Genomic DNA, 1,153,433 nt, shown 5'->3' with positions numbered 1-1,153,433 from the left:
GGTATATTATTCAAGGCCAACCAAATATTTTTGGCACCTGAGCCAGAAACTCCTACAGACACTCACTTCCAGGCAATTTAAAAACATTAAGTTTTTCTAGTTTTCTGCCTCTCTCTCTGCAAATAGTAGGACCTGTCCCATCACCCACTTACAAATCATAGAGCCAGCAGAGCACTGCTCATCATCTATTCACCCTTTCCTTGCTTTTTGCTGTGAAACAAAACTGGAAACGAGGAAGACGACAATGCAGAAGTGAACTCCTAAAAGTTGTAGCAAAGACGGTATATAGAGCACTAGTTAGATGGAAGCACTAAGAGTTCCTTGAATCGCCCTTAGCTTATTTAGCAGAAATGTCTGCTAGCCATAGCAATAGCCGGCACAGTGTCTTCTACAAACAGGATAAGAACAGTGAAAAGTCACATTATGTCTTTCATGATTCTAAGGACATGCTCCATTCACTTTGCAAAAGACGCCAAATTGTCTCACTGCAGTCCTGTCAGCTTCCTGGCTGAGAATCATTCTGTGTGTTCAGGTACAATGTGGAACTCCTGATATTAAAACACCCTTGCAAAGGGAAAACTTCTTACTTTGGTATGCCTCAAAAAATTCTCAAAGTAATTTATGTGGTAGAATTAGGCAACAATTAAAACATAAGAAGCTACTTTTCAGGTATGTCAACACCACTTTCTGGGCCTAGTACACTGCACAACCACCTGCAATCGATGGACAAGAACTGCTGCTGATGTGCATAGATTAACTTAACCCAGTCTACCTGGTGGGTAAAAGGAGGAAGGGAGGGTAATGTACAAAACCTAGGAAGAAAAGCTAGCTACATATATATAACGCCACTCACAGACTGTGTCAAGAAAAACAAACATGCCAGAAAAGCAGCCTTTGTCCAATTTAATTGTCCCCCTGAAATTGCCTCCCATTTCAGGAGGCCCAAATTTCCCACACACTCTTCTAATTTTGAGGCAAAAGTTCTCACATGAGAACCTTCAGCTCAGCTCAGCTCCAGTTTTTGTGGGGGGTTTTGCGTGTGTAGGTCCCCAGGCCACCCCTCAAATAACTTCACACATAACACGTAATTTAGTTTTGGTTTTTGGGCACTATTTTGGCCACAACTTTATTAAAATACAAAATCAGTGAGTGGTTGTTTAGACATTGGTTATGACTATCTGTCCCCCCGCCTGGGACAGAACTGGCATCCCGAGGTCCGATCGGTAGCCAGTAGAAGAGAAAGTCAAACTGGGGGGTCACCTGAGCTAAGCGTCGGACCCACGCCGCTCTCCCCAGCAGCTCCCCGAAAGCTTGCCTGCCCGGTCCTATAACAAGGATTCCCATAACAGGGATTGGGCGGCCCTGGTCCCATAACAGGGATTCCCATAACAGGGATTGGGCGGCCCTAGGTCCCATAACAGGGATTCCCATAACAGGGATTGGGCGGCCCTGGTCCCATAACAGGGATTGGACGAAATCATGGCAAGCCCCAGGATTCCTTTAACGGAATTCCCTTCATCGCAATAGGAGGGGCAGGCACCGCCTGTTCAGCCCCCTCCACCACCAGCATATTATAACCAATGCCTAACCGCCACAAGAGCTCTAACGCTCGCCGCCAACCACTCACAAACCCAACCAGGAACCCAATTTAGTAGCCACCACATCCAGCCAAACATCATTCCCCAAATCGGAGAGGTGCACTATATCTGCCCGGTAAAGGGCCTCAGCCTTAAAATTAATGTCTGGGTGCGAAATCACCAAACCACCCAGCTCCAATACCTTCACGCAAACAGCAGAGTTAATGCGCTTCCTGGCCCTTTCAGCGGCCTCCGGGCGGGAACACCGCGCCAGGTTTGCCTCTGCAACCAGTGAGACCAAATTATTCTCACTGAAGGTAATAAGGCTGCCAATGCCTACAAATCCCTTTTGGATTGAGGTGTGCAAAGCAAGGCAATCAATAGTTGCCACATCATTTTTCCCCAGCTGCACCACTATGGCCATAGGGTGGGGAGGTCTGAGAGCAGCCGGTGACCAATCATCGGCATAAACTCTCCCCATGACATTCCGCGTCTGGAAAACCATGACACTTGCACGTGCTGTGGGAGGCCGAGACACGCTCCCCTTGCAGACTGCCTCGCTCTGCTGCCAGCCCAATGAACGATGCTGTGTCCCACTATCCAGACACGGACCAGCGTGGGATCTACAAGGGTTGAAACAACAAGCATTAGTACCAAACTCAGCATTTTGTTTCGCACATAACCCTTGAAAGCATACGATTTCCATCTCCCCAAATCCTTGATCCTGGTGGCTGAGAAGCCCCAATGAGCTGCCATAGTCGCTGTACCTATGCGAAAGGAATGAGGAGCGAAACCAGAGGCCGAGATCCCACAAGCAGAGATGGCCTTACGTATGACTTATGTGAACTGGTGTCGCGCCAAAGGGTGACCATTTTATTGCATGAGTAGGGGGCTGTCCTCAGGAGGTCTCAAGGCCAAGTACTTCCTTGCATCCTTGACCGGGAACGGGCCCACCTCCCCAGTCACTGGGAGGTGGACAACCTCCCCCCGACCCAGCTGGTCAGTTTGTGGAGTTGCGCACTACAAGTCTCAACTCCCAAAGGGAAACACATATATTCCGAAGGAGCAACCCACGAGAACCAGCAACTTCTAGAATCGAGCCAGCCCCCAGGGGAACGAAAAGTGCAGTCCTGTGAAGGCTGGAGCCTTTACCAACCTTCCGAGACCCTGCGCACGACACACTTTTAGAAGAGTCTCTGAAAAATTAAAGCTTTACTCCAGCAGGCATTGCAGCGGACTGAATTCTGATAGTTTTAACAGTGCATCCGATCTGCAGCAGGTGGGCGAATTATGCAGGTCCTGCTCAGAGAATGGAGGCAAGTTCCTCTGAATGGCCGAGGACTGCCAGCTAAACGATAAGAAATCAGTCCAGGCCTCCTCATAAGACCTGAAAGCAGAAGGGGAAATGTAAGCTACTCCTCCTCTTAATTATCAATTGTTGCCAAAGCGCCACAGGAGCTCCAGAAAATCCGGCTATAGCTGGGCGTCCAGAGCCCAGGATCTGAAGCTCTCCAACTGAAAACGGGATACAGTGACAGTGAGAACAATAGATGATCCCGTAATAAAACGAGCAGAAACACAATATTAAACCTTAAGCAGTGCAGCTGGAAAGCACATAAAAGGGGGGCGGAGACTGCCGAAGCATGAGGACCATTTTGCCAGGACCCTCACACTGCCTGGTTATCAGACCAAGACAGACCTGACGGTCCCTGTACTCCTCAGTCCAGATGTGCGCTGACACTACAATGGGGAAAACTCAAGAAAAGTTAGGTCACATGTGATTGCCTTGCCCTGCCAGGCTCAGAGCCACTGTACAGGAAGATGAAGGGACCCTGGGCCATGAGACCACCCGGCCAAGCAGGAATGGAAGGGGCAGCCTGGAACAACCACCCTGCATGCCAATTTTATTTTTTTTATTTTATTTTTTAAACTGACCTAGCAATGATAGAATCTGACAAAGCAACATTTGCTATCAGAGGAAGTATTACAAGAATAACGTCCTTCACAGCAAACAGCTTTTCCACAGGCAAGCAGAGGTATGAGCAACGGTATCCAGCTAGCCCCCAAATACGTTAAAGGGGCAGTGGAGCCACTGACCTATCCACTGGGCACACCCAGCTCCTCAGGAAATAAAAGGGGCGTACAGTAAGCCTTAGCAGAGGCTGATGTCACATGAACCAGCCAGTAAGATAATCCAAATAATGGTACCCCCAGTTAAACGAGTCTTGACTCGCAATGTTCAATCCAGAAAGACGCTAAAGGACTTGAGTGCTGCACAGCCTATAGCGCAACCCATTGGCATCACCTTATAAATGTAAGGACCATCCAATTAAAGCCCAACTACTTATAATCTAGAGGGTGGACTGGCAGCAGCCTAACAGCCAATTCAATATCGCATAATGTCAACCAGGCCCTCATCCAATTTGTTGGTAAGCTCAACTGCCTGATCCAAAGATGCATATTTCACGGAACAATTCCAGAGAGTCATTCACTGAGGTGCCTATGGGATGCGATAAATTATAAGGGGGATTATATGGGGCTTTCTTAGGGACGATCCCTAAAGGGGATAAATGAAAATAGGAATAGCAGGAGAATCAAGGGGATACCTCCATGCGTCCCAATGAAAGCTGCTTCCAACCTTCTTACTTGCTACCACAGGTAGCTCTCTGACTGGCTTAGAGTTGCTGTGTTCTGAGCCACTGGCTGAAAAGCCAGAGGAATCCCAAACCTTGGGAAAACCCTTCCCACAAGAACAAAACCACTGACCCATCTAGATAACCTTTTAGCCAGGCTTTCAAGGAAGATATTTTTATGGAAATATGGGTGAGAGGTATCGAGTTATTGCTTGCTAGTCGCCAGCCCCCACTTGGGCAGAATGCCCTGCCTTAAGTTGCCACCATGATGTGTAGATTTACAGGGCCAACGCCAGCCAGAAACCCTAAAAAGTCCCAACAAAGCTGCTGCCGGGCCAGCTTCCTGCATACAGCTTAAGGTTCTATTGCTCAGGGAATTTCCATTTGAAATGTGGAGCTGCGCAAGTGGTCCACATGTCCCCGTCCCTGCGATCCTAGCAAGCTGAGGGGATAATGGCAGCCCTGCATCTAACGTTCCCATAGTGAATTGCAACTTAAAGAATAGTGGGGTGGAAGGGACCCTGAGGATGATCTAGTCCACTCTCCCACAAAATAATAATAATAATAATGGTGATGATTATCTATTTGTACCCCGCCCATCTGGCTGGGCTTGCTCAGCCACTCTGGGCAGCTTCCAACAAAAGATTAAAATACAGTAATGCAGCAAACATTAAAGGTTTCCCTAAACAGGGCTGCCTTAGATGTCTTCTAAAAGTCTGGTAGTAGACATCTAATGGATTACCGGCACCATACGCTGACCAGCTGAGCTATCCAGGATGGTCCCTAGAGACCCAGGTTTGACATACCTGCAAGGAGGTGTAAGCATCATCCCTGCTCCCCTTTTCCCTGCTCCTGGATCGCCACCTCTGAAGACGCTTCCTTCTGGAAGAAGGCACCTAGGGCATCAGCAAGTCAACCTCTGCAGGAGAAGCAATCTCTGGAGGCATCTGCAAAGGCTCTGTCATAGTCTGCAAAAAACTAAATGTGAGGAACTGGTGAAACCAATGCTTTGTGCACCACATGGGGAAGCTATTCAGGCCGGAAACGCTGCCAGAGGCCAACAAATTCTAGGGCCAAGCAGGCCAAGCCCTAAGATCACCTGCTAGGCCAGACATAAATGTTTCCAATGAGTTAACAAACTCGAGGCAGCCCACCGCCTGTCCAGGTACCCCTGCTTGCCCTTTAGAGGGAAGCACGCCCTCAAGAAACCCGAACTTCTTTTTGGGAGCAATATCACAAGTGGGCCGAACTACCAAGCAACAGAATAGTCCAAAAGGAGCAGCTTGTTATGTTATGAGATAAGAATGGCTAAGTGGGGCATATGAACCCTGTCTCCCAGGTCCTAGTCCTGCGCTCTAGCCACTAAGCCACAATGGCTCGTCTCTAAAATGGCAGTTGCCGCTATAAGGGCAAACAAACTTGAAGAAAATAAACTTGTTCAGAAACAGCATAGTTAAAGAGCATACACAGAGTGCTCACTGGAGGCATGGAGAGCCTCTGGCTCCACTCTGTCTGCCTAAGATATACATTAGCCACAAGTGAGCCTGCAAACAGATAAATTCTTATAGAGAAAGTGAATCACATGCCACAGAGACTAACAATTGCTGTACTGCTAACTGTAGCAGGCTTAGGCTTGAATGATATGTGCAGGCCGAGAAGGCCGTGAAGGCCTCCCAGCTTCTGCTCTCTGCCTTTTTTGTCTCATTGCAATATTAAAGGAACTCAATATAGTGCTCCTGCCCAAGGCTAAATTAAAACTCGGCCAACAGCACTGCAATCACCCAAAATAAAGCCAACCTATGAGGATACTATAAACAAAAGTGATTCCAGGTAAGCTGGGAATTTACTGTACTGCTAACTGTAGCAGGCTTAGGCTTGAATGATATGTGCAGGCCGAGAAGGCCGTGAAGGCCTCCATGCTTCTGCTCTCTGCCTTTTTTGTCTCATTGCAATATTAAAGGAACTCAATATAGTGCTCCTGCCCAAGGCTAAATTAAAACTCGGCCAACAGCACTGCATGCAACCAAAATAAAGCCAACCTTTGGGGATACTATAAACGAAGTGATTCTAGCTAGGCTGAGAACAGCCCTGACTAGCCCCACAATTAAACAGGCAAAAATGGGGGAAACCTCTTTGCAAAAGAAAGCCCCTAATGGGGGCTCTCTCCCTATTGGGAAAGGCAAGCCCAGGAGGATTATGCACAGGCAGTGCTCACAGGTACAGGGAGAATCTTCCCACAGGGCAGGGAAAGGGGTGGGGTGGGAAATCAAACAGGAAAAAAGGGGAATTAAATTAATTAAGGGACTAGAGAGGGGAATTAAATTAATTAAGGGACTAGAGAGGATTAAAAAGAAGGGGGGAAATAAAGAAATGTAACCAGACAATGAGAAGATTGCTCCTGATCCGATGCACTCTGCAAAGAGAAAGAGAAACCAGAGTGCACCAATATTTAAAGACTATGGTCCCACCCACTCAATTTGCAACATACAATTTGCCCCAGCAACCCGGTTATCCAATCACAGATGCCAGGCAATAACTATTAACAGCCTGGCAACAAGAGGCCTGGCCCGGTGGCCCACACCGCAACACGTGCTCTCATTTATTGGAGAACACGCTTTGTGTGTGTTTTTTTGGGGGGCGTGTTTTCTAGGTCTCAGTTTCAGTTCAAGCAGGACGAACACTGAGGCCCAATAGGCTCAGCCAGCATTCTCTATGAACTGAAGGTGTGCCTTAGAACATGTGCCCATAATCCTTTGCATTCTAGGGTTTCATACTGGATGTGGAAATGATTCCCTGGAGGTACAACCACTGGAAACCCTTACACTGGATGCAGCAGCACAGATTTAATGAGAACACTCCTGTCAATAAGTCATTTGATATGCTCCAAACATTCAATCCCCAAATAAGGTTCCTGGAGCCCTTTGGAGCAGCAGCTTTCAATGCACTTTGCGCATTCTGTCAGGACAGGCTCACAGGGAAAGAACCTGTGTGCAGCCTCCTCTTCACACAATAGGATTATAACAAGCATGCCTGAGATTCTAAATTTAGTATATATGCCGTACGCATAGGGGATGAACTCATACAAGAGATGTGTTACAGATTTATGATGCACAGCTCATTAGGTTTTGCTGTCTTATTCCCCATGATTTTGGCAAAGACGGATTGCCATATGTGAATCGAAGGAACGGAAATCAGGCCAAGTTATTCCATGAAGGAGCAATACTTCCCAGGCAACATGGAACTAGGCAAACGTTTTAAATCAATGTGTGTTCAGATGATTTATATAGCATAATTTGATTTGATTATATTTAGTAAGCCCTCATCATGCAATATTTATTTAATCAAAGGAAAGGAAACAGAAATATACACAGTAATTGGAAGATTCATCACTAATCTAATGAGGGCTGATCTTATAATATTACTTCCACAGCTATTCTGGGGACAAGAGGACTCTTTGTTTTGTCATCCTGGCCCATGAGGATTGCCCACTTTGCAGAATTCGTGGTGAATGCATTCAAGAGGGATGGGAAGAAAATGAATGACTCTCTCTCCCAAGGTGCCATGATTATCCATCTTTCTGAAGACACAAGATCTATAATGCACAAGTGTTGGAGACAGGAACATATTTACAAGTTTATCTTGTGTGCAAAAATAATGATCCATTTTCTTGGGCATGATTTAGTATGCATCCCGAAAGAATGGAGATAAAATAAACACATTTAATTTACATTATATTTCCAGGTCTGGGTTGCGGCCATGTTTTGATCATGGAACTTCAGCAGGGCACACATGCCAATGTTTCAGAGGCATGTGATTATTCCTCAAAATAATCTATACATCTGGCCAGCCCACTGATTCGACACATTGAGTGACTACAGTAATGCATGTCATTACTTAAAGGGGAGGGGCCATAGAGTTTTGACAGCCACATCCCAGCCACTCTGCATCCCTGGCCAACTAAGGAAGGGCGATCTGGCCACAACAGAGTGTACCCTCTCTATCACCCTTCCTTTTCCTGTTTGAAATACTCACCACCAGATAAGAGAGTAATTATTTATCAGGCTGCTGCCCCTTCTCAGATAGACTCCAAAGTTCCCTGGGGTGTCTCTGAAGCCTCCTTATAGGTGGCATGATGACTAAAACTCTAGGTATGAGTGTTTTTAAAATAAGCTGAGGTCACACATAGGGTTTATGAATCAAAACTTTTTGCAGCAATTTGTGAAGTTAAAAAAAAAAATCCTCATGAGAATTCATCAGCATTTTAGTGTGCATTTCGCCCAATAAACATTTTTGCATGCAGTTTCGACTAATGTATGCATGTTAGCAATCAATTTCTCCTAATATAATGCATATCTGCATGCTATTTTCATTGACATCTTCACTCTTATGTACACTTCTCCCCAATACAGCCATTTTTGTAAACATTGTCTGTTGGGAGAACTGCACTGCAAAATTTGGTTAAGTGCAAAATTTGCAGGATGGCTGTGTTGGCTCACTGTGTTGTTTCAGAAAATGTGAATTTGATAGCTTAAAATTTAAATGCATACTGAATCAAATCTCTCCTCCATCCCTAGCCTCCACTGACCGAGGAAGCTCCAAAAAGTGTGAAAGTATTAAATATCTCTAAACTTTTCAGTGCTTGTTTTACATTCCTAATGAATGCAAGCATATTGATATATCTACCCAAGCTTTCACACTACAGATCAAAGAGCTTGTGTCTGGGATTTTCAGGTTGTGTTCCATCCATAAGATGTGGTGTCCAGCCATTATTGGACACAGTTGGGATATTTCTGCAAGAGGGCTTATTTCAGATCAATCTGCAGCAGACCTTTTAGAGTTCATTTCTACGAACTGACTGGCTTAGTCCTGCTTATTAGTAGGACTAATAGATGTGCCTAGGGGCACTGGAGAAGTGAATGCAGGGCTCAGATTCGATACCTTTGTGATATATTCTGGCATTCTGCCAGGTAAACTGAATTTAATAGCCCATGAAAGAGAGGGTATGTAATACAGTTCTACTGAATTAGCTGAGTAAATATATTGGCTACAGGCTACAGGGAAGCACGTCAACATCAATTATGTCGCATTCCTTTAACAGACAGACCCAAAAAAATTGAGAGGGTTTTGTTGTTGCTGTTAATTGTTTCAACTGCTAGCTAGCACACAGCACAAAGGACCCACAGAAGATTAGGAAGGAGCTAGATCTAGCTATTTTTTATTTTTAGAAAAACCTTTAAATGAAGAAGAAACATTTAACATTGTTTTAAAATATTATAAGTGTTCCTTGAGAATTTAATGGTGTTTTCCATGCTGCTGGAATTTTTAATGCTGTGTTGTATATTTTTGTGTGTGTGTGATTTATCATTGTATCTTAGGCTGCAATCCTAAAGTGGTTGTTTCCACCTTCTCTCTCACCAACAGAGTGGAAGCAAGGGCTGATTATCTTTCTTACACTGAGTTTGGTTAGGCTAGGAGAACGTGATTGGCCAAGTGAGTTGTCAAGGGACAGTGCTGCAGTATTTAATAGTTGCTTGTCTCTTTGTTTTTTATCAGAGAGCATTGGGAATCATAGAATTGTAGAGTTGGAAGGGATGATAAGGAGCATCTAGTCCAAACCCCTGCAATGCAGGAATATGCAGCTGTCCCATACAGGGATCGAACCTTCAACCTTGGCATGATGAGCACCATGCTCTAATGAATTGAGCTATGGAGTCATTGTAATATTTATTTACAAATGTACAAGTAGATCGCTTTGGAGCAGACTCCTGAAGTGCACAGCATGAGTGCTAAACATTAAGGGCTGCAGCAGGTCACCAAAGACAAACTGTATGCAAGTCTATTTCAGTTTAAGCCAACTCTAGCTAATAAACATTCTCTTATTTTTCTCTGGCCGCATGCCAATTCAAAGTACTCAAGCTGTCTGTCCCTCACCAGTTCTGTGATAGATGTCACATACCAATGGCAAAGCAGAGAGATTTTCATTCATCAAGGAATACTAATATTCTTTTATTAATTCTCTGAGTGCATCTATTAGTTTGTCTGATAAAACCATAGCAACAGGCTCATTCATGCTAATCAAAATACCCAAAGTCATAACAGGATTTGCCCACACATGCACACAACACTATTAATGAAACATATAGGTAGGCTGTTATAGAATCCAATTAGTCAGATCTTACTATCACACCAGCTATTGTCCAAACCATATCTCCAGCACGGGTTGCTAACCCATAGTCCATGGACTGTACCCATCCCCTCAGTGTTTTTACAGGGTCCTGGATTCCCCAAATGTGGCATTTTAAAAAAGGTTTATTTTAAAAATCACAATATTGTTTTACTGACCACTGCTGCAAGCCTTTGCTGTCATACTGCGATTTTTTGGATTCTCCTCCCCAAAATGTACCCTTTAAACAAACAATTGGTCATGCCCACTTTTACACTTTGACCACCCTTACTTTGTCATGCATCTCCTGGAGGACTGCCAATGCAGCCCTCAACCCAAAACAGGTCAGCCCCTCCTGCTCATTAGGTCTTTTAAAAAATGGTTTTCCTTCGCAAGAAATGCCTTGGTGCTCAAGGGAGGGGGGAGGGGAAAACTCCTGGTGCATAAACCTAGACGCATGTTGATGTAATCACCACACGTTCCTAAACGTAAGGCTTTTGTGCTAGTCATACCCTGTTGCCTGTAAGTATTAAAACAGCCCATTTCATGTTTGTAAATTACAACTTCAAAAAATAAATCAAACTCTTTTTGATTACTATTGATTTGTTTACCCAGATTTGTGCAGAGCCATCCTATACTTATACCAGAAGGGAGCTAACAACTTGAAAGCACATCAGCACTGGGCATTTTGCTGCCTGAGGTAGCATCCCACCCCTACTCCCAGCCCCCAATTCCTTCTATGAAAGGTAACCGGACTGGCAGCTAATTCTTACATCAGCACTGGCTTCCTCCATCACATCTGAGGGCAGCAGACTAGTATAAGGGGAACGTGGCAGAATGTGTGGCATACACTCTGCCTGTCCCCAGCATCTACCACCTGAAATGTCTGCCTAATGTTAGGGCTGGCCCTACTTGCCCAGAGTTAGCAAGTTAACAACCACACAGGGATGGGTCTCCACAGAATGAGGTGTGCGGTCTTGTATCTATGGTATAAGCCCGAGCATAATCCGGAGCGTAAAATGGAGAGTAACAAGTAGTAGAATCATAGAACTGTAGTTGGGAGGGACCATGAGGGTCATTTGATCCAACCCCCTGCAATGCCTGAATCTTTTGCCCATTATGGGGCTCAAACCCATGACCCTGAGATTAAGAGGCTCATGCTCTACCAACTGAGCAATGCTAAGGTCCATCCCTGAAGCTAGATGTACAAGAGGTGATTATGAGAAGATATAATTTGATAGGGTGCCCCACCAGTGGTGCAACTGGTATTCTGCCAGCTTAGTGGGTTTCTTGTAAAACATGCGGCCACTCAGCTGGCAGATATTCCATTTGGAATTATCCCTTTATTTTCCTGTGTTGTACTGAACATAACACAAAGTGAAAAATAAAACTTGGTTTGGGAAACAGAAGTCGTCTCCACATTTCATTTTCTAGCTGATTGAGTTTTGCAATGAGCATTAGTCAGAGCCATGGCTCAGTGACAGAGCACATGTTTTGCATGGAGAATATCTCTGGTTCACTCCTCAGCATCTCCAGGTCTGGTAGACTCCCTCTTTGAAATCTTGGAGAGTTGCTGCAACTCATTGTAGACAGTGCTGAGTGAGAAGGGCAAAACACAGCTTCCCCATCTCCATAATCAGCATTATGGATGCATAGGACAGGTTATATGCACAGTCAGCCGTGCTCTAATTGTACATAGCTGAAGGGGAAGACTTCCTATATAATGAAATGAAGAGTAATCCTCCTCCTCCTCCTCCTCCTCCTCCTCCTCCTCTTCCTCCTCATCTAAAGGGCTGGCCATTTGCAGTCCTTTAACGATACCCCAAAACATGCTGCCCGAAGCAGCCCACCTCACCCTGCCTGATGTTGCGGCCAGCCAACTTCATTTGTTGTTTCTTAAATTTTTGTTTCTTAATAAGTCGCAGGCTCATTGTTGTTTCCACACACCGAAGGCATGATAATGTTTACACAGGACGAGGTACCTGCTATTTCTATCACTGCATAAATTACGTGGAATAAAGATGTTCCTCTCACACCATTTCAAAGCACATGACAAATAGCTGGAAGAGCCCAGTAGCTGTGAATGAGAACCAGCAGTCCCATGAAAGGTTAGCTTTAGCAGGCACCTGGCAAGGTCTACCACTCCAACAGGCAGGGCCAGACCAGGACATTTTGTTGCCTGAGACAAAAGACAAAATGACAGCCCACAGAGACACAGTTGTATTTGAAGCTGACTGACAGCAGATTGGTGTTGAAATATACTTCAACTGGGTTATGAGGCAATGTCCCCCACCTTTCATGAGGGCAGAAGGCTAGCTTAGAGGCTGCCAAGTAAGGCCATATGGCATGAACAGCTTGGTCCTCCAACTTCCTGCCATTGCTCTCCACCTTCTAGCATCTGCCACCTGAAGGGCCGCTAGGGGCGCCTTGGAAGATGGCCGACAATACAATCTCTCCAGCTCGCACGAGGTAATTAGAGGCTGATTATGGGGAGTATATCAGTCTCCCTCATTTTCCCAGGGGATGGGAAAATGCTGCCTCACCCGTGGTTTGCCCATAAACCACCCCCGAGTTCGAAAGAAGGAGGGGGTGGGGGCACTGGGCAAAAAGCCCTTGTGCGAGTCCTGGAACTCCCGGACGCTACTTTCAGGAGCAAAACTGGCTGCGTTGCTTAAGAAGAAGAAAATTTGGAGAAGTAAACGCACATGCTTCAAGCGAGGTCAGGAGTGTGTTATCTGCTAAATAAATCTACCACTGAAAGGATGAAGCGATGGACAGAATGAACTGAGGACTACATCAAAGAAACACAACTATGCTAGTATGTGAAACGGAACGGAAAGTGGGGGGGGGGGACTTTCTGCTTTTCAATATGATTTACCTAACAACCTCCCCCCCCCCCTTAGAAGAACCGCCACAATGATTGACAGCGAGTTTGATGGAAAAATAAACTGTGTGGAAACAGAAAATGCTAATAAAAGGTTTTACTCTGTGGGAGATCTGGAAAGAATGGAGGCTTTCTTGTGCGTAGTTACAAAAGCGATCCGCCATTAAGGGGCAGACCTTGCTGCAAGATTTCCAGTCATAGGGAGGATGAGCCACTGTTTTGTTATCAGGTTGGATCGTAAATTTGAAAGGGTAACAAACCTTCTGGAAAGGCTGATTTATAGTGCATAAGGTCTGCGAAAATTAAGGAGCGGACGCTGAGACTGTATTTCATCAGAATTGACTAAAATGGCGACTGCCGCTTGAACGGACTCTTGGACCTTTGGATTTATGTGAGATGAATTATGGGAAAGCATTTCAAAGTTCACACAGAAATATAAACAAGGCTGTTTCTTTTACCTCGCTTGTGGAGACAACTCAGAGGTTATTAAGAAGAAAAAGGATAATGACAAGGAGATGAGAAGATGGGACTGTGAACATCAAAGCAGCAGAAATACAAGAAGATTGGACTCCTGCCGAACTCGAAGCATGGGTACCCCCCCACACACACAAACATTAAAATTCGGCTTAACATTTGGACTTTGTGATTTGAATTGATATAATTGGGAATATGATTGGATATGATTGGTTTGATAAATGGAATTTTAATAAAAAATATTTTTTAAAAAAATAGCATCTGCCACCTGAGGTGACTGCCTAATGAAAGGGGCAGCCCTGCCTACAGAGATCCCACTTCTGGTCCTCAGAGCCTCCTGACCCTGTTGCTTCTCCTCCTCCTTCCTGTTGCTGCCCTGTTTCCTTCTCTACAAGGGAGTGAGCCATAACAAGTGCAAGAAGAAGGAGAACGTAAGAAGAGCCTGCTGGCCAGTGACCCATCTAATCCAGCAATATGGTAGCCAATCAGATGCCAACGGGAAGTCACATGCAGGATCTGACTGCACTTGTGATTCCCAGCAATAGGCATTCAGAAGCATACCATCTCTGATACAGCCATTGTGGCTAGTAGTCATTGGTGGTAGCAGCTTCTCATTGACCTGACTTCTCCCTTCTGGGCTGCAGTGCATATTGTGCACCAAAGGAGAGGCAAGCAAATGGGCAAAGCCCCCAAAATCTCGAAAAACACTGGGCAGGAAACCATGATAAATAAGGTAGCTAGATATTTTTGCCATCTCTTGTCAAAGGAATCTCATTTGCCAGTGCAGAGTACACAAGCAAAATTAAATCAGTGTTTGTTATCAAAAAAGTCCTCATCTTTCACTGAGCAACCATTTTGCTGAGGCTTCCTGTTCCTCTGTTGCTCCGTAAAGCAGGCAACACATATTACAGTGCACACAGCGATGTTTTGAACAGCGTTAATAACTTTTCCTACCATGTAGTCCCTACACTTACAAGCCGGCTAAGCTTGCCAACTCATTTCTTTCGTAGCTGAATGCACAGAGCAGATATTAGTATGCACAACTGCATCTGGGTGCAGAAGTAAAATGCTTATGCCTTGGTATTAACTCCATTGCTCTAGGAACCACTAACTACCACCACTGAATATTAAACAGATTCTACAGTTAAACACACAGGCTCCATATAAGGCTGCAAAGGGTCAGGGTTTTGTTTTGTTCTGGGGTTGTTGTTTTTTGCCAGCAGAGCCCGTATTTTGATTTCCTGGTTCATGACCAGCACAGCCACCTTGCTAGCAACATTTGGCATGTGTTGTTTCCGATCTGGAGATGCTTGGCAGGAATCTCCTCTTATCATTCAACAAACAGATCTGTCTGACTTCTTGGAGCACTGTTGTTTTTAATGTTTATTTGGTCTTATTTGTTTTGGTTTTTTAAGGGTTCTGTTCCAACCTGCCCCAAAGATCTAGGGGCAAGATAATTCCATTATCTTACTTCAAACAACCCAGTCCTATGAAATGGTATTCTTTATTCTTTATTTTGTTTATTGCCTCTATATCCCTCCTTTTACTCCGAGGAGCTCAAGGTGCCAAACATGGTTCTCTCCGCTTCTCATTTAATCCCCACTACAACCCTGTGAGGTAGGTTAGGCTGAGAGGTAAGGAACTGGCCTAAGGTCACCCAGTGAGCTTCTCTGGCTGCATGGGGATTTGAACCCTGGTCTTCCAGATTCTACTCCAATGCTCTAACCACTGTACCACCCTGGCTCTCAGGCAATGAGAGGCATTCTTTAGGTTTAGAGGCACCATCCTTTGGAGTGACAGTTGCTGGGGAGCCACAACAGGAGAGGGCCATTGACTTCCCTTTTGGGCTTCCCAGAGGCTCACAGCTCACAATAGCATTTGCCTGAAGCTCTCAGAATAGCAGCCTAAGATGTGATACCACAGTGCAACCTCATCCAGTAGAAAAGGGGTGTTGATGTTTAGCATACACTTCACACAACAGTCATCATGGGCCCCTGACAACCTTTATAAATGACAAATATATATATATATAAATGCAGGGGGGAGGAAATATCCAACAGAACAAATTACAAAAGGGCAAGGCTTTCAGCTAGCACTAGCACACACAAAGATTGCATAAGAAGAACTGTCTTTTCAAACCTGGAAAGGCTTTTTAAAGCTACAGCAGCCCTTTAATAACAAAATAGAATTAGTCAAGTTGGGCAATGCTAGATGGCGCTCCCGCTTGCCAGGCATCCAATCTATAACATTAGCAACCATGGCTCAAACCAGTTTATCTGAAGCTTCAACTATTCTAATCCTAGGGAATATGATGGTCCAAGAGAAAACAAAATAAACATCAGAATAAATATAAATCCAAGGTTAGCAGTCTGATCTAAGATCCCCCCTTTCCCCTCCCATATTAGTGTGTGTTTCTCCCCTGCACATCCAATCCAACCTCCTCAGAGATTTTATGAAGAAAAATGCCATGACGCCGCACATGAAGGAAGCATTAAGGGCAACTATGTCACCTCATGAAACCAGTTCTAGACAGACCTAACCAGCTGAATCAGCTAAAGATCGCCTCTAGTTTAATCAATCTGCATGAAGCAGAATACAGTAGTCCATAAAACATGGACTAGAGGTCTAAATCTTTAGTTCAGCTTACTAGTCACTCCTAGCCTGTCCCTTACTTTCCTCATGAAGGAGGAGAAGACAGCAAGCTTTGCAGAGTGGGTGGGTATCAGAGTCAGATTTGAGTAGCTGGCCAGGCTGGAGCAGCCATCACCAGCCTGGTGCCATCCAGATGTTTTGGACTACAACTCCCATCAGACACAGCAGTTGAACATTTGATGAGCTGAAAACCATTAAACACCGCATTGCAGGAATGTGTGATTGCTGGCACCATCACAGTACCTCATTCTTACCGGTATGTGTCACTCTTTGTCCTTAGACAGACACATTTTTGGACCTCCTGGGAAATGAGTTGCTGCTTTCTCTTTCGCATTCCTGAGTCCCCCTTTAGTGAAGCTGTCCACAAACTGTGGGATGACAAAATGTTTTTCTGCAAAAAGGGTGTGATGAGACAGTCGCACCGCAGGCAGGCAGGCCAAAAATACTTGTCAGAGATTGCACACTGCAGTTGTTCCAGGTCCAGCTGATATTTTCAGGTCAGGAACCTGTAGCTGCACAAGAACTGACATATACAAGCAGGCTGCACCCACGCAGGCTGTTGCCAATGAAGATTGATGGAGAGCAACTTGAAACAAGCACCTTTAATGAAGCAATGAACTTTATCTCAACTGTGAATACAAATGCTGAAAAGCCATCAGTTCTCCTGCTGTTGTCTATCTCAGTCTAGCATGGAATAAGTGTTAAATCCCCTGCCCATGCTGCCAAGTTTTGAGGTATTCCCAAAACAAAGGTGACTGGCAAACAATGGTGTTGCATATATGTCAAACAGACTTTCCACAATCCAGCCACACCCCATTTCGTACAGACTCTGGATAAGCAATATACTGAATGAAGCACCCAATCGATTTATAATTTTATTTCAGCCCTGCATTTGCATAGTGACCTTGAACAAGCATGTTTGTTATAAAATGGAAATAGCATTAAACTACTTTTCCATGCTGGAAATGAGATAGCAATGAAATAATGAAATGTCAATTGGAAAAATGGGAGGCACTTTGAAAGTGCTTTATCAGGGGTTCCCCACCTTTTTTTGAATTATGAGCACATTTGGAAAATTAAGGAACTGTTGTGGGGCCCACAAAATACCCATTTCACAGAAGAAAATCTGACAGTTCTCAGGCACCCTTGAACCAAAGAAACACCCACCTCGATTAAAAAAGGTGGGGAGAGGATTAGCTGTAATGATGATGATGATGGTGCATATATTTTTATGATTTAGCAGTATATAAATATTTTTACAATTAATTAATTAATTAATTAATTAATTAATTAATTAACAGAAGCCATCCTGTTCTACAAGAAGTGCACATAATGTGCAGCATTTGGATCCTTAGCATGTGGCTTATTTAGGAGCATGGAAGGAGTAAACATGGCCCAGAGTGAAAGAAAGTTGCACTGGAATGAAATAACAATATGTGGCAGACATGCTCAAAGTCTCAGTGCTAAACTAAGAACTTATCTAAACAAACAGATGTGTGTTGTGTGCTGGGGGGGGGGCAGGGAGAATACCAGGACAAATGTGTATTTTCAGTGGACAATCTGCCATAGCTTGTAAAACCATTTAGAGCTTTTACTACATCCAGCAGTTTATAAATTTTGTTAAATAGTCTGTGCTACAGTTTCATTCAAGAATACCGTACAAAGATTATATTAGCTCCTACAGATAATACATTCCAATACAAGTGTGGCGTGTCTGGTGAGAGAGCCAGTGCATTGTAGTGGTTAGAGTGTCAGAATAGGTCTGGGAGACCAGACCATGAAACTCACTGGGTGACCTTGGGCTGCCTCCCAACCTAACCTACTTCACAGGGTTGTTGCAGGGAGGAAGAACTATGTACACCCCTTTGATCTTCTTCAAGGGAAAGGGTGGGATACAAATGCCACCAACAAACAATGGTTCATCAGCTATGCACAGGAAGCCCCTGGACTAAAGAGGTCCTCATTTTAGTGAGGAGAGCAAAGCTGTGCTGCAGAGGAGGGTGTACCAAAAAAGTCCGTTCCCTCTATGGAAATGAATGGGTAAGGATTTCTATGCAGATGAGTTTCAGGCACACATCACAGCATTTATGATCAGAACAGATTATTGGACCAGGCTGAGTGTCTGCTGTGCTAGCAGGGGATAAACTAATGGTCTTTGCTCATACAGTATCTGTTAGTACAATTAAAGTGCTTTTAGCTTTCTATAGAGCTACCTTCTGAATGGCACTTTCAAAACAACTTCTGTTTACATTTATAAAGAATGGAGAGTGTGGATTGTGCATATCTTTCCTTTTGTCCATTACACCACATTATTGGGTTGATTTTACATTCAGAAAGGCAAGTGATTTAGCTGGAGTTTGAAAGAAAGTCCATTTCGTAAGTTAAGTAAGTGAGAAAAAAATCAGGCACTCCCCGCCAATTTTTTGTTCTGTCAAACTCTTACAAACACATAAAGTAATTTTACTTTTATTACTATGTCCCTCAGAGTCTTTAACATATAGGGAAGAATGAGTTAATTCTTCCTAATTAGAAAAACAAAATCAACTTAATAGCTTAGAATACTTTCTCTAACCATTAGTGAAAGACTGAAGAGGAATAAAAGAGAAAGTTAGAGGGAGGGAGGGAATGTGAAAATGAAACACAAACCAATAGACTATTCCCAAGCTTATAAGTGCAATTCCATTTACGAAAAGCAACTCGGTGGCCAGAAAATAAACACATTCCCCTTGCTTCCAAAGAGAAATAAGGCTAAATCCACTATTGGAGAGTCAGCTGAACACATCCAATTTTCCATACAGAACCTCAGCTACCCTGTTATTTTTGAACTGAGCAGGAGTAGCATTGGTAAGGGGGCATGATGCTAAATGATCATTAGACAGTATGTCAATGTTTTTTTTAAAAAAATACAATAGCAGGCAGGCAATTTTGTTCGCACTGCAGCATTTGGGGACCCTTCAGGCATGATCCCATGGTCTCAACAAAAACTACATCCTCTGGCTTTCGAAGTTCACTTCCACTCCTATGCTAAATAGGGTTGCACCAACTTTGAAGACCCAAATTTGCAGTTTTGGTGTACTCTTTGATTCAGGTCTGAGTCTGAATGCCCAGTTTGCAGAGGAGGCCAAGACAACTTTTGCTCAGCTGAGACAAGTGCGCCAACTCTACGCATTCCTGTAAATGTTAAATCGGGGCACAGTGATGCATGCTTTAGGTACAGCTTGTTTGAATGACAGTAGCACATTCTATGTGGTGCTGTATGCATATATTTATGTTAAAAATATCTTAAATAGGAAGGTTTAAATCAAATGTGCCTTAAAATAAAAGGCACATTTAAAGTCCTCCCATATAATCTACCCATACTTACATTGTCCCTCACCCCACTCATAATTGTATCATGTCCAACCTTCAGTTTCAATATTTAAAAATCCAGCTAATTTATAGTTGGAAAGAATGTTGCCTCACATGAACAAATGGCTTCTTTGCCCAGCTTTATGTCGTTTTCTGGTGCCTTCCTGCTCCCTAGTAATAGCACATTCTTCCTCTTAATGTAAAGGTAGCAATGGATATTACCATAATGTAGTTTCCCTGCAGTAGGAAAATGTTTTTGCAGAATATATTAACATTAAAGGGCTCAAATCATTACCTTCTATACCATCTCTCTTTCTCCAGCAAGATAACTTTCTACAGCAACAGAGCACCAGCTGGAATAGGAAAATGCTGCAATGGGGCCTTTTCTGTTTAATCCCTTAATCTGCTGAACATCTTCAAACACCAGGACTTCCCTTTCAAGCCCAGCTGGAGAGTGGCATCTGTGCTGTGTGTGTGTATGTGTGTGTGTGTGTGTGTGTGTGTCCCCAGAGGAAAATCCATTAAGTTGTGAGTTCCTTCTTTCTGAGTCACTTGCTTTCACAGACATTTGTTAAAGGCTATGGCCCAAGCAGGCCCTAAAATAGAATTCCTTGCTTCACCTCCCTCTTAATTATAGCTCCATGGCCGCTCATGTAGAGACAGATGATAAAATGTGGACACTATAAAGAATTGACCTAAGTAGTCGATTCAACTCCCTAAATGTTTGCTTTATCTTCATCATACTCTCTAATCTAATCCATTAATTCTAATCCTAACCACTCTTATCTCTCTCTCTCAAGGCTCTCCATACCACTTGACAGACTGTACAGCCGTCCAAAGCAGCAGATGCAAGATTGTGATGGGGCAGCAGTGACAGCCACCACAGCTCCACACAGCTCTTCCTAAGTCTTCTGGCTCTTCCACTCTGTTGGAAGCCAGAGTTGTGTGTACCAATTTTGGCTTTAGGCACAGTTCCCGGAACGTTACCCCCACATAGGCTGAGAACTTACTGTGCTAAAATATGCTGAGCACAAACTTGTAAGAGTCTTTTTAAAAAGAGTTTAAAAATAACAAAATATATTAGGTAAAGGTAAAGGGACCCCTGACCTATAGGTCCAGTCACAGACGACTCTGGGGTTGCTGCGCTCATCTCACTTTACTGGCCGAGGAAGCCAGTGTACAGCTTCCAGGTCATGTGGCCAGAGCAGCGCACGGAAACGCCATTTACCTTCCTGCCAGAGCAGTACCTATTTATCTACTTGCACTTTGACGTGCTTTTGAACTGCTAGGTTGGCAGGAGCTGGGAGAGAGCAACGGGAGCTCACCCTGTCGTGGGGATTTGAACCGCCGATCTTCTGATCAACAAGCCCTAGGCTCAGTAGTTTAACCCACAGCGCCACCCGCATCCCAACAAAATATATTACTTCTAACCTAATGCCTTCAAGCTTCATTGTATTGAATGAGGGGATAGAGAGGGGCTCAGTCATGCAGAGATCTTATATTTGGGTCCCCTTGGAAAGCAGTGTCTGCAAGTCAAAAAGTTCTGATGAATCATAGAGCAAGAAGCAGTAGGTAGGAATGGATAGAAACAGACTTGGAAAGTGCCATCGTGACCCAGGACTTATCCTCAAGGGAGGAGGCCATGGATTCAGAGGACATCTTGGACATCTTGGACCAGGAGGAGAGTTGGGTCTCAGAACCAGTCTTTGATGTCCTTGGCATTTCTAGCACCAGAGGAGCCTATAATGCCTCTTTGACCTGAAGAGGTTGCACTGCCTTTGTCAGACCCCGAGGCCTCAGCAGAAACCTGCTCCTCATGCCACTCAAATAAATGGCTGAGCCCATTAAGAGAAGATAGTCCACTCATCAGGGATGTGCTTAGCTGCCCAGAGAAAGCTGCAGTCCTACTTAAGGTTCCAACTGGTTGTTGGAGCAGTATTCAAACCTGGTTTATTGGATGTCTAGTCTAAACTTCACTGGGAGCTGTCCAGAGTGCTACCTGCTTTGCTTGTTTGCCTCTCTGCCGACTTCACTTCTGTGATCCACTCTCTGCTTTGTTTGACAGACCTCACTGGAACGTGACCCTCCTAATTGGACCCGCACAGCTCATTCAGCCTTGCCCTGCTTGAACTTGACCTCCGAATCATGAATTGGGACTGGCGGTGCCTGACCTTCCATCCTTTGAATCTGTGTCCAGTGCGCGCACACCCGTCACTTGGGAATGACCCCTGTCCTGCACCTGCTGCCTGGGACAGAACAGTAAGTCATAGTTGGTTATCAGGAACCAGGAAACGTACAAGAAAAGCAAGTGAGTTCAAGGTCACAACCAGATAATTCAACCAAAGAAAAAACAGCAAGTGATGACAAACAGGAAAGTAGCACCATTTGGGAAGCTGGATAAGTTCTCATCGTGAGTTACTCAGACACAGATCAAGGGAGAGGAAGCACAAAGCCAGTAGGCTGAAACAGATTATAGTGTGAGGATACTTGTGCATACAAATCACTGGGCTTAAGGTTATCAGTGGCTGCAGCCTCACACAGTTCCTGAAGTCACCTTCATCAGCCACAGAGAAAAGATGGTGCATTCAAAAGTCACCCCACCACAACGACCCAAGATCTTGGGTTTCAGATTCAAGGTACGCATTGACACAGAGAACCTATGCATGCTAGTCAAGGATAAACAAAGAAACAAACAAACAATGCTATGCTATGCAATTGCCTGCCTACCATGCAGTGTTAAGAAACATCTGCAAATTAAGAGCTAGTCAATACTGCCAGAAGCAAAAAATTGTGAACTTAATGTCAATATAAGAAATCCAATCTCCAGAAATCAATAGTTATAAGTAATAAGATAAGGTTGGCTGTAGTAACTTTCAAGAAATTTGTCCAGTATCATAGCTTCATATAACAATAGCAGGTCAGCCACGAGAAAGAAAAAGGCCAATCTGAACTTTGTATCCATTTAATACAGTGGTCAAAACAACTCCAACAGAACACTCAAGTGCAAATCTATAATGGCAATGTGAGGAACACACTGCTCCGTGAAGATGAATGCTGTCACCTAAGATCACCTACAAGTTGAGCATATTTTAGCACAGCTGTCAGCAAAGAATAATGAGAACTTTCTAGGTTTTAAAAAAAAAGAAAGAATAAAGATACAAAAATATGTGGCTTTTATTTCATGCAAGCATGCAATGGATATATTTATTTATCATACTAGAATTTCCACCCTGTCTTCCTAATGCATAAAATAATTACTCAGGAAAGTGGAGGCTGGACCATTAGGGCAAGGGAGGCGCTGTCCCACCAAGCCCCCCCCCCCTGCCTATAGCCTTACTCACAATCAGTACAAGGGGTGACAATACCTGTCAGCTTCCTCCTCCTCAGACTCAGTGTTGCCATTGTAGAAGTCAGCAGAGACGAAGATGGAGACAGAAACAGAATTAGTTGGCTCTGTCGATTATTGGCTCTGGCGCCACCTACTGTTGGCCTCCTTGCCTTCTGCCCTACCAATGCTAAAGACAACTCATTAAAGCATAGACCTGTCCATCGAAATAAAGATCACTTCTTTACATCACCTCCTCTCTTTAACTCTGGGCATTTCCCCAGTCAACTTGAGTTTGTTTCCCAGAAAAGACAAGGTGAGGGGGAAAGATAATGTGCTTAAATTTTGAGGGAAACCCGAGGAACAAAACTACTGGTAAGATTAGGGATTCCCTGAACTGCCTCAATAGGCCTCATTAACAATGTGATCTGACTCAGGAATGTGAGGAGTACATACATTATTTGGGGTACATACAGATGCACACCTCTAATAAATGCTCAAGAGAATCGTCTATTGAATATGTTTGTCAGGTATATTTAAACACAGAATAATAGGATATGGTAAGAGAGTATCTGACCAGAAATTCTTTCTATGAATGCTTGAAATAATTTGATCTTTCTCTACACAGCCAGTGGATAGGTAGTGTAACCATGAAGTTTCCATTCTCCTACACTAATTTCCAAGCAAAACACTACAATGTTTTCCCAAAGTCACGTCTGTTCAGTGCTATTTTGATACCAAGTGCAGCACCCTGAAGTTAAGAATCTGGGAAAGTCTCAAGTCAGCTAGAGCAGGTTGGAAATAATAGTCTTATGCTGGAGTTCAGGGGGGGGGTTAACAGTTTTCTCAAGGACACCCTGCCCAGAGTCGTAGCCTCAATCAGCTTTGTTCAGCTCGGGATGCAACAATTCACTTTTTAAGAAAAAGTATATATATAAGAGAACTCAGGGTGTGGAAGGAAGCCTCCTCAATTTGTTACAAGCCAAGGAATTGCTGAAGACGTGAACTTTCACCTATGCTCAGAAGGGAGCTCAACTTTTTGGGGTTCCTTGAAAGCCCTAAAAAGGAAGGAGTGATCTCACCCACAGAACACTCTCTCCTGCTTCTCCTTCCAATGATTTTATTACAGAACTGGCTTCAGAAGGGGAACAGCACAGATTACCTTGATAACTTCTCTACAAAAGATCAGAGCACTGTACCTTCCAGCCAGTCCTATTATAGATAATACAGTTCAGGGACGAAAAGAGAGGGGGGGGATGAGAAGAAAAGCTTTTTAGCAGTGATCAGCCTTCACACAGTGAAAGCTTTACCAAGTCTTTTCATTTCCCACAAGAAACACCACAAGACCAAGGGCACAACAATGTGCTGTGGCCTTGCCTTGCTCCTGTAAAAGGCCAAGCCTGTGGTCGTTTATTAAGGTGACCTAAATGAAACCCAAAACTATTGTCACAGATTCCAAAGGAAACCTGGTGGCATTGCTAACAGCTTCAACAAAAGATGTAGCAGAATGAATGAAGAACCTGGAGCCCTCCTGCAGATGACACAGAACAAAAGGAGAAAGGGGTAAAGAAGACATGGGAGATTTTTTAAATAAAAAAAATAAAGAACACCATAAAGAGTGATCAGGATGAAGAGAAAAAATAAGTTGTTGTTTTTTTAAAAAAAAAAGGATGGAGAAGAGAGAAGAAAGCAATCAGCTCAACAGTAAATAGTGGTAATAATCTGAACAAAATAAACACTGGTTTTAATAGACTTTCAGAGGACACACACACTTCCTTTTGGGACAGCCACCTTAATATTTAATAGCTGTATAGGACAGTCAACTGTTCAAAGCAGTTCTCATGCGTTATCTAGTTGTAATCCTGACAACCACCATGCAAGGTATGGTGTTATCTGCCATTTTGGCAGATGAGAGAACCGAGGCTGAAATAGAGGCCACCTAGTAAGTTCACAACAGTAGTGAAATTCAATTAGAGGACTTCCTGATTAATAGTTCAGTCTGCAATCCTTTACTTCATTACCTGAGACTAAGCTCCACTGACTCAGTGGGACTTATTTTTTGAGAGCACATACAGGGATGGGCAAACTGGTCAATTTCTGATTCAGTTTCTCATTCAGCTTACTACATTTCAACATCAGTTGCAATTTTCTTTTAACATTTGTCATAGTTTTAGTGTGGATTTCTCTTAATATACATATTTTTGTGGTTTTCACCAATATAATGCATTTTAACGTTATTTTCACTAATATAGTGTTGTGAGTTTGGGGAGTTAGCTTGCATGATGCCCGTGTCCCTTCTGATTACTGAGTCTTGGATTAAAATCTAATGGAGGGTTCCATTGCTGAATGAGCTAGGCAACTTTCTCGGTGAATAAATGGTTTTGAGTCCTGTCATTTGTATAGCAAAGGATGTTGCTCTGTGCCAGAGAGCAAATAGGTGGACCCCCTTCCTCATCTGGTAGGTAGGGAGAAAGTCAAAAGCCAGAGTGTGTGTGAATTGGGCTAGAAGTAGGCACAAGGCAGAGTGCGAGTCATCCTTGATTTCTGTTTGAATCCAATGCTGTGACCAGCACAGGATTTAGGGCGGCGAGCATAGTTCCCCTGCACAGGGTGCAAAATATAAACAACCCTTTGAGACAAACTTTCCAAGATCGCTGTCTTTTGGCAAATAGGGAACACTGGAATGAGAAAATCTTTTAATTTACACACAGAGATTTTGAAAGCATCCTTCAGGTAAGAGCACATAAGGATTCTATGGAGAATTTTGTCCTTTAAGCACTCAAGTATACTAGCAGAGTAGCTGAAAGCGTTTCCTCCAGACCCACATCTTTGGCACCCTACATTTCTAAATGACAGCTCATTTATCTTTCTCTTTTTTAATGTACAGGATTGCCTTTAAGAGGTAATTTTAATTTATTCTGATCTTAGCCTGCTGGCTGTTCGTCACTTTCTAAGCCTTTTCTCTCTCAGAAGCCTGGGTGCACCTGCCTTCTCTTCCTTTCACTCTGATATATTGCTGCTGTATTGTTCCCATAGCTGTTGTCCTGAAGGGACAATTGTTCCTGTCATTCCACACCCCCACGCCCTCATCTTCAGGCTCTAGAATTAAATAAAGGGCCGTTTGGTGTAACCAAACACAAAGCCTATCTCCTTAAGTGAACTTTGTGGATAAATACAGGTTGCTATCACCTGGTTCTTGAGGTATCATTTTTCTCCCATCCAGGGCTGCCCCCCCCCCCAGAAAATAAGGTGTCGGTACTCACTGTACCACTCAAAGGCACACTCATCTCCCTCCTCAAAGAAGCACTCTAGTAGCCAGCTGAGGCGAAGTCCCCCACTCCTGCAGCATTTCCATTGGTGACATGGCCGCACAAGGAGATTGGCAGCAAGGCGGGAAGAGGGGAGGGAAACTGAGCCTGCGCAGCGGGGACAAGGCACTGGAAGCGCCTTCCTCACTCGACTTCTTTCCCTCAGTTCCCGCCCCTCCATTCTCAAAGCTCATTGGCTGCTGGCACCTTCCGCCTTTGCAAGCCATGCCTCCAGTGGCTTGCAGAGTTGCCAGTCACTGCCCCCCACCTGCTCACCCACTCCCCAACCAAGAAACCAGCCATAAGTCACCTTCCATATAACAAATTAGAGTGGGCATAGGAAATGGTTGGCTTGAGGAATGGCTGGGGTGGGGGGTTAATTTCTGGGAATGGCTGAGTAAACTGAGAAGGTGCCAGGGCTGGCAGCTGTGAGGAGTTTGGGTTTTTTTTTTTGTCACCAGCAATGCTAAGAAACTGGAGGAGATGGGAAGCAGAGAAAGGGATCTTGGAAACACTTCCAAGGTGCAGATGATTTAGCAGCTGCCAGTCACTGCTCTCCTGCTTTAAGGTGGCGCTGTTACTTGAAAAAAGGTACCAGTACTGCGTACCTGCGTGTACCACAAGAAAAAAAGCACTGCTCCCCTGTCAGATTAAACATCAGGAAAAAAGTCTGTCAGCTTTGGATCAAATCTTGAAAAGGGAATTAATGTAGACTGGATTTGAAGAATCCCTTTCCAGATATTTATAGCACAGGTATAAAAAGGTAAAGGTAAAGGACCCCTGACAGTTAAGTCCAGTCGCAAACGACTCTGGGGTTGCAGTGCTCATCTCGCTTTACTGGCCGAGGGAGCCGACGTTTGTCCACAGACAGTTTTTCTGGGTTATGTGGCCAGCATGACTAAGCCACTTCTCATGAAACTAGAGCAGTGCATGGAAATGCCAGTTACCTTCCTGCTGGAGCGGTACCTATTTATCAACTTGTGCTTTGACGTGCTTTCAAATTGCTAGGTTGGCAGGAGCTGGGACCAAGCAACGGGAGCTCACCCCGTCATGGGGATTCGAACTGCAGACGTTCCAATCGGCAAGCCCTAGGCTCAGTGGTTTACACCACAACACCACCCGCGTCCCATAGCACAGGTAAAACCTGTAAAACGCAAGCCAGTCATTCCATATCCACTCCACTAAACCATTTTACCATACTTAAGCTGCAATCCTATATACACTTGCACCTCACTGACCTGGGAGCAAGCCGCATTGCACACAACAGAACTTATTTTGGAGTAGACATGTATTGGATAGCACTATTGATAAATAAAAACTAATAAGGCTGGGTGGGTTTCTCCTGTCCTGCCTAACCCCCACCTCAAAACTTACTTCTGCCATCATCTGCACAAGTAGATGAAGTAGACTGAGGAATGTAACTTTCCTATAAGCAGAACTTTCAGCTGCTTCTGGCCTTTTATCACTTTGTTCTCCACACCTCTCTTTTATAAGCATCCATACTCACAAGACATTGCAGGCCATCTTCCCACAGTGGGTCAACAATCAGTGTCTCCTTTTACACGGTTGGCACCTCACCCTCACAATAGCCCCGGTGAACTTCCACAGTGGGGCGTCTTCTTTACCTTATACTTCGGCTTACCCATTAGCACAGGCTGCTGCCGAGACAAGTAATGCCGATGAGGTTTGTTAAAAATCCTTATTTCTGTTCGGAGTCCTTCTGTGCGGCCAGCACAAAGAACTTCCCAAAGAACCAGGCACGCTAATTTCCCCCTTGATTTTGCTTTTCTAACAAGCACATGCTCAGAGCCCTGCAGATCTTTCCCCCCTTCCTTTTCTATGAAAACCCTCTCCATTATAAAAACATTAGCAACTAACCCTTTTTCTCTCTGCCTTTCTCCTTCTCCTCCCCCTACCCTGGCGCTCTTTTATCTGCTTAAATATCCTTGACTGCAAGACATCTAGCACAGAATGTTCATCAATTTTTAATTCATTTAATCTCCTGGTAACGGTGTACTTATGAACTGAAGGGCCTCCGACAATGACATATATAGGAGCCTTAGAGACTAGCCTCTTTTGTTGGATTCAGGGATGAGGCGTTGTGGATACAAAAGACTCGGCTCCAATGAATAGTTATTAACAGGATAGCCCCTTTCAAAAGCAGGAGGACATTTTTTTCCCCTGAACTAGAATAAAACACATCTCTTTTCTTTTTAAGTGCATGTACCGAGCCAAGTTCAAGGTGTTGCTTTCTGTCCCTTAATGGTTTTGGGCCGCTTATTTGCAGGATCATCTTACCACATATGTGCCCACACCACAACTTGGAACTGTAGAACTGGCACTATTACAGGTACTACATAATACTTGTCCTGCACTCGGGAGAAATTGATATTTTGGTGTGGCAGTACCTTCACTTTGGAAATCCCTGTCTATTGACATCAGGGCAGGAGGAGAACTTTTTAATGTTTGACCTTTTACTATGTTTTTATATGTACTGTAAGCTGCCCAGAGTGGCTGAGGAAACGCAGCCAGATGGGCAGGGTATAAATAATAAAATTATTATCATTATTATTACTACTACTACTACTTTTGGGATTATCCATAGATGGTGTATATGAAATATATATGAAATAGATAGACCATAGAGTTGATTAGAGGGTATCCACACACAAAGTTAAAATGCACTTAATTTTAAATTGTACTGTCACATCTTAATCTTATTTAGAAAATGTATTCATTATTCTAGTGAGCTATGGCTGATGAAATAAAGCAACCATCTGGAGCTCAGTACTGCAAACGAAAGGCTGAAAAAGCTAAGGAGCAAGCAAAGTCAGAGGGGTTCTTCCTGAAATTCCTTTGTACACAGAAAGCAATTGACTAACAAGAATATGACTATACTCTTGTTGAAACTAGCACTGAGGGAGTTGAATGTGGTGCACCCCCTACAAATCATATAAACTCTAAGACATAAGTTTCACAGATTGGAGATATTTCTGAAAAACAGAATAAAAAGGGGGCGTCAAGAAAAGAGAGTACTGCAAAGTCTGCAAAAAAAAGGTGGTATTGTGCCTGATTTGAATTACAGTGACCTGGCTAACTGGTCTAACTATTGCAGTGAAAATTTGTGACAATATGGACCGCAGCAGGTTGTATCACATGATTTTTGCAAAGACTAAAAAACCCAAAAGATTTTCTCCTATACCATACAAGAGGAGACTTGAATTGCACTTATCTAAAGGTAAAACAATTGATGATATAAAGCAGCAGAAAATTAGGCAAGATTGGAGACCAATCTTGGAAGGTTTGAGTGCTTTGGTCAGAGTTCTAGGCATGCAAAACTTGGCATTCCATGGTACAGTGCTAGCAACTGAATATTTTTGAAGTTTGTAGAATATCTAGCCCTTTTCTATCCTATCATGAATGAACTTTTGTGCAGAGTTAAAGATCAAGATACAATGGCTGACTAGCTAGGAAAAAATAGTCCAAATGAGTTTATACTGCTATAAACAGAAAAAAGCACATCCAAACTCAGCCAAATACTACCCAGTTATTGTGGGCAGCACACCTGATGTTAGTAATACTGAACAAATGACAATGATTGTATGTTATGTTGATATAATCAAACCATCAGCCTGAGACTGAGGTTATCATTAGAGCACTTGACTTAGAGGAATGGGTGACAAAATTTGCAGAGGAAAAGGCATGTAGTGTAAGAAATTGATGTGCCTGAAACTGAAACTTTTAAACTTTAACATATAAACTTGATCTCACTCTGAGAGATTGAGATGCTACCTCAGTGGAAATAGAAGTTAGGATATCTGTCACCTGCCATTTTTGCACATCTACCTCCTAAGCTCTTTGACTGCTACCTTTACCTGGCAGATTTGTCAGCTGTCTGTCTGGAGATTTTTGTAGCCTGACTGCCTTGCTGGTGAACCTCTCCCTTTTAACATGTGCCATAGTAATTCGGGTTATTTTCTGTTCTCTCAGTGCAGCAATATCTAGTTCTGGAAGTGTTAATCCTTCCTTTTTCACAGGTCTACTTGGGCAGAGGTGTTAAAATTTAGTTAATAGAATCAAGCCGGCTCTTCCCCCCCTCCCCCCTCAGTCTTTTGTGTGCTTTTGAAAGATGTTAGGATAATCTCTCCTTTGATTCTTCCTCTGCCCCTTGGGGGTTTACTCCTGTTCTTTTTTGCCTTTATGACTATTCAGTTATCGCCTGATATGGCCTTGTTGTTGTTTTTTTAACTCCTACAGCAGCACTCCTCAAAGCTTTTGAGGCTCAAAAAGGTTGTCCTGTATTGATCATGGTGGCCCTCTTAAAATCAGTTAGGCAGCAAATATTACAGAAAATGTCGAAGCCGGAGTGGGGAGCCTGGTGCCCTCCAACTCCCAAGCCTGCATAGACAAGGGTCAGGAATGGGAGACATTGTAGTCCATCCACATCCCAAGGGCAGGGATGAGGTTCTGTTCCATTCACATTTAAAGGCAAATCTCCCTATTTTGTCCTTTCCGAAACAATATGAGAACCGAAACACAACAATCCTTTGAAAGTCATACTTCTCCAAATTCTGCAATGTGGTTCTTCAGCTAAGTAACTTACACAAAAATGCACACACAAAGGCAATGTGGGCATTAAAAAATACACACGTCCAAGAAAATAACACACAAAAATTCATCATATTACAGGAAAATTGTTTGCAAAAAATGTGCATGTTGGCCAAAATTGCGTACAAAACTGGTATATTCATAGGAATACTGGGAGATTTTCATTAGGACTTTAAAAAATAATAATTACCACAAAATTATCTGAAATGTGAAGAACTTAGACTCTAACCACTATACTGTAGCAATTTACAACTGTAATTTATTCCTCTTTATTCCCTAAGCATGAGTACTTAACTTCACAAAAAAGGATGCATCTCTTCTGGAATATTGTTTGATTTTTCAGGTTGGCAATTTGAGAAGCAGAAAGAATATATTGCACTGCAAAATAATTCTGGACTGTGATGGAGATAGAAGAAGAAATACAAACCAATTTCTGTACTGCTTCGGTTCTTTTGATAAAAATGATTTGTGACAGGAGACCCTTCTCCCTCACATCCCATTTGATGGGTTTCTTCAGGAAGAACACAAGCACAGAAGAACAAAGAAGTCATTGGCAGAAAAAAGACATTGATGTATCCATCATGAAAAGGAAAGCTTTTTTCTTCCAAATCAAATGTTATATCAAATTGTTGTACATAGCGTAATAAGCGAAAACTATTGGTATTACTATTTTAGTTCCTATAAAATTTGCTTCCTAGCAGGGTCACTTTGATGTATCTGCTGCTGGACCACTTCAGCAGGCACATGCAAAATGTAGGCTGTGAGCCTATAGCCACTTTCCTTGAAGTCCATGCATAACAGGTGGGGATGTAAGAAGGCATTAATTTTCATTCTGCCCTATATTTGTTGCATGCAGCCCTGTTTCCTTTCTACTGTAGTATACCCTCAGGAGGTGGGATATAACCTTTAATTTAGGTGCCCTGTTTATTCTGCATGCTTTGAGACATAGTAAATTATAAAAGCTCTTGCATTATATGGACACGCAACTTCAGAAATGACTGCCTCAAAAATCATCACTCTTCAGTGGTCCGAAGTTAACCTCACAATAGCTGGCAACTACTATTGGCTGAAATTCAGGGCATTGGCGGCCCTGAATCAACTGGTTATGCTAAGCCAAGCATCAGTAGGGCTCATTCAAAGGACGATTGACACTCCTTTATAATTATGCAAATTGTATTGCCTCCTTTCAAATCCTTGGTCTTTTGTTCCCAAGAAATAAATAAGAGGAAAGGGATATGTACACTTGAGTTTCCCCAAGTCTTAAGGTGGACTACAACATGCTGACATTGCTGGCACCATCTTCTTCATACACAGGGCTTTTCTTCAGACAGAACTCACCAGAACTGAGTTCTGGCACCTCTTTGGTGTGTTCCGGCAGCTCTTTGGGTCAGGGCTGTGCACTGGCGGGGGGCACCATGCCTGAGGCTGTGCGACGCAACGATCAAGTTGCCATGGTGATCATGTTGGTGCTGCGCTTGTGGCTGCGTGTCAGAGGTGGTGGAGGTCAGCAGCAGTGTTGCCGAAAATGGTGGTGGGAGTGATGAAGAGAAGGTGGGTGCTCAGCGAGTTCCACCACCTTTTTTTCTAAAAAAATAAACAAAAGTCCTGTCCATATATACCTGGCAGTAGAAACAAGTGTGAACATTCTTATTGTGCTTTCCAAATGTCTTTTGTGGTCAATGGGATCTTCGTGGTGCTAAGACATAATCAGATGCAAAATTTCCTCTCTTTGATTTACCTAACCAAAAAGGAGACTACTTTTCTTTGTTTCTTTTTTACATTGCCCTACAGACACCGACGATAGAGAAGTTATTTAAGCCATTGCAGATTCTGCTGCTGCTCTAAACTATATTTCTCAGCAAACTTGTTGTATATTAACAATCACATTACATCTTGGCTAGAGCAAAGGCTACCTTGTCACCTTCCAAAATTGTTTCAAAAATAAAGCAACACACATCAATGTGGCATTATTTTCACCACTCATGTACCATAAGTCTAAAAATAAGGTGAACAAACAGCTTTTAAGGACTATAGTTGGTACCGAATATACAAGGGGCAGTAGGAGACAGCCTCCTAATGTCCCCATTAATGGGTAGCATATTTTTTTCTAGTTTTGGCCTGCTTAGCTTGTGTGTACTGAGCCTCTCATAAGGAATTGCCAAACTGCAGGTATGGATCTCCATCAAAGCAATACAGTCTTGCCTTTCTGAATGACAGGTTCCTGGAGGGGAATGTCAGCTATCTGAATAATCAAAAGTGATGTTTCCACATTATTACGCCAACATGGAGCTGTGGTGGGCAGGTAATACAGTGGCCTCTCTATTGCAATAGCTAGAGATGCAAGGAGGCTTCTCTACAACCCTGTCCAAGCATTTGCCTGAACACATAAAGGCCTCAATGGAGATGGGGGAACAGGTATGGCACATAAAACCCACCCCCAGTATCCACAGGCTAGGGATGGACAAATCTGTCAGTTTCAGTTTCTCCGTTTCTCATTTTTACAAAGTTCAGCTCTTAAGATTTTTGCATCTGTTTGTGAATGTTCTTTAACATCCTCATGAAAATTCATCAGAAATTTTGTTGCAAAAATTCTCCTAAATAAACACATTTTTAATTGCCATTTCCTCTAATGGACACATTTTTGCAGGTAATTTATCCTAACATAGTATAGTTTGTATGCTACTTTCAATAACATATATGATTTAAGGCACACTTTCCCCTAATTTAGACATTTTTGTATACATTATCTAGTTGGAAAACTGCATTGTAAAATGTGGGAAGGTACAATTTCAAAGGACAGCTTGAGCTTTCTTTGGGGCGTTGTTTCCTGTATGGGAGTAAGAGTCTCTTTGAAGAAGAGGATGGACCAGGACCTCCATAGCTCAGGGGGGCACCTCTAACTAGCACCTTCTACTTCTGACGCCTCACAAAGCAGTGGAGTTGTTGGCATCCAGCTTTCAAGGATCCACCAGGTTTCAAGGGACTTGCAAATATTTAAAAGGACTGACATTGTTTTCTTCTTAGTGACCTCGATACACACTTTTGCCTTATTTTTAAGGCAAAAAAACAACACCTTTCAGCAGTCTCATAAGCATATTTGGAATCATCCCAAGTTACTGAGGGAAAAGCGGGGGAGAGATTTTCCATATTCCTGAAAAGTGCTCAGCTGAACTAACTGTACGTGCTGCAGGCTCTTTATACAAGTTTTAAAATTAAATGTCTAGCCCGACACACACACACACACCCCAAAGTCACAGTTCAACAGAGGCCAAATTCAAAGGAATATGCCAGAACCTTATGTTGGACTGTCACAATTGTCCATGAAAGCTACCCTGCAGTATCGAGGTGGGGGGACATGCCTAAAGGTTTATTAATCCCTGAAGCTCTATACCTGAAGGAGTAGCTCTTCCTAACTACTTCCACCACTGGCTTAAGAGCCGTTGAATGACTCCTCCTCCTGCAGTATTGTGGGTGACCACCAACTTTGCCAAGAGAGGCTCATTTAGTTTGTGCACAGAAAGCTGAATCCTTCTCAGAAAGGCCTATTTCACTGGAGCCAACACTTTATCTTATTTATTTCTTGGTTTTATTACCATTTATTCTATCTTCTAAGTATTTTATCCTTTTTATGGCAAGCCACTTTGGGAATCATCCTGGGCTATGAAGTTGGAGACACATTTACATTAAAAAATTAATGAAGAAACACTACTGCAGAATGAACACTCCCCACAGATTTTCTACTTGCAACAACCCTCCTCCACTCCCTCTCCACAGCATCTCTTCACTGCACACTGCTTCACCCACTCAGATTCCTGAAATTCCAGCACAGGCGATGGAGCCCTTCAGAAATGGGAAATGGAAAGATGGGCATATGTGGTGCCCTGCTGCTATGGTGTTGCCAACATCTGCTGGCCAGTATCCAGTTTCTTCAAATGGATTGGAAGTTAAGGGACCCACATCAGGAGTGCTTGTGAAGTAATGCTTGCTTTATTGGTTTTGAGAGAAATAAACTCAAAACTCTTTTTGTGGGGGGGGAGATATTGAATGATTTTTAAAAAAAAAAAACATAATAGCTCACCTACTCTGTAGGTTCAGTCACAAGTTAAGATAAATAATAATCTTTGGAAGGGAGAATAATGCCGAGAACCTACCCAGAGTACACTTCTAATCTTTTTTTACGTGGTTTTAAGTGGTATTTTGGTATTTGCTGACATTTTGCACATGATTGGATTTCCTGCACTGTAAACACCAACAGCAATTACCCAGACAAAACTGTGTACCCAAAATAATAACACTTCTGATCATTACTTCTTGTGACATCTTTTTTTTTTTTTTTTTTTACTATAACCACTTAATTCATTATCTGGCTGGTTGGCGGGGGACTCTTGTCAGATTGCCCACCCATTGTCCGACCTGTACATTTAGAACATTAAAAAAAAAAAAAACAGCTTTGCAGAAGGTTGCATCATTATTGCCTTTCCTTCATCCTCGAAGAAAACCTATTGTAAAGCAGTTTTCTCAGTTCTTAGTAATTTCTGTGCTTTCTGTTATTACACAACACAATGGTACAGCTCTTCCAAGGCTTATCACATTAAAATAGTCACATATTTTCATAACAAAAAGCAAGTGTGTTGCTCCCTCTCCGCACATATTCTTAAAACCTCAGTCTTTAATGTGAGCACTTATTAAAAACAACAAAAGCAAGCACTTTATCCATTTTCCCTTTTTCAACTAATGCCATAGAAGTCGCCACCACCTTAAATTGTACTCCTGTACCCTGGATCTGGTCGCTCCCCCAGAGTCCTTTGTTCCTAGCTGGTACATTGGAGAGGGAAAGGAAACAGACTTTGATTCCCTGACAACAGCTTTTTCACCTGGATACTTCCTGCTGTCTCGTGGCGGCTGCCCTTTGCTTCACTAGAGAGCTTTGACATCTCCTATGGTTACTCATCTGCTTCTCAATCTGGCTTTAGCCCTTTCCTTTCAACAGCACTTGCAAAGACTCTTTAGAGACCCAAAATGGCATAAACCAATATTTGGTCAGCAGGACTTGGAAATATTTTGCCTGTCTCTAACACAGAAGGGAGAAAATGGGTCAAGGACAGGGTTTTGTTTATTTATTTCCTAAAATTTATATACCGCTTGAGTGCAGTGCGGGGGGGGGGGACCTCACTGATTTACAAGAAAGATAAAACAATCCAGTTATCATGGGGTGGGGGGAGAACAACCATAATTTGAAACATACAGAAAGTTAAAACTACAACAGGATAGACTAAGAGGAATTGAAACTCATACAAACTTATTAAACATATGGCTTACCTGCTCAATAGAGGCTTCAAGCTCTGGTTGTCCTGCACCTCCGGCCTATTTGGCAGCAAGTCCTGCAGGCATATACAGTATGCCAGATTCAAAGCTCAACAGTCAGGAAACCCAGTCCAGGGGTCACTCCACATAAGCAAAGTCCAATGTCCAATGGTTAGTAAACACAGTCCCAGGTCAAACCCAAAGCACAGTCCCATAAAGGTTCCAGAGCGTCCAAGCTGAGGTCCATCAACATGGGTAGTTGAGCAGACACAGCACCTCACCTCTGCTTCCCTTTTGTACCTTGCATGTTGATTGCAGCATCTGGGTTTGACGAGGCAGGTGACCCTCACCTGTTCTGAGCCTGAGGAATCACACACTTCCTGCCAGAGCTAACGAGCCGCACCTAGGCTGTGCGCCCTTGCCTGGAGAGTGTACCACCTGCTGCTCCTTGCACCTTGGAGCTTGTCTTGTTTGTGGAGATGGGGGCCTCTCTGGCTCTGATGAGGGGTCCTGCCCTTCTGCACACTGACCCCCATCCCTCTGTCATCCTGTGTGTACTTCCACAACCCCAACCTCTCCTTTCCCATCTCAGGCTTGCCCCAGTGGGTCCCAGTCGCAGCTGCACCCCTCGCCGGGATCTTCTTCCTCCTCCCTGATGTCGTGCCAGCTCAGGACGCTGGTGGTATCTGGTCTGTGCTTACACATTTATGAGTTTGCTCATGCTCAAAAGCTCTCTCTCTTCTTTCTTTGATCCATGTTTTGGGTCCTGCCTCAAATTCTTGGACATTCCCATGCATGGCAAAGAAACCTATAATGCACAGGACCAGTAATTAAACTGAGGAAGGCAGTGTAAATCAGACAGGATAAAATAAAACTGTTTGTTTGTTTAACCTCCATCCATAGATCTCAGGGCAATTTGCAATATAAAAAACAAAAAGATACATAAGAAAAATAAGAACAAAACCAAATCAATAATTCCCCCTCCCACAACACATTAAAAAGGGTATCAAATGTTACTTCATGATAACTGAAATATCTGGGTGCTTTTTAAGGGCAGCCCCAGATAGAGTGTGATCTGTCCTAGAGATTACTGTGGTACAAATGATTAAAACAAGTTCCAACTTGGCCAGAAATAGTCACAACTGGTGCACCAGCCAAAGCTGGTAAACAACACTCCTAGTCCCCTACGCCCCCTGAGCTTCTAGATTAGGAGCAGTGGATCCAGGATCACTCCAAAGCTATATTCCCCATCTAGAACAGGCTATACTTCAGTCTAAACCCATATTTAAAAAAGTCTCCCCCACCAACAGACCTTCCATCTTGTCTGGAATTATATTCAAGTTGCTCAAGGCTGGGAAATATCATTAGTAAGCTGCCAATATCCTTTGCCTCATAATGGCAACAGGAAAGATTATATTAATAATATGGAATATTCAATCACCCAAGCAAGAAAGATTATAAATGAGGTTCCATAAGTGTTATTATCAGAATCCATCCTCCTCACGTTGGTACAGGGTAGTGCTTTGGGGAGGCAAATCCCCAGTGCTTCTAAATTAACCATTAAAGGCACTTCTTGACACGGCTGGAGTGGCATGAATAGGTTAGACAAGAATGATGGGAACAAGCACAAAGGGATCCCTAGCTTATGAAGCACCTCCATCTCAGTGACAAATCATCAAGATAAACAGCTGGCAGGTGAGTTAAACATCTGTGTGAATGTATCCATAGGGCAAGGAGGCCAGGGCAGTTAATCATCCTTGGCTTTTGATCTTACTCATCCCAGTTGTCCAAGATTTTCAACAGTTATGAAGTTAGAAAGCCTGCAGGGGTATCAGGGCTACCCAATGCATTGTACAGAGTGTCACATGTAGAACTAGGTCTCTGATGGATAGAAATCATGGGTGTGTGCTAGGTGCAATTAACTCCCGGTTCTCAGGGAACAAGATCATTCTCTTGAGACCAAGGTAATTCACCTGGAGAAACTGAGGAAGGCAAAGAGGTTTGTGGAAGAGTCCTTTCCAGTTTCAAATACTGGCATGCCACTCTCAGCATGACAGATTTTCTGCGGTTACTGACAAGGAGGGTCTTGGATAAGGGGGTGTCGTTCCAAAAAAGAAGGAAATTATCCCACAAAGGGGATCTATTCCTTGGGGGATAAACTTATGCCATCTCATGCCAAGGATATGTCTGTTAGGATATGGAGATCAAAGTAATCAGTTATAAAATCGTTAGAAGCCCAGAGAGATGGCCTTCTGATGGGTGTGTAGACCACATGGTAATATCTCTGTCTAGCTCAGAGTTAGTAGATGTCACACACCATCTAAATATGTGGGTAGATAGCACTGGGAAGGCACCAATGATGGGGGCGAGAATGTAGTCACACAGACCTAGAAGCAAAATTTAGTTGGCTGGGTAGGAAGTTGATGGCACATGGATGAGAAGTTGTTGGCAGGAGGAATTTGTTATGCACACAGGCATGTGTTGGGATAAAATGAGCTAAAGGAATGGACTTCAAGCTAAATGGAACCAGGCATTTTTCTTCCTCTCTCTTAAAACTGGGACCCACAACCACCCAATGAAGCCAAATGGTGGCAGATTCAGGACAGACAAAAGGAGGTACTTCATCACTCAGTGCATAATTAAAGCACAGAATTTGCTACCGCAAAATGTGGCAGGGGCATCAATTTAGATGGCTTTAGGGATTAGACAAATTGATGGAGGATGAAGCCCTCAATGGGCACTAGTCATATCTGCTACCTCCAGGATCAGAGACAGCCTATCTCTGAATTCTAGTTGCTGGGAAACAGCAGCAAGAGAAGGGCTCGTAGGCTTTGGTTTGATCTAGCACGACAGATCTTAAGCTCTTCATGGGAAGACTTGGCTGCATTTACATCATCTATTCTAATTGATGGCGTGCAGATAATGTGGTAGTGGGAAATTGCATTTTAAATTTCAGAAGTGTTTGAACAGGAAATCAAGTTGTTCTGTGGGAAACGTAGCAAACTGCTTGGCCGATAACAAAGAATAATTACTGACACGTGCAAATGTATTGTCTAAATTTAGATGCCTAATTACTAGCGTTGTTAAATTTCAACTTGCATGATGCACTGGATGTCCACGGGTGTTAGACCATATGGCTGAACAAAGTTCTTGTCTAAACATGTTCCATTTATTTATTTATTTATTTATTTATTTGCCTGTCTAAAAACATTGCAAAGAGCATCCAAGTCCAATCATCTGCATAATTATCATAATGTTGCCAGTTCGTGACTCACTCTGTTCCTTCCACTCGAGGCAGGACAGCAGCAACTTTGAAGTTTCAGCAATATAGAGAGATATACGATATAGCACATCCTATACGTCCCATACCCACCTCCAACATTCTTATTTTCAAAAAGCTTTTGTGTTGTTTGTGGAGCTTACATTTTCAAAATAAGAAGATTACGGAAGAGGAGAGAAGCCCTCCTTAACCACCCTACCACTGTTCCTCTGGAATGTATGGAAAGGACTTTCAAATAGTTGCTCAGAATCTGGACTCTGCTTTGCAATGCAGTCAAGCTCATAGTCATCTGCTAAAAATTAGTGAAAAATTGCTCTCTCTGGCAACTTCTGAGCACAGATGATACAAACGAAACTATCCTCAACTGGGTAACACTTTGTGGATGCTGTAGTCACATACAAGTAGGTTCATGCACACAACACAACCTAGAGGAAAATGTGTATCACCTATCATCATCCAAGGACACAACCAAACAGTTCAATGAGGCTTAGATGGTGCACATGTGCTTCCCAAAGTACAACTGTACTTGTGGTGCATGTGAAAGCTGTTTCTGTGTACTGATCTATTTCATTGGAAGAAGAGGAGGAGGAGGAGGAGGAGGAGGAGGAGGAGGAGGAGGAGGAGTTTGGATTTGATATCCCACTTTATCACTACCCTAAGGAGTCTCAAAGCGGCTAACATTCTCCTTTCCCTTCCTCCCCCACAACAAACACTCTGTGAGGTGAGTGAGGCTAAGAGACTTCAAAGTGTGACTAGCCCAAGGTCACCCAGCAGCTGCATGTGGAGGAGCGGAGACGCAAACCCGGTTCCCCAGATTATGAATCTACCGCTCTTAACCACTACACCACACTGGCTCTCAGTGGATTAGACCATATATGTTTCTATGTTGATGAAAATAATATTCTTAGTATGTGGTGGTACACAAGTGATGTTTTGTTTATGCGCAGTAGCTTAAATTAGGAAGAAAAGGAAATGTACTGTAAATGTAGCAAGAATTCAGGACTTATTGAATGTAAAATGCAATCCTTAGGTATCTATTATTGCGTGTAAATCTCTCGGTACACAGCAAATGCACATCAAATGTTCTTCAGCAGCCATGATTATTTCAGATAATGTAGAACAATTTCTCATTATTTATATTAAAGTGTTCAGATGACACAGCCTTCTCATTTTGCAAACATTAGGAAACCATTACGGAGATTGGATATTACATTTCCACTGTCTCTAAAAGCCCCTCTTTTCTTCTTACCATGAAAAGACCTCCAAAGCACAGTGTTTGCCGATGTGCAAATGCATTTCCCAGTTCCAGCACAATTGCTTTAGCAGAATTGATAAAGGACATTGTAATAAGAACAGCCTTGCTTTGTTCCTAATGTCCACCCCAAGAGAAAATATGTTTCTTCCTTATAATAAAGAATGAAAGCAAAAATACTGAAAACACATTTTCCATTCATATTCACTTGCCAAAACAGATCATTCGCAGCAAAAAAAAAAAACAGTGTGTCTGGCTGTTAACCAGAAGGTTGGTGGTTTGAGCCCATCCAGAGATGGCAGTGCATTCCCACACTGAAGGGGGTTGGACTAGATGACCCTCAGGATCCCTTCCAATTCTACAGTTCTGTTATTTCTGTGAGCTCCACATTAACCTGTTCATTCTGTTGCTGATGTCTTCAAAGCTTGATATTTTTTTTTAAAAAAGCATCATTTTATTAATTATCTACAGCACACCTACCAGAAAATTTCTATACAGTGTTACATACGCGTCGGGTTACAGACTCCACTAACCCAGAAATATTACCTTGGGTTAAGAACTTTGCTTCAGGTTGAGAACAGAAACCGTGCTCTGGCGGCATGGCGGCAGCGGGAGGCCCCATTAGCTAAAGTGGTGCTTCAGGTTAAGAACAGTTTCAGGTTAAGAACAGACCTCCAGAACGAATTAAGTTCTTAACCCGAGGTACCACTGTACCTTTGTGAGAAACCATTTTTTCTGTTACATTCACCACCTAGTGAACTGTTCAGAGTAAACAGACTTTGTACTTCATCCTGAAGAGAGCATGCAAACTACAAAAGCTGGGGAGCTGCGCTATTTAGAGGCACCTGCTAATCAGTACAAGGCCCAAGGGGTACAACCCAGCTTCTCTTCTGATACTCAGCTTACATGTGTGGATGCCTGTTTTGAGTGCACTCAGACACCAAACCTCTGTATCCAAAGGGAATGAGGGATACACAGCCCCTGGTGAGGAAACAAGCCTTCTGAGCTTCAGAACTGGCTTCAGAATCCAGGGCAGAGATGGGGCAACCCATAGCCCTCCAGATGTTGCTGGACTTCAACTCCCATCAGCTCTAGCCAGCAAGGTCAAATGGTTAGAGACGAGTGGAGTTGTAGTCTCACAACAACTAGATGGCTACAGGTTCCCCATGGAGAGAAACGGTGCTTAACTCCACCCAGCATATTTCCTTTTTCCAACCTGACTTCAGACATCACACCTCCAGCTAAGCTTTGTGGCATCTGCCCTTCAGTGTTGGTCTACGTACCACTTGTGCTTTCTTGCCCTCCTTGGAGGCCCAGGAGACCTAGCAAAGCAGGGAGTACAGCTCTGTTGGCAAGTGGACCACCATGTTCCACTCCAGGCAGCTCGGGCAGGATGCAAGGACTGCACCCACTTACAACTGAGCCATTGTTTCTCCACGGGACATGCTGTTCTCCTCCATCTTGGCTCCCTACTGCAAGGGTCACTTTGGCCACTGGAGAAGCGGCGAACCTTGGGGTCTCAAATTTCAGCAGCACCCTGTACAACATCAAAAGAGACTTTCCAGCAAATTGCTTGACGAGAACCCTAGACCTTTCCTCCACCATCACCCAGATCCATTGTCAATGCTGCGACACAGTTGTTGGTTGGTCAAGCTCTCACTTCATTCCTATTGTGGTCTTTTTCTGCATATATTTTGCACCACATACCTTCCTTCTCTCCTTTGTCCGAGTACTTATATCCAGAGTATGCACACTGATAATGCTGGAGTTGTGGAGTCGCTGCCAGTCAGGGTAGACAAGGCAATGGTCTGATCTGGTATAAGGCAATTTCCTATGTTCTTAATGGCATGAAATAAAATATTGCCCAACCGCCTCTTCAAAGCACACTTTCCTGCAGTGGGACATGCATATATGTATTCACAGAACCAAAAGCTAAATGCATATGCAAACAGAAGGGGGAGACCGGTGTGGCTGTGTCCAGAAGCTGCCTGAGGACACAAGAAAGGACAGGACACAACAGATGGAGGAGCAGCAGGTTCTCCTGTAATTGCTGTGCCGTGTCAGCACAAATCAAAGCACGCTTGCTTGCTGGCCATATAGACTACAGCCACCCTCTCAAGCACCTGTTCAGGCTAATTGACCATTATTGCATCGGTCTCATTCTGTGCTACAAGACCCTCATTCGACCACCATTCTTCCCAGGTCAGACATTAGTGATGAGAGTTCTGTTAACTACTATGTACTCATAGCAATCTAGCCAGAAGAGCAACCAACTGTGGTAAAGAACGGAACCAGTAGGAAGACAACTGAGTGATAACCTCTGGCCAACCTTCCTTTGTTAGGGAGATTACTTGCTAATGGTCCATGAAGGTTAGGTTGGTGCTTCTATTATAGTTTGGTTGATAGGTGGACAATTTATTCCTCGGCGTGAATGAGTTAGCCAGAGGACTAGGGTGTGTGTGTGTGTGTGTGTGTGAGAGAGAGAGAGAGAGAGAGAGAGAGAGAGAGATTGCTGGGAGTTAGTGAAGGCATTTTGGGTGCAGGATAGCTTTCTTTCAGGGGGAAGTTGTTGCAGGGGAGCAGAGCTGCTCCCTCTCCTTGTAGCAACATCTGTACAGTTGTCAATAATTTTCTTTATACAAAAATGCAACTAGTCTTCATTGTTTTCTCCCCCTAAGAAGAGCAAATCCAGGTCATGCTGCCCTTGGGCCATCTCAGTTCTGAGTGGGGAAATGCAATACGTAATTCATTCAGTTTGGACATAATGTTTCCATTGAATAGCATAGGACTGGGAATTATCTGGCTATCTGTTATCCTATTATCTGTGCATAGGCTCTACAGGCATCTGGGGGGGGGGGGTGGCAGAAGCAGGGAACTGGTCCCTGGATGTGTTGTTGAGTGGCAAAAGTAGTTCTCTGCCACCTCTATCCATTCATTCTAGGAAACCAGACATCTTTCCCTAGATCCACACACTTTCTTGCTGCTGTTTCTTACTTTCTTCATAACCCAATAATACCCCTTATAAGACAGTTTTCTGAAAAGGACGGACAGATACAACGAATGAACCTATCAAAACCACTCTGGAGTGATGCAGAAAAGGTAGCTCGCCCTGGCAGGGCACCAAACTTTGTCTGCAATATATATCTACCTTTTTAGTAGTCTTCCTTTTTAGGAAGGGTCATTTTGGCAGGGTCTTCCGAGGGCCAAAATAGAGTTGTAGCTGCTTGCTAAACACACGCTCACTGGTTGGCTATAAAACAGAGGTGGGTGTCTACTTTTATCCCTAAAACAGAGTGCAGAGGGATGGGAATGAAATTAGCCACCCTCTACTGCTTGAAGAGTCCCTACTTAGCTCATTTATGAGAGAGGAGCCAGGCTGAGGAGGGAAAAAAATTAAAGCAGTAGAGCTTTACGTGGTGGTGGGGAGTAGAGAGTTGTTTTGGTCCCTTCCCCTGTGCACTTCATTTAATGACAAAAGTAGACCAGACCACCCCAGCCGGCAGTGAGAAAGAAGCAGGCTGCTGGCAGAAGCCAAAGGTTGAGAGCCAGGCTTGATTTCTGTTTGATGCAAGACCTTCAGTGGTGTTAATGCTGTGAGCCCCTTGAGTTATATATATGTGTGTGTAAATAAACCATATATCATAAAGACACAACAGTCTCTGCTGTTCCTCATTCCAAGCAAACCAAACCCTGGACAAGTGTCTGGAACCGCTGGGATCTCATACCACTCAGAGATTGGGCTGGTGTGCAACAATATTAAATATTGCCTCTCTCACCCACTGCAAGAAATGTACCAAGTCCATGACAAGGCAGCATAAATTAAAGGACAAATTAAGTTGACAGAAGTTAAGCAGTCTAGAAAAACACTGCTATCATTTTAATTAGGGCTGTTCATTTTCTGCAGTATCATGCAAGCATATACTATCTGCCTCCTTGCTCAGCTTGAGGAGCTGGAGTCTGATGAACTAATTCTGTCTTCAGGCAAGAGCATCCAGTGCCTCCAAGGGGGGTGGTTGTTCTTCCTAGATAGTCTCCAGGCATGCTTCTCCATCTCACCTAAAGAGTATCCGGATGAAGGAAAAGAGCTCCTGTGACTTCAAACGGGGAGCAGAGGAAATTTCACCAGATTCACTTATCATGCAATGCCTGAGATGAAGCGCTTTCCCCCCGCTCCACCCCAGTAGTATTATGGGAATTACTCATTTGTGCTGAGAGCAAGCCAATACTATTTATTCGTTTTTGTAACCTTACCTTCCACCAGGCAGCACACACATTTCCTTCCCCTCTGCTTACTATTAACCTTACAACAGCCCTATGATAGACATTAGACTGTTGGGCTCAGGAAGAGGGACTAGCCCAAGGTCATACAGTGAGCCTCATGGTCAGGGATGGCAGAGAAAGTCATTTCAGTTTGCATTTAAAGGCAAACCTGCCTAATTTGCACTTTCTGAAACAACAGGTGAACCAGAACACAGCCATCCTTCAGAATTTGCACTTCTCTGAATTTTGTGGTAGAGCTCTTCAGCAAAGTCATGTGTACAAATATGCAAGTGCCTTTGGTAAAATGTGTGCATAAAAATGCATATTTGCATGAAAATAACGTACAAAAATGCATTATTTTGTAAAAATGAGTATTAGGCAAAATGGTATACAAACATGTACCTTGGAAGAAATTTGCTTCAAAGTGCTAATGAATCTTCATGAGGATTTTTAAAAAATCACTTTCTGATATAGACGATCTGAGCTTAAGATTGGAAAAGTAAGAAACTTGAGAGAAGCCAAAATCTTAGCCAGATTTTAGCCACTTAACCAATTAAGTGGGAATTTGAACCTGGGTCTTTCTGTTCCACCACACTGGTTCTCAGCCACTAGCAAAGGTCCTTGCAGGATGAGTGACGGTGTGCATTAGGTTTCAGCATGCCCCTTCAAGTGTCCCAAAGGATTGCAAACTGTTGCCCCATATATAAGTGACTTCATTCACCTTAGCAGCAGCTCACCATCAGAACAAGAAACTCCTCCTTGGTCCGGGAGGGTCATGAGAAGTGGAGCCAAGCATCTTTTGAAAGCAGCGTGAGACAACAATGGCTACTACTTTTTAATCTACTGGTTATTTTGGAGACAGGAACGAGGTCAGTATAAGGATCCAGTGCTAATCTTTGTACAGAACTAAATTATCAAATAGATAAATCTAAGCAAAAGTGCATAAACTATTTTAAAAAATTCTACAGAATGTCAAAAGAATAAAAAAACCAGACCCATGGGTGACCTTTATGGCTGGATTCCTGCCTCTCCACCAATACAGGCACAGCCTGAGAGTTTAATTAGACTCACCTCTCCATGTAAGGACTCAAAGTTCAGAGAAATCCTTTTTCTTTCACACTCACAGTGTGAAATGGCATGGGGTGGGGTGGGGGAGGCAGGGTCTGATAGAGAAACAAAATTAAACCTCTATTTGACTTTGTCCGTGCTTCCTTTAATATATTTTTTAGCCCGAAGCCTTTTTAAAAAAAAATATCTGCCTTCCAAAGACTCAGCCTATTTTATACCTTCCTTTGAAGATATTTAGGCTATGCCTCTTGAATGGCAAAGATCAATGGGCCATGAGGCTGTGATAAACTCAACTATATCGCGGGGGGGGGGGGACTTAGCACCCATCAAAACGCTCAAAAAGCAACGTTTAAATGGGTGGGAATATTTTTAAAACCAAATTCCTGTTGCAGCTTCCTACTCCCACTTTCTCTCTGGCAGGGGAGTCATTTCAACATGGTGTGCATTTGTGACTCTTCTTTCAAATTAGCTCTTAGGCTCAGCTATTATCCCTCTTCACTCCCCCCCCTCCCCAAATGTGTTACTCACATTTAGTATATTCATTTATATTCATTCACAGCCTTTCATCCAGCTCGGCACTCACAGAACAAAACATGTGTGCCTGATGAGCTTCTGGATTTTCCATATGGGTGGGTAGCTGACAGGGTCTGGGGGAAGCATCCAATGTGTCGAGTCCAGAGCAGCAGATTTATGACAGTGACGCATTTGAGAATAACATCCTGTGGCTACTGTTGTTTTAGTAAGCCTTGAAGGGTAATTACATTGGAAGACCATTGGAGGTGAGTATGCTGGCGAAGATCACTGCTGTGTCCTTGCCTCACAACAAGCAGGCAGATGTTTGTGTATTTTATCGAATGAGCAAGGCAGGCTGGCAGCTTAGCAATGCTCAGAGGTGGCTTCCTGGGCTGCTGCTTTGCAAAGCTTTTTTTCTCTTCTTTTTGCCAAGCGTTCCACTAAACATATGCTATGACACCTACACCTGGGCACAGGGTTAATGATACACACACATAGACACACCTTTAGCTCGTTTAATTAGGCCCCAGGCAAGTTGTTCTGAAGGATTTCTGCCTGCTTGTTTCCATCCTTCCAGAGTCACAGGCTGCCACTGAGCACGTGCAGAGTGCCTTTTCACCAACCAGAAAAAAATGTGTTTAAAGAAAGCAAGGAAAATACCTCCAAGCACAGTCAGAAGGGTATCATCATTTTTTTAACACAGAGAGAGAAAGCCACATTTTATAGAGAACAGGAAAACAACTGAAACAGTGAGCAAACAATTTTTTTCCTGGCTCCTCCTATTCTGAAAACTAACCGGGGGGGGGGGGGCGGAATCCCAGTAGGCCTGCAAAGTTCTGCCTGCTTGACAGCTCTTTCCTTGGTCTACTGAAGCCTTGTGCACTTGATATATTTGGATAACATTTCCATTAGGGCACCCTCTGCAGGTACTCAGTAGGGCTGTGGGATGGACTTGGCTAGGACCCAAAACAAATCAGATGAAGAAAGAGTCACCCCAAGTCCCTGAATGGAGCAAGTGTAGACAAGGAAGCAGACCTCACAGGGAAGTAGACCCCAAGAAGGAGGAGGAGGAGGAGGAGGAGTTTGGATTTGATATCCTGCTTTATCACTACCCTAAGGAGTCTCGAAGCGGCTAACATTCTCCTTTCCCTTCCTCCCCCACAACGAACACTCTGTGAGGCGAGTGGGGCTGAGAGACCTCAGAGAAGTGTGACTAGCCCAAGGTCACCCAGCAGCTGTATGTGGAGGAGCGGAGTCGCGAATCTGGTTCACTAGATTACGAGACTACCGCTCTTAACCACTACACCACACTGGTTTGCTTGCCTAGGAATGTGGGATGGTCATGGAAGGAATTGCAAGAGGGCTTTCCTGCCCCAGAACTAAAATGTTTCATCAGAGCTGCCAGGAAAGAAAATTCCTTGACTGAACAAGTAAAACATGGAGTGCACTTACTCTTTGCAGGAGAGCTTACCAGTGGACTGGTGTATTTAGAGTGTGCTGTAACACCTAATGCCTTATAAAAGCCAAGCATTTTCTGTGACTAGGACCATTTCTATAAGGGAGAGGGTGGCAATGGGGAAGAAGCAGGTCCTTCTGACATCCCCATAAGACTTGCTTCCCTGTCTACTTGTATCTTCCCTCCCTTCCTTCAGAGCTGCTTTTATAGAAGGCTCTGAGCCATTTTCAAAGTCATTCTCTGCAGCTGCATCGAACATCCTCTGTTTTCTATCAAAATCCTTGCCAGCAGCCCCCGTGGAATGGGATCCTGATCCTACATCCCTGGAGGTAGGAAACCTAGGATGCAGCAGGTTGGTCTCTAGGGTTCCTTCACCTGCAAACACCACACTGTTTGGTACAAATTGTTTCTGGCTTCTGCATGTGCGTAGCTGCTGGTGGACTGAGCTACATCCTCTGTTGGCAATGCTAATTCCCTCCCCAATTTTCCAAACCTTTCTAGAGGTGAACTAATAGTGCGAAACAACCCCCCCACACACACACTTCCTTGAGATGAAAATTGCATGATGAAAAGCATTTCATCAAGGAGATCATTAGCATGCGATCAAAAACTTCCGTGTTTTGATATCTCAAATTTATAATTGCATTTAGCACCTTGAAGCCACCTCCCTATGTAGCCTTCTGGCTGAGCTACTGAAATACAGCCTGCTAAGAAGCATGAAAAAGAAGAAACTCTGGTGACTTCCATGTGCAATACATTGCTCAGCCAAGCCATTCCAGCTTACAAACAGCATATTAAGCAGGGCTTTCCTGACACACCCACACCCCGAACTGCCCATCACAGATTAGATCCATTTCAATATCTGGTCTCCTGAGGTTGATACCAGGGGAAGTTCAAGACATGGGGAAAAGCAGCAGTAACACTGTAATTGATATTCAGCCTCAAGAATGAACCACAGAAGTGGGTGGTAGATGTGCGTAAGTAAAAAGCTTTGATCCCACAGAGGTCAGGCTGGGGTCAAACTAACAGCTCTGCACTTGAATCACCCATGCTCACCTCTGCCTTCCAAATATTTGATAGGCAGCAATGTATAAATTGCTCATCTTATGAGCAAGGTTGATCAGGACTGGCCCTAGCATTAGGTAGAGTGAGACAGAACTCACCACGAACACCTCCATTGTTCTCTTATAATGGCAATGAGAGGGGCAGGAACTGAGTTCCGGTGAGTTCTGGCTGAAAAAAAAGCCCTGCCCAAAGCAAAAACAAAAGCATTAATAGCTGGCATTAATTCTAGCTGCAAGTACATTCTAGCACATTTGGATGCAACTGTCAGGAAAACAGAATAAAGAGCAGAGATAGCCAGCACAAATGGGAAACAAAGTGCCAGGCAAGGAGGAATGTTAGCACACAGGGGTGTGCATAAGAAATTGTGGTCAGTTGTGCCTATTGGAGGGTGGAAACAGGAGATGAATTAATGCATCAGGAAGGGAGCGATGAGAAACAATTCTAAGGACCTCTGCAAAAATTAAACAATAGGTTTCTCCCCCAAAGAGGGGAGACAATGGAGGTTAATGGCATTGGGACTCAGCTAAATTGGTAAAGAAAAAGCATTGTATATGCGATATAACACTATGACACCAGATGGCGCTGTGGAGTCCCTTCTTTCCCTACCGGATCTCCCTGTATGAGGTTACAACATGTTTAACAGAATCGCTTCTTTGACATGTCTAGATCCAGCCTAGGTCAAAGTCTAGTACTGGGGAGAGAAGAGAACCAGGAGCAGAACCCAAGCCTCATCTTCAGTTTCACAGCTACCTGCTATGAGTTTACTTTCATACCCACCTAGGGTGTCTTGCTGGCTCATTGTTTTACTACTTTACTGGCTACAAGTATGTGTCAGCTTTGCTCTGTTGACTCTAATGTTTAAGCATTCTATTTCTAATAAACTCTTTAGATAATCTATTTCTGTTGTCTTCTGGTCTTGCCTGAATAAGCTGGCTCACCCCAATAAACTTAGAACTGTGTGGTAGCTGAAGGACTACCTGCAGTCAGGTGTTATAATTAAATTAAATTAAATTCATCTTCAGAGAAATTAGACATAGGTAGGTTTAATCTCCTTCACTGTTTTGGGGTGTCATGAGCAGGAGCTAATTGTTAGGCATTTCATTATTGCTGTATTTTAAATGCCAGGGAAGGGGAGAGGTGTTTGTGGGATTTTTTTTTCTGCCTCAGGTGCCAAAAGAACTTGGCCAGCCTTCTGAATGAAGCATCTTGGCTTTGATAGAGGCACAAGATCATTTGCTGCTTTGCCACCTCAGGGAGCAAATTGTCTGGGTCCAGCCCTGCTCCAGATTCCGTGCTTTCTGCCAGTGCTTTTGCATAGGTTTTACAAGAGGATTAAAACCATCTACTGGCAGCTTCTCAAACACCTCGTTATATATATGCTACAGCAATTTCAGCAATGCACAGATATGGAGGCAGGCAGGGAACTGTTGCCACCCCTGGAATCTGCTGCTCAGAATTTGATCTGATAAGTTTAGCATGGTTGAAAGAGGTTAAATAATTTGCCCTCCTTTCCTCCAGTCTTTAAGCAACCTTGTTTTGAGTGCAAAAGATAATTAAAATGCACTGAGGCCAGAGTTAATTTGCATTGGAATCACAGAATCACAGAATCATAGAATTGTAGGGTTGGAAATGACCCCAAGGGTCTTCTAGTCCTGCAATGCAGGAAGCTCAAGCTCAACTAAAACATCCACCACAGATGGCCATCCAACCTCTGCTTAAAAACCTCCAAGGAAGGAGAGCCCACAACCGCTCAAGGGAGACCGTTCCACTGTCAAATAGCTCTTACTGCCAAAAGGTTCTTCCTGGTGTTTAGTCAGAATCTCCTTTCTTATAACTTGAAGCCATTGGTTCAAGTCCTACTATCCAGAGCAGGAGAAAACAAGTTTGCTCCATCTTCCATGTGACAGCTCTTCAGATATTTGAAGATGGGCATCATGTCTCCTCTCAGTCTCCTCTTTCCCTGTTCCTACAACCTTTCCTCATAAGGCTTGGTTTCCCTTATGGTATCTTGTTGGAGTAGAGGCCTTAATGTGAACCCAGGATCTGCTGGTATTTCCCTCCTTCCCTGATTGCTGGCGCTGATGGTGGAAGAAGAGGTCCCATTACAAGGGTGAGAAACTCTGCAGGCCACGTGTCTGTAGTGGGCAGAGGCAGAGGAGCAACAGTTGTGAACGTGCTACATTCCAGCCAAGCAAAAAGACACTTCTGCAAACATACCTCTCCATCCACCAAGCATTCTCACAAGTCAAGGACCATCCCAGCCAGGCAAAATATCTCACAAGGAGCACATAGAGAAGGGCTCCTGGAGGGTATGTCCTGAGGAGAAGGTGTAACGTAGGGGCTAGAGAGAAGGGCCTGAGGCTCCCCACCTCTTGCCATACTACTTTGTATTTGCCTGCTGGATTAATGGTTGATTCTGACATTCAGGATTGAACATTCGTAGCTTCCATGTGGTCCCAACCTATGCTCCTCTGGCACAACATAGGACTGCAGAGACCCTGTGGGACCAGCAGGATCACATGGGAAAAGTCCAGTCCCGGCCATGAGGAAAAACAACAACAAAGAGCCTTGGGGCTTCTGTAGCAATGGATTTATTATAGCATAAAGCCTAGCATATAGCATAAAGCCTAGAGCCCCCTTCATCAGATACAATCTTGATATACACTGAAATAAACCCAAACAAGAATTCTCAACAACCTTGACCCACAAATCCCTTTTCTTTGCTTGCAGGCAAATCGGCCTCTTCAGATAATAACTACTCGCCTCTTGTCGTCAGCAGTGAATTCTGTGGAATGCAGATGAGTAAAGATATCTCCCGCATTTCAAAAGCATGCTTCAGACCACTGGCCTTCAAATGGCGGGCCAGGACCCACTTGTGGATTGTGGCCTGATCCAAGGTGGGTCACTACCACCATGCAGATATATGGTAGGAGATTGAGAAATGGGTCCCTTAATGCATGTTTTGGTTAAAAGTGGGTCCTGGGTCTGAAAAGGCTCAAGACAACTTAGAAGCAGGAAACTGACATTTCTTTCATATCTTCCCTCCCTCCCTCTCTCCTTCCCTCTCACTCTGTGTGGAGAATCTGACCCAGAATTCCAAGTTCAAATATTGAGGGCAAATCCCTAAGAGCATTGGACGACTCATTCTTGGGTGGGGGGCAGTAGAGAGGGAAAGATTAGAATAACCTGAATTTCTTAAGCCTTTTTAATATCATAGCTGTTTGGCTAGATGAAGGCCTTCAGATCATCTGAAGCTGAAAGGGAAGAAAAGGAAACTGCAAGATCAGATCTTTGGGGTTTTTAAAGCCAATTTGCAACTCTTATGGAATTAAAAAGATGCTGATGAGCTCAGTTCGACAAGGTCTATGTTGGGAACAGGGAAAGCCTAAGTGGAAGTGACAGGGCTGGGAATAAAGTGTGATGTCTTCACCACCACGCATTAAGCTTTCAGCTCACGCTCTTAAATCTTTTGCCTATAAATATTAAATAATTTATTGTTGTCTGGAGTTTCTGCTGTTTTTTTAAGGACATGCTTCTATATCAGAGATAAGGTCCATGCCTGAGCCCACACCCTCCTCCTCACACACACACACACCCCCAATCTTCTTTCAATGAGCAAGGAAAATGGCTTCATCCCAGATAGTGTCAGCACTATAAGACCTTTGCACATGCTCAGTTCCTTGGTGACTTGAAATGGATCTTTCATAATGCCATACTTGTCAGGTGACATGAAAAGCATTGCCTGTGGCATTTCACACGTTATAGTAATGGCTCAGTGCAGGAGCTTCAAATTTTGCCACAGTGGGCAAATGTTTGCATTGCTGCCTTACCACCTCTCTCCCTCTCTTGGGGGGGGGGGTGTCCCCTTTCGTGGCAGCAGTGGCACTTATTGGCTGCCTGTGATGTGTAACATCATTTTTTTAAAAAAAGTGCTGCCTGTTGCATTTACATCGGGCAGAAGTGGTTCCTAAACTATAAGTTGCCACTTAGCAGGTGAATGCCAGCGGCAGGGAACAAGAGCAGAAGAGTGGTGTGCTGTTGCACTCATGCTCCACTTGCATGCTTCTCACAGACATCCAGTTGACCACTGTAGGATATGGTATGCTGGACTAGATGGACCTTGGGTCTGACCCAACAGGGTGGTTCTTCTGTCCCAAACAGCAGCCACTTTAGCCCAGTGTAGCAAAAACATCCATCATCAGATTAAATAGAGGAGGCATAGTCAATGTGGTGGTGCTTTGCAGAAGACATTGAACTCCAACTCCCATCAACCCTAGAGCAGCATGGTTCATGGTCAGGAATGATGGGAAGTGCGGCCTAACAAATACCTGGAAGGCACCATATTGGTTACACCTGAAATAGGTTCTTTACCATAGAAGCACCTCAGGTGTTAATGTTTCAGGTGCCACGGGAGTCCCTGAGGTGTTTCCATAGCCAGTTGTTTACTTTATCCCTCTGACTTGGCGTGAAAAGAACAACAGATGATCTGCATGCTTCACCTGACAGAGAGATGCATTTGAACTGTATGCCAGCGAGGTCACTGTGCTGAGCTTGAGGCACTGGAGGAAGGGAGTCGAGAAACATCCAGTGCCCTGCCTTTGGTATAATGAGCCCCAGAATCATTACTCCGTGCCTGAAGCAGCCTCTCGTTTGCTAAAACACCCTCTTCTGAATGTTAAATACCAGCCTCGGTGCTCTGAGACTTGAAGACACAAAAACAAATCTTGATTTCTTAACCAACACATGCAACACAGCAGCACTTTTAAAAAAGTTTTCTTTTCCTTTTTCTTTTTGCACTCATCGGAATAATCACCGACTGGTTCATAGTCAACAGCATTTAATAAGTCACCGAAATGCTTAAATTAGAAAATGATGCTGCTTCATCTCTCAACAGGAAGCTTATTAGAGCTTGTGTTGATTTGTAGCATACAAAAACACAAGAAGTGGAAAGGGACTGGAGGCTTATACTTTATTCATATTAACCAGCCCACTCCCAGGGTGCTCGGCAGATAATGCCCTAACTGCAAAAGTGCCACGCAAGATGACACGCCGGAATCGTCAAACGTGAGGAGAAATTGACCCTGTGCTACAGCCCACTTTTGGCTTAATAGGAACAGCTGGTCAGTGAAGCGTTTGCTCAAAATTTAACAAGGCTTCAACACCAAGAGGCATCTGCCAATAAATCAAAAGGGAGAGCCCAGCTCAATGAGATTTAATTTAAATTCATATCTGAGGCTGACAGACGAGAGCTTCATTGCTCTTCCACAGGCCTCAGAAAAGAGTGGCATTGGCTCTGGAAAGGCATTTTGTCTTCTGTAAAGCAGCGCAACCATCTAGAGGGTTCAGAGCATGTATGATGAAGACTACTGAGAGAGTGGGAAAGAGAGAGATGGAAAGACCTAGTGCAAGAGGACTGGCCCTATCAAGACCATGGACACATTTGCCACAGCTGTGGTTGCACGAATAAACCACATCAAGTGGGACACAAAACAATATTTAGAGCTTTAACAGCAACTTGAGATACAGATGAGCTACCCAGTACTATGGTATCCTTCCCAGAAGGAAAGGAAATAATAGTTACTCCAATGCTGGATTAAAGTAATGGGAGGAACTCAGTGCTGAAGTACAGCTCAGGGTCTTGCCTTATCAAACCTATATACCTAATCTTGTCTTACCTATAGTCTCAGGTTCCTATAGTCATGTAGGGAGGACTAGCTTGGTTTTCATCCACACCAGAGCATTTTAGCACTGCTGAGGCACTGCCTTTCCATAATCAGCTGGACACGGAGTTAAAAAGGAGCTATGGAGAGATTTAAGAAAGCTATCATAAGCAGCAAAATCCTGTACTAGGAAGATCTTGCACACATATGCACAATGCAATGCAACACAATGCAATGCAACACAACACATACACATACACATACACAAATCTTTCTGCCTCAGGTCCAACATTCCCCATCCATGATTTCCTTCAAGCGGCCATGGATGAGAATTCAACAACACACAAAAGAGGCTTCCACCACTCCACAGTGTTTTACAACCTACTAGTTGGGAAACCAGTGAAACAGAAACACAATTGTATAATTGCACTAGATCGGAACCCCTTGTCTGGAGCATACTGAGCATAACAGTTAAGCTAGCCATACTTTTATAAACCACATTATTTGTTTATTTTGGTACCTTTATACCCCCCCCCTTTATTCTCTTATGGAAGAGGCCATACAGGACGTTCCCACATGGTCTCCCATCCATGCATTGGGCCTGACCCAGACCTGCTTAGCTTCAGCAGGCCAGCTGGTGTCATGTGCCCGTGGACCATGCCCAAGATGAGACCGTGAGCATAGATCTGTGCAGTGAATAAAGCCCCGCATCTGCTTATACAGTGGTACCTCGGGTTAAGTACTTAGTAATTCGTTCGGGAGGTCTGTTCTTAACCTGAAACTGTTCTTAACTTGAAGCACCACTTTAGATAATGGGGCCTCCTTCTGTTCTCATCCTGAAGCAAAGTTCTTAACCCTAGGTAATATTTCTGGGTTAGTGGAGTCTGTAACCTGAAGCGTATGCAACCTGAAGCATATGTAACCCAAGGTACCACTGTATACAGAATATGCTCCTGCCCTACCCAGAATATGCTCCAGCCATCATTCAGAATCAGTTTCAGAGCTAGATGAAGCAGAAAAGCACAGAGTGTTTTATTTCTCGGTGCAATGTTATGAAGGGAATAGCTGCACAAAGTTTTCCCTCCCATGCCCTCCTGGGCGGCGTAGGGTCCCAGATTTCAACAGGGTGAGCGACGGTGGCCGCAACATTAAATTAATCCATATTCACTGTTTCGGAGACTTCATTTTCAGCATGACCGCATTTGTTTGACTTCCTTGCCAAGATGCTCTTGGGCAAATCAAGTGTATTTGATAGTCCAAAGAACAGGGAAGCTCTCAATCTTCCGAGCCACTGAGCAGCAGACAGGGAGGGAAGGCTCACGTGGCACATTTCAAGGGATGCAGGTGTGATAAAAAGGAAGTGGGCTAAATTATTCTGCTCGACCAAGAGACAAAAACAGTTTAGCAGTGGTTTCATGCTTTGTGGAAATCTCTATGTATGGACAGGGGTTTTGAAAACGAAAAGGAAAGGAAGTCGTTTCTCAACTGCGCTTCTGCTCTGACAGACTCTAGCTCAGCTTCTGCCATCAACAAGTTTCGGTGGCATACTTGACAGTAGGTGAAGTTTGATGACTCATTGGACTGGCATTCAGCTCTGTGTTACATGGCAGGAGGGGAAAATTTAATTTGCTACTCGTGCGAACAAAAGCAGGCGACCCTTTGCCGGAAGGCCTCAGTTACCATCCGATGGGAAACAAGCACGCTGGGGGCCACTGTGCAATAAGGCAACCTGCCAATCAAAAAGCAAACAAGGAAAAATGACAATAAAGTTTATACCACAAGAAACCCGTGAAGGAAGGCTGCTCACAAGTCATACAAGATGGGTCTGTGGTGTCGGGGAACAAATTTGTTAAGAGTATGATGAATTTTGGCTGAAATCCTACAACCTGCTATTCTCACTACCTCTGCTATTTCAGCGAGTTCTTTTTATGTCTGTGTTAACTGACAGGTCTAGGTAACTAATTGTCTCACTGTGGCAATTGCTAGTAGTAACACAGGGAGTTGCCTTATGCAAAGCCAGACCATTGGTTTGTCTAGGTCAGCATTGTCTACCTAGACCAATGATTCTCAACTGGGGCAATATGCTCCACCCTGGTGGCAATTTAACAAATTTCAGAGGGCATTCAGAACTTGAAAGGGAGCAAATGGGGAGCATTTGGGATTTTGCGGAGCTGCTTTTCTCTGGAACATAGGCAGCTTCCTTGCACTGAGCCAGGCCATTGGTCATCCAGCTCAAAAGCGAAGCAATGTGTACAAAAATGCATATGCTAGCTTGAAGTATGCATAAAAATACATATGTAGAATGTGTATAATAGGAGACATTCACTCTAAATGCCGGTGAATTTTCATGAGGAGCTATTTATTTATTTATTTATTTATTTATTTAATGAATACTGATGTGGAAATGCAGAGGGCCTGAGACTGGCAAAACCAGACACTGAGAGAAACTGAATTTGACAGACTTGTCTATCCCTATTCACAGGTCACCTGAGGCCAGTATGAGGATTTCTTACAATTGATCTTTTCCTTGTTGAATGGTCGTGAATTGAAGACAGTCCTTCTTCCCCCCCACCCCCACCCCCAACAGAAAAAAACAACAACAGCTGCCATATGACTGGATTTGAGAGCAGCAACCAAAATAACACAGGGCTGATGGTGACACTTGATAGTGCAGTTTATTCTTAAGATGGAGGCATTTTTAGTTGTTTTTCCTCTGCATTTATTTTTGCATATGGAATGAGTCGTTTGATGCACTTGATAAAATCAAGGACAATTAAACTAAATTGAGCTTTAATTTCAGACTGAGCACATACTTTTGCGACTGAGCGTTCCCTACTGCAAGATCAGATATTGCTGATGAGCTGCGCACACCAAAATGTGGATGCCAGAAGAACAACACCAGGCGGGGGTGGGGAGAGAGAGAGAGAGAGAACATGAAGAAGGGCCTGAATTGTCCTGCCTTCCAAGGTGGACTTATATAATAATGCACCAATGAAGAAAAGAAAAAAACCCAAGTGGGTTTTTGTTTTGTTTTTATGATACAGAAGGTCAAATAGTCATTACGGCAACCACTTGGATTCTGATTAAAGTGCTAAGTGATCCAGCTGTCACCGAGTGCTATAAGGGCTGCGTTCTCCCAGCAACAGCTCATGGAGGAGCCATTCAACTTCAGGCTGCGTCAAAGCCTTCCAAATAAACAAAGCAAGTGAACACATTATTGAAAGCAGGCAGGGAAACACACCAAGCACACCTGCACCATGCATTTAAAGCACGGTCCTAGCACTTTAACTGTCTTGGCTCCCCACAAAGAATCCTGGGAGGTGTAGATGTTAGGAGACACACACACACCCATTCCCCTCACAGAACTAACACTCAGGCCCTCTTCCCAGGGAACTCTGGGAATTGCAGCTCCATGAGTGAAATAGGGGTCTCCTAGCAACTCTTGGAGCCCTTGACACCATTGAGGGAAGCTATGTATAATCGTGCTTTAAATGAATAGTGCCGATGAGGACACAGACATACTTACCTGGCTAATTTTTCAGTGGACCTTAATCCACCTGCGATCCCTTCCCTCGCCCTTTCTTCCGCTCCACCCCACCTCACCCTAGAGCTTTTATTCCCTCTCCAAGAGGGGTAAGCAAGCGTTTCTCTGTGAAGCTGACGGACAAAACATTCTTCCATACAAAAGCGCTGCAGTTTATATCAGATGTTCTGCCTTCATATTAACTCCAGCTGGCTGCCAGCTCTGAAGGCACTGCAGCTCTGGTGGCTTTTCACACAAGCCCTGATCCAATTGGCAGCACCATACCTGGGACTATCTGCATTTAGGTGTGTTTTGAACCTGTGATTACTTTTAAATCATTCTCTCCCCCTCCCCATGCTCTCTCTCTCTCTCTGCCTCTCTCTCTCTCTCTCTAACACACACACACACACACACACACACACACGACAAAAGTCTGGTTGGAAGAACAAAGCCTTTTTGGAGTGAACAGCTGAGAGAATTGCTTGCAAAATGTGCTATTTGAGAAAGGACAGTTTTGAGCTAATGGCTCTCTCCCTCTCAAAAAAAGAGGCTTTCAAGAACCAAATCATGGTAAAAATGGGCCGAACAATGGAACCTCTTTACCCTGGCATTAGCAGACATGAATCAGTCAAAGATCCATTACAGCACATAGACACAATATCAAACTTTTTTTTCCCCCAGAGGTTCTGGATCTATTAAAATAAAAAATCTGGAAGAGCTAAAAAGGCATCTGAGCCTATTGAGCCCTAGTGTATCATTTAATTAGAGACCACACCGAGCCAGGGAAAAAAAGGATTTCACATCCATCAAAACCGCCTGTTATCACAGGAAACCACAATGTCAGATGTTATACAGCTTAGAAAAATTAATAAATCAAACTCTTTTATTAAGTTGCTCTGCTCAGTTTATGAGCCATATATCTAACATTCCCTCTTACAGCACAATAGCTAGACGTTCGGAAGGTAATTATTCACATCATTTTTATCTACTCAAGAATAATTTAAGAGAGAAGGGGCGCAAGAGCAACTCACTAGTTTTGTAGAACAATTTGCCCACTATTAATGCCACAAAGGATTGGGACTCATTTTTTCCCTTTCTTTTTTTTTTTTAATCCACCATAAATATTTATTATTACTATTTACTGAATTTCTATGCCACCATTTTTCTCCAAGCAGCTGAAGGTGGCATACACTGTTCTCCTCCTCATTTAATTCCTACATCAACCCTATGATGTAGGTTAGGCTTCGAGGCAATGACTGGCCCAGGTCATCCAGTGAGCTTCACAGCTGAGTGGGAATTTGAACACTGGTCTCCCAGGTCTTAGTCCAATACCAACCACTAAACCACATAGGCACTCAGGCACAGAGCAAGAACGTCTTTGGTTTTCATAGGCATATCTTTATATATATATAAAATAGGGTCCAATCCTATATCTGAGGGGCTTCAGAATTTGGCAAATGCCCTGAAACACCCATGGAACACCACATTACCATCACAAGGCTTCATTTTTCTGAACTATGGAGAGATTTAAGAAAGATATAGTGGAGGAGAAGTCAATTGGTGCCTTCCAGAGCTTGATGGTCTCCAACTTCCATTAGCCCTAGCCAGCGTGATCAATGATCAAAGAAGATAGGAGATATAGTCCACTTAACTTTGCACTGTGTGAATAGGTAGTTTCTTTTGTCTGAACTGAATCTTCCAAAGATCAGCTTCATTGGAGTGCTAGTATTATGAGAAGGAGAAAATATTCTCTCTGCCTTCTTTCTCCTTACCATGCCTAATTTTATACACCTCTATCATGTCCTATATTAGTAACCTTTTCTCTAAACTATAAGGCTAAAAAGCCCCAAAGCCTTTCTTCATAGGGGAAATGTTGGTTGTATGTGTTTTCCTATTATTATTATTATTATTATTATTATTATTATTATACCCCACCCATCTGGCTAGGTTTCCCCAGCCACTCTGGGCAGCTTACAGTATATATAAAAACATAATAAAACGTCAGATATTTAAAAACTTCCCAATACAGGGCTGCCTTCAGAATACCCCACCTTGCCTTCCACCCTAAACACGTATTCTATAGGGCGGCCATTCTACATATATAGCAGCAGCACCTCTCTGCCCCAAGTATAACATTTCTATGTAAAAAGAAAATATGATACAAGTCAGGCGGTTAAGGTCTTGTCGGTGCACAGCAAGTGAAATGCTAATGTCATCAGCCTTTGGAGCATGAAAATGCAAAAATGTAACAAAGAAAGGAGTCTTCCTTTCTTTCAACTTTCATATACATATTTAGTCCAGGTACTACAGTGATCTCTGTATATACATATAAAAGGACAAGTTGTTATGATGAGTGTCAGAAGTGTGAATGAGCTCTAACACAGGTGCCACTTACAACTTTCAGGCATGGTTTTGAATGAAAAAACAGGAGCCCAAGTGCCAATTCAATAAGGAGTTCCTCTCTGTCCATCCTGTTGTCCCTCATAGGTAAAGAGGCACAAGTGCAGGACAGGGACTGAGTATATTTCTTAAATTTCTAAGCCACATACTCCATGACAGTTGCAATAGAAAATATACATGACCAGCACCATCCCCATAATATTCTCCTATCAATTCAAACAAACATTTCATATCAATTATCAGCACTCATTCACTTTATATTGCCACCCATCAATCATGATTCCCTGGTCAGCTTACAAAGATAATACTAAAAATATAATATAGAATTATTAAAATCAGAAAGGAAGTTATTTTTAGAAATATTAAAAGTCAGAAAGAAACAGCTAACATCTTCCCTTCCAGCAGAGGCAGTATAAACAGTTCATAGTCCAGATCTGAAACAAAATTAAAAATATATGAGCGAACAAATACATTTTCTCCTGGCACTGAAAAGACCAGAGAGACAGTGCTTGCTGAGCCTTTCTCGTGAGGCTGTTCCATAACCTGAAAAGGTCTGCTCTTTAGCCATCACTTGCCTCACGTCACTTGCCAATATACAAGCTGTCCATCATTATGAAGGTAGGAAAGAGGCAGCGCTAGCTCACCCCCTTTGCTAGAACTGTGTGATGGATCCCAGTAGTAAGGGGCCCTTAGGACAATGAACACAGGATCAACTGAGAGAGGATCGGGGAACCGCAGCGGCTAAAGAATGCAAATTCACCATGTTCTTAAGCCCCACCCTGAAGGAGCCCAGAGGTCACCAGGAAATGGGAGACTTCTCCTGGGATCAATTAAGATGCAGGACTTTGTGCCCTGTCAGTCTAGAACACAACTTGTCCTCATTCTTCATCTTTCCCATACAATGAAGGGCATTCACCTGCACAGGAATATGATATAGGAAAAACCAAACTGTACTGTTTCCCATTTAGAGCAGAGGTGGGAAAGATCAGGCTTAGGAGTAAAATGCAGCCCTCCAGGCCTCTCTCTACGGGCTTTGGGATGCTCTCCAGGCCATCACCCTTCTGCCCCAAGCACATTGTTCACCAGTCCTGCTGGGGAGTGTCAAAAAATAAGCCTCATGGGCAGTGCTTTTTTTCCTAGGAAAATAAGTGCCAGTAGTCACCCTGAGGTTGTTACAGTAAGTGCCATACTTTTTAACAACAAAAAAAGAAGTGCCGGTACTGTGTACCCTTTAAAAAACACAGTTTATGGGTTCCATTAAGCAGCTTCTTTCTTTAAGCCCTCTCTTAAGATAAAGTTGACCTGGCAACATCTCCCATCTTCTTGAGGAGCATTGTGGCTTGAGTCAGAATTTTCTGCATCAGGTCCAATAAAAGAAAGCACTACAAGCTTTAGGGCAGGAATGGGGCTGTTCTGGGGACCTCCCCATGTTGTTGGACTCAAACTCCCATCAGCCCCAGCTGGCATGCCCAATGGTCAGATTTGATAGGAGTTGGAGCCCAGCATCTGGGGGGCCACAGGTTCCCCAAACCGTTTGGATTGCCATACGTCCTCTTTTTCCAGGACACATCCTTCTTTTCCATGAGTAGAGTTGTCATAGCGATCCATAGTTAAAAGTAGAAGCCAGCGAACGTGCCCTTTTTTTTTGCTCTTCAAAATATGGCAACCCTAAAGTGCCTCCCTTAGAAGGAAATAATCTCTTTCTGCTCCAAGCCCCACTGACATGAATGGGAACTGTACAAAAACACAGCTTGAGCAGTTTCCATGCATTGCAATGGGGCTTGTGCAGGAGAAATGCCTGCAGGATGCTGCACAGCTTAAAGCATGAAAAGAATATTCCCTTTTGATCTTCACCCTACAATATTTTTGGACTCCTTCTTTCTGATCAAAAGAGCTGTAAGAAATCTGCCCTACCAAGAACTCAGTTTGCTCCATGGTCTCAGATGCTGTTGCTATCTCTCTATGCAAACACAAGCAAAATGTTTCCAGTCACCCAGAGACTGGCTTGATGGTCTCATCTGCAAACAGCAACTTACAAATATAGGCTGAATCAATGGCAAATGAAAATACTTTGCAAGGGAAAGTCTGATGGAAGAATCAACATCTGAATTAAGAGCTTTTCAAGTGTGTCAAAAGAAGAGACTATGAACATGAATAGAAATGGGTGGCAGAAAAGGAGACTTGGGAGCCATGGATAACTAGCAGCTCAGAGTACAGTGAAAGAGGGATTATTGCTTTGGGGTTTTCTTTTTCCTAAAGAACCAAGAGAGCAAAAATATAAGGCCAACTAGATATCACTGAAATTTGCAGCCATTGAGGCTGTCAAGATATTAAATTATACAGGACACACAGGCAAGGCTGGAATATAACCTTCTGCCAAAGATTTGTTTAAGAAACATCAAAGCAGCTAAATTTAATCACATTGAGCTTAGTCTGGTATTCTCTTTCATTTTCAGCAAGTTTAGAAAATTAATAATGTTATTGGCAAACATTTATTCATATCAGCCATGCTACAACGCTAGCCTGCTTACAGTTGGAGGCCTTTGCAAATGAATATTTTAGCCACTTTCTGCCCAATTTGGAATGAAGATGTGTGTGCTTCTGACAGATAAGAAACCAGCAGCAATGGGGGGGAAATTACACTTACGAAAGCACACACCAGGATCGCCACTGAAATCTCCCTTGAATCAAATCAATTTTTTCTTTATTTTTTTAAGTCTTTTCAAACTGCCACTATGCCATGGAGACCAAGTCTCAAAGTTCTGAGTACCCATCCAAATAATGTGTTGTACTAAATGACTTCCTCCATGGATCTAAGGAAATAAATTATAGAACTTCAATCACCCTTGACTACGACAGCAGCCTTTTCCCCAACATGTGAGGGTGGGGACCCAGCCCCTGGCAGTGGTGGACTTTGGTTATGTCCTAAGCAAGGACAAAAATTGCTTTTTAAATGAACCTCTCAGTAGGTACTTGTATAAATATAGGTGGTGGTGGTGATCAACATTTTGCACCCCCTTGGCTTGGTGCCCAGTGTAGGGGAATCTACACTGAGATTAGCTGCCCCTGGCCAGTCTCAGGTGGACTCTATCTTCCTCTGCCCTCCCTCTTTCAGTATCTGCACATCTCTCTTGCTCACTTTTCTTGTGCAGACCAGCCCTTTAACAAGGCAGATGCAGCACTCCGGGGTGGGGTGGGGCTTTCATCTGGACTCAGATTACAAAGCTCTGCCAATTGCTTCTCAGGCAACATGTTCTGCAGGACTATTAACCATAGTCCTGAACCAATATTTTGGTCCCTGTCCAAGTTCCTCACCGTCTTTTATCTCCCTCTGTTACACAACCGCAGGCCTACTGGGCTACATCTTGCTTGGCCCACCACTTCCTTTGATGGTGGACATCATACTGGATCAAAATACATTTCTCCTCTTCCTTTCATGATGTACCAAGTTTGCATAGCCTTGGCTGAAAGGAAAGGCAATGATACTGAAAGGAGCAAGAACATTTAAAAACTGTGATGGTGGTGCCCTAACCTTCTTTCAGTCACCAGCTGAACACCTTTGACTTAACACATGTTGTGCTGCATACGTATGGGGCTTGTTGCATTTCAAAATTATTCCAATGTTTTAAGCAATGGTATGGTACTAGTTTATTGGGTCAACTGTATGATTTTCCAAATAATTTACACCCTACTAATTATTACAGCACCTTGCGCACCCTAAACCTCCCAGGCAGCACCCCTAGGATAAACTACCCAGGCAAAGAATGAAGGGGGTTCGTTACCTACAGAGAGAGAGATACATCTGAGTGCTGTCCATTGTCTTGTGCTTGTAGAAAAGGGAGACATTTCAATAAAGACATAAAAGAGGCATGAGCATCAATAGATGCTATTTTACGTACTTGCAAATTAAGCTCCAAAGTTTAATATTGTTCTGCCACTGATTATTTTTGCAGAACACCAGCAGAGGCACACTCATTCATGTGAATAAGTACTAACTGCCTACAAAATTACCATTGATTTGAAAGAATTGATTTCTCTACACCAGCAACGCATTAAATCTTTTTTTTTTAAGGAATACATTTTCTGTGGAGCAGAAAGCAAAGTGTAAGTTGACTTAAAAAAAAGAAGATTCAATTCCTCAATTGTCTTCTGTTTGAATGGCCTCCCCACACACACACATTTATCTTATTTAATGGCTATTTTATTGTCATGTGTTTATTTTCTTGTGAGTGAAAATTTATTAGATTCACAGATTTGAAGACCAGAGGACCAACAAGGCAAAGACAATCCACATGCAGAAATAGGAGCTAGGTTGCTCTTTTTGGATTCCTACCCCCTGAAGAATAGCAGGAAGTGGGGCAATGCATGTGCATAGCCTTTGGGCTGGAGGTGCACCAAGGAGCTCTGATAATCTGCTTGGGCATGGGAGACATTTAACCCAGGTAGGTTCAACTCCTCTGCATCAGCTGCCATCTGAATTACCAGCATCAATCATTTAATTAATTAGCAGGCAAGAAATCCCTGTAAGCAACAATGTGTAAATTACGATGATGCTGTACATTAGGATCTCCACATTAGGGCCCATAAATCAAATACTGTTTATTTTTGTATTAACAGCCATTTATGTGCTGTCCCCAAACAGTGTTCTCTGGAAATAATAAAGGATATAATAAATAAAAAATGGAACAATAAAAGAAGTAAACGAATTATAGCTTAAACACTTGGCATTAAAAAAAAAAACACCAAACATCAGCAGAGGGTAAAACAGCATCATGAAAATTATACAGCGGACCTAAAATTGGATGAATTCAAAAAGTTCACCATTTAAAAGCCTGCATAAACAAAAAGGTATTCATCTGGTACCAAAAAGAACACAAAAAATCTGCCTCTCTGGTAGGGCATTCCATAATCTGACTGTTGCCTCTGAAGCCCTTTCCTCAGTAGTCTTGGGTACAGTGATGGTTCAATTAATAAAAAAAGCTTTCTGCTTTGCATGCTGTGTTAAGGGCTTTCGATGTTCACAGACACTCCAAAATGTCAGGAAATTGCAGCTAAAGGCCACACCATTAGCAGATGCATTATTTAGACCATATGGAGATAGCATGATATGGAATGCTGCCGCTTCACCACTACATTGGAGGTGGATGGCTGTCAGTGGCAGAAGAGTGGACCTATATGCCAGATTTGTCTGTACACTGAAACAGACACATGGAATCTATACAACTGAAGCTTTCTCCCCACCCCCCAATCGCTTAATATTTCTAAGAGGGTAAATTGAAAATCTGGAAAATTTACTCGGTTAAAACAAAAGCTGGTTAGAGCATTTCTAAGCAATACCAAGTCCCTTGCGATTAAGTCTTCTTGTGAAGTTCTGTAATCCATAATTGATTAAGCACCTATCCTTCACAGCAGCTGACACACTTGTCCAACGCGTAGCATGAGGAATCATGCACGGGTAATTAAAGGAGCAGAAAGCTTCCGCTTGCTGTGAAGATGGCAAATTTCTACTGCGCAATCGTTTAAAATGAATGCTAAGCAAGGCATTAACATTAATACAATGCCAAATGATGTGAAGCAACTCACCCATGTTGGAATTAAACAGAAACTAAAAATATTGACTCTTCAGAATATGGTCAAATTAGCCCAGTAGGGCATTGTGAGATGGTTATAACTTGCTCACGCAAGGCTGCAAAGGTGTGGCGGGAGAGAAAGATGGTGTCACATGTTGGAGGTAACAGTGATTTAGGGTCAGTGCAGACCCAACTTCCATTGCACTATAGCTCCTCTTCCATCACATCTAATGTGTGGACAGCAGACAAGCACATCCGGTATGGGAGGCAGTGCCACCTGCTCTCCCACCTGCTTTAATCAGTTGAATCCTCATGCGCATCACTGCCAATGATAGAAGCATCCCACTGTCTCACAGTAAATTGCATTTTATCACAGTGGCAGATCATTTTAGTGAGGGCTATTATGAATACACTCATCATTAGGAAAGATAGGGGTTGAGGTTTTAATTATGCACAATAGGCAAACTTAACCACTAGACTCTGTGACTAGAAAACTCAGTATAATTTCACTCCATAGGTTGAGACTGGAAATAAGGAGGAGTGATTACCTCCCTATTCCAAAATAGTATAGTTATGTTGGGTTTTTGAGCCCCTTGAGCATCTGCTACTGCCTCCTCCTCCTCCTACCCCCTAGACAAAAAAAGTTACCTTGGGGAAGACAGCAGGGTAGTTGTGGCAGGTGGTTCCATAGATGTAGTTGTACAGAGCATCTTTTTCTCACTGGGGATCTTAGGACTAGTCACATCCCACCTCAACGGGGGGGCGGGAATCTCCACACATCTGTGGGAACACCCACTGCTGTCTCCATTCCTTTCCCTGTCACCTTTCCCAAGGTAGCTTCTTCACAATCTACTGGCATATAAATCTGTAGTAGATACATCACAAAGAACACTGCCAAAAATAAATATAAATATTGCCACTGCAGAAGGCAGATTTGTCAAGAAACTATGTTTAAACCTTGTAGTGCATACTGTTGTTTGCACGCCAAGATGAACAAATGTCCAATCACCTAGACCAGGGATGGGGAAAGTGTAGCCCACTCTATGTTTTGGTCTTCAGCTCCCATCAGAAGGATATATTCATAAACCAGCCTGGTCAATGTTCAGGGATGATGGGAGTCCAACAACATCTGGACTCTGGAGGGTTACACTGGTTCCTTACCCATGAGCTAGGCTTTGCCCAGTAAATGCAACTCTCCAAGAAATAAATCAAAGGCAGCATAGAAAAAATCAAGACATTCAAGGGTACAGGAAGCTGTCAAAAGGGCAAATCATTAAAGGATATTCTTAACATTGAACTTTGCATCTTGTACGAAATTAAAGAGAAGGTATTTTAAGTCCATGTGATGGCTGATCTTATCTAACAGTCAGCTATGAATATCATTACCACATTTGGGTATTTGCAGACAGCCTCTGTGTCATGAAAGTACAACAGTTTATTAAATAAAAGACAGGCATCTCTCTACAAAGCTCAGGTAAAGCCGGAATGAAGAGTCCTGAGTCATTATTCTTTTTTTTTACATGGCTGTGGAGCTTAATGGCTTTGGAACTATGCACCTTGCCCTCCTCCCCATGAATTCAGATGCCAGAAATGTTTCTTCTTGTGTACTGCTTGACACACAGGCATTTAACAGGTCAGTTATCAACCTAGGGTGACAACCAAGGCATAAGAAAAATATTCTTTATTCTTCCCATTAACTCCCTTTTCAAATTACCCTATGATCACAGTACCTGATGAGCATTCACAATGTTACCTGAAAAAAAGACTCAAATTGTTAAGTATACTCTGCCCAATAAACCCTTAATTTTTTTAAAAAAAAACAACCAGCGCATATTAGTTAATGTCTATGGATTACACACTCTCTGTACTTAACATAGGAATAGGGCAGTTTTACCAATGTCTTTTTTTGAAACCAGACTTTTGCTTTACCAGTAAGATATATCCATCTATTTACATAAAGTACAGGCAACTTTAGGCACATTTCTGAGTCACATTTGTGAATGGTTATGGCTCATTTATAAAAAGCAATTATGGGGGCACCAATCTGAAATGGGAACTGTGAAGTAAGGAATGGGGGATATTACAAATAGTCATTGGCAACATGTTTTAGTTTTTTTAAAACAGAATGTATTGGATTATCCCCAGACAGGTAAATTGAGATTAAACAGGAGGAAATTTAGGATGGCATTTTTAGGCCAATGATGTTGTGTGGCTGCTGCAAAAAACTTTCATGTTTGAGAGCAGTAGCGATTCCAGAATAAAAGTAAGGGGAAATGTCTGTGTGTCTTATGGAGAGAATGTGTCGTCCCTGGAGCCGAATCGCCCGAGTGCAACGCCTGCCGTTGTCCCACCCTCCTGGTTTGGTGGCGGCCTCCCCTTTCCCCTGAAAGGTTTGGGAGTGGTGGGCAGCCTCTGCGATGTTGCCTCACGCTCCCAAGCTGCTCTCTTTGAGAGAGGCTTTTACCAACGGACTCCCCTTTCCCCTGATGGCTCTGGGGATGTTGACTGGAGGACGGCAAGAAGAGGCAGCTGCCGAAAGAGGGGAGGAAGAGGACCAAGAGGAGGGGGACGAAGAAGCGGGGCAAAGGGAGAGGAGGTAGGTTGCTGCGAGTGGAGAGTCATGGTAGAGGGCAAAGGAGAGGCAGCAGCGAAGGGGAGAAATTGCAGACGTCGCCTGAGGAGTTTGGGCGGATGGGACGGAGAGGAGGCGGCTGGAAAAGGCGCCTGTGCTACTTGGGGAGGGGGAGAAAAAAGTGGGGAGAAAGAAAGCCTTCCAAGCCTCCGCAGGAGAGCGATACTCGCAGAGGCTTAGGATGGAAGCTGCGCTCCACCAACCATATGGCTGGCAGGTGCGCAGCTTCCCTCCCAAGCCTCTGTGGGGATCGCTCTCCTCCCGAGGAGGCTGTGATTCAAAATATTTTTCTTCTTGTCTTCCTCCTCTAAAAACTAGGTGCGTCTTATGGTCAGGTGTGTCTTATGGAGCGAAAAATACAGCACCCATCTGGAAGCACCCAGTAGCATGAGGTAACAATTAAGGTGGAAAATACAGCTTATCCATCATGTGTATATGATCTATCCCAGGGACTATGTGGAATTTAATATTAGCATACCCTAAAGTTCCCAGCAGCCATTTTGATTAAGCAAAATCTAAAGATCTATATGCAAAAATACTGCTATAGTTCCTAGGTTTGCAGCACACGGTAGAAACAAAGAAAAATATTGTTTCCAAATCTCATTGGGAATGAAAGCATATGAATCTGAAGCAATGCTACAATTTCCCCAGGCTATTATTTTCCAAAAGATACTTGACTTCAGAGACCCAATACTTCAAAATTCCGCTCATATAGCCCACAGATATTCCAATCTTTTAGTAGTCCTCAACAGTTATCTAGACATCTCTTCATTTCATGCTTTTGCTTTCTATGCTGAAACATAATTTAACATTTTCTACTTACACACACACACACACACACAGAGAGAGAGAGAGAGAGAGAGAGAGAGAGAGAGAGAGAGAGATTGTGTTATGACTGTCTAACATAATTGAAATTGCCATAGGGTTATCCACTTGAATAGGCCTACAGGATAGATAAAATAAATAGGTATCTAGAGATATCTTGAATTCTCCTGAAGACAACATATGGATAATGCTCTCTTCACATTTCCTGTAACTGAACATGCAATTAGAAACACAGAACTTCCCTCCATGCTACAATTGTCATTTTGAATAAATCTGCCACATTTAAAAAGCAGATCTCATAGCATAGCCTCCCCTCACGTAGGCACACCTGAAAAATGTGTCTGGGATAAATTAAATAATCTAAATATGCTAATTCCTGAATAGTTTCTATAAATACGAATTTCTTTTGTAACTATAAGACATTTTAGAACAAGCCCGTTCTACACACTCAGAATATATTACCAACTTCAAATACAATATCCCAAAATGAACTGTGTTTCTCATAATTTTAATGTAGGTTTATTTTTCTCTGTGTGTTTATATAATATTTATATATTTGGGGGAAAATCTATATCCCACATTCATATAGAAAAATTCTGTATCCCATATTTTTAAGATTCCCTTTCCTACAGCACTTGACATATTTTCAGTGGATATAATTCTCCCTCTCTAGGATTCACTTTGCCACCCAAATGGGTGGTGGTGTCATCTAATCAGAGCTATTAGTTTCCTTCACTATTCTCTTGAAGGAAGGGGTGGGCTCATGTCCATGGGTCCCTTGCTTCTTTTTAACACAAGCCAGTTTTTCACAGACACTGCCTACAACTAGAGTTGAGTTAAAATAATGCTGCCTAGTAGGACACACACACAAAAAGAACTCCTGTTATAGGTGCCCAGGATGCCATCCCAAATCCCATTTCTGTGTATTATTGTTCTGAGTTGATCTCCTTATGTCATGTTCCATTTGGGGAAATGTTAACTTTCATACCTGCCTCCAGAAGTGCTATTTTTCTAGAAAAAGAGGTGCAGGAACTCACCATGAACGCCTCCCTTGTTTCTCTTAGAATGGAAATGGTGCCCACCTGAGAGGTGCCAGAACTGTGTTCCGGAAAGTTCTGGCTGGGGGGAGGGGTTTGAAGCCTTGCCTTCATAAATGGCACTTCATCTACCTCATATGCAGTGGAGGCTGGTCTAATGGAATTACAGTGGTGCCTTGCAAGACGAAAAGAATCCGTTCCGCGAGTCTCTTTGTCTTGCGGTTTTTTCGACTTGCGAAGCAAGCCCATTAGCGGATTAGCGCTATTAGCGCTATTGACAGTTTAAGGGCTATTAACGGCTATTAAAGGCTTAAGGGATTAGCGGTTTAGCTGCTAAAAGGCTTTTAGCAGCTTAGCGCTTCAGTAAAAGGGGTTGGGGAGCGGGGAAAAAACTCAAAAATTTTCGTCAATTTTCGTCTTGTGAAGCAAGCCCATAGAGAAATTCGTCTTGCGAAGCGCCTCTGAAAACGGAAAACCCTTTCGTCTTGCGGGTTTTCCGTCTTGCGAGGCATTCGTCTTGCGGGGCACCACTGTACTGGGGAATGCCACCCCCTACTGAAAATGAAATATTCTCCTCAAATCTCACAGTCACACCACCTCTCCTGCCCCACCCCCCATTGTATACTTCCATGAACTTACAGAGGCATTTCTGTCCATCTTATTGTCCTCTGGCCATTCAGCTCTATCTACCACTCCTAAGCCAAAAAGTACAACTATAGCAAGAAAAACCAGGTGACTGATCAGGTAGCCCAAGTCCTATCCATAGTTTCTTCCATGCTTTCCAGGCACAGTCCACACTTTTAAAGCCCAGTGCCTGAGTTTTAAGCAAACAGCAATTGAGAGAGAGAGATGGCCTGTGTATGTGTTGCAACAAATTCTGTATCAGCCATTCCCCTATACAGTGGTACATCAGGAGTATGTAAGCTGAAGCGCATGTAACCCAAGGTAACACTTTACAGTGGTACCTCAGCTTACATACTCTTCAGGTTACAGACTACGCTAACCCAGAAATAGTACCTTGGGTTAAGAACTTTGCTTCAGGATGAGAAGAGAAATTGTGCTCCGGCGGTGTGGCAGCAGCAGGAGGCCCCATTAGCTAAAGTGATGCTTCAGGTTAAGAACAGTTTCAGGTTAAGTACGGACCTCCGGAACAAATTAAGTACTTAACCCGAGGCACCACTGTATTCACTTATTAAAAGCTGCTGTAGCTGCTGGGTGGAATAGAGCAAGTAAGGTAGATCTGAGCCACATGCAGTTCCACAATATTTCCAGAAAGGGTGTGTGGATCTGCTTCCAGCAAGCCCCTCCCCTGGCAGGAAATTTATATTGAATGCATTGGAATGGAGAAAAATGCTGTTACACAATTATTTCTACTTAGGGTTGCCCGATTCCAAAGATGACACACATCTGTAGGTGGGGCAGGAGGGGGGTGAGGAAGAAAAATAGTAGTAATAATGCAGGTGCAGGTGTATTGAAATATTTAATAATGGTAACTAAAATTGAAAATGACATACCCTCCCAACATTTTGTGAGAAAAATTCAGAGCATCCCCCCCCCTCATCTCACATCTCCATGGGTCCCCCCCTCCCTGCTGCTAACCCCTTCCTTGCTCTCTCCTTCCCTCCCCTCTCTTACCTTTGCTGTCTTCGGCCTCCTGCTCACAAGATGGTGTGTCTCCAGAAGATGTGAGGCTAAATGGCCCCAGGAAGGTCGCCAGACACAACACAAAGCCTAGAGCGACCCCAGGAAGACTGTGTGAGGCCTGGCAGCCACCGGAAACAATTCAATGTCTAAGTGAGCCCTGGAAGGCCACACGAGGCCTCACCAGTGAGTCCTAGAGCGACCCTGGTACAAATAGTACAAAAAATAAAAACCCAGACATTTTGCAAAATATAAAAAATCCACCTGGATGATTTTACCTTTGAAAAAGAGGACATGTCCAGGTGTATGGCAATCCTATTTCTACCTTGCTCTAAAACAGAGTGCTTCAGCTCTGTGCCTGTCTGGATATGACTACACATCCTTTTCCAAACCTGGAAGATATTCCCCCAAATATCAGACATAATAGAGGTTGATTGTGATTAGTCTGATGTGATGAAGTCTGCACATAAGCAGACATTATCACTTCACATTTTCAGGACTGAGCCATGCATTGTAAATATGTTCTGATGTGCTCTGATGTGCCCTGGCTCAAATGAAACAATCGTTTTTGGTCTGTTGTTTGGGACTGCATAATCTTTTTAATTTAGGGGGGAAATATTTTGGATAATGAAAAGCTGGATTGATTTGGGAGGGGGTGAGGAAACTGCATGCAACCGGAAGCACATTTTCATCACATTTTAAACATTTATGTTTAGCTTTTTAGCAACAGATGTATAAACAATAAATGAATTCCAAAACGTACACATCATTTGGTACGACTTACCATAATTTGTAAATAAGAGGTATGGAGTCAATCTTGTCTGAAAATCATGACTGAGCCCTCTTACATGGAAGCTCTTTCCTGTCCTTAGATATGCAGAGAAGAATTTGATATTTATTTATTTATTAGTGATGTTGATGGTGTTTTAGAGGAGACAGTGGTACTCTGTGCATGTGTAATGGCCTGTGCTATTTTTACAGAAAAAGAGGTGCTGGAACTCACAATGAACACCTCCATTGTTCTCTTATAATGGCAATGATGCCCACCTGAGAATTGTCGGAACTCAGTTCTGGCAATTTCTGGTTCAAAAAAGCCCTTGGCACACTTTCCTAAATAAATGCTATTGTGATGAAAACAGAAAGGATAAAAATTGCAGCCCTACATCTTACCGGACACCACTGCTTGGTTGTGAAACAGGCAAATAAATCCAGAAGCCTCTTTGGGAATTACAGCTTATTTTCAGCTTATTTAGTTGTCTGTTCTGAATGAAATCGCTCCCTCTTCAGTATGGTTGACTCGTGGCTGATTGAAACATGCAGATTTGACTGGGTACAGCACTCACAATGGAGTCACATGCCAGGCTTGCTTTTCAGCATAGGAGCCGAACCAGTATAAAAAATGTATAGACAGGGTGGCTGCTCTCATAATAAAATAAAAATATAATATCTCCTGGGGCACAAAATGAGGTGAAAACCCTAATGAAGAGACTCTGCCTTTGAGTTTCTTCCCAGCCTTCTTCCCTTTCCAAGAGCCTTTACAGATGCATCCGGCTCTTCCTATCCTTCATAGGATTTCTCAATATAACTACCATTTCTCTCTCCTGTAGTCACAGAAAAGCTAACTGAAAAGTTTCATTGCCATCCTGCCAACCTCTATACATGACACTGATGACTGGTCATCACTAAGAATGGGCCTGTTGTTTTTTTGATCTTTTCCTTTAATCAGGCAACTTAATTTATTCCTCATTTTTGTCTAGGCAATTTTATCAGCTGGGATCTGTCAGCTCTCTTCAGCCTCTTTTCTGCAATCGTATCTGAAAATGAGCTCTGCCAATGCAAATTCCTTTTTGGAATATAGTCTGTGGCTACAGATTTGCTTGGTTCATTTTATCCATTTAAGCAGCCATTATTTCTACCATTATTCTTGCAGAGAATTGAATTATTTCATCTTACTGCTTGCTGTTCAGTTTTTCTAGATTATGTTGTACATGTACACAAATCAGCAGGCTTGAAAATGATTGGAATAAATTAAGTAATAACTTCATTTCAGAGAAAGTTCTGCCTTAAGATGGAACATAGTATAAATCAAGGGTGTATAACCTGCAGCCCACCATGCCTTGGGCTCTGGCACCCCCTTCTTGACCCCACCCTGCAGTGAAGCTTAACAAAAAAAAGTGCCCCCATTTGTAAATGAGACCTATTTCCCCCCTTAAACTGAACTACCATTATTTTAGATAACTGACTTCCCTCAAATATTTAAAATATATTTTGCAGCAGAATGTAATGACATTTTCCTGGAATGTCATTGAATGCAAATGTTCTGCATTACTTTATTTTTAAAAAACCAGCCCACTCAAGCTTCCTTTTATGTGGTCCAGTCAACTTTTCTGCTGCTGATGACTTCGGTCTCAGACAAATGGAGGCCTTGCACTGATTAAGGCAAGCTGGTCCAACTGAAATTGTGTTTAGGATTATTCTTTCATCTGTTTCTCATGGAAGCCTCTTGTTCTTTCATAGTTTCAGCTAAGTCAAGGCTTTCACCCTTTGGAAAGAAAATGTGAAGCATCTATTCAGCTCCCCCGACCCACAAATGCAAGGGTGAGAGCAAATTTAAAAGGCAAAATGCATTTGTACAAGTGAAATGGAAATCTCATTAATTCAATATAACCATTAATAATGTGAATGAGGACACAAGCAATGGGCATAATTTATGAAAATAATAAATACTGGTACGAAGCTATGGATCTAGAAGCATTTAAGTCATAACCAGCTGTTACAGCATGCTAGAATACTGAAAGACAGGATAAATATTAGTAATAGATATTTAAAATTTACACGTATTATTTGCAACATAGCTGAAAGGTTGCTATTACCATAAGTGTCCAAATGGCACTAGAAATCATGTTATGCTGTACCTGCACGACAGAGCTTTAAATCTAGGGCAAAACAATTTTATCCATTTAGAAACTTACATTTTATCCATGAGTGCAAAGTGATTGCATAGCTTTTCACATCTATTTATAAGGCTGATGGGAAACTACTGCTTAAGTGGCAGCTATCTTCTATAGGTGAACAGGAATATATGTAAGTAAAATAATTTTTGGTCAAATTTCAACTTCTCAAGAAGAATAAACTTATTTTATCTGTTCAGTGCCCAGAAAGATAAATGTAACATTTTAATAGACAGGTTTCAAAATGGCTACTGAACAAAGCATAAAATGCATTTTCATGTATAAAAACAGGGGAGGGAAATATTAAAACTTTTAAATATTTCCTAATATAAACACCATTTGGTTATCATTACATAACAAATAAAGTTTTCGCAGATCAGTAGCTAGCTGAATGCCTAAGTGACTTATACATATCAATAAGTATAAACAATCAAAATACTAAATGGCTTATTTTACAGTCAGCTTGTGAAATGCTATTACATTTGTTCCTAGATCTTAAACATGTAATAATTGCTCAAGGTCTAAATAATGTGGCTTCTCTGTAGTGATGGAATAACTAATAAATTTGCTATACATCAGCAAAAACCAGGAAAACTGTTTAATTCGTATATTTAAACTACAATCACTGGATGAGAATACTCATAACCAGCATTTGCCAATCTAGTGCCCCCCCATATATGTGAGACTAGCTGAGGGCGGGGGGGGGGGGCTGAAGTCAAAACCACTGAAGGCCACTAGGCTAGGGAAGAAGACTGCTCTTGTTTGGTACCTAACATGGCTCTTGCTTTAAAAATAGGAGGTCTGGGGGTTCCTAATGCTACTTTCAGCAACAAAACTTTACCCTTTTCTATTAAAAGTTTCTAAGAGGCCATTTCCCTGGAAGGGAAACCACACTTCACTTCTATTCATCACCTCAAGTATCTCCTGGAATTTCCCCCAACATTTTCTCCACAGAATTATTGCAGTGTCATTAACATGGTTAGCGTACACATCAACATGATGAACATCTTTTGACATAATCCATTTACAGCTGCTGTACAGAAATTAAGCTTTGCTTTTTCATATGGAGGATTGATTGTGCCTACCAAAGCATAAAACCTAAAATGTGATATTAAAAAGAGCATTAACAGATGAATGTGGTTCTTCGGACTAAACAAAAAACAAAACCCAATACCTATCCAAAAGGATTTACACAACTTGTGTTACTTCTTTAATATAAAAATGGGTTTTTTTCTAAAAAAAAAAAACCAAACCTGATAAACTTTTATTTTAAAGAGTACACTGCATGAACATTTGCCGCCGTTTGTCTTTAAACATGAACCTAAAAAACATAAGAGAACTATGCTAAATAAAACAAAGCAACAAATCTTAACTGGTTAGAGTCAACATCTTTGCAACACCACTTGGAAAAAGAAAAGGGCTACTTTGTCATGGCTTCACAGTTCCAGTTTACTAGTATAAAACGTTAGATTTGAAAGGTACCTATCAAACAAGGTGGCTTTCCATTGATTCTACACTTTTTTTTTCATCTAACCCTTTGGATTAAATCTGTTCTCAGTTTCCACAAAGCAATATTCAACTTGTCAAGTACAAAACAAATCTGAGTCCATGATGTTGCATTCCAAAAAAAATGCACATAAGTATTTACAGGATGTTTACAATAACTTTTTGCAAATGTCCCACACACATCGTTTGTAGAACTGTAAACAACACGGTATTCTCTCAGTCTTTAAATCATGGCCGTGGTCTTTTAGGAGGTGGCGGTGGCATGAGTTCAGTGTCAGGGTCCAGGTGGTGCTTGCGGGTCTGTCCTGCAGCTGCTGCTGCTGCTGCTGTACATTTTTCAATGAAGTCGAAAAGGATTTCCTTTGTCACTGGATGTCGTATGCTATTACACACAGCTGTCGGGGGTGCGGGAGAGAAACACAGTCAAATAACGATGTGATAATAACACACGTGAATAGTCATGTGATAAAGTCAACTTTTCCTAAGTTGAATATAGCTAGTCAATTTAGGGCATCCCCCCTAAGCAGTAAGCCATTGGCACGGTCCACACATAATACTAAGCCAGGATATCATGTGATTTAAACAAGCCTAAGGGAGTCCAGGAGTAGCACTCCTGTTCGCCTCTCAGCCAAGTGATTGTACAAACCAGAATTTGGCTTTCTGTTTTCTGATTCTGGTCATTATACATTAATCAGGATCTATCGTTTAAAAGAAACAGGCCAGCTTTATAACCCATATTTTGAAGCTGGCTTGTTTTGCAAATGACCTCTGTAGTAAGTTATAAACATTACATGTACAGTATGGAAGTACCGTAAAAGCAGAGTTGATCCAAATATTTCATGATAAACAGAAATGCCACAAAGCTGTCATATTATGGAGTGAATCACACTCCCTCAATTACACAGGGTTGTATCCAATGAAGTCATCCCACTTACACAACATAACTCCAGCCCATGAGTCTCCCAAATCTGCTCTGGAGGGTTGAAAGACTCCCAGAACAAATCTGGAGGGTGCACAAAGGGAGGGAGGAAGCAGGCGTTCCACTGCATAAAGTGAGGTCCTTGCACGAACAGGACAACTTTGTTGGATATGATCCATAAGACTGATTACTACATATATCACAGTATCTGTAATTCAAATTTCAGGCTGGCAAAAAGAACAGAACTTTGAGAAATGGGCAAATAATGCAATGCTGGTCTCCTGAGGAAGACCAAATTCTTCATTCCATTAGCAGCGGGCAATGTCCTCCCTGAGCCCTCATTTTGCTCCCCCACCATGTTGTTCTGTCAGGTGACACTGGTAGAGAGGAGCCAGTTCCAACATGGCAGCCAGTAAACTACCACCAGTGGTTCTGCCGCAATCAATCGCCAGTAGAAAACATTTTGGTGCATTGGAGGCTTTTCAGTCTGCTGATCCACCTCTGCCTGGAGCAATAACAGCAAAAAAGGCACAAAAGCCTACCCCCCCCCCCTTCTACCCTGGATGGCAGGGCCTCAGACATGGGCGAGGATCTTCCACTCTGCTCCACACCTCCCTATCGTCAGTCAGGTAGCCCTGCAGTATGATTTGCTATGGTAAACCACAAAAAGGTGAGATGAGGACTTGTGGTTGAACTCTGTATCTGCTTTATGAAAATGTAAACACAAAGGATATCATTCACCTAACAAAGAAGGGCTTCTGCTTGCGCAACAGGGCTTTCCCCTTTTCCCCTTGTGCCTCCTGAAATTGCCTCGAGAGTAGGGGTCATAAGAACTCCCAAATCAGTGACCTGAATCAAAATTTTAGGTCAGAATTAATTAATTGGAAGCATCCTTCTTATTAAAGAAATGGCATCTCTTCAGGTGTGAAATTGGCATAGCAAGAAAAAGAGTGCAACTACTTTTATGAATGAGTTGTGCCATTCTTATGGCTTTTGGCCCCAGCAATTACCAACTCTCTCACCTGTTTGTACAGTCATACCTCGTGTTGCGTTAGGTTCATGTTGCGTCTTTTCAGCTTGCAAACGCGGCAAATCTGGGAGGGTATACTTCCGGGTTTCGCCGCGTGTGCATGTACAGAAGCGTTCTGTGTGCTTCACACATGTGCAGAAGCGCTTTATCGTGCTGCGCGCATGCGCAGAAGCGGCACTCTAGTTACGGACTTTTCAGGATGCGAACGGCACCCCAGAACGGATCGAGTCCAAAACTAGAGGTACCACTGTATATGTGACACTGTATATGTGAGTAAATATCAGTGGGCTCTAGCCTGCAAAGGCTTATGTCACAATGGAATTGTTAGCCTTTTTTGATGCCAGAAGATACTTGCTGTTTTGGCTACAGCAGACTAACATGGCTACCCCACAGGAATTTTTCAGTAGTTTCAACAGTGTCTGAAATGTGCAGAGCTGAAATCCATTACTGAGGAGTTAATAAATTTGTGTCTAGTAGTTTGTCTGACACAAAGAATAATAGTTAAAATACCTATATCACACAAACTTGCATTAATTTTAAAATTCTTATATTTGCCTTGTGAATGAAAGCTGCTGCCTTGCACTTTTCATAATGTCCTTTTTTATCTGAAGGAGAATTAGAGTATGTCACAGTCTCATAAAGGACATACTCCCCCCACCCCTGCAGCCTTCATTTGTTTTATTCCCTATTGTTTGCATACTATTTTGGGATCTGAAAATTACAATTTCTCCTCCTAATTTAGTCTTCTTCCATCTGGTGAACAATGATTGCGCCATTTTGAATAGAACTGAAATTATCAAGGATTTTTGTTCCACAAGTTCAGCTTATATAGTACATTCATGTGCCAAGCTACCTTTTCTCTGTGTATCAATGGAACACAACACAACATTGTGAATATGCTTTGTCAGTCTACGCTAGACAAAAATTGTTATTTTAAAGCAGTCGCAATTCAGACTCAAGTTGTGAACTCAAATTTTAACCAGTGTCATTAAAACATTGATGCTATTAAAGCAATTTTGCTGAGTATAAAGTCCTTGAAAAGATGCCCTTACCGAAGCAGGGCAGACATAAAATGCTGAGATCCTGGACCAATTATTGCACTCACCCATTGCAGTGGTGTAGGCATTTGGAAAGCTTTTGTCTATCCGTTGTCTCATGAAGACCCAGCTATTGTTTTCAAACTTGCATTCTATAATCTTATTGTCATATTGTTTCAAGTCTTTTGTTACCTGTTTTATTAAATAAATAAATAAATAAAGTTTTACATTTGTCAAAGATGGGGGAAGTCAAACATTTCTTTCTTAAGTGAGGATACTCAAAACCACCAATGCACATTTCACATAGTTATGAAATTTTTTTCCTTGTACAACATACTATGGACATTGCCCCGTCCCACTGCCAGCAAAAGATGAAGGAGTTTTAGACAAGACCACGAAGTATCTATTTTTGGTTCCTGCTAGCAAATACACATAAGGGAAGAAACAGTAGTACTATCTAGATAACAAGGAAAAGACTGAACAGCAACTCCCCACCACATCTCATAGAATTGCAAAGTTGGAAGGGCCCCCATCAACCATCTATTCCACCCCCCTGCAATGCTGTTGAAATTGTTAAGAACTGCACCAGATTATGTGGTAGGGGCATATAAGAGTTCATCTGCTGCTCTGCCCTGAGAAAATGAAAAACTCCTGGATTCCGGAATGGGCACATGTATCTCTGCATCAACCACAGGCCCTCCAAAAGTCTCAGGAACATTCAGAGCACAGGGAAGAGACTGACCATTATTTGCCACCCAAATCCCCAAATTTATGTTGTTGCACCAGAAGATGAGACAGTAGGGCATATGAGAGATCATCTCCTGAGTAGATTTAATAGAAAAGTAGAGCTCAGCATACTGATGCCTTGTGCCCTGATGGTTGCTTCCAACAGCTTTATATGGATGTTAAATAGCACTGGGGACAGAATTGTGCCCTGTGGTACCCTGCCAAGATGTAGACATGCAGCCTTCCCAATGCTATTCTCTGGTAACCGTCATGCAGGTAGGAGTGGAGCCATCATAAAAGAGTACCTCCAACTTCCAAACCCATGAAGACAGTCCAGGAGGATGCCATGGTCCATGGTATCAAAAGCCACTGAGATATCCAGCAGCAGCAGCAGCAGCAGCAGCAGCAGCAGCAGCAGCAGCAGCAGGGTTGCACTCCCCCATCTCTCCCTCAAAGGAGTTCATTTGCCAGGGTGGTCAGGACTGATTTCATGCCAAACTCAGTCTACTGTGATAAGTTCACTAGGCATCAATTGTTAAGATTCCTGCTCCATGATTGCAGTCATGGGATTGTTGTCTATCACATGACGGTGTATGTTTTGACTCCACAGAGTGGGAAGTGACAGAGACAGGATGTTTATGTTACTGCGTTCCTTGAAGTGGGACTACAGTCCTTTGTTCTTTCTCTTTGCTATCTGATGAGAAAGAGGAAGGAGCTAAGTCAGAATGCTCCAAGTGTATCGTATGTAAATAAACGTAGATTAGCCAAATGCTGAGATACTGAGTTCTGTTACGCGAACTGCGCAAACTCTGCGGATCCCTGAGTGTGCCGGTGTCTGTTGGCATCGGTCGCTGTGATGTTCGGGCTGAAGAAAGCTTTTGAAGCTCCCAAACAAACGACCAAGAGGGAGAGAACATGCCAGTTGGGCATGTGTCTCTACCAGGGCCCTACACGAGTGCAGGACGAGCTCCTGACATCAATATCACTATGCCGGTGAACAATTTTGCCCTCGATGCCTAGTGAACCTATCACAGTAGGCTGGTTCCAGTGCCCGACTGACTGGGGCAGGTAGTACCAACTTTTAAACCACTCAAAAGAGCTCTGCTGGGTGGCTACTTGAGTATGTATGTGGACCTTTTTCTGCTTCCATCATCGCTATGTGATAGTTGTGGTTTTGCATTCTAATCACTGTTTGATTGGCTCTGAAGTTTTAAAGTTGTAGTTGCAGTGGTCATGAATTGTGCCAACAATAACTCTAAGGGGTTATAATGAAGGCACATGGGGGGCTACAGGCAGCAGGAGCGGGAGAGGAAGGGGAAGTTCTGTTGCACACATGGAACTCTGTGGTGTGAACTGAACTTCAGTGCTGGATACAACGCTAACTGTTTTAAGCTATAAATACTGCAGACTAGCAATGAGATAAGTGGATCAACCTGGCACTGAACCTTAGCAGTGTCAGTATGCCCCTGGTTTCAAAGCCTCAATGCATTATACTTCCTACCTTGTACCATTCTACCATCCCCCCCCCCCCCACTACTTTCTTTCTGCTCTGAAAATTCCCCTGGTATCTTTACATATCAAATGTCTGGAGTACTCCACAGGCTTTAAAAAAAACCAAACCATTCATTACTTGCCAACCAGAGACAGATATATTCCCCCAAAATATTTTACTATTAAATGATTCAGAGAATTGCTTGAGCTCACTAACTTCCTTTTTGTTTTGCGCACCATACTCTATGCATGTTATTAGCCACTGCAAAATTTCTGAGTAACTATGGCAACTCCACTTGTTGAGAACATTTCATTTTTCTTAACAAGAACTTTGTTATGATTGGGTCCATCGCCACTTGATGAAATCTTTGCTGTGCTGCAGTTTGAGAAAGGAAGAGTCTAGACTGAACAGTGTATTTCAGAAGTATTTTTCCTCACCAACAAACAACAATGAATATTTCAATTTCACTAGCATTCGTTTTGATCTGTATTAGCTATCAACACACAAGTAAATAGAGGATTTTGTCGCTGAATAATGTGAGCATTATTTTGTTCTGAAAGTGTGTTACAAACTTCCACATCATTTTTTGTAGGGTATATCTTATTATCGACTTCATTTCTGACCAAAATTGTACATGATGCACAATTGAGAGTCTGGTATAAAATGTTGCTTTTCTTCCCTTAGTTCTGCTGGCCAAGTTTCCTCCACCCCAAAGAACCAAAACAGTAATTTACTCAGCAGGTATTAGGATGGCTAAATTGATTTCTGAAAAAGGAAACTGTGGAACTTTATTTTTCTAGGAAAGGTGATACCATGAGAAGCGTTTGGCTTTTACACAGCCATGAAGTTACTACAAACCCAGTTTTGTAGAATCATTCTCATCTTGCTTGCTTGATTAACTCCCTGGTGTGTCTATCTTTCCTTCTCAGTAATCCTCCTTTGTACAGAACATTACACATTCCTCTATGTGTGAGGAAAGCATTTTTCAAACAGATGTTTCGCAACCATGGACTCAGCTAGCATAAAAGTCACACTCAGGAAAATACAACATCCTTTTCTAATCCACAGTGAATATGTTTAAACACAGGAAGAAACTTGAGGCTGTGTAATGACTTGGAAATGAATATTAACTGGCAGTGGCTGCCAAATAAATTTGGTATTTATATACATTTTTTCCTGTTGGAGCAGGAAAAGGTTGTTAGTGTACCACCTGCTTGATGGAGAAAGAAGGGGGTGAGGGAAGATATTCTGCAGCAGCCAAAGACTTTCACAAACTAGAACTCTCTGTAAGGCTTCGTTGTTGATCATTCTTGCAGTGTTCACAGGATGAGAATAGCAGAAAATTATGTGGTTGCTCTATTTGACTGTGACAATTAAGCAGTATTAACTATCTTATGTACTAACTTGCTTGGCCATTCATTAGCAATCTGGAAGACAAATCTTTCCAGAAAATGCTAACATCTGCCAGTGCAATGGCCTAAATCCATTTTCCCAACAGAAACTGCTGATCAGTTTAAAACAATAAAAAGTTCCCATAATTACTCTGAACATGGAAGGAGGGATGGGGAGGGCAAGAATAAACACTGGGCTAATTATACCCTGTATCATTTTAAGTGACTGCTATCTACCATATCACTCACTTATTTTGCAAGCAGTAAAAGCAAGCCAGGTGATAATAGGGTAACGGTATAATTCTATACATGCCAGTCTAAAGAAAGTCTCAGTTGAATTCAAATGGCTTACTAGTACCTAGTAAGCAGGTATAGGATTGAAGCGACTACTGCATGATAAACCTAGTGGGAAGACAAAGTGATGCATGGTCATTTGTACATCTTCAGAACCACTTCAACCTGCCCTTTTGCACAGGGAGGACAATTAGACCATTCCCACATGTCTAAGTTCTAGTGATTAAAATCTACCTGTATAGCAGGACACATTCAAACTGTGTGCTACTACACTGCTATATTTCCTCCCAAAAAACATGAAGCAGATTGGGTCTTCCATTTTGCTAAGGGTTCTTTCAGGTGCAGAAGAAATCTAAACAATTCTGTGAATTTATTTTCAAAGAACTGGATTTCCATTTACTTCATCCTGCAGTTATCTATTCAATGAGAGCAGAACGATCACTGTATGAGCTACTGATGGTCCTGCAGTGCTGATACACATCTAATGGAGCCAGAACTGATAAGGCTAGCAAACCTGCATTTCTGGGATAGCGTTACCATACTACAACTGGGAGGATTTGCCTCACAAACCCTCCTTAGTAGCACTGAATTGACATGCTCTTGTCCACTGAAAAGTACCTCACACAATGTTGAGGAGGACTAGGTTCACACAACAATAATCTCAATAATGCCATAGCTCCTAGTAACTAATGAAACACATACTTGGCAGGAAAAACTAAACAGACATACAACTCTTTAGCTTCTAACAGGCTTAAGGTAATAGCTAATGACAATCAAGTAAAATGTTGTCCTAAAATTTCCTAAAATTGTTCTTCAAATTGCCCCTGGCCTAAAAATTACAATTGTTCAATACTGACCATAAGACTACATAGCTACAAAAATTAAGAAGAGGATTTTCTTTGAAGCAAGGAGTACATAAGCAAAACTACCATCAATTTTAGTAAAAATTACCTCAGGTTCTGTGAAGAATCAGAGCCAGTGTGGTGTAGTGGTTAGAGTGTTGGACTGAGCCTGGGAGACCAGGGTTCCTATCTCCACTCAACCATAAGGCTCACCGGGTGACCTTGCTCCAGTTACTGTTTCTCAACCTTATCTACCTCATAATGTTTTCATGAGGAGGATAAGATAGGGAGGGGAAGACGCTATATGCCACATTCTGCTCCATAGAGGAAATGTATAAGTATGTGTTGTTTCAGAATGGCTGCAATTCACCCAAAGTTTAGCAGTTTTCTTCTTGTGTAGAGAACTTCACCTAGTTAACTGTCCACACTATTTCCTACAAGAGCAATGCATCTCTTACCATACCTTTTATACAAAAAGGGATCTAAAGTAGCTTATGCAATATGTTTCAGTTTAGGGGAACAAAAATTAATATTATAAAAGTGAAATAATTCTACCATGGTTAGGCCATGGTTTCGCTTAGCCTGGTTTCCTGACCAGGATTCATGGTTATATGCTCTCTTCTATCTAACCATGAGCACTTGTAATTTTAAAAGATATATAACTTAATTAGGAAAATTTGAAATAGGAAATCAAGATTATGGCTTTAGGACTGCAGCTTTAATGTATCAACCCAGTAGTAAGCAGGATGGATTTCTATCCTTTTCAAGAAAAAATCATCCACAAACAGAAGGAATAAGCAGAAGAATTAGTGTGGATTTCTACTACACAACTTTCTATGAAATTATAGTTCAAAGACATATTTTAAAAAGAAATTAAATCTCTTGCACTAACACAGGAACAGGTAAACTACTATATGATATGTCTGCAATCTACCAGGTATAGGGCAGTAAATAAATTCAATAAATAATATTCACTAATGAATCTCTTCACCTGCAAAACACCTGCCCTTTACTCTTATACAAGATCATTTTAGTCAACTAAATTGCTGCTTCTACTCACTATCATCCGTCTTTGTGATTTACTGAGGTCTTAGCCTACAGGCAACTTCATTAATTATTTTTTAAGGGTACACATGAACACATTACCAATGAACATGTCCAACTCATGCATTATATTCAGAATATGTCAAGGAAGAAGGACAGGTTTCCGTTTCCTCATGAGTATGCTTGATGTTTGCACTGTAGAATAGGTGAAATTCCCTTTGTAAAGTTTGTAGAATAACAATATATCTTTAAAAAGTCAGTCATCACACATCAGCAAACGATATGAATCATAGGCTGAAGCAGGGAATAATTAACACGAGTAGTTTGGCACTTATTCTTAACTTACTAACGTACCATAAAACAGTGAAATTCTAGGTATCTGAAATAGTACTTTTCCACTCTGCCTAGCTTCTAAACAGCTAGCTTTATTCAAGTTTTTAAAAATTTAAATGAGAATTTAACACTGGGAACAATTATGCTAATACTGCCAGAAAATGTGTTTGCTTTGTTAAATTGAGCTTCAAACGCATTTCAATTGAGCACACATTTGTGATTGCAAGTAAGGCCTATTCTTATATCCATTCAAAATGTTTACTTTATTACAGCTTATTACAAATATGCTGTCTAAAATGCAACAGCATGACTCTTCAATTTCTAGTCCATAATTTTATGATAATTGCGTGTAATAATATGCATGGGTCGACTTCTATGCCTAACAAAGCCCCAGATTTGTGTGATAGGAGCTCTGCTTTCCCCATAGCACAATATTCCCTATATAGGAACATTCTTCAATAAAAAGAGGAAGATTTAATCACATATTTTCAGTTTCCTTTATATTCTCTCATCTGGGTTGCGGCACGCCAAAAGAACAAATGTGATCTCAAAAGGCTAATTATGGTATATTTCCAATAGCCAATGTTGGCAACTGAGAAATATGTACTTTATTAAATACCTAGTCACATAAACGTTACTAGGAAACAGAACAGGAACAACTGCAGGCTTATTATTTCAAAATGATACCATCTGAAGGCATATATTTCATTCAGCCAAGATGCAAATTATATTTTATGAGTTGAATTTCCATTTCACTCTTGTATTTTAAAACGTTTTGCCATTTTTGCCTTTGGCTTGCGCATGAAGCCATGGCATTTTTTCCCCATCATTCTGAGAACATTTTCCCATATTATGCTCTTCAAACTAGAATATGAAAAGCAAAGCTGCTCATACATCAGAGGATCCACACAGGCAGGAGCTCTATGAGTGTCTTGAGTGCCAGTAGTCACTCAGGCACAGGGAGAGCCTGATCTTTCCCAAGAGAAAAACCCTACAGGTACAACGACTGCAGGGCACGGTTCCACAGCAGTTCAAGCCTCATTCACCACAAGGAGACTCACCATAAGAAGCCCTTCGGGTTTACTAGCAAGCTACATACATCAGAAGCTCCACACAGGCAATGGGGCAATGGGATAAAACAAGGAAGAGAAGAAACAACACTGCCTTGAGTGGTGAGGGAAAGCTTCTGCCACATATCACGACTTGCACCAGAGAAGCCACAAAGATGTCTGACACCATGAACTCCAAATTTTGGCTCACCTGATTCCTGCAGAAAAGACTTATTCTCTGTGGCTCCATGGCCAGAAACACAAATGCACTGCCTGCACCTGAGGACTAGCAGCTTGAAGCAGCAAATGCTTCACAGCAGGGTGGGAAACTTGTAGCCCTCCAGGTGTTGCTGGACTACAGCTCCCATCATCCCCGGCCACTGGCCACGCCGGCTGGGGTTGATGGGAGTTGGATTCTGACAGGGTCTGTGGGGCCACCTGTTCTCCCTCCCTCCCTGCACAGCCATGGACTTTAGCTACACGGTAGTTCTTGGAGATGGGAAGAAAAAAAAATGAGTGCGCAGATTTAATTCTAATAGACTTCCCAATATTTTCCTCAAGAGGCAAAAAATGGACAAAATATGTGCAGTTATATTTTTTGGGAGATGGGTGCTAGAAAATAGGGATTGCGTCTAAAGGGTGGGGACAGAAGCCCAAAGTGGGTGGGGCAATGGTTTAGAGTTATGTGCACAGACCAATATATATGTGGAGTTAGGATTTTTTGTCGCAATATGCTTCACTTTGCACTAGCATGGAACTGCATTTGCTATTTTGTTGCCTAGTCACCCAGTTTGGAGAAATTGATTTGGAACCCTTCACAATATCTCCCTGCAGACACAAATTTTTGCTTTTTAAAAAACCAGCCTAAATGATTTGGTGTGATCTGTAAACTTGGTCACTACAATGGACCAAATGGATTTTATATAGCATATGTAGTGCATTTGAAGGTGACTTTTATATAGCATTTTGAAACTGAGGCTTAAACTAAAATGCCTCCCATAGAAACCTGTATCAGCCCCCAAATGCAAGTTTGCAGCTCTACAAATCAGTAAGAACCGCAACATTCCAAGAAAGCAATAAAGCTCATGAATGTTTGAAAACATCCACCTGCTGAAGTACTGAAGAATATATACAGCCTAAAATGTTTTACAAATGTTACATTGATAATATATTGGAATATATTGGCTAAGAAAGTTTGGCAAATATTTTGTTAGAGATACAACTAAGCAATCTCAAGAGGAAGTGAAAGAGAAACAAAACAATTAGTAGTGAATATTATTGCAACTAAGGCAACAATACAGTGTTCACTGCTTCGAAATATGTTATCGATGGCAAAATTATTGCACTGAAAGAGTTTTACCAACACACACAGAGAGACAGTTCAGTTCTCTTACCTTAATTTGTGCAAAAGGAGTGTCTAAACTTCCAACATAAAGCAGTCCAACATTCTGCGGAAGAAGCCTAGAAAAGAAAATGCATTTTAAGAAATGTCTATTCAGCATTACATGCCTTGCTAAGAGCAGTAGAAATGACTATATACACGTAAGAAAAGCTGGTTTCTTAATAATACAGTACTCCTGTTGCTGAAAGCAAGTAAAGCAACAGTAAATTAATAAAACGTCCAAGACATTTTTAACAACAAGAACCTCAAAATAATGATGCATGCATACACATACACACACACTCAACACACTGGAAAAATGAACACACACACCCCTTCTCCCCTGCCCAAACTGTTCTGGGGGGTTGAGGAAGCCCCTGGAATACAACTGGGGGGCTACAGGGGAGGAGAGGTCCTGTTGCACAAGGCAGGTGTTGTCCACTGTCATCAGCCCATATGCTGATTCAGAATGCACAAGATGTTCTCTCTTATTTTGGTGAATATTCCTGCCTCATGAAGTCTCACAAGTTATCTAAAAATTAATACTATAGACCAGTGCAGCAAATGTCTGAAATTGTATAACTTTATCTGCATCATTAGTAACATTTGAGTTTCTTACCTGTATCTGTAAACATGCAGTACAATTACAATGCTAACATTGACATAGATACAGTATTATAGGTTTATTACAACCCAATCAATATTGGCTACTCAGCCTGAAAGCATTAATTCTTTATCCAGTTTCTAGCTACAAACAGAAATGTCTTTGCCAAAGCAAAAAACCATAAAAAGTCCATATCAACATATATATTTTTGGTCTAGTTAGAATAAGCTTGCCTCTGCAGATTGCAGAAGTACCATTTTAGCAATAAGTCATCTCTAAAACTTTGGATGCTTTATTTGTTTAGTCACTCTCATAGTAATACAGTCATTAGGACAGTTTAGAATATCTTCCCAAACATCCTACCCAGGGTAGGATGAAGAAAGGCTGTTTGGGAAAATGTTCTAAACTGTCCTAACGTAAGAAGTTGCATTTTTTTGGCAAAACAAGCACCAGGCATCACTTAAGTGCCATTTAAAGATCTATTATTTAAAATTACTTCACAAATTGAGTACTGTAAAGTGCAACAAGTCAGCAGTCGATGTTCTAATGATCAACATTTCAAGATAACTTAAGGTTTGATGGACTTCTGCAGAGGGCAGTATTTTCCTGAAAGGGCACATTTTGCTGAGCATGTTTTGTATGAGTGTTTTATTCAGCAATGCAAAGCATAATATTAGTTTTTTTTATGAAAAGTAAACACAAGGTTTACTTCTCAGTTACAATGGTTGCCTCTTCAGTTTAGGGCCATGTTCACAGGACATGAGCATGAACACTTGAGGTTGATAACAGTTCAAGTTTAAGGGAAATTGCAATATCATTGTTTATTATTGATAAACATAGGACAGGTGTTCATTGTTATTTATTTAGATGCACCCCTGGGGAATCGCAGGTTGTTAACAGGAAGCAAATGAGTATGTGTCATAATTAGGGTGGACATTGCCCAGATGTTTTCTGCAGTACTTTTTAAAATGGTTTAGTATCACCATTTGCAGTCATTTGAACATTTTCTATAAATATATGCCAGTTGGTTAAGCTTTTGGTCAAAGTTATTGTTTCATTTTTATTACAGTTTGTGAAATATGTGAAAAAGGATGCCTAGATAATGCTATAGCATGTCCTTACCCGCAACTGACAGATTTCCTATCGTGTGTTGAGCATTTTGTTCCGCCTATTTATAAATTATTCAAATAATTGATCTTCTCTTATTCCTTTGGGATATGATTGCGCAGTCTAATCGCCACTGCTGTTAGATTCGCCTCGCCCCCCAGTGAACTCTCAATTCTCTCTCTCCATTTCATCTCTTTGTAAAGTTGTTTTATCTAGTTGGGGATTGGGGATATGGAAACTATTCATGGGGTTTCCACAGTATTTAAAAGTGACTTTGGACTGACACATTTCAATTCCTTTCCCTCCTCTCTAGTTTACAAATGAGATAATAAAAAAATGCTTTTGAAAAACAGCATTTGAAATCTTCCGTATCCTTGTATATTTTAGAAGTATATTCTAATATCGTCCCTTACTCCTGTCTCCCATGACTCAATACTTGGCTACGTCCTCATAGCTTATATTACAGTGGTACCTCAGGTTACATACGCTTCAGGTTACAGACTCTGCTAACCCTGAAATAGTGCTTCAGGTTAAGAACTTTGCTTCAGGATGAGAACAGAAATCGTGCTCTAGTGGCGCGGCGGCAGCAGGAGGCCCCATTAGCTAAAGTGGTGCTTCGGGTTAAGAACAGTTTCAGGTTAAGTACAGACCTACGGAACAAATTAAGTACTTAACCCGAGGTACCACTGTATTCTAATCCAGACCTTTTTCCCTCCTCAGAGCAAGTGTATCAAGATAAATGTGTTTGTGCATATGCAGTCGAAAAAAGCTGTAGGCTTTGGCTACAGTATTGAAATAATAAGTTTTGCTATCTGCAGGTCTGCCTTTTGTGTAGGTAAAGTATTGTTGCAACATAATCCTCTGCACAACTTCTTCAAATGCTACCTTACCAAACGCCAGGCTTGTATATATCCACTTGGCAGCACACTCAGTGCATGTAACAATTGCCATGTTAATCGTTTGTTTTTAAGGCCTTGTTTTAACTTGCTGTTGCTGTCCCTATTGGAAGCATGCTATTTTTGTTATCCAAACTCTGGTCCACTTTCTCCACTAGCCTGGGCTACTCCAAATTTACAGAAAGTGTTACGATGTAATATGTGCCATTTTGGAACAGATTCTTAGGTAAGAGTATGGTATTCCAGCGCAGGGATTGAGAAAAAGACACATAAAATTTGAGAAGCTAGTGGAGGTGAAAATCCTATTAAAGCAAACAGAGTATTTATATTAGGGTTGTCATGCCACGCAAGGCCTTCCAGTTGCGCAACCAAACTTCCCCTCCCTCTCATCTCCCCATGCCCCCTTCCCCCAAATCTACTCCCAATTGGGCTGTGTGAGGCTGCTGCTGGGCAAAACCTTGAGGGCAACGTCTTGCCAAAATCGCGCAAGAACTTGCGAAGTGCGCAACTCCTGCCTGAAATGGGCACTGATGCTGGTGGCGGGATGGGCTGTGCAGATGGGAGAATGGTATAGGATTGTGACACCCCCTTCCCATTTCCTGTCTTAATAAGGCTTACTTGAGTTTTCAAATCTTGGACTAAGCAGCTTTTTATAAACTCATTTTGTTCCACATGCGATGACAAGGACTACACTTTGAATGTAGGGGTGCTTAAAGCATCTAGGAAACCTATCTCTTTCAATTCAGTTGGAAAAATATGGAATAAACTGCTATATTAGCATTACAACAAATATACTTCTAAGCTTACTATGCTTAACCATTATGCTTTCAATTAAGGATCAAAAGAGAACAATTAAAACTGAAATCCTACATTCACTAACCAGGAAGAAAGGCCCACTGAACTCAGTGGATCTATTTCCAAGTAGACACATACAGAATTACACTGTGAGATGCATGCAAAATAATTTCTCCAAATGTGTGTAAACAAATAAAATGCACCTATCAGATGGTGCCTGATAACTGACTGTTCAGTTTGGTACCATAATGACCTCATTGCACGTGATTGAGGATTTCTACTTAATTTAAATTATTCATGATCAAACTGTACTACAAAGAAATTGCCTTGTCTACCTCAGACATCACCCCAAAGAGCTAACTCACACTGGATGACAATAAACATTTTCCATCTTTATTTTTTTGCTTAAAAACTGGTCAATGAGATAATAATTCATATTTCACTTGGCCAATTAAGATTCCCTTCTCAATATTATCAGTGAGTATCACAAGTAATCAGCCTTTAGGGTATTCACAGTATTGTGCATTCCAATTTGTTTCACACCACTGGAGCAAAACAATTTGCATTCCTCATTGCAGAAAGACTCCAAGATGGCATTAATTCCCCTTTCCAGCTAAATGCTGGTCCAACCAGGTCATTTGCTCTGCTCTGGGATGCTATAAAAGCAGTAATTTGTGGCCTGTGTATTAATAATGTTATTAATACAAAACAAAAACAAAAACTTGGGAAATGGCAAACTCAGCTCAATTAACGAAATAATGCATTTAGAAAATAAGCATTAAAATACACAGGCAGTAAAAAGTCATACCCTAATCCATTGTGGAAATGTACATTTTTATCCTATTTTATCTATAATCTATCTATCACTGAATCATTAAATTATAGCATGAGCAATACAGATGGAAACCCATTTAAATCCATGGCACAGCCCACACCCCTACATTAACAAAAAGCTGTTTTCTTTAAAAATACAATGAAAAAGAAAAAAAGCGTTATTGAGTGGCTAGTCACTAAAAACATGCACTTTCAGAAATGTACAGGCTCTAACTAAATCTGATACGTTGTAGGAACTTGTTTAAAACTATAAGATGAGAAAGAAAAATGTCTTTTTATAAGCCCAATTTGGCACCAGATGTTAAAATCCTAAACTGCTAAGTATAAAATAAACCCTTTCCCCATCTGAGTTAGAACAAAAGGAAAGGCACTCTATACTTAAATTGTTGGCACCTCCATCTAAGAAGGTAAAGCATACCTTCCATACGGGGGGGGGGGGGAATCATTTTCCCAAAACTATCCAACATTAGTCCAGTATGTCTGAAAATTCCACATACTCAAGACTGATTGGTTGCATTCTTCACTGTCTCTTCTGCTTGATTATACACTGCAGTAGTGAACAAAAATGCTAACAGGTTGTTTACTGATGCAAGTTCAGTAGTCATCTATGAGGTAGTACTTCTGCCCTTCTCTTGAGGGGGGAGAGTTCTCCCTTTATCCACGCCTCAAGAGATAGATGACATGAACCTTTCTGCTCAGTTCCTACAGGATGTAAGACTGCATGGAATGACCACTCAAAAATCATCACTTGCAAGGAAGAAGTTGTTTTTCTTCTTTGAGTGAGAAGTCCACAACTGGAGCCTTAGATGCCAGATCCCGGGGTTGAGTTCCAAACACTAGTATGCGTAGGCACAGAACCACTTTATTATGCCTTTATCGTGGCAAAACTGGTTCCTGAGAATTCTGTAATATTTTGCAAAATATAAAGGTTTGCCGGGCTTGAACAGAAGCAGAAATTCTGCAGCAATAAATGATTATTTATCAACAATTACTGTTTGATAAGTTTTGTAAAAGAAAATTATTTCAAATAATTAAAACTAGCTGGTTACAACGTTAAACATTCACATTAAAAAGTGAAGTTATTCCAGTTCCTATATTACACATATATGTAGTTTAGCTCTAACAAAGACAAGCATATGATTTTTCACACTCATTAGAACCACTATGCAAGATCATTTGTATCCTTCTATGACAAACCTGCAGTTATTATGCTAGCTTATTCCTTCCACTGCCATTATTTTAAAGAAACTGACAGTTTCTTTCTTCCTTTCCCTAATTTGAATGAAATATCTACCACATAACTCTGCTTTTTCATCACATCAAGGTACACACCTGATTTTGGCAGAGCAGAATATAACTTTTCTACTTTTAAGACAAGCAAAAAAAGCTACTCAGGATATTGCAATTTTAGCAAACTTAAGAATCTGTGATCCCTATACACGACCTCCCCCAAAAGTTTATTAAACAAGAGCATTTTTTGCATAGCTCTAGAACAGAATGAGCAGATTCTTTGCTGCTCTAGCATATCAAATGTTAAAATGATGAGCCCCTCCACTCACACTTTCAAAGCACCTTCCCATAATTATTACAGAATGCTTATTTGTGCCCATCCATTGAAGCCGAGTGCATCTAGCCATCCTTTCCCAATCCTTCCTTGTGCCTTGGGAAGTCCAACTTAAAGCCACTGGCAGGGCTTGAAAAGAAATCCACAGAGCCTAATGCAATATCAGGACTAAATAAATAAATCACTATTCCATGATTGCCTTTCTACCCTCATCCTGAAGAAGAAGTGAGGAGCCTTTTTCACACTCCCTTGTAGGGGTCACACTCCCTTGTGGGGGTCACACTCCCTTGTGGTTGACCTTATGGCATGACAAAAGCAGGCAGGGCAAAGTTTGTGACTTTCGCCTTTTCTCTGCAAGCTTCTGTGTTTGCTGGGTGTGCCTCTACCTCCTCTTTAAGCTGTTGTGGGTTAAACCACAGAGCCTAGGAATTGCCGATCAGAAGGTCGGCGATTCAAATCCCCGCGACGGGGTGAGCTCCCGTTGCTCGGTCCCTGCTACTGCCAACCTAGCAGTTCGAAAGCACGTCAAAGTGCAAGTAGATAAATAGGTACCGCTCCGGCAGGAAGGTCAATGGCATTTCCGTGCACTGCTCTGGTTCTCCAGAAGCGGCTTAGTCATGCTGCCACATGACCCGGAAGCTGTACACCGGCTCCCTCGGCCAATAAAGCAAGATGAGTGCCGCAACCTCAGAGTCAGCCACGACTGGACCTAATGGTCATGGGTCCCTTTACCTTTATCCTCCAGATAGGCTTGTTTTTTTCCAGTGTAAGAGCTATGGTAGCTTTCCCTTTGTGAGCCTTGCTGTATTTGCTGGCATTGACGATGCAGCTACTCAAAAGTGGCTTTCTAAATTTGGGTCTGTTAACCTGGCACAAGGGAAAGCTTTGTAAGAGAAAACTTGCAGATGGGGTGGGGGACTGCTACAGCAACACATAAAATTCCATTGTTGCTTGGAATTAAGCATATGCTTCCTCAAGGCTAGAAATTATTTGGAACCTAGAAAGAGTCTGAAGAATTGCTAAAGAGGAATCTTGAAATAACTCTTGTCTCACCCAGCTTCCTCATCCGCAGCCCACTTGCCTGCAACACACCTAATAGTACACAGTCCACTTATATATAAAAATGAGGCTAAAAATAAGACGAATGGGAAGAGCTTACATACCCTTCTCCACCAACTCTTGTTATTTTTAGACGAAAATCCACCGAATTCAGACTGGGTGGCTTCCATTTCAAAATGTCATCACATCGTCCCGGCTTGTATTTCTTAAAAAAAAAAAAAAAAAAGAATAAAAATTAAAGGAACGTTGTTTTGTTTTTAAGCCAGCATTTGATAGCTTGTCAGATATTTCAGAATGGCCATGTCTGTACTGTAACATCCCAAAATTCATGCCTGGTGCTTTAACATGAAGCAGGAAGTAATCAGACCTACTAGAAGATGGCACCATGCTATATGGGATTTTACAAGCCTCTTCTGTAAAATATATGTTGCCCCTATGATTCTTCTTAATCTGCTAAGGGGGATATTTGGGGATCAGTGCACACAGTTGTCACATGGTCCAAACGGTCAGATGTACTAAATGAATTAATGAAATGGCTGAGTTGCCCTCGCCTTGCCAAACCCATTAAGTTACTATGCAAACCTGGTATAGCTAACGATGGTTTGTACCTTTATCCCAAAGCTGGTTTGTGATAAATGTAACACAATATGCAATTCAGAAAGGTAATAGGATAATAAAACACACAAATTATATCTTCTAAAGATAAGAATCAGCTTTCATAACATTGTGATTATTTCAAACTTTTGCATAAGTGTGTCAAGATAGGGATGGAAGTTTGAAATTCAACCAAGTCTAGAAAAAAACATTCATGTCATAAGGCAAGCTGAAATTGGGTGGGGAGAATAATTCTGCAAGCATTTTTGCCGTTTCAGGGAGGAGTCATGAAAGTGACTGGAATACTAAGCAGTGTATGCATAAATTTAAATTCAATTACGATATCAGAGGACACAATGTGAATTATTGCAGGAAGCCACAAGTCAGTGTTTCAACAGATCTGGCTCTAGCAACAGCTTCCTCAGTAACACCCACAGCAGTTTTGACAACAACCACCACCTTCCTGCATGGGAACATGAATACACCTATAACCAAACACACCAGAATGTAGGTTAATGGAACAGAATACTCTTGGAGGAGCTGCATGTGAACACAAAAAGAGCCCTGCTAAAGCAGACAAAAGGCCTACCTAGCCCAAAATCCTGTTCTCATAGTGGCAATCTATATGCATATGGGAATCCTGAAAGCAGGAAATATGCACAGCAATACTCTTCCCCAGTAACTGGTATTCAGTGACATATTGCCTCCAGGTCTGGAGTTGTCCACAGCTATCATGACTAGCAGCCACTGATAGCCATTCTCCATAAATTCAAACCCAATTCAAAGTGTTTAAATAGCTCAGCACTGCAATACCTCAAGGACCGCCTCTTTCCATATGAACCTACCTGGACCTTCAGACCATCTTCTGAGGCCCTTCTTTGTGTGCCTTCTCCTAGAGGTCTAGAGGGTGGCAACACGAGAATGGGCCTTCTCTGCAGTGGCCCCCCATCTGTGGAATGCTCTCCCCAGGGAAATTCACCTGGCGCCTTCATTATATACCTTTAGGCGCCAGGCAAAAATGTTCCTTTGTAACTAGGTCTTCAGTTGATTTGATTGACACCTTATGCCCTTTTAAAATGTGGGTTTTTTAGTGGGGGGTTATTAGGTTGTTTATATTTTGATTATGTATTTTGTGGTTTTATATTTTGATTTAGTTCTGTGAACTGCCCTGAGACCAGTGGGTATAGGGTGGTATATATATTCAATAAATAATAACAACAATAATAAATTTGTCTAAAACCATTTTAAAGCCATCCAACTTGGTGGTCATTATGTCATCTTATAGAAGTGAGCTTCTTAGTTTAACTGTGAGCTAGTTGTGTGAGGAAGGTTAATGAAGTGGTTTCAGTTACTCAATTTCTTTACTTTTTCTGTATCAAGTTTTATGCCCCATCTAAAAAAGAGTATCTGGAAAAGGTATGAAAAACAAGGAACTCAAATGAATGTCTACCTTACAACGAAAAATTTATTTAGAAAAAAGATGGCTGGGATTGGGAGAGGGGAAATCATGATATAGGCTTGCATGATTATAGAAGTGGGAAACAGATAAAGGAACTTATCTTCCTCTCTCATCATATTCAGACTCATTTCTCCCACGCAACAGAAACAACTAAGGAAGTGAACCAGAGTTTTCATAAGCAAATCCCACTGGCTGCAATCTCAAGGTCTGCATGGCTCTCAAAGTAAATGTTATGCAAGCTGCTACTTATACTTCCTCTCCATACAAAATATGGAAATCTGTAGGTAGAATCTTGAAGCAGTATTTGGCAGAGCACATTTATTTGACTGCAGCTGTCATTCTGGGCATGTTCTTGGTGAGTGGCTGAAATAGCCACAGGTTTTTCTTGCATTGGGTAAAAGCCTATGAACCTCCCCGCCACTTTTGCATTAAAAAAAAAATCAATTAACAGGTTAATATAGTATGCTATGCATGGAACATGCTCACGCCCCTAATTCTTTATAGCCCCCAGTACATCAGTGCTTTAGCCTGCTGCAACATGCCCCACCTCCAGCCAAGTTATTCAACAATTATGCAGAGTTACTAACATGTGTTATATCCAATTATGTCCTTCCACGGATGGAAGGCTGTTCAATGCAGTGGAAGCTTCAATCAGCAGGACAGACAATGAGGCTACTTTGGCAATTCCACGCACCCCGGTCTGCACCAGAGTTGGGGGATCCTTTGGAACAGCATAGAAGGTGGTGCAGGGGTCTGCTGGATCTACAACAGTCACTTCCCTCCCCATCTAACTGACATAAGTCTCTCTTGAATCATAGTACCTTATGTTAGTGGAGGGTCACCATTAGCTACAACCTAGTACGATCCAATGTATGACTTTATGGAAAAGCAGAGAGAATGTCATTTCCTTCCTACTGGTCTCTCTAGCCAACTAACAAAAAGTGCCTGGTGTTGTTTGGGAATTCTAGGAAACAAAAAACATAGTGCAGTTTTGAAATCAGAGGTTAAAGTCAGTGTTGTTGTGAAAGGTTCAGTCCATCATCTTGATTCAAAATGGTGCCATACATAACCAAACACAGACAAAACCTGCTCCTTGATCTCAGAACCACCATGTAAATTTGGTTGTGATATCTTACTAGGTGTCCAAATGCATAGAGAAGAGACAGAGAGAGAACCAACTTTCCAAAATATGTATTGGATGCAGCCATTTGTTCCCCCAGCAAACTAACAGCCAACATATTGTGATGTTCTTCCCTGGACTTCAACAGACCTTCTTCTTGAATTTAACTTGTTTGAGCATAGTCCTTTATTTCCATCTACTAAATATTGCCACCAACAAATGTCCGTATATTTAAAGCTATGGTTTTCCCAGTAGTGATGTATGGAAGTGAGAGCTGGACCATAAAGAAGGCTGATCGCTGAATAATTGATGCTTTTGAATTATGGTGCTGGAGGAGACTCTTGAGAGTCCCATGGACTGCAAGAAGATCAAACCTCTCCATTCTTAAGGAAATCAGCCCTGAGTGCTCACTGGAAGGACAGATCATGAGGGTGAGGCTCCAATACTTTGGTCGCCTCATGAGAAGAGAAGACTCCCTGGAAAAGACCCTGATGTTGGGAAAGATTAAGGGCACAAGGAGAAGGGGACGACAGAGGACGAGATGGTTGGACAGTGTTCTCGAAGCTACAAACATGAGTCTGGCCAAACTGCGGGAGGCAGTGGAAGACAGGAGTGCCTGGCATGCTCTGGTCCATGGGGTCACGAAGAGTCGGACACGACTGAACGACTAAACAACAACAAGTCTCAGTCCAGTTGAGTTTCTTCTGGGCTGTTGGGAAAGATTAAGGGCACAAGGAGAAGGGGACGACAGAGGACGAGATGGTTGGACAGTATTCTCAAAGCTACCAACTTCAGTTTGACCAAACTGTGGGAGGCACCATGGAGTCACGAAGAATCGGACATGATTAAACAGCAACAACAACAAATATTGCCAATCACAATATTCAAAGTCATTATTAAGAATGTATCCTAACAGGCATTACCCAATTTTCTGGCAAAAGCCTACCCAAACTCATTTACATGCAGTAGTTAAGTCTGCATTTTTGCCACCTGAACTACCATATTCCTCTGAGTCCTATTTAAACAGCTGTTAGGAGATTTTACATGCAACATGACATCAAGTAATTAAAACTGTTGCTTGAACATTATTACTGTAACATTACATTAGTTAACTTGTATGCCTGAGATTTCTAACCTTAAAAATTAAACACAGTTATTCAACTTATATAGTCCATGCAGAATTTCAGATAAAAAAAAGAAGTGTTCAACTTGACTGGGAGAGAGTGAAGGTTCTTATATTGGAGGTATGCTATCTCAGTGGAAGAATTCTGGTGCATTTTATAGGAGCTTATACACAACTCTGGGTAAGGCTGCCAGGATATGCTATCACAATTCCTGAATGAAAATTCACTTATTGCTTCTTTGTGGTTCTGCATTACAAGTGATGGATAAACTGTCTTCCACTTTCTTGAGCTTTCTGCTGAGGAGCGCTTAATAAGTTTCCAAGAACCCCCAGGATTCATCAAAGCAAAGTTTGAAAACCACTAATTTAACAGGCCCATTTGCTTTTAAAACTAACAAAACCACCCAAAGGTGATACCTGGGTGATAAAAGACATTATAGAATATGAAGATTCATTCTGACATTTTTAGATGTAAGGCTCTTTAATGACACAATTTCTGCCAAGAACTGCAGTTCCTCCATTCCCCCTTCATAATTACTAATAATTAAATGTTATGTTTTAAATTCTAAAAACTGTATTATTGTAGACATAGCAGTAGCTGAAAACTGTTGTCCAGACAATGCCAATCTTTAAAATGTTCACATTTTAAGTCAGAGTAAGCACATCCGACCAGAAATAATCATGGCTAATGAAGACAAGACTTCACCTCTGCTATGAAGGGATGAGTGTTTGCAGCTCAATCTGTACCTGCCTATCTTAGGGCCAGACACAAGACCATTCACGTTGTTTTAAATTACTTTTAAATGGCTATAAATACAAATTGTCAGAATGGAGGAATGGGCACTTTCCCCTAAAGTAATTAGTAGGTGGGTAGCGGTTTTTAGATTGGGACCACAATAAGGCAAGGGTTAAAGCCCCTCTACTTATCCCAATCTGGGACCCTGAGACTGCTATTTGTTAGGGGTGGAATCACGCATTCCCTCCATACCTAGAATTTACTGTTAAAAAGCCATCCATGCAATTTCAGTTCCCCAATCCTCCTATATACTTTTCCTATGCTAGCAACTGCACTGCCAGACATAACTTCATGTCAGTCTCATAGCTACCTGCAGGTTCTTTTTTGGCTTATCCATGTCTATGATATCAATGTCCTGCTTAAAAAAAAAACCTCACACACTACACGTCAATGTGAATGTTACTGATATAAAAGTAAAAGTATCCCTGGTGAAGGTAAAATTGTGTTGGAAGCCCTACAGTATGCTATGACAGGGTCAGCCAGCATAGTGTCCTCCAGAGGTTCTTGGACTACTGTGCCCATAATCCCTGACCAATAACCATTCAGACAGGGGGTGATGGGCGCTGTCACCCAACCACACCCAGAGATTGTCACATTGACAGCTCCTGAATGACTACAGGCTTTAGAAGAGAGCACAAACAATGTCTGCTGCCAAAAGGCCTATGAGGTTGCTGGGGATCCTTCCCTAGAGATCCTCTTCTGCTTTAGTTTTACCTTAATATAAGCTTTTTGCCCCAAAATTTTAGATCCTTTGTGGATCATTCCCTTGCCCCATGGCTTCTAAAGAAAATTGTGTGTTTACTTTTCCTCATCACCAGCTTCCCTGGAACTTATCCTAAAATAGCCAAAGTTTTATTACATAAACAGAGTTATTATGATGGAAAAACAACATGTTAAAAGGTGTTTTCTTCAACTGAGAACTATCCATTGCACCAGCAATCAAGGCTAGCCTTGAAACTAGCTTTAGCTTGGGTTCTAGAAGTCTGGGCAAAAGAAACCAGCCAAATATGGGCCCCACACTTTCTTCTTCTTCTTCCAAATAACGGCCCAAAGAGGTATTGATTTGGTGGTAACCACTTACCTCCAATGATGTTAGAACCCTGCTGACTTCTGCAATGCGTTTCCATATATCTCCATCTAAGATAAAGCATATTAAAGCTTTATACCTCTGGAAATATTTTTTTAGATTGGAAGAAGAATTCCACAACTAGAATAGCACTCCTGGGATTTGGAAATCCAGGAGATTAATCAAATCATTTGGGCTGAAAAATGTTTTGGACAAGCATTTACTCTACTTTATTATCTAAACAAAAATTTGCCCATACACCTACACTTATGGCAGCTAGTCTTAATCAGTAGCAATCTGCCTTGCATTGCCATTGTTCTTACCCTTAACTGTCCATGAGAGGAGAGAGGGAAATCACACACAAGATAAATTACTTCCTCTCAAAGGCTGAGCCATTACCATGATTACCTAATTTGCCCAACCTTCCAGAAAGACAAAAGCCAAACCTTCCATTCATTAGTCTCACTTGGTCAAGTCCCTTTGGCAAACAGCTTCTGGAGGGTGAAGATCCCCAGTATTATCTCCATCTACATTAAATGTACTTAGGCATTCAGCTGCAGATACCACAAATGAAAAAAATTCTCACAATTTAACAATAGTGCTGCCTACTGATATGCATTCCATCCATTCCCTAACTCCATGCTTCTAAACACAGGATCAAGTAAGTCCCCACACTTATGCACTTGGATCATCACAACCTGCAAATTTAAGCATAGGAGACTATGGTTTATTTCCCTTCCTTGATTGTTTTGATTGGAAGAAACATAGTTAAATAGTGGTGCAGGGTAATGTTACTTTGCAAGGGACTGCCATCTTCCACACATTTATGTACTAATAAGTCCTATTGAACCCAGTAAGACCTGCTTCCAAATTGCAGAGGATTGCACTGTAAATTATCTTTCAGCTCTGATGACCTTGGAGGTCGGCGGTTCGAATCCCTGTGATGGGGTGAGCTCCCGTTGCTCGGTCCCAGCTCCTGCCAACCTATCAGTTCAAAAGCATGCCAAAAAGTGCAAGTAGATTAATAGGTACCACTCCGGCAGGAAGGTAAACGGCGTTTCTGTACGCTGCTCTGGTTCACCAGAAGCGGCTTAGTCAGGCTGGCCACATAACCCGGAAAAACCGTCTGCAGACAAACACCAGCTCCCTCGGCCTGTAAAGCGAGATGAGTACCGCAACCCCAGAGTCCTCTGTGACTGGACTTAACTGTCAGGGGTCCTTTACCTTGACCTTTTAAAAATATTCATTTAGACTATAACTGCAAGAACAACATCCAGATGCTTATCTTAAAATGAAACGATCAATTCAATAATTTCTATTGCCCTCCCATACCTTTCCCTCTGGCTTCTAGTAGGTAGCCGTGTTGGTCTGATGCAGTCGAAATATAAATAATAATAATAATAATAATAATAATAATAATAATAATAATAATAAATGTCTAGTAGCACCTTATAGAGCAACTAAGTTTGATCTGGCATAAGCTTCAGTGTGCATGCACACTTCTCTGGCCGCACAGACACACCAGCACATTACAGGTTAGGAAGGTTAATCTGGAGGCCATCTTTGGGATCTCTCTGCAAGCCTGTGATTATATCTGTGAGATGGGATTCTGTAGAAAAAGATAATCCTTAAAGCTGTTGAAACAGTCTCTTGGTTAAGCAGTGCTTTTTTCTGGGGGCACGCAGGGGTACGCATACCCCTAAACATTTTGTGAATCTAAGTTTGGCCTCACTGAGGGGCAGTATTTCAATATGAGTAGGAAAATGAGAGTACCCCTAAACATTTTTTAGACTGTTGTTAAGTTAATGGTTCTAGTCATGTCTGATAAGTATCTTTTTGCATAGCTAAAGATCTGCACTTGTGTGACCATAGAAACTAAAGAGCTGGAGCTCTTTCAAGAAAGTGGGTTGAGGGAGGGAGGCCTTTCGCTGCCTGGAGGTTATATCATTCAGAGTGTTGAAGCTGTACAAAGCAGCAAGAAATTCAATTCTGAACTAGGCAGGGAAGAGACAGTAAAGGCTTGACATGCTTTCTGAGCTGAATCCACAGCTATGGCTTGGGGGTGGGGTCCTCTGAAATTAATGGGGAGCAAGATCTGTTAGAATGTTAAAGCCAAAGACCTTCCATCCTATGCTAAGCCTTTATATGTGTATAAATAAAATCATATAGCATGAAGATCCAAGGATCTGAAGTGATCTTCAGTGTAAGAAAATGAAAAATTATGTATGTAGTGGCACCCGCTGAAATCTCTTACACTGCTCAGAGATTAGGGTGCAAACAATTTTTTATATATACATTTCAGAGATCCAAGGTCTAAAAAAATTCAATTTAGTTTTGTAGTTCTTAATGAAAGGGATCACAAATATATGAATGTGCATTTTGCATCTCTCTTCCTCATATAAAGGAAGGAGGTACGCATTATTTACTGGGATCTTTTAGGAAGTTTACTATGTGTCACAGAGAGTGAAGTGATACATTTTAATGTATCTGTCTGTGAAAAACTGCTTCTGCTTGTGGCATATAGGGAAGCTAGTGGGTCTAGAGCAGGCATGGCCAAACTCTGCCCTCCAGCTGTTTTTGGACTACAACTTCCATCATCCCTAGCTAACAGGACCAGTGGTCAGGGATGATGGGAACTGTAGTTCAAAAACAGCTGGAGAACCAAGTTTGGCCATGCCTGGTCTAGAGACTTACGCATTGTAATCCTCATGGTAGATCGAGTCTGTACCATTTAGAATGTCAGACAGAGAAAAATGAACACATCAGATTTTAAAATAATGTCTATTGTTCCAGTAATTGCACAAAGCATGATTGAATTTCATCAGTTAGAGAGGATTATGCACCTTTATGTAAAAGGTTTTATTGGGTTTGCAGGGACTCCAAACTACAATGGCAAGCAAATAATAGTTAGAAAATTACAGTAGCTATTACAGCTTGGACTTGCAACGAAATATTGTCGTCTACAGTGCTTCTGTTCAGACTTCCAACCACTCCATTACAGTGCCTACAATGGTCAGTCAGCTTTCCATGCCCCTTGAGCCCACTAGTCCTCTATAAGCTTTTTTGGGCTCCCCACCACTACCTTCAAGGTTATGTGTCTAAATATCTTCTGTACGTCTACAAAGCCTAGACGTCCCCTCCCCAACCTGCTGATATCAGCCTCCTCTGTGTTGATGGCACTGACAGGCTACATAAGAAGTGACACAGAGAGAACAGAGTGCACTATTCACGTATATACTAGACTTGTCAATACTTTGAGATATTTCAATTGTTCCTTAGTCTTCAGGCAAAAAGCATGTGATCAACACATTTTTATTGTACATTATATTTGTAATTACAGCGGTTAAATGTCTGCTTCTTACGTGCCATAATTTAAACTCAGAGCTCAGGCCTCATTAAACATCTCATTTCAAAAGCCTACTAATAGCTTTTCTTGATATTCCACTGAGCATGACAAAAACATGACAAATTTTTCTCCATAGCTACCTTCATTTAAATATTATAATTAATCCCAATATTTATTTGATATGATAGGAGAGGGCTTTTTTGCTTTTTGTTTAATTGTCGCGGTCTAAACTCTGTTGTAGCATTCGAATAAAATCTGTATTAGTTGGTAGTAAGAATCGAAACCACAGATAATTAAATATTTATTTATACTTTTGGCTTTGATAACAATCTGACAAGTTTTGGCAATAAGTTAATAATGAATATGTGAAATATGGAGTGGATGGGAAATTGTATGTAAAGTAAGAAGATATTCTTTATTCTATTATGTTAGACAAAAAAATTCTTTCTTTTGGTTGATTTGTTTTATATTTTTGTATTAATGGATGATGAAGAATGTTTCTTTTGTTTATTTCAATTAAGCAAATAAAATTATATATATAAAAAGGAGAGTTCACAGCTGAAAACCTTCAGACTTAAAGCAGCTACAAAAATTATCAGTGTTCATTTTCTTAAGCTTCATGGTTTAGCCAGTGGTCCTCTATCCCATATGATCATTAAGACAAATGGCAGTAGGAACCGGAAGAAACTGTTCAGTAAGAGAAAGGCTAGAAAATAAGATGAGTGCCACCTTAATTCCAATGGCTAGTCTGATAGTCCTGCTGCTTTGAGATAAATAAAATAACCAGCAGGTAGGGTGAATGTGTTAGTATCATTAAAAACTGAGTAATTAAACTCCATTCTAATTTGATTTGCCAGTTTGCCAAGCACTCTTTCCCTGAGTTATGAATAAGGTTAAGATCCAACAATCCTGCAATGCTTCCCAATTTGGTCATTAATTGCATTAGTTAATCCCCAAAGATGAGGTGGGGGGATAAAGTTAAGAAGTTATGTTTCGGTTATAGAGTTGGTTAAAGTACATAACATGCTGACCCCTAGTAGCTAAAACCACTAGTGGAAAATAGCTGCATGATCTACTGCGAATTCAGTCACCGACATATTCTTTATCTTTCTGAAATATCAGCCTGCTCACATATGCAGGGCTCTGGCAGTAACTGTAGACTATCCTGCACGGCTGCCTGTGTGCTCGGTTGCACAGCTACAGCTATGAATGCTGCCACTTTATCTCATTGTAAAAATGAGCAATAAGTATTTTCAAGTTCACCACCTTCAGCATTAAGAAAGCCTTAAGAAAATGGCTCTGTGCGTTAGTTTCCCACTTTGCCTTAAAAGTGACTTTTTCAAGCCAGTATCATTTGACTGATATTTTACTTCTTTACTGTATTAAAACTCTAACCATGTATGTGTTTCAATAGCAGCACCCGAGTGCAGTCGTGAAATACAAATTAGTCATTCCAGCCCCATTAAACACAAAACCGCTCTAGGACCATCTCAAGTGATCTGAAAGCATACAAAGTACAAAACAACGACTCAACTGACAATTGCTTTGATGCAGAGATCAGAGCCACAGCCCACCAATTAGAAACCACTGTCTTTCCAGCATGTGTCCCTGGTTCAGAAAAGGGCAAGCTATTAAATCTGTATACTTTGTCCTACTGGTGGCACTATTCTCACCCAAATCACAGGAGGTGTTATTATATCTACCATTCCTTCTGCACCTCCACTTTGAACAACAATTTGTGGAAAGGAGAATAAGTGATGGATTGGTTGCAGGTCCTCCAAAATACTCATTTGAATCATCTGGCTTTCCTCCTCAATGCATGTCATCCTTGTGCCAATCTTCTTTAGTTAGTCAGTAGTCTTAACACTGTATAGTACTGGCAGAGTGATGCCACAGACAAAAATGGCAGGTAAAGAATAAAAGGCTCCCCACCTTTAATTACTTTTACTCAAGTAATAAGGAGATTGTCTTTTAGTCACTGCAGTCCATTCCTAATTTGAGTACAAAAGCATCACTGATTACTGGACTACCTTATTTATATATTATAAAAATATTAATAAAAACAAGACCTACGTAAACAATGATCATTGAGCACTGTGTGCTGCTCTCTTATGAAGAGCCCAAATTACGGTTAGATTTGCAGAAAACAAGGGACAAGCTGTTTTAATCACCAGAGGACCTTGTCCCCTGATAGCTTCATATTCTTAAAGCACTGTACAACTTAAGTTCGGATAATCTCACAGCGGAAACAAAACCATCCTTTCAAAAAGCATATTCTGGTGTATAATTATGCAATGATGAGTTTTAATTACATTAAATTCATATGCTGAGTTCTAGATTAAAATTGCAAAGGGTAAATTTAACCTTGGTTAATTCCACAGGAATAAATTGGTCTACAACAGGCAAAGAGTTAATATAGAGGGGAACACATGTAACATCCCACTTACACTGCTAAATCATTACATTCAGGAAGATACGGCAGCAAGATTTCTCTATAAACCGGGGGGGATCTATCTACTATAGTTCAGTGCTTGGAGCCTAAGATCAAAAAAAGCTCAGCTTCATTTAGTGACATCCATGCACTTTTAGGGTAATACAAGCAACAACAAAAAGGTCACTGCTATTTAAGGGTTTGCAGTCTAAATTTTAAAGTGAAGTGAAGACAGAAAAAGGTGTGAGGGGAAGGGTAATAAGGGAAGGATGAGAGGAAATGCAATTCAATGTAATAAAGTTTCATTTCAGTGGGGGGATGTGGGACACAAAGTTAGCGGCCAACGGCTTTGCAGTAAAGGGTTGTTTTTTTAAAAAAAAAGGGAATGGAGGACGTAATACACAGAAGGAAGCTTTGGGGGCAAGGACCAAAAAAACGAGAATTGGTAGAATTGTTTAAGAAATAAGATATGGAGCAGCTGAGGGCAGAATGTCTGACTGAGCAAAGGCCTCAAATATAGCTTTATATTCAGCATACCAGATTAAATTGTCCAGCGGCATCTGACAAAGAGAACTGAAGCTCAAACCAGCTGTTTCATGATTCCATCTCAAGGTCTACCTCTATGACAACAAAAATCTAACAAAGCAGTTCTCAACCTTCCCTCTTCCCACACACCACAGATCATCTGAGAATGGCTGGGGGTCTTCGTAGATCACTTAATGATTTTTGTTTTATGAATCAAAGCACATGCCTTACTAATACAGTAGAATCATTTATCATGTATAGGTTTCAGATACGAAAATCATGTACAGTGGTACCTCTGGATGTGAATGAAGAAGAAGAGGAGGAGTTTGGATTTGATATCCCGCCTTTCACTCCCTTTAAGGAGTCTCAAAGCGGCTAACATTCTCCTTTCCCTTCCTCCCCCACAACAAACACTCTGTGAGGTAAGTGGGGCTGAGAGACTTCAAAAAAGTGTGACTGGCCCAAGGTCACCCAGCAGCTGCATGTGGAGGAGCGGAGACGCGAACCCAGTTCCCCAGATTACGAGACTACCGCTGTTAACCACTACACCACACTGGCGTTCCGAAGCCCCGTCCGCATCCTGAAGCCAACGCAACCAGCGTGCGCATGTCACGATTCGTCGCTTCCGCGCATGCACGTGATGTCATTTTGAGTGTCTGCACATGCGTGAGTGGCAAAACCCGGACTGTATAAACTAACCCTTGGAGCCACCCTGCGGCTAGAGAGTAAAAGGGAGTGAGAAGTCCTAGTACTCCAAGCAAGAAAGACAGAGAGGTTAAAACAGGCATAGGCAAACGTGGCCCTCCAGATGTTTGGGGACTACAATTCCCATCATCCCTGACCACTGGTCCTGTTAGCTAGGGATCATGGGAGTTGTAGTCCCAAAACATCTGGAGGGCCAAGTTTGCCTATGCCTGGGTTAAAAGCTATTTCTTGCCTTGGGTAACCCAAGTGGACCTGAAGCAAAAAAGAGATTTTAAGCTCCTGCTTTGCTTGCTAGGCAAGGCTCTCTCGGCACATCAGCTCTGGAATCCTAAGGCTGATTTGTATGCCCAGAGCTGGCATACTGAGCAGGCCTTGCCCTGCAAGCAAGGTGTATCCCAATCATACCTGGTGCAAAAAGGGCTTTTGAGCTCTCCTCATTGTTTGGATTTAACTTGTGCAATTTTAACCGGCCTGCTTTCAACCTTGTATGGTTGAAATTGTGCAAGTTAAATGTAAGATGAGATCATACTATATTTCACAACCATAGTCTTGCCTTTCTAGAGCACCAGACGTGCCTGCTTCTGTGATCAAAGTGTTCTATAACCTTTTCATGGACTACCTGAATGGAGTTCACAGACCACAGTTTGAGAACCTCTCTAAGACATTCTATGGGTGCTTTTCTTCTGTTTCTTTCCTTTTAATGTGTGTTCCTCTGAGGGATGCTTTAAATGTAACTTTTACCAAGTAGCAGAATAATCAGCACCTGCCATGCTATAAAAAGATCAATTGCTGTGAGTGAAGTTGAATTAAAACTGCTGCGTAAGGTGGATGGCTGGGTCAAAATGGGCCTATTCTGTGAATTAAAATGTTGGCTATTGTCTGTATTCCAAATTATTCTGCCCTCTCTCTTTGATGTATACCAAATGATTTTAACGTTTAATTTCCTTTTGCCTTCCCCTTGCTCTGAGCAACCCTGTCAGACTCCAGTGAGTGTGCAATATGGGATAATTATGCTAACAAGATCTGTAAAATGTAATTACCTTTTCCCAGGACAACCTCTGTACTGACGTTCTAATAATGTACACTTACATAAAACTTAAAATGCAGCTGGAAGCTTTTAAACATAAGGGGCTGAGAAGTAATTCCAAATCAAGAAAAAAGGCGTCTCCAGCGTGACTCATGGCAGTAAAAGTTTACATTTTTGTTAATGCTCAAATGACCACTTGACAGAAATCCTGCTAACAATCACTGTGAGCAAACTGTAAGCAAAACAGCTATTTGAAAATGATCTGCATGCCTATATAAGATAGGAACACTCCCCCTTTGTTATCTGTTTTCATACACAGAAGAAATTGGTTTAGTTAAAAAGTCTTACTTTTCTTTTGCTACACCTGAATCTAGGTTAATAGTAGTAATAATTTATTATTTGTACCCCAGCCACTCTGGGCAGCTTCCAGCATATATAAAAACATAATGGTTATATTTCCAATTTTTTTCTGGGTTATTAAAATGTCTGGCCAAACAAAACTCTAATAGGTATTCAAACTGAATTATTTTGATATAATTCAAAGAAGTTATGGAAACCTACCTGAAGAGCTACAATAATTGCTACATGTTCATGTCAAAAAACGGATTGTGGATCTTCATGAACATCAACAGGTTTGGAAGAAATGAAGGGATTGGAAAGCAGCAGCTACTAGAGCTGTTTACCAGTCACGCCACAATAGTTGTACAAGTGTACAGGGTCAGGACAATGTCTGGTTTGTGATGCTGATATTTTGGATGTCCACAAGCAAAATTTGGATGTAAGAGTTTTCCTGATCTCTCTAGGACAATACTGTGTTTTAGTGAAAAGCTTACCATCAGGACCTTCAGAAAAGTCATTATGGGACAAACTGTAGGACCCACTGAACATTTCAAATAATTGGACCAAATAACCTAATAAAGGATAATGAACACTGTGGGATGGCTGAAATTAAATTAAATTAATCCTAAGGGTAGTGGTGAAGCAAAAAGGGGTAATATTATTGCATTCACATTTTTTAAAAAAACAACCAGTAATTTAATGTTGCTGATCCCTAATCTGAAATGTTATCATCTTGTCCTTTTCTTCTCTATTCCTTCTACAATACAGAAATGCTGAAAAGAAGCAACATAATTGTAAGTTTGTGACTTTTTTGTTTCTAGAGAGGAAAGAAAACTTTTAATAGGAAGGAGGAAAGAAAATCTTTACATGCCAGCATCAATAACCAATATGAAAGCATTATTTACAATATAGAGGATGCACTTATGACAGCAATTAGAATAATTTCTACATATAAGAATTACAAGAGCTGCCGGCAGATTCCTATCACATTTGTCATAATTACCTTTCTAGGAAAACTGTTTTCATATAAAGTGGCACCCATATAAATGTACCTAACTACTTCACCTCAAGGTGTCGTTTTAAAAAAAGACAGAGAAAATTAAGATTTTATAGTCTTTTACATCAATTTATTGATTACTTCACAAAACATTGTCTGGCAACTCAGTTTAAAGGCTTTCTTTTCTCTAACTCACAACTTTGCAATAAAGCAAAGATTTCAGTTGCATGTCTAGCTACCTGTTGTTTTTTTCTTAAGTTAAGCAAAAAGTACAATTTAATTTTAAAGGAAAAACAAAAGTACAATGCCTGGGTGTCAGAAGTATTCTGTAATATTCCACTGTATTAATTTTGCAGCGCAAAACACACAAAAAGGTTTGAGAAGAAATATTCCACCACCCACTATGCATGTCAGAGGACAAAACCCTTTGCAGGTTGAAGGCCTATCAACATTTGCAAGCAAATGTCATGGAAACGAAAGCTCTCTCCATGGTAACATCATCCCTGGAACAGCACCTAGCCACAACACCATCGAACATACTGTGACCTTGTCCTGGAGCATAACATGTTTTTTTTATTCTTCAAACTACTCACAATATTCAACGTGCCTGACAACTGTACAAATTTTATCCATTAAATTTCAAATATGCAAGTTTCAGTCTGAAGCTGAATATACACAAGAGGAAGCTGATGAGCTGTTATAAAAGACAGCTCAAGGTGTTGAAAACAAGGTGTTGACAAAAGTTATTTATCCTTGGTCCTTAAAGTATCAAAGCTTCGGTGCATGTTTCAGCTCGACTCATAAAGTATACCACCTCTTACAGAAGTGAAGCTCAGGGCTCTCTCTGTGGTGCAATACTATAGAGGTGTATTGAATATGGCAATGGGCACAAAATTCACTCCTGGGACTCTCAGTCCCAAACCCTCCCCCACTGTTTTAAGGCCAGGGTCTGGCTGCCATAGCTTTTAAATGTATGCTTGAAAGTATATGAACAAAGCTTGCTAAAATCTAAAAAATCAGAGAGATGATTCAACAGCATTTTCAGAGGTTGGCTTGAGGTGGGGGGCGGGGGGGGAGAGATCTCCAGCATTCATGTCCTTGCTACCATGACCAGAAAAGCCAGTGTTCTGCAAAATTATTATTATTTTGCAACCACAACTTCCTTCCAGGTTAAAAAAAACCTAATCTTTATCTTTAGTTTACATAATGTCTACATGTGACAGAATTCACATTTTGAAACTTGGAGTTGCCGCCGGACATCATTTCAATTTCTTTATACACATGGATCTAGCAAAGTGATTGTTCCAAAGTTATAAATATCACGGGGATGATGACTTGCTAGAGACTTGCATGTTGTCATCTACAACTTAATAAACTCTTACCTTTCAGGGCTTTTGAAACTACAGAGAACATTTGTTCAATATGTTTATTATCCTTCCTTCTTCGATAATAATAAAAATAACAATAATAAAACCTCAAGGCAGCTTGCACAAGAAATCCATATAGATGAACTAGCTCAATACGAAGATTAGAGCTCAGCTAATGATTTACTATAAATAATTTATGACAAGTTTAGCTCCCTTTCATTTGCAGAATATTCACAACCTGATCAGTCTGCCCAAACATGTTCTGAAATGTCTATGAATATTTTAGTTCTGAAATGATGGCAGGTTTTAAAAAGCCAAGTCTCTTGTGCTTTACATGACAAATCAACGAAACTGCACTGTATCGATTCTGGTCTGTAACTAGGTGCTCATGCACACACATGTAGAGGTGTACTCTAACCATGTCTGGTAAACACATGACGGGGAGCTGTGGGAATAAGCAAGCTAGCTCTGCCCCCTGCTTCCATTCTGTGCATAATGCCCACAAGTTGCAGGGCAATCTTCTCAAGTGGGGTTCTTCCTGCACCTGTAGAGGCTTCCTGCACATTTTAGAAACCCACCATCAATCAAAGCCTTAACCAGTCCACACACAAGGATCATTTTCTGCAAATTACTGTGCTGCTACAGAATAGACAAGTACGAACCAACTTATATAGGGAACCCATTGACCCATGTTTGCCTGCTTCTTCTAGCTTCCACCCAGAAAGACAAAACCATTGTCTACAGCCAAGTCCTACAATATAATCACATCTGTTCAGATCCTGCTCTGGAGGGTAGGACTCAAACCGATGGCTTGAATTTACAAGAAAGGAGATTCCAACTAAACATCAGGAGGATCTTTCTAACAGTAAGAGCTGCTTGACAGTGGAACTTGCTTCCTTGAAAGGTGATGGACTCTCCTTCCTTGGAGGTTTTTAAGCAGAGGCTGGATGATCATCTGTCATGCATGCTTTAGTTGAGATTCTTGCATTGCAGGGGGGTTGGACTAGATGACCCTTGGGTCTCTTCCAATTCTACAATTCTATAATTCTCTGATAAACCCCCCAGCAACCCAATTCCACTTGACCTCTTTCCTTTATTGTGGGATGTTCTTATCACTAGAAGCACTATAGCACAGAAAACTCAAAAAGTATTATCAGTGGCAGCAATAAAACATAAAATAGCATGTTTCTGGGAAACTAATGCCATCTGTAGACGTGCTGCTTCCTGAACAATGTTAAAAATGCTAACGATGTTCAAGTTTACAGTACCACTGAGAACCTTATTATAAAAGCAGAAAATATCTACCAAAGTTGTATGTCAAAAATGTCTCAAGTTATGGTACAAATATGCACCATGGGTGCTAATATTCAGTATATGGTGAGACATATAAGCTTGAATGTTTTCTCTTTATGTTTAAAATACATTTTTAGAAAAGAGTTATTGGCAGGACTTCAATTTGATAGAAAAACCACTGTGAGACCCTAGATTCTAGGGGAGTCCCTGCTCCACAGGAAATGAGTATAAGATTGACTGGTAGCACATTTGTATGTGTATTGGGAACATTTATAATATCCCAGTGCAATGTATAAGGTGCCTTACTCCCAACCAATAATAAAAATTGTCCCATTTATATTGTGTTTGCCTGTCTTCATTTTTTCTTTAAACAGCTCTTCATATAAAGGGGTCATACATATCTGCATAGGACATTAATCAATTGACACTGATTGCAGGCAGTGGGTATTACAGTGATATCAATATTAAATAATAATAATGCAAGGACATCTACTTCTAATAATGGTAAGTAAAGCCAAATCTTAGCTTTGCATGCACAGTTTCTAATTAACATTATTGAAAAATCTCTTGCCAGCTCACATAATAGTTTTCTTAAAAATCATAAAGAACTAAGAAACATAGAGCACCAATTATACCCTAGGAGGTGGTTTAGGGGAAATTGCTTCTGTGGTGTAGCACAAAACATAACCTTTTGGAGCCATATAATAGATTATTAACCGGTACAATCTGAAGTGCACTTTTACAATGCGGCACACTGATGAATTTGCCCTGCTTCATTTGGTATGATGTAAATAACTAATAGGTCATTATGGATTCCAGCTAGCTGAGACTGTTAAAGAGTATTATAAAATATTTGTGGCTTAAAGCTAACTTTATTCTTTTACTCCTTTAAATGTATTTAAAAGTGCTGTGAAAGATTTTCTACTCAAAAGTACAAAGAATTTGAAGGCATATTGAAATTTACTCACTTATTTCTGGATAATACAGCTAGTTTAATTTAATGAGATGTTGGTTAAAAAGAAAAATTAAGAAAATGCACCATTTTAAAGTTTGGGCTTTTAATGTATTTAAAAGAAATCCTAGATACTGAAACCCTAAAATAACCAAAGGTCAACAAATGTATTTTGAAACTCGTTCCCGATTAACAACAACAACGAAAAAAACTTTCGTTACAAAATGCACATTTCTAATTCATCTTTCTCTATATGGAGTCAGAAATCACTTTAGGAAAGCTTTATAAATGAAAATAAGCTGTCTTCCCTTTTCAGAGGAAGTCAATAATGCTTCTTTGCAGTAGGTAAATCAATTTTGCAGAGACTGCTTACTTAAATATCAAGTGGCCTCAAAAGCCCAAAAAGACATCCCACAGAAGGCTGTAATTTCCAAAGCAGCTAGCTTAAATAATTTTCCTTAAGAGTAAGCATTTTGAGTTTCTCTGACCAGTACCATTTAAAAAGAAGCAAAGATTTCTGAAGTATCGGTTTGAACAAAAAAAAGGTAACACTTGCAAAAGGGGCATGTGAATGTGAATTCATAAATCTGCAGTATTGCTTAGATTGAAAAATGCTCCAATAGTAAAAACTACCACTAAATTGGTACAATTTTCCCTATAAGAAAGATTGTAGATTTATAAATAAGTTTGCATTCTCATTGCAGACATAGGCATTTTAAATGTCTACTCTCTCCAAACAAGTGGCAGAGCAGAGAAAAGAGATGAGCAGAATAAAAGGAAAGGGTCTGAAAAAGAAAATAGAAGAAGAAATAGAAAGGAAGTAACCTCTCATTTTCTGTCCCCACAGTGCATTTTAATGTCAACTATGTGCACATTGCAGGCAGGATAGCACTTCCCTCTGCTATAATCAAGGCATTTGGCGTATTTTAAATGCTATCAGAAATATATCTGTACTCTGATAAGGCTATACAGTGGTACCTCTGGTTACAAACTTAATTCGTTCCGGAGGTCCGTTCTTAACCCGAAACCGTTCTTAACCTGAGGCATGCTTTCATTAATGGGGCCTCCCGCTGCCGCTGCCGCACGATTCCTGTTCTCATCCTGGGGCAAAGTTCACAACCCGAGGTAACTACTTCCGGGTTAGAGGAGTTTGTAACCCAAGGTACCACTGTGTAACAGTACTGGGATGTAGTTCAGGGGTCACATGTGGTTCTTTGACCAATCTAACTGTAGCTCTTGAGCCAACAAGGTTGTCTGTGGGTTTTGGAGTTCCTGACATCCTCCCTGGCACACAAGGCATCTCCTGCCCTCTGCAACTACTTGGGCTGCAGGTGCCACTGGGGCTACAGGGGAAGTCTCAGGAATTCAGCAGACAGAAAAGGTAATTTAAGAGGCAGGCAGTGTGGGGGGGGGGGGACTATACAGTGGAGAGGGACGAGGATGCTGAAGCAGCATGGGGTGGGGGAGAGAAGCAGCTGTCTAAAGATGTGGAAAGGAGCAGAACGTCACTGGCTGCTAAAGACTGCTGGGGTAGTATGAACACCATAGAAAGGGAAGAAACAAAAACAAGCCCAGGGAAGAGGAAAAAGGAGGAGTCTATCAAGGCCTGGAAAGTGGTAAGCAGTAGATCAGTGTTGCTCATGGTCACCGTGCAGGAGTGAGGCCCAGTTTATGGGGCCTTCCCCAATTCATCCACCACCCATGATCTGCAGGCCACACTTAGAAAGGGGGATTATTACTCTGCTCTCTACAAGGGCTTTTTAAAGGGCATTACAGGAGAGAATTAATCTGCACCTACCCTAGAACTTTCCCTTCCACCCATGGCATAAAGGAGGCGCTTGTCTCCCTCCTTCCAAGTTAAAAAAAACAAAACCCTTAATCTTTATTTGTAGCATTCAAAAAGGATCTTGTGTAACTATTTCTGTAGGAAATGAGCTGGACCCACCTCACCACCCTGCAGTAACATTTTCTAATTTGATGATGGAGTCTGCAGTGGCATCTAATCCTTTCTTCTATTCATGCAAGAGTCTTACGAAATGCCATTTATATACGTAAAGTAGCTTTAAGCATAATATTATCAAGATGTTAAAAGAAAAAAAGCAAGTATGAGGAAGGAAATAAAAATTTAAGCCAGAATGGAAGATATTGTATTCAATGTTAAAGGAGGCATAGCCCTGTAAAATGTATCATCACAATAAAGGAAGCAACTTGAAGTCCTACTATGATCAAATAACAAACAAAAAGTTTTATCGGAATACCTTCCTGGATCACAGTTAAGGAGAAATAATCTAACCATGTTAAAATTAAGCAGTCAACAAACCTCATTTTCTGCATTCATTAGAGTAGCTGGCCAACTGAAATCAGCTGATAATATTGTATATCAATCTAAAATCTAAAAATGAATTAATGTTTGACTACTGTGTAAAGGTTGTGCACATCTTGTGGCTCTCAAACTTTTGATGGTTGGCATCTGTGGCTCAAAAGGTCTGAGACTTTGGCCACAGTGGTCATCTATAGTTCACAAGATCATGTTGGCAATGTGGGCTCTTGTGTTTAGATGGACTTTGTACATGGGAAAGGATATAGACCAGAGAATAATACAACAGCACAAAACTACTCAATTTTCTATGGTGGATTTCATTCATATATATATATATATATATATATATATATATATATATATATATAATTTCCAAAGTTTTAAAGATTTGTACACTTGAAAAACAACATTTATACCTACAAGAATATCAAGAAATAGGATGAAAAAGATACACTAAAAGCCTTGTGTCTTCTAAAGTTTTAAACATCACATGATTAGCATTTGCAATCACTAATACATATTGATATAAAAAGATGGACAAGATGTTTCAAAACTGTCACTGAAAATCAAAGACAGATGCAGCATCTTGAAATATATATGTGGGATGGGGGGTTTCCAAAAGACTAATTTTTCATTGGTTATATAAACACAGTGACCTAATATGGGTTCACTAGCTGTTAAAACTTATGGAAAATAATATGAGATATCTGGCTTCTATTTTTGGGCTACAGAGGTCAGACTGAATGCCAACGGTGCTCCAACACTACAAAAGGCTGTACAGTTATCATAAATCCAGACTAGGCTAACTCAAGGTGTCATATAGTTAAAATACTCTCTATTATTATTCTAGCTATAGCTAACACATTTAAAAAAATGAAGCAGAAGGGCAGCTCCATGCTACTATCTACTGTACAGTGTCTACTACAATAGAGAATCAACATTTTTCTCTTACAAATGTTCTTTGCAGAAAAGTCCATGAGATAAAAGAAAGAAACTACTTACTATTAACTTGTATGGAAACTGGGGTTTAACACCAAAGCTAATGACATAAATGTCAATTTTTTTATTCATGTTCAACACAGGTTTATGGGTGATAAACATGTCCTGTATTTAGCCTATTCAAAGTCACCACACTTTGAGGAAAGGAAAGTAATATCAACAACAACAATCTTTATTACGGTCCAGAGACCCAATAATTTTGTTGGGAAAGGAAAGTAGTATTACTACTGCTTCCTTTTCATATTTGTTCCATATAATTACCCTTTCTGTTGCTTTTCTGTATATTTAACTGCCAAGTCAATACGTATGCCATTCTTTATCCCATTAACAAGAATGTCTTTTTGCAGGAGAATTTCCACAATTCAGAAATAAAATAGTAAGCAAGATTTGTACATTTTCATTCAGTGCCAGCTTTTATTTTATTCTTTAAGATAATTTACTCAAACACATTCAATCAAATATTGATAAAGATAGAAAAGTACAAGCAATGTGCTCAAATATTCATGGTCTTTGTATTAAGAAGTGCTTGCAGAAAACTAATAATTTGATAAATTTTTGTGAAGGTTTCAAGATAGACACAGGATACTGCATATCTAAGCCAACGGATTCTTCAGAAAGCCAAAAAGAATGGATTTTAGGGTCAAATAAATAAATATTTGCTTAAATATTTTTCTGGCAGTGAATGATGAAATTCTCAAGCACAAGTTGATGAAACCCCCCACCCCATATTGAAACCATTATACAGTGATTTAAAAAGTCAAAATCATGGCAACTTACTCCTACAGGCTGAAAAATTAGTCCGTCCACTTCATGACTGACTTCTCTAGCAAAATTTCCCTCAAGAAGCTGTAAAAAACATCAAAGAGTTATTTGGTTTTACAATAACAAGAATAGTAGCTATGCCAAAAACTAAGACATAGACATCTACATCAATGCAATAAAGCATTTACTGGAAAACACTGGTTTCCAGCATCTACTATTCGCTTCTCATTAAATAAACAAGCAGGTAAGTTCAGAAGATAAGCAGAACAATGAAAGCCATGAACTAATTCCTTTTTTTCTAAAGTTTGCACGCTGACGATTGCACTGCAAGAAGACATACGGCCAATTCAGACTCAACAATCCTCCATAGATAAAGTACATCTTATTAGACATTGAACAAGCCTTGCAACCAAGTGCCCTGACCTCACCTCCATGAGAGGCAGCCGCCAGTAGTCCTGCATGATTCCAAGGAAAATGCATAGGAACCATTTTACATATTAACTGTCCCTATATGGGTTGCATTATTTTCCCCTGATTTCACGTGCATGATTGATGTGTCCAGACATAATAGTAAACAATGATTTACTATTAATAACTTCTCCCAGCCATGCCACTCATAGCACACTAATGTGGCCAATGTGTTCTCCTTTCTATAAGTCATCTTGCTTTTGAATATCCTTCCCAACACCACAATTTTTTTTATTCCTGTTAGCTTGTGGAACTTGGAAGCTTTTATTTGTGAAGATTTTATTATGAAACCCACAAATATTTGGAGATAGAAGTATGTTGAGGTGAACATTTTGTTATTAGCGGTTTTATATGATGTCCTCAAAACAAGTCCCTGGAGACAAAAATTACTTCGCAGCAATCTGTGGGATGAACCTCTTAAAACCTAGCCCTCATGTGAACTGAAGAATATTTCCATTTAAAAAAAAAAAAAACACCATAGACTACTGATCTTATTCTGCAAAAGATGAAAGGTGAACACCCATGGCAATGCTAAAAAAATACACTAAAAACTAACTTACTTTCCTCAAAGATTTTGAAAAAATACTAAAATGGCCACACAAAGCATAATTGATTCAGTAGCTTGCTGATTTAAAGCATACATATACTACAAATACTTGCTGAATGAAATATAATTCACACTAAGGAATATGTCAGTTTGAACTACTGAACTACTCAAATGAGCAGACACTCTGTCTCCACCTATCTGAATTCTGAAAGTTTTATAGGGGATATACACATTTTCTAAAACTTTAACGATGGTAGATTGAAGACGATGAGGATGCTACTCAGTGCACTTGAAGATGGGAGGCAAAACTAATCTGGCATCTGGCAATAGATAATAAAATAATCCTTGCAAAATACATAAATGTGATAATATTTTTTGTTCCAGTGATTATGGTATGGTATTTTAAATTAATTAAATAAATAAATAAATAAATAAATAAATATAAAACAAAGATAAACCAAGCAATGATTATTGGGACATCTGGGATGAGCCATAGGATTTGGTTAGCTTCCCCACCCCAACAGACCATTTTGACAGGTGGCTGGGTCCACCCACATGTACATCTCCTGACATCACCATGATGTCAGGTGGACCAACTTCAGCTATCCCAGCCAAGTTTCCAATTTTGTTACAGGTAACTCTTTGGTATTCGGAGATGGCCTGAGCATTAGACACCATTTTCCTTATGCGTGTTGTCTCTCTCTCTCATATTCAGTTCCTTAATTTACCAGTGAGTTCTGAGCAGCAGAGATACAACGGCTGGAATACAGGTAGATGAAGACACCAAGCACAACCAAGTACAAGTAAGAGTTTTTCATACCTTAAAAGCAGGATAAAAATCTTAACTTCAAACAAAATAAACAAAGAACAGAAGCAATTTTAAAAAAGAAAACCCTGTTGTATTTCTCCAGTTAAGACAGACATAGAACGAAGCAACTGAAGCATTTCCAGCCTTTGTTAACAAATCAGAGTGAAAAACGGCTGCGTTCTCCGCTACTTTTTGTCAATTTTCTTGAGAGGGGAAAAAGCGAGATAGTACTCCTATTTCGACGACAAAACTGAAGCCCCTACCCCACGCTGCCCCCAGAGAGCTCCTTGCTGAGGTAAAATTTCAACTAGTGACTTGCAATGTAATTACTGTATCTGGCCAGTTTTTTCAACATACTAGGTCAGGCTGGCTGTTGGAGAGAAGGAAAGTTCACTGTACAAAACTCTAAAGATAGCACAATGTTATTATCAATAACTATAAATTGCAACATAATTGTGTGGTTTTTTCCTGAAAAAAAGGAAAACAGTATGAAACTGCTGCTCACTAATAGCATCAGCTCACTAATTACTATCCATGATTCATTAGAAGCATTCCAAACCTGATTAATGTCAGGTCAAGTTTAACATATGACGGGGTTTATTAGTAATGCTTTGCTATCCCACAGCTTGTCAGTCTTTCACAGCGAGCGCCATCTGTTACATGTAGAAATAAGTCAGAACACCGGTAACTCTGACTTACTGCTAGTCACTAATGTATGCTTTCAAAGTTGTCCAGGACACTTAAACTAATAACATTTGACAGCATTAGAAAGCATGTCTGACATATGTTTGCTTGCTTTAAAGGCTATTCCTACTACTGCATCTTCTTTCATATAAATTGCATATGATTTCATATAACAATCATGAGAAATGAAACATGCCTGATCTTACAAGCCTATGTTATTATTATTATTATTATTACTAACTATATATGAATCACACTCAGCATGTTCCAAGCAATTATAAAACATTGCATCAGAGCAGTGTTCAATATACAGATCTGGTTTTCATAATCAACAAATAATCCTAAACTGTAGACCTGGATTTCCAAAATGATGAAACTGCAAATCTAGGAGCATTCCCCACGGTCTCTTTAGTCAGTGCCCTGAGGCAAAATGGTCTCTGCCCAAATGCACCCCTCCCAGATGGACCCTGCAGCCTCTATATTTACATCTCAAAAAAGGTTCTTCCTCGTCCTTGATCTTAGAAAGGGGGGAGTTATCAACTGCTCAACTGCTCTTCAGAAACTTTCAAAATAATTATCTAACAGAGCAATCCTAAATTTATCTACTCATGAGGAAGTCTCACCAATTTTACAATAGGGTGTCCTCTCAGTTGGGTGTATACAGAATTGTAGCCTAAACAATTGCAGCCTAAAGAGAATGGACACCTTTTTATCACCTATTTTTTAAATGGCACATCAGTTGAAATCCAGGCAACAGAAGTCACATGTTACATTAAACCTGAGAGCAAAAGGGATTAAGAATACAGGTACCTTGTTATATTTAACGCCTTCAAGAAATTATCCCCCATACATGTAGTGAGAATATATTAAAGTTTAAACTGAGTGCGCAATCACATTATTAAATTCAGAGCGGTAATTCAGTGCCTTGGTGTGTTATTCTCTTAAAAGGTAAAATTCTTCCATTAATTTCCCCAAGATGGTTTCAAGTGCTACTCAAATAAGAAAACCAAACATGTTTTGAGATGATTTTGCTGTAAGATGTTGGAGAACACTTCAAAAGGAAGTGAGATACTTAGGGCATAAAGCACCATTTCAAAGAAAATATTTTTCGGAATTTCATTACTGTGTATTCCAAACATATCAGTCAGAATCAGACAATGGCTGCTTTTGCCCATTCACATTACAAGGACAAACAACAGTGAACCTTAGGCTCTTGCACTCTTCCCTCCTACTCTAGCACAGCTGCAAGGAAGAAGCTAGAAACTTCACTTCTGCTTCATATTAAATGCAACTTTTCATGACATCCAGACCCAGACAAACTGTGGTTAAATTATGGCTTGGCTGGAACCAGCAAAGATGTCCCAGTTTATGCTGGGCCTTACAGACCTTACTGTATTGCTGGAGGGATTCTCCTGTGGGTTTACTCATGTTTGGTTGTTGCTTGCATCAGTAGCTGGCAGGATAAGTTAGGAGTGAGACATGGGAGACTCCTCTGCTGCAGTAGGGACAAAACTGGTAAGCTGCCAAATACTTGCGGTGTGGTTCGTATAGCCTGGTTTCTTTGTGCCATTATGACTCTACCAGTAATGCCAACATTCAAAGCAAGTTTTGAAAATAACCCACCAATTTCATATACTGTTTAAAAGCAACAAGAAAAAGGTGCATCTTGGCAGTCTGGAGGTGGTAAACATGCTGGTTTGGAGTAAGAATGCAATAATAATAATAATAATAATAATAATAATAATAATAATAATAATAGCAGCTCTGTTCATCGCCTATCCTGTACTATTCCTGGGTACAAGTCCAGCTTTGTTGACTGCTTTTTCACTTCTTTAGTTGAGTATTGTAGTCTGAGGAATACATGATGTGAATTCTCAAGTTTGCGTTTCTGTCCAATGTCTCTGAGGAAATACAAATGCCGTTGTAAGGCTGGATGCAAACAATGGCTTTTGTGATATGCGCTGGGTAGAAGCTGGAAGCATGTAGGCATGTGTAGTGCTCAGCAAGGTTTCCATTTTCAGGTGGTGCTTGCCTGTCCATTATGTAGTTGCACAATAATGTCCACTAAATGAAGTAGTTCAGAGATTGGGAAACCTTTTCAGCCTGAGCTTCTAGGCAACCTTCCAGGGGTGGCAGGCCAGTGGGGGGCAAGGCCAGAAGCAAAGGTGAGCAAGAAACGCTAATTTACTTTCATAGTCCATCCAAGGAAACAAGAAACATTATCAAAGTTCAAGGGCACATTTTAGCCAGGCAAAAGCACTCGAGGAGAGTGCAAAGCAGGGCCAGTGAGGGATGTGGTATGGGGAGAAGCCAGACAGAGATGCCTAGAGGGCTGCATTCTGCCCTGAAGTCTGAGACTTCTGGTCTAGCTGGCGGTGGTGGGGTGAAACTTATCAAAATCCTGGTGGAACTTCTCAAATATCTCCTGTCCATATGCACAGATGATAAATAAGTTATCAATACAGTGGTACCTTGGGTTACATACGCTTCCGGTTACATATGCTTCAGGTTACAGACTCTGCTAACCCAGAAATAGTGCTTCAGGCTAAGAACTTTGCTTCAGGATGAGAACAGAAATCGTGCTCCGGCGGTGCGGCAGAAACAGGAGGCCCCATTAGCTAAAGTGGTGCTTCAGGTTAAGAACAGTTTCAGGTTAAGTACGGACCTCTGGAACGAATTAAGTACTTAACCCAAGGTACCACTGTATATCTTTAGCAGAGGAAACGCTTTTAGAGGCTGGAGGTGAGAATCATTGATCTAAGTCAGCCTCATGGCATTGGCATGCTGTGGAGCCATACAAGTACCAGGGTCAGTGGATACATTTTCTCTCCAAAGAAAATGTGCAAAATGCAAAGTGGCAGAGTTTGGCAATTAGATGTGCTAATCACCAAATGGAATGATATTCCTGATTGCCGTAGTTGTCATGTTTTGGTCCATTGCTGGATACTAAGGAGGAGACAAGGCTGCTGACAATGTAAGGCTGATCAGAAATTTCAGGACCACAGATAGCTCCCAAGTTAGCAACTTGCTCCAATGAAGATTGAGTGCAGACTGGTGCCTCTTAAGTTTCTGTTTCTAGGCTACTTCCTTCAGGCTCCATGCCCTTGTGGAGAACTTCAGCACCTTCAAGGGACAATCCTCTAGCAGCCCTCCTTTGTCCCACAGCCTCCCTCATGGTATGCTCCGCTATGCTGCTGGACTAGTGAACTGCAATGGGAGGCATCTGGTTCCTCACGCACCCATGGGGTCCAGAATCTGGCCCTGCAGCCTCTAGTGGTCCAGGAGCTTCTTCTGGGTATTCCTGTCTAACAGACTCAGGTACTTAGTAACCAAGTAAAAGAAATATGACCATTAAAAGCCTTAAAAAACTCTATTCAGATAAAATACAGGTCTTACAGATTCCAGCCCATTAAAAGAGGCCACAGATACCCAAAACACTTCAAATTAAAGGCCAGAAGTCTGGATATAGAGGGAAGTCCATGTTCCAAGTTTATTGCACAAGAGAGATAACTAAATCCCTATTTGATACCAAGCAGATAATTAGTTATTTTGCATAATAACTGATAATTTGACTCAATACATAAAAGAATAAAAAGTATGTTGGCTTGACAATATTGGGTTGGTGAAGACATATACTTGTCTGAGAATGCTTAGCATTCCTTCCCCTTATGGTTTTGTTCTATAGGCTACTTTTAAAATGAGACTGCATTTTAAATTGTATTTTAACCTGCATTTTAAATTGGTTGGGGGTTTTTTTGTTTTTGTTTTTTGCCATATTATGTTTTTACTGTAACTTTACTGGTGTTAGCCGCCCTGAGCCCAGCTCTGGCCAGGGAGGGCGGGGTATAAATAAAAATCATTATTATTATTATTACTACATTATCCTAAAGACAACCCTGCTTCCCTTTCCTTTTATCAGGTAACTACGATGTGTGTCGGTTTTGCTTATATTACTCATTAATGAACCTTAAATAAAAATATAGGAATCTATTTCCAGCCTAGGTTAGCATCAATGGAACTTAGAAAGAGAAAAAACTCTAGGTCACAGCAACCCTCTCCACTGCGGCAGAAGACAGGAAGGCCAGAGGACAGTTAGCCAGGCTGCCGGGGGAAGCAGCAGAGGATGGAAGATGCATTGTGTGCACTGTTCAAAGGAAGAATGGACCAGGAGTGTGGACAGCTGTTAGGACAGGAAACAGAAGAGTAAACGGGGGGGGGGGGGAGAGCAGCCATTAGAAGACAACTAGGAAGAAACAACAGAAGTGGGGGCAGTTCACTGTGATAAAAGACAACCATGTGTGGCTTGCCAACTTGGAAACATCCCTGCTCTAGCGTAGTTTATTTAGGCTTGGAAAGATTGCTGTTGGTGATGTTAATCATGATCCAATCAAAGCCATTTTTTCAACAGAAACTTGAAATCAAAACATTATTTTCGATGAAGCAGGAACTATGCAAAAGGGAAGGGTAGTGAAAGAAGGCATTAAAGGATAGAGCAATGGAAAGACTTAAAAGCATAGCAGAACAGTATTGATTTTAATCCTAGGTGCATATCTTCTAGTTTTCTTGAGAGCAACTGGACAAAATAAAGGAGTAAGAAAAGCAGAAATATTGAAAAAGGGAAGGCAGAGAGAGGAGAGAAAACAGGAGAAGATGACAAATAGGGCAAAAAACAAGAAGGAACAGATGGAGCTGGAAGAAGGGCAGGGAGAATAATAATGCCAATTCTGGCAGGAAACAGAGGGCTGATAGGTGAGGTGATTCAGTCCTTCCTGAAGGCATGGAAAATGAAAACAAAACTGAAAATCAAACAAAGAAAAGGGGTCACAGTTTTGGCAAAAAAAATATATCACCAGATGGTGTCAATTGTTTCTCCACCTAAATATGGAGCTTGGAAGCATCCAGCAAATACACACATTTCTCCACATCTCTTCTCATGTAATATTACTTCTATTCCCTATATGCTGCATTTTTCACTTTACACTGATGGATTGGAGTCCCCCAAAGTAGCCTTCCAACTTATATTAATTACAGTTAATTCAAAATGTATGAGACTGGAATTTCATCATTTAAAACCTCTCCCTACACTGTTAAGAGCTAGAGGACAGAACATTATTAAATATGGTACTATCTAAAGATAACAAAGACTTCAGAAAATGACAACTGTGCAAACATTAAACAAAGCAGGAAAAAAACAGGAGGTGTACAGTTTCAGAATGTATACTTGCCTCAGGGTTTGAAAAAAGTACCATGCTGTTTTATGGTTTACTCTTAGAGACAGAGTTTACACTTCAATTTGTCTCGTGCTAGGACCAGCTGTCATGTTTTAAACACAAAATATTCTTAGAAACAACACATCATTGCTATACTGTATTGTGGAATTTGAAAAAAGTTGCATAGGAAGACTTAAATGTCATTATTTAACTTTCTGCACTAACCTTTTGCTCACTGTGATCTACAGTAATCCTCCATGGGATCATACCCCTGTAGGGTGCACAAGGAGACAAACCATCATGTGCCTATACTAGAAAGTCTTAATAAGTCTTTACAGTTTTTCATATCATCATGATAGAGGGGAAATGTCAATAATACTCTTTCTCAAGGATAATACTGGCTTAAAGGTAAAGGGTAAAGGGACCCCTGACCATTAGGTCCAGTTGTGACCGACTCTGGGGTTGTGGTGCTCATCTAGCTTTACAGGCCAAGGGAGCCGGAGTACAGCTTCCGGGTCATGTGACCAGCATGACTAAGCCACTTCTGGCGAACCAGAGCAGCGCACGGAAACACTGTTTACCTTCCCACCAGAGCAGTACCTATTTATCTACTTGCACTTTGATGTGCTTTTGAACTGCCAGGTTGGCAGGAGCAGGGACCAAGCAATGGGAGCTCACCCTGTCACGGGGGTTCGAACCGCTGACCTTCTGATCAGCAAGTCCTAGGCTCTGTGGTTTAACCCACAGCGCCACCCGTGTCCCATAATAGTGGCTTAATAATGCTATAAAAATGTATACAAAGAAATGTGAACCTTAAGTCTACTCATGCATGGCTCACACATGTATGAACATCACATGATTTGACAGCTGAATATGTGAACAGATTCCTACGGAAAACATCAAATTTAAGGATATATTAAGTTCCATCTGCCATGCGTTGCTATGTGAAAGTTCACTCACATATGCAAGTTACCAAATCATGTCATAAAGGTGCACTTGTGAACTAGTTTTCAGTTATCTCGCTTACAATATATAAGAACAGCAACCTACATCCAGGGTAGGCATGTTTTAAGCTTGCAGGATTTACTTTGTATTATTTTGCTAAACCTGGCAATATCATTATAATTAAAGAATTCTGAGCCCAGTAAATTGATTTTGAGTACCAGAACTGAGGGGAGCCAAATCATCTAATGACAGCTCATACAGATATTAAGTAGCATTGGAGACAAAATGGTGCCCTGCAGCACCCAATAGCAAATGTGCGGAACACCTCCCCACCCTATCCTCTGGATTCAACCATCTGGACCCATGGGCAAAACAACACTGAAAGATCATGAAAGAGCAAGGCCATACGCCATCTGTGCTTGGCAACTCTTAAGCTTTCTGAAAATTTCAAGGTTTCAAGCAAGCCTTTACCTACAAAGACAGAATCTAAAGAACTCCCTCCCAACTGAGATCAATGCTTGACAAAGACCTTTATATTTCCATAGGCATTGTTTTTGTTTTCCTTATTAATTTTATCCACGGCATGCATTTTTTAATCTCGCTGTACACTGCTTGGAAACTTCATTGTTAAGTTGTATATAAACTCTTGAAATAATTAAAGATTGAGCTTCATTTCATATAATGGGAGTAGCCAAACAACAAGTCCCCCCCCCCCTTTCAGCGCTGCCAAAATGCTTATACTATGCATACAAGTGTCCAGGAAGCCCAGATTTTCTAGCTAGAGAAGATTACACCCTGGAAAATGTACAAGGAGAAGGGTATGACCAGGGGAGTAAGAATGGGAGGGAACAGGAATGTCATCTGATGAGAGACTTGAGGTGCAAAAAACCGAAGTGTTACAGAAGATGTGATGGGCAGGGTTTTTGAAGATTTGGCCCTGACAAGTCTAAAACGTCTGCAGTTTAATACAATTTAAATGATATTTGTGACCCCCAATGTTTGCATGAAACTCAACTTAGCAATAGTGGCTACCGCTGGCATTTCTTAGGATTACTTTATCCATAAATGTATCAATTTTCAAGTATTAATATTTTAGACTTTTAGAGAAAGCTTCACCAATTAGTTACCATAGTCAAAAAGAAGCGCCTGTCTTTCTCACACACACACCCCCGGTCACCCATTGCTAAAGTAACTCCTGACCACCAGGGAGGTATGTAATATTTTGGATAAACTGAAAGGCAAATGGCAAATTGCTTTTCTATGAGAATCACATAGGTGAGCTTTTTTGCAAAGTTTTCATTTGAATAAATTAATTACATTGTAGCTTAAATTATTCCAGTAGTAATATCAGAAGCAATAAATAATTACACATTATTAAATTACTTTATTATTGTTAAGCACACGTCCCCCCTTTGTTAATAAAATGATCTCATATCTCAAGTGCACCCTGAATTTATTTCATATATTAAAGACAAATATAATCCTCAGAATGGACTAATTATTTGATCCAAAATGAGTAGGTGGGTGCTTTCCACAGCCCTTTTGTTCTTATACAAAAATGAGTTGTGACATGCCCAAACTTGCATCATCTTTCTGCCACTGTATGAAGAAATATTTGATTTTGAAAGAAAGAAACTTTTGGGTGGCAGGAGTTGCAAACATTCCTCCCTTCTTCCTTTATCTATTTCACTTGACTGGCCTCTCTGGTCACTGTTATCAGTAGGAATTCAATCCAACTCTTTTCCTTTCATTCTGGAAGGACAGGTCATTCTCCCTTCTTTGAGTTCTAACATGTCACAAACACCTCCCTCTGTCCTCTTCTAATTTTTAAAAATACAGGCTAGGCAGAACTGAATTTCAGATCAATTCCAGCTCTCCTCATCCTGGGTCTATGAGAACTTGTTGACGACAGACACATAACATAATGTAGTTTTTCTTTATTTAAAGAAAAGAAAATATTTTGCTGACTTCCCTATGAGTTAAATGGTTTCTTTGAAGCAAATTCACTCATGGGAACCCATTCACTGATGAACACTTTATAAATCCTCTTAAAGGGAGTACATAGTAAGCATACAGTAATAGCACAGTAATCTGAAGTTGTAATAATAAATAGTAAGCAAGCTGACTCATACTTAGTCAGACCATTGGTCCAGCTAGCTCAGTATCGTCTACACTGATTGCAAGTAGCTCTCTAGGATTTCAGTATTGTCTACACTGATTGGAAGTGGCTCTCTAGGATTTCAGGCAGGAGTCTCTCCCAACCCTACATAAAGATGCTGTGGATTGAACCGGAGACTTTTTGGTTGCAAGGCTACTACTGAGCGATGGCCTTTCCCAAGAAACTTATACTCATTAAACAAAAACATGATATGAAGTAGCATTCCTTTAAGCCGAGTGGGGAAATTCAAGATGTTTACACTTTTTGGCTGGTGATTAAGTATCATTTTGGTGGAAAGGCAAAAGATCTGTTGGTACAATGTACCCTGATTAAGCAAGATTAAAATGCCTATTAGAATTACAGTTACGCTATGGGTTAAACCACAGAGCCTAGGACTTGCCGATCAGAAGGTCGGCGGTTCAAATCCCCACGATGGGGTGAGCTCCCATTGCTCGGTCCCTGCTTCTGCCAACTTAGGAGTCTGAAAGCAGGTTGAAGTGCAAGTAGATAAATAAGTACCGCTCCGGCGGGAAGGTAAACGGCGTTTCCGTGCGCTGCTCTGGTTCGCCAGAAGCGGCTTAGTCATGCTGGCCACATGACCCAGAAGCTGTACGCCGGCTCCCTCGGCCAATAAAGCAAGATGAACACCGCAACCCCAGAGTCGGCCACAACTGGACCTAATGGTCAAGGGTCCCTTTACCTTTACTTACTCTGTTGTTCTTATAATCATAATCTATACATGGGATTCAATTCTCTGACTGCAGTCCTCAAAATGGCTCCAGGCCACAAGGGAGAGGTATCCTTGAGGAAACCCTCAAGATTGCAGAGCAGTCCACAGAAATCAATGGAGAAATCCATTAATTTAAAGTAACTGGATGGGGCATCAAGTATGTCCTTCCACACTCTAAAACCCAATGAGAACTGAGCACAAACCCAACTGACTGTTGGGGAAGTTGAATGGAATGACTGGAATGTTGATAAGTAGCATTCTACACTGCAACATTTTGTTGTAGATATTCACTTGTCCCTTATCTTTTCCAATGCTCAAAGGTGAGTGATGGTCCTTATGTATACCAAATGGCACCGTCTACATGCAAGAGGGAGGCATCAGCAAGCTCAGGGATCTCCAAGGTTTGCAGCAGTACAATAAACCTTTGTAGGTGGGAACCTAAGAGGGGAACTGAAAGACAACCCAGTAAGTTCTGAGTATGCTCAGTGTCTATGGAATACTTACTGCTGGAGTGAGGGCAGGAAATCAGGAGGAGGAGAAATGGGAGTATCATTTAAAAGGGGAGCATGACTAGTTGGAACAATGAACAATAACACTCCATACTTTTAACTTTTTCTGGGGTCTCATTTGAATGTAATTAATGGAAGAAAATCATTTGTTACTACACAAAGAGCACAGATTGATAATATGATCTAATATAGTCCATTATAAGAACAGGGTTACACTTCAAGTATATTTGAAAGTCTAATGGCCACTGAGAAGCAATTTCCATATTGACATCTTGAGGTAGATGTAAACAATATTCACCACTGTTACTTAGCAAGGAGGAAAAACAAAAGACTAAAAAAGTAAGAATGAAAGAATATCTGATTATTTCAGTTAAAAGTACATGCAGCATTCAAATGCAGCAAGAGTTCATGCTTCCAGCAATGTGAAGATTTATTCCTTGTCTGATGACCTTTGTGGCATGCTGCAAAGCTCTTCTGTTCACTCAGGCATTTACCAATTGGAATGGTAGAGAAGAATCGTATGCCGGGGTTGATGAGCTTTGCCGAGTGACATTTTAGTTGAGGACATAATAGTATGTTATGTTTTATACATGAACTTACAAGTGTCAACAGAAAAGACATTTAAATAAAAAAAAAGTATATTACTGCAATGGACAACGTAAATGAGGACAGAAACAAATCACCAAGTATTCCAAAAGCTTTCTGTGTTGCTTTTTAGGTTAAGAGTGGACATTACAGTACATCCACATAGTCTACATCCCCATCAGTTCACCAGTTTACCAACAACATCTCACATTCCCAAAATGCAGTAACTAGAGCCTGAGCCCCAGCTTGCTCCACTCGCCAACCCCCAACACTCCCTCAGCTTAGCCCCCTAGGAACTTTCCCTTCCCCTGCAATGAATGACTAAGCTCCATTTTCCACCTTCCAAACTCTATTTCTGAAGCCACTTCTTTCTTCTATTCCGCAGTCCCACTTTACCTGCACACATCCCATTATTATTATTACCACCCCCCCCTTTCCTTCCTCCTTTTTTCAACTCTCACTTCACACGGACTATCTTCCACTTCCATGTTTCCTCCTCTTTCCTATTTTACAGCCCACTTTGCACACATGCCCCATGATGATGTATGTTGCTTTATCTTTGAGATGAACAGAATCTTAAGAACAAGCCTGTCAGTCAAATTGTTCAGTTGATGGATGTACATATATGGGTGCTTGCCTGTTAATAAGATACCCGTTCTAAATGAATACATTGAATCTGGAACTTCATGTTGAAGACAACAGATAGTATCAAGATTGAAATACATGATGTGAAGGATGAAGAAGATAGAATCATTTGTATATTCTATTCCAACACTGAGGCTCCAAGCACCGAGGGCCTTCTGGTGGTTCCCTCACTACAAGAAGTGAGGTTACAGGGAACCAGGCAGAGGGCCTTCTTGGTAGTGGCGCCTGCCCTATGGAACGCCCTCCCATCAGATGTCAAGGAAATAAGCAACTATCTTACTTTTAAAAAACATCTGAATGCAGCCCTGTTTAGGGGAGTTTTTAATGTTTAGTGCTGTATTATGTTTTTAATATTCTGTTGGGAGCTGCCCAGAGTGGCTGGGGAAACCCAGTCAGCTGGGCTGGGTATAAATACATTATTATTATCATCGCCATCATCATCATCATCATCATCATCATCATCATCATACCTCAGAGTTAAATTTAAAACTGGTAGCCTTCTCTACAAACTGAAAAGCAGCTCCTGAGGTTTGGGGGACCTGATTCAGAGGCCTTCTGAATCAGTAAAAATAGCAAAAAGCCTCCAAAATTTATGCTGTTTGTTGAGGCCCAGTGCATCCAACCCAGTGGAACGGCATATCTGTATTACTGTGCCTCCTACATATTATTTTTTACCCAACTATTTCCATATTTTAAAAAGGTCATTAAAAAGAGAATCTTGGGAATATGCCAGTCTAATGGATGGCAGGCCACATAAATGGGCACATGTAGCTGACCCTTGCTATAGTTAAATTCAAAACTACAGATAAATAAAAATATTTATTCCAGAAAGGCATTTATTCTGACCTTAAAAACTGAAAGCCTGTTGACAGCAGTGAAATGGTTGCTGGATATCTAGACTTTCAGTGCATTAGCATATCACCCCAAAATACTAAACTAATGTCCTTCAGAAACTAAAATTAATGTCACTGCCCTTTGGTTTGTTTTTGTTTTATTATGTATTTTGTGTTCTCTTTTGTATTTTTATGTTGTGAACCACCCTGAAATCTTCAGATGGAGGGAAGTATACAAATTTGATTAATAATAATGTCACTGTCCATTTAAACAGTTGTAAAAATATAAAAGAACAAATTGGATTTTGGAGGGGAAATCGGTTGACTAATTGTATGGACAAGCTTGTTCTATTTTTTTTGAAAATTATTGTTGGTATTTGTACATTAGAAATCACAAAGCCCTCAGCCACAGGCTCTCTCACTGCCCAGCTGATTAGAGGAGAGCTCAGATTGGAGCATTCTTCAGCTGTTCCATGCACTAATTAGCTTGGCTGAGAGAAGGGATACAACTGGATCTCAGCATTTCAGCACAGAGTGATGGGAGACAGGCCACGTTGGAAAGGTGGGTGGGTATTTGTGTGGTGAATGGGAAGGTTGTGTCTGTGAGGAAGGAAGTCAATACCCACCCATGCAGTAAATGCTATCTGAAATGGTCAACTACAAATCTAATTAAATTATGTTCATCACTGGCGTAACTTTGCTGAAATGTATGGCAAATCAAACACAGATTACTACAATCACTGGCAAACACTGTTTTAACCACTTATTGGTTTTACCTACAGTAGACAAGCTATTCATCCCCTTTGAACTCACTAAAGTCAGTAATAGCATCAAACATATTCTTCATACAAGTCTGTTTTTCAGAACTAGGTCCTCCCCTGTCCCCTAATATGCAACTTAATTTACAAAGCAGAGCCGACATGCTGCTTCTCAGCTTTGTTTCTCCTTATGTTTTATGATTTGGTTATTATCTTGGGCATTGCTTTTTCAACGGAAAACCAGGAAGGAAAAGGTTTCATAAATGAAATTATCCGCTAAACTTAACTCATTTTCCAGACAGAAATAGCCAAAACATACACCTTACTCCACTGGCAAAGCATAGTTTTCTTGGACACAATGTAAAACCAGAAGCAGCCCCACATGTGTCTGTCACTTCTGATTAACAGGTTCTCAAGCAGGCCTAACTGGTGAATTCTTATTATCTGCTTCTCACAAGCAGCTCAGGACCCAAGAGGAAATGCTCTCTAATGAAAGCACAATTTAAGCAACCATTACAAATGGCAGGCCACAATCTACCAAGACTTTGGCTTGCCCTTTAATTGATTGATTTGATTTACACTGCACACCTTCAATTTCCAAGAGTTCCCAGGGTGAGAACATCACTCTTGCTTCTCCTTTAAAAACAAAAACAAAAATCATCCACTTGAACGGTACTTTCTAAATGCAAAAGTTGATTGCCATGGCCCCTGACCCTGGAGTCTCACAGTGCTCTGAGGAAGACTTGAATAAGATGGTGATTCAGTCTACTATACCTTGACAGCCTTTACTATCTCCATCTGTTCCCTCCCATCAACTTTGAACTCAAAGGATAGGTCCCCAGAAGTCCATATCTTAGATCCATTCAAGAGCCAAAGGATACAGAATCAGGCAAGGCCCTTTAAGAAACACAGCCATCTCTTTCAAGAGAGTATGCCCTATTGGGAAGCACCCTTCCATTGTGGTTTCAGTTCCCTGTTAAGGCAAATTATCTTTGCAACAGGGCTCACTGGAGCTGTCCAGGGTTCTGTTTTATCCCTTGATTTTACCTGAATGACTTAACAGGACTGGACCTTCCATGACTTTACCTTACTGCAGGGCCGGGGGGGACGGACCTTTTTTGCTCCAATGGCCAGGTCTCTATCTGATCCTGCCCACAAGCCAACTTTAACAGGTGAGATGGGCAACCCAACAGCCAATAACTTTATGTCATTCTGATGACACACGATTGACAGGTATGTTCTCCCACCCACCTATCAAAATCCCTTGCATAAGGTTCCCAAGCTTGGGAACCACAGTTCAAAATGCATTGCCAGACCAATGCTTTGCAAACTGCTTCTCACTTATCTTTTCAACCTCTTTCAGAGGTTGAAAGAAGTAGCATGAGGTGGCTTCAAAGAGCCGTGCTGAACTGGAGAAGCAGTTTCCACTTAATTCCTCCTCCTTGAGCAAGGCATTCCTACAACCCATCTGCTGATTAGCAGTTGAGAGTATTTCTTGATCCAACAAAGGAACAATTGGAAGCCCGCTTTAAACTCCCAATTATTCCTTTGAAGAACTGCCCTGATCCACCCCACAGATCTATGACGTCAGGAGTGGGGCGTATGCATGTGCCTTCCCCAATAACGCTCCATATGCTAGATGAGGACGTGTTGCAGACCAGGTTTAGCCCATGGCCAAAGGTTCCCCACCCCTGAAGTTCACACTGACTGACTTCACCTGCACAGAAGAAACTCAGCTGGACTGGCCAGACTCATGTTTGTAGCTTCGAGAACACTGTCCAACCATCTCGTCCTCTGTCGTCCCCTTCTCCTTGTGCCCTCCATCTTTCCCAACATCAGGGTCTTTTCCAGGGAGTCTTCTCTTCTCATGAGGTGGCCAAAGTACTGGAGCCTCAGCTTCAGGATCTGTCTTTCCAGTGAGCACTCAGGGCTGATTTCCTTAAGAATGGATATGTTTGATCTTCTTGCAGTCCATGGGACTCTCAAGAGTCTCCTCCAGCACCATAATTCAAAAGCATCAATTCTTCAGCGATCAGCCTTCTTTATGGTCCAGCTCTCACTTCCACACATCACTACTGGGAAAACCATGGCTTTTACTATACGGACCTTTGTTGGCAAGGTGATGTCTCTGCTTTTTAAGATGCTGTCTAGGTTTGCCATCGCCTTTCTCCCAAGGAGCAGGCATCTTTTAATTTCATGACTACAGGCTGTCACCATCTGCAGTGATCATGGAGCCCAAGAAAGTAAAATCTCTCACTGCCTCCATTTCTTCCCCTTCTATTTGCCAGGAGGTGATGGGACTACTTCTCTGCAAACCTCAAGTCCCTGCAGAACAGGTGCTTGCACTGTAATGTAGTGGACTCTGCCAAAGCACCATATTCTCTATAAGGACATTCCCCGTAGGATAAATTTTGCTCATTTTTAGCTTTGGAGAAATGTCCATATGTCTGGACAGAGTCCAGAGCTAACCATTCCCCAAAACATCAGTGCCTGTCTTTACTTCTAGCTTTAGAATTGGGGAAATTTTAGTGAGAATGTAACTCTCCCATTCACTGAAAGCCAGAGAGGAAGGGAGGGAGGGAGGAGCTGTCCTCTAAATCACCTTCAAGCATATAGCCAGAGCCCATTCTCTGCAGGAATGTGATATTGCTACCATTCTTTGCTACCTGGGAGTTGCAGACCATCTGGTTAGAAAAGGGGGAAATAATCATGACCATATGAATTGGATATAGAAGAGGAAAGGGTATGAATCTCACAGCCACTATCTGTTGTTCTGTCAAAAGCCAACATGAGTCTCATCTGCCTCTACAATGAAAGACTACTTGGCAAACAATATATGCTACATGCTATTTACATCCTGCCTTCAGTGTACTGATGCTATTTCAAAATATTTTACAAATTCTTGACACACTTGAGGCCTCCTATTTATCAATATCTCAAAAGTACATCCCTGACACAGAACAGCACTAGGGCTAAAACTAGCACCTGCATTCAATAAATACCCTTCTAGTTATTCCTCCCTTTCAGTGGATTAGAATCTATGGAGTATAGAATCCACAGCAATAGGACTTTATAGGAATAGGAAGAGAGATTTGTCTCTCCTTTAAATGCAAGGAGAGCGGCCAGTCCACATTTACAAGCATGCAGTTCCTACTGAAGAACTCCCTTTCCCTCTTTCTCTGTTTTTCTAGTAGCATATTCCGTAATATCAAGGAAAAGCTGGTAGGCCAAATGCTTCTCTTCAGTTTGCCAGGAACCGATCAGGTGAAGGACATTCCTACCTAACCAGTCATGTTTTGCTTCCCCAAACTCATGGCAAACTGGGGGGGGGGAGGCCAATTTAAGAGTTTTTGAAGTGACTTTTCTTGAAGTGGCAGAGAAAGATTACAGAATTGTTCTGCTAATTTTTAAAATAAATGTTGTTTTCATACAGTGTGTGGTTATAGATGCTATATCAAGACATTAAACCTATATTAAAATGAGGGGGAAGCAATAGAGAATTATGAGAGACTGATTTTCAAAAAGAGTAGGTAATCACAAAGTCGTATTATTTACTTTTATATCTCCCTAACACTTCAGAGAACTTAAAGTACCATACACTAGGTTCCCAAGCAGTTTTTCATTCAGAGACTTAAAAGACTGTGACATAATTACCTTCAGATCCCATCTCTGTCTCTCAGTTACTTTGGCAGTCAAGCAGAAGGGGGGGGGAATGCAGTTCAGAGTGGTCTACTTCTAAGGCCTCTCCAGAATCACTGCCATTAAGGATTGTCACTTGTTTTAAGGGAAATCCTGACACCAACATGCCCCCAAAGCAGTACAGAATTCCCATGCAGCTAATAATTTCAAGTAGAATAATATTGTACATAGTTTCAACACCAAGGCTGACACTTCAATGAGGCGAGGTGAAGCAATTTGCCGTAGGCTGGAGATCTGACCTTAACACAGCACCCTCGCCCTCACTTCTAATATTGTACCCCTGTCGCTGTTATTGCATCATGGTGGGAGTGCAGGTGCGGCTGCAGGTGAGAGTGCAGCTGCGGTAGCAAGGCAGGCAGCAACACAGGCACAGCATCGGGGACAGGGAGGAGGACCAGATCAGAGAGGGGGCGGTATTTTGTCTACAGCAGAAAAACATAACAGGCTGCCCCATTCAAACACCCAAGGCCAGCAGAAGAAACAAACCACAAAATGTTTTAATGAAAAATTCACTCCAATAATTAACTAGAATGAAGAAGACAATATATTCTCCTCCTATGAATGATCCTCATTTCAAACACTCATATAGATGTCTCTACTCTTACCAATAAAGCAACGATATTACCTGCACCACTACATTGTAAGCACAGAGACAACCCTTTTTCTTTTTCATCAGCTTTCTTTAAGTATTTTTTTAAAACCTCCCCTAAAATGCACATGTATCAATAAAATAAAATAAAATAAAATAATGGATATAAAACAAAAAGAACTTAAGTTTGAAGGTATATTTTAAAATGCAATAATATCTTGAAAGAGATTAAAAACCATATGCAAAGAGAATGACTACTCAAAGGACATAGAGATAAATAATCAAAAACATGTTTACCTTTTTTGAAACGTGGATGTCAAAAAATGGTTTGTTACGAACACTAAAAGGTTCTTGTGCTTTGTCGATTTGTCCAGTCTTCATTTTTTCATGTCGTGGGAATATAATCTCTTTTTCAATACATGCCAGACGAATGTTAAAATCACACTCTCCAACTGGTTGTGCCTGCCAAAAGAAAATAGACAATTTATTAATGTTTGCACATTTATAAAAATCTAAGTGGCATGCACTAAAGTATCACTCAACAATGATCTACAACTAAACAGTATTTTAGTAATAAAATGATAAGCAAAGAAATAACAGGGAGGTATGCCATGTCACAACCCTTTTACTCAAATCAGCAGAGTGACTTTACAATTTTATCAATTCAAGAGGGCTATATCACACAGTCAGCTGCAGAAAAATATTCCAAAGAAACCATTAAGCTAAACTGTTACCCATTCTCTGCAAATCCTGCTTTTTATTTCTGCACCATACAGCACCACCTCTTGGTTATCCCCCCTTTTTCTGCTTCCTATAGGACTCACTAGACTCCCATCTTTCTGCTATCCCTCCACAGGTATCTATGAGCAATAGTCAACTAACTTGTTCCATCAGTGCAAGAATTTCCACATGTGCAACATAACTTTCCCCCCTCTCCCCCCCCATGCCCCCTTGAATCTGTTCTGGGGGTCCTCCCAATCTACCTGAGACTTGGGGAGGGTACAGGGCAAGGGGTTCCATTGCTGACAGAATGAGTCAGTTTCATCCACCCTATGCATTCCATATTGCTCATTTCTCTCTCCCTCTCTCCATCCCATAGCACTCTCCTCTTTGCGCCACTGCAGATTTTTATGCAATATTACCCACCTTTATATCTTTCCCTCCTACACAGGTTTACACACACACACACACACCCCACCACCAGTTACCTCCCTTTTCCTTATTTAAGTCTCTTTTTTTGGCTGATTCTGATCCCTATCAATGCTGTGTGTGACAGCAATAGCTGACAAGGCTTTCCCTCTCCCAGGAATTTAGAAACTGCAGGAGTATGACACACAGGTGGGTGGGCAGCATGGCTGGGTGGCTACAACAGACTGAAGAAATTAAGCCAACTCCACCACACACTTCTGAATCAGAAAAAGTGCAGTTGTACTGATAAAAGCAGTGTTCATTCCTTCCCTCCATTTCTGTGGGCCTTAGATGGTTCTTAAGGTTGGCCAGCAGTAGTCTGACTCGAGAGATAGAGGTAGAAAAAGCACAATGGCTACCATGGAGAAAACAGTTTCTACTCACACTGTTGATTCTCTAAATGTGTAAAAGGGATCCTGTTTATTCCCACTCACACACTTCTACCTATACCTACCAGGTATGTTTTAAACCTTTTTGCTCACGGCCACCACATATCTAAATGGCCTGCTAATGACAACACCTTGTTTTTACACACAAACAGCTGTGAGAGTTAGACATGACACAAGGCAGGTCAGACTCAACAGCAGTTAACCAACAGTTATACTTCATTATAAAATAACTATAAGAAGAAAAATGTCCATTTTCAAAAGGTTACTAAAATACGTTAAGTGTTTGTATTAACCAGGGTTCTGTTCCTCTAAATGACAGTTCCACTGTAACTGCTTCAGCTGACCTGCCAATTATCCTGAGCCATTCCTCCCAGCGGATTTGAGTACTGAGGATTTCCTGGATGTCACTTGCCTCCTGGAAACACAAGGAGTTTCTATGGAGCTTCTCATGCAGTCTTCACCCTGGCTGAGCTCCCTGCAGCCTTACCATAGACGCCCCCCACTCTTTGCTGACTACTGTCACTGCTTACAGCTCCTTCTGAAGCTTCACTGAAAGAAATGTCATGATTCTCTCAGCCCCTTCTTGAGCCTAAGATAGTGATATCAGCTCTTTAAGGCAGACGATTGCCAGTCTCTTTGATTGCCTCATTTATGGGAGTGAATCTGCTTGGAACAGGGTACCCCAAAGTGTTTCGTATTATGTTCAAGTACCATCTAAGTATTTCAGATCTAGAATCCCTGTCTCTTTTGTAAGTCCTGTTAATATCCAAGTATGAAAAGCAATTTCACAATTTTTCATGTTGAGACATTTTTGTGATTCAAGTGAAAGCAATCTAAATTCTACATACTCAGCATTTTCATTGAAAGGGTGTTGACATTTCAAACAGTAATAACATTCGCAACTTCCTGAAAAACATTCATCACCTTTCTAGCACTTTTCATCAAGGTATTGTTGCAGCAATCATAGTATTGGGATTGCTACCTTGCCTGGAATAGGTTTGGTTTAACGTTTTCCTAGCTTTTTGAAATAAGATTTAACAGGAATTAAGATACAAGTATATGTGCTATAGCTATATAGAAAAAGCAAGTGCTATATTTGGTCCCTAGAACTTTAAGTATTTTGAAGGTACTGAATTTTTCAATCCATCACACATATTTATGTGTTGCTAGTATGGTGGTTTTCAAAAGATAAAGTTTATTTATTCGAAATTGAATTGACACAAAAATTAAGAATGTCTCATACTCGCTTCTAGTCCTTCCTTCCCCAGCAATTTTGGGCACCTTTAGGCATGGTAGCATCAAAAACCACTCTTGACCCCTTGTATATTTGCCAGATTGCAAAAGTCTACTTCACATATCAAAATTTTGCACTGTGTGGAATCGGAAGGAATAGAGTTAACACATTCATATTTGAGATATAGTATAGCTGCTGGAGAAAGGAGTGTGCACATGTATATTCACACATAGGATTAAGTGACAAAACCAACTTGTAAGTAAAGTAATAATACCTTCTTTACAGACTTCCTGGAACAGCACAGCTGTTACCTTCTCCACTGTTGCTCCCATACCACACTACTGATACTGTCTACATAATCCACATGGTATCATGCAACAACACCTAATCACATGGGCAGAAAATGTCAAAGCTTTGCTGGTAGCAGTAGGAGAGTAAATGCAGAAAGATCAGTGGACCTTTTTCAAAAATTCACCCTTAGTATTCTTCTCATCCCTCCTTGCAACATAACCAAACACACCACTCTTTCAACACATGATATCTGTCATTCAACCTAACAGCTACATAGTGTGTCTAATGGTGGCTTTATACTAATAGAATGTAAGGTACTGCACATGATTTTCACTAATCCCTCCAACCGACTGCAGTCCATGTTTCTCCAAACACAGAGAGAGCTTCTGAGGGTTGAGGAGCCCCTGGAACAATATGAGAGGCTGATTACTCTTGGATGGTAAAAGATTGTACAACACTTAGATCAGATGTAAGCCTCTGCCTCCTGGTTCCACAGCTCTAAGGTCAGACATAAGTCTGTGCTGGCTCCTTGCTTGACATTTCAATCAACCATATGATTTGTCAGGTGAATGGCCTAACCCACCTATCAAAAATGGCCCGCAGAAGGTGGGCCAATTGTGGATCCAGCTCTCCATCTAAGGAAGGTTTCCCACCCTGGGGATATGCCAAAATCAGGTGCATCACCTTTCGTGGAAGCACTTTCAGCTAGTATGAAGGAGGAGTTTTGGATTTGATATCCCGCTTTATCACTACCCGAAGGAGTCTCAAAGCGGGTAACATTCTCCTTTCCCTTCCTCCCCCGCAACAAACACTCTGTGAGGTGAGTGGGGCTGAGAGACTTCAAAGAAGTATGACTAGCCCAAGGGCACCCAGCAGCTGCATGTGGAGGACTGGAGACGCGAACCCAGTTCACCAGATTACAAGTCTACCACTTTTAACCACTACACCACACTGGCTCTCATGAAGCTTCCATGTTTGCAAGAAGACCCATTACACTGCATTGGATTGTTTATACACAGCTAAATATGTTACTGTGTTTGCAATGAGAAATTTCAAAATGGGCAAGTTGCTTCCTAAACAGAGTCACTTTTTGCCCCTCAAGTGTTATACCTTGAATAAAATGAATAATTTACTAGGCAAAGTATACACCCACACATGTCCTTGCCTTAATTTACTTAGCTTAAGCAGAGCATATGCCACAACTTTCTTAACAAGTTTTATTATTCTGAAACCAAACTGTAACACAACAGGCTAAAATATCAGCTTTTGGCAGCATTACTAATGATAATTCAAAGCATGCATGGCTAACATCTGCATTTTCAAGTGTCATAATAAATCTAAACATCCTTAAAGAAGATGAAATATAATGTCTTGGAATGGAAGTAACATGGTAACGGCTTTGGAATTATCCATCTTTTCTCTTAAATGGTGTCTAGCTCCCAGTCCAGCATAACCAACAGATGACCAAGGTTCTACAATGCCAGAGCAAAGGCTTGCTTAAGATAGCTGCTGACTGCAGAATGCTGCTGCCAGACTAGCAACAAGGGCAGTTTTCTTTGAGGTTGTTGTTAAGACTGAATGCTGCCCTTCAGTCTTACCAGAAGTTGGACTTGAGGCTTTATGACACTTCTGTAAAATTACTATTAAAGGTAAAGGGACCCCTGACCATTAGGTCCAGTCGTGGCTGACTCTGGGGTTGCGGCACTCATCTTGCTTTATTGGCTGAGGGAGCCGGCGTACAGCTTCCAGGTCATGGGGCCAGCATGACTAAGCTACTTCTGGTGAACCAGAGCAGCACACGGAAACGCTGTTTACCTTCCCGCCAGAGCGGTACCTATTTATCTACTTGCACTTTGACGTGCTTTCAAACTGCTAGGTTGGCAGGAGCAGGGACCGAGCAACAGGAGCTCACCCTGTCGCTGGGATTCAAACCGCCAACCTTCTGATCGGCAAGTCCTAGGCTCTGTGGTTTAACCCACAGCACCACCCACGTCCCTTAAAATCACTATTACGGAATCCCAAAAACATCCTTAAGCATTCAAAGACCTTAGGAGGTAATTCTCTACTAAATCTCAAAAACACATATTTTTAATATTTCAAGTATCCTTTTTTTTAAAAAAAAATGCTCAAAACCATTGAGTAGCTTTTATATTTTTAAAAGCTAGTTTAACAAAAAAAAGTTGCAATGGAAAATCTATTTAGTATGTAAGGAGAGAACAAATAATTATCATGAATTATAGTTTTTTTCCATTTTAAAAGGATATATTTCAAAAACTAATATAAAAAGGAAAGTCCATGTACACGAAGTCTGCAAGCTGACCAGATTAGAGAACCAGTAAGAGGACAAACCTTATACTATGAATTGATTCAAAATCAATACATAAAGCCTCTAATATTATAGACTACATCTGATTAATTCCTATAAAGACTAATTTGTGAAATTCATAAATATTGTAAAGAAATAAAATGTGTTTCTTTAAACACAAATTTTAAAAGATTTTAAAAATACAAAACCAAGTACTCAATCCAAATAGAAATTATGCACATGACTACAAAGCTAAAACCCATTTCCCATTTAAGCTCAATTTAACCTACTTTAAAAATTATTAGAATCCTATTAAGAGCATCTTTAAACTTGACACAAAACCACAGTCAGTTCATAAATAATGCATGACACAGCAAAATAACTATTTGCTCTTAGTCAACTTGCTACATTAAATAGCAACTTTCAGGGAAATGAGAAACAAAATTGCATTATAACCCTACGTCTTTGAAGGAGAAAATTCTATGTACTGCACAATGGATATCGCAACCTCTTAAAAAACATCGAGAACCTGGATAGCACAGTGTCATCTGCCATGGAGTACTCATATGACAAAGTTATATGCAGGCCACTTCCCAAATGCTTTGGACTTCAGAACAGAATGCCTTATAGATTGTTGCTTTCCCTTTATAATACATGCAAGCAACAAATAGGAAAGGCTTGAGTCCTTGCTAACACGCTGGAGTGTGTGTTTGCTAGTCTTAAATTTTATTACTGTTCCATTACAAATGCAAATTGCCTCCACAATGTGTAGATTCTTGTGAGGAGTCTATGCATTCTAATATCAGCTGGGCTTTGGTGTAGTTACCATATTGATTCCAATCATTGCAAGCTATGACCAATCATTGCAAGCTAGGATCATCTTGGCAACACAAGCATCTGCCACAAGGAAATTTGGAAGAGCAAGTAAAAGGCTCTGTTCCTCTCTATAAAATCTCAGGTGATCTCAAGCTACCCTTTTAACTGGCATTTTTATATACTGCTTTTCCCTCCTCAGGGAGATAGGGAAAGCAGGTGTCTGGCTCAGTTGCTCCCTCTCCTGCCCCATTCCAAAGGAAGGCATAAAACAATCATTTTAGCTTGCCTACTCACAAAGTGCTTGGAAAAACTCTTTCAGTCAAAGATCTTTAATTTATTATTCCCACAAGCAGAGTGCAGTTTGAAGACAAACAATAGTAGATGAATGACATATATGTATAATGGGAATCTGGGGACAATTTAACCAACGCCAAGAACATTTTTTAAAAAAAAAAAAAATCTGCCAATTAAGCCATTCAGGACAGCAGAGATTTCCACAGAACAATGTCAATATTCACAAAGGAATAAAAGCAGAATGCATGCAGTTCATTCTGTAACAGTCATGTGCTCACTGTGATTTGGTAATAACTGACAGCATCTACCCAACATCGCATCCTTTTACTCTGTATAAATTAATGCAGACTATTTAATGTTCTCATGACTCTGGTGCTCCGCTGAAAGCCGGGGCAGGTTAGAATGTTCCTTCCCACTAGCTTGGACTCAGAGTGTTCTATCACTTGGAATCCAAGAAGCTTGCAACTAGTTTGATGCATCCAAAAAGGTATCAGGTGTCTTTGCCCCCAAAAAACTGTTGGGAGGGGACAGGGCCCCCTCAATGTTGAGGAGGTGGAGGAGGCCAAGCACAGAACAGTTTCAGTAGCTGGCTCCCCCTGAGATCGAGAGAGGAGGAGCAGCTGGCCATTGAAGCCTGTTTGCTTGGGTTTCCTTTATTTAATTGTTTTGAGGTTTATCTGTCTTATTTTGACGGTATAGTATTTGTTGGTTAAAGCAGAGTTCCGTGCCCAGCGGAAGGATGAGGAGTACGTGCTGCATACTCTTGGTTGCTTTATTTACAGTTCAAAGCAGTTATATTACAGAAAGACATCTTGCCTCTGCCGGAGCAGAAAAGCATCCTCTCTCCTCGACAGCTTGGAGAGAAAAAACACAGTGAAAAACAGGAAACCAGTGTACGTCACATCCAGTCTCCCTTTCCCGTGAGAAACTCCAACAGTACAGTACAGACTGTGGAATGTAAACACCTGTCTCGTGACAAGCCCTTTCGCTGCACAGTGAAGGAAAACAGAAACCAACATCCTCCCCCTTTCTGTGAACATCACTGGGCAGCGTGTTCGTACAATATCAGTACAAACCCAACTTCTGCACATAGGTACAGTGTTGATCCCTTGATACAATCTTGGATAATACATCAGCAGGAATTTTATTACCTGGCATATAGGACACCGTTACGAGTCCCTTCTGAATACATTCCCTAGCATGCTGCAATTTTAATTGCAAGTGCTTCGTGCTTTGCTTACAACCTTCAGACTTCAGCAAAGCCAAACATGCTTTGTTGTCCTGGTAAACCTGGATTGGACATTTGACAGGAATTTTCATATCTTTGCACAATTGTATCAACCATTCACAATCCTTAAGTGAATAAGACAGTGCATTCAGTTCAGCTTCACAAGTACTTAAGCTAACTGTTGTTTGCTTCTTGCATGACCAATCAAACAGACCCTGATTGTACATGTAGCAAACTCCAGACGTACTTTTCCTGTCTTCAGTGTCACTTCCAAAACTTGCATCTGCAAATATCTCAAGACCACCAGACTTCTGATTGTTAAATCTCAGTCTGTAATGCATAGTGCCTTTCAAATACCGCGCTATGCGTTTCAGAGCTTTCCAATCCTTGACACTAGGATTGTTGACTTGTCTGCTTAGCAAATTACAGCTAACAGCAATGTCTGGTCTTGAACATCTGGCAATGAAGTTTAGCTTGCCTAGCACACTTCTGTACAGTGTAGAGTCAGAAAATGCTTCTCCAGTGTCATCTACCTGATAACCTGTTGTCATCGGTGTGTCTACAGGGTTAGCATCCATCAGGTTTAGTTTGCTTAACACATCAGCAATTTTCCGTGACTGGTGTACTAGAATGTTACCATCTTGATCTCTTTCTATTTCCAGAGATAGGTAGTTGTTTACCTCACCAAGATCTTTCATGTCAAAGTGCTCTTTCAGTTGAGCTAGGGCGTTATTGTACATTGCGACATCCTTCCAAAAGAATAATAAATCATCAACATAAAACAAACAGTACAGTTTCTTTTGCCCCTCCTCTTTGACAAATACACATGGATCAGCTTTCCCTTGCTGAAAACCTAGAGAAAACAATACTTCAGTGAGTTTTGTGTGCCAACACCGTGCACTTTGTTTGAGACCATAAAGGGATTTCTTCAGAGCACAAACAAATCCCTGTTTTACCTGTACGCCATCAGGTGGAAGCATATAAAGTGATTCATCCAGAGATCCGTACAGAAAAGCTGTATTAATATCATGGTGACTAATGTGTAGATTTTCCTCTGCAGCTAGCTTGAGCATAAGCCTAATGCTTTCATACCTCACTGTGGGTGAGTAGGTCTCGTGATAGTCTTCACCTGGTACTTGTGCAAAACCTCTGGCTACCAATCTGGCTTTGTGTCTGACTATCTTGCCATTTTGATCAGTCTTCGCTTTGAAGACCCATTTGCTTCCAAGCAGTTTCATTCCTGGAACTACTGGAACTAGCTCCCATGTTTTGTTCCTTTCCAAGGAATCAAGCTCAGCCTTCATGGCATTTAACCATGGTTCAGCTTCCTTTGAATCCAAACCCTGGATTTCTTGGAAACTTGAAGGTTCAAATACCTTCTTGGAGCTTTTAACAGCTGTTACTGCTATCGTAGCAAATTCATCAGCAAATCTCTTTGGAGGTTTGCCTTTTGTGGCTCTCTGTGACCTACGAATTAGCCTTAAGTCTTCAACACTCTCCTCTTCCTTCTTAGGAGAAAAGCGACCTATTGTGAACAATGGTTCTTCCAATTCTTGATCAGAGCTTTCAGAGGGTCGCATAGAGGCTTTCGCACTCTTGAAATCCTCTGAATCACCCGATTCAGTTTCAGATTCAGACTCAGAACCTTCATCAGTGGGTGTGGGTTGTTGTGGTTGCTTCTGACTATCCTCAGTCTCATCACTGTCATCAGGATAACATTGGAAAATTCCCACATTCTCCCCCCACTTTGCATTGTATTCAACACTTCTCGTGAGCTTAATTGTCTTAGAGTCAGTCATCATTATTCTGTAAGACCCTTTCTGATAACCTAGAAAGATACCATGCAATCCACGCTTGTCTAACTTTGAATTTTGTGGTGAATGAACCCACATGTCAGAACCAAAAATTTTCATGTGTTTGATGTATGGCTTCTTGCCAAACATCTTCTCATAGGGGGTACAACCAATCGCTGAAGATAACCTGCGATTGTAACTGTAAACAAAACACGAGAGAGATTCGGCCCAATAACTCTCTGGAAGATTGGCATCATGCAGCAAGGTTTTTAACCCTTGAAGCAATGTCTGATTTGCCCGTTCCGCAAGTCCATTCTGCCATGGCGAGCGAGGACTAGACAAATCGTGTTGAATTCCTTTCTCAGTCAGAAAAGCTTCAAACTGCTGAGAAGTGAATTCTCCCCCGCGATCACTGAAAAGAGTCTTTATCTTCTTACCATGCACATTTTCCAACCAAGCACAGAATTCCTTGAACCTAGGAAAAGCCTCTGATTTCTGCTTGAGATTGTACACAAAAATATATCTAGAAAATGCGTCAATGAGAACCATGAAGTACCTATTTCCACCCAAAGAGGGCGCTAGTGGTCCAACCAAATCAGCATGAATAATCTGGTATGGTTCCGTAGCTTGCCTACTAGACACCTTACCTTTCGCAGCCATTTTCACCTTGTTTGCTGCGCATGCTTTGCACTTCATGTGGTACCTGCAGGGTCTAATAGTCATACCTTCAACCAAGGCAGGCATTTTAGATACTGCCTCAAAATGCAAATGACCAAATTTTCGATGAAAATCATGAATACATCCTGCATGCAAACTTTTGTTAGAACCTGCAATGCAACAAGTGTCATCCTGCACAACATCATCATAATACAAAACAAACAAACGATCAACATATTCAGCATGCAATTCATAGTCATTTTTCTTTGTGATGATGCACTTCTTGTTCTTGAAGGAAACGTCAATGTTCCGCTCATTCAGTTGTCCAACGCTGAGCAGATTATGTTTGGCGTCTGGCACGTAAAGGACATTCTGTATCGATAAGTCCAAACTGTGAAGAATAACAGTTCCGTAGCCTTTACTGGGAATAGTGTGGTCATCCGCCTGGTGAATCGCACCTTCCTGCGGTGTAAAAGACACAAAAAGTCTCTTATCGTTGCACATGTGGTGGGTCGCCGCCGAATCAACAACGAAGAAAGATCTAGACGTCTTCTGGACCTCTGCAACCTTTGGAGTGAAGCGTGAAACCATAGCCTTGTGCTGCGTTGTCCTAGACACCGGACCTTTGCCTTTGCCTCGGCCTTTTCCACGCGATGAGCTTTCGCTGCGCTGCTCTGTCTTGGCCCTGGGATATCTGCATTCCCTCTTCATATGGCCTAGACGTCCACACGAGTAGCATTTCACTGCCTTCAAAGCTTTGGCGCCATCTGGTGGTTCCACTGCACTATGGGATGACGTCTGTGAAGACTCCCCCTTGCCCATGCAGCTAGCACCCCGGCGATCTGCTTCATTTAATACCACGGCAGTAACAAAGTCCACTGTTAGCTGAGCTGTTGGCTGCACAGCAATCTGGGTTGCAACAGACTCCCAACCTGAACCCAAAGATTGTAGTATCATGAAAGAATACACAGCCTCTGGAAAGTTGAGTCCTCTCTGTTGCAGTTCATGTCTCAGATTTTGCATCTCCATCAGATGTAAACGCACATCTCCACCTTCAGCAAGAGCCATATTATGCAGCTTGTTAAAGTAAAACATAGTAGATCCAGCTTCTGTCCTTAAGTGAGCCTCTCTCAAAGAATCCCAAATTTCTCTGGCTGAGGTCTTATCACGCAATAGACAGAGCTCTTCTGGGGATACTATCAATGTAAGTGTTCCCCGTGCTTTGGAATCCTTAACTTTCCATGCATCTGTAACTGGAGCTGGGGGGGTTTCTGTAATGACCTCAAACAAACCCTCTTTCCGCAGAATTGCCTCTGCATACAAAACCCAGTCGGCATAATTTTTCTTGTTGAGCTTAGGAATCCCACAAGCATCCTGAAGGGCCATCATGACTCTGGCATTAGCCTTCAGCGTCATATATGCTGCTTTAAATCTTGCTGCGTCACTGCTGCACCTGCTTTATTCCAAAAGCGCACTTAAAAGTTACTTTCGATTTCCCCAGCATAGTAACTTGAGCCTGGGAGCCATTTTCCTATTCCCGGCAAAACGGCTTTAAAAGTTCAAAGTCCAGCCATAAAGCCATTAACTAGAAGCTGGCAGGCTGCCCGGAGCAGTAGCAACATACCTCATCAATCATGTTTATGCGCAGAGCAGATTCCAATCCGATCTGTCCCTCTGCATTCCGATCCTTTGCCGGCACTCCGATTCGACTTCTGGAGCCCATAACCACGTGTTGGTTAAAGCAGAGTTCCGTGCCCAGCGGAAGGATGAGGAGTACGTGCTGCATACTCTTGGTTGCTTTATTTACAGTTCAAAGCAGTTATATTACAGAAAGACATCTTGCCTCTGCCGGAGCAGAAAAGCATCCTCTCTCCTCGACAGCTTGGAGAGAAAAAACACAGTGAAAAACAGGAAACCAGTGTACGTCACATCCAGTCTCCCTTTCCCGTGAGAAACTCCAACAGTACAGTACAGACTGTGGAATGTAAACACCTGTCTCGTGACAAGCCCTTTCGCTGCACAGTGAAGGAAAACAGAAACCAACAGTATTCCCTGTTAAAACAATCAAAATGTTTTAATAAAAAATGTTGTTGTTTAAAAAAAGAACTTTTTGTCCTTAAGTGCTAGCTTACCACCAGTTTCTGATGTGGAAGTGCATTCGATTGCGTTGTCCCTCAGCTGCAAATACCTTCTACCAAATGTGTGGATGAATCATAAGGCCAGAAAGTTATTTGCTCATAAAAAGCTGCCTCAAGTTACAGAGGCAATTTACTAAGGAAGGCTGTAATTTTATTTGAAATTACAATGATTCCAGTGATGTTTTGATTATCGAGTGTTTTCTTATCTACTAATTCAACCCAGCAGATAAGTAGCCCCTGCATTTGCTCCCTCAACCCTGCACACCATGTGCAATGCGAGAAAAGCTGGTATGTCCACAAAAACACCACTGAGGAGGAGCAGCAGCACCTGAGCAGGCTATTCACCTGAAGCAAGTTTTCATTCACTATTGGTAAGGCAGCAAGTGAAAAAGTGTCATTCTGGACACAGAATGGACCTGACCCTGTATACGCCCTGAAAAAAAAATCCCACATAGTGGAAGCAAAACTGCTGGACATTTTAAAAGGAAGGATTCAAAGTAAAAGATAAGTTTTGAATGGGTCAGAATGTCTCTAAGGTACAACAGGACTCTTATTATGGCCTAAACTACTTATCAATTCCATCAATGTTTAAGTCAATTATGAAGTCAATCCTTAATTCTATTTCACACAATATTCTTTTTTTAAACCACATTTCTATCTAGGTGCTTGGATTTCAGATTTTGAAGGTCTTTTTGAGACTGAAGCAATATTTTAAAAAGCTTGAAATGATTATGGATGGGAACTTGGTAAATTAATTCCCCCCATATGGATTACATTATCAAGTCAGACTTTGATTTTTAAAGCCAGAATACACCAGATTAACTTGTCTGACCTCTTGTAAAGCACAAGGAATTACATTTCTTCCCATTATTTAATATGTAGCCCATCCAATTTGCATTTGACCAGAAGTTGTCTGAGAAAAATATATGTGATCAATCTGACCATTGAACTTTACTTTCTCTCTTGATGCATTTACAAACTCACACAAAGTAGTAATAGAAGTTGCTGTTCTTTTTTCCTCCCCAAGCTTTTACATGTTCCTTCCATTATTTACCTATAACAAAATAACACACTGATAGGAAAGACTCTCCCACAGAAGGATATTTAAAACTTTTAATTGTATTATCCATGCAGTAGCAAACAGAAGGTCACGTTGGCTTCTGTCAACAGCCAGGGAACCAAGGGCCACTGGGAAGGTGTAGCTCTTACCTCCCAAGAACACTATTTGTGGCAAGCGGAAGATTAGCTTGACCCCATTGGGGGACGTCAAAGGGAGCATCTCTAGTGAGTTTACTTCCCCCTTCCCTCTCAGAGACATTCTAGCCCATCATCAACTGCAAGATTAAAGACCTATGGAACACCTCAAGTACAGCACAGCAGTAACTGACCAGAATTGGAAACTACTGCCTATTAAAACTTTACCTCTTCGTTCTGGCTTTGCAAAGTCCCTTGTGAGTTATCCCTTCCACACAGTGTCTCATTGCTTCATTAGTAAACATTGTCCGGTGTCTTATTTTCATTTACGTACAGTTCCCATCAGCAGCAATGGTCCATTTCACACATAACTAGGAACACAGGAAAGCTGCCTTATCTCTACACTGATGGGCAGTGGCTCTCTCCAGGGTTTCTCCAATTTCTAAATCAACGATTATGGCTTGTTTGAACAAATTATAGATTACACAAACCAGGTTTTCCCCAAGTTTTAGACATTAAGGTATATAAATTAGATTAAAAACAGAAGCAGATTCTTCCGACTTCTTCCTCATGCCCACAATTGGATACAAGGCTCATGCACATAAGACTCATCACTGCTTGTGCATATAGTGCTAAATTAAGGTTTAGTTTGTGCACGAAACAGGATATTGTGCGCTTTTTTGCATGAGCCAGTTTGAAAGACTATTTTTTAAAATGGCATGAATATATAATGTATAAATAAAACAAAACTTTTAAAGCAACTGTTATAAACTCTACTTTTATAAGGATCTGGAAGCGGTACATTTCTCTTACTATTGACTGCACATAATTCAATGCAGCACAAATTAGTGCTAATCTTTATATTCTGATTTTGTATTTGGGTCTAAATTGGGAGTGGCAATCTGTTTTTATACCATTTTCGTAATGACCCATTGGGCCTCTTTCAAACATTTGGTGGAGCAGAATTTTAAAAAATAAATAAATAAGCAACAACTAGCACTTTTCCCCTGCGACAAGTCATCGCGTCCCATTGATTTTCATTGTTCAGTACCTAATAACTCTGAAAAAACTATGCTTCCTCTTGCCAAGTCAAACATTCCAGCTAAACTATTTTTGTAATTAGGCTTCTATAATTAGCATAAAGACAGTTTGTTAGCTTTTTTCATCTTTACAGCTTGGCTACTGTTAATGGCCTTTTGAAGATAAAGCCTTACTTCTGCTCCTGCTGATAACACATTGTCTGGAACTGTCCTTGAACTGGAAGCACAATGCTGCTTAGTAAATTCCCTTTTCAGATTCCCACTATATTCTAAGCAACCTAAAGTATTTTGACTTTCAAGCATTACTAATCTCAACCAGGGTTAATATAGTTCCTGGTGGCTGAAATCTACCCTATCAGCATAGGTGTTCCTTTCCTCCTAAAATAAGCACACTAACTTTTAGAATAGTCTACTTTGTTTGATGTATGTGTTCTGCTAAAGAAACTGCCTTTCAGTAAAGAAATAAACAACTCATTAATTTAAAAATTAATTTGTTGACCCAGAACAGTCATGTTAACGAAATCAGAGGAACAGAATGCAGGGCAATACATTGGGTCCAGTTCAGTTTCTTAAGCTATGATATGCGCACAAATGCTTGTGCCCACACACTCCATTTTTGAAGCACGTCTTCCCTCCTGCCTTCTTGGCAGACCCCAATTAAATGTTTCCCAATTTAATTAACCATCATTTCTCTTTGCATCCAAACTGGAAACCCATAGTTACAGCTATGGTGGTAAAAACAGGAACTGAAAACCGAGTCATTGGAGTTTGGCTCCCCACATTTATTGTTTTGTTTTGGTTGGTTGGTTGGTTTTTGTTTCAACCCACCCTTCACCCAAAGGTCCCAGGGCAGGTTACAAGCATTAAAATTTAATACACAGTATTAAAAACCATTGTAAACATCTTAAAATAACAGAGATAAGCGACTTCTCCTTCCTCTCCTTCCCCCATGCAGCCTTCCACCCAGCTTCAAATCTGCTTGGTGGTTCCCCAAATATGCTTGGAACATATTTGGAGGGTACATGGAAGGTTACAAGGAAGAGGAGGGGAAAAGGAAATCCTTTTGCAGAAGCAATATCAAATCCACCAGCAAACAAACACAACTGTTTCATATGAAGTTGGTTTCAGATCCTGTTGGTTTCAAACCTAGTAATTCTTGTTCCCAAGAACAAACTATGGTTAATTAACCATGGGGCACATAAGATACCCTACCATGTGACAGTGTGGACTGCAGAGAAAGCTCATTTCACAGCTTGCATTGCATCCTCTAGGATCCAGCCGGTGGAGTTATTTCTAGATGTTAATTGATTCCCACTGTGGGGGAAGGACATCTGGAGCATTTGAGGATCTGCTGTGATTAACTGGATTCATGCTTTGAGGATTAGGTTCCTCAGCTTTGGAGTAACCCTGACTCTGCAGTTATTGCAATTCCAGATGAAGCATCCAATGCCATAGCCAATGATGTGTTGTGTTTCAACTGATGCAGCCAGCTGCTGAGGACAACATGTTGCTGCTTAATGCACAACCACAAGTCCTCTTGACCCCTGTCCCTCCCTGGCTTATTAAATCTAGCAAAAGGGGTTTGACTGGTTGGATCCAGAATGTGCAATGTATGAGGGGGTAGTGCCACTGCAAAATAAACCCTTGGACCCTTGGACTGGAAAAGCTTCCAAGCAGTCACAAATATTTCCTTATTGAGTAAGGTGGTACAGAGAGTTGCAGTGGGGTAGCTGTCTTGACTGAGTTGACCTTGGTCACCCTGGCAAATGAGATTTACAGAGATCAAAGGGAGTATGACTTTATTCCTATTTCTGTCTCTCTGTGGTTTTCAACACCATTGATCATGGTATCCTCCTAGACTACTTCTATGAAATGGGAAGGGGGGGTGTATTCCAGTGGTTGCCTCTGCTGCGGCAAACCTTCCTTGTAGTTCTCCTTTCTGCTCCCTGAGAAGGGGAGATTTTACTAAAAGATTCCCCCCCAAGAATCCTGTAAGAAAAGCTCAGAAAAACTGAGTGAAGAAGACTCCAGGGAGCACACTCTTACCAAGTCACACACGAAAAATCCACAAATATATTCAGCATAGTCTCCATGCTGAACAATACTGCTGCCCATTACACATTTCGGTTTCACTTGACAGGTGTGATAGTAATTGACTTTAAGTATTCATTGCTGTCTAAAAAGACTACTGTTCTTCACCATATAGAGGTTTTTACTTGGTTTAAAGAAGTAGTTTATACATTTATACAAATGGTTATTAGAACTGGCTCTTCTTTACCCTAACTAAATGTTACAAAGCATGATATACTTACACTGAATTTAATTATGTCATATATCAAGTACCGAGGAACAACCTGGCCGTTTACCTTGTCAATAATCATTTCCTGAAAAAAAAGAAGCAAAATAACATCTTAATATTTTTGCAAAACTTGCAAGCAGTCCTTTAACTAGCTTTGCTTTACCATTAGGATCCCTCCCTCAGTTTTCCAGCATGGATTCATTTTTCATGAAATTTTCTTGCTGGGATTGGGGTTGACACTGCATAAAAGCCAAAAGCCATGTGGCAGCTGAGGTGTAGTGATGGGCAGAGCTGAGCAGGACAGACAGGTAAATTAAATGCATGCTGTATGCATGGGTAGTGCATCAGCAAAACCTGGATAATGCATGACACCACCAGGCACTTACAATAATATGAACACCAGATTGCTGGTTTTATATGGTTCGCTTTTGTTTGCAGCGCCAACGTAATGATAAAGCTCTTACTACTATGAAATCCAGAGTATTCCTATTAGCATATAGATAACAAACTCATGCAAACAAAACAGATGTTTGGGGTTTGGGACTGATAGTTCAAAGAGGAGATGTGTGCATCCAATCAAAGTCTGAATACACTTCAGGGCTGCTCCGTATTGTTCCAGAAATTAGTAGATGGCATGTTCCAAGTTGCAGAAATATTTTCTGTGAATGAAGAAATGGAACTTTTGCTTTAAAAATAACAAAAAAACTGACAGTAGACACTGTTTGGTCATCAACGAAACCACCCTAGAAAAATGGTAAATCTCATGTAGGGCATGTATTGGGGTGTAGCAGTGCATAAACTCTCTTTTTTCAGCATTGAGTTCTAGTGCTAGGGTCTTCACTATACAATTTAAGGGATATTAGCAACATCACTTCTGGTCTTTGTTCTGAAATTCTGATGTCCTTTCCTTGAGATATTGGTGTGGGCTAGCCCTTCAAGGAGAGCTTGTGGCAGAAAGAGAGATAGCTCTGGCTGAGAGCTTGTAACAGGACATTGCCATCTTGAAGGAAAGCTGTTGCTGGAAATTCATCCTCTTCTCCCTCAGCATTCAAGTCTGAGTAGTACTTTTCTCCTTGCAGCTTTCACACTAACATGAAATCAATAAGCAAGCACAACACCAGGAGCATTATTGAGCTCTGGGGCAACATTTGAGACCAGAAATGCATCTTTGGGGGTTTCTGTTATACAGTTGTGTTGCCATGGAAACTAAAAATGAGTATATTCACAATGGATGCTAGAGTTGCTGTGAGGAGTTTGATTATCTGGTGTAATGTTCACAACAAGTAATAGCTTTCGTTGTAAAGTGAAGACAGCATCTCTAATAAAGTGTGTCTTTTGTACCAAATTTACTTTGAAGACATTTGTTTTACACTTAATACAGTCAAAAATCATTGCGCAGGCCAATATTAAAAGAGTAAAAACAACCACGAGAAGAAAGGACACCAAGTCCAAGGGTGCTGTTGAGTCTTTCACATCACTGCTACAATATTAATTATAGATTTCAATTGCTTTTCCCATGGCAATGAATTTTATGTTTTCATTTTACGTCACATTCTAAATCCTTTGCTCCCTAGACTTGCAAGATGGAAACACTTGACTTTTGAAAGAAATCCACCTCACATTGTATTTAAATGGTTCCTGGAAAGACTGAGCAGTTCACCTGAAAGAAGATATATCCAGGATCTACTGGAATGACAGCTATAGCACAAAGGGCACAAACTGGATTAAAAATCCAAAAAGGCATTTCTCATCATTTTTCCATCACCCTAAATATGTAACTGCTCTAAGTGATGGAGGTTATTATGGATATAAAACAGTATATAGATACTCATTTAACTAAACTGAAGAGCAGCCTCAGATTTAAATCAACGGAACCAAAGGACCAGGGCCAATGACAGTGGTACCTCTGGTTATGAACGGGATCCGTTCTGGAGGCCCATTTGCAACATGAAAAGAACTCAACCCACAGCGGCGCATCTGCGCACATGCGGGTTGCGATTCACTGCGTCTGCGCACGCGCATGATGTCATTTTACGCTTCTGCGCTTGCGGCGAAACCCGGAAGTAACCCTTTCCGGTACTTCCGGGTGGGCGCGGGACGTAACCTGAAAGAACATAACATGAAGCGGACATAACATGAGGCATGACTGTATAATATTTCCCAAGGGAAAGTACATTCTAGAAGCACAGCTACACTGGAAATCACTTACCGCAAATTTTAAGCTTTCCACAAAATTATTTTTGTGGCATTAAAACAGCCAGGGCCACTAAGTAGGTTTTATCCTGTTAAGTTCAGGGAAATTCCAGTTTCCCAGTACAGAAGTCACGTTCTACATCCAGTGAAGAGTTTGAAGAATAGTGATGGAAAGTGCATACAAGGCTCACGTCTCACTCCTGCGTCTGAGTTTGCCTTGCTTTTTGCAGGCATTGTCTGTATGAACAAGTTCCCTACAGGGAACTTTCTCTCACAGCCAATCCAGCAGTCTTTGCAGCTCCCACCCATTGGGTGCTTTGCTTGCCCACTGCATAATCAGGAGCTCACTCTATGGCTCCCACTCTACCTGTGAGGCAGGTGGGCATGGTTTATGAGGGGGAAGTGTCTTTTGGACCAAATTTGAACCTGTCTTCCTTTAGCTCCTCACAGCTAATTTTATTTACATTGTGGCCATTTTGGGTAAATCTCTCTTTTGGGGTGAAACTGTTGTATGCAGCAGGATCACCAATGGCAGCACAGAAAGCTATTATGTGTGGTTGTCACTGACCCCTCCCCTCCTACATGTCGTCTACACATGCAGTGAGAAAGAAAAAGTGGTGAGGAAGACTGCAGTGCTGCTCCCCCAAAGTCTTGTTGCGGAAATAAAAGATCCTGCTCTCCTTATTCATCTCCAAATGCCAAAGTACTCAGCGGAAGAGTGGAGTATCATTTTACTCTGTGCAGAGCTCAGAAAGTTTCTGCCTTCTGCAAAGTCAGCCCAAAGTGACTTGAACAATATGGACTGTCACTACTGGCAATCTGGTGGGTACCTTCACAGAGCCCCAGCTGTAATTTTCTTCTGAAACCATAGAATGGGCAAATTCTAGAAATAATTGGACACTAGGCTTCCCTCACTGTTGCCACACTATCTTAAGCTACTGAAATGAAAGCAGCATGCATATGGTACAGAAAGACAGAGCTTCTTACCCCATCCATCAGAGTATTTTCTAAGTGTACACGTGGATCTTTACGAAATGGAAACTCCAGATTTGATACCTGAAACACTGAGTTATCTCTGTCAATCATATACACTTCATTCTTGCCATCAATCAACATCATATACCTGCAAAGAAAAATTAAAGACAATCAAAGCACTACTTACCCCAAAGCCAGCAGCAGTTTTTATTAACTTTACATCCTTTAAATCTAAAACAGTGCAATTACTACAGACAAGCTCCACCTTGTGACATGTTTGTTTGAAGTCATATAAGCAGCATTATTTCAGAAAAAAGAGTCCAGGATCCAAGTAATAACTCATGCTGGTTAAAGCCCCAAAAGGCTTTAAATTAGTTGTTCTAGGTCGGCAAGGAACAAAGTCCTGCATTTGACACAACCGTACAGAACACATACCACTGTAGCAAAACAGACCTCAAAGTGTATGATACCACTATCCCTTTATGAAAGCCAATATGCACTGAAAACTACATCATAAATCTTTATGCTACTAACTGAACTGCCTATGAGGTGCTGCAAAATTCCATCTGTCCATATTAGATAAATAACTGGAATTCCATACAGCTGTTTTTCATATTTCATACACAACATTCTAGGAAGGAAGAAAATGTTTGTGTAACACAGCAAACAAACAAAAAAATTCTATATATTTCAAAGCAGATTTGTCCAATTACTCGTGTACATTTCAGTTACTTTGAGTCCAATGAATAGTATAATTCTCATGCAATTAGTAACTATTGTAAAATGCCATCTTAAAAAGCAAATAAGTATAGGGCAAAATACAAATCAGCAGAAATGAGGCATTTAATTTTTATGGAAGGAAGGAAAAAATACAGGGGTGATACCAACACGTGTGGTAAAATTCTGAAGTTAACAATCCACATCCACATGTGCATTCAGCTTTTATATATTTTTTCCCTGACAGAACAAGTCTTTCATAAAGTGAAGTCCTTTGTTATAATGTTCTTTTGAAGATAAACTTTTATTTTGGTTCAAAGAGCTAGGACATCTGGAAACAAAGATAAAAGATGAATATGGCTATTTTAGTGACCAGGCTCCAAAAATCTGGATGATGTACAATTGATCCCTCTATGTCAGTGAATCCATATCTAGCTTGTAGCTTTCTAAAAAGAAAATATTTTAAAATCAAACCGTTTAATTTCCACTGTCTCTTCCTTTTACTTCTTTTATGGGCACTATAGAATAGCATAAGCTGAAATGCAGGAAAGGTAAAATATTCAGGCATCTCGATGCATTTGTTTAGCAGACAGAGCTTGTTTAGAGTTCCAAGATACAAGACATATAAAAAAAAATTCACATCCTCATGTTGAACAAATCTTCTTGATGCATACAAATTCAGCCCTGCTGTTTGAAAGGCGCTCCTAAGTGTCCAATATCTAAATAGAAGTTGCAAAGTTTATCATTCCATTCAGCTGTGTTTGTCAATAAAGCTGATTACACAAAAAGTTGACTTATTTTGCCAGTCCATTGACCCTAATAATGTTCACTTTGACTGGCGGCAGCAATGCAAGGTCTCAGACCCAAGTGTTTTCAATCCTGTTACTTGAGATCTTTTTAGCAGAAAGTATTAGGAACTGAACCTGGGACATTATGTGCATAGCTGTCCTCTACTCACTGGGTAACACAATAAAGCTCAGGTAAACTTTCTCTGGATTACTAGCAGAGAAGGCAAGCTACTGAAACTGTGCTCCTGGAAACTCCTTATCCCCGCCCAACAGTTTTGTTGCAGGCCTGTTCCTCGAACAATCTAGAACAGATTATTCTCATCACCAGGATGGCCACATATCTCAGTACCAAATACCTCAGCAGAGCCCACTCTGGATGGCTCCGTCAAAGCTACGTCATGTGCCCACTTATGGTGCTACAGCGCTTGACAGGAGGTCCCTTTTAAGTCTCAGCAGAAGAAAGTATGGTGCCACCACACATGCGTCACTGCAACCCAGAAGTGGCCGGGAAAGATAGTGGAGCGGGGTGGAGAGGGGATGGGGTCAGAAAGGGTCAGAAGGGGTTTATGCGTGCTCCGCCAATGCATGAGGATCAGGAACATAGCCTTCAGACTAAATGGTCGCTGCCTGTACTAGGGGTCCTACTCAATATGTACAACAGACACCCCCAGTTCTGTCTCCAGGAAGTAGGGTTGTCCTTAGGGAGTAAAACCTCAGATTTGCTCCAAATACAGTGGTACCTCCAGTTGCGAACAGGATCCGTTCCAGAGGTCTGTCCACATCCCGAGGAATTTGCAACCAGAGGCGCCGCTTCTGCGCATGCGCACAGTATGGTTTAGCGCTTCTGCACATGCGCGTGACACGGTTTAGCACTTCTGTGCATGTGGTGAAACCTGGAAAAATACTTCCGGGTTTGCAGCGTTCGCATCCTGAAAGATACGCAACTAGAGGTGTGCGTATCTAGAGGTACCACTGTACTGTCCTAATTTGGAGCCTTTACAGCTCTCTGGTGGAACTACAGATTAAGCAGCAGCAACAACAAAGTCATTTTTGCCATCGCATATTTGATCACCTCCTATTTCAGCCTTCACTAATGTAGTCAAGTTGCAGTCCAAACATCTGGAGAGATCAGATTGGCAAATGCTGCCGTATTTGCTTTCCTAGATGTCGTATTTAGTTCTTAGCTAATTGCTAATTTTACCTGGTATGCTTCCTAAATACAGCTTAAGACAAAAGCACTGACATCTCCCAGTTATATTTATCTCCTACCGTTATGGCATTCACTAAGTTAACACAAATATTTAACAGCTTCATTTAAGGATGAAGGTACTTTGTTTTCTTATTAGACACACCTTTGCCACATAACCAAAAAGTAAGAATATCGAAAAAATAAAGACCACCTCACCAATGCAGTCAGGAGAAATCTAATGAACCAGCCACATGCACCCTTTGTGCAAAACCTCACTGGGTATGCCCAACCTTTCCTCTATTCCTCACATTGCTTGAAGTCAACCTTTGCAAAGTTCAAAATCTTAAGAAAAATATTTAATTCCTGGTCAGTCCAATAAAACATGGCACCCACCCTATATGGGATCAACACTGCTCATACCTTGAGTCCATACAGTTATGCTCAATAAACTACAAGTATTTGGTGCTTCTTAAACTTAAATTTTCAAAGCTAATGTGTCTCCTCCCCCATCTCTCCCCAGGGAGAGTACAGCTACATATACTATCTAAATCTTACATTCCTAACATGTCAAGAAAGAAACTTACTGGCTGTTCAGCACTTATGATTAGGATTCTACCAGGGTAATGAAGTACTAGCCGGAAGCTTATTTGACTCTAGGAAAAAATATTGAGCATATATTCATATTCCCAAATCCCTTTGTGCAACCAAGTCAAATAAGCTACTATTGTTACTGAGGGTAAAATATATTCAAACCACTTTATGCATGACATGAACACTCGCCTATTTCATTTTATGCTATGCTCCCGTGTACGCCGTTATTCTTCAGTGTAACACTCAAATGCAGGCAAAATTTTACATATGCTGTTCGGTGTATGTCATATTTTGTTTGGATTATTAACAAAGCAGATCTACATAACAGCCAAATGAAACCAAAAATTGTCCAGACAGGTGCAATCTGAGAGCTCTGCATCTGCAGCAGAATTTATGAAGGAAACACACAAAAACATTTCCCAAAATAAGTCCCAACAATCTGCTCCCAGTATTTTGGGAACTAAGGAGCATAAGCAGAATTCAAGAATGGGGGAAAACATGGTAACTACAGTAAATATACAATATCCCATGTAGTTCTTTCAATGATAGCACAGGTCTATACAGTACAGAAACATTTTCTATGTCACTTGAAAGAAAACTCCAGTGACAGAAAATACAACAGTCAGGACACATAATTTCTCTCTGTTTTTTGGCTTCTTCAGCGAAACCTATCATTGCACACTACATCTTCAAATACTACAGTAATGCTCTGTTCAAGAGAAAGCATTAATTATATCTGATGCCAGTCAAAATAGTATCAGCTTTTCTAACTCCTCTAAGAGGAAAGCGGAGTTTCTTACTCATTTGGGAAAAGCCCAACATACTGAGAGATCCCAAGATAAGCTGTACTATGAAAAATATGTTATAAACTATTGTAATTACAGCTTTAAATGTGTTTTCTGCATTGTGCTCTGCCCTAAAAATATTTAATTATAAACCATTGATAGGGTATAATCCCATTGCTGCCTTGACTGACTGCTAAGGACATTCGCATTCTGTGCAGGCGTCCCCCCACTAACACACTGGTTATGCTCCAGGGCCTTGTACGCAAAAGTGAAATTGCAGAAGCCCCAATAAAAGGAAGGCAAATCTGTTTACTTATTTCACGGCAACCCACGTAAACGTGATCACACGTGAGTAAGATGTGTGTAAGGGGGGGGTGCCTGTAATGTCATCATAAAGGGTCCAGCGATTTTAAATGTGATGTCTGCAGAGGAACTCCTTTCCAACCTTTTCCTGTATGTCATTTACATACCAATTCCATTTATAGAAGAGACCATGCCTTAGTACTGGCACAATAGCACATTTTTTTTTAATATGCGGAAGGACCTAAATTCAATCCCAGTATCTGCTGTCAGAAAGATCAAGTAGGAGGTGATGGGAAAGATCTCTGCTTAACATGCTGGAGAGCTGCTTCCAGTCATGTTAGACCATACTAGGCTAGATGGACAAATAGCAGAGCTAGTCAGTTCACACCTAAGTGCTACTAATGGAATGCGTGGGGAAATGGTTGTAAAACTGCTGCACTGGTGGGTGCACTGTCACTTGTTTACTGCCTTCTGATAGATGTGAATGCAGAAAGGCGGTGATACCTCTGCTAAATACCCACAGCTAGATCAGTATTCCATCATTCTACACTAGTCTTTCAAACACAAGGCAATTATGTGATGATCCATCCTGCTTATTCCCAGGCACATGCCTGAGATTGAACGTTCTTCCGTCTGAGTACAGAGACACTTTGAAAGGTCAGGTAACAAGCTTCTCTAGGAGCTAAAATTTCATCTGCCACTTGTCTCCCAATATATCCGATATTAACAATGAGACCTTTACGTACAGATTTCATCTTAAGATGTAAGTAATTGTACTTCCAACTGTTGAAATTGGTGGTGGTGGTGGTTATGCACCTATTAGTTTATAAGCCTGCGGGAAGGGAATGTACTGTTTCGCCTCTGTACAGCACTTAGAAAACTTTGTGTACTTTAAAATATGGAGGAGGTGGGGGAGACAGCAGGAACTTGGAAGGGAAAGCAAAATTAGGACTTGCCAACAAAGTTAAATGTAGGTCATTGTTATGGCCACATATCCACACATGCCGCCCACAACTTGGTAGGTAAAGCAACATAGCCTTGGCTCTATGACAATGACTGTTCTGAAGGCCCTTAAGCAGCTGAAATACTCAGAACGCCATTCACCTCTGAAAGACTTTCCCCAGGATACTTTATTTTTAAAAATATCATGTTGCTGGTTTATTGATCCTGTGTCTCTCCTGCAGTTTAAGCCAAATGAACAATGCAACTATGATTTAGTCTATGAGATCACATAGCTTAAGTCGCAAATGCAATTAGATTTCAGCTGTGATCTGAAGCAACTTTTGGGAAGGAATTCAATTACACAGTTAGAGACTCAAGTATTTCAGTGCGTCCCAGGTGTTTAAACAACTTTAATACACTTTAACAATGCTGCCATATTACTATTTTAAATTGTAGGTTCCCTAGCCTTCCAGAGCAGATTCCCAGCACATCGAGGGAACTGAGGGGAAGAAGAGGAGGAAGACTACACGAGTAGAAGGTCATTCCACTTGTGCACCACTGGATGTCTCCCTACTCCAAACCCAAATCTAATCAGTTTGGCATCCCCAATGGCACCAATAGTACAAAATTACAAAAGGCACATGACTCTAGAAACCATTTTTAAAATACAGTGGTGCCTCGCAAGACGAAATTAATTCGTTCTGTGAGTTTTTTCGTTGTGCAAGTTTTTTCGTCTTGCGAAGCACCACTGCATTTAAACACTGACAACGGCGGGGAGGGGAGGGGAGAAGCAGGACAGCTGCCGCAGCCGGTACCTCAGACTCACCCACGCGTTGTGGCCACCGTGCGACACGGCTGCTGGAGGGCGGCGGGGCTCAGGAGCGCGACTCCAGGGAGAGAGAGGCGCTGGTGGCAAAGGCTCTCTGAGGGGAGCGCGCGAGGGGGGTGGGCAGCGGCGCGAGGCACCAACCATCAGCGGGAAGGTGGGAGGGAGCCGGAGGAGCGGGGAAGCGAGCGTGCGTGCATGCAGTGCGCGTCGCCATGACACGAGAGGCAGGGCCATTTCATCTAGCGAAGCAAGCCCTTAGGGCAATCCGTCTTGCGAAGCACCTCAGAAAACGAAAAACTCTTTCGTCTTGCGAGTTTTTCGTCTTGCGAGGCATTCGTCTTGCGGGGTACCACTGTATATAAAATTCATCCAGCTTCCAGTAAAGTTTTACTTCCTAAATGATGTCACCAGCATCCGTCCCTGTTCATTACAGGTATCCTATGTGCTTGGTCCATTTACTGCATCTCTACTTTCTGGTTACTGTAAACATGAGGATTTAGGAAATGATAACTTCAATTTGCCCTAGGTCAGACACAGGATGACCTCCAAACCATCCTAAATATCTTCACAGAAGCTTACAAAAAGCTTGGCCTATCACTCAACATCCAAAAAACCAAAGTGCTGCACCAACGAGTACAAAATAACCCCTCTGCAGCGCCACAAATCCAACTCAATGGTGTAACGTTGGAAAATTTCTATTACTTCTCCTACCTGGGCAGTTATCTTTCCACAAGGGCCGACATGAATGCCGAAATCCAGCATTGCCTGAGCTCCACGAGTGCGGCTTTCTCCCGATTGAAGTGCAGAGTGTTTGAGGACCAGCACATTCGCAGGGAAACCAAAATGTTTGTTTACAAAGCTATTGTACTACCAACCTTAGTGTATGCTTGTGAAACATGGACCACTTTAAACGCCATCTCCAACTCCTCGAAAGATTCCATCAACGGTGTCTCCGAAAAATTTTACACATCACTTGGGAAGACAGGTGAACTAATACCAGTGTGCTGGAAGAAGCAAAGATCACCAGTGTTGAAGCAATGATTCTTCAACATCAACTTTGCTGGACTAGTCATGTTGTGCAGATGCCTATTATTGTTTTCCAAAGCAACTACTCTATTCTGAACTTAAAAATGGAAAGCATAATGCTGGTAGTCAACAAAAGAGGCTTAAAGACTGTCTCAAGGCAAAGCTTTAAAAATGTAGCATAAACACCAACAATTGGGAAACACTTGCCTGCGAGCGCTCCAATTAGAGAACAGCCTTTACCAAAGGTTTCATGGGCTTTGAAGACATTCAAACTCAGAACGCAAGGGAGAAACATGCTAAGAGGAAGGCATGCTTGGCAAATCCACACTGTGATCAACTCCCACCTAGAAACCAATGTCCCCACTGTGGAAGGACATGTGGATCCAGAATTGGCCTCCACAGTCACTTACGGACTCATTGTTAAAACCGTGTTTATGGAAGACAATCCTACTCGGCTACAAGTAATCACCAAAGAAGAAGACTTTCTGGTTACTGTAAATGTAAGGATTTAGGAAATGGTAGCTTCACTTTGCCCTAGGTCAGGCACTGAACACACCTTCTTCAACCCACCCTCCAAGTCAGATGAATGAAAACAGAAAACAAGTGTATTGCTGTTTTTAAATCCCCAGAAATAGCTAGCCCAATCTCTTTCATCTTTGGGGAAAGAAATTATTTAATAAAGGACAGACTCCAAAAAAGTGTGTTACTTCTTTTGCATATCACAAAGAACATTGGGCTCATGTTCCTCAAACAGCAAACCCTCCATGCCTGCAATGAAGACTTTCAAAAGCAGTTTGTGAAGTGGCACAACAAAAGAAAAGTCAAATATTCCCCTGGGTATATCAAAGCCCTTTGGCAAGCCCAAAATAGTTCATTGGTTTCTAATAAACAGTCAAGTTAGCTGAATTTGTCAATAGGTGGTAGGATCCCTGGAAATAAATCTGTCATCTTGGAAGGATAAAAATCAGTCATGATTTACTGCCATCTACTGATGCTATTAAAATAAAGCTCAACATTCAGGTGATGTATACCTACTGCCAAAAAAGTTTAAAAAAAACAACTGCATGTTGTTGTTTTTAAAAAAAGATAATGAAATATAGCAAATGACTACTTACAACTGTAAGTTCTATTTGTCAACAGAATGTCCTTTTTTGGGTTGGGGAGGATTCTATTCCCTCTATTCTCCCTCAAACTGGGTAGTCAGTGCAGCATCAGGGCTGGTTCACCCTCAGAGGTTGATGGATCCAATGGGCTTTCAAATGGGCTTTCCAGCTGATATGACTGTCGAAGACCTAGCTGACCTCTGGAACATCCAAATGGCATGGGCCATTGAAACAATCATCCCAGAGCAGCCTTCTCCCACTTTGTGGAGCCTGCTTGACTCCCTAGTATACTTCGGATCTTATGGCAAAGAAACAAGCTGGGAGACAGCTCAAATGTGAGTGGAGGAAAACTCTGGTCAAATGCTTTCAAACACTTGTGAAGGCTCATAATCAAGCCTACCTAGTGGCAGTGAAGGCAGCAGAGGGCATACTTTGCTGCCTCTATTGCATCCTCATTGTGCTGTCCAGCAGAGCTTTTCTGGATAGTATGGGGCCTCTTACATCATGGCCTGAAGGAGGTGGCAGAACTGACAATAGCTCACTGTGACTTATTTGCAGAGCATTTGGAAGATAAAATTGCTTGCTTCCACTGGGATCTTGACTCCACGTTACAGCAGATGAATCTCAATGGGTGTCCAGAGCACTGTCGAGTCCTGTTGTGTTGGATGAGTTTCAGTTAGTAAGGATCCATCAGCTTCAGATGATGGCCCAGTTGCACCCCTATCAGGACAGGGATAGCCTAACTTCTGTCATCTATGCTCTAGTAACCTCTAGGTTATACTTTGGGCAGTATACTTTGTAATACTTTGGGCAGCCTCTGAAGATTGTTTGGTGCAGAATTTGGCAACCAGGTTGCTCACCAGGGCAAGACAATTTGAGCATATTACACCGATTCTGGTCCAACTGCACTGGATGACAATTAGTTTCCAGGCCCAAATACAAGCACTATGTCCTTTTAAATATGTTTGTGGGAGCAGGTTTTGAGTTTTTTAAAATGTATTTTGTGTTCTAATTTTGCTTTTTTATGTTGTGAACCACCCTGTGATTTTCAGATGAAGGGCAATATATAAATTTGATGATGATGTACCTGATGGCCCCCAGGTAGTAAAGGGAGCTAATTCCCCCAAAATCACAAGCTATGGTACATAGAAGAGTTTGGATTTGATATCCCGCTTTATCACTACCCTAAGGAGTCTCAAAGCGGCTAACAATCTCCTTTCCCTTCCTCCCCCACAACAAACACTCTGTGAGGTGAGTGGGGCTGAGAGACTTCACAGAAGTGTGACTGGCCCAAGGTTACCCAGCAGCTGCATGTGGAGGAGCGGGGAAGTGAACCCAGTTCACCAGATTACAAGTCTACTGCTCCTAACCACTGCCCCACACTGGCTCTCCATAAACATACCCATAAACATTGCGGTACTTTTATGTTTCTTAATTGAGGACATTGTTTCCCAAACTTGGGTCGCCAGCTGTTTTCAGAGTACAATTCCCATCTTCCCTGAGCACTTGTCTTGCTAGCTTAGGAACGATGGGAGCTGTAGTCCAAATACAGCTGGAGACCCAAGTTTGCGAAGCACTGATCTAGGAGGATGGCTTTCACTTGGCTTCTCTTCCACTTAAGGGTTGGATGGTTCTTGAATACTAAGCTTAGTATCCCTTTCTCAATGTTCTACAATATGAAATTAAATAGTCGTCTACACTTATGCAACTTGAACATTGCGTACAAACAAGAATCCCATTTATCTTGATCTAATTAGAGTACTCTAAGACAAAAGGACTACAAGATTATTATTCACAACACAAACAAGATAATTAGCATTTTGATGTACTGTATCTTTGTAAATAATCGAATGAGCATGTACAGCACATTATTGTATTGGTTATTCCATTTTCAGACTGGCTGATTAACAGTGCTGCTCATAAGCCTCAAGGAACTCTTACAACAATCCATAAAAAGGTAATAATTCAATTCCATCCAATTCCAAAAAGTATGTACCACTTCATGTGGGACAAAATCAAAAATGATTATTTTTTAGTAAATGTTTGTTCTTTATAACTAAGCATTTACTCCACAGCAGGATACTCAAATGAACTTGGAATCAGCAGTAACCATCTGGGCAGCTTACATGAAATGCAGTACATAAAATAAAGGCTATGCATAAATGCAATCCAAACTTCAAACTTCCTTTCTCCTTCAGTATAAAGACCTCCAGGGGAAAAGAAAGTATTGGTTTGTTTTAAGTACTAAATGTAAAAAGCGCTACATAATTATGAACAGACTTTAACAAAACTAACTTTTGCAGCTGAAACATCTATTCAAGTGATCTAAAAGCTTGGTTCCTCCCCACCACCACCCCAAAGATCTCCAAAACCCATCAGATATGTACATTTAAGCCAGAGACAAAGAATCTGGATCAAACCTATGAAACTTTTTGGACTGTCCCATCAGTCCTCAAGTTCTGGCCCTCCTCAGGGACCTCCACTGTCTTTTTTTGATGGTGTTCAAACAGGCCCGGGAAAGTGTCTTCAAACAGCACTAAACATACATCAGAGATGCTTCTTGATTTCCTCCAATGCTTGTCCAATATTTGTTGGCCTGAAAGTAGGCAGGGCACTGAAAGCTCAATCAGTTTCAATATATTTTATGGGAAGCAATTCATAAACAGAATAATAAATAAACAAACTGGAAGAGATCAGGAAGCACTGGATATAACAAGAAACATTAGAGGAGATCCACAAGTTTTGGAAGTGTCCAATGTTTCCTGAGCATTGGTCAAGCACTCCAAGGCCTGATGATGGTGAGAGCTTTCAGTAGTGACAGAAGAAAAGAGAAACACAAAACAACCACTCATCAAGTGTTCTGTGCCACTTGGGTTTCCTGCCTTTTCTGGTCAACAACTTCCATTGTTCTTGGAAACCTTCACTAGAGATGAGAGTTGTTTTATGGAGGGTTTGGACACCATCACAATCGGTGCTCTGCCCACCTCTTGCTTCCAAAGTTCCTAGTCAGAACCTGAAAGCGACTTAATAAATTGGAGATAAATTTAAGCATCTTCACCAGTGTCACTTAAATAATAATAATCATTAAATCTTGGTGAGCTGCGTAGGATTTCTTATGACTGTCAGTCCCATCTAAAAGTGTGAGGGGGTTTGATTTATGATGATTCGTACATTTAAAAAGTATCATTTAATCATGGTGAGCTGCATAGTCTTGCTAATGCCACAACTCAAGCAATTTAAAAACATCTGAATACTGGCGGTGAGAGGGGGGAAGATTACCTTCCATACCACAAGTTTAGTATACTTATTATTAATTATCATTTCATTTTGATGAAAATTAAAATCTTGACCCTGTCCACTTTTGGCATGGGTCCCTGGAAGGTATGCCTGAGTAAACAGCACATTAAAACTAAATAGGGGCAGTAGAATACATCAAAAAAATTCTGAATAAGAAACTATTTCAAAGCCAAGAAAAGTCAGGATCATTTTAGTTCCAAAATGAACCTGCTTACTCTAATGTGAAAGCAAGGAAAAATTAGAAGCCTCCCCAGTTGTCTTTGTGTGGTCTTAAGCCAACACATCCACTGGTTAGCTATCTAGTGCCAGTTATGTCAAAGAGTCCTGTAAGTGTACTTAAAAGCAGGGAAGCTCACTGGTTCAGATCAGATGATACCACTCGGATTGCATAATCTCAAGATGTCTTGCTTAAATCTGCTTGCTTTCCTCTTTCCTCCCCATGCCTTTCCAAGTTTTGTATTGTGACCGTAAGAATGTGAGTTTGCCTTATCTTTCCTTCTCTGTAAGGGACTTAAGATTTTAAAGGGGATTTTTAGGGGATTTATTACTAAACACACACACACACACACAGTCTAACATGCACAGGCAGTATTGTCAGGGATGCCAGAAATAGGAACTGCCTGGTATTTCTACAGTTCTGCCTGATCTGCCATACCCTATTACCAATCTGCTTTGTGCTACCTTGCAATCACCACCTTCGTTAAAATATTATAACCAGTTACCTTCCAAGCCACACAGAAGCACTACACCCTCAGGGATGCAGTTACAATATGAATCTACAGAAACCAAATTTCATCAACAGCATGGATAAGAAAAGACTTCTCTTACCTAATGTGCTCCAATATTCATTTTATTCCAAGAAACAAATACTATCTTATTCACTGAGTTTACTAATCTATGAAAATCCTATGTGTTTGGCAAAACTGTGCAAGCAATGTGATTTCCTATTTAAGTGTTTATATACAAAATGAATACACAAAAGTTGCAAAGATTTGATTTGAACAATTGGTTTCAAACTGTGGCTGTAAGGAAAGACAGACTGAGGTTGCCTAGTCACATTCAGAACAATTTTTGAATACTGCTGTTTTTTACATGGCAGCTAGCATGCACTGGTTATTAAAATATAATAGCCATTTCCCATAACAGTTTATGTTGAATGTTTTATTGAAAACAATTCCCTCAACCTAAAGAATACTCATCTGTCTATCTCTCAGAATCATTTCAAAAAATTACATGTGTTATCTCAAAAACAAAATTATCGCATTTGCCTAAAAAAAACCCATCAGTTAACGGTTTTTATTGGCTAACAAATTTTCTAATCATAAAATTTAGAACTGCATTTTTCACTATTGCTATCTATTTCATAAACAACTCAAAACCTTTTGTAATATTCTCAGTAGTTGTTTGAGTCTCCCAAAGATGGGTGTCTCATTACCTCCCCACACTATTCCAGTCTGAGCATTCACCTCCACTCATTAGAACAAACATCTGCTACAAACATTATTAATGAGATACGTATCTAGGGATTGAAGCGAACCATTAACCACCTGGCCTAATTATACTTTTCATTACAAAAGCCAATCGCAGCAGCAAGTATAGAACCCGCCTCACCATATTGTGATAATTATCTTATTCATACAATTTCAATTTCAATAACCTCATCCTTCCAAATTGGGTACATTTGTAAAACCATACTTCCCTTAGCTACTCCTAACCTATAATATTATACCCCATATCAGGACCACAAGAATAATTTGTGTAATAGAAAAAAATTAGTTTGCCTTTTAGATCTCTTTCTCATGAATATATTAGCATAAAAACATTTCAGAGACAGCAGCAGCTTAATAAAAATCTATTTCAGTAAATTCATTATACAATTCATTTCATGGAACGTTTAGAGGCAAAGTTTTAAAACCTAAATTGTTCAGACATTGAAATTGTATCAGAGTAAGTTCTTTTCCCCTGAGCTCCGTGCCAGAAAACAAGAGGATATACGCAGATGAATTAAACATAAATATGTAAGCACAGTGTGATTAAAGCATGTTTGTATATTTTAGCTAAGTGCAGCATGTATTCTGCAAGAATGAATATATTCATAGTTATAAAGGAATTGCCTTCTCCAACTCAAAGATTTCCAGTATGTGTGAAAGCACAAGTCCCACATCCCTGATATTTATTTATTAATTTAAAACATTTGTGTACCACCCTTAATCTTATTTGGATTTCAGGACGATGTTTCTAGATTAACGTTTGTGACTACTACTGCAAATCTTCAAACCCAGTAGGGAAGGAAACAGATCTGTAAGTCAAAGTACTATTCTGTGTGTGCTTTGGTGTGCTGGGCTTTTTGTCGTCATCATCATCATCATCATTATTATTAGAAATGTGTAAACAAAGCAGACACACAGCCTATAGAATTATTAAGAAGGGATTCCACAGTTTAGCATCTTTACTCAAGGTGAAAAGTTGTGCATGGTGTTTTGAGACAGGTGTAGCAGAAATGAAAGCTGATCATCAAAGCCAGGTAAGTTTTTCCCAGTAACAGAGAAGACAATACGTAGTAACTCCAGGAGCTAGCCATGAGTAGATATTACATGCCAAAAAATAATGCAGGATGTCAATGTGTGCTACTGCATTTCACTTTCCAGTTCTCCATATTACCATGAGGAATAATGGGGAGATGGATGGTGTGCACTGTTTTCTAGCGTCGTTGTGAATACAAAAGTATAGACTCTTTAAGTCCTGGTGTACTTGGTTCTTCTCTGACTATGCTAGTAAGTGGCATTAACATGAGCTGGCCAGAAAAACCGGTCCTTTGTTTTTGGTAGTCTTAAAAACCACAATGATGTATGTGGTCTTTAAGATTACCAAAAATATTGTGTGCCAATAACCATATTCAGTGGTAAACAGGAAGTCTGCATGGCAGCAATCAATTCACGTTGTCAGAAAATGCAGTCTCAGTTTTCCCCCATCACCCAGCATATGCAAAGCTTCTAGTTTTTAGGAACATGGATGAAAGTCTTGGTAGGAGCACACAGTAACCAAAGGTGACTTAACCAAAGGAGCACACAGTAACCAAAGGTGACTTAACTATCGCCAACAACTCCAGCCAACAAGATCTAGTTAAAAATCATTATTTACTAAGAACAAATTCAGAGAAAGCTCACATGACTACCAGGTGGTCCAGCAAGTCTATTTGTGGCTTAAGAGTGGCAAAAAAAGAGAGCACACTTGTTGTGCTGTTGCATGTCTATGTATTTTCATACACTAGAAACTCTCAAATAAACTAGCGTACAGTACGTACATACATTTCTTAACCTTTCTAATAGAAAAATTGTGCATTAGTTTGTACCCAAAGTCAAAGGAAACCCAGCCTAGGAGGCAATGCTGACTGTCTGAAAGAGCAAACTTTGGGTATACAGAGTAGGCAATAACAAATGACAGGGACATATGGCAAATGCAGCAGGTAAAAACAAGGCAACAGAGTTTTGAAGAAGACCACGTCTTCCTCAGTGTAACACAGCAGGAGAGTGGAAGAAACCCATAATTCATTACAGTATTGTAAAGATTTAAGTAGTTAACACCCAAGGTCAGCACAAGAATAGAACTGAGAGCCGGTGGGAGGGTATGCACAGATTTTTTTAATGTACAGGATGAGTCCTTTAAAAGAGGCCCTGTGGATACAGAGTACACATGTTCCACGGAGCCTCTTTTAAAAGACTCACCCTGTATAAGCAAGTGTAAGCAAACAGTATACTGTCTCCTTGCACAAACTATAAGTACCATTAAAGAATCCCAACAAAAGCCAAAGCATATAAATTAAAATAGCTTTTTTAATTACAAGTTTGCTAATATTTCTTTCTGCTTCTCATTTGGTAGGCGTTTGTTCAATCAGTTATAAACTCTTATACATAATATGTATTATGAATATATATACTGCAAAACATTGCAAAATCAGTTAAAACAATAAGTTAAAACTATGGGAAGATCAGTTGGGTTGGGTCTCCTGCAGAATGAGCAAGCTGAAAGTCATCCTAATGAAGTTTTAGCAGCAGTAACAATTATTAACAATGCTTTCTAATTCACTAAGATGTAAGGCTGTGCAGCAAAAAAAGCACACCCCATTAAAAAAAAATCACACACAAGGACATGCATCACACATATCAAAAAGGTGGCATGTCAGAACAATTCATAATTTGTGTTTGGAACACTAATTTATAAAGAAATTTCAACTTACCGAGTTCCATCTGCTTTCCAGCTTACTTTGTATGGCTTCTGCTCTAAGAGTTTGATATTTTGCTCATCCATAGAAACAGGTTGTGCCCCGGGGAATCCAGTTCTAAAGTTTGGGGAAAGAATCCTTATTAATATCTTGCAGCATCACTCTACAATCAGCCTTCCTGCAATAGTGGCTTTCAAACAGGAATCACTTTTTTTTTGGAAGATGGAAGTGCTTGCAAAATGTTTCCGTCTTGTGGCCAAAATGGCTGCTTTAGGATTTAGTATACTAGCTGTAGCTAATATCCACCCATTAAATCTTTCAGAGCAATTGGATACTGGGCTCCCCCATCTGGGACAACAGCTTTTGAAAGGGTCTTGTGAGTTTCTGAAGCAAATTCAAAAATATTAATGAGGTAGTAAAATTGGTATATGCTCAAAAGGCGATACCCAACTAAGTCAAACTCAGTGTACACCCACCAGTCCATTGATTTCAATGGTTCTACTCTGAGTATGACTAACATCACCCTAAAACAGTGGTTCCCAATTGGTATCTGTGGTAGTTTTTTTCATGCAACTTCTGATACCATTTCAATTCAGTGAAGGTTTAGATGAAGATTTCTATTTCCATATCTTGCAATCAGCATCTTTTAATTAAGCACTTCAAAAAGGAGGTAACAATTATCTAAAGATGCCATGTACTGAAATATTTCACTTTTATCTTTTTAAGAAACCTAGTATTGTTAGAGGTATAGCAGACATACCTATTTCTAGTTTACAGTATACAAACTATTATTTTTTTTCCAAATATGTGTTTCCATACCCTTTCCAGCCACAAAACTGCTGGCATTTGCGTTGTATCTCTCCTAACTTTGGTTGAGTTGTTACTTGGGTTACATGCTTAACTGATATTCCTTCCAAGAACACAGCACCCTAAAAATAAACACACAGAACAAAAGAGTTAGAATACAACAAACAACAGCCTGAAAATCTGATGATATGGTTATCCAGATTTCAGCATTGAGTGGGATCAAATTCACATTTGAAGTAAGATTTAAGAAATTAGATTACATTGCCATTTTTTGTCCAGCACCACATTTCTGCTGATGCGATTTTAAATTTTACATGGATGATGTAATCCAAAGTTAGTCACGTCCATTGATTTCAATGTGTCTGCACTAAGTTTGTCTTAGATTCAACCTCTGATCTCTACCAAACATTCCCAAGTACCGTAGTTTTCCATGTATAAGACAAGGGGGTTTTTTATGTTAAAATAATGTTTTAAAATTGAGGCCGTCTTATACATGGATAGTGCTGAGTTGGGACTAGGGATTGGTTGCTGCCGTGAGCAGGAGACTTTCAGCGACGGTAGTGTGGGTGATTCATTGCTGCAGCAAGGGTTTTTGTTGACTGGCCGCTGCTGCGGCGATATGGAGGGTGATTTGCAGCTGCCGTCTGCAAGCAGTGAGACAACTGGTAGCTTCTTTGTTGCGTGCAATAGGAAGTGTTGGTCCAGCGGGTGAGTTAATTTTGTCCCCCAAAATAGGGGGCGTCTTATACCCGGGTGTGCGTTATACACGGAAAAATACAGTAACTTCTGGATGTAGATATTGCATAATTGATTTAAATGTGCCAACTGATTAATAGCAAAATGAATATATCTTCATATTATGCTCTGTTTAACAAGGATAACAAACCGACTAGGTTCCCCTGAAGCAGTGCCGTGTGTGTGTGTGTGTGTGTGTGTGTGTGTGTTTGTATCATTTTTACTGTGCCCTTCCTCAAGGCAGCTCAAGGTGTACCATAGGGTGCACCTTGGTGTTTTTTTCACGAAACACCACCGCTGTAGCCCAACAGCAATTTACTCAAGGTCACCCACTGAGCTCCATGGCTGTGCACATCATATGAACCCAGGTGTCCCTGATCCAATCAAGGCATCAACAAGTGTACCATTGTGAATGGGCTGAAGCACCTCACAAGCACCTATCTACAAGGCTTTCACCCACCCTGCATCTCCTAAAAAATAAAAAAGCACAATAAATCCATATCAGGAAAGCAAGCACAGGACCCGGGCAATATCTAAAATTGATTTTCTTTCTGACGCTGCTCAGAAACCATATCATGCTTCATGTGACCTTTCTGAACAAATGTATACTATTTATTCTGCCATGCCTATCTTATAAAGCTGTTTGTACAAAGGAAGTTCAGAACAGGAAAAGACCTTTTCAACCAAAGATACCCATATTTTGCACACTCCAAAGCCACGCTATCTTCTCTTATCTCTACATCTGCAAGCTCAGCTATGCTATGCACAGTTAAGCTTCAAAACACACAAGATTTCACATTAGACAAACATGCTTCTCAGTTTTTGCTTTCATAGGGATTGAACAGCAAAAAAAGTATTCTAAGCCTAATTTGTCTGTTATCAACTAGCACACAGAAGTGTGTTTTGCAATCAGAATTCAACTATTTTGCCCTTACAGAATTCAAACATCAGCCAGTGAAACTGCTACGGTTTCGTTATCATGCATTAACAACTCTTGAGAACTGACCAACCCAACAGTGCTGAAAGTCTAGGGAAGCAATGGAAAAGCTTCCCTGTAGCTGGCTGGAAATACAGGAAATGATATGCAAGGTATTACATCCTGGAATGTTTCCGATAAATATTTTCTCTGTACATTTTGTGAAGTTCAAAATTTATCAGACTATTCATTTGTTCAGATAGCCCTTAATCTTTAGGCTTTGTGTGGGGAACTGTTGAACCTCCTTCTTACTTTGGGTCAAACCTGACCCATTGCCAGTCTTAGAAACTCAGATATATAAGTTAGGCGCCAAATGGCTCCTTAACCCAGGGTTACAGTCATCAAAACAGTTAACATTTGGGGCCCAGACGGCTTGAAAGTCATGTTTTTCTATATGACTTTTTCATATTCATATTCATTTTTTATTCTGATTGTGCAGGTAAAATATAACTGACAGATTTCTACAGAATGTGTTGCTAGTGAGTGAAAACAGGCAAGGTCCAATGATCTCAAGGCATGCACCTCCAGATAGCGGAGATATCAGGTGCTATCCTGGCACCCAGGCATCTTCACATGGTCCTAAGTGGCCAGTAGCCAGGTGTAAAATGTGCCTGGCAAATTTTAAATGTGGCCCATAGCACATTTCCAACTGGCCAGCCGCCTTCTTCTCGGCTGTTTGTCCGAGAGATGGCTCTATTGCTCCCCCAGTCACCTGCCTGCTTTCAATTAAGCAGGGGATGGGTGTGTGAACAGATGTTTGGATTGGATAAGTGTTTGTGAATGGACATAAGGATAAACTGTGTGTGTGTGTGTGTGTGTGTGTGTGTGTGTGTGAAATGAGAGGTGTATGTGTGTGAACAGACAAACAGATGGGGTGAGGCATGTATGTGCAAGAGGTATGAGTGATGAACAGTGCTGAATGGCTCTGGCCTTGCCCACTGCCAACCGTGGCTCTGCCCACCACTGGCATGCAGTGCCAAAAACATTACACCTGAGGGAATGCGGCCCCTTAGCAAGAAAAAGGTTCCCCGCTCTTACATTCGGCTAATGGTAGCTTTTTAGTGACCTCACCAAGCGAAATGCTAAAGGATACCTGACAAGCTCTTCTCCTCATAGTTCTCCCTTCCTATAGTTCAGTCAGATACAGTGCTGCCTCCTCCTCTATTCAGCTACTGGCAAAGCTAAAGCTTTCAATAGAATTCTTCTTCCCTACACTCCTTGACAAAGAGAGCGCATCCAAAGCTGTAAAACTGAATTATATGAATATGCATATTAACCAAACTATTCTACTCCCTCGAATCGCTTCATCTTTGAATTCTGCTTCAATTATTAATATGCTTATTCGCACAATTTAGCTTTATGGTTTTTTTCAAATGACTAGGTGATAAAACGAGGGACAGTCGTGGAGCTGCATCTCTTTCTCTACTGTGGTTTTGAATTAACAGATGAGAATTTAGTTGGAATAAAAGAGGATGCAGCCTAATGTGTTGATGGCAGATCACACTTTCCTGAAGAAGGGCTAATGGAGGGAAACTACCATTGCCACAACCATTCTAGTTATGCTAATGGAGGTTTGGCCTATGCCAGAGAAACTTTTAATTTAAAAAAAAAAATAATGCAGACATCTGTAGTATAGCATCACTTTCAAAATTCTGGGTGTTAAAAAACTCCTTCCACTGAGTATGAACCACTGCTAAGCCCCACCTCTTAGTAGCCCTTCAGAACCAATGGCCCTGCAGTCAGGAAAAGGAAAGCCGCAGGGGAGGCAAGAGACACACAGTCCTCAACATCATCTGCACCTGCTGCTTCACCAGCTGGCCAAAAGTCAGATGTTTAAGATTATAAACCTCACTATTATTTTCCAATATGCCAAGAATAGCAAAACAAGCAGATAAAATATATAGAATGTGAAACCCTATCCAATCAAATACCAAAACACAGTCCATTTGCTGCAATCACATCATGCAAAGAAAGTTTGTGTTTAGCTAAACCATTAGTCACAGAAATCTATTTTTAAAAGTTCACATAACTGCTTGCCATGTCAACTAAAATAGATAAGGTTACGTACAATCTGTTTACTAATTTAAGCATTCAGAATTTCAATTTTGCGGCTAGCTGAAAAGCATCACAGTTGTGAATTTCCACCCATTAATTAAAAGTCCCACGGCTCTACACTTTGAAAGAAAAACTATTCACAGAAAAGCCATTAAGTTACCAGTTATGAATTTACATGACTCTAACTCCCTAGGGAAACACAATTCCAAACTTTTATACCCCAAATTTAGAAAACAAAAAGGTTTCCATCATCTTCTGTATCCAGGTTCCTTGTGCTGGAACTATTCTTCCCTTACACCCCAGAGTTATCCAACACAAAAATAGAGTGCTAATTCTGTAGCAAAATTTTTAGGTTCCAGAGCATTTCAAAATTAAGCAACTACTTCTACTCTAAGGAAATTGCATAGGATACTAGATTCAAATAGCTATCAATGTTTGTATTGGTTTATTATGGAATTCAGGGCCTTTTGAATGAAGTTCTGGTGGTTGGTGTAAAGAAAAGAAAGCATTGAACAGTAGGATGGAAACACAGGACTACCAACCAAAGTAGAAAAGGAACAATTTCAAAGCCCTTTTGCCTGCTTTCCAGAATTTTATCACACTTGCTGCCTTCAACCCTCCCGACCCGACACGCTGGGACCTGAAAGTCTTGCATGCGCCCAGAGGTACTTAACTTTCCTTCTGTCAACATTAGAATTCATCCCACCCCCACCCCATGCATTTTAGAAGTTGCCTAAAAGAAGAATGTGTGGCTAAATCCAAAACATTAGTGTCTGCAACCCAAACATCTTGTTTGTCCATTTCCCCAGCCCATTCTGTTTGCACTCTATGCAGAGTCTTCTACTTCTTTACATTTCAGGAGCAACTCTGTTGTCCTAGTATAGCAAATAACACGAAAACAGGTTCCTAAATCTCTGCAATTCCAAAGAAGTGTATCAGACTCTGATCAGCACAAGAGAGTAACTTTGTTTTAGCTAACTTCAAATACAGCTAAGGTCTCTTGGGACAACATTACCAGCTTTAAGTGTTCTTTTCTTCTTTTGCCTGAAAATGAAGTTGATGACCCAGCTTCTGATTCGGGGGTTCTTGGTTTGCAGTTATCATCCTCATCCTCTTCTTCATCTTCTTCAAAGCACCACTCTGGCAAAGGGGGAGGGGTCGGCGCCTCCACTCCATCGCCATATCGACGGAAGAGTTCTTTCAAATAATCACCTTTATAAATACCAGGTGGTCTGGCTTGGGCAAAAATAGCCACAGCTGCTTCAATGCTGCAACAAAGCAGAAATTGTCAGGGAATTATTTCAGCACGTTAAATGCTTCATTTCTGCAACCCCAATCATTATGATCGCCAACAAGGTATCACCATAGTTCACCATCAAATTTAATCAATATTCTGCTCAGGTTAAGTAAGCATATAATTAAGTATTCAGAAAGAGCCTCAAACACAAGAGTGCATTCCTTATGATGACAAAATGACAGCCCTGCTGCAAAATGAAGAAAGAATGCAAGGAATCTTCCCAACTAAGCCTGACTGAAATGCCACAGCAAGGCTCAGTGCTGCCCACCCATTTCTGCAGGGTAGATTCAGAACGTCTCCAAACCTATGACAAGCCTCAGCCTACAGGACTGTAACTCAGAACACTCTATGGTCCACAGGGCATATATTGTTATTGTAATGCTGAACAGGAGTTTTTGTGGCCAAACCCTGGGGTCCTGGCAATACCTTACTGAGCCTATGAGAGTCCACAGACATATATTCACTGAATATCAAGGCAATTCAGAGGACATTCCCCATAGAACAGCACCTGGCGAAAGTGCATATTTCAGTATCTTGCTGATACGCCAAGAGAGCAAAAAAGTGGCAAGAGGAACAGTGGATACTAGCTACTTTCAACGTCTGCATCTTAGGCGAAATACCCAGTTTTCCTCAATACTGCACTTTTCCCCTGAAAATGCAGGAAATGACAAATAATAGGCATTTGGCAGCCCTATCATGTATTAAGAAACAGCCTGGTACTTTCATGGAGAAAAACTGCCTTGGGGGAGATCAAGCTGATTGCTAAAGGAGAGTCTGAAGTAGACTCCCACTGTTTAACTGGAGAGTTCTCCCATCTGGACAACCTTTCCATAAACTAGCTCTAAAACTCATTTCAGAAGTCACTATGTATCTACAGCTTTTCTACTTCATATGCTAAAGGGATGATGTGGATGGACTATTCTACAAGGAACACATTTTTCCACCAGTAAATAATGTCTGCTAGCTTTAAAGAACAATGCAGCAAAGGGGACTTTTCTAATGGTAATGAACCCACTCTATATAATTGTCACATTAAGGAAATTCTCCTAATAGTCTCTCCCTGCTCCCCATTTTTAGTAAACTGTATTTTAAATCTGCTGCATTAGCCCACAATGGTTTGCCTTTGGCAAGATGAACAAGCGTAATTACTAGTTAACTATTTGCCAGAGGAAAGCTATCTAACATGATGTGCTAAGACCTTTCCTCAAACACACACAACACACAAAAGTATATTCCTGGGATAATGTGCGTCCATAATGAGTTGTATCCAGCAAAGACACAATGAGTAGACCCAATGAAATGAATGGATTTAAGTTCGTATTGACTTATGTCTAGAGATTTCAATGAGTATAACTTCATTGGGAATACAACTTAATGCGCTGCTGATAATATCAACCTGCTGGTGGAATAATGCTGTTTGGGTTTTTGCCAGCACTTATTCCAGAAATATATGGCTCACCTATACTATGTAGAAAAGCTACACTATTTTTCTGGTTATTGTTTCTCGAAGTACATTTAATACAGTATTGTGATTAAAAGTATATATCGCAAGTCATTTCAAGAAAAAATACCTAGGCAGTTCACAAAACAGTAATTAACTGGTTGTAATTATATTACTTACATTTCTATATATATTTATATCTGAGTAAACATATCTATTTATTCCAATTCATTTTAATCAGCCATTTTAAATAATCAGACCTCCTGATTCAAATGCTTCCATTTCATCTGTCTTGTTAGCTATTGAAGGTAGAGCACCACTGCTTGCATCTATTACATCTAAAAAGAGTATGTGCTTAAAGATGCTTTCAACACCCAAAATCCCACAGTAAGGGTCAAGACAAACATCATCCTTTTAAACTTCAGAGCAAGCCATTTGGCAACAAAGTCAATAATGAAAAAGGACAGTGGGCAAAAAGCAGTGGGTCACAACCACCTTCAGGATTCATGAAGTAACAGAGAGGAAGAAGAGGAGCCTGCTAGATCAGGCCAAGGGCCCCTCTAATCCAGCATCCTGTTCTCATAATGGCCGATCAGATGCCTATGGGAAACCAGCAAGCAGGATTTGTGCCCACTCCTGTGTTTCCAGCAACTGGTATTCAGAAGCATTGCTGCCTCCAACAGTGGAGGGAGACCACAGCCATCATGGCTAGTAGCCTTTAATAGCCCTCTCCTCCATGAATTTGTCTAATCCTTTTTTAAAGCCATCCCAGTTTGGGGCTATCACTGCCTCCTGTGGCAGAGAGTTCCACAGTTTTAACTATGCACTGAGTAAAGAAGTATCTTTTTTTTAATCTGCCCTGAATTTCCCAACACGCAGCTCCAAGGATAACTACAAAAATGCAAAGTCTGTAACATACATTATCACTAATCATTCAGTAAGTTACACATTGTGGTATGTAGACTTGCCAAATCGATTTAGGAATAACAATTGCACAGTCAGATGGCGTATGAAGTTTGCTGTCACTGGATTTGTTGGCGAAGTTTGTAAACACCAACATTCCTTGTCAAACTTACGCCCTATTCAGAAACTTTGTAAACTGTAAAGTATCGTGTAAAAGCATGGAAAGGATACATACATGTTTTTAGCAATTAAATGTATGAGAACATTTACATGATTTTGGAAGAGTGAAATTATTCCTGCTCTTAATATTCTAGTGAAAGACCTCTCTTTTCAGCAAGACATTGGGCTAAAAGCTCCTGTGTTAAAATAAAGGTATTTGTATGCATGTTTTTAGGGGGGAAGGATTGGATTTTGTTGCCAAGTGCAAAGACCTGGTATTATTTAGCTTTTTTATGTTTCTGGTTTAAAGGCACTGTTATTAATGTGACACCTTAAAAACCTGTCACTGCACAAATAATACTAGGACAACTTATGAGGACAGCCACAGAAAAACAATTTTCTGATAAACAGAAGAATCTTTCCACAGCTGCAAAACAAACATACCCAAGGGCTAAAAGATAAAGCTAGAAAATTAAAACTAGAAACATGGTATACATAAAATCCACTGAAACTTTTCATCAAAGCAAATCAACAGCAGACTAGGTAACTTTAAGACCATAGAATCAGAACAGAGTATCTTAAGAGAAGATACAATCCAGTTCAACAAGATGTGTATAGGAAAGATCACGATTCAAAGAGGAGCTAAAGGATGCAATGGTGTTCACAGGATCAAAATGTTTTAAAACTAAGGGTTGTATGTGAGCAGCATTCTGCACGCACACACACACACACACACACACACACACACACAGTGGCACTTTTCCTTCCTCTCTTCTCCCCATGTGCCCCCCAAATTTGCTCCAAAGGGTCCCCAACCCCCAGTCTGTTGAATGAGCAAAAAAGAAGTGTTGGATGCAATCCTGACACTGCCCTGTAGCCTGCCTCAAGGGTCAATTGTATCAGTTTTCCACCTTCAGGCAAAGGGAAGAGATGGAGAATGAATTGTTTATTTCCAATTTAATTAATATGACTGGCAGTTTGTCAGTAGCCACCAGGCAGTTCTTCTTTCTGCTAGAACTACACCTTTGTGGGTGAGAAAAAACTTGTTTGTATGTGTTTTGATCCAACTGGAAAGAGGGCCAAGCAGGGAACACAAAAGGAGCAGCAACCAGAGGTGCATAAAACCCAGCTGCCTGCATTATAGGAGGGGAGCACAGTAGAGCAGCTCTGAAAACTATCCACCTTGATTTGCGCATTTCATTGCAGAAAAAAGGGGGATGTATCAATATAATTCTTAAACAATTAAATAAAAAACGGAAACTATGTTTCTTGTTATGATGCAAAACGGCCTCAGAAGTCATAATACTAGATTGAAATGCACATAAGTTGTAGGTAATATTATCATGTAACCAAACCAGACCAAACTGGTTGTTAAAGTTACACACACTCAACTCACAAGGATTCCTCCAGGAGTCTTGCTAGGTGCCTACTGAATGCCAGTAGCAGGACTCTCGCATCTGCTGGTATTGCTTTATGACATAAAAGGGCCAAAATCTCACACTTACTTAGAAAACCTGTAACATCCAAGTTATTATCAGCGGGGACTTTGTAATCATATCAGCTCCTAATTTCAAGACACATTTTCCTGGAGGCAGAGGCAGGGGGAGGGTGGATAGGGTGGTAGTAGTAGTAGAAGTAATTATTATTATTATTATTATTATTATTATTATTTATACCATGCCCATCTGGCTGGGTTTCCCCAGTCACACTCTCGGCGGCTCCCAACAAAACACTAAAACAGAATAAAACTTCAAACATTAAAAACTTCCTTCTTAAGTTGCGGTCAACTAACTCCTCCCTGGCAATACTACGATCTATCAACTACTATTCCACATTTGCCACATTAATGAAAGAGATATTGGAAAACAGCATCTAATCTAACAGCATCAGCATTCCTGAAACTTGTATGCTAAAAGATAAGGGTGCTATAATAGATTAAGCTACAAATTACAGCAACCAGCCCACCCATAAAACAATGAAATGTTTACAGACAATCCATTTTTAAATTTTAAGAAAGCATAAAGTTACCTCCAGTCCAACTTCTCAACCAGAAAGGCACAGATAAGAAAACCAGTACGATTGAAACCATGTGTACAATGAACACCTAAAAAACAAAAATTAATTGCAGTTACAGAGACTATTTTAAAGCACCAATATTTCTTTTCCGGCACAGTCAGACCTCAAATAGGTTCTCCCTTCAGGGTGGGGTCAGTTGACTGCTACATTTCCCTCCCCCTGCCACATATTTGGAACAGCAACTCTGTGCTGGAAGAAAGCAGAGCGGAAGCTGGATTAGGTAGGCTATAAATGCTTCCATGAGTAAACAAGCATTTCATTTCTTTACGTTCTACTTTCAGCCAGGGGCTGAAGGCAGAAGTGCAACCTATTCCTCCTGAATTCAGTTTTCCCAAGAAGGATGGCTTTGAGCTTCCTTGATGCAAGCACCAGGCCCTACATTATTCTGAAGATGCTTTTCTTTCCTTCACACCAAAGATGACGATCTTTCATTTTTCAGGAAAAGTGAGAGAGAGAACTTTGAACTCTGCTCTCATTTGCTACAAGGCACTTGTGGTTCGAGGACCCCCAACCCCCGTGAGGCATAAATAAACACACAAGGACGCGTGGTATAAGGTTTATGGGCAAGGAAAAGGCCACAACTTTATTGGTTACTGCAATGAAAAGGTATTGGCTTAGGCATTGGATGACCACAGCAGAGGGGTTGAATCATCAGTAGAGTAGATGGAGCCAGTTGATGCCTATCCAACTATAGGCTCACCCCTGATGTCACCGGGGGTCGTGCCATGGCCTCCAGCCAAGCAGGCATCGGACAGGATACACGACCGCCAGATTCCTTTAACGGAATACCCAAATCGAAGGCGTAGGCGATGGCCACACCTAGCCTTCCCACACAGCATAACACCCCAATCCAATGCCTAACCTACCCACCAATACCACAAAAGTTGTGACGGTTGCTACGAGGTAGGCGAAAAAACCCATAGGCCTAATGCCAACAGGAAAAACTCCTACCAGGCCCCCAGACAACCGGGCGACCAACCTAAGGTCCATAGCAAGGCCAGAAGAAAACTTAAACCCTGAGCTAGAGGGAGTGGAGGGTGGGTGACTCGCGGAGCGGTGACGTGGAAAGAGGCCGAGGAGGGGGCCGGCGCCAGCATATATCTGAAGTCCAGGCACGCCCCCTCTACGGGCGGCTCCAGGTGGGAGCCGCCTCCTGGGCGTGCGGCGCCGGCCAGGTGAGCCGGAAGGAGCAGGGGCTCCTGCCCCTGCGTGGGCGGGGTTGGAGCTCCCGTCCACAACCACTCCCCTCCCCTCTGGGGAGGAGAGTCTCTGCCAAGGTCACAGTGCCCAATCCCAACCCATTAGGCCTTCCAAACTGTTTTACTCAAACTTCCTCAAATTACCCTGGCCACAGCAGTTATATCCAGCTACGTCTTTTTCTCTGTCCTTTGCCATTCTCCTCCCTGTTCCACTATAATGTGCAAAGAGAACAAGCACCCACAGCAGTGCTATGATCTGTAACTGGACACATTTTAAGCAGTATTTCGAACCACAGTTTTTCCAGAATCCAACATTCTTCTTCTGTTTCAAAATATTATGCAAATCAATGTGCCTGAGCTAAAAGGAAGACTGCTTTTGAACATTACAGAATGTCAGGTTTTTTGTCTTCCTTTGAATTACCTCCATCAAAAGATTCCCATTCTTATAACATGAATTCTGATAAAATCTCATTACTAATACTCATCCATATCAGTAGCCTGCACGGAAGCAGCTTAACATCAATTACTGTACTGATTAACAGGTGCAAGTATTCCATTTCTCCGACACAAATATTTGTAGGAACCAAAGAAAGGACTATAAAGAATTTAGCGACCCAAAACCTGGCGGTGTGGGGAGGGGAAGGGAGATCACATCTCTTTACTTGCTATCAAACAAACAGACAAAGATTCTTCACTTAGTGTTACTGACTAGAATATCAGGGCAGGCAAAGAAGTAACATATCCAATCAACACATGATTATCTTATGGGATTCACAAGATGTAATGTCAGTCACCGGCTTAGATGGCTTTAAGTGGGCATCAGGAAAGTTCATAGAGTACAGATGGGGTCGAAAGATACTATCTATGAGAAGTTAAACAGAACCTCATGGTTCAGAGACAACACGCCTCTGAATACCAGTGACTGGGAGAAAGGCTTCATGTCCCATTTGAAGGCTTCTCATAGGCACATCTCATACATAGGTATGAGATGCTGAACGGGGGGGGAGTCCTTGGTCTGATCCAACAGGGCTCTCCCTGTGTTTTAGGGAACCTTCAACAATAGCTTGCATTTTAAGACCACATTGCACTTTGTTATTACAACAAAGGTCAACGATCAGCAATCAGCTACAAGAAAATTCCTGAAGTATTAGATTTATTACTTAAGTTATTATATCTGCAGTATGGTTTTTTTAATACAAAACCGCTTAAGAATATTATTCCTGTGGCAATATCTCCATCTAGTGGCCAATTTAAAAATATATTAAAACTACAAAGTTATTGATTATAACCAGCTTGTTTTTTTTAATCTTGAGTCTAAATTAAAATACAAGTGTCAGATTTAGATGTCTTTGTTTGTATTAGTTTTGTTATTCAAGACAATAACTAATTAAAGCAAACAGTTATGTCTTTTACAGTTCCTACTTAATACTCAGTATTTCAGAAATGAAAGATTTGCTGGCTTATTTCCGTTTTTTTCTTCATATTACTCAGGGCCTGTATGGTCTGACATTTACTTATCCAATTGTATTTCCTTTAATGTAAATACATTAATCCAGCTCTTCAGTTTCCCCCACTTCCACCAAGTCTCTCTATAAAGGCAAGCAAAAACCCAACTAGTTTAGTTAATTCACCTCAGAAGGAAAGAACTAGATGGTTTCAGCAAGTACTTTTTAACAATGTTCCTTTTTAAATTAGACAGGCACCTATAATGATGTTTGGTCATCTGCTGAAAACATTTTTAGAGACTTAATTATTTCACCATTGGTGCTTTGGTCCATCAGGGAAAAAGGCGGGGTATAATAAAATAAGGTCTAATGCATAGAACAAATGGAATAGTGTCATGATGATATTTAAAATTCTCCAGCACTTCTCAATTATACTTGACTCTACCTGCAGAAGTATCACCTATTTTCCCTTAGCAATGTTTGCAGAAAACCTACCAGATGTGAAGTTTTTAATATGCTAATATTCAAGAAAAAGAAGTAAAAATATTAAGGCAAAATGTAACTTAATGTCAGCCTTGTGAACCATCTCAAAAATATGTCTTGATTTATGCAGCATAAAATAAACAATGTGAAGCACTATTTGTTCCCTGTATCCTAACATCAAAAGTTTACAGCCCATCACTGAAAATTACATTTAAAACAAGTATCTGTTATGAACTGTTTTAGAACCAGGTAACAATACCCAGTTTCACTGCAAATTGCTTATCCAGTAGCAAGGCCTTTCTGCACTATAACTGAATGTGCAATTTTAGCCACTGTGTGCTGCAGAAATAACAGTGCAATATCCCAACATGAACACATAATAGATATGAGCCCAATAAAGTACTTTGCTCTATGGGTAATTTTAAAAACATGCTTGTTGTATATTTCTGAATTTGTTTTTTGTGGATTTTGTTTTGTTATATACTAACAGAAACCTACACCAATAACTAACAGAAACACATACACCAATAAAACAAACAAACACACCATTTTGAACAAACAGAAAGCTTCTAAGAAAACTGCTTTTCTTCCTCCAAGAAATGATGTTCCTATCAACCCCAACTTAATCTCTGTAATAGAACTATGTAATGTATCACTTGTCTGCTCATCTGGGGAGAGTAACAACTACCACGAACAGGCATTTGGGTAGCAAACTTCTCCTTCTAACAGAGGAAAATGTACACACACTATACCCCAGTTCTGTGTTTAAAACAGAACTATGCCACAGAGGCTACACACATGCCATCTCCCCATTTTAGATCATTAAGAAACCACTAATCATTTAAACACAAGAAGGCTGCCTTGTACCAGGTCAGATTATCTGTCCACTTGCTCAGTACCAATTTATCTGACAATCAGCAGTTCTAGAGTGCCTTAACACAAAGGTCCTTGGTGCTAATATCATAATGACATTATACAAATCTATGGTACAACCACACTTGGAATACTGCGTACAGTTGTAATCACCTCACCTACAAAAAGCATATTGTGGAGCTGCAAAGGCAGCCAAAATGATCAAGGGGGTGAGGAAAGATTACATCAGGTGGGGCTTTTAGTTCAAGGAAAGGCAAGTAAAAGGAGACATGGCAGAGATGTAGAAAAGCATGCATGGGGTGGGGGAAAGTGGGCAGAGAAAATTGTTCTCCCTCTCGCATAAGACTAAGAACACAGGAACATTCAATGAAGCCAAATGCTTAATGTTTCAGGACAGACAAAAGAAAGTACTTCTTCAAACAAAGCATAGTTAAATTGTGGAATTTACTCCCTCAAGGAACAGTGATAGCCACCAATTTGGATGCTTTTAAAAGGTGTTTAAGGACAAGGCTACTAGCCACAAGCGTTGTGTTCTACCTCCACTGTCTGAGACTGCATTTTCAATAGGCCTACTCTGAGTAAAACTTAGCCAAATACCACCCACAGACGCCACAACTGAGAGCAGATAAGGACATTCTCTTTCCACTTCTGATCAATTCAGTGCTGCTGTCTCAAGAGGAAAGACTTAAAGAAGTGGATGGGCACTTGTAAGCTGTCTAATCCAACCTCCTGCTCAGTACAGAAAGCCAGAACTAGAGCATCTGCAACAGATGGCTGTTCAGCCTCCCCTTAAAGCTCCTACCTCTAGGAAATCGGTTCCACTGCTGGACTGATTTTGTTGTCGATATGTTTCTCCTAATGCTCAGTTGAAATGTGCCCTCCTACAGTTTGTGCCCCTACCCACTGAGACTGTATACACTTATAATTTCCTGTGAAGAACTTGGAATACTATGTAACAAATAATGTATTTCATTAATTTTACTCACGCCTCTGAAACTGGCAATTAGGGTGGGGGATTAAAAATGAGCCTATGCTTTATGCCAGTGGTTCCCAATTAGCTAAGTACTGCGGACTTGGTGTTGAACCAAAGGTGGAGTGCTCCGAAAGCCCTGCTTATGCCATATTGGTAGTCAAGGTGACCCCATCCTTGATTGTTAGTAGCTGTAGCACTGAGCTCATACACAGCTCACTTTGATATCCACTAATTGGCCAGCCTGGATATAGTACAGTGGTACCTCAGGTTAAGAGCTTAATTTGTTCTGGAGGTCCGTTCTTAACCCAAGGTACCACTTTAGCTAATGGGGCCTCCCGCTGCCACAGCGCGATTTCTGTTCTCATCCTGAAGCAAAGTTCTTAACCCGAGGTACTATTTCTGGGTTAGTGGAGTCTGTAACCTGAAGTGTCTGTAACCCGAGGTACCACTGTACTCTTATTTGTGGGCTTGGGAGGTTGGGCACAGAGCCCAGAAAGCGGACACATCTGTAATGTTTGGGGTATCAGCCACCTATTTCCATGTGATGTATGCTACTCTGTTGTATAAAGAATGTATGCACATTTGCTTGAGTGTGGACAGTCCAACATCGGACGCGCCATCTCCTTGCTGTGGAGTCCCACAGAAGACTTTGAGATGGGGCAAGGGGAAGTGGCAGGTTGCTGTTGCTAACTCTATTCCTTTCTCTTTAATAAAATACTAGAACTGATCACTTTGGCGTTTTAGGCTTCTTCCTTGGTTCTTCTGCAAAATTCGAATGTCTGTGAGCCCTCCGGCTCTACAGGTCACAACACCAAGCCATAGATCCCCTACTTTTGCAAATGTTGATATCACTATGGTAGTTTTTTAGTATGTGAATGGTGCCATGAACCCCCTGGGTGGGTTCTGCAGACAACCACAAGTTTGGAACCACTGCTTTATACAATGCCTATGCTTTATAGAGACTACCAAGTAATGTAGCCAAGAGGGCTAACACTACACTGTAGAAATTAATTAGGTAAACTTCAAAACTAGATATACCCAACTAGACATTCAGGCCTGTACATACATTACCAGTAATAACAACTATATTTTTCTCAAAGTGTGGGATTCACCCAGGTTTTACTCAGAGCAGACCCACTGAAATTAATGAGCATGATTGTTAGGCCCATTAATTTCAATAGGTTTTCTCTGAGTAAAACATAGTTGACTAACACCTATTTTATTCTGTCCCAGTTGTGTGATGCTGGCCAGATTAATTTACTGCCTTTAAAGGAAGGTGGGTCTTTTACCTGGAACATAACATAGGTGTACTAAATAACTCGCCCGCCCCATAAGTACTACTGACCACGCTACTACCACGGGAAATGCTCACTCCCAAATAAAACTGGTATATGGTGCGGAAAGGATTGGAAGGGTGTTGTGTGAAAAGAGAGATAAACAAGGCAGAAGAATGGCAAAAACAGAAATATTAAACACGTACCTATAAGTTCTGTTGGGTTCTTATTACTAAAATGTTCACATATACGAATGAATGTTTCTGTGTTATCAGCTGTGGGGCATTCACCATGCCTGGCAAAACAAAACAGTCAAAGTTATAGAAACACTCCTCTTGTGTAAAAGCAAATACTTGTGAATTCAATCAACTTACCCTTTACACTGAAGTTTTATATATGTGATCCCATCCTTCTCTATATCACTCCTGTCATAGAACCTAGTGGTATTTGTCAAGTCTATCAGCAGACCCATCTTAACCTGGAAATAATAAAACCAGTGTTTAAGGCACACACAGTTCTTCCAAGGACTAACTGCCCCCCCCCCGCTGCCGCCGCCAAAAAAGAACTTATTAACCACTCCACACTGTCTCAACCCTTCTCCAACTCCTTAATGCTGCTGTTGATAAAAGTGCTTTTAGCAGTCTCCACCACCACAGCATATTGTGTGATAGAGAAGCTCATCCCAAAAACAGTCTCCTAAGTTTGTGCGCATATTGTTATTTTTTTTACTTTTGCCTCAAAAGTTAGTTTATTTACCTTCTGTTTGTTATCTTCAGCATGCATATCCTCTGCACATCTAACATACCTTGCCTCACTCCTCTCAAACTAGCAATTCTTTTGGTTAAAAAATGTAGACATCCACTTTGAGTGTAGACAGTAGTAAAGTGGATTTATAGCCCCAGGCTACCAGACAACAATAATAATAAAAAGGAGAGTACCAAGAAACAATTGCATAGCCAAATCTAAATGTGAATTTGAGGCTACATATACGCCTGGCGTGCTCTGGTCCACGGGGTCACGAAGAGTCGGACACGACTAAACGACTAAACAACAACAACATATGCTATGGAAGCATGCTGGGCACTTTTCCTCTGATGTGCTGTTGCACATATGCTTACAGAGTTTATACAGTTAATGTATGTTTCACCAGTGCAAAAGGATAGTGATTCTGTAGAGAAACTGGCTTATTTCTATCTATACATCTTCCCTCCGCAATTGTGATTTCCCACTAGCACTGTCCCCAAATAGCCATTATGTACAATCTTCTATTATTATACTTATCAAAGGGAAGGGGGAATCAAATGTTTATGCAGTGAAGGAAACACTTCTTTGGTTTTATTCTTTACCTTAAGACTTTTCAAGTAGTTTGATAACATACTGGGGTGGAAACGATACTCTTCAGCAACTTGATCATCATATTTTGGTCCCAACATTGTCTTCAGGGGCAAAAACTTCCCTGTGTGGCAACAAAATCAAAAAATCTTACATCTTTACAGCACACCTATGGAGTCATATAAACATGTGCGACCGTAGGCCTGAATCTTTGTTAAAATGCTTTCATGAGAACTGTAGAGGAGTTTGCAAGATTTCGTTTCGGTTTAAAACTAACAAAAACAAACCAAATTGAAACCCTGGCAGCACCGCCATATCCAGAACGATGAGTAAATGCTTTCATACACCTGTGGGACTCCCAAGTCCTACGTAAACGGGGAAGCTGCGTGAACCTGATCTGTGCCTGGACGGGGAGCCCATGTAACCTGCGCACCTGCGTCTGTCCAGGGGAGACTGACAATTATCTCTTTGGACTGGAGGAGCGTGAATAAACCTGAGGATCTGTCTCCGCGAAGGCCGTCTCTCTCATGGCAAGGATAACAAGGCACCAAGCGGGGCACAAGTCCTCCTCTACCCGCCTGCAACCCACCGATCGCACCGGCGCGCCGGGAGGACAGGCGCAAGTGTCCAGAGGCCGGGAGAAGCACGGCTGCTGCGCGCGAAAGCGACGCCTGTCCCGCCCTGCCGTCACCTCACCGGCCACCCCGATCTCCGCTCACCTGCCACGGGCTGCCCGCGCCTCGGGCAGCTCAGCCACCGCGGCGGGATCTTGTTGAAAGACATGGCGGCCCCGAGGCCGGAAGACTCACGCAGCCGCCTCGCTTCTCCGGGAGGCAGGACTCCCTGACAGCTCCCCCTCCCGCGCCAGTAGCGGCGCCGGCGGCAGCAGCAGCAGTCCCAGCCACTTCGCACGGAAGCCGCCAGACCACAATGCACCGCGGCCGAGAGCGGCCGGTTCCGCTTCCGGGATCCATCGAGCTTGCGGCTTGCTCTGGCCACTCTAGGAAGAAAGGAGGGGGTGTCCCGTCCTCTCTGTGGCAGCGCGGTTGTCAAAGCGGAGACGCCGCCCTTCTTCCCATAGAAGTACGAAACATGCAGAGGAATACCTCAGGCTTGAAGGAGCGGAGAGTCATTATTACTGTAATGCGGTGGGTTTTCAAGTAAAATATGGTTTCTGCAAGCAAGGGGTTTTAATTTAATAAAGTTTATACTGTACTGTACTGTAAAATACATATAGAGTGGGATTTAACGTAGCTCACCCAAACCCCGCAGAGAGGATTGGGGAGGCGGCGGAAAAAGGGAGGTCCCGTTGCGCCATATGTTATTTTAATAAAGGTAAAGGTACCCCTGCCCGTACGGGCCAGTCTTGACAGACTCTAGGGTTGTGCGCCCATCTCACTCAAGAGGCCGGGGGCCAGCGCTGTCCGCAGACACTTCCGGGTCACGTGGCCAGCGTGACACACGGAAACGCCGTTTACCTTCCCGCTAGTAAGCGGTCCCTATTTATCTACTTGCACCCGAGAGTGCTTTCGAACTGCTAGGTTGGCAGGCGCTGGGACCGAACAGCGGGAGCGCACCCCGCGGCGGGGATTCGAACCGCCGACCTTTCGATCGGCAAGCCCTAGGCGCTGAGGCTTTAACCCACAGCGCCACCCGCGTCCCTTGTTATTTTAATAGACTAAGTTAAATTTGCACGCAACTACTGGATCCCGTCCAGCTTTGCTGGAAGGCGATGCGTCTTAACATCGTCTCGCTCCTCACACCAAAAATGGGCGCCCTATCCAATATTAGACTGCTTCTTGTGGCAATGCAATTGTGTTAACAGGACACGTTTAAGATGTAAGTTGCGTTTTAAAAAATAATAAATAAAGCCCACAAAGAAGACCTGAGTTTGAAAGTAAATCGTAGACTTTTCCGTTGTCTCCTGTGTGCAGCTTTCACTTTTACTGTTTTAGGAAGCCTGGAGGGCAGAGAAACAGTCTATAGGCTTTTGCAAGAGACTCAAATTACTTTTGAGCCATCAAAAGCATTGGGGAAACCCCTTCTGAAGACCAAGAAAGGGCCAGGCTAAAAATAAAAATAAAAACAGAGTTACCATGTGTCCCCTTTTTCTAAGACACATCCTCGTTTTCAGACAATTTGAGACAAATTGCATTTATGTGCTTAGCAAAGTGCTCTCGGTGGGATCTGCTCAGGAGCAGGTGCTGGGGCAGTGCCTCAAAACCATCTTCCAAGCACTGGCATTTACTGCCACTTGCCTGGGCGGTGCAGTGGCGAGACAAGGTGGTGGTGAGGTCAGGGGTGCACCTGTAGAGCCCATCCAGCACTCTCACCCATGTGCTTATGCAGCCTTATGCACCATTCAGGTAAACAGTGACCACACCATGGTCAGGATGGTGACATTGTGATGCCACTCCTATGTGGGTTAGTCCTAAGGGGGGTGGGGGGTGGCTTCCACCAGCTGAATGGCAGCCACCCAAACTCAATGTTATATTGTGGGAGAGAACAGGCATTGTAAGGGCTAAAACTGATACCACTTTGAAAAAACTACCAATTATCCATTATGAATACATAAAAAAACAAATACAACCCCACGGAAATTCAGACACAACGTCCTTGTTCCACACTGATACTTCAACTTCAAATTAGCCATCATCCTCCAATCATAAGGAAGCTTTATAAAATCATGGAACCACTAAAAATTAAGCATAATCTCGGGCGGGGGGCCAAAGCGGGTGTCTCCTGTGTCTTCATAACTGTTTAGTTTTAACTTTTTATGTTTGCTACCCTGGACTCCTTTGGGAGGAAGGGCAGGATAGGAATTTAAAACAATAAGTGTGTCTTTAATTTTAACTACTGCCAATATAGTTCATTAGCTGGATCAGGGTTCACATTGTTTTGGAGTCAAGTCTACGTGCACACAAAACAAAACAAAAATACCCTGATCCTTAATGTTTGATTTAAATGCAGCCTTCAGTCAGTAGGTGGCGCAAAGATTTCACATACTCACACAACATTAATTGCAAATCTTCATCTCATTGGTGTATGAATAAAGCACAATCCATGAACACGTAATATATTAAAAACACGAAGGAAAGAAACAATTGTCAAATGATTCATCAGCAGATTTCAAAATGCTGTATCAGGTTTCAGCCTCCAACACCAAATGCCTTTGTAAAGAAATGTCTTTAGATAGCAACAAAAAGTCAGTACAGTAATGAGGGGGACAACTGTATCTACATAATGTAAGAAGAAACATGATTTGAACTGAAGCCTTAAGGGAAAATTCCCTGAACATCAGACTTATAAGGCAACAGGAAAAGTTAAAATAATTATTAGCATTCTGTGGGGGTTTAATAATAATTTTAAAAGGACTTTAACTATTAATATTAAGCTATACAAATAAAATGCTCTAGAGGAGGTTATTGAAAGAGCAAACATTGTGTCTGTACTATTTATGTTGACTCTAAAACTCAGCCTTCAAGAAGATAAACAATGGAACTATTGCTTTCAGAAATGTGACCTACTTTCCAGACCTTGTTGACACTAGAAGATAGCTGCCTGACCTTGAAACAGTTGGCATTGGCAACGGGCCCAACCATTGCTTCCCTAAACACAGTTCAGCTGTCCAAGGAACTAAGTGTAAAGCATGCTCATGTCTATTCTAGAAATTACGGCTGAGGCCTATGATCCCAGTGGTTCTGTTTTGAACATAATGTGCTCAGCTGCATTAGCTGCCAGCCCAAAGTAAATGTGACTGCTATGTGGGAATAAAGAAGGCCTCACGTACGAATACTGAGGGAGGGCAGCACAATGTGACACATACATATACATACACACACACACACACACACACACACACCCCTACCTATATTTCAATCCACATGTCTCCATTCCTTAGGAATACATTCAGGATTGGCCCAAGCTATTTTGCTGCCAGATGCTGATGTTTCAGCCTGCTAGCAACAGCTATTTACCTCAGGTTCCTCAAAGAAGCCACCCCAGGCCTTCCAAAGCTTTGCCAAGCCTGTGGCAAAGACTTGGCCATGTTATAATTGTGAGAGGCCTTTATAATCTATGGTTGGCTGCTGCTTCGTATGGTGCCACAGTTGCTGTCCAATCTCTCTGGATTCTTGACAGTTATGGAGTGCCTGTCAAGCATCTTGCACTTCTTGATTTCTGTTTTGTTTGAAATACATGTTTCACAGCCCAGCAGTGTGAGCCTGAGGGCTCGGACAGCTGTCATGGTACAGTTATTCTAGCAGGACAGGAGGAGCTCATTGCTCATTGCACTATGCCTCCCAATCCCATTCCCTGAGACAATACATTGTGACTAATGGTAGGGTAGGCAGAGATCTGGTTTTAGAGCAACGGAGTGTGTTATTACCAGATTTGCTAGTGCACCGCTGCACACATGTATGCACATCCTACAAGTGTTTGGTCCAAAAGTCTAATTTTGAGGAATTAGCAATACTGTTCTTGGGATCTTTACTGGAAACGTTTGTAGACAGACAGAATTTCAATGACTTTGATAACTTTGCTTAATTTAGGGGTTTGATGCAGACCAATCTTAGCTTCCTTGAGCCAGAGAGTAATAAGGTAAAGGACCCATGGATGGTTAAGTCGAGTCAAAGTCGACTATGGGGTTGCGACACTCATCTCACAGGCCGAGGAAGGCGGTGTTTGTCCACAGAGAGCCTTCCAGGTCATGTGTCCAGCATGACTAAACTGCTTCTGGCACAATGCAACACTGTGATGGAAGCCAGAGCACATGGAAACACTGTTTACCTTCCCGCCGCAGCGATACCTATTTATCTACTTCCACTGGCATGCTTTCAAACTGCTAGGTTGGCAGGAGCTGGGACAGAGCAAGAAGAGCTCATCCTGTCATGGAGATTCAAACTGCTGACCTTCTGATCAGCAAGCCCAAGAGGCTCAGTCGTTTAGACCACAGCGGCACCCACGTCCCAGTGCCAGTAATGAACACACCTTAGCTGCAGTTATAATACGGTAATTTTTCATAAGTAAATGCTTAAAGGTGACAGTATGCAAATCTAAAATAATTCATTAGCAGCTGCAGAAAAACACAGAAAAGGATGGGTTTAATATTCCAAACACAGGCAAGCTCACCCACGCCTTGCCTGGACCATTTACTTAATTGTTATTGCGGTGATAGAGAAGCGAGACTAAAAGTAGCAAATTGCCTAATAAGGAACCATGAGACAAAGTCTTTAAAGACCCAGATTTGCTGTGCAGAAAGTAAAAGAAACAGGAAGGTGAAAAGGTTATATGCAAAGTAGTAGTTCCCCTGTCTCTGGAGAGCCTGATTAGTGTGGAACTGGGGGAAATAGTCATACCTCTGGTTGTGAACATGATCTGTGCAGGAGGCATATTCACAACCCGCAGTGTTTGTAGCCTGAAGCGCTGCGTCTGCACATGCACATGGTGTCATTTTGCGCTTCTGTGCATGTGCGAGCACAGAAACCCAGAAGTAACCCGTTCTGGTACTTCCGGGTTTGGCACGGTCCGCAACCCGAAAATGCGCAACCAGCAGCGTTTGTAACCCAAGGTATGACTGTACAGAAGAGAGGCAATTAGAAGAGCTGGAACACCAATTTTAGTGGCCCTGCAATAAGAGAGAATAAGGGAATCAGCTTGGTTTCTTCACTTTTAAGGGATCCACAGAGACTGAATTAGAACTAAACCAATTGTGACTTCATTATGGGTCTTCAGTGGGCTCCAGTGTGCCTGTAAACAATTGAGGACAATGCCTGCCACTTCCCTTTACCGTGAGAACAGTCTCCTGGATCTGAGAGGTCCATCTTGTCCAGCATTCTGTTTTCACACTTGCCAACCAGAGGCCTATGGGAAGCTCACAAGCAGGACATGAGCAGAACTGTATTCTGCTCCCTTGTATCCCAGAGAAACTTATACAGTGGTACCTCAGGTTACATATGCTTCCGGTTACATATGCTTCAGGTTACAGACTCCGCTAACCCAGAAATAGTACCTCGGGTTAAGAACTTTGCTTCAGGATGAGAACAGAAATCGGGCTCCGACGGCGCGGCAGCAGCAGGAGGCCCCATTAGCTAAAGTGGTGCTTCAGGTTAAGAACGGTTTCAGCTTAAGAACGGACCTCCGGAACGAATTAAGTACTTAACCCGAGGTACCACTGTATTCAGATGCCTATTATATTGCAGACAGTTCATACATCACCACCATTACTAGTAGCTACCAATAGCCTTGTCGTTATAAATTTATCTAACCCAGGAATCACCAACCTTTTTGGACTAGTGGAGAAGCATGGCAGACAACAAAATCAGGAAAACCATCATCCCCACCCCCATAGCCTTATGCTTACCGTAGGAAGTCCGCTATGTCCTGCTGGTCCTGATAATGCAGATCACACACATGCAGACATACAGACAGATGCTGTTGCTGTCTAATAACAGGGGAAATACACAAGGTATCCTCACCACTCTTACTTTGCAGAAATTGCTTAGAAAGCACAGACAACTCACAACTTATGAGGATTTAACTTATGCACATTCGGCTTTAACAATCTGCTGCGTGAAGAAGCGCTTGTTTTATCTGTTCTGCATCTTCCGAAGTTCAGTTTTATTAGATGGCCCCAGGTTCTAATACTATGAGAAAGGACCAATCCGCTTTCTCCTCACCATACACAATCTTCTATATTTGTCAATGCCCCTGTCCCTCACAATTTTTCTAGACTAAAAAGCACCCAAATGTTGTAACCTTGTTTTAATCACTCTGAACAATTCACTGTCATTAGCAAATTGGCCACCTCATTTCTCATCCTAACTCTACATCATTTAAGAACATGTTAAAAACTACAAGTCCCAGTAAACCTACTTCTTTCATCTCTCCATTGTGAGAACTGTCAATTTAGCCTTACTCTCTGTTTCCTGTTCTTTAATCAGTAACTGATCCGTAAGATGACCTGTCCCCTTCCTTCTTAATGACCACCAAACTTACTCAGAAGTGTTTGGTAATATGACTGTATGAAAAGTTTTGGGGAAGTCTAAGCACACTGTGTATACCGCACTACCCTATTTACATACTTACTGACACTCTTAAATATCTGTAAAGGGTTGTCAGACTTACCGTTACAGAAACCATACTGGTTCTTCTGGCTTTGTTCTTAAAGAACCATGCTTGATCATGTTATCTTTAATAACTCTTTCCATCAGTTTTCTCAAAACAGAAGCTAACCTGCCTGTAATTTCCCAGATCCTGCTCCAGATCCCTTTCCTTACAGATGTTACATTATCCGCTTTCCAGTCCTCAGGCACAAAAGCAGATCTTAGGGATAAGTTACATATTTTTGTCAGAAGATCAGCAATTTCACATTTCAGTTCTTTAAGAAATCTTGAGTGGATGCCATTTATACCAGGTGCTTTTGAGACATACAAAATAAAGGGGCAGATGTCTTCAGCAGTTTTTCCACTGTGCAAACAGAAGACAGGAATAAACGCTTCGAGGCAAGGTTAGGAAAATTAAGAGGCAGCTGTGAGAACAAGACTACAGGCGCCACACTAAAAGGAGAAATTTGTGGAGGAGTATACACTCTGGCAAGAAAGGATCAAGTGAAAATCCCCAACTCCTCTCTAAATCCCTGGGCCCAGCTCAAGAAAGTGAGAGGGAAGTGTGCTGATGAACAACTTAAGTGGACAAATGGAGCTTCCACAGTCTATCATGCATCACCTTACTAGTCTGAGGACTGTACAGACTATTGGAACTGAATTGTGGTCCCAATTGTCTCAAGGTGAGAAAAACATTCAAGATGTCTGCTTCAGCATTCTGTACTTAAGATGAAATTTTCTTTCAATGTACATTAAGCCTGCAACTTTACGCACGTTTAACTTGCACACATTCAGCTTTATGCACTTGGTTAAAATATATATAAAAGGGGATGGGCGTTGAGAAAAAAAAGACTTTGGCAATTCCACCCACCATTGCATCCGATGTGTTTTGGTTATACACAATTTTGGCTTTAGGTGCGAACCCCAGGATGTAATCCCTGTGTAAATTGTTGGCTTACTGTATTGTTTATTTCCCTTGCTTTTTTCCCTATTTGTCACAAGCCATGTAGAAGTACTAATGGGATTACACTGCTTTTGATAGCATAATGTACAAACATTACAAGAAAATGAAAGAAAAACTCTGCTACAATAGTGCATAAAAGAATAAGGAAGTAAATAGTTTCTGGCTGGGGGAGTGTGTGAGGAAAATTGCCCATGAGAAGGGAGCAAGTTTACAACATGCCTTTCCATACTGCTTAATTTTGTCTCATCTTAGGACTCAAAATAAGCTATCTCATAAATGTACATTGAATAGTTAAATGTCCTAACTAAGTATGTGCCACTGTCTCACTCATTCCCAAATCAGGAATTTCCAAAACAGAAGCAAATTAAGGCTCCTGGAGTGTCTGCGTGATCTTGCTTCCATTCAAAACTGAAACTGGGTCAAATATTTCCTTTTCCTTCCCCTCCCCCCCCCTTCCTGCTGCATATTTCCTAATGAAAAAAACCAGCAGGATATACCCCCCCCCCCCAGCAAAGCTGGTTTCCGGATAATCCATTTTCTGCTGCTCTATCACATATATTCTGTGAGGCCAATAGAGCTTCTTTCTTCGGCTGACGCATGAATGTTGCAACCGGGACTTTTCCCAGTACTACGTAAATGCCAGCAATAATCCACAAGCTTTGCAGTTTCACTTCTGTCTGAACACAAAGAGGAAAACCCAGCCCTTGAGCATACTTGGATATTCTGTCCCATCTTGCTCAGTTTAAGGTTCTGATAAATATCTACACGGAAATACTTTTCCAATGAAATGCAATTTACTAAGGCAACCTCCCATAAAAATCTACATTTGCTACGGTTAAGATTTCAGCTTGGCATTATTTAAAAAAAGAAATCCTAAATTGTTTTATTTCTGTCTTTGAGCTTCAAGAAGCAGATCCCGAAGATAATAAAATAATGTCCATACTTTCCTCTAGGGAGGGAATATCTGCATCACAATGTGGTGTTATAAGAAAAATACTGCTCCCTTTCCCTTATGGGGTATCTAAGAGCCCATACAGAGTCCTTAAGTAGGTTTTCTGTCGGTAGGAGAAAATAACAGAGGCCAACCAGAGAATATTGAGAAGCTAAGCAGCTAGTAAGCTTGATCTTTATTAAACTGTTGCAACAGGGTCCCCCGCTCACCCCACACAGGGAGGAAGGAGAGGAACCTAGAAGAAATGTGTGCAAGCTGTTATATAGACATTTGAAAATTGCCTCTGTAGCAGGAAAACCCCCCCCCCCATCATTCAGTTTGTACAAACTTCACACACACACACACACTACATACGCTACACTTCTGTTATAAAGTCATAGAAAATCAACCATACATCGGATTTGCACTGTTCCACTTTTATTTTACTCCATGAAGGAAAGACTACAAAATGGGGAAGGTTTGATACAGGGCGCCATAATCCCTTCACCATACCAGCACATCCACAGGAGCCCTGCCCAGTTGCTATGCCAACCCTGATGATCCCAGACAGAAGACAATCAAGATCACAAAGAACTTGCATATGGGAGTGGATTCAGCATTATCAGATTTCCCTCAGGGGGCAGGAAACTGCGACTACCTTTTGTCTTCAGAAAATGACTCATGGGGAGGGGGAGAAGGGAACCAGCCAGGTGACAGGACACTCAGGTTACCACCACAACTCCTCCCTCAACCCCTCCTTTCTGTAATGTATGCATGATGTTTCTGGGGGTGGGCTTGACCTAGAGGATGGGAATTTCAAAAGTTTTTATAAGGTCTTGCACACCATTTTCTGGGTCTTTTCCTCTCTCCTGCGAGTGAGGGGAACACCCTGCTGCAGCAGTTCAATAAAGGCCAAGCCTACAGGCTGCTGATTTGCTCCAATTTACTCTGGTTGGTGTCTTTACTTTTTGTCCAAGGGAGCCCTCGGATTTTTCCAGTAACACCTCCCCTGTAGCTCAAGCCCACCCCCCAAAACATCATACATACATCACTGAAGGGGCAGTCTACAACAGAAAATCTGTCTGCCAAGATAGCTGATAATGGTCACTGATCACTTTTACCTGGGCATCCTGGCCATTCTTTTGTGATGGTAAACACTTAGTTCCTGAATCCAGGTCACAGGCTCACACTATTCATAAGATACACCCTTAAGACGGAATATGTGAACAAAGAGACAATGGGGAGGGTTTTCCCATTTCCTTCCTATGAACATATGATTTATATATATGAGACCTTAGAATTCCTGTAACAGTGTAAATAACAAGCGAGTTGACAAAAATGTTTGAAAGCTTCCAGAGCAAAAAGTGTTTTTCTACTCCAGAATCTCTCATTTTGCTAATCTCTCATTTCAAACAAACACTTATAGATACGATTCCAAAACCAGCCTTGTTAAACCAAACAAAATGCTACAAAATAGCATGCAGGCTTTCCATTCTCCATCCACCTTCAGGCTGGGTGGATAATAAACAAAACAGAGCAGGGAAAAAAACATTGGCTGTTGCTGCAGCCATGAATGAGGCCTGCAGCCTTAAGATGAAATGAGGGAAAGAGACAGCAGACATTTAAATGAGGCACTATTAATAAGGCAGTCTTGTCGGTTTCAGGTTGCACCAGGGGATGCTGCGAAAAATAAACAGGCTATGGTTGAATACCCGGTAATTCTTTTTTTTAACCCACCACGCCACCTAAAACGAATCTCCATCTTTGCTGATATACAAACTCTGTTTTTCCGCATTCATATATACTTAGAAGAATCAACTTTGTACTATCAACCTAATCCTTCCTTCCTTTGCTGTTACTTGGGGAAAAACAAGAGCCAAATTATCAGCACAGAATAATAGAAGTAGCTTTAACCAGGCAGTTTTGCGGGGCGGGGGGTGGGGTTTCCCCTAGGATGTCATGTGTATTTCATACCAATTACATCACCCCTTTCTCTATATCACCTGAGGCTGAGTCATTTAGTGTTCTTGCATATAATCCTCAAGAGCAAGCCTAGGCAGCAGCTGCTTAATTTTCTTCTAACAGCCTTTAATTTATAGCAGACAACCCCCTTATCGGTATACTTTCAAAGTGCTCAACATATGTAATTTAGGGTTGCAACATGTTTCTGATTGTCAAATATTTAAATTGCATCAGTCTCTTATTACTTCATGTAACAGGGAAAAAATATATTCTGTTAAAGGATGCAGTCATATTTAGCACTTGGCAAAATTACAGCTATATATATATCAAGGACTTCAGCTTGTAAAATCTGTTCCCCAAATTAAAGGTTCAGAGAAACAGACAGTTCTAGCGTCAAAGACATTCCATGCAAACAGCAACAAGGAGGGGAAGGACAAGGGAGAGAATGTGAATGAGATAATTACTGGAACCGTTTTAAGGAAATACTGTAATGTAAAATCAGAGAGATTACGATATTTTATAGTAGCAAAAAAAAACCCACTATGAAAAGCCAATGAAGTCATCTAAACAAGGAATAACACTTGAATTCCTTTTTTCCTCTGTGGACCTCTAAGTACACACAGGCTTACCTTATTTTTTCCTTATAATCACCATGTGAAAGAGTGGCTGCAGAATCATCACTCAGCAAATTTTGTAGTAAGAGTGTGGTGGGGGGATGTGAACCAAAGCCTCCTTAGTTGAAGTCCAGCGTTCTGTCTATCAACCCAAAGCAGCATAATTCTGAAAGCATTATGTCAAAGAGAAATGAGGCAAGAAATGCAATTGGGGTGTAAATGCTTTTGATGTCTTGGGGGGGGGACATACTGAAGGGGCTTCTGGAGCACCTTGGGGAGCTCCAAAAAAAGAAAGAGGATTAGGGTGCAATCCATTATAACAAAACCATGTGATCTTGGAGTCATACCTATGACATTCTCCTTTCAAATCAGAAAGTCTCAAAAGGAAGTTATTTTTTTCAAAATCAGTAGGCAAAAGCAGCAACAAAAAACCCTGCAGGTACAGGAAAAAAGAATATATATTTATGCCATATCTGAAATGAAAATAAGCTGAGAGGTGATATGGATACACAAATCATTGCCTCAAACGTCACTGAGGGCTTCCTCACCTTTACAGTATTACATACTTCATTATCACAATTTTATCAGGATAATTTTAAAAAAGGTATGTACTAGAGGCAATAGATTGTACCCAATGACATCCTTCTGCTCAAATAATGGAATTTGCCCTTCGCTCTCCCCGATTACTTCCAAAATTTACTCTGGTTTGGGGATCTTCTTGAGCAGATTTGGAGGTATGCAGGGAAATGAGAGGATATTCTCACAGGGGCACTGGATACAACCCATTCTTTCATATACCTTAAACCAGTGAGAATAATATTTATAAATCTAAGTACAAGAGGGCCTTGAGTTCATAACTCACTGACAGGCAGCAAAGAGATGCAAATAAAACAAGAAAAAGCACACTTTTTAATCTACTGGATTATAGTAATTGCAACCAAGTTGTTGACTTAATTAAACACTCCTGAAAAGGCCTTAAGGGTAAATACTCTCTCACACATATGACACTTTAAATTTGTTTTAAAATCCACTTAATTATTTGCTGTGAGAATTAACTGAGAAAAAGCAACTTGTCCTAAAATGAAAAGCCTTTCCCTAAAATACACTATTCACCCTGTGTTCTTTGGATGAAGGGTAGTATACAAATTAAATAAATAAAACTATAAATATGCTATAGTATAAAAATGAATCCTCCATCACAGGAAGACATCAGGATTATTAACTACTGCCTTGTGTTGTGAACCTGGTCTGAATATACAATGAAATGAATAGGTTTCAATGGAGGATAAAGATTGTGTATTTCCAGCTTCTAGGATTGCAGTCCAAAGTGTTGTATTGTATTATATTATTATACAGTACTCCTCTCAGGGCTGGGGGAAAAATTCATGTCATTTTTGCTTATATGCACTAGAAATCTAATGCTAGCACTTTCAAATATGAAACATTTTCCTTTGCATAACTTCAACCTAGAATTTCAAACATCCCCCCCCCCCCCCGTGCTGGTGCTGAAAGAAAATGTTACATCTTATTATACCAACTGACAAGGACTTTGATATTTAACTCTTCAGCAAAGTTATCCAAAGTCATTCAATATTAAATAGGCCTTTTTATTATTATAGGCAGAACTACTGCCTCAGTCTATGTTGCATTCAAGTTATTTTAATTTCAGCAACTCCAGTGGTGATTAAAACCAAATAGTAATTATTATTGTAGTTGCATTCCATTGCAACATTATTTCAAGCCTTTTAAAACCCCAAACCCAACAGAGTGGGATTAATGATACCAACAGTGCAGCCCAAATCTTATCTATTTGTGAGTAGCACCAGGGAGCTTTAACAAGTGTCAGTGATGAGCAACACAGAATTGTTATTTGCTCCATTGGTATTGTTTTGCAGGCAATAGTAAGTCATTGTTTCACGCTTTAATGAGTTTACATTATAGTGTCATAAAAGTGCATAGGTCTGTCCATAAAAATCGTATCACTTTCTATAGTTGACAATACAGTTTGTAGGGTTGTGCTACAGAAGTCAGAATTTACAAGTTTCAGTTACTAGAGCATTATTATGTCATTTTAAAAATATGATCCAGAATTGAAAATTCTGAGTGTATGGTTTCAAATGTGCTTGATGTGGCGAGAGGCCAAAGCTCTGAAAGAGCATACGCCTTGTATGTAAGGTCCCAGTTTCTACCACTGACATTCTCATTGAAAAGCCTATCAGATAGAAGGCTTGGGAAATATCCCTACTAGAGGGCAGATGTTAATCAGGGGAAACCACTGCCAGGGTTCATTAACCGGTGCCATTACTTGTGAATATTTGAAGTTACCTTATAATGACACTGCGTCAGGGTAATTACAATTATGGTCAGGGACATTTTATGACGTTTACATCCTACTCTTCTTCCATGGAATTCTAAGCAGTACTGTATATATAATCTAAGCTCTGAGCAGATCCAGACTTGCTTATCTTCAGCACATTTCCTGCATCATGTGCCCTCATTCCTTGCCCTGGGAATGTGGCCTTGCCAAATCATTTTATGGGCGAGGCCAGGTTTGAGCCTGGGAATTCCAAGTTCACTGCAACACACTAGCTCTTGGTTTCACATTACCGTATTTCCCACAGTAGCTTTAAATCCAAGAAGCATACTGTAGCTTGGTTGGCTCAGAGTTAAAACTTGAGCCAAAAAACTTATATGAAACAGATAAAATTACAGCAGGCCTACAACTTATGCAGGGGTTACATATGCAGAGTCAATAGTGGGTGAGATTGACAAAGTAATTTTCCCAGAGCCCCGCCCCCTTTTAATTTTTTTAAAGTTTTGTCACATGCACACAAGTTAAATGTTCACAAGTTGTGGGCTTACTGTCTGCCAGAGTAAGTGGCTGGGAATTGCCACCTCAAGTTAGAAGCTGAATGTTAATCTCTAGTTTGTTATAAAAACCAACACTGCTGATAATCTATTTTGAGTATTTTATTAAATAGAAGCACAAGTTTGTGAATTATACTCAAGTTAAGTGCAAGATAGTGAATACTTGTAATAAACGTCTGTGTCTTACGCAGCACAATGTCTCTCAGCCAGCGAATGTATTAGCCACCTTGTCCTTCCAGAACTACGACTACATTCCATTTAACTGTATCCGCATAAGCAATTGCAGCCATAAAATTTCAGATACAGTAGACAAAGTGTTTTGCATGTTTATTTGGAAAATTCAAAATGGGACTTTCTACCTAGTAAGCATCTTCAGGATTGCAGCCTCAGGCAGAAAGCTTAGGAATCCCTTACTTAGGAAGGACTTACTCCTGAGTAATTATATAGAGGATCAATCGGTAAGAGTCCATTCTATGGCTTTTTATAGCAATTTAAGGGACACTAAGAAAATCTGTTCAACAAAGCCACATAAGCATGTATTGGAAAGGCGATTTGTGTCAAGAGTTTGTTGCAAGAGGAGAAGAAAGTATTTATTACGTGGCACAATTGATTCTGCACAGTTTCGAACAAAAGCTTGGTTAAAAAGCTATGCAATTGTCCTGAGATCAACAGAGAAAAAGGCCAGGGCGGGTTTTGACGGGGAAGCCACCAGCGCCGAGGAGAGAGCTGCTGTCCGGAAACCAGCTTACTTCGTTTCAGCGCCGGGCACCAAGCGAGCCCGGCGAGGCCTATTTGCAGAGCCCCTCGAGTTTCTCCAGCGCCCCCTTCATGTCCCGGATGCGCCGAGCCAAGGCGGGCACCGGCTGCATCGCCTTGTCCAGCTCCTCGCAGCGCGCCATCAGGGTGTACATGGAGCGGATGCTGGTGTCCACCGCCTCGCCCAGGCTCTCCACGCCGTCGCGGTACGTCTGGATGCAGCCCACGCTCAGCGCCGTCAGGGCCTGCAGGGCGCCGTGCACGCTGCGCAGCAGCTCGTCCACCTGCGCCGCCGCCTGCACGGCCAGAGCCGCCAGGTCCTGCAGCGCCGCGGGGTCCACGGCGGGGATGAGGCAGCCGGAGCCCGGCGCGGCGCTGCGCCGCATCTGCTGCTCGAAGTCGCGGGCCACGAAGTGCGTGAGGCGCCCGTCCCAGCGCACGGGGCCCTCGCGCTCCAGGCCGCTCGGTGGCTCCTCCGACAGGCTACCCGCGCCGCCGCCCCGCGGGGAAACTCCCGCCGCCGCCACCTCAGCCATTGCCCGGCGCGCTACTCGGAACTGCCGGAGGGATCAACCGCCCCCTCTCTCAGAAAGGAGGCGGGCCTTGGCCTCCATCCGCGTTTCGGATTAGCCGGCGCGCAGGCGGGGGAGGCGTGGCTTCCGCGATTTGTCGCGCTTGATTGGCGGCTGCCGCCTCACAGCGCAACCCTGCGCTTGTTTACTCAGAAGTGAATCCCACTGACTTCAATGGGGCTTACTCTCCAATGAAGGGTGGGTGGTCTGCACTGCTAAGAGGGCTGGCAGTGGGGAGGTGAAGCACCCTCTCCTCATTTCGCTCATCGCTAAGCGAGAAGCTGAGGAAGCAACGGCTCGTTCTAGAAAGGGGGCGTGACCTCCTGCACAGTATTTGTGTCCGTCTTCATTGGGGAAAGTAGGGAGGCTCTCACAGGACATGCTCGGGGCTGATTGGGCGTCGGCGACGGAAAGGCGGGCTCCCATACAAGCTTTCCGTTCTGATAGGCAGGCAGCGGGAAGGGGGCGCGGCCTTCTCGAGTAACAACAGTGGGGCGTTGTGGCGACTTCTCTTCACTCCCCCGCCATGTTCTCCTAGCAGCGGAGCTGATCGCCTAACCAGCGCAGCTACTTAAAATCCCGAGCGGACGCTCCGCACTCGCACCCCTTTGCGCCCCAGCTCTTTTTTCCCCTTGCCCACCAACTCAACTTTTTTTTTTTAAACCACCACCGCGCTCCGGCGCAAAATCCTACTCCTTTCCGACCATGGTGACTACTACGGCGCCTCCACCGTTTCTAGCCCGGATCTCGGCCGGTACCGAGGACCCCCGGCGGTTCCCTGCATCCCTGTTCCAGCGCCTCATACGGGCCGACTGCAGCGGGGAAAGCCACCAGCCCAACTGCTGCCCGGTGGGACCAGGAGGCAGCGCGCGGCCGGCGCTGAAGAGAGTGCGGCGGCGAAGAGCCAAGATACGGTCCGCTCCCTCCGGCCTCCTGCAGAGCCGCTACCAGCACTACCAGCAACATCGTGCCGGCTTGACGCGAAGGAACACCGCGCAGGGGACGTGTAACCCCTACGAAGTCCCCGTCCCCTCCTCAGAGCCAGGGCTAGAAACGGTTCCGAGCGCAGAACCGCCGGCACCTTCGCCGAGAACAGCCCCCGTCAGTATCGGTAAACCCCTCAGGAAAGAGGTAAATAATATTAAGCGCGGTTGGTGGGGGGCGGGGCGATGGGGGCTACTGCTGGTAGGCGAAAAAAAGAAGCCAGCCTCAGCTGGAGAGGGACGCGCCTGCGCAGTTTCCGTTTGACTGTTGCGGGGGGGGGAGTGTGAGGAAGTTTCCGTTACGTCTGTTGTCTTTAGTGGGAGAGGGCGAAGTGAGATTCCTCGGAGGCTGATAGGTTGAAGGAATCCACCAATCGGATTGGCGGCTGCGCCCCAGCAACAGCCCGATTTAGCCCGTTGTCCGTGGCTATTGACGGGTGGGGGGGGGGAGGAGAGAGAGACGTGACGCCGCCGCCGTGCCCAATGGACGAAGGGGCTGGGGCGGGGTTTGCATCGTGGAAGAGGATGCGGGCTCTTAAGACTCGCCTTCTCAGTGAACTGATTGGGGGAGGCGGGGGAGCCGCATTCGCCTGGAACGCCTACCCTGTGTGCGCAGCCGTACTGGGCGAGGAGCCAGTGTTGACGTCAAGTTGACTGGTAGTTCTTCCTGCATAATCAAGATTGAGAGGGTTTTAAAAAAAATCCTTCCGTCTTCTTTAGAGTTATAGACGTTACCCAATCGGGATAGTTTTTCATTTTGTGGGAGAACTTTGAAGTACAGTATAGTTATGGGATCAAAGAGTCGCTTTTTCTGGAGCAAACTCCCCCAAATCCCTTTAAATTTAAGCAGCATTGCTCCATATTGCTGTTGTTGTTTAGTCGTTCAGTCGTGTCCGACTCTTCGTGACCCCATGGACCAGAGCACGCCAGGCACTCCTGTCTTCCACTGCCACCCGCAGTTTGGTCAGATTCATGCTTGTAGCTTCGAGGACACTGTCTAACCATCTCGTCCTCTGTCGTCCCCTTCTCTTTGTGCCCTCCATCTTTCCCAACATCAGGGTCTTTTCCAGTGAGTCTTCTCTTCTCATGAGGTGGCCAAAGTATTGGAGCCTCAGCTTCAGGACCTGTCCTTCCAGTGAGCACTCAGGGCTGATTTCCTTAAGAATGGATGCATTTGATCTTCTTGCAGTCCATGGGACTCTCAAGAGTCTCCTCCAGCACCATAATTCAAAAGCGTCAATTCTTCGGCGATCAGCCTTCTTTATGGTCCAGCTCTCACTTCCATACATCACTACTGGGAAAACCATAGCTTTTACTATACGGACCTTTGTTGGCAAGGTGATGTCTCTACTTTTTAATGCTCCATATTAACGGAGCTCAAAACTTTAAAAAAAAAAAAAAATCTGCTGATTGTATGTTTACTGTATTTTGTGTGTTGTTTACTGAAATTTGAATTATACAGCCCCATAGAAAATAGTACAATCCTGTGCATACTTAACTCCTGGTGCCTTCAACTAGAATCACTCCCTAGTTAGTTTGCCTCCAGATTATCCGTAGTTTGTGGAAGGGATTCGAGCACATACCAGAAATTTAGGTTTGCACAATTAAACTGGTTAATTAGATCTGTCACATTGGTGCAACAAATTCACAAGCTGATTTTTGTGTTTGGGATCTAGCAGTAGGGAAATGCACTGAAAAGTGTACATGATGTACAACCACTGCACAAGCAAGTCAGTATGATTTCAGAACAGTGCTCATCGTAATCTCTCAGCAGACAGATTAGAATGAATGCTAAGTAAACGGGGCATCTGGGAGAATTACATGTTCGTTGCATCTGCATGTTTCTATGTCAGGTATTTCGATTTTACAGAATCATTTAACACAATAAAGAGTGAATGTGAAGGACAAGTAACTTTGAAACAATAACTGTGAATGTATTTAAATATATTTATGAAATTCTCTTTTATCTTTGCAGTTGTTCAGAAACAGAATGGGAAAGTCCGAGAAGGTTACCATTCCTTACAGTCAACCTATTCACAGTATACACCTTTGCGACCAATCAAAGATTAACAGACCAAGGAACAAATGTAATATACCACTAAACAAGATTCCACCTTCAAAAAAAAGTGAAAATAACTTTTGGCAACAATCTGTGTCACCTGAACTCATTAAAAAGCAGGAGAAAAAGCCTCTGAAAAATGCAGAAAATGTGAAATCAAAGAAACCTGTTTTTCTGACTGAAGCTAACCAAAAAGAAAACTATGCTGGGGCAAAGTTTAGTGACCCTCCTTCACCCAGTGTCCTTCCAAAGCCTCCCAGTCATTGGGTAGGAAGCCCTGTTGAATATTCTGACCAAAACAGGAAGATGATGGCAGTCCATCTAAAAACTCTCTTAAAAGTTCAAGCGTAGCTTATGGATATTTACAGAGAGCATACCAGTAATTTGAAAACTGCCTTGTTGCAACATGAAGTGCGAAAGACTGTCAAGTCTTAAATTCGCAAACTTTTACTCTATTTTTTATGGTTGTGTAAATAGTGTATATCATGTAATGTGTATATTCATATTTTGAAGTACATTTTAGTTTTGTTATGAAAGGATGAATTTTACACTGCCCACGTGGTAAGTGGTTTTTGTATATAATAACGGACACCTTCTAATGTGTGCTTGACACATGGAAAGACCGGACAACGTTTGCACAAGGTGCTGAGATTCTGAAAGAAGAACTCATCTCAATGTTCAGATGGAAATGTGAAAACATTGCTAATGCACTACTGAAAAGTTTTACAATTTGGCACAATGCTTCATTGGATAAGAAGCGCTCATAAAATCATGAGCTTGAAACAGTATATGGAGTTCAATTTCTCATTGGAAATATAAATTTTTGATTAGATTAATTAGCCCAGAAACTTAGCTCTGTTGATTCTCTTAATAGAGAATAGCAGAGCAAACTGCCAGAAATAATTGGCTATTTTTAAAAAAGAACTTAAATAAAACAATTTGGCCTCCCCTTACTTGGTTGTCATTCTTTTGAGTTGCTCTGTCTAAACAGTAATGCTGCAACACGTACTAAATGTTGCTGTGCTTTGTCAGTGGTAGGACATTTTTTTATTCTAGCTTAAGATCTTCCTTACACCCTGGTCTTGCAATTACTTAAGCACCAACACAAAGTTCTCCACAATCCTTCCCAGTGATACTGGCATTTGCCTTGGAAAATATGTGGTAATTATTTTCAGTTATAGGAAACATAGGTAGGCAACTCTAAAATTTCATAACAGTTTTAAGAAGTCTTCTGCAGACTACTATGAAGTATTCATTGCTGAGATTCCATATTGCTAGGTGTATACAAGTACATTAAAAAACTATAAAGAAGCAAAACACAAAATGCTACTCGCAACCCTGAAGCAAAATACCCAAGAATGGAGGTAGAACAGTGGCTTTTGTTAAATATGTGCAAAGAATGGGGCATTACTTATTGTGACTCAGGATTAGCCCATTTTTGGGGGTATGACATAAGCCCTATTCCAGATGACATACTATCGCCAGAAAGGAAACATTTGAAATTAAGCCATATTTGGTCCTTGTACAAAAGACAATTTGAATATTTTCAAAAGTTGATTCATTTAATTTATTAAATGCCCCAAATAAGGCTTTTGTGGCATATTTCAATCATAGCAAAGCATACTTCACTTTACCCTGTGGCATTCTGACCTTCAGCAATAATGTATCACAGTTCAAAGTTTCTCTTCACAGTAAGAGCATAGCTATAATAACACTAGAAACAGTGCCACCTTGTATTTATTTAGTTTGTACCTTGGTTCATCTGTAAAATCACTGTCTTCCAGGTCTTCAGGTGAGAACTATGTTCTCACCTGTGGATACAGCAGTCGGGTAAAACTGCAAATTGTGTCTTTTTATTACAGTTGGGTGATTATCCAATTTAGCCATGCTCAGAGTGGACCTATTTAAATCAATTGGCAAGTACATTAATTTCAGTGGGACTAATCTGAGTACGGGACGCGGGTGGTGCTGTGCGTAAAACCTCAGCGCCTAGGACTTGCCAATCGTATGGTCGGCGGTTCGAATCCCCACGACGGGGTGAGCTCCCGTCGTTCGGTCCCAGCTCCTGCCCACCTAGCAGTTCGAAAGCACCCTTAAGTGCAAGTAGATAAATAGGCACCGCTTTAAAGCGGGAAGGTAAATGGCGTTTCCGTGTGCTGCGCTGGCTTGCCAGAGCAGCTTCGTCACACTGGCCACGTGACCTGGAAGTGTCTCCGGACAGCGCTGGCCCCCGGCCTCTTAAGTGAGATGGGCGCACAACCCTAGAGTCGGACACGACTGGCCCGTACGGGTAGGGGTACCTTTACCTTTAATCTGAGTATGAGTAACACTGGACAGAGCCCATCAATTATATTTACTTTCTCATAAATATTACAGGTTGCATCCAACTGTGTCACTCAGGCAATGATAAGGCTTCCATCAGCAGAATGGGAAGAGAAGCAATTTTCAGCGATTCCCACTCACTGCCAAAGCTCACTTTCTACTGGAATCTCTGGAAGTCTCCCAGCCCTCTGGGATATAAGATGGTTGCAGACGGGGAATACACCAAAAATTGCTTTCCTTGTTCTGCTGATGGAAGCCTTTATCAGCTGAGATAAAGCTGAGATCATGTCACCATATGATACAGCCCTGTACATTTGTATTGGAGACCAAGATAGTATTTACATTTCCTTGATACTGTGTTATATTAGTTAATCATAGTTCCAAGGAATGCCCAAGCTAAGGAAACAAGTGAAATCACAGTAAAACGCCTGTTCAGAGAAAAACAGCTCATACATCTTCCAGTATCTTTAAGTTGTCCAAAGTAGTATCCAGTACTGAAATGGAACCCATGATAGACTGCAACATTAATACCATACTACACAACCAGCTGTCTGCTCAAGATAAAACTTGAAGGTTGCCAAAATCTGCTGTTTTGGGGAATGTTGATGTACACACCAAGAGGCTGGTTCTTTAGGCCTCTCTCTTCTATGACATCTAAGGGTTTATGAAAAACATAACGAAGGCCTGTAGCACATACTCTAAACAATGTTTTTCATCAAGTTCAGATACAGTTCTAATTGGGAATGTTGTAGGGACAGTGCTTTTTATGGTCAGATGGTTGTCTTCTCAAAGTACAAATCCCCAATCTTTTAGGCTGGATTATCTTCAGAGTCTCCAACCAGATTCCAGAGCTCTCTAATGGTGCGGTTTTCCCCACTGATCTTCTTACAAAAGAAGAAATTACAGTTTACCACAGCCCCTTCTACTAAACATTGGGTGCTTCCATGTTACAGTCCTTTAGCACTGCTTTTCCACAATGGTATTCCCACAAGGCACTTAAAATATATAGCTTCATTCCCCACATTAAAAACCTAACAATGCCCATCCCTTAGGCGAGACCTCATGTTTCTTTACAAAATATGTTTTACTTCAGTCTTCAATTGTTCCTTATTTAGTAGCATTCTTTTTGCCCAACCCCCACCCCACCCCGTGCTTAAAAAAAACAAACACTAGCTCTTGTCAATCTACACTGGGCTAGTACTGTGGATATATAAGCAAAACACGCACACAAACACGCATTGCCAGAAACTGGGTCTAAAAAAAGAGCACTGGAATGCTGCTGGCTGACAACTTTTGAATTCTTTGTAAAAACAACAAAAGATGTTGAATCCAGACATTCTGGTGTCGATGGCAGCAGCTTGCAGCAGTGTGGAGACAAATCATTTTATAGAGCTGAATTTGCATGGGAAGAAAGATCTCCAAGAGGAGCTGCTGCCATTTCAGGAGCAGCTTATTGCCTCCTAGGCTTCTTGTCTACTGTATCCCATCTCCACATTATTCTTTTTCCAGTTGGCATACAGCAAATATTCCATTGCATTTCTAACTGTATGCCCTTCTCTGCTTGTTTGCCGTTCCTAGTGTGTCTTCAAAACAAAAAGGAATGTAAATAAGAGGGAGACATGTTCATAGTAAGTCTCCTGCTGAGATGTCCAAAAAGTTTGGAGCACCCTCTAGTGGATTTTTGTTGCCTTTGCCAGCTATACTGTACTACAATAAGCTTCAGATCAAAAGACATTGTTTTGGCAGACAACTCTTAGCTTTAATAAATAGGGATCAGCAACAATCTCTTTTAAATTCAGCTTTATTCAAAACAATTATGCAGGCAAAATTCCAAGTCTCAGAACAATCTTTAAACAAGAACAACTGCAAATGATAAGATTAGCATTCTGTTCTATGTCCCAGTTAAACTGCATACCGTAACAATCAATTTCAATCCATGCTTCTGCAAAGTGATTTGACTTGCATGAATTAGTCGCATAGGGCATGACAAGTTAAAAGAGCAGACACTGAACCATATGCTCTAGTACATAATTTTTAGGTTGTAATTTTTTTAAGGTTAAAAATTGTCTCTTCTTTGTCTTAACAGGTTATATACCATGTTTACTGAAAAGTGTGTTTTGGTCACCGAAGAAAAGGTCAGATAAAAGTTTGCTGCATATTATGCATGTTTTTACAGGAGTAAATTCTATTTTGTTCAGTGTATCTTAATCCTAAAAAAAAAGGTAAAGGATCCCTGACAGTTAAGGCTAGTCGCAAACGACTCTGGGGTTGCGGCGCTCATCTCACTTTACTGGCTGAGGGAGCTGGCATTTGTCCACAGACAGTTTTTCTGGGTCATGTGGCCAGCATGACTAAGCTGCTTCATGTAGCCAGCATGACTAACACCGTGTACCTTCCCACTGGAGCGGTACCTATCTATCTACTTGCACTTTGACGTGCTTTCAAACTGCTAGTTTGGCAGGAGCTGGGACAGAACAATGGGAGCTCACCCCGTCGCAGGGATTCGAACTGCCGACCTTCTGATCAGCAGGCCCTAGGCTCTGTGGTTTAGACCACAGCGCCACCCGCGTCCCTTAACACAAACATATACCAGAACCATTGTAATTAGGATTTTAGGACTGGCATAGAAAACTAGATCCAGAGGCGTCCTGACTTCTGCAAGCAGGATTTCTTTCTGACTTAGCTCAAGATCCTTATGCAAGAGATCTGAAATCTAGAGATAGCTATTCTTTCATTTACACACAGTCATGCACAATCTCCTGTAGAAAGTCAGTCTTCCACTAGCTCATTTACCACTGTTAATGGAATGGCATCAGTGCAATAATTTCTTCCACAAGTGTGTCTCTGGATCCAATCCATAGAGAAGTAAATGATAGACCAGAGTGCCCCCTGGATCTGATGCCAGCATCCCTTTAGAGGGTGTGTGTGTGTGTGTGTGTGAAGACTGGGCCAGTGTATGGCTCAGCGACATTCTCAGGAAATTAAAGTGGAAGGTGCTTTGCCTGGCACTTTTCTTATCATTGTTGGACTGCTCAATGCAAAGCTACATTCGCTCTCAACAGATTTTATAAGCAGCTTTGACATATATCTAAACTGAAAAACCATGATGGTAAATTATTTTTGTTTGAAAAAAAGCATAACGTATATCCCATATTTTTTATTTTAAAAATGTATTGCTCTTATTCAAAGTCCCAGAGATTAATGTAAATAAAAATGCCGGACAGAAAGTTCACTTGCGAGCTGTTGGTGAATACCAGACCATCTTCCTGGTATCTTTTATGCAGCATTGGTAAATGGGGAAGAAAAAACACCTGAAGGTGGCCAGCATAAGAGAAAAAACTGTGGAAAATAATGGTACTTACATTTCAAACTGGATACAAAAACAAGAGAGAAAGGTATGCTAGCACTGAAAGCTATGAAATTAAGTAGCATGTAAGAGCCAATGGGGGAAACATCTCACGAAGAACATTCAGAACTATCAAAAATTTCCATTTTCTGCCACACAACATACTATCTGAGAGGTGTTGGGATTACTAGCCATCCATCTTATTAAGAACATTCAGAACATTTCCACTCCCTTCTGTACAACATAAGTCATTTGAGAGAGTTTATAAGCCATCCATAGGCTCATAAAACTAGCTGAGATGTACGGTATTTCAGTTGGCAGCCCTTGCGGTAAGTAATGGGAAGGGATGGCAGAGGGCACTTATAGGAACACCTCCCATCAAGAAATGAGATTCAGCACGAGACTTCTACAAGGGACCACACTTTTCCAAAAGCAACCCTTGAAATTCACAAAAAGGGTATGAAAGCGACAGATATCTTCTCAGAGGAATACGTGCAAGATTCCGTTCAGCTGCCATAGGTATCAATAGCAGAATCCTCCATGAATTTATCTCTTTAAAGCTTTCTGAGCTAGTAGCCATCAGTAGTGGCATAGTGTTCATGGCTCAGTGGTAGAAAAGGTATTTTGCATGCAAAAGCTTCCAGGTTCCATCTCTAGGCTGAAGAATCTTGGGGAACAGACCTAGGAAGACTTCCTCCAGGACCTCGGAAACTTGGTGACATACAGACTAAACTAGATTGTCCAATGGGCTCCCTAGCTTAAGGAAGCTTGACTTGTTCATTTGTAACACATCTTCTGTTATGTAATTCAGTAAGTTATAGACATTTACATGTCTTGCTTTATTTCTTTTCCAGGTTTAGGATGACTCTTTTGAGTGAAGTAGGAAAGCCAGAACTGCACAATATTCCAAACGTCAGCATGTAATGGATGTATATAGTTGTACCTTGGATCCCTAATCCCTTGGTACATGTCCGTTTTGGCTCCCAAATACTGCAAACCCGGGAGTCTTCCAGTGTGTGAACACTCTTTGGAACCCGAACAACTGACTGGGCTTCTGCAGCTTCTGATTGGCTGCAGGAGCTTCCTGCAGCCAATTGGAAGCTGTACCTCGGTTTCCGAACGTTTTGGAAGTTGAATGGACTTCTGGAACAGATTCCGTTCTACTTCCGAGGTACCACTGTAAGGGCATTAAGATGATTATATACCGTATTTTTCGCTCTATAAGACGCACCTAGTTTTTGGAGGAGGGAAACAAGAAAAAAATATTCTGAATCCCAGAAGCCAGAATAGCAAGAGGGATCACTGCGCAGCGAAAGCAGCAATCCCTCTCACTGTTCTGGCTTCTGGGAAAACTGCACAACCTGCATTCGCTCCATAAGACGCACACACATTTCCCCTTACTTTTCAGGAGGGGAAAAGTGAGTCTTACAGAGCAAAAAATACGGTACATCCTGGGGAGGTCATTTTGGTGCTGAACAGGTTTTTGCTGTTCAATCTCTTTCAAAAAGTTCTTAACGCTGAACTTACCATTTTGCTACTGTATACTTAAGTGAGCTTAACCTTCTACCAAGACTATAAGAACTAGTTTTTGCTAATTAATAACTTATCTACAAACTTTACAGAACAAGCTGTACCTGCAACAGAAGGTTGCTGGGTAGAGTACTCCTGTTCAGGTTCTTGCCAGTTAGCAATGTACTCTTCCTTCCAGCCCTTCTCTCCTAGTTTTCCATTCTTCCCCTTGTTGGATATTCTGTGTGAGAGAATAATTTGTTCCAGAAACAGAAAAATTTCAAGCAGCAGAAGGCTGAGATTGTTTTGTCTATGAAGGACACACACCGTGTAACAGGAAGAACTGATAACAATGGTTCTGTGAAACTTCTTGTAACTTGTTCAGTCTCTTGCTTGCGCCTTGTGGTGAGATCAGTGAGTGATCCTTGAACTCTTGTTGAACTCTAAGCATGCCTTGACCACAGCAGTGGTAAACATCTGTATATATTTGCTACCAGTATGCTTTTATGCCTGTCAAGTAAACCTCTACACTTGACTAAATCTTTATGACATCCATGAGCACTTATTGCCTACCGTGTGTACCTTTAAACCTGAAGATGCTTCCAAGGAAGGAGCTGCGTTGAGATGTAACAGCCAAGTATGGATACACACACAGCAAAAGTGATGCTGGACCCATTCCTTCTAAATCATCCATCAGAGGTTGATGGATTGATCCAACACCTCTCACACATTCTATGGTCACTAACTGTGCTCAGTCCTCACTGTGGTTTTTTGAGGGGTCCTCCCTTAGTCTCCTACCCAAATCTTATTTAATACATCCACAAATCTTAGCATTTCCCAGACTATGTTTCCCTCTTGTTTCTTGCAGATTCTTTTTTTTTAATGCTCCAAACAATAAAAGATCTACATATGTAGTAAACTGAAAACAGAGACAGCTACAGTTAATCTTTCTTCTGTGTGTTCTGACCACTGCATGCAAGGACAAATGTGTGCATTTTACAAAAAATGAGGGAAAGCAAATAAATACATACATACATACATACATACACTCACTCTACAGTCTGAACTGCAGCAGTAGCCCAGCATCTTACTATCTTATTCCCTATGTGCAGATCTACAATAAAACTGGGATCTCATGTCTTCTCAGTGGTGTGACATGCCTGGGATCATACAGGAGAAGCCCATGCTGCAACTCTTCCCCACAATAGCCTCAACCCTCAAACATTGTGCCCTCCTGTATGGTTCTGAACTTCTCATCCAACCTGGCACTGTGAGGAGCAGCAGTGTGGAAGCAGGTTCCTGCAATGTGGAACAAAACTAAAAACCCTATCCTAGATAAATTGTGTTGCTTTGGGCAAGTCACTCTTCCCCTATGCGAAACACTCTGCTATGCTGGTGTGCACAGTTGTTATGAAGTGTGTGTGTGTGTGTGTGTGTGTGTTTGTTTGTTTGAAAAAGGGAATGACAAGGAACTTCATGTGTTTTATTGAAAATAATATCTTAAGTTATGAAATAACAATAATGCTATTTCCAACACAAAATTGTATAATTGCTCATGAAGTGAAACGTGGTTTTACTGCCACCACAGTTACTTAATACAATGTTTGTACCATGTAACAGACATCACAGCTAGTACTATACACTTAAACACAAATTATAGGTTCCCAAACGTTACTACACAATGCAAATGTAACATATTATAAAATACAAAATATTTTCAGAATACCTTCTGTTACTTGGGTTAGACAAGCCAATAATTATTTTATACTCAATAGTTTCAGGGGCTCAGAACTTTAAAATGTTTGAAGAAGGTGTCTTCTACATTAATCTCATAATACAATGACAGTTCGAAAATAGATAATGTAGCAAGATTCTTACACTACAAATATTACTGTTTTAAGGGTTTCACAAAAATGTTTTGACTACACATGAAAAGCATGTGCTTAACAACTTATATTACAGTATTACAAAATGACTTTATATAACCAATTATCACTTTTTAAATTTCCATTACATATTATTAGACTGCTTTCTACTAAGCATTGGTCACAATCCAGTGACTGACAGTGTGATAATCATCCACTTTGCAAATGCTGAGAGACCACTGTACAGGATCAAAGGCTGTATCTTACACATACAGCAGAATGTTTTCATAGAGTGAACTGTACCAATTCCGGTTTGTAGATAAATCACATTTTGAATGTTCCCTTCTGTTAAACACTCCCTACCAATAGAAGGTAAGTACAACAGGGAGTAGATTGTAGCCAAACTATTTCCCTGATACGACTTTCTATTTTCATTGCCTTTGGGAATAAAAAAACCAGGGAGAGCATTCAAAAGTGGTATTGCCCATATGACGCAGTACAATCTAATCCAGCCCTTTACTTATACCTCATTCTGCTGCACATTCAGACCAGACTGAAATGCATTCCATCCCAACACACTGCCAAATCTGCATGCACAGCCTGTACGCTAGTGAAGGAAAGGAAAGGCTATCTGGGTACTCATTCCCCCTCTTGCCTATCATCTATTTGACAAGAAAATTGAGTTCCAAAAGCTTTAATGTGCTTGCAGATCTATAGATTGGGATTTCGATAGAAGTTAATTAAGATCAGTTAGCACTTCTCTTTCAACATGCAGCCCCAAATGGAAATAAATTGCTAGGCTTTTAAATATAAATTATATTTGAAAAAAACATAAACTCAGAAGGATGTGAGATTCCAACTACCCTATGTTATACAAAATTTCCCATACTAGCCTGCTAATGTACTTCTCTAATCTGAAACAATTAGACCACCTGAATTTGAAATGGCATTTCAAACTCAACACACACATTATAATGCCTCCCTCAGCACCCCCACCCTCAAAAAAAGACCCTAATTACCCAAAGAACATACAAGAACAGTAGACTCAGGTTTCAACTGGTTATTCTTGGTATGACAATAAAGCAGGCAGAAAAATAATGCCAAAGAAAACAGCAAAATGAAGTAAAACAACCTGTAGCTTCATCTAATTCATGTCACGTTAAAACCAATAGCAAAAGGCTACTTGTTGAGCAGCGCTGCCTTTTTCCAGGTGTAGATATGCAGTACAAGCCTTGCTTGCACTACAATATCTACAAAAGCATTATACGAGAGCTAAGGAGGGCATGGCTGAATGGCTCTGCCTCTATCCCCACATTAAACAGGAGGAAACCTCTCATACAGCTTCTATCCAGCACAATGTTAAACCGACATTAGGTTCTGCCAACTGAAAGAACATGGAGCAAAAGGCAATTACAGTTCTGATAAGGAAAGCTGATTGGTCTTTCAGCAGCTGAGGTTACATCACTGCCAGGACTAACGACAGCTTGCATGGATGCAGGGAGCTTAACTTGGGCACAGGATTGCCTACTATTGGGTTCCAAGTCCAGGGAAATAGAATCTAGACTAGGTAAATGTTTCTTTAAAAATTAAAAATAAAATCTTAAAAGGAGTTCTGCACACTGAAGCAGGGACTGAAAGGGCACATAGCAAGATCTCTCATTTATCAGTTACCTTACATATCATATAAGCTTTGGACAATTTCTGTTCTCCTTATTTTGTGCTCATAAAAAACGGTGTTAAAGAAATAGAGGCATTAATCTTCTTCAGATACTGACTGGTTGCTGTTTCTCTGATAGAAGCTCCTAGAGTGTGAGCGAGAACTGGAATTAGTATGTTTCCGAGGGGATTTCGACAGGGATCTGGTAGCTGAGCCGGAACGTTTTGGATGTGATCGTGACTTTGTTCTCGAACCGGAACGTCTTCGATGGGAACTGGATGGTGACTTTTCAACGTATTTGGAACTTCTGTGGGGTGACTTGGATCGTGACCTTCCCCTAGAACTAGAATTTCTCTGCGGGGTGATGGATCGTCTGGGCGAGCTGGAATGCCTTGGAAGAGATTTTGAGCGAGACTTAGATTGGCTGTAAGAATGTCGTCTACGCCTTGACCTGAAAATCATCCAAAGCTCCATTAGAAGCGATATTTGATCTTCCCCTGCTTTTTAAGGAGCATTGTAACCCAAACAGTTTGCTTAATTTGTTTGAGGTACTGTTTGTTTGTTTTTGTAACGGTATTGTATGCCAAAAGTACCCCAAAACCTTAAAAGGAAAATTTAAAGAGTAGTTTTGAGGATTCCCATGGTTTATGCTTCTATTCTATTCTATTCTATTCTTTCAGACTGGAATAACAAGCTATTAAAAATTATCTACGCATTGTTACTATCTCAGACAAAATCTACTTTGTCTCAAAACTTTTCAAACCTGGTGCAACAAGAATGAGCTCACTAGGAGTCAGTCAGCAAGATGATTTTAATACTTAGATTTTAATCCAACATTTCAAATGCAGTGCCAGAATTTTGAAGCTATACTACCTGCCTGCCTGAGAATAGCCAGCCACACAGCACAATTCTATGCATTTCTACTCAGCTGTAAGCCCCACTGCATTCAATGGGATTTATTACCAGATAAACAAGTACAGTATTATCTGTACAGTATTAGTGTTCAAATTATTTACAAAGGAGCCAGGATGACTGAACCTTTGCAGGACCAGCTCAAATTTATCTTATCCTCACTGGTTACCATCACTGTTGTTCACAAACATTCTCCTGGAACATAACATACACAGTCATTAGTATGCAATTGAATTTTTGTCTCATGATCCTCAGACTTACTCTTTAAAACTATCAGAATGTCTCCTGCTCCAGCCCCATGAAGAACTTCTGCTACGTGTCCTCCTTCGGCTACGGCTTCTTGACCTTCTATAGTCCATTGGAGAACACTGGCGGCGCTCTTTCGATTTCATCTGACCTGGTGCTAGAATTTAAAGCAGAACTGGAAGATCGCAAGAAAACTGCAGCTTCTTACATACTGAGCACGCATGCAATTTTAAAAACTAGAGTTTATAAGCTTGTGCCTGTTTTATTTTTCAATCTTAAGAGATATGAAAGGCAACTATCTTAAAGAAATGCTTTGCAGAATAAGTAAGTGACAAGGTGGTGTTCACTTACTTTTGCGATCACCTTGTGCAAACTGTATTTCAATTTGCCGGCCACATACCCACTTTCTATTGAGGTTATAAAGAGCATCTTCTGCATCACGAACATCTTCAAACATGACTGTCTGTTAAGGACGCTTTAAACATGCACAAAGCAAAAAATTGTATCATGTAACATAGACCAAATTACTCCAGATACTTTAAAAAGCAAGAGTTATTTTGATATGCCACTTAAGCTGAGAGCTGCTTCATACTTTATATTGCCACTCAAATACAGCAGAACTCCAGCAGTGTGTTTGGTTGTATATACATATATGTATGGAAGGAGGACACACAACCACAGGCATGCTGGAAAACTAGGATTGGCCAAAACTCCCCGGCCAGGGTACAATGCATATTTCAAAACAGTGTTGACTCCAGAGAATGGCAAGCTCAGGCATCTGTCAGGGCCCACTGCCCTAGTCATGTTGTCATCCCCGCTTTGTTTTGCAAGCCCCATCTTTCTCAAGGGAACCCAGTAAGTGTCAAGGCCCACAAAATTCTGCAAGATGTGCATCTTTCTTTCACACTTTGTATGTGTATCACAGCAAGTACCAGTCAGTATACCTGGATTGCCACAAAAAGTATGAGGCAGCTCAATGACATGCAGAAACAAAGTAATAATAAATGCCTTTAAAATATAGGTGCCCTTATTCAGAAACTCATGTGTACACTGAAATGCACATGAAATTCCCACACACAGTGGTTTCCCCTCCATTTGAATGTCATGTCTGTGGGCACACAGAGTTGTTTCTCTACAGATCTGAATAACAAAGGGATGGCAGGAAGGGACTCGCTGTGTATTTTGGAGTCCCTAAATCTGTAATGCATAACTGAACTAAAGCAAGAATATGTAAGGTGTGCACCTTATTTGAAGGTCCTTAAACTTGACGCATTAATAGGAAATATTACCTAGATGTGGAAAATAATATTATCTAGATGTGTACTCCTAACCATATCTACTGAGGAAGTCCTACTGAAGTCAATGTGGCTTACTCTCAGGTAAGCAGCCTCAGTTCATTACTTCTGTTCTGATTTACTGCAGACATTGTTCATATCTATAAACAGCTGACTTGTTTTTCCTCCTCCTTTACTCCCAATATTTAAAACAAATAGCTGTAAATGCCACAAAAATATGTCACCAGATCATCTAAATTACTGATATGTTTCAGTATTCCAATGAAATCTATTCTGTTAAGAAAATGACTCATGGAAAAGCGAACAAATATTTGCATACAGTTCTCTTGTACCAATTTAAGGAAGCAATATTTTAAACTAAAACAGTTATAAACAAACAAATTCTTGACTGCAACGTAAGAGCTTGAGCGATAAGATACAAAAGGAAACTTTGGCAGTTACCTCCACGTCACTTGATCTTGACCTTTACTCTTTAGGGCTTGCTAGATGGACTTGACAAGGGCCGGAGAACCAACCAAATCAGACTTGGCTTTGACTTTGGAACTTGAGCAAATGTCGGAAAGCCGAAGCCTTAACTTGGTGTTGTGGCTTTGTCTTTTCCTTGAAAAAGGACTTCCCCTCTTCCAGTTTTCTTTTTATCTTTTTCCACCCTCCCTCTTTATTCCTTGAAGCTTGAACTTTAAGGTGTCTTTTGGCTTGCCTGCTTGGACTCTATCTAACCAGGTTCATTCAAACTTTGGGGTGCTTGCCAGCCACTGTGGACTGCTTTACATTTTCTGAGACAAAGAAATAAATACATTAAGTTAGGACGCAATAACAACAATGCACCTCAATAAAAAATACAGTGACATAAAGGATATTGTATATAAGCAAATCCTCTTGGGCGTCTTGTGTAGAAGTCAAGCGGAATGTATACGTCTACTACAGGGCCATACCGACCAAATTCACGACGCAAATCCTCAGGCCTGAAGTGTTTTAGAAATAAGGCAAAAAGAATGAGTGTTTCTTTATCATTGTACCTGCTTTAGCAATACCTAGCTGCAGCAGACTCATCTTGTGTATTAAGACTATTAAAGACACACTTTCAATAATTCTATCAGTATTGGGAATCATAGCCATAAATTTTGAACATATATAATTATTGAAACTAAAACGAGCTAGGAACTTATTAGAATGTTTAGGGTTCACTTAAATGTATTTTTCCTGGTATTGTGATTACTCTAATGGCGATTTGCAGAAATGGGGCAGACACAAAAATGAATGCCAACAATCCTGCAACTGAAAATTCTCCAAAGGCACAATTCTCTTTCTGGAACCCCTGCTTTTTTTGTCAGACTACAATATCGCTCAGAAGATCAAACACCAGTTGAAGCACACTGTACTGAAGCACACTGTACTGAGATAAACAGGTCAACAACTTGATTGAATATAATGCCACTATTTTTTCAGCATGGGACTGGGGCACCAGAAAATGAGTTTTCAGTTTAAAACAAATATACTAAAGATTCAGACATGGGGGGGAAATCATGAAAGAGCACACAGAATGGAGAAGATGAATTCAGATATATTTTCCCTCACATAAGACAAACATCCTCACATAGGCAGAAGTATCAGGAGAAACAAAAGAAATAACTTTACACAATGAATAATATTATGCTGAATTCATTGCCACTAGACGTGGTGAGGATTACACAAACCCACAGAGAAAAGCATGCACAAATTTGCTCCTTTCTGTGAAATGAATAACTGGGAAGTAGGGGTGTCACTCCATACATATCAAAGGACTCCACACAAGTCAGTAATTATTGGGCACTTGTTAGAATGGATAACATCAGGTTGTGCAATATAATACCTAGCTTTTTAATTATATGCCTTATTCATTGGCTGGTCTTTCAATCATAGGGGGAAAGGATAATTATTTGCAATTATTTGCATATTGGGTTCTCATGCGGGAAAGAGTCTTCCATGCCCTACAAAGGAACAAAAGAAACCCTACTATGCTTGGAGAACAGGGTAAAGATTTTTTGCTAGCAGACAGATATCAATTTTGCATATGAGGGAAACAATAGTGCTGCTTTTTTGGTTTTTAGATAATGCATTGCTGTGTGATGCTGGTCTGATATTAGAAGAGGCATTCCTAATGTGAGAAAAAAGGAGGAATACCTTTTTAATATGCTGCTTGCCATTTCTATTTATAAGTACATATATTAAAGATAATGTCATGTTTTAATATTGCTGCCCAGTTAATTGGGACACTTTTATTCAATTAAAGAGTTATGAAAGTGATTCATCTAACTAATTAATGGTTTAAACGCTGCAGTCCTAGCTGTATTATGCTATCTGAATAAACTTTCCCTACAAAGTGCTCCCTACTGAAGAGAGGAATCTCATAGCTGAAAATGGGAAGACTTTTTAGCAAATATTTTTTTTTAAACCCACAAAACTACTGAAGCCTGTCCAAGACAAAACAAAAAAAATGTAGAAGGCAAGCAAATGCAATGGAGGAGAGGGCTCCATAACTTTAACAGCTAGCTGCAACTATCAAAATTCACTGCCCTGCTTCATTCACATATTGTCACCTTATGTGGCATTCCATTTAATTTCATTACTGGGGTTGCAAAGTGGCAGGCCAGAATTGACTGAAAACATGCTTTTAAGTACTCAGATAAAAATAGCTAGACAGGATACATACATACAGTTCAGTTGGTTAGAGAATGGTGCTGTTAATGCCAATGTTGCAGGTTCGATCCCTGTATGGCAGTGGTTCCCAATTAGAGGTCTGGAGAACGCACCCGGGGGTCCGCGGCACCATTCCTTGCCTCCCCCTCAACAATTTTTTTTGTTATTTTTTCATTGTAATAACACATATTTTATTATCTGTTTTTAGTACACCTAAAATCCTTTGCTTATTTGGGGCCACCTCACATTTTGTTCAAAAAATTGTTTTGCAGAGGTAACTACCATAGAGTTATCAAAATTTTCAAAAGTAGGGGGTCTGTGGCTTGGCTTTTGAAAAATAGGGTGTGCTGAGTAATTAGCTAATTGGGAACCACTGCTGTATGGGACAGCTGCATATTCCTACATTGCAGGGGGTTGGACTAGACACTAGAGGATCCTCAGGCTCCCTTACAACTATCTTTCTATGATCTTTGATCATTTTATTTGTATGCCACCTTTCCATAGTTAAAAAACCATTCTTAAGGCGGCTTCCAACATGAATAAATTTACATAATTACTAATATAACAAAAGATGACAAAGACCTGGATAAATGGGTAACGCTTATGATGCAAAAGGTCTGGGCTAAATGTCTAGTTGAACAGTGGTAGCAAAGGTCTCATACTACTGTGGTCCCTGACAGATAGAATAGACAGTACAGTCTTACCTCGGGTTACAGACACTTCAGGTTGGGTTTTTTTTGGTTACGGACCCGCCGAAACCTGGAAGTACTGGAACGGGTTACTTCTGGGTTTCGGGGGGCACGCTTTGCGCATAAGCGCCGAATTGCAACCCACGCATGTGCAGATGCGACACTGCGGGTTGCAAACGTGCATCCCGCACAGATCACGTTTGCAACCCAAGCGTCCACTGTACTGGCCTAGATGGAACATAGTCTGTGGCAAACTTTCAAGCCATGTAACTATAACCCACAGGGTGCCTGTAGGACCACATTGCTTGTTGGCACCTTTCTGTCCGACAATGGAGTGCCCTTCTGGAGGTGAAATCAAAGTGCTGCGTTAGCAGCATCAAAGTGACCGCTCTGGGGCACAACCCTGGGCAGTGATTATGGAGGTCCATGTCATCCCCTAGCAAATGCCTAGGAACCAATTCCTCCTCTACGCCCACAGATTAGCTAGAAAGCGACACCCTGTACCCAAGCGGTGGGCGGGGGGGGGGGGGGAGAGAGAGGGAGAGATACTGCTATAAATATCATTGCACTGGTTTTCCCAGGGCAGGTTGTCCTCTGGGAACGAGATCAATTTTCATTTTCTTCCATAACAAGGAGGGTGACTAACGTTTCAAAAAACAACCCGGGGCCTGCTTCCGTTTATACCCCGCCTTTCCGGCAAGTGGGACCGACGGCGGATAACAATGGAAACAATTTTCATTTTGAAAAAGAAAAAAAGGCGATAGGAAAATGTAGCAGGTGGCGTTTTACTTGGCCCATAGAGCCACGCTGTGCACATCTTCGCCGCACACCTTTCTGAGGAGCAGCCTCCCCCCACCCCGAGAAGAAAGCGCCCCTTCTATCTTCCAGGCACCCACACCCAGCCCCTTATCTGCCTGTTTCTCCGCTGGGCCTCAGCCATTTTACACACAAAAAACCACGTTTCCCCCCAAAAGGGGAAGCGGAAAGGCCTTGTCTCCCCCCCCCCCCCGAGGCCCAGCATCCTCGCAGGAGGCCTCCGCCCCGGGCAGGTCCCCGTCGCCCGCCCCTCGGTGTGCGCAGGCCGCCTCCCTCGTCGCCGCCGCTTACCTGGTGGCGTCGGCCACGTTCCTGACGAAGAGCGAGGTGTTGGGAGGCCGCGTGTACCGGGACATGGCGCCGGGGGGCCCGGGGACTCTCCTCCCCACCGAGACGGGGACAGGGGCTGGGCAGGGCGAGGCGCTCTCCGCGCTCAGCCGCCGGAGAGCCTGAGATGGAGGCGGCGGAAGGGGAAGGGGCCGGAGGTAGAAGCTGCAACGGCGGAGACCAGAAGGGGCGGGAACAATGGAGGAGGGGAGGAAGAAGCAGAAGCAGCAAGCGCTCTCCCCGTGGGCTGCTCGACCGGGGACCACGGCGGAGGCCGCTCGCTGGGCTCGCCGAGGGAAGGGCGCCGCCGCCGCCGCCACGGGAAAGTTTGCCGCCTTCAGCAGGCCCCAACTTCACTCCCTGCTTTCAAGGGGTGTCAGGTAGCGGGATCATGGACCGCTCCTCCTTTCTCGCTTTTTTTTTTTTCCCTTTTGGAGAAAGGCGAGGGCTGCTGAGGCGCTCCAGTTCCGCTGCCTGGAAATGTAGAACTGCACACAATCGACGCGCTTACTCTTCCAGGAAAGGCAGCTGAGCTGAGAGAAGTGACAGGTCTCACATTTCAATAACCCACGGAAGGAGCTAGTGCAATAATTCTAGCTTTTGGAGAAATGGGCTCAGGAGCTGAAGAGTCTCTGCCTAAGCTTTATTTATGTCCACACTCAAGCTAGGGCTTTGTAGGGGAATCGAGATGTGGCTCAGCGCCCTGCCAAGATGGGAGCACCTGGAGCATCAGTAATGCATGGGAGATAAGTTAGGGCTTTGGTTCTGGTTTTGAACCATGTATCAGAGCAGAGGCATGGGGAGCTGTCAATAACACAAGTGTTAAGAAAGACATATGCTTCTGAATTGCTGGGAACTGCAGGAGGGGAGGGTGCTGTGGCGCTTAGGTCCGGCTTGCAAGGCTTCCCACAGGCAGGACTATTCTTATGTTCTTAAATACCACCACATTGTAATATTAATGCCAAGCCATCTTTAATACCTTTGCATCATTTGGGGCTATCTGAGATATAGAACATTATATTCGCCATAATAGCTTCCATTAATTTATATCTCATAAATAGGATGGAGCGGGTTAGCCAATGATGAAGTGACAGCAGTAGAAGTTGTAAAAACAGCCTGCTTGCCCTTTAATGACACCCCTCATAAACCCAAGGTGGCCACTTCACTCTGCTTCATAGTCTTATTTATTTATTGCCCACCCCTTCACCCTAAGGTCCCTGGGCCATGGTAGAGATGGCCCTGATTGCGGAAGGACCTGATTTAAAGCACATACGAACATCATGCCAACTGTGCATTGTTGGCCTCAACTGCTTTAGCCTGTTTATTATTATTATTGCCAGCAGGAAAACCACAAGGCTTAATGGAAATTTATTTATCCGTTGCATTTTTATACCACATTCTGCCAAGGCACTCAAGGTGACTTCCAACCTTAACCTTCAAAAAGGGGTATAAAATATAGAACAATACTATCAGAGCAACTAGTGGTCCCTTCAGGAGCTGATAGCATCAGCTGTCTGGTCTGGGTTTCTGCCTTCCCTCAGGGCATACTAGGAAAGGAGTGCCTGGCATGCTGTGGTCCATGGAGTCACGAAGAGTCGGACACGACTAAACGACTAAACAACAACAACAAGGAAAGGAGTGGCAGACAGGAGTGCCTGGCGTGCTCTGGTCCATGGGGTCACAAAGAGTCGGACACGACTAAACGACTAAACAACAACAACAAGGAAAGGAGTGGCAGACACGAGTGCCTGGCGTGCTCTGGTCCATGGGGTCACAAAGAGTCGGACACGACTAAACGACTAAACAACAACAACAAGGAAAGGAGTGGCAGACAGGAGTGCCTGGATTGCTCTGGTCCATGGGGTCACAAAGAGTCGGACATGACTAAACAACAACAACAAGGAAAGGAGTGGCAGACAGGAGTGCCTGACGTGCTCTGGTCCATGGGGTCACGAAGATTTGGACATAACTAAACAACAACAAAGGAAAGGAGGGCCTGCTCCAACAGTGCCCTCAGCATTTTGCCCACTGATGGTTCCTTTAGGAGCCAATTATTACAGACTTCCTGGCCTGGGGTTCTCTTCTGCCTTCCCTTAGGCACATAGGTCTTTAAGTAGCCCCAGAGAAGGGAAGAAAGGCTTAAATGCCTGCTAGCTTTGAATACAAACAGGAAGGAGAAGCCAGATTTAAATATAATTTTCATCAAATTTGGCAATGGGAGGGAGAAGCCAGAGAGACTGAACTGCACATCAACATATCCTTCAGTGTTGACCTCACTGAATAATGGAGGGGAAGCACATTTTCATGTCTATTCTAGTTGTATATAATCATAGGGAGGACCTGGTTTTGCTTGTTGAGACATGGGACAGGGACACCCAGCCCACTCCCACATACGTTTATTCAGAAGTCAGTCCCACTGTGTTTAGTAGAACTTATTCTCAAGTAAATGTGGATATGATTGCAGCTTTAGTGAGTGAGGTTTTACTGCTTTAATAGTTATCATAAAGATTATATTTATAACATAAATGTTGCATAGTGGTTAGAATGTTAGGTGAGGACTGGGGAGATCCAGGCTCAAATCATTGCTCAGCCATGAACTGTAGCCTTATTCCTTCAGAACCTCACAGGGTGACCTTTTGCCAGTCATTCTGCTCTCTCAGCCTCACAGGGTAGTGGTGAAGTAAAATGGAGTTAGGGGGGAGAACTGTGTATGACATGTTGAGCTCCTTGGATGAAAGGAGGGGGATAATTTTAATAATAAATAGATGCAATTTACGTATGCTAAATGTTTGTTTTCTTTTAAATTATTTTATATGTCTTGGCTCCGCCTTAATTAAATATATATATAATTTTTTTAATCATTGCTGAAACTTACATGCATCCCTGTATTCTGCTGTTCTTTTCATCTTTCCATTAATCCTAACTAGGCAGGTTATTCAGCTGTTAGTGCACAAAATTCAGGGTAAACAATGCAGTGCTTAACTTAATCCTTTCTCTCCTTTTCATACGGCTTTTATACCATAAATTTTGATTAATGTATAGTCACTGTTCAACCTCTGAAGCAAACAGCTCAGTTTTTATCACGTTTACTTGGATTTGACACCCATTATAATTATTTCTCTAATGCACTTCAATGTATCAACATTTCAAACAGAACAAATATTCCAGCACTCTCTCTTATTAAAATAATGTGATACACGTGCTGCAGTTGTTAAAAATAGTAAGCCAGCTATCAGAAGATACAGCAGGAAACTGCTGAGATACTAAATGTATCTTAGCATAATCTCTTATTTATAGTCTGTGATGTCAATTAGAGCCTGAATATATATTAATTTGTGGTTTGGAGGATATAATAATAATAATAACAACTTATTATTTATACCCCGCCTATCTGGCTGAGTTTCCCCAGCCACTCTGGGTGGCTCCCAATCAAGTGTTAAAAACAGTACAGCGTTACATATTAAAAACTTCCCTGAACAGGGCTGCCTTAAGATGTCTTCTGAATGTCAGGTAGTTGTTTATCTCTTTGACATCTGGTGGGAGGGCATTCCACAGGGCGGGCGCCACCACCGAGATGTTTTATATTATTGGTATTTAAGCCAAAATAAAGCTGAACTTCATGTACAGCTGCAATCCAAGCATGTTTAGAATTATTACTTCCCATTATTGCCAGGATAGGCGCATTTTGTTGAACTGTTTCTTTAAATCTAAAGGTTCATCATTGTTTCACCCAATGTGTATACCTTTAAGGGGCCGGAGCAAGGGCCAGAGTAAACTAATGAGATCCAGCCTTGCAGCTGTGAGGCATAGCAGGTGCTGCTGAGTGCATTGATTAAGCTGTGTTGGGAATTGGCCACAGTATATAAGGAGCAGCACCTAGCTCTGCCTTTTACCCCTGGGGATGGGTTGGTGGTTGGGTCGTGTTTGTTTGTTTGTATTTAGTGATTAAGGAGTTTTTCTTTTTCTTATTAAAACCTTGTTAGTTAATTTTGAGTCCCTTCTTTTTAATGCAAGCTCTCCCCAGCAAGCTCTCTGCGCTACTATACTGCGAACAGCCTACATCTTTGGTTATGGGCCCAGCTGCTGAGTGGATGACTGCATATTTTTGGACTCTGAGAAAGGTTTGAAAACTCCTTCTCCTGTTAGCGTAGTTTTTGTGGGTCTGGAAGAGTTCCAGAATGGTTGACCGGGTTCCTGAAGCGGAGAAGGGTCTAGTCTTCCCACAGCTAACAGATGAGAACTATAGTTTATGGTCTTTTCGGGTGGAGGCGCTTTTGACCTCTAGAGATGTATGGACCTATGTAACTGATGACCCTCCTGACCCTGTGACTAATGCTTGGTCGAAAGGAGATGCGAAAGCCAGGGCGATAATTAATTTGGCAGTCAGCGACCAGCAAGTAGTTTATATAAGAAATAAGAAAACTGCCAAAGAAATGTGGGACAGTCTTGCAGCAGTGCATGTTAGAAAAGAGTCATCGTCTGCATTGACGTATTTCAAGCAGTTGTACCAGACGAAGTTGCAACCTGGTGGTGATTTGGCAGCACACTTGAGACGTCTGGAGGCAATACGCTGCGAATTAATTCGAAGGGACATGGAGATACCTGATATTCAGTATGTTTTTATCATCCTTTGTTCCCTTAATGAGGACTTTGATGGTATAGCTAGCCAGATATCTGCCGTTCCACCAGCACAATTAACTGTGGAAGGGGTAACGGCAAGATTAATGGGCGAGTTGGACAGAAGGGAGGCTTGTGCCATAAGCACTCCTGTTTCCAGAAATAATGAGGGATGCCACATGCAAGCTGGTGGTGATACGACTGCATTTAAAGCGGCCAAGCGTTGTTGGTTCTGCAATAAGCAAGGACATTTTGCAAAGGACTGCAGAGCCAAAAGAAAGCAAAGTACTCCCAAGACTGTTTCTGTTCGTCAGTTACGGTCGTCAGCCCAGCAGCCGACATCGTACCGTAAAGACAGAAACGAGCCGCGAGCTTTTCATGCTCGGACAGCAGATCGTAAAAGACTTAAAGGTGCCAAGTGGAAGTCTTTTGTTGTGGACTCAGGAGCATCTCAGCATTTTTGCAACGATCGAAGCTTGTTTATTTCTTTCGAAGAGGAAATCGGTAATGTACATTTAGCCAATTCACAAGTCTTGCAGTCGCTTGGCAGAGGTACTGTTAAACTTGACTCTTTAAACATTACTATAGCAAACTGCATTTACTGCCCATCAGTGGACAATTTATTATCAGTAAGGTGTTTTGCTCATCAAGGCATAACTGTGCGTTTCTTAAATTCAATGTGTGAGTTTTTTAAGGGGAACAAACGTCTATTGTATGCCCGGGAATCTGATGGTTTATATAGACTGTATTTTCGCACCTACTCCCAATCGCCTATAAAGTGCAGAGCAGCACAGTCAAGCCAGGGGTTGAGGAATGTAAGGCCACATTCCGGGTGTGTCCATGAGGTGCACAGACTTTTAGGACACCTGAATTTTGCTGATGTAATTAAGACAAAGAATATTGTTAATGGCCTCAACTTAAAACCATGTAAATTCTTTATGCAATGTCTATCCTGTTGCAAAAATAAGATCAAGGTTGCACGCAAGGGTAGGTGCTCAGATAGGAAAGTAACTGAGCCATTTGAGCGTGTACATTGTGATTTAGTTGGGCCACTCCCACCATCATTAGGAGGTTCTAGGTACTGGCTTACTCTCATAGACCAGTATAGTAGATACTGTTGGACTTATGCAATAGCTGAGAAGTCCCAAGCATTTGAGAAGTACAAAGTTTTTTGCAACTGGGTAAAAACGCACTTTAACAAACCAATTAAGAACCTGTTTTCTGACCGGGGTGGGGAATTTGTTTCTGTGGATTTTGAGAAATTCCTGGAAGCGCAGGGGACTACTCATGAGTTATCTTGCCCCCGAAGTCCCTGGCAAAATGGGCTTGTTGAAGTTGTGCAGCGTGACCTGCAGGCAGGGGTTAAAACTTATCTGCATGATGCTAATCTGCCCAAAGACTTTTGGGCTGAAGCGCTTAATGCTTTTTGCTTTGTTAAAAATCGAAGTTATCATTCTGGTTTAGATGTCACCCCCTATGAGAAGCTGTTTAAAAAACGCCCTAATCTGAAATACCTACGCATTTGGGGTTCAGATGTAATTATGCATTATCCCGCTAAGCAGAAATTGGGTGAGCGTAGTGTTCAGGGAAAATTAATGGGCTACCAGCAGGGGGCGTACAGAATTTATGTCCCAGCAACTGGCAAATTCCATATTACCAGAAGCATGATACAAACTGTAAATTGGAATGGAGTTGCTATTTTCCAAGATACTGATGGTATAAATGAAACTGAGGAAGAAGAGGAAGCAGGAGCAGCAGCAGCAGGAAATGGTGCTTCTGAATTAATGGGAGAAGACAAAAAGCCTGTTGAATCTGATAATTTGTTTGATGATTTAAAGCTACAGGCACCCGAGGGGAGGTTAGATTCTCTTGAGTTTTCTGACCGTGAGCTTAGCCTACAGGCATCTCTTCAGTCTGACAATGATGGTTTACAACCTGAAACTAGTAGTTCACTTAGTCCTATTAAGTCTGAGGAGTCCGACTCTCCTTCTGGACTGAGACGTTCAGACAGAAAGAGACAGAAGCCACAACGATTTGCAGATGAACATTTTAATACTGTGTATGCCAATAAGGCTGTTTTTGAGCCAAAAAGCTACAATGATGTTCAGAATTTACCTAAGCACCAAGCTGTAAATTGGTATAAAGCTATGAACTCTGAGATAGCTTCTTTAAAAGAGCATAACACTTGGTTTCTCTGCTCTTAAGAGAGTGGTAATGTACCTTAAACATACTAAACATTATAGGTTGCAGTTTACATCAAGCATTGACAAAGGTTTTGAAATTTTCTGCGATGCATCTCATGCAGTGGAACAAAATAATTGCAGGGGTGTGTCTGGTATGGTGTTTTGTTATAACGGTTGTCCTTTTGAATGGAAGTCCCAGACACAAACCATTATTTGTCTCTCCACAACAGAGAGTGAATTATGTGCATGCGTTCAGGCCACTCGTGATATAGAATGGTATATGCAACTATTTGCAGACCTACAGATGCAAGTAACACTACCAGTGAAAGTTTACCTTGATTCCCAGAGTGGACTCGCTATTCTATGTTCAGAAACCAATACGCAGCGCACTAGAGTCTTAAGATTACGTTTGCAGTCTGTAAAGGAACTAATTGCTGATGAAATGGTTGTATTTAAATATGTTCCAGGTGACAATCAAATTGCAGACATTTTTACTAAAGCACTGCCAAAGGTTTCACATGAAAAACATGTACAAAGTATGCTTTATGTTTTTGTTCCACAATGATGAACCGCAGGGGAAATGTTGAACTGTTTCTTTAAATCTAAAGGTTCATCATTGTTTCACCCAATGTGTATACCTTTAAGGGGCCGGAGCAAGGGCCAGAGTAAACTAATGAGATCCAGCCTTGCAGCTGTGAGGCATAGCAGGTGCTGCTGAGTGCATTGATTAAGCTGTGTTGGGAATTGGCCACAGTATATAAGGAGCAGCACCTAGCTCTGCCTTTTACCCCTGGGGATGGGTTGGTGGTTGGGTCGTGTTTGTTTGTTTGTATTTAGTGATTAAGGAGTTTTTCTTTTTCTTATTAAAACCTTGTTAGTTAATTTTGAGTCCCTTCTTTTTAATGCAAGCTCTCCCCAGCAAGCTCTCTGCGCTACTATACTGCGAAAAGCCAACACATTTTAGCCAATATATATTTCTTAAAGTGAGTCAATCAGCCCATTAAAATTCACTGTCATAAACACATGTTGCAATAAACTGAGCAATAAAGAAGCATCCTGCTAGAATGGGGATTTAGAAAGGATTGATTTCATTTGTTTGAAAGATGAATGGCAATATATATTAAGCCTGTAAGAACTTGACTGATTCCAGGTGGAAACAGTTTAGACTTAGTAGGTGATTTGCTACCAGAAGAGCACTGCTAAATAAGATGTTTATAAATATGACACAACATTAGCAGTTAAAAAATATTTGGTGCCATGTCAAAACATCCTACACTCTGCTCCCGCTGCCCCAGCGATACTTCCTCTGGTGTTGTCCCCTTTGCTTGCCCTATTTCTTTTTATATTGAAGGTATATCTGTTCTCATATCCAAGTAGGTCTGTGCTGGCAGAGGACCGATGTCCCCTCTGGCTGCCACTGCTTTTCTTACATTGCAGAGGCTCTGGAGGATCATTTTAGGCCTTAAAAACCTGAATTCTGCAACCCATCAACACCCTTCTGGAAATTTAACTTCTGCATGAATGTGCCAGTATGTTAATAGTCTTTCAAATTAGATGCAAAACATGCTGGGGGGAATAGATAGACGACACTTCTGGGATAACAGTGGCTGACATTTGGTCTGGGATAGCTTCTGTAGTTGGCTATTAACCAAACTTCTCTGATGATAGGGAATGTTCATAAACTGTCAAAACTTGTGAGGTTAAGTAGGCAGGAAGTTCTGGGAACAGTGAGAAACTAGGGGACCACAGCTCATACGGACTGTAAAGACAATAGGATGAATAGGGTGGTGGTCTCAACAAGGGAACATGTGACAAAAGTAGGCTAGGAAGAACTGGGAGGTGAGGGGGATATGAATATTAATTTGACACAATCAGTCAAATTCTTGGTATAAAACTCTTGCAGGTATTTACATGCGATCTAAACTGCTACTGGTTGGTTTCAATCAGCAATCAATTGTATTTCAGCCGCTCTTCATTTGACTTCAGCAGGCTCAAGACAACCTTGGGGACAGAAGCAGGCACTTCTATTTTAAACAGAGACACACCAAAAGCTTTTTGCTATGAACAGATTAAGCCATGCACAGCTAAATACTTAATGAGACTTGTGAGGGCTGCATTAAACTTGATCTCCCGGCCCTTATGACCCCAACAGATGGTGGTTCTGGTAGACCAATGGAAAGTTGCAGAACTTCATACACCCACCAGCATAAACATACAGATGTTTATTTGATGCAATACTCTTGATAAAAATACACTTGACTCCTGGAAGACAAACCTGATCAGACTTAAGTGTACACTTGCCAGCGTTTCTTCAAAGTCCTGAAACAATACAGATTCTCACTAGTATCTTTCAATGTTGATTCTTTTCTGTGTTTGTCTTATGTATAATGTTGTGGTACCTGAATACGAGAGATGTGAAAATTGCGTATAAACACAGATATACATAAATTTTCACAAACCACTCTATCTGTCTCTTATCTATCTTCATTCGGGTACCACAACAGTAAACATAATATTGACCCAATAGCCTAGTCCAGAAATAACCTTTTTTTAACCTCTGTCCCTGGTGGTTGAACAATGCCCTGTATCGAGTTACTTCTAGGAAAAGAGGTAGGATTAGGTTTCGGTGTTGATCCTTGGCTCAGGTTAAACCCTATATATACACCTGAGCAACAACACTTTGGTAGCTTAAGCAGCACGCAGCGGCGGGAACTGTTTCCCCTTTTACAACTATTCGCGGAGTGTTAAAGAAAAGCGACTACTTTTCCCAGCAAGCTCTGCGGAAGAAAGTCCCGGCCTGGGCTGCTAACCGAGGCTATATAAGCCCCTCGGGCGGCGCGGGTTTCAGACATTTGCCGGTGGCTCTTTCCCTGACGCTGCAGCGCGCCGTTGTCGTTCCCGTTTATTCTTCCTTAGAACGAGCTCCTTTCCGATGAGGCCGAACGAGGCGTCCGAGGCGCCCGCTCTGGCGGCGCGCCTGGAGGAGCTGAAGCGTCGGGCGGCCGAGTGCATCGAGGCGTCGTCGGAGCGGCTGGCCGAGCTGAGCCGCGAGATCTGGAGCCGGCCGGAGCTGGCTTACGAGGAGCGCCAGGCTCACGACGCCCTCGCCCGCTTCTTCACCGGCCTGGCCTCGGGGTCCTCGCCGGCCGGCGCTTGGCAGGTGCAGCGCAGCTACAAGCTGGAGACGGCCTTGCGGGCGGACTGGCAGTGGGGCGCCGAGGGAGACGCCGCGGGGGCTGCTCCTACTCCTGCTGCCGCCGCCGTCGAGGACGGGCAGAAGGCGCCCCTCCGTCTGGGCTTCTTGTGCGAGTACGACGCCCTGCCGGGCATCGGCCACGCCTGCGGCCACAACCTCATCGCCGAAGTGGGCGCCGCCGCTGCGCTGGGCCTGAAGGGCGCCCTGGAGAGCCTCCCCCCGAGCGGAGCCGCCGACGGACTGTCCCGCCACGTCCCCGCCGTCAAGGTGCAGGGTGGGGGGGAGAGGGAGAGAAGCTGCGCCCCGCATCTCCTGCCTTCAACCCACAACCTTTCCGAGCCCCCTCTTTTTCTTTCCTTTTTTGGGGGGTGGGCTCGCTGGGACGCTGCTGTAGTTCTCACCATGCCCCTTCTTTGCGTCTTGTTTTCGCAAAGTGCTCTAGAAAAATCTCTGGAGGTGTATATGCAACTTTGAAATCTATGGGTAAATAAAGAAAGACCCTCCCATAAAGAGAGTGCCACGTCCTGCACCCCGGGTTGCTTTGGTTTTTTGCTGCTCTTCCTGACCCACGTGTCACCTTTGCTTTCAGGTAACCGTGTTGGGCACCCCTGCCGAAGAAGACGGAGGAGGCAAAATTGACTTGATCAAAGCCGGGGCTTTCGATGGTCTGGACGTTGTTTTCATGGCCCATCCGTCCCAAGAAGATGCAGCGTATTTGCCCGACGTAGCAGAACATGAGTGAGTAAACTGGAATGGGAGGCATTGTTTACTTGTCCATTGTAACAAGCCTTTCACTTTTGATCCACTTTTGAGTTACTTGCTTGGCTTTCCAAAGGACACTTGGAACAATTTGTGTAACGTTCTGCTGCTGGTTCTAATAAACTGCTAATGAGCACGTGGTTCTTGTGTGGAGCTGTCAAGCGAAACAAGTTTCTACTTCAGTTAACTTGTATTACGTGAGGTTTGAGTTTTTATACCATAACCGTTAATTCATTATCCTAAAGGGCCCCAGTAAGAAAGGAAGGCTGGGTGGCATTATGAAACAGCTGCCAAGGCCTCTTCTGCCAAAGGTCCCGTTCTTTCTCACTATGCTGTCCAGAAGAAGCTCACCCACAATTCTCCTATGTACTTTTCCTCTTAGCTGTGCACTGGGGAAAGTTGGGGTGATGCGTGAGGAAGATATGAGGACCTCCAAAGCCAACCTGCTCCCAGTAACCAGTCCTTCAGTATGGGTGATGGAGTCCATGCACAGAACACAGGTCTATCTAGCTCGCCTTGCACTACCTGGAGACGCAGGGGATTGAAACTGAAACTTCCTGAATGCAAAGCAGATGCTGTGCCACTGAGTTACTTCCCATCCTCCTTAAGCTATATCCTACCCAGTTATCTGCCAGCGAGTTTTAGTTCCAGAATTGCTACTGTCTACATGTTTTTTACTCCCCTGGTTGTTGGGAGGAGGGGGCAGATAGAGCCTCCATCTAGATTTGGTCCTAAGATCTTCAGTTATTGACCTTATTCTATATATTTACAATTATATGTACATTCTGAGTAAAGTATTGCATGCAAAATTATGTCACTTTGTAGCGAATTACAGCAGGGCTTCATTTTCAGGGACTTTTACTTATTTGAAACATATCTTCTTTATTCAACATCATCTTATTCAAGTTGCCTAATGAGCTTCTGTTTTGTTTTGTTTTGTTTTTAACTCAGTTGGACCAGTGGCTAGGTAACCCTAACAATGATTTTTTAATTTAGTTCAAGGTATAAATTTCATTTCCTGATGTGTGATAGCATTCATGAAACTGCCAACTTTATTGGAATAGGAGATGCTGCAGTTTAACAAACACCCTTCCACCCACAATTTGTTTTACTGTTTATACATAGTTGTTAATATATTTGGACGGAACCATTATTGGGAGTAGAGATGGTGCTGGGTGTTTTTGAAGTCATTCTGTTTAGTTGGAAGCAGTTCTGGTTATACAATCTTGCTTCATGTGATTATTAAGAGTTTGTTTCAGCTGATCTCATTACAGAACATCTCCAGAAATTAGATCTGGTGTTTGCCTGCAGTATAGACCTAAATGTCTTGTGACTCAAAGCTGTACAGTTGAGTGTTAAAAACTTTTATATTTCCTTTCACATTTCTGCAAAGATGACCACACATAGGCATATTAAGAAAAAGTATAACTGGTGTTCGGCTGTATACAATTTAGATTGTATATAGATTTGAATACAGTGGTACCTCTGGTCACGAACTTAATTCGTTCTGGAGGTCTGCTCTCAACTCGAAACCGTTCTTAACCTGAGGCGCGCTTTCACTAATGGGGCCTCCTGCGCGCCTCTGGAGCGTGATTTCTGCAACCAGGAGCACCTACTTCCAGGATAGCAGAGCTTGTAACCCGAAGTGTTCACAAGAGGGACGCTTTGTAACCAGAGGTGGTACTGTACATTGTACTGTTCTTAAAAGTTTCTGGCAGTTAACACACCAACCCAGAAATGCAGAGTGCATTCTGTTTTTCGTTTTGTTGGTATTCTGTTTTTTGACTGCCTTTCTGCCATAGTGAAGTTCACACCCAGGGTATGATGGCTATGTTGACATCTCAGTAGCCTTCTGTATCAGGAAAGCAGTGGTGTGTTGCAGATATTGCAATGACAAACAAGGTATATTTGTCAAATAAAATTCCTTCGCAAAAGTCGTGATTTTCACCCCAAATTGTTTTTTTTTTAAATAGAAAGGCTCATCTTAAGCCACTCAGGGCACATTTGTGACTGAAGAGCAGGATAAAAATTCTTTAAATAAATAAAAGGTGTGGCTTCATTTCACCACCTAGCTCTCATTGGATCACTAGTAAATATTACAAGCTTCAAGTGCATTTCCTCATCATTGTTAGAGATGGCTTTCCATTTTTGAAGCGAGCTGACCAGCACAGATGATTTCTTCTGACTAGAGGTGGAAGAACACTTCCTCACTTATTTTGAAAATCACACAACATCTTTATAGAGACTAAGATGAGATTCCTTCCCCCCATTGACCCCCAATATGTGTGGTAGGGATGTTATCCCTTCATAGAAAGTTAGTACAGCTTCTTCAGTTTTGTCTTGACTTAATCTTCCTTTGTTCTTCATATTGAACAGAATGGGCACAAAATCTAATGCCAGAAGCTATGAGCTTTATAATTAATCGTGGTCTCATGTAACAGATTACTTTAGATCAGTACTAATTCTAATGTTTTCACGTCTTCTTCTGCAGGTGATTCATCAAGTAAAAACACAGCCCTTTGAATTGTCTCCATTTGCAGAACATAATCTTTTTTCCCCTCCGTGGATGCAGTAACACCTGGTGCTTGATCCTCTACTCCTGCACAGTAATAGCAGGATTAGCAGGAAGGGAGGTGGTGGACATCAGTATATGAAGACCAACTGAAAACAGAACTCTGTTTGAAAATGTTTACTTTCAGATGCTTGTATTCTTAGCTTCCATATCCCTGCACATACCAAAACAACTAGTAGGAAAGTTCTATGCATTTACTTCTCAAAATTGACATTGTAGTAATAGGGATATGTTATTTTTGATACATGGGGCAGTATTGAACTTACAGTACAGTACTGAATTCTTGCTTAGAAGTTCAGAGCTCGTTTGAGATTTCCAAGAGAGAACTGTACAAAGCAAGTTTTTGAATGCTACTCATTTTAGGAATTTATACCCCACCTTTCGCATCCATCTCAAAGTGGCTAACACAATTTTTAAAACATAGCAAATAAAATTGAGTCAGAAAATAACACTTAAAGCAGTGATCCAATTAAAAGGGTGGTGTGTATCATAACAGGCCACCAAATGCCATTAGCATTCCAAGCAGACAGAACAGATTTGCCTAAATTGTAATGATGAAGCAACAGTTGAACATATCTTAGAGAAGAGTTACAGCACTGAAAAGGCACTTCTCCCACTAGTCACTCACCTAACTTCAGGGCGCACAGAGAAAGGCCTTTGACAAATAATTGATGGATTCTATCCTAGTTCTTGAGCCAGGCCACCTTAAGTATTTTTACCCAGTTTTCTGTTGAAAAGGCTTCCAGAGCAGATGACATAAGATCAGTAGCAAGATGACCTGCTCACAGGCATGCAGTCTGAAAGACAGTGATATTCAGTGATAGTCATAATATGCTGTAGACCCACTGACAGCAATGGATTTTAGCCTGTTTTAATGGGTCTGGTCTAAATATGGCTTAGTTGGATATCACTCACAGCACAGGAGGGAAAAGAGGGGGCATAGGGAGGGAAGAGGAAAACAAGCAAACTCTGCTACCAATTTATGCCAATACATCATACCTCAGTGAGAGGAGCTGTAGGATTTTATGATTAGCATTTCTGTGTTCAACAGCAGTGTTGAATCAACATTTCCAGCAGCTCTCAGTAGACTGATAGTATAGACCTTTTAACTATATATGCATAAGGATGGAAGAGTACTGGCATTCTGAGCTTAACAACAGTATTCCCTATGATTCAGTTGGGACAGAAGTATGATTCTCTTGTTTCTCTTATCTATAGCATTTATGCTGCTTCTCTATCCTACTTTATATAACTTATGCTGCTGAACTCCATAGCCTGGCATGACCCTAAAAGGCTGGGCTGTCTTTGCATATAGCTTTATAGGTTGCACCTAGCATGTATTGCTGGGGTTATGTTTGGGTCATGTTGGAAGTGGATAGTGCTGATACACAGCATATCCGCATTTATTTATTTAACAATGTTTTTATAACACTTGATTCTAGGAAAACCTCAGCAACAAATATTCTGCACTCTGGAAAACTGTTTGCTGAATTCTTCGTAGTTTTTGGTTGGGAAATGTGTCAGTTTGTCTTCACACAGGACATTGCAAACTGCTGTCTTTACCTTTGGCTTTTGTGTTTGTCCTAACCTTTTCGTTATAATTTCTGTCAAGTTTTATTAAACACATATCACTGTATTTTTGAACAAAGTCTGCACAGTCTCCAAACTTGGCTGCAGCCAAAGAAGAATAGGTTTGCAACAGAATAACTCACACACCCTAGATGATAAATCACGCTTTGAAAATGAAGCCATGTAAGCAAAAGCCTATGCAAGGGTCCCGTGTAATGTGGGACGTTTGGGATTGTTTGCTCACAGTTCATAGTGTGCTTAATACCTGTTTCTAATTAATGATTTTTATTACTAAGCCTCAGGTAGTCATCTTACCTAAGTGTAACTCAAGTTTCCCAAGGTCAGAATAAAGTCATCAGATGTACATATTTAGACTCTTGAGTAGTTGCAATTTGTTGCAGCTGCTTTCATATCTTTATAGATCTCTTAAGATCTTAGGATGAATATGATATATGCCAGAATATGATAGATAACCAGTGTGGTATTGTGGTTAGAGTGCCAAATCTTCACTTGGCTGTGAAGCTCACCAACTCGGCATAACCTGTCACTCAGGGTTGTTGTGAGGGTCGTCTAGAGAGAGAAACGCCTACATCCCTTTGAGCTCATTGGAGGACAGGTGGGAAATACATGTAGTTAGTAAGTAAGTAAGTAAGTAAATACATACATACATACATACATACATGAATGAGGACACTTACTAATCTTTTGATCCCAGCAGGTTTTATAGGCCAAAGTTATAACGGTGCTAGTTCCTTGAACTCTAAATTTTTCATGCTAATTTTTTAACATTGCTTATCAAAATTCAGGTCTTACTTAGTTGTGATTAAATTTTAATTTAGGATTATGTTGGTTTGAACACAGTTCTTTTTCATGAAAATAAACAAGGCAAGGTTTTTAAATTTGTCAGGGATACTGCAATCTGTATAATGCAATTCAGTGGCAGAACTGGCCATCATCTGATCTTTTTAAATTTAGAAAATGCAGCGGTGTTTTTTTAAAAAAGAAAAGATAGAAAACACTGCAGCAGTTATTCAATATTATTGCTAATAGTAAAGCATCTGTTGTGTTCTGTAAATTCTATCATCCTGACAAACCAAATGGTTCTGGCTAAGGCAGCTCAGAATGCATGGAGCTCCTCCATTGAGAATGGTTCCCCCCATTCAGTGGATGAACCATGTATAAATAAACATTTATGTGTACTTCCTTCTCATGAAATGCTTGAATTGTTCTCTATTTGGAAAGGATCTCTGGATAAGGCAACTGTGTTGGGTATTGTAATTGAGGGGAGGTGGTGAACTGAGTTGTCAGGAAATCTCACACCAGTTGATTGCAGTTTGTTATTTGCTTCACGCCTTTTGAAAATGTCTGTTTTCTTAGTTGATTTGTTAAGATATTTCTCTACCAGACACAATTTATTTCTGTCTAATATACTAATATTCTTTATTTCCACAGAAGTTAGTTCCTGTCTTGTATGTACCTATTTCAGTACAAGTGGTCCATAGAAATGTCAGACTTGGTTTTGTGATGACAAAGATCAGCTTTGAGTATCAAAGCTCTGTATTGAATACCTCCTACTCTCAAAACATGTTGGTCTGTTTTTCCAGCAATTATCTTTATAGAGGATTGAGGTTAAAAAAAATCAAACCCCTATATTATAGCATAGACCTTTATCTCATTAGAACTTAAGTTCGTTGAATGAATCCAAAGGGATATTTTTCCTTTCAAAAAGTGTTTAAAAACCAGTGATGGCTTTTATTTCCTAGTGTGACTGTGAAATACTATGGAAAAGCTTCTCATGCTGCTGCTTACCCTTGGGAAGGAGTAAATGCATTAGATGCTGCTGTTCTTGCATACAACAATCTGTCAGTTTTAAGACAGCAAATGAAACCAACATGGAGAGTTCATGGTGAGATGTTCATTAAATCTTATGTCCAGCAAGTAATACTTCAGGCACTGTTTTATAATGTATCTGGCATGTTAACATTAAAATAAAAATGGTTGTTCATGTGCTTAAGTTTTCTGATAAATGTTCAATCTGTTGGTATAGTTGAAAGTTCTTTAAGAGCTATACAACTTTGGTACGGATATGTTCACTTAATAGACTTTGGTCATGTTTTCCCAAAACAATATGTCAGGGTTGTTTGCTTAAGAAACCATATTGTGTGAGCTGCATGCTGGTGTATGCAGCCCATAGGTAATTGAACCCATATAGCAAGATGTCTGAAGTTTGGATTGTGATTTGTTTCACCCTAACAAGCTATGTTTACTTAGTTTGTTGCTGGCAAATTCTCGCTTGTTAGGGAGAACAAACCATGAACCCAAGTTTGGATGTTGCGCTAAACCGATTTTATCTGCTCATACCAGGGGTGGAGTGAAGTCAGAGCAGTCAGGCTCCGTGTATGGTTTAATTAGCCAAGGTTAATGAACGTTCATCAGATGGTGATTGGTTGAGTATTATGATGGCAGACCACTGCAATAATGTGTATTGTAACAGCGAGTCTTCACACATTTGTTTTTCCCCAAATGTGGGTTATCATACCCTGGCAGTTGGTGCAACTCTCTATTTCCTTCCATCTTTTTTATGCTTTGGGGATGCTTATAGGATCTGCCCCTCACCCTTAGTCAGAGGTTAGAACGCATGCTGTGCTAGGCTTGTGTCATCCAGATGTGTAAAGCATACGAGTTACATACTCATAAGTGTCTGTAACTCAAGCTCTGCAGTTCATGCAACTGATACATTTATTAGTGGAGTCCTGGAAAAGGTGATGGTTATATAATTTAATGCTCAAATAGTGTCCTAGTTTAGCTTTTCTATTAAGTGCTAGTTAACTATATATAGGGATTATTGTGAGGATGAGGCACAGTTTTATAAGCTGCAAGGCTGAAGTGCTATGGTCCACACTTGAGTTTTAGCATGTAGTCTATACCTGACCATAATAATATGGGTCTAACTGTAGAAGGATTTCTAGTTTATACAACATCGTTTAAAAATATGTGGCAACTAATCTAGACAGCTAACCAAAGGGATCAAGTTAGCCATAAACACTTGCAATTCATTAACTTGACTGAAGTTAGTTAATAGTGAAAAAGGTTTGGTTTCCATCTGCATGGTAAAGTAACTATTGTTCTAAAAGCCCAATAGGCCCATCAGGCAGTTTTGACCAATCCACAGCTACCTATCCTACACCTCTGGTCCTACCCATGAGGTCAGGTGTGAGGCAGGTAAAGTTGCACCTGGGTCACAGAGGAGATTGGAGGCACTGCTGATGTGTGTTGGGCTGACACTTTGAAACCCTGACTACCAGCTGATTATCAGGCCTTCAAAGCATAGCCCCAACAATCAGCTTTGATCAGCTTCACTCAGGAGTTCCCCATTGGATACCTCTCCACCCTATTGGATAAGCTCTCATCCAGAAGCATCCATATGATTTATGTTGCTGTTTGATTTCCAAAGCAATGGCGTTAATACCTTCCAGATAGAATTATGGGTCACTGTTGTAGTACTTCTGAATACTGCATTAAAAAATATTCTCAGTGGAAGATTCCCCCTCACCCCATATAAACTAAAATGTAAAAGGTTTTGAGCAACTTGCCATCCATAATACTTTCAATTTAAAGTAACATGGTCTTTCTGACTTGTTACTTTTTCTCGTCTTTGTTTCCTCCCATCAAATTTCTGCCCTTGTTAATGTTTATCTGTACTAGAGCTATCAAATAAGAATAGCTAATTGAAAAGAGTGAGGCAAAGTTCATCTCAGTGATGATAAGAAAGGAATGGTATGTCTTCTTGCATTCCCGATTTGTTTTTGTTTTTTTGTGATGTTCCCTTCATAGCACATAGTTGCTGGTTAAACTGGTTGGAGTAGCTCTACTGCTTTTTAACTTTTCCCCCCCATAGGCAAGGTTACCTTGCTGGTCAACATTTATTTTTTTATGTGGTCATGAACGCTAATAGTAATTAGTTTTCTTTGCACAAAACCATTAAATTATTTAAAGCATTTGTGGCCCAGGCAGCACTGCAAGTGATTTGCTGCTTTTCAAGTGATGATTTTCCATTAAAATACTCTTAGCATGTGCATGGTTTAAATCTTACACATTTTTGTATGATGGGCCTTCTTGCTCTTGTGAGCATTGGTACCTTATTGAGGCCAAATTGGATTATGCAACCAGTATCAGAAAAACACTGCACTGCCCTGTCTACATCTTCCCAGCTAGTTTGTGCAGAAACACATGAGAATGGGATTATACCAGCAGTGTACCACTTTGTTTTTCTATAGCTTGTTTATCAACCATATATAAAGATAGCATCTCAAAAGTCTTGTACATATTGAAGCTTAGTCAAAGTGTGCATATTGATGCCACAGCATGGTGCAAGCATGGGCTTGCTCTTTAGAATAATACTTAGAACAATACATTTTGGGATAACGTGTTTTTGTAAGAACTTTGTTGAATCTTAGTGGAAGCAAAGACAACAACTAGTTTTGCTATGCATGGATGCCATTCTCAGGAGCTCTCTTGCGTATTGCCTCTCACCTGTGAGCCAGCCAGTTTTTGCTTAAAGTTAAACCTTTCTATTTCTGTACACTCACTCTGATTTGCTTCATACAACTGTTACATAATGTAAAAGTGATTCTTGGAGCAGGGAAGCTTGCCAGTTTTATGTACATGGCCTAATAAAATTTAGATGGTTTATAAATATTAGATGCAGCTTTCAGATTTACTGCCAATGTTCAGTTACTGTAGTGTAGCAGATGGATTCTGGCAAGTGATTTGAATAGCTCAAGACAACTAAAGAACTATTCAGTTCAGAACAGCAACTATTCCAGGTATATTGAAGGAACCTAAAAATAATTTACTGCCTAAAAATTGCCATAGATTGCAAGCGCATTAGCTCTGGCCACCACTGAGTTATAACAATATTGTAGCAATTCAAACTATTTTAAAACAAAGACTCTGTTCTTGCTGGAGTCATTCAGAACTCAGTCAAACAAGATTCCATTCACGCAAGACTTTTAAGATGGAAATGTATCATACCCCTTTATTCTTGTTTGAAATTCCCAATTGACAGTAGATTCATTTGCCTGGGCAAAATTTCATACATGCATATATAACAGATCAAGAGTTACTTTATTCAAAGTGGTTTCAACCGGAACTTTACTTGAGCTGTTGAGTGATAATTATCATACTTGGAGTAGACTGATTGAAATCAATGGATTTCAATGGGTCTATTGAGTATGATGAATGTCAGCTATTGCCTATTGTGCGTTAGATCTGGGCCAACAGGAAAGCAAACGAACAACCAACACACTTGCTTTTGATTCAGAACCTTCTCTTCTCTGATCTAAAACCTGTTTCTACCATTTGATGACGCTGCACCTTGATAGCACTCTAGTCTCTTTGTAACAAAATTTGAAGAAGGAAAGTGCATATATGGGCAGACAAAGGGTGGCACTGTTTATATTATCCAGGGTGGAAAAGATGGTGTTCTGGAATTTTGTCCCCCTTACCCATTTCAAATGCTTGCACAAAAAATGCTCCTTAAAATGGATACTATTTAAGAGTTTGAAATATTTTCATTTCTTATCCCTTTCTCTTGATCTGCTCATGGGCAGCTGGTGTTGTATAACCCGCTACTTTAGTGTTCTTCCACCATGCACTACGTGGAAGAAAAAAGCCAAAAAAAAAGATGTTAGGAGGTGTACTGTTCAAAACTGATGCCTAACGTGGTTAAGCAAAGTTGAATTATGCCACAAAACATGTTAAATTGTTCAGCTTTAATTTATACTTTAGACTTTTCTCCAGAGGTTAGAATATGAAATGGATGTTTTTACGCCTTGACTTCTGGTCTAGTAAATATATTCAGCCTCTGTTACTGCTCCCTTAATCCCCCTTGTTCCAATGCCATCTAGTTTTATTTCATCCTGAAAGACAACAGATGAATAACTGAGAAGAACGTGAATGCAAATCTTGGTGGGTTTTTTTATTGAAATCAAATAAAATTTCAAGACACAAGGTTTTGTTTTTTTCTTAAAGAAAGCAAGAAAATCTGTTTTTGTTCCCGCATCTGCTGGAGAGTTGGCTCAGGTGCAGAAACTAGTGTGGCTTTCCTGTTTTAGCCAGAAGCCTCAGAAACCTACTTCTAAAGTTCTGATTTCAGTAACACAGTTCTTCCTTCTTTTAGGTATAATCAAGAATGGAGGTGTGAAACCTAATATCATCCCTTCTTATGCTGAATTAGAATTTTACTTGCGTGCTCCTTCATTAAAAGAACTCTCCGTCCTGACAGAAAAAGCAGAGAACTGCTTTAAATCTGCAGCCCTGGCCACAGGGTGTGAAGTAAGGTTCATAAAGATTTATTTTGCTTTTAAGTGACAATATGAGCTGACTAATAATGATAATATTATTATTTGTGCCCTACCTGTTTGACTATTGCCCTAGCCACTCTCTGGATGACTTCTTGGCCAAACCACCCAGGACCTATTGAGTGATTTTAGTTGAAAGAAGCATAACATCTACATGTCAGCTTGCCCTCTGACAGTTTCCTCCTATAGTTGTGGTTCCAAGTAGGCTAGATTGGGGTGATTAGGCCGGTCAAGATGTTTGAAATGGTCCAGTCACCTCTGTCTTTCTCTCATTGCAGTGCTTGGAGAAAAAGTTTCAGCTCAGTGCTGCAGTGGGAACGAATGTGTTTCCATATGTATGTGTGTGTATGTAAGTGGCGGTCTGTGTGTGGTGAGAGCAGGGTGTGCTTGGCCATGACCACAACTGGCATGTGGCCCTCAGAGGATTGGCCTCAACCCTCAGGCTGAAAAGGTTTATCCATCTCTGAACTAAAACCCTGATCCCGTTGAACTAACATCTCAGCATAGCTGATATTTTGGACTTTGCCTCAACTTTGTCAAGTCTTGGTTCTCAAAAGTGCAAACATACCCGAGTAAGAGCGACCTTTCACATGCTTTTAAATGCACAAGGACTCAGCATTGGGCTGTTTTTCTTTTCTTTTTCTTTTTTTTTAAAAAGCTTCCTTTCTCACTGAACAATTTCTAAGTACTTTTCCTTCTTTGGTATTTTCTTTAAATCATAAAAGTAGTGAGGAGCCAAAGGGGATTAACCCTGCTTCTAAAAGTTCTACTTCAAAGTAATTTCCAACCGGAGCTCACTTCCATATTCAGTTGGAACTCGCTTCCAAGAATTTACACAATCTTGGCTGTGTGTTTTTTTCCATTTGGCATCTTTGGAAGCTGACATTCCACATTTCTAATTTATCCTGTTTTGCAAGAAGCTTGCAGTTGTCTAAGGGCAGGAAGCAGAAAATTGCTTGCTTGTTCTAGGAGATAATGCCACATTCATGCTTTGTATAAATAGGATGTGAAATGCCGAAGAAAGCTAATTAGTTCCTAAAAGTGTAATCCTTTGCATGTTTACTTTGAAGTCAGCCACACTGTGAATTGCAGCTTGTTCTCAGGTAAGTATGTTTCAGATTTCAGCTTAACACTAAGTCCTATGCATTTTTGAGAGTAAGCCCCTTTGAGTTCAGTGGGACTGACCTGTGTAAGAAAAATAGGGTTGAGTTGGAGGCCCTTTGGTTTAGACTTTATCTGGTATTTTTGTGTCAAAGCAAATGAATATTTTTCTTCTCTAGATGGAATTAAAAGGTGGTGCAAATGATTACTACAACGTACTTCCTAACAAGAGCCTGGAAAAAGCTTACATTGAAAATGGGAAGAAACTTGGCATGGAGTTCATCCCAGAAGATAACTTGACTGGGCTGTCAGGTAATAAATAATAAAACATCCACGCGCTTACATTTATCAGGTTGGCTTTTATTCCTTTTCTATGCATTTCTGGTTGGTTTGTTTGTTTTACTGGAAAATACATTTATAAATCTTTTAAGAATTTCCCAACAATTGGGAAATCTGATCAGTTTTTATATTTTAGTGTATCAGAACATGTATCGCTAGGTGAATGCAGAAACAAATTTGAAGGGAATTTGAATTCGGTAAGGGAGAATGTAATGGGGCTGTTCTGAAACTTCAATCACACACTTAAATTCATCTTCTTTAAAGCATGGTAACCAGCACATGTTCAGAAGAACCTGCTTAAAATGTCTACCTTTTTTCCATATACTTATTTTCTTGTAATACTCTTAGCATTTTGTCCAACTTGATCCATGAAGTAAGGACAGGTTGAGTTAAATGGGCAGTAAACAGTGTTGCTGTGGTTTTGCCATTCCATAGTATCTGTTCTTTATCATAAACCAACTTAGGATGTAGAATTCAAGGGCAGTGGATACTCTACTGTCCATCAACATGCAAGGGATAGGATTGGTAGTCTCTAAGTTAAACTACTGTAGATTGGGGTAATAGGCAACTGGGCGTATTTGACGACCCCCCAAATTAGCAGCTGCAATTTGGGGATTTGTCTTCTAAGCCCAGTCGCCTAATACGTTGGGCAGCAACAGGGGGCGGGCTCAGCTCCACGCCGAGAGAAAGCCACCCAGCGTGGAGCTGAGCCCGCCGCCCGCTGCTGCTGCTTCTGAAGCAGCAACAGGGGACGGGCTGTGCGCCAGACGGCTTTCTCCCGGCGCAGAGCTGAGCCCGCTGCTGCTGTTTTGGAGCTGCCGCAGCAGCAGCAGAGGATGGGCTCTGCTCCGTGCCGCCCATACCCAGCGTATAAGGCGACCCCCGACTTTGGAGAAGATTTTCCGGGGTTCAAAAGTCGCCTTATACTCCGGAATCTATGGTATTATTTCAGGACTGCTTGATCTTGATACTGCAGAAAGGAAAAATCCAGTTTATGTGCGTGCTATTTATGTATATCACCTTTTCTCCAGAACTGTCTTTTCCCCCTCTTTAAGAGGGGAATTTATGTGAGGAATTGTTGAACTGTTACTTAAGAAAACTAAATTCTCTCAATGAAAACCTCCATTCTGCTGTTGGAATCATTTCTGCATTCTGTTTATTTTAACTTGGCAAAGTGAAACATTTATGTTTGGGAGCTACCTAATGTACTTGAAAAATGCATTGTGAAATTGGCCTGATTCTGCATCTTATAATTTATCAACCTTCATTGCTAATCCCAAAATATTTATTTTACACCTAAAAAAACCCCCACAACCTGTTGCCTTTGTCTGTGTTATGTGCTCTTTTCTCTGTCATACTTTCTCATGCTGTGGGACAAGAGCTGAGTGTCCTGCACAGATTTTTTTCATTTCACTTCATTTCCATTGCCTTTGGGTACCTCCATATCACTCTCTTTGTCCAGTTCTACAGTTTTGCAGTCAATAAATAAGTAACTTTGTGATCCTGACATTTGGAACAGTATAATGCAAAATGAACAAATGTGCCTAGTTGCACTGTTCCACTTGTAAGCTGCTTTCTTTGTATGAGATCTGAATTATGATATTGCTGCAGAGCTGAGCAGTACTTACATATATTCCTTTTGGTAGCCTGATCTGATACATTTAAAACTACCTTTTCCTAGGTTCTACTGATTTTGGGAATGTTACCTTCGTGGTTCCTGGGATTCATCCTTATTTTTATATTGGGTCTGATGCACTAAACCATACTGAGCAGTACACGACAGCTGCAGGTTAGTGAGTTTTATTTGTGTGTGTGTGTATACATGTATTTCTCCTCCCCCCCCCCCCCAAAAAAAAATACAAGAACCCTAAGATGGAAATTACATTGAGTTAAAGGTTTTCCCCAGCTGGCCTATGTTTAGTGCAGCTGAATGGAACATTAAATTGTTCTGGATTGGAATTAATGTGTCTTACCTATGTTTCTGTGATTATTCTTACTAGGTCTTGGACATTTGTGTACTGTGTTCCTAGGAATAGTCAGTAATAAATATTTATTTGTTTATTTGCAAAAATTCTTAAGTTGTCCTTTACCATATGGTCCCTGAGTGGGTTATAATATAATATACTGTACAATAATAAGATAAAATTGCAATGACAAATAAAACTGTTCAAGCCAGCACTTCAGTGGTTGAAATCAGTCAAATTTTCAGAGGTTGTTCTCTTGAAGTCTGTGCTACACTATTCCAAAAGTCTTGGCTTTTTTTATTGCAGCTGAAGCAACTGGAAATCTTGATGCCTTGCTAGCTGACTAACACTAGCAAGAGCAAGCACAGGTCTCTCAATGTGCTGCTGGCTTAAATCAATCTTTATAGGGTTTTTTGTTTTTTGTTTTTTTAATAAGCTAACCTAACCTTCTGGTGGTCAGGTGTGGATAACTTGTTGAACTCTCTCATGCAGATATGCATCTTAAGATCCAGTGATACTCCTACTATGAGAAGTATGTTTGTGGCAGAAATTATGATAGGGAAGAAACACTATAAATGTCCACATTTGGGACTTTGATTTATTCACAAGAAGCAATAACTTCAGGCTTACAATGAGCCTGAATTTCTTCTATGAAACACATATTTATGCTAGATGCACTGAAACTGAAAGGTGTGCATTTTAATGCAGGAAAGGAAAACATAAAGCTACTTAGGAGAAGAGAGTATCTTTTTATTCCCAGGGTAATTCAAATTGAATTGTTTTGGAAGGGGAAATGGCCTTTACAAATCCCTTCAGTTATGGTATAGCTATACAGTAAATCCCTTCAGTCTTGAATGTGCTGCCTAGCTCTTGGTAAGACCTGCTCCTGTGGCCATTTCTGAAGGCAGCAGACCATCTTAAATTAACTTAAAAAATGGTGGGTTATTTCTCTTTGATCCAGCAGGCGCTTCTGTTCAGAATGAGGAGGGAATTGGTTTTGCCAGTCCCTCCCCCCGAATGCAGCCCCCTACCGCCACCTCTTTATTGATCGCTTCAGTTCTCATTTGTGGATTTAATTCTTCCTAGGGTCAGAAGAAGCTCAGTTCTATGCCTTGCGAACAGCGAAAGCTTTGGCAATGACTGCTTTGGATGTTGTTTTCAAGCCAGATCTGCTGGAAAAAGTCAGAGAAGACTTCAGACTGGTGAAACTCAAAGAGGAAGGTTACTTGAATATCCCTGAAAATGGAAAGGTGTCTGGTCTTGGTATCGGAGCAGCATGTGCATCACGTTGAAATAGTACAGCATATTACAAATCTAAACATGAAAGAACGTCAATTTTTTTCCCCTCGGAATTCTAGGAAATGTTTAATAGCTGGAAAGATGCTTGATATTTTAAGTGGTGCAACTAAGCGACCTCAGAGTACTTTTAAAATATTGCTATTGTCTGATATCATGTAGTGGTCTTAATTTGGCAGACAAAATGAGTGATTTCTCTGCAGTGATTGAAAATGTGCTGAATATTGCAGCTTTGCATACTTTTGGAAAAACTTTTTAAATGCTATTTACTCTGGTTGGAAAAGAATGTTGGGTTGTCTTCATAGCAGCTGTTCTCTTGCCAAGGAATAGTGAGAAGTGTTGCATGTTTAGCTTATTGTATGCAGAACCAAATGCAATCCACCAGGACAGGCTTAATATGCTTCATAAATCTATATGTATTTGAACTGAAGATACCAAAGGTTAGGTGATGGTTGTTCAAGATGTGCCTAGACTTTCACATTGGAATGGTTTTTCACTCAGTATCTCACAGTCTTTGGTAGCTCAACACTTGAACATACCACACTTTCCTCTTTTGGCCATCTAAATTTTTCTAGAAGGACTATCCTTGTAATCACTTGATATTTATAGGTGGGCTCCTGACCTCTTGTTCTGCACAATTTTCAAATGCTGTATATCCTTTAGTAGTTTTGTGCATAGTATATAATTATACAGCATACAGATACACCAGAAGAAAATAACGTGTATGAAAATGAGTGTCCAGGAATAAGTTTTAAAATGAAACCCAAAACTGAGTTTCTTGTGAAAATTCTTCCTATTTGACACAAATTAAGCAATCACATTGAAGGAGAAGTTAAAGCAGTAGGTAGGGGGTTTGTTTGTTTTTAAGGGTACTGTACAGAATCAAAGAAATACTTGTGCAAACCTGGTATATGAGCCCTGCTTTACTGTTTTATTTATGCATAGTTGCGTTTTGAAAATGAATGGCTCCAGTCCATTAATGTAGCTGCTGTACAAAGTAGATTGGTAGAACTTGTTACGTTTCAAATTCATTTTCCTTTCTGAAATAGAATTGTCCATAATTTTGTCAGTTTCGCCACCAGTTACTCCCCAGGACCCAAGATGTGTACATTGATGACAGAGATGAGTTGAGGAAAGGGGTGATGAATCCTACGGATGTTCGAGTTGATACCCAAGTATTTTGGGTGAGCCTCAAATGCATTTGTGAAGGCTGAATGTTGCCATTGTGAGTTGGGTCAGCAGTAGTGGACTATTTGGGGGCTCGTATGTTGTCTTTCGAGGCAGAGAAAACAGATGTGCTTTTTTCTTGTGCGGAACAAGCAAAAGATGGTGAGAATGTGAATTCTTGGGGCCTTTGGCAGGTAAAAGGTACTTCTCCTGTAGGGGAGGAATGTGATCCTGTATGGGTTGTCTCTGCCCCTCTCTCCACTGGCAGGAAGTAAAACTTTTTTAGAGAATATACCTGGGGCAGGGACAATCCCTTATCTCCATTTCCTGCCAACTCCACTGCAGATCATCAGTCAGCTGCCCAAGGTATGGCAAAAGAGAAGTGGCAGGAACTCTTGGAAGGGATTTTCCTTTGTTGTTTGTTCTACTCCTACTGGAGTAGCTTGACCTGACAAATTCAGAGGCATTTTAGACAACTCACAAGTACCAACTTGTGTGGTGTAGTGGTTAAGAGCGGTATACTCGTAATCTGGTGAACCAGGTTTGCTTCCCCGCTCCTCCACATGCAGCTGCTGGGTGACCTTGGGCTAGTCACACTTCTCTGAAGTCTCTCAGCCCCACTCACCTCACGGAGTGTTTGTTGTGTGGGAGGAAGGGAAGGAGAATGTTAGCCGCTTTGAGACTCCTTCGGGTAGTGATAAAGCGGTATATCAAATCCAAACTCCTCTTCCTCCTCTTCTAACTAGGCTGTCTAGATTATTCTTTGCCTATGATAAGATCAGCTGTCTTCTAATGAAGCTGGTCTTTGTATTTGGCATATATTAATCTGCACACCAAAATTGACTTGAAGTACAATCCTTTGCATGTCTATGCAGAAGTGACTCCCATTCAGTTCAATGGGGTTTACTCCCAGGAAAATGCTGCAGGATTGTAGCCATAATTATGTAACACACCACTGCCTAAGCTGCATTAGTGGTATCATAACGCACCACTGCATGTTACTTAAACTAATAGTAGATAAACATATCTTATGCTGAAAGAAAACACTAATTTCCTGTCCTCTTAAGCATAATGTGAAATTTCCTTTGAAAGTGTTGTAGGGAGCAAACTCTGCACAGAATTTTGTATTCTAGAACAATATAAATGCTGTCTTTATGCCCGCTTGTTTGCCTAAACAATATTCTCTTTGAGGGTCAGATACTTCCATTATTATGTTATTATTTATTCTTTTTGTCTTGCCTTTCTTCTCAATTTTTTCCTGTAAGTTGGTCCAGTAAAAAAGGCTATTCACATTTTGCTGAGTCGGATATAAAAGCTCTACTGGTTTAAATGAATATATTACATTATTTTTATTCATAAACAGAAAGAATTGTAGCAAGCTTAGCAGAACTTAAGGTATATGCATTTCTGACTGAAGCGCACAGATGCTCAAATGCACAAATCTATCTAGGGAGAAACAGAGATGTATATTTTGTACATCACCTGTAGAAACTGTTCTGAAGACAACATTTTGAGCTGCACATTTGAATGTTGGAATGTTTTGCAGCAAATTAACATCCATTAGCAAGCACTGGAAGACCGTGTTAGGAAATTAAGCACAGCACTTACTTTTTCCCACCACCACCAGTGCTGTAAGAAGAGAAGCCGTTTTCTTTTTACCAACGTACAGCTGTTTCCCCAAATGTTGCACTGTCCTAATTTGCCAGGGAACAGAAATCATACACAGCTGAATCATGGGCTAGTTAGTAGGCATAGCAAATTTCAGTATGCATAACTGTATCAAACTTATGCTTCAATACTTTGATCCTGTTAAGAGTTGGGTCAACTTCAAAAGAAAATATTAATCTTACCATGCTGTATTTAGTATTTCAACTTCTTTCATCCAATTAAACACAGTTTTTGCAATAACTCTTCACCTTTTCAGAAGAGGGGGAAAGGCTCTGGAAGGTTGTTTTTCCCTCTAGTAAGCAAGGGCAAGTTGTCCTCAGTGGGATTTGGAGCTGATCAGTACTTGCACTGAAAGGATCAGTGTCTCTTAAGGGTCTTGTTATGTCTCCTCATTCAACTGTGAAAGCTTTGCTTCTGAAAACATTAGTACCAAAGGTGAACTCGATATTTTATTGAGCTCAGGGTTATTTCTGCTCCAACCATATAGCTGTGCAGGTTGCTGCCTAAGCAGGATGCGAGCAAGATACATTGTCTGGCTTCTATTTTCTTGGAGAATGCTGCATATTTCTGATAGTCTTTTAAAAACCTGGCAAAGACTCCTGTTATAGCTTCATAACTTGCTAAAATTGCAATCTCAAAAGGGTTGGATCCAGGCGTGCCACTTGACATGAACAGACTGGAACTAACCCAAGGGTTGCAAGACAGCATGGTTAATGTTGTTATGGACCCATTGGTCTTGGATTGTTGCTCTGAGTGTTCTGTAATGAAAACTCGCTTAGGTGGCAACCGCTGAACAGTGTCATGGGCATTATTTCAATATTTTGCTTACTATTCCAAACTTGATTCCTTGGCAGAGGCCTACTTTGCAAGGAGATCTTGGCTGAGACTTTTAGTGGTAGAAGCCATCCCAACCATACTGTATTCATTATCTGAACATGAAAGAAAAGAGGGAAATTGATTTATTGTGAATTCCTGTGTTTCTTGCATGGTTTTTAATATCACAGTTTTGATTTTGGTTTTTTTAAAAATATATGCATAAATGTTATTTGACAGATCAAACAGCTGGAATCTTGCTACTGTCCTGGGAGAGTACAATTTACCTTTTTTCTGTTTACAAAGCACAATCCAGTGAGAAAAAACAATCAAGCTGTAAGCCACATGGATTGCGCAGCAGTTGCTTTAAAGCTCAAGTGTCAGGAAAAGATCTAGTCTAAGCATAAGGCTACCTGGGTTTCCGGCCAGTCCCATGATCATTGACGGTTATTCTTCATAGCCCTCCGGGGGCTGCGAGGAAGTTCAGGCAGGGGAAGGAGAGGATTTATGCAATTGTATTAAATTATAGTAATTTTGTTTGATTTGTAATAATTTGGAAAATGATAAAAATAATACGATAAACATAAGGCTACCTGGAACCATTTATGCAGCTGCACTCTCATATTAAAAGGGTCTTCTTGAATGTGAGGCTATCCATGCGCAGCATTAGCATGCCATGCCAGCAACCAATGATCAGAGAGGAAGTGCTTTGCATAGGCCTCTTGCACGGATCATTGCTGCATGGAGCACCTGTAGGGATATACGATTTCCATGTACCATGTGGCATGTTGAAATTGTGGGTTAGAGACTGTATCTGAGGTGGTTGAACTTTATGTCTTTTCTTTGTAAGATCAGACGGGTTGGTGTTTGATTTCTTTTGTGTGCGGGTGAGTTGCTAAGGCAGTAAGTCCCATTGGTTTATAATTTCAGAACGCCTTGTCCAGTAACGTTAGTTTTGTTAGTACGCCATTGTTTTTTTCTGTTAATAACGCTGAGGCTTTCTTTACAGTTCTGATTCAGCAGTTATGCAGTGATTCTGTATGCCAGGTTGGACAGACTTTTTGCCAAGTAAGCCATAAGTAAAGTCTGAAGCGTGAGTGCCATTTTTGTATATTCCACAGGACGTATACGGCTCCCCCTTACTAGGAGGTGGCTTTTCATCTAATGTACCAAACTAGATAGTGTGCGCTTCATCACTAGTGCCATTTGTGGCCTCTTACACAATGCACTGCTAAATCCTAGGGTTTTGCACTTTTGCTGTAACCTGAATTAACAAGAAAAGGCAACTTTTTCACTGCTTCCTTAAGTAGAATGCAACTTTACAGTAGACAACAGTTATTCTTGGATCTTAAGTAGGACAAGGACACCAGACAAACGTTTTAGTCAACATTACTTTTAGGCTGCAAAGCTGTTGTAAAGGCATATTTGCTTTTTAGTGTCTTGGCTATTGCTGCTGCACCAAATCTTGTATGCTGTTGAATCTATATATTCAGTTTTGAAGAATGAAGAGCCTGCAACAGCAGGTTGGTAAAAATGTATATGTAGCTGGGATGGTGAATTTACTTGAATAAATGTAACAGCAAACATGCACAAGTATATCTCAAGAGCTGGTGGTTTTCCTTTTTTTTCTACCTTCTAAGGGTTATCTTTGCAAGTGTAATGTTTTGCAGTGAATTCAGGTATTTGAGGAAAAGATACATTCAGGGGCTGAAGCAGCTTCCTGTGCCATCTGTACACAGAATGTTTTGTTTGAATAAAAACTTGAGCTACACTATAAACTATTGCTATAAAAGTACTTTTGCTAAACGTGTTTTATGATTTTCTAGTGAGCCACTGTTGATGCTATCACTTGGTTTTGTACATTCAGCTTTCTTGGTATGCTGTGTGTAAGTACATTCTGGATTGTAAGAATAAAATTGACTTGCACATTATATTGTGTTTCTCAGGTATATCCTAATAAACAAATACGCTACATAAACATAGGAAGAGCCTGGTTAAAGTTAACGAAGACTGCTCATTGTGATAGTTTGGCTGAAGCTGAGAAATTGAGTCCCAGAGAATGCAGAACTATAGGAACTTTAAGGGACAAAACGGAAAAAGTAAGATAAAATAACACTCTTTGGGGATTATGCCTGTGATGTTGGTTTGAGAGCATCATTTAATCAGGCAGGGCAGCTTGCCAAAGAAAGGAATTTGCAATAATTTATTAAATACTCAGCAGCATTCCACATTGTCAAAGGTTACCTGCTGTCAGCTGAATAACCCATAAAGGCAAGAAGATTTATGCAGCTGTATCTTTTTTAAATGTTGAATATTTATCCCCTCTTAATAATTGCTAGAGGCCACTTACAAGGGAACTCATAAAACAGACCATCAGAATAGAGATTGTCAACAAAACTAACGGTAAATGTCTATCTACGAAGTAGCACCACGTGATGATTTAGATGTCACATCAGATAGTAATAAGGCTCCCAGCGGTTTACAGAAACTTGCAAAAAGAGGACTTCCAGAGCTTTCTAAATCTCTGTTGAGGAAGCACATTATGCCTTACATTAAGGCTATTTCATTCATTTATTTGTCATTTAACTTCTCTGGGTGAAAGTTTAAAATAATTTAAAAGCATAAACGGTATGCTCCATTATGAAACAGGCTGGAAACTGCCAAATAACGGAGTATAAATCTCTAGAAATGCAGCAACACACCCCTACTTGGCTGATCATCCTTCACTAAATCCTGTAAGGCCTACAGTACAAATTTTTCAACTGAGCAGCTCAACATACTCTGTATTTTTTTGTGTTTTTTTGTAGCCAGAATGCGCAAGAGGGCAGTTCTGGCACCTCTCAGGTGCGTGCCATTGTGTGCTGGCATGTCCCTGCCTGCGTCTTGCCTTTACCCACTTCTGAGAAGTGCAAAACAAACAATTCAGGTTAAAATGGAAGCTGGCTAGCATGTGCGAGTCTACACTTTTTTTTTAGATCTATGCACCTAGCCCAGCCGCAATTGGTCAAGCTACGGGGCAGGGTCAGTTCATATTTCTTCAATCCATCCTTTGTGTAGCTGCAGGAGTAGACTTTAAACTTTCCAGCTAGGCCTCTACCGTTGCACACACAGACGTTTGTGCGAGGGCCCTTCTGAGCTGCCCTAGCCACCCGCCTGAATCTGAAAGATCGAGGGAGGTAGGAGCGCATTTATTTGACGTGCACCAGAATTGGGTGACCCACAAACCAGGTAGGGAGACAGCTTGCCTGAAACCTTTCTAATTCCTGGATCCAGCACGGATTCAACCTTCCTGGTGATGTTATGGCCTTCTAAATATGGGCCATCAAAGTAACAAAGGAAGTGGCTCTGTGCCAGATAACAAATGGGTAGTTAGAAAGACAAAAGACAGGGTTCAAAGTTGAGTGTGTGCGAGCTAGAAGTTAGGCTAAAGGGTCGCTGGCAAAGTTTGCTTCATGCACCCTCCCCGTTCCACCCTCAGCAAAGTGAGCCAACCACAGAGGATAGTGGCATGCCTGAAGGAGCTGAGGCGGCAGCAGAGATGCCGCTGGTCCCACTGCTGTTGCTGCAACCACCACTGCCACCCCTCTACTTGGGCTACTTCTGTGACTATGATGCGTTCATTTTCCAAGGGCAATGAGGTATGCGATGATGATGATGATGATAGCAATTATGTGTTTCCATTAATTTAGCTCAGTGAAGCTTTCTGGGTATGTTGCTAAACTAATAAATGCATGCTTCTTTTTCGACCTTTAAATGTCACAGAGAAATTCTGGTGCTTCTTAGTTGCCTAGTGAGCTTGAAGAAGTTAAGCTTTCTTCTTGTGTAGTGATGCCTTCAAGCTTGTCTGCCTTAGCCATTTTGACAGATGAAGTTTAAAGGTCAAATTGAAAATCTTACCTGCTCATTCCTGAGTTCTGCAATGTATTGACCACTTGAGATGTGTCGCCAACCATTTTCAATCTTGCCTTGTGCTTTTATAGTGAGATGTTCATTCCAGCAAAAACCACCAAGAGCTTGTAATGTATTAAAATCATTTTCAGTCTTGAACACACAACTCGGTTTGTTTATAACAGTGAACCTCTTGAGCACCTGAGATGTGCAGAAACACTGTACTGTGTTCTCTTAACATAGTTTTTATAAAAATTGCATAAAGGTGCCTAGATAATCCTTTCTTGGAGACACAGTAAAGTTTTCTAACATTTCTGAACTAAAATCTGTTAGACTATATACTTAAACTGGAAGAATTCCATAGGCCATGAAAATTTTAAAAAGACCTTTGTGATCCTGCTTGTTAAGCTATGATGCTGCATATGATCTCTCTTGCAGACTAATTTCGATTGCTTAATAATTAGAGTATTATCAAATGTTAATTTATAAACACAATAGTTTAAATTGCATTCCTGCTTTAGAAACTGTTTTCCATGTCAATATGCCTCAATATGAGAGAGGCACAGGCAACATCCCTGGTAGCTCTGTGAAAATTCCTGTGGAACCTCTTATAGGACATGATATCCAATGGCAGTCATACTCTGAGTAGACCCATTGAAACCAACAGCTTTAATTTAGTTAATCCATTGATTTCACTGCATCTAATCTGATTAACATTGGGTCTCACCCAGGATATTCAGTTTGGGTAAATGTTCAGTAAGTGAGTTTAATCAATGTTATTCCTAATATAACGAACATTGGGCATCCTGATAAGGAAAAAGGTGTAAGAACCTTGTAGGTCCCTGACTTTCCTTAGAGGGTGACATCAACAAGTGACTGATTAGCAATAACATACACACATGCCTGTAAGCCAAAAAAGTAGATGTTTTTACTTGAGAGGAGTCTTGATGGTAAAAGTGTACAGTACACTGTTTAGATTTGCAATTTACACTTAAATAGATAATTTTACAATATTGTATATATTTACAAACTGAAACAAAAATATTAACATGGTCCATCGTTTCTGTAATTGGAACGCAGATATGCTCTAAAATTCCTCTTCCCATCATAGCGACACTGTTACAATATTCTGTACTTTTAAAATGCCTATCACGTATTGTCTTTTGAAATAAAAGCATTTGTCACTTTGCAAATTTTCATTCCTCCCTCTCCCCACTTTTTATTGTTTTGATTGACCATGATGGCCATTTTGAGGCCTGATGAAACTGACAGTTCAGCAGAGATTTCCACTTAGGTCTCAGTATAATAAATCGGAGAGTGCATTGTGTGAATTTCATGTAACAGGAGTATCGAACAGTCTCTATTGTCACATTTTCTTGATGGACATTAATTTCATACAGTTAACACATGTCCCACCCACATGGAAACTGGCTAAAGAAATAACTATGAAAAAATGGACCAGTATATCAGGTTAAATAAAATGTATGCACCTGGAAATATTATTCTGGAATACTTGTCAATGGCATGTGTATCAATCCTCATGCTGCTGTATCTCTGGTTTTTCCTCCTGCTTGAATTCCTTTCTGAGCCAAGTGCCAGCTGAACCATCATTCGGTCTTGTTTATCTCCATTTTCAGACACATACTGTCCCAGTTCATTCACCTCCCCGTCGCTATAGCTGCCATCCATCCCCATCAGTTGCCTTGACTGAGGTAGTGTACAAGTGCAAGGAAGCTGTAGAGGAAAGAAGGAAGATAGTTGTACTCAGGGAAAACTGGCAGTTGACATTATTGGAGTGGAGCAATAATGCAGCCTTAAGCTGTTGCTTCTGTGAGGACTCATCTCATCTAACCACAGTTTCTCTTATCTGGCTATGATTTCCTGCATTATTAGTAGCCAGGATAGCTGATATAAAGGTAAATTTGTGATAATACACCATACTAGATTTTGAGTTGGCTCTTCCAAATGGTGAGCAGATACATGCTCGCAGAATGGGACCATCTATTATTATTATTATTAGAATTAATATACCACCCTATACTCTAATGCAGCTGAGGAAAGGGTGGAAATTGGGGCACCTCCCCACTTTTGCAAGTGCTTTTCTGTTAATATAGGGCACCATGGACCAAGCCACATTCAGGCTCATTCTATCCAATATGAGATAGTGTGCTTGTGTAGGCTGTATAGCATGAGCATTAAAATTCATGTGAAGAAACTAATGGTTTTTCCAGACCATCCTTCCTATAGTGAGTGCAGTGTTCATCGCTGTGCCAAGACAGCTGTGAAAAATGTGATTTCCATACTAGGAAATGAATTGAAAACTAGTGGGAGCCCACCAAATTGAATGAGTTTAAAAGAAGATTAGACAAATTCTATGAACAGCTACCAGCCACGATGGCTATGTTCCACCTCCACTGTCAGAGGCAACATGCCTCTGAATGCCAGCTGCTGGTAATCACTAGTGGGGAGGGTGCTGCTGCAGTCAGGTTCTGTTTTGGGGCTTTCCACAGGCATCTCGGCCACTGTGATAACAGGATGCTGGCTATTAACCCGATCTAGCAGGCTGCTCTTAACATGGAAACATTCAGAGGTGGCATAGTGAGCTGCACCATTTCTACCTTTTTTTAAAAAAGTTAATATTTGGGCATCTCATGTTGCATGTGTAGATCCAACCCGAGTAAAAAAACCAAAAACTGGTTTGAACATACCCTTGGGTAGAACACAGTTTTACTGTTAGACCCCCATTGTATGTGTGTGTGTGTCTGTCTATCTGTCTGTCTGTCTGATTCATCTTTAGAATCTACACAGCCAGTGCTGGTTTTCCAGGGGGTACTCAAGGGTACGCAGTACAGACACCTCTTTTTTTGTTGTTAAAAAGTGTGGGACTTACTGTAATAACTTCATGGTGAGTACCAGCACCTATTTTTCTAGGGGGGGAGGAAGCACCGTACACAGCCATTTTATCTGCACAGCACCAAATGACGTTACATTTACCTTGTCTCGCAGCTTCCGTTCCTTTCGCTCTTGCACTGTAGTCAAGTAGTTTACTGCTGCGTACTCTAACACCGAAAGGAAGACGAACACAAAACTGACCCAGAGGTAAATGTCCACAGCTTTGATGTAGGAAACCCGAGGCATGGAGGCATTGACGCCCGTGATGATGGTAGACATGGTCAGCACCGTCGTGATCCCTGGAGACATACAATAATCCGTTTGGAGATGTCATTTTGGTGACAAGTTGGCTTTGTTTACCCTAAACAGAGGGCCAAGTGTTTCATTAAGAAATGAAATGCTAGCTTGAGGTGGGCTGCTCTACCTTCTTTGAATGGTGTGCTATCATCTTCCATGCTGTCACCTTTCTCTGGTTGTGGCCTGGTGCAAATTGTGTGCTGGATTGCATGAGCTGATGCATGGATGACCTGTGGGCTGATGGTACAGCCCTTGGACACAGATTTAGACCAAGGCTGCAGTCCTAAACATATTCACTAGGGAGTAAACTGCACTGAAAATGTTAAGTTGTGGGGGAACATATCAGACGACACAACGATTCTTCAAACAGCTCTTGTTTATTCACAAGCCAGAACAGAACTGAGCTGAAGGGTTCAGCCAGTCTGCTTATATAGAGCTCCACTACAACGCAACAGTAACCACTTTCTGTAACTATCCAATCACTGAATGTCACTTTCAATCCCTTATTTGCATATGTGGACCTGAGTGAAAACTATCTAGAGTATCCCCCTGCTGGCCCATTGTGAGAACTTCAGTACATAACAGAAAGCGCTGAGGTTTACTTCTGGGTTGGATTGCAGTGCAGACCAGGAATCCAAAGCACAATTACCTAGAGGCCTCATTTAACTTAGAATCAGTTCTCTGCAGATTGTGCTGTAAACTATTCAGTCTCGCAAGGAAGGATGGATAAATCTGACTTTCCAGTTTGTTTCACACGTTTTAAATCTAAGCTATGATTACATTCCGTGCCACTTCCGCATTCCATTTGAAAAGTATAAATAATTATCTAAAGGACAGGACATTCCTCCATATTTAAGTTATGGATCGAAATAGCGGTGATGCACAACAAGAAGGTAAATAGGCAGATGACCACAAAATGTGACAATCTGAAGTCACAGTAGTGCATAATTACCCCTTAGCCAGGGGCCACAACCCTGTATTCGTTACCAATCAATTAATATTGGTCAGAACCAAATAGCTTTGCATATGCAGTTTAATCACTGCTGAAAGTGTGAGTGCAGTGACCACTTTATATCCTATCCCTTTGAGTGAAGACTTTTCTCTCATCATTTACATCAGCAAAGAAAGATTTCCCTGCTTGGGCTTTGGCAGAATCCTGCTTTGTGAGAGAAAGAGCAAAAGGTCCAGGAGCTAATACCGTCTCCTTTGGAGTCTATGATGTCACATGCAGTGCTGCAAATATACACTACTCAAACTCTCTCAAGATACTACGCCATAAACCCCTGCTTATTTCCTAATGGGCATGAATTCATTGGACTCTGTAGGCTAGAGAATACAACTGTAACATCAGAAGCAATGAATTGGGAAGGGAAGAGAGAACTAGGAGGTCCAAATGCAAATTTAATAAATAATAATCAGAGAAGATAATCACAGCTATGCCTACTGATGGAGCCACTGAAATGTTAAAATATAATTTTCCACTCAATGCTTCATACTCTGCAAATATTACTGATATTATTTCTCTATTTTACATTGCTTTCTGAGCATTTAGCTCAGAAAAGTGACTAATAAATAAGCAATTCTTAGCCTATTTCTACAGTGCCATCCATGAATGTGGATGCATCCAGGCCTCCACCTGCCATAGACCCCCATGGCCAGGTAATACTCCCCCAACAAATAGGAGAAGGGAGTGAGAAACAGTCTCAGACATTGCAATGTCACCTGCTGTTCAGAGAGACCCTCCTGGATTGGCATTGCTATAAAAAGAGCAGGTCAGACACAGCAAGGTTTGGTTTGTTTACCTAAGGGAACTCTTGCAGGCACAGCTCTGCGGTCTATCCAAAATGACACCCAGGACAGCATGACCATCAGAGTGGCAGGGAAATAGGTCTGCAGTAAGAAGAAGAAGATATGCCGGCGTAAAGTGAAGTTGATGTAGAGGCGGTTGTACCAGCCTACAGGAGACAAAGAAGGTAGAAGTCAATCACAAAAGCCCACATCCACACCGTACATTTAAAGTGATCTTGTACCACTTTAACAGTCATTGCATTTTCCCCAAAAATCTTGGGAACTGTAGTTTATGAAGGGTGCTGACCTTGTATAACTACAACTATCCAAACGTTTTGCACACCTTAGATGTACTCCTCAATAACAGAGACTTCAAAATAGCAGTCCCCAAAGATGACTACTATGTTGTTTGCATGGTGGTGGTAATCATCACTTGGTAGCAATAGTACTTTGAAGCTTTTACTGTACAGCAACTCCTTTCTAATCAGCCGAAAAGCAGTTGCTACAGGATGAGATTATCACCCTGTTAATAATAAGCTCTTTGAATTAACCCCGTACCAAAGATACTGGGTTACAGCATTGTGCACAAACCCAAATTTGGGGTCCAGCAGCACAATCTGGCATCGGCTGCCGAGCCCTTTGCAGGGAAGACAACGTGTGACATGATGCCACAGCCTCTCTGGCAAGTCCAAAGACAGCTTCTCCAAGTAGCGATCAAACCTATTCCCATAAAAATCAACAATAATTGAGCCTTGTCCAGGCTTTATTGTCAAAATTCACTCACCTGTGCTGCTATAAAAGGCAAGTTTGGTGGTAGTGTGAAACTCTTGTATGAGGAACTGGGATAGCGATATCCTCTCATCTGTTTTCAGGGAGTCGTTGCCATTCTTCCAGTACAGCATGAGATCATCTTCAGTGTAAGCATCTAGAGAGGGAGGAAATATTAACTCATTTATTGTAATGAAGCCAGTTGGCACTGTGGCCTAAGTCGCGTACCGAATGCTATCTTACTGTCAACAGATATACACCATATAGTCCAGTGACAGGATTTTATTTTCTATTTAATATGAGCTCTTATTTACTTTTCTCTCATTTAAGTGAATAGCTGCTGTTGACATATATGAGAATGAGGAAAGGACCTGAGAGCAGACTCTTTAACATCAATGTTGGGGGGTGGGGGACATGTATTGCCTCTGCTTCTCCGCAATTCCCAGTTTCACCTCTGAAAATATCATCCACTTCTTTTTTAATCAAGTGAAAGCAAAAGGTGGGCAGCTGTTAATTTACAAATTTTTACATTAATAATTTTACTTACTACTTTTTTTGCACAATGCTTTGCGAACCCAGTAATTAGCCACAACAAGAGATAAGAAAACAAGGGACACTGTACTGTCTGTAGATTGTTTGCTGGAGTATAAGCAACATTAAAAAACACACCAATATAATTATTATTTTAGGCTCTCATCATCCAATCTAGTCTATTTTAGGCCCTCGCCATCCAATCTAGTCACAGACCTGCAAGGGCCATGACTAGCAGGGGCAATAGAGGAGGGAGTTTGTACTCGGTCTCCTTTTGCAAGAGGGCTTTACTGAAATTAAAGTAGTCACAGAGAAGAAGCAGGGTGTTTGTTCCTATATCTTTGTAAGCAAAAGAAAAAAAGAATTGTTGGACAATTCATTGTGAGCTGTGCTCACTCTTCTTAGGGCAGCAGTACCAATTATGTGCGCACAGCACTCATGCTGAGGTTGCATAATTTCTCCAGCACACAGCTATGGAAAGCACAGGAACACCCTTTCAGAATAAAAGCACACAACCCCTATTTTGAAACAAAATGTGAAGCATCAGCATTCGGCCTTCTTCAGAGATCCCGTTTACTTACAGCTTTCAATTTCCAGTGAACACGTTTGTGTGTCAAGGGGAAAGCGACTAAAATCCATGTTACACATAGCTGTTACAGTAACCCTAGAAACAGAATAAGCATATTTAAAATGTCTTCCTTTTACATGATTTAAAAGCCACATATTTTAAAAAAAAAACACAAAGCAGGAATAATAGATGCATGCCTAGTTCGTAACACTTTCACATGTTTCAAGTCCGTACAATTCTTTATATATGGAGAAGTAATTCCTTTGCATTCAACTAGGCTCACTCCCTAAGGCTATAGTCCTCTGCACATATACTTAGGAGCAGGGGCGCCGGCTCCTGGGGACCAAGGCACTGTGGGGACCCCTATCTCTTTTTTGAGAGGGTGGGGCCCCCTCAATATTCAGAGGGCCCTATGCATGACATCAGGACATTGTATGATGTGTGTGACATCAAGATGTTGCTTCGGGGCCCCTCAATCATTTGGAGAAGCTGGCGCTTCTGCCTAGATGTCCCAGTGAAAGTACGTCTCATTCAACATGCACAAGGTAGGCTGTGTTGACTCATGGGGTCTTACTTCTGAATTAACAGGTCTGGCTTGCACTGAAAAGAAGTGAACCAGATTTGTGGTGGGAGGTACCATGCTGACTGAGGAGCAAAAAAGGGTTGTCTTACACAAACCAAACTTGGCACATGTGGATCCCCAAAGCAGGACAACACCCAGACAACACTGTCAGGAGACCTTTGCCATTCAAGTTGTGAAATTGACTGATAACAAATATTATGCTTACTTATCTCGAGTGAATCTAACCCCTGACATTCCAGCGTAAGGTCCACTGCTGAGATCTGGAGCACCCTTGCCCTGCTTCTCCTCCTTGCAGTTGCTATTGCTAAATCTGCAAGCAGTGACAAATGCAAAAGAGAAGGAACAGCAGCATCTCATTTTGGGCGGTGTGAAGAGTGGGCCCAGAGGGAGACCCAAGGGAATGGGCAGTGATGTCCGTGGCAAAGGAGAGGGTCCCCTGAGAGCATCGTTCTCAAGGGCCCCTCTAAATCTGAAGCTGACAATGGCTCCGTCCACCAGATGACTCCACATACACAAAGTCATCTGTTATTCTGAACTTGGATAATGTTAGTGGCACAAACTTGTGATACGTCTTGATCTGGGTTACACCCACTGAGAATTCATGCACACAGCTGTATAATAAACGAAGTCAGCATGCTTGCAGAAGCTCAACCAAGCATTTTTGTGGATTTCACCTTACCTCAAGCTGTAAAGCACCTTCCCATCTGGCTGGACCCGGAGCATGACGTTATCTGTGGTGGTGTCGTGGATAAAGGATCGTTTGGAATGCACAAAGAACATATCCGGCACCCAGATCTTTTTCACTAGTCTGCCATCAAAGGTCATGCTTTGGTTGTTGGTACTTGGAAACGATAGCCTTTCATCTTTCCAGTAATGTCTAAGGTAAAGTGTCATGGTGAAGTCCTAGCATAAGCCAGAAATTGAGACAAGGAAAAATTAATTCACATTAAAAAGGTAAAGGAAAAGGACCCCTGACAGTGAAGTCCAGTCGCAAACGACTCTGGGGTTGCGGCGCTCATCTCGCTTTACTGACCGAGGGAGCCGACGTTTGTCCCCAGACAGTTTTTCCGGGTCATGTGGCCAGCATGACTAAGCCGCTTCTGGTGAAACCAGAGCAATGCACAGAAACGCCGTTTACCTTCCCGCCGAAGCGGTACCTATTTATCTACTTGCACTTTGACGTGCTTTCAAACTGCTAGGTTGGCAGGATAAATCACATTACTATTTTTTAATCCATAAATATTTCTTAGTCCAATGTAATAAAGGAAATAAGTTTTACATTGCAATTGTAAGATTCAGGTAGAATGGCAAAGACATCCTACAAGTGTTTGGTTGCCCCCGTTCCATAGTTAAAGATGTGCTGTCTTAAATACAGCATTTTGCCATTGGAATATTGGACTAGATTTGAAACTACTGTACAAATCCATGTCTTAGGTCATACCCAAACCATACATTTAAAGCATTCTTAAACCAATCTAACAGTCATGGTGCTCCCTCCCCCAAGAATCCTGGGAACTATAGTTTGTTAAGAGTGCTGGGAATTGTAGGTCTGTTACCAGGATTCTTTGGAGGAAAAAAAGTGGTTAAAGTGTGTGGTGCGCATGCAGCCTAAGTGTTTTCCACTCAGTAATCTCTTTTCCCACTCCTGACGTGATGTCTGTTTTTCAGAGCAGCCCATTCCATAAAACCTCTTGTTCAGAAAGAACAACCATCCAAGCATGGGCATGACACTTACCATGTCAACCTCTGAAATACTGTCCAAGCTTTCAACTTGTACATCTACTCCAACAGGAATAGCAGGGCCTATAAGAAACACAGCATGCAACGCATCAGAATTGTTTATATGTTTTAAAAAGAGAACATATGAAGAAGTAGTTTGCAGTAGGGCTCTCACAAAGAAGGCAAGCATGCAAAATGGTTTGCTGGCTGCCATGTCTAAGGACACAGGCAGTTACTGCACAGCAAAGGACTCCAAATCATACCTGGGTTATTTGTCATTAGCTGCCAAGAAGTAACTTAGGGGTGAGCTGAACCTTCTAACAACGAAACATTAACATTAAAGAGAAGCACACAGTTGCTAGGTGAGATCACAGGCCATTTGCACCTCTGGGCTGGTTCCCAGGCAAACTAGAGGCCTTCAAAGACCAGAGGTCTTCAGATGTTTTAGACTACACTGCAATGCTGGCTGGGGCTGATGGGATATGTAGTCAAAAACATCGGAAGAATACCAGGTTGGCAAAGGCTGGTTTAATATGGAGCAGGTAAACTATGCATTATGTTTTTCCTTAACTAATTAGAGAGGTGGGAGAGCCTGATTCTCGCAGTGAAAGCAACACACAGGAAGCTTATCGTTTACTCCTCCAGCAAGAGAGGATGACGATTGAATGTGACACCCTTACTCACAAAGTAAGAAGCACTGGGGGTCCCCATGGGCAGACCAATATCTAAAAAGCCAGGACATCAAAAATGATAATGATATTGATATATACGCAAAACACTTATGGCTGATTCACACATGCAGGTTCATTACTTAGCTCTCAGTTAGGAACATAGGAACCCGCCTTATACAAAATCAAACCGATGGTCCATCTAGCTCAGTATTGTCTACATAGCTGTGGCTCTCCAGGATGTTAGACAAAAAAAAATCTCCCAGCTCTACCTGGAGATGGCTGAGATTGCACATGGAACCTTCTGCATCCTAAGCAGATGCTCTACCATTGAGCTACAGTCCTTCCCCAGGTGCTATAACCACCTGTCTGCCTCCATCAATAAGTTCCATGTTCAAGGAGAATACGAAAACATGGTTTGAGACATTTGGCATTTGTACAGTCATGATGTTGCAGACACACTTGTTTGAACTCAGCCAAATAGGTGTACCACTTTCCACTTTTTATACTTAGGAGATAAATATTAGAATTTCAATTTCAGCAAAGATTATCTTAGTAAAATGCATACATAAATCCTCCTACATGAGTTAATAATGCAATTACAGAACATGAGATTTGCTAAAAGCATAAAGGTTGTTCATGAACAGTGCTGGACAAAAAAACCCCAGCCTTTTACAACTAATTGAACTTGTATTGTGCATATTGCGCATGTAGTAACAATGAGCTTCCCTCATCAAGGGGTAAAATAGTACCGGTAGTTTGGATTTGAATGACCATCTGTCAGCCAGGAAAGGGTAGATAAATTACAACATTCTTTAATCTGGTGGGGCATAAGAAAGCATGTTTTCCTAATCCTCTGTCCTAAAAGCTTGGATTTTGTATAGCACGCAACCACAATGCTGGAACTAAAACATTAACCTGGAGCAATCTAAAATATTCTTTCTGTAGTGAAAACGCTAGATCAGCAAAATGGTGCATTAGTTGATGATATATTATACATATTACGGCTGGGGAACCATTTCCAATTTGATAGTTTTATTCCCTTCTGGGCAACATTCAAGGGGCCACATGGTGGTGGTGAGCAGGGCTGGAGATAAAAGTGGGTGAAGCAAGAAATGTAAATTTTACTCTTGTACAGTAGGCTAGTTTCTGCAAACACCCACAGGCCCCTCTGAGTTCTCCATCCAGGCAGCCAAGAGGCATTATCAGTCTTCAAAGGCACATTCCAGCCAGGCAAAAACACTCGAGAAGGGTATGAAGCCGGGCAGGTGAGAGGTGGGGCCTGAGGAGGGAGTGGGGCGTCAGGCAACTCCCAAAGGCCAGATAGGTAAGGCTTACAGGGCTGCATTTGGCCCCAAGGCCTCAAGTTCCTCACCTCTAAAATAAACGATTGTGCACGTACAGACACAGTTGCTGTGAAATAAAGCCTTGGGATTTCACTGCCATCTGCAGAGAAATACGACCCAACCAGGCAGTAAGGTTCAGCTTAATATCATGAAATTTATTTTTAATAGAAGGCATGTCCATTTTTAGAACAGGCATGCCTATTTTTTTGTATTCTCAGGATTCTGTTTTTGTATACTCAGTATACTCTGCTCTATTCCTCAAACACTCCTCCCGTCAAAGTGTATTTTGCCAGTTTTGCCAGTCACGCTTCTGGTCTTCATTTCAAATAAATGCTTATCCTGCAACTTCCTGGTGTTCGTGTAACAAATGTTATTGTGGGGTAGGGGGTTGTCCTGTTTCTGCTGCACTGTTGCTCTTTCAGACAGCAATAATATAATAGCATTGGGGAAGGAAAGCACAAAGGAAATGGATTTAATCCAACATGTGCAACAGAATACGTCCACAATAAAATACCAGTCTGGAGGGGTCCTAAGACTTCCATTTATAATTTAAGTTTATGAGGGAATTGTACTTATCTGCACATAACATTGTACTTAAAAAAATATTCTCTGGCAATTCAGATAGGCCAATAAGCTTGCAAGAGATAGGCTGCAGAAACAAACAAAAGCTCATTGTTCCTAAGCTTTTCAAAAAGGCAGCTGCCCATCAGTTAAGAGAGACGAACTAGCCAGCAAAGCCAAATAAACGTCACATTTAAACCACCATCCGTAATAACCCTCAAGCAAAGGGCAGTTCTTATGTTCTTATATGAGGAACTGAAGGGACTTTAGCACAACAGGAACGTTTACTGAGCTAAATAAGGTCACAGACAAATTTGTGGCTTAATTTCAGTCAGGCGTCTGAACCCGTTTTAAAAACCAGAGCTGAGCCCTTCAATACAGAAATAAGAAAAAGCGCCACAGAAAATACTCTTCCCTATTGCCCTCAAAATACCCTTTTCCTCCCACATCTGGGATCAGAGGAGGAGGGCACTGATTCACTCTCTTTAAAAAATATATTACTTGAGTTTTATCAAAATATAACCACTCAAGCAAACAAGCTGCATCAGTTGCTTGTCACATTTCCCCCCCCCCCACCCTCTGCGACCATCTGGTTTCATCCTTAACACAAGGGGGAGGAGCCTGTAGTATTCCAGGTGCTATTGGACTCCAATTCCCATCATCCCCAACTAGTATGGTCAATGAAGCAGGGAGTGATGGGAACTGTAACCTGACAACATATGGACAGCCACAGGTTCTCCACCCCTGCTTTAACAACTTAATGGCAGGCAGGAATTCAACGTGCACAGATCTTGTCAGCGTCAGGATGCAGCAAGAGAGGAAGCTGCACTTATTATATTTCTGCCTGCCCTGGCGTTAACTAAATGCACAGTGACTCTGTGAGGGTAGTCAGGGCCGGGCTGCTCATGAGGTTGGCTGAGGCAGCACCTCAGGGGGCAGAATGCCAAGAGGCGGCCTGCCCATCCTGCTTTCTCCACCGCTGGCAGAGAAGAGGCAGGGGCACTGGCTTCCAGGGAGACCTCACAAGATCCCGTGCGCTCCGTGTGATCTTGCCAGAACCCGCCATCACTGCTGCTGCCACACGGATGCTGCCACATGACCCAGGTAAGGGAGGCTCTGGTGATGCGGAATGACACCTTCCTGTTTTGCCTCAGGCGGCAAAGTAGGACATGCCACTCCTGAGGGGAGTGCATGAAAGCTAAACTTCAGGGTGAAAGCAAGGGAACACCTTTACCTGTAGATATTGACTATTCCTATAGATTTCTTTTATTTAAAAAAATCACTAAGAGGTGTTTTGAAGAAAACACAGAGAGGAAAAGAGAATATCAACAGAAGTTTACATGTCGTACCTCCAAAACCTGGCCGCATGCTGAAGTCATGGTCATCTATTCTCAGAAGTTGCTCTGACTTTGTAAGTGGTGATTTGGTGATATCAGGACTTCGTTTCAATATTGGACTATGTGGAGAAAGAGAAAAGCACAATTACACAACCGTACTACTGCACTATTCCTTAATGTGGGTTCTCCAGGGGGCTCACAGAACACCAATCTGATGTGTGGAGACACAAATCAAGTAATTGTATTGGTTAAATGCCTAAAAAATAGTCCAGCCCCAATATTTCCTAGAGTGGTGGATAACCTCGCTGAGTTCATTGGCAGTTCAATCCTATGCCTGTTTTCTCAGAAGTAAGTTCCGCGGTGTTCAATGGAACCTCCTCTCAGAAAAGAGCATATAAGATTACAGACTGAAAGGCATGAGGAGATGAAATGACATTTGACATGTCACTGACTTCATCTCCTCCAGCTCTGCTCAAGTAACTGGACCCACCAACAATCACAGACTAGTAGGGGAGCTATGAAAAACCTTTGAAAAATAACCCCATATGATCTGGTGTATTTTTAGACAGCTAGAGTGATAGGAGCGCTAAAGCACGTTTCAGATTCTTCAGTCCCTATTGAACAAACACAACATTGTGCAGCGTATAGCACACTATCTAATGTATCTTTACCGTAATTGCTAAGTAAACAGGGACAGGGGCAGGGCCAGGAAGCACTGAGAAGTGAATTGTAAGCAAGTCTAAGATAGTTTTGTGACAGGCATTAAAGAAACAATGCTGAAAAGCCAACTGGCTGCAGCCCAAGAGCAAATGTGGCAAGTTGGGAACCCAGCCAGGCCAGAAGCAGGTTTGCAGAGAAAAGGCTTCCATACCTGCTCCAGATATCTTAGGAAAGGCAAAGAGAGCCTTAAAGAGGGGAGGGCGAAAGCACAGAAGCAGTTACTTCAGAACAGTCACCTCAGCTTAGGCCCACCTCCACACCCACACCCCCCACAAGCCAAATGTAGCCCATCAGCATTGTAGGGAAGCTCACTGGAGATGTGGCAAAGCAGTTCTTCCTGTCTGTCTGGGCTTGTCAAATCAGGAAGCTGCCATGCATGCAACAGGCCTCATACAGGGCCTATGTGCAGGCTGCATTTAGCTGGGTGAGTTTAAAGTTGTGCTAGTTCTGCTTGGGAAGCAAATTTGGTTGCACAGTCTAGGCGGTCTGAGCTGGATGTGTGCCTGGTTTATCTCGAAAGCAGGGCTGAGGTAATTTGCTGCTCAGGCCCACGGCTTCGATTTCAAATTTGCAACACGCTGGTTACTTGATATGTTGACAGTGACTTGGTAGTGGTACTCGAGCCTAAATACTTTTGCTCCAATGTAACCATTGAAAATAGACTTGAGACTAAGAGCACTGCTGGCCGGCTGCTTGTTTTCACCATTACCAGAATCACCCAGCAGAATAGGAGGAAGAGGTAGCATCTTCTGTTGGCTTTCATGCCCCCGAAGTTAATTTTGTATAGGAAGCTGCTTTGTACTGAATCAGATCACTGGTCCACCTAGCTTAATATCTTCTAAGTGGCAGCAGCTCTCCAAGTTCAGACAGGGCTCCATGCCAGCCATTTCTGAGCTCTACCACTGAGCTACAGCTATTTGTCCCAGACAACAGTCATGCCTCCTGAAAACAGCTCAAAGCAACAGGCTTCTGGCATGACCTCTTGCCCAAAGGAGAAGTCCTTCTCTCCCTGCCTCCCCTGTGTATATGTGTGTTGGCTGATGTAAAGCTAGCAGCATCCAGCAGCTTTGTGTGAATCTCTCCCCTTTTTGAGTTTCTTGTGCCATGTTTACTACAACCTCCTAAGCCCAGGTTAGTTATTAGTAGTGCATAGTTTATGATGCACCAGCATCTTCTAACTTCATGTATATAGTGTGAATAATTGTCTTGTGACTTGAGGCACTAAAAGACTTCACGTTGAACTGTGTGGCAAAGAGTTTTCCTCACTGTCAAGTCTGAAATAGCTGACAATGGAAAAGGACCAAGAACTTGAAGCTCTGCTGTGTTACTCTGCTAGTTACACTGGCATGGGTGTGATCTGAAAAGTTTATCAGTACTGACGTCTGCTGAGGGTAGGGGTGGTTACAAAGGAGAGAAGGCATAGGAAAGGACGTTGGCCTGTTCCATTTTTAGTAGCATACCTGCCTTGCTTGTGTGATTCTCCATGTGTTTCTCTTCTCTGTCTTTGAGGCCGACTATGAACAAAAACAAAAAATGATAGGTTGCGTATGTTCACAATCTTCTAGAAAGTTACATTGATATCTTCCTAGTGCAAATCACATATTTCATCCTTGACACACTATATTGACACTCGAGATTAACTTTTCCTTTTTTCCTTTTTATGAATATAAATTTTATTATCATAAGCACTAAAGACAAAAATCCATTATTAAATTAATTTGTCTATAAATACAGAAATGTTATATAAATATTGGATACATACTATACAAAGACATTCAACATTTTTCAATATAAGATAACCCAATGTTTTATTTTAATTTATAAAATAATCATAGTTCTAAAAAGAGATTACTTTAGCCAGCCGTATTGTAATGTGCAACTAGACCTCAAATATATTTAAATCTATGTCTGCTTTGATAAACTATATGCATTTGTTGCCTCCTGCATCCTTACATTCCAATACAGTATGATATAAACAAGCCTCACATTTCAATGAATCATCTTGCTGTCGGCCTTCCCTAATCCTTATTATATTTGTAAGTTTGAGCATTTGAACAATATTTCAGAACTTGGTTAGCCAATTTTCTATTTCTGGAGGATCTTATTCTTGCCCCACTCCACATGCTTGACATATAGGGATTATCCACACCTTACATTTAATGCACATCCAACAGCACATAACTTCACCCAAATAAACATAGAAACTTCAATTTGTGAAGGATTCTGGGAATTGTACTCCTGTGAGATGGGAACTATAGTTCCCCGGACTCTTTGGGGGAAAGTCATGTGCTTTAAAGTCAGGGTGACATAAGAAGGTGAAGGATAATTTATTCATCTTCCTGTAATGCGACTTTCTTGATGTATCCAAACAATATTACTGTATTAGAGGATCTAGATGCAGTTCGTATTCCACAGTTTCGCTTATTTCCATTAATATTTGGTGCCAATATGATCTGCTCTGTGAAGATGACCAGAGAATATGGAAAATTTGATAGATTGACACCTCTAGCATACGCTACTAACATGGGGTATGTTCTATTTAATCTTTTTTGAGGGGGAATCTCACTCCAAAAAAAGTTTTTAACTTGCAGTGTGAAACTTAGATGATTGGTCTGCAGAAGCGGGAGAGTGAAGTAGAGGCAGGAGGTTGTAAAATTACACACAACCCCTGGGTAATGCTCATGGAACAAAGGATAAATATCTGCTGTATAGAGTCAAGTTCTCATAGCCTTTACTCAATCCTGCGGGGAAAGGAGAACAGGTGAAGCTATCGTTTTCTAATTCCCTCCACCCCAGTCACTGTTTTTAGAAGGCTACAGGAGCATTTTTTTCTGGCTAAAATGGATGGATTTTAATAAGGGTCTTAAATAAAGGGTCTTATTAAGAGCCCCCTGCCTTTCTCCCCATAATTTGAGCTCTGCAGAACATGAGACAATAACATTGTGAGTGAACTGATATTAACACTTTAGTAGCAACAACAACAGCAGTGCTCAAAATAATTGTTCAGACATTTTAAGCCACATTTTAAAACAATTTGATTATCCTCCAGGTAGACTAGAACACCAACTGGCTCAGGTTTTTCTCAGGTTAATCTCCATGGTTCAGGTGCGGACTAACAATGTCATAAGACCCTGCCCAATAGGAGGTGTTCTCTGTTTCCACACAAGCCAAATGCATTTCAGAATGTGTCACAAAATGCAAGACAGCTTTTAACTGTTCTACTGAAAGGCACTTTCAAAACACCAAAAGAACAATGTACCAACAATATGAAGATGACGGTGTGGGTGCACTGACCAAAAAAATGTGTCTGCAGAAGACAATGAATGCACTTTATGGCCGTGTGTGTCTACACACTCGGAGTTGTTGAAAGTGGCGTACTCAGAGTGGTGCAACATCCCATCCAGGCTCAGAATACATTACCCTGACAACACTAAACCAACCTATTTGTGCCACAGTGGCTGAGGTAGGCTCTGTCGAGCCAGGTGCTGCCATCAAAATCTAGTGAATTCAAGGGACTCCCTGGAGTCAAAGATGCACAGTGCATTCTGGGGAAATATATGACCCAGGGAGAGACTTCAGGTCACTTGATGTACTCTGACAGTTGCCGACTTCTTTCAGGTTGGGCCCCTACTAAAAGAGGATCTTCTAAATTAGCACACTTGTGAGGGGCAAAGCAAGCAAAGTAAGCTTTTAAACATGTAAAATCCAGGCTTAATGAATGAAAAATGATGCATCACGTTAGCAGACTCATTTGATAATCTCTCCTCTTGTCTCTGTCAATTCAGGTGCACTTTGCATTGTCTTATGTAAGCACACATACACACTAACAAAGGAAATTCATTATCAAAATAGCTTTTGGTAATAACAGAAAGCAACTAAAAGCATTGGAAAATGTAGGAGAAGGCTAGTCTATATTCTTTTCTTAGGAAATTTGATGAGCTAATGCGTGAAATTTGGCTAGCAAAATGGACTCAGAAAGCAGACAGGTGTTGGGACATGAACTTTTAACATCCATCCCCCCCCCCTAGAATTAACTGTGCAGAATGTTATAATAACCACAAAACAAGATTTTTAAAATGTTAAAGTCACTTTGTTATGGAAACTAACGAAGCATTATTATCCCTCATACTGAAACATGCTTACAACATGCTATTTCTGCAACTTATGATAATTGTTTTACTATTTCTGCTTTAAGTTCTGTGACATGTTTTTATATCATCTCATTTTTGTAAACCATCCCATGACTATTTTTGGTGGAGGGTGATATAGAAATCTCTTCATAAAAAATTCAAACACAAACTATGTCTGCACACATCTCTCTACGCTGTAGAGCCTATAGCAGGGGTGGCCAAATTTGGCCCTTCAGCTGTTTTTGAACTACAACTCCCATCATCCCTAGCTAACAGGACCAGTGGTCAAGGTTGATGGGAATTGTAGTCCCAAAACAGCTAGAGGGCCAAGTTTGGCCGCCACTGGCCTATAGGATTGTAAGGCTCTGAAAGCCAAGCATCATTCAATACCAATTCCTTTACTGAACCAGGCTCTTCATTGCCAAACATTTGTAACTGTTCAACCCATCTAATCCAGATTAATAGTGTACCATAAAAAGAAAGCAAAAAGGTTCAAAGTGTAATGTGCCAACCGATGCATTGGAGGTGAAGGGAGGTCAGTAGAACAAATATAGATGACTCAAGCAAGTGAACTAAGCTGCAGGGGAACTGAAAACCTTCCAAATGCAGCAGTAAGTTAAACCAAAACAAGCATTGCCTCTTGACTCCTGATACCCTTGGACAGGGTACCCACTTGGACAGCCCACTGGCAGCAAAAAATGTCCTGGACAGCATGCAACAACAAGCTGTCTTTTAAATTTCCCACAATGCCCAGGAGCAAATGCTACATTGGTTGCTTTCGGGCATTGTGGGACATTTAAAACCCTGACTCACAGTTGACTGCCATTGCCACCAGCAGGTCAGCTTGTGGCTGGAGGAGGTGGGGGACCCATGTAGGAGGGGTTTCATAGAAAGCACTTTCCTAAGGGTTCCCAAACCTGGAACTGATCCTGGATTGCCCATATTGATACCATAATTGGGTGGGATTCAATCACAGATCAGCAAATTTAGGTTGCACTCTTGTGCAACAAACACAACCTGCCCCTCAGCAGATATTTTTTGCAATAAGGAGAGTGACAGGAAAATGTGCTGGAAAGTGTGGTAGAACAGTTGCTTCATGCAAACAAATCGGAATGAATGCTCAATATACAGGCAACATCTAATCTCTCTGAAAAGTTGTGGGAACAAATCATGATAAATGCTCAATCAACAGATCCCCTGGAACAAAACCCTGAGTGAAAATGTAGCAACTCAGAGCAGACAAGCAAAGCTATGCACCTAGTGAGCTGTCATTGTATCTAAATACTGTACTCTGTTCTTACATTGGTAGAGGAATTAAAAATTTTACTACGTGGTTGTTTACAATGTGAGGGGAAGGGACCAGTGCAGTCATGTTAAAATGGAACTCTAAACTGCTTCCTCATACGTTTTTCCTTCGTTTAGCTCTCCCTGCTATTCTCTGCACTAGAAAGAAACTGAATTCTTTGATCATTCTACATTTCTTAGATGATAAAATGTAATCAGACAATTCCCAGGAACAAAACTGAAGGAGAAAACAAAAACACAAAGACAATGCCTCAATGGTCAGAAGTCTGTGTGCAAGATGTTTCACTTCAGATTGGAGATGGAGGCTTACATACTTAACACTTCTCCAGATAAACAAATTAAAATAAAATTGTCATTGCACACAGAAATCTTGCGCCTCGATGTCACATCTGCACTATCCATTTAAAGCAGTATCATGCCACATTAAATACGGTAGTCACTGCTTCCCCCAAAGAATCCTGAGGTGTGTAGTTTGTTAAGGGTGTTGAGAGTTGATAGGAGACCCTCACAGAGCTACAAGAGTTCCCTGGAAATAGGATTGGATTGTTAGTCCACCCAGGGAATTTGTTACAAAGTGAAGAAGTTCCTAGTTTTCATCAGGGTTGTAGTGCACAGAGAGGGGAGTTGTAACCAGTTCCTACGAAGCTATGATCCTGTTTAGAATTCCTCCCCTTGCCCCAGCCCCAGTGTGCAGGAGGTTGGGCGGCCAATTAGCTTTAGAAAAAGTGTCAAAGAGTGGTTTAGCAGCAGCTTAACACCTGCCAATGGTGCCTGTAGAACCTGTGACCAAGCAGAATGCAATTCTGCAGTCAGATTTTGGCCTGCCAGGTGCCTTGAAAACTACCTTTCACGGGCTTCCCCTCCCCTCCCCTGCACATCCCAGTATCCCTGCTATTATAATAGCTCTGCACCCGCCATGTCTGAGTGGAGTTGAAGGGTTAGTGCTCCCATCTCTTATCCGAGTCTATTCCCACTCCTCACTCATCCTGACTAGCAAATTAATTTTTTGTCTGTTTTCCACTCAGCCACTAATATAAATTATTCCCAGAAAGGGAAATCTGGATCAGAGTCTGGGTGTGGGGTCACATCTACACCACACATTCAAAGCACATTTAAAACATAATGCTTCTCCCAATTATCTTGAGAACTGTAGTTTACCCCTAACAAGGCTACAGTTCCCAGCATCTGTAACAAACTACAGTTCCCAGGATCCTTTGGGAGGAAGCCATGTATGGCATGGATATGACCAAAGAGTTAGGAGGTTTGCTGTGAGCTCTAGCCCTGATTCAAATACCCACAAAGTTTGTTTGATTTGTCCAAAGAAACAGGTGGTCAGGAGCTCCAGCCATGAAACTCCCATGTCCTATCTAGTATAGCTTTCATACTTGTTCTTCAGGAGGCACAATAGTGTGCTCTGCAGAAAGCAGTAGCATAAAAACCCTCCCTAAGTTTCTTAGACATAGTAAGCCTTGCTCTGTTATGCCTGAAAGGGGAATGCAAACACAAGTATGGGGCATGGCAGGGGGGTGCACATACTAGCCCTGTCCCCAGCATGCTTCCCCCATGCATGTTGCGTGTAAAGGTATGAAGGGTATTTTTCATGCGTGTTCACGTGAACATGCTTTGAAGTCTCTGTGTGGTTAGGACCCCTGTTCAATATGGGAAGGTCAGGGGTGGGGGAGCAGACAGGAACATTGGGGGCAGGGGCTACTTGTGTTTATATGCACAGTTCAGACATAGAGTATGACATAATGTGGTGAGCTAGCTTTTTAGTTATTATGGGGTTTGCATCTTGTATTTTGCTCATCTGACAAGAGGGTAGATTGTGACTTATTTAAACAAAGACTGACCATGTGAACTCATCAAGGATTAGTGGAGCCTAGAGAAGGGATGTATTGAAAGAAGCATTTCTTAACTGTTCTTGATTTCTCCTCACATAACAGTAAAATCAGGTTGCACAATTAAGAAATTGGACTCTCTCTTTTTGTAAGGAAAGTGACAGGAGGGTGCACTGGAGACTGTAGGATAACAATTCATTGATGTGACATCATATAATAGCGTCTTTGCAAATTAATCAGAATGAATGCTGAATGAATTCATTCCAGAATGAATGTTGGAGGTGTATAACATCCCTGCAAACTTTGTGCAAAGTAATCAAGATGAATGCTTAATGAACAAGTTGCCTGGAAGCAGCCAAAGAAAGTAAATAGAAGTAAATAAGATACTAGTTTAGCACCTCAAGTCTAGGGATCAACTTAAGTTGTAGTGATGCAGTACTTGTGCCCAATGGCTGCGAGGCCAGGTCTATCTGGTAAGATGTGCGGGAGCATTAGACCTGGTGTCTGGGAGAAGTAAGGCCAGATCTATCCATTAATCTTGAGCTATTGCAGATGACATGGAAAAGGTTGACATGCCAGAAGCAAAAGGCAAACCAGATTGGTACAATGTACCGTATTTGCATGTACAGCTATCCCACCAAGGACTGAGGGGTCAGTTGCTGTGCCCAGCCTTTGGTTTGTTCTCTAGAGCCATTATGAAGCAACAGTCTGCCTCCATGCACTTGGCAGAACACCACTATGTTGAGCTGTTGCTCAATACATTACTTATAAAACAGGACCATTGCAATATTGAAACAAGTGGCATCATATTGCATGTTCCAACATGGGGAACCTGAGGGGACTTCTAGATGGGGCAAGGTTACTATTGTAAAAGGATAGTTCTGCTATTGCAAACTGCTAGTTGGTAACATTTCTTTCTTTCTTTCTTTCTTTCTTTCTTTCTTTTTTACAGTTTTGGGGTTTTCCTGGAATGGGCAAATCTGATAAGGGTTGGTGGGGGGGAGAGATATGGGATGCCATTTTGATGCCAGAAACGTCATGCAGATGCTGTAAAAAAATACGCATGTGCGAGGTGTGCCTACCCCACAATAAACACCCATCTGGAACATAGCTGTCAAGTGTCCCTTATTTGAAGGGACAGTCCTTATTCCAGCGCCATGTCCCGCTGCTGTCCCTTATTGATGGATGTCCCTTAAATGTCCCTTAAATGATGTCCCTTAAATTTCAAAGGAAGCAGCTCCTCTCTCTCCCTCCCTGCTGGCCAGGGAGGAGGGAGGCTCCAGCTGTGTTGCTTGGCTGTGTTGCTCACCCAATAAGAAGTCTAAGAACGACTGGGGGGGAGGAGCTTGCATGCCTTGTGTGTGGCTAGTTAATGCAAGCTGAGGGGTTTTTTTGAATGCTGTATGCCATTTTGTTGCATGTGTTGCTGCAAACTTTGCAGTGCAAAGCCAGGCCGGGGAGCCATCTTAAGTTGAGGCTGCATAGGCCTTGTGGTGCATGTGATTCAGATTCTATTCAGTTGAACCCCTGGTTACAAAGTTGGTTGGACAGTGTTCTCGAAGCTACCCAGCATGAGTTTGACCAGACTGCAGGAGGACAGGAAGACTGGAGTGCCTGGAACAGGTGAGGCTGCAGGTCCCTTATTTTGGCTGCTGGTCCCTTATTTTCAAGGCTGCTGGTCCCTTATTTTCAAATCTGTAAGTTGACAGCTATGATCTGGAAGCACCCTCAATCGTAGGTCTTTCAACCAATCAGAGAAAAACTTAGGTTTTTGTTCATGGTCCAGTTGCAGGAAAGGTAAAGGGGATCAGGTGTTTTTTTTGTTGGGTTTTTTTTACAAGTGAATAGACAGCTTTACTGCTGGGCTTTGTTCATACATGTGGGGAGGGGGGAACACTTCCACATTAGGTTATCCTCCCCAAAACCCAACCCACCAAAAACTGTTGGATTCCCTCTCCCCAAATTTCATCTGCGTTCTGCCCAATGCTGGGCATGGGCATAGCCAAGTAAATAAAATAAAGTAAATAAAAATACTTAAATAACTGACCAGTCGCATTGCGGACAGCTTAGTTGTGCCCTCCTCCCAACATAAGGTGTGTCCCCCTGTAACATAAACCCTGGCCTCAGGGCACATTTGACTTTGAGAATTTTTGGTTTTAAGCACAGGCAATACTAGGACTGAAAAGGTCTAAAGAGGTGATGAGAAGGAAAAGAAATGTCCACAACTCCAGGATTCTGTGTTACAAGTGATAGTTACTTAATAAAGTGGAAGTTACAAGCACTTTAAGAAACAATCGTTCTTAAATCCTGGTGCAATCATCACTTCCCTATCTTTTTTTTATATATAATTTTTATTCAGTTTACAAATAAAACAAATTGATACAATTCATACAGTTTTTTACATCCAATCTCTTTTTTTGACTTCCCTCAACTTGGCTGGTACTCCTTCCCTTCTTAATTTCTTACACATTTCTGAAATCTCACCTAATTATTTATAAATTAAATCTTATTTCACTCAAATTCTAGCATTTCTTTTTTACAGAGCTTCATTAAAGCTTACAAGCGTTATTTGTTTTTCACTTAAGTTGTGCATGTATTCTGTGAACTTTTCCCAATCTTCTGTGAATCTCTGATCTCACTTCCCTATCAGGGAGAACATATTTTTTCAGTCTTCCAAAAGTGTAACTATGGTACAAATAGAACGTGAAGGTATTATTTTACTTTAATTAAATCACTACCTTAAAAGAAGTTATTGAATAATTTTCCCACTGTTAATCAGAAATAATATTAGGGTTGCTCTTGAGCAAAGGATAGCAAAGGAATTAGCAAAGGATAGCTGTACATGAAAAGGGAACTGAAATTCTGAGGTGTGCTTCAATTTTGCACAAGGAACTGCACAATCTCTTGTAAGTTCTTTACAGTGACTCCAGTACTGCTGCCAAGCTTCTTTCTTCTGGTTTTGCACACCACAATGAAAGGGTGTTGCGAAAGGTGCTTGATGAGCGAATAACTTCAAATAGCTCAGTCAAGCAATGCAAGATGTACAGCAGAGGAAGGCAAAAAGTAAGCCAAATCATATAATCTTATCGATTTTATTTTTTCATAATCTCTGGAAGCAACACAATATTGACAACTATCTTTCTGAATGACATAAAACTTTCCTCCCCCACCCATCCCAGTTCTGAAAAAAGTTGATAAAAAAATCCAATGAGAGAGAGAGAGAGAATGTTGGCGGGAGGAAAGACAGATGGACAGGTCCTCTCAGTAGAGATGGAGAGATGCATTAGGGTGAATTCATTAGGGTGAATGCATTAGGGTGATTTCAGCAAGGCATTTGACAAGGTGCCCCATGATATTCTTGTAAAGAAGCTGGTAAAATGCGGTCTTGACTATGCTACCACTCAGTGGATTTGTAACTGGCTGACTGACCGGACCCAAAGGGTGCTCATCAATGGTTCCTCTTCATCCTGGAGAAGAGTGACTAGTGGGGTGCCACAGGGTTCTGTCTTGGGCCCGGTCTTATTCAACATCTTTATCAACGACTTGGATGATGGACTCAAGGGCATCCTGATCAAATTTGCAGATGACACCAAACTGGGAGGGGTGGCTAACACCCCAGAGGACAGTATCACACTTCAAAACGACCTTGACAGATTAGAGAACTGGGCCAAAACAAACAAGATGAATTTTAACAGGGAGAAATGTAAAATATTGCACTTGGGCAAAAAAAAAAGAGAGGCACAAATACAAGATGGGTGACACCTGGCTTGAGAGCAGTACATGTGAAAAGGATCTAGGAGTCTTGGTTGACCACAAACTTGACATGAGCCAACAGTGTGACGCGGCAGCTAAAAAAGCCAATGCAATTCTGGGCTGCATCAATAGGAGTATAGCATCTAGAACAAGGGAAGTAATAGTGCCACTGTATTCTGCTCTGGTCAGACCTCACCTGGAGTACTGTGTCCAGTTCTGGGCACCACAGTTCAAGAAGGACACTGACAAACTGGAATGTGTCCAGAGGAGGGCAACCAAAATGGTCAAAGGCCTGGAAACGATGCCTTATGAGGAACGGCTAAGGGAGCTGGGCATGTTTAGCCTGGAGAAGAGGAGGTTAAGGGGTGAGATGATAGCCATGTTCAAATATATAAAAGGATGTCACATAGAGGAGGGAGAAAGGTTGTTTTCTGCTGCTCCAGAGAAGCGGACACGGAACAATGGATCCAAATTACAAGAAAGAAGATTCCACCTAAACATTAGGAAGAACTTCCTGACAGTAAGAGCTGTTTGACAGTGGAATTTGCTGCCAAGGAGTGTGGTGGAGTCTCCTTCTTTGGAGGTCTTTAAGCAGAGGCTTGACAACCATATGTCAGGAGTGGTCTGATGGTGGTTCCTGCTTGGCAGGGGGTTGGACTCGATGGCCCTTGTGGTCTCTTCCAATTCTATGATTCTATGAATTCAAGAAGCGGGAAGATGGTGACAGTGGAAAGATGCTTAGGTTGTGCAAGTGGTAGAAAGAAGAAATTATCATCAGCATCTTTGATTTCTCAGGGCAGTTTACATAGATGATAGTTAAAAACACAAAACAACAGGTACATTTAGAAAAAGACTGAAACCCTAACAAGAGGACACTCATGGTAAAGACCCACTTGTCCAGCTGTGAAAGCCTGTTGGAACAAAAATGTCTTCACTTGTTTACAGAAAGTGCAGGAAGTGGGTGGTGGTAGCTTGTTGTATCTCAGCAGGAATGTCACCAAGTAGAAAATGTGGTACATAGGCTAGAGCAAGGATGGCAAAGCTGTGCCCTTCAGTTGTTATTGGGCTGCAGCTTCCATCATTCCTAACCATTTGCCATTCTGAGTGGGGCTGGTGGGAGTACAAGTCCAACAATAATGTGTTGAAGGCTTCAGGTTTCCATTTCTGGGCTGGAGGAACAAGTAGTTTACCAAGTGCCATCACAGAGAAAAAATCACAAGGGGAAGAAGGAGTTAATAATAAACTCAACCTACAAAAAGTAAAAGGAAATGGGTATCACTTCTCCAGTCTTTCGTAGTGTATTTTTCTATTATCTTCTTGGCACCTGTTGAAGACCTTCCTTTCCCAACAATACTTTTAAGTGAAGATCATTTAAAATAAAAAATAAAAATCCCAGTCTGTATCTGTGTTAGACTTGAAATTCTTTTTTACTGTTTTTTACATATTTTTACTGTTGAATTGCTTTGGGGTAATTCTATGAGAACCAACTCATAAGGGAAATAATAACTATCAGCAGTAGAGCAAAGAGCTAAGGACAGGGAAGATTAGTAGGTGTGACTGCTGTTAGAAATGATGCAGTAGGAAAATGCAGAGCAGAAAAAAGGAAGACGATAAAACAAGAGAGGTAAAAATAGATTAAATCTGGGTCACAGTGGGATTCTAGTGGCAGCACAGGAACTATGTAGGGCTGCTCTGTGGCAGTGGGAGGTTCCCCCCCCCCCACTTCACCTTCCTCCCCTTTGGCAGGCTTTCCAGCCTGTGCATGTAAAAGAATTCATTTCAGAACCCCTCTAGCCCTTCTTTAAGGCAAATCCCCATCCTTATCCCTATCCTAGCTTGAGCCAAGATTGTACGCAGGAAGTTGCAATGGTGGAAAATTTTCATGATCACTGCAAAGCAGCCTCCGTTCCAGTTACACCTTAGTTGTCACCCATTAACTGTTCTGCCTCACCCAGTCATTTGTATAAGATGTCCACTTGTGGGTGCAGTAAAAGAAGAAAACTCAGTCAAAAGGAGACTATGCTCCTGTTTGGAAATTCAGGAAGCTCTATCAGAAAACTGGGTTGCCTCCGGACCATCAGTACTTTTTGCAATTCAAATTGCAAAAAGGAGGAATTCAACTGTATACCACAAGGTTAGATTTGAGCAAATAAAGTGGATCAGGGTGTTCTGGCACATCAAATCCACCTTTATTTAAAGGACTTTTTGCAGTTAAGCAAGTGACAAAGAAATGCAAAGTGTGGGATAGAAGACTGATCAACAGGGAGCCATATAACCATAGTGGCAAGCAAATCAGAACGAATGCTCATTGGCATATAGCCTCCCCACAAATCAGAACAAATGCTCGATAAAGACTGTACATGGTATAACTTCCATGTAAGCTTTGTGCAAGCAGATCAGGCTATGCAAGCTCAATAAATGTGTCATCTGGAGGAACTAAGGATCAGGGGGAAAATTGATCTCTCATTGGCTGTGATGGCTGGGGTTGGTGGGTATTGGAGTCCAACAAGAACTGGAAGGGTAGAGGTTCCCCCCTCCTGAGACAGACAGTGGTGTGTGGGACACAATTTACAGAGCAGAAGAGGTGTTTGGGCAGAGGGTGCTGAACCACTTTGTGCCCCAACACAACCTGTCTTCTGATGTCACTTTTCCATCAGCCAGGCATGGATAATGATACTGAACCTACTTGAGAGACAACACTGCTATTTAAGTGAGGGGGGGATTTTACTTAAGCCAAGGGTCATTAGCCTTTGTAGTAACATTGTTTAGTTATTTCACCACATCTGTACCATTCGTACCAACGTTATCCAAGGCCAAAAAAATCCTATACCTGGGAGTAAGTCCCATTGAACTTGGGGGAAGGGGGAATTGCTTCTGAGAAAGCAGTGCACACACAAGGAAAATAAGATATTTAAGGCCCTAGAAATATGTATTGCCTTATTTCTCAGTGCTGGGAACATACAAACTCCAACAAAATTGGGACAGGGCAGATTAGATTCCCATAGGAGCACAGGCAGAAGGATCAACTTCAAGACTGAGCCCACAGTGGAGTCTGGGAGAAGCAGTAATCCTGAGCAAGTAGCAAGAGCAAGAGACTGACAAGCAAAGGCAGTGTAATTCAAAAGGTCAATAATAGTAATCAGGAAGTAATGGTGACCAGAGATATATATATTTCAGGACCCTGGACAGGACCCTGAGATAAGACAACTCCAACATGTGCTGTGTAGGAACTGAGCTGTTCTATTGGCCCTGACTACCCTTCCCAGGACTCCTACAGGTTCAGCCCTCTGTCCTGGAGTCTGATACACTGCCGTCTCTCCATTCTTTTTAATTGAGCACACTAGCTTTTGTGGTGAACGTTCTCAGTGGCATTTGAGGCCCTTAAAGGCAATGATTCTGGCTTCATGATGGGGTCCAGCTTGGAAGCTGCAGTGACTGGTGGTCCTAGCTCAGGGGTCTCCAGTCCAAGCATGTCTGATTCTGAAGGTCTCTGCTTACTGGACTTGGTCTAGCACCTGTGGGTTGTGCTACTGCCTCTTCTGACCCTCCTGATTCATCCCCCCTCAAAATCAGTGTCCACGTTGGTGCTGGCCATCTAGATGATGATGGCAGGCACCTCTGCGCACTCAGGAACCTTGCCTTTGCATGTTTCCTTACTGCATGGTGAGCTTCCTACTCATTTACACTTGTAGGCATACACTTGTTTCAGATGTTGAAACAAATAGCCATAAGTCAGAGACAGCCTGTTGCTGGGGTGCTTCCCTACTCCTACTTAAAGGCCAACCTTATCCCACTGATGGCTTTATATTGGTTTTAGTTGTTATCTCTATGCTGGATTTTCCATGTATTTTTTTTTTTTTTTTTTTAGTGGAATGGGCTGAAACATCTGGAGGGTTCCAGGTTGGCAAAAGCTGTAAATAATAGTTGAATAGTTTTGGCGTCTTCTCATGGGAAGACTAGCTAGAATGGGACAATTTAAGTACATCAAATTAGAATTAACTGAAGAAAAGCATCCTTATGGTAGGGCCATCCATGGAACTCATGGTTTTTCTAGAAACCAGAGACAAAGTTGAAAACAGCTGCAAAATAAAAATCTTTCAGGGCAAAATTGTGTTGGGTGGTGATGCTTTTTAAAATGTCACTATCAGGAAAGAAAAAGGCAAGGCCACAGTCATGATACATTGTTGTCAGTATAATTTGTTTCAAACTCAATATTGAAAGGAAACCAAAAGCAAAATTAGGAAGTATTGTACAGGCAGCTGCCATTTTGTGCACGTTCAATGTATCTACAATTGTGCATGTGCGCACAGTGTTTGGCACCAGAAAAGGGGAAGGGCGGGACAGGCTTACGCGCAATAACACTTGGAGGGCCACAGGTTTCCCATCCCTGCCCTAAGAAAATAAAAGTAGCTTTATTATATTAGGAATTGGAAAGTAGGTACCCTGTCTCCACCCATTACCTGATCCAGTGTGAACAATCCCTTTTCCAGGGTCTGCAAGAACTTTCCAAAAGCAATGTCCTGATTTCAGTACATCAGGTATCAGTATCAGCACCACATTGGGTCCTGCCCCCCCCACGCCCACTCCAACAGAACATTCCCATTTCATGAAGGAATGCTTTTTATCAGTAAAAACAGCCTCCCTGTTGGAAGCCAAATCCTGATCTACCCTTAGTCTTCATGCATCATATTACGATGTACATATTTGGTTGATGATTTACAAATCTAAGCTTCCTAATTTTCTTTTGCAGGGCCTGGCATATTTAGCAAGTCCCATACATGAGGTGTGGGTGTGAAACAAGTCTGCTAGAATTGTTTTAACCAGTTACTTTATTCTGTGGAATATATAAGATTCTCATCTCTCTGTTTTTCTTATTTGTTTTCTTGCTCTGGACTGTTACTAGACAACCTATCTGTAATTTTTGATGTGCTCTTAGGTCCAGTTTGCCCAGTCTCCTGCAGAGCACGGGAGAAAGTACAAGCTGTCCCCTCCTGTGTCTAGTTTCTCTGCCCAGACTATATCAGGTGCATGTCATTCCAATATGCAACCAGTTAATAGAATCTTTCAGAACTCCTGGAATAAACACAGGGCACCTGATGAGTCCTTTATGTCTTGCCAATTGGCTGTTGGGCCAACAATTACTGCTTTCTTTCACAGACTTCTGTAGCTTTCCATTTCTTTTCTGTGCTCCCACATGCCATGGAAAACAATTTGAAATGGAAATTAGCGTGATTGAGATCGATGTCAGCTGCAGCATACACAAAAGTATGATTATTGGAAAGCATGAACCGGATCAGGCAATTTAAGCATCAATATATCTTCCAACATTTCAGAGGAGAACATAAGGACAGCGATTTATGTCCTTGAAGGCCTGTCCTAGGCCAGGTGGTGGTGGTGTATGTGTTTGAAAAGCAAATATTAAGCAAATAACCACTAAATTATAACACACACCCTTTTCACATCATAGATCACTGCCTGACAGTGCAATATTAAACCTGCCTACCCAGAAGTAAGTCCTGTTGAATTCAATGAGGCTACTTCCAGGTAAGCAGCATTAGAACTGCACCCTAAGTGTCTTTGCCACACACGTTTCTGAAGGTTTTGCTCCACTCGCTTACATTAATCTATTTGGCAGTAAATATTAGCAAAGGTCACTTTTCTTTAGTATCTGTGGCAATTTATCAATTTAATCATTCAGCTGTGAATGGTATCTCCTTTACCTATTTAGATACCAGCCCTGAAAGCATTTCATAGGCTTGGATCCGAATATAATTTATGGGAGTTAATAGAAGAATAGTTATTCCCCTGTGTAGGCCCCTGAAAAGCCTCTTCGGAGTTTCAGGGGTCCTTCCACTGCGAGATGATGGCTATGGCCTGCCCGCAAAGCCAGAGGTGTTACTGCTTCTGAATACCAGTTGCTAGAAGCCACAGGAGGTGAGACTGCTCTCCTGCTCAGACCTTGCTTGCCAGTTTCCCACAGGCGTCTGGTTGGCCATTGTGACAACAAGATGCTAGACTAGATGGGCCAGTGGCCTGAAACAGCAGGCTCTTCTTGTGTGATCACATGTTCAAGAGGTTGCTACAGAAGGGGGCTATAGACCCTGACATTAGGCAGAGTTCTTCATATAGGTCAATTCCCTCTACCCCAAAACCCCCAAGCCCACCCCACACTGTTCATGTTGTGCCCTCCTGGCCTTCTGGAGAGGCTTTCCATGGGGTGTAGAGGGGACTTTCCTTTCACAAACTTCCTTAAATTAACTTATCTTAGGATATAAATTATTAACATAAATATCGATACTGTAGTAATAGTTTTGAAACTGAACCGCTTGGCCTTCCTAAATCAGTGGAGTTATATTGCTTTAAAAATGTTAGATTCTCCCCACCAAAAACACGCTCAACTCTATTAATTATAATCATTTTCACAGCTTATGCTGAAATAATATGTAAAACTGGTTTTTAAAATTAAGAGACTTATGGCTATCTTACTTAGCATGTGTCTTAGATAACAGTTTTTGTAATGAAAACTACAATGTCACAGTCTCTGATCTAATCTGCACAAGCACTTAACCTGCTCACCCACAGTAAAATGTTGAACTGGGCAACTGGCAGTTAATATTAGAAATACTGAACAGATAAAAATATATGGACCATCAGTATCCCTTCTGATCTCCAACCATTGTATGTTTTCTCCTTATTATATCAGCCCAAGAAAAATAACACATCTTCATTGTAGAAATAAGCAGATCAGGAATCTAGAGGGAATTTTATAACTTCTCCTATTTTTCCACAACAGTTTGCCGTCTGATTTGACTTATTTCTGCTTCAAAACACTAATACAATATAGGTAAATATTAATAATTATAATGGGCATATACATAGAAAGTTGAATGCATGACACTCAAAGAAGATTATCATGGCAGTTTTAAACAACATACCTCTTTATGTGTTGGGTATGTATTCAAAATTTGAAACTGAAAAACATTACAATCTGTCTGTAAATTTCTTGTAAAATATCTATATCTATATCTATATCTATATCTATATCTAGTCACAGTCCTTCAGTAACATCAATATATTGATTAAAATTTTGTTTAATAAATGCCAATTAAACTCCTCCTGCTTCTCTTCCCTAAAGCTAGAAAGCCATAGTAAATTGAATTTTCATTTGTTCATCTGGTATGTTGAGTTGTAAAAATGCACAACACTAAATGAAAAGGGAGCAACACAAAGCATTAAAAGCAAAGAACAGAAGATCTCTTGTACAAATGTGAGGCAGCTAGTTTGACCCATTACGGCCGTTTTGTTCATCTGAAATACTGCATCATCTCTCGCCCTGCAGATTGACAATTCAACTCACCTGCCTTTCTTGTACACTTCATGAATTTCTTTCCCTTGCCAGTGAGCTCTGCATTCTGTGGACAAAACCCATGCCCAAAACAGCAAGAAAATGCTAAACTGCATTTTATGAACAGTCAACATGATATCCTCTGGTCTTATGTCCGGAAATAGTCCACAAAAGAAGAAGAAAACCAAAATGAAGATCCTTTTTCTCTTTTTAAGACATTATCAGTCTGTTCATTATTGAAAGGATGTTTACTCATACGAAAAATCATCCCACAGTATTTAATCTGGACAGTGGGGAAAGCAATTTCCACTAAACCTATAAATCCCTCTACGTCAGATGGCAGGGATTTTCAAACAGTGTAGAATTCATGGATCTGCACAGAACAATTATTCTTTTTCGCTTGAAACAGGCTATTGTACAAATTGGTTTAAAGTGAAGCATTTCAGGTATTTTAGAAAATGATATTTGTCATTCCCCTCTTGGAAAGCCAGGATTGTCCGTCTGTTCAGAGGCTGTCTAGCATAGCAGTTTAAACAGAAGGGAGGGTAACAGGAGCACCTGTTGAGATGTCTTTGTGTACCAGCACTGATTTTAACTAGCAGCCATTCTGAGGTGCATCATATACCAGCACTTCATTTTCGCTGCTTTACTGTATGTGTGAAATATACTATTTTGATCTGGTAGAACTCCGTCCTTGTTGTGTGTGGAGATGCCATTATTGATGTGCTTCAAGGAACGTGCAGGGCTTGTGGCTTATGCCTGATTGCTGACTGTGTGCCAGGGTGCCTGGATATAGGAAGCATCCAATTATAAGGTGATAAAAGGTCTGCACAGAGTGAATTTCAAATCATCTCCAGAGCTGGATATTTATAAGCTAATTGTAGCTTATTATTCTCATCTCAACAAAGTAGGAAATCTAATAGGAAAAGAAAGTGATGAAGAGTTTTCACAGGCTCGGGTAGTATTGTTACCAGTATTTGGCAGTTCATGAAAAGGGTATGGATGCTAACAAAGGATTTAGAAAACTCAGCACTATTTGGGTGGGGATTCCCTCCCTGCTGTCAGTGCTGCCCATTCACTTGCCCCTCTCCGTTTGAGCCAGTCCATGCACTGTCCAGAGGAAACAGGCATGGCGAGAAGATGGTGCTGCTGCATTTCCTTGTTCCTGCTGCTGCTCACTTTGTTAAAGGGGACAAGTGAAAAGACAATAACAGTAAGGAGGAGCATCAGCAGAGCCAGTGGGATCCAGGGGTTGGGAGTGGGCCTTCTTCTGGGGTGTGAACCGTGGCCCATGGCCAACAATGCTGACCTCTGATGCTAACTCCAGGATAGCGGAACCCATTGTTCCTTTCCCAATAAGTCACAGAAAATTCCAAACCCCGGAGATGGAATATGCAGTGGAGGGGAGATCAGCATCCCAAACCTTACTGGTTGCATTTGCCATGGTGGAAAGGATGTTTGCAGCAACTCCAGACTGTCACAGTTGAAGGGCCCAGGTCAGTAGCAGCTTGCCTTCAAGGTGCCAGATTTTGGAAAGACAGGACCAACATTATCATATTAGTATTGCAAAGGCTGACACGTTGTGTTATCAGAGAAACTGAGCCCCAAACATCACATTTTGCATGGTATTACAAATACAAACAACTATGCAGCAATGTAATTTGACTTCATTACACACCTTTTTCCCCCTTTTGTTGTTGTTGCTTGCATTTATATCCTACCCTTTTCTCCAAGGAACCCAAGGTGGCACACATGGTTATTCCTTCTTCATTTAATCCCCACAACAACCTGGAAGGTAGGTTCAGCTGAGAGGCAGTGACTGGCCCAAGGTTACCTAATGAGCTTCATAGCTGAGTGGGGATTTGAACCCTGGTCTTCCAGATCCTAGTCCAACACTCAAACCGAACTGGTTCTCCACATGTCATTAAGAAGAACAATTGCATTGCACCTCGACACAATATAATAAGATATGGAGTGTTTAGCCCTACCATCAGATAACAGATGACAGTTACCCAAGAGGCAGACAATGTTTCATCTATTTATTTCTGCTATTTATTTTTTAAAAAAATTAAAATCTAGGTATTTGTGCAACAGTTCAGTGGATCAGTCATCCATTTTCATGGTGGTTTCTGAATGAACACAACAATCTGATTACTGATATCACTGCCAGTCTTTCACCTTGGCTTTGGTACCATAGTCTCAATTGGTGAAATTGAATTTCCAAGTACTGCTGCTGCATCTGATGATTGTTGCACCAATATGCAGATGACACCCAACTCTATCTCTGTTCCATCTGGACCAGGAGAGGCAATTGAGGTGATAGACTGGTACCCAGAGGCACTGATGGGCTGGATGTGGGACAATAAATTGAAGCTGAATCCTGAAAAGACAGAGGTGTCATGGGTCCCAAGTCCAGGAAGTGGGGAAATGTCCTGCCCTGGGTGGGCTTGCACTTCCCTGTAAGGAGCAGGTCCACAGCCCCGGGGATGCTCAAGTATTCAACCTTAACTGGAGCCTTGTGTCTGTATGTATGTGCATGTGATGTTTCAAATGGCTCATGGAAAGTGATTCATAAATGAAATAAAAAAACATGATCAAAATGAATAAGATTATACATGATGTGGGTAAAGAGAAAGAGAGATTTTCTCCCACTCTTGACATAATACTAAAACTTATGGACATATGGTGAAGCTGAATGGGAAATTCAGTACCGATAAAAGAAAACACCTTTTCACAAAGTATATAGTTAAACAATCGAATTTGCTCCAAAAAGAAATAATGGGACTTGAATGGTTTTTAAAGGGATTTATACAAATTCATGAAGGGAAAGACTGCTAGTTATGATGACATTGTTCTATCTCATGTTATAAAGTGTGTAGCCTGCAATTCTCACATGAACTCTGGAGTGCTTCCAGGTTTCATGCCGAGTGTCAGGTTTGCCTGTGAGAATTGCAGGCTTGTGTGCAAACACGCCACTGTTGGAGGCAGTACACCTCTGGATACCAGTCTCTGTGAATTACAGATGGAGAGAGTGCTGTTGTGCTCAGGTCCTGTTTGCAGGCTTCCCATAGGCATCTTGTTGACCAATGGGATGCTGAACTAGATGGGCCTATGGTCTGATCCAGCAGGGCTCTTCTTATGTTCTCATGACAAGCTGGCTCACTCAGCAGAGCATGAGACTCAGGGTTGTGGGCTCGATCCCCACGTTGGCCAAAAAGATTCCTGTATTGTAGGACATTGGACTAGATGACCCTCATGGTACCTTCCAACTCGACAATTCTATGAGTCACTCCCTTGTTTTCTTTCTTGCATAGATTATTAATTCCCTCGGCTTCTTTAGACATGTACTATGTTGCTCTGCCCCCACATGTTAGCAATTTGAAGAGCAGTTTAGATATAAAAGAAGTAATTAAGGTCTTGAGACAGACCTCATGCAGGCAGGAAGAGAGAAAAGTACTCTGTGGGCATTGGCAGATGTGTAGTTGAACCCCACTGGGGCCTGGATTTACTGAAAAGTGTGGAGAAGCCAGAGGACCAGGTCATATGGATGTGGAGGGAGTATTCTCAGCTTCAGGATTTTATGCTAGGAAATGAGAGTGATAGTATTATTTTTAATATCTCACTTAGAGCAGTCAAATGTTCAAGGCTGGCTTTCTGCTGTTGTGTTGGAATGGAGGAATGGAAAGTCATCACATGTTCAGATCACCAACCCAATATGCTACAGCCTTCTGTAAAAGCTGCAAGTGAGAGAGAAGCCTGGTTGTAAGCCCTCCTACAAGGGAATTACAGGACACTGAATCTCTTAAAGGCATGCATGGCTGATGTGTGCTTGCAAAGGAATGTTCCTCTCCCCTCCTGCCTTTATTTTATACATAAAAGCAGGAACTTCCATACATACAAGCCATAACAGAAGAGGAAGGAAATCCAATGTCAAGTACTTCTTATACCATAAGAATCGCGACCAGATTATTATAAATTTCACAATGAAAATGCTTCTACTACCTGAACATCTATTTCAGCCCCACAGTACTAAGTCCCCAAGCTGGGTAGCTCCTGGGGAAAACCCCCCTCATAAGGCTCTATCTCCTTTCCCTGAAATGGACAATATATTTTAACATGTCACTGTTGAAATAGTCCACATTTTACATAAGTTACTATTCTTCCATTTCTATGCTCCAGGAAAATTTAATTGGAATCAGCAGTCTCTATATTCATTCTATTTGTGCCTTATTACCTGCATCAGGGATGGGGAATCTCTTACTCTTCACAGGTTGCTTTTGGACACCAATTTGCATCATCCCTGATGCACTGGCCATGCTAGCTGGGGTGGATGGGAGTTGGAGTCCAACAACCTCCAGAGGGCCACAGGTTCCCCACCACTGTGCTAGGACTTGCATATATCCCTGTAATAATACTGTACAGTAGTACAGTTTGTTTGTTTGTTTGTTTGTTTGTTTGATACAGTAGTACAGTGATAAAACTCTTTCCTGCTATATTTTGCATCACTTCAGCTTCCTGGTTCTAATTAATCTAAGTTGCTGAGGGAGAAAAACGGCATTATCAGCTCCACATCTTGAGTGAAATGCCATGGGATGCTTAGGTGAAAAACGATACATATTTTATAGCCCTAGAAATAAATAAGTTCAGTAAAACAACCAGCAGATGGCATTTTTGTAGAAAGAAAATGGTTGAGAGTCTTAACCTAGGATAAGAATATGAGGCAAGCTATCTTTTTGAAAATGTTGTGGTATTGTCTCGTTCTGTACTCAACCTTAGCTCCCAGCCCTGGACAGAATAATATTATAGGGACAAAAGCTTACAAGGTCAGGAACAATCAAAGCTCTTGAAATGAGGGATGCAATAACAGAACTGATTCATTTGTTGTCCCACATGGAAACACCTTCCACCACCCCAGCCTGTCTGATACAGTTTTACCAGATTTGTGTGGTCATCGTTTGGTTTGTTTGTTTTTTTACTGCTGACATCTGTCTCCTGCTCTTCATTTAAAGACTCCCCCCCCCCCCCGGTTACTGGGTGAGGGATGCCATAATGATATCTGCACAGCTGCAAGCAGATTCAAAACCATTGTTGGGTGTTTGAGGGGCTTTCCAATGGTAAATGGGGATAGTCAGAGGCTACATTAAAATAGAGTGAAACCAGGGGAATCTCTCAATATATGAGTGGTTGGAGCAGTTTATCTTCTCTTATAATTCTCCTAGCAGTTATTATAGGAGAAAATAAAATGCCACAATGCTCATGACCCCAGGTCTCCTGAAACCAGAGCAAAAATAAAAACACAGGCAGAATATAGTTCATGTGCATCTAAGCCTGTGTAAATCCCTAAATGGATTGTATACTGTATAAAGAAAGGGGAATAAGCAAGACAGAATGCAGTCAAGAAGCAGAAATCTCAAATGCTGCTCCTGAAAATTGGCCACATGCCAACATGAGCTAATGTGGCCGGATGTTGCTCAGATCTGCTCTGTTTAAAAGAACAACAGAATTCAAACCAAGATACTTCATTTACATCTCCACACAAAACACTGACAATATTGCCCTTGCACTGCAGCTGTTGCCCATCTTGCTTTTGTCACTGTAACCTTCTGCACCCTCACAAATATTTAGTTGGGTTTATTTGCACCCTCACAAACAACAGCAGGCCCTCTGTTTTCTCCCTTATGTTCCTCCCTCACACTCCCCTCCCTTCCTTCTTTCCCTCTCAATTTCACTTTTGTCTCTCAACTCCCACAGACCCTGTTCTGCACCTCAATACCCAAACTCCCTTTTCTCTTCTGTCCCTCATCTCAGCCCTGTTTCATTCATTCTCTCCGTCCAGTAAGGACCACCCCTTCCAGAATACACCATGCTGTTTCTATCATGCTGCATTCCTTCTATCTCTTACCAGCTCTCTCATTCTCACTCCCTTTCTAAATCTCTCAGCTCCAGGCTGCTCTTTCTCACCAGCAGCTTTCCTTTTCATGCCATCTGCCAGTTCTTCAGTTTCTCTGTCTTCTATCAGACTGTGCTAGGAACTCTCCACTTGGACAATAGAGTCCAGGAATTACTCTCTGAAGGAACCTGGCAAGTGAATGTACGGTAACTGTACTGGCTAATACGAATCCTTGCTGTGTTGGGAGATGTGTTCAAGGTATTATATGTGACACCTTAGGTTGGCATCAAGAGTGCTGTCAAATCTGAGCATTTGGAAGTCCCCCACCCCGCTTTTGAGTCTTCTCTGAATAAATTTTCCTCTGATCATTCACATGGGAGAATGGTAAATTTAAGATTAAGGGATATGATAACAGGCCGCTGATACAATATGGTACTTTTAATAATAATTTTGGGCTTATCCACACTTGCCTTTTGTCTGCTCTTTCCGTGCAGAGGTCCACGCTTAAATGTTCTGTGTCCAATCTAAAGCTGAATTAGACCAAACATTAATTCAAGTTTTCTGCAGATTGTCATTAAAGTGCAAATTTTCACGGGGAAAGCTCCAGAGCAAAAAGAGAAGGACACAGAACTTTAAATCGCAGGACATGCTTGGAAAGAGCAGAGGAAAGTTAACTGTGGGTACGCCCTTTACTGCAAAGTTAAAGAGTTAGTCATAGTCACTGAATACTGAGTTAGTACTGTTTCTGTGAGGAAGGCATACAGGGTAATTAAACACTATGCAATAGAACAAAAGATCATTACCCCCATCTCTTTCTCTCTCACTCCCTCTCTCCCCCCTCACTTTCCCCCCAGTCTTACAATGTCTATGATAACAGTGTCTCATACCGAATGTAAACAAACTGTAAGACTATGAATTGAAAGTGGAGACACTATATGTACTTTTCCTTGTTTATTTGTTTTGTAACACAACAAAATCTTTACTAAAAACTGATTTTAAAAAAACTCAGGTTAAACAAGCTACTGTACTTAACCCTCTTGATATAGGATACACTTTGACCAGGCACCTGACACTCAGCAGGGACAGTGCCTGCCTAACATCTTGTGGAAGGGAGTTCCATAGAGTTTGGCCCACAACACCCAAAGCATGACTCCTTGTTGGCTTGCATTGTCCTTCTGGCCCATAGGGAGCCACCAATAGGCCTTCCCCTAATGATCTCAGTGGCCAACTTGCAGTTTACTGGGTAGGGTGGTCCTTAAGGTCTCCTGGGCCTAAGTTAGTCAAGGCTATGTACAGTAGTATATGAACCTTGAACTTGACATGTGAGCAGATGGGAAACCAGTGCTGGTCTTTAAACACCAGTGTCATGTGTTGATGGTAGTCTGTACCCGTCACCAGTCTAGTTGCATCATTCGGCACTCCAGGGTCCTCTAGGGTTTCAGAGATGGAACATTCCCAGCCCTACTAGAAGCTGCCAGGGGATGGATGTGGGAGTTTCTGCATCACCTCACCTTAGACACTCTATATTCACTCACAGCCAAAATTATCTTTCAGCTTCACTGATTTTCAGCATTCCTTGTCTGAATCTTCTGCTGCTGAACTCAGAATATTTGATTACTTTAAATAATATAACGGGGTTAGCCAGTTTCTGAGAGAAGGCTTGAAACCATAAGCAAGTGTACAGAGATTGTAGGCTACATAATTCCTGCTTATCCTCAACATGTTTCTGTTAATCTAGATTGGTTCTAGATCCTGCCATCCACAGAGGTGGGTGTGGCTACTTGATGTGCATTTGAAAACTTTCCCCTTGATTAGGTTTTCCAGCCTTATTCTCCCTACACATGTCCCAGGTGAATGAAGAAGTGAGTGGAAATTGCAATCTTGGTATATGCTTCTCAGGTGTGTTTCCCCCCCTCTCTCATTCTCTTTTCTTTTTTGCAATTTTAACTTCTTGAACTTTGAATGTTGTGCGTTTGTTTTTTTACTGTTGTAAGCCACTTTGAGATATACATGGTGGAAAGTGGACTGTTTTAAAATTAATTAATTAAAATGCATAAAGTGAACCTCTGCCATAACTGAAGACAGTATTGAGCCAGTATCCTATATTCTAAATGGCACATAGAGTTCAAGAAAAAAAAGCACTGTCTGTCTCTAGCTGGAGAAGTAAGAGCCACAGCTACACTGCAGACTGATGAATGCAAAAGAAAGGTGAGTTTCAGTGGCGAGCAACTATGGGTGTGTACACATTACACAGCAAGGTGGTTCTTTTTGGATCAAAGCTGGTTTGCGGGGGAAACAGTATCAAAACACAGTATTTCATACGAAATGATAGGAGAGAGATGGATTGTTGCAGATAATGTGTGTACACTGCTTCCCAAACCAACAGTGGGAGTGCACTGCACACAGAGTAAACAGAAGTGTGTGCACAGCCTGAGTGAGGTCCAAGGTTTGTAGTGGCATGGCTGCACACTGGATAATTTGCTTTCTGAGCAGCCTCCAAATGGTCACATATCCCTGACATTTCACTGATTGTTAATTTTCGCATTATATTTGACCTTCCCCATAAAGGTCACATAAAAGCCACTTCCAGAGAACTAATGGAATATAATGCATGTTTAGCACTTATTTACATGTTATTTGATTGCAGAAAAATGCTTTTGCAGCCCCCTTCACCTGGAAAACCACGATAGTAAATTGACGGAATTTGGGGAGGTATACTAGCATACAATTCTTTCCAGCTGTTTTCATGGGGGAGCAGAACCAGAAAGCTCAGGAGAGTAATGTTGCATCAATGATGTTGGTTGCCTTGTGAATGAAATTTAGCATGACATGCTGACATATTGGTCAAAAAGTTCTATAAAGGTACTGGGAATATTAGAAAATGAGGCAGAAGCTCTAACACAATATTCCCCATGTCTGAATGCACCCATAAAACATGGACTACTTGTTGCTTGGAGTAACCTTCTTCTTTCACAATTAAGTATGGCACTGATTGAATTAGTATGCATGTGTGTGTGTGTGTGTGTGTGTTTTAATGTAAATAGCAGTTGAGGGATGTAGGAGGCAGCTTCCTGGACCTGAGAAGCTGAGGAGGGAGAGTTTAACCCTTTCATGCCATGGTCCCAATGAAAATCTGCCACAAGCACTGGGAGGGAGGTCTCCTTTAGCATCTAGGAAAAGAGCCTTTTCCAACCCCTATGAGAGTCTGCTGATCAAGCTTGTTTTCAAGCAGGTTGATCCTTGACTTCTAAGTTTAGTCTGTGAAGATTCACCATTATACTCCATATTGCTTGCAGAGCAGACATGGTCTCCTACGATGCGTGAGGCAGAGCAGTGCTTTCCTGAACTGATGATTCAGCAGAAGGTGGACAACTCAGCAATGTCTGAGAGATTTTTTAATCTTCGGAGGGAGAGGAGGTGGAGGGAGAGAGAGACGATATTAAAAATAGAAAGATCAGAAAGGGGAATGCAACTGCCAGATGTCGATAAGAAAGGGATTGTTGCTGCCCAACTGTAACATGGGAGGTGATTTGTGCTATAGGAAAGGCAGCATTCATATTCTGCATGATTTCATCTGTTCTTATTTTCTCCTGCCAAATAAGGTCAGGCTGAGGATCTGTGAACCTGCTTGGGTTCACTGTACAATGATCAGATTTTGCTAGCAGAGATAATTTGGAATGATAGCTTAATTTTCTTATGGAAAAATGTGCTCTGTGTGTGTTTCTCTGTGTGTGTGTGTGTCTGCGTCAGAATAGTCAGGAAATAAGAAGAGGGGGAAAGTAGGTTGATGGGATAGCCAACAGCCCACGAAGGCAGTGGTTTTAACATAACCTGACCTCTCTGAGGAAATTCTAATAAACTGGCAATAAACCCTGGGAATAGAAGAAACATGGCCTTCAGGCAAAGCTGCCTGAAGAAGCAGCAGACCTGAGCAGCTGGCCATCTTTCAGACCAGTGGTGTGCCTTGCATTGCAGCCTTTGCTAGGGGGAATTGCTCATTTCATGCTCCATGGAATCCCCAACACAAGTTGTTAATTCCATCTTGGAGATGAACTAGGAGGACCCTGGGGCAGCCCAAGGCAATTGCTTCTGTAGTGATGAGCAGGGCAGAATTCTAACTGCAGAGGCCATATACAAGGCAGGAATTAAAGAGAAGATCAAAGAGGAAATACTGCTTAGACTGTGTTCTATTTCATCAGTAGCTGAAAATGTTGGCAAGCGACTGTTTATGGAAAGGATGAACCTATAAAATGATGCTGTACTGTGACAATAACTATTGAAAGTAATCAATAGTCTCCAGTGGTTTAGAACTAAACGCCTAAAACCTATAGCTCCAGCTGTGGAGAAGCAGATTTGGTCTGTCCTATGCCCCCGGAGATGCCCTCCCAGAGGCCATATCGGATTTTAGTTTTAAAAATTCAGACTGGGGGAGGGGAAATCTTTTGAGTCGCTTACTCCCCCCCCCCCCAACTATGCAGGGTTATGAAAGGTGGGAGAAGAAACGAACTCTTGAGCCTTGCTAGAACATATTAAATGCATATCCAACAGAAGCGGGCTGTTCTTAGTCTGGTGAAAAAATATGTGTGTATTTATTCCCCCCTGGTGGAGCAAATGTAAAACTGCAAATTCTATCTCCTAAATTATTTTAAAATATTCCTGTGCTGTGACAGTGGCATGGAAAAATGATTTAAACTTGAGGGAGGGGAGGGGAAACATAAAGCAGATTAATAATTATTTTTAGAGACATTGGGCTAGATTCAAACTTAGCTGGCTGCTCCTAATTACCATTGCACTCACTGAAATTTAAGCCATCCCCAAAGTCCCTTTGATTTCAATGGGACCTAAGTTTTATTAATGACACAATCCTATACATTTCTAGTGAGGCATAAGAATGAGTGAATTTGTCCATTTCAGTTTTTATCTGTTTCTCATTTTTCTAATCTTAAATTTGGTTTTCAACATTTCCACATCATTTTTAAAATAACCCTCATGAAAATGCACCAGCATTTTAGTGCAACTTCCCTTAACATACACACATCTTTGCAAAGAAGTTTCCCCATATATAATGCGTTTTGGCATGCTGTCTTCACTAACACATGGATTTTTTTATGCACATTTGCAGATTTTGAAGGATGGCTATGTTTTGGTGCACATATTATTTTAGAAAGAGTGAATTCACCTTTAAATGTGAGCTGAACCAAATCCCTCCATCCCTATACAGCAGTTATAAGTGCCATAGGATTCCTTCACAGAGGGGAATTCTATGGCAAAGTCTGCTCTATTAATTTTCTCTGCAGTAACTTGTCTGACGCTGACTTAAAAGCCTTGTGGGTGTTTTTTCTTCAGGCTAAATATATTTGACCCACATTTGATTGTCAAATACACCACATATTACCAAACATACCACAGCAGCTGCAGTGTGTGTGTGTGTGTGAGAGAGAGAGAGAGAGAGAGAGAGAAATGTCAAGCTTTATCATTTATGTTCATGAATTTTCATGTATGCACATTTGAAACACATTCAGACACCAGAGATTCTTGTTGTCTCATTCTGAGATTTTGGTGAGGGAGCGTAGTCTTGAAGAATGCCATCGCTAGCAATTAACACTAACAAAAATGTCAGCAAACCTTCCCCAAAAGGCAAAAATACAAATGGCGATTTACCAGGGTCAAGCGTGAAAAATTAGGGTCGTGCTTGATAAATCAGGACAGTTGTAACTTGTGTGGAGGCCTTATGCTGAACCATGGAAGCACCCTGCCCTGCTTCCATGGGCTAGGTCATTCTCCCTTGTTACAAATTAATTTCCTGCAACACAGAGAATTGGGTCATTCTGTTTCTTATAATTGCAATGTGAATTGTGTTTTGGATTTGATCCAGTTCTCCTTTCCCATTTTTGTAGACATAGTGAGATAGCCTTGGACAGAGATTGCCGCAGGCTTAACAAAAAAGTGGTGGCCGTGCCTTGTGCTCCTTGCATTTGCATACTGGGGGTGTGCCTGGGAATGCTGCTTTGTTTACATATTCTGAAGGTTGCTCTGCTTTGTTTACATATTCCGAAGGCTGCTCTTATCATTGAGTTCCTGCTGCTCCTTCAAACGGACACTGCTGTTCCAAGACTTAGATTCCCTCCACACACAAACACATTTCCTAAGACCAGCGGGCTCGTACATGATAGGTTGCCTTCATACAGTCTATTTTAAAGCGTGCCACACAGTTTCATGTTGCTGCTGGTCAGGCTATTTTGCCCATAGCAGAAATTAAAATCCTTTCAAACTCGGCAACTTTTTAAAAAATTACAAATATTGTTCTTTATTATTCTGTCCTGTGTGATATAGGAGCCTGATTCCGTTTATGGCCCAAATCAGGCCTGGGCTTTGTCATCCTGGGCCTAATCTGAGGTGCCAAATAAGGCCCAAAACCAGATCAGGGGGTACATTCACTGCCCTAGTGTTTATTGTTCCAATACAAGGTTTTCAAAGTAAATACATTTTGCTTTGCCACTAGTATCCTTGCTGCTAATGTCAATAAAAGCAAGTACATGCCCTCTTCCCTCAGTGGTAAAGCACAATGCTTTTGTATTTGATTTTGATATAAACTGGGCTGCTCTTATCTGATTTTTCCAATGTACTCCTCACATTTTAAAATGCATCACGTTTGGTGTTCAGAGTTTGTGCTAATGTCCGGTTCTTAACTGTTAGGTGATTAGCCACCATCAGTTCTGTGCCACATGTGTTTTCTGGCCTTTGTCCTTGCTCTAAAAATGCAAGGGATAAGCTCCACTCTTTCTTTCGCTGATCTGAAGCTCCTATAATTTCTAATTGTAAATGCATGCAAATGGGGCGCAACCCCTCCAGTGCATCCTATATGCCCTTTTATTCATTTTGTTTCATTTCCTTTGTGTGTATGTGTATTTCAGTTTCTTTTCCTCGGTGACACCTTAAGAATTTGCAGCAGTTCTCATCTTGTGCCATGGGAAGAGATTGCCAGTGCTTATCTTCACACTCTTGATCATTTGTCAGGCTGACATGCTGCTCATGATTTGAGAACAGTTCATATTATGAAATGGTCCAATAAACAACGCTCGTGCCCAATAATGGTTTTGTGCCAGCAGAAATACTACTTCTTACTTAAGACACCTGGTTTTTGCTGTTCTCCACTATAATAATAATAATAATAATAATTTATACCCCGCCCATCTGGCTGGGCTTCCCCAGCCACTCTGGGCGGCCTCTAACAAAATATTAAAATAAAGTAATGCATCAAACATTAAAAGCTTTCCTAAACAGGGCTGCCTTCAGATGTCTTCTAAAAATCTGGTAGTTGTTGTTCTCTTTGACATTTGGTGGGAGGGCGTTCCACAGGGTGGGTGCCACTACTGAGAAGGCCCTCTGCCTGGTTCCCTGTATTACTATGTATTACAACCCTCTGTGTCCAAGCCTGAGGAGAATGATGTTGCACACATCCCAGTCTCTGAGTGGCTACAAACTCCAGAGGTTCCAATGTTTACCCAGAGTTCAGTTTATTTGGAAAGAAGGTCAGTTGAGACTGTGGTATCTTTAGGATATATGGTTTATTTACACATATATACAACCTGAGCATAGGCAGTGGAAGGCCTCACAACCCCAGCAGGTCTTGTTTCCCCATTATGTTCTTAAGGGAATCTTAGCAGTGGTTTTGAATTCAGCACAGGGCAGGGCAGCCCTCTCTGTGTCTCTTGAACTCCCAGCATCACCCAACTCACACACAGACTATGGCTATTGTTCTTCTAACTTACAAGATGATGTCCTCTCAGTCAGGTAAGTTGGTGTGGAAATTCCTACCCCTTCCTGGAAAGAACTGTTACTTAGTTGTCACTTTGGCAGCATGGTTCACCCTTTAAGATGCTGATGTTGGAACTTAGCCCAGCCAGCTGGGACCATTATTTTACAAGGAGACTAGTTTATAAGGAAACCTGTTCATCAGTTTTCACTTAGTGCAAACCTGCCATCCCACAGGCATCACTTAATGGGAATGTATATGGGGAAAGGCAGTGTCTTTTAGTAAGTAATTTGGTTCTCTCCTATCGAATTTCAGCATTTTTTGGGGTGGATATTTGTTTGCTCTCTGGTGTTATTAGTGAACTAGTTAAAAGAATTGGCATTTTTCTCTGTGAAGAGTTGGGAGGTGTGCAGATGAAGGCAACCAACATGATAAAGGGTCTGGAAACCAAGCCTTATGAGGAACAGTTGAGGGAATTGGGTATGTTTAGACTGAGAGGAGATAGGATAGCCATCTTCAAATATCTAAAGGACTGTCACATGGAAGATAGAGTGAACTCCCCCCCCTCTCCAGAGGCTAAGACCTGAACCAATGAATTCAAGTTACAAGAAATGAGATTCACACCGAATATCAGGAAAAGCTTTCTGACAGTAAGAGGTGTTTGACAGTGGAACAGACTCCCATGAGAGGGGGTAGATGTGCCTTCTTTGAATATTTTTAAGCAGAGGTTGAATGGTCATCTGTCATGTATGATATAGTTGAGATTCCGGCATTGCAGGGGGTTGGACTCGATGACCCTTGGGATACCTTCCAACTCCACAATTCCTTGTTTCTTAGCAGAATAAGCAGGAGGGTCCCCAAATGCAGCCAGGTTGCATTACAACATTTTGAAGTGAAGTGATAACACATCACCATTTAAAGACCCCATAAGACTATTAAGTACAGAGTCTGAAGTAACCTAATTGCACCATTGTCTACCTCACTTGATTACTCCAAATATCTCTGAGTATAAAATAGCACCACTTCTCTGGCAAAATGTAGCCTATTTATTTACAGGTCAAATTTGAATCTCCCACTCTTCTTGGTTGAAGAGTAACTTTAGATATGGGACGATATTTTAGGGGGCTTCCCCCCCCCCCCGTGGAACAAAGCCGGATTTAAAGGTTTGCAGTGGTGAATGATTGCAACCCTTGATCCACAGCCAAAAGCATTACATTACATAAAGAGTTTTTGTCTTCATTAGGAATTAATCTGTACTAACCAACTGTCAGTTGGTGATGACAGTTTATTGCCTTCCCTTAACAAGGCAACAGGACATACTTAATTTATCTATTGAGCTAGATACGAAAAGTAGAAACACACATACCTACATATTTTAAAATCAGCTATCCATCATGGATGCCCACAAATGTACCATTTTATGAGTGCATTTTGCTAACTATCTGGAAATAAGTTGATGTTGCTATCTAGGCCTGCTTTCTTTTCCTATCTCACTGTCTACATACCAAAAAGCATCTGCATCTGTGATGACCTACAGTGGTACCTCAGTTTATGAACTTAATTCATTCTGGAAGTCCATTCTTAAACCGAAACCGTTCTTAAACCAAGGTGCGCTTTCCCTAATGAGGCCTCCTGCTGCCAGTGCCCTTCCACTGTTTGGCTTCCGTTCTTAGACGGAGGTAAAATTTGCAAACTGGGACACTACTTCTGGTTTTGCAGAGTTTGTAAACTGAATAGTTTGTAAACAGGGCTGTTCTTAAACTGAAGTACCACTGTATTTCCATACAGACAAAAATAGAATGCTCAGTGTTCTGGGAAAAGACAGAAGAACAGCAGAGAAAATACAGGAGGGCAACATGCAGATTATGACATCAACTGATCAAACCCTTACTGGCAAATTTCCTGGGAAAATCCGAAGCCTCCCATATTAAATATCTTTTGGAAGACTGGTCAAATGATATTACACTGGCCTTGGCAAAGTTTCTTTCGGAGGTTATAAGAAACAAAGATCATTATGCCCTAGATTAAAAAAAATGACTGCCTTGGTTTCTTCCATCTGTCTGCCTGGTTGTTTTAACTGTATCTAGTTTTGAAATTGTTTTGTGGGTCTTTGGACCACAATAAATATTGATTGGTTGATTATGACATCACGTATAAGAAAAAGTTGAGTGAACAAAGTGTGACAGTTCCACATTAATGGCTTTTGTGGATGGAGCCTAGAAATGTTTCAACTTCAGTTTAGATGAGTTTCTGTGTACTCAAGAATTATGCCATTCCCCAGTCTCATTAACATAAGCCCACAACGGCCTGGTCTACACATGCAGTAGAAGAGGAGGTAATGGAAAGAAAGGGTCCATACATGATAGAATGCACTTTATCATTTCAGACTGTGTGTAGGGTGTGGGTGGGTGTGTCACATTTTTCAGTGCCCCTGTAAGGTTGTTGTTTTTTTTAAAAAAAGTAAATAAATATGAAACTAGAAAACTAGCAACAGCAGGGAGTGAGTTTGGATACAGACTCTTTCTGTGAGGGGCTTTTTTTTTTTTAATTTGCAGAAAGCTTGCACATAGATTAGTAATTTTTTTTTTAAGTCACACACCCCACCAGTAGTCTGAAGTATTACAGTCCACTCTACTACCTCAGGATTCTACTATCTCATTCTTTTGGATGTGTAGATCAAAACCAAGCTGTTTACTGTATCAAAAAGTGATTTCTTTAAAATAAAAAGTAACAAGCATAACTTTTTAAGGTTACGCTGTAAAACAGTGTTTTATTCTGTCTTTCATTGCATTGCAATGAATGCTTGCCTGGTCAGGCCTTTTGTTAAGCAGACTATTGGCTAATGGCCCAGAATGGTCAGGGTGACCTCTTCTCCAACAGGCAGGAAATAGCTGGACATTTCTTGAGTGTTTTGAATGGAAGAGAGCTATCAAGAGCTGGATATTTTCAGAGGAGTGTGGATCAGGGTCTTTAGCTACATTTTATACAGTGGTACTTCTGACTACAAACTTAATTCATTCTGGAGGTCCATTCTTAACCTGAAACCATTCTTAATCTGAGGTACCACTTTAGCTAATGGGGTCTCCCGCTGCCGCCATGGTGCCACTGCGCGATTTCTGTTCTCATCCTGAGGTAAAGTTCTTAACCCGAGGTACTACTTCCGGGTTAGCCAAGTCTGTAACCCGAAGTGTTTGTAACCCATGGTGTTTATAACCCGAAGTACCACTGTACTGGATTTTAATTATGAGCTACATTAGGACCTGATTGCTGATTGGAAACTGGGATGAAAATATAATAAATTCCGAAACCTTACAAAAATACCCATTTCCCCCCACAAACCTGTTTTGAAACAACAAATTCAGTGATAATGTCCAACCGTATGCTGCTTTTCACATGCCTTAATAGTATTTCTGTAGGCTCTTTATCATTGGTTACATCTATCTTTCTCAAAAAAAGAGAGAAAGACTCTTCCAAAGGAAACAGGCAGCTTAAGGCTGCTATGACTCTCAGTGGCATGGCGGGGTCTGTTGTGCTCAGAGCAGGAGCAAAGTCATCTTTGACTTACTTTCGTGGATAGTAATGTGGCCTCAGCAGGGTCGCAGCTCTGCCCTTGTGATTGTCAGCTTATAGCTGAGTCACGTGAGACGGGCATATGAGTGCGAAGTGCAAGCAGATTAGCAGGAGATGTCACAAGCTGTTCAGTAGGACTGCTGTGCCTGCCGTTTTCCTGGACCAGACACTTCTGTTTCAGAGACACTGCAGAATAATAAATGGAACTGCTCAATTTGATCAACAATGCAATAGTGTGCTTCTTTTTGCAGGATAAGTTCAAGGTGAAAGCATGAAGACACAAATGACATTTCCCCATCCTCATATTTTACCCTTATTTTACTGACCAGAAAGAGAGTGAACTCTCCTTAGGTGTCAAGGTGAATCCTTGACTGAGGCAAGATTTGAACTCAAGTCTCTCATGCCTCTTTGAGGCTGAGGACGTTGAATTGTGATGCTACGTTTTCTAGGTTTATATGTGGCAACCACAAGAAAAATCATCCAGTCCTGTATGTTCTCTATGGTTCTTGCATCTTTTCTTTGAACACAGAAAGTCTTCTGGTTTTTAGAACAGAAAAGTATGATAAATTTCAGAGGCATGGATGCCTTTTGTGCTCTTTTAGGACAGTGTTTTGACATGGGTAGTGACATATTTGGAAAGTGAACCTATCACATCTCACAGCACACATCCGTGATTAAATTTATGGCCCAGTTTTTGTTATATTAATCAATATTCATTATTGCCAAAATGTTTTGGGGGGTGTTTTTACTTTTTGAAATATGGCAACCCTAATACGTTTATCTGGAAAAGCGTTTCAGTGATTATGAAAGGTAAATTTTAAAAATGAGGTAATAAAATGGCACTCACAACAATGTGTGAGGAGCTGCAAATGGCCCCACCCAGAGCAACTATGCCATGGCCACTGTTGTGAACAGAACAGAGTGAGTTGAACAGATTTGAAAAGAGCAATACTCTCATGAATGTGGAAAGTCTGCTGCAACTTCACTTGTAATTTGCAATGCAAGATCAATGACTGGAACCTCCTGTTTAGAAACTGCCTGGGTTGATGAAAAGTTGGCTGAATGACCACAAATACATGGAAATTAAGAGGTATTGTTCTTTATTGGTATCCACTATTGAGCTAAAATTTTGAATCAGAGACAGCAAATACAGTCTCAGAGCTGTCAAACAATACTATGCTTCTGCTCAAGACTGTCATTTCAGTAACTGACAATCCCAGACCCGTACCCATGTCCAGGACACATAACTCCATCTGCTAGAAACACTTAGTTTTATATTCTATACATGCACATGTGCATATTAAGTTACCTAAGGCTAAGCTCTTCAGAACAAAGATCATTACATAGCATTTAAATGAGAGATCATGTAGACAAAACAGAATGTAGCATCTGAATAACTCTCTCCTGCCACTAGATAGGTTAAGCAAGAGAGCTTGTAAAAATAAATAGCAGTCTGTAGCCAATATAATTATTTACACAGCAAGTTAAATTAACCTGTATGCACACTATTTTATTACAGTTATCACGGAAAACATTTATCCCTGGTGCAAATCCACTGGTGTTGCTTGTGGTGAACCATGGCTAGCTTGGCCCCATTATTCCTGAAAATTCCGAATGATTCATGTATAGCAGTGGTGTCCAAACTTTTTTCAAAGAGGGCCAGATTTGATGAAGTGACGGGCCATAAGGGCTGACCAAAGTTGTTGACCACAGGGGCCAGATTAACCTGACCGGTGGGCTGATTAGGTCCCCCGAAACAGACTTTGTACATACCTGATGTATAGGAAACCAGTTTTCCTGGTAGTTCTTTATACTTCGCATTAACGTACTAATTAGCAGCAGGCTGCTTAGTTAAGTTACACTGACCACATCTGCACTTCACAGTAAAACCATGGTTTACTGTGCATGAATCAATTACACCTGCTCTTCTCTTCCATAGTGCTGGGGAGAAACAAACCATGGTCTCTGGCTTAGCACTACATAAAAACCAGGGATCATTATTTGTTTCACTCAAAACCACTGCAGTCAGCAGGGCAGAACAGGATGGCTTACCAACACAGAGATTGTTGATGATAACTGAAAAGGAGATGGGAGAAGCAGCAGGGAGGTCAGTGAGAATCAGATTAGTCCTGATGCAGAACTTGCACTGCACCAAACTGACAGCTGTCTTGACCCTCCATGCAGTGACCTCCACGTTGGGAAGCCAGGTAAGCAGCACCAAACCACTTTGAAGGCCACTGCTGCTCTAAACAAATCATGATGATAAGCCAGGTTTTGTACTTGGCTGGTCAAGAATAAACCACCATCCCTGGTTCAGACATTATGTTATGCCAGGGATTTAGGTTTGCATCCTCTATGCATTAGCAGGGAATGGAGCAAGACAGCCCAGATTGCTATGTTCACCACAAACCTTTAATTATGGCTTACTGTGATATGCAAACTGAGCCTGGATCATAGCTGTCAACGTTTCCTCTTTTTTAAGGGAAATTCCCTTATTCCGAATAGGATTGACAGCTATGGTCCTGTATATTCATTATAAAAATAACACCCTACATTTACACTGGGCCTTAAAAAAGAATCTGAAATGTCTTAGAAATCATTCTTAGTCAAGCTTTCAAAACACTCCTGTGAGGTAGGCTAGTTCATCACCCCCTATTTTACAGATGGGGAAACTAAGGCACAATGTGGTGCAGCTACAACCCTATACCCACTTAAATGAATGAATTACATATAGAAATGAGCTTCTGTTTGTGAATTGCCCTTCTTTGTACAATCCTGCACATGTGCAAAATATTGCAGCATGGGGAGAAATCAGGACCAGCACACATACACAACTGGTTGGTTAATGTTGTCAGTTCTGACAAGCTTCTAATATCTGTTGAGGGATGTGGAGATTAATTCCAGGGTTCCCTTTTGTCCTTTCTTACTACTTCAAACAAGGATCTCTGGAGTGGGGTACCTATATATTGCAAAGTAACGAAGATAAATTAGCCTATGTATCTGATACTTCTCTGCTCCATTTCCTGCATGCTTCCCAGCTTTTGATACCCCCCTCTTAATATTTACATGGGAGTCTTCATTATATATTTCCTCCTTTAAGAAAAGCCCAGAATTATTGTCTATGAAATGTGTTCCTATGTGTGCGTATTACATAACTGAAGATAGCATTTCCTACATCTGACAAAAATGAGCCCACAAAATGTCATGTCACAACAACCCTGTTCACCTTTAAGGCACCACTCTTTGCTGTTTTTGCATTCAGAATGAGCTTCAGGTTCATATTTCCAGTGTTATTTATCTCTAATTCAAATAAATAAGAAAAAACCAGAGTACCAAAATGTAGAGCTTTATGGGCCATGCCTAAACCTGATCCTTACGTTGCAAGAAATAATCCTTTATGTTCACCTAGGCAGCCCTACTCCCCAAAAAGACAATAACATTTAGTCCACTGAATGCCTAGAAGATCTATAACCCCTGACTGAATTTGTTCCCATGTACAGGGAACATTATAAAGATGTGTGGGGGGGGTGTAACTTTCCTCCTGCAACATACAGGAGTTTGTGAGGAGGGAAGAAAGATAAAAAGTGCTTGTGGAAATACACTGGGATACCCAGCTATCATGTGCAACCTCACTTGTAAAAGCAGCCTTCTTAAACAGCATCCTAAGAAAACCTGCTGTTTTCAAGACGGTTTCAGTCACCATATGAAGCCCCTTTTTATTATCAGGCAGATTAGCTTGGGTGGTTTGTCCATAGTAGTTGCAAAACAAACCCTACAGGTGTCAGCTTGCTACCCCTTATAATAAAAACCACCACATTCCCCATAAGGGTGTAGCAGTTTCCCTTGATTTCAACATTTCATAGCAAACTCCAAATCTACTCCAGATCCCTTTTAAAAGTGTAGATCCGGCCATCCTTTTGCCAGCATCCACTTGTAAAAGACACATGCAGTGACTGAGATCCAAAGCCAACAGGTGGATGTTTTCAAGTATGAAAGTCAAGACTATCAAAAATTAACAAAGGATTGGGAAGCCTAAATTAACTGGCACAGGTGAATGGTCTCCAAATAGCATTGTGTGTTGCAGTGCCTCCTTTCCAACACACATTCCAAAGGTGCAACAGGACGGGATTGCTTTATCTCTCAGAGGCCAAAAAGCCTCAAAAATCACAATAGTCTTTAAAGTATCTCCTGGGAAAATCACTGCCTTAGCATATTCAGCAAAAGACAGACCAGTATATTAAATTAAAAAATATATAGGTGCCTGGAAATATTACTCTGGAGTATTTGTCAATGGCGTGTGTGTTTTGCATGATACGGAGGCTAACATGTCCCTTCAGCCCTTTCTTCCTTGAGGAGTTAGACTCATTATTCAGGGCCAAATGGACCACCATCTTGTCTTGCTTATCCTCCTCAGCCACCATCTGGCCTCTTGGGTACCCTTCTAGGCTATTGGTATCCGATTCACTGTAAATACCATCCAGCATCATAGTTTTTGTAGAAGGTATTCCACACGTGCATGGGAACTGAGAAAAGAGAACAATAAAAGGCAGATGAAAACTCAGGCATTGCAAAAACAGAACAGGGGACAAAAATTACACCTTGATTTTATACAGAAAATGCATTAATGTTGCAACTGAAAATCGTATTCTCTTTTTCTGCAGTTTCCCAAAGTTATTATCAAGACACACTAAACCCATACAGGTGTACTATCCATCTGCTCATGAAACCCTGTATGGGTTAAGCAAAGGTGAATTCAGGGTGGAAAATATTATTTGTGTGACATAAGATAACAATAAGTTTTAATTCTGAAATTTTGCATCCATTTGGACTTACATTTCCTTGCAGTAAAGGTGCAATACCAATACTGGAGATCCTTTAACTACCATATTTTTCTTATTTTCTGGAAGTCTGCAGCTCAAAATTTGATTGAAAAATAGCTGAGGATAAAGACAACCTTTCTTTTTATACAGTAACACTGACTTACATAAATGACTGTAGAACTCAGAATGGTGATCACACAAATTATACTTTTCCTTTTTCTACAATTAACAATATATGAGTCACCATAAAAGCAAGGTAAAGGTAAAGGACCCCTGGATGGTTAAGTCCAGTCAAAGGTGACTATGGGGTGCAGCGCTCATCTCACTTGAGGCCAAGAGAGCCAGTGTTTGTCCACAGACAGCTTTCTGGGTCATGTGGCCAGCATGACTAAACCACTTCTGGCGCAACGGAACACTGTGACGGAAGGCAGAGTGCACGAAGCCTTGTTTACCTTCCCACCGCATCAGTACCTATTTATATACTTGCACTGGTGTGCTTTCAGACTGCTAGGTTGACAGAAGCATCTCATCCTCATCGTCAAGAGGGACGCAGGTGGTGCTGTGGTCTAAACCACTGAGCCTCTTGGACTTGCCGATCGGAAGATTGGTGGTTTGAATCAGTACAATGGGGTGAGCTCCGTTGCGCCAAAAAAATCACAGCAGCCTGGACCCAACTCTATTCACACAAGTGGCAAACACTACAACTAATCAGCTTCAGATGAGGATATGTATCCCCATCGGCATTAAATGATATTTCAAGCCAGCTGACTGGGGCCCTAGGTGAACATCGTGTGGTTCAGCTGCAGATCCACCTGATCAGATTCACGTTGGCTGTATGTGTGGATCTCTGGTTTGCTTGTTTAATTGTGGGAAAGATGCATGAGCTACCCCTTTGCACTTGACATGGAAAGTGCAAATGGGATGCATATGTCATTCATGCATCTGTTCCGGCCCCTTAATTAATAATTAATTATAAAATTATAATTAATTAAGGTCATTTATGAGCTCTCTTCAGTAGCAGGAGTCTCAGGGCAGGGTACAATTCAGAAGACACAATGAAAGTATAAAAGCAAAGCTACAGAGTTCACAGAAGCCACAACTTCTGTGTAACACAAGAGGCCCGTCTATATTTTGTATTGCAAGCGTCTAGCTCCTACTATTATATTGGCTGAATCCAGTTTTGAAATGCGCACCTGACTGGTCAGGGCTTCGTCATGATTCATCAGGAGTACCTAAAAACAATGCAGCAAACACGGAGAAATGCCATACTGAATTTCCCCCTTCTTACCCTCCCTATATTGTCTTTGCCAAAGTCCCAGGTTGCAGACTTCCCCAGTTCTGATCTTAGTTTCCTTCCCTCTGTTGTTCCTACTATCACCAACTCCTGCTTTTGTGGTGTCAGGGATTCGGAGTCAGCTTGCATGCTCTAGACAAAAATTGTTCACACACACAGACACACAAGGGTCAGTTTTCCTCATTCGCATTCACTAGCCCCTAATATATTAGTCAGGTGTGCAGGAAGTGCTTCTCACCTTTTCTCGCAGCTTCCTCTGCTTTCGCTCTTGCACAGTGGTCAGGTAGTTCACGGCTGCGTACTCTATCACCGAAAGGAAGACGAACACAAAACTGACCCAGAGGTAAATGTCCACAGCCTTGATGTATGAAACTCGAGGCATGGAGGCATTGACGCCCGTGATGATGGTAGACATGGTCAGCACCGTCGTGATCCCTGAAAAGGCCCCACACAAGTGTTAAGGATTGGGTTTAATTTCAGCCAGGTCTCATAGCCACAGAACCTGTTTTCAAAAAAAAACTATTGCTCAGTGTGGTACATGTGAAGTGATAATGAACAGAATCTGCTTGAGGGTGTGCAGACATCCTCACCACTAAGCAATCACAGACAGACACCAGGCACACTGTGTTCAGTGGAAGAACTTGCAGGAAGGAACACTGGACCCCCTGGAGTATTTTAGAATTAAATTACTGTCAACAAGCATCTATTATGAAGCTGAGCTTAGTTTCAGTGTTAATCATTGGGTCTTAGTCTCTCCCCATTTTAGTTTGGAGAATACAGTAATTCAAGAATGAGAAACCTTTTGACCTCCAAAAGTTACTGGACTGCAACTCCCATCCCATCAAAAGCCAGTGTGGTATAATGGTTAGTGTTTTGAACTACAGCCTGGGAAGCCAGGGTTCGAATCTCCTGAGTGACTTTGGGCCAATCATTGCCTAATCTTGGTGGGGATTAAATGAGGTGTGGGGAGAGCCATGTACACCACCTTGAAGAGCTACTTGGAGGAAAAAGTGAAATATACTGTAAATGCAATAAACAAACAATCCTTACTGACCACAGGTCATGATAGTTGAAGCTGCTGAGAATTAAAGTCCAACAACAAATGGGGGGTGACAGTTTCCCTGGCCCTGCAGTAATTAAACTCTGCCTCTCACGCAACTTAAGTCCATTAACTCCAATGAGTCTACTCTGAGTGTAACTTGGTTGGATATAGCTCATAGGGACTCTGTAGTTTTCCTTCCCTTGTATCTAGCTCTGCCGTCCTTTATAAAAGTTGAGAATCACTCACCTAACGATACTCTAGCCGGCACAGCCCTGCGATCAATCCAGAACGACACCCAAGATAGCATGACCATGAGTGTGGCTGGAAAATATGTTTGCAGCAAAAAGAAAAAGATGTGGCGACGTAACGTGAAGTTAATGTACAAGCGATTGTACCAACCTGTTAGGGAGAAAATGGCAGCTATTAAAAATGTGTGGTGGTCTCCTTATGGCAGTATGAGCAATAATCAGGTGAGACATAGTATGTAATACAGAGATAAAAGTCCAGCAAAGGGAGGGAGGGGATAAAGGATGGTTCTGAAAGTACAAAAATAGAAGAACAGAAAAAGAGACAAGGAAGAAATATTAATATTATATACTATTACAATGGTACCTCAGGTTAAGTACTTAATTCGTTTTGGAGGTCCGTACTTAACCTGAAACTGTTCTTAACCTGAAGCACCACTAATGGGGCCTCCTGCTGCCGCCGCGCCGCTGGAGCACAATTTCTGTTCTCATTCTGAAGCAAAGTTCTTAACCTGAAGCACTATTTCTGGGTTAGCGGAGTCTGCAACCTGAAGCGTATGTAACCTGAGGTACCACTGTATATAGATAACACTCTGTGTGATTAAATTTAAAGAATTCATTTTGACTTCGGAACAAGTTTCTATTCTCATTTTACAAATGTGGAGTGAGACTGAGAGTGACTTTGCCAAAGGATTTACACAGTGAGGTACTTAATACTGTTAGTATTAAACTACCATATAAAATGACACTTTTGTTCCTTAACAGCAGGTTGGGCATCATTAACATATACACAGAGTGCCTTTGTGCTTGTGGAAATTACGTATTATCTTAGAAGATCGCACAGCTTTTGGTAAATTTAGTACCATCCACTGATCTCCAGTATTTTCACACCTTTTTTGCATTTCCACATTGAAGCCTACATTATATAGAACGTGCGGATGATTTTAAAATGGCTTGCTCATGCTTTGATTGCATCCACGCATGCATGCAAATAGCATGAGAAAGTTTCAAAGGTGCTTATTAAGGCCAGACTAGAGAATAAAAAAGAGGCACTTGAATGCAAATCCATCAACATGCAGAGTTTGACCCTTAGTATTATGCTCAATGATTTTTAAATAGAGAACAGACAGTTTTTGTGGTATAGTTTTTAGAGTATTGGACAAGGGTTGGAGAGTTCCAAGTTGAAATCTCTACTCAGCCATGATGCTCACTGGATGACCTTTGGCCAATCACTATCTCTCAGCCTAACCTACCTCATAATATTATTGCGCAGATAAAATGGGGATGGGCAAAGCTTTGAATCTTGCCCTTCAAAGAAAGGCAGGATGATGGTGATGGTGATGATGATGATGAACAAAAGACAGAAAAGGGACTAGTGAAATTTTATTGGCATTTCACCAGGCAAACTTGTGAGGCTGGGTTATAAGCGTTGCAGGCATTTAGAAGAGGATTAGCAAGAAAACCTGATACCAGTGCTACTATAGAAAGCGAGTCTGGAGGTTGTATGAAATTTTTGTATCAAGAACTGAGACAAGGAGATTTTCTCATCTGTTTTTAGAGATTCATTCCCATTTTTCCAGTACAGCATCAGATCTTCATCTGTGTAAGCATCTGTGGAGGGTAGTGATGGGACAAAAATAATATTACATTTATAGATCAACAGCAAAATAGTGAAATAGTCAGATGAATCAATGGCTTAATGTGAGAGGGCAATAAAATTATCTGTCGGTTTTTTAATATATAATGGACCTGGGTGCTGGCTGGTACTGATACTAATCTCCTGTATTTTTATCTTGTGAACCGCCCTGAGATCTTCAGATGAAGGGTGGTATATAAACAATAATAATCTCACATAACTAAACTGGGGTTCTTAAGAAAACAGGCAAACATTGGACAGAGGAGGAGAAAGTATTATTAGACATACATGCTTGATTAGTATACCTCTACTCTCAAACTTAAAAAAGGTTTATGCAGCAATCCTACATGCATTTATTCAGAAGTAAATCCTGTAAACTCAGTGGGATTCACACTCAAATCTGCATAATCCTATGCACATTTACCCAGAAGTAAATTCACTCTTTTCAGTTGGGGTTATTCCCAAGTGGGATTGGGTGAATCTGTCAATTTTGGCTTATCTCTGTTTCTCATTATCACAGTTTTAAGTTATACACATCATTAAGAGTTTACTATTAATTTCTCACAATATACCTAGTTTTGTATGCAATTTCTTTATATATTCCTTATATCAGCATTTTTGGAAGGCATTTTGGTATGTTATTTTCACTCATATATACACTCATATATGCATCTTTGTACAGATTTCCTGGCTAGAGAATGCTTTGCAAAATTTAGAGAAGTGCGAATCTCAAAGGATGGCTGTGTTTCAGTGATGATGAGATAGGTTCTCCTTCAAATGCAAACTAAACCAAATTTCTCCCTATTCCTACTTCCAAGAAGCCATACATAGGATTGTAACCTTAAGCTTCTGTCCCTCTCCTTCAAGGACTTTGGGAATAACAAAGCTATAAGTGTGGTGTGCTTGGGATCTTTTATACCTTTTTTAAAAAACCGAAACTGTAATTTTAAACATTGCACACTACCCCGAGTGTTACTTTTGTTCCAGATGGGTGAGACATGCACACATGCATGCATACATACATAAAAATTGTTAATTCTCAGCACTCTCACCAGATGACAGTTTCCAGGATTCTTTGCACAGCAGCCATGAGAATTGCACTGTTATAGAAACAGTATCATTTGTAGTGTACATATACACAAAATTGTTGGAACATGGCATGGCTAAATGGTAATACTAAATAGGGTCTTGCTGTATATACCATGGGTGGTGAACCGTTTTTCAGCCAGAGGACACACGAATGTAAATTTTATGGTTCACAGAGCAATTAAGCCTCTTCCAGAGTCAGGGATGCTCAGCATTAACATCTGCATAATTGAAACATGCCTTTTCCACCTCCTAGACTCCACGGTCTGCAGGATGTTCCATTGGTTGCCCCTCGGTTACAGTGACATAGACATTTACCTAGACTTATATCCAGTCTCTGATATGCTGGATTCTATGCTTGATCAGCTCTTATATGACTACATTTATTGGCTTGTGGTACACAGTCATCAGCAGATCCTATGGATCCTATGTTCACTTTAACATGCATACTTCAAACAAATCCATAAGGAATTGTGTAGACATCTAGGAAAACATTGCAGATAGAAACATGAATGCCACATACAGCTTTCGAGCTCCAGAGTACAAGTCTGCGAATCTAGCGGAAATCGGCTGAAGTCCATGTTGCACATGGCTGTAACTGTGATCCTAGAAATTCCAAAAAGAAAAGTCAGGTTCGCTAGGTAGGGAATAGGACTGAGTCACAGGTGCAGGTAAAATATAGGAAGATAGTACCTTCCCCAATCTCCATACTTGGGCAGGCTTCAAGTTGTAATTGATTCAACTGGTGGATTAATAAAATTACAGTGTAATTGCAGATTAATTAGTGGAGTTGAGATAACCAGGATCACTGTGGAGGCCACATGCACTTGGTTTTTCTCCTTCTTTCAGGTATTATATTAATTCCTGTTTTGCCACATGCTATACAGAGGAAGAGGGACACAAGTGGCACTGTGGGTTAAACCACAGAGCCTAGGACTTGCCGATCGGAAGGTCGGCGGTTCGAATCCCCGCAACGGGGTGAGCTCCCGTTGTTCGGTCCCTGCTCCTGCCAACCTAGCAGTTCGAAAGCACGTCAAAGTGCAAGTAGATAAATAGGTACCGCTCCAGTGGGAAGGTAAACAGCGTTTCCATGTGCTGCTCTGGTTCACCAGAAGTGGCTTAGTCATGCTGGCCACATGACCCGGAAGCTGTCTGCGGACAAACGTTGGCTCCCTCGGCCAATAAAGCGAGATGAGCGCCGCAACTCCAGAGTTGGTCACGACTGGACCTGATGGTCAGGGGTCCTTTACTTTTACTTTTATACAGAGGAAGGTAAACAGCGTTTCCGTGTGCTGCTCTGGTTCGCCAGAAGCGGCTTAGTCATGCTGGCCACATGACCCGGAAGCTGTCTGCGGACAAACACCGGCTCCCTCGGCCTATAGAGCGAGATGAGGTCACAACCCCAGAGTAAGTCATGACTGGACCTAATGGCCCTTTACCTTTACCTATTAGTTAAATTAGTGTTAGTTAAAACGCCCGTCAGATATTAACCATCAAATATTGTTATTACATTGTAGAGCTATTCCAAGATATTTCTGGGCAAACAGTACAGAGCTAATTGGTGCGCTTTTCACCTCATACTATAGAGCACATGGCCATCCGGGAACACCCGCAGCATGATGTTGTCAGTGGTTGTGTCATGAATGAAGGATCTCTTTGAGTGAACAAAGAAGACATCTGGCACCCAGATCTTCTTCACCAGCCTCCCATCGAAAGTCATGCTTTTGTTAGTATGACTGGGAAAGGAGAGGCGCTCATCCTTCCAGTAATGCCTCAGGTACAGTGTCATCGTGAAGTCCTGCAATGAGAGGAAGAGAAAGGGGAGATAATGTGTCTTGTGGTTTATGCTCCACACATGTGAAAAAATGAGTAGAATGGATGAGGAAAAAGTCCAAATGATATATCCACTGCTGAGGTATGGAATCACTGTTTGTCTTTAGCAGCATCCCAGAGGACTGGAATGCCTTTCTTGTCCTCCTCACTTGTTTACCTGTTTATGAACACATAACACACGTAGCTGCTTCTTTGTTTAAAGTCAAACCTATAATGATATCTCTATCCGTGGTAATCTCATAACAATATTAGTTGTAAGAAATAAGTAAAAGTCAAGAGTGGGACACCTTACCTTTACCTGGAAGCAAAATATGGGTTTTTTTTCCTGACTAGGCATAGGTAATCAAACCTTAATTGAAAATTACATACCATATCGACCTCAGAAATACTGTCCAAACTTTCAACCTGCACGTCCACCCCGACAGGAATAGCAGGGCCTGTGACAGAGTGAAATTGAACTATTAAAAACTACCTATCATAAAAAACTATTCTTATACAAATATTTACATAAAATTGTCATTAAATATGCTATACGAAACCACACAGCACCACAACATATAAATATCTTATTAATTCCTTCATTATTAATATCTATCTTCAGCATTTCATAAACATCCTATAAAAAACTAGAATCCTTAAATATACATATTAATATGATCTCACAAAAATTTCAAAAATATACCATGTAACTGAATATATTAAGCTTTCTATAGCTGCATAGAGTCTAGCTCAAAATTGGATATACTACAACAATGGAATTGCTGGACTCCATTTATTTATTTTTTCCTGCTTTTGTTTTAGATATTATTACATATCTGACTGCTTCCAAGTGTTAGTTAATTGTAGAAACTGCTAATAACATTCCTAGAAGAAGAGTTGTTAGCACAGTGCTTTAAATTGCCATACGCATTTGACTTTTGTAAAGTCCACATCAGGGGTAGGTAACCTAAGCCCTGGGGACCAGATGCGACACAATCACCTTCTCAATCCAGCCCACGGACGGTCCAGGAACCAGCATGTTTTTGCATGAGTAGAATGTGTCCTTTTGTTTAAAATGCATCTCTGGGTTATTTGTGGTGCATAGGAATTTGTTCATATTTTTTTCCAAAATATAGTCCGGCCCCTCACAAGGTCTGAGGGACAGTGGACTGGCCCCCTGCTGAAAAAGGTTGCTGACCCCTGGTCTACATCCTGACACCACACACAAATCACATAGCGTTTATGTTCAAGCATAGTGGAAAGATTTTTTAAAAAAGAGTATCCTGCTGAGTAGTAGTATAAAACAGCAGGAATCATTAAAAAAACTACAGCCATGGTGAGCACTTTTTATAGAATCAAAAACAACATAAATCCAACAGCCTCAAGCCCTGCCTGGGTGGGTTTAGAAGGTTGTCCGTGCTGCAGACCATACTGTTGAATTAAGCATCTGGTGATGAGTCACAGGAAGATGTCAAGAGATTTCTGATCTCGCTAATCCTTGCGGTCATTAGAGAGCTGCTAGGTTTTTAATCCTGTCTCTGCTTCCAACTAAACTACACAGTGGTAGAAGGGGGAGGTCAGGGGGGGAGGATGCTGCTCCAGATGATTAGTTAAATTCGTCACCAACTAACACTATAGAAGGGGAAACAAAATAAAACTCTGACGTACAGGAAATAAAGGGTGGGGAAGGGAACAGAAATGGAAAACCCTGAAAGTATCTGTTAGAGATTCTAGGATGCAATGCATGAGGAATGTCTCTTACACAAGTCCCTATCAAATGAGCAGCTGGGGGTGGCAGTAGGAGCTGCCTGGTGATTGGGAAGCTTATTTTGCCTATGGCCCCCAGTCTTAGCTTGCTTGGTTTCTCTCTCATAGTAAATATAAAGCAGGGATGGGGAGCATCTTTCCCTCGCAGGCTGAGTTCCCTAGAGGGGACAACTCCACAGGGTAACTGCAACTTCCATCTATTTCAGTAGGGGTTGTGTGAGAGACCTTCTCACTGATAACTTTGCTCCCTGCTTCCATCAGTTCAGCCTTCCGTCTACTTTTTAATGTGTGGAATTTTGTTGCTTGCTTGAGCCTGTTCAGGACTCCTTCAAGTGACCTACTGTATTTATTGAGCATTCTTCCTGATTTGCTTGCACAAAGCTTACAGGGAGGGTAGATTCCTTTTGATTTGATTGCAGGGAGGTGATACGGCAATGAGCATTCATCCTGATTTGCTTGTGGGACATTTACAAGATTTTCTATTAATCACTCGTTCGTTCCACACTTTTCATTGCATTACTCTGTTACTTTCTTAGAGGAAAAGAAGTCAATTTCTTGTATATATAGCTAATTTGTTGTGCTACAGTAACAGAGTGCTTTAACTGTGCAATCCTACATTTCTCAGTATGCACTTGAATCCCTCTCACAAAATATTAACAGTTTGGAGGCAGCCTCAGTTAGGAATTTTGGCTTATCTTGGATATGTTTATCCTTATACTTGTGTTTCTAAGCATCTGATTTAATCACAGTAAAATATGGAAATGTATGTAACAGCTCTCAGTTGGACTTCATAAAGCATATGAAACTTCCAATTACAGGGGCAGAACTTCCCCGGCGGCACCCTGTGTGGTGCCAAAATTTGGTGCCCCCAAGGCTCAGCCATACGTCTGGATTTTCCTGGACATTAGTGGTATTTCAAAGGCAGAATGTCTGGGAGGAATTTCCGAAAGGCGGTGCTTTGACCTGGATCTTAGACAAGTCAATAACTTTCGGGTCTTCCTAAAAAAAAAAAGCTCAACGTGGCAACCCTAGCTCTGTGCCCAGTGCAACCAAACCAGTCACGTCCCCCTAAATACGCTTCTGCACTTCTCATTTTCCCTCAAGCGGCAAAATGGGATGAGCCGTCCCTGTAAACAGCATTTAGGTGTTTACAGATTTTGAATAATAGAATGAGCATGTACAATGCCGGCCAGCCACCTCTAACTATTAAACGATATATATGTCTGGCATGTCTGGCAACAAGTGCCAGCTGTGGTGAGCCCTGGCATGACCCACAGCAGCCCAGGTGTCGATGTGGGGTGTTTGGCTGCTACCTACATCATCTGCGACCCTGGGGTGGTTATTTAGGGAAGCGGGTGCTGGGCTGGGCTTCAGCTGCAAGGTCTAGCCTTAGCTGCATCACTGCAGAGGAGCTTCTTGGGAGCCAAGATCTTGTAGGGAGGTGGGGGCTATCATGGTGCTTTGAAGAACTTGCTTCTCCCCCCCCCACCTTCCCCCTTTCATATACTGCAATCCTACATCTGAATGAACCTAGCAGGGTTGACGTCACTCCAGCTTTTACATTTGTGTACACAACAACATTACGTCAGCGATTCACCATGGATGACTGGAAGGTTCTGTAGGTTAGGATTAAGTTCTGCTGGCAGGGCTCAGCAGAGAAGCTTATGCTGCTGCACCTGCCCGCTAGGCTTCAGGCTGTGGTGGCTAATCCTGTCGTTCCGTGAGCAACATTTGCTATATTTTTATTTTCAAATTGTGATTGGATTTTAGATCTCCTTTAAGAGGCAAGAGATTAATAATCTGGGAGGCTGAAGCCCAGACTTGACCTTGCATGAAAAATAAGCACAGTTTTAATTATACCAATGATCAAGTACAAGGTGCCTCCCGTCCACTTTGATATGGAATGTTTTATAGATTTCATTTCAAGGAAAGGACATGCTAAATTTGGTTGTGCTCACTCCTTCACTGAATCAGTGACCAAACAGATCAAAAGGGAGCACAGTTACAGTGTCTAAACAGTGCAGAATTAGTGTACGCACTTCTTTTGACAATGTGCCCCCAAACCTGCAAAAGCAGGAACAGGAAAGGAAGGCACATGCAGCATTAATCTAACATAGAAGCTACCCAAATATACACAAGTTAGGCTATTTCTGTCCAGATAAGGGCACAGCTGAGCCACCAGCCAAAGGTGATGGAAGGCACTTTGCACCACTGAGGCCACCTGAGCCTCAAGCGACAGCAAAGGCTCCAGAAGTACCCCCAAGCTACGTAACTCACTCCTTCAGAGGGAGTACAGCCCCATTTTTATCCGCAGAGCCCTGCTCTAGTGCCCACAGGATCATCTCCCCTGCCTCTCCCTGCTGCCAAATTAATGCTTGAAATAAACATTATGTTGTAGCCAATGCATCAAGCCACAGTGTGCTTAATGGCTGTGGTCTGTGTGTCATGCCCACATTTTCTTCATTTTGCAAACATGCCAACAGGCACCCAAAAGATAGCAGAACCTGCTTTTAGCTCATATGTGCCAATTAAATGTCACCCAGTAGGAACTGGCTGGTACTACACTGGTTGGGGAATAAACCATATCACAGGAACCGTATTAGACTGTTCTTCGACGGAAAAGATACAGCTATTTTAAGTATCAGCTAAAGCTGCTTATTCATGGACTCCCTATAAAAAAGAGAGATGTCCTAGATGAAATGCTTACAGTGAGAGTTTGAGGAAGGGAGCCCAAATGAAACATTTACATAATCTTTAGATATTAATATTTGTAGTAAATAATACCTGAACATCTGCTAGCTCTGACAAGGTCATTGGCACTGAGATAACTCTGAAAGGGTCAAATCAAATGTGCTCTCATATTAGGACAGGAAAAGGCTCTGCCACATGCAAGGAAAGGAGAAGTCAGATGCATGAGGTGAACAGAGATTTTAGATATATATTCATATGGGATCTATATATCCTGTATGGTGGGATGCGGTGGACATGCCAAACTGAGACAAAGGCCCATCTATACTGCTGTTTAATGTGGACACTAAGCTTCCTGTACCTCCACGAATGAACCTTTATTTGCATCAGCCATCGGCCATAGCAATAAAACAGCATCCATTCATTTTCCATTGTCCATGTGATATTCTCCACAAAATCAATGCCTTCCCACCACTTTCCTCCCCCTTCGTCCGAATTTTCTCATACCGTCTCCTTTTCAGAGTACCCCTGGTATAACAAAATCCAGACTGAGGGAGGGGGAAGTATGGCAAGGCAGTGATTTAGAGGAGTGCATCATATGGACAATGGAGAATTAATTGAGGTACAGGAAGCTACACATTAAACAACAGTAGGGATGAGACCCAAGAAGTACATCCTAAGAGCTGTGACCCAATCACTTAGGTAAGCACACTGAGCTGCTGACACAAATTAGATGGTAATTCCATAGCTCCAGTCAAAGTTGTACCCAGATTTGTGTGCATGCCTACAGTTAAATTCAGCTTGGTGCTTACGTACTGCATCTGCCACTAACATGCTTTCTGGGTTACAGGTATAAATTGTGCAGCTTAGAAAAGGTCAGTGAATGTTTTCAGCAAAATCTATGGAGCATGTGCTTCTTCACCACATTTATAGGTCTGACATTTTATTATGTTTTTGTATGTACTGGAAGCCACCCAGATGGGCAGGATATACTACTACTACTACTACTACTACTACTACAGTGGTACCTCGCAAGACGAATGCCTCGCAAGACGAAAAACTCGCAAGACGAAAGATTTTTTTGTTTTTTGAGTTGCTTCGCAAGACGAATTTCCCTATGGGCTTGCTTCGCAAGACGAAAACGTCTTGCGCCTTTTTCTTAAAACCGCCAATGCATTCCTATGGGAAACCGTGCTTCGCAAGACAAAAAAATCACAAGATGAAAAAACTCGCAGAACGAATTAATTTCGTCTTGCGAGGCACCACTGTACTACTACTAATAATAATAATTACTTGTGCAAAGAGGATCAATCATCAATCCTGGAGGCTTGAACTCAGTGAGTCCCCACAATGCCGTTCCCACCATTTTTTGTGGGGACGAATTTGCAACACCCCTCCAGTTACCTCCAAAGGCTGGTCTCATGGTGAAATCATGGTCATCTACCCTCAGGAGCTGTTCACTTTTTCCTGTCCGAGTTTTGGTCATGTCGTGGTTCTTCTTATATATGTGACTAAAATGGAAAGCAAAGAACCAACTGTCACTCCTAGACATCCAGCATCATCATCTTCACCATCATCATCACCATAGTACTGAAATTCTATATACTGTATTTTTTGCTCTATAAGACTCACTTTTTCCCTCCTAAAACGTAGGAGGGAAAAAGTGTTTTTCTTGTTTTCCTCCTCCAAAAACTAGGTGCGTCTTGTGGTCTGGTGCGTCTTATAGAGCGAAAAATACGGTAACTTGGATATTACAATGGAAGTTGAAGTACTTTCAGACTGTCACTATTTTGCGGGTGGGATTCAAGAGCATGCCAGGAAATTTAGTTTGAACAATAAAAGTGAATTTGGTGTTCTTGCACAAAATGTCCACTTAAAAAAACCAGACTTTTTGTGGCAAAGAAAGTGTTTGGAAATGCTCTAGAAAGTGTGGAATAATCATTGCTTGACTCAGTGCCACATAACCTCCCTGCAACTTTTGTGCAAACTATTCAGGTTGAATCCTCAGTAAACAGGTTGATTGGAAGTGACCTTATAGTTAACTAGCATAGTAGCAAAAAGATAGCAGAGCAACCTCTTGATATAAAAGTGAATATAACATACATATGTGGAAATTTAATTATAGTCCAGCTAAAGGTATACAGGGGTCAGTTAGGTAAGAGGAAAATGTCTAGTTTTCTAATCACTACTGATTTAAGAGAGGGGATTAGAATAAATTAAGACCCAAGAGCCCTTTGCTCTAGCAGTGAGATCTGCAAAGTTGTACATACTACTGCTACAGTCAGAAACAGATAAATTTCAATGCTAGCTGAGACTGATGGGAGTTCATTGAGTTTGGTCCAAACTTGTGCAGCCCTAAATAGCCTCTCAGTAGTGATTGATTTCTAACATTTTGGAAGTATTCATAATATGGAATGAGGCTAGTACACTGTAAGCCTTTGTGGGGCAGCCATATTTGTGAGTTAAGTAACACATCCTCCAACTCAATAGGTGAAGGTCTCCGCCACATCATACCCCTTGCCCATCTAAGAACAGGAAGCAGGAGTGTGGAGACTCACAAAATGGTGGCCCCAGTCTTCATTAGTAGTGTACTACCACCAAACATTACAGTGGGGAGTGGGGATTGGTTGCCATGGGAGATGCCATTTTGGGCTGTATGTCCTTGTCACAAACACTGTCAGGGGTTCTATCCAATGTGCAACGCAACATGCCAGTGGGGAAATCATGGATTAGCACACTAAGCTCCCTTTGTTGGCTCCCATTAACCAGATTGCAAACTTCTGAAGCAGGGAGCCTCAGGCATTCATGGAAGCTCCCAGAACAATTTAGAGCCCTATTCTTCCAGAATTCTCAGTTGTGCATGGAGGACATTCCATGCTTGCCCTCCAACTTGTGGAGAGTGATTTGAGACTGTGGTGCAGAGTTTAGCACACTCACGACTACTATAGTGTTGTCTTTATATATGAGTAGAGCATCTGAGGTTGTTATTGGCACCCGTCTGTCTTGAGACGCAAGAGGCAATGGAGTGTGCCTCCGGAGGTGAAGTAAAAGTGCTGTGTTTGCAGCACCAAAGTGGCCTCCCCAGGGTGTGCAAGCTTGGACAGTTTATATGGAGGTCCTGGGATGCCCAGATGACAAGACCCCCCCCCCCCCTTGGCCTTGCTGATGTGGTCAAAATGCTGGATATAATGTGTATTCTGCATATAGGGAAGGGGTGAGAAGGCCTGAAGAAGAGGAGACATTTTTGAACCTGATGTTAAAGACTAATAGGGAGCCAGTGCAAAGAATGAACAAGATTGGAGAGTGAGGTTATGAGCACAGAAGTTGGAGAGGGCTTTCTGGATCAGTTGAAGAGAATCACTATAGCAGGAAAGGAGTGATTCCTGCCATCTATATAACATGCAAAGTGACAACAATCTTAATTGAATACAGAGAGATGATGGAGGTCTTGGAGGAAGAAGCAACGTCTTCATTTAAAAGCCCCCACCTCTAATCCCTTGGCTACAACCCACCCACTCAATATGACCATCCAATTCCTCCCATATGCTTGTTGTTTGAGGCAGTAAAAGGGCACAGCTAGCATTAATCTGAATGTTACAACATTATGTTTCTTCTTCCACAGTGTGCACCTTAACTGTACTTATTTAGTAGGTCTTCACTAGTAAGCAAGCTTATGTTTGAAATTGTGAACAATTATAATGATTAGGAGTTGTATTTGTTTAGTACACTGAAAAAATGTTTTCCTAGTGCTTTCTAAATGTTAAATGAAATTGTGCCTTCTAAATGTTAAAGCAAAAGTGGTCATGGGTTAAAAAACAACAATGTATTTTTTAAAGCTACTAATTGCTAAAATCTGTGTGCTGACAGGTCTCACAAAAAACTGGTTTATTCCACTTCTGTGCCCCACAATGACGAAGAGCTACAAACAGTATAAAACAAGTACAATACTTTTAATCTGAGAAATGTTGGAAGGATAGGGAAAGGAAGATTTTATGAAGCCCACTGCCATATGAAATAATGCCATTATTTGTTGAAGCACAAAGCATTAATCGATTAACAGCTTGATAGCAGATTAAAAATAGAGTTCCAATTAATCAGAGTCTGCCATCTGGGGCATTCCCAATGCCACTTACAAAGCCACAACCAGGTCTCCAAATTGGCTTCTTCCTTCTATGGCAGGATCTCCCTTCATGTGGAAGAAGGGGTCTTTGAGGAAACCTTGTTCTCTCTTGGATGCTTCTGCCCAGAGAGTAGGTCAAAAATCCAGAAAAGAGCTGGCCCTATTGCTGGGCAGTGTGTGGCAGCCACCTCAGGTAGCAGTTGCTGACAGTCAGTGACGCTGAGGTGTTGGACAGAGCTACATGTGCCACACGACCTGCCCTGCACCTCCTAAGCCAGTCTCTGCTGTCCTAAATTGTGGTGGAGGGTGCTGATGTTGTCCAATTGCCAGTGTTTGAAGTGAGAGTTAACCACCTAACTTTGCTGGCTCCCAGTACATTTTTGAGCACAATTCAAAGTGTTGGTGCTGATCTTTAAAGCCATAAACGGCCTCAGTGCTATACAGCCAAAGGAGCCCCTCCACCCCCATCATTCAGCCTGGACACTCCAAGGGCCTTCTGGTGGTTCCCTCACTGCAAGAAGTGAAGTGAGAGGGAACCAGGCAGAGAGCCTTCTCAGTAGTGGCGCCCGCCTTGTGGAATGCCCTCCCATCAGATGTCAGGGAGATAAATGACTATACAACTTTTAGAAGACATCTGAATGCAGTCCTGTATATGGAAGTTTTTAACATTTGATTTTTTAATTATGTTTTGTTGGAAGACACCCAGAGTGGCTGGGGCAACCCAGTCAGATAGCCAGGGTACAAATATATTATTATTATTATTATTATTATTATTATTATTATTATTATTATTATTATTATTATTATATTATCATCATACATTATTTGCAGCATGGCTGGAGAAGCTGTGGTGCTCCATGTGTTGATGGGACTAGAACTCTCATCCGTGACCATGTTACTTCGTTTCTGATAGTTGAATGAATGATATTAAACAATATGCACAATCCCACATATAAATGGTATGTTAAAGCTGTTTATTCTCATTTTTAAAATTCTGCAAAGGGTAGATGTTGTTTCACACCAAAAGGTATTCCTCCATAAAAAGAAAAATGTACTGAGGAGTCAGCTCTTAGGAACCTTAAATTGTGCAAAACTATGAACAAGAATCCCGTGCCCATTTATGCATCTGTAGGCCCTTCCTGGGGACCTGTATGGATAAGTATGGTCCTGCAGGTTTTAATATAAAGGGTGAAAGTCAAGCCAGCAGTGCACCATTGAGTTAAGCAGAGGTTGATGGGACCTCTGTGTGAGTCCATCTAAAAACAACGGACCCTGCTTGGAGGATTGCACCATGTTGTAACATTTCAAATCTGAATTATTAACAAGCTGCTTTGTGAAGGCTTTTTTCCCCTTTGAAAAACAGGATATAAATGCTGTCTTAAATTCTTTCCTAAACAGCAAAGAATTGATCAGTCTTTGTAATCAACAACATTCCCAATTACTTGCACAGTAAAGATTTGGACTGTAAATGTCACAGGAAGGCAAGAGAATGAGGCCAGTAACATGAGGTGAACTAGTTTTGCTGGAGAGAATGTAATCTTCCACCAACAATGGCAGTCCAATAAAATAAATCAGCTCATCCATTGTGAATCTCTTACCCAGTGGGACGAAGTTAGTAATCACTTCATGTGCAAAGCTTGAGAGCAACATGCTCTAAGTTCACAGTGTCAGGCTGAAGAAAACACAACTAATAAAAAGATGAAGGTCACAGTGTTTCCATTTAATAAGACGGATTAACCCAACTTTGTTTATAAGGTCTTAACCAGGCAAATGGTCCTGTAAGATGCGGTTCACTGGATGACATAACTCAGTATAAAAATGGATAATATATACTTGGGGTTGCTTAGCAGTTTGGGGGAGATTATCTTTTTCTCATATAAACCATTCACCATGCTCTATGATATTAAATCTGATAAAACTTTACTAAGACCTTTTAGCTGTTTGGTACATGCTTACAGTACTAAAAAAAAAGTGAGGCTCACCAAATAATTTGCAACAACAAAAGGTAGAATTTATAAATATGAGTATTAGGCATTTATACATAAAGAAAAATAGATGTTTAACCAACAAAACAACAAGCCCAACGCCAAACAAATAAAACAGAAAAGCTGTAATCCTCTGCACATCTATTTAGTAATAAGAACCACTGAACTAAGAGTTCTTCTCTCTGAGTAGACATGCATGATTTCAGGGAGCACGTCCTGAAACTGATACAGGCAAGATATTTAGAGAAGTATATTTTATGTCTCATATTTTATACCTTCAGATCTACAATAGGCTTTGGTCAAGATAAAAAGTAGCCCTATGGGTTGTTTTGAAGTAACAGAGCAGTTGATGCAATTTCAATATTTAATGTTCATGTCTGAGAATCTATTCCATAATCACATTATCTTTTAAAATTCTTGGGAAAAGAATCATTATAATAGCTCTCAAAGCAGTAATGCAATTTAGTATTATTCGGGGAACTAGAGTTTTACCTCTCTCTCACACCAGCAGTTATAGTGAGTGTACTTTTCAGGCACACCATGCAATATACAGCAGAACTACACGTATTGAGCATTTTCCTGGTGAAAATATATAGTGAAAACTGAGCAAGTGATCAGTTATTTTAGCTACTCCTTACCTTATTTGCGGCAGCTCTACTTGTCCTGTCCATCTCCTTTTCCTGTGCTTTCTGCTCTCCACAAGGAAGAACAAACAAAAGATCAGCAAAATTAGTTTTGCAAAATTGTAAGGCATTCCGTGGGAATCACTGCTCCACTGTCCTTCAGTTCTGTAACCGCCTGCCGTGTAAGTACACGCTGGTTTAAACATTGAATCAGCTGCATCTCCAGAATCTCACATTTATCAGTGTGATCATTGTTAGAAAGAAAACTGCTTTTCTGCTTTAATATTTTAAACCTGCTTTCCAGGGCTTCCTACTCAGAGCTCTTCCTTTCCTTGCTGCTCAGGGATTGGCCATTACTCATGAAGAAGTTAGTCCTATCTGGCAACATTTCCACTGGGTCCTAAACGAGTGTTTTTGCAGAAAGCCATTGGATAAAAAGAATGCAACTCCATCTGCCAGTTTTGTTCTAGCCACTAATCTCGGAATTGCACAATCCTCTGCCAGACTGTGCAAAACCATCTCTCTCTGTTTTTTATTAGGGAGGCTGGATAGACTGTGTGCCTTACAGAGAGCATTCTTCAATGAGAGGCAGGTGCTTACATGTTCATGATGCAGCAAACATAGCCTAGTGTTACCCTACTGTAGAGTTTGTGATCTTGTAGTTAAGTTAGCCATATAAAAGAGCTGCCAGCGTGCAAACAGAGTCTGTTCACTCTGCTTTTTAAAATCATAGTCTTTCAGTTTTATCATATTTTTAATCAATGCTCGTAAATAATCTTTTGTAAACCGCTGTGTGAGGTCTGCTTGAAAAGCACTATACCTTAAACTGATAAGTAACAAATCAAGTGCCATTTTCTTTAACAGGAGGAAAATGCTAGATTGTTAACAAAATAAGTGAAATGGCTTAAATTGTTTGTCTTTAGAGCACTCACAGTTGGTTTCTGATCCTGAAATGTCATAATGAATGCAGGTAATGCTTATGCAGTACATTTTGAGCTTTAATTTTCAAACACTTTCTATACACTCACTATTTCTGTCATCCTTGGGGCAACTCCATAAGGTAGACCAGTTTTTATTAACATATTGCACATGGATGACTGAGGCTGGGAGAGTGTGGTGGCTTCCCTAAGGCTGTACAGTGAGATAGCTTCTAAAATGCAGATTTCTGGAGTCTAGCTACTACAACAGTTCTCAGGACCTCAAAGATTAAAATGAGAAGTTAAATGCCAACTTTAACAATCCCTTGTTTTCAAAATAAAATGTTATTTAGTCAGAGTTGTTTTGAATCACTGCATAGCCAGGCAGCGCCACTTGCATTTCTATGTGATAAGCAAATTCAAGGAATAATTTGGCTTCGTGAGATTTGAATATTAATAGTTGTGTAGCTTCCACTTTGATGTGGCATCTCCATATCTGAGGCCAAGATTATGTGTTATATTACAGGGACCAGACTTGACCTTGATTGTTCTAAGGGCAATTTTTTAAAGCCGCATATTCTATAGCATGCATATAGCACTACAAGTGGAACTCACAACCAAATATTGCAGTACAGTGTGCTCGTGTTCATGTTTTAAGCCAGTCCATTCTATTCCCCCCCCCCCCCCGTTTTCCATTCCCCCTTTCCTACAGCAGTCAGCCAGCATCCTATGTCCATTTTTACGAGCATCTTTAATCCTCATTGGTCTGTTTTTGGAAGAATTCCACTCCTATGGCTTTCCCTACTAAAGTATATTGTACTTCTGCAAACTCTGGGGCTGCTGCTTCGTTCCTCTGGCTACACAAGGAGCAGCGCTCGGAGAACTGAGTTTACTATTAGTTTAGACAAGTGAGGACCCACAACAAATTGTTGCATATTGTGTCAAGGGGAAAAACATTTAAAAATTTTATTTTCTCAGGCAGGAGTCTGCCCAGAATGATACTTTTAAAAGCAAATTACACTAGGCAAGATACAGAGAAATACCCTGGAAAGGGGATTTTCTTGCCCTTGCCTACCTCTGCAACACCTTTGCATCCTGAACAGTCACTGCTGGAGGTCAAAGATCTTCCAGAGCAGCATGGTATGGGTGTGTGTGTGAAGATGTCTCAAATCAGCTGAAATGGATTTCTTACAAAAGGAGTGGCTTTTGGTGAGTTGGAGTGGTTGGGAAAGCCCATTGGACAAAGGAGCTTCCACGCATACTGAGTCTTCACTCTATTTCAGGGGTCTTTTTTGGCACTAGGTAGATTTCATAGATGATGTTAGATTAAAATATCTTGTTTTTGCTTATGGGTTTTGAAAATGCTTTAATGAGTTTTTCATTAAATGATGGGCCCATGAAACAATCATCTCAATGCATTATATATATTTCTGGAATAAGTCACAGTCAATAAGCTCTGGGTAAATATTACATATTTATAACTATTTCCAGGATCTTCAAATTTAAAAAAGCAAAATATACACAATTGAATATTAGAAAATGACATTCAAACCTCACAAAAGATTATCCTAATTTCTGGAAAATTAAAACTAAAAAGAAAAGCAAACAACGTTCTGGTCCCTCTTTTTCACAGAGGATAAAAACCCTACAATCTAAGGGATTCCCCCCTCCCCAAATTTGTTGTGTAGGAAATAAATGTACTTACAAAATATCAACAACTTCCCCTCCCTGCTCAGTTTTGTAATATTTACTATGCAAGTATACCTGCTCTTCAATTTAAGAAGTTCTTTCTCAGGCAATTTTTTTATAGACACACTTGAAAATAATAATTATTTATGTTGCCACATAGCATTAAACCACAATTTTATGTGTCTATCAGTTAAAATTACCCACCAAAGCTCACAAGTGATGCATTCAGCCCTCTCACTCCTTAAATATCCTGCTAATGCAGATATATATCCTGTACATCATCTCTCAGGTTATATGCTCAGTTTGTATTAATCATTAATAGTCCATGTTCACACCAATATCAAGGTGTGCTTTTCTTGCAGGTATTAATGTACCTCATGATACATTAAATTCAGACGTAAAGTGAGTAAATACAAAAAGTAATTTCATGTAAACAATCCTCATGACATATCCAACATAGAACATTTTAATAAAGAATTCAAGTCACAGTTTTTTTTAAATGACCAAAACTCATAATTCAAATATATACTCATTGGCTAGATATATACGCCTAAATATAAGAGCTGCCAGTGCTAAAACAAGGAGGAGAATCAGCGCATTTGAGCCCATGTGGTTTGTGTTGACCCTTGGCTGCTGAACCTGATTGAAGTTGGTTGAAGTTGGCACCCTCCTCTGCTGTGCACGCCGCTGGCGAGGGCTCATAGAAGTATTATTTGATGCAGGCTGGTTATGTTGTTCTTGACTTGAGCTGGCTGAGTTGGTCTGATTTTCAGACTAAAAAAAATAAAGATTCTGGCTTTAATAGAACAGAATGGAATGGAAACAAAATGCAGCTTGGCAACTTCACTGAGGCTGCCCAGTGAGCTTCATGGGTGAAAGGGGATTTGAACTCTGATCACCCAGTTCCTAGATCAACCCTCTACCCACTACATCACACTGGTTCAGGGTTGTGCATGAACTGGAATGGCGTGCTAAACCAAGAGTGGCTAGCCTGTTGTACCCATAATCTCTTGACCACTGAACATGCTGGCTGATGGGAGTTGGAGTCCAACATGATCATCCCTGTGCTGAACCATGACATAGTGTGAAGTGTGGAAGTTTGTTTTATGTGTGTCACTCATTCTGATGACCCAACAAATGGAATAAAACTAGTGAGCTGCTAGATGAAAACAAAGTCATCTAAAACGAGGTTAATCAAACTATTATTGACTTTCCCCCCTTCTCAGCACAAAATACAATTAATATTACTGGTGAGTGAAATGGATATGCTTAAGAAGACAAACCATACACTCAAGAACTATGAAACTTGCAGGGGGGCAGGAATCAAATCACAAACTCTGTAAGAATCTGACAGAAGGAAAACTGATGGGGAAATCTGCATAATATTAGCATGCCTGTATTTCTAAATAGCTGGAAAATACTCATCACCAAGCAACAGATGGTCTGACGCGATTTGACAGGATTTTTAAAAACCAATCTGCAGCTCCATCAACCTTTAAAACACACACACACCACACACACACAAGCTTAACTGGGATTTGTCTACAATTTGTCCGTGAATTTAGATTGCATCCACAGCAGTCATAGAAGCAGCTGCCCTGTCACAATACCAGGCCTCAGTTACTTCCAAAGTGGATGGGTTATATAAGCACTCTTCTTGGCTATATTAATATGTCATAATTAAGCAAACAATTATTTAAAATGGTCAGAATTAATACTGCCCTTTATGTAGTCAAATTTACTTGAGAGATTATAAACAAAAAGGAACATGATAAGCATATTTAATAGAATAAAAGCTGCAAATCACTAAAGAGCAGGGCCTCTATTTGCTTTGGTTTATATAAGTCTCTCAGGCTTAGGGAAAAAACAAGTGTGGCTCTGGGGGCAAGTCCATATCACTGCTCCAAATAAATTACCTTCTGTACAAGGACCATTTAGATTCGAAAAGGCAGGATATTCTCTCTCTCTCTCTCTCTCTCTATATATATATATCTCCTTAGCTTACGAAGATGTTTAAATTGGATTTTGATAGAAAAGTTAAAATAATATAGTAAGCAAGGTCAGAACTAAAATAACTGACGAAAAGGATTTTCTATGGGCCAACAGCTCTGAAAAGCCATACACAGTAAAAACCTACTTATGTCTATCAAGATATAAACTTCATTGAATTTAAAGGAACTTACTCTCAGGTAAATCTGCATAGAGCTGCAGTGACAAAAGGCAACAGATGAGTAAAGGAAGGTGACAGGACTTCAGCAATAGTAGTTTTACTGGAATGCTAATAAGCTTTTAAAAATGCTCTAAAGTGACATTCTACCAATATTATTTGGATTTTCTAAGTCTTTGCCTTCATTTGTTTTTCTCAGATTTATGAAACACCTACCACTTCATTGGGGGTGGTGTCCTGGAATGCTGGAGTTGTACTTTCTTGTTGTTGGTGTTCAGGTGAACTGGGCAAGTGGTTAAATCCCGATAAGTCTGCAGGTTCAGCAACAGATTTCCTAGATGAGTTAACTTCAGCCTTAAAAGGACAAAACAGCACAAATGGTACATCAGTTAAAAACTCTAATCAGGCATGTTATATAATGCATCTTCTCTCTTCTCTAGCATTATTTATTCAATTGTTATTAAACAAGTGCACACACATTGTGTGCAATGTTATTTCCAGAGCAAGTGTCTTCTCAATTTATGCCTGAAATTCTGGACCTCAGCTGCGATGCTTACATCATTTGGTTACCAAAGCACAGTACAACCAATAATTCTGAAACCCACCGAAGAAACTGTGAAGCCATAAATACAGCAGTATGGCCAACCCACCACATAATCAATCAACTACTGCTGCTCCATTCTTTCCAAGTGAACTGTGACCTGGCTAGCTGCACCAACCAACCTACTCTAGGTATGGTCCTATTCAAATTAACTGGGGAGGGGGGGAAACAGCAAATAGTTAAACAACCTTGAAACTAATTTGCCTGGCAAGTTCCTTAGCCTCTTTATCAGCTTGGCTTGAAGCACTTCCAGATGTTACTGGCAAGAGGGCTTCCTTCATAAGTGATCCACATCCTTCACAATAGAAATCCTGAGACCTGGAAAGTAACAAAAGTTTATACACTAATTTAATTGAACCACCAACAGTGATCAAAATATCCAGCATTCTTAATGAATATACACATGTATGAAATTATAACGTCTGCCATAGATCTACCAGCACAATTGCTATTAAATTTTGCCATCTATTAGCTCCATGGTGCATTCTTGACAATAACATATTTGTGGTAAGAAAACAAAACACAAGTGTCTAAATGTTTTGCTCTTAAGTATTTATGTAATAAAGAACACGCAAAAATAAGAATAGCTGACACCTGATCCATTGCATGTTTATTCAGAGGCAAATCCAGATGTTCAGTGTAAGCATTCATAGGATTGTCCTCTAAGCTGAGAACAGAATGTACAAAATAAATGAAGGTGACCATCCTGAGCAAAGTGGGACAAACTTCTGAGTAAATATGCTTATGAATGCAATGTAACATACTGAGCATTATACACTGAGCAAATAATATGATTTACCTAGCCAACTTAAGAGGAACATGGGAATAAGATTCAGAAATAAGATTCAACATAAAAAAAAATTAGTCACAAAAACAAAAGCAAACCCTTACTTCTTAGCAAGTGCTCTTCTTTCCTCAGGGGTATAGTCTAGAGACCCTATGGCTCCCTCCCCTTTCGTTGGCATAAATCCAATAATAGCAAGCAATGCAGTTCTTACTGTGATCAAAAAAGAAGAGGGGTGCAGGTTAAGTACTAAATAGGGGAGGGGGAGAAAACTACTTAACGTACAAATTTATAACAGGTAATTTTTTTAAAAAATAAGCCCAAGGTGATGCAAAATATATTAAATCCTGCCCCCAATGTCCAACACATGCCTGAAGAGAAGCAGGAATGTCACATAACATTTAAAAGGAAAGATCTGCTGTTGAATGTAGCACAGCGATCTTACAGTGGTACCTCGGTTTACAAACTTAATCCGTTCCAGAAGTCTGTTCTTAAACCGAAACCGTTCTTAAACCGAGGCATGCTTTCCCTAATGAGGCCTCCCACTGCTACCTTCCGCCATACAGATTCTGTTCTTAGACCAAGGTAAAAGTTCACAAACCAGGACACTACTTCTGGTTTTGTGGAGCTTGTAAACCAAATCATTCATAAACAGGACTGTTCTTAAACCGAGGTAACACTGTACTTGTGTACTGAGGCCCTTTGCTGCCAACAATAGCTGATACTTACTGCTCCATGATGGTTGCCATGTTTCAGGATGATGCCCTGAGATGCTTAAGCAAATTTTCTTTCCCACTTCAAACCTGCCATTAGCCTTAAATGGGCACATAAGAAAGAAAGATAAAGAAAAATAATACTATGTAAATCAAACCATTTTCATAAGCAAGATTCAACTAGTTTGAAGAGAGTACAGTATCTTTGGAATACTGTACAACTGTACAGTCAACATTCTATAATTGAATGTTACTGAAAAGAAACTTGAAGTCTCAGCTATAGCAGAATTGTTTTAGTCGTGCTCAAAGAACAGAGTATTCTCAATGATTGATGAAACTACAGTCAAAGGTTTATCCAAACCACCTCTAAAAGAGGAACTCGCACAAACATGAGTGCTGGAAGGAAGACCGCTCCCTGCCGCAAGGCCCATTTCCACCTGGTCTAGGGGGCAGGACCCAGATTCACCCTGAACAGCTAAAAGCGGCTCACTGGAAGGCCACGCAGGAACAACTCTTGGTTTGCTGCAACTGGCAAAAAAGTTTTTTGTGGTTCTAATTTTCGTTCCTCTGTTTTGTTTTTGTCAGGTTGGTGTTAGTTAAATGTTTAGTTGGAGTTGGTGGTTATCTTAATTTGGGCATAACTGTAAACTGGTGGTTCTTGTTGTTGTTATAAACTGGTTGTTGTTGTTGTTTTCTATTGATTTATTAGTTTGTTTGTTGCTTGTATAGGAAATTTTGTTTTTAGTTGTATTTTTATATATGTTGTAAGCCACCTAGAGTGGCTGCGGAAACCCAGCCAGATAGGCAGGAGATCTGGAGATAGATAGCCCTGATACAGTTTGCTCTTCTTTGAATACATCAGATTCTCTCAAGATCTCATCTTCAGTCCATGTTGTGTCTCTGTTTGTCTAAACAATCCGCATAACCAACAGGACTGCAGTCACATAGGCTGCTCTAAGTCACATCAAAATGCTCCTCCAGTTTAATTTATTGACCAAAATATCAAGGTAATCCAGTCCTAGCCTACAGTTACTAATCATAGCAACTAAACACAATTAGGCACACATCCACCCCACCCCACCCCCTCACACAAGGAGGAAATTGTTTTGATGTATGTAGCATTCTTGGTGCATGCAATGAAAAACAGCTTCAAATATTAGGAATAGTGGAAAATACATAACTAGTAATTTTGTTACGTTATACAGTAAACTGAACAAAAAACAGTAGTGGTGTTTTGAAGACTAGTGGACACAAATCCTTTTTTTTTTTAAATGTAACTATTAAAACTCTCAAAACAAATAGGAGAAAAATCCTGAATGGTACTGAGCATATTCTACTGTTGCCAAGCCTTCTCCAAATCACTTAAAACATTCCATTTCTCAAAACACCCTAAACAAAATGCCTCACAGAGTTCAGAACCGAACACAATTCAATTTTTTTGGGACCTTTCTAATGCTCCCTGCATAAAGTCTAGAAGTGAAGTTCCAGTTTGCCTAACTGGATACAAAGAGAAAGGCCAAAAAACCAGGGGTCTATATTTGCTTACACCTTTTTAAAAATATCATTTAAGGAAACCAAATTTCTGATGTAGATCTAACAAGTGCTTATGCTGTTATGAATGGCTGAGAAACAATCTTACCGTTAAGAGAATAATACTTGGTGGTTTCATAGGATACTCTGGTGGTAGTACTATTCTTCCATGATAAACTCCACCATCAAAATCTGAATCTGGAGGACCTCTGACAGTGAAATGCCACTCAAAAAGATTGTCCTACAAGCAACCAAATATACAGAAATACATTGAATATAATAGCAACAGGAGGACATGATGGGGGAGAACAGAGGCCACAATCTGGGAGCCCTCACATATTCATGCTAAGCCATGGGCTTAGTGTTATAGTCAAACCAGCTCAATGTGCTTTTCACAATAACTGCAAATACAATGAAAGACAGACTGATCAAGGTAGGCATTGCTGTTGTGAATTTATTTATCAGAATGGCCACATGCTAACCTCTAAGGGCTGTGCATGATAATGGTCTGTTGGATCCTTCAGTTCTGCAGCTTCTTTCATTAAACGTTTTACAGCTGAAAGAAAAGAAAAAGAAAAAAACCACTGTAAGTGATTTCAGTATCAAAAACTTATAGCCAATAGGCCTAGGCGATATATCTATATATTGCTCAGGACCGGTATTAGGGCAGAGGAACTCAGGAGAGGTGGTGCTTTCACCAGCGATATACCGCTGAGTGAAACCAACATCATGGTCTGCCCTCATACTGTTGCAGATGGAGAAACAAGCTGCATCGCCAAGACACAATACACCTTGTTCTTCCCTCTGCTTCAACAAGCCCCATGTCTATCCAGCTTGAGCACGCTGGTGGGACATGGGGCTTGCTCAGCTGGGGGGTGAGATGGCTCAAAGAAGCACTCCTGCACCCCAGCTGAGCCTCACCAGTCCCCCTTGCCTGTCTCCAGGCAGCAGCAGAAACTGCCTCCGCTGCCTCGGGACCGGGGGGGGGGGGGGGAGCACTAATGGGCTGCTTCTCTCTCCCCAAGGGAGAGGCAGCCCACCCGTGCCTCTCGCTCATCCCAAGGTGGTGGAAGATCCTGCCTCAGCTGCTTTGGGATGGCTGGGGTGGAAAAGAGAACAGCAAAACAAGACATGAAGTTTTAATATAGCAAGAAATAATAGAATATATCAATTAAAAGGCAGTAAGACAGAACAGGTGTTTTGAAGTTCAGTCACCCATCTGAAAAAGGAGAAAAACTGAAGAAATGTGAAGGTTTATTATTTCAGTAAATATATTTGTATGTATCTCAAAGGAAGATTTTTTTTTTTTTAAGGAGAAAGGTGCTTCCAAGTACATTTGTAAAATCAAAGTAGGTTACATATCCAGTCCAAAGTGACAGAAAACAAAGCAATTGTCTGGGATCTAAAAAGCCATGTGCTTAAAGAGGATCTATGCATAAAGGGATTGTTGAGATCTCCTTTAGTCTGAGTTCAAATGTTATGCCAAACGGCTGACCTTCAGAAGCTTTTCAGAGAAAGGGGTGGGAATGAGGGGCTGCAATAAGAGGCCTGGAAAAAAAACTGATGGAAGCGTAGAACACCAAACTAAGTTGTATGGATCTTAACCATAATTATCCATCAGATTTATCTTTATTCTAATCTAATGCCCCTGTTTCAAACACATATTCATGTAGACATGCGCCACGGATTTAGTATGCAATTCACCAGACTCAGTTACTACTAAAATAAGTGTATATAATAACATTTCTAATATAATAATTTTTGAAATGGCAAGGGCAAGAAGCAGGCTTTGCAAGGGCAAATGAGCAAGGCAAGGACAAGAGCTTCTGAGCAATACTGATGAACCGTTTTGCTTTTCACAATTTATGTAAGTTGGACTGCTAACATCCGAACGTCACTTCACCTTAAAGAGAAGGCTGCCACCTACTGGATTAAAAACACTCCCACCTTCATTTTATAGATTACAAAATATGAAATTTTAACAGGCCACCTAAAATTATACATTAAACAAATATAAAGACTCAGGCACAATCCTTTGAAAACAAATTTCGATAGTGGTCATTATTATATTTCACTGGAGTACTTTCATCTCCAGCCATTGGCAAGCATTTGATTAGAAGGACCCTATCAGGATGGAGTGCAGTTTTAGCTCCACCCTAGATCCCTAGACGCTGGTGGCGCTGTAGTCTCAACCACTGAGCCTTGGGCTTGCCGATCAAAAGATCGGCGGTTTGAATACCCGCAATGGGGTGAGCTCCCATGGCTCGGTCCCAGCTCCTGCCAACTTAGCAGTTCAAAAGCACGCCAAAAAGTGCAAGTAGATTAATAGGTACAGCTCCAGTGGGAAGGTAAAGGGCATTTCCGTGCGCTGCTCTGGTGCCGGTGTTCTGTTGCGCCAGAAGCGGCTTAGTAATGCTGGCCACATGACCCGGAAAAAACTGTCTGCGGAGCGGACAAACGGCGGCTCCCTTGGCCTGTAAAGCAAGATGAGCGCCGCAACCCCAGTGTCGTTTGCAACTGGACTTAACTGTCAGGGGTCCCTTTACCTTTAGACCCCTGTAGCAGATGACATGCCCGCAATGCCAAAACAGTATCGTGATTTTAAAAATACGCAGTAAATAATACTTTTATCATTCTTGTGAAGAAAAAAAAATCTTAAGCAAGCATTGGGCCATTTACCTATCAGACTGTTTAATGCAGTGTATATGCATAAACAAAGACAAATTTCTTATTATTTTATTTATTAAACACAAGGACACATGTTTTTCTTTGCTTCTCGTTTCTGACTCTGAAGGGATTAGTCAGTCATGATTTAAGTGCAGTTTTGTATTTCCAAAGTGGTTGCCATAATTTATTGCTTCTTTGTCCCAGCAGGCTTCAGTGTAACCTAATATAGTTCTAATCTAATTAAGTCTGCAATATCTTCCTTTATCACCATCTTAAGCTTGAAACAAAGTATAGTATACACATTTCTATAAATCTGCACAATAACCCTGAAATACATTTATTCAATAGTGACTTTGACTAATACTCTTATGACTTGCAGGCATGAAATTTATATTCAGCTTTAAAAAAAGTATGTCTACTCTTTGTCTCTATTCTTATATCTCCCTTGAAATGTTCCATTCGTTCATTCTTCTATCCTATCTTGACTGAGTTGAGTATACAGGGGAAGAGAACAATTCCAATTACCGTAATTGCCGGGGGCAAGGAAGATATTTGCACTGAGCTATCCTTTAAACATTAATCTATATGTATGAAAAGTGAAGTGCCTAATCACATCTGAACTGTGAAGGACAAGAATGCAACTTTGCATTCTACTCTGTATAGTGTCTACTCTGGAGCTAGTCACAAAGGAATCCTCTGTGCAATTACTCAGAATTAACTGTGTTTAATAATAATAATAATAATAATAATAATAATAATAATAATAATAAAAAATTATTTATACCCCGCCCATCTGGCTGGGTTTCCCAGCCACTCTGGGCAGCTTCCAACAAAATATTAAAATACAATAGTCTGTTAAACATTAAAAGCTTTCCTAAACAGGGCTGCCTTCAGTGCAGGACTTACCATATTCCTTGGTAACTGTGTAGGGTATATTAAATGCAGAGAACCATGTAGAGGAATGAGCACTGACTGTGAAGGCTGTATTGCAGAAGAGTTCAATTTTAAAAAAATTGTACTTAGGTACTTCCAATATTTCTGGCAAGAGGCTGAATGTGACCCACCAGGCCTCTCTGTCCAGTTCTCAGGACTTTCCCCAGGCCACAGTCACCACTGCTCTGCACTCTCCTTGAGAGCTTTTGCTTGGCTGGAATATGTTTGTGAGCTGTGATACTGCCTCATGCCTGGATGAAGTATGAGGAGAGTTGCATGAGTAGAAATTTCTGACTGTTTTGGGAATGGAATGCAGCCTACTGTACAAAGTTAAGAATCACATCCCTTGCTTTGCCCACTCTTGTTTCTAGCAACACCCACTGTCTTCCAGACACCAGAATGTTGCATCCAATCACGTCTTATTCAAAGTAGACCCACTGAAAGCAATGACCTTAAGTCAGTCAGGGTTCCCTACCTCTGGTATACTAAACATTAAAAACCCATTTCAGATACAAAATGCCATTACATTTTCAGGTATGTCTCAAATGCATTCATTTGTCACCCAGAAAGCATCATGATTTAAGTAAGCTTTGTGGTCCTCCATGCTACCACAAATTGTGGGTGTTCTGAGAACTTTTGAGAACTGTGTGACTGCAGACTTCCTTGCAACATACACTTCATAAAGTACTGGATACACTGAAGGCAGCGAGTGCATAAAGGATATCCAAACAGAGGGTTCATTTGAAACAATATTCTAGGCCTATGGTAGCAGCATATAATCTTTTCTTTCAGTCAGACTAGAAAGAACCTACCACCACCTTGGCTCAAAGGTTCATGTGAAATCTGGCAGCTGCTAAGCTCAGTCTATATCAGCTATTTCCATGCAGGCACAAACAGTCTTAAAAATCACAGTGGGGATTGAGTACAAAAGCTAATCAGATCTGAGCTCAGCACATGCTGAGCAGCAGCTTTTCCTATGAGCCTATGTATGGGAGTATGAGCCTATGGCAGGGAAGCCAAAGACAGCTCATACTAACCAAAGCCTCAGCTACCACAAGCTCAAAAGGTCCACTAGCCAAACTGCATGTGATGATTGGTCACATGTGTTTGCCTTGCAGTTTTTTTCTATAACAAAATACAGTCATAAAGGCTGCAATCTAAGGGAAAGACAAACAAGTGGCTGGATATAGGAGGTTCATCTCTCTTTCCCTTTGGATGGTTTTCTACTCAAAATCTTCCCACTTCCATGTTGGCCAGGTAATATTTAGCAAATCAAAATCTACTACATCTTGTACTAGAAGTACATAAATAAAGTTTCAAAATGGCTACTTTCCAGGTTGCAATTAGTTGTGTCCATTGTGTGGAGCTTCAGTATTCACAATGTATTCCATTATGTAATACACTAGAGCATGAGTCACCATCATTGAAGTCATAGGTGCACCTGCAGAAGCCTTTGCCAGTGCCTACAAGGTCCAGGTTCCCCCACCAAATTTTTTTTATTGGGGCGCCTTTATAATTGGGGAAAGAAGAATAAACCCTCCACAAGTATGGACCCCCATGCTAAATCCCCATTCCCTGTTGCAATTTCACTTGAAATATATATTCTATTATAGTCAACAGAATGCCTTTTTCAAGTCTAGTCATGACTTGACTGGGCATGACCTTGAAGCTGGGGAGGGATAATTAACTCTTGCCTTGCCAGCTGCACTCTCCAGGAAGATTGCTTCCCCCCAATTAGACTTAGAGGAAGGGGGAGTTAAAACATTTTTTCAAGCCTAATTGCTGTCGGGAGTGGGATGGGGTGGGGAGAGTATGAGTGCACATGTTTCTGTATGGTTGTGGTGCATGTGTGGTGCCCATAACAGTTTCTCAAGTCTGCAAATGTGTCCACAGGCTCAAAAAGGCTGGCAACCACTGCTGGAGTCTGACCAAATTCCACATTATCAACATCAATTGTGACTATAGCGGTTGCCACATACTTAAGTGATCTTGTGATTGTTTCTTCAGGTGTTCATTTACCATGTCTCTGCTCAAACAGCTTTTCATAACACTGCACTGGCAAAATTACATGTGAACTGAGGCTGTGTACACACCTCAGAGAGCTGTCATTCTTAGCAACCTTAATGAACTACAGTTCCTAGGATTTGGGGGGGGGGCAGGGAGAGAATGTGCTATAAATGTGTTGTGTATGCAGCTAGAGTTAAACACCTTTCACCTGTAACTAAACAGACTAGCATCTCCTTTGCACAGAGAAGGTTCCTGGTTCAATCCCTAAGATCCCTAGGTAGGGATGGGAGAGGCCCCTATTTGAAATCTGGCAGAGCAGCTGCCAGTCAGTGTAGATACTGCTGAGCTATATGGGACCAATGTTCTGACTCAGTAGAAGACAGCTTCCTGTATATGTACCATAAGACAAACAGAGCAACTCAACCTGCATACCAATTTGGTCATGTGAACTGACAGTGTGATGGTGTGGAGTTTTTTCCTGCCCCATCCCCTGATTTTAAAAAATAATAATTTAAGAACAAGCATCCTTCAGGCAAGAAAACACACACACACACACACACACACACACACTGCAAGCTTATATGGAGATGAGTGTTAGGTACACGTGTGCCAGAAGAACCGGAAATATGCTTGATCCAAAATAGACGCAGAGGATTCTTATGGAGCCACAAGAGATGAGCTGTGGGTGGGGAGCTCTGGACTGGGGCAGGAATGCCCCCCCCCCGCAACCCTGAGCAAATGAAAGACAAAACAACAACAACAACCCTCCCCCCACCCCAGTGACACGAATAACCTCTGTTTTCCAAGCCGTCTCCTCGTCACCCTCTTGGGGAATCGAAACTGAAGGAGGCGAGAGAAACGTCTCCCTTGGGCTGAAGCATCGCGGAAGAAGCGCAAGAGCAGCACCCACTGAGGGGCCATAACCATAATAATACATAAAGCAAAATGACTCCCCCCGCCCTCCACTCCTCCTGCCAGGCACTTTGCGGCAGAAGACGGAGGAGGCCGGGGAGAGAGCCGGTGGCCTTGGCCTAGCCGAGCATCCGAACCAGGGGCTCGCGTGATGCTGGATCCCAACCCCCGCAGTGCCATCTCCCAGGGAAGGCCACGAAAGGACCGTCTCGGGGCCCCTTCCCTTAAAGAAGAAGAAGAAGCCCCTGGCAATTCTCCCACCGCTCCTTCCCCACAACTCACCGGGGCTTTTGAGGTTGTAGCGAGTCTCCATGGCGGCGGCGCCCGCGATGCCTCTTCCCTCTCCCGCCCTCCTTCGCCCGTCCCTTCCCGGACTCCGCCGGGGCCACGTAAGGCTTGTTCCTTCGGCCGGGCGGAGAACAGCAACGCCGGCGGCGAGGCGAGACCGTGGAAGGGGCGGGAGGCGGAGGAGGAGGAGGCAGCCGCCCGCCCTTCGTTTCTTCGCAGGCTGCCGGGAAACTCCCCCTGACGTGGCGGCGGCGACTCGGAGGAGGACGGAGCCGCCTCCCCTTTCCTTCGCCTTCCCAAAGGGGGCAGCGGCAGGCGGCCCTCAGGATGCCACTCCCGGCTTGCCCCTGCCGCTTCGTTCACGTCTCCGGCACCTCCCCTTGACCCGCACTGCAAAGACCCATCACCCCTCCATTTACTGATCCGGAGTAAACTAATCCGGAGTAATTGCCACAACCCCAGCTACCCGCTCAGCACTCGCTAAGAGGGTTAGGATCTTCTCTACACCCATTAGTAGTATATTGGGGAGAGGAGAAGACACACAAACACACACACACACCGCACGCACAGAACCAAGCCAACTCTGAACAAGTTCGGTCCAAAGTATGTTGGCTCCCGAGACATGAAATCAGATAAGGTGATGATATGCTCTCTCTCTATATATATATATGTGTGAAAAATCCTTATAAATTTTCTTCTCCCAATCCTGCCTGCCCCCCCTTGCGACTTGAAATGGAAAGCACTCTTTGTGCATCTTCCTGGTTCTAAGACAAGGCATCTAAAAAGCTGCAATCCCCCTTACCTCGATGAGATCATAGGATTGCACTGCAAAAGTTGTTTTGCTAAATTCAAAACAAAATTAATGGAATTTAATCCAGAAGATGGGTCATAATCACTGCTACTCCCACTACCTAGACTGTCATTAATACTTCATTGTGAGAACACACCTTTTTATTTACCAGCGGACTATAGTTTCCGTGCGCTGCTCTGGTTCGCCAGAAGCGGCTCAGCCATGCTGGCCACATGACCCGAAAGCTCCCTCGGCCAATAAAGTGAGATGAGCGCCGCAACCCCAGAGTCGGTCGCAACTGAACCTAATGGTTAGGGGTCCCTTTACCTTTACCTAGACTATAGAGCAATGGGATGTAAGAGAGCAGAGAGAGAGGTAATGCTTCACTTTCACGTTTGTAGGCCTAAGAAGTGGTTGTGAAGCCAATCTATAATTAGCTGATGCTAGTTATAGTCACACAAAACATAGTGGCATTCATACTCAAGAAATATTCTTTCAGATGTACAGAACCTTCACTCCAAAATGAGGAATTGTGTGGTTTCCATTAAGCATAATCTTGAGTTTCCTAAGAACAGATGGCCAAAAAATTAGTTGGCAGTTCTGCCTAAACAGAGGCAACAAACTGTGCTTAAGCAATATGAACTTAAATGCCCATTGTGGGGACACGTGAGAGGGAAGGGATGACAAGCAGTGTTTTATGTAATGCCTTTCATACAGTAACTTGGGCAGGGTAAGTTTTATTAAGCAAATCCAAATAATTGTATTTTGGGTAAAGGTAGAAAGAGGGAGTGACTATACTGCCTCATGTACCATCTTTAGAAATGTAAATACAGCTTCAGATGCTTTTTGAAACTTGTATTCATTCAAATGCAACCTGTGAGCCACTTTAGTCATCTCTTGGAATTGGCATCTTATGGAAGTAGAAATACGTGGACCCTCATACATTGTTCCTGTTACCAACATATACTTGCTAGTCAAAAGATTAGCATGAATGGTTTGATAAACCATATGCTATATTTCCATTACTTGAGAACTATGTCTATGTAGTCTTAAGGAATGACAGCAGTAAATAAAGTCCTTTCACTGCAGAGAGTTCCATGGTGATTGGGAATTCCTCTCCTGGTAATGGGGGTGGTTAGAAGATGAACAGTCTCCTTCCTCTTCTGCACCCTGTGATTGCTGGTCCCTGCTTGTTTCCACCATAACTGCATAGAATTTCTCCTGTTGCTGCAAGTGTATTTAAAAAAACAAACCCAAACACAACATGCAACTGTTACAAAATAGGTCTCTTTATAGAAAGTTGTAGAGGTAATCATCATTATAAGAACAAAATGGGTTTGCCAGGATTATGGAGACATTTGGGAGATATTTAGCTCAAAGCCTATTTTTACAAAACTTTTCATGTACCAATAAAGGACTCCCAGGAAATATTTTTATTGCTACTGTATTTCAAAATAAAACTTCAATTTACAAGTTATATATATAACTGGCATGAATATTAAACTCCCACAAATTTGTAAAAAGGTATCTTACCATTTTTTCTTGATTGTATTACTCATTTGTTTGCAGCATATAGAGAAACTAACCATACATATCCTACCCAAGTTCACACATAAAAAGTGTCATTTTAAATAAAACACAAATGGGTTTATCAAAAGTTCATTTCCATCAAGAAACATGACAAAAGTGCAGAAAAGTTCTGTTACAGATACTTCTTAATATGAACAACTGGATAAGATAAACAGTGTTTTGGCAGGAGGCTAGTGTGGTAAAATCCATGCCACTAGTACAGCAGTCCCTTTCATCTTCCAGCTATGGAACTTGATGAAACCATTACAAGAAATAAGAAGTTTTACAAGTTAACAGTGGTTCACACAGTTCGGCTACACTGGCATTCTAGGGGTGCCATTAGGAGTGGCCCTCTTGGTCTTCTGAATTTGGTTTTGATTCTTCCGAGCTTTCACCGCTTTCATTCTCACTTCAAATACTTCATGTATGGCCTTACGGAAACAGTGGAAGTTGTAGTCTATTAGTCCTAAAGAAAAGAACAGAAATGTTCCATACTCAAACTGCCATAGCAACAATTACGTAAACTCTTTTCTGTGGTATGTACTAAAAGTAAAGGGCTAAAATCAGATTTCTCTCTTAAATGCAACAATGTAAGAAAAGCTGTAAACGACTACAGAAATTTATGTACAATTTACCAAGAACTACACATTATTTTAAAATACACCATTGCAATGTTTGGATTTAAGCACTAAGCAGTAACCTTACTCAAAGTTAATGCTATAAAGCTCTCTCACTTCCCTAAGTGAAGAGGGTATATATTTTAAGTGGTTTGAATCTGCTGTGTTAGCTCTTTGTTTTTCCCAGGGATTCAGAAGTCATGTGACACTGAAGCCACAAAATAATGAAGTTTTATGAAATATATTTTAAGTTGAAATACCTCTCTATGTTAGACTGAAGTCATGAAGACTAAGTTATTCTATGCATACATTCCCCACAGCATTTGGAGAGTAAGTATGATGCAGTAAGTTTACAAAAACAAAAGGCAAGGAAGTTACTGCTGCTTAAGTGGAAACTCTTGTGCGTACTTGTGTATTTAGAGGATGATAGGAAAATATAGGAGTAGAATGAGAAGTGAATATACAGTGGTACCTCGGGTTAAGAACTTAATTAGTTCTGGAGGTCTGTTCTTAACCTGAAACTGTTCTTAACCTGAACTGAAAATGACCAGATATATAATGTAACAACATGAATACATGGCTCCAGCAACTTTAACAGAGGCTATAGCCAGCCCAATGATCAGCTGTAATACCTCCACACCCTCTGCATTCTTTACTATATTTTTGTCACAGCTTGTACATACGGAATCACCAAGACAAATATTTAATTATTAATTGGGAACAAGATTCTGAAGGATTTTTAAACTTTCAAAATGAAGTTCAATACCTTTTCTCTCAAAGCTTTCTTCTCTGACAAAGCAAACTAGCGCCAGAAACTTTGTCACTTCCTTTAAATAAAGGACTGTTGTGTTGTTCAGTTTTATTATTGCTGTTGATTCTTTGTCGTAAGGAGTTCCTGCTCCATCTGCTTTGAGCCTGAACAGCAAGACACAGGGGATGTTGGGGAGAAGATAAATGCTGTGATTTTATCTGCTTGAATGAATACGTTTTTATTTCTGCTTTCAAGTCTATTTAAAGCAAAATATGTTTGAGGCAGATATTGCCAAGCTTTTTAGGCCCATGGTAACATTTACAAGCTGGAAAAACTCTTGTGGGCAGACCCTCTCCCCTAATCAAGCACACACCACAACCCATTCCATCAAATGCTTCTTTCAAGTCTTAATTCAGCAGAGGAAGAAGACCCTTTGGGTTCACATGCACCTTTGGGTGCTATGTTGATATTCCCTGATCTAGCGTGTAAATATCTTATTCCAGCTCTATTTTCAATCCTAGGCTGTTTGAAAATTTGCAGTTAAAAAAAATAAAAAATCCTGCCATGTATTTGATGGCTTGCCAGGGATAAAGTCGCTTATGTCTCAGCATCAGTGAAATTATCACTGATTTTATTTACATGAAAATTACAATGCTGCCCTTCTAGTGACCAGGCCTTTGTGTAGAACTCGTGGTACATTTTAGGAGCTGATACTAGAATCTCTGATCTATAATATTTTGTATACACAAGTACCCCCCAGTTACATCAGCTAACTGGCTCCTGTTGGAAGACCCTTGGTTTTTAGTTAAAAAGTGCTGTAGATTAAACAAGACTAAGGCGAATTCACTTAATCTTTTCTGCACCCCAGCCTATTCTGCTCTATCAGTTGTAAAAGCTTTAGAGTTTCAAAATCACTTTTATCTACACACACACATAACTTTGATGACCTTTCTCTCTCTCACACACACAGTGTGTGCTTTTGCAATTAAAGGTTTTTTCTATCCTGAAATAACAGCAAGCTAGAAGATCGTTACAGCATATGAAAGAAAAACCTCCTAATCTTATTACTACTCCATTTGCATTTTAATTGTTACGTGACTTTAAGCCTTATAGGTTGCCCAAGACAGACAAGCACAAAGGATGTCGTAAGAGTACTTTTCGTTGTTGTTTCTTTACTCACCCATAAATGCAGGAGATGTCAATGACAACATCTATCATATCACAGCTGAGCTCATAAGTCTGCATGTCCACTGGGGTACTGTCTGTTGCAATATAAATTTTACTGACTACATCAAAGAGAAAGGCTTTCTCAATTCCAGAATTCTACAAGGAAACAGGGAGAATATAGATTTCACTGAAGGAACCAAGTCTTTAGACAATAAAGATGATGCTGTCAGTGCGCAAGAGAAAAGAAAAGCTGGTGAAATATGAAATATGAAAATATAAAAATAGTCTTAGTGTAATTCTTGGGCACAGACCAACAGAACTCACATTGCTGTGTCCCACTGAATGTATAACTTGGTGTTTGAGCTGCAATCCTAACACCAAGCTATGCTGAACAGTGCATCAGAACAGTGGATACAGTTCTGATAAATATATGAGCTTGTAACACGAATCATAGAGACCTAAGTTACATTCTAGCAAAAGTTTGAAATGAATTGTTGTTTACAAGCAAGCTAGTGTTTGCAAAGTAATTCCACTTCACTGAACAGTTTTTATTGGCATTTATTTTCATATACCAAGTATCCTACAACAACACATAACACAAAAATGAAATTAAAAACAAACAAAAAGTGTTTTGCAAGAAAATATACAAAGGCTCAGGAAATGCATATGCAAAAGAACAACAACTATTTACCGAGATAAAGATGTTAAGCAAGTTCTCCAGTGTTGGGAGCTGGGGGATCAATTTCTGTACCACTTTGCTAAACGCTTCAAATATTGAATGGTCGTATATGCTTGTTAAATAAAAGCTGGAAAAGGAAACAGACATCAGTGTATCTCTCTGAAATGAGCAGCTCTGGAAAGTTTGTAGACAGAAATGAGGCGTTATAGCACTTCCAGACAGGAGTTTGTGGAATTAGGGCTGCCCATGCATGCAAGTTCCCCTGCCCCACCCCCTGCCCGCACTGCCATCATCAAAATGCCAGCTCAGGCTTTATTTAATTGGGATTTCCCCTTACTGTGGAAAATTCAGCAAGTAAAAATAATCCATTATACATCTGCATGCACTCCTGGTGTAAAAACTCATAAGGAAACTTCTTTTGATGGGTGATCTGACACATGATGTTTCAGTGAACAGTCTCTTATCACCACACCTGTATTTCCATTTGCTCCTCACCCAAGCATAATCTAGCAGTTCTGATGAGTGTGCCTATTTTTACCATTTGCTACATGCTGAAGTCATGTTCAAATTGCACACCCCACCCCTCCGCCAACCCTGGCAAAAGCACAGGCCTCCACTTGGCGAATTGTAAAATGTGATAACTGAAGCTGGTATCCTTGTGAGGTTAGCCATAACAGGGCTCTCATTCCTCCCTGTTTGTGGAATCTTCTAAAGGGATGCTCTTACAAGAAATAGGGTTAAAGTGCCATCTGCCTACTATTTAACGACTATGCCATCTTGTGTATTACTTGAGTAAACGGTAAATTATATCCTCAACAAGTTTATCTCTTAAGCCAGGGTGGGGAATCTTATTCAGCATGAGGGCCGGGTTCTCTTTTTGGAAACCTGTCAGGGGCCACATGCTAATGGTGGGAGGGCCCTGAGGCAAGTGTGGGTAGATTAACGGCTGTAAGCATTATGTTTCCGCCATAGGCTGGTTTCTATACACCCCACTCTGCCTTCCATCCAGGCAAGGAAGAAGGGACACTGTAGCCAGAAATGCAGAGCAGGGTCATTGTGGGGTGTGGCCTAGAGAAGAGACTTTAGGGCCAGACAGGGAATTCTGGAGGGCTGTATTTGGGCCCTAAGCATCAAGGGATATAGTTTGACTATGCTGTTAACAGTTTTCAGGATTCAGGTAGTACATACAACCAAATATATTATTTTCCCATGTCAATTATTGAGTATTCATTTTAAAGCTGAGCATTAGTCAATTTTGGGCATAATGCTGAACTCCAGCCTAAAAAGCTCGTGATTTCTAATTATTTGACCACTGCAACTCTCAGTTGGCCATACCACTGCTGTGTCACCCCTTTCCCCCTAAGATTTTACAAAAAGGTGGCACATGTGCTTGTTCAATATGTGAGGCATACTGCTTTTTTCATTCTCCCCTGTCCCCAAAGAAGGCTTTATCAATTGTTTTGCTCTCCTCACCTCAAGTGGATTTTTTCCAGCCCAGCATCTGCAAGGTCATCATTTGCCCTCTGATGAATGTCTCTCTGTGTTTCAATCTTGTGATCATCAGACAAACCATCTACTTTGTGGATAAATATTTCAAAGTTTATGTCTGGATTCACTTTATATGCTCTTGTCACAGTGAGATGCAATCTTGCCAAAGCTTCCATATAGTCATCCTACAAACCAAAAAATAAACTGGATAAATGCTTTGCTTTTGTAAATCCAATTAGGAATTAAAGTGTTTAAACTTTACTTCTCAAGTTTTTAAAGGGTGAGGTTTTTTACATCTTCATAAACAAAAATCACAAGGTGAAAGCACTTCAGCGAGTTATCAAGCACTAAATCTTAACAACACTCCTACATTTTGAATCTTGTTTTTCCTGCCTGTCTCTTTCACCTTCCCTTATTAAAGCAGCTGTTTTAACAAGTACAGGTCACTTGCTTGTTCCTTCTGTGTAGTGTTCACTACACTAGTTCCTTCTGTGTAGTGTTCACTAAGAAATAGGACACTTTTGTGATGGTAGTTTTAACTAGGCATGAGGGATCATCCCATTTCCATTCTGTGTTAGTTTCGCATGCTTCATTCATAAATCTCAAGCATTGTTTTAGTATGAGTTAACTCTTATAAAAATTTCAATTCTACTACATGTATTAGTGTTTCAGATAATACATAGAGGTGCAAAAAGCATACTAGGTCTAATGTCATGATGAAGTCTACATGTACATAACAAGGAAAGCTAAAATAACAATATTTACACTATAACAATGAGAACTCAGGGCAGGATCGATGGAGCTGCCCTTCCACTCATGCTTGTGTGGGCGAGGGAGATCTGGTTTTTGCCAAATCACTTGGATGTAGGCCCCTATAATACATATCACACTACTCCACAGGGTCCCTCAGAATCAGCTTTTGAGGTGTGTGAGCAAGGGGCTATAGTGTGAAGGGGGACAGAGGAAAACTCTGCCTCAGAAGGGAAATCCTGCTCGTCATTCTCTGGATCTTGCCTGTACTAACGAGAGAGTCAATCACATTGTGTGTTGCTATTCTTATTGGAGATGTGAAGGCCCAAAGAGAAATATCAGAAAAATTGGGAATGGGGTGTGTGAGAAAGGTATTTTTATGGCTCTTCACATCTCTACTTTTTACCATCCATTCTACTGTTGGGTGATGTTTGTGTGTGCAAATTTAGGGTATTTGGTCTAAGCTAAGATCATAACCCAAATCCTTTCCTTACCTGAGAATCAATAACAAATATCAGTGCTCCGGTGCCTCGGAAAATCATCTCATAGTCAAAGGTAGGGTCAAAAAAGTCAATTTGCCCAGGAAAGTCCCATATCTGAAAGTTAACAAAGGAGCTGTTGGAAACATCCTCCCTGCAAATCTTATTAGTGCTCTCCAAGAAAAGGGTTTCATTCGGTGACATTTTATGAAACACAACTTTCTGAATCGAAGACTTTCCACTTCTTCTCAGTCCCATTAGCAGAATTCTTGGCTTGACTTCAGTGCTAAAGGGCTCATTGAAATCTAGAACTGAATAAAAAGAAAACATTATTTGCAAAAATAACAACAACAATAAAAACAGGTGTTTATTTGCAACCAAATTCTAACACAATTTCAACTGATTTTACTCCCCAATCCTACCGTTTTAGGATTCCTTCCTTTCCAATGCCAAAGAGATCAAGCTTTAGTTGACTGATCTAATGACTAATTAACCTCTGCATTTCCCCTTCACCCTACCCACCAGATATTTTGCCAGCAACACCTGCTGGTTCAAAAGACAACTCACCTCCCTTAAAGAATAACGTAAGCTACTGATGGTGAAAAATGCAGAAGACCCTCAGAATTAGTATTGCATATTGTAAGCTGTTACAATCACAGGATTGCTAGTTTTATTACTTAATAATCAATCAATCTATTAAAACTTTAGTTGACTGACTGGTGAGGGAAAACGTGAAAGCATTGAGACTTATTGTTTTTGACTATTTTTGTTCTGGGTGGTTAGTATGATAGTGAAAGGAAGTAAAAAATATTAAATGCAGCCTTTTCTTCCAAGAATACAAGTTGCAGCTTTTTGTTTTCTCTATTATACCCTCTCACACTTTCTTAGTTATCTCAGAAAGGCACCTGTATTGGGGGTTTCGAGGAAGGCTGGTACAAAAATATTCAAAATAAGTAAATAAAAGTATTTCAGGTATATTGAAATGGACAGTGACCAAAGAAAAATATGCATTGCTGTATGTGACATCTGGAATAATTAATGCTATATACTGTAAGAGCTCCCAAATACCCAAACAAATATGTAAAATGGAGCAGCATAGCTTCCTCAAGTAAACTAACATGGGTGTTATGATTCAAATATGCAGTACTTAATTTAAATCTTTTTGAAAATTAATAAGGTTGTATTATTGTATTGGAATGCAAGACTAGATACGGTAGTAAGAAATCCCTTACCACTGTATTTTTTCAATAATTAAGTAAAAAATCTTTTAATTTTTTTCTTTAGTTACCATGGCCTTCTAGTAAATGTAATCTTTTGTTTAAGATGTTGGTGTTGGAATTCAACATCAGGAGAGCCACAGCAATGTAGATCTTAATTCCCTGCCTTGTTCCTGATGTAGGTCTTCACTCCCCGCTTCTTCCCTGGTGGGGAGGGGCACAATTTTGTGGTTCATTTTAGGTGCTAAAATGTCCTGGGCCAGCCCTGGCCACAGCTTCCCTTATCCCTGCCTTATATGGTGCAGCATTCAAATATTCAAACCTTTCTACCACCTGCAGTCTGTAGGAGTATAACCCAGAAAGAACAGTACCATGTGCTATTTCTGTACATCCAGATCAGTTCTGAAAGGGAGCTGTGAAACATGAGATGGCACATATGCTCACTGAATCATGGGAGAAGACCTCTGATGGAGAAGAATATTCATTTTGGAGAAGAACACCTATTTCAGAGGCCATTACACTGCAAGTAATATTTGTCACATTCCCTTTTCTTTGAAGGAAAAAAGAGCACTCTTACTAGAACAAGTGCTCCTTAAAGTAGTGTCACTGGAAAAGCTGCTTTGCTTATAAATCCACAGATTGTCAAGTGTGTGTGTGTGTGTGTGTGTGTGAGAACTATACAGACTCTATAGAAGTATAAACTCCTTTGCACAAAATACCAACAATGCTTTCTATGGATTAATGTCAAAAGGACACTTTGAAACATAAATCTAACGCTTCCCTCAAGAAATCCTAGAGTCTAAAGCAATTTTCTATCTTTTCCCAGCTCTGTAAAACAGAAGAAAATGTAGCCAAAAAGGAAAACAGTTTGTGTTATGCACAAAGCAACAGGTGGCAGAACAGCCTATTCTTTTTAACACAAAAATGTAGGTAACCATGGTTAACCCATTAGCAGGAAAAAAGGGTTTATAAAAATACCCTTTCTATACCATCACATCAGTGCACACAATGTCATCAAAAATATGCAGGCAGACCCTGGAGCAGAGCCTGGTAATAAGGGAACTGACATTCACAGCTGCAAAGGAGCTCTAAACACTGAGCCCTCTACAGCTGTTGCCTTTTATGGGCCTGAAGTCTGCCTTCCTTATTTCCTTAGATCTCCAAGTTTGCATCAGTAGAACACGTGCAATTTGTAAGAGACACTGGATATCTGTACCACAAATACCAATAGGAAGTACTTTATTAAAGCTTATCCCTCCCTCCAGATACTGTTTCAAGAGTTTGACACATTTATTAGGATAGTTTTCTCCCTCTGCTCTTAAAACACAGGCTGAACCCAACCTCCCGTCTCCAGCTTATTTCCCCTCCCCCAACTCAGTGAACTTAGTTTTTCTTTCCTTTAGTTTCTCATTGACGTTTCATCCCATTGCTCGTCTACATAAGTTTCCTCCCAGCTTTATACCATCTACAATTCACTTCTGAAGCAACCCATACAATCAGCTGCGCAGCCACTTATGTTTTTATTTCCATGCTCTCCCAATGCTCTCTACCTACCGTATTCCACTGTCTGTCACATGCCTGGACACCTCCTCCCCTCCCCCCCTCTGTTTTCTCCCTCTTCTTCTTTTCCTGTTCTTCCCCACAACAAGACAGCCACAGCAGACAGTACTCTAAGTGCCTACTTGTTCCTCTCCCCAAATGCTCACTTATTATTTGGACACAAAGTCTAGATCCATAAAACTGTCTACAAAGAAAGTTTTAATGATATTTTTATATTGGTCTGCTTTTCTGTATTTTTGGTGCTGGCTTCTGCGTTACATATGCTAGATTGTATTATTTAAACAATCGTATTTTTCTATTTGATTTATTTTTTCAAGCTGTCAGAGGACTTGGCCAACGGGGCAGTCTATAAATGTAATAAACAATAAAATACAGAGTTAGATCTGACTCTAGCCAATCAGCTACTTATTCCTCTTTCTTACATCCCATCTCATACTTAATTTCCTTTGGAAAAACAATGCTAGGTGTCATGCGGCACTTCAGGTTGTACCTTTGGACCCGAAATCCCCTTTCATCCTGATCTCAGGTATGCATAAGCTAGAGGTGGACATTCAGTAGCAAGGTAAAAGCTGCATATGTTGAGGCCCTCAATGGCTACTTACAATTTTCTGGGTGGGACCTACACCATGATATTGAAAACATAAACTAGATGGGATGGGGGAGTAACGCCCCCCCCCCATAAACTAGACCCTGGCTCACATTAAATATGGTGCACCTTTATATTTATGCAGCAAAAAAGAACCATGCATAAAGCTGCAGTACCATTAGTGCTTTAAGTGTTTGTGCTGTAAGCCAGGAGACTCCTAGTTTGGGGCTGCATACACAACATACATTTAAACACATCCACCACCACCCCAAGAATCCTGGGAACTTTAGTTTGTTAATGTTGCCGAGAACTGTAGCTCTGTGAGGGGGTAAACTACACCTGCCAGGATTTATGTGTATATGTAGCTCAAATCTCTCTAACTACAAGATGGCTTTAGCAAGTCTCACCCAACGCTTACCAAGATAATGAATGTAAAGTGCTCCAAACTTTCTGAAGTGATATACAAAAATATTTCTATAAAAAGCACGAGAAATCTATCCCCTCCCAAATCTAATCCTCCCAACAGATTTCTCATTGTCAGGTGCCATCCTAAAGATAAAATACATCTCTCGCTGTCCGTTTCATTTCTCCACTGAAATTACTGTAAGCTCCAGCACACCCCACCTCAGTGACTAATGCCATAATCACACCTCTCTTTCAGTCTAGTCGTGTGTTCCAAATCTCTGTAGTCAAACTCCAGGAAGGCTTGCTTCTCTTCCAACCCATCTCATTCCTAGCACCACCCATTCATGCTCCAAATTCTAACCCCATTCCTAAACTAATGTCTCCAACTCCCAAACCTGATAAAAGGTAAAGGGACCCCTGACAGTTAAGTCCAGTTGTGAACGACTCTGGGGTTGCGGCACTCATCTCACTTTATAGGCCGAGGGAGCCGGCATTTGTCTGCTCCGCAAACAGTTTTTCTGGGTCATGTGGCCAGCATGACTAAGCCGCTTCTGGCGCAATGGAACACTGACACCAGAGCAGCGCACAGAAACGCCATTTACCTTCCTGCCGGAGCGGTACTACTAATCTACTTGCACTTTTGGGTGTGCTTTTGAACTGCTAGGTTAGCAGGAGCTGGGACCAAACAACGGGAGCTCACCCTGTCGCAGGGATTCAAACCGCCGACCTTTTGATCAGCAAACCCAAGGCTCAGTGGTTTAGACCACAGTGCCACCCACGTCCCAAACCTGATACCACCCCCCAAATTCCCTCCTCTGCCCCAAAACTCTTACCCTATTCCAAATGTTAGCCCTGAGACATCAAGTACCTCTGAACGTTTATGTTTAGAGTGGTACCTCAGGTTAAGAACTTAGTTCTGGAGGTCCGTTCTTAACCTGAAACTGTTCTTAACCTGAGGTACCACTTTAGCTTATGGGGCCTCCCGCTGCTGCCGCGCCACTACCAAGCGATTTCTGTTCTCATCCTGAAGCAAAGTTCTTAACCCGAGGTACTATTTCTGGGTTAGTGGAGTCTGTAACCTGCAGCATCTGTAACCCGAGGTACCACTGTACTAATATCTCTCCTTCAAGGCCCTCACTCCATACTCTACCCAATTCAAAGCACAGCCTTTCCCACCCCAGAAGTCTTCCACATCCCCACAACCTTATTCCCACCTGTATTGCCAGTGTCTTGAAAACTGTTGTACTTGTACACCAAAGAGAATGAAAGGCTTCTATAAGCGGGACCAGTCCAGGACATTTTGCTACCCAAGGCAAAGGACAAGCACAGACGTTGACTGGACTTTGGCAACTGAATTCCACTTCCAATACTGGTAATGGGACACCATCTTCTACCACATCCAGGGGCAGTAGGCTAACATGCAAGCTTCATGGCACACAAAGCTCTGTCCTCCAACCACTATCACCATCTGCACCAATTCCCCCATTCTGCTGTACGGACGTAGCCTGTATGAGACCCTTTGCAGTCTGCAAGAATCCAGGATCACTCAGCATTCACTTGGGCAGCATGACGAGACTTTGGTTCTGTCTCGCCAAAAAACAAAGCAAAGGGAAAACCCCAACCCAGTTCAACAGGTTAGGTGTGGGCCGGTCCCAGTATTAGGCAGAGTGAGGCAGCAGATACTGGGGAGGAGGATGAGTCAAGAGGTCAAGGTAATGGAAGCTGGAATAGCTCTGTCAGTAGAGCACGAGTCTCAGCGTCATGGGGTCTCAGTGTCATGGGGTTGAGCCCCACATTGGGCAACACATTCCAGCATTGCAGGGGGTTGGACTAGAATGATCCATGTGGTCCCGCCCAACGCTACAATTCTAGAAGGCCTCTGCGTATCAAGCCGCCTGATGTGCCCCCTAAGCCCTCCTGCAGCCCTCAGGTGTGGTGGCAGGCGGAGTCCCTTTCAGTATATCTGCCAGCCCAGTCGGAACTGGGACACCACCTTGGCCCTCATTGCCTCGGGTAACAAAATGCCTTGGGCCACTCAGGTTGCTGCTGCTGCTTCTGTGGGCAGAAAGAAAGAAGGGGGGGGGGTGCAGCATGGCCATAGCCAATAATTTTGTGGGGGGGGGGCAGGACATTGTTGAGGGGGATTGCTCAGTTAAATATTTCTATTCTTTTACTTGATGGGGAGGGCAGCTGCCCCCCTCTTTGGCTATGCCCATGGCATGCAGGGCAAACATTATGGGTGCAGTTTGTTGCTCCCCCTCCCACGGGCTGAGGTTCCCCAAAGTCCATAGGCATTGCCATTCAAAGGGTGTGTGTGTCTGTGCACCCGCGTCTTGTGATCGATTACGTAGGGCGGAGCTTACCTGTGTCACTCACAACAATATTTTATCCAAAGTGGGCACCCCCGTGACCCAACCCCGTTTCCTCCCTCCCCTTTCCCAGCCCCGCAACTCTCCCCAGTTCTCCCGGGTGCGCTGAACGCCGCCTGCACGCAGCCCGGTGGGTTCCCCCCTCTCTCTCTGCCGCTCACTCCGCCCCAAAACAATGGGCCTGGCAGTCACGAGGCCGCCCTTTTCCTTCGGGGCAGCGGCGCCGCCGCCGAGCTACTTACACGCCCCGTCCCCGCCGTTCTCCGGGTCGCCGTCCGAAAACGATCCACTCCCGTCCCCGTAATCTGCAAGCCCCACGATCTCGTCTTCTTCCTCGTCTTCGTCGTCGTCTTCCTCCTCCTCCTCTTCATCTTCCTCCTCTTCCTCCTCCTCTTCTCCCTCGTCCTCTTCCTGCTCCTTCGGCTTCCCCGGCACCTGGCTCATCCTGCTCCCTCCCCGGGCTTCTTGCTCCTTCTCCGAAGGCAGACCCCGGCCGGCCGGCCCCCCAGCGGCACGCTCGCCCCGCCGCCGCCGCCACGAGACACCCCCCCGCGCCCCTCGAGGCTGCCTCTCGCCTGGGACGCTGACCTAAGCTGCTCCCTTTCCTTGTATTTCTTCCTCGCCGCCGCCGCAGTTGTCAAAGGAAAGTCAGCCGAGGCCCTGCCGTCCCTCCCAGAGGAGAGAAACTGCGTGACCCAAGTCACCTGACACACTCACACACACTCACTCACACACACGGAGTAACATAATAGTAGACGCCGAGAAACGAGAAACAAGCCGCTCGAGGGAGGGGCCCTACCCAATGAACACGCGCGCGCGCGCGCACACATACTTTTTAAATAGATATAGATAGATATATTAAGGATTCTCATGCCACACGGAGGGAGGGGCCAGCGTTGAATTTGCGAAAGGAAAGCCGCGGGGTTTCAAACAATGTTTCAAAACACACCGTCCCGCCTCGCCCCAAAATTAGGTGTTTGTGCTCTTTGTATGTAGTGGGACGGCTGCAGTGGTGACTAGACTCGAGAGTAGTGCAGAATTGGGGATGACATGACAGGATCTCCCAAAAGTCCTTTTTTTGAACAGCTATTAAATGTATGGGTATCACTGTCTCCTCTTGCATTTGGTATCTGAGCATGTACAGAGTACTTATGTCCCCATTAGCTTACTAACACATCTCAGGGTGAAGTATTCTGGTCAGATTTGAGCGCCAAAATCCCCTTTTTAACATACAACTGCAGTCCTAAGCATGCTTACCAGGGAGGCAGGCTGCAATTATACAGGGTGAGTCCTTTAAAAGAGGCCCTGTGGATACAGAGTACAAATGTTCCACGGAGCCTCTTTTAAAAGACTCACCCTGTACATGTGTATACCCACACCCTTCTACCTGGGAGTAAGCCCCATTGAACTCGGTGAGGCTTGGCTTATTACTGAGTAGACATACAGAGGATTGCACTAAGTCTCACAGAAGGCAGCAAGATTTTACCTGAGGAAACCTTCAGGGAACCCCACCGCAAAGTGTCTTTTGAAAAGCGCTGTCTTCTCAGTATTAATCCACAAGTTCAAGCAGTGGCATTGAATAAGCTGGCAAGACAGGGACAGTAAAGATGAAAAGTGCACCCTTAAAAATTTGCAGACAAGTTTAGTCAGGTAAGATGCTTCGGAGTGACTGGTTTACATTATACAGTTATGGATGCACAATCCTGTGGCCAGTAAGCAATCTGTTGCTTCTGAACGTGCTTGTTGACTCATGATTTGTAAGCGATAGGAGAAATCCATTATCCTCATGACCAGATGGTTCACCACTTTAAAAATATTGCTTTATATGTTCTGTTACTGAGCTCAGGCGCTTGAAAACAAATACAGCGGTACCTTGGGTTAAGTACTTAATTCATTCTGTACTTAACTTGAAACTGTTCTTAACCTGAAGCACCACTTTAGCTAATGGGGCCTCCCGCTGCTGCACGATTTCTGTTCTCATCCTGAAGCAAAGTTCTTAACCTGAAGCACTATTTCTGGGTTAGCAGAGTCTGCAACCTGAAGCATATGTAACCCGAGGTACCACTGTATAGGCAAGGCCTGCTTTTTTGACCCAGACATACACCAGAGGGCAGAACCAGCCCACTGATGCAGCGGGGTGAAGCACTTGCCTCAGGTGGTGGATGAACAAGACCACCACTTCCGCCACCCGCAGAATGCACCCTCTCACTGGAATGCCTCCTAGGGTGGAGAAGATGAGCCACAACACCTTGCAGAATGCCTCTACTCTCACCCAGTTTTGGGATGAGTGGAACACCGGCTGTGTGTTCCGGTGGGGAGAGTGGTGTTTGACCTGTGGAAGCATTTTTTGCATATTCAAGTCAACCACTGAGTGATTTCTTTTTTTCTTAAATTTGTGCTGCTCCTTTTGCCACATCTGTTTTCCTACACAGAAAGTCAACAGCCAGATCCTAAGCATGATTTTTTTTATTATTATTATTTTACTGAGAACCAAGTCTCACGATGTTCCATAGGACATATATTGTGATGGAAAAAAATTAGGACACGCGAGTCAAGGAGGGTCAGACGAATTCCGGACCGTGGCCGCTAGATGTCGCTCACCAACGCCCATCTCGACCTCTTGACTCCGCTCTCTGAGCCGCAGATCTTTTTCACTTTGGGCTGTTTCCAGGTGCGGCCGCTAGATGGCAATGCCGGAGCGGATGGTGAACGCAGAAGCCTCCCCCGCCCCACGCCGGAGAGCAAAGTTACCTGCGGCGTGCATTGGAGCAGGATTTCGTAGTAACTTTGCAAACCCTTTTCACGAGGGTGGAGCAAGGGAGGACCAAGCCTAGCGCTCCTACGAGGGGCAGCTGGAGCGGCAGAGATTCCCCCACCTCCCCGCTTCCTACAAGCCCATCGTTTTGCACGGTTTGTTCGTCCGCCGAGCTGGGATGTGCGTAGCAGGGCGCCCTGGGAGAGAAGAGAAAAGGTAGGTATTTAAAATATGCATATATGCGTTGCATTGAGCGGGGAGGGGAGGGTTATCGCTGCATGCAAGACAGGGTTCTGCAGCCAAGTCTCCTTCTCTTGCACCGTGTCTACATTTTGTAAACAAGCAGAAGGAGGGGGAAATCTATGAATACAAGAGCTATCTGTAAGGAACTCCTCTGTTTCTCTCTCTGTTTCTCCCCACCCCCAGCTCCGGTTTCTGTGATTGTTTGGCCGCTGCAAGTGTTGCCTCTTCCTCTCACGCCCCTCCTCCTAATCTCAGAACCTTCCAGGGCTCAGGTCTGAGCCAGCGTTAAACCATAACACTGCCTGGCTATGCCAATGCACACCCTGGCTTATGTAGGAAGGCGAGAAAAAACAAACAAAGAAAAAAAGCAAGACGGGAGTCTGAGCATAGCCAGAGTGCCGCTGCCTTCTCCCTGCCAATCAGAGAAGCAGCAACAGCTGGCCCAGGTCACACCTGAGATTAGGAGTCTCAATTTACAGCAGGTGGGGGGGCAGAAGCAAACGTGAGTGGGTCAATAAATGTGTCTCTTACCTTTGCACTGTAGTTAAAACACATGCAAAAGTTACAGGTTCTACTCTCTCTCTTCTTCATTTCCCCATCCAACCAAGATTAATTTAATTACAGCCCAAGAACTCATTCTAGCCAGACAAAAGCACTTGAGAACCCAAAGCAACAGCTAGTGAGGGTTGTGGCTGAGGGGACACAGCCCAGGAAGAGAGGCCTGGATGGCTGCCTTTGGCTCCTGAGCCCGGCTTCCCCATTTGTTGACTTGTAGGTTAGACATCATGCCTTCCAGGCTGAGCTGAGAGTCCAGTCCAGCCAGGTATGCTCCAAACTTGATGTGGAAAATCTAAATGGCCACAGTAGGAGTAATTCTCCTGCAAGCCTCATTGAAATAAATGGGAGCTGTGCATGTGCAAGATATTCAGCTCATGGTCATTTCAGTGCGATTTGTGAAGGGAATTTTCCTGGTGGATTCTGCCCACGCAATAGTCACCTCTCTCTTGTCTCTCACTCATTAATGACACTCCAAGTCTGCTACCCCTGCTTGCCTCATGGTAAGCCCTGCTGTCAACACCTCTCATTTCCAGAATCCCGTCACCTTGATTTATTTAAGAAGAAAACACATCTCATGTTACATACTTTCTCTAAACTATAGGTGCTTCAGTGCAGGGTATTATGATGTGTATCCCAAATGTAAGTTGTCAGGTGTTGACTGCCTCACATATGGTTTCCCTCCTGCCCCCATGTATAAATGCACTGGGAAGCTGCTTTTGAATAATCTCCTGCATTTTAGGAAGTTTATGAAGGTTTCTTAATTGTGAAATTAACCATATGCAATTCACCAACAGTCTCTCTCTTTTATTTTAAATACTTTTAAAAAACCCTGCATTCATTCCAATTATAGGTAGACTTGTCACAACCAGTTCTCATTAGAGACAAGTAAGAATGAAGACAGAATCTGTTAAACAAAAACTTGCATTGAGCAAGTTTATTATTATAATTTGGGTCTTTTACAACACACTTTGCAAATTTATTGCAAACACTGAATTAAAACGCTACTTTTATGCTTTTACATATGCAGAAAAATGGGATTAAAGTATTTTAAAATAAGCTATGTAAAGGTAAAGGGACCCCTGACCGTTAGGTCCAGTCGCGGGTGACTCTGGGGTTGCGGCGCTCATCTCGCTTTACTGGCCGAGGGAGCCGGTGTACAGCTTCCGGGTCATGTGGCCAGCATGACTAAGCAGCTTCTGGCGAACCAGAGCAGCTCATGGAAACGCCGGAGCGGTACCTATTTATCCACTTGCACTTTGTGCTTTTGAACTGCTAGGTTGGCAGGAATAGGGACCGCGCAATGGGAGCTCACCCCGTCGCGGGGATTCGAACCGCCAAACTTCTGATCAGCAAGCCCTATGCTCTGTGGTTTAACCCACAGCACCACCCACGTCCCTTCAAAATAAGCTATAGTGGTTGTTAAATATAGTAAGCTGTTACCTATATTTTATGGTGTTTTTATACGTATATAACACACTTGGGTAATTGTGTAATTTCAGTGATTGACTGTGTTGGCCGAAGACAGTTACGAGAAAATAAAATTAACTGTTGGGTCGGAGAGTTCCTATAAGGAAGTGGAAGCTTTGGCAGAAAGTTACTGTTTGAATAGTTAATGCTGATTTGTGTGCATTTCAGTATTCCATTTGCAAAGTATAACACCTTGCAAATACAGTGTATTAAAATATGACCAGATATTATCTGTTTCCATAGCTGTATAAAGAATAAAGCTTCCTTTCTTTTATGAATTGGAAATGACAACTAAGCACAATAGTTAGCATGGCCAGTCCCTGTCTTGCTGCTGTGCCACAACAGCTCTGCATATATCCATTTCATACACCAGATGTTTTAACGATCATCCCCCCGCATCCCCCTGTTCAATATTGGCGGAATATTTTCACAGCCACACTGAACGTATTCCCATAAACTTTAACAAATGTGTGTTGAATCAGCCTCTGCTTTGGCAGTGATGGCTCTCTTTGTGCAACTTAACTTTCAATGCAAGTTTTCTCCATGTTTATGTATGGTTGGTGACCATTACCTGCAAATTCAAAAAGTCCTGATCTTCTCCACTGCCTGCCTTAAAGCATGTAGCAGCCTAGTCAAGAGGGCAGGATCCTCCTATCTCTAAAATGCAGTTATCTATGCATTCCAAAACAGTGCCTGTCATCTTATTGAAGAGATGAATTGCAATTTGCTTCAGGCACCTTAGAACAGGGCTGGGCTTAGTCCTCTATCTTGTAAGCTTTGTGTTGAGTATTAAAATAACACAAAGTACAAAGCTTGATGAATATTCAGGTAGATGTAGAACACCTAAATCTATAAAAAAGAACAGCATATTCTTTAAGCACTCAGCTCGAAACAGCACATAAAGAGTGATAGAAAAACAGTGTCCTAGCTAATGTGATTATATGCTTGTACAAGATATACCATTTGTAGATTTATTACTTAGGTGCACAGAAGTCATGCCATAATTCAGTACTAGGGAGGGACTGAACATTCTAGTTACTTTCATATGCAGTGAAACATATAGTAGGGGTGGATTGCAAAAAAGAAGAAGAGAATATGTGGCACTAACTTACATTTCAGGCCTCTGTTTTTGTACCAAAAACATCCATATTAGATTACTAGTATTGTGCCTCTTGTATTATTGGCATCCCCTTGAGGCAAAATTTAAACCTAGGATGAGTTGCGACTTGAAAAGGAACGCAAATCTTGGTGCTAGAATCTGTTTCTTAATTGTTATCTGTTTAATTCTTTTAAATGTTTCTTACTCTCTTTTAATGCTTGAGTTAATGGTGATCCATCAAAATATCTGTTCAATGCATCTATTGTTTTTAGTTTTAAAAAAATTGTGGCAGTCAAAAGGAAGTAGCAAACTGCTATTTTGCACAGCATAATACCGGTAATTAATAATTTCTCATGCCTCCCTCACCTGATGAGAACAGGAATCATGCTACCTTGGAATTAATACATTCTGTGTATGTGTATAATCAGTTGAATTTTACCAAACATCTGTAGGCTGATTTGCATACATCTCTAGATGTGTTCCTATGGAGTGCCAAATTTGTGTCAAATCCCCCACCCTCACTCTGCGTTGAGACCTACACCAGTTTGTCCCATGCAGACAGCAGAGGAGCATAATTAAATTCTTGAGTTTTTGGCATGTATTATAGTTTCTGCATAGTTCTTTCTATCCCAAGCCCATCAATAGCAAGACACATTGGAAGGTTTGATGTGCCTAGAGACATCCGTATGCAAAAGGATACTTCTGCACACAGGCTCCATGATTGGTAGTCTTAGATATGTCTCAGGCCAATATTTTTTTTAAAAATGCCTGTGAAAAATCACTTACAAAGTCAGCATTTGTTTCTTTTCAAAATAGCAGACTGTAATCTAATTATTCTTCCTTTAGTTGATAGAATCCCACACTCCGTTGCCCATTTCTTCATTTGTGCTAATAGGACATTGAAAATAAAGCATTCTTCTCTTTCAAAATTGTCACATTGTCATTCTGCTTCGTTGTAAAGGGGGGACTCTTTGTATGTGTTGTTGTTGATGATGATGATAATAAGCAACTGGTGGTGTAAAGGGATCTAGTTTTAAAACAAGATGAAATAAACTGAAGGATGCAAGATATTTTTACACTCAGCATTTCTGCACATTTCATTGTTATTTGCATAGACTAGGTATGCAGGGATTTAATTTAATGTATGGGGAGGAATATGCTATTCTCTGAAGTAGGTAGGTTGGTTGGTAGCAATGTAATGCTCATGACAAGCAATGCCCGTGTTTGTTTCCTAAATTCTGTTTGTCCCTGAGTTATCATGCTTCCTGCAATAAAATATATCATATAGAGGCTTGATCCTCAATCCTCAAAATTAAAGCTCAGAATGCCATCTGACCTTAGGTATGTAAGATACAAAACAAAGGTTTTACTGTATTAAAGTGTTACAGGCCTGGTGAAGAGAGTTGATACTGTTCTCTTCCCCACTTTACAGTCAATGTTAGAAACTGAGTTATGAAAGCTAGGAGATAATTGTCACCTTAAACCTAGGTTATGGGCACAACAACAGAATGTCTAGGCGCACTTTTGTATAATGAATACAAAGCTGAAAATGAATGAACTGCAGCTAAAATATTATGTTTACTTTTCACATGGTCTAGTCCTTCTTGTGCCCACCCCCCTAATATTCTTAAGAGGGTGTCTTCTCCAGTCTTCAGAGAATATCTGAAAGTGGGGAGGCAGAAAAAGGTCCTCCTTTCCTTCCACTCTGCAGTTTTAATCTGAAATCTTAGGTGCAGTACTGCGCCCAGAGCTTAGAAACTGCTCGCCCTAATGAAATTCCCTGTTGCAAAATGCGCCGAGAGTGATGGGAGTTTCGAACACTGTTTGCAGTGCTTTTTTTGTATTTTAAACTTTATAGAACAATTTTTTGTATGCTTCCATTAGAGGATTCTGAAAACAAGCATAGATTTGCAGTTACTGTCAGTTCAGTGTGTTTTGTTGTACTGTACAGTACTTTGATAACTTTCTAGAATGAAGTTTTGTGTGTCGTCATTTAGTGACTGAATAACAAGGTAGTTCTGTCACAGGGAAGCTTGAACTCTTGTAGTTTGTTGATTTCCTTCCTGCTAAAATTGTCAGTGGCAAAAATGCATTATAAGTAATGACAACGTTATTATTTACGTATATTGCAGGGCTTCCTTTAATACCTGGCATCTAGAGGGTTTTAAGAATGATGAATAGTGTGTGTGCAGAGCGAAACTACTGTTAAGACAGGTTAAGCTTCAGTGAATTTGTTTGAAGGGCACAATAGGAATTAACTGTGTTAGCTGTGTTACACAAGGCTTGTAGTGGACGTAATTCTTCAAAAACTTTTCTGTCAGCAAGACCAATAATCATTCATGCGTTTGAACTGTTTCCGGAAATAACTACACAACCTCCCTCCTGCTCTCTTTAAACTGACCTTTATGAGTGTACAGAATATTTCCTGTGAAAGTATTCCAATAATTGTGATCACGAAAAAGTTCTAGGATTGGGGGACTAAACTATGTTTGTTTTAAGGGAAGAGTAAAATTTACTCTTAGTCCCCCAGACACAGAAATTTTAAATTAAGCAATGGACCTACTCTTGCAGTGTGTAAATAGTAAACATATTTCCTCTTTCATGTAAAATAATGTGCTTTTACATTCTAAATCTTTGCTTCTGGCAACTGTCCTCTTCTGAAACCTACTTTGAGTTGTAGGGCACAATTTTGTGAATGTTCCAATGAAAGTGAAACAAGTATTATTGGAGCATAATACTGCTGTCTTCTGCTTGTAAATTTTAACCATTTAAGGCTGTTGCAGAACCCTACCTGATGTATGCTGACTCAAAAATGAGGGACTTCCCCTCCTCTTTGGTCTTGCTAATTCTGAGGTCTTCTCATACTGATACAGTCGCTGACGACTCTGGGGTTGCAGCGCTCATCTCACTTTATTCCGAGTCATGTGGCCAGCATGACTAAGCCGCTTCTGGCGAGCCAGAGCAGCTCACGGAAATGCCGTTTACCTTCCCGCTGGAGAGGTACCTATTTATCTACTTGTTCTTCAACGTGCTTTCAAACTGCTAGGTTGGCAGGAGCAGGGACTGAGCAATGGTCTGATACAGAAACAAGTGCCCTAATGCCTGTCTGTCCCCAGTTTTGCATATTCCCTACAACTTTGTGTCCCCTTTCCTAGCTTATCCTTACAAGTTTATGCCATTCTTTCTCAACTTGAATGAAAGCAGTTTGCCCAGTGCCCATGCTTCTGATTTGTGGGTTCTCTCTACATAAGAGCATTCTTAATTTGTGATAAAGTAAGACCAGGTTTATAATTCCTCTGGCTTTTGCAAACAAAAAAAAACCCCTACTTCCAGAAGCCTGATACAAATAGTGTGTTTGTGTGGGGAGAGGGGAAGCAGAGGAACAAAGAACAAAATGCCAACAGTGCCTTGGAATGAAGGACATTATCTGTGAAGGATCTTGTAAAACCAGATCTTTTCACCAAGATACTAAATCTTCATTCCTGAGCACTTTTGCTGCCTCTTTCTGACACAGGGCGTAAGTGGATGTTAATAGTATTCTTGTGACCCTTTATGACCTCTTTGAATCTGCCCCCAAGCGCTAGCTGTCTTTTGGTGGAGAGCAAAGTGGGAGAGGTTTAAAGCTACAGCTACTGAGATGTTGCTGAATTAGTGATTACTGTTGGCACAGTTCAAATAGGCACGAAACAATGTTGTTTACAGAAGAGGAAGAAATGTTCCTGCCCTGGAAAAAAAACACCTTGTGGGGTGAAGGGGATAAGAATGAGAAATGAGAAGCTAAGATGAGACTGAGTGGATGAGAGTCTAAATTTCTGTCAGGAGATTAAGATTTAAGGGGTGTGTGTGGAAATATGTGTTTTCAATGGGTAATTGTAAGCCTTATAGTGCACATGTCTACTTAGAAGTTATCCCCATCGAGTACAGTGGGATAGGATTGCAATCTTAATGTCTCACCACCATCAGAGTTGAGGCAGTCACTCAGGGAAAAGGGAATACACTCCCCAAAGAGGTCCACATGGTGCCTTCATTGCTGTGTGTTAAGGGTCAGGGTTAGGAACTTTTAGGTGCTAATCATTACTGAACAATCTCTTGATTTTTATCAGCTCTGATTATGCTTCAAGTAATGACCCAAATAAGGATCTTTGGCGTGAAAAAGCGTTGATAGAAGTTATTAGTATTAATTATATGATCCCAGCAAAGATATTGTTCATATTCTTTACAGCCTGTTTTGCATACAGCACATAGTTAACATAGAAAAACATGTGCAAGGGAAAGAGGAAGTGGGCAACCAAAGTTTATAACAATAAATGCTAGTCATTTATGCCAAAAGCTTCATAGAGATTTATTTGTTTTGAAGCAGTTTTGTTTGTCGACTGCAGTAGTATGGAAGGGAGCCCTTAACCTGTCAATTAAGCAAGCTTGCAAATATGCAAATATGCTTTAGTTTAAAGGGACATGCAGCCCATGGGTTGACCGGTATAATAAATTATGAAGTTGTTAAGAGCAATCTTGCAATGAGGTCAGCATGCAAAGGGCATGGACATTCTAGCCAAAGTCATGCAGGCTCCATTGGTTTCAGTGGGAAAGACTTGAGTACACTCATAACTCTCACTCAAATCAGTGGGCTGCAAAGTGCTGAAATTTGGCTGGCTAAACAAACCTTGTGATGCAATTCAGCACTTTTCCCATTGCTTTCTATTTGTGCTGACATATTATCCTCTACTGCCACATATTAAGATTGCTGTCCATTTTGTCCATTATTCTTTTCATCTCATGAAAAACATTACTCATAACAAACAGTATACATTGGTACCTCAGGTTACATATGCTTCAGGTTACAGACTCCGCTAACCCAGAAATAGTACCTCGGTTCAATAACTTTGTTTCAGGATGAGAACAGAAATCGTGCTCCAGCGGTGCAGCGGCAGTGGGAGGCCCCGTTAGCTAAAGTGGTGCTTCAGGTTAAGAACAGTTTCAGGTTAAGAACGGACCTCCGGAACAAATTAAGTACTTAACCTGAGGTACCACTGTATTTTAATCATTCTGAATTCATTAGTGATAGCTCTTGTTTCTAAGATTTGCCAGGTTCTGGTGGTCATTCATATAGCTTTTCCACCAAATCCAACTCGCCTACAGAATCCACATTTAAAACAAGTTTTATTTGAAACCCCCACTATTGAAAATCTGTGATGTGTATCTTGGAGATGTGTTTTCCTTATGGTTCAAAATTCTACATCCAACCCCCTCCCCCCAAAAAAACAACAACTTTAGATGGCTGTCTAAACAAAATCACACAGACCTACCTTATTACATCACCTCCAGCCAGTTAAAGGGGAGGGAAACATGTCCCCTTCTAGAAGGATCTCTAGCTGTTCCATTTCTGGAGCATTACTCTAGCATATGTTACAAACAGGATCCTTAGCAGACCTTGCCAGGTCTGCTTAACAAAGAAACTGAGCTGACCATTTTAGTAATCCCCCTTTTTTGCAGATCCCAATTTAGGGCTATAAAACCATAGAATTTGAGGGGACCCCAAAACCCCATTTAGTCCAATCCCAATCTTATTACACTGATAAGACAAGCCTCATTTGTTCTTCGTAACAGTAAATCTCAATGTATAACAAACAAACAACTTTCCACAACATATGGTAGCTTGTAATCTAAAGCACTCAATCACTTCCCAAGTGTTAACAACTGTGTTAACTTCAGTGAAATGAAAGTTAGTAGGTTAACCATGAGAAGAGGATTCTGTGGATGTGAAATAAGAGTATTCTTTATTGGCTGTATTTAAAGAAAAGCATTTATAGAAATGCTCGTACTATAATATACAGTGAGTAGTTGGCACAGCCACCTTACAATCACACTTCTCATGATGCAACCAAAGTTGTGAGCTGGTAACTTCCTTATTCAGCTGCCCTGGAATAGCTTGCCACAATGTGGGGGTCAGTCTGTTGCATATTGGTGCAGGCTTTTCCCCATTTATGTCCACACATTTCCCATCCATCTCTGCACTGGATATTGGAATGTTTGTGACATGCTCCCCCAGCTCTCTGAGTGCTGTTATCTAAAACTTCTAATGCAAGTGTTATTTAGACATCATTGTCAAGTGTACATTCAGTCCTGGGTCCATTAATTCTCTACATTTGCTCCTGCTGATGGTAGGATCCTTTGCCCTGATGTTTCGTTTCTTCCTTCCTTTCTTTTTTTAGGAAATCTGTTTATTATATTTTTCTCTGGTTTTGAAATAAACAAAGTCAGTTCATCAGATGTTTCATTTCTTTCTAATCCCACCCGGGGGCTGGGGAGGAAGTCCCGTTGTGCAAGCAGATCTCATTCCACTCATGCATACCCCACTTAAGAGTACGTTGAATTTCCACCCCATATTTCTAACTCTCGAATAGGGCAATTGCAAGATCATCATGCATTAAGGCCAATTTTTCATCACTGCTATCTTTTTAAATAGCAGTATCTTTAAGGTCAGGGGTTGGGAACCTGCGGTTCTTCAGATGCTGCTGGACTCCAGCTCCCATCAGTCCTAGCCAGCATGAACAAGGGACTAAGATGATGGGAGTTGTAGTCCAAAAACACCTGAAGGGTTGCAAATACCCCACCTGTTTTTAAACAGAATAGACAGTTTCACCCCCAGACCCACCAAAAGGGCCTTCAGGCTGTTTCCTCTTGCTACACACCCACATTCTCTTTCCACCTGAAACTGTGCCCTGCTACCATTAGAATGTAAAATTCAAGAGTTTGTAATCCAAATGCTTTTTTGGGGAATGTGTTAGTGTGCGTTGGGGAACAGAAAAGGTGCATTGAAAGATTCAGAGTCCTGCTCTTGGAAATATTGCAGATTTAAGTTGCAGAGCATCAAAAGAATAATTATGATGTGGCTCTTTAAAGAGCATTTGTATATCTTTTTGTATATTCCTCGTCATAACCGGAGATAGAGTAATCCTGGGGAATAATAGCATCTGGTCTGCAATACAATAGAGGAGGGGGCTGTGAACAACTGTCTAAGCAGCGCACTAATTCTAGGACCAAAGGCTTTCCCCACTGGACCCTAATTCTTTAGAACCTGATGGGCCTCTGGGGAGTCCTCTATTGACATGTAAATTGGCCTGCCCTATTATTGCCAGTGGTAGGCACACTGCTGTTTATCCCAGCTGTCCCTGTGTTGGGTGTCTGTTTGTTGCTTGGTCTTCAACGCCTAAATATGTTTTGCAAACACATGGCTGAGAGGATCCACTGTTTCCCAGAGCGTGGCAACATGTCTCACGTGAGTTAGGAGGCTTTTTTTATTCATGTGTTTGTAATAAATATTTGGTACAGATCTAGGTACAGGCAGCCAGAAAGCAATACAACGCTTTCATTTAAATATTTGGAATATTTTGCTATCTAAGCTCCAGGAAGAGCTGTTAAAAGCCTTGAGGGGTAATTGAAGGTTCTTTCCTCTTTAAACAATGGGCCCTATTATCTTTTCCAGTGAGAGAGCCTGTGTAGACTTACACAGTGTTGATAAACTAACAAAAGATCCTAGTCTTGTCTCTGTTGCTGCTTTGATTTAAATTAAAACCCATTAAGTTATTGTGGTTTAGCAGAAGGTGTTACTTTGTGTTTCAGCAATTACGTTAGGTGACTGCAAATTTGTTTTATAATACCAACTCATATTTTTAAAAAGTTGACTATCGTTATTATCCTAGCATATAATTATTTATAATATTTGCTTTTTACAAGGTTTGCAACGCTGACTAGAGAATGTGAAAGTAGATACATTTCTGTAGGGGCCAAGCAAGTTGAAATGGTTTTTAAAACCTATGATATTTATTGAGGCATATTGATAAGCAGTTTAAATGTTTTAAGAAAAATATCTTAATTTTTGAAGCCATGTGTGAAGACTTATATGCTTTTGGCTTCCTTATTGGCAGAATGTGGAGGACCAGCCGTTACCCTTAGGGTGTTGAGAAAGCAAGGAAGAGACTAATTGAAATGTAACAGATTTATTATGTGCAAAACACGCATACTGTACTAATCTATTGAGAAGCAGGTCTATAAACATGTATGCAACCTGTGGATTTAAACTAATGCCTATGAAAAGCAGATTAGTTAAAATATGGGAGTACAAGGTCAGACGTCAGTAAAGTCTATTTTTTAATGATACAAGAACTAATACGTTGTGTATATAAAAATGTTTTATTATACCATTTTCTGGTTAATGAAAAATCTATCTTCAATTCCTTAGAACTAAGGCTGAGATTCTAAGAATCACTTTGCTCCCCTCAAAGGCTTAAAAAAACTCCTCCAAACAAAATTGAAACAAGAATCCAAAGTGGACCAGCTTTGTCACTTATTTTGTACCAATATTATAAGAAGCAGTAAGAAAACCTAAAATGCTTATTTTTTCCGGTTTTGCTGCCTTGAAGAAGCATTCAAAAAGAGACAACTTTTAAGCTAATCATTTTGATTTAATTGAATACTGTAACAGAGATAATAATAGTTAAAATGTGAAAAGATACTTTCCTCTGAGCTTTGAAACACGGTGGAAAGTTAATGAGGCAGAAGACTCCAGACAGAGTGCTCCAGATGGTCAAGGCAGTAGAGAGAAAGAAGGCTAGTCTGTGATAGACTGAAAGGGAAGGAGTATCTGAGCAAAGAGGCATTTTTTTATGAGACAGCCTGGAGCAAATCCGCAGAAGATTAAAAATCAAGAAGATAAATACTGAGCTCAGTCTGGAAACTGAGCCAGTGGATCTGCTAATTGAGGAGGTGAATGTTGGTGCACTGGGTAAAAAAATAAACAATGCAAGATACCTTGCAGGATTCTTGCAGCCCATTTGTAATGGCTCAAGGCTTATTCACATGTTATGCTTCTGTTAACAGGTAGGTACCAATTGCCTGGAAGTACCTTAGAGGCGGTTCACGTTCTGCTTTTTAAACCCGGTACAAAGGTACAGTTTCTGAATGGCAAAGCACATGCATGGTAGCATCTGCTGTGAGTGATGGTACATGTGCTTTTAAATGTTGGGGTTTTTCCTGTAATAAACCTGGAAGAAAGACAAGGAAGATTTGGGAGTGCAAATGGTGGGCCCTTCTGTGAAGCCTCAGTAGCAGGGATGAGGGGTACCAAAGCCATCCCTGCTCCCCCCTCTGAATTTCTGCAATTTCTCCATTTAAATAATCCATACATATTCATAATTTAACATTTATAATAACTATATCAGGGCAACCTTAATAGCTAAAAACATGTTTTATTTTTTCATGAAACCCAAGTTTTTCAGGAAGCTGAATCCTGCTCCCAGTTCTTTATCTTTGCATGTGTTCTGAGCATATTAGAGGAAGGAATTATGTGTGGCATATTTATGCATTTCCTGTGCTTTCAACAGGAAAACATTCATGTTTTCTATTTTTTTTAAAAAATGTCCTGGATATTCAGATTATCTTCCCCATTTTACTAGATGCCAGCTCCCCCTCTTTGGGAGGGCTGCTTTGCAGGCGGTATCTGGGTCTCGTAGTGACCCGGCAGTGGGGGAGTGACGCAGCCCCGCATCACTGGGATGCCCAGTCGCGTCACGCCCCCCCCCCGGCTCACCAATTGGGTTAGCCAGGGGGCGTGGCTACATCCGTTTAAATAGCAACACAGCTGGAGAAAAGTCTCCTTTGCCTCCTTTTGTCGGATCTCCCAGCCTACCCACTCTCTTTTCTTGTGTTGATTGATTATGGCCTTGCTATGACTAATGTCGGTCGCCTGGTTGTTGGGGCCAGGTAGGAATTTTTCCACTTGGCAAATTGGCACCAGCCATTTGGTTTTCACCTACCTAGTAGCAATCGCCACAACTTTGTAAGGTTAGGCATTGGGTAAGCTTTATTATGGGAGGGGAGGTTGTAGCCTCTGCCTGCCCCTCCTCCTTAAGGGTATCCCATTAAAGGGATCCAGGGGTGTGGTTCCTGTCCGGAGCCTGGGGTGGGCTAGGGCCATGCCAGGACCCCATCGGTGACCCTGGGGGAGCTCTTAATTGATGTATATCATAGGGCTCCCCCTTCTGGTGGTTGACCCTTATGAGACTTCCTGCGGACAGGCAGGAGTCAGGATATAGTCTTGCTTCACCCAATTGCCTAAGCCAAACTGCTCACATCTGTAACCAATAAAGTTGTGGTCTAATTCATTCCATTAACTCAATATACTTGTGTTTGTGTCTTTTTTTCGGAGGGAACAGTGGGGCCCAGGGCCTCTCCACGCAATTAATTCCAGTGGTTTTCTTTTCAGAGTTCTTTTAAGTGTTTATTGTGATTGATTGACAACACTAATACTGGGAGATTTAATACAGCTGCCTGCAGTTTGACACAGTTTTTTTCCCTATGAATGAGGACTGTATAAATGGAGTGGAAGCTTCAGGGGTTGGGGCATGTAAGTTGAAATGCATATAGTTTTATTTAATCTCTTTAATGGGTTGTTTCATTGACTTGCATAGTTGTTGTTTTTTTAAAAAAACCTTAGCCCTGGTAAACAAATATTAAGACAAAAGTTCCATTATTTCTCAACTTTTATTTTAATTTCACTCCAATTATGTTGTGATAGACAGACATAACTGATCAGTCTCTGCACAAACTGATTTACTGTCAGGATGATAAAACTTCATGTCAGAAACATGGGTAGGATTGCAGGGCCATCTTAGCCTGGAGATGGTGCTTGTGGTTTTAAAAGTGAAAAGGCACTTAGTGAGGGTGAAGCTGTTGTTCCATTGCTGTCTTCACTCATTCTTCTTCCCTGACTGCTATCAGGCAAAACTAGTTTGCCTGATATACTGCAGGTAGGAAAGGATGGGGGATCAAGGAAATGGTAAAATAGGAGGACAGGAGTTGCAGTGGTTGCAGTTTCTTTGAGCTTATGTAGTTAGACAGGCACCCGTACCCAGCTAAAGAAATAACATAAATGGGCGAATGTACCTGTATTACTGGATTTTGATATGATCGGATTTTCACTAAGGACACCTGGATTCAAACACCTGGAGAGCTGTGAAGCTCACTGAAAGACCTTTGACCAGTCACTGTCAATCCATTTAAGCCATCCAATGTGGTTGTTATGAAGCCTGAGTTCCTTGGAGGAAGGTTGAGATCACACATTTTAAATTAACATATATGCATTCAGAAGTTCATCTAAGCCAACTTGCAGTGTGTTGCTTTGTATGGGATTTACATTCTGATGAGCATTCAAAGATCCACATTTCAAATATGTTTAAAATTGTGCCTGACTAGAACTTGACTGAGACAACTATTTGCAGGTGAAGAACTGGCAACCTTAAACAAGCAATACTGTAGAACTGTGGCCTGGCTCTTTGGTGGTATGATAACGATAAGAAGATGTACATATCAGCCACTTCTACCTCTTGGGTAGTATTCTGCTTCTATAAGTGCTCACTTATCTCCCTAGAGTTTGGATTCCACCACCATCATCGCCACTTGGATCATTTTCGTCTGGTGAGCTCCCGTTGTTCTGTCCCAGCTTCTGCCAACCTAGCAGTTCGAAAGCACGCCAGTGCAAGTAGATAATTAGGTACCACTGTGGCAGGAAGGTAAACAGCATTTCCGAGCACTCTGGCCCTCGTCATGGTCCTCTGTGTGTCAGTAGCGGTTTAGTCATTCTGGCCACATGACCTGGAAAGCTGTCTGTGGACAAACGCCAGCTCCCTCGGCCTGAAAAGCAAGATGAGTGCTGCACCCCATACTCACTTTTGACTGGACTTAACCGTCCAGGTGTCCTTTACCTTTTACCATCTGAAGATGTGCTAAGAATGAACCTTCATTTAATAGATATTCATTGGAAATGTGTTTTGGCATTCTTCTATATTTAGGACCAAACTGGAATGGTGAGGGCAACCATCCTCGTTCATGTGCATGCCCTTGTTGACATATAACATAAGAGTTGGTAGGGGCAGTCTTAATTTTTTCACTAAAGACGATTTGTGGGTAAGGGGAACTGAAGCGTCCTTTCCATGGTTTGTCACTACAGGCGCTTCTCTCAAAACTGAGGAAAACAAATATGGCTGCACTTGTAGTTTGTCCCTCAGTATGTATTGAATTCTGACGCCTTTCACATAGTTCATCTTTCAGATCTCTTCCTCCCCATGATATTATGTAGGTATTCATAGCCTGTGATGTGTAAGCTGCTGTGAACTGTTAGGCAAGGGTCCTTCCTTTAATTTAATAGACTTCTATGTACAATATAGTCTTTTTGATGGTTAAACATGATTATAGAAGTGGGCCTTTTTCATGTTCCCACAGATACCATATAATGGGGATGATGATCCCAATGTCCGTTAATGCTTGTAAAACAAATAAGGTTGGCTTTATTTGGAATCAGCCTACACTGATTGCCACAGGGCCATCAGAATCTTCCAATACACTTTGGAAAGAGCAGAGAGCACATTTTAAATGATTACAACTTTGCGTACAAAAGAGTGACTAAATTTAGTTCAGGTAATTAGCCTGCTAGAATTATTTAATTGCTTGGTCAGCAGCTTTTCCCTAGAGATGAGGATGTCCGTGTGCTCTCTCACTTTAATTCCTAATTGTTTCCAGAGCCTCTAGCACAATTTGCAGTATCCATGGCACACTCCAGGATGTGCTCATGCTTTGGATCCAGTCAGGATGTAGTATTCATTTCTGATTAATCAACCGGGAAGGAAAGAGTGTGGCTCCAAATTAATTATTTCCAGCAGTTCCATGGCACCCTGAACTAACTTTCCCCATACCTTTGTTCATATAGCCAGAGCTTAGTTTGTGCCAAGGCTCATTCCCAGGATGTGCTTTCAGCAACAGGACTTGGCCTTGTAAGCATGTGAAGTACTAATAAAGAGGGCTGTGTGTGTGTGTGCGTGCGCCAAGTGGTTTTCCTTCTGGCCACCTCAAAGCATGCAATCGGTGACTCTTACTTGTAAGTAAGAAAGAGATATTTATTCAGACAAGTGACAATACAGGCTCAGCAGCAGGCACAGAACTTCGGAGTCATGGTTCGAGAGCAGGGAAAGGAAGTTCACAACTGGAGGGAAGTGACAAAAGATGTCCCACAACTTTCCACAAGCCACCCACCAAGCTTTTAAAGACGAGATATGGCCTGTTCAGTCACAAAACTCGCTTATTTTGTGGGAATGGCAGGATTGCAAACACATGTTCCATCAGGGTGGGTGGGTCTTCTTCCATCTGTGAAGGTGGCACCCGATTCTAGGCAACAAGACTGCACCCTCCTGTACAGGCTCCAGTTCAGTCATCACCTCCGTCACTTCTGCCTCCTCCCAGGCTAATCAAAGCCAGTCTTCCCCCAACAGGTGCCCTTCAATTGTTTTGGACTACAAATCCCATCAGCCTCCAGCCAGCATGGTCTGCGCTCTGAGATGATGGGAGCACTCGTCTTAAACATTTGGCAGGTACCACGTTGGGGGCGACTGCTCCACTCAGTCATAACATCTTTCTCACAAGAGAGTTCTCACTGGATCAGCATCTTTCAGCCATTTTGAAAATTCCTACTTGGACTTCTGAAATATGTCCCTTTCTGCATATTTAACTGGTGACTGCTTTGGATATAAGCAAAATCACCAAATATGATTTAATCATGTGGATAGAGAAATGACTACATTCTGCCATATTCAGTGCTTATATGGATATTGGAAATAGGTTAAGGCCTTTCTTCATCTATATATAATTGTTCAAGGAAGCCAGATGGCTAAGGATTAATTTATAATATACTTTTGACTTTTTTTAAGGAAGGAAGGAGGGGTAATTGTTTCTCCTAGGGATTAAAAGACATTTCATTTATAGTCTGATCATTAACCATTTGAAAAGTGAAACGTGAACAGGAGTCCACCAACTGTTTTCTCTCAAGCAAACTGCAGCTCTGTTTATATATATATATGGGATTGCTCAGTAATTATACCACACAAGTAATTTGTGACTGTTGTCCATCATGTCATTTCATAGCTCCATAGATTCAGGACTCAGGAGATACCATGCTGTTGTTGTTTACTGTTGTTAACTTAATGTACAAGCTGATACAAGATGTTGTTTTCTTCACTGGTCTGCAGCGTTAAGCTGTCCAGATTGCCTATTACATAGATTAATTTAAGTCTGCCAGTGGATGTTAAGTATGGTCTTTGTTTCCCCCGGGTGCTATTTTGCTTGGGGTAAAAAAATTTAAAAAATAGGAACTAGAAAAAGAATATTGATATATGATGGTATTTGTAAGCAAATGGAACCTCTATGTCAGGGGTCAGCAACCTTTTTCAGCCGTGGGCCAGTCCACCGTCCCTCAGACCATGTGGTGGGCCAGACTATTTTGGGGGGGGGGGGGGGAATGAACAAATTCCTATGCCCCACAAATAACCCAGAGATGCATTTTAAATAAAAGGGCACATTATACTCATGTAAAAACACGCTGATTCCCGGACCGCCTGCAGGCCAGATTGAGAAGGCTATTGGGCCGCATTCGGCCCCTGGGCCTTAGGTTGCCTACCCCTGCTCTATGTTAAGAGGCGCTATACATTAAAAAAGTGATGCTGGAGACACGTAGGAGAGCTGCTGCTTTTGTGCCCTAATTTGAAGCTTCCCAGAGGCACCTGGATGGTCATTGTCAGAAGTCGAAGATTAGATCAGGAATAGGAACCTGTGGCCTTCCAGATGTTATTAGACTCCTGTCAGCCCCAGCCAGCATGACCAATGGTCAGGGATTATGAGACCTGCAATCCAATAACACCTGGAGGGCCACAGGTTCACCATCTCTGCACTAGATTGACTTTGGCTCTGCTTTGTTCTAGCAAGGCTTTTCTTACATTCCTATCTACAGTGTTCCTGTAACAGCCCACTTCAGACTAGGACATCCCTCACCCTTATCTTACCTTAATGCTGAGTGCTTCTGATCACATGGACAGTTTCCGTGCCAGCAATGGATATTCCTGGAGGTGATGAATCAAGCGGTATGGAATCTCTCCCCTGCATTCTAAAGAATTCTCTGGATACTATGCAGGTGAAATAAAGTTAGAATTGGTCCTAAAACAAACTGTTTTGGAATTTTGAGATTACCATCCACATCATACATTCAGAGTATTTTTATACCACTTCAACAATCACTGCTCCCGCCAAAGAAACCTGGGAAATATAGTTTGTTAAGGGTGCTGAGCTCACAGACTTTGAATTCTCAGCACCCTTCAACACACTACTGTTCCCAGATTCATCCATGGCAGTTAAAGTGGCACAAGAGCGCTTTAAACGCATGGTGTGAATATGTCCCAACAGAATTGGAATGGTAAGAAATTGAGAGAGATTAAGATGCAGTTCAGGGGTGTCTTACCCAGCTTCAGCCATGATTTATTTGTTGTCTGAGGGTTTAACCAAATGTGAGATGGAAACTGCATTTATTGATAAAACCAAAGGAAACCTTTAGCAAGACCAACAACAGTTGCGACTGCATAATTAGAGTTTGGCTGCAGTCCTGAATCTTCTGAAGCTGTTGATCCATAGCTGTCAACTTTTCCCTTTTCTTGCGAGGAATCCTATTCGGAATAAGGGAATTTCCCTTGAAATAAGGGAAACGTTGGCAGCTATGTGTTGATCCCATTCAGTAGATTTAAGCAGTCTGTGTGTAGGATTGCCACCACCTGTCTGTCCTTGCGCTGACAGTGCTTTCCATTTTTGACACTATCTTTAACTGCTTTGCCTGTGGGCAGTTCATTTCCTGCCACAACCTGACCTGTTAAGTTCTGCACAAAGGGCTCACTGACGTTTGGTCAGTGTCTCCTCACATGATAAATCCTATCTGCTTGGCTGTGAGCATATGTATTCATTTGTACTTGGCATCTGGTTGTCTTTGCCACTTTAATTTTTACAGCAGATGTTAATACAGGACTGTTGTTATTGAATGTACGCAAGGTTTGCTGATGCACTCTATTCTTTTTCCGGCAAATCCTCCTGCTCAGTTTCTCCCACCACCTTTTTTTGCAGGTGGCAGGAGAGAGACACTTCCTGCTCTCAAACTTTTTATTCATAACATCCGGTGCATCCAGCAACCCCAAGAAGAAATTTTTGAATAAAGGTTAGAAAAAAAGGGGAAGAATCTTATTTCTTTCGGGCTGCATTGGGATCACCATTAACAATCGTTGTTTTATACGCCCCAGAAAGCTTTGAGGCACATTGGCAGGATGTGGTAGTTTTTGCCCACTGTGAGTGAGCACTGAAGAGAGATTTGACAGCAGGGCTGAGGGACCAACTCTCATTTTGCTCCTCTCCTCCCAAAACGGTTTACATCCAAGTTTGTCTTCATATAATAAGTGCTATAAAATGTTTCACAACTTGTGGCTGCCCATAGACCTAGTTTCTTATCACCTTCCTATCTATTTTTTTAATGGTTTAATGGTCTTTTAGGTAGTAAGCCTATGAACAGGGACTGCCTTGTTTTTAATCTGTGTATAGTGCTTAGTAAAAGTTAGAATCATCTGCAATGCAATCTGCAATGCATCTAACCTCTGCTTAAAAACCACCAATGAGGGAGACTCCACAACCTCCTGAGGGAGGCCATTCCAATTCTGAACAGCCCTTACGGTCAGAAAGATCTTCCTGATGTTAAACTCCTTTCTTGTAACTTGAAGCCATTGGTTGAGTCCTATACTCTGCAGAGCAGGAGAAAACAAACTTGCTCCATGTGACAGCCCTTCAGGTATTTGAAGATGGCCATCATATCTCCTCTCAGTCTCCCCTTTTCCAGGCTAAACATACCCGGCTCCTTCAACCGTTCCTCATAAGGCTTGGTTTTATAAATTATTATTGTGATTAGGATGATGATAATCCATGCCCTAGTTTAATCATTCAAAGATGGTTATTTCCTTCTGTTATAAAAAAACATCAAATACCTCCTATGGCATGGACAGCTAAAGCAGAAAGCTCTGTTTATATATCAGGCAGATTTGAGGCTTAATTGTTCTTTGTGGGATTAACTTTTTCCCTTTTATTGGAAACTTTATGCATTTATTTAAAGATTCTTAATGTCCTAACCTCATAAGCACCTAAGCTTTAATTTTGCATATGAGAAGAAAATTCTGACCCTAATAAAGCAGAGTACAGAAACCACTCAATATCTCCTTATCTTTGAACTACCAGAGCTTGTTTGAACATTTCCCTTAAATCTTCAAAAGGAGCTTATATCAAAAGGGACTTATTTGAATAGCTAAGGTCCTCCTAGCCAAATGCCATGGGTTTCATGCCTTTATTCTTCTCTCTTTTCCCCTTCTTTTTCATGTGTCTGTTTTTCTCATCCATACTTAAAACACTTCAGGAAGTTAATAACTGTACAGTGTGTGATAGAACATTTGATTTTAAACACTTGAACTTGTTCATCCCAAATCCATATTTCATGCAAGTAAAGATCCTTACGCAATCAATTAACAAGCTTAGGTGTATCTCATAAACTCATAGAATTGTAAAGTTGGAAGGGACCCCGATGTTCATCAGGCCAACCCCACTGCAATGCAGGAATCTCAACATGCGGTTGGACATCCAATTTGAAAGCATACCAGATCCTGCTTAGCTTTGCAACTGTGAAATTATGGTTAAATGATGGAGGTTTCACAGTGCTTGCCTCTTCCAACTGCTTATTAGTTGTCCAGTAAAGGTACAAACATACCTTTTCTGGTTTTTTTTTAAACAGACAAAAATATTTTATTCTAAGAAACAAACAATATTCCAAAATAGCACGTACTGCACAAACACACCTAAACAGTATTGCCATACATAACAATACATGATGATATCAAAACCCAGGTGCAGGTATTAAATTTTTGTATTTATCTAAATAATTTGAGGGACTATCCTTAAAAGTAGCATCTTTATCTAAATAATTTGAGGGACTATCCTTAAAAGTAGCATAGGACTCATGTCTTTTTAAATGTATGCATGATGCACAGTCCCAAATCAGATTTCATTACAGTGGTACCTCGGGTTAAGTACTTAATTCGTTCCGGAGGCCCGTTCTTAACCTGAAACTGTTCTTAACCTGAAGCACCACTTTAGCTAATGGGGCCTCCCACTGCCGCTGCGCCGCTGGAGCACGATTTCTGTTCTCATCCTGAAGCAAAGTTCTTAACCCGAGGTACTATTTCTGGGTTAGCAGAGTATGTAACCTGAAGTGTATGTAACCCGAGGTACCACTGTATTTCTAAGTTGGGTTGAATTCTAGCCTTGTTGCACTAAAGTTTACTGAGTAAACAGAAGCTGGTTTACCTTTGTCTGTAATGTGCAAATTGAAAACGGAACACGATTTAAATACACAAACATACAATCAATTTCAATAATTTTAGACTGCAATTGTATACGTATATACCTTGGAGTCAGCCTGATTTTATACAGTCTTGAGTAAACATGTAGACTTCCACTGTTAGTTTATTTGAATATTACGCACTTATTTTTCAGAATTGGGTAATCTTTACTGTGGACCAGGATACATGCCAGTAAGTTGCTGTTCTTCATATTTAAGAAAGCTGGGAAACAGTTCTAACTGGGTGCATTTAGTAAGCCAATGGAATTGATTCATAATTTGTTGAAACCATTGTGTGATTGCAATTAAAATGCTATCTCTGTCTTAAAAAAACAACCCTTCCATGTTGTATTTTTGGAAGAGAGACCACAGCATCATGAATGCACATTTGCTTTCTGTAGTTACCATTTGTTAATTGTATTTGCGCAATTACTAATCTAGGTACTGTTTATACATTAATGCCACTTAAAACTTTGCAGTGGAGATTACGCAGTGTGGTGCAAAGGTCTTCAGAAAAAAAATATTGTGTGGGGATGGGTACATATCAGATATCATTGTATCTGAAAAGCCTAGTAGGCCTGCAGGCCATGTCAATGGTGCACATTGTTATTGGCAAAAGGCATGAATTACAGATCTCCACAGCAAAGGCAGAAAGGGTGAACTTGCTTGGGTTGACAAAGACAAGTTTCTTCAGCTTGTATTGACCCTTTCTTTCCCTGGGGAAAAAAACCAATCTGTGCACCCCCCTCTTATGCTAAGTAGTCTGCCAGTAGGGTTGGCAGGCATCCAGTGCCAATGTCTGACTGGTGTCAAGCACCTGCTTCAGTTCGTTTCCTCATTTGCGTAGAAGCGGGGAAATCACCCTAATAAGCAGGGATGCATATATTAAGAAACGAGAACACAGAAAGACTGGAAGGGTCAGAACAAAAAATAAACTGTCAGGGAACCCTGGGCCTTCAGGGGGTTTGTTAGGCCCTATCTTGTCTGTGTCTGCCCTAAAATCCTATTCATGAGCAGCCATCCATTCAAAATGTGGATATGAAACTAGAAATTCAGAACTCCGTCCACCAGAAACGGAGGGTGATTCAGGAACATGGCTTTGCTTCAGCTTGCCATGAAAACAGAGGTTATATTGTGCAGGCACTTTTCATCCTTGCCCTGATTGTTAACTGTAATATATGGAGACGAAAGGTATTGTGCTGTAAGGGTGTGCGGAAAAGGCAGATGAATTTCTTCATCTGGTTGATGTAGGAAGTGGGTGTCTATAAGGCTTGTTGGAAACCAAGCTTCTAAACCAGGCTTTCTCAACCTCGGCACTCCAGCTGTTTTTGGCCTACATGAACTCCCATGATCCCTAGCTAGCAGGACCAGTGGTCAGGGATGATGGGAATTGTAGTCTCAAAGCATCTGGAGGGCTGAGGAAGCCTGTTCTAAACAATAAAGAGCAGGTTCCTGACTGACAAAGTTGTTATGTTTAGGGAATTTATGACTTCATCATTTATGGGCTACCTGGGCTGAAAGGGGTCAACTGCAACCTTCCCAGGAAAAAAAACCAACCTGGATTTTACCCCACAAGAAAGACACTGACTTTATCCATTCAACATGGTAAGCCAAACTATTATAGGTGCCATGCAAATGTGGAGGCTCCCAGAAAGGAGCTTGCTTTGTCTCTGGTCCTTTGGACCGCTGCACCACCCTTGAACTAAGCCAAGGTTTGGCTTAGCGTGTAATCCAAACACTGGCCCATGGCTAAGCTCTCTCTTTGCTAACTTATGAGCTACAGTGAAGAACAAACCATAGCTATAGCTCAGGGTTAGAGAGGAGAAAAGCACAAGCCCAATTTGGGTGGTATCCTAATCCAAACCTTAGCATGGCGTTGTAGTCTGTTAATTATTTATTTCGTAAAATCTATTTACTGCTTGATTGTAGAAAAAAACGCTTAAAATGACTGATTATGATTTGGTGTTTAATAAGTTTGAGGAGGAGATGGGAGGAGGGAGAGAAAAGAGGCAGAAAGAAATACATGCTGAAAATGTGACTGGAATAAGCATTATCTCCTTAAGCATTACAGTCATACCTCATGTTATGTTTGCTTCAGGTTGAGCGTTTTCAGGTTGCGTCCCGTGGTGAACCGGAAGTATGGGAAAGGGTTACTTCTAGGTTTCACCGCTCACACATGCGCAGACGCGCAAAATGACATCACGTGCATGTGCAGAAGCGGCAAATCATGACTCATGCATGCACAGACGTGGTTGCGTTCTGCTCATGTTGCGAATGGGCCTCTGGAACAGATCCCGTTCGCAACCAGAGATACCACTGTATTTGAGTCCTTTCCTTTTGGACAAAGGAGCATATATAAAACAAGGCATGAGAGTAAAAAGACCCAGAAGCTTCTCTCTGGTAAACCCACATGTTTGTATGGTCCTAGCAAGTCATAATTTGGGTTGTTGGGTTGTTGTGCGAATAAGTAGTCTGTGTTTTGTGGCAGCTACAACCCTCCCTGAACTGTGAGCCAGCTACAGGATAAAAAGGAGAATTATTCTCATGCAAAAGAAGAAGTGCCATTAGCAGAAAGACTGTTGGCTTGTGTTGGGAAAGCAAACAGATGCAAAACCATACTTTGAAATTTCCTTTTCCATAAATGAATCATGGCATTATGTTTCTAAGAGTTCTGCCCAGGAATGCAAATTGATTTCTAGAGACACTCTGCTCTCCTGTTCCTTTTTCTAACCTTGCTGGAATTCATTCTCTTATGTGCTGCTGGAAGGAGCAGAGCCCATGTCCTCTTTTCCTTTGGGTCACCCTAGCAAGGAAAGTCCATCAGTTACGCGGATGCTGTAGCAGGTGGTGTCACGTCCCGTGGTCTGAAAAAAGTACCCCCACCCTCTGTTCCTGCTTCTGTCTTTGACATGTGTGATCCTTTGGATCCTAGTCTATAAAGTGTAGTTTTGCTTTGTTTATAATAAAGATGTTCTTTTTAAAAATCTGTTTCTAAAAGACTGAATTATTTACCAACTGCTGGAGATTAAATGAACTATTTGAGGGTGTTGTGTTTCTATTTTTAAAGAAGCAGAATTCAATTACTCAACTGGTCAGCTGATCTTGTATAGCGCGTCATGACGTTCTGTTAGAAACAGAGTGTCCTGTTTCCAATGAAACCCTTTTCAGGCTGGCTGGGAAATTGAAAAATTAGGCCACAAATAGAAAGTTATAAAATGTATTTATGATTTTCTTGTCAGCACTGCTTGCCTTAGACCATAATGATTGATTTTCGCATAACGTTAAGAGCAAAATTCATTAAAAGCACAACTAAGACCGTGTCCTTAATGTTCTCAGTTTTTGTATATATTGACCTTGCATAATTTCCGTGAGTGAAGCGGCATTTATCAGATGTGACCAAGTATTGTTTACTGTAAAATAGGTGTGGGGGACATTTTTTTCAGCTGGAGGATTCCATTTCCTCATGGGCAACCTTCAGGGGTAGGTGGGGCGCACACCAGTGGTGGGTAGGGTCTAAGGTAAAAACTGAGTGGAACCAGAGACAAAAGTGTGCAGAGCAATGGATTTCATTCTTTTGTATATTCTAGCCATGTAAAAGTTGGGAGTTTCTGCATGCACCCACAACTGCTCATCCTCTGTTCAGGCAAAGAAAGAGTCCAAGGACAGATTCCAGCCAGATAAAAGCATCCAGGAAGGGTATGGGACATGGGCATTGTGGGGTGTGGCCTGGGGCCCAGGAACTGGCTAGAGGGCTGTATTTGACCCTCAAACCTGAGGCTGACCTTGATATAAGAAGAGGCATACATCACCTTGGTCCTGAAAGACCTCCAACCTAGCCCCTTCTTTATTAGGTTCATCCTGCCCAGTTCTCCCTGCAGCAGTCCAGGAATTGTGAAGGAACAGAATCCAATGATTAATCTACTCCATCTTTAACATGGTAGAGCGGGCTCAACATATTTAAGCATAACATAAAGTGCATATTCAGCATTTCTTCCAATTTCTGCAACTGATATTGCACATCATGGTTAACCAAAACTGCTTTCCTCTTTCCCACGCTGGCACATTTTCATGGTTAACGTTCATGAAGTGTGAATATTGCCAACCAATATTTGGCATTCCTAGTTCGTTCCCCCAATCCTGTAAAGGCTCTTGTAACTCAGCCAAGCTTATGTACCCCCACATGTTTTCCCACCTTGTTCAGATATTCACCCAACGTCAGCCTTCAATATGTCCACCAATCCTATGCGTTTTCCCATTAGGATTTCATTCACTCCACCCATCTTTTTTTGCTGCTGTCCTTTACCTGACGCTCCATTACTTTCATTTGTGTTCTTGCTACTACCTGAACTTATGTTGAGTTTTAAGTAAAGAACATGGTTGGCTCCAGATACGATGGCAAGATTGGACATTGGCTGGGATCATGCGCCTGGCATTCATGCTTTCTACAGAACATACAAACAGGTCAGAAGCAGCTAGAGAGGCCAATGTCAATTTCACAAGTATCTTTTCTGTCTGTTTTTAAATATAAAATCAAAATCAGGGAAACCCAGGGGGAATCTTACTGAAAAGCAAAAGCAACATGCAAAACGAAAATTGCCTAGCATGGGGGTCACTTTTTTGTATGGGCAATGGCAGCAGGGAGAGAGGCACAGGACAAGGGCAAACGAGAGCTGAAAAGAAGTGTCACGGCCGGGAGATCTGTGGCGTGATCTCCCAGAGTCTTTTTTTAATAATCAAAAGCAGCTACATGGTCCTCCAAATTGGATTGGGGCCAGTCTTTTTCTGGGATGGGAGGTTTTAGTTGACTTTTCCCATCACAGCAATTTCATGACTTTAAACTTAATGAATTGTTATTATTCAAGGGGCGGGGAAGACAGATGCAATGTGGGTATTGGGTACCAGTGCCCTGCCCACTCTCTGCAGCTAATATAAGCTGTGGGAAAGAGTTTAACCTTTCCTTCCCTGGAGCCATGCCCCATGTGCATTCTGGAAGACAAAGAAAAGTACATTGTGAGGTCTTGTTGCAGATTTCTTTGCATTGTTGTAGCTTGGTCCAGTTTGGCCAGCATGCAGAGTAACAACATGACACAAGTGTGGGTGCACAAGGTTTAACTATCCATCTCCATATATTTTTGTAGCTTGTTTTGTTTTAGAAGGGGCGTTCACGATTCCTCAATGCAGCAGAGCTTTCCCTAATTCCCATGTATGTTCAGTCTAGTCGGCACATACAATCTCTCCTTAAATAAAGTTCAACTTGGAACTGACTCGTGGTATACATTCAGTGTTGAAAAGGACTAAAACCTGGACATTTCTAACCTTATCTCAAAGCCACCCATCCTTGTTGCTTTGAGATGCCTTTTTCCCTCCTGTTAACTGTCGATGCAGCAGTGAATGAGTCATTGAGGGATATTCTTGGATTCCATTATCTGGAAGCTGATTACATCATTGCCTCATTGCTGTGGGTCTGAAATACTAATTCTTTTTGTCAGTCAAACTATCCTTTTCGCTTTCTCTCATATCTTCTCATAAGCAGCATTAGGAAGAGTGATTTTCATTGCTAAATCTGTGTTCTCCTAGCTGGCAGATTCTCCTTTCTGCAGGGTGGGGTGAGGATGGACTTTCTTTATTTTTTTGCCACAGATTTTAGCTTGTTATTTCAAGAGCACTTGTGCATTAAGGAACTTGGAATTTGAACACACACACAGTGTTAAGATCTTGTCATGTCATTTCATATTGATAAAGGTGGGAGTATGGAATAATAAGAATAAGAATAAGAATATACCATGCTTTATCAAGAGACCACAGGGTGATTTACAGCATAAAACAGAAAATACATACTATAATAATACTATTGTTTAGGGGGGGGGTTGTTGGGTTTTTTTTGTTACTGATAGTAATTTTGTGTTATATGATTCTTGGATCTTATGATTAATGCTGAAACTTCAATTTGATCGTGATCTTTTTTGATGTGTTCTATTTATTGTTTTTTGGGACACGGGTGGCGCTGTGGGTAAAACCTCATTGCCTAAGACTTGTTGATCGTATGGTTGGCGGTTCAAATCCCTGCGGCGGGGTGAGCTCCCGTTGTTCGGTCCCAGCTCCTGCCCACCTAGCAGTTCGAAAGCACCCCTAAGTGCAAGTAGATAAATAGGTACCGCTTTATAGCAGGAAGGTAAACGGCGTTTCCGTGTGCAGCACTGGTGCTGGCTCACCAGTGCAGCTTCGTCACACTGGCCATGTGACCTGGAAGTGTCTTCGGATGGCGCCGGCTCCCGGCCTCTTGAGTGAGATGAGCGCACAACCCTAGAGTCGGTCACAACTGGCCCGTACGGGCAGGGGTACCTTTACCTTTACCTATTTATTGTTTAAGACTATTTTTGTAATTATGTAAATATTTACATGTTGTAAGTCCCCTTGAGCCTCGTTTTAACTATGGAAAGGCAGCATACAATGATAATGGTGATGATGAAAGGCTGTAGAGTGAATTAAAAGCTGAAAGCTGAAGGCCTGGTTGAAGAGGAATGTTTTTGCGTGGTGCCTGAAGATAAGTAAGGAAGGTGTCAGGCGAGCCTCCCTGGGGAGAGCATTCCACAAATAGGGAGCCACCACAGAAAATACCTGTTCTCATGTTGCCACCTTCCAGATCTCTCATGGAAGGGGCACACAAATACAGTGGTACCTCGCAAGACGAATGCCTCGGAAGACGAAAAACTCACAAGACGAAAGAGTTTTTTGTTTTCTGAGTGGCTTCGCAAGATGAATTTCCCTATGGGCTTGCTTTGCAAGACGAAACGTCTTGCGCCTTTTTTTTAAAACCGCCAATGCATTCCTATGGGAAACCGTCAATACGCAGTGGTGCTTCGCAAGACGAAAAAACTCGTAGAACAAAAAAACTTGCAGAACGAATTAATTTCGTCTTGCGAGGCACCAATGTAATATGATTGCAGGGTCCTGGCTGGTGCATACTGGAAGAGGCAGTCTTAGAGGTATTGTAGTCCTGAGCCACATAAGGCTTTATAGGTCAAACCTGAATTGGGGCTGAAAACCAATTGGCAGCAAAGCTTTTATTATTGCTTTACTGCAGCACTAAGCACCTGTTCCCATTTGAGACTAAATTAGCACCAACCATAGGTTAACCATAGGTTTCAGCATGAGTCTTGAGAGGCATTATGATGGCCTCCCTGCTAAAGCAATGACTCCTAGCTAGATGATTTGGAAACTCAGACATAGGACAAGGGTAAAGACTTCCTGGTCAAGAGTGAGTGGTTTATCTTTTTGTGACCCATACACTTATTTGTATTTAGTTGAAAGATTAAAGTTTGTTTCTTACCAAGCTATAGGTTAGACAAGAAGCTGAGGACACACCCACCCCACCCCAAATCCTGGGAACTAGTTTAGCTGCAATTCCTAGTGCCCTTCATGATCAACAGTTCTTGGGATGGATGTGCTTTAAATGTGCTGTAGTGTAAATGGAGCCTGAGACCATACAGGATTAACTTTTTCCTTGCTGTTGTAGCATAGACTCTCTCTTCCCCTTTTCCTTTTAGTTTTCTTTTTTTGGAGGGGTAGCAGGTACCAGAATTCATCTTACTTGACAGAGATGGAGGCAAGTCTGTTGTTTTGTCGTAACAGAAAGGCTAGATGCAAGTAAGGCAAGGTCCCTCTCCTCCCATTACATCACTTGCTGTTGCAATGGCTGTGGTGGACAGCCATCCAAATACTGAGAGACCTCAAACAGTTTTTAAAGAGAAGCTGTTCTGCCGAGTTAGTATAATCCACAATAAGCAAGATTGAAAGGATGGTAAAGGAGCCAGTCAGCAAAAGAGAAGACAGGACCTCTAAATCACTGTATGGAATGAAAAAGATTCTAGTGATGCCTCAACGAAAATTATTGGTGCAATAATCCGGGGTGAGTTGCCGAAGAATATAAAATCAGGCTTTGAGATATTAGCCATTAGTAAAGTTGGAATACTGAGCTATTCTGTTAAATAAGCTTCCTCCTCTCTACAAGTCTTTGGGAGTGCTGCTAGAGAGTTTTTCATGTGTTAAATGTGCGATGAAAGTTTAATTATATATGTTTACAAGACATATTATAGTATATAAATGTCCCGCCTCACTTGTTCCAAGGGATATTTATGATATTTAAGTACCAATGGTCCCCTCTCCTGGTCCGCCGCCTCTGCCACACACTCTTCAGAGCCCTGTCAGTCCCTGACACTGCCTTAAACTGAATCAGACTGTTGTTTCTTCTAGCTGAGTTTTGTCTGCATTTACTGGCAGCAGTTCTCCAGGGTTCAGGCAGGAGACAGATGCCAGGGATTTGAACTCAGGACCTTCTGCACGAAAAGCAGATGCTCGACCCCTGAGCTGTGGCATTTCTTTCATAAGGCTTCTTTGTGTTTCCCATGGCAAAATGAGCAACCCATTTTGTCAAGTGTTGTGTGGACAGATAAGAAAAGTGTACTAATCTCTTCATTATTTTATCTGCCCTGATAATTAAAGTATAGTTATATCTGTAAATAAATTTAGGACAAAAAACAACAACCAACCACCACCTCCCTCTCACATGTTTTTAGATATGTTGTTATGTTTTTAGAGTGGCTGGGGAAACCCAACCAGATGGACAGGGTATAAGTGATAGAATTATTCAACTATCTGACTTTTAGAAGACATCTAAAGGCAGCCCTATTTAAGGAAGTTTTTAAGGAATGATGTTTTTATTATGTTTTTGGAGATGTTGTTAAGCCACCCAGAGTGGCTGGGGAAACCCAGCCAGATGGGTGGGGTGTAAATAATTAAAGTATTGTTATTATCACAGCAAAATAGCCATAAAACCTGCATATTATTGGGGATACTTTTGCTCTTTGGGTGCCGTTCCCAAAGAATAATCTCTGGCAGCAGATCCTGAGAGTGCAGTGCTGATTGAGATCACGAGCGAGTCAGTTTTATGATATTCTTAACAATCACGAGACTCCTGCTGGAAGACATTTAGACATAGATAATGGATTGATACCTACACACGCCGGAGGTTGTACTCTGTGAAAGTGAGTACACCAGTAAGGGAGGAGGTGCCGTGATTCTGTCCATTAATGGAAAGGCTGTGGAGGGAAAGCAGGCTTACAAATGAACATCCTGGAGCGACAAGAGAAGGCAGGATGGTTTCGAAGCAGCGCATCCTCTCCCCTCAGGTTTCATTCGCTGTGGTGTGGAGTTAGAAATATAGTGCCATTTACGCACTGTAACTACTGATATTCCTGTTAAACAAATGGACGGCAGAAGGATGTTCCGAAAGTATATCTTTCTCAGATCCTTTGTGTTGCATGTAGGAATCCAACCATTCTAGCTTTTTCAGTCTTCCAGGTATTGTTTGCCACTCCTCCTGCTGCTTTTCAAATAATTTTTAAAGGAGTAATTGCTGCTGTTTTGTTTTCCATGATGTGACTGAGAGTATGTTTTGTGTCTCTTCCCCTCTCCCTCCCCCTTTACACAGATGCAGAAGATGGCATAGCAACGGATCCAATCTTCCACCAAACTGGGGTCCCTCTGTGCACTGCAGTTGGACTGATGTGAAGCTTTTGTTTTGGGCTGGAGGAGCTTGCCCACAGCTTGTCCTGAAATCCATTCTCTCCTAATTCATGAGCCAGCAGGATGTGGTCGCCGTGCTTTCAGAACGCCTTCTCATAGCTGCATACAAAGGGCAACTGGATAATGTTGTGCAGCTTATCAACAAGGGTGCCAAGGTAGCCGTTACCAAGGTAACAAGAGAAAAACTCCTTACAAATTCATGGAGAACTAACCTCACTCCCAAACCATTCATTCTTTCTGATAAATGTTCTTTTGGCTTTGAAAATCTAATTGTTCGAGGAAGTGGTGCGGATGAAAGTATTTGACCCCCCCCCCCAACTTGGGCCAGTTGCATTTAAATGAGACACCATTTAGATGTGAAATAATTTTCCTTCTTTTTCTGCCGTTCTTCCTTCTCCAAGGGAAAGAAGCCTAGAGCATCATAAATGTGCAGAGTTGAACAGTGAATCCACTTCTCTATTTTTCTCAAAAGTGCACACTGCATTTTGCAGTGGCAAAATTAATGGTTTTAGGGGGGAGGGAAATCAAAATGAAGTTATCTGGGGCTGCCTGGAAAAAACAACACCTCCTCTGCTTTAAAAGGGCGGAGAGCATCCTGTTTGTCTTGGGGAATATTACTCCAGCTGTAAATAATATATTTTAGGGAAGAGGACTGTGAGTAAAATTTTCATCCCCTAATGGCTGGGAACATAGTAAATGCTTCTAGTATACTGTGTAATCCTACAGATTTTTCAGAATTAAGGTTTGGAAGGGGTGGGTGAGATACAGGGTTTGAAAACTTTGATCTAGCATTTTTGAATCCAGCTTCCAAATTTCACCAAAATCTTGTTCGAAACAAAACTATTTTCCAACCATATATGTTTACAAATGGGAAAATGACAAAAACATGCATTTCTCCACATGGAAGGAGGGTGGGAGTCTTTGTATTTTATGTTGTCCTAGCCTGGAGCCAAGAAGTTGGGAATAGGGTGCTTCTCCTGTGTTGCTTTTATTCCATTCTTCCAAAGGCCAGCGGTTTAAACACATGCTGCTGTTCAACATGAGCGGAATGAAAGTTGCAGGTCTTTAATGGTAGGTGTGGCCACAAGGACCCTTTCCTCAGAGAGTGGTCATTTGGGACAAGGATGGCACCAGAGATACTTGAAGGGGCTGGTGGTGACCACGAGGTGGAGGCAGCCTTCCTCAGGTGCCTCCCATATACTAAAAATGTATATGGGGCAGCCAATTTGCACAACATTCCATGCTTCTTGGCAACTGACCTCACCTCTCTTACCCTTCCCCTCACTTTCCTAACACATAGGTAGGAGGGAGATTTGTTTCACCTGGGAAGCACCAAGAACTTCAATATGTCTGCTAGTCCTAACATGGGGCTAAAATTCCAGTTGCTCTCCTAGGGAGGAATGTACTTCTCCAGGGATTACTGGATTTCAGTCTGTTCTACCACCCTATAGACAGTGTGTATTCCTGAACCCTGGAAAAGGTTGTGGGGATGGACCCCCCAGGTTGCTGACAGTCTGTTCACCAGTCTGTGACTCGAAGGCGCCCCAGACAGCTGAGCATCATTCTGGTGGAAGAGAGGGCTATTCATCTGGCACTACTAGCCTATCAAATGTAAGTAGCTTGTCAGTGAGTCCTTAGAAGAATGGACCACGTGCACCAGCCAGTTCCATATAAATAGCAAGGAAGACAAGTGCACTTGTCAAATCTACGCTCCTAGAATGGTTGGAGTTTTGTGCAATTCCCGGTGAGAGTTGATTGTGATGGTTCTTGCGGGCACAAGCCAAATTGAACAGAAAAATGTCATGAGCATACAGAAGGAGCCTCATGGGTGAGACTGAAGCATGCATTTAGTTTCCCCATTGAAATAGATGGGATATTGTAATGCTTAACTTTGAGTGAGTTATGCCTTAAATTTTAGACTTGCTTCAGAGGTGGCATAATTTTAGAAAGCTTTGAGCTATAAATTTGGTAGCTACATAGGTGTAGTGCAGTCATTCTTCCAATTCCCATTTGGGACAGGGTTTCATCTATCTTTATAGGCATGCCCAAAGGAAAATTACAGACACGTCTTCTACTGTAGATGCAGCTGCAGTTGCTTATAGCAGGAATATACATTACCTTAGCATTGGAATGTGATGTCCCACTCCTGCAATAGTTCTGCACTTCTAAACAGGGAGAATATCAGTGTGGTATGGAAGAATCTCTTTCAGTGGAATGGGGTTTGGATGAATATAAAGCACTGTGTGCAAGCCCTAAAAATCTGTGCTAGGCACAAGTGTAGCTTGGTTCAGTTCTCATGTCTTTCCCTAACTGAACCACCCTTTTATATTCATCCATTTGGGTAGGAGTTCAGCCCCTTTGCAGTAAGCCTAAGCTACATTTCTTCTTCCCCAGCCCAGTAGTGTTTCCTTCTTTAGTTCTTCAGTTCCAAGGCGGCCCCTTTCACCCTATTCTTCCAGAACATTGGAAGCGTCATCTAACATACTATCTTGGAAGCTTGCAGGTGGAAAAAAATGTTTTGAGATTATTTCACTGACAGGCTGCTAATGTTCATTTTCAATCCACACTAATTTTAAGGGCTGGAGACGGCTCAGAGTTCAGAAATGACAGGGTCCAATCTTAATGGGTAAGATAAATCCTGTGAAAGAAATGTCTCCCATCTGAAGCAATGAATAGGATTACAGTGTATTGCAGTGCCTGAAAGTGCCCATTTTTTATGCCACTGGTGGCTCAGTGCAGGAAGGTAGAGGGAGGAGTGGGCACATGGGAGGGACTCTGAGGGTGGAGTCATCAAATGCACCTATGTCCCCCTCTTCACTTTGAGCCCTCACACATTATTTCTGACCATCTGTAGAGGGTGAATGTTCATGAGGGCATATGACTTCCAATATTTGAACAGATTTTAGAATAAACTCCTTATCTTCTTCTTTTTTTAAAAAAAGCACACTGGCTAAAGATAACGAAAATAGACCCCTGAGGAAACACTGGAACAGTTATGGAGGTATTCAAATCATTCTGAATTTAGGCTAGTACACACAGAACTCTTTAAACAAAAAGGAAGAAAACAGCATTTTTGAATTCTTGTTTACTTGCAGAAACATATGAATTAACGTGGTCTTTCACGGTCTAATAATATAGTTGTCTCAGCTTGCTGGAATTGAAAGAGGTTCCTGTTTTCCCTTTTCTTGACTAAAGGCCAATATATCTGGACAAGTTCTGTTTAATAAAAAGACAATTCAAGTATACAAAGTCTAGTAACTATTTTTTTAAAAAATGCCTGCAAGTTCAGACATACACCTAAACTTGCTCTTAACACTGTCGTCGTTGGAACTATTCCTGAATTAGGGCCAGTCTACACATTGCAGTGGTCCTATAGTGTCTGCTTACTAGCCTTCTTGTGGTGGCTATTCCATGTATCACTGTAACACAGAGAAAGGCTCAGCATGTACTGCAGAGCTTTCCAAACTGTGTGTTGGGCGAAGGCTCCCTGCACTCCTCCCGGGGCTGGAAACGGGTTAGTTTAACCTCCAGTTTGCTAGCAAAACTGAATTCCTGTGTCGCGAAATGATGCATGTATAAAAAGTGGGGCACCAACATGAAAAGTTTGGAAAGCTCTGATGTACTGTATTAGAAAACATTCCTTATTTCTTCAGCACTGGTTGATACACGCTGCTACTTCATCGCATAGGTTGTTTCCATGCCAATGTTTAGGGGCGATTGTTTGGGTGGAGATGCTCCCTGTCTTGAAGGAATAGGACATGTTTATAGAGGCAGAGGTAGAAATACCTGAACTGAAAGAGAAACACCGAACTGACCTCTGTATCTCAGACGCTTTCTGTAATGCATCCTTAATGGGCCACCAAGCACCCCCACCATGCTCTTTAAGACACAAGGAGGAAATGTTTTCCACAAATGTGTTAAGTGATATGCATGTTTCAGCAAAGTGTTGGCTGGAGATTGGAAGTGTGTGCTTTGGCATGGAAGTGGAGAAGTAAATGCCATGGAAAAGAAGTTAGAAAAGGACATGCAGAAGGGGTGGATACAGTGATGTTATTCAGCAGCAGGATAAAGGGTGTTGCATATATCAAATCAACTGTGTGTACTTGGTTATATAATTTGTGTGCGCGCAATGGCTCTTAGGGTGAATTAACAGAGATAATGGTAAGAAGTAATTCTTCACATTTTTGTATAGATGTACACACACCTTGCACACCCAGTGTATTGTGTCTGTGCAATAGCATTTGTAAAAATGTATGTATATGTGTGTGGGGGCGGGTTCTATCTTATTGAAAAATTAATTACCATCCCAATATGTGGAAATTTACCCCGAGGCAAAGGATCTACAGTCTCTTTGCTATGTTATACATAAGACACAACACCAAGTAAGCAAAACCAAAACCATACAGCATTCCTAGAATATGTATGAACTTGCTTGGCTTTAGACCTTTCAAGGAAGTAAATCAAATTATCCCAGTTATGTAGATTATTCTTTTCTCTTTCTTTTGTTTCTACCTGTTAAGTCCACCACTTTTGTTCCATCTGCCTGCCATAAACAATGTTCTTTTTCTTAAAGTGTTTCTGTCACCTAGTAAGACCTCTTTATCTTGTCCCTTGGCTAGTGGCAGAGTATAAATCTCTTTCTAGGCCCTACAGGCAGACAACACCATGTTGTTTACTTCCTTTTCTCCAACAGCCTCACCTCCTTATTACAGATTGCTGGCTGTGTGCCACCTCACACCCAGCCACCCTGCAAACTTCAGAATTCACATTTCCACTATCCATTTGGAAGGGTTTTTTAAAAAACATTTTTTTGAAAAGTACCTCCTGTCACAGGTTTTTCTTCCCTAAAAATCCTAAGGACTCATCCACACTTCCTGCTTGTCCCGTGCTTAGAACCCATGGGTCTGAGCGATTTCTTGCTTGTCCCGCTGCTTTCCCCTGGGGAAACTCTCTCTTTGCCACTGAATTGGAGCAAAGTGGAAAACGCAATTGACATTTGCTCTGATTCAGTGGTAAAGAGTGGGATTTCCCAGGGGAAAGCTGTGGGACAAGTGGAAAGCAGGATCGAGCCCTAACATTTTCAATTTTCAGATTGTGCTTGTGAAAATTCCATGTCAGACAGGCATATCTGTGATGCCATATCAGAATCCAGCAAAACAGAGTTTTCTTAGTTGGGTTGGAAGTAAGCTTCGAAGTATAAACCATGTTCACTTGCCATGTGCTGACTTGTTGCCAAATGTTAGTGCTGTGCCAGCTCTGGTAACATACATCTCCCACAATCAAGTGTGGAAGCACTATTGAGGAATTGCTATTACTGACTATGATGTACTCTGGCATGGCAAGTTCATATGGTCATATGAAAACCCTGCTGCATCCACTGTTTGTGGACCCACAGCATATGAAGGAAGGGTTGCCACATGCCCTTTTTTCCAGGACATGTCCTCTTTTTCATGGGTATGTAAAATGAGAGTCATCATAACAATCCATAGTTAAAAGTAGAAGTCAACAAATGTGTCCCCCCCCCTTTTTTTTGCCCTAATAGGGTGAAACATTGCCAACACTAACTACAGGGCTAAACTACAGGGCTAAACTTGTTTGAATTCAGATTTATGATCTACGTTTTGCATCTCTGAATCATTTATCAATTCAGGTTCTGTGGTGTGTGTGGGTGTCTGTGTCTGTGTCTGTGTGTGTGAAATTGCCAAGAGATTCTTTGAACCATCTTACTACGTAGTCAGCTGAAAGTAGTGTCAAGTTCTGTATATTATTCTCCAGGGAAGAATAAAAGGAAATGTACTCCTAAGGTTTCAGCCAGCTGTTGACTTTAATGACAGCCTTTGAAAAGGTCCTGTTTGAATCAGATCAGACTTGTATATGTGGCTATCAAAGCTACAGCTTTCTGTTTGTGGAATTTAAGAACTTAATAGATTCACACATTGCCTGAGACTTTTTGAAATGAGGGGTGGGATGAGCTGTGCTGCAGACACCAAGTAAATCAGTGTGGATTATAATAAAAAGAAATCAAAATGCACAGGAATAAAGCTATTTGAAAGCATATTGGAAGAATGTTCTGTTTTATAGGGCAGGAGTCATGTAGGCCATGTAATTAAATGAAATAGTCCAAATATTGAAGATCACAGTGGGATTAAAATGGCATTCTGTTACAAACTTGATCAAATGCCTTCCAAAAGAAATGTTTAGCTGGGTAAGAGAGGTTGCCATTAAAAAGACCCACCTTGGTATCCTTACTAGACCAAGTCATCTGAAACAGAGTCCTGGAGGAAGAAGACTCCTATTGGACAAGGCATTCTTTTGACTAAATGACACACTTGCATTTTTCAAGAGCATCTTGTTACTCTTTAATTCCAGGACTCTTTCCATTACTATCTGATAGGGGAAGAGTGGATGGATAAATAAATAGATTGTGATGATTTGTTAATTTCAAGCATTGGTTCCATTCACCGTCTTCTGACAGAGCTGAGTATTCTGGACATCTGTTTTGCTCATAGGTGTGACTTCATATGATGATCTCTAGAATGGCAATCAAACCTGAGGACTGATTTGTTTTCCTTTTTTTTCTTTAAATATATCTCAAAGCTGCAGTTGATCAGCCAGGGACAGTAAAAAACAGATAAGCAGAAAACGAGAACAAAACCCTGCTGTGGGCTGACCACAATTATGATCTCACTATGCTGGCAGCCTTTATACCAGTATGGTATTATGTAATGTAACAATCCTATGCACTCCCAGAAGCAAAGTAAAAAGCAAAACAGTGCTTGTAGAGGCAAGAGATAACATAGTACACAGCCACTCCCACAAGTATTCTTGGCAACTCCGCCAACACCTGCCAGCCATGATGTTATGCCCCCATAATACTCATGCAAGGTACCAATCATCAGTGGTGATGGTGGCAGCATCATGATGCTGTCACAAGTCCCAGCCCATGATGTAGCCCCATGCCATGTATGAGGACTACTCTCTCTTAAAGAGTAATCCACCCAAGTGTGGTTTCAAGTTAAGGAACTATAAGAAGGGAGAGCAGGGTTAAAGTTGCAACTAGGCAGCAGATTAAGGAGATACACAGATCCCCCCTGGCTAGCTTCTCCACTATGGTGACATTTATTATCTTTCTAGTGATTCTTTCGAAATGTGCATCTAGGTGCATATATATGCAAGCATATGCACGATTTATGCAAAGATACGTCCTCTTTTTTGGTGCGGTGTTTTCTTTTTTGGCAATGCAGAACTGGCAACCCAAAGCGGCAACCCAAGGCAGAAAAGGAGGCACTGATGGGCGGACCAGTGGTTTTACTTAGGATTACACCAGAAAAAGAGAAAAAGCTATCTCCTTGTTGATATAGGGACATATCCTGTATCCCCCAAAAAAGTATAATTTTGGGGACTTTGAGCAGTAATTCAGTGAAACTTAATTGGAGTTCAGGTGGATATTATTTGATTGTCACTTCTGTGGATTTTTAGTTCCATTCGGTTAGTTCCACTAGCTAGTCTGCTGATTAGTATATCCCTAATTACAAGAAACATCTAACTTTGCAATTAGTTCATGATCCCAAATTGTTCGTCATGTGGTGTCCACAGAGAGGTCCATCTGATGCCTGTTTTGTTGCATTTTTGGTGCAGTGCAAACCTTTTTTTATTTTCCCAGCCTTTCCTGGCTTAATTTAGTTCTGTTGATAGTTTTTTTTAAAAAAAAGGTCTTCCTGCCTTTTGTTTATGTTTTTATGATTGCTTGGTGGGCTTTTTGTTTTATTTAAATAAAAAGTGTGTATCTTGATAGCTGCACTTCCTGTTTCTACACTCATTCTTTTCTGAAAACAACAGATAACACAGGGGTGGGAGTGGGGGTGGGCTTCTGGTTTCTATATATATTTGGCTGGCCACTGTGAGAACAGAATGCTGGACTGGATGGGTCTTTGGCCTGATCCAGCAGGACTCATCCTATATTCTTACAGTCAAATCTCAATTTTCAAACGTTTTGGCTGCCGAAGACTTCAGAAGCCGAACGCTAAAAACCTGGAAGTGAATGCTTCCGTTTTTGAACACGCCTCAGAAGTCAAATGGCTTCCGATGTGAATTTTTCATTTCTTCCCATTGAACTTGCTGACAACCCTTTGATCCTCGGTTTTCGAGTGTTTTGGAAGTCAATTGGACCTCTAGAACAGATCACGTTCGAAAACTGAAGTTCCATTGTATGAAATCGAAGATTTTATGTCATTTCAATGTTCACAGAGCTTTCTGTTCACTATGAATGATTTCTGTCCTCACTCCAAAGGATAATGATAAATAAAGTCAATGAAATAATATAGGCAAAATTAATCAATTTTAAAAGTTGCAGTTTATCTGGGTGTAAGTCCCATTGAACTCTGTGGAATTTACTTCAGAATAGACATGCTTCAGATTGCACTTCATGTTTTGCTTTTGCTTTCCGTTGTACAGTTAAGCACCTGCTGAAATCCCTTCCATTGAAATAAATGGACTTCACATTGCTTAATGTGCCAGTGTAGTATAGTGGTTAAGAGTGGTAGTCTTGTAATCTGGTGAACCGGGTTCGCGTCTCCGCTCCTCCACATGCAGCTGCTGGGTGACCTTGGGCCAGTCACACTTCTCTGAAGTCTCTCAGCCCCACTCACCTCACAGAGTGTTTGTTGTGGGGGAGGAAGGGAAAGGAGAATGTTAGCCGCTTTGAGACTCCTTCGGGTAGTGATAAAGCAGGATATCAAATCCAAACTCTTCTTCTTCTTAATATTGGTTGGTTTCTTCCATATATGGCAGCATTTATAGTTGCTTGCTTCTAGACTGAGTTGGTTTGCTGGCCTAAAATGGAATTCTAGTGGGAAATGAAAGTGTGGGTGAAACAATGGAAATTAGGAGCATCTGATACTCCTAGAGAGAAGTGCAGGTTCATGAATACGAAGAGAGGCCATACATTTGTAAGTACATATAGTTGGTAATGTTGCAATATTCATTTAATAGGAATGTCTCTGGTATAAGGTTGCTAACATGCTGTGTACCAGCAACTGGCTTTGAATTTTTTTCAGCAATTGCTACCTTCTGCTTTACAGCATGGGAGGACACCTCTCCATCTTGCGGCTTATAAGGGTCATCTCCGCGTTGCCCAGATTTTGCTCAAAGCAGGCTGTGATGTGGATCTTCAGGATGATGTGAGTAGTTCTAACCATTCTTACACCAGGGAAAGCCCTTCTGCCTCTGCGAAGGAACACTGCAACAAGTTGTCTCCTTTTACAGACTGATTCTGTTCCAAAACAGATGTTTGCTTTGTTTACTAAGGGTACTTCCAGATGGCAGCTTAATATTGCAAACGGTTCATAGGAAACAGGCTTTTCCTCTTCGTTGCATTTTACATAGAAAGTGTAAATCTGAACTATTATTATTATTATTATTGTTATTATTATTATTTTGTGGGGAGGTTGGCATTTTGATGCTGACAAAGTTGTATAGATACTGCAAACAACAACAACAGAACCCTGCATGCAGGAGAAGCATTAATTCCACAATAAACCCCTATCTGGAAGGACCCTAATTTTAAAGCTTTATAGGACAGCATGTAACTGGGATGGTCAAAGACAGTGGTCCTGTAGATGGGTGCCTTGGGGCATATTTTCAAAATCTGCAAGGATCGTTTTGCCAGATACTTTTCAAATTTTAAGCATAAATAAAGAGTGGATGTTGCCTTTCAGAGAAGTAAAAGGTTTTTCAATATGGTATTGGACAGACACCAAGTGTTTTTAGATTTCACAGGCCTTTCCTTCCTCCAGGAAGCTCAGAGCTAAGCTGTGCTGAGTGTTCACATCTGCAAACATTCCATGTGAAATTAGTTCTTTGAGGGAGCTGAATTCCCACCCCTGAACCTTACTCGTCTTTTTCACTGCTGTTCTTTTTGGTTCCACTTTTCTTAGAGCTGGAAACTCTTACCACCACCCACCATCACATCATTCATGCCATTCAGAGGTGTGAAACCCATGGCAAGAATGCTTGCATTTATAATGCTCAGGACATTTCTGAGCGGAACCAAAATGCTTTATGGCATGGAAATCACTCTATTTGTGTACTCCTAGTGGATGGTTCTTTGCCATTCATTGAACTAATATATTGTGATCAGCCTTAACATTACAAAAGAAACGTTGAAAGAAGCCTTTATTTTCATATTTTTGGCAGAATTTGACTCTCATAAAATCTGTGCAGCATGAATACTGTTGTTGCACTCAAACAAACTTTTACTAGCTGGGGCGAAAGTGGTTTTATTATTGAAAGTCACATTATGTACAAGTTATACAGAGCGGGTATATTCATTTGATGAAGTAATCATATTCTCTCTTCATGTAGCTTTCCTCCAGCTAGTGGATAGCATAGATGAAATCCAGTTGTTGTATCCAACTAGGTCGTATTCAGAGCTTGACTTAAGTTCATTGAGTTTTTCAGTGGATCTGCTCTGGGTATGGCTAACGTTGGATTTCACTCAAGGTCACTGTGGATTTTTTTTTTTATCCTTTTACATCCCACCTGAGATATTTGTACTTCTTTTATTGATTGAATGCGTTTATATTCCACCTTTCCTTCAAGGAGTTCAGGGTGGTGTACAAGATTTTCCCTCCCCAAGTTTATCACCACAACAACCCTGTGAAGCAGGCTACCTGAGAGGTAGTAATTGGCCCAAGATCACTCATTAAGCTTCATGGCTGATAGAGAATTTGAAGCTGAGTTTCCTCAGTCCTGGTAGCAACACTCCAGCAACTAGACAACAGTAGTTGTTGTACACCAGAAAGAACTTGCAAATGTGGACTTAGAAACATAGTTCTGCGGCCTCCTGGATTGCAAATATTCTCAGCTTTCAAAAGACTGTCCTTTATCCTGTTTTTTTCCTGTGAACTGTGAAAGTCAATAACTATATTGTTTTTTATATGCTATGTAGTAAATACATAATTGCCCAATTAATTTTCCATCTGCCAAATGTTGCATAGCATAAAGAAACTCTTAAAAATGTTGTGGAGGATTTAAAATGCTGACTTCATGTTCTACAGATGTTGATCGTTAACATATTGTAAAAGACCTTATCATTAGTTGAAGAATGACCTCCAGTGGCCTTGAATGGGATTATTATGAATTTCAGCCTGTGGAGACCAGCTCTGTAGAGTATGAAACCCCAAGAAGTAACTCTTTCCTTCTCCCTGCTAATCCTGCAAGCCCTTATTGGAATCCTGATGCCATCTCTGATTGGTCAATGAGTGTTCATACAGCACATACCTCAGAAATAGTCAAGGGAAAAGTGGCCCTGGTTAAAGAAGTCAAGGAAGAAAAAGATAAGAAAAAACAGAGGAGAAAGGCTAGAAAAGATCCTAGAAGATTGCAAAGAGAGAAGGAGGTTAGAACTGTTAACTTCAGCTTCTCTGCGACACAGTTGCATGTACCATTTGGATTGGCCATCTGGCATGTCAGAGCTACTTTAAAAGTGCATGGTTGCATGTCTGGTTTTTTTAAAATTATGCTTTGCCAAAAGGTTACCTACCTGTGTCCTTTTCACACAAGAGTCCCACTAATTGTTTTGTGGTTACCATATTTAAAGGAAATGCTTCCTGGGAATTGTTTGCATTGCCAAAATCTAAAGCAGAGGTGGAGCTCTTGTGGCTCTCCTGGTGTTATTGAGCTCGCATCTTCCATTGACCCCAGCTAGCCTGGCCGGTGATCATGGATGATGGAAGATGTGGTCCAGCAACTGTTCAATGCATTCCCTATGCCTGATCTGTTGTACAGTTCTGGACTCATAAAAGTCACTGGCCAGCTATGAATGACCTTGCACTTAAGAAATAGTTTCTGCATGAAAATAATGGAGGGTAGACGGGTATACTGTGCCTCAAAGGTAGCTCTTATTGGGTAGTTTTGGCTAGTTGGACATTTATGTTTTGGTGGTGCATACAGCAATTAACACTGCACAATTTCCTCTTCATTTGTCCACCTTCATCCTCCGTAGCACATGATGTAGTTGGGTCTAGAGGAGGAACAGAGGTATAATTATTTCCCATGATATTTTGAGAACACTGTTGCACTCTTTTGTGTCGAGTGAAAATACCTACTTCACTCCTAGTCATTCTTATGTGCTATCCTGTGTGTATATATACAGATGTAGCTGGTTTATGTGCAACAGAACACATGACTGATAGCCAAAGCAAGCTGGCCTGAACAATTATTTATAAAACAGTTTTCCACCTTGACGTTGGTTATCTTTCAATTACTCTCTTTGTTATTGCACTGGAAATGCATCTTTCTGTTTGTGACTTGAGATTCCTTTTAATTGGAGGGAAATGGTTCCCAGAGCATATGTTGTCTTCCTCAAATGCCAGTATGTTTAATAAGTCCTTTAATGAACTACATTAGTTTTTCTTGTTGCTGTCACTCTGATCTAATTAAAATAATTGTTACAACCAAAATCTATCAAGCGGGTGAGCAAGTGGGTCTTTTGTTATGAAACAATCATCAGCCTAATCCATTCTATCTGCAACAGCTGGCTCTTGAGCAGTGCCATTTAGAAGGCTTTGGGTTTGAGCTGCAGGGAATCATAGAAGCTCATTTCAGTTCCATGCATCCCAGTGAAAAATGTAGCTTGATTTTATGATCTTGTATAATTTGGCCTTTATTATTATTTTTTGAACATTGCGTTTTCCTATAGGAAAATGCAAGTAACATTTGAAACAGTAAGAAAATAGTATTTGAAAGAAAATAGTATCTGAACATGCCACTCAGAGAACTCTGTGTTCCTTGAAATATTTGTACAAATAAAATGGTCTCCTGCTGCTATCTGAAGATATTTTCTGTACTTTCCCCAATAGCTTCACAATGGGTCAAATTGCAAACTGTCACATAACCACTTTGCTGCAGGCCAGGCATTGCGTGGAGTCACTCAACTTACATTCCAGCTTCTTTATTTAGACTGAAAACAGACATAGCTTCTAGGAATAGTGGGTTTGGTTTGAACATGCGTTGACCCAGTTTGCACGTCACGGTAACCCTAATGGTGTACCATGAAAAGGTTTTCCTGCCCTGTTCATCTCCCTGCTAATGGTGGGGCAAAACCACCAACAGCCCTGGTTTAGTGTTAATGTCTGATCCATGGGATGTGGTTTGTTTCGTTTCAAAAAAAAACAGTTAGGAATCCCAAGGGAAAATATTAGTGGCAGATTGTATGGTTTGTTGCGAATGAAACAAACCATCACCCCTAGTTCTGATGTAACGCTCAGCCAAGGATCATGGCCTGTTTCTTCCTCTTCATCAAATATAAGCCCCAGTAGTGGCCAGCAGGTGTGTGTTGCTGCTGGTTACCAAGAGGGAGGGCAAGGCAGTGGGGAAACTGGCATGTTGTGGGTGCAGTGCCAAGCTCCCTGCTGCCTCTCCCTTTCTCCTCTCAGTAACCAGCTGTGACACATGGTGTTGGTAAGCCAGGAGAGCAACACAACCCCGCTGGCTGCATAAGGCTTAAAAACAACAACCCATCACACGTCCAAATAGTTGGTTGACCAGTCAAACATGCTGCCTTTGTAACTGCATTGTTCATTGGGCTATCTAGATATCAATGGATATTGCAAATGTCAGTCAAATTGCCTGTCACTTTGCTGAACTTTGCCTGATTTTGTTCCATCTGAAAGAACTACATGATTGAGGAACACTCAGAGCTACTTGAGTGATTCTGAGTCAGTTAATCTGCTGATCTGGTGATACATAGTGCTAGGTAGAAGTTTGCTAGGGAGGACATATGGTGAGGCTCATGATTTGTAAGCAGTGTGTGTTGGAGTGGGGTATGACTTTCAGAATCGTAAGCTACCAGGAGTTAATGGTTACGTCATGTAATGCTTCTACAAGGAAAACGATGGGGGGTGGGCGGAGCATGATAACCTCTGTGGCTCACCACATACAGTTGCCAGCGCATTAGTTTTCATGCTGCAAAACTTCACATGTGACAACAACCTACACTTAAGTTTCATGTTCTTCTTTTTCTAAATGGGAATTCTTTCTGTGTAGGAAAAGTATAACACGTGAAGTGACCTAAACACTTAGGTTCTCCGCTAATAGCTAGACCAGTGTAATGTTGCACAGTGTGAACATTCTGTAGAATTTGGAAACCAGAGCGTGGCTTGCTCTTAAACTCATACAGTATTTCAGTAGCACTGTGTATGTTGCTGCTTATGGGGATGGGATGTTTTGATGCGGCTAATTGATATGCATGTATGTTGATGTAGATTTGAAATAAAATCTGTGTTACTAAATAATGAGTGCTTTTCGCAGGGTGACCAAACAGCTTTGCATCGAGCTACTGTTGTGGGAAATACAGATGTAATAGCAGCTCTCATCCACGAAGGCTGCGCTTTGGACAGACAAGACAAGGTTATTGCCAGTTTTGTGCTTATTCTCTTTCTGTGTTATGTTGTTGTCTCTGGAGGAAGCTCTCTCCAACTTGTTTGTGTCATTTGTTGTAGAGGAAATAAATATACTGCAGAATAACACAACACAACTACAAGCTCTTGAAAATACACATCTGTATTGAATTGGTAAACTTCATTTTTTTATAAGTAAATATCAGTCATAGCTAAATACAAAACAACACAGCATATGGCAACATACATGCACAGCAGCATCACTGTAAATACAATACTTACACAAACTTTCTTAATCTTTGTACTAGTTACTAATGTTTCCTTTTTTGTCGTATTCAAGTGGCAGTGGGCTACAGATCCACATAAACTTCCCCTAAAGAATACAGTGGTGCCCCGCAAGACGAATGCCTCGCAAGACAGAAAACCTGCTAGACGAAAGGGTTTTCCGTTTTGGAGGTGCTTCGCAAAACCAATTTCCTATGGGCTTGCTTCGCAAGACGAAAATGTCTTGCGAGTTCCTGCAATTTCCCCCCCGCTCCCCACCCCCTTTTTCTAAGGCACTAAGCTGCTAATAGCCTTTTAGCAGCTAATCCGCTAATCCCTTAAGCCGCTAATAGCCGCTAATCCGCTAATGGGGTTGCTTCGCAAGACGAAAAAACCGCTAGACGAAGAGACTCGCGGAATGGATTCTTTTCGTCTTGCGAGGCACCACTGTACTGGGAACTGTAGTTTGTTGGAACCACAGCTCTGTGAGGGGGAAGCACCAGCCAAGTGATTTAAATTTGCATTGGGTGTGCTTTATACGTATGGTGGGTGTCTGCAGTGTCCAACTGGATTATTTCCCTTCAAGTAGTAGGATGCTCTGAGCTGATTACCACATTGTTTTGAGGAAACCCACCCAGGGCTGCTACCATTGCTGAAAACCCCTGGAGGGGAGAGTGCTCTTTTGCTCAAATCCTGCTTGCTGGTTTCACACACGCAACTGTTTTGCCGCTGTGAGAACAAGGGGCTGGACTAGATGAGCCATTGGCTTGATCCAGCAAGCTCTTCCTATGCTCTTAAGTTCTTAGATGTAACTGCTCGGGATGAACCTTAGCCCTAGGCCCCGCTCCCTCCTTTACACATTTCTTTCTGCTTAGCTTAACCATGGTTAAAGGCTGCATTGGCACTGATGTTTATCATAGTAAATTCTAACCAGGGATTGCACCTAGCTGTGGTTTCTAGTGTACTTCAAACCCTGGTTAGCCTCAGGTAAATTAAATGTTGATGCTGAGCTGATGCTGGGTTAACAAAGATTGGGGCCAGGAGGGTTTTACTTCCTGAAAAAGAGAGAGTGGCAGTGAGTATGTGAATTCCCATGGTCTGCGTATAGTAATTCAGTCATTTAACATGGCATCCAAATAGAATTATAAATAGCACCTCCGGATGTATGCAGTATTTTCTCTATATGGACACAGTACTCTAAACTGCTGCTTTTCCTCTGCCTTCAGGATGGGAACACAGCTCTCCATGAAGCCTCTTGGCATGGATTCAGCCAGTCTGCCAAGCTGCTTGTTAAAGCAGGCGCAAACGTTCTTGCCAGAAACAAGGTGAGATGCATGCAGAAAGGAGCATTCAAGTGCTGCTCTGTAAAAAAAAGGAAAAGAAAAGAATAACTAATTTTTAAATGGGAGTTTTTCCTCATCAGTAGTTTCCAGCGGAGGCATTTCTGGGTAAGTGGCAGTGCATTTTCTTGGCAACACTCTTCCATTTCATTTAAGATGGACTGTGCCTTGATTATTCTCTTTGAGAGAAAACTTGTATTCTGGCAGTTGATGCACGCGCGCACACACACATGCACACACACCGCTCTGTTGGGAATGAATGTTGCATTAATTATGGCTGAAGAACTATCAAAGTCCTTCTAGCATCCTAATCAGTACAGAAGCGTGTGAAAATGAATTGAACAAACAAGAAAATGTCAATTAAAAAAAAACCGTTTATCAGAAACAAGAAAGCCAGACACATGAATGGCAAAACTGAGGGGAAACAGCTTGTCTTCCATGAGACTTTCAGACACTAGGATAAGCTCTTGTTGCAAACTTTTGAGAGAGACTCAGGTGTTCTTCCTCCTCTCATCTATATTATGTTTTGAGGAACGTTTTGCAGAGAGGACTGGTGGGGGCGGGGACAGCAAAAGGTTGGATCCTGTCTTTTTCTAAGTCAGCAAGAGTGTTTCCTTTTGCATACAGTAATTCCACTCAGTGGAAACTCCCACCAGCAGAAAGCAGGGAGGTGACTTTTGCTAATTGTGCCACCTTTCATGCTGTTCTTCTGCGTTGGTGAATCTTTCAGAACGCTCTTGTAAAAAGTTACTAGAAGGTTGTTTGTGTATGTGATCACAAATCAAACAAGCCAAAAGGTGAAGGGTCATACGGTATCCCTAATGATGAAGCAAATCACTTAAGACAAATTATGACATTACTAAAAAAAAAGTTAAAGTGTGGTTAGTGTAAAGACGAAATCCTGGTAGTGGCAGCCATTTTCCTTAAGACACATCTTAAGGACTTAGAATGGGCACAAAGTCCCTTCTCAAAAACTACAATCACACTTTTCAAATCTAGATGGAAACAAACTGATTCCTATCCAGTTCCCATTTACTTCTCTTCCTCCATGTATGCTCTACTTTTCTATAACAAGAACAGAACCCAGTTGTTTTTTTTAAAGAAAGTAGCCAATAAACTGGAATTATACAGGATTAGGGAGTTCTGACCAAACTGCGGGAGGCAGTGGAAGACAGGAGTGCCTGGCGTGCTCTGGTCCATGGGGTCATGAAGAGTCGGACACGACTAAACGACTAAACAACAACAACAACAACAACAACAGGGAGTTCTATTATAATGGTCAAGAAAAAGAAATCAGAAATTTTAAATGAACAAGAGCACCCTTGGTTTGAACTCAGGAAATTAAGTTGATTTATAGCAAAAGATATTATCAAACAGCAGGTAAAGAGAATTAATGTTGTTTTAACAGCTGATTTTGGCACTTAATTTTAATGTCAAAGGACAAACTACCAAAATTTATAACAAAGTTATATATAGGTTATCTAACATGATTGTAAGAAATGGTGTGAGATAGTTTCTTCTTCTTTTCTAAAGGTGACTATTGTGTTTCCCCACATCTCTTTCCTAAGGCAGGTAACACACCACTACACCTGGCCTGCCAAAACAGTCATTCCGAAAGTGTTCGGGTCCTGCTGCTTGGAGGCTCTCGGGCTGATATAAAAAATAATGTGAGTGTTACCAAAATCTATATCTGCAGATTTGATAGAGAAAAACCCTCAAATGCAGGCTTTGAGTGGAAAAAAATAATGTGACCATGCTTAGATATGAGTTTTGTGGCCGGTCCCATTCCAAATTAATCATCAGTTGAATGGTTTTGAATGAGTTTTCTGAAGGTTTAAAAACCTGTACATTTTAACAGGAGAGGAGCAAATTTGCAATCAACCTAACAAAGGCAGAAAAACATTTTGTAAGGGCAGCTTGCACCCCAACCTCATATCAATGTTGCCAACTAAATGGGCCATGGATGTTGGAGAAAAAGAAGCGTAACTGCTCCATGTGGTTAACCAGATTTCCAGTGTACAGCACTTGCCCCTGCATGTTTATCCAGATGCATATTTCCTCACTGTGTCCAGTCAGGCTTACTCCACAGAATCACAGCTTTACTGTGTTAAGGCATCATGTTAGCTTCCTTACTGTGATTTGCCTCCCTTATTTTTAGGCAGGAGACACCTGTTTGCATGTCGCAGCTCGATATAATCATTTGCCCATCATTAGGGTGCTCCTCAGTGCTTTCTGTTCTGTCCGTGAAAAAAACCAGGTCAGTGCATGAACTTCATTGCCACTACGCTCCAATTTCTATAAGGCTTTTAAAGTATAATCTGATTCCGGTATTTAGAACAAAAGAGGTGGCTGATGTGCTCTGAACTATGGAGAAAGCTTTTGAAATTATTCCCCTTTTAATTAAAGTGCTGCTATATCATAGGTGTTATTTTGGCATCAAGAATTGCCTTAAAGAAATGGTGTGTCCTTAGTTTGTCACATCAGGGCATGTTGTTGCATTTACATTTCTTATCTGTACTCTTTAAATATATATATCTGTAAATGAAAAGCTGCAACATTGAGTCTATGCTCCTGCTTCTGCCAAGACTCATTCCATGGCATCTCGCATAGCTCATTGCAAATACTGCAACCAGCAGGAAGATCATTCAGCAATTTTCAAGTGGTCAGTGGGTGGGTGGGGTAGTTTGGGAACCACTGATTTAAGACACAACACCATCATGGCTATAAGACTTAAATGAAGTTTGCTTCTACTGTCTTGTTGTTCAACACATCTACTTCAGAACGTTGTAGAAAAATATACTTCAAAAGTAAAAATAACCATGTACATGCATAGTCAGCTGCCTCGTGATAAAAATATTATTAGAAATAAGAAAGAAAGGAAGCTGTGGTGACGTATCATGAACCTTGGAGGTACATTGATGCTCGTCCTGTTTGCACTTGCCTTCATCATCTGCCACTCTCCTTTGGGACCTTCTGGTCTGCAGGGCTCTGGAATTAGGGTCCAAGATGCAACCTGAGTTGCACTGTTGACTGGATTGTCCAAAGGAATTAAAGATGCTGTAGAATAAGCTTGGTGACAAGTGTTGGCTGTGGCTTCCGTAGGATCCTTTACAATATTTAGTTACACTGAATTGGTAATGTGTGACAAGTCTCAAAGCCAATATACTGGGGAATACATTTGTGGGTGCGGGTGCTTTTAAATGGCTTTACAAATTTTCACTGCTGTTTTTAATAGGGCTATTTCTTTATTTTATTTTTTTAAAAAAACCTATTTATTATGCATTTTTAGTTCTTTCTGTTCTAATTTATGCTGTGAGCTGCCTTGGGTCCTGCATTGGCAGAAAGGTGGGGTATTCAACCAACCAGTCTGCTAGAATGACTCAACAATATGGTAATACAAAATGTGCACTCTCCTTTTGGGTGGCACAAAATGGTGCTGTTTGTCCGGACCTCAAGGTGGGGCATGTTCAAGTTTCATTCTGCTTTCTTAACCTCTAGGCTGGCGACACAGCACTTCATGTAGCTGCTGCTCTGAATCATAAGAAGGTGGTCAAACTGTTGTTGGAAGCAGGAGCGGATGGTACAGCCATTAACAATGTAAGCACTGAAGTCCTTATTCTTACTGTTTCTAGTTATTTTTCCTGAGTGTTGGATGACAGGACAGCATTGATGAAAGGAGTGTCTGGTTCTTTTAATTTCTAAAAGGTCATTTGGAAAGAATCATGTTATTCTTTTCTCTTGCAGGCTGGTCAGACCCCGCTAGAAGTTGCCAGAGAACATGACAACCCCGAGGTTGCTCTTCTACTCACTAAAGCCCCACAGGTACATTATGAATACAGTTCATTAATGATTGACTCAAAAGCACCATTCTACAAAACTGCTCTGGAATAAATGTCCCACACACTAGTGAAGTGGATGTGTTCCAGATGTTGACAAAGACAAGACTTGATGATACTCGCATGCATAAGCAAGTGGGGTGTGTTGTGTCTAATGTATTGTATGCTGTGCTGTAGTTGGTGCATTTGGTTCAAATACTACATTCTCTGCCCATTTCAGAATTTACTTTGCTGCTGCTGCTACATTCTAGGAACCAGGCAGATATTTTAAAGCATCTCTTTCTGTAATTGGACCAGGATGACTGGGTCACCATGGTATTAACTTGAAATGTTGCTACATGCAGATCTTGCGCTTTAGTCGTGGAAGGAGCCTGAGGAAGAAGAGGGACAGACTGAAAGAGGAAAGGCGTGCTCAGTCTGTACCAAGAGATGAAGTGGTGCAAAGCAAGGTACAGCCAGCTTTCTGTGTACTGAAGGCAAGGAATGTGCTCTGAGTGCTTGAGTCCCCCACCTCTTGGAAGTATTTTTTTCATCTGCCATGAGTGTTTCACCTTTTGCGTTGCTGTGCTGTAAGCACCTGGAGGAAAATAATTAGTACCTGCGTTACAACCTAGCTGATCCCTCTTCGGTTGCAGCTGCTGCTCTGTTTGGAATTTGGAGAACTGTTGTGTTCAGGACTGAATGTGAGAACTTAAGGTAAAGGTAAAGAAAGGGACCCCTGACCATTAGGTCCAGTTGTGGCCGACTCTGGGGTTGCGGCGCTCATCTTGCTTTATTGGCCAAGGGAGCCGGCGTACAGCTTCCGGGTCATGTGGCCAGCATGACTAAGCCGCTTCTGGCAAACCAGAGCAGCGCACGGAAACGCCGTTTACCTTCCTGCTGGAGGGGTACGGTACTTTTACGTGCTTTCGAGCTGCTAGTTGGCAGGAGCAGGGACCGAGCAACAGGAGCTCACCCCATCACGGGGATTCGAACCGCGGACCTTCTGATCGGCAAGTGCTAGGCTGTGTGGTTTAATCCACAGCGCCACCCGTGTCCCACAATGTGAGAACTTATCAGAGAGCAAAGATCAGGATCGCTATCCCCTTTGCCTGTGTGTGCTTTTATTTTGAAACAGGGCAGTGCCTCAGCTGCTGATGACACTCACAGCAGTGACCAGGCCCTTCAGGGGAGAGGTGACATGAAAGAGGAAGCACAGTTGCCTTTATCAGAGCTCAGAGCAAGGAAGAATAAAAAGAAGAAACCAAGAGAAAAGGTACCAGCAGATGCAGAATGACAGCAGGAGGGCACTCTTAATCCAGGCGGTTTCTCTCATCTCCTTCCATTCATGGGCAGGCTTTCTAAAACATGCCTACTTTTGGTGCCCTCTGTCAGAGACATCCTCAACCTTTCTATAGTTTCAAAGAGAATGGGCCATGGGGTAGCTGACCTTCAGCCGGAGGGGAACAATGGGCCCCATTTCTGTGTCCCCATTTGCTTTAAAAAAAGCGTAATAGTAGTAGTAGTTGCTGTTGTTAATATCATCACCAGCTTCTGTGAATTCCTCATGCCAAGTGAGAGGCCTGAAGGGCCATATAACCACTTTGACATGTGCCTCCCTCCCAGGTTGACCATGGGTGATTGCAGCACACAGCCTTAAAAGGATTAGCTGCTCCTGCTCTTGACCATGGGGAGGAGGTTTGGGTCCAGACTTCACATGAGCTGACTGCTGCTCAAAGGATGCTCCACAGAAGAAAGAGGTGGAGGCAACCTTTACTGATTCCTTTTCCAGTGTTCCTCCTGCTGACCTGCTCTGGAAGGTCAGGGGACCCTCTGGAAGTTATTAAAAGTGACGCTGGAGGGGGAAAGGGGAACTGGCAGAAATTGCCTCCCTCCCTTCCTGCAATGGGGCCCTCCACTGGATCAGAGGCCTTTTTGCAAATGGAAGAAGCCCTTTTATTCACAGAAAGGTATTTTGGGGGCCAATTATTCTTTAGCATGTGTTGAAATCTAGGCAGATAGTGGGTGCTGAGTGCATTTAACAGAAGCACAAGTTCATAGCATGTTGTGGTTCAACCCATTTTCCAAAACAGTTTGCAGAGCCTGATGAGCAGCAAACAGGAGTATTGATTTGAATGAATGAAAACAAGTCCATATGGCGGCCACATTTGCGCCAATGCATTTCATCACTTCAATTGGGCAGTGGTAGCTAGTGTAATAGGAGAGAGAACATTTGACACGTTGTTTTGACAATTTTATTGGGTTGTTTGAAGAACACAGTTAGCTTTGAATTTGGGTATCACCTTAAAATGGATATTGTGTGAAATAGTCTGATCCTGAAGAATGTGGAATGTTTCATGTGTGTCCTCAGCAAAGTTTAATTTGACCTTGTTACGGAATATGGGGAAAAGGGGGCTTTTTGTATGCCAATATCATGAGTTATCATGAGTGCTACATTTGCACTCACGGAGAATGAATGTGCTGGAATAAATAGGTTTTTTTAAAATGCTGTATTTTTTTAAAAAACAAATTAGGTTTTGGCACTCTCTGAACCCACATCACCAGCTGATCAGCAAGTGCCTCCTAACCCACAGCAGAATTTGGCAAAACGCAAGAGCAAGCGCCGCTGCGCATCTCCTCCACCTCCCCATGAATTCAGAGCCTACCAGTTGTATACACTTTACCGTGGAAAGAATGGAAAAATCATGCAGGTAACTATGCACTTTGTAATTGGATTAACAGGCTTGTACACTCTTCAGAGGGTAGGGGACAGAAAAGGATTTAAAGTTAAATATATTAACTTTCACACCCTGGGGTGGGTCTTGTGCCTTTGTGGGCTGCCCCAGCCTGGAAGCCTCTTTCTGCCTGAATGGAGGGGTTTGTGTGTATGTAGGAACCTCTGACTTCTGGGTGGCTGGAATGTAGCCTGTACAAAGTTAAGAGTCACATCCATTGCTCTGCCTGTTTTTGCCTCTGGTACATAACCTATGTTTCCCCCGAGGTAGCGCAGTCCTTGATCTGAAAAAGGTTCACCACCTCCTTTAGAAAGATTAGGTAAAGGTAAAGGGACCCCTGACCATTAGGTCCAGTCGTGACCGACTCTGGGGTTGTGGCGCTCATCTCGCTTTATTGGCCAAGGGAGCCAGTGTACAGCTTCCGGATCATGTGGCCAGCATGACTAAACCGCTTCTGGCAAACCAGAGCAGCGCACGGAAACGCCGTTTACCTTCCCATCAGAGCAGTACCTATTTATCTACTTGCACTTTGACATGCTTTTGAACTGCTAGGTTGGCAGGAGCAGGGACCGAGCAACAGGAGATCACCCCATTGCAGGAATTCGAACCACCGACCTTCTGATCGGCAAGCCCACAGCACCACCTGCGTCCCTTTAGAAAGATTACAAGCGAACAAACTTACATTTCCAATGAAAGATACTTCCTTGTTTTAGGTTTTTGTTTAACAAGAAGCTGGAGGGACTATAGAAGCTGTGTTGGCACAGCTTTAATAGAGCACCACAGAGATCCGATCGTAACTGTGTGACCTCAAGGAGCATACACTGGTAGCCTCTAAGCTGCAGTCAATGGGAAATGCTGTGGTTCTACCCCTAGACTCATTTTTACAGCAGCAGGTCAAGCAAGTTATTTGTTTAAACTATTGGCTGTAGTTGTGCTTTTCTTAAACAGCTAATATCTTGCCATTTTTCTCCCTAAACGAATAAAGGCCCTCTGTATACTCTAAATGCGAAGGATGAACTCTTGAGAAAAAACGTCCAGGCAAATTTATTTTATTTTCATTTCCTACTGTAGAACCTGTATATTTGTTTTCTCCCTGGAGGCTCCAAGCAGTACTGTTTGTTGTGGTTGCTTTGCTGTCCTTTGAGCCAATCATGGTTGTTATTAAGATACAGGGGATGTGTTGTCACAGTTGTTTTGCTTCTTGCAGGCACCAATAAACGGATGTCGTTGTGAGCCACTGATAGATAAAGTAGAGAACCAGCTGGCAGCCGCTGTGGAAGAAATAAAAGCGGAGCTTGTTACAGCGCAGGATAAGATGAATAGCAAACTAGGTCAAATGGAAAACAAAACTCAGCATCAGGTAAGGAAACATTCCAGGGACAAAGTATTTCTTCAAACACCAGCAGCATGATTAAAGCGTGGGTTGGTCTGCATCAGGAATGGGGGACCTCTAGCCCGTAGACTATACTCTTGGCCCAAAAGGGGGTCCAAGTTGGCCCATGAAGCCATTTCCCCAAATCATACCCACCTGTTCATCAGCTGATGTCGCTGGATCAACTGATATAGGCAGGGTTCTGTTCTGCTGGGGTCTGCTTCACCATTCCCTGGGAGAACACACTGGAGTAGCAGAACCTGCAGCTTTATCCTGTTGGTGAGCAGAGGGTGCAACCCTGTTCCATGTTTCTCTTCTCCACCTGTCAATCACCTTACATCAGAACGATGCCAGGTGATGCAGACGTCAAAAAGCAGGGTGAGCTGATTGAAAGCCCCTTTGCAAACAGCTCCACGCTGCTCTTTAAACCTTTGAAAACGAAGTTTTAAAGAATAGTGAGGGGCAGTTTACAAAAGAGCACTGACTGTCACTAGTTCTTCAGGGGTTTGCCCATCTGTCAGATTTGGCCCTCCTAGGGGTGGGGAGACACAAGGTTCTGGCCTGCCAGCCAGAAAACAGTTCTCCACTTGTGGTCTACCTGTTACAATCTTCAGGTGGAGGCTGTTTGAAACTCATAATGTGGCAATCTTTTCTATGTGGCTGTTGCCCCATGGAGTAGCCACACTTGGCCTAGTCGGGCATTAGTTGATCGTATTTCTGGAGGGGCTGCAATGCAGGACTTACTGGCACTACTCTCCTTGCCAGACATTCCTGCACTGAGCAGGAAGGTCTGAAAAGCCTTGGGAAGCAAGCAGGGTTTAGAATTACCAGAAATCTGCCTTGATCACTGCAGTATCTCTTATTATTATCAAGGTATCACCATGATCATTTGTTTACTGTGTCACTCCTTAGAGTCATACCTGCAGTGGTTTTAAAAACACTGAAATGAATACTTTTATTCACAGTGTTTCACAAATGCCTTTTCTGCTGTCCTTTTTAGACGTAATTTTTGCCCTTGGTAAGTTAAATTACCAGTAGTAAAGTAATGAGGTTTAATAAGTCAGCCTATGCATTGTTGTCATTTCTGCTGTGCTTTCTTGTTTTATCACAGGTCCGTGTTTTAGACAAATTGATGGCAGAGAGGCTGTCAGCAGAAAGAACAGAGTGCCTTCATCGTCTTCAGGAGCATGCCGAGTTGGAAAGGCATGAAGGGGAGAAACGCCAGGTAGATTAGAAAATAAGTACCGTATTTTTCGCTCCATAGGACGCACCGGACCATAGGAGGGGGAGAACAGGGAAAATTTTTTTTTCCTTGTTTTCCCCCTCTAAAACAAGGTGTGTTCAAGGTACATTCACCAGAGCTTGTGAGGCTGGCGGTGGGGGGAATCGCTGCTTTCCCCCACCGCCAGCCTCAAAGATCCCTGAAGCCTTTGGAGCGCAGCGCCCCGCTGCCCTGCAGAGGCTGTGCGCGCAGCCGTCCCCAAGCTAGAGCAGCGAGATGGAGCCCTCCGTCTCGCTGTTCTGGCTTGGGAACAGCCTTCCTAGCTCTGCAGGACAGCGGGATGAAGGCACCCCGCTGCCCTGGAGAGGCTGTGCGCGCAGCTGTCCCCAAGCTAGAGCAGCGTCTCGCTGTTCTGGCTTGGGAACAGCCTTCCTAGCTTCTGCAGGACAGTGGGGTGAAGGCACCCCGCTGCCCTGGAAAGGCTTTGCGCGCAGCCATCCCCAAGCTAGAACAGCGAGACGGAGCGCTCCGCAGTGCTCCGTCTTCCTGTTCTGGGTTTGGGCTTAGCGGCGCAGCCTGCATTCGCTCTATAGGACACATACACATTTCCCCTTAATTTTTGGAGGGGAAAATGTGCGTCCTATAGAACAAAAAATACGGTATCTCATGGAGCATATAAGACAATGAGGAATCTGAAACTTTCCATTTAAGATACACAGAAAAGAGCGCTTATCTAAAAGAATGACAAGCAATTTTAAAAAGAAAATTATCTGGTTATAGTGAAATACATTTTCATTTTGCGCAGTCATAGATAGCTTACTTGGGTGGTTGGAAATAAGCCATTTAAATATGTTTCTTAATGGCAGCTTATCAGTTTCAGTGATCTTATGTAAAACCTCTTTGCAAGATGCTTAAGCAAACCCATATTCTGAGGAAATATCTGCTTCTCATTTGATTTTTGTGGTGCCATAATTTGACTGCCTTTTAGGTAGCTAACATTTGAACTTCCAGTTTTAGAAACCCAGCAGGAAAATGCTTTCAGAATGTCTCTTAAAACTTCTATTTCCTTACATAATAAGAAAAAAAGTCAACAACCCTGTGCATTGATGAACATGGGGGTGCAGTAAAGGTAAAGGACACCTGACTGTTAAGTCCAGTCGCGAATGTCTCGGGGGTTGTGACGCTCACCTCGCTTTACTGGCCAAGGGAGCTGACGCTTGTCCGCAGCAGTGGTTGGTTACATTATTAGATCTGATCTGGGAGGTTAAAAACTTCACGTAGGTCAAGATATTTTTTAGCCAAGCAGAAGGATGAAATATAAAATGATTAAAAAGAATGCTCCTGCTTGCTATCTTCAAGCATCTTCATATTTGTTCTGACATTTTTATGGCTCTAATGCAGCAATAATAATCTTACAAGCAATGTCCTACTCCCGCATTTTGGTAGAATAAGCAAGACTGTATCTCCAGACATACTGCACTAGCAATTAATAATGGCTATTGCATATACTGTGGTCCTATCACAGTGCTACAAATCATGGTATAATTACAGTGTTTCAGGCCAATACACCAATGCAAATGTTCCATTTCAGTGTGCAAGAGTGCAGATCGGATCCATTATTGCTAGGGTCTTTCGAAGAAAACATTCATTATCCCAAAGCTAGATTTGTAAACTTCCTTACTATATAGGACACTAAATTCTCTTTAACTCAGTAGATCAGGCTGCAACAATAATCTAGCATGCATTTAGCTGCTAAAACTAATAGACTGTCATTTGATGGCCTCTGATTTGTACATGGGTTTTTCCCTTACAGATATCGTTGGTGGGGGAACTGAAAGCTTGGTGCATGCTAAAAATTCAGAACCTGGAGTTGAAGCTTTCTGGAGACTCTAGATCTTCAAGGCCAAAATCAACTCTGTCTACATGTGAGTCACTCGCTGAGACTTTGGATACAGAGAACCTTCCTTGTACGAAGGACTGTAAAGCTAGCCAAACCCCACTGCAGTCGGATGGTTCGCAGCAACATTCTTGCACTGCCCTTCAGAATAGTGTCTCGGAAGATACTGGAAGAAGTAGAGTGCCCACAACAGAGCAGAGCTTTGGGAAGCAGTATTTTGTTGTTCAAGAAGCCAACACTCCAGGTATCTTTTTGTTAGTAGTTTCTGGAGGGGAAAGCTATGCTAGAGTATTGGGGCAAACAATTTTAGGGAGCACCCCCCCCCCAATGCCATCAGATCCTCTTCCACACTGACCAGACACATTTTGGATTAGTGCTTGTCTCAATTAGGTGATGGCTGGTATTCATTGTCTCTGGTTGAGACAATGAATACCAGAAAGTGGTTGAGAGAATGAGCTATGGTTAGTCATGCGTGCACCCCCTTAACAGGAATACTGGGTCAGAGGTTCCTCACACCTAAAAAGTAAGGGGAAATGTGTGTGTGTGCCTTATGGAACGAATGCAGGGGGGAGGCAGGCAGGCAGGAAAAGCCCCCAAAAGCCGCACACAAGCTCCACGCGGTTCTTGCGGGCTTTTCCCGAGGAGGGAGAAGGGACTGACACGGCCAGTCAGTCCCTTCTCCCTCCTCATAGAAAAGCCCGCAGGAGCTGCACGGTCCTTAAAGGGTGTGCGGTTCCTGTGAGCTTTTGCGGGAGGTGGGGGTATTGCCATAGCTGCACGCAGGCTCTCCCTGCCAGAGAGGCTGCGTGCGCCTTGGCAAAAGCCAAGACAGTGAGTGGAAGAGGCTCGCGGAGAGGGGGAAGGCTGCGCGCCTTTCCACTGCTCCCCGACCTGCTCTTTGGGACTGGCGGCAGGCTTCCCCCCGCCAGCCCCAAAGAGCAGGTCAATAGAACCCGAAGCCCAGCGGGAACTCCCGCCACGCTCCAGAGGCTTTGGGTTGCCTTCACTGAAGCCTGGAGAGCGAGAGGAGTCAGTGCGCACCGACCCCTCTCGCTCTCCAGGCTTACAAGGTAGCCTCCAGAGCGCAGCAGTAACTCCCACTGCGCTCCGGAGGCTTTGGGTGAATGCACCTTGTTTTAGAGGGGGAGAACAAGAAAAAAAAATCTCCCCCTCTCTGCGCAGCACCTCCTGCCGCTTCGCTGAAGGAGCGCTGGGCACAACTTTTTTTTTCTTGTTCTCTCCCTCTAAAACAAGGTGCGTCCTATAGAGCAAAAAATACAGTAGGCCTGGGTGCTGTATTGATACATCACCCAGGAACAGTATGGAGGGCAGATTGTGATGGTGGCTTCACCCAGTGGTATATTTTGGGTGAAACAGACATCACACCCAAGACCCTCTGCTGCCAGCGCCACTTTCAACACTGGTAGCAGAGGGTCTCGGGTGTGGTATCTGTTTCATCCACAATATACTGTCGGGTGAAGCCGCCATCACAATCTGCCCTCCATACGGCAAAAAGAAGAGCAAGCTATATTGGAGGGCCAATGCAGCTTGTTGTTTAAACATCACATGATATCTGCAGAACACGATGTTTCACTGACATAGCCAATCATCTATAGCTAAGGCTGGGTAGAAAGAGTTGAAGCAATTTAGCACACAGTTGGGCATTCTTCAACACCTTCAGTACAGGGGGTAGTCCTTTGAAACAATCATAGTATTCAGGGCTTTTTTTCAGCCAGAACTCACTGGAATGGCGTTCTGGCACCAGAAGGGGGTGGGGAGACCCGCTCTGGAGAGGCATGGGCAGGGGCTCGTTCAGCTGTGGTGTAGAAGCCTCTCCTGAGGAGCCCCAACAATCGGCCTGGATGATACGTTGCCTGGGGCCAGAGTGTGACAGTGGCTTCACCCTCTGGTACATCATGCACGAAATTGCAGCCACTCCTCACTCATGTTGCCACTAGTACGCTGGTGGCAGAGGGACTCAAGAGTGGCTGTAGTTTCACTTGTGAGGTACCACTGGGTAAAAACCATCATCACGCTCTGGCCCTCATAACACAGAGGGACCATGCAGGCAGGCAACTTATGGGTGCACAGCTGGCTGCCTGTGCTCCAGCCGCCTTCAGACAGGCAGAAAAAACTCCAACTACTACACCTCCCCTCCTCAGGGGGATGGGGAATTTCCAACATAGATCAATCACCACCAACCAAGTGCACCACATAATCCCATACTTCTTAGAAGATAAGACGAAACAATGTGACTATCGCCGTGCGTACCCAATCAAAAACACCCCCACCATAGCATACCCATTCCTTCAAATCTAAGGAAAATCCCCACAACACTAAACTAGGAGACGCCCAAATACCCTGGAAAACACACCACCTTAAACAATCTAGCAGTAAAAGCAGCAGCCACTAGGCCTTGGACCAACTTCGAAAACCACCTCCTGACAGCAGAGGGACATGCCATGGTTTCCACAAAATACTAGAATCCCAGAAACCCCCCCATCTCAATCAAAAGGGAGCACAACATAGGTTACAAAATAAACCCCGCCTGATGGATTAAAGGTTTGTTTAGATCATAGTTTAATCCATCTCAGCCAAAAGAAGGAAACTCACCTTGAAACCTATCTACAGATGGTGGCTGACACTGATACACCCAGGAACCTCACCAAAATGCTGGAGAGGCTGCACTTCCACATGTGGTGGGAATGCCCCAAAACCCAACCCTTTTGGACATCAGTCCTACAAGAAATATGCAAAATAACTAAGCATTAGAAGCCACCCCAGAACTGGCCTTATTTAATATTTTCCAAGACAATAATGCTCACACTATAACCCACCCACTCTCAACAGCCAGGAGCATCATAGCTAGACACTGGAGGGCCTGTCAGGAGTGAACATGGACCACTGATACTAAACAACCTGAAGCTAGCATGGGTACAAATAAAAAAGGATGGTTTCACCCTGGTGTGGCTCCCCTTTATTACACACACAGCCCAACAAGAACCCACCGACAGCATATGAACTGATATGGCTAACTTGACCCAACAACCCCTCCACCTCACACATGCAAACAAAACTCATTGCAGTCAACTGAAGGCAACCAACCATGCCCTGGAGTCCCCAATCTCCCTCACTGCCAATGAAAACGAGTAAATGAATAGTAAGAGAACCTACCCACGTGACACTGGCACAAAAACCTTACACGTACACTATGTAAAAGAATGAAAGTTTACTATCAACCCCTAACCTTATACTGTCTGTAACATTACTGTATAACTGCTGAAGAAAGAATTCTATGAATGGAAAGCAGAGACACTGACTGTACTTTTGTAACCAAGAAAACCTTTAATAAAAACATTTGTTAAAAAACAACTCATAACTGTTCATATTTCCTTATTTACAGGAATAGAGCAACAGTTAGTTGGCGCTGGCCCAACTCCTGCTGCAGTTTCTCCTCAAGTTGTAAGGCCCAAAGACAAAGCAAGTTTCAGCAGATTGAAACAAGAACTGCCACCATCTGAATACTCAGGCTCCAAACTGAGACATGCAAAGGTACAAACTGTTTCCAAGACCCCTACCGAATTTACAAAGACTGAGGTGGAGAGAGGAGGCTGCTTTATAGATAAAGGAACTCAAACGAAGAGGTCTGGCAGAAGTGGTCAGTTGAAGCACAGGCCTGAGCAACATGCAGGCACCCACTCTGCAGAGCAGCAGCCGCCACCAGCACCTGCTGTCCCTGGAGGAAAAGAGGTCAGCCCTCAACTTGCAGGCACTTCTCAAGCTCTGGAAATCACACAGTACTTTTTTGAGGCTGTATCCAGCCAGATGGAGAAGTGGTATGAAAGGAAGATTGAAGAAGCTCGGAGCCAAGCTGACCAGAGAGCCCAGGAAGATAAAGCACTCCTCAAAGAACATATCAAAAGTTTAGAAGAGGAACTCTATAAGCTAAGGACTAAAGTGCAGAAGGAACATTAGCATTTGCCTGCTCTCATGAAGTGTTGCAAAGGAACTGATAACTTTCACAAACAGCAATTAAGCTAGTTTTATTGGAGTTTTATTGGAATTTTACACTTTGTGGGGATTTGTGGCCTTTCCAGATTATAAGGATTTTTGCTCGCGCATTGCTCACAAGGAATGCAGATTGCTGCCCTCCAAGTAGCACTTGTTTTGTACAGAAACTGCATTGAATTTCCCTCCCCCTGTTAAAAATGTTTCTTTTATCCCCATACAGTGTGCCAGTGGTGATAGTATAATACAGAATGTAGTTGTGTGGCTTTTCATTGCTGATGATACAGCTCTCCAGTATGCCTGTGCCATTTTTATGAATCTTGTAAAGTTTTATTTTATACGTATTTAAGACATGTTTTTGAAGCGAAGCATTCTCTTGCTCATATGTGCTCATGTATCTTTTTGAAAATAAAAGAGTTAAGCGCCCCAAATTAGCAAGGCTACCTCTTCCTCCTTCATAGGACTGCATTGCCATTTTATGAATCCTATGGGTTCCCCATCCCCAATACAGATAAGAGTAGCCTGTATGGGGAACTATGTGCTAACAGGTCAGGCGAGTGATTTTCAAGTCCTATCTAACACTTTGTGCTGCCTATGTGTACTTTTGTCGCACCGTTCTACTGATCAGCTCTTGGGATGGAGGTGCTGAAGTTTTAGCTCTTCCAACCAAAAAGCTAATTGGCATACAGTGGTACCTCGGGTTACATACGCTTCAGGTTACAGACTCCGCTAACCCAGAAATAGTACTTCGGGTTAAGAACTTTGCTTCAGGATGAGAACAGAAATCGTGCTCCGGTGGCGCAGCGGCAACAGGAGGCCCCATTAGCTAAAGTGGTGCTTCAGGTTAAGAACAGTTGCAGGTTAAGAACGGACCTCCGGAACAAATTAAGTACTTAACACGAGGTACCACTGTACTTGCAGCCAGAAAAAGGATTATATATAGATAGATATTGGGTGCCTTTGAGTGACAGTAAATTCCTAAAAGTTAACGCCTTGTCCTTGTATAGTGATGGTCAACTGGTGGTCTGTGAGCTAAATATGGCCTTTTTAGCTGGGCCCTGATGCCCCAGCCAACTTCTAACCAAGGTGTGGTATCTTGTTTCACTCAAAGGAAAACAGACACTGCTAGATAGTAGCAACATGTTCTTCTGGCCCACTAACTGTTACTTGGAGAATATAATGGTCCTTGCAAATACATAAATGGGCTGTATTTCCTAAATTAGATTGTGTCTTCACTGCACTTGTCCCACATGAATTTCATCTTTAACAAAAAAAATTTAAAACTTGCCTTAAGGTTTCTATGCACGATTGGCCCCTGATGGATTGTGTAGTCTCAAGTCTTCAAATTATACTGTTATTCAGCCTTACTTTATTTTTAAATATATCTTGAGTGCTGTGATATGTGTCAAGAAGTGTTTTTTTAACTCAGGGGAGTGGGTGGTGATCTTTAAAATTAACATTGGCATGACACTTAGGCAAAAACACCTATTGCTTTTAAAAGCTCAACAGTCCAATGCAGCTAAAGAAATCTAGTGTATGTAAGCAGATTTGCATATATGTTTTGCACATCTTAGTGAGGATGCAATATATTAACACTGTATGCCTCTGGATGTGCCCATGATTGTGCTTTGCTAGCCCTATTATTGTACAACTAATGCTGAATTGAGGCCAAATCTGTTGGGATTTAGAAATAGTTCTCCAGGCACAGATCTTAACTCCCATGTAAGAGTATAAACATTTTGAATGAAATCTTTAAAGAGAGATGGTTGTATACAAAAAGTACATAAAGCTCTTTATGCACAAAATCTCAATCCAAATACTCTACATTTTTTACATTCATGTGCTTCTGTGGTCTAAATCTATGCTGCCCAAATTGGGGTATAATTTAAATCCTACAATGAATTTAAATCCGATAATACATAAATCTATAAGCATATTAAATATGCCTAGGTTATAATTGTGACAATTTGGAGGTGGTGGTGTTGGGTTGTGTGATACAGCTAAAAAAGCAATTTTTAACCCCAAAATCCATATTTAAGGTAGGCCAAACAAGCTAATAGTGCACTATCACAAAGTAAGTCTGCAGGTTTTTTGAGTTCTCCAAAACTCTTTGTCAGGTTAGAACTGAGCAGTGGTGGAAAAAAGTTGGCTGATGTTGAAGACATAGAACCTGTTATCTCACCAGAGTCTTAAGATGGAATGGAAGGACGTAGCAGACAATCTAACTTAATGTCTTTACCCGTTATAGAATTATAAGGGATTCCCCATTGGTCATCTGGTCCAACCAATCCCCTACAATGGAAGAATCTCATCTAAAGTGTTAACTGCCCTCAGAAGTGTCAAGAGCAGCACCTTAAGAACAACTACGTAAGATAGCGCACACCTCCCATATTATTACAGACCTAGTTCAGAACTAGAAATCTCCCTGTGTTTCAGCCTCTTATGAGCTGCTTCCCATCACACCTGAACCTTTAAAAAAATCTCAACACTCACGCCTATAGCAGTACTAGCTGCTTTGTTTAAGTCTACTTACCAATAAGGGAGTCTGCACAGAAATCAGTTTGGTTGTGTGAGAGGCCCTTCCATGGCAGTCTTTTGAAGGAGACACACTGAAAAAACAAATACTGTGTTCCACCATCAGTGAATGATCAGGCTACGATTTTGCCAGCTTTAGTGTTCTCTCAAGCTCTTCAAGCTGTAGGTTGCCCTGAGTGATCATCATCCTAATTGTATCCTGCAAAGCAGAAATTATATACTTAGTAGGCACATGCAAGGCAATCTGCATTCATACACTGAATCTGTTTTATTTCGACAAATGTTTTATCAGTCTATATTTACATCCATAAAATTTGCAACTAATGATCTCACCCCAAAGGCTGCTCTACATATTAGGGCTACTCCTAGAGGGCACTTAGAAAGGCCTCTGCTTATGTTACATACATACATGTTTAGGAAGCAAAGAACCAACAGCTGCACTAGCATGAACTTTTTGAAATGGGAATGCAAGATAAAGTTCCTTGGTCATTTCCCAAGTGTTCTATGATTGCAGTTAATCCTTATTATATTTTACACCACCCTTCCTCTGAGAGGAGCTCAGGGCTGAGTACCACATACACTAACTGCAAATGAACAGTAATACAGCATTAAGAGAATCTGACAACTATAGCAGGCGAGGCATATTGTGTTAATAAAAACAGTCACTATTCTGCAGGGCCTAGGATAAACAGGCAAATAAATAAATAATAATAATAATAATAATAATAATAATAATAATAATAATTTATTTGTACCCCGCCCATCTGGCTGGGTTTCCCCAGCCACTCTGGGCAGCTTCCATAGAAACCAAAATACACTAAAATATCACACATTAAAAACTTCCCTGAACAGGGCTGCCTTAAGATGTCTTCTGAATGTCAGGTAGTTGTTTATCGCTTTGACATCTGATGGGAGGGCGTTCCACAGGGCGGGCGCCACTACCAAGAAGGCCCTCTGCCTGGTTCCCTGTAGCTTTGCTTCTCGCAATGAGGGAACCGCCAGAAGGCCCTCGGCGCTGGACCTCAGTGTCCGGGCAGAACGATGGGGGTGGAGACGCTCCTTCAGGTATACTGGGCTGAGGCCGTTTAGGGCTTTAAAGGTCAACACCAGCACTTTGAATTGTGCTCGGAAACGTACTGAAAAGATGCCAGAATACTGGCACAGTGTGTGGCAAATGAATCTCTATGACAGCGATGGGGAACCTGACCTCAACAGGCAACAATGACAGGTGGGCAGGGACACCCTGTTAACCACCTAACATCATTATTGTATTCAGTCATGAGACTGTGCCACTGGAACTCATACGTTCATACATATATACATACATTAAAAAGTTCAAGGCTACAGAAAAGTATCAGAGCTGTTAAAAACCACCTATCCACTACACAGTCATACCTTGGGTTGAAGTAGCTTTGGGTTGAGCATTTTAGGGTTGCGCTCCATGGCGACAGACAATCAAAATGATGTCATGCACATGCGCGGAAGTGGCGAACCATGACCTGCGCACGCGCAGACGTGGGTTGCGTTCACTTCAGGATGCAAACAGGGCTCTGGAACAGATCCTGTTTGCATCCAGAGGTACCACTGTACCAGCCTTTCTCAACTCTGGATCCCTAGATGTTGTTACTACAACTCCCATCATTCCTAGCCAGCATGGCCTGTGGACAGGGATTATGGGGGTTGTACTTCAAGAACATATGGACCCAAGGTTGAAAAATCCCGCAGTATACTGAAGCAGTATTTAAGAGCGAAACACAAGAATATTAAAATTGGTGACATCTGTCTGCAGACGAAGTGCTGACCTAACAAATGGCTTTGGTGCTATCAACATCTACTTCAGGAGTAGGCAACCTAAGGCCCGGGGGCCGGATGCGGCCCAATCGCCTTCTCAGTCCGGCCCGCGGATGATCCGGGAATCAGCGTGTTTTTACATGAGTAGAATGTATATTTTTATTTAAAATGCATCTCTGGGTTATTTGTGGTGCATAGGAATTTGTTCATTCCCCCCCCCAAAAAAAAATAGTCCGGCCCACCACATGGTCTGAGGGATGGTGGACCGGCCCACAGCTGAAAAGGTTGCCGACCCCTGTTTTACCTGGTCCAATGTGGCTCAACTACTCCCCTCCCAATTCACTCTGAGCCACGGTTATCCTTTAGTAAGGGAAGGACACAGAACACCTGAATCTTCCTAAGAATATGCAGTGAAATCTCTAATAAACACTCCAACCAGCTTTTCAAACTAGTAGCTCTCTATACATCTTATGAAATTGGATCTTGTTAATTTCACGCTGCAAGGTATTACAGCCCATAAAAATTAGTTGAAATATTAGCCAATTACTTCAGAGGGTTTACCACAATGACCAGTTTGGGGTTTTACATAGTCAGCCTTGGAAATCCCCATTCTTGAGTCATTTAATCAAATATTCCAAATTTGTCCAGTCTACCGTGGCACCTCTTGCAGGTGAGACACAGTGATAATTATTCCCAGTCATTATGAGGTTTCTGAGCAGGCTGTTTGGATGTCTCAGAGAAGACACCTTCATGAGCCAGGAATACAGGTTCAACCTTCAACTGCAGTGTACCAAGTCAGCAGAACCACAAGTATTTCTCACCTCGTCTGTAGCACCTTTGTTTCTTTTGAAGTCTTCCCTTGCCCAGTCCCTGAGGTAATGGCGATCAGCTTCATTAGGCACCTGACGAACAGCCTTCAAAATTTTTCTATACAACTGAAGGACCTGCTGCCTTCTCAAGAACTGCAAGGTATCAAGAAAAATAAAGGATGACCCTTTTACTGTTTGCACAATCTAGTGTTGATCATGTGCTCACATCCTCATGGAAAGGTGTCTTAAACAGAGTCAGGTGACTGATAAAACTTTTGTATCCGTTGTTTATTCCAGGGATGTCAACCTGTGGCATGCTAGCTGGGGTTGTCGGCAGAGTCCAAAAACATCAGGAGGGTGACATGTTCCACCCTTCATCTGCTCTGAATGTCAGATGCTCTCCAGATCTCAAGTAGAGAGATTGCTTTAACTGGAGTCTGAACCTATGTATATAACCTATGGATGTAGTAATCCCACTACGGGGTCCATCTGCTTTCTGCTACAAACCACAGTCTATAAATCAGTTATTCTAACTAGCGCCCTCCCATGCTGGTCCATTTACGGTCATCTATAAAATCACTCCAAAAGTAGAATAAAGGTAACCTTGAGTTTTAAAACATTTGACAGGATCATAAAAATGATTCAAACACTGCAATAAAGAGGCCCATGTGCAACACAAATCACCACTTACTACACTATGAAAGAAAAATAGTTATTTTCTGTAATTCAAAACAAATAAATCTTTAAATGAAAAAAGACGGAAGATATGTTAATACATTAATGCGTTCACATGTAAAACGCAATGTTTTCCAAACTACCAGTTACCATACATCCACTATTGCCCATTCATTTATAAATTGTCTCACTTAAAATATTAATTTGAAAAATTTAAGAAATTGTCCAGTAGCACCTTATAGACCAACTAAGTCGTTCTGGTATAAGCTTTTGTGTGCAGGTATCTGAAGGCATCTGAAGACGTGTGTATGGACACAAAAGCTTATACCAGAACAAACTTAGTTGGTCTATAAGGTGCTACTGGACATTCCCCCCTCCCCTGACTGCGTCAGACCTACACGGCTACCTACCTGAATTTAAAATATTAAGTTAAAAAGCTCAGATGCAAAACACACAATGCCACAGGTAAAGCACTCGTCTGCGTAAGAATTCCGCAAGTACCTCGTCGCATATAAATACCACTGTCCCATTTACATGCAGAGTGTAAATGCCTGAGTTATGGACCTGTGACAAGCTTGTGCTACACATGAATGGCCAAACTCATGTGGAGCACATGTTTATAAGGGCAAGCACTTGTTCCCATCTTTGCAAGGTCTGCTAGCAAAGCAGAGGTGAGGCCTTGTTTACCCAGAAAGTTCTATCAGTTCAACTCGTGTTAATTCCTCTGCTATTCACAGCAACCAGAATGCTAAAATTCTGCAGGAGTACAAACTCCTTTTCGAAAAGAAAAGAAACCTAAGTTCTTGATTTTTTTTTCATAGAACAAAAATATAGGTTGCTTTTCTATTTCCTACACTCTTGTCCTGTCCACTACAGAGGGTAGGGCAGTAAAAAAAAGTAAGAAGTGGATCCAAGAACAATTCTAGGACATCACCTGCTCATCATCCCCTCCTGGGTCAAAAAGCAGTATATGTTCCATCACCTAAAATGTGAAGAAACAGAACAGAAGCAAGCATGCCTATCCAAATAACCCCTAGATGCTATTGCTAAATGCTACTGCTCAGACGAATATAAATGCAGCCTTAATGGGGTCCCAATCACTCCTGTGAAGCGTGAACATAAACATGCCATATACAAACTATACTATTTACACCAACTTTCCTTTTCCTGCGGAAAATCAGCTGGCAAAGCTTTTCCTCAGCATGCAAATGCTAAGGTGAAAGCAGCTGGAGGAAAAGAGGATAGAGGCTGGAGAAGGAACAGTGGGGTGGTGAGATGTCCTTTTCCCACCTTTGGGGTGACCCCCTGGGCAACCTGGAACTGGGTGTGGAGAGCGTTGCCCGACTGCTAAAAGGGACATCCTGAGGAAGCTGCTCCCACCTGCCCACAAAAGCAAGCCCAGACTGAAAAGTTCGGGTGCTGCCAGGAGTTTCTAGGATCCTTCCTCTTCCGGGAATTTTTGCGGAAGAGCTGTGAGTTTATTTGGGCTCTGGGTGAGAGGCGTGGGAAGGAGAAGGAACCAATCCCGATTTATTTATTAGCAGTAATGTTGTAGTTATGTCATATGCAACTGCTTGTTGTTGTTGGTTTTTTTTAAAAAAAAAAACTGGTTACAGTATTGCTTAAGTTGCTGCTATAGCTTCCGTTTCTTGTTCACAACTTCACATTTTTAAATTAAGCGGTATAGAAATGGAATTAGTAATAGAAATAATCAACAGGAATGGCTACGCCCCTGACCTAAAGGTAGCAAAGCCATTACAGTATTGCCTGCTGCTGCTGTCCCCCGACCCTGCAGTCTCCTGTCGCCAATGCCCGGTCGCCAAGCCTAGACCCTGCTCTCTGCCTCGCCGAGGAAAGGGCGAAGAGTCGCCTCACTGGTGGGCACCTGCCTTCCCTTCCCTCTCTACCTGCTTCAGAGTGAGCGCCGTCGGGGGCAGCCGGGACGACGCCATGACTGAGGTGCGCGCGCTTCGCTTCGCTTCGGCGTGGTTCTTCCTTCTCTGCGCTCTGCCGAGGCGCGTCAGAGGAAAGGGAAGCGGAGGCTCCCCCTTCCCCGCCCGGCGTCTCTCTCCACGCTCTTGGGAAGAACGAGGTTGCGGCGCCGGGCAGCTCCGCGAGGAGGGAAAGAAAAACTCTGCTTCTGCGCGGCGAGCGGCTCAGCAGGCCACCCTTCGCGCAGCGTTGCAAGGGAGAAGCGCGCGCACTTTGCCGATATTTGGAAAGGACGGCGCAGGGCGGGCCGAGAGCGGCTCCTCCTCTGAAAACAGAAGGGCCGACGAAGCAGCCCTTCCGGCCAGAGCTAAGCGGGGCCCAAGGGCCCGAGAGAGGGCTTTGAAAGAGTTTTACTCTTTCATGGCAGCGTCAAGCACAACGGCGATTGCTCCAAGCACCTTTTTAACCTGGTTAGATTTACATCTGCCTTCATCCACCTTTCAACAAACGTTCCCCACAAAGACTCAAATAAGTGATTTGTTTGCAAATCACTTTGCATATAAGTGGAATATTTACTCACAGATTCCAGAAGCTGCAACGAAACAAGCCCTCCGTCAGCTGGCAGTGAAACAAACGACCCAAGAAGGAAAAGAACGTCGTTTCCGTACAAATAAGCATCGTGTATGTATAGCACAGGTGCAGGCTTTTCAAATCTGCCTTTTGGAGAGATTCAGTTCACCTGCAGGATCAGCTGAGCTGGGAGCCAAAGCCACATGACTCCTCCTCCTCTTGCTCCAGGAAGAGAACACACAAACACTGAGAGAGAAAGGGAGGGTGGAAGCAGAAGCTACTGTGAGCCTGCTAAGCCCCAACCTGAGCTCTGGTTAACCCTCATGCAACTAGCTTTATGTATATTACAACAAAAAAGTACTTTCTACAGGTTCAGAGGTACACATGTAAGTGCATAAGGTCCAAGGCTAAGTATTGCAGTTAAGGTGACATAGGCCTGTGCCCGAGAGCAAGCTTGAAGTTCTAACTCTGGTGACATCACTAGTGGCCCTTTTTAATCAGTGAAAGACTGCTTCCATCAGAAGTTAAACAGCTTTAACAGTACAGAGATATTCTTTACCCTATTGCAACACAACTGAACTTGTTAAAGTAGGAATAAAAGGCATCTTCCCATTTTTTAACATCCTTTGGAGAAAGCCCAAACCTGCATACCAGAATGGTACATCACTCTTCCCCATCCCCTATCTTGTAACAATATGCTTATATCTCCTGCTGAAAAAGACTTTAATTGGCCTGAATTCATCTGCCTTTATAGATTAATTTACCAAGTTGTATTCACAGCAGATTCTATTTTTAACATTGATACACATTTTTGCATCATTTAGGTTTTGATAATAGTGCTATGTAACTTCTATTCAAAACTTTTTTAAAAAAAAATAGCAGTTTTTTGTATTTGCTGATAGTAAATTGTTTAATCAAAATTAATGCAGAAGTTGCTAAGTATGAATTTCGGGCATGATTTATCAACTCCTTTCCTACAACTTTGTTTTTCTTTGATAAATCAAGGAAGGTTGAGGGGGAGGGACTAATCCAAAGGAAAAATTGGGCATAAATATCACATCATTTGAGCATCTTTCACTCCTTTCACTTTGGACGTTTCATATGAGCTTTCCCTTGCTGCCCAATTTTAGCACTGCTGATTCTATTATCTAATTAGGGTTTCTCAGTTCTGCATCAACAATCAATATTTGGCTTGCAATGCCAGCATTTTATCAAGCTTCTTATGCTATTAATCTCATGCATTTTTTCCCTGTAATGCTTAAATTCTAAGTGAATGTGCCCGAAGACTCGTCCTTAAACATTAAATATTCTGTGTGGTTATCCAAAGGGGCTAACTTAAGTCACCCCTCAATGTGACAGTTGCTTACAGAGAAAACTATGGTGACAAAATTAACTGTCAAAACATAGAAATCAGGCTTGGATTTGCCCTCTGAACAGAGCAAAACAAAGGGCTCCGGGTCATCCATGTAGCTTTCAAAATTATTTTCTCCAAGAAGGCCTTAAGTGCGTCTTTCAGGATAACGTCATCAGCCCAAGCTCTTGTCCAGCTTCGTTTCCCAGGAGCTGGAGACAAATGCATGGAGCTCTTTGACAAATGCATATCAACAATGGTTGGCTTTTTTCTTTTTAGGTCTTCTATTATTGTTTCCCTGATACTGAATTCCTTCTTTATCTTCTGTAGAGAGAGAGAAGGGCAAATTCCAAGAGGCCCTGTGATTGCTCAATGGACCCATCTTTGTCCATTCTGGAAAGAAGCTGGAGAAATCTGAATCTGATGGTGAACACGTTTCTTTTATGGGCTGTGCAAGCAAAGCACACGTTATGTGATGAGTGCTTTTCCTGGAAGTGGTGGGAAGGAAGCAGACCTGAGGTCACAGCAGTGCAGGAAGGTCAGGCTCACTCAAGACCAATTCTATTAAGTTCCCAAGATTCTTAATATAGAATCTTAATATTCCAACAAATAATGGACACCACAATTACAAACAGCAAAACATTGTTTATTAGTAATCACGACTGATGCATAGCTTTTGCAATGAAAAAAGTTGGGGGGGGGGCAGGGAATAGGAGATGACAGAAAGAGCCTTGGGCATGCTTTCAGGATACTAAAATGTGTTTATCACTATTTCCCTTGAACAGAGGGCAAAGTTCACAGTGTAAAATGATAACGCGGAGTCTTTCCCTAAAAAAACTACTCTTCCAGCATTATCATAAAACCAGCAACTGTTCAGCAACAGTTTCAAGTATTCAAGTAGGATTTGTGGTGGTTGTGGTTTTTTTGGGTTGTGTAAAATTCAACCCTTCCTCCAAACACAGGGTCCCACTAACACATGTGACCCAAAACAGACAAGTATTCTTTAATTATGGTTAATCATTCTAGCTGCAACTTCCTCTCAGAAGGAAACTAGTTTCTTACTACTATAGAAAATAGTCTTGGGAGCCACTTATTTCTTAGTGATACAGAAATAAGAATAAATTATACAAAGAGTAAAAAAAACCCAGGAGATGGTTTTCCACTGTTTTCAGATATAGGCAAGAAAGTGAACAGTCTTTTAGTTCATCACCGTTTGCATAGTCTCCTGCACTGTTAAGGGGGAAAATGCATGTTATGTTAGTGTGTAATTTCTGGCCCGTCTGAACAGCAACTCAAATTTGTTGACGACCTTTGCCATTAACTAGTAACCATGTGTTCACATGACCTGCCAAATTTTACACGTTGTCTGAACCAGTCACCAGTTCAAACCACTGCCTCAGTGCGTCACTGAGGGTTTCTGGGAGGGCATTCACATCTCTCAGAATGATGTAGAAAGGAAAGGGAAATTCCTCCATGTATGACCTGATTTCTGGCAATTCCCCTGGGCCTTTGAACACAGGTACTTTAATGTCCAAGATGGAATCCTGTGAATTAAAATGACAATATCAGATACAGGACTACACAAGTAGCATTATGCAGCTAGGATCAATGAAAAAAGTTGCCTCCCTCAGTCCTCATCTCTCACCAATCTCCTGAGTCAATTCATTCTGTTTTCACATAAGCGGATTGTAGCCTTTGCAGGCAATCCTAACAATAGTTACTGAAGACTAAAGCAGGAGGTCACTAAGGGAGAGAATATTAGTGCTGATTTCAGGGCTGTCACCATACACTACTTATAGCTTTTTTACTACTCCATGTGGTCTTTTATAGTATAGTCTCCATGCACAATTTGCTACCTGTGATTGGAAAGAAACGTAACACAGTAGGAATACTAAACGCCAGTATTGTGGCAGGCAGTGTCAAGATAAAGATGCCCGCAGAACTCTGTTCCTTGATTTGGAACCTGCAAAGTCAGGCTGAGAATAACCTGAGCTGGGCCTCCAATGGAAAGGGACTTGTCGCTTTCCTCACCAAGGTGTGAGGCAGAAGAAGCTGGATTTAAATATCAAAAAAACTATTTTGCAGGAAAGGTAGTCAGCAATTAACTATGGAAGTTTGTAAAGATTAGGCAAATTTTCTTGTCAGCAAAATGAATGTTGAAGGCAAGAACCAGAAATAAGTGCAGATGAAAGTAGATTTTTCCTTATAGTATGAAACCTCAGCTCCCAAATCTATGGTTGGCAGGAAGCTTGACTAGTTTAATATAGTTTTTCATATACAGGATGCCTCGGACCTATTTTAAACCCAACCAAGGCGATTTTTCCACCCAGTTAAAAGTAGTACAATTATCTGATGGTTCATTTACTCACCCGTGAATTAGGGTTGTCCAACACTACAAAAATGACAAAGATATTTGCATTCTGAACAGATTGAACAGCTGCCGTGACACGTTCTTTGCCTTCAAGAAAAAGACCTCTTCCATCTGACACTATTAGGAGTAGCTGAGCAGTTTCTATTGAGAAAGGCATGTTTTCAGTTTTAGCAAACAAAACTAGAAAAAGGGTACATATTCAGTCTTACTAACATTTTCTATTACTTTAACATACAAGCGGACATGAAAGCCAGCCCCAAGAACAAAGTTTTATGTATAAGAATAGTATAAAATATATCCCTGAATGGGATGTGAAAGCTTTGCTTCCCAAAAATGGGACACGAAATTTAAAGTTAGACAATCAATGCTTATGAATGTTCTAAAAGCAACAGGAAGAAACATCCCCACTGTCCAGTAGTAGTGCCAACAAAGAAGAAACAAGAATTAAAATATTAATCTGAGAAGAGCTCACAAAGCTAGCCCAATCATGTCTTGTCACAAGCAAGTCCTACCCAATAACAGGGCTTACTCCCCACATACGTTGGGCTAGGATTTCAGCCTTATTTACTAACAATTGCTGTTTGTGTATTCAGCATTCTGCCAAGAGAGCCATGCTCCTGATAAATCCAATGAAGAACTATTTCGACTACCATGCCTAACTTGTTTGTATACAAAAAAGGAGGGGGGAACTCACCTGGATTAATGTTTTGAGAGAACTGCTGTGCTGCAGCAAACATAGTTGTTGAGGATTCTAGGAACTGTAGAAAAGTGAGAGAATATATGTGCATCAGCTGTGAGCTAACAATTTCTTTTCTAAGACAATTGCTCTACAGAAATGAATGGGAATGCGAGAACTGCAGCCTAAGGTTGTGAACTCAAAATAGACTTAAAATTATACAGCAGCCACATTATTTCCTTGGCTGTTTTGAAGGGGCTGCAGTAAACATAAGACTGCACCATTCTTTTTTGTTACAAGCAATATACCAGGCTAGTGTAGAGACAAGACCATTTTCTTCTTGTAACATTCTAAGGACAAATTGGACAGGAAAGTAAAAGAACTAATCTAAGAACACCCTTAGCCTGGCACAATAGTTATTTAAACACAACATAGGAACTTTTAATGAAAAAAGGCAGCCCCACTCATCCAAGATGAGAGATACCTGAGCTATTTTAGTTTTCTTTTGTTCAAATTTGCACAGCTGGAGTATTCTCGTTCCCGACTGGTCATTGAATTGTTCGTGGAATGGGTGTAGCAGCTGAACAGCCTCTCCAAAACTGAAATAAAATGAAACATTTTAAAACACTGCACTGAGCAGGAGTAAAAAGATTTCTATGACGACAAGTCCGGCTTTAAAATAGCCTTACCTGCACACAGCAATTTGTCCCACTTCTAAGAGAGACAAAGCATTTCCAATCACTGCCAGGGATTCATAAGCAAGCTATAGAAAACAAATAAAAGTTTGAGTCTGTTGTATATCTAAGCTAAGAACACAGAATTCACCACAGAACAGTTAACAAACTGCAGAATTCTAAAACTGCTTCATGCATTTGTCATGGACCGAAAACGCACTGTGATATGTGATACTATCGGAGAAGCAAAGGAATTAGAAAATGGAATGATATACCCCTGCAATGCAATCTGCACTTGCTTGTAACTTTCCCCCTTAGGTGAAACTTTCCCCACTGCTAAACTCCCTGCTGCAGGGAAAGAAATGCATGCTCATCCATCACAGCCATATGATTACCCCCCTATGTCCCTGTCGCTATCCCTGACCTTGTTAAACAAGCATCTGGTGTTAAGTAAATCCCATGGTGGCAGACAGAGGGAAGCAAACAGTAGCAGCCATGCTGACAAGAGAGAAGGAACAGCAATGAAGTGGGGAAATGCCTTCTGTATAGTTAACTGCAAGTCTGATGCGTGAAAGATTAATGCTGAATTCATTCATATAAGACTTTTAAGTTGGCTTCTTCACCATTTTTGTTTTACCTGCTTAGAGTGGTTGTCTACCATACTGGCAGAGTCATCAAGGGCCAAGCAGATCTGGTACTGCCTTTTGCTGGGCTTGGTCCTCCGTAACCAAATTTTATCTTTTCGGAACTGGCTTGCAACATATGGAATTACTTTGCGCATGTTCAGCCTTTTCCCTGTTCGATAATCACCTCTGGTAGTTAAGAAGAAAAGGCACAATATTAACAGTAACACAGTTGCTGGGGGAGGAAAAAACAACTTGGGATATCCTTTTCAGAGAAAGTATTTTACATGAACTGGTAGATAATGAATAGCCAAAAATAAGACAGCTTTTTCGGGCATCAGTATTCATTACTTGCACACCTATGTAACTGTCCTGATATTTAGAGGAGCCAGGCCTATTTGCATATTGCTTCTTATTTTGCATAATTTATTTCGGTTTCACATGGGTGTGTCAAAGGCACCAAATTTCCCCTCTGAGATTTCAGCAGGCAATGCCTACAAAGGCTGGACATGTTTCCTTTCAGGGAAAAATAAGCTTCTCCAGAATCTTTAATATGGAACTTGCTACTAAACCTGGGTGGAAATCCACTTGTGTTGGGAGGAGAGCAGGAAGGTGATTTTCTGCCAATAATTCCTCCTCCACCCTCTGCAAAGCTGCTCTAGGAGGTTGAATGACTCCCCAGAGCAGCAGGAGAAGCAGCATGGGCAGCTGCAGGAGAAATTGGCAAAAATATGCTCCTTCCCTCTTTCCTCCAACACTGGAAAGCAGCCGTCCCTGTGAATGAAAAGAGCTCTTTTGTTCATGATACGGTTTGATCCGGAGAAGTGTCCAGATCAAACCATATCAGTGAGGGATGGTGGCCTGCCAGACATGGTTGGACTACAACTCCCATCAGCCTCAGGCAGCATGGCCAATGGTCAGGCATAATGGGAGTTGTAGTCCAACGACATTTGAACACTGGCTCCCCATCCCTACTACAAACTTTTCTTCATGCATACATGCAAACTACACACATGTACCTCTGATGAAGTGGACTTTTGTCCACAAAAAGCTTATACTATAATAAATGTGATACAACGGTCTTGTTTTTGCAACAGACGAATATGGCTACACCTCTGGAAATAGTGGCCTGTGTCAAATCAAAACCTACAGCGCTTTAACTTTCTACTTTTTACTATGTAAAATGAATGACTTAACAAACACATTTACACCACACATAATGCAACAGGCAGTCTAGAATCACTTTGATTTCTTGCCATTGACTCCAGCGGGAAGTGAATGATACATCCTATAGTAACAATATGCTAAAGCAGTTCTAGCTGGAAGATGGCTTGGGTGCCAAATCGCGATGTATGGGGCTCTGCTTTTATTTTTACAGTGACCCAACTTACTTCAGCTTGGCTGCCTGAGTTGGCTCCAGTATGAGTCTCAGCTGCTCACAGAGCTGCTGTGAAAGTGGTGCAGTGAGGAGGAGATATCTCTGCCACATCTCTGCTGCTGCCTTTTCCTGCAACATTAAGATAAAAAAACTCCATATAATTTTTGTTAGTAAAGTTAAAAGCCCAGAGAATTTTTATACATAAATCCCTTTCCCAAGTACAAAACCTAAATAATTCAGGATATATCAGTTGCAAATACTTTTATAGCAATGCTTCTTGCTAGAACTTTCGAGTATAGCTTTGTCTTAGCATCCTGTGGTACAGACTGATCAACTGCTAAGGGTCTTTATATGTATAATTGCCGTCCATGTATTGCAGAAGATTATCAGCATCTACAATTCTGCTCCTTGCTCTGTAGTGATTAAGCAGTACCAGAACCCAATATTTAACATGGCTTTGGAAATAATGTGTTAATATTTCATTTATATTCAATAAATACTTTCCAAAAGAATTATGCAAGTGTATATTGCTTGACTGAACGATTCACTAACCTCAGTAGCGTTTCCACTCTGCCAAACTTCCAGTTGCATCTCTAGTTCTCGTCTTAGCTCTTCAGGATCCTTAACAATGAACTTAAAATAACAAATTGGAATTTGAATCAAACAATATGGACAGGTATTTTAGAATGACATACTTGCTACATACATACATACATACATACATACATAGGTAAAGGGACCCCTGACCATTAGGTCCAGTCGTGACCGACTCTGGGGTTGCGGCACTCATCTTGCTTTACTGGCCGAGGGAGCCAACATACAGCTTCCAGGTCATGTGGCCAGCATGACTAAGCCGCTTCTGGCAAACCAGAGCAGCACACGGAAACACTGTTTACCTTCCTGCCGGAGCGGTACCTATTTATCTGCTTGCACTTTGACGTGCTTTAGAACTGCTAGGTTGGCAGGAGCAGGGACCGAGCAATGGGAGCTCACCCCGTCGCAGGGATTTGAACCGCCGACCTTCTGATCGGCAAGTCCTAGGCTCTGGTTTAACCCTCAGCGCCACACACGTCCCTACATACATACCTACCTCCAAAAGCAAACTTTTAAAAACCCCACCACATAACACATCCCTTATTTTTTTAGGAGAACTTTTAGTGTTCTGGACCACTGGATAGCAACAATTAAGGAGAAATTTTAAATTTACTTTTCTACTCATGGCAAAAATTTATGTGCATGCACCATATTAACTGTACTTATCTCCTCTCTGAACCACATGACCAAGCCCAAATCTGATTTATGTCCTTGTATGCTGGGGGTCTGGAGGAAAACAGAGATCCTCACATCCAGCTGTAAATATCTCAATGACTGGTATTTTCTAAATTTCCCCCATCCATCGAGGGAAATCTCCATGCAGATGCAAGTTTCTGCATGAATTTACTGAGGTGGCTCAGATTGTGCACATGTAAAGCTACCAGAGCTGAATCTCTGCAGAGAGCATGTTGCCCCCAAACTCAAGGATTTCCAGCCCTCCAAATAAGTAATCCGTGTTGTCAAAGCTGAGAGTGTTGACTCGATTATAGACAGTATAGGAAGCTCACTTACACATGCATTTTGAGGCCACAAGATCTGAGTTTCAACTTGTCATTTAATAAAAGCCATCTACTTTGATGTAGGGGGAAACCTGCTTAAGTAATGTAGATCAGATGTATACCTTCCCTTCTCTAGTATCTCACAGTCATGTGATCTTCCTATCCCAGTCTCTACCATATGTATATGGAGATCCTTCCTCAGTGGAACCTAAATATTGATTCAGAGCAAGAAACTAATTTGGCGATAGACTAAAATTACAAAAGCAGTGTATCCTGGAGAGATTCACATCAATCAACACATCCTATTTATTTAATAGCACAATTGGTAGTTTACCTGGATGGAGGTATCCCTCAAGAACTGATGGGCAGTATGTATGGTAGAGTTTTTGTCTCTGTCTGGCTTTACTTCCGGAGGCGATTTTTCTGTTCCACGCTCTTCGTCTTCTTCAGAATTGAGGGCTTGGCTGTCCAACTCGACCTCCTCAGGTCCTATCGTTGAATAAATGACATGCTTGCTTCACACATTTTCAGGGTCATTAGCAAGCACACTACTAACCTCCGGGTATAGGGCGGTATATAAATTCAATAAATAATAGTAACTCTTTTCCGGTACTGGCCCTTCACTTGGTTACAGTGGTGTGAGGGGAAGAAAAGAGGCTGCGCTTGCTGGCTCTGCCACTCCTGGGAGTAACATCTGAAGTGGAGAGCCTGCCGCAGATGCATAAACTCCCCATGCATGGTAACAGGATTAAAATCATATATGAATGAATGAATGAATAAGTTTATTACGGTCATAGACCAGAAGAAAAGAAAAAAGCATAAAAACAACAGTAGTTTACGAGGGAATGATGGTGTCAATTAAAAGTTGTAAAATTATACATAAAAACAATACACATATGCACACACACCCACACACACGCACATATATACTCATATATGCGCTACAATATATGTGTAGACTTTAAAAAAGGGGGGGGGCTTGTCCAAGGGTCAGATCTTTTACTTTTTTACAACTAATGCCCTCCGCTTGATCGCGGCCGCAGAAAACTTGGCCACTTTCAGTGTTACTTCTGGGTTTTTATCTCCTAGTAGGATTTTCAGCCGCTGAGATTCAGATCGACCTGGGAATTTCTGAACGATAGGGGAGATAAACAGTGACCTGATATCCCCGTAGAGGTCGCAGTGTAACAACACATGTGAAGCCGTTTCCGCCTCCTTCAGACCACATGGGCAAACTCGTTCGGCATAGGGTGTGCCCTCGTATCTGCCCTTTAGTAAGGCAGATGGCAGTACATCAAATCTGGTAAGGGTAAACGCCCGCCTATATTTTGCGATTTGTAGATCCAGCAGATATGGGGTTAGATTAAACCCTTTTCCATAATCTTGGATAGCTGGATATTTATCTATCTTGCTCATATGGTCCTGAAGCTCTATATCTCCTATTCGCTGGCTCACCATCATTGCATAAACTCCCCATGCATGGTAACAGGATTAAAATCATATATGGCACAAGCAGGCTCCTTGTAGGGGACCTTGGCTCCCCACAACATGTAAGCAGTAGGGGCAGGTGGGTGTGTCAGAGCCAGGGAGCAAATAGTATGCCCCAAAGGCACTACAGGACTGTTTTCAATTGAAATGAAGAAATTATTCCCGAAGAATAAAATTCTTTTAAAGATAATGAGCTGGCAATTTACCAGATTTAGCAGCACTAGGTGCCTTTAATTCTGGATTCAGTTTCTCCGCCTCTACCGTTCTAAGATCCTCATCTTTCTGAGCTTCTGTTTCCATAGCCACATCTTCAGAAACTGGTTCTTCATTGTCTTCAGTGACAGGCATGGTTGTTTTCTGTTGTTCTTCACTAGCTACATCTGGTGGAAACAAAGCCAAAATCAAACCAAAATCTTGCAACTCTGTGCTGTTCTCCCATATCACCAAACTAACAGTCATCAATATCTATAAAGTTTTAACTTGACACCCGAAGCACTTGAAAGGGGGGGGGGGGCAACAACAATTCAGAGAGTGAGATAAATATTGTAATTTCCATAGCGTTTGAGAATGTTCAAAGTACTTCACCTGCATTATCTGTCACTCTTTAAAACCTTCAGGTAGGGTCAATGTCACCATTCCCAAATCGCTAATGGGGAGAAGGGAGTGATGGGGGAGAGAGAATTGTGCCTAAAGCCTATTAGTGAGGTCATAAGCAAAGGTAAACTTTAAACTGAGGATTTCCCCATTCATAGCTCTGCCTCCTACCCACCTTGCTATGACCTAGCACCTAGGTGAATGAGATGAGATGAATGAAGAATTTATGGGAACCACAATCTCCTGTAGTCTAGGCTAGAAAGCTAGAAAATACCTTCGTAGGGATTTGTTTTTAAAGCTTCAACTGATTTAATGTGGAGAAATAAAACATGGCTGCCTATTAAGTTTAAAAATGAAGCCACGCAAAACGAACTATGAGAGAGAAGCAAACGCAAGTTCCTTGAAAAATTCCTTATCTAAATCCTTTCCCCAGCGTTAAGCTATGCAAACCAAATCTAACATGTTTCATTGCTTTTACTTCAATAAAGAATGCGTGCTCATTTTCCTGTAAGCGGAGGTCTAGTGGTAAAAAGGATTTAAAATTGTCTGTCCCTCTGACATCACTGTGCGAATGCTGGCATACCATAGGTCTGTGCATCGTAGGCTTCGCTGCCTTGCTTAATGTGCTCAAAGGCATCAGCTTCTCCCATGTTTCGTTCTGGCTGAACCTGCTCCTGTTCTGCTTCGCTGCTGGATTCAACAGTTTTCAGCCGCTTGTGAACATGTTGACTGTGATCCCCCGTTGAGCGCTCATTGTTGGCTTGGCCAGGCTTTCTCTTAAAACTCTGAAAAATGAGCAAGTACAGCAATGAAATTTCAATGAGGTTCGGAAAAACCAAAGTCAAGACTCAGAAGCTCGGTAACTTTTCACACTGCCCACTAGAACAAACCTGCAGTATCAAACCAAAATCCTATCTAGGTAAGCATTTTGTTTTCACAGCAGACAGCCAGGTGCCTGTTCAAAGCCCACAAGCAAAACATGAGTGCATTAGCAGCCTCTGATACTGGGGGAAATAATATATATAATATAATATATCTTTTTTAAAAAATGTGGGAAAATTTGCATTTAAATATGAATTTCTAAATGTACTCTCTCCAAAGATGTATTTTAAAAAGCAACTGGGAACTGCTTAAGAGCATTTGGGATGTACTACAGCTGCTGAGTAATTTCTGATCCAGGCATTAGTCCAGGAGGTGCAGAAAAGGTCATATAAAAAAGCTAGCTCACAATTTCTTTAATCTATGAAAGAATAAAAGACCTGTGTATTTTTCCTGCTCTGCTTCCGACTAGCCAGTCGTGCCATTAACTCAGATTCGTGTCCTTCTGACTGATCTGCATCAGCAGCTCCAGTTCCATGTTCCTGAAGAAAGACAGACAAACCACCAAAGTTAAGTCTTCTGCTAAAACGTAGAACACACAATTCCGCGCTCATCTGAGAATAATGCAGTGTCTTCAGAACACAGAAGCATACCCGACTGCACTTCTAAGAAGAAGCCTGTGAGTAAATTCTGATACTGCAGAAAACCCCAAGGCTAGTTAGTGAAACACGGTCAATATGCTTCGACCACAGGGGTCAGCAGCAGGTAACAGAAGGGAGGAGAGGCTATTTCTGCCCATTTCCTTCTCCCCACCGCACATGCCTTGCAGTTCCCCCCAAATATTAGTGCTGTAGATTCAGGGGACCTTCCAGGACAGTGTGGGAGTTGATATAGGGGGTAGTAGCTCTGTTCCTGGGTGAGGAACCACTGGAGGTAGGTGTACTATATGAAGTTTAGTTGAAGGACTCTGGCCTGAGTGGCAGGAAGAGTCAATGCACTCTTGGACACCTCTTGCACACCAGGGCCTGGGAAGGTAGCGTGGCAGATGCAAAGGGAAGGGTGAATCAACAAATGCTGTCTGCCTGCTTGCACTTAGGGTCACAGACTGCTCAGTGTGTATGGCCATCACATATATTGTTCTCCTTTAGTATGAGACTGCCCCAATGGGACCTGCGATTTGTGCACACGATTAACAACTGAGGGAATCGAGCAGCAGAAAACAGTGGCTGCCGGCCCTGCGTGTTGTAGTCATATATATGAGCATCTCTTACATCCATTTAAGCATACAGAATTAGCTTCTGGCTTAAGCAGTCCAGCTACTGAGATTTATTGGGGGCGGGGAGAGAGCAGGGAGACAGTCGTGTGCCTCAAAAGCCTTGTATTTACCCAGAGAGGAAAAATCAGCAGCAGTGAGACAAGCCTGAAAGTTAAGTGCTCTAGAAGCTTCCCCCCCTCCAAAGTATGTTCCGCATAATACAAAAGGTACTGTGGGATTTTCCCTGCTTCACCTCTTTCGCCTGGTCCTTTTCAGAAGCAGTTCCAGCCAGCTCCACAGCCGTGTCGCTCTGCAGGTTCTCCTCTCCTGCCTGCCCGTAAGTTTCATGTTCCATTCTCTCAACAGCATCAGGCAGCTCCTCGTCCTTGTCAGGGTTATTGATATCCTCCTCTTCCTAAAGCAATTCAGATGAAGACATCAGTAAGAGCATTCGACAGGTGTGATGGGAGGGAGGGCCAGAAATGGTTTTGTACTACAGGAGATCTATTTGCTGTCCAAGAAAACCACAGCGCTACCACTACCATTTACTGGAATTTTAGCCTTAAAACTGTATACTATCTCTACATACACTAAGGTGCTGAGACTAAGATGTGTTTTTCACATGCCTCCATGCAGGGGAACTCAAGGAGGCCATTTACTATTTTTTATTAATAAAAGAATAAGCATAACCTGAGGATTAAGGCCTTGGTCATGGATGCCCTTTTCTCCCTCTTTCTCAGGAGATTCACTCAGGTCTTCTGTTGGCTCCTCTGCTTCTTCCTCCATATTTGCATCAGGATGCCCTGTGCTTTCCTCATCCTTTGTTTCTTCTTCCTCCATTTTATCTTCTCCTTCACCTTTCTCTTCAGAGGACTCTTTCTCAGCTTGCTCAGGATCCTGGCCATCCTCTCCTGTCTCTTCAGAATCCTTAATTTCTTTTTCGTCTACATCCATTGTCTTCTCCTCAATCTCAAAAGGATTTTCTCCTAATGCAACGCAAAAGACACACCTTTCAGAAGGAAGGCAGAACTCAGTTTTTTCTCTTACCAACTCCTGGGCAGGTAGGAACAGAGAGGAAGATTTACTAAGTTTCCTAGATAATCCTTAAAAATGAAAAGGTAAGGTACATTTAACTTGAAACCTTCCCTTGGTACAAGCATAGATTGTCAATATGTCAACGTGCTGCAGTAATGGAAGTGCTGATATTATGTATTTCCAATGCCCAACTCTCTATATGGTATCAATCACGCAAACAATACACTACTTACTTGAAATAGGCGAAGCATTTGTTATATACACATATCAACATTTGTGGTACTGAACACCCTAAAATATGAAGAACACATACAAACACAGAGAAAAATGGCAGATATGCCCCATGAAACCAGAATTAGCCCACTGCTCCTTGGTCTATGCCCCTGATGTGCATCTTACCACATTGTACAGTGTTTCAGTCCTGCAAATACAGGTGTGAGCTGGACCTAGGGGCCACTAAACAATATCACGAGAATCTCTCTTTCAAACTGTGTGCCCCTAATCGGAATAGGAGAGATCAGAAGATGACAGGTACTTGAGACTAGAGAGCTACGGAAACCAACACTGATATAAATGGCCCAGGCACCTCAGGAGGTGGGACAAAACTGGTAAGACTCTTCCTAACTTTCGAGGACAATCAGCCTACTCCAAACCTGTGTGGAAAAGGCAACAGCCTCCCTACTACATGGAACTGGCTGAATTCCTTCCTCAATGCAAACACAACCAGATGCAGCAATTAATTCACAAACTTCCAATGGTTATAAGCACAAATGATCAAAATTATGACATCAATCCTTATTTCCCCCAAACAACCGGGACGACCCTTGTCTGGAATCAGATTAAGGCTCTGTACCTCCACCCAGTCCCCAGTTATAGCTAGGCACTCAAGAGGCACCACAACTACATAATATTTTCTCTTCTTTATATCTGCTGATAAAGGAACACCTTGTGAGCCATACCTCCTTCTTCTTCCTTGTCCTCGTCATCTTTCTCTCCGTTCTCTAGGTTCAGGTCCTGAGGAAGATCCAATGCCTCAGCTTCAGGCTGTTTCTCTTGAGTCCCATGATAAGGGTCTACCTCGTTCTCATCATATTCACGCTGTTAAACAGAAAGAAGTGACACATCATACAAGGAATGGAGGCAGGAAGTTGGGGGGGGGGGCAGGGGGGGAATCTGTTGAGAGCCACAGTAAAGTAACTCTTGAAGTTATCTTTAGATGAAGCCCCAACAGAAAGGATGCCAAACTTCATTAAAGAGGCCTAGTTTCCTAGAATAATATTATTTATTTATACCCCACCCTCCCCAGCCAAAACCGGGCTCAGAGTGGCTAACATCAAATGTTAACATTAACATAAAATCAGGCAATCAATTAAAATACATCCTAAAATCAGATCAGGGTCAGAATAAAATCCAATCAGGTGGTAACCTGCAGATTAGGTTTAGGGACCTTAAATACGCACCAGTTAATTAATCAATTAATAATTAATAATAATTTATTATTTATACCCCACCCATCTAGCTGGGTTTCCCCAGCCACTCTGAGCGGCTTCCAACAAAAGATTAAAAATACATTAAAACATCAGTCATTAAAAACTTCCCTAAACAGAGTTTAGCAATACATAAAAACCCTTTGGAAACGCATGTTGCTCAAGTTCAGTTAAAATAAACGGTAGTTATATAAACGTAGCTTTCTGCAGCAAACTTGCTCTCATTACCTCATCTATTTGCTCATGGACTTTCTCTTTCGGTTCACCACCATCTGGTTGATTCTCTTCTTCTTCGTCTTTGGGAGATTTCTTATCATTTTTGTTGTCAACGTCCGTGTTGTCATCTTTTGCCACAAGTTCTGAATCGCCCTAAGTTGTTCAAGGAAAACAGCCATGGAACCATTTCATTGTACATCCTGCTACCATTGGTGTATATACAATTCTGTTGGGTCTGTTACAGTCAAGCCACAGGGAACATTCAACATGTTTTGAGACAAATGGCTATGTATCAAAACACTCTACTTATTACACTAAAGGCGGCGGCACACTAACAGCTTTTTGTGTGTGTAAGCCCAGGGCATTTCCCATAGCAAACATGCAAAGGGTGGATGATAAACACATGACTGTGTACATTTGCCTGGAAGCTTAATCATAGCAGGGTTCTCAGACAGGTGCACGCAGCTGTTTAAATTACCTGCATAACGTTATGCGTGTATAACCTTGTGCGTTTTCTCTAAGTCAGGGATAGTCAATGTGGGGCCCTCCAGATATAGCTGGGCTGCAACTTCCATCATTCCTGACCACTGGCTACATTGGTTGGGGCTGATGGGAGTTCCGAGTCCAATGACATCTGAAGGGCAACATCTTAGCTACCAGTCTGCTTGAGGAAACATGGTTGCACATTTTGGATCCCAAAATATATTCGACAACAGTTGTTTTACAGGAACTGTGTATTATGAAGATTGAGTAGGCGTTTTATCTGTTCCTTGTCACTCTATGGATGGATATCCGATTAAAAACCAACAACCCCTAAGGTCGCTATTTCCTTTCATAGGAAAGCAGATGCCTAAAACTAGGGATGCAACATAAAAGGCTCTGGATTTGGTAGCCCCTGTTGATATTTACACCTTGAGGAGTGGATGATTTTGAAGCACTGCCTCCTCAGCCACTCTCTGTGGGTGGCAAGTTCCATATGGCGAGAGGCATCTTCAAAAAAAGGTAGACAGCAGGCTAGTTTACTCATTGCTGATTTTATGAAATCCAAGCAAGGCTTCTCAATAATCCCATTCTAAAAAGGGAGTCTCACAAAAAATTGAGACACTAATCTCTGTATTGTATTTCATATACTGTACCATGCAATTAAAAAGTTGTACAATACTTCCTCCTTGGAGCACACTTTTATTTATGTTTTCACCTCATCCATTCCTGGTCCAGTTTCTGTTATATTATCATCCTCATTATCACTCTCATCATCTTCCTCATCATCGTTGTCATCTCCCCAAAGCCTCTCATCCAATTTGTCAGCTTCAGCATCTCCGAGATTTCCCATCTGTTTGTCTAACTCTTCGTCAGATTTGTCGTCTTCTTCTGTATAAGGCAACACAGCTCGTTTTGCATCATCCTCTTTATATAAGGTACTAGAACTCAGTGCATAAGGGACACACGGCCTTTCACAAACTTTCAAGATGAGCACCACAAGCATGGTGACACCACAGGTTAGCAATGCGCACGTTCTGCTGGCAGCGACTGGACTAGGGTGACAGCCTAAAACCATTCAGCCACTCTGCATCAAACAGAGGACACCTACATGAGTACAGTAAGCCTGCAACTTATGTGCATTTAACTTGCTCACATTCAGCTTCATTCACCTGGCAATAATTATTATTTTTAAGTAAAAAGTGGGCGGAAAGGGGGTGGGTATCCAGGAAAAGAGACTCTGGCAATCCCACCCGCCATTGAACCCAATGTGTTTTGACTATATGTGATTTTGGGTTTAGATGCAATCCCCAGAATGTAACCCCTGCGTAAGTTGAGGGCTTACTGTACAAGAAGTGTCTCTCCTGAAATTGTTTCAACACACTTGGCGAAACAAGGGAAAAGTTTATAAGAAATAAGAATTATGAACATTTGAACAGAATGTATATTCTTGTATATTCTTATTCAGATTTCTCCAAGGGTCTGTCACAGTTTGAAATTAACAGCAATGTCATGAAAAGTTTTTGGTAAGATTCCCCCATTGCTCGCCCAATTGTTCTATCCCACTTAGAATAACACACTACACACAAATATGATATAGTTGGACTTCTGCTGCATTTAGAAATGTTACAATTAAGGGTTTTCCTAATTTAAAAGTTATAGATGCTTCCCGCTCCAATTATAGTCATTAATCAAGAAGAGCTCCTAACCATACAAGCCACACAAGGATTAATTTAACGAGAGAGCAGCAGCATTACCATTTTCACAAATACTGAACTCTGCCAGATTTTGCCACAGAAGGACATCAAGCTGTTGGAATCACACTTAACGTTAATTTTGAGCAAGTACTTCCATTGCATGCCAATGTTTGCACAAAAAGCCTGCAAAGAAAATGTTTAGCGTTCCCACCTGTATTGGCATATAACAGGACAGACAAGCGAAACCTACAATTGTCAAAGTACAAGCCACATACCTTGGTTTTCTTGCTCCCCGTCATAGGTTTTGCCTTCAAAATCATCTGACATTTCAATTGCATTGTCCTCTCCTTCAATACCTGGTTTGGATTCTGGGTCTTCATCCTCCTTTTCTTGACCCTTCTGGTAAGTATCTTCTACCTGGGATATTTAACCAAAGATTATTCCAGCTTTTAATGAAGCATTAGTTTCATCCCCACCATTATCTCAGCAACACAATTTTATTACTGAATAAAATCTAACTGCTCAACCCCAGCAGGAGAACAGAACTGCTTTAAGAATCCAAGGCATTTTTCTTCTTCTTTAGGAGTAAGCAGCAGATAGCAGCCGGGGGGGGGGGGGGGGACAATGAAAGTTACTATGAAACCTATTAAACTATATGAAAATAACAGCAGAGTCCAACCCCCAAGGTCCGTTGGGATGATAAATTCTGAATTCGGAGGAACTTGGGGCTTTCTTAGCTAACTTCCAGCTAATCTGTAACAATGTCAGTGCAATTCCCTAACCCCTACTCAGCCAGCCTAAATCCTGAAAAGGGACATTCCAGGGGAGTGGTGGGACAGGACAAGGAGACTTATAGCTATTCCAAAGTCTTTTCAGCTAAGTCATGTGACCTAGGGCTTAATCCTCAAAACTCAAGCCCATAATTGCCTGCCAACACAGCCAACAGTAGCCCCTCCCAACCACTCCTGAACAGGGTGTGGAATGGGTTAACTTGCACTGGTGAAATTTACATGGGCTTCCTATCATTAAGAACGTGCTTTAACTTATTTATGAACATATTCATGGCTACTCTGGAGCCGCTGCCTCAAATCCCACTTGGCACGTACCTGATCTTCGCTTTCTATCTTGTCACTCACATCCTTTTTGCCTTCCCCTTCTCCAATGCCACCTCCTTCGTAATCATGGAATTCTGTTCCTCCTTCTCCTCCTGCATCTTCCATTAGCTCTTTTGGTAAACAAAACCCCTAATAACAATAATAATAACAACAACAATAATAAGTTGAAACATTTTGGACAGATTTTAGCACTCATCAAAACAATTAAGCTTCCAAAGGACAGATTATACACAGACTTGTATCTATCTATCATCTATCTATCTATCTATCTATCTATCTATCTATCTACATGCACACAAATAAAGTACTATGGAGCCAAAGATAAAGAGCTCATTCAACACACTGACGAACATCTTGCTTTCACTGTGGCTTTCTTTAAACAAGCTTTATTCACAACTCCAGATATCTCAGAATTCGATCCCCTTTCCCAAATCCACTGAGAGGGTAAACTAGAATTTCTTACCTTCCGGGCCAGTTCTGTAAATATGTTAGCTAGAACAGAGAGCAATTTCCCAGTGCTCCTATGTGTAGCCAAGGTAACAGTGAGGTAGAAAAGGATGATATTGGAATATTTGTAAAGTATTGGCATTAGACGCACCAGTAAGTGGCAGGATTGATTGAAAAGCTGTGGACACAAAATAAATCCAATGTTCATTAAAAATATAGGGGCTTCCCCGCCCCCACCAAGACAAAACAAGAAGTTTCTAAGTGACCTTACAATTTCCCTCTGCTATTTTGCTTTTTACAGAAAGTCTAGAAATTCACGTTCAAAGCCTCCTCCAGCTGGACCAAGCCTCAATGAATAGCAAGGACATTTTGACAGATGAATTTTACCTTGCACTTGTATTCAGTGTAATCCTCGCCATAGGATTTTAGTCGCTCCAGGAGTTCTGAAATAACCGAAATGATTTTCTGCACGTGCAGAGAATTCACATCTGCACAGATGTCTTCATCCAAGAGTTTAGTTAAATGCCCTGCCTTGAGCCTGTCAACCAACGATTCTTCCCCTTGAGTAAGAAAAGGGAAAAGGGAAAAGACTGAAGACTCAATTCATCCTTAATCAGAAAAGGTTTGGGTAAACATTTTTACCCAGTGAAAATGTTGCCTTTGTATAGTAGGCTGGTTTCTACACACACTTCCATCTTTCAACCAGGCAACAAAAAGGCCTTATCAGAGTTCAAGGACATATTCAAGCCAGGCAAAGGCTGGTGAGGGCCCGGGGAGAGGGTGTGTGGCTGGGAAGGGGTTGTGGTGTGGGCTAAACAGAGAGGCCTGGAGGTGCACATTTGATCCCCATGCCTAAGGTTCCCCACTCCTGCCCTAGAGCACCACGGCATGTTGCAGGATCCAGGAGGAACCAGATGCCCAAGAGAACTGTACTGATTGCCCTTCACAGACAAGGGGCCTTGGCACTATTGCCAGTTCTCTCCACCCTCCAGTGTGGTGTAGTGGCTAGAGTTACTGGGTGACCATGGGTTTGCCACAGTCTTTCAGCCCAACCTACCTCACAAGGCTGATGTGAGGATAATAACGAGAAGGAGGAGAACCATGTGTGCCACCTTGAGCTCCATGGAGCAAAGGTGGGATATAAATGCAATAAATAACAGATTAATAAAATATATCAGAGCATTCAAGTATCCTCTGAATTCCACAAGTCTCTTGCGGGGGGGGGGGGGTGCATTCAGGAAGCAGCGGCTACAGCAAGTACAAATTTCACAATTTCACTGTGGCAATCATATTTAGAACATCCACCTCTGCCCCTGAAACAAAGACCTAATTTGCCAGGATATATGTTGTGTTCAGTTACACACACACACACACACACACACACACAGAGAGAGAGAGAGAGAGAGAGTATAAAGTATAAAGAGTGCTTCAGAGAAAAGGACAAAAGTTAAGACTCACCATCGTCCTTCTGTGAGGTGTCGTCTTCTTTTACCTTTTTCCTTTCTACCAAACACTGAATTGCACCCAGGATAGCTTGGATTGCAAGCTCTACTTGTTCTGAGTAGAGTTCGACAAATCCATCATCTGACTTTTGGTTCCCTTTGGAAATACAGTAGAAATGTTAGTGGGGAAAACATCAGATTTCGAAAGCAGCAACCACTTTGATTGAGGGTTTTGTTTTGTTTTTGCAATCAAGTGGTGCATAATAAATTTTATGAAATAAATAAATTATACGACACAAACAAATTGCAGTTCTAAGCCACAATAACAAATTCAACTTTAACAAGAAAGACATAATGCTCAAAAACCTGAAATAAGACTAACTATTAAGATTTGATATGATGGTTGGGCTTTATAAAACTAGTGTCTCCCCATTGTTAAAACCTGGAGAATTCACAGTTCCCTGCCTAATTTAAAATTTGACATACTCCATTACTCCAAGAGGTATATATGCTTTGCCTCAGTTATCTCACAGAACAAAAGTCTGACATCTGCCTTGCAAGTGGAAGATAGTGCAAATAATATTGCCTCTTAGCCTCTCACCAGCCCTTGGCCCAGAAATGAGACTGAATTTTCAGGCAGTGCTGCTGCTAGGATTTTCCCCAAATCAAGTCAGGTCAAATCAATGAATCCTTAATCCCCTTGCAATGTTGCCACTGCTATACTTATTCCAGCTCATTTCATAATGCATTAACAAGACTCGGCTAAAGACATCAGTGGCATGAAAACAAATGTCCAACTTTTAATGAGAACAAGCTTTGTAGCATCAGATACTAGGAACAGAGGTCCCAGGAAGTATCCAACAACAACTAGCAAGAAATAAACAAAACGCCAACTCCCACCAAAGTACAGCCACTAGGATTTTGACATGCTACATTAAACAAAACGTTGAACATTATTGTGAATGCTTCAATACTCTCTGCACACTTACATAGGACTGCCTCTTTGAACTCTGCAAGTTTTGGTTCTCAGTAAGCATGCTTAGGATCCTAACAAAATTGTGATCTAATTTTACTGCTCTTAGTCACAGATGCAAATATCCAAAGGTGATAACAGAATAATACTTAAATCTACTGCTTTACTGGTTGAAAGATTAAAAAGGAACATGTATTTACCATTGCAGTGTGAAATTGAACTGAAGAGCTGTGTCTTCCAAATGGCAAAGTCATCCACACTTCTATTAATTTCTCCTTGGATGTACACAAGACTTCTAATTAACGCCATCCGTGTTGAAACTTGATTGGCTTCCATCTCAGGTAGGACAAAGAAAGACTCTATATCTTGCAGTTGGGTTGAAACCTTCAGCAAACATTCTATTCCTGAAGAGCACACTTCAAAGCTTTTCCTGTAAGACAAAAGCAATCACAGCTCACTTTAACGAGCCACCTTTTAGCCTGCACATTTGCTTTTGAGAAAGAGTGGGTCTGGGGTTAACACAAAACATCGCTTCTGTTGGACGTACTGGTAATCAGAAAAACAAGCTAAGACTCAATTGTGATACTAAAAACATAACATCTATGGTTTTACCAGAAGGTTTAGAAGTTGTCTTACATGAATGGAAAAGGATATTCAGCTTGCATAAGGTAGCCCTGCAGATTTCCTTCAGTTTCTTTAGCCTGTACCCCCACCTTTAAAAAATGTTCTATGATACAAAGAGGCACTACACTGTTTGAACCATGCACTTTACCGGAAGTTGCAGATTTAATCTACTGTACAGTGTTTACAATATAATAAGCTTTGTTATTTTTTGATTCTGTACAAGTCTTACGCAAGTTGGAGGATGGATGGCAGCTAACAGATTGAGGTTGAATCCTGACAAGACAGAAGTACTGTTTTTGGAGAAAGGAGGTGGGCAGGTGTGGAGAACTCCCTGGTCCTGAATGGGGTAACTGTGCCCCTGAAGGACCAGGTGCGCAGCCTGGGAGTCATTCTGGACTCACAGCTGCCCATGGAGGCGCAGGTCAATTCTGTGTCCAGGGCAGCTGTTTACCAGCTCCATCTGGTACGCAGGCAGAGATGGTACCTGCCCGCGGACTGTCTCGCCAGAGTGGTGCATGCTCTAGTTATCTCTCGCTTGGACTACTGCAATGAGCTCTATGTGGGGCTACCTTTGAAGATAATCCGGAAAATACAACTAATCCAGAATGCGGCAGCTTGACTGGTGACCAGGAGCAGCCGCTGAGACCACATAACACTGGTCTTGAAAGACCTACATTGGCTCCCAGTACGTTTCCGAGTACAATTCAAAGTGTTGGTGCTGACCTTTAAAGCCCTGAACAGCCTTGGTCCAGTATACCTGATGGAGCGTCTCCATCCCCATCGTTCTGCCTGGACACTGAGGTCCAGCACCGAGGGCCTTCTGGCGGTTTCCTCGCTGCGAGAAGCCAAGTTACATGGAACCAGACAGAGGGCCTTCTCGGTAGTGGCACCCACCCTGTGGAATGCCCTCCCACCAGATGTCAAAGAGAAAAACAACTAAAAGACTTTTAGAAGACATCGGAAGGCAGCCCTGTTTAGGGAAGCTTTTAATGTTTAATAGACTATTGTATTTTTATATTTTGTTGGAAGCTGCCCAGACTGGTTGGGGTATAAATAATAAATTATTATTATTATTATTATTATTATTATTATTATTATTAGTGTTACCTATTGAGCATTTCAGTTAATTCAAATTATATTAAAATACAAATGGAGTTTATTGGATTGTTGCTTTTATTTTGAGGTTTTATATTTTGATTTTATTCTGTGAACCGCCCTGAAACCTCTGGGTATATAAATAATAATAATAATAATAATAATAATAATAATAATAATAATAAGATAACCACTAGAACAAATACAGAAATAAGACATAAACATTAAGATGGTAGATGAGAAGAGTCCCTAACCGGCCTAACAGTTGTCTGGGTTTCCAAGAATTATTTAGTCCAATGAAGTTTATTATTTGTTTAGGAATACCAGTTTATAGACACACACCTCTCTGAAAATTACTAGAATTTCTCAACTCACAGTGGCCTAGTTCATATAGAATGCTGAAGCACAGTTAATGTTTTTGATTATGTCCTCTGAAATGTGTATCACCCAGTCAAAGAGTGCTAAGCTTCCTCTGTGCACTTCCTCCAAAAGTGAAGGCATAACTCTCCCCCAAGGCACTTAAGCTTAGATACAGCATCTGTCTTGATATTTGGCAGTGTAGAGGACTGTTTAGTGCCTCCATGGTTGGGCCACCAACTTCTGCAGCACCAATCATTTATTTGGGATATAGTGGGGGCTGACTGCAGGCCCCATTTTGAACAATGCTGTCAATAAATTCACAGTCCTACAGATTAGGGTGAATGAAGGCTGCAGGAGTGAAACTGTTTTCTCCCCTTAGTACTTTACTTACCAGGAATGGAAGAGTGTCTCACAAGACAGTTGTCTAATTCTGTCCACATCCAATTTTACTGCCTTAACCTCCAGCAGCATCTCTTTCACGTCTGAAATCAGCTTCTGAAACAACGGGTCGTGCTTTCGCATCTTGCATCCGGCGGGCAGCTGATCTGCAGCTATGGGAGTGGAATATTGTAGCTCTGGGGGGTTAAAACCAGGCATGGACTTCAGAACACAAGGGGAATTCAGTTCAGTTGCTTCAGTCTCTGCCCTGGAAGCATTCAAGGACTGGCCTTTTGGACAGCACTCCATAAACCAGGACAGCTGCTCCAGGACCACCACACACTGCATTGAAAGGTATTGCAGTCTATCGGTCCACTGTTGAACACCGTCTTGAGGAGGAAACGCCACTTCATATTCACAGGCAGGGTTTAACCGGGCATCAATCTCCTGCACGCAGCTCAGAAGGTTCCTGTAGGAGATTCACAAGGTTAAGATCTGCTTATAATAATACTATTGGTACACCTCAGTCAGTATATAGTGGATCACAGCAATTTCCAAACGCTGCAGCTTTTACGGAAAGTTTATTTATTTATCTGGCAATGCCTCTTCCTTGTATGAACAGAGGATAGAGAAGGTGTGTAGAAATGTACTGAGGGTTTACGTTTTGCACTATTATTGACGTATACAGTCTGCCTCTCTCTTTTTTTGAGCCAGAATGCTTTCCTTTCTCAAATGAGCTAAAGAAGTACGCAGAAAACCAAAGTCCAAATACCTCAGGATAATCCACTGCTCAGTCAAGGCGGTGAGGGAGCTCCTCTGCTTGACAAGCATCTTCATAAGGTGTGCTGTGAATCCTTTGCATCGCTCAACGGTGCCCAGTCCAATTTCCTGCAGTGTGACAAGGTAGCACTTTTCACTCCTGTGTAATGGTTGCCATAATAATGTGCCCCCCCCCACTGCTTCTAGGCAAATGCATGGAACTCTACCTACGCGATAATGAAAGATGCATGGAATGCGCACAAACTACTGTGCAGCCCACTCTAACATTATGCTTGTTCACTCAAAACTAACTTCCGCTATATTCAAAGGTGCTTATGCCCAGGTAAATGTGCACTGGATTACAGCCTTTGGACAATTTTCAGGCAAGTAACATACCCAGAAAACCAGATTTGAAAGCCTATGCATAAAAAGATTAAAACAGCACAAACTGGCTTTGAAAACAATTTCCTATCGTAGCAACTTTAATGACAGTTTTAAGAGATGTGGATGATCAGGACTGAATGTCCTAAATCACGGAGGAAAGCAAGATCCCCACAACATTCCAGCTGTGGAATGGTCTCCCCAGAGAGATATGTCCAGCACCATCCCTATCAACCTTTAGGTGCCACTTGAAGTAGCCAGGTGAAGATGCTACTAAGCACCTAGGCATTTTACTCATAACTGGTGTTTATCTTGTACTCTCAAGCAACGTATTTTTATGTTGTGAACCACCCTGTGAAGGGCAGTATACAAATTTAATAGATAACGATAACAGCAGCAGCAATTCATCTCTTAGTAGGATGTGTCCTTTTTATGCTATGAGGACTAGAGCTGTCAGTAAATGCCTAGGTAGGTGAAATGCTTGTCCTCTGATTAGCTAGTTTATATGCTACCATTTTTATTTTACATCAATGTCACCTCCACTTTCTCCCAGGTATACAGTGGTACCTTGTTTTTTGAACGTAATCCGCTCCGGAAGTCTTCTGAAACGTTCAAAAACTGAAAACTCATTGCCAACAGTGAGGTCTCAGGATCTTGCACTCAGCGGAAGCCGCGTGGCATATTCGACTTCCGTGTTTGAAAACCAAAGCATTTACTTCCAGGTTTACGACGTTCGAAAACCGAAATGTTCATCAACAGAGACATTCGAAAACCAAGGTATCACTGTATATGAAATTGGAAAGTGAACCTGACTCAATCCTACAATTTAGTGACTTGCCAAGGATTTCTGAATATGTCAAGGTTTGCAACTGGGTACATTTGAACAGAAATATGATACATAAGTGACAAGTCTAGGTAGATTTACTGGTAGTTTACCTCTATTTATCTGCTCAACAACTACAATGTAGGCAGGTATAAACATGACTGAGAAAAAAACTATGTTGATTCGGAATAAAAAGCCAAATGTTTAGATGATGAATGATCCTGTCTTGCCTATTCAAAGCTTTTAAAAGGAGAAGATTTGAAAGAAATCTCTAGTACTGAAGCTACTGTTTACCTTTGAAGGTGCCAATAATGCTGTCTGAAGCCCACAGTGGCGTGCGAGAGACTGATAGAAGTATTTCTGGCAACCATCCCAGGACGAAGAGATCTCAGAGAGCAACCTGGAAAGCGTAAGACTTTTGTTCATCCGAGACAAAAATAAATAAATAAGCAATTTCAAAGCCTTTCTACGACCACACAAACACAAAACGTGCATCAGTTCGGCTTACCCATGCTTTTAGGCAGTCTTAACCGGCTTTACATTGCCTGCTTAAGGTATCAGTTTGGTAACTGATACTCCCGACGCTGTAATGCATTTTTACTTAAGGCAATATCCGGATGTTTTTGCTCTGCTGGTTCCAGAAAATATCACGTCACACAATTTGCAAGTCGCTCCTTAAAATGAAAACCGAACGAACCAAGGGCCAAACTAGATTCACCATTTGTCACCTTTGCAGAGCTGATTTTCCTTTGCAGCTGGTGGGAGGGAGGGCTCAAAGATGGAGGGATGTATTTGTCCTCCACCCCATGGTCCTGATCAGAATCGGGATCCCCTCTATGTCTGCTGTTTGCAAGGGGAAGAAAGCAACCACTGGCACAAATGGCGACTTTTCTCCCACTACTAACAGGAGGGAAGCCACAACTCTTAACAGGGCTAAATGGTTCAAGTCTCCCACACAACAGTTACTTTTCTATTTCTTTAGGTTTTTGGAATAACCTAATTTATTTGCATCGTTGTTGTGCAATGTTATGTGCATTGATTTTTTTTGTCCTTAATAATTCTGATTATTTATAAAGGTTTCTAATAAGTGCATAACAAATATTGTGTATCTGTTATGTTGTGAGCTACTTCGGGCACAATTTCAGTGGAAAAGTGGCATACCAATAAACAGACGAGGTAACGGTAATATTGGATTGAAAAACCCCAATTAGATACTTTTGGAGGTCAAAACTGTAGCTGCAGAAACAGAAAATACATACGTTGCGTCCAGCTTCTGTGTGCAGTTAACCAAAGCTAATGCACTGCTCAAATCCAATGGGTGAAGGAAAAGCAGGTCCTGGGAAGTTTTTGAACGAGACCAAGCAAGGCCTTTGCGATATGACAACCCTGGGAAGGTATTTAAAATACATTTAACTTTAATTTTTCTTTTTGAAATAAACAACATGGATGATTTTTTTAGTGAGTCCATTCAGTCATGCCTTTTCCTCTCCAACACCTAAGTGATGATGGCTGATACAGATGATTCTGAGAATTTAGCTTTAGTGGTTGAAAGGAGCAGAGAAAACAAGCGGCTATAACTAACCAGCAGAAATTCCTTTCAGAGCCAGTGTGGAGACCAGGATTCAGATCCCCACTGGGCCACAAAGCTCACCAGGGGACCTTGGGCCAGGCACCGCCTCTCAGCCTAACCTACCCCACAGGGTTCTTCTGAGTATTAAATGAAGAGGGTGGGGGACCATGTATGCCACCTTGAGCTCCTTGGATAGAAAGGTGGGATATAAATGCAATAAATAAATAATGAAAAGGTTCTGGACCCTATCCTTTCTGTGTGCATGGCTACAAAGCTGTGCATTAGAGTGTGTGTGTGTGTAAAGCAATACAGTAAAAATTCATTCCACATTTCCAAGTAGTATTCATTCTAACCCAATTGTACTACCTACCTCCCAGCTATTATCATTTGGTACACTATACATGTGCCTATGGAGGTAAATCATGGGCAGTGCCAAATACACTCACATGGCATTTTGCTAGTTTGAGGGGTGGGAGTGGGGGTTACTACTGCTTATTTTTTGTTTGTTGTCTCCAAAGAGTAGTAGTTCCAGCTCCTCTTACCTGTATTAGCCAGGTTTTTAAAGAGCTCTGTTAGGGCCCTCTGCTTCTGCACGAGTAAATGTTTGGCCTCGGACTTCTGCTTTTCCTTGTCTGCAGCTGGATTTACAGACATATGCTGCAGCTCATGGGAAGAGGAAATTACGTCACCTGTAAAAAGGAGGAGCGCAGCAGAAAGCAATCTGTCAATCTATTAATTTCAGCACGTCTACTCAAACCCATCAATTCTTAAGAAAAACAAATTACCTTCCTGTTGAATGTTACGCTGTAATAAAAGTTTTACCTGTGAAATTGTCAAGGCTCTCCACCAGATCCAAGAACGAGTTGTTCTTCACTAGAGATGTACAGATCTTCTCCATCCGCTTCGTAAGTTTGGGTAAGCGGCCCTGAAGGGACTCTGGGTGAAAAATGTCTCCCTGGATATCCTCTAAGTGAGCAGCCTGCGGGGGAAACGTTCACAACAGGCAAAAGTCCAGGTGACTGAAATCCTTTTGCTTCTGGTAAGACTTATGGGACCTATCAGTACCAACTAGCCTAGAGAGTGAAGAAGGGGACTTCAAACCTAACGGAGGGTAGCCATTGGGCCCTTTGGTCAGCTTCCCAAGGTGTCTGGCTGGTCACTACTGACGAAGGAAATACTGGCTTACACATACCTTGGCCTGTAATAACAGCCATATTACTGGGTCAATGGGTACTTACTGTGAGATGACAGAAGTCAGCCACAGAGGGTTATGTCGCATCCTACTAGCCTAGACAGGAAAATTCTATTGCAAACTTGAATGCAGCCACACACCCTTCCAAGAGCTTCTCCAGTTTCCATTTCACAGAGAAGCTTGAATGGATGTCCCTGGAAGCCTCAGAGTCCTAACTGATAAGTATAAAAAAAATAAAAAAATAGCAACCAGGACTTTTGTCACCTTTTCAGTTATGCAGATAACAGACAGATGAATAAGGCAGAGAGAGGCAACGCAGCCATCAGCAGCCTAAGAATGCATGCAGGGCGTGGTCCTCCTACTCATCAGAAAAAGATCCTTCTCAGGAAGTACCCAATGACCAGAGAAGAAAGCAGTCTGCAGAACCCTCTGCAGGGGGGAAAGTAAGAAGGCTGCCTCTATTTTGTAATCTTGGGCCGTCCTGAAGAGAGGGAGAAAAAAAGAAGTGCAAGCTCGGAGGTAGGGGGAAAGTCAAAGCACAGGAGGGAGGAGAAAGGACTTCTGCTAGTCTCGGTAAGCAAAATAAACTTGAAAAAATTAAGGGAGGATACAGCCTACCGATTTGCAAAAGAGTTTTCCTGTCTAGCCTAGTAGGGTGTGATGTAACCCCTCTGGGATTGGCTCCTGTGTCCATCAGGGGAAAACACACATTTGGTCACCTCTCAATGAAACACTAGGATGGCACTGAGAACAAAGTTTACGTTCCTGTTTCGCTGTTATCATTTCAAACATTTTGTCACAACTAAGAGTGTTCCAATACGCAGCAAGGGAATCCAGCACTCAGGTTAAGAATGCCTACCATTCCATCTGAACACAAATGAGAACACCAGGTACCTGAGCAGAATGGGACCTAGCAGTCAGTTTTTTTCTTAATATGTTGTTCAGGCTCTGAATTTTAGTTTCTTGGTTGCCCAATGTCTCTGCTTCCTGCAAAGAAGCAAGTTGCTCTTCTTTTGCTGTTTCCACCAAGGCAGAACGGCAGGGTTCATTGAGAGCAGCTTCAAATTTCTTCATAAACTTGAAAAGTGTCCTAAAACCCAGGAAAAGACAGGGATGAAAACAAGGACCATCAATATGGGTGAGCGCTCAAGCTCCACGACAACATGGTTAAAGGGGACTTAAAGAGTTAAAAATCCACTTTGAGTGTATGCATATTAAGGTATCCAATGCAGTTATGGCAAAGCAGTATATCCTCAGTCACCACTATGCTATGGGACTGTCAAAAGAAGAGGATCCGGATACCAATATTGCATATTAGACACATGCAGGCCACTCAGACAGATACTTTCACCCAAGCAAAATTTAACTCTATATTGGTAGCTAAGATTCATACTGTCAATGACTGGCTCTGCAATCTCATAGTGAACAGAATCTTGGGACAATGACTCAGGTGTATAATTTCGTTCTCCCACTACAGACTTATTTGCATTTACCCTCCCCTTAACCATTCTCAGAGGGGGGTTTAAGGAAAAAAGTAAGAGGAGAGGAAAGAGGAGAGCAGTCCCCAGAGGACATGTTTCAAGCCCCCCGTCTCTGGGCCGATAACTGATATAATCCTCCTGATGCCCAAATGCCCAATATCTCATCAAAATTTCATACTTACCTATGTGTCTTCTCCACAGACTGTTTTATAGCCCAAAAGCTGACATCATTCCACTTAGAGATTTTTACAAATTCCTGAAAAATATTCAATTCAATAAACTATGATGTTTATTTTAAACAGAATGAAGAATTGCTGAGAGGACATGTGCTTCTGGTTTGAAGAGATGTACTTAAAAAGCAGGGTAGGACCTAGCTATTTATTTGAACTAGCTTTACTTCCAACAACCAGAGAATACTATTACACCAAGAAATCTTGTTCTCACCTTCAATTCTTTTTCTATCGGATGCCGAAGTTCAGTCAGCCTGGTTTGGACACATTCTGAAAACTGCTTATAATAATTGTAGAGATTCCATAATACATTGCACAGCATGTCTGAAAAAGAGAGAATGGGTTTCATACAAGAATGCATCTTCGTCCGCACCTGAGGATTTAGGGATCTTAAAGGACATAGTAGTTCTGACTGAAACAGCATCTCTCTTTTATTAAATCTGTAAAAGTTTCAAGAAGTTGTTTATTTTTTTAATTCTACTGTATTGCTGCCTTGTTGTTTGCTTCCCTAGGTTCCTTTAGGAGGAAGGTCAGGGTAAAAAATTAATAAATTAATAATGAAAATCTGTTCAACGCCCCATTCCAATCAAGAGATTCCTTCAGGCAATTTTGCAAGGGGAAGACATGCAAAGAGGTGTGGAAAAAGTTTTAATCTTCCATTCAGTGCTTTGCATAGAATAATCTACTTTGTCTTTTGGCAAGCTACAGGGGAGAACTGGGTTGAATACACCACACTGTAATTTTGCCAGTATCTTTCAGAGAAAACTTTCGATGTAAAATAATAATAACTGGAAAATTTAGCTGAGCTCTATTAAATGTTAGGAATAATAATTCAACTGCGTGCAATAAAGAAAAGAAACATAAGCTCAAAGGTAGGCAGAAGGCAGATCTGGATCTGCTGGTAGATCTCCAGCTGATCCACAGTAGACTGGCTGGAGACAGAAACCCTTGGCAAACTGTTTAACAACAGCAACAGCAGCAGCAAGCTCTCCTGCTCCCAAAGCAGGCAGCTGAGATCAAGGAAAGCTGAGCACATGCTCAGAGCCACCCTGCTCTCTTTAATTAATTCTGTGTGTGCATGCGTTCACCACCCAGCGCTACCTGGTGGAGCTAAAGTACACCCCACAAGTCTGGCGTCTGGCTTTGGCCCATTTCACCTACCATTTCCTTCCACCTGTGGCATCAGCAAGACGTGGCAGTGGAATTCCAGCAGCATCTGAAGCCGTGTGTCAAACTCCCCCAATGTTGACCCTTCTATGAAAGCCTGCAGTGTGCCGAGCAGTGCTTTTAAATTCACATCTATCCATTTCATGAAGTTGGGATTGTAGGGAAGAAAGGGGGGGGAGGAGGAGATGGCATGTAAATTCATTTTTGACATTAAACAACATCCATTATGGCCCTTTCAGAAGGAACTAACTCTGACACAGACAGAGGGCGGGCTCTGCCTCCCTAGAAACAAGCCTTAGTGCACAATGCAATGCAGACTGCCTTTTACCTACAGTTAAGGAACTGTAATCCAGATGCAGGAATAATTGCTCCCTCCTCCAAGCCCTCCTGTCTCTGGAGGAAACTTCCCTCTCCTGCCTTAACAGTGGTTAAAGGGAACCAGTTCAATAAGAGGAGAAAAGACAACACCATAAACACATCATATTATTCATCTAATTCAATAGTATCTTTACTAACAGTTCACTTCACATTAAAGGAAAAGGTTGTATAGAGTCCACCAGACAGATAATAAAGGCGTACGTCCTGCTCAGATGTGATCTTGCCTACTTCATAAAAGATGTTTTTTTGGCACTGATAACAGGTGCTTGGTCTATACTGGGTTGCTTTCAGCTAGAGTTGCCCACTTGGGACATCAATCTGGTTTAAAACAAGCCAAGATTTGTGTGCCCTGTTTACAGAGCCATGGTTTCTGAAGTCAGCAGCGTTGTGGGCTAATATGGTTTTTCACAGCTCTTGTGAACAGCAATACACAATTGGACTGCTCAACATTTCAATAATATAGGCAGTTACAAGATTTGCCTGTTAAGTGGCTTGAGAATCAAGATGGAGGAATACTTGATTTCTCCAATATGCTACATATTGAAAGAAGCTTTAAACTTGGCTATTGGGCATGTAATAGAGAATTGCGAATGCAGATATAGATCATATACCATTTGTATTTTTATCAGTTTATAGAAATGTGTATCCTTGAGTGTATGCACTTCTATTAACAGCATGCATTTCTTTTACCACTCTTTTATCAATAGTTACCTTCAGTTTTCTTCTGTGTCTGTTCTTGCCTATATTTCTCAATCATCTGATAGATTGAAAACCAGTGTTTCATTGACTTTTCTGTGTGATGTTTCCTTGTGTTGTCCAGACTAACAGACCAACAGCTGTCAATGCAAGTGGAAAAAGAAAGACCTATTAATGAACATTAAATCTCGGAGCCCTATCACCACCCACCCATGCTTGCTTTTAGATCAATGGGTACACGTTTCTTAGAAAGCAGCCCAATTTTTACGACAACTATTTTTACAGTACAGGTAAGGCTGTTATTTTTGCTCTGCACTAACATCAGTTCTGAAATATGAAAACTTAAAAACATCTGCATTAGTAAATAATCAGATTTTTAAAGAAGTGAATGTAGCACATTTATTTTGCATAAGCTGCTAGGTTATCTATATTTGAAAGAACAGGGATTCTTCTTTGGCTAAGGATTGAAGAAAAATACAAAAAAAAACCAAACCCACAGGGATCTAGAAGGTAGGAAATAGAAGACATGCTGGAACGCAGCTAGAAGATGTAGACAAATAAAACTCCACATCTCTCCATTCAATTTCTGAGCTTGCTCCAGATGCTGTGAGCAAACCCCTGATCTGGTTTGTCCCCCCCACCCCGGTCATTTACACTTGAAAATACTCAGCACAAAGGGAACTGACAGTACGTACTTCAGTTCCAGTTTACGCCATTGGATGATCAGCTGAGTGACCAAATCCAGATGTTTCCTAAGAGAGACAGCTCGACTAGCATTCTCCTCCCAATCCTAGAAAAGGAAAAGATGCCTTTCAGACAAAAACTGAAATTATACATTTCAACGTTGATAAAAAAGTTGATTTGCTTGCCCATTATCTACACCTTTAAATTTAAAAATGCAATCACCTTCATTCAACAAATAAGTTTCCTTTATTAGTAAATTTGGTGTTTCCTATACTACTAAAAATCAGGTGTATTACAGAAGTTTCTTAACCTTTCTGGCTACACACAAACACCCACTTGCCCCCTGATTTCTTACCTGGGACTTGGCCAGCAGAATTTCCAAGCCATTCAGGAACTTCGAAAGGGGACTAGAGAGTGGAAAACTACGGATTCTGTCCAGTACAACCAAAAGCTGCAAAATGAAAGACAATCAGTGCTTCTGGCAGTCGCTTTCTAAAGCTTAAAACTAATCAACAACACAAAGGAACAGAATTTCATATTGCATTGCAAGATCTCATCTCTTCTGCTAATAGCAGATATAACGTTCATCTGTCACATATAGCTGAACATACTAACAAATTTAGGGGATTAGCAGTATGCTTGTCTCTGTGGAAGGTGCTATCCATACAGCCTTAACATGTAAGGAATCCTAGGTCAAAGCAAATATAAATTGAACTCTGGTTATTTTAGCTACTGCTTCAGTTCCTGAAAGTCTAGACTCTTACCTGGACAAGCGCAGGGTGGTCTGGCCATTCTTGCAATAGTGCTTTCACCTCTTTTGTGAAGTTTTCAAGAACATGTTGACACTGTTGCACTTGCTGAATATTAGGATGGTGATAAAAGTCATACGGCCCTTCGTTTTGCAGGACTAGTTCTGAAGCCCCCTGTTCAAAAAGTGTATTGTGCAGTATCGTGCTAGCTAGAAGTTGGCTGCCATGGAGATTATCGTTCATTTCAGAACCTATGATTTGGCCGTCCAGGGGGCAAGAAGAGAAACAAAGTCATTAAGGCAATAAAGCTTTCCTTATCTTTTAAAACAGCACATTGATTAAGACAGTAAAGGATAAGCTCAGAGACAAATGTGTTGTGTCTTAGAGCAACTGTTTTGCACAGCCCAACACTATATAAAGTGATAGCTCACTCCAAAAGCCTCCATGAGTATCTACTTCTGAGGCACTTAAGACCGGAATGTTTAATTCTAGGAAGAATAACCTAGAATGCCTTTCTACCAATACCCTCTGCACAGCAAATCAACAAGATCACACGGAAACTTTCAATAAATGACCACCCACACCCTAGAGGCTGTCCAAGTTCAATTATACAAGGCTTTCTTTTGCTTTATTACTATGTTTTTAGTGTCATTAAGATTCTTGAATAAAGAGCAGAACCAAACACACTACTTTCCCTCAGTGGAAACGCATCATGCTATTTGAAAGTAGGAGATTCCATTTACCCATCGCAATAAAATCTCACCTACCCTATAGCCTTCAGTAGTATTCTACACATAAAACTAACCCTAACCCAAACTGAATTATGCTCATTATTTAAGCAGGGAAATGAGAGACCATTCATTTAAGCTATGTTGGCCTTTTAAGGCTCAAGCTAAGTATATCAAACATGAGTGGGAAAATGGGTTTCTGAATACAAACAACAAAGAAGTCGTGAAGTGGTAGGTGCAACTGCAATGGGACTGTTTTAGAGAACGTAGCTCCTCAGATGTAGCCAAGGCTAAACATTTCAGTTTATTCTGTCTACTTATTTTTTAGAGATACAGTCGTACATCAGAAGTCAAATGGAATCTGTTCCGGAAGTCCGTTTGACTTCCAAAACATCTGAAAACCAGGGCACGGCTTCTTCCAATCGGAAGCCGCAGAAGCCCTGTCGGAAGTTCAGTTTCCGAAAGAATGTTTGAAAACCGGAACACTAACTTCTGGGTTTTGATCATTCAGGAGCCAAAACGTTTGAGAACTAGGCCTTTCGAAAACCAAGGTACAACTGTACATACTTCAACAACCATTAGCGGTAGACACACAGGATTTTTAAATCACAGCTGCGGTCTTTGAATGATGGTTCCATGGAAGCTCACCTGGGGTTCCTTAACAAGAAGACAGCTTGCCCATTATTAATGGCCTCACCCTGCCGTGTTCAGATGGCAGGGCAGCACTGGGTATACTGCAGGGAGCACTTTAGCTTATGTAAGAGATAGGAAGGTGCCACACACACTTGTGCAACATATTGGAGGGGGGATTCTATGGCTCCCTCAAAAGGATGGGGATTCTCTGGCCACTGAAGCACAGCATACTTGAAAGCACAAACGAAAAATCCTTACCAATCAAAGGATAGAAGTGAGCTACCAGCGAAGCACCAGTCTGGTAACAGGAAAGGAATGTATTCAAATGATGCTTCGCCTGATGGGAGGACAGGCTTTGCTGATACCACAAGGACCGAGCAAAGTAAAGGCACAGCTGCTGATGAATCGTCATGACTGTTTTCATTGAGTGATGAGAAAGAAGGGCTTTTTCACAAACTGCTTCCTTTTCTAAACCGTCATTCATTTCCATTTTCCCCTCAAGGCTCGCCTCTGCTGTCATATCTTCAAAATCCTGCAAATCGTATCGAAAGGTGTATTTGGTGACAACTTGCAGCACTGTATTTTAAGATCAGCAGCAAAGCTCACCAATTTCAAAGGACACACTTGCATGGAACAAGGCAGGCTGGTAAGTACCACATGACACCCTCAGGTTGTCTAGTGAGCCGGGCTTTACTAAGGATCCTGCTTCAGTGGGCATCTGAGAAGTTGCAGGAGCACAACTGGGCTCCACACACATCCAGGTAGGAAGCAAAAAAGTGGCCACCTCTCTGTGGCAACAGAGGAACTAAAGTGTTCATTTTGCCATAGCACTGTAGCTGTATTATCTGCTCTGTATTCTATTAGGAATCTTCTTTATGGTGTTAGTAAAAAAAAATGCTTGTACAATAATTGTATATTTAATAATTATTTGCAACATAATATATTTTATTCCAAGCCTCTTTGCTCTATTATCCTGTCTCCTATATTTTTACTGTTTTCAAAAAAAGAAAACCCAAGCAACAGCACTACAACCGAAAGCAAGCAGGACTCAATTTGGTAACAGAGGGCTTATTTCCCTGGCTCTGTTTCATAACATAGCTCCCCCCATTTACCATTCAAAGCTCTATAAACACTTTCCCCAGATGTGCAGAGAGCTTTTTCAGTCTTTACACTGCGTATTCTCCCAACAAGAACAAACTGTGTCACAATGGCTCATTGAACACAAAGCGGAAACGTGAATTTAGGATTCTGGAAGTTAGGCTATTGGACATACTGACTTCCAGTGAAATTAAAAACATTTTCAGGTTCTGCCCCTATCCCATTTCATCCAGTTCCCAGCTGCCACACTATAGATACTTCAGTATTTCTTTCTGATTATGTAAACTGCTGCACAAACAGAATAAAGTTCCGTACGCAATTTCTGATTAAAGCAGAAGTTGTTTACCTTCTCATGCAGAGGGAATTTCCTCCTGAACTCTCTCTCTTCCTCCTCCTCTTCACTGAGGCCACTACCATGGCTCTTGGTTCTGTATCTGTAAAGACTGTTCTTCTGTTCCTCCTCTTCCTGGGCCTGGCGCTCTTGTTCATCCCATTCATTTATAATTACCTAAGAAATAGAATGCAAACAAAAAAAAGCCCGCTCATCTTGAGAAACCCGAAAGAGACTTGTGCATATAAAGTCCACATGTGTCACACAGTAAACATATGGTGGCGTGAGGCCACTTGTATGTTGAAGCCTAGTCAAACAGGCTTTGTTTTCTGCTCTGTTTTTGTGGCAAGAAAAAAAGCCCAGAGCTGGAGCCTGTAGGCTTGCTTTTATACTGATTGCTCTAAAGCTGTGACCCCTCTTTCCAGTGAGCATTAAGCCAGTCACCTTTCTCTCTCCCAAGGGTGTCAAGATTTATTTTTCACAGATAGTTTTTGGAAGAAGTTTTTGCAGCCATTTAGTCTTATTACCGGGTTTTCTTGATTTATTTATTTTTATCAGTTTTGAAACGCTTTGTGCAACCAGAAAAGCAGTCTATAAACAACTGAGATCCAACCTGCTGCATTTTATCAGAGATAAACAAAGCAAAAATCCACGCACACAATGGGGTTTTTTCTTGGCTCTTTCCCTCCCTATGGCTCTCAGAATAGCTGCGTGTGAGGATCAAAGGACCTTCTGGAATGGCATTGTGAGGAACCAGGGTTGCAGCAGGACGGGGAAACCAGGAGAACTCTGGAGCTGCCTTGCACAAGCAGAAGCATATTTCCACTTGTAGGAGGTATTCCTGGGCTGAAGCAAATTAAAAAAATAGAGCAACAGTTCCTAAAGTGGCCTGCTTTCATTTGCCAAATGCGTCTACGTAACATTTTAAGTTAAGTTTCCAAAGATGTCCCCTCCTGGCCAGAGCAATAAGGAGAGAATGAAGGTAGAGGCTCAAAAAATGTAGCTGCTTAAATAGCACCACCATACCTGGCACAAATGTCTAAATAGCTGCAGAGATTTGTGGTCCAGTTCTCCCTTGGACAGCACGTGGCAATGGAGAAACAACAAAGCATTCACCAGCAGCTGCTCCTGGGTGAGGCATACCCTCTGCTCCCCATCAGCATCCTCAGAGGAGTATTTCAGAGATAGCCTCTTAAGGCCATGAAGGACGTCCAGAGCGTTCACAGAGCACAAGGCATCCGCGTGGGAAAGGTAACAGGGGAAAGTGGCGCTGACGGAAGGAAACGACAGCAGAGAGGCAACCAGAGTGCCAAGCTTGGCTGGGCAGACAAAACTGCTGAACATTGTCCTATGGACTTCAGAAGCCACAAGCCTTAGGCCATGCTGCATCTGCAAAATGGCAGCTTGCAGTGGGACGACTGCATCAGGGAAGGCGGCATAGTCCTCTGCCAACCGTTTCCTGAACTGATGGTGCGACTGCTGCCAGGCTGCCTCTTCACTGAGGACGTTCTGCACCATCTGGAGAGACTGAGACTTATCCAAATGGAGTAACTGCAGCAGGCGGGTCACGAGGTCCTGGACTTTTGAAGTCTGGGCAATGCTGCTGACGTACTGATGAACTTCCTTGTACAATGACTCATACGAAGGAGCCTGTGGTCTATAGGCTTGCTTTTGGCTGAGGCTGGCAATCTGGTCCTTCAGCTTCTGGATTCTTTGGCACAACATCCTGAGAGAGGATAAGTTGCAAAAGGTCAAAGGTCAGGGTCATCCAACGATTATTAGATGAAAGCCGCCTTCAAGAGCAGAACAAATTATTTTGCTGCCATGATGAAATCTAAGTGCCACCCTGACTATTTATATAGCTTCACTTTTCTTTGCCACGAGGAACTCAGGCAACTCTGTATAGGTCTAGGTACACTGGACGAAAGCAAGCTTTTTAAATTGTGTCCAGATGGATGGGCACCAAATGGCAAGAGCCACACACCTGTTCTTGCAATCCACCCACCCCTGCCTCAAATCATTTATCACCCAAACGGCAAACTGAGAGTCAAGGAAACAAGAATCCTGTAGTTAAGTGCAACTACCCAAGGCTCTGTTACAAGCAGGGATTTGAACCCACAGCCCACTGGACTAATGTGACCATTTACAATTGCCCTTTCAAATTTGGGAACAGGAGGTAAACATTACAACATTCCAAAGCCACAGGGAATCTTGAAGTTACCTAATGTGAGGGTGACTGTGATGGCTGATGGCTTCATCTTCCAGATCTTTCCCTGTGCGTAACTGAGTTGATAGATTGTGTGTCTTCCATTCACATTCTAGATGGTGCAGCTGAAGGCGTCAAAAAACAAAAAACCATGCAAGTTTCATTCAAGATAAAACTCTGCCACCACTCCAATTGGGTGGAGGAGGAGCTATTCTTGTGTACTGAGAATTTACAGATCCTTCTGTATGTTGTAAGTCTACAGCAAGGCTGTTACGTCATGACAGGTAAATGGAACCTCAAAGTCTAGAAACAGTGGGCTGTCTCCAATGTTTTCATGTTTGGGCAAGGACTTATGCTTGCATAAACAAATTTGGCCCCCTCCCCACACACCCAAAACTGTTCTTGGCATTCCCAAAGCCCTCTGGAGCAGATTGGGAAGGGGTATAGGGAGAGGGAGGGGAAGTCCTTGCACAAATGGGATGATTTTGTTGGATACATCACCACCACCCCAGTTACCTCTGAATACCCATGACTAGTGACCACCATTGTCTAGGGAGCTGATCTCTAGAAATACACAGAAGGGCACAGATTCCTCACCTGTGCTCTATCTGCATATTTGTGTATATCTTTATTCATCTTGTAGGGTTTTACATGACTATGCAGAGACTCATTTTCTGTTTTGAAAAATAAATAAGATCTTGCACCCGCCCTAGTACTTGTAGTTTTGCACCATGTTATCTGAATATTGGGTTGTTTTGTCTCATATGACAGCAAATTTCCAATTCAATCTTACTACATTTGTTCATGTGGCTTGGTATAGTTTAGCAGTCGTCTGAAGATTTGAAATGTCGGTGTAGCCTAAAAATCCCATTAACCACAAGGCAAGGGAACCCAAGCCCTCACCTCTTCCTCTGCGTACTTGAGCTTGTATTCCCTTTTCACCGCTGGATCATACTGGGTCTGTGGAAGCCACAGCTGGATCTGCAGGAGACCTAGGTTGACCCAGAGACTGCCTCGCCGAGCTGTTTCGGGCAAGTTCTGTAGCCCCCCTTCATGCCCAAAGAACTGCTGCAAGCAAGTCAGCCAGATGCAGACGATATGCTCAGGCAATATTTCCCGGGAAGCAGCATCCCTGAGCACTTTGCAAATGTACTGAAACGCCGCTGGGCTCTTGGAGGAAACCTTATTGCAGTTCCGGAGATATTCCTCCTGCTGTTCTGCAGGAACCAGGCCTTTAAGAACTACGAGTTGCCTATGCAACATGACACCTTGGAACCTGGAATCTGTAAACCTGAAAGAAGAAAGAGATGTTCCAAATAAGGATGAAGAAGAGATCTGCAACTGGAAAGTCCCTAGAGCTTAATCAGGCTACTGGATAGGTATCACCTAGGCCTCTGCTGCCAACATAGAGACAAGAGAACTATCTCTACAGTAGGGTGGGGAGTCCAGCCAACCATCCACCCACCCCATCCTCAGGTGTGCTTCTCTTTTAAGACCAGCTGTTAACTAAGGGTACAAAGCATCTCTCTCTCCTGACCCCCCCTCCGGCTTTGTTTCTTAATACAGTACCTAAATTCAGCCATGGAAGAAAAGGGCAAGTTGGTCCACAGAACTGTGCTGACTTCCTGAAGCTGCTGTGCTCTCTCCAGCCGCTCTCCCAGTGTGACGTTGGAGGCGGACAGGACAGGGAGGCCGGTCACATCCCACTGGCTCCACTTGCTGCTGCTAGTTAGAATTTCAGAGAGGCACTTGGAGAAAACTGCTCGACTCAAAATACCCACACCCTAAATTAATAAAGATCAAAACATATGTTTATAGCATTGATAAAGGTTTCCACATTTTATTTTATTTTTAAAATGGGCAGGTCACAGACTTGGAAATCTCAGAACATTTTGGGGAACATGTTACCAAAAAACAACATCATCATCATTGAAACATTGGAACCCACTGAAAGTCACTGAAATTTAAGTAGTGCACCAGGTTAGGTGGATGCAAAACAGGATTTCCAAACCAACATCCCACCCGTATTTAAAATACCGTGCATAAGCACTAAACTAATCCCTACCTTCAGCAATAAGATAATCCCAAAATCTGTAATTTTGCTAAATATATTTCCTAATTAAGTTTATTTAAAAGACACTTCCCCAACTTCTAATGCAGGGTTGTGCTATTTGTCTACCTGTCCTCTACAGTGGGAGAAAAACCTGTCACCCCACCCCCGGCATTCTGATAATCAAAATATTTGATAGGGAGGGGTGAATCTATCCTCATCTCAACTGTGTTCCTTTATCTCCTGCACTGTCTCCAGTCAATGATTCAACAAAAGTAAATGCAAACAAAAGTGAACATACTGACAGGAACTTTGCTAACTTTGCACAAGTCATTCAAATATGAAAAGTCCAGCTGGATTTTTGGACAGGGCATAGAAAATGGGTTTAGTTTTTTGTTCAAGTTGTCAGGCTCCTTTTCAAGCTTTGTTTAAAAAGCAAATCCAAGTTCCCCTGAATTTAGCATCAGTTCTATGGAAGAATTATCCAGACTGCAACTTGTCACAAACATCTGCTGCTTAACAGGCAGCTCAAAAGCACTTTAGGAGAATTAACGCTTTATTTTATATTAATGCTGTATTTTAAACCTGCATAAGCTATAAACAGCAGAGCCTTCCTTGGGATCAGTTCTAGTAGCTAATTCACACTCCAAGCAATGGTAGTGAATACTTGCAATCCTCTGAATGAATAGTGAACCCATTCTCTGTGTGACATCAAAGTGGCACCATTCCTTCACAAGAAGGAACTATTAGAAAGTTTGTAGGAAACTCGATATCTGCAGAAGTACACTCCACCCCCCCCCCAAAAAAAAAGATCTCCAGAAAAAATTGTAACCGGGAAAACTGAGTGAAGACTGAGCATGCTCAGTGGACAGAGAGGACTCACAATTAGGAGAGGAAAAAATTATATGAGGTGACGGAATGGAGTAACCTAAAAGAAAGCATGGCTGGCTGGAATTGTGAACAGGAGCACTTGGCAGTGCATCGTTTTGTTGAAGGTCCTACACTATTCCGTAAAATAGTTTATCGTACAATAAGTTCCTGCCCTGACAGTAGAGTCTCACCTTAACCCTAAAAAAAATGCAAGTTTCCTCACACAAACCTGAACAGAACAGTCCATGAGAGATTTTGGCATCTTCTTCTCTTCCACAGACAGCGGCTGCCAGGTCAACCAGCGCTCTGGATTTGTAGTAACGACACTGCTCCAAAACGCTACTAAAGCAGCATTCACCAGTTCTGACCACACGAGAGAAATTTCTTCTGCAGAGACCTAAAAGTGCAGGACAAAAATGCAGAAGACTTAAAAGAAGCTCTCAATGTTTGCCTCTGCTTTTTTAGTGTTCTAATGGAAGTGTGCACAAGTTTTACTTTTCAGGGACCAACCACATCAGCTAGAATTTTCCTTAGCTTTCTTATTAAGGACAGGAAGCATTTCCTGCATCAGATATGAAAGTAAGGTTCTCCCTTGGTCCTAAGAGAGAACTTAAGACAGAAAACACCACCACCAACCACATTGTTCAACTAGTTATAGCTAAGGACCTACTGCAGCATTCTCTGGACAAGCAATAAATGGGAGGGAATAGAGGAAACTGAGCCAGATGCACTGGGAATAGTACACCCAAAGTGATGCAGCCTACATAGGAGCAAACAGATAGCATGGGGGGGAAGGGAGAAAGAGTGCCATAAGAACTTATAGCAGTACAAAGAGTTTAACAATGAATCAAGCAGAAGGAAAGAACTTTCCCACTCCCAAAACTTTGCAAGCAACCACAAGATGCTAGCTGATTCCTGAAGATTGTTTCCAGGACATTGGACAACTGAAACCAGAGATGCTCACCAGGTAGCAAGGTTAAGGAGACAAAGTAAGGAGGACAAGAGAGGAGAAATGTTGGCTCCTTAATCCACAGCGGATGCTTTTTAGAGCCATTTTACCTACTTTCAATTTTCCCGTTGTTTAGTTCTCGCTAAACACACAGTTTATCCAAAAATAAATATGGGACGTCAATCAAGGACTTCTGTCTAAATGCCAGGAAGTTTGTCATCTCCTGCCCCCCCCCCATGCAACTGCTCCTTTTATTAAGTAACAGTTAAATTTATGTCGATTTGATTTTTTAATTCTTTACATAAATTACTCAAAATATGAATGACAAAAAAGAAAATAATGATGATAATAATAAAGTTAAAAGGACCCCTGATCATTAGGTCCAGTCATGGCTGACTCTGGGGTTGCGGCGCTCATCTCGCTTTATTGGCCGAGGGAGCCGGCATACAGCTTCCGGCTCATGTGGCCAGCATGACTAAGCCGCTTCTGGCAAACCAGAGCAACACACGGAAACGCCGTTTACCTTCCCGCTGGAGCAGTACCTATTTATCTACTTGCACTTTGACGTGCTTTCGAACTGCTAGGTTGGCAGGAGCAGGGACCGAGCAATGGGAGCTCACCCCGTCGCGGGGATTCGAACCACCAACTTTCTGATCAGCAAGTCCTAGGCTCTGTGGTTTAACCCACAGCGCCACCCGCGTCCCTGATGATAATAATAATAGAGATAAAAAGTACCCAGGTGTTTGACACTGATAATGAGAATGTGCAGAGCACTATAATACAGCCCCTTTTGATATCATATTACATTTTCCCTTGTTTTGTATGCTGCGGGTCTCTGTCCTGGATTGGAGAATACAGTGCCATGTGAATAAAGAAAAGAAAACTGAAAAGGGAAGGGGAGTTTTCTGAACTTAAAATTTGTTCCTACCTTTTGAGAGTCTAACAAGTAATAAAGGCCTTGAAGCTGTTGTGAGGTAGATGGTGTAAACTTAAGGCAGAAAGCAATAAATTGCCTTATTTCTGAACATAGGCTTGATTGTTGACTGCTACCATTCCTGAGAAAAGAAAAGGCATGGCTACTGATTGATAGTTTGTATACACACCAAGGTACAAAAATAATGAAAGGGGAAAGACGCGACACGTCAATTAGAAATTAAAGGAAAGTCCCACATTCAAAATCATCCTGGTCCTATCAGAAATATTCATAATGTCTCATAATCCTTTTGAGACATAAATTCTGAAATTCTCCCCAATTCAAAGTTACTTGCATTTCTGTCAGTAGAACTGAGGTTTAAAAACATCTTGAGACATTCTAGCTCAGAGTGCGTGTTCATGAATTTGTTACCTGACAGAGCCATGCAAACCACAAGATTAAAAGACTACAAAAGCTTAAGGAAGGCAAAGACTGGAAAATCGACCTTACATGAATCCCAGAAACCTTTTGCTCCGTCACAGAAAACTTGCCCTCACCTTTGCAAGGAAGCCTCGGCTATACAATCAGTGGTTAGCTTGTACTGCCAAAGCACAGCTAGATACTCCATTGCAGGCCACAGTTGCACCTTATTGCAGAGCTGAGTTATCAAACTAGAATCCACCTGTTTGCCTTCAGCAGGCTTTTCTTTGAGAGGCTCAAGCAAGACACCTCCTTCCCTCAGCTTTGACTGCTGGAGATTCACCAGAGCCCATAACTCATCTGAAAGAAATAAAGAATAGAAATAGCCTGCAACTAAAATCTTGTACCAAAATAGATTTAAGGCAAAAACAAACTCACTCAACAGCACAAAATATAACAGGGGGGAAAATACAAACCTGGAAATATGAATTTTATCTGAATTTGTTTGCAGGAAACACGGAAGCTTACTATATGAACATGAAAATACATATTTGAAGCAACCTGTAGTACAAACATTATGAGGTGTTCTTCGCTCCACCTGACCGCAAATAAATCATTTACCTGAAATGACATCCTTCAAATTATTGGCTCTGAGAACGAGGCCTTGAGCCTGGAGCAATGCAGTCTTGATTTTCCACTCTGTGGCGGCCATTTTCAGAATACAGACCTCCTTCTGCCATTCGCCATCTCCAATAGCGGGCCTCAGCTCCTGGACATTAAGTGCTTTGGAAATTTTCCGCAACTGAACAGACGCATCCACTACTCCTACATCCTGAATAAGTTGAATAAAAATAAAAATGGCAACTCCTAAATCAATAGATTGAACACTATTTTGTTTTGTTTTACTAAAACACATGATAAGACCACTTATGCTGACCTCTTCTGTAAAGACTGAAGGGGTGCATATAATTTATATGCATGCAAGCAGCAGTCAACCGTTTAGCCAATTGTGCCAAAGTCCAAAGCATGAGAATGCCCCACAGTAAGGGTGCACACTTTGGTATGTATGCAGTACTCTGTCTAAGAGAGTGGGTACTTTTGCCTCCAGTTAGCAGAAGCAGTGCTGCAGGACAGGACAGGCAGGATCAACGGTTTGCTTCATTTCCTAAGCCAGGCCCCATTGGTCTCACAGCTTCTGCAGAAGCATGCTACTAAAAAATCTGCTGCCTGAGCATTTGTATAGCTGTGCAAGTATATTCAAAAGCGATATCCTGTACTAGGAACTGCTATCTAGGAACACAGAAAACAAGTCAGCTGATTGGTCCATCTACCCAAGTACTGTGTGCACTGAATGGCAGTAAGCTCTCTGGGTTTTCAGGCAGGAATGTGAAGATTGAAACCCAGCCATATGGGTGGGGTATAAATAATAAATGATGATGATGATACTTAATTATAGCTCTCGCTGTAGGGTGTTTAGTAAGTCTGATCTAACTTTTCTTGAGAGTATTTATATTTCTAAATCCATACGCTCACTTGATCACCTTCTTAAATATCTATAAGCAGTTCTGTAACTCTGAGACACGAGTTCCTTAAATAATTCTAGATGGGTAGGGTAGCAGTGTAATACAACAGTTTTTCTAAAACGTATTACCAAAGAGAAACCTCCATAGAAGTCAACAGTATTCAGTTACATATAAATACATTGCACCTTGAATGGAAGAGGTCTTCCCCAAAACTTCTGCAGCTTCTTAACACTAGCAGAAACACCAGCAGGATTGGCTAGGCAAGCCTGGATTTGTTGTGAGGCAGACTGAATATCCTTGGGCAGCCTTAAAATAAGAGAAGGAATAATTGTTTATACAGAAAACTGAGAAAAGTTAAGACTGGTCATCAAACCATGAATGCAGCCTGGATATACAGCAACCTATGAAACCTCATTCCCCCAGTCCAGAGCTTTGCAAACTGTGTGCCACGACACATTAGTGTGTCAGCTGCAGTGTGTAGGTGTGTCACGCAAACACTCCCTGCACTCCTCCTAGGGCTGGAAAGGGGTTAGTTTAACCTCAGGTTTGCCAATAAAACTGAATTATAGATGGTACATAGCCATCTTGACATAATTACCTACAGAGAGCACTAAGAATACCTCTGCGCAGGGACTTTATACCTGCTAATCCCAGCCATTCCAACATATATAGGAAACATAATAAAACCTTAAAAAGCTTCCCTATAGAAGGCTGCCTTCAGATTTAATGCATTGGTGTACAAGCTAAAGACAACATACTTCTGCTGCTCGTATGTGCTCAGCAACTTAGTTGTCCTGCTGATTAAATGTTTCACAACCCAGTGCCAGTGAAGAGACAGGAGCGCCAGGCCAGAGGAATCCACAGCAACCATGTCCGATATCGTCCAAAACCTGTCACGCCACAATAAGCAGTGCAGTATCTAGAGGCAAGCCAGAAAAAAAAATGAGTCTTCCATTCCATGATGCACACAGTAATGCTTTTTCAGGTGGAGAACACTGTTCTTTTATCATTAGGAAATGACATGTCTTAAGTCTAAAAGGGCCTTGTTTGTGCAGAAAGACACCTTCATTCCTTAGACTTTATGTCTGAGACGGAAAATGCAAGTCTAGGATAACACAAGCTGCTAGGCAAAAGTTGCACCTTCCAATCTTTGGTGTCTCAGGAGGGAAACCTCTTGCACTTCACTCACTGAGCTATGAACCTGAAGTAGACTCCCTGTGGTCCTTGTTCAGAGAACCTTTTAAGGCAGCTTCCCTGACCCATCCAGGCTGTGCTCCAGAAAACAGTATCTTTCTGGAAACAGATTTCTCTGATCTAACATCCTAAATTAGACCAGAAAAACAGAAACCTGGAGCACTGCAGTTCTTGCAATTTAGCTTATCCTTTGGCATGAAGATGATTAGCTTTCCATTTCTGCAATTATTTATGGATCCTTCGCTTCGTTCTGGCATGTACGTATCTTTACAGGGGCACACTATTTCCCTACAGTTCAAACTAGGCAAAACATTTATCTGTTTTAGATGAGCTCTTATTCCTAAGTCAGAGGAATCTCTTGAATGTGACTAACCACTTTGCCCGATCCTCCAAGCAACTGGAAAAGACAGGTGGATTTCATGTCCTTTTTCCAGGTTTCCACTTTCAAGTAAAATGGTATGACAAAAACATCAGAGACCGTAACACAGGGAAAGCAAGTGGACAGCTCCTAAAGTCCAAGCAATGGGTGACCCCAGACATTTGTATGGTCTACTTACTTCATACATTTTTTCATCAGACAGAGACTCTTGAGTAGACTTCACCCAGTTCAGCACGAAGGCATCCCAAAGTTCAAAAAAGCCTGCGAGGTTCACCACAATAGCATGCGGCAGTGAGCTGTGGCTGCCGGGATCTTCATTTCAAGAATAAAATTGAACCAAAAGACAATGCAGAAAATTAAACCAAAAGAAAATGCAGAACAGTGATTCGTTTAAGTAATTTTTAAATGGAAACACAATAGATACCTTTATGGAACTCCAGTGACATCCTCAAAGCACTAGTTCTTGGCTTTTTGGTATTAATCAGGCTCCTTTCAACGTAGCTCTTTTTCTCACGGTCCAGAAACAGTATTGCCCTGTAATTACAACACAACAAACCCACACAGATATCATTGTTATTATGTCAAGAGTATATCAAAATCCTGTTAAGAGAAAGCTAACAGCCCACAAATTGAATCATGTTGGGACTATTTAACATGTACATAATGCAGAGAAAGCATTAGACACTACAAAATACTAAATGTGAAATGGATCCTGAATAGAGAATTTATAATCTGCATTAGACGAGCAAAACAGGAGGAAAGAATTCTGACTACGGCAGTGGGTAATGGCAGAAGATGCATGAATATTCTGAATGATTTATGTAAAAATGAGTTTCCTTGTGAAATAAAGGTTCTGATTTAACTGTACTCTTAGATTTTGGATTATCAGTGAGAATAAGGTTACCCGACTTTTTCTAGATTGTACATTACACCAGCCTTCATCAACCTGGTGCCCTTGGGATGTTTTGGACTACAACTCCTATCAGTCCCAGCACAGCATAGCTATGGCTGATGGGAACTGTAGTCCAAAACTTCTTAAGGGCACCAGGTTAGCGAAAGCTGCCTTACAACTTGCCTTCCAAAAGAAAACATAGCCAGGGATTGATTGGTTGGTTTTTTTTAGCAGTTTGGGGAGGGGGATTGGAATCTGTGACAATTATAGACTATCGGCCAACTTAACAAGGGAAAGACATTATTATAGAATGTGGAAATGACAAACTAACTTTTCTAATCAAAATAACAGAAAGAAGGTGGATACCAATTGGTCCTCCACATGTTGCTGGAACTACGACACCCATTATGCCTGGCCATCGGCCATGATGGCTGGAGCATATGGGGAGAGTTGGGAGACCAAAAACACCTGAAGGGCCACAGGGTTTCCCCATCCTGGATATAGCACACGTGTGATGAACTCACCGATTTGAAAGTGATTTCAGCAGGATAAGCAGCTGATCCGAGTGTTCTTCTGCTTCAAAATCCACTGAATTGCTAATGATATCCAAACACTGCATGTTCCATCTGGGATCCATAGGAATCACATGCTCATCTGTTTTGATAGATGAATAACAAGGAAAACTCACATTTGTTTTCATTATAAACATTTTCCAACTCCCTCAATCCAAGAAATAGAGCAAGCAATATGCATCGGCATGAACATGATGCAAGACATCTAACACATGTTTACTGTGTGAAGGAGAGATTTGTTTAAATGGGAACGAACGTGGGGCAGGTTCCAATATGCAATTTACTGCGTCTTATTTTACGCAGAGTAGCATTTTCTAAGCCCAATGAAAGGTGTTTTTTAAAAACAAAACAAAACACAGCCCACTCAGTTCTGTTGCAAGCTACGTTTCACTCCCCATAACCTCATCAATATCGCAAATCAATCTTCACTGTATCAAAAACGCAGGAAGAGAATACACACTCGCAGCCAAGAGAGAAAGAAGACATCTTACCGGTCATATTTGGTTGCAGCAACTTTATTACATTACTGATCGCACCTGAGAGGGGACTGAAGTAAAAATTATTCAGAGATGCCGCACCAGCTTCCAGCTGAGTATACACTGAATCTGTAGAAAGAAGACGACCTGTGAATTCATGCCTTTCTAAGCTTATTATTTTTATTTATATGCTGGTAAGAATTCTTACTCGCCCTTCATCGTCAGGGCAGGTTGCAGCAATAGCACAATGATGAAAACAGATAGAGCCATTACAATTATAAAACGAGTGAAACGAACAGAACAGTGTAATTTCAATTAAACATGGTGGGTCCCACAAATCAAAACACCTGGACTGCCAAAGGATTCCGCTGCGATCCAATCCCAAAGCCCCTTCCACCCCATGCATAAGGACCAAGAACTCCTGCGCATATATTGGGGGGGGGGGTACTTCCAATTAGCTGCAGCTCCTTACACATCAGGTGACGCGCTGAAAGTCCAGCAACCTGAATGAGTGGGGTATTCATGGGGCAGCTGTGAGAAGAAAGCCAACCCCTGCGGAGAATGCAGTCAATTAACCAAGATAAAGCTGAATTGGTATCAACATATGAAATCAGTTGTGAGCTAGGGAAACCCAGCCAGATGGGTATGGTTATTATTATCAGAGGCCAAGAAGAAGCTGCAGGCCACAGAGCCAAGAAATTCCAGTTTTGGGGTTGAGAGTCTAATCATTTTTTTTATTTTTTTATTTTTTGGGCCATGAGACACTATTTCCTTTCACTCACTTATTGCACACACTATTCTGGTGACGCTGTGCTTTTGACTTCCTCCATCTCTCTACATTTACTTACAAAACTCAAGCATAGGATCATGCTGCATGATTCTCTTCCACCACCACAAACATTCAGATTAGTCTTGCTTAAGCAGCAAGAGTCAACACTTACCAGGCACTTGTGGCAAATTCTTTTTTAACTGATTAAGCCACCCAACTCTCAACGTCCAGTCTTGATTCGTTGCTTTCTCTATGAATAACTTAACGGCTGCAGAAAGGACCTCCATGCCGTCTGCCCAAGAGGCAATAGCTTCCACTGCACCAAATTTGAGGCAATCTGGATTAGGAGAGTGCAGGATTTTCTCAAAGTCATGTATAGTGAGAGGCAGCGTCCTGAAACGAGAGGTCATTGTAAGAAGATCATACCTATGCAAAGAACAAACCATCTATACAATTTCCAAAGGCCTAGAGGAGATTTAACCTCTAAACGTGTTAGAAGTAACCATGGTGTGTTGCCTTAACTCTGAGTAAAATCCCAGCTGGACACTGGGACAATCCATGCTTTCAAACTACTGCCACGTCCAGAATTGACGCTTTACAGTATTCCATTTTTCCAACATGCACTATTTAAAAATGTGGTAACACCCACATTTTATGTGATCTTTCACCTGATGTAAGACATATCTGGAAATCTGTGGAACCTAATGGAAGTTCAATGCTCATTTCCATGTTAACTGCTTCCAGAAAAACAACAGCAACTGTGCACCACCCCATTAACCTGGAATATCTCAGTAGTTTTGAGCTGTCATTTCCCTGCCGTTTTCATGTGATGAAATCTAGGAGAGTAGGTAGTCCATCATACAGTTCCCCTCCCCCCAACATTTTCATGGGTGAACAATGGGGAAACTGAAGCATGTATGCATATAGAGGGGGGTGAAATGCCCAATGCCACCCGTCACGTCACGCCCACTGGTGAGAATGACTTTTAGCATGGCATGGTGGTATATCCATCAAAAAGCCACGGTTCCATAACGCAACAGGTAATGCAGTGTGAAAGGAATGTTAGAAACCAGTAGAGCAGGGCTAGCATTATAACCAAAATAGCAACACAATAAACCCCACATTTGAAAGCAGCTTAAGCTTCGCAGGTATAGGGAATGAGAGCTGCTTGCTACCTTGTAAACAAAGAGAGTGGAGGCAGGAAAACGGCCTTACTATCGTAGCCCAGTGCAGATGTAACTGCTAACGTTGCTTACTTATTTACATAGAGGGGCAGGCAAAAGGCTGCTCACCAATTAACCTGGAACAGTTCACTCTTATATTTCCAGAGGGATAGCAACACCTTGTGCTCACCTGCTGTTTCTCAGATTCAGCCTGTTCAGGCAGTAAGCCAGGACCTGGCCATCGTGATGAACCATAGAAAGCAGAGAGTCTTCAGCTGCAAACAAAGCACTGGATGCAGAATCTGGCCACAATCCTAAGGCAAGGAGGGAAGCACCCCTCGTTTCCTCTGAATCCAAGACTGAAACATGCTTCATTATCAAGTCCAGCATATGCTAGTATATCAGGAGAGACAAAGGGTTGCGATTAGGTTCTTCAACTGGGAAAAACAACAACAGTAGTCTTCTTTCTGTAACATTTTTCTCAGGCACGGAAAACAATTAAAATGTAGCAGTTAGTTTGAAAAGATAGATATATACATGGTCTCTAATTCTGGATTGCTCAGACTTTGAACTGTCTCTCACTGATTTTGCAAAAGTTGACTCTCTAGCACAAACACTTGATGAGCACATTTCCAACAGAGGAAGACTTACCTTTTGATTGTCTCCTGACTGTTGTGAACTGACGTAGATGTCCCAACACGCTTTATAGAAGCTCTTTGCTAAACCGAATCCTCGGCGCAACTGCTGCACGATCAGCGTTGCAGCATTAATCAAAGCAGATAGAGTGTAAGAGGAACCTGAGAAGGAAAAATTAACATTACAACCCACCAAGCACCTTTGTAGAATGCCTAGGAATTTAACCATTTTTTTGTTGCTTTCCCCCTTTTTCAAACCACCTACCTGAACTAACTTCCATATTATAAATCTGAAATCATAATCAAAATTTCCCAATTCATTCTCTCTCTCAGATGGTCTCTAACACAATCACTAAATAGAAGTTATTCTCTTTAGCGCTTGCCAAGTTTATTATGCATGCTTATCTCACCTGCTATGCTTTCCTTAGCTTCTGTATGCACAGCCACGAGCTCATCACATATGCTGCTTCCAAACAAGCCCATTCCATGAAGCAGCAGCTTCACATCGTGAAGATCCAATGAATCACTCTCTCCAGGAACGTAGATCTCAATTCCACGATTCCGCATGGCTCGGGATATTTCACCGTGTGATGGATCCATCGAAAGGAAAAGCCTTTTTAAGTTTCAATACACATACGAGAGTATGGTTATTTAAGTTACCCATCCAGTATGTAATCTTACACTGCTGCTCCTGGGGTGGAGCGAGCGAGGAAGAGGTCACACTACAGCCTTGCAATTAGGCACTTGCCTGCAATGTTTAGCGATCAAGGTTATCACCTTGATAAGAGCAATACCAACAGTACATTTCTAAGCTGAGTTTCTATTAGAGGGGTACTTGGTTTGTCTGGCTCTTCCCTATGCACAAAGTTTTTTTTAAAAATGCTTATTGCACCCCTGAACTGCCTCCTCTCCACCACCAGGGAGAAAAGGGAACTAACCACACTGTTCTACTGTCTTGGCTAGGTGAACACAGAGGCATGTTGTGGCTGCTACTTTCATGGCTTCCTCCTCTCCTTATCCTACTTAGAATCAAAGAATTGTAGAGTTGGAAGGGACCCTGAGGATCACTGATTCCAGCCCCCTGCGGTGAAGGAATATGCAACTATCCCTATACAGGGATCAAGCCTGCAACCTTGGCATTATCAACACCGCACTCTAACCAACCAACCTCCCCAACCTGCTTTATTAAACTTGCTGGAAACCCAAATAGCAAATGCTCTCTAGGCTTTATACAGAAAAGGAGGAAATGGTTTTTTAAAAAACACAAGAATCCAGTAACAATCCAAAGGCAATAATTAAGCAGAGAATGAAAACGTATGTGTGTGTGCGTGCCTGCATATACACATGCAGTTCAGAGAAGGTGGAGAGACTAGCATTCGTGCATCACACTGCTTTGCTGCCCAGCAAAGGAAGACAAATGACCTTGTTGGGGGGAAAAGGGGGGGGGGTGCTAAGAGAAAACTATCAAGCAATGCATCACTTTGTTGACCCAGCTGAGTGATGATCAAACCTACACTTATTTTCAAGGCCGCAGTAGTGATACCTTAAAGAGACGGTGTTCCCACCCCAATGCATACTGCAACTCTCAAAGCATAATCCAACAACACACTCCAATAAGCACAAAGAATGTCAGCGCACCTGAAATTTGGATGCGGTGTGATAGTGGGGGTTACACCATCGATCACTCCTCTTTCACTCATGGTGAGGACTCCTCCAGGTTCAAGCAGAGCATTCAAGCGGTCCAGCACAGAAGGACTACACACAAGAAGTAAAGGAACAATTAAGGACTAAAGGTGGCTCATTGATTTACTAACAACTGCGAGCATTCATTTGGCTTCATAATGGAAGGAGTATTCCTTCCCGCCCTGCTCAATCTGATCAGTTTTATAGCATCAGATATATGGAAGTAATGCAGAAATGTCATGGGATGGTGTCCAGTTCTGTCCCCTCTGCTCAACAAAGACTCTTTGCCCCAGTGGATGCTTCTGTGACTGGAAGGGAACGGAAAGCAATTTGTGCAATTTTTTGCAAACTTCTCCCTTTCTTCTGCATTGCCTCCTCCTTTTCCAAAGTGTTCCCTAACACTCTGGAGCAGGAATTCTTTTTTTGGGGGGACGGGTGTCACAGCAGGCTACAGAGAGAAGGGAGAAATAAGCAAAAATTGCCTTATGACTTCCCCCTTCTGTTCACGGAAGTGTCTGCTGGAGCAAAGGACCTCCTTGAGTAGATGGGAGATAACTGTATAATCCAGTTTCCTTTGAAACAGTAAATGATGATCTACTCCTTGAATTTCTCTCTTTGATCTGGTACGTGATTTGTAACAGAGATTCAATGATGTTTATCCAATGTGGTTTTCTGTATTTATGATAATTTCTTTCTAACAACACAGTTGCGCTTACCTGCAGAAGTTAACATTGTCCATCAAGAGCCATTCTCCGGACTGTAAAGCCTGAACCAACATCCCATCAACCCATTCAAATGTGCCGTGGTTGCTGCTGCTCATATACTGAATAACCTGCAGCTTGAAGTGCCGAAATTCTTCTACAAGTCTTGAAAACTCTAAAATCGGGGGGAGAGATACTTAGAATACTATTCAATGAACCAATAAGCCAGTACTCAAGATTCACACAGAGTGCTTTTCACAACTACATTTAGTCTAGTATCCTTCGCCAACTTAGACAAACGGTCCCTCTTTCTTTGTTCAGTTGTGATCATAAGATCTTTGCATTAGCTTCGACAACATGTGATGTCTAAACTAATGCATGTAGATCAACCAGGTTTTCATTAAAAAGGGAGAATGTCTTTAATATTCACAGAATGATAAACATAATAGACTATTGCTAGTTGGTGTGGGGGAGCGGAGCAACCATAACTGTGATGGAGGCTGGAAAAATCTTTAAGGAAGCAAATAATTATGCTTTGTACTTCCGCAGATTATGTAGCTTTAATAACTATGGACCTGGGTGGCTTGCTCACAAGTGCTCTATGTGCATTCACCACTGTACATGTAAAGTTCCTGCACACCTCGGCTGAATGCCAGTGGGTGCAGGAGAATAGAGAGGTGGTTGCACACATGTCTAGACCATGTGGCACCACAAATACTCATACTTTTCCTCTGGTCACATTTGTACACATTTATCTCAGTTGACAACTGCTCCATAAAGACACACCATCTCTCGCCATGAAAATGTCTTCCTTGTAACATCAGAGCAGTCTTTAAAATGCTTTGTGGTTTTTGCCTTCTCTGGTGGCCTGCAGCAACTGGAATTTGCACATGCTTAGCTGATGACATTTTAAAAAGGAAAAACGCTATCACTTCCTACTGCTTCTGTGCATACCTGGCTTTGAGTAGGAGCTGATCTTGTTGTTCAGCCGCTGGACCAGTGCAAGGACTCCCTCCAATTTGTTCACCAGTTCAACGGTTATGTTTTGATTCCCTTCCCCAAGGGACTTTGGCTTGAAATTTAGAACGAAACTGCTCCAGGCACGCAGCACAACTTCAGCATCTTCTGGACAGATAGCAGTGAGGAGGAGGCTGTCCCTTAGAAGTGTGCTTACAACGTTCTCCACCTTCTCCAGCAAGCTCTTCCAAGGCCTAATGATGTCAACCTATAGGACATTTATTACATTGGTCACTGCTTGAACCACCACTTCCCACTGGGTTCCTTCAGCACGGTTTTGGAAACCACTTAGAGATGTTTCTTTCTTGCTTTCAGTTAAGACATTTAAACTTTGCCCATTCATATACTCCTCAAATTTAAGTTAAGTGGTATCTTGTATGCACTTGACTTGTCCTTATTCCCAAATTTTAAAAATGCACACTTACTTGCTCAAATCCACCTAACAGCTCGGTTGTATCCATAGAACTGTTCATCGCCATGATCTTCAACTGATGACCTGTCAGATATGCTAGAAGCTGAATGAGGCTGGTCTTGCCAGCAGCCGCAGGGCCTACCAGTATCACCATCCAACTCATATGCACACATTTCATGATGGACTCCAAGGGCTGGAGTGAATGGTGAAGCAGGAATAAGTTTCTGCCAGGAGGAGGAGCATAGTTTGCGCGGGAGAGGATTGAGAAACCAACCTTCAGTAGAATTAAAAACAAAATAAGCAAGTGCATTAGTGTGCATGTATAGTGTGGAGCAGAAATTCAAGAAGATGCCCAAGTAGCAGCAACTTCTGTTCTCTCTCACCTGGACGTCATAAGGAGTGATGTGGAACTGTCTGGAACCCATATATGGTTCAGCATCCTGACCAAAAATGTCCCTGAATAGACACACTACCTAAAACAAACAAACAAAGAAAAAAAAGATCACATTTATAACAAATGCTGAAATCCTTATATTCTAATTCTGCAGCAACTCTCAAATCTGTATCAAATGAACGATTTCAAAAGAAACTGGGGAAACTCCAAATGGGTTGTTTGTTGAAGTCTGAAGTCACCTGCTTCAGGATACAGATCTGCCCAGCTTGTAATGCTCAGCTGCAACCTGAACTAAGCCTCAGCTTGAGAGAAGCTAGAATGCAAAACTAGACTGCTTACCTGCGGGGCCAGTGAGTTTTCAATTGCCCCTCAAAACCACATTTATTTTTCACGCCATTTTTTCTGAGCACTAATCATAAGCAAAACGAGAACAGCATTCTGCAAATCCACTAAAGGCTGATTGTGGTATCTGAGAGTTGCTGGCACAGGACACAGCAAGAAAGCTGTGGGATCATTTTGTCTGATCAAGCTCCCTAATGGCAATGAAATTACACTTAGGTAGGTTCCCTTTCCACACACTTGCTGTAAGCCCTCTTACCCAATGTACCAGGAGTTTAATCTATCTCTAACACATCCTTAGCACATGAATGGTGATAAAACTACATGAGGTCCCTTCAAATCCTGCACCTGCTTAACTGAAATGCTAATTCAAGGCCTTGGAGGAAAGTAGATAATCTTAAATAGAAGTCATTCAATGTTTCAAATAACGTGGGAAAGGGTACCCAAAAAAATTCAGTAAAATTTGTGTTTAAGATCCAAGAATGGTTTAACATATCCATTCACATTTTTCATTTTTCACATTTTTCATTTCACATTTTTAAAGCCCTAAATGGCCTCGGTCCAGTATACCTGAAGAAGCGTCTCCACCCCCATCGTTCTACCCGGACACTGAGGTCCAGCACCAAGGGCCTTCTGGCGGTTCCCTCACTGCGAGAAGCCAAGTTACAGGGAACCAAGCAGAGGGCCTTCTCGGTAGTGGCTTCCTCCCTGTGGAACGCCCTCCCACCAGATGTCAAAGAGAACAACAACTACCAGACTTTTAGAAGACATCTGAAGGCAGCCCTGTTTAGGGAAGCTTTTAATGTTTGATGTATCACAGTATTTTAATATTCTTTCGGAAGCCGCCCAGAGTGGCTGGGGAAACCCAGCCAGATGGGCGGGGTATAAATAATAAATTATTGTTGTTGTTGTTGTTGTTGTTGTTGTTGTTGTTGTTGTTGTTGTTATTCATGCTCCTTACCTTCTCCTTGTCCGTATTTGTTCTCATTCTTTCCCCGTATATCAAGAACACGTGTTGTCCTGGATCGTAACTGCCAGGCGACTGGTCAACAAGCATCAGCTGACACCAGCGGAAAAGGTCACGCAGATTAAACTCCCAAGGTCCACCTTTATGCCCCCACTTCTTCTCAACCATAACTTCTTGATCAATCTGAATATCGTACCAGTTCAAAAGATTAAAAACTCAGACGTGTTTCAGCTCATGGTAGATTATTAAAACGCCATCGCACAAGAAAGCATTCATTGCGCCAAGCATTCAACTTAATTTACTGCTCTTCTAAGCTACCACCACTCTTTACCGTCCATTCAAAATCTTTATGGAATGCTCTTGTTCCAGAATAACTGGGGAAACCTAAACACATACAACATGCAGTTGTCTTACCTTGGACACACATGTATGATTCTATGCCTACTTGCTAGGGGGAAAGCCTCAAAGAAACTCTTATGTGAACTCAGACTTAGTAAGCCTCAGCCACACAAACGGAACATGCCATAGGAAGAAAAAAAGGGAAGTTCTGTCTGACATTATTAGGCAACAAAAAATGAAATACAAACCCAGTCTGCAGTGGCTGTTATCTGTGGAGCCCAGCTAGTTTATATGCCACTGCAACTCCAGAGTTGAAAATGACTACACATGAAGTTTGTCTCAATACATGTTCGGATGAAAACTGTGACCAGCTTTTCACATAGTTGCAGCAGTCATTGGCTTAGACTTGTGGGGACAGTCACCAGAACCCTGAGGTCCCTCTCCTTAAGAAGACCATTCACATCATCAAGAGGAGGTTCAGGAATTATACTTACCATGTTGTTAAATTCAACCATTTTTGCAATAATCTTTTTGTCAATAGCAGGAAACAGGGTATTTCCAATGTACTCCATGTCTGCGGATGAGAGAGGGTCCACGAAAACCTACATCATCAATATAATTAAATGGGGTGGGAGGTGAGACTCAAGTATTATTTTTATGTAGACAAAGAAAAATGCACAGTGCGCTTGCAAATGAAATAAAAATGATTCCATTTAGAAAGGAGGACAAGAGAAATAGTTTTAAATGACATTATGGACTTGCCTGTGTGAATCTGTTCAGAAAAGATTTGGGCAATCCCTTTCTGCCACCTCCTTGCCTGTAGGGATTCTGGCATCCAAAGATCTTTGTTTTCTTGTGTTGCACATGGAAGCTCATTCCCAACTCAGGAATGTAAATCTCTGCCCGATGGTCAAAACAAGCATTCAGGCCTTCTAGTACCGACTGAGAAGCCAAGTTCAGCTATTTGAGAGAAACCAACAGGAAAATTTACACTGCCCCTCCTCTTCACAACACACACTTTTGCCCACAAAACACCTTTAAATCTATAGCAAATAAGCAAAAGTACTGTAGTTAGCTCAGGAAAAGTTAACTTCAGATTAACACAAATGCCCTGGTTATTTAGCTACTCTTTTGGCTTCAAGCTCCTTTTGCACAACAAAAGAGCAACAGCATAGCCCAGGGACGTCCAACTCCCAAAGACTGTGATCTACTCACACTATAAAAAAACTGGCAATGATCTACCCATTGCTGTTGGATGGACCAAAGTTGTTGAGCTTTTTAGGAGGCCAAAGCTGTTGAGCTTCTTTGGGGGGAGGAGATCACTGAGGGGCCTGAGATCTACCAGTAGATCATGATCTACCTGTTGGACACGCCTGGCGTAGCCTAAAGGTAAATACAACTGTGAAGTCAATGAGGCTGTCGGAATCCACCCAGATAAATGCCATTGCTCAGGGGTAGAGTAGATGCCTTGTGTGCAAAAAAAGGTCCCAAGAATCAATGGCTAGCATCTTCAAGTGGCACTGTTTGAAACCCTGAGCTGGATGGACCAATATTATAAAGCCACTTCCTATGGATTCTATTAAGAAAGTGTTGATTTCAAGCTAATTCAGCCCTAAGACGGCACTTAAAAGGTAAGTAGTAGTTTTAATCTTCTGTAAACTGCAGCACATCCATGACACAGAACTCAAGCTGTTTGTCCACAAAATCGCCTTCTGTAACTGCCACCCCAGAAAAAGCAAGTGTGCGTTCTCCCACTGGAAAACTGAAGATAAAATCTGAGCAGCCTCTTGAATAAATGGGAGCAGCAGACTGTTCCAGGATACTTTCTCCACGTAAGGAGAATGCACTGTTAACTTTACCATGTTTGGATAAGATCCTTTTAAAGTCCCCAAACAGCATATTGAGACAGCTAGAGACCTCATTTTTCAAAAAAGGAACGAAAATCCTTTTTCTGTGCTACATTAAGCTGAACTCACCTCATCTAATACAATCCAGTGTCCAGCTTTCAATGCTGCAAGCAAAGGTCCATCACGCCAGGCAAATTCCCCTCCTTTGCCCCCTTCAACAGGTAAGTCTGTGCCAAACAAATCTGTGACGTCCTGGATCAGAAGGAAGAAAAGTCAAGGTTTCCAAATGCATGTGAAACATTTGCAATTTAGAAAAAGCTCTCCTAGGCTTGCAGTAATAATCCAGTAGCATTTATACCAAGAGTTATAAATATTTTGTTCTATGCATCTGTTGCATCAGCCAGTAAGTGCATTCTATGAACAAAAATGAAACCCAAGAGTAATTTTAAAAATAAAGAAAAATAATTCTAAACCATTAAGATTTTAACCAATATTCAAGCAGCAAACTTTGATCAAGGTTCTTTGCATCTGTATTTTAGGCAGTTTGTTTTGATCATTCACACCAATAGATGGATCACAATTCTAGCAGAATGTGTCCCTTTACTAGACAGGAAAAGGAATATGATGCTTCCTCTTAGAATTAATCAACAATACACTCCTTATTAAACTTACCTATTTCTAAGCATCTTCCCCCTCCCCAATCAATTAGGAGTATTCTCAAGATTTGTGAAAACTTAACACCTGTTAACTTGCAAGTATAGACTCTCACATTCGCAAGTACAGGTATTTCAGTGGAGACCACAGTAATCCCTACCTACCGTTTGTTCAGAAAGATTGATTCTAACAAGGCAATTTCCCGAAGCCTTTGCCAAGGCTGCTACTAGGCTGGTTTTCCCAACACCTGGAGAGCCTTCCAGGAGAATGGGCTTGCTGAGTTGCAAGGCCCTTAACAACCGCTGTGCATTCATTGCTGTAGTTCCTGCATTTAGAGCGTAGTCTGAGACATTGTTCTTCTGGTAAATAGGGCCTACAGCACAGAGAAGGCAAATAAAAAATTAATTAGATTACAGTGTAAGATGATCAACATTTTTGCTCCAGTGAAAGTACTAGCTCATCAGACAGAATAATGGTACCAGATCAACATTCATCTTGATGCAGAGGGATTTTCCTCCAAAGTTTTGTTTTTTGTATTTTTGCAATCTTCCCTAATCTCCCCTCTTTTTAATGGGTGGTGCAGGCTTAGCTATATTAAGCAACGGCACTCCTGTCTTAACATCTGAAATACACAGAATTATGATACTTAACAATTCTAACTACAGATTGTGGAGTAAAATATTTGAATGCTCCGCCATTAAAGCTCTTAAAAACTCCATGCATATGGAAAGCTAGCATGCCAGAGCGAAGTCTAAGCTAAGTGCCTTCATCTGAGAAAAGAGCATTCAAGCACTCAATTAGAAATGGAAGGGTCTTGGAAGGACTGTAACAATTTTTTCCCCTGCATGCTTGTCATCTCTCACGCATTCTGCTCATAAGTCATCGTAAGCAGCACATCACCATTCAAATTGTACAGCAGCAGCAGCAGCAATACCACCAAAAGAGTTCCTTGCCTGTTGGTATGAAAAATGGGTGGATTCCTATGTGGTTCTCCATCCAAACCATTTCCCTTTCCCTCTTCAGGTCATATATTTTCAGCTCATTCTTCTGAACCTCAGTGAGTTGCACTACTTGGGAAATTTCCCCACACAAATATTCCAGGCATTTTTCACGAGCCAAAGCAGCTGAGCCAGCCGAACAGGACATGGTGCCTACATAGGGGGTAGAGGGAAGAAGAGATCATAGTTATATGTCAATGGTGGAAATGAACATGTAGTTAACAGTGAGATATGGCCAAAATCTGTAGACAGGTTGTAATGCACACTCTGTAGCACAAACACTATACGTTGCTTGCATGCGTCTTGAGACTGTTTACTATTTTTGTTCCAAAATGACAAACTTGCTTTAAACCCTTGCGTAGTTCTCATCCAGGGGTTGAGGGACCCCCTCCCCAATAAACGATCTGAACTATTCAGAGATAAAGCAAAGAAACTGAAGACATACCTGAACCTATTCCATCTATGTACACCAGACATGCAGCATGGACAAATGTTGTCACTGGACAGACGCTAAAAAGCTGGTGCTCCTCTGAAGAACTGGATAGTTTGTCTTGCGCCATAGCATTCATGAAGCTGACCCACGACAAAACATCCCGGATGCTGAGGATACAGTGGTGTCCAAATTCTTGATTGGTCAGCCACTCTATGAAATCCATCATGAGCCCTGCAATATCTGCCCCTGGGAAAGGTGATTAGATGGAGAGAAGAGAAAAAATACATAAGACACAGACCTGAAACAGAATATGTTTTGCAGTAATTCACAATGACCCACAAGGGATGCAGAGGCCTCTGTACATAATTTTTGCAAGATAACTGAATAGAAGTGCTTAAATGTTTTTACATAAATATCTGCAAAAGTAGAAAGGGTTGAATGCTTAAAAAAAAAACATCCACAAGTAAATCAGCAGATGCAAAATTCAAAACATGCTTTGATCCTGCAACTTCATTGGTCTCTTTGTCCACAGTGACTGAACTTTGGCCCAGACCATTACTTTAAGCCTAAGAGGACAAACATTCATCTTAATGCAGAGAATATAGCCAAGGATAGAAAAAATAAGAGAGTATGTTTCATGAGCACTACGTATTTTTTCATCCTTCATTTTAAACCTTGGATAACAAAGAACCTAGGTCAGACCTGTATGACATGCACATATATTTGGACTAGAACAATCCTTAGATGTTCAATTTGAAAGAGCTTTTTCCGACAGCAACTTACAGCTGTGTTCAAATGAGGTCTCTGGTGACAATATGCATAGCAACCTCTGCCTATACCACAGAATCTAGTCACTGAATTCCAAACTTTTTTTTATCCCTTTCAACGTACTAAGAGCTCAAACTGTTCTTCCTTAAATCACTGTCCAGGCAATGATAAAATTTAAGCAAAAGGAAACTGATTTTGCACTTAAAATGACCCCAGTATTATGCAAATATATTTCAATTCCACAATCTAGGTTTATCAAGTATAGAATTTGGAACATACAGCATCTGAAACATACTGAAAGGTAAGCACTCCTATATTCAATTTGTCATACTGCCAGATAAACATGCATTGGACTAAATCTCAAGTGAAAAATTGCAGTGTCGCAAGATCACACCTGTTTGCAATTTCTGTTATCTGCTAGTCGCGTCTGAACAACAGGTAAGTGGTACCTTCAGTCTGGGCCATTTGTAGCAGGAGTCCCATGGGACTTCTCCACAGGAATATTATTCAGCTTAGAGAAAAACCTATGGGCAGCGCTTAAGAGAGTGAGACTATTTCAGAACCGCCTGAACTAACTTCTTAGCTTTTAGAATCTGAGAGAAGCTGACTTGCAAGAACAGAAGGTCTTTTAGAAGGAAACCCCACTGGGACACAGAAACGGAGGAGTGCAGGCTGGTTACTAGGGAGAAAGGTACTCAGAAGTGATTGCAGACGTTTTTCAGCAACAAAACCACTTCACTGGTTTTGAACCTGCTTTAGCAGTTTCATAAAAGTCTCTTTTGACTGTTAACATCTTTTCTGTTCTTTCTTTTTTCTATTCTCTTCCTGGCCTACAAAGGATGGAAAATCCTGCCTGAATGTGATTAAACCAGCAGAGCATGGCAGCCCTAAAACTCACTAGAGTAAGAAGAGAAAGCTTTAAGGAAGAGGGAAGAGGTGCTTCTCAATCTGGCCAGCACTGGCATGTGACCCTCGTGCTGAAAAGGTCTCCCATTACTGATATAAGCAGAGGGACACCCAGAGAGAATAAGTAGGTGATGGAGTTGGTGAACAAATACCTCTGATATTTACCTTTGTCATTCTGTTTGGCAAAGCAGAGTCCTGGATGAAGATTATGGTTTACAATTTGCATTAAATCCATACGGTTGTTACTTTGCGGACACCATATTTCTGTAAATCTATTACGCAAGGCAGGCGACAGCTATGGGCAAGAAAATATTAAGTGCAGTTATTATGAAGGGAAGTGCTCAGAGGAAAATTTAAGAATCCTCAAAGAGGGTTACCGGGATAAAAAGAGAAAACCGAAAAATTATAAAACGAGGGAAAACATATTGCTATAAATAATGTGTAAGGGAGTATCAAAAAGCACAATAGGTTAGAATAGTGTGCGTCAAAGAACAAAACTGCATAAAAATGAGTTTTACTTTTTTAAAATGAATGTTTTATTAGACCTAATTTATCCTTAGAAAAACGATTTACTCATGCAAACATACTTGCAGCTTAATAGGCTTGATATTTTATGACATTCTCAGAGGAGAATGACATTAATTCCTGCCCCTGAAATTCCTAATAGTCTTATAATATGATCTACTACAGGATCCCAAACCAACCCACACTTCTTTATGCTGCATTTTCTTCATCATCACTAATTTTATTAATCTCAACCATTTCCACATTTTTCCGATTAATTCTATCTATCTAGGAAATAACACATTTACTCAGTTCCAACAATCAAACAATCAACAATCAAATTAGCTGTCAGATCTCCATGTGGAGCTAGGTCGGGGCAGGGAATCTTTTTTCAGTCTGATGGCCACCTTCCCCTGCAAAGGATCACTATGTGGTGAAACAAATGAGATATGAATTTATACTGAAACAGCTTTTCCTAACCGTTTAATATTATTTTAGTACTCTTTACTCCTTGAAATGTAACCTACTTGACTTGAAAGGCCTGGTAGTAAGAGCTTTCCTGTCTCTTCCTCCCTGTGGTAATTAGGTCATAAATAAAAGAACTGGGAGTGTGAATGTGTGTGGTCTTTCTTACAGATAAGGGCATGGGGCTCCCAAGCAGCTGTAGCCTGCGAAGGACAGCCATGTGATAAGGAAAATGTAACTATCAAAGAGCCTGGGGTCCGGGAAAGGTAGGATGTGGGACTGGTTGCAATGCCTTACAAGCTTCTGGAAAAACCCTAAGGCCAAGTCGGCATAGGCATTTTTTTCATTCCTAAAACTACAGGTAATTGAAAGTGGCAGCCAGCACAGAACGGCATTTTCTTACATTACCTCTTTCTTCCCAAAGTCGCCGCCAGGATTCATTGTGGCTAAAATGCGAAACTTCTTTCCTGCAGTCAGCAGTTCTACTTCATTGTCCTCACTGGCTTTTTCAGCCAACACTAGCGTCTTTTCAGTTTCAAGGACGCTGAAATAAAACCACGTTCTCAATATTTGTTCTCGTTAAATTTCAAACATCCATACAAAACACTAGAGACTTGCCTAATCGACAGAAGCTTTGCAACTCTTGTTGTTTAGAAGAGCAGCAAGAATCAGAAGAAGCCAGGGAAAAGTTAAGATTTATCCAATTTGCATTTGTGAATGACACGCCAAGGCAACAGACTAAAAAATGTCCAGTTTTCAAGTGCATACCTATTTAGTCTTTCAAGAACAGAATCATCTGCCAATGAAATCTCATCCATGAGAAAAAAGCCATCCTCTCTCATTGCTAAGACAAGGGCTCCATCATGCCATTCAAACAGCCTAGAACCATCGAACTCCTGTTTGAAAGAAAAAGGGAAAGTCTGATCAAGTGTGCGTGTACATACATACATACATACATACATACATACATACAAATATTTACAGGCACGCACTTGGTGGATTTTTCAAGCTCTCAATTATATCAGGCACCATAATGCCAACTTACCTCATCCTTTGATCTCTGTCTAACAGGTCGCAGTCCACCCAGGAAGTCAGAGGTCTCCATGTGCAAGTGACAGTTCACAGAATGTAATTTCCGACCAGCCAATGCTGCAAATATCTGACAAATAGTAGTTTTGCCACACCTGCATAACACAAAGCTTGCAGTCAATTAAACTCCAGTGACTTGTCTGTTGCTCTATGCAAAAAATAAATAAAACTAATAATGAATATATTGAAGACTGGTTTACCCTGTGTCTCCAACCAGAAGTATAGGTTCACCAAACTCTAATGCTCGGCCTGCCAAAATGGCAAGCCTTGTCATCCCTTGAGTCCACACAATGTGACTGAATTCATCGCCCATTATAGATTTCCACGTAGATGCTTTAGCTGGTTCAAAGTGGTAATGGGGTTGAGGAAGGAAACAAACAAAAACAAATTAATTAGCTTTAGCCAAACATTAAATCTTCTTTTATTATTTTTAGCGTTTTTCAAATTTACCCATTTGTTTCTTTACACTTTCTTCTGAGAAGAGGTGCTGAGGATGCAGCTTTCTCTTAAAGTGTTTTTCAATGACTGTTTGGATAACGTCAACTTCTTCTTGTTTCCTGACCCTTCCTGCCAGAAGCATAAATCCTAGTAAAAGAAAGACAACAGTTCATCAGGATGTTCACCGCTTTTGAAAAATGGTTGAAATGTGGCTACTGAGCTGGACACACTGGCTGTGTAAGTTGAAAAGAAACAAGTGGAGACTCACCGTCATTTGCTAAATGCTGAAGCCAGTCATACTCCTTCTCCATCTGTTCTGCTAATCGGTACCTTTCAGCCCAGCGAAAGAGATCCCGAAGGGTAATGAAACCATGCTTGCCAGCAAACACTGAAGAACCTCTGCGATAAGACTAGATTTAAAAGGACATAAAAGCATTCATGATCCAACACAATTTTCTGTACCCACAACTGCATTTTCCACTACTCTTGCAATGCCTCCCCTCCTTACCACCAATTCTCCAAGTTGTCTTCGTAGCATTTATTTGTCCAAATTTCACCAATATTTCAGTAATGACCATCAGTCCCCTGAGCCAAACATATTCTGGTAGGTTGCTATGTAGCTCAACAATACCCCGCTCCAACCCCCCCCCCCAAGCCAATAAATGTGTGCGCCTTGAGTATGACACCAAACTACAACTAGGGCTCAAGTGACTTCTCTATTATTTTCTCATTAAGAGAAAAAAGATTACTGTCCATACCTGCAACTCCAGCATGACTTTGACAAGTTTACTGCAGTACGAAGGTGGAAGGTGACATCTTTTGTGCAGGATGGTTTCTAGCTCTGTACTTGGTAGCTCATCAAAATGCAGCTCCACAAATCTGTTCCTGAAAGCTCTGGACAATACCTTAAGACACACACACAAAAACCACCTGTCAAGTGTTAATCTACTGAGAAATTCACGCACACTGAAAACACGAGTTTCCCACCCTCAAACAGTCAGCTAGTATTTCATGGCCACTGAACATGTTCATACTCAATGGGTTTGCCCTCTTAATACCCCCCCCCCCGAAGATTTCAGTGCATGTCTGCAAACAGTGGGGTTCTCCCAACTCTGTTGACACCTCTCTCTTGTGTTTGGATGGTACCATTTTGGACTGGCAACTTGTAGACTGATTTCACTATTGGTTCTGGATATGCTACAAAGACTAGAGCATTTGACTAGGAGTGGCGAAGACTCAGGTTCAACTCACCACTTAGTTATAAAGCTCACTTGGTGATCCTAGGACAGTCTTTCACTCAAACTATCACTCAGCCTAACCTACCGCACAGGACTAAGGTGAAAGAGAGAAATCACATATGCCACCATAAGGTCCTTGAAAAAATGGTGGAGTGTACGTGTAAATAGCAGTATCAAAAGAAAGCCAGCTTCACCTGAGGAAACTATGTATGTACCTTCCTGCCTCCATAGAGCCCTGGAGGATTCTGTGTAGCAAAGAGCATGAATCTTGGGTCAGCTTTGACTGTTTCTTGGGTTTCTGTTATGAACAGCTCTCTGTTGTCATCCAATAATCTGTTCAGGGCCTCCAAAACATCAGTGGGTGCCAGGTTGAGTTCATCCAGGATTATCCAGTAGCCCTTTCGCATAGCATCAATGAGGACACCTATGAAGCATTTACAGAAAAAAAGAAATAAATGAGTTGCCCACTTGAGGCAAGCCAGGCAAGCATCTGTTTGAGCAAGTAGGAGAGCCAGCTGGCAAGGAAACACTGAGTGACTGAGGTAATAATCAAAGTCCTACCTTCCTTAAATATCAGCTTCCCAGATGGATCTGAAGTATAACAGCCAATGTACTCTTGTATGTCAGTATGTTCATGATTGTTAATCCTAACACAATGGTTCCCGGTTGCAGCAGCCACCCAGCGTATTAAACTGGTTTTACCAATGGATGTGTCTCCTTGAATCAACACTGGATAGGTCCTTAAATAATTAGAAAACAGCCAAGTTGGATATTGTGTTCTATGGTGGTGAATTATTACTATAGCTATTAATTATTATTATTATTATTATTATTATTACTACTACTACTACTATTAGAAGCTACAGTGGTACCTCCATTTAGGAACAACCCTGTTTACAAACTATTCGGTTTACAAACTCCACAAAACTGGAAGTAGTGTCCCGGTTTGTGAACTTTACCTAAGAATGGAAGCTGAACGGTGGAAGGCACCGGCAGTGGGAGACCTCATTAGGGAAAAAGCGCCTCGGTCTTAGAATGGTTTTGATTTAAGAATGGACTTCTGGAATGGATTATGTTCGTAAACTGAGGTACCACTGTACCTGATTGGCTTCAAGGTCTTTTTACAACATATACTGATTAAGGGCACTTCTAGAAATGAGAATTGGGCTTCCTGTTGTGTTGTGTGATAAAAAAGAAAAATTTGCTGAAGTTCAGAATAAACAAGTCAAAACTAGGCACAACTGACAACAGTATTTGTGCTTCTTAATTGTCGTGTTATACGGTTCCTCCAGCAAATGGTACAGCTGAAGTCCAACATACCCAGCTGATACAACTCTGACGATGTCTCTGAGGTTAAGTTTAACTGAAGCTGTGAGCACATAAGTCTCATCCACAGTTGGTTCCATGTCGCCAATCGAAATCCAGTATCCCTCTACCTTAATCATTCTCCCTCCTTTAGGCTCTGGTAACGACTAGAATGACATTACAGAAACAAAACCAGTTTATGTTATGAACTGCTATCTCCGCATAATAGCAATGTTCTTTGTTTAGCTAAGCAACACAGTCTTAGAACACCATAATACATGTGGTATTTCCTTCATATGTGAGATGCAGAAGATTTATCACGCTCTGGTTATGGTATAATCCACCAAGCAAGCACAGAGTCTACACCTGGGAGGAGGGATATATTAACACAATGCGTTAGACTCCCTCTGAGAACAGAAGGACTCTTTCCATTCATGGAACGTTTCTGATCTAGCAGGCAGCATCTCACTGGCAGAAGAGGATGAAAGGTGTTTTTTTTATTATTTTCCCTTCATCCTGCACCCCCCCCCCAAATCACCTTTCACACAATTCTAGAAACAGCCCCAACAAACTGAACAATATTTCCAAATGCAGAAGGAAGGGGAACTGGAAAAAGTCACCTTCTCACCTTTCCATCAGCAGGAATGAACTCTAGATCTAAGCCAATGTATTTCCAAACCTTACATGGATTCAGCATTCCCGTAAGTGGGATTTCACTTATAGGGTGCTCCTATGGGGATTGGGTGGGGTGGGGAGGGAGTATTTTGTCAATTTCCACTTTCTCCTGCAGACCCGTCCAGATGGTTGGGGGACTTTTGAAAACAGTGTGAAAGGTACTGCTAGGGTGTGCGCAGATGAGATCAGGAACAATGGTCTCCCACCTTCCTCCAAGCGAGAGGCTTTGATTAATGTCAGACCATTCAGCAAACAGAATGCAATCTTCCAGGTGAAAATGGGAAACCCCTGATTTAATCCAGGGTGAGTAAAATTAAACTCAGAATTCAAATTGAGTTTTGTTCTGTTTTATGTATTTTATGTCATACCCAAAAAAAAATTCTGAGGAGGAGGGGAGAACTCAAACTGAGAACAATTCCATACACACACACACACACACACACACAAATAATAAGAATTTACTTGCCTGCTTGAGGATGTTTTTCACATTTCCAGACAGAATATGCTGACATATTAGCCTTTGAACAACAGGGTAAGAACTTCTGTCAAGCTGGGTGAGGAAACCCAAGCAAAAGCCCTATTGAGAAGAAAACAGATTTGGTTTTTTTTAAAGTAGCTAGTTTCAAAGAGATTTTAATTGCTAACGCCAGAGAATTTCTCTCTCTCTTTATCTAAAGACAAAAGGGAAGAGAGAAGGAAGTTTTAGGAACAGAGAACAAAGATAGTCACCTCATAAAGAGAGCGCTGTATGCTACAGCATGGGTTGGATGATGCAAATCTCAAAGCTCTGCAGAGAGTACGAAGGCTGTAATGAGGTCTGTGGCCTGTCCCATCTACCAGTTTTGTTTCACACTCCTTCCTCACAGACAAATAAAAGCTGCAGAAGCAAAGGGTTATTTATATGAAGCATATTTTTCATGTATTACACTCATTTTTCTACCATATTAACAGGAGGTAATTTATCTAGGGGCTTGATACCTCAATGTGCTGCAGAGTTCCTTTTCCTGAATAAATATTCTCCCCTTCAAGATTGAATAATTCTTCACTCCGTATCGTTGATAACCAACCCAGGTAAGGCTCAGTCTATATATCACATATCAGTCTTCCAGAATATCTGGTGAAGGACTACAACTCCCACAACTCCCAGTCAGCTTGGCCAACAGATATGATGGGAGATGCAGTGTAAAAACAACAACAACAACCTGGAATGCACCAGGTTAGAGGAAACTGCCATAAAATAAAAGCTCAATTCTAAATGTCTGTGCTAAGCCAAAATGTTCCCTTGCCTAGAAGTGGAGCACAGCTATGAAAGAGCAAGGGACCATCTGTATGGGTGTAATGCTCAGATTCTCCTCCTTTTAGGCTTCATGTTGTATATATGCATAAATAAACCATATATCATAAAAACACCACAGGCTCTACTGTGCCCCATTTTTCCAAAAGGAAACACAAATCCTGGGTTTATCATGTATGGGACCTCTGGAATCTCACACCACTCATAGAAATTGGAGTCGTGTGTTGCAGTATATACAGAGTGAGGCCCTCTATGAGATAGTCCCTAAATATTCAGATGTATCTATTTAACAAAACTCAAAGAAACCTGTAAGCATTTTATAAAATATAACATTAAAATTATTGATAATTTAGGTATTTAAGATAGCCAAAATATTAAAAACAGTGGTTAAAAATAAATTCTTTCCCCTTCATATTAATCTCACCCCAGCCATGGAAAATAAAGTGGTGTAATACATTATCCAATAATAGTTTTCTGAAGAAATTAAGTCTTCAAACAGGAAAATTCCTCAGAAATTTCAGGAGTTAAGAGTTAGAATGAACTTCTGAATCACTGTCAGAGAGAAGAGGGCATCCATGTTACACTAATGTAGAATAAAATTGAAATACTCAAGGCTTCTGATTAAAATTTATTCAAATATTGGGGCTTAGAAAAGCAGGGGAAAACCCATATATCTTGACTGACAGTGACATTTGCTAAGACAATGACACTCAGGGAGTGGAGCTCACACTCATTTAGTAAAAACAGGGAAAGCAAGTGGGATGCACATCTGGAATCTGGTGCACAATTTAAATAAATTATTTGACGTTCTGAACTGTAATGAGCTCAAAGAAATGGCAACTCATAGAGGAAGTTCAAAAGGCAGAAAAGCGCAATCTGAACTCTGAATTCCCATCACTTTCAGCCTGTGTATCCAAAGGTCAGGATTGATAGGAGATGCAGTGCAGCAACTTCTGAGGACCACAGGTTAACTACCCCCATTTCAGAAATACCACACTACAAGTCAGTGTTTTTTCTTCTTAAAAAATGTTTAGGGGTACCCTCATTTTCCTACTCATATTGAAATACTGCGCCTTAATGAGGCCAAACTTAGATTCACAAAATGTTTAGGGGTATGCGTACCCCTGCACCCCCCCCCCCAGAAAAAAGGACTGCTACAAGTTAAATACAACAAAACTTTCCCAAAGACTCTCTTATCAAATCTTACAATTTATACAGTAATTTCTGTTCATCAAAAACTTACTTTACGATCCCTTGCACTACGCTCTTGCTCACATTCAGCCCTTTGAGATAATCCATGATAAGAATCTGCAAGTCTCCTTCATTTTGTAATTCTTCTACGTAAAGTTCTGTGAACCTACAAGACGACATTACATTGTAAAACACCTGTCTGCTTATTGATACCAAAGTCTGATATTTGATCACAGCCCCTTGCCTGTCAACATCACAACCAATTACAAATGTACTGAATTAAAGACTAGTAATAGAGTAACATTCGGTGAAAGCTTGCAGATTACTTAGAAATCACATAATTCAGCATGCAGAAGGTCCCAGGGTCAACCCCCAAGAGCTGTAATTAAAAAGGAGTCAGGTAGCAAGCTTAGGAAAACATCTGCCTTTGGTCTTGGAGCACTGCCCCCGCCATCCCCAAACCTTTCTAGAAGGTTGGGGAAACCCCAGAACAGATTAGGGGGCACACAGAGGAAGGGGGAGAGATGCCCTGCCATGCAAGCAGAAGTCATTCTTCTCACACAAAGCACTACTTAGAGCTACACTGAATACAACCCCAAAAGTTAAAACATACCATTAGAAATTAAAAAATAAAACATTTTAAAACATGCAAAAATGTTTAAATTGCTCTTCTGTTGGCTTATCTGAACATTAGTTGTTTCTGGAAAAATGCAGACCTTTTATCATAGGTAAATTTTGGCATCCTTTCATCTGCTATACACTCAAACCTAGGGTATTGGGTTTTCTATGATATTTCTGCTGAATTATTTTGAGCTCTGCAGGGGCAGTGATAACACCATGCATTTGTCACTGATGTCACACTGTCCATAAGTCAAAACCTGTTGAGAAATTCAGTGGGGAAATGAAAGTGCAACTGCAGAATTTAGTGCTTAATGAACACTTGACAAGCTGCCATCAGCTCTTGCTTGCCTAGCTAATTTGGACTGCATGGGCTATGAAAGATCAAAGTGAGCATAAAATCCACTCATATGCCCAACCAGCCTTTTATCCAGCTGTTTTGTAGCTAACATGTAATGCTGACAATCAGAAGATGGCCAACGGAGCAATGTAGATCATTTCCCTTTTATCTTTCCCATGAGACCACTATATAATTCTAGTATCCAACTCTGAATCTGATGACATAAAGGACACTTGAAGACAACTGCAGCTCTCAAAGAGAATGTGCAACGTTTATTATTCCTGAGATTGGCAGCAAAAGGTATTTTGCAACATAGCAGCTCACCAGCATGCTTCAGCTATAGCAAGGATGAGCTTGGGGAGTTAAGAGTCTTAATACAAACTGGCTGGCCACAGGTCCCTCATATCCCTAAGACACTGCATGCCAATCAGAGATGTATGCAACACAGACCAAAAGAAGTACAACATTCTAGGCTACTGCAAGCCAAACACCTCAAGAGCTACAAGTTGTTCTCAGCTTTAAAATGGTTTTGTAAAAATGTACATTCTGTATCTACCTGTTCCGTATTCCTGGAGGGAGGTTTCTTTTGCCAACATCAGTAGCTGGGTTCATGCAGGCAAACAAACGAAAATTTGAATGACGTACCAGGGGCTCTACAAGGAAAAAAATGCACAACCAACAAATTGCAGTGCTGTTTGGCCCCATAAAAACAAATGAAGCATACAAACAAGAAAGCATGAAACAGCCATTTAAGGAAAATTAAAAACAGAAGTTCGAGAAGCAAACAGAAAAACTCATACACGGCCAATTGGTTGTCCTAGCTGGTGAAAACCTACTCTCAAACTTCAGAGAAAGCTATCCTTAAAAGCAAAGATGAAAACGACATCTTCTATCTTAGCAAACAAAAGGGTCTTTTTTCATAGTCCTCTGGGACTTGCTATTCTTCAAGCTAAGGAACAGCATGGACAATGAACTGCAATTTTCTTCTTCAGGAGAAAACTCTCACATGCTAATCTCTTAAGTTATCGGGAATCAAAAGAGTGAAAAGATAGTATTATTCAGATATGAGTTTTTCAGCTATCAGTTTACAGGGCTTCCTAAAGTGCTCAACGTTGACCCACGGGGTTTATGTGACTGTGCAGAGGGTGACCTAGGTGTGAAAAAGTTTACAAGATATAGTGCAAAGAAATTAATTAGGCTCTATGAGCTTCAGAAATAAAGGGCTTGGATATTTAGTGATCAGCACCTCCTTTATGAATAATATAATCTTCTTTTTTACAATTCTTCGTAATGGTGATTATATTGTGGATTATATACTCAAATTTCTTGAGTTTATTTCATCTACATTCCTAATAATTTGCTTCTGGGTCACATCTTTATATGCTCATCTGTGGGTCAATGAACTTAGATGACTTGAAACCATTAATTTCAACCTCTCATTTTTTTAAAAAAAAGGAACTGAAAAAATAAACCACTGCAGAACAGGAAAACTTACTGCAACAAAAAACAAAAACAATACCTGTGTCTCCTCTATCCAGTAATATCAGTGAACCAGATAATCCTTCAAGTAAACCACTCAGACACTCTAAAGTTTCTGCTGCTGCCAAATTGATCTCATCTAGTAGAATCCATTCTCCTTTTTTCACTGCTTGTGCCAAGGTGCCCTAAAAAAAGACAAAAAGACTCAAAATCAGCATTTGATAGGCATCTGGTGCTGCCCTCTATTTGGACTATGTTTTGAAAACTGCATTCATAGTCAGAGGGACCAGATAATTCTAGTGGTATAAGCAGAATTCCATCTTTTACATTGTTTTTAAGCAAGCTGGTGGGGTGGAAGCTCCTCATTTAATTAACTACTCTTACTCTATAACTGTTAAATATCTGCAAACCTTTCCAAAGTGTTTCTAGTTGTACCTACTTTTTTTTTACCTAGCAGCAAACCCTTTGCAACATTCACTTTTTTCCTCAATGAGGACTCATTCTTCCTGACTTGCAGAGGAAATCTATTTCACCTTCATTTTTCAGCCAAGACTAAGGGGAGTAAAGGTGCTCATCACACAAGGACATTAAGTGAAACCTGGCTAGCCTGAAATCAAATGACCACCTCCACAGGCAAAAAAACCAGAAACTGTGTGTGTGTGTGTGTGTGTGTGATCCACATCACACATTTGAAAGCACACTGCTTCCTCCAAAGAATCCTGGGAACTGCAGTTTACCCCTCACAGATCTGTAATTCCCAGCACCTTTAACAAACTGCAGCTGCAACTTTATTTTAATAAAGTAACTTTCATATGCATCTTATGGACAAATATGCTCTTTTGCACAAAAGGACTACCTCTACAAATGCAAAAACTAGAGCATTTTCTGTCATCTTCATCTGTTGTTTTGCATGGTCTAAGCGGATACCAAGTTCTTCCCACTTTTCCTTCAATGGTGAGCCTACAAAAAAAAAAGGCAAGTTATAGTAAACGTAGGATAAGATAAAAACATTCAAGTTCATGAAATCACGTAATAGAATTTGTCATAGTGCAAAACAACTCTGAATATAACATAAACCGCTCCAAAGAGAATAGTGTAAACTGAGGTAGAAGTCCAGTTATTCCAACAATCAGCTTTAGACCAGTGATTTTATGCAATTTAAATCCTACTAGCAGAACAGGGACATTAAAATGAATGAACTGAATGAGTTGGAATTCATTGGACCCAAGTAATGTTTGAGGTCAAGTAATGCTCCAGTCATTTGTAATGCATATACAATCACCTCCTCTGTTTAAGCAAAGTAATGCTCACAAATCTGTTATCTTTATTGAATACATCTGGATTCAGCCTTAGGAGGCTAGTTACGTAAACAGTATCTCTTTCCACTTCAGAGCAGTATCTTATTTTTATCTTTATTTATTTATTAAATTTCTACACTGCCTGTCAACTGAGGACCATAGGATAGTTTACAACATGAAAACACAAAAATACGTATCATAGTAACAAACAAAACAATAGCCTTCCCCCCTTTCCCCTTTAAAATGCAGTCAAGCTTATATTATTATTAGGCTGGGATAAAGTTTGTACAACTTTAACAAGACCTTCACCTCTTCAGTCAAAGATGATGAGTGAGAATGTTAAATTCTTTCTGTCCTTTTATCTAACTGTTCATTAAATAGTTCAGGAAGGCTTAACTGTGACTCCCAAGCATCTCCCACCCAAGCCACTGACCAGTTCCACACCCACTAAGCTTCAGGAATGCTATTGGCTCATGTATCAGAAAATGCTATTTTCTACTGCAGAAAAGTTGCTTTTTTCCGTCTACTGCTGATCTCTCCATATTTGAATTCTAGAGAAAAATCACACCTATTACAGTGGTACCTCTGGTTACGAACTTAATTTGTTCCAGAGATCCGTTCTTAACCTGAAACCGTTCCTAACCTGAGGAACCACTTTAGCTAACGGGGCCTCCCGCTGCCGCCACCATGCGATTTCTGTTCTCATCCTGAGGTAAAGTTCTTAACCCGAGGTACTACTTCTGGGTTAGTGGAGTCTATAACCCGAAGTGTTTGTAACCCAAGGTGTTTGTAACCAGAGGTACCACTGTATCTCCCTTGCCAAATGTACACTGAAGCACAGTCCACCCAACTTTAAGAATGCAAGTTCTGCTTAAATCTCTCGTTTTATTTATTTGATTTCTACCCTGCCCGTCCTCAAACAGAAGCCCATTTTAAGAACTTGGAAGTCTTACCACTTTCTTTAGCTTCCTTATTAATGGCAGATTTGTGTACATGCTGCATCAGCTTGAGAAGATCATGCCAGCGCTTCTGTCTGTAACATGTCTGGATGTGCCCCAAGAAAGTCTGGTTTTGTTTCCTGGAAAACGTCTGTGCAAAAAGCTCCTCAAAAGACTCTCGCAAGGGCAACCAAATCAGTTTGTTATCCACTGGCTTATAGCTGTAAATTGGGCAAACAGTAACGTGTTAACTGAAAACTCCGGCAGCGACATGTGGCAAGATCAGGCTCAGTACGATCGGACAAGGTGAAAATCAAACCAGCCTCAGCGGATCTGATAACAGATAAAAGGTGAATCTGGTGGCCCCTGCACACCATTACTAAACAGATGACTTGAACATGTTGAAAATTAGAGACCGGCTGAAACATATAAGAGAACTTACCCTTTTTTTTCCCCAGGTACACAAAATGTCAAAAATTTCATCCCACAGCTACATGGCACCACTCATCCCAACATCTCTCCCTGCCCCAAGACTGAACATTCCCTTTTCCTTGTTCTACTTCCTTGTATTCCATCCATGGAATCCCACACCCCATTTCATGTTGCTCTATGTACTTTTCTTTTTGCCATATGTTTCTCTATTTTCTTATGAATGGGGCCAATGCACACGTCTACTAAATACAAGATCTGAACTCATGGATCGAGTGAAACAAATGATTTGTTGATGCAGTTGTCAACAGCAATTTGCAGAATTATTAGACACTCACCCCCCTAGGAGATCTGCAGTATCACTCTGCTGATTCATGTTGATAACCCTCAAACGGTGTCCTTGAAGAAACAAAACACAGAAAACACACTGAAGCGCTTCTCAAACCTTTTCTAGAATCCTGGTCAAAGTCCCCGTGTTATACTACATTTTACCTGTAATGTGGGCCAGGTATTGAACAGTAGATGTTTTGCCTGTCCCCGTTTCACCCACCAACAAGACAGGCTCTCCTTTGTCGACACACACAGCCAGCTGCTCAATTAATACAGATGATGGACGTGTGGGAGCAAAGGTCTGCTTTTTTCTGCGAATACAGGAAAGGGTAAAATCTTCTGTTAGCAATACTCTAATGCTATGTGCTAAGCATCTCCAAGTGCATTTGATTCACTAATTCTACAAATATAATCTCTCTCTATTACCAGGTTTCAAAAAAACACCTAAATGAGACATCATTAAAAATGCTGGCACGGAATTTTAAAGTTACAAGCACATTTAAAAAGTGCACTATTGTACATCAACCTGTAAGCCATCTGGTTGAAGGGTGGCTTAGTAATTTTAAAATATAAACAAACAAACAAACAAACAAACACATCAATACCTTTGCACAAGAAGCGCATGAATTTGCTTCCGTAAGAGCTGGACTCTTCCCACAGAGACCTCTTGCTCCCTTATTGCAATTTCTGGTTTGTAAAGTTGACAGTAGTATTCAGTCTAGAGTAAATAAATAAAGAGCATACATACTGAACTCAGCTTACTAAAAAGAAACATATGATGCCATATGCAGTTGTGCAATACAGTGGTACCTCGGGTTAAGTACTTAATTTGTTCCGGAGGTCTGTTCTTAACCTGAAACTGTTCTTATCCTGAAGCACCACTTTAGCTAATGGGGCCTCCTGCTGCTGCCGCGCCACCTGAGTACGATTTCTGTTCTCATCCTGAAGCAAAGTTCTTAACCCAAGGTACTATTTCTGGGTTAGCGGAGTCTGTAACCTGAAGCGTATGTAACCTGAAGCGTATGCAACCCGAGGTACCACTGTACAACTGAAAGTTAAGACACAAGTCTAGTTTGCACATCACAGTAAGGAATAGTAAATAGTTTATTGTGAATGTGCATTTCTGGGTTGTATGTTTCCCCCCCTCTCCTCATGATAGCAGGGAGCAGACAGACCACAGTCCCTGCTTAGCATTATGTCCAAACCAGAGGCCATGGTTTGCTTTGCTTCAAACCATGATCAGCAAATCAAGAACAACCTTAGCTACAGTAATTTGCCGGGAACAAAACAAACTATGACGCCTCATTTGAATGTAACACTTGCTTCCTCCAAGTGTGAGTGGACAGGATTCAAATGACCAAGATCACCATGGTTACAGTGAACTATTAACTATGGTGATGTGAGAACAAGGCCTTTGGGCTGTATTCAGTTGTTACATGAACAGAAGTCAGCTCATGCAACCAAACTTTCTTTTTCACTCCTCCTCCTCCTGCTGCTGCTCCCCCCTGCAGCCACTTTTCCCCTCCAAAGGGTTGGGTGCCTCCTAGTGAAGCCTATGGTTGCAGCAGGAGGGAAGCTGCTGCCTCAAATCAGGCAATGGGATCTTGCACCAGTGGCGATGTGCATGATCCCTACACCCAATTTCAGCCATGTTACATGTGGCTCTCTTCTTTCAGAAGAAAAACAAGAGTGGGCACTATCCAGTTAGATCATTTAATTATTTCTTGGCAGTGAAAGAGACATGAAACTATTTTTTTCCTCCTTGACAAAAGGGGTATTTGTTACACAATGCAGTATGTGTGCGAACTCTTCCTTATGACTACCTTATGCTTGGAAATGTTCAGTTGGCTTCCAATGATTTCTGCCATCTTCAGTCTACTTCCTTGCTTGGACAGCATAGCTGTGAAACAATCCAACGCCTGTCAAAGTAGAGTGGCAGGAGGGAGAGAGAGACAGAGAGAGAGAAAGAGAAAGAGAGAGAGAGAGAATTCAAGCTAATTTAATATTTAATCAGAGGTTCTACTTTTCTTCCATACTTGAGTTCACTGTAGTCAAAATATACAACTGAGCTTCATGCAATGTATCGCTAGTATGTCTCCACGAGGAAAACAAGAGGACGAGCCAATTCAGACATTTCAGCTCTCTTCATAATGGAATTCCTGGTGTAACAGCTGTGGGACCTGGCATGTCCCCAACGACAGCTGCCTCTTCCTAGTGTGATTTATGCAACCATTCCTGTGAATCCCCCATTGTGAAGCAGCAGGTCTAGTTAGATCGACCCTCAAGGAAAATTTCTAACACCAGAACCAGCCCCCTGTTCATATTCCAAATGCAACCTGGTTTTTACATTTTAAGGAATAGGTCAACGTCACTCTAAAAAACAAGGAACAGTTTGACACGTACCTCATGAAAAATATTCAGTGCAGTAGAGGAAGAAGAACTATCAAAGTTGTAAGCGATCCTGTTGCACCAATTCAGCAAGTCCCTAACACAAGAAAATAAGTGATGTGAAGCAGCTCAACAGTAGTCCATCATTTAACTTTCCTCAGCTGCACACTGCTAAAAGTGCTAGTCTCGCTTCATTAATTGCATGGCTATTTTTTTTAAGCGCCAACTCACCACATTTTCATTCAATTAATGCCTTCTCACTAGGAATTTCAATTAAGAACAGAGCAAATGGCCTCCAACACACTAGAGAGCAGTAGTCCAAAGATAATTTGCCTCCCCCAAACTCAAATATCCATCAGCTTAATTGCATATTAAAATACCTCAGAGATAACTCTCTGCCTTCTAAGCTCAGGCTTTTTTTGTTTTCGGTTAAGTGTGATGCGTCTTCCATTACGTTCTCATCGTCTGTGATATGGCTTTGCAAGAGATGTTTATCACCAGTAAGCTCAACATAAATCTCTAACAAGCGATCAATTACTACAGCAAGTTTAGGATACCTCCTCTGAAGAATCTGAAAAACAAAATAACATTAGCCGAAGTAAATATTTTACAGTGTTCCAAGGATTATATAACTCACTGAGTTTTGTCTATGCAGACAATGGTCTTAAAATCCAGAGATTTGATACATTTACAGCCTGCACAATTGCCTGGACTGGTCCCATGGGGTAGTGCCTGCCATCAAATTTTACTTTGAAATTCTCTTAAAGGAAAATTTCTTTGCATGACAATTACACTGTAAAATACAGTAATGTTCTTAATTTATCTTAGGCTTCATTTGCTAGATAGAAATGTCAGTCAGTAAGATGAACCTGGTGGATTGGGCAAATGGCCCATCTAGTCCAGGTTTTTTGTTCTCACTGTGGCCAACAAGATGCATATGGGAAACCTGCAGGCTATACTACGCTGAGGAAATGGCAATAACAATTTAAGATGAAGTCATAGCTAGACAGTTGGGTTAAGTCAATCCAGCAACGTCAATCTGTTCCTCTTGCAGAAGCACAAAGCAGCAAGCATTCCATTATGGAATGGATACAAACTTCTTTCATGTCAAGGATTGTGTTTGGACATCATGCTAAACTATGGTTTGGTGAGATGTAAACGAGACTAACTCCCTCCCAGTTTTTTGGCTCGGACAACACAAGAAATCATGGTTAACCAAACACAGATGCTTCTAAACTTCTCACAGCCATGTGGGGAAAATGGAACGGACACAGTTTCAACCTCTTCTACAAAAATTAGGACTAATTTCATTTGTTTTTAAATGAAAACACTTCGACATCAGTTCACAAAGTAAGAGTTCTCTTTCTGATACCATTTACCTCTCTGAGTTCAACTTTAGGCATATTATTCAGCTTAATTTTTGTCCAGTATTTATCTAGAAGAGCAGCATGGCTGTTTTGCTGTTTGTACCAACCACCACCATAACTGAAGAGTCTAGATTAAAAATCAAAGAACAAGTTAATTGAAGCATTAGAAGTATTATAGTGCAGAACAGAATACGTTCAAGGGTTCTGTAAGGCTCCTGCACTGCAGTTCCACAACCAGCTAAGGGAGTCAAAGTCCCAACATCATCAATACAAGAAACATGAATTCACCATCTACAATTGTCCAATTGTCATTCTTCCACTTTACAGTCTTTAAATAATGAAATGCTAAGTAATTGCTTATAGGGCAGCTGTATCCCGCAGGCTAAGCAAAACGACAACAAGCACGTTCTATGTGCAAAGCACTTCATACATGTATAATGTCAATAAGCGTAAAGACAGGACAATATTATCTGCATATTACAGATTACGGCCAAGTGATAATGGCTTCCTTATGGCTGCTTGGTAATTCCTCTTATCAAGCTTAGTTTTCACTTATATTCCAGGGGAAAGTTGTATTAGGTTTCAAAATAATCTCACGCTCCTAACTATCATTTTCCAGGAGATAATTTTCTATTTCTTAGTATGGAAAATTGCAAAAGAAATAGCAAAGGAGTGCCCACATACTTATAATTAAAAAATCATGTCACCTTTATATATGCACACAATTTAAATACTGGATTCCCCCCCCCCCATTCCTATATATATGACTATTGTCTAGTCACTGCCAAAAGGATTCATGTGCTAAGAGTTTTCCTTGTGTTAACAAAGCTACACAGTCTACCTTCTCGTTGCAAAAAGATGGAACCCAGGAGCTACTTTTATACAGTCACTTCGCCCAGGAATCAACAATTCTCCATTTTCCAGAAGAGGAATCAATACAGAGATCTAAGGAATAGGAAAAAAAAACCACAGAATACAATTTCAATGACCAGGATGTAGAGCACCACAAGAAGAATCCCACTCATATAGCAGGACTTTCTCTCCTTAATTCACTGAACCCTTCCCATAATTGCTTTTGGGCAGGACATACATAGAATGTGGTGCTATATCAGTAGGGGAAAAAATAAAAAATCTAAGGAATTTTCATTGTAATGCCATATTCTCATGCATGAGGCTATCTTGATGCCCCACCTTATATCAATGACAACCAAAAAGACTTAACAGCAGTCAGACAGTGCTGCTGTGTTTCACCTCTGCTGGTGGCCAAATATGTTACAAGAAATGTTAGAAATCTCATTCCCAATAAGCAGCCTTTTACATATACATTCCAGTTCTGGATTGTGGGAGATGGATGTATAAGAGAACCAGTGAATAGCAGATGCAGACAGGATCCATTCAGTAGTTTGTAACAAGTGTCCCCAAAAATCACTGCCCATGAAGAAGAAAATACACTGGGAATTGAGAGCCATGATAACTTTTGGGGGAGAACTTTTGCTTTCTTTTATCCAGTGCCCTTAAGTTTCCTTTGCTTTGGTTACAAAATACTTGACTTTCAAGAAAGACACCTGTGTCTCTCACCCAAGGTATTTATGGACTACCTCTAGAAATCACAGCTACATACCACATCCAGAGGAGCATAATCAATATCCTCCAAGAGTATCCAGTGCCCTTTGCTGACTGCTTGGGTCAGGGTCCCAGGTTGCCACACAAATTCCCCTGGTACATCTGTACAACGATACATGCCCAGTAAGGTCTACAAAGAACAAGCAAGATTTTTAAATAATGTCCATATAACTTTACAAAGTGTCTTCAAATATTTACCGAACAATAAGGTTTCTGAGGTATGTATTTATTTCTATTTGCTTTCATCCATACTGGGTACGCTACCAAATATAAATATTGCCAGGTATAGCTTCAGCAGCTATGATAAGCTCAGTGGGAACAAGCACTGCCAAATCATTCTTGCTGTGCCCTCTCATAGTATGAGCAGGAGCAAAAAACATGAGTTTGGATTACTGTGGTGTTTGAGCCAGTGAGATATCCCTCACCAAACAACCCATGACCTAAAGCAAAGCCCCAATAGTGGCTGCTTCAGGCATCCCAGTAATCTATAGTCTTGCTCATGTTTTACTAGGGGAGGAATGCAGCAGGAGGGATTTCTGAAGTGTGCACACTGCTAATTCCATAGTAAGACATGGTTTTTGGCTTATCATTACATCCGAATGCAGCCACTTTCTGCAAGGCAAACTTTGTAATAACAACTGCAAATGAAAACTAAAATGCATTTTCCATTACCTTACTATCAGTCTGATCTCCTAGCTGGACTTTCAGAATGTGAGGTGGCTTTATCCTTCCCGTAACGGCTGCCAAGTATTCAACAAGATACGTTTTGCCACAACCTACTGGTCCTTCAAGTAACACTGCATTTTGTGAAGCTACAGCCATAGCGAGATTTTGAAGATTTGTGCAGGAAGATTTCACCAACACAAATTGGTTCAAGATGGTCTCCTGCTGAGACAAGAGAAGGCATTGCTTTCAACTGATAATACTGGGTGAAAGTACTATGGAGAAACGTGAAATACAAGTTACAAATTTGCTAAGCTACCATTTTTTACGCATCCCAGAGCCACACACATCCATGTCCCCATTCCACCCCCATTTTTTAAAGGGGGATTTAAGCCCTTGCACTTTCTTCCTCCCACCAAACTCAAATGTTCCACTTACCCTGCTCCAAGGTGCCATATACTGCAATAGTACCTTCAGGAACAAATAGCAGCTTCAGGGGGATGAGATAAATACGGACCAATCACCCCACTCTGAAGCTGCTGTTTTAACCAGGAGAGGAACAATGGCCATGTTTAATGACAAGTCAATTGTAGTATCATTTTATTATTGTTATTTCAAAGATTCAGCTTACTTTAGCATATGCTCAAAATTCTTATCCATCTCAAATACATATACAGTAGACTGGTGCAATCCAGGCAATTGCACCACACACACTAAGGAATCTTCAGTAAAAAAACAAAAACAAAACCCAACAGGCTATTTTGTGAAACTCATAGTTGGTCATTTTTCCTATAGCATTATTAAGACTAATAGTGACACTTTTTAATCTTTCTACTTTGTAGAGAGCCACTCTTGTATGATTTTAGCTGTGCCTATTAAGTCTCTAGAGCATAATTTTATTCAACTTATGCTCAGAATTTCACTTATGTTTGAAGTTGTGTTCTTCATATGTTTCTATGTATGAAATTGCCCTGCGTTAAGACATCAGAATACATGGAGTGCCAGCTGCAGTGACAGAAAGTAAGGTATTTTGCTCCACGTATTAAACACTATTGTCAGATCACAGTGATATCTCTGCCTTAAGATCTAGCAGAGATTCTCACCAGTCAGAAAGGTACAAGGTGATTTTCACCAACACTCAGAATCCTTCTGAAGCAGACTGTTTGGTAACAAAGGGAGCTGTATAGAAAGAACTGTCTTAGCCCCTTTGGCATACTTCATACAGATAAATGAGACCATGATTTCTATGTTACTTAACATCCAAGCCTGTGGATATCAAAAAGGGAGGGGGGGGGGAACACACACACACAGAGGCATGGATCAGGAATGGGACTGGAGATTTCAAAGGCCCCTGCTCTTAAACTGTAAACTGTATTCCATCTATAAAGGGAAGGATACTATTTTGCAGAAACTTTTACACAAAACATGTTTGTTTGTTTTTGCCTTAAAACTGAAGGACAGGATTTTAATCAATGCTTAAATGCATCAAAGTAGCACTACGTAGAAATTTTGAGGGAAACAAAGGCCCCGGATTTCTCTCTTTTCAGAGAGAAATCTCCTAGAGCTGGGATAGGCAAAAGGTAGATCAGGGTCAGCGCCAAAGAATTGAATTTACGTATCAGTCCTTTACTTACATTTGCTCCTGGTCCAAACTGTTGCCTAGGGAGCAGAACACCACATACTGCTACAACCTTTGCAGAGAGGTCAGCAGATACAAGTTCTCCCTGAGTGTACCGCAACTCCTCCTCTTTGTTCCAAAAGGTTGCGTCTGGGTTGGCCAAGACAAGGGCACACTCAACATTCTGCATCCGTGATTCCTCCAGTAGCCTATCAGTCAAAAATGTGCATCTTTCAATGTTTTGAACAAATGGGAGACAAATCTACCATGTAAAATATTAACTGAGAACACACACACACACACACACACACACACACACACAAAAAGACATCTTGGGGGGAAACTTACTTAAGTCTGAAATGTATTAACTCTTCTGGATTAAATATCTTCTTCAGGAAGGATAACCGATGCTCATCATTCATGCACGTAACCAGTGCGAGACAACTGGCAGTATACCTAAGAAGCAAAGGCAGCTCAAGTACTGTTACATCTTAAGTCTATAGAACTAGGTTCCTTTCAGAGAAAAACAACAAAAGGCTATCCTGTCTCTTCAAATGGTCTGTTTGATCAATGGTCTTCAATAAATGATTTGGCCACTGATGCACAGGTCTATGTGCCAACTTAAAGTGGGCCACACCAATGGCACTACCACCATTTTCATTCTGCCTTATAGTTATTGCATTTGTAAGAGAAGAGTGATGGAACAGGACAAAAAACAAAGAACTTGGATGTAGGTCTCACAATTTAGTGTGGGGTTAATGTCAGCCCCTGGGCCTGAAAATTGAGGAGCAGTAGTAGGCTCTAAGAAAATACACCCAATATGACCAAATCAATCTTTCTTCATATTTAACTCCGGCAATTTTAGCCTCAACCTCTTGCCAGAAACTGCTCTTCTTGTCAATAAGAGGTATAATGTAGTCCAGTAACCATACTGTGGGTTACAAATCCGACTCAAATGTGGCCAAGTCATTCTCTGCCCTTATTGCTGTACTGGACCTTACTTTCCTCATGAGGTATTAGTAAGACAGCAATAAAATAGTCCCTACTACACACTGAAAGTGACATATAAAATTAAACGAAAATTAAACTTACCATCGAACTAAAGTATCATGACTCCTCAGTAAAGGGACACATACACTCCAGTCCCATAACTCTCTGAATACAGACTGCTCTTTCTGGAGGAATTTGTAGGCTGCCTCCATGAGATCCCTTAACTTCATTCGTCGTCGCCCATATCGAACCATATTTGTATCTGAGCTCTCCAGAAACAGTCTTTGGAACACTGGTGAAGTATCCTTAAAGTATCTCAAAGCAAATCTACATGAAATGAAGACATTGAAAGCAAATGTAAATGTAGCTAGAACAGCGAGGTTTCAGCTCATCTGATGAAGCAGATGCTTACCTATTAAAGTCCTGACACAAATAAGAATGCTAAGCTTTTCTGAACTTGGAAAGAAATTGGCAGAAAAACAAACACACAAAAAAGGTCCTAAGAAAAGTTATGGTCTTCTTTTCAGCAAATTGTGTTTTAATAAAAAAACTGAAATCCATCACCACTTTTTTCAGTTCCTTAGTTTATCAGAGATTAAGGTCAGCCTGCCAGCTCTGTGAGTGGGGTGGGGTAGGGACAACTGGTTGGAAGTAGTATTCTGGACTTGACACTCAAACAATAGCCTGAAGACACTTGATGTAGACCCAGCTCTGATCTCACTAGTAGCAAGATAGGAACAGTATGCATGTTACTCAAAACTCCTTGGATAAAAGTGTTACTTCTAATCTAATATGGGGATCTGTCAAGAGCAACTTTCACTTAAACCTCTCTCACTGAAGCAAATAATGCACACACACACCCCTTTATGTTAAAGAAGATGCAGGTCTAACTGCCATTCAATCTTTGTATTCCTCTAAACTGAAGCTTGGGTTACATCACCCTTATTGTCCAATCCTATCCATTTTATTCAAAAGTATGGCTCGCTTCCAAGTAAATGTGCACCTAACAGCAGCTTTAGTTGCAATTCAGTAATTGCTGAATTGAGCATGTAATAGAATACAAGGCCTTGGTTTAAAACAATTAGCCAAGCAGATACCCTTGACATGTGATACAAAAGGTATGCACAACTGCAAATTCCTGCAGCACACCTCAAAAAGGGATATGGATCATGGAAACTGGGCTCACTACATGACTGTATGAATGTAAATCCAACCTGAACTGGCTACCATGTGCACCAACCCTCAGCTTGTCCACCAAGCAATTCCCCATGAAAGCAAAACTTAATCCCAGACATCTACTGACTTACGGCATCACATCAGGATGATCACCAATAAGTTTGCTCATTGCCACACAGAGTCTCTCATGAAGATCATGGTTGATCTGGCCACTGGATTTAATGATTTCTGCATTTCTTTCCATCAAATCGAGCAAGATTGGACGAAACTGACGGCCAATTAGGAGTGTGCATTCTTTATCCAACAGTAACTGTGCTAAGGCACTGAGGATGCACTGACGGTCCTGCTGACTCCAGATCTGAAAACAAACAGACGCTTAGTAAAGTGTGATCCCCGCCCCCATTCTACTGCAGTACAAGTCAAGTTGTGTATAGAAGAGACTTTAGAGCAACATTCTTCAACTTAGGATTCCCATATATTGTTGGACTACAACTCCCATCATTCCTGACCATTGCCTAAGCTGGCTGTGGATGATGGGTGTTGAAGTCAAACAGTATCTGGGAATCCAAGGTTGAAGAAAACTGCCTTAGAAGTACAACAAAAAGAGATGAAAAAGATTTTTTCTAAACCTCCATAGAAATAGGATAAAGCTAGGAGGAAGAGCTGAAGAAGAATGTGGAAAGCAAGAATGGGAGGGAAAGTTATTTTACACTTAGTGTAACATAAACATTTCTGCTGTTCCCCCTTTATTCATTCTACTATGAGAGACTTAGAACTGCCATATAAGCCTTACTAAAACGAGTGACTGGAAGCCATATTTGTTGAGTTGATTCTTATAAGCTCTTAAAAACTTAAGGTTACTTTTCTTGCAGACCTTTAAATTGATGGTCACTGCCAGGCATGCTATCACACAAAAATAAACAAAAATGTGCACAAAGTTAATTTACAGCTCCTTTAAGGAAAGCAAACTGCCAATTCCACCCTTCCTTGTTCCTAAAATATAAAACAGTTTTAAAGTGTTTTTCTAACCCACCCTGAATTACCATAAGACAGGCTACATTTCTAAATGAATTAAAAAAGAAAGAAAACACAATGTGACTTTACTATAGGGTGGTATCAGACTGTGTCATACACATGAACAATTGCAAACACCATTTGTCTTGGAATGGGGGAGGGGGCAGTGAACTAGAGTATCCCATGTCTCTAACAACCTTCTGACTCCAATAAACCAAGTTATCAGTGTGCACTACATAAGGAATACAACCCCTCCCCATCATATTTTTAATTCAAGATTACAAATATAGGAATTTGGCTTATAAATATAGTGGGCCTCTCCGGGCTCTTAGAAATTCAACACAGAGACCCTTAGAACATGGATGGGGATCCAGGTGGACTCCAGTTCCCAACATCCCTGAGCACTGGCCATGCTGGTGGAAGCTGATGGGACTCAACATCTGGAGGGTCATGGGTTTCCCACCCCAGTCAAAGTATTGTACAAAATGAGTTCCTAAAAATTTGATGTTAGCTTAATCTAAAGAGTCCCAAGGACAGTAGTTAGGGAAGAAATTTCAAGCCCTACCAAGAGTAACATAACAGAATTAGGAAAGATGGAGATAACTTTTGTTTTCATTCCTTGAAAATCTTTGAATCTTTTGACAAAAAAACTCAAAAAACAAATTCCAACCTTGTAAAATCATTTCTAATGAACTACTTTTCAATGGGCACATGAATCAGTTCTCTGTAAACACTATGGTACAAATCTGATGGAAGGTTTTGTACCCAATGAGATATATTTTCCTGAAACAACACTGCAAACTACATTTGGATCACAGTGATGGGAATGTAGCTACTCAGAAAAATGCTACATAAAACAAGGGGGCTCTTGTAAACAAGAACAGCACTCTGTGGTCCAAAGAGAGCAGATAACCTTTGCCCAAATGTTTGCTCAAGCTCTATAGTAAAACAATGAGAGATGGATTAAGCAAGCTGTAAAAATAATTTGTTGTTGCTGTAACCAATTTGCTACAAAGCTTGAAATCTGTTTGCCCCATCTGAATGTATGATTAGGGGGGAAGAAAAGTATTTTAGTGGTTGGGAATATTTATAATTAAACTAATTTTTGCTGCAAGCACAACCTCTGTTTTCTTATTGCTGTTAGCATATTACTATTTCGTCAATTAAAAATTACCTAAACTTAGATTTCCACCTAAATTCTAGCACAGTGGTTCTCACAAGGGTGTGGTGACTCACGCTGGTGTGGCAGGAAGATTAAAGGATTATCAAAGAAACATTTAAAGATTTCAGTAGTGTACAGCATAGCATTGAAAAAAAATTATTTGCAGAATGTGGATAAATATAGTTTAAAATTGAGAACACTAGAACTGACTATTCTTCTTGCAAACAAGATATTAGTTAAATTAGCTCCCCCTTATATTAACAGTGTGTTTAATTTTAAAGCAAGCCAAATTAAGCTCCAAATTAAGCAACTGCAAATTTACTAAAGAGTTAATGCCAGTATGAAGAGAAACTAAAATGCTGTACTAAAATTGAATTATTACCCCTCATCTTTACAGAGCTTTGTAATCCACAGGCCTTCAAACATTAGTCTCTCTTTTATTACACAAAAAGCACTTTGTTGAGGATGGAGTAAATAGTGAAAATCACCAGCAGTCTCAGGCTCCTTAACATGCATTCATTTTGACATGCAAATATTGTATACCACGTATGTGATCTGAGCACATGGGGACCTACACATGACTTTTATATTTCGCCACATACCAATGTGCTTTCCACTTACAACGTTTGCAACAGACTGAATCAGTCCTAAATCTTTTTGTTCGTGCAGATGACCAAAATAATTTATTTCTCCAAGATTAGCAGTTTCTTGAATGGGACTAAAAGTACACACACACACACACACACACACCAGGGCCATAGTCAAAGTGTGTGTGTCAGTATCTCTTCCCTTTGATCATAGTCATAATACTTCTTAGAATTCCTCAAATGATCTATTACTCTTTTGAGGTTGAATGAAAGCCAGATACACACACACAGAACATTTTACTATTTGGAGAATTTAACTCTTCTCCAGCCTCTTTCAAACTACTTGTTGTGACCTTTATGAACAAATGTATTTGGGGGGGGGGGGTGCCGAACTGGGTCTTTGCCCTGGTGACAGAAAGCCTAGTTTCGGCCCTGCGCGCACACACACACTATCCTTTAAGTGGTATAAGAATTCATTTAGAGGAGGGACTAACAGTATTTTTCAACTACCCAAACTCAATGGTGGAGGCGTGTGTGTATAGTATTGCAAATTTGTAAGCAGAGAAGTATCAACTTTACAGCAACGAAGTGAGAAATCTTCCAAGTATGGATATACATTTGAACAAGGCATCATTTCCTTGCAGTTGGAAAAACAAAACAAAAACACTTTAAGTAAACAGATAGGATTGTGCCAAAGTATATTCTTAAAAACAAAAATAAAAAAAATCAGGCAATACAAACAGACGAAGCTGCTCGGCGATCCAGAGGTTCTCCTTACAAATTTAAACCATCTCCACTCTGCTTGGGGCTTTTAAAGCGCTGGGAGGCTCATGGAGGGGACTGTGCGGCACTCTCGCCTCCTTTCCTCCCCACCTCCCGCCACCATGAGAAAACAAAGAAGGCAAGACCCAGCTCTGCTCCCTCTCCTTCTCCAGCCAGATCACCCCCTCCGCCCACAAGGCACTTTGAAGAAACGGCGCGCGGCGGGGCGGGGGGGTCGAGCCAGCGAAGATGGACGGCCAGCCCCAGGCAAAGGCTGCCTCCTCCCCCAGCTCGATGTCCATCACCGCCCTCCCCCCACGATTGCGGAGGGCGAAGAGGGCGCCGCCACCGCCGCCGCTATTGTTGCTCTCCCACCTGTTTGGCGAGGAACCTGCTGAGCTCGCCGCTGCTCCTCTCGTTCCTCTGCGCGACCATCTGCAGCGGAGCCGCCAGGCTGAGACGCAGGTGCTCCATTGCCTCGGCCTTCCCGGAGCAGCTCCCCTTCGCCCCGGGACCGAGGTAACGGGCGGTGGGCGTGCGCGCGCGGAGGCAGCCAGCTAGCGCCCTCCGCCACCCGCTGCTGCTGCGCGACACGTGGGGAAGGAGAGCGACTTTCGTTTTCCCCGTGTATATGCCGCGTCATCTCCCGGCGACAAACCAAGGCGGAGGAGGAATGGTCTCGGCCTTTGCTTTTTCACCCGCCTCTTGCAGAGACACACACGCACAAAAACTACTCATCCCAGCATGCACGGCGACTTTCCTTCGTAGCAACTCTCTGCATAGTTTCGAGCGTTGCGCGCTGGGATAAATAGAATTTCCCTCCTCTCCTTCGCTGTAGGCTGAAGTTGCGCGGGGGTTTTGCGCCAAGTCCCTCAAAAGCCGGGTTTGTGTTAGATAAAAACAGAAACGCCGTGGCTGCAGGGCGTTTGGGCTTTAAAGCACTGGGAACATCCCACTGGGGCTAACTTCCGAACAAACAAACAAACAAAACAAAAATAAAATAAAATACAAATAAAATAAAATAAAATAAAAAAAATCCTTCCAGTAGCACCTTAAAAAGTAAAGGTAAAGGGACCCCTGACCATTAGGTCCAGGGTTGTGACCGTAAGCACCTTAGAGACCAACTAAGACGAAAGCTCATCCCAATAACTAACTTAGTTGGTCTCTAAGGTGCTACTGGAAGGAATTGTTTTATTTTATTTATTTTATTTTGTTTCGACTAGGCAGACCAACACGGCTACCTACCTGTAACTAAAACAAACAAAAGTGTGCTGATAAACAACAACAGCAACAAAACCTTTTCCCAGTTAGATGGAGCTACATCAGTTTCTGTTAGAGTGAGGAGAGAAATAGGTTTTCAAGGGTGGCGGGAATAGTTTGAAAACAGCATGAAAATACACAGGGTTGTGGCCCTCTAGCACTATACTGTACTGAACAGCTGGGCCTGTGTTTGGGGGACAAAACATCAACAGCCCAGCTAGTCTTATGGAAAATTAAGCTTACAAGTCCATTGATTTCTAGGCAACAATCTCTGACACACCTAAACCTGCACAGGACTGGACCGCACAGCTGCCATCTTAAACACACCAGGGATAAAGCTGATTGGAGTTTATTCAGACTAGGTCCCAAATAAATATACAAAGGGTTAGATTGCACAGAGCACCTTAAATGGAAGTGGCCAAAAGCACTTTGTTGAATGAGAACAAGTTTGTGTGCCAAAAGACAAAGTTGCTGCTATCAAAAGTACTGCTGTTGTAATGAACCTTAAAAACTATATGGGATAACTGGAACAAAGCCAACAAATGACAGAGTTAACTTTTTAGGTCAAAGGAGATCTGAAAATTTACAATCAATCTTTTTAACCACTAGTTGGTACAGTACAAGATGTAATTAACTGTATGTGCTATAGCAGCTATACAGTACATGACAGTATGTCACATTGAACTCCAGGGCTTTCTGCTGAGAAAGCATACATAAAATCCAGTTGCAAAGGTCTTATCTCATTTGATGTGTTTCCAAAACCACAAAAAATTATCCAACAGCCAACTTTAGTCATCCTTTCCCCTTGCCCTTTATCTAGGAGATGGAAGATGGATTGCTAGATACATTTCTTTTAAATGCTGAACCATTGCTCATTTGAGGTCTGTTACTTACACCAACGGCAAATAATCTAGCAGCACCTTGAAGACTTAATAGTGCGACCTTGCATTGATTTTAGAATGATTTGATTTTAGAATGCTGTGTTACTTTTATTGTTGTTAGCAGCTGTGAGCCTGGCTTCGGCTGGGAAGGGCAGGATATAAATCATTTATTATTATTATTTCCTCAGAAGCTTCACTGTACTCAGTGGGCCTTACTCCTTTACATGTAAGTTCCACTGAATTCAACAAGGCTTACTTTTGGGGGTTTTATAAAAAGGGAGGGGAGGTGTTGGTACTCACCATGCCACACTTTTAACATTTGTGAGGAAAGGTGTTGGTACTGCGTACCCTTGAGTACCCGCAGAAAAAGCACCGGGAATGAGCTTCTCCATAACCCTATGCATGTTTATTTGAAAGTAAGCTCCATTGCATTTAACGGGACTTTCTCCCAGTCCTCGTGAACAGGACTACAGCCTTTAAGAGCCCACTCTATGTCACATATTTGGGGTATGCCCTCAATAGACAGCTGACAGAGGAGAGTTTCTCTGTCCTCATGCACGTCTAACAGCTGACGTTACCGCAATAAGGCTTTTGGCGAAACAAACAAACGCTCCTCTCTGATTAAAACGAGCTCTGCGGCTGCGCCAACCCAAACTTCTGCCCCGGCAAAGTTATCAGCCACGAAACTTTCTGGTGGCTTTGCAGTATCAAAACACCGACGGCGGCTTCAGGGCTTGCGTTTGCATATAAAAACAGAAGCCGCCGGGTTGCTCTCGAGAGCAAAAGCAGGCGCCCCCCAGCGGAGCCGCTCGTCGAAGCAGCTCCGGCGAAGGATTCCCGCCCCGCCTGCATCCCGAAGGGGAGGGCCTTGACGCTTCCTTTTGGCGCCAAGCGTTTCTGTGGCAGAGGAGGGAGCTGCTGACGTCGAGGCACGGCGCGCGCCCCAGCGTCTCCGGTGATTGGCCGGGCTCTTCCGGGCGCCACCTCTCCCGTTTGGCGGCGGCGAAGGTGGCGGTGTTTTGGGGGTGGGGGAAGTGTTGTCAGCGAGAGAGGCAGCGGCGGCCGCCGGCCGAGGGAGCGAAAGTGAGGAGTAGCGGAGGCCGCACAGCGCGCGTTATTCCGGTTTGTGGAAACCAGTGGCCCGAGAAGGGAGTGGGGGGTGTCTTTCTCTCGTGGGGATCAAGCGGGTGGGAGAGTGGCTGCCTCGCCTGCCCGGAACCCCTGCCGATCCCCGCGGAGGCATTCCCACGAGCACATCTCCCGAGTTATCTATATATTGTCTTTCCCCCGAATGGCATCATACCCCACCCCCACCAGCATGCAACTCTTCCCGCTCCCAGTTCCCACGTCTCCCACTTTTTCGCCCCTGCTTTCTGCAAGGGTGGGGGTTTGGAGAGTGGGGGCGCCTTTACGGCCCTCCAGACGTTGCTGGACTACAACTCAAGCCATCCTGGTTTGTGGTGACTGGGCATGTAGTCCAACAGCAGCTGGAGGTCACTGGGGTGAAAGTGGGGGCTGGGGCTGCCTTAAGGCCTGGTCAACACCCGAAGAGGGAACGAGGGGGTCGAAGTTCCGAAGTGGTGGACTTGGACCGCACCAGTTTAACCGGAGAGTGGTGGTGGGTCATGTTTTATATCGCCACTTAGTTCTGCTTTGGGTTCAATTTGCCTTCCCACGCCCCACCTGAGTCCAGGACTAACCTTGTAATGCTAAACTTGTCTGCTGAGGAATAATTCAATGTTGAATTCAGTGAGGCTTGCTCCCAGTTAAGTAGACTAGGGTTGTGCATAAGTGCACAAAAAACATGTGCAGAGTGCCTTGCTGTTTAGTAATGAGAAAGCACTTTTACCTATCGTGGTTAAGAGTGAAGACTGCTTTTCATTGGAGAAGACTTGTTTGAGCAGTAGGCCCTGTACTTTTTCATAGGAAGAATTGTACACAGTGGTCGCTCCACTCTGTCCTCTTTGGAGAACTGCTCTTCACTTGCTCCCCCCCTCCCCTCTGACTTGGTGGACAAACCACAAGCCCAGGTTCAAACATAACCCTAAGCCAAACCATGGCTTAGGCCAGAGCTTTCCAAACTTTTCGTGTTGGTGACACACTTTTTAGACGTGTGTCATTTCGTGACACAGTAATTCAGTTTTACTAGCAGATTAGAGGTTAAATTAACCCATTTCCAGCCCTGGGAGCAAGACACACTCAACACAGTGCAGCCGACACACTAATTTGTCCTGACACACAGTTTGGAAAGCTCTGGCTTAGGCCTAGGTAGTGTGATCAGGGGAAGGAGTGCTTTGTCTACCATCTTGGTTCTCATTCCAAGTTATGGTTTGCTTTAGCACCAGGGGCGGAACTAGGTTTTACTTCACCTAGGTCAAAGACCCAGTTTGGCACACACCCCATACACATTTGTGGATACACACACACACAAGCTGGGAGCCTCAATTGCGCCCCTCTGGTGGCTTCACCAGGGGCAAAAAGATCTGACTAGCCCCCCCGTATAGCTACAACACTGCTTAGTGCTATGGAACTGTTTGTTGCAAAAATAAATGCTGGCAATCTCATTCAGCTGTGAATATATTCCTCCCATGCTGACCACCATCTGTGAATGCAGGAAGACTTGTGTCCCATTGTGAAAACAGAATAAAGAGATCCCTCTTTCTATGATGGATTGCCTTCTATATTAATAACCTGCATGTTTTTACTTAGGCTAATCAAAATCTTTTTTTGTTGTCAAATGCAGATGGAGAATACTAGGAAGAGAGTATAATGGCAACAGATGATGATGACGATGGGATGACGTTTTCTAATTTATTGCATGGTGGTAAGTTTTTTTGTTTGTTGGTTTTAATCAGATTATTTTTACTTAAAAAATAAATAAATGTAGGGAAACTCCATACCAAGGAAGAAACCCTTGAGAAAAGTTATATATGGACTAGTATATGTAGCTCCTTGTACAGCACAGTTAACTGTCATATGTTGTGGCAAGAGCTGTTGCTGGTCATCGGAAGAGAGTTTCCTTCCTGCATTGCTGAGAGACCCATCATATGGTTTTCTAAGAATCTGATCTTTGGGAGCAGAGTTGTACAGACAAACATTGGATGCCCTCTTAACTACAATTTTAGGCTCTGCCCCATTTCTTCTGGCTTCATAGAATAAGATGGATACCATTATCGAACAAATAATAATGACCTAGATATTACTGTTATGGCTACGTTTGATGCTGTATTATGTTTTTAATGCAAGAAGTTATTTCTGACACAAAAATGACCTATTTTTGTCCCTTTTAATTCTATAAAACCCACCGCTGAGGCTACAATTTGAAGGGGGCGATAGTGCAAGGGGAGAAGAGCTTCTTATTTCTTTCATCTCATAGTGATTTTCTACTAGAGATCCTTTCTAGTGTATTTCTCTTGTATTTCACTATTACTGCGTACGTAGACTGGGTGAACTTACATATTATTACTTTATTCTCTTTATTTGCAGTTTCTTCTCAAGGAGTAGAAGATGATGAGAGTTCAGTGGATATTTATGATGGATTAGACAGCTCTCCAGTTATTTCTGGTATGTTCATAGCTTTGTAACCAATGGCATTGCTCAGCTGAGAGTAAAGCTCTCTGAAGCAGATTTATGGTAGACATGGGGGTAGGGCTTCAGCAGGAAGGAGGAACCACTGAGAATTCACTGCTTCCCTTCCTGTTCCACTGACAGAAGCTTTCAGCTGAGTTGGATACAATCCATAGTTATTTGGTTATTTAATTATACATTGGAGAATTTTGTCATAAAATGTCCTTTATATATTCATCCTGCTGTTAGGATAGAGCATTTTTGTTTTGGGTTTGTTGCAGAAACAATAAGTATCTTTTGCACTTTAGAATAGGAGTAGTTTGTATTGACTCTTAAGAGATGGCTTTGATATGTAATTTGTGTTAGCAGCTGCCACAAATAGCATTTTGATCTAAGTAAAATTTCTTAGGTGACAAGTTGCAACCATGGCTTATTTGGAGGGACTTCAGGGGAGAGATAAAATGTGCAGAAGCCGTTGCTGTATCCTGGAACATCATAATACTATACATAATTTAAAAACCTGATGGAAGTTGTGAAACTGAAACTAACTTTCACAACTTTACATGGGAGTAAGCCCCCACTAGATACCTAGTGTGTCCTGCCCCCCGCCCCGCCCCCCGTCCCACATAGGAAACACTTTTGAAACTGAGAAAAATATTCAAAAGCAGTTTGATGTGGCATAGGGACCTGCTGTTCGAAAGAAAAAATCCCTGTTTAGGGAAGTTTTTAATGACGGATGTTTTAATGTACTTTTAATCTTTTGATGGAAGCCGCCCAGATTGGCTGGGGAAACACAGCCAAATGGGCGGGGTATAATTATTATTATTATTATTATTATTATTAATATTGTAAAGTAGCTCTTTCGATCTTATCTAATGGAAGAATGGGTACAATGAAAAAGGAAAATATTCCAAGTAAATCTCTCTCTCTCTCTCTCTCTCTCTCTGCTCTCTCAGTCAAACCTGCTACAAAACTGACCTCATCAATAAGTAGTTTAAACCTATTCGATGAGATCCTGATTGAAGAAGGAACAGCAAAGGAAGCTACTTACAATGATGTATGTATTTTGAATCAATGATATGTTGGTGAAATGTGATGTAGTTAGTTAGCAAGGTGTGTGTTTTAAATTCATCAGTTCAGCACATTTTAGTACACTATGTACTATCAAAACATTTTAAAATCCCCAAACACCCACTTTACTGAGCAGTCTCAATTTATTGAAAAATTTGACATATGCATCAGGAAATCTGTGATCAGTCATGACACAGACATTTTGTAAATGCATGTTTGGAAGGTTTTCCTGTTTGTGAGGGAAATTTTATTTACTATTATTTTAATGTAATGACTTTTCTTGCATATTTTAACAAAGCTGGATTATTATTATTACCCAAAGAAAATTAGGCTCACTTAATACTGTCTTTAATACAAATGTGAATAATCCTGTTTCAACAGTTGCAGGCTGAACATGAGAAATGTCAGCAACAACTTCAAGAGTTGACAAGGAGGTTTCAGCAAATGCAAGAACAGGTAAAGCAGCATTAAGTGGTAATTTATCCATTTTGTATCCTGTAACTGAAAGCGTTCTAGAAACTTCATATACATCTTCCAATTTGTATTGGTTTGCTGTTTTGAAGTATTAGTTGCGAGTGTATCTTGTTTTTTAAATAAAACAAAATAATAAAATAAGAAACAGCAACCACAATAGTAATATTTTGAATTAGTGAGGCTGTGCAGGGCAGCTCTGTCTCTGTAAGGACTATTAGTATCGTAAATGTATTTTGCTTCGATGCTTATTGAAAATAGTGCTTTTTGTATGAGGTTGCAGCACAAAGTCGGTAGGGCATTTTGAAAGTTCTTTGTGAAAGTTAACTGTGATTCATTTAAATGAGATTTTTTCCTAAACCGTTATTGGTGTTTTCCTTCTCTCCCCCAATATATGCAGATACAAGTTCATAACATGTATATGTCTCTGTGTTCTTTTAAAAATAGAACTCTGCTCTGCAAAATGAAAACCAGTCTCTTAAAAAGAATATTTCAGCTCTTCTAAAAACAGCTAGAGTGGAAATTAATCGCAAGGATGAAGAAATTAATAGTCTCCAGCGAAGGTATGCTTTTTTCAGGAATGTCCTCTATTGTCCAAATATTTAGAAGAAAAAGAAACAAGACACATTTGAAACTAAAAAGTAGAAGATGTTTTCTAAGCCTATCTTTTTTGTAGTTAAATTTAACAGACACATAAACGTTAACTTGCTAGATATCAGATACTCATCTTCTGAAAAAAAAATCTGCTAAAATTTGAAGTGTTTCTTGAAAAAGGTTACCCACACATTATGTTCATAGCTTCATGCTTGCTAGCATAACTAGTGCACAAAGATGTGGAATGTTTTCATTCTGTCCGGTATTTGGCCGGTGATGGTGCTAAGGTCTTGTGGTTCAATTGGGTGTTCATTTCAGTGGTGATCAGGGAAAGTGTATTTTGTTTTTATGCTGACTACTGTGGATGAGGGACGTGGGTGGCACTGTGGTCTAAACCACTAAGCCTAGGGCTTGCCAATCAGAAGGTCAGCGGTTCAACTCCCTGCGACGGGGTGAGCTCCCATTGCTCAGTCCCATCTCCTGCCAACTTAGCAGTTTGGAAGCACATCAAAGTGCAAATAGTTAAATAGGTACTGCTCCGACGGGAAGGTAAACAGCATTTCCGTGTGCTGCTCTGGTTTCGCCAGAAGTGGCTTAGTCATGCTGGCCACATGACCCGGAAAAACTGTCTGCGGACAAACACCGGCTCCCTCAGCCAGTAAAGCGATATGAGCGCCGCAACCCCAGAGTTGTTTGTGACTGGACTTAACTGTCAGGAGTCCTTTGCCTTTACCATTTTACTGTGGATGGACACTTTTAATGTGTTGTACTGTTTTGAAGTGTGTTTTGAGGTATCTGCATTAGCATGTACTTATCGGTATAGGAAGTTGCTTTGAGACTTGTTTCTTTTTTAAGGAAGATGCAAGCAAATTAAATGATGTTCAGTTCTCATTCTATCTTAATTTTAAAAGCTGAAAGGACCAGACTGGCTTCAACAAAGCCCCAAGCCATCAACATTTGTAAACAAATCATTGCAACTGAAGCTATCATTTTCATCTCATGCCAACAACATTGGCACCAGGCAAGGATCCCTGGGAACAGCACTCCTGAAACTGGTCCGCCCTGAGTAAAGCATGTGTTGGGTGATTGGGACCAGTTTAACCAAAGAGGCTATGAGTTAAGGCTCTCTTTTTCTGCCTATTTTGGTTCTGGTATGTTACTATATTAGGAAGTGGGGGGGGGGAGAAAACATTAAATGGGGACTGTCATTTCAAAAGGGAACGACAGCTCATTAGAAGAGCTCTAAACTGATTTGGACAAATCCCTGACTCTCAAAATTACTGGGAGAAAAGCAACAATGCAAGCAGTAGTTGCTTCAGCAGGGTTTGTGCAGGTTCTGTTGCCATGCCTGCTGAGGGAAGGGTGCTTAAGCCTGATTATATATTTGTCAGACATGGACTGCTAAATTATTGCTTTGGGCACGATTCTTCAATTAATGAGTGAACTTTTAAGCAAGAGTATTGTAACAGTAAGAAATGTGTGTTGCTCTCCCAAAGAGTTAGCTGTCTGCTGTCAGTGTAAGCAGCGATGCAAAGTTGCCCCCTACCTTTCTTGATTCTAGCCTGCTGAGAGCAGCAGAGTGAAATGTGTGGGGTGAGAATATTCCTGAAGCGTGTGGTTGAGGACATGCTTTGAACAGGCTTTATAGCACCAATGGTAATTCCTACAGTGATATCCTTTCTGTTTGTTTGTATAAATCCTAAATAGAAGGTCCCCATCCAAACTGGTTAATCTTAACTATGCTTTGTTGATACAAGCCAACTTCATAAAGAATGCCATTGTGTGGGCCTTTTCTTCCTTTAAAAGTAAAAGGAAGATTAAATATTTATTTAACACTTTTAAAGGCTTATTCTGGCTTGTCTCACCACGGCATTTAGATTTTAGTAGAATTTGGAGTTTGCTTAAATCTGAAATATCTTTTGAAATGTAGTATAGTAATACAATCTCTTTCTAAACAGGTTAACAGAATTTCAAGTTCATCCGAATAGAACATACTTCCCAGCATCAACTAATAATGCAAGAAACTTTGAGGGATCAAAACTGAAAAATAAATTCAGAGATTTAGTTCCAGAGAACAATTCAAGAACCGATTCTAGAACTACCCAAACCCTGCCTAAGGACAAACCTTACGGTTATCCACCTTGGGGTACAGAAAATAAGAAATTGCCTCCAGAAAAAGGAGACACTCTGTATGTATCTCAATCTCATCCTGAACAGCTTTGCAGAGATGGTACTCATGTAAGGCTTGCAAGTGTTGACAGCTCTTATGACAAAGAAAAGGGAAAAAAAGAAACGAAACATAATGAGCATCATAGCAGTGAGAAAAACAACAGATACAAAACAAAAGCACACCAAAATCTGGGCAGCACACTAGAGGGAAAGTTGGATCCTCATGGAAGGTTGGAAGTTAATCCAGACAAAACAGAAAAAAATGGACTATGGAAAGACAAAAAGGACTTGAAGCTCAAAAGCAGCCCACATACAGAAAAAAGAACTGGTAAGGTCCCTTCTGCTAGGGAGAAACAACCAACTCCTAAAGACACATCACTGTCAAAACCAGAACACTCCAGCAGTGACAGGAGTGAAAAGTCACAAAACAAAAATCAGAAGGACCTGAAACTGAGAAACAAAGAGGAAAGCAACAACGGGCAAAAAAACAGGCAATCTGACAGCTATCTAGAACAACAAAGAACTGGCAAGGTTAGTAGTCCCCCTGAATGGAATAAAATTGCCAGAAGCCCTAAAAAATTAAGCAAAAGCTATGTGAAAGACACAAAGAGAAAACATAGTGATTGCAGGAGGGACAAAGAAGCAAGCGGTCCTGTGCCCTGTGGAGGGAAACCTTCACCACCACCACCACCACCTCCTCCTCCTGTTTTAAACAAAGAGCCGAAACATGGCCACCCTAAAGAGGATAGCAGTAAAAGTGAATCTGAACACACACGTTCAAAATCGGGCAGACATAGAACTGAAGAGAAAAGGAAAAATGAGAGAGATGATTCTAATGAGGCCAGGACTTCTCAAAATGAAAAAAGAGAATCAAAGGAACCATCCCTCCAAACAGGAAAAGGAGCCATGAAAATTAAAGATAGTGCAAAAAGGGAGAAAAAGAAGTCCTTTCAATCAGTAGAGACTGCCAAGGTAGTCGAAGGCTTGGAGGAGCAGGTGCCTATAAAAGTTAGAAGGGAGGAGGAGCAGTCGAAAAGCAAAGACTTAAAACTGAGCTTTATGCAGACACTAAATTTAACCCTTTCTCCTGCTAAGAAGCAAACAGACAAATGCAAAGCAGTGGCAAAGTCTACCAATAAATGTGGTACAGAAATTCCAGGTCAGGAAGTCATGTTGGTACCAGCTGAGGCTATTGGTGCTAATGCCATTAAGCAAACACAAACACCACTATCACCAATCTGTGACAATCCTGTTCAGACCAAATCAGAACAAGTAATGCCTCTTTCCAAGGTCAAAACGAAGGTGGGAAATGAGGGGCTGCCGAAAACTCTAAACACAAAGCCTTTGAAGACAACCTCAGACCCACAAGATATTGCAGCGCAGTGGGCGCCGGAGGATGTGAAGCTCCTGCCTGAGGCAAAAACTGGGATGGGAGAAGCTGATGGAGTTGATAAGATGCATGTGGCTTCTGGTTTAGAAAGCCCCTTGGATCAAGACACACTTCCCGATAACTCTTTCAATGATGTGGAGACTATAAGTTCTGTGGATTTTGATTCTTTTAGTGTAATAGATGAGATCAGTGGGACAGATTCAGACTCACTGATGGACGAGAAGGAGTCCAGTAATTGGACAGGTGAAAATGTCTTGGAGGGTCCTGAAAAAGAGAACAAGCCTATGCCTCATAAAGCTACTGTGGAAGAAGGCAAAATACTGAGTGATGGTCACTTGGAGCCAAGCTTTCCTGACTGTAACCATGAAAACCACTTGGAAACATTATACAATGAAGGGTTGAAACCTACATCTCCAGCAAGAGAAATAAGCACAGTTTCTGTTGATGATGATAACTCTATTCTGAGCATTGATCTCAATCATATGAGGAATATTCCAAAAGTAATCAGCCCACTTAATAGTCCAATGCGACCTTTGGCTAAAGTACCCCGAATGGAAAGCCCTTACAAAGGACCTGTGAAAAGCTATAATACAGGTATATGTTTAATATGCTCTGCCTGTTACATGATTTTTATTTGAATGAGGAACACATTAAGCATTCACACGTATACCGATGCTAAACATAAGTGAGTTGCAATTAAGTTCTGTTTGTTTTCAGTAGAACTTACTGCACAACTTGTAGGCAAGCGTGCTTCATCTGTGCAGTGCAATCCTGTACATATCTTCCCCATTGAGTTCAGTGGAGCTTTCTCTTTAGTAAGTGTTCTTAGCGTGTAGGAATTTACGACTGTGATCCCATACACACTTGAATGGGAGTACTAAATGCAACTTCTGAGCATCACACAAGATCATACTGCACAGCTGCAATTCACAGGCATTTTTTCTCAAGTTAGGTAACGAAGCTGCCTTATATTGAGGCTTTGCCCATCTAGTTCAGTATTGTCCACGTTGAGTGGCCGTGGCTTTACAAGATTTCAGACAAGAGTCTCTCCCAGCATTACCTAGAGATGCCAGGGATTGAACTTCAGACCTTCTGTGTTCAAAGCAAATATTCTGACACTGGGCTACTGACTGTCCTGTTTAAATTCGGTGGGGAGTAAGACTTAGCTTTCAGTCTGCTAGCTCTGAGGTAGATATTTATTCAAACTAATTACATAGGAGGAAACTGTTTAAGGCAGTAGTGGCAAACCCATGACCCTCTGATGCTGCTGGACTACAGCTTCCATCAACCCTGGGGTGTTGGGGTCCAACAGCATCTAAAGGGTTTCCCCACTCTTGAAAATTAGAATTGCAAGCCACGTTAAGCTACAGAGTGTAACCCACATTCTGGCAGAACTCTTTGCACAGTTTCTTATCCACTAGTTTTGGAGGCAGTAATAATTAAAAGTGCCTTTGGGCTTAATCTTGCAATTTCAAGATAAATTGCCATGGAACTTGATATATAAAAAACTGTTTCCATGCTTAATTTTTTTTTTTAATCTAGCTCTTCTTCCAAAAGCTACCTGTCCTCTGCTAAAATGCATCACCTAGAGCTACTGGCACTTCTAAAAAATTATGTTCACTGTTCTAAACTAAAATTGACTATTAGATTATACTGTCATTGGAATTTGTTTTGAGGCTTGCTACTTTGGGCTGCTTAATTAACAAATTGTTTCATTATTTCTAGATTTTGTTCCAGAAAATGCAGTTGTCTATCCTGGAAGGAACCAGTCCAGCGAACTGAACAAGGAAAACCAAAAGCCTCTTTGCTCAGATCATCAGATCTTAGAGGAGTCTCAGCTAAGCATGTCCTCAGATGAATTAGAAGAAGGTGAAATTGTAAGTGACAATGATGAGCCTAAAATAGAAGCCAGCTCTGAAAATAGTAAAAAAACAAGAAGAAAAGCATCTCCAGATAGATCTAATTTGGCCAAGAGTACTTGCAACCACAAGGTCAGGACAACATCTTCCAGAGAAGATACAGGAAAATTGTCTTCTGGGGGGAAAAATAAAGAAAATCCCAAAGATGGAACTATAATGCGCTCCAATGAAGTAAAGAAAATTAAAACTGTGAGCATTGACAGTCTTGAAAAAATAGTTCAAATTATTGTTGTACCTTCTACAGTGCATGAGTTCATGCAGATGCTGAAAGCTATAAGAAAGCAAGTACGGAAAAGCTACATGAAGTTTAAGATACAATTTCCAGTACAGCATTTTCATAGGATCATAGATTCAGCTATTTTGAACTTTACATCTCTGGTAAAATACCTTGACTTCTCTAAAATGTCTAAATCTAGTGAGGCTTTAAAGCTGAACCTCTGTGAAGTTATAGAATATAAACTTAATCGGATCAAAGAGAATAGTGCAATAGAGCATCTCTTTGAACAGCAGCAATCCGATATGAAGAAAAAGTTGTGGAAACTTGTGGACGAGCAGCTTGACTACTTATTTGATAAAATAAAAAAAATTATTCTAAAGCTATGTACCTTGGTAAGCTTTGGAAATGAAAGCGATGAAGGTAAGCTTGATAAAAGAAAGAAAGAAAGCCCCAAATGCCTTATAAATCATAAAAACAAAATTGACAGACAGAAATCAAAGAAACCAGCCTTAAATGCTAGAATGCAAAGGCCTGAAGAATGTGCCCCATCAAAACCAGTAGCAGGTAACCAGCTATTGAAGCGAGGTCACCATAACACAAACAAAATGAGTACACAGAAAAATGTGACTGCAAAATGTAGAAGTTCCCATACTGTTAACCCAAAACATTCTCGGACTGAAACTGAACCTTTCAAGGAAAGCTCCATGTCAGACACTTCTTTGAATGGTGGAAAAAATGAAAATGAAAGATTGCATATGATTGGAGACTCTCACAGGTCTGATATTAGCTGTGGACCTCTCACAGAACAGCAGATGTCTGGCCTGACATTCAACCTGGTGAATGACGCTCAAATGGGTGAAATGTTCAAAAGTTTGTTACAAGGCTCTGACCTTTCAGAAAAAAATGGCGACTTTATCAATGACAATCAGTGGGAGTTCAGGACACCAGAAAAACACACCCAAGATGGCCAGAACTGTGTGAATGAGCCTCCATATGAGACCGAAGAGCAGATTCCAAGAGAGACTGGAGTTGAGTCAAGAGTACTAGATGGAATTAAATGGCCTATAGTTTCACCTGAAAGAGATTCAGCTTTTTTAGCTAGGCTGCAGATGCCAATTGATCCAGATATTCTTGATGAAAGCTGTATGTTTGAAATTCCTACTAGTCCTGCTTTGAAGAAAGGTGAGGAGTGCATTTCAGAGAAACCAAAATCACTTGTCTCTTCTATTCTTCTGGAAGACCTAGCTGTGTCGTTGACTATTCCCTCCCCTTTGAAGTCAGATGCTCATCTTAGCTTCTTGAAACCTGACATGTATGGCTCAGTTCCTGAGGATGTTCTGAGCGCACACTTCAGTGAAGATGCCCATCTCGAAGAGGAGGATGCTTCTGAACAGGACATCCATTTGGCTTTGGAATCTGATAATTCAAGCAGCAAATCAAGCTGTTCTTCATCATGGGCAAGTATACCTCCTGCTCCTGGATTTCAGTATTGCCCAAGCCTTCCAATGCAGGCAGTAATAATGGAGAAATCAAATGACCACTTTATTGTTAAAATAAGGCGTGCCGCACCATCTACCTCACCAGTCCTTGAACAGCCTACTCTAGCAAATGAACCACTGACCTCTTCTAGTGGGGCAGGAAACAAGGAAATAGTGTTGGAAGAAAAATTAGATACTTTGGACCTCAAAAGCATTCCTTTGGAAGATACAGCAACATCTAAGGAAAATTTAAAGATTATTGACTCTGAGGGTAAGCTGAATGATGTTGGAGAGAGACAAGTTACTCATTTGCTGGGGTCTGAGAAGGAGCCACCTCTGTGCCTTGCAAACGATCAGGTTCCTCATCTTTCTGAACCCCAACAGGAACCTCATTCTGATGCCCCGAATGAGGCACTTGAATCTGTAGAGGACCTGTTCAGGAATGCCAGAGAAGAACAACCTTGCAATCTTGCAGCGTCTGAATTGCTTCAGGAGCGATATACTAATGCCAGTCAAACTCAAGGCCCTGATTTACTTGGGCCCCATCAGGTGTTGCACAGTGGTGCTGGCCCAGAAGAAGCCACTGATTTGCAAGAGCCACCTAAAGAACCAGGGAGAACTTTAGAATCCTTGATTAAAACTAGCCAGCATGAGGACACACCTGAAGTGTTTACACTACCTCAGGCACACACCGTGAAAGTTTTTCAAAAAAGAGATGCATCTTGTGCTGAATTAGAACATTCTCCAATTAGCTGTGCAGCAGTTTCCCTTGTAGAAAAGTTGTCTTCTGAGACCCATTTTGATATATGTGTAGACTTGACTGATGAGACTCCCATAGAAAATGAAGTTGATTCATGGGATCTTACAGTGGAACGTGCTTCAAATGCTAGAATGGGAGGCTCATGTAAAGATAAAGAGGAGGAGAAGACAGTGAACCACCATGTAGCAGATGATCATCCAAAACATGATGTTGAAGCAGTTGTAAATTTGACAGAGCATCCGCCTGACAAGTGTACAGCAGATGAGAATTTTGAAACAGGTACTACTCTAAATACTAGTGGCCTGGGATGTGAAACAAAAGAAAGGAAAAAAAGAAAAAAAGAGACAGAAGATACATCCAACGCAAAAAGACAAAGAAAGGAGAGTGGTGAATTGGCTTGTAAAAAAAACAGCAAAAGGTCTAAAGAGATTACTTCAGTGACCACAGACACATCCAGTAATAAAACTGCATCAGTCGGAGACAAAGATTCTTTACCATCAACATCCTCCCTGACACCCTCAAGTCTGTGCGCCAAAAACATCATTAAGAAAAAAGGGGAAGTTGTGATTTCTTGGACAAGGTAAGAATGCAAAACCAAAACCAAAAACCGAATCAATGGGATGAATAAGGGAGGTCTGGAAGTGTATAACAGTTGGAGTGATACATTTCTGCATTCTGTGGCATGGGCATTATTACCCTAGCAAATATTTTTTCTTGGTTGTACGTTCAGCTTTGTTGACCTGCCTCTTGAATCAGGAAAGGCAAATATGTAGTCTTAATTTTACATTGCAGTTGAAACTAGGTTTTCTGAACTGGAAGGTAGGGACAGTAAATTGATTGAGAGGGGGAAACTTGGAAGCCCAAGTGAGCACCTGGTGGGTTGAATTGTGGCCTCTTGTCTTGACAGGGTTCATTGTATTGTGTATACTTTCTTTGTGGAAAATGTCTGCATTTAGCAGTAAATCATGAAGCCTAATATAGTCCCAAATGGAAATCCTTGCTTTATTTCCATTTGCTTCATTGAGCAATGGTGCAAAGTAATTAGAAAGTATAAGCTTTTACTTTGTTTTACAAATATTTTTTCATATCCGAATGAAACCCAAGGGCAACCATTCAATCTGTTTTGGGTTTTTTGTGGGGGGTTTTTTTGAGAGAGAGAAAACCTGACCTCAAAGCCATTGAACAGAGTTTTTAATGTCTGATGTTTTCGCTGTATTCTGTTACATTTTGTTAGAAGCTGCCCCAAGTGGCTGGGGCAAGTCAGTCAGATGGGAGGGGTACAAGTAATAAATTGTTGTTGTTGTTGTTGTTAATTATTATTATTATAAGGTGATCATCACTGTTCCGAAGAAGCTTCAGAATGGCATGAACATAATGGGTATCATCTAGTTTATAAGGGAGGGTTTGGGCAATTGCTATTAGCCTTCAGAATTCCGTTTGTCTTCATTAACAGACTTTTAAGAACTTATTTCGAGTTACAACATTGCTGTGTGAAGTGCAATAGACATAGATACACTTAGTTCAAAACAGTGTTCAGATGTTGAAGTTACCCCTGTATGTTTATTATAGAAATGATGACCGGGAGATTCTATTGGAATGTCAGAAGAAAGGACCTTCAGGAAAAACATTTGCTTCTGTTGCTGTCAGGTTAAATAAAAGTCCAGCTCAGGTACGTATTTTGGTAAGCAATTGTGTTTGAACCTCCCTCACACACAAGTGTAACTGTGTTTCTGTCTGGTTGAGCGGTGCATATCTTCAGAAATATAACCCCATGACACTCTACTGAATTCATTAACATTTCTTAGGAGAAAAAATGTATCAGAAAAGATGTGTCAATATTCAGATTGTTCTACAGACTAAAGAAATGATTGGTAGAAAGGAAGTTAATTTTAAAAATATATTTATATGAAAAGTAATATTACATCCATATAGGCTTTATATGTAATTTTATTTGATCTTATATAACCCTTTGGGTATATACCATGCCATAAAAGATATACATAAAGTCTGAAGTGGGGGCGGGGACTTGTTTATTCTGAGGTGGCAGTCTTACTACTGATGCTGCATGTGGATATGCAATATTCATACACAAGACAGGAATCAATAGATTTATACCTCTAGTGCCTTTAAACTGTGGAAATCCTTTTTTATGAAAGCCTACATAACCCACCTTAGTCTGTTCAAGATGAGGGAATGTTCACATCTGCATATACTGAGGCCATTCAATACATAATGTTGCTTCTCCATATTGGCAAGGGTGTCCTACCTGAAGTATGCACGTGAGCTGAGCAATCGCTGAAAAGGCTGGCAGCATTTCCATGACTGTAGTTGCACTTTTCAGTAATCAGAACTGGTGGGTTATGTTCATGTTCATATCTGCACATGTGTGAGAAAAAAAAGCATACTTTATTTTTAGGGAAATAACTTTTAGACTCTTTGCTTTCTCTCCACAGGTTGAAGAAAGATTCAAGCAGTTGCTGAAACTATTCAAGATGTCAAACTGCAGCTAGTGGCTATACTATTGCTACTAAGAATGGACTGCTACGAGTTTATGTGCACTGTGTGCATGTTTATGTGTGTGTGTGTGAGAGAGAGAGAGAGAGAGAAATGGGACATGTAATCAAAGTCAGAATAACTGTTTGTTGCTTCTCCATTTAGGTAGACTTAAAATGCACCTTTTATGCCCACAGATTTCATAATAATGCCCTGCTTTCTCAATTTTTTTTTGAAGGTATCAAACAGATCTGTTGGACCTATTAGTGTCCTTGAGCAGCCTTGCATATTAGAGAGCACAGAGGAAACAGGAAGTGCATACAACCTGTCTTTCCTGTTACCTGAATTGCCTAGAGTGAAACTTTCATATCTCTCCTTAGAAGTTTCATTTGGGATTATAAAGAACGGTTAGGGGAAGTTGAAGTGCAAGACACTATAGTACTTCTCGTTCCTTCTGCATTCCACTGTGTCTGAAGCCATTATTTTGTTAAAACTTTGGGGACAGCAGATGATCAATTCCTAGCACATGGGAAGTTGAATTCTTTGAGCTGAAACACCTCATGCTATTGATTTAAAAACAGACGGCGAACCTGTTGCCTTCCAGAAGTTGTTGGATTCCCAACTTCCATCAGCCCTTACCATCCTGGTCAATAGTCAGGACGATGGGCATTATAGTCCAACAATATCTGGAGGGCCATAGATTCCCCACCCTGATTTAGAATGTCACAGAGAAATGTTGACCACTAGAAAACACAAGAGGGTTGGTTGTTAAACAACAGACTCCTCTTTTCTCTCAGTTTTCAGAAAGCACAAACACAGATTGTGAAACTTTGCGGTATATTACCCAATGGCATTTGTTCAAAGATGTACTGTACATACAGTCCTTATTATAGATCATACAAAGTTAGAAAATTTTGGCAGGAATACATCAGTATTTGCAAGTGTTTCCTCAGATGAGCCAACACAATGGCAGCATTAGAAATAATGCTAAACCATGAAATATGGCTTGTTCAACTGTACTGTGCACACAACTCAAGCTTTCCTGCTTCACTCTTCCATTAGTTCACCTGGGAAACAAACCACAGAGCTCCTGGCTTAGCATTATGTCCCAACCAGTGCTTATGGTTTTCCCATCACAATAAACCATAGTCTGAAGCCAAAGTTTCTTTTTGCCTTCCCAGTCATGGTTTGGAGAAAAGAAACCAGAAGTGCTGCTAAGCCAGCCACTCCTTTTTGTTCACCAATTTTACTAATGGGCGATGAGTGTGATCAGAGAAGCCATAATTTGTGGCTTAGCATTGCAGCCAAGCAGAGCAATTATTTGGAACCTGTATGCACAATTATTTGTATTTAAAAAGCCAACTTTTGCAGTTAAACTACAATTGCCATTTCGTGTTAGCTTAAAAGTATTGCTTCCCTTTACAACATTCTTTCAACATTTTATGAACTAAGTGTAGAATCCGAATATGTAAATTCAAAGGTGCTTAAATTAAGAGGTTCAAAAATTTAATTACAGGTAATCCAGAGAAATTGATAGACACCTCTGCCCTAATAAGTCCTAACCTTTAGAGAAGTGAGGGTCTTGTTTTGGCAGCTATTTCTGCTGAACATGTGCACAGCAGGAAAAGCCCTAAGTGGCTCCCCAGCCTTTTATTTCAGAAAGAAAACAATCTTATAAAAAGGTGAAAACTCATTTCTTAAAGTCACTTACTGCCGTTCTGATCTGGATATGTGTGTTTGTGTGTGTAAATAGTAGAGTTTAAACGAGACACTTCTGTAAATACCTGTACAGATTCTCTAATGTGTAAAATATTGTTCTTTACCTGAACACTTTTGATTACATAAAACAAGTTTTATTTTGTATCTACTAAATACTGCACACCGTTGAAACCCCAAACTTTGTAAAATGAATGCACTTAATATTCATTAAACATTGACTTGAAGTGTTTTTTATAACGTGTTGCTGTATTCCCCCCCCCCCCCTTTTCAGTACAGGGTATGATACCTTATATTACATAAAGAGTAACATATGTCATAATATTCCAGTGCCAAGCCCAGCACTTGGACTATGTTCCACTGAAATTGAAATCATGGAGGCTTGCTTCGAGTGAGGGTTCTCTGATCTAGCAAGAGCAGTCTTCATCAAGATTCGCCTCTGCTAGGTCTCACATGCAGAAAATGGGCCTTCATCAGAGAGAACCCATGTCCAGCATGTGCACAAGGCTGCATGCACGCTTATTGGTCAGTGCTTCCCGACAATCTAACCTATCCTTATCACCACTAGTGCCATTCCCACTACTCCCTCCAGCACCAGAGAACCACTGAGGATAAGAATCATTTCTGCCTAATTTGTATTGCCAGATGGTGTATTGAGGCAGGGAGATAGTGGCATGGCTAAGCCCATTTGATGAGTTAATGGCAAAGGCTGGGATTTCCTATCTCCTAGCTACTATACTAGACCAGGTAAATAATGGATAAATATGTGTGCATGGTGCTTCATTTGTGATTTTTTTCCAGTGTACCTTGCTCTCTTAATCTAACCAGCTCTATTTAGAGAACACTTAAGTGGCATCAGGTTCTCTTTGTGAAGGACAGTCGGTGGTTACTTCAAGTATTATACATATTTCCACCAAGAATGCCATGCAGCAAATTGTCATTTACCACAGAAGTAGTTCTTCAATCATCAAGCGCCAAAATAAAGTTACGTAGTTTAAGAACTGATGAATGGTGATGTTGAAAACTGCAACATTAACAAACCTGTGGGGAAAGGGTTTTCTCTCTCTCTCCCAGAAGACATTGCTTCTTAAAGTTGTTGTACCTCAGCGACAGCACTTCAAAGGGAAACTCCGGTGTGAAATTGATGAAGTAGAATTTAGCAACAAACAATTCTATTCATTTTAGGCTAGCCTTTGCCAACCCTGGTGCTCTCCAGATGTTTTGGGCTACCACTTCGATCACCTTTTCCTCCCTGTTGCCATTTTTTGTCAGAATCACAGTGAGCAAGGAAAGGGTTACACTTCCCCAAAATCCAATTCAAAACTCAGTTCCCCTCCCCACCGTACTTTTTTTTTAAAAAGACCTCAACATGTTACAGGTGACGGACATATTTTGCACATGTAGTTAAGCTGTGTGTGTATATTTACCAAAGAAGGAGGACACTTCATCTGACAAAGCGCTCTAGTCAATGAAATCTTATGCCGCTATAGGTCTGTTAGTCTTCAATGCTGTAGATGGGTTTAAGGGCTCCAGTAGTTTCTCATTGTCAGATAATTTCTGGAGATGAAATTTAATCTACAGCCTGCTTATCTAGAATAATCCCAGGAAGTCGTTCGAGACTGTACCAGAAGTGAGTATTCATATCTCTCTTTTCCCTAAACCTCATTGAATTGCAACCAGACATAGAGCGGATCCTCAAAATATTATTCAGCTGCAAACACTGCTGAAGTGAATGGAGGGTTAACTGGAATCCTGTGGCCATCATAGGCGGAGGTTGCCAAGTACCTAAGGCTATAGTTATACAAACAGCAATTCCACAAGCAGAAGACTTCAATATGCTTTCTCTTTCTGCTTCATGTCATACAATAAATGGCTACACAATTAACATAGCCGACTTCATAGCCCTGCTTCTTTTCATTAATTAATATTGTTGCACAGAATGAGGCAACTTTGGGATGGGGGTGGGGAAAACACAAAAGTGCTTATTACAGTTTTCTTTGATTTATTGTATTTCTATTCTGCTTTTCATTCAAATGAATCCCAAAGCGGCTTACAAACAATAAATAACAGTAAGAGAATAAAATGTAATGGAACACCACAGATACAGAAAAATCATAAAAAAATTACTACTACTACTACTACTAATAATAATAATTGCATATGCCACCCATCTGACTGGGTTGCCCCAGCCACTCTGGGCGGCTTCCAACAAACTATAAAACCACAGTAAAACACCAAACATTAAAAGCTTCCCTATACAGGGCTGCCTTCAGGTGTCTTCTAAAAGTCAGATAGATGTTTATTTCCTTTACATCTGACAGGAGGGCATTCCACAGGGTGGGCTCAACTACCGAGAAGGCAATTACAATAAAACAATTGCAATATATAGTATAAAACATATTAAAAGCAGCAATTAAAAAACACACACACAAAACCACAATTACAGCAAAAGACACATGATTACCAAATCAATATGGCATTTATAATTTATAGAACAAAATTAACAGCATAACAACTAAAAATATAAGTTACGTAAGCTCTGTTAAGTTCACATACAAACTCCATGTCCCCATGATTCATAATCTTTCACTCTATTCATTAAAATACACATAACGTCTGTCTTTAAGCCAGCTCAGCCAGATGTTTGTCTTCCACTGTGGAAGAGGAAAGGGGATGAAGGCCATATAAGCATAAATGCTATAGCAATGCCCACCAAAACGAAACACAACATCCGTGAAATTCAATTCCTCATAGCAAATTTTAAACCCAGTTTATTCTGGTGTCTCATTCAACCCCTCCCCTTGAGTGCTGTTCTAACCCGTCTGTCCCACTAGGCAATAGACTATGAAATCGGACATGACCGATTGATCACCAGGCATTGATTCTCATGAAAACTAATGGAATGTAAAGAAAACGTAAGAAGCCAGATCTGTGTGAAGAGGCTGTTTGTTCATTTTAAAAAATAAACTCATTTACCAGTTGGCTCAGCAATAAAGGCTAACGTATTTGGGTTCAAACGGAATTAGCAGTGGCCTTACAGAGTAACGAAGTATGTGTGAAGCCTTGGGGGTGATTTGGTAGGACTAAAATAATTGCAGGATAATTCTGGCTGAAGGCACTGTCCTCTTGCCAGCCAGTCGATCAAACTCTGCCTGCGTACTTCAGATTCGTTTATTCTGTCAGCTACAGAACTATGAATTCTAGTCACCGTGTCAACCGTAAACTGTCTTAAGAGTTTGCTCTAAAAAAAAGGAAAAGGAAAAACTAAGTTTCTAAATGATGCTTTCTGGCTGTATACTCATTTTCAGGGTCTGATATGTTTATAATACTTGAAGAGGCTTATGAGCAAGAGAATTACTATTAAGGTAAGCAGCCAAATAATATCTGAACTTATTTCAAAGGCAAATATATGTAGGCGATTACATAGTTATTATTTTTATTATTTGGTTTTTAAATGACTGCTTAGGTTCTGTTACGATTTTGCCATGGTGAAATAATGTTTGCATTTTCCCCCTTATCCATTTTTCTAATCTAAACTTTGCACCTGATTATATAAACCAGATGGGTGCTAAAACCATGAGGAAAAAGGAAGGTAACGGAAAAGTTGCAGCAGGTAGAACAGATTTTACATCTGTTCGTCACGGCATTTCTTAACAAGGAAGTCTCATTGGGATCTTATATGTTTATAATTATGTTCCTGGTTGAAACTTACGTTAGAATCAAAGGAAAGGGTGTGTGTATAGGCATTTGTGTGGCTATTTTGTGGGTGGGGAATGGTGGCCTGCTTATGAGCACAGGTGGTCCAGCATCTATGCACTATGTGTATAGCTATAGTGTATAACTATGGTGTATAACTTACACAATTTGCCACCACAGAATGGGTATATGGGCATTAGTTTAGATGAGCTATAGGGGACCTGTGGGCCATTCAGACTTTGCAGGACTACAAGTCCCATAATCCCTTACTATTGGCAATAGTGTCTGGGGATGATGGCAGCTGGAGTCCAACATCTGGAAAGCCACAGGTTCCCCATCCCTGCTTTAGGTGTCTTTAAAGTGGGATTAAGCGAACCTGATATATAGGGCAGCATACCTGCTGGTAATAGATGCCGGGGATAGGCAACAGTTCATGCCTGTGACCTTCGTGCCCTGCTTGTAAGCTTTCAAAAACAAACAAACCCAAAAGCAATTTGATAAAGAATGTGGGGCTATATGCATCTTTTGTCAAATCAGTCAGGTTTGTTCTTACGTTCTTTATTCATCTCCAAAATTCTAGGATGATAGGTGGCACTCCTCAAACATTCAGCCTACCAGATGCAACTTTTTATTGATATTTTGAGATGGGGTTCAATTTGTCCGAGTTTAGAAAACCAGGTGACAGGGAAAGGCAGAGGGAGGGAGGGAGGGAGGGAGAGAGAGAGAAAGAGAGAGAGAGAGAGAGAGAGACTAGCTGTTTCTATTATTATTTGAAGCCTGAAGGTCTTCTATGGTGAAGATCGCATAAGAAAGAAAACAATACAATAAATAGTAATGCCCAAGAGGATCCTTTAGGTTGGTGGATGGGGACTTGTAGCTATCCAAATGTTATTCAACTCCCTTCAGTCCCAGTCAGCATGGTCAATGATCAGGAATGTTATAGTTCAGCAATATATGGTGGGCCATAGGGTTCCCAACTCACAGCAGTAAACACAGCAAATCTCATTTGATCGTCCTAGTTCAGTCAGTGCCAGCTGTGTCAAAAGGAATTAGAAACAATTTTAGATAAAAATGTGATCAAGCGCCAATGCCCATAGAACTGAACTACAGTTGGTATTTCATCCTTTAACACTGCGTTGTTATTTGTTTCAGGGATGAGCCCATGACTATGGGGGACTGGAACTTGCTGGGCAGCATTCTAGAAGAAGTACACATCCATTCTACCATAGTGGGCAAAATCTGGCTCACTATCCTTTTCATATTTCGAATGCTAGTTCTTGGTGTTGCAGCTGAAGATGTCTGGGATGATGAGCAAGCAGAGTTCATTTGCAACACAGAGCAGCCTGGCTGCAGCAATATCTGCTATGACAAAGCTTTTCCCATCTCCCTGATCCGTTACTGGGTGCTACAGGTAATCTTTGTTTCATCTCCTTCCCTCGTTTATATGGGTCATGCCCTTTACAGACTCCGGGCCCTTGAGAAAGAGAGGCAGCGGAAGAAAGCTCACCTCAAAGCACAGCTGGAAGAGATCGAGCTTATATTGGAAGAACACAGGAGAATAGAGAGGGAACTGAGGAAGTTGGAAGAACAAAAGAAAGTAAACAAGGCACCCTTGCAAGGGGCCTTGCTGTGGACCTACATCCTGCATATCCTGACCCGGTCAGTCTTAGAAGTGGGTTTTATGGTGGGTCAGTATCTTTTATATGGGTTTCAAATGTATCCACTTTATAAATGCACTCGCCCACCATGTCCTAACACTGTGGATTGTTTTGTATCTAGACCAACAGAGAAAACCATCTTCATGGTTTTCATGCACAGTATTGCAGCAGTTTCTCTCTTTCTGAATGTTTTAGAGATTGTCCACTTGGGGGTAAAGAAGATTAAAAAGACTCTTTGTGGGACGCTCAAGGAGGAGCTTGTAGCCACTGATAATGACATTAACTTTTCCAAAAAAAATTCAGTGATACAGCAGATTTGTATCATGTCTAATTCGTCTCCCCAAGGCAGTTTTAAATTTATGCCAGACCAGCAAGTTGGGCTGCCAGCTTACTTGGCTCCTGAGGAAGGATTCACACCTGCTGAACAAAACCAGAACCCAATAAATGCAGAACAACAATGGTGCAGCAACCAGAGAAGCAGGCCAAATCAGCACCAGGGTCAACTCCACCACCTCTGCAGACATCTAGAACATTCTAATGAGTGTGATCAGCACCACAGGCAGCTCCCCAGGCACCTCCAAAATCTCATGGGTCAGCGGCATGACTATCAACAACAGAATGAGTCTTCCAGCAGTGAGGATGTCCAGAAGCCATCACAGCAGGGCACCAACAGCTATCGAAAGAATGAACAGTATCCTCTAGAACATTCCAAGAATCTTCAACATGGTCCTAAACCTTGCATTATCTCCAGTCATATGGACAGCCCTCAAGGCATTCTTCGAAAACATAGCCGGGCACTCAGCTGCAAGGACTTAGGAACTGATCGTTGTGACTCTCCAGACAGCGGGCGTCATCAGAACCGCAAGTCTAGCTTTTTGTCCAGGGTGTTGTCAGAAAGCCAGCTGGACACAGACTCAGACACCTCAGACTCGCGGAATGGTTCTGGCTCAGATGCCAAACACAGAGATGATAGCAGTCTTCCTAACACACCACCACTTCCTTCCGCAATGGGACGCAGAATGTCAATGGCAAGTAGACCCAAGCGACCTTCCTTCTATACCCTGCTAGTGTGAGTTATCGCTCCTTAGAATAGCGCTAGCTTAGGTCTTGGGCTTTACTGGTTCGTTCAGAATTGTGATCAAATAGAGCGGAAAATAATTTTGAGTTCTTTCATACCAAGTTAAGTCTTTGAGAAATATAACTGTTGCAGCAGAAAGGCATTTTAAAAACAAAACAAAATTAAAGGCATCAGACACTATGAATCTTATGGGGGGGGGAATTGGGAATGGGGGAGGTGCATGCAATGAAATAGTGTTGCCACTGCTATCAATGTTAATATTAATGTAAAGACTTGTCTTCCACACATGAACAAACAGGGTAAACAGTATATCCCTGAATCCTCCTTGAAACATACTTTACCCTATTTTTCAGTTTGGAAACTGAGGTTAAGGGCACCATGAAGGGTACATTATATCCACAGCTGAGTAGGATTTTAAACTCTATTTTTCAGCAGTTATGAGGATGTGCCATCAAATCACAGATCAGCTATAAACTCACAAGGTGGTCTAAGATAAGCCAAACACCTCTTGGACTCAGCTCCAAACTTTAATATGGGTATTGTAACACTGGTCTAACAAAGCATTCTGAGGCTTGAAACCTCTTAGCCCCTCTGCTATATACTGTACATGGCTTCCATTGTGTCCTGCTCACATTGACCCGTCTTGTGTGTGCACACCCTCTAGGAGGGTCCATTATCCCAGCAGGTGAATGTGATCAAGGGTATATATATGTATCTCAGAATTCCTCCCCAAGCAATGATGCCACAATGTTATGTAGACACCATGCAGATCAATCAGCTGAGCGACCTTTACAGTCATATCAAGTGCATGTGACCTATGCAGTTAGAAATTGCACAGTACTTTAATAAAATCTGAGATGCAAGTGGAGAAGTGTGGGCGCATTTCCAAGCTGCAGAGATTTTCTGCTCTTTATGAGCTAAACAAGAATTCACTGAGACTGGTCTCTTATCATGTGGTGATGCAGGCTTGCCTTCTTCTAACCTGTTCAATTGTCAGGATTCTGCCTCCATACTAATTTTGGCTGGTAATTGCTTCCAACTGGTAGTTTGAGCTAAGCATTACCACGGTCCTGCAACCATTCCAATTCAGAGAAAGGCTCAGTGTACGATAACACTTGTAAGAAGCATAGGCTCATCTGCCGCATAGTTTGGCGATGCTACTTGAGAGGTTCTTATGTGGCTGCCGTGTGGTACTTTGTGAGTTTCACTTTAAATGCCTGGACAGAACCCAGAAAGAGGACAAGAGGTCATGGCCTACCACACCTTCATTGGACTGCCTGCATGTTCCATGACCATAGGCACTACTCCCTCTACATCATAGACAAGAAACTTATGCCCTACCCATATTCAACTCCCATCAGCCCCAGCCAGGATGGCCAGGATCTAGAGCAGGTGTGGAGGAACCTATGACCCTCCAAATGTTGCTGAACTACAATTCCCACCAGCCTCAGCATGAATGTTCTATGGCAATGATGCCAAAGGGCCAATGGGAATCGTAGTTCATCAACATATCTATGAATATCTAGAAAAATCTGGAGGGCTAATGGTTCCTCACACCCAATCTAGTAGGCTACAGGTGCTGCATCCCTGTTCTAGGCTCCCTTTCTACCTCTGCACTGACAATGGGGTGGGTCAGAGCTTTAGCTGCCCATCCCATTCCTACCCTCAAGACTGTTTACTATAAAGATGCTTTATGTGGGGCTGCCCTTGTTTCTGGTCTGGAAGCTGCAACTTCCAGCGGCCAGACTGCTCATGGGAGAAAGCTACATGTTACTCTTGCCGAGAGAGCCGCACAGGTTGTCAGCTTGCTGCTGGACCAGGTTCAAGGTTATTGTGTTAGTTCACAAAGCCCTACAGAGCTAGGGCCTAAAGTACCTTAAAAACCACTTGGTTCCTTAAATATTCCACTGCCAAGGGGGAATTTGGGTAGCCCTTCATGCCCGTCAGGTTTGGTCAGCCTTTCCCAGGCACCAAGCTTTCAGTGTTGCAGCCCCTACCCTGAGAAACTCCTTGCCAATGGAAGTCCCTCAGGACATCTCTGCCTCCTTTTAGATGTTGAAACCTGTATTGTTTAGACGGGCCTTTGGAACTTGAATTTGTTGTTTTTAACTAACCAGTTTTATTGATATGCTATTATAGTAGCTTATGTTTCCACACTGCACGCCACCTTGTTGTTTTTCTATCAAAGTGTGGTTTATAAATATATATATATTTAAATGGTTTAATGAAACAAACCAGGTTCAAATCTGGCTCACGCCACCCAGCCAGCATGTCTGATGGTCGGGGTCAGATGATGGGTAGTTGTAGTCCAACAACACCTGGATGGCATCTGTAGTTTAAGTTAATCAGAGCTCCAAGTTCAGAGGTAAGGGGGAATTCCCACTAGCAGATGCTTCCACTGTAACATCTTAAACAAGTAAGACGGCTCGCTTTCAGAGATTGGATATTGGGCCTTGTGGGCTGCTACATTCTTATATTTCTGAGAAAATATTATTTGTTTGCACTACTTACTATGCTGTTCAGCTGTTGACTGAGCTCTGCTGTTTAGGCAACAAGTGTCTGTGTGGTTGAACAGGACCCAAGAAGTCCTGGGCAATTGATTTTCCTCTCCCAATTGAATTGTTAAAAGCCATGACATGTACAGCTCCATTTGCTGGATTGGTTGAAGCAGCAGCATTGACCAGCACAGCAACTGAAATGTGGCTCTGTTGCTTAGAGAATGGGGCAGACAGAGCAAAGCTAGTCCTGTCCTGCTACTCAGAAACTCCCCGAGTGACAAGAGATTGAGGGCAGACAAAGGGAAGTACTTTGACACGAAATCAGAAATGGCCACTAGCTTAGATTGCTTTTTAAAGGGATCCCATAAATTCATGGAGGACAGATCTGTTATATCAGGAATGTGAAACCATTTGCATCCGCTGCCCCAAGGCACTGTTGAACCACAACCCCCATGATCCTTAACCGCTTTGCAATGGTAGCTGGAGCTGATGTGCCACCACTTTCACATCTTCTGGAGCAGGGGTCAGCAAACTTTGCCAGCAGGGGGCCGGTCCACTGTCCCTCAGACCCTGTGGGGGGCTGGACTAGATTTTGAAAAAAATTTGAACAAATTCCTATGCCCCACAAATAACCCAGAGTTAAAAAGGTAAAGTAAAGGGACCACTGACCATTAGGTCCAGTCGTGACCAACTCTGGGGTTGCGGCACTCATCTCGCTTTATTGGCCGAGGGAGCTGGCGTACAGCTTCCGGGTCATTTGGCCAGCAGGACTAAGCTGCTTCTGGCAAACCAGAGCAGCGCACGGAAATGCCGTTTACCTTCCCGCTGGAGCGGTTCCTATTTATCTACTTGCACTTTGACATGCTTTCGAACTGCTAGGTTGGCAGGAGCAGGGACCGAGCAACGGGAGCTTACCCTGTCGCGGGGATTCAAACCGCCAACCTTCTGATCGGCAAGTCCTAGGCTCTGTGGTTTAACCCACAGCACCACCTGCTCCCTCAAACCCAGAGATACATTTTAAATAAAAGGACACATTCTACTCATGTAAAAATGCGCTGATTCCTGGACCGTCCAGGAAGGCAATTGGGCTGTATCCAGCCCCTGGGCCTTAGTTTGCCTACCCATGATCTGGAGGGCTATAGCTTCTCCACCACTCTCATATTCTGAGGCAATAGATGATTGGAAAGTATTTGTTGGGGAGCAAACAGCAGGACAAAAGTACTGCTTGTGACTGGACTAGGCTGACCTTGGTGAAATCCAGCAGGGTGGTTGTTGTGCTTTTAAGATGAAGCACTGAGCTGATGTGGCTGACCTGCATCCCTCAATATATTGTTGGACCCTAGCTTCCATCAGTCTCAGCATAACCAATGGTTTGAGATGATGTGAACATCCAGAGGGAAACAGGTTTGTCACTCCTTCGCTAAACTGTAAGCAAAACAGGTAAGCTAAAACTAAAATAATCTACAAATCTATTGAGAATGAACATTTCCCTGAACCCTCTTTCTTCTGCTACAAGCCAAGTCAGTTTCTTTTTCTTTTCTCTTTCAGAATGTGCTACTAGAACTATCATCTATCATGAAAAAATAATGCTTGCTTAGCAGCACTACCAAAGCACAGTAGCAAATCCCGAAACCTGAAACATGAAGGTTAAAAGCAGTTCTCTCCCTTCCTCCTAGACCCTAGCAAATATGCTGCTTCAAGGTGGACAGCTATGGATATGGAATCTGTTATTTCTGACTGACACATGCATCTTGGCAGCCGCACGTGTGATCCAAAAGCCTCTTTCAAAACGCTCCCATTTCCTCTCATGTGCAACTACTAGGAGCTGTTTAGTGTGTCCAGCTGCTACAAAACAGCATTCTTTTGTTCCTAGGAGAAGACTATGGGGGAGATACGCATCTTGATTTGTAGGACTGCCACATAGCTATCCAGCAGGAGCCCCGGTACACAACTTCAAGGCTGTTGAGATACAAAACATCTGTAAGGGTGGGATTGGCAGATGAGACTGCTTTCTGAAAGGCTCTCTTGCCTGCCCACCTCTGTACGCCCCAGGAATCAATGAATAAAAGATGAAAGCAGCATGCAGTAAGTTTTTAGTTCAATGCTGCAGGTTAACAATGAAGTCTGAATCCATCTCGAAGATGCACAGCTACCTCCCTCCGCAGACCTTTGGCATGCTGAATCTTATGATCTTGAAGGAATTGTCAGCATTACCTTGTTACTTGCCTGTTTCTCCAAATGTTAATAAACACGGGCTGAAAGCATTTTTTAAAAAACAAAACATGATATAGCCTACCCCTGTTTTATTCCTTTAGCATAAAAGGGGACTAAAACAACAACTTAAACTGTTTCTACATTGTCTTTGTCCAGACAGTTCTACTTGTTGCTGCTTATGGAAAGGTTGGGTTTTTAACAACAAAAGAATAATAACGTCTCTTTCTGACTACTGCTGTTCCTGCCCTATATAGCACATAGGAAGTAAGGGTAGCCTTGCCGTAGAAAAGATACCAGTCCTGAAGGGGAAACTGTTCATTATCTGGGTGTTTTCTCTCTCTCCTCTTGTTCTTAAATAGGGCAGAGATGTCTGAGCACACAGCTAGACTTAATGGAGGGGATAATAGATTCAAAAAATGGTAGGGAATAACTGCAAGGTCAAAAATGAATAGGCCAGACTGTTTCCAGCTATGTGTGGCAGCAAGGGAAAGATTATCGAGTTCACAACAGGGATGCACAACTCCCAAGGGTCACTTCAGTGCTTTTAACTAACACAAGAGGTCCTCATTGCTATATCCTATGAGAAAAGCATTTCTGCTACAATTTCAATAGTTCGTTCTTTCTTTCTTCCGTCATTGATTTCTTTTTCTCATAGAGCATACACTCTCTTTATGAAAGCCATTCCATCTTTTCAGTCTCACTCAAACACAAAAAACATACAGAGTAAAAACCAACTCTTACCCCTTTGGGACAGAAAGAAAAAACCAGCCCTAGAAACCATAATAGATAAACGTTCAAACAGGCAACTGCAATATGGAACAAGTGAGTTTCTTCTGTTCCAGTTATAATGGTGCTCCAATCAACCCTCCTCAGGAATGCACAATTGCTTCAAGCTGCACACTTACATGTTTGGTTGAATAGGAAACATTAACTAAAGGATAGAGAAAGACATGGTGGGGAAGATCCACTTCCATGTTTTTCACAAGCTTTTAGTGTTTTCTTTACTAGTAAATGAAGATTTTTCCAAAAGATACCATGCCCAAGGAATAATACAGCGAGATAAATCACAAACTAAACTCTGTATTTCATTTACAAAACCTAATTAACAATAATGTACAGCATGTCAACACATTCTATTACATGAGATCTTAAATAATATATACAATGCCAAAATAATAATGACATGCGCAACTCAGTATCTTAAAGCCGAGCAGTCCAAATATTCCTGAAATAAGTCCATGTGAGCAACTCTCTAAATGCGTTAAAGCTACCTGAAGGTGGCTCACATATGTATATTGCTTTATGAATGTTAAGAAGACCCCCATGTGAGAAAACGCTCATCAAAAGCTCAGACAGAACCTTCATAGTAGCTCACATGGCCTTGGATACAATGCTTTATAACAGAGGCAGCTCATTTGTTCGGCTGCACGCCACTGAGGGCTGAACATGAATGTGTGATTCCATTAAAATTCACCTTAAAAGTAAGCTAAGATCATGCAAAGGTGAATTCTGCCCATGATAAAAGCCTGTGGCACCTACATCGATCTTGCTACCTGAAGTGCAAATGAAGACCAACAGTGAGCCAGTATGGACAATGGCAGAATGCCTAATGCCTACATAATGCTACATTTAGATGTAGTCTTGCAGTTTATTTAAGATCTGGTATCTAACAGCACAATCGTGACCATGTTGCTGGCATCCATCTGTCTTGAGAGACAATGGGGTGTGCCTCCAGGGGTGAAGTCACAGGTAAGAGCTAAGTGCAGGGTGAGGATCAAAGGAAGACAAACTACCACAGAAGGAGCACAATGTGTTCCTCCACCAACAGAACTATGCCTCCCCTAACACCCTATATACCCCAGAAGTAATTTCTATTGAATTTACTGGGGCTTACTCCCAGGTGAACGGGGTTAGGATTGCTGCTTTAGCCACCTTTCAGATTTGCTTGCTTTTCAACGAAAGTAACATTAAATTCAGAGGCAGAGATCTACAATACGTAATGATATGTCTTTATTTCATCAACAGAAATGGTGTCTAGACAAAATTCAGTTAACACTATCAATTCAAATGAATGGAAAGGGTTTTCTTTTTCTTTGCACGATACTGTATTTACAATGAGTAAATGAAGTCTTAAATTTATTAGTTCATAGCAATGCTGTTTTTTTTCTCCAAAAAGGTAAAAATTCTTAGTAACAAGGAATAAGCATCAACAGCCATTTCATTTATACAATATAAATCACAAGAAACCACAGTCACCTAGAAAAAAAATAATAGACAAGCTTAAGAACTAGTACAATAAAATGATGCATTGAATTAAGTTACATTAATCGCATAGAATCTGTGTAAAAAGTATATAGAAAAACACCTGATGCAACTTGTTACAGTCATTGACCAGTTATGAGAGGTACAGAGGATTATACAGGTAGATATGTGTGAAAACTGTCCATACTGTCTGACCTGGGGAGGAAGAGAAGAGGGATTGCATCCCCTTGCATACACTGATAAAAACCCTGTTTTGAATATGGCCTCTGAAGTTTGTAAGGCATATAGTAGAGGTGCACTTGTATCCCACTGGTTCTGGAACAAACTTGGGGTGTTCTCCACCCTTGAAATAAAAAGTTGACCCTTGAATTGAATGGCAAAAATCAAGCATCCAAAGATCTCCAAAGTGTTTAGCATAATTTCTGATTGGAGGGATCCAGATATATTCAGTCATATCACAAGTAGTAAATATACAAGTTTCTGAAGCACACATCATCTTTTTTTTTGTGACATTGCAAATGTAAGAGCTTAAACTTGCTTTCAAAACAACACACAGTTCTATGGTTAAGTGGGGTGGGTGGGGAAATCCCGATTAGATACTCAGGATGGCTCTCCAAATCTGAACTGACCTATTAAGACAGAGTGCTATGGGAAATCCTAAGCTGAGTTTCTGACTCAAAATTCCTTCAAATCAATGGATAACTAATTCCAGAATGAGAAACTGAGTCACATTTCAAACTCTGAGCAATGAAAAAAGTCAATTTCTGACCAAACTGCTTAAGCTTTTCAGTTCCAAAGGTTGCAGTCCTACGCACACTTAGCCGGGAGTAAGTTCTATCAAAAAGGAAGCAAACATGCTGCACAAATGTACATATCAATTACCACACTGCATAGGTGTCTAAACTTGTATGTAAACTGGACTTCTATAATAGAGCTGATGTTGTAATAGAGTTAATGACATGTCCAACAATAAAAGGTATTTAAACCAGCCATAAAATTTTTCTTTTAAGTTTGAGAAGGGAATTTGAATAATTAACGCTCCACCGGAAAAGTGGTTTCCATCACAATGGTAGAACCATATGAGTATTATTATAATTTTAAAACAAACACATATCACTAGTTTTAATGGGTTTTGTTTAAATATATAATATTGGTGGAGTGTAGGAAAATACTGTAATTCTTTTACATGGCAAGCAATGACATTCTAACTTCCAGAGAAAATTATAATAATTTATTAGTAGTCTACAATCCACCAAACTATAGATTTTAATATACATAAAATTGTTTGAATGGACTTAACATATGTACATGTACAACTCTATTCTGCAGCATCATTTGATGCCTGAGTCTTGAAATAATTCAAATATTATAAATATACATAGTATAAACAAGCAAAAGTACGCACACTGATTTTATACTGGAGATAGAAATTAGCTACCACATTTTTAGCAAGGTTTCCCTTAGGCTAAATCAAATCCTTTTTTAAAAATTTTGTCCCTATCCACCTTCTCTAAATAGAATTTTAAAACAGGTACACAATTAAGCTGATGTAACAAAAATAAGGGGATAAATAAACATAAAACCTTATTATTTGTGTGTGAAGACTACCTCTTGGAGTCATTGGTTTGAGCTGGGTTGGTGAGGCTTGCATAGGCTTATCAATACTACCCATTAGGCCAGATGCTCAAGGAACACTCTAGCTTCATCGGCTAAACCTACATGTATTATTTTTAATTATTTTTAAAAGACACCCATGAAGATAAATGGTGGAATGAGATGAAAGGCTCTGGAGGTCTCTTTATTTTATAATTATTCTGACTCTGGCATACAAACTTAAAAAACCCCAAACATATAGCAGTTTGTCACAATGCTTACCATATTCCATCTAGGGAAGAATTCGTTTTTGTTTTAAGAGCTCTGAGGAAAACTGAAATTCCACAGATGTAGCTTTTCTCATCACAGCAATACACTGACGAGAAAAACCACACCTGCTGAATACCACAGTGTTCAGAACTCCTGTCAGGGGTGAAAACAAAAAGGCTGAATGTTTTTCTTTCTTTTTCTTAAAAAACCTGCCTATATAAGTATGCTGGGTGTTTATCAAAGCTTTTGAAATTAAAAGCTTGGACATGAGTTGAATGTAACCCTTAACCACCATATTATCAGCAGCTGAATCTGTTACACTAAGTATTATCCAACGTCCACATTATTTTTTTTTTAAAGAGACAGCAGTTGTAAATACTAATCACAGTGGTTTGTGTATCCAATGATTATTTTTTTTACTTCCTTGGGAACAAAAATACATGGATTAGATCCAAAAAATAAAAATAAAATAGTGCATCTTTAAAGCAGCATATATCCTTAGAAAGACATTGAATAATTTACTTGCACAATATATAAAATAATAAGTTTTATACTGCAGCATCAAACTCTGACGCCTGAGTCGTCATATGTTAGGTCTAGAATATAAATATGGGGATGTCTTGGTAACTTGATTGAGTCTTTTTTCCCTCTTTTAAACTAGCTCTTTTGTTCCAGAATCAGGTTGCAATGAACTTCAGTTGTATTCAAGGCACCCCCAAGATAACGCGGAGAAACAAATATATTACATAGTGTAATACTCACCTGACAAAAGCAGAAAAAGCCTAAATGAAATGAGGTTTTCTGGCAATACGAAGTATAGCAAAGGCAAATAAAAAGGAGGACTAGTTGCAGACTGGACAAAGCTAAATGTATACTCCTTACATGCTCTTTGTAGCAGTGCAAAAGCAGTTTCCATCTAGCACAAAACGTCAAACTGAGACAAACCTATTAATTCCTTTATGAATTTTTTTATCAATCGAAGGTATTTTCTCCTTCTGCATTGTTCAGCAATGCCTACTTATTTATTTTCCAATAGAAGTTTGGTCAGTTATTTATTCAAATGTGTTGCTTCGTGTCCAGTTCTGAAGCTAATTCTCCTACATGTCTCTCTTGACATTAACCCAAGAGCCACATGTAGTTCTGAAGAACCATACACAATATATAGTCCAATGAAGAAAAATATACATATCAGTCATTTGTAAATGGTGAAAAGCTAAACTCATCCTAAAAAGCTTGAAACGATAGACTTATCTGAGCAGTGGACTTTAAAAAATCAGTTTCTCCAAGAAAAGAGAACGGAAGAAAAAGGTAGAGAGAGGCCCAGCACCAATGAGAGAGCCAGGTCAATACAATAGCTGTGGAACAATATGTTCTGTCAATTGCATTTAAACCACTGGAATGAGGTCAAAAGTACCAGTTGCACGTGAGTTGGTGTGATAGCAAATCTTCATGTCCGAAAGCTAGCTCAGACTTGGTTGAATACCCATAAAAACCACAACTAGCTGGAGGTCACTTAAAAATAAAGAAGGCAACAGAAAAAAAACAACATTTGAACAATACTGTTGACTGAACGATTACAACAACAAAATCTCAAATGCAAAAACCTGGCTTTAAAGCCATAATGCAATTCACATGTAGCTTTAAAAAAAATCTAGCTTCCATCACTGTCCATCTCACAGAAGTTAAGATTTATTTGCAAAGCGCAGAAGGGCTCTGCAATGTCAACTGATTACAAGTCAATCCCCTCATAGTTGCATATCCCCTAACCCCCTAAAGAGCTTCTGTTTTCTGCACACAGAATTGTTGCAAGCTTCCAATATAATTAAATAGCTACAAAGCGAGTCAAGGACTTTCTCACCCCTGCGCCAAAACATCCTACAGCTTGAACTAGCATCCTTATGACATATATAAATAGATGAATAAGTAGAGTAAGTTTTTGTTTGTTTTACAGAAATGGTTAATACTTAATTTATATATTTAAAAACATAGCAGTTCCAACCTACATAAGAACATCCCTCCCTTCCTAGTAAATAAATGTGGCACATGCAATGGGTACGCCTCCTGGTTGGCAGGTAGGTTGCAGTGAATTTGGAGTACAGAGAAGAAACAGGACTGGCAAGCTGTCTGCATAAGCTGATAAAAAAGAGGGTGTCAATTCATCCTTTAGAAAAACAATGCAGATTTACTGAGTGCCATACCGCTTAGTGTAAACATTAGCACTGAGAAACATATTGTCATAGTTAATAGGGAAAAAAACCTGTTTGAATCACATGGGGTGGCTCAATATGGTTTTACCCACAGAAAAGGTGAACAGTACCAATCTGTAAACCATAGATGCCATCATAAAATATAGCTCAAAGCACCCTGGCACAATCAAGATAGAAAGTCACTTTAAAAACAAAACAAAACAGAGGACACAATCCATCAGGGATAAGGTGATGAGGGAAAAAGTATCCTACAAAAAAACTCCTTGAAATCTTTGGATGTTATGCAAAAGCATCTCTCTTGAGCAATTCCCATCAATCACAATAAAAATGGTGTAGGAAAAGTCCTGGTGGATTGTGCCCACCCATTCCCTGAAGAGTTGTTTCCATGTGTTTGTTGGGCAGATGTTACATCTGAAAGAAGCTTGCCTTGCACAGTCACCATGTGAGTCAGGTCAGCTGGAGTTTTGTGAATTTCCTTGAGTTTCAGTACTTCTGAAACTTGTCCTCAGAGTTTCAGTACTTCTGAAACTTTGTCCTCCAACAAAGTTTCCTCTGAGACAGATGCTGCTTTGTGCTGATAAAAATAATGCAAACTGAGGGAACCTGACAGCACAATATTTCTGACACATGGGCAATCACTGCAGAATCACTGCAGAAATGCATGATTTTTAGCACTTTGGGGTAGAGATTGCTCTAAGCAAGCTTCTACATCTCTATATTACAGGGCCAGTCCTGGAAACCTTTCATGTAGACAGTTTCTCATACTTTCGTGGAGCTGAGTTAGAGTTGAACAAATGTCAGTGTAAATAGGAAGCAAGTGTAGTGAAACACTGCTGTTAACACCTGCATAACATGGTGTACAACAGAATTACACACTGAGGCCAATAGGACTATTGGAAGGGATGAACAGCACTAGTACGACATAAATAAGCAAGAATTGCAGTGGGAAGCTTAATTCAAACTTCACTGAGTCTAATGGAACTATGTTCACCAACGTAAACAGCCTGTGTCTTAAGCTATAGTTCTCAATATCAGTGACATACACTGGCCACTGTACAGTTTTTAAGGTGTCTTTGTAAGTATCAAACGATACTTGACAAATAGAAAATCCCTCTTAAAGAAAGAAGAAGAAGCAGCGACTTAATATCTGAATTGGGGAAGTAAAAGAAAGAAGAAAAAGACGAATACAGAAAATACCCAATTCACACTATTGGGTGAATTCCATATTTGGCAAGATTGTTATTTCCCTACATAATCATCTCCTGAGTGGTGTTGTTGTTTTTTTATATAAAAAATGTTGTTTTACTTAACAGATAACAATAAAAAAGCAAAGAATACAGTATATGAGTTATACTGAAATCACAACTTCATTTATGAAAAGGGGTTTGATCCAAAACTCAGTGCAAGTGGCAAAGTTGACCATCGCTGTACAGTATTGTGAGAGGATTCAAATAAAACCCACTTTGCTCAAATGGGCACATAAAAGACAGCTGTGCCACAAACACTGTGTATATTAAAATTTCAAATCAGCTTCCAACATTAAACTTTATAAATAAAATACAAACTGAATGATATTGCTGAACCGTGAACCTAAGTGGTGGTGAGAAAATATTAAAAACAGTTACAAACTACTACCTAGCATTGACAAAAAAAAAAAAAAAAAAAGGAATGTTGGAATTTGTTTATACAATAGAAATGAAAAAAAAAAATTCCAGTTGTTTTCATGAGAAAAAATTGAGGCATGCAGGGATTTTTTTTTGCATATGGATATATATATTTATATATACTATATATAGTATGTACAGTTTAGTTATAAAACTTTGATGTGTAAAGAAGCTGTCTTCAATGAAAAATTGAACATTCAGAGGAAATTCCTGAGTTAGGGTTTTGTGACATGGGCCACTGAGAAAAAAGCTGCGTTTGGGTCCTCAGAGGTGTTATGTCCATCCCTGTTGAATATTGAAATTAAAATACAATAACAACAACAATAACAACAACAATAAAAAAGAAACAGACAGTGTTGCCACTGTTTTGTTCCCCTGCATGAGCAAGGGATAGCACCATAGTGAAGAAGTTAAACTCCCGCTTGTAGAGAGGAGGGAATACTTAAAAACAGTATTGCTGCTAAGACCACTGTAGTGTGCACCAAATATGTTCTTCAATCTAAACAACAAACGAACGTGGCCACTGGCTGACTGAAGAATACCTTGCTAGGCATGGCGTGAAAAAGGTATACAGCCACTAGGTGTATTCCTTCCTAGGTTGCTCATCTGTTGTACATTTATCAGTCATTTCCTGACAGAAGTCCACTGTCACCGTTTGGTTATTCTGCTCGAGAGGGAGCTCCTGCTCGCAGTAAGTACCTTGGTCAGCTCCATCCAATACTCTTGCCGCTGCGCATTTGTCAGAAATGTTGTTAGGTAGCCAGTGAGCTCCTAGTTGCTGCACTGGGCTTTGCTCCGAACAGCACTGCAAGCCTTCCCCAACACACTGAGATGTCACCACATTTTGCTCTACTCCGGCTGGCGAAGGGTTGATACTGGTTGCTGTTGGAAGATCCATAGGCCTGAGGACAGGGCAGTATCGGTGCAGGTCTTGGATCTGTTCGGAGCTCTGCATATCCCTACACACTTCTTGGGAAAGGCAGGAGAAATTATCTAACAGCTCCCCCATGCATGCTTTCAATTGGTTCCTTTCTGATAAAAGTTTCTCCTTCTCACAAACCTGAGAGAGAGAGAGAGAGAGAGAAGTGAAAGGTCTTAATTTTAAGAAGTATGGTGTATCAGGCTTCTAGAACTCAGAAATAAATCCAAGCAAAGCTAATTCACACATTACACAGAATGATGTGGCAAAGCTCTGGACTATACAACTTCAGACTAGAGATGGAGTGAAGATCTGAAGCAGAGTTGTGGTTCGAGGACCCGATCCCCGCGTAGTGGAATGAAAACACTGCTCGAATTCTTGTAGATAAAATCAAAAGGGGCACTGCATGCTAAGCTAGGCTCCCTGTCCGAACCTCATTTCCATTCACACCCCAAAGAGGAGAGTAAAAGAAGTCATTAGCAGAGTCTCTATACGGCTAATGTGTTCTGCTTATATTGGCCAGGAAGGAGGAGAGGCCTTCCATCTGGGTAGCCCTTGACTTCTTGCTGCTTCAACCCCTTCCCCCAAAATAAGGTTATTTCTCCTCAGATAATGACAGGGTGAAGGGATAGAAAGCAGTAGAGCCAGGCTCTTTGAGGATTCCTTCTAGAATGCTTGAAGAGGGCTTCAGACAATTGATAGTACACTCAAAGACCCAATTATTTTTCAGGGCACGCACTAGGAGGTTTGTACACTCCTGCTTCAGACTGCAGTGGTTTGTGTGCATTTGCACACACGTGACGTATTTTTATGAAGTGCACAACCATGTAAAAATCCCTCCCCCTCATGCAGTAAAGTAGTACACCAGAGAGAAAAGTATAGCACAGCCCTCTCTTAGAAGAGTGCAGACAGTTTCTTATTAAAAGACAGCATTCAAAAACTGGACTTTCTACCATTTGCACTCTATAAGGTGTGGTACACATCCAAAATTTTACCACAATCTGAAACCTCATTCTATGTAATGTGTAGAGCAGCCCAGAGCTCTAGTAAGTCCATTTCTGATGTCTGTAACAGCCAGGGGAAGAAACATGCAACTTGCTGATCTTATATATTGCAATTTCTACCTCTTTCTTCACTTTCCAAAAACAGCTGGGCCATATGTGCTAAGGACGAGCACAGGTAACCGAGGTAGCCCAGAGGGCAAAGGCAGATAAGAAATGCTTAGGGCTTCAGAGGAGAAAGGAAAAAATATGGTGACCAAACTTCACGCACATGCCTCTCTTCACTTTGGCATGACCAAAAGATGCACAGAAGTGGCATTTAAATATACATGTAGGCGTGAATCCCATCATGTGAAGGCACATGATTGCTAACACTAAGCAGGGAAACAACCTAGAACCCTTATGAAGTCAGTAGCAGGCTGCACTGTGGAAGCAAGGAAGGGCACAGAATGCAAAAATAATTAAAACACAAAAAGGTAAAACTCACCAACTTGCGGATTTCACATTCTAAATTCTGAATACAGTCCAGTTTTCTCTTACGGCAACGCTGAGCTGCAATCCGGTTTTTACTGCGCCGTCGAACATCATGGATAAATTCCAATTGCTCTGAGGTTAATTTGTGCATCTTTATCATCATCTGGAAATCATTCCTTGGAAGATCCGTGATTTGATCTACAGGAAATGGAAGTTTCACCTGGAGAAAAAAAAGAGAAAATAATATTCAGATTGCTTAATTAACGAAGTATTTAACAGCTGTTTAGGGAAAGAAGATTTTATCCAAAGAGGGTTGACAACATCTATACTAACTTCTGCATTCTAGTCAGCCTGCAATACTCACAGAAGTTAGTGTTTAAGTTAATGTTTATATAATAAAATCAGCAGTGCTACCTCTATCTCTAGGTAATTATAAATTGAACAGGATTCATTTACATATAAGAAGAAACTAGTCACAAGAAGCTCCACTTGTGAGAATTAGGGTTTTTAATTTCTATAGTGCAAGATTTTGCTATAAACCCTAAAACAAGAACTATTTTGTCATATTTACTGAATTTATTTATGCCTTATGTTAACTGTTTTAGTAGAGAGAGTTCCTCCAACTTATATCAGTGGATTATATACTATCCAATTTGACAGCCAGCATATAAAAGGTTAGAGCAAATACATCAACGCAATGGCACAAAAATGTTATGCAAGCAGTTCAGTGACCCTTGAGGTTCACACACTGGCACAAATGTTCAGGATTTTGTTTGTTTATTTAGACATTTACTTCCCACTTTTCTGTGATAAAATAAAGTCAAGGCAACTTACAATGAAAATATAAATGAGAAGGAAATTAAAAACAAAACCAACAAATTAAAAACCAAATAGTATACATAGGCCTTCAAGGTTCCTAAAATATTTTTCCCTCTGAAAGGAATGAATTATCCTAAGGGACTGAGAATAAAACAAGTAACATACTGTCATTACATAAGCATATGGCACATCAATACTTGTGTTTAGTTCTGGTTAGAACTGGGCAAAGTACAGAAAAGAGCAGCTAACAGCCCAATCCTTTACATTATTATTTTTATTTATTAAATTTCTATACCACCCTTCATCTGAAGATCACAGGGCAATAAACACAAACACACACACACACACACACACACACACACATGTCAGTTTTCGAACGTAATCTGTTCTGGAAGACATTTCGTCTGCTGAAACGTTCAAAAACCGAAAACTCAACACGGAAGCCTCAATATGGAAGCCACATGGCATGTTCGACTTCCAAGGTGTGTTCGAAAACCGAATCATTTACTTACGGGTTTACGGCATTCGAAAACCGAAATGTTTGTCAACATAGACGTTTGAAAACTGAGGTACCACTGTGTGTGTGTGTGTGTGTGTGTAACATAGTAACAAACAAAGCATATCTACTCAGAAGTAAATCCCATTAAAAGAAATAAGTAAATCCCATTGAGTTTAATGGGACTTATTCCCAGGTAAGTATGTATATGATTGCTGCCCGAAATAATCAATATATTGGGAATACCCTTCCTACAACCGAACACTAAAGTCACTATTCTAATTTATAGAAAAGATGGCATAAAATCATTTATTTACAAGAAAGAAAGAATGTCATGGAAAGAAACATAATCCCCCCACCCCCATCTCTGCCCACACCTTTTGTTCTGGAATCAACAGTGGTGGTCTTGGCAGCAGGTTCAGGACAGACAATAGGAAGTACTTCTTCAAACAAGGCATAATTTTACTTCCCCAAGACACTATGGCGACTACTATCTTAGATAATGTAGCATAGGAATAGGGATCCTGTGGCCCTCCAGACACTGCAATGACTCCAACTCCCATTAGCCTTAGCAAGCATGGCCAATGGTCAGGGATTATGGGAATTGTAGTCACTGGTAGAGGAAGAGGCGTGCAGGGGGAGCGCACCGCACCCGCCAGTGCGATCCTGGTGGGGTGCCATCGTGGCTGCCCCCCACCCGCGCTGGGTGCCACGCCCCAACGGGCAGCACACCACACCCCTAGGATGCACGCCACGCCCCCAGGACATGTGCCACGCCCCTATGGGTGGCATACCACACCCCTAGGATGCACAGCACGCCCACAGGATATGCGCCATATCCCTATGGCCAGTATGCCACACCCCTGGGACACATGCCAGCTCTGCCACCGCCTGCTCTCTGCCCCCCAGTGCTAGAGCATGAAGCTCCACCACTGATTGTAGTATCACCTCTGAAGGACCACAGGTTGAAGCTACTCCTTGGGAAAGAATCATACAAATTAATGGAGCACTGGTTTCTTAACAGCTATTCACCACAGCTGAATAGAAGCTCCATTCTCGGAAGTAGTATTCCTCACAGCAGTAGACTGTGCAACACCAAGCTCTTGCTCTGAGTTTCTAGAGGCACCTAGTTTGACTATTCCTAGAAATGAATAAGAATACTGATCTAGCAAGATAGATCTTATGGTTTTAGGTCATGTTACAAGGAACCAATTAGTCCGCAAGGTGCCTTGACATCTTTCGTCCTTTTATGTACGAAAACAGCCCACTATGCTAGAATACATCGTGAATGCATCTTTGCTTGTTTCAGTTATCCACAATGGCCACGAGGTGGTGCCAGGCCTTTAAGTTTCACACTGAAAGAAAGACTGCACTTAGAAATGGGTAAACAGAACGAGGAAAGCCTTTATATTCTTTTGCCAATTGTAGAGTTTGAAGAGAACCCAAGGGTCATCTAGTCACAGATTCCTGAGGAAAACTCTTGTTGATATTTCATTGCAGATTTTAGTACTTAGTATGGATGCTGTCAAATACATGGAGACAGAGATACCTACTATTACTTTAGAAGCCAATTCAAACCTTTCTGCCTGTTTTAATACAACAAATAGTGTGCATGTCACCTGTGCTAGCACTAGGTTTTGGAGGGTGCTTGAGCAAGAAACCCAAACAGGCCCTGGTCTCTCACTAACTCCTCATTGCTATCATCATCACCAGCTGCTGCTCGTCTTCTTCATCACCACTGCCACCTGCTTGCTTGCCAGGCAGTGAGCTAATGGACAATGGATGACAGTGCCATCTACTCCTCCTCCTAACATTCAAACCAGCCTGCTGGATCAAAGCAAAGACACATCTGGATCAGGCCCAATGATCAGCAACCAGATGCCTATGGGAATCGTGCAAGCCAGACATGAGTAACAGCATTATCCCCACTTGTTATTCCCAGCATCTGGTATTCAGAGGTACAACACCTTCAACAATGGGGGTAGAACACAGCCATCTAGTCCAGTGTTTCCCAGACTTGGATTGCCAGCTGTTTTCAGACTACAATTCCCATTCTATAGTCTAAAAACAGCTGGAGATCCAAGTTTGGGAAACATTGATCTAGCCCTATGCCACCATGAATTCACCGTATCCTCTATTTACTCTAAGTTGGTAGCCATCACTACAACTTGTGAGAGTGAATTCTATAGTTTAATTTTGTGCTGGGTGGATAAGTACTATCTTTTGTCTCTCCCAAATCTTCCAATTTTCAGCTTCTGGTTCTAGTATTATCAGGGAAGGAGAAAGGTTTATTTCTCTACCCAGTTTCTGCACACCATACATAATCTTAGGAGAATTGTTTCAACCCCTTGATCATTTTGGTTGCCCCTTTCTGATGTTTCCCCAGCTCAACGATATCATTTTATATCGATATCATGGGAGCCATAACTGAGCACAGTAGTACATGTGCAATCTCACTATGGATTTGTATAATGTGCTTATATAACACAGTAAGATTATTATATTGACAGTTTTATTTTCAAGCACTTTCCTAAGGTTCCCTAACATGGAACCCATCCTTTTCGCAGCTGCCACATATTGGGGTCAACATCTTCATCAAGTTATCCACTATGACCCCAAGATCTTGTTCCTGGTCAATCACTGCCAATTCATCTCACATAAACAAATATGAAAAATTAATTTTTTTGGGGGGGGGGTTACCCAATGCGCACAACTGCAAATTCTAACCACTACTGCTGTCTGGGCCAGAGCAAGAGGCAGGTAAACAAACAAGCAGGTTGCAATGATAAAGAAGAGGAGCAGGTCCAGGAGGCTCATTAGTGTACCCCCTGTTGTTTGGGTGTGGGTCTTTGGCAAACACCGGACCATGTCAGCCCCTAAACATCAACCCTGAAAGTTACACATAATGTGGCATTCACTACAGTGTAGTTTTTTCTACATAGGAAAGCATAAAGAGCAACTATTTCGTTCCATTTCTTTGCGTATGACATTTGCTCATAGAATTCTACAGACTCCACAGTCACAGGAATGCATCCACACATTCTGCACAGTGGACTTCACCCTCACATCCCACCAATGAAGGCCAAAGATGGCACCGTATCAAAATACACACTGCTGCTGCAGGTCATGAAAGAACAAGAAAAGAGCTGCCAGAGAAAACAATGATTTGTTTGAATACACAGAAGCTGACCTTCGACACAGTGATGTGGACTATTAAGACTGCTGACTAGTGATTATGAAGAATGTTTGGCTTCCTTTTAATGCCCTTTGGACCATAAACACTCCACGTCAGAGGTGAGTAACTGCATATATGTGTGACCCCCCTCCATGGAACTGCAGTAGAGTAAGGACCAGGGAGGAATTTTTTCACAGACATATTGGGCTGGGTCTGGGGGTGTTGCGGACTTCATAGCAAACATTGCAACTTTAGGGAGGAAGAAGCATTGGTCTGGATCCTTAGCAGGAATGGGCACAGGAAGGGCCCCCTTGCCCTATCCAAGTGTGGGATCTCCTTAAGGGATCTTGGAGGGCACTGCTTGCTGTCCAGCTCAGGGGTTGACAAGCAACCATGCCCCCTGCCAGTGATTGAACAAGGTCCACTGGAAGTGGTTCATGTCATGGCAGATCCCTAACACTGGTGCACTGCATCTATCAAAAGAAAGCATGTCAACCAGCAGGACGACTCGTTGATCAATGGATCATGTCCAATGCCTATGGCAATGGATACATGCCCAGTGCCTATGGCAAACCTATATGATTGCAGTCAATAAGGTTGTGGCCTAATTACACTCTAACACCTGTCTCCTGGTCTTCATTCGCTGTCTGCACAAGTCCCTCATGGCTTCTCTGTGCCTGGGTCTGCAATATACAGTTGCTCTGGAAGCTCCCCCAAATTATTCATTCAGAACAGAAATAGCTGATGTCAGGGGTTCAGGAGCAGAGGCACAGGAGAGGGAGGAAATAGAGAGCGAGGGGGAGGAGTCCGAAGGAAATGTCAGCGATGACAGCGGTCTGAGGTCTCTGAGTCTTTCCAGTGAATCGGAAGATTCACAGAAAGGGGCTCCCATGGTCAGGGCAAGGGGGGTGCCTAGGGGGACACCCCAGGAAGAAGGGGCCAGAGGGGACTCAGAGAGCAGCAGCTGGAAATCCGGACCAGCGTCCACACCTGAGGGCAGTAGGGGGGAGGAGTCCCAGGCATCGGGATCAAGCGGCGGACTACCAGCGGGAGGACATGAGCCAGGAGTGGCCACGCCTCCATCGGAGAGCGAGGAAACGGTCGAGAGGAAGGTTGAAGGCTGCGCGCGCGCGCCAAGTTCAAATGTACAGGAGGGTGCAGCAGTTGGCAGCCCGGATAGGGAGCCAGGTCCTAAAGCCCGCCGAAGAGAGCGGGAGGAGTCGGGGGGTCAACGTCAGCGTCAGAAGAATCCAGGAAGGAAGGAACCCCGGGGGGTAGCAGGACCCAGAGGAGAAAGGAGAGACGGAAGAGGTGGAGTAAGGCTAGAGTCTTAAACTGGTGTACAGGGGGCGGAGATTCAGATGGAGCTTCGCCGGTCTAAACCCTATACGTAGAGCTGGGGCGCTCCGGTTTGAAAATGGAAACTGTACTTCAATAAAGACTTTTGTACATTACTACCGGCTAGCGTTGGTCCTCTGTGAGCTGGGACCTAGAGCCAGCTCTGACAGCTGATGTAAATGAAGTTTGCCCATATATTTGTTACAGAGAAGGAATGTAACATATTTGAAATAATTCATTTACAATATTGCAAAGCTCACAGATTTGGCACTTTCTTCTTTCCCTAGAAAATAAAACAAAAAGGAAGTGGTTGTTGCACAGCAGTTAAGATGTGGTGCCATTGTTAATTTTAGATTGGCCATGGACCATCTCCCTATCCATTTGTATAAGCTGGGGAAAAATGTGTTTTCAAGAATCTTATCAAACATTAACAGACCTTGAGGTGAGATGACTATAAAAAGAGGATGTTTAAAAATAAACTGTTGCTGGTTTGGGTCTTGCACCGTGTAAATAACATCTTAACAAATGATCTGAGATGTTTCGAGATAGAAACAACTGTACAGGCTTCACAATTCCAGTGTGATGTTATAAACAACAACCAATAAGCCTAAAGAGAAAAGCTTTAAAGTTTTGATGTTTAACATTTAAATAGCTGCACAATTAATCATTGCACATTTCTTTCTTCAGATATATGTTGTTTAAAAAACAAATCACAAAAACACCCTCCAGATATTTTTTCTTTTTTAAAATTCACAGCAGTGTCCTTCTTGGGAGAATGTACCTCATAAATATTGCAAGTCCAGACATGTGTACCTGCCTTCTAATGTCATTGCTACTCACAGTGAGCTGCATAGAAGGTGACATATAACAATGAGGGATGGTTAAGTTACCCTTATGACACACATACAAAAAGCATGAAATAAAAGTCATTCAAGATCTGGGGATTCCTTTTTCTGTGCATTACTGCACAATGTGCTCTGTCATTTCATGAATTTCACAGGTATAATTTTGAAAAAGAAAAAAAGAAAAAAGGATGGGTGTAATTCAGTTCCTCATTTATTGTGCAGGGATCATCACATGCACCCAGGTTCACAAGGTATCCCCAACAGCAGCCAGCAACCTGAGGGCTGTGCATTCAATTAAACCAAGTTACGCAATGTCAACAATGCTATTGTGAACCAGGCCATGGCATGGCCATGGGTGGCCTCCTGTACATCATAATAATTACATGAATGATATGTTCTAGTGTTCAGTTAACGCACGGGGGCGTGAAGGGTGAAGGGGGTGCAGGAAAGGGGAAAATGGCAGCCTAGGCCCCCTCATGTCCTCATCACTACCAGCTCCACTCTCAATCTTCCAATGTTGAGTTGGAAGGTCTGGGGAGGGATTCCTTGTGCATTTGGCAGAATGTGCTTATAAACTGCCATCACCCTTAGAAAAGTTTACGAGTGTTTTCAGCTAAATGCACTTAGAAGCCCTCTTCAGACCATTCCATTCAACATGGGAAGTTTGGGGCACAGGTGGTGCACAGGTGGTGGGAACAGGGATATGCTCCCACATGATCTTTGAATGACTGAATAGGGCTTATAGTCACACGGTATCTGCATTAAGCCACTTCCCGTGTAATTTGGGCGATGTCAGTGTTGTCTTGGCCTTTCCCCTCCTGGAAAAACAAAACAGCTTTGTGACAGAGTGATTGAAATAACTACAAGCACACAACTGTATTACAGTGAGTGTGTTCTCAATATCTTGCTTTTTGAAATCCTGCTTTTATGCCTTAAACAGATTTCCAAAGCTGCACCCAAAACACAGGAACACTTAAAAAATACAACTGAGGAGCCAATTTGTGTTGCTCCATTGGCCAGGAAAATGCTAACGCTGATCCAATCTCAAATTAGCTCTATGTGGTAGCATCCCAGCTTTGGAATAGCTTTGCCTCTTGAGGCTAGACAGTCATCGACACTGGATGGGTTGTGATCTCAAGCAAAGACCATTTTCTTTTACCAGGCCTTCCAACAGCAGTGGCGATACGGATTTGTTAGATAAAGGGATTCGTATTTTGTTGTTTTTAACTGAAGTATTTTCATTTGAGTACAGTAATTTTTATTCCTGCTTTGTACTTTGGTTTTCGCCGAAACCTACCCTGGAACCATGTGTTGAAGGGTGGGATGCAGGGCTCTGGTTGAAGAGCACCATCAGCTTACAAGCGGAAAAGCTAGATAAGATTAAGCAGTGGGTTCACACATTACTCATCGTTCTCTTAAATGTTAAATGCAGGTTTAGGTTTGGGTAGCTCTGATAATATTAGCTGAGCTATTCTGAAAATCAGGTCCTTCATATTCGGTTATGACCATACATATACACGAGTAGCTATTTGTAATGCAATTTGACACAAATGCTTTAGGACTGTCATTTAAGAGTTCATGGTTGGCCTTTAGAATTCTCAGTAGGCCAACTGAATTGTCTCACAGCACTGCCTTTGAGATATATTTCTTTTGAAAAGGAACATATCAACCCCAGTTAGGGAGATGCTATTAAATGAAAGACAAGATGAATGCAATTCCCCTGGCACAAACAGTTCTTGGAAGAACAACCTACTAATGCTTTCTGTCTTTCTTTAATATTCTCTAGAAAGCTTTTGCTTTTAAGATGTAGTAAGTTTAGATTTCACTTGCGACAGTCCAAAGGGAATATAACAAAAAGGCAAAACAGCAACCCAGTTGTTTTAAAGTGACAGAAAGGACTGGGGTGGGAAGAGAAAGAAAGTCAGTATTGAAAAGAGATGCCTTCCTATTCTTTATAAATTTATAAACTGGATACTTCTCAAAGAGTACACTATCTCTACTATCTTCGATAAAGTTAGCATTAGTACATATAAGAAGTCCGACTGCTGAATCTGAAGTTAACAGCATTTCCCTTTTTCTCCATTAAACTCTTTATTCTTCCGTTATGTCCCTCCAAGGGTGATAAAACCAATAGGAAGAAAAGAAAAGAACTTGCCAACTACATTAAATAACATGCAGCACTTGCCAAAAACATTTTGGTGCCTGAGGCAGAGATTTCCCCCACCCCCAGCAGCAGTAAAGCTAAAATAAAATTGTAAATTATGTAACTAGCAATTTGCTACTATTTAAAGGTGGCCAGATTTTGCTGCCTGAAGTGCCACTTCATATTATCTTCTGGCAGAGAGCTGATTGTGACCATATGCCAATACTTAGCTAGATTTGGGTGGAAAATAAGTCCTGTGTCTGTATGATCATTTCCTTCAATCCATGAGAACTTTTTGAGAGAGGACAACCTGCCAATTCACACAGGGTCACTATACTTGAAAATGGACACTGGGACAAATCTTTCTGGGAACAAATCCATTTTTTAAAAAAGAATTCAGAATTCAGGAGGTGTCCATGAAGAAAAAATTACAGGGGTTTCCCCTGTCCTGCAGTAACAGATGAGCAAATACTATATCCATCCCTTTGCATAGGCACTGCCCTCTCCGATTCAGTTTTGGAGATGAGTATGATTAGCATCACATCTTGGCACACAAGCAACATATACAAAAATATTTTGTACCAACATTCTTGCTGACTATAGTTAACACCAAGCAGCAGTCTTCCACCATGGTTAGAAGCAGATCACAAACTGTAGTTTGGGTGAACTATAGTTAGTGAAAAGAAAATGCTTTAGGGCTGCAATGAACCTTTTCATATGATGGGTCTTTACTGCCCCCCCCACCTATTTCATGCATTTCCCCCCATTAGCCTGACTGCAATGTCAAGAAAAACTGAGGTAAAACAGGCTATTCTCTGCCTCTGTATACAAGGAATGCCATTTAAGAGAACAACAGGCTTATTGAACTGGTAACAAGACGTGTTAACAGGTGTACTTATCACGAGCCCTACCTCATGTCCTCTGTCTTGCACAGGACATGATTCACTGTCTGCTTCAGAGAACGATCCAGACTCATCGCTAGAGTTTGTTCCATAGGATGGCTCACATTTTATCTGGGGTCTGACTTGGTTGTACATTCCATCTCCCATCACGCTCGGCTCCTGATGCTCAGCGGTCAGGAACCGAGTTCCTTGGGAACAGGGGGAAGATGAAAACTCGCAGAGAGGGAGGCTACATGGCGAACCCCCGCTGCCATCCTCCGCGTACGAGTAGGAGGAACATGAGCTGGAGGTCCTCGTTCTGGTTTCTAGTGGAGGAGAGCGAGGGCAAACTTTAATTGGCACTGGGCAGCTGGTGTTCGGCCGCATCCGTCCTGGTAAGAGATCAGCTGCCTGTCCAATGTGAGAATAGGTCTGGCAACTGGGAAGGGACTGGCTACTTCCTGCCCAGAGACCCTTTGGCACAGTCTCGGTGAGATCTTTGTCCAAGCTGCTCATGCCAGAATATGAATGCACCGAAGTGTTTACTTGGTCACAAACATTTGAAGAGAATATAACACTCCTCCTGTCCACCTCACCTTCCTGCTTACAGAGACCTTCAACAAAGCCAGGGCCCCTGAGAGGCGATCCCACGGTAAAATTGGAAGCATCCTTCTGAACAGCTTGGGAGAGTCCATAATTCCCTGCGAAAGGGACATAATCAGTTTTGTGGTCACCCTGAGTTGTCCCCTTATCGAAAGGGCATGCTGGACTCCTGGCAAAGTGCTGTTGGGAAGTACTGGGGAAGCCAACTAAGTCTACATTTTTTGTTCGGTTGAAGAAAGACCTTAGGCAGGAAGGGGAGGAAACACTTTTAGACCTGTCAGCTCCGGTGGGACTTGGCTGCTTCCGGTCCATTTCAACATCCCCCTCTTTATCCCTGATGTCAGGCTCATCTCCAGAGAGGCAAAGCGTGATGTTTTCTTCATCATTCTCCTCACTCCTAGGCTCACTTTTAATTTGCCCTACAGGAAGCTCTGGCTTGAGGCTATCGCCAGAACTTTCTTCACTGAATGTGCTTGCAAAACCTGAGGTACTAATGTGTGATGCATTGTAGACATTCTTGGTACAAGCCATCTGGTATTTCTTATATCTGGGTAACCGCGTCACTGCTTCTTTGTCCAAACTGTCCTTGCCATCGTTCAAGATATCAGAGTCGGGCAGCATCCCTTCTTCCTTGTCCGCTCCCGAACTGGCCGATTCAAAGTTAAAGGGCTCTGGGTGCGTTCTCTCCCTTGGGCAAGAGATCTTGGAAGTCTCCGACTCCATTGTCTCCTCCTCTTCTCCCTCGGAGTTCTCGTCTTCATGCATCCGCTGGTAGGTGGTGTCTTTTTTGCACAGAAACAGGCCATCTTCATTGTTCAGGAGTTGCGTTTGAAGGAAGCTGAAGCAAGAATCCTCCAGGTTGTGCATGCGCAGGAACTCTGCACAGTGGATGACCTCTCGTATGTTTTCTCTGCTGAGTAACAGCTTAGCAGTGTAGGCAAACTGTAACAATGGGCCAAATCCCCTGGCAGTGACCTGCAAAAGAACAAAAACACAGGGAAATTGCCAGCATTACCATCAGCACTGCTATTGTCCCAAGCCCCTCAAGTGTAGTTAGATAACTCAACAGTTCTAATGTCCATAAATACCACCGTCCAATAGTTAATCTTTCCTTAAGTCAGCAGTAATGCTACTTCCAATCATGAATGCTGCCTGCCCTGCTGCTGCTTGCACACTTCATATTAGAGGATGAGCTAAACATCACTTCCAACAAATGACTTAAAGAGAGATGAGATATGTGGCAAATGGTATTTATATGTTTAATGAACTCAAGAATGCTGCTAAGTTTCCAATGAGTGCACGAATCTCACCAATTTCACAACATTGCCATAATCTAGGCTGACTTCACTCTGTGATCAGAATAAATTATGCCAATTACAAAATCCTTTATTCTTCTTCAACAGTTTATTGGGTTTTCAAAGAAATGGAATATATTATTATAATGGTTAGTTTAGTGAAAACAAAGTTCCCTATGCTGGAACAACCTAAGTATTAAATGGTACCAATAAAAAGCTGGAGAAGGGCATGGGGTTTGTCTGAGTATGCAATAGAAGTGGGAAGACAGAGAACATTAAGCATGGAGACAACTTGAATAATTGTATAGGAAACTATCCCACAAATGCTGGAGTCTCTGGTTGAGTTCAGATAAGGATTTAGTTAAACACTTATATTACATCATGGTTTCTCTAACAACATAGGGAAGCCAGCTATAGCCTCCCAATACACAGTGAAATACAAAGTTAACATGCACCTGCTTCTCCAGATTTCAGCACCACTGTGAAGAAGTAATAATTCTAGCCTTAACCATGTAGTTGATTGAATTCACTCTCAGATAGATTTATGGTCTACAAGTGCTCTGGTGCATGGGGTTCCTTCACCTAAATAAATTTGACTATGTCAAAATTAGGGGTGTATAAGGAGATGATGATGATAAGGTTTCTATCTTTGAACTGTGCTCCCCCTTCCCTAAAACAACTTGGGAACTATCTCTGCTGTGAGCCTGACAGGAGGAAAATGTGATGATACGTAATAATGATGCTTCTGAAATAGGTTCCTGCATTGCAGTTCGGTTGGACCCCATTGCAGTTGGGGTCCCTTCCAACTCTATGATTCTATGGAGTGACTGGCTAGCCAGAGCAGCCCCCTTAGATCAGGGCTGGCTCAGGACGTTTTGCTGTATGAGGCAAAAGATAAATGGCACCGTCCGCGAAGGCACATACATAAGCCAATTGGAACTGGTGGTAGAATCTTACTGCAGTACTGATGAAAGGACAGTGTATTCAACTGAAGTTGAGGGCAGCAGGCTATCATAGGGGTCATGGCACTCACAGCTCCCTGCACCTCAGCTTCTGCTGCTTGAAGCAGCTGCCTCACTGTGCCTCAGCTTAGGGCTGGCTCTGCCTCAGATAATATATGTATTCTATGAACAATTTGTAAAACTCAGATATTAAAAATGTCACTTGGGTCTTCAGCACGTTATATATATATAACCTGGGTGGCGCTGTGGTCTAAGCCACTGAGCCTAGGGCTTTCCGATCAAAAGTTCGGCAGTTCAAATCCACACAACAGAGTGAGCTCCCATTGCTCTGTCCCAGCTTCTGCCAACCTAGCACTTTGAAAGCACACTAGTGCAAGCAAATAAATAAGTACCGCTGCAGCGGGAAGGTAAACAGCATTTCCGTGCGCTCTGGCTTCCGTCACGGTGTTCCGTTGTGCCCAAAGCGGCTGGCCACATGAACTGGAAAGCTATCTGTGGACAAATGCCAGCTCCCTTGGCCTGAAGCAAGATGAGCACCACAACCCAACCCCATAGTCACCTTTGTATGTGTGTGTCTGTGTGTGTGTGTGTGTGTGTGTGTGTGTGTGTGTGTGTATACACACACATATACATATACATATACATATACATATACATATACATATACATATACATATACATATACAATCTGTAGTTATCTAATGCAGCCACTAGGTGGGAGAACTGCAAAACAAGTAGAGTCTTGCCTAAGAGCTTCCAAGTATGTTTTAACCAGTACCTCTTGCAATGCCATTTAGGCAAAATAAAAGAAATTTCACTGACTCAGAACATTCCACGGTACATTTTTCTTTCAAGCTGATTCAAGACTTTCAGCACCCCAAAAGCATGGCATTTGAGACATCTGCTACATGTGTCTTCCTCCAGAGGATATTGCATGCAGTATTGTGATGTTGTTCACATTGCATCCTAGACAGCTGCTTGCTCTTAAAAACAAAGGGCAAAAAAATCCAGGAGGGGGGGAAGCAGGGAGGTAAGAGGACTGAATCAGTGTGGCGTGTTTGTATCTACAAAAATCCTGTATCAGTAACAACACAACACCAATTTACAAGAGGCACTGGGTAGTAACGCTGTATTTTGAAGTACTGTAGCAGGCGTCTCTGCAAATTTAAAAGATGCCCTCAGGGAGGACTCTTAGAAGCATTTCAGACCAGCACTAATGTTTCAAGTACATAAACAGCAACTTTCATGATGAATGCAAGCAAGGCTTGCTGGCAAGTGTGGAAGCTGGCAGAATCTCAGTAGCCTGAAGCTGTCTAAATATTGATTTGGCCTTTATTGTGGGTCCACCAGCACACTGCCTTTGGAACTGCTTGTATTTAATTTGCTGTGACAAGAAAGCAGATATTCAGGGACTGCAAAGTGCTTATAAATATTGCACATTTTAAAGAGGAAGGTTTAAAAGCTGCATACATTACATCCAAACACTTGTTTTCTGTATATGATGGTAAGGGCTCTTCACGGTGCAAACCCCTTCCACCATTTCTGGGAGAAACTTAAGTATGCTACAATGGCAGCATAACAAAGAGAATACACAATGGGATGCAACATCTTTCTGCAGCAACAATGATGAGAGTAAAATAGCAGTTTTTAAAAAATTAATAGCCAAGGGGTGCCAAATGATTAAGATATTCCATACGTACAACAGAGCAGCTTTCAACTCGGACCCAAATGTTAACCTGTCAACTCAGCCCTAAAAATGTCCACATAAAACGGGTGTGTCAGAAAGTATGTCACTAGTCTCCTTAGTTGCATTTCTTTACTGAATACCCACTTTGGCTGCAACAACCTCAATTCCTAGGAGCTTGTGTGCGGGTTTGTGTAAGCTCTATGCTCATCAAAATGGCCATGCAGAGGATGTTTTGCCCAAGAATGCACATTTCAGTTCAGCTGCAATCCAGACAAACAACCCCTCCTTCCTTTTTAGTGGCTTAGATTAGTCTGCAACCTTGTGTGAACTTGCAAACTTAGCTGTGCAGTACAGAGAATGTTGGATTTCTACATGAGAGATCAAAGTTCAAATCCCTACTCGATTGCTCGGTCATTTGCTGAGTCTCTGCTACCTTGCAGGACAGCTGGGGAAGTTAGAATGAAATAAGGACATAGCATATTTCGCCATTAGAGATACCACCATAGTTCATACTACTTGGCTCAGAAAGTAACTCTTTAACGCAAAATGCTTGCAGTAAACATAAGAAAAGCCTTCCAACCAACGACATCTCTCTCCACTCAGATTTTGAACTAAGCCAGAGAAAAACTCAACTCCTGTCCCGCTGTCTCTCACATAAGACACCAAAACCTTCTGCCCCGCTCCCTCCCCCCTCCCCCGGAAACCCTCTCTTCCTCCCTCCCACTTCTTTGCCTGGCTGCTTCCAGAAGAAGAGGAGGTGTCTCCATCTTCCTTTTGCTTTTGAAGCGCTGTCCTAGAAGCTAAAAGGCCTGGGTGATGCAATTTCCCCCAGAGCTACTGACATCCACAGCAGTAGTTAGGTGAGGGTTTAGAGGCTAAAAGGTGGCTGGGAGATGAGACCTTTTTGCACACCTGATAATCTCGTCACAGTGAAATGAGATCCAGTTTGAGTAATCGTTTGTCTTGGGATCAACAGATTCCAAAATGAAAGGTAGGGATCTGCTCATCACTACCTGCCACAAGCCCTATGAAACAATCTAATTAACAATAAATAACACGAGAGTGCTGAAGGGAGGTTTTGGTTCTCAACATTTGATTCTTGGCATTTATAGTTTCATTGTTTTCAATTCATAGAATTGTAGAGGTGGAAGGGACCACGAGAGTCATCTAGTACAACCCCCTACACTTTTGCCCAACGTGGGGCTTGAACCCACAACCCTGAAATTAAGTACTGAAATTGATGGACTATGCTGAAATGGCTAAACTCACAGAAAAGGAAATGGAAGGAAGTCAGGAGGTTAAAGAGAACCTCCAAAAAGAAAGAAATGATGTTTATACAATGAAAAAAGTGTTAATGTCTTATGTTTCTGTCTAAATTTTTTTTTGGTTATGTGTTTCTTATGAAGAATAATTGTTGAAGATAAAATTGTAAAATCAATAAAAACTTATTTACAAAAAACAAAAACAAAAAAACTCTTTCTATTCTGCCAGGCCTATTGCTGGCAACTAAGAGTATTTTGTTTTTACTATTTTTTTTGTTGGGAACTGCCAAGAGTGGCTGGGACAACCCAGTTAGTTGGGAGGAATACACATCGTAAATAAAATCATCATCCTCATCATCCCTCACAATGGTCCATTGATGACCATTGATGTCCATTAATTTATTTTTGTTTTTTACTTGTTTGTAACTTTTTATAATTTTATTGTTTGGTTTTATGTTTTCATATTGTTTTAAACCACTGTGACATATTTTCGGGATACAGCAATATAGATTTTTTAATAAAATAAATAAATACAGCCCCCCCTTTCCTACACTTGTTTCTTTCAGTCAATAAAGTGCTTCCGGGAAATGCTCCTAAGCTCCTCCATTCTCCTGTGAGGGGCCTGATTCAGCCTGGAGCTGGTGTAATGATGAAGCGAACATTGCCCTTCTCTCCACCCTGGCTGGTGTGAGTTAGCAAGACTTGGGATGAGTCAGTAGATCATGCATGTCCCTCCCCACCTTCCACTAGGATGTGGGGTGGGTGGGGAAGCCCTATTGTGCTAGCAGAAGTCCTTGTGCAGGCTTCCTCTAGTGGGAACAGTTAGCTGAACCCAGACCCTAGTATTCAACTTGGGAAGGCTTGTCTATGATGGCAACTGTTTAGAGGACCTTCTCTCCACCATTCCATCACTCTTGGTTATGTCTCCTTTATGTCTTGATTATACCCACTCACCTCCTTGGGTGCTCACCTCACACACTGGGGTGGTCGTCCAGTTCCTTGCCCATAATGCAATGATCTTTATCTAGCATAAGAAGCCATCTATGACCATGCACAGATGTAAACACTAAGTAGAGCTTCCAGAGCAGGCTGTGGGACCTTCATGCGCTCATGACTTCCTGTCCTTCTGTTCTCAGGCACACATTCCCTCTAACCAGCCATGTTCAGTGTTCTAGACAACTCTTAAGGTTGTTGAAGCAAGTTTAGGGCAATGCCAGGTTGGGAATGGCTGAATATGATGCTGAACCTAGGTAGAGATGCAAGTGGAATTTATGTGCGGATTCTTGAAGCTTAGTTAATTTTTATGCCTGTGCCGGCCTGAATTTCTACTTGCTTCATAGGTGGTTTGCCTTTCCCCCCTCAGCTCTATTAGTCAATTTACTTAATAGCCTCACTTGGCATTTTCCTAAAGCTACAATTTATATAAGAAACCAGTCCCTAGAAATAGAAGATAAGCTTAGTGACAGTTAACTCTGTTTCTATTTTTTCTCCACAGCCTTACAAAAGTCTCTGGGATTAAACATGACTTCTAATCTCATTTGCTGTAATTAGCATACTTATTCTTTTTTAAAAGCCAGGGTGCTGGTGTAATGTGTGGGGGAGACCAGACTGAGGAGGGGTTTTTTGTGGGTATATTCTGCTACATCTCACTAATGCAACAGTGCATTAGCGGTGGATTTAAACTGAGCCGTCCACACATTGTTCTGCTTTATTAGTTGTTCTGTAACTGGAATTGTGTTAATGTCATCTGCAGAAGCACTCTTGCACTATAGTGCAACAATAGTAGGACAGAAAAAAAGAACCCTGGGACATTTGTGATATGAAAGGTTGCAGAACTTCAGCAGGAGTGCGGTAACTGGAAATGAGGATTTCATAGTGTGTCTGTAACTAGTACTAAATGCACTCAAAGTGTAATTTTATTACATTACAAGTTAAACAGACCAACTTTTTATTACAGTCATACCTCGGGTTACAGACGCTTCAGGTTGTGTTTTTTTGGTTTACAAGCCCGCCAAAACTCAGAATTACCGGAACAGGTTACTTCTGGGTTTGGGTGGTTGCGCATGCGCAGAAGCACCGAATTGCAACCTGCGTGTGTGCAGATGTGCCGCTGCGGGTTGCAAACGTGCATCCTGCACGGATCACGTTCGTAACCTGAGCGTCCACTGTATTATTATTATTACCTCTTAAAATAAGGCAGAATTTCTCATTTGTGAACTTTGTAATTCAAGAGCTGCTATGCCGAATGATCAGCTTTTTCACCAAATGAGGGACAGAGAGCAGTAACTGGCATTTCCGCCCCCCCCCATGCAGAGTTGCTTACATGCACATTTTATGCAGTGATTTTCACTCATTTTTTAAATTGTTATATGTATTAAGCTTTCAAAACATGCTTTTAAATATATATACAGGGTGAGTCCTTTAAAAGTGGCCCCGTGGATACAGAGTACACATGTTCCACAGAGCTTCTTTCAAAAGACTCACCCTGTATATATACAGTAGAGATATTCAGAAAGAAAGAACACCCACAATAGAGGACCGATTACTATAAGGAAGATTGTATGAAGAAAATGCTTTGCTTTTTAGCCTGGGACAAGTACTATTCACCCAAATATAAGCCGCTCCCGCAAATAAGCCACAATATCCAGACTGCTGCTGGGGGGAGGGAGGAGCCGCGCCACTTTGCTGGCAGCGTAAGATCACAAATATAAGCCACATTTTAACTTTTCACTGTCGGAATTTGGGGGGGGGGGAGTGCGGCTTATATTCAGGCCAATACGGTATACTAGTTCACTATGTCTCAGTTTCCTATGTAACCTATTTCTCTTTTGTTCCAGGGAATTGGCACATATATAGTGAACACGAATGGTACCACTTTCCATATGCATCGATATAATCTGATATATTAAGTTTTAGGTGCTTACCAAGCAGTTATGAAGTCAGATTAAAGGATAGCATGCGTATAAAACGGACCAACGGACCGGCAACCTTTTAAAACTCCTTAACTGTGACAAAATATTTTGGTCAGGAGGCCTGAATTCATCAAGACAGACAAGTCTGAAGAGTGTTTCCTGAGGATCTGGCTCTAGCTCTTTAAATGTAGTGGCTTAACATTTTGATTTTTTTTTTAAAAAAACCAAAACTTGAAAATAAGGGCACCTCTGGATTGTAGTCTAAGTAAATAAAAAAATAAGCTTACAAAATTGGGAGGATTTGGGAGGAGGGTGAAGATGGGGAGCAGAGATGTTCATCTCTACTGTTAAAACTATTGTTATACCTTTTTGAATTCAAAAGCTGGAGATAAGCTATCAAGGGGAATATAACATTTTTATTATATTTTTTAAAAAACACATTCAAATTCTTGGGCAGTGAAATAGACCCACATCTGAAGAGCCCCTCTGAGGGAAATAACAAAGAAACACTTCTTGTGCAGCCCCACCACTGATTCTTCAACTTATTGTGCAGAGAGGCCATTTGCTTTCGCTTTTTCTACACAAATCAGGATTCAGCTTGGAGATTTATGCAAATACTTTTGACAGCATTCTGGAAAACACACTCTGGTGTATTTTGCAGTGAAATTAAGCCTTCATGGCAAGAGCCCTCCAGTCAGCATCTGCTAGTAAATGTTGCTGAGTAGGCTGGGGGATGCAGATTTTGTGTACGTTTTAGCAAAAACGACACTTAGTGAGTATGCATCATAGCAAGCGCATCAAGCAAGGACCGGAAAGCAGAATTATACCCGGACCATTATAAAATATCCAAACATGAAAACGCCACCAGGATTTTTTTGATAAATTATTGACTGTGTGTGCTCAAGACTATGTACAATCAGGAGGCTAGTATTTCAAAAGGAGGCAATGTTACTACTGAGCGGCAAAGAAAAAAAATATTGAGGAGAAAAACACTTGAATCAGCAACGCAACTAGACTATTCTAATGTTCCAAATGGTGGGAACTTCAGCTGGGCTACTGAAGATATCCACTGTCAAAAGAGGATTCCACTTGACTAGATAACAAGGCAATTAAAATCATTAACTGGTAGGCTGCAGCCATGTATAAATATCCTGTCTTCCTGCAGGCCTTTATATACCATCCAAAACAACCATAAAGTGATTATCTATAGCTTTCGATTTCTAGTCTTTTGGGAGAATATGAAACACCAATCCCTTATTTTCCCCATTCTATCCCCCACCCCCGAATTTGGCACTTATTGTACTTTGTTCCTATACTCTTAGTGATTCTCAAGACTGGCGCAGCTTGCATTTTAATTCATTCTTTGCATGCACAGTGTCAGCATAGCTCTGCTGAAAAAGGGGTCATTCTTTAGTGGTGCCCTCAACTTAAACAAGGAGCTACACCCCCAAATAACAGATCAAACTAACGATGTTTGGATTGTGCTGCATACTAGTATATAACACTATAGCAATGCCTTCAACATTTTGAGAGAAGCTTTAGAACAGCAGTCTACTTACATAATGAACAACGCCTCTTCTATAGTCATTTCTCTCTCCTCAGTAGGAGTATAAAGAACATTTTTAAAAGGTACTATTAGCTCAAAAGCATTCTACATCCACTTGATGGAGAAAGACACAAAGGGCACACTCAAACTTAAGAGTGTACTTGCTTTCAGTCATGTTTGGAGAGAAAACAACGGGGTGTTTAGGCTTACTCTGCATTTTTTTGTGGAATAGGTGCTGCTGCCCAGGCACCAACATTCATGTTCTTAACTGTGTATTTTTTGCATACTGTTTAGCTTCAACTGGATTAGAACTCAATTCTTGAGGCAGAGGCTCTCTCTCCCAACACCAATCCCACAAACACAAAACCAGGGCAATAGTAGGCACAATGGAAACAGTCAGGAACAAGGGAATAGAAAAAGCAGGGTCTAGGTCAGGATGGTCCAACTTTTCATACCAAGTGAACCGCAAGAGTACTTTTACATGGAACCCATGGGCACACTGCCTGAGCCCCTTATTCCTAGGTAGCTCTGCATTCTCCGGTGCACACTCCTTTGCAAGGTAGCCACCTGAGCCTGAAATTTCTGGCATCCACCATCTGAGGCTGAGAAGAGATTCTACATGCCTCCCCCTCTGACTTGGAAAGGAGGTTATTTTGCCAGAGATGAATTGGAGCTCTGGATACAAGACTGCTGAGAACTCCTCAAGAAGCCCAAGGTCTCCCTCATCAGGGTTGGAGACGGGAGACTTCGCAAGCTCTCAAGTGTCTTCTGACGCTCTAGGCTGCCTGGATGTTTGGTGTTGGAAGAGACATCCAGGTCAGCTCAGACCCTGCATGACACCTACATGGCCCACCGACTGCCCCCTGCCTAGTTAAATGTGCTTAAGACCAGTGGCCCAAGATCTGAAGTTTTCACTGTATTTGCATCATTTCTACTGATGGAAGGGACTTATCATGAGTAAAGGGGGCTTTTCATGAACAGAAGCTGCTTCCACTCAGTAAGGAAAAGCAGAGGGTTCAAGTCACTAACTGACATGGCGTAAAATCAGACCCTGGGAAATCCTATCTTGTGAATTAATTTGGGGGAGCTGAGAAAGCATCTCCATCTCCAAGAGTCAGGAACCAATTAATTTTGGCCTTCCCTTGTAGCATTCACTACTTTGTGTTGTCTATAGGCACTATGCACACACCATCTCCTTGCTGTCATCTACGTTTCCAATTGTCTAGACCAGGGGTTGTCAACCTGGTCCCTACTGCCCACTAGTGGGCGTTTCACGATTCTAGGTGGGCGGTAGGGGGTTCTACAGCACAAACTGAATCCTCCTTCCATCAAGCACTGGTGGGCAGTAAGGAAAATTACCATTAAGAAAGATGCATTAGTGGGCAGTAGGAACAAAAAGGTCTAGACTGAGTTATTGAACAGAAAGGACCAGAAGGTGGCAGGTCTTCCCTTTGACCAGCACTAGACAGCTATTTCATCCATTACAGTTCTCCGCTTTTGTAACACCTAAGAGATAATAGCAACTGCAATACAATCCAGACCATTATGTTGTTGTTTAGTCGTGTCCAACTCTTCGTGACCCCATGGACCAGAGCACGCCAGGCTCTCACTTCCCCACATCATTATAGTTTTAGATTAATGCCATCGGACAGAAGTCTTTCTTTCTACGCTATTGTTTGCGGGGTTTCAACTGAGAATGATAAAACCATTTTGCCAGAGGAAGTGTGTATGCATATGTGAGAGGAAAAGAATATGGAGTGCATGTGTGAGCAAGCTCAGGTTCCATCTGTTAAGGCAGGATCATGCTCACTTTGAATTTATATTCCAACTGCTTTATTGCTACACTAGAGTGTATCAAAAAAAGAAAGAAAAAAAAGCTACAGTTCTGGCAGTCAGTACCACTACAGCTGCTCAAGCTTATTAACAGCATAAATAAACTTTTAGAGACACTCAAAGAAAATAACTGCAATTAACGCTGTCTGAATAAAATAATGAACAGCAAAATGATATTCGGATGGTTCATTCATTTACTTCCGTATGATGAAAAACATAGCCTTCTGCATGCTGAATCATCTTATATTTAGTAATTAGAAAATTAATATCATGGTTTAGTGCCTCTTAACTAAGACGAGGTCCTCATTTGGCAAATTTAGTGGCTTTATAATTCCTTTCCTTATTGCATGCATCTCCCTTACTTCAAAATACAAGGAAGAGGACTATGAAACCGATCTTGACATGGCAAGAAGGTGATAAAATTGGGAAGCTATTATCAGTAGAAAATGAATACAAGTCCAGTGGGGGGAGGGGTGATACACCTACAAACTTGAAGAGGAAAAAAATGTTGGGAGAGGGAAGGAGAATTCACATTCAGCAATTCAGCACTAACCAAAATTTAGCACAGCGTACAAAAAACATTTGCCTCACTGGGAGCTCTTTCTTTCTGACTCGATGACAACTGAAGCCTTGCTGGCTATTACACCCCCACATGCTTCTACATCTTTGGCAGATTGCTGGCTCCTGCTTCTGAAGTGATAGGTAGCCTCTCTTTCTCCTAGACAGCTTCAAGAAAAATAGGTTTTTGTTTTTATGAGCATAATTTGTCATCTTGCTACTGATGTCAAAGTAAAGTGTTATTCTCCCCCCCCCCCCACATGCCCGTTTCTTTCTACCATAGACAGCAGAGAAGGAAACAAGAACGAATGATCAACACCTTACAAAACAACCATTCTATGTTGTTACAACTATAGTAGCATACAAAATCTGCAAATCCATGCAAATCCACACAAACCTCAAGAGTGGAGTCATGTCTTCTTTTTTAAGTGCTTAAGATCACTCTTCTAAGCACCACAAAACTTAGTTAATTTAATTAAGGATAATTTTAATCAGCTCTCTGTAGCATTAATTATGTGACACTCTTGACATTCTTTATTTGCACAAAGCCCATTGAAGGCTTGAGCTGGTGGACTTTTTTTGAATACTGACAGCAGCAGAAAAACATAGGGTTTCTCTGATCACCAAATTTGGTTTCCGAATCAGCAAGTCTATTAAACTCAAATTCAGCCATTCGTTTCTTTATAGATGAATTGCACTGGAATATAGTTTGGATGTGGTTGTGCCTATGGATTCAAGTGGAAAAGAGGAAATTAAATTAAGCTATCTATTTAACCACTACTGATATGGCAAATAGAATAGAAGATATATCTTTTCTAAAATGAGAACAGATAATGGAGGCTTAGATTAAAATGGGCCAATATGAGTTAATAGGTGCAAGCCTGGTTACTTTGAGGAACAGAAACTTGGTGGGGGGGGGGGGGGAGTTAGCATTTTGCTCATATGAAGGACATAGGTTGAGGTCCATATGTACAGACTGCTTGAGAAAAATTTAAATGAATTGGAACCAGACAGATTCTAGAAGACCCAAAGACATTGCAGCAAGCGGCAAAGGAGAAAACAACAAAAAGCTATGAAGGAGCAAATCTCTTTTCTGCCCAGTATACTATAAAATATTACAAAATGAATGCAAATCCAACTTCACATTTATCTACTTCATGGTTCTTCTGCCATCTGCTCTATTGTTTGTTCATGACTCCCCTCAACTTCCTTTTGTTGCATTCAACTCAAGAAATCACTTTCACAGCATTGCACGTTCATGTCTAACTCTTAAACAGCAAATCACTGGGGGGTGGGGGCGGCAAATCACCCTTCTTTGAAGCTTGCCTGCACAAGGTCAGGATGGCGAGGATGCAACCTGAAGAATAAAACAGAAGGGCACCACAGCACACTCTCGCCCTGACAGACAGAGCACGAACCATCCCTCTTACAAAGGCTCCTTGCTAAAGTGCTGCATTTCCTGCAGTGGAAACCATAAATTCTTCCGCATTCCATTTGCCTTTCAGTTTTCCCTTTGCTTTCTAACAGCATCCCTCTTTGGCAGCATAAGTAGGTCAAATGTGGCTTGTTCTGAAGTGTTCTCTTTCAGTGAAGAGCTCATTGTTTCAAAGGCACACTTCGGGTCAACTCCAACGCCATGGTTTCCAATTCCCCCCTCCCCCCCCTCATGAAAAGCGGTAGAGAATGTCACCAGTAGAGGCTCTTGAAGTGTTTACTATAGATAGTATATTTTAGTTCAGATGCCCCACTCCCTTTTATTTCCTTCAGAGGGCTCTCACTAAGGTTAGAAAGCTGAAACACATGGCAAATATATTGTTATTGGAGATAGAATGCTCTGCAAGGCATTATCTAGCCATATAATTTAGGTATGTCCCATTACCCTTTGGGTGGGGGAAGATAATATTAATACTACCAATATGAATACTAATAATAATACTAATCATTAATCCTTCTGATGACAGATTATACTACAAACCACAGTAATACTAGTAACTCATGTATCACCAGTATGAGTTTTGAATCAGAATGTACATGTGTGTTCCCCCAACTTCCTCCCAAATTACTTTCCTTTACTGTTATTAGTAAGACATATAAGACACTATTAATCCTGGGAACACATGCCATAACCAAAGGCTGGAGTTTGGTATAACATTTGATGAACAAGGCATCAAGGGAAAGAATCACAGATGTGATAATACAAAAGAAAAGTGATAAAATAACTGGCATAGGTGGCACTATATGCTGGTGATTTTATCACATGTTACTACCCCTTAACTCCAACAGTAATGGGGTTTTTTCAGGGATTGTGAATGAAATGCCCCACATTTTGTTTTCGTATGTTTAATTTTCATCCAATTGTTTTGTTATTTCTTTATTTGTACTTGATTGCATATATATATATATATATATATATATATTAAATGTAATGCAATTCTAGAAATAAAGGACCAAGTCAAGCCATTGGTCCAACTAGCTCAGCACTGTTTACACTGACTGGCAGCAGCTCTCAAGGGTTTTAGAAAGGAAATCCACCTGGAGATGCCCAGGGATTCAACTGCGCTACCACTGAGAAATAGCCCTTGCCATTGACTGTGGAAGTTTAAATGTTTATGGGAGACATGTGGACAAAGGAAGCAGGATTTTGTAGAATGGGAACTATTTCCCTCAACCCCCTCCCTTTCTGCCTCTGGTTTCACTATTATAACCTACCCCACTCCTATTATATTAAAAGGTGATATTACAAAGGAAGTGGAACTCAATTATTAAAAATAAAAAGTTTCCCCCGTGGTTTTTCTCCTGTCGTATGTGTGCGCTACCTTCCTAGATATTTGAATTAATACTTGCTATCTTCCAGAATATCTGCCTCTCCAAGTTATGGGCTAACCGTTTCAGGGGGAGAATAGCTTCCCAGCAGGAGGTGATAACTAATTAATGTTGATGAGAATAAACAGTGAGGGGGTGGGAGGTGATCCTATAAAGCAATATTTTTTCAATGGGAGAACTTCCAGGGGCAATGCTGATTGGTAGAACTGGTCACACCTGTGCAGTACTATCGGACAAAAGACAGCTTCTTGTAAGGTTCATAGGTGCACAATGAACTTAATAGAGCCTGGTAGTTGGTTTCATCTCAATTTCCATCTGAAAGGAAGTCTCTCTCTCTCTCTCTGTATTACTAATTATTATTTACATTTATTCATAAATGCTTTATGTATTAAAAAAGAAGGGGAAGCGGAAACAGATGACATTGCCACTATTTCCCTGCTGACTTTTTATTTTAATAAAGCTGTAAACATCCTGGAAGCTTTGATTTTGCTGCCTAGAAATCTCAGGGATGGGTGGAAAGAAGCAGGTTCATCCTAGTCCAGCTTTGGCCTATATAGCTGAATTCCGTTTTTTTCTCCCAGCCAAGAATGCTACATTTTCACATGCTTCTGAAAGCTTCCAAAATAGAAAGTTTCCTACATAAAAATACTATGGTATGCATATGAAAATACAAATCTTTCAAATGAAGGATGCAGCTTGATGAGATGGTGGGAGGTCCTGACGTTTGCTTTTTTATGCTTAAAACAATCATAGGGCTGGCAGACGTGGGGGAGAAATAGGGCCAGGGGCCTGGTGCTGGGGAGGAGATATTTAACCCTTTATTCCTGGCAAGGCTTTCCTGGTTTAAATCCCCACCTCAACACAAAGCGCTGCTTATTTTGTCCTATGAAAGAAAATGTGTAGGCACTTTACAGGTTTGGAGAGAGTCGGTCTAAAAAAAAAAGATTAAAAAATGTATGACACATTTCAGAAAGGCTGTATAGGAGTTATGCTTGAGACAAGGCATATATTTTTTTACATGCAGGAAATGATGAAACATGAGGATCAGACTAGTTCTTTCAACAGTACAAAAGGCAGATGAAATCTCCTTGAATGAATTTCTAACAGAAAAAATATCCCCTATGGAAAACGGAATAGAGAAACAATACCGGGTATAAGAAATCACTGGAGAAAGCCTAGAGTTCAGTTTAAATCAGTGCGCCATGTACAAGCGCTGTCTTACAAATAGGATTATTTAATTTAAACCTTAGATCTGCCTGGTTCCATTACTTCAAATGGAGCCTGTCATATCTTGACTTCATTATAAATCAGGGTTGTATTACAATTTGCGCTTAGGTGATATCACCGCACGGATATACAAAGCAAGGAGCAGCAAATAAATAAACAAACAAATAAAATTACACAGCAGTCGGTAAATAGAGCAAAGTCACTGCCTTTCTCTGAAAGGCAAAGAGTCATCCTGCTAAATGAGGATCCAAGCTGCCCTGCACGAAGACTGTTACTAATAAATAAAAGGCCTCTGGGAAAAGTGCTGAGCATACGCAGGATCTATTTTCAGCTTGCATCAGCAGCTGCTACCCCTGGGATCACATCTTTACGCATACCCCAACACCATATGTAATCACTCGAGTGCTGCAACCAGTAAGATAATGAAAGAGCGCAGCATAAATCTACACTTGAGTGGAATGCTAAATGAGGAAAATAATACAAAAGGGGGGAAATAAACCACATTTTCAAGTCATTAGGAAGAAAGACTTTGACATATGAAGTGTTGCAGCCATTAATAGCACTTATCATATAGAGTGGAGACAAAGAGACAAATTAATCAAACTGACAGAACTGGGACATTTTATGCTAATGTGGGCTCCTGGGTTTTCGTTTCTATTCCTCTGCGCCCGGAAAACCGATACCATTACAGGGCAGGAAATTGCAGGAACATGCAACAGATCATAAAAATTCACGTGCCTCAGAAACACCGCCAAAAGCACTGTAAAAACAAGGCTAGGGACCCCTACAGAGGAACTACCTACAGCTAATGAATGCAAATAAGTACAGGAATACTTCCTATTCATGCATAACAATGAGATACTAGCTTTGACTCCACAGTCTCCACCATTAAAAGCAAAAAAATGAAGACTAGGGACCTGCTGGTCAAATCAGATTCTGACATGATATACAAAGGAGAAGGGAGAAGAAAATGTGTTTGCTTTCTACAACTTACTTCAGCAGCTGCATTGCTATGTTTTTCTTTCAATATAAAAAAAATATATTAAAAATGTAGAAGCCGAGCGCAATGAACAAAATACAGATATCCACAATAAAATGTGTAATTGAAAAAGAAAATACTCTGGAATGGGGAAGGCTTATGTAATGGTGGAGAAATTAGATTCGGTTCACAACCTACGAATTCTGCACTTTCCCAAACAGTACAAGAACTGGAACCTACCCATCCTTTGAAATTTCCACTTCTCTGAATTTTGCAATACCGTTCTCCAGGCAAGCAATGTTTACCAAAATGCATATACAGTGGTACTTTGTGTTACGGACGGGATCGGTTCCAGAGGCCAGTCTATAACGTGAAAAGCCCACAACTCAAAGAGCCGTGTCTGCACATGCGTGCGGCATGATTTCGTGCTTCTGCGCATGCAGCAAAACCCAGAAGTAACCCATTCCGGTACTTCTGGGTTGCTGCAGGACACAAGACGAAAACACGCAACCTGAAGCAGACATAACATGAGGAATGACTGTGTTGGGTTTTAAGGGTCCATAAAATTGCATATACAGTGGTACCTCAAGTTACAAACACCTCAGGTTACAAACGCTTCAGGTTACAAACTCTGCTAACTTGGAAGAGTTACCTCGAGTTGAGAACTTTGCCCCAGGATGAGAACAGAAATCATGTGCCGGTGGTGCAGTGGCAACAAGAGGCACCATTAGCGAAAGCACGCCTCTAGTTAAGAACAGTTTCAGGTTAAGAACGGACCTCCGGAACGAATTAAGTTCATAACTAGAGGTACCAGCGTATCAGTAAACATAACATAGAAAAATGCATTCTTTTAGGGGAAAGTGCTTTGTAATTAGGCGTGAACACCCCTGAAAGCTACATCTGCTTGGTGGCGGGGATTCCATGTTGTTCTTAGAATGCTTAATATCACAATCCTGTACGGCCTTTAAGTCAGCTTCCTATGCTCAATGGGGCAGACCCCTAGTTAAGAGGGGCATTTCAGCATAAACTTTTCACATGTATCACACAAAAAGTGACTGCCTCCCAATTCCAGGGACATTATCTGGCTGGGTTTTCCAAAACCCAGCCAGATGGGTGAGGTAGAAATAAAATCATCATCATCTGCCACTGCCTTAACAAAACATTTGAATATGGCCCAATTTTCAGATGAAATCCACTTGCTTACCACACTTGCTTACCAATTCCCATGCAGGTGGTGTGACATGTGCTCTGCACGGAAGCTCTATTTGCAGGATTCCCCCCCCCCCCAAATATATTGAGCCCCATTGTATGGCCTAGTACAGGCTTCTTCAACCTCGGCCCTCTAGATGTTTTGAGACTACAATTCCCATCATCCCTGACCACTAGTTGTAGGCCAAAAACATCTGGAGGACCGAGGTCGAGGGAGCCTGGCCTAGTACTACACATTACATGTTATGGGAAGTGCATGGTGGAAGGGAGGGTATGCATCTACTTCCTTGACCACGGGACTTGTGGCCACTAACTGGCAAGAGTATGAACTAGAATTAATAACAACACTGTGTTCTAATGCACAGTAAAAGTAATAAATTTATAGTAATTTAGCAAAGTTAGTTCATCCTGGTGCTTTGGAAGTAGCTATTTTAAAATCTATGCACTACTGGGTAAATTCACATCTTGTGGAAATGGTACAATGCAACCATATTCTCTTTTTGTGTGCAAGAAAATCAGCATGGGGGGTAGACAGAGAGTAGTGCTTAACCCTTTCCTTGTGCACTTAATGTCTATTTGAAATTGTACACCCAGCATTTCAAATGCACACAATTTAAACTCTGTGTGTGTGTGTGTGTGTGTGGGAGAGAGAGAGAGAGAATCACTTGGGGGTAGAGAATAGAGGATGGGATAAATTTGTAGGTAAAAATTAAGCCCCCCCTCTGCCGCTAGTTCTTTGATCCTCCCTATGTGATTTTTCTTCCACAGAAAATGGTAAGTTTTTAGTAAGCACCTTCTTTTATAGGGGAAGTGGCTTAGGGGTGGGTGCAACTACAGATTAGGCTTTCCCCCAGGCTCTGTACCAGAAGCGACCGAGGTATAAGCAGGAGGATCTCACCAGAAGATCTCCAGGCATTGCTGGCTCAAGGAGTACCCCTAGGCTACATACCTGTTCCTTCTGGGTGAGTGCAACATTGCCTAGAGCAGGCAAATTGCCTGATCCCCAGACTTGGGAATTTGCTTACACACAAGGCTTCTGACTCATCAGCATCCAGCTTATTTGCTCTTATCCAGCCCACCATTATGTCTAGGTCTAGGTTTTGCACAGCCACACCTGACAAATGTAACAGAGGAAAAGAGCTGAGTGTCATCCACTTATTGATGTTAATGACCGCTCCCAATGGTTTCATATAGATGTTAAATAGCTTTGGAGATAAGGCAGTACTTTGAGCACTCCACATCATAGTGCCAGGGGGGCAAGGTGTAATCACCCAAAGCCACCCTCTAAACAACTCTGTAGGTAGGAGTGGAGCCACTGCAACACACTGCCTCCCATTCTATCCTACCAAGCCGGTTCAGTAAGATACCATGGTTGATGGTATCAAAAGCTGCTGAGAGATTGAGCAAAAGCAGCAAGATCACACTCCCATCCATCTTTCTCCTAGGGCAACCAAGGCTAATACAGTCCCGTAAACCAAGCCTTATTAACATACTGTTTGGCTTTCAATTTATATTTCACACAGAATATCAGGGAGGGGATTTAACCCTGTAGTTTTATGTCTACATAATCTGTATTCAAATAGTGCATTTATATATTCATTTAAGAAACAACAACCTGGAATCGGGAACCACCACCAGAGGGAGGGAAAGGAATGGCTTTCAAGGCTTGCAATGCTCTCTTTATCTCTTCCACCTCAAAAAGGTGGATGTTGTGATGTATGCTAGAAAGCAGAACTATTGTGCCTTGTGAATAAAGTATCACAGGGTGCCTTCATGTGGTTTCTGAAAGCTTTTTTTTTTTAATGGACATTTCCAATAATATCCAATTCACTAATACACACAACAGAGCCTCACTTGGTATCTGCCGACACGATTACCCTTTTCAGAAACATTTGAAATTCCATTTCTTGAAGAAGAAAAAGAAAATCACAGATGAACTATGGAATTGCAATCCTGGAATGCTCTGAAATAGCCAGCCAAGAAGTTGTAACAGAGGATTTTCAGGCCAATAGTTATATCTATGTAATTCAGGGAAGAGAATGAATGGTCTCTCTCGACACAGACTCATGATGCTATGATTGTCAAAATACACTTAGAACATAGACTGCAAAAGTTCAAACAACTAGCATGCATGCATCTGACTACAGTCACAATCAATCTGCAGAGGCCAGAGAACAACTTGCAAAGTGCTCTGGATATAGAATGATAATAATGTTTATTAGTGATCTGAGCATAATGCAATATAAATGTTCACAGAGCTTTATCACTTTAGCCTGAAAACTGATGGGTGCAAACAACCTCTCTCCAAAAGGAAAGATGGGAGAGGAGTGAACACTGGAATGCAGGCCAGTCTGGAATCTGCCAAATCAGGGGAAGAAATAAAGCATATGAAGAGCTTCAGTTGATAGTTGCTGAGGCATCTGATGCTATAGAAGGCCTCCTTTGTCTCTAAAAGAGGCAGGACCATTTCACACATTAAATCCAGAGGGGAAGTGAAGTTTACACCGAGCACGCACGCAACAGCAAGATATAGACAATTACAGCAAATATATGTATTTGGAAAAAATATGTGTGTTACAGTCCTGCTTTCTTGGCATAATGTATGAAGTGGCCCTTAGCATTCATAATTGGGAAATACCAGGGAAGCGACTATAACCCAGTGCTTTGCATGCAGAAGGTACCAGATTAAAACCCATGCACCTCTAGATAAAAGGATTAAATAGCAGGCGATGTGAAAGTCCCCTGCTAGAGAACCTGGAATATCACTGCCAATGAACAAAGATAATACTGGGCTAGGGACAGAAATCTGAGGTCTGACCTTGCATAATGTAGAGAGGTCAGACTTGGCATAAGGAAGCTTCTGACATTCTGTTTGACTCTAATGCTGAAAAACGACCTCTAACTAGGGTAGGAATTACCTGCATAAAGTTCAATCCCTCTCTGCCTCCTTTAAAGCCCAATCCACTTTTTTATATCTTGAAACTATTATTCCCTACAGAGAAAAGCTCTGTGGCTTTAACCTAGCTGATGGAAATTCAACTCAGCTTTCTCTATCACTGCATCTCTTCGTTGGCTTCTGCTTCTTCTACCTTCCCCACATTGTGTGTGCGCGCGCATTGCTTTTCTCAACATTTTGTTTCTCTTGGACATCACTGCACAGTATCTAAATATCACAGTTGTGCTCGGTCAGTCCAAAAGGTCCATCTAGCCCAGGCATCCCCAAACTCGGCCCTCCAGATGTTTTGGGACTACAACTCTCATCATTCCTAGCCAACAGGACCAGTGGTCAGGAATGATGGGAACTGCAGTCCCAAAACATCTGGAAGACCGAGTTGGGGGATGCCTGATCTAACCTATCATTCCACTTTCACCAGTGCACAACTGGATGCCATCAGAGAACAGGAAGGCAAATTGCTCTTTCCTACTACTGTTCCCCAGCAGCTGATATTCAGAGGCATCTTGCATCTTAATCTGGAGGTCCAGCATAGCCATAACAACTAATATCCTCTCTGAATTTCTTTAACACCCTTTTAGAGCCATCTGCGTTGGTGGCCATCACTGCATTTTATGGCAGCAAATTTCGTAATATAAGCAATGTGTGTTAATGTACTGTCAGTTAATTTCATTGGACAACCCTGAGTTCCAGTCCTATGAAAGAGGGAATAAAGGAAGGAGAGTGAGTGTGGCTCCTCCACGAGAGGTTCTGAGGGTGGCAACATGAGAAGGGGCCTTTTCTGCAGGGGCACCCCATTTGTGGAATGCTTTCCTCTATAACCAGGCATTTGGCAGACAGACATCCGATTCCCTTTTAAAATGTGTTGTGGCAGATGGAATTATTGGGTTATCTTTGTTTTTGCTTTTGTTATGTATTTTGTGCTTTTATATTGTGATCCACCCGGATATCTACGGTCATAGGGTGGCATACTTACTAAATGAATGAATGAATGACTAACTAACTATTGGTTAGAGTGCCAGAATTGGACCTGGGAGACCAGGGTGCAAATCCTTGCTCAGCCATGAAACCCACTAGCTGACTTTGGGCGAGTCACTGTTTCTCTGCCTTAACCTACCTCACAGAGTTGTTGTGAAGATAAAATGGAGGGGGAGGAGTATGTATGGCACCTTGAGCTCTTTGGGGAAATGGTGGGATAAAAATGTAGCAATGAATGAATGAATGAATTTTTCCACATCATTCATAATTGTATGAACCTTTATCATGTCCCATTCACTCTACCTCTCCAAACTTCTTCTCTCCCCCCCTTCCCCAAAGCTAGAAAGTCTTTCCCAGTAGAGTTGCCATCTCTATCCCTCTGATTATTGTTTTGTTAAACCACTAGATATTTAAATACATACTGATTTTGTATAATTATTTTTAACCTATGATGAATTCCTGCCTGCTCTGAAAGCCAGGCAGCGAATTTGTCCATTAAAAATGGCTACTACTCCTGCTTTAACTATTCTTTGTTTTTTCTCCAAATTCAGATCACTGTGGAGACCAGATGTGCTGCATCTGATGAGCACTCTGTCAAAGTATTATACACAATACATAAACAGAGGAGAGAAGAGAGATGCACATAACGGAACACTCTCGGTTTTCTAAAAGAACAAAGACTAAAACACAGTAAGTCATAATCTTTCATATAACACTCCAGTAGTAATTGACCTTGTGCATTCTGCCTTTGATTTTTCTCCTGTGCCCAGTCATCTTCTGTTGGCTAATACACAACACTCTGCTCCCCCATCTCGGGCCAGTCGGCTGCCGTGGATGGCTAACTGATGCAAGGGCTTCTCACTGCTGCCACTTAAGGAACACAGTTAACGCTGGATGCCTGACTCCATCCCACCCATGGCTCTGAATGGATGAGCTTTCTAAACACACTTGGCTTTTGCCAGCCTAGAAGCCTGAGTTCATCTTTCTGCCCGGCATTTCTTTCATGTAAAACATTCAGCAACCCAAGGCATTATATATGCAGATCTATAAGCAAACGGATGAGATAATGCAGGGCAGTGACTGTCACTGAAAGGTGTTATGTTTCATAGCAGATCCCAGATAAATACTTAAAACGAGAGCAAAGTGCAAAGATAGCATATAATGCACACACTCTGTATTAGTAACACAATTTAGAAAAATAAACAAGGATATGTAATGATGGACTGGCTGGGCAGGAAGTGGGAAAAGCATACCATTCCTATAATGTTGTACTGCCTGTAATTCTGGCTATCTTATATGACATCAGTATTTGACAAGAGCTCTAGACAACACTGACTGCAAGCCCAGCATTTTTCCCATGGAAAATGGCTTCCTTAGGAGTCATTGTTTTGTTACCTTGCTTTGGTATTTCCAAGACTTTATTTATAATGGGTTAAAACTCCCTTTAGTTAAAATCTCGACTTGTCAGAAGCAGGAAAATAAAATAAAATCCATGCTTTCCTTCCACGCAGCTTTCACCTTCAGATATGACTAATGCAGCTTTGCTTTAACTGGCAAAGAAGAGCAGGCAACCCTATGAATCAGGCACTATTCTAAACAGTGCTGGGTATTTCTAAAGTAAAAGTACCACTACACCATGAATGACTCAATCATTTTCCTGAGAGTTATTACTTGCAGCGATGAAGCAATGTTAATTGGATAATGGCCTTCTGCCAGCTAATATTGGCATGACCTACAATACCCTTGGCTGACAGCCCTGGATGTCTCTCTATCACACTTCTTCTTTTTTTTGTAATCTAGATGGGAAGTGGAAACCATTAAAAAAATATTCCCAAGTGCTATTTAACTTCTTATCATGAATTAAAAGCTTAATTAAATGCCTTGTTAAAAGGAAGGAAGACTGATTTCTATGATTAAATAAAGCAAAAACACAACAACAACAGGAATATGGATCAAATCAATTCTACCGAATTAATATGTTTCTTGGGAAATAATTTATTCGGTTTGAATTTTTAACAAGAGTCATTATGGAAAGTGCACAGAGAGGAGGATCCCTCCTGCTGCTCCATAGTCGGGTGGGTGTCATGAGGCCTAAGTGGGTTTCCCCCTCCAAATGAATGGTACTAAGTCATAGACTAAAACTCAAACCCACCATGAGAGCCAATACTGTATAACCAAGATGAATTAACCTTGTGCTTTCATGACAGCCCTAGGACGAAACCCTACACCTGCTTAATTGGGGGTCTGGTCCCACCAAACTCAGCAGAGCTTGCTTCTGAAGACATCCCAAGGATGTCTAGTGTTTAATGGTCATACTGGCTGGGGTTGATGCAAGTTCGAGTCCAGCAACATCTGCAGGAAAAGCCATGTCGGTTACCCCGGGTATGAAGAATATTTGCTCTGTTGCTTTGGAGTTTTATTACTTTAAAGTTTTCTTCATCTGTATAATTTACTCCAGTTGCAATATTTTATTTTATTATCTTATTTTATTATCACATTTATATCACATGTCTCTTCCAAGGAGCACAAGGTGGACATAGGAACAGCCTTATAATGAGTTCATCCACGTAGCTCAGTATTGCCTACTGTCAGGGACTGGGAAGAGGAGGAATGGGGGAGACTACCTCCCCAGCCTGACCCTTCCGGGGAGGAGGAAGAGGAAGATTTACAACAGGGGTTTGTGGGAGGGCATGGGAGAGGAGGAGGAAGAGGAAGCGGGGCGACAGCTGACAGCATCCTGACACCTACACTGGCTTCTCCAGTCACTCTCAGCGGCTTCCAACAAAATATTAAAATACAGTGGTACCTCTGGTTACGTACTTAATTCATTCCGGAGGTCTGTTCTTAACCTGAAACTGTTCTTAACCTGAAGCACCATTTTAGCTAATGGGGCCTCCCGCTGCTGCCATGCTGCCGGAGCATGATTTCTGTTCTCATCCTGAAGCAAACTTCTTAACCTGAAGCACTATTTCTGGGTTAGCAGAGTCTGTAACTTGAAGCGTCTGTAACCTGAAGCGTATGTAACCTGAGGTACCACTGTACAGTAGCATGCACTGCTGCCACCTCCCCGCCCCCCACCACAGCAATTTGCTCCTCCTCCTCCCCACCAGCTTACTTTTTGAATGGTTTGCTGCTGCTAACACACAGGAGCACAGGTGGCCTCTCCAGCTCCCTGCCTTCTTTGCCTTCTTCTATAGAGGGGGTACTTTCTCAGAGCAAGGCATTCTGGGTGAGGTGGCATTGGGAGTTTTCCCGTGCCTCTGATCCTTTTCTATGGCAGCTAGAAATTTTCTTTTAAAATTGAAAGCTAGTAAAGTTACTTTAGTAAATTTTAACTTTTTTTAAAAAAAAAGTTTTCTAACGGTAACTGCAAAGGTAGAGACACTTCCCCTAGGATGCCTTTCCCTGAGGCACAAATTCCTTCCTCAAAGCCAGGGATGGTGATGCTGTGAGTTCTCTGAAGAATCTCATAAGGGCTGAATAGGTGGACCAGCAGGTGAGGCAAGTGAATTGGGGGGGGGGGGGGCTGGAGACAATAAACCTCCCCAACTAACCCTACCGCTGGAGACAGCTTGTTCAGTTTAACTCATGGAAACATCAGCCTTGTTCTGGTATTACAATTTTATACAGATGACACTTGTATAACGTGAGATTCTGCTGCACAGTTATTTTTTCCTGGTCTAATACAAACAGTAAAAGCTGAAGCGTGTTGGAAGTACATTTATTGGTCCTAAAAAGATTCCTGTGCTACTATTCCGCATTATAAAATGTGCACTTAAGTGACAGTAATATTAGAAGCAATTTGCATGCTGCAATGAAGAGGACTAGAAATATCTGTCAAACTTCTGCAAGTTGCTTGATTCTATAAGGTACTGGTAGTGCAGTGAAACTACAGTGAGTTTGCCGTTTTGGATTTTACATTTCTCACTATAGTGAAGTTCTTTTGAGATATTAGAAAGCTGTCTTCTATGTGCTGGAAATAGGCTTTTTCAATTATTCTTAAGTGTCACACAACCACTTGTAACGAAGCAAAAAAGTCTCAGTGACCCTGTTTCGACCCTGACAATGTTGTGAGCTTGGGAGAATACCTGCTTGGGAGAGAGACATACTCTGTTCTCTTATTCACTTTCTATTATGCATTCCTTGTTTCTGCAATGGCTCATTCTACAACCTACAGATAAGTATTCCAGATCATTTTCCAGCTCTTGTTTCAGCAGCAGATTAATGGAGTTCATGAGGCTACGTTTGTATGATCCCTCCCTGCTTCCTTCTTCCCTGCCTGCTGCCTTGTTCTTGCCTGGTAAGCTCCTTTGTTCTCTTGTTTCTAGCCCAGAAGACCACAGGGAGTCTGATTCTGAATCATTTACTGCCCTCACTCCTGGGACTAAAACACACACAGTCAAATCTGAAAACATGAAGGGGCTCTGAGCTCAGTGTTGTTGTTGTTTGTTTTTAAAAAAACCTTTCAGGTTTATCCAATTCCTAACTGTAAGAGAGTGGCTTATTCTCTGTCTCTGTTACCATGTTATAAACTTTTGCTTTTTTAAGGGACGTAGGAATGGTGACATACTATACCTCCTCTGGCAGGCTGACCACCAGATCATTTTCTGTCTGCCCGACCAACACCTGCAAGAAGTATTCGCTGCACGCAGCCAGCACAGCCCGGTGGGCTCGGAACTCTTTCCCCTCCACAATCAAAGTCACATCACAGAGAATATCCTGCTTCCGCTGGTCATTGAGGCACAGGAGGATATTGGTACAATGGACTGTTGACTCATACACATACATGGGGGATTCAGTCTTCTCATCCACAGACATTCCGTTCACACCCTAAAATAGAAACAACAAACAATAAGGGAGAGAGATAGGGCTGGAGAGATTTGTCAAAGTGCTTGCTAAGAAAGGAAGATTACATCATGATTTCTGCGTCCTGCATGGGTTAGCCAGCTCTCTGCAGAACTGCTGATCAGCACTTTGATTCTAAGCTGGAACAAAGAGCTCAAGAAATATATATATATATTTCTCTGAAATGTATCTCTGAAAAGACAATTGCATTATAAGCTTTTTACTCTATCCACTTAGTTGGTTCTTTCTCCCTCCCACAACATTGAATCGGGAATATGGAATAATGTCTTGAAATGTTGAAGGCTATCAACCAACACAGTTTTAATAGATAGGAGGCTCCTGGGAAAGGGTGGGGAGAGAAAGGGAAGCACAAATAAAAAAAAACATTTGTGAGCATCTTTTGGCAGAGAAAAGCAATTCAACCCAGAGCTCTTTCATATTAGAAATATGGTGCCGAACTGGAGCTTACCGGCACAATTCAGAATAAGTTATCACAACCCAACATTTCACAGAAATCTCTGTGTAAAATTCCCACTGCCTGTACACAGAATATTTATCAGCATCAAAAAGAATGGGGCAGTGGGATTCACTCTGTATGTACACTTGACCTGCAGGATCAATGTGTTTGTGTGTCTTCAGAACAGGACCCAGAGGAACAGAGGAAGCTTTATACCAAATCATACCACTGGTTAATCTAGTCGAATACTGTCTACTGACCAGCAGTGGGCTCTCCCAGAGTATTAGGCAGGTGTGCTTCCAAGCTCTATCTCGAGATGCTAGGGGTTGATCCTGAAACCTTCTGCATACAGTGCACATGCTCTATCCACACTTGTAAATGATCTGAGAACACCTTGCACCTCAATAAACTGGCCTAGAAACAGATATCCTGCTGGTACTGTGACTATGCTCTCTTGATAATAGTTAGCATTAAAATAAAACTTTTCCCCGAGCGTTCAAATCATTCGCTATAGAGAGATCTCGCTAGTTGCTGATTTGCTAGTGGGCCAAGTTCAAGGTGATACTATTCATATATAAAGCTCTTAACAGCTTAGGACCAGTTTACTTGTAGGATCACCTTACCCCACATGTGTTCTTCTGCCAACCTAGCACTTCGAAAGCACGCCAGTGCAAGTAGATAAATAGGTACCACTGTTGTGGGAAGGTAAACGGCGTTTCTGTGCGCTCTGGTTTCCATCACGGTGTTCTGTTGCGGATACCTTTCTTTCAGTGTGGGAGAACCTACACCGTGGAGCACACTGTTGACACTAGGCAGGCAACTTCACTGTGTTCTTTTTGGCGCCTGCTTGAAACTTTTTTGTTTAGGCAAGCTTAACAATACATGTTGATATGTTTTAATGTATTGTCAGTTTACTGCTGGTTTTAATTGGATGTTTTTAATTACTTGTTTTCCGCTGCTGCAATGCTTTTCTGCAAGCACTTTGCCAAGTGAGTAACTATTCACAGTGACTTGCGTTTGATAGGTAGAAGCAAGCTTTGTTCCTCACCTGTAAGGTGCTTCACTTTATTGAATACAAAAGTAGCTACCATTCTCACCTCTAAGCAAGAATGTCAACAGAGCTGGCACTGCTTTAGGTGCCAAATAAAACCTGTCCTGCATTTGTAAGAACTCAATTGCTTAGTATGGCAGTGCCTACACATTGGAACTTGTTGCCTACTGAGATCAAGCAGGACATAGAACCACAGAGTTGCAAGGGACCACGAGGGCCATCTAGTCCAACCCCTGGCAATGCAGGAATCTTTCGCCAAATGTGAGGCTTGAATCAACTGCCCTGAGGTTAAAAGATTCATGCTCTGCCAAATGAGCTACCGCAAGCCCTCTGCCTTCAATGTACTCTTTATCGCACTTGCTAAACAAGCAGACAAGCCTTAGAAAGTTGGAAGTACCGTATTTTTCGCCCCATAGGACGCACCACCCTATAGGACGCACCTAGGTTTTTTGGGGGAAATAAAGAAAAAAATCCCCCCCCCCCCCAGGCACGGGGCTGGCGTGGGGGAAGCCAGGGCTTCCCCCGACCCCAGCCCCCAGAACAGCCTGCTACCCGCAAGTCTAGGGAGCCGCGCCGGTCTCCCCAGGCTTGCGGACAGCTGTGCGAAGCCCGGGCGCGCTCTTCAGCACGCCTGAGGCTTCGGAATGCAGGCAGCTCTGTGCGACCCTCCGGAGCCCGGTGCGGCTTGGCGCCGGGCTCTGGAGGGTCGCCCAGAGCTGCGTGGAGCCCGGGAGGGCAGGCAGCTCTGCGCGACCCTCCAGAGGCCGGCGCGGCTTGGCGCCAGGCTCTGGAGGGTTGCGCAGAGCTTCCTGAAACCTGGAGAGCGAGAGCCTCTCGCTCTCCAGGCTTCAGCGAAAGCCTGTATTCGCCCCATAGGATGCATCCACATTTCCACTTCATTTTTGGAGGGGGAAAAGTGTGTCCTATAGGACAAAAAATACGGTATTTTACATCTGTTTTAGGATTTTAACTTTTTAATGTTTTAAAATATGGTTGTGAATTCTATTTTATTTTACTGTTTTATCTTTTGTAAACCTCTTTGAGGTTTGTTTGTTTTTACAATCAAGTAGAACACAAATTTTATGAAATAAATAAGAAAGAAAGAAAGAAAGAAAGAAAGAAAGAAAAAAACTTTTAAAAATATTTTATTAAGTAGGACAAGATTTTGTGTGACAAAACATTTTAACACCAGCCCTCACCATGTAAAAGGTTCCACAAGCATCAGAAGAAGAAATAAGGCAGAGGAATTAGTGAGAGATTACAGATGGATGTAACCCAAGCACAAGGGTCAGAAAATATAAAATATACAAAGAAGATAAAAGTTGCTTTTAAAAAAAAGAGTAACACCCAAAGCATTGTTGCATTTTGCAAAGGCAAAACAATAAAGGAAAGTATTTCAATTTCACCCCAAATGAAGCCAACCTGGTCTGGGACAAAAGGTCTGACTGACTGACTGGTCTAGATGGGTTAAAGGGGAAGCTGATGTTTGCACAGCTCTGCCTACACAAAAAGGTATCAAGTGGGCATGTGCTGGGGAATGCAGTTTGGTCTATAGTTATGCAGATTGCCCTATTTGTCTCTATACTGATATTTAAAAAGGACAGAAAAATGCATTATTTAAGAAACAGAATAAGGCAACTATAAATTATTGCCTCTTCGCTCCCATTTTGATTCTTTCAAGTTTTCTGCTTCCTGGGTTGCTCTGAAAATATGAGACAAGTAGCATGCATGAGATAAATAAGCAGAGGTGGGTAGCATCACTGGTTCAGGTGCACTGGGCACCAGCACCACAGGGGGCGCCACAACAATAATGACGAACAGAACATGAGAGGCTGGGGAAGGGCATCACACAGGGTGCCACTGAAATAAAAATAATCTTAAATGTGCTTTTCAGATACGTTTGTGCTTCCATGCTATACAGTGGTACCTCAGGTTACAGATGCTTCAGGCTACATACGCTTCAAGTTACAGACTCCACTAACCCAGAAATAGTACCTCGGGTTAAGAACTTTGCTTCAGGCTGAGAACAGAAATCGTGCGGCGGTGGCATGGTGGCAGTGGGAGACCCCATTAGCTAAACTGGTACCTCAGGTTAAGAACAGTTTCAGGTTAAGAATGGACCTCCAGAATGAATTAAGTTCTTAAGCCGAGGAACCACTGTATATAACCAGCCACAGAAGTAAATGGTATAATTCAAATAGGGTGGTGAAAGTGATTAGCAGATTGGCTAGATGAGAAGAGACTGCAAAAGACGATGCTCTAAGAAGAACATAAATAAGAGGTGACATCACTTTGCAGCACTAATGAAGGGCAAGAGAGATTAAATTAATGCCCTCCTTTCAATGAATGAAAAAGTGTATTTCCCTCCCCTCCTGCTCACCTTTGAAGGAGATTCTGTCTGGGAGACAAATGTAGAGAATGAGCATGTGAATTACCGCCAAAGGCTTCCCAGCCCTCTGGCAACTGTCCACATTCACTTGCCTTTCATTTTAATCCCTGAAGGCGCTATCTCTGAAGCAAAGTGGAAGGAAAAGATGAGATTGCCACCTTCTCTCTCCCCCTCCCCAGCTTTGGGGAAAGAGCAGGGTGATATCTCTGATACCTGATACTTTAGAGCACAAAATCCAAATAAGGCCATACTTCTCCCAAGACTGGAACTCAAGTGTGAGGCAGTGTCCCATTTAACTCCATTGCATAGTCTATTCTGAGATTGTTTGTGAGAAAAGACTTGCCCATCCACTAAGCTCTGTGTATTAATGAACATAAGCCAGGACTGGGGTAGTGACAATCACAAATAATGGTTGGCTACTAAGAGAAGACAAATTCTGCAGATTCCTGGTTGCAGCAGAAGTTGTATAATGGCTGCCATGGCTGTAATCTCATCAAGGATGAAGGATAAAATTTACACCACATAATATGGGGAGAAGCAGAGCCCACTGGTGGGCCAACTCTTACACTGGTGCCCTCCCATGAGTGCTAGGGCAGCCTGAGGCATCCATTCAGGTGACATACAGTGCCCTGGAACAATCACTGACATAGCATTGATATGGGACATTGTGTAGAATTGAAAACCCACTTCATGGACAGGTATAAGGGTGGGACCTGCCAAGGTGCTGGGTGCCTGGCAGCTGCCTAGTAGTGCCAAGTTGCTAACTCTGGCCTTAGTCAGGACTTCACATCAGTTAAGTGGAAGAGCCCATAATAAGCAGGCACTGCTGGCCTACTCATACCATGCTCAGCAAGACTTCAGGTGGGTAAAGACAAACACTTATCAATGCATCAATTTTTGATGCTGAAAGTGAGCAAGACAACATTAAGAGGTAGGATACATGATATCTCTGCCACACCACCCCAAATGGCATCCCTCTTGCACACTCTACCCATCTTAGCTGGAACATTTAGGAGCTCTTACTTTGTGGAGAACTATCATCATGCAGCAAGTATCTTGCATTCTTTGTAGGGGGGTGGGAGAGAAGACCCACTACATAATGTTCCATTCTATGTAATAAGCATTAAACCTGAAGGCAGGAAAACATACAACAGGAATGTTGTTTCTGATGGCCCCTAGAGCATGACCAAGGGATGCGGGTGGCAAAGGGACACGGGTGGCGCTGTGGGTAAAACCACAGTGCCTAGGACTTGCCGATCGTATGGTCGGCAGTTCGAATCCCCACGGCGGGGTGAGCTCCCGTCCTTTGGTCCCAGCTCCTGCCCACCTAGCAGTTCGAAAGCACTCTTAAGTGCAAGTAGATAAATAGGGACCGCTTTATAGCGGGAAGGTAAACGGCGTTTCTGTGTGCTGCTCTGGTGCCGGTTCGTCAGAGCAGCTTCATCACGCTGGCCACGTGACCCGAAGTGTCTGTGGACAGCGCTGGCTCCCGGCCTCTAGAGTGAGATGAGCGCACAATCCTAGAGTCTGACAAGACTGGCCCGTACGGGCAGGGGTACCTTTACCTTTACTAGAGCATGACTAATTCGTGGTGAGTCAGACTAGGAAGGGTAGTCTTGGCTGCACCTTTTACTCCCTGAATATCAATTTTTTACCTTCCTCCCACTCCCAGAAGTGGCCAAGTTCTGCGCTCCTTCATAGGTATGTGCAGGTAAGTTTATGTTTATATGGACAGGTTAATTTTAAAGGATTGTAGTACAAGTACAAATTATCTTCAGAAAAATCCAGAATGAATTTTAATTATCATTTTAATTAACTGATTTCCCAACCAGTTAATTATACAACACTCTTGCATCTTTAAGGCAAGGAAGGTTTAAAATAAGAAAAGAAAGACAGATTCTATGAAACAATCAAGATGCAGTCAGTTAAATAAACACCAGTTCTAATACTGGAAAGCAAGACAGCCAACTATATTCAGTCTAAATAAGCTAACAGGACAAAAGGTCCCCCACATACGCACAGTAATTGCTACATAGCAGTAGGTCAATCTGTCAAGAAAAGTCTTAATTACAAGCAGAATGGAAGCAAACTGCACTGCTGAATTCAGTGAGTTGGGCGTCTCAAATGTGAGTGGAATGAAGAGCTACTGACATTTGTTACACTAATATAGCTTCTTCATAACTATATTATCTAAGCCACGGGTGAAGAGTCATTTTCAGCCCAAGGGCCACGCTCCCTTTTGCAGAGCCCTTCAGGGGCCACATGCTAATGATGGGCCAGAGGCAAAAGTAGGCAGAGCAATGGATGAGACTCTTATGTCTGTACAGCAGACCACATTCCAGCCATGCAAAAACCAGAGGTTTCTATACACTCAAACCCAGCTTTCCATCCAGGCAAGCAGGATGAATTATCACAGTTCAAAGACACATTCAGGCTGCCCAAGGGGGTCTCAGAGCTAAGTGAATGAAGGGCCTAGGTAGGGAGAATGGCCAAGGAGTCTTGGGGGCCAGATAGAGAGTGGCCACCTTTCACCCCCTAGGCCTAAGGTTCCTCATCTCTGATCTAGGCAATGATACAAGTTCTGATAAATAGCAGCAACCTTCCAATCCTTAGTCCTAGAGTGCTCACTCCAAACAGTGAAAATATCCAGGTTAAAAGAGTGATAGATACAAACCACAGCAAGCCTAGTAATCCTGCCTAGCCACATGCAGGAGCTGTTAGGTCAAAATGCTAATACAGAGCAACTTAGTTCCAACCTTTAGAAAATATAATTATGAGGTGGTGGGGGTGGGAAGCATTAACAGGAGGGAGCGTGGCCATGAAGGAAAGAAGATAGCTGTTTAAACTCTAGCTCTGCTCCAAAGCTCAGAAAAACTGTTTTCAGCAAAAGCCCCGGTTGTCAAAACCCCAAACCTTGAAGCAAGGAGAGGGGAATGCAAAACGATTTAGAAAAGCTGAAAATAAAAGACCTCACTCCATTCTTCCTGCCCTGAGACAGAAGGCTTACTTCAACAAGGACACTAATGCATGGTCCAGGATGCTGCCGCCCTTAAAAGTGGCCTCTTCCTTACTCAAAAAGAGTATCTTAAGAGAAGAATTTGCAGCACAAGAAGAAGCCATAAAGAAGCTTATTAAAAAATACTTGGAAAGAACTAATGCTTCCAATGGAAACGAAACTGACAGAACTTAACAGGAGACTTAACAGAAACAACTACAGCAACAAAAGAATTAAGCCAAATCCATGCCCCCCTCCCCAAATCAAAGAATTACAAAAAGGAAATACAGTGGTACCTCGGGTTACAAACACTTCGGGTTACAGACTCTGCTAACCTGGAACTAGTACCTCGGGTTAAGAACTTTACCTCAGGATGAGAACAGAAATCGTGCTGCTTCAGCGTGGCGGCAGCAGGAGGCCTCATTAGCTAAAGTGGTACCTCAGCTTAAGAACAGTTTCAGGTTAAGAACGGACCTCCGGAACGAATTAAGTTCGTAACCAGAGGTACCACTGTACAGATATACGCAACAAGCTTGAAGATGCAGAAAATCGAAATATGGCAATTAATTTACTTTTTTTTTTTTTTTTTGGTAGAGAGAGTGCAAGAGAATGATCCTGCACAATTTATTGCCTCATGGATTATATCACTGCTTCCAGACCTCATAGTATCTGCTGACTATTTTGAACGGGCACACATAGCACTTGGACCCAAATTTAGGGAGGGAGCTCCAGTCCCCTCCCCATGATATAATTGTCTGCTTTTCCCCTTACAGGTAGGAGGAGGAAGTGTGGAACAAACAGAGGAACCTAATATCCACAACGTATAAAAACAGCCCAGTTATGGTGATACAGGATCTGACTTCTGAAGCACTGAAAAAAGAAAAAAAATCTATGTGCTTGCACAATTAAACTGCAAGAAACTGTAATTAAATATCACTGGGGCTTCCCCTTCTGTCTTATCGTCATGAGAGGATCAATATAGGTCATAGCAGCAAATAGACTGGAAGCAACACATCTCCTCAATATTTTTGGAACTGGCCTACCTCTGGAATGGCAGCAAGCAATGGAAGAAAAAAAAGGTGAACTTTCTCGTGCTTTCTCATTTCTCTTCCTGCCACAGCGGTATCTATTTATCTGCTTGCACTGGTGTGCTTTTGAACTGCTAGGTTGGCAGAAGCTGGGAGAGAGCAATGGGAGCTCATCTGGTCACACAGATTCAAACTGCCGACCTTCCGATCGGCAAGCCCAAGAGGCTCAGTGGTTTAGACCACAGCATTTAGAACCAGCCTAAAATCCAAAACAGCTTCACACAAACCATGCTTAATTTGTGGAAAGAGAAGACAGGAATTCTGACTGCAGCACTGCCACCACTGTCCCCCCCTCACCTTCCACCCCCTATTTAACAACACTTCACGACAATCTGATGGTGGATGGAGGAGGAAGCAAAAAGTCTGTACTGGTTATGTAACTTTTATAATAGAAATGCTCCACTCTCAGACCAAGAAATACAGACTAAACTAGCTAGGAAACTTACAAAACCCCTTGGCTGCTACTCCACCAAATCCACACTTTTTTGGCTAACCCATTTACCAGTAAGGCATCCACAAGACCACTAGCCCAATTTGAAAGATTTGTAAACATCAGTTGTTATCTTCACTTTGAACCCCCCTCCCACATTCATCAATATACTAAAAATATATTGTTTCATTGGGAACTGAAGAGGAAAAATGACTATTACTCATACTTAATCTAAGCACAACTACAAGGGCTCCTGATTAGGCATTTAGCTATGAGATATTGAATGTTATCTGTTAAATCTGCTCTATCCTGTTTCCCCTTTGTTTAAACCAGTTCACGAACCAAGAACTTATATATCGGCCACCAATAATGAAGCATATGTTGTAGATATTACTGCAAATTTATTATGCTATTTTTGTGATATACAAATGACACAAGAGGGGGGAAAACACTAATTTTACAGTTCTGGAGCAGAAACATTCATACCACCACAGAAATAAGAATATGAATTATAACAGCAATAATTCCCTTTGCATCAGGATATTCTCTAGCCAATTCTCCATTTATCATTCAAATGGCAAAATCCACTGACATATTCCTCTGTTAAGTTCCCATTTACTGTGCAGGAAACAGAACTGGTAGATTGTGCTGAAAATCATTAAGAGCTAAGTAGGATGAAGAGAAGAAGAGGCGCACACCTATTTTTTTTAGCCAAATGCTGGAACATGAAATAATTTACAACCATGTGAAGTTACCAGCTATTTGGGAGTATTAAAAAAATCCAAATTAATTACCAATTACAACATCCAAAAACATGAACATAAAGATAGAAATAATGAAATGTAATTGTACGTTATTATTATGATTCTTTAGCTGTTGCAAATATGATACAAGACTGATCTAGATTAATAATTCATTCAGCAATAATGTATCAGGAAAAGATAATTATACAGTGCCACAATTCTCACGCTGATTTCTGTAATTACAGATTACAACAGTGTTAGCAATTTAAAAAAAGGTTAGGGAGCGGCAGTAATTTGCCATGTCATCTTCAGATGCATTAATCTCTTTTTCTTGGAGCATCAGGGATAATTGGAAGCACAATAATGGGTCAAGTAGGACTATATGGCCTTGCCTTTATGTCTATTGGCAAACATGCTGAACATGGTGTACGTTAGCAGCTACTAGCCATAAATTGCTCATTCAAAGTGTTTACATAACTTATACAGGCAGGACAAAAGGTGAGTTTCCAAGGGGCAAGAATAACTAAAACAGAGAAAGATGGCTCAAAGCCCAAGTTGAGCTTTCTTAAGTCCCATGGATTCGAATGGGTCAAATTCAAGCACATGTCTAATTCTTTCATTGAAACCAAAGAGGTAGAAGAAGAAAAATGGCCTTTTGCTAAGGGTGTAATATAAGCCTATGTGGGAAGCCCATGGCTAAATTAATACCTGCACCATATTTCCTATGTGTGCACAAAGTTCTTGGAAAATAAATCCCACATGAAAATGCATTAAACTCACAATCATAGTTAGCATAATGAGCCAGGATGCACCATACCATGAGTGTGTGTGTGTGTGTGTGTGTGTGTGTGGTTCCCAATCTCAAGTATTCAAAATCACTTAGAGGAAAGGAAATCTCCACAGTAATATATAGGTGTCAGGGAACTGCCATCAGTGTCCGAGGGAGAGAGCAAGCTCCAAAGGGATCCCAGAGAGCGTCCCGGGAGTGGAAGAGGCAGCCCGTCTTCTGGGGAAGAGAATCAACGTAGCTCCAGTGGAGAAGGGGGGCAGGTGGGGGAATCGGCGAGGCGGTCCCATGATTCCTTGCCGGGGACCAGCGTGGAGAGGAAGGGTCCTCCGCTGCCTACACCCTCCTTGCGCAGAAGGCTTCCGCGCAGGGAGAGTAGGAGAAGACTTGGCGTCAAAGAGCTTCTTTGCTGGAAGAAGTTTAAGAAACGCCCACTGACGGATTCTGCAGGCGATTGAGACAGTCACGGGTGAGTGGCTGCCCGGACAGGAAAGGTTCACTAAGGTAACCCAGCCAGAGGTTGGGACAAGCTTACACACGAGCAACCCCTAGAACCATTACAATAGGCAACTATGTATTTGTCATCTATCTATCTATCTATCTATCTATCTATCTATCTATCTATCATCCAGTATGCCCACATATGGTTTTTTTTATGCCAGAAATTGGTCTAAGCCAATTTATAGCAAAATAAGAACTTGTGCCTTATTTTCATAAGTTCATGTGTGCTAAGAAGTATTTACTACAACAGTGTTTGTTTCTCATTTGAATTATAGTGGGAGGGAGGAAGGTTCACTTGGATGGAAGTGAGAAAGTTACAATTGCAGAAACATGAAAAGGGAGCCTAAAAGCCGAGAGAGAGAGAGAGAGAGAAAGGCCCAATGTTTTTGCAGTGTCTTCAGCAATAAATTCATGAGATCTATCTATATGACATAGAGATGGTCCAGAGCTGAAGGTCAGAAGGAGAAGCAAGAGAATAAAAGCATCATGCAACACAGCCATAGGGGACAAAATGAGTGTGGAGGTCAGCCAAGATGAATGAGGGGAGGGAAAGGGGGTTGGAATAACAGGAGGAGAATGAAGTCAAAGTCAGACAGAAACGTGGGTACGGAGATAGTTTTTTTTGTTTAAAGCAACTGTTAGACACAGAAGTCGATGGAGGAGAGTTCTGATGGAGGGTTGATTGTGGTAGAAATGTAGCCAAAAGGTGAGCCAGTAGTGACAGAGAAAAGCAAATGTTACTGCTCAGTTGGGCAGGGGGGAAAAAAGAAAAAGGGGGAAAAAAGGACAGACCAGAAATAGTGTCAGTTTGGTGACAAAGGCAGTCAGTGCTGGCGGTCAAAAACGTATAAATGAGCTGAAATTCTACAGTAATACAGGCAGGCAAGGAGTGAAAATAACAGTTAATGATGATAAAATTAAAGATAAGCATAAGATGATAAAGCACTTCTGTTTAAAACAGGTTAATGCCACATTAAAAGTGCCACCTGATACAAAGAAAATTTTACTTCTCAAACAAACAAACAAACATTTTTTCAGGGACTTGGGAGATTCCAGGTTCGTCTGATAAGTCGAAATAAATAAAAAATTGTCCAGTAGTACCTTAGAGACCAACTAAGTTTTTTCTGGGTATAAGCTTGCGTGTGCATGCATCTGAAGAATGCATGTATCTGAAGAAGTGTACATGCACACAAAAGCTTATACCAAGAACAAACTTAGTTGATCTCTAAGGTGCTACTGGACAATTTTTTATTTATTTCAATTGGGAGATTCCTGTATTCTAAAGAGACAAATGATCTTTGTCATATGTGGAGTAACAACATGTCCATCGTTTGAACATCCATTCTAAATTATACAATGATCATCTTCTCTACAAGGCAACTTTTCAATCAACAATGAGCGGATGGATATGAAGACATGAGAGGGATATTAGTATGCTTATTTATGCTTATTATAAGTGTATCAATCTGACATCACCAATGCTAAAACTGTCTGCCTCGTGAAGATTGCTAATTATTTAATACTTCATAAACTATGGATGTTTGACAGAGAAATTGATATCTACGTTAAACAAAACTCATGTAGTGTACATATTTTTATTAACGTTCTTTCACAGTGAAATGTGCAATTAATCACTTGTCTTTATTCCCCCATCCACAAATTCTCAAACAGTTGGAAAAAGCCTATTTAGGCTTCGGTACAACTATTTGCTATTTAAGAAATCTGAGGCAGTCAACACAGATTGCTTTCTAAGTAGAATAAGGCACGGCATCACATTATTAGAAGGACAGAATGCTGCTGAGGTTAACATAACAAGCCTTGTCCATCATGGAAGAGAGGTTAAAGCTGAAGATTTTCTTAAACTGTATTGATTGGTGCTATATAAAGCAAGTGCTGTGGCTGAATATTTTTTTGAAAAGGGAAGACAGGGTTCACTGATGTCAAACTTAACAGCAGTAGTTCTAGAGATTAAAGGATTTTTATCCTTTAGTTAAAAAAAGCTGCACAGTGTTTTCCCATTTGGAAATGGGCAGATTACTTTGCAGAGTAATAACGTTTATCTTAAAATAGATATACTATTAATTCAAGTCAGTTATAGGTAATAACAGCAATAAGGAAATTCTATGGGGTTTTTTTAATGCCATGTATAGGCTACCCTATGGCATAGTTCTCGGATCAGCTCACAAAAAGAAACCATTTAAAATTCAACAGCAATAAAGACATAATGGTCTGTTTCACACAACGCTAAGCCATTTAGCTATAGTGTGGCTTGTTTGAACATCTGAAGCCAACCCAGCAGACTAGCCACGATTTCTTTTCAGGCAACAAACTATGACATGAAGCCATGGTTTGCTGCCGTCTATGGCTTGTTTAGCTATAGTTTAGCATTGAGGTTTGAGCCCAAGAGCCTTGCTTCACGATGGTTTGTTTGGCCATCCCACCTCAGGCACTTGCTGACCAAAGAGGCATGAGATATGGGCAGGTGGAAAACAAGCCAAGCTCTGAAGGAACAAGCCACGGCTTGTTTGCTAATGTGTGTTTAACAAACCATGGTTGAAACATGCCATGGCTTGGCATCAAGTACAAAAGCAGCCCAGTGTGTAATTGCCTGCTAAGTAGGTAAGAGATACTGTCCTGAAAATGGGAATGTTTTTAGCGTCTAACGCATATTGATCTGCCTAGCACAGGTGCTTGACTATAAAGCCAAATGGCCCCTTTCACCCTAAATGGCTGAATCCAGCAATTCTTAGCAATTGTATAGAATTGTGGCTGTCTTTATAAAAAAAAAAACTTATGCAAGTTCCTTCATGGTTCTAGAAGGGCTGCCCTTGCAGAATCGCTGCAGTGTTGTAATTCTTGAAGCTATTTGGGGAACAGCTGGCATAACAAGTTTTACAATCCAGCCCATTAGCATGCAAAACACTTCCATTTAACCTCAGCAGCCAGCTTGAGGGCAACATTTGGTATGATATCTTCCCTATTCCTACTTTCTGCAAAATGCAAGTAAGGAAGAAGGAGCCAGAAACAGTGGGATGATCAAATGAGCGTACATGATGGAGAATGTTAGAAAAGGCAGGCATGAGTTTCACACACTCATCTGACAATTCTGGTGACACCCTGGACATTAGCTCAGTAGTTCCAGAACACTGCCTGGATTAGATTTAAAACTGAAGGAGGGCTTGATGTCATCAGCATACCAATGACACCGCAATCCAAACCCTGCTCACTCACTCCATCCCTGGATGACCTCACTCAGTGGTTTTAACATAGATGTTAAAAAGCATGGTGGACATGGGCGTTGTTGGGCTTTTCTTAGGGGATCCGCCAGGGTTGTTGAGCTGTTTTTAGGAGATCGCCCCCTGAAGTAGTTGAATTGCCTTGCTTATCTAGAAAAGGACTTGCAGGAATTAGTACTCCCTGCTTTCCCTTCCTAGTTGATCTGATGATGTCCTGTATGGCAGAAACAAGTGACACTTCCTCATTGCAGGCATGTTGAGCCTTAATTAATGAGGTAAAATCAAAGTAGCTGGCTCACCAACTGCCTGCCATAGTAGTTTCCTGTTACTGAGAGGTTTCCTTGAAATCATAAACACATTGCAAACAAACTGGAGAAGAAACCACTTTCCCTACTGATTGCCCACTTGAACTTTTCAAGAAGGCTGTGTTTATTTAGCATGGCGCTTAGAATGCTGTTTCTGACAAATGCCATGTCCTGGAAAGGGTTCTTTAGTGGTGGTGACATCAAGCTAAAAAGATTAAATACCAGCATTCCAATCAAATGGCAATATCTAATTCAAAAGAGTTCTCGACTCTGCTTTTACTTTCTGAGGTTGTTAAGGTGGGGGGGGGGGGGACAGGAGATGAAGCCTCTCACAAAATACCTTCAAAAGAATTTGGCTTAGACTACAGAAAAGAAAATACATCTGGACAATATAGATGCTGTATCAACAGACAGGTAAACTGGGAAAGTGCTGCAATTTTTCTGATTTTAGGGAGAGTGGAGGCAGCTATGAACCACAATTAAATACATGTGCAATTGCACTTCACCTGACAAACAGATTCTCTTGGGGTATGAAATTATGATAATAGTGCAATGACAAGTGCTTTAGTAGGAACCGTTTACACTAATGGATTTCTGAAGGAAGAATAAAGCGACTCTTCTCAAGACAGAGATTCAGTAGCAGGGAACTTCACACAATGCCAGTGGTGTGTACTCTATTCTGTTTCACAAAATCTCTCATAATTCAAATTCCTCTGTGCATATGTCACATATGAACAAATAACTTCATTGTTCAGAACAAATCTTTGTATGAACAGTGCTGCTGTTGGGGCATAGTGTTATTTTCCATTATTCCTCTTACAGAGTGGGAACAAAAGTGCTTTTTTTTTTAAGTGCAGTTTGGGGAACTTCAATAAAAATGGAAAGTTTTACACTTTCAGTTGGCAGTTTAATAACACTATGTTAGTTTATTATTTACAGCCTTTGACATATTAAATGACACTATAATGATATGTATTAAAGCAGCACTAATGTTACTGAATTTAGCCTTTGATAAGGAAATCCAAGCCTATTGGAAAGTGTGTGTGTGTGTGTGTGTGTATTTATATATGTGAATGTGTGTGTGTGAATTCTTTAAAAGCTTGGCACATATAATAAAAGTTAAGTTCTAAGTATTTCACTTTTAGGTGCAACACAGCATCCCTTTCTGAGGCAAAACTTCAGCTTTGTTCCATGGTGGCAGGGCCGGGGGGGGGGGGGCCTGGAAAGAGCTAGTGTGTCCCGTTATTGGTGAGAAGGGTGCCTGTATTCAAGGCTGCACACAGTGATGCTACAAGTCCACCTCAACCTAACCTGACCTACCGCACAGAGTTGCTGTGAGAATAAAATGGAAAGGACAACCATGTATGTCACCCTTAAGGTATTTCGAGGAAAAGTAGGGTGCAAATCCAACAATAAATAAATGAATTTTCTGGATGACTTTTACTAATATTACTGCGCATACATCACTAAATCCCTTGTCCAGGGTGGGCTAAATTAAGAACCGCTATGAGTCAGAAGATTATGCTGAACGCAGTCTTAGAGAATGCAGTAAACCGAAAAGGATCAAAGTGGCATAATCTGATTCAGCAGGTTTAAATGAAGGTTTTCAAGAAAGGGAGAAGCAAACAAAATAATGAGAGATTATACACACCACACATAAAACAGATCCAACTTACTTGTTTCTTAAGGAAAATAACATTCCTCTAACATGTATCTGCAAAACTTGTTCTTCTGCCCTTCCTAAAGCATTCCTCCTGCCCCCAATCTTCCTCCTGCCACAGCAATGCCTACTTCCTTTGTTGCCATCATTAGAGCAACCTTTACGACTTGAGCAAAATCTTGCTAGAGTTTCCAGAAGAAACCATGGAAAAACAGAAATACACAGCATACTTAAGCTATTGTGGATGAAGGAACTGATCATAATTTGCATCTGAAAGCACACAGCCACAGCATCCCATTTCAACCATGAGAGGGACCACACAAAGCTCTGCAGAGCTCTGCTATGTGCACAGTTCTTTACATGAGTTTTCTACATTCTCTTTAATGCTGGGAAATGCACCTTGTGAATTTCCAAAACTAAGGGTAAAATTCAACAGATAAGTCCCAACAGTGGAAGCCCTGTGTAAGTGTTTCTGCAATAGGACTTCCCCTCTCCCCCTACGCACCCCCGAAATTGGATCAGGAGAACCCCCAGAACAGCATGAATGGGGAGGAGAGGGAGGGTCTTTAAGGAGTGTGGATTTTTAGGGAGGAATCTGACATCATACTAGGGCAATTGCTCCGCCAGGGCAAGCATATCAGCTTGCCAGACAGAACAATTCCCTTAGTCAGTGCTACAGCAAATGCGTCCCTAAAGACGCACACATTCACCTGCTGGATCCTGTGAATGTGTATGTTGTTAATGAGACTGCTATGACTCTGTGATCACAAAATAAAAACCACTCTGGTGTTCACATGCATACCACTCTGAGGATTTCCTTGTGATCCCTTGGAATGCTATGTTAGAGAGGTAGTGTACTGCAGTGGCTGAGAGAAGCTGAGTTGTGAACCTGGTTCAGATTTTGTCTTTGCCATGAACTCAAGAGAGAGCTTAAAACAAAACAGTATTCTCTCAGTATTCTCCAAATCTGCAATATGAGGATAATAAATAATACTGGCCTACATTACAGGGCTTTAAAAAGAATTAATATGATAATACACTGGAAGTGCTCTGAATGCTAAGGAAGCACTGTAACAATGCTGATATATATTTGTAAGCTTATAAAATAAAACTATACTATTTACAAGATGCAATTCTTGGAAAAAAGTCCCTACTAGTAGAACAGATTGAAGACTGAAGAACTGCACACAAAGCATCACACACACACTCTGCCACTGTCCTCTGAAAAGCTTCTCCCAAAAGACAGGAAACATCACACTACCAACCTGGCAAAGGTCTCGATACAACCATGACCACATATATGTAATGTATTTGGACAATTCTAGCCAAGCACCCATCCACTCCTTTTCTTACTTTGACATATTTTACCAAAGTTGCACGATTTACAGTGCATCCAGTATCTCAGCTTTCGCAAAGGTAGATTTCTAACTTTTCGGAAAGTTCGGTGGTTGGCAATTACTGTTGAAGTAGGAATAGGATAGTGGATGACTGACTAGATCTCTCAAAATGTGACTTAATGCTACAATGGCTTATGTTACTCTCCTTGTATCTGATCCTAAGGGGTGAGCAAGTGAACAAGATCATTAAAACAATGAGACACAGTAGGCATCACAGTTTATGCTCAGAATGTTGAATCATGTACCTTTGTTGGACGCGCCCCCCAAAACAAATGAATTCAATCTACACCACAAGTATCACAGCATCCCAAAATTATGCTCCTAAGCATTGGGGGACAGTGTAGGATATTGCACATAGGGTTGCAGTTTGAACTTCATTAGGTCATATGTAAATAATGATCTTTCATAGGGGTAATTTCCTGGACATGTGGGTTTGTCATGGTCCAAAACATCCAACAGAAACATAGTACATGGGTGACTGATGTTTTCTTTCTTTTCTGGGAAGAGTCATAGGTGGGATTATGGTTATACATTAAGCTCTGCATTAAAAAAAAAAAAGCACTACAAGTTTTCTTAAGACACACATTCTATGGAAAAGCATTCTGTGGAAAAATATTAGTCCTCTGCTGCTTTTGCATCTTTTAAAAAAGGAACAAAAATGCAACACTTTGGCCATAGTGCAGCTTAAACTGTATATAAATCTTAAGTCTTATATATCAATTTGAAGCTTGGGGGGTGTTGTTTCTAATAGTCCTGGGGGATTCTTTTTTCTATCGGTTATTAAAAGAGATGTTGAATTGCACAGAAAAGAGTGGAAGGGGGAGGCAATTCCAGGACCCTTTTTTTGTCTGTGACAGACCCCACATTCCTAATCATTTTGGTGTATATGCTTTTGTTGCAATATGTTTGACTGGGCTACAACCCTGGCTTACTGCCCATATCCTCTGCAAAATAGGTCCTTTAATTCAAGTAACAGCAGCAGAGAGAATAAGAATGTATTCTGACACACACAAACTTGCAAAAAATTAAACGCAGAGGGGCCTGAAACGCTTTAACATGGTAAACTTCAGAAATGCACCAATTTCCAAACCCTGCAGCCAGTTGTACTGTAACGTCTTCTGCTTTATGCTGACAACCTCTCTTTTCCCCTCCACTCATTCAGACACAATGCCTTCAGGTCTGCCTAAGTAATGTAATTCACTGGAGTGGAATTCCCTCGATACCTGCTGCAGTACTCAGTGACAATATCATTTATACTCTACACTGTCATGCCATGACACTGATACATTGGCTTTCATCCCTCATTCACTGCAGAGTGTGCAGTTTCACCTTCCACTGTGCCCTTTCGCAGCACATGTGTACAAATTTACTCCATTCATCCCCAATTACAGAGCTCTGTTGAAATGCCCTCGTTGCATTTATATTCCGCACTCCTTATTTGAGAATTCCAATTACGCACAAGATTCTGCCATTAGCTGTAAGTGCTACACAGCATTCCTCAAGCAAGCATCCTTAGATTGTGGCCTGAGAGCAGAGATACACAGGCAAAATACATTATTATAGTGTGGCACTGCTAAATGCTGTATATTATTCAACTAAAGCAACACTGGCTGGACTGAGCTACCGCCATCAAGCATTATGCGGAGATTAGGTCATCCACTGTGAATGAGAAACATCTATAAACCTCTGTAGTTCTTCTGCATACTGATGTGGGAAGCGGATTGCTGGTGGAATATGATCTTTGCTGCTTCTTTTTTAAAGTTAGGGGTTTGTATAGGTCCTAGACAGATATACACCCTTTTGCTGTATACCGCCTTGATACAAAGCAGAAAAGCAGGGTATAAGTATTTTAAACAATCAGGGTGATATGTAATGTTATGCACACAGGTAGACAGTTGAAATCAACACACTTAAATAACTTATGTTTATTTATTTCAGTGGGTCTATTCTGAGTAGAATTTAGTTGGGTATAATCAATAAGTGAAAGAGTCATAGGCTCACAGGTGCTGTCATCTCTACTCTTCCTCTCTGGTTATGTAAAAAGCAACACCTGACCCAATACAATATTAAGTTCATTTGAGCAGGATCTTCCTGAACCACCTGCCTTGTCTCCAGAATTGGGGGTGGGGGCAGGGGAGAGGAATAGACTGATAGATGTCTGTGTACGGCCAAGACCAACTCAACCCCTTTCAGAGATGTGTCTGACTAGGCACACAGTAATTTCAAATGAATTCCGTGGCACGGTGCTAGAAGCTGAAATGCAAAAAGCAAGTTAAATTTAAGCATTTCCAATATTACTCATTTTATAGGTGACTGTTCAATTTGGAAAGGTTATAATCGCAAAACAGTCACCCATGCATAGAAATTTTATTAGCCAACTGTTTAAAATAGACTTCTGTTGCTCTCCAAAAACAAACATAAAGATATCCTAAGGTCTAAACTTCAAGATATAACTGTATGTTCCCCCTCCAGGGTGAAAGAACAACTGAGAAGGATTTAGATTTGTGAAATGTCATGGCGAGGAGGATATTTTAAAACCCTGCTTAGCATCACAGTTCCACTCAAAACCAAAGGACTCCATTATTTGTTCAAAGAAAAATAGAAATGTCATGAGATCCTTTCACAGACCTGTTTTTTGTGTGTAGTTTGGCCTACTCATACAACCATGCTTTTCATATGATTGCTACCAAACTACAGCTAAAGCAGTACATTGGAAGCTCATATATATTTATCAGTGTTTGCCCATTACAGAGGGGAGGGGTGAACTCAATATGTAGTTGGCTATTTCTACAGGAACTCCCCCTCCAAATGCTTTTTGATTTATTTAAAACATTTCTTTCTTTGAAAAAGTTATATCTCACTCTTCATCGCAAATGACCATTCCAGAGTGAGTAACAGTAAGACATACTGGCTGTCCTGGCTTCTGGCTTAGTGGCGCGCAGCCTCACCCGGGAAAGGGGAGCCTTCATCCCCTGCCCGGGAGAGGCTGCGCACGGCTAAGACTCCCCAAGAGCCGCGCTCCCTTTAAAGAGCGAGCGGAGTGTGTGTGCGGCTCTTGGGGGCTTTCCCCCGAGAAGGTAGAAGGGCAGCCCTTCTCCCTCCTTGGGGAAAAGCCCCCAAGAGCTGCACACACACTCCGCGTGGCTCTTTAAAGGGAGCGCTGAGCAGAGACTCCCGTCTGCATTCGCTCCATATCCCCATTTCCCCTTACTTTTTAGGAGGGGAAAAGTGCGTCTTATACAGCAAAAAATGTGGTACATTAAAACCAGCAACTTAAAATCAGCATACAACAGCACAAAACAAGGCAGATAAATTACAAGAACTATAGAAACATCCAGTCAGATAATTGCACTGCACCCCAAGCTTGGGTGAATGAAACCATGTAGGTGCCAGGCATATCTCAGAAAGTGTGGGAGTTCCAAAGCTGAGCTGCCACAACCAAGAAAGCGTTCCCTTGCATCACTGATAATCAAACATGAGGAATAAGTGACACTGCCCGGACAGCTTCCCTGGCTGATCTTAACATAAAGGTTGGTTTACAGATGAGAAGGTGTTCTCTCAGGTAATTGGGTCCCGAGCTATTTAGGACATTCTGTACCAGAACTAAAGCCTTGCAAGTGCCACCCTGTCCCATAGCTAAAATCGCCCTTCCTTTTCCTTTATCTTTTGGGTGGCGATGGGGATTGATATATCGAGCCACTTGCTTGATTTTTATATTATAATAATCATTCAGATTGTTCATCTCCTGATACAGCAATGTCTTCAGGAGACATACAATATTAAAGGGATACAATTCAAATCCCAATTACACAAAAAGTTAAAACACAACAAACAGAAACCCTGCAAGTGATCATATTCAACTTCTCAAATCTGTAATCGCCAAAAGTCCAAACAAACAAATTAACCAGCTAAGACAAATGCCCTCAAATGTCTTCTGCTCAAGGAGCACATTGAATGTGAGGGTTTAGGTTGTTTACGTAGTTTTAATTGTTTTCTTGATTGTTTTTCTTGTATGTGTTCGTTTCATTAATAAATGACCCATTGAAAGGTTGCCTGTGATGAAGGGCAGGATATAAATTCTACAAACAAACAAACAACAGTAATGAGAAGCAAACAAACCACTGTCAATTAACATGGCCACCATAGATTTAGAGATCAGGGTTTGTATCCAGTTATGTCCTTCTGTCTACCAAAGAGCCTTTGCTCTACCAAAGAGCATTAGCCTCTTCTAATGGAAGAGGTGGGGAGATGATTTCCCCTTCTCCTTGCAGAGCTGTGCATCACCTTCCATGCTATCTTGTATGATCCTTCAAACATCTGGAAGAGATTTTCAGAAGGCGCAAGAAGATGCAAAGAGGACAGGGAAATGGGCAAAGGCTGGGTCTTCTCTACCATCAGTTGAGGCATCTGCTGGACCAAAGGTCCTTTCATGAATGGAAGGACACAAGTGGATTCAAGCCTAGGTCTATAGACCTGTAAACAGAACCTCGATGTACAGAATGTACTGTACAGAATATCCCTGATTACCAGATGCTGGCAAAGAAACAACAGTTGATACTTTCATGCCCTGCCTACAACAACCATCTGGTGCCAATGCTTGATGGATCTTGGCTTTGTCCAGAAATGTAGGTTTTGCATCCAGATCCATGTTAAATGCACAATTGCACTTTGGGTGATAAATTTTAACCAAGAATACAAGGCTTCGTAGCCACTTACGCCAAACCTTTGAAAATTATTTTACACATCCACACTATTTTCCTTTTTTTTTGAGTAAGCAAGTTCAAATACTTTATCTCATACAGAACAACTGCTATTTTAACCTGAAAACCCTCTTAGCTGCCAAATACAAAATATAGATCTTACCAGACAGACAGAGGCAGGATTGCAAGCCAGCCAACTGTGAGCATTTAACAGACTGACTATGTTTGGTCTACGGCTCCAGATTATATGAGTCTTTATTTTCAGTTGTACACAAAAGGGCAATAGATGGAAAGTCTTATTAAAACCACTAATTTTTCTTGTCCGCCCACACTTCCAACACCTACAAGGCAAGTACAAAAATGCAACAAAGACAAAGAGTGGGGGGGAAACCCAGACTGATGGCTCACTTAAAACCAAACCAGAACAAGTCTCTTCCTCTCCATCTGCCCTCGCCACCCAAAAACGTAGTTGCTTCTTGATGAGCAGATATAGGGGGCGGAAATGTATAGAGCTTGGGTTTGAACTAGATATGATGGTGACAGATCCCTGTGTCACCATCAGACTTGCTGAAATCACCTAGGAAGCAGGAAGGAAATGTATGTAGGTAGGTCCGGTTTATGAACCAAAAGGGGGCGGGATGCGGACAGAATATCCTCTTTCTCATTGCTTGACTCTTCCAACAGGTTATTTCCCCACAACTATAGACTCCAGCGCTAAAAGGGAATCGGTCTGGGTTCTGCATTCCTCACCTGAACACCACTTTTGCTCCTTATAATTGGATCTCCTGTCTCACTCTCTTTCTACTTTACTGGAGCAGTTCTCTGCCCACATGAATCTAGGTCGCCCTTGAGGACATGAGGTAAGGGTTTCATGCAGGCTGGAGGTCATCTAGGATCGGCTCCATTATGGAAATCTCTGCTGTAAATTGATACATGCAGATGCCAAAGCAATAATCGGCAAAAGCTGCAGAAAACATGTCAAGATGATGAGGTGATATGTTAACGTTTGCTCTGAGGGAGGGGGGAATCGCAAACTATACATGATTCTCTGCTATATATCTATATGATCACTACTGTTAGAGCACTGAGGAACATGCTAGTCAGTATCTGTATTAGATTTTAAATGGTTCTCGTATACAAACTTGTTTTTCATATGTTTTGAATGGTAACATTTTAAATGATTGCTTAGAGATGTTTCATAGGAAGTGATTCATAAATGGAGATGAACAAATAAACATACACGGACAGTCAGTAAAACATAAAGCCCCGCCGTAACGACGGGTAGCATTGTATTTCAAGTGGAAAAGGCTGAGGTTATGTGGAAACACCGCATAGTATGCAGTCACTTTCAAGCCCTTTTAAATACCCCTTATTTCAGCGGCAGCTATTGAAGAAGGCTCTTAACTCTTCCACTGAAATTACCGTATTTTTTGCACCATAACAATCACTTTTTTCCTCCTAGAAAGTAAGGGGAAATGTCTGTGCGTGTTATGGAGGGAATGCCTACGGGTGGCAAAGTGGGAGAAGAGCCGCTGAGTGGGGAGGAGAGAGGGACAGAGAGCCTGCTTCTTTAAAGGAGCAAAGCGGGAGAGGAGAGGAGCCTTCTCCCCTTATACCCCTCTTCTTCATTATTAGCAGCATCCTTCTCCACCCACCCCACGCGTGCTCCTTCTCCCCTTAAACCCCTCTTCTGCATTATTAGCAGCATCCTTCTCCACACACCCCACACATGCTCCTTGTCCCTTGAGTGCTTTTCCTTCCCTCCCCACTTAAAACGTGGTTACAAAGATTGGATTTTTGCATTGGGCTACTCCAAACTCACTGTCAGATCACATGTCTGTGGCCACAGCATGAACCACAAATATCATACATCCACTGTTTTGTTGAGAATATTTTTTTTCTTGTTTTCCTCCTCTAAAAACTACGTGCGTGTTATGGTCGGGTGCATGTTATAGAGTGAAAAATACGGTAATTAGTTGTCCAAGGGCTTAACTTTGTCTGGATTATGCACATTGTAAATAGTTAACAAAGAAGCTGCCGAGCAACTTATTGCTGGGGAGTTTTATGAATGGTCCACCCATAAACGATGTACAAACTTGCCTTATGGCTGGCTAGAGAGTATCTGTCTATGTGGTCCAGTATGATTCATTCTGGCTGGCAGAAGCTTTCAATGTCTTTCGCATCACCCTCTATATTTCCCCCCAGTGATGATAAGGATTAAACCTGGGACCTTCTGCATGCAGATCTGGTGCCGTGAGCCCCTGAGCCCCTCCCAGAAAATAGATTACAGTGAGAAGAAAAAACCCCAGCAGTCATAATCATACCTGAAGACACAGAAACATTGTACAGTCAAGCATGATGCTGGGACTAAATACTGTACTTCAGAACTTGCTTTGCAAATTAGACTAATTTTTAATACATATGACACACAACACCGTGCGCCTTTCCCCCCATTATGGGTCTCATGCATACCTAATTTTCTTTTCTTTCCGTGAAATGCATGCATTTCAGAAGCAATTCTCTTTTAACACGCACATGACTAACTCCGCTTACATCTTCTGCCTATTTAGCAGAAACCCACCTTGAGAGCAGACACAGTTGGATGAAGACAGTTCAGAAAGCCAGCTTCCTTCCCCCCCCCCCCCATTAACCCCCTTTCTGAAATTGCACATTGTTATGTCCATTGACCTTCCATTATGACATGGCTTAATGTGAACTCTCCTCTAGTCACTGTAAATAAGCTAATGATTAATCAGGGCCAGCCCAAGGCATTTTGTTGCCTGAGGTAGAGTAGCAAATGCCTCCCACCCTGCAAACTAAGCTATTTTGGCACCTGAGGCAAAAAAAATCCCACAAGTTTCTCTCCCCCAGCAGCAAAAATGACATTAATAAAATAACTAACCATTTGCTGCTCTTTCATAGCACTGAAAATCAGCTGTCTGATGTGGCTGCATCATTTCACCTACTGAGAAGAGATGGCTGTGTGCAGGGATTGCGAACCTTTTTGGGCCTTCACTCACTTGCCCAGATTTAAATGTTTTGTCCCCCTTAGGGACAAAACAGGACTAAAACTGACCCTTCCCACAGAGCGCAATGCCAGGATGAATGAGGGGATTAACAAACGATTACTGTAAAAGCACTTAAAACTAGAAGTGCTATATAATAAATTAACAGCAGCAGCAACGTGCTTTCTGAAGATTATTTCATGTTGTAGAAGTTCCAAATACGTCTGGTATTTGTAGCATTTAGAAGTGTTATGAAAAATGGGTCACATCTTACTCAAGCTGCAACCACAATGCCCTCAGATCAGACACTAAATGACTGTACAGTATGGGACGAGCACAGAAGGAAGTATTGAAACTGCAGTAAAATTAAAACTTATGTGGTGAGAAGAATTTGAGTTTCACTGGCTAAGGTTAGGGAAAGTGGATTTCACTAGTATCGTCTTTTTAAGTAATCTTTCATTGAAATTGTCTTGAAATAAATGACTAGCGCTTGGCATGTGAAGGATTCTATGGGAAACTTTACGGTCCATAAAAGACAGCGACTGACCTACAGGGAAATGTTCATCACTGGGGCAAGATTTATGGAGGGCCAGCTGTGATTATTTTCCCAGTGCCTCTATATAACCCTGGCTATTATTAGGTACAAAAGAAACTACCACCACAAACCATTTTAAAATATACTCTTTTGTTGTTGTTGCTACAGTCTCGAAGCAAGTATCTGAAGCTTGCAATTTTTGGCTCTTTCCCCACGGAGCTCTCTTTGCCCAATGCCAACATATGAAACTGCATCCCTTCTAGTTACCTCCAACATTGGGGGGGGGGGTCCCTACCAATCTGGGATGTGAAGAAGTATACACAGGTTGCAACCTGAAAAAGCTACAAGCAGCATCTGGTAGGCAGCTGGGGGGCCGGGGGAGAAATAATTTAGCATTACAGTAACTTAAGGGACATTTCACATTAGTATTAGGACATGGAGAAAATGACTGGAAGCAGGGAACAAAAGCTAGAATATTTAAAAGCATCCAATATGCACAGTGAAATGGCTTCCAAGCTTTAATTTTATGTTCAGTGGGGTTACAAATGGCATTTATCTTAATTTAGTGTCTGCATAGTGCAGTTTCCAGCAAAGGCATAAAAAAGGGAAATAGCAGTTTCTCACTATGATGCTGTCCTATTTCAAGTGTCAGCAGTTCCATTAGCTTTATTATCCTGTATGACAGTGACAGATGGCTGACCGTTCAACACCTTCCGATAACATTATATATGAAGAGTTATTGAGCCCATGTCTTCCCCTTGCAGAACAATTTCCAGCACACATCTGCAACCATGCTGCTCTGATCCAGCTCTGCTTGAGTATATACATCAAGAAAGATTCATGCAAGACCTGTGCAAGAACGTGGATGGGAGCCTGCTTTCAAATGCACATCAAAAAAGGGCAACAAAGCACAGACTGGGGGAGTGGGGGTTAAAACATTTAGTCCAAGGCTTGCATTTCCTTGTGGGCAACTTTCCAGGGGCAACATGCAAAAGTGAGTTGAACCAGAAGCAAAAGTGGGCAGAGCAACAGATGTCATGTTTACTTTTTGTCCAACAGGCTACAGTCTAGCTACACAGAAGTCGGAGGCTTATCACAGTTTAAGGACATACGTATTCTCACCAGGCAAAAGCAATGATGGAGGGTGTATAGTAGAGCTGAGGAGGGGGCAAAGCCTTGGGAGAGTCTTGAGAAACGGATAAGAAGAGAGGCAATTTGCATGGTTTAGCCTAATCTCTATGAGGGCTGCTGTTGCTGCTGCAGTTCAGGGTCAGATTAAAGACTCCAGCAGCAGCTCTCATACAAACCAGGCTAAACCATACCAACTGCTCCTGCCTCTGGTTAAAGCACCCAATTCCTAAAGTTCTAATTTTCTGCTGCTAAATCTGGTGTTTTATTATTATTATTAAGCATGAGTTTAAAAGGACTGTTTAATATAAGTATAATTTTGAATGTATCAATATGATATGCTTTTCGTCAGGTTCATGATACGCCGATTGTGGACCTAATGTTCTGCTGATTTGTTTTGAAACGGATTGTGAGAAATATTTTGCTTTACATTGTTATCCTGTTATCCTATTACAATGTGGGTTGGTATATTATATTGCGGTTAATTTGAATCCTGTTTCAGGATTTTTATTACTGTAGCTTAATTTCTTATTTTTAGTGGATTATCCAGTCTTAGTTTAATATTGCATTTATTAACCGCAGGGGTTTTGGAGAGCCGACTGAAACATTAACTCAGGAATGGAGAAGCTCATTCCTGGGGGCCAAATGTGGCCCCCCCAGCCTCTCCATCTGGCCCTTGGGACTCTCACCAGGCCACACCCCTCAGGGGTCCTACTTCACACCTTGAGTGTTTTTGCCTGGCTGGAATGCACAACCCCAATTTATACTATTCCCATATGCTCTAAACTGAATTGTTAACTGATTGTCTTGGAATGCTGCGAAATTATGCACATTCTTGTCAACTGCACTTTGTTCAGAGGCTACTGTGAGCCACTCTGCGTGCTGTTTATCAGGGAAAAGGTGGCACACCGGTAAACCGACGGTGGTTGTAACAGCTGTTTTTCTGGCACTGCAAAATAATAATAAAAAAAGGACTTGTCCCTTGTGCCCACCACCACACTTCTAATGGCAGGGGCAGATGGAACTCAGCTGGCCACAGAAGAGGATCTTATGAGTCAGGCAAGTTTCATGTGAGTGGGGATGATTAATATATAGTCTGGTTGCAGTCTTTTCAGAAACTACTTCAAAGTGCTGGTTTTGATCTTTAACGATCAAAAATTTAGGGAGCCAGCACTTTGAATTGAGCCTGGAAACAAAGCGGAAACCAGTGTAGATGGCATAATTTTGGAATTATGTGTACAATCTGCCAGTTCTAGTAATATCCTGGCAGCCACATTCTGCCCCAGATGAAGCTTCCTATCTGTTTTCAAAGGCAGTCCCCAACATCACAGCATACAGGGTGACTACAGTGGGAATGACGCTGGCAAGGTCTGACTTCTCAAGGAAAGGATGCAATTCACATACTGATAAAAGGCGTCCCTGGCTGCTGCTGTTGGCCATTCAGGATCACCACTAAGCTGAGAACTTTTTAAGAAAGAGGAGCACTACCTGTCCAACAGATTGGACACCTATTCCTAGATCACAAGAAACTTGAATCAATAGTGCATTGTTCTCGCCTGGATTAAGTTTCAGTTTGTACAACTCCAACCACTTCAAAACAATGACAATTCCCACACTGTGGTGTAAAAAAAATAAAATAATGGTGGGTGGGTTGGGGGAGACACATACGTGAAATGTGATGTGAGACTATACATATGTGTGCAGTCATCAGCTAGAACATGGTGTGTATTGGGTAGTTCATACTATGGATTCAGCAATAATCTTTGGGGGCAGTGTTACAACCAGGAGGTTAAGATCTATGCATGCTAGTATGCATAGACACTAGTATTTTCTTTGGGATGTGAGGGCTAGGTAGATGAAGGAAAATACACTGCACTTTCAAAATTGCACACAGATGCTAACAGTCCATCAAAAGATAGTTTTAAGTAAAACCATGAATTTAATGGATTTGTGAACATGTTGCAATTTTCTGAAAGCTACGAAACTGAAACTGCAAAGGGGCATAGCTCAGTGGAAGAGCATCTGCTTTGCATACAGAAGGCCCCAGGTTAAATCCATGACATTTTCAGGTACAGCTGGGAAGGTTCTCTGCCTGAAACCATCAAGAACCATTGCCCATTTAGTGGAGACAATACTGAGCTATAAGGCACTTGCTTCCTTGTATAAGGCAGTTTCCTATGTTCTTCAGGAATGATGGATAGTTAAACCTTTAGAAGCCTTATGGTACTCTCAATGTTACTGGCACTATATAAAAACCAACACTATACTTTTAATGTTATATGATGACCTTAGCATTTTTTAAAAAACGAATTTTAACATTAAAAGTTAAATGTTGTTCAAATGCAAAATCAACCAAAATGCTTCAAGCTACAGCTCAGAAGGCAATAATCTTGTAACGCTATGTGAAATGGACTGCTCTGAAGCAAGAATGCAGCACTTGCTAAAAGTAGCCATAATGACAGCATTTGCTGGCTCAAAACCCACTCATTTAACACACACACACACACACACACACACACACACACAAACACACTATTCTGTTAGGCACCACTATGTATGATTCATGCTTGCCGTACACCTTTAATCAGCTTCTTTGTTCCGTTAGCACAAAGATTTAAGCACATTAATTCACATCCTAAGTGTCCGCTCTGAAGTACTGCCTGCAATCTGAAGTACAGTGGTGGCTGTGCCAGCATTATGTGCTGATTTTCAACCTTGCACTGGCGTGTATGCAGCCTGCTTTCCTCTAAATATTCTGTTTGCCGCTGTGGCATGTTCTTGAATCAGGCTATAAATCCTTCACCAAGTCTGAATCCAAAGATGGTTATCCTTGAATAGTGTACTTGATACTTTCCAAGTACAGAATAGGCTTAGAGACGCTGGGCCCCTTCAAATGTTACATGGTGGACACATGCCACAGCATACACATGCAAGAGGGAGCCTGGAGCTGTACAATGCACAAAGAGAACACACACGCCCACACACGAATGTTCCTGGGTACACATAAAGTGGTTCACTTGCACATCTGAATGAAAAGTGCAATGTGTGGAGCCGTTTTCAAGAAAGGGGCAGTTTAAACTTGTGCCGGGGACACCAGGAGTGTGAATGACAGATGTCCTTATACAGAATATTTCACGTTCCCGAGCATTGATCCAGTGCAGTTTTCATTCTACAAATTCTTTCTGGGTTATCCTGGTAGAATTATCTGAGCAGCTGCAAATAATCACATGACCCCCAAGACTATGAATAGTGGGCATCACAGTACCCACCCTCGTCTAAAGTAGCAGCATACCCAAAGACAAAAAAAGATCCCAAGTATTACAAGTGGTTCTGGTGGCACTTTCCCGTTTACAAAAACCTGACAGTTCTGAGGTCATTTACATTTATAATGGAACTGGGAAGCTTCAACTAAAAGACCCAAATCTGGGAAATATAGGTCCATATTTTTGTGAGCTTATCAGCAAACTGCACCAATGCACATGGGATTTTGCCAACCTAAACTTTGTGTTTCAAAGCTTTCTACAGTTGCCTTGAGTTGTGCTCCAATATTTTCACATTGTGGATTTAAGCTGTCCTCATTCCCATGCTTGCAAGCTGCTACTATAACACTGTTGTCTCTCTCCTTGACTCTAGTTCACTTTCACTCCTTCCTCGAAAAACAACACAATCACCAACACTGTCAGAAATCTCTTGTGGGAGTTTAAGGCACATTCCAGCCAAGCAAAGTACTTGGGATACAAGCAGGGTCTGTAAGGTGTGTTTTAAGAGCCAGATAGGAAAGCCTAGAGGGCCACATTTGGCCATAAGGTCTGAGGTTCACAAACCTTGATAAATATAAGAGCCACAGTAGAACTAAAGCAAATACAATAAACAGTGACTACACTGGGACACATAGGTCATACAGGCAAAGCACGGTTGGGAAGAATAGGATGGGCAATGTTAAGTCATGCTCCATCAATTTAGGCTTTTTGTCCATGTGGAAGACAGGAAATAGGAATGAAATGACGAGCTGTCTGGAGGCAGGGACACTAACACACACACAAAAGTTTCAAATTTTCTCTCATGGATAGCTTGACTTTTCTTGTTCCCCTTATCACTCTTTTGACACATGCTCCTAAGCAAAACCTTTGAAGCAGGGAGCTAACACTGAACATGGAGCTCAATGGCACAATCTTCCTGTCCATAGTATAAGGCATATCCTTCCTTTTACTCAATTGTCCAATGGTACACTATCATTTTATTTAACAACACCATTCACAGAATTGTAGAGTTGGAAGGGACCCCAAGGGTCATCAAATTCAGCACCCTGCAAAGGTTCACAGCCGGACGCACTGACCCACTGCACCACAGAGGTGCTTCCTTTAACCATAACATGGTTGTTATGAGGACAAAATGGGTGGTAGTAGAGGCAGGTATCCTGCTTTATGAGAAAGAGTGGAGTATAAAAGTAGCAAATTAAGGCTGAAGCATAAAGGGAGTCTGTTTCACTGTTGAACAGTTCTTACGGTCAAAGTTCTTCCAGATGTTTAGTCAGAACCTCCTTTCTTGTAACTTGAAGCCATTGGTTTGTGTCCTACTATTCATCCACATGTAGGACATACATAAAGTGGTGTGTGATCAACACTGTTGCCTGTTGTCTGACAGTTCAGTGCGAGAACACTTTCTAGTAATTATGAGCAGGCGAAAGAATGTGAAGTGTGAATACCAGCAGCGTTTATGTTCATCGCCAGCTATTTTGATTTTCAAAGTTTTGGATTGTATGCATGGAGGATAATGCTTTTCATTGGCTATATGGGGAAGCCCTTTGCTCTCAAGATCCATTTGGAGAAGAGAGGGCCAGAGGGTTATTTTGTCCTTGTAACAGTCCATTTGAAGTGGCTTACGTACGTTACAAATGGATTATTACAGGTTGCACGGCTCGTACAGGAATGTGGGAAAGCATGCAGACGTAAGCAATTTCAAAACAGCGCCCCAAAATTCAAGTCAGCTCTGGAAATTAAGCAGTAGAGGAGTCATATCTCATGTGCTTTCCATGTGGAAGGGCCTAAGTTGAATCCCCAACATCTTTGGCTAAAAGGGTCAGGTACCAGCTTAGGTGAATCTAAGGCTGACTGGAATACTACTTGCAATCAGAGTAGACAATGCTGGGATGCATAGACAGATGCCATAACCCAGTACAGTCATACCTCGGGTTACAGATGCTTCAGGTTGTGTGTTTTCGTTTGCGCACCGCGCAGAACCCAGAAGTACCGGAATGGGTTACTTCCGGGTTTCAGCGTTCATGCATGCACAGAAACACTAAATCGAGCTTTGCGCATGCGCAGAAGCGCAGAATCGCAACCCACACGTGCGCAGACGCGGCGCTGAGGGTTGAGAATGCTGCAGGTTGTGAATGTGCCTCCCACACGGATCACGTTCGTAACTCGAGCGTCCACTGCATAAGACATGTATTCACTGGTTGGAAACAGTGGGAGAACTCCAGGCTGATACTGGTAAAATACGCAGGACCATATGATTCTCAGATGCGCAGAGGCATGTTATCTTAGTACTGCTCCTCCTGCATAACAAACAGCACTGTCTAATTTTAAAACACACACCCTCATATTATTCTGCTCTCAAAAGCCCATCAGATGAGTTGTCAACAGCTCGAAGAGAAAATAAGAAAAGCACTTGAAAAGTTGGAAGGTACAAAGGCAGAAATGAAGGGAGGTTCTATACCCGCCCATGTCCTCCATTTGCCCTGACTAGGGCAGTTCTGTGTTGAAAAGCACGTGGAGCAACAGTCACTGCATCAAATTCAGCCCCGCATCTAATTAAATACAGCCCTTGTCACCAAGAAAGCAGAAAACAGAAAGAGGACAGGAATCCTGAGGAAATCAGACCACAGGCTTATCCAGCACAGCATTCTGTTCTCTCAGTGGCTAACCAGACAGCTACAGAAAGCCCACAAAGCAGGGCATGTGGGCAATAGTATTCTTCTGCTGTTCTTCCCTATCAATTGGTATTTAGAGGCATAATGTTTCTCAATAGGCATCACTAGGCATGATGTTGGGAAGCGTTCATCCTCTAGCCCAGCTCAAGGCTAGCCAGAAGTTTCTTGATACCCTAGAGCAGTCAGAGTAAGAGCAATCTCATGTGAATCAACAGTTACCTTCAGAACTCTCTGAGATGTGCCAGAAAATCCTGGGGTGCACTCTGTATTTATGCAGCAAGAAAGACACATTGGAAGTCACCAGAGTATGTGAGTTCCTAAATTCCTACTTTGATTTTGCTTCGGAATAATAAGCTAAGCACCATTTGAAGTGTGCTACCAAAGGCATCCATCTAGTGTGTTTACGTGGTACACATTTTATATGCAACTGTTTCATTAGGGATAGATTCAAGCAACTAGTTTCTTCTGTTAACACACACTAGCTACTTGCACAGAAATAAGTAACCGGGAATCTGCCATGTAGCTAGCTCTGTATATTTTGGAAGCTTCGAAAACCCTGATTTCCCCAAAATGCCAATACTTGGGTACTGAAATGCAGGAGTTGCCACACTGTATTTTTTATTGGGGGGGGGGGGAGATGTCTGGCTGAATCTGTAGGCTGATTCTGAGAAGTGATTTATCAGTACAACCTCTCCACACCTCAACTGAAATATTACCCTGTTTTGCGCATATATATGCACAAACACACACCACATCAACTTAGCCTACTTTTGAGAAAAAAGCCTAAGCTAAAAAAGCCTAAGCTATTTATAAAGTACTTTGTGACAAGTTCAGCTGTGGCAGAAAACATACTTAGGAAGCCCACAAATTGACAAAATTACATTCTCCATTTAGTTTTTAAAGAGACAATAAGTACTTCAAGATCAATTTATTCACAGTCTAATGTTATCTGACGAATTATAGCTTTTAGGATGATTTAACAAGTGCTATATGGATCCCCCCCCACCAGTTGGGAAAAAACCCCCACTTCTTTGCATAGTTTTTTTGTTTTGTTTTTGATGAAATAGGAATCAAAAGCAGGACTTACATGTAACTTTCCCAGGATCTGTGCTGGCTAATATTCTCACGAAACAGGGAAGTGGACAAATGGAGAGATTAGTAGGTTACAGCAATCCATTAAGATAAGAACGCCTGAAGATTCACAGGGCAAGCTTCTGGCAGCTCAACTTCTCTGGTGGCAACCTAAACATAACAAAACATCAGGGCACATTTCAGAAAACAGGTTTGCATTGGCACAAGCATCCCCTTTCCCCTACAAAATTTTATAATCTCATAATGAATTAAAAGCTATACATTGAGCTTCTGTTCTTCAGTGGCATTAAAGAAATGAGTCAATCAATAAGCATTCTCAGGATGTTCTGATAATGAGCGAAGCCAGAGTCACACACACACACAAAAAAAAAATCCACAAAAATCCAGCTAACATTTCTTTAAAAATTTGCTTGTCTAGTTATACCTACCTGTGTTAGTCATTTGTGGCCTACATAAATGTTTCAGTAGCTTAGCTCTGGAAGATTCCAAATACTGTTCTGTACAGGCACATAACCTGTCTTTGATGCACCACAGAAAACCACAAAGAAGAAATTACCTTCTGTAAGCATGGAACATAGTGCCTTGTACACTGGGCCATCTGCTATTGTCTGCCAGTCTAAGCAAGGTGGGGCAGAGTAAGGTGGGGCAGAGAGCCTGCATAAACCATTCTCAATAAACACAGAACTCAAGTTCTACCTGGATTGCTTCCCTACCAATGGTAAAAATCTTAAATAATTTGTAGAGAAAGATGAAAAGCACATATCAACAAGTCCATGTGTAGCAAAAGTAGTAGTGTGTGTGTTTGTCATAACAGAGCCCCATTTGCTTTTTCCAGTCAAATTACAATTGTTCTGGGAGGAAGGTTGGAATGGAGGTGGGAGAAACTTGAGACATGATGGGAAAGTCTGTGGCCTAGTACAGATGACTCTGCTGTTTCACTCCAGGCTAACACAAAAACATAAGAGCAGCCCTGCTGAATCAGGCCAATGGCCCATCTAGTCCAGCATTCTGTTCTCACGGTAGTTGCCCGGAGGCTTGTAGGCAACCCACAAGCAAGATCCAAGCACAAGGATTCAGGGAAGACGATTCTAGCCAAGGCTTCTTTCTGGCATGCCAGATATCTATATGTACACACCTTTTTCTTTTTCAGTGGGTGGCCATTTCATAGCACGGGACAATCTTGACGTGGCAGAGCCCAAACATAACTTTGCCACCTCAGTGAGAACCAGGTCCACCCTGTTCTTGGAAGGTGTGATTGATGTTCACTGCTGTAGAAGCCTGGGACTGCATCCCACACATTTCATTCCGTTTCTGCAAATGTCTCACTCTCTATTTCTCTCCCTGTGTTCCCCAGATATCCTTACACTACACTGAGTGAGCCAGAGCGTATTAAGTTTAACACATGACCTATAGAATGAAAGCAGGAATTTCTCTGCTCAGGGGTCAGGCTAGGGTAAGTTGTAATCTAACCTTGCCCTAATGCATTGCTAAACATCTGTGTCTAGTCTTAACTCCATCTCATGCTTCTGTTTTATACAGCTATTCTTATTCTGAAATGTGGGAATGACTAATAGAAATAATTTCGTTACACACACCAAAAAAAACCAAAACAAAACAAAACAGGCACAAGGAGAACATACTCCCATTGATCAAGATTTTATGTAAAACACCTCCACCCAAGTATATATGAATCCTTTTCCTGCATTGGCTTCACACTCCAAGCCACACAAACAAGGTCGGTACAAGAGAATGCAGCTATATGCTCATGGAGGTAGTTGTAGATGTAGATCATAGGTCAACAAAACTGAGTATAGAGAATAGGCTTCCCACAAATCTCTAGAAAGCAATGCTCATCTATCTACCAATGTCTGCTGCTCCAAATACAATCACTCACTCAAACAAACAAACAAACAAACAAACAAACAAGGAGTTTGGTTTGGCAGAAACATTGTTTAAGATGTGTGTTCTGCCTTGAGGCTATTCTGCCACAGCTGGAGGCTACTTGTTTGGGAAAATAATCTGGAAGAACGAAATTGCTGAAGAGGAGTGGGACGGGGTGGAAGAAAAAGCATTATCTTCCACCAGAACAGGCTTCTAATTCTGCCCCCTTCTTCCTTGAACAACCCATCACTTGCTGATTAGACCTGTTCCATAAACTACCATGACTTCTGAAAGTTATGCACTAAACCAGCAATACTGATTGCTTCAAATGTTGCAAGATCACCATGGTATGGCCTGTGATTTCTGTTTCAGCCTGAATGAACTCAAGCAGAAATTAGAATTAATGAAGTGGAAATGAGACACTTTAAAAACAAAACACAATAAAGCAGAAGATGGCATAAGTTGAGAGCGTCCTTTCAAGCGGCAATGCACATTTATATAGGGCATTCCAAGTGCTCAGAGCATCTCACATACATCATCTTAAGATGCTTCACAACATCCCTTTAAGACAAAGCAAGGATTACTGTTCCTATATTTTAAATAATACTGGTTTGCAACAATACACATGACTTGGCTTGTAAAATGCAGTGTATGTTGGGCTGACCTTAAAAACCACAAAGGAACTTCAACTAGCTCAAAAATGCAACAATTCAGCTTCTACCTGGAGCTCTCCACAAATCCTCCAAACCACCAAATTCTTTCTGAACTTCACTGCTATCAATTTGTGCTAAAGACATGGTTCTGGCTTTAAAGTCCTGCAAGCCTGAGTGCGGACTCCTACAGGAAGTTCCCTAAAGTCAAGGGGAAAGACACTGCTTCAATTGCTACAACTATGATGTAATGGACAGATTCTCCGTCTTCCTCCTTACTGGTGAAGTAGGACCACTGAGATATACCACACCCATGTAATTTTCCCTCTAGTAGCACCATCACTATGCTTTTATAACCTTATTCTGAACACACAGAAATTCAAACAGGTATCTTAAGGTGGGGAAAGGCTGTAAAAATCCCTGAGTTTCTCAGACGAAGGTCCCTGACTGAACATATGTAGAATGAACACGCACGCATGCACTCACAGAGACACACACACAGTGTGTGTCTCCAAGAGTTCACTTAGCTCATGTGACCAAATAAAAAAGCTCAGCTCTAGCTGGAACTGCTTACAGACACATTGGGGGAAGGTTTAGCAAGTATATAATAGGACCCTGCTTAGTTTTTAGTTTAAATGGATCAGGTCACTTCCCTAAACTTAGTCAAAACAAGTTGTGAACGTTTGAATTCCTTTCTGTACCAAACAGCATTTGAGGAAATGTTTGGCACCTTCTATGCTTAACCTCATTTTGAGGAATAGCAGGCCTGGAAATTTTGAAGCCAAAAAGTTCTTTTTCCTGGACTGAAGTTAGAAATGGAAGTGCCAAAACAAAAAACAACAACTTTTTTTTGGGGGGGGAGGGGGAGGGAAACTTGATCCCTTTAAAATTCATGGCAGCCCAGCAGAAGACAACTGAATAGTTGACAGAAGGTGCACAGCAGCAGTTTCTACTGAAAGTTGGACTGTGCTTGCACAAGACACAGCAGCGGGGAAACCTGCCTAAATTTGCATAGTAAGGGCTGGTGCTCAATGCATGGATGTACCTCTGTAAGAAACCTTTCTCTGCTCCCCTCCCTTCTAATCTTCCCACTTCCATGTATATTACTTCTTAATTGTTTTTGAAACACAGGCCCTCCCTAGAGTCGTGGGAGCATGGAATGTGGTTTGATACTTGTGTCTGTGCTTGGCTTGGCTTAGCTTGCACAGGGAAATAGCATACCTAAGCAAAGGGGCGGGGAAACACACCTAGAGACCAAAATCAAATCCATAGATTCCAACACTACTAGAAGAAATTTGCATATTTCATTTTAAAAACACATTGCCCTGTTTAATTCATTGCAATTTCATACACTCAATTCAAGTGTAATGCCCTGGCGCTTCCCCCTTCCCTTTCCAGAAATAAACATCCCTTTTACACAAAGATGTGCTGCCTCAGGAGTAGAGAAGTGTTGGAAACTGAGATGTGAGAGCTAGGAGCTAAACAGCACCTTAAACCTAGATTATGGGCGCTACGGAATGTGTAGGCGCGCTTTTTTATAACAATAATACAAAGCTGAAAATGAATGAACTGCAGCTAAAATATTATGTTCATTTTTCACATGGTCTAGTCCTTCCCTTGCCCACCCCCCCAATATTCTTAAGAAGGTCTCTTCTCCAGTCTTCAGAGAGTACCTGGAAGTGAGGAAGCAGAACAAGGTCCTCCTTTCCTTCCACTCTGCAATTTTAATCTGAAATCTTAGGTGCAGTACTGCGCCCAGAGCTCAGAAACTGCTCGCCCTAATGAAATTCCCTGTCGCAAAATGCACCTAGAACAATGGGACTTTCTAACACTGGAGCAGAGACATTCTCTACAAGAGATAAGAAGATATACTGATGTCAAGATATACTCTTGTGTCTATAAAAATCTGCAAGATACTATTTAGGACTTGTCTATATGGCAGTTTACTGAAGCCTATACCTGCAAATGGGACGCGGGTGGCGCTGTGGGTTAAAGCCTCAGTGCCTAGGGCTTGCCGATCGAAAGGTTGGTGGTTCGAATCCCCACAGCGGGGTGCGCTCCCACTGTTCGGTCCCAGCGCCTGCCAACCTAGCAGTTCGAAAGCACCCCTGGGTGCAAGTAGATAAATAGGGACCGCTTACTAGCGGGAAGGTAAATGGCGTTTCCGTGTGCGGCTCTGGCTCGCCAGAGCAGCGATGTCACGCTGGCCACGTGACCCGGAAGTGTCTTCGGACAGCGCTGGCCCTTGGCCTCTTTGAGTGAGATGGGCGCACAACCCTAGTCTGTCAAGACTGGCCCGTATGGGCAGGGGTACCTTTACCTTTTATACCTGCAAAACATGGATCCAAGGGCTTGTAGCCCCCTCTAACTCCTGATAAATTAGGCCTTTGTGTTAAAATAGCTATACTTGGGTTTTATTCATGCATCCTTTGTGTAAGCATTTCATAGAATCAGATAATTTTAGAGTTGGAAGGAACAAGGGGTCATCTAGTCCAACCATCTGCAATGCAGGAATTGTTTTGCCCAAAGTGGGGCTCAGACCCACAACCCTGAGATTAAGAGTCTCACAATCTACCTGCATTTTGTCATATATCAACCTTAAACCATCACCACCATCTTTATGAATCGTCTTTCACATAAGCTACATACAAACAACTAAAAATAGGTTAGAAAACAACTAAAGATAGATTTAAATAATAACAAATAACAACAATAACAAAGCACAGACCTTTAAAAGGAAACAAAAGCAGCCAGCTGGAAAAGTTTCTCAAAACAAAAATGTCCACAGTTGTTTCCATGAAGCACAAACAGTGGGTGCCTGTTGTATTTGCCACATTGCTTTATCACTGCTGTGTTTGCCACCCTTTCCGAGGAAGGGCAAGATACAAATTTAAATAATAAGAAGAGGCAAAGCAGTTTCTCACGTAACTCAGTCCCAAGCTTTATACATTCTTTTACATTAGGAACAAGCAACATTGCTGCAATGTTTCCCCTCCAACTACACGGAAGAGTGGCATGGCTCACTGACGCAAGCAGCCACTTAGGTGCTAGGTGGGACAGGCAAAAGCAATAAAAGAATTGGGGGGGGGGGGAATCACACAGAGGGTCCAGATATGCCAACCATGGCCAAACACATACAGTTGTTTAGGATTGCCAACACCATGCATTATTTGTTAGGTGTTAGATATGTTAGGTGTCATCTGTTAGTAGTAACATTTGCTTCTCCTCCAGATGCGATAGGTAAAAGCTTTGCAAATACTATTTACACTAGTAGCTCTGCTGGTGAATATGGGGATCCTGAGATTGCGTTAGCTGAGATGTTGCAGGCCTCCTGCAGGCTAAAGCTAAATCAAATTCAGACTTAGCACAGAAAAATCGCAATAGTACATGCAAGCCTTATGCTCCAATCCTCGGAGTGTTTTGTTGGCTCAGGTTTGAGCAGGTGGAGTACCTTAAGGACGGGACTGTTAAGTCACTGAATTCAATGCCATGAATGCAAAGCACATATTTAAAACAACAACAATTATATGACCTCAAATGTAGTAACATCCTGTCTTTGCTAATACTTCCAACAAGTCCCATCAAATGCCGTAACTGAATCAGACAGCACTACAGGCAGTGAAATCATTCACTAGGAATTTGTTCTCCAATCCAAAAATTAGATGTGCCAGACAGTTCCAACTTCAGTTTCCTCCCTCCCCGCCCCCCCCCCATAATTGCAGCAGGACTGGATGGGTTTTACTAAGAGGAATCTATGGGACTGCTGACGTCCAGTGCATTTTAGACTACCAATGAACGAGCAATAATAAATATAATGCACTTGTTTTTTTTCAAAGTTGTGTTTTGTTTCTGTCTGTCATTCAGAAACATATTTTGCATCTCAGCTTCTGACTCACCAATTTAACATACACCCTGACTGAAATGACTAATAAAGGAAACTCAGCAAGTGCTACAGTTTGACTCAGTTGTTTCTTTAACAAATGAAAATATAGATACAAATTTCCCCAGTTATAATTGTAAAGGGAAAGATCTATTCGTCATCTACTTCATCCTATTAGCTGGACTACTTTTATTACACAGATCCAAAGCAGTCTTCTGCCCAAGCTTATTACTGCTTTTCTGACTGAGCAGTGATGTAGAACACAAATCTGACTTCAACTATAAAACAAAAACTATTCCTAAAAAGAACCTAACATGAAACCGAAACTCGGAAACTGCCATAGCATTGAATGCTTGAGTCATCAATTACTTTTCTCTATTAATAACCAATACTGACTCAATTTGGGGTTTTGTTTATTTCTTTTATTTACCTTCTGCTGACGTTTTAAAAACCCGTGGATAAACAAAACCATATAATTCCACATGTGCTCCCAAATCTGTTTAATTGAAGAAAACATACCTCAGAGTCAGATTTTGCTTATGCATTGACATTGTGAATCATACTTTAATACAAGAGAGAGGGAGGGAGGGAGGGAGGGAGGGAGAGAGAATATGAATGATGGTAATTGTGACAGAGACTATCTCTAGAATTGGATTCCAAGTCCAAGTTTGGCTTTCTGGTGTAAAAGAGAGAGAGAGATTACTATATTCCTTCACAAGTTTCCATCAAAATGAACATTTAGTCTTTAAAGTCCCACACTAAAGACTCTTTCTGACAAGAATGAAAAATTCAGAGAAATCTTTTAGGAGGTAGTGACTGATTTCCACCCCAATGTTAAACAGGAGCACATGTACTGTATTTTATCCAAAAAAAGAAGTCACTCAGCTTCAAGTGTGCTATATGAAAAATGCTTTACACCAACTAGGAAATATGTAGCACTACAGACATGTGTTGTGGTATTGAGTTCATGGTGGCATCAACCTACAAATCTCCACATGAAGATGAAGGCTTGTCATGAGACTCTAACCCGGTGCAACTTTAAAAGAGAATGTCAACACTGCCAGTGTTGAGGTCAGAACTGGTGACCAACCTTTCCTAAACGACAGCATATCTGTACCTATTTTGTTCCCTGGAACAGGTGGCAACAGGGAAGGGTTGGCTGCATGATAGAGCCCGTTCTTAATAGAAACGCACAGAGAGAGAGAGAGAGGGAGGGAGAGAGAGGCTTAACATATCTGGCAAGCAACCCATTTGATCATTCTAGAATCAGTTCCTGAACCCTCTGCAACTTGAAGGAGTTCCATATGGTTCTCTGGCAGACACACAGCATGTGGAAATTTCTTGATGGTAGAAAGTTTAAGCCCCATTGCTTTGGCAGTTCGAATAAATCCAACACAGTAAAAATTAACTCCATGTGATGCCTATGACCAAGGTGGTGGGATTATCACCAGTAGTGGTCAGTAAGGTAGTGTTGCTCACCTTGTCTTCCAACACCACGTGTCCTTGCTGGTTACCAAGAGAGAGAGGTGATGGGGAGCTTGGCTCAGGAGTGGCAGCAGGAGTACTGGATTGACTCTGCTAAGCCTGCACTACACCAAGCTCTCCACTAGTTTGCTTCTCCCCCTCTCAGTAACTGGCAGCAACACGTAGTGTTAAGGAGCCAAGTGAGCAATACTCGCAATGCTTGCAGCACCAACCTCCAATGCTTTTCATCAACACACTTTTGTGCACGAGTCTCAATCTATATCCAAATGCAGGTTCCTTCATTGGATCAGGATGTATTGATGTCATAGCAGAGGGGATAGCTTGAGATGACGTTTGGTGAGACAAAGGAACAGCAGATGGATTGGAAAGAGGGTTGTCGTTCCAGTTGTGTTTGCTACAGCTTTGAGAACATTGAGGGAAAGAACTGCAACAAAGCCTTGGAAGAACAATGCAAGGAGACTGACCTAGAGGAGCGTGGGGAATAGGCACACATTTAAGGAGCTGCTTGTGAAGAATGAAGAGAATTTTTTATTTTTACTCTTCCCTTGGTTTTTATGCATCCTTAATGCAAAGGAGGCAACTTCTTGGCTGGCGTTTGGAAGTCTTTCAGGTATCCAGCTAATTAACTGTGGTGATGAAATGATTGGACTGAAAGCCCTGGATTGATATTGCCTGCAATTAATTTTAAATTACAGTTTTGAGATGCGGTGTGTTCATGAGTATAAAGTTTTTGGCACCTGACTAAGAAACTGATATCTGACTCAATATTTCCTGACAGGATTCCTGTGTGAGAAGTCAAAGAAATAACAGAGATTTAATGAAAACATAAATAGTACCTGCAGCCTCCCAAACTCTGCATATATTTTCTCTAGTGTGACATACTACTCACATAGCATACAATTTCACTTATAACTGAGGGGGAATCAGTTTTACAAAGCAGGCAATGGACTTCAGATAGAAGGCTGAATTGCATGGTGGTGATATGGTGAACTGTTCCTTTACAGCTAGCTCCTCTTATCTGGAACAGCAACACAAATCCATTTTTTCCCTGATTTTTTTTCTTTAACACAGCCAAAAACCTCCAGAATTCTTCAAAATATACTTATTCTGAGAGAGATTACTTGTTCATGTGTGAAGTCAGAAATGTGGTTCCCACTCATGGTGAGAGAGAGCCATGATAACTAATGACTTGCTGTGGGATGTCATAAGCTCCAGAAATCTCCCTTTAAATGTTTCAATAGAAGTAGAGCAATTTTTTTGTAACTTGTAAACTGGTTCAAAAAAACAACAACTGCAGAGATGGGGGAAAGTTGGAAGAGGGCAGGATTATAAAAAGCCAATCATAATTAAGGGGAAAGTGCAAAACACACACACACACGTCAGCTGAGAATGCAACATTCTGGTCAAAACATTTTGGTCAAAAATGAGGTGGGACTTGAGCATAGTTTGAAAGCTGCAGACAGCATTAATCTTTCTGAAGGGCACATTCTGTGCACCAATGGGTGGCATTCAAACGACATCTAAATATTTTGCCATTATTCAATGGTAGAGCAAAGAAGCAAAATGTATACCAAATGTAGTTCATTTTGCAACATCTTTTAAAAGGAGAAGAACAAAGACAGAAGAGAATTTGACAAGAGCAAGAGAAAAAAACTAGTGAGCTAACTTAAAAAGAAAAATGGTACTATTCAATTTACAAAGGGGACAGAAATAAGCAAAAGATTGCTTTACTGAACTACTGGGGGGAAAAGACAGAAATTTAGCTTCTAATATTTGAAAGAATGCTGTCTTCATAAAGCAGGTGCTTGATGACTTTAGAAATCTGTTTTCCGGGTCTCTTATTTGTTTTAGAAAAGCTATACTCCCCACCCACCCCAACTTTGGTCAGTGTGAACCAGTGTGGTGTACTGGTTAGGCTGTTGTACTGGGTCTTGGGAGACAAGAGTTAACTTGGGCCAGTCACTATGAGCCTCCATTCCTGGTTAAAAAGGAAGCAAATGATAGTTTGCCCAAGACGCTGCAGATGATATTGGTTAACAAGTCCTATTACTCCAGCCATGGTGGCTGGGGCTGATGGAGGTTGTAAGCCAGACACTTCTTGGAAGGCCACAAATTTGCCATTCTGGAGTAGACTATAATATAGATCCATCATAACTACATGTAGCTAATTGTAGTCATAGCAAATTTTCCAGAGACGTCTTGTTAAGAAATGCTGGTCACAATGCTGGAGCCTGAGATTTAGAAAAGCACCTTTCAATGACATTCAATTATTCATTCCCACTAACATTCCGGCACAAGTGGTCACATGTTAATACCAATTTTACCTGCAAATAGAGCTGGATCAAGGCAAAAATCCTTTAAGTTACAACTTAAAAACAACAACCCCAAGAATGTTTGGGAGTGATTGGAAAAACAAAGACTACTCTATCTGCAAGGGCTGTTGGAACGGAAATCTGTAATTCTTCAACTTGGCTCAGAATTACAGTTTATCTTTACAGCTCATTAAATGAAAAACAAAATGGGACCTGCTCAGGAATGCAGAGAAAACCATATCCAAGAAAAAGAAATCATATTAATTCAAATGTACCCGTGTGTCTCACACATGGTATTATGACTGCGGAATAATAAAGGACACATGTATGCAAGTTGCCCTTTATGTAATATTAGATTTTCTAGGAAACATATGCAGTAAGGCTGACATCCTGTACAAATTTACCTGGGAATAAGGCCCATTTAGCATATTTGGATTTACGTGAAAACTTGAATAGGTTTGCGTGGCTGCAAATGTTGCAGATTTTGAAGACTGCATATAAACCTGGCAGCATTGAACTTGCCCATTAGATAATGATGATGCAGAGATAATAAAATCACTGTATCCATTTAACACTGCATCTGCATGTCTCTTTAAACATAGTGTTTCATGAGACAACTGTAAGAAGCTTTTTGCTTAAACAAGCAAGTAGATTTTTAAAAAAGGTAGAATCTCTCTTTATCAGGCTCCTTTTCCAACTCAGCTTGCAGCAGCCATTAATTACTTCAGGGCTGTAACAAGTCTGCTGAGAAGCCAGGCTTCTCCTTCCATCAGTTGTCACATAACAGCAGCCAGTTTATCAGGCTATAGTAAACGATGGGGAGAGAAGCGATGCAGACAACTCTCTAGGAGTGTCTCAAAGACCAGCAAATTTGATTTTTTCACCCCCAGCTGGTAATTACAAGAGCTTGCAACTGGGAACTTGTATGCGTTTGTTTATGTCCTCCCCACACCTCAAATCCATTTTATTTTAGTGCTATGTCTCTTTATACTTTTTCCTGAGACCGATGGAATGCTGCCACAACAACAAGAGTAGGGACTGCCATGTTGTTGATCTGAAAGATGCCCTGGGAGACTTTTTGAGATGAAGAGCAGGATAAACATTTTTTTTAAAAAAACTTTTTTAAAAAATGGAGACTACAGATATTCTGTAAACGGCTCGCTACAGTGGTACCTCAGGTTACAGACGCTTCAGGTTACAGATGCTTCAGGTTATAGACTCCGCTAACCCAGAAATAGTACCTCAGGTTAAGAACTTTGCTTCAGGATGAGAACAGAAATCGCGTGGTGGCGGCGTGGCAGCAGCGGGAGGCCCCATTAGCTAAAGTGGCACCTCAGGTTAAGAATGGTTTCAGGTTAAGAACAGACTTCCAGAACAAATTAAGTTCTTAACCCGAGATACCACTGTACTTTGAAGTTAGGTATAACAGAATACTGAAATAAAACATCTATTTGTTTTTTTAATGGAACAGTTTTATCCCACCCTTCCTTCAAGTAGTGCTGGGCAGCCATATACGATTCTCCCCTCTCAAAAGCCACATAAGGCAGATTAGGCTGTGAACAGCAAATGTTTCAGCTCACATACATCAAGAAACTGTAATTTACACCCACGTATTCTAGTCCACTACTACTAAACCAAGTTTTAAAACCCAAACAAAGAAAGAAAGAAAGACTAAGGATACTCCTTTTTAGACAAGTCTACTACTGAATTACCTTGCCAACAAAGGTCCGTATAGTAAAAGCTATGGTTTTCCCAGTAGTGATGTATGGAAGTGAGAGCTGGACCATAAAGAAAGCTGATCGCCGAAGAATTGACGCTTTTGAATTATGGTGCTGGAGGAGACTCTTGAGAGTCCCATGGACTGCAAGAAGATCAAACGCATCCATTCTTAAGGAAATCAGCCCTGAGTGCTCACTGGAAGGACAGATCGTGAAGCTGAGGCTCCAATACTTTGGCCACCTCATGAGAAGAGAAGACTCACTGGAAAAGACCCTGATGTTGGGAAAGATGGAGGGCACAAGGAGAAGGGGACGACAGAGGATGAGATGGTTAGACAGTGTTCTCGAAGCTACAAACATGAATCTGACCAAACTGCGGGTGGCAGTGGAAGACAGAAGTGCCTGGCGTGCTCTGGTCCATGGGGTCACGAAGAGTCGGACACGACTGAACGACTAAACAACAACAACAACTACTGAATTATTGGGAAAGCTGATCTAAGCATATCACAGGTGCTCTTCTCTCTTTGGGTTGCCAGTATAGTGATGTCTACTCCACACATTGCTCAAATAATGGTCTATACATGGTGACATTCTGTCACAGTTAATATGAAGCATTACTCTTTGTGCAATTTTTCCACCTACTTCGTGTTCTGACTCTCCACACACAAGCCGCCAACATTACCGGGCCAGACTGAAGTGGAATCTGTACGTTAGACGGAAGAATCATGTAAAGAAGTGTTACATGTTATGGTGATGGCAAGGATATGTCATCATGTGTAGGCTGTTTCAAGCAGCTGCCTCCACGGGCTAAATATAAAGTCTAGTCTGGTTGTCAGGTCAGGCAGACCACACAGTTCAATATAATCATGCAGTGCAAAACACTTTTATTTTGTTTTCTACTTTCTCACTCCCCAAATGACAGTGACAACTGGGAGCAGAGCAGAGCAGAAGCTTAAGGCACTAGCTGAGCAGTGCTTATCTTCTCTCTGTGTGTGTGTGTGTTCAGAGTTATTAATGACTTGCAATCCGCATACAACATGCACATCAGCACATGCCCATCTCCTGACCATTCATAGCAATAACTACCGGATAAGATTAGGTTCTATATAATCAAATTCTGGTTGTTCTTCAGGGCAGGGGTGAGGGTGGGGTGGCATTCCTGCAAGGAAACAGGAATTCCAATTTTATTCAGTAATTCTACCACTATGAAGAAATGTAGCATTGCTACAATTTTATTATTTCAAAAGGTTCAATGCAAGCCTTGCATGCTGCATACAGTCTCCCAACATCAACAGATTAAGCTTTGTTGCAAGACATTTGCTTCTGGGGACAAGGAGGAGTGAGGAAAGGGGACTCCACAGTGACAGTTTGTGGTTCCTGCTGTGGCAATTGGGGGAAAAATTAAATAAGTCAGGGTAATACAGGATATAATGTGTTTACATTTGTCAAGACAAGTTTCCTGGAGACAGTGAGGTTTACTGCTGCTGAGCTGTCAGTTGCACTATTAAACTGCTGCCTCATTCTATTGGGAGGTCACTGACTGACCTACATTTCTGAGCGTACGATTCATTTGCGAGTTCTGTAAACACTCTCTCTCCCTTTAAAGGGCTACTCAGTGACACACATACCCTTTCAATCAACAAGATCTTTTAGATTCCGCACTGCGCTGCAGTTTAGCCTTTTCAGCCTCAAATAAATTTTGTAAATCATTAAAGTTATGTACAATCACACTTGCTGCTAGTCTCAATGTCTCACAAAAAGTTCGCTGGCATCGCTTTAACTGCCGCTGTACACAGCAAAGACTATTCATTTCCTAGGGAACACCCAACTCAAAACATAATAGTACTTATTTCCCCCGCCCCAACAAAAAGTGAGTGATTAATATCACTAGGATGTACAATTAACAAAACGTACTGACAAAAAACCTGCCTTGTTATAATATTCTCTTTCAAGTCTTGGCAAAGGGGTGCAGGATTTTAGATTGCACGCTAAACCTCCCCTATTTCTTTCTTTCACCCAACACTTTCAGGCTGTATCAGAGGATTACCCCAAAGAATTCCCCATGTTATGTAAGGCACTTGTGGGATGGTAAAAGGTAAACTCTTCGAAATGGGCAGCTCAGACACCTTACTGCACTCCATAGAATCTCTACCCCTGACCTGTTTTGTTGGCTTCTTTTGTTTGCAGACTATAAAAACACACACACAACCACCCAACATATATTTCTGAGAACGGATACTAATGAGGGCACATGACACACCTTTCCACAATACTCAGAATGCACAAGCAGGAACCACTTGTTTGAAAGCACCCCCACAAATTCTTTCTCCACGTGGACAGCTAGAAGTCTTTTCATTGATATCTAAGCTTTTTGCAACCCGGGAGAGCATGACATGAGGCACTGGCAAAGGCTTTTCCACAACTGATCCACTTTCTTTCAGGACACACACATTATTGAGGAACACAATGCACATCCCTTTATTTCCACAGGAACTACTTTCTCCTTGCAGACTCTCCAGCTGCAAATATGAGACATTATAACCTGCCAATCCTACTTCCCACAATTTTCCGCAGAATAAATATTTGTGGATGGTGAGAACTTTTAAGAAAAAGGTTCAGCCCAAGAATTTATTTTCATAAGTGCGGTAGGATTTCATGATTTCTGTGGTAATTTTACTCCCACGCTAATATTTACATATACTGGAAGCTGCAATTATCCAAGCGCTTGGGCTTCTGGAACAGGTGCCTTTTCATTGTAGCATATTCCCAGGGCAAATATTGTGTGGAGGCTGAACACACTTCCAGCTTCCTGTGCAAAGCTAAGGACAAACTTGTCAAAGTGGTAAATGAACAAATACAATCTATGCATACTTTTTAATATATATACCGTATTTTTTGCTCTATAAGACTCACTTTTTCCCTCCTAAAAAGGGGAAATGTGTGTGCGTCTTATGGAGTGAATGCAGGCTGCGCAGCTATCCCAGAAGCCAGAACAGCAAGAGGGATTGTTGCTTTCACTGCGCAGCGATCCCTCTTGCTGTTCTGGCTGCTGAGATTCAGAATATTTTTTTTTCTTGTTTTCTTCCTCCAAAAACTAGGTGCGGCTTGTGATCTGGTGCGTCTTATAGAGCGAAAAATACGGTATATAAAAACTGTCATCAGTAAATACTGGGGAACTCGAGCTGGATCCCCAGCCTGGATACATGGCATGTGAAGGAGTTTAACAACACCCACGCCCACATTTTCTTGACAAAAATATGCCCTCCCATGGAATCAGCTATTTGCTGAAACAGGGAAATTAGCCAAAAAAGACTACCAGGTGGCCAGGCCACAGCCTAAGAAACACATAGGTGGACACACACAAGTGACAATGCTACAAAGCACACTGCAAAGAAGTTGCGCCGACTGAACTGTATCCTAGGTTTCATTGACATTGATACCTCACAGACCACAAAAGTATAGGAGAAGGTCCATTATGGGAAACATCACAGACCACTAGGTTACTTGGCACAACTTGCTTTTATTTAAGCTACTGACAAAGCCGTTATGTTTCAAGTTGTTTGAGACAAGGAATTCCTCTTATCAAGTTTTTCCACACCACAGTTCCCCAAACTTGAGTCTCCAGCTGTTTTTGGACTACAACTCCCATCACCCTTAGCTAGCAGGACCAGTAGTCAGGGATGATGGGAACTGTAGTCCAAAAACAGCTGGAAACCCAAGTTTGGGAAACCTTGGCCTACATCAAAGGTCCTGGCTTGAAAATCAAGGCCTCAAACTGATGTTCAAATATATCTATAGCTATAGCTGTAACTATCTATCTATGCACACTTTAACACTATTAAACAGAGGATTTTGCATCAGTTTGTAGAAGCTGATCTGTCACAAGGAACCAGGCAGAGGCTTAAGTTGGAGCAAGCAAGGAGGACATCTTGGAAGGTTTATCAGGGGAACTGGAAACCAAGTATACTAACTCTGGACCCAGATATACCTATTTTGGCTTCATGAGCAAAAACAGTGGTCATGACCATTGGTGGTCATCAATAAACAAAACATCTCATGGGATTCAACGAACATCAGAGAGACTTGTTTTTGAATTAAAACTGTGAGATGCAAAATGCAAAGAAACTAATGAATAACACTATAAAGTGCAAAGACAGAGCAGATTCAAAATGCTAAAAGCCAATACACTTAATCTTCTTTTCTTCTCATTTCTGCAAGTCATCTCAGACACTGAAGGGGATTTGCTGTTCATGCAAATCCTGGCAATACCTTTGGACTGCCTAAGCATTACAGAAAGAATTAAGTTCTGGCCCTAACAGATATCATTACCTGGGCAAACACATGACAACTTGGGACGTTACCAGCTTACGTTCAGGAACCATATTTCTGATGGGTGGTGAATGAACTATTTATGTCACAATTCAAAGAAAAGGCCAATGCAGTATTATATTTCATAATGAGCTAAGTGTTTACCCTTTATTAAAACAAATAAAAGTGCAACTGATAGAGCCACTTCTTAAAGTAGCAGTTTCCAATAAAAGCCCAATTAATTTGGTGTCTCAGGCTGTAATAAAAAGTGTGATGTCATGACGAATTGTCTGAAAGCTTAAGAAACTGAATCCGCTCAATGCTTAGATTGAAGACTTCCTGGAATATGTGCATACACCATATTCAGTTCCATGATGAAAGAAAAGGCAGAATATAACATTCAGTAAGCAAATAAGGAACTGAAGTATCCCATAGAAGCAAGTCATGTGTACTCGGCAGCAGACTTTGAGAAATGTTTCAACCTACACCACATTATACTCTCTCTCTCTCTCTCTCTCTCTCTGTGTGTGTGTGTGTGTGTGTAAAGTTTTCAAGGTTTGAATGAAGTGCAGTGTTTCCTTCCATTCCAAATAAGCTCTCAGTTCTTCCTATCTGCCTCAAAATGTTTCAAACACTTAAAAGTGGCAAGACCTTAAACAGGATCTTGAAGTCCTATCCCCTTTGCTATGAGCTGGACACAAACAGCCACCCATGAAGCCTGAGAATGGGATCCATTTTTATGACCTAAAGGGAGAACACAAGTAAAATGTAATTATTGAGTGGCGGGGTGACCATTAAACAAAGCTTGAGCATACAAGCAGTGTTCATGTGTTTGTCTCAGCAAGTACATAAGATATCAATGGTACATTTCATGCCATCATTCAAGAAAGGACACAATAGTTAAGCCAGTAAAAACCAACTGCTACATATTGTGTGTATGTTTTAAATTGCCAACATGCTTCCTGGTTTTTCCCCTCTTGTGCCCATTTATTTTTGACTTTGTAATGGGCAAAATAAGACAAATCTGACTGATTAATTTGTAATTCATTACAATGCACAGCATCTTTTAAAAACCTTATAATTTAAACCTAGAGAAGGAAATGGTTCCTTGGCAGAAGAGGCTAATAATGTCTTATATGCATCCAGTACCAAGGACAGAGGTTTTCTCCAAATGACCCTTAACACTAGAAATAATTTTAGTGTTGATTCATACACACTTACTTGGGAGAAAGTCCCAATGAACTCCAAAGGGCTTACGTCTGAGGTCTGTGAGGAACCTGATTACCTTTTTGAAATATTAGACTGTTTAAGTAACAGTGGGAAACCTGAAACCTTCCAGAGGTTGCTAGACTACAATCACCATCAGCCTCAGTCAGCATGACCAATAGTCAGGTATGAGGGTAGTTGTATTGGGACAAAATCTAGACGGCCACTGATTCCCCTCTTCTGTTTTAAAGTAATCACAATGCATTTCCTCACAATACATTGTTGTTGTTTTAAAAAATAATAATCTGTTGTTACTTCTTCTAAATTAGTTACATATATAATTAAAGAAGAGGAAAAAATGAAAATGGGGTACAGAGGCAAATGTGATATAGCATGAAAGCAAACCATTCAAATTTTGACAAAAATAACTGAATGGACAGAGAGAAGAGGACTGGGAGTTCAGCCAAAAAGAGTTAGAAGTATCAATGGAGCCAGCATTTTTTCAGGAAACTGCTATCATACTACAGGCCTTGCTAAGATGATGTTGAGACTTGGATGGCTATAAATATACAACAGTGTTGAAGTACACAAGGCAAATAAATAAGTATTTTTTCTGGCAACTGGTTTGGGGGGTGTGCGCGTGTGTGTGTGTTTATGAAGAGAATCATACTTTTCTGAATATCACTTCCCAAAATTCCTTCTCCAACTACCTTTCACACATTTTGCTTTCATTAATTAAATTTTCAATCAAGATTCACAAGTACCGGTTAATTATTTCAGTTTCAAAATGTTCTCTGTTCACACCTTGATATTAGTGCATCATATACACACACATGTGCCACACACCTGTACCCCAACAAACAACATGGTGAAAGATGCCCTAACAAATGGCATACTAACATAAGGCCAATGGCAATTCAGAGATCTTGCCTGTAATCCTTACTGTCATTTGACAAATCCCCCCCCCCTTGCATGAATCAGATGGTGTTAAGAGCATTTCCATGTGGGAGACTTAAATGTGGTCTAATACGTAAAAGTAAAATCCATGTCAGCTAGAACCTAAGTATAAATTTCCCTTCTACATTTGTGTTATTTACTCATCCAACTTGTTCACAGGAGTGCTGAATGTGTGTAGGGCTGTCGGCATGGCCTCCCTGTCCCCCAATACCCCTTCTCAACAGGCATGTGTTTAGCCCCAAAACCTGAAGGGGGCTTGTTCCACTGAACACTGTTAGAAGCCCCCTTCAGACTTCTCCAGTGAACACACAAAGGCTGGGGAGAGGAAGGGCATGCCCAGAATGCAGGGGAGGTTGGGGGCAGAGGAAGAACATGCATGCCTGGCCCTCTGCACACATCTAGCTGTTCCATGACCATGCTGAATGCCTGGACAGGGCTTCTCCCTCATTATCAACATTCACGTGTAGCAAAAACAGTATGAGAAGTTTCAAACTTTTTTTTGGCCTTGTAACTTTCATATTCTTCTCAAACCTACAAAAGTTCTAATCACTGAAAGGAGGTTGGGGGAGAGAACAAGCAACACTTCTTTTCCAGAAAAGTCTAATATTTTAAAGATTTCAGCAGAAATAATAAATGATTCTAAAATTCCCATTTCATTAAAGCTTTTCTACACAGAAGCGCCTAATCACAACAAGTTGCCTAACTGCAGTCCACTGGTGTAGCCAAGCCATAAGGATTTCTGTGGTTATTGTAAAGGCAAACTCTGTAGCACTGGGTAAGCGTTGTCTTTATTGGATGCTAGTGTACAAATAGGCAAAATTGAAACAATGCAAGACTGTACAGTGGCAGAATTTGCTTATGACAAGTTCATCAACACAATTTTACAGTGATGTATGGAAACTAAAGCACAGTTCCTCTTAAGTAGTGAGTGAGTAAGCTTTATTGTACTAGCCCAAGGCCATAGCAAAGCCATACAAACACTGACTTAAATATGTGCCTCTAGTATCAGTAGGAATTCCAGCAGCGGAAAGCAGGGGGGAGACGAATCATATACATATATATATATATATATGTATATGTGTGCGTGTGTGTGTGTGTATCCATTTGCTAAGATATGTCTTGTGAACCAGCCTGAGATCTATGGATGAAGGGCGGTATGCACATTTAATAAATAAATAAATAAATAAATAAAATTATGAGAGTAGGCAAATAGTTGGAATATCAGCAATTTGCAATGCATGCGTTTGCTTAGCAAGTTCATCATCTACTTCTAACCCAGGAATGCTTTCACGGAGAATTACTTAAATGAAACCAATCTAAAAGGCGAACAAATTGCTGAGTGTAATTTCTCCCTCAAATAATTAAGCAATTAATGACATTTCATCAAGAACACTTTCTCTCTCTAGAAATAAATCATTAGCTGAATCTCTTATAAGCTGCTTGGTCAGCTCGAAATGAATGTGCAATAAATCTCTTTCCCCCATACTGATTCTGTTCTCCATGATAAAAAGACAGAAGGTAATCCTGTGCGTTCCATGTTCACAGGCACATCAATTTTATACTGCACTACAAAGTAATTTGTTTTTAGGGGGATGAAGGCTGCAGTCATGCACATGGTTAGACAGTGTAAGTCCCATTCTATTCAGTGGGAGTTTAAGCATTCTATCTACACAGAAGGTTGCATAAGTCTTTTGCTGTCCTCCTGTGTTAGTTTCCCTCTTCCTCCAACATGTAGACACACTGATTAGTGCAGGGGTCAGCAAACTTTTTCAGCAGGGGGCCGGTCCACTGTCCCTCAGACCTTGTGGTGAGGCGGACTATATTTTTTGGGGGGAAATGAACGAATTCCTATGCACCACAAATAACCCAGAAATGCATTTTAAATAAAAACACACATTCTACTCATGTAAAAACACCAGGCAGGCCTCACAAATAACCCAGAGTTGCATTTTAAATAAAAGAACACATCCTACTCATGTAAAAACATGCTGATTACCAGACTGTCCATGGGCCGGATTTACAAGATGATTGGGCCGGATCCGGCCCCCGGGCCTTAGTTTGCCTACCCATGGATTAGTGCTACAATTGTGGGACTGTTAGACGCTGCTGCAAATAAAGAGCTGTGCAGAGCAGAGTTGGAAGCTGATGTAGTCCAACTATTGAAATAACACATAAATTGTTCACCCCAATGCTATTAAAAGGAACAACATGAGGAGTATTGGCACTACGCTTGAATGGCAGTAGCTTTCAAGCAGTTCCCCCCCCCTTAGCTCTTCAACATTGAAGGTACACAATGTATGCAGGAAGCATGCTGTGAAAACATGCTCAATATATTTGCAGTACCTGTCCTACTTGCCCAGTTTCAAACAGCCTGGATTCGTCCATTCATGAGTCAGTCACAAAGCTACTTCCCATTCTCCTCAGAGCAGAGCACAGATAGGCTGCCTTTGTGTCAGTGACAAAGGCCCATTTCCCCATGTCAGAGCAAATTCAAAGCAGTTTCTTTTTAAAAAAGTTTTTAATGGTGGGTGGGAGAGAAGTCTTTTTTAAAAAATGTAAAACACCTAATGAGCCACTTTTGAAGCACTGTGAAAATAGAAATAAAACAAAGCAGACAACCAGGAGTCAATACAAAGACCGCAGGGATGTTAAGTACACCAGAGATGGTGAGGTGAGACCTCCACACACGCTTGCATCTAGCTACACATGTGTACAACCTGAAGTCCTTTAAACTGAAAGTCCCAGGGATTGCATTTAGACTCTTTGGTATACACCCCGTTCCCACCCCTGCACACAGATCCTATAGAGCAGTGGGCAGAAGGTACATTGGGATCTATTGGTAGATCTGTGGGTGATTTGCAGCATATTGGCAAGGGTTTACAACTTGCCATTAAACAGTGGAAAAGCTCCCAACTGCTAAATTAGGCAGCTGAAACAAGAAGAGCTTAGCGGAATTTTTGTGTTAAAGCACTGTGAGCTCAGCTTGAGTACCGAAGACAAAATGTGTGGGCCAAGCATATGCATTGTTCCTAAATTTTAAGTGGCTATTCGCTTCCCTTAGCCACCATTTTGCATCTAGAACTCCCAAGGCCCACCAAAAAAGCAAAGCAGAACCCACCAGTCTGAAATTTGCCCACCTCTGAGAACTGTGTCCTGCGCAGCCCAAAGAAATAGAAACTTGAAGTATAATGGACTAACATCTAGCCTTGACTATTTTATTCATGTCATACACACGCCACACGTTTTTAAACTCAAATGTTCAGAACTATTAATTGGGGGGGGGGGGGAATCTGCACTTTGGTTAGAAGGAAAGACTAACCTCCTGCAAACCACTTTGATAGGGATGATTACGGGGAATTAATAGGCACATAGTCTATGTTAAGCAATTTTTAGGGGAAGTGGGAAATTGAACCAATGCATCACCTTTCAACAATGTTTTGTATAAATGTGAAAGGGATGACTTTGAACATTGTAATAAGTGATGAAAAGATAATGCATTGATTCACACACCTGTTCACTGCAGAGTGTAACATCCAAAGAGGGAACTTTGCCCATCTGCCAAAAATTCTACCAGTGCCACACTCAATACAAGAAGTGGCTCAGAAATCAGGAAAGCAAAGAGCAAATAACTGAAAGCAAACCACTTATGCTTTAAAAAAATAAATGGAAGGAATGGGGCAGGAGGCAGCTTTCCTCCCCCATTCCTTCCATTAAAAAAAAAAAAAATCATGAGAAAGTATGATTAGCACTTTCTTCACTCCAATTCTTAGCCATTAATAAATCTGCTTTGGTTTCCAGCGCTTGCATAAGTACATTTCCTTCTACAGCATAGAGTCTTTCCCCTCTCTTTCTTTTACTCTTCCCCTCATGTGCACATCAATAATTGTCAACTTAGCTATAGCACTGTGGGGTTTCATTTGTGATCAGCAAGAATTATAAGCCTCCTGTAAGAGCCGTGAATCAATTGTCGACCCTCCCAGGTCCCAGCTAAGCTACCATTATATTAACAGAAGAGAGCTTTCAGACGTTGGCCACAGCAACAAGGAGGAAATCCTTTTTACTGCATTGATCACACACTTTCATGGATGACGCTAGCAGTCCAGATCTATACTTACTTCCAGGAACATCCAACTAAAATCACTAGAGCACACTTTCAAGTAAAATGGTAGAGGCTGGGCTGTAAGAATACTTGGCACAGGTCTGCATTGTGGAATTGGCACACTGGGTTCTAATTGCTCAAGGCAAGCTGTTCCACAAAATTTTAGCAGTCCTTACAGCAAGTCTGCAAAGCAGACTAGTATAGTCCTCCATCTGGAATATAGGACTAAGGCTAAGGAAGTGTCAAGTTACCCAAGATAGCTAGCCAACTTCATGGATAGCTAAGTTTTAAACAAGATGCGTTGCATGCCCTTCAATGCTATGCTAGACCAGGTTTTAGAGTAGGATCTAATTCTGAGGGTACCTCTATGCTGCACCATGGAGAGAAGGGTTGTTCTCCATACAGAAAGCAGACCATCAAGAGAACTCTGGGTTGGAGAATCATCACTGGAATGTCACTGAACAGGATATTCCTTGTGGGAAATATTTTCCAGTATGCAATACATGCGTTAGGAGAAGGCATACACTGCTAAATAACTTCTACAGATGTTCTAGCTGCTACATGCTTTTGTGTTCATAATGTCCCAAACACCTGTCTGATTGACTACAAAGTTTAAGTCTGGTTCTAGAGGTACCAGCTGTTTAAGGGAACAGGAAAAATATTCATAGGACACAATTTTGACAGGTTATCCTGCAGGCAGGATTGGCAGGCAAGCAAGCATCTTCTCTCTGTCCCCTCTGCCACCCCAAATATAACACCAGACTTATAAAGAGCAAAGTTGGTTTTAGCCTCTACAGTCAAAACTGTTAAGTCTAACACTACTCAAAAATATTTATGACAAGTCAAATGTAAATGTAAATGACCTTCCTTTGCATGCCACTAAACACCCACACATCAGGAAGCTTGAAAAACCCACAAGTGTTGATATGCATCTGAGCTTTAAATTCTGGAAATTTTGATACCTAGGGCTTGCATGGGTTTTTCTTTTTAAAGCCAGGGTAATTTTTTAAATGTAAGTTTTAAAAAAAAAACTTTTATATTCTTGAGATCTACAAAAACCAAAATACCTTCAAATTAGCACAATATAATTAGCTAAAATTCCAATGTTATACAATGTTGTCATTATGCAATGATAACAATTAAAAACTTGCTAAATGCAGCAAGTTTTGCCAAATGCCTCTAAACAAGGGGGGAAGGGAAAGAAACGTTGAATTCATTCCAATAACAAATGAGTTACAATGGTGAGCATCCATGAAGAACTAGTTCCACCAAGCTCAATCTTTACCCAAGTAGAGGTACAGAGCAGGAAAAGAAAGGGAGGGGAAATACAACGGGCTTACAAGAGCCATTAACAAAAGCATCTGGAGAGATGTGAAATGGGGAAAATGCCCCTTTTAAAGCACATTATCACTGTGGCAAACTACCCACAACTGAAAGTGTCTGAACAATGCCAACTTTTCCCTGTCTTCAAAACTAACTCCGTAAAGCTTAAGAATAATGCTCACATGACCTGCTTTGGGAGTGGTATCTAGACAACGCATGCCCTCTCCCCAGAAACAATCAAAATAAAACATATCTCAGTTGGTAGAGTTTGAGACTCTTAATCTCAGGGTCATAGGATTCAAGGCCCACGTTGGGCAAAAAGATTCCTGCATTGCAGGGGGTTGGACTAGATGACCCTGTTGGTCCCTTCCAACTCTATGATTTTATAACCTCAAAAGTCTTATTCAAATGCATTTGTTGTGCCCCACAGCACTCCATAAATCCAGCTGCCTATGGAAACAATCCTCCACAGACAAATGAGAGATGAGAATTTAGCTTCCATAAAAATATTAAAAGCAGTGGTTAAGAAGACAGACGTTCTCATGTATATTGTCTATCGCAACCTTCCCCACCGGGCAAGCATGCCAGTGGGAGCTCTTGCTATTCTTTGACGCTTGCCCCTCCTGGCTCAATAAAGGAGAGATGAGAGAACGAGAATAGTTCACATTTCCAGTCCCAGCCCTCCAAAACTTTGTCCACAGCTCCATATGTAGTAGGACCTCTAGCTGCAGAAAGACTTAAAAAAACGTTCATGGAGGCACCACTTTCCTCACAAAGCATGTGCCTCCACTGTGGGCAAGAAACTGTGTTAACCCGCTTTCCTCTATTCTTTCCCCTCCTCTTCAAACAGGACAGGCTGCTGCTGTTCACTCCCAATATAAACTTCTTCCTCCTCCCCACAATCTCTGTCTATGCAGCAAACCACATCCTATGCATTGCTCCCCCACGCAGGAACTCACTGTCAGCCCTGGCTCCTTATGCATTTTATATTGCCCTTATGCATTTATATCCCACATTCTCAGGCAGCTTACAAGTAAATACATTTTCAAAAGCCATAGCAAACAGTATCAAAATTCCAAACGTTATCAGGATCTTACTCACAGGGCAGTTGGTGGCATATGTGTGCGTGTGTGCGTGTGCGTGTGTGTGGCTTTTACACCTTCATTGTCTGTCTGCTTCTTTCCCTCTCTTCTTATCGGGTCCTTATTCTTACCTTCCATCCTATAGGCTTTCCCCATGTCAAGCCTTACCCAACTAGTTGCTGAACTATAACTCCCATCTTCCCTGACTTTGGGCTATGGGAATTTTAGTCCAAAATGACACAAAGTTGAAGGGGGAGGCTGTCCCTGACTCTCCTTGCTCAAACTGCTTACCAGATTGAGACACCAAATCTGCCTCGTCTCTAGAGAAGATTGTCATATTTCTTAGTAAATGACAGCTTACCATTTTACTGTCTTCCCCTGTTTCCCATACCCCCAAGAGGCCAACCCCACAAGGGCTTAAGTCCAGTGTTAGAAACTGAGGTATGAAAGCTAGGAGCTAAATGGCACCTTAAACCTAGGTTATGGGTGCAACAACAGAATGACTAGGGGCGCTTTTTTATAACAAAAATACAAAGCTGAAAATGAATGAACTGCAGCTAAAATATTGTATTCATTTTTCACATGGTCTAGTCCTTCCCCTGCCCACCCCCCTAATATTCTTAAGAGGGTCTCTTCTCCAGTCTTCAGAGAGTATCTGAAAGTGGGGAGGCAGAAAAAGGTCCTCCTTTCCTTCTACTCTGCAGTTTTAATCTGAAATCTTAGGTGCAGTACTGCGCCCAGAGCTCAGAAACTGCTCATGCTAATGAAATTCCATGTTGCAAAATGCACCTAGAACAATGCGAGTTTTGAACACGGCTTAAGTCCCCCTCTCTGCAGGCACCAATTCTCTAGAGAGGAGGTGTTAGAAAGGCTCGTATCACATCTGAGAACCTCTGCTAAACCTGCACCTGAGTTTCCTCTCAGCAGTTTGCAGAACATAAGAAGCACCCGGCTATACATGCTTCAGAAGCTGCAGCCGGGAACCAGTTCAGAGTAATTCTTAAGTCATCAGCATAATTTCCTATTAATTCTCTTCGCTCATTATGGAAGGCACAACGATATACTTCTGCAAATTACATTATCATAAAAGGTAAGAAAAGTGATGAGTCAAAAAAAAAAATCTCACTTCTATAAATAGATCTGTCGCTAAGTCATTGTGGTTTCTATGGTAGATGTGACCTATTTACGCCCTTATTTATTCATCTGGGTAACAAGTATAATAGTTGCCTGCTTAATAGTTAGCAGCAACTGGGGTAGTGCGGCATTTAATTTAATTAGTGTTTATAAAGTACTTAATGGTGTAGACAATTATGCGAAACAATAAAACTTTTGCTGTATCTGCATGTATTGACAAGAACATTGAATTCTGAAGCATTTACCCTTGCAAAAAAAGGGAGGGCCAGAGAAACAGATGTTTATTATTTAATATGTTCATTTTCTGCCTTTTGTTCCCCTGTGGAACTCAAGGCAGCTTACATGGTGCTTCCAGGTGGCTTCCAATCTCATCCCTTTGATTTGCTTCATTTCAGTCCTGCAGCTGCATCATCCAGTGGCCTTAGACCATGGTCTTACCGACTGCCTATACCAGGGGTAGCTAGAAGGGTGCCCTCCAGGTCTTGTTGAACAACAGTTCCCATCATCCCTGGCCATTGGGCCATGCTGTTTGTGGGCTGAAGGGACATACAGTCCAACCACATCCATGGGACACTCATGGCTTATACTAACATACCTCTAAAGAGTTTTACAATAGAAACGATCTACTTTCATGATATTTTCAGGGTCACCAAGGCCCCAGGAGGTGATGTGGTGCAGTGAATAGGACTGAAAACCATGGATGAGAATGTGACAAATTCAAATACCACCTCAGCCATGAAATTGCTTAACTGCAGTTATGGCTTGCTGAAATAATTGGCACTGCTTTAAGTATTTGAGATACGCAAATGTTTCCTCCTCCAAGTTTCTTTTGTGGCTTTAGTGTGAAGTTTATATCGGACTTGCAAGGCTTGGGGCACAGATGTGTGCATATCGGAGTTTGATTCACAGATCCACTCATGGATCTTCTGGCTCAGTGAAGGGATTGGAGGTAATTTTTAGCAATCAGCCCTTGCCCATGCAGCCCTGTACTCTTTAAATGGGGCTGGTATGAGGATGGTAGGATACTGCAGGAAGACCAAGGAACTGATGAAAATTGCAATGAATGGGAACCTTTACTGGATCACTACCCCGTCTGTTAATGCAAGAGGCCCTTTTGCTAACAGAATGGCTACTCTGGATCCAAGCTATTGACTCCAAACATTTACAAAAAATAATAATATCTTATCTGCAACAGAGCAATGCCTTTGTGACAATAATTTAACAGTAGGATTGTAATTGGTGGAGCAGACTCATGCAATAGACTGTTCAACCAAACAACATCATTCTCCAGAAACATTGCCCTTCTGTTAACAAAATAAATATATAAATCTTTCTTTTACAAAAATGACTGTTACTGATGTAACAGAAGAGAGCTGTGTGAGAAAAATGACTTCAAATCCGCAAGACTTCTTCTGTTCTTGTAAACTCTTGGGAATGTGTTTGTTCAGAGTCTTCTTACAGAAGACTTTATAGTCCTCTACAGTTTATACACAAGAACCTGCACTTTCATTAGGGATGCAGGTGGCATCATTATTCATTTATTCACGGTTTCTTATAATGCAACCTGTTCACGGAAGAGCACTAACGTATTTTCTCCTTCCATTCACAGGTTTCTTGGCTTAAAGCAACTGTTAATAGAATGAAGAAAAGATATATTCACATGTCCATTTATCCTGCAGTGTAATGATATGAAAGCACTGAGGGAAGTTCATCGATTTACCTTAATGGCTAGACATTTTATTATCTTTCAACCATGATACTGATTTTTACCTGTAAAAACTCTTTATGCCTTAGACTGCATCTTCCCCATGTCTCCACTGTGCCCTTACACCAAGCAAATGCACACTCCCGTGGATGCCATAAAATAGTATAAGGGCACACAATTATATTTGTGCTGCTGCCCTGAAACACATACTTCTGAGATTTTCCAAAAGCACAACATTCTCAAGAGATTCCATGAGATCTTTGTCTTTGACATCTTAAGGCAGCCCTGTTCAGGGAAGTTTTTAATCTGTGATATTTTACTGTATTTTTTGTTTCTATGGAAGCCGCCAAGAGTGGCTGGGGAAACCCAGCCAGATGGGCGGGGTATAAATAATAAATTATTATTATTATTATTATTATTATTATTATTATTATTATTATTATTATTATATTTGAGAAAGCATTTAAAGAAATGGGATATTTATTAATTTCTAGGCCACTTTTCCACCCACACTTCTTCAAAACGGCTAGGATGAACAAATAGGTGGTGGTGGTGGGGAACAACTTGTTGTATATTTATTTGGATAGGGTTGGGGCGATGTTTACAGTATATTTCCAAGTTGCCTGTGGGTGGTGTGATGTTACACATTGCATAAAAGTTTTCGTAGGTATACTTGGCATGTGAGTTTTGTAAAGTTATTACCCATCCTGAGGGCACACTAACAGTCTAAACATCAAGGGAATATATTCATTGGAGGGGGATAAAAAGGTAATTTTAGTTAAGTCATGACTGGAAACTTGATCCGTTTTGAAAACCAAAGAAAAGAAAAGGTGACCCACCCATGTTGTGCAAAAACACAGTTCAAAATTCCTTTTCTTTTTCCATTTATCCTCTGAGCTCCTTCTGAAAATAATGCTATTCAAAGAGCAGTGGCTAATGAACTATAGCAGTACCCCTTTTACTTTTATTCCAAATGGTCATACATGTGGTACTGGACATGCACTACCTTATCATACTACAGAAGGAGACATCTTAAACTGCTGTAGCAGTTTAAAGCAACCTTTAGCCAGTATGGTTTTTGTTCTGACCAAACTCTCATTATTTTCAGCTTTCCAACAGTAGGTCTCCACTGTATTAGGTAACATACTTGATTATCAATACAGTGGTACCACTTCAGGTTACAGATGCTTCAGGCTACAGACTCTGCTAACCCAGAAATAGTACCTCAGGTTAAGAACTTTGCTTCAGGATGAGAACAGAAATCGCGTGGCGGCAGCGCAGCGGCAGTGGATGGCCCCATTAGCTAAAGTTAAGAACAGTTTCAGCTTAAGAACGGACCTCCAGAACGAATTAAGTTCTTAACCCGAGGTATCACTGTATTTGGGTGGCACCAGAATTATTGCTTTAACAAGCAAACACTGCAAAAAAGTTTCTACAACAAATAATTTTTGCAATCCTTTATCAAACCCATTCCAAGTAAAGAAGAAAAGTATGAACCGAAATTCTTGCAATTCCTACAACTAAGAAATAAATCTCTACAAAAATATTGACCTAATATACATTTTGCAATTTGGCTGCAAAATGGTGGAAGTGATTAGGAAGTTGTAGCCATGTATTTCCACATTCAGATATAATCAAGCTTTGAAAACAGTAAAAAGAAAAAAGAAAGAAATTTAATGGTGCTCACAGACGCTTGAACATACGCAGAAGAAATCTAATTTGCATTTCTGCATCTGTATGTTGTGGTAGGTTCTTCCCCAAAGTGGGAGACCATGAAATTTCTATGTGCAGCAGCTCTTGGCTCAGACTGTAGGTTGATCTGTATTCTGTAAAAAATAAACATGCAAATACTTTGTTTGACCTTAAGTAGGTTGCTGCTTATGTGGCTGCTGATGCTGGGTATCACTTTTCCTAGCCTAAGTAAAGTCCATTTCAAGTTGTTCAGCCCAAAGTCCTTTGTACTAGGGATGGAGGAGGATTTTGTCTGTTCTGTATCGTTAAGTGGAATGATCAAATTTGCACCCCCAGGACTAATGCTTAGATCAGAATGCAATCATCTTATGGATTCTGCACTACTCAGAATTTTGTGACAGATTTCCTGGCTCGAAAACGGACCAAAATACATTTAAAATGCATGTTTGGGGATAAAGTATGTTTATAAATGCATATCTACTATTTATTTTCGGAAAGTTTTCTGCCTGTTCACTATTCATTTGGGCATCTCTTGAGAAATTAGAATCAAATGACTGTTTCTAAGATCAAGAAGCCAGTTTCTGTCTATGTTTGGATATGATTGTATGCCATTTTGAATCAAGATGGCAGAATGAGCTTTTCAAAACTGCAGTGATTTTCACCACTCATTTCAAAACTGCATTGATTTTATTATTTTTTTACTTCATGAGCAGCAGTGGGAGCAATGCTTTTGGTGCTGAAATAAAATACATATTTCAATATACATTTTGACATAAATTACAGAATGAAATACGATTTAAAAAAAATAAAATAAAAACTGCAGGATAATGCAGAAACAAGATGGAACAGACTTATGAAGAAACATATACAATATTTATATAGGTTAGAAACAGACAGATCTATCCACCCCAACTTTCTACTCCTCAGTTTAAAGGCACTTGTTCTGCTAGGTTCTTACTTTTTTTACTTATGTGTCTGGAATGACTTCCATTTTCTAAACTGGCAGTAGCCAATGTGGTGCCCACCAAATGCCGTTGAGTTCAGCCAACATAGTTAATAGTTAGGGGTGATGGGAGTTGTATCCCAACACCACCCAGAAGGCACCATGAACACCTACCCTTGTCCCAGATGTTCCCATAGCCCTGCAATTAAGTCTAGAGAAGTTACTCATGTACAAACCTTAACAGATTACCTTCAATACACACTCCTATCCTGTGTGGCCTAAAAGATAATCAAAAGCGAGGACTGCCTTGACACAACTCTTTACTGCAAGAAACAACAGGACGAATAGCAATTTACACATTTCCATTATACAAATTACAATATGTAGAACTTGAAATTAATGAGAGTTTGGGCAGGAAGCGGGATGAAGAAAAATGGATTACTGCCAATTCCACTCTATAACCGTAACTTGCTCCCCAATTTCCATTAGCAGCCTGCAATCAAGGATGGCTGTCTCTGTTCTACTCACTGTCCAGGCTTAAGAGTTTCACCTGATTAATGAGACACTGCAAGAGTAGATTCCAAGACTTCCCATCATTTATGAATGAAGCAAGCAGCCGTTAGTCCCCTGAAGAAGGACAAAGCAAAACAGTTCCCTGTGCTACCATGGGAATACAGTAATGCACACTTTTCTAAACACATCTATGTGATTCAGTGGAAATTTATGTCTGCTAAAACTCTCTGCGTGCCAGAACCATGCCAGTGTTCTTGCACAGGAGGTGGTGTTGATTTAAAGGAGAAGTGTATGTGCTACTGCACACCTATTACAGGATTTTTTTCAGTAGGATCTTGGCCATCTTGTGCCAGGGTTAAAGGATATGTCTCATAAGGAGGAGGACTACAGCTATTTATCAATTTCTAAACAGGAGCATAATTAGCATGAATTCCCAGTAATGGGGTGTCTGACATGACAATGAAAGCATACAGGCACAGCACTGCTAGCCGGTTAGGATTCCCAGGATGTTTGATTCCCAATTGAAATGATATGATTTCAAATAATGGGCCCCCTATTCTTACTGTACGGGAAGCACAAGAAAAAGAATTTCTGGTGCAACTGGAAAGTAATCACATTTAGAATTGTTGTACCGTGGGATATAACTGCAAAGCAGTGTGGTTACCCAAAAGCCAGATAAAGTTTAGTTATTCTAGGGGAAAACCCTACATCTGGGTGCACCCACACAGATACATTTTAAAAATTATTCTGTGGAAGAAAAGAGGTGATGGACTGATGGTTTAGTAACCTTTAAGAAGTACTTTATATTTCCCCCTTTTTTCTCATCTACCTCTTGTTCCTGCCCCCTATGACTGTATACATAGCATCTAAAACCATGTTTAAAAAGAAAAACATGGCACCCCCTAACACACATAGATATGTTTTTTTGCTGGTCACCTTTCCTTTTTCAATTCAACCTGTGATGGTTGAATGTTAGTGCCAGTGATGTCAATATCTAACCGGGAGCTGCTGCTATTAAGCCAATGTTCTGAAACAAAGCAAATGAAGGACAGAAGGGACAATCTGTAGATATCCTGGAAGAAAGGAAGGAAGGAAAACTGACTTCAAATGAAGATGAATTTCTAGGGCCCAAGCAGAAGGATCTGCAGCACTTTTGCATGTGTTCAGCCATAAGCCTGATCCATCCTGTTTTCTGTGGACTTCTTTAAAACCACAAAAGAATTCTCATTTAACTCTTCCTCCATTCCTACCCAGGCAATACACAGCTTCTTACACAATATTGTTTCATGGCGGTGGGGGGGCGGGGTGCTTCTAGATGTACAAATTAATTTCTGCTTATTCTGCACTCGCATCCCTGAAGTGTATTCTCATTCTAGGAAGTTATAAACTAATGATTAGAATGGCAGACCAAGCTTGAATCAGTGATTCAGCAGATTCTAAGGGCTGAGAAGTACGACAATCCATGTACTATTGAAAGATAGAAGCAGTCCATTATGTGTATTGATTTGCAGCACTTTGTCAGCACTAATGATGTTATCTCATTAAAAGAGATAAATGTCTTTCAGTCGAGCAAAAGCATCTGCTTCTTGCTCTCTCACAGGCTCTCCAGTGGGGCCTTCGTCTGCTGTATGTGCAACCCCAACTGAAATCCAACGCAAGCCTTTAAGAGTTGCTAACCAAGTCATTTCTTTTTAATTGGGTTATATTTTTCTTTAAATGTTATCTCTATTAAAGACATTGTGTGGGCAGACCGGAGGGGCGGGTGGAGTGGGGGAAGCTGCAATGATGAGAGAAGTCTCACAAACAAATAATATAAAAAAGGTGTCATTTGCAATTTCTGAACATTACTATTAAGCTAACTCTTCAATGCAACCCCCCCCCCCCATGCTAGCAAATTTCATCAGTATAGGTCAGGCATAGGCAAACTCGTCCCTCCAGATGATTTGAGACTACAATTCCCATCATCCCTGACCACTCCTCTTTGTTAGCTAGGGATGATGGGAGTTGTCGTCCCAAAACAGCTGGAGGGACGAGTTTGCCTATGCCTGGTATAGGTGAAATTTTAAAGAGCAACAATTATTCAGCTGATTCCCACCCTGCAATACTACCATATGCAACGCTGTATACAATTGTTTTCTACTTGTTAAATAATAAGAGGTAGTAATTTACCACAATGGATGTTTTATACATAAATCCTTTGTATATGGGGTCTTTAAAGTACACTATTAAAAAGTCTCCATTTAGTAGCATCACTGATGTTCCTCGGGAGGAAATCATTACAAGAAGGAGAACGTAAGTATTTCAATTCCATATGTTTTACCTTGATTAACAACCTAGGTGTTAACTTTCATATTCAAATACCCTGATCCTGCAAGAACACTTCGTATACAGAAGCATCTGCTAACTGGACAGGTGGGCAGAGCATAACTCAACTGTGGTCCCCTCTCACCAGCCATTTGCTAGGTAGGCCTTTAGCTGATTCGACATCCGATGCCCCTTTAAATTTGTTGTAGGAATAGGGGATTATTGGCTTGTTGTTGTTGTTACTTTTTATTGTGTGTTTTATGTTGTTGTTTTTAGTAATTTTATGTTGTGAACCGCCCTGGGATCTGCGGATGAGAGGTGGTATACTAGTTTAACAAATAATAAAAATAGTTGCAACTAAAGCAGGAAAGACACAGCTTTCTACAAAATGCCTTGATTATGTAGATTAGTGTCAATCTACCAGGTTCCCCTCAAGTTTAACTATCCCTTTCCTAGTGTATAGAACAATTATCCTGGTTTAATTGAAATGAACTGTAAAATTGTATCATAATATGGTGAGTTTTCCATAACAAGTACCACAGATTACCAGTACCTATAATTAAGATGCATTTTTCATGACTATCTTCATATAACACAATATTTTATTGCTATGGATACGCAAACTATCTTATTTATGTACTTGCATTCTTCAAGTATTAAACCATTGAAGAGTCTCTTACTGTCGCAGCAAAAGATAATTTTAAAATGAATTAACAGCCCACTGCATTGCACTTTCAAGCTACTAGTTAAACAGAATATGCCACAAAAAAATCAACTCATTGCAGTTCAAAATGAGGTTGTCTGAATGAGACACAAAATTAGAAGTCAAAGGAAAGCTGATGATACTCCTAATATTTCACTATAGTCGTACCTTGGTTCTCAAACGTAATCCGTTCCAGAAGTCTGTTTGACTTACAAAATGTTCAAAAACCAAGACGCGGTTTCTGATTGGTGCAGGTGCCCCAGAAACAATAGCCGACAACCGCACTGGAGATTTGGCTTCTGAAAAATGTTAAAAAACCAGAACACTTCGGTGTTCAGAAGCCAAAACGTATGAGTACCAAGGCATTCAAGAACCAAGGTATGATTATGTGACAAAATCAACCATAAAAGTTGTCACCAGCACTAGAAAATGTATCCATTCATGCATCAACAAATGATAGGATTCAAAAAAGGCTTATGCAGTGAATCTGCAGGACACTACATGAGGAAAAGATATTTTATTTTGCTTTACTGGATTTCACTTTCCAGGCTCACAGCACATACTGGAACCACTGGTCACACTAGAGTTCTAGACAGTTGAGGAACTTAGATCAGTGGACATCTTGTTCAGGATTGCCAACTCTGACTTGCAGTGGGTCCCCAGAGTATCAAAAAGAGGTACAGTGGTACCTCAGGTTAAGATCTGAATTCGTTCCGGAGGTCCGTTCTTAACCTGAAACTGTTCTTAACCTGAGGTACCACTTTAGCTAACGGGGCCTCCCGCTGCCGCTGTGCCGCCGTCGTGCAATTTCTGTTCTCATCCTGAAGCAAAGTTCTTAACCCGAGGTACTATTTCTGGGTTAGCGGAGTCTGTAACCTGAAGTGTATGTAACCCGAGGTACCACTGTATTTCCCAGCTTTGTCTAGGGATGCTTGGGATTAATTTAACAGGATTTAACACTGAAAGAGGAAGATGCGGATTATTTTTTCCAGCATAAATATTCAATGTGTTTTATGAGCAACTAATGTGGTAGATGCAGGAGGCGAGGCAGGCCCATGATAAGTACCTGATGAGTAATAACTGATTCCAGGGCCTGGGGCATTATGAGCAGGAGAAGATGAAGGGGATTTCAAGGAACCAAGTGCTTTTATATGTATCTGGCAGGACCCAGTCTAATACTAGGATGCGATTTGTAGTGTCAATATGGTGTGGCAGTACAACTAATGTTTATCATGAGTACTGCTTGTATGTTTGATTTAAAAATACAGTATCTCAGAATATTTTAACACAGAAAAATGCCTCAAGAAAAAGAATAGCATTAGAAGGTGTTACAGAATATTTGGATTGCACAGTGGTCAGCCGTATGGATAACTCGAAGATCAACATAAGCTAAAGTATCCTGGACCTCAGACATTTGGGAAATACAGGCAACACCGAACCAAACTGTGATACTGATGTAAGCAAACAGGCAGAAAATGATTTCAGAATACAGTATGCAATACTTCAGCATACAACTAGTCAGGTGCTAGCTAACTGATCAGATAAACTACAAGAAAAGTCAAAACATCTAGACTTTTTGCCAAGCATATAAGCTGGGGAGACAAACAACTCCGCTAAACAAATAAAGTGGTACCTCGGGTTAAGTAGTTAATTCGTTCCGGAGGTCCGTTCTTAACCTGAAACTGTTCTTAACCTGAAGCACCACTTTAGCTAATGGGGCCTCCTGCTGCTGCCACACCACCAGAGCACAATTTCTGTTCTCATCCTGTTCTTAACCCAAGGTACCATTTCTGGGTTAGCGGAGTCTGTAGCCTGAAGTGTATGTAACCTAAAGCATATGTAACCTGAGGTATCACTGTAATAAATGCTACAAGGTTGCTATTGAGCTTAGAGCACCATTTTCAAAACACTTATTAAAAGTACCCCCACAATGCCTGCAAATGTTGATGTTTCTGAACTTTGTATTATGTGCTACATTCCCTTTTTTCATAATCTTCCATTGCAGAACCCTAAGCAGCACACATGTGGTTTCCTATGTGGTCCTCCATCCCTGCACTGACCAGACCTAAAACTTATCAGTGTCAGCAAACTGTCTGCACCATGTGCCTTCAGGGCATAATCCTAGGTATGACATAGGCATTAAACCTTCACCCCCCTTTTGGGGGCAGAAGGATCTAAGAAACTATTCACAATCAGAACCCATGTCACACATTCCACTATTGGTATGGTTGGGGCATAAGAGCCTTTGTGTGCCACCCCCTCCAATGTGAAGCGGTCGGTTGCCATGAAGGCAATTATGCTTTGGAAGTCATTTGGGTTGGGAACAGATTGGTGACGGAGGCGAAAGAAAGGATTGAACATATTATGTGGACACAAGCACACCACCACCTCTTCAAATCTCTACTCCAAAGCCACTTTTTCCTAGGAAAAACAGATATTGGGCTTATGATGAATGTATCTGAGTACATTCATCTGAGTGTCCACATAATATGTGTAGTTGGATCCCGAAAGAAAGAGACATTGTAATGGCTTAGCTCTTATTGGGGTGAGGGTATGTTACTATAGAGTGAAGTCAGGGCTTACATGATGGAATACTCCTCTACAGAATATCCTAGCCTTCTTCCTGACACATTACTTTTCTATGTGCAGGGATTTCTCCCCTTCGGTGTATGGAGAAGCATTCCAGCATATGAGCCACGACTCACAGTCTGAAGTATCAGCTTCATTAATAGGCACACTGAAAGTCAAAAATAAATCAAGAACAGATTGAATTATAATTCAACTAGCCGGGTGCCCCTGTCCTATTTTTAGAAGAAGGGGAAACAAGGAGGAAGATATGGGAGGAAGGAGATAGAACCCACTGAAACATCCTGGTTCAAAGTAAAAACATTTTATCATTCAATGCAAAATATGAATATTGGTTTCAACAATATACACACAAAGAAATTGTTTCCATAGATAAATATATATATATTTCATCCAGAAAGAAAGAAAGAAAGAAAGAAAGAGACTGGAATAGGTACAAGGCAAATGGGGCAGGGGACCCAACAAAACCAAATTTAAATATTCCTAGTTTAAATATATTAGCACTTAAAAAAACACCACCACTCTTCTTGCATATTGTACACCACCCAGTTTGCATATTTTGCTTCTATTCCAGCTACAGAATCTGGCAGATCCACATAATTTTAAAATCCCCAATTTTCCTCATACCTACCTCATATGAAACATTAAAACAAAGTGTTCTGATCAAATTTGAAATTGTACTTCAAAGTCTGCTTTATTACAATGGCATTCTCACACACCCCCCACAACCAAACCTTTTCAAATCAGTTTTGCCAACCCACCATTTGGAATGTAAATGTAGATACGCTCAGTCATGAAGACCACCACCAAAACCACCCATCTATTTTTCAGGAGTGGGATGGGGTGCGGGGGAACACCCACCCCCCACCCCCGGCTCTCCGTCCTGCCATGACTGCTGCTCTATGCAGATTCAGTGTACTGAAATGCTGACTGGTTTCCCCACCCTTAGCTGTCTTGTTAAATAATTTCTGGAAGGACCTGCCCATGTTGCTCACGTTGCATTCCAGCTCTTCCTTCCACCACCACCCCCATCCCCCACACCACAGTCATGCTGGAGTCAAGACAAAGCAAACTCCCTATTGCATCACACAGGCAGGGTTTTCCGAACTGCGAGAGGCATTCTCTGCTTCAAAAGACGCAATCCTGTCAAGTGGTTGGACTGCTACTGTGACCCACTAGTCGAAGGGAACAGCCTCCCCGCTCCACTTGGACGGACGCGTTGTGGCTTTAATTTTAAGCGAATCCCTTTGCCGTGTCTCCACCCTATACTGTAAACTAGACATTACCTTATACAAGAATAAATCTGCTGCATTCCACTGTCTAGCTGCTTCACTGAAGATTTCCTACACTCGCCAGCAGAGTCAACAGCAATGCACACTCTCCCACCCACCCACATCTCCTCCTCGGCTAACCCCCCTCTTCCCACTCCCCCACACTTCTTTTCCACCTCACCCCCCCCCCTTCACTGCCTCGCTGTGTTTTTGTGTAAATGATCTCACATGACTCAACAAATCCATCTGCCTCAAGCAGGCCAAGTTTGGAGCCTTCCCAGGAGGGAGGGAGGGAAGAATTGCTTTGTGGAAGAGACCTGGAGCTTTGCCCTTTCTCTGGCTCAAATTACCCGCCTGTCAGGCCTGACGGATTTGGCTAAAAATAAAAGGAAGCGGGCCATGAAAAGCAGATGAATGAGCTCAGCAGTTCCTTAGATAACATGGGGCCATGGTTTTACCCCCCAAAAGCTTCCAAAACAGGAACTTCAAATGCTGGGCAAGTAAGGGCAACGCTGCAATCCAGGCTAAGCTTCCGGTTATTAAAAAATATGACATACTGGTAATATATGGAGCACAGAAACACGCACAAGCACAAGCAGAACAACAAGAAAACTGATTGGCATTGGGACTCAGCTTGTAAAAAAGAGAAAGAGAAAGGAAAGGAGACAGAGAGGAAGAAGAAGCACTCTACAGCTTCGCCGCGGCAGACAGAGCAGGGAGGAGGAAAGTGGCATTTCTGAAGCTGCATATATGACATCAGTTTCTTACTTTGTGCCAGTAAAGAGCTGAAAGTCGTTTGTGCAAGTGCGTGCCCAGAGCCCACAGTGGGTATTAAGCACTTAGCTTGGCAATGTAATGACACACTGTAGCAATCTGTAACGTGAAGCAGTCAGCAAAGCCCTGGCTCTGAAAGCTATTTCTCCTAACTATTAACCATATGTTTGGCTCCTCAGATATCCGAGCGGGTATCCCAGCTTACCATCTGGTTCCCATCCACACAAGCAACTGTAAAGCACGGAGTATTTCCCTCCAGAGCCGCATGTTTCTTTCTATGTCTGCTTTATAAAACACACACACACACACTCACAACTTCCTTAAAAAAAAACAAACCCTTCCCAGCGAAGATTTTCTCTCATTCACCAGTCTGAAAGTAAACTTTAGCTCACAGAGTATCCCGCCAAGGTCTTTTTACTATAATTATTCAAGAATGCACTGCTGTACTGTAAACAAGGCATAGAGAGGCATTCCTGTTTGTACAAGAGATCTCAGAGGCAGCAAGTGCACACACACACACACACACACAGGGATTTAAACCTGGCAGCACTGACACTTGATACAGCATGTTAAAAATAGGGTGCAGTCTCAACCGATCCAGGCATTGCCGTGGCGCCCTCTGTACACACACTGCTTTCTTGGAAATGAGTTTAAAAACAAAACAAAAACAAACAAAACCCTGACAGAAGTGAGCTTCACTACATTCTGAGAATTTCAAAGCTGGACTGAGGGTGTGATAATTAAACAGCAACTGAACACACACAAACATCCCAATCAAATAAAATCAGATGGGTCAGAAGGATTGCTTGTGTGTTTTGAAGCTACACTTTGCCTACTGTAGAAATGTTTACTTCTCCAAGCAGTATAGCCCTGTGTAATGGCTACTTTAGGAGGAACAATGACTATCCCTTTTGTTAGCCTGGTATTATTTCAATCGCAACCAAACATTCGCTGATGAAAGCAAATTGGAATGCTCAGCAAATTTTGTACTTGCTACTCTTAAAAGCTTGAAATGTAGTCAGCCACACACACAGTATTCAAGTAAAAATACCCTTGGACTCAATACCACATGTTCAAATATTCAAGCTTATTAAGTCAATTTCTTGTGCATGGAAATGATTTTCGGATGGGCAGCAAGCACAATTCATAAGGGGTGGTGACTGATGCGTGGCTGTAGCGGTAGTATTACAGCTGTCAGCCAAGGAAACAGCAGCCCCACTTATTTTTTTCCATCTAGATCCTAGTTGAGTGTCTCAGAAGTACCTCCCTCGCACTGATACTAGTCTCTTGGGCACCAAGGTGGGTTCAGTCATATAATTTCTATTCAAAAGCCTACACACTAAATCAGGCATGGCCAAACCTGGCCCTCCAGCTTTTTGGGACTACAATTCCCATCATCCCTGACCACTGGTCCTGTTAGCTAGGGATGATGGGAGTTGTAGTCTCAAAACAGCTGGAGGGCCAAGTTTGGCCATGCCTGCACTAAACCAAGGGCAGTCAAAGTGTGGTGTCCTCAAAATGTTAGACTATGACTCCCACCATTCCTGACCATTAGTCACATTCATGGGAGTTGTATTCCCAAACCTGACAATGTTTACTCTTATATCCTGCACTAAACTCTTTTAATACATGATACAAGCAAAGCTTTACTATGGTATTTGCAGCATGTTTGCACTCCAGGAATTTTAACTCCCCACTAAAAGGTGTGTTGGGTTTCCAAACTACTGTACCACAAAATCATTCCTCAGCAGTATCTTTTGATCAGGCAGCGGTGGCCCACATCTATATTCCTGAGGTCTACTATATTCCTCTAATGGTTATCTGAAGCTGAAGAGCATGCTGTACAACCTAGTTCTTTCACCAGTGATCAGTCTCTACAATGAAGCTGATATTACCTAGAAGTAAGAAAGCTGTATGCCACTGTCTTAATAACGGGAGGAATACATTAAGGATCATATGTACCTAGCATTATGTACAAAACCTAAAGATATACACAATATTATAGCACAGAATGCATCTATTTTTCACTCATTTTTGAAAAGTATTCTCTATTCGTCCAAACGAAAATTGCAGGCAAAACACTAGCACTCTATAATCAGGTAGAGCTGCAGTGGACATATTTTAATTAGTCTGTAAGGGGTAAAATATCATTCACTAACACTGGATGGGGGTTATTTGGCCCTCCAGATGTTTTTTGACTGCACAGTAGATCCAGCCAACAGTCAAGGATTGTGGATATTATAGCCCAGCAATCCTTGGAGCTCTCCAAGCTAAAACAATGCTAATACAAAAAAAGACGAATTGCCAGACAAAAACACTATAGCACATGCATTTTATATATCAGGAAATCCTGAAAGGAAAATGTATGTAACACACTGACATCCAACAGAGGTGGGGAACCTTCCTTTTTGTGCTACAGGCCAGATCCTTTTCAGATTCTAGCCTCATGGGCCAAATGACAACATGTGATTAGACACTTTGAAGTTCCAAAGTCAGGACTTCAAAGCACCATGGAGTATTTGCAAAGAGTCCAAAGCTTCAGTTTTACCTCCCATCAACTGATGGGTGGTAGAGACAAAACCTGCTTTCCCTTGCCAATGGACTGTCAGGAGCAAGCTTCATTTGCGCACTGTTAGCATATGTCTATATGCCCCACATATGTCAGATGCAGAGCAAGTAGACATGAATTTGGGGGAATGGCCTAACTGGATAAATTTAATCCCTGGCAGGCCAAATTTGGCCCATAGGCTGGAGGTTCCCCAGATAGCAAACAATATGATGCAACAAACAACAACAAAAACTAGGATCAGCTAAACATAAAGGAAGCCAATATCAACGTTTTCAAGGTCTGTTTGAAGGCGTCAAGAGCGGAAGCTGAAAAGGACTTACGGAAAGGGCCCTGATGTACCTTAATAGTCTTCTTCTTTGGCGATCACTCGTAGCCGAGTAATATTGTCTTCCATAAACAGAGTTTTAACAATGGGTCCATAAGTGATTGTGGAGGCCAATTCTGGATCCACACGTCCTTCCACAAAGGGGACATTGGTTTCTGGGCGGGAGTTGATCATGGTGTAGATTTGCCAAGTGTGCCTTCCTCTTAGCATATTTCTCCCTTGCGTCCTGAGTTTGAGTGTCTTCAAAGCCCATGACACCTTTGGTAAAGGATGTTCTCCAACTGGAGTGCTCGCAGGCCAGTGTTTCCCAGTTGTCAGTGTTTATACTACTTTTTTTTAGATTTGCCTTGAGACAGACTTTAAACCTCTTTTGTTGACCACCAGCATTACGCTTTCTATTTTTAAGTTCGGAATAGAATAGTTGCTTTGGAAAATGATCGCACAACATGACCAGCGGTAGAGAGTGAAGAGGGCCTCTGAGATCGGTATTTAGGGCCATCGTAGAATCATATGTTGTTACCACCATGAGCCCACATGGCAGGGAGGGACACAAATTACTTATTTTTCCTGTATCAAATATTAATACAAGCAAACAAGTCTCCAACCCAATGCACCTTTGATTCTATAGACCCAGGAAATATGCAGCATAGTGACAAAAAAGAAGTCCCTGGGGTTAAAATGAATCCACATGTCCAAACTCTGCCCCTGAGTCAAATACCACCCAGTCTTGAAATCCTGTACCAACCAGACTAACATACTTGCACATACTTGTTCTCCGGCAGCAAACAATAACCTCTTTTACACCACACAGTCATCTGAAGAAATAGGCCGAAACGTCATGGGAAAAACTAGGAAATATCTGCTGAAAAGAGTTCTCAAGATGAAGGGTGGACCTATTAATTTAAAATTATATGAAGCGTAAAAATACAGAAGAAAAGAACCTCAACAACCTTTGTTACTAGACCTCTAAACACTGCAATAAGAAAAGCCTTTTGTTGTTCTTGAGTCTTCAGAGTGGGGGAGAGAAAAGGAAAACTCGAGACGGTAGCTACTGTAGAAAATAAAATGCTCTAGAGATGCAACGCTTTTCCTTAAAATAAAATGCTTAGGGCAAAATTCATCTCTCAGAGTTACATGGTGGATCCAGAAGGAAATCTACAGCCGCTAAAATGGTTATACTTGCAGGTAGCGAAGGATAGGTCCAGTCCATGCCATTCTTGCACATGTTCATTCACAAATCTGTTCTATCCCGTTTCCACATTTATTTGCATTTTTCTTAAAATCTGGATTAAAAATTTCATGAAATACCATTTAAATAAGGATTGGCTGGTCCAATCCACACATCAGTGTGAGAAAGATCAGATTAATTCACACTGGAAATAAGAATGCAAATTTCTCATAGGGATAAGAACTGGCGTAAAAACAATTATCTGCTAGACAATTATCTGTGTGATTGTGGTTCGCTTTCAAGTTAAAAAGAAGTGAATGAGAGTCACAGTTCTGAAGCTGTCCCACTCTTATTCTGGGCTGGAAATGAAAATAATGAAGTTGCTTTACACTGAGATAGACAACAAATACTGTCTCTCCTGACTGGAACAAATGCTAACAAAGGGATGTGTTCTTTATTTTTAAAAATGTGCTCAAATCATTTTGGCTAAACATACCTTCGTCAATGGCTTATCTAAAATGACAATATTAACATTTATTATACAATGACTCAACCACACATTAAAAAAATTTAAAACTTAGAATGCATTATAATAACAATTGTAAAACGAGTGGGGGGAAATTATATAGTGTTATATTATTGCATTTTGGGCTGAAACATGTTGGGTATCTGTGAGATTCATTTCTCTTTCTGCACATCATCCTTAGATGCTTCCTCTTTTTCTCTTTCAATTGGAAGCTTTTCAACTTTCAGAAGTTTTTCCTAGCACTACTACTAGTAGTACTAGAAATCTTTTCACCTGAATACTGAATCTGTGACTTTTTTCATACCAACCATAGACTTAACTCCCATAACTTATCTGAGGTGAAACTCCAATGATGTTACCAACTTCAATGAAGTAAAAAGAGGGGGGCGGGCGGAAGGAGAGGGAGAGGGAGAGAGAGAGAGAGAGAGAGAGGTCCTGGAGTCGAAAAGTAAACAAGTTTTTGCAATCTTTGCTCCAAGAGGGTTGTGAGAAAAGGGTTAAGAAATCACAATAGCCAGATTTGGTGGAGGATGTTCAGTAATTACCAATGGCAAGGGAACTGGTGATAATAGTGAAGCTATAAAGATAAAGGGGCCCCTGACTGTTAAGTCCAGTCGCAGAGGACTCTAGCTCATCTCACTTTACTGGCCGAGGGAGCCGGCGTTTGCCCGCAGACAGCTTCCGGGTCATGTGGCCAGCATGACTAAGCCGCTTCTGGCAAACCAGAGCAGCACACAGAAATGCCATTCACCTTGCTGCCAGAGCGGTACCTATTTATCTACTTGCACTTTGACGTGCTTTCGAACTGCTAGGTTGGCAGGAACAAAGACTGAGCAACGAGAGCTCACCCTGTCGCGGGGATTCGAACCGCCAACCTTCTGATCAGCCAGCCCAGTCCTCAATTGATGCAAATGCATTCAGCATAGCAGCCAGATGTTTTTAGAGAAGGCAGAAGGATAAGAAACCCAACCCTAGGTAGAAACAAGCTGTGACTTCTTTGCCTATCAGCAAGCCAGATCCTGAATTGTTCAATATATTGCTAAAATTAAACTACTTTAACGTTATGTCCAAACACAGCCATTGTGCTGTTGATACCTGATGCAGAATCCATAGGTTTCCCCCCCAAGTTCTTCAAGTCTTTGGTGCGGAAATTTACATTTTTCTCCAGGGCCCGGTCACAATATTTTGCAAAATAACATTACATACACACTGCAGCTAGTGTGCTGGCCATCGTAATTGCTGTGATAAACACAATTTGCCTCACATCTATTTGGAGATGTGTATGACATCATGGGTGATATGGCACAGTTCCCTTTTCCTGCGTTCACATGCCCTTTTTTCCCTCTGCATTCCCAACGCTTTTTACTTATTACTTAGTACTTCACTGGCTGAAATTCCCTCATCTTAGTATTCCATTATGGTAATGAACATGTGGCACGTATAATTACCACTGCCCACAAAGCTACATATTCCTGGGCCAACTACACCCTACCATTACATTAGTATCATCTATATTTCTTAAATGTGTGTAATTTAATTATTAGCGTGCAACACATTTCATCACGTAGTATATTAGCTTTACTTGATTAAAACAGGTGAATGTTAAGTGTAGCCACGAGCTGCTTTATGTGGGATATTATAGTGCTGGAGTTGGACAGGAGCTCACGTAAGTATCACATTAAGGAAAATGTATGTGCATTTCATAGCCACTTTGTGTCTTTCCAATTCATATTTAAAGGAAGCTCTGGTTTTCCTCGCAGTCACTATAATGGGGAATCTATTTTGGTTGTTGTTCTTTTTCACAGAAGCAGATGAAATTTGCAGACATAGGAACACCTCCAGAGTGTATTGAGCCTATTAAATTGTAACCAGATGCAAGGTATTTGGGTGGGGGAAAGAACATGGAACCCTAGGAGTGAGAGAAATATCATTCTCCAAGTGCTACCTCAAGGGTAGCTGGTAGGAGGTGGGCTTCTGCCCGCACCATAGTTTTTTGAAAATACAGCCTCTTTCCCATGGGGCAGGGCAGGGGAGAGGAGAGATATCTCCATTGACTTACACAAGATAAGAAAAAGACCCGCATAGTGAAAGAGACAGGCCCACGTGAAAAACAAACACATTGTTTAATTGAAATGCCCCGGGGAAAATAATTGTCTGAGTCAGCTTGGGTCACTATTTTTTAAAAAATGCAACTGAGGGGCACCCAAGTCCACAGAGCAACCAAGGGCTTTAAGAAGCTCCTTATCCTACTTGAGATGCCTTGTTATTGGCAAAATGCAATTTCACAATGTGAAAACCTCTTCCAAATCACAAAGTACACAGAGACAATGTACACCCCTACACAAGCGCCATAAATGCATGAGGATGTGTGCTTTAAATTGTTTAGAAAGCCCTACAGAAAATGCATGCCTAAGGCAGACAAAAGGTTATAGTACAGTGGGAAGTGCAGCTGCCCTGTGATGTGGAATTCAGCAATGAGAATTGCCTTCAAGCATTTGGGTTTGCAACTTCACCAGTGGCTGAGTGGTGGGCCGCAGCTTCGAGGTAAGCCACAAATTTCAGCTAAGCCTTAGTTAAGGCATGAAACACCCAAGCCAACACCATCTGGAGGACATCCCATCTCAGAGACGATTCTGACATTCTTCCTAGAATCCTGCCACGGCAACTCTGTTTTATAATAATTGAAATCCAACCCTTCCCACTCAATGCCAATTCTGCAATACAAAACACAATGTCGACGCGAAATGCTTCCCAGGAATTTCATCCAATTGCCTAATAAGAGTCTCCACATCCCATTGCTTATTAAGTCTTTCCCTTGAACAAAGAAATATTTCTGTTAAATCTGTTAAAATATGGAATTTAATGTTGGAGCACTGATCTTAAGGAATTCATAATTATGTTTTTGTTTTTAAAGGATTCAACAGTTTGAAGGCTCTAGAAAATCATTAACACAAAAATTAAGGCAGGAAAATCAGTGTTGGCTAGACATGCTTCAATATTTGTTACCATAGAAACAAGACAGCAGGTTTGGGTTTTTAGTTATCCACTGCTATAAAATATTAAAACTTCTTCAAGTCTTTGCACACGCATACTACGCTAAGACACTGTCAATCTGCAGCTGAAAACTGTTCTGTTTTTAATGGAATATGGCTGCATCTGTTTTTCCGTTAAACATTATTCTAAATAAAAAAATCAACGACATAAGAACACAGGAAGAAGTGCTAGAAACTCAGATATATAAACTAGGTGCCCGGTCACAAAAAAAGAATGTCTACTTGCCATTTGGGGGCAAGAAGGCTCAAAAGTCTTATTTTTCAAATGGACTGACTGTGATGATCAGTTAAACATCTGGCTAGTTCAGATGACAACCTTGAACTAGGTTAAGAGCTTTGAGAACTTAAAAAAGAAAGGGCACTTGATCCAGAGACAATCTGCATATACTTGCCCTATTCTGACCTCTTTTTCTTTTCTGCTAAGGCTGCACAGAAAAAGCATTTTGGTTCCTGAAATTCATTCTGATTGTGCTTATACTGTAAAATATAACTGATAGAATTCTACAGGATGGGTTTTAGTGTGTGAAAACAGTCAAGATCCAAGGATCCTCAGCCATGCACTTCCAGATGGTGGAGATGTCTTGGTGCCATCCTGGTGCCCAGGGATCTTCACTTGTTTACAAGTGGTTGAAAGCCAGGTGTAAAATACGCCTGGCACCCGGATAATTTCGAACACGGACAGGAATCTGTCTTATACTAAATCAGACCACTGGTCCATATAGCTCAGCATTGTTGTCCTTGACTAGCAATGGCTGTCCTTGGTTTCAGCAGAAGTCTATCCCAGCTCTACCTAGAACTGCCATAGATTGAACCTAGGACCTTCTGCAAGCAAAGCTATGGCTAAGGGAACTGACCTCATTCTGTTCTAATGACTTTTTTAAAAAAAAATATTCAAAATAGAAATAAATGACCTGAAATATTTTCAAAATTCCAGAAGAAAACTTTTATGAATGAGAATAGAAATTTAGAGAAAGCAAATGATAACTCACTCAATATTTTTCAATGCAATACAGAAAATATAATAGGGATTAAAACAACTGCAATAATATATTTAGCATTTGAATGTACAAGCCACCTTAAACCTCAAGACCTAGGGCAAACGGCATGTAACATATTACAACAAATACATTCAATATAGCTACCTCAGAGCAGTTTCAAACATTACCCAGTTGTTCAGGAGCAGGATGAACAAGTTCACCATACTTCCTGCTCTTCTGTAACAATGTCATGTTTGACACATATAACCTTTGTGAGCATAGAAAACATTAGGCTCTGTCTAGTCTGGAATTTGGCTTCCAGCAGCAATTCAGATGCATTACTTTTAAGGGTGGAGCACTTTTAAGTGATGCATAGCAAAGGGATGTGGGAACCAGCATCCACTGATAGTACCCCAGAGAGAAAAACAGATGGGAGATTTTGAGCAGAAAAAGAGCCATAGAAGAAGCAGTTCTGTCCCCCTCATCTCCTCCCCTCAAGATTGCAGTTTCTTTCAGATGCTTGTGGTGTTTAACATGCACACACACAAGCAGAAACATGAATGCCTCATATAGCTTTAGACAAGATCATTATGGCTACCCGCATATGAAGTTTGTCATATGATGCTGCTTCCTACAGAATATTATTTCCATCACATGTGAGACCCAAAAGTTCTTGCATTATGAGATAGTGACCTTGGGAAATGGTTACCATTTATGGTTACCATTTACTTCAAGGGACTACAAATTAAACTGTGAAGCAGGCGTCGTACAGTATAAGAGAGTTCTCCACAATTCCTTAGAATTCAGAGTATGGTGGCTGTTCCTTTTACTTTGTCATCACAATTGAAATACTAGGCTGGAAGTAGCCAACATGGTCCTTCAGAGGTTGTATGCAACTCCCATCACCCCAGCAAGCATCATAAAAGGTTAGGAATTGTGGGATTGTAGTCCACACCATCTAGAAGGAAGACACCATGTTGTCAACCCTTGCAATAGACCTTAGATTACCCCTTTTTTGCCCAGTCGTGGAATTTACCAGCTCAGGCTGTGGAATTTGTTGAACCTGATGGCTCACTGTGGGCCCCTGATAGGACTTCTTCCACCTTCTCTTTGGCAAAGCTGTCTCAATATCATACTTCTTCCTCGTTATACTTCTCACTGAATTGTGTCTGAAAAATTCATGGCTGGCCACAGTCCTTACTCTATATATTGGCTCTGGTCTTCAAGACTCCTCAGTTCCTGACCAACCCATTCTTTGCTTCTTTTCAGCATTGCTGTATCCATTTGACATTTGTCTAACAATAAAGACTCTTTAGAGAGTGAGTTACTTTAACCTCTCCATTTTGGTTGCAGTTCTTGAAATCTCTAGCTCCTTCTTAACCCCCTCGGCTTGCTAACTGTTTCGTAGCTTCTGTATTCCTTATGGACTACTGGGAACTGTAGTACTGCAGGAATATCTATGAAGAAACTACACTGCAAACATCAAAGTCTCAATCTTCACTTAACCCAGTTATTCCTGAGGATCTAAAAGCAATTACCAAGGCAACACTAAGAAACAGGAGTACCCTTCACCAGCCCCTGCAACAGCAGAAGTGCTAACCCTAGGTAGCCACCTACAGTGTTTTGTAAATTCTACCATGTCATTATTTTAAGCACTGTGGGAAAGGCAGTAGGCTTATGTGACTCCATAAATGCTGAGTCAACAAAACTAAAAATTAGCTAAAGTCTGGATATGCTACAATATTATTGTTTACAATGATTAAATTAATGGTACTGTTGTGGATTCCTGAAAGTTCAAAAAGTATAATGTTTTATATCTCCCAGGAGGAAAAATAAATCACATTGCATCACAACAGATGTGATTCCTTTTTCAATTAGAAACAAAGAATTACATTCTCATAACTAGACAACACTGCAACAAAATGGGCATAAAGAACCGATTATACACACTCTGAAATGCTCATAGAGAGCATCCTCTTTCTAATATGAACTGCTCTAACATTAACTGGTCTAATTCCCTGTGACTATCTAAGGAAGGTGAATCTTTGTTCAGTTTACCCACAACACTAAGCCAAACTATGGCTAAGTAAGAATGTGCAAGTGTTCTCACAATTTTCCTGAATCATAGAATTGTAGAGTCGGAAGAGACCCTGGGGATCATCTAGTCAACGTCCTGCAATGTAAGAATATGCAGCTGTCCCATACGGGGAATGAACCTGCAACCTTGGCATTATCAGCACCATGCTCTAACACAACTGAGCTATCCAGGATCGAAGCAGTATTATTGTTATGTTATTTTCTACATTTAAAATTGGATAATGGACCTTCTTATCAGTCATTTCTATTCAGTAATACCATATACAGAAACTACAACAACAGAGCTGACTTCATAAATTTCTGTGAGTGTTTCTGTAGCTACGTATTTTTAGCTAACCATATAATAGAAGTTTGGTTTATTATATAAATAATAAAAGATCAGCATGTTTTGCTGACTCCACCCAATAACTATAACTAATACTTTTCAGGGAAATTAGCTAGGTGAGTTTCCTACCTATTAAAATAAGCACCCTGCCAGCTTTAATAAAATCTTACTAAAACTAACAAAATAAATGCCCTGCCGATGGAGTCTAAAGAAAACCACTCAACTGAAGTATACTATGTTGATCAGGATTGCTTCACAGTCCTCAATAGAAAACTTGGCCTCTGCATGTGCTATGTCTGCCACCTCACCTCAACAGCTTTCTTAGACTGCTTGGAGCACAAACCAATGACATACTTGAATATTTTTGAGTTCTTTTTTAAGACAGTAACTGCAATCTGGAATATGGCAATGCAATCGTTTTAAAATAACTTCAGGTGAACGTTAATGCCCATTGTTTCTGATTGGCTAATACATTCAAAAGGGATTAACCGATTGCAACAGTTTACACACTCATGACTGAGTATATCTTTCTTTGCTGAAGACCAAGCACCTGGATCAAGTCATGGGTGTCCAACGTAAATGACAGTTTCCCCTTCAACAGAAATATTTGTCAAATTCTATAGCAAACAAACTTCATTTTATCTGTTCGGTGGAATGAAGACTATTACAAAATACTAGCTGGCAATGCAGCCATTTTCAATTTATTTTGTAGACAATTCAGTATTTGTGGCACTGCTTGTATTAATATACTATTGTTACTGCACTGAGCGATCCACATAAAACCATAATAGCGCTGTAGATTATAATATAATCCTTGGTTTAAAGGGATAGTTAAAGCAAATTAACGGAAGACTTAATGATTACTTAAGAGAGTAAGTACACAAAGGCCTCCAAAATCAATTCAGGAAAAGTGGCTATTAAGTGACAAGAACATCTATGATGCAACAATCACTAGTTTTCTGCATCACTTAAAGTATATGCAGGATCTTGGCAACAAAATAGCCACAGATGTGGGCCTCCATTATATAAATGGCAAGATTAAAGGCAATAGATGACTAGTAGCCTTCATAGACTCATCATTTTAAGACACACACGTGTGTGTGTGTGTGTGTGTGTGTGTGTATGCACCACCCTATACCTGTGGGTCTCAGGGCAGTTCACACATTATGAAGATGCACATCTGAAACCATTCTCTGCCTGCTTCACTATGCATGTTTTAAGGTCCTGAAAGAAGGGCAACAACACAGGAAAGGACCTTTGTGATGACAGTGCCTAGCTCACTACTACATCCAAATAAAATTCATATGAATATCATTAGCAGACTATTACACCTAATGAGTTAGCAGGTGGTGACAGAAGGACAAGGACAGAAATGCGTTCACAATCAAATCCTACAAAATTAACCCTTATCTGAAAATGTAACCGAGGCAAGGCACAACCCTAGCACAAACAGACGATTCATCTTCTCTTAAAGCTATGCAACGTGACAGCTTAAATACCTCAAATCCATGGTTCCCAATGTCTGAGAATGTGAGCAGATGCTTTAAAAAGTGGAAGCTCATTTGAACGCAGTTTGACTGCTTCCATGTAGCGTTTCCACTTCCACTTGTGCTTAAGGACAGTACAGATAAAACCTACAATTCGCCACATGCTTTTCATTTCTCTAAGGCACACATTTCAGAGAACAGTATGGCCACCAACCCTACATTTCCTTTCAGTTCACTGCCAACAGGCTGCATCTCCAGGAAGAAAAGGTTGCATATTCTAGAAAGTAAGCAAGTTTGTATAATCTTCTGGTTTCAGACCTACCAAAAACGACTGTAATTTGACAAAATAAAAATATTCTAAACAGAATTTATAGAACTTACTGCAATATCATAACAAAATGCCAACAACTTCCATTTCCTGATATTGCCAGACACACATAGGAGGAGTAAAGCAATGTCGAGAGCCCTTTCTATTCTTTCACATAAAAGTTTCAGGACTTAAGAGCCTCTACTTTTGTTTAAAACAGGCAGAGACTTAAAACTCCCTCAACACTTCCAAAGTGAGCCTGGTAAAAAACAGAATCAGATTAGAATGCCTGACAAGGATGATTATGATGATGATTTTGGCAGGCGAAGGGGGATTGTTGTTTGATGTTTGTTCAGTATGAAAAAGAAAAAAAAATGCTTGAATGTACTCATTATTCTGGAAATAAAAAGGAGGTTTCTCTCTCAAGTCTAGCTAGCTGACAGCAACTCAGAGCTTAGACCAGGCAGATCACACAGAACTCCATTACTTTCTGCCATATCAACCTGGAGATTTAATTTTGTAATAAGGGAATAATGTATGCTAACCCTATGCACATATTGCTTTAAGACCACTGCTTTATTTTGTTTATATTTTTAGCAAAGGGTGGATGAGAATGTTCAAATTTTGATTTATAGATCCCACTTATGTTGAAGGTTGGAGACAGATAACAGCCAACTATTTATTTATTTTTAGATTATTTTGGATTACTAGCAAAGAATTTAAGATAGTGAAAAACAATTAAAAAAAATAAAGAAAACACTGACACATTAAAAGAGCTACTTAGAAACTTAGAAATATGTTTACTTCTATTTTTAAAAAATAAAACCAATGTTTAAAAGATTTCAAAGAATTTAAAATTCACATAATTGTGTTTGTTTTAGAAACATATTGTTATTGAACAAAATGATTCAGTGTAGTTTTACAATTTCATATGATATTGTAGAAATGCGATGCATAAGCGCCAAATAATAAAGCAGCAGGACATGGATGCTATTAACTAAAATTGTTCAGACTGCCCAGTTGTTTGAAATGGAAATAAGAGAAGTGCATAATTTTCTGCACAGTGTCCTTAGACCAAGGGAGAGCTATGTGGTGCTCTCCATATGCTGTTGCACTGCATCTGCTGCCAGCATAGTCAACAGTCAGGGATGATGGGAATTGTAGTCAGGGATGATGGGAATTGTAGTTTAGATACATCTGGAGGGTACCATGTTGGCTACCCCTGCTTTAGATTATCTGCTGGAGTTGATAATGTGTTAGGATACCAAATTAGAATGACCTAATCTGACCTCAGTAGAGACAGATGCTGCTACACTGATCTTGAAGAAAAAAAATAACTGACTCAACAGGCAATGAAATTGTTTTTCAGACCCATCTGTTAGCAAGACAGTCTTAGTTAACACCTTGACCCAAGTTTGTGCTAATACCAATTTATTCATACAAACATTTTAGCCCTGCCTTTCCTCCAACAGAATCCATGCTAGCTAACACTGTAAGATTGAAATAGAAATGAGAAGAGATAAACACCCACCCACACCCCAAAAAATCCAACAAAGCAACAGATAGCAAAGTGAAAATAAAGAGCATCCATTAAGCGCAATTTTCAGCTCAGGCTAAAACACTTTAAAAAACACAAAGCTGAATAGCGTGGAAGAAAAGCACAGGGGAAAAGGGGAAAACAAGGGGCAAGGTGAACATAACTTGGTTGGAAATTCTAGAGCCTGGAGATGGCTACTGAGAAGGCCCCCTTCTTATTTGAACCCAAATATGCTCCTGAGGCACACAAGGTCTCTAAAGAATTAGTCAATGGGCATATGCCTGTACAGAAGACTGTACAAACTAGTCCCAAACTGTGACTGCCACTGTGAATTGGGTCCAGAAACTAATCAGAAGCCAATGCAGTTGTTTCAATAATGTGTGTAAAGAAGCAATTGTCTGGCATGCTAATTTAACAAAGCTGAACTGATTGAGTTTACATACGAGTAAAAACATATCTCTGTATGATACATCAAGTTGCAACTTACTTTGCCCTTCTGGATCTGGGGTTCTTCTAGTGCTCTTTGCTGGCCAGAACAGTGGGTGGGTCTGCTGGACTACAAAACCCATCATCCTTGACCACCGGCTGTTCTGGGTGGGAGGCTGATGGGAATTGGAGTTCCACAACATCCCTATTCTATCTGAACAAGAGGCAAAGTGTTTGTGTGTGTCCTTGTTCTGTAGTGATCTGGCTCTTAAAATTCCAAGCAGAAACATATTTTTCAAACGACGGCATTCAGGTAGCAGGTAGCTAGCTAGTGTGCCTACTGCCCCAACCAATTTTAACCAGTGTTAAAATGGAAACCTGTTCCCAAACTTTTCATTAATGTAATCTGGCTATTTGTCTGCTACTATCTTCCTAACACATTTTATAATAAAGGCACAATCTCCCTGTATGTGAAAAAAGAAGGAAATCTGCTTTAACTTCAGCACTGAGTATAATCCAGAAACAGAAGTTTAAAATCCCTACATACTTACAAGCTTTTGAAGTATAATGCATGTAATTTCAAAATGTAATAGTTTAACTTGCTTTCAAGCCAAAAGTGAGAACACGTTCCTCAACTTAACAGCTGCCGAGAAGGTTTATTCTACTGGCCATGTGCTCTATTTTTTAAAAGATGGAAACACTTCCACGCACTATACTTCCATTAACACATGGGAAAAGAGCTCAAGTAACATCACAACATACAAATCACGGTCACTAACTGTCAATAGCACAACTAGTACAGCTTAGTGGTCTAGCTAAACATGAAGATGTACCGTATTTGCAGCATCAAAGTCTTTGGCAGCATTCCGGTATCAACCTCAGTACGCCACGTACTATAACACCATTGTAACATAATAATTTTAGTGTTAATATATATGTGTATAAAAATATGAACTCTAGGAGGGCACCACCACTTTATATATATATAGAATACACCTGAAAAAAACCAGACCATCACTTGCAGAGTAGGTATTTTTCTCTCCACTCACTTCCCAATCACAAAGAAAGCAATGTGTTGAATCAAAGTGCCAGCAACTGCAAAGATTCCTCTTACACAACAGACCATGCAGTAACTCCAAAATCCCACACTGTAAACTCCTTTTGACTCCTATAAATAGGAACTTGCAACAAACCAGTGGGGAGGGCTTCTTTTAGAAAACAAAATGATGGAAAGTGCCAGTGGGTGTGTGGACCTAGGCAGGTGCTAGTCTGGATCTCAGCCAATGAAACTGCTTTAATGATCTGCTTCACTTATTACACTGATAGCACGTTATCAAAGCACAGCTGCATAGTGAAAGTTAAGTTTTACCCTCAGCTAGCTGTTCACACTGTGGATTATGAACATACCAGTTTTCTTTAAATATCCACCCAGTGTTAGTTCCCTATGGCTATCTGCATCTATGAACAAGTGATTTAACGCAATTATCCTCAAAGTAACGATAAGTGGGCAGTCATGCGAATTTGCAACTTATTGGTTTAAAGCATGAAGTTAAACAAGCGAGAGAAATCAAATAAAAATGATTCAGTGTTAGACCATATTGGTTGTAAGATATGAGTATTAGAAATATAACATAATCTCATTTAAAGGGGGTTGTGCAACTCATATGTTTTACAAATATGTATAGACAGTAATCTTGTTAAGTTGATTCTCTGAGTTTTATTCCATTAACAGGAGACATTGCTACTTTTGAGACAAAGTGTCTGAATACTGGAATTTGTTTGAAGTCATTTGCTTACATTCCAAGAACACAGGAAGACAAGACATCTGTGATCCAAGCCTGCCAAGAGAGACTGACATGTTTCAGGATTATCCTTGTATTTTCCACAAGGTCCAAGACCAAGAATGAAGACAATCTTTCATGCTTTACTCTTTTTCACACTTTACAAAATCAGTCACTACACCATTGTAACAAGTTATTTCTTCCACAAAGAAAGAATCTGATGTTGCTTGGAGCCATGAGGTACCAAAGTTAAAATCTTGGCATGTCTATGAACAGACTCGTGGTGGCTTTAAGCAACTCACTATGTCTCAAGCCATTGTACAAAGGCCATTATACACTATGCAAGTGAAGTGCTTTGTGTGAACACTGTACTATCTGGTGCATTTCCCATTATTCTCTTCACCTGTAGCTACATGGATAAGTCAAAAATTTTATTTTTGAGGCAGAGTGGGGACAAGAACCACGAGTGGAAGGAAACAGTGGGTGGAATCAGAGAATCTTTTTCTCTCATTCCAGCAAGAGGTGCCTTTTAAAAAAGTCATCCGAAAGTGTGAATAAAATGGGGTCACCTTTTTCATGGGGCTTACCACGTGGCAGACATCACAGCGAAACCAGATTATTGGGCCTCCTTTTAGACAATTTACTTCCAGTTTGTTTCTACCATCTCACAATTGCCAGAGTCCACATTTGTTGGACTGTAAGAATCCAGTCTTTCATAACTGATACTATGTAAGAATCAATCACATATTGAACTTTTGCATATCTAGTGACATTTTGGAGACTTGTTTCATTGCTTATTTGCCTGCATGCATGTATACAACCCAACAATCTAGTAACCTCTAGGTTAAATTACTGCAATGCATTATATGTGGGGCTGCGTCTGAAAATGATTCAGAAAATTCAGCTGGTGCAGAATTTGGTAGCCAGGTTGCTCACCAAGGCTGGCCCAACTGACTGTACTGGCTGCCAATCAGTTTCTGGGCCCAATTCAAAGTGCCGGTTTTGACATCTGAAGCCTTAAATGGCTCAGGACCACAATACCTCAAGGAACATCTCTCCCCATATGAACCAACTCAGACCCCAAGATCTGAGGCCCTTCTTTGTGTGTCACCTCCACAACATGTCTCATGCACTGCCTTTCACAGATTTCCCTGTAACTGAGAAATGGAAACAGCTTTTGCCTTCTATCTTTAAGCTCGGTTAGAGTGTTCTTTGAATGACATTTAGAAATTTGTGATCTCTGTTATTCGGTCTGCCTGCAACCTGCTTAAATCTAGGATGAAGTGGAGGAGAGAAAACACTGTGGTCTACAGAGCAGAATAAAAAGCCCTATTGTTAGGCCATCCATCCCTGCATTAGATAAATGTGTAAGGAATGCGGACATTGATCACATTTCCAAGGTAGGTACCAGCTGAAAAGTGGCAAGTTTCAGTAAAGAAGCCTATGGAAACACAAGGGCCACAGACCCAGCCCATTGCTTCTTAACTCTCCCCCCAAATACATCTTGCCTCAAATCTGGCCACAGCCAACATTTCATACTTTGGCAAGAAACTCCCAGAATAAAAGGGAGGGAGTAGAGAATCCATAAATCTCAGCAGGCTGGTAATGGGAAACCGAATGTGTTAGCTACTAGGTCATACCACTGAGCCTATTAAATACCAAGCGACATTTGGAGAGAATTTCACAGCCTGGTTAGGATGGTCCACTGTCGTGTTTTCAGCAGCTTGGGTTTCTAAAAAGCACAACACACAAACACACCACACACACACGTGATACAGCTGAAATAACCTATGAAGGTTAGGTTCTTCCAAGAAAAAATCTTGGAAATGAGGAAGAGTCTAAAGGCTTGGGAGCTGACTTGCTGATCTATTTTGAGAGAAGTAAACCAGAGGAATTCCCAATTTAGTTACACAGAGATTTCCTAGTCAACAACACTCTAGTGCCTGGCATGGAATGAAGCACCGCCACCAGTTTTAGAATGGAAGTATGGCCTGGCTGGCATCCGGAGTGATGTTTAGAGGCCAGAGACATGTGCATTACCAAATAAGTCTATTTAAGCAGGGACAAGAAGGCAGAGAAGGGTCAGCAGCTACTCCTTCCCAATTCTAGAGCAGAATCGCCTTCTAGTCAAGAAAGGCCTTCTCTCATAGCAAAGTCTGGAGTTCAGCAATCTTATTTTTATTAGACAAGACAAAGTGATACCTACAGAGAGTCAAACTGGGTACAGGGGGAAGGGGTCTAGAATGAAATTCTTCACAAAGTAACAAATGAATATCAATATAGAGAAAATGTGGAAAAATATGTTTTTGGTTAAAGGCACTGACTGTACTTGAGGTAGAATACAGGATGCAGGACAGCTGTTTTGAAATGATGTAGTAAAGGTAAAGTTAAAGGTAAATGTAAAGGAACCCCTGACCATTAAGTCCAGTCGCAGATGACTCTGGGGTTGCGGTGCTCATCTCACTCTATAGGCCAAGGGAGCTGGCGTTTGTCCGCAGACAGCTTCCAGGTCATGTGGCCAGCATGACTAAGCCACTTCTGGCGAACCAGAGCAGCGCACGGAAATGCCGTTTACCTTTCCGCCAGAGCAGTACCTATTTATTTACTTGCACTTTGACGTGCTTTCGAACTGCTAGGTTGGGCAGGAGCAGGGACCGAGCAACAGGAGCTCACCCCATTGTGGGAATTCGAACCGCCAGCCTTCTGATCAGCAAGACCACAGCCCACCCGTGTTCTGAAATGATGTAGTAGAGGAATCAATTCACACAGTACATTCACTGCAAATAGTGCTTTCCTTAATTTGAACAGCTTGTGCATAAACGTTGTTGAAGAAAAAAATACCAGTCCTTGTCTAGGGAATATCTTTCATATGCAGAAGTCTTTTTTTACACAGCCAAAAGTCCACATAATTTGTTCAGGGACTTTTACATCCAGAAGTGGACATGCACATTCAGTCCATTTCCCCCCCCCCCTGCTCATAGCCCCCTGTATCCTGGTTTTTATATACCGGTACTTGGCCCTCTCAACATCCGCTAAAATGGCCATAGGACACAGATATGCACAATTTATAGATGGGGAACATATGTACAAAGCCCCATAGGCATATTATGTCCTTCTCTTCTGGACAGGGCTATACTCCCCTTATAAGAACAGATTTGTAGCTTGGGCGCACTCCTGGGCTCAGACTTGTGAGCAGCAATGCCTTTGCCCCACTTTGACTGGTGCGCCGGAGATGTTCTGTCTTGGCAATTTCAGTAACACTGGATCATGGTCATGCATGAATTAGTTACTGGAGGTGTGTGTCAGATTTGGACAAAGTTCAAGACCCAAAAGTTGGGTGCCTTGGAGAAAATACTGGCTTGTCAGAGGTGAAGCAGCTGCACAAGTAGGGAGCCCTGAAGTGCTTTGTGGTATCTTGACAATGCAGACATTTTTAAAAATGCAGTAGACAAGTGGCCGCTGAAATCAAAAGTAATGTCTCCAGGTTAGTGCCATAACACTAAGATGGGGTGATGCAAAGCAAACAGAGCAGAGGGAGAATGGGGTGAGAGCCCTCTTTGCGACTGACAGATCAGAAGGAATGTTTTAACCTCAAAAGTTAATCCTTTTAGTTCACGGGTGTCAAACACAAGGCCCGCGGGCCGAATCCGGCCCGCCAGACCTCGTCATGTGGCCCGTGTAGTCTGGTCTATATATATATCTGTGAGGGAAGCTTGGGCTGCGGTGCGCGCGCAGGGCGCCTCGGGTCCCTTCTGCGCAGGGGCAGGCGCAGGCCTCCCCCTCCTCCAGCTACCTAGCTGAGACTTATTTGACACGGCGAGGGCGGGGTTGGATATGGGAGGCCGCTGCTGCTGCTCGCAACTTCTTTTCGGGCTCGCCGGGGTGAAATAAGTCCTGGCGGGAGTGCAGCGCGCCTGCGCGAGGTGGAACGCGGAGAAGGGCAGAGCCGGCTTCGCGTGCGTTGGAGAGAGGGAGACCGAGAGCGCGCTTGTGTTTCGGGAGCGCGCCCTGTGAATACTCGGGGCGGCGTGCTTTTGCTTTGCTTTTCTTTATTTATTTCTTTAGGCGCGTTTCCGCGCTGCCCAATGAACAGCATCCTCCGCCTCTGGGGATTCGTGATTCAAAAGCAAATTCGATACGCAAGTGCATGTTTTGTAAATAACGTCAGGCGCGGCTTCCGCAGGGTGTGCGTTGCAAAAATTTATATATGGGGGGAAAGCTGATAAGGAATTGGTTTATTTTTTAGGGTATTTACACATCATGCAATTTTTCCCTCAATGTTATTACAGGGTCCGGCCATCAGTTCCCACCCTCCTCAAAGGTTTAGGGTAGGTAGCAAAGGGGGGGAAATCCAAACAAATGCTCGATTAAAAATTGGGGAATGAGAAAAATTAAAACCTGCACATCTTGTGTAACTTAAACACCAAGCCAAGCAGGAAACAATTTTTATGTTCATATATGTATTCAAATGAAATCAAGGTGTAGTGTTCCATGAGCCAGAAGCTTTGCATTACTTAATCCAGCTGTTAAAGGTGTCATGGGCTTTGAAGACACTCGAACTCGAACCAGCCCTTTGAGGGTGACCAAACTGCTGATGCGGCCCCCGGTGAATTTGAGTTTGACACCCCTGTTTTAGTTCTTCGCACCTCAAAATCAACTTTAAACATGCTTGCGTAGCACAAAAGCCCCTGGACCTCTTTCTCTGCAATTTGGAAGGTTTCTTATCCAGGGGCAGCTGTCTCGTGTCTGTATTTTTCAGAGCAATTGTCCACAAAACATTAGGCAAGATTAAGAGATTCCCTTTTTATCCACCCTAAAACTAAGTTTCTCCTGTGGAAGAAGCATTGCAACTATACTTCTGAAATTTGGCAGGATACGTGTGCTCAGAAGGAGTAACCTTGCCTGCAAATTTCTTCAAATTCTGTCCCAAATTATGGGTGCTTCCTTTTTAAAACAAACTTTAGGGGGATCTAGCACAAAAGCTCCTGGACCTATTTACCTATAAATGTGTAAATCTAAATGCCAGAAGAAATCCATCTACTGTACTCCGATAATCAGAAATGATATCACAAACAGAAATTAGGTGTGAATTTCGGATGCAACTGTTTTCATGATTACTAACTCAATCCTGTACTCTGTACTTGGAAGTCCAACTGATTAACAAGGGGGCTTACTCCAAGCTAAGCTGTATGGTTTGCAAATTAAATGCAGCTCTGGAATCTCATGCTCATTTTCCCAGCCATTTCTTTTGAAATGTTCAGCATTAAATATTACATTTTTAAAGACTTGAAAATGATGAATAGCTGTCACCTACTTTCAAACTCAATAACCAAAAAGGAGAAAGATTAAAAAGATCCCAACTTATTCTATTCTAACTATAAATGCACAATAAAATGTCTTTTGTGTATACACATGCACACACACATTATTTCCAAGTGCAATGAAAGACATGAAACTGCGTAGAGTGACAAGTATTTCAGCATTCATGAAGGCACTGTGTGGCTGAATTAAACATTTTGCAAGATGGGGCCTTTTTAAAAGCATCCTTGTTTTAACCATACAATATGTGTTAAGCCAGGTTAAAAAAACAAAACAAAGAATCAAAAATGCATTTACAGAAAGCAGCAAAACTGCTTCAGAATGCATTATTCCCACCCTACAAAAATACCTCCTATAGTGACACATAAACATATCACGTTCAACACAGCACTAATCACAACTGAACTGTTAGCTGGAGAAAATTTACTTTTGCTATTGACAAGATAAAAAGGTAAAGGTAAAGGTACCCCTGCCCGTACGGGCCAGTCTTGACAGACTCCAGGGTTGTATGCTCATCTCACTCTAGAGGCCGGGAGCCAGCGCTGTCCACCGATACTTCCGGGTCACGTGGCCAGCGTGACAAGCTGCATCTGGCGAGCCAGCACAGCACACGGAAACACAGTTTACCTTCCCGCTAGTAAGCGGTCCCTATTTATCTACTTGCACCCGAGGGTGCTTTCGAACTGCTAGGTTGGCAGGCACTGGGACCGAGCAACGGGAGCGCACCCCGTCGCGGGGATTCGAACCGCCGACCTGACGATCGGCAAGTCCTAGGCGCTGAGGTTTTACCCACAGCGCCACCCGCGTCCCCTCATTGTCAAGATACTTTATGCTATTTTAGGTGTTAGAAAAATTGGATCTCCCAGCAACGGCAACATATTGAAAGATATGTGCATCTCATGCAACAACTGGGAAACTGCTATGTGAAACAGGGGGAGAAGATTGGAATCACGGTAGCATATTTTGTGCATGAGCATCTTGTAGATTTATCTATTATTATTATTTTTGCAAAACTTAGTAGCCAGCAAGATTTTACAAGAGCAAATTGAAAGGAGAAATTGGGGGAGGTTCCTCTAAGAATATCAGAGGAACAATTTATCTGTCCCATCCTGGCCACACTTTATTCTAGACCACGATGCATCCTGACCCTTGCTAGTGTGTTCGTGTTAATCATCCCCTCTAATAGCAAATTCAGGCTGTTGAGTGGCTATCTGGAAGCAAACTGGGGTCATGCTGAAGTATGGCCATTGTTTCTACCCACTTAGGGGACTCCCTATATAGGAAGGAATAGAGATGTTTGTAAATTAAAATGTTGCTTTCAACATTTTTTAAAAAAAGCTTCAATACAAAGAACCTGGGAGTTTACAAAATGCTGATGGCAGGTAAGCCTAGAATAATAATAATGATTTTAATAATAGAAGGGAGATTGAGGGAAGAATCTGAAGAAGCCGAAGTCAGGCAGACTCTGTGAGCCCCAATTAAATCTATGGCTGAGAGCAGCCGAAACAGAGCATTATGAGATAAGTTGAACGTCTGCACATACGCACAGGGAAACACAGCACACAGGGAAAGAATTAGCTAGCTGAAGGCCTAAGAGTTAATCACAAGTATACTGGTAGTTAATGTAGTGATGATGCATCTATTAAATCTGAAAAGAAACATACAGATATGGTTCAGTTTCCAAAACAGTGCTCTTCCCTCCACAATATAAAATGTTCAGATTTGGCACTAGCAATCCTCTAGTACAAAACAGCAAAGCAGGAGAAAGCTTGGGGTAGATGGTGGAGAAAAAAGGCATATTTTCCTTTCTTATTCCAGAGACTCCCCACCTCTCCATTCTACCTCTCCATTCTTTTTCAGACTGTTTAGATTCCTGAATGCAAGACAAAATTCAATATTTTGTTGCAGTGCCCACTTGAAAATTATAACGGCAAGCTCCCCTATAAGATGGTATGCCATATTATAGGTCTGATTCAGTCGGGAAAATAATAATAATTATAAACTTGCAGAAAGATGTTGTATACACCCAATTTCTTTGGAGGAGTGCTCCAATTCAGGAGGCCCCAAAAGGTGAAGCAGGAGCATAATAGTCTGGAGCTGCTATCAACAAAATTACTCCGTTTCTGGTTTCACTCTGCTGTTGAATTTGTTTTGTTTTTGATTTCATGTTTTTAGGCTCTTATCCCTTCATTTCCCCTTCCTGTAAACTGCCCACCAAATTTTGTAACTGGGTTGTCCATAAAGAAATAAAATTGGAGAGGTTGGGAAAATGAGCAGCAGAAAACAGCAGAAAAGTAGACCACTATGTGTTTTCAGTCCTTCTCCTTCCCAAAACAAGGCACATGCACACAAACACACAGATCACCCAGTCTCTCTTATTTATTGGAGTAAAAAAAGACATGTTTCCGGTATACAGACTGCTTTTTCCTTTTTTTGTAATGTTTTTAACTTGCTCTTCATGAAGCCTTATGTACAGCATCAGGCTTTATTTCAAACAAGTGTAAGAAAAAATAGATTACAGTGCCATCCACCTGCTGTGTACATATTTTCTTTTTCAAAAAACCGACTGCTAATTTGGTCTACCAATATGTATGCTTTCAAACTGCTGTTAAATCACCAGTCCAACAGGAATTTTCAATCCTACTGTGAGAAACAGTTTTTGATTAGCCTTGATCCAACAGAAACAATGTACAAATGAGGAGTCAAAAGGGCCTCATATTCCAGCACCGATGTACTGTGAGGAAAGCAACAGAACTGCCCTTTCCCCTGCAATTTAAAATGCAACTCTGTTCTGGAGATGCACCACTTTCCCTTTCCGAAAGCTGACCTTGGCTGGTGTGGCAAACCTGCCCCCCACTGCCAGTCCATAGGATGAACTGAGCTTTGGGGGGGTGGGGTGGGGACGACAACGACGACACCTCAAATTTACAGCCCACTTTCCCTTCCTCCCTTTGTCTGTTTTTAACAGACAAAGTGGCCTGGCACTCTCTGAACAGCAACAGATAGCTGGCTCTAACCACCATTTTAAATTTCCCACGCAGAGCTTGTCTGAGGTCTGGGGGTTGGAATCTTGTTAGAATAAACACAATCAAAAAGGGAGGCAGTCCCTGCCCCCACCCCCAGCCAGCTTAACTCTCCAAGCCCCAGGGGGCAAGTGTACCCGGCTGCCTCCGGCTGCCCATCATGCATGGGCCTGGGAATGGAGAAGCCTCACTCCAAGAAATGAGGAACAGAATTGTGAGGGGTTCTGTTAAGGGTCAGACATAATAAGTTACAAGTGGGGGGTGCCCTATGATGAGAAGAGTCCTGGGTGGAATCTACACACATATAAAAACCGTTCTGAAAATGCTTTTTTTCAAAAGTGTTTTTAAAAATACAGTGGTACCCTCGGGTTAAGAACTTAATTCGTTTTGGAGGTCCATTCTTACCCTGAAACTGTTCTTAACCTGAAGCACCACTTTAGCTAATGGGGCCTCGTGCTGCTGCCACACCACCAGAGCACGATTTCTGTTCTCATCCTGAAGCAAAGTTCTTAACCCAAAGTATTATTTCTGGGTTAGCGGAGTCTGTAACCTGAAGCGTTTGTAACCTGAAGTGTCTGTAACCCGAGGTACCACTGTACATCAAATTTTCCACAAGGCTCACCATCTCCATCCAGTGTCACATTGTACATCGAACTTAAAACACACTTAAAAATTTATTTATTTGCAGCTGTATAGCTGAGTCCCTGGACTTTCTCACAAAGGAATGAAGGACTCTTCAGAACCTCTCAGCAAATGATAGAGGATATGGGTCTCTGCAGGTACACTGAGCCTAAGCCTTATAGTGAAGGGAAATCAGTGAGTAATCTCATACAGAATTCCAACTGCATCATAGGTTTCTCCCTCACTTCTAGCTCTCCAGAATGGTGGGACAAGGCAAAATGACTAAAGCGGGGTGGAAGGAATAAATGGTAGAAATCAAGAGTATCTACCTTGCACAAGCAGAAATGACTTCTATTGATGCAATGCAGAGCCCCTTTGGATCTTAGCCAAAGTCATCCTGGCTCAAATCAATCCACCAAGCTGGATCAAAATATTTATAGATGATTTAATACATATTTCACTCAAGGAAAAAAAGAGGGGGCTGTTTGAAACCAAATGCTCACTCGACCAAAACAGTGAAAGAAAAAGCACAAATCAAACCTGCTCTAACACAAAGCATATGCCAACAAACAGTAGCATTTCTTACAGTGTGTGCCAAAGGATGTGGGTGTTGTGCCTCTCCCACAGCTTCTCCTCCTTTCACCCCACCCACATCTGGCCACCTGTAACTGTCTCAGAGGAAGCCAGCAGTCTCCCACGTAATTTCCAGCTGCACAGCAACAACCACAGAGTGCGCACATCGCCATAAGCATCTGCACAAAGAGTTGTGTAAAGGGCAAATCATTGTCACAAAACTGTTTTGCTACCATTTATTAACCTGGATGAGGGTGGTGTTTTTTGTGTGTTTTTTAAGACTTTCTCAACAGAATATTGGGAAATTATTTTAAGCAGGACAGAACTTATCTTCTGTAAAGGTACAGCGTAATGTTGACTTTAAAATATATGTGCTAAACACAGAGAGACAAGCAATGAGATTTTGTTCTTCTGACGAGTCTTTTCCACTGGTGAACAAATTACATCTGGGAGGGTGGTGTTGGGAAAAATTACCTTCCTTTTTACCTTCTGGTGTATGCCTCCCCCACAGGCATTTTTTAAAACAGAACCTCTAGTGGTAGACTACAGGATTTCACACGTGGGTTTTTTAAATGTAAACTCGCCTCTCTTTTTTGGTCTCTTTTTGCATGTCCTCTCCAATTCCATGTTAGAATTAGTCACTGTATGGTCACATGCTGTTACTAACAAGACAACCAAAGCATGGGCTGGGCTGGGGTGCACAGTGAAAAAGTTTAACCCATGCACTGTGATCTCACCCTGAATCACACCACCCAGCTGTTATTTCCAAAAATGTTGGGGTTGAAAATGTGCGTTGAAAATGCACGTATATATCTCTAGTCATAACGTGTAGTCTTACCCCGAAACAAAAAAATGTTGAAATTATTCTCCTTCATTTTCCCACTGAATATATTTCAAATATTTCAAAGCTATAATCAGTAAGAATATTATCATTACATATTATCATTACAATATCCCTTCAGCTACTTCCCGTCTTCCCTACTGTTTTCCTTCCTTGATCCCTTTAGCAAGTCCAGTCATGGTCTTCCAGTGACGTCCTTTTCAACAAGCGGGTATGAGGTGGGGGAATCAATTTTTTAAAAACCACCAAATGAGACTGTGTCAGGATTCATACAACACAGCAACCAATAGTTAAAAGTTTACCTAAACATATAGATGATCCCAGCTTCCCTTCTTTCCTAGTGCAATCAGCAGATCATAACACATGAGACTGTGATTTGTTATGCTCTTAACAAACCCTGACTGGTAAAACCAAGTTTCCTTTTATAACTTACCAATCATGGTTGTTCAGTGCAAAACTCTGGTTCAGACCTATCACTAAGTTAAGGGTTGTGATCTGCTGCTAGCAGAGGAGCAAAGAGGGATGCAATCTTTGAGTTGACAGTGACCATTAGGCATGGGTTACCACAAAGAGGAAAGTGGCCTGGGCCAACACGGATTAATTTTTCCTTAACATTTGTTGATCACCCTGCCATTAATGGCTAATGAAGGGTAGACAAAGGCTTATTTCATCTTCTATTCTTATAAGATGCACCTAAATGATTCAGCAACCAGTTTAATGCCCGATTTTTCCAGGGGCTTTGCTTCACATAACACTTCACCTACCAAAATCCTCTCAATGTTACTAAAGTACAGACACCTTAATTTTGAATGGTCATCCATCTCTGATGTAAAAGGCTACTTTATTTGTTATGTTTATATTTTGTCTTATCTCCACAGGGCCTGTGGCAGCATTTCTATCTTACAGAAATCTTGACCAGGGCCACTTGCTGAGTTTCCCAGATCTAAGCACAATACTTTTCTTTAGTTACTACACAAACAAAATTGAGACTGCAGAAAATTAAAGAGGTGCCATCTTGTGAAAATTGGCTATGTAACCAAGTTCTAGAAGGACCCTTCAGACACACTTTTAAGAGACGTTTTGCCTGTTTGCATTATTTCAGAAAAGATGTAAAGGCTTTCAAGTCCTGGCAAACAATATAAATTGTTTAGACAAGCCCAAATAATCTATGGAGATGGTTTACAGAATCACTACAGTATTAAGAGAATGCTTGGGAAATGCTTTATATTTCAAAAAGTCCAGAGATGTCCCACCGCCACGAGGCATATATGGGCGTAATATCAAAGGGAGAAAGAGAACTTTGGACTAATTAAAAAGAAAAGCAGACATTTAAATGCCATTTTTAACTGCTATGTTTCACTCGAGCGATTATTTAAAGTAGTGGTTTATCCAACTGAATAGAACTGCACCTGCAAAGTGAATCACTGACTAGGCTGCCAGCTCTGTAAATTGCAACCAAAAAGGATATTCGTTTGAATGCTTACATTATAGAGTCAACCACAAAATATTTATTTATTTATTTATTTTTAAAGGGCCCTCATTTCTCTTCCAAATTCACTTCTGAATGCACTGAAAGGTATTTCTGCCAAGAAACTGCCTCAGTATAGGGCTTCACTACAACGTTTTTAAAAATATTTGCTGTTGTGATCCTTGGATTCTGCTAGTGATTGCCGCATTCACTTGGTTTTTTTAAAACAATACCTAATGTATTATGAGTTTAAGCTATTGATATAAAAATTGCCAACTATGCAATTTTATGTTTAATGGACTATGAGACCCTCATGAAAAATAAGACTCTCCCCACCCTGACAAATTCTCACTTTAACCAAGATGGGGGGAAATAGCCCAATAGCCTTCCCTCCAAAGAGAAAAGATTCACAATGAAGCATTTTTTACAGTATTTGGTAGAATTTCAATGGAAAGAAAGAAAGAAAGAAAGAAAGAAAGAAAGAAAGAAAGACTCTCTATCACGAACATTTGTTGTGGCATCTGTCTCAAGAGACAATGGAGTGCACTTGAGGGCGTGAAGTCAAACCACTGTGTTAGCAGCACCGAAATGACCTTCCCGGGGCGCAAGTCTGGGTAGGGTGTATGGTGGTCCTGGGCTGCCCAGATGACAAGCACCCCCCACCCCCAGGAATCATTACATAAAGCCCGCAATCACCACATATTGATACACATTGAAGAAATTAAGATCCTGGAATGGGATTTCATTCTGAACGAAAAAACAAAACAAACCCCACCTCCGAGTCCTTGAAAGACTGGCTTTTAAGAAATCCAGGATCTGCAGCGTTTTTGAGAGTTTTCTCCAGGGCACAAATGCTTTTCCAAGTTGAAGAGTTCAAGTAGGAGGGTCACTTATGGAAACATAATTAAAAATAAAAGGTTGTGTCTAACTGCAGAACCACTCTACTCCCCACAATATCATTATTAAAACACACCATTATGAATCATCGTAGACTTGTTGACACTACATTCAAAGAATTCACATTAGCAGTAGATTATTTTCTCTTCCTATTAGCCTTTTAGTGCTGGGGTCACCAACATGGTGCCCATAGTCTCAGTGGTACCCTTGAGGAATTTGTCTGACGCCAGCAAAGCCTGCATGCTTTGTTATGAGGAGGCAAAGGTGGTTGCTACACCCCAACCTGGAAAGTATGTAGAACAGATAGAAGAAGATGAAAGGGTGATACTCTTTCCCACTAGGGCTCGGCAATATCTGGTTTTCAACATCACGATATATCACCAGTTAAACATCACAATATATTGATATAACACAATGTTTGAAATAAGGATGGAACTATGAAGAGGCGGATTCTCCATATAGTTGGGGTATGTGTGTCACTGTAGTATGTGCTCAGATTAACTAGATCAGCAGACATCACTTGGAAAGGTGGGAAATATCCAAATGTCAGATGGAAAAAGGATGTATTATTAGAAGACAGACTTGCTGTTACTTCATAATGCACATTAACAAAGACTCAAAGAGCATGTGGAAAGATTTGTGCATTTAGCAAGACTTGGTTTCTTTTTCAAAACTGAAATAACCACTTCTAACCCCAAACACAATATCCCTGTGTAAGAAAATAGAATGAAAACTCACAAGTATAAAAAGAGCAGGGTGCAGTAAGGAGAGTGCCATTTGGTAGTGACGTCAGCTATCCTAATATCTGTAACCCAGCAAAAAGTGTTCTCTATAAGACTATAGATAGGCGCACACACAGAAGCTCAAAAATGGCTTCTTTGCGATTTTGCCAGAAAAGCTCAATAACCTTTGGTCGAACTAAAGCTCAATAACTCCCTCCCCCCCCCCCACCCCGAAAAAAAGAAAGCTGAACAACTTTTCTGTCCGGATTTCCACTAGAAAACCCTACGTTTTGTTTCCTGAGGAACAACAGAAAATGCCTTCACCAGTCAAGCTGCAGGCAAAGAATCTGCCTCCCTTTCATGACAGAAGAAGAAGAAGAAGAAGAAGAAGAAGAAGAAGAAGAAGAAGAAGAAGAAGAAGCAGCAGCAGCAGCAGCAGCAGCAGCAGCAGCAGCAGCAGCTTTTCTCTCAGCCTAATGGCAGGGTCAATCTCGTTGGCTGCTTTTCTAGCTGTGTTGTTCATCTTGATTTGCTTTTTCTCCTAATTGTCCTTTCTCATCCACAATGCCATGATGGGCAACTGGCCACTAGAGCACAGATGCACAATGACTGGAGAAAGTTGGCCAGCTGCTCCTGTTTTCCTTTGTGTTTTGCTGGTGATCCTCTCTAGCCTGCACTCTTCTGTTTCTGGAGGACCTTAGGAATTCTAAGCTGGTTTGAATGTGGATGGTTTTGATGTGATGAAATCAACAGTAAAGGTAAAGGGACCCCTGACCATTAGGTGCAGTCGTGGCCAACTCTGAGGTTGTGGCGCTCATCTCGCTTTATTGGCCGAGGGAGCCGGCATACAGCTTCCGGGTCATGTGGCCAGCATGACTAAGCCGCTTCTGGCAAACTAGAGCAACACACGGAAACGCCGTTTACCTTCCCGCCGGAGCGGTACCTATCTACTTGCACTTGACGTGCTTTTGAACTGCTAGGTTGGCAGGAGCAGGGACCGAGCAACGGGAGCTCACCCCGTCATGGGGATTCGAACTGCCAACCTTCTGATCGGCAAGTCCTAGGCTCTGTGGTTTAACCCACAGCGCCACCCATGTCCCATTCAACATGTAGCCAGGCTCTAATTTACAGCTGTCTAGTAAAAATGGACACTAAAAGTTTGATGCAAATTGGACAGTTTTCTCTTCCTGTTGGCAAAGTCTGGGGACTTTTAGCACATTTTATTAAAACTAATTAAATTCAAGCCTACAAATGGGTGGAATGTTTCACTTGTCTTCTTGCAGACAATTCAGTTTGTCCAGAAGTAATTTACATTAAGATAACACTGCATTCAAGACATTATGAATTTGTAATACCTCATTATTACCTTAACTTGCAGTTTTTCAAATTGTAAGTTAGGCCTCTTTATGTACTGCATGGGCAGACAGCTAGTCCCTCCTTCCTTCTACATCAGTTTATGGATTATATATGTCAAAAGCTTTCTAGATCAAAGTTTTGTCTGGCTAGTCAGTCATTTTTTCCCTCCCCCCTCCAAAAAATAAAAAATAAAAATCCCCACACCCCTACTATATTTTCCCTTGTCACTGAGGCACACATGATACCAAACATGTGCAGCTAGGGAGAGTCAAAATTATTAATATTAACGACTTAAGACAGCAACTTGATGGGATGACTCATATATGTTAAACAGCAAGCACTGGCAACTCAAAAAGAACATCAAGAGCGCTACTTCAAATATGGTCTTTTATATATTCAGGGTGCTTCTAGACAGGTGTTTATTGTGGGACTGGTGCTGCCAATGCATTTAAGTTTTTTGCAGTACAGTCGTGCGTTTTGGCTCCCGAACGCCGCAAACCTGGAAGTCATTGTTCCGGTTTGCAAATGTTCTTTTGGAACCCGAATGTCCGATGGGGCTTCCACAGCTTCTGACTGGCTGCAGAAGCTTTCTGCAGCCAATCAGAAGCTGCAAATGCTGGATGTTAGCTTCATGTGAATAATTGATCTGAAATCAGCCAAAAGAAAAGAGAGATACCCAAAGAAAATGGGTTAAAACAGAGCTATCCAAAAGGGAAGAGAGAGAAAAAGAACTAGCTGGCAAGTGAACTACTCTAATTCGCTTCCCTAGAATGTTTGTTTCAGTTTATGCTTCACTTTTTAGTTCTTTTGCTTTTCTGAGTATTTCACATACCTTTCATGCCATTTTAAAAAAAAGGCTAAGAAGCAGTGACAACCTACCATGACCAAACTACGGAGCCTCTTGGGCTTGTTGATCAGAAAGTCAATAGTTTGAATTCCCGTGACGGGGTGAGCTCCTATTGCTCTTTCCCAGCTTTTGCCAACCTAGCAGTTTGAAAGCATACCAGTGCAAGTAGATAAATAGCTACCGCTGCAGCAGGAAGGTAAGTAGCATTTCCGTGCGATCTGGCTTCCGTCACGGTGTTCCATTGCGCCTGGCACTCATCACGGTGTCTCACTGCTCCAAAAGCAGTTTAGTCATGCTGGCCACATGACCTGGAAAGCTGTCTGTGGACAAACACCAGCTCCCTTGGCCTGAAGCGAGATGAGCGCCGCATCCCCATAGTCACCTTTGACTGGACTTAACCATCCAGGGGTCGTTTACCTTTTACTTTCCTAAAGAATGTGCAAGTGTCTTAAATCTATTGCAGTATCTTGACTATTTTAATAATTTATTTTCAGGTATATATAGTGAAGCCTCTGGGTGGCACAATCATTATTTAACTGAGAATACACAGTATATGCAATTACAATTGGGTTGCAAACTGAAATTTAAACATTGGGGTGCTGGTAATATAAGCACGATACAGCATGCATGAAGCTGCATATTTTTTGTTCAGAAGTATATTAATAATCAGGGCTAGACAAAGCAATTATGTTGTAACTCAACTAAGCAAGCATGCCAAATTCTATTAGCTTCAAAACCATGACATGGTAAAACTGGATATTGTGGCGGATGAGCAACTATAGGAGAAAGATAACTGAATGAGTCACAGATCCTGCTTTAGAAGAACCCACAGGATTAAGAATGGGAAAGGGAAAGGATAGTAACATAGGACATACTCAAATAATCATAGAATCTTAGAGTTGGAAGGGACCCCAAGGGTCATCTAGTCCAACCCCCTGCAATGCAGGAATCTTAGCTAAAGCATTCATGACAGATGGCCATCCAACCGCTGCTTAAAAACCTCCAAGGAAGGAGAGTCCACCACTTCTTATGGGAGTCTGTTCCACTGCTGAACAGCTCTTACTGTCAGAAAGCTTTTCCAAATGTTTAGTCAGAATCTCCTTTCTTGCCGCCTGAAGACATTGGTTCAAGTCCTACCCTCCAGAGCAGAAGAAAACAAGCATGTTCCCTCCCCCATGTGACAGCCCTTAAGATATTTGAAGATGGCTATCATATCTCCTCTCAGTCTCCTCTTTTCCAGGCTAAACATGCCCACCTCCTTCAAGCGCTCCTCATGACCCTTAATCATATTGGTTGCCCTCCTCTGCACACGTTCCAGCTTGTCAACATCCTTCTTAAACTGTGGTGCCCAGAATTGGACACTGTATTCCAAGTGTGGAAGCCAGGTGTCCCCCATCCTATATTTGTGCATCTGGTTAAGGTCATTTTGAATTCTGATTCTGTCTTCTGTCTTTAGCTGTCAACTTTTCCCTTTTCTTGCGAGGAATCCTATTCAGAATAAGGGATTCCCTTAAAGGGAACATTGACGGCTATGCCCAGGATAGAACCCTGCGGCACCCCACTTGTCACTTTTTTCCAGGATGATGAGAAACCGTTAATGAGTTCTTTTGGGTTCAGTCAGTCAACCACTTGGTTGGTTCTCCCACCACCTGGGAAATGAAATTGTCAGCGATGCAATGGAGGAATTTGTCAGACCTTATACTCTTGGTAGAATTTGAGTCCCAAGAGATATCGGGGAAGTTTAATTCCCCCATGATTATTATTTCTCTCCTTTTTGAATGTTTGGTGGTCTGCTCTAGTAAGGCATCATCCAAGTCTTCAGTCTGGCTTGGCGGTCTATAGCAGGCACCCACAGTAAGGTCACTGTTGTTTCTCTTACAATTTTACGTCATTGTGCCTATATAGGCAAATGAATTCTTTGTACAGATGCTTATATCTATGTATGGCATTACCCTTAAATTCCAGCTCCAGTGAACAAACTGTGAAGTACAAAACAGCAAAATGCAGAAGTTTATACAACTTGCAAAATGCAGGGACGTCATCTCTTTTGGATCAGGCCGCCTAATTAACATTTTGGATTTCAGCGCATATGACAGACCATTCATACAAGAAGAAAGTCCTTTATGCAGTGAATGGACTCAAACAATTTTCTCAAAGGAAGGGAAGGGGAAAGAGAACTAGCTTCTCTTTGGTCCCTTTCACTGTGCTTTTTAATGTCATGGGAGAGGACCAACTTACTGCACCATAGCCCACTTCATACAATACAAGAAGGCTATGCGCTGGTTTCTGTGTAGGGAATCAATGGGCCAATCTTTCCTCCCCTCAATTAAAAAAAAAAGCTTTGAATTCCATGTGCCCTCAACTACATACCTTGAAGCATATTGTAGGCCCAAACAGATTAGCCCCTTTCTTTCCATTCCTCCTTCCCTTTTGACATTGGTAAAAGTAAATATGCTGCCAGGCATACTCTGCTATCCAGAAAGAATTACCTTATTTTTCGCTCTATAACGCGCACCCAACCATAACACGCACGTAGTTTTTAGAGGAGGAAAACAAGAAAAAAAATATTCTAAACGAAACAGTGGATGTATGATTTTTGTGGTTCATGCTGTGGCCACAGACATGTGATCTGACAGTGAGTTTGGAGTAGCCCAATGCAAAAATCCTGAGGATCCATGTGGATTCATGCTTTGTAACCACATTTTTGCACCACTGCGGCCCCAAGCAACAGTGGGTGCATGATTTCTTTGGTGCAAGATGTAGCCATGGACATGCTATGTGATCTGATGGTGAATTTGGGGTGACCCAGTGCAAAAATCCTGAGGATCCACGTGGATCCGTGCTTTGTAACTACGTTTTAAGTGGGGAGGAAAGGAATAATAAATAATAATAATAATAATAATAAATTTTATTTATATCCCGCCCTCCCCCAACCGAAGGAAAAGCACTCAAGGGACAAGGAGCATGTGTGGGGTGTGTGGAGAAGGATGCTGCTAATAATGAAGAAGAGGGGTATAAGAGGAGAAGGCTCCTCTCCTCTTCCACTTTTCTCCTTTAAAGCAAGCAGGCTCTGCTTTTCTCCCTCCTCCCCGCTCATCCCCGGCTTAGCGAGCTGAAAAACTTTGCTGCTATTTAGCGAGCTGAGTGGGGAGGAGAGAGGGACAGAGGGCCTGCTTGCTTTAAAGGAGCCAACCGGACAGGAGCCGCTTACACTCGTGTAAGCGGCTCCTCTCCTCTCCTGCTTTGCTCCTTTAAAGAAGCAGGCTCTCTGTCCCTCTCTCCTCCCCACTCAGTGGCTCTTCTCCCGCTTTGCTATTTCAAAGCGAGCCACGGAGGAGGGAAGGAAGGGGAACCATGGATCCTCTGCTCACGACTGCAGCAGATCCCCCCCCCCCCGCCACCCGTAGGCATTCCCTCCATAACACGCACAGACATTTCCCCTTACTTTCTAGGAGGAAAAAAGTGAGTGTTATGGTGCAAAAAATACGGTAAGTACTCTTCAGTCCCACTGAGATCAATGGTCTTTAATTTTGCTTAACTCATTCTGGCTTCTGCACAACATGTCATTATTTTTCACACAAGGAAGCTTATATAACCAACACCCCAATATTTAAATGTATTTTTATCTGGAAGCAAGTGCACAGAGTTCAAAGAGACTTGCTTCCTTATCAATTTGATTTGAATGCAAATATGGTTTTGGATTGCATATGAAGTTCAGAAATCTGTCCTAAATACAGTCATGAACCACCAGAAGGTATTTCAGGAAAATGAAAATACCCTCCTGCATGGTATGTGTATGTATTTCAAAGATGTATAGCCCACCCTTCACTCAAAGGTCTTAAGGCAGGGTCCACATAAGTATTAAAATATCTATCATCCATCTATCTATCTACAAATACAAAGAACAGAAAAATAGCATAAACAGAACAGAATAAAACTGACAACACTCAATACTCAATCTTCTCATTATCTATTATTTGGAAACTTGGTCTCCATCAAGATTTTGCACAGAGCTACTTCTTAAGAAAATGGTTCCCTTGTTTCAAAATAGGCACATTACTTGCACATATCGTAGACCATGAAGAATTTAAAGAATAATATATTCTGAGTAGCCACCATTCTTACATTTCATTGATAACTACACTTCTACTTGAAAACTTTGGTTAGTAGGCGAGGGTATAAATATTCGTAAATCACAGAATTGTAGAGTTGGAAGAGACCCTGAGGATAATCTAGTCCAACCCCCAGCAATGCAGGACTATGCAGCTGTCCCATACAGAGATCGAATCTGCAACCTTGGCATTAGCAGCACCACACTCTAACCAACTGAGCCAACTGTTAATTATCTTTTGGTAGGATCGTGCAGCTATGGCAGTGGTTCATGTGTAGGTGCATACTAAATTAACTTTACCCTTTTGCCTTTTATTAAAAATAACTCACCTATTGGTTTCAACAAAATCCAACAGTTACTTATTTACTCAGAAAATTTCTATAACTCAGTGGTGAGTCCCAACCATATTGAACACTGACTTCTCTCTGATACATTGTCATGATTACAGTGTATCATGTCCCTTTCAAAGAAAGAATTTGCTTTCCCTCCTACCAATGTTATTTCAACAAGCCCATAATAATACTCCCAGTTAAAAACAAACAGCATGTTTCTAAACACAGTACTGTAACTGCCACAATTAAGTCTATGGGTGAAGCGTCTATGGATAAAATATCTAGTGTCTGCAATTTCCTATAGGAGCCTTTTAAAATACTAGTGTTTCATCTGCATTGAGAAAATACGACTCTCGTCATAAACTTTGAATCACATATTTAAGTTATTTTTAATAATTGCATCTTGGTAATATTTTTCCAGAGCTAGCCAAAAGCACTCATAAGCTACTGTTCAATCTACCATATTAAATCTGGGATATTAAGCATATTTCCCAGGAACTGAGATGCACAAAATTCAATATATTTTACTCCTAAATAACATACTTGGGATCACTGTGTAGGTGATTTGATGTCTCAACATTAGGAGATAATATTTAGTGCTGATAGCAGTAACAGATATTTACAGCGCTGAATAATGTGGTTTGCCATACAAAAAAAAAAAAAAATCTTAAATGTATTCCATGGCCACTATAAAAGCATGTACGGTAAAATATTATGAGACAATCATAATAAGATAGGCAAACTTATCTTGCTCACATCCTTATTGGGTCTCACCAGCTGCGTAAACTACCCTGAAATCCAAACTGGGTGAATAACAATATATAAATGTTTTGAACAAATAACAAAGCTCTGTGTTGCAGATTCAGAAAACTAAGGCTACCTAAAAAGATTTACACTTGAGGACAACTATGACTTCATCAATGCCACTTATAACTATGTTTTCTCAAAATCAATTACTTCCAAGCAAATCGTTTAAAAGGTCAGGGTGGTAATGTACCTCCCAACCCTCCAATCTACAGAATTTGGGGCACCATATAGCTTACTACAGGGTGAGTCTTTTAAAAGAGGCCCTGTGGAACATGTGTACTCTGTATCCACGGGGCCTCTTTTAAAGGACTCACCCTGTATATTGTGCTTTAAAATCTAACTTTAACTACATGATTGATACCTGCTCCAGCTATTGCCTGTTTCCTCCTTCAATAGTTCCTAAAACTGAAATAACTGAGTAAAGCACACATCATAGAACCAAAAAAACCTCACAAGTGATTAAGAGTTCTATAGCAGGATGCCAATTAATTTATAGGAAGGAACAGTCCACTACCTGACTTAGACAGAACACTGGAAGCCACTGCGGTGTAATGGTTAGTGTTTGGGAGACTAGAATTTGAATCCCTACTCAGGTATGAAGCTGAAACACCATAAAGGGTGTTTCTCAGTCTTACCTATCTCACAGTGGAGGATGAAATAGGGAGGGAAGAACCATGTACACCACCTTGAGATTGTTGAAAGAAGAGGTGGTATATAAATGAAATCACCTGTCCTGTGTCCAACTTCTGCTTCCAGTAACCTCCAATTCACTGGTGAGGAATTCCTGACCTCCAACTCCCTAGTTTCAGAAGCCACTTTGCCTATAGGATTACACACTTATTATTAAGTAATTTAAGAAGGAGAATTGGGTAGCTAAATACCCTGAATACCCAAAGAAGTGAAAGAAACTAAACTACAACAGCAGTTGTGCAGATGGTGTCACAAAGAAGCAGAGGCTTAATAGGCCAACCTGGGAAACTTAGATGTGACTCCCTCTCTGTCTGTCTTGGAAACAGGACTGCAGGATCAAGGAGGATATTCCAGCTTATGCTTTGCCAAGTCAGTGGAATCTATATATTTTCCATTCCTATGCATATTTCTTAACCATGAAGCTAGCACCCAGGGGAAGAGTAGGAGCCTTCTCTTTGTTTTTTAAGGAACAGATATAGCAATCATACCACGCAAGGTAACTGTTCACCTAACCAAAGAAATAATAAATAACTGATTGACTTAAAAGAAAAAAAGAGTGCTTCTTCAAGTTTTCCAGCCTTTCACTATGAGTAGGAACTTGCACCACAGATTTTTTAAGAAGAGTTTTGTACAGATTTATTATTAGAAGTAGAAAACCTCCTGAAACCAATGAGTCATTATGTATTGGAGGATACCAAGAATACCCATTTATTTCACTTCTTCCACAGCACTCAGGGTTTTTTAATAAATAAATAAATAAATAAATAAATTTCCGCCCCCTCCCATTCTTAATCATTAGTCAAATGGATTGCAGGGACCTAACAAGAGTTGCTTAAAAACAAGGGAGTCTTGTCTTTAAAAACAAACAAACATGTGTTTTCAAAATTTTGAGAGAGATTCCATTATTTAGTGAGCCTTTGCACCATGAGGCCCTACAGATGTTTTGCACTTTAGCAAAAGACAAGCTGGCTGGGGTGGATGGAAGCCATAGACCAAAACATATGAGGGTGCCAGGTTGGTGAAGCCTGCTTTAATGTTATCTGCCTCATTGTGATTTTATATGTCATATCCCAGTTGGCAGCCTGTGTGCCATAAGTGTGAAAGCTCTTACTCCTAGGTGCTGCCAACTTCATTGCAATATTGCAGGTAGTAAAGAAAAATACAGTCATAGCCTCTAGATTGCTATCTGGAAAAGAAGTGGGATCACTCCTAAAATCTAGCAGTTGGCCTGCAACATCATAAGCAACACATTCTTGTAAAGGCAGAACAATTAAACAATTAGTTAACCTTCAGAATTATAATATTAAATGCCATTTGCAGACCTTGGCGAGGTAATAAACGGGAAAGGACCCCTGGATGGTTAAGTCCAGTCAAAGAGACTATGAGGTTGCGCCACTCATCTCATTTTCAGGCTGAGGGAGCCGGCATTTGTCCACAGACAGCTTTCTGGGTCATGTGGCCAGCATGACTAAACTGCTTCTGGTGCAACGGAACACCATGACGAAAATCAGAGCACATGGAAACACCATTTACCTTCCTGCCGCAGCAATACCTATTTATCTACTTGCACTGGTGTGCTTTCGAACTGCTAGGTTGGCAGAAGCTGGGACAGAGCAACAGGAGCTCACCTTGTTGTGTGGATTTGAACCACTGACCTTCTGATCAGAAAGCCCAAGAGGCTCAGTGGTTTAGACCACAGCGCCACCAACTCCCCTGGTGAGGCAATATCAGTGTAATGGAATACCAATATAACAGAGCAGCTTACACTTTGTGTAATGGTGTGGCAAAGGCACCCTGGCTTTCACCACAAACCATTGACACCATGCAGATATTAGTACACCAATCATGCTCATGCATGGAACAAATCCCATGGGTTCAACTATACTTCTGCATGCCTCCAGTGCAACCAGTTTTTAAAGCAAAAAATATGCTGGGTAAGAGTGTTTCAGACAGGAGACCATGTGCCAACCAAGATGTAGAAACTGCAGACAGAACTCAAAGTATGTACCAACTATTTGTTCTGTTATAAAGGAAGGACGGCTCTTATGTCAACAGATAGAACCGTTTGGGAAAGATGAAACAAGCTGAATCCACAGGAGCATAATGAGACTTTGGGATTTAATCTACTCCTGACAGTTAGAACTAGCATCATGCTGGTCACCATCCTATGGTGAAATTATGCCTGCCTAAGATCACAGGGGACCAGATATGAACTTTTCAGTGCACTGAGTTCCGGAAGGCCACATGCACTCACCCATCCATTCATAAAATGAACGGCCCTCCATTGTGGGAATCACTGGCCAGAAGGCACAGTGCTACACAGAGGAATGCTGCAAGAAAAGCCTGTTCAGGAATTCTCTAGTTGTTCTGGCAGCATGAAAAACTGCTGTGCAGGTGTGTACTCAGATACCTATGCAATCAAGATTCACTGTTGTAACTAATGAGGAATTCATTTGGCAAGAAAGAAAACAGGGGAGGAAATAAATGAAAAGGGGAAAAGGAGAAAAGAGCAGTAACGATCTGCAATTATCCAATAGGCATAAAAGCCAGCAAGACCCTCATGGAAACGCACTACCTGTGATCACTGTGTGGTTTGGAGGTTTTCTTGGGGGGTGTACAGGCACATATGTATCTAAAATTGAAAAGAGTAAGTGAGATAAATACGTTTTGAAACATGGCTGCTGTAATCAGGTAAAGGATTAAATGAATCTCCATGTCAAATATGCTTTCAGCGTTTAACCTAGGTGTTCTGTCATGCAATGTGTAGAGCAGCCCCCAAGACAGACAAACATATTCTACAAAACATCAGTAGGAGCCACCCCACATCAGCAGGGGTGCAGCAAACGTGGGCATCTTTGCTTGAAATGTGCATCTAAAGAGCAATCTGAAGATGTTAAAATGAAGAAGAAGAAAGTTGTACTGTGTTAATGAGGAAGGAAACTGCCGCAGCAAAGGGAACTTAAAAATAGCCTTTGAGCAACAAAACACCTCTCTCACATTCTTTGAGTCTGTGCTCTCCTATTGTGCACAGCTTAAATTAAAGGTAGCTTGTGCTGCAGGCAGACATGTGAGTCAGCAAGAGCTGCCTGTAGGAAACTGCTGACATTTTTTAATGGCTCAAATACGCTAAATGCACACACACGCAAAACCCTTCCCACTCAGTAAGTGCAGACGCGCGCACACACACACACAAGCATTCAGAACAACCTTCAGCTTACAGTTCTATTCTCCTTATTCAAACCACAGCATATATTTTCTTTTTCAAAATATTTTAATGTGAGTTATAATTAGCAGCTGCATTTGAGTTTCAAGAGTCAACTAGTTTTAGCTTTCTTATTTATTCAAACAAAGGACTTGAGCCACTTCTCTATTTTCAAAACTGAAATTGTTGTCACAGAGCACAACTTACTGCACGGGCTGTAAAATGCACTTCCTTTTTTAAAGTTGGGAGTCTTTTGTTGAACTTGGAACACTCACAGTATCAAATGCTCTAGTTAAGAAATGACTTCATAAGCTGGAGAATAAAGGTTTATTTCTAGAAAGAAAAATGCTGGAATTTAGTCATATTAGAAGATAATGCCTTTTGACCTCGAAGACCCAATTCACAGGCTTTGGATTGGTTTTTGAGAGGCAGGGGAAACACTTGCAATTATTCAGTAATATGATGAACACAATCTGCACATATTGCTGCTACTTCACTCAGGCTTAAAATTGTAGACCTGCAAACAACAGGATTATAGCAATCTATTAACCCTTTCAGTCCTCATCGTACAGTGGCCTGGTTCACACATAACTCAACTAAAATTTGGCTTAGCATGAATGAACAAACATACCAGTGCAAGGGAGAAAATCACGGCAGCCTCAATCCTGTGCCATTCCTGCAGCCACCATGCTACCAAGAGCTAAGCCTTGGTTTGGCTTAAGCATTACATCTGAACCTGTAGTTCGTCTCATTCTAAACCAAATAGATCTCACTCCAAACCAAAGCAGCAGGAACAGAGAAGGAAAGCAGCCAGGCATGAGCATGCTTACTTGTTCGCTCTAAGCCAGGGGAGAGGAACTGCCTAGTCCACAGGCCAATCCTGACCCACCAGGAGGTTCAATTTGGTCTTCAAAGTCATTTATACCAAACCATGGCCACTGTCCATCAGATGAAATTGCTGGGTGATGTCAGCTGATGGGCCAGGTTCAAACTGCTGGGTGAGGCTTCCCCAGCACATTTCCTGCAGGGAGTGCGCTGGTCAAGCAGACCCCTTCCCCTATGTAAGCCAGTCAGCTTCAACAAGTGGGGAGATGAATAGATGAGAGTTGGTCCATGGAGAGAGGAGAAGTAAAGATCTTGCCTAACAGGCTCCCCACTCCTGTGTTAAGCCACAGTTTAGCTTCACAATACATGTGGACAGCTCTAGTAAAGAAATTAGCAGATACATGCCAGTATATTTCCTGCACTATCGCTATACTCCATAATGTGCAACAGCCATTCTTTTACTTTTTGACCACTATGTGAATGTGCTACAGGAACCCAGAGCGGAACACATAGAATGTACTCATGGGGTGGCGAGAGGAGGGGGGTCGCTGCCCCGAAACCAGAGGAACAGGATCCTTCACAAGAGCCAAAGGGGTCCCCATCTCCACAAACACAGTCAGCTCTGAGGTGTAGGGAGCAGTAGGAGGTGCACTCCAGGAGGGCAGAGGCAGGCAAGGGTGCATAGCCCAGATTCCTCTGGGAGATTCCTCAGCTAGAGTAGGCTTAGGTGAGGGTCACATGCTTCGTCAAGCCCAGAAGTTGCAAGCAACACACAAGGTATAAAAGGGAAGCAGAGCTGAGGTGCTGTGTCTGCTCAACTTTCCAAGTGGATGGACCTTGGCTTCGATGTTTCAGGGGTTCTACGGAACTGCACTTTTGGGGACTGTATACCCCAGGGAGAACTTGCTGCCAGGTACAGCAGGGGTTCAGGACACAGTGATTTCAGAGTATCCTTAATTAATTTCAATCTGAATATGTTAGGATAAGTGATTTGAATGCAGAAACAATATTATCCACATGCACAAAAATTGTAGAGGCTTCAGGTTTAGGCCCAGCCAAGTAGGAAATTACTATACCAATTCATTATTCTTTTAGGATGACAAATTCTGTGATCCTAAGTGCACTACTAAATGCACAGGGAATTACTTCCAGGAAAGCATGCATAGGGTATCATTGTATGCATAAAAAGCATTATCTTAATGTCATTTTCTATAGCAGGAAAATAGCAGCATACCAAAGTATGAAAACTGGACTACCCAAAGTCTCAATGAGCAAGTGAAGAGTACCCATTTTTCAACCTTCCATAGAAGATTACAAACATTTTATGTCATTCACATAACATATCACCAAATTGGTTAGTTTCTGTGTTGTTTTTTTAAAATGCTACCCCTTTTGCCTTTTGATTTGCATGTATTGTTCATTCAATAGCTCTTCTGTCAATGCTGGTAATTGTTGTACTAAGCCAGTAGCTTCAATTTGAGCTCATTATTGATCACACAGAAATTTATATGCATTCCTCTGCTCGCTTGCTCTAAAATTATCATTTCAACTCCAGCAGTGGCAGGCTAAGTATGACGCTTTTCAACACACTACAAAGATGCTTCAGTCTGACTAGAAAGCAAAACGAGCATGCTGCAACTCAGCTGGCTATGCTCATACATTTTACATTTTCTTGAGGCAAGCTTCAAAATGACTACTTAATTTATGCAGCTGCCATAAGATTCTTTTTATTTTATTTTATTTTGTTCTGCTCAGAACAGAAGAAACAGTGACCAAGTTTTGCAAGAGCTGAGTAGGCATTATTAGCACAGTTGTAGCAAACCGTATGCAGATTTTAGAAAGGAAAAATGGGCACTTGAAGTATTCCAGGATAAACCATTATTTTCTTTGAAATCCACTAATGGAAGCAGGGTCTGTCTATATTGCTAACATAGGAAGTTCAATTATTTTAAAACATCTGTGCCAAATTAACAGTGTAACATATTATATTTACTCCCTAACACCACAGGGCATTCAACGAAATTGGTACAGCTATAGCTGATGAAAGGCTACGTTAATCAGAAGATGCATCATATGGGGTCACATAAAAGACGGAACCAGATATATAAATTCTGCATGCCAAGACATTATCATCAAATATTGAATTGGTATGAGGCGGTATTACTGAATCACTTTACACAAGCTGAAAAATTCCCTTTCAGTGTTTCAGAGGGTATACAGAATTGGATTTTAGAAGTGAAACAATGGAACTGTTAGCTATATTCTAGTGGAAGACATTATTAAATACTTACAGGTAAACCTAAAACATAGCAACGCTTCATTACTGCTATTCAAGAACATACACATTCATTTATTCGAGCTCATGTCCTCCCTTTCTGGAGGCTCAACCTTTAATATCCTTTATTATCAACCTTTAATAGAATCACAATACAGAATAACTTAGGAACCTACAATAACAATTCACATACATATACAAATGGTAATTCACTTAACGTTACACCATACTAACAAATCTGTACACACACAAAAACTACTTCCCATGTAGATTGCCAAATTATATCATATATCCATATACCAAAGGTAAAGGTAAAGGTAAAGTGAGAGCCAGTGTGGTGTAGTGGTGAAGAGCGGTAGTCTTGTAATCTGGGGAACCGGGTTCGTATTTATCTATTTACACTTGACGTGCTTTTGAACTGCTAAACATATACCAAACAACCCATAAAAAGTAGCTCTACTTCATTCAATATCTATTGCAGGAATGTATATGAAGGAATGATCACACACTATAGTTTGCTATCATATCAAAGCTATCATGCTCAGCAAATTTCCTATTACAGCGCCAAGTATCTGCAAGGTTCCTTCTCATATTATGTATCTGAACATACTTTTATCAAATACTGCCTATAGCTAGTAAGCTACATTATTTTTTATAGACTATTATTACCTCTGAATACCAAGGCTTGATGGCAAACAAAAGATGAATACCCCAAGACAAAGACAGGGACATGACCGTGCTCATGTAAATATGAGCACTGAAGGGTCTCTGTCACTGGCCCAGTTCAAATGTCATAATAAACCATTGTTTTAAACAAACTATGGTATGATGTGAACCAACATGGCTGAAAAGTTTGCAGTGTTCCTCCCTGATTCCTGCAACTGTCATGGAACAGACAAAGCAAGCAAGAGCCTGGCTTATCATGTTGTCTGAACCTAGATTCATGGTTTGTTTCCTCCAAACAAACTACAAATAGTAAGCCAAGCATAAACATTTGCTACCACTTCTGGTTTGTTTGGAGGAAACAAACCATGAATGATGCTAGCTGTTTTGTCAGTGTGGCGGGAAGTAGTGCTTGTTCACATTAAACCATAGTGATGTGACCTGCAAACCAAGCCACTGGCAATAGACCCAATCTGGAATGTGATCACCTAAACTAAGCTAATTTATCTTGGCTTGGAATAGGGCCCAAATTAACTCTTTCAAATTTGGACCCTTTCCAAATTCCATGTTGGGCTATGCTCTCAAAGATGTCACTGGGAATATGACAATGCCCAAGGCTTGCTGCTTTCCTCAAAGCTTTTCATTATCCCCATTGCTTCCAGATAAGAGTAACCGGTACTGTGGTTAGGAACTCATACAGCAACAGTATTTTAGGCAGCAAAATCGCTAGGAATTGTATTTTTCAAGGTATCTTCCAGGGTCTTTATGAAAGACACTGAAGGCAGTATTTCCTAGAGTCTTGGCACCCAGAATGCAGGTATCAAATGAAAGCTACAGCAGCAGCTGTTCTACTTTATAAGAAAGAGAAGGGGCTGGCAGTAGCTGTGGCAAGAACCAATGATAGGAAGGCTGAACAAATCAGAAGCCAAGTCTGAACTCCGAAGAAATTTGGCTTAACTCATAATTATTGCTGAAGCTCCAAGAAGGGGAAGTTCATATAATGAACTCTGCTGCATAACTGAGAATGTCAAAAGCAGAGATATCATCCAAAAAAGTTTCTTCCATATCAAGGCTGGGATCAAAGATCTACTTTAAATATGTTTAACGACATGTGTGCATGCAGAGCCAAACTTTTGAATAGTGTTCTTTAGACAGCAAACCCCCCTCCCTTCCCAACTGCCATTATCACTTTAGCGGCTTTTGAAAATCAACTACATTTCAAAAGTTTGCCACCCTAGATGGGGGAGGGCTGCCATTCAAAAATACCAAGCCAAAGGTTCATTGAGCGTGTGGAAATAGTTGTATAGTTCTTATGCTCCCAGCTGAAGTATGCAACAATTTTACCCCAGACCGTATCCATTTCTGAATGTGCATATGCTGCATTTTTATACATGGGCCACCACTATAAGAATATCCCCTGTGATTTGTCTTTGGGTGAAAAAGCACTACCTGCTCTGTTTTCACACAGAGGTTGTTCACAAAAGGTCACATGTGCATTTCTTTGTCTGGATAAACCCAGACCTTTGGGTTTTGTGATTAAGGCTGCAATTTTATTCACAGCTTTATTGAACTTCACTTCTGAGTGAACATACACAGGATTGCACTGCAAGTTTCCCACAAGGCTCTCTAGTGGCAAGTTAAGAAGCAGTGTGTAGTCATCCCTCCACACCTCAACCTGTCTCTCCTGCCTACAATTGCATATGAATGCATACCTTCCAGAAGTTAATTAGGTCTGGAGTTTACCTCAGCTATTGCTTGAACCTCTACAGTATTTGCTCATCAAGAGATCTCTTAACTCTCTTGAAAACATCAATCATCTTTATAACATCGCTGTAGGCATTACCTGTACAGCTTGAGAAAATGAAGCATGTCACAGAACAAGTTATCTGCAGAACTGGGAATACCAACGTACAATCCCTACTCTTATTCCCACGCTTGTAAAGCAGGGAGTTGAAAAAGAAACACAAAACAAAATGCCATCCCTTTTACACTAAGAATTTGATGTCAAGCATCCAATATTTTCAACGACATATCTCAATTTGGGCTGAAGTGTGCGGAGGTATTCTACAACAGGGCAGAACTGGCACCGTCTTACAATTCTGACATTCATTAAAAAAATAATTGGAGTATTATTTACTGTTTACAGGCTAAAATGTATTAGCATTTTGTTTTATTAGCTATGTTTCCTTAAAATCTATTCATTGCCATATCCCAAAAGCTACAATGCTGACATAAACATCTAAGGTACATCTCTATTAATTATTTTTTTTGGGGGGGGGTATATTTGATGTGTGTTGAACTTACATAAGCTTCAAATAGGTAATAACAATTGTTACTCAATAAAAAAAAAGACATGAGTGAATCTTAATGAGTGAAGCAGGCTTAGCCATTTATAAAGCACAATACTGTATAAAAGTAAGGCATGGAGAACCTTCATCTTGTGGGCCTAATCACGCTTCCCCATTTGGCTCATGAGGCCATTTTGATCACATCATGCTCATCTGCTCCATGCCCAACAGCATATGAGAGACCTGGCTCAGCTGAAGTGGTGTAGTGTTTGGCGTGCCTACAAAGGCCTGTGCAAAGTGCTATGCACAAGTGTGTAGCAAGATGTGACAATCAGCTGACTTGGGGGTCTTCACAGCATCCAACATCAGCTGATCATTCGTGCTTTACAGGTTGAGTCTTTGACTGCAATATTTGATTTCAAACCATGAGGACAAAAAGACGGGGGGCTTATCTAACATCATTGTGGCCCTGCCCACCTGTCCACTTGACCTGGAGTGGGATGGGAGAAATACTGATCTGAAACACCATTCAGATCCAGTTCCCCATCCCTGCTGTAGGTCAAGTCATGCCTATATTTGCTGGGGTTGTGGTGCAATACTAAAATATGACTTTAACACAGCCATAGGCAAACTCGGCCCTCCAGATGTTTTGGGACTACAATTCCTACCATCCCTAACCATTGGTCCTGTTAGCTAGGGATGATGGGAGTTGTAGTCCTTTCAGATAAGGGCCGAGTTTGCCTATGCCTGCTTTAACACTTATCACACTTCGGCTCACATGTTCTCGCTCCATGGTATGGATATAGGGAGAGGATTAGAACCACTTTTTATTAAATTAATTTGTATTTACTTTTACGCTATGGTTTTAGAACAAGCCAGGATAATACTCAATAGCATGATCATGGCTTATTTGAAAAAAAACAGTTTACTCAAACCAAAATCCCCCTAAATCCATATGTAACTAACTCTGTTTAGTTTAAAATGTGGAAGTGGAAGTTGAAGCTTCCAATTGCCTTTTTGCAGCTAGATCAAAGGAAGACAGGGGAGAAGGGTTCGTGTGAGCCCAATACCCAGCCGACTCACACTCATAACGCTATGAACTGGCATAGTGAAAGACACAGACTGGCAAATAGTCCAACCTAGCATAGGAAGTCATATTAAAAGAGTGCTAAATTATTTCTACTGCCAAAGGATAACATTTATTAGCATTTTATTCTAAGAAAATATTATTTTAGTAGAGACAATACATAGTCGTGTGCTGCCTAATCCTGTTTGTGCTTATTCAGAAGAAAGCCCCATTGAGATCAATGAAAATTTTACTCTATGTGCTTTTGAATGTAGGCCAAGACTGCACTTCTGTTCACACCTACCAGGGAGTAGGATCAGCACTGGACAATGGATTGGTCTGTAATGGTCCTAATCCCTAAATACAAGCATTTTCCTATGTAATTCTAGGGAGAAATTGTACCAAATAGAGGACACGTGTGTACCTAGCACAACATATTATGTGTGTTGTATATATGTAGTATAGCATAGTGATTGAGTGGCTGAGCCACAAATAATAAATTCCTGGTTTGAAATTTGCCTCTGCTTTCATTAAATCATGTGCCAATCTGTCCCAGGCATTGCCTTCTCTGACTGGCAAGTTCTCCAGGATCTCAAACAGAGATGGGTCTGTCATGTCACCTATTTTCCTTTTAACTAGAGATAGCAAAAATTTCAACTAGAGACTATTTGTACATAAAGATGTTCTCTGTCACTAAACTATGGCCCCTCCATGTAAGAAGGTGTCACTTCCACATCCTGATAATCTAAAATAGAAAAAAAAGTTTACTCAAAATCTGCCAGTGCCTCAGTAATGAAAAGCCCAATGATCTCACAATAAGCGTTTGAAAAAAGACGCCTGGTGATTTACAAAAATAGCCTGTTCCACAAAAGGAGAGGCATGATTTCACACTTAGCTTACTTCATGACAGCCAAAGCCTTTACAGTTAAGAGGCCTGGTCTGTATGTTACATTTTAATGATCTGGGAAAATAATTATCGGCGTTAACATCTCTCTCCAACTTTGTACAGAATAGAGAGAGAGAGAGAGATGAAAAATGTGGTCTTTCATTTGGCATTATCTTATTTTGGGAACCCACTAGGCAAGTGAGATATTTTGTTGGGAAGTAATTATCCTTTGCTGTGCAACTCAACAGATTAAATTGATATAGAAACCACTCTTTAAAAAAACTATGGCACAATCTTTTGTGTTACAATAATGCATCCTCCAACGTTTGTCACAAATAATTTAAAGAAGAGTTTTGCTTGCCAAAAGGCACTTCCAGTAATTAAATGATTTGGCAGCCTGACGCTATAAATGAAGCAATCATTTTTGATGTCCTAAGTATGCACATTTACACACAGTGACCCAAGTACTTTCACAAATGCATGCTCCAGATCTCTCTCTGGGAGGAAACAGAACATAAATTTCTCTTCAAAGCAATCAACAGAATAATACTAGACACTGCCTTTGAATACACAGGAACTTGCAATGTAGTATTGACTCCCAAAGTGTTCATTTCATTGCAATGCACCATAAAGTTATTCCTATTATGCTCCAAAGAAGAAAGGGAGGGAGAAGGGGAGGCAAGAAAGGATTTGAGGTGCTGACCAGATTGACATCCCCAATCCATCTTGACTTATGAATAGGAAGCCCCAATGGGAGGATGAGGGCAGAAGCAGCGGGTATAATGCGAGCAGCTTTGCATGCCTTGCCCATGCTGGATGGCTTTAATAAGGATCTGGCAGGAAGCATTTAGCCACCCAGATTGAACAAACAAAACAAGCTCACAAAAAGAAACCCATCTCCTCTCTGCCCGCTCACTATTCAGCACCACCTGAAGCAACCAGCAGCAGCAGCAACAACACCACAACCTCTTCCTTTCTTAGAACTTGTCTCAAGGCATTCCCAGGTTCTGCACAAGCTTTTTCCAACCCCAGTTGAGAACCATCAAGCCGCTGTTGCAACACAGGAAAACTGGAATGCACCGGAGACACATTTGGGGGAAGGGGAGAATTCATAAAAGTAGATGTGCAAGGCCAGGGAATATTTGCCTGCCAACTCCCCCTTCCCTCTTTCCCAGCTTGTTAAAAAGGCCTCGCAATCTGACAGCTGCTCGCATGAAAAACAAGAGTCGCTCTCTCTCCACTCCACCCCTCCCCTTCCCCGCTTTCCGACTTACTATCCTGAGCTCCTCCTCCTGCGGCTTGCTCAAAACACCCATCCCCGGGCATGCACAGGGCAGTCACCACTTTTCCCCTGGCGCGCTGGGACGGAAGCTTTAATGAAATTAAAAAATGCCCACTGTATAAGGCAGGCCTAACCCTCTCCACGCCACACACACACCCCTCCCTCCGCTTCGCTCCTCCCCAGCCACCTATAAAAGCCACCCTTGCGCGGGACTCCCAACAGAGCCAAAGCAGTGCCGGTCACAATTCACATTCACACACACAAAACAGATCTTCTCGGAGCGCAACACCCGGCCGTCCGCCTCCTCACAACAGGTCTGGCTTCGCTTCGTGTACACTTCCCGCGCTGCAACGTCTCGACTTTCTGAAGCCTCCGGATCAACGAGGCTGGTCTCCCGCCAGAATACAAAGGCGCAAAGGCAGAGCAATAAAGCGCAGGGCCATTCACCCTCCCGCCGCGAGGAAAGCAGCCCTTTCCCCCCAGATAACCCGCGGCGCCAAACTTCGCCCTCCTCCCATCCCGAGAAGAAAAAGAGAGAGAACGAGACTCACCTTCTCATCCACGCAACTTTCGACAAGCGACCGGTCCTTTCCCTGCCAACGTCGGGAAGGGGGCGAAATATATCTATCTATATAGGTCTTTAAAAACAAAAAAAAACAAACTGGATCTCGTAGGGGGCTCTCGCGGGGGCCGCTGAGGTGGTCTGTAGAAAAATGTGCGCCTCAAAGAAGGCGCCGGTCACATACCGACTTGCTCGCCGATCAAAAAATAAAATGAAATGGAAACAACAACAGCCAGCTGCCTCGCGAAGCGAAGTCTTGCACAGGAGGAGTTTTAGATATGCCTATGTACACGCGCATATAGGCATGCATATACATAGACATAAAAGGAGGGGGGGACAGAAATGGATATAGACATATAAAAGGGAGGGGGCGGGGAAGTGGAAGAGGGTGGCGGTGGTGGAGGAAGAAGAGGCTGCAACGGCGAAAAGGGATGTGGGGGGAGGCAGAGAGAGAGAGAGAGGTGGCAGGGGGGAGCCACGCAGGGCTTGCTCTGCCGCTGCAGCGCTCGGGGGCTTCTGTGCACAAGGCGAAGGCGGTGTCGGAGGCGGCGGCGGCGGCAGCTCCGCGCTTCTTCGCAGCCCGGCGGCGTCGTATTGTTGCTGCTGCGGCTGCGGCTGCTGCCCCCGTCCTGTTGGTTCCACTGACTCTCCCGGTGGCTCGCGCTCTTCCCAATGGAACGCCGCCTACTCCCCTCAATCGCTACATTGTTGACATTCGCAGGCTGACATCATCCTCCTCCCACCGCCGCCGCCGCCGCCGCCACTACCAACTACCGCACACACTCACATACATGCATGCATGCATACAAGGCATAGAATACACCCCGCCTTCCCCCCCGCCATTCACAATAACGCCGCGCAAATCGCGTAGCGCACGCTCCTAAGGCGGCGCGGGCCCGCACGCGCACAACCGGGCGTAAACCCGCTCTGCGAATAGGAGCTCCTGCGCTGGCATTCTCTCCCAGGGCTCCTGCCCGCATGCGCACAGCGGCCTCAGTGATTCCAAGCGCTGCTCCTTCGCTCCTAACTTTTCTCTCCCTCCTCCTTTTCTGTTCGCGCTGCTATCGAAAGGCACACTGGGAATTGTAGTCCTCCTTTTCCCTCCCTCTCCTTCCTCACTTCTGCGTTTGTGGAAGAGCAAGGGAAGGGGAACTCGTTTGTAACGCAGCCCCAGCGGGACAATAAAGCAGCCACAGCCGCTGTGTGTGTGTAGCCGAAAGGGGCATGAGGTCATTGTTTCTGTGCTGAACGACTGGCGAGGACTTGGTTCCTGAGAGATGCATTAGGCGAATTCTGAATACCACCTCTTTCTCCATCATAAACTGAAACGTGTTTAATAAAAACGTGGCAAGCGCGAAGCCCTAACATAATAAAGTGGTAATCACCAATATGTGCTAAACGAAGTGCTTTCGTGGAATAAAAAATGGGCTTAGACTATGGGCCAAGACAACACAAGCATCAATGGGCCATAAATCGATAGGTGTTTTAATTTTTTTTAAGCTGCATTGTAAAAAGGGCACTCTCACTCTCTCTCTCTGTGTGTGTAATATTAAATAGCTTTTAAACTGTAAACCACCTGTGATCTTGGGATGAAGGGAAGTATATAAACGTAATAAAAAATAAAAAATATAAGTAAATATTGTTATAAATAATATACTGCATTGATAATAGGAGGAACACGCACCTGCTGCCTCTGGAGCTGTGGTGGCATCAGAGATGCAGGTTCTAACAACTACAGCCCCCACACCTTACATGGTGGTCGCTGGGGCAGTAAATTGTTTAACTCAGTATTGGCTTGATCTTATTTTTGCAAGCCTTTCCATTGTCCTGGATTTATACCTCCACTTTCCCTCCTTTTAAAAAAGCAAAACAAAACAAAAAGCCCAGGTATTTTACATCCTGAACTGTGTGATGACATAGTACCTGCCATCCTCCCTTTCCACATTTTGCCATAATTGCAAGGGCTTTTGCCAAAGTTTTCTAGGTATGACACAAAGGCACCCCAGGGCAGCCTCCACAACTCAGCACCATACTGCAAAGTCCTCTGGGCAGCTTACAAGTAGAAGAAATAAGGGAGGGAGGAATGAAAAGAATGAGACCAAAAGGCTATTACTATTCAAAGTTCAAAAGCATGTAAGATCAGAAGTGACCCATGCACCGCAGAAGGAATGCCTCCCTGCAGCTGTTAAATTAGCTAACCATAGTTTGCTACCCAGATAGCAGCACCAATTGCCGCTGTCTTGAATAGGTCGTTTCTTATGTTGTATTTGAGTAAGCTTTACATAGAAAGGTAACCTTGGTTTAAGTACTTAATTCGTTCTGGAGGTCTGTTCTTAACCTGAAACTGTTCTTAACCTGAAGCACCACTTTAGCTAATGAGGCCTCCTGCTGCTGCTGCTGCACCGCCGGAGCACCATTTCTGTTCTCATCCTGAAGCAAAGTTCTTAACCCGAGGTACTATTTCTGGGTTAGCGGAGTCTGTAACCTGAAGCCTATGTAACCTGAAGCGTATGTAACCCGAGGTACCACTGTATTGGCCAGTGGACCTCCTACATTTCATGACCTACAGCTTTTCTTTTCTCTTTTTCATTTCATCTCTATGTGTATGTATATCTGTATGTGTTTGTGTGTACACCATACACATATATAAGAGATATATGCATATATCTGTCTGCCAACTTGAGGATAATACTCCATGTGTTTGATGAACCCTAATCTATATGCATTTAAGCACATTATCCCTCTTAGTCTTTACAATGTTGCAATATTGTACTTGCTGCTACACACTAATTACACTATCCCTCTGTGATTCAATGAGAGAGAGCACTCATTCATGCTTGACTCATTGATCTCACTTATTTCTTTAATGTTCCTTGAACTTTCTTTTGAGATATTGCAATATTGGCATATGAATCTCACCCTAGCCAAACAAAGCAATAAATATATGAAATGAAAATAGTCATCACTAATTGTGCTCATTATCGCAACATACTGTGAAATTCAGGAAAGTAACTCTCCAACACCTTTTAATGGAGAGTGGATGTGGGATTTATTGATAGCAAGCAGAAAACAACCTCATAATGCACACATTAAAAAGCAGCATTGAGCCAGGAAAATGAATTTGAACCCTGAGTGACTGATGGAACAGGGAGCAGCCTTGTTGTTTTGACATTTTTTCCTGTGGGTTGCATTTAAATGTTTATTTCATAAATCAAACATTCCAAAATGCATTATCTCACCTATCAAAGTTGATCAGACCTACATGTGCATAACTTAATTTGGACCATGTTTCATATTTCTTGAGGATAAAAACAGAAGAAGAAGCTGCTAGATCTGGCTCCAAGTCCATCAAGTGCACTAAAGTCTAGCCTTTTAAAGTGATCCAAGTGCCAGTGAGTTTTACAGTTTCCCAATGTGCAGCATAAAGAAGTACTTTACCTGTCCTGAATCTTCAAATATTCAGCTTCGTTAGGTGACCCCACATTCTAATATTGTGAGAGATGAAGAAAACTCTCTTTATTAAATTCCTTTATCTATCCACTTTCTCCAAACTATGCATAATTTTACACAGCTCTATCATGTTTCTCCTTCCCTTGTACTCCCAACTAAAAAGCTGTAAATGTTGGAACCTTTTCTAATAGGATAGTCACTCCAGCCCCTTGTTCATTTGGTTGCTTATTACTGAACCTATTTCAACCATACAATACCCTTTATGAGGTGCAGCAGCCAGAACCAAACACTGTATTCCAAACATGGCTGCACCATAGATTTGAATAATGGCATAAAGATATTGGCAGTTTTATTTTAAGTCCCTTCCCTAATTATCCCGAGTATAAAATTTGCTTTACTCATAGCTGATTTTCATTATCTATTCACCACAATTCATCACCTTTTTCCTGGTCAGTCCCTGCCTGTTCAGTCCCTATTAGTGTTTATGTGAAATTAGGATTTTTGGCTCTGATGTGCATCACTTTATACTTGTCCACATCGCATTGCATTTGCCATTTTAATGACCATTCACTCAGTTTCAATAAATTGTTTTGGAAACCCTCACAACTGCCTTTTCTTCTTACCATTTTCAGATGGATTTTAAGACTGAATAATGTTTACAGTGGTGTGTACCGGTAAAAATGTGCTAGAAAAGATTTCAGATTTGTTCAGATTTAGGACTGTAACAGCTTCAAACCAAGACATCTAAAAAGGAAGAATTTTCAGTTTGCTAACATCAAGCAAAATTGAACGGGTGTTAGGCACCTGCAGGGGATTTTTTATCTTTTTAAAAAATGTTTCCATTCAGATTTTAATTCAGCACCACCTTTGTATTCAGCTTTGTTCTTCCCACACTTTGACAGGAGAGCAGACAATTTGCTGAGCTTATTGTTGCTTCAGCATGAGGAGGGATTCTTGTTGTTCTAGTGATGAGTCATGCAGGATATAGCAGATGGCATAAAAAGTGAAGCCACAAAGATATGAAAATACTAATGAGGTTGAGGAAGAAGATTGGTGTAATGAGGCTGAGTGAGTGAAAGCCAATAGAAATGATGTAGGTCAGTGGAAAGAGGAAATCCAGCAGGCACAGCACGGCTGGACTTGAATTTGCAAGATCAGAGAGAGAAGAAACACAATGGATGGAGGAGGGAGAAAGAAGAAAGAATTATTGTCTAAGCATAACCAGAAGAAGTTGTGAGACAACAAACTAGTGAAGCCAAAGGGCAATCTTGGGTTTGCAGAGCTGGAAAAACCCTTGAGGACCTGAGCCGCTTGCAGTATAAGAAATGGCATTACACACAAAAAAGAATTAATCAATAGAATACAAATCCCACTGTTTCTTAAATCTGCATACCTCCAAAGAATATATAAGGATTTACTGTAACTTGCATTCTGCAATTCCAGTAAGCAATAAACAAGATCCAGTTTTCAATTAACCTATTACCTCAGTGCCTACCTCCCCTAACTTTAATTAAGGATTTTAAGTAAACGTACCTTGAACTGAATGAAAATGAAAGGACTTTATAAAAGACAAGTCTTTCTTATTTGTTTGTTTATTTATTCAGAAAATGAGAGGTTTTAATATCGTAGGAATATATATATATATATATATATATATATATATGATAAAATATATTAATTGAAACTGATTGCATATAACTACTACTTTCATGTTGTTTCATATATATGAAACAATTAAATAAATGTTATCATTTGTGAACAGTATCCAAGTGCTTTAAAAGTACCGCATGGTGTGATTATGGCCATAGTTAATAGTACTGAAATGCTGAGACACACAGGCAATAAAAGTCTGGAAAGTCCCTTTGTGATTGATACTTGGGTAGTTACTAATATTTTACAGCACGGTGGTCCAATGCTTGGCCCAAGGGTCACATGCAGCCCTCAGTGCCTTTTTGGTGGCCCTTGGCAACATTTGACGCCCCCCCCCCCCAGTACTCACATTGTCTTCCCAAAGCCCAGTTATCATTTTTCCAGCTTTGGGAAGCAGGTGGGAGGACTCTAGGATCATGCCAGAGCCTCATGCCTCCTTTTCAAAGCTCAGTGTCTTGCTTAGCTGGTTTTGGGAAGGCAGCATGAGGGCTGGGGGGGGGGAGGGAGAATCAAATTTTGGCCTTGTTCCCCACCCCCATGCGACAAGGTAGTTTGTAGCCCACAGGTTTTATGTCAAAATACTCTTGACATGAAAAGTTGGACTGCTCTGCCTTATAGCATGAGCCAAGCCATGTCTACTCAGAACCATGTCTACTGAGTTCAGTGGGGCTTCCTACCAGCTAAGTGGGTATAGGATTGCAGCCTTCTACAGCTTCTTTAAATGTGTGATATTCATTAAAGTAAATGAGTGCTATCCGGAATCATTTATTGGAAATGAGTTTCATAAATAATAACATATGCATAGTTGACATATCACTTAAGAGGTATAACTTGTTGGAATTTTGTTTTTGACTTATTTTAATTGATATGGTAATTAGCACACATGGTATCCTACAGCAGGGGTGGGTAGATGGTAGATTTGGCTCTACTAAAGGATCTCTGGGTAATTTGCAGCTGATCAGCAAGTATTTCTGGCTCTCAATTCTTTAATAATAGCAACAACAAAGCAACTTACAATATTTTCATCTGAATTACGCTGCTGAAATTAAGAAATTAAGGCTGCTGAAATTAAGTGGAAGGGCTGCAAGATCAGCTCAGCTCAGGCTCTGTAAACAAATTCCTAAGCTCAGAATATGCTCAGAAACACCCTATTATTTAATTATAACTACCGGTATATATCTTTTGCATCTGGCACTGATTGGTAGCTCTTGGGGTTCCAAGAGCAAAAGAAGTTGATCTGACAAGCCAGATGTCGGCTCATACCTGCCCTACAGTGTTCCTAAAATACATATAAAGCACATTTTACAACTCTGCAACCTGTGCAAGTCATTTGTCTGCAAGGAAGAATTTAAACCAGAGAATATAAATTGGAAGCTTGCTTATTCTGTTCTTTAATTCTTTACCATGCAAAACAGATTGCAAATGCAGAAGTTCGGGTTAAAGGTGTCAGCTGCCTCTATTGACAACCTATTTCCTACCATGTAACTAAGTGATAGTGCACACACTTTGAATGCAAAATTCCTAGGTTCAAACCCCGGCATCTCCTGCTAAAGTTGGGAAAGATTCCTGTCTGAAATTCTGAAGAGCTGTGCCAGTCAGCAGGCAACACTAAGCTAGATGAATTCACCTTCTGATTTGTTACTAGGCAGCTTCCTCTGTTCCTATGCTTATGTGTTTATCCTATATGTAAACTGTTCCTTCTGTTTGTTAGTAAGTGGTCTAGACTCTAGAGTCTTTCTCATCTAGGCAAATAAGGATCTAAAATGTATAAAGCTGGGTGGCAGTGGACTGCATGTACCAGCAGGGTCAGAATTTGTAATTAAATGACCATAATCTTAAAAACATCTTCTATAGACCTAGAAATGCCCCTCTCCTCTGTGGATCAGCAGCAGCACGTGTCTCTTCATAAACCACTTTTGAAATTTAGGGGATGAAACATATATATGATATAGCTTGTAGGATAGCTGCATCATCATCATCATCAACAACAACAACATTATCATCAACATCACTATTATTTGTAAGCCAAAAATTCTACTGAGCTAGTGCTAACTCATTGCGTAAAGCGAAGCAGCTCTTGGAATCCCAACCAATTTTCTTGTGGTGCAAATGCCACAAATAAGATGGGGAAAATATAACTGGGGGAAAGTTTGATGTGGGAAACAATCCTAAAAAATCACAATTTCTGTGATGTAATTTTTCATCACATTTAAAGTTGGATTTTGTATTTCCCGAAGGTCTCTTAATTTTACTTATTACAGTCAACATAGGCAAAGAGACTTTCTGTTACATTACAATGCCCCATTGAGTAATGGACTTATTAAATACAAAAGATTTCAAATGCATGTCTTCCTTCCTTCCTTCCTTTGCAAAATCAGTTTTAAGGGACAACATCCTTAGTTGAAAATGTAAAATGTGTGTTGGGTATTTGCTCTGTGGCATTTTTTTTTAATTAAAAGAAACCTGATTACAAAGAACAGTTAGCATATCATCATTATGCAGCAAAACACTATTTGGCTCCAAAGTCTGTAAAGTACATCCCACTCCCAACTTGTCTGTGTATGTGTGTGTAAATCTGATGCAGCATTGTTCTAAATATAGTTCTGAGCAGCCCACTGCACTCTTTGCAGAGCTAGGTTTTTACATTCTATTCAGCCTGATGGAAAAGAAAAGAAAAGAAAAGAAAAGAAAAGAAAAGAAAAGAAAAGAAAAGAAAGACTTTATTGTGAAGGAAAACATACCCTCCAAAACGGTCAACATAGCACATGGGGGCGGGGGCAGGTAGGATAGTTGAATGGAATATTTTGTCAAAGAAGAAGGCCAATATCTTTTAATTTAATCTTTAAAGATCAATGTTCAAAGTGATACTATCTAACCATAGAAATGCACTCCAGTCACACTCATCCATTATATTATGGAAGTCAAGATATCCTTCCCTAAAAGGCTTGATTTCTGAGCACTGTTTTCATTGCTGGCTCACCATAGGATGAAAAAAAAAAGGAAGGAAAGAAAGAAATTCCTTTAGGGCAAAGATGAGCTACATCAAAGCAGCAGCACAGCAATGCAGCCTTTGTTACTACATGCTCCTTTCACCTACATTACCCATCCCATCTTGCCTTTAATTTTTCAGGGAAATACTAGTAATTCAGAACCTTTTCTAGGATCCGTATCATCCATATAAATATATCAAATCATGAAAGTGCATGGGATATCAGGTGATTCCTCTGCAGCTCCAAATTAAATGGAATGAAGTCCACTGGCAGACAACACGGACTAATTGTCTTTACATTTCTGTGCTTGGACCTAAAAAGCTGCCTGTACCATACCACTTGGGAGAGGGGTGGGGGAAGGAGCTGCTCTTGGACTGACGATACCTAAAGGCAAACAGAATTAGGACCAGTGGATCTGAAGAGTACTTGGAAGCGGTTGCCACTGATTTAATAACCCTGTGGTTTACTTTTGAGAAATGCATTTAGGGTTAGAGAAGACTTCCTTATAAAACAAAGGAAAAAGAAGAATGGCCATTGTAATAACATCAGTAGGTAATAACATCACCTGGGTAGAAGATGTTCTTGGACTGGTATGGGAGCCTCTTTAGAGAATGGGGATTTCTTTCACAGACACCTAGGTCACATCATCCTTAGCTGGGATGGAGGAAGATGTGTGCCCCCACCCTTCAGAAATTTAGCCATTGAGAAGACCAGCTATTGAGAACTGATTTCCTTAACACAAGGAAGATACTTGGCCACTTTTCAGTTTCCAGCAGTACTCCTGTGTGTGTGTGGTGGAAGGGTTAAGTTGGCCTTCCAGTTCATTGTGATAATCAAAGAGCATCATTAAATTACAAAGAGAGCAAGAGCATCTACTGGTCATCTCTTGGTCATATCTAATTTTGGGTAGGGTGAGAGTGCTTTTCAAAATGCAAGTTAATTAGGATTGCACCTCAAGTTATTTAAATATGTCATTCTCATCTAAATACACATGGTGGGAAGAGTCACAGCTGTAAACTCAACCACCTTTGGCAAAGGGGAAAGTGGTTTGAGAGCAAGCAGAGGTTCAGTCTGAGAGCATGGCCCCCAAATACAAGGTCACTTCATCTTCAACTGGTGGGAAGCTAAAAAGCAGCCATCCGTGGCTGGAAGTGCTAGGTTTTTTATGCTTTTTAATGGCTTCTGGTCTTCCTGGCTTCATGCATTTTGGGGTTTGCACGCAGTTCCTGGGAGCTGAACCCTTGTGTAAGTTGTGGGCTTATTGTATAAAAACGGGTCATCAGCTTCTTGTGCATTTGGTGAATAATGCATCTTTAGGTAGATCATTCATTTGAGTTCAGCACAAATAAATGGAAGGTGTGAGACTAAATATTTCCAGCTGTTTAGTAGCAGCTCTTTTTTCCTTCTTCTATTGCTGCAGCTTTGGAAATCCAGGCCCCTTGATGTCAGGAAAAGGACTAGACTCTTAATATGTATCCTAGTAGAAGATGTTCAAAGGTGAAATTACATACTGAAGTTTAGCACCAAATTGAAGTAACAAGATATCTCTTCCCAGAAAGGAGATACCGTTTAGCTTGGCCAACCTTGTTAGAGATAATAAAAAGGCAAGCATTGCACAAATTATTCTAAGTAAACACAGAGGTAATTGAATAAAAACTATGAATCACTCTGTGATGCACCAGATGTTAACAACCTTTCCAGAACTGATAAGAACTAAGCTAGTTATAAAAGACTAGAAGAAGCAAAACTCTTAATGATGCGGGCCTTTGATTAGCTCTGAATTTGGGAGGATGTCAGAGGGATGTGTCACTCTTTAAGAGGCTACATAACAAGTTATTTCCTCTGTTCCTGAAGGGAGAAAGAAACTTTATTGAAATAATTTCTTTTGTTGCATCCTGTGAAAATATTATTAGGACAGCAACAGAGGGTTGGAGGAAAAAGAGAGAAAGTTTACTGCTAAGCATTCATGTAAAGACAAGTTCCTCAGTTTTATAACATAATGAGCAAAAGAAATGAGTCAAGAAAGCTGTACATGTACCTTTCTTGAATTTCAAAGATGCACCTATCTGAGTGAATTGAACAGACTTGTAATTGTTGTACTCAGCAGCAAAAGAAAGATAAACTAGCTGGCTTTGCCTCTCTCTTATTATTTTGATTATCGGATGAGATTATGTGGACTCTGTGGGACACTCTTAAATTAACCTGTGGCCCTCCAGCATCCCTGACTATTAGTCATGCTATGTGGGGCTGAAAGAAGATGTTGTTGTTGTTTAGTCGTTTAGTCGTGTCCGACTCTTCGTGACCCCATGGACTAGAGCACGCCAGGCACTTCTGTCCTCCACTGCCTCCCGCAGTTTGATCAAACTCATGCTGGTAGCTTCAAGAACACCATCCAACCATCTCATCCTCTGTCGTCCCCTCCATCTTTCCCAACATCAGGGTCTTTTCCAGGGAGTCTTCTCTTCTCATGAGGTGGCCAAAGTATTGGAGCCTCAGCTTCACGATCTGTCCTTCCAGTGAGCACTCAGGGCTGATTTCCTTAAGAATGGATGCGTTTGATCTTCTTGCAGTCCATGGGACTCTCAAGAGTCTCCTCCAGTACCATAATGCAAAAGCATCAATTCTCTAACAAATCTGGAAGGTAACAGTCTACTCTAGCCTAGCCACAGTTTAAGGTTCAAATTTTGTTCATGATAAATTTCTGGACGGGTCAGGACTCAGGAGAGACAGGGGGCTGTCAGCAAGATTCTTGGACTCCCTGTCAATAGAGTCCAGGTAGCGCAGTGTCAGGAATATAATTCAGGTTTGCTCTCATGGCAGCGGCAACCCCAAATCCAGCACTTTCCCTCCAGGAGAACCTAAAGGAAAGCACACCACCTTGTGTGAGGTGTTTAGTTGCAGGTTACTAAGTTTTGAAATCATTTGCTACTGCGTGTAAGGTCACTTTGAGAGGATTTGTTTATTGAGCGCATTATAAAAAAAAATAGCATAGAAAATTATTACAAATGAACATAAATACATATGGAATATAAAAATAATTTTGTGGAATGTATTAACAATTGCAAACAAACAGTATGTATATTAATATCCAGAGCAAGAGATTGCAAACATAAACAGTGAATACCGACAAAACATCAGTACATGCTGTTAGTGTTTGCATGCTCTTGCTTAGAATATTAATAGATATACATTGCTTGTTTGTAAGTGATTACATTTCATAAAATTATACCAGTATATGTGGATTATGTTTGCACTCTCTCACTTTGGATATTAATAGATATATATCATTTGCAATTGTTATTAGATTTCATAAACTTATTTTTATATGCCTTATGTCTTTATGTTAGTTTGTAATAATTTTTTGATCCCAATTATTTTTTATCAAGCCTACAGTTTGTAGAAATTAATTTCCTTTTTTTGTACCATCTGTTTATTGAGCATTCATCCGGATTTGTTTGCACGAGGTATGAGGGGAGGCTATATGGGAGGGGAACAAGGAGGGGGAGGGGCTTTGCTCCCTTGGATTTACCAGAATCCCTAGAATCCCAACTTTCATTTAAATAATAATTATTGAACCTGAGAAATGAGGCAAGATATGCAGTCACTATCCTTTTTATTGAGAAACTAGCTTGTTCCTCCCTTTCAGTGTTTTACTTTGGTCACTCCGTCCCACTGGAGAAATTCCTCTAGACACCCAAGTAGAAATGTGATTGTATGCATCCTTATTTATTTGCTTTTGGGGAGGCTCCCGGACACCACATTAAGCAATTGCTACCCCACATTTTGCAGTGCATTTTCCTGTGGTCAGAAATGTTCTCTCTCTCTCGCTCTTTCTCTTTTGAAGAGCACCAGATCCACTTTAATTGCACAACCTGGATCTGGCGGTGTGCCATTGAATCTCACTCCCCCCCCCCCCCGCACAAAGAAAGAAATAGTTCCCAAGCACCCTAAATCAATTATGAGCAATTTCTTGCTATCCTTCCCCACCCCCTGGCTTGTTGACTTCCCTCATTTCCTTCCAAATACTAACTTGAAAACTAACTTCAAAATGGATTGAACATGAGGCATTGCCGCTCATTTTCACCCAAGCATTCTACCAGCTGGAGTCTTAATGACAACACTGGTAAGTGTTAGTTAGTACAGTGTACTCTTTCTTTAAACAAAGCTTTTCATATGCATTCCATGAGAGGAAGCAGATTGTTTGCAATGTTTATAGAATATTGTGCTCTGCCTATTGTTATAGTGACACATCATCACCTACCTTATTTCTGCCATCTGTTTCATATCATGTGTGTGCGTGTGCCTGTGAGTATGCGTGTCTTTTGTTAGATTCAAAATACTGTTTGTTTTTATGGCAGAAACATCAAGCAGGGAAAAGGACAAAGAAATGGGGGGAGGGCTTGGATCATTCTAAATATAGGGGGGGGGGAGATGCTAATAAATCAAAAAGCTGCTGGAGGGAAGAGAATACCTAGAAGAAATTAATCTGAGGGTATTGGAAGAGACGCAGGTGGCACTGTGATCTAAATCACAGAACCTACGGCTTGCCGATCAGAAGGTTGGCGGTTCGAATCCCTGCGACGGGGTGAGCTCCCATTGCTCTGTCTTAGCTCCTGCCAACCTAGCAGTTCGAAAGCACGTCAAAGTGCAAGTAGATAAATGGGTACCGCTCCGGTGGGAAGGTAAACAGCGTTTTCATGCGCTGCTCTGGTTCGCCAGAAGCGGCTTAGTCATGCTGGCCACATGACCCGGAAGCTGTCTGCGGACAAAGGCCTTCTCCCTCGGCCAGTAAAGCGAGATGAGCGCCGCAACCCCAGAGTCATCTGCAACTGGACTTAATGGTCAGGGATCCTTTTACCTTTACTATTGGAAGAGAAGGATAATGTCCTTGTGATGAAAGAAAGCACTGGTCTGATTTTGTATTTCTAACCCAAGTGAAACCATTGGACTGGATCCAGTAAGGTTCATGCACAAGGTGTTGTGGCTAATACTGAATGTGGAATAAGTCTGTGAAGTCTGAAAGGCAGCCAATATGCCTTTGCATTTCTGCAGCGTTGATGGCACAGTAGGAGGAAAGAATGAGAGGAAACACCTTGTCTCACTCCCTACCTGACACTTCTCTGCTCAAAATCCCCCTCCCCGTATTATTATAGATAGATATATGTACATAACTTGTTGAAGGTAAATCAGATAACTGCTGATAGGATTCAGGTGTTTCCATAAATAAAGATCCCCAAACCACCCCTCCTGATGTTTCATATTCTCCTTAACATCATTAAGGAGAACGAGCAGCAAACCTGGCCATTGCCTCGGTTATGGTGAGAGGCGCTATATTTCTATTAAAATAACAGTAATCATGTATAAATTTGCATCTGTACATGCAAATTAGCATGTGCACATGTTATGCATATCGGCGACATCTTTTGTCCTGCATTTCCTCCCTTTTGGCAATGTGTAAGTGGCCACTCTATTAATTAAATGTACTCAGGGATGAACTAAGTGGGTTGGATTGGGGGGTTTGAGCGGGTGGGTGGGCGGATCAAGATTCAGCCTCCAATGAAAAGCTACATTTGAAGAAGTGATTTCTCTGCTTTTCAGTTTATATCTTTCAGTGAGTCAAGCAAGACAATCCAATGGGTTGTGTATAAATCACAGCATAAAGTGCAAGGCAGTGAAGATGTCAGCTCTGTATATTGTCCCAGCACTCGCAGTGCCACTCAGTGTTGATGATGACTAATCCTTTAATAGCTTATTTGTCAACAAAGCTGCAGAGAGGATTTATTCATCGTGACAAAAGTAGTTATAGATGCTGCCACAGTGCCATATAGATGGAACCAGTGTGTCAGGCAACAGTTACGAATGCTAATTTGAAACTGCAATCAAATACTAAATGTGTGTCTTTGGACACAATGAAAACTGTCTGTATGTATGTTGATTAGATCTTGTTGCAGGTTTTGATTTGGATTAAGTTCCTGCAGAAAGTAGAAATTTCAGTAGAAATACAATTGTTTGAAGATGGAGGTGAGGGACCTGTGGCCATCTAACTTTGTTTTTGGACTACAACTCCCATAATCATGGATCTTTGCCCATGCTGGCTAGGTCTGATGGGAGAGGCCCACAATAACTAGAAAGCCACACGCTCCCCTCCTGTTCAAAAGCTGGGTGTGCAAATCTAGGTAAGAAATTTGCTGGAAACTAAGAAACATGATATGATTTTTTTTTAAAAAAAACATTTCCCCCCAATATGATTTACTTAAAATGCAAAAGAAATTTTGCCAGTTCATTTAACTGGCAGTTGTTTATCAAACATATGTGGTGTTTCTTTTTTAAATAAATGAATGAATGAAGAGTTATGGAAGGATCTGGAGTTCATATCTGTCAAAATGTTATATTATACTCCTTTGCAATACTTTCTGATTTTATCTATTCTATATTAGGTTTATGTACATGGCTACTTTTTATGTATCTTGTCATGGTACTTTGTTCGTACTGTGCATGTGTATGTTTGTGTGTGTATTTACTTATTGGAAACCACTTTAAGATCATTTAGATAGTAAGTGGTATATAAATAATAAATAAAATCAAAATGGTTCCGTAATGGAAATCTAAATATCCACTTGTCATTAAAGACAACACATTTTCAGCAAAGAAATTGATAGATATCCTTAGGATCAGATGAAAAAGGCAATCCAATAATTTATTTAAAGAAAATAGTACTCTTTCCTATAATATATGAATAAGAATAAATGAATATGAATAAAGCCAAATGAAATAATTATCTTTGTAGTCTTCTTTTTTTCTTTTTTACTCCATTTCCTTTCCTTTTCCTTCTTTTTTCATAACTTGTAATTTGTATATCTGCTAAATTTTCTTTAATGCTAATACAATTTTTTAAAAATGAAGCCTACCCCCCAAATTATACTGGCGTAGTAAGGTCTTTCTTCTTCCTGGAAAAAGACAAGAGACACTTTCCTTGAACTGTTATTCTGTTCTCTTCCCCCGCCTCACTATGTTCACATGTGGTTGAACATTACTTGAAGGCTGATGTTGAGAATTTCCTTAAGAAATTTCATGCTTCATTACTTCCTTTTATGAGAGCAGAGAAATAAATTGCTGTAATGTCAGCTAATGTGATTAAAAGTGTTCACATTTTTCAATAAAGAAATCACTGCCCTGATTTGCTGAACTCTTCCCAAAACACATTCACAATCACCCTTTATTCCACAATATCGTCACAGAGCATATTGAAGTACTGCTGTGCTGGATTAAGGAAAACAGAGTGAGCAAGTTAGTGAGGCAGGGGAAAACATTTTAGATGTACCTCATGAGAGATGAACCTCATGAGTATGGTTTACAAAAAGTTAAATAAGATGATGACTTGGCTGACTGGCCAGCCACAATGGTCCATCAGCCTGGATTGTTGTAGACTATGTGCATGGGTTCAAATTCTCAGTTAGCTGTGGTCTGGATATGGGAGCAGCTGTAGCTCAGAGTTAGAACATGCAGTCCCAGGTTCAGCCCTGAGCATCTCCAGCTAGGGCTGAGCGATCCCTGCCGAAATCCTGGCGAGCTGCTGTTAGTCAGCTTATAAGTGTGGAGTCCAACTTGCACATGCCATTCCTAAACCATTTGTTGCAGGATGGTCGTAATATTTGGGCTATACACATTGCATTTGATCAATGTAGACCCTGGTGGAATCTACACACATATAAAAAATGTTCTGAAAATGCTTAAAAACAAACAAACAAACAATTTTTAAATATACATTGAATTTTCCATTAAGCTCACCATCGCCATACAGTGTCACATTGTATGTTGCACAACGTTTTATTTGCAGCTGTATAACTGAGTCCACAGATAAAATTGTGACATTCAATGAAAGGACACCAAAGAACTAGGGCCACTTGCTGTGATTGCAGTCCTCCACTGGATGTGGAAATCTGTCTGGTTTCCACATGTTTAAAGTAGGAAACCTCTTTCTAGATCAGGTGCGGGGAACCTTTGACCCTCCAGATGTTGCTGAACTGCAACTCCTATCTGCCCAGCAAGCTTGGCCAAGGATAACAACAGTTGTAGCTCAGCAACATCTGAAGGGTCAAAGGTTCCCCACACCTGGGGTGTGTGTGTGTGTGTGTGTGTGTGTGAATGACTGGGCACACTTATCTTTCACAGTACATGCATATTGCATACAGATGCTGGGAAGCTATAGTCTATCTTCCCAAGTAACCTGCTAACTTGATAACCAGGCTTTAAAAAGACTTCCTAATCTGACCGGAAGTAGTTTGGATCCCTTTTCAAACAATCAAACCATAATTAGATTTCAACCTGGTCCTAAGTCTGCATTCTGGAATCTTCTTGTTTTTGTTACCATTCTTATTAATAAAGATGTAACTAGATGAGCTTCTAGAGCAGTGGTTCCCAAAGTTAGCGGTGGGATTACCTAGCAGCGTGCTAAGAGACAAAGTGGCAGCAAAGGTGTGCTGGAGGTAAAAAAGCTGTTGTCACTGGATCCATTTCATCAATTTTGTTGAATTAGTTAAACTATTAAATAGTTTTAATTGGGTTTTGAATAAATGTGCAATTAATTGTGACTGTTCTGAATTTTATTGTGTTATCCTTATGGTGTCCTGCAAACTGCTATTCTGAATACAGTAATAGTTTTTTATAAGATAGGGTAGAGGATGTGTTTATGGAACCGAGGGGGAGATGGCCAAAAAAGTTTGGGAACCATTGGTCTAAAGAATGGGGGGGATAGTTTGAACATGTGTTTGTTGAAGTCCAAAGAATTTACATGCAAGACAGAAAATATGTGCTCAACTTGTTTCTGTTCATCTTGTATCTGACTTCTTTAGCCCTGAGGTAGACTGTAGGTAGGAAGCAGCACACTTTGTGGGAGGGTGGTGGAGAAGAGATTAATAAAAGTATTTTGTTCCATCACAAGCTCTATGGGACACGTATAAGGCATTGATGGCTGTTTGTTGAGGACAGGAGAGTGCCCTGAGCAAGAAGAAAGCAAACACACTATGAAAATTGTCAGCAGGCCACTTGCCAGAGAAGAAAGAGGAGTATTATTACAATAAACCTATTGATTGTGCATTTAGCTGCTATGTGAGATGATGACCTCAATAATGTATGTTTACCCTGACAAAGTACGCAGGTAACAAATCATAATCTTGCATCATGGGAATCATTTTAAACAGAGATTTACAGTACTTCCTAAAAGTGTGCCCTAAGCCAGGAGATAAGTCTTCTAAGCCTGTATTTACTACATGGAACACATGTTTAACTCTGGGTGATGTGATTTCTCTTGCTGCTAAAGCTGCTACTGCAGCTCTGGGGCTCTGCAAAGATGGACATTATCTGTGAGTTAGTTTGTTTATAGTATAGCCCACCTTTCCATATATAGGAAGGCCAGCAATATATGTGCATTGAATATGCATGTGATTGAATCGCTTTCTTTAAATGCGTCTGCGTATTGTGTAGCACAGAGTATGTCGGACCTGAATAGTACCAGAGGAATGTGGGTTCAGATGCCCACTTAGCTATGCAGGAGCCGTGAAGGGGCATACAAGAGGAGATACTCCCAAGCTGCATTTTAAAATATTTAGCATTAAAAATAAATAAATGAAAATGCCTGCAGCAAAGAGGGCACTTTAAAAACAACAACGCAAAACTGCATCTTCTCTTTACATAAGAAAGGGGATGAAATTCAATTGCTGATCTGTTGATTCATAACATTAGATGAAAGGAGAAACTTGGCACAGCTGCTCAAAGAAGAAAGATGCAGAGAGCAAGAGACAAGGGGGGGGGGGGACAGAAAGCATCTGTCAAAGTATCTCAGGGACTAGAAGGTACGACCACAGTATGTAGCAATAACCCCAAACTTGGATGGCAATAAAAGGGTTTAAGACACATTCATGGGGGATAAGACTATTCAATGGCTGCTAACACTGGTGCCTATGTACCACTTCTGGTATTGGACGTGGTATGCCTCCCAAGGTATGCAAGTTCCTGGGAATCACAAGTGGGGAATGTGATGTTGCTCTCACACCCTACTTGTGGAAATCCCATAGGCATTTGCATGGCCACTGTGAGGACAGAGTGCAGGACTAGATGGGCTTTGGGGGTGATCCAGAAGGGCTTTGGGCTAACTCCAACTTTGGAGGGCTTCCTTGAACAAACTGTTACTTGGTTCCCTATCAGATTTTGGCTAGCAGGCCTATCACTGTGTGTTGTCCTGAGTCAACACCTGGATGGAGCCTTGGAAGGGATAGAAGGATGTTAATATCCCAGTGTTGTTGTGTTCCCATAGAAACTAATTGTTAGACCAATTCTCTTAAGTCTTCTGAATACTTGAAAGGGGAGGGAAGCAGATTTCACCCCCCTCAACCCCCACTGTGGACGTTGCAGTTGGCATGAATACACTCTATACACTTAAAGTACCCCTACAAAGAAATAATTGGAACTTCAGTTTATCCAGCTAGAATTCCCAACACCCTTAACAAACTACTGTTCCCAGGATCCTTTGTGTGGGTGTAGGTGCTTTATATACACAGAGGAAGAGACAGAGAGCTGAGTTTGGGTTCTTCTTGCGATCCTAGCTGTCTTCCTGTAGATCTGACATGGGACTTTGGTTATCTGTTTGGTTATCTGTTGCAGTGTTTAAACTTTGCCTCCTCCTGTGCCCAACCTGTACAGTTGTAAACAAAAGAAAATATGATAAAATGTCAATATACGCCTCCAGTGACTTTTCTTCCAAAGAAAACCAGACTTGGGTAAGCCCTGCACCCCTCAGTATTTGAGAAGCGGGGTGAGAATAATGCTGGTGTGAGAGTGGGATTGTGTTTACACAGAAAAGAACTGTCAGCTGATGTGACTGAGCCAGAATGGAGGAATGAGAAGCAACACATTCTGGTTCCAGCAGTTTCAGACGGCTGCAGTTCCTGCACTCCAGAAGCAAATTCTGGCAGTGGGAGCAAGCCAGAAACCTATGCGTTTCATAGTGTAAAAGAAACTGGGGGATGAGAGGTGCCTTAATTTTGGACTGGGAAGGTAGGCAGAGGGATAGAAATTTCTTGCTGCCAACTTGAATGGACTAGGACAGCTTGTTTTGAACAATGTTCCACTGGACAGATGGATAGTTAGTTCCAAGGAATGGATTTGACTGGTCAGGGTAACAGAAGAAAGAAAAGGAAACCATTTGCCCTTGAGGGACAATATGATTGGAAGGATGTCCCTTAGATCTTCCTGCAGCAGTGCCTTGAAAGGCTTTGTGCAATACAAAGCTTTGGAGCTTCATGTAAACCCTGGATAAAAAGTCTGCCCAGGACAATACACTGTTTGTAGATGGGAGCTTGTGCTTTTTTGGACTACCTATTGATTTTTAGGAAGCAGTCCAACAGCTTTCCCACAGTAGGTGGTTTGGTCATGTCTAAGATTCACTAGAATGTAAATTTGCAAAGATTATAACAGCAGAGATTTTGTGGGCCTGTGCCTTCTGATGGCAAAGAAAAAATGGCTTGCACTGCAGCAACGCAAGAGATGGGAAAGATCTGTAATGTCTTATATGAAGATATCTTTCTGTAATGCAGTTCTGATGTCACAAAGTGGAACTTCTCATAGCTCTGAGATGCGGGGTGAAAGCAACAATACATTACGCAAGGTTCAGCTGCTCCGTGTACCATCAAATATTTCATATTAAAAATTAATGAGTCGGTGGCTGCCAGAGCAAGATGCAAATGGATGGAACGGGAGTTTGGGTCACCTTCTTTAGCACCAAGAGATTTAATGAGAGACGAGTTTTCCATTACAGTTGAGAGTACTGCAGTGAAGGATTAAGGAATATATCTATCTTGAAAACAAACCCCTTCCTGATGGTTCTTTGGCTATTTTGCCCCTCCACCCACCCACTTAATACAGTACAAATAATAAACCGTAAGTAACAAAGGGCTTCATCTTTTTTCCCCCCCATCTGCAATGCACTTCTTCATAAGGAAAAAAAATGACTTATGTCCAAGATGGAAGCTTTTCAGCTGCTCTCCATCCTGCCTCTCAGTCAGGTCATAGTGGAACAAGGTAAAAGCAAATTTGGAGAGAAAGACGTCCAGGGAAGTACAATGAATTTTCTTTTCTCAACCCAGCCAGCAAGGGAGATCTATATGCACATAATAAAGCACAGGACCCAGGAAGCTGCCTTATACTGAGGCACAGCATTAGTCCTTCTAGCTCAGTATAGTCCCCACTGACTGGCAGCCATTCTCCGGGGTTTCAGGAAAGGCTCTCTTCTTGTCCTTCTGGAGATGCTGAGGATTGAACCTGGGATCTTCTGTGTGCAAAGCAGATGCTCTACCACTGAGCTATGGCCCTCAGACTGGTCAAGATTCCAGTCAAGGAGTGTTTGAATGGTAAGACGTTTAGGTGGAAATGCAGTAGGTGAAAGGGCTTGCCTGTGCTGAAAGCCAGTCTCTTTCAAAGACAAGTGGCAAGTGGCAAGTGCTAAGGCACCCATGTCTGTGGTACTCAGCCTACATGCTGGGTATCACCTCCATCCCTCACCTCCATTGCCTCTTTTGAGCAGATTGTTATCCTCCACCCACCAGCTCTCCTGACCTACAACATTAAAATGGGGCATTATTATTATTAAAATGCATTACCTGGCGTTCCCCCAAAGGTCCCACGGTGAGCGGGTCACAACAATCAAAACACAACATGGATATTAAAAACGCAATATTACACAGTTTAAAACAACTTAAAGTATGCCTTTGTCTTTGTTTGCACAGAAGTTCACTGCTTGTTTGCTGCATTTTAAATATGTTACTGGAACTTAGGGGACTGTGTCACAGTATGGATTAGATAAAAAATGGCTGTTCCTTTTCCAGTTTCTGATATCTCTGTTTAATGCTACTTGGTTCTTAGAAGAGAACTGGCACAGATCTGACTCTTTCCCTTAAAGACACTGTAAGCCTGAATTCCTGCATATTATTCAAGATAACAAAACATAGGTGACTTAACCTATAATTTGAGATGGGCAAGAGGCAGAATAAAGCAGACAAGTTTCTACCACTTTGGTATGATATTATTAATTATATTAACAGCAGGGACAATGACAAAGAACCAGCAAACCGGATTTGATCTGAAACACTTGAATACCTATTGCTAGAAATTTAGGATTCATTGTACATGTATATATGGACATTCCATATCTATTCCGAATCTATCCTGTTGTTTCTGCATTTTGCTATGTTTTTCCTCCAAAGTGGCTTCCATCTGAATTGAGAAAAAGAACGAGCAAGCTGCATTTTAAGCTGGCAATGTGCACACAGCCATAGTCATAGCCATTTGCTCACTGAGGGGGAATGAAATCCTAAGCACAAAAGGTTGTGCAGAATTTTGTTTACTACAGCTAAATATGCCCAAGCAGAAAACAGACGAATTTAGGAATAAGAAAAAGCTGCAAAATGCTGCTAATTACACCATGCAAAAAAGAAAAAAAAAATCTCTGAGAATTATCCATTGATTGCAATTAAGCTGACTCTATTTTTGTGACATTGGCAAGATCTAAGAAAAGAGAGAGCTTGCTAGTCAAAAGAATCCCCCCACCAAGCTCTCTCAGTCCTAATGAAAAGTTATGTGTCTAAGGCCAATAGGCATTTATTTGGATAGCCAGTGTGGAGATGAAACAAATCACCTTGGGTCCCTCAACACACACACACTACAGTTTTAGAATGTAATATACGTACAACTCTAAAGTAAGGTCAGGAAAAGCCCCCCCCCCCCCTTTTGGAGGGGGAAGATGGTAATGTTTTATACATCTTGAAATCTTAGCAGACTGAAGAATCTAGCGAAGAAAATGCTGGGGGTGTGATGGGGGAAAGGAGAGGAAGAAATGGCTGAAGCACTCGGCACAACCATTTCCCCCCTTTGATTTATTTCCCTTTCCTTTGATCACCTCACCGCTTGGATCTTCATACTGCATTTCTTTTTGCTGTGGTTGAGTGTATAGCTCATCCATCCATGCTTAGACAACAAGTAGTAAAGCATAACATGATACTGCAGAGAATCAGATAAACTGGCTTCTGGTACTCTACACTGCCTCAGCTCTTTGCATTTGGCATATTATATACCGAAGCAGACCTTTCATTACATTTTATTTACTTCATTTTATTTCTTACATTTATATACCACCTTTTCTTCCACAGAGCTCAATGTGGTACACATGGTTCTCATCCCCATTTTATGCTCACAACAACCCTGTGAAGTAGGTTAGGCTGCGAGACGGTGACTGACCCGAAGTCACCCAGTGAACATCATGGTCGAGCAGGGATTTGAACCCTGGTCTCCTAGGTCATAGTCCAACACTCTAACCATATTAGACTACAGATTGCAATCCTAAGCACACTAGTGAGTAAGCCCTGCTTAACGCAGGGAGGTTTAATTCAGAGTATATATGCATAGTATATATACACATAGCACTATTACTCATTTAGTTTTACATGATTTTAATATTGTATTTTTTAATTGTTGCAACTCAACCTGGGTTCTCATGGTGAAGGGCGGGCAGGAAATCTCATTATTATTACAACTTGTGCAGTTCTTACACTCAGTGGCGGAGCTTCAAGCTCTGGCAGGGGTGGTGGAGAGCAGGCGGGGGTGTGGCTGGCGCATGTCCAGGGGGTGTGGCGTGCGTCCCGGGGCATGGCGTGTGTCCTGGGGGTGTGGTGCACTGCTTGCAGGGGCGTGGTGCCCAGTGTGGGGAGGGCAGCCTCTATGGCACCCCACCGGGCTCGTGCCACCAGGGGCGATGCGCTCCCCCTGCACCCCTGTTCCTCTGCCAGTGCTTACAGTTATCCTGACTGTATACTGTAGTACAGGGATGGGGAACCTTTTAGGCCCCATAGGCCAGATCTTTATTTACCTGCCACCTGTTTGGGCCAACTTTGACAGGTAGGCAACATTGATAGCAGAATTGAACTCTTTATCCATCAGCTAATGGATGGGTGGATGAAGTCATTCCTGCTAGGTGAAGGGATTGACTGTATGTGCAAATTCTCTGTGCACGCAGCCAAACCAAGCAGAACTGAACTGCTTTCTGCAGGAATCGACTATTCCCCACAGGATTGACTGTGTGTGAAGTCGAAGCAAGCAGAATTGACCCTCTCCCTGTCCATCAGCTTATGGGCGGCGGGGCTGTTGAATTCTGCTTGGTGCAGGGAACCACCATGCCCACAAACCTGTCCATCAAAGTGAAGTCACCTGTCCATTGATGTTATGTCACCTGATTGTCAGGTGGGTGTGGTTGTTTTTTTGTTTTTTAATGGCATCACAGGTAAAATTGGAACCCCTGGTAGGCCAGGACTGGCCATGTGGTGAAGGTTACCCACCCTGGTTTAGTAGATTGTCTATCAGCTGGCTGAATGAGATAAGCATGTCAAAATGTAGGAAGGGGAAGGGGCATGCCCAAGGCACACCCATGGTGGTGGTGGCATGGCACAACTATGGCAGAGGTTGGGACACACCCACAGAGGTGGCAGGGGCAAAACATCTTGGGTGGGCCCCGAATGCAGGCTTGTGAGTTACACATAACTCTATATTTACATACCCATGGGTTGACAGATATGAGTTGAGTGAAAGCTGTCACCTAACCCAATTTTATACTTCTTAAATCATACTACTCATCTGCTGTGATCTAGACAGCCAAAGAAGTAATACTTCTGTAACTAAGAACTCTAACAACTGAAAGCCACAAAATAAAACTGAAATACCGCAAAACATAATATATGCACTCATCACTGCTGATCTCATATTTTGCTTTTGATTCTACAGTACTTTCGAATGCCAAACACAAAAAGGCTAAGCAGACTAACTGATATGTTTTAGGCTGAAACTTAAATGGGAGTGTTTGATGGAATTCAGTGGGACTTACATCCCCGTAAATAGATACAGTATAGGTTTAGTTTGAATGTACTATTTTGGTGGCAAGGTAGCCTGTACAAATGTTTGCCCTTAAAAAAAAAAAAAAAGGTAGTCTACTTCTCCATGAGGGTGGAGAAACCCCTGTACTGTATATACATGGACAGCAAATGCAAGTGCACCCCAAAGAGTATAGGTTCTAGAGTACAGGGTCTCTAGGTGCACTCTGTACTCTGAAAAAAATGAAGGGACAAATTGTGTGTATGGACCTACATACACTATGGTGAAGCTGGCACATTTCTGTGCAAATGACACATTGAAAACATGGAGGTTGAAAGCAGGGCCAATTGACATGATACCAGTCTCACCTCTCACTTATTTATTTGTGCATTCAATGACCATCTGCTCAAGACTGTTGTGAAGTCACAGTGCATGAATGCATCAGAGTAATAGGTTCTGTGGGTGTTTCTCCTTTTTGGAATTTTCAGTCTCACTGGGTGAATACAGGCAGCCATTTACTAAGTGGTTATGCATTGAACAACTGAGCATGTAACCATGTGATAAGCTAGTCTCCTGTATCATTTGGCCAAATGATGAGAATTCTACTATTCCTCTGGTTCCCAGATTTCTGATACAGAAGTGTTTTGGCAGGCTGATATAGATGGCCAGCCAATCAGCTGGTTACATGCACAGTTGTCATGGTCTGGCTGGATTTAGAGGAGTGGTAGGAGGCACCAGCTGGGGAAACCCCAAGGGAAGAAGACTCAGAGCCCGGGGATTAGTGGTGGGACAACGGTGCGTGGTCAGAGGGAGAGGTTTGGTAGGAGGAGGTGTCAGAAACTAAAGAGGCAACAGGGTTTGGTGAACAGGAAGAGGCTGTGGCAGAGAGCAGTCCAGAATCAGAAGTGGAGGCTGGAGAAGAGGGGGGTCAAGTGGCAGAGATGGGTCAGGCTGGTGAGGAAGTCAGGTTGCGTCCCCCTCCTGCAACAGGCAGCTGCCCTCCATCCTGGTCTCCCAGAACCCAAAGAGGTATGTAGCGGGCAGAACAAAAAGAGGCAAGACAAAGGCGTCTCAGGTTGCTTGGGAAGGACTTAGAGAGCTGCGGGAAGGTGGGGACCTTCAGTCCTCACAACTGCCTCATTGGCACAAGATCTACCAGGAACAGTTACTGTGTTCACTTGACCTGGCCTACTGAGCTGTCTTGTTTCTTTGAATAAAGAGAGTTAACTTCACCATGTGAGTTGTTATTGCTGACCTGCTTTTGACACCCACCCTGACAACAGTGTGGCAAACTATAACTTGATAAACCCAACTAGTCAATCTATACAATCTATTTCTGTGCTCAAGAAACAGAAAATCCCAGAGAACAAACCAGGGCCTCTTTTTCAGATACAGGAGCCTATGCACAAGTCACTCCATTGTCTGGAAACATCTTATAGGTATTATTGATGCCTGTAACTAGCAGCAAACCAACCATGTGCACTGTGCAGGTCTGCAGTCCAGGAGCATGTCTTGGAGCTACTTGTTTGTCTTAAACATCTTAACAAGGTTTTCTCAGACTTGAGATGGATGGGTTAATCTATTACTGGGTTCATGTCAGCTTCACATATCCATTTATAAGTCCATTCCAACATTAATGGCTATTCCATGTAAACTGCTTAGAGGATATTGATGATTAAGTGCTATATAAATCCTGTTAAATAAAATAAATATGTAATTTTTCAAAAATTGGATGGAAATTAAAATATAAAAATGTTTCAAATATGTATTTAAAATGCAACATTTCTAAATATGTTTTATCCTAAACGATTATTTTTTGCTATTCTTTTGAGCTGAGAACCGTATCACAAATTTCAGAAAAGTATGAATTCCAAAGGATAATAATGTCTCAATCTACACAATCAATCAGGAGGCGTGCAGTTCACAAAGATCAAATTCCTCAAGGATCCCTGTCTTGGAGACAAGAGTGACTCTGAGTGCTCCTGTCTTTCCAAGCAGTGAGCTCTGCTCAGCACCATCTACGATATTTGAATTCTCCTGAACTGCAAGAAGAAGCAAGCATGCACTGGTCTAGGAATTAGATAACTCAAAGCAATGACTCATCCAGCAGCTATGTAACATTTGTGGTTAAAAACACTTTGCCAGAAGATGACTAAAAACTGTTGGCAGCTGCTTGAAAAGAATCATGACTGGGCCTAAACGACTGGATGCGTAAGCGAGTTCTGTTTAACTGGAGGAAAGTTAGGGGTGGGGAAAAAAATGTCCCTGTTTACTTGGATTACTACAGCACTGTTGCAGCCTCAGGGGGCCTTTCAACCACTGCATTCGGTGGGGCCAAGTTCAGACTGAAATTCCCTTGTTCAAGCTTGGCCATGTGAGTCTCTTTTGAAGGCCTCAGTTGGCAGTTCCTGGATAGCTGAAGGGCATTCATTCCTGAGTCAGTGTTCAACATACAGCAGGAGGAAGAACCAATTTCCAGCACTTTTCTTTCCAGAAGAAGGAATTAAAAACAGAGAGGCAGACTTTTTTTCCGAAGTCTAGACTGAGAATTATTTGGAGCTAACGCAGAACCTGTTTATCTTTTACTCCGGGTCCCTTCACCTCCCATGACTCTTTCAGCATCTTTCTTGGATAGATCATGTTCTTAGATTTCCACCCAGCTTCCCCTCTGACCAAGAAACCCAGATGAAGCATTGCAAACATGTGAATGAGGACAGGAAAAGAAAGCATGTATTTTACACAATGCACAATAAACATTCAGAAATCAAGACGTAGTGTAGCCAGGAGCTTAACTAGCTCTGTTCAGTCATTCCTCTAGGTATTTATCTATACTGATAGAGAAGGACCGCATCCACTGAACCTGCTTCTAGCCTCCAGATCAGAGATAAGCCCTTCAGCTGTTGTTATACTGCAATCCCCATCAGCCCCAGCCTGCATTCCCAGTGGTAAGGGTTGAATGGAACTGTAGCCCAGCAACATCTGGAGGGCCACATGTTCCCAGCCATTGCTCCAGACATGCGTCCCGGGGTGCACCAAACTACCAGGTATGAACATGAAAAGAGCCCTGCTGGATCAGACCAGAGGCTTGGCTTGTCCAGCATCCTATTCTCACAGTGGCTAATCAGATGGGAGCTCAGAAGCAGGACCTGAGTGCAACAACACATGTGATTCAAAGGCATACTGCCTCCAGCACTAGGGTTAAGTAAAGGTAAAGGTACCCCTGCCCGTACGGGCCAGTCTTGCCAGACTCTAGGGTTGCGTGCCCATCTCGCTTAAGGGGCCGGGAGCCAGCACTGTCCGCAGACACTTCCGGGTCACATGGCCAGCGTGACAAGCTGCATCTGGTGAGCCAGCGCAGCACACGGAACGCCGTTTACCTTCCCGCTGGTAAGTGGTCCCTATTTATCTACTTGCACCCGGAGGTGCTTTTGAACTGCTAGGTTGGCAGGCGCTGGGACCGAACGACGGGAGCGCACCCCGCCGCGGGGATTCGAACCGCTGACCATACGATCGGCAAGCCCTAGGCACTGAGGTTTTACCCACAGCGCCACCCGCGTCCCAATACTAGGGTTGCCATATTTCAAAAAGTGGAAATCCAGACACAAAAGTTGTTGAGTGTTTTTGGCAAAGTTGTTGCCGTTTTTGAGCTATTTTGAGCTATTTTTAAGGGAAATCAGCAAAAATGACACTGCTGGCATGGCTTGCCATGCGTCCGGATTTTCCCAGACATCTACTGACGCGAGTAGATAAATAGGTACTGCTGCAGAGGGAAAGTAAACAGCATTTCTGTGTGCTCTGGCACTCGTCAGTGTTCTGTGTGCCAGAAGTGGTTTAGTCATGCTGGTCACATGACCCAGAAAAGCTGTCTGTGGACAAACGCTGGGTCCCTCAGCCTGAAAGTGGAGATGAGCGCTGCACCCCATAGTCGAATTTGACTGGACTTAACCATCCAGGGATCCTTTACCTATTAATCTGTATGCACCAAAATACTTCTTTTGATTTATGCACACCAAGCTGTTGATATAAGGAACAAGAGCAGGGATTTTTTTTTATTCTTTGTTAAATCTGGTCAGCTAGCAATTCTACCAGCAATGCAGCTCTTATCTTTTTAAGAAAGAGCATTTGTGAAAATATGGAGTTTGTTTTCTGTTGCCACTGCTTACCAAAAATAGCTTTCACACAGTTTGGTTTCTCTGGCTGTCTCTGATATCCATTTTTTTTTTTTTAAAGATACCCAGAAAAGTTGTGGTACAGTCCCACAGACTTTCCTCATTAAGTTTACTGAATGCCAACAAGCCCTTCCTCCGACTGGCATCTGTTATCAAGCAGGGCTTTACTTTAAATTAATTTGAGCATATTTGCCTGATTTTAATGGATGAAGCTTTGTGGCAGCTCGTCAACTATGCAATAAACCAGTCATTTGGTGTGTGCAAACACTTATTTCCTTCCAGCCAAGGTCTGAGCTGAACCCTGGCATCATTCAGAAAAACCTCCCCACACCTGCTTTTAATTTCCTATATTTCTGGTAATGAACATACGCTGGACCTTGAACTATAGATTCTGAGTACAAAATGTCATTTATTTTTCTTTTCCACTAAAAGCTGGTGTTGGCGTTTTTCTCCCCTCTTTCTTTCGCAAGTTTTATTCTTATAAAACATTAATACACAACAGAATTTCAGCAAACATTTCTGTGCTCTGTGCAGCATTTCATAGCATTAACTAGCCAGTTAATTTGGTCTTGCTGAACCAAACTGAGAAAATGGGTTTTGGAGAGGTGAGCAAAAGAAAAGGGTGAGGTGAGAGGATACGCAGAGAAAGAGACCCTCTGTGGAGATGTTGAGCCTGTGTGTCACATGATCAGCAATGTTGATTCACTGCTGTTCCCCGTTTTGCATTTAGACAAGCGGAAAGGGCAAAGAGTTGTTGAATTGCTGGTTCAGCAAGGACAAAGCAATATAGGTTGCTCCTTCCAAGCTTACTATAGAGACATTATGTGCTGCTACTAAGCGCATGTACACACTGCATGATAATGTGCATTTGGTGCTGGATGAAGATGCCTTTTTTGGTTGCTGTGCATATGATGTCATCCCCATGACATCCCTGTCCCACACTATTTGCCAATCTAAAGTGAATTCTGCCGGAATGGCTATAATCTGTTTTGTGCCAAGAATGCACTTCTGAAACGCTTGCTGTCTACATGTTTATACACAGAGTGCTTTCTCAGGTCACTTCCTATTGGAGCAGACATAATGATGTTGCAGGACTGTGTCGCTCCCCTCACTATGTTTAACTTGCCTATGAATGAAACAGGCAAACAAGGAAGCAGTATAGTAAGTTATATTGATATATATCCTCTGTATATCATTATATCAATGTACCAGTTTCCAGCCCCTCTCTTTTGAAGGCTTTGAACATGTGTGTGTGTGTGTCTTTAAAAAATGGTCTGTGGAAACAGTAATTGAAGGACAGGGAGTAGATAGCACACTGATTTGAAAACATGGCCACCTACAGACAACATGGATATTAGCTGACACTTTAGATGATGTTATTGCGTGAAGCAAACTACTACGTACTGTGAAAAAACTGACCCCTGTGCATTTCAAATGCTACGTGTGTATACAGCCTACAGCTGCAATCCTACGTAACACCCACTTGGGAGTAAGCCACATTGAGCACGGTGTGGCTTGCTTCTGAATAAACATGTCCATATAATTATGCTGTGAGTAGCTTACAGTAAAATACAAAAATGATCATGTTTAATGCAGAGATGGCGTGTTTAATGTGTGGCCCTCCAGATGTAGTCATAAATGAATCCCTATTGTGGCCCAGCTCATTGTGAGGGATGATGGGAGCCAAAGTCCAGCAACATCTGGAGAGCCAGAAGTTCCATATCCCAGTACAGTGGTACCTCAGGTTACATACGCTTCAGATTACATATGCTTCAGGTTACAGACTCCGCTAACCCAGAAATAGTGCTTCAGGTTAAGAACTTTGCTTCAGGATGAGAACAGAAATCGTGCTCTGGCGGCGCAGCAGCAGCAGCAGGAGGCCACATTAGCTAAAGTGGTGCTTCAGGTTAAGAACAGTTTCAGGTTAAGTACGGATCTCCAGAACGAATTAAGTACTTAACCTGAGGTACCACTGTATTGATGCATTCTCATCATGAAGTGGTGCAAGCAGGGAAAGGACTCTTCAAGTGAGATTCCCAGAAGGAAAAAGCTCTTACTTAGGTAAGAATTTGTTAAGCTGGGTGTTTAAAGGTGAGGAGGACTGAAAAAGGACAGATCCTTGGATGGAGAAGGAGGGGAACTACAGCAGACAGGGGTGGAAGAGAAGTTGCCTAGGAAACTAGTTTCAAAAAAAATTAATTCACAGAAAAAAATGTTTCAAAATAGGTCTTATGACTTTTCTCTGTGTGTCTCTGTTTGTGACTTTCCAGCTGCGGGACGGGAATTAGAAGAGAAGCCTCAACAAAGGGATCAGGTGTACAAGCCTCCATGGGACAGAGACTGCCCATTGCTGCCGATTTTACTTAAATTGGACAGAAGTGTCTGGCAGGGAGAGACTGGCGAAGTGGCTTTCTGGAAGGTAGAGGGTTGAAGTGGCAAGAAGTTTGGCACTATGCAGTTGCACCAGCGAGAGTGCTGGATTGGCTCCACTGCACCAGCACTGACCTCTCCGTCCCCATCCCAGGAAGCTGCAATGATGCTGGGGCCTGGAGGCTGACAGATGGTGAAGCCCAAGAGCCTTAGCTAACAGTCTGTACAAGCTAGTTGTGCCACCTAGAAGTTTTTAAAAATATATTTTATTTTTTCAGGTAAAAATATATATGTTTGTTGTTGGCATCCATCTGTCTTGAGAGACAATGGAGTGTGCCTCCGCAAGTGAAGTCAAACCACTGGAGAATCACAGCAGCTACTGTGACTGCAGGGAATGGCAACTCATAACTGCTCCCTCCTGTGTTGCTTTTGCTGTGTTAGCAGCACCAAAGTGACCTCCCCAGGGCACAAGACTGGGCAGTGTCTATGGAGGTCCTGGGCTGCCCAGATGAGACGACATCCCTGCCCCCAGGTTTTGGTCCAAAGGAAAACAGAGCAATACGTTTCGACCACCTTGGCTGCAGGAGTTGCTGGAAGGAGGCGTACAAGACACCATCCAACTGTCCTAGGGACTCCAAGCCAGATTTGTGTGGTGTTCACTCCTTAGCCTTTTCTTCTCCCGAAGATTTCCCGCAATGCAGTGGACAGAGATTTTTCCTTGGGGTTTACCCCCAAAGCCTTTCTCACAAACGAGTACAACCACAGGGCAGAAGTTTTCCTTCTCCTAGATGAGATACCTTCCCAGGTTGACCAGCCCCATCGGCCCAATATGTATATATAGCTTCATATTTCAAGGAAAATCTCTAAGCCATTGACAACATTCTAAAATGCTACTTTTAAAAGTCAAATACAAAAGTAAAGTAAAAAGTCCACATTTTAGAGCAGCACAGATAACAATTAAATAATATGCCCTCTTAAACATCAGTGAAACAATTAACATATGGGGACTATACCCTTAGTAGCTTTTTCTTCTAAAGACAGTGGGCGTTAATTAAAGGCTGTAGCCTATTCCAACAATAACTACTAGCAGATCCAAAATACAAAAATGCAGCAGAGGCAGACAGTCCCACCCACCAAATATACAGGCATGTATTTATAGGTAGAAGCAGCACTCTCACATAAACGTCATAGTAAAAGGTGTAACAAAATTTCACTTTCTCCCGAAGCTCCCTGCTCTCGCCAGGAAGCACCCACAACCCCCCCATCCAAATATCAATAAAAACAAACAACGAAAGGGAGTGGCACCATCACAGTCGTTGTAACCCAAAAAGGTGATCCACAGTGCCACTGGTTCTCCACCTTGCAAGGGAGATTAAGTAACTTGACCCATATTTCTATAGCTAAATTTGGAAAGAATGAATTTGTTGGACTTATCCAGACTTCCTCTCGCCCTCTGCCCCCCCCCCACCTGAGGAAAACCACTGGAGCAAATGGCAATTCAGATCTTCCTTGGATTGCCATTTCTTCCAATCTATTGCTAAAGAGTGGGTTTTCCCCTGGGAAGGAGTAGGGCAAGTGGTAAACCGCTTGGATCCAAGCCTAAAAAGTGTGAGTCAAGCAGAAAACTGCTCAGAACAGTATTTTATAGGCACTGCACAAGTGGAAGTGAGGATGAGCTCTTGCCCTGCTTTAGTAAAAACCTTTTTTAATTTAAGGATACCGTGGGCTTGTCCTACCTGTTCTTTTGTTTTTTGGGAGAACAGATCTAGCCTATTTGGGTTACATTTTTATTAAGCTATAGTCAATGTAGAATAATTTATTTACAGTGGTACCTCGGGTTAAGTACTTAATTCGTTCCGGAGATCCATACTTAACCTGAAACTGTTCTTAACCTGAAGCACCACTTTAGCTAATGGGGCTCCTGCTGCTGCCGCGCCGCCGGAGCACGATTTCTGTTCTCATCCTGAAGCAAAGTTCTTAACCTGAAGCACTATTTCTGGGTTAGCAGAGTCTGTAAGCTGAAGCGTATGTAACCTGAAGCATATGTAACCTGAGGTACCACTGTATTTTGTTTGCAATACTAACAAAATACTTTGAAATACTAACAAAGTGCTTACAATACTAACAACAACAGCAATGATAACCCCCCCTAACTTAAAATAGCAATAAAAACATACAACCAAACAGAATAAAACAAGCTGTAGAGTCAGCTGAAAAATAACTCAAAGGTGTGATGAAGTAAAAAAAAAGAAAAAAAGTCTTTATAATATGCCTGGATATAGTCAGCCTTAGAATTTTAGAAACATACTTACATTACAAATTTGAACTACTTGTTGAGCTCTAGACATTAGAGGCACCTGAAAGATTACAACCCCCTGTCATTTGAGTTGCCCCATTTCCTGTTCCACCTCTTAATTCACTATCTCCTCCTCTCCCCTTCTCATCCCATGAACAATGTGAGCCAGAAACTCACAGAGTTTACTTCAGAAACTTCCATGATTATTGATGTTCCAAAATGCGCCTAACACCTTGTGGTTGTTGCTGCATGGGCATAAACGTCTAAAATTGCTGCTGGCTCAATTTTACCCCAGGACCAGACTAGAGGAAAAGATAATAGAGAACCTAGTGAAAGGAAGTACAGTGGTACCTTGGGTTACATATGCTTCGGGTTACATACGCTTCAGGTTACACACTCCGCTAACCCAGAAATAGTGCTTCAGGTTAAGAACTTTGCTTCAGGATAAGGGCAGAAATCGGGCTCTGGCGGCACGGCGGCAGCAGGAGGCCCCATTAGCTAAAGTGGTGCTCTAGGTTAAGAACAGTTTCAGGTTAAGAACGGACCTGCAAAACGAATTAAGTACTTAACCCGAGGTACCACTGTACCGTATTTTGCTGATTAGGTTGAATTACAAATATGGGTGGACCTACCGGTACATAGGCCCATGCGATTTAAACACAAGAAAATAAACAGACCCTATCTAGAAGCCCATCTACTCCAGATTCCTGTTTCACATGGTAGCCAGCAGGTGACTATAAGAAGGCAAGGAGCATCACTGCAAACAGATCTCTTCTACTCCTGCTCTCCAAGAAGTGGCTTTGCCTCTTACTTGGAGCACAAGGGAGTGCTCACGGCCCATGTTGTTTCGCCATGCCGTCATTCTCTAAGCTGTGGGAATTGGTCAGTATTTTAGCACACTTTGGCAGAACCCTGAAAGGATTTCTTTTGTCTTGCAAAGCCAGCTCCTTGTCTTCTCTACTTATACAGATGGAGTCTGGATGCATATTGATTTTTCTATATTTTTCAGACTGTGGCCATCAGTCATTTTATATTACTGGATAAACCATTAGCAATTAAAAAAATATGAAAGGATAAGAGGTAGTGGGCCCATTAGCATATGCATATGAGGAGAGAGGGCGAAACAATTAGAAGAACATCAGCTTATAAACCTGCTGATACAATTATTAGCGTACGGACTAAAATACCAAGGGAGACAAACTCCCCACTTTGCCTTTCTCTCTTCCTTTGCCCTTAAGTGAAAGAGAGAGAATCTGGTGTTCCAATAACACTGCAGAATGCAAGTAGCTTTAAGAGTTGTAGCTGAGACAGGGAAATAGAAACCTCTGTAGGAAAGCAAAGGAAATGATAGAATACATGAACATTACATGACAGAAATTCAGCTGCTGGTTCATGCATGAATAAATTTCACAACCATTTTGGAGAAGCTGAAGTGTGAGGCATGGAGGTTTTAAAGGAAAGGAGTGACACTGAAGTCTCTAAAATGTATTTATAACTTCCAGGGAAAGAAAACAGGCCAAACCCAAGACATTTTTCCTTCTGAGGCATAGCACCAAATAGCATCCATTTCCCCCCAAGGTAAGGTGTACAGGATGCAAGGCTGGCCAAATTACTTTGGCACTCCAGGCAGAAAATCCCACAAGTGTTTCTCCTCTGAAGTATAGCTTACAATCATAATTAAATAAGTAACAATTTACTGCCCTTTCAGAACTCCCAAAATCTGCTGCGGGAAATGGCTGCCACACTCTGCCTAATGGTAAAGTTGGGCCTGAAAGCAATCCCTTTCTGGTAAATTGAGAGATGAGAGAGTTTCTCTTGTTTGATGCTGGATTAATTATTTACAAAACATTCATCAGGTGTGGTATAGTGGCTATTAAGAGTTGGTAGTGAGTGAATCAGTTAATACAGAGTGATTGTGCAAGAAGTCTTAATCATTCTTGTGTATCCCTTAGTCAGGTAAACATCACTCTTGTACAAGATCTCACTATTTTAAAAAAGCACACATCATCTAAACCAGTGGTGGTCAAACTCGACCCTCCAGATGTTTTGGGACTACAATTCCCATCATTCCTGACCACTGGTTCTGTTAGCTAGGGATGATGGGAATTGTAGTCTCAAAAAAACATCTAGAGGGCCGAGTTTGGCCACCACTGATCTAAATGGAAAGGGATGCTGCTCACCCCAGCACCAAAACAGCATAAGCTTCCATTTATGTCCATTGTGAAACCTGATAAGTAAGGCGGGTAAATGTTTTCCCTTTCACAAATCCTAGGATTTTAAAATTACTTTAAGGCGTGCACACAGAGATATTTGTACGCATGTCCTGAATGGAATAATTTGGTGGCAAGTGGAAGAGACATGACTGAAAGGAGGGACAACTCCCCTCCCCCCAACCAAAGCCCCTTCTTTCCGATGGAATGGGTGGTGAGTGAGTTGAATACCAATGATTATCAATGACTGGAAAAGCAGGAATGCGTGGAAGCTAAAGTGCCAAACATGCTATGAAAACCCCCCCACCAGATTTGAATGACCTGTTTGAGTTCAAGCCGTGCATCTGGAAGTACCCAAAGCTACTGTGTCTGCCTTAATTAAGCCACTTTCTTCTCAAGTTCCTACTCACCACCCAAACTCCTGTATGATATGATAGTGACTCACCTCATAAGTTGTTTTAAGTTGTTTTTCTTGGGGGCAGGGTAAGGTTTACTGAGGTAACTTTTGACAAAGTGAGAAGCAGTGTTTAATTTTATGGTTTTATCTTTAATTTTATATTAAAATTTGTTGTAAGCCACCCCAATACCTTTATGTTATGGGATGGAATACAAAAATAAACATAGATATATATATATTTAAAAAACACCACGTGGAATACTTTGGAAACGCAACATAAACATGATGATATTGATGATGATGTTATCTGACTGCCTAACTAAGAACATTCTAACTGTGTGAAATAATTTATATCAGCACTCACATTTTCCCCTTTCTTCATTGTGCAGAGTTTAAAATGAAAGAAGAAATGGCTGTTCTCAACGTGATGTCTTGGTGTATTCAAAAGAAGATGCAGAATGGCATATATGCACTGTGTGGTTAGAGGGCAGGAATTTAACTAGGAGAATATTATTGTCATGAAGTAGCGATCTTGTGAGCAAGTATCACTGGGTGTGGCCCCTCAGGCAGGTGGTAACAAAAGCCTGGTAACAGGTTTGGTTCCTGTGTGTGATTGATTAGTCGCTTGGAGGGAGAACTCAGGAAAGCGACCCCCTCCCTGACAATTATGTGTTTACGTGCATATACAGTTTTCCTAGCCAGGAAGGAAATGGCAGAAATAATCCAACCAAGGAACCCTATGTGTGTGGATTACACTGCTTACCTTGCCTCTCTCACACATCAACACCAGACAGGAACATCTGCAAGGTAATCAAGAAGAAGTGCTGAGTGAAGAGACGCTGTTGAATTGCATATTTTTTTTATTCCCACCACTGACAAAAGGTTGGATTCCAATTACTTTTATGTACATGTTTCAGATGACATAAAGGAAAGTGCAAGTCTGACTCAAAAATGCAGGAGTAAGCTCATTGTTGATTGTTCATCCATTTTGCTTAGTCAGGAACACAGCAGCTGTCTCTGCCTTTAGAAACCTTCCTTCAGTCACTAGCAGGTCTCCTAATGGGAAAACCCCCAGATTTTCTATGTAAAATACATTTACTGAGAACTTAAGTATCCAAATGATTTAGTGCCAATAGTCCTTTTCAAGCATTCCAAATACTTGATATGTGCCTGATTAGGTGTGTGTTTGCAGGGCGGGATGGGGTGGGAGCAAGCTCTATCTACAAATTACATTAGCTATGGATGCATGTTGCTCATACAGCTGCAATAGTAGGGTTCATTACCAAATGTACAGCTCTATACATGGAAATCTCCACACTGGACTGGCCCTATCATTAGGCAGCCACCTCAGGTGGCAGAAGTTGAAGGGCAGCAGTGGCAGCTCTCCTGGCTGTTGCTCCAGCCATTCCCCTCTGCAGGAAGACAAAACTGTGTGCGCCTCACAGCATGCACTGTACCCCTTAAACTATGGAAGGATGCTTGTGTCAAAGTGAGTCTCATCTACCAGCCCAGTCAGCTTCTGTATGTGTACTGGCGAAGGGCGCCATCTTGTCCTTCACCTTAGGCTACAAAGCCTTCTAGGCTGGCCATGCCTCTACAGCAGCCTGCAGCCTCCCACAACCTTGAGTCCTGAGATCATCACCAGCATAGTCAATGGTCAAAGATGAAGGAGATGTAGTCCAAAGAATATCTTGGTGGCCAAGAAGAGGCTGCCCTACAAGCATTCTAATGAGCAGAGTTGTGTAAAAGAGAGATTTGAGGTTTGTGAAGCAGGGATGTTAGAAGCAACAAGGGTAATGAAATTCCCTTCCACAGAAGTGTTAAAAAGAACAGAAGGCCTGGTCACCCAAGCTCAGACTGTGAAAATCCTTTACTATTGCCACACAGAACTACCAAGAACAACATTTTTCCAAGGAGAGCAAAGGAACAATAGGACAAGTAAGGCAAAAAGTTTGCATCTTTGCTTTGTCATAGGGAATGACGTTTGGTAACACATCCCTGCACTCTCACTTGCATAGCTTCAATCCCAGGTGCAGGTTTATCCTGTTATTATGCTGTAGTGAAAGGACAGCCGAGTACCACCAACCCTCCGCAACTGGCTCTTGGCACAGAAAGCATTCCCAAGTGTTAACACAGTAATTAAATGCTGTACCCAGTGCTTTTTGACTCTGCAAATGACAGTCTGCGGTTTGTCTGCCCACCCAAAGTGTGTGGGAGGGCAAAGCCAAGTCTTAGCATTCAAGCTTCAGTGAAGTGGCTCGTCACTGTCTTGATCACAGTCACTGGGGGGGAAAGGTTGCACCCTTCTGGAGCTGACAACAAACTGGCTTCTCTTCTTTTGCAATCAACTTGCTTGAGATGCCTGCCCAGTGATGTTCCATTAGCTCATCTCCTGCATTGCGGCAATGCTCAGTGCTGTAATTTTCCCTTTATTTCCTATCAATATGTACAGGCATCTGAAATGAGGATCCAACTACTGTAGCATGTCCACTCAAAGTGTTCAGTAAGAAATCAAATTAATGAATGCTGCTGTCAATACCCTATTATCCTGTTGCTTCTGAGTAATGGCTCAGACCCATTTAGTCACTTCAAACATTAGTACAACTTTATGGAACAAGCAGCACAGCTGATAGCTTCTGTAAGTTCATATCAATTTGCTCTTTCATAGTCTGGGCTATTCAGAAAGCTGCAACACTCCCTGCATTATTTTTTTAATTTTACCATAGTAGTACATTTGCTTTTGATCTGTATTTTCTCCATGGACCCACATACAAAAACTGGGGTGGTGGTGCATTCAGCTGTTGAGCATTCCTAAGTATAGGTTGCTTCATCTATGATGCTAATAGTCCTTCCTATATCTACCAGAAATTGTATTACAATGCTTTTCACATAACAGCTCTTTTAGGCTGGACCATTTTTGAACTAGTTCAGGAGAAGAACACACCAATAGGATCTCTAACAAAATGTTGCCGTATATTCTAAATACGTGACAGGAGTGTTCCTCTTCAGGCTGAGACTGAAATGCACCTGGCTGATTTCTTTTTAACAAGAAGAAGAAGAAGAAGAAGAAGAAGAAGAAGAAGAAGAAGAAGAAGAAGTGGAATAGCCATATAGGCCAACCAATCAGCACCCTGTGGAGTCAAGGGGGAGGTGTCTTGCCAATCAGCACTCTGTATAAAGACAGAATGGGCCAGAAACAGAGGGTGTTTACTGTTAGAAGTCTGGAAGCAGAGTTTCTATTACATTTGCAGCTCAAAGCAGAGGTGGATTTAGGGGAGTGCAGCTGGTTTGGAGCCTCAGGGTTGCCTCAGGGGTCTCTGGAACTATGAGGTACATAGAATGGAATGCAAGAGGCGCAGGGTGTCAATTTTTGGCATCACACAGGGTGGTGCTGAAATTTGAGACCCCAAGGCCCACCACTGCTTAAAGCAGAACAGGAAAGACTTGGGTGCAGTTAAATTGTGTATGTTTGGAAGCACCCTTCCCTTGAATTATAGGCAGCCTGCACTTTCCAAATTCAGTGAATATACGGAATAGGAACACCTTGCTAATGGGATTACTGGCATCTTTGCTGATAGTTTCACTTAACACCCCGCCAACCCTAATAATATACTAGTTAGTCTGTTTATATGCTCTAGGATAAACGTCGTGCTTTTTTTTTTAAAGGAACTAAGAAAGCTGTTTGCTCAGATTTCAGAAACAATGTCTTGTTGCATTTGGCTACCTAAGTAAAATGGCCTTGAGGCAACTTAGCTGGTGTCACTGGCTCTTATGCAGCAAATCACTCTGGGTGTAGCTGACCTTGCCAACTTCACAGAGGTCATGTTTTCTCACAGCTAAGACCGTCCCCTGACGCAGTAAGAATGAAAAGGTTTCTTTCACCCTATATATGCACAGTGCACGTCAGCATCTTTATCCTTATTTGTTTCACTTCACAAAATAATGACGTTGGAAAAGAAAATGCATCAGAGTTTGCCCACGAGATGATATATTCTTAAACACCATAATGACAAATGCATTATTCCATCCTCTCCTGTTCAGACTTTCTCATCCACTGAGGCTAGTTGCAGTGGGCCTTCACCCCACCATCTAAGGAAGGAGGAATGGTAGAAAAAGTTGAAAGGGTTTTATTGGTTGTGTAACCCAGAATGTGGGACTTCCTCTCTCTGAGAGACCAATTCAGCTGCCTTTCTCTGTCGTTTGACTGTCATTTAAACAAGCTTTCACCTTGTCTGCCACTTGAGGTTGAATTTGTCATTGGCTTTCTATAGTCCTGTCTGTTATGTCTTAATATCATTTTGTGGTTTGATTGCTGATGTTAACCACCTTGAATGCCGTTTTGGAGTTCAAATGGTGGCATAGAGACCCATTAATAAACAGACAGACACAAAATGACCCGATTCCCACAACATGGGATATTGAACTATGGTTTAGCTAGAACACGCTCAAGGGCAGTCTCCCAGAGAGGAGCTCACAACCTCTCTTTTATATTCATTTCTTTGTCCATGAGCAATTCATTAAAATAATGTCCTTTCCTCTCCCTTCTCCTCCTCTACAATTGGCTCCAGCTCAAGATAAACTTCCTATGTTTAATCTACACATTCACAGAATCATAGGCTGAGGTAACAAAAATGCTACTCTATACCACTGCCTTTGGCAAGACAGGCCACATGCTAAGTTCCTTCAATGCCACATATATTTTTCTGCTTACTAAAGTCACTCTGTATGTGCATGTTCCATTTTTAATTGAGACAAATGCTGTTTTTGACAATGCCTCTAGAAGACTGTATTGAAATGAAACAGTGTTAAATGCACAGGATTCACCTGGTGTGTTTTTAGTCACATTTCAGTTCATCATAATCATGGTACTTTTAAACCTTAAAACAGGCTTCCTGTACTTTTCTTTCATTTGTTTCACCTTCTTGTTGCTTGTCTGTTTAAAATCTGGTAGAGCAGATGATCAGTAAATAGACAGCTTTGACAGTCCTGTTTAGGTTTTAAAATGTGACATGTCTGGTAGGACATGGAAATTGGTGGCAGTGTGGGTGAGTGAGTGGGCAGGAGGGTACAGGATTTGTTCTTAAAGCAGACACAGGTAAACTATAAAAAACAGAGCAATTTTTACTGTACGCACACACACACACACACACACGATCAGTGCTCAATTTCTTCAACTGCTGCCTTATTGAAGATGAGAAGCTAATTTTTAATCTGTGTCATGTTCTTGCTTTTTGTATCTTGCGGTGTTGCTGCATCTTGGTGTACAGTAAATGTTGCAATCTAAGCATGGAAATCCCTATTCTACTTTAATAAGAAGTCAAAACTTGAGCAAAGGCTAAGGAACTCAAGTTCCAGTCATATACACACTTAGTTGGGAATAGATCCCCTCAGACAAAGTGCTTCTTACAATGAGTAAACATACATGGGATTGAAAGAGTGCTTATTAAGATCGGTATGGCAGACTCTACTACAAATATAGAACCGTATCCATTGTTCATTACTAGATGTTGCTGCCACCTTCCCAGGAGTGGGGCCTTCAAAGAAGTGAATGGACAACTACCAACTTCCTCTTATGCAACAGAAATGCCTTTTCATCAAGTCCAAGGACTCAGCTATTCAGCTGCAAATAAAATGTTTAAAATGAATTGTAAAGGGCAATATACAAATGTGACACTAGATGGTGACAGCGAGCTATGCCAAATTCAATGTATTTTTCAAAAAGGTTTTTAAAAAGCATTTTCACAGCATTTTTTTTATGTGTGTAGATTCCACCCAAGTGTCCATGAATTGTTAGCACCCCCAAAACAGACATTGAATCAGAGCCATTATTTTAAAGTTTTGAAGCTTTTAGCAATTTATGATGAGCATCTTCCTTCAGTAGATAATGGCTTGGATTCTAGAATAGATTTTATTTATTTTGAAATATTTTGTAGGCTACCCTACATCACAAAAGTAACCCCTGAGTTACATTTAAATGGAATTAAAACGACAAATACAAACAGCTGTGTATCAGACTAACCTAAAGGCATTCATGGAAGGAAAACTTCCCACACCCTCCTCACCACAGCTTGAGGGACCCCTCTTGAACAATGTGGGACAGGGCTTGGGAGTTGCTTTGGGAAGAATGGGATGGGAAACTTTTCATGAGGTTACTGGCCTGTCAAGTTTTATTTTTACATATCTTCAGCTGAATAATGAAGGGTGGTTTTTTAAAAAAAACAGCTTAAACCTCCTGAGAAAACCTTGTATGAAAAACACAGTTTGAAAAACTTGACGCTGTCCTCCCTATACTCTGCTAAATATACCGTTGCAAGTAGGTTCTTGGTGAAATTGCTTTCTGACCTCATATTTGATCACCATGAGTAGCTCAGAGGGAAACCTGAATGAATAATTCACTGGATATAAGACGACCTAAATGAATAATTGACAGTGAATAATTTGCCCATTGAAGGAAGTGCCTTTTTTGTTGCGGAATGTGTCTAATCATATTGCCTGGATTCAATCCTCCTTATCCGATCGTCCAATGATCCTGTACCTTGAGGCATCTGGGTGTATTTGTAGCACCTGCTGAATTCCCCTTCCCCACCCTCTGCCTAAGGAAATATGATTTAAGCAGTATTATGAGAGTCAAATTTGGCACTGTATTAAATCATGGAATCAAAGAGCAGAAAGGGAACAGAAGAACATCAGTTCTAGCCTCATTTATCTTTCATACATCACCCCATCACAAATCAACGCATCTTATTATTTCATTTTCTTTAATATAGTTATATACTACCCAGAAGTATAGTTCAGAAACCAACATTATCATGATAAAATACAAAAAAGAAATGGTTAAGATGAACTATGAAACTTAAGAAAAAAACAGCAGCCAAGTGGAAGAATTAGTCTCTATTAAGCATGCGTCTTCAAGTAAAGTTTAAACATCAGCAGAAAGGCCTCCACAGATGGGAAACCTGTGGTTTTCCAGATGTTGTTGGATTACAGCTCACACCATCCCTGACTAGTGACCATGCTGGTTGGGGATGATGGGAATTGGAGTCTACCAATGCCTGAAGGACCACAGGTTTACCAGCTCTGCTCTAGATGAACAGATTGTGCATTGGGAGGGGGACTAGACTTCCAAAACTGAGGTGTTATCATTAAGAAGATTGGCCCCTAGTTGCTACCCACCTCAGAAAAGTGCTTTAAACGTATGGCAATGATAAACCTTTATTTGATTGATGCTAAACTGAAAACTTTTTACCTGCCTTAATTTGTAAAATGACACAAATATTGTGGGAGAAATGGTAATAGAACAAATATGAGTTTGCTCAAAGAAAACCACAGCCTTGACCAAGTTTCACCAAGCATCCTGGCTGAAGAAAGAGAAAACAGAATATGTGCACAAAAGACAAAAGAAACTCTGTCTTGAGTGAGCCATCTTATCAGGTCTGCAATTCTGCACCTGTCCAGGGACTTGTCTCTGATTGGTTCTCTTCTTTCATATTTCTGCAAGTACAAATTAGAGTTTTAAACACATGATGCATGATGTGTAGAGCTATGCATGATGAATAGTCCCAGGGAGCCAGAATCCCAGCCTACAAATCTTTTGACTGCAGATGGGACTCGGAGAGAGTCATGCTTTTGAATACTCTACTACCTTAAAAACAAAACAAACACCCTGCATGTGGTTAATTATTTATTCATTTAAAATGCATTTACCCTGCTGCTCTCCAGGGGGTCGCAGTGGTGTACAACACACTCCCTGATGTGCCTATTTACTGCACCGAGGGGCATTTTATGTGGGCAGAGGGTTCATTGGCTTATAGGGAGGGGGAAAGAACAAACAACTCCATATCACTAGGTCTCTTTGACAGACCTTGCCATTGTTTTACAAGTCCCACAGCCTTCTGGTTCAACCTCAAGTTTATATTCAGGGCGTAATATCCCTGAAGCAAGGGTCTCTCAAGGAAAGCAGGAAGAGGAACAGGATGCTTTCCGATATTGCTTTACCGTCAAAAGCCATCTAGAGATTTTGAGTGGAAAACCCAAGTCAGCCACAAATAATTAAGCATTTGGTGGGCATCCAACTCCTTCTGTGCTGCTCAATTTTTATGTACTTTTTGTGGTCTTTCCCTCCCCTTTCTTTTCCACCAGATTGAGCAAGGAGCAAAGAATCTTTCTTTCCTCCCACAGCTTTGCTAGTGTAAATAATATAACAGTATTTTGCCACCGGTAGCACCATCCCCTGGTGCCTGTCCATGGAAGCGGGAATGTTGCAGGAAGGAGCAGAGTGAGAAAGGGCAGCTTATGAACGACTCCAGTGAGCCAGAGCGATGTGTCATTCTGGCAGGGAGCCTATTAAAGAGAAAGTCATGTTCTGGAATATGTTCAGCTTGGGATTTCTGAGAACCCCTTTATACCCAGTCATTATGCATTTCACTCTCTGGAAGGAGATGGTTATGTTTGCTTTTGTGACACAGGCCTTAATTGTCCCCAGATCCTTCAGTCTAATGCAAACACCAGGCTAGCAATTAACATTAAGTGCTAGGAAAAGGATTGGTGGTGCGATAAATGCTCAGCGCATCTTGGGAATGTAACAACAGCTTCTCATTTAACAGGCGTGCCAGGGGCACGATGGTGAGGCTCAGTCCTGGAACAACAACCCAATAGCACCCCACCTCAAATGCACATGAAACTGAGCCCCCAAACATACACCAAGATCCTTGTAGAATGACATTCCAGGAACACCAGGCAAAGGAAGCCAATCCTGGAAGTTCACATGCTCTCTGGGGCAGAGGGAGGGATGGGAGGACAGACAGGGGAGGAGGTCAAGTCTATTAATGTTGAGAACTGCAGAGCAGTTCTGCAGCCAGAGCAAATAAATACAAGTGACCTCAGCAGCATATTTGAGCAACTGGTCTTTATAGTCTGGGCTTGGTATTGCAGATGGAAGCTCTGTCCCCTGAGCTGTGCATCAGCAGAAAAAGGACCAGTGCCTTTTCCTGCAGCAGTTGCTTTTTTCCTCCCTAGACAGTAGATTTTCATGCTTCAGGAACTTATTTGGGGTAAGCTCTTCACACCTTTTGGGACCCTCCAAGAAGTCTGTGGACCAGTCATTGGAGGCTGGTGGTAGAAGAGTCTACCTGGGCTGCAGGGGATGAGATGCAGGGTCAATGGACCCACATGGGATGGAATGGGAAATGGATCCAGCTCATCCTTGGAGTTATTGTTGGAAGACTCTGGTGTCTGAAGATTCCTGGTCCTAGACCACAGCGGAAGTGGGTACACCCAAATTAGTTTCCTTATTTTATGTACAGATTGGCATACATATAGTATGGAATAAAAACTTTTTTACCATAGTACTAATTTAACTCTTTTGGTGAAAATAATTTTAACATGAGACTATGTTTTGGTATAGCCAAATCACATTTACAAGAGACTTCAGCACACAGAACAATTTAAGGACTTGCACCAAAATTGTAGAAGAATCGCTGCCATATGTGGAAAATCACAAACTGTGACGATGATGGGAACCATGTTAACCGCCTAGATTGTTAGACAACCAGATGGCATTACTTACAGATTGGAACAACATCCCTGCCTCATAAAGTTATTTCTGTTCCAGAGCCTGCTTTTTATTATTCTAGCTACAAAAGATTCAAATTGAGGTCTTGGGGCTTCATTTTTTTATTTGGCAGTACTTTAGGGATAGTGATTGCAGGTGGATTTGGTTTCACAAAAAGAGTTAACACTTTCCCAACATGATCCTATTCAGGTACTCAAAATAGTATCAGTAAGAAAGTGAAGTCTCCCCATCTTTGCAAAAAGGCGCTACACATGCATGTACAATGCACCCCTCCTTTGTACCAGACACATTCCAGCTTGCAAGGAGATGCACTCACACAGCTAGTGTAGCCTGTATCTCATCCTAGCAGTGTTCCAAACAGGGCTGTGCTTCTGGGGAAAACTTAATATCCTGATTTTTTAGTGTTTCCTGGTTGAAAGGCCTCTTGCTGCTATGCACATTTTTCATAGAGTAAGTTGTGTAGTCTTTCCTTGCAGCTAGGTCATTAAAATGTGGGGCTCTTCCCCATCTGCATCAGATCTGCTTGCGAGGAACGACAAGCTGGAACCCTTGTCTTCCAGGAGGGACTGCTTGCTCAACAGTGTTGGATGCTCTTTTGCCAATGATGAAAAATGGCTCTGCCTCAGTTCTTCATTACACAGTGAACCACTGGTAAGTGAGGTATCTCAAAGAAGTTCTACCACAGGGGTGGGGAACTTGTGGCCCTGCAGATCAGCCTTCCCCAGCCTGCTGCCTGCTGCAAGACTCAGCTAGCATGACAATGGTTAGGGATGATAGGAGCTGTGGTCCAACAGCATCCGGGGAGACACAGTTTCACCACTGCTGCTCTGTAAACCTCCTAGGCTATTATACATTTTAAGCATTCAGATCTGGATCATAATCAGAGCTGGATTACTGGACTGACTCAGTACAGCTGTTCTTATTACATGATTTATATTACAATAAATCGTAACAGTCTACATAATTGTATTAGTGCGGTGCTTACAATTGCAAATAATTATCTACACTTGGTCCTTTATGCTATAAACAATATTTGTACATTCTTGGGATGTGAGGCCAGTTTCCAAGCCACTGAAGAGCTTCTTAAGCCAACATTTACCTGATGTCTAATTTGTGGTTGTGGTAGGGTAAACCTTAAGTGGTTTTAGTTTTATACCTCCCACCTTTAGTTTTCTATGCATTTGATGTGGTCAGCATTTTTTAATTTTTAATTTTAAAAAGAATGCCTGCAGTTGAACAGGTAAGAGCTGTTCGACAGTGGAATTTGCTGCCAAGGAGTGTGGTGGAGTCTCCTTCTTTGGAGGTCTTTAAGCAGAGGCTTGACAACCATATGTCAGGAGTGCTCTTATGGTGTTTCCTGCTTGGCAGGGGGTTGGACTTGATGGCCCTTGTGGTCTCTTCCAACTCTATGATTCTATGATTCTAGGTTGGCAAACTACTGGAACATGTGTGCCCTTAATTGGGGGCAACCACAACTTTCCTAAATGTGATACGTCCCTATTCATGTCAGTGAGCAGAACTGCTGGCCTTGTGTCGTTCTGGGTCAGTAGGAAATGCAACATGATAAATGAGCACTTGGCCCCTGTAGTCCAACTATTAATACGCTTCTATTGAAGCATATTACTGAAGGTCTCCATACTTATTGATTCTGATGGATGCCGTTAAAAAGAACCACCAAATAACCCTGGAAGTATAAGAGAATACAGGACTAGGGGGCCCTGGCTTACAAAGGTGGTTTACTGAAAGAACAAGGAGAAAGCCAAAGTGGGCATTTATTTCTTTTAGTGGGCAAATTGCCACAGTCAATATGGCAACACATTAATGATTCCTTCCAGTCACATCTGACTTAAAAACCATTTCTCCCTGCCCCCGGTCCCGCAGCAGCTTGGTGTGGTGATGAAGCAAACTAGCAAACCGATTTCCGGATTCATAGATTCCGAGTTGGAAGGGACCCCAAGGGTCATCTAGTCCAACCCCCTGCAATGCAGGAATTTCAACTAAAGCATCCATGACAGATGGCCACCCAACCTCTGCTTTAAAACCTCCAAGGAAGGAGAGATCACCACCTCCCAAGGGAGACCGTTCCACTGTCAAATAGCTCTTACTGTCAAAAGGTTCTTCCTGGTGTTTAGTCAGAATCTCCTTTCTTATAACTTGAAGCCATTGGTTCGAGTCCTAGCCTATCCTGTGGCTTCTGCACACAGTTCAACCAGTGGCAAATGTTGCCAACAGGAAATGGGACCTCTGATGCCCAGTTTTAAAGCATTGCCTGAAAATGTTACTTAGGCTTCCAATAAAAGGCAGTTCCTCCCCCTGTCCTAACATAGTCATAACGGATACCATTAAGCAGCTGAACGATTTATGTATTGCTCTCGCAGAAGGCTTTTCTCAGCAGAAGAAAAACAGCAGGAAAAATTATACAGGTTTATCACCACTCTGCCCTTTTATGTGGGCAGAGAGGAGGCTCTTGAAGAACAGATTTAAATCTTGTGGAAGCAGCTTCACACCTCTCCAGACTCCTGTAGTCTATAATTTATTATTAATATTAATAATGTCTGAAATTGCTTAACAGTTATTCTCGCTTACGTACTTCTAAATCATGTCTAAACATAACAAAAAAACAAAAAAAAGATTGTTTGGAAATCTTTTAGAACAAGGCCCTGGGCCTTCCAGGGAGTGAGATGTTCACGTTTTAATACATAAAAGTATGAGTCACACAAGCAGATTGTACAAGGAAAGACAATCTGATGTAACAGAAACATTTACAAGTCTCGTAACCCTCCTTTCCTCTCTGCTAAGCTTTAAAAAACCACGTAAGGCCAAGGATCAAAGCAATGAAGTTGCAGAATGCTCTCTGCTGAAACAATAACAAACCCAACTTCCTCAGACGTCAATGGGGCAGATTTACAGAAGGGATATATTTATTATTATGACTTTGCAGCCACTGAAGGAAGACTAATATAATCACATGCATCACGGATTGGAAGCTGAGCTCTTATGCCACCAAGTCTTATCGCTACAATAATGCAAAACATTATTACAGGGGTCACTGGAAAGTATCAGAAGCAGAACAGGAGGAAGGAGGCTGAAAAGCACACAGTCCAGAAGTGCAGAGTTAGTTAATGCTTACCAGAAGCAATCAAATTGGAGGCCTGTTGAGTTATGGCCCCAGATATGTGTGTTATCATACTACACAAGAACCTTTGCTCTCTTTGCATGTCTTTGCACAGAACTATATTATAACTAGCTCTCTGTTGCAAACCACAAGAGCTGAGGCATTCCTGTCACATATTTTAGCTGTCACTTTTTAGGAAAGGTGAGAAAAGACAAAATGTTATGGTTTGAGTTGATTTTTGTATGAGGCATTAGACAAGAGAAGGCATGGAACTATACACATGGAAGCTGTTTTCAACAGTATCTGAAGCGTTAGCAGCTATCTAGTTTGGTTCCACCCCAACATTCCCCATTTCCAAATGTTGACCCAGCTACCCCTGTATCTTAAATTAAGGGATATATTCTGGTTCTAATTTGGGTTCCCTCCAGTCTCGCCTGTAGGTTAGGGCTGGGCGTGACACCAATGAACAGTGTGGCCTGTGTGGCGGGAGTGAGGTTTAGGGAGAATCCCAAGGGCTGTGTTTTGACCCCGTGTCTTGGGTTCTCCACCCTTGCTTTACTATACCACAATAGGACATATGACTTTGTTTATTTCATTTGAGACAACTGTTCCCAAAGGGCATAGTTTGGCTGTGACATCATCATCATCATCATTATTATTATTTGCATTTATATCCCACCTTTTTCTCCAGGGAGCTCAAGGTGGTATACATGGTTTTCAACCCGCCCTAATTTAAGCCCCACAACACCCTTGTGTAGTAGCTAGGCTGAGATGCTGTGACTGACTCAAAATCACTTCATAGCTGGGTGGGGATTTAAACCCTGGTCTTCCAGGTCCAAGTCCAACACACTGGACATCTGCACTGAGTCTGTTGAGAAGGTTTAGTAAATCATGAGAATTCTCTCAAATGCTCCTATATTTTGTGTGCTCTGCAGTTCACACAGTATGAGTGTGTGTGGAGTGGAATATTAATACTGTTATTAGTGTGTCATGCTTTTTATTTTTAAAAAATACCTCTATAGTTTATCTTTATATTAATTTTTTTTTAAAATAAACTAAAATAAGCAAGCTTTGGCCAACTCCCCCTCCCCACTAGAGAGATTATAAGAGGCAAAAGAATATTATCTATGTAATTCCACAGCAGTGTCAGCAACACTTGACAGTGGTTTGCATGGTAGCTGAAAAACCACCACAACAAACTAACAGGAAAGGCACAATCACGAATAACGACTAGTCAGGCCCTTCTAAGCAGACTTTATATCAAACTGTATTTTTTTTAAAAAAGTATATTAAGTCAGAAGAACTTTATCATCACCATCTTGACCATTTGAAACAGAATAAGCATACCCCAGCAAGGAAACTTTGAGATGGCCACAAATCCCCCCCTTCTTTTGGTGCCCTTCTGGTACTTCTTTGTTTGTTAATTTATTTTTCTGAACTGTCAACAACTCTTAAATAAATGTTCTGTTTGTTAGTCTGTATTTTCATTCATAACTTCCATATTTCATTGGCCCATTTTCAATGGTTGCCAACTGTGCTTTTATTTTATTTTTTGTCACCACTCTTCTTGACCATTGGACCCACCATTGGTCTCCACCGCTCAATTCACTGGAGCCCGTCTTCACAGGCAGGGGAAACCCCAAACTCACTGAGGGTTTGAGACCCATCAGCTACCTTCACCAGGTTTAGCCGGTCAGTCAAAGCCTTTTCTCAGGATGTGGCCACAGCCGCATGCTGACAGCTTCTAAAATCCACAGGTGAGAGCAGGGTGGGGACCAAAGGTGGGCAAACCACCCCAGAACGATCACGACACATCCTCCACCAGAGGTACTACTACCCCTCCCCTAACACCACACACACCAGCAATGGATACTTAGCAAATAAGTAATTCTTGTGGTAACACTAGACAATGCTACACCTGCACAATTTCTGTTTGTCATGCAACAGTGAAAGGCACAAGAGTCCTGTCAGAGAAAGCAGGACATCCGTGTGTGTGTGTGTGTGTGTGTGTGTGAGAGAGAGAGAGAGAGAGAAGGAGAGAGAACCAGTTTAAAGGGAATTGGGGGAGGGGGCAAATGACATGCCAGTATATACAGACAGCTCTTGAGTCAAAACTTCCAAACTGTTTTCTGGCTGTTTGAATTCACTATGCCTCATTTTCCTAGAACATGACGATATGTGTCCTTAACTGACTTCGTAGGCAGGAAAATCAGCTGTGGAATATAGTGTTGTACAGTACTTTGTGCTCAAGTTATCACATTTTGCAAATGATAAGAGATAGAGGAACACCTGGCAACAAGTTGAGGAACTGGAAACATTTAATAATTATGAAATCACACCTAAGAGATAACAGACTATATTAACTGGCAAAACACAGACATATACAAACAAAGCCATCCATGTTTATATTACAAAAGAGATATTTTAGAGAATCCTAAGTAAGTTCAATAACGAGCGTAAGTATTTCTGTGTTGACAATTGGCAGGATTTGGTGTTCCCTGATATGTTAATTAAACAAACTCTGGTTATCCAAAATGCTTAATGGATGTTAGCATGACCAAATGTAGAGGAAGAGTCATGGTTGTGCAGAAGTCTTTGTAGAACTTGCCATGCCTGTCAGAGCAGACATTCAAGATGCAGGAATTATTCAAGACACAGTCCTTTGTATCTGCTGACCTGAACACTCCTCAAAAAAGGGTTGCCAGTTCCTTATCTGGCAAGGCTCCTACCCTAAGAGTTTCATGCCTGGGAGAAATTCATCATGCAAAGGAAGGTGATGAAGTAATGGGGAGAGCGTTAGCTCCTGAATTTCTGCTTGCCACACACCTGTTAAAGGCACTGGAGCCGTGCCAGAAAAAAAGAGTTGGCAGCTGACCCATCTATGCAATATGGAATAGTAGCCCCTTGATATATTCTATCCAGATTGTTTGGGAAACAGTGTTTATTAGTAAAAAGTTATATTCTTACCTGGCAGAGCATATCCTGAGTTGTGGCGAACCAAACAGCGCCTGCAGGTGAGGGTTCTGCATGTGACATCCAGCTTTTTCACAAAGCCGTCCCAGAGCTTAGCTTCCATGATGCAAGCAGCCCTTGTAGGGGAAGGAAGGAAAACATCCTTGTAAACAAAGCAGCAGTGCCAATAATATTGTAGTCATGTCAGGAGGGCTACTGCTGTTTATGGGGCTGCAGCAGTGTTTTTAACAGCACCCTCCCTGCTTAATTTCTGCCTGTCAGGCTGCTGTTGGGTCATTGTGAACTGACAAACTGCATTTGATGAAATGTCTGCTTCCAGCCCAACTATTGAAGGAACAGATGCCTCACAGCTGAAGGCTGCACTGTTGTTACTGTGTGATGTGCTGAGCATAAGAGGCAACTTTATATGGACTTATACTACACTATACATTTATAGAAACCTCCCCAAAGAGGCTTGGGAACTGCTGTTTGTTTAGGGAGATGGGAATTGTAGCTACATTAGGAGGAAACTACCATTCCCATGATTTGTTTTTTTGGGGGGAGGCGAGTCATGTGCTTTAAATGTGCCCCGAATGTGTTTTAAATGCATGAAGTGGATCTACCCACAGTCTGTTTCAAAGACAGCATCTCCTGGAGATTTCAGGCAGAAGGTATTTTCCAGCCATATGTCTTTAAGGAAGCTATTTTGGATTCTCAGCTGGAGATGCCAGGGACTGAACATGGGATGCATGCTGAGCATGTTTTACAACAGACTATACTTTTTCTCCCTAGGTGGAACATCTTGCTTTTGTCATTTTAGTTCAGTTTATTGGTATGAATGGAGATTCGAAGCGTACTTCCTTGAAATAAAGCCCTGAGGAAATAAGTGAAACTTCCTTTTGAGTAAGCATGGTTAACATTCAACTACAAGTGTTACACTGGAGTAAATGTCTCCCTGCCCTCTGCCCACCTTCAATGTTTCCCAAGAAAGATTAAAAATGAAAGATACCCCGGCCCCACTGAAATCCACTAGACCTTTCCAATATGTTTCAGAGGGGGTAGAATTTCACAGATCACAGACAATATAAAATTGTGATAGAAATGTAGCATGGTAGGCATAATTAACAGGGCTTGGGAACAAGAAATTTAAATTCCAGGTTATGCTTTTCACTGTCATAACTGATTTTAGGACATTGTCTCTTCAACCTCATTGAATAAAGCAATGTGTCTATTGCCATCTAGTGTTTAAAATATTGAAAGATACTTCAAAGCAGGATTAAGCTCTGTATTAAGTTAGTGGATTTAACATATTTCACAGCACATCTGTCAACATCTGTGATAACTGGTTCTGCTGGTTCAACCTTATGTGACTTAAACAACATATAGAGGGCTTCAGGTTCACCACCCTGGGAGGGACAATATGTTCTAGGTTTTCATAGCAGGGCTGAGTTTTTCAGTGATTAACCTGGTTGTGTTCTCGCCCCAACTCGCTCTGGCATATTCTTCTCCCTCATGCTCTCATATGCTCTCTCCTTTAGCTTGATTGAAGATGATGCGTGCTTTCATTCAAGGAGCAACAGGGGTCTTCCACATGTCTCCGTGCCAAGACAAAGGTGTGGCCTGTCCTTTTCCAAGAGATGCAGTTTGCAGATGATGCAGCCTTGACAACACTCTCTGTAGAAGCTCTACAGAGACTCAGCAACCGCTTTGCCCAAGACTGCAGGGAGTTCAGCCTGATGAAGACCAGCATTCTGGGTCAGCTGGGATAGCACTCCACACATCAGCAGTGGTGACCACATGCTTGAGGTGGTAGACAATTTTGTGTACTTGCATTCCACCATAACCACCAACCGTATTGGCAAGGCAGCTACAGTAATGGCTCACCTTTCCAAAAGGGTATGGGACAATGTGATGCTAACATGCCAGCATGTGCAAATAATATGTATATGTATAATCTCCTTTAAAAAAGTGTACCATGCCTAGTAGCAACTGAGATCTGTGTGCTTTACCAATGCTTTAATCAGGTGGATGTTGCAATGAAAATCTGACAGCATGTTTTCTTACTCTTTTGAACAGGTGCGATATCTTTGATAATTAAGGAGGGAGCCCCACCATTCACTAAGGCAGGGCTTCTTCTCTCACTTTTTCTTAATAAACAACCTTGCCCCAAATAACTGTTTCAGTGACCAGTTTCTGTGACATCCACAGACAGTAGTTAAAATTTTGCAAAGTGTCAGCAAGTATTTTAGTCTCAATTAGCTCTTGGAAGAGAGGACATGGTGCGTAAGGTGTGCCAAATAAGCAGCATGGAACGTCTAGCTAAGCAGCCTCGCTCTCCTGCCTGATGCCTTTGCTTCCTGCAGCGCCAGATGTAGCGAGTGTTGTACCATTTCTTTCTTCAAACAGCAGTGCTCAGGGGGGGATAAACTTTACTTAACCTAATTAATTTTAATCACAGCTTTCCAATCTCATACTGTGTAAAGAATTACAAATTGGAACACATTAATAGAGGCTATGCCTTGCGCTGCAAGATCATTCTGAATTGTGCATTTACATTTTCTACATGAGTTTGCAATGATCATTAGAATAAAAAATGCAGTTATGTCCCTTTTAAATTACAGAAATTTGAAGAAACAGATTGGGACCTGTCCCATTTGCTGCGCTAAATGACTCGAAAATAGCTTGCATTTCAAGGAATTGAATGGCTCTCATTGAACAGGCAGCCCTGGAAAATGATTTCCAGTTGTTTAGAGAGTTAATGTGCTCCTAGGCGTTTGTGCTGTTTAAACAATTTAAAAAGGGGGTTGAGCCCTCAAGGCTTTCCACCTGCTGTGGTGCTGAGGTTCTGAAATAATACTAATAATACTAATGTTAATGCTAGCATTTAGGCAGCACTTTAGAATGTTCAAAGCACTTGAGAACATACGAGAGGGAGCATACCAACAAAGGAATCTGCCTTCCATCAAATCAGACCACTTGTCCATCTAGCTTAGTATTGTCAACCGAACTGGCAGCAACTTTCCAGAGTTTCAGACAGGGGACATTTCCATTCTTACCTAGAAATGCTGGGGATTGAACCTGAGATTTTCTGCATGCAAAGCAGACACGCTGCTACTGAATTTATGACCCACAGTGCTGCTGTGCCCCCCCCCATAATAACTCCTATTTATCCTCACCCAGTTCAGAAGCCAAGCCTCACTATGCATAATTGCATATGCTACAATTGGGTTGTTGGTTTCATTTTCATTTTATATTTTGTGGTTTTATATTTTGATTTTGTTCTGTGAACCGCCCTAAGACCTCCGTGTATAGTGCAGGATATAAATTCAATTAATAATAATAATAATACCTTTGCGCCTCTCTTTACACCCTCTACAGAAATCCAGAATGTTCCTGTGATTTGTTTATTCTGCTTTATATAGTACCCTGTATATTAACTACCCTCACATTGACAGGATGTGGTGTGTTGTTTGAACTGCTTTGGAACAGTGATTGAGGTGTCTCAGAGCTGTCAGATCAAACATACGTGAAAATAGAAAATTACCCAGAAAGCCCAACAGGGTCCTGTTTAATTTCAAAACCTAGAATATTTTGAAAACATATTGATTATTTAGAAGAAAGGTGAAGGGAGGAGTCAAGAGAGTCAAATCTGTTCAGGACATTTGTAAATTATTTAAAATCATGGTAATAGAAGATCAGAGATAGAATCATGTATACCATTCCTTCCAACTCTACAGTTCTATGATTCTATGAGGTGTAGGGAGCTGTGGGAGCGGCGCTCTAGGAGGCTGAGGCAGGCTAGGGCCCACAGCCCAGCTCCCTAGCTGGCTAGGTGGGGCTCACTAGCTCTGGGAGGAAGTGTGTGATTTCTCAGCTGGAGTAGGCTCCAAACAGGTGAGGGTCCACATGCCTCATTGAGTCTGGATGCAAAGTACAAAAGGAAACAGAGCTGAGGTGCTTTGTCTGCTCAACTTCCTATGTTGATGGAACTTGGCTTGAATGTTCCTGGACCTCCACAGGACTGTGTTTTGGGTTTGCCTATGGGCTATATCCTGACTGGTAGACTTCAGCCTTGGCTACTTGAATTGACCCTGAGCTGTGTTTCCTGACCTTTGAATTTTGGCCTCTGTACTTTGCTTGTGTGGATTGACCCTCAGACTTGGAACTGTGCATACTGACTTGCTGCCAGGTAGGCCAGGGGTTCAGGGCAAAGCGCTAGTGATTTGTTAGAGGCTTCCACAAAAGGGGAGGGGGAGATAGTGGTGGCTGCTGTCCATATTTTGTATTATGTATGTTAACTAATTTCTTTGTTGCCTGTTTAAGTTTTGGACATATCAGTGATCTGGTGTGTATATGTTTTCAACATGTTATTTTATGTTCAATTTCTGAATTCTAAAATGCTGGCATGGCTGTGGATAACAAGCAGTGTGGTCTTAAATTAACACCCACAGATAAAAATCTGGTAGCATATTAATCTACCAGTATGCAGATGCAAAGTGATGAAAGCATGCACTAATCTGTGTCATGTCGGGCCAGGCGTGGAGCACCTCTGACCCGGTTGCCAAATGTGGCCACACACCTGCCTCTCACACCCTCTCTCTCCAGGCCAAATTCCTCACCAGCTTTGCGTCACAACTTCCATGAGTATTTTTGTCAGGCTGTAATGTGCCCCTGAACTCTGGTAAAGATCCCTGTTTGTCCAGATGGAGGACAGAGTGTGAGAGGATGTCTAGAAACCAGCGCAAAGATAAACATTTACAGTCATTGTTCCACCCAGTTTTGCTTCTGGCTCCTCCTACAACTGGTATATGGCTGCCACCCCCCAAAGGTTGCCTAGAAAGGAATATTCTTCAGCCTGAAGAAAGTTCCCTACCCCTGCCATATGTAAAAGCTCCATTGTGAGGCATTCTCTATAGAACATTAAACATCCTGGCCATTCGTCAGATAAATACTAGCTATTAATGTTTGGCAGGCAGGCAACACTGGCTCTCCGACAAATTGCAGCGTGAGAGCCATTGGCTCTGCTTGGATTCAGACTCTTTCTCCATATGCTGCAATGAAAAACTAGCCCTTAACATTTGGAAAGATCCTTTGAGCCAAATATGTCAAGTACAAAAAGTGCGGAGAAAGGGGAAAGAAAAAGGGCAGCCTTTTGTAAAAATAAAGGAAAAATCTAAAGTGTAAAGTATTAGAGTTCTCTGTGTGATTCACCAAGAACTTCCAGGGCATGATATATTTCAGCTCTTCAAGTGTGGTAATTCTGTTACAATGACGACTTGAGAAGGGTTAGGTGTTTGCTTGTGTTGTTGTTTTTAATTAAAGGATGTACTTAAAAGCTGTATTTCCAATCTAACAGACAAGGCAGGCGTTCACTTACCACTTGTCTTCCAAGCCATTTGAATTTAAGAACCTCTCAGGTATAACATTTAAATGCTTTGTTCTCACCAAATGCTACCCAGAGACAAAGGATTCTTCATCGTTAAGGCCAAACTGTTTGTTTGAAATATTTGTATCTCGCTTTTCTTTTCTTTTAAAAAAACCTCAAGGTGGGTTGTGTTTATCTGTGCAAAATATGTGATCGTTTATCTTTTTGGAACAGCTGACAGCCTCCTAAAGCAACAATAATTCTGCATTTATAACCCAACTGCCCTCCAAAGATATCAAAGTGGCGTACATGGTTCTGCTCTCCCTATAATATCTCCACAGCAACTCTGTGAGATAGGCTGGTCTGGTCAGATATTCCATACAGAGAAGCAAAAAATTGTAAACTACGCTGCAGGGGAACAACTAGAGAGGCAGACATTTCTGGTAGGCAACGACAGTGTGGTAAAACTGGAATCCAGAGGTGGTGAGAATAAGTAGCTAGAGTTGTGGGAGCATGAACAGAGTGCAGCAAGCCAAGAGGCAAGCGTCTTAAAAGCTGAATTGCTCTTGCCGAGGACAAGTCACAAGCAGCAGATTACACCTGTGCTAGAATGCAAGGCGCTTGATTCGATCCTTGAAAGCAGGGGTGAAGATGACTTATTTTTATTTACGTATTGTGAAGACCGCAAGTGTCCATCTCACATTAACAAATGCCTTGCCAATATTGCATCATTATAGTTGTATGTGGGAAACAACCACTGCAGTGTTCAGTGGCAAGTGTGCTATTATGTTAAGCTTTTGATGCATCTCTAAGAGCAGCTGCTGCTTTTCCCCCCTTCCCCTTCCTGCCAAATGAACTAAGGCTGGACATTGTCACTGCTCACTGTGTGAGCTGAAAATGGCTTTGCCCATTGTGCTGAGTGCACAGATACTTACTCAGTGGAGAAGATGATGTGATGTTGGTTCAACTCCAGGACTGTCCAAAGTCTTACAGACTCTTCATTTTTCTTTAGCTGCTAATGTATAACTGCTGGAAATGCTTTCTAATCCGAGTATTGGAAAGCTATCCCTCCAGCGCTGTGGATACAGTTCTCAAACCCTTCGCCTGGGCTAGTGCCAATAACTTCAAGATGGAATCATTGTCTTAACTGCTTCTGCCTTGTCAGTCTGGTTAGGGCTGAAGGCCTTGAGCAAGACATCTTCCACACACACCGTCCCCACAGTGTGTCTGCTTGCTCACTGCTCTTGTTGCCAGTTGCTCCTGCTTCCTTGCTGAGGAATGGGCGGGGTATAAACAATAAAATTTTTATTATTATGTAAAGACCTAATGAGCAAGCTGGCAGCAGCATCTACTGCTCCCTGTACTAAACACTGCAGTTGTTTGATTGCCCATCCCCTCTAGGTCAGAGCAACATTCAAGTGAGCAAGCAGGTTGCCATGGTGACGAGGAGCAGGCCAGCAGGCCCTCTGCTGTGGTGTGGGCCCTCAACAGGTGCCCAGCCTTGACACAGGCCCTGAAGTAACAAATTAAGCAGCCAGCGGCTTGAATCCTGCTAGCCCCTCCCTGTCCCATTTTTACAACCTGGTTAGATTGTGACAGTTTGGGAAGTAGGTGGGGATTATGAGCCAAGGGTTGATCTCTGCTTACAATTGTAGGGTGATTGCGACACCATCTACCCCATGGGTAGGCAAACTAAGGCCGGATCCAGCCCAATTGCCTTCTAAATCTGGCCCACGGATGGTCCAGGAATCATTGTGTTTTTACATGAGTAGAATGTGTCCTTTTATTTAAAATGCATCTCTGGGTAATTTGTGGGGCCTGCCTGGTGTTTTTATATGAGTAGATTGTTCGGTGGAAGAAGATTGGAAAAAATTCCAAGTATATTTACAGAAATACTGCAAAATTAATGAATGTTAGAAGAATGCTGGAATGAAGTTATATGGTTTTAGCAGAAATGTTATAAAGAATTAAGCAAAAATTGAGTGTTAATGGGCCAAAGTGGAAAATTTAAAGTTATATTGTTAAGATAAATTATAGAACAAAAAATTGAGAAAGATGGAAAGGATTTGCTGAAATAGCTAATTGAATTAGAATCCAAAAAAGGGAGGTGTGAGGTCGATGAAACAAGTAAATGAAAGGTAAAGATATGGAAATATTGGATGTGTTTTTAAATGTTTTTGTTTTTCTTGTTTTGATGTATTGTTTTTTTGCTTTTCTTTTTATTTTCGATGTATTGTTTGTTAAATTTTTTATTGTTTTTTTTCCTTCCCCCCTTTTTTCCCTTTTCTCTGTAACTATTAAACTTCTAATAAATATTATTTAAATATATATATATATGAGTAGATTGTGTGCTTTTATTTAAAATGCATCTCTGGGTTATTTGTGGGGCATAGGAATTCGTTCTCCCCCCCTTCAAAATATAGTCCAGCCCCCCACAAGGTCTGAGGGACAGTGGACCGGCCCCCGGCTGAAAGTTTGCTGATCCCTGATTCTGCCCAATTTTAGAATTTTCTCTCTAGTTAAGACAGTTTCCATTACCCCCAATCCCTTAAGGGCATGTTCTTGGTTTTTTCCTATCTCTCATCATCAACACTGTGATGGGTTGGATGCATGAAAGTCATCACAGAGTGTTTCCCTCGCTTCTTATAGCACCAACACCATACTTTTTGATGGAGGCAGTTCACACATTTCACTGAGTCACTGACTCTTTTGCAGGTCTACCCAGTTGTAAGCCCTGTGGGGCTCAATGGGACTTATGTTCAAATGACTATAGGAGTATACATCCATATGGACACTGGAACTGAACCACAAAGCTTGGCTGCAGATCCAGGCTTCTCTAAAATTCTGGAAATTTCGGAAGCCTATTGGTAAAGGAGACGGTAGCTTTTCCATAAAAGTCATTTGTTGGCCTCAGCTGTTGCCCTGGGCTGTCATTTGAAGCACAGGTGCTGACAGAAAAGTGCATAAAAATGGCATCTTACTTCATGTTTGCTCTTTTATCTGCTTAATTTACAAAAATAAATTCTTAGTACCATTCCTGCGGCACAGCCAGCCCAGCTCCCAGTGCGTTTTGTTGCGTTGGTGCATTGTGTCATTCACAAGTAATGTCAAGCTCTCGTTTAACACAAAACACTCAGTTGGAATTGATGTAGAGAGCTGAAATGCAGGGCAGGATGCAGAGTTTTGCTTAGTTGTCTTATGGCTATCAAAGTGACATTTATAACCGACCAGTATTGCTTCTATGCAGTTCATTAATGTGTCTTGGACAGTTGTCGAAGTAGATTACTCAAGTCGTTTTCAACCTTCTCCGATTTTGGACTGACATTCAGCCCCATCCTTCAACAGCATCAACACAAATTTTAGTCTTCTAAGGCTTATGCATAAGGAACCAAAACCATACTGCCAAGAAAGACATCAGTAGACTCAGGGTAACATCAAAAGTTTACAGATACTAAAAATAAAGAAATAAATAACTTCAGGAGAAAACCCCTCTAATTATCACAAGATTTGTAGAAGCACAGGACTATATAACCCCATTAATTCCAACAGGGCCTGTCACAACTACTTTTTGTCTAGATCAGGGTTTCCCAAACTCGGGTCCTCAGCTATTTTTGGACAATTCCCATCATCACAGACCACAGGTCCCTGCTGGCTAGGGATGATGGCAGTTGTAGTAAAAAAAACCTGGAGACCCAAGATTGGGAAACCCTGATCTAGGATATGCTTAGCACCTCCTGCTGCTGTTAGGTATTGTTTAAGCTTATTTCTCACTCCCACTCCCAGTATTTCTTCCTATTTTTGAAATTATCCATTCCAGAAAGTTAAAAAGATGTATAAGAAAGAAGCAGGCAAAGGGCAAGTTTTTATATGTAGTGGGATGGATTGATGGAGTATTCAAATGATTTCTTGTAGATATCTTATATATATTACAGTGCTGCTTCTCCTACAAGATAACCTGTTAAAAACAGAACCACAAACACAGCTGTATTTCACCCCCTCCCAAATATGAATATGCATACTACTGATATTGAGGCCAGCAAGTTTCCATCTCCGTATCAATACAAAACACGTTGTTGGCCAAGGATCACTCTTTGCTCCTAAGACATATTTGAGTTGATGCAAAGCAGAATGTATTGTTCATTTAAAGCACATTTATGTGAAACATGATTTAGAATACCAAAAAGATGTATATACTTTCCTTCCCTCTGCAATCCCTGCATTAAAAACTCCCCTCTGCCTGCCTGAGGGTTTGTTCTACTATCAAATCCTACCTAAGAGGGAGCTACAAGGCTAAGATATCTGGGGAAGTTTCAGCATCTCCCACAGAAGCAGCCCTTCTACTTGTTAATTTTAGCAACTCCTTGCTCTAAAATCATAGAATTGTAGAGTTGTAAGGGGCCACACGTGTCATCTAGTCCAACCTCCTGCAGTGCAGGAATATTCTGCATAACTTGGGGCTTGAACCACTGACCCTGAGATTAAGGGTCTCATGCTCTATCAACTGAGCTAACCTAAGATGTAGCAACGCTACATTTGGTCTAAAAGTGCACAGTTCTGCTTGCCATTTCAGCCCTTCAGAACTGCTCCTACAAATCTGAGGTGCAGCTTTCTCATTTGTGATATAAATCTACTGCAATAATCAACTGGGTCTTGCGCAATGGCAGCAATCATCCTTGATGAAGCTTTTCCATAGCCCTCAAAGCACATTATATGGCAAAGGAGAGTTGCTCAGTAACGCTAATCCCTATGAGTAACTTCTTCAGCACCACTAGGCCTATTTTGTATTAAAACAAAATCAGTAAAAACCATAGCTTTCAGTAGATATTCCATTAACGTGCAAGTTATGCACCTGCAATTATTTACGCTGACTACACTTCAAAAGCTATTTCACAACACAGTAGAACAGGATTGTTCCAGAGACAACTTGAGGTTGTAGCCTATGTGTAGAAAAAGTCAAATTTCAACAGATGTGCTTAGTCCTACTCAAATTTACTGAGAAAAGTGGATGCACCACAACTGCATCCATTTGGCTAACCTGACAGATGTGTGCAGATAGCAATGCTTTGGATAACTTTGAGCTATTCCTAATACTATAGTTATTTTCCCTGCCAATTACATTTTGCTAAAAATAGGTGTGCCCTTAAGTTGATCCCAATATCAGTTTCAGCTAACTAATCAAATTATATGCTAAGGTTTCAGGAATTATAACCCTCCCCTTTATTTAGACAAAATGAGATGGGTTTTAACTCTGAGAACTTGCCAAGAATAGATTTATTTTAAAGTTGAAGGGGCTGTTTTCAGAACACAGACCTTTAGGTATGGTAACCTTTGTGAACAAGTCAGCAATACTTCATAGTTTAAAGAAACACAGGAGGGCAAGGATAAAGTTAGGACACATACAGTGAAACCTTATACCTGTCTACTCAGAAGTCATTAGGAGTTCAATGAGACTTACTACTAGGCAAGTAGGTAGGATCCTGCACACACTTACTATGGTGTAAGCCCCACTGCACACACTTCTTGGCAAATAAGCATAGTATTGCACTATAACTGGGGGGAGTTCTGAGTATTTTGGAATGGCTCCTGACCAGATTGGTTTTTCCCAGGTCTGTTTCACATGAAAGCAGCATCTGAGTGCAATGGCTCACCGGATATTGTAGAAGCTACTGTATATTTTCCTCCATGCCTCTGTAAACAGTAATGTGCACGGGTATGGTATACAGTGGCAAATGTGTGGAGTTATTTTAAAAACCTTTCATAGGTAGCTGTTTCGTGAAAAGCGAGCTTCAATCAAAGCTCAACATTTTTCAGTTAATCTTTCAGGGGCTTCTTGGATATTTCACCGAAGCAATTACCATTTTTGTTTTATAAGTTTCAAGTTATTAAAAACGTATTGCCATATTAAGGCTGCAACACAGCACATGCTTTCCTGGGAATAAGCCTCAGAGAATACAGTTGGACATAGCGCTAAGGAAACTTGCATAGAATCAGGCTGCATATTTCAACTAGGACTGAAAGTTATCCAGATTCTCAGTGTCAACCCACAGAACGATGGACATTGAAACGTGTAAGGCTGTATGTCTTCCTTTTGGACAATTCTAACCACAGGTTGTGAGTCATATATTTAATGATTTTCTGACTTACAAAATCTATAGTTGGAATCAATAACTCCTCCCTCTCATCACACTGGGCCATATTTACATATATACACAAAAGAATTCATGTCTAATCTTTGTGGTTCAAAGTACTGACATGACAAAATATTGTCAAAATGCAGCCTTTCTGCTTCAGACTCGGAAGACAATAGGCATTTTATGTACTAAAAGTCACTTGACATGGTTTTTCACTCAGACCCACCATTTCACCACCTTGTTCTCCAATTCCCAACCACCAAGTGCCCACGCAACATGGAAGCCACTTTTGAAACTTGGGGCAGTTCAACAGCAGATTGTGTTGGGAGTGGGGGGCAGCTATTCTAATGGGGTTAAAAGTAATTTTAAAAAATCCCTGTATAGATTGTGGGAGTTTGTTTTCTTAAAACAAGGTGGTGGTTAGTGAGAGAGCTTAGGGACATTCATGGTGCTTTTTTCTCTCCCCTCCCCAACTCCACATCCAAATTTGACTGCAATATAGGTAGCAATGTTTTGATTATTCTAAGATGCAGCAGAGTTGTGACCTTCGGTCTGATCACATTCCTTATAATCTCTTGCAACACAAGAGAAGGTAGCTGCTGTTTACTTGTTCATTCGCTGAATCCCATCATCCACGTTACCCATTGTGTAGCAGTGTACCTGTAATCTTCCTGCTCACATCTGACAAGGCAAGGAGTGGTGTAGAGAACAGGATTCAGGGGCGATTGCAACTACCTTCTCTCTTGCTACATCAGGACATTTAAAGCTGAGACCTGGGGGCTCCAGTTGTTGCTGAACCCACATCGAGCCCAGCAAGCATGGCCAGCTGACAAGGATGATTGGAGTTGTAGGTCAAAATATCTGGAAGGTCTCAAGTGTCACATCCCTGATTTAAAGGAATGTGCCCAGTGTCCAGGTTACAATGTGGTAACTCTCAAGAGATGAACCAATTTTATACATGTCCATACTTTTAACGATACATAATGTAACTGGATCCATTTGGCTTATTGAATCTTTATCCTCAATTTGAACATACGGGCTTGATAAACTTCTTCACCATATCTTTCCATTCTTTAACTCTCAAATGTAAAGAAAATACAGGATTGTATGATAGCATGATTACAAGAAATTTTAGTCAAAATGCACGGTGATCCAAGTGCTCAACCAGTGATGGTGGCCTCAGCTTAGACTTCCCATATTCAAAAGAATGCAGTGTTTAGCCAGCATCAGCTCTCGAGCTTGGTGGAGTCCTGGAAAATGACTGATTCTTGCTAACAGTCCGAGATGGGGGAATAACAAAAACATTCTAAAAATCGGGGAAAAAATCTATACTGTTCCTATTGCGTTAACACCAAAAGATCTTACAATTTAGCAGCCACTTAAACCACTTTTGGTAGGCTAGCCATCACACGAGGGGCATGCAAACAGCCAGAGTTCATTGCATTTTGCTTTATGTTTAGTGCTGCTGAAAATTCCTGTAGCTGCTCATACCTTTCTCAAACAATGTTCAACCAAATAAAAAGGATACTGGACTGATGCTGGAAGAGCAGCAGGTATGTCTACACATTCAGCACACACCAATAAGGGAACACTCAGAAGATGTCATATTAAGGGATAATTTTTTAAAAAGAAGTTTTTCTGTGCAACATTGTCAATTTGAAGTCCCACTGAATCATGATGTCCCTTGACGTTTTTGTTGCTGATTTCGGATAACTTCCAACTGTTTTTTGCATTGCTGGTAGTACGTGGAAAGACTTTTATTTTCGTCTAAAAGCTTTTTATGCTCTTGTACCAGACGTGATGTATTTTGCTGGTCTTTTTCATCCTGGTCCAGTTCTGCTATTAGTTCTTGCCTAAATTAAATTTTGAAAAGTTAACATTAGAATCTCAAGAGAAATTAATTGATACTCACATTTATCTACCAATATTGCTGTTTACTAAAAAAAAAAAAAGTCTCAAATATTAACTAATATACTTCACAGAGGTTTGATAAAGTAATCTCCATAGGGTACAGTAGCAAGGTCTCCTTCACACCCCATTTAAGTATGCATGTGCGGTGGCATGTGTGTCCACAACTATCCATGTACCATACAACAGCACATGACTTTTGAAAATTAGGGAAGGGAGCAGTGTAAACCAACCCCAAGTTCATTAATATTGAGAAAAAACAATATTTGGTTCAGTAGCAGATGCCTGCTGAAGTACAGAAGATCACTGCCACCAATATTTTGTTAGTATGTAAGTAGTATAACTTAAGTCTATTATTTAACAAGTTTTTTGGGATGCCAAAATTGTGTGTCACAAAATTATGTATGAATTTCACGTGTGGTTTTAGTGAAGCTGTACTTGTCACTGGCTCAGTTCAGGTATGCAGCAGTTCTAGACAAATGCACTGCATGAAGCAGATGTTCACAAAGCAACTATCAGTTTGATTTTAAGGAGAACTTCAAGTTCTGACTCCTATATGTAGGATCACAATTAATAGCCAATGTCAAATTAACAGGCAATGATCTGGCCACAGGTTCATTCAGAAGTCAGTGTCTGTATCTGCCCAAGGTGGGGAGCATTCCTGAATCCCAACTTGTCACTGGAGTCTCAAGTGGCTTCTGTGGCTAGGAGTGCTGCTGCCCAGTTTAGGCCAATTGGCTAGCTATGGTCTTTCCTAGCTTGGAATAGCCTTGCATCAGTTGTCGATTCTCTAACCTCTCATCTGGACTGCTGCGATGTGCTGTATGTGGGGTTACACTTGACAACTGGAGTTAGTGTGGAATGCAGTCACTATGCTGGTAAGTGAGGTAGCCTGATGGGACCATGTGTCACGGGTGGTCCTCAAAACAGTGTGCGAAAGTAAGCTACCAAGTTAAATTCAAGGTGTTAGTACTGGCATATAAAGCCCTATATGACACAAGTGCCCCTAGGGGCTGTCTGATTGGCAGTGACCTCTGACAGGGCCTTTTCTGCGGCAGTTCCCCATTTGTGGAATCTCCGACTTGGTTTGTGCAAAAGGAGACAATAAAAATATTTATATCCACCTAGCTATTTGATGACTGAGATACTGTTCCTGGAAACCCTGAGACCACTGTTTTCATTTGTGTGTTTTCAAATGTTTAATCATGTGTCCTGTCACCCTAGGCTCCCTTGGGAGGAAGGGTAGAATAAAAAACAAACTAATAATACTAATATTCCAGAAGATTATTTGGGCTCATAGTCTCAAAGATTATTTAGGTTTTGTCCTTTTTACACCATTCTCAAAATAGGTCACGTTCTATATTGAGATGAACTCTTGTTAAAATAGCAGAGGCAAGAGTCACGTAGACTATTTTTTCACAACTGTCATTTCATTTAATTGATGAGATAAGCATTCAAAACGCCTCTAATTTTAGATGAGAAAATATTCTAGGCAGAGTTGCAGTGAACTAGTTCTCTGAGTTTTCTTCTGGGTCTTAAAGAATCTACTTCGTTTAGAGAGTCCAGCTGCCCCACAGTGCTCTCTTAGAGACGTACCTGTGAAGCGGAAATGGGAATACAGTGGTACCTTGGGTTACGTTAACTTTGGGTAACGTAATTTCAAGTTACGAACGCGGCAAACCCGGAAGTGTATACTTCTGTGTTTTGCCATGTGCGCATGTGCAGAAGCACTCTGCACGCTTGCGCAGAAACGCTCTGCACACGTGCGCAGAAGCGGCGCCTCCAGATACTGACTTTTCGGGGTAAGTACAGACCCCAGGGACGAATTAAGTTCATATCCGGAGGAGCCACTGTACTGCCTTGCAACTGCTCCAAATGATGCACTCTCAATGATGAAAGCTGGGTAGCACATTTGTCACAAGATGGGCATCAGCTGCTTCCCTTAAGACTGGAGAGTGAGTGGCATTTAACACTCAGAGAAAAGAGTGATGTTGTGACACGGCTCATGGCAGCAAGGGTTGGAACGGCTGACTGCCTTGGGAACTGAAGAGCATGCTGTTTGCTCTGTCACAAAAAATGGTCCTGCAGTCAAAAGTAGAAACTGCTGCCTGGCAGGTGGAATTCTGAGCTATGGTCATAGGCCAGGGTATTGGGGAAGCAATTGGGAAAAGAAGAGGAGAAATGGGGGCTGACTCTGGAATTGCAGCAACCGTCTTGGAGGATGCTCCCATGATAGGAATGAGCCAGTCGTCACTCCTACAGCTCTAAGTTGGGAAAGACACAAATCATGGCACCAGTATGTTATGAAAAAGTTTTGATTATTTTTTTGTAGTGTTTTAGTTTATTTGTTTTTGCAGTTGTTTATTTTGTATTTTAGCTGTGAACTGCATTGTGATCTTGTGTGAAGAAGAATATATAAACAGGAATGAATGAATGAATAAATAAATAAATAGTTTGGGAGTCATGGGAATTTCCAAGGCCTTCCCAGACTCATCCTGTTCTGAGAAATGGGACTCTGTATCTCACTAGGAAGCACAGAAACATTACTCCATGGCTTGTTGCATGTGAAATATTTATAACTATCAGCCCAATCTGCCATTCTAAGCAAGTGAAGAAGATAGTTCAACCTTGGGACATGATACAAAACAGGGCACCATACCTTTACATGTTCTTGTTTCTGTAAGCAGATTACAAATTCATCTACAGAGACTCCTAGTATTATAAGTTTATCATAAACAGAATCATGCTTGAAAGTAAGAAAATGCTGCCATTTTAGAAGCAATATGTAGGGTGTTTTTTTAATTTTTAAAAAATGCAATACTGTGTTAATCTACACGTTTGTTTCAGTAAAATTATCACACAAGAACAAAAAAGGAACATATTTTACCACTTACTTTCTTTGCAACAGCAATGCAATTTCTGTCTGAACTTTCATATATTCTTGTGCCATTTTACAGTGCTGTTCAAACACAGCCATAGATTCTGAGTTTGGACATGGCTGTAAAGGCTGAAAATAAAATCAAACATGTTAAAAATGAACCAACTGTTATCTCAACACACAGCATGTCAAACTTCTTTTTAAATTCAAGGGAACTAAACTATATCCAGAAAACATCTTCGCAGACCTAGGCAAACATGAAGTATACCAGAGTATTATTTTATAATCTGTAAAAGAAATATATGTGGGCAACTATTTAGCGATCATCATGACTGATGAAGTGTTTCAAGTGGCAGCCCACCCTGCTCTGGATGTCTACGTCATCCCTGGGATGGGTGACCATGCAGTTACCAATGCGCTGCTACTTGGTACTTCTTCAGCACAGAGTGTGGGATAAGAGGCTAGTGTTGGCAAGATGTAACTCTAACTTTCTGAGCTGGGTTGTGAGGGCAGCAGTTCGTTGCATCAGATCAATTTATTCAGACATAAAGACCAGAGACGACATTTTGCATAGCTAGCTTTTTGGCTAATAAAACCAATTGCAACAGTACCCCTTTTAAAAAACAAAACTATTTTAAACATACACATGCTAAATTTGGCTTGACTCCTGCATGCACACCAGTATAATTACCCCCCCCCCCAATCTCCTGACAACCTAGCAGTTTGAAAGTGCGCCAGTTCAAGTAGATAAATAGGTACTGCTCCGGTGGGAATGTAAATGGCATTTCCGTGCGCTGCTCTGGTTCGCCAGAAGTGGCTTGGTCATGCTGGCCACATGACCCGGAAGCTGTATGCCAGCTCCCTCGGCCAGTAAAGTGAGATGAGCACCGCAACCCCAGAGTCGCAACTGGACCTAATGGTCAGGGGTCCCTTTACCTTTTTACCCCCCAAAATGGACAAAATATTGAAGATAGAGAATTGTATCATCTATTTTTTTATTTATTAATAGGTTGTGTATTGTATGCTTCTCTTTGAAAGAAGCCTGGAAAAGAGCTTTTGCCATTAAAGATGGCCTAAACATATTAAGCAAAAACGGAAATCACAGAATGATTTTACCTGCAATTGGTGATCTAATGTAAGATATGCCATTGGGATGGAGTTATCAGACCCATTGGTATCTGTTGGAAAAAAGACAGGTATTTTGAGTTTCAAGTGTGCAAAGTGACATCAATACATGTTGGAAGTTCTCAAAGTCCTACATAGACATAGGTTTCATGAGGAAATGATACAGGGTACTTTCACATGACTAAGTGCCACATAGCACTTGTTATCTATCTCTGCGTGATGGCTGCATTTATGGCTTGCTGACTATACTAACTGATCATGCAGTGAAGTATTTAATAAGCAACTCTACAACCACACAGAACTGTAAAGCTGTTGGAGTGTATTAATGTCAGATATCTATCCTGTACCTTTAGTATCTAGGTGCTTTCAAGTAGTCTAATAATAATGGATGCAGTGGAGATATATTTATAAAAATAGTGGTTTTGTTGCTGTTAAATCCTCTTATTCTTTTTTCAAGGAGCTTACATCTACATACAGCAGGTTTCTAGAGTCTTCCTCCAACTAGGTCTGTTCAATTTCAAAACCACATAAAAAGGTCACTTTTCCTCTCATCATACAATAATGAAAATGGCCATTATGTTGTACTTGGTCTACTGAGTGGTTTGGGCGGCGGCGGGGTGTGTGTGTGTCAGCAAAATAGCAATCCAAATCTACCCCAAAATCAATCCAAATCTTTTTGCAAAAGGCAGATAGATATTTCTTTGCACCAGCTACTGATTTTTGCAACTTGATTTTAAAAGGCAAACATGTATAAACACCTCTAAGCAGTTAAAATTACCAAAGTTAATTAGAATTTTAAAATTATACAATTGAAAATTCAGGGCAAAAGTGTAGTCCTTATTTTAAGGACGGCTACTAAGACTTTTGCAGCCATTGCTGTCATCAGCTAGTATTGATCCGCAAGGAGAAAAATCACACAATAGCCAGTTAGCACTCCAGCTGAAATAGCAATATTGGGGTGATTCACTCCTTACACAAATCTCTGTACAAACAATACTACAGTTTCAGTACTGCCATCTCCACATGTATTGTATATGTAGGAATTTGTAATAGCATTCGCTTACAATGGCCCTCAGGAATCTACAAGATGCTGGCAATAGCATCTTTTTTCATGCACATACAGAACTGCTCATGTACATAAGTTTCCTTGTTCTCTTAAGTCAATGCATACTTTGCATAGGCAACGAGGATTCTCTGTTGTGAAAACAAGGTATTCTGTTACTCATAAAAGATGCAATCCTTTTAGGTGCAAAGCTGTCTGTGTGGCGTGCACAAGCATTGCAGTTCTATGTGTGCAGCAGGGTAGCTGAATACAGCTCCCAGAAGCGATCCCTACTCCAGCATCCTCCTAAAGGGAAAGAGTCCAGAACAGAGACCTTTTTGTAGTTATATCTGCAGAGATGAACAGAGTCTTTTCAACAATCCCATTATGATCTCTTCTTCCCAAAGAAGCTGGGCATCTTTGTTTTCATTTTAGAAATGGTAAAGGATTTTTCGTTCTAGAAGGGGTGTGAATGTGTGGGGGTGGTGGGGACTGGGGACCAGGATACATTTTTATAATATGAACCATTGGATTGCCAATCTGCTATGCTTTCTTCAGGATTTTAATTTTATTGTTTTGTATTTTGTTTAGTGTGCTTTTTATAGTTGTTTTATGCCATGTTGGAAGCTGCCCTGGGGACTCCCAGGGACAGGATGTAAATTCCCCCAAGTAAAATAAAAAGTTGGTGCTTTTGGACCATGTGTATATACACATTTTGGAGGTATTTATTTATTTCATAAAATTTATATGCTGCTTGATTGTAAAAAACCAACCCCCCCCCCCAAAAAAACAAAACCCCAAAGCACTTTTGCAGCAGTATGTGAACCACTGGTAAAAGTTGTTTCTTCAGGTTAGCTGGAAAAAAAATCATTATGGAACAGTCATGTTTACAAAGCATTTCTTTCCTAATATTGAGTATTCATTATCACAAGAATTGGACATTTACTATCTAATAAGAAACAACAGTTTGATTACAGTACACTGTATACAAAATGTCCATTTCTACATTATTTTGCAGTTGAATGTAATAATGCTAGAAGTACAGGTGGAAGACAGGAGTGCCTGGCGTGCTCTGGTACATGGGGTCACTAAGAGCTGGACACGACTAAATGACTAAACAACAACACAGATGGTAATTTACTTTGCCGAAGTCAATGTAGTTATTAACACTAGAAGCACTGGGAATAAACTTGGGGAGAGTCTGATGTAGGGTAACATTCACAATCAATTAAGCCTGTCTTAAATGAAGGCATGCACATAAATGATGTACAATTTGTTTTTATTATATGTTTTATGCTAAAAAGTAACTTACATACAGCACTGGAAGAACACATTTTGTAACAAAAATTTGACACACAGCACAATGTCTGACAGTCCTGGCTCCAGGTTTCTGCATAAAAATTTAGCGGGTTCCTGTAAAATACAAATGATCACCTTCCCGTGGTTCAGCACTACTGATGGAGAGCAAGCAAGTGATCAGGTGACAGCAGCAGCTTTCTCTCCCTCTGTGATGTAGTTGAGTATTTTAGATGATGCTGTGGCCTTTGGCTAGTGCAATAAAGCTTCTGATTAAGGTGCGGACACAAGAGGCCAAATAAGGAGCCGCAGTCACAGCTGTAGCAACACACTCACTTGCCCTATGGTAGATGCCTAGCAGGGACTCACACTGATTTTGAACCTGAAGTTGATAAAGTTTAATACACACAAGCCTTGTGTGTAAATCACTACGCAAACACAGTACTTCTCAAGAGCGAACGTTGATACTTCTAAAGCCAAACCCAAACCCAACTTTACCTGTAGAGTCATCAGGTGTCCATGGAAGACTGCGAGCTGGCTTTTCAGAGGTTGGTCCCGAGGTAGTGATCATTCTCACACTAGGACTAGATGATCTACTGTTGTTCCTGCTTTCCTGTACGAAGACATTTTTTTTTTAAAAAACCCCCAAATTATTATCTTAAGCACATTGCAATTTCAGAACAACACTGTTGAAAATCTGAAATTTCTTGATTGCCAGATCAGTTAATTTTCATGAACATTTGAGAGGTTTGCTTCCCCTTGAAATAAAGACAACAATAGTATAAAAAACATGTGAAGCAGTCCACAAGTTTTGGGAGTCATTCTTCCATGATGTTTTTCTACATGTTTCATCAGAGCTCAGGGACTTTCTAGCGAAGGGGACAGGGGAATATACTGCTGTCAGAAAAGAGTAGAGCTAAAAAAGCAGCAATGCCTCTTCTCCAACCCACCCACTTGGTGCCAAAGGACATATTCTTCCTCCCACTGAAAATAGCCGGTGTGGCCTCCCATCCTCAGTTTAGACTGACACCATAATGCAGCAAAGGCTTAAAGTCCCCCTTTCCCCATGCCATGATACTGATGTGGTTTGCAGCCCCTGCTGAATATTTAACGTCAAGAACAAAGGAAAAAATAATTGCATACAAGGGCTATGGCCCTCAGAAGTTGGGTTCTACCCTTTTAAAACATGGTGGGGTTTTGAGGGGGGTTATTGCACTGTTGTTTTTATTTTGATTATATATTTGTGTTTTATATTCTGATTTTGTTCTGTGAACCACCCTGAGACCGCCAGGTATAGGGCAGTATATAAATTCAATTAACAACAACAACAACAACAACAACAACAACAACAGTATAACATCATGTAAATAAAAATCAGGATCTATTGGGAAAATAAACAGCACTATTCATCAACCAAATAAACATGGAATGGTAGGCTGGGTTAAGTGAAAGGATTCTTGGGACAAGATTCCATCAGACACAATAACCCTGCTGAAAAATGCAAAATTACAAGAACTGGTCGTAAAGGGGAACAGAGTTAGCAAGGACAAATTATTGTCATGGAAAACGAGGAGTGTTGCCCATCCTTTGGAATGTGTACACCTCTCACCTCTGCCCTGCTCCAGTCCAATCAAAACTTCTCTGTACATTTATGGATGGGCTTCTTAGAGCCCAAAGTAGGAAAAGTGCTAAGGTTATCAATGGCTACATTACACCTCCACTACACTTCCAGGATCAGAACCGGCATGACTCTGAATACTGGTTACTGAGAAACCACAGCAGAAGACGGCTAGAGTGCTCATGTCCTGTTTGCAGGGTTGCCAGAGACATCTGGGTGGTCACTAATGGAAACAAGATGCAAGACTCGATAGACCTTTGGTCTAATCCAGTGGGGCTCTTCTTCTTACAATACATGCATAGGTAATGTGTGGGCATTGATGCCCAGACGGATGGTTGTTAAAGAATATACAGAGAATTTATTGAAGGACTGATGTTATTAAACACTTTGCACCAAGATTCTGGTTGGCTTGTGGTGGGCTCCCATCTCAATGGGGAGGAAAGATTTAATCCCTGTTCTATGCTGATACAAATACAGGTGGAGCACAAGTATTAATTATGAAGGCCATGATCACACATTTCACAAAAAAATAAAATGAAAAGCACCTAGGCAGCCCGCATGCTGCCATTACTAGTTTGACACCAACCATATTCAAAACAAATGAATCAATGTTACTCATGCTACTGACGTTTAAAGACTGTTGCCTGACATTCCATTAGCTCAGGTATAAAAATTAAAAACACAAAACGTAAAACCTTTCATTTCCCCCATTCCAATGATTTCACTCTAAGCCACTAAGGACAAAGTGATGAGATGATATGTCTTTGGTATGTGCATATGTACTCAGAAATGTCACCTCAAATGACAAGGTGAAACTATGGATAAGTCAGTAGTTGCATTTTCCCTAAACGCAAGTTTGAGAGCTTTCAAATTCACATCGGTTTTGAAAAGTTTTACAGTAAAGCAATGAAGCTGAAGAATTCTAAGTTTTATAAATAAAGGTTTGTGCAGGCAAGAGGTTGCTCTCAAATTTAGCCAAATATCAAGTAGTATAGTTAAAAAATAATAATTAACAGCATCATATGCATAGTCAACAATAAACATTTTCAATGGGTAACGTTAACAGAACTTGCAATCTTTTTAGGCATGTTGGGCGTTTTTCGCTTGGAACCAATTCCTACTAAGTACAATGCCATTTTCTCACCTGGAATAATACATAGGGATATAGGCTTGTTATACCATTACTAAGTCTTACCAAAAGGCAAGCAAATATACTTTAGACTATAGCAAAGGAGAGACAATATTGTGAAACTTTTCTTGCCAGTTTAAGCATCTTTAACACAGTACAGAGCTATGGTAGAGGTTCTTCAAAGCTGTACATTGCACTTTCACAATTCTAGTGCTCTTCAGGTATTTTATAATTTTAATTTGGTGGTTTCAATTTGAAAAGAGTTGCTCACCCACAAAAACATTTTTTTAAAAAAAAGTCAAATAAAATAATATTAGACAATCATTTAATGAACCAACTATGATCTTCAAGGGAAAAAAAGGTTTTTTACCTGGTTGGAATCTGTTCCAGCAACACTAAGGTCTTGAATAGATCTGCGCCTCTGTTGTCCGTTGCCTGCTGATGAGAGAAAGGAAAAAAAAAAAAGGAGCTGAAATGCACTCAAACAAAATAAGGGTGTGACTGTTGCAGAAAGAGCTTGGAATTTGTACAGATCCAGCGAGAGGGAGAGAAAGAGTGTGTTTGTATATGGGGAGGAGTGGGGGAGAGCAGAAAGACAGCTGCAAAGTTTTAAGAAGAAGAAAAAAAACACACCCTGCACACTGGCGTGTCAACAGAAAGCATATCCTAATACAATAACCACTCCTATCCCATGAATAGCTTCTGCACTTTCCTTCACCATCTTCTGTCACATGTGCTTTAACAGGCTTAGTGCTTGGGGGGCTGGCACTGATGACGACATCTATTTCAAGGAGGTTACGTTATGGGGATTTCTAGAGCACGGCTACTACGATAAGATGCTGCCAGTTTTCTCACTTCTTTGGATTAGTAAGCAAAATGAGTAATCAGCAGTACTGACCTGCAAATCATAATTTTGCTCTCTCTCACAGGAAAGGCCAGCCCAATTTCTATTCCAGTTATAATGCTCCTGTTTAGTTGCCGAGAATCATATTATACTTATTTGTCCCATTCTTGAAAATGTAGCCTGCTTTTTATATATATATATATATATATATATATATATATATATATATATATATATATATATATAAATTTTGCACCTATTACAGACCTGAATGCCACCAGTTTTTTTAATTAAAAAATTAATGGCTATATGCGATATATATATATACATTGTTAAAATCTGCAAGCCAATAAAATAACAAAAGATCACAATTTTGGGGTATGCAGCATTTCCGCTAGCATTTTGCTATTCTAATGATCATTGTTTATGCTGCTTCTGGGATGAGAGATCAGTTGTCCAAAGGAAACACCAACACATTGAAATTAACAGCTGACACAATACTTAGGATTCTTCAGTCTTTGAAGGTTACATTACATAACATTTTTGTTTTAGAAAAACACAGACCAGCGGTAACGCAAGCAACCACTCCAACAATGAGAAGCACATGCATTCAGCGTCCTTCAATTTTACAACATGCAGTTTGGCTTTATACGAGGCCTCAATGTTGATTAAAGTGACCTAGGAACTTATTTCCAGTTTGAATATAAACGGGATAAAAAGGAAGAGAACAACCCAGTTTTCTGAATAATGTCTTGCTTAACATTTTGGGTTTCCCTTGAGTTACACACCACCAAAAGGAGTATATATTTGGACGGCTTGTTACCCATTTCTCCCAAAGGATTTTGATTTAACAAGTTATTTAAAAAAATACAGAAAGGGAATCAGATACTTTAAAAGTTTTTAGAACTTTAGAGCAAACTGATATTGTGAGCAGCAAAGCGGTTCAGAATTTCTGCGCCACTTCTGAAAATATCAGTTACAGAGTACTGACACACACAAGTGCTTGACTTCCAGGTCAACTACACAAACTTCCCAAGAACTGCCTAAGTGGTCCGTGATCTGCTCCTTAAAAAGCATGCAGCAGCCTGTCATTAAGAAAATGATCATTAGGAGTTTACATTGGGAAGCACAACTTGTGATGTTTTTTTAAAAAAGCAGTTGCTCATTAACAGATTTATGCAGTTGGTCACAGGCTCTAGCAACTTAGCATGGACCTCAAGATGATCCACTCATGACTGATGTAACAATTATGTCCACATTTCATTCAACAGCTCCGTTCTAAAATTAGCTTAACTGAAATAAACTTGTAAAAAATATCTGGAATTCCCATTCTCCTTTCAGATTAGCAACATTTGTGAATCTAAAGAACCCAGCACATGTGCTGCTGAAACATTATATCATGGCCACCAAAAAGTTAAAATAATCAGGGTGGGGTAGAATTAAAAATGCCTTTATATATTTATATTCAAGAAGGTTGTGCTCTGTAGCACTGACGACACCAAACTGCTTTAAATGAGAAACCTCCAGATTAGCAGCATGAGATTTAAAGCAAGCTGTTAGGCTAAGGCATTTTCATTGCAGTTAACTAGTACTGGCATAGGGCAAGCAGCTCAAGCACAGCCAAACAAACAGGAAATCGATAAATACTTGTTGCTCCTGGATCAATATCAGCTTAGGGGTCCAGCCATAAAAACACAAGCTTCCAGCACGGAAATCAGTTAGCTCCAGTTATAAACACTGCCCTTGAACACAACTCAGAAACTTCAACTGGTCCAAAATGCAGCAGCCAGATTATATGCCTTTAGAATGCATATAACCCATTCTAAAACAGCTGCATTGGTTGCCAGTTCATTTCCAGGCCCAATTCACGATGCTCACATTACTGTTTAAAACCCCTCAAATGATTAGACCCCAAATATTTGACAGACCGCCTCCTTTCCTGTAGACCCTCTTGGGTATTAAAATAAGCAGGTCTTGGTATTTCTGCCACTGTCAGAAGTCCTGGTGGTGCCCCCAGGAGAGCATTTTCTGTGGCACCCAAAGTGTGTCTGCCACCTTCACTATACAGCTTTTAGTGAATGCTGAAAAGGCATCTCTTTACATTGGCCTTTAACACCTGAGATGCGTGTTTCAGGACACCTGTGACTGCAATTTGTTTTAAGTGTTTTTAATACTGAATTTTAAATTGTTGTAAACCACACTGTTGGCGAAGAGCAGGCAGTAAATTTAATAAATATTACTACTACTACTACTATTTTTTAGAAGTAACCATCTTACTCTTTACAAACTGAAAACAATGCTGTTAAAACACAAGAGAATATCCTAGTGCAAGGAGTGCCATTCAAGTGATTATGTAATTTGGGGGTAAAAGTTAAAGAGAAGCCTTTGAAAAGAACCATAACCCTAAATTTTAATGATAGGTAAACAAATTTTGGGTGGGGAGATACTTAACATGTGTACTGACCACCAATCAATACATGTGTTTAGTAACATTTCTTTACTTTAAATTCTGGTTCAAATCCTTCCCCTGAGAAGTTTAGTGAAGTGTTATAGATACTGTAGAATCTGTCGCTCTGTTTTAGTTGAGGGATTGTGGCAAAGGATACATTGCACAGTATACAGAAGCATGAGTAAATTCAAAGGGCTTAAATCAGGGTTATCAATGAGGCACTTGTGGGAACCAGTGTGCCTGCCAGTACCTCCTATGGTGCCTGCAACAGGTCTCAGTAAATGTCCCATCAAAAATCTGGATAGAATGAGAATAAATGTCCTTTTTGTCCTGTCGCTGTTTGCCCTATTTTGGCCTCTCCTACATGTCCCCTGAAACATGACCACACTTCATGCTCACCCTTTTGTTGTGAGCAGAGAAAAGGTGCAAATATGGCAATGGCTTATTATCTGAGGGAGAGGGGTCTGCACCATTTTGTGGTCCTGTCACTTTCTGCTCTTTTAGATATGGCAGCCATTTTGTGCTATGCCCCCTGGCAGCCATTTTATGACTGGCACTCATGGCACTGCCTCCAAATAACGAATGTGCCCCAAAAGATTGACAATCCCTGCTTTTAAGTATACTACAACCTCACAACTGTAACTTGCTAATGAACTAGTATACTTGCATATTTTGTTAGCTCTGCATTTTAAGTGAATTGAATTTGTGCTTCCTGGATTTATGGAATGGAATGCATTAACCCTTTGTTTTTCACAAATCTTGACACAAAATAAATACCAAAATGCATACAAATAATGTGCACCTTGTGAAGAAATGTTTAAAATAATGCATATTTTTGCGCTGTTTAAAATAAACTTCGACTGTTCTGGAAATGAGATACATGAAATAATATTGTGAAACTGGCACAACCAGAATATATTGATCTGAGCCAACAGTGAATCCCAAAGTAAAAAGCACAGGAAATACGTAAAAAATAATAATGCAAATAGCATCCTGTGCAAAACATTTATGAATGAATGTTTGGCATGCCAATTTTCCTCATAAACATATATGAAAAACAGGTTCAATGACTGAACCTGTTTGAAAATACTGTATTTCATTCATCTGAAAAGGTGATCTCCATGCCTACAGAAGTTTATGATTGAATTCATTTGTTACTGTTGTTCCAGAAACACTTGGATTGCTGAGAATGTAATGAAGAAGTTCCTAACCACTTGTCACCAGATTCCTTATCACTTGGGCAAGAGCAGAGGTGTTGGCCTTTGTTTCCAGGCCAAGTTCTAGGCTATGCATCATATCTTGACTATTTAGAATTCCTTTCAAAACTTTCTTTGCTATGTCCTAAGACATCGCATAACATTGTATTCATTTTTTAACTCAGGGTGTAATAGAACTTTTATAAAGTATTTGGTACATGAAATTCGCTAAGCTATTTGGCTAGGAATGACTACTATATGAAGGTCATTTGTTAAGAATGTTTTGATTGTCACTTTGTTTCTGTATATTTGTCAATCTTACATAGAGCATTCATTACTCAACAGGCGTCATTCCTATTTAATTATAAAGTTGACAAAAATAGACTTGGACCCTAAAATAAATCAAGAAGTTCAGAGAGAATGCTTCCTGTCTCCTCCTTTCCAGCACTGCTCTCTGTATAAGATTCTTATTGCTAACACTTCCCTGTACTGTCACGTGATTTGAATAAGATCTATAAAACTAACACAGATACTTGTTGGAAAATGTCACTCTACCACAGGAGCTAACTCATACATGTGGTAGCATTTTCTGAGATAAAAAGCTTTGGCTATCAAGTAAAAACAGCTGTCATTAGATTTATGACAATCTGTCCTTACAACCAAAAATTATGCTGCTTGAATTTGCAGAAAGAAAGAAAGAAAGAAAGAAAGAAAGAAAGAAAGAAAGAAAGAAAGAAATGGCTTGGATCCCAAGGTTGCAGAAGGAGACATTTCCATCCTTCCCAGAAGCCCGCTAAAAGTCCTCCCAAGGCTAAGGTGAGGTGCAGGGCAGTGGGGTGGGAGAAGGAACTGCAATATATATATATAGATATAAAAATGAGCCCAGGTAACTTCTGTGGGTGAGGCATGCATCCAGTTTTGAACTGCTTCTTGCTTCATAGCTCACCCCATTCAGAAGGGCCCACCAAACTTTCAGACGTCTGGGGGAATACAGGAAAGTGCTCTTTTGCCAATCCCTTTATGATCCAATACATTGTTGTAAATTACTTATGACTGGAAACTTAATTATTGTTGCAAACTTAATTATAACTAAGGATGAGACTGTTCCAAAGTTGAAAAAAGGGTGTTTTTAAGTTGAACTGCTGAAAACACTATATCCTAAGTGAAAATGTTAAATGGAGAGAAGGAAGTCACAGTAACAAGACATCTGTGACAGAATAGCAACTTTTTGGAGAAGAAAATATATTAATGTACATGTGTACCTGTGTTTTTTTAACAACAAGTGTGTCTCTTTCTGAAATCTGATTGTATCCATCGACCAGTGGACCATCCAGAGCAGATTTGGTGTGGATGAGAGAGAAGAGGCGGGATGAGGAGAGGAAGGAGAAGTCTCTTTGCACAACACTGGATCTTGCCCTACATTTTTATTCATAAATATTTAATTTAAGTCATTTTTTACCACATGGCCTTCCTATATTCCCTTTATGTATTAATAGTAATTAGTAAAAATTAAAACTTAACAAAATATAGTTGTAACAAATGCATTTATATCTCAGGCTACATTTAGTCAGTCTTAATAGATATTGCATACTTTCTTAAAATCTGTTATTTTAACCATATCTGTTGCACTAGCATAAACCATATACATGGGTTTAAATAACCATTTAATTATTACTATAGCCAAAACTGGTCTGATATAATTTTGATAATGTAGTTGTTATTTAATCATTCAAAATGCAGACTTGTTTCACATATTAACCTTTCTAAGTAAGAGTTTTTTAATGAAGAGAACCATTTGGATTTGAAAGACAACACTGGTATGTTGACATAATTCAGGAAAATTTATCCTGAGAGTCATATTAATAATTCATTTTTAAAAAATCAAGTTCTTTCTACACTAAGAATTTGAACAAATTCACCTGTTATTATTATTATTTTTTACTAGTTCAAAGAACTGTGTTAATTTGCAATGGGAGCAAAAGCCTTCTTTTTCTCATGCATCTTTAGCATGTAGTGCCAGCTCGTTAATTCATTAACAGGAGCAAGAAGTATTTAAAGAACTGATCATTATTCCAGCATCCATGTCAATGGCCCACTTTGCCGGTATGTGATACCTGGTTTGATGATCTCTGGGACATCCAGAATGTTGCCAAATGAAGCAGTTTTACGATGGCCTCGTTTAGGTTTGGAAAAGGCTGAAAAAACACATACACACATACAATACACATGCAAACGACTACAATTTTAACACAAATCATTCAGACTAAAACTGCACCTTTTACTCAACTTGGTTAAACTTGGAGACCATGCAAAAAAGGTCATGCAGAATGGTCTGCACAGCTTTCCATTCATGCTCAAAACTGTAAAGCATTTGTTAAGGGCAACAAACATAAGTACGGTCAACAACGTAACACAGCACTTTATTAGTTATAGTTAGAAAGACAAAATCCAAACAAACAAAGCGGAATGGTAAAGGAGAGAGGGAAAACCAAAGTCTGGTCACAAAATAAACTAAACTGTCCACCGGCTCCACTTCACTAATATATTAATAAGATGTCTGCCACATGTGGCAGTCCAAATATTTTCTAAAAAGTGTTCCTCTCAAAAGATTTTAGTGAAAACGTCTATACGTTTTCAAGAAAGCTTTTTTGATTTACGTGCACTAACATTGCCAGATTATTCCCTGCCACCCACTTTTCAGCTGGAAACTGACTGGAACTGCCATTTTGAAGGAGAGTCAGAATCAGTAACCTCCATAATATTAAACACAAATGAAAGATTAAAATGATGGAATATAAGTATTTTCTGGAAGTGAAATGTGTAATGGAAAGCTTTGGAATTAAATACAGCTGTTAATGCTACCAGTAACATAATGAAGGGTGGTGACAGTGGTGGTATAATGGCCCAACGAGTTAAGTTAAAAGCTCCTTATTAAGAACAAATAACAGGTCTGGGAATGCTGTTCTATAAAAATCTTATGAATACGGTGGATGAGAATCTAGCAATTTTTAGTGCCTTCACCAATCCCTTTATACCATCGGGTTCATTGATATGTATATATTGTATGGTACTTTTAGGTTGGGGTAAGTTTGTTTGTTTTACAGTATTGTATTCTATTCTATTTCTAAGATGTAACATGCCCTGGGACCTTATGGAAAAGAGTGGGCCACAAACATAAATAAATAACAGTAATATTGCCAGCTTCAAATATAGATTACCTCTGGACTAGAATGTAGAATGTAGACTAGTATAGGGCGGTATATACTACTACCACCACCACTACTACTACTAATAGGATGAACATAGTAGATCTGACCATGGGCAATATTCACTGGTAGTTAAAGATTTAAATTCTGTTGCTTTAGCCAATTGCTTGCATTAAGATCATATAAGCAGGAGTTGCTGCTCTCACAGGTTTTCTATTAGAGGCCACACATCGATCTTTAAAACATTTATTTTATTCCAGGCACCATAACTTTTGATTTAGACAGTCATGGAATTGGAGCATTCTGCTCCACCACATTTACATAAACATAATTAGATGATCTCCATTTTGAAGTTTCTCCTGGAATTATATGTTATTGATTTGGGTACCTGACATTTTCAAATTAGCCTTCTTTAAATCAAAAGGATACCCAGATCAAAATCTAAGAACAAAGAATTGCCTCTCAGTTTTCTCTATTGCTCTACTGAAGTCAGGAAACTGATCTAGTATAAAAACTAATGACAAACCAGTATCAGTTCGTGCTTATATTTGTTTTATGTCTCCTAATGAAGTGAGTGTGTAGTCAAAATGTAATTTAAAAACACAATCCTACGCATGTCTACTCATTGAATTCATGTGTATGAATGTTCAATGGGACTTTCTTTTCGTTAATTTTGTACAGGAATGCAACTGTAGCCATTACAAGGACATATTAAATGTTGAACTATTACTGACAGAAGAGAACCTACGATCTCAAAGACTGGGATTTAGTCATCCCATTTGCCTGTTGAAACTTTGCTTCATCGTTGTTCGGCCAATATCTCACCAGAAGTAAGCAACAGAAAGGTTGATTGATAAAATAAAAATGTCTGTTTAGTAAGGACACATTAACAGGTTCAGAATACCAATAATTTTCCATAGTACAAAAAACCTCATCTTTAATATACAAATAGATTAAACAACATCACTTTAGTTATGTCAGTCCCAATTAAGCTGTGTTGCCTTTTAGAATAAATTACGATATTATAATTAGCGACATAGTACATTTTAGGTACTCCACTAATTTACTAAAAAATGGAAATGGAAGCCTTATTTAGATCCTTTCTGACCTCAAGCCAAGGTAGAAAAAAGTAGGTGCTCTGGTCCCATTTAGGCACCTCCCTCTGCACAACACAAGATTAACGCTGTCAAATACTCAAGACATGCTCTCTGCCTCAGCTTTGATCATACCAAATATTTGAGGGGCTCCTTGAGAAGGTTCACTTGGAAGCCCCTGGCAACTCTGATCTATCGGGAGCAGCTGGGAGAAAAGCCCTGAAACAAAGTCTGGACACACACTTTGCCTTTGTTCCCACGCTCTGAGACAGCAGCTTCTGCCTTCCAACCATTTCAGGATTATGAGTAGGCATGCAATTTTCTGTTCTATTTATGAATTCTGTGCATTCTGGCCATTGAGGCATCCTTTAAATCACAGACTTGTATTCAGAGTTCATTACAAAAGGCCATACACAACACTTTTTAGTTATGATATAGTAAAGAGTAACTAGAATTTTCTACAAAAATCACTGTTATTTTAATTTAATAATAACTACCTCACGTATGCACCAGTTTCCTCTTACATGTGGAGAATTCCTGTTTTTCAATTAAACCAGCTGTTCTTAAAATGCAGAAAATATTTGAATTCCAGGCAAATGAAAACATTCAGTCCTAAAGGGAACTGCATAGATTTAGAAAAATAAAGTGACCAACTTTAATAGTCATGGACATACCCAGAGAAGGCAAAAATAATTGCATATATACCTCACTCATCTTCTTGCAACCCAAGTGCACTTAACTGAGAGTCAGACTGCACCCAGCATAACCCGTTTCAATGGCGAAGGATAGGAGTGGGCATGTAGAACTAAACAGCATCATAAATATGCACTGCTGACAAAATGATCCTTCTCTCCTGCAGTCCTCAGGTAGATACATCTTGTGCCAGCAAGCTCCACTGGTGCAAGGTTCATCCACCTGATTGTGGATGATTTTCTCCTCCTACAATGCAGCTCTCTCTGTTCATTTTGGTCCTATAGCCCCTGGTAGAACTTATTGATCTCAGTCCCATTTGCCTAGCTGTTTAGTAAGATTCTTTTACCTGTGGTAGCAGCAATTCTTGCTTCAATTTCAGACATATCAGCACTCATTCGTTTGCTTTCTCCCGAAACAAGGGTTGACTGCGGTCGACCACGAACTTCTGACAAGCTCTCGACACTGCTACCGCGAGATGGAGGTAAGCTCAAACGGCCAGGCTCTCCCTGCAGAAAACGAAACACTTTACAATGATTCAAAAACTACTTGCAGAAATGGGTGAACAAATAAAGTTTGCATGAATAATACATCTGCAGCCGCCATTTAGTTCTTAAGATGATATGCAAGCCCATAATAACCACTCTCAGAAGAAGAGTAGGCAGTAGGTTTATGCTTCTGTTAAGGTATAAACATATGTTTAAGGCATGGAACTTATTTTTTATGCTCTCTGTAAACCTGGATCTCCATAACAAAACTAGTAGTAGTTAGATTTGATAAATGTCTTTAAATCTTGTGTATTTTTTTGTCACAAACTCTGAATAGGTACTTATTGTCAGAGTTTTAAAATAATTTAATATGTATTTTTCAAGCAGTAATGGTTAGGGAGATCTCATTATTTTGATTTTAAAGTTTCCTTAATGACTATTATTTCTATGTTCTTACCGACTGCTTTGCTGAATTTTTCATCTGCTGGGCCAGTTTTGACTCCAAGCGTTTAATAGTGTCATTGGTAGCAGTTCCTGGAAAGTCATTTGGTTCCATGTTGGCATCACTCTTGTTACTAGTATTTGTGGAAGTCATATCCATGAAGGAACCTATACATTTTAGAAGTATGTTACTTTACTTGAGAAGTCAGTCATGACTACAAAACTACAGTTTTAAATATTGGTTGTATTTTATTTCTTATTTTTAGATTATTATTTTTTAAAAAACCCCAACTAGACTGCATAACTACAGCCTTAACATATTTGTTAGAATTACAGATTTATCCCAGTATGTGAAAATCAAATTCATCCTCTCAACACAACAAATCACTAGTACTAAAGGCATTTTGTTTGGAAACATGACAGGCAGTGCTGCTAATGGATACCAGTTCTGCTGACATAAATCCTTCTTTAGAAGGCTTAGGTATTTCAGCTAAACCTCGGTTTCAGAATAGCATGATCCTGCATATCTTTTAAATATGGACTGCAAAGTTGTTATCTTGTTTATTTCTTTCTGTGAGTATATGAGATGGATAGCACTAAACTTTATGAGGAATAAATCTGAACATAAAGCTAGCTTCCAGGTAATTTCTCCACATATGAGTTAAGGAATTTCACAGTAACTTTGTGTGAAAAGGATTCCTTAGTTTGTTGAAATAATCGTGCTGTCAATCAACCACAAGAAAGAATATCTTACACTCTGCAGTACTGTTATTCTGCAGACTTACTGTATGTAAGGCATTTGAGGCATAAACATTTATGCTTCAAATATTTAAGGCATAAGAAGCAGAACTAACTCTCTGTGGGGAAGGGTTGTATCTCAGTGGCAGAGCAGAGGCTCTGTGGTCTTTCCAGGCAGGGTTGGGAATGACTACTGTCTGGAATTCTGCTTTCTGACAATCAAGAAAACACTGAGCAAAGAACTGACTCAGTATAAGAGAGCTTCCTGTTCCTATACTGTCTGTGGGTTACAGCCCATATTAAGAAAATATTAAACACGATGGTTGTTCCATGGTGCCTTAAAAAAATCTGAAACAGTATGTAGGTGAGTCTTACCATGACAGCTACAAAAGAAAAAAGGTGGCTTGTTTCTAGTTAAACCAAATACTGTTGCGCCAATATGACATCTTTTGCTGTGTTAGCATTAGAATAGACACTGTAAATTGGGAACTCATACTAGTGCAGTGGTTCTGGGCTATGCCTATACCATTCATCTGCTGACACAATGAGCAGTAGGACATTGTGCATGTTTTTAATTCTACATAGTCTTAATTAATAATCAACTACTTATGCATATAATCTACTTACCTGTACTAGTGGCAGAGTTGCTTTGGCCTTCATCAGAATACTGACAAGGGTATTGTAGAGGTTCCTCTGCTCCTGGAAAGTACTGCAAAGACGTAAAGGAGGAAAAGCTCAATGATCGACAAATTCATTTTGTCTCCTGGCTCACTGGACAGAACATGAAACAGGAAAAATCAATACTGTATATATTATTTTAGTGAACTCCCTAAGATCTTCAACTTGATTCTCAAAATGTGTGGTTGGATGTTTGGTATAAAGCCAGTTTATTCTTTAACTAAAAAGTCATGACAACATAAAAATGTCAAACAGTCATAAGTACAAGGAGAGATGTAGCATGATTCATATGTATGCTGCTATCAGGCAACACTCAGCTAACGTTATTCTTTTTAAAAGATGTATGCAATCTTTCTACTGTGATATTAAATAAATGGCAACATTTGTTTAATAGCATCAGTCAAAATATACTGAAACATTACTCACTAGACAAGCCTGATGTTCAGTAATGAAAGGCAGTATTCACTTTGCAAAGTTGACTCCAAATGTGACTGTAGAAAAGTCTCATAAATAGCTTACTAGCACAAGAGATATATGGTGTGGCTACATATGTTTGCCAGTAATCCTGGCAACAAAGATGTGAACATTTCCATTCTAGGCTTGCATGCCAGCATAATTTCTATTACACATTTCCACTGTAATCTTGCATATTATGCAAATGCAGTAATTTGTAAACATGGGTCCCAAGTGGCATGTTACTCCCTCTTTCGTTACTTCAAGAAATTAGATAGCTATCTCTAGATTGGAGCATAGATATTTCCAATGGCTATGAAGGTTAAAGCAGTTATAACAAGATTGTTGTAATTAGGTTGTAAGGCTGAAACTGTCGCAGGTAGTTGAAAGAGGATTCCTAGGTGAAATGCTATGGGAATCTGTCCTGGCAAATCTCAGACTTCAAAGCTCCCCACTTTTCTCTTTTCAACTGGCATGAGGATCTTCAGTATCTGCTTTTGAACAAACCAGAGTTCCTTGCTACGACCAAACTTGCAGGAACTGTGGTTAGTTTAAACATGATTTATATTCAAAAGTAAGGCTCAAATCATTGTTCACTATGGCTTGCTAACAAACCATAATTTTAATAAACTATAGTTTGGGCATAACAATGAAGTGGGGGGGGTGTTTAAAATTCGATGCTTCTGATCTCCTCCTTGCAGCTATGACAGAGTGGAAAGGTGAGGAGGAGTACCTGATAGTGAGACTTGTTCTGAAAGTGCTAAACAGTAATTTAGCATGAAGTGCAAACTGGGCCTGAATGGAATATTTTACAATGTATTTCTGTGGGTAAGGAAGCAGTAAGAAAAAGTCTCAAATAGAGTAAAAAATATAGTCTGCTGTTTACCTTTGCTTCAGGATGTTCAAAGCAGAAGAGAATTATTCCTCCGAAAAAACCACCCAACATTCTACTAACAAAATTAAGCTAACCTCAATCATAAGATATCAGTCAAATCAAAAATTAAAGAAGGAATGGAAATGTTTCGAAGATTGTATGTTAAAATATTGTTCTAAGAAATATATGCTAATATGCCTAGAATAAAAATGTAAAGTATATCTATGATTTGGAAAAGAGAAGAGATAAAAGAAATACAAAGAATGATACATTTGGAGAATGCAAAGATAAAGGTGGAAACAGAGATTCAAAGAAGTCGAATTGTGGCGGAGGGAAGCTGCGGGGGGGGGGAGTATTATATGGTCAGTATGTAATATTTACTTTCAATATTTTTGGATTGTATTCAATCTATTTTTTTCTTTTTTGCTGTTGTTAGCTTTTTTCTGTACTACTTATTTAAACAAAATAAACTATATATAGTTTTAAAATATGCAGAACATTATCCCAAGCCAGCAAATTCTTATGGGATGGATGTGCTGTTGCAACAAAGTGGTCTTCCATTATCATTCTCTTCTACAATGGTAGTGACTTTTCCATACTTCTCTTTCCCCCACTGCTTCAAAAACATCTACTTTACATGCCTTATATAAGCCAGTCCTTTCAGTACATTATGCCATATGTAAGAAAAATGTACCTGCATCAAATGTGTCATTATTTTGACAATTTCTTCCATTGAAGGTCGTTGCGAGGGATCTTTTGACCAACAGCGAGTCATTAAGCTCTCAATAGGCTTGGGTAAATTTTTTATCAGTGGTGGCCTAGTACCTGCAGGGAGACCATTAAAAAAATTACATTATAAAATTGTACAATGAAGTTGTAAGAATTCTACACAAAACAAACATATTTATCCCATTGATTATACTGAACTAACCATCCTTGACGATTTCAGAAAATTAACAATACTGTTACTTTTTCAACAAAATAATCTTGCGGCTTTCCATCTGCTATCCTTGCAACATTGCAACTTGAAAGATTTCACAGGAGTTGATATAGGGATTATTTTACCACTTCACTAAATTGCTTACCGAAAAGGTATGCCAATTTATGAAGTGGTACTTGGGTTCTGAATGAGAAAAGCATTTTACTTGAAGCAAATGCTGTATATCCTCTCAACTGAGGATGGGAAACTCCTGGCCAGTAGGCCAAATGCAGCTGTCAGAGGCTTCCCATTCAGTCCCCAAAGCCTTTTTTCCTCCCAACCTGGCTTCTGCCAAGACAGCACAGAAGGCAGCAAATTGCTGCAAGAAGGTAAATTAGGACCTAAACTGACCTTTTCCCACCTGGCCTGGGAGGGCAGGGCCCTGACTGACTTGGGTGTTGTTTAGGGGGCTTATTGCTGTTGTTCATGTTAAATCACAACATCCAAAATTAAGATACAATGAATTAAGTGGAAAATGTTTAATTTGGCTATGTAACTTTTGATGTTTTGTTTAGGACTACTTGTTATGTTTGTAGTTATGCAATTTTTTAAAAGTTGTAAATTGCCCTGAGCATGGTTTTAACTTTGGAGAGGAGGCATACAAATAAAATGATTGACTGATGAACCAATCAGTCAATCAATCAATCAATCAATCAATCAATCACCTAATGACCATTTTACTATTTAAAATAATCCCCTGCCTTCTATGTGACTAGAGCAGATAAGAGTTTAAGCAAGTGGATTTGCCCCTGGCTGGTCTACTTTTACCCCAATCGTGCGCCCATGAATTAGGCACCAGAGTAATGCACTTTACTGAAAACTTGTGGCAAATACACACACACACACACACACACACACACACACACAATAATTCAGAAATGTTACTTGTCAGTTACCCATTAAGTTTGAACTTACCATTGTGAACTGCCCACATGATTCGAAACGCAGGACCACCAATCTCATCAAAAGGTTTTCTACGGGTAATCACTTCCCAAAGAATAATACCCCAACTGAATACATCACATTTTTCACTGTAATTGCTACCTGAAAAAAGGTTATTCATATAATTTATATCCTTTTAAAAACAAAATGTGTCCCTTCTCAAACAATATATTTTCTGAATGTTAGTGACAAAACTCAAGGTGTTCCATGCATTCAACTCTGTATGAGATGCTACAACACAGGTAAAGAAGTTCCCCATGAGCAACCAATGCAAAAAGCAGGCTTGAAGTTACTATCAGCTGTGTTCAAGTTAATTGTGGGGTGTGCCATCAAACAGCTAATCTCTGCAGAAAGTAGGAATGCATTCGGCTGATGGGTGGTTATTTCAAGCCTGTTGATCAGTGATGCTTCAAAGCACCCTGTAGGGCATGGTGCTTTGAAGTACTGACAATTATCACTTGACATCATTGTGATGTTCGGTGGAAGATGTCAAGAAAATGATTCTTTTGCTTAGGCCTCTGGTCTGTGCGAAGAAGTTACTTTTCAGTAATGGAGTGAGCTCATCAGGTTGAAGCACTATGCTATCTCATGCTACTGTGCTTCAAGATCAGCAGTGAGGCCTGCTAGTTGAGAATGGGGGTCAGTGCTTTATGGAACTGATAGAGTTAGGAAGTTAGCTTTCTTATTTAGTCTGATTTGTAATTCCCAGTGGTGTTTGTCAATTGGGTTTTTGATCTGTAACTTTTATGGCTTTTTTGGTTCTGTCATATGCTGCTATTTTTATTCTACTTCCAGTCTTTGCTTTTTAATAAATCTACCTTGCTTATGTTGCTATCTGTCTATTTTGGGTAATGCCTTGGTACTAATTCTAGTTGCTAATCTCTTGGTTACCAATTACTGAATAAGGTGGCTAATCTGAGGCTCAGGGAACAGACAGTCCTGTTTCAGCTGTTGCTTCTTTGGAATCTTAGGGAAGTTTCCAGTAAGGTCTGGGAGTCTCTTGGCCCAGGCTGGTTGCACTTAAGGAGTAAAGTTAGTGTAATACCTTGCAGGGTTGGTTTTATACCCTGAATATTTTGAATCACCAAAGACAGGGTTCCGGGTTTGGGTAGGGGGCAAGTTATTGACACGCAGGACTACCCAACTGTCAAATTTGACATACAAAGCCCAGGAAAGGTTCTCCCACCCCCCCTCTAATTAATTTGATCAATGCCAAATATCTGGGGGAAAATATTTAACTAGGAGTCCCTTAAATTCTCTTAGTACAACAGCTGATGAGTTTTCAAAAAAGAAAACTTCTTTGCAAGTAGTTTTGTTAGAAATTTAAAAAGAAATCATTCTAAGCATGTTACAAAGCATTCCTTGAGTGACAGTCCAATGGAACCAAGAGAGTGCATCCTTGAATGGCTTATTACATATTCAGATTGAGAACAGGAGCAAGGAAACTCTTAGACGACTTCTCTGTGTGTGTGAACTTCTACTACGTTGTGTCCACACCAGGATGCTATTGCATGCGACAAGGCAACACCAATGCCCCTATCCTGCATGCATAATCTCATATACAGTGGTGCCTCGCAAGACGAAATTAATTTGTTCTGCGAGTTTTTTCGTTCTATGAGTTTTTTCGTCTTGCGAAGCACCAAAGTGTATTGACGGTTTCCAAAAAAAAGGCGCAAGACGTTTCGTCTTGCGAAGCAAGCCCGTAGTGAAATCCGTCTTGCGAAGCAACTCAGAAAACGAAAAACTCTTTCGTCATGCAAGTTTTTCGTCTTCCGAGGCATTCGTCTTGTGGGGCACCACTGTACATATCTATTTCAGTGCCACACAAGTGATAGCACTGAGCAGATTTTATAAATGGCAATATTTGAATTGAATTCCTCCAAGATTAAATGCAGATATATATTAATATGGAAGCAAGTTTATTTAGTTAGTTAATATTTAAGTTTATAGGCCACTTTTCAATGTAAATGTGCACAAAGTGAGTCATAACGGCACAAATTACGGTATTTTTCGCCCTATAGGACGCACCTTTTCCCCTCCAAAATGAAGGGGAAATCTGGGTGCGTCCTATGGGGCGAATGCAGGCTTTCACTGAAGCTTGGAGAGCGAAAGGGGTCAGTGCGCACCGACCCCTCTCGCTCTCCAGGCTTCAGGAAGACATCCGCAGCCTAGGCAGCCCTGCGGGAGTTCCCGCAGGGCTGTCTAGGCTGCGGATAGCAGCCTGTCGCCTGGCGCGAGAGGTGCCCTGAAGCAGAGCGCCCCGCACCGGGCAGACATTGGCCAGCCCCACAAGCTCAGGGGACAGCAGGGAGACGCAGCGCCGTCATCCCGCTGTTCCTCGACCTGGTTCGGTTTCCCCGACCTGGTTTTGGGGGGGGGAAATAAAGGAATTCCCCCCCCTTTATCCCCCCCCCAACTAGGTGCGTCCTATGGGACGGAGTGTCCTATGGGACGAAAAATACGGTATTTTGTCAACAGGTAATTTCCTTCAAGATATATAATTTATGGTGGGTCTACATATATAGCTACTAATTTGGAAGTTTATTGCTTATTGTTAAAATAAACCCAAGGTATGAAATATCTAACTTTTGTTAAATTTATTGTTTTTAACCTCCCCAACCCATTACCTATTACAATATTCAAAAGGAATACAGAGAAAGAAAAATTACATATGTCCTTGATAAATAAAAATCATTATAAAAACCAACGAACAATAAAGCTTGTAGAACACACAAAAATGCATATTAGGCATCAAATTACTTTCTTACCTTCAAAAACTTCTGGTGCCATCCAAGCAGCACTTCCCTTATTGTTGGTCATGTGTGTCTGAATATCACAGGCTGTACCAAAATCACAGATTTTTAAAACTGTCCCCCCTGCCACCAAGAGCAAGCTGTCAAACAAACAGAATAGTTTAGGAATCTTGTGACTAAATAAGAGTAGTTGCTGCCCTGAGCTCTTTTGGGAAGAAGGGCGGGAAAATAATGTTACTACACTAAGGGTGAGATTCTATGGCTGCTGGGAAGGTGTTACAGGAGCCATAGAATAAGATCTGCTCTGATGAAGAGGGAACTCTTATGTTGCCCACTGCCCCCTCTTAGGTGATGCTGACCCCTCTGATGTCCTAGCTCAAGCAGTGATGGAGCTCTGACATCAGCAAAAGGTTGCTGAAAAGTAGCTAAGATCTGAAAAATCCAAAGTCTTCTGGTCCTCTAACTCCTCCCTCCAGAGCCCCAGACTGGATGGAGATTGACACACTTCTGAGAGGGTCTAAAATTGTTTCTTCCCTTTTCTTTCCACTGTTTTCAGTGGGAGAGAAAATGAAAAATATAGAGTTGTGGGTGTTTTTTTTTGTAAAAAAATACAGGCTGGGAATAGAGCATTCATCTGTGCTTACTACTGCCCTAAGGCAAGCCCAGGAGGGTGCTGGATTTGTATTTCCCTGTAAGCCAGACATTTCAAGATTGCACCCTGAAATTCCATGCTCCATTGGGGAGAATGATGCAAACTTGCCAGAAGGAGAGTTTTATTAGAGGATTATCATGTTGTTCCAAACTATTATTAATCACAGATCAGAATAAAGAATGGAGTGCTATAATGGGAGTTCTTCCATAACTTTCAATAGATTTTTTAAACATTGTTTTTAATGTTAATTTGAAAGAACAGTTTCGTAGAACTGGGTATCTGATGTATACAAACACATGCTTTGCATGTTACACAATGAGCACTTGTGCTGAATACCCTATTCCCTGCTAATAAAAAGCACCATAATAAGAGCATAGTATCTGCTTTCAGATGTGCTGTAAGCCATTTATCCTCTAAGATGGGTGGGGGTTGGAAGAAGTCTACAAGATTTATTTTGAATGTTAAGAAGCTTAAACAGTGCCCAAAGACCTACTTTGGTGGTTTTAGGTCCCTGTGAATTAGAGCCTTCGGTTTCATGCTATGAAGGTATGCCACTCCTTGGGAACACTGTAAACACCAACTCATTGCATGTGCAGCAGTGTAGTAAGGCAGAGGTTCAGCACCATGTAGGACTGAAAAACAAAGTTACAAACTAAAAAGAACTTAATTGCACATTACAGTTGATACAAAACAAGAATACAAAATCACAGGTTTGAGTCACTGTTTGTTTCTAGCAGCATTGGACACAAAAAGGTAGCCAATTTAATTTGTGAACTGCACCACTTATGTGAAGAATAAGTTACAAACATCTTGGGTATTGCAGTAACTCTATTTCTAGAACAATACACAGGGCCAAACTGGCAAACTAAGAATGTGTGCACAAAGTCATTTGTGGTAATGTGAGGGTAGCTCAACAACTATTGTGTCTGGATTTTCACTTTTTGAAATATGGCAGCTCTAGGTAATGTAATTTAAGGGATGCTTCACTATGAATACAATTCAACCTCTATGTTTATAATACACAAGTGAATATGCTTTCAGTGGCTTTGTGGTGACTTAAAAGATGTGGGTTCAGTAACTGTATACTCATAGTAAAGCAACTGCACCACCACAGCATACCTTGCTGATGAACCCACCTTCTTGCTTAGCCAGTTTGGTTATATGAAATATCTTCACAACTTTAGGCCCGATACCAATGGAGTTGATTAATGGTAGTTGAGTAGAATACTTAATAGCGAGTTCTGATTTATTTTTTATAGGTAGACAAAACAAGAACACATGAATTCACATTATAAAAATCAAACAACACTAGAAAGAAAGTGTTACTTCTACGGCTTTGGATTTACAGTACAAATTTCTAAATGCAACCTTGCATTTTAGTTAAGTGTTTTGGATAATGCAACTCAAGAGAGAGACTCACCATTATAGAGAGAACCTCCTTCAGCATATTCCATAACAAGACAAACCTTTGTGGAAAAATCAAAGTGTTAAGTTAGAAGACACTTTTGATTTTTATGTAGAAGAAAACCTTTAAAATAGGAATGTTTTTGAAAAGTTCCCCATCTAAACTCCTGTGTGGATTTGTGGGTTCCAAATTGCCTGATCTTGTTTGTGCAGCGGCAAAAGTGACTTGGGATAATTTCATGATCTTTTTTCGATTTCTGATCTTTGCAGATAGCGTCATACACATAGTTTGCTGCAACTTTGATTTCCTTCTGTTCTTACATGATATCCACCCAGCCCTACTTTACTGATGCACACATGGGTTTGTGCATATTCATGAAACACAGCACACACACACAAATCTTGATGCACTTCTATGTTGTATTTCAGTTAATTATCACTTGTGAACATTGGTAATGAAGGGGGGAAAGAACAAATGAAAATAAATTAACTGGTGCACAGTTCTAAAACTAATTTTAGAAATTATTCATGTGAATTGGAAGGGGAGCAAAAGAAAATGTTGGGCCAACTGAACCCATGAAACATAACCTGGGAAACCTGATTATTCCAGGTTTATTGCTAAACAAATAGCAAAAGCATATCCAATTTATACAGACATTTTCATTAAAAAAATGGGAAAAGTCAGTGCAGTATGTGCAAGTAAGCCAACTAAGGAACTACTTGCTCTCATATTCTTACTAAATGCAAGAAAAACTTTTAATCATCATAAAATATTTAGCCCTACAAAAATATTGTATTGTGATCTCTAAAACAGAAAAAGTGCAACTTACTGGGTTCAAACAAGCTCCATATAACTTGACAATATTAGGATGGTTCACACGTGACAACTGTCGAAGCTGGAATTTAAGAGAAATAATGCATTTAAAGGCTATGTCCTTAATTTTAAAAAGTGATCTTTTCTAAGCTTTGTTCATGTAGGATTCACAGGTGAATGCTAAAACTGGTTTGATGCTGTATGGTATTTTGCACAGACCTGGAGAATGAACTGTGGTTTAGTTAGCGCAAAGCAGATACCTCACCTAACACTGAGATTTTTTTTAAAAAATACTACTAGTTACCTTCCCCCTGTGCAACTTCTCAGTGAGAAGTACTGCTATGACTACCTTTGGATAAAGTTTGTGTTATCTGTGATGGCCCTTGGTTGCCACTACTCTGCCAGTGACAGAGTAGTATTGTAGTATTGCATGTATAGAACAGCATCTGAACATAAAATCAGGTTCTAGACACACATTTAGCAGGTTAGCCTTTGCAAGCATTCAATTCTGGGTGATCACTGTCCGAATCATAGTATGATGTGAGACCCCTATCCCCCAAGTCCTCTCACCACAGAAAAACCTGGAGGTGGAACTCATGGCTTCTGATTGCCATTAAGAATGAAAAGTGAAAGGGTGACCCCACCCCTGTCCAAAGTCCACAGCACATACAATAGGGGAGGGATAGGTGGAGACCACAAATAATGGCTGCCTAATCTACACACGTTAAAAACGTTGTAAAATGTGTTTTTTTTAATTGTTTTGAAAAAAGCATTGAATTTGCTATAGCTCACAGTCACCATCTAGTGTCACAATTGTATATTGCACTTTACAACACATTCAAAATGTTTTATTTGCAGCTGAGTCCCTGGACTAATTTTAAATCAATATGCATCCTTTGAGAAGAACAATAAGTCTTTAGCTACAGGTGGAAAATGTACAGAGATGTTACATGGCAGATAATGGTAGTAGTAACTGGCAATCAACACTTTACACAACAAAAGCAAAGCTTGGACACTCCACAGGACCCTGTGGGGATCACCTGAGCACTCCAATTCAGTCCAGAAAGAGAAATGTAGTTTCATCCCACCCCAGAGAAAAGGCATGGAAATTTGTATCAGGCCTTTGACCACCATGGTTCTGTCTCTCAGGTTTATCCAATCAGTTGGACTGGGATAGAGTAGAAGCTCCCTTTCAGCACCTGCACTGGACAAGTTAAGGTCGATGTTTCTGCCCTCATATGCAAAACCAACTATAAGCATGGCTAATAAAAATTACAGCCAGCTATTTGCCTATTTGTGTGAGTCAGGCACACTATGCTTAATAATGTATTTCTGCATGTTTAAATAGTGTACTAGCAATGGACCGCTGTACTAGAGCGTACCACCAACAGAAGTGCCATACCTCTCTCTCTCTCACCCCCCAACCCCCTGAAATATTAAGTGTTGATCATCTGATAAATAAGTGTACATATTCAAGTAGCTTGTCACTTTGAGTGATCTGGTTTAAATTACACTCACTTCCTGATCTCTTTTCTATGTGTGGTAGAAAACACACCTTCCCTCTCCACCCTTCTGACACACCCTACAAAATGTGACACCCACATCTAGTGTGACAAGAGTTACCAGCAAGCAGAGTACGAACGCACAGTCCCATTTCCCTCACCACTGCGTGTAGGGAGAACATAGAGGGAAAGTAGTATTTTAAATGGGCCAGCGTGACTGGAGAAGCAGGACACCAATAACTCAGCTTTAGTAGTTTGCAGAGTTGTTTTATTCTAAGCAAATGTAGTTGACATAATATCCCTACAGACAAGGAAGAATTCAGTCCTTAATCAGCTAATTGAGTTTGCAATATTCCCAAATACAGGTGGTGGTACTACAATTCAGAGGGTTCTTGGAGTCAACTTTCTAGTTTGTCCCTCATCCCAACAGAGTCCTGAATACACCCCCAAGGGTGTAGAAAATTTTCAAAACACAACTCAAAATAAATCTTAAAGGAACATTTTACAGCACAGCAATAAAATTATGAGCACCCATACAAATTCACAATATTGTAAAGTACAATTAGAGTTGCTGTTTTACTGACTGAAACAGTACAGTTCTCACAAAGTCCTATTTTGGGGGTGGGTTGATTTCTCTTCCAACACAGCTTAAATAAAATTGTTTTGAAAACAATAGGCTACCCGTTAATCAGATGTTAAAATAATTTTAAAAGAAAAAATATACCTCTACTATGAAAGCTTTTCGTTCCGATTCACTTTCTATTTGTTTAATGGCCACATCTTTTGCTCGCCATTTTGCTTTGCAAACTACTCCAAAGGCTCCTCTTCCAACAACCTATATAAAAAGGCAATTGGAAACTTTCAGTTACATATTTCAAACAAACCATCTGCATAGCTCATATTATTTTCTTTCTTCCTACTATAGAATGACATGGTAAAACATTTATGTTGTGCAAAAGACCTGCACAACTCATGGCTTGCCAAGATACCTCAAACCCAAAATACATTAATCGCAGTCTGCCAGATGCTTGGCAACTTCCTGTTTTTGCAGTCTCAGGCAGGCAACAAAACCAAGAGGTTTAAACAAGCTCCTGCAAACCACTATACCTGGATGGTGGGTCATGTTCAGATTTGAGATACTGCTGTGCAGATCTGTCCAAAATAATTTCCATCTCTGCATATGCCCTAACTTCTTTCTATCCTAAAAACCTTTCTATCCAGGCATTGACTGATTATCCTGAGTCTCCAGGAGTGTGCAGATTTTTTTATTTTTAAGAAACGAACCTTGGGGATCTTATACTTCCTTACACACTTCCCAATTGACACACCAATTTTTTATTTGAATACAAGATCTCCCTGATCTGAGTAAAAATGTCACTTCTGGCTACCTAGTGTTTATGAAGCTGAGTGCATATGAAAGTTTGTAATTCATCCAGGAGATGTGATAGCCCAGATGGAAAAGGTTAGTCCCACAAAAATCAACAGGGACTGCTTGCAAGTAAACTTGCATAAAGGATTTTGACTTTATGATGACTCTTCCAACTTAAGATACCAAACCTATATTCAGTAGCTAACAGTTTTAAAGTGATCCCACCACTGATGGGTCTTGTTGATCTAAAAAGGCTTTGAAGATCCATCTGTTCTAAGTTGCTTTTACGTGGTTTCATTGGTGATACTGTTGATTTACTGCTTTAATGCTGTGTTTAGTGATAATTATTTTATACTTGCTGTTTTATATGTTAATTTCTGAGGGAGCTCCACGTATAACACATTGCAGTAATCTAATCAAGAGGTTACCAGAGCAGAGACTACAGAATTTAGGCTATCCCTGTCCAGATAGGGGTGCAGCTGGGCCACAAGTTGAAGCTTGCGGAAGGTACCTTGTACCACTGAGGCCATCTGAGCCTCAAGCAACAGCAAATGATCCAGAAATACCCACAAGCTGCGTACCTGGTCCTTCAGAGGGCATGTACCCCCATCAAGAGCAGGCAACCTCCCATCCATCCAGTCTAGGGAACCACTCACTAAAAGTCCCTCAGTCTTATCTTTTATTTTAAAATTATGTGTGTTGAGGTTCCCTAAACAAGTGTGTGTATTGGGGGTGGCGGCCTTTAAATCTTATTGCGATTCAAACCTTGAGAGGATTGCCTCAGAACTAGTTACTCAAGCCAGAACTCAGCTTTCATGCTTGATGAAGTACCATTGGCATATTAGTATTATTATATTTTCAAAGTTTCTAAGGAATTCAAGGTCGTTCTCCATTCCAACCTCACAACACACCTGTGAGTTATGCTCAGAGAAGGGGATAAGCTCAAGATCATTCACTGAGCTTCACAGTCAGGTAGAGATTTGAACCCCAAGCTACTGGTCTAAAGGCAGCCCTTTAAATACTACACACAACCCTGACTGTCATATATTGTCTTTATCTCACCAATGGGTCATGTGTACAATTAGCCTGTAAACAAATAGAGTGTGTTTTTTTGGGGGGGGGGGCAGAAGAGAGAAGGTGCAATTTCAGGAAAGCCTTGAGCCCAGACCCCTCATATAAATTTGCGATCCTACGTGTGCACTGTACTCCATTGGGCTTACTCTCAAGTAATTTTTAGGCACAGGATTACAGCCTCAAGTGTGTGCAAGGGGGCAATGCGGGCAATGTTGACTTCGTGCAATCGAGCTTGCCATCCTATATATGCATCTATATTGCATCTATATATCTCCAAGGGGGGGCGGGGGCGGGGAAAGTGTCTTTGGAGTTATGTGGGGCTTACTGCCGAGTTGAGTTACCAAATGTCCCTCCCGGCGCCCTCTCCACCTGTGGGGACTCACCTCTTCCACCTCGATCTCTTTGTAGTCAATTTCTTCGAAGTTGAGCACCGGGGGGGTTTCAATCATGTCCGCGGAGTTGGCAGAAGACATCCCTCCACTTCCAGCGGGTGAGTGTGAGTTTATATGGGGTGTGTGGGGCTGCGCGTCTGGAGAGAAAGGAGGAGAGCGCAGGCCGCCCAGGCGAGGCGGGGCCCGGGGCGCAGAAGGGCTCCTCTCGCGGGGCCGTTTCCCCGGGACCCCCAGCCCACCTCGCAGCACTCAGCGGGGGACGGAGGGCCCGACGGAGGCGCCTCCTGGGCCGCGGAGAGGCCTCATACGAGGCTCTTCCGCAGGGGCTTTATTGGGGCCACCGGGAAGCCCAGGCCGAGGGGGCCCGGCTCGGCATCCTGCGCCCCCGCACGCACGCAACCTCCGCCTCCACCACCACCCCCGGCTTCCCTCTTTGCTCCGCTCTTGCAGGCCGCGGCCTCTCCTCGGTCGGAGCCTGGGAGTCGCGTCGGCGGCTGCGCCCCCCCCCCCCCTCGCAGAGGAGGAGGAGGTTGAATGAGGAGGACGAGGAGCCGCCGCAGCCGCCGCTCAGAGCCCAGCACCCGCTTCGCCCGACATTGGAGCCGCTTCGCGGAAGGGACTTTCCCCACACGGCGCGCCGCCTCTCCCTTTCCGGCTACTGAGGAGGCCCGGCCAGGGCCACGGCCTGGCAGGAGAAGCGGCGGCGGCGGCACCACTAGCTGCTCCTCCTCTTTCCTTTCGCTCGTTCGCCGCCTCACTCTTCCCGGAGCTGCTCCGCCTTCCTGCTTGCTTTGCCGCCTCCCAGAGGCCGCCGGAGGAACCCGCGGTCGTCATTTCGCATCGCTTTCCCCGTAGCCGCGCGCGGGCAAGGGCTTTTCTCCCTCCGGGAGCCGGCCAGGAGGTGTGAGGCTCACAAGGAGTGGCCTGCCTTGGCTTTCAGCGGCCTGGTGCGAGAGAGAGCGGGGAATACGAAAGCGAAACATGGAAGCGCATGTCTCCCTTAGGAGAAGTGCATTGGTACCTCGGGTTAAGAACTTAATTCATCTTAACCTGAAACTGTTCTTAACCTGAAGCACCACTTTAGCGAGTGGGGCCTCCTCCTGCTGCTGCTGCGCTGCCGGAACACGATTTCTGTTCTCATCCTAAAGCAAAGTTCTTAACCTGAGGTACTATTTCTGGGTTAGCGGAGTCTGTAACCTGAAGCGTATGTAATCCAAGGTATCACTGTACTGCTCTCTTGTACACCTCTGAGCAGCAGCAGGACAGGCATAGACTTTAGACAGGATGCTTTTCCGCTACCAATGCACCAACGTGCTAGGTAAGAGCATTGCCAAAGAGCGTTGTACTGCACTTATATTGGAAAAAGTCAATGGGCACAAACGGGCACACCTCACTGAGCATCTGACCATGAAAAGCGACTGATGATCACCCTCTTCCTGCCCAGTTAAGGTCCAGAGTGTGGCCTGCCACATGCATTGGGCCAATGACATGTTGGGGCAGCCCCATGGTTGTCATGGCAGCAATGAAGCCCTGATAATATGGGAGTTCTAAACCAGGACCGAAATTAGGCTTTCTGTCAATCGGGTCAAAGATCCAGTTTGGCACCTCACACCCCCCCATACATGTTTGATGGGAAGTTTTTGCTTAGAATGTTCAGTTCATATTAAGTTCACCTGTTCCTGTTCTTAATGTGTGGCTGACCACATCTATGGAATGCGATGGTTATGCCTTTTAAGTTTTACTATATCAATCACTTAGTTTAATAAGGAGTATATCAATCATTTAGTGATAGTTTAATAAGGAAGTTTTCATAACTGTCTAACTCTGTGTTCCTTTCCCAACCCTTTAATCTATTGATGATTAATGCCTATATGCAGCCTATATGCAACCCTTGCTTTGTCTTTGTGTGAACCAATCAGCAACAAGCACATACGTGGCAATGCTGTAATATTCAATAAAAGGGACTCCCCGAGACATGCTCGGGAGACGCCTCCCCTATGACACTTGTCACTCGTCTGTCGTTTATTTCAACCCAACACATGTTTGCGTACCCACACATACATACATGCATGCATACAAACAAATAAACAAACACACCCACCCCCCAACACATTTATCTGTAAAGAGCATAAAAAGAGGTCAATATGTCATTTTAATACAAAGAAATCCTAAGAAGTATTATGACTTCATGACCAAAGGGAAAATGAGCAATCCCCTCCAGTAAAAGCAAATTGTTTGTCAAGGGTAGAACTTCCATGTGCATCAATTGTTTATTTGAGGTCAGGTTTTGAATTGGATTTATTTGGTCTCAGGATCATTAAAAGACAGCATTTCTATAAGATCACCCAAGGCCCTCTGGTTTCCTTTTTTCCTTTTTCTCTTTGAGGCTTTTTGTCACCCACCCCTCTTCTTGGTTCTGAGAGAACCTTTTCAATGACTTTTGATGTGTAAATTTACTCCTGAGTAAGCTCCTGCCAACCAAGCAGTTCGAAAGCCCGTCAAAGTGCAAGTAGATAAATAGGTACTGCTCCAGCGGGAAGGTAAACGGCGTTTCCGTGCGCTGCTCTGGTTCGCCAGAAGCGGCTTAGTCATGCTGGCCACATGACCCAGAAGCTGTACACTGGCTCCCTCGGCCAATAAAGCGAGATGAGCGCCGCAACCCCAGAGTTGGCCACGACTGGACCTAACGATCAAGGGTCCCTTTACCTTTAAGCTTCAACAAGATTCCTTTCAATTTTGTTTTTGTTTGATTACTCACTTTAGGAAATGATAATTTTATAGCAATTTTAGGCGCCATGTAAGGTGAAAAAATGCTTTTTACGAGTTTAAAGTAGAAAGTGCCCTTTCATTACAATCTCAATGCAGTAGCAAATCCACAGGGAGTCTTTTGCTTCATGGGGGAGAGCCATGCAACCTCTCCAGATTTTCCAACTCTCTTTCTCCCTGCATCATGTTGTAAACGAGCCTTTTTCAGCTTCTTAGGAGAAGGAAGATGCTAGTGGCTGCCTTCACTTTTTCATCTTTTTCTCCAGCTGAAGCCCTGGGAGGCTGGGAGCCTCAATGGTGCCCCTCTGGAGGCTTCACCTGGGGCAGAAACTCTGCCTAAACACCACCTCTTGAGGTCAGCTCTGTCAGCTCAGGCAGGGAGACTGCTGGGCAGTGAGGCAGGCAGTAAATCAGTGAAATCCCTAACCTGTCCTAATTGCCCAATGCCAGGAACACACAAACTAGATCCCCGCAACTGGGTAAAGAACCTGGAGAGAGAGAACCTGGAGGGGTGGGAAGAGAATTTCTGTAGACCACAGTAACTTCCCCTCCCCAACCCTCGAATCTGGTCTGATGCTGCACCAAGTATCCAGATGGGCACAGCTGGATGAGAGCAACTCCTCCCTGCTCACCCATCCAGGTCTCAGTGATACAGGACAAGATGGTGGAGGAGGGATAGGCCTGCGGGGATACTGGGTTTGATTGATCCCATCGGTTGCCAGGGGAAGACTGACTTGAAACTGTGATGCTTCTGAATCGTGTGGAATTTGGGATCTCAAGAGGTCTCCATGGCTAGGAGTGCTTTTAACAGTTTTAGCTGGTACTCCAGCTATGACCGTTCCTGAGCTGGTATAACCTGATGATAGTGGTCCATGCACTGGTAACCTCAAGATTTTATAGCTGTGACACACTCTGTATGGAGTGTCTTTGCATCTGGTCAGAAGCTGCAAGCAGTGCAGAACTGAGAAGCCAGACTGTACACAGGAACAGGCTACTGGCAACATAGAATCATAGCATTGTGGAGTTGGGTCAGCTAGTTCAACCCCCTGCAATGCAGGAATCTTTTACTCTTGTTGAAAGAGTTGCACTGGTTGCCAGTTTGCTACTGGAATGTTTGTACATATTTCAACTATGTTATTGTACTTTAGTAGAATTCAGATTTTTTATTTTTATTTTTGCACACACACCATATATTTTGGTTACATAGTTTGTTGTTAAGGATTATTTGTGTCTTGGTTGTTTGCATATCTGGAGTTCTGTCAGCATAGTTGTTTCCTTCTGTTGGTGGATCTTCAGTATAGGATTGCAATCTACATTATAGAGCAATCACAAACCATGTCTCCTCAGAAGTATTCTTCTTGATTGAATGCTATGCAGTCTTAACCATACCTTCTCTACTGAATTGAGACTTAAGTGGAGTTGGGCTTGCAGCCTTAGGTATTACAAAAACATGTTCTGATTTTCTGAACTCATGTAGCAAATCATACAGGTCTGTAAGTAACAAACTTGTCCAGGTTTAACAAAAAATGGATAAAGCTATTGATCCCCCAAACAGATATTGGTAATAATATTGACAGCAATATTATAGCACCGTATGTTTACCTGAAGATGCATTCATAATATTTATTTTCTTTCTCTTTTAAATTTTAATTGATTGAACACTTTTCAGCTACCTCAACACTGTAAAACCAGCATATAATTAAAGTAAAGCACACAGAAAATGAAATACCTGCTACTTTGCCTTTTCTAAAACTTACTTCCTATTCAGTATCGAATATATTTCTTCCCACAAGGTGGTACTGTGGCACTACTGTTCTATGAAATCTTCCCCTTTACATTACTAAATTAATTCATTTCTGAAACCAACTTCCAGAAATCTTCAAAATAAAAGAGTTTAAAAAATTAATCACCAAGTTGGCAAGTTTTTTCAAAAAAGTATTGTGTCTTGTCAGTACTTTTGTTTTTACATTGTAAACAGTATTTATACATTTTATTACAAGATAACTCATTTGCAACAATATATCTTTTCGTTTTAAAAACTTGAGAGGTATATTCAGCCAGATGATTAGAATATTATTATTATTTAAATGAGAGAAACTTTTGTTGGAAACCTGGGCTGAAATGCTAAAACTGCTAGGTGGCAAATGGTCCAGCTGAACTCTCTATGCCTGTTCTGATAACATCCTGAATCATAATTGGTGCAGTATATGGCTCCACCCAAGATCACAGTTATTATTGGCTATTTCAGTGGCATATGAATTTGTGAGGTAGATTTATCTGGGTCTAAAGACTGGTTTTGAAGTATATTCAAGATTTAGTTGGAAAGGCCCCCCCCCCCCCCCAATTATGTTAAGAGCATTTGTTGTGATAATTTCCTTTCTTATACAACTGTAGCAAATATGATGAACACGAGTACCTAAATACAGGTGGCAACCATTTAGCATGCATCCAATTGACATGCGACCACCAATGCATGTGTTTTCAGCTCCAGAAGGGGTGAAATGGGTATGTGGCGGGGGTGGAGCGGGTTTATGACATGGACAATGACCCGGAATGCAACCCCTGTGCAAATGAGGAGTTGCCTGTAAATAGATCCATTTAGGGTGCAATTTTTTACTCAGATTAAGCTGGCTGGAGGGCTAGGCAACATGGTGCCATCTGGGTGTTGTTGGAAGCCAACTCCCATCAGCCCCAGAAAGCATGGTCAATGACCATAGACAATGGGAGTTCTTTCCTAGCAACATCTGGAAGGCACCATGTTCACTACCTCTGGATATGTGAAATGGTGGAAGCCACACTGTGCTGGCAGAACACAAGATACACTGCCACTATGACACATATCTCAGCAGAACGGTTTGAAGATGCCTGTAGAAAACTCTGCTAGTACAGTTGCTGTGCTGGTGAATATGCACCAACAAAATGGCTAAAATAGAGTGGATTCCTGGATGGGATGGGTGTGTCATAGGAAAGAAGGACACCTACATCTTATCCTGTACTCACTGAAACCATGACTATGCTTCTGTCAGTGGTGCATCTTTACACTACCCTCAGAGCCAATGCAAGGAAGTTCTTCACCTTCATCGCCTTTTCCTTCTTCATGGAATTTCTTTTTACCAATAAACACGTTTTAATGAACTATGCGTTTTTGTAGACATTACTTGTCTGGAGAACTGTGCTGCAAAATATGGAGAAGTGTGACTTTGAAAGGATGGCTGTGTTTCAGAAAGTGCAAATTAGTCAAGTTCGCCTGTAAATGTGAATGGTCTTGAATTTCTCCCCCATCCCTACTTATGAGTAGCAAAAGGTGACTTTCGCTTTTACTTTAAGGGATGCCTGGGTATTTGCAGAAATGGAATAATAGCTGCTTGTGTTCCTGAGCTATGGCAACCCTAGTGTAGGTCATTTCAGGATAAGGAAGTTGTTTTAGATGAATTTAGAGTAACTGTAACAATATGCAAGCTAATATTTCTGTTCCTCTCTAGGAACATAAATGAAAATATTGATGTGTATGAGAAAACGTAAAATTCAAACTACAAGAAATGTCACCTATATGCCTCTTGGAGAAGTGTAACATTTTCTTGCCTTTCCAATGTTTGTTTTATCATAATTAGTTCAATATACACTATGTGGATGCAGATGTTTTAAAAATGCATTTTCCTTAAAGCTCTTAAGAAATTAATTTTTAACTTTTCAGTGGCCTCTAAAACTTTTAGGTCTGCTGTTTTTCTGGGTTGCCGGGGCTGTTTTATTCATCCAATCAATGAATATGTACCTTCATCTATTAAAATTGGCCTGCACCAATTAGTGAACTATTGATGAAGTGGCCAATTAAGCAGACTAACATTTGCAGCCTCATTTTAGACCACAGGCTTAACTTTCTGTCTCCTCCTTTCCCCATCACCTTGCATTGACTATCACTTTTATTACCCTTCTTTTAAGGGTCTTTCAAGTATATTCCTGTTTCTGCTTCTACTATTCCTATTTTCTGTGTTTTGTTCTGAAGCTTCTTTTTCACTATTCCTTATGCTTAGCATGTTCCTGCTGGGAGTAGTCCTCTTTTCAGGTTTGTTCCTGCTCAAGGAATCCTCTTACTCAGATGACGTGGAGCACTCCAAGTCAAATGTCACAAAGGAACAGCCCATGTTGAGGGACTATGCTGAGGCATATCAAGTGGATCTGGGAACCCCCAGGGGAGATGGCAACCAATGCTTCCCCTCAAGATGCCGATAGGCCCTGCTCTGACCTAGAGGTGGAGACTGAGCAGCCACCAGAAGCAGAAAAGTGACTGCATGAGTAAAAGGGTATTTGTGAAGAAGCCAATCCTCATGAGTACACAAATTCCACAGTTCACACTGATGGCCAGCAGCTGTGCTATGAAGGCTCCTCAGGCTTAAAAGCCTTGACGCAGAGTGATGGAGCAACATCGATGCACTAGCTCTCAAAACTGGGTAGCTTCTGACTGCCTAGCTCTTCAATGGAACAAGATTCATGCTTGGACCTTGGACTTCCATCAGATTATGCTCCAAGTAGTGACTAATTCTTAACCGTTCTGTTTTTGTGCCACCTGAATCAGGATATTGCCTACAAGTCACCTTCTTCATTGTCCTTAATTAAACCTGTCTCTCTAAACAAATTCTTTCCCTTTGCATTTCACCGGTCATAATCCTTTCAATTTCCCTCTGCTGCAGCAGCAGCCCTTTGTGTCTCATCTTATATTTATTTATCTCTTGAGTTATTTAGATACAAAATCTTTGGAGACTGTGGATCTTGCCTATCTATGTGAAGCACTCAGTTATGAATAAACAATTACACTAATAATAATTTGTTAAATGCATGCTCGGCTAGCAAGGACAATGTCATTGTCAGAGTTTGATATATGTCACAGATCCTCCCACAGATTACTTGTCAGGGCTGTGACAAAATGGGGACAGAGACAAAATAATAATAATAATAATAATAAATTTTATTTATATCCCGCCCTCCCCAGCCGAAGCCGGGCTCAGGGCGGCTAACAACAGTAAAACAGCACAAACAACACTTTAAAATCATTCATTATAAAATTAATTAATTCAAGCCACTGGCAACCATTGGGCCAGAGCTCTGCGAAGATTGCCAATGGAGGGAGTCAGGCTGTGCCCTGGCCAAAGGCCTGGTGGAACAGTTCTGTCTTGCAGGCCCTGCGGAAAGATGTTAAGTCCCGCAGGGCCCTGGTCTCTTGTGACAGAGTGTTCCACCAGATCGGAGCCACGGCCGAAAAAGCCCTGGCTCTAGTTGAGGCCAGCCTAACTTCTCTGTGGCCTGGGACCTTCAAGATGTTTTTATTTGAAGACCGTAAGTTTCTCTGTGGGGCATACCAGGAGAGGCGGTCCCGTAGGTACGAGGGTCCTAGGCCGTATAGGGCTTTAAAGGTTAAAACCAGCACCTTAAACCTGATCCTGTACTCCACCGGGAGCCAGTGCAGCTGGTATAGCACCGGGTGAATGTGATCTCACAGCGAAGACCCCGTAAGGAGTCTCGCTGCAGCATTCTGCACCCGCTGAAGTTTCTGGGTCAGTCTCAAGGGCAGCCCCACGTAGAGCGAGTTACAATAATCCAGTCTGGAGGTGACCGTCGCGTGGATCACAGTGGCTAGGTCAGGGCGAGAGAGGTAAGGAGCCAACTGCTTAGCTTGGCGGAGATGGAAAAATGCCGCCTTTGTTGTAGCTGCAATCTGCGCCTCCATTGAAAGGGAGGTATCGAAGATTACACCCAAACTCTTAACGGACGGTGCTGGCACTAATTGCACCCCCGCAAGAGATGGGAGTTGCCCCCCCAATCCCATATCGTCCCGTCCCAGCCACAGGACCTCTGTCTTCGAAGGATTTAACTTCAACCGGCTCCCACGTAGCCATCCAGCCACAGCTTCCAGACATCTGGTCAGTGTGTCTGGGGCCGAGTCAGGATGGCCATCCATCAACAGATAGAGTTGGGTGTCATCAGCATACTGATGGCAACCCAGCCCAAAACTCCGGACAAGCTGGGCGAGGGGGCGCATAAAGATGTTGAAAAGCATCGGGGAGAGTATCGCACCCTGAGGTACTCCACACACCAAGGAGTGGCGCGATGACAATTCCCCCCTAAGCGCCACCCTCTGTCCCCGACCAGAGAGAAACGAGCGCAGCCATTGAAGGGCTGTGCCCTGAATCCCCACGTCGGCAAGGCGGTGGTCCAGAAGTTCGTGATCGACCATGTCAAAAGCTGCTGACAGATCTAGAAGAATCAGCAGCCCCGACCCACCTCGATCCAGCTGTCTACGAAGATCATCTGTTAGGGCAACCAGAGCCGTCTCGGTCCCATGACCAGCGCGGAAGCCGGACTGGAATGGGTCAAGAGCCGATGTTTCATCCAGAAACCCACCAAGCTGTTCAGCAACCGCTCTCTCAATCACCTTACCCAGGAACGGAAGATTCGAAACTGGGCGGTAATTGGATAGATCTAAAGGATCTAATGATGTTTTCTTTAAGAGCGGGCGCACCACTGCCTCCTTCAATTCTCCTGGGAATGTCCCCGTGCCAAGGGACAAATTGATGATATCCCCCAGGAGGGCCCGCACCTCGTCTGGACACGCTCTAATCAGCCAAGACGGGCACGGGTCGAGAGGACAGGTGGTGGGCTTTCCAGCTCGGAGGAGTCTGTCCACATCGGCTGGGGATATCCGGTTGAAGTGGTCCAATACTGGACCCGAGGACAGTCGAGGGGCCTCCAGTTCCTTTATTGTATCCAAATTGGCAGGGAGGTCATGGCGGAGCAACAAGACCTTCTCCGCAAAAAAGCTCGCAAATGCCTCACAGCTATGTGTCAAATTGTTATTTAAATTTAGCTGTCCCTCAAGGGACGTTAAAGACCTGATTATCCTAAATAATTGCGCCGGGCGAGAGCTAGCGGATGCAATGGAGGCCGAGAAGTAAGACTTCTTAGCAGCCTTCACCGCCATCTCGTAGGTTTTCATAAAAGCCCTATAAGATGTTCTTGAGGCTCCGTCACGGGCACCCCGCCATACTCGCTCTAGCCGTCTGAGGTCCCGCTTCATTTTCCGGAGCTCCTCGGTAAACCAGGGAGCCCGGTTTCTGCGGGGTCGCAGAGGGCGCTTAGGTGCGATCTCATCAATGGCTGCCAGGAGCTGGATATTCCAGCCCTCAACAAGCTCAGTCAATGAGTCGCCAGGGGGAGCAAGGTCCCGCAAGGCTTGGCGGAATCTATCAGGGTCCATCAGCCTCTGCGGGCGAGCCCAAATTGGCTCGCCACCTAAGCAGGGTGGGGGTGGAAAGTCAATCCTGGCTTTCAGAGCGTAGTGATCAGACCATGGTACCTTCATCGAAGGAGACATGATCACATCTATACCTACGCCAAAGATCAAATCCAGCGTGTGACCTGCTTGATGTGTGGGGCCCGAAACAAACTGGGAGAGCCCTAGTGTCGCCATGGAAGACACCAGGTCCAGAGCCTGTGAGGAGGGAGTGGCATCAGCATGGGTGTTGAAGTCCCCCAATACCAATAGGTTAGGGAACTCCAAGGCCCAGCCGGCCACCGCCTCCAATAGGCCTGACAGGGTGGCTGCTGGTGCGCTAGGTGGCCGGTACACCAGCCAGACAGCCAAGCTCTCCTCGGAGCCCCACACTAGGCCAACACATTCAATGCCAGGGATCGATGGCGATGGTAGAGCCCTGAAAGGACAATCTTCCCGGATTAATAATGCCACCCCTCCCCCCCGGCCCACAGTCCGCGACTGGTGGAGGACAGAGAAACCCGGGGGCGCCATCTCTCGCAAGGTAACTGTTGCCCCTTCGCGCACCCAGGTCTCTGTCACACAAGCCAGGTCGACCCCCTGCGAGATGAAGAAATCTCGCAGGGTGGCGGTTTTGTTGCCTATAGACCTGGCATTGCACAACACCAGTGACGGAGGTGAGTTATCCTTGCTCACCCTACCCTCGTCCCTCGGGATGGGGCGCAGATTGGAAGGGGTACGAGCATATCCATATCTCGATCCCCTTCGCCTATAATATCTGCCCCCACCGCCATACCTCCCTCGCCCCTCCACGGTAGGAATCCCAAGCCTCATAGTGGCCTCCATTGATGGCAATTAATGTTATTCTTCCGCAGCCTAACACAATAAAACCTTAAAACAATAAGTACAAAAAACAGAAACAGCCCAGAAACAATAAAACAATACAAATAAAAACTGCCAAAATTACAGATTCGTCAAAAACTAACAAATTCCCAAGCCCACCCAAACATCCATCCAACCCCCATATATAAAAAATCTAAAGGGAAAGGGAGATTTAAAAACATGTTAAAAAGAACTCTGGACCCCTCCGGGTCCTCCTGGGCAGTAGCAGCATTAGAGGCAACAACTGTCCTTGTGAGGCCCCACCCTGGGCCAGATAGTAGGTGGCAGGAACAGTCCTTGTGAGGCCCGTCAGGCCCCGCCCTAGGCCAGGTGGTAAGTGGCAGAAAGGAGCAGGGCCCTCAGGTACTCACTCAGGGAAGTCCTCCTGGGCAGCAGGCCGCAAGCAGCAAGCAGTCCTTGTGAGGCTTCAGGCCCCGCCCCAGGCCAGATGGTAGGTGGCAAGAGCAGGGCCCACAAGCACTCACTCAGGAGAGTCCTCCTGGGCAGCAGGCAGCAAGCAGCAAGCAGTCCTTATGAGGCTTCAGGCCCCGCCCCAGGCCAGATGGTAGGTGGCAAAAGCAGGGCCCACAAGCACTCACTCAGGAGAGTCCTCCTGGGCAGCAGGCCGCAAGCAGCAAGCAGTCCTTGTGAGGCTTCAGGCCCCGCCCCAGGCCAGATGGTAGGTGGCAAGAGCAGGGCCCACAAGCACTCACTCAGGAGAGTCCTCCTGGGCAGCAGGCAGCAAGCAGCAAGCAGTCCTTATGAGGCTTCAGGCCCCGCCCCAGGCCAGATGGTAGGTGGCAAAAGCAGGGCCCACAAGCACTCACTCAGGAGAGTCCTCCTGGGCAGCAGGCCGCAAGCAGCAAGCAGTCCTTATGAGGCTTCAGGCCCCGCCCCAGGCCAGATGGTAGGTGGCAAGAGCAGGGCCCACAAGCACTCACTCAGGAGAGTCCTCCTGGGCAGCAGGCAGCAAGCAGCAAGCAGTCCTTATGAGGCTTCAGGCCCCGCCCCAGGCCAGATGGTAGGTGGCAAAAGCAGGGCCCACAAGCACTCACTCAGGAGAGTCCTCCTGGGCAGCAGGCCGCAAGCAGCAAGCAGTCCTTGTGAGGCTTCAGGCCCCGCCCCAGGCCAGATGGTAGGTGGCAAAAGCAGGGCCCACAAGCACTCACTCAGGAGAGTCCTCCTGGGCAGCAGGCAGCAAGCAGTCCTTATGAGGCTTCAGGCCCCGCCCCAGGCCAGATGGTAGGTGGCAAAAGCAGGGCCCACAAGCACTCACTCAGGAGAGTCCTCCTGGGCAGCAGGCCGCAAGCAGCAAGCAGTCCTTGTGAGGCTTCAGGCCCCGCCCCAGGCCAGATGGTAGGTGGCAAGAGCAGGGCCCACAAGCACTCACTCAGGAGAGTCCTCCTGGGCAGCAGGCAGCAAGCAGTCCTTATGAGGCTTCAGGCCCCGCCCCAGGCCAGATGGTAGGTGGCAAAAGCAGGGCCCACAAGCACTCACTCAGGAGAGTCCTCCTGGGCAGCCAAATGGGGACATGGACTCCTCACACACAGTAGAGCAGATAATAAATGACTGTAAGTCCTGGAACAACAACAACAAAAGGACATTTACACAAATAGAACTGGTTTCCATGTGTTTTAAGGGAAATTTATGACTATTTGATAAAACTGCTTTGGACAGCTTCTCCTCCAGTTCACATGGACTCCTCCTCCTACTTTTCAACATAGCCCAACATAGCCTCTTGGGTAATCAAAGGCCTTGAGATTTGTCTCTCCCCTTCGCACTTGATTCTTCACCCCCCTCCAAAACCAACAGATCACATGTTGAAACTGTTTTTTGAACAGCAGAATGTGTGTCCCCCCCACTATTAAAACTCCCTGTAGATAGAAGAAAAAATAGTCTTTCATAGAGAATAAGGATTCTAGACTAGCCTTCCCACTGTCAAGGGCTACTTCTAGATGACCTGCTTATTGAGCATTCATCCTGATTTGCTTGTTTATTTTTTATCAAAGCAAGTGTTATTCCACACTTCAGCTCACCACTTTTCCCATCACAAAAATTCTAGCCTTTGGGGGAAATAGAATGTGTGGCACAATATTTCCCAGTCAATTATCCTAGTGCCAGTATATGATTGAAGCCCATCCAAAAATAGTGAGAGTCTGGAAGAACCCTAAGAGTGTGGAAGTTGATATATCTGTCCATCTATCTGGATCAGTAGAACTGTCTCAAATACAAAACTAGCAAAAACAGTTTTAGCACAGTATCTGTTTGTGTCCCATTGGTGTACTTGGGGCTTTAAAATTTCAGCAGCACCCTGTGTGCTGCCAAAATTCAACATCCCCCCACCTCTTGCCTTCTGTTGTTTGTCATTGTTGTGGCACCTCCTGCAGCACTCAGTGTGGTCGAACCAGTTGTGCTCCCCTAAATCTGCCTCTGATGTCCCAATCCCTGTAGCCCTCCAGATGTTGTTAGACTGCAATTCCCACCATCCCTGGACATTGCCCATGCTAAAATCCAACAAAATCTGGAGAGCCACTGGTTCCCCTTGGTTTTCCTTGCAGAGGGGATGAGCCGGTATTTCGGTACTTTGATAACTAAAAACTCTTGTCTGATATTTCTACATTGTATCATGCAAATCCTCTCTACCCCTCTCTCTCTCCTCTCTGAACCAGCATGAGTATGTTCTAACCGAAGCTGCTGTCCTAAACACATATACTCATGAATACATTCCACTGAGACTACTGGGATCTGCTAATAAACGTGTTTATTATCACAACCAGAGAGAGTAATCCAAAGTGAAACATCTGTTAGACATGCTGTTCCATACGGCAAAATTAGTGTTGCTCTGGGAACCTTAACTTTTGTACCTTTAACACTATACATCCACTGTCTTGGTAGCAATCCTTGCTATCTCAATTCAGCACTCATTTATCATTGAGTAACCCTTTTTCCTTTATTAAAAAGAAAATGGCACAATCACTTGCACATTTGCTATGGCTCCCATACGATATAGTGAAACTTGTGCAGGTTACTTTCCAAGAGTGCTATGCCTACTATTTCAACGTTATTTGTTGGTATACATATTGTCTTTATTTTATATCCTGAAAATATTTTTTTTCAGGGCAGCTTGCAACATCCAGTTTAAATAATACAATAAAGTTCAAAGCGAAAACATCCTTGCATAGAAATAAAGCAGCTGATAATTTCCCAGAGTTGCCAACCTTTTTACGGCACTGCTGGCAACTTTGCAGGACTGGAGGAGGCGGGCAGCGGCTGGAGGGTGGCTCCTCTGGCGGGGAAGAGGCGGAGGCTCCGGGTGCGGTGCTGCTTCAGTGAGGCGGGTGAGGGCGGTGAGTTGATTCTGGGAGGTGCCGCGCCCAGCCTCTGCCTCTTCCCTGGCACCCATGCCAAGGTGGTCATGGCAGGCAGAGGCTCTGAGCGTGGCGCTGCTTTGGTGCGGCATGGCGGAGGTGGGCGAGGGCAGCGAGCTCATGCCGGGAGGTGCCGTGTCCAGCCTCCCTCTCTTCCCTGGCACCCTCCCGAACTTGGCGCCCCGTGCCACTTGCCTCTATGGGCAAGATGCCCCTGATTTTAACATCACTATGTCCTGGGTCTCCAAGCTTTAAAGGTAAAGGTACCCCTGCCCGTACGGGCCAGTCGTGTCCGACTCTAGGGTTGCGTGCTCATCTCGCTCTAGAGGCCGTGAGCGGGCGCCGTCCGAAGACATTCCGGGTCACGTGGCTAGCGTGATGAAGCTGCTCTGGCGAGCCAGCACCAGCGCAGCACACGGAAGCGCCCTTTACCTCCCCGCTATAAAGCGTTCCCTATTTATCTACTTGCACTTAAGAGTGCTTTTGAACTGCTAGGTGGGCAGGAGCTGGGACCAAACGACGGGAGCTCACCTCGCTGCGGGGATTCGAACCGCCGACCATACGATCGGCAAGTCCTAGGCACTGAGGTTTTACCCACAGCGCCACCCGTGTCCAAGCTTTAATGGGTAATAAACCTTTCAAATGTGAGCCTGCCTGGTTTTTTTCTTTTTAAAAATTTTAAATACACAAGTGAACAAAGAGCACATGTGATATATTACATATTACCTAATATTCACCAAATTTATAACTTCTGTATGCTGCCATCGGCTCCTTTGGGAGGAAGAGTGGGATAGAAAATCAATCCTACATTAAAACTATAACTTTAAAGTAATGTAAGTATTTCCTAAAATGCATTTCTTTCTATAATAAAAATGTAAGAATGTCATTTCATAGTCCTCTCTGGACAACTGCATCACAGTCGTGGATTTTCATGGATGGTGTAGGAGCAAAAGTGAAGGCAATCTGCACAACAGCAGTGGCCATGGCATGGGAGAAGGGAGAGACCCTGAGAGGGAGAAAGGTGATAGTTTAAAACAATGTCAGAGGCATGATTAAAACAAGGATAGAGAGAACTGGGAAGAAAATATTTATTTCCACATTTCATCTGAGACATTTATTTTAATCTTTTTATTGTCAATGTTCATTTCCTTTATTACCTTCACGAAGTATAAAAATATTATCATTATCATAATTATTTCTTCAAATGATGTCAATTGTACCAATTCTCCTTTCTCTAAGTTTTTCTAAAATTATCATCGGAAAGCTCCTTAGCTGAAAATACTGATACCATGGGGCTTGTTAGCTTCCATTGTAGTTGACAATTCCTCATTTGATAAATAATCACCATTTCCTATTACAACTCTTATTGTTGTAATTTTGTAGTTATGTCATAGGTCTGCACTGCCCAACAATTGAAATTTAACATTGTATAGAATGCACTGAGGTTGTGACATAGACTTTTTATGATTGCCCCATATTCCCAGAAAAATTAAGTTTGGTTCCATTAAATGCTGAATCTCTTGATATCTTTTGTCATATACTCAGAGGTAATTTTCTATGGGCATTTTACTATAACATATATAACCCATTATTTTCTTTAGTGTGGTCTTTGGTAGATCATTTAGCTTGATTTAGCATTCAGATTTTGCTTTGTCTTGTAAATTGCTGCTGAGTCTCTCTCTGGAACAGAAAGTGATACTGAGTTACAAAACAATGGCAAGAATGACTCATTTCACAGACTTATTTATGAGAACTACTAGGAACTTTTATGAAAACTACTAGTAACTTTTTATGAGCCCTCACTTAACAAACTAGACGAGCACTTACTATAGTGCATAAGGCTGCAGAGATTAATAATATTTTAGAGCATTGCCATCATCATCACCATTATTTTTTCTCAATTGACATACCTATTCACACACAACACAGCTATGCCCTTCTTTGGCAAAAGAGAGCAATGGATCCCTGCCTGGTTTGAGGCCAGCATTAAGGGCCATTTAGTTATTGCTGGGAGAAAGGGACGCGGGTGGCGCTGTGGGTTAAACCACAAAGCCTAGGACTTGCCGATCAGAAGGTTGGTGGTTCGAATCCCCACGACGGGGTGAGCTCCCGTTGCTCGGTCCCTGCTCCTGCCCACCTAGCAGTTCAAAAGCACGTCAAAGTGCAAGTAGATAAATAGGTACCGCTCCGGCGGGAAGGTAAACGGCGTTTCTGTGCGCTGCTCTGGTTCGCCAGAAGCGGCTTAGTCATGCTAGCCACATGACCCGGAAGCTGTACGCCGGCTCCCTCGGCCAATAAAGCGAGATGAGCGCCGCAACCCCAGAGTCGGTCACGACTGGGCCTAATGGTCAGGGGTCCCTTTACCTTTATTGCTGGGAGAAGACGGAATCCCAACAGAAGTCCTGAAAGCCGGTCACAATTCCTCCTTCATGACACACCTCTGTGGCCTCTTGCAGTGTTGAGAAAAAGGATCCATGCCACAAGGCACAGACAACCACAACATTGCTGCTCTCTAGGAGACCAAATGTGACTACCATGATTGTAACAACGACCATGGAATCTTGTTACTGTGCAGAAAGCCTTTGCCTGTGTGCTTCTCAACAGATTACAGTTCCTCGCTGACAGGGTCTGTCTCAATCTACAGTGTGGCTTCACAGTGCCTACAGAGGATCACCTCACAATAAAGACAAATGCTACAACATAGCACAGCCTTTGCAGGCCTGGTGCCCTACAGAAACTTTGGACTACAGGTTCCATCAGCCCCAGCCAAAATTGCTGTAAGATTTTGTGGCCTTGCTGGCTGGTGCTGATGGGAGTTATAGCACAAAACACCTGGAGGGCACCAGGTTGGTGAAAGCTGTCACAGAGCTCAGGGCTAGGTAAGTTTTTCACACACACATGGAATAAAAACTGGGATATGAAAGTTCCAGTTCCCTTTGAACCAGCCTGGGGAAAAAAAAAAGGACAGTAGTTGCTTGTGTTTAATGCTTACAGACTTCAAGCTGCACTTACTAGTACTGCTTAACAATGCAACTTGTTTCCTTTTAAATAAATAAATAAGTAAATAAATCTCAGAAGACTTGCCACCTTCCCAAAGAAAACTCTCTATATCTATCATCTATCTATCTATCATCTATCTATCATCTATCTATCATCTATCTATCTATCTATCATCTATCTATCTATCTATCTATCTATCTATCTATCTATCTATCTATCTAATATATCTACCAGTTGGTTTGTTTGCAGGTCTGCTAAAGTCTGAAATACAAAATATTAAACCACATTGAACAAACAGATAACAGATCTTTCCATTACTATAGTTTTGAATCAAAGCTGGTAAAGCACAGAAATGCCCTTTTATCTTCAGTGATATCCAATTAATTTGGTATCATTATTGCCGAGGCTTGTATTCATTAAAAAGCCTTGTTATAAATCTGATTGTACCATCTTGTTTGTGAAGAAGTGGTTGAGAAGTAGATTATGAGATAAAATAATCACTGTTGTGGAATAAAAGAAGTTTAAACATTCACTGATTTTTTAAAAGAACCTTTTTTGTGACCTGTAGTGATGACTTTTTTAAAAAAGCCTTTCTTTGTACTGTGATTAGTTTAATAAAATGGGGGGAAAACAACCCCTCAACCAGCACTTTAAATTGAAGGTGAACGACTGATTTAAATATTGGTTGTTTCCCAAAATGGCTGTGATAGAGAATGGTGTTCCTGCTCTTAGTTGAAAGCAACACTTGTGGCAGTATCCAATGAAGTAGTTCTCTAGTGCAAGGATTTGTTTGTGCAACAGATGTTCCCCTCCCTGTCCTCTCATTGTACCTCTCACAATCTTCTCCAGAGTGTTGAGGGGACCCCTAGAACACATTTAGGAGGTGTGGGGGAGCTCTGGAGAGAAGAGGGAAAGCAAGCTCCATTGTTCAACCACTAATGAAACTACATGCATTGGGGAGTGGGGGACAGAGTGCGCACAAACAACTCCTTTCCCCTCTGTCTCAGGTATTGGCTACAGTCTTGGCCTTTGTGCATTGACAGCAAAGGTCTAAGAGGAGAGATTTGACACACATTTGACTGAAGTCTTGTAGAACCCTCCCTGCAATCAGGAGCTCTGACAACAAAAAGGCATCTAAGCACATTCAGCTGAACATGCTTTTAATCTCCCTTCAGATCTTCGCATTCAAATTAGCTGGCACAAGAGGAGGTATGTGTCTTGTATGCACACTGCAAGCCCCTCCTCACTTTAAAGCCCACACTCATTGACATGAACACATGAATAGACTCAAATGTGTCAGCCTTCCATTGAGAATTACCTCGATGGATATGTATTTGAAAGAGGCTAAGTCGGGTGGTGCTGTGGGTTAAACTACAGAGCCTAGGGCTTTCCGATCAGAAGGTCGGCGGTTCAACTCCCCACAATGGGGTGAGCACCCGTTGCTCAGTCCCTGCTCCTGCTAGCCTAGCAGTTCAAAACCACGAAATGCAAGTAGATAAATAGGTACCACTCTGGCAGGAAGGTAAACAGTGTTTCCGTGAGCTGCTCTGGTTTCGCCAGAAGTTGCTTAGTCATGCTGGCCACATGACCCAGAAGCTGTACACTAGCTCCCTCAGCCAGTAAAGCGAGATGAGCGCCACAACCCCAAATTCATCTGCGACTGGACCTAACGGTCAGGGGTCCCTTTACCTTTTAAGTCTGCATATGAATTAATTGTTTGACAGTTAAAGCTTAATGATGCTTCCAGCAGTCTAACTTTGGTCTGAGATGGGGGGCCTTGGGTGACAAGGTTGGCAGTCTGTAACTCAGCAATTTTTGCTCTTCAAAGCATGTCCTCCTTCATATCTTTTTGGAGATAATTCAGAATTTAAAAGGAAAGGCACACGGTGTTCTTGCAAATCCAGTGACTTTACCCTGGCAGCACAGCGGTAAATTTCTTATAAAGAAATGACAGGAGAATTGCAAAGCTTTTGTGTTTGCAATTTGATATTTAATACAAACTTTCAGGCCAGCATTGCTCTTATTTTGTTTATGATTGCTTTCTGTCTGACGGTTTTAGAAAAAGTATGGGGGGAAAATACTGCAACAACGTAGCCTTAACTATGTCAGCTTTGGGCTGGTGTTCATGGTAATTCTGGTGTGTATGTGTCTGTGTGTAAGAGAGAGTGATGATCAAGCAATCACAAGTTATTTATTTAAAATTTATTTTTAATTATCATTTGATTATTTATTTTAAATTTAATTACCTCCCACTCTTCCTCCCTAAGGAGATTGGAGCAGTGTACAGTAAAAAAACTTATTAAAGATAAAAAGTTTTAACTGCCCTCCTTAACATAAGATGTGAAGGAGTCATAACGATCTCCAGTGGAGGGCTACCACAGGAAACACTCCCTTGTGCATTGCCACCCTATGACTAGCTGAAATGAGATCTGTGGAAAGTCTCAGTTCTTGGGCAGAATTATCAGAATGAAAGTAGTCCCTTAGGTAACCTGATCTCAAGCTGTTTTTGTTTCTGGCAGGGTGACCAGGCACATGGCACATCTGTGGCTTTATATGAGATTGTGTTTGATATTATAGCGATGACAATGTTTTTGTTTTAATGCTACTGTGATTATTGTGAGTCACTTTGAGCTCAACAATTGTTGGTAGAAAAGCAGGATATAAATATTAACTCAATGCAACTCAATAGCATGAACTGGAAGAACAATGGTGAGGAGGAAGAGGATCCTGGCGAGGGATGCAGCTGTGACCAACCGGAGCAAGTATACATGGGATGACAGAGGACAGTGAGAGGGTGGGGGGGGGGGTCAGTGTTCTGGGACCAGAAGAGCAGGACCCCTCATCAGAGCCAGAGAAGCCCCTGTCTCTACAAACAAGGCAGGCTCTGAGGCATAGGGAGCAGTGGGAGGTACACTCCAGGGAGGCTAAGGCAGGAAAGGACCCAAAGCCCAGGTGTGGTTTGTTAGCTGGGGGGGAGGGGGAGGTGTGTGATTCCTCAGATGGATTAGACTCAGAACAGGTGAGGGTCACATGCTTCGTCAAGCCCAGATGCTGCAATCCACATGCAAGGTATAAAAAGGAAGCAGAGCTGAGTTGCTATGTCTACTCAACTGCACCTCTTGATGGACCTCATCTTGAATGGTCCAGACTCCAGGACCTCTATGGGACTATGCTTTGGGTTTGACTCTGGGCTGTTTCCTGACTGTTGAACTTTGGACTTGATGTACTATATGCACCAGCAGGACTTGCCGCCAGGTAGGCCAGAGATTCAGGACAGTCAACTTACTTTGTTTGACTCAGGGCGCACACATTTAGTTACACATTTACTCCAACTTTCCTATATTAAACACAACTCATTCTTTTGCATGGTAGCTGTCTCTTCAGTGATGAAAGTTAACACTGACCCCAGGGTGATGCTGCCACCATTCTCTGAATTATATGCTTATTTCCTAAGACACTAATAAACTATCTTATATCTCTATAAGGGAAGAGAAGAGTTGATTTGACTGTTGATTTGTAATGGAACCAAAGCATATCTTTAGCTGAGTTTTGCAGCATCCAAAATTATAATATAGTGCAAACATTATTTCAAAATATAACATGATCCTAAGCATGTATCAGTCACAATAGACAGCATTGTTGTTATATGGTAAAAGTCATTTCTCATATTTATAGTTCGCAATTAACTGTGCACATGTGAATGACTTCTGTGAAAGACACCTCTGCCATTGATAAATAGACATTTCTGAAAACATTACATTATTCTTGGAGGACAAAAGATGGCTCCTGTGCAAATAACAAGACTTAATTTCATTGGAAAAGCTCACCTGGCATCATAAACCAAGAAAACTTGATCAGGGTGGTTTCTGAGTTAGGCAGGCCTCAGGAATGACTTCATTTGTTTATGCTGTTGGGCCAGCTGTTTCTTTGATACAAGAGTATACATATGCTGTATAATATACAACTTGTTAAGCTTTTGATGCTTTAAAGTGTTCGGGTTCTTAAACTTTTACGGGTGAGGCACTGACTTCTTAACAGCTTTCATTTCTGTCTTTTGAGCTCAAGAGCATTATCACTCTTGGTGACGTTAATAGTATATACTGGAATATATCTAAGTGAATTTGCTGTTACATTGTCGCTTAGTAGCTGGTTTTGCTAAATCTGCTGTTCTTTCATTTTGCATAGTAACTGAACAGAAATGCTTAGTTATGAACTCAGCCGTGTGTGTGTGTGTGTGTGTGTCTTCAGCTTGTCAAGCAATTGACAAGAGAGCATCATTGCCTTATTAGTGTGCACATTTTTTATGCATTCACATAGATGAACATAACTGCCAAGAGCCATACCTTTCTGCACATGATAGATTCTCTGTGTGCACAGTTCTGCAGGCATAAAATGGCTGCATGGAAAATACTTCAATTTGTGCAGCAGGGAAGGGGTGGCTCCATGGATCTGCTATCCCAGCAGCAGGACTGTTGTGTATGAGGATGGTGAGCGGTGGGGCAGGGTGACAGTGAGGTTGGAGCACTTTGGTTCCACTGTTGCAATGCCATATTGGCTCCACTGCTATGCCCAAAGTGCCCTGAACTTGTAGGTGCCCTGTTCCCTCTCCATCCCAGTACATGCCATCGGTGCTGCCATTGGGCCAGGTCCACCTTGCCACCCCTCCCTACCAGTGATCTCCATACTGATCTATTCCATCAGCTGGATGTATCAGGTACACTACAACATACCCAGATATTGCCAGTAACTTGAGACCCTCCAATAAAGTACACATGTTATTCAGTAGTCACTCTTTCCCAACTCAAGTACACTGTAGGCCTGAGAAGAGACTGTGCTTGATGACTGCATGTGACATGCTAGAGGCGCTCATGTTACTGCTGATGGCTGGGCACATTAGACTGCTTCTGGCACTGTGCAAGGGCAGAAGGTCAGTAGGGGGGAGAACTCAGTATAACGCCAATGCTGATATCTTCTGTGCATGCGGAGCTGCATAAGGATAAAGTTCTGTATGTAGGCAGCAGGGGATAGATTGTGCCAAACAGGAAATTGTGGATATAGTCTAACAATTTTCCACATCACAGGAGCCCTGTGATCATGGGACTTGTCTCTGACTATATTTGTGACTACCCTCGTCACACATCCATTTTGTCCATGTGAACATGCAAATACCTGGCGAGTCAAGACTGCCTGTGCTAGCAAAACTAGTGTGTGGACAGGCCCTTGTTTTCTGGCTGTGAACTCCACTACAGGAGCATACATCTTAGCTAACTGCCATCAAACCAATATGCCTTGTGTTTCACTTGCAGAGCATTTCCCTCCAGAGTGAATTAGCTAGGGAGCTTAAGTGTAATCATGCAAGGATAATATGAAATATGACAGCTTGAAAAATGAATTATGTTTCACACATTGACCATGCGGCTTCCACGTCATATCTACCCCCCCCCCGCCCCCAATTTCATATTGAAACTTGAAATGTAACTTCTCCCTTTTTTAAATCCTGGGAGGTCTTAATCTGGAGATTGTAGAGAGACTAAGTGGCTAAAATGCTTCGCTACACGGAGGTTGCAAGGTTCTGTCTCACACTGCCTTACACCATGTGCTTTGGGGAGAAACAAACTGCAGAAACATGGGAAACTCTTCTTCTTCACTATGTAGTATATCCTGTCTTGGTCTTCAATCTGTATTTTCATTTTATCTCTTATCAGGCTCCCTGTCAAGGGTGGTGGTCTTCCTCTTTTCAAAACCCTGCACAAATTCTGAACTATAAAAGAACTGAGGACCATTTGATCTCAGAATCAACTTAGGTTTTCATTAATCAATAGTTCATGATCCTAATAGTCAGCTTATTATTTGCAGCAAGGTGATATTCTTATATTTTCATTAGTGCAAAACATTGATGAAGTGATGGCAGTGGCTAATCTATATGTTGGCAAGACAATTTACGGTGTTCAGCATAAACCTATCTCCTTTTCTCTTGGATACAAATGAGCAGTTGATTCCTTGGCTTAATTGAAATCAAAACCTGAGTAACACAGGAAACTCTTGAAGTACATAGGCTGAACAAATGATGTGAGCTCTTTTGTATCCCTACTATGTATAAACTCTAGTTTTATATACTGGAGTGGGGAACAGGGGAGCTTGGAGTCCAAATAAGCAACTGGCAGTGTGCAAGATTCTGCAAGCTTTGCAACTTTTCCACAGAGCTCAGCTGGGCAATGTATTTGACCACAAATTCTGGCAATCATTTTTGCACCAGATACATAGTAAGTTCTGCTTACCACCTAAGAGGTTTATGAAGACAAGCAAGTTACACTGAAGTTGGTTTGGTCATATCTGTGGGCTCGTGGGGACCTTGGCACTGGTGTCTTTGGATAGAGAAGTTATGTGAGTTGTGGTATCTGTGGCATTCAGGGCAGCAATGTAAATACTTGGAAAAATGGAAAATAATTCCACTTGCTCTTGTGTATAGCTGGACAGTCCACCTGTGTGCATGCCATTCTCTCCTAGGTAGGCCAGTGAAGGGGTATGACATGACTCCGACTGCTGCAGTTATTCTGGCTGTGTTATTATGTGGAGGAACTCTGTGTCTTTTGCTCCTAGCTGTGGAAGCTACTGTTGTCTTCTGTGCAACAGGACCCTACTAACTTTCTGTGTGGATCAGGGACAAATCATTGGATTTTATAAGGCAGCAATGTAACTAATGGCAGTATCTTCACTTCTTGGCCAGTATAGCCCTCTGGTATATTCCCACTCAAACACAATCTCATGCTGACCAAGAGAAACAGAAACCCAGGGGCCAAATCTGGCCCACCCTGTTTTTGGGTAAAAGTACTATATTTTCTTAGCATCTGGATTTTTCTTGCTGATAGGAAAAAAATCTAGTGGGGCTCATCCAGACTTGTGCTTGCCCCACCACTTTCCTCTGGGAAAACCCAATCTTTACCACTGAATAGGAGCAAAGATCAATTGGGTTTTCCCCAGATTGACATTTGCACTGATATCAGCACTAAAGTGTTTTTTTTTCTTGGAGAAAGTGACAAGGCAAAGGCAAAACTACTTAGATCTGTGTCTAGAAAGCACAGGAGAAGCATAAAAACCAATTGGACCCATGCTTTTCAGGCACAGGGAAAAATGCAAGTCTAGATGATCCCAGACTCTAGACACCTGCCCAAGTCTGACAACAGTCTGACAACAATGCATCTGTTGTTGCAGTCGTAGCATAGTGAATGAACCTCAGAATCTGACTTGCACCAAGTCAGACCATTGGTCTGTCTAGCTCAGTATAGTTGACACTGATTGGAAGCGACATTCCAAGGATTTTGTCCAGCCTTATCTGGAGACCCCAGGACTGAATCTAGAACCTTTTGCATGCAAACCATGTGCTCTACCACTGAGCTACGACCTTTCTTATATGAATGTAGAGTCTATCATTACAACAGAATTGCTTTATCTTTTGCAGTAACCGTCTCCCAAAGGAACTAGGCATCGATTAATATTTAATTTGAATATGATAAACTAAACTTGTGAGCATACTAAATTCTACACAGACCCATAGGTTGTTAGATTAAAATTACTGGAATCTATTACCATGTTCATGCTGTTTTGAAGCGGTGCTGCTTGGATAATTTTTCCCCTTACTGAGTCAATTATATAACAAATTCCAGTAATTAGTCGCATAAAACCAGGTAATAATATAATTAAAAAGAAAATATTTACTTGCAATGGAGGATGTTTTTATACATCTTAATTATGTTGTTTTGCTCACCAACTAATAGCACAGCATAATATTTGTGTAGGTGTACATCTCACAGATATGGAATTAATAAAAACAAGAGAGTATAATTAAGTTTCAGGTACAATTTGAATGATAATATGCATCAGGGTATATGGCCTTTTGATTGAAACAAGCCTGGAAGAAGACAGAGGGTCTGTATCCAACTAAGCCATATTTTAGTGCAGGTCCACTGAAATCAGTGCATTCAAGTTAGTCAGCACACCAGTTTGAAGAGGTCTACTCTTGAGGTGGATACAACTAAGTAAGAAGAATGGCCTTACCTATTTGATTCTACTGCCATTGGGAATCTCAGCTAATCTTATCAGGGAAATACTTTTTGACATAAGCTTTCCAGCTTGGACCTCAGGCCCTCCAACATTTCAAAGATGCAAATAGAGGCACTTTTGTTAACCTATAAAACATCTGTATTCCCACACCAAGGAGCACTGAATGAGTCTCCTCACTATTATATATTTGAGTAGAGGTGGCAGAGGTGATTCTTACCTAACCTCCTATGACCAGTGTTGCTGGACTGACCAGAAGGGAGAGGAAGATGGGCAAGGCAGTGGGCCAGCCAGTACAGTGCAAATGCACCGCCGAGAATGCTGGGTCGGCTCCATTGAAGCATTTGCACAGGGATGACTGCCACACCACCTCTGATAAGTGGAGGGATGCTGGGGACAGGAGGTCAGGTAACTGATGGCTCTTCTTTCTGCTACCTGCTACTGAATTTAAAGCAAGACTTGTTAAATATAAATGAGTAGAAGCCATAAGAACATAAAGCTACCTCAGATGTAGGCAACCAGAGGCTATATCTGGGATGGGTACTCTGCTGCTGTCAACCTGATTTCAGGTGGAAGCAAACTTAACATTCAAAAGCTATCAACAGCTGATCACTTGAGAGCTCTAGCAAAAGCAGTATGTCCAGTAAAGAAGTGGGCGGGGGAAAGAAAGAAAGAATTGCAGTAAGAAGTGGGAGGAAGGAATGGTCTATTCTAATTTACCTTTGACTGCGGCCCCATCCACCATAGGCTTCAGCACTGGCCACTACCAGCATTCAGCCCCTGGCAGATTTCCCCTAAGGGAATGCAACACTTGATAGTCTTAAGTTAATGCTCCTCACCCCTGGGCTATTGAGTCCAGCATTGTGTTTCAGGTGCTTCTGGGAAGCCCACAAACAGGAGATAAAGGCAATTGCCCTCTCCTGCTGCTGTTCCTCAGCAACTGATACATCAGAAACATACCGTACTTCTTCTGGTCCTGGAGGTCATGTATAGCCATCTTGAGTAGTAACCATTGATAGCTGCATTAATTTGTCTAATCTCCTTCTAAGGATACCCAAGTTGATGGCCTTGACCACATTTTGTGGTAGCAAATTCCATAGGTTAAAAATGTGCTGTGTGAAATAGTACTTTTGTATGTCCCAGATCTCTAATCCTTCTGCTTCATTCCGTGACCCTGGGTTCTAATATTGTGAGATGGTGGGAAGGAGGGAGCGTGAACTTTACTATGATCAACTTTCCTCACAGCATAAATATTTGTGTAAACCTCTGTTGTGTTGCTGATTACTTGCCCTTTTTCTGAACTAAAAGGTCCCAAAGACCTTAACCCTTTCCTTGTAAGGGGAGTTGCTCCATTCTCGTGGAAAGTTTCCTGGACCTTTTCCAGCATTCTTTTTGTGATGCTGCAATTGAACTGTACAAAGTATTCCAAGGGTAGTTGCTCCACATACTTGTTTAAAGGCATTTTGATATTGGCAGTTTTATTTTTGATCCCTTTCCTTATGTTCAATTAAAGGGGGGGGGGGACCACCCCTGTGATAAAAGCTCTATTAAGAAAGGGGATTGATAGTTCTTTTTAATTAGGAGTTTGAACTGATTTCCTATGGGTAACTGTTTAAAGACTTTCTTGGTTCATATTAGAAGACATTGTATTCCAGCTTGGTAACCTTTATAGATCTTCTCCTCTGGGCTCAATGCTATTTAGAAGATGAGTTTTCGGTAATTTTTAGGAGAAAGAGTGCAATGTATTTCAAGCCAGCACAACATGAGTTGTGGAAAAGCTTGCCCTTATTTAAGCCAGTGAAAATGGGCCATAAATTTGAATTAAACAGCCAAATCCCATATTGCCCCAATACAATTTGGGGATTCCCCAGGCTGGGCAAATTGTCTGTTGACTGATTAAATTGGTTTAATAGCCTATTTGTGCCACTGCAGTATACAGAGGGGTAGTAGTAAAGCCAAAAGTTTGTGTGCTTAATGCTGACACATGCTCTCCTCAAGCTATTTGGAGACCTAGAGGTTTTGAGGCTTTTCATCAAGGTACAATATAACTAACACAGGCACCAACAAATAGTGTGTTCTCATGTGTAAAGGAGAAACCCTTCTGGATACATTTAATATCCTAGTTTAGCCCACTGTAGAGCCCACTAGATCCATATAGATAGAATCATAGAACTGTAGAATTGGAAGGGACTTTGAGGGCCATCCAGTCTCTTAAATACAGAAATCTCAACACACAGTACTCCACCCACTTTTAAATCATTCTAGTCCCTGCAGATCTATGAGTATCTAAGGATCAAATGACACTTTGCACTGGATGTGCAACCTGTAGTTTCGGTTGCTGAAGCTAAGATTAGTATTTTGAATATTTTATCAGTAAAGAGAAGATGAATAATTTGCCTACTGTCTTAAAAAAAAAAGCTGAACAATTTGCTTGATCTCTTGAAAATTAATTAATTAATGCAACACAAGTAGCTACTTCTTAAAATTCAGAGATGGCTTTTGCATCACTGTGATTCATTACCCTCCTCTTGATGTCACTCAATAAAAAGAAGTATTATGATAACCTCTTTCCATGACCTTAACTAAAGTGCTGTCAACTGAAAATTCACCTGTGTGCCCCCATTTACAATATGCATGAAAGGACAGGCATCGAAATGTATTTTCTGCAGTTCTCCATATCTGACTGCTTGTGCAGCATGGTGCAAAATTGCAAATTAGGCAAACATGGTAGATTGATGCTGGAGACGTTTAAGGTGTTGGTGGGGAATGAAATCTTCTCATTTATACATGAGGTGGCAAGATAAATTAATAAAGGAAATTGACAATCATTTATACATGCCAGCATCAGCAGGCCTCTCAGCAAAACTGCCAGCCCTAGGTCATAGCTCACCTGCCACTAAGACAACCCGCAGTAAGGGCTAAAAGTTATTCATTTGCAGACATTGTTTGGGCGCTTTGATTACAGTGGAGGCAGAAGTGCTTCTTTCTCCCCCCGCCCTTTAAAACTGGCAGAAGCTATAAATCAGCCCCTTTAAGAAGACTCAGCTAACTCAACCTAGATCGATTTCACAGGGAAGTTGATGAGCTGTTAATAGAATTACAACTACCTGTCATAACTTGGAAAACATATCTGTGGCAGTGACAAAGGGCAAATCAATTCAAAAACAGGTTTTCTTTCATTTATTTATTTTACTCCACACCAGACACACAGAGGCAGAAAATACAGGTGTCTTCCTTTTTGAATTACAGTGGTACCTCGGGCTGCAGAGACTTCAGGTTACAGACTCCGCTAACCCAGAAATAGTACCTCAGGTTAAGAACTTTGCTTCAGGATGAGAACAGATATCGTGCTCCGGCGGCGTGGCGGCAGCAGGAGGCCCCATTAGCTAAAGTCGTACCTCAGGTTAAGAACAGTTTCAGGTTAAGAATGGACCTCCAGAACAAATTAAGTTTTTAACCTGAGGTACCACTGTTTAATGGTGAGTTTAACATAGGATATAACCTGAATTTTCCCAGATTGTTCAGTTGAGGTCAGTGGTTCAATATCCTAGCAGGAGGGTTTCCTAGAATGTTGTTTTCAGGGGCTTGTTAATACAACTGTAAAAAATAGGGTTAAACTGAAAATTTAATAGACAAGATCATAGCATATTTTATTTATTGCTGTTTCCCATAGTTTTCCCACATAGCTTTAGCCTTTCACCTGCATCCTTCAGTTTACAGTATTCAGACTTGGAATGCTTTGTACTATCATATTTGAACATGAGTTACATCTTAATATAACCAAATTATAATGTATAGTCATGCGCATAGAATGGGATTAGAGCCATCTTGCTGGTTTAATAATGAGATGGACTTTAAAAAACATAGGTACCAATATATTTTTAGCAGATGGATTGGAATGGCTATATGGAATCTTTCAGTTCAGTTGAGTAGTTATATTTCCCAAGACACAGCACTGGTTAAGTTTTATTTTTGAAACAGGAAATTATAGCAAAACTGAAAATACGTACATATTGCAGCCTTTTTTAAAAAAACAAAGCAAAGCAAACTTTTAATACAATGTGTCATTGTCTGTTGTATAAGCGAATTTAAATATACAAAATTTATGAAGAAAGTTCATGCAGTTGAGAGTAGGGTTGTACATTATCACATGCTGTACTTCCCAGAAGCATTTATCACCTGCTCATAAAGGTGTGCTGAGGAAGGTATTCCTTCTGACCTATCTCTGTTTACACGGGAGCAGTTCCCATTGAAGAATGCATGATTTACTTCCGTGTATAGATAAATAGGATTGTTTTGTATGTGAACTAAGCCACTTGAGGATTCTTGAGTCTGGGGGCTGTTGCCTTAGTATACAGGAAGCTGCTGAACCAAAGGGAAGCATCTTTAGCTGTTAATATCCTTAACAATCTATCATTCCATTTCCTCTCCTCCAATGGATATGATTGGCTAAGAAAGACCAGTACTGTAATTCCCCCCCCCCCAAAAGACAACAGGGCAGTTGTAGTCTTTATCAAGGGCTAAATTTAGTAATGTTGGAGCTAGAGCTGTAGCAACTGACCTTCATTTGAAAACAAGATAAAGCTGTGTTGTGTCATATCCTGTCATTGGCATTTTAAGGCTTGACCCCAAGGGTGGCTGCCGCCATCCTATGTGGTGATGTGCTTGTTTGATCTGAAATCAGATTTTGCTTAAGGCTTGTTGCATCAGGGACTACCCTTTACTGCCTCACAAGTCTGAAAAGCTTGCTGTGCATTTCTAACGCTAAAAGTAATTTAAAGTAAGTAATAAGATTCAAGTAATCCCTTCCTTCAGAAAGGCCACTTCTGATGTTAGTTTGCAAATCTTTTAATTTGATGCCTGACAAAGTCATCTACACAGCAGAATGTTTCCTTTTTCTGTGTTGACAATAGATTAAGCTATATTTTCCGCCTACAAATGGGCTTCCTATGTGTTTTCCCAATGCTGCCATCTGTTATGATTCTCTAGATATTACCGCAGCCACTCTGAATCATTTCCAAATAACTGCAGTGAAGAGTGTAAAGAATATGAATAATAAAATGTATTTAAATGAGATATTTAAGTTAACTGAGTGCATCATAAAAATGATAAATGCAAATTAAACGCACACCATGAATCCCTCCCAAACAGATCTTGACACTATTACCTACTGCTCTAAAGGCAGAGAAGTTTCTTAGGGTAGGGATGGGGAAATCTGTGGCCCTCCAGAGGTTGTTGGTCTCCAAGTAACCACCAGCCCCAGCCAGCACGGCCAATTGTCAGGGATAATGGAAATTGGAGTCCAACAACATTTGGAGGGTCACAAATTCCTCACCACTTGCTTTCAAAGACCATTTCTGAATGGTCTTTGAAAGCAAGCCCTCCTAACTTCTAACCTTTGCTTGGTACCCCTCAGGCAAACTCCTTTTTCAGTGACTAGGATGTGAAGCACCATGAGTGGAAGACTGAAATACTGTATATTGGTGCTCTTCTCTGAACACTTGCACAAGCACTAGTAAGTACAGTGGACGCCTGGGTTGCAAATGTGATCTGTGCGGGATGCACGTTCCCATCCCACAGCGTTCGCAACTCACAGCGGCGCGTCTGTGCACGTGCGGGTTGCGATTTGGCACTTCTGCGCATGCACAAGGCACGATTTAGCGCTTCTGCACATGCGTGACCCCTGAAACCTGGAAGTAACCCGTTCCAGTACTTCTGGGATTCGGTGGGTCCATAACCTGAAAAAAATGCAACCTGAAGCGTCTGTAACCCGAGGTTTGACTGTAGAAGGCTCCTTGTAGTGAGTTGCATCACAGTATAAGAAACATGGTGAGACAGATTTTGACTATGGCCTACCCACTTTGTTGTTGTTGTTGTTTAGTCGTTTAGTCGTTTCCGACTCTTCGTGACCCCATGAACCAGAGCACGCCAGGCACTCCTGTCTTCCACTGCCTCCCGCAGTTTGGCCAAACTACCCACTTTAGTGGGCGGTAAAAAGTTATTGAAAACCCCCCTGCACATTTTAGAAGTTATTGTACAAGTATTCCTGTGAGGATACAGCATCTGCTTTGCATACAAAAGCTCTCAGGTTCAATCCCTAGCATCTCTATGTAAAGCTGGTGAGTTTTCTCTCATGCAACACTCTTCTTCTAGATTGGAAACAATAGTCTCATGAGTGGAAGAGGCTTTCTGTGACTCAGAGGGCACCTTTGAATTCAAGATAATGACAACATCCTTTTCACATGTAACATCTGGGGTGGGGATACATTTTCAGGGCAGGAGACAAAGCTAGCTATGTTTAAGAATACAACCTGACTCAATACTCACTAAGTGGTAGGTGTTGGTGATTAAAGAGGGTGGGGGAAAGGATAGTTTTGCTTGGGCTTCTTGTTGATCTTGAATACCAGAGGGTCAAATTTGACAGCCTCTGAACTACATCTTTGAATGCTGACCAACACTTTAAGGCAGTGGAGTCAATCCCCATTGCAGAAGTGGTTTGCCTGAACCCTGCCTCTGGTTGCTGTTTTCATCTTGCAACCTCTTCCCCAAGTCATTTTTCTTCCACTCAGGCTCTGACACACATCTCAAAGTGTAGGGAAACGCCATCCTTCCTGATTGCAGTTGAACACAGACTGAGGCAACAAATCCTAAACATGTCAATGTTTTCCTGTTATCTGTGAGCTGAACTAGTGCAAACTTGATATGATGTCTATTGCATGAATACAATTCATGTGCATTAAAAAAGAAAGTGTAGGAAATAGCAACTACAGGGAGACCAGAACAGCCTTGGGATAATGGGTACTGGAGAGCGTTCCTGCCTCTCTTAAGCTGCTATTTGCAAGCTCCAATTGGCCCCAACAGAGGCTTCTGTTGAAATACCAACAGCAGCTTCAGAGAGGTGATGTTTATTTCTCTTCTGACACTGTGTTACATAGGACCAGATGTTAAAGTCGTTAGCAACCGACCCCAGCCAGCTACATGATTCTTAATCTACCTGACACAGGAATTAAATGAAGGTTTCCAGGAAAATTATAACAACATTTATCTACAAAGTAATTTACAAAATAAAATTTGAAAGTATCATTTGGTGGGGGGAGGAAAATTAAAGCAGAATAAAACTAAATGTAGCAGAACTAAAATGTGCCTTTTTAATTTAGTTTTTTATGCTGCTTGCTGCAAAAAAATAACATTTAATTTTCTTAGAAGAAATATTCTTTACTTAAAATGAAATGAAACTCGGCTCTGCAAAAACAGTTTAATTAACTTAGGGCTGCATTATGCAACAAGAAGCATTTTCACAGAAAGACAGCAGATTTATCATCTGTAAACCTTTTGCCTCTAATTTATTTGTTACCTCATAGAGTTATAAACTACATTAACACTCATGCGTAGGGCTCAGCAATCTTTCAGAGCTCTTGAGCAGATGCACGACAAGAGATCCTTTTCATTATTATTATTATTATTATTTATTTCAACTCAAAGAATAATGACTCTGCAATATCATGTGGTGAATGAGCAATAATTTGATAAACATTGTCGTTCAATTAGATTAGAGCAATTAATCTGATTCCAATTTAGCTGAAACATTACCATACAGGAATCCCTAGAGCCCTGTGAATAATCTCTAAACACATTGACACACTCAGCAGACAGACATTATCTCCACTCTTACTGTTCTTCCATATGGTCTCCTCCCATGGTGATGGAGGGCACCCTGCTGTTTCAATCAAATAAATGTCAATTATCTGAGATGGATTTTTAGTTCACAAGCTGAGGCTTGCTATTCAGCCAGCACATTTCCTGTTTGTGATCCTTTTCTGAAATGATCTCTCTTTCTCTTTCTTGGAATTGTCTCCAAACTCTGCTGCATCATTGAAAGTTGCCTGGGTTAAAATTGCAGGTGTAGGAATCAATTTCTGGCTGAGCACAAAAGAGAAGCGGAATGCAGTGGGAGCAGGGAAATGGTGGCAGACTTCTATATGGATACACCTCTTCTGGCCTCTTTATATAGGTATTATAGAAGACATGCAACAGGCTATGGGCTTGCCAGTTGCATTGGCATGACAGTCCACTAGGGGCTTGATAAAACTTGCTTCTATTGTGTGCCTCGGATTACATATACAGGGAGGTTGACAAGTGCTGGGAAGCCAAAATTTGTGACCGCTGGGCTATAAATTATGCAGCGCAGTGAAAGGAATTTTACAAGCATGGCTTCCTCGGTTTACTTGGCAAAGGGGGCATCTTAAATGTGCTTGACATACATTTGTGTAAACATGTATTTGTATATTTCAGAGCCAGGGAACCTAGGGCCCTCCCAGTGCTGATGGACTACAAGAGGTGTGTGGAACTTCTGGTATTCCAGATGCTACTTGCTATAACTCTTATCACCTCTGGTCATTAGCTGTGCTTGCTGGGGCTCATGGGAATTGTAGTTTAGCAATATCTCTAGTTCAAAAGGCTCTCCATATCTCGATTCCCAATAACTTCCACCACCCCTGACCATTGGCCATGTTAGCAGGCCATGTTAGCAGAGGCTGATAGGAATGGAGTCCAACAACATCTGGAGGTCAACAGGTTATTGATCCTTGGTGTATATGAGCTACTGTGGGCCTGATCCTGTTCTCCTGTGTTGCCTTCTCTCCATTCTGATATGGTTGGTGCTCCTTGTGTGCAAGGCAGCTTTCCTGACTCATCTTGCACTCCCCAAAGCTATTATTGATGGTTGGTGGATATGCTGGAACAGTATGGAATGGGAGGCTGTAGCAGCATGGGATAATTTGGTAAGACTCCCTTGCACAAGCAGAGTTCATACACACATCTTTGGATCCATAATATTCACTACAGTTCATTTAAGGAAGTGTGGTATTTGCTTCTCTTTATTTTCCTGATTTGGAAGATTACACACAGAAATTCTATTTGCCACAGCAAGCAAATTTGCATGCAGGAGTTATATGAGCCTTTCAGTGCAAGATGAGATGCGAGATGAATAATGTGATGTATTTATTGTATTGAAGCTAAAAGTTTTAGTTACTTAGATCTACAGATTTCATAAACAAAAAAGTGCCACTTACCTAATGAATTTGGACACACTTCTCACTATTAATGGAATCACACAGCCTTTGCTCGAGGACATTGGGAACTACACATTCTTGTTGATGTTACTCAATAAAACAATTAATGCAATCAATTTGGTGTGATGTGTGTCTTGTCTTGTAAACCACTGGGTCGTTAACTTTAACAATGTCACTGTGCTCTCACTATCAAATTCAACTAAATTAATGTTCACGGAACAGGTATGAAGAATTCATTTTGCAGAGAGAAAATGTTTAATGCACTGATGACATTAAAGAAACAAGTCACCTAACCTTCAATTTGTTTGGAAGGGTTTTGGCAAGAACTGCATATCAGTAGAAAGGCAAATAAGAAGAGCAGAATGCACACCTAATGGCAGGCAGAAATAGCTCTTGAAGAAAAATGGGTTCTAGCAAAAAAGACTCCTTTTCTACACACTCTTGTAAAGTCTGCAGGGAGGGAGGGTGTTGCTGTAGGTCAAGGGTAGCTAGCTTTTGTTCCCCAATATATTGTTGGGCTTCAGCTCTCAGCATCCCTGAATCCCATTTGTCATGCTGGTAGGAGCTGATGGGAGTTAGAATCCAGAATCCTCATAGCCACAGGGTAAACAAACCTGCTGTAGTGATCAGGCTTTGTATTGGGAGGTTTTGTGGCAGTTGCCTGTAGTTTCACAATACCTGAGATTTGGCCATGGGCTCCTGTGAGAATTCTAATGAGAGACATGAGTGGGACCTACAAAAATTCTATTTCTACCTTGCCTTAGTACAGTCGGGCAGGCAGAAGGTAGCATACTCAGCCAACAGCTTTTGTGGTGGAGGACTCTGGGCTATGGCTGCTTGCTTTTAATGGGGTCTGGAAAGGATTTTTAAAAATCTGATCCTGATTGCCTGTTGGCACATTTCTGACCTTTGCTTGGGTCTTCTATCTCCCTGGTGGCCTTTATTTTGGGCTATTTGGATAATTTACTTGCTATGGATATGGGAATAAACACCTGCTTAGATGTGTGCATGTGGGAGTATTGGAAAGTATAAGAGTAGAGATGGCCCCTGATTGGGAAAGTCATGGTGGTGAAACTATGAATTCCCTCAAATGGGAAACTTGGAAAACCCCAAACTCTCTCCATGAGGAAAACGGTTAATTTATCAGATGCAATTCCTGGATGAGCTGAATTGCATTGGAGAAACATCTCATTTGGAGGTTCATACTAGTTTCTGTGGGCACAGGCTCGAATCACTCAATCCACACTAGTCCGAATAGCTACTGGTCCCTCATGGCTCAGGTGTATGACTGATTTCCAACAGGAGCCATGTCGTCAGTAGGGATAGTATTCCCCACCTCTGTTTTGCACCTGGAACTATATTGCCACCCCACAGTTTTCCATGGGATGCTCAAGCTCCAAATACGCCCCAAATGAAGCCCCTCTGTTTCCTAAGACCATTTCTATGCTGTGCAACAAACTTGATTTGCCATGCTTCTCATCACTTAGCATTTTCACTTCGGTCTTGGAAATTGCTTTCCCCTTGAGTATCTTGCCCTTCTCTTCATCCATATTCAAGTTTATCTATTACGGTAATTTCCCTGGTATGTGCTTGGGTCCATGTTGTTCAGTCTTCATACCTCAAGCTGTTTTAGTCTTTGTGGAAACACTGTGTGCATTGCAGCATTGCTCCAACTCCAGCTAGTTCCTCCCTCTCATTCCCTTGTCTCTTCTCCATGTTTGCTGTTTTCTTTTGGATAGTTAGGAACCTTAAAGGAACATGAAGCTGTGCTCTCTCTTGCATTTCTGCTTTTTGAACCTTTTTGCAGTGAAGCTTGCTGACTAAGAATGCAAATACGTGCAAAAGAAAGATTTGATCTAAGCATAAATGCTCCTCTATCACACTGGCAATACTTTAAGTATGCACTGCTAACATTTTGCTAGCTTTTGTGAAATAATGGCACTGCGTAGCTGATTTCTGTGATACATTTCTTTGGTTCAGCAACCTTGTGCAGAATTCTCTTTTCACGCTGTTATTTCCTTTGTCTCCCCAGTCTGATTAATCATTGGTTCAATGTATTTGTATTGACTGGGTCGAAGATTTAATAACTCTCCCATGTCAGAGCTATGTACAAGCCCTTCCCAAGGGCATTCACTGTACCATCTCTGCTCGCACTGTTTACCCACCCAGCTACATGGTTTAATATTAAAGGGCAGACGTAGCTTCCCTTTCCATCTCCTCCAGTGCACGAGAACTTGAAAAACATAGTAAACATTACAAAGAAACTTCAGGATAACTTGGTCTACCGTTCAGAATTCTTTCTGACCTTGTTTAATAGATAGCTATGTACTCCAAACTTGCTCAGAAATCAAATTAAGTTTCAGGGTCTTCTCTACACAAGTTTACCGCAAGTAAGTGCTAAGTTAAAAGTGTTATGTAGAGTCCAAATTGTGAAACAGAAACACCTGGGACTTGATGAATACTAAGGCTGAAAGAAAAAAAGGGGAGAAACTGCTCCTCCTAATTCTTCTCAAAACACTCATTTCTGAAGTTTAACAGTGAAACTTTTCTGGATACACACATTTGGTAGATACTCTCTCAATATTTAACACTGAGCATTAGCATTTGACACCCAAAGACTTCTTACAATAGGGAGCCAGCCAGACTGACTCTAGAATTTGGAAGTTCCTTGACATCCATCTCATTGTGAAAAGATCCACACAAAATTGTTCTGCAAAATTGTTAATGGCCCCATGTTTCATCTGCACATCAGATGAAACTAACTCCCACTGTTCACATTGAAAAAAGGGGCTTCTGGAGGCAATAAGAATGTTGTGCAGTGCATTACAGTGGTGTCGCTTTCAGTGCTGTTAGCTGCAGTGAGGCTTGCTGACTTCATTTTTGCGGGGGTGGGGGCGGGCCTGAGGCCTGAGCATATAATAAATGATTCCACTACTACCACCTTCACCACATTTCCTTGTCTAGGAAGTATTATCAGTTACTTGTTGCAGTCTTAAGTATTCAGCTTCTGACTCTCAGTGGCAGCCTTAATGTTCCATTATTATAATTTTCTTTTGGAATTGTTGTAAAGTAATCTTTCTTTCTCGTATTCAAATATTTGCAGACAATTAGCATGCATCACAGAGATAGCTGGCTCTGCATAAGTAATAGCCACAATGTCGACTATGTCTTTCATGCACCCTGGTTTTTGTGTAAAAACATTGTAGTACTTAGAAGGCTATATTTATAATAAAACTAGTTATTCAAATGTTGGCTCTGTCTTTAGTGGAAGTGATGGACTCTTAGCTGAGGAAATGTCTTGCCCCAGTGCAAAGCATCAAGGTAACAAGTGAGTTTTTCAGTAGGGCAAGGAGCCAGAAACTCATTAGACAACAACAATACATGTGCAGGTAGAAATGTGGCAGCAGGAATGTGGGAGCTATTCTGTATATTGTGTCCTGCTGGACAGAAGTTGTATGTGTTCAGTGCCGTAAGCTCTTTGCACTAAGGACACAAGATTGTTTCGTTGAGTCAAGATAACCAGAGAGAGTCAGTGAAGTTGCTGGATGAGGTCTTAGGGACATGAGAGTGCTTTCCCACTCCCAAGTCAGAGTGCTATCACAGAGATTGAGGGTCTTGGGAATGAGCAGACTTTGGTCTTTCAAAATTCAGTGGTGCTCTGTGCAGGGCCAAAATTCGGTGTACACTCCCACCTCTCACCTTCCATTCTGCTCAATTCACTAAGTCATAGTTGTGACACCTTGTGGTTCCCCCTAGGCTTGGTGCTTAGTGCAGTGGAACCTGTTGTCTTACCCAAATCCACCTCTTTCTTAGGAAACAAGGTCATCAGTCTGAGGAAGATGGAAATGATCCATTAGGAAAAGGGGACCCAGTGCAGAAGTTCCTTTCTACCCAGGCACCTATTGGTTACAACCCACAACCCTCCAACTCATTCTATTTTATAAGTGGTGGGCTGGGGGGGAGGATATCATCTCAGTTTTACAGGCCTAGCTGGTATATCAGTATGTAGTAAGAGCATAACAAAAGACCTGCTGGATCAGGACAAAGGGGCATACAGCTCAGTATCCTGTTCCCACAGTGGTCAAGCAGATACTCATCGGAAGCCTGCATGCAGGATCAGTGCAGCAAAACCCCTTCTTCCTTGTGATTTAATTTCTTTAACCAAGATTATAATATTGTATACAATTATATATTAGTTACTGAAAAACTGAAACACATCACAGTAAATTGTTGTAATTTCACAGCCTTCTTTCCTGATAGTAGGGACAGGATCCCCTATTTTCCATTTCCTCTCTCTTCTTGTCATGGTTGACAGCTGCCATTGGCTTTCCTGACAAACTGTTGAAACAAAAAAATTGCTTTACATTTCCGTCTGTGAATTAATGTGGAGATCAGGTCAGCGTCTGCATCAATATTTCTTACTGCCCAAGGGATAGGATAGTACTAATCAAATCTGGAAATATACCATCACCAGAAATCGAACATGGCATGTTGGTCTCATAATGCCACTGTCACATGAGTGCTTACAAATGTTACAAAGTTGCTTTGTGTACTGTAAAAATTGGCAGAGAAAATAATTATCCCAGTAAAAATGGCTTTTAAAAAGCAATGAGTAAATAAATACATATATTTATATGCAGTGGGGTTGCTGTTAGTCAATTAGATTTGGCAAGATGATGACATCACAGATGATAAATAAAGCTAAGGGGGCAATGCCCCCATTCCAAATAGCTTCAATTGACTGCAGTGACATCATCACTTAACCAAATGTGATTAACTACACCATGGCCTCACTGTTTCCAGAACGAAAAAGGTCACTACAAATGGGACTGAAGCAATAGCTATGCAAATCTGTGACTAGCAGCAAATTGGCTCAAAAATTGTGAGTGTGTCTGTAGCTCTCAGGAAACTTTTAACTTCATCAAAAAGTCCCTTTTTGCACTAAAATTCAAATCCTGAATTCAGCACAGCAATTTTCTGTATTGTATTTTTATGTATCTTATTTAGCATTTTGCCTGCTTAAATGTGTAGAGGTTCTCAGTGCACCTAACCTCTAGCTGTAAGAAGCTCTTTAGCATGAAAGAGCTACTGGTCACAGGTTCACAGTTTTTCTCTGCCATGAACTTAACAGATGGCCTTAGGTGAGATACTCTCAGCCTCACTCCCCACTGCCTTCCCCATTCTGGATAATGATACTGACCTGATGCAGCTTTTGCAAAGATTGTGGCAATAATTCATGTGAAGGACTTTGAACACTCTAAAATGCTATATAAATGTCAGATATTATTATGCTGAAAACCAAATTTGTATGTATGTGTATATATATATATATATATATATATATATATATATATATATATACACACACACACACACACACACAACCTGTATCTTCTTTAGCATATGAAATCCTTTAAAAATTGTTTTCACTTAAAAAGTAAGTGGTAAAGGTTTTGTAGCTATCATACAGAACCTATTAATGCAAGAAGTGCTGACAATAACAACAAAACAGGCATAAGCCAAGCTAGTTTACTTCTGATTAGAAGTAAGACTTTTATTCCAGAAGTCTTCTAAAGCAGAAAAAGCTGGGCGGGGGGGGGGGGGAGGTTATATTTACCTAGGCTATAGTTGTGCAGGCCAACCCTACAAATGTCTACTCAAAGGTAAGAACCTCTGAAGTCCACCAAGAGCTTTCATCAAGCATTTATCCTGATTTACTTTCAAAGCTTATGTCGAGGTTAGATATGCTTGTTCTTTTTAAGGCTTCATTCCAATTTGTTTGTAGATAAATTAATGAGTGTCATTTTTTATACACTTGTATGACATCCATACATAGCACCTTAGGGTGAAGGGGAGGGTAGGTGATAAAATAATAACAGTGCTTACTGTCAATCATTAATTCACCCCAAACTTTCCAGTGCATTTTCTCATCACTTTCCTAACTGCAAAAAATGGATTTGTTGTGCCTGGGTGACAGAATGCTTTAATCCACTTTAATTGTGCAAACTATACAACTGTACATTGTATGTACATTTTGCTTCATAAGTTTCCTTCCAAGTGGGGACTTCCTTCCTTCCTTCCAGCTAAGAATATGGGGCCCTCTTATAGACATGGATCATTGTGCAGTTGCTCCAAGTACACCATTATAATCCAGCCATAGAAATACAAAAAGGATTGTGGGACAAAGAAGACTGAAAATGCAATCATATGTTCCTCTTTCTTCATCTGGTAAGCTCTCAGCTTCCTACCTACTTTGAGCGTACCTTGAAATAACAAACAATTTGCTTTCCTAATGGCTATTTGTTTATTGCATTTGTTACTTTAGAAAAGAGGAAGCTAGATTTAGAATTAGAACACAAAAATACCTTTAAAAGCCCTTCTGATTTAGCTCACTGCAGTCAGTTTAAAGATAGGCATTTGAACAACTCTGGGGTATCTTTTTCCCTTTAGGAATTTCTACACAAGAGAAGAACAGAAGCCACATATTGAGGGAACAATCAGAGCCATTTGGGTGATTGCATTTCTAGATTTGACAGGTAATTTTGGACATGACCATAAACCTCTATATTTTATTAATCCATTCTCTGCAGGATGGGATTTCTTTTTCAGAAAACTGTGATTACAACTGCAGACCTACTTTTTCATATCTTTTCGTCTGTGGCACTTAATATGCTCACAGTAAGACACCATGTAGAGCCAATACACCCATGGGCTCAAATACATTGCTTCATTGAGCTGTAGCTTGGTTCATTCAATGGTTTTTCAATCTCTTGGTGAATTTGTTAAATAAAGCGTGCAATCTTTTCCTTATTTCCTGCTTTCCTCCCATCCCAATATAGCGATAATACAGACAGCTGCTAATACTTTAAATATGGAAGCTTTTCTTTTGAACAGTTATTACCGAGAAAGCCAGCCTCAAATGCCATTTAATTCTTCTGATTGCTTAACATGGCTCTGTAAAACAGGCCATCTTAGATGTTGTGATAGTTATAATTGAGCGTAAAATTCTCTGCAAGGATAATACAGTAGGTTACTGGGATTCGTGAGGAGTTAGCACAAGATAAAGGGGTCAATGAAGGGTGAGTGGAATTTGATAGGATGCCCAGTATAAATATCCAGATGAAACTACAGCTAGTTATTCAGTTCTTGATATCATGCCTTGACTGGTGGGGGTAGGAATCCCCCTCCATCAGGCTGTCCAAGGCTTTAAATAGTCATTCATAATAAGAATTGTGATAGAATGATATGATTTCACCACACAGAAGAAACAAATCTGACAGCTGAAAACAGGCAAGGTATTAATCTCAGAACACCACATAAGGCTTTCTTTTCTTCCCATTCTGCAGTAGGAACAAAACCAGCTTCTCTTGTTTTTATCCCAGCTCAAATGTCATTGCTCAGGGAAAGGGTGATGAAGGAAAAGGAGAGAGAGAGAGGATGAGATGTGACAGGAAAACAGAAAAAAATGGAGCCCGTTTGTCCCTCTCAGTCTGCCTGAGGCCTAACATAGTAGACGGCTTCACAGTGATTACATTCAGCCAAAAGAGCCCAACAGAGCAGCTTGCATACTGCATTTGATCATATATCATGTGGGCATAACTGAGTGGAAAATTTCACTCAGTACAGTCTCATCACTGAGCGAGGCAATTATTATGTTTTTTGGTGTCGCATTTGGCCTTTGATATTTTCTGACATGAGGAGTAGAAAGGGACAACTCTATTGTCCATAGCAGAATGGGTCTCTGCTCCAGTTTCTTTGAAGAAACCACCTTTTGGCACGTGACACATGGAGTCAGGTTTCATTCTCTTGGAGAACTCTTTTAAATACCACCATAAGGTTACAAGGGCTAATTTCCCATTCTGACATTCCTGGAATGGGAACATTAATGGAAGAGGACTCTCAGCACCCCAATTCATACCTTATGCCAACTGTTACCTTTTTCTTTTGCCGCTGCAGAAACCTATGCACCCTGACTTTGGTGTAACTCCCACTGAACTAAGTAACTTTATTCGTTTTCAACAATAATAGATTAAGTTTATTTTAACATCAGTTAAACTAATATTATAGGGTGGATTAAGCTTCTATTACAGTTAAACCACTGGGTTTATCACAGTATATTTTTCTGAATAAATTCTGTTGGCCTTCATCCCTAGTTCTGATGCCATAGCAGACAATAGAAAATCTCTAATTTCCAAAGGGAAATAAAAACTTCCCAGATGCTATTTAAGAGCCCTAGAGCACCATAAAATAGCCTTTCCGTTTATGTTGCAGAAATTTACCAACCAAGATTATTTGACCTTACTTTTGTAGGGTACTACTAATCGTGGATTAGTTCCAGACATTTCACCTGTATGGGCATTTGCCTGAATGCAACTGAACTTAAAGTGGTGAGAGCACATAAGCCACAAGTCCACCAGTTCCACTTCAGACCTTACTGTGTTGAAAAGGAAGTTCTGAGGGGAGATTCTAAGTATGTTCACCTAGATGTCCTTAGAACCCCCTTTCAGAACTTCTCTCTTAATAGATGAAGGTCTGAATTGGCAATGGTGTGCATGGGGAATTTTGGATGAGGACTGTGAACACTGTCCTGCCCCCTTCAATTTTTAGCCTGAACGCATTCACCTCAAATGTCTGAAAACAAAGCCTTTATCCTCTCCCTATGCTTTCAGGATGTCCAAAGCTCAGCTTACATATTTCCCCAGGGAAATATTCGTGCATATGCTGTCTCTTCATCTAGAGTAGACACATCTTCCCAAAGGAATAGTTTTGGATATTCTTTGCATGCAATCTCAGGTTCCCCTCATTTCACTTTTTTTTTTAAAAAAAGAATGGAGCTAGTCCTATCAACATTCTGAAGATGGTAGACACTTACAAGCATGTAGGAATTCAATTAAAAATGTCTTCCAATTAGAAATATTTTTCTGTCTTTGGAAGATCATACAATCTGAGCATCAAGCACCACCATTAACCCAATATTGCTCTCCCCCACTTTGCTAGTTAATATATCGTTTTCTTTTTGCTATGTGGAGCTTGGATAGCTCATTTCCTATTATTATGTTCTTTTTCACAATGAGTCCTACTGACAATTTGCATAATGGAATTGTAAAGCAGGCCCAAAGGTAAAAAGAAAAGAAAAGTCTAGGTGTCTCTGATTATGTGGAAGAAGATATTCACATATATTAAAACAGAATTGAAAGAGCATGGCTTTCTTCTGGTTGCTTAAAAGTTAGGATTTAAATGATGGTGAGATCATGGTAGAATCAGATATGACTTTTTATCCTGGGCTAAGTATAACTATCAGTATAAATTGGAAATTTATATTGAATGTCTTTCAGAAAACAGATAAAGACGCTAAATCAATAGAAATGTTTTTAAACCTGACTTAGGTTTGATCTTGTTGTCATAATAGATTTCTCCCTAAAATAAAAATACAATTGCACAGTTGTTATTGTTCTTATTTCATTTAAGGTGCATTGAGTATTTTGCTCCTCAATGAACTTTAACTAAAAGGAACTTACAGGCCACTTAGCAAATATGGTGATTCATGGCAAAAGTTCAGATCCAAAGCACCATACACTCTTGCATTAACTTGAATGTAAGTGGTGCACAATAAGCATGCAAATGTGGATCAAAGACTATGCAGCAGGCCAGGTTCTTATCTGCCCTTACTCCATGGGTCAGCTTTGACAGGTGGGCAGGGCCATGCACCTGACCATCATCTGACATCATAATGCTAATTAACTATTTAGCTGAGTTGGTAGAGCATGTTGGGCAAAAGATACCTGCATTTCAAGGGTTTGGACTAGATGGCCCTCATGGGCCCTTGCATGATGTCAGGTGATTGAGAGGGTTGTATGTGTGTGTGTGTGTGTGTGTGTGTGTGTGTATGTGTGTGTATGTATAGGGGGGGGGTCCCGTCCACTGGACAAAGTTGGCCCATGGGTTGGGGGGATTGAACTCTACATGCATCAGTTGATGTGCAGAGTTCAATCCTGCTTTCTAAGGTTGGGAGAGTTCTCCATGGGGAAGGTGGTCTCAAACAGGACCAAAGGCTAGAGGAAAAGATTTCACCATAAATAAGTAAAATAAGTGTATTGTGGAATCTAGTTGTGGATGACCCTGGAAATCTTGGGCACATATTTAAAACTGTCTGACTCTTCTTGTTTTCAAGTCCAAATTAGGGTTGAGCTTTCACAGTTGTTCTCCCTCTGCTTTGTTTTATAGTGGATACAATATTAGTCACCTTAGAACACAGTTACCCTAATAGCGAAAAGGGAACAATGATCTGTTGTAAGGAATGCTTTGCAACTCTTATCTATCCCTTTCTCATTCATTTTAATTGCAAGGCAATATTTTACATTATTAGATAAGGAAACTTTAGGATGTTTAATTATTGAGCCTATAAAACTACTTATGTTGTAATAAGGTTTGCCTGGGTATGTATTCAGGTTTGCAGTATTTATGTGTAGGTATTTGGATATAAACTAGGCAGCTCTGCCCCGTTCTGACTAGTCCTGCAATTCTTGTTTCCTCTTGGTGTCTCAGTGCAGCCTCAGACAACCTCCACTGTTGCCATTACCATACTGGAAATTGTACGGTACATGTGCAGTATGGTTCCCCATATAGAAACAATAAATTTCATAAGTGTACCAGAAACAAAGGGTGGGACACAATGTGGTACAAAGTAAGAGTAGCTTTGAATTGTCAAAAAACATAAGAATGGGTTTTTTTTGAGGGTGGTGGTAGTTCTGAGCTTATCTTAATCTGCATCCACAATGTTTTTTTAATGGTACACAGGTGATATAAAGTACACAAAAGCCCTATTCACACATTTACTCACACGAAGCAGCAGAAGTGGGGTGATGCCTCTGGCTCCACCAATAACATTTACTGTGGAGGACTTTGTGTGGACAGCTACTGATGCAAAGCTATCCCTTTTCAACATGGGAAGGCCATGGGAAGCATGGCAATAGGACATAATTTTGAGGACGGGGCCATTGCTACTATGTGTGAGTGTCCTGCATAAATGCATGAACAGAGCTAGAGTTAAAATGGGCTCAAAACAGGTACATAGATAGGAAGCTGTCTTATACCAAGTCAGACCATAGGTCTTATCTAGCTCAGGATTGTCTACACTGACTAGTAGTGGCTTTTCAATATTTCCGGCAGGAGATACTGGGGATAGAATCTGGGGCCTTCTGCATGCATAGCAGACACCCTGCCACTGAACTGCAACTTAGTGCATCCATCAAGGTTTTCTCCCAGGGTTTAGCCTTAGGGAGCTGAAATGAATACAATATGGAGTTTCCCTTGGCAGCTTACCTATGCAGGCACAAGAAACCAACTGCTGAAGAACCATAGACAAAAACCTTCCTTTTTGAATCCATTAGTAGCTATTCCTCAGAGTGTGCTCCCTTCCTTCTGTCTGGGGTTATATCATGACACATGGGAGGCAGAAGGAAGTGGGAAGAGCAGCTTCTGGAGGGCAGGAGGCCCTCGTCTTTCAAATCTCAAGTCCCACTGACACGAGTGGGAGCTGAAGGTGCCTGGTACCTTGCAGGACCGCAGCCCTTCAGAACGGCATATGATTAATACATGTTATGAATATCTATTAAATGTTACAGCAGGTTGGTGACACTCAGCCGTATCGCTCATTTATTACGAGCAGCTCTTCAGTTATAGGCTGAACAGGGGGTGAGAGAGCAACTGCACTGCAGTCTTAGATTGATGACACTTCTAAAAATTGTCCAAGCATGTGTGCAAAAATCTATCAAAATAAGAGTGTAATAAATGAGAAGGTAACTCTTACTGTGCACAAAAGCTGCAATCATGCCTCATTTCTCCCCCTCTATACAGGGGAATAAACAATAGTCTACATAGGTAAATAACGATCTTGAAAGAAAAGATGGTATAGAGGAGGAATGGCACAGCCGTGTCAAGAGTCGCTTCTTTGTCAGGGTCAAGTTCTCAGCCTGGTGTGAGGAGCTGAACTGTAGCCACATCCAAATTGGGCTGTTAGAGGATTTCTTGCCTCAGGCCCCTCAAATTAATGTGAATAACTTCCATTAATCAGCAGGGAGCTATTCTGAAGAGTTAACACTCTGTAATGAAGGTTGTGGTCCTGCAGGACAACTAGATTGACAATAATGGAGAAGAGGCTGGGTTACTTACACCTGTCAGCAAGATCATTATGAGCCAAGCCTCCAAGCCATATTGTCTGCTAGGCTGGGTACATGTCATATATTGAAAGCATATTCTCCTCTCCCCAAGAATCCTGGGAACTGTACTTCACCCCTCATGGAGCTATAATTCCCAGTACCATTAACAAACTACATTTCTGAGGATTCTTGGGGTTGTGCATTACATGTTTGGTATTTGCACAGCCCTAGTCGTGATGTTTATAGATCATCTCCAGAATCGGAGACAGCATGCCTCTGAATACCAGTTGCTGAGGAAAAACAGAAAGAGAGGGCTATTGCTCTTGTATGCTGCTTGTGAGCTTTCCATAGCCATAGGTCTTTGGTCTGATCCAGCCGAGCTCTTCTTGTGTCTTTAGGGATGTTTCAATATCAAAGCATCTTACCTATGTTAGATAGCAGCACTGTACTAGTTGGTGCATGAAAGGATTGTGGCACATTTGCAATGAAAACACCCTCCCAAATCATTACCAGCCAGTCTCTTTGAAAACTTGAGATGATCTTTGGAAATGGTAATGGTTTGGAAGAAATGTTGTCTGGATTCCCTGCAGTAAATGAGTGATGAATAGTGTCAAAGCCAGTTTGATGGGCTGCTACACAAAGGCTAGTGCAGAAACACTCAATTAACACGTTTAGCATGGAACTGTGCACTGCTTGGTTGCCAGTTTGACAGTGTCATTTAATAGGCAGCATATGTGGCCTTATGCTGTACGCTTTTGCCATGGCTAAAATGGAAGAAATAGATCTTCACAAGCAATTTAGCACAGCAGAAGGAAGGAAATGTAGCTGTCTGGCATTTGTTTTCATTTCTGAATCTAATTGCAATAGATTTTGGACTAACGACACAGACTATGACATTCATGTTCTATACGTTTTGCAAAAACCTGACACCATTGGGGAAGAAAAGCTACAATGGTTTTTATGATTACACATGATAATACACACATAATAAAATACCTTTCTAAATAAAGCTGACCTTGCCTTTGACCATTAATGCTGTAGTGCAGGAGTGCAGGGCTGAGAAATCTGTGGCCCTCTATGTAAGGGCCAGCCAGTATGGCCAGTGGTCAGGGACGGTGGGAGTTGGGGGGTTCAATAATATCTGCAGTCATGTGGGCTTTAGCCTCACTTTAAGCTGATGGGAAGAAGAAGTGGGAAAGGGAGTGGCAGAGAGACAGAGAGAGGGACGGACGGAGGGCAAAGGGGATGACTTTGGACTCAGTTCCTGCCCACCATCTGCATGAGGACCCATCCTCCACTGGCATGAAGACCCTGACAATTATCTCAAGATAATGCAGTCCTTGATGGGCATGGGGGAAGGTTCCCTACCCTGCTCTTAGCAAGAAGCTATGTTTGACACACTTGAAATAGCATACCTGCTTAGTTTTGGCATAGTTTCTCTCACTCAGTTACATTTGTCCCTAGACTGCACCACTGTGCCTAGAATGCATATTATATCACTGAACCCTCTCTGGCATACAAAGTACCTCTTCCACATATATGTGGAGGAAAAGGGATTTAGCTTATCTGTCTTGGTAAATTTTAGTTTTCTCTTTGCAGATTTTGTCTATCCAACAATCCATAGCTTCAAGTGATAGAGCTCCGAAACAGGTCTGTCACCACAGTGAGAATATGCCTTTATTTCAATACAGGCGCATTTGTTTCCTCTTTAAACAGGGCTTCCCTTCTTTAATGCTGCTATAAGATTGACATTAAAGGAAAAGCAAGAAGTAAAATAACCATTTTCATTCATCTGTTTGGTAAAAAGACAATTAAATAAATGCTCTGGCTGATGAGATCTAAGTACTTAAACTTCTTCATGATGGAAAGTGAACACCCACTTCAGATTAATATTTTGTCGTGCAGAATGAATGTAAAGGTGCATCAATTTGTCTTTACTGTCTGTAATGGAACAAAACTCGTTTGATCAAAAAGTACAAAACCTACATTTACTAAGCATTTTGATCCATTGCCCCTCTGCCTATGATGAACACAGTATTTAATTTTAAATGACCCAAATAGCAGATTAAACACCTCCTGGGTGTAACCATTTCCTGTAAATGCACATGCCAGAAATATAAGCATCCATTTGTATGTTTGAGTCTTGCCCATTGTGGCTAGTAAAATCTAGAAGAGAAGGCATGGCTGGTTGGGCCAAGGAGCTGATTAATATCTCCTTGTGTGAGGGAGATCCATGTGGAAAAGGTGCTAATAAGACCATTCTCTGAATCTGAATAATTATAGACCAGTCACAAATGTTCCCTTCCAGGGCATGATTCCCAAACAGGTCCAATCACTCTGAAATAGATGAAATTGATTTTCTAGATCCATTAATCGGGTTTTGGCACGAAAACTGTCTTGGTCACCCTGTATGATGAACTTGTATGATAAGGCACCTGTTGATTCTCCTTGGTCTCCCAGTGACTTTTGATACAATTAAACATGGCATCCTGGAGTGGCTGTCTGACTTCGGAGTGGATGCTGCTGCTTTGCAAGAACAAGACTTGCTGAAGCAGAACCAACATGGTTTATGCAAGGGTGAGTCCTGTCTCACTAACCTATTAGAATCCTTAGAGATTGTCAACAAGCACATAGACAGATGTGTTTGAGTTGACACTGTGTACTTGTATGACAGATGTGTTCGAGTTGACACTGTGTACTTGTATGAAGTATACTTGAGTTCTGCACCAGATATGGGGGAATCCTGAGTGAATCAGGATTCCTCTTTGTGTGAAGGAGCTTAGCACATGTGTATGACCCCTTCACACAGCTACTGAATGCACAACAGACAGGGGGTATAGCAGGTGGTTGTATCAGTCATGGAGGATGGGACTAGCTATCATGTTCCTTCAACAACATCATATGTGTTTTCAGAATGTGAAGCAGATCACCTGAAGGCCACTTACCACATCAAAGCGAGCTTCTGTTTTCCATGCTTACCTTGATACTCAAAATATCTCACTGTAGTTGCTCACATTCCAATTAAATAGTTATAACAGCAACAGCAACAGCCACACTGATGTGGTGAAAATAATCTAAAAATTCATGGTGAGTTTTACATGCCCCCAAATAACTTAAGTAACTGGCCTGAACTGGTTAGCAATTGCGGGAGTTTGCAAAGCTTTTGCTTGAAGCTTTCTAAATAGTCTACTAAGTGTGCAACAATAAGTAGTTTTATTTTTTCTGGGCTTTAGTGAGCCCGTTTCACATCTCCATGTGTAACTCTATAGAGAGTAAGGTTACTTCAGAAACATGGCAACATTATAGGATTTTGTTGCAGAAAAAAATGCATGTATGTGGTGAATGCACAGGTCTACTGCACCACAAAATACAGGCCAGTATTTTTCCAATGGAATAGTTTACATGGGATACATGGGAATTTTCCTACATTTGTTTATTTGAGTCACATTTGGCTTCCTCTTCATTACATTCATTTCCAGAGTGGGTTGAAATATACATGGAGCTCATATATGGCATTGGTGTTTGTATATGGCAGTGATGTCAGGCCTGAGATGTCTCCCTTTCTCTGTCCCTCTTTCTCTTTCTGAGCTCTGCCTTCAAGGAGTTTGGCCCACAAAAGTTTAGTGGACTTGCTCTAGAAGTTGGACATCGCACCGGTAGAGTAATAAGGACTTTATTTCTATAGATAACCTTCACCCCCATCTATTTTTGGAATGCCAGAGAATCAATATGTTCTACCCAGAACCTTCTAATTTAAACCATCTTTAGGACACTGGTTGTTCAATATCAATTACAGCTCTTTTGCTTCACCTGGGAAGAATAAGAGATGAAAATAGTGTCTGGTTGAGCAATTACTGGGCTATTTTGAAAAGGTATGTTGAAGGCCCTTTTAATATTTAATGGAAGTCATCACTGGAATGCAGATTGGTTATCAAGATATCAACCATCTAATAAATCAGTTACCCCCCAGCTGGCATCTTTTAGGTGCATTACTCATCTTCAAAAAGTGTAATTGAGGATAAAAAACACCGATGGAGGCCTCTTCTTCATCTTCAGAACTCTTGTTTTAATTCTTGAACTGTCAATGGAAAGAGAATCTTCTACATTTAATTGCACACCTGTTGGATATCTTAAGAAGAAAAATCACTCCAGTTTAGTTGAATTAGGGTCGTGTGTGTATATGTAAATAGAAAAATCCTGTTAAAATAACTCTACCAAAGTCATTGATTGTATTCCTAAAAACTTATATCTACCAAACTGTTTTAATAAATTAATTCAAAACTAATTATGTAGGATCAGTGAAGTTCGGAGGTGTCAGCTGAAAAAAGAAGACGTGCTCTCCAATAGAGCAAAGCTATACAACCCATATCACCTGCTCTAAGTTTCTGGACACCAGCGGTAGCCCATACAGTAGCCTCCATATGTGTTGGACTACAACTCCCATCGTACCTGGCCACATTGGCCGAGGCCGATGGAAATAATAACTCAGCAACGCCTGAAGAGCACCATGTTAGCTATGCTAAAAAATATTAAAGCTCCCTAAGCAAACATGCCACTATAATTCCTACTTGAGGCTAATTCATCTTGAAGGTTGGTTTCAAAGTTTGTTGAAATAGTCCCAGCTGCTTCAGTTCTATCTTCTTTTTCAGAAGAGCTTTGACATTTGAGGAAAGCATTGCGTTGTCTTCCTTTTTTCGTCTTTTCCTCCCTGGGGTTGCCTGTTGCTCCTGGGAACTCTTTCTTCTGTTTAATGAGATATTTCTTGTCAGTTGCAAGGAGTAACCTTGATGATACCTTGATCTCTGTGTCTGTCTCTATATCCTTTTGTTGCTGCTGCTGTTGAATGGTGAAGATTTCTCCCAGAAATCCTTCGCTGTCATAGAACCTTTCTAGAGTGTCAAGGATTGACTTCCAAACATCTGGTGATCATTGATATTTTTGTTAGCGAGACATCAATGCTTTTTAACCTGACTATAGAGAATGAACCAGGATGCAGTCCCTGGAGCTCTGGAGGGAACCCCACTTCCTCTTAAACAGTTTTCTGAGTAATTACGTTTGAATATTTTTAAACATTTGTGAATCTCAAACCAATGTTTGTTTGACAAATAAACATCAAGGCTTCCAGGATACTGACATGGAGCTCATAGCACAGTGAGTGCATGTTTATTGACATTGAAGGCTCCTCACTTCCATTTTGTTCAAAGGTTCTGAAGGAAAGTGAGTGCAAATAATAATACAGTGGTGCCCCACAAGACGAATGCCTCGCAAGATGGAAAACCCGCTAGACGAAAGGGTTTTCCGTTTTGGAGGTGCTTCGCAGGACGAATTTGCTATGGGCTTGCTTCGCAAGACAAAAATGTCTTGCGATTCCTGGGTTTTTTTCCCCCGCTCCCCACCCCCTTTTTCTAAGGCACTAAGCTGCTAATAGCCTTTTAGCAGCTAATCCGCTAATCCCTTAAGACTTTAATAGCCGCTAAACCGCTAATAGCGCTAATCCGCTAATCCGCTAATGGGCTTGCTTTGCAAGACGAAAAAACCGCTAGACGAAGAGACTCACGGAACGGATTCTTTTCGTCTTGCGAGGCACCACTGTAATAATAAACCATGCTCATTTCACTCCGTACATTCCATCCCCAAACCTGTGAGTGAATGCATTAATGCATTAATATAATGAACCTGCAGCATAATTTCTGAATCAAAAGCAGAGTTATCTTTTGGTATATTGCTCAACTCTTTCGTTTGTAAAGCTATGTATTAAAAAGAAGGCACTCATGAAGCCAGTGTCTTGGACTGGCCATCTCCTTATGTTAACTAACTTTGGATTCAAGCTACTGTATTCTGGTGAAAAATATGCAAGGTTCCTTATCAAAAGAGACACCCAGTTTTTCTTCAGAGGCCATACTGCAGTTTCAGTATCAAAGGTGGGGGTTAGTGCTAATAATTAGAACCAGAATTATTCACCCATTTTCTTTAGACCTTTCTGCAAACAAGGACGTCCATCATTAATTTAAAAAATATAATCACTGGGCCTTGGCACTCAATTACATCCAGAAACATTTGAATAATGAAAAATTGTTTGTCAGTTCTAAATATGGCTCTAGTTTTGAGCCCTAAAAATTCAGATGTCACGTTGAAAACTGTGTTAATGCAAAATCTGATGATATTTGATTTTTTTGTGTATTTTTTGTTTTCACATTCTGAATTTGATTTGCATTAATTTTACATTAGTTTAAGATTGATGGGGCACTACCACAGGATATACCTATTTAACTATGAAAAAGAAAATATAGTCTATTGTTTCATAGGTAAACAGAATTTTAGCAAGTCTGACTTTTCAACCTCTATAGCACTTTGCCAGAATCCCTGTTATAGCTAGCAGTTAAAGTTACAGGTTCTACAATGTTGAAAAGCTGGCTATCCTGGCATAGAACTATACTTTAAATCTTGGGAAGGGAAACTGTGGCTCTCCAAATGTTGCTGGACTACAACTCCCATCATCCATGACCATTGGCCATGCTAATTAGGACTGATGGGAGCTTGAGTTAAAAAAACAACAACCTAGAGTCACAGGTTCCTTACTCCTAACTTAAGCAACAGTTTGAGCCATTTTGAATGATTTATTGTTCTGGGTTAGTACAACATAAATCATTTGGCTGAATCAAAAGCATTATTTCTGGTAGCAGCGCATAGGTTCAGAATAGTACATGATATTTCTTCCTGTATATCATAATTAATTGTACCAGCCACACCTAATGATGCTTACTGGTTTGATTCTTATTGATGTTACCCACCTTAGAGATTTCTAATGAAATGGAAAGGATGGTTTAAAAACCTCTCAATCAATAAGAAATAAAAAATAAAACACTTCTGTAACTTACTGGTCTTTTCTGTGAATAAAATAAAAGCACCTGGATTATTTGGTGTAGAAGAATGTAAAGTAGCATCCATTTAGTGACCTGGCCATGCACATCAGTAGATAGTTTCCTGAACATGGTGAAACTGACTGCATCGAGCATTTCATAGGTGATAGCAGGAATATGTTAAATTGAAATCTGTTACTTTACTGATGCTGTTAGTGTTGTAGAGAAGCTTAAAAGACCCAGTTGAATGTGCAAGGCAGCTTTTAGAATTTAAATTGCAGACATGAGAAATGCAAATATTACAGCATCATTTGTGCAAATGACCACAGAGGGTGACTGGCAATACATGTAGAACAATTGCTGCGAGAAGAGCTAAGGGGTGTAAGGGGACACAACAATTACATGGAGCCTAAAAACATCTGGCAACTATGATGTGTACATCTATCAGCACAGCAAATTTGCAATTAATTGTCCTAAAGATGGATGTTTGAGGAGGTGGCAAAAATTGGCCTGATATGCTGTGTCAAACGTTTCTGCCAAGCTTCCTTTAATGCTAATAAATCATAAAATGTGGCCTAGACAAGCTTTTTCATATTTTAAATGCCCCCCCCCTTCTACTTGTATGGGGTATTCTGATTTAATTTCTGTACGATAATGTTACAGTCTAGAAGTTGCCATCCGTGACCCCACATACTTGTGCATCATGTGGTAGACAGCAGTACAGGCTTAACAGGAAAGCTAAGATTTGGAAAGGGTGGAAATATTTTTATTCAATATTCCCTCAGAGGGCCCCGGTTTAAGAACGGACTTCTGGAACGGATTAAGTTCGTAAACCGAGGTACCACTGTATCTAGAAAATTTTGAATGCATTTTTAAAAAAGAAAAACCCAACAGAGACTGGGTGAAATGTGGTTCAATACATACTCCAAAGTGAAAGCTTAGTCTGAAAAGCACAGCTTTTCATCTTTAGGCAAGGTTATTTTGTAGTCATCTGTAACTAAAATGACTACAAAAACAAATATATTCTGTGAGCCTGTTCGTATTGCCCTGACAGATAGTAATTTGTATTTACCAGTTCAATATATCAAAATAAAATGCAACCTTCTCCTTTAAAAAAAAAAAAAAAGATTTTGAGCAGAAGATGTCCTTTAAGTAGGTAGAATATTGAAATGACGAAGAAAAGTTTTTAAATTCTTCATAGAATAATCTAAAGGAGTTTTATCAGAAAGAGATAACCCATGGTCTATGCACATATTTTAAGAAGAAACATTTGGAGGAATATTCCAATAAATGGCAAAGAGTGCTATGCATTTATTCACTTCCATTGGAATAAGCTTTCTCAATTACTAGAATGAATATGTCCCCAGTTTCACTGTATCTTTCTCAGCCACTAAGTGTATTCCAAAGGTTATTGAAAGCATGTAAATGCAAGCTCTGAAACACACAAAAGCTCTAAAGATATTCCCTCTTCATCATTCTAAAGTTCCCCAAAGACTTAGGCATTTTAAGGCAGAGAGACTCAATTTTATAAATGAGTCAAAAGGATGCAGAGCCAAAGCAAAGACCCCAAACTAAAGCAGAGGGTGGGAAACCTTGGGGTGGGGTGGGGCTGGATGCACCCCTCTAGGACTTTCTATCCAGTCCTCGGTACTTTTCCCAGGCCACGCCCCACTTCCCTAGTCACACTTCCTTTCCCCAGACCAGCCTTCCTTAGCACCCTCCTTAAGAACTCTTAACTTAAGAACTCTGGCCTGGCTGGCATTATGTCCTTGAGTTGTGAATGTGCCTTGATGGAGGATGCTGAACAGTGTGTGTGTGTGTGTGTGTGTGTGTGTGTCTGTAAACCTCTAACTTGGGTGGAATGTAAAAAGAATCATATTCGTTGCTCCTCTCTCTTTTACCCCTGGCCCCCACCCACCACTGGTGGTTGCAGGAAAGTTGTCCTCAAGGGAAAGTAGTCTTCAGATTGAAAATGGCTCCCCACATCTGTCTAGAGGTCTTTCTCTTTCACTGTGTTACAGCGGCAATCACTCAGTTTAGGTAAATGACGCAAGTTAGCAATCCACAGCAACAACGATTTTGTAGCTACCGTATCTAGAATGCTGACACGCTCTTCTCAAGATGGTACTATGAAGTTTTCAGGTTGCAAAATGATTGCCTTTAATCTTTAATATGGTTAAGCAGCAGGAGGTAAATGGACATTTGAACATAGCTTTGCTTTTTATAAGTGGCATTTAATATGTTCAGAATCTCCTAGACAACGTCTCTTCTGTCCGATGCTTTTGGCTTTTAGGGTTTTAATTTGTACTGTATGCTAGTGGAAATAATGGAAAGTTCAGAAGATTTCCTTAGGGGGAAGCATGGTGTCTTGAGCCGGACCATCTGCTTCCAAAATGCAAAAATAATTAAAGGACACATTTCACCAGGACCTTCTCTCATGAAGGTCCCATTGAAATGAATGGGAGGTGTGTATGAAGCAGCATCTCTTGTGCAAGTGCTTGCTCAGAAAGTGTTATCACTGGATTGTGGCCAATAACAGATCCTTACGAAAGAGAACTATGACTTAAAAAATGAAAACAAATGTTATTTCCCCCTTCACATTTGCTATACAGCTGCCATAGCTGCACCTGGCAAACTGCTTTAACAATTACTTCCTCTGCTCTGGGAAACCTGGGAACTGTAGTTCTGCGAAGGCAACTTGGGAATGCTGTTAATTCTTAGCATCCTCACTAAACACCCATTTTCAGAATTGGAGCTCTTATACACATTTGCACTGTACATACAACAGGTGATTTAGAACTTCCCCTGTGCTGCTGGAAAAACAACCTGGGATAGTATTACAGAGATTTGATCACCTTATGAAATTAATACTCTGTTCTGAAACATCTACTTCTAACCATGGCATTTTATATTATTCCATGTTTGCTGTGGCCATACAAAAATGCAGTTCTGCAGGTCAGAGCTAGTGGGTAGGAACAGAGCCGTCTCAGCCATTAGGCAGGGTGAGGCCACTGTCTCAGGGCACTTCATTGGTTATTTTTTGACCCTGACTTGTGGCTTACTCCTTACACCTGCTTCCTGGCTTGTCCTTTGGTTCTGGCTTCTTTGCATGTCCTCGCAATGAGTGTGTACTCCTGGCTCACTTAAGTCAAAAGTACCACTCATACCTTTAGTATGTACCTTTAGACTCATGCCCTTTAAAACATTGCTCTTTTTATTTGAAAAAAAGCAGGATGAATTTCTAGCCTTACTATTCAGCTGTAAGGCTCCCAAGGAGAAAACTTTTGTTAAATTATTGGTTCCTTCTGAACTGAATGCCCATGGGCTCTTGAAAACAGTGTGTATCTATTTTTTTGTTCCTTTGTTTCTTCATTAAAAGAATCAAGGTCTCTTGCCCCTGAAATGAAAAAGGAAAAAAAAAACAACCCACAACACTATCACAGTCTTTTTCTGCACACCAGTCTTGTGCTGATAGAGAACTTTAGCTATCATGCTGTGTCGTTCTGAACTAATCCTCCTTGCTAAGAAAACTTTGATAGATTTCAGCTTCCTTTTATTTCCCACCCAATAGCGATCATTGTGGCGCAAAATAATTTTGGAGGTTCTCGGGTAAGAAAAAAAGTGCTATTAAAGTAAGCTTTATTGATCTCTGTTGCAGGAGGTCTTATCACAGCTGACACCATCTGCGACTGCAAAAATGGCTTTTAACCAACCATAGAATAGTTAGTACATTTAAGTGAAGATGGGCTTTTTCCTCCTTTTAAAGAATCAGATACAACAAACCTATCCTGGTGTGAAATTATAGATTCAAACGACTTGAAATTTATTTCTTTAAAGTTCATCCATTATTGTATTCATTTTCTCTCTCATCTTATTTTGATTTCTGAGGCTTCTTTAAAAAGAAAAGAAAAGAAAAGAAAAAGAGGATGGGAAGAACTTAAAAAGTTAATTCCAGCTTATTGCAAACACATGGGATGCCTTTGTTAGGACGAGGAGAGTGAGCATATGGGAATTCTTCAAGGCTGCACTATACCATATGGCACATTATGTCTTGTGCACTGCATTATGCTTCAATATTCTTCACCTAAATGGAGTACTAAATTTGCAATAAGGACGTCTTTGCTCTTTCGGTTCCTCAAGAAGTTGTCTTGCCTTAACTCTGATATGCATTCAGGCTTTGTGAAAGGGACTGCTGTGGAACACTGCCATGCTCTAGGCACTATGCAGAGCATAGGTGACGTGGCATGCTTCCATTTTGGAAGTGACTTTTGTCGGACAAGGTTAATCTTTTGGGCCCTGTGCGCACATAGGAAAACCAGAGAAACTGTTGCGGGCACCACACACCCCTCACAATGAAGCACACACTGCAGCCTGTTCCACGGGCTACAGCTGAATACTGCTTTCACTTTGAAGTTCATCTGGAGGGTGTGGTGAGGAGAGGACATGGGGGCAGCAGGGAGGTCTCTGTATTCTCATGTGTGCCTGTTAATGCCATGTCAGTGATGCCTGCTGTAGGCCACTGGCCTGTGAAATGCAGTTTAGAATATTACTGATTCACTCAACCGCATTGGCATGACAAGTCATGTAACTTTTTCCCACTTTCCATGAACCAGAAGGCCGCAGATGTTGTCCAGGAGAACAAATCTCTAGGCAAGCTTAATGAGACAAATGACAAGTCGTTATTGAGGACACTAAAGTTCCCCAATAAAGGTTGGATTTCTGCTCAAAATCTATTAGGGCACTTTATGTCCTTCTCTTTCATAGCCTTCGAAAACCTTCCATAAAAAATGTGTTTACTGCTGTCTCAGATGATGAAGTCAGATTTAAAGGTGTTAAAAAAAAAAGTTTTCCAGAGCATTTTTCCTATGTGTTTTTGTTTCAGATTTTACTGCTTTGAATGCAAACACAGATGAAACTAAGTATGGGTCGTAACCAGAAGACTTGTCTTAAAAGATGATGCAGTTATACCTTCCCTTAATGAAATAAGATGTTACTTTCTCAAAGATAGATGGCTTACATTAGAACCATAAAATCAATAGGAAGGTCATGAATCCCAGTTCTCTGAATCAAGGTAACTTTCTTTATGTTGAAACATCCCAAAGATTGTAAAAAGAGCCCCGTGGGGGGTCAGTCCAAATACAGCATCTGATGCCCACAGTAGCCAACAAACAGGACAAAAGCCTTCTCCCACTGTTCGTTTATTTATTTAATAAACTTATGCCTACTTTTTCAGAAATCTTCTTTACAAAGCAGCTTACACTCTGTTTAATTTTTTAACAAGCATTATGATACATAAAAGACAGATGGAGAGGAAACTTTTATTCCATAAATTAATCAAATGAATAAAACAGCAAAGCAACATCAAAACCCAGAGCCACACAAAATCAGTTTCTACAGATATGTTACCCACTAAAAGCCACTGAGAGGAGCTGGGTCTTCCATGCCCTTTTAAACATTGCAAGAGATGAGGCCTGCCACACTCTGAAAGGGACAGAGTTCCACAAGAGAGGTGCCACAGCGGAGAGGACTTTATTACAGGTGGTCAGCAATCTTAACAGGTGGACATCTAAGCCAAACTTCTGATGTTGATCTCGTGGAATGGGCAGGTTGACATGACAGCACACCATTCTTCAAGTAGCTTGGGCCAAAACCATCTAGGGCAAGGTGGTGTAGAACTATAATTTCCAGAGTTCTCTGAGAAGAGTAATTCATTGTTAAACCACTCTAGGAACTGTAGTTCTGTGAGGGAATTGGGGTTCTTCTGAGAACTCCCAGCATCCTTAATAAACTACAGTTCCCAGGATTCTTTGGAGGAAGCCGCAACTATTTAAAGTGATATGAAGCTACTTTTGATGTCTAGTGCAGATGGTGCCCATGTCTCAGCATCTAGCAATATCAATATTGTAAAGACATTTGTGATCATTTGCTAGGCCAAAATCCAATAATCCAACTTAATTACACAGTTGTCTTCGACATAGTAAAGTTTTCAACATCTTGCCCAGTTTTCAAGCATAAAGCCACTTGTGTGAAATTCAAACTGAAAATTCACTCCAACACGGAAAACAGCTTTCACATAAACACTTCCACCTCTCATCAGCAAATACCTGTAGGTATGACATTTAGCACTGTAGAAGACAATGGAAGGACCCGCTTGACTTAGCTGGTGCTGGTAACTCAGTGAATTGAGGCAACATATTTCAGAGATAGGGTGGTGCTTGCTTCCGTGCAAGAGACAAATAGCATGGACAATATAGGTATATTTTGCTCACTCAAAAGAGGCCAGCTGAAGAAGAGATCAATATGTATTTGTAGAAGATGCTTGCCAATACAGCACTAATTCTTCAAGGGATCCCAAGCAACCAGATGCTGGGTGCTCTCAGAGTTGCTAATGTCAGTTTCAAATAAGCAGCCCCACCTCAGACACCCCCCTATGTTAAGGAAGAAGGAAAAGCATGTTGCTAAGCAACCACAGCACCCTGTTCTACTTACTCAGCACCTTGGCGAAATGGATGAGCTTAATATGGTACACATTTTATGAAAATGCTATAGGTGGGATTAGAAATTCCCTTGGGACAGTGACTAATCTGGTGTGCCTGTGTGTCTGGAGCTTCCCTTCCTTGTCCTGCTAAGGCCACGGAAATTGAAATGCAATATACACCACCTAGCTGATTTTCAGTCATTTTGAATTTCAAGTCCCGAACCTCTTGGTTTACCTCATTATGAACTATTATTATTATTTTTTAAAGACTCATCATGCCGGTATTTTCCATGTGAAATTGGCTGCTTAGTTGGGCACACAGCTATGGGAGCAAAATTTTCAAATTCTAATTGCACTGTGCACTCTAATTATGCTTATAATAGTGCATATATATATATTCATTTGAATGTGAAGTTTTCCCTTTGTGATGAAAACAGAAGCCTTTGGAAAACTAATGTGTTTATTTATGTAGATGCCAGGATGCATTTATGGAAAGTGCTTTAACTCCAGTGATGCCAAGGCACTCTGCCTGAATGAGCCTATAGCAGTCTGCGTTCTGAAGCTGCCATCTCCCAAACAAAATATGTCTCCTAAGAACAGTGAAAATGAAATAATGTTTCACTAACCCCATGTGGAAGAGGGTGGGCAATAGCTCAAAAGAAAGATATTTTGGAATTTTATACAGTTCAAATAGTAAATGAACCTGACACTTCCCCAGAATTCCGCAGATAATGGCTCTTTAAGTACCTTCCTTATGAGGTCCTAGAGCAGCTCTTTCTCTTAATGTAATTTTCTTAAAAGCCATATTTCGAGCAGGAAAAATTATACTATTATTTCATTGTTATGACCATCAGCTTCAGGATAAGCTTTGCTGCCTCCCATAAAACTGCCTAGAATAAAGTATATTAACTCCTGGGGAAAGTGTAAATTTTCTTATAATTACAGATTGATTCTGGTGTTCTCACCTGCTCTAAGGCACTGGGAGTCAGCAGGGGAAAAGAAGAGGACGATGTGGCCAGCGGTGACTTTGGAACAGCGGAAAAGCAGGCAGCCACAACTCTCTTGGCGTTGTTGCCTTTCTCCACAAGCAAGCTGTTGAACTGAAGGTACAAAGAGATTGCTCACCCCCAATTTCTTGAGGTTCACAAAAGATGATGCATCCTATGATCTTGCCCCCAGTGTAACCCTGGAGGAGGCTAAGTACAATGCTAAGCAGCAGCATAGCTCCTGGTAGTAGTAAGAGTTATGCAATTCCACATTTGTAGTGGGACTGGTGCCAGAGTTCGTGTTGCTGGGCATCTGCTGTGGTCTGTGCTGCCCATTTCCAGGGCCTCCTCTGCTCCTCATCCTCCTTGCTATTGCTTCTTGTTCAGCTGCCCTCTCCGAAAAGGCAGTAAGGAGAAGGAGTACAGTGGTACCTTGGGTTAAGTACTTAATTCGTTCCGGAGGTCTGTTCGTAACCTGAAACTGTTCTTAACCTGAAGCACCACTTTAGCTAATCGGGGCCTCCTGCTCCTGCCGCGCCGCCGGAGCACGATTTCTGTTCTCATCCTGAAGCAAAGTTCTTAACCAGAGGTACTATTTGTGGGTTAGCGGAGTCAGTAACCTGAAGTGTATGTAACCTGAAGCGTACCACTATAGTAGGTTTTGCATGCCTTCTCCTCTAGCTCCAATTGCTGGTGCTGAATGGGCCCAGAGTGGGAGGCAAGCAAAGAGGGCATGGCAATAGTAGGAAGGAAAAGGGGCAAACTCAGGGAGGTGGCTGTTGAGAGTATTTTGCTCAAGAATCAGCAAAAAACTGGAACCAGCAATATGCTCTAGCATGCATTCCCCAAATTCACACACTATGCAATCATTATGTACCATGACGGGGAAAGTAGCCCATCTAGGAGAAGGAAACTCTGATCCTAAACTACTTCTGCCTTGTGGCTGTACTCATAATTTGTAGACTTAGGCTGCATCCAGACAGCACTTTATTCTGTTATCCTGATGTCTCTTTACCTGAGCATTTCTGTGTTTTATGTGAAGTCTTACACAGTGTAAAAGCCACTTCCGGAAATCTAGTGGAATCTAGTGAAAGGCTAGCATTCATTTCTGTTTTAATTATTTCCAAAAAAAAAAGTCCCTTTGCAAACCCATTAACTTGGGAAATTGTAGAAATTTTGCATTGCAATTCCATGTGCTGAAACTTGGGACACTATTTTGGCACACAGTTATTTCCCACCATTTAAAATTTAGCATGACATGTTGGTATAGGGATCAAAAAGCCACTGTTGCATAATGCAATGCTTGCAACCAGCTGGGATTGCATGACAGAGCCAGTTGCACAAACTGGTACTGCCACAAGAGGATAGGCGTATTGCAATGAATTTTCATGAACACATTTTTTTAAAAAAATTGCAACCTGATTCAGAAATGTGGCAAATTGAATTTAAGATTCGGAAAATGAGAAATGGAGAGAAACCAAAATGGGCAGATCCATCCCTGATCTGATCATCCTGACAACCTGTGAAAGGACCCACAACCACCCTGTAATTTGGCAGCAGCTCCACCTGGAGGTGCCAAGTCATATACAATCCACACTCCCACAAGCCGCCACGTGAAAGCCTAAGAGCATTGGAACCTCAACATTTAATTCATAACCTACCTCATCCATTTAAATACCAACTTTCCCTGCAGACTTTGCTACTGTGCAGCAACTTCCTGTACAGAAAATGAGTTTTTGCCGTTCTGAACAAGATTAGTGAATCTTAAATCAGATATGCTTGGCCTATAATGGACTTGGAAAGCTTATAAATACATTTTCATTGCAAACATTGCTGGCTGACAAATGTCAGTTTTGCAGCAGGTTTGTAGGGAAATGAAGAATGTATCATACAAGGAGGTCTCTGCTGCTGGTATGATCAACTCTTAAAAGCAAGCCGAGACCACCTTATCTGAGCCCTTTTATTTATTTTCTGACTGGGCTCTCCCAATCTGCGATTTTCTTCTGGAATTCTTGGTTTGTACGTTATGAGCTGTAGCAAAGGTTGTGTTTTCCTGAGTATGTTGCAGGCTGATTGGACTGCAGAAAGTGCTACAGATAGAGGGTGCTCTTTTCCTAAATCAAGTTGCATCCAGCAAATGTATACCTCTGACTGTCAAGGAAGTGAGAGAAGCCCACAGCCAATGCATTCTTGGGAAATATTGTAAACAAAAAATGATGCCTTTCTTCTGTGTAGGAAGGCAACATAGTAAAGTCTTAATCTCAGTTAAAGTAAAGCTGCTGGCTTGACATGTGTGCAGGAGTTTACCACGTAAGCTGCACATTTCATTGCAAACCTGCAAATATTTCAAAAGAAAGGCTTCTATACCGAGCGTTGTAATAAAAGGGCTCTAGTGCCTAATCTAAAACATTTCAGTGGCCAGTTCAGTTGAATGAATGAATGAAGTAATGAATAGAATTTGAAAATGTCAGCAACACCACTGCCCCAACTAGTATGTCTTTTGAACCTGGTCAGCAAGCATATTTCTAAAGAGGGGTACAAAGACTTCACTTACTCCCATGTGAACTAAGGGCGCTTTCAGATGGTCACTATTTTCCGGTGTGATTCAGTCACCTGAAAACATTATTTCATTACTAGGCTGAACAATTAGATCACCTAATTAACTTTTTTTGCAAAGGAGTTTGCCTTAATATGCTTTTTTGGTACGTTACTTTAGCCAATACATGAATTTTTGCACACATTACTTGGCTGGAGAACTGCATTGCAAAATTCAGAGAAGTGTGAATTTCAAAGGATGGCTGTGTTTCAGCCTGCCTTTTGTTTGGAAAAGTGTGTATTACATATATGTGAACTGAGTTCAGTTTTCCCCCTATCCCCTGTCCCCTCCACAGGACAAATAATAGTTCTTCTCATGCGCAAAGTCAGGCTGTAGTAATCTGTCAGCCTTATGACAAAAGAACCTGAAAGGAACTGATGGAATATCTCATTTTAAAGTTGATAAATGTACGAGTTGATCAGGCAGGTACCTGGATATTTGAGGAGAACTGATAAGATGCATAGGAGTCTTCTGATTACACACAGATTTCATTTAAAACCTTGTTTGTTGCTGGGGCTGTTTGCAAAACACAGCGGGATGCCAAGGAACAGCTTTCCAGTCTGAAAAAATAGATCAAACAAGCCTAATAGTAAACAACATGTTGCGCGTGCGTGCGTACACAACACACACACACACACATTACTGACAATCTCAGAAGGATTACAGCAGGAAGTTTACATCACTAACCTTTTCAAACATTTATCTTGACAGTACTCCTTTTGTCAAATTTTAGAGGGGGTGAGTGGCCCTACTTTGTAGAAAGGCATTGCAGTATACTGATAAAAAATGTTATTATTGGAGGATAATGACCATTGTTGGCGCCTCTTTATAACAGCAGTATAATGTTAACAACATAAAGGATTGCTTCAGGATAAATGAGCTCTGGTAAGGTCTGTTCAAATGTTTGCTTTCCTCCTACCTAGCTGCTGGCATTTCCAACAATCCGTCCTGGGTTTCCTTTTTACTTTCTACAAAGTTCTTGTATTCATATGCAAAGTCCTGAAAAAACTGGGCCTAGGATATAAGGACTGCCGGAGGCTTTATATCTCAGCCCAGTTCCTGAGAACATCCAGAGGAGCACTGTTTGGTATCCTCCTGTGTTGCAGAGGTCCAGCTGGCCTGAACTAGAAGACAGGTATTTAGTGGTGCTGCTCCCATTGGGGGACTCTCTTCCAGCAGAGATTCAACAGGAATCTTTGCCTTTGACTCTCAGGTATCTCTGGAAGACCTTTTCCATTTGGTGGTTTGCATTTTCTTAATGCGAGTTAGTCATTTCTATGATTATTCAATGATGTGAGCAGTAGTGACTCAGTTGGTGGAGCAGAGCTAAAGCAATGGCCTTCCTGCAATAGTATTGCTACTGCTTCCAGAAAGGGGAGATGCAGCAATGAGGTTAAAGCTGTGTATGGTTGCACCAGTGGGAGCACCACATTGGCTCTGCTATTGTGTCCAAGAGGCCCTGAAGTCCTTGCTGCCTCTCCCTTCCACCTGATGTCTCCAGGAGACGATTGCTGAAGCTCCATTCCACTAGGTTTGGTGAGTGACCCTCCACCATCTCTCAGGGAGCTTCCAGGCTGTCCCTTTTTTCAGGTGGGATTCAATCACATGCTGGCAAATTCAGGTGAAACTCAAACTGAATTGGTGCTGCTATGCAACAAACCCATTACCCCCACCTTGCAAGCAGACATTTTGTGATCAGAAAAGTAATGGGGAAATGCATTGGAAAGTGCAAGATAACAATCACTTAGCACAACATCATCTAACCTCTCCACAAAAAAATAAAACAAAATCAGAACAACATTGTCTAACCTCCCCACAATCTTTGTGGAAACAAATCATAATGAATACTCAAGAAACAGCTCATCTGGAATTAATCTTGTTCTGGAATCTGGAGGATTCTCCCATGTGCTATAGGATACACTGGGATGGTTTCTAAACCTCGGACTGAAAGATTTCTGAATCAAGCAGTAAAATATATTATTGAATAAGTGGCATCTCCATTAAGAACTCTTTAGGAAACTAAAACTTAGTAGAAAAGATAAATTATTCAGTAGGTTTTAAATACTGTTTGGAATTGTTTTGAGGTTCTGTTTTTTTTAAAAAAACCAATCATAAAGAGACAATGCAAGTATTGGCTTCACAGCAATGCATATGCCAACTGTGTACCCATGCGGACATGAGTGAGCATTCAGAGCCACACGCCATCTCACAGTGGAAAGAAATGGAAAATTAAACCTCTAATTATTTCACTGGAAATTATAGGATTATATGCAACCACCCATAGCAGATAGCGGATAAAATGCCCAGCTTTGTTTAGTGTGCTTATAAAAGTGTGCCGGAAGAGTGAAAACTCAGGAATTACTTTAATTGTGCATGTGTGTTTTTAAATAAACAAGACAATTACAGGAAACCATTTTCCTCCTGAGTTAAATTGTCAGGTACACTTTGCGACCACAGTTCCACAAACACCTGAAAGTTCCACTGAGCACAACAGTATTTACTTCTGAGTAGGACTAGAGTTACACTGTTAAAAGACAGATATCAACATGTGCTCAAGGGAAATGACGTTCTTAAAATGATGACTAACAGTCTATGTCCTTTAAAATGTGTTTGTGAAAGGGGGGGGTTATTAGTTTGCTTTGTTCTTTTTCTTGTTTATATTATGTATCTTGTGGTTTTATTCTGTATTTTTGTGCTGTGAACTGCCCTGAGATCTTTGGCTGAAGGACAGTATACAAATTTAATTAATAACAATGTTATTCGATGTATGGTTGATTTAGAAACCAGAAATAGGTTGCTCTCCTTTAGTCAGGATATTTGAGCCAACTTGGTTCAGCTGATAAGCAAATGAGACTGTATAGGACAGGAATAGTGAACTGGGGATAGTATGTATGCACGTATGACTATGTATGTATGAATGTATATTTTCTCAATTTTTTTATATAAATGAATCCACAAAACATCTTACAAAGCTACAGGTGTGCTTTTTGTAACTATCAGCTCAGGGCTTTGTATCGTTATATTCCTAAAGACAGGACCGTTTAAACTTGTAATGCCCAAGATGGCTGGGATTGTTCTCCTCTTAAGATCTTGGGCCTCCAGAAGGGTAGAAGTGAGCTGTAGAAAGGGGAAGAAGCAGATTCCTTAGTATGGGGATGAAGTTGAAGGAACAGACAGGAACCAAAAAGAAGGGGTGGGACAAGGGAGAGAATGAGGAGTAGTAGCATAATTAGGGCCTGAGCGGTAGGTCCATTTTAGTTGGTCACAGGCTGTGCCTTTAACTTAATGTATAGAAAGATTAACAAACTGAGTTATGCATATTGATCCACTGTGAAAAGCACAGGTGCAAGCTGTCTGTTTTTCTGATCAGTTGGCAAGCCTAGTTGGTTGGCTGTTGTGTGGCCCAATGTTTGGGATTCCCATGGCATCTGCAACCCTTGTTCTGCTCTGACATCATTGCCGGTATGTGTGGGTACCCTGTGTTGTTGCAAGGACGCTGTTACCACGATGGCAGACACTGCTGGCAGACAGCAAGTTGGCTATCCCTGCAAAGGCCATAGAGTACAATTAGGCTCAGTTCCCTGAAGATCAGGACCTAATAATGTGAGCTACTGAATCATCTGGGTCAGGTTTTAAGTCCAATTATACAAACATAACTGAAGAGTGAATTGCAAAGGAGTGTAGTTCATCAAGCATTTTCTGCATTCCAGAGCCTTAAGAGATGTCAGCGGTGAATTATTCTCCTGTTGAAATAAACAGAATAAGATAAACCCAATTGACCTTTAATACTTTTGCTGCTCACAGCTTCCCCAGTGGAAATCATCCCCAAGTGAAGCTGGACTAGATCAAGCAAATGACCTAAGCTTACCATTAGGCAGAGTGAGGAAACAAACAGAGAGAAAGCAGGTCCTGGGGGTGCCCCCTAAATTGTCCCACCATTACCATACTTCGGAGCTGGTATCCCAGTAGCGATAATAGCATGTGCTTACTGTTGTTCTGGGCTGCCCTGCCCCAACTCCCAGCATATTGTGCACAGCACTGTTGCGAAAGGCCTTAATGAGGCAAGCAGGCAGAGAAGCAGCCACTCTGTGTATGCTTGCTTGATTCCCACTGCCATTGCAGGAGGAAGCAGAAGGCAGAGAGGTGCCAAGGGAGTGGGAAGTGGTGAGGCCTCTTGGCTAGAGTGGAAGATAGTGAGGAGGGTGGGTGTAGAAAAGGTGTGGTGTATCATAAAAACAAAATGTACATTAGTTGCTCTGCCTGCTTTTGCCTCTGGCCCTACCCACTCCTGGCTCTTAGAAGGTTGCCCAGAAGGGAATGTGGCCCTGAGGCTGAAAAGTGTTCCCCTTGCCTCCTTTACTCACTGCTCTAACATCCTCCAGTCACTTCCTCCCAAAGCAGCTTGTGTAACTTTTTTGAGTGTGTTTGGGTTCAGTCCTCCCCTTCTTTAATGTAATCCTTGAATATCAGGGATGGCTGATATATGGGTGACCCCAGCCAGTTAGGGATGTTAAGATTTATAGCTCAACAAAATTTGCAGGGCCACAAGTTAGCCACCTCCTCCTTACATGAACTGAACAGGACCGACAGTAGATATGTGCCCATTCTACTCTAGTTAGGTTGATGCCTGGTTGATTTATGCAGAGGGCCCTTCTTCTCAAAATACTATTCACCAGACACCTTTTGTTACTCACTAAAAGATAAAACCTGTTCCATTGTACTGAGAGTTTGCTTTAATGTTTTATTCCTAGACTCTTCTTTTTCTACAAGGACTGTGAATGCTAAAAATACCCCGTCTAGACATTTATAGTATCCCTTGCAAGCACCATAAACCCTGGTGTGAAGAGCTGGAAAAATAAGTTTTGTCTCATTGAATTCCCCCTCCCTAATGCATTCCAATGTGCTGTCCAACTTTTGCATGTATTATGTTTTCAAAGTTGTGCAAATGCCTTAGAAACTGTTTTAATAATAAACTGATAACAAAGGCTGCATGCACACCAGACAATTAAAGTATCTCCACAAAAGAATCCTGGGAATTATAGCTTACTCTTCATAGAGCTACAGTTCTTTGGGAGGGGTGTGTGTGATTTAATTGTACGGTGTATGTAGAGTCGAAATCTCTGAATTACTTCATTTATGTAAGGATATAGAGATAGGTAGCAACTTGATCTAACAGAAAGTATTGCTTTGTTGTTAAATGAATGACACCTGCTTAGATTTCAGAAGTGTGCCCTCCCTTTTTTATATATAAAAACACACACACATAAAAACAGATGTGGGGGAAGAAAGATTAAAACTAACTTCAGGAACAGCTATGTTTGTTTACTATACCAGATGCGGATCTTATGTTGTTTATAATCCGGCACCTCTGAGAGAACTCATTGATTGTAATAAACCTGCTGTAGAGAAAGTGGTTACTAGGCTAAAACAAAACACAGTGGCTGTTGCCCAATGAATCTACTACTTAGTGAATCACTGGTGTCATATTTTGCTCCAGTCCTTCAGAAGCTTTTGTTGTGATAGGTCCTTATAGCCCATACCAAGCCCAGCTTAATAAAGCAGCAGTATAGATTTGAGGCTACCATTAAAGCAACAGTCTCGTTTAAGTGCAGCATCTAACCCATCGTTTAAGCACAGCATCTGCCAAGGCAAATTCCTTCCAAAATATAACAGGGTTTGCCTGCTTTGTAAAGATAGAGATGGATGTGTATAGGCAAGCTGGAGTCTTGTGTGGCAAGGGTACTTGCTAAAGAGCCTCTTTAGTATCCCATGAAAGAAGGTCATCATCAAACCTTTATTGGCATCACTTACAAACATTCAGAATAAACAGGCCAATGCGATCTTGTCGCCATTTCAACAGTACAGTCATTTGCCAAAGGGAAGAAGAGGCGAGCAATTTATTTCACCTCTGTGGGACACCAGCAAGGGCAGGGGTCCTCTAGTGTACTTTGGCGGCAGAAAATCAAATAGAGGAACTTGGCTACTGTCTTGGTGAGCTCCTGGTCTCTCCCCTATAATAAGAAGCGTATAACCTCTGTCTCTAGTTTCCATGTCTAAGAATTGTTGGTGGAGACCATGATATATTTTACAATTAAGGGCCATGTGAGCTAGAGTTTCCGCTAGGTGGGCATCACATGGGCAGATCCTATCTATGAAAGGAGGTCTTTCTTCAAGTAAGCAGGACCTAGTATGTGTAAAGAGCTTTGAGAATTCAGGTTAGCACTTGGAATTTTGTCCAGAAAGCAACAGGTAACCTCTACAACTCTTCAAGGACATATGTAATGTGGTCCTTACAATCTTACCCTGACTGCTGAATCCTGGGTCAGCTGTCCTTTTTGAACCATCTTCAAAGGCAGTCCTATGTAGAGGCTATCAGAATAATCTAATCCAGAAGATACCAAGGCATGAATCAAAGAGGCAAAGTCTCAATTGCCAGTTGCCCAGCTGGATGATTTAGCCCAGTGCATTTGCTGACCTGCCTGTATGTGTCCTTTGCAGTCTATGGAAGCTGGACCCTCAGGGAAACTGCGCTATACATTCTTTCTCTCCCTTAACTGGCAATTCACAAACAGTACTTAAGCCTGAGTTGTTACTTACAACATTTTTATAATGTTTGTTATAATAGGATGTATGCACCTTGTTCTCCCTGGGTAGGCTGAAGTCACAATTTAACTGACTTCAGTGTGGAGATCTTTCCATGACCTGTCCTGCTTCTCAGATTAAAAAAACAAAACACCCCCACAACAACTTGCAACCACTGAGAGTTAGAAATTTTGGTTAAATAGTGGAAACTTTAAGGGGAAATTCTCACATGCTCCATTCTGGGTGTGCAGAAGTACTCTGCATGAGCCTTTCTGGTTTCTAACTTATATGGGGTTAGAAGACCTGTAAAAGACCCGATTCTGACAACAGCTAGATCACCCTTGAACCTGCAAGTAACTGGTAAAATCCACTGGAATCTCAGTCTATATGTTTGCAATATCAATTTACTTGTGGCCCTTCACTTTTATGAAGTTTGAGAATCTCTAATCAAGTTTAATCTGTTCTTAGTCTGTCAACATAACTCTCATTTACTTGCAAGGATGCAACTTCTGTTTGATCATATATGCATAGAGCTGTAGGGTTTTCGCTGTGTGTATATTTTAAATGCTTGGTTGTATAGCTCACGACAGCACCAGCTTATAAAATGTGCAGATTGTAGACCAAGAAGAAGAAATTTCCATTAACTGCTTATGCATGTGGAATCAAAGCAAGCGAACATATTCCTTTCTCCTGAACAGGGGCAGGCTGCAATAATTTGCAGGAAATTAAAGCCATTTTTCCTTGCTTTGTATGCTTCATATAATGGTGTGCCAAGTTTCAGCCTGAAACAGATTTTAATGGCTACATTGCAAAACTTTGAAAAAGGTATAATGAAGACACAGGCAAACACTGAACCATCTCTGTGTAGCCCACTTAGATAAGACATATGAATCTTTTTGTTTGGCATACAAGGATAGAACAGCTTGATCATCTATGCTGCCTAGCACATGCCTGGCTACACTAGCCTTGCACAGAGCAAAGTAGGAAAGAGGCCACATTCTACAGCCATATCCCCCTCCTAATGTAGGACGTCACAGAGAGGAGAGAGAATTTGACATCCATTATGCAAGCTAGCCTCTTGAAACAGCCTTTCTTGCTCGAATCAGGTTAAATGTCAATGTAAAACCTACATTGGTCTGAATGAGAAATGCCTCTTTTCTCTGCTTTCTATTCTGCATGGGCCATCATCAGGCATTCATATAGTGCAGGAGAGGCTCAAAATCAATTTCAACCTCACGGGTGGAAAATGCTTTCTGACTCCCCTATCCTGCCTTGCAATGATCATTACAGGAAAAATAGGGATGGAGGATTCAGTTCAAGGCCTCTTCCTTTTTCTAGATCACTCTTGCCTTCCACACCCTCTGTGGTAGTGCATATGTTTTTTACAGGGGCAGATATATCATTTCACACATGTACAAATTGGGGAGATCAAGGACAGGGATTTGCAAACCTGTCGATTTCAGTTGTCTCAATTTTCTAATTCCAAGTTTAGTTTTCTACATTTCTGCAGCATTTTCTTTTAAAAACATAGTCTTGAAAACAGTGTAATTTTTTCCTAATAAACACATATTTTGCATTCAGAAAGGATGAGCAAAAATTGGGCAAAAAATCACACTTGGTCCCCGAAGGTGGCCCTGCAGTTCTGCACTTACAGTGGTGGTTTTGTGGGTACAGAGAAGAGCTAAAGTGGCTGGAGACTAGAAAGGATCCACCACAATGGGCAGCTTAAGGAATGGAGTGCTTTGCAGCTTTCTTAACATTCGCAAAGTGGGAAATCTAGTGAGGAGAAAATTACTCAGCCTGCTTAGCAACAGTTGATGTGAGCCCACACTGCTAAAGCTGAAGAGCAGCAAACCTAACTTTAAGCCTTTGCCCCTCCAAATGTTGCTGAACCATAACTATCATCATTCCTGACCTTGTCTATCCTGGCTGAGACTGATAGGAGTTGGAGTCTAACACTAACTGGTGGCCCACTGACTTCCTACTTCTGTTATAACACAATTATATGATCCTCCTTTGCACTGGGGCACTGTATACATTCACCCCAGATATCACCCCTCAATTATTTATGAATCATTTCCCCCTTCTTCATGTAGCACTGAAGTTAAAAATACGATCCCCTCTGCCATCTGTTAAAAAGATTTTCTTTATAAAGGGAATATACTAAAATGATACCACCGATCATGAATTTATCTTCATGAGATAGGGATGGCTTCATCTTTCATAAGTGTCATTGTGAAGCAAAGTTGAATAATGAAGCCACCTTTATCAAGAATAGATGGATTCAATTTCCTCTGTACCAGAATGTCATACTTGAAGCACATCTACTTCTTAAAACTCGCCTGTGGGTTTTTGCCCTCTCTTGCTCTGATGCAGTTTCTCCACTTCTCCCTCCAACATCCCTGCTTATTTGATTTTTGGTTCCTGCTACATAAAGCAAGTCTCAAAGGTTAGTTGTTCTCTCTCTTTCTCCATGTCCATTCTTACATTTGTATATCACCTTTCGTTTGAGGAGCTCAAGGTAGTGTATATTTCATTCTCATTTGGTCTTCATTTCATCCTCACAACAACCCTGTGGGGTAGGTTAGACTGAGCAATAGTGTGTGCCCCAAGGTCATCCAATGAGTCTCATGGCTCAGTTGGGATTTGAACTCTGGTTTCACAGATCCCAGTCCAACACTCTTACCACTACACCATCTTGGACCAAAGGGAGAATAATGTCACATGGCTTTTCCATGCAAACTGAAATAGAGTTTGAAATGGCAATTGGGAGTGGCAATTATACATCTGTGAATATGTTTATAACAATATTCTAGCATGTGTGCATGCTAAAAAAAGTTCGAATGAGCTAAGGCAAAAAACATTCTTAGCAATAGTCCATGTGGGGATTGGGTTCAAAAGAGTGCACAGTTTTCAACCATTTCCTCTGATGTCCCTAGGGCTGCCACTATATGGAGAATCTCTGTGCCTTCTGGCTGCTGCCAGAAATGTGGGCTGGAGGCATTGAGAGGGGGGACTGCCATGCGACACTGGTTTTTGGCAGCATTCAAGGAATGTATCGTGTGTGGTCTGGTTTTGTGTTACTCATTTCCATGTTCAGGTGCAGTCAGTGCTTTTTCTCTCTAGAAAAATAGGTGCCAGTACTCACCATGAAGTTGTTGTAAGTGCCACACTTTTTAAACAACAAAAAAGGAGGTGTCGGTATTGCATACCCTTTAGTACCGCTGGAAAAAAGCACTGGGTGCAATCCAAAACTTAAGGTTTAGGCATCTGTAAGATTGTGCAGGTGGATGAAAAGAGGAAACAGACCATTTTTTAATGAAACAAATTGGCTAGAAATAAAAGTATGGAATTGGGATTGGGAGAGTATATCATGGGGAGGCTATGGAAAGACTTTGCTCAAACTTCTCCAGATTCTAGCGCTCTGGACAACAGGACTTTGAGGATACAGTTGCAGGAAATGAGTACTTAGGAAAGTACTGTAGCAATTGTTCCTGCTTCTCAACTCTTCTGTTTATTTTGAAGTACCTCAGATCTGAAAATGGAAATGCAGAAATAGTGATGAGAGTTGAATCCTCTGTAATATATTTCTTTCTGTACCAATAGATGGAGCTCTTCCTTTTCCTCTATGTTTCATTCCACCAAGTACAGCCATCTTTCTCTGGCTATGTCCCCCACAAGATATAACCTTCATCTAAACACCAGTCAATAGGCATAATTATATGAAAGTTACAGAGGCAGTCTTTGCCACACAACCTCTGTACCTATCTATGTAGCAATGCCACTTAGCTTATTACACATGTGCGGTAGCCTGCTGAAAATATGGGGGTGTCTTCTTGCAACCTGTCTCTCAATCCAAGAGAGCCTTAATATAATACCTTGCCGAATTCTCTGCAATATTCATGCCTTTTGCCCATCTACACAACAGTTGTTCCGTCACAGAATATGGAGGTGGATCAATCACATTCTGCACTTTCAGCATTCACTTTAAGAGAAGGAAACACACAGAGACTCAATTTTCAACCCAATTATGTACTAGGAAGGAAATTCTGTGGGAATGACCTTCCAGGTTTTAAACTCCTTAGAGAAACAAGGAAACATTTTCACATTATATTTACCTAATTGAGGAGATTCAGGCTATTAGATGAGATATAAAATAAATTAAATTCCATGGCAGGTGAACACCCTAAGGGTACTTTGGTGCATTACACTATATTAATATTCTTCAAGACCGCTGCGTAAGCTTAGGAGAGCTAACTTCAAAATGAGCTGTATAGGCCACCTGCAGCAATTCCCCCCTCTTCTCTCGCTTCCCTAGTCAAGCTACAACGCTAGATAATTTTGCTCCAATTATTGATTAAATAATTGGCTTGGAATATGTCGGGTTTTAAAGAAATCTCATTCTCAGAACACAAAAGCAAGCTATGCAAGCATATGATAGAATGTCCTAACCTTGCAATTCTAGTTCCCATTAATGCACATATTGAAAAAGGTAAATACATTTTTACATATCCCTCTAAAGGCGGAGAAAGAGCAAAATATCTTATATAGGGAAAGGGATATTAATTCACAGGTCTTCTTAGAACCTGGTCAGAAGAAAGATAAAAGGTTTTAATGAGCAGCAAGGTTTTTTCCCTGGATGTGTGTGCGCATCCATATGCATTTGCTGATAGGACTATAAAACCAAGGGATTTCGTAATGCTCTTCCAAAAGGATGACTGGTGAAATGGAGCGCTTACTGAGATGATAAGGGACTAGTAGTTGGTGTTCCTTATTACTGCAGTTTGGGTTAGTGGGGAACTTTTAATTAGGCTCTAGAATTTTAAAACTTGCAAGGTTATCAAGAAGAAATAATCCCAGTCACTAGACAGCGTCTTTAGCGGGGAATAGAAGGCACATTTCTACTTGGAAGAAAGCAAAGCATTTCTTTACAATCCAGTTCTTCTTTCATGCCAAAGCTTGGCAAAGAGATCAAGTGGAATTATTCTCAGATGTCAGAATTTTGGCTGTTTTCAAAAGATCTTAATGATATTTTGGGAGCAGGTCAGTAAGTCCCCCCCTACATGCCTATTTCTTTCCATCCCCCCCCCATTCCTTGATATTTCCAGTTTCCACAGTTTAATCATTATGACTTAAAAGCCTGTGCCTCCTTTCCAATTATAGCATAATATAGGTATAATCTTTGCATAGTTTCAATAGATGCCCTACTTTCTGACTGTTTCTTTCTTTATAGTTACAGAGGCAGGCTGTGATTTCACCGTTGTTTAAGAGTTCATCTGCTTTATGCTCCAATCAATACATTTCCCTTTCTTCTCTGCTATATGATGAAATCAAGTTTCAAAAGGAGCAACGAGAAATGGGCTTGGCAAGTGCCACTGAGGTTATGGATTTCATCTTAATTCTTATTGCAAGTGCGTCTTCCGTGGTAGGGCTTATGTTGTTCGTGCCAATTTACATTTAATGCTACAATGGAATGCAATAGTTTCACATCATCTTTTAAATTGCTGAAAATTTCCATATAAGACTGCTAAGAAATATATCTTTCCTGGGCTGCCACATCCTATGTTCGTTTTATTTTTTCACATTGCATTTTTACAGGTAAAACACATTACAAGCATACTTTAAAACAGGGGTGGGCAGACTTTGGACTTGACGGCTCTATTTTATTTTTTGGGTAGAACCCCAGGCCTGTCAGCTAGAGCCAGGTGCAAAAGTCATGAGGTTAGAATCAACAAACAGGCTGCCTCTGAGCACATTCTGAGTCTAGGAATTGGGTTTCAGTACAGTCCTTTCACACAAGTGTGCACTCCTGGCTAGCTGACTTACTTTAACAGCCTAGCCTAGGTAGAATAAAAAAGTCATTTTGTTGTTGGTATCATTCAACTGATATCTGCAAACATGCAGGCAATTTAGAATCGGAACGCCTTGTTGATCTACTGCAAATCACCCAGAGCTCCACCAGTAGATCCCTACCTGCCTTCTGCCTTAAATCATTTAACACGTGAAACAGCCTTGGGTTGTTTAACATCAATTGGGCTAAGGCTGAAATTACCTCCAAGGTCAGAGCAGAGGCGCTGATCCACCCTGCAGTTACTTCTGTGGCACATCTAAGCTGGCTTCACATGAAACACATCATTTGCCAGAGTAAACACCAGTCAAAGTGCTTCTGCTTTAAGAAGAGCCAGTATCTCTATTGGAGAGCTTGTGCTTTGCCTGGTTCACTCCCTGGCACCTCCAGTTAAAGAAAAGGATCAGGAAGCTGGTGGTGTAAAAGATGTCTGCCTGAGAGGTGCTATCAGCAGAGCAGACAATAATGGGCCAATAGTCTGAGACTTATTCCTATGAACAGAACTCGTTAATTTACAGCCTCCTGAAAGAAGCATGGCATAGAATGGTGGGTAGGGAATCCATACTGCCCACTTTATAGGAACTTTGGAAGCTGCCTTATACGGAGTCAGACCATTGCAGTGGCTCTCCAGGGTTTTGAGCAGGGAGTCTTTCCAGCCCTGCCTGGAGATTACAGGGACTGAACCCCGGACCTTCAGGTTCCACGGCAGATACTGTACTGCTGAGCTACAGCCCTTTTGTGTTAAGTCTGATTGCTTAGCCCGGTGTGGAGAACACATTTAGACTGATCCTACTTCCGTGAATGCTGAATGTTATTTGTATCTACTGGGTAATTTGTGTTGGCTGATTAGATTTTAACTTGCACAGTTATTATAACTTGCACAGCGTTCTATGTATAGCTATTCTACTTTGTGGTAGGCTTTAGGACTTGCAGAGCTCAGTTGTTTACTTGCAGTAAGCTAAGATACCTGCTTTATCATACCGAAGCTCCCATCTGGGGAGACATCTGGCAACCTTGAGATGAAAGGGCGCAAAATAAAATTTAAAAAAGAAGAAAGTTTCCGCGACCTCGGTGAAACACGTTCCTGACTCCTCAAGGGCCTGGGAGCATCAAATTGAAAACCTTGATACATTGCAATGTCTTTAAAGCACTCTTCCCCCCTCCCCCCACTTACACCTTGGCCATACTGTAAAGCTAGAGAGAGAAAATGTAATAAATGACCAAAATCGAGTGTAGTGACATTGTATGGCGAATAAATTGAAGCATTTAGTCATAAGACTAGTAACAGAAGGAGAAGGAAATTAAGAAGCATAGGCAAGGGAGACAGAGTATCTAGCAGAACAAATGGATGCCATCATTTCTGAATGTGACATTTTGAATTGAAGTAAACAATTGCTATCAGGATGCATGCTTGGACCTAGCAAGCCCCCCCCCCCTCATTTAAACATTACAAGAAATCTAAGTGAATTATAAACATTTGGGAACATAACATCTATTTATCTACTTTTTTAAAAATCATCACTGACACTGCAGTACTAAAATTTGCATTACTTGTTTCTCCAACAAGCTTCTGAAAGTATAACCATAAATAACCAAGGGTCACACAGAAACCCCATCCCCCAGCCCTGGAGCAGCAGAGCAATGCACTACTGCACCCCAAGTCCCAATGCTTGTGGTGGCCAGTGTGGAAAGGACATTTTTATGTAGTATCATCTGGGGCACCTGAGGGCAAACAGGCCCCTCAAGGGATCTGTGGGACTTTGCATCCCACAGACTCTGGTGCCACACCCTAAAACACCCTGTTGTGGATGTTTCTCCCAGCTATGACCACCAGCAGAAAAACCAGCAGTAATAACTTCCCATCCACCAGGGCAGTGCTAGGTGACTTCACTGTGGAAGACCTTGTCCCATCAGCCACTCTCCCTTTCACTCATGGAGACCAGTAGAGAAGCATCTGCACACCATCTTAAACCCTCCTCCTTCTCAGGCATCAACATCTGGGAGTTAGACATGTGCCCTCAGTGTGCTTTCCTAATAGCTCGGAGCAAGTACAGGTCAAAGTCATGTGGGATAAATCATGCTTGGTTAGAATTTACCCAGATCAGAACTGGGAGTCTCACTTACCTAAGAAATTAGGTTAACTGATGCACATACACAAGACAACTCCGGTTTTCAGCCAAATAACGAAATAAAAAGCAAATGTTGTTCCTGACTTACTTTTCTCCACAATGATATGAAGCCAGCAAATTATAAGTTTTATAGGTTTGGGAGAAGCTTGGTCATTTCTGAAGTAAGAAATCAATTCTCCTCATTGCTCCTCTGGTAGGTCCATAAGCTTATCTCCTACTAACCGAGGACAGCTAGAGTCACCTTTGCACTGTCTTTATACAGAGAGTATTTCTGAGAGTTAGCCCTGGGATTTGGAACCAGTAGCCAGGAAAAGCAACAGCAAATATGGCTGGCTAGTAGCCGATCACAGCCACAAATGTAATTTTTGCATCTGATCTGATCTGATCAGCCTCTGATCTGCTCTGACAGAGAAGCAGAGAATAAGTCTTCCAAAATGGTACCAGGAAGGGAGACATAGGAACACAGGAAACTGCCTTACACTGAATCAGACCCTTGGTCAATCTAGCTCAGCATTGCCTACACTGACTGCTGGTGGTTCTTCAGGGTTTCAGACAGGGTTCCCGTTCCTACCTGGAAATGCTGAACCTAGGACAAAAAAGATGCTCTACCAACTGAGCTATACCCCAGAACTGGAGTGGTAGACCAGAGGATGTCACGTGGAGTTGGTATAAGTTTCATAACAAGGAGCAAAAATCACAGCTCATTCTGATAATACTTAGAACCTAATGGCTACACACAACTCAGAGACAGCATTGAGGCAATCCCATATAATACATGGGATTGTGTGCCAGAAGAAGATACATTTGGTATTACTTGCAGGATACAGGGATGATGGGAAGTTGATTTGGCTCCCCTTTGACATTTCAACGTCAGCTGATGACAATTGGGAGCAAAAAGGCAGTGACTAGACAACACTTGCTCTCTTGGAATTGAGTATGGACGCAAGTAGAGGTGTAGATATAAAAATCTTAGCCCACAAAACCAGTTCAGGCTTTAAAACTAGTGAGTGAATGTATTAAGTTCATTGATTCAAAGTTTGGGATCCTAGTCTACATCCCCTGGTATCTTAGTACAGTTTAGGCAATGCTACCTTTATAAGATGGACTTGATAGATAAGGTGTCTGCTGAGCTGATTGGCTATATATCATGTGCTAACCTTTAATCTTTAAGATGACATTTTGTACCTCTGAAGCTTTAACTCAGGCAAGGTGGGAAAATGTGCTTCTTGATTTATTCAGTTTTAACTTGCTACTCTTACAGTATTTATAGACAACTTAAATGTCCTGGTTGTGATCTTCAATCATTTTAAACTGGCACGAATCCAGAAAATGTTACTAGGTTTTACGGCAACCAATGGGACAAGTTAGTTGCAACTAATTTAAAGCCCAGGAATTTTGACAGGATTTAGCTACACCTACCTTTCTTTATATCTGAGAATCTGTATCTTACTCATTACCACTGAGTAACTAGGACTTTAACCAGGATCCAGTAGTTCTGTTATTCCCACTAAGAGAAATAATTGGTGGGAGGTAAATGTTTGAGTAGTGAGTTAGTTATATGATTGGTTAATCAAGTATCTAAATAAATGTCTTTTAAAATGTTTTAACTGAATCACATTTTTGAAGACCATGGGCTGGACATATTTTATTTTCCTTTATGGAAGGAAAAGTTCTAAGTTAGCTTTCTTGTATAGGAAATTTAACCTGTTATATTTATATTTAACAAAGGCTGTTATATTTAATAACATGCTGCCTCATGTTATTGCTTTATGGCGGCGGTGGGGGAACAGGCCCATGCAGAACTCACCTGAGGCCCAGGATGGAAATCTTGTTAGAATAAATTATAAATGCAAACAAAAAAGCAGCCAGTCTATGGCGGGGCCCCCTGAGGTCTGGGGAAAGTATACCCGGCTTTCTGCCCCCCTCTTCATGGGTCTGGTGGGGAAGGAAAGGGAAAGGAAAGATCTACAAACTGGGAGAGGCTAACCATAAGTCATGAGGAAGGGATGTTCTCATTCCATTGCAGAGTGAAGACATTTCCCCCAGGGAAGGTCTTTGAAGCATCATAATAAGGAACAGATGAGAGGGGAAAGGCATACAGCTATGGACAAAGTATGAGTGCATGTTAGAAACCTTCTGAAACTCATGTCAGAAGGGATGGGGAATCTTCCCAAGCACTGAAAGTATGAGGATTCCATCTCATAATGAGGCGCAGAACAACCCTGGCTACATGGCTATAGCTTCTGCAGTTGTCTAGCTTTCCATCTGCTTACTATGTTTTCCTACCTAGAGCATTACTACCGAGACACTTTCTGCACAGCAAAACCCATTTCTGCACACCCAGTTGCTTTTCTAGAGTGCAGACATTATTGGTAAAGTGGTTAAAGTGGTTTCACATTTCCGTAATGGTTGGCTGTTTCTGCACGAAGGAGTGCTTCTGATATTATTACACATTGAGGTGAGTTGGGCTAGAAAGATTAACGGAGAGGAGAAAGAGTTACAGCTATGGACAAAGTGTGAGAGTGCTAAATGACAGAGCTAGAAGCTTGAAATGAGTGTTGGCGGAGATGGGGAATCGTTCATGTGCTGAAAAAGAGCTGTGTCATAATCACGACATTGGGAGAGACAGTGATATGACTACCAGGCTTAAAGCAAATCTTTCGCTGGAGCGAATTTGTCCTATTTAGAATGCAGAAGGCCATTAGTGGGAGTAGTTGGCATATATCACTATGGAAGATGCATAGGTGAATGACCCACTGATGTTGTGGATAACATTATTAGGTTATATAACAGTGGAGCCAGACTAGACATAGGTATATTGCGAATGAAAAACTCTTTTGGCCAGCTTCAGAGATAACAGGGAATCACTATTTACCACTACATGTGCAAGAGCCAACGAGAACTTCAGGGTCAAAGTTGCACTTTCTCTGTTTTTCCTCTGCTGCATTCCAGACAAGGAAACTGAAAGCTTCTATTTTTATTTTAAGCTAACCACAGTTCTGGATGCTTCAGAACTTTGGCTTGCTTTAGCTATAGTTAGCAAAGAACAAACTAGGATCAACTGTAGGTATAGATCCTGGGTTATTCTTCAACTATGGTTTAAAATATAAACCTTCATTGAGGGAAAAAAACTATGGTTAGTTTAAGACTGGAAGGGGAAGCTTTCAGTCTCCTCTTCATGGTTACAAAAGCTGAAGGTTTCCCATGGTTGATACATGTAGTAGAAAACCAAGGTTTCCTGTTGCACTTGAACCTGGCCTAAGTGTGAAGAAAAAGGTGAGATTAACAACTGCAAACAATTTTAGATCTGGAAGTTTGTTCTTTATGATTGTGTATTGTTTCTAGCCTTAATCATGCCTTATTTAAATATGTTTTCATACACCCTGGTTTGGCTTTTGGTGACTATTGTCTTTTGATATTGCCCTACATGTGTATTTACAAATATGTCACAGTGACCTTGCCAATGTACAAAAATAAAAAGAACTGGCACACTTCTCTACAAAAGAAAAACACATACAAATGAACATACTATGCAAGATCAGTGCATTCTAAATTGTTTTGCCACTTTTATTTCTAACATAAATCATTTTATCTAGGTCTCACAGTGTGATCCTGGCTAGATAATAGATTTGAGAATGTTTGATGAAGCACAAATTGAAGACTGAAGGGTGTAAAAGCTTTTGCATTTCCTTTAAGTTTTTTGGAACAAACCTGGAAGTGTCCACATTATTGGGCGTTGCTGTCAACTGGCACAGTGGTGATTTGAGGTTCTGATGACATGTGCCATATCATGATTCTACACAAAGTTATGCAGCATTAACAAGTAGTGATATAATTGTTGCTATATGTTGTAGATGGATATAGTACAGGCACTCCCAAACTCGGCCCTCCAGCTGTTTTGGGACTACAACTCGCATCATCCCTGAGCACTGGTCCTGTTAGCTAGGAATGATGGGAGCTGTAGTCCCAAAACAGCTGGAGGGCCAAGTTTGGGGGTGCCTGATATAGTAGGACTAAAGCTCATGATGTAACTACAAATTGTTTAGCTGGAGACCTAGTTCCTCATTTTCATGCACACCCAAGAGGACATTCAGATGCCTGTGGGAATCCGGCAAACAGAACATGAGCACAAGAGCAATATCTTCTCCTGCAAATTCTGGTGTTATGACAGAGGGGAAAGCATTTTCTTTCTCGACTCTCTCCATGCCATTCTTAATTTTAGAAACTTCTGTCACAGTTATTTTGGTTGCTCTTTCCTGAATATTCCCTAACTTTGCAATATCCTTTTAGAAGTGGGACCACAACTGTACACAGTAATCTGAATGTAGTCACATCAAAGATTGGCATACTGGCATCATGATATTGGCATCCTTCAGTTCTTTTCCTAATGATTCCTAGCATGGATTTTGCCTTTTTTTACAGCTGCCCTACCATGGATCGATATCTTCACTAAGCTATCTACTACGACCCCAAGGTTTTGCTCCTCGTTGGTCACTACCTTTTCAGACCCCATGAAAGTATATGTGATATTAAGAACTTTGGCCTCAAGAAGCATCATTTTATACTTGTTTACATTGAATTGTATTTGCCATTTTATTGCCCATTCACTCAGTTGAGAGAGGGCTATTTGGAGCTCTTTGTAATTTCCCTCTCTCATTAAGAACCCTGAACAGTTTAAAATCATCAGAAGGCCTGACCACCTCACTGCTCAGTCCTAACTAGATCATTTATGAACAAATTAAAAAGCACGGTTCCCAATACCAATCTTTGGGGAACTCTACTTTTTATATCTCTTCATTGCAAAAAGTGCCCATTTATGCTTACTCTCTGGCTCCTGCTACTTAAACAATTCCTGATCTACAAGAGGACCTCTTCTCTTGTTTCATGACTTCTAAGCTTTCTCAGGAGTCTTTGGTGAGGTACGCTGTGGAAAGCGTTTTGAAAGTCTTTGTACATTATGTCAACAGGATCACTTCTATCTATATACTCTTATCTGGAAAAGCTTTTGCAACGCAGTGAAGAGCTTTGGAAGACTGTGAAGATAGTAGGAGAAACAAGGGGATGATAAATATTCAAAACATGGGTGGTTTTTTTTGACACTGAAGGCGTAGAACACATGATTTTGATCCAATCCCATGATTTCTTCATCTTTTGTGAAATTCTTTAATTGGCACGTGGCTGATTCTGTGGCACTTTGGTTGATGCTGAAATGTTTAAAATTCTGCAGCATTCTCTCGGCAGATATACGTTGATACAGAATCCAAACCATTCAGATTGGTTGAAAGATCTTCTCAACTCCTTTTGAACTTTATTTTCAATATATGGGAAAGCTGATGTTTTGAATTGTCTCTGATCCCTGTGGCCCAAGGGCTAGTTACGCATCAACTGCATTAATGAATGTAATCTGAGGGAAACATTTGTCAGAAGCGGGTGGAAAAAGTGATCATGGGGAGGAGGGAAGTATTATGGGGAATGGAGTGAAGGGGCAAGCCCTCTGATTATAAATCTAAAATATTTAAATGATGGATTCACAGAATCCCTATTAGACATCAAAGCTGCCTCCTTATTGAGGGTATGCTTTTAATTTATAGGCCTTGATTCAGGCCAAAACTAAGTCTGATAAACTGTGTGGTGAATTCCCAAGATGATTAAAAAAACCTGACTCTGGTTTGTTGCTCTCCACAAATATGTGAAGTTGGGAAAGCAAAACTTAAATGGCTAATTCCTGAGGTAATTCAATGAAACTTAATGGATATGGCCAGCAACTCAAGAAGACACAACACTCCTTTTGATAAACACCAATTAGGCCACCATGTCATGCTATTTCGTCTTTATTGTTCAGTTTCAGCATCTACAGCTTACAGCAAAACAGAAAGCAAGTCTGTCCAAGAGACAAAAGCAGCATCCTCTTACAACTAATAAACATGAACAAGTTCTTTAAAAGAAGGGTAAAAAGGGAACCAGAAAAAGTGTAGCAACTGAGGTTTACAATGTAGCTGAAATACAATTTAGAAACTTCTTTCATATATTAAATTGTTCAAACAATGTGAAACTCTAGGCCATGAAATTCTTTAAGATCTCAGCACTATTAGTTTAATACGATGGATGACGCTTGTTAAAGGAGCAGTGCTGACCAAAATGGCTGAAAGCTATAGACATCTCTGTTCCTTATTTGGGGTACTTTCTCCTGCCCTAGGTCTTTGGAAAGCAATGAAGCATTCATTATCAACGTGACAAATGATGAATGTTTCATGTATGAAAAAAATTAAGGTAAGCTTCATGCAGATGATTGATCACCAAGAGGAAGGGTGATGATACATGGGGTTGCCAGATGTTTCTTCTGCTGAAGGATCATCATTTTTTGCTACCACACCACAGCCCCAAAGCACGTATGAGATGCTCCATTTTTCCACACATCAAACTTCTATTAGAACATAACAGATTACCTTTATTTCAGATACCACATCATAAAAATATTGCTTGCTTTTATATATATATATATAAAATATGAGCCAAAGTTACAGTACTTCTGTCCAGCTTCTGACCCACAAACACAGCCTACCCAGTCAAGTTAGTATAGCAACCCTCCAAGGATTCTGTAAAACTTGTTTTGGTGTCTGCATAAAAGAGCCAGTTGCCAATCACAAATGATTTGGCCAGTCACAAGTCCAATCTTAAGTCAGAGTGTGAAGTCATATGAAACAGCTCCCACAAGGAAGTCTGTTTGGAAGGTACCATCGGTGGCTGGCCCTATGGTGCGAACTTTCTTTCTGTTTCTTTTTTGAGAGTTTTAGTAGAATGGAGATGTGGCGCTCACACAGGGTCTCCGGACATTTGACGGTCTATTGATCCCTGTGCCACCACTGTACTTGCTTCCCCGCTGCCACCAATCCGTTACTCTCGGGTACACACTGAGTCCAGACAGTTGTTAAAATTAAACCAAATAAACAAGTTTATTTTATAAGCATTAACAAGTTTATGGTTCCTCAGATAATTTTCTTGTCAGTTTCTTAACCTTAGTTTCTTTACCGGCCTATACCTTCCTAATATCTTCTGACTGATTATCACAACTGTCTGACTCTTAACAGATTCTCTCACTCTCTCACATCAGACTAGCCCAACCCACCGACTTATCCTCCCTCTCTCTTCTCTAACTCCAGACTGACTTCTTAACAACTCTAACTTTAACTCTAACTGCTCCCCTTGGGTTCCTATAGGTTAGTCATTTTACAATTAGTTAACCCTTTCCTTATGAACCCAGTATGATGTCACACACCTAGGAGGGCAAACGCCACAGGAGAAGATTCACAAATTTATCTACAGCTTTTATGCAGCTCACACAGATTTGTTTGTAGTGAGTCATTCTCAGCCAGTTGCTACTTCCTCAGTTAAGGAAGTGTGTCACCAGCACAGCAGAAACAATCAGAAGAGGGGAAGGCACCATTTTTATGTTGTATAATATATGCTTTTATTTTCTGCTGGAACACACTCTGTGATTCTTTTATAATGAAGAACAGTCAAAGCATTTAGTAAGTAAATCAGTAAGTAACAAAATACACCAACTTTCCCCTCTCTCTAGCACCAGTAGACATTTTAGGAACAAAGGGCAGAGTCTGGTAATGCTCTGATACTATCTGCTTCTTTTCAGATTGGAGACAGAATTTACTGCTAGTCAAGCCAAGCCACGGGGTAGAGGAGGCTGTACCAGACTATTTCTGTCTGCAAATTTTATCCAAGAACATTACTCCTGTTCTGGGTTGGCTTTATCTCCAACTTCAGTTGCCTTCACCTCTTGCACATGTGGCAATTCAAGTTCAATGAGTTATGATGGTGACCATAGGAGGTCTAGCAATATGGTTGCCAAGGCTGCCAGTCTGTTCATATATCTATTAGCTGCAATATTTCTGATTTGGCACTCTAAAGATACGAATATGCTGATGACCCAAAATGGAACATATTTCTGTATCCTTACCAACATCAGGCTTCAAACCAAATCAGTTGACCCGAGGTTGCCTTGCATTGAGAGCATCCTGGGAGTGAATACCTGAGATGGGACTTATATGCAAAACAGAGGGAGACCACCAGAGATGAAATTAGGCCAAAGCTGACGCTTTTGCCCCAAAGGAACAATTTCTCTTTGCTAATGACAGCTGCAGCACTGATGGAAAATTCCCCGTTCCTATGTTTTCAGAGTCCGCTCACTAGACTACATGTAGATCTTCTTTTTCTTCCTCCTCCTCTCCTTCCTCATCCTCTTGATTAGCTTTCCTTTAACCTTCCAATCTGACTGTGCCTGCAGGATCGTGATGTTTTCATCAATTATATATTTTCATTTCATACCGGTAATCAATACTACTTCAGAATACTAATGTCATACAATATCTTTGTCTCGACTCCTAAATGAATTATAGCTAAATAATGCATTTTCAAGCAAGAGAACAAATGTACATTCTCCCCCCGAGCGCACAAAGAAACATGCAAAGAGAAATCACTGAACAATAAGGCATTGATTTTTCTGGTTCCAAAACTTTCATCTTGCTCAAAATAGGTAAAGACAACACACTACTGCAGGCAGTATAAATCAGAGAAATGATGTAGTGTATTATCCTCTTTCAAAAGCTGGCAAAAAACGCAGAGAGGGGAAAACTCCAATAATGTCTCTTGTTTCTTCAGCACCAAAGTCTGCAGTAGCATTTGAAAAAGAAGGCAACAAATAAAAAAGGAGGCAGAAAATGGAAAGACCCAAAGCTTACAGATTGTTTTGGGGTTGTTGTTTTTAAAGGAGCTGCTCATTACAATTCTGTTACATTGTGGGAATATTACAAAAGCAAGAACATTGCTTTTGTAACAGTGCCCAAAGTGACACTACATTGAGACTACTCACCCAGTGCAATAGGACTGTGCAACTAGCTTCACACTGAGTGGTGTTCAGGGTGCAAAATTAGGCATTTGACAAGGAAGCATAGGTAGCACACTGTTACTATCATGCAAACATAATTTCAATCTGTTTTAAGCAATCTGGTGCAGTATATCACTACACCTTGAATTAATTGTTGTATATATGGGAGTATTTCAATTTGGGGTTGATGCCTGTTGAATCAACAAACAAAAATAGGATGATAATAGATAGAAATGTATGAGTGCAGATCTGTGAAAATATTCTCGCATATCTTTTTTGCCAAAAGGATCGCCCTCACTCACAATTATTTCAATGCTCCAGGTAAGTGTTCTGTGTGTTACCTTCTGGAACCAACATGGAGGGAGCCAAGTAGCTCAGTGAGAGAGCACATACTTTGCTTGCAAAGGTTCCAGGTTCAATTTCTGACATCTCCAGGTAGGCTGGGGAATACTCATCATGGAAACTTTGGAAAGTCAGTGCTAGACAGTGTGGGCCAGGGATAGTTTGCATGGGCATCTTATTATGGATGTTGCTGAACTGCAATTACCACCACTCCTGACCATTGGCCATACTGGCTGGGGCTGATGGGAGCTGGACTCCAACAGAAACTCTGGAGGGTACCACACTGGATACTCCAACATAGACAATACTTACATTGACCATTAGTATAAGGCAGGGATGGGGAATCTGTGGGCCTTCAGATATTGTCCATTCCAGCCACTATGGCTAATACTCATGTATGATGGGAGTTGGTGTCAACAATTAGAGAGTCACACTGCTTCCCCATTCCTGGTATAAGGCATTTTCCCGTGTTCCATCCATACTGACAAACAGAATAGTCAAACAGAAGCAAAGGATGTGGAACATCAAATGAGCACTGTACCTTTCAGAGTCTTGTGGTACTTTGACTTTAGCATAAGGGGAGCTTGCATGTGGAAGACATTGGCTTTCAGGGTTTATTTTGGGGGGGAGTGGAGGTTGAGAGGCAGTAGGAGTTACTGCAATTACCCATTATGTTTTTGCAAAAATAGGTATTTATAAGAGACTATCCTGCTCTCTTGCCCTCTAAAATTTTCTCGCCATCCTTAATTGTAGGCAGATGCAACCCTATGCATATCTGTTCAGAAGCAATCTGAGCAGGACAAGACTTAGACTTGGGTAGGTGTGTTGCAGCCAGAAAATGTTTCTATAGATATGGTAAAAATCATGCGTATATCCAGACATATGCTTAGTGGTATCTTCTAGAACAGGGATAGGAAACATATATGGCCATGGCTGCCAAGATTTTGTACCTTGGACTGTGCAACACCATGAAGCTGCCATATGGAAACTCACCTGCAGGCCAATTGTTCTGAGAAAAAGAAGGGAGGAAAGCTTTTCTGAGAGAAAGACCTTGGCAGGCTCAGCGTAGCACATAAGCTGTGTGTTGATTACTTCTCTTCTACTTCAATATGCTTTTCTTTATGAAAACCATACTGACGGTTTTTAGCACAGCCACAGAACGCTTGGGTTTGATTCCTCTTAACACATGCATCTCGTTTTCACTTTGCAAACACACACACACACACACACACACACACACACACCTGCTCCCAAATCAGTATTTTGACAGCGACGGTGTGTTTGCATAAATTTATTCTGCAATCTTATGGAAACAGTGTCTTAAAACAGAAGTACAGTTGAGATTAATTTTCCTGTGGGCTTTCACTAAAATACGATTATGCAGTAAAAGTACAGATGAACAGCTTACCATTATTACATCAAGAAAAGAGTATGGGCTCTTGAAAGCAGGACTATTCATTTATTCTTTAGTCTTCTGACACATTCGTGCTGTCCCTTATGTGCCTCTTGTCTTCAATTTGCTTGTAGGCCACAAAAGAAATGATGGCCACAAGGTGCCTTCAGATTCTTAAGGAATTGTCTGGGGTTTACAACTCAGCCTTCTTTTCATATGGACCCAATACTTCCCCAGGATATGTGCAAAACTGATGATCCAATAAGAGTCCTTAGGAATTCACTTAGAAATTTAACTGGATCTTTGGTAGCTAACAACTTGATTCAGGAGTTGTTGAAATGCACCTGGGGTGAGGGACTAGCTAATATTTGCATAGATTTTCAAGACTCAGTTTTGGAAGTAGGAGATTACATTTAATAGGACTTAGGCACATGAGTGAAATCTGGACAGGTATCCCATAAGTACTAATTTATAATCCTTTAACTGTAATGGTGGAATCATACAAGGGGAGGGGATTTTGTAGGCCAGGTGTTGGGAACCTTTGGCCTTCCAGATGTTGCCAAACTACAACTCCCATCAGCCCCAGCAAGCATGGCCAATGGGTAAGGTAAATGGGAGTTGTAGTTTGGCAACATCTGGAGGGCAGGGCCAAATGTTCCCCACATTTTGCTATCTGAGGTGAAAGACAGGAGGTTTATCCCTCCACAAGTCCATGTACAGAAGCTTTGGGGGCAGAAAGTCAACTGTCATTTGACTTTTAATTCAACACTGACTGTGTTTTCTACTTGAGGGAAACAGTCTAGCTTCTAAGGTGGAGCACAGGCTGTGTGAAGTGGTGCCATCATCACAGAAGTCAAGGGCCCTACTCTGGGGAATGAGCAGGGGGGCTCCCAAATGTAGCAGGACTCAGGACTGGCTTACCACATTTTGAAGTATGTATGCTACCATCTATTAATTAAATGCAGAGATTAGAATTCCTTAAATTCACTACTGGCTATGTGGCAAACACAATTCTGTTCTCCAACCCCTTGTGCCACTCACAGTCTCTACTATCTGTTGCCTGAGGTGACTGCTTGACTCTGCCAAATGGTAGGGCCGGCCTTGCCTGAACTCTCCTTTTCCCACTTGGATCAACTATAAGCACCTGCACCCTACTGTTAACTCCCAGATATTCTTTGCACTGGACAGAGTAAGACTAGATAGGCATCAGGTGTGGTGTGCATGATTGCCCCATCTTCATTTGTAACAGAAATGGTTGGTCGTAATTCAAAACTGGCACATCAAGCCTGTGAAAGACCTGGAAACATTAGAAGCGTTGCCCTCACCTGGAGTGTCCAATTTGGCAAAGAACCTACAGCAGCTAATAGCCAGTGGAAGAATTTGTTTCATATGGTAAGTATTTCATGTTGCCTACAAGGTTAACATCGGATTATACTTTCATCTTCAGTTTAAGTGACTTAAATTCTTGAACATATAAAACTATATGGAATACAGACTTTTACTGGAGAAAAGAGATCTCATTCCTGGGGATATGTGGAGCGGCAGCTGGTTTGTTTATGGCTTTTGTGTTTTTATCTCAAAGTGTGAGGTTGCGTTTTATGAGTTAAGTGAAATGTTGGATGAGAATAACGGAGCAGAGACAGACCGACCCCCCACCTCAGTGTGTTTAAAGTTTAAAATTCCTAATGTCATTTCCCCAGCAACTATGATGAATATTTTATATAAATTACTCATTATTGGGCAGAGGAGAGACCTTAAGAGGATTGAATGTTATAAGGAACAGCTCTAGAAAACCCCGAGACATTTCTATATGCTTTAGATGGTTCCTTAAATAATTAGCAAATATAGGTTGTGTTTTTCATAATCTGTTGTGTAGCATTTCATGCCTCGTTTACCTATAGGGCCATGCATACAATTGTTGTACACAAAGCATATATTTAGGAATACAAAGCCCCTATGTGCATAGAACTGGAGCAAGGCATCTGTTGTTGGGGTTGCTCTGTTTTGGAAATTGATGCCAGCTCTTGGGTCATTGCCCATAAATATTTGCAAGTGTTTGGCGAGCATCCGCTTGCACTTTAATGGATGCTTCCCGTCTTTGCATGATAATGGTAGTAGCACTACTTTGGATCACTGGATGAATAAATGAAAAACAGAGATAAACAAGGGTTGCTTTTCAAGTTGCTATTTAAAAAGAGATCAACCTCCCAGGGCTGTTTCTTTTCACGTCAATGGAATTGATGCTCAAGGAAGGTTTTCATTCCCTTCTCTTCCTCCCTGCAGCCACTGTGATCTCCCCCAAAGCCTCTCCAGAGTGAACTGGGAGGGTCTCCTGAACAATGTGGGATAGGATAGGACACAGAAGTGGGGGCTGCTGGGAAGGAAAGGATAGGAGGAAATGCATCATAAATAAAGATGGGGGCGGGGAGAGCAAACAGATTTGCATAGAATTTGCATATGCTGTTATAGACATATATACAATGTAAAAATAATCCAAAGAGAACTAACAACTTCATTCACGGGGGGGGGGGGGGACTGTGATTAGGTGAACTATAGACCTGCTTTGTCTGCTGTCTGTGTAGATTAACCATTGATGGGGACCTTTCATTCCATTAACTAGACTCCTAAACCTACTTACCCGAGAGGAAGCCCCATTGAACTCAGTGGGGCTTACTTATGAGTAAGTTAAGACATGTATATGTGCTGTACTTTGTGAATAAATCACACATGTGAACAGGGGCTCTCAGGGCTCCCGAGAGGCTCAGTCCCTTCCCATAATAAAAATTTAAAAATGACAAAACAAAAAACAAAAAGCTGTTTACTTCAACCTCAAAGTAAGAAATAAAACTAATCCACACAAGAGTAATTTGTGAGAATTAAGCACGCAGATTGAATGTTGAATGTCTTTTACCAAATCACATCCCTTCTTTGCTTGAATTTGCAGCTATGACAGTGTCACGTTTTGGCTAGATGTGCATAAGAAGACATTGTAAATCTTATCAAATGCCAAAAAATAACAAGCATCTTCATTTGAGACCCCTTTTGAGATGATGCCATGGGTCCAAACAGCCCTGTAGTGCCCTACCCCACCCCAAAAGGCCCTGCATATAAGCCTTTGCAGAAGTTGGCCTCTAACATGTTATAAGTAACTGCATTGTTATTTGCTATCCATCTTGCACAGTGTGTGATGACACTGTCACTTTAAGTGGATTCTGCAAGTTATTAATATGTATAAGAATAACACACAATCATAATCATGTAGCAGCCTTGTTTATTTGGACAAGGTTCAGTGGATTCTGTTTGGGAAACCTGCAGATTTTTATGCAAACTAAATACAGTTTAACTATCAAAATCATTATAACTAGGCCAGATGCTATGGCTGCCTGTTTTGGCACTTTGTCCTCTCCCCTTGGCCCAAGTGTATCCATATGAGCTACGTGTTATCAGGTAAATAATTTAAATAGAAGAATCAGTTATGAACAGAATAAACGTATTAACCGTTTTATCCAACAACCCTCCGTCCCGACTCTTGTGCTTGATATATGAAAAGCGTGGGGCGAACCCTTTTACTTCACTTTCATTTCATTAAACTCAATTGCAAAAATCTGTGCTTTAGTCTGATAAATTCCGGTAGATGTTTTCCAAAATTGAATTAGAACAATAAGCAGCTTAATGACAAAATGTTTTATTTCCTTTCTTATTTGAAAATTATAGCTGATATAACTGAATCTCATGTGATAGTTTATTAATTCTTCACTGGGCTTTCAAGACCAGGAATTGTTTTTAATTTTCTTGGTGTAAAAAGTAGTATTATTCTTTTTTTCTTCTCCCACTAACCACCACAAAAGGTTTGGAGTAGGTCATTGGACTGGGCTGATGCATTCTGATAAGAAAGTCTGTTTGGCACCAGGAAGATTATTTTGTTCTTGATTAGTTGAGCCATCTGGGACACTTGTCTATACAAGTGTATAGGAATGTGGGATGGTTAAGTGATGATTTGAGTGCCATGTAATGCACATCTGACTTGCATGGTCTGAACTGGAAACATCTGGAAATTAGTGCTGTTATGATGCTCAGAACTGTATCATCTGTGTGGGAAAAGGACAGTTTAAGGCACTGTAAAAGAAGAAGAAGAGGGGTATCTAAAAATTCCATTATTGATGGTGGGATCATGACTAATGAATGCAGAACTACACAGTTCTAAAATAATTAAAATAATAAGGCGCGGTAGAATGTTGGAAATAAAGTAACATCCATGCATTCCTATAGCCATAGGTCAGTGGTAGAGCATGAGTTTTACATGCAAAATATAGGGCTAGGAGAGACTGCAGTCTGAACCCTGGATAGCTTCTGTCAATCAGTGTAGAGCAGGGAGCGTGAGTGTGTTACCTGTGGATGCCTATGGAAGGTCTTGGTAAATATTGTCTCAAAAATTCGCAATGCATGATAGATCTTTTGGTTTTCCTGTTCAGAGCTTCTGTCTGTAAGCAAGTGCAGCAGTGGCTGATATAGGTGCTTCCCCCTTCCAACTGATAGTGAGTTACATACCTGCACCATTTTGTGGTTCTTTTTTTCTGCTCTTTTAGACATGGTAATCATTTTGTGTTAGGCCATGTCCCCACAGTAGCTGTGACTGGCACCCATGATACTTTATCAAAATTCCAACTGTGTCTGCTGACTCCAAAAGGTTACATAGAGAAGAGAGCTGAGCTAGATAGACCAACAGTCTGACTTGGGAAAAGACAACTTTCTGTGTTCCCTTTCCAGTAAATATATTTTATGATATTTGTGCCAGTAGATAAAAGAGGTACACCTATTAATAGGATACTGATAGGTATGGTCTAGGTCACAACCCAGAGAGTATCTTTAAAAGCTCTGAAAGCTCATTTGCTTTTGTGTATTTTCATTCATCCAAGCCTTCTTTGGAATTTAACTTGTTCTCCTTCTTTTGCTGAACTCATTGCAACAGTCTATTGTCAGTATCCACCTCTGCTTCCTTCACTTTTTTATGGTTGGCAAGCTTCTCCCAGACCCTGTTTTAGGAGATCCTTCCCCACCACTACCCAATTATGCTTTAATCTATTTCCAAACAAATATCTTCAGGATCTGAGGCAAGAACTCTGCATGCTTCCTACTCAAAGCAGTGATGGATGTTACATACTTAACATGTTCATTACATTTCAAAACCTTCCCTAATTGAAACAGCTCCTGAAACTTTCTTCCAGGGTATAATAAATGCTAGGATTTATCTGAAGCTTTATATTTTAATCCATTCTTGGTCTCATTGACTGTTTGACCTTCCTGAGAGATGCTGCAGTTGCTGCCAAGGTCAAGCAGGCAGGAGGGACTCTCACATGAGACATGCCACAAGATAAACAAAGAGAGGATTACTCTGTAAGACCAGCACATTTCTCTAAAAGGTCATATTTTATGTTGAATAAAAAGACAGCATGGGCAGTGCTTGCAAGGAGCGTTCAAAGAGCACTTTAAAGCATTTTTACACTTTTAGAGGGGAAATACTTATTCACAGACATTACAAACCAGGTTCTAAATCCAAAATCCAGAAACAAGCTCATAATCTAAGATTTCAATTCCATTTGCCAGCTCTTCTTGACACATCACAGCCTTTTCCTAACTTGCCAGCATCCCAACCCTCTGAGTTTCACCTTTGTGTGTATGTCCATAAATTATTTCTACCTACAGTGGTACCTCTGGTTACAAACTTAATTTTTTCCGGAGGTCCATTCTCAACCTGAAACACTGCTTGTATCATTAGGTGCGCTTTCGCTAATGGCGCCTCCTGCTGCTGCAGCGCTGCCAGCATGTGACTTTTGCTCACATCCCGAGGCAAAGGTCGCAACTGGGAGCATCTACTTTCGGGTTAGTGGAGCTCGTAACCCACAGTGTTTGCAAGGGGGACAGTACATAGCACAAGGTTCTACTGTATTTGCAAATGACGACATCGCGGTATTTCGAGATTAACTCAGATTAAATTGTGTGTGTGTATGTATGCATTTCAGCAAAAATGTTTTCCTTTTTTTATAAATTTATTTATTTGGTTTTTCAGATTAAAATTTATAATCACATATCCAACATACAACATAGAAACAAGATTCCAAAGAATCTTCTAGACTTCTCTCCTCCCCTTTGTGGGTCCTATTGTTAATAATTTCCTCCTACATCTTTTATAATAATCCAAATCTTTTACCTCTCAATTGTGTCCAAAATTCACCATTAAACTACAAGTGTTATTCCAATCCTACTAATGATTTTAACTGTTTACAATGGTTTTTAAGATAGATTATAAATTTTTCCCGTTCCTTGTTAAAATTTTGGTCTTCCTGATTTCTGATTCTTCCAGTCATTTTAGCATAATCCATCAACTTGATCTGCCATTCCTCAGCAAAAATATTTCCAAGAGACATTTTGTTTGAAGGCATATAGTTTACCCACACGACTACCTTTAGGATCAAGGTGCTAGATCTATTTTAGACTTATTTTTTAACATGGAGTTTTGTGTGTTTTAAGATTCACAATCTGCTTCAAAGGCATTGCCAAGAAGTAGGACAAGAATGGACAGCTAGTGTAGAATGGTGGCTAAGAGACTTCTGGTTTGAATGTGTAGTGAAATCCGTACAGGTGCTTCCAGATGTGTATTTATTGTGAGATCAGTGGCAGACCTTGGCACCTCTAATTTCAGTGGCACCCTGTGTAACACCAAAATCTGGCACCCTATGCCTCTCAATTTCTGTTGGACGTTGTAGTTGTGGCAACCGCTGCAGTGCCCCCAGAAGCTCCCCTAAATCTGTGTTTGGTAAGATCAGTGCTTCTCATGCATGCAAGTGTGGGTTTTTTTCTGAATCCACACAACATTGTTGGCATCAGAATACCACTCCCTCCCCAATTTAATACAGATCTATCCTTTCCATAGGAAACCCCTTAACTAAAAAAAACAAAACAAAAACCTGTTGCCATTGACCCACTTGTGATATATGGATGACCTGGCGACTTCCAGTCACCATCTGAAAGAACTCAAAGTGGTGTTAGGCAATACCCACTCCCAGCAATATTTGCAGAATGGGGGAATAATAATACTGATGTACCTTATGGGGTTGTTGCAAGAATTACAACTAGATAGGCATATGAAGTGCTTTGAACCCAGGAAAGTACTATACAGTCGTACCTCGGAAGTTGAACGGAATCCGTTCCGGAAGTCCGTTTGACTTCTGAAACGTTTGACTTCCAAAGTTCCTGCAGCCAATCAGAAGCCACGGAAGCCCCATCAGACATTTGGCTTCCAAAAGAATGTTCAAAAACAGGAACATTCACTTCCGGTTTTCGATCGTTTGGGAGCTGGAACATTCGACTTCCAAGGCATTTGGGAGCTGAGCTACGACTGTACAAATACTAACTAGTACAATTCCCTCTATTTCTAATGTTTAGGCTGTGTGTTCTGTTGCTTATGTAGGCAAAACATTGCACCCATGCACAAGAGGAAGGTATCAGCAGGCTAGGGGGAAACCCAATGCTTACAAAAATACAAAAATTCCTGGTGAACACTTTCTTAAAGTGGAGAACCCCCCAAATTGTCCAATGAGATTGGAGAATGCTCTGGAGCCTTGGAATGCTGATACAGGAGGGACAGAAAACCAGGACAGGGAGACAGAATAGAGCGACTAGAATCCTGAATTGTAGAACTCCACACTGCAACGTTTTATTAAGTCTTTGAAATTGAACCATCCATCATTTTGCCATGTTTCTCCTGACACACTGACCATACTACAGTTCTTCTGCCAGAATCCAGCTTCAGGACCATATGGAATCTAATCAGGCTCACCCATCTCTACCTGGCTTATTCCAGTCACAGTTGTACATAGCTTTGCATTGTTGAGGAAGCTGCGGGGAGGTAGCACCTTTGCTGTCAAGCTTTGAAGCAAAAGTATTACAAAAACCCTGAATGCTGCATACTTAGGCAAGCAGCACATCATTCCTCCCGCTAACCTTTTAAGAGAAGATCCATGATTTAGCATACAAAACGGATTACCTTTCACCCCAATTAATGTTATAATAATGAGTACCAAAGGCAGAAATAATCTTTTGCCACTTATTATAAAGTGTTGCCAGCACAATCCCTTAAATTCAAGGCGTAGGTCATCAGCAGCTCTGACACAGTGGCAATCACACAGCTGAGGTTTACACCCTCCCAAAGTTTTTAAATAAAATGGGTCAATTTAATTTCCGGCGCTATCGGTATGGTGCTTGGAATAGTGAAGCTCAAGAGTTGGAAATAGCTAGAGGTCTCTCAAATCTGTTGAAAGTCGCACACAAAGTTTCAGGCTTAAAATGTTATGGTTCCCCCCCTTTAAAAAAAGTAATAAAGAGTATTTAGTAAAGAGCATTTAGCCTTGAAACAGAATGGGGACAGCTTAGGAGGTAAAATTAACAACAGCTTGAGCTTTCGTAAACCCCTTGCAGTGGTTTAAAGGACCCACGGTAAATATTTTTCTCCAATTCCATTTTCAAGCTTGCCAAGTCAATTCCTGTTGTGCTCTCACAAGCACCGGGAAGGATTGTACAGCCATTATCCCCGTTGACACAGTCTTTTTGTCCTGTGCAATTCTAAACAACACACACACAGACAGAGGCATCATTTTAATTGTTTGGCTTAATCTGATCCCCAGCCTCCTTTGCATTTTTTATCGCTACTGTTATTTATCTAATGAGTAATTATACTTGAGGGGGGAAAATAATGTTGGACGGCAAGCAGACACAGAGGGATACCTTAAATGCATTGACATATTGAAGCAAGGCTTTTAAGGAATGCCCTTGGACTTTCTCATAAAGGAGCAATTAGGCTGCCATTGGAGAGTCAGACTCCAAAGCAGAGGCATATTAGCCTCAAGCAGGAGTTCAGCAGTCAAGCCCGCACTCCCTTTGCTCATAAAAGGAATGCTGCTGCTTCAGAATATCCTGCAGTGAAGTAAAGAATTCTATAAAGGACAGCAGCTGCCCCATGCCCACTTGGCATCTCCAACAACTGACATTGTGTGGATTCAAGCCCCAAAGCCTGTCCTCCGTTCCAGGGCTCAGTTTGGGAGCGTATGAAGAAACAATAAAAACACATGTTAATGTGTCACTTATCCCAGCACTTTTCTCTAAGGCAGTGGTTCCTATCTGGTGGTCTGCAGAACCTAGGGGGTCTGCATAAGCCACCCAAGGGGTCCAGGGCACCATTCACATAACAAAAAGCTACCATAGAGATATGGAAAGTTGGGGCTTAGCTTTTGAAAAAGAGGGGGTCTGCAGTACTTAGCTAATTGAGAACCACTGCTCTAAAGTAAGGATGGACCCTATGATGACGACGATGATTTAAAACCCCTCAGCAAGTTGTTTGTGAATGATCTAAACCAGTCTTTCTAACCAGCTGCCCTATAGATGTTTTGGATAGGGGCTCTTTTTTCAGCCAGAACTGAGTTCCGGCATCTCTTGGGGAGGCATTCATGGTGAGTTCTGGAACCTCTTTTTCCAGAAAAATAGCACTGTTTGGGACTACAATTCCCACCAGCCCCAGCCAGCATGCAGGGAAAGGCTGGTCTAAACTATTTGAAATGCAACCAATAAGTTGTGGTAACCTTCCTCTCCAACTTGTGTCCAATGTCACAGAGCACACAAAAATGTCAGGTGAATGCTATTGATGGACTGAAAATGCATCATTTGGCACTTCTATTTTGTCTCTATTTAGAATGTAAAAGCATTCTATCAGTTTCTTGCTTCCAGTTCCCATCTCCTCTGCTGCTTGTAAACCATTGCAGAGGTCATTTTTTAAAAAAGTGGGCCTTTTGCTCCCTGGCAGGCCTTTTGAATCTTAGCCTTCAAGTTTTATCTTACCCGGTCAGCATTATTAACTACATCAATGACTGCTGCTGTTTTCCTTTGCTATTGCAGTGAAACCTGAGCTACTAATTGCAGTGAGCTAATTTGGCAGTGGTATATGCACTTCCTTGAAGGCATTAGTTAAAGTCTATACCTTTCTGTGCACAAAGAGTGCTTAAAAGAGAAAGCATACTGCCAGGGCAGCAAAAAGACCAACCCCTGTACCTTAATACCTAATAACATATCCTATAATTAGCTGGAAATGGGGATGATTAGATTGCAGCAAATGGCAGGAGAGCCCGTACCTTCTGCAGTGGCACAGCTCTGTAAAAATTGTCGGTACAATATTTATGTTTAAGGATGTGCATTGGATATACACCGGACTCCTGATGAACAAGGCAATCTGTATCACTTTAGGTTTGTTGGTTGGTTTAATTAGATTCTCCTCTGTCTTCAAGGCACCATATAGTCCTGTTGCAGCAATAGTAACTTAGTGTTTCCTTATTAAATAAGCGGACTCATTTCCTCACCCACCTCCCCAGCTTCTGTTAAGGAGAGAGTAGATAGTTGAGTTTTAACAAACCTCTCAGAGCAAATTGTATAACGTGTTAGCCAAAACAATTTCAGGGACAGCTGTTTGCTCAGGCTCTGCTGTGGAATGTACTCAAATGATTTGCACTCCATTGATGAGCAAATTCTGTACCCTGTTTCAGTAAGGGCAGCCTGTTGATGGCTCAGCTGTTGGACTGGCTCTTCTCCACTACACCCACCCAATAGGGCTGTGGTCATCTTTGCAGTACGCTGCTCTCTCCTTAGGGTGTGGGGCAGGGCTCAGCGTTGTTGGGCACCTACTGAGGCCCACACCCCAGATGCAAGTCCTCTGACTCTGCTCTTCTTTGTCCTTCACATCTCTCTCTGTCCATCTGCGCTGTATATGCATTGTATGAGCATTGGGTAGAACAAGGTGTATGAGCATTGGGTAGAACAAGGTGTATGAGCATTGGTTAGAACAAGGGAAATGAGTGCAAGCCTCCATTTGGCTTCTCTTTCTAGGTAGAAATGTGGACTGGACGTCAGGGGAAATGGCAGTTGACTGGTCAGTGGCAAGAGTGGTGAGAAAGAGGAGGGTCTTTATCTGGTTCAGATGCATGGCTTGTATCCACCAGAAGCCATGCATTCATTGTTGTGGGTCTGATTCTGTGGAACTGCCTTCTGGCTGAGATCTGTCAAGCCCCCTGCATTCTGAGTTTCAGATGCTTGAACAATACCTTACTATTTCAGCAGGCATCTTGAGGACATTTTTCTGCTTTTATGATGATTTTGAATTGATCATATCCTCTGTATGACTTTGGTAATTTGTATGTACATCACTTAGAAACTTTGCCGATTAAGCTGTATATAAAAAGCTGAAATAAATGAAGTAACTGGTTTAAGTAATATTGACCATGAAGACTCTCTGTGGATATGTACACTAGGTAATTTGTGTTTTGTGACTCCCAGTTTCTTAAGCCCAATGCTGATACCTCTCTTCCCTTCCCCCACTATGTCCTATGGCCTTGCAAACCTCTGTAGGCACTTCTGCATATCTGACTTTGTGACTATCTAGATTATTGTTGTGCTCCAAAATTTAAGGAATTGTGATTATACATTAATCTTTCAGCAGTTTGTGCTTTGAAATGGTTAAAACACCTGAAGTCTAATATTTGTGGTATACACGTAGGATATGTAGGTATGTTGGGTATGTATTATATGTAATGTATGTATTGTATTGTATTGTATTGTATTGTATTTGTTAACTGTTAATTGTATTTCTATGTAAATTGATGTATAATAAAGATTATTTAAAAAATCTGAATGTTTATCTAGCTGCAGGAGTGGATTCTGCTTATAAGAAAAGACCATATTTTGATGAATCACATGATTTGTGACATTAGCACATGCTCTGTAAGTTTTTATCATGAGAAGAGAGTCATTGGTACAAGAAAGAAGAGTTCCTTCATGAGCCTCTGTAATATATGTGACACACACAAGGTGGCAGAATGAGCATAGGGCTACCTAAGTAAAAAGAATGGAAATGCTGCAAAAGAAATGTTTCCCCTTATTTTTGTTCATATTTCTCAAAATCCAAGTGATTTCTAAATATGTAGAAAGGTGGATATGATTATTTAAGACTTCAGTCTTGCCAATCATCCCATCCTCTCCTAATAATTGGCAATTAAATGCAAATGTTCAGAGCTCACCGGCTACTTCTGGAAATTAATAACCCGGGCAACTACTCACACCCTCATTTTTATTGAAAACACGATTCTATCAACATATTGATTCTCTAAGTGAAGCTGAACTTTTCTCAGCTGAAGGACAGCTGCAAGAACATACCCCTCAATAACATTTCATTTTGCTTTATAGATTTATGGGCAAATTCACCCCTGATGTAAAACCAGAGGGTGTAACCCAAACAATCTTAATAGAGTTGTATTCGTTTACTTTGAGTATGAGTCTCACATTTATGATTAACTTTAATTCATCCATGTTGCAATCTACTTGTTTGGGCACAGCACCGTTGAGATTAAATCCATCCCTTTGTCATGTCCAATAGAGTTACATTTTATGCAGCCAGCCCTGCTACTGGCCAGATGGACATCTAGCTAGAATAAACACAGTGCTCTGTGTCCTGCTGCAAGAATACATGCCAGGTTGATGCCCCCTCTTCTACTTTCCCTGTCTAGTTGTTTCAACCTTTGGGTAGGAATGGGAGTTAAGGTGTGTCCTTGGATGTGTTGCACACACTGTTCAAACACTTCTTGCCCTCTAATGCTGTTGGACCCCTTTCCCCAGAAGATCTCAGTCCCTTCTTCTACAACTGGTCATTTCAGTTAATAAGGCTATATATTTTTCATGCAAATGTTGGTAGTATATAATGCATCCATACATTATGTTTTCATAAAAAAAATAAAATCTGAAGCAAAAGCTTCATAATCTAGAGCCTACATTATTGTATGTGTGAAATACTATCCTTGGGAAATATGTGTGTGTGTATTGCAAAACAAACAAAACAAAACAAAACAAAACAAAACAAAAAACAAAACAACAGGATGTCATATCCAACATGCAGTTAAAACTACAAGTAACCAGTGTACACATTTTAGAAACCACAAATCGGCACTTTAATTCTTAGAACCATAGTCTGCCAGAATTATCAATTATTGCTATAGGGATGCCAACATATCCAACAATGTTAGTAAAAAGAGAGAACTTCTAGATGCACACACTGGACACGTTACCAGTGCATGGCCTCAACCTCTTTGAGGATAGTACCTTAGCTTCAATAAGTTAAACTCTTCTGAACTTTCCACCCTCAAAACTCTATAACCACTACTTTGGAAACAGCATCATTTTTCTCAGAGCAACTGATAAAGGTGGAAGCCGAAATGTTATGTTAAAGCCCAGCTCTATTCTAAATATGTTGATGCTTCGAAAGCATTGCAGGGTCCACGATGCCTTCTACCTTGGCCTGTGTTGGGATGGCTCATTAGACTGCAACGCTGACCTGTGATGGAGAGAAAACTTCTTGCTGCAGTTGGTTGCAGTAGTCAAGAAATGCTATCAAGTCCAAGCACAATGGTAATATAGGGAGGTTATTATGCTACATTTTGTTTAGGCCACATGAATGACAAATGGCCCCTGTCTTAAAGGCGAAAGGGTTTTTTTCAAAGCTGGAAGCAACAGTAAAACTTTTATCCACTTACCGAGTCAGCCTTTGAAGGGCAAAATAACTCTCATTAGACAACGAAAAGTCCTTTGATCACATTGAGTAGTCATTCCTTTCGCTTGCTCTTTCACTGATGGGATTTGGATAAAAATGCCTTAACTAGATGTGATAAATGTACTGGGGTTCAGTGGCCAAGATCTTTACTCACTGCTCTGAATTCAAAGGCTTTCTTCATCTGAAATGTGAAATTATGCAGGCCTGATCCTACTCTTACTAGAGAATATGTGGCCCATGGAATGTGCTCCTGAAAATATTAATGGCAAAAATGTCAGGTATGTGTTCCTGGAGCAGCGTCGCTACATGTCGCCTGTTTCTGAGGGCATCTTGGAAATGCATTTACCTGTGCTAATGAGTAGATTATGAAATTCAAATGTGTTCTGTGGATGGTTAAATTCCTGCTGACTGTCATTAGAAAGTAGATGCTGGGTTTTCCCTCCCCCTCCTTTTAGCAGTTCATCCTATGTACAGCCACACAACTGCTTAGGTAGCATGTAAAATAAGGGTAAGTGTTCATCAAATGTATCTCTCCCATTGTACACATTTTACTCCTTTTTCCTAAGGAACAGGAGGGCTGGAGGAGGTATCTGTTTTAAATGGATTCATATATGGATTCTGCTAGTTCTAACACAATCAAGCTTTTTGTGTTAGAACTACCAGAATCAAGTGTCTAAGCTGCCTGTGCTTTGTCAGTTTTCCCCTCTTATTTTTTTAAAAACTTGGCTAATAAGATGGAAAAGTCTATGCAAAACATACATACATTATACAAGCACCTTGCTGTACTGTACTTATGCAACATATCTTGATCTCGATCTCTATCTATATCACAGTTATTTGCATCCTTGTAGGTAATCTGTTTATGTACTGGATTGAATATGCGTATAATATGCATTGACTATTATACATATAACAGCACATATAAAATGCAATAATTGTTCATATTTTAAGAGGAACTGTGGGAGGGATGTGCTTCCAAGTTCACTGCCACAATGAGGACTATGAACAAGAGAGGCCATCTGGCATCAGACCTAGCTAGTACTGGAACGAAGCAGAGGTTTGTGCTTGGGGATTCTCTGTTTTATACAAAGGCTTCCTGGATGCCTGCCTGCTGTAGCACTCTCTCTCCTGACCTGGTTGGCATTTGGTGTTTGATGTACACCAGTGGCTGAGAATCACAAGTGAAGAAGAGTGCTGTTGGGCTCAGGGTCTCTTTGTGGGCTTCCCGTGGACATCTGGATGTCTACTGCGAGAACAGCATGGTGGACAAGATGGGCCTTTGACTGGATTCAGCAGGCTCTTCTTATGCTCTTATGGGCATCACACTAATAAGGCCCAAATTTAAATAACATTTTAAGAAAACAATCTATTAATTTTTCTGTTTCTTATGTTCTCAGTCAGAATTTGGTTTGACACATTTCCATATCAGTTTCTGATCAAGTTGTTTTAAACTGTTTTTAATATTGTGTTTTAATTTCAAAACCTACCTTAGGGTGACAGGAAATAAAGTAAGTAAGTAAGTTCTTTTTTTTTTTTAGGATTCTTACTGCAGGATGCAGGAATTTTTTATTTTATTTTATTTTTTATTAAAGGTTTTCTTGTTTTACAGAAGTAAGTGTAATGTCTCTCGTATTTTTTCCATGTAACCTTTTTACAAATCCGTTTCATTTGTTGAGTCACTAGGGGGAGAAAAAAAGAAAAGAAAAAAAGGGAGTGGAGGGAGGGAAGATGGGTGGGGGTGGGGTCGGGTGGCGATGTTTCTATTATGCTTGTAAGTAAGTTCTTATGAAAATTTGACAACATTTTAAAACAAAGTTATCCTAAAATACACCTTTTTGCATGCAATTTTGTCCAATACACATGTTTTTGAAAGCATTTTTTCTTAATTTTTAATGCACACTTGGCCCTAATATACTCCCCTTTCACACATTTTTGAAGTTGGAGAACTGCACTGCAACATGTGTAGAAGTAACATGTGTAGAAGTAATCAAGGGAAGTAATAGTGCCACTGTATTCTGCTCTGGTCAGACCTCACCTGGAGTACTGTGTCCAGTTCTGGGCACCACAGTTCAAGAAGGACATTGACAAACTGGAACGTGTCCAGAGGAGGGCAACCAAAATGGTCAAAGGCCTGGAAACGATGCCTTATGAGGAACGGCTAAGGGAGCTGGGCATGTATAGCCTGGAGAAGAGGAGGTTAAGGGTTGATATGATAGCCATGTTCAAATATATAAAAGGATGTCACATAGAGGAGGGAGAAAGGTTGTTTTCTGCTGCTCCAGAGAAGCGGACACGGAGCAATGGATCCAAACTACAAGAAAGAAGATTCCACCTAAACATTAGGAAGAACTTCCTGACAGTAAGAGCTGTTCGACAGTGGAATTTGCTGCCAAGGAGTGTGGTGGAGTCTCCTTCTTTGGAGGTCTTTAAGCAGAGGCTTGACAACCATATGTCAGGAGTGCTCTGATGGTGTTTCCTGCTTGGCAGGGGGTTGGACTCGATGGCCCTTGTGGTCTCTTCCAGCTCTATGATTCTATGATTCTAGAAGTATGAGCTTTGAAGGATAGCTGTGTTTCAGTTCACTTATTGTTTTGGGAAGCAAACTGAACCAAATTTCTCCCCCATCCCTCCTTAACCTAGTTCTCTGGGAAAGGGCATGATACAAACGTTAAAATAAGTAAATATATTTGTCTAGCTGCATTACAGAATTAAGTAGAAAGATGTGAGCATTTCAAGTGTGACTCAATAATCACAACAAGCACAGAGACCTGGGTAATGGGCATGAAATGAATACTGTATTTTCTCTAAGATTGCACTTGAAGTTGCTTAATTTAACTATGGCAAGCAGTTTATTTTTAGATTATGGATTATTTCTCTTGATGTTCCCCACTCTTTTCTCACTGCATATGTACATGCTAGAGAACAGGCTGGCAGAATTTTTACCTCTGGCTTGATTCCTATCTCAAAACACAAGCTTATTTGATTGGTGTGGTGTATCTTAAGACTCTTTAAAAGATAAAAATAAGTAAGCACTCCATCAGACTTCCTTGTTTGTTTTGCTTCAGAGAAGGGAGGAGAGGATAACCGTGGAAGATATTTCCAAGCCAAGAGGCAATGGCAGTTCTAATTGTTCATGTGAAACTCTGCACATTTGTTGACAATGCCGCATTAATCTTTATCTGCAAATACATGTTTTCGTGAAGTGCAGGTGAATGCAGTCAGGTAGATACTCCCAAGAGCTATCTTTTAATGTAAAGCATTGGACCCAAAACAAAGCTAGAATAATCCAGCACCTCTTTTCTGTGCTCAGTATTTGTCATACTAATCCATTCCTTTCATTTTATGTGAAAGGGTGTGGTTTGAGCAAGGAGAATGACATTGGATTGAATCTAGTCATCCCCTGAGATGGTGAAAGAGACTAGAGGGGAAAGAAGCAATGTTACTGGAATATATTCTCCAGTGCTGCACAACAGCTATCTTGACATAAAGGGGTGTCATGAATTTACCACATATATGATTTGTAAAAGCCACCATATGGCCAATCAATTCATCCTTAAGACTGTGCAATGCATGAGTGCGGTATGGAATTTTGTTGGGGAGGGAGTGGAAATATGACCAGCAGGAGAGGTACTGTTATTGTTGACGGGGAGAAAGAAAAAAGTGAAAAACAAATTTGGGGGGTGGGGGGAAGAGATCAATATCCCCTCTAGTTCCATTAGAACAGGGACTTCTGGACTATCTGCCTGTCTAAAAAGTTCAGGAAAAGGCACATGCTATAACAGATTATGACAGATTTTACTTTGAGCAGCAATATGTGATGCATGCATTATGAATAAATTTCTGTGAAAATGTAGTATAAGACGTTAGCCTTTACAGTTTTTGAATGAGCCAGTCACACTTTGTTTTAGTATTGATAAACCAGATGCTTTGAAATATGGTCCAGAACCTCAACCTCTAACCACCAAGAAAATATCTCACCATTTCTAATATTTGCTCAATGTTGGGTGGGGAAAAAACCCTTCAACCAAATCCAAATTAATCTACTCTTTTCCACCCTGTTTCCTGCCTCTTTGGGAAAAACAGCAACGTTTGGAATACACTCCCCCCTCCCCAATCTAATTTTCAGTTTTTCTGTAAGATGGTCTGATGTAGAATGGCTTTGTAGAATTTGGATTTTCAGCAGCCAATGTGGCTTCACTGGCGTAATCTCATTGGCCCCAGTGCAGAGGCTACGATAAGGTTGCAGGACTGGCTCAAGACATTGTGCTGCTTCAGGCAAAGGGTGATATGATGCCCCTCTTGCATTCCATGTAAATAGGATGATAGAACTGGTAGTTGAATCTTCCTTGAACACTGGTTTGTTTCCCTGCAACAGCTGAGGGAGGCAGGCTACTTCAGAGGGCACAGAGGAGGCTGTGTTGCCCACACAGGTGTAGCCTCCAGCACCTACAGCATCTACTTCTTGAGATGGATGCTTAGCTCAGGCCTGAGGGGTGGGAGTCAGTAGGAGGCGTGCCAAGCCCATAAAATGAGTTCGTTCACAGAAAAGCCCACAGAATGACAGGGCTTTGCTGCTTGACATTAAAAATGGCTAGATGGGTGCTGGAAGGTAAAAAGCTTTAAATGTTTTAAAATTAGATGATAATAGTGCCACATCAGTGTGCTTTACAGACCAGTGAGAACAGTATGGGAGTTCAGCGGGGTATGAGTTTGCTGTCCCACTGCTGGGAAAAAGAGATCCCTCTTGAGAGAAAATCCCGGGAATGCATGCAACAAACATGCATTTATCACACTGAACACTGAAGCCTTTTCTTCTGGGCAGTAGTGGTCCAGGTGGCAGAGCAATTTGTCTTTGTGCTTGGTTTTGGCCTTTGTGTGCAGATAAAGCACATTTCTTGCTCATTTTCATATCCACGTGTCTTTCTTGGGTGGCTTGAAATGTGGACCTGTTGAACACAAATCTGTTTTAACTGTTTTTAATATTGTATTTTTCAATTGTAACCTGCCCTGCAACCTCATGGAGGGTAGATAAGAAATTATTATTATTATTATTATTATTATTATTATTAATTCAGGGCTCGCCATGCATTTCTTCAGCCCAGCTTCCCTAAACCTGTCTCAGGAAACTAGTGGTGTATGAACTCCTGTAGTTCTACAGGTTACAATTTTCAAGAATTGTTAAAGGGAAGTCTTAGAAAAACTTGTGGTTTTCTCAGGGCTTTTTTTCAGCTGGAACAAACCAGAGCTCAGTTCCAACACCCCTCAGTTGCATGTCATTGCCATTATAAGAGAAACGGGGAGGCGTTCATGGTGAGTTCCAGCACCTCTTTTTCCATAAAAATAGCACTAGCTTTTCAAGCCCTCTTCTCAAGTTAGCTACAAACAGAGAGGTAAACATGTCGAGCAGGGGTGGGCGGGCTGCATATCCTGCCCCTGCCTCAATATCATATTGGCCCTGCCTCAAAATTTATGCTTGGGGCGGAACTTTTGCAATGGGGAGGCTATGCACAGCAATGGCATTATACAGTTCACAACTAGGCTAATTCTTCTGGGTCCCTGACAACTCTAGGATCCCTACACTGAAGATGCTGGCTCCCTTCTGTTGGTTTCACCTTAGTCATCTTAAGGGCAGTTTCAAACAATTGTAATATCTGCTTCAGAGTCCTTCCTGGGGTAGTACATTGTTCATTGGTTGGGATCAGGGATGAGTGAATCTATCATTTTCTGTTCCTCTTAGTTTTTCATTTTTCCAATCTTTAGTTCCCCCACATTTCCACATCTGTTTAAGGTGGTTTTTTTTAAAGTGCTCATGAAAAATAGTCAGTATTTTAGTGTGAATTTCTCCTAATATATAATGTTTCATATGCATTTTTTCCTAATATACATATTTTTGCAAAGAATTTCCTCAAATACCAGTCCTTTTTGTATGCTAGTTTCATCAACATATGTTTTTATGTATGCACTATACTGTAATAAACACATTTTTTTGTAACCATTTTTGGTTGGAGAACTGCATTGCAAAATTTGAAGAAGTGTGAATTTTGAAGAAATTCTTTGTTTTAGTTCTCATATTGTTTCAGAAAGTGCAAATTAGGTAGGTCCAATTTATATGTGAAATGAAATTAATTTCTCCCCCTCTCAAGTTAGGATGCAGCAACAAAGCCCAGCTCACCCTCCTGTATTTGCTACTGGAGAGTTTGGTCCTTCATCCTGCCCTATAGTTTGCTGAGCATCATTTATAGTCCACAGCAGGGGCAGAGAACCTTTCTCAGACTGAGGGCCCCATTCATCTGTATTTCTAAGCATGAGCTAGCCTTACATCACAGTAACATATTTATCTTGGAATACAATTTGTAAATCTTTTGAATCGTGAAACAAACTTCAGGGGGATTTTGTGTATTAATGCAGATCAAATATGGAAATAGATGCACCCTAGGAAATATTTCTACTGAAGCATATGGGGAATGTTGTAATATTAATCCTGGTTAGAGGCAGTTTCTGATACAGATAAGAGACAAACATGCTATCCGGATTTTCTTTTTCTTTTCAGACCTACTTTTCTCCTTCAGCTCTGATCGAGGAGGACAGAATGAAGGGCATTATTTGCAATCTATGGGTGGATTGCATTGTTTGGTGCTATTCCCACTGAAGGATGCTGGAGTGGCACTTTGTGGATCACACTCTGCCCACAACATTCTCTCAAAGCCTAACTCATGTGCCTTGAAATAAATCAGCTAAGGGTGGAGCTTTTACAGCTATTTTTACAGCTCATCTACTTATGCAATCTCCTCACACCCTATCTTTAATACCTTAAATGAAATTTCTCCTCAGCAAAGGCAACAACGGAACTAAATAGTGCAGGATGAGCAAGTGACTGATATGCCAGAATAACAAAAACAAGAGCATTAGGAGGAGTGAATGGCTGAGAGATCTGCAGATATCTGCTCTGTGATTAATGGTGGACAAAGGGAGACCCCAGGTTGATGTCCGTTTGGAACAGAGAGGCAATTTTCTGTGACCCCTCTTTCCCCCAACAGTCCCCCTGCCATCCCTAAATTTGACCCAGAGGTCTGAGGCAATTTCTAGAGCAAACTTTGGGGTGCACAGGCAAATTGCTGGGGTGGGGGTGGGGGGGAGAGAGAATGACCTCTTTCTCTGTTCTGCTGATGGGTGCCTCCCATCAATTGAATGCCAGTCAACTATGGACTGAATTTGATGGCCTCAGACTGTGAAGTGGTTTATACCCATGTAAAATAAGTAAGTAAGTAAGTACAGTAGATAGATAGATAGATAGATAGATTGATAGATAGATGATAGATGGATAGATAGATAGATAGATAGATAGATAAATAAATAAAGCCAATGTGCATTAAAAAGCCCCATGTAGTCTTTTGAAATGATTCTACCAGAATATGGATCATTTGTTGCTGTTGTGGGCATCTGTCTGTCTTGAGAAACAATGGAGTACACCTCTGAGGGTGAAGTCATACTGCTGGAGAATCACAGTGCCTGCTGTGGCTGTAGAGACGGATAACTTGTAACTGCTGCATCCCCTGTTTTTGCTGCAATAGCAGCAGCTGTTTGATAAGGGTGATAATTTATTTAATTATTAAATAAATAAATAAATTTATATACTGCCCTTCATCTAGAGATCCCAGTGCAGCTCACAGAATAAAATACAACAACAACAACAACACCGCCAGCCCTTTATCAGGAAGTTCCAATGTGGGTTACAATAACTTAACACTCAGAGTTAAAACAGATTACAGTCACGGGAATAGGCTGCCCCCTGAAAACACACATCTTAGGTGTTAGGCAGTAAAGAGTTGCATTTTCATTATTTGTCGAAAGCTGTATAGTGAAGAAGCTAGATGAACCTCTGTGGGGAGGGAATTCCACAACTTAGGTGGTGCCATGGATAAAGCCCTTTTCTGGGCCACCCCTCACAACAGAAGTTGTGGAACTACCAAGAGAGCCCTTTCTGCTGATCTTAACACCTGAGAGGGGTGTGTGTGTGTGTGTGTGTGTGTGTGTGAATCTCCAATATTTGGGGGCTAACTTGTTTAGTGCTTTAAATGCTAGTGCGGCCCAGCAATGAACTGGCAACCAATTATAATAATAACAGTACAGTTCCCAGGAATCATTGAGGTGGGGAAGGAATGTGCTTTAAATGCATGGCATGCACCCAGTGTAACACAACTACCCATCTGAAATCTTTTTTAATATCTTTAGCAGATGGGTGTGTTACCCTCCATATTGGGTGGAGGAGGATCTCCCACTGATCTCAGTTTGTCTGACTAGCATGAAAACTCTATAAACGGCACACTTAGCACTGGAGTTCATCTGCATGAACTAGGCAACAGCAGTATAATTTATATTCTAATCCACAAAGTCTCACGTCACGTTGGCATAGTGTCAACCCTTGGTGTGAAACGGCTTGCAACTTGCTCTCTTCCGTCTGGGCCTCATTACCCAGCCTCTTCTAAATAACCGGCATCTTAGCCTGCACATTAAGACATAGAAAGTCACTGACTGTGAATCAGAACTGATGTGACTGTTGCTTTGTGTAAGGCTTTAGATGTTTTCCTAAAGGGATTACCACTCAGCCATTAAACAGTGTTAGAAATGCTGATGTCACTCAGCATGTTAAGGAGAATACATATCTTTACAATCCCAAAGAAAAAAAGCACACCATTTATTTGGCTTCATTTTTAGCTTTCTCTTCTTGTTAGGTGGAGGGAAAAAATCCACCAGTTGCTCCAACGAGGAAGAAGTAAAGACTGGAGCTTTCTTTCTTTCTTTCTTTCTTTCTTTCTTTCGCGATGAGTTCACTGAAACTTCATTATACTTTTCCTGATTGTTACTGGGGAAAAAACGCTTTTGCTTTTGCATTTGCAAAAAGCAACTGCATGGATACGGATTGGTGCTATTCTTTAAAAATCCTGACCAAGCAAAAGCCTTGGTCAGCTGTAGCATTCCCCAGTGGACTGAACTCTTGCCCTTCGCTCTATTATCTCCCCCTGCCTGCTGCAATAAGCATGATTTCAGGTGTGCTGGTCAGCGCAACAGAAAGGAGGAGGTGGAAACAGGCTGTAGAATAAACAACAACTGATCTCTCTCTGAATCACGGAATGTAAAGAAGCCAATTTCTAGGCTGCAGCAGACAAATCTAGGTATGACACATCAAACCAAAATGTCTGGGTCTCTTGGAAATGCAACACCAGAGATCAGCTAGTTTGTGACTTAAGGGTTAGTTCTGTTATCAGTAAGTCAGCTAACCAACAGCGGTGGTGGTGGTGGAACTGTTGCCAGGCAGAGTGGCCTGATGTTTGCTGCTGTACTGTGTGCCCTGATTGGCTGTGCAGTTCTGAGGGAGCGTCTCCTCTGTATTTTTAGTTGAATGCCTACTTGCTATGTATAAGGCCTCAAGACAAAACCTCTCTGTTTATTTCTTCTCAGATTGTACACTGCTTTTGTTTCATTTCCTCAGAAAAATGTTACTGGGATTTCTTTTCTCTCTGGACTCTACATTATTTAAGCACTTTTGCAAACATGGAGTTCTAGTTGCTGCATACTGCTTACTTGAGAAAAAGTTTCTATGAGCTTCTAAGGTGGACAGATATATTCCAGCATCCTCCGTAGGAATGTCTACTGGACCTGGATATATGGTCTTTGTAGCAGTGCATTCCCTTCTGATCTAGTCTCCTGCAAAGGACTATATAGATGGTCCAGTGAGCACTGACTAGCCTCCTAGTTTACCTTCCCAATGGCTGCTAAATATGCATGAAACACTTCTAAGGAACATTCTTCCCTGTAAGCGAATGGGGTCATTTCCAGAGAGAGTAAATGATATTGCAAATGGGAATGGGATTTGGCTCACCAATCTGAACTCATGTAGAAGTGATTGTGGTGATCACACACAAAATGGGATAGAATTCATTAGACAGTCTTTCTATACAGTCTGTGGTTGTATATAAAAGTGTGACTTGGCTCTGTTTATGGAAAAAAAGAGAGATTTATGTGTTTATGTAGCTGACAGAATCCAATGATGTGCCAATTTCTTTTCTTCTTCATCGTTTCAATTGCCACAAGTGCAGTTTCTTTTTAATTCCATAGGATAGCTTGAAAATGGGGGTAATATACCCAAGGTAACACGAGTACCATTATTTTAATTATGTTTAACTACAAACGAGTGCAATCATGCTCTAATGGGAAGCATTCAAGTATCTCCTCAATAAGAGATTTAGAGACAGTAGATGTGATCATAGTCTTCTGTGGAGTGAAGCGTTCCACCACTGAACATAAGCAAAACTACAAAAAAGCTCAGTCCCCTTTCAATTAAATAGTCAATGAATATGTTAACTTATAAATATCATTTATTTACCACAGAGTTGATTGCACCTGAAGAGAATTTCCACAATGCAACCAATGCTTTCCTACTTTTTAAGCTTTTCCTCAAAACGTCAATAACACTATTAGAATAATGCAACTTTAAATTGTAGTTTCTTATTGCCACAGAACTCTAATGCAGCTCTTGAAGGGATTTAATGGGGTATTGTGTTAAACAGCTAATGAAACGAGTGAAAATGACTCTATACATTGCATACATATGCATGAGAAGCGTATTCCCTCACACTCGATGCCTTAGCACAGAATTTCCTGAGCACACAATTCATTCTTAAAACAAGTGTGGAACTTAACTTTAAAAGGCTTCCAAATTGCCCCAAGAATCTCACCCAGAATCATACCTTTGGCGAATTAAAGAATTGATAGCTTTTTATGCTATGTGTGGGTTTTTGTTTGGTTTGGTTACTATGTTATGCATTTCTGTGTTTTTATATTGTAAACTGCCCTGTGATCCTTGGCTGAAGGACGGTATAGAAATGTAATAAGTAAAAGCTAAATAAAACCTCATAATATGTGCCATTCATTCCATATAACACTTCAAACTAAGGATAGTATTTGATATTCTGCCTACTTATGTTTCTGGCCCCACGCGGCACTGGTATATGATGCCCCCTAAAATGGTTGCCCAGAAGGATACATGGCCCTCAGGCTTAAAGGGGCTCCCCATCCCTGTTTTACATTGCCTTGGTAAGTTTGTAAGTGAATATGATCTTATGCAGTTGCCTTAACTCACATTCTCCCTTCACCATTTAATATGCCTGTGTGCTTGGAGACAAGCACAGATTTCACCTACTCCCTGTGTGAAACCCTGATAAGGTATGGGTCTCTTCAGAGTAGTGTCACTGATTTGGAAACATGGGCTTGTGGAAGAGCTGAGGGGATGGGTGACAGTCAAGACCTTATCAGGATTACACAGCAACCTCCTGAAATACGTTCAGCTCAACTCCAGCTGCCATAAAATACTCAACCTACATTTTGACATGCAGTATAGGTTATTCTTTGCGGCCCTCAATAATGGAATCACATGAAACTTGTAATGCTAGAGAAGACATAAGAAACACTGATTTTGTGCAATTTTGTGAGAGGGTTTTTGTTCACGCTTCTTCATCCAGAAAGCCTTCTAAAACCCACCCCCTCCCTTTCCAGTAGCAGGCGATTGAGAAATGAGGAAAAAAATATTTCACTGCTTGCTAACCATGACTGCCAGTCATTGTAATGTGTTGTTGTCTTGTGATTGGCACCCCGCTACTTCCTCCCTTAGTTGAAAAGGATTTTGGCTGCCTCATTCCTGAGGGCACCACAGGGTCACTTTAAGAGTCAGGCACATGATAGCTATAGCGTCAGAATTCCTATACTTGGAGAAAAGCAACAACACCAAGCCTTTTCAGATAAATGAAGCAGTTGCCTATTATGAAGATGTCAGTTTCCACAAGGTTAGCACGCCACCCCCACACAAACTTTTTCTGTTTCAAACACTCCCAAAAGCATTGGGAGAGCCTACTAACATTTTACAGACCTTGGGAATTCATTTTGTCTTCATATGTTCTTCATTCCCTAGGCATAGCATGGAGCTCTACAAATTAATTGTCTGTTTCTGTAAGCAGCCCCCAGTGCAGATGGAGGTTTGATTAGCATGTGTGTATCCTGCTGACGTCTGTCCGCTGCCCCAGCCACTTTGACAAACCCAGCCACCGAGTGGCATAGGCTTCACCGTCATTAACATTCTTTAGCTCTCCAGGAAATATACATGAAAGGCTAGCGTTTCCATTAGGCGAGGCAATGCTTGCAGGAAATAAAGACTGACATATTCTCACTGGTAACTGAAGCAATCCAATGTCCTCCAAACAGAAAGTCATTTAATGAGGGAAGGCATGACCTGGCTTTAGACAGCTAATGACTGCTCTGTGTACAGAATATCTCCCAATGGAGCAAAAGTTTATTGGTATGAAAAACAATCCTCCAGGTTGTGTGTATATGTTGTTTTTTAAGGGTTATTTGGGGGCTTCTCATAATCATGCTTTCATACTTCAGAACCAGAATGTTGTCTGTAAAAGTAATTGAAAAAATGGCTGCCCACAAAGTGCTATTATTTTACAAAAACAAAAGCATTAAAAAATAAACAAGCCCAGCACAATAGTCTTGTACATTGATTTTAACTTCAGTATTGTGTGCTAATATATTGTTTCTCTACTAGATTTGAAAAATGACAATTATTTGTACTCCTGACAACCCTTCGTTCCTTCTTTCCTTCCTGTCCTCCCCAAATGGCCTGAGTATGTTAGTAATTGTTTTGATTGTTAGTGCTCTTATTGTTTAATTGCCATTTGTTGTGTTTTAAGTTATTGAGCAGTAGAAAGATATACGTGTTTAAATAAATGTTTGTGGGTATCTATCTAGCTACTGCCTGAAACCTACTCTACACCAGTTGAAAGCAGTTCTGGATTTCAGTCTTTCTCAGCCTTACTTGGAGATGTTGGGGATTGAAACTAGAACCTCTTGTGTGCAAAACGTGTCCTTTAAATGTTATTACCTCAAATGCTTTTGAAGAAACAAAGTCATATTTGGAAGGGCTCTTGTGTGAACTGATGGAGTCTTAAGCCATATTTGGATATTTCCCTTCACATAATTACAGTGCTATGATGGGTGTGTGTGTGTGTGGAGGCATATTTCCTGGCCCCACAGGGGTGGCATGTCCCATTTCACCAGCTGAGGCAAAATGGGCATGTACTACTTCGTGCCCTCCTGCTACACTGCAGTCCCCACTTACGCTGCATGCCGGAACACCCCCCTCATGAATCTTGGCAAGAGAGGGAACGCTTCACAAGGAGTTAAGAAAACGAGTAGCAACGCTGTGTGCTGGAATGCCCCATGGCAAGAGGGGGCTTTCTGCTGGCAGCAGAAGCAGTGGGGCAGGTGGGATGTGGCCTCTTGTTCTTCCACTGCCTGAGGCAGCCGCTTCACCTCGCCTCATGGGTCAGCTCTGTGGCCTCACCTCCTCTGCCACATGCTTGTTGGCCAGTCCATGCGCCTCTCACTTGTGTGATGGGGGATGCCGTAATAGGGCTTTACTTCTGAGTAAATTTGCATGGGCGGGGGGATGAGATAGAAAATAGCATAGGGCTCCTGCATCTGTAATAGTTGTGTAGAAGGGGGAAGTTGAACGGGTGTAGCTTGCCATGTTGGCTATACCAGCTAAAATTCTGTCTTCTACAAAAATATTAAATTTAGTGCCTGGTCTCTTTTACATCTGGCCACTCTAATACATGGGGAGATAGTAACATATATCCTGGTCCTTGGGATGTAACATCTCCCGTTTGTATTCTGTTTGACTAAGCGTGTTCTCCAATAAATGAGAGCACGTGTTGCGGTGTGGGCCGCCGGGCCAGGCCTCTTGTTGCCAGGCAGGTTAAGAGTTGTTGCCTGGCATTCTGATTGAGTAACCGGGTTGCTGGGGCAAATTGTATGTTGCAAATTGGGTGGGTGGGACCATAGTCTTTAAATATTGGTGCACTCTGGTTTCTCTTTCTCTTTGCAGAGTGCATCGGATCACCCGCCCGCCCGCCCGCCCTCTTTTCCGGTTGACCTTGCTTTGCCTGTCATGGGGTCGTCTGCTTTGGAGCAGGGGCCTAGTAGGAATTTTGCCATTTGGTGATTGGCTGTGCCATTTGGTTTTTGCCTACTACTCAGCAATTCGTCACAACTTGTAAGGTTGCGGTTAGGCATTGGTTATAATATTCTGGTGGTGGAGGGGTCAGGATAGGCTGTGCCTGCCCCTCCTATTGCGCTGAAGGGAATTCCGTTAAAGGAATCCTGGGGCTTGCCACGATTTCGTCCAATCCCTGTCATGGGACCAGGGCCGGCAAGCTTTCGGGGAGCTGCTGGGGTGAGCGGTGTGGGTCCGACGCTTAGCTCAAATGACCCCCAAGTTTGACTTTCCCTTCTACTGGTTACAGATCGGACCTCAGGATGTCAGTTCTGTCCCAGGCGGGGGGACAGATAGTCATAACCAATGTCTAAACAACCACTCACTGATTTTGTATTTTAATAAAGTTGTGGCCAAAATAGTGCCCCCAAATCAAAACTAAAATTACGTGTTATGTGTGAAGTTATTTGAGGCGTGGCCTGGGGACCTACACACACAATGCTATTCATGTTAAATAAATGCAGTATGCTAGTAGAAGCAATGATGGGTTTGCCAAGTATTCTGTTCAAGTGTTGCAGGTTTAACATTTGGGGGTTGGGGTTGGGGGGGTAACTTGAAGTCCTACAACTACCTGCAGTCAACTTGAATCTGTCCCATCTTACGTGTAACTGAGAAATCTCTTTGGTTTTCAGTAGAGGACTAGATTTGCTTGGAAGATTTTGACACTTGTTTTGGAAAAAAGCTTTACAAGTTATAGTTCCAACATGATGTATCTAATTCCTGGTTTGCCAGCTTGCTCCCCTTTGCTAGGTCTTTAATCTGCTCTATGTGAGTGAACTGTGTTTTACAGATCAAGTGAATTAATGCACTAAGTTCTCTGGTGGTGGATTTCAATGCCTTCATGTGCAGAGAACTTGCTCGTAAAGTGTGGCACATAAAGGAAATGTATAACAGACCTCCATAAAGTTAAATCTCCTAGTACAAGTAAACTCTTATCAATGGTAGCTTTAAAGAGCCATCTCCAGAAGCTGGGCTGGATTGAAACTTCAGAATAACTCTTATGTTCTAAGATTTATAGTCCATTAGGAGATCTATTTAATATTTCCTTTCCTTGGCGCCTAATGGCCCTTTAAAAAAATGTGAATGCCTATTAACCACAAAAGTGACTCATAGCACTTTAAAAAGTGGATTATTCCATGCAGTGGGACAATGACAACTCCTGATTCTGCTTCTCTTATATAATACCCCTTTGAAGTAGTGTTCTAGCGATTTGCATGTTCACAAAGGAAACCATCACTGCCATCTTGTTTGAGATAGAAATACCTGTTGAGGGCATGGTTGGGGAAACTTTGGCCTTCATTTTGTTTGTTTGTGCAGCTTTAAGCATAACAACTACGTTAGCAATCTGGCCCACTATCTTGCATCTTCCATCCACAGTCATTGTGGGGCAAGGAAATGGTGGGGAATATTCAGGTAAAATTCTGCAAAGTGATCTTCTTGGGGGGCGGGGAGAAAAAGGAAAGGTCAGACATTTTCTCTGAGGAGTATCATCCTGGAAATGTTGACTCGGCTTTAGTAGTACCAGAGAGGAGAGCACAGCAGATCCTGGTTCACAGGTGTGCTTCTTAGGTTGCAGTGCATCACAGTCAGTTTTCCGGCAGTCTCAGCTAGCGAAAAAGAGCATCAGTGGGGGAGTCCTCTGCTTCAAGCCAGCTGAATGCCCTGAAACAGGGTTTGTAGGGATAGGGCCTCAAAAACCCTCAGGCCTCTCTGCTGTGCCAGCCCTGGAAGTGATGCACCCCTTCTGGGGCTATGCATGTGATGGTGGTTCTGTCACTCCAGTTTTCCACAGCTGCTGTTAGCTTGCCAAGTTATGCACACCTTCACGTGGGTAATGTGCATGGATTACAGTGAGACTTGCATTTGAGTTAGCATGCAGTGAAATTGGGCTGTCTTGTCACTACACTGCATTGGCTTCTTAGTGGCCCAGCACAATCATAAAACTAACTTCTGTCAGTAATGGGGCCATTGCATTGTTTGACTTTTTTGCCATCACTTTCATTTTTTTACAGCTGCAACGAGGCCTGTAAAGAAGGAAAATTGAGCTGTAACAACAACTTGGATGAATCATTATGTAGCAATAACTTGTAACACTCCTATTATGGCTCTTTTCATTTGCCGGGTAAAATATTGTTGCCGAAAACCCGATTTCCAAATGCATACACTTCCATTATTAACACATCGGTTTGTTTCAAACAACTTCCCTATTAAAAAATACAATTTTGCAAGATCAGACTTTGGCAGAAGTTTTGAACCCCCCAATTTGAACTGAGACAAATAAAATGAGCCTTCTCATTTGTTTGCTTGTGACTGTGACTATGTATATTGTGTTTTTGTTGGATCTAAGTGATGTTAGATTAAGGCTTTTGATATTGGCTGAAATTCCAGCTAACTGTAATACACAGACTGAAGTTATTCTTTTTTCTAAGAACTGAGGAAAATAACTCAAATGGTTGCCACCCTTCTTTCATAAGTGAGTTCTGACTAACTCTTGTCTATCTGTATTTGTGAAGCCCTGAAAACATAATGAAGCTATTTCATTAAAATGCATCATTTGAGACTAAAGAGATGTCTGAATCTCTTTGAAAAATGTCTCTTTTGAACATTAAGAGGACAACAGGAAGAAATCCTTCAAGATTTCAATAGAAAGAAGATGCTTGAGCCTGAAGGATCAATGTTATACAAAGGTTGGATGCAAGGTATTTTTCCCCAAGTTCATTAGTGACTTGGAAAGATGATATTGTTATAGACACATCTGAAGTTGTTAAGAAATGGCTTGCATTTATGTATGGTTTGTAAGAAGACTAGGAATACATGGATGTGTTTACTTTGTGCACTCCGTAAATAAAAAAAAGTAAAGGAGAAGAGAAGGAGAAGCTCAGCTGGTGGTAGTTGCTTTGACCTGTTTTTGAAAACATCTGGAGATGCTTCACATTTTCTTCTTTAAAGTATAAGATGAAGGCAGGATCATTGTGATGACTCAAAGAGCTGTCTGCCTTCTCCGGAGTACAAGGAGGAACATGCCTTTTCTTTCTTTTCCTTTTCTTTTTACAAATAGCAACTTGAAAATATTTGTAGCTATTAAATGCTCTGGGAGCATCTGTCTCCATCCTGCCAACAATGATGACTGGGGAAAGTGGTATCTACAGCAGTTTGATATATGCCCTTCCAAACTCTTATTGGCTTGTTAATAAAATATTCTGTGCTGTGCACTGATAACTCAAGCAGAGGTCACCTAAAATGAACAGTGATGGGCCGTGTGTGTGTGTGTGTGTGTGTGTGTGTGTGTTCAACTCACTCAAACTTGGATTTTAAGTAGAATACCCTGTATTCTACTCAGACTTGGATTTTAATCTATTTTTTCCGAATTCCTCATTTATTTATTTTTGAATGATAAATATACTCTCCCCACTCTCTTTTAATGCATTTCTACTTATATCTAGACTATTAAACCTTGGAATGTCTCCTCTTTTCTCTTTCTTTCTTAGGGGCTGGATTTGGCCAATTACAAGCTGCTGCTGGGAAGCCATGAGTGCAATAGGTCAAGCCCCCTGAAAAGTGACTGGAAACTACAATGTAAGTCTTTCATGCTTCCATTAAATTTATGATGGCCACTTGAAATTTCTGTACATTTTGGCAACCTGCGTATTGACTGCAAGTTGTATGCAGTCACTTTCAGGGATAGGGTTTAGCTTTTTTGCCTGCCATTCAAAAGCTACATATCATGAAGACATACCCTTCATGATAAGTAGGCTAAGTTATGGGTGTGTGCAACAGACTTAATCTTACATACAACAGCAGATTGCTTGGCTGTAGGCAGGGAAATGACACACATAACAACTTGAAACGGCCAACATAAACCCCAAGGTTGTGTGAGTTGGCTGTGGAACAACTGCACAAACACCCAAATGCTTATTTTTTCCAGATATCCTATTTGGGTGGTGTATTGCTAAATTGAGAACAAATTACTTTCTCCTCTGTTTGCTGAGTCCTCTCCATATGTACTTTGTTAGTTGTTTATGTTCTGTGAAAGCTATGAGCCCTTAAAGATGTGAGTGCTGTGTTTTACCCTCAAGGTTAGTTCACTGTATATAAGGTGTACCTACTAGAGAAGGGAACCCATGGGAAATCCACTACTGGCATGCATTTTCAAAGTTCTTGCAGATTTTTATGGTTAACCATATTTTGGCTGAATAAATATGCTATATTAGTGATGAGGCTAGAAACTATTCATGCGAAATGGAAGAAAGATTCTTAAACGTTTAAAGATCTTTAATAAAAATCTATTTAATCAAAATACGGAAAAACAACAACACACCAGAGGCAGAGAAACAACAGATAAAACACAACCTTTAAATAAAATGTCAATTATTTAGCATGACAAAAGCTTTCTGGAATTAAAATGTCTTCAGCAACCAACAGAAGACAGCTTCATATGAATGGAGGCCTACATATGAGAATATGTCTACTGCAAAAAATGATGTAGGTGGTGCTCACCTACCCCCCCCCCCCATAGGAACCTTTCTTCATATTAAACATTGCATATGTTGTGTCTGTACTGGGCTGATCCAACACATTCTGCTCCTTGGAGTGAATACATAATTCAACCACACTGGCTGTTGAATCTTACTAGTGATAGGACATTTGCCAGTGTACATGAGGCCAGCAGGCTAGCTTAGGGGACACAGGGCATGCTGGCTTAGGAGGTGCTTGGTGAATAGTGGGAGCTATTCGCACCTTCAGCATCTGCCATCTGAGGCAGCTGCCTCATTCTGCCTTATGGTAGGGCTGGCCCTGTGTGTGTATCTATGTGTTGTGGTTCTTTAGCACCAAGGCTCGTTCCCATGTCCTTCAGCATGACTTGGCTGACCTTGCATGTGAAAAATGCACAGTTGTGGAAGATTACATAAATTGGGTTCATGCGTGTACACACCTCTGTATTTGTTAAATTTCATTTGTTCATTTCACACATTATTATTGCTTTATTATTAGTTAAATTTCTATACCGCCCTTTATCTGAGGATCATGCAGTGGGTTATAATATAAAAACACAAAAACACATAACATATTAACAAACAAAAACAACCCCCACCCAGTTTAAAAGGCCATAGATTGTTTAATTAGCCAAAGGCCTGGGAGAAGAGGAATGTTTTTGCCTGGCACATAAAGATATGTAACAAAGGTGCCAGGTGGGCCTCCACAAGTGGAGAGCCATCACAGAAAAGGCCCATTTTCAAGTTGCCACCCTCCTGACCTCTCACGGAGGAGGCACATGCAGAAGGGCCTCAGATGATGGGTCTGGGTAAGTTCATGTCATGGTTTTCACCCCCACCACCATACACACAAAGAGAATTACCAGCCTGGTAAGAACTGAGTGAAAAATTCACTTATTATTATTTTCTTTTAACAAATGAATTCTAGAAAAGCAATAGAACATAGACTAAGATCAAGACCAAGTATGTTCTGCAAAAGAGAATTTGACTTTGCAGGAAACAAATGGGAAGCCAAAGTTTTTTGTGACTTTGAAGCTTTCTGTCTGCCAGTGGGGTGGTAGGGACAGGACTCATTTACAATTCAAATGTGGCTTGGTTAATAAAGGATAATTTGGAGCTGGATGTGCATCAAATACATCCTCTGGGTTGTAAAGATGGGACCACCCAGGCTTCAGCTAATATTAGTGTTTACATAATGTTAGAAGGAAGCTACTCTCCAATTAAAAACCCACTGTCTAACTAGATGCTAACTGGTTATATACCCTGTAGTCTAAATGTTAATAGCTTTGACCTCGTTCAGCTTTATCTTAATCTGCTTGACAGAGCAAGTGAACTCTTGGTTACACTATCCATGACGATTCCTTTTCCTCTCACAGCATTTTTCTAACAGTGACAGAGCCACCTATTGTAGGCTGAATGAAAGCCTGTCCTCCCCCACTCCCAGTCCCTGCAGCTATAAGGCTAAGTATATGAATGGCAAAACCCTTGTGATTGACGCTCTTTCAACAAAAGCAGATCCCGTTGACTGATGATAAGAGGCAAAGTCATACAACAGTGTTTACAGAACAGTGCAGGATAGCAAAAAATGAGTGATAAAAGCACTAATCTTATTGTTTCTCTAGATGAGACAGTGACCTTTTGTATTTGCACTTGCACAAGCCCACACATTGTACTCCCCACCCTCTATCTGAGCTTTTGGCTGCAGGGGAAAAAATCCAGATTCTGAATGCAAATGTGAGCCAGTACCTTAAGCCACACAGCTTGACTATACTTTAGTTTTCGGAAAGCAAAATGCTCATTCTTTAGGATTGTTGTGCTTCTGTTTGCTGTAAATCACCTCTTGCAGAAGATTTGCATTAAAAAACAACAACAAACCCTCTACATGTATAGTTGTAAAAGTAATAAAACATATATATCCCTCCTTTCCATCCTCTGATTCCTAAATTAGACATAAAGCTGGGCAAGGTGGACTGCCATTAAAGAGGCAATAACATTTTCCTATAGGAAACCAATGGGGGGGGTGTTTTTGCCTTGCATTGAGTTGTCACCTTGGTTATAGGATGCTGCGTTCATTTCTGGACCTATAATAAAAAGGATAGGGTTTATATATGTCCCACTCATCCTTCAGAAAGACCAAAGTTTTCATCTAATAAAACCATCTACTCATTGATCAGGCTGAGACCTGACATAATTTCTCACCGCCACCACTTATGTTCACCAATACAGTCTTTCCACTGCATCACATAGGCAGAGCAATGTGTGCAGTGCCTGATAAAGTTCATGGCCCAGGTTGGTGCTTCCCTGCCTGCTTGTTTGCTGTGGGTCCTATTCAATGGTGCTGTCTGTGATGCACTGGGAGAAGATGCATTGGGAGAAAATGGCTAAGTTTAAACAGCCTGCCTTCTCAAGTCAGCACCAAGCATACATTGCTAGTGTCAGCTTAGGAGGATGGAAGTAACTGGGGAGAGGATTCAGGGAGTGGCAGTTATCACTATTTCTGCATTTGCCCTTGAAGTGGCTGCTTCATTCTTCCTAATGGTAGGGTCAGCCCTGCTCCTGATGCAGATGTGAAATCCCATCCAGATTGAACCAAAAGAACCTAGAAGATCATCACTGTGTACATTCAGAAGTGCATAATCTGCTGCAATTTCTCTCCTCACCCAATCCTACTTCCAGAGGTGGGTTTCCCTTACTGGTTTAGGGTGACTCTATAGCTCCTTTCAGGGATGCGGGTGGCGCTGTGGATTAAACCACAGAGCCTAGGACTTGCCGATCAGAAGGTCGGCGGTTCAAATCCCCGCAACGGGGTGAGCTCCCATTGCTCGGTCCCTGCTCCTGCCAACCTAGCAGTTTGAAAGCACGTCCAAGTGCAAGTAGATAAATACGTACTTCTCTGGCGGGAAGGTAAACAGTGTTTCCGTGCGCTGCTCTGGTTCGCCAGAAGCGGCTTAGTCATGCTGGCCACATGACCAGGAAGCTGTACGCCGGCTCCCTCGGCCAATAAAGTGAGATGATCACCGCGACCCCAGAGTCGGTAACAACTGGACCTAATGGTCAGGGGTCCCTTTACCTTTATAGCTTCTTTCATACAATGTTCACATGTTCATACTACTTATGGAGCAGGTGCAGAATCACAGCTCTGGCTTCACTATGCCCTGCTGTCTCGGCCCAACACCTCCTTGTATGGACCTGAAGGTCCATATGTACAGCTGTATGCCTGTAGATGCTCCACACAATCTGCTACAATTAGGATTCCCAGTTGCATGGTCCACACATGTGCATACAACTGTATGCCTACAGGTTGCTTCTTTCCGGATGTTCAGTGCTATGTGGGGCCGGGCCAGTGGGACATGGCAGTCTTAGGGCAAGGTCAGTGGTATGATACCACTCTATCAACATGTAAGGTGGATGCATGTAAGATAAGGTATGAAGGGGGCTTATATAACTCAGTGGTGTCTCTGGTAGCAAACATACAATCTGATAACTCTGAAATCAGGCTAAAATGGCCACCATTAATTCTGTATTGTGCCCCTTCACCTTTCTGATCAGTAAACTTAAAAAATCCCCCCCCCCCATGCTTATACTGGCGATTTCCTCACAGCTCGTTGCTCTAAATGTGTCTGAGCATTGAAGGACAATGCCATGCTGGCAGGCAAATGCTATGGTCTCAAGGAGAAATGAGTTGGCAACACTAATGCAACAAACTCACATGATCTGTGGCAGGGCAATTCAACTTCAATTGCTGAATGAACAAAGCTGCTTGCCCCTGCTAACTAGAGATAGGAATTAAGCCACAAAACTAATGAACAGTATGGAAACAAGGGTACATTGTCCTTCACTGATTTTTTTTTTTTTTTGGGGGGGGGGTAACTAGCATGTATTCACACTCTGACGGTCAAAAATGGCCACCACAAACCAGATTTTTTCAGTTACCAAAGGTCTGACTTTTATGAGCCGATTTCATCACTGGAAAAAATCTATCTTCACAGAGCCGTACAATTTTCATTAGTTAGAGATGTCCTATGCATTCCCATGTGTTGGCCATTTTAGCCTGTACAGGGGGGTTGGTTGGGAGGGAAAATCTCCCAAGAGTGAAATGCTACATGAAAGAAAGCTTTCCAGTGGGCAACATCTGAGGGACAGAAACAGATGCTTCCATCTGTGGCCAAGTAGTTTTAAGTGTTTAGAAAGTTTCTGTGTTCTGCCTTGTTCCACTATATTTAAGTGTCTAGTTCAGGGGTAGCCAATATGCCCCCCTAATGTTGCTGGACCAAACTTCCATAGTTTCTTACCAAGTTGGATGAGGCTAACAGAACAACGTTCGAGTACATGGGGATTCCATAAGGAGGTAGGAGCAGACACAGGTCAATCTTTTAAAAATACACTGTGCAAATTAGGCACAATTCAAGTGGTGAATTTGATGTGCACACAGTGATGTACCTGTCGGCATGTGTGCAAGCTTTTCACAGCAGATAGAAACAAAGCCCTTCACTATGTGAAACACAGGATTTCTATGCTGGAACTGCTGAGTCACAGCCATTGTGTCAACTTATGTACTGTAAGAAACCAACTGGCACGAGTCAACTTACATAGAGATTCCTCTAGCAATAAAGTAAGGCTCAGATGCTACATAAAGCAGTACAGGTCCAGAGCAAATCCATCTGGATTTTGGCCTGAATGACCAAGGAAAATGTAGGTGCATGGAAGTTAAGTTGTAAGCAAGCACAATCTGTGACACTGCACAACATTATTGTTGATCTTGGGAGGTCAAGGCATCAGCCTTTGCTTGTTGGAAATTGCATTAACTCTGTTCTTAAACTGGCAAGTATTTTAAAATAATAATCCAATAAATGTATATCTCAAGGCAATTAATGTTAAAAAGCAATAAAGTACCAAAATGATCAATAGAACAACGATAAAGCTAATTCATTTCAGCTGACACCTGACGGAATTCTACATGGTGTGTTTAGGACTGATGTGCCACTTTTTCAAGTTAAAGATGATGAACCTGGTCTCCCATACCTGTAAGGTCCTAGATGGTTCTGGATTACAGGACATGAACGTTTTAGGCTGAACTATATTCTGGAGTCCTGTATATGGACCACATAGGGCATCTCATCCACATTTACAGAGAGAGATCAAAATTATCACACAAGCACCTTTACTTGCTTTATTGTGCTTGCTGTGTTCACTTATTATGCAGGTGGCTGCCATTTTAATTAATTGTAACACAGAACTCTGCCATTTAATCAACATGTCTGGAGTTTTAAGATAATGCTTTAGTGATGGCCAAATGCCTTTCAGAACTTTCTGAGGAATTGGCCGAACACAAAGTCTCTTCCTCTTGCCCATGCTGTGTGCTCCCAATTATCACTTACCAGAACCCACAGAGACTCCAGGAGAAGGTCTTTGTATCATAGTCCTTAGGTGGGTGGCAGTGTCTAAATTCAGTGGGATTGAAGGGGCAGCTATTGTGATGACTAGAGATTGATCCTTCCCTGGGAGTGGGGTTGGACACAGGCATAAAAGATCTGGGATTTGGTTCAGGGAGTGTGGTTGAAGTAAACTGCAGCACCAGATAGCCAATTATACAGCCTGTTTAAATACTTATCACCCTCAGTGGATAAGCTCATGCATTGTGTTTTCTTTTTCAGTAACTGAAGGGGGGCCTGAATTTTCATGGGGATGGTGGGTAGGAACTTGATACAAATGACACTGTTATAAAAAAGGGAAAAAATAAGTTTTGCAATCATGACAATTTCATTAGATTTAGCCTACGTTTTAATTAAAGTTAGCAACATTTGCATCCTTCTTATTTTGCACCTCTTGTTAATGAACTTTTAAATGAAGGAAATTCAGTCTTGACTTGTGCGCCTCCAAGTTCCAGTCCATTAATTGATATGCTTGTTTATTTATTCACTTGATCAATCAGATGGTTTTCAGAGAATAAAAGTATATTTAGTGCTGAAATAGAATTGTGTATGTAGTGTTTGGAAACAGCAAGAGATTAATTCTGGCTTCATTCCAGGTAACATGGCACCAAGATTTGGTTGAAATTCAATGTTTTCAACTCTGGCAACACTGCCTTAGAATAGGGGTGGGGGAAAGGCCATTCAAAGAATTCATAAAGGATTTGATGTGTTGAGCGTTCCCTTAAACCCACGGATCTTGCAAAGATCACTTATGGATTCACAGAGAATATACCCAGATGCTACTGGAATTCAGCTGATTGTGGCCAGAATTCAACCATTCCATTGTGCTAGCAGAAGCCAGTGCAAGGATTCCCACAAACACAGTGGGACTCCACTCCCATCCTCCCCCATGCACACTGTCCCATCACCAGATCTGCTCTGGAAGGTCGGGAGAACCTGATAACAGATTTAGTGGGTGTGCAGGAAGAGTAACAGGAGAGAAGGTTCTGTCGCACAAGCAGAAATCCTCACACTGATGAAATCTTAGTCTTGATGCTATGTTGCCTGCAACCCTATAGATATCAAGGAACAATTTAGCATCTTGCAGCAGCTGGATATTTTGCATTATTGTCGATCAAGTATATTTGTTTTGTAAAAGTTGTTATTTAAATCCCACTCCTGGTATTTTCTGTACTGGGAAGATGTCTTCTGGAATGAGTATGGAGGAGCCTCAAAGGGAAATGAACAGGGATGCATCTTTCTGCTTCCTTTGCAATGTGTGTGTCTGAAGTATAGCCAATGAGAAGTAATTAGAGCTGTAAGCTTTAATCTGTTAATTGGTGCGATTAACTGATTAAAGCTTTAATCACAGATTAGGGGTTCAGCAGGAAGCAGGCAAGCAAAAAGCTCAAATTTTCACACACACCCTTCTTGGGTACTCTCAAGTACATTATTCATATGTTAACTGAGAGTGTGATTGTCATTGCCACCTGTAGCCACCTGTATTTCAAAAGGACTCCTCCAGACTGCTGGCTTTAAGGGGGGTGTATTTTGAAACATGTCACCGACGCAGTAGTGGATTGTCTACACACCATCCCAATAGTTGTTCTGCAATGCTTCCCCAGTGCTACCCTGTCACTGCTGTTTGGGGGTGTAGTCTCATGCTATAGTGCAACAAATGCTGGACAACCCCCACCCACCCACCCCGGAACATTTGTGGTATGAAATATTACAGGATTTCAGCTCCAGGACATGCAACAAAGCATAATGTCCAGCCCAAAACTTTTTGCAGGTACAAACAGTAAACACTATTTTAAGTTGGATTGTTTATAAGCATCCCAATACCATCATGAACTAAGGGCATCTGGGGGAGGGGAGGTCACCCCTGAACCATAATTTCTAGCTTTTTTGTTTGTTTGTTTATAATAGAGAGCAAGTTGCAGCATTTGTAGAACTTTGAGGTACGAGGCAAAAAGTACAAGCAGTATTCTTCACAATTTTGGTGAGAAACTGGCCTGCTGCTCTTTTTCCATGTTTTCCTTTGCTTGTCCTCCTGGAAAACACCCCATGGAAACCCATGATGTGAACACACATTATTAGGAATGGATACAAGGGAGCAGGCATAACAGTGTTTGAAACTGCCAGGTCAGGTGAGATGGAGGGATGGCATGTGAAATTCTCTTGCCGGTACAACTTTTTCCAGGAACGGTGGTGTAAGAATTTCCATAAGTTCTCCGTTTTGTATGCGTTTTGAATTTTTTAATACTGCTTGAGTAATGTATGAATTGGGCTGATTACACCATTTTTCACTAATACAGAGTTGGATCCAATTGGTGCCCTTAAACTCATGGAGGGGCTTTTGATCTAGTGGAGGTATTCACTAATGGAAGAGGAGGGGGAGCAGTTTTTGAATTCTAGTCATGTTCTACAATCTCTTTTTTTTACACCAAAGCAACAAATTTGATCATCTAAGCCTGAAACACTGACCTCTGCCAATAGTTACAGTGTTTCTGCTGCAGATATGATCTTGCAATTTTGGGGGGGTTGGACTAGAAAGGCCTTTGGAATGATCCAGGAGGACTCTTTTTTATGTTTGGACCCAATATTAATATTCCAAGAGCCAAAACGGAGCATGGCTATGAGATGGTAATGATTTCTGATGGACATTTTCCGGCTCATTCCAGTGAATAAGTAGAAGCACATAAAAATGCTGAGACAATTACCTGTGGGGATATGCCATTCAAGTAGAGAAAATGAGTAAGTGTTATTGACAAAGTACAGGGGGTAAATTTGAATTACACCACTTCCAGGTTTTACTGCTCCAGGTTGCTAAACAAATAATATACAGAAAACACTCTGAAAGCAGGCTGTATCATTCTTTGAAAGCCAATTCAGCTGTAAGGCATCTCAAAGTCTCCTGGGGCCCCAGCATCATTCATCAGGAAGAGACCTGGCAAAGTGAGGAATGAAATTGTGGGGAGGCCAATGTGGTAACTGCAAGTGTCATTGCTTTGGTTTATTATGAAAGCACAAATTAGTTTGCTTACTGAAAAGCTTCCTAGCTTCCAAAGAGAATCAAACCATGATGCAGTTTAGCTGACATGCTGATCCTAGCTATTTACTTATTTATTTCATGCCCTTAATGAAGTCCAAGAAAGCTTATAAATTTGCTAGACTTTAAGGTGCCACTTTAAGCAGACTTTAAGGGCTAGAGCAGATGTGGATGATGGAGGTCCATACCACTTCCACTACCCACTGTATGTTCATATGTGTTCTTATGAATGCATGAAGCAGGTGTTAATGACTACCAAATGGCTTTGTTCCACTACTATCCATTATTGAAACTAGTATAGGTCATTTGCTCAGGGTCATTTGATGAACTTATAGCTGGACATGGACTTGAATCAGTGTCTCTTAGGTCCATGTCCCTCCTCTGGCTATTGGACCACATTGTGACTGCCTTATGTCACTGCAAGTGATTTGAGAATTGCAACAATAGTCATAAGTTAACAATTTTATAATTACAAGGTTACCATAATACCCCCAAAATGTACAACAAACACAAAATTATATACTCTCTATATTAGCTAAAACCCAGACAATGCATATTTTCAGCCAGCATCTGTGGTCTGGCATCACTGCCATCATCAGGCAGTCATGAATATGGTCTGCACCTGTCCAGATTCAGCTGAACTTCTAGTCCATTGTCTTCAATGCCACAAATATAGTTCCGCTCAGAAATGGAAATTCCAGTGCTCAGCTAATGACTGAAAACCTGGAGCAGATTATCTTGCCTTAATTGTGCATCTGTTTACAGAGTTATGATTTCCATTCTGTGTCAGCTGTGTGTATATTAGCAATTGTGCTTATTCACCAATGATGAAAGGGTTAGTGAGAAAATTGACTGCTGGCTTGATATGTGTGTAGTCCAAAATCCTCTTTCAAAGTTCTTACAATCTTGTCAAGCTATTCAGCAAAGTGTTATCAACATTTACGGCTTCTTTAACTTTCTTTTGAAGATGGGAAATGATGAAAAGAATTTTTTTTGATAGCGTGGAGGATCATCCACAGCTGTGGTTCTATTTTCAAGATCCTTACTGATCCAATCATTTTGTGTGACAATTTCCCCTTTTGCCTTGAAGTTTAAAATTATAGTCATTAATTTTGTATGTCAGTTTAGTGATGCAAGCCGAATCAGTCAAACACCGTGGATCACTAATTTCCATGCAGTCGTCACCTCTGAATTTCAAACGCTAACATATTTCTCAATGAAAGGTTTGGAATCTTTTCAACGTTCTATTTTGGCTGACCTTTGGGTAACTCGATGTGAAAGATAAGAGAAACTGTACTTTGGAACTGCTTCGTGTAAACACATTTGAAAAGGTGCGAAAGGATTTGTTATGTTTCTGAATCTTGTGCCATCGGAAATGCATTCATAGCAAACTGGATAGTGTCTATAGCAAATGGATAAATTATCAACACAAATGAAATTCCACTGTCATTTCTCTCTTTTCTTTTCTTTTTTTAAAAAGTGGGCCTGTTCTATTCACACATGAAAAAATATTTCTTTTCTTCTTCTTCTTTTGAATAAAAAAATCAGGTAACTCAATCAGGGTATATAGGTGAAGGAATTTATATGAGTTTTGCCTTCAGTTTTTAAACATTTTATTCCAGATATTTTTCATTTATATACAACATTAACAAGAAAGGAAATATATTAGAAAACTAAATCCTAGAGAGACCCATAAAAAGGTGTATAATCAAGGTTAAAGATGGGTAGACTGCAGTTAAATCAAAGGGGGGGGGGGTGAAAGGGATTGAGAAATTGTGAGTGATATCCAAGTCAACAGTTCTGTTAGTGCAAGGACTTCAGCCCTCCCCAGTGCTCCCGGCACTCCCTGTACATCTGCTGGGGAAGGTTGGGAAGAAACCTAGAGCAGATGTAGGGGTGGGGTGGGGTGGAAGGTAGGGTGGGGTGGGAGGCAGTGGAAAGGATGAGGAAGTTCCATTGTGCAGCTAAAAGTCCATGTACTAGCCAAACTGTTGAACTGAATACCATCCAGTGTCAGGAAAGGAAAAGAGATGTTTCAAAAGAGGAGAAGGAAAGGCAAAGAGCTGACAGGAAGGAAAGGAATTCGAGTTGATGTACACAGTTCCTATGGTGTAGTCACTCTAAGTTCCTCAGTTCATGTTTTGATGGTCATATTGTTTGGAGAATTGTTTCTGTTTGGGTAGGTTTATTTCAGGTTTCCTTATGACTGTGTTTTTGTGAAGAGACTCTTATTGCAAGGCTAGTAGATTGTGGTCCATTTTTTGCTTTCATTATCCTCCCCTTTGTTTGCTAATTAGATGCTATTAGGTCTTCCTTTCATTGCTCAATCCTGGATGGGAACATCTTATGATATTGCAGTCTTAAGTGCTTTGCAACTAGGCCTGCTCATCATAGTAATTCCATCTATTGTTTATCGCTCACATTATCAAACACATTTCCTTGGATTGAAGAAACTGATGGAACCAATGGAAGGAAGAATTCAAATTCCTTTTGTGCCTTTGCTAACCCTCTGTTTTATAGACCACAAGGTATTAATGAACTTATCAATTATTACCTGTATTTATTAATCACATTTTTAATCTACTTGTCCACTAAGGAGCTCAGAATAGCATACATGGGATCTCGTTCCTATTATTCCCACAACAACTCTAGAAAATGGCTTATGCTGAGAGATAGCGATGGGTCTGAGATCATCCATGAGTTTTATTCCCAAGCAAGAATTTGAACCAGTGTCTCTTTGGTCCAAGTTTGCCGCTATATCAGCAGGGCAACTGAGATGAATGCAGAATGTGGATATGTTTCAGTGACCTGAATGAGTCATTGGAAACATATAGTCTAAACTGAAGAACTAAACTGAAGAATTGGTTCAACTCAGGAACTCAGGAAGCTAGCAACTAAGTCCAAATTAACATGAGCAAATGCCGATAGATACACCAAATATTGATGATCAAAGGAAAACGGGCTATTTGCAGGAAATCAGATGTTGTCCTTGGGATTTCATGATTTGTATGATGTAAACTTGTAGGGAATTGTTCTCCAAACATAAGAAGAGCCTGATGGATCAAACCAATGGTCCATTCTGTTGTCACAGTGGCCAACCAGATGCCCATGGGAAACCTACAAGAAGGACACAAACATAGGAACTACACCTATGCTTTCAAGCAACTGGTATTCAGAAGCACTACCAGTCATGGATGCAGAACAGAACCATCATGGGCAGCAGCCACTGGTAGCCTTGTCCTCCAGGAGTTCATATAATTCTCTTTTAAAGCCATCCAAGTTGGTGGCCATCACCACTTCCTGTGGGAGTGAGTGTCATAGTTTATGCACTGCATGACGAAGTACTTCCTTTTATCTGTCCTGGTATTCCTGGAGTAGATGTGGTCAGAGTACTTTGCCAACTTTTCCATGTTCTCAGGCAATTTTCATCTGGAGTGGAACAGGTTTATGGTATATCTGTTATTCCCAAAGTCTGTAATGCCAGCTGGCTCTAGGGTGCTACCATGCCATAACAAAAGCTTTGATGTATGTCAGCATAACGTTTAAAAATTGCTGTGAAATTTGGAACCGTCACTTACTGCTAGCGAAACATAACAATGCAGAAAGGTTAAGCACTTGAATGCAAAACCAAACAATGAAACAAGCAAACAAACAAAAAAGCAAGCAAGCAAGCAAGCAAGCAAGCAAGCAAACAAACAAACAACTGGATGTGTGTGTCCTCAATCTCTGTTCTAGCGAAATACATGACTACTATAATTTGTACCTGCTTATAATAATTTTAGGCTCATGGGGCGTTTGACCAGTAACACACATTTATGCTTCTTGAACCAAAGGCGCCACAAAGAGCCAGACTTGATTTGAAAGGCTAATAGAGAATTTGGCTTCTTTCCCGTACAAGAGGCAGGTATTTTATCCACTGGGTGCTAATGAAAAATTACAAGGTACTGTGTCACAAGCCTACAAATGGATTAGAAATTAAGAAAGGAAACAAACTCCATAGCACAGGAGGGGAGAAATTGGACTCTGGCAGCAAATGTGATCTAGTAAATGGAGAAATGGGATTAGATCCTGGACAGTAGCATTTAAGTCTTGCCCTCAATAATTCAGTGTGTGACCTTGATAAACTTGTCTCTCAGAGTATTGTTGTTTTTAATAATCATTATAACTACTGGTTGGTTAATTTACATGGCTTATGTATTGCCCTTTGCATGGGATAGAGAGCAGTTTACAATAAAAACAAGCAGGTAAGAATACATAAAATCAATGAAACCAGAATCCATTTAAAATGTAGAACAACAAATCACCGAAGGACAGCAATCAGGTCTCTCCTCATCTAAATGCCCATTGAAACAGATGTGTCTTTGTCAGCCATATACCATCAGTGTGCATTGTGCTTTGGGAGGTTACAATCTCAAATTTGACACAGAGGAAACAACAGAGAAAGGGGAGGGATGTTCAGGCTGTGGGCAAAACAAGGAAGCAATGTGCAGATTTTTGGTTGGTTGCATGTTATTAGGCTCATTTACAGACTGAGTTACAGTAGGGCATGGGGCTTAGGGAGTTTGCCCAAAGGCTTCATAAGGGGGCGGGGGGAGATTTTGAGGAGTTGGGCGAAGTTTAACTTGCACAATTTCAACCATGTGTATCACTGAAAATAAAAGGGGTGGTGGTGGGTGGTTTTTTTTGGGGGGGGGGGAGGGGAGATGCCAGCAATTCTACCCGCCATTGCACTCACCTTGGGAGAGCATTTGAAGGTGCAGGAAGAGTGTTCAGCAGAATTGGGAGAGTCTCCAGAAGGTTGTTTCGACTATATGTGATTTTGGCTTTATGCACTACCCTTGGAATGTAATCCCTGTGTCCGTTGAGAGTCAACTGGACCAGAATTGTTCCAAGAAAAACTTTGTGGCATAGGAGAACCCCACACAAACATTGTACGTTTGGATCAGAAAGAGTGCCTGCAATTAGTCCTATCCTCTTTGCAACTGGGATGGGTATGACTCTGTTGATGTGACTCAGCACCTCTGCAGACTGTTTTCAGGCAGTGTGAGATATTTCACCAGGGTGAGGAGGAAGCACTCCATGAAAAGCTAAGTAAAGAGGCAGTGGAGGATGCCAGACAGTTGAAGAAGTAATGGGAGGAAGAGAACTATCAAGAATGGAAAGCAAACTAATAGTTCATTTTATGCTGCCTGAAGAAAGAAATCTTGCTGGCAGCACAAAGGCTGTTTTTTACAAACTGGGTCTGTGTTTGGATGATAGCTGGGAGATAAATATAATGTGGAACTTGGCACAAAGGAATCAAAGCCTGCCCAGCTTCTGGAATCACATCTCTTTTAGTCTTCATTGTAGAGAAACAAAAGAAGCCTTTAAAAGACCTGGTAAATGTGTCCATAAATTTTGCTAGCTTAGACGGAACAAGTAATGGTTTGAACTAAATTAAGCAAAACAAGCAGAGAATTCTGTTCTGTTTCCTTGGACTGCCTTTGAAATGAAATACAACTCAAGCCCCCCCATCTCTAGGAATATGTTTGTCAGGTGCATTGCAGATTATTTAGGCAAAGTCAACTGACAAAAGTCTCTGAGATGCTAGGAAACCTGTATATTAAACAGAAGAAAAAGCCAGCTCCAAGGCAGCAATCATAAACATACTGGAGTCAGATTATCCCCAAGTGTGCTCCATAAAGGCCACATACCTCCTAGCAGTTAGCCTCCAGAAACATCCATGGTCATTAAAGGTGCCCACAGGTGCTCCCCAGTTTTCCTTATTCCCATGTAATTTCCCACACCTTCCTGGCAAAATGGCTTAGCCTTGCATGGACTTAAATGGCCTAAGGACCTTCCTGGCATCAACATGTGCATGCTGTATTGTTTTTAACACTTGATTGGGAGCTGCCCAGTGTGGCTGGGGAAACTCAGCCAGATGGGCGGGGTATAAATAATAAATTATTATTATTACTATATGTACATGTCAGACCAACCAGTGTCTGTCCTGGCCCAGCCACAAAGGATGCTTGCCAGCTGCATCTTTGCACTGGCCAGGGGACCAGCATTCTTGTTCAGTTCCAGTGCTCTGACCGGCCTCTTCTATCCTAACAATGCTGCCTGAAAGGGATACGGAAGGAGCTTTTGGTACTTACCATTTTTACTGGGCCGGTGGCCATGCGGCCTGAGAATTTCTGCACGAATTCTCAATTAGCAAAGGGCTTTCTAGATAATCCAGCTCAAGTAATATCCAACACAGGGATCCTTAGTGATACTCCCCATCATATTCTTGAAGCATCTTTTCCTTAATGTTTGCAGTACTGAAAACTAATATGAAGCTAAAATTCCTCTGTAATTTCATTATCTTGGAAGTGATTTGATATACCCTGCTGAGAATTAAACACTGAAATACAGCACGGTGTACAAAATAATTCCTGTCTTAATACATTTTATGGCCCTCAAAGGAGTTACCACACAGTTCAGATCATCATTAGCTTCTGTCTTACTCAGATTTCTGAGTCTTTAATTTGAAAAGAAAATTAAACAATTTTCATTTGACCCACGACAAGGTAAGAGAGCTTTAACTCCCCCCTCCAAACACCACAGATTTCAAAAGGCTCCTACTCAGATTATTTCAGGACTCCTACCCCCATCCCATCCCAGCTGTTTAACCACAAAATTCAACCCACAGAACACACTTTAAAGTGAAGAAATTGGGCCTATTTTGCATTAATTACACAGCTGAATCACTGTTTCTGTTTCATGCATGCTGGTTAACCGACTACTATGTTCTCATGCATCAAGAACAACACTGGAGTGGGGAAATCAATTTGATACCACACTCCATTGAATAATTCAAGAGGTTTTGCTGGATCCCGACACTTCTTTGTACAAAATGTTAGCATTAGAAAATTGCTCTGAAAAACGCTATTATTGAACCCAAGCGAGTATTATTTTGAAAAATTCAGGTTGGTTCTGTAGGGATTTGATCATGATTCTGCAAGCGGCTAGTGTGCCAAAGGATTCAAACTGAATAGGTTTCTTCTGCTGATCTGTATGTTGTGAACAAAATGGAAGACTTAAGCAGAAGGTGGTCTATAAAGACAGAAATGGCAATCTCTATAATTTTGCTTGCAGTCCTGAGGTTCACTTTAGGAGGCAACAGTCTATGAAAAATGTAGAGTTTTGAGGCAGTCTCTCATACATGATGGAACAATTGAAACCCTCCTGAATGGTGGTGGATTGAGCAGAGGGGTCTTGGCTGTTTCACTGCTCACTGTATATCACTAGATAAAAAACAGTAAAAACAAAACAAAACCCATGGGCCCCAATATGGATATTTTATTGGAAGGCTACTTCTTACATCACTGCATTCGTATTCACCGCTTCCTGTTCTTTAACCAGTTACTGATACATAAGAGGACTTGTCTTCTTACATTATGACTGCTAAGCTTACTCAAAAGTCGTTGGTGAGGATGGTATCAAAGGCTTCTTGAAAGTCCACATACCTTGGAAAAACAGCATTGCCATTTCCAGACCTTCTTCTTCCAAAACAGGTAGCATCACTTACTCCATGACATCACAACATCATGTATTTCCTTGCCCCTGTTCACAACAGTGGCTTATCATGGTGAAGAAATGGTCAGCATTGTGATGGAATGGTACAGGGCAAAATGTTATTACTTGTTAGAGTGCTGCTGTAAATTCACTCTCCTCATTTGTTACCCATTTCACAAGTAGCATTATTATTATTATTTGGGGGGGGCGGTAACTTAGGTGGAGCTTTAATATATATTTTTACACCACAAGAAAAAGTGGTTGCAGCATATTTTCCTTTCAGGAGCACTCACCATTTTCTCTTTCCCAGAATGCACATGATAAAGCTTTGCTTTGGGACATTCTGAGGGAAAAGTAAAAGGGAAGCCTGTAGTCAAAAGGAGCTTTGGTGCCACCAGCGCCTCAGGAAGTGGAAACAAAACAAAACAAAACATTTAAAAAACGACTCACTGTAACCATTACTGCCACCAATGGTAAGCCAAAAAACCTGTTATGAAATGTTGGTCTCCCTCTAGATTCATCTTTTCTGTGAAGGCCCCCCCCATGACCCCCCCCCCCATTTTCAAGCTGGAAGTTCCTGTTTGAATTTTTTTCAGTCAACTAAATCTATGAACTGGAAAACCATTTTCAGCAACATTCCTGCCTCCTCCAGACGTACAGTTCCACCCTTACACTAGATTTCCCTTTAGAAAAGTTTAGATGGAAATGCCTTGGTTAGAAATGATGGAAGCTTCCACATACTATGTGTCAGGGCTGGCTCCGGGTCCCAGCTCACCAAGGACCAACGCTAGCCGATAGTATATTATCAAAGTCTTTATTGAAGAATAGTTTCCATTTCAAAGCCTCAGCGTCCCAGCTCTACGTCTGAACTTTAGACCGGCGAAGCTCCATCTGAGTCTTCCCCCCCTGCGCACCAGTTTAACACTCTAATCTTACTCCACCTCTTCCTTCTCTCTCTCTTCCTCTGGGTCCTACTACCCCCCGGTGTCTCCTCCCTCCTGGACTCTTCTGAAGCAGATGTTGAGCCCTCTGACTCTTCCCCCTCTCTTCGGCGGGCTTTAGGACCTGGCTCCCTACCCGGGCTGCCCACCTTGCCGCCTTCCTGTACATTTGAACTTGGCGCGCGCGCGCGTTTAACTTTCCTGATGACCGTTTCCTCGCTCCCTGCCGAGGGTGTGGTCGCTCCTGCCTCACGTTCTCCCGCTGCCCGCGCGCCACCTGATCCCGATGCTTGGGACTCCTCCCCCCTACTGCCCTCTGGGGGGGACGCTGGTCCGGATTTCCAGCTGCTACTCTCTGAGTCCCCTCTGGCCCCTTCTTCCTGAGGTGCCCCCCTGGGCACTCCCCTTGCCCTGACCATGGGGGCCCCTTTCTGTGAATCTTCCGAGTCACTGGAGAGACTCAGAGACCTTGGACTGCTGTCTTCGCTGACATTTCCTTCAGACTCCTCCTCCTCGCTCTCCATTTCCTCCCTCTCCTGTGACTCTGCTCCTGAACCCCTGACATCCATCCCCCCCTCGAAGCCCCCCGTTCCCCCCTCCCCCTCCTCCGGCGGGGGTGCTGGGTGCTCCGTCGTTGTGGGGGTGAATGGCGGATACAGTTCGTCCCCCGTGGCGTGCATCCATCCGGATAAGTCCGGCTCGTCCTCCTTGTCTTCGCCGACCTCGATCTCCTCTGCTTCCATCTCCGTGCCGCCATGCTCGAACCCAACGTCCTCCCCCAGCCTGTCCATGTCCATCTCACCCTCGGTGTCCTCTGGGTCCGTTGCCCGCCAAGGACCCCTCAGCCACCTCCTGCTCCTCTGCGGATGAGCAATCCGTCTCGTACTTGGAACTCGTCGTCCTTCACCGTGCCCTTGTGCACCTCCTCCATCTTGGCTTGTGCGAAGGGGTCCTCCTGCAGTGCTCGACGGACCGCCTCCAAGTCCACGGTTGCTGAAGCGCACGCCCACGCTTTCAGAGCGAAAATGTGCTTGGCCGCTGCTGGTGCCGCCTCTTCGAGGTATTGCGGCTTTCTGGACAGTGCATCCGCCATGATGTTGTTGTCGCCTGGGATGTATTCTATCCTGAAGTCGAAATCCGCAAAAAATTCCGCCCATCTGATGTGCCGCTGGTTCAGGAACCTTGCCGTGCGCCAGTACTCCGGGTTCTTATGATCCGTGCGAACCTGCACTGTGTGTTTGGCCCCGACGAGGAAGTGCCGCCACGCCTTGAATGCTGCATGAATGGCCAGCAACTCCCTGTCCCAGATGGTGTAGTTCTGCTCCGACTTGCTGAGCTTCCTAGAGTAGAAGGCACACGGTCTCCAGTCCCCATGCGGGTCCTCCTGCAACAGTACGGCGCCCACGGCTCTGTCTGAGGCGTCTGTTTCAACCCTCATCGGTTTGCTGGGATTCACATGCAGTAGCTGCCCTTCGGACGAGAAGAGACGCTTAAGGTTCTGAGAGGACTGCTCCGCTTGCTCCGTCCAGATGAACTTCTTCTTCTTAGAGCTGAGCGTGTCGGTAATGGCCGCCGTCTGCATCGCGAACCCCTTGATGAACTTGCGGTAAAAGTTGGCGAACCCCACAAACCGCTGGACCTCCTTCCGATTGCGCGGGCTCTTCCAGTCCAACACTGCGCGAACCTTGGCGCTGTCCATGGCAAGCCCCTTGTCCGACAGCTTGTAGCCCAGGAAATCCACCTCCTTCCTGTCGAACTGGCACTTCTCCAGCTTGGCATACAGCCGATGCTCCTGCAGTCTCTGCAGAACTTCCTTGACGTCACCTTCGTGGGTCTCCTCAGATTCTGAGAATATCAGGATGTCGTCCAAGAAGCAGACGCATGTCTTGTAGAGGAGACCCGCCAGGACGTGATGCATGAAGGCTTGAAAACAGTGGGCGCCATTTTGTAAACCGAAGGGCATAACTCTGTATTCATATGTGCCCAGGGGCGTGAACATGGCAGTCTTCCACTCGTCTCCTTCCCGTATGCGAATCAGGTTGTACGCCCCTCGCAGATCCAATTTTGTAAAAACGCGTCCTTTCCTCACCGTTGCCAGCAGGTCATCTATCTTGGGCATGGGAAAGGCCGTGGGCTTGGTCTTGGCATTTAAGAGCCTGAAATCAACTACAAGCCTCTTTTGGGGCGTGTCCCTTTTCTTCACAAAGAATACAGGACTGCCCCCCGCTGCCTTCGACTCCCGGATGAAACCGCGCTTCAAGTTGAGGTCTTTGAACTCCTTGAGCTCCTGCAGCTCGTCCTCAGACATGGAATACAGTTTCCCGGCTGGCAGCGTCGCTCCTGGCAGGAGGTCAATCTTGCAGTCATAGGGCCTGTGGGGAGGCAGCTTGTCCGCTTCCTTCTCGCAGAAAACCTCCAAAAACGCTGCGTACTTGCGCGGCACTGCTTGCAGCGTGCCTAATTGTAGCTGCGGGTCGTCCCCTCCTTCTTCCGGGCTAGGAAGGATGCAATGTTCCGCGCAATAGGAGGAGCCGAAGGTCAGTTGGCGCTGGTACCACGCCAATGCTGGGCTGTGCCTGTGCAGCCAACTCATGCCCAGGACTACAGGCGTGTCCGACAGGTGGGTGACATTAAAGCTGATGACTTCTCGGTGATTTCCAATCCGCATCACCATTGGTTGCGTTTGTTGCACCACCTGCCCCCCTAACAAGTCTCTGCCGTCCACCGTGACAACGTTCAGGGGCAGTGTGGCTGGTAGCAGTGGTATATTGTGCTGCTGAATGAATTCCAGTCCTATAAAGTCAGCGTTACTGCCGGAGTCAATGGTGATCGGCACCTCCAGAGTGCGTCCATTGGGCAGTTGGAGAGACGCTGTAAGCTGCACCACTGGTTTGGGTGGGAGGGGGTCTGTGGGTTGCAAAAGTGCTGGGGATTGTTTCATTGACTTGTCTGGCTGGACCCCAGTGCCTCTTCCTCCAGCCAGACTCCGCCGTTTAACTGTTGCTGCGTTTTCAATTGAGCTGCTTCTGCGACTGTTGCCGAGGCTGCAGTGTGCTTGTGGAGCCTCTGGGGACACTCTTTCGCCATGTGTTGAGCACTGTCGCAGATGTAGCACTTCCTGTTCCCTCTAGGAGGCTTCGTTTTGGCTGCTCCCGGTGTTAGGGCTCTGTTAGCTGACTGAGCCCTGGCACCTCCGATCTCCATCGGCTCTTCTCCCCCTCCCTGCGAGGGTGTGGAGTGCGCACGCGCTGCTTCTCTGGGAAAGAAGGGAGGTGCTCTGGCTGGTGCCCTTCCCCAACGCCCTTCTTCCCTGTTCCAAGGACGTTCCTCCAGATGCACCCCGATTTCCAGAGCCCTCTGGACTACTTGCTGGGTGCTCCTTGGTCTCTCCCCCCTTCCAATCTCCGCTTTTACATCTGCATTCAACCCCTCCCAAAAGAGGTCTCTGACTGGCGCAGAATCTTTTTCCCACCCCAGGGCATGAACCAATCCGAAAAAGCGTGTATGGTACTGCCTCACGCTGGCTTTGCCTTGTTTAAGTCCATGTATGTCCCTCCTGGCAATATCAACGTCTACCTTTGATAAAAAACATGAGTCCATTGCTTTAATAAAAGCCTTCGCATCTTGGAGCGCTGGATCATTGTCTCTCCATAGATTCCTCAGCCACGTTTTGGCTTCCCCATGCAAATGGGACAAGATAAACCCCACTTTCTCTCTCTCATCTCTAAAGTCTTTGTCAAGTAGATCCAGCGCAAACAGCAGGTCTGCTCTGAAGTTGGGGTACTGCTGCAAACTCCCGTCGAAATGCGATACAAGGCTGCCTCCCCTTCTCCCCAAGCCAATGCCTTCTGCCTTGGATCCCGTTTGCCCCTGTTTAGAAAGCACATCCAACCTGACCTGGAGATCCCGGCAGGCGGTAACCATTTCCTCCTCTCTCTTCCTGGATGCAAGTGCCTCTGTGCTGAGTTGTGTCACCGCTTCTTGCAGGGCTTTTATTTGCTCTTCCGTAGTCATCTTGCCTGAGTGTTGTGAGCTCTGGAAGCACCCCTCTTCTTCCCTCGCTGCGTCGACTCACGTGGCGAGGTTCCTGGTGCCAAAACTTTTTTAAGAGATGGAGCTTACTGTCAGGGCTGGCTCCGGGTCCCAGCTCACCAAGGACCAACGCTAGCCGATAGTATATTATCAAAGTCTTTATTGAAGAATAGTTTCCATTTCAAAGCCTCAGCGTCCCAGCTCTACGTCTGAACTTTAGACCGGCGAAGCTCCATCTGAGTCTTCCCCCCCTGCGCACCAGTTTAACACTCTAATCTTACTCCACCTCTTCCTTCTCTCTCTCTTCCTCTGGGTCCTACTACCCCCCGGTGTCTCCTCCCTCCTGGACTCTTCTGAAGCAGATGTTGAGCCCTCTGACTCTTCCCCCTCTCTTCGGCGGGCTTTAGGACCTGGCTCCCTACCCGGGCTGCCCACCTTGCCGCCTTCCTGTACATTTGAACTTGGCGCGCGCGCGCGTTTAACTTTCCTGATGACCGTTTCCTCGCTCCCTGCCGAGGGTGTGGTCGCTCCTGCCTCACGTTCTCCCGCTGCCCGCGCGCCACCTGATCCCGATGCTTGGGACTCCTCCCCCCTACTGCCCTCTGGGGGGGACGCTGGTCCGGATTTCCAGCTGCTACTCTCTGAGTCCCCTCTGGCCCCTTCTTCCTGAGGTGCCCCCCTGGGCACTCCCCTTGCCCTGACCATGGGGGCCCCTTTCTGTGAATCTTCCGAGTCACTGGAGAGACTCAGAGACCTTGGACTGCTGTCTTCGCTGACATTTCCTTCAGACTCCTCCTCCTCGCTCTCCATTTCCTCCCTCTCCTGTGACTCTGCTCCTGAACCCCTGACACTATGCTTTACAAGGGCTCTAGGAGGATAGCATTGCTTTCAGGAAGCTTTGGCAAAAATCCAAAGAAGTTGTAGAACTGAATACTCTAAATGATGAAGAAAGGTTAAGGACCTTGAGTTTATCCTCATTAAAAATAGAAGATTTTGATGTGTAAAAATTACCAGAGAATTATAGCAATGAGAAATAAGAAAGAAAAGGCCAATTATTCTAGGGTAGTCCTTCTTTCCACCAATGTAGCCTTATTCCCTATTGTACAGTTAGTGGTGCTTTGCCCAGACTGAATGTAAATGCTGACGGATTGGGGCTTTTACCACTTCCTATGGGAAACTGTTGCACAGTCTAATAGAAACTTAACTTTCATCGAGCTTTTACACCCCTGAATTTCATGGTCCTTTGCCTTTTCTTAATTTCATCCCATCAGACCTAGTTTTAACACTTTGAATAACTCTTAAGTAATTCCGCTCCCTGGGGTGTACGCCTTCAAATACATTATACCATTTCATTTGTCATTTCTTAGTCAAGCTCTCTCATACATATTTAATTCCTTCACTTCAAATTAATTTTTCCATCCCCCTAATAATATTTCCATTTGTCTATATCCTTTGGATTATAGAGTACCTAGGCAGAAACTTAATTTCCGAGAAAGAAGTGCTTCAGAATAAATAAATAAATAAAGGAACAAAGATAAAGGATGGCTGCTTCGTTATATCATGATATAATAGGGGCCGAGCAAGAGAAAAATATTTCAAGGACCAGCCCTCAAAGCACTTAAAGAAATTTAATTGCTCCCATATGAAGGAGTCCTGGTATAAGTGTGCTGAGATTCTTCTGTTTATTCTGATTCTCCATTTGTGCTTAGTTTTCCAAGTAGTCCAACTGGAAACTGAAAAATGCTTGAGGGTTTTCACAGGTAGGGGTTGGCCACATTTAACAAGAACAGAAAGCTAAACTGGATGAGCTTTTGGCCTGGTCAGGCAAGACTCTTATTAGGTTCTTAAGAATATAAAGATATGGTGTGTGTGTGTGTGTGTGTGTGTGTGCACACGCTTTACATCCTTTCTCAACACAATGAGCCCACCAAATGAAATGTGAAACTTCCTATAATTATAGTCTAGGATTGTTTCACAATATGACAAGTGTGTTAATTCTGGGCCATATGTAGCTGGGCAGAACATGAACTTAATGCAGTGTGTGGAGCAGAGCTGTGCCTTCTTTCATATGGTCTGAACCAAGCCAGGGCTTCTGCCATCCACTCTGCCCACTGCCCACGCCATCGCTGCATCTTCTTCCTCCTCCCGCCATCGCTGTAAGGCTCTTGACAGTACTGGCTGTGGTGACCACAGTTTGAGTTGGTCCACAAGTGGCCAGCCCTCCTGCGGCTGGGAAGCCATGCCACAGCACTCCACTGTCTCCAACCATGGCTGCTGTGGTCAGTGCACTAGGCTAGGCACAGGGCCGCCTCCTGGCATCGTGCAATGTTGGGTCCAAGCCAGTGCCTCTGGCAGTACATTATGGCAGCAGCAGCAGTAATACCCTTGCCTACAGCTCATAGTCTTTCTCTACTTCCAGCTTGCCGCTTCCTGTTTACATAATGTCCTTGCCATGTCACTGCCGTTTTTTATGTTGTCTAGGTGCCGAGGCTGGTAGAGTCTATCAAAAGCACATCTCAAATTAGGACCATGACAGTATTTTCTTATATAAAGTTTATATAAATAAGGCATGCTCTGCTTCCAATTACATGGCTTTCTGATAAAATATATCAGCTAAATTGGCCTTTCCCCTGTTTCTAAAGCCTCTACTTACTGTAGCTAAGCTATCAAGAAGTAAACAAAGGTTATCAATGCCCCAAAGCATTTCTATGTGATTCCGTTGTAACCCCATTTAATCTTGTTTCTTATCCTAAATTCTAAGCAGATGGGTGGTTGTGTCTTTTATCTGTCAGGTGTAAGAGTGTTGGAATTAGCTTGGAAATAAGCCTCTGTGAATTCATGCTTTATCCAAGTTGTAGCCTCATTGGCGCACCAGATTGGCATTTACCAACGATACCATGACTCCCTGCAGGAGCATAGACAGTTTCTGCCTGGAGTTGCTCCTTGATTATATAAGTAAAACTCTGTAATAAGTTCAGATTGTTATGAACTGCTTTTGTCTTGCCAGAGCAATGCAACCTTTGGTTATCAACAGACTAAAAGCTGTTTAATTGTGGTGATGTTTCCTTACAGCCTGGGACCTGGAGTCCCCAATGACTCTCTGCCAGTTGCACAGAGGAAGGAGGAGCAAATTGGCTTTAGAGACTAGGCTTCTTCTTCTTCTGCAGCCCTTCACACAAAGTCCCCTTACCAATGTAAATATTCAGAAAGAGGGCAACTGGCAGGAAGGCCCAGTGATGGTTGTTGGTTTCCCAAGACTTGTACTTCTGAGCTTTTCCAGAAAGTTTGTGTACTTTCCCCAAGAACAATGGTGAAGTGGAATAGGAAAGTGAGGAGTGCAGCTCTGGTACATTTTCTTTTACGATTTGGTGGCCTTTTATTTCATATACTAATGACAATCATGGAGCAGAGCTATTGTCATCCATTCAATGGCAGATATGGCTATAATAACATCAGTGCTTCTGATTATTCTAAGTCTTAACTGAGGGCTAGGGAGGTGAGAGGGCAGGGTATACAGAATGATTATTATTTTTTCTTATTAAGCCTTACTTATTGTTTTCATTTTTAGTTTTGTAAACTTATCAAATCCATTTTTTTAAGCAGCTGATTTTATTTACCCTCTAGTGTACTTTTCTGCCCACAGATTCAGATGACAAGAAGCGATAAACCTCAAACACCACCAAGTCCTCTTGGAGGCTGCTACTGCCATTGTCTCTGCAACTGCATATCCCTGTATTTCTAATATGTTGTGGAGACAGGGTTAAATTTGCCTCAGGGCTGGACGCTATGGGCAATAGGTCTCCAAATCACCACATGGAATTGTGTTTATACGCTAGAACTGAAACAAACCAGTCACATAAATCCTTCACAAATTTCTTCTCTGTGACTTTTGATATCAAATATTCACTGACTATTAGAATGTCTGCCACCTGCCAAATATTTGTGGCTTGAGGTTAGTTTGTGATATCTGATTTCAATGTGCCTTATTTGACAGCTAAGAAGTCAATTTTATTCAATATTTGGCAACATTTGACTGTTGACAAGCATGAGTATTTACTGTTTGAGGGGGGAAGGCATGTAATTGGTGTTTGACAGTATTTGACTTGACAGGGAATAATATGAATAGGAATAAATGTTGACATTTCTTTGTATTTAGCATTTGCCTTTATTGATTGTGTCTACCTTTGTGGTGGCAATAGCTATTTGAGGCCGAGGAGGGGCTGGCGCTGCAGCATATAGGCTGCTGTACACGCCCCCCTCGGCAGCACCTGGTTGGGTGCCTGCCGATGGGCATGGGCGCCAGCCAGGTGAGTGGGGGAGGCAGGGGGCTAATGCCCCCTGCTAGGAGGGATGCTCGGGCTCCCGCCCACAACCACTCCCCTCTCTTCCAGGGAGGAGAGTCTTTGATACCTAACATCAGCACCCCAGCATTACTGGCCTTTCTGCACTTACCTTTTATAGTTACTTGGTGTTTTTTCCTTTGTTGTTACATGCTGCCACATGATTTTATTCAGCTGTTGTTCCAAAATAATGTTCTAGAGTAATCCTTTTTCTCCTACCATAAAAACCTGACATTTGGGCCTTTCTGTAGTTACTTTTTATTGGAGTATAGTTGTTGTGGATCCAAAAAATCCAAGAGTGAATTTGTAAGTGACTGTGTAAGATTTGGGCACCTGCTGCTGTTATTAGAGAGTGAGTGTGGGGTTTTCCTTTTCACACTAATGGTGGGTTGTGCCTGAATTGAGAACGGTTCTATGGCTGTAGTCATACCCCTAATGTACCCTTGCAGTCCTCCAGCCTGTAAATGTCATAAATTTCCCACGAAAATTTAACGAAATAGATTGCACCACTTTTCTCCAAAGGTGGTGTTGTGGGACAGTGTCTCTGTGCATGATACTATCAGTTGCTAATGAGCCATTAGAGAGTTCCCTTAAGTGAGGGCTCGTCCTCAGTGTTGGGGAATAAATCCATATGCATATTCCTCTGTGCATAGGGACCATGTCCCTTCACTGCAGTAAATACAGACCTCCCACATGTACAAGTTATCTAGTGTGAGTGCAAAGGGAGAGGATGGACTGAGAACTTATTCATCATCCCAAGTTGGGTCACACAGAAGTGTTTTGCAGATATATTCAAGGTGGACATTCCTCATAACTGGCCTCCATGCGCATTATTCTGTTGCACAATGCACCAGTTGATGCTGTGTGGATCATCCTGGAGAGAGACTCTGATTTTTTTTGCTTCCCACCAAGCAGCTGATTGGCAATATGCAGTAATTTAACCATAGGTTATTTTGTGTGAAGTCTTGGCTATGAGCCTCCAAAAATATCAGTAAATTGTATGGTTTGAGAAGGACAACCAATGTTGTGCCAAATAATGATAAAAGAAATTGCATTCAAAACTTACCAAAGGGGCAAGAAAATGTTGCTGAAATTGTAAAGCGTGGGGTGCAAGATTTTTGTTACCTGACTTTCAGTGTAGCTGAGGGGTCCTGTGAATGTGCTTTCTTTTCTTTTACAAATTGTCCCTCTGGTGGTCTGTATTCAGCAGCATAGAAAACCTCCTGAAAGTTCAGTTCTGTTAATATACACATTTTTGTATGTTGCTTTCACTAATATTGACATTTTTGCAAGTAATATTTCCTAACATAATGATTTTTTTGTATGTTATTTTCATGCACATATGCCTCCCCCCACAACTTCCCCTTAAGGTACCCATTTTGGCACACATTGTTTGACTAGCAAACTGCATTGCAAAATTCAGGCAATTGTAGATTTTGAAGGATGGCTGTGTTTCGATTCATATATTGGTTTGATAAATGCCAGTTAGACCATTTCTCATTACAATGCAAGCAAAATCAATTTTCTTCCCCACTCCTACCTGTGTGTGCTTTATTTTATTCCAGAAATCATCTCTCCAGTGGTCTACATTCTGCAGGGCTCCTTGGTGCCCCTGTGCTTCCTCCCATGGATAGACATTTCTGTGAGTGAATGAAGTTCGGAAGGCTGTAGACCATGGTCATGACAGCTGTTCATTCTTGTCTTTTAAGTGAAGTCCTTTTCCTTTTAAACAAATCAGTGCAAAATGATTGTTTTCAAAGGTAAAAGGAAAGACTTCCCTTGGGAACAAAGTCAATGAACACACGAATCTCAGGCCCTTGGTATCCAACCTCTCTGGCTTCCCACGTGTCAGTTGAAGCCTGGGGAATGACATCACAAGGTAACTCCTACTACTGGGCTTTTGCAGATCAGAAAACATTATCAATGGGGAGCAGCAGAGATCACTGGAGAAACATATCATTTAAATAAAAAATGCACATGACTCTTGGCCACCTTGCAACAGCACAGGAAGCTCCAGCCTGAATCACAGAATTGCAGAGTTGGAAGTGAGCAACTCCCTGCAATACAGAAATATGCAGCCATTGAATATGGGGATCGAAATTTTTATGTGCCCTGGGAATGAGTCAGAAAAAAGGAAAAATCTCTTGGATGGCAGATTTCAGCATAGCACAAAAGAAGACAAATCAACAAGTTAATTTAAAACAACAACAACAACTCCTTTTGTCTATATTTCTAGCGGCATGATTGTGCCTGCAGTCTGTGCTGCAAACATCAGGGAACTGTTTCCTCCCTGATTCCCTTCTTGGATGTTATGCGATGTGTCAGCAAGACACAATTTGCTGTACTAGAAATATCATTTACCTTAAACACTGGAACCATGTTCCTCTAAAATAAAGTAAATAGAGTTAGAGAAGAAATTAATTTCGCTCCCTGCACATTATCTAAAATGGGTTTGGGATTGCCGACTCGTGTGTGTGTGTGTGTGTGTGTGTGTGTGTAAGCTGATATGATTGATTGCTGTGATTTCTTCAGCTCTGGCATTGCACAGAATGTGATTTCTGAAGGCAGTTCTACATTCTTTCATACTGCTTCAGTACAAGGGTGAAATGTGATGGAGTCAGTACCGTAAAAAATGCAAACCATGTTGTAAAGCAGGGGTAGGATCAGGACCTTGTGTCTCTTCCTAGTCCAGAGCCTTCACCATTATTTCTCCATCCCCTCCTTAAGTGTTTCTGCCAGGCTAGACAGTCATGGTAAATGTGTGTGTGTGTGTGTGTGAATATGTGTAGAAAATCTGGCTTTTGTATGGTTAGAATATAACCTACTGGGGTAAAGGGTAGTGTGCTTCAAATAAAGTAATATGCAGTGTTATTTAAATGTATTTGGGGAGCTTTACTGTACCAGACCAGAGATCTGTCTAGTCTAGCATACTGTTTCCCACAATGGTAGGTGCTTCCAGGAGATGCTAAACTAGGCATGAACATTAGTGAGTCTCCATGAGCATGATGTTCCACAACCAGGGGGAAAGGCCGTTTCCTTTCTGTTATCTCAGATTGCGAGGACATCTGATATTCTCAGGGCTGGAGAAGGTACATATGGGAAGAAGTGATTCTTCATGTATTGAGATTCCAAGCCATGCAGAGCTTGAAAAGTCAAAACCAGCTCTCTTGAAATGAGCCTTGAAACAAGACAGGGAAAGAAGGCTTTAGCCTTTCCTCTTAACGAGTGTGCTCCAATCTCTTGATCAAATCACTTTACACTGAATGTGCAGTGTGTAGCTACCTTCATATCTTGTTTTTCTTAAACTGATTACAATCATGAACAGGATTGTTGCTTTGGGGACAGCAGTTCTAGGGGAGTGGAGCTTTACCATTCCCTTCCCAGCTCTGTCCCCATGAAGCCCCCCTTCTCCTGCATAGCTACAGGCTTTGGTAGAAGAAAAGAAAAGAAAAACCTGGCTGATGTCCAGCTAAGTCATACTCTAGAGCAGGCACATCCAACTCCCGAGAGACTGCAATCTATTCCCAGTATAAAATGACTGGCAGTGATCGACCCATTGTCTCTGGAAGGGCCAGAGTTTGGCCAGAGTTATGGAGCTTTTTTGGGAGCGGTGTTGTATAGCTATTTTGGGGAGGGGGTGGCCAGAGTTGTGGAGCTTTTTGGGGGGTAGGAATACCCTCGCTAGGAAGTTTCTTAAGACCATTGCTTTCAATAGGCCTATTGTGAGTATGGCTAATGCCTCATATCAGCCACACAGCCAGAGTGGTGTAGTAGTTAAGAGTGGCGGACTCATAATCTGGTGAACCGGGTTCACGTCTCCGCTCCTCCACATGCAGCTGCTGACTGACCTTGGGCCAGTCATACTTCTTTGAAGTCTCTCAGCCCCACTCACCTCACAGAGTGTTTGTTGTGGGGGAGGAAGGGAAAGGAGATTGTTAGCCACTTTGAGACTCCTTAGGGTAGTGATAAAGCGGGATATCAAATCCAAACTCTTCTTCTTCCTCACTCAAAATTGCCATAGTGTTTACTGCTTCATAAGTAACTTAACTTTTCTCCCCCCCCCATTCCCCCCCAATTTCTCATTTTAGTTGGAATTGAGCTTTTCATGCCATGAATACACTGAGGTTTTGTTATCCAAGGGTCTTAACTGATTGTAATCTTGGTTAAGTCCCTGTTTACCACTCAAATAATAGATATTTAGATTGCATTTTTGTTACCTAATCCTTATCCCTTTTCCCTCTTAGCAAAGCAAATTAATCTAACACTTTGCTTTGGTACTACACTTGTCATTAATTTCTGAAAAGCAGGTCTGGTATTCATGATTTCCTTCTGTCATGCGAAACTAATAGTCTACTTCTCAATTGTATTTTTTAAAAGTTAAAAATAGGTTGTGGGGAGTGTTCTAGTGGGAATACTAACAGGAACTACTGATAGTATGACCCATACTTTTAAATAGTAATAAAAGCAGGCTAACAGCTGGTTCAAACATTGCAAGGAAACAGAAGGTAGAGAAGACATGCACATCTTACTTGTCCTTTATCCTACATTTCTGGGTCTGATACAACAGTGAACAAGGTCCATCTGCTCTGCAGTGATCCTCAAACAATTAATAGAAACATAATGCTGGAAAGCTGTAGCACAAAATGGATATTAAAATAGGTGTTAGAATACAAAACTCAACTTCTAGGCTGGAAAGAAGGCATTCAGCTTTTGGAGTATTACAGAGAAGGGCTATCAGGACTAAGAATACCTCCGGTCTGTCAGGATTTTGTAAGAGGGATTCAGGAGCATACTGGAACTTCATCTTTGCACGGAGCTCTTTAGTAATAAAATCACTTTAAAAATAACAACAAATGGAACTTCTTGCAGTTTTGAAAGTGATGGGATGAATAAACGTTTAAAGGGAAAGCATGTAAACTCCCTGCAAGCAAATCAGGATGAATCATTATAGTGGTATAACTGCCCCATAAACAAATCAGAACAAATGCACAATAAAGACTGGACATAGTTTGACCACCCTGTAAACTATGTGCAGCAAATCAGAATGAATGCTGGAGCAACAGTTAATCTGGAAGAACTCTGGAAGACCATTGCTTCATCAATCTTCATGTTATCAATTGTTTTGTTTGTTTATTTATTTATTTAAGAGAGTTATATGCTGCCTACTTATTCACATACTTAGTTGGTCTCTAAGGTGCTACTGGAAGGAGTTTTTTTTTAAATTTTGTTTCGACTATGGCAGACCAACACGGCTACCTACCTGTAACATATGTAATTAACATGCATTAAAAAAATCTACACAAAATGGGACAATAAGACATTAAAGAGTTATCATAAAATCAAACACTACCTTAAAATGCCTGCAGAAACAAGAAAATCTTAGTCATGTGCAAGGAGGGTGCTTGTCTAATCTCAGTTGGGAGGGAGTTCCACAGGCTTGGGAACACTACACTGAATGCATGGCTTCTAGTAGTTATGAGCTTGGCATCTGAGCTATGAGGACCAACAGCCAAGACTCCCACAAAGAGGTTAATGATCAGGTCAGAATATTAGGCATCAGGTGGTCCTTAAGATATCCTGGATCCATGTTGTGAAGGGCCTTGTAAATTAATACAAGAAGCTTGAACCTGGACAAGTAGTATATAGGCAGGCAGCCAGTGCAAGCATGTGGTTGACTGATTGCATTTATATCCTACCTTTTCCTCCAAGGAACTCAAGGTGGTGTGCATAGTTTCCCCCCTCCGTAAACAATCCCTATAATAACCCTGTGAGGCAGATAAAACTGAGAGGCAGTGACTGGCTCAAGGTCACCCATGTAGCTTGATGGCCAAGTGGGGATTTGAACTCTGGTCTCCTTGGTCCTAATCCAATGCTGTAACTGCTATGCCACACAACTCTCTTTTAAGGACTGGAGTTTTGTGCAGGCAGAAGTATGTCCTCATCAATAGTGTAACTGCAGCATTTTGTACCAGCTGGAGCTTCCAGTCCTGTTGTTTCAGAGGGAGACCTAGGAACCAGTCACCCACAGATCCTTTGCCTTCCTCGGATTAAAAAGCAATCTAACTAACTGTGTCCAAGCACTGGTTCAGTTACTGCACAACCACACAATCCAGATGTTATAGAGAAATAGAGTTGGTGTCTGCAGTGTACTGATGACACTGTGCTCCAAAACCATTCAAAGCAAAGCACCTTGGGGTTCCAACAAGATTTGACTTCCAGCTGACGGGCTTCTGTATGTGGAATTGTGGGGTGGGGAGCCTCATCTTGTCCTTTGCTCCAGGCAGCAAAACATAATGGGCCAGTCTTCCTCAACAATAGACACGGTAGCATGACAAATATAGAGCAATGATGATCCACATTTAATTCTCAGAGTAATTGAAGTGTCAGGCAGAAGAAAACAAGGGAGTTTTCGTTTTGTTTTTTTGTTTTTTAAACTACATGGATACAACTAGACTATAGAGAGGAACACAATAAGGCACTGAAGTAATTTCCCCCAAATAGTCTCTATCACGTTTCAAAGAAACACTTTTACAGACTCTTTCAGTGGAGTCTGCTTTTAGTAGCAGATTTCTATTTCGCTTGTAGCTGAGCCCCATAATTCACTGAGATGAGTATTTGTGTAGTCTGTATTATTTGGGTGATGCTAAAGAACATGAGCCAACTTCTGACATTTAAATGTCTTGGTTCTTTTTTATGTATGTATGTATTTTAATAGCACAAAGGTTAGCCGGGCCAGTGTTAGACTTGATGAAACTCCAAGGAGAGCGGCGAAAACTCTGCCCATAAGAAATATCTCTTTTCCAGCTTATTATCATCCTATCTTATATTTCATATCGCTGTCATCACAGAGTTTCTGGTTAAAGAAGACTGCAGAACTAGATATATGAGGGAAGATCAATGTAATACAAAATGTCTCCTCTGCATAAAACCCAAAGACCTTTTATAGTCAGTGGTAGATATGGGGATTGTGAACTTCAAATCCAGAGAAGGTAATGGAAATATGTTCATTGACTTCAATCAGGCACAGAACATGGGGTTACATGACTCCAATCCAGAATGTTTACAATAGATGGGACAGGGCATCTTTAGTCATCAGTGGAGTCGCAGATAAGATGGGGCTTTGGATAATTCTGGCAAGACTTTCCTAAAGAAATGGGTTGTGCAGCACAGATTGGGGGCCTGGCAAATAGTTATGGGGGCATCCCTGCAAAACCTTTGCATTTGGATAATAACTTGAGTTTGGTGGGAAGAGAAAGTTTTAATGTAAGGACAATTTACAATATGCCATAAAGGTAAGCAATTGCCAATCCCATTTTTAAAAAATTTGCGTACATATATTTCCCAAAGGAAATGGAATAGGTTTGTTAGCTTAAGAGATAAACTTTTGAAGCATGCATTAAAGAGTTTATTTAAGAACAACCTAGCTGACATGCCATTCATACAATTAGCAATTTTAAAAGAAATAAATATCAGGCATGGGGTACCAATCTAGATCAGGACCCTGATGTTACTTCTACTGATCCAGAAGGTAGGACCTGAACCAATGACTTCAAGTTACAAGAAAGGAGATTCTGACTAAACATCAGGAAGAACTTTCTGACAGTAAGAGCTTGTTGACATGGAACAGACTGCCTCAGAAGGTGGTGGACTCATCTTTGGAGATTTTTGAGCAGAGGCTAGATGGTCATCTGCCAGGGATGCTTTAGTTAAGATTCCTGCATTGCGGTAGGTTGGACTAGATGGTCCCAGGAGTCCGTTCCAACTCCACAATTCAATAATTCAATAATTCTATTATCATCTCGGCTGTCCTCTAAGTTGGCTACTATTTTGTTACTAGTATATAAAAGAAAGCGTAGGAAGGTGCCATATGCCGAGCCAGACTATTGGTCCGTCTGCCTCAGTTCCTTTATTGGTCACTAAAGTTATTTTCTGTGATAGTTTCTATGTGGTTAGGCTGAATCCTCACCTCTGCAATGGGATCAGTGGTGGAGCTTCATGCTCTGGCACTGGGAGCGGAGAGAAGGTGGGGGTGGGGCTCGCGTGCGTCCCAGGAGTGGGGTGTGCCACCTGCGGGGTCAGGGTGCCCAGCGTGGGCAGGAGGGGGCAGCCATGATGGAACCACACCCAGATCGCGCTGCCGGGGGTGGTGCACTCCCCCTGCCCTCCTCTTTCTCTGCCAGTGAATGGGATCACAGTGCTGCATTGGACAAGGTGCTATATCTTCACCTCAGTTATTTGTATATAAAATCAGAAATGGGGAACTACCTGACAAGGTTGTTGTAAGAGGACTGTTGTAAGAAGACTGCACACAAATCTTCCCATACAGATGATAAATAGCAGTTGGGAAATTTCTGACAAGAAAGGCGATAAGTTCTGGTCAGTAACTATTGCTCAGGTGTGTTCACGTAGCTTTCCTTAAGCTTTTTGTAAATACGGAGGGGTGTGTGTGTCAGTTTGCCTGGTTCATACAGCAGACCTGACAAACCCAGGCTCTTTTATGACATTTTGAAGGAACAGACAATTTTCACTTCTTTTTGTGTCTGGACTAATCTGTAAAACAAACCTTGATGTGCTGCATTTGAAAAGCAAACTTATTTTGTAGAATTTGTGCATTGTCATTTCCACAGTAACGAAAATAAGAACCAATTTAGCACTAGAAGAACCAATTTAAAGTGGAGTTATGAGGCTGTATTTGTTTTGGTTGCTCTATGTCATTCAGACTCCAGATGGAAAGCTTTGTGTATTTAAAACAAAACAAAAGCAAGCAAACAAAATCAGTTATTTTTGCTATCTTGGGTTATCCAAACTAAACAGGAAGTTAAATATAATGTGCCCCCCCCCCCCGCAAATTCCACCTTTAAAATGTGTCAGGGAAATTCTGGGTCCCTTCCATCACAGAACACGCTATGCATAGGCTTCCCACAATGAACATCACAAGGTTTCAGGCTGAGACTCAAAATAAACCATGACTTTATTCAGAGACTAAGGGGTATATAAAAGCAAGAAAGCAGCAGGATGAACAAACATACAAAGCCTGCATTCTCCCTTGGATGAAGCATCACACAGAGCTTATATCACCATGGGCTTCTCTTTTAAAAGTACAGCAGCCACACTCAAGCTATAGTCCCACCCACCCATTGTTTTACAGTTTTAACCAATGGTTTTGTTTTAGTTTTGCCTGAGGACAACACACCTCAGGAGAAATAGGTATATCTGTCGAATCTTGTTCTTTTTCACTCAGTCCTGCCCTAACACCATTAGCGAGTCAGTAATGGTGTAATGGTTAGAGTGTCAGACTAGGATCTGGGAGAGTGTGGTTCAAAACCCCACATTGCCATGAAGTTCACTGGGTAGCAGTGGTGTAGCGTGGGTTGTCAGCACCCGGGGCAAGGCAAGTAATTTGCACCCCCTAACCCGTGAATTTGCGCCCCCTAACCCTAACCCCCAGATGTTGCGCCTGGTGCGGTCGGCCCCCCCCCGCACCCCCCACGCTACGCCACTGCTGGGTGGCCTGGGCTAGTCACTGCCTCTCAGCCTAACCTTCCTCACAGTGTTGTTGCAGGGATTACATGATGAGCCGGAGAACCATGTATACCACATTGAGCTCCTTGGAGGAAAAGGTGGGATATGAACGTGATAAGAAACAAACAAATGATAATTAATATATTCAACCTTTCAGTCTGAGAAGGAATACCACTGGGTTTATAAACAAATAAAAGGCAAAGGCAAAATAACAAAAATAAAACCAATTTTAAAAAACAGCTACCTGTCAATGAAATATATAGTAAAACAATATCCATTATCAAAACATATAACAAACAAGCCTATTAAAACAGCATAACAGTTAAAACAACAGTCTGGAACCCTGAACAATTAGGTTGCTAATGTGTAGATACTGGGAAACAGGACCAAGGAATGGCATGATCTTGGGAGTAGGGACAGTGCCATGCCCCCAGGGTCTCATTCTGTATGTGATGCATGCACAAAGGAGGCTAAGATTCCTCAATACAAGAATGGCTTGTTTCTGGGTCCTCACATAGCTCAGTTGGTAACTTCTGGTTGTGGTTGTTGGCATATTCTTTTCCGGATGTCCTTAAGTATCTCATATAACAGGTGTGGGGAACCTCGGGCCTGAAGGCAGAATGTGGCCCCCCAGGTCTCATTTTTGGGGCCTCAGAAGTATCCCAGGCACGTACCCTTCCCGTTCTCCTCAGGCCACATCCCTCACCATCCCTGCTGTGTTTCATGTCCTACTCAAATGCTTTTATCTGGCTGGAATGTGTCCTTGAACTGTATAATGCCTCTTGCTTGCCTAAATGAAGGATGGAGAGGTGTGTGCTTGTAGAACATAGCCTTCTGTACAGATTTGTCGTTACAACCACTTTTTCATCTGCCCCCTTTCAATTTTTGCAGGTTCATGGTTATAGGTGCATAACTGCTTTTTGCACTGTTTGTTGCGATGCCACAATCCTATTTCAGCAAGCCTGTTGGCAGCAGCTTGCTCTCTAACAGCAGACTGTTAATTTTCAAGCATTTTGCAACTGTAAAAAAGTAAAGGTAAAGGGACCCCTGACCATTAGGTCCAGTTGTGTCTGACTCTGGGGTTGCGGCACTCACCTTGCTTTATTGGCTGAGGGAGCCGGCGTACAGCTTCCGGGTCATGTGGCCAGCATGACTAAGCCGCTTCTGGCGAACCAAAGCAGCACACGGAAACGCCGTTTACCTTCCCGCCAGAGCGGTACCTATTTATTTACTTGCACTTTGATGTGCTATCGAACTGCTAGGTTGGCAGGAGCAGGGACCGAGCAATGGCAGCTCACCCCATCGCGGGGATTCGAACCGCCGACCTTCTGATCGGCAAATCCTAGGCTCTGTGGTTTAACCCACAGTGCCATCCACGTCCCTTTGCAACTGTAGCTTTCCTCAATACCCTTTCCATTGGCTAAACCATATTTGACTCAAGTCTAAGGGCCATGTGCAAAATCCATAATCAGCTGTCCCAGTGTCCTTAAAGCTTAAAAACAGCTGAGGAGTTGCTGAAATTATTTTGGAGGGAGGGAGCACCTTTTCCCTGTTCTGCTCCCTGAAGCTGCTGATAACCCCTGCCAGCGGAAAAAAAAAAATGAGAATCAAGTATTTATATCTGTCTGGTGCATGTGGATCATAGTTATGATGAGAGTAGGGAATGGCTTGGAAACCCCAAGGCAGAGAGTTGTAATTTAAAAAGGAAAATAGCAGATACCTTTTTTTAAAGGAGGAAATCAGAGTTCATGTTTAAAAGTAAAAGGAAGAAAAAGTTCTACCCTGATGATAATAAATACTAGGTTTCCTAGTCCAATGTCTTTATACACAAGCTGCCATGTTGGCTTGCCCAGGTTGGGTCCCAATATGGCTCTGACAGTTCTTTGTTATCAAGCCATTTCAAAGTGTTCTCAAAATGGGACCAACCACTTGTTACCTGGTCTGATGGCAGTTCTAGTTAAAACTATGATATGTAAAACTTTGTCTTGTACAAAGGTAGGCATCAGTGAAAGTATTGGTGACTGACAGCCTATTAAGACTCACTGCTCTTCAAACACTTGGATATGTCAACAGACTAATAGGTGTGACCCTCCTAATTCTGACTGGAGGTATGGCAAGGGGCAAAGGTTTCTACACCCAAAACAGAAAAGTCCACAACCAGTATTGCCTTACTTGGCAGATGGAGGGGAGTTACAAACATAAATAACATAACAATTTGCTTCCCTTTTGTGGCACCCAAAATCAGCTGCCTGAGGTGGCTGCCCTAATAGTAGGGGCAGCCTGCATATACTTTGGCCCTCTCAGGTCTCTTTGGTTTGAAAATTCATCCAGTTAGGACTGGCCAACAGGGATCCTTGCCCAGTTAAGAAGATGACCAAGAACTAGCCAATCATAGCTACATAGGTGAATAAGCTAATAAACTTTTTACCCATCATACAGATAAATGTTTTTTTGGGTGTGCAAGTTTGAAAACATGGAATACACAAAAGGAAATTCAACACAAATATTAGAAAATGCTTTGCTTGAGAAAATGGTTGTTGGCCTTAAAAATAAGGAGGTGGTTAGGCTAATGTGATGAAGCCTTAGAAAGCCAGACAATTAAAGGCTATTTTCACAGGGCCAGTCCTACCATTAGGCAGATTGAGGTAGCCACCTCGAGCAGCTGATTCTGGGTGTCAATAAGGTGTAGGAAAGGATAGGAAATGGTGAGTTACCAAATTGCTTATGCACTCAAGGGAGAGATACTTCTGATTTTTTTATTTTATTTTTGGTCTGGGGTGCAAAATAAGTTGTCCAGCTTTGGGTACCATGTACCTTGACTTGCAAGCAATGCCACTTGCAATGTCTTGGGTGAGTCCTGCATTTTCATCACATACACACATTATCCCCTTTGCTCTAATGGCAAAGTGGCAAATAGGGGAGCATGGGATCAGTGTACACGAGCACAGGAGCTCACATGAATGCTAGAAGCACAATGACTGCTCTCAGTTCCCTGCCTATTAAAAACAACAACTCTGGAATATTAACATTGCCTCTTCTCTCATAGCTTCTCCCTATCTTTAATTAATAGTTAGTGCCTAAACCCTGGGACTGCTTAATGCTATGCCTCTCTGTACTGCTGAGCACAAAGGGGCCTTGATCTTAGCTGAGAACTATAGATAGTGCCGTCATATGGTGAAAGGATAATGGCAGTATTCTAATGCTAATAGATGTTTTTCCTGCATGCAAATGCAAAATGCAGTGCTTCTTCATGCGCGCGCAAACAAAGTCTTTTTTCAAAAACTCACATCAAAATCTAGCAAACAACTACTACACTATAAATAATAGATCCGAGTACAGATTTAGATCAGAAGTGAACAATATATTTAAAATTAAACTCTGACCTTATGAAAAGGAGAACAGCTCAAAAAGGATGGTCATTATTTCGTGAGTTTGTGCTGTAATCATGCAGATAATGTCTTGGTCACTGTGGAATGTTTAACTGGTTAGAATAGAAGTAAGCCCCCCCCCCATCATTTTTTTTTTTTTAAATAGCCTTACCGCTACAGGTGCTGAGATTGCTATATGGCTATTATCAATTATTATTATTGAATCACTTCCCATGAGGTATCCCAAAGCATTTTACTATATATTAAATACAAATGTAAAAATTACAAAGACAAAAACACTTAAAATGTATATATAAAAACAATAAAACAATTATACATATAAAAGGAGTTTAAAACAATGGTAGTCCATACATGAAATCAGTTCATATCCAAGACAAGTAACAAGTGAGATAAGGATTTTAGAAGGCTTGTTTAAAAGGGAATATCTTTAAAGGTAAAGGACTCCTGACAGTTAAGTCCAGTCGCAAACGACTCTGGGGTTGCAGTGCTCATTTCGCTTTACTGGCCGAGGGAACCAACGTTTGTCCGCAGACAGTTTTTCTGGGTCATGTGGCCAGCATGACTAAGCCACTTCTGGTGAAACCAGGGCAGCGCACAGAAACGCCATTTACCTTCCCGCCGGAGCGTTACCTATTTATTTACTTGCACTTTTTTTTTGGGGGGGGGAGTGCTTTCAAACTGCTAGGTTGTCAAGAGCTGGGACAGAGCAACGGGAGCTCACCCCATCATGGGGATTCGAACCACCGACCTACTGATCAGCAAGCCCAAGAGGCTCAGTGGTTTAGACCACAGCGCCACCCGTGTAAAGGAATATCTTTAGCAGGTACCACAAAGACAATAGAGAAAGTGCCTGTCTGATTTGGAATAGGAGAGTGCATGTGCCAACACACTACAGGCCTGATTCTGACATTGTGCAGAATAGACCTCATGACAGGATGGTATCTACAGGAAGCCCTCTTCTGAAGAACACAGTAATGGTTTGGTATGGAGGTCAGCCGATTAGGGCAAATAGGGCACTGCACCCCAACCTGTCTGCCCCCACCAGCCATCACCTTACTTACTTACAGGAGCTGACACTGGCTGCCAGTTTTCTCCTCCTCTTCCTTATTATTGAATTCCATGCCTTCTGCCACACCAGTCACAATTTCCACCAGCCACCACTGGTAGAATGTGAGATGATCTTTTAGCCAGCAGGCCTGTGCAGCTCCCTAAGAGAGTCACATGAAGACACAGAGCCTTAGATACCTGACCATACAAGGTGTAACTCAGTTGCCATAGTGATGGGCACGCAGGTAGGTTCAGCATGTTCACAGGTATTCAGCAGCTTTCATGTTTCATTTTAAACAAGCCTACATATTATACTTAGATTTCTCAAAAAATGCAACTGCAAGGGCCCAATTCTTCCCTAATCACTGCTTTCATGTACTTTGCAGAGAACAGGAGCAATTCAAGCACCCACCTGCACAATATGCAATTGAAGGGAAAAAGAGACTGTATTCTGTGTTCAGGCATCTGTACTCGAGTGCGGCACTGCATCTTATAAGAAGTGGCCCTCAGGCATACTTAACTTTGTGTAAGATATGCTCATTCACCTTGGCTGAGAAATTGCTCTTCGCCTCAGAAAAACCTTTTCACAGGTGGATCATTGGTACAGCTGTAGATTAACTCTGAAGTTAACATTAACACCTGCATCCGATACTGAAGTAAGACTCTTCACAGAACCACAACAGTATGTGTGTAACTTGGATGCCTACTTCTAATATAATTAAAAGCAGATTGAGCAAAGTTCTCTTCTGTGCTGACTGATTTACAAAGAGTGAAAGGTGAGAATAAGTGTTCATTTTAACATTTGTATGTCACCATTCCTCCATTCTAAATAAATAAATCACAGAACTATGAACAAGACTCCAAAATAAATGCAACTAAATCCCAAAAGATTAGTAGGATACATTAAAAGTGGCAGCTTGTTGAACAATATTTGGGGCAGTTAAATCCATTGGACATATTGGAGAAGGATGTGAAATACTCCAGTCTTTTGATTGACAGCCCACTCCCAAGTTCAATAGCAAGCCAGCCAAACACTCTGCATGAGGAACAACCAACTGGAGAATTTTGCTCAAGCTGTGGAAGGAAAAATAAATATCAAATGAAATGTCTCTTCTTAGGAAGGTGGAAGAATCTGCAGAAATAATTAAGGATTCTCCCCTACCCTTTTTCTTTCTGCATATCTCTTCTAATCATGCCAACAGCACATAACCCTGCAGAGGTCAGAGGAGTTTGCAGGAAGAAACCTCAACTTCAACTGTTATGGTGGATAGATTTTCCTTTTTCTTTTGCCGTTTTCTGACAAGAAGCTTCACATCCTTGAATCAGAAAGGGAGCTACTTCAGACTCATAAATCAGTATTACTAAAGTGTATCAGCAGATCTGAAACACTTTTACTGCAAATATTAGTGATAATATGGGCCTCTGGATTGCAGTGGAATATGGATGAGCACAAACCATTTAGGAACAAATATTCTTGCTGATAACTGACAGCCAGCCAAAAGCAGGCCCTGATAAAGATAAATAACCTGTACTCAGGGAAATTTTTTGCATCATTAAACATGGTGAGCATATTAGCTAGCAGGGGGTGGAGCTGAATCCCTAAAGAGATAAATCTAAATTATGTGCACTGCAGTGATCATAACGGTAATGCACCATCTTGGCTAACTAGCTGACATCAACGGGGAAGGGAATTTCAGATTTAAATGAACCAAACTAAAGAGCATTGCAGTGCATGCATACAGATTAATTGGAACATATTCATGAACTTTGTAGCCCTTTCCTTGGTCTACCTTTTATTTCACTCAGTGTCAAACTCAAGGAGCTTAGAATTTCCCTGTCCGTTCCTCTGCGCTCCCCACCATGCAGGTTGATTAATGACTCTTCAATTTGCTTTCTATTAATCACCCTTCATTACATTTGAATCAGTTTCTGCTAAAAGAGCCATTTGGGTGTGGGTAAGATGGAATTCTCTCAGAATTAACCGAACTTTCAAAAACAGGTAGCTTTGTGTCTTGATGATTCCTCTCTCATCCTATATATACACATTAAACTTTTGGGGACTGGAATAATTACACTGTATGGTATTTTTGCTCGTCGTGCCATCTAAATTGCAAAATCGATAGTGTTTGACTATAGCTGTGCACCGTAGCATTTATTAGTGGCAGTAGCAATAGTAGCAGTGTTTTATGACTGGCAGGTCAATAGAGATACCCATTGAATAGGGAAATGGGATTTTCCTGTGTACCTGACAGCAATCAGCTCTCAGGCTGATGGCTGAGAGTGGTGAGCATCATTTGGTAGTGATATTCAACAGGGAATTCAGAGAAGCAATGAGTATAGGAACCAACATGGATCTGTAATGAAAATTGCAGGGGTCAATGTGGTACAGGCAAACTACTACATTTCAAGGGGATGTATGGAATTCAGTGAGTCTGCTTGGGCAAGCCTCTTTCTCTATGGGCAATAGGACTTTGAGGCAGATGTTGAGAGCCCCAGTTGGCAGATGAAGCTGGAGAGTCCCCAAACTCAACCCAGTCATGTTCTCCCTCCATGCATTTAGCCCTGTGCTTACGAGCAACTATTGAAGAGAGCATAGGAAAGCCCAGCATCTCAAAAAATACCTTTAGCCTCTCCCTCCAAAGAGGACAAACAGTGGGACTCTTTCTGAAGGAAATAAAGATAAGAATGATAAAAGTCTGGCCATACAATTGCATTCCAGCTCACACTTCCCCAACACCTTTGCTCTACATTCTAAATAATCTTCAGTAGGTGTTAATAAATCACATTGACCTTTGAGGTCCACAGAAAGTTTGAAATAAGCACACAGAGATTAACCATCTTGTTGCTTCTGCTGCTACAATATGCAAACTATTATGTGCTAGGTCATGCCAGGGCAGGATTGATATTGCTTGCCAGCCAATTTATTAAGGAAACCTTTGGACCTTTGGTTTACTGTGTATCTGCACAGAAAAATCCCACAAGAGCCTCTTATCTATAATCAGTAGCAACCTGGTGCAGTTGTATTTCCCTTTCCTATCTGTTGGATGTCTGGAAATTCTTTAGATCCATTGTTAAATAGTGCTGGAAAGCAAATCTATCACACACTAATTTCCATTTGAAAAAATCAATCATATATTAATTTCCTTTTAATTACGAATCTGCATATTATGCAAATACAAAGACAGGAATCTGCATCAAGCAATCCATACGTAATTATGGGGATACAAAAAAAGGACAAGTTTAACCAGTCATGTCGGCGGCATACGTTTGGGTGCATCCTTAATGGTGCGCATATACTATCCATCATGCACCTTTCCCCATAGAACAACCTGTCCCAGGTTCATGGAAGAGGAAAACTTGGGTCAGGTTCATGAATGCTATTGAAAAGATGTAGCTCACCACATGCTTTGCATGCAAAGGTCCAAGTTTAATCCCTGTCCTCCAGTATCTTCAGGTGGGCTGGGGAATACTCCTGCCTGAAACCCTGAGGACCCACTGCTAGACCTGTATGCAGCCTTCCTTGTCAGGTGGTGCAGCCACATTTCTTAGTGGGGCATTCAAGGATAGCCCAAGCCAATGCTCCTGTCACTCACTGGTGGGTGGAATGTGAGGGCCAGGCCAAGGGAAGGGGAAGGCAGTGGCCTTCCTCTTCACTCCTCCTCCATGCTGAGGGTGTGTTGACTTACACAATCAGCTATGTTAAGAGAAAAATTAGTATGAACACCATGAATTAAACCACTTGCATATTTTAAAAAAGGATATTAAGGATGCAGTGAACAAAGGGATACTAAAATATATAAAAAAGACAACCAGCCGACTGTAGTGTGTACAGCAGTGTTTGTATTCCTCTAGGGCTGTTTTCATCAAGCACTCAAGAAAAAGAATAGCCACTATGTGAGTATAGTGAGTTCTTTTAAAAAGTAAAGGGTAACTTAGGGTAGATATTTTTTCCAATCACTTTAAGTTATCTCTTTATTTCACCCTTTAGCAATAACTACTCAATCCTGCTCTGCTAATAATAATGACTGCAAAATAAACAAACTCTTACTTCTTACTGCAGGCAAACATACTTCTTTATTGCACACAACTGAAACTGAAAAGCAGAGCAAAGGAAACTCCATGCCCATAATGCAAAGTTCTAATATCGAACTCGAGGGTCATGTACTGTACAGATTGTTTCTTTCCAGGATCACTTAAGAAATTATTGTGATCATGAAAAATGCACCCACAGTTAGGATAAGTCTTGAGTATGCAGATCTTTGGAGGTTCCTCATATGTGGCTTTTGTTGCATACTAGACCTGCCTTGTTTGCTGCATTTTTCAGAGGGTCTTATTCTTAAATTGCTCCTGTTCTTAAAGCAAGTTGTGACATAAAAGACAATGTCAGCTTCCAGTTAAAAAGGATACGCGCGCGCGCGCGCACACACACACACACGCAGAGAGAGAGAGAGAGAGAGAGAGAGAGAGAGAGAATCTCCTATGGATGGATGAAGCACAGCTCTTGGGTATGTGTTCAGTGCATCCTGGCTACAGGACTGCCCAACATTGTTGAGCAGGAGAGACCAATGACCTGACTAAGTATACATTCCACCTCCATCCCTATGTTTGTGCTCACAGCTGGAGCAGGTTGTTGTAGCCAAGGTTGCTTGAGAAATTCATCTTCGTGCACTCAAATATTAATGAGTCTGATCCGCACCTCACAGATTAATGTGTGAGCTGGAAGTTAACATGACTCTCAGGTATGACACCAATGTCTTGGCACAGTTCTGTCAGTGAAGGAACTTCTCTGACAAGTTCTTAGCATATCAAAATAGCTTGCAAATGTGGATTTCAAGAGACCACACATTGAGAAATGTGTACCTAGGGACCAGCATATGAACCCTCCACTAGAGGTATGATAGTAATCTCTAGCCCAGAGTGTCAAAGGACTAGGGTTGGGAAAACCCAGTTCACCCCTCTCTTCCATGTACTCCTGTGAGGCCAAAATCCTAGAAAAGGAACAGGTGCCGAGCCATTCACACATCTCCCTCATGCTCTTTTTGTTGGGCGCTTCACCCTGTTAAAGTAGTAAGTATCCCTTCCACATCCCACTTTAATAAATCTGGAGCTTTGGCAATCAATGTAAGACCTTGGTATGGGTGTGAATTTCTGGATCCTGAAGTCTCTTAGACACATGCCTATGGTGATATGGAATCGACCCACAAAAAGATTCCCCTTCTTGCAAGCATATTTAAGGGTCATTTGTGAAATGCAGAGACACATGTGACAATTGGATTTCAGAGGTAGCTACTTTTTTTTTTAAGTGTCAAAATAAGTCAGTCCAAGCATCTTGGCGCAATAGAGACAGTTCTGTTGGTGCCTCTTCTACATAACTTATTGATACGTAGTGTAAAGGAGTGGGGAGGGAACAACAGTGTTAAAGGTGAATGGAAAGCAGACAGCATAAATCATGGCAAAAGTTTAATCTAACATGCTTTAAAACCAATTATATTTTTAATGCACTCCATCCTCAGCGAGCTCTCAGGAGGCATACACATATTGCTAGTGCTTTCGTTAGGATTCAATAAGTGACTTTAAATCTTTCAGCAGCAAATATTTCTAATCATTTGTAAATTTAATTAGCAAGAACCTGGGTTTTATTAGCATAGTTTTGACTTGTAGACTACAAAAGGGTATGGCAGCCATTTGCCAGATATATTCTACCCTCTCTTTAGTTTTCTGCAAAGCTCGGCTCTGATTTTCAACCTATTTATGAAATACCAGTATGAAAATTACAAAGGTATATGCTTTGTACATATATTCTCTCCTGACCTCCTGCTTTCATGTGTTATGAAGGATGAATAAGTCTTTCTGAATCTCAATTAACATAAGAACCCTATTCAAAGCCCACAGTTAAGTAATACCTTCAGTGGGGCTAACTCAAAAGGCATAAAAATGTGGCAAACTTTTCAGTTCTAGAGAATATCAGGTAAGATGTTACACAAGGTAGGGACTGGTTTGGTGAGGAAAAATAATAAACAAACAAACTCTGAAGAAGGCTGAATGCCATAGCCATAATTTACAAACTGTTTACAAACTAAATCCAAGATGGGTATTGTAAAGTAATTCTGAGCTTCCAAATTCAGAGAGCAATTCAGATGGGGAAAATTTCACAAGCGTCCTCAGTGCCAAGGAGTGTGGAGAAGCATAGGAAACTGGTATGCAATGCAGTGTATTTGAGCAGAGTATGGTGGTGCCTGCAATTTGCTCTTATTTGTGGCCAAGGAAGAGGAGATACAGAATGGGAGATGTGGTCTTTGTCCAATCCAGACTATGTTCAGCTTTTGGTGTTTGGGGTGGGGAGTTGTTTTGACAGGTGAAAAGATTTGGAAGGAAACCGGAGCCTTGTGGGAAGAGGATTAAGAAAGAGAGGGAGATGGGGTGTACACAAATCTGGAATGGGGGAGCTTGCAGCTAGTGATTTGGGGAAACTAACATGAGACAATGGAACTGGCTGATGGCACACTTTAACAACAATAGCACTGTGACTTTAGGATGAAACTTTTTAATGCAACCTCTGAACACCTGGTGGGTGGCATGTTTGGCAGCCTGCCATGTGGCCATTGGAATACCAGGACCTGCAGAAGTTTATGAAGGATTTCCCATTCACTTCAATGGAAAGACAAGTTTTCATGCAGAAAGGACATAGGTGTTCTCTCTGTTGAATTGCATGGGAAATCCCATTCACTGGTGCAGGAGGACTGACACATAAGTGCTGATGTGCATGGGTGGCAGTTAATCAGATCACCAATCTAACAAGATACCACTGTCCTTCCATGCTTATTGAATGTATCAAGCTGCTACATCACATGTAGTGTTGTCTTGAAACTGAATTGAACCCAGTCAGATTACTTACCAGGTTCATTTGCTTTAAAACTAAAGGTAAATAGATTTAACAAGTAAAGTCAGGAAAACTGAGCATATCTAAATATCTGCAAACTTTTCATCTTTTTAAATCACATAGTATGTTCAATATTCAGCAACATTCCTTTGCAAATTTAATATTCTAAAGAGAAGATGAAGATTGAGGTCCAGAAAATGCTAATGTTCACCTCCGATGAACCAGTCAAAACCCAAGTACTTGAGCATAATATTTAGCTGGCTAATCGGAAATAAATAATAGTTTTCTATGATTAGCTGCACTGGCATGAGTACAGATTTTAAATGATATTTACTATTTTTGTATTAATCTTGTATTATTCATATGAGAATATATATAAACATTTCCCAGATTGGATGTTTTGAATAATAAAAGTCATAATAATATGAGAAGAAATTATTTTAAAAGACACAAATGAAGATTGTTATTATTTTAATGTGCTCCAGTAATCTGTGTGGTGCTGCTATGCACCCATAAGGCCTTTCCCATTAACAGCTCGTATAAATATTAGCTTTGTGATTGGCTCAAAAAGAAAAAGAAGGAACCTTTTATTTTGGTATGTCTTCTCATCAGCTGCCTATTCTTCACAAAACTGGAAAGAGTCACTCTCGCTTTTAGTTTTAATTTGATCAAGAAAGAGGAGCAAATATAAAAAGGAAATTATAATTAAGCAGCTGCTATGTCGTGTATCTGAGCAAAGTTCTCTTGGCTCCACAATCAATTTTGTAAATGTAGAATCATCATAACCAAATCAACACTCAATATGTGAGCTTTTTCTGTGAGAAGGATGTTCTGGGTATAGGACATAGAGATGTCTGCAGAATTTGATTTCTCTGAATTGCAACGCAAAATGACCTTATCTGCGGCTCCCAAATGAAGCTGCACATCCTTGGATTTTACACACCTTTTTAGTGATACAGTTCTTGGCTCAAAGACATGCCCAAAATGCATTTTAAAATATGTATTTAATGATAAAATACATTGAGATAAAAAGATATATATTTATGCATGTAAATCATTATTTTGCAACAAGTATTTAAAATAGGAATTTTCAAACTTTTCTGCAAATTAATACAGAGTAGGATGGGATGGATTGTGAATGAGTGAATGGGAAGGTGGCCCAGACTTGAAATAATCTGGCAAATAAGTCACCTTTGGCATTTGCTAGCACTTCCCACCTTAAGGTTGTATCCAAATCAGCATACTCAGGGTAGACCCACTGATATCAATTGACAAGCTAGTGTAATATAAGCTGATTTCACTGGGTTTCCAATGAGTCTAATATATCTGGATTCAATAATAATAATAATAACTTATTATTTATACACCCTACCTTCTTTGAGTAATGTGGTATGCCTATGTCGGGGATAGCCAATGCAGTGTTCTAGATGTTTTTGCTGGATGACAACAACTCCCATAATCCCTGACCACTGAACATACTGGCTGAGGCTGCTGGGAACTGTAGTCCAATAACATCTGGATGGCACCACATTGTCTATCACTGACCTATACCAACCCTGCATAAACCCTTGTTTCTTGCTATTTTCCTCTCTCGCTTTCTTCAACAAAGTTTTTGTTTTGTCTTACTGACTTGTAGCTGTGTAAGGAGACTATGATGTGCCTTGCACTTCCTTTGTATCTCAGGACTTCTCATATGTCCTTTCTAGCAAAGTCAAGGAGATTAATTGTGTCTGGTCAACTAGTTTAGAGCTTTACATCTCTCTGAAATCAACTCCCATGCAGATGGTATATTTTACAAAACAAGATGAGCAGCTCCTTAGTGGCTTGCACAATAGACTGATGTCACCTTCAAATTTATTACCAAGTTGTTCTCAACTTTATTATGCCTTTATAATTAAAGCAAGTAGTGGTATCAGACATAGAAAAGAGAGCCTTCTGTCTTAGTTAATTGACAGTTCTTTGGCTGTTCTGATGGAAAAAAATAGCTTTTATGCTAGCCATTCTTTTTAACAGCTGTTTCCTCATTTTTCACATGTAATCCTAAAAACACTACTACAAGATTGTGCAATTTAAAAAGTAATGAAAATTTCGTAGCCGGCATGTATTATATTTGAAGACAGTCCCACTCTATTCTTTGAACTAGTTAATTTCACCAAAAAGAACCTGTAATGTGATATTTTGTAGATGTATTAAAATTATTAAGGAAAAGAAGGCAGCATCATAACTTTTGTAATACTTTTGCATATATTCCTGGAAAGAGTATAGTAAACTCTATGACTTTGACCTATTCAGTATTTTACAATTTGGTATGCTAGCCATTTTCAATTTACTTCTTTTATAGCTTCGGTAGTCTATGAGGGGGATGTAAAGTGTTGCTCGTGTAACAGAACAATGAAAAGGTAAGCACATATAGTTAGGTGTACAACAAGTTGTGAGGGAGTTGGTGATGCTGAAACTTCCACTTTTGAAAAAAAGACTGCAAAATAAGAAAGCAGTCCTTTACACTCAGAATTTTACTATGCTTCACATCCACACTTGTGTCATAGTCAATATGAACACATTGGAATCAACAATATTTAACTAGTTGTAACTTAAAAAAGGTAACGGCAAAGGACCCCTGACAGTTGCAAACGACTCTGGGGTCCAGTTGCAAACGACTCTGGGGTTGTGGAGCTCATCTCGCTTTACTAGCCAAGGGAGCCAGTGTTTGTCCACAGACAGTTTTTCCAGGTCATGTGGCCAGCATGACTAAGCCGCTTCTAGTGAAACCAGGGCAGCACACGGAAATGCTGTTTACCTTCCTGCTGGAGCGGTACCTATTTATTTACTTGCACTTTGACATGCTTTCGAACTGCTAGGTTAGCAGGAGCTGGGACTGAACAACGGGAGCTCACCCCGCCGTGGGGATTCGAACCGCTGACCTTCCGATTAGCAAGCCCAAGGCTCAGTGGTTTACACCACAGCACCACCCGTGTCGTAACTTACATCCCACTAATTTCAAAGCCTCTACTTCAAGTATTACTACGTCTGGGTCTAATCCTATAACTGTACATGATTTTTTTATTGTATCAACTATTCTCAGAACAAACATCACTGGGCATTTTTCAGCCACTGATGACTTTAACATCCTATTGAATTTAATTGGATAGATTTAAGAATATATCACTCTTTCCCAAAGTAGCTAATTAGTTTGACATAGTCATATCCTATGTATTCTATTTTTTTTTTAAAGTTGACATGGAAATGTGAGTCATGGTATCCTCTTTCTAGCATTGACATTTTTTAAAAAAGAGGCAGGATCCAGTCAAAGTTAAACATTTTTTTGGAAGCACGTTCCTAGAATGTCTACTCAGATGTAAATTCCATTGAGTTCAATGGTGCTTACTCCAAGGTAAGTAGGAATAGGATGGCAGCCTAATTTCAAAAGTGCAGTTAAAACACAATCAAGTTCCGTCGAGGGGGTTTAGCAGTATACTCTGGATGTATATTGCTTGATTGTCAAGTTGGCAATAAGGCTGTATTACACATCTCTTCAGGGCACAATACAATGTTTTAAACTTCCATAAAATAGAGGGCTACTGTAGCACAAATGGCTCTGCTTATGGGGTTGGGGACTTCCCAGAGTGCTGGTATCCAGATTTCTCTCAGTGTTACCGGGAAAATGGGGCAAACTAAATCGCTGCTTAGCTAATAAAAACATTACTGCAGTTTGGTAATAGTTTTTGGGTTGTATGGCCTTATTTTAAGTTAGACACAATAAAAAAGCACCTGAAACCATATGGTAAAGGTAAGCATCCATTCAAATCTGGTGGAGACGTGGTCTTTACATTGATGTACCTCAAAATAAGGAGAGTGATATGGAAGAGCTTCATCCGTGGCAATGGGCCTCAGCATCGGGACATTTTGGGAGGATCGCCCCTCTCTGTTGTCAGTATAGTCTGGTAGAAAGACAAGTTGCTGGCCTTGGTGCTGTTGGCTTGCCTTGCTAAAATGCAAAATTATCATGTCAATCAGTGAGCTGTTTATCAGTGCACATTAGCTAAGGGCCAAACAAGATACAACGCAAAAGATCTCTATGCAGGGTTACTACCATTTTTTAAAAGTGTCAGCATCCTTTGCTCCTCTTTCCATCCTGCTTGGATGCTCTGGACACTACAAACATTTCACTCAGTAACACAAATAATGGTAACACCAGAACGGTCCCACCATAACATGCTGAGAAATGCTTCTGTGGAGCTGATGTAGCAAGCAAAATGTTACTTAAGTTTTATGCACCTACAATCTGCAGTGTGACAATATCTGACTTCCTTATGAAAACCTTGGAAGCTATTATCTTTCACTGGTTCCATGTCATCCTGCACAAAAACATTCTGCCTTTCTCTTCCCACCTTACTGCAGGCAAATCCACCTGTGGTGTGTCTTTCACATGGCAAAGGCTGTTCCAAGTAGCTTCACAGGGACTCTTTTTCCATGCCAAGCATTTTATTTAGCTCAGAAACATATAGCTGTACCTGTTACACCTCTCTGGATAACTTCTTTTGGACTGCTCTTCTGACAAGTTGCTTAATCCACAGTTTGATCAAAGTAAGTCATCAAAGATCCCATTACAAAGAATTGGTGTCTGTTAAAGATGCAGTAACAGGACAGAAACCAGAGAGGAAATTAGAAGGATCTCTTTGATTAGGGTGAGATGCTAAATTCTGAGGTGGAAACAAGAACTTTACTTTTATCTTGGTGGGGTGGGAAGTGTATGAGGGACAAAACATTTTTTCTTCTCCAGAAAGGAAGTACCGGTAATCAGCAACCTTTAGCACACCTAATACCAGGAGATTGTGATGAATAGTAGCATTCTTGCACTTGTTGCCAGTGACATCTGTTTCATCTTGTCCTGTTGCTCTCTTGCTGTTAGCATTAAGAGCCATTTTTGTTAGGAGATATGTTATCCTGATAATGCTTTCTTTGATTTAAGGGCTATAACAATCTCTCCTGTTTCACAGAAATGACTCCTAAATTTTATAATGAGAAAAAATGTCTATTCCATGTCTCCAATACTGGTGTAGCGTGATTAGAATTTTTCATAAAAATACTGCTAGCAAACTACCAGTGTTTTAAAAATATTATTATCAATAATAACATTTTTATTATTATTTAAATAATAATTATTATTTATACCCTGCCCATCTTGTAAATATTACCACTGTTTCTTATTGTGAGACTACTTGATCTCCAGTCTACAAGTATCTTTTTTTTTACCCACGATCTCCTGTTGTTGCAGCTTTCTTGTGTGGTGAGTTTTCTTCTTATTATTGACCTGCTGGTGGTATGGTTAAACTCAGATAAGAACATAAGATTATGCTGGCTCAGGCCAGGCAACCTAGTTCAGCACCCTGTTTTGTCTGTGGCCAACTAGAAGTCTGTGAGAAACCCACAAACAGGATTCACACACAAGAGCACTCTCTCCTCAATGTGGCTTTCCATATAGGTTCAAAATGTGTGACTTGGGTGGTTTATATAAAAAAATGCAAACAGAATTGAACTCCCCCCCCCCCATCCCTATCTTGACCTGCTATTTCATTAGTAGTCACACAAGTTCTCACTTAATTTGGGTGGCATATGTTTGAACATTGTTTGCACAACATAGAGCTAAGCCAGTTCAGCACTTCCTAAGGATGCTCCACCAGCCGGGATGCTGATAGAAGGATAATAATAATATGCTGCTTTAGGTACTGTGCTACATAACTTTATGTTGCTATTAGCTTTGTTATTTAGAAACAGACATCTATTCTTTTTCTATTTGGCATACTTAAACTGCCTAATTGTTCCTGATTCCTCCTTAAGTGCTCTTAAGTACCTTCATGAATCTCCAGGGAATCTAGAAAATAGATTTGCTTTGTTGGCTGCAATCCCCAAGGAAAGAATATCTGGGTCATTTAAGCTGAAAACCAACTCCCTATGAAACCCCCATTTGTATGAGGAATGGGGTATGTGGCATAGAATACGGCACTCAGATTTGGCTTTAATATACGTGGCCTCCTACAATCACTGTGATTTGAAAGGTGACTATGGCACAGGGGCTGGGAGATTATTATTTATTCAACTGAAGCTTCCCCACTCCCCAAAATGTGGGATAGAAATTACCTGAGGAAAAGATTCTTTGATGTCCTGGGCGATGGATAGAACTTCCCCGAACCCATGCAGCTATCAATCACCTAACATAACTGTGATGTAAGGGGAATTGTTTTCCTTTGCCCACACAATTTGAAATCAAATCATGCAGGCAAAGGGTCATGGGGGCATCAATGAGCTGATCAGCAACACCTGAAACCCCCATTTCTTTTGCTCAAGGGGTTTGAAATTAAGCTATGTGGAGAAAGGCTCACGGGTTTGTTGTAGAGGTACCGGCTTCTCAAGATGATTAAGAGGGCCCAACGCAACGTCCTGATGTCATGCACACAACATTGCACAACATTGTGATGCACGCAATGCCATTAGGAGCCAGGGGACGAAACTTGATGCCCTCTGAACATTGAGGGGGCCAGTCTCCTAAAAAATCTTAGGCCCCCAGATGCTGATGCCTATGGTTTCTTGGCACCACCAATCAGATGGTTTAGGGTAGGGGGGCGTGGCTTGGGGAAAATAACCTCATAGACCTGCTGGACCTTATGGACTCACACACATATACTCTCAGCTCCATTTTTAAAATACATGTGTTCCAGTAAAGAAGAAGAAGAAAATGATGTAACCAACACTGTCTTTCAATCCTAGCAGTATATGTGGAGGACATGCTAGTGAGAGTTCCCAACCCGCCTTCATCAGATACTTTCCCCCAATGAAGGTGGATGTGAGAGATTTGGAGACCATCAGGAAAGGGGCAAATATCTGGTGACTTTAAGAATTTGGTCATACCCTTCATGAAAAGTTAGTGTTCTATTGATTTTTAGATTACCATTTCAGGAGAGGAAGAAGTACTTAATGGTGTTTGAGAGCAATGGAAAAACACATCTGAGAATAAGGAAATAGCAGGATCTTACCTGAATGAGAAAGCCTGAGAGTACGCTCATTTCTGCAGCATCTCTCTCTATTGTGGTTTACTAATATTGCAGAAACTGCTGCCATAAAATCTCTTCCTAATCATGAGCAATACACTTCCAATTATTTTATGCAAGACGAGGCCAATAATAAGGAGAACAGACTTCAATAAAGAGACCTGTTGAAGAAAAGGATGAGCAATCGTTCCCAATATATACAGCACAAAAGAAAAATGAATCCTGCAGTGCCTGCTGTATCAATGCTCATCTACGCTACTCAAGGTGTAGCTCCTCCCATATCTCCAGTAAGATTGGAGAAGCAGGGTGGTGGCAGCAGAGATAGATCATCCATTGACAGGGCTATACAGGTGAAACTCGAAAAATTAGAATGTTGTGGAAAAGTTCGTTTATTTCAGTAATTCAACTTAAAAGGTGAAACTAATATATGGGATAGACTCATGACATGCAAAGCGAGATATGTCAAGCCTTTGTTTGTTACAATTGTGATGTTTATGGTGTACAGCTGATGAAAACTCCAAATTAACAATCTCAGAAAATTAGAATATTAAATGAAATCAGCAAAACAAGGACTGCAAATAGAGCAATATTGGACCTCTGAGAATTAGAAGCATGCACATGTACTCAGTACTTGGTTTGGGCCCCTTTTGCATCAATTACTGCCTCAATGCGGCGTGGCATGGATGCTATCAGCTTGTGGCACTGCTGAGGTGTTATGGAAGACCAGGAAGCTTCAATAGCAGCCTTCAGCTCTTCTACATTGCTCAGTCTCATGTCTCTCATCTTTCTCTTGGCAATGCCCCGTAGATTCTCTGTGGGGTTCAGATCAGGTGGGTTTGCTGGCCAATCAAGCACAGTAATCCCATGGGCCTTGAACCAGGTTTTGGTACTTTTGGCACTGTGGGCAGGTGACAAAGTCCTGCTGGAAAATGAAATCAGCATCCCCATAAAGCTCGTCTGCGGAAGGAAGCATGAAGTGCCCCAAAAACTCTTGGTAGATGGCTGCGTTGACCCTGGACTTAATGAAGCACAGTGGACCAACACCAGCTGATGACATGGCTCCCCAAATCAACACAGACTGTGGAAACTTCACATTGGACTTCAAGCATCTGGCATTGTGTGCCTCCCCATTCTTCCTCCAGACTCTGGGTCCTTCGTTTCCAAGTGAGATGCAAAAGCTGCTCTCATCAGAAAAGAGATTTGGGAACAACTGGAAGAGCACAATGTTGAATTCCATCCCTTGTAACTTGCATCTTACTGGCATTTGGTGGCTGTGTTTAGTTTGATTTCATTCATTAAGAAGAATTATCAATGTGTTTAAATAAACCAGACATGTCAATGGCAAATTGACCCTGCAAGTATAAAATCTGCAGTCTTTCATTCTCTAAATATGGGTGGTGGTATGGATAGCTATATCCAATTTTTGGAAGATATGAAAGATTTGTAGAATAATATGTTGCTGCAGTTGAAAAATCTCTGAATCCGGCAAAGGTCACTTAAGAACAATCATCTTTCAATATGTGTGGGCTAAAGGGAACTCATTTGTCCCTGTCAGAACCATAATTTTTGGTGACTCAGATTTTTCCTGTTACTGGTTGTAGAAGAAGTAATTGGTACTGGTGCTATGGTTTCTCTTCCTAACTTTATGGAAAATATGACATTTATGTCATATATTTGAGAAGCAGATGTATGTGTCTGTTGTGAGTGTATATTTTTTTATGTCTAAGGCTACATTCCACTTACCTGGAAGTAAGCACCAGTGAACTCAAGGGGGTCTTACTTTTGTGTAGACATGTAGGTGAATATGTTGTGAATTCCCAATTATTCTTGTGGTCAGAACAACCTAAATGATTAATATTTATATGGTGCAGGAAAAGACTCCGGTTTATTATTGTCCCTCTGTGATTATTTCATTCCTGTACTGGTGGAGTTTTGTGCTGAAAGAAATGTAAGCTCAAGAAGTAGAAAAAGTCATTGGGGAGTTTAACAGATAGATGAATAAATAAATAAATAAAATAATTGTGCCTAGAGGAAAAGGTGACAGGAAATTGCTTGCAAAGAATGAGTAAGTTTGAGCATTTCTGAAAAAAAGAAAATGTTCCTGGTGCCAAGCTTACATTTAAAGATGCTCAAAGGCTGGAAAAGAAAGTTCTTGTGAAATATATGAGGTATTTAGAGCCATTTCGTGGCTAGTAAAAACTCTCCTAATGAAACAATGTATTAATTGGTTGGTGCTGCTCAAAGCAAACTCATATAAAATATTTAAATGTTTAGAGATACTCAGTGGCTCGATAACCTACTTTTAATAAAGCATTAGAGTTGATCAGTAGATGGGAACCAGCGAGTCTTTCTTGGCAGTGGAAACTTTGCAGGCTAATAAAACCCAGAGCCGCTCAGTGGCTGCAGTGCTGCTTTTAAGCCTATGCTAAAATTAGGGAAAACTAAATAAAGCAATAACTGTTGGCACGTAGGGCACTTTTATACGATTAATGACTAGCTGAAAGGAGCTGATGGCCCTGCATTGCACCTCAGTCCATTAACCCCAGCCGGTCATTAATCCTCAGGAATTGCCCTGCACCAAGAACCTTATTGCTATTGTATGAAGCCAACGAGAGAAAGGCACTAGACATATTGCACTATGTTTTTCAGAGTAAGCCAGCTTTGGAGTTGGGCTTCTGCAGTTTTGTATAAATGACCACCGATCTTCTAACCTGTGCGTTAATGGGCTGAATGTTTTGAGTTAATCCTTTGACTCCCTTGTCATTGAAAAGGCCAACTGCCTCCTTAGGTGGCCTTCTGTTACTAATGTATTTAAATATTTTTTTGTTGTCGATCTTTAGGAGTTTAGCAACGCACTCCTCAAATTCTTGTTTAGCATCTGTTATTGTCTGCTTGCATTTCTTTCACCAAAGTTTGTGCTCCTTTCCTTTCTGTTCCACTTATTTGGACAAGACCAGTTTTTTGAAGGAAAGCATCTTGCCTCTAATAGCATCTTTAATTCTGCAAGTTAGCTGCTCTGGCATCCTTTGGGCCTTGGTGGCACCTCTCCTGATCTGAAGTATACATTCTGGCTGAGCTTCTAATATTTTCATTTTAAGCAACTCCCAAGCATCTTGGAGAGATTTGAACATCTTGACTTTGCCTTTCAACTTCCCTTTTACAATTTCCTTCATTTTTGGCAAGCTTCCTCTTTTGAAGTCAAATGTGTTCATATTGGATTTTCTTGGCAATTGTCCATATATATATATATATATATATATGCAGGTTTTGGTGTCCTCGGGTGTCTTCCCGTGTAAAAGTTGGGGTGTCTAGGCGACGTTTCGACGAGGTCTCACTCGTCATCTTCAGGCTGGTGCTTTCGGCTTCTTGTTACTGGAACAGAGCAGGATCTCAGTGTTTGAGTTCCTATAAATACTGTTGAGGAGGTGTGGTGTATAGCCTCCAATGTTGTGGGCAGAGAGGAGGTTCCCAGGCTAGTGTGCCTTTTCTTCTTTTGTTCCTTAATTACTTGAGGGATATCTTGAGTGATTTCTTGAGTGATTTCCTGAATCCCACTTAGGTGGGTCAAAATCACTCAAGAAATCACTCAAGATATCCCTCAAGTAATTAAGGAACAAAAGAAGAAAAGGCACACTAGCCTGGGAACCTCCTCTCTGCCCAGAACATTGGAGGCTATACACCACACCTCCTCAACAGTATTTATAGGAACTCAAACACTGAGATCCTGCTCTGTTCCAGTAACAAGAAGCCGAAAGCACCAGCCTGAAGATGACGAGTGAGACCTCGTCGAAACGTCGCCTAGACACCCCAACTTTTACACGGGAAGACACCCGAGGACACCAAAACCTGCATTCCTGTACCCGTGAAAATCTACGAAAGCATATATATATATATATATATATATATATATGGAACTTGATAGCACTATGGTCACTGTTCCCAGTCAGTTCAACAACACTTTCATCTTGCACCATGTCCTGGGCACCACTTAACTCCAGGGTTGATGCCATTCTGGTTGGTTCCATCATCTATCATCTGCAGCTAGTGCAGAAACTAGGTGGGCTGATGGAGGAGAGATGTAGCAATCCACAAATCCACTCACTCACTCACTCACTCACTCACTCACTCACCTGCATGGTATTCCTGGTTTCCTATGTCTACTGAGCAAGTTTTTAAAGCAATGTTTCTGCTGTTGCTAGAGTGAGCTCTGCTTTAGTAACTTCCTGGGTGGACGAGAACAGAAATGGGGAACATCTGGCTCTCTAGATGTTGTTGGTCTCCAACTCTCATCAGCCCTAGCCAGCTTGAGCAGTGGTTGGGGCTGATAGGAGTTACAGTACAGGAATTTCTGGAGGGCCAATAGTTCACCATGCATGGACTGGAGCAATGCAAAATTTCTTTCCAAGACTGTTCATAAACTTCAATTAGTTCAAGAATTTGCTGAATGTATCAAGACTATTAATCCCATGATGCAATCTTTTCCATTTGCCTTCAGGTACAATTAAAAGGATATCCTTTAATTTGGCCCATATCTAAAGAAGCTGGGTATCTTCCCCCAATTGACCCTCCCGAGTCATTGAGATCCTTCCAAGATGTCCTTTTCTAGGGACCCTTCAGAGGTGGGTGGGAAGCAACTAGGGAATGGGCTTTTTACTTTGATGGTCCCTCAACTCTGGAACGTTTTCCTCTGAGATATTTCTTTGGCACCCTCTCTCCAATCTTATCAATATCCACCGAAAACACTTTTATTTTCTCGAGCATTGGGTAAGTCGGTTTAAAGAAATCCCTCATTGATTTATTGCAGCTTTTAAGAGTATCGTAGTCTGTTGCTCTTAGTGATTCTATTGAATGTTTTATTTTGGGAAAGAAAGAGGGGAAATGTTTTAAAGAAATCAAGATTAGATAAAATAAAGAACTTTCCCTTGAATAGTCAAGCTAAGCCTCTTGCATACAAAAAAACCTGTAATATATGCACATGTGTTTTTAAGCATGCATGTTATGTGCAGTGGCACATAAATCTGCAGACAATGGAAGGTGGTCTGTTAGGGCAAGTGAAGCACTGAAATACCAACCTCAGTCTCCCCTTAGCCAGCCCCCCACCTGCCTGCCAACTTCTTACTCACTGCCTCACTCTTGTGCCTTGTAGAACTCAGTTGGGAGGAAGATGGAGACAAAACTAGAATTATGTCTATCACCGGCTTAAGTGCCACCTACTGTTTGCCTCCCTGCCTTCCATTCAATGGGCACCAGCTGCCACTGCATGGAGAAGGTTGTTTGAGGCTGGAATTTGAAAATTGAAAATAGCAAAGCTAGCTTGTCTCACCCTAATACTAATCATTAGAGTCACTGACTGCTCTGAACCACATTCAGGTGCATATAGATGTTGCAAATCACAATGTACCTACAAAATGGGGCACCAGGCAAAGAATCAGAACCATTTTAGTAGGAAGAGGTTTGCATACAAAAGCCCGATGTTGCTTAGCCAAACAAGGCCCAGAATAATACTTCTCAGCGCTAGAGGGAGTACGTGTTGATTCACCATGCAGACATCCAAGTTAATTTCTGTGCAGTCATAGTGACCTTGAAGACCACCTGGCATCAAATAATCACAATGATAAGAACTAATTAATCAGACTCCAGGGCACTGTACCCAGAAATCTAAGCAGAAGGCCATTTTAAAATAAACCAGGAAAGGGTTATTCTTTAAAGGATGCTTTTCACCGTCCCTCTTTTAGAAAACATGGAGGGGCACATTTTCAGCTTAAGATATGGAAAAATATAAGAACTGGAAGAGAAACTTCCAAGTATAGAACTAATCTTCATAAATTGACTGATGGTGGGATGTCTTCTTTTTAGGTATGTTACCTGTTTAACATTATACTTTCTACACATGTTGAGAGTCAAGTGTGAATATCTGTGTTTTCTAGAAGGAGCGATTATCCTTTGAATACTTGCTTCTTCTCTTTTACAAAATTGCCTTTTCTTTTTACACTGCTGCTATTCCCATATGATTGTAAGGTACAGTACAGACCTCACAATATATAACTGTAAGGACCAATATTGAAGTTAGATTTAACCCTATAGGAATGACCCTGGCACCCTGTTGCAATCACTGACCTTTGGACCACAGAATATAGAAAGCTTGTTACATTTGTCTTAAACTGCCTTGTTGTTGTTGTTGTTTAGTCATTTAGTCGTGTCCAACTCTTCGTGACCCCATGGACCAGAGCATGCCAGGCACTCCTGTCTTCCACTGCCTCCCACAGTTTGGTCAGACTCATGTTTGTAGCTTCGAGAACACTGTCCAACCATCTCGTCCTCTGTCGTCACCTTCTCCTTGTGCCCTCCATCTTTCCCAACGTCAGGGTCTTTTCCAGGGAGTCTTCTCTTCTCATGAGGTGGCCAAAGTATTGGAGCCTCAGCTTCACGATCTGTCCTTCCAGTGAGCACTCAGGGCTAATTTCCTTAAGAATGGATGCTTAAACTGCCTATAGGGCCATAATTCTGTAAGCTATTAAATAAGCCACTTATGAATCCACATTAACAATTTTGGCGACCTTAATCCCTTTTCGACTGCTGATAACATACTGGTAACATAGCAAAGGGAAATGAAAACTGTATTTAAGCCATATAAACAAGCACGAAAGAAATCAGTTTCCTGCAGTGAGAAAAAGTTTAATTTGGAGATTGGAAACAATAGATTTTGTGACAGTTGTTTACTTTGGGATTTAGCGGCTCTAGTGATCAACTGGGAGTGGGCATATGCTATAGAGAGGATCGATGGAAATTATGAAATTAACCTGCCACCAGAAACTATCGAAATGGTGTTTTTGGTGCTAAATAGGCTCTATAAAGTTTGATGCAGGTATGCTCAAATTCTTGCAGTGTGTTTCTCTTCATAAATCTCTCCTTGTTAACCTTGTTCTCTGTGCTGACTCTTAACTGGTTGGAATGCGGTGTTTTTCCTGCTGTGGTAGAGGAAGAAAAATATTAGGCTGCCTTGAATGCACCATACTCAGGTCTTTCATGTTGATCTTACATGGGGAAATCTTTTTACAAACAAGGCAGGAAAGACACTTCAATCAGGTACTTGGGATAATGGATTTTGGGTTTGATTATCCAGCGTAATTAATGAGCTCTGAGTAAGAAGTGCTCATCATCACAAATGCTGCATAGTCCACCCATTACAAAGTCAGTGGCAGTTCTGCGTTATGAATCAGTAACAAGGCTGCCATCTAATTGGGGTTTTCAATATATAGCATGGGCTGCATAGGTTGTCGCCCACAAAGTCAAAGGCAGGACTTTATTCTTGCTATTTGCCTCAGAGTGTAAACATGTGGTTTTGTGGGACTTGTCACGTGGGAGGCCACCAAAAAAACAACTGGTGGGCTGTGGTTGGTTTTATGGGTCACAAGGTGTGCAGGCTTAGTCTAGAGATTTTTGAGAGATAAAGCAAGATATCCTTTGTGTCCCAGATGGGATGTGTTTACAAGAAAATCTAAGAATCTGTTGGATCGGGCCAAAGGCCCATCTAGTTCAGCATCTTGTTCTTCTAGTAGCCAACATTTGAACTTGCAAAAATATGCACAAATGTTTGAGCTACTGTATTAGGAAGGATGGGATAAAAATATAATTAATATATCAAGCAAGATTACAATAAAATATGTACAGTTGGAGAAATGCACACTAAAATCCTGACAAGCATTTATGAGGACCCTTTTGTCCATTTTGTTTTTGGTCACAAACTATATAGAGAACTGAACCTACGACATGTTTTGTTGCATCTGGGGCAGATGAAAGTACGCAGTTTCGCTGTTACAGATGCAGAATGGCATTTCTTTTGTCTGTGTTGCTCCCAGCCGTCATTTCTCCTCTGGTCGCTGCTGTGGATACACAACCTGTCTCCAAGTGCTGCCGTCATCTACAAGGGATTCCCACATGACCTGAAAGAATGGATTTATGAATGAACACAAGCAAAAGGGATAGGGACAATCTTAGCGGTAATAGATAGGTTCTTTTAGGTGTTTTCATGCTTCTGCTTGTGCAACAGGCTTTATAAGCAGTTGTGAAAGTCAAATAATGTATTTTGATTTAGTTTCACTTTTCTTGCTCAATGTTCCAGTTCAGGGGTGGCCAACAGGGTGCCCTCCGGATGTTGGATTACAATTCCCATCATGCCCAGCCATTGGCCATGCTGTCTGGGGCTGACAGGAGTTGTAGTCCAATCACAAAGGGAAAACATCATGCTGGCTAACTCTGTCTTCTAGTTTATGAGGTATATTAGCCCATCCATCAGCAGAATATGTCTTCTGTATATGGAAGGACACCTTTGGAGCCAACTTATTGCCAAGATTTGTTCCCTGTTTCTTTCCTCGGTGGAAAATAAAATCCATCAAAAAGAGCTTCTGCCTTTAATGCTATGGCAAAAGTGAGCTTGTAAAACCAGTGGTGAAATACAGTTGCTGGTCCACTGGATATAGGGCAGTCTTTAAAACAGGAAGACATTGTGACTACAGAGAATAGATAGGTTAAAGCTGCATTTAAGCTGTTTTTCTTTATTGAAGCTAGTTTGTCAGAAAGAGAGCAGCAACCATTCTGTCAGTTATCTGTAAGAGCAGAACTCTAATATAGGAGGAAGTAACAAATTACTATATAGGAAAGAGAAATGAAATGAACTTAACTTCTATCTAGAGCACACACAAACACAAAAATAGAGCTCATCTATGGCAGTATGTTATTGGCAGATAACATTCTTAGCACAAATATGGGAAGAGTCATTTGAAACAAGGGCACACGAAATAACTGGAAAGTACATAAAGTCTTTCTTTCCTTTCCCCCATTTGGCACTCCTGAACACCTTGGGGCAGAGTGACTTTATACAGAAATGCCTCTGTATATTAGAACATAGGGAAGAAAAATTGCTATTCAGAAACATCAGGCATATCAAAATATTGAGTGCTTTTAAAACTTGTTAATGAGAAATGGAAGGTGCTGAAAGATCCACAGCTGTGAAAGGAGTAAAAAGGCTTTACGTCAATGGTTTTGCCACTAGGAACAGAGTTTTGTACTGTTACTGGGTTAATTCCAATCCTGCTATTCCATGTGTGGAATGGTTTCTGATCTAGCAGAGGCATCTGCTAATGTAGGTTAAGGAGAGGTTTCTTTTACTCATTTTCCCATTTCCACTTCAGCCCTCTGCACTTCCCAAAAGTCTGTTCCAGTGGGCTGGGGGACTGTCCAGAACAGCATGGAAGATGCCATAGGGCAAGAAGGAATAATAAACCATCTCCTTCTTTTATGCTAATAGATGCTCTGACCGGATCAAAAGCCATTTTAGAAATAGAAAAAGCAGCATTAATTTTCACCCACTATTTCTGCACCTTAGCATTCACTGGATTTGGTACCAACAGAGTTCAGAACATAGAACAGAGCCCGTTCCTGCCCAGAAGACTATAATTTTGTGTTTCTTAGCAGAGGTGGCCAAGCCCAAGTCCTTGGCGAACTTCACTAAGTTATTAGTGGCTGAACTGAGCCAAGTTGTAGCAGTAAGGCTGCTGTTAATAATTGTTAAGCAGCCAGAGGTATAAAAGAGCTGCACAACCCAGTCTAGGTCAAACAGCATGAAATCATTGCTGCTGCACACACTTTACACGCTAGCCTCCTTACATGCAAGAAACCCTGCCTGGACTCCACCCCTTTGCGGAGCAACATCCTCATTGCAACCTCAGCTGTGCCCCCTGAGTGACCTATTGTACTTACTAACTGCTTTAATCTCTGAATCCTTAGCTTGCACTTTTGGGTGTTATCCCCAGCCACCACTGTTCAACCTAGGATGGAAACAGCCTATATTTTGTGCTTAGTATATATTTCCTATGTATGTTCTATAGGATTTATTTCTTTACAAAAAAATTTTTGTAACCGCAGGACACTTTACCCCCCCCCCCGACACACACGGTAACAAACAAAAACAAATACCCCCTACAGTTTAAAATGCCATCTAATTTGCCAAATCTATAGCTCAGGTGGGAGAAGGCCTGGGGTAGGTGCATAGAAAGCATTCACTCCAGCATTTCTCCAATGAAAATAGGGACGCCCTATTCCATAATAATAGCAATAACAATAATTGTATTGTTTTATTATTTATACTCCGCCCCTCTGACTAGGTTGCCCAGCTACTCTGAGTGGCCTCCAACATATATAGAAACATAATAAAACACTAAACATTTTTTAAAAAAACTTCCCTATTCAGGGTTGCTTTCAGATGTCTTCTAATGATTGTATCTCCTTGGCTTGGGTGTCACATAACTCCATACCCTCCAACATTTCTCCAAAGAAAATAGGGACATTCCAGGATCAAATCAGAAACCAGGACAGTTTCTGTATACATGAAACTGACCCTGGCAAATAGGGACACTTGGAGGGTCTGAGAGAGGGGAAATTCATCTGGAAGTGGTCTCTGCTTGCCTGCCAGCCCGCCAGCCCCTCCTCCTTCCTTCCCTCCTTTGCTTTCTCTGTCTGCATGTGGAGTATGGATGGAGAAAATATGCGTAGTATGGATGGGGAAATGTACAGGGACAGACAATAGAGCCTGCCACTTTTATGGGGGAACATAAATACAACCTGTCATACTGACAGGCTCTTGAAAAGCCCAACTGTACTATATCTAAGCAATGCTCCAAAAGCAATTAAGCAAAGAAGGCGAGCAGATGCAGACATACACTTCCATTCACAAGCAGCACATAAAATTGTTGCCGTCGAGTCTCAAAACTCCAGAGTAGTTCAGCGCCCACTCTTTTAACATTCCTTGTCTGATTACCCTGCTGTCCTGTTTAATCTGCAGAACCACAAAGCCTGCTATCTCTCGCTCTCTGGTTTATCTTTCATTGTACCTACAAGATGCTGCTAGTTGGGCTGATAGCAAACAGCACACACAGAGCAGGTGGCATCTCCTGCTTCGTTATCTCATTCCTAACTAAATAAACCTCTTCTCCCTACAAGTCTATCAATAAAGAGGGAGAGACAGCAAGTAAAGGCTCAAAACATGTTGCTCATGCGTGTGACTCACTCTGTACACTTTTCATTTGAGACTGACAGCTCCTAGAGTTGGAATCTTTATGTTTACGAAAAAGCAGGCACCTAAGGATTTCATGCTTTGAAGCATGCCATGCCTGAATTACAAGAGGGCAGATCCCCTAAGTTTTGCTGTAGCTCTTTAACTACAGTGGTACCTCAGGTTAAGTACTTAATTCGTTCCGGAGGTCCGTACTTAACCTGAAACTGTTCTTAACCTGAAGCACCACTTTAGCTAATGGGGCCTCCTGCTGCTGCTGCACCGCCGGAGCACGATTTCTGTTCTCATCCTGAAGCAAAGTTCTTAACATGAAGCACTATTTCTGGGTTAGCGGAGTCTGTAACCTGAAGCGTATGTAACCTGAGGTACCACTGTACTGTTTCAGAGCTTCTGTGGGACATGATATAGATAATGAGTGTTGGGTGGCAGGGCTTGTGCATTTCATTAAGGCCTCCTTTCTATCCATCCCCTATTTGAAGCATGAACATTCCCAGAGTTTCTTCCCCCTAGCTAAGGAGTCTGTTTTTTAAAAATAAAAAGGACCCACAGGAAATGTGCCCCAGTGCATGCAGAGAGTGTATTTCCTTTGAGCAGGGAATTCTCTTTGCCCAATTCAACTGTTTTTTAAAAAAACATGTCAGGTGGCATTGTGTGACTTCCCACAAAGGCAGCTTGAAAGGCAGACTGGGCTGAACAGACAGTTTTTTCTACACTAGTACAGATGCAGCCATTGCTCCCAGGTGGCACCTTTGAGCACACCTGGGCATTCTAGCATCCCCATTCACTCATTCTCCATGCATGGAAGAAATGCATACATCACACACACAGCTGGCTCCACGTCCTTGATGTTTGTGCATTTAGTACAATATATCTAAAGGAAGGCTCCTCACCTAGACTGCATAAACAAACCATATGATGGGAATTTTCAGTAATGCATGGGTTCTGATAGCACAGAGTTCCAGTGCACACATACCTGAATGTCTGTATGCTCCCCTTTTCACATGTCCTGCTACATGTATGAATATCAGCACACACCGTGCCAGGGCAGGTCCAGTAGCACGGTCTTGAACCGACCTTGTTCTCCCATGTTTGTGATGTGCTAATAGGAAAGCCACTCACAATAGCAAGAATGACTCCGCAATTCTGATACCTGTCCAGTGAGGGTAAAATCCTGCTGAGATGAGCAGGATTCTAACTGAGCATTTGGGGGGAATTTAATTCCTGTGAAAGAGAGTTTCCAAAGTAATAATAGGTTGCAAGCCATGTCTGGACCCTTTTTAGAAAGGCAGCGCATGGAAGAACTGCATCTTTTCTTCTTTTTCCCAAGCGATGCTAACTGGGATGTGCCGACCACTCTGAAATGTGAAGCAGAGAGATTGACCTGAAAGCTGTTTTTAGTTGACCTCAGACCTGCACAAGGAAAGTAATCCAGTTCTATTCTTTTTCATTTCCTACAGAACACAAAAGCTCATAAGCTACGGAGCTCGCTCGCAGCAATAAGAAAGCAGTCAGATTCAACCTTTACTTCACTTAAACAACAATTTAGCAGTTTACCTGCTTGCAGCTCTCCTGCTAACAAAGGATGAAAATTCTGTTCCTAAGCCTTTTGTGCCTTCTCTCTGCAATACCATGATAAATGGTGGCATAGCTCATTCCATCATTGAAATGTAGAGTCCTGTTGCCTTCCCTGTGATTCCCCATGTGGCGCCCAGTCTACCATATATCAAATGCTAAAATTTATTTTAATACACTGCTTTTAAAATAGAGCCTATTAAAATAAATCATTGACATGTTTTAACCCTAGCCACTCAATGCAAAGCCTGATGCCATTTCCAGATGGTGCTTAATCTCAGGCATTGGTTGGCCTCGGGAGAAGACAGTTCCGTAATTGTAGAAACACCTCCAGGAAACACACTTGACCAACTCATATGGATAAAGTGATAGTTCAGACCATTGCATTTTTTTGGGTTCATTCTAGTTCATGGACAGATCTGCTTGGAGGTATGTCACAGAGGATAAGAAATGACTCTATAAGAGAGAGAAAAAATGGAAGGAAACTCAATTCTGGGCACCACAATTTAAGAAAGATGTTGACAACTAAGGAAGGCAACTAAGATGATCAAGAGTCTGGATAGCCATCTTCAAATATCTGAAGGGCTGTCACATGGAAGAGGGGACAAGCTTGCTTTCTCCTGCTCTGGAGGGTAGGACTCAAACCAATGGCTTCAACTTACAAGAAAGAGATTCTGATGAAACATTAGGAAGAACTTTCTGACAGTAAGAGCTGTTCAGCAGTGGAATGGACCATTCCCGAATGGTCGGGAAGTTGTGGACTCTACTTTCTTGAAGATTGTCACCTGTCATGGATGGTTTAGTTGAGATTCCTGCATTGTAGAGGGTTGGACTAAATGACCCTTGAGATACCTTCCAGCTCTACAATTCTATGATGCTATGGTTCTTAAATACAGGAGAACTACGTGGGCATCAGAGATGTATACAATGGTTTGTGTTCAACTGTGATGCCAAGTTTATGGTTTGAGTGTTAGAAAAACAATTTCCCTAGAAACAGAGCTACATTTTGAATGAAAGTCTTCTATATCTCCTGTGATCAGTGCCTTGATCTCCTGTAAAACCTAAGAGACTATTTGAGGACTTGGAAGACATTGTGTCTTTACTCCAGTAGTTCCAACAACCAAAACCTGGAAAAGTATGTATGTGTATGAAATAATATACTGAAATTTAAAATGTCCTAAAATGAGTTTTGTGACTTTTCTATAGATCACATCATTGCAGCTTTCAGTGGTAGTTTCCCATGAAGTCCATGAGGTAGAATCATATGTTGGCAACTCTGTGTCACTTGAATATGTGCAAGATTCGTCAGATGTCTTGGATTGTTATGTACGCAATTTTGTCTGATCAAAAATCAGCGTTGTTTATGTTATTTGCTTCTGAGGATCTTATTCCTAAATACGTGGTATTTTCTTCTTCTCAGTTGCTACTCACTGAGAACATGCACAATGTTGTAGGATTCTGACGTGGGCTCTTCAGAGGAAAGGTGTATAGAATCTGAATAATTATCTTCATGTTGTACTTGTTGCTGAGAAGCTTTAGCATTTCCCCAAGTCATTTAATATCATTTTATGATGAAATGTTACTTTTGGGAAAGCCAAAGGGGGCATGATTGCCAGCCATTGCAACAAGGGCAGACCATGTGAGATAAATGACTGAGCCCTCATGCACAGAAGGCTGCTGCTGAGCAATTGTCGCTGCTGCCACACCTAATCCTGGGGCAAGATATGCCCTATATGAACTGCAACACCTTAATGCCCTATTCAAACAGCTACCTTCTCATTTCATGCTGTGAACCTCTGCGCTGCAAAGCTCACAATCAAGCCAACTTTAATCATATTTACTTTCCATTGATTTCAACGGGGAAGCATTAAGGAAATGCTTAATTCCCCCACTAAAATCAATGGGACTTAAAAATACTCCATTTCAGCCAGAATGTTCCCTCAAGTGTATGCTGCATCAAGATACCTGCCCTGCAGATTAGCTAAATAAATCTATTATAAAGCATATTTGTGAATGTTTATATTCATAAATAGCGAAGAACTGAAACTGAACAGATGTAGGACTGAAGGCCAGAAGGGTTATAGCTTCATATTGACAAATTGGCTGATTCTAGGATTGCAAGCTTTTCTCTCTCTTTTTTAGAAATCACAATGCACTCCTTCTTGGAAATAATTAAATTAGGAGAATTTTAAAGAGATCTGACCAGAAAAGAGCTTGATGGATCAGAGCTTATGTGGTACAATAAAATCAGCAGAATATTCATACATATAGAATATAAGAACACGGATGGGTTACAGTACAGTGTATCCAACCAATATCAACAGGAGAATAATTTGGATAGACACAAAGCAAATCTCACCAATATAAGGTAATGGAGCAAGGGGAGTCATAGTGAACATTGACATTTTTGGAAATTATGTTAAAGACAGGAATTAACTGGAAGTTGCTTGACCCAATGTTCTTATGACAGGAGCCCTCTTCTGGTGTTACCTTCTCCACACTGTTAACATCAGATGGAGGAGAAAACTCTCTTCTCTACTCTCATTGCAGCCCTCTACTAGTTAGAGGGTGACCGTCTGCAGTATAGAGTCTGCACTACGCATGGAGGCTCTGCACACATTTTGGTTGGTACTCTGCAAGGCTCCTCCCTTCCTTTGATTTGTAGTAGTGCTATGGAGGTGTGAGCATGCCTACCCCCTGTTAGCTCCTTTGAGGGATGTATAGAAAGGAGTGCCTGAAGAAAGCCAGGGTGTTCTGTTCTTCTGTAGGCTAAAGCCCACTGTAGGCTAAAGTGGACCAAGAACAGACAGTTGCTATATATATTGCTGATATACCTGCTTTTAAAACTTTGTTCCATGAAGTTTTGCATTGCAATTAGAAGTCAAGGCATGGCATGACCAATACATGCACAGGGTAGGCCTGACTAGGAGGAATACAGATGACATACCTTGTGTAACTGATGCTGCAGAAGGATTTGATTTTTATGTAAAAGCTGCCGGCGGGGTGTGTGTGTGTGTGTGTGTGAGAGAGAGAGAGAGTGACATACACTGCCTTTCACACATTTTTGGTGCCTGCTCACAACTGGACTCCTTTGGAAGGAGGAGTGAAATCTAAATGTAATAGATAAAACTAAGGAAGTAAAGGAGAGCATCTCTATAGTTCCTACAACTGGGGCCACTCTCCTCTTCTGCACTGTATAGGTTATTTCATTGTCCACCTGTGCTAGGTGGCAAGATTGTTCTAGTTGTAGCTACACATAATTCTAGGAGATTCACTGAAGCTTTGTTGTTGTTGTTGTTGTTGTTGTTGTTGTTGTTGTTATACCGAAACTGTCCTGGTGTTCTGCTTGCAATCTAAAAATGTGAATGGGGACACATATCTGGATAAAAATCTGAATAAATCTCACCATCCTATTTCTGTCTGTAACTAATTAATAATGTGCAACTTGCAAGCTACTCAGCCGCAGAGATGTATGCTTCTTCCCCCTCACACTTTTGCAAATAGTTCACCCTAGATAAGACATCACTTTGGCCGGGTTGGGAAAAACTCCTGCAAAAGGCATCCCTTTTACAGATGTGCAGTACACAGAACAAGACTACTTGTTCAGAGTTCTGGCAGTGTTCAGACTGTTAGGAAGTTAGCCGTCATTAGATGTACTCCTTCATTAGATGTACTACTGTACCTACTGTTAAAGGTAAAGGTAAAAAAATCTTCTGTTATCCTGTTCTGAACACCCCCCCCGACTTTTTTTAAATGTCAGATTCATCCACTAGGTGGCACCTGAATTCTTCCATCAGTCAAACTGAACATTGTTCTCTTTACTGTAACATCATTAGCGTTCTCATGTGTGCGTGGCTATATTAGACCTAGGAGAAGTCGGCTAGTCAGAAATCTGAAGCAGTTTGAACAGCTTGTTTTATACACTATTATATATTTATAAGTATCTTACAAGATGTTTATTTTGGTTTTTGGGCAACAGTGAATCATGTTTGGTGTACATTAAACCAGACTACGAAAACTGTCGCATCCATCAATGTGCATCACTAATGCAGCTGTTATCCGTATATTTTTCCTTAATTAGGTTGGCTTTAAACTACTGCTAGCTTGTGAAAGAGCTGTAGTGGTAATGGGAGTAAGTTACTATGTAGATTAAGTATTGCAGGCCTGATTTATTATTCATTCCGACCCCCGATGCACATGTCCAAAACAAAAACAGCAAAAAGGAGAGTTTCTGCACAAATTGGGGCAGATTTTTTAATTAGGCCACAAACATGTCTCTCTTTGGAAACAACCTGCATTTGAAAGTTCAAAGACTTGGCTTGCAGTGGAAAAGTGCTGATTTAAAGTTGATCAAGCCCTTAAATTATATGGTGTCCCTGTGATTAAAAGAATAGAGCACTAAACAGCATGCAGAGAGGGGGGCAGATTTACAAGCATCCTAAACCACATGGAATGCACTGCTCGCTAGTCCTTTGTTGAAATCAACTAATGTCTGAATGTCTTGTTCTGTAAATTGTTGAGGGATCTAGAACCAGAGAAAAGAATGTGTGTTTTTAATGTCTGCGGTGATTTTTTTTCAGTCATCTGAAATCTCCTAGTAAGATAATCTTGGTTTTGGATCTCTGTTTCCTCTCAGTTCTCAATCTTATTTTGACCCACTGTGTCATCGTCTGTGATTGGCTTGACAAAGGGCCAATGAGGATCAAATGCACAATATTGTTGGTTTGGATGGGGCTATGCACATTGAAACCACTATTTACCTATTGATGCAGATCACGCAACCTGCCCCACCCTATGCACTGAAATAATATGTCAGGATACCATGCTGCATCATCTCACTCTCCAGTGCTGACTCAGGCAGCAGGCAATGTCTCCAGCCAGTCATGTGTGTAGTTACAATGTGAAGGGGTCCTTCATGTGTACCAAGGTCCATGTAGATCTCCACCTAAGTGTGGAGTGGTAGAGATTTCATAGGGATGGCTGAATCTGTCAATTTGAGATTTACTCATTTCCCCCCAAATTAAGTTAAGTTCTCCACATTTTTGCACAATTTGCATTTTTTTAAAGTCCTCATGGAATTCATCTGTATTTACTTTTGACTTTATCTGCACATGTTCATATGCAATTTTGCCTAATATACACATTTCCTCCAAATATTTTTGCATGCTATTTTTAGTAACATATGCACAGTTTACACAAGTATATACATTTTTGTACATATGACTTGGCCTAATTTTTTGGGAGAAGTGTATGCTTTGAAAAACGGTTGTGTTTCAGTCCATGCATTAATGAGAAAAGTGTGAATTAGGGGGTTCACCTTTAAATGCAAACTGAATCAGTTTTCTCCTCCATTGCTACTCTGTTCTTTCAATGTCTGACAGGGTATCAGCCTAAGCTATCTCAAAGAGTTGTCTGCTCATTCAAGCTTCCACCACCTGATTTTCTCAAATTTCCCCTCTCACTTCAATTCCCTCCCCCGTATCATATCCCATTTTTCCTTTGGGCCTTCCAACCCCCAGTAAAATTACAGTGGGAGGAGACGGAAGTGAGAAGAAGTGGGCAAGAAAGCTGTATTGCATGAACAGCCTTCTGCTTGTTTAACATCTGGAAACCACTCCTTGCCTTCATCTTCATGGGACTAAGCTGTATTACTTATCGACATTTCTGCTAATGAATTAAACTGGGATCCTGAACATGTTTATATATAAGATCCAAGACCACTGAAACAGACTGGGCTATTAGTAAATTTATAGCTGATGTTTTTAAAAACAAGGAAAGCTGCCTTTGTGGTTTGTAGCCATCAAACCAAAAGAGCAAAACAAGAACAGAGATTATAAGAATAGGCTGTGTTCACATTACCATTTACCAATGTGATGCCATCACTGGTGTTTGAAGCCTTGCACACATGATGATAGCTACAATCTATATCTATCTGATAAGGATTTTTAATTTTTTTTCTTTAAAAAAGAAACACTGCTGTTTTGTGTGGTTTCCCTCAAACCGGCTTCCATCTAATTTGAAAACACAAGCCATACTTAAGTTGAGGTGTGTACATTTGAGACAGCAATTGCACATGAGCAGATGACAACTCCATTAAATCAGAGTTGGGGGTTGCAGGTGTGTGGCATCAAAACAGGTGATGGGCACTTGATGCAGACATCTGTGTCTCCTCCGTGGTGTGTACAGCAATATGCAAAGGCGACTTGAAATGCAGTGGGGAAAAACAGACTTCATGCATTTTAAGCCACTAATGTGTACATAGCAAAAATGTGGAGGGCAACAAAATTGCATGTTGACAGCAGGTCAGATCATTTTTAAGAGCATGAAAATCTTCACATAAAGGAAAGCTTAAATTATGAGATGCTGGCTGTTCAGCCATTGTTACTCACCAGTTTTCTTTGTCAGTTTTACTATCCTGGAAGGGGGAAATGATTTTTTTAAATATAAAAGAATTAGCTTCTCATGCCATTGTGACCTGGTGAAAGGGTCCATATCACTTTCTTTTAGGCCTGCAGGCAGTTTGTCATTAATTAAGTTATCCAGAATGTAATTGTGCCTATATACATGAACTAAGCACATAATAGATAGGATTCTAAGCAAATATTAAATGTCTAGGCCAGTTTGAAAACGGCCTATCATATAATGAGAAAATCGTGGCAAGTTTATGTAATCATATACTAAGTTGTTGGAAGAAGGCTGTATCTTCATCCAATTAAGCTAGATGATGGTACTGGGGAAATTGTGGGTTAATTTGTGGACCAAGAACATCCTTCATCACTCTTGCTTCTTGACAGAAAACAATTCTCCTTCACTGGAAGAATAAGCCAGATATTTCCCCAAAGGCCCAACTTTCCATTGCCCTGGAACTTCAAAATGCTGAACTGGCAATCTGACACCATAAACTTGCTCTCCCCAAAATATTAAAATTATCTTGAGGGATTTTTAAATAAAAAAATAGAAATCTGCACATATAATGCGATATGTACCTTTCCTTTCATGCAGTTCCAATTACCTATAAATGGTTTTTATAAACTTCCTTAGTGTAGTCACAGAAGTAACAATCCAAGCAATAAAATCCACCCATCCTTAATACCAGAATTCACAGGGGACAGCCCAGCAAAAGTTAAGAGTTTTAAAGGGGGGGGGGGCAAGCCATAACCACTAGTGTCATTTTGCATTTTGCATTCTGCATGACTACTGCTGGAAAAAATTACCATTTCCAGGGATTTTAGGTCCTTGTTGTGAGCACGTGAATAGGAAGTAGAAAAAGGTGCTGAGAAATACGGTAGCAACCAGAGGAACAAAAGGGTGCATGAAACAAAAAATGTTCTGCAAGTTGCTGTGCTGCTTTGGAGTTGCTTGCTTCATTTTTGGTCATCTCTTTGGCTGTGTTCATTGCACTGTTAGAAGAGAGGGAGAAGGAGCTAGCCTTTGAAATGATTCAAAAGATAACTGTGCTCTTGTACAATTCACCTTCATTTCAATGGGACTTGTGCAATTGATCAGACACCTGGGAAAGTAAACTTTCTTTTAATATTGCTTAATATTGTAAAATTGTGCTGCATATCTACGAATATTGCCCAGGCAAGTGACATCATTCCAGATGGAGATATTAATTAGCCAATGCAGATGCAAACTCTGTTATCTCACAGGAGTTCAGACAAGTGTGTTTAAAGCTGAAGCTACCTATTAGCTCTACAATGAAGGTACTACACAACCTCTGCATTTTAATCCCAAATGCACTGGTCACCTTTGTTAAGTACATGTTCCTGAGCTGTCACTCACTGCCATACATACTTCCATGTCCTTGGTTGTTCTGCATCACAAAAGAAATGTGAATTTCAACATGACTCTTTTCAAGAAAACTAAAAGCTCCATTGTCTGGTGTTATCGATTTATCAGGTTCAAAGGCTCTTTATTTTATCCAAGCATTTATGAGCTAGGTGACCCTCAACTAAATAAAGCGTTTCTTCCTCAATTTGAGATAAAGTTCCCAACATTTAAGCCTAATACTGTCATTCTTTTTGACTTTGAAGAGGCATATTTCTAAAGCATAAAAACACACACCTTTGTCTTGGTTAACTGACATTTAGAGAAACAGTTGCAGTATTTATTTGATAAATTAAAAATGGTGACTAAATGCTCAGTCATGTCCCTTAGGTAGTAGCAACACTTTATAAAGGTCTCAGGCAGGTGGGGTGGGGGCTGGTCAGGTAGGATACATTACCTCTCAATGGGTTCAGCACAGTCTCTCCCCTGCTACAAATCCATTTCACTAAAGAAAAGAAAATCAATACATTAATAGAAAATAGTGTGCCTTACTCGTTTTAAATCATCATCATCATCATCATCATCATCATCATCATCCAGCAGTTTCTAAACTTAGTAAAATAAGTAAATAAAAGCAGCACAGGCCCTGCCTACAGGCTTACGATAGAGGATGAAAGCAAGTCAGGATAGGCAGGAAGGTAAAGTAAAGCAGACAGAAATCAACATCCCTTTATTTATGTACACTTCATTTCTTTGTATTCAATGACTGGCAAGTGAATGTGTGAATTGATTCCCCTGAAAAACACAGTGCTTGAGGTGATATGAAGGGATATGATCCTAAATGCATCTAATTAGGTGTAACTCATATTGATTTCAGTGCAATGTGCTTGCAAGTAAGGATGTATCACATGGCAGCCTTATTATTTTCAGGTGCAAGTTTCAGGAAGTAGCTGGCTTTCTGTTCCTCTCGTTCCCACATTATTCACAACCACCTGGTTTGCAGTGACATATCAGTTTAAGGCACCTTTCTCAAAACAGAATGGAAATGGAGTCCTCTTGAGTCACTGGATGTTGAATGTCTGTTTGATTTAATCTCCGTTTTAACAGTGGTTAGTGATCTCGGAGGAAAAAATGAAAACTGTTTTCAGTGTTCTTGTACTTTTGCCAAAATGCCTTATTCTTAAAAGTAGCTGGTCAATCCAGGGAATAGGTGTTCGATATTGCAGTTTCGGTTTGTGGCTCATCGGGACTGCACCCAGATTATCAGCAGTCCTAACAAATGCAGAGAAACAGTGTTACATGCAGGCTACCAGGGATGTAAGGAAGAATTGCTTTCTGTTCTGCCCTGTTTCCATCACATACAGTGCTGTTTCTCTTACGCTGCAGCTCATCTTCCACCCAAAGCTATGTTGTTTGTTTTGCTGTCCACTGTATATAAATTATGGAATGTACATAATTTACATTGTCACCCCATTATTGCACAATGCAATTGGGGGTTTCGAAATGTGACCAATAACACACTGTTTGTAGATTGAAAGCATCAACAGCAGCAAATAGTGATTGAATTTACTGAATTGGTTTCCATTCCAGATAGAGGATGGATAAGCGAATACTAGCAACTTTCACTTCCGTTTCTCTTTTCTTCAGTTCAGCAGGCATGGATGGGAAGGCACATGTGTATGGAGCATGTTTTAGAGTGGCACCGTCTCATAATTTGGCCCTGGCTCATGGCACACTTGCCAGAAGACTGGCTACCATTGTTCAATTAAACTATTTTGTTATGACATCATACAAGCAATCCTTCCTACCTTGGAGGCGGTCTCTTCACTAGACATTCACATATGCAAGTGCATTTATATATTGGTTAGTAACTAAAGGTAGAGAGGCCATCTTGCATGCATTGCTTATATATTTACTGGCATTTTATCTGGCTTCCCTTTATTTCCCAAAAGAAATGATCCTTTTGATGCAAACTGTAGCCCTAATTCAAGATTTATTTTTTAAAAAAGAGCTGTGACCTAGATTTTAAGGAACAAAAAACTCTACTGTTTATTGGCTCTTCTGTTTTCACAGGAGTAGATGCTGTGAGGAATTTCAGCAATCTTGGTTGCTGTATTGAAGCAATTATTAAGGAAAGAAATGATCTGCTATTGATAAAGGGAAGAAAGAGAAAAAGGCACAGTTCATTCTTCCAGGCACAGGTTGATCTGTCCCCTTCTGTTCTCCCAGTGTGAACAGGAATCACGCTCACAAAGCAAATCGATAATCTGAATTAACCGGCAAATCTGCTTGGTGCCTTTGCACAAGTTAGGCATGAGTAAATGGCAGTTTTCTTCACTCTGCTATGTCTCCGTGTAGTCATGGAGATATTCGGGGAAAATTTGTAGGAATCTCTTTTACTGTATTTCACTTTCCCTACCAACTTTGCATGCAAAAAGGAAGGACGAAGGAGAACTTTTTACAAAGACAAACCATTGCAAAGTCAGGTAAAAAACACTCACTAGCTAAGAACACTAAGATAACATAGAGCTACGAGAAAAGCATTTGATAAATAAATAGGATTTTATAAATAAATATTATTTTATGTTTGAACAATATACTTATCCATCATTTTTGATGCACTGAATAATTTTAATTATAATCAGCTACACTCCTTCCTTGTATAGGCCTTGCCATGGTCCTATATCCTTTGGTTACCTCCTGTATAGCTAGTGCAGAATGCTGTTGCAAAGATATTGACTGGCACTTCTGTGGGCTATCATAAAACATCCATCTTACGGGACCTGCACTGGTTGGCTGTGTGTGGTTTGGTTTTGTGTTTCTCAAAGAACATTCCCCCAAAACAACCAGGCCACTTCTGTCCTTTGTCACCTATCACTAGTACGTGGCCCTCAGAAGGTTGCCCAGAAAAGAATATGGCCCTCTGCATGAAGAAGGTTCCCCAACTCTGTTATAAGGCCTCAGTCAGACTCCAGTTTTCATACGAACAAGTTGCTCACATGAGATGCTGCAACCCAGACTGCCTTGCTTCCCTTCCATGCCCTGTGGACTTCTACCAGAGCCAGGATGTCAGGACATGCAGTTGCCTTCTCCTTGCAGCTTCTAGCACAGGAAGGGAGGGGGGCATTAACAGCTTTGTGCACAGTGCTGGAAGATGGAGGGATATACTTGCATTGCCTTGGTAATGCAGGGGAGCTTTTTCTCTTGCTGCCCTTTGGCTCAGGGCCACAATACCTCAAGGACCGCCTCTTTTCATACAAACCGATACAGACCCTGTGATCATCATCTGAGGCCCTTCTTCACATGTCTCCTCAACAAGAGATCCGGAGGGCAGCAATATGAGAACGGGCCTTTTCTGCAGTGACTCCTTGCTTGTGAAAAAGCCTAGAAAGAATAATGTCATTCCAAGCCAAGAGAATTCCCCCCCAATTCTAAATGTGAGAAATTTTCTGTTCAAAGAAGAAAGAAACCCACTGGGCATGTGCCATCTAAAATACTTTTTGGATTCCTAGAGAAGAAATAGGGAACAAACTGCTCCTTTAAAAAAATGACACATGGATCCCATTCCACAATCTAAGTAAAAAGCAGCACCATAATCAAATCTTGCCTATCATTTCACCAGATGCCATTTTGCATTGTGCAGTCAACAAGAATCTGGAGCGGGGTGGATGACAGCTTAACCAGGGAAAACAAAATGCCTTGAGCAGTCTCTTTCCTTGGTGTGACAATTGTTAGACTAATCTATGATCCTTGAAATCCTTATATCTGTCCCTTTGCTGAAGGAATGATTGTGTGTGTGTGTTTTGTGTGTGTGTGTGTATGCGCTCTCTCTCTCTCTCTCTCTCTCTCTCTCACACACACACACACACAATCTCTCCTTGCAATAACCCAGTTGAAGAGGAATCTGATGAATTGGCAAGGTCAGCATCATTTGATGCAGGTCAGCATTTTCCTTCTAGTTAAGAGCCCGACTTACATGAAATACCGTCATCTCTAATAAGCAGTATCACAGACACTAGAGCCGTGTCATTTCGTAAGACCTGATCCTGTATTTCTCTCACACCTTACAAAATACCCCTTCCGAACATAGTGGTCTAAGCATTTTTCTTGTTTGCTGGGTAGTAATTGACATTCCAAAGACGCAGCAGTTTTCATTCTGAGTAGCCACCCCTCCCCTCAATGCCTTCTTGGGAAAATGCTGCTGATATGACAATCAAGTGGTCGTTACACGAGTCCCTGTCTCTGATGCAAGAGTCTCTCCATTCCTCATTTACAAACGCATTGTTTATCAAAGGATGGGATTTCCCGTATGCTATAATGATCAGTTATCATTGGCAAGGGGATCCTCTCACTCCACTGCTGCTACTTAATTCTTTTTTTGGCAATAGAATAGGGTGATTACATGTCCTTTTAAAAATTATATTCTCTTTCTCACTCCTCCTCCCCACTTTTGGGGGGATAGTTTTCATTTTGCTGAAAGTGACCATTTTTCAATTGTTACTGATGGGCTGGATTCTTTGTGCTGACTGCCAAGAAACTTTTGGAAATGTGCCCTGTTTCTCTCCAGAGACTACTGCAAAGTTTTCAAAGTAAAGTGAAAGAAATTGTATTTATTTGTGTTTAAAGAGCATTTTCTGTAAGTGAGACACACTGTTTCTGGTGAGCCTGCCTTGCTGATATTAGTCTTCCAAAGTCAGTGGTTAACCATTTCTAGAGACCATATTTTATCATCAATCTCACACCTTTAATTTGGCCCAGAAGTAAGGAACACAAGGAGAGGCATTCTCCTGGTATGTTTTCTACCGGTTTTTCATTTCACTAAATACGATCTTTAATGCTGATTGATTGTGACACCAGAGAAAAGTTAGAATTAGCTGGCTAAAATAATGATTTCCAGTGTCTTGTTATTTTCCTCCAAAAATACTGAATTAGTTTAAGATAATATGCATATGAATGTAATTTAGGAGTCATGCATTTGATTATGGCTGCAATCCTTTTTATACATTATTGAAATAAGCTCCATTTAACTGAGTAGGACTTACGATAAGGTTGTGTTGTGAATGTTGGTAAAGACAAACCAACAGACATACCTTGGATGCAAATTCAACAGCAGTTATTCTCTCCTTGTATAGGAAATGTTGTTGTTTGGCATGCAGCAGTTCTGCAGTATCTCGCCCTCTAGATGGATGGAGGTACCATAAGCCAGGGGTAGCCAATGTTACCCCTGAACCAGAACTCCGTCTATCCCTGACCATTGACCATGCTGACTGGGGCTAATGGGGAGTCCCACCATATCTGGAGGACACCACATTACCCACCCTTCCTATGAGCTATCTAGACCCAATAGTTCAGGATGGGTGTGGCACTGACACTGCAATAGTGATGTTAATCAATGATCTCAGCCATCCTGTTAGAACTTTCTGTGACCTTTGAGAATGTTGACAAGTCAGCAGACAGGTTACTTGGAAACTGCTTTTGAGTAGTTCCCGTCATGATTGGCAAAAGGTCCCAGGGGTAGTTATGAATGCCTGGCTATAATCTGTACTGCAGATTTCTGTAGGATAGGTATGGTTTAAGAGTTCATTTGATCCCTGTTTTTAAGCAAACCAACATGATTTGCACTTCTCAGACTAATATGATGACTTCTCCCATTATTATTATTTTTGGTCTTCTCAGTGTTTTGTAATACACTTTTGGCTCAAAGAACACATAAATATGCATATAGAAAAATGTATACAAAAAGTGTATTTGTGACAAAGTATGTTAAAATACGATCTGTCTATGTGTTTAAAAACAAAACAGAATGGTGTGAAATGGGACAGAACCGATTTAGAAATAAAAATTGACATGGAGCATAGGAATAGATGGATCCATCCATTTCTACTACCGTCTATATTCTTTCTTGGTCAACATGTATATGAGACCCCTACACAAGATGAGATGTAGACATGGAGGCTGATGCCAGTGTGAATAGTGACACCCAGGCTTGGCTTTATCGTTCATCTGGTTTTCCTGACTAAAGTTGAAGACTAGTGCTGAACAGAAATAGGTAGTCATATTGCCTGAACCTCACACCTTAAGTGAAGGGTATGTGATCCTTTTAACTGGAGATGTATGGGATTAATCCTGAAACCCTCAACACACAAAACATGCATTCTTCCACTAACCTGTCATTCCTCCCCATCTAGTCCAAACCTTATGTCCAAAAGCAAGACAAACTACCTCCTTCTCCCCACCAAATCAGGTCAGAAAGTCTCAGGAGCAGAGAATAGTCACTTGCAAGAGGTATTCATGGAGCAATAACTTCATATTACTCTTACTTGGTTAAAGCATGTAGTATCTCATTCAGAAGTTATGGGATAATCAATCCCTCAGCTTTGATATTTCTTTTTTTCCATGAATTATTAAGGTCAAACTAATTTGGAATGTTTGCTTGCCAATGACATTGTCAGACACCAGACCTGATTGTGTTTGTAGTCCTGGTTAACTGTGGTTCTTCATCCCAAATAATTCGATCAATGCAGATGTGAGTAAATTTGCAATACCTGTGTGTGCAAAGACTTGGCCATTCACTTCAATATCAGGGACAGCTATCTATATACAGATGTGTAGAGCAGACCTTCAACTTAGAAGTGAGTGGTTGTTCCTTGGGCACGTGGGAGCTCTGCATGAGCAGCAGAGTTTATTCATTTATATTTTATTTATAGAATGATTTATATTCAGCCTTTCAGCTCCCCCAAGGCGCCCAAGGCATATATCTTTGTACTGGAACCCTTATTTTATTTATTCTCATGGAACTCCAAGGGGCAGAAATATATATCACATTTTACAAATGTGGAGTGGAGTGTCACCTATAATCATCCAGGTTAAGCAGGGTTTTAAATCCCATTTTTATGTACTACCAACACACACTGAAATATTGAGAGTAAGATTTAATATGCCACCATAAGCTGAAAAACATCAGATAAACTAAATGATGCAACAAGGTACATACATCGGGACTTCATCTGCTACATGCTGTAGCTTGTATCAATTGGACCTTCTCCCTTAACTTCAATTGATCTTGAAAGCCAGCCTGTTTGAAGAACCTAATTTAATAATTCAGAGTTCCTGCGGGGCTTGTAAATAAGAGATTAAGAAAAGACATTTAATTTAAATTAATAACAGCAAGCTAAAACTATATGTTTTGGTCTGTAAAAGTCAGAGATAATTAATATATATAGCTAATAGCGCAATTCAATTAATACAAAGACCAAAGTGGATTACATGTACATTTTCCTGATTTATATGGCCTCCTTTGGGTAGAATGGTCTACTGAGAAGATTGCAATGCATTTGAAGTTAGACGAAATGGGTTTTGGGACTCTCCTTCAATCTTATGATTTTATAACTGTAAGGATGGATTCTGCAGAAAAAGTGACTGCTAAAATGGTCAAACCAGTTTATTTGCTAAGTAAATAGCCTTGCCAGCTATGTTAAGTATCTGCTTTGTATAATGAATAATAGTTGTAGCCCCTTCTGGAATGTGAATGGAAGAGGTTAAGCCTTACCCCATCTCCCTTGGCTGGATAAGGTGTCTGTGTCTGAAAGAGAGCGAAGGACAGCCCGTCTTGGGACTGAAACGAAAAAACTCACCTTGGAACTCCCATATATGTTCCCCAAAGAGAAAGGCCCTTGGATGCTTTTGGTGCTGCCCTGCTAAGGTCAGTCAGCCACGGCCTGATCCTACCTCCCATAGCTAGTTGCCTCTTGTGTGCTCCACGTGGAAGATGGTCTGATCAGGCCAAGGCTGCTAGCCAGGCCTAATCTGGCTGCAATTCAGTACAGTTTGCTGGGAAAATGGCAGCAGATATGGAGAAAGCAGATGGGTTAGAAGCTGTTGAAGGGACACTCCCTCTGTCATTGCTGCCTCACTGTTGCTGCTGGCACTAGTGCTGGCTCCAGGTTCTGAGGGATCCTTGAGCAGCATGGTCTCACCTCTCTGAATGGCTTCGGGTCCTCATTATGCCATCTATTTGCCTGCCCTCTTCCCCAGAACCCAAAAGGAGAGTGCAAGGGAGGTGGAGGATGCTGTTGCATCTCCTTCACAAGTTCAGTGTTTGTCTGCTCAGTTCAACAATCACTGACAACAAAGAGGACAGTCAGGAGGGTGAGGAGGTCCTGGGAATCAGCAGTGAGCCCCTGGGCAGGGGCTGTGGATCCAGCAATACTGACACCTGATGACAATATTGTTCAGCACAGTGGGCACCCCTTGAACTGAGCCAACCTACTCCACCTTCCTGAGCAAGCTGTCCCTGAAACCAGTGCCTTCCTTCCCATCTTCTCCCCAAGTTACAAGCTTGGCACAACCATGCAACAAAAGTGTTCAATGTTGGGCATTTGCATTTTCACGATCACAGCCTGATATTCCTTTTTTTCTTTTGCAATGCGTTTTTTGAACAAACGTAATCGAAGATCTCGTAGCTAGTCTAATTGCATCACACTTAATTGCAAACATTTGGGGATGGAGTAAAACAGATGGAATGGCTATTGTCACATACAGGCAATACTCTCTTAATTCTCCTTTAAAAGTCGGAATCTCCACTCTTCATTGCCTGGCATTAATGATCTCTTATGTCAGAAAAAGTTCAGTAAAAAAAACAACAACAAAAAACGGGAAGAAGTCACAGCGGAAAAAGAATGAGGAAATAATCTTCCAAAGAAAAACTTAACATGAATCTCTCAGTGTCAATAAAGATTCAGGAGTAATTAGTTACATGGATCACTGCTTCTGCTGAAGAATATCAGACACCCCTGGAGCTCACTCTTCCTCCCTCCCTCTCTCCCTCTCTCCCTCATACATCCATATCTCTGGAGATAAAGTTTTCTTTCATGCACAAAACAATATGTTTAAGTGCCTTTATTTTTAGCTTATCCATTATTTGGGGTCTGATTCTCTTGAAATCACTCTCCTCATTGAAATGCAAATAGCAGCTTTGGAAATGTCATTTTTTTTTTTTGCCAGGACTATGGCAGGGGGAGAAAAAGTGACATCCCCATTCCTGCTTGCCACAGTCCAGAAATTGTTTGGGCTTCCATGCAGCAGCTATTTACCTAACAAAAACTATGACACTAATTGTACCCCCCCACACACAATTAACAGTGCTAGGTTGGCTCTGACTTCTCGGAACTGTTTGTAAGCAAACTACGTTAGGATTTCAAGCAGTCCTTATTTTGAAGACACGGTGGCTATAAGGAAATGATCCCAACAACTCCAACACCCATCTGGAAACAAGTTGCATTGAACTAGCCCTTTGCACATGAGTTTACTGCTGCATCACAGTGATTATTGCTCTTTTTTATTGCTCCATTGCAATAAATATTGGAGAGAGAACTGCTGGGCAGGCATCTGGTTAGCCACTGTGAGGACAGGATATTGGACTAAATGGGCCATTGCTGTGATTCAGCAGGGCCATTCTTACGTTTTTATGGGTTATTTTGCTCCACTAGTTAGTTTTCTTAAAATCTGCTAGACCACATTTAAAAGGTTCATCATAAGTGAGGGGTAAAATGCTGCTTAGTTTGGTTGTGTGGGCCCATTCCCAGCAGACACTTTCAGAAATGCAGTGTGGGGCTGGCCATATCCCCTGTGCTTTGTGGTTCCCAAGCATCCAACAGCCAGCTGGCTGACAGGTGCTTGGGAACCCCATGCAACAGGTTTGGGGGCTGGTGTGACAACTATCCTGTCAATACAGTCCTACTCACCACCGCTCAAATTTGACCTGTGAGACTGATCCATATAATGATCTGGCCCATGGAGTCAAAGAGCTTCTACACATAACAATGGAGCTCACTACCACAGGAGGCAGTGAGAGCAACCAATGGGGATGGATTTACAAAAGGAGTGGGCAAATTATTGGAGAACAAGGCTGATGGCTGCTAGCTGCAATGGCTTTGCTCCACCTCCACAGTTGGCAGCAGTAATGCTTCTGAAAATACCTATTGCTGGAAACCATAGGAGGGGAGTGTGCTCTTGTGCTTGGGTCCTGCTTGTGGATTTCCCACAAGCTTCTGGTTGGCCACTGTGAGAACAGGATGGTGGGCTTGATGAGTCATTGGCCTGATCTAGTAGGATGGTTTCATGTTCTTGTGTTACCACTGAGCTGCGTACCAACTCCATGTAGATCTTTCTCACCTTCCTGACAAAATCTGCTGCTGATTCCAAAAGCCTGGCCCCATTCTAATGACTTTGCTACAGATTAAGGGTTCTGTGAATTACAACTGAAAACTTCCCAATGGAAATTGGCAAGGCAGTGCAAGACTTTTCCACTCAAATGCCTGTAAAGCTTACTCAAGCACTCTAATAAATTTTTTGGTCTTCTTACCTGTCGAAACATTTTTGAAAACACTTTTGAGACCCAAGAACAAGTACACATGCCAGAAAAACATGCTCCAACTTTTCCTGACCTCTCTCTCTTTCTCTCGCTCCCCCTAATCCCACTAGAAAAATTCCTTTTCTATTCCATGCATTATTCTAGTTACATAAGCATAAATGCCCAAGAATGACCAGCAGTTGAGAATTTTGCTCTCTTGAGCACATGTAATCCAATATGAGCTATGAAAGGCTGATTCATGGATCTTTTTAGGTATCAGCAAGTTTTCTTTTAAATATTTCACTACAAGTTCCTTTTGCCAATGACTATCATTGTTACACATGAAATCCAAGAGAAAATAACCTACATTGGAGAGAGGAGGAAAAAATTCTGCCCCAAGGAAAAGAGAAAAGCTGATTTTAACTAAACGTCTCATCAAAGATGCCATTACATTTCACAGAAAGCAATTAGCCTTTGTTTGTAAGCAGTCTGAGAGAGTAAATTGATCACATTTTTATAATAGCCACATAATCAATGTAGCAGATCAAGTCTCTGTTTCATTAGCACGCAAGAACGTTTTTGAAACACCCCTGCCCTACAGAAACTTTCATGGGATCTCTTTAAGTGCAGTGTCTACTTCTGGGGAAAGACTTTTTATATGACTTTATATGATCAGACATCCATTATGATCTAAAAATGATCGTGGACTAGCACCATCCCTAAGGTTGCCAGGACAGAACCAGTAGATCAATCTTCTTCAACCTGGTGCTCTCCACATCTATAGGACTACTGCACCCTTAAGCTGTAGCCAGAATGGCCAATCGGCAATTATTATGGGAGGTGAAGTTCAAAACATCTAGAGGGCACCCAGGCTGCTTAGATTGTTTATATACCTTTACATGACCCGGCTTATTAGGAATTGGCAACATGGTTTAATCCACCCATTTGCCTTTCGGGGTTGTCCCTTTCCAGCTTGTTATGTCACATGCCTCTATTACTGCTTGTGTTAGCATGTGAGGAGAGTTGTTGAAGGACCAGGAGAGGAATAGAAGGGAGAAACCGCACAGCTCAGAGTCCTATTACACTGGATGGTGGTATCAGATTAAAGAGAAAGTGCACATGTTGCCACTTATTGGCTATAGCCAGTTCTGTCTTGAACTAGATGTACATTTGTATACTTTACACCACTGGTGGCCAACTGCAATTACTCACAGAGACTGTGATTACTCACAGAGTTAAAGACTGGTAGTGATCTACCCCCTTTTGGGGTGTTCAGGTCAAAGTTGTTGAGCTTTATTTAGAGGAGACAATCTTGTTGAGCTTCTTTGGTTTTTTTGGGGGAGAGCCAGTGATCTGCCAGTGATTTACCACAGACGTCTAGTGATCTACTGGTAGATTGTGATCTACCTGTTGGACATGCCTGCTTTACACTTTTGATAAAATATTCAAAACTCATTGTTTTGACGTGGCACATTTCCCCCCTGAAAAAGACAGTGTGAATACTCATATTTAAGGTATCCTGTTTTCATTTCATTGGAGGCCATTATCTTCCCCAGGTGTAGTGTCTATGGCATCTTTTTTCTTCCTCTTGGCTGCTGTTTCCTTCTTCCCGTGTTTGTCACTTGATGATTCCACCCAGTCAGGGGTCATCAAGAGAGAGTTGGATGATTGAATGATGATAAGTTTTCACTCAGTAGGTCTGGGGCATCATTGTGGGCACATAGAGAGAATTTTCAACAAATATGTGGGCATTTTTACAAGAAGAATCTTCACTGGGTATTTTCATTGGGATGATGGCATCACTGCAGCTAATAGGGAAAATATTTAATTATATGGGCATTTTCATGAGAAGTTTCATAAACAGAGGACTTCTTAAAACCACCGCCAAAAGGTTTACAAAAACCCAAGTGTTGTTTCACCTCAGCCCTCATGCGAAAATCATTTGTTAATAGTTTGAGTATGTGATCATGATTGCTGGATCCCCATGCCTTTCTGAAAAGCTTCTTGCAGCCCCTTTCAGTCTTATTTATATTCTGCTCTTGTACATGCTTTGTTTAAAGGCACTACATAATTTAGTATATGTAAGAAAACACTGCACTCGGCTTGATATAGATAGAAATCTGATGGGAGAGCTTTTTGCATGGATGCGGAGTTGGCAGGGAGTGTCTGAAAATCAGATGGTACTCTCTGCTATTCATTTTCTCCCACCTCATCGTAAGTATGCTCTTTTCCTCGTGACCTCTGAAAAACTGGTGTTACTGTATGATCGCAAGTGTGCAGCTCTCTCTAAAAATAAAACACTTCACATTGTTGAGCAATGGCTGCACACAGACATCAAGTGTCTATAGTGATAGGGAGGACAAAATTTCAATGCAGAGTATTCAAGTACAGAAATGGTTTCTATGATTGACGAGAAGAGAAAGGGCTGATTAAATTTTCCTGATAGCCTCTGAGGAAAGAATGGAAACCTGGAGTTTGTGTATATGAGTTTATCACCGAAAGCTTCTGTTCAGTCTGTGGTTGCTCTATTACAGTTGAAAATCTCTCCTCTTTTGGATTTGAAAGATTGTGTGTGTGATTGGGGAGCGGGGGAGGAGAAAAAACTCTTTCTGACTCTGTAAGCACGAAGCCATAAAATGCAAAGAAGGGTGATGGGGTGGGGAATGCCATATTATCTGTGTACAAACTAAGGTAATAGAAGGACGAGGAAAAAATTCAATGTAATTTGTGAAAAGTACAATTAAGCTACAACTTGTATTATAACAAAACAAAGTGAGTCAAAAAGGACAAGGAAGCATTCTGGGAAGCCAAATGAACTATCCCAAACTAGGTTATCAAGGTATGATTTAAGCTGTTCTGCTGGGCCAGCTCTACCATTTGGCAAACTATACTATTGTCTCAAGTAGCAGATACTCAGAGGATTACAGCAGCAACCTTTCTCCCAGCCATTCCTCCTCAGTCAGAACATTCCCATTCAATGGAGATCAAAGCTATGTGTGCCACAAAGCCTGTTCTCGCCTCCTGAGCTTCATTCATATCAGGGCAGAGGCAGATGATGACCTTTCCCCAGTGTTGAAGTAAGATTTAATTCCCTGACCAGTCAGTTTCTGTACATGGAACTGGTGTGAGGGAGGCTCAGTATTGTTCTTTGCTTCAGACAGCAAAATGTCTGGGGCCAGTCAGGCTTGTCTCTTATTCCCCTACTTTAATGAAAAGGACTAGACATCAGAGCACTACAGCACAATGGGCCACTCATGGAGAACCAAGGCCCTTCTTCCTTTGCAGTTTCATGCAGTTTCTTCTACAGTTTCTTCTTCTTGTAGTTTCTTCTGCATAGTACCTCTCCTGCTGTAAGTGGTTTGTGCACTGGGATGCTGGAGAGAAATGAGGCTCTGGCTAATTCAAGGTGAGGTGTGAGATGTCCTTGTATTTCTGTTGCATTGTAATATTGCGATTCTAGTGCCATGGCAAAAAGAAGCGAGCGCTAATGCAGGCCAGCTCTTTTGCACTTTGCTCTCTCTGTATGATTGGAACGTAACTTGTTGCAATATTTTGAGGGAGAAATAAAGCACCAAGCAGTTTTTTTTTTAAAGTGGGGGAACCCACCTACTCAATATTTTAAAAATAGAGGCAAGCAAGCATTAAGAATCATAGAGTTGGAGAGTTGGACTCACCGGGAATGGCTTTGACTGACCAGCTAAACCATGTGAGGGTAGCTGATGGTTCTCAAACCCTCTCTGTGTTAGGAACTTCCCTTTCGTGCAAAGATTGGTTCCAGCAGATTGAGCAGACAATACCAACAGCGGGTTCAACGGTCAAGAAGGAAGTTTCTTCATGTGCTATAGAGGGAAGTGAGGGGCAGATGGGGCTCATCAACCTGGGAAGGTAGCCCGTCTAGAAGGAAAACTATGATCCTAATCCTCTACTGCCTTGGGGGTATCTTCTGGAGAAGAAAAGGCTAAGGAATAAACCCTACACAAATTTGTAGTGGAGTCCCTAAGACGGTTAAATGGTACCTTGCACACCTCCTTCTGGCAACCCCTGCAGCCAAGCTGGTGCCAAACATATTGCTATGCTTTCCTTTGGACCACATCAGTGAGGCCGAGAGGCAGCCCAGAATCTCCATACACCCTGCCTGGGCTTGTGTCCTGAGCAGGTCACTTTGGTGCTGCTAACACAGCAGTTTGACTTCACCCTCATAGGCATTCGCCATTGTCTTTTGAAGCAGACGGATGCCAACAACAAGGGCAGGGCATTGCATTTTGAGTACTGTGGATAGGAACCAAGTTTTGCTTCTATTCAGAAGTGGCACATGCCAACATTGCTGTCCAGGAGTCCTTTGGGGAGGGCAGGGTGTGGTGGTATGGCTGAACCCGGCTGATGAGAGACCCTTCTGAGCCCCTGTGACTATCAGCCAATGCCTTAGCAGGATGACAATTGGCCTCAGGCCTGGATATATCTATCAGTTCCCAGGACACCCTAGTTTTAATGAGTTTTTAAAATGCTGATTAAAACTCAGGTTACAAAGGATGGAAGTGTGCATAAAGTATAATATTCTCTTGTATCCTGTGTCAATTCTTGTCTGCGACTTGTGTTCAGTTTTATAACTGAAAGGTCACAACTTTTTATTGATTTTCAGTTCCCGCAGCATCCTAGTTTTTGTTTTGAAAAAGAGACTATCTGCTGATCATATTCACTCATATAAATAGCTACATTTTGTTTGGAAATTATCATTTGGAAAGTTCCAGCTTATTAGCTTCCTTACCTCATTCCTTCTGTTCAGTTTCCTTTGGTTTGGAAGGAAACAGGTCATTTCTTAAGTTTACTGATAAGGGAATTCTCTATAGTCAATTAATAGGGTTTGTGTAGCAGACTTGAACCTGATCATTAAAAGAGTGAAATACACAGAATAACCTTGGTTTACAGGCCTCTGTGGGCAATTTATAAAACTTTTTAAGACATAAAGAAAAATGCTCTAATGGTGTATTCTTTTGTTCTTTACAAACCAAATAGTTGTTTCTCTTTAATTTCATGGCTTTTATAGTCATAAGGGATAGAGAGACCTTGAGTTGGTGATTCCCATAATGTATTTAAGTCTCTATAACTAGTTGACTTTTATGTTTTAAAAATCATTCCTTGATTTGCAGTGCAGTAATTTGCTGCTAAGGAGAAAACAAAACTGTCTCAACTCACCAGAGATCCAAAACACTTTGTACAGAGAAGTACTCAGATTAAGCTAGCTCAGGGGTGGCTAACCTTTTGTAACCTGAGCACCATGTTCATGTTTTGCCAACCTTTTAAGGCAAGTGAAGAGAACCTTTGGCCTTCCAGGTACTGTTGAACCTCACCTCCCATCTGCCCCAGCAAGCAGGACCAATGGCAATTGTGGCTCAGCGACACCTGGAGGGCCAAAGAGAGCTACAAAAATCTGAGCATGCTCCATTGCATGCTTATTCCATTTTTATTCCACCATTCCTCCAAACAAAGGAAGGTAACATACATAGTTTTCACCCCCTTTTATGCTTTCAAAATAGGCCAGGATAGGTAGGATAGGTTGAGAAGTTGTGACCAGCCTAAGGTTACGCAGTAAGCTTTGGGGCCAAGCTGGATTTGTTTCAAAGGTCAATATTCTATAAACAATACTAAATAAAACCATTAGCCACACTGCTTCTCACATAAAAAAGCGGACATGCTCTTCTGAGGCTGTGTAGTAATAATGGCTTCTGAGAACTCAAAGGCAGTATGATGGAGTCAAATTATTGCCGTTAGTGAATATATTATCTATATTCCAGGTAATGATGGAGTCAACTTTGCTTGGGACAAAGAGATTAATTTTCTGTCCAGCTGTGGTTTCTTGTTAAACTAATTTTTACAGGGTATACACGGTGCTTCAGTGTGTTGCACCTGCAATAAATCCCCCTTTTCTCTGCCAACCATTAAATGTTCAGGAGCCCTATCCCTCTTGCCTCTGGTTGCCTGAGGCAGTGCCTCTCTATCACATCCAGTTTTAAATGGTGAGTAAGTTGGGTTAATGATCTCTCATGCAGTGTGAGCGCCGGTACATGCCATAGCAGATTGAAGCATAGAAAAACTAATTATCTGAGCACTATGCTTGGAGGTTTCCACATAACTGTTCTTCAGGCAGAAAATAAGAAGCTGAAACAGGTATAAATACAATTAAACAGGCTGTGTACCCGTTGAGAGGGTTCAGCCTGGGTTCAGTGCAACGGAAGGAAGTTCAGAAGCTATCGGAATTATTGGCTCATTAAGGAAAAACATTTGTAAGGAGAATCCATCTTGTCAAGCAGTTTGCTTCCAACTGTGGCCAAGCAGATGCCCTCAAAAGCAGGGAAGGAAAGTAGCAGCCTCTCCCACCCTCCCTGGTTGCCCCTGGCACCTGGCTTTCAGATCTTGGTTTGGGCACTTTGTGCAGTTTGGTTTTAAGTATGGCAACTGAGTGCGTTATTATTATTATTTCATAAAATTTGCATACCACGCTTCAGCCGAAGATCACAGTGCAGCTATGCAAAAAGGTAAGACAAAATACATAATAAGACAAAAACAAAGCAATAGACCCCCTGCCACAAACACATTTAAAATGGTGTGTGTGTGCTGTGTCTTGTGGATGATTATGTGGGGCAGGGCTTACCTGGGTCTCCCAATATTTCATTCAAGTTCTGGACACCCCGGCCCAGAGCAGTATGTAACCCTCAGGGTGAAAAGGGTTTCTGAGCCCTAATTTAAAACTAACTTTAATAATATGCTGATCTTACTAATTATAAACAACTTTTTTTCTTTCTCCGACATGTACAAGCTACATGTACAATTAGTGATTGCTGACTACTCTAGCTTTGGCAAAGCTATTGTAGAGCTTCCATTCTGGATCTGATGCCTTTCAGCACTTCCAGGCGTCAAAGAACATCTATTATCACCCCCCGTGGTGGAAATGTGAGCTTATCATTTTTTTTACAAATCTAAGGCTGGATCAGTTTCCCTTTTCTTCTTCCCTGGAGCTGATGCTACTGAAATGTTACTGGCACTAGTTACTCAAAAATAAAAGTTGATTGTAAGGTGTAATGAAATCAATGGAATTTATAAATAAATTGGAGGAGGAGAGGACCAAAATTTAGTACATTGATCTCTAGTGTATTGAAGCTTTGATATAAGATATTTCTATGAAGCTGGAGCACCAACAAATGGGATAAAGCATGTCTTCCTTGGTAGAAAGAAATAGAGCTGTTTTGTCTTTATAATACATTTGTAAAAGAAAAAAGGCTTCAAAAATTCCCCTGTCATGTTTCTGAGCACAGCCGGAGCCTCTAAACCAGAGCTTCGAACATACTGATGACACTAAGAAGAATTCTATATTCCCAATTATTAAATGTACCCACAACTCTGTACAGCATAATAATAACACCCCATACAACACTGTCCATGCCTGTATCTAAAGATACAACATAGGAGTGGTACTTCTTTTAGCTAATGTGTGCTTTGGAAGTTAGATATCCACCTGATTTCACAGTCTCAAAGTCATCCAGCACAGTTCTTGGTCCAAAAAAACCAAAAACCTTACCAAAAAAAGTATTACAAACAGTATTCAAAAGTGTTACAAACAACTTTCCCTATATGACAGGTGCTTTCAGCCTGAGGGCTGTGGCCAGAGGCAAGAGTGAGCAGAGCAATGAATGTGAATTTTACCTTTGTACAGTAGGCTAGTTCCTACATACACCCACACATGCCTCTGTGACTGCTACCCAGACTAGCAAGATGCATTATCAAGGACACATCCCAGCTGGCCAGTGGGGGATGTAGCCTGGGGAAAAGGGGTGTGGCCTGTGGAGAGTTCCGAGGGTCAGCTAGTGAGAGGACTGGGGGGCTCCATTTGGCTCCTGGTCTGATGTTCCCCACCTCTACTAAAGAACTTATTATTATTATTCGTATCCTGACTTAACCTATTGATCTCAGGGTGGTTCACAATATTCTCAGGGTGATTCACTTCCTGTCCTGAAAATACAAAATTAGCCTTCTCTGTACCATGCAATCTTTATTGTGTAGTATACATGACATCAAAAGTATTCAGCTTTTCCATATGCAACCTGCATATTGAAGAGGAACAACTACGGTTACTACTGTCTTGCTGGCTCTCCTTCTGCACCTCTAACTGCAGCCTAATCCAGAGAAATTAAACAGGTGAAATATTTCCCAGCAGTTTTAGCTCTGTGTCAGTAGGCTTAGAGCCTACTGGTTTTAGCAACCTTTGTGGAGATCTGTGCGATTCCTTCTTAGAGCTTCTTCCTGCCTAAATGGTTGCCTGTGGAAAATTACTAGCCACTAGGGTGTAAGGGCCAATCTCATCTTAGTACATTCAATGTTCTGTCTAAAATGATTGCATTACAGACTCATTATGTCTGTTGTATTTCTGCTATTTGCAGTTTGTATGAAATAGGAGAAAATACAAATAGGAGAATATACAAACTAGCCTTTCATTGAAAAAGAGAGATGTTTCTCATTCTGACAGTCAACATAATTAAAATTATGTTTGTACTATAACACCAAAACTGAACACACACACACACTATTTATAATTATATAACTATAATTATAGGTAAAGGTAAAGGGACCCCTGACCATTAGGTTTAGTCGTGACTGACTCTAGGGTTGCGGCGCTCATCTCATTTTATTGGCCGAGGGAGCCGGCGTACAGCTTCCGGGTCATGTGGCCAGCATGACTAAGCCACTTCTGGCGAATCAGAGCAGCGCACGGAAACGCCGTTTACCTTCCCGCCAGAGCGGTACCTATTTATCTACTTGCACTTTGATGTGCTTTCAAACTGCTAGGTTGGCAGGAGCAGGGACCGAGCAATGGGAGCTCACCCCGTCGTGGGGATTCAAACCGCCGACCTTCTGATTGGCAAGTCCTAGGCTCTGTGGTTTAACCCACAGCGCCACCCACGTCTCTTAATTACGAGTATATAATTATAATTAATATGTGTGTGTATGTGTGTTCAGTTCTGATGTTATAGAAGGTTTTTGATGCATCCATGATACATACAAACTTGCTTGAGGGAGGTGGGGAAAGTCCTGAACCATTTTTTTTCTAGGGGAGTAAAAAATAGGGCGGGGGGGAATGGCTTGTTTTTGCCATGTTAGAATATTTTTGATGCATATGTTATAGCAATGTAGAGAACACACTGTCAATATTTATTTATTTATGAATTTACTTGACAAATTCCTGCTACACCCTGGTTGGCAATGAGATGCACTCTTCATCCAAAACTAAGCAGGCTAGCCCCTGCCCTTACACCAGAGTGAAATGGTTCCACTGTTGAAAAGGCAGCAGTGTTGAAAAATGGCTTTTATAATGGAAATGCTGGCAGATCCAATAGAAGGGTAATCAGCTGAATATCAAAAATGATAAAGAAAGGATTGCAAAAATCCATTGATGTGGTATACATTAATGTATACATTATAGACTAGGCAGTGTGTTCTTTCTAGGTGCCAAAGTCCCTTTTAGTGCATTAATGATGGCTACATTCAGAGGCTGAAATGCGAGCTGCTTTTAAACATTCTGTCCAGAACTTTAGACTTGTTCACTGTGTATAGTCAATATAGTGATAAAACACTTTTCATACTCTTATGAATGAAAATGAAAGTGCATGGCTATTTACAATAACCCAGTGCTAAGAACACTTACATGCTGACCTAGAGAAATGTGTGCTGAGATATGCATCCAGAGATCTCCTTCCCATATAGAGGTCTTTCATTCACTTCCATAGAGGGAATGGTTGCCATCTGTATTGGCTGAATTTTGTGCTGTGATATAATCAATGTACAGAAAAGACATGAACTGCATGTGCAGAAGTCCAAAAAAATGGTGGATAGCTGAACAGAATGCATACAGTCTATAGGCAACCTACACAAGGTGATCTTTCTTAAAAAGCAAATTAGTTTATGTCTACTGAGTAAACATCTTAGCTACAGGGGGAACTCACAGAAACTTAGATCCAGCACCTCTCAGGTGTGTGTCTTTGCCATTCTAAGAGAATGAGTGAGGTGTTCATGGTGAGTTCTGTCACCACTTTTTCTAGGTAAATACCATTGGCTACAGTTAGATGTGGGGACACGGGTGGCGCTGTGGGTTAAACCACAGAGCCTAGGACTTGCCAATCAGAAGGTTGGTGGTTCGAATCCCTGCGACGGGGTGAGCTCCCATTGCTTGGTCCCTGCTCCTGCCAACCTAGCAGTTCGAAAGCACGTCAAAGTGCAAGTAGATAAATAGGTACCGCTCTGGCAGGAAGGTAAACGGCATTTCCGTGCACTGCTCTGGTTTGCCAGAAGCGGCTTCGTCATGCTGGCCACATGACCCAGAAGCTGTATACCGGCTCCCTCGGCCAATAAAGCAAGATGAGCGCCGCAACCCCAGAGTCAGCCATGACTGGACCTAATGGTCAGGGGTCCCTTTACCTTTTACAGTTAGATGTGATCCAGCTAAGAATGTCCATCTAGTCCACCAGCCTGTTGTCACAGTGACCAACATTTGGCATGTGAGCACCACTTCTGCTATTTTCCCAAACCTTCTGATCATAGAGCCAGACACTCCCCCTGCCCCCGGCCGCTAATTTGTTGTATCCCTAACATACTTGCATTGATGTTTTCTGGTGGTATCAGTGGGATTATAGCTAAGCAGTTCAACTGTCTCAAAGTTGCTTCCAAACCTCAGGTGCCTTAACTAAGCTTCTCAGGAGGGAAATGAGTCCTGGATTATTTGTTTTATTTGCATTTAGCAACCCAATTATATATTTGCTTTACGTAAGCTGCTTTGGTTGCTTTAGAAAAGCAGCCTAGAAATATTTTAAATACTTAAAATAAGATCAAATCCTATGTACATCTCTACTCAGAAGAATGTCTCAATGAGTTTGATGGGACTTTCTCCCTTCCTCTGATGATCACTTTGGTGACAAGTTTTAGAAACATCAAGGCTGAAAACAAGCAAAGGTTTGCTTGAAGAAATTTTACTAATCTTGCTGAAATTCTGTTAGCCTCCGCCTTCTCAGTTCCTATAGCTGTTTTGCCTGACCTCCAAATCAAATATCACGTGACCCTAAAGAGTGTTATATCAGAGTACAGAGAACAAGTGAATCTCTTTCTGTAAAGTTAGGCAAATCTTTGGTGTTGGAGACACCCAGAACAGACTATAATAGTAATTACCATCTGTAAGTTTCTAGAAAAGCTCACTACAGTAATCCCTGATATTTTATTTAGGTGGTCACAGCCGCCAGTAGATTGATGAATCTCTGTATCATCATCGTCGTCGTCATAACTATTGTGCCTACATTATTTATTAGATTTCTTAGTCTCCAAGTGACTTACAACACATTAAGAAACGTAAATACATTATACCATTTTTAAAATAATCCAAAACACCTGCAGTGATTTTGGAGTCCCCCCCCCCCATTTAAGCACGTGAGCCATGCATATATCCAGTGCTTTTTTTCTAAAAAAATGTTTAGGGGTACAGTGGTGCCTCGCAAGACGAAATTAATTCGTTCTGCGAGATTTTTCACCTTGTGAATTATTTCGTCTTGCGAAGCACTACTGTGTATTGACGGTTTCCCATAGGAATGCATTGGCGGTTTTTAAAAAAAGGCACAAGACGTTTTCGTCTTGCGAAGCAAGCCCATAGGGAAATCCGTCTTGCGAAGCAACTCAGAAAACGAAAAACTCTTTCGTCTTGAGAGGCATTCGTCTTGCGAGGTACCACTGTACTCTCATTTTGATTGAAGAAAAATCACCATTTTATAGTTCAAATTGGGAAAAATAAAGGCAGTAAATGGACAAAAGTACAAAGATTCACAAAATGTTTAGGGGTATGCGAACCCCTGCGTCTCTTCAGAAAAAAGTACTGCATATATATATATATATATATATACACTCAGAAGTAATTCCTAATGCATTTTATACTGCTTGCTCCCAGGTAAATGGCCATAGGATTGCAGCTGGGTAAATGTTTATTATGCCTACTTATATCAAATACCTGTAAAATTACTCAGTAAATTATTGTGCTGTTTTTCATAGCTTCCAGGAATGTGTGAAATATGTCCTCATGCGTGAATCAGAGTACCGTTATGAACAGGCTTATTACACACACCCTTAAGTGTAATATACTGATTTGGGTTGGTAGGCCAGAATTCCTGGCAAAAACAGCTACAGCTTTCTCCTTGTGCCTCTACTTATCAGCAAAAAACAGCTTGAGAGTTATTCTCCCAAGTCATTTTTCTGAAGTGGCTGGGGGGGAAATTGTGGGGTCCCCCCCCCCAAATGTTTAGCTAGGAAAAGATCTGCTGATTTTGAGTGAGAACATTATGTGTTGCCTTTTAAAATTCCTTCAGGATTCTTTTGCTCAGCTCTGATGATTCTGAAGCAAGTTTTAGTAAGGACCACCTGAAAGTGAAACATGCTGCTACAGCAATTGTTGTCATTACTAGCACTTTGTCCTTGGAGTTTAAAGAAAGAAACGCCAGGCCAGTTGGTTTGTGATGGTCCAAATCTGTGGTCCCTGAATCTGTGGTCCCTGAAAAGCATGACTTTACTGCTCAAAACTAATCAGTGTCCCATTCTCATTCAACAGCACACTAACAACACTGAAAGGACAGTAAAACCAAATGAGCTCTAAAAATGAGCACTTTTCTTAAATAAGGATCTTTCTAATCTGTTTTTAACTGGTCTTTTTAATAATAGTTAATGTCATTGCTTTGTCACTTTTATTTTTAAATAGTTTTTTTATTTAGTGTCTGTTTGCATTTATTGTGTTTTTATTATATCTTGTGCTCTTTTGTGATATTATGTATGTATGTATGTATGTATGTGTGTGTGTGTATATGTATTTAAAATATTATTGTGCTGCTTTTCATTTAAAAAACACAAAGCAGTCAGTGTGGCCCGCAACTTTGTACACACATGCAGAAGTTCTTGTAGGGAGCAGCAGCTGCTACAACATCACACCTATACCTAATCCTATAAACCCTGCAAAGGTGACCCTCAAAGCTGAGCAACCCCCCCCCCTCCTTGATGGTATAGTGAGACAACCAACAGAAATCATGTGGGATGCTCAAGAAGCACATTTTGCTTCTTTTTCAGGAGGGACATGAGGATATTCTAAAATAACATTTTAGTATGATATACAGAGGACCAACCTGCTCAGGCAATAGCTTATGTGGCATGGAATTTGAGAGTGACCTTGATTTAAAAATAGGTACCAGAATCCAGAAAGGTGAACATTCACATAACCATGCTGTTCACATAATTATTATAATCAGGCAGTACACTTATTTTCCTGACACTTGCCTGATGCGTGGTTCTCCCAGTGATTAACTTTTCATTTCATGCAGATGGTAGTCATCAGTGTAATAAAAGTTCATCATTGATAAAATCATCAGAACACAAATGGGTTGTTAAAGGGATCATCTGATTCCACCAGAATATTCCACAGTCTCAATGGAATGCACCCGTCAAGGGCAGGGATTCTTCTTAAGAGGAAAATCACCTCTCACATTATTGATGTTCCTTGTTGCCCTTTTGCTAAGAAAGAATTAAACAGGGGAAACAAGCACATTTCCATACCAGCTTCTTTTTTTTATGCACAAGTAAGTTCTCTTAAAAATGTGCACTCTTCTACCCATCTTCATTTTTAAAAATCAAAACTCTTTATTTTATTGACAAGTAAAACATTTTCATCCATAATCTTTTGTGCTAAACAACACAAAACCACATTACAGTATGCAGTAAAAACACAACAATGAATGGGGGAATAGGATTTGCCATTTCTTGAAAATCTTATGTCTAAATCAGCCGCTTCACCCTTTCTAATTCAAGTTCCACCTTGCATGGATAAGTGACTAACTGTGTTTACCCTTTTGCAAAAGGGGATGTTTTTCATTGCCCCCAATTATTAGCTCAAAAATGGAAGACAGAAGCCCGGTGAAAACAGAAATAGAACTTGCACATTTTTCTTTAGTGCATTACAAAGTTCCATGGATTTTACAGTTGTTCTGTATAGATTTTTTTTTTTTACTTTGAATCTGTCTCAGACTTCACATCAAATATATTCACGTTGGCCTCCTGATGACCCCAAATAGGTCAGCTCTGGTGATGCATATTGAATAATGTGATTATAGAAGGTACAACCAGGCTAATAAGGTACAGTGTATGGAACTCTCTAGGAGCTTTGAAGTACATCTTTCAATTTTCTATCTTGCCTTTAACAAAAAATAAAGATTTGTGCCAGCAGCACTTTTACCATCTTATTAACACAGCCATGTTGCTCGAAACTGACAATTGTACCTGTCTTGTTTCTCATAGTTATGCCCGTTTGGTCTTTTTGCAGTTATGAATGCCAGTGACATTCCTACAAATTACTGCACTGATTTTTTTTTATTAAAAAAATAATAATACACCAAACCTAAAATGTTATCGTATCATCTTTTAACTTTTAAAAGCGCTGTCAAACAATAGAGTCAAAAATATGGTGCTGCGGCAGTTATTTCATATTAATGCTCCGAGTTCAAACAAAGTGTCAAGATGACTAAGTACAAGGGATTTTCAAAATGCTTTAATGTTGCCTCATTTCAAATCACTTCATAAGCAGCTTGGTAATGAGCTCAATAAATTCTGCTGGAAAAAAAATACACTTACTACAAAAAAAAGTAGGTTGCTATTTTATAATTAGCCCTCTGGGCTTGAGGGAAGGAGCCGTATTTCCTGTTTGAAACCCACTTTGTTAGCACTGTGATGTGGAGATGGCTAAATGAGTATGAAATATTGTAATTAAGTACATCAGAAGCTGTTTATCTTATCAGCAGTGTTTTTCTGCAAAGGCTGCTCCATTCACCATTGGTGTATTATCTCACATGCACATATACACATAAATACATATTTGTGACTTCCCAAGTCTAATGGACACAGTTTCCACCAAACACTGTAGGGGGTGAAAGTGATATGAGAGCAAATGTTGTGGGTTTTTTATTTTAAAAAATCAGCGCAGGAGGTATTCCTTTCATGTTAGTTCAGCACTGTTTATTCAAAACACAAATGCAGTTTATTAAAACTCCATTTGTTCTCATGAAAGGACATATCCTTCCTTAGTTCTGGTGAAAGGAAATACACAGTCGGCTCCTCATAAGAATGCATGAGGGCTTAGAATGGTGCACACATGCCAAGCCTATCCCAAATTTCCCTGAATGCACCAGGTGTGCCTGTTCCATCCCTGAGATTCTCAAAAGGTCCAAAGGGAGCTCACAGTATATCATGAGGATAGCAACCTGATTGTGGTGAGGCCAGCAAGCATGTTCAGCCAAATCGAGCTCGTGTGGGTGCTTTGATGAGGTGTTGTTTTACCCATGATTAGAAAAGGAGCTGAACACCAGCCTTGATAATTTGAAAAGTAAGAATAGGTTTACTGTTATTGATTGACCGGGTTTTGCTGGTTTGCTCTGAAGACTGATGAATCCAGGTGGCTTTCTGGCATTGCTAGGAAATTTTCCTGCTGGTTTAGCTGCCATTTCAGACAAGTCCTGGGTCTTTGCTTAGAATAAGGGGGTGACTAGAGCCAGCAATCTAATTGCTTTTGAACATCATTAACCCAGTTGTATATTTCTCCTGGACCTCTCAGTGGCTTTCAATACCATGGTATCTTTCTGGGCTGCCTGACCAGAAGGTGGTGGACCTTTTGTTTCATCCCATAACTTTGGCTCTATTTCCTATGGCTCTATTTTCTCCCCCAAGCTTTTTAACCTCCATCTGAAACTTCTGGGAGAAGTCACTGAGAGTTTGTGCTAAAGTGCCACCATATGTGGATGACACAAAATTCTACCTCTCATTTCCACCTCCTTTCCCCAAGGTGACTGTGGAACCTTTGAACTGGTACCTGGAGGCAGTTTTAGGATGTATCAGGTGAACAAGCCGAAACTTAATCCAGACATTGCAAGGTACTGTGGCTAGTTTGCCACACAAAATGTACAGAATACTAAGCAGAACAAATGAAAGACAAACTGTTGGACTTACATGTAGATGTTTAAGTGTGTTATTAGAAGGGGACTGAAATTTTCAGTGTATATCTACCGGACCTTAAATTTGCTAACGGCTCTGATCTGGACTAATTTAGTTCTTCAAACAGTCTATTCTGCAATTTCTTTAAATGGAACATACCAAAATGATAATGTTTTCCCCCACTGGGATACAAAGTAGTGTTTGCCTTCTTTTAAAAGTCTAACCTTTTAGTCTATCCAAACTAGCGACTTGCTTGCAACAATAGTCAATAATTTGTGCCTTGGGGAAAATGCCATAATGCGATTGGAGCACAAGGCAATTAGGCAATCCAGTGCACTGGGAAGAAAACTCTGAGTGGGCTGCAGATAGTTTGAGAAGAGCCTGGAAAATGAGATCTGATTATATCCTTTATCATGGCAAAAACGATCACTCATCTTAAAATTACACCATCATTAAAAATAAATAAATCCCTCTACAATACCTTTGAGGCATCTTTCAACTGCTGTAAATCACAGATAGCTATAAGCTGCATGATGTACTATTCAGTTTTGTTGTGAGTTGAGGACCCGCCACCCACATAGAGATAAATAAGACACAAGGTTTCATGTATTTTAGGTTAATGGGCTAAATAAGGCCCCAAACAGGAAGCCGAATGGGGTCTCAGCACCGCCGCGGCCGCTTAAAAGCAGCTAAATCCCACCCCCAAGTTATCCCTATTGGCTGGCTGAAGGGCTTGGTGCAGCAGCTGGGAGAAGGCTGACGCAGGGGGCCAAAAACACCCCCCTGCTGACGTGGGAGCTGGCTCCTGCTCACAACTCCTCCCCTCTGGAAGGAGGAGAGGTCAGCTCATGCATTTACTAGGTATTAGCATGGGGGGGGGGGTCTTTGGTTATTGTGTTGGTTATGGCAAATCCCTTGTGGACTCAAGGGATTGGTAGGCTCAATAAACTTCCAGGACCCCCCCCCCCCACGATTATATATTTAGCTTATCCTTGCTCCAAAGAGCATGACATGACAAAAGTGGCATTATTTCATTCTATCATCACTACAATCCTGTGAAGTAGGTTAGGTCGAGAGGGTTTGGGTGCCCCATGATTAGTCAGCAAGCTTCATGATTGGATGGACTTCCTGTTTGGACATGGACCAAAGTCCTGGTCCAAGCACAGCACTCCACCCTCCACACTCCTGCTGGTGCCTGTTGCCTTCTGGAATGATAAAAGTATTCAGCTTTTGATTATGGCTAATGCCTATGAGGCTGCAAAACTCCACCCTGCGTTGCTTGCATAGGAAAAATATTTGCGCATTACAGACATGTTTCAGAGTTTCTCATAGTTCTTAATTCCAGGCTTATTGAATGAATGACACAAATTTTAGTGACTTTATATTTTCAATTAGCATGACACTTCTGGAGAACATGGAACAGGAAAATCTTATTGGGAAGAATATTTCTATTTAAACATCCTATGGTCTCCTTTCACATGTGGAGCATGCTCCAGCCCCTGCAGGAATCAGATCAGGGCAGCAAGAAGAGACATTTTACACATCAGGATCAGTTTTTGATATAGAGGTACAGAGGCTCCTAGTCTAATTGCACAATACACAGTTCAACAGCCAGTCCTCGGCTCAGAGGCATTTTCTGATATGAGCCTTGACCGCAGTCTGTTCAGCAGAACCTGTGTAATCAATAACTCAATATCACCACCTTATGTGAACAAGCACCTTTTGAACATGTCCAGACCACCATTACTCAAGTCACCTTGCCATTACTGCAAAACTGTGTAGCCTATAACTATTATGTGGTCCAGGATTCCAACATTCTTACTGAAGGAGTGCCATTAAAATCAATGGAGCCTTTATGGAGTAAGGTGCTGTTTTCCATGAATAATGGCAGAAAGCAGAAGAGGCTCAGAACATTTAAACTGGGCTTGAGTATGAAGTACCAAAATACCAGCTATAAGTTAAACCTGTCACCCTTTCCTTTCTGAAGTGGCAGTGCTAAACACTAGGCCAAAGTGCACTGTGCAGGTTTAAGAAGACGGAAACAAACAGAGAAAAGAAACAGACATAAAGTAAGATTAAGAGAGATGGAATATTCCAGTAGACTCAGATATTCAAAAATTGGAGGTAATAGCAGCAGCATGAATCATTGCAAGAACAGTTAACATCACTGTTTTTTACTTCTTGTATCTTGTGAAAAACTTTGGTTTATTTTATTTTATTTAGTGAAGCGTCTAGTAGAGATTATTTCTATACAACCGCCTCATAAAATATAACAAAACAAAAATGCTAAAGAAGTGATGAAGGGGAGGGGGACAAGTCACAAGAAATGTGATGTCTAAGTCCATATCTAATGCCCCCCCATATTCAATTCAATAAATTGCAGTGTCAGAATTCTCTCTCTCTCTCTCTCTCTCTCTCTCTATGTAACTCACACAATTGCTTTCATCATAATGAGTCAAGCCTTCTTGGTCAATTCTCCTTCTTTCCTTCAGAAGAAAACAATAGCAAAACACCAAATCCCTCACACTGTGTAGGGCAGCATTGCAACATAGTGGCCATTTTCACTGTAAAGAGGATAGTGAGGGAATCATCTAGTGCTGGTTTGCTCCAAAACAGTATCTTTTGTCTCCAGAAATCTCTCCCACTATCCTGACAAGGACTCTTTGCCACAGATTGTTTTTATTTAGATTTATCTAGTGACCGTTCAGTGCTCCCAGTTCCCCCCCCCCTTCTCTGGGATGCATTTGACAGCAAGGATATAATTGTTCCATTGAATTAGTTTGGCCATTTTCAAGCAAAACTGGTTTCCCCTTCTTTGAAGTTGGCAGATGAATAAATTTGTTTAGATTCCAAGTCCGTTCACATTCCCAGGATTGGGCTGGCACTTTCTCTTAGCAACCATGGGGGCTGGTGCTGTGGGAAATGCAAGGTAGATTGCAATTTACAATGAAAGATTTACAGAGAAGGAACTTTCTTAATGACGGACTTGAATATCCTTGATTATCATGGCAGGAACAGATCTCCGAGCAGTGCCAAACACTCAGCCACAGAATTCCTTCATTGAGAGAGCTCCTCAATCTTCCTGTCACATTTGAGTTGCAAGGGAAGAAATCTTCTTCTGCAATAATTATAATCAATCGTCTTTTGCAGGGGATGTAACTTCGGTGCCATTGTTTACTTTTGCAATTGGAACCATATTGCCCTTAGATTGCTGAAATTTTGTGAAATGTCATTATCTGACAGTTTAGCCATCTGCCCTTAGCCAGATGCTCCCATTCTCTTGCATGGCATGTCACTGAAAACAAAAGAGCATAAAGTAAACTAGTCTTGAGCTATTTCCTATGAGGGAATGTATGGTTTGATTTCTTTGTCATCTGGACTCTTTACTTCTGGGGTGTTCCTCCCCCCCCCTCAGAATTGAATGGTATTATTGTTCCTTTTAACTTTTCCTCAAAAAATCCCATAGAGAATAACAATGTCTGTTTATCTAGAGCAGACTTGACAGATTTTAACCCACAAATTGCATTTTCCGATGTGGTTATGATATTGTACTTTATAAATGTGTGGGAAAACAGGAAGCCAGTGTGGTGATTATAAAAGAGATCCATGCTTACCAAGTCTGCATAGCTGAATCTCAACTTGAAGAGGTAGTTCCCAACAATGTTTGAGGCTGTGGGGATTTGTGATACCTTAAGGTCTCAAAAATTATTTTTGTTATTACATTTTTCTTCTGTTTTTCTCTCAGGGCTGGCCCTACCATGAGTCAGAGTTAGGTGACTGGCCACCTCAAGCAACTGGGTCACATCCGCACAATACATTTAAAGCACATGCCTTCCCACAAAGAATCCTGGGAATTACAGCTCTGTGTGGAGCAAACTATAGTTCCCAAGATTCTCTGGTGGGAGCAATATGTTCCACAAATGGTATGGATATGACCATAATTTTTGTGTGTCATGAAAGGGCACTAAATGTTATTTAAATGTATTATTAACTATTTACCACCAGTGATACAGAGAAGTGCTTGGAAGATTTTCTGCCTCTGGTGCTAAAAATTACTTAACCAACCTTGGATACTCTCCCTAAGCAGAAAAAAAAATGTATTGAACCAGCTCTGGACGGTACATATGGTCTCTTTATTGTATCCTCAGTACAACTTAGTGAGGGAAGTTAAGCCGACAGTGAGTTAACTGGCTAAAATATATCAAGAGAGTTTTGTGGCGGAGCAGGCATTTGAACCTAAGTATTCCTTAGTCTGAAGCCACCACTGGTGTCCATTTCATCAAACTTGTCACTTTGATTTATTTGACAAGAGATTTAGTGTTTAGAAACTTAACAAGCACAAAACGAAAGGAAAGGACCCATGAGATTTAATAGCATATTTGGCTTCATGGTGGACAAGGATGGGAGGATAAGAAGATACTGGATGCAATTTTAAAAAAAATGGTTGAGAGCCATTGAAATCTGCCACTTAAGCTCACAGTGGCTTAAAGCTCACTGAAATCTGTAGAACTTAACCACGTCTATGTTTCTCAAGAGCTTGGCTTAGAAACTGATGAAGAGATTCTGGGTCAGTAGTGTTGAACTAGCTTGCAGAGTTAACACCCAGAGTTTGGAAGCTACCTGCATACTGAATACCTGCTGTTGGGCTCTCTTTAACCCTAAAGCAATCACACTGTGAGGTGAAAACAATAGAGCTAAGTACAGTATATTATAGGAAATACATATTGTTGTTGTTGGATATTGCTGGATATTGAAGAGTTCCTATTCTAGCTAAGCTGGATAGCCAAAGGAGCCATCCTTGCTCTTTTATCTCTGCAGAAAAGGAAGACAAAAGGAATGATGACTCATTCTCTCTGCTTCAGAAGTAAGGGTGTGATGAAGGGGGAAACAGGAACCCTAAGAATATCAGCCTAGCACTTTTGGAGAGAGAATGCACAGATTAGGTTCAAAAGAGAGTCTAGGAAATTTGGAGGTTCCTCTCCCTCCTTCTCCTATGTAAACCCCAGCAGCTTTTATAAGAGTAGCCTGCTGAAGATGTACTCACCCCAGTGTTCAGTTGGATTTCCTTCTGCAGTCTTGATGTCACTGATGCCCTGCCCGCCTCATCCCAGTAAGTGTTAAGTGATGCCAGTGTTGGGAGGATGGTTCCATGGCATTGCCCAACCTCACCGGCCATGCCTGTAAACAAATGGAAACCAGCATCCTTGTGTGATCCACTGCAAACTCACTTTTTGCTGCAGCTATCTCCTCCTGTTAACAATCTATAGAAGAAACTTGTAAAGGAATGGATGAATTTTGTCCTGGAGAACAGAAAGCGGTATTGCCTATTCTAGTGAAAGACATATGCAGATCTGATGGAAGCACCCAGTCCTAGTCTCTCCTGTTAAGATTCTAGTTGTTATTTCAGTGTCTTACTCATTTTGTACAAGCTGGTAAGATGACCTTGTAGAAATTAGACTGACCCTTGCTTGATTTATATGTCATTGCATGATAATCATTACAGAGATATCTCTTTTAAAAGGCAGAAGTGAAAGAGACAACCACTCCATCTTAGAAGGAAGGAAAAAAGAAAAGCAAAAAGGTAGCATGTCAAGAATAAATCTATTTATTTTCAAATCTCCCAAATGAGTTTTGATTCTGAAAGGATCATTATATGTCAGAGAGGAATATGGCCAACCCTCTCCCCAGAGAAGCTGAATTCAAGGATATACTTCCAGGGGATTTATCAGAGTATTCTTTTATAGTTTGCCAATCAGACTGTGACTCTCATTGTTGCAATTTGTTTTGACTTTTTCCATCTTAGGCTATTAAAAAAATAGTGTCTGCCATATTGAGGTGTAATAGTTCTGTCAGGTTATTTGTGTGTGCGCTGCTCAGTGTAGGAGTGTGTTTAGACATAAGTATGCTGTGATACTCTCACAGATAATTCAGGATTGCTGTTTCAGAATTACCAACAAAAGGCTAGCAGTGTTGGATTTTGAGATACAGAACCCAATGCAGTAGCAATATTCAAGAACTATTTATCACCAGTGAAATGAAGTGGAATACTCAGTGGGCATACATGATTACCTTCAGTTTGAAGGGCACTATTTGTGCATGAGTGTACGTGTGTGAGAGACAGACAGAGACAGAGAGAAAGAGAGAAGGAAAGGGAGCGAGAGAGAAAGAATAATTGTGCTAGAGATACACAGACTATTGCCCCCAAGGAAATAAAACAAAAATATATATATTATGCTTCTATGGCACATTAAATTAACATTATAGCACATTTCACAGGACCTGTTACGGTTAGAGACATGTTGCCTGGCTATCTGCCAGCACACACATAAACAAGGGATGTTCTGGGTGTTTTTGTATCTTCCTAACAGGGGGGAAAAGGTCCTCATTTGTGTAACCTTTCTCCCGTCTTTGTTTATTCAAAGGTGATAGGATGAATTGCTCTCCAGACCAGCTGCAGATACCGTCTTGAGAGATTCCATTATATTGAACTGCAAGGGGTTGTGATTAGGATGCCTTTGAAGTCCTGGGCATGTTGCCACTGATGATCTAACAACTTTCCCTGTTTTCCTTTATCTCCTTGCCCTTTCTAACACCTTGTATGTGGGATGGCTTGTGAACTGAGGGAATTGATAAATAGTATCAGGGGAATAGATTTTCTCTGCATACTACTGCATTACATGGTTAACAGATTTCTTTTTTAAAGTTTTCTTACAGTACTTTCAATTGATGCTGATCATAGGCTAGAGAATAGCAACTTGAGGGTCACTGGTTATTTATACCCATCTATCACCATTGTGAACACGGGTGGCGCTGTGGTCTAAACCACAGAGCCTAGGGCTTGCTAATCAGAAGGTTGGCGGTTTGAATCCCCGCAACGAGTTGAGCACCCATTGCTTGGTCCCAGCTCCTGCCAACCTAGCAGTTTGAAAGCATGTCAAAGTGCAAGTAGATAAATAGGTACCCCTCTGGCGGGAAGGTAAACAACGTTTCTGTGCACTGCTCTGGTTTGCCAGAAGCGGCTTAGTCATGCTGGCCACATGACCCGGAAGCTGTACACCAGCTCCCTTGGCCAGTTAAGCGAGATGAGCGCTCTGAGCAACCCCAGAGTCGTTCGCGACTGGACCTAATGGTCAGGGGTCCCTTTACCTTTACCTATCACCATTGTGAAAAGAGGGCTCGATGCTCATCCCATACCTCCCATACCTCACTGTTGACAATCCTCACAAATCTGAACAACCATGCATCCTGGTCTATGACGGTTTGCGCCATTACAAAAAGGTATGGACAGAAGGGTACCACAAGACTCTTGGTTTTCGCTTCAACAGATTAACATAGCTGTCCCACTGGAAAGTCTTTCCATTGTTTCTGTAATCCTGTGTGAGCACTCTACTTGGATAGAAGAGGTAGAATATAAATGCTTATATAAAGAAATCATCTATCATGTGACTGGACCCAAGCAGAGAAGATACGCAGCAAATAGGAGGCTCCTTTATAGGAGGCTCCTTTGGTGAGTTTCACAATGATCAATGAGAGTTTCATCAACAGTAATGGGCTAATATTACAGAAAGAGCTTTTGTGCATTTGCCTAATGAGGTTGGCTAATCATGAGTTGGCTTTATAGTTCATATAGTTTCACAGTGATCAATGAGAGTTTCATAGCAAGTAAGCGTGTTAAAGAACTTTTGCACTTATGCCTGCAGAGCAGCCTAGATGCTGACCATGCACACGAATAACTTAATTTTTACACTTCAAGCTGGAGAAGAATTTCTCAGAGGAAAGATACTCAATTCATAATGAGCATTACAAGCTGAATAAACGTATATTTCGAACAAGATAATTCTTGACTTCACCAATTATTCCTAATAAAAATAAGGAACAAAGAACTAGCTCTGCCAAAACATTCAGCTGTGTTGTGCAATGTAGTGTCTAAGGCTGCAATCCTATAACACTTACCTAGGAGTAGATCCCAGTGAATTTAATGGAAAATAACTTTTGCAGACGATTGTACTGCAAGGATGTCCACTGAGAACTTATTCATTCAAATAGTACTCTTATTAGGCAGTCTTTGAGATGCTTTAATTTTGAAGCCTTGACCTTCCATCTTGAATGTATACAGGTACTTATACAGATTACTTCAGAGGGTTGTTATAAGAATTGCTTAGATAATAAACTCACAGCATTTTAAACACTCAGGAAACATATAAAACCTGGGCATTTCTGTTATTTGTGTTTTCTCATGAGCCCAGGACAGATGCTTTTCTGATTCTAGTAAGTGATTTGCCAATAAAGTCACAATGTTTCTGGGCTAGGGAAATGAAGCTAAGTCTAAAGAGAAACTCACTTTAATATTGGAAGGTAAAGAAGTGCTTCTGGCGTGTCCCTTTGTGGCTTAGAAAGTTCAATATGCATATTAGAGCTTCTCCAAGGAGCTGGTGACTTTACTGATTTTAAAAGACACTGTAATAAGTCCAAGGCTGCAAAAATACCCTCTGTAGACACAATCACCTAAAAAAGCTGATACACAGCCACTGCATGCCTCTCTCTCCAAGTATTCAAAGAAATGGTTCCTCCTGTCCAGCATGGAACTCAGAGATGGATATTGTCTTGGCTCTCAATAGGTCAATTGGCAGGCTAATACAGGTGTGGGAAACCTTTGACTCTCCAGATGTTACCACACTACAACTCCCATCAGCCCCAGCAAGCACAGCCAATGGCCAAGTATGATGGGAGTTGCAGTTCAGCAACATCTGGAGGGCTACAGGTTCTCCACACCTGGGCTAATGGCTGATCACTTGTGTATGTAGTGGATTGCAAGCATTGTCCCAAGCAGGGTTGCATCCCCTTTCTCCAGATTGGTTATTTTCCACCACTGCCTCAGAGTTGTGCAATGTACTAGTTGGTTAAGTTTTTGTTTTGTTTTCTTCTTTAAAAAGCCCTCACTTCTGCACTTCTCCCAGTTTTACCACTTAGTAAATCTATTTCCAGAGGCGTTGTTGGAAGTGCCTGGTGAATAATACCACAGATTCTTTCCCACTCACTCACCTAAACCGCTGAGCCAATCTGCTCAAAATTCTTATGAGAAAATGTCAGAGTCAAGTAGCTGGTGGTGACTGGTGAGCTTTAAAGAAGTGCACTTATGAGTCACCTTGCAGTAGGCCTGCCTCAGAGTTAGGCCCGGTGGCAGCTATTCTTGTGTGAGTAACAAGCAGCATAGCCAATTCTCTGTGAAGGGCATGCAGGTGTTTCATAGGGTTCCAGTAAAAAATGAAGTAGATCCTGCAAGGCAAAGTCTGTTCACCCCTGGCATACATCCCTAAATTTTTTCAGGCATCAGCTAGAACTTGGGCTCTGGCAAAATGCAGCTGTCATTTCAGCTGGCCCCTACAGTTTCTGTCTGCGTTTGGATATAGTTACAGAAATAATAAAGAACAGATAAAGCAGTTGCTGCTCTATTGTTTTGTTAGTACAAAGCTGCTTTCCCCACCCTCTAAAACCCTCCCTTAAAGGGAGGAAAAGTCAGCTCTCACCATGAGGTTATGATTTGGCCTCTGCTACGCATTCTCTCGACGCTGCTTTCCGCAGCCACCGCTTTGCAATTTCGTGACACAATGGCTCCCCTCTCTGCTACGGCAATCTGTTTCTCCTGAAAGCAACAATAACAACAAAACATTAGATAAGGGATCTAGGGCAAAGCAAACTGATACTGGATTAATACTGCATACAAATCCCGCTTCCAGCACTATGGGGAGAAGCATATTCATGAACAGACTTTTAAAAATCTGACTGCTAATGAAGAGGTGACTTCGTTTGATAGAGGGCTTTGACGTGCAAGCCAGGCTCAGTTCTTCAACCCGAGGCACTGCAGAGGTGACGCCCCCAGCAGGAATCTCCAGCTGCTCCAGACCCTCTGTACACAGCAGGGAAAACGTGTCCTCATGTATTAAACACATTTTAATGAAGAAGAGTTATCTGAAGTCACTTTCCATTTGGTAAATGGTCTCATTTTTCTTGGGGGGGGGGCCCACCCATGTTGAGTTAAGTCTGCTGGGCAGAATCCCTAAATTCCTGCACAGGTAGAAAACTGTACTGTGCCAGGGGCCTAAATTTCTGCCAATGCAGTTATATTCTTGGTGGGATCCCACCACTATAATAAACCTTGCACCAGGGCCAAGGAATCTTTGACACTCCAGCTGTTGCTGAGCAGAAGCTTCCATCAGCCCTAGCAAGCCCAGCCCTGCAGCCAGTCATAGCAATGTGATGGGGTTAGCGATGGTGGGGGATTTGATTCAATCTGCATTTAAAGATGAACTTAACCAATTTCCATTTGCTGAAATAGTACACGAATTGAAACACAGTCATTCATTGAAATTCAAGCTTCTCCCAATTTCGTGATGTAGTTCTACAATCAAGTAATATGAGCTGCATATATTAGGATAAAGTATGCAGATAAATGCATGTATTGGTGAAAACAGCACACAAAAGTAACAATCAAAGACTCCATTGCAAAAATGTATATATTGGGCAAAATTGCGTACAAAAATGTGGTTGGGAAATTCACACTAAAACGCTGGTGAATTTTCATGAGGATGTTAAAAGGATAATAATAATAATAATAATAATAATAATAATAATAATAATAATTCACAAACTGATATGGAAATGTGGAGAACTGAATTTAAGATTGGAAAAATGAGAAGTTGAGAGAAACTGAACTTTACATATTAGTTCATGTCTACTCTAGGTCCTAAGCTAAGAAACTCTGATATGCTACATCAGGGAATAAAGGCTGAAGATACGTTGCTTTATCATCATGTCTATAGAACTTAGAGCACATACTGGTTAGTTATAAGTACACTGGCAAAGGGACATTTTGCACCTGTGCATGCACCAGAACTTGCCCTACCATTAACCAAAATGAAGCAGATGCCTCAGGCAGGGGACGGCAGCATAACTTTTATATAGTAATTGGCTGGAATATACTGGTGTTTCTAAAGCACTGCAATTAGAATAAACATACGATTTATTACTGGAACAGGAAATGGCCATGGCATTTCAGAAAATCCATACATCAGACACACAATGGAGTATTTCATACTAAGATTATGTGATCAAACAAGAGATGCCTTTGTTTGTGTGACTTAAACTTACAGCAATTGATTTACAGTCCCCCATCTTCTATCTCATCTTCACAACTATAGTTGAACTGTCTTACGCAGGTGAAAATTGCCATATCTCTTAGCTGGCATCACATGAAATTCTTCACACCTCAAAATAAACCTGCCTTTTCTCCATATGCATTTCCCACTCTCCAGAGTCTCTATTTGATCAGGTTAGAAGAGATGGCCAATTCCCAAAGACAAACAACATTAATGAACTGCCTTCTTGAAATATATCTTGAAGAGGAGGCCACACTGAGGATGTATAACAACAGCTCTTTAAATATAAAACAGTTTATGGAAGGAACAAACCATGCAGCAGGTGGTTGTTTAGAATGCAGAACTGAAACTTAACTACACGCTGCTCCAGAGCAGGCACAGCATCCCAGGAAGGCCCGTACTCTGCACTTATTCTCCTCCATTCATTCTTAAATTATGATCTTGCCAAACACTTATATCCATGATGTGGTGGCAGAATGACCTACAATATAGATCATTTCAGCTGGCAGTCAGCCCAAAGATCAGTATACTTGAGTTCCTAACTACTGCTACTGCTTCTTGAATTTTGATTAAGCGTTGATTAAACACACGTACAGTATTCAAACAGTCTGGAGCAAACTTGGGTAGCTTTCAGATCACTCCGGAGGACGTTCCAGAAAGGCCCCTGGGAAGTTAGGCATTGTCTAATGAAAAAATTAATCAAAATGAACTAAAGCTGTGCACTGAATCTAGTTTATTAAAACTGGATTAAGTCTCTGTGTGGATGTTGCTAATAGGCTTTTAGGATATGCTAGATTAGTTTAATTTAGCCAGGAGAAAGTTTAACAGAAAGCTGTTGAGTCCCAGTCTATGCAGCTCATGGGGGATTAGTGGGACGATCTAGTTTAATTAAGGGAGGACAAGTGTCAATGATCATAAGTCCTCAGTGACATATAAGTATTGTCAAATGGAGGAGGAGGGAAACCAGCAATAAACTTATTCAGCAGATGTTATCTATGCCAAAGGTGCTCAGCGTGAGGTATGACAAGTCAGGCTTGTGGCACCTGAATAGAAACTTGGGAACTTACAGGCTCAGCTCTGTTATAGTCAGACCTGCATATCCCCCCCCCTCTTCTGTGTTGCTCCATGTTCGTCCCCACCATGCATGCACACACACACATGCACATACTATCTCTAGGGCTCTCAAAAAAATCTCTGGCTATCAGCCCACCAAAATTTGTGGACACTGTTGCTGCTGACTCTCCCCAGACTTGGGAGAGAGGCAAGGTCCTTTCCCAAGAATAGGGAGGCTTGTCTAGCTTCTAGCACTGTGCTGCAGCAGACTTACTGCATTGTGTGGAAGACAAGCAAGCTTCTCATATAACTGGGGCAGGAAATCTAGTGTTCTCCAGATGTTGTTGTTGGAATCTGACTCCTGTTAGCCCCAACCTGCATGGTCAATGTTCAGGGATGCTGGAAATTGTAGTCCAATAATCTGGAGGTTTCCTGCCCCATTATATGGCCTTGGCAACTGGCAATGCTACTTTTTGCCAGTGTAAACAATCTTCAGATTATGATGCCTAGGTAACCCCTAGACATTGTCTACTCCCTGTACAGTTCTGTAAGGAAGGGATACAGGGAGGGAGAGGTGCATTTCCACATAACCTAGACAACACGGGAATCTATCCTTCCCTCCCACATAATGGATGAAATTTCCACAAGTCTCCCAATGAAGCATCTCCCAATGAAACATCAGTAGCCCATGCATGGGCTATGAAGTTATGCAGTTGATTTGTATCTCAAACCCAGTGAAACCACCATTTTGTTCTAGAGGCTAAGAGCATCCAGGATGGAACCTAACAAGGATGCAGACCACACCACAGCTTCCTATAATCTGTGATCCCATGGTTTCTGAAACCTGATTGTGCCCCTACCATGCATGTGAAGAAAGTGGCAAGGGTAGGGCTCTTTGCACACGGCTGGGGTAGAGTGTGAAATCCATTGTGGATCCTGCAATCTCTTTCAGAGCTCTGTCAAAGTGAAATGGACCCATTCCATTCTCCATCAACATGTTTTTGGGTGGAACCAAGCAGCTTCTCTATACTGGTGCATCTTAAAATATGATCACAGAAATTGGACATATGGGCTTGGATCCTGAGAACTGCTGGTGGAAGGGGATTGAAGACTGATGACTTTTCTAACCCTCCTACCCTGGAAATCCCCAAGCCCAGGAGAGTCATATTCCGAGGCTTGGGAGAGCCCTCTGAATGGGGTAGGCTGTGGCTCAAGAAGCTTGGGGGAAAGGGGAAGCAAAACTCCATAACCCATTCTATTTAGGATAAAATTTCTGAGGACTCAGGGGGCTAGCAGAAGAGAGGGGTCAGGAAAGTTGCCTTTCAATAGCCCTCTTCCCCTAACACATGTTGAGAGCAAAGCTATTCACTCATTGACATAAGCACAAACCTAAGTTCAGTGGTCCACTGCAAACCTCCCTAAAGTCAATTGAGTGGTGATGTGCTAAATTGCAGTTTGTTATCAACTCAGTCAAGCAGCTTTATACTTGAATCCAAGCCACTGGCCTGGATAGGAAACAGTGTTCACCATGCACCTCAGGGCTGCATGAAGCATCTCAACGAGCATGCAGAGCAGAATGAAAATTTAATTATAATGTATTGAGATAACAATTTTGTTGAAATACAAGGAACCAAGACAATGCTGTAATAGCTTCCACTTCTTTATCAGATCAGGTGTTAGGAGGCTAGCACTATTATAAGCAGACATTTCTCCCTGCCCATTCCTGTTGCATTTGATTTCTTCCCATAGGAGTAACAGAGGGCAGCTCACATCCACAGCAGTCAAAACGAATAATGAAGAGGAACATTGGATTTGCTGGGAAGCAGGCCAGAGGCAGCCTATCACCACTTTCCCTGCTTCAGGTTAAGCTTGTCCAAAGGTTTGACTGCATGGGAAGTTGGACTTAATCTGCTTAGGGTTCCAAAGGGCAATGACATAGATCTGAGATGAAAATAAGTAGGTAGCTTCGTGCATTATATCATAATGACTTGGGGTCAGATTAGTTTATCTGTATGGCTACAGATCTCTGTCTAGGAGAGTTAATAATATCAGCCAGCATTTTTCCAAAATAAATTCATGTTTTTTAAATAAAAAATACTTATATTTTACTATGCTGTAATCTTGCTCGATTGCCATGGCTTATAATAAAGATCTCTGTGGGCTAGCCAGATACACTGCATGTTCGAGAGAACAGAACAAAATTCCAGACTCACTGGATTATTCCTCCCTAAGGTTTGCCATTCAAATTTCTTAATAACATATAAGAAAAATGTAAACTACCATCTCTACTGATTTGTAGCTTAGACATGACAACATTCAGAATTTCCCCCCAAACAATTCCAACCAGATCAAGCATTAATTACTTGGCAATTTTCTGAAGTATGATGCAATGTCTGAAAGTTGTCTGCTTTTCAGTTTTAATTATGTCAGTGGCACTGTATCTCAAACAGATGAAAATCCTATTGATTTCAATGGCGCTACCCAGTAAGCAAACTTTGGATTGAAGCCTAAATTGCACAGCAAAGGTATTTGTTTAATGTACCATTGTAAACAGCTCACTCAAAGTTGAGAAAATGTCAAAATTGTCTACATGCATAATAGAAAAATTGAGGGTCCTTAATAATTATGGAGCTATTAAGCAACCACTTAAAGCAAATTAATCATGTCTCCAAGTATGACTGGTGATAAGTTTTAGACAGAATGTTTTTCTAGCATCACTGCCTTTGATGCCTGTCAAAAGAGGATAGAGGCAAAATGCAAAGATGGGTTAAAAGTTCAGCAATTTGCTGTCTACCTAACCTTTGTTTCTATGTACATTTTTTTTTGAGATAATCTATGTGAAGGACTTCATACTCTCAAAAGGGTAGAGGCCAGATCTCAGCCTCTTATGGTCTAAGGCACTCACATAGGTAAGGTGGACAGTATTGTTATCTCCATAACAGGACAGTACCATTATTTGCACAAACCAGAAGAGAGGCTGAAGCTAAGAAAAAATGGCTCACTTGTGGCAATGGTAAAGGTAAAGGTAAAGGGACCCCTGACTGTTAGGTCCAGTCGTGAACGACTCTGGGGTTGCGGCGCTCATCTCACTTTATTGGCCGAGGGAGCCAGCGTACAGCTTCTGAGTCATGTGGCCAGCATGAACAAGCTGCTTCTGGCGAACCAGAGCAGCGCATGGAAACGCCGTTTACCTTCTCGCCGGAGTGGTACCTAGTTATCTACTTGCACTTTGATGTGCTTTCGAACTGCTAGGTTGGCAGTGGCAATGATAGGACGTGCAAAATAAATGTTTTATTATTATTATTATTATCATTTCCAACCAAGTCTTTGCGATGCCATCTTTGGATTTCTTCAAAATGTAGTAGAAATCACATTCATGTGAATTTTTAATCATTATTTTATTTCCGTCTTGAGTTGGGTTCCTGGAAAGGGTCATGGCTGAGTGGTAGAGCAGCTCTTTAGCATTCAGAAGTCCCAAGGCTAATCCCCAACATCTCCAAACTGGGCTAGTCTGAAATCCTGGAGAGCTTCTGCCAATTGTGTAGAGAGTACTGAGCTAGATGGAACAATTGTTCTGACTCAGGGTAAGACAGCTTCCTATGTTTCTGTGAATATACATGTTTTAGTTTTAAATAATTTTTTTAATATGCATGTTGATAAAATAAGTTTCTGAAGGAAAAGGCTCCGTTATGTGTTTGCCTGGTGCATATAAGAGTTATAGCCAGTGGTGTAGCATGGGCTGCCAGCACCTGAGCCTGCATAGAGGGTGATGGGTGGGAGAGAGGGAAATGGATGTAATATATATGCACTTTCAACTGCCTAAAGGCATACGTGTCTCCCAAGAGACTGCAGCCATAGAGATCAGAAAAGAAGAGCTGTTCTATTTTCTGGAGAGGTCACTTCCTGTTCGCAAGGAGAAGCCATTTTCAACAGAGCCCAGCAACGGAAGGGGGCAGCTGTATTGAGGCAGCACTGGCTGTTGAAATTTTGCACCCTTAACATTATGCACCCAAGGCAACCACCCTTGTAGTCCCCCACTCTATGCCACTGGTTACAGCTGACAGTGGTTCTCAACCTGTGGGTCCCCAGATGTTGTTGGACTACCACTCCCATCATCCCTGAGCTCTGGCCTTGCTAGGTAGGGGTGATGGGAGTTGTTGTTCAACAACATCTGGGGACCCACAGGTTGAGAAAGGTTGCCTTAGAAGAAAGATTTACCTCCTATGGAAGAGAGAAGACAGAATGCTTTTTTTAAAAAAAGATGGTGATTGCTGCCTGAAGTTATCTGTTAAGTACTTGTATTAATATATATTGTGATTTTATATATATATAAATCCGCTGCCTGGGTCAGCTGATCAAAAGTGTTTTCAGGGGTTTATTTGTGAACAGTTAATCTAAGCAGTTAATTGAAGGTTGCAATCCTTCCAGCATTAGTTCTTTCTTTCATTTTGGATTTGAAATTTTGATCACATTATTAGGTCCTGAACGTATCTATGTGGCAATCTCTCATCATGCTCATTTAGTAAGCAATTTGTCTCTTTTGTGAGAAGGTGCTCCTAGAGATCAGAGAAGCTTTCATAAACTTAACCTCCCTCCACAATGAAACTCTGTCATAATCCCTCAAAAATTGGGATCAAATGTGTAGGTCATATGATGCTTCAGCAGGCAGCCTAACCAAATGATGGGAATCTACAATAGTAGCGTATTTACATGAAATAAGGACAAAAGATTGGGAGTTCATAGTAAGTCAGTTAGGGAAAGCTCAAATCATTTTTGAAAGACATTGGCAGTTGAATACTATAACTGCTCAGAGAGGATGGGTAGCAAAGAGCTGGTATATTTCAGAAATAAAAAAAGTTCCCTATTATTCAACACTCCAGTGATGGAGAAATAGGTTTTGTATCCTTTAATAATAACTGGATAAAGGTGGTCAGATTTCGGAAATTACTGTTACAGGTATCACCAGATCCTTTTTGCCAGTCTCCTAGCAATCATTGAATTCTATTTGTATCAGGTGATGAGCTATCAACATACTAATAAAAAAAGATGAGAACATGCACACCTGGAGAAGAATGGGGGAATTTTTATGTGGAACCATCATGTGACAAGCCAAGCTAAGAAGATCCAAATGCATGGGGTTTTTTAAAATTCAAAATATCCTAACCCCATCCTTAAACTCCTGTAGCCTGTCATCAAGCAGGTTAGAAACAAGAATTACTGTGTATTTAATTGAATTCCCCAAAAAGTTAATGAAGTGGCAGGCTCCTTCGTCACATCAGAAGACAAAGAGACATCCAATTCAGATGCTAAATAAATAAAAGCAGACATGATTCATCAATGTTGCCCAGGGCTGTCTTTTCTACAAAAAGTAAATGGCCCAAATAATGGTAAAATAAATCAGGTCCCACTCATTTCCTTGGTGCCTAATCTGGGAATGGACTAAACTCTTAGTTGCACAAAATATGGAGCAATCCGTTGGCACCGCCTTATCAAAGTAAAACTTGTCTTGAAGTGGAAAACAAAGCAAATAATAATAGAAACTCAGGTAAGCAAGCAGATTTCATATAGTCAGTGAAGCCCCTTGCCCATAGCTGTTGATCTTACCCACATCAGAATAAAAATATCCATCATGAACTGATCAAAAATCAAGAAAGATAGCATCATTCAGCGATTTTGCTTTGCTCCATTTCTCATATTTCCAATCTGAAATTCAGTTCTCCATATTTCTGCAGCAATTTGCATTTTTAAAAAAGAGAAATCCTCATGAAAATACTTCAGCATTTTAGTGTCAAATTCTCCTAATAAACACACATTTGTGTGCAGTTTTGACTATTGCACATTTTTTTGTAAATGATTGCTCCTAATGTAATGCATTTTTGTATATTACTTTCACTAATATATTCATTTTTATGCACACTTTCTCCTAACACAATGCATTTTGTAAACATTGGTTACTTAGAGAACTACATGGTGAACTTTGGATCCATGCAGATTTCAAAGGATGGCTGAGTTTTGGATCTCATAGTGTTTCCTAAAGTGTGAGTGAACTGAATCAAATCCGCCCCTCCCCCCCCGGATCCCTATGTATGACATATGATGCATTAACCAGAACTCATGCGAGAGCTTTTGGACAACAATCTCAAAGAAGGGAGAAGGCAAAAGGGGAAACAGTTTTGGCCTCACCAATCCCCCACTTAATTTTATAACCAGCCTTACTGCAACACTTTACTGAGCTCAAACACGAAGCACCAGGCCCCTTGCTATGAAGCCAAATTGCTTTTTGAACTCATGTTCATGGATCAAATCCATGAAAACCAATGGAACCTATTTAAAAGTGGGCACTTTCATAACAATTGTATAATGAATTCTTTTTTTAACAGGAAGAGTGTGACATAATATAATAAACGATGTCCTTATCTCTGCAGATAGCCTGGTTGTCCTGGAGTCCCTCCCCTGTGGACCGACATCTGTGGCAGGCGCAAACGAAGGGTTTTTAAAGCACAGGACCTTCAAGGTGAACTGGGCAGAAGTGGGTTGAATCATGGTGTGGGATATTTCAAGATACATTTTTAAAGGATGCATCATTTTCTCCGGGGAGATTACTCAGAATGCAACAAAGGAAGGCCTTTCCTAATTAAATACAACAGTACTTTTGGCAGTAAGGGGGGCAAGCTCTCAGACTCTGAGTCTCCTTAGATGGGCTCATTTCTTTGACAGTCTTTGGCCTTGACTTTCTGTCCTCAGAAATTCATTTCCAGCATCTCCTGCCAAACTGTCTTCTCTTCCTTCCTCTAGTTTATTTATCCTGAGCTCCTTTTGCCTGCCCTTTCTAACATTTCCTTCCCTTCCTGCTGTCAACTTGACAAACCCCTCGCTTGGATCTCAGCTCTTTCTCTTTGTTTTCCTCTGTATCCTGCTCTCGGCTTTTTGCCTCATCCACCTCCGTAGCTGACACTGCCACTGAAAATGATGGACTGACTTGGTTCTGTGGAGGCACAGCAGTATACCCACCACATCAGTGCACACAGAGGCTGGTATATGCACACAAGGATTGGTTTCCTCCCACACCACCCAAGTGAGAAGAAAAGAAAACAAGAGATTTTGTTTCCTACCCCCCAAACCCTCCCTGATGAATCATTTCATGATTCTGCCACAATCCTTCAAAACGTTCCATGACTTATTCCACTTATCTCACTTATTTCAATGGGATTTTGAAGCAGTTTAACACTGCAAGATTTCAGTCCACGTCTATAATTTTCCTTGGACTAAATGTTTTGCGCGGGGGGGGGGGGATTAGAGACAAAATAATAAAGTATTTGATGCGGAAGAGCAAATTAATTCCATATAAGTAAAAAACACACCAAACAACCCTCACAATTCTAGAAATGTACAAATTAAATTTTACTCAGCCATTTTGTTGTCATTCTTGATCAGGAACTCAGTGTTCCATTACAGTATCGGTAATGAAAACACTGTACTTTCATAACAGGCTGTTAGTATTCCACAAAGATTGACTAAGCGGGCTAAAATTGGATGTATTTGTTACATTTGATTTCCTAAAAAATGTATGTGTGAAAAAAGAGGAGATTAGCAATCTATAGTGTTTTGCTGGACAGCATAGTGCTTTGAAATCGTTTGTGGTTTTCATCACATGTCTGACACATCATATGCAAAGCAAATTGCTTATCATATTGTACATGTCACTTTTCCTCCCTCCTTTGCAAAGCCTGGGTCCAGCATGCAAACTCTGAAATGGGATTGATCAAGTCTTAATGAAGCCAGACCTTTAGCTGAAATTCCAGCATTGCAAAGGATTGGAATAGATGGCCCCCAGGATCTCTTCCAACTCTACAATTCTGTGATTCTAAGGGGCCTTCCTATGTCCCACTTTCTATGCCCTTGCTCTGTACTTGGTGGTGGGAAGTCATGGAAGAGATGGTTTCATTTGTAATAGAAAGGCTGCAGGAATGCCTAAGATTTTCTTATGAATTTGCAGTGTTGGTGGGTTAGATTTAGGAGCAGCTAGGGTGGAGGTGCCCTGCCATTTACCAGGCCTCCTGGCACTGCCATCACTGTTGGTTACCAGGAAGGGGAGATGGTAGGGAGGTTGCTCAGAAAGGGGACATAAGTGGGAACACCACACCCTCCCCACTGACCTCCCCATTTCCTGGTCCCTCCATCCAGTAAGCTACACTGGCCCTAGTGACAGCAGGCTTGCACTAGATGCCCATATGCTATCAGACCAGGTTCAAGGTTCTTCTATTAATTTACAAAATTCACAGATTGTGTCCAGGATACTTCAGGGAGCACCTGATCCCTTTTATCTCTGCTTTATGCCTTGAGGTCTTTGGGAAGTCACTGTTAGTGGTCCCCTGTGGCTTGGACACAGGGCTTGTATCTGCGAGGAGCTGTGTCTTCGTTACTGTGGCCCCAATTTTGTGGAATTCCTTTCCAGTTGAGGTCAGGTAGCCCCTTCCCTGTTGAACTTCTGTAGTTAGTAATGCAAAATTCTACTGGGCTTCTTAATTGAACTCTGATTTTATGGTTTTCTGTCTCTTGTGCCCTGCTTAGAGATGGCTGAATAAGCGGTATACAAATAGTTGAAATGGGTAAATGAAAACTAAATGCCCAAGCCCCTTCTTGCGGTCCGCTCTTGGGTAGCATAATGGAAACTGTATTTCTCATTATGTATATTAGCCTTGAATATAGTATAAATTGCATGGGGATATCTGATACCTGTCATGTGTACTCTGTAGGCAACCTGGCTTGAACCAGATCCTTACTGCCACCATTTCCAGGAAGCAGCACAAGTCAGAAGTGTTAGAAATTGTGCATCTCAGTGCTATTCCAATTCCAGGAGGAAGGGCATGCGGGTACACTAGATGATGCCATTAGAAATGTTACAGAGCCTAGAGGCCTTCACTGTCTCAAAATTAATTTTTAAATGAGATTAATTTTCAGGCACCCAGCAGACATTTTTAAAACATCAATTTAGAATTGGATGCAAGAGGGAGGAGCGGGGAGGGTCTGGTCATTGCCATCTGCTTTTGTATTCGATTTTTTTGTAAAGGGCTTCTAGTTGTGATACCAGTGTAATGGGAGTTATGGTTCATTTGCATGGTTATTGCTGTTATTATTGACATGAAAACGCTATGAAAGTAGTCAGCCCCCTAGTCTGTACCAAAGCAAATAAGTATAAACACATGCACATGAACTATTGATTAGCTAATTTAAAATCGTGATAAAATAATGTGACTAGTCTGGTCCCCGATAGCTTTTTACCCTAGATAATAACTCCAGATATTATATGTATTAATGATATCTGCATTAGTGCCAAGTAGAGTTCATTCTGGTTCAAGTTAATAAAACAACCGCTGAAGGAATTAATAAGAGCTTGCTACTTGTTGCAAAACAATTGAAACCCTGGAGGACTTGATATTAGAAAACTCCTGGGTGGTTGCTTCTTGTGAAAACTTTTGAATTAATTGTATTAAATATAAACATTTCTTAACTCCTGCAAGATTTACATTCCATGTCTCTCTTATAAATGCCATTCCTAACTCTTACTGCTCCTTTGGGACTTATTTAATTTAGCAATTGCTCTAGAAAGCACTTCATAAAAAACAATTATTGAATTAATTGTGATATTTCTAGCATAGCATTCATTTATGACATCCTCACCACCTGTAATCCCTTTCCACAATTCCCTTATAGAAGCAAAATTGAGTAATTTTCAGTTCCTATTATACTCTATATTTATGATTATAGTGGAAATCTTGGCACGCTTTATGTTTAGGTCTTACTGTGCAATCTCACCCAGGGAATATGCCAGTTGGAGCTCTTTTCTAGGGTCCTATACATGTTTATCCACAAATATGCCCTACTGAGTTCAATGTGTCTTGCTACCATTTAAGCATGTTATATAATTGCAGTCTATAGATGTGTCTTAAAGTGCATTCACTGCCTCTTGCAGATGCTTGGGCGGGGGGCAGAGATATCTGAAATCTTGTGAAGTCATCAGTCAATTATGAAGGCCATCAATCTTTGGACCCTTTCAGACAAGCAATTTACACTGGGCCTATTGTGCAAGGTAACAGCACTGCAGTAACTCATAACCATCTATTCATACAATGAGATCTACACCTGAGGCTCTTCTTCAGGCACTCCGAGCAGCAGAAGGTGGGAAGAGACCAGGAAGAGGGTCCTTTCAGTGGTGGCATCTTGCCAGTGGAAGGCCTTCCTCAGGAACAGTCACTGGTGCTCACATTGCTATCATTTTGGTGCAATACAAAGACCTTTCTATATTCGCAGGTTTTTAAACATTGCTATTACCAGCTTTTGCTAACTGTGGCTATGCTCTTATTAATCTTCCTTAGTCTAAACTGATGACCAAGATCTAGCAAGCTCAGTGTGAATCGCATAGCCCTGAAAACCGAAACCTCTGTGTTCTTACTTTAGGCACTGCCACCATTTCTAGCTTAGAATTACAGTAAATCAGCCAAACTGGATTCTTTCCCCTAGAAGCAGCTTTAAATAACACGGGACTAATTCTCACTGTAGATGCCATGTTGTAATCACCTCGGTTCAGAATAGGCATTGGTTTGACTCACAATGCTTCCGTGTATTATGAGTTGAACATCATTTCTCCAGAAGCTATTTGCCATCTCGGAATATTTCACGAGGTTCTTCACATGTGCAGGCTGCATTCAGATGGACCAGCCTCCTTTGTAGATAAAACCAGAAAGTTATGTACTGTTAGGGCCTTCCCTCTCAATGAAACTTCTGTTTATTACTGCAAAATTACATAACCAGACCACCCAACAAAGCAGCCTTTTGTTTTATGAGTGTTCCTTCTATTTGGCTCTGGTGTCTCAACTGCTCCTTGCAAATGTTTTATGTGGTTGCTGCCCCCCATCCAGACCTAAAATCCTCTCCTGCTTGGGGTGGCGATGGGGACAGGTTGAATTTCAGAGTGGCTCTTAGCCATGGCTAATACTAGCAGTAACAGTTCCCAGGGGCACTGTTGTGTGTGTACAGCCTCACCAGAGCTCTTAGAAACAGATGAGCTTTTTTTTTTTTTTTTGGCTAAACACTCACAAAATAGTCATAAATTCCAAGCTGGTTCCAATAGAAATGGATTGGTTTTTCACACAAACAGCAGCTGAGGCAATAAAAGTGCTCCTGGATAGCTCACTACTTCAGACTGCATGTGGGGGGTTATATAAAAAAGGAAGCATTCCCTGCAAAAGAATAACTAGTATATAAAAGAGCTATGCTTAAACTCTTTCCCCTGCTATCTAAGGTCACATTCATATCAAGCATTTAAAGCACTATGATACCACTTTAACAGCCATTGCTTCCTCTCAAAGAATCCTGCGACCTGCAGCTTGTTAACTGCAGGTGTTGAGAATTGTTTGGAGACCCCTATTCCCTCCTAGAGTAGATTAACAGTCAATTCCTCTTCTCAGGGAACTCTGGGAAATATATGTGAAGGTAAGAGGGGTCTCCTAACAACTCTCAGCACCTACAGTTAACAAGCTACAGTTCCCAGGATTATTATGGGATTCTATATGCATGCAGTTTTGTTTTCACGAAGAAGCATTATACCATACAATGCCCCACCCCATCTGAGGGGGTACAGTCCAGGAACAGTTTTTAGCACCCCACCTGATGGATGTGTGTCAACTATCCAAGACATCTCAAATAGGAAACTGCCTTATAATGAGCCAGACCCTTGTTTCATCTAGCTCAGCATTGACTCCATGGACTGGAACTGGGTCTCCAAGATTTCAGACCCCACATTCCCAGGGATTAAACCTGAGACCTTCTGCATGCCACGGTCCTTCTCAATGAAACACTACAGCTGCTATGGCCACCTTCTTTATAGCCTAGGGGGGACTTCATTAACCATATAGTCCTCCAAGGCACAGAACTACATAGAATGGCCTCTTCATGGTTGAACTTCTGTAGCTCTTTAATAAAATTTGCTCCATCTCAGTAAGCATTTCACAGTGTGGAGCTAAGAAACCTATTAAAGTTTTTGTGTGTGCTCAGCTCAGAGTCTATCAAAGAAGAAGAAGGAGAGTTTGAATTTGATATCCTGCTTTATCACTACCTGAAGGAGTCTCAAAGCGGCTAACATTCTCCTTTCCCTTCCTCCCCCACAACAAACACTCTGTGAGGTGAGTGGGGCTGAGAGACTTCAAAGAAGTGTGACTGGCCCAAGGTCACCCAGCAGCTGCATGTGGAGGAGCGGGGACGCGAACCCGGTTCCCCAGATTACGAGTCTATCGCTCTTAACCACTACACCACACTGGCTCTAACGAAAGGTAGTGTGCATTGGCATTCTCTTCTCTTCCAACACAAACATTTTCCCCTCCTGTGCACATGGCTAGGTCCTGTTTTGTTTTATGGCATACTGATTAAAATCTGGGAGGATCAACAGGGACCAGTAGGAATTTCTATGTTTCCTTCTTACCACTTCAGGCAAACACCCCAATATTAAAATTAAGCCACTGGGTGATTTGAAGAGTAAACAAGCAAGCAAGCAAGCAAGCAAGCAAACAAACAAATCAGATGTATGTATAAATTATGTTTGTTGGATTTTGAATGCTAATTTCACCAGATGACTTCTAGGTACGTTAATTGACAAATGTCCTTATTCCCGCCCCTCCTTTGTTGGAACCTTATAGTTCAATCCCATGCATCTTTACTCAGATGTGAGTCCCATTGTGTTCAGTAGGACTTATTGCATAGGATTGCAGCCTAAGATGAGTTTATGTGATTCAATCATCCTTCTAATTAACCATTCTGTTCTTAAATTAAAAACCCTTCATTTCTTAGCCTAATAAATCTTAGGGTCACTTTTCACTACAATATTTCCTATGGAATTTTTTGTGCAAAGCACTTGTGTACTGTATTACCTATGAAAGGTTTATGCACATTTGAAATAGGCTTCCACCCCTGCTACAATATGCTGAAGCATTAAAAGAAAAGGAAAGGACTACATATCTCTTTCCATACGTTTCAAAAGGGAAAGTCTATGCTTGCAACACTGATGTGCCTTTCACGGCTGATGTTCTGTAAGTATTCATACCAAAGTATTATGTAACTTGTGAGAAGCAGGTACAGTGGTACCTCGCAAGACGAATGCCTCGGAAGACGAAAAACTCGCAAGACGAAAGAGTTTTTCGTTTTCTGAGTTGCTTCGCAAGATGGATTTCCCTATGGGCTTGCTTCGCAAGACAAAACGTCTTGCACCTTTTTTTTAAAACCGCCAATGCATTCCTATGGGAAACCGTCAATACACAGCGGTGCTTCGCAAGACAAAAAAATTCACAAGACAAAAAAACTCGCAGCACGAATTAATTTCGTCTTGCGAGGCACCACTGTACAGTGGTACCTCAGGTTACATACACTTCAGGTTACATATGCTTCAGGTTACAGACTCCCGAAATAGTGCTTCAGGTTAAGAACTTTGCTTCAGGATGAGAACAGAAATTGTGCTCTGGCTGCGTGGCGGAGGCCCCATTAGCTAAAGTGGTGCTTCAGGTTAAGAACAGTTTCAGGTTAAGAACGGACCTCCGGAACAAATTAAGTACTTAACCCAAGGTACCACTGTATTATAATGCAAGGCATTTCATACTGCTAACTGTTGTTATTACTCTTCCCTGTGACCCACCCTGGACACACTTCTGTTATATCTTTTCTGAAACAGGATTACCATAATGCTGTTTCCAAGCTGTAGATGAACTACTGCTTTAAATAGCACAGTACCATAATTTTATTTTCTCTACTCTCCCCTTCCTGTTTCTACTAATCCATGGATCATGCAGAACCTTCATTTAGACCGTCTACCTCATTAATTTCAATCAAGAAAGTCAGTGCTTGCCCATATTCCTTTGCTGATGTGGATCAGCTCCCCCAGAGAACTATATGAATATCTGATTGCAAGCAGATCTCTAGAGTGAGGCAATAATCTTCAGATGAGCCATTTTCTGTCATGTGTATCATATGAATTACAACTTTAAAATAAAAACCTGACATAGCCTTCTCATAAATATCAGGTATGTTCTTTGCATTAAAAAAACCAACAACCAGGTTCAGAATATCTGGCAAACGGTTGTTAAAGTGGGACATTAAAAATAACTCACAGAATCAACAGAATTAGCACTAGAACACTCATCTTCCTCATAATTCAGGCGGTGAAGAAGAAGAGTAAATGTATTCAAATGAGAGTCATTCCCTCCTCCTTTCCGACACACATTCTAAAGGGATGGAACACATTGTGAACTATTAGCACATTGAAAATGGCAGTTGATTATAGAGCATGGGTGCCATTATTGGAAGAGTTTAGTCTGTCATCAAATGCCAGTCAGACCACAGTGTTCGAGGAGCAGGAACATCAGATGTAGAGAAAGTGAATAGCCATTAGGCAGAGGTTGAGGAAGAAGAGTGGGAAAGGAACTGAAGCAGAAAATTAAATGGCCTGATACTGACGTTAAATAATAGCTGTGGGTCACCCTGAATCTTACTGGCCTGATAGGGAGCACACATTAACATTCCTTAGTTGTGATCAATTTTTGATGTGGCAGGTACTTTTCACTGTGCTCTTAGATGAACCGGGTGGCTTCTGCTGTTTAAAGGCTCTTTGATTATCTAATTTTGCTTCATACCCTTTGTGAAATTTTGGATACTCCACCCTCCTTTCATTAACTCTTCTTTTAAAAAAAAATTGGCCCTCCTCTGGGCCCCTCTCTCATCAGTCTCTAATTATTATTGCCATCCATTCTGGTTTGGCTGCTGAGGCCTAGCGATCTGAGGTGGCCACATGGGAAATCAGTGCTGCTGAGATATGTGTTAGAGCTGCCAGATTCATGTCTAGCGGGAGGTTCTTTTTTTCCTGGCTTTCATTAGCTCTTTTGCTTTTTTTGTTTGTTTGTTTGCTTCCCTGAAAGCAAAAGGTGGAAAAAGATTACAGTGAAATCTAGAAGGGCTTGAATGGAACGCTCAATGGTTTCAGGTCCAGGGATTCTGGCAGTTTTGCTTCCTGGTCTTCTCTGTTCTAATTCAGAGGATCTCAAGTAACGAAGAGGCACATTTAGTATTCTCTCTCTCTCTCTCTCTCTCTCTCTCTCTCTCTTTCTCTCTCTGTGTGTTTGTGTGTAAGAGAGAGCTTTGCTGGCTTTCTCCATGAAGGGCTAGACTAGAGTAAGGAGGGGTGGTCTGTTCATCCCTCGCCCCACTGACATCCGTGAGAGGGGAAATACCTGCAAAAGCTTGAGGCTGGTGTAGGTAGGAGACCCAGTCATTGGTGCACTTGGGTACTACAGCACCCTGTGTTTGTCCCTATGCCCTTGCACTGCCTTCCCAAAGGCAGGTAAGGAGGCGCCCGGCTTTGGAAGGGAAGCGTGAATGCTCTGGCCAGGTCCTGGAACCCTCCTACCACCTTCCCAAACCTGGTGAAGTTCTAACTAGGCTTTGAGAAGAAGGTGGGTGGACTCTAGAACCCTGTCCGAGCCTCGTGCCCCCTTCCCAAAGCTCAGTGCCTCACTTACCAGGCTTTCAGGTGGTTCCATCTCAGCTCAGTGCCTAGTGCATGTGCCTCCCCCTCACACGGCCCTAAATCTACCCCTGACCTCATTCCATGGGCATGTTAGAGGAATAAGGGAGCTTTGGATGTGGTGGATTCAGGCTGCTGCTTTGGTTTCTACCACTGACAGGGAGATTGCTGGATGCAGAAGGGAAAGGGTGTATCTGTTTTGCATGCAGAAGGTCCTGGGTTCAATTGCTGCCATCTCCAGGGCTGGAAATGCCCTCTTTCTGAAAACCATGGAGAACCACTGCTAGCCAGAACAGATAATCCTGTGCCAGAAGTACCATTAATCTGACTCAGTATAAGGCCACACCTTCTGATTTATGTCCATGGAGCACACAGAGGGACTCTGGGGGTGGATGTGCTACCCCACCAGTGGAGCTGCTTTGACCCTGCCTCAGCCGGCCTTTGCCAGAGGTTAAAACTGCTGTGCTAGTCCCTATTCGATAAGTATTTTGCTCCTCTTGAAATCTTATTGGTCCACCTTCTCCTCATACGAAACTCACACTCATAATGAAACTTATTAGCTGAACTGTTCTTAGTCATTTTCATTCTGAAGGGCTCTCACATTTATCTGAGTAATTTTTAAAGTCTCTCTAAAGGGTTTTATTTTATTTTTTTAAAAAGTGGGAAGTTTTCAGAAATACTTTTCTTAATTCCCCCCCGCCTAATCACCTCTAAACTCAGATTTCTTACTTATCAGCATGCCCTCTGTACCATAGAGTATTGCCTTGCAGAACTGCTGACCAGCTGCAGTTTTGGGTGCTTTCATGTTCTCCTCAGAACTTCTGCCTTTTTAATTTTATTTCCCCTCCGTCCCAATGAGAGAGGCACGGCAGCAGCAGAATGCAAATGGGAACTGCCAAGAGAGGAATACACAGTTTGTCATTTGTCACTGCCAAGACTCATCAGTAATACAGTATCATGAGAGAAGAAGAGGGAGGGGAAGAGGTGATTTTACTTCAACATTTAAGCATGATATTGAAGTGAGATTTGGATAAATTCCCCCAAAGAAAACTAATGCTTACTTTGATAGTTGCTGTGAAGCAAAGACATGTAGACAGGGAGGCATCATTCATTTTCTTACTCCAGAGACTTCTTTCAGTAGCTTGTTTGATGTTTTTAAAATTCCGCCTCACTTTGCATACCTGCTCCATACCTGTTGAAGACAGCAGATGTGGCATAATTGACCAGGAAGTTCTCCTGCACATGGGGATGCTCTTGCACAGCTTCTGCTCCTTTCGAGGGGGTTGTGTGTGGAAGAAGTTCCTGTTAAATGGTGCCCAAAGTCAGTAGGAACTCCCAATAAACTATCTGCCTCATTTGTAAAAAAGTTAGATAATCTCATTTCACCTTTAATGTTAATGGGGGTGAACCTAAATCCATTCAGCAAGACTATATTCTAAGAAAGGCAAATAAGAACAAATTGGGTGAAAAAGTAATAAAATAGGCAGAGATTTAATAGATTTGTGGATTATGAAGCTAAGTGCTGACATTCTGCTTCATATACTAGTACCGATTATTAATACTGAGTGTTGCTTTTGGCAACATAACCACAATTTTGTAGCAGGAAGTTAAGAATTGTTTCAAAATGTCTTTTGAGTGATGGCATTCTGTCTGGCTATTTGGTGCCGTGCTTGTTATTTTATAAACATTGTATATTTTATTAAATTTTAATACCCATTTATATGTGGGTCTTTATTATATTCCACTCCTGCAGTGCCCAAAGCATTTTTGAATATTATGTTATGTTTATGTTTATGATCATCATGTTGCTTAATACAATCTGGATATGGGGTCCAATTTTTCTTTGGTTTCTCTTCCTGATTTTCTTCTCTTATCTTTGAAGCATTAGTAGCTGAGGAAAAGAAGCACACTTTCATGTAGATAAAACAGGTCCTAAAGCAGTTCTACATAACACTATTTTAGACAGGTTTACGATGTGTATGGAGGTACTAATGTAGCAAATTGGCAATCTTGTGGCATATGTTTGAGATTCTGGAGGGTAGGAAAAACCACTCGCATTCAACTGACAGCCAACCTGCCAGTTGTTGATTGCAGCATCTATACATGACAAGAAAATACAATGAATATTTTATATCAGTCCACTGTTGTTTGGAGGACTTCTTTGGAGACTTCTGCTTTTACATGACTTCAGTGCTGTCCACAATTGCTTGAGAGGTCTTTATGCAGCAACCAAGCACCACTGGGTTCAGCATCATGAAGAAACATACCTTTAAGAGATATGTATGGTCTAATGTAGAAACGTTCCTAGTGGTAATCAGCATTCATGTCCAAAACTCCTACACTGTTGTATATTCTCACCAAAAGTGGTAGCATGAGCCAAATGTGGAAGTATGCATATCTTTGGAGATATTTATTGCCAGGTCTATGTCCAATGACTGTACAGGCAGCAGATGCCTGGAAGACATGGGGGTAGGAACAGACAGGCAGCAGGAAAGGGTAATCAAATGGCTCCCTCAGCATTGAATTGCCAGTGTAAAATGTGTTAGGTACCAGATGGTATTTTGCTCCAGATCTCATCAGCCGGCATACCCAATGATCAGGGATGATGGGAATTGTAGTTGATCAAAGTAGTTAGGCACAGGTTCCCTATCAAGTTACACAAACAGAGAGACTGTGGCATCTTGGAGTTACAAAGCAGACAATCAAATGGGATTTTCTCTTCCGATAAGCTGATTGCCAGGGCCAGCAGGGCTTGCATTTCCAATGTGAACATCCTAGATTTAACTACCAGCAGTTCTCTCAGGTGGGTGGTTCAAACTAACTATGGCTTTGATTTTCATGACGTGAATATAATATATTCCCTGCAAAGCTCATATACCCAGTCCACTTGGTTTCAATGGGGTTTAAATGCAAGTAATTGAATGCAAGCTTGGATATCTAATTCCCCATGCCCTTTTCAAGATCCCATCTTAAATTTAATGGCATTGACAATTGTGGAAAGGCAAATTGGGACTGAAATCATTGTTGTTGTTGTTTAGTCGTTCAGTCGTGTCCGACTCTTCGTGACCCCATGGACCAGAGCACGCCAGGCACTTCTGTCTTCCACTGCCACCCGCAGTTTGGTCAGATTCATGTTTGTAGCTTCGAGAACACTGTCTAACCATCTCGTCCTCTGTCGTCCCCTTCTCCTTGTGCCCTCCATCTTTCCCAACATCAAGGTCTTTTCCAGTGAGTCTTCTCTTCTCATGAGGTGGCCAAAGTATTGGAGCCTCAGCTTCACGATCTGTCCTTCCAGCGAGCACTCAGGGCTGATTTCCTTAAGAATGGATGTGTTTGATCTTCTTGCAGTCCATGGGACTCTCAAGAGTCTCCTCCAGCACCATAATTCAAAAGCATCAATTCTTCGGCGATCAGCCTTCTTTATGGTCCAGCTCTCACTTCCATACATCACTACTGGGAAAACCATAGCTTTTACTATACGGACCTTTGTTGGCAAGGTGATGTCTCTACTTTTTAGAATGCTATCTAGGTTTGCCATTGCTTTCCTCCCTAGAAGCAGGCGTCTCTTAATTTCATGGCTGCTGTCAGCATCTGCAGTGATCATGGAACCCAAGAAAGTAAAATCTCTCACTGCCTCCATTTCCTCCCCTTCTATTTGCCAGGAGGTGATGGGACCAGTGGCCATGATCTTCGTTTTTTTGATGTTGAGCTTCAGACCATATTTTGTGCTCTCCTCTTTCACCCTCAATAAAAGGTTTTTTAATTCCTCCTCACTTTCTGCTATCAAGGTTGTGTCATCTGCATATCTGAGGTTGTTGATATTTCTTCCAGCAATCTTAATTCCGGCTAGGGATTCATCCAGCCCAGCCTTTCGCATGATGAATTCTGCATATAAGTTAAATAAGCAGGGAGACAAAATACAGCCTTGTCGTACTCCTTTCCCAATTTTGAACCAATCAGTTGTTCCATATCCAGTTCTAACTGTAGCTTCTTGTCCCACATAGAGATTTCTCAGGAGACAGATGAGGTGATCAGGCACTCCCATTTCTTTAAGAACTTGCCATAGTTTGCTGTGATCGACACAGTCAAAGGCTTTTGCATAGTCAATGAAGCAGAAGTAGATGTCTTTCTGGAACTCTCTAGCTTTCTCCATAATCCAGCGCATGTTTGCAATTTGGTCTCTGGTTCCCCTGCCTCTTCTAAATCCAGCTTGCACTTCTGGGAGTTCTCGGTCCACATACTGCTTGAGCCTTCCTTGAAGAATTTTAAGCATAACCTTGCTAGCGTGTGAAATGAGTGCAATTGTGCGGTAGTTGGAGCATTCTTTAGCACTGCCCTTCTTTGGGATTGGGATGTAGACTGACCTTCTCCAATCTTCTGGCCACTGCTGAGTTTTCCAAACTTGCTGGCATATTGAGTGTAGCACCTTAACAGCATCATCTTTTAAAATTTTAAATAGTTCAGCTGGAATACCATCACTTCCACTGGCCTTGTTATTTGCAATGCTTTCTGAAATCATTAGTGTTGGCCAATAACATCATTATGAAATATTGGTCCTATTATTTACACTTTTGCTGCAGGCTTTAGCCAAGACATAACCCTGCATCTAGACCACTGCTGCAGCAGTTGCCAGGGATAATTCCAGGTACTAGCAGCCATCATTTCTGTTTTCCTGCACATTTGACCAGAAAAGTAGCACAGAATAGATTCACAGTAGGAATTCACATAGCACAGATTTACATAGCATAGATTCACAGTAGGTTAGTTGACAAACATCCATAGTCCACTAATGTCTGAATATAATCTGATTTTTTAAATAAGCCTTCTGGATTCTGTACCCTCACCCCAAACATTTACAGCTAGATGAACAAAGTTCTGCCTTAGGTGTTCATTTGGTTTCTGTACTGTTCTAAATCTGTCTTTAGCTGGTAAATGGCCTTGAAACACCTGCAAAAGGTGCTGGGGTAGTGATAATGACAACTTTTGACCCACCAAGCAGGTGCTAGTAAAGCCAGGTGGGGTTTGGGGATGGGATGGTACCTGGTTTTCTAAGAGTGTGACCATATAGCTGTCTGACCACAGACATGAGCAGAAAAAGGTCTCCAGTAATGGTGTTGCCATTTTTCTAGTGCTGCTTAATGATTTCATTTGGTTCACATTTTTAAGTGAATTGACATGTGTCACACTTCCAGACAAATTCATGGATCAGAATGCAATTATCACCTCCCTCTCACACTTTCACACTTCTCTGAATCTTGCCCTACAATTCTTGGTTAAAACAATGAATCAACATGTGTATAAAAATGCCCATTTAAGGTTAATATGTGTGCAAAAAACCCACATTCTAACGAATGTGAATTTTCATGTAGTTTTTTTCTTTTTAATTACAGTTTGATGCAGAAATAGGCTAGAACAAATTATGAATGAATACACACAGTACTGACACAGATGAGAAATAAGACTGATCTGGCCATCTCTAAGCTTCCTCCAAATAGCTCACCCTTGGCAGTATCTGTATGGATAACACCATAATAAGACTCCCAGGGCTGCAAATTGTATCCTTTTCGGAGTGTCCTAGGATTTGAAAAATATTTAAGTAATCACAGTTTCTGACTTATCATCTGATAATGCCTGGGAATTGGTGACCCAAGGGACTAATTCCAAACATTACCAGAAAATGACACTGCTTGTGTCAGTGGAAGTGTATTGGCAAATGTAAACTGTAATACAAGAGCATTTGCTAGCAATCTGGACATCTGCTGCTTTCCACCATTATTATTTAAGGTGCGGAAGGGTGGACAGCTGCTTTCAAAAGACTTCCATACTTCCACTTGTCCCATGTCTGGAAAGTACAGCTCCAAGAGGATTTTGTTACTGATAGGTTCTTAGGCTTCCGGGCATGTAAATTGAAGGCTGTTGAGGCTAGGATTGTGCAAAGATGGTATTGCTGGACTATGCCTAGAAGTTAATGGAATATGTCAGGTTCCATTTCTCATCAGGAAATTGTTTACCTTAGCTAAATCCTGGATTCTAGTTGTGGTGGCTTTGGGTGCCATCTGTACAGAAATTTTGTGTAAAGATGAACAAAATCAACTACGGATGTCATTGAGTGTTCCATATATTTTAATGCATACTTGTTTACATTTTTATGATGCACAGAGTAGGAAGTAGCAGGGGGATTTGTTACTCATTAAAAACAAGCTTACACCCTGTGCCTAATGAGCCATCGATGTGTAATCTATTCACAGACAATTTAGAAGAGAAAGGACAGCTGTACTAATATTCCCAATCTTAACTTTTCATCAAATTCTGCATAGCTTATAGATCCTTTCAACACACACACACAGAGGGAGAGAGAGGGAGAAGGAGAGAGAGAGAGAGAGAGAGAGAGAGAGAGAGAGAGAGTCTCACTGCAATGACTACCAGTCTTACAGTTTAGGTGCTGAAGGGTGCAGGCTACCAGGCTTCCCAACTGAACCTATTTAAGATGCAATACCTGTTTTCTCCGTTTGTATACAACGGAGGTAACCCATGTGAATTGACTTTGAATTTAATAGCAGGTAAGTACCTGCCAAGTAAACCTATTTTGCAGCCACAACTTTTGTTCTATTTTCTTTTCCATTATGATCAATGGGAAATAATTAAATATGTCAGGTCTACGGCTGGCATTGCTTTGGGGTCTTTTTATGCTGGGAGAATGAGATCCTTGGAATCCTGTGAATTCCTGGTCACTTTGACGTGCCCTAACACTTTGATTTGTCCTTCTACAGCAACAGAGCTTTCTGAGAGCATACTGGTGCTTCTCTGTTGGTTGGTGGAGCAGTAATTATGGCACATGCAGCAGTCCCTCATCAGGCTTTGGGCTGGTTTAGAGATTACACCCTCATGACCTGATGGTGATGAACAGAAACAACATAAAATCTGCAGAGTAACAAACTTAAAGTATTCAACCAGCTAAAACAATACAGTATTTTTTTAAAATATGAACCTGGACAAATAAAATAAATCTTAAGCTGGCACCCAAAAGAGCACAATGTCACCCTGGAAGAGTATTCTAAAGTCAAGGCATCAAGACTTAAAAGGCCCTCTCCTTTATAGATGCACAATGCACCTCTTCTGCAGATGAAGAAGGGCCTTATCTGAGTATCTTAAAGGATAAGTTAGTTTTGTGATGTTATGAATCTGGACAGAGTTTTATTTATGCATTTATTTATATATTTAATAAAATGTCTGGATGGTGTATAGCAAATGTAAAAATATATTTTTAAAAACACACTAAAAGCAGCACAGGACAATCGTTAAAATGACTGGCTACTCACGAAAAACAAACTTCACAGGCCTGTCATTTTTGCCTGTAATGTAGTCGTTTGTTGATGTCAAGGAGCAGAAGTGTAATTCCAAATATTCTGTAGCAAGATACAGAGTTCACGCTGAACCAGCTCTGGCTTGATTCCCAGGATTTTTCTTTCTCAATTCTTTGCAGCAAGACGTTTTAGTGGCATATGGTATACCATAAACATTGGTGTTCAGCTGGTCCAAAGGTGAGGCATTTACAAAATGTACACAAGATATATACCTTAAGGGTGAATGTTTGGTTTGGTTTTAGTTTACCTGAGGGAAGCATTATGCCTATATAATAAAAAGTAGACATGTAATGTCAGCTCTGTATCCTGAGACAATAAAAAGGGCCAGCTCAATGCGAAGAATTATTAGGAAAGGGATTGAAAATAAAAGTCTGTCACACAGCTGATTATATACAATCACATCTTCTTGTACTGCAAATCTGAATAATTGTTCTGCATCAAACACATATTATTATCTTCAACTGGTTCAGCTGAGCTTCCAGCCACTGCTTGTGTTGCAGGCTTGAAAGTAATATTCTCAGGCCTGTTCAGGATGCTTATGCAACTCAGACCAAATGTGGTTTTCAAACTGGAAGCTCAAAAACATACCTACTAACAACATTCCTAATGGCCCTAAGAAGAGAAGATGCAGTTGTGATTCAAGGACCTGCCACCCGCTTCTTTGGGAAACTATTTTTGCCTGTCTTGTTTATTTTTGTATTATTGATGTGCATCACGATGATATTTACCAATGTTTAGCAGCCTATACATTTTCCAAATAAAAATAGAAATCAATAAAACAAGCAACCCACTTCAGAGTCCAAAGCAAAGTGAGGTTCTCTTAATGCTTTGGACTTACTTTGGACATTTGGAGAGGCAAAGTATTCCTTGAAAGGAAAACGATTGGCAAGAGGGAGGGAACAGTTTTGTGACTGACAGCTGTAGCTTCCAACCAGGAAATGGCTTTACCAGGGCTCTTTTGTATTCAACCTCCTGGTGTGCTTAGATGTCTATTCCAATCCATAGCATGCCTTCCCACTCCTTACACAGCAGCCACTAGACTCTCCACCTCCATCTGTTTCTTTCTCTCAAATGGAAACAAGCTAAGTTGGTAATCAGTGTTTTATCTTGCAATACATAAGTATCATGCTATTCTAAAACATTGTGTTGCAAAGCACACATATAAACAGGGACATGGCCGGGTGTTGTAATGGTAGGGTTTCAAAAAGTGAAAGTCCAGACCCAAAGCTTGTTGAGCTTTTTTTGGGGGGGTGGCGGGGAACTACATAATTTTTGGAAAATTATGTTTATTCAGCTGGGGACAGGAGAATAGTGAGGTGTAGGTCTCTGGATTGAGCTCTTCTCAAGAAACCTCAAGGATTTTTGTGCAAATTTAGACTGGGCAGCCTCCCGTCCCCGCAAAAAAACAACTGAGCAACATGCCTGCTGAAAAACTGCTTTTTAAAGTTTCCTCAGTTTCAAACCAGTTTGCCATGTGGTTGGGAAGGGGAGGGTGCTATTTTGGAACCTGAAACATTTGAAAGCTCCCTTGCGTACACAGAATTACAACTATGGGTCCTGGCCATCCCATTCTCCTGAGTTACCCTTTCCCATCTTGCATGCCAAAATCCTCTTCGGCATTTCTTAGCATGGCAATTGTAAGCATAATGGACAATAGCAAATAATGGACCTTTGAAGTCATCACGGTGTATTATAACAATGAGACTGCTAAGCAAGCCTACTGCAATATTAAATTTTTGATGAAAATTATTTTTGCACAGCAGGTGCTTTTGTAAATGAAATAACTCAGCTGATTTAATTTTCTCTCCAAACCCCTGAAGGCAGCTGTGCACATTATTGACTAATGACCTGAAACACTTGTTTTTTAAAAGTATTTTTAAGACTGTATTTTAGGTCACATGATTGATAGGAATACCTGAGTTGGTTAGGCTGGGTTTTTTATAGTTATTTCAGTTGTGTAATTTATAAATCACCAAGATCCTTTTTAAGGCCTCCATGTATAATGGCTTTGGTTTGTTTGCATTTGAAAAGCAAAACAAAAACCTCATTCAATAATAGTCATGAAATGTTAACAGTATAAGTGGTACCTTTATAATTGCATCAAACTGATCATGCATCTAGACATAATTTTCATTTAACTCTTAGTCTTAAATGAAAATGATGAAAATAACCACAGTCCCTGAACAATTCTGGCTGGCATACAATTTTTACTCCTTGATTTGTACAGGCCAAACTCATTTCTAGAGTGGATTTTTCAAATTAAAATATTTTTCTGTCACTATCTCTATGGTAAGAAGGATTCAAGTAGTTTTCCTTACTTTGTTTTGTCTGATAGCTCCATCAGTATAATCAGATAAGTCCCAAAATATTCATCATACAAGCAGGTGTGTGTGTGTGTGTGTGGATCCAAAACTGTAGTGAAAGAATGGAAAGCAATTTCTTGCTATCCCTTCCCCATAATGTGTCTTTGTTTCAGGACAAGCAAAAGACTGCTTTTCAACCAATCTGCTCCCAACCTCTTATACTGTGGCAGAAGTTGGCTTCTTAAGCCCTATAAGCTAAATGAAGCACCTTTGCATATATGGGAACCTCTGGACATCCAGATGTTGTTGGACTCCAACTCCTGTCAGCCCCAGCCCACATGGCCAATGGTCAGGAATGATGGCAGTTGTATCTAACAGCATCTGAAGGGCTCCTGGGTTCCCACTCCTGTTTTAAAACCTGGTACCCTGTTAAGCAGTATACTCTTTTGGTACAAGCACATGAGATCTAAAGGTAAGCAGTGCTGAGGTCTATATAGTATCTTCTCTTTTCAATATCAGAGGAATCCATGACAAAGACTCGTTGGAAACCATCCTGTTTTCATATATTAATGTGAATTATTCTAGATCTACAGTACTTGAGAAATTATGGCTTATAGTTTCAAACCTAACCTTCCCACCAGAAATTAGAACCTATATCAATTGCATATTCCATTCTCGTGATATACTGTTGTTCTGCACCACCCCTAAATCTCCATAGCAGTGTAAGATTCCAGGAGCTCTTGGCACACTTTATGCTCCGGTATCAGAGTTTCCTTGGGAACATGAGGCACAGCGGACCCTGTGATGCCTTTATGATATATGGTTTAAGTACACATATATACAACCTGAACCTATGTCAGAGGGGCCAACAACATTCATATCTCAAGAAGTTTTGGCTTCTTCCATAGCCATAGCAGCCTTAGACTTAAGCAGACCTCAACTATCGTTCTCAAACGTTGTTCTTTGCCTCTGTTTCTCAAGTCCACTGCTTCCTACTCCTAACACTCTGCACTAAACATCTGCCCGCATTGCTTCCCCTTCCCTTCTATAAGCTCTCGGCTTTTATCTCTGAGTCAAAAGGGGCCCCACCTCTTTGTCTTCTATGGTGAGTTTCTTGATCCCTGTAGTGCTAATGACCCATTATCCCCATTATCCCAGGCTAACACCTCACACAGGAGGTCAGTCCTGACTTAATTAACTCTTTCGGGGGTGCACCTCCAGGGGTGAAGTCAAACTGAAGTGACTTTTCCAGGGCAAAAGCCTGGGCAGTGTGTATGGAGGTCCCTGGCTGCCCAGATGACAGGATACCCCTGTCAGCCTCGCTGATGTGGTCCACAGGAAAGCAGCGCAATATATTTAGCCCCAGTTTGGCTGCACAAGTTGCTGGAAGGAGGCATACAATACGCCATCCAACCATCTTAGGGACTCCAGATTTGTGTAGGGTTTACTCCTTAGCCATTTCTTCTCCTGATGGTCTCCTGCAAGGGAGCGGGTATGAATTTTTCCTTAGGGTTTACTCCTGAAGCCTTTTTTCATGAATGAGTATAGCCACAAAGCAGCAAAGACTCGAGATCAGCTTTCCTTCTCCTACATGGTCTACCTTCTCAGGTTGACAAGCCCCATCTGCCTCTAATGCTCAGCTTAATTAAAATATTAGCAAGGTATAAAAAGGTTCAGATACCTCTTGGGTCTATTCCAGGCACAGGCAAACTCGGCCCTCCAGATATTTTGGTTCTACAATTCCCATCATCCCTGACCACTGGTCCTGTTAGCTAGGGATGATGGGAGTTGTAGTCTCAAAACATCTGGAGGGCCGAGTTTGCCTATGCCTTGTCTCTCCTAAATACGCATGTCTGGCTATTTCCTAGCTTTAATATTATGCAATCCAGAATTTAGGGTGTCTTGCACCCTCAGTTTCATAACACTATTATGACTTTCGTTAAGAAAACAAACCTTTCACTCTTTCATTGTCTGACACAGGTGTCTTCTAGCGGGTTACTCCTTGGTTGAAAATGTTGCTACCAGCATTTAAGTTACTTAGCAGAAACTGGTAAGTGTATTTAATTTCACATTTGGAAGAAAGGGGGTGGCTTGAGTTTTGAGGAATGAATCAGGGAAGGAGCAAGCAGTGAGAAAACGATGTGTTGCTGGAGGCAGTATTTGCTGTGTGTTTGTGTATACATCTAACTGGGGATCTGATCAAGACAATACTTTGCTGAATCTGAACAAGTTCGGACTTTGTGGCGGAGTGAAGAGGAAATGAGGATTATCACACATAGTGTCTTCCTCTTGCCTTAGGCTGTTTGATTCATGTTTATCAAGGGCAAAGAAGCTAGGAAAAGTGAACAACTGCAGTACCCCTGCCACCACCTAGTTCACAACAGCATATATTCATGTGTTCAGTTTTTTTGCCTTTTATTTGACAAAGAAATCTTAGGCAAGGATTTGTCAGATGTCTATCTTTTAAATAGGTAGCACTCTTACCCTGGGGTGCTTTGTTCGTATTTTTCCTGCCTGCCTTCTGGTTTATGACAAATCCGAGTCCTCATAGTTAGGACTGGAAGACAAGTCCATTTTAAATATCCACTTATATCTATTTTTTAACCTAATTAATTAAACACAAATTATACACAAAATTATATGCAGACCTCCTCCTGCTGTATATTGTTTCATTTAACTGAGTCAAGCCCCCTGTGGTATTATATTTCTGCAGCATAATTTTACAAGTTGTAAAACATAATTATGATTATATACTTATACGCTTTGTTGTGTAGGTATCTAGTTACTTTATGAAATCTCTAGTGTATACTATGCATACAATACATATACGTATAACATAAAACATACAATACAGGCAGTTTATGTGTGTTCAATCTGTGTGCGACTGTGTGTATGCGCATCATGCTGAACCCAGAAATGACCCAGAAACACCATAAAGATGTCACTGAAATGTCACTTAAATGGCAGAATTTTAGGGGGTGGGGCGGGGGCAGAATGTGGTGTTTGCAGGCTTTTTCAATGGGTTTCAATGATACGTGATTTCACTGATGTGTGCTGTGTCTTGGAATATAACCCCCATGTAAACAGGGAGCTGCCTGTACACACAGTGGGAGCCTTTGTGGTGTGTTCCATACTTGCCAGCACTTCCTGAAGTGGCCATGTGACATTCCGAAAAGCTCTGCCAGACTGGAATCTTGTCAGTAAAGAGCCCCACTGAAAGTGAGCATGGGAACCTTTCTTACTATTTGTGGAGCAAAAAAGAAAAACACGATTCCATCTTCAGATAAACCCCACGTTAGCTAGTAGTAGAGCACACATTCCATCTTGGCATAGCTTCCTGGAATGGTCATATGTCCATAAAGTATTGTTTTAAGAGTGAATCAGTATGTCATTAGGTATATTAACAGCATTCAGCATGTTCATAACTTAGGTATTTAACAGAACCTGTGCTTGCTGAGCATGTTATTCACAATGATTTGAAGTACCTGAAACGTCATTAAAAGGTTCCTTAAACTGCAATGCTAAGGTCACCTAAGGACTATCAGTGTTTCATTAAACAATGCTGGGCACGCACCCAGTGAAGAGTTCTTATGTCTCCACTAATAATCTCATACTACTATGGGCATTTAAAGACAGAATCTAGGTCATAGGTGATTTATTTTCTTTTATAATTCAAACAGACTTCTAGGTGTTGCTGTACTTTCAGATTTTTATGTAATAATTTGGGTTCTTATGTCCTAATATGTAGCAATTTAATAGCTGCAGTGATCTGAAGGGTGATGGTGGCTTCACTGAGAATAATGATAAATGTATTGAGGAGCTGATGGATGCACTTAAGCAGGAGGAGGTTAATGATTGGTGCTCCTAACAGATTTGATGTGGGAGTGATAAATTAAAGGTGACTTGCAAAGGTAAAGCACTAAATTCCATTAACTTTACCAATATGTGCTTGAATACCCCTTGCCCCAGTACCATGGCTCAGCTAGGAGGTGAATTTTGCAAATTGTTACTTGAAAGGTAACTTTATTATTCTTCATTCTAGTCATAGCCACATTCCGTTGAATGTTTTCCACTTTTGTTGTCCAGATCCTGTTCAAATCTTATTTCAAATGAGAAATTGTGTCTCAGATACCATAATGATGTTGAAAATTGCATTTTCAGGGTTCACAACTGAATAGCAGCCATGTTTTCCACAGAAGTGCTAACAGCTCAATGTTTGGCTTTCAGTCAGGTGGCAGACTCCATCCACCATCCTCAGTGTTTGCAACAGCTCATTGTTTGTTCTAAAATCTCAGGCTATCTGGACCTCATTCAGCTCTGGTCTTTCTAGTTATGCCATCACTGAACAAAGCCCAGGCTACCAGGACTCTGTCTGGTAATCTGGGTCACCTGGTGAGACTGGAATGTTGTCATATGACTGAAAGAGCTCTGTGTAGGAAAGAGACAGAACAACAGCTATTCTTTTATTTTAAAACTTTGGCATAAAAGTTCCTAAAAGATAAATGCTGCTGTCACAACACCTGAAAATGTGATTTCCTTGGTCTCTGGTCTTGAAGCAGCTTGGCTACCTTGCAATTCCACCTGGCCCATTAGGTGTCAGATGGGGCATAGAACTGTCAATATTACAATACTGTAGAGTAATGGGACTGAGAAGCAATATTGCAGCATGCAACAAGGAACCAACAAATGCATGCTTTGTTCTTGGTTTTAAAAGACTTGCATGGTGATCTGGCAACTGAAGAAGATTCAGTGTGTTTGCTGTTAATTCAACTAGAGGAACAAACTTCTCCTCTGTGCTGTGGTGCAAACATTTCACAGAAATTAAGCATCAGATATGAGGCATGCACATATGTGCCCTTTGGTGTGTCCTTTCCACCTTTCAGAGCCTCTGGCACAATGTTTCCCAAGGGTGCAACAGCAAGTTTCATGTTGGCTGCTTGGGAATGCCATTGTGCTATATGTCTTTTTGTGACAGTGGTGCAAAGTCATCATGCCATTACTCCAGTGCAGTGGACATCCAGTTTAAATAGTCATTTCCTGCAGTGCCAGCTCATGGAATCAGGCCTTAAATCACTTTAAGACTATGTGTTTCCACTAGTTGTGGTTCATCAAAATGTAGCAGGAAAACTGATTGAAGGATTTATAACCTGCAACATAATTAACAAAGGCAACTTACTCTGGGCTGTTTAAGCAAGTAGCTAGTGGCAATCCTAAATAGATTTAACTTGGAAATAAACTAAAGTCCTCTGAAATGAATAGGACTTACTTTCAATTAAATTAATTTAACTGATGTTTGCAATAGGTGATTGACAATTGAATTAGCTTACCTCATTTGTATAAGCTCCTTAGTACACAAGATTAACATAGGCTGCAGTATGTTTATTTATGTATGCATTTCTCTTTATATATTTAACCTGCCTTTAAGCCCCCAAACAGTTTAAAATACCAAAACTCAAAAGCCCCAGTTACAGCAGCAGCAGCACATTAGAATCATCACATTTAGACAAGTCCCCCCCCCCCCGAGTCTGCTGAAAGTTCTGCTATAACATCTTCCAGAATGGGGAAGGTCTTTAAAAATTTAATAGAACAATCCAGTGCAATTTTATTCATAAGTAAGCCTCAATATACAGTAGTTGCAGTTTTCTTCCTCATCATTGCAACATCACTGGTTAGTACCCCTCTTCAGCTTTTGACTTCCTCAGGGACTATCAAGAAACAAAGGGTTGGAGCCAACATTAGTCATGCTCTGAGTAGACCCACTGAAAATAATGTCCATGGAATCTACTCTGAGTACAACATAGTTGGCTATAATCCAGAAGCACTATGGTCGCCATATGGTCACTATAAGAGTTGTCCAGTGCATGTTTTTTCATGGGAAAGAATTGTTTAACCCTTGCCTTTCTGTCTCATTACATATAAAGCAAGTGTATATGTACACACACCGGCCCTATATTATCAGTGGTTCCCCAGTCCCAAACATCTGTGCTGCTATGTTAGCCTCCCTTGCAAAAATTATATTATTGAAAAAATGCCAACCAACATCCTGGTTTTTATCGCTGTGCTGGCATAGCATGACACTCTAAGCACTTGTTTATTGGAGCAGCAAATCTTAAGATTGGAGAGTAAATGTTACACACAAAAATATCATGCACCGGAAATCATATTCTGTTGTCTTCAGTATGTAATTACACTGAACAAAATGGGATTTCCGAAGTGATCATGGTGCCTCCCTGCCGTCAGCACTGACAGTTCAAATATTTTTCACTCCAGCAAATTAGTGAAATCATAATAACTGAAACTTCTCTACTTAGCCATTTCTCTTTCTTCACCTCATTTTCTATTTTTCCTCCGCTATTCAGTATTAACCTTACCCCCATCTTTCAACAAGTTATCATTAGTCTAAAGAATGAGTTCGACATTCCAGTTTCATTAGCGCTAGCACCACTAGGCAAAGGCAGCTTTCCTTAAGTCAGGTTTCCTTAAGTTGACCTCACCATGTACTCCACTTGTTAGCTTTCTCTATATACTGAAGACAGAATCCTACTCACAACTTCATTGTGATTTCTCTGCACTTTTCTTTGGGAATGAATGCAGCCAGAGGTCAAGGTTGGATGGTTTTAGAAGAGCATTACACAAATTCATGAAACATACGTTTATCAGTGGCTACTAGCCACAGTGGTTAAGTTCTACGTAGGAAGAAGGGAGAAATTCAAGTAAGTTTGCATTTAAAGATGAACCTCCTAATTCGCTCTGTCTGAAACAATACGCACACCGAATCAGCCATCCTTCAAAATTTGCCTTTCTCTGAATTTTGCATCAGCCACATAATGTGTGTGGGGAAAGCATATATTTGTGGAAATAGCACACAAGGATGCATTATATTAGGGTAATTTGTTTTGCAAAAATGTATACGGTAAGCCCTCGATTTATGCAAGTATCATGCCTAAAGGCAAAATTGTGTATAGTCAAAACACAAGTCAGTGCTTTGGCATTCACTTTCCTCCCCTATGAATTCAGGGGACTGGTTTATTCTAACTCAGCATATCAAGCAAACGACCTAGTATAGCTTTGGCCATACTACTATTCAGAACTAAAGTGTATTCAGAGGTTAATTCAGCAGAACAAGGTACAGATAGAAGGTGCTTTAGAATGTTGCATGTAACTTAAGTTAACCCACCTAGCTGTTCTATGTGAACCATTATGGCTCATTCAAAGTCTCTATCTTTGAAAATGACATGAATATTTCACAGGGAGTCATGCTCCAATCTAAACACCATGTTTGTTGCTTTAGATGTTCCTCAAAACCAATAAAGAGTGAGTTAGACACTGAATGTATTAAGCTGTGAGCTTCTTAAAGGAAATGCAAATCAACACTACTAATCCCATGATTTTCATATGCACACACTTTTAAACTGTCTGATCTTGAAAAGAGTTTACACAGCAAGTAGCATTACAATTTCTGAAAGACCATTTCATTTGTAAGGATAAGGATTGCAGGGTTGTAATGCACAAGCTATGCAGTTCTGGTGATTATCCGTAACCTATCTGTTTGATATGCTGGCAAATCGTCTTTGTGTAATCAAGACGTGCAGTCACAGCATATATTTGTGTGCCTGGGCAAATCATGGGCAGAACTAGACAAATATTAAAAAATCTTGCTTGCAAAGTAGTCTGTTATTAGAAACAGGATTCAATTTCTGATGCTAGGTATCTTAGCTGACATTTTTATATTGTATCTCACCTACCCTATCCCTGAAGTCACTTGCATACACCCCAAATCTGCTCAGGAAGGTTTGGGGACCATCTGAAGCAGATTTGGAGAGATGCAGGGGCCTCTGACTGGGTTCTGGGGGGAGGAAGGGAGGAATGCAATCTTGTGAGCAGGCATCTGCTTGTGTGATGCTCATAGGATAAGGTACTATCTAGGTACTAACTAAGCCCAGTTCTACTTAGCTTCCATATACTTCACCTGCTTTCTGACCACACCCTGGAAACTTTTTGCAAAAGGAAAAAGGTGTGTGAAGTGTGTATGAGAGGGGAAAAAACCTTGGCTTTATATAATGTAGGTGTTCTCCAATCAGAATTCCAAAACATCAAGTTGAGAATATTGTATATGTCAACAACATTTCATTTCAAGGAATTAATCAAGCTAACTGTTCAAAGAGAGGTTTTTTTGGGAGAATGTTCATTATTTCAGCAATTAATTTTTAAAACTGGAAATGTTGCAAGTCATTGGCATCCATAAAAATTGATTTATTGTGCAATTTATTTCATGCTACTGGAAACAGGCTGCAGATTTTATACATCCTTCTTGACACCCACTGCATGCCAATTATCTTATTTGAGTTTTAGCTGAGAGATCCTATAATACTTTTTGAATTTGTGTCATTCACATTTGAATGGATGCAACTGACCACTTCAAAGAAATATTAAGAAGAAAACTTGAAAAGAACCTGCATGCTGAGGCAATTATGCTACCCTTTATCCTAGGCAGAATGGTGCTATAAAATGACATCTGATTTTCAGGAGGAGGATTTTTTGTAGCCCAACATTATCCATGTTTATTTAGAAGTCCAGTTGTGTTTGATGGAGTTTACTGCTAGTAAGTCCACTTCGAATTGCAACATCAGTGTAGTAATTAGCCTCATTCCGGGCACACTCCATGCAAAGAGACTTTGCTCAGCAGCACATAACACAGTGCACAATGAGGGGAACAGAATTCCACTTCTACATTAGAGCTCTCGTGGGATCCTGTGGGAGGGAATCATTCTATGAGGACTTGCAAGGGGAGAAGAAGAAGAAGAGTTTGGATTTGATATCCCGCCTTTCACTCCCTTTAAGGAGTCTCAAAGCGGCTAACATTCTCCTTTCCCTTCCTCCCCCACAACAAACACTCTGTGAGGTGAGTGGGGCTGAGAGACTTCAAAGAAGTGTGACTAGCCCAAGGTCACCCAGCAGCTGCATGTGGAGGAGCGGAGACGCGAACCCGGTTCCCCAGATTACAAGACTACCACTCTCAACCACTACACCACACTGGCCCTTTTAAAAGGCCTCACCCCAGAAAATTCAGGGCTATTTTGTCCCACAAGCTTCCCACCCACCCTTGGGTGAGAGCCTTCAATGAGCTATTTGGGTCACTGGTTCACAGGGCTGGAAAGGGGTTTTCTCTCTTTTAACCTTAATTGACCCTTGGTTGGGTTTTCTTTTCACATTTCCCTCAATGAAATTACAACTTTGTTCGGCGTTGATAACTTTTGTTTTGTATACGGGCAGAAACAGCATTCGGCAGGATTGACATAGTGAAGCCTTCTTCTCCCTGGGGCCTGAGGGAAGGATTAGTTATGGCATGCCTTAAGCTCAAGTTGGAGTCACAAATTTTGCAGCACTGGAAATTGTAGGAAAGGGAAGAGGCAGAAATGAAGCAACCACACATCTTCTGTAGAGCATGTATATAATTAAATTTCTCTGCCTTGATCTTTCACCCAAAGATCACAGGGCTGAGGCCTAGGAATTTGGTGTGTGCCAGTCCAACTGAAAAATTCACCAGTGAAGGGAGAAGAATGGTAGAAGCAACCTTTGATTTCTTAAAAGTCATGTGCATGCCATCCCCAATTAAGCAATTCTAACCCTTATAGCTGCCTTTGATAGTGTTCATGAGTTTTGGCCATTGAAGAAGACTGTGGTTCTCCTTCTAACAAATTATACCAGTGACAACTATAGGAATGGCAAGAAATCACCGAGCATGCAAAAGGTTTGTGTTATCTTTGTGAAATACAAGGAGAATTTGCACTTTTCCCTACATTAATAACACAAAGCTTCTCAAAACTGAACAGCTTGTGCCATGAGACCTTTCTAAGACTATTATGTATGTTCATTTTAGAGCTTTTGTATCATGTGTGATTGGCCATTCAAAGATACCAAAAAGGGACACCTGTAGGGGGCTTGAGGATTAAATAATAAGTGTCAAGTCCCCTATTGGGACATTGCCCTTATCATTATCATCTTGGTAGCAAAAATATTCATACTGGTAATGATTTTATGGTACCTGCTGTGTGAGATTTCAGCTTCAATGTAACATTTAATAAGCATTATCAGTACTGTTCAACAGACCTGTATTGATAAGAGCTGTCCTTAGAAGACATTGGAAAGCTTAGCTGTGGCGTCAAGGGAACACAAACACTGGAAATAATGCAATTAAAAGAAAGCGACCAGCAAGATACATGATACACATAGACAAAATTTCTACTGAAACTAATGAAGAAGAATAAACAGCACTTTATCAGCTGAGGCGGAATGTGTAAACAAATAACTGAATTGCAAAGAAGTGAGGCAAATATTGTGAGCAAACAGAGCAATGACTAGCAAATAATAAAAGTAATACATTATGGAAAATATCAAAATGTAATTCAACAATAATCAGTGTGAAAAATGGGGAAGGTGGAGGGCCTTTTTGGCCTAGCTGATTATTGGTGCATGCTAGGGAATTCTAGCACTTTTCTGAGAAAGTTCAGTCTTCAAAATAACAAACCAGGTAGCCCGGTTTGAAAGGAAAGGATACTGGAAAGTGACATCAGGGCCACTGGTCATTGGTAGACATCCTTTTCAAAAGAAGTGTTGGTCATATATCTGACATGGAGTTTTTACTGATTCTTAACCACAAAATATTCACTGTAATATCATGAATGGAATATGTTTGTGTGTATCTGATGTGCTTGATACAGATGTAGCTTCATTTAGGTAAATATATAGGTAGTGAAAGCAGCTAAACAGCACAGTAAACACATTGGTACTGGATCCTAGAAAGATACTGAGAATTGCCTGGCGTGCTCTGGTCCATGGGGTCAAGAAGAGTCGGACACGACTAAATGACTAAACAACAACAACAATGTATGTAAATAAGTGCATTACCAAAAGATATAAGTTTAAGCTGGTTTTACTTAAACATTTCAGTTTAAATTTATCTTCAAATTCCAACTGTTTTATAATGTTTTGAAGCCAAATGATCTAAAAAGCCTCAAATCTATCTCTGTTCAGTCATTCCCTTATTTACATTTATAACATAAGAAGTGTGGTGCGGGTGAGTGTTTTAAAACAACAGTTTTGGACACCCTATGCCTTTCTTGATTAAGGTCATCAGTGCAAGCCATAGAAAAGAGTTAAAGCGCCATTGAGGAACAGGAATGGTAATGTGGCCTGAGTGATATTCATATGGCCTCAGCTGCCCATTTTATTCTAAACGCTAAATGGTTTTAATATACATGGGCTATCATTTACATAGCAAGTGTCTATGTGAAATGAATAATTTATTTCATGACAAGTGTCTGATACCTGATATGCTGTACCAACTGATACCTAAGAAGCACCTTATTTGACTCCCGGTGTGTAAATTAGCATTAGAGAATTCATGATCTTTGGCTATGCCACACTGAAGTTCCACAGAGATAACTGTCAATAGAGAGCCCTAGGGTTACTCCAGCTTTTATTTAATTGGGACATTTGCAAAATTGTTCTGCCAGAATAGTGAAAAGATGGCTTACCCCCACCCCCGCCGCCCTCCACCAGTGGAAAGTGTATAATCTGATTTTGTACATAGGGACTGTGTATAGGTGTATAGAGACAGAAAGGCAAGTCAATGCTTTCATCAAGATGCTATGCATTAAAAAAAATTAAAATTAATGAGAGCAGGATATTCTGTCTCTTGAAGATCAGAGATCAGGATATATAGCACCCGAGATCAACAATAAAATTCAGTAATAAAATTCAGGCTGCTTTTCCCAGGCAGTAGGCGTTCCTGATCTTGTAGAGCCAGATACATGTTTACCTACTAAAAAGGCAACGGAAGTCTGCTTGAATAAGAAATGGTATCATTTCAGCTTTCTGCTATGTGCTATTTTATTCATCCCCACAGACTTCGCATTAATCTTTGATGCTATCTTGTTCTCTGTGAAATCTTGATATCATATTAACCATTTTCTTCTTCCTAGACTTGAGATTCCAGGGAGCAACTGAATACTAAAAATTCTAAAGTTCGGGGGAAGGGGAGTTATTTCCTTTTTCATTACGACTAAAGTGTATCTGGTTTGGGCGCTTAGCTAAATGCTTTAAGATTCTAAAGCCAACATTGAAGATCATACATGAGTCACTATTTTCCTTGGTTTTTTTCTCCATCTTTGACTGGAACATGCATGTAGGCATGGGCCAAAAGAAGTTAAAGAAAGGAAAGAAGCCCTTTTTAAGATGCTGCGGTCTCTGCTTGGACAAGGGAGATGACCCAGGCCAGGAACATGATCATTCCTGAATGTCCTCAGTCTAAACATCTTCTTTTTTACCTATTGAGACAACTGAATTAGCTTTGACCATCTAGTTACATATGTCATGGCCAATGAAGGAATGTTATGTATTTATTTTAAGCATTTTTTGCCTTGCTTTTCAGCCAAAAATGCTCTCAGGGTGGCTTACAAATCAATACAAAACAAGACAGTCTCTGCCTCCAAATTTACAATCTAAAAGACATGACCAGAGAAAGATGGGATGAAAAAATCAAACTCAGCAGCACTAGTTCTTAGTGACATATCTGGTTGACTCCCAACATTCATTAACAGTTATCAGAGGTGGCTGAAATACAGTCAGATGTTGGCTTTACAGAGTGAGACTTCACTGTTCTCAGGCTGATGCTTTGTCACTCCCTCCACACAAAGTAGGGTTAGAAGATGGAGGGAACCACTTTTAGACCACTGCCACTTAGTGGCATGTGAAGAAGACCCATGAATTTAACAGAGTCACTACTAAACAGTGTGGGGGAAACCAGGCAAAGCGTGGCAATGTCTTATAAAATGAACATATTTCTATTCATTTGCCAGCTTCACTGCAAGGCATCGAAGATGCAATCCCATGCCCACTCACTTTCAATAGGAAGACCTATTGAACTGAAGTAAGCTGGGGCAGGGTAGGGTTGCGAGAGATTCAGTAAGCAGTACCCATCCACTTTACTCCATGTGCTCCCATGGCAGCATGTCACAGAAGGGAGCTCCTGAACTTCACTCTGCCGTGCTTCAAAGTCAGGCCTCCAGTGCAGATGGCCAGAGAGTGGTATGACATTTCTTGTATACATGTAGATCACAATGATGAATAAATTGCTAATAACAAAATATAAATGGCTGCATTATGTATTGCAGTGGCAGCTTAGGCAGATAAGTTGGCATATAATATCCAGTTTCTGGAATGAATTAAAAAGTTGAGGCATATTACAAAGCCAGCTGTATTTTTTTTTTTATAACTTCATTTTTATGAATAAATGTATTTAAGTGCCAATGAATTCAGTACTTGAACTTTCAAGCATTTAAAGGAATCGTTGTTATAACAGTCTCATGAATTGAAATATTTCATTTGATGTCAATAAATACTTCAGGATATATTCACTCTAGCATTTAATCTAGCATATAATCAAGGATTGAAACATGATAATTAAAATAAATTGGAACAGATGATATAATAGACTAGAGACACGAGAAATCAGATTTTTTGAAATAAAAAAAATAGAGGCTGGAGAAGAAATGATCACCTACTGCGTGAACCACCTATTTGGTTTAATTTATGGCCCCTCCAAGGACCCATTAGCCTTATGAAGGCTTCCTTAGGAACACTGCATAAATGTGCCAGCTGTAAATTTCAAGAAATCATAACAAAATTCTGTGAGCTTTTCATTTGCATGAAGATATATTATTTCTGTACTGGCAAACAGACTAATGTTAATATATAATACATTTTTATTAAAGGATTTCAAGCACTGGAGAGAATTAGGTGAAACCTGGCATAGCTTTTCACAGCAGTGTTTTAAAATGGAGGGGCCTGAATTTACCACCATCGTTTTTAGTAACAGGTACATCATTATTAAACATCTTATCCAAAGATTCTGTTTAACTGAGTGGACTCTAAAATAGAACAACACACAATGCTGTGTTTGGGGTTCTTTACTGCCTTTTGATATTTTATATGAAAGTGCAGTTTATTAATATTGAAGTATAGAAATAAATAAATAAATAATAAATATATAAATGCTTCATTAAATACTTCAAATATATATTTGTATGTTTAAATATTTATATGCTTAAATTAATAAATAAAGCACTTAAATAAATAAATAAATACCAAATCAATTTGCCCCCAAAAGCTTGGGTGAAAAGTTTTTTGTTTTGTTTTAAGTGGTACTAAAATATACTTAAAAATGGAAGCATTAATACAGACGCTTCCACTGTTTCCTCCTTAACACCTATATTATCAGAGAATTATGGGAAGGAGCTGCACAACAGCAGCAACCCCACAATTACGACATTATTATTTCTGTTAGTAGCAGCAGTAACTAAATCTACCTTTTTAGCAAGGGGCACATGGTGGCATACATGATTCACTGACTCATCATTATATCATTGCAACAATGTTAGGCCAAGAGACAATGGCTAGCCCAAAGGTGAGCTTAATGGCTGAGTGTTTTGCATGAAGCAGGCCCCAGGCAGAACTCTGACACCTCCCATTCAAAAGGGATCAGATAGAAGGTGGCACAGAAGACCCCACCCAACCTGAGAGCCCCGAGAGCTGCTGCCTGCCTGGAAAGGTAGCACTATGCTAGATGGAAAAATAGTCCGGAATAAGGCAGCTTCCTATATCTGATAACATTGTAAGGGGCTTCTTTCTTTCATTCAGTCATGAGCAGAAGCAGAAATGAAACAAACCTTCTAAAAATGGTTTGATTGACTGATGACATGCAAAGGAAGTGAGCCGCCATCAGTGAAGGACGATAGCTGCCACCAGTGGAAGATGAGAGCTGAGTATGGTAATGGCATGCGTCAGATCTCTCTTAATCAGGAAGGAGGCCACCTGCTCTGCTCCTATGAATTGCTTCTGAGCATGTGAGTGAAAAAAGGTTTTCTAGATGAGAGTGGCAGTCACCTGGGTTTGAGAAATGGAAGTAATTTGGCTGAAAAGTACACATCTGCTGCTGATATTTAGCAAGAGCAAGGTTTTGAATTTTTTGCAGTGGCTCGTGTAAGTGTGCAGTTGGCAAACTGCAAAAGTAGGACCGTTTCACTGATCAAACTCAAGAATATGCTTGCAAAGTATGCTATGAATTTCATGAAGTCGTGATAGCGTGCTAGGCTATTGTATATCCCTAAGGACTTGTCAACTTCTTACGCTGAATGGGGCCACTCACGCAAATCAGTGGCACTGAAGTTTATTGACATTTTCTTTGCTTTTATGCTTTTGTCTGTAACATTTACTTTGTCAATTACATTCCTCTTGGTATTCATAGTCAATTCTGCCTCTGTGTGACTCTAATTGTATTTTCCTAAATTAAAGAGGCATTATAAAGTTGTTACCCTTTGATTTGGTAGCTTTAATTTCATTTTTCTTTAATCTTTGGAGCACACTAGATTATCAATTAGCATAATAAAACACTGCAGAATTTAGTAAGTCTACTGGATATTCTATAAGGGGGCTGGCTGGAGCCCTTACGCTTCAGGAATGCATACGAAAATACATATTTGTTACTTGTCAGAGCTCTAAACCCTCCAGTTGCTGCTGCTTCTCAAGCATAGCCTCTGTTCCGCTGCCGAACCACTCTTACTGTCAGAGAGTTTTTCTGAATGTTTAGTCAGAATCTCCTTTCTTGTTCCTTGATATGACATAGTTCCCCAGCTTACTCACCACTGACTGGTCGCAATAGGTTGTAGAAGACATGGAAGCCTACATGCATCACCCATGAAACAAGCATTTCCCCTAAGCAAGCTTCAATGCACAACTTGTAGATGTTGGCGGGCAGGCACAAGTGACATTGAAGGTGGCATGACCTCATTGTCTCCGTCTTATGTGTAGATCCACCTTCACATGACTGAACTTTGAAGGGGCATGGCGAAGCCCTTTCCCACCTCAGAGGCAGAGCATATAATCTGGAAGACCCCATATCCAATTCCTGGCACTTCTAGATAAACAAAAGCCATGGTATGTGGCTTTTTGCTGTTAGCCTCCATTTTGTGTTCTGGAATGATCCAAATATCCGTTTGGCTGAAGTGTATGACCATGGGAAATAACCTGTCAGCTTTGATCTGACAGGTTTGGAAAGAGGATCCAGAAAGTTCATTCCAGAATGGTTCCCCAACCCTGAGTTAAGGCATTCCGGGAACAGTCCTCATAAAGAGATCTCCTCCAGGCTGTGGATAAACCTGGTGAATCAGAATAAATAATAGTGGGCTGCCTGTTCCAGTAGACTCAGGTTAAAGCAACTCATTTCCCACACTAGAGAATACTGAGGAAGGGTCACAGTCCACTTCAGAAGGCTATAATGTGTAAATGCTTGTTGCTAACTCAGTATTCAGTACAAAGTATTGCACAGGGGCCAGCCAGCCTTGTTGGGCATCAGCCAAGGCCCTTGGCCTGGTATGGGGCCCATTTCTCATTCCAAAATGCCCTGACCCTGCCACTTTCCCTCCGTGCTCTTCCTACCTGCTTACCTACCCTCTGAAAGGGAGTGATTAATGACAAGAGCAAGGAGAATGACCAGCAGCCTCTGTTTGCTTCACCCTCTAGGAAGTGTTACTTATTGAGTTGAGAGGGACAAGACAAGTAAATGGGTAGAGGCAAGGAGGTGAATGTACCCAGGGATAAGGCCCACCTAATTTTGTGAAGAATTGATGCTTTTGAACTATGGTGCTGGAGGAGACTTTTGAGAGTCCCATGGACTGCAAGAAGATCAAACGTATCCATTCTGAAGGAAATCAGCCCTGAGTGCTCACTGGAAGGACAGATCGTGAAGCTGAGGCTCCAATACTTTGGCCACCTCATGAGAAGAGAAGACTCCCTGGAAAAGACCCTGATGTTGGGAAAGATGGAGGGCACAAGAAGAAGGGGACGACAGAGGACGAGATGGTTGGACAGTGTTCTCGAAGCTACAAACATGAGTCTGACCAAACTGCGGGAGGCAGTGGAAGACAGAAGTGCCTGGCGTGCTCTGGTCCATGGGGTCACGAAGAGTTGGACACGACTAAATGACTAAACAACAACAATTTTGTGTAAATCCTTCTCCCTCAAAAATAAAATATAAAATCCTGAGCTGACACGGCAGGCATGTTATGCCAACCCTGTCCAACTCTTTAGCAACCCTATGTGAAACTAACACAAAAGACCTTAATTGGCCATTGACAAAGCAGCCCTCCTGCCTATTAGATAAATATCCTGAAGTAAAGCACATGTAGGATATCACTGTCACAAAGAAGACTGGAATCAGGATTGGGAAATGGGCGTAAGGATCAAACTTCAAATGTCTCCTTAAATTGGAAGATGTAGGCAGAGTGGGTGAGGAGATGCAGCATATGCTCCTTCGATTCCTTCTGCTGATACAAAATACGATTTTCACCACCTCCTTTCATTCTGGACAGCATGTGCTTCCCATTTGTATTCACTGTATCTGTTCTATAAAAGCACTGAAAATAATTTCGGTAATTGGCAAACCGCAGGGGTACTTACCACGGTTGCTGGCCTATTTTTTGGATGGCTCATCATCACCTTTCTAATTGACGACAGGCTTCTTGCTTTCTTGTTTCCAGACAATGCAGCAAGGAATAGTAATATGCCCAGGAGGTTCTTTTGGTCAACTAGCTCTCAGATGGCAAATATAAAAGGAGCTGGCTTGTAGAGGAAGCGAGCGGGGTGCCGAAAGGGGTGGAGCACAGAACAGGAAAACAATTCTTAGAAAATGTCCTGAGTCTGTTTAATATTTCATTCTCTTTAATTATCTGATAATACAGAGTTGCTTTACTCGTAGCAAGAAGTAACTTTTTCTGTAGTGGCCAATCCTATGGTTGCATTCTGTAGTAACCAATCCTAAGGTTGCATTCAGACAACACTTCATTTCATTTTCCCAGTGTTTCCCTACTTCATAATTTTTGAATCATCCATACACATAATGGCCACTTCTGGAAATCTGGTGGATTCTAGTGGAAATTTGGCACACATTTCTGTTAAAAGCTTCCGGGGGGGGGGGGGGGAATCTGCAACACCATTAACTTTGAAAATCACGGGGAGCATTTCACTGCAATTTTCATAATCATGCCATTCCTGGTCATGTGATGAAATTTGGGGTGGAATCCCGGCATACAGTTGTTTTCTATCGATTTAAAATTTAACATGACAATGGCACTATAACAAAAAAGCTGCAGTCCCATAACACCACAGATACTGTAGTGCAAAAAGAACGTTAGAAGTTGCGACAGAAGTACCAAGATTGTAAAGAAAACTAGCGCAATAAGCTACATGTCTGAATGTAGTCTATATCCTGGCAAGTGGTGTTCAGTGTATTGTCGAGCAGATTGTATGAGTGCATTGCTTTGTGCTTTAGAACAATAATTCATATAGGACTATTGAAGCAAAACACAAGAGTATTCTGTTAGTTTGAACAGTGTGTATACTCAAGAACTGATGCAAGATGTTGAGACGTACCTATTCATATGCAGAATGGGATTCTAATTCATTTTAGGGCCATTTAGTATATTCGTTTCCCAGCATGAATGATAATATTTTGGTTGGCAAAACCATACCCAATGTAATGAGTGAGTGGCCATATGTTTTTTTTGGTTTTGCTTTGCATTCACTCTGGATACATATATCAATAAATGGATATGTGCAGCAGTGAAACTACACACACACACACACACACGCACACGCACACGCACACACACACACACACACACACACAGAGTTTTAGTTTCTTTTTTCAACTAAGTATTAGACTTTTGGGAGGTGGGGGGAGAAATGGCTGTAAAGATCCTTAACTGAGGGAAAGTAGTGCCCTCGTCACAGTGGTGGTAGGGAGTATGAGGGAGTTGAAGAGGCAGAAAGTTTGTGCATCTCGATAGCAACCTTTGGAGTCTACAGCTGACCGAATCACATTGACCTAAGATTTTGTCCCAGTATCTTGTGAGAGTTGAATTGAGATGCAGAATCGGGGCATATAGAAGCCACTGTTCTCTCCCAGACTTCTCATCCATTGGAAAGACAGACAGCACAGCCCTTACAAGCCTTTGAATGGTCAATTTTCATAAGGGTCATAACATACATTTTTACTGTAGTCCTATTTGGTAATTGAATTGGTGTATTTAGTTTTGTTTGGTGTCTTCCCCAGCTTCCCCTGCCTCCCAAGGGAATTCAGGGCAGCAAATGACAAGTGGTAGAACAAAAGAAAAAGAAAGAAAGAAAGAAAGAAAGAAAGAAAGAAAGAAAGAAAGAGAAAAACATTTCCAATACACATGCAAACTGGGGAAAGATCTCAACTCAAAATTCTATTGCTAGTTGGGCTGCTATGCAGCAAGATCTGTAATGCAGAAATCCTGAGCAGCTTGCAAGTGTTTTGGCCACAATGTGACTTTTCTCTAGTCTTCTGCATAATTCATGTTTCTTTAATGCACACTGATAACCAGAAGACGACTGCTTAAATGAATATTGATGACTTTGGATAGCTGGTGGCTACAAGTTACTAGACAAGCCTCACTGAAGCTGGAGAGAGACTGTAGGGCAATTGATATAGAGCTGGTAAAGGATATAGACACCTGAATTTTGAGTCAACAGCCAAAAAAAGAAAAGAAAAAAAAAGTGTGTGGAAAGGTCCTCCAAGAGCAATCATTTTGCTTTGGGGTGAATTGATGCAGCCTCATTCCACATGCTTTTCTTGACCATTGACTCAAAATGGAGGTGTCTGAACGCTTCACAACAGCAATGGGGAATCTCAAACCTGCGTAATGAATGTGGCCCTCTAGACACCTGTCTGGTCATTGGAATTCTCTCCAGGTCATACCCATCCCTGGGGCCTTGTATTTCCATCCAAATCCCAAATGTTTCTGCCTGGGTGAACTTGTGCCCTTTATCCTTGGACTCTGATAGAAGAGAAGGAGAAGCGTTTGGATTTGATATCCCGCTTTATCAGTACCTGAAGGAGTCTCAAAGCGGCTAACAATCTCCTTTCCCTTCCTCCCCCACAACAAACACTCTGTGAGGCGAGTGAGGCTGAGAGACTTCAGAGAAGTGTGACTAGCCCAAGGTCACCCAGCAGCTGCACGTGGAGGAGCGGAGACACAAACCCGGTTCACCAGATTACAAGACTACTGCTCTTAACCACTACACCACACTGGCTCATAATGCCTCATGCTTGGCTGGATATAGAATGGAGAGGCTGGTGTGGAAGAAACTAGCAACATTTGTTCCTCTGCCTACTTTTGCCTCTGGTCCTGCCTACCGCTGGCATATGGCCCTTGAAAGGCTGAAAAAGGTCCCCCATCCCTGCTTTGTTAGCTTTACTCAGCCGTCCTACAGTTTCTCCCCAGCACCTCTCTCTAGCTACAGCAGAGCTTGTGCAGTAACTAGTAGCCACCAGCTATCCGTAGTCATCAATATTGCTTGCTTTGATGTGAACTGATGATGGTTGAAAGCCCAGCCCTCTCTGTTTGGGTGTGTCCTCACTCTCCTGTTGACCTTGTCTGTTTCAGTAAATTAAAGGCTGTGGTAGAACTTCATTCCACATGGGGAGGTGGAGAATGTAAAACACTGACTTGTTGGGGGGGGGGGAGCAAGGAGAAACTTGTTGCAATATCAGTTCCCTTAATTCAACTGGTATGGGAGGTTTCTATTAAAACCTGACATGAGTAAATTTATCTTAATTAGGGAAGAATAAGCTTGCAATGTGTGTGTGCACGCACGCACATGCACGCACGCACGCACACACACACACATGCACATAAGACAACAACCCTCACTAACCTTTCTTGAAAACCATCCAAGCCTTCCTCTTTAGTGTTTTCCTTTGCAGTTTTCACACCAGTGAACTCTCAAATAGCTTGGGTCTGTTTCGGGTTAATCCTGTTCACCTTACTCAGCCAAGTAAACAGATTGCCTTTAATGTGCACTGAGGAGGGCGGCCTCCTGGTGAGGGATCTGTGTGTTTTCTTTTGCCTTCACCTCCCTGCCCCCCAACCCCATCTTCCTGGTCATGTTAAATGAAAGGGCACAATAAAGGAAGAGTCAAAGGCATTCGCTTCATGCTGCTCTTGCTGTTTCTTTTCACTTCTAGTCAAGAGCACATATATGAATGGTTTCGAAGTCATTTCAGACTTGCATCTCCTTGACAACCATAAATTTAGAACACCGGGTCCCGCAGGCTCTCTCCTTTGTCAGCTTTCAGCCAAACCTACACCGACTCAAGAAAACTGGAGGAACTTTGCATCGGCAGCCAATTCTTTGCATACTTTATCCAATGCTGCAGCCAAACTCTGATCTCTTTATGATCCACTCATTACCCCTAATTCCCTGTTGATCCTGCAGGTTGCCCCTTTTCTGTCAAACGGAAAACCTTCTGCATTTTGTGGCCAACAGCAAACCGTGTCTGAAGGCAATGTGCTGAGCTGTTCTCTCCCCTCCCCTTTTGGCTATTTGCAGTTTGCACTGACATGCTTGGTTAGGCTAGAATTAAACTACTAGTAAGTTAAGTTCATGCTGCCATTGGAAGGATAGCGGGACAGATGGTGGATTTTATAAGGCAATGATTTGGCTCCTCAGCAGAACCCTCTTTCCAGCCCTGCTTTAAGGAGACATTCAAAGGAATAAATCTCTCCCCTCCTTCTGGCCTCGCCTGCTGTGCCTTCTGCTCCCGGTGCTGCATTCAGCTTGCAGTCCAGAGACCACCCCAGTAATTCAGCACTGCTCTGAACCACTCGTCCCTGAACCTGTCAGCTATAATTGGTGCAGGAGAAGGGGGAGGCCTGAGCCCGGGGTTGCATTTAACATTTTTCTAAATCAGGCTTGAAAGGATCTAAAGGATGTAATGAGATAAGAAAGCATCAGAGGAAATGTTATCTTTATTCATTAAAATGAAATTTGCCGGCTTCACATTCTCTCCCTCTTCCTCTCCCCAACCCCCAACCCCACTCCACAGGTTACTGCTGAAATCCCACTGAAATCAGGCGCTTTAAAGAGCGGGCAGTTGACACAGCAGTAAAAGGTTGCAGCAAAAACATTGGGAGACATTACAGTGATGAGTCCCAGTGCAGATCTGTTGTCCAGAGTCCACACAAATCTGAAATCAGATCTGCCTTTTCTCTTCTGTCACCCTTTTCTTTGCCAAAGAATTTCAGGTTTGGCACTTCGAGCCAAATGCAAAATTAATTCAGTGCAAACTGAATGCAAACTTGCTGGTTTGCACTTTTTACTCTTGTCACAGAGAAAGGAGGGTTTTTTTTTGGGGGGGGGCGTATCCCAGCAGTTCCCTGTATGGGTTATTCCAGGCAGTGGTTCTGTTGATCACCTACAACAGGGATGAGAATACTTTTGGCTCCATGGGTCAGATCTTTATCAGGATTACTCTTGCAGACCCAGTTTGACATGTAGGCAAGGCTGCCAACCTGCCAATCAGGTGTAAAGAGCTTTGAAGTCCCAACGTTGAGACGCTTAAAAAAATAATAACAGCAGAGCATTCTGATGCACACAGCTTACTGATTAGGGAGAGGGTTTCACTGAGGTGGGTGAAGGGGAGAAATTGAGAGACGCACTTGAAGGTGGGGAGGTTCATAATTATATTAACAGGCCAGTTTCCTCATTCCCATTTTACAGATTTGTACAGAGGGGATTCTGAGGCCAAGAAACAATGATGTTCAAAAGGCTATGAAAGGATTTGTGAGAACAGTGAAATTTGAACCGGAGATGTCGTTGCTCATTCTTCTAACCACTATACTAGGTAGTAACAAGCAACTCCAATACTTTTTAACAAGATAAGTGCAAATGGAAAATTATTCTGTTCATATATTATACATTATGAATAGGAAATTAATCCAATAATATATCCTGTGCTATTAATATTCAGTGCTTGAGACTGCAAGCAGAGCAATGGCCACAGGAAGTTTCATCATTCCTTCCAATATATATTTAATAAACCCTAAATTAAAAGGAAAAAAAATAATTAGAGGGAACTTTAGATTATTATGTAGTCTTTTCCTCTGACTGACCATTCTCCGACACCCTGAGGCATTTTTGGATATAAAAAGTAGTGGCATTGTGTGACCCTTTTTGCACATTATCACTGACTTGCTGAGATGATTCCAGCCGCAATCAGTGACAGAGTCCTTTTACTCAATTTCCATTGCTCTGCAGCTTTAATATTTTTGTACTCAAAAGGCAAACTGGTTAAATACAGTAACTGTGACCTTTTTAATTTAACCTCTGCTCTTTTTATTTCACTTCTAATTGAAAAGTGTCCATTCTTTTAAAAATTGCACCTAGCACATCAATGGTTTATATTTTTTATTTTAAAAAAACAAAAACGTTAAAGACTGTTCTGGTTCAAGGGTCACACTGATGACAGCACATGCGTATAGTCACATTTGTGTGTGTGCACATGCATACAACACACACACACACTCAGCAGAGATGCATATCAGCAGCTTGCACTCATCTACCCATGTACACCACAGAGGACAGGGCAGACTCAGCAGTGCACACATACACTCACTCAGGAGTCTTTGTGCTCCTTATGGCAGTGCTGCAATATAAAGGTCTTCTGCTGCCCCTGTGCTGTCCCAGTTGTTGTTGTTTTTGCAAAAGGGCTCTTTTCTCCCATGTGGTGCTATTGTTAGGAGCTCTTAGAGAGGAAACAGGAAAAGGTGCTTCTTTCTCTTTCCTAAGCTTCTCTGAGTACTTCTGGCAATGACAGAGGTAGAAGGAGCCCATTTGCAAAGGTAGAAAGAGAAGGCACGACTCCTTCATTTGCTTATGAGACACTGGCAAATGGTGGGACTCTGGGCAACAGAGGGTGTTGAGGGGCTACCAGACATCAATTGAAAGGTCAGGTATGGGACAAAGTCTGTGGACATGTTTTAAAAGCTTTAAAAATGTGAGATAATTTGTAATATCGCTGCCCATTCTGGACCTCTCCCTCCTCTTCCTTCCTTCCCACTCTCACAGACCATAGGTGGTAGTCCTATTCTTGTTCACAAGCAGCCTCCCAACCAAAAACAGCTACTCACAAGCAAGAACAAGCCTTAAACAGAGACATAAAACACAGGGACCGGACCCTGTAGCAAACCCTGGTGTGAACTCTGTCACCACATAAAACTCGGGCAACGTTGTTACGGCATCTAGTGATGCCAGCCACATTGTGAATGATTGATTCACCCACTCAACTTCTACTTCTATATGCGGTCATCTCTCTAGGAGTGACATTCAGAACCAGTGGGGGAAACAGGTCAGTGCCAAATGATCAGTGCCGTGAAACCTTACCCGAATATATTGGAGCTCTGTGGAAGAGACTGAGATTTAAAATGCTTAATGTAATGAGTGAGGATCCATCATAATATTTTCCTTTCTCCTCAATAACCTTCTGAAAAGTTGAATACAAAGAGGAAGGGGTCAATGTGACTTATTGAAATCTTGGGAATTGTTACAATTTAATTCCATGGATGTCCAATTGCACTGCTATCTGTTGCTACAGTCACTTGTAAAATGGTAAATTCGATTTCACCTTCCCTGTATCAAGCACATTTCCCCCTTTTAGTTTTGCTCCATGTTCGGTCCATGGAAGGCTGCTCTTTTTCCTTTCCTTTTACTATGTATTTGGTATTAATAGGACCACCCTTTCCAATTCTGCCCAGGAGTTGAGTATTTATCAGCTGCCTTACTCATCTGCAATTTGATTGGGGCTATTTCCAGGCTCTCTCTCCCCTCCATCTCTCTCTCTCTCTCTCTCTCTCTCTCTCTCTCTCTCTCTCTGAAAATCACATTTGTGGCACCTCCACTGATGTAATTGATCCAGAGATTGCTTTGATACGGACCCTTTTGTTGTGTTAATAGGACCACTCTTCCTCTTTGCTTTGACCTTGTATGTTCTTTTGCTATGGCTGTTTGGGCTGAGCAAATCGCTTGCCCGCAATGCCCTCTTAAATTTTGAAACATCTTTAGCTGCTGATTTGCACTGTTGAGAAAACTGAAGTGTGATAGTGAGCATACATCTCCCACCACTTTTGTCTACTTCACTTAAGGTTTTCATTTGCAGGGTTGGAATTGTTTCTTCTGTTTACGCTCCTTGTCTGCATGAACCTGCTGTTTTTATGTTCATGGGGTGTTTTGGGGGGGTGAGGTGGGCGGGTGGCAAAAACTACCTGCAGCCTACTTGGAAACCTGGAACTTTTCTCAGTTCTCACAAGGTACTAATCTATTCAGACATCCCATTCATTTTTATTTCACTGAAGTTTTTAATATAACCAAGATCATGAAAGATCTTGGTGGTGTAAATCTTGACTCTCTGTGTTTGTGTCTCTGTTTATGCCCAGCTAGACCTCAGAGTTATCCACCACCAAATAGACACCTAACTGAAGAAAACGAAGCACTCTTAAAAGGAGATACAACCTTGAGATTGTTCACCCAAATAGGTACATCTGGCTTTACTTTAGAGCAGGGACATCAAAGGAACAGAATTCGCAATATACTTCCAGAGCAATATCAATATCAATATCTTCATCAGCACCTCAGCATTAGTTCCTTTGACCTTGTATTTCTCAATATTTTGCAATCATTGTCATTCATATAGGCTGAATTCCTCCACCCCACCCCCCAACTCCAGCTTCAATAGCTTTGAATACAACCTCTTTTTAACTTCCAGGATCTCCTGGATCCCCAAGGGTCATGAAACTTCCATTTCCTTTCATGAATCAACTTTTTTTTCTTCTTCTTCTTCCCGTTTGTGTACCTTGCGTGCCTTTGCAAATGACAACACTTGTGTGGAGACCATTGAGGAATGTTTCCATTCATTCACGATCCTGTTTTGCACTCTGTGTCCAATCTACATACTGAGACACTTGCATATGCTCAAGCAGTATTCAAACCCTGATGTTGTGGTAAATAATTTCTGAAGTTCAGTGGCCTCCATGTTTTGGATCTCTGCTTGGACTGCAGTACTGGTGCAGGAAAACCCACCTCACTAAATCCTTTAGAATGTAGTCTCTATCAAGAACAGCCTGCTGGATCAGGCCAATGGCCCATCTGTTCCAGCATCCTGTCCGCACAGTGACCACTCATATGATTGTGGAAAACCTTCAAGCATAGGACCCAAACACAAGAGCACTCTCCCCTCCTAGGGTGTCCTGCAATTGCTGTTCAGAAGCATTACTGCCTTCAACCCTGGATGCAGAGCATAGAACATAGAACATATCCAGCCCTCTTTTAAAGACATCCAAGTTGGTGGGAGAGAATTCCATCATCTCTGATTTTATGAATTTTAAGTTTGTGCTACATATTTGTTTTGGTCATGACTAGAAATCATCAATAGTTTAATGACACAGAGAAAAAAACACCCTATACAATGTGTGTCCTGCTATGTGTGGAGCTCTACCAGGACCTTTCTAGACCTCGTGATCCTTTGCTGATTATTTGGGTCAACAAAAGCAGGGAAATTATCAAATGTCAGGTAAGTCACAATGACATGTCTGGTGAACTGTTTTCATTTTGGGAGGCCTAATGTAAAGAGAACATTTTCTTTTAGAAATGCCTAATTTGGCTGATGCAGAAATACAGTGCGCATGGAATTGATTACATGACTAAAGGAGTAATAATTCTATATGGAAAGTGAAATCAAATTCTTAAAGCCGGTTTATAGCGAAGATGAATGCAGAAGAAAGGAACTCAGTAGAGAAAATATTAACATATTGTTATCGCTCCAGGTTTTTTCCTCCTATTATTGCCTTTTTAAAAAGAAAACACATAATTTACGGTATTGATAGCATATGAATCTTGTGGAGAGGTCTATTAATTTTTGTCGTACCTTATGCATAATGATATGAGAGGGGGCAAGTTTTATTATTTGTAAACTCTGTAGAGTAAATGAGTCTAAATTGGCTTAAAATGTATACAGAACCTAGCCTCATTATGGATTACACAGGCTATAAACACTTGAACACTCTCCCTGGATATATCCAGACGGTTTGTAAGCAAATTAGTACCATATATAGAAATAATGAAGTTTCTCAGGGAAGAGAAATACCATTGCTCTATAGATCACTTGGGCCCATTGAACTGCATATTATCTGCCGCAACCTATTGATATGCCAAGTGCCCTGGACTGGAATCTGCTACAGCTAGTTTATCTCTTCAGTGAGTATTGCCAGGAATACAGCTGGTGGCGTACTTTTTGCTCAGAAGTTCTTCAGGGATATAAAACATTCTTTGCTGGGATTCTTTGAGCTTCATTGCTTTCAAAAGTGCATTAAAGCAAGGTTATAAAAAGTGTGGGAGACAAGCAGGATGAAAATTATAGGAGAGCCCATATGAGCTTCTTCCTGGATAGGTTTGAAAAGTCAATTAAATTCTTGATTTCAGTGTAATTTCAGGGTTGCTGGAAACGTAACCTTTGTATATTGAATTCATTGCTGTGTTAACTTGCTATTACCAGGCTATATAATACGAAATATGGGAGCAAGCATTTCAGTGCTGGTAGCTAGCTAGACAGGAATTCTTGCCCAATGTTCAGTGGTAGAATAAATGCTTTGCATGCAGAGGATACCCGATTCACTTCCCAGCATCTCAGGAGCACAGATCGAAACAATGTCTGCCAGTTGGAACAGACTATTCAAGGTCAGCAGGACCAATGGTCTGGCTCAATATAAAACAGAAGGATTGCTCATGCATTAATCCTCATGAACGTTTCTGACTTTGGGGGTCCAGAAGGTGTCACAGTGACAACTGAATTGTGGAGGCCAAGCCTTCCTAGCACTGCTACTTTCTGATGCTTTAATGCCAGCTCTTCCTATCCTTCTGAATCAGTATAGCGGTTGGATAGCTGGTTGGAAATGGGGCATTTTGGGGAAGGGTGGGGCACTGGCTGCTTTGGATCTGCCTCTAAAATGCTGCTCCCCACGCAGACGTTAGGATTGCTCTGTTATTGTAACATTGGGTTTTATTTATTCAGTATTGGACCATCCAATATAATGCCAATATTCAGCTATCTTCATTTTTGTTTTTTTTATTGTAAAATCTTCAGGTGCTATTGTAATGCTTATTCTGGATCAACTTGCTGCTTCATTTTTGTTTTGTTTTTTTTAATGGATGTCTTCGGTCCGTGTTGTTATGTTTTATGTAGATGGACTCTTTCAAAAAACCACTCGGAGAGGTTCTTGAAATGTTTAAAATATAAAGCATCGTGAAGGGGTGGGGAGGGAGTGGGGGGGCCTCATGGGCAAAGCTTGCTTAAAGATACCTTCTGCTTAACACACAGCTGAGATTTAGCCTAAGCTTTAAAAAGATTATATCCCAAAAGTTCACAGAGGGGCTTAGCAAAAGTTGAACTTGACTGTTATCTCAAAAAGCTTTCCAAGACAGAAATCATCAACACCATCCCGACTCTCATCTCAGGCAAACAATTTTAAGCTGCTTTAGGTTTCAGATAGTGTAGCCTGGGGAAGCGAGAAAGGAATTTCAGGACTGTTTCTCTCTGTAGGTTTGGATTTGGAAACTAAGTGTATATGCTCTCTTCATCCAGAGGAAAGAAGAAGCAAGGAGATTATAAAGCAGAACTGAGGAAGTGCCAGTGCATGTTTCTCCAAAGCTGATGCTGGGCCTACTCAAGCCAGTTAAGAGGTCTCTACTCTCGACGGTAACTAGACTAGCCTGAGGTCATTGTATATCTGGGCACTTGGAGCTTATGCCACTCCTTCCATCTACATTTCTCAGGCTATGACTGCAAATTTAAGCTAAGGGATTAGGTGCTGTAAAAATTCAGTCAGTTGTGAAGCAGGTCCTACACTTTGCTGACAACTAGAGGACTTAACATTTGTTGATGGATTGGTCATTTTGACTAGAGGTGAAGCCAAATGGAACATCTTGTTTCTTGGCCACTTGAGTGAATATTGTCTAAGCTTTTCACATTTTGATTACTGCTTGCTTCTCATTTAATAAAGCCAGCAAAGATTGGCAGATCTGAGACTGACAGGTTTACGGTTGCTTCTCACTGGAATAAAAGATTTATAAAATAATTGCCTGCCTGCTGCGGGTCATATTCTTATTCCTCAGAGTCAGAGAAAACATTGTGGAAGGGGAAAGTTTGTTTCAACACTGCTGCTGAATCTGAAAGGCTGGTGTGTGTGTCTGTGCGTGTGTGTGTGAGAGAGAGAGAGAGAGAGAGAGCATTTAGGTAGAGCTCTATGGCTTTGGTCCTTGATCCAAATCACTGCAAGTGCTGTCAATCATCAAAGGAGCTTCCTCATGTGCAAATAAGCATGCATTAAAATGAATGGAAAGGTTATGTGTGCATGGCTGGTCCGTGTGAACCCATGAGTTCCCTTAGCATCTGAATAGTTGGATTGAAACTGGGAAAATAAATGGGTATAGAAAGCAATCCTGGTCTTCCAGGTCCTAGTCCAACACTCTAACCACTATACCACATTGGCTAGATAGGTTCATATTAAATGTGAACTGAGATACGTATCTTCCCATCCCTACTCCCCAGAGAAGTGTGCGGTAGAGTTATTCTTCAGAGAGGGATGCTATTGGCACAGTGAGCAACCTTAGTGTGCCTCTCAAAATGAGCCTCAAGTAACATATACAGCACGTGGAACTGTCATGTGGATGTGACAGCCTTGCTACTAAGGTTACATTAGAACCACCCCTTATTTTAACACCCCTGTGTCCCAATCTACCGAGACCAAGCAGAAATCTCCATCTTTGCTACAGCTGGGCATGCCACTGATCATGCAAGGCTGCTGCTGTATTGAGATCAGAAGCTGATGTTGCAAGCGGTTTCATATGTATTTCATTTCCCTACAGGCAGCAGCCTGGAATGGCCTGACTGTATCATACACAGTCCACACACCAAAAACTGTTTCCCACACAAACTGTTCTGCCTGGATCCCATTTTATCAAACAGCCTAAGGACCCAGCACTTTTTCAGATATCTTTTTGGCATCCATAAAAATCCCGCTTTGCCTTAAAAGGAAGAAGACTAGAATGTGCATGTGTGTGAAACAAATGCTCCGGTGAATGAATGAAACAGAAAGAAGACCCAACTTCTGAGTGTTGCGTGAGGGTTTTTGTAAAAAACTGCCCTTTAGTTAATTAATGAGATGTCTAACCACAGAGTGTTACAGGGCTCTTTCAACTAATTAATTTTGCCTACTCCTGTGCACATTTTTGCATGTCTGATGTATTTAATTACAAGGTACATAGCCCAGCTGTTACCACCTAGTTCAATCACAAAAGGCATTTACACTAATGGCTATATCTGAAAACATACTAATATGGCTTGATCCAGAAAGGAAGATCCACATGCAAAAAGGGGCTTCTGCCTGCACATCCCAATGCTTATGATAATATCCTTTCAGGCACCACTTTTTTACAGTACAACTCTATGCAGAATCTTTCTAAATTCAACAAGGCGTAGCTACAAGCAAGTAGATGTTGGAGTGCAGCCTCATCCTAGAACTGCAGATGTAGGATTGCAGCCTCAATCTTCATACTGATGTTCATCCACTGTACCATTTTGGGGTCCTCCTTTTTCTGTTCTTTAAGATATGGTAGTCATTATCCCCATGCCCCTGGGGGTGCTATTTTGTGACTGGTGCCCATTCACACAGTCAGGAAGGTTGGCAATCCCTGAACTAGACCCTCTAGATCTTGTTGGATTCCCTGTCTCATCAGCCCTAGCCAGCATGGTCAGGGTTGGTGAGAGTTGGAGTTCCACAGCATCTGGGGGCACCATGTTGGCTACCCCTGAATGAGTCCATTCTCAAAGGGCTGTGACTCGTACATAGTACAAGACCATACTTTCAGATTATGCAGTAAACTCTAGAAGAATTTTTAAAAAATTAAAAATAACAAGCTAATGCTGTTATTTTTTTTTTATTTCATCCATATTTCTGTTATCGAAAAGCTAAGCATGAATGTTTTTAAGAGTCTGAAACAGTCATAATCCCTGGAGAACATTGCTTAAGATGCAGCAACTTTAAAATGAATTATCTAAAATCTTCCTGGCACCTCAACACTTCTTGAGTCATGTTTAGTATGTATGAGGCAAGGTGAATTTGCTCCATTTTTCCTGTTCTCAAGTGACCTCTTGGCTGTCTTTCAAATCCCTGCAGACCACACACTTCTTCTGTGACACTTTTCAACTGTGACCTCTCAGAAAACACCAGCACAATGTCATGATGAATTGCCTTCTGGAACATTTTATGCCTATAACGGCTTTATATCTGTTCACATTGGATTCTCAGATTGAGGTTAGAGTTTCTGTCTCTATAACTTTGTACACTACGAAGCTCAAGAAGTGTCCCTTAAGGCATGCCAGCCCGAGTGTTTACAAATGAATAGAATATGTTTTGGCACACCAACTTGATATGCCTTGATGCAAAACAAATTAAGATAGAAGAAAGGATTTCTAATGTCTCATTCACAGGCATAGAACAATAAAAACAATTATTTAATTATTATTATTATTATTATTATTATTATTATTATTATTATGGGGAAGGTAGAGAATTCCAGGCTGAAGTGGTGTCACAGTGTTATAACGCATATAATGTGCTTTATCACTACAAATGTAGCTGAGTCAGAAATACTCCTAAACTTCGATAAGAAACTCCAGTCTCAGCACACAAAGGACTGATTCACATGCCACATGGGGAATTTGTGGTGGTGCTGGTTCTTGCTCATAATATAATTGTTGCTGGTAGTATTTGTGCATGTGTAAATCCCATTAGTGGCGATTCCAAAGTATTATTTGTCTGCACATTTGTGTCTCCCCATTTTTCTGCAGCACATGACCCATCATGAATTGAAGCATATTTTACTGAAATCAATGGGGCATATTCCTAAGTACACATGTTTGGGTTCACAGTATTAAATGGCTTCTTTTATCTTTGTTTTCACCATAGGTATTTTCTCTTTGCAATGAGATTGCTTGTTCTAAAAAAAGAAAGGAAAGGACTGATTCTTACATCAAGTGACTCCTTGCTTATGGTACATCACATAGTTGCAGATTCTTTGTGGAGTTTATTTTATCATGCCAAGAGTTAGCTCTTTAAAAAAGGGAAAGAACCATGGAGAGTTGAGGAAGGGGCAAATCACATTTTATTCCAGCACTGGGCTCTGCTGACTTTTACTTCAAGGGCCAGCAAAGAATAAATGAAAAGAATTTATTTCTTGAGCAATCTTACAGCAGTCTTTGATCTCCGTAAGGGTATTCATGGTCTCAATAACTACCACACTTTAATAGAAATAACTGAAACCTGGATTTGAAATAATTGACACCAAAGGGAAAACATATTAAATATAGTAATCTTGACTTGCCCCTTGCATTTCTTTTTCTAGTACCAACATTAAAGGTAAACTAATCCTTCCTTCCTTTCACCTAAACTAGTGATTTATTTAGGCTAGAGAGATGACTGTATGCTGTTAAAGAAGACAAGTCCATCCCACTCGCCAGGAAGATGTCTAGAAGAGCTTCAGTTTGGGGAAATTTGTCCCCTGCCTTCTCCCATTTCTTTGACCAGGTTGTCAAATGAACAAAATGGACAAACAGATGCGCAACGTAGCAAAACGTATTTGCAATGGTATCGTTCCATAAACAGTTAAAATCATAAAAGCCCTCCTTCTCCTGAACTCCCATTCATTACTGTAGGTTAGAATCCCCACTTCATATATAAACATGGGATGAAAGAGGGCCAAGCAGAGCACTGCACATTCAGCCCAACATTACACTGCACTCATTACCATTGAGTGTGGCCTAAGAAGAACCCAGATAAAAAAGGAAATGTATAGCATAAAAATTTGATTTCTCCCAATGATATTATTCCATAATTAACTTGTATGAATAATCTCCAATCCAGACCAAGTGGGGAGACTCAGATGGAACTCAGGAGGGGACAGATTGTGTAATATTGGGGGGGGGGGCTCTTATAAAACTTGGCCTTGGCACACGCTATTTCCTTGGCAGATGGAGGAAGAGAGGTTTGGCTGATGAAGATGGGTGGTACTTTTATGGCACCTCGATGCGTATAATGAAATGTTATTTTGGGTTTGTGTGTGTGTTTTCACAGTCTATATAAATGGAAATATTATCTTTTTAAAGATGTCACAGAAGACAGATTCATCCTATTAAGCCCAGATTGTTTAATGCAATTTTCTCACCGAAAGGCCAGATGTGAAATAAACACAAAAGTCCCAGCCAGGCACTTTAGGTTTCCCACTCGTCTCTCCCCTCCCCCTGCAATCCCAAATTATTTCTTAAAGCAGTACTGACAGCACTATACAGGGGAAGCAGCCGTTATTCTATTGGGAGGATTAGATCTCCAAAAGATTCACTGTGTCTATAGCCATTCTCCTGTTATATATTCTGTCTGTCATTTATGAGTGGCCAAAGATGTAACATTTGATCCTGCATCCGCTGAAGTCGATGGCACAATCTCTGAGGTATAAGGCGGATGCAGCGGTGACTTTTTGCCTAAAGTGACTTCTGCCAGAGCTCAAAGGAAAAAATGAATCTGAAAAAAGTTCAGTGTTAAATTGCAAAGTACACTACAAAGAAAAGAGGAAAAAAGTTGGTTATTCTTATAACTTTCCCTTTCCAAAGGGTCAGCAGTTGACAGAGTCTCTGAGGTCATACGTTGCATTATTGTACCAATTTGTCACTTAAATTAAAGCCATTTAGTCCATTATTTAGTGCAGAGTGGCAGAACAAATGTGTTTTATTGTATTTTTAATGTGCTTTTTTTCCCCAGATGGGGAAATAAAATTTAAAAAACCGAACTGTGGAGGCAGATGTTGGGAAGATTTCACCAAGAGACCCTACAGGAATAATTTCTCTGAATAGAAACAATAAAACGAGCATCTCTAGCTGTAGGTCTTGTGCCATTTATTTTTCATTTCTAGGTTAGGAACAGAAGTGCCAAGGCTGTGGGGTCTCGATGCAAAATACCTAGCAACCGGATATAAATCTCATTGTCGGTGGTTGGGCTTAGCTGAATTTAATCATGTTTTTACGCTGCCTTCTAAACAAACCCAGAGCATGTTTAGATCATGATCCTTGCTGTCTATTTTATAGAATGATGTTTCTGTAAGTGGTAAAAACACACACAATTCAGTCACCTACAGGCAAAATCTAGTGACACCACAGACAGTTTTTCCCCCCTCAATGAGAGAAACTTGCCTGATCCATCAATTGAAATCAGTGGACTTAAAAGTGCTTAACAGTGCATTCCCCTGCATGCCAACTCAGAAGAAAGTCTTACTGGTAGGCATGTGTAGGCTGAGTTTGCCTGGTCTCCTATCTGTTGTCTTTTAATAGATTCATTGTCATTTAAACGGCAGGAATGGAAATCAGAACCAGTCCATTGTCTCTGAGGAGAGACCTGCACCATCAAGCTCTTCCTCAACTACTTATATTGCCAAAAGAACTTCATGACTTTGACAACTGCCAAGAAAGCATCTTGAATGTTTCCCCAGCACCTTGTTTCAAAAGGGCTCAGTTTTCCCTGGGAAGGTGATCTTACATATCACCAAGTGGAGAAAAGCTTGTAAGTATATAGTGATTTTCTGCTATGAACATTCCCACTCTCTATTTAGAAGACCCGAGACTTCTGGAAGATGTAAGTACCCTCAGTTCCAATCTAATCAAGTCATATAGTATCTCTAGGGGTGGGTGGGGTCAGAAGCAAAAGTGGACGGAGTTATGGATGTGACACTTACCCTTATACAGTGTGCGGTTTTTGGAGGGATTATTTACTAAGATCTTTTGTGGTTATGTAGGAGGTCCTGGCAGGCATACTGGCAAACACAGGCAACACATTACAGTCATACCTGGGATCCCGAACGCCCTGCAACTCAAACATTTTGGCTCCCAAATGCCGCAAACCCGGAAGTGATTGTTCTGGTTTGCGAACGTTTTCTTGAACCCGAAAGCCCGTTGTGGCTTTCCAAGCCCGTTGTGGAGCTCCCTGCAGCCAATCAGAAGCCGCAATTTGGTTTTGGAAGTTGAACGGACTTCCGGAACAGATTCTGTTCAGTTTCCAAGGTCCAGCTGTAGTGACTTCTGCCCTTGTGGATACTAAACAATTCATAGTTTAATGCAGCAATCAAAAACCTCATTGAACTTCAGTGGAATTCTTTCTACAGTGGTACCTCTGGTTATGTACTTAATTTGTTCCGGAGGTCCGTTCTTAACCTGAAACTGTTCTTAACCTGAGGTACCACTTTAGATAATGGGGCCTGCTGCTGCTGCTGCGCCGCCACTGCACGATTTATGTTCTTATCTTGAAGCAAAGTTCTTAACCCGAGGTATTATTTCTGGGTTAGCGGAGTCTGTAACCTGAAGCGTATGTAACCTGAAGTGTATGTAACCTGAGGTACCACTGTACTGAGTATACATGTATAGGATTGCACTGTTATTTGGGTAGGGGGAGGTGTGAATGGAGTTCTTTCAAGTCATATAGGGAAATTACAATCCTGCACAAACACTTTGACTATGTCCAAACCCATAACTTTCCATTTGGGAGTTTCTATGTAGCTTGTCATAATTTAGTCATTTTATTATTATTTAGTTAATTCATCTCCTGCCCTTCTTCATGAAGGAGCCCAGGATGGCAGGCACAGCAATAAGGAAACATTAGAAGCAAGCTACAATGAAAAACTTTTTTGTTTTTAGAAAAACCCAGTTAAAAACATGTTTAAAAACTGAACAGTTTCTTAGTCCTCCGTTAGCCCAATAAAAAGAAACATATCATCTTTGTCTATTATTTCTATGATTAGAAGTAATCTGATGTCAGGCCTTTCAGAATATGTATCCTCTGACCTTCATATCCAGGAAAGCACTCAGTTACATGCATGGCAGACAAAAACTGTTAAATCCAACTAATTTAACTTGCTCATCTAGGATGTTTAATGTAATTGTAATTTAACAGATCCGCACAATCTGAAACTTCTGTGCTTTTCATATGGGGATAAAATTGGAGAATTCAGATAATTTTTATTAGTTAAAGAATGTGAAGACCTGTAATCTATCACTCCTTTCTAATGCACAATTTAGACAGCTCATGCTGCCTTCCATTAACATTAAGTATGAAAATCTATGTTTAAGTAATATTAGGGTTGTGACACAAATTAACAAATGCTATGCAGTTGGAAGTTAAAGCTTTTTTAAAAAATATTCCTGTTCAAAAAACCCCAAATTGAGGTGAGGACACTATCAGTTATTTTCTGTGTGGGTTACATTTCCTTACACCCAGTTGTAACCTTCTCATTCTTACTTGTCCCCAGAACCTTCTCATAATTATTGGAAATGGGATAAGTGTACAGCACTGAACACCTTTAGTCTGCACTGATTTCAGAAAAATAAATAGCATGCTTCTTCTCAAAATGATTAAAAAAGGTCTACAGAGTGTCCGTACTCTGTAAGATTAAGCATCTCCTGTTTTTCCACACATTAAGCAGGCCTAACTGTAAAATTTACATTCTCATTGGTGAGGAGTTTCACAAGAAACCCCATTGATTTTAATGGACAAATTAGTCATTAATGGGATTAATGGTACAGTACTCAGTACTCTGAATGGAGCAATCTATGATTCCTGTCTCTGAAGCTGGTCAACACTTGTGCTATAGAAAAGGCTTAAAAAAGAATATACCTGCCAAGGAAGGTACAAAACGCTTTCCAAAATAAACATTTTGCTCACGAATGCTACATTTATTGGAAAGTACGTCATTGACTGATTTGTACATTAGTTGTACACTATCATGTAGGTGCCACAAATTCCCTTATTAACATTTGTCTCCAGCACAGCCTGATTCTAACTAGGGCATGATCTGCTGTTCCTATTCATTTCTGTTCCTGAGCAGCAACAGATAAGGCTGTATTGTGGCCAAGCAAACGATGCAAAGGCAGCCTGAGCAAGCCGCCAAGAGCTGCTATTAATTCCTCTCTTATGTCTGCATTGGGGTGTATGGGGAGAGATAGTACTTCTGGTGTGTGGGGGGGTACGTCATAGTCAACCTTTGGCCCCCACCCTGCATTCAGTTCTCAACTGTGGCTCCTAGAAGATGTGACAGCGGCCAAACACTGGGAACGGCTTCAACTAGCTGGCTAAACCAGATGAAGAGAGTCAATGGGCTCAGTGAGTTAGGGACTGCATGTGAAGACAGGCTCCAGTGGATTGAAAGGACAAGACCAATAGTGGGTCTAACAATCAAGAAGGCGGTTTCTGCACATGCCATGGAGCAGGCATGTCCAAAGTCCATTTTGGCAGGCCTAATTTGGCCCTGTCAGTCGGTTTAAGCCCCTACGGCAGTTTATATCCTGGGGTAAAATCCTTAAAAAAGCTCAACAACTTCAATCCTAAAAGAAACTCAACAACCCCAGCCATAAAAGAAACTCAGCAACTCCAACCCTAAAAAAAGCTCATCAGCTTTGGTTGACCCTTCACTTCATCAAATCTGGCCCTCTTTGAAAAAGGTTTGGACACCAGTGCGTGAAGTGTGCAGCATATGGAGTTCATCAGTCTGGGAATGTAGCGAATCTACAAGAAGGAAAATTCTGATCCTAAACCTCCACTCCACTGCGTTGTGGGATATCTTTGGGAGAAGAAAAAGCTAAAGAATAAATCCTACACAAATCTGGAGTGGAGTCTCTAAAACAGTTGGATGGCGCCTTGTACGCCTCCTTCCGGCAACTCTTGCAGCCAAGCTGGTGCCAAACACATTGCTCTGCTTTCCTTTAGACCACATCAGCAAGGCTGGGGGGGGGGGGAATCTTTTCATCTGGGCAGCCCAGGACCTCCATCCATAGTGCCCAGGCTTTGTGCCCCATAGAGGTTACCAGTGCTGCTAACACAGCAATTTGACTTTGCCTCCAGAGGTGTAGCAACTATGAGAGGACAGAAGATTCAGAGTGATATTCTATTGACCCTGCAGTTCTTCAGATGAGAACTTGGAATGAAGGCCAGTCATATCCTTTGAATGATGGGAACTGAGAGCAGACCATGTGAGTTTGCACATCTGGCACCATGCGTGTGATGTTTAGTGGAAGCAAAGTGCCTAGGAAATGTATACTGTACCTATCCATGTGGAATGTAAAGGTGATTTGCTCAGTGTGTGTGTCACACAAGTATTGTGAATCATACATGCATATTCATATGTGGCTGCCTTGCTCACAATAAATGTTTTGTGCATGGTGGAAGACGTCTACACCCATCCCCCATCATGTGAGGCACATTGTCACAAAATCTGGGTATGCAATATTCCTGGCTCCAAAGTGCTGACAATGAGAATGAAAAGTAATCTAAAGAGATCCCAACCACTGAGTAAAGCAATCTCAATTTTTCACTGACCTTAAAGCAAATAATTATATTACAATCTCTTTAATACTGTTTACTAGAATCTCATGTAGAGGAATATATCTAAATTATGAAAATACTCTCTAAAGGCACTATGTCATGACTTTTTGTAATGTATACAATCAGCTCTCATGAATTTGCTATCATACAATGAGCTGCATCTTCTTTTTATGGTCTCTGATACAATAGATAAGATCTGATCGCAGACTGATCTTTGACAAGAAGTCCATGTGACAGCATCAGATAAACATGCCATCATGACAACTGAAATTTAGCATGCAGAATACGAAGTGCGATAGAACTAAGCATTTGTTCTCCCTACACAATCCCACACACTGTAGTACTAAGTGTGTTCTCTGGCTTCTGCAGCTGCAAATAAAATGAAATGTGTAGATTCAAAGTATAGGGTATTGCTAAGCTATAAAATATGGTTGCTGTGTGTGTAATATATATGTGTTTGTGTGTGTGTAAAGCTCTTTGTGGTTTAGTTTTTTTCATATAACCTTAATGATAGAGCATTCTGTAACTAATTGAACCTATTGCTCACTGGGGCAAGCTTTCGAAAAACGTTAAGATTTCCATCAGTGCACTTTTGTGGTTGACAACAAGAGTTTACTTATGAACTTTGGGGTCATTGCTCTATTATTTGCTACCCTGTCCCCTGTGAAGTAGATGTAAGATCTATATAGCTATTACTGTCTTCCAGAAAGTATGGATGCATTGCCTATTGTAAATAGAATTGCATATCCTTTATGCAGTGCTATTTTTCTACAAAAAGAGGTGCCGTAACTCACCATGAATGCCTCCCTTGTTCTCTTATAATAGCAATGGTGCCCACCTGAAAGGTGCCAGAACTAAGTTCCAGTGAGTTCCAGCTGAAAAAAGCTCTGCCTTTATGGAATAAACACTGCCATCATCACAAGATGAGTGGGGCAGACAGGTTAAAGACCCTAAGTCTTTGAGAGTTCTTGAAGTGTTGATTTGAGAGTTTGCAATTACATAATTTGACTTTTCACATTATCCTTTGAAGATGTTGCACTGCAGGTGTTAGTATCATGACCTACTGCAAGTGATATTTATACCTGACTTACACTCTGGCCCATGGTTTATATACTGATAAATAAACTGAACAGAAGTCACTATGGCTCAATGCAGAAGAAATTCCTCATGACCTTGAAGGCAGCATCCCCCCCCCCAATAAGTCATCATTCCCTCCCCCCCCAAAAAAATGTTTGAACAGGCCGGATGTAGTAGACTGCACAAACCAATCACTTTGGCTGTTAAAGAGCGTGTCTTTCCCTTCCTGGAGACAGCTTTGCTATAATTGAACTCTCATTTGCACGGCTTACCTAGTTTCCCTGCGAAATAGATGATTTCTTCTCAAATGTCCCCTTATCGGTGCACGTCACAAAGACATCTGCAGAGAAGATGACTGCAGCAACTCATGTCTGTAAATTCCTCCTCAGAGTGCCTGGCTGATGAGTCTGTTTGACAGTCAGTTCAAACAAAGGCTGCCGATGCAAGAATCACACCCTGCACTGTTCACTCCATTTCAAAATCTGATCTATTAAAAAAAGTTCCTCTCCTATTAAGCACCATGCACCACCACAGCCAAGACAAATATTTTGTGGCTGTCTCCATCTCAATTGCTATAATAAATTTGATCCCTTATTTGAGGCTGAAAATAGCTTTATCGTTACAGGGAGTGAATAAAAAAAAAAATTGAGACTTGCAATCATTCAAAGTAGTGGAGATCACTGAATAGCCTTGTCCTGAATGAGAGTATTTTAGAATAAATCAAAGACATCTACATGACAATGCACACTCTCTTTGCAAGGAAGCACACTATATAGGTATGTAAGGAAATGCCCCAAATCAATTTACAGCTGCATTATTCAAAACACATCATTACTGATGATTGCATGGATGGAAGTTGCCACAGGATTAGAGTAAATCATTTGGGCTTTTAACAACACAGTTTATAAACTCCCATGTACTGGAAAGAAATTGGGGGAAGTAGCTAAAGAAATGACATTTCATTCTTGTGTTTAGTTGGGCCTTCACTCGGTATCCCGGCAGTTGTGAAAGTATTTAAAATGAAAAAGTAAAATTATAGCAGTGCTATTTAGAGAGAAATGGAGTTAAAACAAATTTAACATTTGCAATCCTTTGGATTCAAGAAACGTGGTTCCAAGAATAGGTATTCAAACCCTCTTTCAAAAGGTATACTTCAACTCTGAAAAGTTATACACTCTCTGTGCTATACATTTAAAGCATTATTGTGCTGCTTTAAACTGTCATGGCTTCCCCAAAGATTCCTGGGAACTATAGTTTGTTAATCTTGCTGAGTGTTGTTCAGAGCTACAGTTCTCGAAGTGGTTTGCTATCCACTCTTCCAGGGAACTCTGGAATTGTAGAGGCATAGGCATTTTTTAACAACTCTCAAAACCCTTTATGGACGAAAGTTCCTTGGATGCTTTCGAAAGGGGCAAAACTAGGCTTTATTTCACCCGGGTCAAAGACCCAGTTTGGTGCCCTCCCTCCCATTTGCGTGCACACACACACATACACACCTGCTTGGGGCCTCAATGGAGGCTTCTGGAGGCCTCACCCAGAGCAAAAAAAACTCCTGGCTTCCCCCCTCCTTGCAAAGCTATGGCCCTTCTTTGTAGGAAGCCAAGACGGTTTAAAATGATACTGCTTTAAATGTATAATGCAGATGGGGCCTAGATAGATAGATATCTCAAATGAACCTGGGAGAAATGAAATAAAATCATTCAATCATGAGAGACCAGAAGTTATGAATTCCTTCAATTTATGCCATGAACAGTTTCTCTGCATGTCAACTTCCTATGGATAAGCTTGGAAGAAACAGCAAAGTGAACCAACCCACTCTCTACAGGGTCAGCCAAGGACATTTTGATGCCTGAGGCAACAGGCTGGGTGGGGCCTCCCCACTTTCCATACCATGTACAAAAGCCTACTGAACTAGCTCATAGAATTGTAGAGTTGGAAGGAACCACGGTGGCCATCTAGTCCAAATGTCCTGCAATAGCAGGAGTCTTTCGCCTCATGTGGGGCTTGAAGCTATGAGCCAGAGATTAAGAGTCTCCTGCTCAACCAACCAGGGATGGTGTCTGAGGTTGAATCTTACTTAAGCATTGATTTTAAGAAATCCTCCTCCACTGCTGCTGAGAACAGGGGCCACAGGACAGGTCCAGGGACACACACAGCTCAATCCCCTAGACCTTTCTGCTACTGCTCATGTTGCCTAATGGTAGAACAGTCAATCCCCACAAAAGTCTATAATATTCCAGAAATATTACATCTCAAACATGAAGTGTGAAACAAAGCTTATTCCACACACACACACACACCGCCTCTTGAATCTCCTTGGAGCGCAAGTTTCTTATCTCTCCCACTTTCTTCAATACTGTCTTCTCTTGTTGTGACATCCGACAGATATGGGGAAAACCCATAAGAGAAACTCATTATGAAATACATTTAACTAGATATCAGGGAAAGAGAGTTTCAAAACACTGCAAGCCATTGAAAAAGTGGAACAAGTGGCTTTCCAAAGAATAGCATGATTTCAGCAGTGTATCTTTGAAATATTACAAATGTGAAAATCTAAGAAGGTCTAGACATTGTGAAATCTTAACTTGGCAACTGAGCCCAAGACCATTAGGAAGAAGTTTGCCTGCTGCAATGTGAAGCTTTCAAAGCAACTGATGCAACGACCTTTGAAGAAATATGGGTGGGACAGTAAATTAAAGCTTGAAATTAAAAAGAGAGTCAACTGACAATGGAAATTTGCTATGCCTTTCTTGATCAGAAGCAGCAGCATGACAGAATCTTAACAGAAAGCAAGAGAAGAATCTGAGCTCCACTCACCAGGCACCAAAGACGTTTTTCAGCGAGTAGCAGATATGCACATCTGAATGTAATGGCTGAGACTGCCGTGTTCCTATTAACATTCACAATTAGTTGTTGTGAAGCATCAGTTGGGAAGAACAGGGCCCACACTGCAATAAAGAAAGTTTCATGATAATTTCCCAGCATTTGTCACCCGGGTTTCCCATTTATAGAAAGGGTGTAGATGATGCCACTTTGTGTCAGAGACTGGCTGGATCAGGAAGAGTGGTGGGCACTGCCCCCCCAAGAGCCCCCCCCCCAGGGATGACACAGATGATGATGACTTGGACCCAAGACAGTGGTGGTGTGACACAGGGGACCAGTCTGTGGAAGGGAGAAGCTGGAAGATTCTCGGTGCAGAAGGGTTGGGTGATCAAGGGGAGTTCAGAAGAAGCAGGCCACTTCCAGGACAGGGCTGGGTGCTGAGAATCTCAGTGTGAGCACAGACTCAGACAGAGAGGAGTCAGAGGTTGCCCCTGCTTTCCAGCAGCTGGATAGTCCCAGTCCTGCTGGTTCTCCTCCTCCCGGACTCCCCTTTCCTTACATCTATTTCTTTCCTACATTTTTTTTCCTTAATCAGTTCACACACATACCAGCTATTCATATTCAGACCTTTCAAATTCTGTAATTCCTCAACAGCACTAGGAACTTATATATATTTGCTTATTGGTGCTTTGCATAGTAAAATAAACGTAAAATAAGAAGTTCAGGGCATACTGTTTTCTCTCGTTTATTGTTCACTTCCTATAATCACAGAATTGGCATTAGCAATGTCTCATACACAATCCCTACTTTTCCAGGACTCCTGTAATTTCTGATATATTTTTTAAAAAACAGAATGCATTAGAGTTTTCAACTTACATCGATGAAATCCGAAGGAAATAGAAGGCAGTGGGGAAGAAAACAAGGCCAGGGAGTCTGATTATCCTATGAATCTGCCAGTCTCCTAGAGTTCTTTAAGATGCTACCGTCTTGAATCACAATGATGTATCCGGAAGCATCTTGAGTGTGGGAGTAATAATTTCACAGAAGCAATTTGAACTTCCTGACAGCTGTAAAGGAAACTTAATGCTGGACCTGCAATGGATGAGACAAAATGGAATAAGTAAAGAAAAATTAGAAAGAGGCAGAAAAACTGGGAGCAGGGTTGAAAGCATAAGTAGTAGAAGAATGATTTTAGAAAGCTATAAAGATCACCAGGATTCTTACTTTGGAGTTAATTTTATTGTGCTCTGAAAATGATTGACTTATTGGACTGGTAGAGTTGTCTATAAGGCAGAAAAAGGAAAATAGCAGTTTGTTTTAGTCATGATAAACATGTTGTAGTATTTCTGTATTGCTTACTCATTAATTTTGAGTGAATGTGCATTTTTAATTCTATATAGTGCCTTAAGGGCCTTCCTGTGTACATGGCTCCTCTCCAGATAGCACACATCAAAAAGAAAATAAGTCAAGGGTGACTGAATAGTTGGGGTAATGATACAGTGAGAAATTGAAATGTGGTGCTTCAATGGGTGAACCGCCGCTTGATTTCTCTGAACAGATGCAGGGCAGCTAGTACAGCTGGCCTTAGGCAGTTCTCTCACACATACAGTGCAGTCCTGGTACTGAAGAGGGGAAAGTTTGCATTGGACAGATTTCTTCTTCTCTGGTGTGTGTGTGGGGCACACGCAAGCGAAGCTCTCCTTTCACCGCCTCCCAGGCTTTGCTCTAAAGAAGACCCTGTGAATATAACGGCATCTTGCAAATGTTTTTCCTCCAGGACTCAAGATGGGAGAATGAGTTTCTATCTATGGTTTCACAAAATGTCAAATCAGAAGCAAGGGAACTATCTTGATATCTGGAAGTGTACTGAAAACATGCTACATGTTTACTTGCCTCAGGAGCCCCACTGAACACTACTGAATATGAGTCCATCATATCTAAACCCTGAGCCCAAGCTTTTACATCACTTGAATGGGTTGCACTGATCTTCTTAGGATCTGGAGTTTGGGAAAAAGGGAAGTCTCTGTGCCTGTTCCTTACATCAGGGACCAGGGACCTGTGGTTTTCCAGATGTCATTAGCCTTCAACAACCATTGGCCTGCAGGCATGGCCAATGGTCAGGTATGATGACAGCTGCAGTCCAAGAGCAATTACTGATTCCTCAGCCATGTCTTAACTATACTTTTTGTGTGCTAGATAGTCTCTCTCTCTCTCTCTCTCTCTCTCTCTGTGTGTGTGTGTGTGTGTCTCTCTCTCTGTGTGTGTGTGTTTAAATGAATTCAGAATGCCTGTTTGCTTTAAGACTATTGGTGGTTATCTCTACTGCACTTATTCACAGGAAATACTATTAAGGGAATGTGGGGTGGGTGGAAGCTGGGAAAAATTGGGTGGGCTCCCATGCCCACAAGCTGTTTCCCACCTGATCATTCCTAACCTCGCCCCCCTGCACTGTAACTCCTTGCCCTGCATCCCAGACCTTTCCTGAGGTCTCCCAAAACCTGAAGTGATGCTTTTAAGATGAGCTACGGTCTGAATGGGAAGGAGGGGATGTAGAAGTTTTATTGCCCAAGCATCCTTGCACGAGTGCAGCATGGACCGCAACCCTGTGCCTCTCTTTCCAAGCTTTCAGAATTTCACAACCTATTTAAATCTCAAAAGTGTTTAATATAAGTTCTTGCAAACTTAAATGAAACACATAAGGGAACAAACAAGAGCGTTCAGTGCAGAGAAGAAGAAGAAGAAGAAGAAGAAGAAGAAGAAGAAGAAGAAGAAGAAGAAGAAAGGAAACCATTACACAGTAATGGGTCCCTCTAATATGATTAAACATGATCAGAAACCGTTCAACGTATGAGCTAAAAAAAGCTAAAGCATCACTAATGAGGAAAACGGTAGTAAACTGTTGTGTTGAAATTGCACAAATGTGCTATATTTGTACAGCACAGTCTTGATTTCAGAAACCAGCGGATAAGAGAGCATGGAGAATAGATGGACAATGTATCATACATACACGTTGATCACGTGCTTGACAAGAGGAGTTTAATTTTAATTATTCACAGAAATGCTTCGCAGAGTATAGCTGTTGTAAATGTTCCATTGCATATTTAATAAATGTAATGAAGTTTTATGGGCAAATGCTGGAAGAAGTGTTCAGGCAGGCTGCTTGTAAAAAGTTTTCTGTGTGATGTGGGAAAGGTAAAAGAGATAGGGCCAACTCCCATCTCCCTTACTCTAGAGAAGCACATCAAAGACACCCAAGTTTCCCCTGTGTTTGCAATACTCCCCCAACACAAGGAAAGCAAATATTATCATTTGTCCAAGGTGACCAGCAGCCCTTTTCACTGTTTCATGTGTAAAATTGCTTTTTTGAACCTTTTCCAAAATATGTTGACTATCAACAAGTGTCTTCAAGCGCTTGTATTCTTCAGCCTTATAGTGTACCCATCATAGATTTCTAGCCTAGGAGAGGCCAGGAGGCAATCCTGAATACCATGTTTGTGCTAGGATAAAGAAGATGATCAGCAGTGATGCACATCTTGCTGTGTTTGTGTTTACAAGAATGTGGCAGTGCATGCCTACTGGATCGTTCTAGTCTAGTAGTCACATTCTTAAGCACATTCACATGTAAATCATTGTTTCCCACAATTCTTTTTTGTTAGTGTCACTGATGAACATGATGTTGACCATTCTTGTTCACCTTTAAGAAAACTGACAGTAGAACTTCCCCTACCTCATTTCTGCCTTTACCTGTGTGTACGTGACAGGGATAAGGAAATTCTTCAATCCTCATTCATCCCCACCTCAGAGCAGGAACGTTTGTTGGGAATAAGGTTTAAGAACATTGGAACAGTCTGCTGGATCAGATCATTGGCCCATTTAGTCCAGTATCCTCTTCTCATGGCGCCAACCAGATGCCTTTGGGAAGCCCCAAAGCACGACCTGAGTAGCATTCATCCCACTTGCGATTCCCAGCAACGGGCATTCAGAGATGCTGCGTCCAACAGAGGAGGTAAAACATAGTGATCATGGCTAGCAGCCTTGCACTCCATGGATTTGTTTAATCTAGTTTTAAACCCATCCTGGTTGGTAGCCAGATCTGCTTTCAGTTTCTCTCAGGACTAAACAGGAGGCAACACGAGGGTCAGCTCTCTAGAACCTGGATATCAGCCTATGAATTAATAAAAATTAATAACCAAGAAGACTTAGCTTGATGAATCCGTCTTCAGTGGTAGAAAAATAATAGCAGGATTTTAATATTAACTTATATCAGCTGTTCATGAACTTTCCAATAAAAAACACATTGTTTGAAGTATTTAAAAAATGAAACACACAAATAATGCGTAGCATACAGCTACATATCTGTTATTTTTTTCTTATTTGACTGCAAGCACCTGTGTGTGTGTGTGTGTGATCCTTTTGGGGAAAATAACACAGGATTATCTCTTCCCCCTCCAGTGCAGTCAGAACACACATACCCCAGGTGTTGATAATTGGGATTCCACCTCCCCCAGGCTCCTCGTGGCAGGGTATTCATTCCAATCACACTGGGGGTGAAAAAGATAGGACTCCCTTTCCCTGTGCTCTGTCTTCCCAATAAAAATCGCACACTCCAGGCCTGTAATTAAGTAAGGGAACACTAGATATGGTCACTGCATGCTCATATCTAGCAAAGTTATATTTTGGCCCTTAATCTGTACATAACGGTCAACATTAATTCATCAGCCATAGTTATATCTGACTCGTGAATGAAAAGTTACCATCAGTCAAGAGAAATACCAGAGAAGACGAAATGCACAGAAAGTAATGAGTTGTTCAGAGGCTTATTATTCGTTGCCTTGTCTAACAAGGGATGAGACATAAAATATTACCTTCCATATCTAGAAAGCTCTCATACCAGCTCTTTTTTTAGCCATGTTCACACTACCTTAACTTTGCAAAAGTACAGCTAATCGCCCATATTGCAAAACCCCAGAGGGAGGTGGGATCCAAGCTAAATGGAAAAAGCTATATATTTGTGTGATGTGGTCTCAGCTGTGCATGTTAGTGAGTTGTTATTTTCTGTAACGTGGTCCAAATGTTCAACCAAACCCATTAGAATGCATTTTCGGGCAATCGCTGTTCTGCAGCCATCTCAGGAAGCACATCAAGGCTGATTAAGCTGATGTCTAAATTGCACTGGTTAATTTTGTTAATTCCTAATTTGCAGGTTTTCCTAACAGTGGGAAGTGTTTAAACACTAGAAAGGCACAGCATGATATAAAAAAGAGAGAAATCCTTTGTTTAAATTACACATTATGGAAAATGCTCTAGAAAAAAACCCCCACAATTCAGTCTTCCCATGTAATGGTGCCAGCGATATTAACAGAACACCGACGGCCATATGTTGCCCAAGGTGTACAATCCACACTCATATTGGCAGGAGTTCCAGGGACTCCATGTGAGGTCTAAACAGATTCCAATTTAAATAGCCAAACTCCTGTTATTCTAATTTCCGATTAGGATTGCTGTTATTAAAGAAGGTACTTTGACATTATATAACTATTATGTAAAGGAAAACCAGGGGTAATGAGTATAATCTTGAATTATTTTAGACTTTAAAACAAGTTATTTTCGAAGATTTAAAGAGTTTAGGGATCAAGTCATCCCATGAAAATAAGTTTAATACCACTTCTGCAGGAAAGTGATAGTTCATGTGGAGAATAAATATGCAATAAATGTTTGCATGTGTGAATTTATATTCCTCTTCAGAACAAAGCAAAGAGTCATACTAAGCAGACAAGATTACATATTCTCTGCTTATTGATGGAGCTAAGCAAGCGATTAACTACAGGAAGATGCCATGTCATTAATACTTCTTTGCTGCCTGCCACTAGGATAACATAGTGTTAATAATGGCTGTTTCTAGATGGTAGAACCTTGCTATGACACTGGCTTTTCTGGCTATGGGAGAAATGGGGGTTGAGAGGAAATAGAGCATTATGTCTATATGGGCTATTTCACACATTACACAGTGCCCCAGATTTGTTAACAAATATGAATGAAACAGGACGCGGCAGCCAATCTCAACTTTCTGATAGCTAGAACTGCTTTCATGCATCCATCTCATGTTTTACTCTGGATACCAGTCTTCACTTGGAGTTCAACAGTGGTGACTAATTGCACTCTGTTAATCTGACCGTTGATCATGAAAGGCTGGACACTCAATTGCTTAGGCATGAGTCCTTTTTAAGAACATGAAGTACATTGCTGGATCAGACCAAAGGCCCATCCAGACAAAAAAGGGGGATTGTTCCACATTTGTTGTTGTTGAGGATTATCATACGGTAAGAGAAATACTAAATAACAATGTTTATGAAAATGAGAGTTGGGGGGTAATTCCAAACAAATGGGTGCTGAGCATCACGGATTCCTGAATAGCAGGAGATTGGACTAGATGACTCTCAAGTCCCTTCCAACCCTAGGATTCTAAAGCAAAAATATTTAAAATGGCAATGTGTGAAGCAGATTCTGGGGACAGACATTGGAAGTGATGCATAAGAGTCAACAAGCCAACATTTCAATATTTGTTCCTTATCTTTTATGCACATTCTCCATATTGCTAGTTTTGTCCATTTTTCTTTTGTGCATGTTATGTGTATTTATAACAAATTTATTATAAGGAGATGGGATTTTATGAATATTTCAAAGAATAAGGAACAATGAAATGCACATCATATCACTAATTTAATATTTCCATTGTTTTCCCATCACTTTCCAGTTGAGTTCAATGGGATCTATTGCTATTTAAGTGTAATCACAACCAGGCAATTTTATTAGTTTCTAATACATATATAGAAATTCACTGGATAATATTAGACTTTGCCCCAATCAGGGTTTTTTCACCCTTAAAAATACTTCTGCAAATCTCTGCCTGCTAATATGTCCCTGTTGCTTGAAGATCCCACCATTTTTGTTGCCCACAGACCAGCTATTGCTATTCGTATATAATAAACCACCTTTGCAAGCTGTCTCACTCACTCGCTCACTCACTTACTCCCCCTGTCTGTTTTCAGTTGCCCTCTAACTTTACGCTATATGCACAGAGAGTTAAGTCATCATTATCAGTGGTTGCACTAAATGAAAAATTCTAGGCATGACTTGGTAGTTTGCCCCCTGGTCTTGTGTTCCGAACATTTGTGGAACAACTGCATCATGTGGGAATAAAGCAGAATACCAAATCAATACAACAGATCTGAGAGTGTTCAAAGGAAGTTTTACATTTGATCTGGATTTTTAAGCTTATCTACAAATGCGGAAGCACAAAGGAACAGAAGACTGACAAAACCCAGAAGCGAAAGTAATAGCTTTTTGATGCTCTTGATCACCTTCTGTATCCATAGCTCCTAATAAACGTTTCGTGGTATGGTTGCAGCATAATTCCAAGGTGACCACCTGTCAATTAGCTCCCAGGACTGCTCTCGAAGTCCTTCTTACAAGTTAAACTGGGATTTGTTTGCCCTAAACATTTTTAAACATAGCAGAAAACTATCAGGGCTAAATTGTTAATGGGATCAGGAATCGTCAGCGATAAGTAAATAACATGAATTCTCATCTGATGCAAGAACACATGCAGGGATTGAATGATGAAGGTGAAAGCTATAATGGAAATTTGAATCAAATTTATTAGCAGATGTTCAGTAGTGCAGAAGAATTATACATAAATAATAAAGAGCAGCTCTAGCTAAGAGATCTCAGTTTCCTTTTTCCCAGGAAGCACATTACAATGGAGTCTCCCCCAACTAACACCTGACAGTGTGTTGAATTATAATTAAGCTATATTGAGAAAATATTCAAGTGACAATGATTTACAAACAATCAAATTATTTTGGGCTTACCTTCAGGCTTTACCAACTAGAGTGAGTTTTCTTTTATGACCATATGCCTGTTAATAAACACTATTCAAATGCCAAGTCGTTCCAAGGGGTTTTGGAGATAAAGCTGACTGAATAAAAATAAAGTAGATTAATATAACTCTATGGCAAATAGAAATGGACAATAAACATAAGAAAGAAAGGGGTAGGCAAGACAAATATATGCAAGGTTGTCTTATCTGTAAGCACAAACCTATTGGCTGTTGGCCTTACTTTGGATGAATGTCAATAACAATGAGGCAGTTTCACCTTTCAATCAAAAGAGCTTAGTGGGTGGTAGTTAGGGACAATTCAGCTTCCCTACTGATAGTGTTGTTTTTGTGTAATATAATTCTCTTTTTAGCTTTCTTTTAATTTCCCACTGTATAGGGCACAATCCAGCAAAAATTAATGAGATTAATGGAAGCGTGTCAATGTGAGAGTGTCAATGTCACCAGGTACTATAATATGGTGGGCTCTCTGATCACGTGAAGGAGTCTCCTTGTGTTCAAGAGAGCCCAGGAGCATGTGTATGTGTCAGAGATGCCAGAACATGCCCTGAGAAGGCGGGGAAACCCTCTGACAACTGAAGTTGGAAGGTGAAGTTGAATGGAGCGGCTGGAAAAGCAGGCCAGAAGAACATTATATACATATTTTTATCATGCTCTACTTCATGGGATCTGAAGGTGGGTTGCAATTCAGGGAGAACAATAACAATAAAGTACTGATGAAACACCCATAAAACCACCTGTAAAATCTTTTTTTTTATTATTTTTTATTGAAGTTTTTATCTCTACAAAATAACAGAAAGAAAGAAAGGTTTACACATGTGTACATGTTAGTAACACGAAGCACCCCCCCACCTGTAAAATCATCATACCGATCCACACAAGGCTCCTAATTGCTAAAATAGGCTATCCATATGGTAGAAAGCTTCTTCCCATTTTCTGGATAGGTTAGATCCTGGTTCCCACTGACATGCTATTTTACCGTGCTCCCAGGGTGGAAGAGACAGCTGTCCATTAGACATCAATGGATAAATTAAAGAAGTTAATGAGGCAGGGATTGGGCACAAGTGTGCCCACACCTTCCCTTCCAAAGAATACCAAAAGGAAGGGGGGGCAACCCAAACCAGCCCAGTATGGCCTGGACATGCTCAGTAGAAATGCTGACAGACTGGGGAATGGGATGGAATCTTGCAAAAGCACTTCACACAGCAATATTTTTGTTGGAGAGCTCCATTTGGTTTTATATAAAATATCAGTTGCAGTTGTTCCTCCTGCACCCCCCAAAGTGATAGAAGTGGCAAAAAGCCACTAGATGGAAAACCAGAGGTTATTTTCCTTGTCCATCTTCCCTATTCTGATGGAACAAATATTTAATTCAGATTCTGATTCTAGTAACTGTGTAGCAGTTAAGTGACAGCAGCAGCGGCATATAATGTGATTGACAACACAAACTGCTTTCTTAGGGAGTCTTCTGTAGCTCTGCACCTAATTGTGTTTCAGAGATGAGGCCAAATGGGGCAATATCTGACAGCACTTGATACAAGCTCTCCAGAGTCTGCATTGGTGTACACTGGCAGTCTGAATAGAATTTAAGATCAGCTTTCAATATTTAATATTTCAAATGTCCTGGGCCTTTTATATGTCAGAGAGTCCTACAATTCCTATGTCTCACTGCAATCTCTCTGCTCAGCAGTGAGTGACACTGGGAAGGTCTGTTAATTTGAAAATGGAAATATTTTAATTGCAGTCCTTTGCATGTATGTATTGGGTTCTGTGGGGAAATTAGGTATAGGGCTGCAGCTTCCCAGCAGCAAGAGAAGGGAATGGCTGTAGCTCAGGGGGGAGGGGGGGTCATATTATAGCCTCCATTGTGCCGCAGAGGAAAATTGGGGTTCCCATGAGAGCACTGCCCCCCAATGCATCTTTTGGGGCTGTGTGTTTGTGGGAGCCACATGATTTGTACAAGAGCATGCCCCCCCAAAGCAGGCAAATTTTGGGGCTGCACTCTCAAGGAAGCCAGAATGGGACATCCCTGGATACAATCAGAAGCTGGGATGGCTTTTGTAATTCTGGGATGTCCTGCTCAAATTGGGATAGTTGACCATTATGTCGTCTGCTTTTGCAGGTTCAACCCCTGACATTTCCTGGTGGGACTGGGAACATCCTATGCTTGAAATCCTGGAAAACTACTGAGAGCCCATGTGGGTGATACTATATGGACCACTGGTCTGACACAATACTGTATAAAACAGTATTCCCGTTCCTATGAATGGGAATAGGGAAGTAATTATGTATTTGTATATAATTTGTATATATAATTGAGAATTGTGCAGATTTAGGGGCTTGGCTATTGTTTTTTAAAACAAGCAAACTGGCAAACCTTGCAGCTCTGTCTGTAACTTTTCAAAATGGGCAGCCATCCACACTTCATGCCTTTGCAAAGTACTTTCTTTCCTTGCTATATTTCTAATAAAATATGCAGAGGTTTTTAGGCTCTCTGCTCAGTGAAAACTGTCAGTAGTGATGGTGCATTATTCTTGTGAATCCAAATGTGGCTATTATTACTATCTCCTATGAAGGTGCCTTATGCACTCTGCTTAAAGAGGGGGAGCTGGAAGTCTGTGGAGATGTGTTTCCTAATACCGCTGATTAGTTTTGACCATTTGATTAAAGGCACTAGAACTGGGTCTCCACACCAAATCACAGATGTGTCCTTCAGTTGCGTGGGATTCAAATTGTAAGGAAAAACCACTGGGGTAAAGCTAATCATATTTAAAAGTGGGCTGCATGACCCAAAACATATTAAAGTTGCATTTGCAAAGAATGAAAGGAGTCATAATCACAGTCTGCTAGGGCTTAGAGAAAGAAATCTGGAGGAGAGTTTAAAAGAAGGATGAATCAATAATTAAATTATGGCCAACCATAATATATAATTTGAGAAAAATTATGCTTTCTGGCAGGTTTCCCAGAACATAGTTATAATGGACAAAATTGTGGCATCTAAACTGTTTAAACCTTTCTTTAAAAAAAAAAAAAAAAGGAACCCTGTTCTTAATATTTGGGATATGTTAATGAAGGTGAAAGCATTATTAGATTCCCCCACCTCCCCAAAGTCATTGCTTAGAATTAGAATCATTATTTGGTTTGCATTACTGATGTTACTTTAATTTATACATGGAATAGACAGTTAACAACATCACCCTATTTTTTTATACTTTTGCTCTGATAAGTGCACAGAGGTAGTTTTTTCTGTCTTCCTGAAATAGAATGTATTTGGGTTCTGTTTTGTGCAAATTTGCGTGTAACAGGAAGGGATTTTAACTAAATAGATAGTGGACCATCAATCATTCTGGCTTCTCAATCATTTTGAAATGCAGATGTCTCTCCGTGTATGTTAAACAGACCTCTTCTGCTAGGCTGGGATTTTTTTATGGCTGTTCAAATTTTGTATTTCTGATGTTACTTTTGTGGATGTTAGTTTGTAGTTAATATTGCATTTTATTTCTGAAATATAAACTACTTTGAATCATTGGGGGAAATGGGTTTAGAAATATTTTAATAACTGAACAAAGAAATACCAATAACCTTTGTTGGGTGTTTAGTCAGTTACACATATCTTACATAACATGGTATATAGTGGCCGAGAAAAGAACTTGGACCGAAATGTCTGCAATCAACCCTGAAAAGATATAAAAATCCAGAGCTACATTAGGAGATACCTAATCAACATGGAAATATAAACAATTTGGTCTGAAACTAGTTTTATGCTTATTCTGCTTAATTCTCAGTTAATCACCACCACCATAAAGTAACCCTGATTATCGTTATTTTGTATAGCGAAACAAATTTACTTCATCCCATTGCAGTTTCTGTTATTATGGTTCTATTAATATTTTGTGTTGGAAAAGTTAATAAAGCATTTCAAAAAATTATTTGGCTTTATCCAGAGATCCACATGGGTCTTGCTGCAGGGGCTACACCAGGTATAAGCACAACTCGTAAAAATATTCCTTTGTAATTGCATGGATTGGCTTTCCACAGAAAACAATTGCAAACTTTTGTGGGTTAGAGAACCTCACAAACGCATTAGAGAATCTGCATTTAGCTTCAGGAACGGGGTGGATGTTTGCAAATAGATTTCTACCTGTGCATTTTATTTTATTTTAATGCTCAAATTAAAATAATTCTAATCAACTGCAATAGGTTTTTTGTTTTTATTTTGCTATGCAGTACGAAGTTTGTTCCTCAAGTATTTGTATACAAATTGAATTTCTTACGTGTTAAATTGATCCAATAAGCTATCTAGTTTAATTATTAAATCTGGTTCAATATTTAATTTGGTTTAATAAAAGTGGTCCTGCAAAATGTGTGGATTTAATTGATTGGCATTAGTAAGATATAATTTAGACTAGATTAAATATTTAATATAGAACACTTCTTTAAATTATTCAGCATTCAGATGAGATAACATGGATATTTTTTGTCTCAAAAGCTATATTTCAATTATAAATCCCCCCTCCCCAGATATATAAAATAGAATCCTTGATTCATTTGTGGAAGGAACAACCTTTCTTTGTTTAATGGAATCTTCCATGAGTGAACCTATCAAAAAGCAACAAAAACCAGCAGGGTGCTAATATACCGTGCACATAAAGAGACAATTAGGAGATACAGAATATAATACTACTGCTCAAAATGAATGAAAACACTACTTAAATTTCCTAGTTAGGATATGCAGCTAAATGTGCCATAAGTTTCATCCTAATGACTATTCAGAATTCTGAAGGAAATTCAAAATAATGAAGTAGACTGCCTGACAATTTAATACTGTGGCACAGAAGGAAGTTATGAGTGTTCCAGCTGACTCACAGAATTGTGAAGTTGCGGTGCTGGAGAGAAGCAATTTATGGGAACACCTGCCATGTGCTCCAGTATCACTGTAGGAGATTCCATCTTCCTTCAGGTACATCACCATCAAAATCCCATTTGCAGCATGCAGAGACTGTGGGAGAGCCCACTGGCAGCTAGGATTTCCTGGAGTATGGTGAAATTGCTATTTGCATACATGATGGTGCATGGATTTTTAATTATTATTGTTTTTATTATCATAGAAATGATATCCACGTGGGGCATTCATCTTGAGCGAATTGGCCCTTGATTTATTTCAGATCTGCTCAATTTGTAATCCACCAAGCCAAATGAAAGGAATGAACCATGTAAGCCTGCTCAGAAAAGGAATGATAAATCTCCCATGATTTAGTAGATCACTGATGGTGCCTACCTCCTATGTCCTGTTCCTGAATGTTCTGATACCAATTCCTCCTTATTGTCTTATATATATCTACCTATGTTTTCAATCATTTTAGAGCCACTTCATAGCAATTAATTACCATTTATAAATAAAAATTTCCATTTATAAATTAAAAAAACCACTTGAGATTTTAAAACATAGATTCCCCAAATTGCACTTATGAAGCGAATGGGCCATATATCTGCCCTCACGCATGTTCACTTCATCAAATCTGGCCCTCTTTGAAAAAAGTTTGGGCACCCCTGGCCATATATAGATTCTTGGTGTGTGTGTGTTTATACTCATCAAATTACTCTGTAATTTGGGTTCACATTGTCAATTCTTCACCAGGTGCGTCTTTTGTGCACTATCCCCACATTTCCAGCTGCTTCTCAAAAACCTGTCAGAGTTCAGGAAAGTGGCAAGCCTCCCCGCCCCCCACCTACTGCACTGCACAATACACAGCCTGAACATTGACTTCATTTTGTCATTTGCAATTTCACTTCTTCTTTTTTTGCTGAATTTCTGATGGTATCAAATCGTAAATCTGCAGCACAAAACTGAGCCTCTTAGTGGTCTCAGGCAAGGCAATGCAAAACAGCTGAGATGTAGGTTGGGATCAAATAGATACAGGGGTCAGCAAACTTTTTCAGCAGGGGGTCGGTCCACTGTCCCTCAGACCTTATGGGGGGGCCAGACTATATTTTGAAAAAAGAAAAGAACTAACTCCTATGCCCCACAAATAACCCAGAGATGCATTTTAAATAAAAGCACACATTCTACTCATGTAAAAACACGCTGATTCCCGGACTGTCCATGGGCTGGATTTAGAAGGCAATTGGGCTGGATCCGGCCCCCGGGCCTTAGTTTGCCTACCCATGAAATAGAACATAGGAAATAGGGGAAGTCGAATTGTGAAACAGCTACATTGATTAGCAGAAATCACGGGGGGGGCGGGGGGCGGAGTGTCCCACACTTCCTTTTGTGAAGTTTGTCACTGGGATAAACAGGCACATCATTGCGGAGATTGAGGCAAGTGTGTCTGTCTGTGTGTGTGTGTGTGTGAGAGAGAGAGAGAACACACACTTTTGATTCTGATAATCACAAAATGAAGCCATAAGGATGAGACACCTGAGAACAAATCCACCATCCATATTCTGTAGAGTGCTCTTACATTGGCCGATGGTGCATGAAACAGCACCCAAATTTCTGACGGGTTTAGAAAGAACAGAACTCCCGGGAAGAAGACAAATATCCTACTAGCTTGAGATGTAACTCAAACTAATATGTTGGGCTTGCATTAGCAGTGCACTGGAACCATTGTTACGGGAATGATGATTTAGCAATCAAATTAACTTCACAAATCTTTACATAAAGCTGAAACAAGTCCGCGTTACAGCAGTCTTAATAACCCATTACTTTAACTTTTCTTTTTTCTCCCTCTCTCCCTCTCTAATGGATGAATTCAATTTATGACAATAGAAGCTTTTAACTGTCCGGTTTTGTTTGCTTTAAATCTATATAAACTTGAAATAAGTCCCCTTGACAAATGAGGTTACGAGGAACTAAATGGAAAATCTTATTTGCCACCACAGCGGTGACATGAAGAATTGCAGCCTTTAGCTCAGGGCTACTAAGCTCTTAATAACAAAAGAGAAGTACTTTATCTTCACCCATAGGCACGATTACAACAGGGAGGAAATAGATGCCAGGGCTTGCAGAAAAATATATATATATTCATGACACTGTGAAAAATATTGATTTTTTTAAAGCATAAGATGAAATGTCTTATAAAATGCTCAGTTCAATCAAACTATTGCATTCTAAAAGAAATCAAGGGAATAGTAAAATATTATTCAGAAATCTTATTTAAAACAATGGGGAGGGCAATTTCAGAACTGTGGGGAGGAGGTAAGACAACTGAAAACATCTTCATAATTGGTTATAATTCTTAGAACTGATTTTACACTTTGAAACTGTCAGCTGCAAATCTTGTGTTGGGCATTTGAATTATCTTATGCAATAAATGCTCAATGTCTCTGTATATCAGCTTGCCTGCCTTCTCTTCAGCTGCTTCACCAGGTGACAGAAAGGTAAAGGTGTTGATAAAAAGCTAGAAGAAGAGGACAGTAGTATGTTTGACTTAGAAAACAATGTGACCGGCAAACTTCTCCCTGCCCCATCCTTCTAGGAACTGCATAGTGAAAGAACAGTCTTCAATGCATCATGAGTCAATACACCAATCCCCTCCTTGATGCCTTTGGCATCATTCTATTCCACAGCACTCTACAGCTGGGAAGATTCTGGGGGAACATAACATCAAGCATTATGAACCTCAAGAAACTGAACAATACAGTGATGCTTGTAATCTCATATTTATTCAATGAAATATTTATAAAGTATTGCATCACAGAAATATATCACAGCGGTTTACAATATGAAAACGTTAAACCATAAAGCCAAACAAGAAATAAATTGCTGGTTGTGCTGGTAAATCAGATTATAATCGAGTGGCTGTTTAGAGTGTGTAGCTGACCTTCCTCTTCCTGGTTTCTATTCTAACATATCCAAAATTTCAATGCTGTGGAATCAAAAGATGTGCGTGTTAGGATATTTCTGTTCCACCTTAAAAGGGAGCAGGATGTTTGTGTCACAGCCTGCGCATTTCCTGTCTCACAGGATGTTTCTGTTGTGTCTTTGCTTTCGTTTCTCTCTCTGCCGGAAACTCTCAAGCAGGCAGTCATGTTTTTCTTTGTTCTGATCAACGCTGAACAAACTTCTATATAATGCTCTCCTGGGTGCATCTTTTGCTGTGTGCATATCTGCTGATAAGAGCGTGCATCAGTTCTGGAATGTGGCAAGCTATTTCTGGAGCTCATGTCGCTAATTGCTGATACTGCGTGTCTACGGGAGATCAATGGACGTCCGGAGACGACGTGGAGGTCGAGATGGACTTTGTCTCCCTGGCAGTATCCCAACAGTGCGGACTGACAGGTGCACTCTGGGACTGCATCCCACAGCCCAGCATGTGCATAACTTGCAGGAGAGGCCACGGGTAAACTCTCACTGGGAATCCTTAAACAGAGAGGGTATACTTATCACTAATACTATCAAACAAGCGGTAAATGAAACACATTGTAGCAGTGTGAAGTGCTCCTGTTCAGAGCTCATCCAGATGCCCTTTCATCCCCTATCCTGCCTGGGCGGATGGGACTTGGAGTCCAACAACATCTGGGGGACCATAGCTTCCTCACCCTTAGCATACAGGATTTTTGAATAGTATATGGACATCCTTCTCCAAATTGAAGACCAGAGCATACAATACATTTCCCAGCCATCATGATCATTTCTACAAGTGGTTTTGAGGTCCACACAAAGGTAATATGTGAAGGCAAAATGTACATGAAACTTTTCTATAAATTACGTACTTGCCTACAAAAGAGGCCAGTAAGTACTTGCATTCAATCTGTTAATGGGAGGTGTAAATTAGTCGTTCCTCAACAGAAGCACAGACTTGGTGGAAGGCAATCTTTATGAAAACTATATTCTGTTTTCAAAACACGATCAGTGCTTCCTACTATAAGCTCTGATGCTAAAACCTACTAATATATGACTTACGCATCTTCAAAATGGCCATGCCTTATGCCCCCCCCCCGCTTCTGTATTTCCTCTCCTCCGAGATGTCTGCAAAACAGGTGTTTTATTGTAGCTTAATTCCCCTTACATCACTTGAGCTTGATTCATGTAATTTGCTTTAATTCATTAAATTTATTTAATTATTCTTTACAAAAATGAAAGTCAAATGAAGTTGGCCAAAGGACTTTTTATATTAAAAATAATGACTCTCTTATCCAGCCAAAGTAATGTTACCTTCAGCTGAAGATTCTTTAGAAATTGACAACAAGCTAAAATTAGAAGCTGGTAGAATGGAAACCAAAAGCTTAGGCAAATCACTGGTAATTATTACATTTGAAGGGGTTGGCTAGCAGGCTTATTAAATAGCTAGCAGTCTTATTAAACAGCTTTTTTATTATTACATTACATTTTGTTTCATTTTTCATTACATTTGTTGTAGTATATCTGTCCCTTTTGTATTTACTGTATTTATTCTATATCATGATCACCAACTGATTACAAATGACAAAAGTTGTATGGTGGCTTAAAAATGCAGATTCAATGTTTTTGCAATACAGTGGTACCTCGGGTTACATACGCTTCAGGTTACATATGCTTCAGGTTACAGACTCCGCTAACCCAGAAATAGTACCTCAGGTTAAGAACTTTGCTTCATGATGAGAACAGAAATCGTGCTCTGGCGGTGCAGTAGCAGCAGGAGGCCCCATTAGCTAAAGTGGTGCTTCAGGTTAAGAACAGTTTCAGCTTAAGTACGGACCTCCAGAACGAATTAAGTACTTAACCTGAGGTACCACTGTACTTCAATTAATTGTGTTCTTTGCTAAAATGATAGTGAATAAAGGCAAACCCCACACATTTACATGCATTTGATATGTGTGACTGTGCATATGCACATTGCGCCAAACCTGGAAGTGAACCCCCAAACATCACAAAATGGGGCTGAATTGTGTTGCGAGAGTGTGCGGGTGTGTGCAGAACATGGCGTTTGCAGGCTTTTTCAATGGTGTTTCAAATACACATGATTTCACTGACGCATGCAGTGCCTCGGAACATAGACCCCACATAAATGGGGGTTTGCCTGTGAAAAATGTTGAATGAGAAAAAGCCTAAAGACAACTGATTAATTCAAATAACAAGATCAAATATAACCCAACATAATAATGCAATAACAATAATTGAACAAATAAATGCAAAAAGTTATAATTAGTTATTAAGGGCTGTCTCAACTTCCTTGTTGATGGCTGGCTGGGGTAGAAGGTGAAGATTCTGATTACGTTGCTCTTCGCCAGTCTCTGCTGGTGGAGAGGAACACTGCTGGTGGGCAGGACTTGCTGTGGCACAGGGCCAGCTTTGGCCTAGTATGCAGTAAGCCTTGAAGTGGAGCTTTTGGGAGTGGGGAGTTCTGTGAGGTAGATAATGCTGAGGGACATGGGCTGGTTCAAGGTCACCCAGTGTACTTCATGGCTGAGAGGGGATTTGAACTCTGGTTTCCATAGTCCTAGTCCAAAGCTCTAACTGCTGCACCAAACTGGCTTTTAACCACTTGATAAACAATATTTAGCACTTTGTAAGAATGAGGAACAATAACTGGACAATAAAAATAAATAAATGATAGGATGCATATTTAAACACATCACATAAAATGAACAGGACGAAGCGGTAAATAGTTCCCAAAGGTCAACTGAAACAACTTCCAAAATAAAAATAAAAATAAAAATATTCATGTGCCATTGGAAAGACAGATGGGGTGATGGCATTTGGCTTTCTTTCTAAAGAATGTCTGCAGCAGAAAAGGCCCTGACCCTGGTTGGGGCTTCATTAAAGGTAGATCACATCTTGCTCACCAAAAAGCCTACACAGTCTCCGTTGACCCCACATATTTCTTCATCACCCATGAAGGCAGTCAGAGATCTGTGTGAGCTTCACTATTTTACACTGGTGTATTGTGGGCACTGGAAGCACAAAAGGCAGAATATTATAGAAATAAAACTTTGCTAAACCTGAGGAGGGTACCTAAGTGCTTTGCCGTAGATTTTCTATTACGCTGAAAGTATTCTGTAAGTAGAACAAGATGCCTAGGACTGTTGTGAGAAAACCTTTCCTCCTGAAATGATTTTAAAGAACTAATTTGACAGACATCTGTCATGGAAGGTTTAAATATAGGGTGCTCTGCCTCAGGGCAGGAGGTTGACATAGGTGATCTACAGACCTCTTCCACTTTTGAGATTCTCTGACTCCATACCCACATTGCAGGGGGTGGGGAATAAGAATGTCAGCATGATGAATATTCATGCATATTCTGAATACTTTTAACATTTTCACAGCTGGCCCCTGACTGAGCAATCACAGCAGCAGTCAGAGGGTAATACATGTGAAATGCAAGCTATTTACAGCCTGTATTTTTTAAATCAAATTGCTAAATGAATGCTGATAGCTACGAATCAAATGCTGCAGTGCTCGGAAGTAATGCATAAGCAAGGACTGAATGAGGACTAAAAGATGCAATCCAGTGTCAATCTGTACATTTAAATGAGTATTCTGCAGTCTATCACATTTCTCACACGCACACAAACACACGCACACACTCTCCACTTCTGAGCGAGTAGGGCCTATGCGTCAAATGTGAATTAAAGCAATCATTTTCCTATGTGACAGAACAATTGCTTTTAGTCATATATTAATGACTAATTAGCATTGTTTTATGGAAAATAAGAAAGTAATTTGTGACAAGGCCCCTAAGTAATGGCTGTATGGGAAGCAGAGGCAGGGACGGCTTCCATCATTCAGCCAACACAAAATTCTTCATTTTAAATCATTTATACTAACTATAAAAGCTGATGAGGAAATAATAATAAGTGGTCCCAAATTCCAAATGGTAGATGTAATGATGTATCATGCTAGTTGTTTGGTTGAAAATGTTTGCTTCCAAGACTGAAAGCTAAGCAGTCTTTATATAACCTGCACTGAGCATGTTAGTTAGCAAATCACATAGGAAGGATAAATTTAAATCAAAGGTACAAGATACCACTGCTTAAACCTTAATGAATAGTGTGAACTAGTGTGATCATCAGTAAATATACATAGTAAATAGAAATGTAACATTTCATATATAGTAAATAGAAATGTAACATTTCAGAACAGAAGTATCAAATTTGCAGTTTTGTTATATTGTGCAGCATTTTCCCCAAAGAAGGCTACTTTGTAGTTCAAAACAAACAAACAAACAAACAAACACTTGTGACAACTAAATCTATATATTTGCACAGAGGGTTAATGCTATTCTGAACATGAGACACTGAATCCTTAAGTACAGAATTTTAAACTTACTTTGCCATGTCTGGTCTGTTCTTTGCAAAATTGTTGGAAACCAGGGAACTTTGTAAAAGGGATAAGAAGGTCTAACAAGCTATATTCCTAATGCCGTACTGTTGCTCAACTTTTATGAGTTCAATACTCTGCAGCTAGGGCTCTCTGTGTGCCAACCCCTCATTTTGAATCCAGACACCTAGCTGATTCTCCTATTGTTTGCCCATACACATAGGTCCACAGGGATTCATATATTTAATTTCCCACAGAGAAACTGGAGCTTGCAGATGATTATGCATTTTTTTAGCCTATTAATGCAGTACATATAAGAAAACTGTTGTCTAAGTTTGAGTAGAGAGGGAAATTGCAGGCAAACCCCCATTGGCATGTGAAACTCTTTTACTCATTGAAATCAATGGAGCAATCCCTGCTTAAACGAAGTGCAATGTAAATTACATACAGGTGGTGACTTGTCCAATTGATGTGTGATCGCTCACACGGGGGTCCTTTTGGACCAGGACGAAGGCAGAACGGGGGTGTAATGGGGAGGAACAGGGGTGGGGCAGGGCAGAAAGGGGGCAGGGTGGGGCGGAACATGGCATAATGGGGTGGGCCATGCTTATATACACTCCACCAATGTGTGCAGGAGCCAGGAACGTAACCTTCACACAAAATAGTCACTGCCTGTAGATGGAAGGCTCTGCATACACACAGAGGAGTGCCTGAACTGGGAAGACAGAGCTTATCATATCCTTTCAACATGCTGTGGTCAAAGAGAGGTGTTTGAATTTTGCGGGGTGGTGGAGAAAATAACATAGCAATCCTATGTGGAGTTAGGGAGGAATGAAGCAGCAGATCTACCCTGACAGGGCAGAAGGAGAATATTTTTTTTACTTTTCCACTATACCATTGCCATGCCCCAAAACCTCCCATGTGATGCTGCCAAAAGAACAAGTGGCAGTAGATTTCTACCACCCCTTCTACCACATCTGGGGCCCCTACTGCGGCTGAGCCACCATGCCAAGAATACTCATGTTTGCCATTAGAGGCCAGTAGAGAGGCAGCAGCGGACCATCCCAATTACCTCCAATGATCATTGGGGCAGATGAGGGTGTTGAGTAATAGTGGAGAGAGAGATAAGAAGAGAAGAAGAAGAAGAGTTTGGATTTGAAATCCCGCCTTTCACTCCCTTTAAGGAGTCTCAAAGCGGCTAACATTCTCCTTTCCCTTCCTTCCCCACAACAAACACTCTGTGAGGTGAGTGGGGCTGAGATACTTCAAAGAAGTGTGACTGGCCCAAGGTCACCCAGCAGCAACATGTGGAGGAGCAGAGACGCGAATCCGGTTCACCAGATTACGAGACTACCGCCCTTAGCCACTACACCACACTGGCTTCTTTACGTCTTTGCAAATCATTTAAGACTCCTAGAAAATATTTGCTGAAATGCTTCAGCAGTTTCTAAAAGCAATGCAGATTGATCCTATATTTAAATAACGAAGGAATATTTTTTATTCCTCTTTAATACATAAGCCCAAAAGATCTGAAGTGGTAACAAAAGAAGACCCTAATAAATATATATTTGAATTTTAGACAAGAAAATGAGATTTCCCTATTCTGCCTCCCCACTGACACCATGGTAAAATAAAGATTGTTGAAGCAGTAAATAGAACAATGTGAGAGTAAGATTGAAGTAAAAAATAGTCATTTCTGTCTTGAATAAGAAGCAAAAAAACCCCCAAAAAACCCTCATAACATTTTCTTTCAAACCAATATAGCTATTATGAATAAGGGCAAAAGTTCGTAGGAAGGAAAAAAAGAGTAGGTAAAGCTGCAGAAAAATGACAGAGTCTCCAATGATGTCTGGTACTTTTACCCAATTAACTCAAATGATGGCCAAGTTTAAAGCCTTTTCACAATGAGACTGTGATAAAGAAAGAGGTTTTCTCATGCTGTGCCCATGTCTGCGAAATGAGGCTGCATGGCAAGGCAGGCCTGTTGTGTTCTTTTTCTTCTTTTTATAGATTGAGCAGCTGTTCAAAATGGGAATATTCATATCAATTCAATTCTGGGTAAACGGCAGACGATATCCCTCAGAAGCAAATAAGTAAGTAAGTATGTATGTATGTATGTATGTAAGTAAGTAAACAGACAAATCTCTCTGTGTGTGTATATGTGCACTGTGTGAGCATGCAAACTATCACTGATAATTTTTGAGATACAACTCATGAGAATGATGGACTGCTGTTCTACCTCCATATATTTATTCCAATGGGCACAAAATAAAATTGAAGGGGAATACAAACAGGACGGAATGCACATTTTGCATATGAAGAGTTAGCAGACAGTTTTTAGTTTGCAGTCCTAATCTCAGCTCAGTGATTTCTCACAGTCATAGACCGGCATGCAAATGAAACCACGTGGAAACATCAAATCAGCAGTGAGGCTGAGATGGGTGTCTTGTTGTCTGGGCAGCCGAGGACCTCCATACACACTACCCAGGCTTGTGCCCCAAAGATGTCACTTCATTGCTGCTACTGCAGCAAAAACCGGTCTCTACGGCCACAGCAGGCACAGTGATTCTCCAGGGTTTGACTTCACTCCTGTAGGCTCACTCCATTGTCTCTTGAGACAGATGGATGCCAACAACTGGGGGCAGCTATTCCTTTAGACTGCCTCAGTGGGAGAGATGGGAAGCCGGACTCATTCCGTCATCTTTGCTGAAGGGCCACCTCCTACCCCAGACAGTGCCAGCTTGTCACTATAAGAACTGCTTTAAGAACTGATGCCTGCGTTTGGTAAACCTTCAGAATGGGACTTACTTAACTGATTGTGTGTAAGTCGCTCTATTGGCTGAACAGTAGAGTACAAATGCTCTAAATAAAATAAATAACAGCATTTATTTATTAATTACATCAGTATCGTGCCCAAGGTGCCCAAAGGAGCCCAAGGTGTCAAACAATATGGGGTAAAGCAATAAAAAGATCTTTCAAACAATTCTTTTTCAGAATGAGACTGGGAAAGATCTCAACTTTTAAAAGGCTTGTTGAAAGAGGACAGTCTTCAGTCAGTATTGAAAAGGCTGCAGACATGGAGCCTGTCTAATATTCAAGGAGAGGGCATAACAAAGGAAGGCGCCACAGCACTAAATATCTGATTCCTATATTGTGCAGAATGGATCTCTTGATAAGATTGTATCGGCAAGAGGTCATTACCTGTGGTGTGTAGTGGTAAGCCACCAGTTCCTGGGTAATTGTTTGGACAAACAAAGAAAAAATAAAAATAAAACAGCTGCTTCCATATACCTATGAGAGAAGCTGTCTCACCCTATGGTGTCTCTGAGGTTGTTAAGTAAAGTTATATTCATGTTTGAAGTTCCTGATATTTACAAGCAACCATATTACCTATCTCTTAGAAACAAAATTATCTACCCATCTCTGCCCTTGCACTTAAGATTGTAACTTCTATTTGAAGTATGGGGCAATATCTGTTGCAGACATGAATAGCTAACAAAGTCCTTGTGATCCTATTCTATCATCTTGCCCTTTTGCTGCTGATCCCAATCTGTTTGGAATTGGCTGATGAACTAGCCAGGGTGAGTTGATGCAAACTGAACGGGTTCTGAGAGAAAGTCAAAGAAAATATGACTTACTTCTAAAGGAAGGCCTGATATTCTTGTAACTGTGTATCTGGTCTGCGGGCGGAATTTTAAAAAGAGTGTATTGTCATATTAGCCAGAAGGATTTGACTTCAAAATAAACCAACCAAATTGTAGGGTGATGAATAGCAAAGGGCATAACCTTTCTGTTTCATCTTTTTTATTACTCTGCCCCAAACCAGCCCCTGGAATAATGCCAATTTCTGAAGAATCACTTTCCCGCTCATCTGTTCTGCCTTACCCTACAATGAGTTGCATTTGAGAGCATGAAAAATAATCTTCATGCACGGGGGGAAAAACCCAGCAACCTTCAGTGGGTAAAACAACAACAGCAGATTTCTTCAAGCTTACTCTAGAAATGTGAAATCTTGAGGTACTTGTGCTCATGAATAATAATTCATTATGAATTAAAAGCACTGCTAGAATATTTCTTTGCAATTACTATGGCATGAACAGCCTTCTAGCCCTCAAGGTTGCAAAGAAAAGTTTGAAATGTGAGAACAAAAAAAATGCCCAACTCCTAAACTAAGGCTGGAAGTTGGCTAGAGATATTCAGTATTGGGCAGCAAATGAATCAAAATAAATAAAAGCATCATAATAACAGCCCTTTGCTCCCTTTACTTGTTATCTGGGTAAGTATAATCAGGATAAAGGCACCCCCATGTCTGATTTATAATCAACTGTGCACCACTGGAGGCAAGGTGCTGGGGTAGGTGCATCTTTGTTCTGGTTCAAAAGGCACTTCAACAATTTTTAAAAATCTCCTTTCTTTGGCACAACTCCACAGAACCAACA

At 41.5% G+C, this 1,153,433-nt stretch overlaps 16 protein-coding genes and 4 long non-coding RNA genes across 61 annotated transcripts; 8 read left to right on the top strand and 12 right to left on the bottom strand.

The window, feature by feature from the left end:
* Nucleotides 1–44,639: 44,639 nt before the first annotated feature.
* LOC310674428 lies at nucleotides 44,640–47,281 on the bottom strand. The gene is made up of 2 exons (XR_014509589.1): nucleotides 47,154–47,281; nucleotides 44,640–44,864 (listed from the first exon to the last, which is right to left on the bottom strand). It is a non-coding gene; the product is annotated as an uncharacterized lncRNA (long non-coding RNA).
* Nucleotides 47,282–75,579: 28,298 nt separating this feature from the next.
* On the bottom strand, nucleotides 75,580–195,498 carry RNGTT (RNA guanylyltransferase and 5'-phosphatase). 3 transcript variants are annotated; one of them, XM_083433518.1, is made up of 16 exons: nucleotides 195,424–195,498; nucleotides 191,570–191,679; nucleotides 190,598–190,701; nucleotides 190,430–190,518; nucleotides 183,929–184,004; nucleotides 179,116–179,368; nucleotides 174,347–174,456; nucleotides 173,543–173,644; nucleotides 157,748–157,883; nucleotides 154,581–154,652; nucleotides 137,999–138,163; nucleotides 118,549–118,617; nucleotides 95,417–95,517; nucleotides 88,467–88,533; nucleotides 79,970–80,093; nucleotides 75,580–77,310 (listed from the first exon to the last, which is right to left on the bottom strand). In XM_083433518.1, exons 2-16 carry the CDS (start codon nucleotides 191,654–191,656, stop codon nucleotides 77,144–77,146), a joined length of 1,722 nt encoding a protein of 573 aa, XP_083289644.1. In that variant the 5' UTR covers nucleotides 191,657–191,679; nucleotides 195,424–195,498; the 3' UTR covers nucleotides 75,580–77,143. The 3 variants fall into 3 exon arrangements, with proteins under 3 accessions (XP_083289644.1, XP_083289645.1, XP_083289643.1); XM_083433519.1 differs by lacking the exon at nucleotides 195,424–195,498 and adding an exon at nucleotides 192,275–192,543; XM_083433517.1 differs by lacking the exons at nucleotides 118,549–118,617; nucleotides 195,424–195,498 and adding an exon at nucleotides 192,275–192,498.
* Nucleotides 195,499–206,084: 10,586 nt separating this feature from the next.
* On the bottom strand, nucleotides 206,085–207,289 carry LOC310673803 (BLOC-1-related complex subunit 6-like; the record flags this gene model as incomplete). Its single annotated transcript, XM_083432367.1, has 1 exon — nucleotides 206,085–207,289. One exon carries the CDS (start codon nucleotides 207,287–207,289, stop codon nucleotides 206,786–206,788), a length of 504 nt encoding a protein of 167 aa, XP_083288493.1. The 3' UTR covers nucleotides 206,085–206,785.
* Nucleotides 207,290–208,030: 741 nt separating this feature from the next.
* Nucleotides 208,031–211,320, top strand: PNRC1 (proline rich nuclear receptor coactivator 1; the record flags this gene model as incomplete). The annotated part of the gene is made up of 2 exons (XM_083432366.1): nucleotides 208,031–208,456; nucleotides 210,284–211,320. 2 exons carry the CDS (start codon nucleotides 208,031–208,033, stop codon nucleotides 210,716–210,718), a joined length of 861 nt encoding a protein of 286 aa, XP_083288492.1. The 3' UTR covers nucleotides 210,719–211,320.
* Nucleotides 211,321–219,013: 7,693 nt separating this feature from the next.
* SRSF12 (serine and arginine rich splicing factor 12) lies at nucleotides 219,014–229,293 on the bottom strand. Of its 2 annotated transcripts, none has more exons than XM_083433605.1 (5): nucleotides 227,995–229,293; nucleotides 224,380–224,484; nucleotides 222,576–222,679; nucleotides 222,240–222,381; nucleotides 219,014–221,517 (listed from the first exon to the last, which is right to left on the bottom strand). In XM_083433605.1, exons 1-5 carry the CDS (start codon nucleotides 228,057–228,059, stop codon nucleotides 221,163–221,165), a joined length of 771 nt encoding a protein of 256 aa, XP_083289731.1. In that variant the 5' UTR covers nucleotides 228,060–229,293; the 3' UTR covers nucleotides 219,014–221,162. The 2 variants fall into 2 exon arrangements, with proteins under 2 accessions (XP_083289731.1, XP_083289732.1); XM_083433606.1 differs by having other exon boundaries at nucleotides 219,014–221,457; nucleotides 227,995–228,534.
* Nucleotides 229,294–237,041: 7,748 nt separating this feature from the next.
* Nucleotides 237,042–259,567, top strand: PM20D2 (peptidase M20 domain containing 2). The gene is made up of 7 exons (XM_083433561.1): nucleotides 237,042–238,293; nucleotides 238,616–238,764; nucleotides 244,690–244,832; nucleotides 249,108–249,262; nucleotides 250,569–250,701; nucleotides 252,410–252,517; nucleotides 253,779–259,567. Exons 1-7 carry the CDS (start codon nucleotides 237,763–237,765, stop codon nucleotides 253,982–253,984), a joined length of 1,425 nt encoding a protein of 474 aa, XP_083289687.1. The 5' UTR covers nucleotides 237,042–237,762; the 3' UTR covers nucleotides 253,985–259,567.
* Nucleotides 256,383–293,903, bottom strand: GABRR1 (gamma-aminobutyric acid type A receptor subunit rho1). Of its 9 annotated transcripts, XM_083433540.1 has the most exons (10): nucleotides 293,686–293,903; nucleotides 276,763–276,816; nucleotides 274,595–274,701; nucleotides 270,687–270,754; nucleotides 269,631–269,854; nucleotides 268,382–268,464; nucleotides 267,286–267,426; nucleotides 266,516–266,668; nucleotides 264,519–264,715; nucleotides 256,383–263,258 (listed from the first exon to the last, which is right to left on the bottom strand). In XM_083433540.1, exons 1-10 carry the CDS (start codon nucleotides 293,805–293,807, stop codon nucleotides 262,968–262,970), a joined length of 1,440 nt encoding a protein of 479 aa, XP_083289666.1. In that variant the 5' UTR covers nucleotides 293,808–293,903; the 3' UTR covers nucleotides 256,383–262,967. The 9 variants fall into 9 exon arrangements, with proteins under 9 accessions (XP_083289666.1, XP_083289672.1, XP_083289671.1 ...); XM_083433546.1 differs by lacking the exons at nucleotides 276,763–276,816; nucleotides 293,686–293,903 and adding an exon at nucleotides 275,615–275,629; XM_083433545.1 differs by lacking the exons at nucleotides 276,763–276,816; nucleotides 293,686–293,903 and adding an exon at nucleotides 275,454–275,552.
* Nucleotides 293,904–311,972: 18,069 nt separating this feature from the next.
* On the bottom strand, nucleotides 311,973–334,374 carry GABRR2 (gamma-aminobutyric acid type A receptor subunit rho2; the record flags this gene model as incomplete). 2 transcript variants are annotated; one of them, XM_083433529.1, is made up of 10 exons in its annotated part: nucleotides 311,973–315,412; nucleotides 316,998–317,135; nucleotides 317,242–317,438; nucleotides 318,292–318,444; nucleotides 319,761–319,901; nucleotides 321,536–321,618; nucleotides 322,587–322,810; nucleotides 323,215–323,282; nucleotides 328,684–328,790; nucleotides 334,023–334,213. In XM_083433529.1, the coding sequence occupies 10 exons, from the start codon at nucleotides 334,211–334,213 to the stop codon at nucleotides 315,104–315,106; spliced, it is 1,611 nt and encodes a 536-aa protein (XP_083289655.1). In that variant the 3' UTR covers nucleotides 311,973–315,103. The 2 variants fall into 2 exon arrangements, with proteins under 2 accessions (XP_083289655.1, XP_083289656.1); XM_083433530.1 differs by lacking the exon at nucleotides 316,998–317,135 and having other exon boundaries at nucleotides 334,023–334,374.
* On the bottom strand, nucleotides 333,389–349,779 carry UBE2J1 (ubiquitin conjugating enzyme E2 J1). The gene is made up of 8 exons (XM_083433590.1): nucleotides 349,210–349,779; nucleotides 342,891–342,964; nucleotides 342,518–342,649; nucleotides 340,895–340,979; nucleotides 340,273–340,378; nucleotides 339,570–339,699; nucleotides 338,997–339,134; nucleotides 333,389–337,387 (listed from the first exon to the last, which is right to left on the bottom strand). The coding sequence occupies exons 1-8, from the start codon at nucleotides 349,238–349,240 to the stop codon at nucleotides 337,124–337,126; spliced, it is 960 nt and encodes a 319-aa protein (XP_083289716.1). The 5' UTR covers nucleotides 349,241–349,779; the 3' UTR covers nucleotides 333,389–337,123.
* Nucleotides 349,780–351,273: 1,494 nt separating this feature from the next.
* Nucleotides 351,274–364,445, bottom strand: RRAGD (Ras related GTP binding D). Its single transcript, XM_083433570.1, has 7 exons — nucleotides 363,885–364,445; nucleotides 357,521–357,816; nucleotides 356,262–356,461; nucleotides 354,801–354,915; nucleotides 354,123–354,265; nucleotides 352,958–353,106; nucleotides 351,274–352,040 (listed from the first exon to the last, which is right to left on the bottom strand). Exons 1-7 carry the CDS (start codon nucleotides 364,084–364,086, stop codon nucleotides 351,889–351,891), a joined length of 1,257 nt encoding a protein of 418 aa, XP_083289696.1. The 5' UTR covers nucleotides 364,087–364,445; the 3' UTR covers nucleotides 351,274–351,888.
* A 1,842-nt stretch (nucleotides 364,446–366,287) lies between these two features.
* Nucleotides 366,288–429,121, top strand: ANKRD6 (ankyrin repeat domain 6). 12 transcript variants are annotated; one of them, XM_083433437.1, is made up of 17 exons: nucleotides 366,288–366,613; nucleotides 397,544–397,808; nucleotides 406,695–406,817; nucleotides 408,785–409,036; nucleotides 411,949–412,047; nucleotides 413,528–413,626; nucleotides 415,210–415,308; nucleotides 415,800–415,898; nucleotides 417,140–417,238; nucleotides 417,386–417,463; nucleotides 417,822–417,926; nucleotides 418,595–418,732; nucleotides 419,991–420,167; nucleotides 421,399–421,551; nucleotides 422,675–422,788; nucleotides 424,599–424,926; nucleotides 428,086–429,121. In XM_083433437.1, exons 2-17 carry the CDS (start codon nucleotides 397,689–397,691, stop codon nucleotides 428,655–428,657), a joined length of 2,655 nt encoding a protein of 884 aa, XP_083289563.1. In that variant the 5' UTR covers nucleotides 366,288–366,613; nucleotides 397,544–397,688; the 3' UTR covers nucleotides 428,658–429,121. The 12 variants fall into 12 exon arrangements, with proteins under 12 accessions (XP_083289563.1, XP_083289572.1, XP_083289571.1 ...); XM_083433444.1 differs by having other exon boundaries at nucleotides 366,321–366,613; nucleotides 406,719–406,817; XM_083433447.1 differs by having other exon boundaries at nucleotides 366,323–366,613; nucleotides 406,719–406,817; nucleotides 408,696–409,036.
* Nucleotides 421,220–436,719, bottom strand: LYRM2 (LYR motif containing 2). Of its 2 annotated transcripts, none has more exons than XM_083433619.1 (4): nucleotides 436,408–436,719; nucleotides 433,838–433,978; nucleotides 431,224–431,424; nucleotides 421,220–421,462 (listed from the first exon to the last, which is right to left on the bottom strand). In XM_083433619.1, exons 1-3 carry the CDS (start codon nucleotides 436,450–436,452, stop codon nucleotides 431,344–431,346), a joined length of 267 nt encoding a protein of 88 aa, XP_083289745.1. In that variant the 5' UTR covers nucleotides 436,453–436,719; the 3' UTR covers nucleotides 421,220–421,462; nucleotides 431,224–431,343. The 2 variants fall into 2 exon arrangements, with proteins under 2 accessions (XP_083289745.1, XP_083289746.1); XM_083433620.1 differs by lacking the exon at nucleotides 436,408–436,719 and adding an exon at nucleotides 435,435–435,497.
* Nucleotides 436,720–438,978: 2,259 nt separating this feature from the next.
* On the bottom strand, nucleotides 438,979–528,165 carry MDN1 (midasin AAA ATPase 1). Of its 3 annotated transcripts, none has more exons than XM_083433393.1 (102): nucleotides 527,898–528,165; nucleotides 524,129–524,355; nucleotides 522,924–523,148; nucleotides 522,180–522,287; nucleotides 521,848–522,040; nucleotides 520,223–520,435; nucleotides 519,549–519,680; nucleotides 518,769–518,872; nucleotides 517,940–518,054; nucleotides 516,941–517,131; nucleotides 516,576–516,657; nucleotides 515,996–516,091; nucleotides 514,778–514,890; nucleotides 514,335–514,483; nucleotides 514,181–514,241; nucleotides 513,429–513,634; nucleotides 512,034–512,137; nucleotides 511,218–511,362; nucleotides 510,255–510,351; nucleotides 508,793–508,906; nucleotides 506,985–507,132; nucleotides 506,722–506,832; nucleotides 505,596–505,747; nucleotides 504,837–505,015; nucleotides 504,491–504,699; nucleotides 503,796–503,942; nucleotides 503,306–503,447; nucleotides 503,050–503,184; nucleotides 502,800–502,938; nucleotides 502,556–502,694; nucleotides 502,279–502,406; nucleotides 501,919–502,054; nucleotides 500,707–500,836; nucleotides 498,880–499,113; nucleotides 498,390–498,587; nucleotides 497,601–497,809; nucleotides 496,912–497,034; nucleotides 495,698–495,895; nucleotides 495,430–495,537; nucleotides 494,591–494,779; nucleotides 493,280–493,369; nucleotides 492,910–493,170; nucleotides 492,422–492,692; nucleotides 491,483–491,642; nucleotides 490,722–490,838; nucleotides 489,494–489,696; nucleotides 489,100–489,245; nucleotides 488,639–488,841; nucleotides 487,458–487,678; nucleotides 486,532–486,645; nucleotides 485,993–486,122; nucleotides 485,001–485,110; nucleotides 484,755–484,888; nucleotides 483,762–483,922; nucleotides 483,189–483,309; nucleotides 482,102–482,312; nucleotides 481,618–481,840; nucleotides 481,076–481,202; nucleotides 479,428–479,595; nucleotides 477,848–478,062; nucleotides 477,182–477,569; nucleotides 476,294–476,403; nucleotides 475,099–475,798; nucleotides 474,088–474,249; nucleotides 472,902–473,175; nucleotides 471,298–471,533; nucleotides 470,889–470,984; nucleotides 470,545–470,639; nucleotides 469,865–469,989; nucleotides 468,770–468,907; nucleotides 467,823–467,932; nucleotides 467,561–467,634; nucleotides 466,792–466,987; nucleotides 465,528–465,684; nucleotides 465,248–465,394; nucleotides 464,395–464,521; nucleotides 463,430–463,535; nucleotides 461,945–462,060; nucleotides 461,186–461,641; nucleotides 458,916–459,145; nucleotides 457,759–457,899; nucleotides 456,688–456,860; nucleotides 456,317–456,478; nucleotides 455,845–455,982; nucleotides 455,014–455,155; nucleotides 453,760–453,932; nucleotides 452,574–452,714; nucleotides 451,818–451,956; nucleotides 450,514–450,809; nucleotides 450,077–450,238; nucleotides 449,009–449,110; nucleotides 448,333–448,534; nucleotides 447,362–447,535; nucleotides 446,002–446,156; nucleotides 444,628–444,708; nucleotides 444,089–444,204; nucleotides 442,712–442,886; nucleotides 442,090–442,163; nucleotides 441,885–441,999; nucleotides 441,419–441,482; nucleotides 440,723–440,865; nucleotides 438,979–439,897 (listed from the first exon to the last, which is right to left on the bottom strand). In XM_083433393.1, exons 1-102 carry the CDS (start codon nucleotides 527,994–527,996, stop codon nucleotides 439,709–439,711), a joined length of 16,614 nt encoding a protein of 5,537 aa, XP_083289519.1. In that variant the 5' UTR covers nucleotides 527,997–528,165; the 3' UTR covers nucleotides 438,979–439,708. The 3 variants fall into 3 exon arrangements, 2 of the variants coding, with proteins under 2 accessions (XP_083289519.1, XP_083289518.1); XM_083433392.1 differs by having other exon boundaries at nucleotides 520,223–520,438; nucleotides 527,898–528,127; XR_014509530.1 differs by lacking the exons at nucleotides 438,979–439,897; nucleotides 440,723–440,865; nucleotides 441,419–441,482; ... (8 more) ...; nucleotides 449,009–449,110; nucleotides 450,077–450,238 and having other exon boundaries at nucleotides 450,663–451,241; nucleotides 451,512–451,956; nucleotides 520,223–520,438; nucleotides 527,898–528,134.
* Nucleotides 528,166–530,624: 2,459 nt separating this feature from the next.
* CASP8AP2 (caspase 8 associated protein 2) lies at nucleotides 530,625–547,463 on the top strand. The gene is made up of 10 exons (XM_083433416.1): nucleotides 530,625–530,785; nucleotides 532,407–532,487; nucleotides 533,150–533,227; nucleotides 534,187–534,287; nucleotides 534,683–534,757; nucleotides 535,220–535,335; nucleotides 537,325–539,519; nucleotides 540,651–543,879; nucleotides 544,869–544,968; nucleotides 545,753–547,463. Exons 2-10 carry the CDS (start codon nucleotides 532,433–532,435, stop codon nucleotides 545,807–545,809), a joined length of 6,006 nt encoding a protein of 2,001 aa, XP_083289542.1. The 5' UTR covers nucleotides 530,625–530,785; nucleotides 532,407–532,432; the 3' UTR covers nucleotides 545,810–547,463.
* Nucleotides 547,464–547,732: 269 nt separating this feature from the next.
* On the top strand, nucleotides 547,733–558,709 carry GJA10 (gap junction protein alpha 10). Of its 2 annotated transcripts, none has more exons than XM_083433532.1 (3): nucleotides 547,733–548,255; nucleotides 550,817–550,873; nucleotides 552,357–554,047. In XM_083433532.1, exon 3 carries the CDS (start codon nucleotides 552,367–552,369, stop codon nucleotides 553,933–553,935), a length of 1,569 nt encoding a protein of 522 aa, XP_083289658.1. In that variant the 5' UTR covers nucleotides 547,733–548,255; nucleotides 550,817–550,873; nucleotides 552,357–552,366; the 3' UTR covers nucleotides 553,936–554,047. The 2 variants fall into 2 exon arrangements, with proteins under 2 accessions (XP_083289658.1, XP_083289659.1); XM_083433533.1 differs by lacking the exon at nucleotides 547,733–548,255 and adding an exon at nucleotides 557,987–558,709 and having other exon boundaries at nucleotides 550,094–550,873; nucleotides 552,357–553,890.
* Nucleotides 558,710–560,640: 1,931 nt separating this feature from the next.
* BACH2 (BTB domain and CNC homolog 2) lies at nucleotides 560,641–787,665 on the bottom strand. 9 transcript variants are annotated; one of them, XR_014509535.1, is made up of 8 exons: nucleotides 786,982–787,665; nucleotides 780,697–780,818; nucleotides 639,838–639,992; nucleotides 606,142–606,396; nucleotides 578,770–580,317; nucleotides 569,056–569,262; nucleotides 565,514–567,708; nucleotides 560,641–565,482 (listed from the first exon to the last, which is right to left on the bottom strand). XR_014509535.1 is itself a non-coding variant. In XM_083433472.1 (6 exons), the coding sequence occupies exons 3-6, from the start codon at nucleotides 606,382–606,384 to the stop codon at nucleotides 567,226–567,228; spliced, it is 2,481 nt and encodes an 826-aa protein (XP_083289598.1). In that variant the 5' UTR covers nucleotides 606,385–606,396; nucleotides 639,838–639,992; nucleotides 729,592–730,537; the 3' UTR covers nucleotides 560,641–567,225. The 9 variants fall into 9 exon arrangements, 3 of the variants coding, with proteins under 3 accessions (XP_083289598.1, XP_083289600.1, XP_083289599.1); XR_014509536.1 differs by lacking the exon at nucleotides 786,982–787,665 and adding an exon at nucleotides 785,301–785,763; XR_014509537.1 differs by lacking the exons at nucleotides 780,697–780,818; nucleotides 786,982–787,665 and adding an exon at nucleotides 729,592–730,537.
* On the top strand, nucleotides 572,102–575,629 carry LOC310674403. Its single transcript, XR_014509562.1, has 3 exons — nucleotides 572,102–572,315; nucleotides 573,358–573,651; nucleotides 575,224–575,629. It is a non-coding gene; the product is annotated as an uncharacterized lncRNA (long non-coding RNA).
* Nucleotides 787,666–791,299: 3,634 nt separating the features above from the next.
* Nucleotides 791,300–829,112, bottom strand: MAP3K7 (mitogen-activated protein kinase kinase kinase 7). Of its 6 annotated transcripts, XR_014509546.1 has the most exons (18): nucleotides 828,197–829,023; nucleotides 826,095–826,205; nucleotides 823,885–823,950; nucleotides 823,071–823,116; nucleotides 822,144–822,282; nucleotides 821,014–821,138; nucleotides 818,219–818,347; nucleotides 817,019–817,149; nucleotides 814,947–815,028; nucleotides 813,598–813,749; nucleotides 813,002–813,161; nucleotides 809,777–809,857; nucleotides 803,544–803,611; nucleotides 800,925–801,039; nucleotides 798,080–798,141; nucleotides 796,980–797,092; nucleotides 792,936–794,030; nucleotides 791,300–792,773 (listed from the first exon to the last, which is right to left on the bottom strand). XR_014509546.1 is itself a non-coding variant. In XM_083433514.1 (17 exons), exons 1-17 carry the CDS (start codon nucleotides 828,284–828,286, stop codon nucleotides 793,850–793,852), a joined length of 1,851 nt encoding a protein of 616 aa, XP_083289640.1. In that variant the 5' UTR covers nucleotides 828,287–829,023; the 3' UTR covers nucleotides 791,300–793,849. The 6 variants fall into 6 exon arrangements, 3 of the variants coding, with proteins under 3 accessions (XP_083289640.1, XP_083289641.1, XP_083289642.1); XR_014509547.1 differs by lacking the exon at nucleotides 809,777–809,857 and having other exon boundaries at nucleotides 803,544–803,608; nucleotides 828,197–829,022; XR_014509548.1 differs by lacking the exon at nucleotides 809,777–809,857 and having other exon boundaries at nucleotides 828,197–829,009.
* On the top strand, nucleotides 826,387–951,139 carry LOC310674401. The gene is made up of 5 exons (XR_014509559.1): nucleotides 826,387–827,711; nucleotides 869,065–869,150; nucleotides 889,056–889,216; nucleotides 948,120–948,207; nucleotides 950,501–951,139. It is a non-coding gene; the product is annotated as an uncharacterized lncRNA (long non-coding RNA).
* Nucleotides 951,140–1,067,293: 116,154 nt separating this feature from the next.
* LOC310674414 lies at nucleotides 1,067,294–1,082,383 on the top strand. 2 transcript variants are annotated; one of them, XR_014509574.1, is made up of 4 exons: nucleotides 1,067,294–1,067,378; nucleotides 1,067,766–1,067,854; nucleotides 1,071,314–1,071,430; nucleotides 1,082,293–1,082,383. It is a non-coding gene; the product is annotated as an uncharacterized lncRNA (long non-coding RNA). The 2 variants fall into 2 exon arrangements; XR_014509575.1 differs by lacking the exon at nucleotides 1,082,293–1,082,383 and adding an exon at nucleotides 1,074,294–1,074,449.
* The last annotated feature ends 71,050 nt before the right edge of the window (nucleotides 1,082,384–1,153,433 follow it).

This window comes from Podarcis tiliguerta (assembly GCF_965153285.1).
Source record: "Podarcis tiliguerta genome assembly, chromosome: 3".
Taxonomy (NCBI): Eukaryota; Metazoa; Chordata; class Lepidosauria; order Squamata; family Lacertidae; genus Podarcis; species Podarcis tiliguerta.
The sequence above is the reverse complement of the archived record's forward strand: the minus strand, read 5'-3'. Positions and strand labels throughout refer to the sequence as shown.

Bases quoted from the DNA above. Each gene is read 5' to 3' on its own strand.
- RNGTT (XM_083433519.1), bottom strand. From the start codon at position 192,338: ATGTCTTTCAACAAGATCCCGCCGCGGTGGCTGAGCTGCCCGAGGCGC. The intron at 157,884-173,542 runs GTAAGTTGAAAT...TTTTCTTTGCAG, and splicing joins TGGAAAGCAGATGGAACTCG to GTATATGATGTTGATTGATG. The intron at 95,518-118,548 runs GTAAGTTGCCAT...TTTTTTTTTAAG, and splicing joins TAATTTTTCAGCCTGTAGGA to AAATACAAGCCGGGACGATG.
- SRSF12 (XM_083433605.1), bottom strand. From the start codon at position 228,059: ATGTCCCGGTACACGCGGCCTCCCAACACCTCGCTCTTCGTCAGGAAC. The intron at 224,485-227,994 runs GTAAGCGGCGGC...AAAACACTTCAG, and splicing joins AACGTGGCCGACGCCACCAG to GCCTGAGGATTTGCGTCGTG. The intron at 221,518-222,239 runs GTAAGTCTGAGG...GATGATTTTCAG, and splicing joins CATTCTGATAGTTTTAAAGA to GTCAAGGCGTAGACGACATT.
- PM20D2 (XM_083433561.1), top strand. From the start codon at position 237,763: ATGAGGCCGAACGAGGCGTCCGAGGCGCCCGCTCTGGCGGCGCGCCTG. The intron at 238,294-238,615 runs GTGCAGGGTGGG...CTTTGCTTTCAG, and splicing joins GCCACGTCCCCGCCGTCAAG to GTAACCGTGTTGGGCACCCC. The intron at 238,765-244,689 runs GTGAGTAAACTG...TTTATTTCCTAG, and splicing joins CCCGACGTAGCAGAACATGA to TGTGACTGTGAAATACTATG.
- GABRR1 (XM_083433540.1), bottom strand. From the start codon at position 293,807: ATGTTGACTGTTCATAAAATGCAGTTTAGCATTTTCTTGCTGTTTTGG. The intron at 270,755-274,594 runs GTACGACATGTA...TGTTTCTTATAG, and splicing joins CATGCGGCCAGGTTTTGGAG to GCCCTGCTATTCCTGTTGGA. The intron at 269,855-270,686 runs GTAAGTGTCATG...GGCTTATGCTAG, and splicing joins GTATTTCAGAGGTTGACATG to GACTTCACCATGACACTTTA.
- UBE2J1 (XM_083433590.1), bottom strand. From the start codon at position 349,240: ATGGAGACTCGCTACAACCTCAAAAGCCCCG. The intron at 342,650-342,890 runs GTTAGCATGTGG...GGTTGCTTGTAG, and splicing joins ATCATGCACAGCCCTTAGAG to GACAATCTTTTTGAGTGGCA. The intron at 340,379-340,894 runs GTAAGTATCAGC...TTTTGATCACAG, and splicing joins ATGGCAACCATCATGGAGCA to TAAGAACTGCATTGCTTGCT.
- RRAGD (XM_083433570.1), bottom strand. From the start codon at position 364,086: ATGAGCCAGGTGCCGGGGAAGCCGAAGGAGCAGGAAGAGGACGAGGGA. The intron at 354,916-356,261 runs GTGAGGAGAGCA...TTCCTTTTCCAG, and splicing joins CTGGAAAAAATCCACTTGAG to CTTTTATTTAACAAGCATAT. The intron at 352,041-352,957 runs GTATTGAACTTC...TCTTTTCTTTAG, and splicing joins AGAAAGCTTTGAGAGAAAAG to GACTAATAGACTACAACTTC.
- ANKRD6 (XM_083433437.1), top strand. From the start codon at position 397,689: ATGAGCCAGCAGGATGTGGTCGCCGTGCTTTCAGAACGCCTTCTCATA. The intron at 417,464-417,821 runs GTACATTATGAA...TGCTACATGCAG, and splicing joins TACTCACTAAAGCCCCACAG to ATCTTGCGCTTTAGTCGTGG. The intron at 417,927-418,594 runs GTACAGCCAGCT...ATTTTGAAACAG, and splicing joins ATGAAGTGGTGCAAAGCAAG to GGCAGTGCCTCAGCTGCTGA.
- LYRM2 (XM_083433619.1), bottom strand. From the start codon at position 436,452: ATGGCGTCGTCCCGGCTGCCCCCGACGGCGCTCACTCTGAAGCAG. The intron at 433,979-436,407 runs GTAGAGAGGGAA...GATACCTTGCAG, and splicing joins CGGCGCTCACTCTGAAGCAG to TTCTTGAGAAGGCAGCAGGT. The intron at 431,425-433,837 runs GTGAGAAATACT...TCTGCTTTGCAG, and splicing joins ACAAAGGTGCTACAGACGAG to GATACAATTAGGATGATGAT.
- MDN1 (XM_083433392.1), bottom strand. From the start codon at position 527,996: ATGGAGCACCTGCGTCTCAGCCTGGCGGCTCCGCTGCAGATGGTCGCG. The intron at 514,891-515,995 runs GTAGTCATAAGG...TATTTACTCTAG, and splicing joins TGAACATTTCCAAGCATAAG to ACTGAATACTACTGTCAACT. The intron at 488,842-489,099 runs GTAAGTCTTCCT...CTGATATACTAG, and splicing joins AGTCAGGAGACAATCAAAAG to CATATGCTGGACTTGATAAT.
- CASP8AP2 (XM_083433416.1), top strand. From the start codon at position 532,433: ATGGCAACAGATGATGATGACGATGGGATGACGTTTTCTAATTTATTG. The intron at 532,488-533,149 runs GTAAGTTTTTTT...CTTTATTTGCAG, and splicing joins TTCTAATTTATTGCATGGTG to TTTCTTCTCAAGGAGTAGAA. The intron at 535,336-537,324 runs GTATGCTTTTTT...CTTTCTAAACAG, and splicing joins ATTAATAGTCTCCAGCGAAG to GTTAACAGAATTTCAAGTTC.
- GJA10 (XM_083433532.1), top strand. From the start codon at position 552,367: ATGACTATGGGGGACTGGAACTTGCTGGGCAGCATTCTAGAAGAAGTA.
- BACH2 (XM_083433472.1), bottom strand. From the start codon at position 606,384: ATGTCTGTGGATGAGAAGACTGAATCCCCCATGTATGTGTATGAGTCA. The intron at 580,318-606,141 runs GTATAGTATGTC...GTTCTTTTGCAG, and splicing joins TGGTCAGCCTGCCAGAGGAG to GTCACTGCCAGGGGATTTGG. The intron at 569,263-578,769 runs GTAGGGCTCGTG...TTTTTTCTCCAG, and splicing joins TGCAAGACAGAGGACATGAG to GTGAAACTTCCATTTCCTGT.
- MAP3K7 (XM_083433514.1), bottom strand. From the start codon at position 828,286: ATGTCTTCTGCCAACTCCGCGGACATGATTGAAACCCCCCCGGTGCTC. The intron at 823,117-823,884 runs GTAAGTTGCACT...TTTTCCACAAAG, and splicing joins ATGGAGCTTGTTTGAACCCA to GTTTGTCTTGTTATGGAATA. The intron at 822,283-823,070 runs GTGAGTCTCTCT...TTTGTTTTTCAG, and splicing joins AGGAGGTTCTCTCTATAATG to TCCTACATGGTGCTGAACCT.